Source organism: Sorex araneus, chromosome 4, assembly GCF_027595985.1.
Source record: "Sorex araneus isolate mSorAra2 chromosome 4, mSorAra2.pri, whole genome shotgun sequence".
In the NCBI taxonomy this organism is placed as follows: domain Eukaryota; kingdom Metazoa; phylum Chordata; class Mammalia; order Eulipotyphla; family Soricidae; genus Sorex; species Sorex araneus.
Window position 1 is genome coordinate 99,842,222 of NC_073305.1, and position 1,003,545 is coordinate 100,845,766.

Consider the following 1,003,545-nt stretch of genomic DNA (forward strand, 5'->3'; position numbering starts at 1 on the left):
TAGTATATAAATTATGGGTAGAACACAGAATGTTCAGGGAAAGCTGCTAGGAGCAGGACAGAGTGGGAGATGAGGGTCAAGCCAATGTTGAGTATAATAACCTGAAAGTACCATATAAGTTTTCTTTAAATACAACCCTCATCTATAATCTACCTTATTCCTATATTTTCATTACTTTGTATCAAGTTTTGTGTGAAGATGAAAATTATTAAGAAGACAAAGAATAAGCTGAACAATGAGTGTATGAATGTGTTTATGTGTGTGTGTGTGTAATATAAAAATACCTTGCAGCTGGTGAGTAGTACAGTGAATCTGCACATGTCCATCCAGATTCAAAACCTGTCAGCCCATGTTTCCCCAAACCCTGCTAGGTATAATTCCTTGATCCCAGAGCCAAGAGTACTCCCCGAGAACCTCTGGATGTGGCCCCCAAACCAAAACAACTAAGTAAATAATAAAAGTAGCCAATCTGCATCTTCAAAAGTTTTCCTTTGGGTTGGTGGCAATGCTTAGGAGACCGTGAATCACTCCCCTTGATACGTGGCAGATCTAACTGGCTGGTTCGATGCTTAAGCATTGACTCATTGATGACAATGCAATGCTTAGACCCATTAGTGCTAGAGGTCACCAGGGCTACATGCAGCAGTGTGGAGATCTCATGCTGGGTCTTCACACATGAAAAGCATGGGCTGTAGTACTTTGGGCAATCTGTCATCCTACCCACCCCCTCCCACCTAATAAGATTCATTAATGTTAAGAGCAGAAAATATTGTTAACAGTAATGCCTCTAGAATCCACAGAATCATGGAAGCATATTGATTCTGAAGAAATGGGGACAAACTAACTTTCTACTGTATTTTTAGAGTGCATATATTTCCTACATGTTGTCTGAGGAAACATGATTTATATAGCTGTATAAAAATGTGCATGGAAGAGAACATTGAATAGTATCACTGGAACCAGTGAGTGTATTTTGAAATTTAAGACTCTATACTGCAGGTGTTAAAAAGTTGGATTTTAAAACTAGACAGTCTGGATTTGAATCCTGTTTGGCCCATTTCCTGGTATGCAATCTTCAATAGATTTTGTTAACTTTGTGCTTCACTTTCTTCATTTGCAAAATGCTGTTGCTGTGAGGACTAAATGAGTTAATGCACATACCATGATCAAGACAATTTATGGTGTGTAATGTCTAGCTATGAAGTGGTAATTTTATGATGACAATGATTAATGCTTAAATATGAGTAAAAGGAAGTTTGTTCATAATTTATACTTTAAAGAAAATATCTAACCATTGAATTTAGGCATACAAAAAAAGCTCATTAAAAAGTTGACTTTGTAAGAACCAATAACCACCAGAAAATTCTTTTACTTTCATCACACATTTTAGGTTACTTGTTAGGGTAATTCTAAGAGCAGGAATAATGAATAGATTTAACACAATAGTGGGTGTTTTTATTTGCTTTACTTTCTTACAAAAAATCTATATTTTTTTCCTAATGACATCTTCATAGTGATTTAAGGATTTAACTTTGGTTCTTTTCATGCTGTGTCTTGACCATCTTAACACTCTATCAAAGTCCTCTTAATACAACTGACATAATGTGGAAGAAACCCGTCTGATGACTGGTAAAGAGATCTCTAGTCATTTCAATTGTAAAACCAGGTCATGCATATATGGTCCTTATATACCAGTGGGGGGTGGGAAACCATAAGCTCTATAGGGAATATGGTCTCACAGAGACATTCATTCTCTGCTAGAAAATGTGGAGCAGCATTTATTTTCATAGACATCTCACTCTCATTTCAAGAAGAGTGGCTATAGCCAGATAGAGAGCCAGCTAGAACAGTGGATAGACTGCACAATGTTTGTAGATTTTCTACAGTCTCTGAAGCTGTATCACTGTATCACTGTATCACTGTTTTCCCATTGCTCGTTGATTTGCTCGAGCGAGCACCAGTAGTGTCTCTATTGTAATACTTGTTACTATATTTGGCATATCAAATACGCCACGGGTAGCTTGCCAGCCTCTGCCGTGCTGGCGGGATACTCTCTGTAGCTTGCCAGGCTCTCTGAGAGGATTGGAGGAATTGAACCCGGGTCGGCCACATGCAAGGCAAACACCCTACCCGCTGTGCTATCAAGAAGAGTGGTGAGATGTTTAAAGAGAGAAAATGTACATTGCAAGGAGACACCAGACATCTAGTTGTTGATAAAATGCTAATTGAGGGTAGAAGTGGTGCATTGCACTTATATGAATCTTGAAATAGAAGGTGAGGGAGATCTTAGAACATCTTGATGTGTGCACTTAAAAGTTAGATGGCCACACGTGAGTGAAAATATGCCAATTTATTTCCTGGTGATTTCCATATGCAGAAGTCTTACTAGAGAAGTTGAATCAATAAGTGTTTAGGATACATGAGAATAAAAAGGGGACAGACTTTTAATGCAAACTAGCTTCTACACATACACCTTACAAATTCCTTTGGCTCTATAAAATGGTACAAAGAAGTTACAGGAAGATGCAAAAAATAGGATCTGCAGAGGCAACTATTAATTTGGCAAGACAATGATCCTCTTTTTTTTTCCTTTTTGGGTTACACCCGATGATGCACAAAGGTTACTCCTGGCCTTGCACTCAGTAATTACTCCTGATGAGGCTCAGGGGACCACATGGGATGCTGGGAATCGAACCCGGGTTGGCCGTGTGCAAGGCAAACACCTTACCCGATGTACTATCACTCCAGCCCCGACACTGCTCCTCTTCAAAGGGAATTAGAACCTTCAAAGGGAATTTCTTGGTGTAGCCAAAGGAAGATGTGGTTAACTGTCTCTGAGTGGCTTGTCAGTAAAGGATGAAGTCAAGATAAATCTAAACAGTGCTCTTAGGAAATCATGCACCACATCTAACCATATATATCTATTCTAATTTCCCCTATCATATTGGTGAAGACCCCAAGTAGTATATTTTAGGATCGATTACCTTTTTTTCATCAACAAACACTAGTATGTAGATCCATGATTTCCACCATCCCCCCCCAGCCCCATTTCTCCCTACCTGGTAGTTCATAGGAAGAGGACCAAGAGGAGAAAAAATTTAGTCCCTGCCTCCTAGGAAATACATGTCACACAGAGTAACATATTAAATATGAATCATAGGGAAAGGAAAATATGAAAATAGAATTTTAGATGGGGATCTCAATGATGTTTTAATATCTGAAAAGTCCTAAAAGCTTTCCCAGATGCGATAAGAAATTGAAAAAGAAAATTTCACATTAATTAAATTTGGCTAACACTGCTAATACCACAAGTTAAACCTAATGGTAGCAAACACAAAACTCTAAAGAACATGCCACATATGTTCCTATCAAACCAGATTGTTGGGTGAATTTTTTTCCCTAAACACTAAAAAGTCTAAAAGCTGAAGTGGGGCTAGCAGACAACCACTATCCTTATGCAATGTTTGTATTGATCAACTTAGGTAAAGTTCATCAATGGATTCATACTTGTCAATAGAGCTTCAATGTGGAGAAGAAAAGAAGGTATGAAGATACATTTTTTCCAGGTGTCATTAAAAACCTTGAAGCTGTTTCTGCCCTTGGGTTCAGCAGAGAATAGAAAGCATCTTCAATATATGCAGAAGGGACTTTTGGTGTATCTGGAATTCCCGAATAAGCAGGTGAAACCTTAGAACTAATGAAATTCAGCTTAATGGCCTAAATATTGTTTGTATAGGCTTTCTCTTCACCCCTTATTCTCCTTTGAACATGTATTTGCTTGTCTCTGTGTCTCTTTTCTTGCTCGCTCTTTCAAACTCATGCTCTCTCTTGAACACATTTTCCTTACCACATCTTTCTAAATACATTTTGTTCAGTGAGAACTATTTTGTTGGGGCTTGAGAAATAGGACAAAGGGTAGGGTACTTACCTTGCATGGAGCCTAGATTGGATCTCTGGCACCCCAGATTCCCCCTGGACTTATTCATGAGCACAGAACCAGGTGTAATAACTAAGCACTGCTGAGTGTGGCCAAAAGGAATAATCACTTGTGATCACTGGTCATCCCGTTATTCATTGATTTGCTCGAGTGGGTGCCAGTAATGTCTCCATTTGTCCCTGTTGCGTACTAGTGTAGCCCAATGGCGTCTGCTCATTCCAGTAACACGAAGAGCACCAAACCATTCGTTCAGGATCTTAATGAAGATGTCCGACCATCTAGTAGGTGGGCAACCAGGTGTTCTTTTGACATCTCGTGGAATCCAGTTGGTAATAGCTCTATTCCAGTGGTTGTCTCTAAATCGCATTATGTGTTAGGCCCATCTGATTTTTGACACCTTGGCAAATGAGACAGCGTCCCTGATCTTCGATCATCAGCAGAGGTTGGAACTCCAGATTCCTTCTCTCACTTGAGTGAAACATGATACTCCAAGCATAGCTCTTTTGATTCCTCTTTGAGATATATGAATAGAGTTCTCATCTTGTTTTCATAGGGCCCAGGTCTCTCAGGCGTAGGTTAGTAGAGGAAGAATGGTGGAGTCCAAAAAATGTGCCCAGAGCTGGAGGTTCTTCATCTTCTTAACCACTTCTTGGATGCTCTTGAAGGCGTTTCATGCTGCTTTCTTCCTCCGGCGCAGCTCAGGTGCTAGGTCATTTGTCATGTTGAGTGCTCGACCTAAGTACACATAACTGCTGCATGCAGAGATGTCCATTTCATTGAGAGCAAATGGAATGTCAGGAACTAGTCCGTTTCTCATGAACATTGTCTTCGTGAGATTCAGCTGCAGTCTGACCTTTTCACACTCGTGGTCGAAGTTGGCCAGCATTCATGCCGCTTTGCTGATGTTTGGTGTTTTTAGAACGATGTCATCAGTAAAGCGGAGGTGTGTAGTTGCTTACCATCTATCTTCACTCCCATTTCTTCCCATTCCAGTCATTGCATGATGTTCTTGAGGGTGGCACTGAAGAGTTTTGGTGAAATGGTATCAACCTGCCGAACCCCTCTCTTTATATCTATGATCACTTCTTTGTAGAATGGTGAGATCCTGGTGGTGAATCCGTAATACAGTTTGCGGAGGATCCTGATGTACTGAGTTAGAACGCCCTGTTTGGCTAGGGCTGTGATGACCGCTTCAGTCTCAAGAGAATAAAAAGGAAAAATAAAAAAAAATATCTTGCGGCCGCGGCTCGGGGCTTCTCCTGAAGCCCCTGCCTGGCACCTGTCCGCCGCCGCCGTCGGATCCTGACCAATCTCCATCCTGCAGGTAAACAGGCAATCCCTTGGAGAGCCTGCCTCAGCGCGGAGAAGCCCCCCTCCCCGCCCCCTGCCCGCCGCGGCTCGGGGCTTCTCCTGAAGCCCCTGCCTGGCACCTGTCCGCCGCCGCCGTCGGATCCTGACCAATCCCCACTCTGCTGCTTAGGGGCGTGTCCTCATCTCAGGGGGCGTGGCCTAAAAAGTGGGCGTGGCCCCTTTCCGGAGCGGCCAACGCTAACGCGGCCGCAGTTATTTTTTTTTTTTAACATTCCATGCCTTCTCCTTTGGCCACAATTGATAGAATTCATTCTATCTGTGTCTTAGTGGGCGTGGTCTAAAGTGGGCGTGGCCTCCTCTCAGAGCGGCCAACGCTAACGCGGCCGCAGTTATTCTTTGCTACCTCAGCTCAATCCGTACTGTGTATTCCTTTGAAAACTCACTTTTGACATCTCAAACATTTACGCAAAATAGCCATTAGCTTAGGCTGACAGTATAAAAGCTATCAGTGAATAAGGGAAGTTTAGCACAATCGGAGCCCCTTCTTCCCACAAAAAGGAAGAGGAATAAATAACTACAAGGTTCCAACTCTGCACTTCCGTGACAATATGAAGAAACAGCGAAAATCCCCTCCACGAAGAGAGGGAGAAGAAAAGATACTAGAAACCTCAAAAGAGTCTCCCAACATCTACAACCTCTCAGATAAACAATTCAGAGAGGAAATATGGAGGAGAGTCGACCTACTCCAAGCAACTATGGAACAGACATCCAATAAATTAAGGGAGGAGATGAATCAAGCGCTGGAACGGTCTACCAAGAAAATACAGGAAGAAATGAGAGCAGAAATGAGAGCAGAAATTTCAAACCTTCGAACCGAAGTCTCACAAATAAAGCAATCGGTAGATGAAATAAAAATCTCACTAGATGCCCTCAACAGCAGAATGACTACAGCCGAAGACAGAATCAGCGAGCTTGAGGATGAGCTGCAGAAAGCTTAAAGACAGCAACAAATCATGGCCAAAGACCTCAAAATGGCTATAGAGCGAATCAGAGCCCTGGGGGATGACTTCAAGAGGAACAACATAAGAATCATTGGAGTACCAGAACCACAGGGAAGTAACCCCAATGAAAAAAACATAGTCAAAGACATCATCACTAAGAAATTCCCAGAGCTGGAGAAGGCAGGCGTCCAGATACAAGAAGTCCGAAGAGTGCCAGCAAAAAGAGACCCAAATAAAAAGACTCCAAGGCATATCATAGTCAGAATGGCGGATGCTGTAGATAGAGACACAATTCTACAAGTAGCAAGGTCAAAGAGGGAAATCACATACGAAGGAGCACCCCTCAGATTTACGGCCGATCTGTCAGAAGAAACCCTCCAAGCCCGAAGACAATGGTGGGACATAGTGAAAAAACTCAACGAAATGAATGCCTCACCAAGAATACTTTATCCAGCTAAACTCTCACTCAAACTCGAAGGAACCATACACTATTTCTCGGATAAACAACAGCTCAGGAACTTCATAGACTCAAAACCAATCTTGAAAGAAGGTCTAAAGGGGCTACTGTAAGACAAGGAGGAGCCCCATAAGAACAACAAATCCCACAGAAAGATGACACAAAACCACATCACAATAATCTCTCTCAATGTCAATGGCCTAAATGCACCTATCAAAAGACACAGAGTGGCTAAATGGATCCGGAAATTAAACCCAACATTCTGTTGCCTGCAAGAGACACACCTGAACAAACAGAGTAAACATAGACTCAAAGTCAAAGGATGGAAAACAATCCTCCAAGCAAACAACCCCCTTAAAAAAGCTGGAGTGGCCATCCTGGTATCCGACAACATAGATTTCAGGATGAAAAAGATCAAAAGGGACAGCGAAGGTCATTTTCTGTTTATCAAGGGATATGTACAACAGGAAGAAATCACACTCTTAAACGTATATGCTCCTAACAAACGACCGGCTAAATATTTAAAACGACTCCTAACAGACTTCAAAGAGGACATCACTAACAGCACAATTGTAGTCGGAGACTTCAATATGGCCTTATCACCTCTAGATAGATCCACAAGAACAAAACTCAACAAGGAAACACTGACTCTGAATGAAGAAATTGAAGAGAGAGGCCTAATAGACCTATACAGGGCCTTACACCCCAAAAAGAAAGAATACACATTCTTTTCCAGTGCACATGGAACATTTTCAAAAATAGACCATGTACTGGGCCCCAGAACATACCTCAATAGAATCGGAAAAATAGAAATTGTATCAACCATCTTTTCAGACCACGATGCGCTGAAGATAGAAGCTAACCACCCACAAATACGGAAAATCAAATCAAACACCTGGAAATTAAACAATTCCATGTTGAACAATGAGTGGGTCAAGAAGGAAATCAAGGAAGAAATCAAAAGATACTTAGAAACAAATGAGAATGAAGACACGAGCTACCAAAACCTATGGGACGCAGCTAAAGCCGTGTTAAGGGGAAAATTTATAGCTCTCCAAGCATTCCTCAGGAAGGAAGAAAGGATCCACATAGATAGCTTGACTTCACGACTCAAGACCCTAGAAAAGGACCAGAGAAAGGACCCCAAACCAGACCGAAGGAAAGAAATAATAAAAATTAGAGCAGAAATTAATGACATTGAAACCAAAAAAACAATCCGAAAGATCAATGAAACAAAGAGTTGGTTCTTTGAGAAAATAAATAAGATTGATAAACCGCTAGCAAGTCTCACAAAGAAAGAAAGAGAGAAAACTCTAATAAATCGAATCAGAAATGAAAAGGGGGACATCATAACAGAAACCAGTGAGATTCAAAAGATCATTAGAGACTACTTTGAAAGTCTTTACGCCACAAAAAAGGAGAACCTAAAAGAAATGGATGGATTCCTTGATTCCTATAATCTCCCAACACTGAAGAAAGAAGACCTGGAATACCTGAATAGACCCATCAATGTTAAGGAAATTGAAACGGTAATCAAAAACCTCCCCAAAAACAAAAGCCCAGGCCCAGATGGTTTCACTGGCGAATTCTTCCAAACATTTAAAGAAGACCTATTGCCTGTTTTCCTCAAACTTTTCCAGGAAATTGAAAAAACAGGAACTCTCCCAAACAGTTTCTATGAAGCACATATCTCCCTAATACCAAAAGCAAACAAAGACACCACTAAGAAAGAAAATTACAGACCAATTTCCCTGATGAACACCGATGCGAAGATCCTCAACAAAATACTAGCAAATAGGATCCAACAACTCATCAAAAAGATCATACATCACGACCAAGTGGGATTCATCCCAGGGATGCAAGGATGGTTTAACATTCGGAAATCAATCAACATAATCCAGCATATCAACAAAAGTAAAGATAAAAACCATATGATCATATCAATAGATGCAGAGAAAGCATTTGACAAGATCCAACATCCTTTCATGATGAAAACCCTCGCCAAAATGGGGTTTGGAGGAACTTTCCTCAAGATAGTCGAAGCCATCTATCACAAGCCTACGGCAAGCATTATCCTCAACGGGGAAAAACTAAGGGCCTTTCCTCTGAGATCAGGCACAAGACAAGGATGCCCACTCTCACCACTCCTCTTCAATATAGTACTGGAAGTACTTGCGATAGCTATTAGACAAGAAAAAGAGATTAAGGGCATCCAGATAGGAAGGGAAGAAATCAAACTCTCACTATTTGCAGACGACATGATACTATATCTAGAGAAGCCTAAAACCTCTACTAAGAAACTCTTAGAAACAATAGACTTATACAGTAAAGTTGCAGGCTACAAAATCAATACCCAAAAATCCATGGCCTTCATATATGCAAACAATGAGGCAGAGGAAAGGGACATGAAAAAAGCAATCCCATTCACAATCGTGCCCCAGAAAATCAGGTACCTCGGAATCAGCTTAACCAAGGAAGTAAAAGACCTTTACAAAGAAAACTACATAACGCTACTCCATGAAATCAAAGAGGACATGAGGAAATGGAAACATATACCCTGCTCGTGGATAGGGAGAATCAATGTTGTCAAAATGGCAATACTCCCTAAAGCATTATACAGATTCAATGCGATCCCTATAAGTATACCCATGACATTCTTCAAAGAAATGGATCAAGCAATCCTAAAATTCATATGGAATAACAAACGTCCAAGGATAGCTAAAACAATTCTTGGGAAAAAGATGATGGGAGGCATCACCATCCCCAACCTCAAACTTTACTACAAAGCAGTAACAATTAAAACAGCATGGTACTGGAACAAAGGCAGAGCCGTAGACCAATGGAACAGGGTGGAATATCCCTACACACAACCCCAAATGTATGACCATCTAATCTTTGATAAGGGAGCAAGAGATGTGAAGTGGAGCAAGGAAAGCCTCTTTAACAAATGGTGCTGGCACAACTGGACAACCACATGCAAAAAAATGGGTTTAGACCTTGACCTGACACCATGCACAAAAGTCAGATCAAAATGGATTAAAGACCTCAACATTAGACCACAAACCATAAGGTACATTGAAGACAAGGTCGGCGAAACCCTCCACGATATTGAAGATAAAGGTATCTTCAAACGTGACACGGAACTAAGCAATCTAGTAAAAACAGAGATCAACAAATGGGACTACATTAAACTAAAAAGCTTCTGCACCGCAAGAGATACAGTGACCAGAATCCAAAGACTATCCACAGAATGGGAAAGGATATTTACACAATACCCATCAGATAAGGGGTTGATATCAATGGTATATAAAGCACTGGTTGAACTCTACAAGAAGAAAACATCCAACCCCATCAAAAAATGGGGCGAAGAAATGAACAGAAACTTTACCAAGGAAGAAATACGAATGGCCAAAAGGCACATGAAAAAGTGCTCTGCATCACTAATCATCAGAGAGATGCAGATCAAAACAACTTTGAGATACCACCTCACACCACAGAGACTAGCACACATCCAAAAGAACAAAAGCAACCGCTGTTGGAGAGGATGTGGGGAGAAAGGGACCCTTCTTCACTGCTGGTGGGAATGCCGACTGGTTCAGCCCTTCTGGAAAACAATTTGGACGACTCTCAAAAAATTAGATATTGAATTCCCATTTGACCCAGCAATACCACTGCTGGGAATATATCCCAGAGAGGCAAAAAAGTACAATCGAAACAACATCTGCACATGTATGTTCATCGCAGCACTGTTTACAATAGCCAGAATCTGGAAAAAACCCGAATGCCCCAGAACGGATGACTGGTTGAGGAAACTTTGGTACATCTATACAATGGAATACTATGCAGCTGTTAGAAAAAAGGAGGTCAAGAATTTTGTAGTCAAGTGGATGGGCATGAAAAGTTTCATGCTGAGTGAAATGAGTCAGAAAGAGAGAGACAGACATAGAAAGATTGCACTCATCTATGGTATATAGAATAACAGAGTGGGAGACTAACACCCAAGAACTGTAGAAATAAGTACCAGGAGGTTGACTCCATGGCTTCGAGGCTGGCCTCACGTTCCGGGGAAAGGTCAACTCAGAGAAGCGATCACCAACTACATTGTAGTCGAAGGCCATGTGGGGGAAGGGAGTTGCGGGCTGAATGAGGGCTAGAGACTGAGCACAGCGGCCACTCAACACCTTTATTGCAAACCACAACAGCTAATTAGAGAGAGAAAACAGAAGGGAATGCCTTGCCACAGTGGCAGGGTGGGGTGGGGGGGAGATGGGATTGGGGAGGGTGGGAGGGACACTGGGTTTACGGGTGGTGGAGAATGGGCACTGGTGAAGGGATGGGTTCCAAACTTTGTATGAGGGAAGTATAAGCACAAAAGTGTATAAATCTGTAACTGTACCCTCACGGTGATTCTCTAATTAAAAATAAATAAATTTAAAAAAAAATATCTTGCTTCCCTAATACAAATAAATGTTACTTCTATCTACAAACAAGGGATATTTGGATTCAAATGACTCTCAAAAATTAATAGTTCAGAGAAATATTTATTCATTAATTCACATTTGTTATAAAATATTCATTGAACACATTAAAAACTGTGCTAGATGCTGACTTACAATCAAGTGTAAGATACCCAAGCTCTGCTATACTTAATTTGTGAAATCAAATATAAGGAACTTCAGATCACACCTGATTTGATCTTAGGATGTAAAAGGATAGTTCAAAGAGGTGAAGGTTTTTCACAATTATATGGAAGTGTTTTTTATCTGTAGGAATTATTTGGGGAATACAAACTGCTTAGGTGGACTGGGGACCCCTGCTTGTGATTCTTGGTCAACTGGGATGGCTGTTCAAAATGAGGTCCCAAGAATTAGATTCTTTTTTATTTTATTTATTTTTATTTTTTTTTACTTTCAATTTTTTTTGGCTTTTTGGGTCACACCTGGCGATGCTCAGGGGTTACTCCTGGCTCTGCAACTCAGGAATTACTCCTACGGTGCTGGGGGGACCATATGGGATGCTGGGAATTAAACCTGGGTCGGCCGTATGCAAGGCAAACGCCCTACCCGCTGTACTATTGTTCCAGCCTCAAGAAATAGATTTTTGCAGACTCTGTGGTTTGGGGAATCTCTGGGCCACTCTGGCAGTGTTTGAGGACCTCCTGGGCTGCAACTAGCTCAGGGGACCATGTACTATGAATGCTGAGGATCAAACTAGGGCTGGCTTCATGCAAAAGCAGTGCATTATACACTGTACTATCTTTCTTGCCCTTAGGAATTTTTCTAATGTTCTGTTAATGGTCCTTATCACCTCTCTTCTACTTTTAATGTTAATTTAGAGATCATCTTTCATTGTTTATTTTCCCTTTTCACTTTACTTTGTACTGTATTGTGCCACATCCTGTTCATTTCCTTTAAAACAAGTCATGCTAAAGATGATTTCTTGATCTTTGTTGTAATTTTAAAATCTTTTAGTAGTGTTGTAGGAAGACAAACAAATTGTAGATATATTCCTCTTCCTAGTGCTACCCTGAAAAGTCAAGAAAAAGAAAGATATATTGGTTTTAATGATTTAATCAAGATGTTTTATTAGAAACTCAAAAGACATAAGTACTTAGGAAGTAAATTGTGAGTCTCTTGTGACTCTCAAGTAAAAATTGAGAAAGCATACTTAAATTCCCCAGGTGGATCACAGAAGCTGAAAAGACTCTGATATAGACATTTAAGCTAAGTATTAAGTAGAGCATTGACAATTCATACGTAATCTGCATATATTTTCCTATATATTTGGATTCCAGATATAGAAATACTAAAATATTTGGAGGTTTCTAACAGGACTATTGACTGAATATAAACTTAAAGTCTAAAATTATTTATAAATTTAGATATGAATTGAATCACAAAAATTCAGTGGTTTTGAATAATAAATATTTCCCATTATTAAATGAGATCGTTTGGTTCATGTCAAAGTTTTAGCCATAAATAGTCCACCCTCAATGAAGTGTGTGAGTCTCCTACTTTCATGATTCAGCTATGAGTCAAGTTATGATTATTAAATAAAGATATTAAAGACAGACTGCTCTATTTCATGGAATCACTTGTGTGTTTGAATTGTGGGAGTTCTCAATGTTTATGGAATCTCAGGCTGCACTGGCTGTTTCCATCTACTGCAGTTTGGAGCTATGGAGTGACAGTCATAAGGAAGTGGATCATTTGACTGTTATTTCAAAGCCAAAGATAACTTAGTAGGCAAAGAAATTAAAGAAACAGAGTTAATGAATAAAAACTAATAGATCCATTCATTCCATAACTGGGCTAAATGAATAAGCATATAATTGTAGATAATTCATTTGCTGATGATATCTTATTTTTAAAACTTTAAACCCATAATTTACAGATGTACAATATTGTCAATAATAGGACTTTGTGCCTATAATGTTCCAAAGCCATATTCTTCACCAGTGTCCCCCAACTCAGCCTTCCGTACCTTCTATTCTCATTCCCCCTCTTACGGTAAACTCAGTTCCATAGACTGTTCTAAGGCTCTGTTTAGCCTTTTTCTATTCCCCTATCTTTAGCCACTTATTATTCCCCTATTCCTATTTATATTTCACACATAAGAGATCTTTCTGTATCTGTCCCTCTCCTTAAGATTGCTTCACTCAGCATCAGATCCTCCAGATCCATCTACATAGCAGCAAACTGTACAACATCATCTTTTCTCACAATCGAGTAATATTCCATTATCTATAAATACCACAGATTATTTATCCAGTCATCTGTTCTTTGACATTAGTATTGTTTCCATAGTTTGGCTACAGTTGTAGAGTGCTGCAGTTAATATAGGAGTGCAAATGACTTTCTGACTAGACTTTCCTGAGTAGTATAGGGCCCTTGGCATAGAAGCCCAGAAGTAGGTAATAAGGAAGTTCAATTCTTAGTGTTTAGAAAACTGTCCATATTATTGTCCCAAAAAGGTTGAATCAGAGGATGAAGGCTCCCTTATTCCCACATTCACACCAATACAGATAGTTGTTGTTTCTTTTGATGTGTACCCAACTCACTGGTATGAGATGATATCTCATTAAATGTTTTAAGGAATTTTTTTTATTGAATCACCATGTGGAAAATTACAATGTTTTCAGGCTTAAGTCTCGGTTATATAATGCTGAAACAACCATCCATTCACCAGTGCCCATATTCCACCACACACACACAAAAAAAAATTATACCTCCCAACCCTCCCCCCTTTCCATGCCCCTCCCCCCACCCCCCCACCCCGCACTGGGTAACTGATAAATTTCACTTTACTTTCTCTTTACTTTGGTTACTTTCAACATTTCAACAAAAAACTCACTATTATTGTTAGGAGTTCCCCATCAGAGTCAGACCTGAGGTGAAGAGATATGAGGTTGTGTGGCCTTGATAGCCGCTGCGCGGTTTTGGATTTCTGTATTTTAGCTATTAAGTCCAGGGAAATTTCTTCCAGAAATTGGATCATTGCAAGCTTGTATCTCTCATTAGTGGCCTCATAATATGGCAGTCGCCACGCCCTTCCCCTCCTCTCTCATCATTAAATCTTTTGGTTTACATTTCCGTGATGATCAGTGATAGTGTATTTTTCATATACTGATTAGTTATATATATATCTTCTTTGTTGAAGTTTCTGTTCAATTCTTCTGCCCATTTTTCCATGGGGTAGAATACTTTTTTGCTTAAGTTTTATAAGGACTTTATATAACTTTGATATTAACCCTCTGTCTATTGATAGGTGGGCAAACATTTGCTCCTTATTTTTGTGGTGTCTTTCAATTCTGGTAATTTTTTCTTTTGTGGTGTAGAAGTTTTTTAAATTTGATTTAGTCTTATTTGTTTATCTCTGCTTTTCTTTACCGGTTTGGCCAATAGCTTTGAATCTTTAAAGATGCTCTACATTCATGAAGGATTCTTCAATATAACTTATGGATTAAGGTCTATATCAAAGTTTAAATCCATTTTGAATCGAATTTTGTTCATAGTGTAAGATAGGAGTTCAAATTCATTTTGTTTAGAGACTTTCTTTGTTTCACTTCCACAGTCTTTAATCCTTTGTTGAAGATTAGCTATCAGTAACTCTGAGGATCTGTCTCTGGGCTCTTAATTATATCCCATTAGTCTGACTGTCTTTATTCAGTACCACACTTGTGTGAGTTCTTTGGATATATTGCATAATTTTTCTTTCATCCTAGGATTTCTTTGACTATTTAGTGGGGTTTATTACTTCCCAATAAGTTTAAATAGCATTTGATCTCTGTCTTTAAAAAATTTCCTGAGTAATTTTTTGGTTTTGATTTTTGGGCTCAGGGTCTTACTCCTGGATCTGTGCTCAGGAATCACTCCTGGCAGGACTTGGGGGACAATATATAGTGCCAGGGATCAAAACTGAGTTGACTATGTGCATGGCAGATGCCATACCCACTATAATTACTGTCCTTCTGGTCCCATCCTAGGTATTTTTTACAAAGACTGTATTGAATCTGTATAAAGCTTAGGAGTCTCATTTTGGGAATATAATGCTTCTAACTATCACTTCACTTGTATCATTTTTCATCTTGTTGCTCATGGATTTGCTAGAGCAGGAGCCAGTAACATTTCCATTTGTCTCTGTCGCATGCTAGTGTAGCCCATTGGCGTCTACTCGCTCCCAGAACACGAAGAGCCTTAAACCATTTGTTCAGGGTCTTGACGAAGAAGTCTGAACATCTCATAGGTAGGCGGCACGTGTTCTTTTGACATCCTATAGAATCCAGTTGTAACAGCTCTAGTCCAGCAGTTATCTCCAAATCACATTACATTTCTGGCCCATCTGATTTTTGATGCCTTGGCAAACAGGATAGTGTCCCTGATTCTTGATCATTGACTGAGGTCAGAACTTTGGATTCCTTCTCTCACTTGAGTGAAACATGATACTTGAAGCATAGCTTTTTTGATTCCTCTTTGGGAGACCTAAATAGTGTTCTTATCCTGTTTTTGTAGGGCCCAGGTCTCTAAGGTGTATATTAGTATAGGAAGAATAGTGCAGTCCAAAAGATGTGCCCAGAGCCGGAGATTCTTTGTCCTCTTAATAACTTCTTTGATGCTCTTAAGGGCATTTCATGTCTCTCTCCCTCCTGCGCAGCTCAGGTGCCAGGTCATTGGTCATGTTGAGTTCTCGACCTAGGTACACATAACTGCTGCATTCGGAGATGTTCGTTCCATTGAGAGCAAATAGAAACATCAGGAACTAGTCCATTTCTCATGCACATTGTTTTCGTGAGATTCAGGTGCAGTCCGACCTTTCCATACTCACGATTGAAGTAAGCCAGCATTCGTGCCACTTGGCTAATGTTTGGTGTTATTAGAATGATGTCATGAGTGAAGCAGAGGTGGTATATTGCCAACCGTCTATCTTCATTCCCATTCTTTCCTATTCCAGTCATTGCATGACATTCTCAAGGATGGCACTGAAACAATCTCTTAATGTTAATGGTCACTTCCTTGTAGAATGGTGAGATCCTGGTGGTGAATCCATAATACAGTTCATGGAGGATCCTGATGTACTGAGTTTGAATGCCCTGTTTGCCTATGGCTTTGATGACCGCTTCAGTCTCAACAGATTCAAAGACCTTCTTTAAATCAAAGGGTATTAGACAGAGTGGCACTTGAACTCTCGTGAAACCTCAATAAGCTTAGTCACCATGTGGATATGGCTGATCATGCCGAAACCTTTTTGGAACCTGACTTGCCTATATGGATGTCCTTCATCTAATGTTCTCCCAATCCTATTCACGATGACTCAAGTGAACAACTTGGAGACAACAAACAACAGGCAGATTGGGGAAAAGTTGCTGCTGTTATGGATGTCTACCTTCTTGTACAACAGGATGGTCCTGATGGTTTTCCACTGGGACAGAACCTTGCATTAAGATAGGTAGCATGTGAAGAGCAGAGCCAGTGTTTAGACGAGTACTGTTGGCAGATTCTTCAGGTGTTCAGGTCTGATCTTGTCTGGATTGGGTGCTGTATGCTTCTTTACCGATGAAATGGCATGTTGGATTTCGGAAGGGAGAATGCTGGGAACGACATATGCATCCTGTGGAATTTGGTATGTGGGCAGGTGGACGTGGCTATTGAAGATATCCAAGTAGAAGTTGTGGATAATCTTTTCCATTGCCTTTCCTGGAAGATGTGATAGATCCATCAGGATGTCGACAGGTAGTCATCTTGGTCTTAGAGTTGGCGAAGGACAGACGGGAGTTGAGAATATCTTTCCCAGCTTCTGCCACATCGGCCAACACTGCTGCTCTTCTCTCTTTGAGGTCTTCCTTTTTCATTTCTCTGCACAGCTTTGTGAGCTTGGAGTTTAGCTTATATTGCCTGAGGCTTGCGCCAAACCATGTTGGCGAATGAGCTCGAGAGTTTCTGAAGACAGGAGTCTTTTTGTGGCTTTCTTTCTCTCGGTGTTCCTTGCACAACTATGGAGGTGCTGAACCAGTAGATTGTATTCCTCATTGATGTTGTCAATGGCAGCATCTTCCCATATTGCTGCAATAGCGCCAAAGGGCTCCCAGTTGGTGGTCATTCTGGGAGTTCTCTTCTTAAACTTTGCAGCCCTTTCTCCCTGCTCTGTGAAGTAGAATTTCGCACGAAGGAGATGATGGTCTGATACTATTTGGAATTTTGGGACAACAGCAACATCGGACAGGCAAAACCATTGATTGAATATGATTGAATATGATGTGGTCAATTTTATTGTAGAACTGTCCACCAGGAGACTCCCATGTCCAATCTTTAGATTCGTTCTTCTGGAACTGCGAGTTATCACGGATGCTGCTGGTCAGCATGATGAACTCAGACAGTCTCTCACCCTGTTTATTCCATTCTAGGTTGTGGGTCCTGATGTGGAGTTCTTTGGATGACCTTCTTGGTCCTATCTTGGCATTGAAATCACCGACAATGACCTTGTAAAAGGTGTGGTTTTCTTTATAGAACTTCTTCAGCTCCATGTAGAACTTCTCAATTTCTTCTTTGTCATAGTTGGATATTGGTGCGTAGATGACGAAGGAAGATATAAACTGCCAGCAATGAGCCACATCTATTCAAATGTAAGCATCCAGTTGGGTTGTTAGGCATTTGAAAGAATCAATGCTCATGGCCAAGTTCATGTTGACGAGGACACCAACACCACTGATGCTTCTATTGTCGCATGTTTCAAGGAATATTTCTTCTCCAGTGTCGAAAACGGCATGATGTGTCTGATGCCTTCTCGTCTTGGTCAATCCAATGATGTCGTACTTCAGCTTCTGTGCTTGCACCATCTGGTCCTTGATGAATGCTTCCGATGCCAGCAGACGTGTGTTAAAAGTGCACTGGTGGAGGGATAGGTGTTTTCTCATTGTGTAATTATAACCCTAACATGAAAGTTTGTAATTATCTCACAGTGATTCAATAAAAAAAATAAAAGTGCAGACAGTCATTTTAGTCCTTCTTCGTTTTGGCAGCCTTGTTCAGCCCTGCTATTTTAGCAGTCTCTCCTTGCTCGTCCTTCTCAATGCTGCAGTATTGGAGGCTCTTCCAGGGATAGAGAATGAGGCCCATTTTTGTTACTGTTTTTGGCATATCGAATATGAATACATCACGGGTAGCTTGCCAGGCTCTGCCATGCAGGTAGCATGTAGGGAGGTGGCCCCCTTCCTACTCCTCACTTATCTTCTAACTATAAATAGGAGATTTACTTCCATTTTATTTTAATTCTTCTTTTATGCTTGTTTACCTGTAGTAGAGTACAAAGATAATTATACTTCATTATTATCATATTTTCTTGTATTTTTTAAAGCAGTGATTTATAGTTTTCTTCTTATACGTCTTCTTTTGTTAAGTTGATTTCCAGGTATCTGGGTTTTGTTGTTGTTGTTGTTGTTGTTGTTGTTTGCTTTGTTATTTTAGGTGCAGGTGTAAACTGAATTTTTAATTTTTTTCTCTCTTCTCTCATTGTTTACATATAAAAATGCTATGGATTTCTACGTATTGATGTTGTAGGCTGCCATGTTACTGTATAATTTTTTTGTTTCTAGGAGGTTTTTGATAAGCGTGTTACAATTTTCTAAGTGTAGTATCTTGTGACCTGAAAGAATGAGAATTTAACATCTCTTTTCTAATTTGTATGTCCTTAGTATCTTTCTGACTTAATTGCTATGGCAAGGATTTCCAGTACTATATTAAATAATAGTGGTGAGTATGAACAACTTTGTATTGTGCCTGATCTTTGAGGGAAGCTTTCATTATATCACCACTGAGTATGATGTCAGTTGTAGATTCATGGTAAACAGTTTTAACTATATTGAGGAAAGTTCCTCCAATCCCAATTTAATTAAGACATTTTATCTTGTCTTAACATTAACTATTTTCTTAGCATAAATGCTTCTTCAAACATTGTACAATTGCAAATATAAAGTGAGTGTAGAATGAATGAAGGGGATGTGAAATGTTGCTAAAACATTTCTGTTAATTAGGTGCTAATTCATATGGTGGAAATTGTTAAGTTCTTGAAAAATAAGATGAAGATTGACAGTGAAATCAAGAACAATGGTAAAGTTACACTTTCTACTTCATAATACACAAACAATCCTACTAACTGATCTTCCAGGAGACTTACCCCATTTGCAAGATCAGAGCTAGGAAGGTTGGCCACCAAGCATCTATGGATACAGCAGAAGAGGCCCTTTCTCCCAAGGACAATGGATGTTGGAATTAAGTCTGCCAAATCAATTATTAAATTTCTAACCTGATAAATTACTCTGCTTCCCTAGCAAAAGGAACTGAAGGGAAGGAAAGAGTGCCAGAAGGTTTAGGGAAAATCCTCCTCACTGAAAGTCTAACAGCTGAGAAAATGTGTTTCTTTCTCGTGGAAATGACTCTTTAATCCCTTCAGATTTTTTTTCATTCAACACTCTCTCTATGATTATAGCACATGGTTCAAGGTGGTTTTGAAGGATTAAGCATAAACAAATTTAAGACATGCAACAGAGTGCAGTTTGGCTCAAATTGCTTTGTATTGTATGGAATCTTGATGTTTTCCTTTGGATCCTAGGTCTAGAATTGTGCTAATATCCATGCACTGAGCTAATTATAAACTGACCGAATGGTAAGAATGTTGACAAATAAGCCACTAAGCTCTTCAAACCTTAAATGGTCCAGTTCCACAAACAAATCAATGACACTTTGTCTTACCCTACAGATGTTTGCTCAAATATAACAGTTACATCATTGTTCAGACTTTTATATCCCAGATTTTACTCTAAACACAAATTAAAGACATTTCTCAGTACTTAGAAGCATGGAAAATGTGGCATTCCTATAAGAAACAAGCTTTTAATTCCTTAATACATTTGTATTTTTATCACAATCAAAAGCATATATATTTATGTCTACAAACATACGTATATACACAGACATAGTAATGATTCATAGTAATGAATGATAAAACTTTGTAGTAGAAGTGACTCAATAAAATTAACAATAATTTATATTTTATAAAATATCTTATATTTTATAACAACAATTTAACTGTACTATGTACTATAGTACAGTTAAATATACAATATATATATAGCTAGCTACACATTGACAGTGAACATAAAATGTATTAGGATAAACAAAAATAATGCTGATTATTATAATAAAAAATCAATGAAATTAAAAGTTAAACTGTCTTTAAGCCCAAATTTTTCACAAAACCTACAAATTTTTATTTTCAAAATAATACTGCAAAAACAAATACAAACTGAAGTATGAGTGTGGTGGGTTTTAACTCCTTAAGTTCTATAGAGTTATAATTAATAAGTTTAAAAGTGAAAGCATGAAGATTCAATCAAATCTCATGAACTAGCATTCTTGCCACCAGTCTCTTACACTGAGCGATTTGCTATAGAAATTTCTTATCACTTTAGAGAAAAAAATTGTTCTTGGCCAAGGTAAACAAGTAAATGCAAGGATTAAGGGAGGCTGACTGTATTTAAGTGCCACATATTAAGGCTGACCTTTGCTAGAGTTTTTTCCCTTTCGTTTCTAGAAAGGTGCAAGGGTGCCCTCTTGGGCTTTGGTGAAAAACATTTTGTCTTGGACTTTCTGGAATTCTCTAGGCTCTCAAGTCAAAAATCTCAAAGGTCAATGATAAGGTTTTAGACAGCTGAAAGACATAACAGCTGTGTGGTTGAATCAAGTCACAATTGCCAGTAATTTCCATAACAGTTGTCCCTTACTCCTTTCTAACTACGTGTGGTATTACCTTACTGGCCTGCCCTGTCTCCTCTATCAAAACAAATCAAGGCATTGGCTGACTTGCGTTTTGTTTCTTGGCAATAAGAATGATGTTCCTTAGTTAAACCATACAATACAAAATGGTTTCTTAATATATCTCCAAATTATATCCCACAACTTGCTAATTTAGCCATTTAAAATTCCAGAATCTGAGGGTTGAAAGAACATACAAAATTATATAATTCAACTTATTTGTTTTATTAAAGAAAAAATGGGGGCTTGTTTCCAATGTATCATAATTTTAAAAACCTGAGTTTTAAATAAAAAATAACGTAGTTCATAGAACTTCAATTGAATTACATTGTGTTTCTAGTATATACAATGCTCACAAAAAATATTTGAATGAGTCAGGATAGGTATTTTTTCTGTTTTTGAGACAAAACCCTGGTGGCCATCATGTACCCAACGTTACATAACCAAGTAGGGACAAAACTAGAAAGGAACCCCATTCCTTTTCACTGTCAACTTGGAGTTTTTACACAAAAGAGTGCATGAATACAGATTGATAAAACACACAAATCCATTAGTAACCAGTCTACTATTAATCAAACATATTCACTGATCATTAGGGATATTTTTAAACACTACAGTATCTGTAATACCCAAAGAGAGGTATCTGGCAGTAAGTCTGTATCACCAATTATTTTATTACCTTATCAGTTCCTTTTCATTCTGTATAGGAATAACCTGATATGATTAGGATGTGGCTGAAAAACCATGAGGTACTAAGGAATGATAGAGCCAAATATCTGAACCATAGAGTCAACAACACTGAAATCAAGAGACCCAAACTTTAGCAACCAAACTTAGAAAGTTGCTTGTCAAGAGAGGAGGCTGGAGGATATGGGAGAGATATGGAATATGGGAGGGAGCCTGGGAAAATGATAAAGCAAAGTTGACACTGGTGGTGGGATCGGTGCTGCAATATTGTATATCTAAAACTCAATTATGAATAATTTTGTAAATCACAATGCCTTAATAGAAAATGTGGAAAAAAATGTGTGCTTTGGGGAGACTTATATTTTAAATTTTTAGAGAAATTTCTTAGCTATGACTTCATAAAGGTAACAATAAAAAACAATGATTATTATATTTCTTTCACATGTGAAATATGTTTTTTTTTAAATCAAAAGATGGCTTTTACTGTTGTATAACCAAATCCTGTACTTAGGGACTAGTTTTCCAGTTTTAAAGACTACATGTATTTTTAAGACTAAAATATGATGAGGTGAAAATGATAAAGCACATAGATATGTGCACTGTTTATACTTTGGAAGCTAGTAAAGAGTTTTACTGCATTTTATCCCACAAGGCAGAGACTGGCATGGGTCACTCTTGCCATATTATGTTACAATCCCATAAAAAAAAAATCCCTTGGTGTCAGCTGTTCTCTTTCTCAGCCACACACACAGACCTTAGCTGCTTACTACACTGTTAGGTGCATTTTCTAAAAGAAACCAAATTTATTTGAACATTCAGCAGATGTGAGTTAAAAGAGAGGCTAGTTTAAAAATACTTCTGGTATCTGCAATTATTTTGTCCCATAAATGATAGTTGGCTGTTGCCGTAGAATGTGTATAAAGCTGACTTGTTTGCAATGGAAGTCAAGACAACGGCAAGTTTCCATTTTCAGTCCATGAGATTGTTTAGGAAGATTGGTATTCATTCAAACTGTATCACTGTATGTAGCACTGTAGTCTCATTGTTCATTGGTTTGTTCGAGCGGGCACCAGTAAACTCTCAGTAGCTTGCCAGACTCTCTGAGTGGAAAGGAAGAATCGAACCTGGGTCGGCCACATGCAAGGCAAATACCCTACCCGCTGTGTATTGCTAATCCAGTCCCATTCAAACTATATTTTGAAATATTCATCTGTAAAGATGGATGGACCCAAAAGTATAAGCTGGTAAAATATTAAATGGAAAAGGATAAACGCTATATGATTTCCTTTATGCATGGAAGAAAGAATACTAGTGGATATAACAAATGAAATACAAACAAACTCTTAGAATAGAAAAACAAAATAGTGGTTACCATCAGAAGAGAGGATTAGGAGTGAGTTAAATTGAGAAAAATGGTTCAAATGTATGATGGAAGATGAATATTAGATTTCAGAGGATGAGTATAAAATACTGTATGCATGCAGATGTTGACTTGGATGGTATATGCTTGAAATATATGTAATGTGATAACTCACTTCATTGTTACTATACTGAAAGTATCTCGCCTGCATGGCAGAGCCTGGCAAGCTACCCATGGCATATTCGATATACCAAAAACAGTAACAACAAGTCTCACAATGGAGACAGTACTGGTGCCTATTGGAGCAAATCAATGAGCAATGGGATGATAGTGACAGTGATAATGTGACTGTTATTACAAAATAATAACAAATAAATATTCTTTAGGAAAAAATCAAACTAAAATGAATACTTATTTAACTCAAGGCAACCATATGCATCATTAGTGAGTGCCATATTCAATGCTACAACATTCTTCTATAGTTTAAAGGAGCTCTTTTAATGCTTATTTTAAAATTGGCTTCAAGGCTATGAATGCCCTTAGCTGTTTCCTGTCATGAACTCTATATTGTTCCTTCAAATCTAAATGAAACTCTAGCTGGCTAGAGTATCCTTAGTGAGGTGTTCATTTCATTTTTTCTAATTGGGTCTATTTTCCTAATTTGGTCTATTTTCACTGGGACCCATTGGACCTCTTGGATCTTGGTGCCTGTAACTATCAACTATAGGACGTTCATATTTATGATTCCTTAAACTGTTGTTTCTTCATCACATTTACCTTCCTGATCTTCAGGGGATATTGTTCCTCTTGAACAACATCCCATTGTTCTCTGGCATGCTCTTCTTTTTTTTTCCAGGATATTTTTTACCTTCTGCTTTAGGAGTTCCCTCCTTCTAAAGATATTCAATCTTATTCCATTGGTCTTTGAATTTGTCTTCATTCCAATGCTATGCTGTTTTAATTATTAGCTCTTTGTAGTACAGTTTGAAATTGGGGAAAGGGGGAAGGTGATGCCTCCCATCTCCCCCCCAAGTTGCTTTAGCTATTTGTGGGGATTTATTGTTTCATATGAACTTCAGAAGCGTTTGATCAATTTCTTTGAAGAATGTCATGGGTATCCTTATGGGGATCACATTGAATCTGTCCAATGCTTTGGGGAGTATTGCCATTTTGACAATGGCAATACTGCAATCCATGATCAGGGGATGTATTTCCAATTCCTCATGTCCTCTTTTATTTCTTGGAGTAGCATTTTGTAGTTTTCTTTGAACAGGTCCTTTACCTCTTTAGTTACGCTGATTCTGAGATACTTGTTTTACTGAGGCATGATTGTGAGTGGGACTGTTTTTTTCATATCACTTTCTTCTCTTTTATTATTTGCATATAGAAAAGCCATAGACTTTTGGGTATTGATTTTGTAGACTGCCACTTTACTATACAAATCTGTTTTTTCTAGGAGCTTCTTGATAGAGGCTTTAGGGTTCTCTAAGTATAGTATCATGTCACCTGCAAATAGTGAGAGCTTTGATTTCTTCCTTTCCTATCTGGATGCCCTAAATATCTTTTCTCCCCCTAACTGCTATGGTAAGTACTTCCAATACTACATTGAATAGAAGTGGCAGGAATGGGCATCTTTGTCTTGTCCCTGATCTTAAAGGGAAGGCTTTTTGTTTTTCCCCACTAAGAATAATGCTTGTCATGGGTTTGTGGTAGATGGCATTGACTATACTGAAGAAAGTTCCTTCAATTCCCATTTGGCTGAGAGTTTTCATCATAAACGGGTGCTGGATCTTGTCAAATACTTTCTCTATATCTATTGATATGATCATATGGTTTTTTCAATTAATTCATTTTTTAATTAGCGAATCACCCTGAGGGTACAGTTACATATTTATACATTTTTGTGCTCATATTTCCCTCATGCAAAGTTCAAGTTCCCATCCCTTCACCAGTGCCCATTCTCCACCACAAATAAACCCAGCATCCCTCCCACTCTCCCCAATCCCATCTCCCCCCCATCCCACCCTGTCACTGTGGCAGGGTATTCCCTTTTGTTCTCTCTCTCTCTAATAGGTGTTGTGGTTTGCAATAAAGTTGTTGAGTGGCCATTGTGTTCAGTCTCTAGTCTACATTCAGCACGCATCACCCATCCCCCACATGGCTTCCAACCACATTTTACTTGGTGTTCCTTTCTCTGTCTGAGTTGCCCTCTCCCCAGAATGTGAGGCCAGCTTCCAAGCCATGGAGTCAACCTCCTGGTACTTATTTCTACTAATCTTGGGTGTTTGTCTCCTACTCTGTTATTCTATATTCCACAGATGAGTGCAATCTTTCTATGTCTGTCTCTCTCTTTCTTACTCATTTCACTTAGCATGATGCTTTCCATACTGACCCACTTATATGCAAACTTCATAACCTCATTTTTTCTAACAGCCGCATAATATTCCATTGTATAGATGTACCAAAGTTTCTTCAACCAGTCATCTGTTCTAGGGCACTCGGGTTTTTTCCAGATTCTGTCTATTGTAAATAGTGCTGCGATGAGCATATTAAACGATTGGGGATGTCATTTTGACTATATTTTTGCTTCTCTGGGATATATTCCCAGCAGTGGTATTGTTGGGTCAAATGGGAGCTCAATTTCTAATTTTTTGAGAATCGTCCATATTGTTTTCCAAAAGGGCCAAACCAGTCGGCATTCCTACCAGCAATATAGAAAGGTCCCTTTCTCCCCACATCCTCTCCAACAGTGGTTGCTTTTGTTCTTTTGGATGTGTGCCAGTCTCTGTGGTGTGAAGTGGTATCTCATGGTTGTTTTGATCTGCATATCCCTGATGATTAGTGATGTAGAACACTTTTTCATGTGCCTTTTGGCCATTCGTATCTCTTCCTTGGGAAAGTTTCTGTTTATTTCTTCTCCCCATTTTCTGATGGGGTTGGATGTTTTCTTCTTGTAGAGTTCCACCAGTATTTTATATACCCTTGATATCAACCCCTTATCTGATGGGTATTGGGTAAATATCCTTTCCCATTCTGTAGACTGTCTTTGTATTCTGGTCGCTGTATCTTTTGAGGTACAGAAGCTTCTGAGTTTAAGAAAGTCCCATTTGTTTATCTCTGTTTCCAATTGGTTGGCCAGTTGCATGTCATCTTTGAAGATACCTTTATCTTCAATATCATGGAGGGTTTTGCTGACCTTGTCTTCAATGTACCTTATGGTTTGTGGTCTGATGTTGAGGTCTTTAATCTATTTTGATCTGACTTTTGTGCATGGTGTCAGGTTGAGATCTAAGCCCATTCTTTTGCATGTGGCTGTCCAGTTGTGCCAGCATTACTTGTTAAAGAGGCTTTCCTTGCTCGACTTCACATCTTTTGCTCCCTTATAAAAGATTAGATGATCATACATTTGGGGTTGTGTGTAGTGATATTCCACCCTGTTCCATTGGTCTGCGGCTCTGCCTTTGTTCCAGTACCATGCTGTTTTAATTGTTACTGCTTTGTAGTAAAGTTTGAGGTTGGGGAGGGTGATGCCTCCCATCGTCTTTGTCCCAAGAATTGTTTTAGCGATCTGTGGGTGTTTGTTGTTCCATATGAATTTTCGGATTGCTTGATTCGTTTCTTTGAAGAATGTCATGGGTATCCTTATAGGGATCACGTTGAATCTGTAAAATGCTTTGGGGAGTATTGCCATTTTGACAATATTGATTCTCCCTATCCATGAGCAGGGTACATGTTTCCATTTCCTCATGTCCTCTTTTATTTCATGGAGTAGCGTTTTATAGTTTTCTTTGTAGAGGTCTTTTACTTCCTTGGTTAAGCTGATTCCGAGGTACTTGATTTTCTGGGGCACGTTTGTGAATGGGATTGCTTTATTCATATCCCTTTCCTCTGCCTCATTGTTTGTATATAGGAAGGCCATGGATTTTTGGGTATTGATTTTGTAGCCTGCAACTTTACTGTATAAGTCTATTGTTTCTAAGAGTTTCTTAGTAGAGGCTTTAGGCTTCTCTAGATATAGTATCATATCATCTACAAATAGTGAGAGTTTGATTTCTTCCTTTCCTCTCTGGATGCCCTTAATCTCTTTTTCTTGTCTAACAGCTATCACAAGTACTTCCAGTATTATATTGAAGAGAAGTGGTGAGAGTGGGCATCCTTGTCTTGTGCCTGATCTTAGAGGAAAGATCCTTAGTTTTTCCCCATTGAGGATAATGCTTGCCATAGGCTTGGATCATATGATTTTTTGCCTTTTCTTTCATTGCTATGATGAATTATGTTGATTGACTTGTGAATGTTAAACCATCCTTGCATCCCTGGGATAAATCCCACTTGGTCATGGTGTATGATCTTTTCGATGAGTTGTTGGATTCTATTTGCTAATATTTTGTTGAGGATCTTTGCATCCATGTTCATCATGGATATCCGCCTGTAATTCTCTTTTTTTTTGTGGTGTCTCTGTCTGCTTTTGATATCAGGGTGATATGTGCCTCATAGAAACTGCTGGGGAGTGTTTCTGTTTCCTCAGTTTTCTGGAAAAGTTTGAAAAGGACTGGCAATTGGTCCTCTTTAAATGTTTGGAAGAACTCACTTGTGAATCTGTCTGAACCAGGAGTTTTGTTTTTGGGAAGACTTTTAAACTGTTTAAACTTCCTTAAGAGTGATAAGTCTATTCAGGTATTCTAAATCTTCTTGGTTCAGATTTGGGAGGTTATAGAAATCCAGAAATTTATCCATTACTTCTAGGTTCTACTTGTTTAGTGGCACACATATTCTCAAAGTAATCTCTGGTGATCCTTTGAATTTCTTTGGTTTCTGTTGTGATGTCCCTCTTTTCATTTGTGATTTGCTTTATTAGGGTTCTCTTGCACTCTTTCTTTATGAGTCTTGCTAGTGGTTTATCAATCTTGATTATTTTTTTCAAAGAACCAGATTTGGTTCTTGGCTTCATTGGCTTGGTTTCATTGATCTTTTGGACTATTTTTTTTGGAAATCCAGCTCATTGATATCTGCTCTAAGTTTTATTATTTTTTTCCTCTTGCCTAGTTTGGGCTTCTTTCACTGGTCTCGTTTTCCAAGATCTTAAGCTGTGAAATCAAGTTATTTATGTGGGCGCTTTTTTCTTTCTGATACACACTTGCAGAGCTATAAACTTTCCTCTTAATATAGCTTTAGCTGTGTCCCGCAAGTTCTGGTAGCTTGTGTCCTCATTCTCATTTGTTTCCAGGAATATTTTGATTTCTTCCTTGATTTCCTCTCCAACCCACTAGTTATTCAGCATTGAGTTGTTTAATTTTCAGGTGTTTGATTGGATTTTCTGTTTCTGTGTGTGATTAACTTCTGTCTTCAGTATATCATGATCTGAATATATAGTTGATACAATTTCTACCTTCTTGATTCTATTGAGGCATTTTTTATGGCATGTCATCTGTTTTGGAAAATGTTCCATGTGCACTGGAAAATAATGTGTTTTGGGATGAATGAAAAGAATTTGGCTATGGGGGAACAAAGAGCCTTGTATACACCTATTAGCCCTCTCTCTTTCATTTCTTCCTTCAGAGCCAATACTTTCTTGCTGAGTTTTATTCTTGTTAATATATTAAGAGGTTATAAGGTGGTATTGAAGTCTCTGACTACTATTTTCTTGCTACCAATGTCCTACTTGAAGCATATTAGCAGTTGTTTTATGTATTTTGCTGGTGCCTCATTGGGTGCATATATGTTTATGAGTGTGATTTCTTCCTGATGTACATATCCCTTGATTGTTAAAAATGGACTTTGCTGTCCCTTCTAATCTTTTTCAGCCTGAAATCTATATTGTAGTATACTAGTAAGGCCATCCTGGCTTTTTTGAAAGAGTTGTTTGCTTGAAGGACTCTTTTCCATCCTTTGATTTTGAGTCTGTGTTTGCTCTGACTATTCAGATGTGTTTCTTGTAGGCAGCAGAATGTTGGATTCAGTTTTTTTTAATCAATTTTGCCACTCTGTGTCTCTTAACTGGTGCATTTAGACCATTGACATTGAGAGAGATTATTGTCAAGGGGTTTTGTGCCATCTTTTTGTAGAGGTTTGTTGTGTGTGTAGGGATTTGTCTTGTCTTACAGTAGCTTGTCAATCTTTCTCTTAATGTTGGTTTTGAGTTTATAAAGTTCCTGAACTGTTGTTTATCCGTGAAATAGTGTATTATTCCTTTGAGTAATAATAAATCATTTTTGGTAAGGTGTTCATTTCATTGAGTTTGTTTTTACTATATCCCACCATTGTCTTCAGGCTGAGATGGTTTCATCTGATAAGTCTACTGTAAATCTAAAGGATGCTCCTTTGTATGTGATTTCCTTCTATTAACTTGCTGCTTGCAGTATTTTGTCTCTATCTATGGTATTTATCATTCTGATGGTATATCTTGGGGTCATTTTATTAGGGTCTCTTTTAGCTGGTAGGTACCCTTCGGGCTCCTTGGAACCTGATGCCTGCATTCTCCAGTTCTGGGAACTTCTCAGCAATAACTTCAACTCTTATTATCTCATTGGGATTGCCTCCCTGTCCTCCTGGCACTCCAATGATTCTTATTTGGTTCCTCTTGAATTCATCCCATATGTCTCTTACTCGTCCTTGAGCTATTTTCAGGTCTGTTTCTATCTTCTTTTGTGGCCTGTATGCTTTCTGCATCTCATCATCAAGCTTACTAATTCTGTCTTTGGCTGTTGTCATTCTACTGTTGAGGGCACGCATGGAGTTTTTAATTTCATCTACCAAAATTTTTTATTAGTGACACTTCTGTTTGCAGCTTTCTTATTTCTGCTCTCATTTCTTCCTGTATTTTATAGACTGTTTGTTCCACTGTTTCTTTTATGTCCTCCTGTAATTTACTGGATGTCCATTCCACTCTTTATTTGAGCTCATTGAACATCCTCACCATTTCATCTCTGAATTCTTTACCGGAGTAACTGTATATGTGGGTATTCCCTGTTGAGACTTCAGGGCTCTTTTCTTCATCCACTCCTCGTGGAGGGGATCTGTGCTGTTTCCCATGTTGCTGTGGTAGGATGGAGGTGGATCCCTCCATTCACTGCCAGGGAGGACTCTGGATGAGCTTGGCCATACGGGGTCTCCTCTCTCCTTTCTAAGTATATAATCTTTCTCTTTGGTGCTCCAGGGTGACTTACGTGGACCTCTAGTGCAGCTTTAGGGGACATGTTCTTTTCGATTAGGCTTGTACAGATTCGTGTGTTCATTGTTATTTTAGTAGGTTTGGGGAGTATTTTGATTGGAATAAGCTAGTCGACTATTGGCCTAATGTGGTTGGGGTAGTCAAGCTGCACTCATAAGAGTTAGGTAATGGAGGCTGAGACATAAGTCCAATGTACTATGAAAGGGGAAATTAATTGGCAGCCACTTAAACAGCTGCCATCATGAAGGCCACACCCCATGATGCTGTACCTATGGGGGTGGGGACCCACTTCGGTGCAGGTCCTGTGTTACAGTTTTACTTCTGGTGCACTTCTAAGATTGCAGGATTCCCCCTCTCGACTAGGTGCTCATTTGGGCACCTTAGCAGAGGAGGTGTCTTCCAGTTCACTGTGGCTGCTTGCTTGGCATGATGCTCTGGAGACTTGGTTCCCTTCTTCTTGAAGCTTCTTGAGATCTTTTGCTCACTGTTGTTATTCTACTGACAAGAGCATCTATTGATTTTTTTTAAATTTCACTTCTTTATCTCTGACTGTAGTCATTTTTTTTCCATTTTGACTCATATTTTCTTGTGCTTTGCTTACTCTCATTTATTTGAATTCATTGAACATCCTCATCAGAGCGTCACTAAAGACACTGATGATTTATTGATTTTGTTTATGTCTTCATTGATAATCCTTTTCACTCATTGAGCTCAGTAAGCTTCTCTGTGTTTTTCCCACTGGTTTTCTAGTGTTCTTGTGCTGAGGGTATTTGTAGTCACCACCCTGCAAGATACAGAGGGATGACTCTTGTATTTTCTGCCTGTCCTCAGAGAATGACAGGAAGAATAACTGAGCAGCATGTAATTTATGGAGCAAATCTGTTGTGAGGCTGCATAAGTGACCAAGAACTTCAGGAGCTGTCATGTGGGCATAGGTTTGATGTGGAGGCTAATGGGACTCACCTGGTAAATGAAGGGTTCTGCCTCCCATTTCAGAATAGGCCCAGTGATTTCAGACAGAGTCAAACTTCACTGGGTATGGTGGAGCAGCAAGCAGAAAATCATGGAGAACCTGCTTTTAAAGATACATTTTGGGAATTTTTTTTTCATTTTGGGAAATATTTTTTATGCTTGGAAATAATTATTTTTATTAATATAAAAACTTTCCCTTAACTACTTGAGCCAGAAACTTTAAATAATCAGAAATTGTTTTGTATTTAATAAGTACTGTTGTATTAGAAACTGTGTACAACAAAATCATTGTATATGCCAGTGATTTGATTAATAAGAGCAATATAAATAGATTGATGGGAAGAAATAAATTTTATGAGTACAAAAATCTTTATTAATAGGGGCATACATTCATAAGAAATCCATCCTAATAAACTGTCAGTCAAGTCAAGGAAAATACAAGTATGAAGATTAAAGGCACATTAGAAAGTTATATCTACACTTGCAATTTAAAAAATACTGTTTTATGACAATATTAGAAAATCCAAAATTTTACATTAGCTACATATATAAACATATATATGTATATGATTTCACTATCACTATCACTATCACTATCACTATCACTATCATCCTGTTAATCCTTTATTTGCTCGAGCAGGCCCAGTAACGTCTCCATTTGTCCTAGCGCTGAGATTTTAGCAGCCTCTCTTTACTTGTCTTTCTCAGCGGTGTCAGAAGCTCTTTCAGGGTCAAGAGAATGGTCAGGGTCAAGCTCCCCATGGCGTATTCATATGCCAAATACAATAACAATAATGGATCTCATTTCCCTGACCCCAAAAGAATGAGAATGAGAATATATGATTTACAGGGAAAAATAAAAATTGTGTAACAGAATTGTATTAGAAATCTGCAGAGCAAAAACAATCAATAAGATGTCTGTTTTTATAAGAAGAAATTGTCTCAAAGTGGTTGAATTGATTGGTGAATCCAAAATCAGAATGGCAGGTCAATGAACTAGAGATCCAAGGAAGGTTTAATTTAGCAATTTAAGTCTGAAGGTATCTGGTGGAGGACTTTTCTCTTTCTTTGGGAGTCTCCAATATGGCAGCATTGGGAAAGACGAGTAAGGAGAGACCGCCAATATTTCAGGGATGGGACGAACGGTGACCACTCTAGTAAATTGATGAACAACGGGATGACAGTGATATAGTGATACAGTGGGAGAAGTAAGTCTTTTACTTAAGACATTTAATTGTTTGAATAAGTTCACCCACATTAAGGGACTGTAATTTACTTACTCTTAGTTTCCTGATTCAATTGCTCATGTCAGGTTTTTTGGTTTTGTTTTGTTTTCTTTTGTTTCGTTTTGCTTTGTTTTGCTTTTTGGGTTACACCCAGCGATGCTCAGGGGTTACTCCTGGATCTGCACTCAGGAATTACTCCTGGCAGTGTTGGGGGACCATATGCGATGCCGGGAATTGAATTCAGGTCAGCTGCATGCAAAACAAACAACCTACCCACAGTACTGCTGTACTATCACTCCACCCCAGGTTTTTTTTTTTAAGTAGCTTTACAAGGAAGCTGTGTAATGACTCAGTTGTAAAAGTATCTGCCTTGCAAGGGTGAGGCCCTGAGTTGAATTATCTCTGCCACCTGCACATGTCAAATATGGTCCTGGCAGCTCTGCTGTTTGTGTCTGTGATCTGATGCCTGTGCTTCCTGGCACCATGAACTACTTCTCAGCATAACTTTCAGCCAGTTGTGTGTGGACACTACAACTAAATTATGCAATCCCCAGGATTTACAGCAACTAAAAGATGCATGACCATTATGCAGAAGAGGAAACTCATGGATGAGCATCACAACTAAACTGTATGACTGCTGAGGAACAGTGCAGTTAGTATATGCAAGAACACCACAACCCCGAAAGCGAATGTGTCAGCACAACTAATGAAGAGTGATCAAGCACAGTGGCCTGTTGAATGTGTGAGTAATATGATTTAACATCATTGCTTCATAGTCACTAAGTGACCAATTAGTGCAACTAAGCCTATAGGTCACCCACATCTGCACACTGTCATCATGGCGAGGGAATACCTGCAAACAATATCCAGATATTTGTGACTGGGTATTGTGCCAATTAAAAAAAACTGCACAAGAATATAGTAAGTCCTTTACTTTTATATAATAATGCTGTATTAATCATTCAATTTTGGAAAACAACTCAACACATTACTCAAGAGTTTAAAATTGTGACAGTCATGTGGGGGGTATTGGGGGGCGGGATGGGAGGTGTACTGTTTTGTTTTGTTTTTTTTTCTGTGGTGGGATATGGGCACTTGTGAAGGGATGGCTGTTTCAGCATTGTATAACTGAGACTTAATCCTGAAAGCATTGTAATTTTCCACATGGTGTTTCAATAAAATAAAATTCTTATTTAAAAAAACAAACAAAAAAATGGATCTAAAAAACTACAAATGACTCTAAATAATCTTGTATTTTGTTAGATTATATATAGATTTACTGTTATATAAGCATATTTTTATTTCAGGAATTTCAGGAACAATTTTGTCATTGCAATAAATTTTCTTGTTTAAATTTTTAGGTAAAATAGGAGTATTTTTTATGTCTAGTATTTGTCTTGTGATCTTTGTAAGGAAAAACATGATTTCTTAAACTTCTCATTGAGTTCTTATTCTACAGCTTTTCTAGAATATTACAGTTCATGTCCCAGCCTTTTAGTCATTTTTTTGTTGTTGGCATCTGAATAAGTACTTCAGGATTAAGTCAAAATTACATATAATTGTCAGGAAAAAACCCAGCACAGATTTCCTTTTTGTTCATGCCAGAGAAGTTACTTGGCTATCGGACAGGAAGACATCAGTATACTCCAGAAAGAGTTCTGCTTGGCTGCATATTAGAATCATCAGAAAGTCTTTAAAAATTCTAATGCCCAGGCACATTTCACACAGATTAAATCAGACTCTCAAGAAGAAGGACCAGATTTCATTAAAATAAAAAAAAAACACAACTTCCTACTTATGCAGTCAAAAATCTTATTATTATGACAATTTAGAATTGTACTTAAAAATTTAAAAACAGATACATTCTATAAGATCATGCTATATCTCTAAATGTCATGGCTTAAAAACTTCTAGGAATGTTACAGTTTTGAACCTTAAAGGAGGATTCCTGGGTCATAAACATGACCCAACATTTAGTCAGATTTGTCTGATGAGTGTCACTTGAGTGATGCATTCTTTGTGTTGCTAATGGCAACAGAACCAACTGTTTCAAGTTTTGGCCAAAAAGTAATGCAAAAATAGAATAGTTTGGAATAACTCACAAATGATGCTTGCAGGGGCATTTAATAATAACCAATTCCTAGATAAAACTGAGAAAGAATACAGTTTGAAAATCTCATTTACTTAATTGTCTGCGTGCTGGGAAACCCTTTCTGATTCTAGGCACTCAGTTCTACTCTCATTGGACTTCCTAGGGTAAGCGTTATTGTTCTTATTTTTGGTTAAATCTTCAGAAGTGCTTCCCTGTTATCACTATGAATTTTAGTTTAGCTTGACTATAGCTTAATTTTGTGATTGCCAAGTATTTCTTTCTTTAAAATAGGTCATAAGAGAAGAATATTTTACTCAGCATCTTATGTTCCAAGTTAAGAAGAAAACATTTTTATTATTCTTTGCTATCTGCAGTCATTTGTATAGTCAGGCTTTCATTTTTGCTCTGATAATATTTTTTTGTAACTATTCGTTCTTTTTTACCTCTACTGGTGTCCTCTGTTCACAAATCCAGGCTCTTGTCATATCACAGTGGATTAGTACGTTCAGTTTCCAATTCCATTGCGCCAATCCATCTTAGATAATGCTGTCATAATATTTGTCATAAAAAATGGCTTTGATCATGTAACTGCTCTCCACTGAAGTCTTTAGTGACTCTTCAGTGCCAAGTTCAAACTCTTGCCAGCATAACATGACTGAAATATCTTCTTAAATCTACTACAACCCTTAGCACAAACTCTGAGCTTCCTGGGTAATTTCTTTATTTGTTGTCCCTGAATTGTGCAATTTCCTCCCATGAACACTTTACCTTTGTTCACTATGCCTCAGATGTGGAAAAATGTGGAATACCTTGCTCGAATAATCAGTTTTCTGAATAATAGTCTTTTAAAGAAAGTTGAAAGTTTTCTCCACCATGAATTTCTTTTCTGGTTCAAGTTCATGTAAATTCTATTAGTTGCCTCTGTAAATCTTTCCATGCTTGTTTTGTTTAGTCTCTTGTTTCTCTACTCCCTCCTTTTCTTCCTTTTTTTTCTCTGCATGCAAAATCCTTTAAGACTAAACATGAGCCAAGAAGCTTTATTCTATGAGAATTATTTTCTCTGAGAAGCTTGTTTTCACAGACACAAAATGCTTTATACATAGCACTTTTTTTAAATTTAGAAAATGAGGAGGTATAGTTTGTTGGAGGAAAGAGGTGGGGGGAGAGGTATCTTGTACCATATGCACAATAACAAACTGTCTCTAAATTCAAGAGAAAGCATGAGGTACTGTCTTCAGATTAACTGCTTCTGAAAGTGCCAGGCACTTGATTTTCACTTACTTCATTAGCCATTGTGCTTAGGGAGTGCCTCAATAACTCCATGAAGACACTTTCACTTAAATTACAACAAAACAAGCATCAGAAGCACAGGTTGATACTACTATAATGATATATGTGTGTGTATATATATATAGTATATAACTAAATGTACATATGTATGTATATGTGTATATAACAAACTTAATATGCAACTTATTTTAAATATCTATTGTGTTTGCTATCCTTATTTTCAAATCTGTCCTGCACAAAAAGCACACAAATAAAAACGTGCTATTTGAAGTGTATTATTTAGATAATACGGTAATACATTTTTTTCATCTGTTTCTAGACACTGTCACTGTCACTGTCATCCCATTGCTCATAGATTTGCTCGAGCTGGCATCAATAATGTTTCCATAATAAGACTCATTGTTACTGTTTTTGGCATATCCACCCCTCTCGGAGAGCCCAGCAAGCTACTGAGAGTATCTCACCCGAATGGCAGAGCCTGACAAACTACCCATGGTGTATTCGATATGCCTATTTCTAATATTTGATAAAATAGTTTCTTGCATTATTGCAGACAGAATAAAAAGTACCACAGAAATTTGCTGACTACAAGCATAAGTGTACACAATAGTGAGGCATAAAAATCAGACTGCGTTGAAGAGTTCATACTTATATCTGAAATGACTTCCTCATGCACTCCCTTTAAGAACCACCATCCTGTTGAATGTCTTTAAATGGTCATTGACAAATTGTAGTCTCAAAAAGGAAATTTAATTTGATAAATGTGTTGTCAATTTTCTCATTCCCAAAATAGTGAAAGAAATAAGGCTCTCTCTCTCTCTCTCTCTCTCTCTCTCTCTCTCTCTCTCTCTCTCTCTCTCTCTCTCTCTCTCTCCTTTTCCTCTTTCCTTTAAGAATAAAGAATAAGGTGGGAAGATGTGGAGAGGTGAAAAAAAAGAATGGCTGGGGAGTGTTTGTAGAAAGGCAGATTTCAATTCAGTATGACAAGTTTATGCCTGACATTTTTATTCTAACCACACATTCTTACTCTGCTTCTCAGTCCTTTTGAATTTAAGTAGTAACTGTGTTTTGTTCTAGCCAATGAAATGTGGGCAGAAGAGATGAGTGTGACTTTCCAGTGAAGACTTTAAAAGTCTCTGAGTAGTAATTTCCAAGTTTCTGCTCCATGAAGAAGATGTTCCATATTGTCTCCAGTCAAAAATTGTCAGCCTGCATCTGAGAGCAACTGTGTGAGCAGATATGTCGCAATCACTACTGCTATGTTCCTTGTTCTTCATGAAGGGATTTGCCTCTCTTTTTTACATAGGGGCTTTAAAGCAACATACATATTATTCCTTGAAGCCATTGAGATTCCTTACTTGTAGATTAATATAAATTATATTTTTGATGAATTTTCATCAATAAATTTTAATATCTTTTTAAAAACTATTGCCTATCTTCTAATGTAATCAATGGAAATTTAATACCACAGGGATACTGTATATCTTTATGAACATCCATATGCATAAATATTTTTTGATTGCCCCTCAAGAATTAAATTCCCTAGGCCCTTATTGCAGGTAGGGAAAATTACCTTCATTATGTATGAGAGTTTTTTGTGTACAAAATTTCTTTGGCTTCTCTCATATACCACACGGTTTTGATATTTCTAATTTTTATGTCCTTTATACTTCTCTTTTGTCAGTCTTTTTATGAAACTTATTTTCTCTGTTTTCTTCTTGGTACACGCACAGCCAGTATGGTCTCAGTGTTTATTTTTAACTCTCTATAAAATCTAGCTTTATTACTTAAGTCTTGACATTTCATTTGAATTGTACATCTAGATCTCGAGTTGTTTAATATGTCTCAGCTTAGGTGTTCATTTATTATTACACAGTGGCCCTGTTTGAAAGAACTCATTTTTCCCTTTTAGCCAGTGAAATTTGGTGAAAGCTGATCTATGTGATCTGGTCTGAGTATATTCTTACCACTCACTTTAATAGCTGGAAGTCTTTTGAAATGGTTGAAATATTGGTGGTGGAAATGCACACTGGTGGAGGGATGCATGTTTAATCATTGTATGACTGAAACTCAAACATTAAAGCTTTGAAACTATCTCATGGTGATTCAATTAAAAGTGGTACAGGAAAGAAAAAAAGAAGGTTGAAATAATTTTATTTGAGCCTCACTCAAGATGGGATGAACCTCACTAGAGAGCGGACCGTCCAAAAACCCAGGTACATGGGAACCATGACTGAGGTCTCCAAGCCTGCTCAAATTGGAACTGGGCCTCCTCCCTCCAGCTCCCCAGTTTTTCAGTAGCTTGGCAGTCACACCCACAAACCACCCCCAGCGCCAAGTAATCTCATCAATGGCCAAGACCCAGATACTATAAACTAAAGCTCCTGGAAGAGAACGACACAGAATTTCTTGGACGTAATATTCTATCCATAACAAACAAGAAGGGGGACAGATGAGAACTCTCCCCGCCCCAAGGGACCCAGCCCCACAGCCGACCTCCACTATCCAACTGACACCAATCTCCAGGCCACTTTCTGGATGCTCTGGCCAAGCTTCACGCATGAATGAAGTCCCACGGAACCCAGATAATGCAGAACTTTGTGACCTTGGACTCTGGACTCAATGGGCCCCAGAAGCTGAGATCCTCTGCCTGCTATACCCCAATCTCCAGTGACCCAGGGATCAAACCCATACCCCGACACACCCTGCCTCCTCATTGGCCACTTTCCAGATCTCAACAGCTGCCCCTCCCAGATGGGAGTATAAAATGAGGCCCCCCCATAGCCATGCCACCTGACTCCGCACCAGGCTGTTTTCACTCAGGGCACCCCACAAGGGGGGCGGGCGAGAATTCTCCCCGCCCCAAGAAACCCAGCCCTGGCAGCCAACCTCCATTCCCAACCGCTGCCACGCTCCAGGCCACTTTCCGGACACATTATAAGACACTTCCTGCCCATTTTCCATAATTACCATACCATATTTGATGGAGTTCAGACAGTAGGCAACAAATCATAGAAAGTTATACACATACACACACACACACACACACCCCTCTCGGAGAGCCCGGCAAGCTACCAAGAGTATCTAGCCCGCACAGGCAGAACCTGTCAGGCTACCCATAGCGTATTCGATATACTAAAAACAGTAATGAGAGGTCTCATATTCCTGACCCTGAAAGAGCTTCAAATCATTGGGAAAGATGAGTAAGGAGAGGCTGCTAAAATCCCAGGGCTGAGAGGAATAGAGACGTTACTGTTGACCGCTCCAGTAAATGGACGAACAATGGGATGACAGTGATACAATGATACAGTGGCCATTACATATAACGAAATAATGTGTAGTTCATATAAATGCTTCATAATATTTCATTTTCCTCATTTTACTTCGCTTTGCTTTTGAAGTGTCTTAATTTCATTAGTTCAAAGTATATTTTGCAAAAAATTTTTCAGCAGCTCTACATCACTTACCAATCTCTATTCTCTTAATTTTGTAATGTAAAAGTCTAGCACCTTTGTGGGTCTCAGACTTTACTCCTGGCTCTGTGCTCAGTGATCAGTCCTGATAAGACTTGGGATCATATGGGGTGCTAGTGATTGAATCTAGGTCAGCCTTACTCATTGTATTACCTCTTTGGCCCTGAATCAGACACAAGTCTCTTTCATTAGTAGAAGTAAGAAGAAACATAGGCACAAACATAAGAAATTTTGATCATTTATCATTACCTATTTCTGTCACTGAGAGATCTCAACTTTGAAATCTAAAAGTCTTCTCAAAAATCTACTTTTGTTCACTAGTGAACACTTGTTGGAATGTCAGCCCGGCATATAAGAACTCCCATGCCTGCCTTTCTCCAACACCCTGCAAACATTATTGTATGCATTGTGGCAACTATTATATGTATCATAATTATGTAGACCCTACTCACAGACATTTAGGTTCTGACTCAAATTGTGCCATTAAGAATCTACTTTGGGAGAAGTTTTGGAATAACACCAATCGATGCTCTCCTTTTCCAGCTGGACTTTAAGATTTGTAAACTCTATTGGCAGAGGTCAAAAGGAAACACTTGTGATTTCAAAATAAAGTTACTTTTATGGCCTCCAACCCCTACTAGAAAGAGTTGAAATGGGAGCCACACACAGTTGGGGTGTGTAACATATTATGAGAAAATGTATTTGATCTTTAACCCATATTTTGGCACAGTGCTTCTAAAACCCTTAGAAATCCAAAAGTAATTGACAAAAGTTATTTTTAATAACATTAAACATTAATAATTTTTTGTCATTATATTCCCAAAAACTCCTTTCGGCTACATCTGAATATTTTTCAGTGAGACAAATTTGGAAAGGACCTAGAATGGATCACAGTTGTCAGAACTGATTATGTGGTTAAAGGGTTAGAACTTCCCGTCCCACCTGCATGAATTTCTGAAAGGGGAGGAGAGTTGGAATTTGAAACATGATCTACTAGACAATCATTTAATCAGCCATGTAACAGAATGCTTCTGGGTGGGTGAATATAAGCTACTGGAGCTTGCATGGAAAAGTCACAACCTGTCCCCTGTTTCAGCCTTATGCATGTCTTTCATCTGACTACAGCTAAGTAATATCCTTTTATAATAAGTACATTATATAGTACTTTGATTATTTTGGTTATTTTAAGTCTTTTAGAGTATTAAGTGGACTGGAGCAATAGTACCAGTGGCCAACCCAGGTTTGATTCCTCTGCCCCTCTCGGAGAGCCTGGCAAGCTACTGAGAGTATACTGCCCACATGGCAGAGCCTGGCAAGCTCCCCGTGGCATATTCGATATGCCAAAAACAGTAACAACGAGTCTCACAATGGAGACATTACCGGTGCCTGCTCGAGCAAATCGATGAACAACGGGATGACAGTGCTACAGTACTACAGTACATTACATAGTAAGAAAAGTTTCTTTGAGTTAATGAGCTTCTTACCTGTGTTCAATTAACATGCTATTTGAACACAGGTAAGAAATTGGAAATTCCAATCTATAGCAACTTAGTAGAAGCACAAGCTGTAGTTGCACTTGGCCTCTCAATTGTGTGTGTGTGTGTGTGTGTGTGTGTGTGTGTGTGTATACATGATCTTGTAATACTGAGATCTGAACCTGTGGAATCTGATGTTACCTCCATGTAGGTAATGTCAGGTACTAGAATTCTGTATGATGGTATGCAGACTTTAACATTACAAATCACATTTTCAAAATTCCCCTATGAAGTTCCAAATGGGGATCAATTTCACATAAAAATAATTTTGAGGGGGATGGAGAAATAGTACAGCGGGTAGGGCAACTGCCTTGCACGTGTCTGACCCGGGGTTCAATCCCTGGCATCCCATATACCCCCCAAGTATATACATACCCCAAGTTCCACCAGGAATAATTCCTGAGTGCAGAGCCAGGAGTAACCCCTGAACACCGCTGGGTGTGACCCAAAAAGAAAAAAAAAGAAAGAAAGAAAATTTAGAGGTGAATCCCTGTCCCTAGTGCAAGTCGGCTCCTCAACAAAACCTATTTTTTCTATCAGCAGTGGTCAGATAGAAGTCCTAGTCATCCAAATAACTTCAGTAAGTATCTTCAACATAATCAAAGATTTAGTGGGACTTAAGGAAACCTTTTTTTCATGGCCTCTATTCTTGTATCTGTCAACTCCTTCCAGAAGTTTCTGCAGTATAATACTAGTCTTTTTCTGATACAATTTCCTACATCCTTTTAATATCTGTGTTTAAAAAGCTTCATTTTAATGTTTTAATAAATTTTATTTTAGTTACTGTACTTTATAACATTTTGTTATACTTTAATAGGAAGTTTCATGTATAAAATTTTCCAAGACTACACCCCTCACCAGAGTGTCCATTTCCTTCCACCATTGTCCAAAAATCACCCCCCACCCCATAACCCATCCACGAGCTCTACCGCAACACCCCTCCCTACCCTACACATAGTCTGCTCATAATCTAAGACCAATTCTTAGATTATGTTGCTGTTCCATCATCTGATATTCCCTAACTATGTTTATATTCCACACATGACAGGGATATGTCTGTTTATCACCTTCTGGTTGACTTCACCCAATAGGATATTCTATAGCTCCATTCACATAACAGCAAACTGCATGATTTCCTCTCACCTTACTGGGTAATATTCCATTGTGCTTATGTATCATAATGTCTTTATCCAGTCATCTGTTCTTGGGAACTTGGGGTTGGCTATTGTGGATAATGCTGCAATGAGCATATGAGTGTAAACTTCATTTTTTGAATAGAATTTTTGGCTTGGGGGATAGATGCCCAGAGTGGGATTCATATCACTTGTAGTATCACTTGTAGTCCTGTTGATCTTCGATTTGCTCGAGCGGGCACCAGTAATGTCTCCATTTGTCCCTGTCTCGAGCTAGTGCAGCCCAATGATATCTGCCCGCTCCAAGAACAGGAAGAGCCTAAAATCGTTCATTCAGAGATTTGACGAAGAAATCTGACCATCAAGTTGGTGGGCTGCCACGAGATCTTCTGACATCCCATGGAATCCAGTCTGTAACAGCTCTAGTCCAGCAGTCGTCTCTGAATTGCATTACATGACCTCCCATCTGATTTTTGATGCCTTGGCAAACAAGACAGGATCCCTGATTTTTGACCGTCGACGGAGGTCAGAACTCCGGATTCCTTCTCTCACTTGAGTGAGACATGATATTCCCAGCATAGCTCTTTCAATTCCTCTTTGGGATACCCTAATAGCATTCTCATCCTGTTTGCATAGGGCCAAGGTCTCTGAGGCATATGTTAGTGCAGGAAGAATGGTGGAATCGAAAAGGTGTGCCCAGAGTCGGAGGTTCTTCGTTCTCTTAAACCACCTCTTCAATGCTCTTGAATGCATTTCACGCTGCACTCTTCCTCCTGCGCTGTTCTGGCACCAAGTCGTTCCTCATGTTGATTTCTCGACCCAGGTACACATACCTGCTGCATTCAGAGATGTTCGTTCCATTGAGAGCAAATGGAGCTTCAGGGATCAGTTTGTTTTACATGAACATCATCTTGTTGAGATTCAGCTGCAATCCGACCTTTCCACACTCGTGGTCGAAGTCAACAGTATTTGTGCTGCTTGTCCAATGTTTGGTGTCATGAAAACGATGTCATCAGTGAAGCGGAGGTGGTGTAATTGCCGACCGTCTATCTTCACTCCCATTCCTTCCCATTCCAGTCATCGCATGATGTTTTCGAGGGCAACACTGAAGAGTTTCGGTGAAATGGTACCACCCTGCCGCACCCCTCGCTTTACATCAATGATCACTTCCTTGTTGAATGGTGAGATTCTGGTGGTGAATCCACAATACAGCTCGAGGAGGATTTTGATATACTCAGTTTGAACGCCCTTTTTGGCCAGGGCTTCGATGACCACTTCAGTCTCAACAGAATCAAAGGCCTTCTTTAAGTAGATGAACGTTAGACAGAGCAGCATCTTGAACTCCCGAGAAACTGCAATGAGTTTGGTCACTGTGTGGATATGGTCTATAGTGCTGAATCCCCTTCGGAACCCGGCTTGCTTGCATGGTTGTCCTTTGTCTAGTGCTCTGCCTATTCTATTCAGGATGACACAAGTGAACAACTTGTAGATGATAGACAGCAGGCAGATTGGGCGATAGTTGCCGATGTCTCCCTACTTGTACAACAGAACGGTCCTACTGGTTTTCCACTGGGACAGAATCTTGCATTCAGACAGGTAGCGTGTGAAGAGTCGGGCCCGTGTATTGATGAGTACTGGCAGCAGATTCTTCAGGTGTTCGGGTCTGACTCTGTCCAGACCAGGTGCTGTTCGAGTCTTTACCAGCGAAATGGCGTGTCTGATTTCAGAAGGGAGAACGTTGGGAACGACATATCCATCTTGCCGAATTTGGTATGTGGGCAGGTGGACATGGCTGTCAAAGAGATCCGAGTAGAAGTCGTGAATAATTTTCTCCATTGCCTTTCTGGAGGATGTGATAGATCCATTGGGACATCGAAGGGCAGTCATCTTGGTCTTGTAGTTGGTGAAGGACAGGCGAGCATTGTGAATACTTTTCCTGGCTTCTGTTGCACTGCCCAACACTGCTGCTCTTCTCTCTTTGAGGTCTTCCTTTATAGCATCTCTGCACAGCTTTGTGAGCTTGGATGTTAGCTTGTGGTTGCCTGAGGCTCACGCCAAACCATGTTGATGAATGAGCTCGAGAGTTTCCAAGGACAGGCGTCTGTTTGTGGCTTTCTCACTCTCAGCATTCTTTGCACAGACATGGAGGTGCTGAACCCATTGATCGTATTCCTCATCGATGTTGTCAAGGATGGCATCTTCCCACGTTGCTGCAATAGTGCCAAAGAGCTCCCAGTTGGTGGTCATTCTGGGAAGTCTTCTTAGACTTAAGTTTTGCAGACTTTTCTCCCCGCTCTGTGAAGTAGAATTTCACACGAAGGAGACGGTGGTCTGATCCCGTTTGGAATTTTGGAACAACAGTGACATCAGTCAGGCAAAACCTTCGATTGAATATGATGTGGTCAATTTCATTGTGGAACTGTCCTCCAGGAGACTCCCATGCCCAGCGTTTAGATTCGGCCTTCTGGAACTGTGAGTTACCATGGATAGTCTTGGTCAACATGATGAATTCAGACAGTCCCTCACCCTGATTGTTCATGTGAAAATTCAATTTTTAGTATTTTAAGAAGTCTTTATATTGCTTTCTAAAACTATTGTACTAATATTCCCACCAGCAGTGAATAAGGACTCTTTATTTTTCCAGACACCCACACTGGTTGCTTCCATTCATTTTGCTGTGTGCCGGTCTCACTGGTATGAAGTGATATCTCATTGTTGTTTTGATTTGTGTTTCCCTGAAAGTCAATGATGAAAAGCAATTTTTTCATATACCTCCTGTTCATCTGTATGTCTTCTTTGAGGAAGTTTCTGTTCTTTCTTCCTCCATTTTTTCATGGGATTAATTTTTTAATTCTCTTTGTTAAACTTTATTGCATCTGTATGTTAAGATTTTTGTTGGATGCGCCTTTCAATATTGTAATTACTGATATCATGTCCTCGAGAACAAATCTATTTTCCCAAGATATTCTCTGAATGTACACTTCATCTTGTTCAGACAGCTCCTTCTTCCCTATGGACAAATTTCTTTTCACTCTCCTTATGCCCTAGTCTGAGAAGAAGAAAGTACTCTTTCTACTCCTCATTGTTACTTCCAGATTCTTGGTTCTCTTCCTTTCCTGGGACTCTCTGAAACTGAATTTTTCATCAGATTCTACGATTTCCTCCTTGCTGTAGTCATCCACTGATTTTTGGGTCACTATCCTTTCATAAAGACCAAAGGTTCTTGAGCTCTGAAACATTTTGGAACGTCATTTTGCCATATTCCTTGATGATTTCAAAATCCCAACTCCTATGTCTAACAGGAAATTGGTTGTTTTTTCACTCAAAAATTTTATTAATTTCCTCTTGTCAGTGGACTGGAGCGATAGCACAGCGGGTAGGGCATTTGCCTTGCACGAGGCTGACCTGGATTCAATTCCTCTGTCCCTCTGGAGAGCCTGGTAAGCTACCAAGAGTATCCTGCCTGCACGGCAGAGACTGGCAAGCTCCTCGTGGCATATTCGATATGCCAAAAATAATAACAACAAGTCTCACAATGGAGATGTTACTGGTGCCCGCTCGAGCAAATTGATTAACAACTTGAAGACAGTGCTAAGACAGTGCTACCTCTTGTCAGTAAGATATAATAATGATTTCCTCTGAGGGTTGTAAGAATTAAATGACATAGAAAAACCATGCAGCAGCATAAAGGCTACTTGAAACGTTTTCCATGATCCCCTATTAAACTTTGAATCTATGCCTTGAGTGTAATTTTATCTGAAGTTTAAAATGACTAAGAGTTGAGCTGCTTTTGTTGAAATCTAATAGGATGGTAAGAATGGGGAGTTCTTTGGCAGACAACCAGCTCAGCCTGAGTACCCCATTGCAGAATTTCTAGAACTCAACCTGGAACAATTTTAAAACCTTTAAGTTATTACCATTTTATTCTTGACCATTCTCTGTACGACCTACACACATATCAATTTACCTTAAAGTGATATTTTAGGTTTTTTTTTCATAAGAGGTAAGCTTAGTAAGTGTTCCTTGTGTATTATAGATGCTTAATATGTGTAATATAATAATATGTAATATAATTTGGTATTTTTGAGAAACTTATTTCAATTTTCTTTCTATAAAGTCTGAAAATCTTTAGAGATCAGTGCTTGAAAACTCAGTGCTTATAATCATTTCTCTAAAAGATTACACTTTGTTGGATGATCATTATTTATCATATCTTTTATTTTTTGCCTGGCCAAATTTATACTAGATGTTCTTAAACTTTATTTCATAATTTCATTTTACTTGGATTGTTATGTTTTCTCCTTGTGATTTTAATAGCATGTACTGTATTATATATACTTAAAATATTTTTGGCAAAAGGAAAGATTTATTATTGTTCTGTTTTGTTTTGGTGGTGCTCAGGGCTTACTCCTAACTCTGTGCTCAATTAGCATTCCTGATAGTGTTTGGGGAATATGTGATGCTGGGCATCAAACTGGGAATGTCCCTGTGCAAGGCAAGTCCCTTACCTTTCTCTGGCCCCTGGAAACTACATGGTTTTAGCTAAAATAGTCTAAATGATGATGTGTAACTGAGAAATAACCATAATTCTAAAATATATTTAAACCATTTACAGTATACTTAAAATTCCAGCAGGTGAAATATAGCTCAATTTTTTTTTTTTTCACAAAAGTGTGTTTTTGGGGAAGGGGGCAAGAAGTCTTTGGACCTTTAATGCAGTCTCTGGAATTACAAAATCTCGATCTTTGTCAAAGTGGCTATGCACGTGACTCAACAAAGTGATCTTCTAATGAAAGAAGAGAAGAGGAAAAGGCCAAATTTATTCTGCTCACTTCTGAGTGACCTTTTTATTACTTAGAATACTTGATAAGTGGGACCTAGTTCGGTCATGTGTCTAAAGAATAAATGTTAATTCTGAATTCCTGGAAACAACACCCCAAAGATGTTTCATTAGTAGATCATATAGAAACTTCTTACTTCTTACTACTAAAAATCTACTACATTAGTAGTCGTAGTAAATAATATATTTAACACTTAAAGAATCCATCTTCTGTGAGATTATTTAAAATGTTACATTTAGAATGTATGATTATATAACAGATAATATAAATTTGATCAAAGATTGTCATTATTCACTACTTTAAACATATTTCCTTCTCAAAAATAAATTATAGCCAAGCAAAAGAGTTAGAGTTTTTAAAAAGAATTGGCATTGAATTTTTAATTATGAAAACAAAAAAAAGGAAAAATTAAGTTTGACAAATAGCGATAGGTTTGTAGAAGAAAATTTTAAAGTCTGGAAACAGATTACACTATAAAAATTGACATTAGTAATGGATTGTAGCTAAGCAACAAAGAGTAACATCATAAATACAGTGAACTTAACTCATGTAAATAAAATAAAGAAAATATATTTTGCATTAAAGAGAAAGACAGGGGAGAAAACTTGACCTTTTGTATTTATGTGAGTAAACGTATATTTGGCACATTTCCAAAAAGACTTTGGCTGGAAGAAAACAACTACAAAGAAGCCTATGTTTAAATATCATGGTTGTGACATAAACTGACAAATCCCAGGCCGTTGAGCCTGTCACTCTCCTTGCTGAAGAAAACAAAGCAGAGACCTGAGGGAAGGGTGGCGTGTCCCTCAGAACACACAATTTTCTGGCTTTTGTCACTATGTCACACATTGTATTTCTTTTTAAAAAATGTGCCTTTATATTTTATCAAGATCTCTCATGGATCCGGGGCATGTGACAAGCAGTCTAGAAAAATTAAAATAAGCAAAAACGAGGGCAGTGGTGAACATTTTCTATGGATCCCTTAATCGTGTCAGGAGACAGAGTTCTGTGATTGTGAGCAGCGCGCAGTCGCTGCTGGTGAAAAGGAAGAAAGGGAAGCCTAAGACTTCTAGACTTTCGCCAGCTACACTTTCATATTTTTGATCTGTCCAAAACCAGATTTGAGTTTTGGCAGTTTATTTCCACCTCAATATTCCCACTCCATCAACTGGTAAAAGAGGGAGACACAACGGGTCAGAGATTGCCAGAAAGGAATTGCAACATATAAAGGTGTTTGGCCATTTGCTAAGTGTTTTTCCAAAGGGTTCTAAGAAAGCCTGACCCAGAGCAGTGTAATGTGCTTTCTGTACATCAAAGGGTGGAAGTGCCTGTTCTGGTAATGACGTCAGCGCCCCTGCAGCACTTTTCAGATTTAATCATTCTAGTGCTCATTCTCTGGCTGAGTGCTGTGTACTGAGTAAGTGCTTAATGCACACCTGACTGAACTTCATTCCTGGCCTTTGACCCTTTGACGTAGGAAATTATTACTTCCTTATGACCTTAGACAAGATCAGAAATTATATAGACCACAAGTGATAGAGTAAAACTGATTTGGGGCATTTACTGTCTTCTGCTTTTTTAAACTGCAAACATCTCTGCCTGAAGATCAACAACTTCAAGTCCTCAAATGATGTTATTAGTAATTTCCTCTCCTTTTTTCTTTTACCATTTTCTTGGTCCTATGTTCCTATTTCTCCCTTTCTCAGTCATGTTTCTCTCTGCACCAGCAAAGTGGGACTGGCACATTCAGGCTTGCATTCTGGTAATTCAGCAAATCCAGCGCAAAGAGATCTCTTCTTTTCAGTTAATTCCAGCGAAAGGGCTCAGGCTTTTAATCTTTGATTTATGTCCCTTTTCAACCTAATCAATCATCGTGGTCCAAGGTAAGAGAGCTTATTATCTAGGCTGATGTATTTTCACACCTCCACAGAGTGACATTTGAAAAGAGTAGAGAAGGACTAAGTCAGACACAAACAAACAGGAATTGACTACTCAGAGGACACGGCTTACCATTGGAAACAGCTACCACAATAATCCAACTTTGCCGTTCCCAATATCATTCGTATTTTATTGCTGAGGTATCTCTTCACCCTTTGGGGAAAAGATCCATATCTGCCTGGCAAATTAGATACCTTGAAATATTCTATGGTCTTTACTCCTTCATATGACAGTTTCACTATAGAAATACCTGATGTACAAAATTCTGTGGGCTGTTTTCATAATAATCCGCAAATGAGCCCTGTTTACAAAAATTCCTGTCACGGTTTAGACTGCATATGCATAGACTCTACTTCTAATACTTTATTTATTTTTTTTCTATATTTGAAAATTTCTTGTAAATTTATAAAGCTATTTTATAAGATTAATGCAATTTAATTATTAGTCTTTTCATGTACTTAATAGATTGTTCTGCAAATCTCAACTGAATGAAGAGTAAGAAAGGAAAACAGTCTAAGCCCAACGAGAAAAGACAAACTGCGGAGTTAGTGAAATGGTGAGAACTCAATATAAATAATTATGAATTATAACAGGGTATTAGAATGCAAGAGATAAGGGGATCACCTAGTGTTTGTTCTTCTCACTAATTTTACTTAATGTGATATGCTTCAGCTCCATTCAACTTTCAGTGAGCTGCATAATTTCAACATTCCTTCCAGCTGCATAGTATTCCACTATATATGTATATACATATATGTAAAATCATACCTTCATTATCCACTCATCTCTTATTAGACATCAAGGCTGATTCCATATCCTAGCTATTGTGCTATATGTTATGATAAATAATTGACTGATTTTAATAATGAATAAACTTTTATATTTTTATAATTTCAGATAAATACACGTTTATTTTTGCAGATAGTTGAATCACTAATTTAAAAATTTTGTAATAGATTTTCACCTCTTTTTCAATGGCAAAATAAAAATTTGTGAATAATTATATAATTTGGAAGAAGTTTATCATAGGTAGATATAAAAATTTTTGAGGCTACATTTTTATTCTAAATTCTTGGAATATTTGGATGCAATTAAACATTTTTCAATTCAGTATAATTCATTAACCATATCGAGACTGCTAGTAATTAAAAAGATTATTTTAGCCACCAGATGGCGCTAGTATTGTTTCAGAAACGCATTGAATCCTGCCAGGCATTTCCCCATTTTCACTTTCCTTCAACAGTGGAGTTTGAACTTTGCTTCCAAATTTTGTCAGTCTCCAAAATTACTTTCATTAGTTGCCTATATATATATATATATATATATTACCTAAAATATTATTATTTCCCATAAGCAAACGCCAAGATTTATTGTGTGTGTGTGTTTAAATCCATGATGTGTAACAGTATTGTTGTAGGTACACATTATTACGGTGCCACACCCACCAACAGAGTGCCAATATCCCTCCACTGTCCTTGGATCCCTTCTCGTCCGCCCCTCCCCGTCCCCCAAACGCACTTGGCAGACTCAGTTCTATGGGCAGAATCTCAGAGTTTGTTTTCATTGACCATTGTGTGACAAAGGAAGGAAATGTTTTAGATGACTTTTAAATCTAGTCCCAGTATAGAATTCTCTAGTATGTGCTGGGAATGTTTTCTTTAATTGGGGCCACGTCCAACAATCAAATGTATAGTGGCGGTGGGTATGAGGAGGAGGAGCTGAGGACTCTGGAATTATCTGAGCTATATGCAGCATGCTGTACTGCAGATTAAGCTTTGGGCTTTATACGTAATAGACTTGCTCTATCACTTGTACTGCGCTTGCTGGAAATGCTTTAATAATACCACTCCAATCCCATTATGTTCACTTGTATCACTTGTCATCCCATTGATCTTCGATTTGCTTGAGTGGGCACCAGTAACATCTCCATTTGTCCCTGTCGCATGCTAGTGTAGCCCAATGATATCTGCTCGCTCCAGGAACAGGAAGAGCCTCAAGTTTGAGGCTCTTCTTCCTTTATGTTACTCAGAAGAATTTTTTGATATTTCATTATTGTTTGATGTTCATAATTATGTCAGTTCTGACTAATGATATATATGAGAATTTAAGGCATCCATTAGCAAATATGATTAAGATAAATGAAGGCAAGTACAAAATAGTCCTAATGGCATCACTGTCACTGTCACTGTCATCCCGTTGCTCATCGATTTGCTCGAGCAGGAATCAGTAATGTCTCCATTGTGAGACTTGTTGTTACTTTTTTTGGCATATCGAATATACCACCGGTAGCTTGCCAGGCTCTGCTGTGCAGGCAAGATACTCTCAGTAGCTTGCCAGGCTCTCCAAGAGGGACGGAGGGATCGAACCCGGTTCGACCATGTGCAAGGCAAACACCCTACCTGCTGTGCTATCGCTCCAGCCCATCCACATTTTAATACATAGCAAAACTATATTCAAAGATTTTTTTATATAAATTACCACATTTTCCCCTGTATGTATGTTTTTTTTTCTTTTTTGTGCACATCCTCCTAACAAATCAGCATCAGTACCAAATCTGAACAAGAAAAGTGGAACTTAAAGAAAAAAAATTCCTCCCAGTGTAGCAGGAAAGGGTTAATCCAAAATGAGGGCAAGGTATCTTTTTAGGAAGAGTGTGTTTGTGTGTGTGTGTGTGTGTGTGTGTGCGTGTGTATGTTGGCGCCAGGTGGTGACATTGCTCAGCAACCTTTCAAAGCCAGTAACTCAGGGGAATGGAATTCACACAATTAGCCTAAGAGCATAGTGTGAGAATGGATTTGACAACACGTGAAAGGCAAGAACATGAAGCTGTAATTGATTTCACTGATAAGAGGCCAGAAGGGAAGCTGTAGGTGAATAGGAGGAGCAGTTGAGTGTTTTATGTTGTATAAATGTAATGTGCATAGTTTGGAGACAGCATGTGGTCTCTAGGTTACTGTCAATAAAAATTTAAAGGGAAGAAATGGTGGAGGGTTGCTAGGATGGCATCTAAATTGAATTGTAGGATGATTAGGCTAATAAGCTAATGGAATATAAAATCGGTTTAGAAGGAACATTCTCTCAGAGTGAAGTCGTAATATGAGGAAGGATGAGAAAAGAAACTGAACTCAGGGGTAAAACTGAATTCTAATCCCTGTCTTGCTACTTTCAAACTAGGTTAATTCAAATGTGTTTTCTCATCTGCAAAAGGGAATGAAAGTGATATTTATTGCAATTTATTGTTGGGATTGAGATCGTGCACAACAGGGCTAAATTTGTCATATATGCTTGATGACTTACTGACAACAACAATAGCATTAATATAACCAGATATTTGATGCGGGAGATATTGGATGGCACTGCATCGAAAACAACACCTCAAAGAAGGAGACAGGTTTATCCTAGTTACTTAGGCAAGGAAATAGCACATGACTAAGATCTGCCAAAGGACTAAGTGCCTCTTAATATAGTAGGGAAAAGTATTCCATTCAGGGAAAGAAGTTCCCTAGGGGAAATGCTAAGAGAATTGCTGTTGTCTTCCAGAACCTACATTTACTGAGTTGCTTGCATTTCTTTTCCCGTTTACTAATAGGAATTCTTCAAAAATGCTAACTCTAGAAACAGGGACCAGCATTGGACAAGAACATCTCTGCAATTCTTTAAACCCTTCTAACTTGAGAAAAGGTCTCATTTTATTAAGAAGACACTTTACCAATAAGGAAATTTATAGACAGAAGGAAAAGCGATAAAATGGAAAAGTCTTCCAGAAAGGTGCAACTGTTAAAAGTAATATGTCTGAAAATTATCTATTATTCCATGAGAACATGCAGAAGGTAGAGGAAGCCACAATCCTCGGAAATGTCAGACTTAATTTTGAACAGATAATGTGTTGGAAAGAGCATCATCTCTGGAGGCAGTAGGTGGGTCCTGATACTGCAGGACCCCAGAAACTCTGATCGTGATGGAAGACACGAGAGCAGGCCAAAAGGAGAGTTGCTGACTAAAGTGGTCCAGTTTGATAGGAAATAATTTCACAGAGGATGTGTTCTGGACAAGAAGATATCTGACTCAGTAGTGGCATGAGGCCACCCGTTTAATCCTTAGTACCTCCCTAGATCCCTTCGACTTTGGCTAAAATCCCAGCACCACAATTAATGTAGGATCTCTTGGTACACTGTAACCAAATGTATGCAAATACCACGTTGGATTTGAAGTCAGTCTTTAACAAATGGAAGGCAGCAACAATTATTTTTTTTTATTAAAAATATAGCAAAACAAAAAAAACTTATGTTCTTAAAAAAATGATGTCTTGGCCAATTCCAGATGAGACTTGGTTAAAAGCAACAACACTGCATTTATCTATTCCGGACACTGGAAACTCTACAGAACCTTTTGTAGAGCTGGTCTGATATTTATGGCCACTGTGAATTACTGGGTGGCTAAAGGCAAAGTGAGCGAAGTACATAACTGCTAAAAGTCAAGAGATATTTCCAAGAATGTTGAGGGCAGTGCTAAGAATTAAGGGGCAATTTCAGGAATTCCTTTGGACCAAGTTATAACAATTTTATTAATAAAATAAGAATGGTTTTTCACAGTTCTTGAAAATTCAAGAGATAGTACTATGAAGATACAATGAGTCTAGTAGAAAATCTGCATGGAAGCGAGTACAGCAGATAAGGTGACTGTGTTGCACATAACTGACTGGAGATCTGTCCCCAGCACCCCGTACAGTGCCCTGAGAACCTCTAGGAGTAACCCCTGAGCACAGAACCAGAAGTAAGTTCTGACACCATCTGGTATAACCTTCTTCCCTGCAAAAAAAAGAGAAAGAAACAAATAAAGAAAGAAAATATAAAAAATATGTATTTATTTTATTTTACTGGATTTAATAAGGAGTGTATAATTATAAACAGACATGTATGTTTTATTACTTAATTTGTATTTATAACCTTTATATCTGGACTTCTTTTATTCTGTGTAAGGAGGAAGTGAATAAGTGAACCCCATAATTTTGGAAATATAGGCATTGAAAAAGAACTTCTGATACTGGTGAATATATACTGAATAAACAGGTAGATTTTGGTTTTTCTTATATCAAAACTGGTGGGTTATATAATAGAAAAGAATAGATGTTGGGGCTGCTGAACAATAGACTAACTAATGAGATATACAGAAATCAAGAATGGGGGAACTTTATGTTCTATAATCTGGGAGATAAGTAAAACCTAGTGGGAACACTCCAGTGATGTGAAACAAAGCATGTCTGTGCTTCTGAGAATTCTAACAGAAGTTCAGTACAGCACAGCAATATGAGTAATGATGAAATTAGTTGTATCGGTCATGTAAGAGTTAAAAATATAAAGTCACCAGGCCATTAAAAACCTAGGTGAAGGCTTAAAGTTAGAGATTTAGTGACCTAAACGGTTTAGGTTAAACTTATGAAACAAGATAAATAAAACTCTCAGACAATTATAAATAGTAAACATGTAATTCACTTTAGGGGAGCAGCCAAATTCTTCACCCCTGTCCCAAATCAGTTGTTCAGTTACTCAAATCCTAGAAACTCAATCTTAGATTTTTATAGAGGAGGGAGAAGCAAGTTAGGATTAAAAAAATAGTTATGACTAAAAAAGGGTTGTATACAAAACAAGAAAAAATATAAGAAATAAATTCTGGGGCAAAATATACCAAATATCAATTTTTACAAATTAGCTAGAGGCATAGAAAAATTTTTTTCTAGAATTGCACATGAATGCATAATATAAGATTTGAAGTTTTAAAACCCTTAGAAGAATTAGTCATATTAGCTACATAATTATTGCTTAATGCATTAAGAGATTTTAGTTATAACCTTAACCAGTATTTAAGATAATTTAATTTTTATATTTTTAGTAATTATATCTAAATTCAAATTGAACATAAAATTTTAAAAGTCTGAGCATTCTTTTCAAGATACAAAATACCCTTTAGGTATTAACTAATTCTGTTATTATATCAAATTAATGAGATTAATTTAATTCAGCATTTAATTGCAACACTAGGGAGTTAGAACTACCAGCAATAAAGTACAGTTCACCAGATCTTTGACTAGTCAATCATACAAGGCAGATTTTAAGCTGCTTTTTTACCTTAGTGTTGCAGCAGATCTTAGTAACTTCAGATTCTTGTCAATGGCCAGTAAGAATAGCACCCCCACACCAAAGGACACCTGTGTTACAATTCATACTCAATGGTGTGCATAGATACATCTCTGAGGTTTGACTTTGAATCAGCAACAGCAGCACCAGAAGCAGCAACAATAGGAATCCAACAACAACCTCCCTGTTAGTCACAGTAACCAAGCAGCTACTACTCACACTATACAACAGTCCGAGCTTACTTGTATTGCACACCATCACCCCTTATCTACTTCTCCAATCTGATTGGTTCCTCTTTATGCAAATGAGGGTTGTGGGACAATCACCCAGAGGTCTTGGTCCCTCTTTCCAAACTTTCAGTGTAACATTTGGGAGAGGATTACAGAGAGGGTATCATTCCCCTGCTGCAAAAATGTGTAATTTCTCACTGTGAAGGATAGTCCTACCTTCCTACCTGCCCTTTAATAACAAAAATGACATTTGTGGGTTTGTTTGTTTGTTTTTAATTTAAACCTAAATAAAGTTTTCCAAGAACAAAAAAAAAAAATGTGTAATTTCTAATGTTGGCCAGGCTTACAGGAAGATAACACTTTTTTATTTAAAAAAATCATTTCTAGCACTTCCTGAAAACATGAAACAAATGAAATAAGGCTAATTGCCTTTTATGTATTAGCTTATTTCTTGGTTCTTTTCTGAGCAAAAACCATGACTCTTATAGGGGTGGGTATATATATATATGTCGGACTGGGGTGTGAAGTGAAGAGGCTCAGCAAAGGTCCATAACGGTACTGCAGGCCATCTGTGCAGCAGGATTTCAAGGCTTATTCCAGAAGCTGCTCTGGATTCTGCATGAACAGCTTTCCCATTCAAATTCTAAATTTAATGCTTGATCTGTCGTTCCAACAAACATAGCATCATTACTCACTTTTCTGCCTTGCATTACAAACTTACAGCAGCTCAAACAGAGTGAAAATTCTTCCCATTTCTTCAATATTTCAATAACTTCTTGTTTATGGGATAAATGTTAACTTCCTGAGTCTTCTGAGAAAGCAGGCAAATGACACATTCCTTTTCTCAATACTGTTGTTCCTAAAAATTTCCTGTTAGAACTGGTCTTAGAGTGGTAACAATAATATTCAAGTAAAATGCTCTGTAAATATTCTTAGAATCTATTAGACTGAACTTGAATAAACTATTTTCTTGTTAGAATGCTTAATTTGGATCAGAGATAATTTTTTCAGGCAAGTTCTTGTAATGCTTTGTAGAATGTATTTTGGAAACTGTAGCTACTTCAGTGTCCTTCCAACTCAGTGCCTGGAAGTCTAAAGTGTCATTGAGGGCAAAGAGTGGATCAGTAAACAAAAGTGAGAGAGGGAGAGAGAGAGAGAGAGAGAGAGAGAGAGAGAGAGAACACAAAACAGTCAAAGTGTATGAACAAAGTAAGTTAAAATGAAATAATATATATTCCTTTCGCTAAACTAATGAAAAAATGCAAACAATAATGAAACACGGATTAAAAGGCACCCAGTTCTGCAGAGAAACTGGCTTCACTTGTGTTTTACAGCTTAAGAAGCACATGTAGTGCTTCTAGAACTTCATGATGCAGGTTTCTTGCCCGCTCAGCTGAAGGATATGTCAAGGACTAAATGAGATTGCACAAGATTAAATATAATATAATGTCTGCTACACGGTAGATTTTTAAACTATATTACATGTTACTTTGATTTTAATGTAGATGTAATATAAAATGTTCTTTTTGAGTATAATTAATATCCTTGGAAGGGAATTCTCAGATTTTCATGCTATAGGGCTTCTTAAAGTTTTTCCACTTGCTCATTTATTTTACCCAATAAATGCACCACCAGAAATTCTTTTGGTTCACCATGCAATTGATTTTAAATTAACTGTTACTGCTTACTCATAAACCTTTTATTGGCCTGTTGTTTTGCCACCAGTATGTTCAGGTTGCCTCCTACAGTTCAGAGGCAGGACTAAAGAGCTCCATCTGTCTCTAAACCTAGAGCTCTACAGTTAAAGCAATATGGGCAACTTCTTGAGAGATCTGAATTTTCATTCTAAATGATTTAAATACAAGCATGTGACAATGTCAGCACATTTCCAGGAAGAATGAGCTACAAATGCAAAGGGTGTTAGAGGTGGTCAACTTTGGGCATACACTCACTCATACAGGGAATCTTGTGTTGCCAGGAATCAAACATTGGTTGGACAAATATTAAGTGTGTGCTCTACATCTATCTCCCAACTCCTCATAGATATATTCTTAAAAAGGCAAATCATTGCAATTTGTGACACTATACGTAGGAACCCCTAGAACCCAAACAGAGAGGAGGGAAGTTAGAGGCAAAATAAAATTCAAAGACACAATTCAGCAGCTGGAGAGATAGCACAACGGTAGGGAGTTTGCCTTGCACGAGGCTGACCCAGGTTCGGTTTGTCTGCCCCTCTCAGAGACACCAGAAAGCTACTGAGAGTATCTCACCCACACAGCAGAGCCTGGCAAGCTGCCCATGGCGTATTCACTATGCCCAAAACAGTAACAAGTCTCACAATGGAGACGTTACTGGTGCCCATTCAAGCAAATCGATGAGCAATGGGATTTCCTATTGTCCTGTTGTTATAATTCACTTACATTTATTTAATTCCTGTCACTCTCGCCTTCATGAAATTCCGCCAAGTGTGCCTGGAATTCTTATAGTTTTAGTAGTAGCTCTAGCTAGGTGTTGTCTTTGTTTTCTTTTTTTTTTTTTGCATGATATGTTTTTCACCAAGAAATCTACTTGCAAATTCCTTCATTACCTTCATTGCTCAAATATCCTTTCTCAGGTAGGAATGGCAATTCAAATTAATACCACACCCTATCCTTCCTACAGGACCCTCCCAATTTCTTAGATTTTGTTTTGTTTTCTTTTTTGTGGCAATCATTTGTTTTCTAACATATTCTATGAATTACATATTATGCTAATGCTCATTGCCCGTCTGTTGACATTTTTGTTTGTTTTGTTCATTAACATGTCTAAAATGCTAGAAAAATGAGGAGGAATTTGGAGTTCCAACCTCCATTGATGATTGAGGATCAGGGACGCTGCCTCGTTTGCCAAGGCATCGAAACTCAGATGGGCTGGACATGTAATGCAATTTGGAGATGACCGCTGGATTAGAGCCGTTACCGACTGGATTCCACGGGATGTCTAAAGAACGCCTGACTGTCCACCTATGAGATGGTCAGACTTCTTCGTCAAGACCCTGAATGAACGTTTTGATGTCTTCTTGTTCCTGGAGTGAGCAGACACCATTGGGCTACACTAGTATGTGACAGGGACAAATAGAGACGTTACTGGCACCTGCTCGAGTAAATCAGCGAGCAACGTGATGACAAATGATACAAGTGATGCAGTAGGTACCAAGTAAATATTTGTATAATGAATGATGTGTCTGAGATAAAACCTAAGCTCTTTCGGCTGTATAAACATCTCAAGAATAGAAAATCCAGCAGGCCAGGTTTTCCATTCAAGAACACCTATAACTCTAATAATGAGTTATTCATTATTAGATGAATAATGGGAAAGATTTTCTTTCTAGTTTTGCTTTCAAAGCTGATCACTTTCTCACATATTGTTCTATTATAAGGAGAAGACTCCTATGATATATAATAGCAAATTCTTGCATATCTGTAAGTAGTATTTTAAAGGCAATTTTATGCATTGCTATTTTTGCTAAGAGTGGCCTTAGATGCCAGGTTTTCAGGAGGGGACATTTAATGCCACCCTATTAACCACCAATATCTTAGTGCCCAAAAGTCATTCATTTCTAATATTTGTTTCAAACTAAAGTTTACTGGCATCTAGAGATGGCTTTAAGTTTCTTTCTCAAAATTTTCATTCCGGTTTTTGGTGTGGTAAACACAGTTATGAATATTGATAATTGATTTGTTTTCACGTTTAGTTCTTTTCTTTACAAATTTTGAACAGATGAGAAAATGACCAGCCTCTAAATGCACCACTCCAGCAATCAGCCAGAGGCACATCAAAGTGAGGGTACAGAGACAATGAGAGAAAAGGATTTCCTCCTCCATGTTCATTGAACTAACGACTCTTCCAAGTGATTTGTTCTAGCAAGTGAAAAAAAGAATCAACCAGAATTTTGACTGATCCCAAGATGACCTGCAGACGGTATTCTTCAATTATATTTTCACTTTTCTCACCGTTTCTTTTGAAAATAGAAAAAGATAAATATTCAGGAAAGCTATTAGGAGGCAGTGAAAAATTTTGTGCCTTTGTAATAGATGTCTGCTCTTTCTTTTTTCCTGTCCCGTATCCTTCTTTTCTGTGAGAGAATGAAGATATGAACAATGTTGCTTTTCATTCCTACAGGGAGAGGTCAGATGGTAACAGTTGGCTAACCAATCTTCTTTATTCCTATAGAGAAAAGAGACACATAATTGGTTCAGTTTTGTGTATAAAAGTCAGGTAAAGATAGCATCTGTTCCCTGGGGTGATCTGACACCATGGGATGTGTTCTGACTCTCTTTCTACAAAATTCTACTTGTAAGAAGAAAATAATGCTGGAGGTACAGAGGCCATCTCACGTGGGAGAGGCCTGACAAGCCAACACTGTGGAAAGCAAAACTTTTGTATAGGTATAAAAAGCCAGAATTTTGATTAATTTAGCTTATTTTGTTAGAAGATCCTCTACTTCTTGATTTACTGCCTTTATCTTAAATAATTGCTTTCTTGCCTTTGTCCTTCATTTGATTTACTTATTTTTTTCTTAATGGTTTGAATTGGAAATTTAATTAGTTTTTAAATGTTTATCCTATTAATGAGGTATGCATTTGGGATTATTCCCTAATCATTGCTTTACTATTTTCCATAATTTCTGGTATTGAGTATTTTCATTACAAATTTTCATAAATTCAGTAGGTTTATGATTTCTTTTTGGCTTTGGGGTTACATCCAGTCTTGTGCAGGCTTAATTCTGGCTCTGGTGGTGTTCGGTGTGTGTGTGGCGGGGGAGTGTCTGGGGGATGCCATGGATTAAAGCCAGGTCTGCCAAGTGCATGACAAACACCCTACCTGCTGTACTATCTCTCCAGCCCCAATTCATTCATTTTTAAAATTTTCTATGCACTGTCTTCAATTTCCTGAAGTATTTTTAAGTTTAAAATTTTTATCTTTAGCTTTCAGTTTTATTGTATTGAGATCAAATTGTATTTTATACTTTATTTTGTGGCCTCTGAGTTTCTCTTTGTGTCCTAAAACAATAATTAGCAAACTATGGCCTGTGAGTCAGCACCTTTGTTCTTATATAAGCTCTTAGTAACATAAAGGGAGAATGTAAAGAATTGTTGCAAAGCACAGGAGTGTAAGAATCTGACAGTAAGAAATTTCTACATCACTCTTTTCTGGTAACATCCTCTTCCTCGAGTGTAGGGAAATAGCTGGAATAATTTTGATGACAATCACTTTTGTTTCCTTTAGCTTTATCTTCTAAATATCAATTTCTAAGCAGTTTAATTCTATTTTGCCAATTTTTATCATTGTAAAAATAGTTTTTTTCTCTCTTTTTTCTTCCTTCCTTCCTTCCTTCCTTCCTTCCTTCCTTCCTTCCTTCCTTCCTTCCTTCCTTCCTTCCTTCCTTCCTTCCTTCCTTCCTTCCTTCCTTCCTTCCTTCCTTCCTTCCTTCCTTCCTTCTCCCCTCCCTCCCTCTCTCCCTTCCTTCCTTCCATCCCTCCCTCCCCAGTAATTCTTGGTTATCTGACCTAGTGGTTAATTGTGAGAGCCACAAGAATCAGTGCTGCTAAGACCCTCCAGTTCTGGGGATTAGTTGGCCATGAGTTGGTGCTCTGGGGTCTCCAAAGTCTTGCCCAGTGATACTTGGGGTACTCCAGGGCTGTACCTGTTGATAGTTGGATACATGTGGTGTTGGGATTGAACTGGCATTAAGTGCATGCAAGACATGCCTGTTATCCCTTGTACTATTTTTCCAGTACCCAGGACTTGTTTCATAGATAAGACTTTTACTTTTATTATTTACTAAATAATCAAAAATTTACATGAAATTGCAAGAAATAATATAAATCCATGTTTCACTTTCTGCATTTGCCTTTGATAGTAGCATCTTTCACCATTAGTACTGTTAGCACATTCATGATATTAGCAGATACAATTATCCAATTTTTAGGAAAATATTTTTCTTCTACTTTTTTTTCTCTATCATCTCCCATCCAAGCTGGCAGATCTTTCTTTCTTTCTCTGGTTTGATTTAATTTTCTTTTCTCTTGTCACTGAGAATTCTAGCTAACAAAATATTTAAATTGCATTATGGAATGTGTTACTCAAACCCTATTGAGGGCTTGAGTAACACAACAATCCACTATAGAACTTCCCCAATGTCTCATAAGTAAGATGTTTCACATTTTACTCAAGGACAACTAGAAATCAGGTAAAAAATAATGCCTTCATGGGTCTGGAGTGATAGCACAGCGGGTAGGGCATTTGCCTTGCACGTGACAGACCCGGGTTAGATTCCCAGCATCCCATATAGTCCCCCGAGCACTGCCTGGAGTAATTCCTGAGTGCAAAAGCCAGGAGTAACCCCTGAGCATAGCTGGGTGTGACCCAAAAAGAAAAAAAATAATGCCTTCATTATTTATAATGAATAATAAAAAAATCAATCATACTTAAATTTTTACCCCTGTGGGATAATAAAGAAATAATAGTAAAGAAAAAAAACAATTATACTAAGATTTCCTTTCTTCCCTCTTTTCTCATTTTTTATTTTTGTTCCCTATTGTTTTGAATTTGCTGTATCTACTACATACACATAAAAACACATAAAAGTGGAATTCAGGGGGCCGGAGCGATAGCACAGCAGGTAGGGCGTTTGCCTTGCAGGCGGCCGACCTGGATTCGATCCCTGGCATCCCATATGGTCCCCCAAGCATCGCCAGGAGTAATTCCTGAGTGCAAAGCCAGGAGTAACCCCTGAAGCATCGTTGGTGTGACCCAAAAAGCAAAAAAATATAAGTGGGATTCAGGAAGAGGGAAGATGAACACTTACCCAAAGAAGACATATAGATAACCAGTATGCATATGAAAAAATGTTTGTTTTTACTTGTTATCAGGGAAATATAAATTAAAATAACAAAAATACATCATCTCACCACCAAACACCCAATTCTGATTGCTTCCAATCTTTTTTGCCTAAGCCATTCACAGTAATGTAAAATGGCATTTCATTGCTTGAATTTTCATTTCTTTAATATTAAGTGTTAACAATCACATTTTCATATGCCCACTAGCATCTGTATGTCTTTTTTCCTTTTTTTGGAAACTGTTTATGTTCTCTCCCTGTTTTTCTGGTGGAGTTGTTGGACTTGGCTGTTTTTGAGCTTTGTGTTTTATAAATATAGAAACGACCGTTTTCTCTAATACATTATGTGCAAATATAGTCTACCATTCTGTAGTTATATATTTTTAAAAATTTTATTCTGGGAAGAATCTTTGTTAGTTTGTATAGTTCCATTTGTTTATGTTTGTTTTTGTTTTGTTTCTGCACTCAAATCATTGAAGACCTCTAAAAGGTCCATTTTCTGGAAAGTTCTGCCTGTTTTTACTCAATGTATGTATGTTATGGATTCTGCTCTAATCTTAAGGTCCTTAATTCACTTTGAGTTTAGTTTTGTGAATGGTGTGAAATATGGTTCTAGTTTCACATTTTCACATATGACTATCCAGTTTTACCAACATCATTTATTCGAGAGATTTTTCCTTGCTTCATTTCATGTTCTTACCCCATTTTTATACGTTACATGTCCATATTTATGAAGGTTCATTTCAGAACTCTAAATGCTGTTCCATTGATCTGCAAATTTATCATTAATTAATTCAGTAGCACATAGTTTTGATTGTTTATTTTTGCCCTTTGGTAGTTGTGTTGCCTTATTAAGTCATTAAAACTTTCTGAGTCTGACTATTCTTATTTTTTACAGAGAATTTTAAGTCTACCTGGAATTCTCACAAAGAGTATAATGTAATAAGACAATGCATATAAATTGGTCAGGAGTAGCTACCAATGAGTGGTAGCTATTTTTATATTAGCATTATTACATTACTTTTGTCAACTATTTTTAGAACCAGGAAGAAGAATATTGTAAAAAAGGTGTCCTTATTCAGGATTTAAGAATAGCTAAAAAAAATAGGACATTGCTAAGTAAGCAAGAAAATTTGTGTTGCTGTTTCATGCCTACATTAGCAGTAAAGTGAACTAGTTACAAAATGAAGACTCTTTTATGGTAGTGTCTATGTTTTCTATTCTTGTACCAATTATTTCCTATTTTCAACTGTTTTAAAGATTCTGCATGAGTGACAAACCCAGTGAGGTATATTAGTAGAAGTGATAAAGTCCTAGGGGAGAGAATGTTTACTTGTGTGCAGATTCAGCATGCCTTTCCTTTGACAGAGAAAAAAATTCTACTTTTTACTGATTAGCTGTACATTTGACTTCAATATTGTCCCCAAAGCTAAGTTCTTTTTTTTTACTCAAAATGATAAGGGCATTTATTTCCATTGTACCATTTGCATTCAATATATTACATTTATATATACATCCATATACATATTCTCAATGAGTTAAAACACTAAGCATGCCAAATATGTAATCTGGATGGGTGGGAGAATGCTAACAGGAGACTATAAAGAAAACATGGCATGACTGTTTTATTAGCTTTTTTTGAAGCAAAATCTTTTTTTCTTCTAGTGACTGATTAAATGTTCATGCCTGTGGCAATTGGGATCCTTAAAAATAACTGAGTATAGTAAAGTACAGTGTTTTTCATAACCATGAAGCATGGTCTTGAATTAATCTTCTATTTTTCTCCTAATAAGTACCCAAATAACGTCCTACATCAGCACACTGCTCAAGGCTTTTCAAAGTGCTTTCATATGCACTATCTTATTTTATCCTCCTAACAAAATGGTAGTAGAAGTGGAGTGTGCCTGCATCACCCTCTGTTTTAACATTGTTATGATTTAAGGCTTAATACATTTAAATATTTTCCTAAGGACACAAAACTAGTAAGTGACATATCAGGAACATATATATTGGGAAGGGATGTCTAGGTTTAGCACCTTTTAATTTATCCCAGTTTTCAAGGGATTCTTTATCTATTTTGCCTGTTTTAAAACGCCAAGCTCGTGTGTCTTCTTAGTGCTAAAGAAGTCTTCTGCAGTCAGTGCAGAAGAAATCCTTTGTTTCCATTTAAGTAAAGAGAGAATCAATTTACTTTCCTACCCAAACTGGTCTATACAAGAAACTGATTTGCTTCATCATCCTTTAATAAGCAGAGAGTGCCTACTTGGGAATTACAACAGCTGGCTTATAGTACACACTCTTCTTTCTTACTAAAATCCTCTTTTAAGTTATACATAGCAGGGGGCAAGAGACTGAGAAGCAAATTTAGCACATTTCATGCAGTATGCATTTTAGAACAGATGTGAGTAGGGTAATCCCATGAAAGTTTTCCTATTCTAAATTATTGAAGACCAATAAAATGGGTTAGAGAGAATGGAATCACATATGCAGCATTTCTTTACCCATTCTTCTCCTCATAGTGTAATGATGAGAACTGGATAAAATGCTATTATAAAATTGAACATTTGAAAGAGTTATCTGAACTCAGGATGCTAAATTGAAAAAGATGCACTAATGTATTTTAAACCTAGGTTCTGGTTACTGAATCTCCCACTGCATATATATTCAGTCATCTTGTTGTTGTTTATCTGAAAACCTCTCCCCAATTAAAAGCTTTTCTTTTCTTTGACATCCATATAGTTTTTATTTCTCCAGCCATATTACATAATTATCTCAAGGGTAATTTAATCTTCTACTTTCAGAGGGAATGGTATGAGATCCTATGAAATCACCTGGAACAAGTAATGAATATCCTGGTCCTTTTCAGCTCACCTTAGTGTACTTGCTCTACTTTATTATTGGTAGCTTAACAAGATTCATGTGGAAATATATTTTGATAAAGAAACAAAAATTTAAGAAATGTGTGAGATTCAGTGAAAATATGGAATTTAATATAATTGAAATTTTGGACATGGGGAAGAGAGAGGATGAGCAGAAGGGCTTAAAGAAAATTAAAGAAATTGAATTTTCTGAAAACAGCATTTAAACACTTAGATGTTCCTAAGTTAACTATGAGCTTGACTGTATGACTTATGGGAGTGGGATATCAGCAAACAGGCTTCCAGGAAAAGCCCTGAAAAAGTATTCATTATCTCTCTTTTAATGCTTCTTTGAAATAGTGCACAATGGAAGATCATGTAGAGAGATTGTCTGACAAAATCTTCTGTATCATGTATGTCATGTATATCATGTATAACAACTGAATGTATCTTCAGATTACCCACCAATGCCATATAAGTTATATTACGGTAAAACCATGTAAATAAACTCGGACCAGATCAATGAAGTATCATTAAATCTACTCATAGCATCTGAAAATAAACAGTTGGACTGATGAGCAGGTAGAGTGCTTGCCTTACCCCACTTCAATCTGCAGTACTACATAAGGTTTCCAGAGACTCAACAAGAGTGATCTTTGAAACAGGAATAAACCCTGAGCACTGTCAAGTATGGCTTCCCCTCCCACCAAAACCCCCTCCCAGAGTTAAAAGAATAAACAATAATCTACTGTGGTTAATATCTTTAAGTTCCAGGGCTATTAACATGTGAAATTATAATTAGAAAATTTTGCCTGAAATGACCTATGGGGGGAAAATTGTGCAGTTTGTCACAAGTGACATATTTTCTCTGTGTTTTATGCCAATGTCATGAATTTATATTTGTGATTGAAATTTGATATTTGCACAATAAACTCCCATAAACTCTGCCAGTTCTAAAGATTTTGGAGGTCTTACTTTTGATTATTAGCAACTCTACAACTTCAGAGAAACCATCATTTGAAATTAAAAAGTAGAATTTTTTAAGATGCCTTTTTATTAGTGAATCACCATGAGTTACATACAGTTATAAACTTATGAACTTTCATGTTTGCATTTTGTTTACATCCCTCCACCAGTGCCCAGTCCCCTCCACCAATGTTCCCAGTATCCCTCCCATCCTCCCAACTCCCCTCCCCCACCCCACCCCACCTCTGTGGCAAGGCATTCCTTTTTGTTCTCTCTCCTTTTGGGTGTTGTGGTTTGCAATAGAGGCACTGCTTGGCTATCGTGTTTGGTCTATATTCCATTTTCAGTGTGCATCTCCCATTCCTTGTGGGTCCTCAAACCACACTTTACCTGGTGTTCCCTTCTTTATGAGAGCTGTCCCTTCCTCCAGCGTGTGAGGCCAGCTTCCAAGCCTTACAGCCACCCTCCTGGTATTTATCTCTACTATTCTTGGGTGTTAGTCTCCTATTCTGTTATTTTATATTCCACAGATGAGTGCAATCTTTCTATGTCTGTCTCTCTCTTCCTGACTCATTTCATTTACATGATACTTTCCATGTTAATCTACTTATATGCAAAGGTCATGACTTCATCTTTTCTAACAGCAGCATAGTATTCCATTGTGTATGTATACCAAAGTTTCTTTAACCAGTCATCTGTTCTAGGGCACTCGGGTTTTTTTTTTCCAGATTCTGGCTACTGTAAACAGAGCTGCGATGAACATTCGAGTGCAGATGTTATTTCGACTGCACATTTTTGCCTCTCCGGGATATATTCCCAGAAGTGGTATTGCTGGATCAAATGGGAGCTCAATTTCTAATTTTTTGAGAAGTGACCATACTGTTTTCCAAAAGGGCTAAACCAGTCGTCATTCCCACAAGCAGTGTAAGAGGGTCCCTTTCTCCCCACATCCATGCCAACAGGGGTTGCTTTTGTTTTTTTGGCTTAAAGGCTTTACCTCGGTAGATCCACAACAACATGAAGAAACAGTGCAAATCTCCACTACAAGTAGAGGATGAAGAAGAGAGTCCCGAATCCTCAACAGGGGGTACCCACAAATATGATTTCTCCGACAAAGATTTCTGAGATGAAATGCTGAAGATGTTCAAGAAACTCAAAGAATCAGTGGAGCAGTCATACAGAAAATTAAAGGAAGAAGCAAAAGAAATGGGGGAACGGATAGCTGAGAAAATACAGGAATAAATGAGAGCAGAAATAAGAAAACTACAAAAAGAAATGTCACAACTGAAAATGCTTTATTTTTAATTCAATTGTTTAGCTTCTCTTTGCCCCTACCAAGAACTAGAATGACCTCTAGTGATGGGATCCCAGGGTAACAGCTGGGACTGGTTAGATTCATATAAAATTCTTACATAATATATGGATTTGCTTTAATAAGTTGTAGAATTTTATTTTTTGGAGAACAAAAATTCTATGGTATCAAACCAATAATTGGATATATGTTGAAAGAAAATTATGATTAAGGAAACAGTGAAGACTATTCTCATTATGTGCAATATTTAAAGAGTTAATTTTGGGACTCGAGAGATAAAACAGTGGGCAGGGCACTTTCCTTGCTCTCTGCTCACCTGGGTTCAATCCTTGGCACCACATATGGTTCTCTGAATACTGATAGCAATGACCCCTGAGCACAGAGCCATGAGTAATTCTGAACAAAGCCAGGTAAGGTCCTAACCCCCAAAATAAAATAAAATTTTAAAAACGTTATTTTTGTATGTTTTCTTTCAGTTAGTCTCCTGAGATTTTCATGCTTTCTTAAACATAGGAGCAAAATATACAGTTAAGTATGAATCTTCCTTACAAAAATTTAAATCCAACATAAAATGATAGATACAGATGAATTCTATTATCTTTAAAAAATCATTTTTGAAGACAATAAATATTTAGTGAATTTGATGCACAAACTATAACTCTTGTCAACAAAAAGGTAAGAACTTCTCTTTACTAAGATATATGTTCATTGCCTCTCAGTAGAAATTGTCATTGAAACTACATGGGCAGAGAGAAAACCTTAGGTTCAACTTTAATCTATAAACACCATGGGAGTCATTGTTTCTGATCTTAAACATAAACATTGTTTAGTTGACCACAGCTGAAAATAAAAGTTTTTTTCTTGAACACATAGGAGAATTGACATGGTAGAGCAAAAAAATCCATTTTAAATATGAATACTAAGTAAAGAGATGGAGAAAGATAAACCAAGCTAAACCTGATAAAACAAAGCCTAATGAACCACTTTAATATAATGTAAAATAGATCTCAGAAACAGTAAGAATAAAATAACAATATTCATATGCATACTATTCAGGAATTAATTCCCATGTCATCAACTTATGTAACTGGATTTAACAACTAGAAGACAATTCATGCTGAGTCATTTTTTAAAAAAAATTATTTAGTCACTATGATTTGCAGTACTGTTAATGATACAGCTTCATACTTATAACATTTCAATCCAACACCCTCCTTCAGAGATTCTGCTTTCCTCCACCATTGTCATAGAGTCTCTCTTAGAACCCCGCAGTCTCCTCACCATTTAGTTCATGATGGGTATCATTTCTCCAATTTGCTGAGATTCTTTTGTCACTGACACATCTTTGGAGTGACAGATCAGCAGTCTCCTACTTGGGTTCTTTTCTTCCCCTCAACTTTTAAAAATTCAAATTTTTGTTCCCAGATCATTCAATCAATGGTTGAGGTATTGCAGAATGATATTTGTTTAGATGTAACATTATAGTACCTTTAATTGATGCATAATCACTTTTCAATGATTTCAAATTTATTTAGTCTATAAGAAACATCAGAAAGTTAATAAGATAAAGAAAAATCCGTCATAGTCAGCCTTAAAAGGCACAGTAAAAGTTTGGCCATGAGAATGAAGGAGATTACTTTGATTAAACTTTTGAAGCTTTTTGACATTTTAAAGCTAAGAATTCATAAAGGTCAAAGGATCAAAATTTAATTCTAAATAAAGGTTGACTCATGCATTTTAAGGTAGGTCAGCCTTATATAACAGATACTGTGACCATATGGTACTGCTAATTCCGTGAAATGGAATGGTTTAAATGAAAAAAAAAAAAACTTTGTTTCATTGACTCAGAATTATATGTCATGTGCTATCTCTTCCTATTTGCCTACTCTGCATGTCTTGAAGTGACCCTTGTATTCTCCTAAGAGACACTTTGAGGTTTGTTTGAATATGGAAATTTTCTTCTTTTGCCTACATTTCTAGCTTAAAAAATGAGAAGGAAGGCATACTTTTGGCCAAGACATTTTGTGACTAAATTTCCTCTTTTGCCTGCAACAAAAAAAATGTACAAAACATATAACACTTTGAGATCAAGCAACAATGATTCCTGAGAGAGTGAGAGAGAGAGCAAATCAGCCTGATCAGCCATTTAATTGCCTCTACATTTGTGAACTGACAGTGTTCCCAGTGGCAGTGCAGGGAAAAGAACCCAGGCAGAACTCACCTGTGCCTCCTGGATTAAGGAGATAATTCAGAGTGCCCAGAAGATAAAATTTACTATTAGTTGACTGCGTAATATGGTCCAGGAGAGGTCTATGCAGGCTTGGAGAAAGAACTCTACAGAGCTGCAGAAGTGTTCAGAATAGTCCTGAGCAGCATATTCAAGTGAGAAAACTTCCAGTAGCCCAGAAAACAAATTCCTGAAAAGATTGGAGGTGAAAGAGTCTGCTGCTCTTACAAGCCAGGAAAGCCTAAGTTTTTACCTGGCAGGCTGAAACATTTCATAATTAATAAAATAGGAGGTGGATACACAAAGGTCTTCACTGAGTTGCAAGAAACTGGTTAGCCTTAGATCAAGTCCTTTGTGTGAAGCCCGAAGTGGTGGAAAAGTCTTAAAAGCAAGTCAATTTATTTTAAAGTAGCTTAACTGCGTTTTAAAACAAACATACAAAGATATAGATTTTACAGCATGGCCCGAGGTATAAATCATCTTAAAACACCTGCCTTTCAAGTTCTTGAGTTTGATTCCCTAGTTTGCAGCTACATGTACAGAGTGAGATACCGGCAGTTTGGTCATTTAAGCCTGGTTGCTGCACTGTGGAGATCCTAAGAGCCAGAAGTATACCAAGGATCCTGTTTCAATCTCTGGGAGCATACTGCATACATGAGGCCCACGAGTACCTCCATGTGTGGTCCTCCCAGCAACGCAAGGGTGATCTAGGTAAGTCTTGGCACCTCAGGGCCTGAATAGCGCCACATCCTGGCTTGTTTGGTAGACTGCAGGGAGAACTCCATAGGCCCCCTGAGGGTTCCCCTTGGGTGAGCAGTGCTTGGGTGAGCAGTGTTTGGGAGAGGTCTCCTGCCCACAAAACGAAAACTAAAAAAAAAAAAAAATGAAATAAAGACAGGATTACTATCACTGTTACTATCATCCCGTTGCTCATAGATTTTGCTCGAGCGGGCACCAGTAACGTCTCCATTGTGAGACTTGTTGTTACCGTTTTTGGCATACTGAATACTACACGGGTAGCTTTATAGGCTCTGACATGCGGGCAGCATACTCTCAGTAGCTTGCCAGGCTTTCTGAGACGGACAGAGGAATTGAACCCGGGTCTGCCACGTGCAAGGCAAATGCCCGTCATTTGCACTGAAGTTGCAAGCAATGTTCCAAAAGTTATAAGTTCAGCTGTTAGTAGAGGGTCCATTACTAGTAACATTATTTTAATGATAAAGGATTGATTAAACAAGAGGCTATCACAGAGACTGGTCATGACCCAGTGGTAAAAAGCATCTGCCTTGTCAGAAGTGCACCAAACACGGTCTCCACAGTTCTGTCGCTGGGGCTCCAGATAACCCAGCAGGGTCTGCAAACTCCAGGGAGTAGCCAGGTGTGAGTAATTAGCCACAACTCAAGGGAACAAGCCCAGCAAACTGTGGCCCAGTATATAAGCATCACAACCAGATGTGCAATCCCAGGTGAACATCCCAATCAAGTGTGTGCTATGAAGCATGATATGATAAAATTTACAAGCATTATTAGAATGAATAGGACCATTGTACAATGTTGCAGATTAAAAATTTTAGCTCAATTATATTAATTAAGGATAAATCAGACAAAAGATTCTGCAAAAATCTATGGCAAAAACTACAAAACAAAGTTGAGAGAAGTTCAAAACCTAAATAAATGGAGAAATAAAAAAAACATGCATCAAAAATACAATAAATCACATGTCTAATTCTCCCAGAGTAATCTATAGATATAATTCAATTCCTATCAAAATAGCTGAAGTGTGTTTTATTTTTATTTTTAGAAAAAGTGGAAAAGTTGGTAAAATTCATATGAAAATGCAAAGGGTTGAGGAAAGATCAAATAGTTCTGGAAGATAATAATGTTGAAGAACTAAAATGACCTGATTTCAAGATTGCTTATAAAGCTATAATAATAAACAGCATACTATTGTCATAAAATAGGTCAATAGAATAATAAAGAGGAATGGAAAACTTAAAATATAGATCCATATAAATGTGGAGAAATAATTTTTACAAGCTGCAAAGGGAATTAGTTGAGAATTCTTTTCACCAAATGGTATTAAAAAGAACTGCATATTTATATGATAAAAATATATTCCCACTCATACTTCATATTATCCTATGTACAAAAATTTATTCTAAGTAGATTATAAAAATAAGTGTAAAACCAAAATCTAATAGAAGGAACACAAGACATAACTTTTGCTACCTGACATTAGCTTCTAGTTCCTTAGATTGCAACCAATAACAAATTAGACTTTAAAAATGAAAAAACTTTTGCTGCTTTAATTTGTTTTGGAGAGGAAAGGACGTTTGGGTTACACCCAGTTGTGCTCAGGAATCACTCCTGTTATTTGTGTGATCAAACCGTGGTCGGCTGCATGTAAAGCAAGTGCCTTATTTCCTGTACTAAATCTCCAGCCCTCTAATTATTGCTATTTTAAAGGCACTTTAAAAGTGTGGTACTCTAGTAAAAGCAGGCACTCAGACCAAAGAAATGGAATTGAGAGCCCCGAGAGGAATCTCCCATATAGTGACAATTAATTGATGACAAAGGATTCAAAAGCATAAAATAGAGGAAGACAAGCCTCTTCAACAAAAGGTGTTGGAAAACTGACGAGCCACATGGTAGAATTAAATGGGACCACTCTCTCATAGCATGTATAAAAGTTAATTCAAAATGGATTAAAAACTTAGATATTAAAATAGGATCGATAAAACTTATAGAAGAAAATACAGTTAAAACATTTCAAGTTACTTGCTTCAGTGGCGTCTTCCCTGATTCAACTCCATTGGCAAAGAGAGAAAATAAAAGCAAAAATAAACAAGTGGGATTAGAACTAGAAAACTTCTGCACTATGAAAAAAAAGCTCATTAAAATAAAAAAAAAATTCTACATAATTGAAAGAAGTATTCATACACCTTACTTCTGATAAAGGGCTAATAGCCAAGAAAGATGTATAAAGCAATCACAAAACTCACCAACAACAAACATTCCATCAATCCTATGAAAAAACAGGGAGAATAGCTGAGTAGAACAGCAGCATTTCTCCAAAGGAGACATACAAAGGGGCAATGGGCACGTGAAAATCATTCATAAACACTATCATAAGGGAAATGTCCATCAGAATGATAATGAGATAAGACCACATGTCAGAGAGAATGGTTGATATCAAAAAGTCCAGAAACAAGGGCCAGTGGAAACGTGGAGGAGGAACACTTAGTTAACTGTGTGGTAGGAATGCAAATTGGTTCAGCTTTTATGGAACACATATGGGGATTTCTCAAAATATTAAAAATAGAACTACCATGTGATCCAGCAAGTCTAAAAGATAGATGTATAGCTATGTTCATTACAGCAGTATTTAACAAATCTGGAAAGACCTCTTTTGAGAAAAACCCGAGGGATTCAATAGCATAATTTGTTGGAAACTGCAGTGCTATAAAATAGGGAGAGACCCTGGGGCCGGAGTGATAGCACAGCGGGTAGGGCGTTTGCCTTGCACGTGGCCGACCCGGGTTCGATCCCCAGCATCCCATATGGTCCCCCAAGCTCTGCCAGGAGTAATTCCTGAGTGCAAAGCCAGGAGTAACCCCTGAGCATTGCTGGGTGTGACCCAAAAAGCAAAAAAAAAAAAAAAAGAAAGAAAGAAAAATAGGGAGAGACCCTTAAATTACCAGGACAACTATTATCTCTTAGGGACATACACATGGGGGCATACTCATAAAACTGTACAGAGGGCAGCTGGATCATAACCTTTTGAATAATAGTCAGTGGGTTTTTTCTAGTAGGACTAGATCCCCCAAAAGAGATGCCATTGGGCTCCCAGAATTACATCTACTAAACTTGTGTCATTATACTTTTCCCTACTGAGCTAAAATTCTCTTTATGTCTGAATCATGGAGTAAACTAATTCATGACTTTCTCTTTTCTTCTTCTTCTTCTTCTTTATTTTTGTTACCTTTAAGAAGAAGATTCCTTAATCAAAGATTACAGGCCATCTAAATGGATTTAGGGATGAAGGTGCATTGCTTTATCTTTGTAGAGCTGAGTTTCAGTTATAACCCAAAACATACATCTATCAATCATTTGAAATAGTTGTCATTATTCCCTTTAACAGGAAAACATGGATATCAAAGTAATAGTGTTGTCACATTGCTAGTAAATGACAGTATAGGGATTTAACTCCACCAACTCCTAATTAAAAGGTTATGAATTTTTAAACTTTTTTCTTTTTTCTTTTTTGGGTATATACCCTGGAATGCACAGGGGTCACTCTTGGCTCTGCACTCAGGAATTACCCCTGGGGGTGCTCAGGGGACCATATGGAATGCTTGGAATCCATCCTGGTTCGGCCTCGTGCAAGGCAAATGCCCTACCCGCTGTGATATCACTCCAGTCCCAAGTTCTCTATTTTAACATGTATTTAGGGTAATGAAGGCCTCCGTGTGTCGGATGCTTTAGATCTTATATTTATGTGTTCTAATAATAATTTTTAAAAGGTTATATATTTCTGAATTTGATATGCCAAAAACAGTAACAACAAATCTCATAATACAGATATCTTGACATCTCCATTTTTGATAATTTAGATCTATTCTCCAGAAGCAAACTCAAAGATGATTCTGGTACCAGTGTTTTGTGATGAAATCATTCCCAAGAAAATAGAAAGGAAGTTGCAGGAAGTTAAAATGGGACCAGAGGAAAGTATTCCTTATATAGGATCTCTAGCAAAGTCCTGGTGCATGAAACCCAGTTACGGCAGGAAACCTCTGCAATGTAAGGCAAGATTCTTTCTTGTACTCACACCTTATCCCCACAAATAAGGTTCTTGATGATATAGGGGTGGGAATGGGGTATGAAAACAATCTACAGGCCCAGAGAAGTCAGAGCATAAACCCATAAAACAAGAAAATGCACTTGAAAATAATGCAAGGAGAATCACTGTGTATTGGGAAGTAAAGTAACTTGCTTAAAAGGTCACAGAGATAGCTCAATGTGAAACAAGATTCCAACATATTAGAAAATACAGAATTATACTCAGTGATTTATTAAACAGTAATTTTAAACACTAACTGAAATCACATAATTCCAAGAAATTCAGAATGGATATGCTGGCCCTAATTTAAATTGTCCTAATGTAATAGTTATCTAAAAGCTGACTTTTTTTTTTTATTGCTTCATGGTTCACACCTGGCAATGCACAGAGGTTACTCCTGGCTCTGCACTTAGGAATAACCCCTTGCGGTGCTCAGAGGACCATATGGGATACTGGGAATCGAACCCGGGTCAGCAGCAAGCAAGGCAAACATCCTACCTGCTGTACTATTGCTCCAGCCCGAAAAGCTGACTTTTTTTTTTAAGTTAAAATTGTTTTGCTATTGTTTAGTTTGGGCATCATACCTAGCAGTGCTCAGGGCTTACTCCTGGCTCTGTGTTCAAGAATCACTCCAGTTGTGCCCTGGAAACCATGCAGGGTACCAGGAATCAAACCCAGGTCTGATATCTTGAATATATTGAAAATTTCTAGTTAAGTGCAACCACTTTCTCCAACAATCTTTGATCTTCTAAATAACTTGCTGTGGTTCCTGTATCAGTAATTTTTGCTTTGTCTTGTACTTTTATGTAATGAAGACGGCCATTTTTTTTGTCTGTATGATAGATGTTTATTGCAAAACAAAATATATTCAATGCACAGCTTTGACCACACAGATACACAATTAAGATATTGTGGGTTGTCAGATATTTTGGATAAATTTGAGTTTCTACATATGTTTTTGAAGTTTTGATTTGACAGTTTTTGAAGACTCAAAAGCAAATTTAACACAAAGCAGTGCATCTGCCACAAACTACCAAGTATACAAAGCTGCTGAAGTGGATATTTTTTTGTTGTTGTGTTCTTAACCTTTAATTTTTTTAAATGGGTATGTGGGGTACAACTTTTTTAAGCCCCATGAACTGCAAACTTCTTTTGCAGCTTCCTCATCTCTTTCACCCTTTATCCAGTTGAAAAGAAGTTTAGGTAGATTAGAATTTGGTTTGTGGCAATGTTTTTGCTAGTTTTATCTATCTAGAACATGAAAACTATCTTCTTATTAGAAATGTTTCTTTTTCTTATATTCTTGTATTCACTGGAGCAGAACCTTGAATTTCATTCAAGAACTTTTCCTTTGCATTTACAAAGGCTTTGATAAGACTTTCCCATCTGGATTTTAAAAAGTGAAACATGGACAACACGGAACTGCATGTGGTCAACACTGGCTTAATCCCCAGCACAGCTATGGTCCCCATGCACAGCAAGGAGTGACTCTAAATACAGAGCCAGGAGTAAGCCCTGAGCACTACCGGTGTAAAACCCTCTCTCTCAAGAACTGTGACATGTAACTTTTCCTTTCACTTGGATACTTCATAGTATAGATAGGGTTGTTGATTGTCAGGGAATTGGAAGGCCCAAGGAGGGAAAGAAACCAGTGAAAAGTTTGTGGAATGGTAAGACACATACAGTTATTTAGCCCTAAAAGGGCACAGTTCATGACATCCTAAATTGAAAAAATAGAAACAACAAAAGTCAATGATTACCAAAATATGAGAGAAGCACAAAGTGAGCATATCCTTTTATAAAAATGATGCCTATAGTCTTATGTGAGCAAGAGAGTCTCCGATCTTCAATTTGCAAAAAATGCAGTATCTGTGAAGCACAAGAATAATAAAGCACAATAAGATGAGTTATATTTTAATATCATAGATCCAGAAATACATGAATGAATGTTCAACAGATTGGGAATTCCGTGTTAAGCAGGTGAGAAATGAAGCAAAGCAAGATTGAATATTAAATATAATATGCTCTCATTCTTAGTCACAGGTATTGTGAGTTAAATACATTCAAATTATGTAAGACTCAAGTAATAAAAGTTAAAAACCTCAGCTTTGACCTAACTGAAATAGGTATCTATATTTTTGTTTGTTCTCTTGTATACACACTCAAGAAAGAACGTAGGCTCCTCCAAGGGTGGAGGAAGCTCTACACACATCCTAGCACTGGACGCGAAAGCATGAAAGTACACATCTCAAGGGGGGAGATGCGGGTGACACATGTGCTCGGGCACCACATGTGGGCACAAGCAGCACATGGGCTCAGGCAGCATATGTGCGCTCATTCTTTGTTCAAGGTGTCTTTTATAGGGTCTCTTCAACCTGCCCCCACGTGGGGCTTCTTCCCTGGTAAAAGTCCGTTGCTAAGGAGGTTACCAGGGAGATTGGGAGTGGTGATGGTCTTCTTTAGGCTGGATCACATTTTAATCAGATTAAGGGAGAGGTCGATAGAATTCCAGGAACTTCATGGGGAGGGATCCAACCTCCTCAGGGTCTGCTGAAGGTCTTATCAGGTCTGTTTTCTGTATCCACAAGGTGGGTCAGTCTCAGGATTCTCCTTCCCAGAGACTTTGTTAATCTGTTTCATTGCCAAGGGCCTTTCCCTATCTACCTGCCTACATCAAGCTCAGGTTTGATCCCTGACACCCCACATGGTCCTCTGAGCACCCCTAGCAATAATTCCTCGGTGCAGAGCCAGGAGTAACCAGTGAGCACTGCTGAGCATCACCACTCTTACAAAAAAAAAATAGGATAAGGTATTTTTTAAAAATAATATTTGTTCAGTGTACCTTCCCAATTTCTTTATTTTCAACCTTCTCTTCTTCAGCTAAGTATCCTACTGAAGATCAGTTCTTAGCTTTGGTTGCTTTGAGGCTTTTGTGACACCCCTACTTGAAAAAAGAAAAGATTCTAGTGGAGGGGGAAAAAAAATGAGAGACAACAAAAGCAAGGAGTAAAAGTCATCATTGTAACAGAATGATAATTGACTAGAAACAAAGATACCTGATAAAATGGTTAATTTTATGAGTCAACTAGATTAGACAAAAGAAAGACCAAACACCAGGTTAAAAGTAACTCCCAAGTATGCAAGTTGGGGCATTTCTGAGATTACCATTTGAATTTGTAGGCTGAATAAAGTCCATTGTACTCCCACTGAGGGTAAATATCATCTAATTCAAATGGTAATTGGAATCTGATTCCCTGCCTGATTGTTTCAGTTATCTCATCAATATTCTGAGTCTCAGGTCTCAGGCTTGGGCTAGAGTCTCCTGGTGGCCCCTGGACACTTAGACCTCGAAGTTCTTCAGGAACCTGGCATTTCCTGGTTCCAACTGGGAGAAAAATACCATCAGACTTCTCAGTTTCATAATGTCTGAGTTAATACCTTGTAACACCTTATAATTAATAACCTCCTTAACAAATATACTTCTGTATTAGATGTATATATTATAATTTATAGAATGTATATATATGCATGCATGTATATGTATCTATGCATATATGTGTATACATATATGAATAAATGTGTATGTGTACACACATATGCTTATACATGTACATATGTATACTTGTATGTATATATCTACACATACATGTTCATATACACATAAACATTATATACATTAAATCACAAGTACATATATAAGAAGGTTATTAATTATAAGATACTAACTTAGGGTTTTGTATTTTCTATTAGTCCTATTTCTTCATAGATCTCTATTTAATCAATCTGGTATGTAATCTATTTGTTTGGGTTTTTTTGTTTTGTTTTGTTTGGGGGTTCACACCTGCAATACTCAGTGCTTAATCCTGGTTCTTTTCCTAGTAATCACTGTGGTGGTGTTAGGGGGACCATATATGGCACCAGAAATTAAGCCAGGTCTGCCAGGTACATGCAATGCAAGAGCTTTACCCCTGTACTATCTTCCTGGCACTGTAACTTTGTGGTATAAAGCACATCATTTATTTTTTAAATTTATAACTGCAATTAAAAAATGAAGAGTAGTATAGCTTGTGTAAAACATTAAATGACCCCTACAGTAACAAGTCTCACAATGGAGACGTTACTGGTGCCCGCCCGAGCAAATCGATGAACAACGGGAAGACAGTGATACAGTGGTAGAATAACACAGTAATTGATGTTATTATCTTCTCATTTTCCCCTGTTCTGAGCATTGCCAGGTGTGACTCTAGGAGCCCCAGAGCTCTTGAGAGACGTCTCTGCAGGTCCCTGGCACCTTGATGCTGGAGCACCACATCCTCACACCCTTGCATTCATCCCAGTTTACTGGGATCAGCAGGACTGGTCTGAGAGTCATTTAATACTGTTTGAAGGGCCTTCCCAAATTAGGTTATCTAAATTTCATTACCTTAATTATTTAAAAATAATAACTGTAAGTGTTCATATTGAAAATTATGTAACATCTTGCCTCTCGAAACAAGTTAGCATTTAATGAAGCATTATTTTATTGAATGGAGTTCTTTCAACAATCCCATGTGTCCATTTTACTTATGAAAGACAATGAAGTTCTGAGATATTGAATGACTAGACAAAATTATGTAGTTCCCCTGGCTTGTGTGCCCTCACACCACACAGGCTGCTTTCTTTCTGGACAGACTTGTCCAGAAGTAATGACATTTATTTGGGGAATAAGTCTATGTGACAGGATAGTTTGGTAAAATATTACTTAATGAATTGATGTCTGCTTGAGTCAGACCTATAAGGATATTCGGACAGAGGAGACAGTACAGAGGAGGGTGCTTGCCTTGCATATGGCCACATTGCCTTTGTTTTCCAGAATCTTATAAGGTCTCTCGAGCATCACCAGGCATGATCCCTGAGTGCAGAGCCAGAAGTAACCCCAGGTATACCCTAAAAACAAAACAATTAAAAAAAATTATACAAACATATACATGGGAACCATATAATCAAGCTTTTCTTAAGCCGACTTAATGGCATTTTTCACTGAAGATAATACTTATTAAAAATGAAACTACCCAGTTAAGAAAGTCACAAATCTATGGTTCAAACCCCCATTTATTTTAGTATGAGTATGAGAACTATTTATTCTATCTCTCATATCATTTGCACTTTATTTTAATAGTACCAGTTATAAAAATCTTAACCCAAAAACATTTCTAAGATACTAAACTACATTCTTTTTCAGCACTCAATGTATTTAAATGCTACATCATCCATCCTAAGAGAACCTTGTATTTCAACAGTTTAAAAACAATATTCAGGGGCCCAAAGATAGCACAGTGGATAAGGGCACTTGCATTGCATACAGGAAACCTGGTTCAATCCCTGGCACTGTCTATAGTCCCTGGAGCCTTGCCTGGAGTGATCCTTTAGCTTGAGATCAGGAATAAGCCCTGATCACTGATGGGCCTGAGCCCCAAACCAAACCAAATATTCAGTATCTGGAGCCATGGGGAGAGCTCAGAGGTCTGAAGCACATGCCTTACATGTGTGATGCCCAGAGATACGCCCTTGGTATCACATGGTCCTACTATCACATGGTCTAGAGAAGCAGAATCACTTGGTGTGGCTTTGGGGTCTCGCCACTGTGTCTTCAAGTCTGCTGAGTAACCTCACAGTGATCCCTGAATTCCAGGGTGCCTTTGGGTAGCCTTCCTCCACCACAAAATATTATATTCAGTAACTGTATTGACACACTAGCAAAAATTGGTGTATTAATGAATTATATTTTTGTGTATACATAGAGAAATGAAAAAGACTGTGTATGGATGAGATACACTTTTACAGTTTATTAGACTTTCAATTTTGGGGTTATTTAAGAGTTGATATATTTATTTTAATATATAAGTGACAAATTTAATTATTGGCAATTTGAGACAGAGAGAAATGCATGACTCTATTTGAATTACAGCTGAAAGATATCACACTCAGTCAATTATACTGCTTAATGTTTGTTGCTTTAATTTTGCTTTTGAGGTGGAAAGTTATTTTTCCTGATTGTTAAACCAATATTACAGCTGGGTCTAAACTATCATAGATCCCTTGAGCCTAAATATTTAATATTTTAGCCTGGTTAAAATGTAGAATGGCTGAGCCACAGACTGTCTGCCTTAGGCTGCAATTTGGACTTCCTTTCCTTTTTTCCCTATAAATTAAACATCATAGCTTTTTTTTTTTTTTAAACATTGATGGTTACTGGTTGCTGGATCTCTTTTTTATAGGAAGAACAACCTCTACACACCACTGAGTATATAGAACACAAGATTGCAAATTCACTATAACGAAACATTTTATAATTGGGTAGTATTTTATAACATCCAAAACTTACATATATGGAATTAGAGAACACTGGCATTTGTTTAAAATTTTATTATTGTATTGTTATTAGTGTAACTAGAATGTTGGTTTCTTTGGTAATTAATGCCAAAAGAGTCATAAATTTGTGTTTGTTGTGGTGGCTCTTTGAAGCACTTCGCACAGAAATCACTCTTCTCAGGCTTCTAGGAAAAGGAGGAAAAATTTGCCAGGACACACACAAATACTCTGCCACAATCTCAATAATCTAAATAATATAATGAAGAGCTGCATTTCATGTGTTTGGTGGTGGTGGTGGTGGAGGGGGTAGAGATTATTATACCCAGCACTTCTCAGGGTTACTTGTGGCAGTATTCAAATGACGATATGAAGTATCAGGGATCGAACAGAGTCAATTGCAAACAAAACAAGCAAATACATTTGTCTGAGATGAACTGAGATTATTTTAGGGAGGAATGAGGAAAACAATATTTGTAATTTCAAGGAGATGAATTATGCACTTTTCTCAGTTGTAGAAAAATTTTGTAGTTTAAATTTACTTCATTATGCTATTTTTTAAAAATAATTTGAGACTAGGTATTGCTCTCTTTCAGTGTTAGAAAATTTTGAAATATAATGAATGTATTTTCATCATAGGTTTAAGTAAAATTTTGAATTCTTTAATATACTTATTTGCCTACCTATATATCTTAACATTTACTTCTGCTTTTTTGTTTCATTTTAATTTTTGTTTTTAGTTAACACCCAGCAGTTCTCAGAGCTTGCTCCTGGCTCTATGCTCAGGGATCACTTCTGGAGGTACTTGGAGGACCATATGGGGTGCTAGCATTGGAATTCAGGTTAGCCACATCCAAGGCAAGCACCCTACCTGCTTTACAATCTCTCTTCCTCCTTTACTTCTGCTTTAAAAAATATCTAAATTATGATTGAGTTTTTGCAAAAGTTTCAAACTGCCATTACTTCCATATATAAAATTTTAAGTTTTGTCTCCCCTCAACATTGTTTTCCCTATAATTGTAAACAAAATGTTGTTACCAATGCTGTTATTATAACCAAAGGTAGAAACAGTTAATAATTTAGAATCAAATTTTATTACAAATAAAATGCACCCATGGAAAAATATTCACAAAACAAACACACAAAATAGAAACAGTAAGAATAAGATGTCATATTTAGGGTAATATATTGAACCAGAATTTCTATAGCTATATTTTGTGAGTTTTTTTTCCTTTTGACATTAATCTGTGATATTTGACTAATGTGGTGTATTCCACTTCCATCTTTGAAGGAAAACTAATATTAACCCTGTTTAAATCACAAAATGAGAATTGTCACTCTACAAGTTGGACATTGGTAAGCCATATTTTTAGTAAATCTGAGAATAATCTGAAATTTTAGATATTGAACTTGAGCGATAATCATTTATGTTATCTTAAGATGTATTTTACTTATTTGTTTAATTCCAGAGTAGGAGTATCAATAATATACCTATGAAGAAAAATTTTGTGGATAAAGACAAGGGACAAAAAAAGTACTTGAGTATACTATATAATAAATCAGCAACATGCATATCAGCGTTGTAGTAAATTTAGCAGAATTGAGAGGAGAATGCTTCTAGGACAATTTTACAGTTTCAATGGTAACGTGGCCAAAGTAACTAGAGTTGCCAAATTAAAAACTAAAAAATCAATCCAGATAATATTTCAGTTCCTGGGGGCTGAAGCAATAGCACAGCGGGTAGGGCATTTGCCTTGCACGCGCCCAACCCAGGTTCGAATCCCAGCATCCCATATGGTCCCCTGAGCACCACCAAAAGTAATTCCTGAATGCAGAGCCAGGAGTAAGCCCTGCCTATCGCCAGGTGTGACCCAAAAAGCAAAAAACAAAAAAAACCAACCAACTAACCAAACAAACAAAAACAGATAATATTTCAGTTCCTTAGGGATTACTCTTGAAATGATGTGGGTAGTGTTGGATGGCCATATAACCCACCTTTTAAATTAGGGACATTTTTGAGAATAAAAAGTAATACTTTAATAATTACTTGGTATATAGTGACCATAAGCCACCAACATTATCTTGGCTTATTTAGAATGTAGTGTATTGTGTGAAATTGGATGAATATGGCATGTACCACTGTGAATCAACAACATTAAATTATTATAGTTAAATACATATCGTTAAACACACACATATTTTTACACATACACACATACAAACATAGAGCCTCTGACTGAATTGGAAAGAGCAGAAACAGAGTTCTCATTTCCTTAAAAAGAATCTTGTGTCAGTGCCCCAGCCACTACCCCTGCCCTCCTCACCTCCCAGTCTCTACTCCCCACAATGCAATAGTGGAGAACTAAAGGTACCTGCACTGGTACCACAGGAGAGGCAGTGTACCCCATTGTGGCATTCTCTATTGTGAAACTCACTTCATATTTGCCCATTTTCCTCTCTAGGGAAGGAGAAAAAGAGGGCGGAGGGTGAGAGAGAGAAAGGGAGAGAGAGAGAAAGTGTGTGTGTGTGTGTGTGTGTGTGTGTGAGAGAGAGAGAGAGAGAGAGAGAGAGAGAGAGAGAGAGAGAGAGAGAGAGAGAGAGAGAGAGAGAGAGAGAGAGAGGCCAGGTGGGGAGAGAACAGAGAACAAGATAGGAGAGAATGGAGAGGGAGGGGAGGCAAGGGGAGAAGAGACATGTTTGCTTTGGAATAATTTACTTAGACAGTAAACAAATACTATCTAAGAAGGCAAAATTCTTTATTTATTTTTCGCTTTTTGGGTCACACCCAGCGATGCTCAGGGGTTACTCCTGGATCTGCACTCAGGAATCACCCCTGCCGGTGCTCGGGGGACTGTATGTGATTCTGGGGATTGAATCCGGGTTGGCCGCATTCAAGGCAAACGCTCTCCCCACTGTACTATTGATCCGGCCCCAGGCAAAAGTCTTTAACTGCTTCTTACCCTGAAATATAAATTAAGGACTTCAGTGGAATCAGCCAGATCTTTGGAGGGGTCTATCCTCATGGTCCCTCTCCAATTATTTAACGGAGATGCTTCAGTTCTTCACTCAAAAACGTTACAATATTCATAGGATATCAATTACCAATAATTATTTTGTCCTAGTTACTAGCCAAATATAGCTTGTCACCATCTTTTCAAAACCAGCCACTTAAGGTTAAGTTTTGGAATTTTTTGAAATGACCCTAATACCATTTTTTTCAGTCTGTTTTGGGGTCTATATAAATATAGGGAGATACATAGATGCATTTGATCTGCATATTCAGAGTGAATCCAGTTAAATACCCTAATGAAATATGTGATTGTAAATTATTTCAATTATTTTATTGGGTGAGGCGATAGCACAGTGGGTAGAGCATTTATTTGCCTTGCACGCAGCTGACCTGGGTTCGATTCCTCCACCCCTGTTGGAGAGCCTGGCAGGCTACCGAGAGTATCTTGTCCGCATGGCAGAACCTGGCAAGCTACCCATCACATATGCAATATGCCAAAAACAGTAACAACAAGTCTCACAATAGAGATGTTACTGGTGCCCACTTGAGCAAATTGATGAACAGTAAGACAGTGATAGATATTGCAAATTACTGCAATAAGACTTGATCTAGCTAAAGGTCCCAATGTAGAATTTGTTATAAGGCTACTGAGTACCTCAGATAATTCAAGGGAAGGAACAACTAAAATGGAGATATCTGTACCTATTCCAGATTTTCTCTGTGCCTCTGTCTCATTCTCACTGCGATCATATCTGAGTCTATGTCCATATGGTTTCATAGGCAAAATATTGGGATTTTATATCCCAACAGAGGCATTATATTATCATTTGTGTGTCTCCATTCTCTTAGTCTTTGATTGCAAGAAACAGATGACATGAAGTTACCTAAAGGCAAATTTGCAATGAAAAGAGCCACCCTGTGAACTTAAAATTGAAAGAGCTATGACTTCACAAAAAAGCACATTTGACACTAACATAGAAACTGGGATTAGGTTAATTTTTCATCCCTAGAAATTAAGTTTTTGTTGTTCATTTGCCTTAAGCTGATTCAGAAATCCACTTCACTCTTAGAATAGCTAATGCGCTGTCTGGAAATTGCTATCCCGCCACTAGGTGGTCTTTATGCAAATGTGCCCTCTTCTCTGCATCACTAGATTTCTCTATGCTTTTACAGCTTCGTTCCTGGAAAGATCTATTTAAGTTTCCATTAGGTGCCACCTTCAGAATTTTTATATTTTGGAGAGTTGGGGCAAACAAACATCAATCAAGAGGGGGCTTAAAGTGGTGCTTATATTAAGGAAATTTCCCATTTTAAGATGTTAAAGTTAACAGTGACAAAGATTATCTGGTGGAAGTGAACCTCTTTCTTCTACCAACTGTCTGACACAGAAATGTTCAAATTCCTAAAATAAACTTTAATTAGAAGTAGAAAGTAGCTGCTTTGTCTGTATTGCTAGAGGTTTTGAGGAGACCTCAAGTTCTGTACTCCCCTTGGCAATATGGGATACCCATGAAGAGAGTCATGTTCAGGTGACATGGCGCAGGTACACTTCCATGAAGGGAGCTGTCTGCATTATATTCCTCAGAGCTCATGTATCATCCTGACCAGTGTCCCTCTCATTAAGACAGAAGGAAACTTTGTGCAAGAGCACGCAGTTACTGATTTGAGTCCTCATTGTATGGTTTGATGGTTGACAATCTCAGATAGGTTATTTCCTGTCTCCAAAGTCTTAAAATAGGGCCACAGACCCTTATTGAGAACTGTAGTGAAAATCAAATGATATAGAGAACATAGACGAGTTCTGTGATTGGCAAAAGCCTTGGAAAAGTGAGAATTTAAAACTTTAAAAAGACTGGATAATATTAATAATTAAGTAATCAACAGGCAAAAGGTGGCTTATTGGTGTGACCCCTACATAGCCAGAGACTGGAGGGAGTAGGCAGGGGATCTCTGCTCCTGGGTCCCATTGAGCCCAGAGTCCAAGGTTACAAAGTTCTGCATTAAATGGGTTCCATGGGACTTCACTCATTCATGAGACTCAGCCCGAGTGTGTGGAAAGTGTCCTGGAGCATGGCGGTGGTTGGGTAGTGGAGATTGGCTTCCAGGGCTGGGTCCCTTGGGGCGGGGAGGGCTCTCACTCGCCCCCCTCTGGGGCCCCCAAGTGAAAAAAGCTTGGCGTGGAGTCTAGTGACATGGTTATGGGGGCCTCATTTTATGCTCCCTTCCGGGAGAAGCAGCCCTTGGACTCTGGGCTCAACAGGACCCAGGATCCTCTGCCTGCTTCTCCCAGTCTCTGGAGACCCAGAGGTCACACCATAAGCCACCTTCTACCAATGCCAGATAGTCTCCTCCTGGGCCACCCTCCAGAACTCACAGTTGTTTCTCCCAGAAGGGAGCATAAAATGAGGCCCCCATAACCATGCCACGGGACCCCTTCACAGGCTGTTTTCACTCAGGGCATCCCAGAGTGGGGCAGGTGACCCAGCCCCAGCTTTCGACCTCCACTACCCAAAAGCCAATAGCATTTGAGATTACTGATAAAGTAACAAATGTAGCAAAATGATGACTCTTTACATATCTGCTCTTCTGGCTCCTTGTCAGGTGAACATGACATCTTACAGTTGCTTCAAATTCCATAAGACAAGTTGGATTATCTTCTCATAGGGTTAAAGGTCTACAGGGCTCTTAAAAGTTGAACTTTAGGAAGACCCTATGCATAGTAGTGTCTTTAGTTATAACTCATTCCTTGCTGTCTTGAAACTACCAAAACATTACATAAGTCTAGTACTTAATTCCATTTTTTTGATATCTCCTGTCACTTTTTTTTTTGGAATTAGAAAAGAATGTTGCCTAAATTTAATAGATCTGAAACCCTCTGGAATTGATCCTTCAATTTCCATGTTGGTTGACCTAAATTCATCTTAGAACCAAGTGTTTTCTTTTCTTCACATAATTTTGAGTATTATTCATTTCCGTGGATTTCATTTTCCTTAGATATGTGAAACAGAAAGTTTGGGATGGTGCAGAAATCATTCATAGGAATAGCCTTCCATGGATTGTTTTGATTTCTCAAAATACTAAAAAATAAGTTATAAACCATGCATTTTTCCACACACATCATTCTTCTTTACTGCCCCAGAAACTTTGATAATTGGAAGATATATGTGTTCATACCTTTGTCTAAAAACCAATGAAAGAGAAAATTTCTTATTATAAAAGGTAACATTTATTTTTACACCATAACGATGGCAAAAAGGCAATCCACTACTTAGGAAAGTAGAATTGTTCTGGGGAGAATAATAAGACAATGCATCTGGGCTCCACATTAAACCATCCAGTCAAGCCTTCTTATTGAATGAGGAAGCCTAACTTCTAACTTCATGAATGTTGCTTCAGGAGAAGCATAATATTGACCCTAAGAAGGAATGTAATATAATTCAAAATATGCTTGATGCCAATCATCACCAAATTGATATTACTTTATGCCTGGCAAATTGCTTTCACAGTGCAAGCCCTCAGCCCAATGTGGGTGAGACAAATGAATAAAATATGATCCCTGATCAGAAGGGGTCCATAATCTAGGGTAGAAAATAGACACAGGCATAAATAATTCTATCTCAAGACAGATTCCAATATGTGCTTTAATAGAGGTACAAAGGAAATGCTCAAAAGACAGGATAGAGAGAGAGGGAGAGAGATTATCACCATAAGAGTTGTAAATAAAGCTTTCTTGGGCCATGTGAGAATCTTTAAAAGTAAACACAATTAATTTGCTAAATAAAATTTTTTAATTAAAAAATATTGCAGTAACAAAATGAAAAGTAGAATATGTAGCACTACACTGTCGTAGCACTGTTGTTCCATTGTTCATCAATTTGCTTGAGCAGGCACCAGTAACGTCCCTACTGTGAGACCTGTTACTGTTTTTGGCATATCAGATATGCCACGGATAGCTTGCCAGGCTCTGCTGTGCGGGCAGGATACTTTTGGTAGCTTGCTGGTCTCTCCGAGAGGGATGGAGAACTCGAACCCAGGAGGAATTGAACCCAGGTCAGCCTCGTGCAAGACAAACGCTGTACCCACTGTGCTATCACTCCAGAACATGTACAAAAACAAAAATAAATTGCAACATGTAGAACATTTATTGTGTTAGAAGTACATGAAATAAAAGTTGAAGCTACTGTTTCCTTTGGAGCAAACCACCATAGACTTGCTTAAGTGAGAAGCAACTAGACGTTAGATTACTGCTATAATTTAAACTATGTCCTAGAAATATTAAAATTGCTGTTTATACATTGAATTTTATATATGTCATTGTCTATGTTTTAAGTATATTTAAATGTTTCCAGATTGGAAATAACTTTTCAACATACTGACATAACGTGGCAGCCAACAAATAAAAAAATGGAAACTTCCTTTTATTGTGCTGAACAGTATGACTGTCATTTTTGCAAATATGTTGAACATTTCAGTTTGTTCAATATAAAATATATTTAAAATGTTTGACATATTTTTAATATGTCAAAATATAAAAATATTACTTGACTTTAGGTTAGAAAGTGATATGATTAGACTTGACTTTTGAATGGGTAAGTGTTACAATTGTAAAAGAAATACTGGAGGCAAGAAAGAACTAACACGTGGTCTGGTGAGACATAAAACATCTGAATAGGTGAATCTCTACCACACACCCCAGTCTCATCCCCCAGTAGGTCTTCTCCAAGTTAGATGCTATGTCTCTGCAGATGGTACCTAAAAATAAAGTAGGTGTCTATAAAACAGTGGGGATAAATAGGACAAAAAGAACATTAGAGATAGTCCAATGTAGGGGTAACTGAACTTAATCTGTAGCACTGTAGCACTATAGTCCTGTTGTACATCAATTTGCTCTAGTGGGCACCAGTAACATCTCCATTATGAGACTAGTTGCTACTATTTTTGGCATATCGAATATGCCACTAGTAGCTTGCCAGGCTCCATTGTACAGGCAGGATAATCTTGGTAGCTTGCTGGACTCTCCGAGAGGGATGGAGGAATCAAACCCAGGTTGGCTGCTTGCAAGGCAACTACTGTGTATCACTTTAGAATTTGTCTTTTAAAGTAAAGTAAAACAAAACAGGAGTGTGTTTAGAGGTTCAATTTTAAGGGAGAATATACAAGAAGAAACAAAGAATATCAATCAAACAGTACTGTGAGTCCATCTTCCACAAGTCATTTCTCAGGCTTCTTTAGCTGATAACTCTGAGAGGGAAACTTAGAATCCTAAAATATTGTATTATACAAAGATTTTGACATTAGAAGAGCTGACAGAAGAAGGCAGAATTCATAAATGAGGTTTCCAAGTATCCAGACTTCCTGGGTATGACCACTTTCTCTCACTCTCTGGTCTAGCTGACTTGGAATATCCTTAAGTGTCCTTTCCTATTGAGCATTGCATGATAAAGATAGTCTTGTGAGTAATGCTTTACTTTAAAAATCTAGCACTGAGATAATTCTGGAAAAGTTAGTGCAATATCTCCCAAAATTTTCTATTATTACAGAGAATTCTGGGTGTAAAACATGTTTAAGTGTGTGTATCTAGAGAATAAATTTAGAAACAGTTGAGCTGAAATTGTTTAGGGAGTTTTTTTTCACCCTTAGATACTGCTTCTCTCAGATCCCCGGATTTAGCCTCCTGTGGAACTTACAGTGAGTTTTATTCTTCTTATTGGCAATTTGTGTTACTTTTTTCACTTCTTATTGAGATAACATTACGCTAGTTTACATGTTTTAAAGATACAGTTTCTCATATCTTCAAATCTTATATTACTATGCACGTCAATCAACTCCATAGTACCAATATTTCTCCACCACAGTAAATTGAAGTTCCTCCCTACTTTTATCTGACCTCCTTTCTCTTCTTCAGGTAAACCACAACACTAAGATAAATTTTACTGTTGTTGAGAGTTCTGAGTTCCGTATGTATCTTAAATATTAGCCTTTTGTCAAATATGTGAATATTTTCCCCCATTCAGTAAAATATCTTTTTATTGTAGCAACAGCTTCTTTTACTGTGTAAAAGATTTTACTTAAAAAATGGATTTTTTGTTGGATCACCATAAATTGCCAAGTTACAAAGATATTTATTATTGGGTTTCAGGTGTACATTTTTGAAACACTAATCCTTTCACCAGTGCTAACTACCTTCCACCAATATTACCAGTTTCCTTCTCACCTCCAGTCTTTCTCTGTGGCAGACACTTTTCCCCTCTCCCATTGTCCTAGTGATCCTTTCCCTGATTTATCCCCTTCATCCCTGCCCAGTGCCAAGATTCTAAGTGAAGACCAATTGTCCTGCTCTTTGTTTCTATTGCCATTGGGCATTCAATACTCCCTTGCAAGGTTTCTTCATGTCCCACATATGAAAGAGATCATTCTGAGTCTGTTTTTTTCCCTCTGAGTCAGTTTCCCTCTCTGGCTGATTTTACTGATGATACTCTCCAGATTCACCCATGTGACTATGCAAAAGGTTTTAGTTTCATAATCTCATTTGCCCTCTTTTTGCTTTAGTTTCCCTTGCCCTTGAAATTTAATATACAAATGCATCTTGATGAACAATATATAGACCCGAAGAATATAGTTGTCTATTCTTCAGGTCTAGCATTCAACTCTTCAATACATTTTGAGTTAACCTTTGTTCAAGGTGTGAGATAGACAGTTTCGGTCTTCTGCATGTGGTTTCTCAAGATATCCCAACACTATTTATATAAGAGATTTTCTTCCCTTTATTCTATACTCATCTCCTTTTATAATAAGTTAATACCTTCAAAGTTCATTGTGGATGACCAAATGGAATGAGAATATGAGATGCTTCCTAAATGTATTTTACAACAAACACTTTTTTTGTTGATTAGCATTTGATACAGAGATATAGAGTTCTATGATACACACTAAAGAAATTTTGATAAAATATTTTTTATCTAACTTACTTATGAACTTTTTAGTCTGACTATATTGTGATTAACTAAAATTTTAACTATGGAAAAATATAGAATAAGTTCACCAAAAAATTGGTAACTGTACTTACAGTATAAATATTACTGTTTAAAAAATATTTAAAAAATATTTAGCTGTAGGGAGAAATTAAACATAGGGGGAAAGTAAATAATAATATTCACATTATTAGCAATAGCTTTAGCTCACCGCAATTATTCAATCTTCAAATATATATGCCAGTATTATTTTTGAATAAATCATTAATGCAAATAAAGAAAGAAAGTTAAAAGTATAAATGGAAAAGTTAAAAAGAAGAATGATAAGGAGCATAGAAGCAAGAAAGCAAGACTCAGGTTTTTGAAGCTGCTTTTCTTGTCTAGGTTTCTTCATTTCATTTTTTATGACTGAATATCTTGCAGTTCTTACCTTGATCCTTGAGATTGCATATTGCAGTTATTAGTAGTCACTGTCAGATGGTGAGAGGGGCCTGGGATTTGGAGATTTAGAGAACTTCGCTTTTAATCTTAGATTTCCTGCTTAAAAAAGGATAGAGTTATATGCATGCCACTGTGTATTCCATTTTTTTTTCTGCAGCAGTTCTGAGACCTTAATAAGTCATCTAACTAGAGCCTCAGGTAACATCTCCTGAGCACTCAACTTTCTTAGTAAGTAATTATGTAAAAATATGCTGATAAACTAAATTCTGATACTTATAAGAAGTAGCTTTTAAAAATATTTTCTTACAAAACAATGCATATTCATTGTTGAAGACTTAGAAATCACAGAGAAGTAATCATTAACTGATAAATAACGCCTCTGATTTAGCATCTGAATATACCCCCATTGCTTGCACTTTGCTGAATCTTCTCCATTTGCTTCTCTACATTTACATTATCACCAAAAGAAAGGATGTTCATCTCCCCATCCACCCATACACTCCCCCCTCCTGCCCCAATGTGTGCTTTAAGACCATCGCCAAGATTTGCTTAATGGATAAAATTAATTCATAGCTTCCATATTGTCTTGTTTAAACTCCTTTTATTGGTGATTTAAACCAACTGATCCATGCCTTAAAATTAGACCTTAAACTTCCTAACCTTCACTTAATTTCAGAGCCTGGTTGCTGTTGGTCATTTGATGTCCATCCATCCAATAAGGGGTCTCCAGTAATCGGTGGTCTTTCACTGTTCCAGTGCATACTTGTACAATGATAGGTTTTTAGGCGACAGAGGGATTTTCTTAATGTAATTTACACTCTGGGAGGCATCTATCCTCTTCCAGATTTGCCACATCCTCACCAACATTGATTGCTCCTGGACTTTTTGTTGCAGGCATTTTTCTAAATCGGCTTTTGGAAGCAAATAGCAACTGCATGCACAACATTGACGAGCAACTCAAGCACCACCTCCCCAATTTGGTCCACCAGCTTTCTGAGCAGAGCCTAGCAGTGCTAGGAGCCCAAATTTAGGGCTCTCTGGGATTACAATGTAACCTGAACTTGAAGAGTCAACTTGACATGCCAGGAGATACACAGTTACAAAGTTGCTTACTATTGGGTTTCAGTCATACAATATTCCACCACCCATCTCTCCAGCAGTGTACATTTCCCACCACCAATGTCCCCAGTTTCCCTCTGCTTCCCCACTCCAATTGGAAATTTTCTCTATGGCCGGCCCTTTTCTTCTCCCTCCCTCCCTCCCTCCCTCCCTCCCTCCCTCCCTCCCTCCCTCCCTCCCTCTCTCTCTGTCTCTCTGTCTTGGTCTCTCTCTCTCTCTCTTTCTCTCTCTCTCTCTCTCTCTCTCTCTCTCTCTCTCTCTCTCTCTCTCTCTCTCTCTCTCTCTCTCTACCTCCCTCTGCCTGACTCTTTTGGGCATTATGATTTGCAATCAGGAACAAAGACTGAACTTCTGAACTAGCTCTGCTCAGCAGGAAGACCCCTGGGGTCCAGAGAGTTTTCACCCCAAGTTTTGTTGCCACCACTCCAAAAGGCTAGCAGAAAGAAAGGTCAAGGCCTGCCAGTCTGCAGGAGATCTTTGTGGGTACCCCACCCCAAGGGACTTCACACCACAGCAACCTGAAGTCTTGGAAGATCTCAGTGGGCAGGACAGGGGAGGCTTTGTCCCAGGGCACCAAGAGGGGTTTGCAGCACTGGCAGTGTTATGTTGAGAGTTTATAACTCACTTGCCAACAATGATGAGCTCATAATATTCACCCCGTTCTATAGATCTCTAAACTTCTTTGCAAAACCCCATTACAGGCCCTCAATTTCTTCTTATTAATTTACTTTGTTTTAATCCTGCAGCAATCATTTCACAATGCTCCTAAATTACCTGTTTGTGTGTTCTTTGGGGGCCACACTTGCTTCTGTGCTAGGGGGTCACTTCAGGTGGGGACAGGGGGACCATGGTGCCGGAGCTCGAGCCTGGGTCCGTTGAGTGAAAGGCAAGATACCTACCCAGTGTACTATAGCACCAGCCTCTGGTCCAGTTTTTGACTGAGAGTTCATTTTGAGTATGGTGAATTTCTAGAGTCTAAGGACCTGAGCATGGATACACCTGGTCATCCCTTTGTACAGATATTAAATGCACGATTTCTGTCACTTGTTAGCATTTGATCTGCAGATTTTATAGTTGTACTGACACCAGCTTAAAAGAAATTAAGAGCAGAATTAAGTTAAAATTAAAAACAACCAAGCTCTTCCATGTAAGGACAGCTGTCCTGATCCTATTCTTCGCCTGCAAAACCTGAAGCAAGGTCAGGTTGTACACTTACTCTGAAATCTTTGCTTTAGGTTTTCAGAGAGATGGAGCATGCCCTGGGGGTTGGGGGGGGGGAATAAACTCTCAAAGGAATTTATTGATTACTCTGGCGCCCAGGAGTCTGAAACCCACCCTTTCTAAAATTGTGTTACCCACTTCTTTTTTCCTATAAAAAACACTTCTGTGATTGTGCAGACAAGATGGTTACTTTGAGAATATAAGCGCACCATCTTCCTACCTTCCCCTCTGTTGCCAATAAAGCTCTTTCCAGACCGACATGGTGTCTGGACTGATTTGACCTTGAGCAACACTGGCCACGGAAATTCAAGATTGTTGTGTGAACACAGGAAATGTTGGAGTTTCTCAAAGGAGGAAAGACAAGGCCATGTAGAAGCATGAAAGAATGGTGCCAGAACGGTTTGTGGGGACATTTTTTTTAAAGCTAGACAGATACTCACAACTGGCTGCTTAAATCCATGTGAGGCTGTAAGTGTCACTTTTTCTACTGTGACACAACTCAAGTTTCCTTATTGAACCAAAAACACACTTTAGAGATGCAAGGCTAAGTGTTTTCATCTGTGGCACAAGGAAAAGAGATACTTTTTCACTTGGAGAAAGCTGCTTCTTGCTCTTAAGGGTAAATGTTTTTCTCTATAGTGGTTTTAAAATCATATCAACATTGTTCATTTGGTATCAAGGAAAGGCATGATGATAAGGTCTAAGGAGAGAAAGCAAGGTCACTATTACAAAATTTTAAAGGTTTAAAAATTGTTTAGGAATCTAATATCCTTTGCTACCAAATTCTGACTTTTTTCTTCTCTCTGTTTTATTTTTTACTCTTAATTTTCAGTTAAAGTTATTATAAAGACAAAAAGTAGAGTGTACCCAGTATAGGATGCTGGATTATATATCAGTGTTTTGGAGTTAAAACATATATTTTTCTCATGAGAATGTCTGAGAAAATTTTTGTGTGTGAAGCACTGTAGCACTGTTGTCCCTTTGTTCATTGATTTGCTCGAGCGGGCACCAGTAACATCTCCATTGTGAGACTTGTTACTGTTTTTGGCATATCAAATATACCAAGGGTAGCTTGCCAGGCTCCAATGTGAGGGTGGGATACTCTCGGTAGCTTGCCATGCTCTACAAGAGGGATGGAGGAATCAAACCTGGGTCAGCTGCGTGCAAGGCAAACACCCTACCCACTGTGCTATCGCTCCAGTCCTGTGTGTGAAGCAAGGCATATATATATTTAAAATGTAATACCGAATTTTTATTGAAGTGAGGCACCCTAAATAAAACCGATTGCAGAGATACATGTGTCACATCAAAAAAAAAAAAGTTTGGGGCTGGAGTGATAGTACAGTGGGTAGGGCGCTTGCCTTGCACGCGGCCGACCCGGGTTCGATTCCCAGCATCCCATATGGTCCCCTGAGTACCGCCAGGGGTAATTCCTGAGTGCATCGCCAGGTGTGACCCAAAAAGAAAAAAAAAACGTTTTCAGTTATGCTGACAGCCTAAAATGTATTCCATTTCTCAGACAGTTTTAATGCCATGGGGAAAATGCTCACAGCATTAAAATGGGAATAAAGCAAATAAAATACTATATATGCAGTATGATCTCAACTATGAAATGATTTTAATATTTATACACTGAAGAAAAGACCAGAAAAATGCAACAAAATATTTGGGGGGCCACACCCAGAGATGCTCAGGGGCTACTCCTGGCTCTATGCTCAAAGATCACCCCTGGTGGTGCTTGAGGCACTACATGGGATGATGGGGACTGAACCCAGGTCATTTACATACAAGATAAGTGCCCTACTCACTGTCCTATCACTCCAGCCCCACACCAAATATTTTTAACTGTGGTTACCTCTTTATTAATGGGACAACAAGAGATATCATCCTTTAATTTTAGTAAATGTTTAAAGAAAGTAGTATTGATCAGAATGCTGGTGAAAAAATGAAATTCCAGTGTTAAACTGCTTCATCACTGTGAAGAGATATTAAGCAAGCTCTCTATAAGGCATGAACACATGTCCTCCTTATATAGCTCAGCAAAAATTAAACATAAAGAAGAGGTCCAAAACAATTTTATATAAATTGAAAAGTGAAAACAATGTTGCATCATTTCTTTGAATTTTTTATGTTGGAAGCTTGAGTTAAGCACTATGTCCAGAAAATTTAGGTAGTTTATAATTGAAACTTATTTAGAACGATGTGAGAGAAGAGAAGGAGAGAAAGAAGTACATGTTTGAGAAAGAATAGAGACAACTCCGAAGTGGAAATAAGCAAGAAAAGAAACTGAGACAAACAAGCAATATAGGCATTCAAGGGAGAACGTGGACTCGAAGATCAAGTCTGAGAATAATTCTTGAGATAGGTTTATTTTCTACAGAAAAAAAAATGGTTTTCAGGGATGAGAATGAAGGAAAATGAGACCTAGCTCTTCAGAACAATCTGATAAAAACACTGCTTGTGAGATAGGAATAGTTGCTTTAGAAAACCAAGCAGGCTATTATGTGTTTTAGATATTGTGATCACACAATCCTTTGAACCATAAACAGTTATCAATTTTCAGCTTAAAAATTGTGGGAGAAACATTCGACACATTTCCACCCCAGCCCCCCAAACAAAAATTAAAAAATAAACAAACAGGTTCTTGTGACCTAATGACCTGATGAACCCAGAGTAGTTTCTGAGCTATGCTGGTGACTGTATTTGTATGAGGTGTGGGTGAGAAAGCTGGCTCCCCGCTACCGGAAGCCGTGTCCCCTGGGAGGGTATGTGAAGGGTTGAGGAGCGAGATGGCAGCCTCAAGAGGAATCTACAGTTTCCCTCTCTACTTGAAGAGCCTGGGTAAGCTTAGAACTGATGGAAGTCTACAATGAGCTCCTGCAGGTACAGACCTCACATCTCATCAGCCCCATGAGGTGGTAATAAAACTGCATCTGGGTTCCACTTGTTCTGTCAGGTGTGGGAATTGAACTGTGCCACAGATTTCTTCAGGAGCCATGGAACCCAAGTTGGAGCAAGGAACTGTTTTTTTTTTTTTTCTTTTTTGTAGGAGAGGAAAGTGAGTCCTAAATCTTACCCAAGTTTTTTTTTTTTAGGCCTGTCACTGTCTTTCACAGAAAAGAATCTTAGGAGAAGACGAATAATGAAGTGAAACAAATTTATTTGCAAAATAAGGAAAGGGAAAGAAAGAGAGAGGGGGGGAGAAAGAACATAGGGGTAAAGAGAGAGAAACAGAGCAAGACATGATCAAGAGGGAACATGAGCCTCTCCAGAGTGTAAAAGCAAGTCTACATTCCAGTAGAGTTACAGCACGATGCTTCAGACAATGTACCCTTAAGTAAGAAAATTCACATCTCAAGGAGAGATGCAGGCAAGATCAATATAAGGAAAAAGTAACGAAATGTGTTATCTCAGATGGGGAGACAGGCTAAAACCCAATAAGGTAAGAAAGTATGCATTTCAGGGAGAAATGCTCAAAAACATGCCTCTTCCTCTGCCAAGTCAGTTTATACACAGTTCTCTCAAATTTCTCCCTAAGGTTTGTGGCTAAGATGTTTGTAGAGAGGGTGAGGTAAGCTTGGAGTTGTTCATGGTCTTTTGATATTTTTAGAGCAGTCTTTGTTCCGGAGTTGCAGACTCTTTTCTTCCAAGGTGTCTAGCCGGACTCTAGGTTGGAACTCTGCGTGTTTTCCCTGGCTGAGTTCCTCAGAATTATCCTGTATCTTCTTACATTTGAGCTGGTTTAGGTTCCATACTGTTTTTTTCCCCAGTATATAATATAAGGCCTTCCCCACTTCTTTGCCTGTAATTTATAGAAAGGATTGAAAATTAAATTACTTTTTATTAAAGTGTTTTTTTTTAACTTCATGAAAAATCTCCTACTACATACTCACTTTGTTTACTGAGGACAAGGCTTAAATTACTGACATTGTAGAAGAGTTAAATTCCTGGCAGGATCTGAAAAATAGGGCTGGGAGCCATAGGAATGCCCACAAATCTGCTTAGCAGAATTCATTTGTAATTAATTATAAATTATAACATTTATAAGAGCTGTGAGGATTACTTGGAAGTAACATTACTGCTGATTTTCAAAGAGAGAAGAGAAAGACTTTGATTTAACTTCATCAAACATGATGAATGGCTGGTTTGAGATGGCTGCTATTTTAAACTCTAGGAATAGTTTTGTTAATGTAAATGGTGTTTATAAAGATTCCAAACTCACCCTGAAGTGTCTATTCCCTTACAGAATTTTTAGGTAACATTCAATAATTTGTAATTTCAGCCACATTTAATTAATTTTCCACTTCATTGCAGTTTACAAATGCTATCTCATATTGAATAATGACTTTGTGCTTGCTGGTATGCCATTACCCTAAGAATACAAGCAGCAAATTTGCACATGTAATAAAGTGCTTTTTAAATATCCCTCCAAGATTATCCCTCCATGGATTATTCTATGGCCTCCAGTTGTTAGATTTTTAATAAAAGTGTAAAACAGTTTCTTAATTTGGAATGTACAGACTATGGGTCATTTACTAGAATGCAGCATCTAAATCTACTGATCAAAACAGGTATCAAAAGTATGCGTTTATGTGATGTTATTGCAAAGTAACTTTTCTCATTGTTATCAGATTATCAAGTCTTTAAAATACAAAATCCTTTTAAGAATTATGAGTACCAGGGGGCCGGAGTGATAGCACATCGGGTAGGGCGTTTGCCTTGCATGCGGACGACCCGGGTTCGATCCCCGGCATCCCATATGGTCCCCCAAGCACCGCCAGGAGTAATTCCTGAGTGCAAAGCCAGGAGTAACCCCTGAGTATTGCTGGGTGTGACCCAAAGAGCAAAAAAAAAAAAGAATTATGAGTACCAACATTTAAAACAAAAGTAAATAAAAATGATGGACAAAAGTGCCATGAAATGAATATTTTCCTAACAGATAATTTAAGGATGTGAGAGACCACCTCTTTATATAAACATGCTTATTAATTATTTGCTAAAAGCAAAGAAAAATTTGCAACTTATTGGACTAAGTTATTCATTCTTTAGATATCTTTTTGTTTTTGAGCAACACTTTGTCGGGATTATTCCTGACCCTGTCTGTAGGAATCACTTCTGGAGAGATTTGGGAGATAGACTGTATGCAGTGTCAGGGCTACAATTGGGGTTGACTAAGTGTAAGGCAAATGCTTTACCCTCATATTACCTCTATATGCCATCTTTCTGTTGTTGAAGGCATGGGACTTTGCTCCATTAAATGATTACAACTATTTATAAATCTGATGGTATGAAAAAAAAATACAAGATACTTGCTGTTTCTCTAGAATTAATGTAACTAGAATTAAGTATTCTATTTATCAATGAATTATCTTATAATTTATTAAACATAGAAAACCAATTTCTAGCAATTCAGTTCATGTTTTTTTCTTATTTTTGAGTTTCTAAATGCTTTTATATCTAATGCCTTATTTGGTTTTTACTTTTTGATGCATATGAAGCAGAAATAATATATATAATTGTATATACTTGACTGCAGGTCTTTCCACATATAATATTGTATTTCTTATTTTATTGCAGATTTTATTTTCTTATGTATAACACAATAAGTATTATTATTAGTTTAAAACTTCAAGAGAATCCAGAAACTAAGATTGATTATTCCTATGTACACTCCTATGTACATTGCAGTACAGTTGAAAAAAAAAAACCTCCTTACTTAATCCTTTTATTAACTTCGATTTTTATTTTATTTTTTGTTTTGTTTTGGGCCATACCTCGTGGTGCCCAGGACTTACTCCTGGCTTTGCACTCAGGGATTACTCCTGGCAAGTTTAGAAGGCCATATGAGGTGCAGGGGATTGAATCTGGGTTGGCTACATGCAAGGATAGCAACACAGTATTATAGCTCTGATGCCTAACTTGGATTCTTAAATAAAATGTTAAATGTTGTTTAAATATTATTTCTAAAAAAAAGTGATAGTATAAAAAAGTTCATTTTAGATCATGAGGCAATTTCAGCCACAGACTCAGACTACAGTGTTCAGGCTGGATTAATCATTCCTAACCTTAGTAGCATCCGAATCTAATTATTACTTATTGGATCATGACAGAATTTGTCCAAGACCATGTTCTTAACTTAGAGTTAAGTGTTATGGCACTTTGGCCTGGTCCATTTCAGTGCAAGGGTAGCTCACAGCTTGCCCTAGGCCCATCCAGCCCCCTGTTGGGATTCTGCTTTTGGAGTGCTTAGAAGTAAGGGGAACTGAGGTTTAAATTGAGAAAACAGATGCCCAAGAATGAATATCATTCAGAGTCAATTAACTCCCAAGTTACAAAAGCATAGCATTAACTGTCTTCTTGTGTCTGTACAAAAAGGACATTACTCTGAATTAAATATGCAAAGGACTTAAGGAGAAGAGAAAAGCAGTATTTACAAGTTAACAGAGTCTGATTTGGAGATACAGGTAATTGACTAGTTGGGGAAGCAGAGCACAAAGAAAGTTGTTACAAATAAACACAGAGTAAGGGGAGCACTGTGATGGGAGTAACCCAATAAACCTAAGCTCCGTGTGGCAACTCAGGAAGGACAAACCAATGTTATCCTAGAGACATGGAGAGTATCATGCTGAGTGAAATGAGGAAGAGGGACAAACATAGAATGATTGTAACTCATTTGTGGGTACACATACTATGTGAATAATACCTAAAGACTCTAGAAACAAGGGCAAGGAGGACTGGTCAAGGGTAGAAAGCTTGGCACAAAGGAGGAGGGAGAGTGAATTAGGACAGAGAAGGACTATTCTGACAATGATAGGTGGAAATGTTCACTCTGTACAAAAACTGAGTACTGATAGGATGCAAAGTGATATGCATGATACATGATACACTTTCAGTAGCACTGTATCACTGTTATCCTGTTGTTGATCAATTTTCTCGAGCAGGCACCAGTAGTGTCTCCATTGTGAGACTTGTTGTTACTGTTTTGGCATATTGAATATGCCATGGGTAGCTTGCCAGGCTCTGCTGTGCGGGTGGGATACTCTCTTGGTAGCTTGCCGGGCTCTCCGAGAGAGATGGAGGAATCAAATCCGGGTGGGGCCACATGCAAGGCAAATGCCGAACCCGCTGTACTCCAGCCCAGTAACAGTATTTAAATAACAGTGCTTAAAAGGAAAATACAAGAGAGAGAGGAGAGAGGAGAGGAGGGAGAGAGAGAGAGAGAGAGAGAGAGAGATGGAATGAGAGTTGGAAAGAGAGAGATAGAGAGAAAGAAGAAAAGTGTCTGCCACAGAGGCAGGCTGCAGGGGCAAGTTGGGCAGATGGGACAAAACTAGGGACATTGGTGGTGGTAAATTTGCCTGGTGAAAGGATGGTTGTTGGAACATTATATGACTGAAAGTCAATCATGAATATCTTTGTAACTCTATATCTCATGTCTATTCAATAAAAATGCTATGCAAAAATAAATGAAATTAAAAAACAGAACAAACAAAATTAAGTTTGACTTTTTCTTGAGAAAATTTCATATAATTGCTGTAAAAATAATTATAAGTTCATTAGATTGACTTTTATTTTTTTGAAGGTAATATGTAGGGGGTCTGGAGTGATAGCACAGTGGTTGGGTGTTTGCCTTTCACGCGGCTGACCCGAGTTCGATTCCTCCACCCCTCTCGGAGAGCCCGGCAAGCTACCGAGAGTATCGAGCCCACGAGGCAGAGCTACCATGCATATTGGATATGCCAAAAACAGTAACAATAAGTCTCTCAATGAGAGATGGTACTGGTGCGCACTCGAACAAATCGATGAGCAACGGGATGACAGTGAATATGTAGGGAAAATAAGAAGTTATTTTTGTTGTTATAGATTCATTAAGATGATTTTTTTTAATTGGAGGAAGGAGGGTTGGGTCATTGCTCTTTTTCTTGGTTTACGGGTAATACCTGCCAGTGCTCATAGGACCATACACCCTGTCAGAGATGGAACCAGAGTCAGACTTAAAACAGTAACTTCTGGTAGTTTGCTGCTAAAACACCTAAATATAGTTGTTTTTATATATCCATTTTGACTTTTGAAGTGTACAAACTCATTTATTAGTTTTAATAACTTTTTCAAATATCATGAAACTTTTCACAAAAGTATCATGTTTGTAAGTAAAAAAGTTTAGCTCTAAGGCCAGCTCAACAGTATAGTGTGTGCCTTGCAGACAGCCTACCCAGGTTCCATCATTGGCACCACATATGGTCCCCCAAACCCAGTTGGGAATGATCCCTGAGTGTAGAGCCAGGAACCCTGAGCACTGCTGAATGTGGCCCCAAAACCAAATTTTAAAAAATGTTTATTTTGGGGCTGGAGCAATAGCACAGCGGGTAGGGCATTTGCATTGCACACGGTCGACCCGGGTTCGATTCCCAGCATCCCATATGGTCCCCTGAGCACAGCCAGGAGTAATTCCTGAGTGCAGAGCCAGGAGTAACACCTGTGCATCGCCGAATGTGACCCCCCCAAAAAAAGATGTTTATTTTTACCTTTCTGGTTTGACTGCCTTTTATTTCCCTTTATTATTCCCTTACTCCACTGGTTAGAATCTCCAGAAAAATGTTAAAAGTGGCTAATGTGTATATACTGTCTGTTTCTGGTTATGGAGGAAAGAACTTACTCTTGTCCTGTTATAAATATTAATCATAGACTCTTCATCAATACCTTTATAAATTTAGTGTTCACTTCTATCTCTAGTTTGTTAGTTTTTATTTTTTAATCAGAAATCACCTGAATTTTATCAAACACCTTTTCTGTGTCTAAATCTGTTTTAAAATTTTAGCACAGTGTGCCCTCTTGGAGAGCCCAGCAAGCTACTGAGAGTATCTTGCCCGCACGGCAGAGCCTGGAGAGCTACCTGTGGCATATTCGATATGCCAAAAACAGTAACAACAAGTCTCACAATGGAGATTACTTGTGCCTGCTCGAGCAAATCGATGAACGAGACAACAGTGCTACAGCAGTGCTACAGTGCATGCCATGAGCCAGGAGTAACCCCTGTGCATTGCTGGGTATGACCCAAAAAGCAAAAATAAATAAATAAATAAATAAATAAATAAATAAATAAATACATTTTATGCCATACTAAACTTTTAGATAAACTACTTATTCGATTTACAGTTTTTAGATATTGTAAGAATCAATTTACAAAAATTTTCATAGAAAAAAATTAAAAGAAGCCATAGAATGCTTTGCAGAAAAAAAAGGCATAACTCTCAAACATATGGACCTCAGATGTGTCTTCAACAATTTGATTCCACTGCAAAGATAACAAAAACAAACTAATCAGATTACATCAAACTTACAAGGCTTTATATGGTAAGGCATGTTTCTTATAAGTAGCCTATAACTGGGATTTGTTTATAATATTTATCTATCCCTATATTGAGTTATTTATTCTATTAATTTTATATGATTGTTCATTTAAAGTTATAATTGTGATATTGTGATACTTGTTTTCTGGTCATATTTTCTCTTTACCTTTTCTTCCTATTTCTTTTGTTTTTGCCTTTTAGAAGTGTAGAATCTCACCACTTTGTTGACTTATGAACTGGCCTTGCTCTACAGATTCACAACTAAATCTCTGAGGGCTCATATGTCAAACTGCTTCAATTCATGGATGCACCAGTCTTCTGGCTGAAAACTCTGGGCACCTTGGGGTGGAGGCGGGGGTCGGTGTGGATAGAATCCCTGCCTTGCCAAAACTTCACCAGCCTCACTTATATCCCACAGCTGTTACCATGCCAGCCACCCAAACCCACTGCCTCAAGTTTAATTTCTGCAGAGATATCTGTACATTTCAGGTATACTGTTTTCAGGCTGAGAACTCTGGGGTCTTCTCAGAGTTGGGGCGGGTAGCCTCCCCCAACTTCCATACTTTTGGAAATCTTGGAATCCAGGCACACACACCACAGCCACTGTCTTATAGACTCGCAAACTGGCCCAGTTCTACAGAGCCTGAAATCCGTGGACTACACAGCCACACATCTTTAATTCCGCCATCCTGCCAGCATCGTAAGAGCATACCAAATTATATGGGAAAGCGACACTGAAGCCAGCTAAACTCTACAAGCAAAAACAATATCACAGAAGGCTCAACCAACAACAAACAGCCTAGTAAATTTGCAGAAAAGGACTTAAAGACCCCATGGTGAGATAAAACAATTTTCCAAGTTTTTCTCTTACTGAAGTATGTTGTATAATTCTATTAGCCATTTAGTTGTAACAAGCAATATAAAATAAATTATTCTGTGCCTGCTAAGAGGACAAGTACAAGGAATAGTTGGGAAATGGGAAATAGTGTACTTCCATCTGTCACGCCACAGGACTCTCAGCTATTATTTTTCCTGCATTTTTTGCAACTATTATTATTTTTTATATGTAATTATTCTTTATTTTTTATTTTTTTAAAGTACTGAGTTTAACTTTAATAGGGCCAATAAAAACCTTGTGGAAAAATACAGCTTAAAAAGTTTATGATAGCACTACCTGATAAGCAAGAAAGCCAAATTCAGGGCAAGTTCAAGATACTTACAATGTTGTGGAGAAGAGAAGAGTGAGGGAGATTCTACAGGCATCATGACCAATGTCCGATAAGAGTGCTTGGAAAGGTATCTTAGACTCAGGAGGACTTAACACCCTTGGGAAGTACAATCTAACATTGAGTTCCAATCTTATGCAAAAGTTCCAGAAAAGTAGATTCAAATCAGTCTAGAAGGTCAATGACTATTCATACTGCATTTTTTGCAAATGTTCAGGCCAATTCTGTCAAAGCTGGACTTATATAATTCTTCTTTAAATATATTTTACTAACATGAAAATATAGACATATCTCTATCTCTTTTATCTGCTCATTTTTTCTGGTCCTTTTTATATGTGGATTATCTATTTTTCCTTTGGTATCATTCTTCTTCCCAAAGAACTTTCTTTTAATGTTTCTCAGGGTGTATTGGTTTATTTGAACTTTTCTAAGCAGTTGGAGAATAAATCTGCCTCCTAATATATAAAAATTTGCAAAGCAAAAGACTTTCAATTCTCTTTTGTAAAATAATTTTCCTTATTATCCTATGGGAGACATAAAGGCCTTTTGGGACATAAAATTTGTTCCTTACATGTTTGTCAAGACATATTTTTTTCAAAGTTAGTCTTTTGAGGAGACTTGCTTATCAGTTTCTAGCAGTGGTAGGGCATTATTTTCTTTAACTTCTATTGATCACTTCTCTAGCATAATCATTTAATTGATAACATTCATTTAATCACTGTTTCCAATTAGGCTCAGTAGCTTTCTCTTCATTGCTTTTCTCTTATATGACTATTACTGTGCTAGCAAAGAAGCTTCACTCCTTCTGGCAGATGCTGCTAAAGAAAAGGTTTTGGAGCTGACTAGCCTGGAGATGGTTTTTCCAGCTGCAATTTAAAGTGTCGAGCTGAAGAAAGAGCCTAATTCATTTGATTTCTGATTTCTATGATAACATATGCCTCCCCAGGCAGAGTGGAGAGTCAAGGTCAGCTGCAACTAATCATCACAGGATTTGAACTTCAAAAAAATGAAAATAAAAGGGTTTAAATGGAAAGCCCTTAGATCCTTTTGCTTCTATTCCAAGACTTACAAGAGAATTTTCTTTTTTAAATCACAGGACAGAATGAAATAATTATTCAATCTTGTCCTAAGGGGGTCAGAATCTAGCTAAAGACCATTTTTAAAATGTTTCCTTTTCTTACCATGTGCATTCCTCAATGGATTGTATGAGGATTACTGAGCACTTGTTTTTGTTTTTGTTTTTCCTCTGTAAAACAAGAGGCCAGACTCCTCAGAGGAAAGTAATTCAATAAAATACTTATCTAAAGTGTGAGGCTTAAAAGACATCTGTTTAAGAAGGGTCGACAAGGGGGAAAAGGAGGAAATGACTTATACATCAAGGCTTACACTTATATATCAAGTATTTATACTTATTTCGAGGATGAAAACTTCTAACTAATTTCATTAGGCCTGCAGGGAACAAATCTGGGTTTTTCCCTTTATTAGTTGTCACATAACTTACCTATATTTTCTCAAATGTCAGTACGGGTATTGATAGTTTTTCCCCTCATAAGATTTGATACAAGGGCAATTCAAGTTCACATTTATAAAGCACTTAGATATTTTTCTGGCATACACAAAAGACTGCATAATGCCACATAAAATATATGTTTTTAAGATACCCTTACCGGAAGCAAATGATTTGTTGACTCAAGCATCACCTCATGTTCAGAACTTTCCTTTCATGCAAATATTATCAAGGTTGAGCTTTACTGGGAAAATTTGTTCAAATATCTGAAATGTACCACAAAGTAGTCTCTGGTCTCCTACTACAGTGAATTGATATAGCGTCTTTTGTCCCTATCAAAAATATATAGAGCTTTCTGGATATGAAGCAAAAATGCAAGGCCTGAATTTCACTAAGGAACATTGCTGTTAGTAGGTAAATCAACAATCATTTTAGAACAAAGGTCAGAGGCCGGAGCAAGAATGTTTCCAGGGAGTACAAATAAAAGGTCCTAACCCAGGAGTGTGTGTGGGTTTAAGGAAGTAGGTCAAAGAAAGCTGAACTGCAGTGCCAGGGGAATATATTGTGCAGGAGGTCAAACTGGGGTTGGCTACATGTACACAAGTGCCTTACCCTCAGTACTATCTCTTGCTTCAGCCCAAACTTTTTAAAACAATACAGAGTACTCTAATTTTTGCACAATAGTCAACCTGTCACATGCCCATAGTGCTTTCAAACTCCATTCAGTTTTCAAATATGTTTAGGAAATGGTTGGTGCGCTAAGATGGCACCTGGAGGCAAATTGTGATAGTCATGGCCTTGTACTCTTCTCTCTCAATGTCCCCTCAAAGCTTAAGTTTTTAAAATTCTGATCCAGTCAAGACCTTTTGGTTGGTGCTTTGTCAAGCCAGTGAAGTAATTCCAAATTTTTGTCCTGATCAGTGAAAAACATGCAGCACATGTAGGCGTACATGTGTACAGTTTATAAATGTAGTCATTGCTTTGAAAGAATGACTTCAGGGACCAGAGAGATAGTACAATGGTTAGGGCACTTGCCTTGCATGTGGCCGACCTGGGCTCCTTCCCTGGCACTGTACTGGTCCCGTAGTGATTCCTTAGTGCTGAGCCAGGAGGAAGGTCTTGAGCACCAGCAGGTATGGCTCCCAAACCAAAATAATAAAAATATTATTTATTATTATTAACAGAAATAATAATTTTGTCATTAACAAAATATTTTGTTATTAATAAAAATATTTTTTTAACTTTAAAAAGTTAAAGTTTTTTAACTTTATAAGTAGCGACCTCTTATGATCTAGTTCTTCTTGGAGAACCCAGCAAGCTGCCAAGAGTATCCTGCCCACATGGCAGAACCTGGTAAGCTCCCTGTGGTATATTCAATATGCCAAAAACAGTAACAATGATGGGTCTCATTCTCCTGGCCATTAAAGAGCCTCCAATGCAGCACCATTGGGAAGGATGAGTAAAGAGAGGCTGCTAAAATCTCAGGGCTAGGCTGAATGGAGATGTTACTGGTACTTGCTTGAGCAAATCGATGAACAACGGGATGACAGTGATACAGTGATACAGTGTTTAGGAAATCATATTATTGATCAGAACATTGATTGGTCAATACCTAATTGTACAGATCATAGACATTCTTGGGGGACATTCCCAAAGGAGATTAGTGAATAATCCACAGACAGTGAATAAAATCTGGTAGTTCACTATCTCATGACTCCTTGATTTGAGAGTATATTCAGATTATAGACTTATTAAAATATAGCTTTATCGGGGCTGGAGTGATAGCACAGCGGGTAGGGTGTTTGCCTTGCACGCGGCCGACCAGGGTTCGAATCCCAGCATCCCATATGGTCCCCTGAGCACCGCCAGGGGTGATTCCTGAGTGCATGAGCCAGGAGTGACCCCTGTGCATCGCCGGGTGTGACCCAAAAAGCAATAAATAAATAAATAAATAAATAAATAAAATATAGCTTTATCTCAGAATTTTATTTTATTTTATTTTTTTAATTTAATAGTTTATCTTTAATTAGTGAGTCAACGTGAGGGTACAGTTACAGATTTATACATTTTTGTGCTCATGTTTCTCTCTTACAACGTTTGATAACCCATCCCTTCACCAGTGCCCATTCTCCACCACCAGTAAACCCAACATCCTTCCCCCTCCCTCCCCAGTCCTGTCTCCCCCCACCCCACACTGCCACTATGGCAGGGTATTCCCTTTTGTTCTCTCTTTCTGATTAGGTGTTGTGGTTTGCAATAAAGGTGTTGTATCTCAGAATTTTATATTGCAATATGATTGATTTGCCAACAGTGTTCTCTAACATCAGATCTATAAAAATATGTTTTATTGAAGAAACTTTATGCTTTTGTTAATTGTATATGGGGGTTTCTTGATGTCATGACAAAAATTTACAAAATATTTCTATTTCTAATTCCTCCTGCCAAATTGGTAATATCCATTGATTTTCTGCTAGATTGAAAAGGATAACTTTCTTTCTTTTTTTTTTTTTTTTTTTTTCTTTTTGGGTCACACCCAGCGATGCTCAGGGGTTACTCCTGGCTTTGCACTCAGGAATTACTCCTGGCGGTGCTTGGGGGACCATATGGGATGCCGGGGATCGAACCCGGGTCGGCCGCGTGCAAGGCAAACGCCCTACCCGTTGTGCTATCGCTCCGGCCCCAACTTTCTTTCTTTATCTTACCTAAAAGTCAGCCTTTTACTTTTTCTGTTTTTGTTATTTTTGGTAGCTGAATGCAAACTACAGTCTTTAGATGTACTTCTTGGGTCAGGCTATGTAGAGATTATTTAAACATTGTGTCTGGTAAAAAAAGATTATTAAAATTGAAACTGAATGACAAAGCCTGAAATGCTTTGAGAGTTACCACACTTTATTTGCAAAGTTCAGAGGTAGAGGGAGAACTTGCAATGACTGTTTTCAATCCTTGAGTTTATCTTCTTCAGCACATCACCCGGGCAAAAGGAGAAACTTCAATTCTTCAATAGCTTGAGTCAGACTCTTATCATATAAGATCTTTGTATATTTTCCATGCCTTACATTTTGTCAACCAAAAGAAATCAATCATGATTTTCTGAGTCTAGAATATATGCCTATTATAAAGACAAAGAATTAACTGTAAAAAAAAACCGGACAGACAAATTGCAATGCCTAAATATCAAAGAAACTATATATAAAAAAACTATATAAAAGTGATTAAAAAAAAGAAAAGTATTAGAAAAGCAGGAATAGGAAGAACTATGTGCTATTTGTGTATTTGTGAGTATATATAGATGTATGTGTATGTATACATATATATAAAAATAGACATGACTATCTTCCATTTATAATGTATGCACTATCTTGTTTCTCAACAGAAATGATATTATTTTAATATTTACCAGAAATCTGTGAAGATGGTACTACTACTTTATTCCCCATGTTTCACATGAGGATGCTGAGATTGCCTTAGGTCATACACCTATGAATAGGGGAGTCAAAATAAACATCTAGAAACTTCACTACCAAGTCTGAGTGCATTTACAAGAGATACCAGGAGTTCAATTCATGGTCTTAATGAATTATGTCATATTTTAAGATCACTGAATCACTGTCATCCCGTTGTTTGTCAATTTACTCGAGCAGGCACCAGTAACATCTCTATTCCTCCCAGCCCTGAGATTTTAGCAGCCTTTCCTTACTCATCTTTCCCAATGATCGGAGTCTCTTTCAGGGTCAGAGGAATGAGACCTATCGCTACTGTTTTTGGCATATCGAATATGTTACAGGCAGTCTGTCAGGCTCTGCTGTGCAGGCAGGATACTCTCAGTAGCTTGCCTGGGCTCTCCGAGAGGTATATGTGTGTGTGTGTGTGTGTGTGTGTGTGTGTGTGTGTGTGTGTGTGTGTGTGTGTATTACTCTCTATGATTTGTTGGCTACTGTCTGAACTCCATCAAATATGCAGTGGTAATTATGGAAAATGTGTAGGAAGTGTCTTATAATGTGTCTCACAGCACAATCTGGAAAGTAGCCTGGAAAGTGGCCTGGAACATAGCAGCTGTGGGTAGTGGAGGTCCGCTGCTGGGGTTGGGTCCCTTGAGGTCGGGAGGGTTCCCAGTGGTCCTGCTCTGGGGCGCCCCGAGTGAAAACAGCCTGTGGAGGAGTCCCCGGAATTGTTTATCTCTGAGTTAAGCTCAAAGATAAACAATTCCAAAGGCAGGAATAACTTCAAACATTTCACAAATGAACAAAAGCATACAGGAACAATATTTTAAGATAACAGGCCATTATTGATCTCTGGGTTAAAAAAAGTGGTATCTAAGGAGTAGCAAATCAGACATATATAGTGAATTGAGAGGCACTATTGAAATCACAGGAGATAAAGATTAAAACCAGAATAAATCAATGATTTTTAAAAGTCTTTATTTCCTTATCTCACTGCAGGTTTTGGCTTTTCTATTGATACATGCTTTGGAAATAGCGAAAAGTTGAATATCATAAACTGCTTTCATCCAAATACTACCTAGTTATCACTGTAACTCTATACTAGGAAAAGAAACTAGATTGTATACCCCTTGGGATATTTTTTAAAGGTTTGGGTAATTTTGCCAGCCCAGCTGGGAAGAGACTGTTAAGTTATGAAAATGAATGAACAAGTCCCTTCCTAACTGGTGTGGGCTTAAAATATGTTGTCTAAACATACATCATACTCACCTTACGTCTGACTTGCTGTGGCTGTAATTCAGGATGTCCCATCATATCAAGGTCAGGAACACATTACCTGTCTGCTATACATGGCAATAAGAGCTGAGACCTGAGTTTCTGTTTCCTTCTTCCTACACCTTCCTCATAACATTGTGATTCTTAACAAAATCCCACTACTCTAGTGGTCATTGTAAATAACGCATATACTTAATTTTTCTCAAAGATCTCAATAACAACATTGGTAGTTACATCTATAAATCATTGACATATGTAAAAAAATTAGTCCAAGAGCAATAATTTTTGGTCTTGACTGTAGCAGGCAGAAATGTCTACTAAATCTTTTATCTAGTCAATATAAGAAATCATGTTCTTGGGGCCAGAGCAACAGCACTGCGGGTAGGATATTTGCCTTGCACAAGGCTGATCCAGGTTTGATCCTAGCATCCCATATGGTCACCTGAGCACCTCCAGGGGTAATTCCTGAGTACAGAGCCAGGAGTAACCCCTGTGCATTGCCAGGTGTGACCCAAAAAGCAAAAAAAAAAAAAAAAGCAAAAAAACATGTTCTTGTTAAAAAGAAAGATTACCTGAAGTATATAGTACTTCTATTGAGTTGCTTTAACTTCTGAATTTTGCTGTAGTAGCGATGACAAAACAAACATAGCTTTTGGAATATTTACAGACAAACTTTAAAACTTAATGAGCAGTATTATTATGAAGAATAATTAATCTATTCAGAATGTGACCGTATGGGATACAATTACTATCTGTTGTAATAGCTGTTTTATTGTACTTTTTTCTACCAATTGTATCATCTATGTCATTTTGAAGGCTGTTTCTATTGATTAATTTCTCCTTCACCATGGCTTCATATTTTACTACTTCTTTACATACTTTTTAATTTGATATTAGATATTAGAGTTTAATATTGTTTTGTACCAGTACATTTTATTTCTTTTAAACATTTTTGAAAAATACTGCATTGCAGATAACTTAATTGTAAGTAGTTTGGTCTTTTAAGGTGACCTTTCTTAGGTTGGTTAAGGGAATTCAGAGTAGTTTTTGAATACAGGACTTAATATTCATCACTGCTGAAGCAACATTTTCCCTCAGTTTTCTGCCTAATTACAGGCTCTTTGTTTTTATGTTTTAATTATGGCTGTTGGGAGTATGACTTATTTTTAACTTCCTAAGAGGTCAGTGGGATTGTTTTGCCAACTTTCTCCTTGCTTCATATCTCAAACATTAGTGCCATCAGCACTCAGGTGAAAGCTTGAGGATAACCCTTTGTCCATCTCTTATCCTCTCTCCCTTCAACTCTTCTACTTAGGATTCTACCCAGTATTTGCCCTGAAAATTCTATTCCTTTCTTTCTTTCTTTCTTTCTTTCTTTCTTTCTTTCTTTCTTTCTTTCTTTCTTTCTTTCTTTCTTTCTTTCTTTCTTTCTTTCTTTCTTTCTTTCTTTCTTTCTTTCTTTCTTTCTTTCTTTCTTTCTTTCTTTCTCTCTCTTTCTTTATCTCTCTCTTTCTCTCTCTCTTTCTTTCTTCTTTCTTTCTTTCTTTCTTTCTTTCTTTCTTTCTTTCTTTCTTTCTTTCTTTCTTTCTTTCTTTCTTTCTTTCTTTCTTTCTTTCTTCCCTGTTGTCTGGTTTCTATACATTGTTGTTTCACATATTTATCTTATTTTATTTTAAGTTATCTAAGAATGGAGAAGAAATCAGTCCTGATTACCAGGAAATTAACCTGAATGTTCCTAGTTAGAAGTCAAAGTGAAGTTATTGCAATTTTAGGTATATCAAAAGAAATATTAAAGACTAGAAAATTTTCAAGTGCTTGCAGTAAGTTCTGAGAGTCTACCTTATGCTAAAAACAAATCTGGCATCATTTAGATATTGTATAAGTCCTGTTAGCATGTATCTCTTCCACATTCTCTTTATGGTTTTATACAACAAAAATTGAAGCATCAAAATTTTGTTGTCATGCACATTAAAATTTCATGAGAAGGTATGAGCCAAAAATAAATAATTTCAAGCAGGTATTATAGTATGCATTAACTACCTCTGGAACTAGAATGGCCATATATATATATATATATTTCACAAACATTCATATAGATTGTTTTGTCTGCTATTATGACAATGAGATGTTAACATGCAAAAGATGTTTGGACTAATTGCAGTCTTGGTTGAATTACTATTTTGACACATCTTATTTTATGCCTTCTATCGATTTTTTTCTAATATTTAACTTGTAACTAAAGAAATTCAATATACTTTGACTTTTCTAATAGATTTGATTCAAGCAGAAATTCTGGGTTAAATTTATGAATATTAATAATAAACTTTTTGTTACTGTAAAGATAGCTAATGTAATTCACTGGGTTTCAATTGTCAGTTTATTGATTCTGGAAGAGATACTCAACCCTGAGGAGACTAGACATGGACCTCTTCTTGGATGAAGCCTGGATGAAATTAAGGGTCCAAGAAGGCTCCTGGAAGGCTCCAAAAAAGTCAGTAGTAAATGTCTGAATCCGACAGAAGCAATGGAGAGGAGCAGGGGAGAAGATATTTCTAGTAAGGAAAGGGATGCTCTAGAATCAGGAATGATGTGAATTTGGGGAGATCTGGTCATAACATACATAGGCACAGGGAATAAAAAAAATAATATAAAATTTAGTCTGAAAAGATCGTGTAAAGAGGTTGTACTCTGTAAGAAACTAGGGGAATGAAAGAAGCAAATGTACAAAAAAGAAAAAAAGTTAAAAAATGCAGTAATATTAGGAATTTACTTGATTAAAGAGATACAATAGGGCTGAAGATGAGGTTCTTCCCTACATCTTGTCTGAGATGTGAAACTAACCTGATTACTTTCAGGTGGGTTCAAACCTAAACATGAAAAGTACTAAGACACGAGCATGAGATTTCTCAGGGGTTCTGAGCGAGCAATATTATTGTAATGTTGTAGAATGTGCTGAATATACCAGATCCTTTACATTAGCTCAACATAATGGCATGAATATGAGGAGATTAAAAAGATGTCTCATTCATGCCTCTGACCTGATGACAGCATTGTTAAAACTTATTTATTCCTAGTTTTTGTTAATTTACTTTTTAACATTTTTTAAACTTGTCACCTTCTCCCAATTACTGCTTTTTTAAAAAATTTTATTTAAACTACCCTTTCTAAGTCTTTGAACCACCTTTCAGGACATGGCTTTGGAAATTCTTTCTCTAATCTTTTACTCATAGTAGAGTTTCTTATGTTTGGAACTGGCTAATATTTGCCCTTTAAGTGTTTTGATAAATAATCATGACCCTCTCTGAGTTATGTCCTAGGAAAGACTTTTTTGAATATATCTCCATTAGAAATAAAATCTCCTTGATTCCGTTCAATACTTTTACATGAAAATAGTTTGTATGAACAATAACTTGACCAGTTTTCTCAGCTGGTGTTAGAAAACTACATATATTCATGTGTGAAGAATGCCAGGAACATGTCCATAAGGACTTGTTAAGAGGAGACTATTTGACAAAGGAATGAGATGTTTATATCAATGTGAGGGTGTGAAGTGAAGGCAGGAAGCATAAGAAGAATGGTCTTCATCATTTGATTTTTTATTAATAAAAAGAGCACATACAATATAATTTTATCATATAATAATAGTAAGTACAGAAATAGAATTAAAATATAATAGAAATATTTACCACCCTTTTTTAGGGTGCAGTGAGGGCATAGTTTTAGAAAAGTTTTGATCATTTATGGCTGCGGGCAGAACTTCTAATTCTGTGATTTAATGATTCAGCTGTTTGAAACTTGGTGTCCCCAATGTAAGATTATATACAACAGGTAATAGACAAGTAAGGCAGTTATCAATTTGTTGTCTCTATTTCAAATGCACCCTTTAACATATGCTCTGTGATAATAAAATTCTTTCAAGTATTTCTCCTATGAATATTTGAATTTTGTTAACAGTTTGTATGTAAATAGTGCTAATAGAATTGAGAATGTTGTTGTTTCCCTAATAGAGGATACTAAGAGGACATTGAGACGAAGTTGTTTCCTGTTACTTCTGGTGTGGGATAAAGATGATGAGGCTCTGAGGATGAGCAATGTGGATATGAGGTAATCTGGTGGAATCTTGTCTGGTCACAGTCCATGATTCCTCTCTGATCTTTCAGCCCTTTGTCTCTGATTTCATCTTTGTGTCTCTTATTAGGAAATTGTCATATAATTTAATGTCTACCTACATATTAATATATTATCTTCTGTGTTAAGATCTTTCATTATATCTTTTGGTCAAATTAGATAATATTTGCAGTTTCTAAAAATTATGACATAGGCATACCTTTTCTATGACTACCATTCATTTTACTTTAATTCTGTTTTATAGATTAATCTTCTGAAGGCAACATAACATGTTATTCTATCAGTTCAGTTAATAAACCCATAAATGTTTTCCAAATAGTTTTTATTGCCATAATACAAAACTAATATTTTTATTAGTTTTCGAATGGTCACAGTATTTGCTAAGTGTTTGCTTTGGTATTTCTGGTTTTATTGAGATATTCTGTCACATATCACCATATACATTTGGCACAGATATAAAGCAGGACGATTTAATTTACGTATATTTTGAAATTATTAATAGATATAACTTAGGTAACATTTAAATCATATAACAACTAGACTTTACTTTACTGTAGCACTGTCATCCCCTTGTTCATCGATTTGCTAGAGCGGGCACCAGTAACGTCTGTCTCCACTGTGAGACTTGTTGTTACTGTTTTTGGCATATCAAATATGCCATGGGTAGCTTGCCAGTCTCTGCCGTGCGGGTGGGATACTCTCGGTAGCTTGCCAGGCTCTCCAAGAGGGATAGAGAAATCAAACCCGGGTCAGCACCGTGCAAGGCAAATGCCCTACCCGCTGTGCTATCGCTCCAGTCCTACTTTACTGTGCATTATAAAAATTTTGATATATTTTGTTTTGGGGGGCAGGGTAACACATGAAGGTGCTCAGGGTTTACTTTTGGCTCTGCACTCAGGGCTTAAAAGACCATAAGGAGTGCCTGGAATTGAACCCTGGTTCGTCACCTGCAAGACTATACTATTACTTTTCAAATTATATATAGATTCAAGAAGTGTTTTAACAAAACAGAACCTGTAAACATATCATAAAAACCACAAACCCTTCTTTGGAAAAAATTATATACATCTTACTCTAAAAATATGAATATTTGAATTTTGTTAACAGTCTGTATGTAAATAGTGCTAGTAATTATCTCTCTCTTTCTCTCTCTCTCTGTCCCTCTCCTAAACCCTCTTCCTCACTTTATATTCTTAGTTAACTTGATTTTTATATTTTACTAAGAAGCTAGAATCCATCAAAGGAAAAATTCCAGAAATTTATACTGCAGACCCATTGATCTTAGTCGATAACTTTGTTGTTTCCCAGGAAAGAATTGCTCTTGTTCCATTTTAACGCAAATATCTCTACTTGCCCCAAAATTGTTTTTAATAAATAATAATGTTTTATACTTTTATTCTCACTAGGAAGCAAATATTTTCATAAGATTTTTTACCTTAAAGGAAAACAATAACTATGATTTTGGCCTTACTATCAGGCCAGGAACCTGTCTCCTGCACAGACCTGGTAGTTGTTAAGGCCATGGCTGATCTCTCATGCTAAAATTCAGCCCTCAGTTCTCAGATATCTATCTCCAGATCTTTTTAGCAGTGTTCAACAGAATTGATGACTTTCTTCATCCTTCTCCTTGGAGTATTTTCTACATTTTTCTTCCAAGATACTTCTAAGTTTTTCTCTAATCTTTATTAAGCCTTCACTACTGGTTCATTTTCACCTGTCTTTTGTGAACTCAAAATAGTGATGCTCTTTAACTCTATTTACATATCCTCTACTCTTCAATACTAGTTCTTCTCATCTAGAACTTTATATAGGATAACATCTGTAATGATAGTGACATTTCATGCCTACAGTTCAGAATTTCAGGTTTATGTGTTCACCTGCATATATACTTTCCCTATCAACTCACCTTCCACTTTCTTATCCTGTCTTCTGTCTCAGCAACACTGGTCCCTTGCCATGTTCTTTCTAGAACATCAAAAACATATTATCAACAAAAGGTCTTTGTACTTGCTGATTATCTTTCTCTGTACCACACTTCCAGATAACTTCATATTTCCTGCCTTTGACTATCTATTCAAATGTGACTTCATCAGTGAGTTCTCTCTTGTTCAACAGAAATAAAACACCCCCCTCCTTCCATTCTCCCTCGAGGGCATCCTGGCTCCTTCTCACCACTTTATTTTTCTGCATAGGAAACTTTGCTTCTCTCCTCCAGGAATCTTCACACTTCTTATAAAAAAGACCCATTTTTACCAGTCACCTATCAGTACTTTCTTATCCTTTAAATGACTTCATGTCAAATCCTGTAATTTAGAAATTCCTTTAATATTCTGTTAATACCCTCCCCATCTGTCCACTAATAATGCTTTTGCTAGTTCTTCCCATTAATGCCACCTATTCCTACATTGTGTAGTCCTAGCTACTTGACTGATTTCCTAATTTAAATCCACTCTTACATGTGCCCCATCCTTAATATTTGCTTCCTCAGTTCTGTGCAGGTGAACATTCCTGCACAAAAGCCCACTGGGAATTGTGCCCACTTTTGCTCTCATTGCAAATCAATGCTGATCAAAGTTGGGCAAGATAAGCAGCTCTTTGATTTCCTGTTACACAAAATAGCACACACAAACATGTAAATGTCTGTCCATGTTTTTCTCATTGGTGGCTCTTCCCTTAGTCATATTCTTTGCTTATGTCTTCTTTATTTAATCTCAACCACTTTCTCTCCAGATTGATTTCCTTATAACCTTAGAATGATATTCTAAAAAATCAGTCAATCAAACTCATTCCTGAAACAAAACAAAAATTCAATGCATACTTTCCAGGGGAACTTCTTCAAACAGTCTGACCATGAATTTATTTTCCCCTTCATGTGCCTCTCACTTCAGCAATTTTAAAGCTTAGGACACATCATAACTTTCTCCCATAATTATTACTCCTCTAGCTGACTCTTCATTTGTTGCCTCTTCTATCTTCTTTCTTTTGATGCTCAAATTTATTAAAAAGAAAATAATAATTTATATCCTAATATACTTGCTTCTCAATTCGTTTTTGCATTTAAATTTTATGTTATTTATGCACTGTGATTTACAAAATTCTTACTACAATGCTTTTATCCATGTTTTCAAGGATGGCATCTTCCCAGTTTGTTACAATAGTGCCAAAGAGCTCCCAGTTGGTGGTCATTCTGGGAGTTGCCTTCTTAGACTTAAATTTTGCAGATCTTTCTCTCTGTTCTGCGAAGTACAATTTTGCACGAAGGAGATGGTTGTTCAATACCATTTGGAATTTTGGGACAACAGTGACATCAGTCAGGCAAAACCTTTGATTGAATATGATGTGGTCAATTTCATTGTGGAACTGTCCACCGGGAGACTCCAATGTCCAACGTTTAGATTTGGCCTTCTGGAACTGTGAGTTACCATGGATGGTCTTGGTCGACGTGATGAATTCAGACAGTCTCTCACCCTGATCTTTCCATTCTAGGCCATGGGTCCCAATGTGGAGTCCTTCGGGTGACCTTCTTGGACCTATCTTGGCATTAAAATCACCAACAATGATCTTGTAGAAGGTGTGGTCTTCTTTATAGAACTTCTCCAGTTCCATGTAGAACTTCTCAATTTCTTCTTCATCGTAGTTGGAAGTTGGTGCATAGATGACAAAGAGAGAAACTGCAGGCAGTGAGCCACATCTATTCAAGCATATGCATCTAATTTAGGTTGTTAGTCATTCGAACGAATCGATGCTCATGGGCAAGTTCCTGTTGACAAGGGCACCGACACCACCACCGCCTCTGTTGTCGCATGTTCCGAGGAACAATTCTTCTCCAGTGTCAAAAATGGCATGATGTGATTGATGTCTTCTTGTTTTGGTCAGACCAATGATGTTGTACTTGATCTTCTGTGCTTGCACCCCCAGGTCCTCGATGGAAGCTTTTGATGCCAGCATACATGCGTTGAAAGCACAGACAATCATTTTAGTCTTTCTTCGTTTTGGCAGTCTAGTTGGTCCTTGAGATTTTTTCAGCCTCTCCTTGCTCATCTTTCTTAACGCTGCCATATTGGGGGCTCTTTAGGTGTCAGGTCAATGAGGCCGATTGTTGTTACTGTTGTTTGCATTTCAAATATGCCATGGGCATCTTGCTAGGCTCTGCCGTGTGGGCGGGGTACTCTTGGTAGCTTGCCGGGCTCTCCGAGAGGGATGGAGGCTTTTAGGGTGGCCTCCAATCGCCCTTAGAGGTGTTACCATGGTCCACACCATATTTGAATCCCATCAAATACGGTGCGGTGAAGTCATGAAATTTGCAGACAAGTGGATCAACATGGAAAGTATCATGTTGAGTGAAATGAGTCAGAAAGAAAGAGACAGACATAGAAAGATTGCACTCATATGTGGAATATAATGTAACTGATAAGTACAAGTTGGCCACGATGCAACTTCTGGCAGATATCTCTCTGGACTTAGTTACTAAAATACTAAATTACAGAAACCCAAAACTGAGAGGCCGCTAAGTGTGGTCACTTGACCTCATACTTCTTCATCCTCAGCAATGGAAAACAAATTATCTAATGCTTCCTTTTCAGCAGGTCTGACTTTAGGGGAGAGACTCTCCAAACAATAATAGTAAGTTTTGTTGAAATATTGTATGCAATCAAAGTGAAAGTAAAGTGAAATTTATTAGTTACACAGGCGGGGGGGGGCTTGGGGTGGGGGGGCTAGGGGCGTGGGGGGGGTTGGGGTGTGAGGGGGCGGGGTGGAGCTATACTGGAATTCTTGGTGGTGGAATATGAGCACTGGTGAAGGGATGGGTATTCGAGCATTGTATAACTGAGATTTAAACCTGAAAACTTTGTAACTTTGTAACTTTCCACAATAAAAAATTTAAAAAAAAAACAAATACGGTGCGGGAATAATGGGTATTAAGGAAGATGCCATTCTTGACAACATCGACGAGGAATGCAATCGACTGGTTCAGCACCTCCATGACTGTATGAAGAATGCCGAGAGTGAGAAAGCCAAAAACAGACGCCTGTCTTTGGAAACTCTTGAGCTCATTCATCAACGTGGTTTGGCGTGATCCTCAGGTAACCACAAGCTAATGTCCGAGCTCGCAAAGCTGTGTAGAGATGCGATAAAGGATGACCTCAAAGAGAGAAGAAAAGCAGTGTTAGGCAGTGCAGCAGAAACCAGGAAAAGTATTCACAATGCTCATCTAGCCAACTACAAGACCAAGATGACTGCACTCCGACAACCTGATGGATCTATCACATCTTCCAGAAAGGCAATGGAGAGGATTATTCATGACTTCTATTCAGATCTCTTTGACAGCCATGTCCACGTGCCCATATACCAAATTCCGCAGGATGGATATGTCATTCCCAACGTCCTCCCTTCCGAAATCCGACACGCCATTTCTTTGGTAAAGACTCGTACAGCACCTGGTCCCAACAAGGTCAGACCTGAACACCTGAAGAATCTGCAACCAGTACTCATTAATACACTGGCTCCTCTCTTTACATGCCACCTGTCTGAATGCAAGGTTCTGTCTCAGTGGAAAACCAGTAGGACTGTTCTGTTGTACAAGAAGGGAGACATCCACATCTGCAACTATGGCCCAATCTGCCTTCTGTCTGTCATCTGCAATATGTTCACTCGTGTCATCCTGAATAGAATAGGCAGAACACTAGACGAAGAACAACCATGTAAGCAAGCTGAGTTCCAAAGGGGATTCAGCACAGTAGACCATATCCACACATTGACCAAACTCATTGAAGTTTCACAAGAGTTCAAGATGCCGCTCTGTATAACGTTCATTGACTTAAAGAAGGCGTCAATTCTTTTGAGACTGAAATGATCATCGAAGCCCTAGCCAAACAGGGCATTCAAACTCAGTACATCAATATCCTCCTTGAGCTGTATTGTGGATTCACCACCAGGATATCACCATTCTACAAGGAAGTGATCATTGATGTAAAGAGATGGTTGCAGCAGGGTGGTACCATTTCACCGAAACTCTTCAGTGCCACCCTCAAGAACATCATGCGATGACTGGAATGGGAAGGAATGGGAGTGAAGATAGACGGTCGGCAATTATTCTACCTCCGCTTTGCTGATGACATTGTTCTCATAACTCCAAACACTAACCAACTGGCACAAATGCTAGCCGACTTCGACCACGAGTGTGGAAAAGTCGGATTGCAGCTGAATCTCAACAAGATGATGCTCATGAAAAATGAACTAGTCCCTGAAGCTCCATTTGCTTCAATGGAATGAACATCTCTGAATGCAGCAGCTAAGGTTACCTGGATTGAGTAATCAACATGAGGAACAACTTGGCACCAGAAGTGCACAGGAGGAAGAGAGCAGCGTGGAATGCCTTTTAGAGTGTTGAAGAAGTGGTGAAGAGGACAAAGAAGCTCCGACTCCAGGCACATCTTTTTGATTCCACCATTCTTCCTGCACTAACATATGCCTCAGAGACCTGGGCCCTGCAGAAACAGGAACAGGACACTATTCGTGTATCCCAAAGTGGAATCGAAAGAGCTATGCTAAGAGTATCACATCTCACTCAAGTGATAGAAGGAATTCAGAGTTCTGACCTATGTCTACGGTCAAGAATCTCATTTGCCAAGGCATCGAAAATCAGATGGGCCGGACATGACACGTAATGCGATTCAGAGATGACCGCTGGACTAGAGCTGTTACCGACTAGATTCCACGGGATGTCAGAAGACCGAGTGGCTGCCCACCAACTAGATGGTCAGATTTTTTCGTCAAATCTCTGAATGAACGATTTGAGACTCTTCCTGTTCCAGGAGCAAGCAGATATCATTGGGCTGCACTAGCATGCAACAGGACAAATGGCGACGTTACTAGCACCCGCTCGAGCAAATCGAAGATCAACTGGACGACAAATGATACAAGTGATGCTTTTATCCATGAAGCACTTCAGCACCACACCTTCCACCATTGTCCCAGTGCCCCTCCTCCCTCGCATCTCCTCCACTCTTCTTCTTTTTTAAAAATTTTTTTTATTTTTAGGTCACACCCGGTGATGCTCAGGGGTTACTCCTAGCTCTGCACTCAGGAATTACTCCTGCTGGTGCTCAGGGGACCATATGGAATGCTGGGAATCCAACCTGGTTCGGCCGGGCATGCGAGGCAAACACCCTACCTGTTGTGCTATCACTCCAGCCCCTCCTCCACTCTTCTTACTGAAGACACTTCTCAGTTTTCATTTTTTTGAGACTTTTGTTATTTCCTTACTATGATTTTTTATATATGAGAGACAATTCAGTGTCTATGTCTCTCTCCCTCTAAGACACTTAACATGATATTCTTTAGATCTTTCCATGCAGCATCAAACTGCATAATTTCTTTCATTTCTTAGAGCTGATTCGTATTTAATTTTGTATATGTATCATCATTTCTTTATCCATTAATTTCCTTTGGGTCTCTTGGATTGTTACAATTTTTTTTTTACAACTGGGATTAGTGCTGCAATGGACATAAGAGTGCAAATGTCATTTTGAAATAGAGTTTTTGGGGTAGATGCCCAGGAGCATAATTTATGGGAAGCATAATTTTAGGGAAGCTTAATTCCTAGATTTTGGAGAAGTGTCATAAACTTTTCCCAAAATATTTGACCGGTTCACAATTCTCACCAGCAGTAAATGAGTGTCCCTTTATCTCTATATCCACACCAACACTGGATGTTTCTGTTCTTTGTATTGTGTGCCAACCTCACTGCTATGAGATAATATCTCACTGCTTTGATTTGCATTTCCCTAATGTAGGTGACACAGAGTATTTTTTTCTTATGCACTTAGCCCATTTGTCTGCCTTCTTTGTGCAGATTTCTGTCACCTCTTCCTCCCACTTTTTGATGAGGGTATTTGGTTATTTTCATATAGAGGTCTACTAATGCTTTATAATTTTGGATATCAACCCTTAATCAGATGAGTGGTGGGAAAATATTCTCTCTCAGTCTGTAGACTGCTTTGTTCATTCTGGTCATAATTTTCTTTGAGGTGCAGAAATTTGTACTTTCCTTTTCTTCTTAGCATTCCAAGAGCCTGCTCTCAGAGAGGTCACTTGTAATACTAAGGAATAAATCATTACAAATCTAATGGATAACATGCTATTCTCACCACCAACTGCAGTAGTTTATGATACCATGCAAGTTTTTTAAAAAGTTTCTATTTTTCATTAACTTTCAAAAAGTAAATTCTATAATTTTCCACCTATAGTTTACTCTTTTTTTTTTAATGGGGATGGGGGATGGGACACACCTGGCAATGGTCAGGGGATACTCCTGGCTCTGCAATCAGGAATCAATCCTGGCAGGGTCAAGAGACCATATGAGATGCAGGGAATCAAATCTGGTCAGCTGCTTGCAATGCAAGCACCCTACCTGCTGTACTATCTTTCCAGACCCCTTAATTTACTTCTTTTATGTTTTACTTCTGAGTCTTTTCTTACTGTCTAAATCTTGACAAGCCCCATAGTTTTCTTTTTAATATATTTTCCCTTTCTACACATGCAACTGGCTGACTCTATAGCCTTTATTATGTTTCCACAGGCTTTTTGACTTAGGAGATTGCATTTCATCAAATCAAATCTGCCTTGTGGTAGATCATTACCAGACATAATCTTATGCTCTGATTCATTCCAAGAGCTTCACTGAAGGACTGAGTTTCATTTTTTTTTAATTTTCTTTTTCTTTTGGGTCGCTTCCCAACTGATGCTTAGGAGACCTAGGGCCCCACCAGTAATTCAGCGAACTGGACTGGTGGATCAGTGCAAAGGCCTGAGACTGTTTTACTGACCCTGCAGTGAAGTGAATTATTTTGGCCATTCTAGTGGTGCTGGACACTAGATGGGGGAAATGAGTTTTAACAATGTTATTTTATTCCTTTATGCCTATCGCTATGGATGTGCCAGAGACTGAATATGCCTTCATTTGAATAAGTGGATCCGGAGGAATCAAAGGCTGGAGAGGCTGACTGTAGTTTATGAACATAGGGCAGGTCCAGGTCTTTATATTTCTTCATTCTCTTTATATTTTTTCATTCTCTTAAACTTCAACTTGGAGTAGTTTACAAAGATGAACAAATGGACAAGATATGATCCCAGATCTTGGAAAAATAAATAAGAATCATGTTTCAGAAAGAAATACATGCAGATTGTAAATAGCAGCCAATTTGCATTAGAAATTGAGTTGAGGAAAGAATGCACTTCACTTTTCTAAATCACATTGTATAGCTCCATTGTCACTTGTTTGATTGGCCAGTCAGGGTATTATGAGCAGTAGGGAGGGTGTATTTATTTTTGTTTTTAGTATTTTTTTACTATTAAATTCCTTCTTCATGCTGCTTATCAATCAAAGGGTTAGGTTGTGTAAGTGAATATTAATGTTTGCTAGCAATTATAACTATGTACCAGGCATGAAAGATATTATAATCTCTTTACAAATGGAAAAAGATCAGGCATATAAATGTAGAATAATTTGCCCAAGTTGAACAGAGAGAAAGAGACAAAACTTAGAAAGTAATTGGGAAATGGGTACCTACTTGACCCCATACCAATGACATAGCATGCTCTCAAGGGTAGGAGTCAGAAATCCTAGAGCTGCTGAATTTTTCTATGCAAAAGCATTTTGTTTGCTTATTCCAAGTGTTTGCACAGCTGGTGAAACACAGGTCTCTGATACAGACCACTCGAACTGGACTCCAAGTACAAAATTCCTAACCTTCCTTACATAGTGCTTCTGATTTAACTCATTACATTTTAAAAAATGGTTATGGGGAGGCACAGCTTATGTTATGTTTAAAAATATGCATTTCACAAAGCATGATTTGAAAATAGAAAAATGCACTTTAGAAGTATATGATACACCACATTTTTGTAAACTGACCACATCTGGATAATCAGGACCCAGATCAAGAAAAAAGAACAATATCAGAACCCCAAAGACTGTTTTCTTCCAACTCTCAATGCTGAATACTGCCCAGATACTCAATGGCATAGACAAATTTTGCCTTTTTTTTTAATGCACTCATACAGTTTGCCCTCTTGATTTTCGTGTATCTCATTCATTATGTTGATGAAATGTGTCCATATTGTTGTATATATTTGCAGATCATTTTTTTGTAAAACACTCCAATTTATTTATTTATTTATTATATTTTGTGTTTGCATTAAATGAAACGATGATTAATTTCCTCCTAAACACAAAAACTTGGGGCTGGAGTAATAGCACAGTGGGTAGGGCATTTGCCTTGCATGCGACCTATCCGGGTTCACTTCCCAGTATTTCATATAGTCCCCTGAGCACTGCCAGGAGTGATTCCTGAGTGCAGAGCCAGGAGTAACCCATGTGCATTGTCAGCTGTGACCCAAAAATTAAAACAAACAAACAAACAAAAAACCTACAAAAACTTGATATTCAAGTAGAGATTTCCAAAATATGTAGATGATGATTGATGTCATTATTAGTTTTTTTTTTCTTTTCTTTTCTTTTCTTTTCTTTTCTTTTTTTGGCTTTTTGGGTAACCCAGCAGTTCTCAGAGGTTATTCCTGGATCTGCACTAAGGAATTACTCCTGATAATGCTTGGCGGAACCGTATGGGATGCTGGCATCGAACCTGGGTTCACCGTGTGCAAGGCAATGCCCTACCCACTGTACTATTGCTCCAGCCCCTAATACCATTATTAATACCATTTAACTTGATGAAAGATGTTAAAAGCTGAGAGCAATTCATCCCAAGACTTTATCCATGTGTGTTTGTAAAATTTTAATAGTTTTACAGATAATACCAGAATTTATTTTGGAATATTATAATTGGTTTTTATAATTTGTTGTACACGCTTATTTTGCTTAATAGAAATTATTTATTTATATATTTAAAAGCTATCATATTCTGAAAGAGGCATCAATGATAGAATGGAAAGCACCATAAAAATTGATCATAAGTATTTTAATATAAAAGTAAATATCATATTCACTGTCACTGTCACTCCGTTGCTCATTGATTTGTTCGAGCGGGCACCAGTAATGTCTTTCATTGTGAGACTTATTTGTTACTGTTTCTGGCATATCCAATATGCCACGGGTAGCTTGCCAGTCTCTGCCCTGCGGGCTCAATACTCTCAGTAGCTTGCCAGGCTCTCTGAGAGGAGCGGAGGAATGGAACATGGGTCAGCCACATGAAAGGCGAACACTCTACCATTGTGTTATCGCTTCAGCCCCTCACATTCATATTTTAAAATAAAATATTTTAATATAAGAATTAAGAGAGGAGGGGCTGGATCGATAGCACAGCGGGTAGGGCGTTTGCCTTGCACGCGGCCGACCCGGGTTTAATTCCCAGCATCCCATATGGTCCCCTGAGCACCGCCAGGGGTGATTCCTGAGTGCAGAGCCAGGAGTAAGCCCTGTGCATAGCCAGGTGTGACCCAAAAAGCAAAAAAAAAAAAAAAAGAATTAAGAGAGGAGTGAATTATGATTTTATGTTCATTTTAAGCATTTTATAATCAAATTATTTTACATTTCTTAATGCTAAAGTTTCTTTAAACATAAGTTTCTTTAAACATAACTAACTAGTTATGAATCTTGAGAAGATTAGCCTTTTTATATTTCATTAGTAATTAAATTCTCATTTAAAGGAAAATCTTGACTTTTATTAAGATGCTCTTCCCTACAACTTTCTTCAGCCTACAACTTTACTCCACTCTTCTACCCAGAGGCCCAGGTTCAATAAAAACAATAGGAACAAAGAGATCTTCCTATCAGTTATACACTTTTTCAGAAAGAACTAGCAAAGGCCAAGAAAATGCATTGCACATGATAAATGCTACTTGAAAGTAATGGCTCCAATGACTGTTCTGTTTCAATCAATCTGTTTGCATGCCCATAAACCCACAGGAACCTCTGTCCTTACTTCAGGCTTACAACTGGCTCTTAATTGATCCTTCAAGAGCACTCAGAGGTTTGGCTTGCCTCTGCTAGCTTCCAGACTGCTTCGCTTATTTTGAGTTAGGTTCTCCGCCCACGCCAGAACTTCCTCTACCTGATCTGGTAAGCCTCAGCATGATGTTAGGCCTCCTGACCCTATCAGCTCTTTTTCTTCTGCATAGCTAGATGGCAGCTGATTGGGTGAAAACTTCCTTCTGAGGTAACACAGGCAGTTCATTTGGGTTGTTTGTTACCCTAGACCACTGGCTCTCATCTGGTGACTATAAATACACAGGATATCTGTTTGTTTGCTTGTTTTTTAAGTTCTAAAATCCCAGTTCTAGGGATTCAGAATTACTTGACGCAGGGTTTTTCCTGGACGTTGAATTTTGTTTTTAACTGTAAGCATCTGTCAAAAATAAACAGGGCTGCTGCACACTTAAGAACAAACTTCAATCAGTTCTACTGATTTTATACTTTTGCAATAAAAAAAAAAACCTCAGTGAAGTAAACTCAACTTTGATTTTATAGAGATAGCTGGGTGTTTTAAAGAAAGAATGGGAGGGATGGAGAGATATTATAGAGCCTTGTATGTATGTGATCAACTCTCCTTAGGTCCCCAGTACACATAGAGTTCCCCTATGTGGGAACTCTGGTGGGTGTGGTCCAACAACCATCCCACATAAAACAAAAATTGAATAGAGAGTATGGGAATAAAGAGGAAGGGAAGGGTCTCAGTAAATTAAGGGAAATAAGCATTACAAAAAGCAAAAAGGGGAGAAGGTTCATGTGAAATTCTTCTGGGTTTTAAACTGCTCAAACAGAAGTCAAGTTCCTACCCTCCCACTGATGTTGGGAGTTTAGAAGTCTTCAAGTGATGGCTGAAACAAAGAGTAAATTCTATTGATACACTGGAGTGTTCTCAGATAGGCTTTTTAAGGATGTCTAGGGATGTCCTTAGGTTACAGTCTAGAGACATAGGAAAGATGTTAATGTTTTGTTTAATATTTTAAACAAAATATTAAAGATTTTGTTAAGATCTGATTGTGAAGAGGGCTCATTGAATCTGGTTAGAGTTTGTCTGTTTAAAGAATACTGATAAAAACATTGATACATTTGCTCCTTGTTTTGAAATCTTGCATATCAAAAGTGAAAGTTTCTTTCCCTGTATAAAGTATAAAAGTATAAAAAATATACTTTTTAATATTATTAAATAATTCTCTTTTTTGTCGATTTCTTGTATAAATCTTTTATCCAACTATTATTAAGAGTATATTTACTAAGAAATTAGGACAAAATGAAATAACTCTACTAACTAGAAGAAAATATTTGCATATTATCCATCAGCTAGAGAATTAATAGTTCATGATACATAAAGTATCCACAAAGTCTGAAAATAACAACAAAATAACCAAATAACCACAATAAAAATGGGAAAAGAAGGTGAACAGATATTTCTTTGAAGAAGAATATGGAATATGGGTGCCAAAGTGTTCATTTTTCACTTTTTATCAGGGAAATGCAAATGGAATGACAAAGAAATACTATCTCACTAATTCATATCAAAAGACTAGAAACAATTAGTGTCAGTATCGGTAGGGACATGGTGAAAAGATTTACACTGTTGAGAGAATGTCAGCTGGTTCTATCTTTATGGAAAACAGTACGGAGATTTCTCATAAGAAATAAAAAAATAGATTTTTATATGACCTAGTGATTCCACTCCTTGACATATGTCCTCCAAATACAAATTAAAAAAGATATGCTCAAACTTACGTTTGTTCATTAGGGGGTTTGATATAATAGCTAAGATATAAGTGTCCATGATGAATAGATAAAGGATTTGTGATGCAGATACACAATGGAATACAATGGAATAGCACAGCAGTTGGGCTTTCGCCTTTCACGCGGCCGACCTGAGTTTGATTTCTCTGCCCCTCTCTGAGAGCCCGGCAAGCTACACAGAGTATGAAGCCCGCACGGCAGAGCCTGGCAAGCTACCCGGGCGTATTGGATATGCAAAAAACAGTAACAATAAGTCTCTCAATGAGAGACGTTACTGGTGCCCGCTCGAACAAATCGATGAGCAATGGGATGACAGTGACAGTGACAATTTAACTATAATTAAAATTAATTTTTAAATGCAGATACACAATGGAATATTTAACTCTAATTAAAATTAAATTTTGCAGATGTCTATAAGTTGGATGTAACTGGAGGGTATAATGTTAAGTGGAATAAGGCAGAGGAATAAAGATATATATTGGGCTGGAGTGATAACACAGCGGTAGGGCGTTTGCCTTGCACAGTGCTGACCTGGGTTCGATTTTTCCACCCCTCTCTTAGAGGCCGGCAAGCTACCCAGAGTATCTCACCAGCACAGCAGAGCCTGGCAAACTACCCATGGCATATTTGATGTGCCAAAAACAGTAACAACAAGTCTCACAATGTAGATGTTACTGGTGACCACTCAAGCAAATCAATGAGCAACGGGATGACAGTGACAGTGACAGTGATTGGAATATGTAGTGTTGGATCATAACAAACTCTTGAACTTTGATTATAAAACTGAGATTATCTAGCAGAGGACGAGAGTTTAGAGAAATGAAGAAGTAGACTAGAATGACTTAAGGACATAATGACATAAGGTAGACTAGAATGACATAAGGTGGAGGCAATGGGTAGGTGTGGTAATGATGTAGGCAGGTAGATAGGGAAAGGCCCCTGGCAATGAAACTTAGATTATCAAAGTCTCCGGAAAGGAGAATCCTGAGACTGACCCACCCTGTGGGTACAGGAAACGGACCTGATAAGACCTTCAGCAGACCCTGAGGAGGTTGGACCCCTCCCCATGAAGTTCCTCAATTCTGTCAACCTCTCCCTTAATCTGATTAAAATGTGATCCAGCCTAAAGAAGACCCAGCCTCCCTGGTAACCTCCTTAGCAACAGACTTTTACCTGGGAAGAAGCCCCCACGTGGGGGCAGGTTGAAAAAACCCTATAAAGGCCACCTTGAACAAAGGAAGTGCGCGCATATGCTGCTTGTGCCATGTGGCCGAGCACATGTGTTACCCGCATCTCCCCCCCTTGAGATGTGTACTTTCATGTTTTCGTGTCCAGTGCTAGGATGTGTGTAGAGCTCTGTCCATCTTCGGAGGAGCCCGTGTTCTTTCTTGAGTGCGTTACTCCTACTGGTTTTTTCTTTTCCACTTATCCCTTCCTCCTTCCCTAAGACCCTCTAAATAAAATTTGCTACTTCACTGCTTGTCTACTCCTGAAATTCTTTTCCGCGAGCGATACAAGAACCCAGTAACCCTGGGTCCCGGGTGTTTGAGGCGGTTGGAGAGAAAGTGACCATCTTTCTCTTCCCCACTTCATGTAAGTCACCCGTGGGGCCCACCGACATCAGTAATGTCATCAAGACTATAATATTCATACTATTCAAACATGCTACCTAAGCTACAATAACTTTTTTTACAAAAGAAAGACACTTTTCTTCTTATCTAAGAAAGTTAACATCTTACTTGGTGTTCCCTCCTACTGAGGAAGGGGCTTTCATTTTTTTTTTTTTATTAGTGAATCACCGTGAGGTAGTTACATACTACAAAATTTCGTGCTTGCATTTCAGTCATACAATGATCAAGTCCCCATCCCTCCACCAGTTTCCATTTTCCACCACCAATGATCCTAGTGCCCTCCCACCCCTCCAAACCCCCCTCACCCCACCTCTGTGGCAGGGCATTGCCTTTTGTTCTCTTTCCTTTTGAGTGTTGTAGTTTGCAATAGAGTCATTGAATGGCCATTGTGTTCAATCTATAGTCTACATTCAGCATGCAATTCCCAACCCAAATGGGTCCTCCAAACACCCTTCTCTTGGTTTTCCCTTCTCTAGCTGAGCTGCCTTTTTCCCAACCAGCATTTGAGGCCAGCTTCCAAGCCATGGAGTAAACCTCCTGGTCCTTAGCTCTACTATTCCTGGGTGGGCTTTCATTTTAGGATTGCACTTCACCCTTCATGCTTGGCTCTTAGGGAACACCCATGCCCTGTCCTCACAGTAATCAAATTCCTTGAGACTGTATTTGTGGCTCTTTTGATAGCACAGGACTTCAACCTCCTACCTGTGTTTTCTCTGGTCCCAGGTTTTATAAAGTTCTATTTGAATGACTTCCCTTTTCTTGTTCTTCCGTCTCACCCCGAACTTTCTATGCATTATGTCAAACAGTGGCATAGAGAATTTGTATGTAGCTTCTCACAAAGGTTTCTCCTGAGCTTCTTTTCCTAACATAACTTTACATTAATAAAGTTCTGAACAAAACCAATCAACTTATTGATAAACATTTCTTGAATACCTTGTGAGTCTCCTTTTAGTCCTATGAAGTGAGCAAAAGTTTATAGTAAGTAGAGCATTTTTATCTAGAAGTAAAGAAATCTGTTGAGGATAAATATCTTTCATTAGAGTCAATTAGTTTATTACCAAATAAAAAATCCAACAAAAAGAGCCATAAATAGTCTGGATAATTTAAAACATACTCCAAAATATACAACAGTGGGTTTTTCCGATCATAGTTCCACAAAAATTCTCTGCCAGTTCTGGTAAAAGTTGCTTCTTAATACAGGGTATTAAACATGTTTTTAAAAATGTGATAATATTGATTGTAAATATTCTTCTTATAAGTTTAAGTTTCTTACTGGTCTGTAAAATATTGCTCTTATTTCACCAATCAACAGGTGTTAAAATTGTTGGAAACCTCTGCTCTAGATTACTTGAGCAGGATAAAGATTAATATAATAGACATATAGCCATTTTTGTAAATTGATATTTACCAAATGGTATATTTTTTCCTTTTGCCCTTAAGATTGGAGTCAAGTGAGATCTTTTGATATTTTCAAAATTGGAATAGGATATGGAGTTAGACATACACATGAGAGGAATATAACAGTGATGTGATAAAACAACAGAGCCTACAGAATGTATCTGGTGAAGAGTACATGTAGAAAAAACTTATTGAGGAGAGTATTGCAACTGTGTCTGGAAGAATGAGTAGAATTTCTGCAGGTGTGAAGATGTGGCATGAATTTTTTGACATGACACAGCAAGTGTAAGGGCTGGGACAGTGGGAAGGCTTCTGCTAAAATGTTAGCATGAGTAACTTGAGTGAGGTTTATATCTGGTAAATTGTGGATAATAGGTACTCCATAAAATGGTGTGTCACTAATGACTGGTAGGAAAGAAAGATTCCATGAGGCATTCACTAGGTGGTGCTCTTTCGTTTTTGGAAGCATCTTCAAAAGTAGTAGAGTATTTGAAATTCTTGTTGAATTTTTGTGTTTCTTTTAGTTGATTGTGTACCTGCAGCAGTGTTCCTTTCAATCTCCATGAATTGTTCAGGGAGGGCTAGAACCGAGAAAGTTGAAGTGACCTGAGAAACACTAACAAACAATTAGAATAACTAACCTAAATGTGTTGTTTTGAAATTTTTTTGCCTGTGAAAACTTTGGCTCTATTCAAAGTTTTTCCATTTTAGTTTCATTATTTTATTTTTTACTGAAAATTTTCTACTGGGGAATGTTAATAAAACATTTTGTGTATCTTGCTTTTGCTTGAAACTCATATTCTGAACCTGTTAGAATTAAAATTGATTTAAGTTCCATTGTGGAAACAGGAATATATAATTAAAATATCACTAGAAGAATTTTTTAATGTGTAATTAATGGTTTTTAATTAATATGTTTTGAAAATAGCTTGAAATATAAAATTCATAAATGAAATTATAGCTTATATGAATAGGATCACGTGTTATTTTGAAATATATAACTTCTCAAATCAACTCATAAGGTATTTTTATTTGCCATTGACTTTGACATCTTTGAAGAGAGATTGGCAGGCATTCTAATAACATATGCAGTGAAGTGACAATTTAAATTTTAAAAAATCACTGGAATAATTACCATTCCAATTATCCTTATTAGTACTACAGAGCACATTTTGTTATTGGTTCTTAATGAAAGAAGAAACATTGTTCTTGTGAAGCCTTTTCAGATTCTTAACTTTCTGAAATAAACTTTTTGAAAGAAAAAAATGTAATAATTTAAGAAAATATTTGGGAAAATAATTATTTGAAATAGAACTTATGTTCCACTACTTTTGCATTTGTACAGAAATTGATAGGAAAGTGGAAACTAAATTTTAAGATATTCATAGATAAATGATGCAATATTACCATTTTTATTCTAATTTTTGGGGAGCTTAGAGGCCATGCTCAGAAGTGCTCAGAATTTACTACTGACTCTGTGCTCAAAGATCACTCCTACCCTTGTGGGATCTAGATGAGGTGCCACGCCCAGTAACACACGCCCAGTAACACATGCCACAACTCCAGTAACACACGCCCCCTGCAGTTCCGCACCCTGCCGCTGGAGGCGCTGTCCCGCATGATCAGGGAGCAGGAGAAGGACATGGCGGACCCGCTGCACGCGGACCTGAACAAGGTGCCCCGCGGGTTCGCGCCCGTGCGAGGACGCGAGGGGACAGAGCAGGGGCTGTGTGCTCGCCTCCCGTCTGCGGCGCCCGTTCCCCTTCCCCATGGCACAGAGCGGGAAGCCCCGCCGGACCGCCAGCGTGGGGAACCCTGAGCAGCAAGGCTGAGCCCCCTTCTCCAGTCTGCCTTTCTTCCCCGCTCTCTCCGCACTGCTCAACTATCCGTGCCCCCGACACCCCAAATGCCAGGGGTCCTTGTTTCTCCTCTGTGGGTGGGGCACCGTGAGCCCGGTTGGGACTCTGCTGGTTTCCTATCCCCCACTGTCTGTCCCTGGCCCTAAGCAAAACCAGCTTCTCCCTCCCTTCTTACCTCCCCAAGTCCTCTGGCCCTTTCCCTGACCCTTGCTGCCCTGGGTGTGCAGAGCGGCATTGGAAGCCATCCTCTGCCATCCTTTGCTGTTTTTTTTTTTAATGTCTCTTGGGACTGCTCTTTAAATTTTTCTTTTTAGTTTGGGGGGGATCTCACGTGCTAGTGCTCAGGGGACCATGTGAGGCTGTGATGCCAGAGATAAACCCGGGGCTCCAGGTGCAAATCACGCACTCCAGCGCTTTGAGCCATCTCCCCTTGTGTTTGCTCACCTTCAATCAAAACACAGACCAGGAAAAAGCCCTCTCTGTTGTCTCACGGCTTCCAGCTGGCTTCTCTGAGCCCACCAGCAGCTCTGTCGTGCCTGTGCTCTGCACTCCCCCCTCCCCAGGGCCCCCTGCTCTGTCCCCACTGCACTGAGGGTCTGGATTCGCTCCTCTTCTCCTCTCTACCCACTTCTTCAGGGGGCCTTAGGGGTCCATCATGGGCTCAGTCTCATTTTAGTCTATAATCGGTGTTCCCGACAGTACCCCCAACCCTGCCACACGCATGCACACACGTGCATACAACCTTCTATTACACACATGTGCAGACTCACCCACATGCATGCGCACACACATGTACACACATATGTGCTCACACACACTCTAAGTCATACACATGTGTACAACATACATGCTCACATGTGCAGACACCCCCCCACACACACACACTCACACTGGCCTCATACACTACAGACCCTCAAATTATTCACAGACCCTCAAATTCAAGATACTCTCTGGTAACTCAAATTTGGCATGTCCCACCTGGGCCCCCAGCACACAAATGCGCTCTCAGAGGCTTCTCCCCCGACGTCCCCCCCACACAACACACTGTGTATTGGTCAGTCCTACCAGTGCCTCCCCCTGCCTCTTCTGACCTGGAGGTCCCATGAAGAATGGCCTCCACCCCCTTGGCGAGCTTGTTGGGTTTTGTCCCTCTCAACCACAGAGCAGCCCTGTGAGCCAAGGGCCAGGCTCTCATTTTGTAGATGGGAGGGCGAGGCTAGGAGAGGCGAGCAGCCCAGTAGGGGTCAGGACTGGAGAAGGGACCCCCTCACCTGCTCTCCCGCCCAGAATGAGTGGACGGCCTACTATGAGGAGGTGCTGTACGTGCTGGAGGAGCCCAAGTACATGATCAAGAAGCTCCCTGAGTGGGCGGCTGAGGAGCCTGTGGAAAAGACCCCCCAGACTCAGAAGGATGAATCCTACATCCACTCAGAGCCCCTGGGTGTGGCTCTCATCATTGGCACCTGGAACTACCCCTTCAACCTCGTCCTCCAGCCCATGGTGGGCGCCCTTGCTGCAGGTAACAGGCTCTGTGGCCCTCGGTGGAGGAGAGCCGTGGGGCTCGGCCTGCGAGGAAAGGGGCACGGAGCCCATCTCTGCAGCAGCCTCATATCTAATCTGCACAGCCAGGTCTCCTGGTGCAGGAGGCGCAGGGAGCTTGTGCGTCAGAGCCGTGACTGAGGCCCCTGCTCCCTCTGCCCTTGGGGCTGGGCTGCGTTGGGCTAAGAGGGATGCTGCTTCCTTAGCAGCTGGGCCGAGTTCTGCCCCCAGCCAGGCCCGTGGTCTTCCCTATATTTCCTCCCCTCTTCCCCCACCTCTGGGCTAGTGTGCACATGGCTCGTTATGCCTTCTGTTTCCACTGCCCTGGTGTCACGCGAGTCTGTGTGCTCTGCAGGAAATGCCCTGGTCCTCAAGCCCTCAGAGCTGAGTGGGAACATGGCACAGTTGATAGCCACCATCATCCCTCAGTACCTGGACTAGGTGAGTCTCTGAGCCCGGGAGGGGAGGGCTGCACAACAGGGATTCTTCCAGCCAGGGCCAGCAGCGCTGGGGTGGGGACAGTGGCTCTGTCCTGCATGAGAGCCCAGGCTTAGACTTGAGCTGGGCTGCCCAGACAGAGGTCTCAGGGGGCTTCAGCCTTCTCAGAGTCCCACTTCCTCCTTGGATGGGAAGGATCTGTACCCAGTGCTCAACGGCGGCATCCCCGAGACCAAGGAGGTTCTCAAGGAGAGATTCCACCACATTTTCTACATGGGGAGCACGGGTGTGGGGAAGATCGTCATGACCGCTGCGGCTAAGCACCTGACCCTCGTCACGCTGGAGCTGGGGGGCAAGAGTCCCTGCTACGTGGACAAGGACTGTGACCTGGACGTGGCCTGCAGGAGAGCGGGCGGCGGCTGTGCACGGTGAGTGCGGCCGTGTTCATAGTCGAGGTCCAGGCAGCTCAGAGCATTTCTTCTTGGTTTTATTTTGGGGCCACGCCCGGCTGTGCTCAGGGCGTACTCCTGGTTCTGCACTCAGGGATAACGGCTGGAGTGCTCAGGGGGCCATAAGGGGTGCTGGGGCTCAAACCTGGCTCAGCCCCTTGCAAGCCAAGTGCCCTACCCACTATCACCTCTCTGCCCCCAGAGCAGCATCTCATAGATCTCCCCCCCTGCGTCCCCCCTACCAAGTACATGCCTGAGGGGCAGGGCCGCCTTCCCCACCGAGGCGGTGCTGGTCCTGCAGAGTCAAGGACTTGAAGAGAGAGGCCAGAGAATGCTCACGCCAGGCAACCCCTTCAGTCCCCCCAAATCCCCCCAGTCATGGATGAAATAGGGGCACTGGGCACGCTGGCCCCTCCCCTGATCACACGTTCCGGGCATGAATCTGGTTTGGATCTGAGCAGAACATCTGGGGAGCTGCTGTCAGAGAGTGCCCAGCTGCTGTCTTCCACTTCCCCCGCGCCCCCTGCAGCACGCGGCCCCAGGGGTCTGCGAGGAAAAAATTCACCCTGGGCTCTACACAGACGCATCGCCTGGGGAAAGTACATGAACAGCGGCCAGACCTGCGTGGCCCCTTGTGTAAAACACAAAAATAACAAGAAATTCGCGGGTGGCGAGGCAGGCGATGGAAGGAAGAAGGCCAAAGTGGTTTCTTGATCGGTTTATTTCATTTCCATCTACATTCTCCTCTGATTCTCCTCCTGCTTCTTTCTCCCCCATCCTACTTCATTCTCTCTCTCGATCTGTGGATCTGGCCCCCAACCAACTCTTACAGCCTAGTTAAATCTCCACAGCGTGAGGGGTTTGGGGCATACACATAGGTGTGGTCAGCAATAGGGTAAGGTTCCTTTCCCTCAGGGGATGCTTCTCCTAGGACTTAATTCTCTTTCAGCAGGAGGATCCACACAAGGGCGGAGTCCCATGAATGTGTTTCTCTTCTCCTCAGCCAGCAAACATATAAGAATTCATAATATTAATCATTTTGTATGGACACAATAAGAGATGCATTAAAGCTTACAGAATTGCTCTCCTGGGGCCATCTCAATTTCAGACTACAGTGCTCAGGACAGAACAGTCTTTCCTATCTCCAGCAGGGTCCCAGTCTCATCATTACTTTTGGATCATGACAGCATTTGTCTATGATCAAGCTCTTAACTTATAGTTAAGAATTAGACACTTTGGCCAGGCCCATCTCGATGCCAGAGTAGCACATAACTCACCGCTTGCCCTCGATCCTTCCTGTCCCTCGTCGGGACCCTGTTTTTGGGGTGCTCGGAACTGAGGGCAACTGAGGCTTAAGTGGAGAAAGCAGATGCCTGGGAGGGAATAATATTCGAGGCCAATTAAGTCTTAATTTATAAAAACATAATATTGTCTTCTTGTGTCTATACAAAAAAGACATAGCTTTAAAGTAAATTATTCAAAAGGCATAAAGAGGAGAGAAAGGCAATGCTATAATATTCAGTGTCCTAGGAAGCTCTGATGTTACCAATTAACAGAGTTTGATTAGAGGAAGAGCAGATAAACTGGTAGAAGTGGTTACAGATAAACAAAGGAATGGGAGTCACTGGGGAGCACTTTGATGGGCGTGACTGATATACCTAAGCACCTAGTGGCAAGGGGAGAAAGGACAAGCCAATGATATCCAACAGCCCCTGACTACATCCTCTTTGACCCTTCCATCGAGAGCCAGATTGTGGAGAAGATCAAAAAGTCCCTGAAGGTGCACGTGGGTCCCCGGTGGGAAGAGAGGGGCTGCAGAGAGGAAGCAGGGTGGCTTTATGCAGAGCTCGGGACTTCAGCAAACGTTGGCTCATGTTTCTGATCAGAGAAGGAATGCAAGTCTGTTGGAGGGCTCTGCAGAAGGATTCAAAAACAAAAAGCAGAGACCTGGGGACTCCCACCCCCAAGAAAGGCTCAGCTAAAACACTGCCATCTCCCTCCCATTTCTGCAAAACTGAGTCCACTGTGAACTGGACGTTTTAACCTGATGTTTCAGCCACACAAAAGCGCCCCCTCACACCACAGCCCACAGGCCCAGTCGTCAGGGCCCCGTGGCGCCAATTTTCCTGCACTGGGCCCTACGCTGGGGGCCACCGCATGGACCCCAGAGCGCTCCTGAGGCCACTCCTCTCCCACAGGAGTTCTACGGGGAAGACCCCCAGAAGTCCCGTGACTACGGGCGAATCGTCAGTTCCCGGCACTTCCAGAGGGTGATGGGGTTGCTGCAGGGCCAGAAGGTCGTCCACAGGGGCACTGGCAACACGGCCACCCGGTACATAGGTACCTGCCGTGCCCTTCAGCAGGTCTCGCCCACTCCCAGAGTGGTGGCCAGCGGGCATGGTGACAGGGAGAAATCTTCTTCTGGCGCTACCTGTGGGCGGGGCTGAACTCAGCTAAGTGCCCTGCCAACCCCTAAGCAGACCCCTCCTCAAAGCAGAGAGATCGGCAGCATCTCCCCACCCCCTCAGTGCTACCAAGGAATGACCCCTGACCTCCAAGTCTCCCCAAACACAAGCCAAATCAAACCCACCTCCTCTGCACAGTGGCATAGTCCAGCTGTGAGAGCAGAAAGTGTGGGTCAGTGTCAGGCCTGAGGATCACTTCCCACACCCCACCGGGCCTCGAAGTACTGACGAGAATGAGGCACGCTGGCAGGGGCTCTGGTGTCCCTCAGAGGAGTGTCTATCCCCAAGATAAAGATCCAGGGCTGAAGCCATAGCACATAGGGTAGGAAGCTGGCATTGCACACGACCGAATGGGGTTCCATCCCAGGCATCCCATGTGGTCCCCAGAGCACCGCCTGGAGTGACCCCAAATCAAAAGAAAAAAGTGAAATAAAAAATGGATAAGGCTCCTGGGCTCCCCGCAGCCCCCAGTAGGCTGACGGTCCCCAAACCACCTGTGAAGGAGCTGGAGGGGCCTGGCGGGCAGGGCTCCCGTGCCCATGGGCTCTGACTGTTTCCTGCCTCGGTGCCCACCATCCTCTCCAACGTGGACCCGCAGTCCCCGGTGATGCAGGAGGAAATCTTCGGGCCCCTGCTGCCCATCGTGCACGTGTGCAGCCTGGATGAAGCCATCCAGTTCATCAAGCAGCGCGAGAAGCCTCTGGCACTCCACGTGTTCTCCAACAAGGACCAGGTAGCACAGCGCACGCGGAGAGCTGAGCCCGGGGCTGCATGCAGGGATTCCGGCAGGCCAGGCGACCTGGCCAGGTCACTTCATTTTCCTGAGCCCCTTTCTCTGTGTCTCTGCAAGCGCCTCCCTGAGCAGGGGACCGGTGATACTGGGGTCAGGGTCAGCCGAGACAGCTTTGCTCTTATGGGTTCCTGCCAAGATGTGCCCTGTGGGGAGAGTGGGGGTCCTGGTGGCTGAAGGAGGCACCTGGGGAGGGGGGAGGCTGGAGGATCCCTGAGCTGGGCTGAGGCTGGGGCTGGTTTGGTGTTGCAGGTGATTAAGAAGATGATTGCAGAAACTTCAAGTGGTGGGGTGACAGCCAATGATGTCATCGTCCACATGGCTGTGCACTCTCTGCCCTTTGGGGGCGTGGGTGATTTTGGGGCAGGACCTAGCGCCCAACAGCCCCCTACCGAGGTCAGGGCACACCCACCCAGTGAATTCAGCAGGGGTCATGGGTTCCCGCTCACTGTGGGCACACCCACCAGACACAAGTCCCTTGAGTGCTGGAATGCACAGGGTCCCCGGGGCACCAGGCCTGCTTAGAGAGGCCCAGTGGGATTGGCAGGGCTGACTCCCTGTTCTGGCGACTGGAGACGGGCCTGAGCCGGCTCCTCCCCCCAGGGAACAGTGGCGTGGGCTCCTACCACGGCAAGAAGAGCTTCGAGACCTTCTCCCACCGCTGCTCCTGCCTGGTGAGGCCCCTGAGGGATGACGAGGCCATTAGGGCCAGATACCCACCCAGGGACACCAAGGTGAGAAGGGGGAGCAGGGCTGTGGGGGCTAGGCTCGGGGGCACGCGCGGCCTCACAATCTGTGACCTCCCTGCACAAGACTCGCCACTGACATGTTCTGGCCGCCTCAGCTGGCCACGTCTCCCCAAGAGCTGTGCCTGCTTCTCCTGGTCCTCCCCGCAGGCGCCCCATCCCACACCAGCCGCCCGCCCCACCCAGGGCCCATAAAGATTCCAATGGTGTTTTCCACCCTGCTGTGCAAATATGTGTGTGTTTGTGTTTTTGTCGTGGCTAAGCCCCTTCAGCTTGGCTTAGGGCCCCATTGCCCCTCCTGACCAGCGGGAATGCCCCCCGAAGCCTTTCCGAGTTGAAGCCCTACTATGGGAGGGGGAGCGGTGCCAGGGGCAGTGTACTTTTCCTGGGGCTGGTGGCTCCATTTGGGGTGTCCTTGGTGACTGAGCCTCCGGAAGTAGACAGAAGACCCAGGCTGTGGCTTTGGCTGTATTTCCGGAAGCTTCAGAATAATACAAGAAAATCTGTGTTATTCCAACAAAACTTATATCCAAATCTGAAGATGAACAGGAAGAGAGCACAGTGGGCTGAGCATGTGCTCTGACAGATGCCAGGTTCTAGTCCATCACCACATGGTCCACCAAGCATCACCAGGAACCAGGAACCAACCTCAGCAGCAAGTTAGGAGAGGCACCCAAGGATCACATCTAGCCCACACCACTCAAATGAACCAGGCACTTCAAGTTTAGCTTTTTAAAGGCACACACACACACACAGACACACATACACACACACAAAATGGGATGTTTCTTATCGATCAAAAGAAACCACCTCTAGCCAGCAAACCTAAAATTCTCCTCAATTCCTTTTTCTTCCACATATCCCCATCAATTCGTTTTTTGGTGCCACTGTTTACCCAGGTGGCATGCATGTAAGGCGCTTGAAGGTACTACCTACATTGGGAGACAACACATTCTTTTCAAGACACGTGTTGAGAAAAGAGCCTAGGAAACGCTGTAATCATCTTCTAACCTGTGGAATCTATTTGGGCACACACTTCTAAGGGTCACAGACACGAGCATCAGTCAGTGGAATGTTGAGAGACTGGAAATCCAGTATTGAGGATTCTCCTTCAGACTTCCCTCATTTTGAATTTTCTCAATTGCCTTTTCTGTCCGCTAGCAGGAGCCCCTGTGATGGCCATGGTGGATTCTCAGGCCTGTGGGTAGTGCCTAGCACAAAGGTTTTGAAATATGAGATAAATGGTTTTTATCATAAAGTCAGGTTCACCTCAATACCTGTTAGTACAGCTCTTTTTTTTTTAAATTGATTCACCATGAGATAGTTACAAACAAAGATTTCATGTTTGAGTTTCCGTCATACAGTGATCAAACACCCACCTCTTCACCGGTGCACATTCTCCACCACCAATGATCCAGTATCCCTGCCCCACCTCCCCCTCGCTACCACCCCAAACCCCGCATCCCAACAATTTCTTTGCCTGTGTGGCAGACAATTTCCACAATACTCTCTAGTTTGGTTACATTCAGTATTTCGACACCAGTCCCACCATTATTATTTGGAATTTTCCCGCCACCACTCAAGCCTGCTGAAAAGGCAAAGGCAATGCTAAACAATTTATTTTGTACTGCTTGTTATGAATAGCATAAGATGTTGTGTGGCCATACTCACTCTCAGTGCTCCTGAAATTCTAAAATTTTAGATAATTAGCGTCTGGAGAGTCTCTGCAGCAAGCTGCTCAGGTTCGAGATTCTTTTTTTGTGTCCCTTAACCCCGCTGAAAGCTAGAAAGTACTAGGGACCTGAGAAATAACCCAGATAAAGGGCCTAGGGCAGCACATGGTGAGCCCAGGTTCGGTCTTGGCACCACTTATGGTCTCGAGGAGTCGTTGTTAGCACAGAACCAAGCATGTCATGAGGACAGCCAGGTGAGGCATACAATTTTTTAAACTTAATAAAAAATAAAATGCTTAGCACATTCCTCATTACCCACTCATGAAATCTTTTGCCCAAAGAGAGACACTGAGAGATCAACACGTATGTGTACACACATGAGTACATCAATTATCCCCCACGAAATATAGGAAGTACATAGAAAACAAATTTCAAAAATACTAACAAAAGAGAAAGAATGCTGTGCAGCAGGTGTGGACTCAGAAAAAGGACCTAGATAAATTGCACAGAGAGGCGAAGGCCCAGCCTGACAGCATCCCCGCAGTTCTGGCTGCTTGCTCACACCCCCTCAGACCTAGGACAGCAGGGGCTGTGCAGAGCTCCCTTGAGCCTCAGCGTGGCGGCGCCTGGTGGGCCTGTGGGCACCACGGGACGGGGAGGAAGCAGGTAGAAACCTTTCCCTTTTTAAAAATCATTTTCATTGATCTTAATCTCCCCTTCACTTTGTATAAACACCGTGGTTTACAAAGTAGTTCAGGATGATTTGTTACACATCCAGTATTCCAACACCAATCCCACAACCATCACACCTTCCCAATTTTCCCAACAATCCCCTAAGCTCGCCCCCCTCGTAGGCACACAATAACTTAATAGTTTGTTATTGAACACTTGCTAATAGATTGATCCCAGAATGTTTCTGGAGAAGAAAGTTTGTGAAGGTTGCATCTCACCATGGAGCCATGAATTCCTTGTATAAGAGACTGCTAGGCTGACGCTCCAGGCCAAACTCTCCGTGTTTCTAGAAACTTCTGTCCCACCACAAGGCCCTTCTTTCCCCCTGCCCAGTTTTCTCACTGTCCCATGCACCCCTGGAAGCATGCCCTTTCTCCCAGCTGATCTCACCCCAGGAGAGGCGGCTGCCCGGTCACCTCTCCTACTGCTCAGCTAAATGCTTCTGTCCTGAAAATAACCAACCCCCGAGAAACCTGGGAACCAGATGTGGAGAAGGAAACCAATTGCTAGGGGCATTTCCAGTGGGGCGATCTCAGGGTCAAGTTGAAAGGACGTTGCCAGTGTCGAGGTGGCAGCTCAGCTGATGCTTGCCTCTGCTCCAGCTAGGTAAGGGTCCGCAATCGGAAGCCGGCCAGGTCTCCCCAGGTCAGGGTCCCTCCAGGTCAGGGTCATCCAGACGAGGTCATCCTCCACAACAGGTCAGGGTCCCTCCCCAACCAGGTCAGGGTCCTCCAAGCCAAGTCAGGGTCCCTCCAAACCGGGTCAGGGTCCCTCCAAACCAGGTCAGGGTCCCACCCCAATCATGTGAGGTTCCGTCCAGAGCAGGTCTGGGTCCCCGCCCCAAACACATCATGGTCCCTTCCCCAAACAGGTCAGGGTCCCAGGAAGGTGCCAGATGTTCCCACCCCTTGCATTTAGGCTTCACCTGGGTGGGACCCCCTAATCACTGGTCTCTAAATACCGAGGATGACTCTCCTTCTCCCGGTTGCTTTTAGGAGAGCCGTTGGGTCCTCGATTCGTTCAGGGACCTCAGCCCCATACCTGGAAAGGCCAGCGAGCCTCCAGAGAGGGAGAGTCGGCTGCTCTGATTCTCGGGAACACTAAGGCCTGCAGCTGCTCTCAGCGAACACCTGGGCACGTGGCACGTGGTTCCTCCTGTTCCCACAAGTTCCGGGGTACCTTGTTCAGAGCTAAACAAACCCCCTCAGCCCCTCAGCTCAAGCTAAAACACAGCAGACAGACATCACTTGGGGATTCCAAAGAATTTAATGGTGAGAGTCAGGGAAGTGTGGGGCTGAGGGTCTGCCTTCATGCCTCGAGTGGGGAGGAGCTGGTGTCAGCGGGAGGTGTCTGGGGGGACCCTGGCGCCCCATGAGGATGGTGGAGGGGGAGGGGTGGCTCCCCTGGAGGGAGGGGGCTTGTCCTTGGAAGCATTCACTGTCAGCCCCTTTTCACGAGTCGTTCTCTCCACGTAGGCAGGGCACACAGCAGCTCAGGGCTCTCAGGAGACAGCCTGGGCGCCCTCTGGACGCCTGTCCCCTTTGGACTAAGCACCGGGGCTTCCTGACCTTCCAACGGAAGTTTAGGAAAAGGCGGCGGCGGCGGGGACCAGCCTGAGTGTGCTTGGTGTCCACTACTTGGGGAGACGGGCTGAGGGTCTGAGGCTTCAGATGTGGCTTGCAGTTGATGGGCCTGGCCTCTGAGTGGCAGGGAGAGGGCAGACGAGGACCGTGCAGGGCACCCAAGGGAGGGGCCGTGGTCTGGGAGGTCTCTGCAGCCATGGCCATGGACTTGCCCGGCTTCCCGCCCCTGCCCTGCTGCCTCCGTCCCTGTGAGACACCGGGCTCCTTCTCCATGTCCACTCCAGCACTATGTGGGGTCAGCGCTGGCCTCCCGGAGCGAGCAGAGGGGACAGTGCACTGGAGGGGAGCACACGCTGGCTTGCCTGGACGGGCCGCAGGGGCGACAGTGGCTGGATGGATCATCGTAAACTTGGACTGTGGAGGAGAACCAGAGGGAGCAACACGGTCCGGAGGAGACGAGATGGCCTTCTTCCTGCAGACCCTGCAGGATGGGCTGATGCACAGCAGGTGGTCCCGACGCGGGTCATTCTTGTATGCATCCAAGGGGTTGCTGAGGGCAGGGAAGGGAAGATAGGGCCAGGAGCGGGCAGAGGAGGGTCTGGAGTCAGTAACCTGGGGGAGGCTCTGAAGCCAGTCCCTACCCTGGTTTCACTCCCATGGCTCCCAGCTCTCTCTACACCCCCCTCAAGGCCTTCCTCTCACCCCTGTTCCTCTGGCTCCCCTCCCCAGACAGCCCTGAAGCCGCCCTGTGACACCGGATCTCCAAGGAGGGCGCACACGTACCTTTGCAAGTCCCGGATAGTTTGTATTTGCTGCAGGTCCGCCAAGCTGAAGTGGTACCTCTCACCTAGGGACACGGGAGAGCAGCTTCTATGAGTGAAGGTCACACACTGGCACAGACACAGGGCCCATGGAGGGCAGCTGGGCACGTTCTTCTCTGGGACCCTCAGCAGCCAACAAGGAGCAGCAAACGGCCAAAGACGCTCTGAGGCCTGTTGCTTCCTTCAGAGCCTTTCAGAGCCATCGTCTGCCTGGAGGCTCCAAGGCCGCAGTTCCCTCCCCGGGGATTCTGATCCCCACCAACACTCAGAGACACCAGCCCTGTCTCTCACTGTCTCCCACAGTGAGAAGTGCAAGCACCCTTTGTCTGACCCCTCCCTGCTTCATTTCCAAGCCTGGCAGACCAAGAGAGGACAATGTCTCAACTGTGGCAGCCTTCTCGGCGGCTCCTCTGAGGGACCTGCTTCCAGGGAGGCTCTGCGGAAGCCACGGTCACCCGGTCACCCCGAGGGACCATGGGCCCAGCACTGCAGGGAAAGGAGGGAGTGGTCACTCGGGGAGAGCTCAGCTGCTAAAGGCAGCACTCACCTCTCAGGATTGAGGCCCTCGTTTTTTTCCTAGCTCTGTTCTGCCTCTGAGGAGAGAAAGAATCAGTGATCATTTGGGATCAGCTTTGCACTCCCCTCTCAGAGGCTCTGACGTCCACACATGAGACCCGTAAGAGTCCCACAGGGACAGAGAGGTGAGTTTCTTCCTCGAGTCCACCTAAGATGTCGTGAAATGTTTGGGTTTGGGTTTTGATTTTGCGTTCCCAGTTTTCTCCTCTGAACGACACAAGGATCTCGGTGTTGACATCAGGCCCCCCTTCAGGGACGCCAGGCAGGGATGTATTCCCTGGGGCGGGGCCCCAACCCCACTCCACTCTCCTGAAGGGCTGACCCGGAGGATGGTTTGATGCCTCCCGCCCAGCCAGGGAAGTCGTGGTGGGACTTTTCTGTTTGAAGGGACCTTAACCCCTCCAGTGGAAGTAGACTCTAGTGTGACGGCACTAGTTGGGATTTTGTGATGGGAACCTGCCGCCCCACCCACATAGTCTGTGAAGTTCAGGGAATTCTCTCTTCGGTGAACTCCTTTCCCACCCAGTCAGTCCTCCTTGACAACTGAGGCCCTACGCTCTCCTAGATGACCGAATCTGCTGATTCTCTAAACCAAACAAATTCATGTTTCAATGTGTGAGCAGAAAGAAATCAACACCACCCACCAAATTGTTCACGCAATGGCCCCGGCTCCTACCTTTTGGTCAATCTTTCTCTTACAGAAGACCATGAGAGTCGGTATTGTGAAGCAAACAGCAAAAAAGAAGAGCACCTCAAGCAACGCCAGGAAGACTGTCGTGGGATCACTACTCGTCAGCTTTGAGCCTAAGCGCAATAAAGACTCATACCGGGGTGTCACCAGAACGATCATCAGAACGATCATAAACCATATACTGGACTCGATCATCCTGACCACAAGCTGCCTATGGCAACTGAGCGTGAGCGCGCGGCTCTGCCTTATATAGGGCCGCCTGCATCACAAAGGGGGAAGAGTCCAATAGGGTTCCAGAGGGGTGCGAAGCCGTGTATGTCCACCATCCCCTCCCCCACCCTTCCTACCCACTTGGCCTACCCTTCCTGGACCCTTTCTCTGGGTCCCTCTGCTCTGAACGCCTTCCTATTTTCCAACCCCCACCCCTGCCTTCATCCCACCATGTGCTTTATCCCCAGAAAAGGTCCTGCTTTTTCTGCCTGGAACCCTGCTCTTCCCTGGGTCCTCTTGACTCTCTGGGAATAACCTTGACTTTGCTCTTGACAACTCATTTCTCATCTGAAATCCTACCATAGATTTCTTTTTTCAAATCTAGATAATTTATTTCTTTTTAACAATATCAAAATATTTTTTAACTTTTTACAAAGTACTTCACAGTTTTTGATTACATAGAATATTCGGACACCCATCCCACCACCATTACACCTCCGCACCGCCTTATTTTGAATGTTTCCATCCTGCACCCCAACCTCTCCCCAAAGCAGAACCAGAATAACTTATTTGGTATTATTTGTTATGAATAAACCGCTGAAAATTCTCCAAAAACCTTTCCTAGAGGAGAGTGTCAAAGATTGTTGTAGTTCATCCAGGAGCCTGCCATTAAGCCCTTCTCAAAGAGATTACAATTATGTTAAGGGGTGAGACTTGTGCCCTTTTCTAGATATCCATAAAAATATATTTCCCTCTAAGATGGCTTGCCTTCTTCATTAAGCCCCCTGGTGTGCGACTCTTGGAGTACGAGTGGTGTGGGGTATGGTGAGGTCCAGGGATAGGCTCACTCGTGGCTGGGGTTTGGCCCGAGTGTGGAGAGAGCAGCCGTGAACATGGTGGTGGTTGAGTTCTGGAGGTTTTTGGCTGCTGGGGCTGGGTCCCTTGGGGCAGGGAGGGGCCTCCCCTGCCCCCTCCGGTGCTGTGAATGAAACAGCCTGGCACGGGGTTCCAGCAGCACGGCTATGGCGAGCTGTTTTATGCTCTCTTTGGAGAGAGAAGGACAGTGAGTCTCTGGATCGTGGCTGTTGAGATTCTCTCCACCAGAAATGTTGGATTTGACACTCCAACTGTATGTTACTTCACATTCTTGTTTCCTCCGGAATGCTTTTTGGCTGACACGAAGCCAAGTCTCACCTGGTGTTCTACACTTAGGTGTGTGAATGGCATAGACCATTTTAGATTTTGGGTTCAGTCCACCTTCAAGCACTAGTGCTGTCAACTGAATGGCCAAAGCATTACTTAGTATTTTGAAATTTAACATGGAAAATAAATGTAAGTAAGCTTCTCCTTGCCTTGGAGGATATCAGTTGCTCTCTTTTCTCAAATTGACTGATGCTTAAAACTCAAACTTTCAGGTCACACTCTACCAAGATACACACACACACACAGATACACACACAAACACGGAAGGAGAGAGTGAGTGAGAGAGTGAGTTTCTTTAGCAAATACATCAGCTCCAGTTCCAAAACAAAAGACTTCCTCCCATTTTTCCAAAGTTTGCTTTCGAATTTTGATGACTAGGGATGGCGGCTCCCTAAACCAGGACCCAGGTCCTCTTCATATCCAGAGGTGCTTGGGTGTGAGGGCTTGGAGGCCACACACAGGGTGTCTGACGGTCAGCCATTCCTTGGATCACACTCAGGCCTGCATGCGCTCACTGTGTTTTCTGCCACTTGAGTTTCTTTGTAGCCCAACAAAGATCATCTTGACCAAAATATCCCTCTTCATTCTCTCTTTATTTTCACCATGTGTATTCAGTTACCAGAGGTACAATGCAGCAGATCATCCTTTCCATGCACACAACACCAGAATACATGCCCATCAAACCCCACACCCCAACAATGGGAAGTGTGGGGCAGCAGGGGTCCTGCTGTGCCCTGAGCCACTTCCCACCTTTCCTTGACAATCCCGTAAGCTAGACCCAAAGAATATCCTGAGGAACAGACTTGTGGAATTTGATGGTAGAAGAACGAAATATTACGCTAGACTGAATTTATTTCAGTAGGAGCACTTATCAGAGTCTTGTGATTGAGCATACTGGAGTCTAAATCATTTATTTCGTAAGAGAATACTTTGATAAAGATGACTAGATTCTTATGCCTGCTTCTGTCCTAACTCATTGGATATAAAGCAAACATTTATGTCACACACATCTACATGAGGCCCTGCACTAAAATTGACATTCAGAAGTTGCTTGGTAGCACAGCTTGGTGCAAAGATGTAAAGACATACACATATACCCACTACATTAATTTCATGTTCCAGTTAGTACTTGCAGAAAACTTTCAGTGGTTAGTATTTTGTCTGAGTTTGAATGAGCAGACTGGAATTGTTTGGAAGAGGATCCATTATTAGGACTCAGGAGATACAAGGAAAGGCTGGCTACGGAGCCATAGTATAGCGGGTAGGGCGTTTGCCTTGCACTCGGCATCCCACATGGTCCCTGAGCACTGCCAGGAGTGGTCCCTGAGGGGCTCTTTCTGGCTTTGCTTAAACACACCGCAGTGACTCTTCTTCAGATGACAGACAGGGCCACTTCCTGGTCCTCTCTGCAAACCTGATCGTCATCTGCTCCTTGGGCATGGAGACTGCCAGAGGAGTAAGGACGCCTCGGTTCAAGACCTGAGAAACAAAACAAAGTCGCATTTCCTAGAGCACCTACAGCTCCCAGACCTTCCTCTCTCGATGCGATGAGTGGCCCAGAGCACTGAGGATGTGTCCCCGTGCCCGCGCCCCTGGCTCCCGGGTGCCCCCCTGTCTCCCCAGGCTCTATGACCAGCATCAGCGATGTGGTGCAGCGGATCCAGGTCACCTTCAACTCCTGTAACACACGCCCCCTGCAGTTCCGCACCCTGCCGCTGGAGGCGCTGTCCCGCATGATCAGGGAGCAGGAGAAGGACATGGCGGACCCGCTGTACGCGGACCTGAACAAGGTGCCCCCCGGGTTCGCGCCCGTGTGAGGAACGCGAGGGGACAGAGCAGGGGCTGTGTGCTCGCCTCCCGTCTGCGGCGCCCGTTCCCCTTCCCCATGGCACAGAGCGGGAAGCCCCGCCGGGCCGCCAGCGTGGGGAACCCTGAGCAGCAAGGCTGAGCCCCCTTCTCCAGTCTGCCTTTCTTCCCCGCTCTCTCCGCACTGCTCAACTATCCGTGCCCCCGACACCCCAAATGCCAGGGGTCCTTGATCTCCTCTGTGGGTGGGGCACAGTGAGCCCGGTTGGGACTCTGCTGGTTTCCTATCCCCCACTGTCTGTCCCTGGCCCTAAGCAAAACCAGCTTCTCCCTCCCTTCTTACCTCCCCAAGTCCTCTGGCCCTGTCCCTGACCCTTGCTGCCCTGGGGGTGAGCAGTGCGGCACGGAAGCCATCCTTTTTTTCTTTTTCTTTTTTTTTGGGGGGAAAGATTCTGTTTATTTATTTTTATTTATTTATTTTTTATTTTTTATTGAATCACCCTGTGATAAGTTACAAAGTTTTCAGGTTTAAATCTCAGTTATACAATGCTCAAATACCCATCCCTTCACCAGTGCTCATATTCCACCACCAAGAATCCCAGTATAGCTCCATCCCGCCCCCCCACACCCCTAACCCCCCCACGCCCCTTGCTTCCCCACCCTTAGCCTCCTCCTCCCCACCTGTGTAACTAATAAATTTCACTTTACTTTCACTTTGATTGCATACAATATTTCAACAAAACTCACTATTATTGTTTGGAGAGTCTCTCCCCTAAAGTCAGACCTGCTGAAAAGGAAGCATTAGATAATTTGTTTTCCATTGCTGAGGATGAAGAGGTATGAGGTCGAGTGACTACACTTAGCGGCCTCTCAGTTTTGGGTTTCTGTATTTTAGTATTTTAGTAACTAAGTCCAGAGAGATATGTGCCAGAAGTTGCATCGTTGCCAACTTGTACTTCTCAGTTACATTATATTCCACATATGAGTGCAATCTTTCTATGTCTGTCTCTTTCTTTCTGACTCATTTCACTCAACATGATACTTTCCATGTTGATCCATTTATATGCAAATTTCATGACTTCCTGTTTTCTGACAGCTACATAGTATTCCATTGTGTAGATGTACCAGAGTTTCTTTAACCAGTCATCTGTTTGGGGGCACTCTGGTTTTTTCCAGATTGTGGCTATTGTAAACAGTGCTGCAATGAACATAGAAATACATATGCCATCTCTACTATACCGTTTTGCCTCTCCGGGATATATTCCCAGGAGTGGTATTGCTGGGTCAAATGGAAGCTCAATTTCTAATTTTTTGAGAATTGTCCATACTGTTTTCCAAAAGGGCTGAACCAGTCGGCATTCCCACCAGCAGTGAAGAAGAGTCCCTTTCTCCCCGCATCCACGCCAACACCGGTTGCTTTTGTTTTTTGGGATGTGGGCCAGTCTCTGTGGTGTGAGATGATATCTCATGGTTGTTTTGATCTCCATTTCCCTGATGATTAGTGATGTGGAACATTTTCTCATGTGCCTCTCAGCCATTCGGATTTCTTCTTTAGGAAAGCTTCTGTTCATTTCATCACCCCATTTTTTGATCGGGTTGGCAGTTTTCTTCTTGTGGAGTTCAACCAGTGCATTTATATCCTTGTTATCAACCCTTTATCGGATGGGTACTGCATAAATATCCTTTCCCATTCTGTAGATTGTCTTTGTACTTTGGTCACTGTTTCTCTTGCGGTGCAGAAGCTTCTTAGTTTGAAATAGTTCCATTTATTTTTCTCTGTTTTCACTTGCTTGGCCAGTGGCGTGTCAGCTTTGAAGATACCTTTGGCTTCAATGTCGTGGAGGGTTTTGCCAACCTTGTCTTCAATGTACCTTAGGGATTCTGGTCTGATGTTGAGGTCCTTAATCCATTTTGATCTGACTTTTGTACATGGTGATAGGTGAAGGTCTAAGCCCATTTTTTTGCATGTAGCTGTCCAGTTTTGCCAGCACAATTTGTTAAACATGTTTTCCATGCTCCACTTCGCCTTTTTTGCTCCCTTATCAAAGATTAGATGGTCACATATTTGAGGGGATGTGTCAGAGTATTCAACCCTGTTCCATAGGTCTGCCGCTCTGCATTTGTTCCAATACCAAGCTGTTTTAATGACTACCGCTTTGTAGTAGAGTTGGAATTTGGGGAGGTTGATTCCTCCCATTTTCTTTTTCCCAAGAATTGCTTTAGCTATTCGTGGGGGCTTATTGTTCCATATGAATTTCAGGAGCGCTTGCTCCATTTCTTTGAAGAATGACAAGGGTATCCCTATAGGGATCGCATTGAATTTGTACAATGTGGAAGCCATCCTTTGCTGTTTTTTTTTTAATGTCTCTTGGGACTGCTGTTTAAATTTTTCTTTTTAGTTTGGGGGGGATCTCACGTGCCAGTGCTCAGGGGACCATGTGAGGCTGTGATGCCAGAGATAAACCCGGGGCTCCAGGTGCAAATCATGCACTCCAGCGCTTTGTGCCATCTCCCCTTGTGTTTGCTCACCTTCAATCAAAACACAGACCAGGAAAAAGCCCTCTCTGTTGTCTCACGGCTTCCAACTGGCTTCTCTGAGCCCACCAGCAGCTCTGTCGTGCCTGCGCTTTGCACTCCCCCCTCCCCAGCCCCCCCCCCCCGCTGTTCCCCCTGGGCTGAGGGTCTGCATTCGCTCCTCTTCTCCTCTCTACCCACTTCTTCAGGCGGACTTAGGGGTCCATCATGGGCTCAGTCTCATTTTAGTCTATAATTGGTGTTCCCGACAGTACCCCCAACCCTGCCACACGCATGCACACACATGCACACAGACGCACACAACCTTCTATTACACACATGTGCACACTCACCCGCACGCATGCGCACACACATGTAGACACATATATGCTCACACACACTCTCAGTCATCCACATGTGTACAACATACATGCTCACATGTGCAGACACCCCCCACACACACACACACACTCACACAGGCCTCAAACACTACAGACCTTCAAATAATTCACAGACCCTCAAATTCCAGATACTCTCTGGTAACTCAAACTTAACATGTCCCACCTGGGCCCCCAGCACAGAAAGGCGCTCTCAGAAGCTTCCCCCCCAAACCCCCCCCACACAACCAATACACTGTGTATTTGTCAGTCCTACCACCGCCTCCCCCTCCCTCTTCTGACCTGGAGGTCCCATGAAGAATGGCCTCCACCCCCTTGGCAGCATGTTGGGTTTTGTCCCTCTCAACCACAGAGCAGCCCTGTGAGCCAAGGGCCAGGCTCTCATTTTGTAGATGGGAGGGCAAGGCTAGGAGAGGCGAGCAGCCCAGTAGGGGTCAGGGCTGGAGAAGGGACCCCCTCACCTGCTCTCCCGCCCAGAATGAGTGGACGGCCTACTATGAGGAGGTGCTGTACGTGCTGGAGGAGACCGAGTACATGATCAAGAAGCTCCCTGAGTGGGCGGCTGAGGAGCCTGTGGAAAAGACCCCCCAGACTCAGAAGGATGAATCCTACATCCACTCAGAGCCCCTGGGCGTGGCTCTCATCATTGGCACCTGGAACTACCCCTTCAACCTCGTCCTCCAGCCCATGGTGGGCGCCCTTGCTGCAGGGAACAGGCTCTGTGGCCCTCGGTGGAGGAGAGCCGTGGGGCTCGGCCTGCGAGGAAAGGGGCACGGAGCCCATCTCTGCAGCAGCCTCATATCTAATCTGCACAGCCAGGTCTCCTGGTGCAGGAGGCGCAGGGAGCTTGTGCGTCAGAGCCGTGACTGAGGCCCCTGCTCCCTCTGCCCTTGGGGCTGGGCTGCGTTGGGCTAAGAGGGATTCTGCTTCCTTAGCAGCTGGGCCGAGTTCTGCCCCCAGCCAGGTCCGCGGTCTTCCCTATATTTCCTCCCTTCTTCTCCCACATCTGGGCTAGTGTGCACACCGCTCGTTATGCCTTCTGTGTCCACTGCCCTGGTGTCACCCGAATTTCTGTGCTCTGCAGGGAATGCGGTGGTCCTCAAGCCCTCAGAGCTGAGTGAGAACATGGCACAGCTGATAGCCACCATCATTCCTCAGTACCTGGACAAGGTGAGTCTCTGAGCCCCGGGAGGGGAGGGCTGCACAACAGGGATTCTTCCAGCCAGGGCCAGCAGCGCTGTGATGGGGACAGTGACTCTGTCCTGCCAGAGAGCCCAGGCTTAGGCTTGAGCTGGCCTGCCCAGACAGGGGTCTCAGGGGGCTGCACCCTTCTCTGAGTCCCACTTCCTCCTTGGTTGGGAAGGATCTGTACCCAGTGCTCAACGGCAGCGTCACCGAGACCACGGAGGTTCTCAAGGAGAGATTCCACCACATTTTCTACATGGGGAGCACGGGTGTGGGGAAGACCGTCATGACCGCTGCGGCTAAGCACCTGACCCTCGTCACGCTGGAGCTGGGGGGCAAGAGTCCCTGCTACGTGGACAAGGACTGTGACCTGGACGTGGCCAGCAGGTGAGCTGGCGGCGGCTGTGAACGGAGAGTGCGGCCGTGTTCATAGTCGAGGTCCAGGCAGCTCAGAGCATTTCTTCTTGGTTTTATTTTGGGGCCACGCCCGGCTGTGCTCAGGGCGTACTCCTGGTTCTGCACTCAGGGATCATGGCTGGAGTGCTCAGGGGGCCATACGGGGTGCTGGGGCTCAAACCTGGGTCAGCCCCTTGCAAGCCAAGTGCCCTACCCACTATCACCTCTCTGCCCCCAGAGCAGCATCTCATAGATCTCCCCCCCTGCGTCCCCCCTACCGAGTACATGCCTGAGGGGCAGGGCCGCCTTCCCCACCAAGGCGGTGCTGGGCCTGCAGAGTCAAGGGCTTGAACAGAGAGGCCAGAGACTGCTCACGCCAGGCAACCCCTTCAGTCCCCCCAAATACCCCCAGTCATGGATGAAATAGGGGCACTGGACCTGCTGGCCCCTCCCCCGATCACACGTTCGGGGCATGATCTGGTCTGCATCTGAGCAGAACATCTGGGGAGCTGCTGTCAGAGAGTGCCCAGCTGCTGTCTTCCACTTCCCCCGCGCCACCTGCAGCACGCGGCCCCAGGGGTCTGCCCGGTAAAAATCCACCCTGAGCTATTCTCAGACGCATTGCCTGGGGAAAGTACATGAACAGCTGCCAGACCTGCGTGGCCCCTTGTGTAAAACACAAAAATAACAAGAAATGTGCGGGTGGTGAGGCAGGCGATGGAAGGAAGAAGGCCAAAGTGGTTGCTTGATCAGTTTATTTCATTTCCATCTACATTCTCCTCTGATTCTCCTCCTGCTTCTTTCTCCCCCATCCTACTTCATTCTCTCTCTCTCGATCTGTGGATCTGGCCCCCAACCCACTCTTACAGCCTAGTTAAATCTCCACAGCATGAGGGGTTTGGGGCATACACATAGGTGTGGTCAGCAATAGGGTAAGGTTCCTTTCCCTCAGGGGATGCTTCTCCTAGGACTTAATTCTCTTTCAGCAGGAGGATCCACCCAAGGGCGGAGTCCCATGAATGTGTTTCTCTTCTCCTCAGCCAGCAAACATATAAGAATTCATAATATTAATCATTTTGTATGGACACAATAAGAGATGCATTAAAGCTTATAGAATTGCTCTCCTGGGGCCATCTCAATCTCAGACTACAGTGCTCAGGACAGAACAGTCTTTCCTATCCCCAGCAGGGTCCCAGTCTCATCATTACTTTTGGATCATGACAGCATTTGTCTATGATCAAGCTCTTAACTTATAGTTAAGAATTAGGCACTTTGGCCAGGCCCATCTCGATGCCAGGGTAGCACATAACTCACCGCTTGCCCTCGATCCTTCCTGTCCCTTGTCGGGACCCTGCTTTTGGGGTGCTCGGAACTGAGGGCAACTGAGGCTTAAGTGGAGAAAGCAGATGCCCGGGAGGGAATAATAATCGAGGCCAATTAAGTCTTAATTTATAAAAACATAATATTGTCTTCTTGTGTCTATACAAAAAAGACATAGCTTTAAAGTAAATTATTCAACAGGCATAAAGAGGAGAGTAAGGCAATGCTATAATATTCAGTGTCCTAGGAAGCTCTGACGTTACCAATTAACAGAGTTTGATTAGAGGAAGAGCAGATAAACTAGTAGAAGTGGTTACAGATAAACAAAGGAATGGGAGTCACTGGGGAGCACTTTGATGGGCGTGACTGATATACCTAAGCTCCTAGTGGCAAGGGGAGAGAGGACAAGCCAATGATATCCAACAGCCCCTGACTACATCCTCTGTGACCCTTCCATCGAGAGCCAGATTGTGGAGAAGATCAAAAAGTCCCTGAAAGTGCACGTGGGTCCCCGGTGGGAAGAGAGGGGCTGCACATGGGAAGTAGGGTGGCTTTATGCAGAGCTCCGAACTTCAGCAAACGTTGGCTCATGTTTCTGATCAGAGAAGGAATGCAAGTCCGTTGGAGGGCTCTGCAGAAGGATTCAAAAACAAAAAGCAGAGACCTGGGGACTCCCACCCCCAAGAAAGGCTCAGCTAAAACACTGCCATCTCCCTCCCATTTCTGCAAAACTGAGTCCATTGTGAACTGGACGTTTTAACCTGATGTTTCAGCCACACAAAAGCGCCCCCTCGCACCACAGCCCACAGGCCCAGTCGCCAGGGCCCCTTGGCGCCAAGCTTCCTGCACTGGGCCCTATGCTGGGGCCACCGCCGGACCTGTGAATGCTCCTGACGCCAATCCTCTCCCACAGGAGTTCTACGGGGAAGGCCCCCAGAAGTCCCGTGACTACGGGTGAATCGTCAGTTCCCGGCACTTCCAGAGGGTGATGGGGTTGCTGCAGGGCCAGAAGGTCGTCCACGGGGGCACTGGCGACGCGGCCACCCGGTACATAGGTACGTGCCGCGCCCTTCAGCAGGTCTCGCCCACTCCCAGAGTGGTGGCCAGCGGGCATGGTGACAGGGAGAAATCTTCTTCTGGGGCTACCTGTGGGTGGGGTGGAGTCCCATGAATGTGTTTCTCTTCTCCTCAGCCAGCAAACATATAAGAATTCATAATATTAATCATTTTGTATGGACACAATAAGAGATGCATTAAAGCTTATAGAATTGCTCTCCTGGGGCCATCTCAATCTCAGACTACAGTGCTCAGGCCAGAATAGTCTTTCCTATCCCTAGCAGGGTCCTAGTCTCATCATTACTTTTGGATCATGACAGCATTTGTCTATGATCAAGCTCTTAACTTATAGTTAAGAATTAGGCACTTTGACCAGGCCCATCTTGATGCCAGGGTAGCATATAACCCTGCGCTTGCCCTGGATCCTTCCCGTCCCTCCTCGGGACCCTGCTTTTGGGGTGCTAGGAATTGAGGGCAACTGAGGCTTAAGTGGAGAAAGCAGATGCCCGGGAGGGAATAATATTCGAGGCCAATTAAGTCTTAAGTTATAATAACATAATATTGTCTTCTTGTGTCTATACAAAAAAGACATAGCTTTAAAGTAAATTATTCAAAAGGCATAAAGAGGAGAGAAAGGCAATTCAGTGTCTTAGGAACTTCTGACGTTACCAATTAACAAAGTTTGATTAGAGGAAGAGCAGATAAACTGGTAGAAGTGGTTACAGATAAACAAAGGAATGGGAGTCACTGGGGAGCACTTTGATGGGTGTGACTGATAAACCTAAGCTCGTAGTGGCAAGGGGGAAAGGACAAACCAATGATATCCAACAACAGCCAATGATGTCATCGTCCACATGACTGTGCACTCTCTGCCGTTTGTGGGCGTGGGTGAGTTTGGGGCAGGACCTAGCGCCCAACAGCCCCTTACCGAGGTCAGGGCACACCCACCCAGTGAATTCAGCAGGGGTCATGGGTTCCCGCTCACTGTGGGCACACCCACCAGACACAAGTCCCTTGAGTGCTGGAATGCACAGGGTCCCCGGGGCACCAGGCCTGCTTAGAGAGGCCCAGGGGGGTTGGCAGGGCTGAACACCAATCCCGTCGCCTGGGGACGGGCCTTTGAGGGCTCCTCCCCCCAGTGAACAGTGGCATGGGCTCCTACCAGGGCAAGAAGAGATTCGAGACCTTCTCCCAGCGCCGCTCCTGCCTGGTGAGGCCCCTGAAGGACGACGAGGCCATTAGGGCCAGATACCCACCCAGCGCCACCAAGGTGAGAAGGGGGAGCAGGGCTATGGGGGCTAGGCTCGGGGGCACCCGCGGCCTCACTATCTGTGACCTCCCTGCAGAAGACTCGCCACTGAAATGTTCTGGCCGCCTCAGCTGGCCACGTCTCCCCAAGAACTGTGCCTGCTTCTCCTGGTCCACCCCGCAGGCGCCCCATCCCACACCAGCCGCCCGCCCCACCCAGGGCCAATAAAGGTTCCAATGGTGTTTTCCATCCTGCTGTGCAAATATGTGTGTGTTTGTGTTTTTGTCGTGGCTAAGCCCCTTCAGCTTGGCTTAGGCCCCATCGCCCCTCCTGACCAGCGGGAATGGCCCCCAAAGCCTTTCCGAGTTGGAGCCCCACTGTGGGAGCGGGGGACGGTGCCAGGGGCAGTGTGCATTCCCTGGGGCTGGTGGCTCCATTTGGGGTGTCCTTGGTGACTGAGCCTCCGGAAGTAGACAGAAGACCCAGGCTGTGGCTTTGGCTGTATTTCCGGAAGCTTCAGAATAATACAAGAAAATCTGTGTTATTCCAACAAAACTTATATCCAAATCTGAAGATGAACAGGAAGAGAGCACAGTGGGCTGAGCATGTGCTCTGACAGGTGCCAGGTTCTAGTCCATCACCACATGGTCCACCAAGCATCACCAGGAACCAGGAACCAACCTCAGCAGCAAGTTTGGAGAGGCACCCAAGGATCATGTCTAGCCCACACCACTCAAATGAACCAGGCACTTCAAGTTTAGCTTTTTAAAGGCACACACACACACACACACACAAACACACACACACACACACACAAAATGGGATGTTTCTTTTCGATCAAAAGAAACCACCTCTAGCCAGCAAACCTAAAATTCTCAATTCCTTTTTGTTCCTCATATCCCCATCAATTCGTTTTTTGGTGCCACTGTAGAACCCAGGTGACATGCATGTAAGGGGCTTGAAGGTACTACCTACATTGGGAGACAACACATTCTTTTCAAGACACCTCTTGACGAAAGAGCCTACGAAACGCTGTAATCATCTTCTAACCTGTGGAATCTATTTGGGCACACACTTCTAAGGGTCTCAGACACGAGCATCAGTCAGTGGAATGTTGAGAGACTGGAAATCCAGTATTGAGGATTCTCCTTCAGACTTCCCTCATTTTGAACTTTCTCAAATGTCTTTTCTGTCCGCTGGCAGGAGCCCCTGTGATGGCCATGGTGGATTCTCAGGCCTGTGGGTAGTGCCTAGCACAAAGGTTTTGAAATACGAGATAAATGGTTTTTATCATAAAGTCAGGTTCACCTCAATACCTGTTAGTACAGCTCTTTTTTGTTTTTTAATTGATTCACCATGAGATAGTTACAAAGATTTCATGTTCGAGTTTCAGTCATACATTGATCAAACACCCACCTCTTCATGGTGCACATTGTCCAACACCAATATCCCCCCCAGTATCCCCGAGGGAGCAGGTAGAAACCTTTTCCTTTATAAATATCATTTTCATTGATAACACACCGCCAACTCCCTCCAATTTCTGCAAAACTGAGTCCATTGTGAACTGGACGTTTTAACCTGATGTTTCAGCCACACAAAAGCGCCCCCTCGCACCACGGTCCACAGTCCGAATCGTCAGGGCCCCGTGGCGCCAAGCTTCCTGCACTGGGCCCTACGCTGGGGCCACCGCCGGACCTGTGAACGCTCCTGACGCCAATCCTCTCCCACAGGAGTTCTACGGGGAAGGCCCCCAGAAGTCCCGTGACTACGGGTGAATCGTCAGTTCCCGGCACTTCCAGACGGTGATGGGGTTGCTGCAGGGCCAGAAGGTCGTCCACGGGGCCACTGGCGACGCAGCCACCCGGTACATAGGTACCTGCCGCGCCCTTCAGCAGGTCTCTCCCACTCCCAGAGTGGTGGCCAGCGGGCATGGTGACAGGGAGAAATCTTCTTCTGGGGCTACCTGTGGGTGGGGCTGAACTCAGCTAAGTGCCCTGCCAACCCCTAAGCAGACCCCTCCTCAAAGCAGAGAGAGCGGCAGCATCTCCCCACCCCCTCAGTGCTACCAAGGAAGGACCCCCGACCTCCACAGTCTCCCCAAACACAAGCCAAATTAAACCCACCTCCTCTGCACAGTGGCATAGTCAAGCTGTGAGAGCAGAAAGTGTGGGTCAGTGTCAGGCCTGAGGATCACTCCCCGCACCCCACGGGGCCTCGAAGTACTGACGTGAATGAGGCATGCTGGCAGGGGCTCAGGTGGCCCTCAGGGGAGTGTCTATCCCTAAGAGAAGGAAACTGGTCTGAAGCCATAGCACATCCATAGCACATCGGGTAGGATGCTGGCCTTGCACACGACCGAATGGGGTTCCATCCCAGGCATCCCATATGGTCCCCAGAGAACCGCCTGGAGTGACCCCAAATCAAAACCAAAGAGTGAAATAAAAAATGGATAAGGCTCCTGGGCTCCCCGCAGCCCCCAGTAGGCTGACGGTCCCCAAACCACCTGTGAAGGAGCTGGAGGGGCCTGGCGGGCAGGGCTCCCGTGCCCATGGGCTCTGACTGTTTCCTGCCTCGGTGCCCACCATCCTCTCCAACATGGACCCGCAGTCCCCGGTGATGCGGGAGGAAATCTTCGGGCCCCTGCTGCCCATCGTGCACGTGCGCAGCCTGGACGAAGCCATCCAGTTCATCAAGCAGTGCGAGAAGCCTCTGGCACTCCACGTGTTCTCCAACAAGTACCAGGTAGCGCAGCGCACACGGAGCGCTGAGCCCGGGGCTGCATGCAGGGATTCCTGCAGGCCAGGCGACCTGGCCAGGCCACTTAATTTTCCTGAGCCCCTTTCTCTGCATCCCTGCAGGCGCCTCCCTGAGCAGGGGACCGGTGATACTGGGATCAGGGTCAGCCGAGACAGATTTGCTCTTATGGGTTCCTGCCAAGATGTGCCCTGTGGGGGGTCCTGGCGGCTGAAGGAGGTGCCTGGGGAGGGGGGAGGCTGGAGGATCCCTGAGCTGGGCTGAGGCTGGGGCTGGTTTGCTGTTGCAGGTGATTAAGAAGATGATTGCAGAAACTTCAAGTGGTGGGGTGACAGCCAATGACGTCATCGTCCACATGGCTGTGCACTCTCTGCCCTTTGGGGGTGTGGGTGAGTTTAGGGCAGGACCTAGCGCCCAACAGCCCCCTACCGAGGTCAGGGCACACCCACCCAGTGAATTCAGCAGGGGTCATGGCTTCCCGCTCACTGTGGGCACACCCACCAGACACAAGTCCCTTGAGTGCTGGAATGCACAGGGTCCCTGGGGCACCAGGCCTGCTTAGAGAGGCCCAGGGGATTTGGCAGGGCTGACCCCCAGTCCCGACGCCTGGGGACGTTCCTGAACCTGCTCCTCCCCCAGGGAAGAGTGGCATGAGCTCCTACCATGGCAAGAAGAGCTTCGAGACCTTCTCCCAGCGCCGCTCCTGCCTGGTGAGGCCCCTGAAGGACGACGAGGCCATTAGGGCCAGATACCCACCCAGCGCCACCACGGTGAGAAGGGGGAGCAGGGCTGTGGGGGCTAGGCTCGAGGGCACCCGCGGCCTCACTATCTGTGACCTCCCTGCACAAGACTCGCCACTGAAATGTTCTGGCCGCCTCAGCTCGCCACGTCTCCCCAAGAGCTGTGCCTGCTTCTCCTGGTCCACCCCGCAGGGGCCCCACACCCACACCAGCCGCCCATCCCACACAGGACCTAAAGATTCCAATGGTGTTTTTCACCCTGCTGTGCAAATATGTGTGTGTTTGTGTTTTTGTCCTGGCTAAGCCCCTTCAGCTTGGCTTAGGGCCCCATCGCCCCTCCTGAGCAGCGGGAATGGCCCCCAAAGCCTTTCCGAGTTGGAGCCCCACTGTGGGAGGGGGGGTGGTGCCAGGGGCAGTGTGCTTTCCCTGGGGCTGGTGGCTCCATTTGGGGTGTCCTTGGTGACTGAGCCTCCGGAAGTAGACAGAAGACCCAGGCTGTGGCTTTGGCTGTATTTCCGGAAGCTTCAGAATAATACAAGAAAATCTGTGTTATTCCAACAAAACTTATATACAAATCTGAAGATGAACAGGAAGAGAGCACAGTGGGCTGAGCATGTGCTCTGACAGGTGCCAGGTTCTAGTCCATCACCACATGGTCCACCAAGCATCACCAGGAACCAGGAACCAACCTCAGCAGCAAGTTAGGAGAGGCACCCAAGGATCACATCTAGCCCACACCCCTCAAATGAACCAGGCACTTCAAGTTTAGCTTTTTAAAGGCACACACACACACACACACACACACACACACACACACACACAAAATGGGATGTTTCTTATCGATCAAAAGAAATCACCTCTAGCAGGCAAACCTAAAATTCTCAATTCCTTTTTGTTCCTCATATCCCCATCAATTCGTTTTTTGGTGCCACTGTAGAACCCAGGTGACATGCATGTAAGGTGCTTGAAGGTACTACCTACATTGGGAGACAGCACATTCTTTTCAAGACATCTGTTGACGAAAGAGCCTAGGAAACGCTGTAATCATCTTCTAACCTGTGGAATCTATTTGGGCACACACTTCTAAGGGTCTCAGACACGAGCATCAGTCAGTGGAAGGTTGAGAGACTGGAAATCCAGTATTGAGGATTCTCCTTCAGACTTCCCTCATTTTGAATTTTCTCAATTGTCTTTTCTGTCCGCTGGCAGGAGCCCCTGTGATGGCCATGGTGGATTCTCAGGACTGTGGGTAGTGCCTAGCACAAAGGTTTTGAAATACGTGATAAACGGTTTTTATCATAAAGTCAGGTGCACCTCAATACCTGTTAGTACAGCTCTTTTTTTTTTTTTAACTGATTCACCATGAGATAGTTACAAACAAAGCTTTCATGTTTGAGTTTTGGTCAAACAGTGATCAAACACCCACCCCTTCACCTGTGCACATTCTCCACCACCAATGTCCCCAGTATCCCCGCCCCACCTCCCCCTCTCCCCCCCACCCCCACTCCCCACCTCCGCATCCCAACATTTTCTTTGCCTGTGTGGCAGACAATTTCCACAATACTCTCTACTTTGGTTACATTCAGTATTTCGACACCAGTCCCACCATTATTATTTGGAATTTTCCCGCCACCACTCAAGCCTGCTGAAAAGGCAAAGGCAATGCTAAACAATTTATTTTGTACTGCTTGTTATGAATGGCATAAGATGTTGTGTGGCCACACTCACTCTCAGTGCTCCTGGAATTCTAAAATTTTAGATAATTAGCGTCTGGAGAGTCTCTGCAGCAAGCTGCTCAGGTTCGAGATTCTTTTTTTGGTTCCCTTAGCCCCGCTGAAAACTAGAAAGTACTAGGGACCTGAGAAATAACCCAGATAAAGGGCCTAGGGCAGCACATGGTGAGCCCGGGTTCAGTCTTGGCACCACTTATGGTCCCCAGGAGTCGTTGTTAGCACAGAACCAAGCATGTCATGAGGACAGCCAGGTGAGGCATACAATTTTTTTTTAAATTAATGAAAAATAAAATGGTTAGGTCATTCCTCATTACCCACTCATAAAATCTTTTGCCCAAAGAGAGAAACTGAAAGATCAACACGTATGTGTACACACATGAGTACATCAATTATCCCCCACGAAATATAGGAAGTACATAGAAAACAAATTTCAAAAATAGGAACAAAAGAGAAAGAATGCTGTGCAGCAGGTGTGGACTCAGAGAAAGGACCTAGATAAATTGCACAGAGAGGCGAAGGCCGAGCCTGACAGCATCCCCGCAGTTCTGGCTGCTTGCTCACACCCCCTCAGACCTAGGACAGCAGGGGCTGTGCAGAGCTCCCTTGAGCCTCAGCGTGGCGGCGCCTGGTGGGCCTGTGGGCACCACGGGACGGGGAGGGAGCAGGTAGAAACCTTTTCCTTTATAAAAATCATTTTCATTGATCTTAATCTCCCCTTCACTTTGTATAAACACCGTGGTTTACAAAGTAGTTCAGGATGATTTGTTACACATCCAGTATTCCAACACCAATCCCACAACCATCACACCTTCCCAATTTTCCCAACAATCCCCTAAGCTTCCCCCCTCGTAGGCACACAATAACTTAATAGTTTGTTATTGAACACTTGCTAATAGATTGATCCCAGAATGTTTCCGGAGAAGACAGGTAGTGAAGGTTGCATCTCACCATGGAGCCATGAAGTCCTTGTATAAGAGACTGCTAGGCTGAGGCTCCAGGCCAAACTCTCCGTGTTTCTAGAAACTTCTGTCCCACCACAAGGCCCTTCTTTCCCCCTGCCCAGTTTTCTCACTGTCCCATGCACCCCTGGAAGCATGCCCTTTCTCCCAGCTGATCTCACCCCAGGAGAGGCGGCTGCCCGGTCACCTCTCCTACTGCTCAGCTAAATGCTTCTGTCCTGAAAATAACCAACCCCCGAGAAACCTGGGAACCAGATGTGGAGAAGGAAACCAATTGCTAGGGGCATTTCCAGTGGGGCGATCTCAGGGTCAAGTTGAAAGGACGTTGCCAGTGTCGAGGTGGCAGCTCAGCTGATGCTTGGCTCTGCTCCAGCTAGGTGAGGGTCCGCAATCAGAAGCCGGCCAGGTCTCCCCAGGTCAGGGTTCCTCCAGGTCAGGGTCATCCAGAAGAGGTCAGTCCTCCACAACAGGTCAGGGTCCCTCCCCAACCAGGTCAGGGTCCTCCAAGCCAAGTCACGGTCCCTCCAAACCGGGTCAGGGTCCCTCCAAACCAGGTCAGGGTCCCGCCCCAATCATGTTAGGGTCCCTCCAAAGCAGGTCTGGGTCCCCGCCCCAAACACATCATGGTCCCTTCCCCCACCAGGTGAGGGTCCCAGGAAGGTGCCAGATGTTCCCACCCCTTGCATTTAGGCTTCAACTGGGTGGGACCCCCTAATCACTGGTCTCTAAGTACCGAGGATGACTCTCCTTCTCGCGGTTGCTTTTAGGAGAGCCGTTGGGTCCTCGATTCTTTCAGGGACCTCAGCCCCATGCCTGGAAAGGCCAGCGAGCCTCCAGAGAGGGAGAGTCGGCTGCTCTGATTCTCGGGAACACTATGCCTGCAGCTGCTCTCATGGAACACCTGGGCACATGGCACGTGGTTCCTCCTGTTCCCACAAGTTCCGGGGCACCTTGCAGAGAGCTAAACAAACCCCCTCAGCACCTCAGCTCAAGCTCCAACACAGCAGACAGACATCACTTGGGGATTCCAAAGAATTTAATGGTGAGAGTCAGGGAAGTGTGGGGCTGAGGGTCTGTCTTCATGCCTCCAGTGGGGAGGAGCTGGTGTCAGTGGGCGGTGTCTGGGGGGACCCTGGCTCCCCATGAAGATGGTGGAGGGGGAGGGGTGGCTCCCCTGGAGGCAGGGGGCTTGTCCTTGGAAGCATTCACTGTCAGCCCCTTTTCATGAGTCGTTCTCTCCACGTAGGCAGGGCACACAGCAGCTCAGGGCTCTCAGGAGACAGCCTGGGCGCCCTCTGGGCGCCTGTCCCCTTTGGACTAAGCACCGGGGCTTCCTGACCTTCCAATGGAAATTTAGGAAAAGGCGGCGGCGGCGGGGGCCAGCCTGAATGTGCTGGGTGTCCACTACTTTGGGAGACGGGCTGAGGGTCTGAGGCTTCAGATGCGGCTTGCAGTTGATGGGCCTGGCCTCTGAGTGGCAGGGAGAGGGCAGACGAGGACCGTGCAGGGCAACCAAGGGAGGGGCCGTGGTCTGGGAGGTCTCTGCAGCCATGGCCATGGACTTGCCCGGCTCCCCGCCCCTGCCCTGCTGCCTCTGTTCCTGTGAGACACCGGGCTCCTTCTCCATGTCCACTCCAGCACTGTGTGGGGCCACCCCGGGCCTCCCGGGCCGAGCGGAGGGGACAGTGCACTGCAGGGGAGCACACGCTGGCTTGCCTGGACGGGCCGCAGGGGCGACAGTGCCTGGACGGGTCATTGTAATCGTGGACGGTGTAGGAGAACCAGAGGGAGCAGCACGGTCCGGAGGAAACGGGATGGCCTTCTTCCTGCAGACCCTGCAGGATGGGCTGATGCACAGCAGGTGGTCCCGACGTGGGTCATTCATGTATGCATCCAAGGGGTTGCTGAGGGCAGGGAAGGTAAGAGAGGGCCAGGAGCGGGCAGAGGAGGGTCCGGAGTCAGTAACCTGGGGGAGGCTCTGTAGCCAGTCCCTACCCTGGTTTCACTCCCATGGCTCCCAGCTCTCTCTACACCCCCCTCAAGGCCTTCCTCTCACCCCTGTTCCTCTGGCTCCCCTCCCCAGACAGCCCTGAAGCCCCCCTGTGACACCGGGTCTCCAAGGAGGGCGCACACGTACCTTTGCAAGTCCCGGAGAGTTTGTATTTGCTGCAGGTCCGCCAAGCTGAAGTGGTACCTCTCACCTAGGGACACGGGAGAGCAGCTTCTATGAGTGAAGGTCACACACTGGCAGGGACACAGGGCCCATGGTGGGCAGCTGGGCATGTTCTTCTCTGGGACCCTCAGCAGCCAACAAGGAGCAGCAAACGGCCAAAGACGCTCTGAGGCCTGTTGCTTCCTTCAGAGCCTTTCAGAGCCATCGTCTGCCTGGAGGCTCCAAGGCCGCAGTTCCCTCCCCGGGGATTCTGATCCCCACCAACACTCAGAGACACCAGCCCTGTCTCTCACTGTCTCCCACAGTGAGAAGTGCAAGCACCCTTTGTCTGACCCTCCCTGCTTCATTGTCAAGCCTGGCAGAGCAAGAGAGGACAATGTCTCAACTGTGGCAGCCTTCTCAGTGGCTCCTCTGAGGGACCTGATTCCAGGGAGGCTCTGCGGAAGCCACGGTCACCCGGTCACCCGGAGGGACCATGGGCCCAGCACTGCAGGGAAAGGAGGGAGTGGTCACTGGGGGAGAGCTCAGCTGCTAAAGCCAGCACTCACCTCTCAGGATTGAGGCCCTCGTTTTTTTCCTAGCTCTGTTCTGCCTCTGAGGAGAGAAAGAATCGGTGATCATTTGGGATCCGCTTTGCACTCCCCTCTCAGAAGCTCTGACGTCCACACACGACCCGTAAGAGTCCCACAGGGACAGAGAGGTGAGTTTCTTCCTCGAGTCCACCTAAGATGTCGTGAAATGTTTGGGTTTGGGTTTTGATTTTTTGTTCCAAGTTTTCTCCTCTGAATGACACAAGGATCTCGGTGTTGACAGCAGGCCCCCGTTCAGGGACGCCAGGCAGGGATGTGCTCGCTGCGGCAGGGCCCAACCCCAGTCCACTCTCCTGAAGGGCTGACCCGGAGGATGGTTTGATGTCTCCAGCCCAGCCAGGGAAGTCGTGGTGGGACTTTTCTGTTTGAAGGGACCTTAACCCCTCCAGTGGAAGTAGACTCTAGTGTGACGGCGCTAGTTGGGATTTTGTGATGGGAACCTGCCGCCCCACCCACATAGTCTGTGAAGTTCAGGGAATTCTCTCTTCCGTGAACCCCTTTCCCACCCAGTCAGTCCTCCTTGACAACTGAGGCCCTACGCTCTCCTAGATGACCGAATCTGCTGATTCTCTAAACCAAACAAATTCATGTTTCAGTGTGTGAACAGAAAGAGAAATCACCACCACCCACCAAATTGTTCACGCAATGGCCCCGGCTCCTACCTTTTGGTCAATCTTTCTCTTACAGAAGACCAGGAGAGTCGGTATTGTGAAGCAAACAGCAAAAAAGAAGAGCACCTCAAGCAACGCCAGGAAGACGGTCGTGGGATCACTACTCGTCAGCTTTGAGCCTAAGCGCAATAAAGACTCATACCGGGGTGTCACCAGAACGATCATCAGAACGATCATAATCCATATACTGGACTTGATCATCCTGACCACAAGCTGCCTATGGCAACTTAGCGTGAGCGCGCGGCTCTGCCTTATATAGGGCCGCATGCATCACAAAGGGAGAAGAGTCCAATAGGGTTCCAGAGGGGTGCGAAGCCATGTGTGTCCACCATACCCTCCCCCACCCTTCTTACCCACTTGGCCTTCACTTCCTCGACCCTTTCTCTGGGTCCCTCTGCTCTGAACGCCTTCCCTTCCTATTTCCAACCCCCACCCCTGCCTTCATCCCACCATGTGCTTTATCCCCAGGAAGGGTCCTGCTTTTTCTGCCTGGAACCCTGCTCATCCCTGGGTCCACTTGACTCTCTGGGACTAACCTTGACTTTGCTCTTGACAACTCATTTCTCATCTGAAATCCTACCATAGATTTCTTTTTTCAAATCTAGATAATTTATTTCATTTTGACAATATCAAAATATTTTTTAAGTTTTTTCGAAATACTTCACAATATTTGATCACATAGAATATTCGGACACCAATCCCACCACCATTACATCTCCGCACCACCTTATTTTGGATGTTTCCATCCTGCACCCCAACCCCTCCCCAAAGCAGAACCAGAATTTTTGGTATTATTTGGTATTATTATTTGGTATTATTTGTTATGAATAAACCGGTGAAAATGCTCCAAAAACCTTTCCTAGAGGAGAGTGTAGAAGATTGTTGTAGTTCATCCAGGAGCCTGCCATTAAGCCCTTCTCAAAGAGATTACAATTATGTTGTTAAGGGTTGAGACTTGTGCGCTTTTCTAGATATCCATAAAAATATATTTCCCTCTAAGATGGCTTGCCTTCTTCATTAAGCCCCCTGGTGCGCGACTCTTGGAGTACGAGTGGTGTGACGTATGGTGAGGTCCAGGGATAGGCTCACTCGTGGTGGGGTTTGGCCCGCGTGTGGGGAGAGCAGCCGTGAGCATGGTGGTGTTTGAGTTCTAGAGGTTTTTGGCTGCTGGGGCTGGGTCCCTTGGGGCAGGGAGGGGCCTCCCCTGCCCCCTCCAGGTGCTGCGAATGAAACAGCCTGGCACGGGGTTCCAGCAGCACGGCTATGGCGAGCTGTTTTATGCTCTCTTTGGAGAGAGAAGGACAGTGAGTCTCTGGATCGTGGCTGTTGAGATTCTCTCCACCAGAAATGTTGGATTTGACACTCCAACTGTATGTTACTTCACATTCTTGTTTCCTCCGGAATGCTTTTTGGCTGACACGAAGCCAAGTCTCACTTGGTGTTCTACACTTAGGTGTGTGAATGGCAAAGACCATTTTAGATTTTGGTTTCAGTCCACCTTCAAGCACTAGTGCTGTCAATTGAATGGCCAAAGCATTACTTAGTATTTTCAAATTTAACATGGAAAATAAATGTAAGTAAGCTTCTCCTTGCCTTGGAGGATATCAGTTGCTCTTTTCTCAAATTGACTGATGCTTAAAACTCAAACTTTCAGGTCACACTCTACCCAGATACACACACACACACACACACACACACACACACACACACACACACACACGGAAGGAGAGAGTGAGTGAGAGAGAGTTTCTTTAGCAAATACATCAGCTCCAGTTCCACAACAAAAGACTTCCTCCCATTTTCCAAAGTTTGTTTTCGAATTTTGATGACTAGGGATGGCGGCTCCCTAAACCAGGACCCAGGTCCTCTTCATATCCAGAGGTGCTTGGGTGTGAGGGCTTGGAGGCCACACACAGGGTGTCTGACGGTCAGCTGTTCCTGGGATCACACTCAGGCCTGCATGCGCTCACTGTGTTTTCTGCCACTTGAGTTTCTTTGTAGCCCAACAAAGATCATCTTGACCAAAATATCGCTCTTCATTCTCTCTTTATTTTCACCATGTGTATTCAGTTACCAGATGTACAATGCAGCAGATCATCTTTTCCATGCACACAACACCACAATACCATGCCCATCAAACCCCACACCCCAACAATGGGAAATGTGGGGCAGCAGGGGTCCTGCTGTGCCCTGAGCCACTTCCCACCTTTGCTTCACAATCCCGTAAGCTAGACCCAAAAAATATCCTGAGGAACAGACTTGTGGAATTTGATGGTAGAAGAACGAAATATTACGCTAGACTGAATTTATTTCAGTAGGAGCACTTATCAGAGTCTTGTGATTGAGCATACTGGAGTCTAAATCATTTATTTGGTAAGGGAATACTTTGATAAAGATGACTAGATTCTTATGCCTGCTTCTGTCCTAACTCATTGGATATAAAGCAAACATTTATGTCACACACATCTACATGAGCCCCTGAACTAAAATTGACATTCAGAAGTTGCTTGGTAGCACGGCTTGGTGCAAAGAATGTAAAGACATACACATATACACACTACATTAATTTCATGTTCCAGTTAGTACTTGCAGAAAACTTTCAGTGGTTAGTATTTTCTCTGAGTTTGAATGAGCAGACTGGAATTGTTTGGAAGAGGATCCATTATTAGGACTCAGGAGATACAAGGAGAGGCTGGCTACGGAGCCATAGTATAGCGGGTAGGGCGTTTGCCTTGCACTCGGCATCTCACATGGTCCCTGAGCACTGCCAGGAGTGGGCCCTGAGGGGCTCTTTCTGGCTTTGCTTAAACACACCGCAGTGATTCTTCTTCAGATGACAGACAGGGCCACTTCCTGGTCCTCTCTGCAAACCTGATCGTCATCTGCTCCTTGGGCATGGAGACTGCCAGAGGAGTAAGGACGCCTCGGTTCAAGACCTGAGAAACAAAACAAAGTCGCATTTCCTAGAGCTCCTACAGCTCCCAGACCTTCCTCTCTCGATGCGATGAGTGGCCCAGAGCACTGAGGATGTGTCCCTGTGCCCCCCTCTCTCCCCAGGCACCATGACCAGCATCAGCGATGACATGGTGCAGCAGACCCTGGCCATCTTCAACTGGGCAAGACACGCCCCCTGCAGTTCCGCACCCTGCCGCTGGAGGCGCTGGCGCGCATGTTCAGGTAGCAGGACAAGGACAGCACAGACACGCTGCATGCGGACCTCAACAAGGTGCCCCGCGGGTTCGCGCCCATGCGAGGAACGCGAGGGGACAGAGCAGGGGCTGTGTGCTCGCCTCCCGTCTGCGGCGCCCGTTCCCCTTCCCCATGGCACAGAGCGGGAAGCCCCGCCGGGCCGCCAGCGTGGGGAACCGTGAGCAGCAAGGCTGAGCCCCCTTCTCCAGTCTGCCTTTCTTCCCCGCTCTCTCCGCACTGCTCAACTATCCATGCCCCCGACACCCCAAATGTCAGGGGTCCTTGTTTCTCCTCTGTGGGTGGGGCACAGTGAGCCCGGTTGGGACTCTGCTGGTTTCCTATCCCCCACTGTCTGTCCCTGGCCCTAAGCACAACCAGCTTCTCCCTCCCTTCTTACCTCCCCAAGTCCTCTGGCCCTGTCCCCGACCCTTGCTGCCCTGGGGGTGAGCAGAGCGGCAGTGGAAACCATCCTCTGCCATCCTTTGCTGTTTTTTTTTTTAATGTCTCTTGGCACTGCTCTTTAAATTTTTCTTTTTAGTTTGGGGGGGATCTCACGTGCCAGTGCTCAGGGGACCATGTGAGGCTGTGATGCCAGAGATAAACCCGGGGCTCCAGGTGCAAATCACGCACTCCAGCGCTTTGAGCCATCTCCCCTTGTGTTTGCTCACCTTCAATCAAAACACAGACCAGGAAAAAGCCCTCTCTGTTGTCTCACGGCTTCCAACTGGCTTCTCTGAGCCCACCAGCAGCTCTGTCGTGCCTGTGCTCTGCACTCCCTCCTCCCTAGCCCCCACCCCCGCTGTGTCTCCCCTGGTCTGAGGGTCTGCATTCGCTCCTCTTCTCCTCTCTACCCACTTCTTCAGGCGGACTTAGGGGTCCATCATGGGCTCAGTCTCATTTTAGTCTATAATTGGTGTTCCTGACAGTACCCCCAACCCTGCCACACGCATGCACACACATGCACACAGACGCACACAACCTTCTATTACACACATGTGCACACTCACCCACACGCATGCGCACACACATGTACACACATATATGCTCACACACACTCTCAGTCATCCACATGTGTACAACACATTAGCTCACATGTGCAGACACCCCCCCCCACACACACACTCACAGAGGCCTCAAACACTACAGACTTTCAAATTATTCACAGACCCTCAAATTCAAGATACTCTCTGGTAACTCAAACTTGGCATGTCCCACCTGGGCCCCTAGCACACAAAGGCGCTCTCGGAGACTTCTCAACCCACGTCCCCCCCAGACAACACACTGTGTATTTGTCAGTCCTACCACCGCCTCCCCCTGCCTCTTCTGTCCTGGAGGTACCATGAAGAATGGCCTGCACCCACTTGGCGAGCATGTTGGGTTTTGTCCCTCTCAACCACAGAGCAGCCCTGTGAGCCAAGGGTCAGGCTCTCATTTTGTAGATGGGAGGGCAAGGCTAGGAGAGGCGAGCAGACCAGTAGGGGTCAGGGCTGGAGAAGGGACCCCCTCACCTGCTCTCCCGCCCAGAATGAGTGGACGGCCTACTATGAGGAGGTGCTGTACGTGCTGGAGGAGACCGAGTACATGATCAAGAAGCTCCCTGAGTGGGCGGCTGAGGAGCCTGTGGAAAAGACCCCCCAGACTCAGAAGGATGAATCCTACATCCACTCAGAGCCCCTGGGCGTGGCTCTCATCATTGGCACCTGGAACTACCCCTTCAACCTCGTCCTCCAGCCCATGGTGGGCGCCCTTGCTGCAGGGAACAGGCTCTGTGGCCCTCGGTGGAGGAGAGCCGTGGGGCTCGGCCTGCGAGGAAAGGGGCACGGAGCCCATCTCTGCAGCAGCCTCATATCTAATCTGCACAGCCAGGTCTCCTGGTGCAGGAGGCGCAGGGAGCTTGTGCGTCAGAGCCGTGACTGAGGCCCCTGCTCCCTCTGCCCTTGGGGCTGGGCTGCGTTGGGCTAAGAGGGATGCTGCTTCCTTAGCAGCTGTTCCGATTTCTGCCCCCAGCCAGGCCCGTGGTCTTCCCTATATTTCCTCCCCTCTTCCCCCACATCTGGGCTAGTGTGCACATGGCTCGTTATGCCTTCTGTGTCCACTGCCCTAGTGTCACCCGAGTCTGTGTGCTCTGCAGGAAATGCCCTGGTCCTCAAGCCCTCAGAGCTGAGTGAGAACATGGCAGAGCTGATAGCCACCATCATTCCTCAGTACCTGGACTAGGTGAGTCTCTGAGCCCCGGGAGGGGAGGGCTGCACAACAGGGATTCTTCCAGCCAGGGCCAGCAGCGCTGTGATGGGGACAGTGGCTCTGTCCTGCCAGAGAGCCCAGGCTTAGACTTGAGCTGGGCTGCCCAGACAGGGGTCTCAGGGGGCTGTACCCTTCTCTGATTCCCACTTCCTCCTTGGCTGGGAAGGATCTGTACCCAGTGCTCAACGGCAGCATCCCCGAGACCACGGAGGTTCTCAAGGAGAGATTCCACCACATTTTCTACACGGGGAGCACGGGTGTGGGGAAGACCGTCATGACCGCTGCAGCGAAGCACCTGACCCTCGTCACGCTGGAGCTGGGGGGCAAGAGTCCCTGCTACGTGGACAAGGACTGTGACCTGGACGTGGCCTGCTGGTGAGTGGGCGGGGGCTGTGCACGGAGAGTGCGGCCATGTTCATAGTCGAGGTCCAGCAGCTCAGACCTTTTTTTCTTGGTTTTATTTTGGGGCCACGCCCGGCTGTGCTCAGGGCGTACTCCTGGTTCTGCACTCAGGGATCACGGCTGGAGTGATCAGGGGTCATAAGGGGTGCTGGGGCTCAAACCTGGGTCAGCCCCTTGCAAGCCAAGTGCCCTACCCACTATCACCTCTCTGCCCCCAGAGCAGCAGCTCATAGATCTCCCCCCCTGCGTCCCCCCTACCAAGTACATGCCTGAGGGGCAGGGCTGCCTTCCCCACCGAGGCGGTGCTGGGCCTGCAGAGTCAAGGGCTTGAACAGAGAGGCCAGAGACTGCTCACGCCAGGCAACCCCTTCAGTCCCCCCAAATCCCCCAGTCATGGATGAAGTTGGGGCACTGGGCCCACTGGCCCCTCCCCCAATCACTCGTTCGGGGCATAGATCTGGTCTGGATCTGAACTAAACATCTGGGGAGCTGTTGTCGGAGAGTGCCCAGCTGCTGTCTTCCACTTCCCCCACGCCCCCTGCAGCACGCGGCCCTGGGGGTCCGCCAGGTAAAAATCCACCATGGGCTATTCTCAGACGCATTGCCTGGGGAAAGTACATGAACAGCGACCAGAATTGCGTGGCCCCTGACTACATCCTCTGTGACCCTTCCATCGAGAGCCAGATTGTGGAGAAGATCAAAAAGTCCCTGAAGGTGCACGTGGGTCCCCGGTGGGAAGAGAGGGGCTGCAGAGAGGAAGCAGGGTGGCTTTATGCAGAGCTCGAGACTTCAGCAAACGTTGGCTCATGTTTCTGATCAGAGAAGGAATGCAAGTCTGTTGGAGGGCTCTGCAGAAGGATTCAAAAAGAAAAAGCAGAGACCTGGGGACTCCCACCCCCAAGAAAGGCTCAGCTAACATCAGCTAACACACCGCCATCTCCCTCCCATTTCTGCAAAACTGAGTCCATTGTGAACCGGACTTTTGAACCTGATGTTTTGGCCACACAAAAGCGCCCCCTTACACCACAGCCCACAGGCCCAGTCGTCAGGGCCCCGTGGCGCCAAGCTTCCTGCACTGGACCCTACGAAGGGGCCACCGCATGGACCCCAGAGCGCTCCTGAGGCCACTCCTCTCCCACAGGTGTTCTACGGGGAAGACCCCCAGAAGTCCCATGACTACGGGCGAATCGTCAGTTCCCGGCACTTCCAGAGGGTGATGGGGTTGCTGCAGGGCCAGAAGGTCGTCCACGGGGCCACTGGCGACCCGGCCACCCGGTACATAGGTACGTGCCGTGCCCTTCAGCAGGTGTCTCCCACTCCCAGAGTGGTGGCCATCGGGCATGGTGACAGGGAGAAATCTTCTTCTGGCACTACCTGTGGGCGGGGCTGAACTCAGCTAAGTGCCCCGCCAACCCCTAAGCAGACCCCTCCTCAAAGCAGAGAGAGTGGCAGCATCTCCCCACCCCCCCAGTGCTACCAAGGAAGGACCCCCGACCTCCACAGTCTCCCCAAACACAAGCCAAATCAAACCCACCTCCTCTGCACAGTGGCATAGTCCAGCTGTGAGAGCAGAAAGTGTGGGTCAGTGTCAGGCCTGAGGATCACTCCCCGCACCCCAGGGGGCCTCGAAGTACTAAGTGAATGAGGCATGCTGGCATGGGCTCAGGTGGCCCTCAGGGGAGTGTCTATCCCCAAGATAAGGATCCAGGGCTGAAGCCATAGCACATCAGGTAGGATGCTGGCATTGCACACGACCGAATGGGGTTCCATCCCAGGCATCCCATGTGGTCCCCAGAGCACCGCCTGGAGTGACCCCAAATCAAAACAAAAAAGTGAAATAAAAAATGGATAAGGCTCCTGGGCTCCCCGCAGCCCCCAGTAGGCTGACGGTCCCCAAACCACCTGTGAAGGAGATGGAGGGGCCTGGCGGGCAGGGCTCCCGTGCCCATGGGCTCTGACTGTTTCCTGCCTCGGTGCCCACCATCCTCTCCAACGTGGACCCGCAGTCCCCGGTGATGCAGGAGGAAATCTTCGGGCCCCTGCTTCCCATCGTGCACGTGCGCAGCCTGGACGAAGCCATCCAGTTCATCAAGCAGCGCGAGAAGCCCCTGGCACTCCACGTGTTCTCCAACAAGGACCAGGTAGGCAGCGCACGCGGAGAGCTGAGCCCGGGGCTGCATGCAGGGATTCTGGTAGGCAAGGGGACCTGGCCAGGTCACTTCATTTTCCTTAGTCTCTTTCTCTGCGTCTCTGCAGGCGCCTCCCTGAGCAGGGGACCGGTGATACTGGGATCAGGGTCAGCCGAGACAGATTTGCTCTTATGGGTTCCTGCCAAGATGTGCCCTGTGGGGAGAGTGGGGGTCCTGGCGGCTGAAGGAGGTGCCTGGGGAGGGGGGAGGCTGGAGGATCCCTGAGCTGGGCTGAGGCTGGGGCTGGTTTGCTGTTGCAGGTGATTAAGAAGATGATTGCAGAAACTTCAAGTGGTGGGGTGACAGCCAATGACGTCATCGTCCACATGGCTGTGCACTCTCTGCCCTTTGTGGGTGTGGGTGAGTTTAGGGCAGGACCTAGCGCCCAACAGCCCCCTACCGAGGTCAGGGCACACCCACCCAGTGAATTCAGCAGGGGTCATGGCTTCCCGCTCACTGTGGGCACACCCACCAGACACAAGTCCCTTGAGTGCTGGAATGCACAGGGTCCCTGGGGCACCAGGCCTGCTTAGAGAGGCCCAGGGGGTTTGGCAGGGCTGACCCCCAGTCCCGATGCCTGGGGACGTTCCTGAACCTGCTCCTCCCCCCAGGGAAGAGTGGCATGAGCTCCTACCATGGCAAGAAGAGCTTCGAGACCTTCTCCCACCGCCGCTCCTGCCTGGTGAGGCCCCTGAAGGACGACGAGGCCATTAGGGCCAGATACCCACCCAGCGCCACCACGGTGAGAAGGGGGAGCAGGGCTGTGGGGGCTAGGCTCGGGGGCACCCGCGGCCTCACTATCTGTGACCTCCCTGCACAAGACTCGCCACTGAAATGTTCTGGCCGCCTCAGCTCGCCATGTCTCCCCAAGAGCTGTGCCTGCTTCTCCTGGTCCACCCCGCAGGGGCCCCACACCCACACCAGCCGCCCATCCCACCCAGGACCTAAAGATTCCAATGGTGTTTTCCACCCTGCTGTGCAAATATGTGTGTGTTTGTGTTTTTGTCGTGGCTAAGCCCCTTCAGCTTGGCTTAGGGCCCCATTGCGCCTCCTGACCAGCGGGAATGGCCCCCAAAGCCTTTCCGAGTTGGAGCCCCACTGTGGGAGGGGGGGGCGGTACCAGGGGCAGTGTGCTTTCCCTGGGGCTGGTGGCTCCATTTGGGGTGTCCTTGGTGACTGAGCCTCCGGAAGTAGACAGAAGACCCAGGCTGTGGCTTTGGCTGTATTTCCGGAAGCTTCAGAATAATACAAGAAAATCTGTGTTATTCCAACAAAACTTATATACAAATCTGAAGATGAACAGGAAGAGAGCACAGTGGGCTGAGCATGTGCTCTGACAGGTGCCAGGTTCTAGTCCATCACCACATGGTCCACCAAGCATCACCATGAACCAGGAACCAACCTCAGCAGTAAGTTTGGAGAGGCACCCAAGGATCATGTCTAGCCCACACCACTCAAATGAACCAGGCACTTCAAGTTTAGCTTTTTAAAGGCACACACACACACACACACACACACACACACACACACACACACACACACACACACACACACACACACAAAACGGGATGTTTCTTCTCGATCAAAAGAAACCACCTCTAGCCAGCAAACCTAAAATTCTCCTCAATTCCTTTTTGTTCCTCATATCCCCATCAATTCGTTTTTTGGTGCCACTGTTGAACCCAGGTGACATGCATGTAAGGGGCTTGAAGGTACTACCTACATTGGGAGACAACACATTCTTTTCAAGACACCTGTTGACGAAAGACCCTAGGAAACGCTGTAATCATCTTCTAACCTGTGGAATCTATTTGGGCACACACTTCTAAGGGTCACAGACACGAGCATCAGTCAGTGGAATGTTGAGAGACTGGAAATCCAGTATTGAGGATTCTCCTTCAGACTTCCCTCATTTTGAATTTTCTCAATTGTCTTTCCTGTCCGCTGGCAGGAGCCCCTGTGATGGCCATGGTGGATTCTCAGGCCTGTGGGTAGTGCCTAGCACAAAGGTTTTGAAATACATGAAAAACGGTTTTGTTTTTTTTTTTTAACACTTCCCGCGTCCCACCGCCCCAGCTTTCCCGTCCGCCCGGCTTCCTCCAACCCGGCCTTTTCCCAGGAGACTCCCAGCCAGGCCTCCCGAGTGCGCCCCTGGTTCCCACGCGGCCGCCGGGACTTGGCTTCCACCAACCCGGCCATTTCCCAGGGGACCCAAGTCCCAGGAGCCCCTGCTAGGAAGAAACGGGGGCGTGGCCTGACGGAGGCGTGGTCTAAAAGGGGCTTGGCCTCCTGCTAACGCGGCCGCAGATATTATTTCCTACCTTAGCACATTAGGTATCGTCTTCTTGCTTTGAAAATCGCTTTAACACATCTCATTCACTTATGCGAACTAGCCTATCAGCTCTAAGTTTAGAAAAATTATCAGTGAATAAGAGAAGCTTAGCAAGCTTTCGTAAAGACAACTTAGCCTTAAGAAAAACGGTTTTTATCATAAAGTAAGGTGCACCTGAATTCCTGTTAGTACAGCTCTTTTTTTTTTAATTGACTCACCATGAGATAGTTACAAACAAAGCTTTCATGTTTGAGTTTCGGTCATACAGTGATCAAACACCCACCTCTTCACCGGTCCACTTTCTCCACCACCAATGTCCCCAGTATCACTGCCCCACCTCCCCCTCGACACCCCCCCACCCTGCATCCCAACAATTTCTTTGCCTGTGTGGCAGACAATTTCCACAATACTCTCTAGTTTGGTTACATTCAGTATTTCGACACCAGTCCCACCATTATTATTTGGAATTTTCCCGCCACCACTCAAGCCTGCTGAAAAGGCAAAGGCAATGCTAAACAATTTATTTTGTACTGCTTGTTATGAATAGCATAAGATGTTGTGTGGCCACACTCACTCTCAGTGCTCCTGGAATTCTAAAATTTTAGATAATTAGCGTCTGGAGAGTCTCTGCAGCAAGCTGCTCAGGTTCAAGATTCTTTTTTTGTGTCCCTTAGCCCCCCTGAAAACTAGAAAGTACTAGGGACCTGAGAAATAACGCAGATAAATGGCCTAGGGCAGCACATGGTGAGCCCGGGTTCAGTCTTGGCACCACTTATGGTCCCGAGGAGTCGTTGTTAGCACAGAACCAAGCATGTCATGAGGACAGCCAGGTGAGGCATACAATTTTTTAAACTTAATGAAAAATAAAATGCTTAGCACATTCCTCATTACCCACTCATAAAATCTTTTGCCCAAAGAGAGAAACTGAAAGATCAACACGTATGTGTACACACATGAGTACATCAATTATCCCCCACGAAATATAGGAAGTACATAGAAAACAAATTTCAAAAATAGGAACAAAAGAGAAAGAATGCTGTGCAGCAGGTGTGGACTCAGAGAAAGGACCTAGATAAATTGCACAGAGAGGCGAAGGCCGAGCCTGACAGCATCCCCGCAGTTCTGGCTGCTTGCTCACACCCCCTCAGACCTAGGACAGCAGGGGCTGTGCAGAGCTCCCATGAGCCTCAGCGTGGCGGCGCCTGGTGGGCCTGTGGGCACCACGGGACGGGGAGGGAGCAGGTAGAAACCTTTTCCTTTATAAAAATCATTTTCATTGATCTTAATCTCCCCTTCACTTTGTATAAACACCCTGGTTTACAAAGTAGTTCAGGATGATTTGTTACACATCCAGGATTCCAACACTAATCCCACAACCATCACACCTTCCCAATTTTCCCAACACTCCCGTAAGCTCGCCCCCCTCATAGGCCCACAATAACTTAATAGTTTGTTCTTGAGCACTTGCTTATAGATTGATCCCAGAATGTTTCCGGAGAAGAAAGTTAGTGAAGGTTGCATCTCACCATGGAGCCATGAAGTCCGTGTATAAGAGACTGCTAGGCTGAGGCTCCAGGCCAAACTCTCCGTGTTTCTAGAAACTTCTGTCCCACCACAAGGCCCTTCTTTCCCCCTGCCCAGTTTTCTCACTGTCCCATGCACCCCTGGAAGCATGCCCTTTCTCCCAGCTGATCTCACCCCAGGAGAGGCGGCTGCCCGGTCACCTCTCCTACTGCTCAGCTAAATGCTTCTGTCCTGAAAATAACCAACCCCCGAGAAACCTGGGAACCAGATGTGGAGAAGGAAACCAATTGCTAGGGACATTTCCAGTGGGGCGATCTCAGGGTCAAGTTGAAAGGACATTGCCAGTGTCGAGGTGGCAGCTCAGCTGATGCTTGGCTCTGCTCCAGCTAGGTGAGGGTCCGCAATCGGAAGCCGGCCAGGTCTCCCCAGGTCAGGGTCCCTCCAGGTCAGGGTCATCCAGAAGAGGTCAGTCCTCCACAACAGGTCAGGGTCCCTCCCCAACCAGGTCAGGGTCCTCCAAGCCAAGTCAGGGTCCCTCCAAACCGGGTCAGGGTCCCTCCAAACCAGGTCAGTGTCCCTCCCCAATCATGTGAGGGTCCCTCCAAAGCAGGTCTGGGTCCCCGCCCCAAACACATCATGGTCCCTTCCCCAACCAGGTGAGGGTCCCAGGAAGGTGCCAGATGTTCCCACCCCTTGCATTAAGGCTTCACCCGGGTGGGACCCCCTAATCACTGGTCTCTAAATACCGAGGAAATTCTCCTTCTCGCGGTTGCTTTTAGGAGAGCCGTTGGGTCCTCGATTCTTTCAGGGACCTCAGCCCCATGCCTGGAAAGGCCAGCGAGCCTCCAGAGAGGGAGAGTCGGCTGCTCTGATTCTCGGGAACACTAAGGCCTGCAGCTGCTCTCAGCGAACACCGGGCACGTGCATGTGGTTCCTTCTGTTCCCACAAGTTCCGGGGTACCTTGCTCAGAGCTAAACAAACCCCCTCAGCCTCTCAGCTCAAGCTCCAACACAGCAGACAGACATCACTTGGGGATTCCAAAGAATTTAATGGTGAGAGTCAGGGAAGTGTGGGGCTGAGGGTCTGCCTTCATGCCTCCAGTGGGGAGGAGCTGGTGTCAGTGGGCGGTGTCTGGGGGGACCCTGGCTCCCCATGAGGATGGTGGAGGGGGAGGGGTGGCTTCCCTGGAGGCAGGGAGCTTGTCCTTGGAAGCATTCACTGTCAGCCCCTTTTCACGAGTCGTTCTCTCCACGTAGGCAGGGCACACAGCAGCTCAGGGCTCTCAGGAGACAGCCTGGGCGCCCTCTGGGCGCCTGTCCCCTTTGGACTAAGCATCGGGGCCTCCTGATCTTCCAACGGAAGTTTAGGAAAAGGCGGCGGCGGCGGGGGCCAGCCTGAATGTGCTGGGTGTCCACTACTTTGGGAGACGGGCTGAGGGTCTGAGGCTTCAGATGCGGCTTGCAGTTGATGGGCCTGGCCTCTGAGTGGCAGGGAGAGGGCAGACGTGGAGCAGGGAGGGCAACCAAGGGAGGGGCCGTGGTCTGGGAGGTCTCTGCAGCCATGGCCATGGACTTGCCCGGCTCCCCGCCTCTGCCCTGCTGCCTCCGTCCCTGTGAGACACCGGGCTCCTTCTCCATGTCCACTCTAGAACTGTGTGGGGCCACCACGGGCCTCCCGGGCCGAGCGGAGGGGACAGTGCACTGCAGGGGAGCACACGCTGGCTTGCCTGGACGGGCCGCAGGGGTGACAGTGCCTGGACGGGTCGTCGGGAACGTGGACGGTGGAGGAGAACCAGAGGGAGCAGCACGGTCCGGAGGAGACCAGATGGCCTTCTTCCTGCAGACCCTGCAGGATGGGCTGATGCACAGCAGGTGGTCCCGACGCGGGTCGTTCTTGTATGCATCCAAGGGGTTGCTGAGGGAAAGGAAGGGAAGAGAGGGCCATGAGCGGGCAGAGGAGGGTCTGGAGTCAGTAACCTGGGTGAGGCTCTGAAGCCAGTCCCTACCCTGGTTTCATTCCCATGGCTTCCAGCTCTCTCTACACCCCCCTCAAGGCCTTCCTCTCACCCCTGTTCCTCTGGCTCCCCTCCCCAGACAGCCCTGAAGCCCCCCTGTGACACCGGGTCTCCAAGGAGGGCGCACACGTACCTTTGCAAGTCCCGGATAGTTTGTATTTGCTGCAGGTCCGCCAAGCTGAAGTGGTACCTCTCACCTAGGGACCCGGGAGAGCAGCTTCTATGAGTGAAGGTCACACACTGGCACGGACACAGGGCCCATGGAGGGCAGCTGGGCATGTTCTTCTCTGGGACCCTCAGCAGCCAACAAGGAGCAGCAAACGGCCAAAGACGCTCTGAGGCCTGTTGCTTCCTTCAGAGCCTTTCAGAGCCATCGTCTGCCTGGAGACTCCAAGGCCGCAGTTCCCTCCCCGGGGATTCTGATCCCCACCAACACTCAGAGACACCAGCCCTGTCTCTCACTGTCTCCCACAGTGAGAAGTGCAAGCACCCGTTGTCTGACTTCTCCCTGCTTCATTGCCAAGCCTGGCAGAGCAAGAGAGGACAATGTCTCAACTGTGGCAGCCTTCTCAGTGGCTCCTCTGAGGGCCCTGCTTCCAGGGAGGGTCTGCGGAAGCCACGGTCACCCGGTCACCCGGAGGGACCATGGGCCCAGGACTGCAGGGAAAGGAGGGAGTAGTCACTCAGGGAGAGCTCAGCTGCCAAAGGCAGCACTCACCTCTCAGGATTGAGCCCCTCCTTCCTTTCCTAGCTGTGTTCTGCCTCTGAGGAGAGAAAGAATCGGTGATCATTTGGGATCCGCTTTGCACTCCCCTCTCAGAAGCTCTGACGTCCACACACGACCCGTAAGAGTCCCACAGGGACAGAGAGGTGAGTTTCTGCCTCGAGTCCACCTAAGATGTCGTGAAATGTTTGGGTTTGGGTTTTGATTTTGCGTTCCCAGTTTTCTCCTCTGAATGACACAAGGATCTCGGTGTTGACAGCAGGCCCCCCTTCAGGGACACCAGGCAGGGATGTGCTCCCTGGGGCGGGGCCCAACCCCGCTCCACTCTCCTGAAGGGCTGACCTGGAGGATGGTTTGATATCTCCCGCCCAGCCAGGGAAGTCGTGGTGGGACTTTTCTGTTTGAAGGGACCTTAATCCCTCCAGTGGAAGTAGATTCTAGTGTGACGGCACTAGTTGGGATTTTGTGATGGGAACCTGCCGCCCCACCCACATAGTCTGTGAAGTTCAGGGAATTCTCTCTTCCGTGAACCCCTTTCCCACCCAGTCAGTCCTCCTTGACAACTGAGGCCCTACGCTCTCCTAGATGACCGAATCTGCTGATTCTCTAAACCAAACAAATTCATGTTTCAGTGTGTGAACAGAAAGAGAAATCACCACCACCCACCAAATTGTTCACGCAATGGCCCCGGCTCCTACCTTTTGGTCAATCTTTCTCTTACAGAAGACCAGGAGAGTCGGTATTGTGAAGCAAACAGCAAAAAAGAAGAGCACCTCAAGCAACGCCAGGAAGACGGTCGTGGGATCACTACTCGTCAGCTTTGAGCCTAAGCGCAATAAAGACTCATGCCGGGGTGTCACCAGAACGATCATCAGAACGATCATAAACCATATACTGGACTCGATCATCCTGACCACAAGCTGCCTATGGCAACTGAGCGTGAGCGCGCGGCTCTGCCTTATATAGGGCCGCCTGCATCACAAAGGGGGAAGAGTCCAATAGGGTTCCAGAGGGGTGCGAAGCCGTGTGTGTCCACCATACCCTCCCCCACCCTTCCTACCCACTTGGCCTACCCTTCCTGGACCCTTTCTCTGGGTCCCTCTGCTCTGAAAGCCTTCCTATTTTCCAACCCCACCCCTGCCTTCATCCCACCATGTGCTTTATCCCCAGGAAGGGTCCTGCTTTTTCTGCCTGGAACCCTGCTCTTCCCTGGGTCCTCTTGACTCTCTGGGAATAACCTTGACTTTGCTCTTGACAACTCATTTCTCATCTGAAATCCTACCATAGATTTCTTTTTTCAAATCTAGCTAATTTATTTTGTTTTTACAATATCAAAATATTTTTTAAGATTTTACGAAGTACTTCACAATATTTGATTACATAGAATATTCGGACACCAATCCCACCACCATTACACCTCCGCACCACCTTATTTTGGATGTTTCCATCCTGCACCCCAACCCCTCCCCAAAGCAGAACCAGAATAACTTATTTGGTATTATTTGTTATGAATAAACCGCTGAAAATGCTCCAAAAACCTTTCCTAGAGGAGAGTGTTGAAGATTGTTGTAGTTCATCCAGGAGCCTGCCATTAAGCCCTTCTCAAAGAGATTACAATTATGTTGTTAAGGGTTGAGACTTGTGCGCTTTTCTAGATATCCATAAAAATATATTTCCCTCTAAGATGGCTTGCCTTCTTCATTAAGCCCCCTGGTGCGCTACTCTTGAGTACGAGTGGTGTGGGGTATGGTGAGGTCCAGGGATAGGCTCACTCGTGGGTGGGGTTTGGCCCGAGTGTGGGGAGAGCAGCCGTGAGCATGGTGGTGTTTGAGTTCTGGAGGTTTTGGCTGCTGGGGCTGGGTCCCTTGGGGCAGGGAGGGGCCTTCCCTGCCCCCTCCAGGTGCTGCGAATGAAACAGCCTGGCACGGGGTTCCAGCAGCACGGCTATGGCGAGCTGTTTTATGCTCTCTTTGGAGAGAGAAGGACAGTGAGTCTCTGGATCATGGCTGTTGAGATTCTCTCCACCAGAAATGTTGGATTGGACACTCCAACTGTGTGTTACTTCACATTCTTGTTTCCTCCGGAATGCTTTTTGGCTGACAGGAAGCCAAGTCTCACTTGGTGTTCTACACTTAGGTGTGTGAATGGTAAAGACCATTTTAGATTTTGGTTTCAGTCCACCTTCAAGCACTAGTGCTGTCGATTGAATGGCCAAAGCATTACTTAGTATTTTCAAATTTAACATGGAAAATAAATGTAAGTAAGCTTCTCCTTGCCTTGGAGGATATCAGTTGCTCTCTTTTCTCAAATTGACTGATGCTTAAAACTCAAACTTTCAGGTTACACTCTACCCAGATACACACACACACACACACACACACACACACACACACACAAACACACGGAAGGAGAGAGTGAGTGAGGAGTGAGTTTCTTTAGCAAATACATCAGCTCCAGTTCCAAAACAAAGACTTTCTCCCATTTTCCAAAGTTTGCTCTCGAATTTTGATGACTAGGGATGGCTGCTCCCTAAACCAGGACCCAAGTCCTCTTCATATCCAGAGGTGCTTGGGTGTGAGGGCTTGGAGGCCACACACAGGGTGTCTGACGGTCAGCTGTTCCTGGGATCACACTCAGGCCTGCATGCGCTCACTGTGTTTTCTGCCACTTGAGTTTCTTTGTAGCCCAACAAAGATCATCTTGACCAAAATATCCCTCTTCATTCTCTCTTTATTTTCACCATGTGTATTCAGTTACCAGATGTACAATGCAGCAGATCATCCTTTCCATGCACACAACACCACAATACCATGCCCATCAAACCCCACACCCCAACAATGGGAAGTGTGGGGCAGCAGGGGTCCTGCTGTGCCCTGAGCCACATCCCACCTTTCCTTGACAATCCCGTAAGCTAGACCCAAAGAATATCCTGAGGAACAGTCTTGTGGAATTTGATGGTAGAAGAACGAAATATTACGCTAGACTGAATTTATTTCAGTAGGAGCACTTATCAGAGTCTTGTGATTGAGCATACTGGAGTCTAAATCATTTATTTGGTAAGAGAATACTTTGATAAAGATGACTAGATTCTTATGCCTGCTTCTGTCCTAACTCATTGGATATAAAGCAAACATTTATGTCACACACATCTACATGAGCCCCTGAACTAAAACTGACATTCAGAAGTTGCTTGGTAGCACGGCTTGGTGCAAAGAATGTAAAGACATACACATATACCCACTACATTAATTTCATGTTCCAGTTAGTACTTGCAGAAAACTTTCAGTGGTTAGTATTTTGTCTGAGTTTGAATGAGCAGACTGGAATTGTTTGGAAGAGGATCCATTATTAGGACTCAGGAGATACAAGGAGAGGCTGGCTACGGAGCCATAGTATAGCGGGTAGGGCGTTTGCCTTGCACTCGGCATCTCACATGGTCCCTGAGCACTGCCAGGTGTGGTCCCTGAGGGGCTCTTTCTGGCTTTGCTTAAACACACCGCAGTGATTCTTCTTCAGATGACAGACAGGGCCACTTCCTGGTCCTCTCTGCAAACCTGATCCTCATCTGCTCCTTGGGCATGGAGACTGCCAGAGGAGTAAGGACGCCTCGGTTCAAGGCCTGAGAAACAAAACAAAGTCGCATTTCCTAGAGCTCCTAGAGCTCCCAGACCTTCCTCTCTCGATGCGATGAGTGGCCCAGAGCACTGAGGATGTGTCCCTGTGCCCCCCTCTCTCCCCAGGCACCATGACCAGCATCAGCGATGACATGGTGCAGCGGACCCAGGTCACCTTCAACTCCGGTAACACACGCCCCCTGCAGTTCCGCACCCTGCAGCTGGAGGCGCTGCGCGCATGTTCAGGTAGCAGGACAAGGACAGCACAGACACGCTGCACAGGGACCTGAACAAGGTGCCCCGCGGGTTCGCGCCCATGAGAGGAACGCGAGGGGACAGAGCAGGGGCTGTGTGCTCGCCTCCCGTCTGCGGCGCCCGTTCCCCTTCCCCATGGCACAGAGCGGGAAGCCCCGCCGGGCCGCCAGCGTGGGGAACCGTGAGCAGCAAGGCTGAGCCCCCTTCTCCAGTCTGCCTTCTTCATGGCTCTCTCCGCACTGCTCAACTATCCGTGCCCCCGACACCCCAAATGCCAGGGGTCCTTGTTTCTCCTCTGTGGGTGGGGCACAGTGAGCCCGGTTGGGACTCTGCTGGTTTCCTATCCCCCACTGTCTGTCCCTGGCCCTAAGCAAAACAGCTTCTCCCTCCCTTCTTACCTCCCCAAGTCCTCTGGCCCTGTCCCCGACCCTTGCTGCCCTGGGGGTGAGCAGAGCGGCAGTGGAAACCATCCTCTGCCATCCTTTGCTGTTTTTTTTTTTTTTTAATGTCTCTTGGGACTGCTCTTTAAATTTTTCTTTTTAGTTTGGGGGGGATCTCACGTGCCAGTGCTCAGGGGACCATGTGAGGCTGTGATGCCAGAGATAAACCCGGGGCTCCAGGTGCAAATCACGCACTCCAGCGCTTTGAGCCATCTCCCCTTGTGTTTGCTCACCTTCAATCAAAACACAGACCAGGAAAAAGCCCTCTCTGTTGTCTCACGGCTTCCAGCTGGCTTCTCTGAGCCCACCAGCAGCTCTGTCGTGCCTGTGCTCTGCACTCCCCCCTCCCCAGGGCCCCCTGCTCTGTCCCCTCTGGTCTGAGGGTCTGCATTCGCTCCTCTTCTCCTCTCTACCCACTTCTTCACGGGGCCTTAGGGGTCCATCATGGGCTCAGTCTCATTTTAGTCTATAATCGGTGTTCCCGACAGTACCCCCAACCCTGCCACACGCATGCACACACGTGCACACAATCTTCTATTACACACATGTGCAGACTCACCCACATGCATGCGCACACACATGTACACACATATGTGCTCACACACACTCTCAGTCATACACATGTGTACAACATACATGCTCACATGTACAGACAACCCCCCCACACACACACACTCACACAGGCCTCAAACACTACAGACCTTCAAATTATTCACAGACCCTCAAATTCAAGATACTCTCTGGTAACTCAAACCGCTTGCCCTCGATCCTTCCTGTCCCTCGTCGGGACCCTGCTTTTGGGGTGCTAGGAACTGAGGGCAACTGAGGCTTAAGTGGAGAAAGCAGATGCCCGGGAGGGAATAATATTCGAGGCCAATTAAGTCCCTAGTTATAAAAACTTAATATTGTCTTCTTGTGTCTATACAAAAAAGACATAGCTTTAAAGTAAATTATTCAAAAGGCATAAAGAGGAGAAAAAGGCAATGTTATAATATTCAGTGTCGTAGGAAGTTCTGACCTTACAAATGAGCAGAGTCAGGTTAAGGGAAGAGCAGATAAACTGGTAGAAGATAAACAAAGGAATGGGAGTGACTCGGGAGCACTTTGATGGGCGTGACTGATAAACCTAAGCTCCTAGTGGCAAGGGGGAATGGACAAACTAATGATATCCAACATGCTGGTGAATGAGAGCTGTAAAAAATCCAGACAATCTTATAATACCAGAGAATGTGAAATAATTGGTATATATACATGAATAAATATATTTTACATATTTTATGTATAAAATTAAAGAATATAGATAAACTTTGAAATTAAAATCAGTAGCAAAACTGTTTATCTGTATTTCAAATTGCTTCCTAGTGGTAATTGTTCCTGGGATTGAGACAAATAAGCAAGAGGGATCAATTTCAATTTGAAGGGCTAACACTAAATTTCAGTAGATAGTATTAAGCATAATTCTCAATGACTGTAATTTATATTTTAAATATTATTCTTGAAAATATTACCAGGGATCAGAGAGATACTAAAGACGTTTAAGGTGCTTTTTTTTTTTTTTTTTTGCATGTGGTTGACCCTGATTTAAGCTCTGGCACCACAAAGACCTGGGCGTTGCTAGGTGCAGCTTTGGAGGCTACATAGCTGTGATGGGGAAGTGTGGAACCCATTTCAGCCCACAGGACTCTTAGGAGGGTTTGGTAATCCTCAGCACTACAGGACCCCAGTACCAATATACCATAGGTCCTCACATTGAACACTAGACTGGCAAAAAAAAAATGCTGAGAGGGGCTCCTGGATCTCCTGAGCACTGCTGGAGAGGTAACTGTTCCTCATAAGAATAAATCACTTGTATCACTTGTCATCATCCCATTGATCTTTGATTTGCTCCAGTGGGTGCCAGTAATGTCGCCATTTGTCCCTGTCATGTGTGAGTGTAGCCCAATGATATCTGCTTGCTCCAGGAACAGGAAGAGCCTCAAATAATTCATTCAGGGTTTGTTTTTTTTTTTTTTTTTTTTTTTTTTTTTTTTTTTTTGGTTTTTGGGTCACACCCGGCGATGCACAGGGGTTACTCCTGGCTCTTCACTCAGGAATTACCCCTGGCGGTACTCAGGGGACCATATGGGATGCTGGGATTAGAACCCGGGTCGGCCGCGTGCAAGGCAAACGCCTTACCCGCTGTGCTATCGCTCCAGCCCCTCATTCAGGGTTTTGATGAAGAAGTCTGACCATCTCATTGGTGGGTGGCCACGTGGTATTTTGACATCCCGTGGAATCCAGCCGGTAACAGCTCTAGTCCAGCGGTCATCTCTGAATCGCATTACGTGTCGTGTCCGGCCCATCTGATTTTCGACGCCTTGGCTAACAAGACAGCGTCCCAGATTCTTGATCTTCGACAGAGGTTGGAACTCCGGATTCCTTCTCTCACTTGAGTGAAATGTGATACTCCTAGCATAGCTCTTTCCATTCCTCTTTGGGATACCTGAATAGTGTTCTCATCCTGTTTTTGTAGGGCCCAGGTCTCTGAGACATATGTTAGTGCAGGAAAAACGGTGGAGTCAAAGAGATGTGCCCGGAGCTGGAGTCTCTTTGTCCTCTTAACCACTTCTTTGACACTCTTGAAGATGTTCCACTCTGCTCTCTTCCTCCTGCGCAGTTCTGGCACCAAGTAGCTCCTCATGTTAAGTTCTCGATCCAGGTACACATTGCTGCTGCATTTGGAGATGTTCATTCCATTGAGAGCAAATGGAATGTCAGAGACTAGTTCATTTTTCATGAGCATCGTCTTGTTGAGATTCAGCTGCAGTTCGGACTTTCCACATAAGAATAAATGAATAGTCAAAAGAAAGATTAGTGACTTTTTCTCTCCAAAAGTTATCCTTAGAGACCCAAAGATAATAATAGCCCCATATTGTCAGTCAGGATGTTATCAATGTTACAAACCTAGGATATAACAGATTTTTCAAGAGATTCTCCCATTGCTGCTTCTGTGGATAGAGTAAAAGGGTTACAACAATAAATTAAAAGAAAAAATTGCTGGAAGGAAAAAATGCAGATATAAGATTTTTTTTTTTTTTTCCTTCTCTATAGTTTATTGTTTCTTTTTTTTTCTTTTTCTTTTTTTTTTTTTTTAAGAAATATTTTATTGAACCACCGTGAAAACAAAAAAAATACAAAGCTTTCAGGTTTAAGTCACAGTCAAATACTGATTAAACCACCATCCCTTCACCAGTGCACCCGTTCCACCACCAAGAACCCCAATAAACCCCCCTCCCAACCCTCCCCCCATCTAAGTAGCTGATGATATTCCCATTATTCTCTCTACATATTGAGTACATTTCATATTTCCATACAGAACTCACTATTGTTGATTAGAAATTTTCCCCAACAATCAGGCATGCTGAATAAGCATCATCTAATAATTTCTCTTCCTTGGTAAAGGTGAAGACTTTGAGTCCGCGCGGCCGCTATCGCGGCCGCGCGGTTTTGGGTTTCTAATATTTTAGCTCAGTTCACAGTCAAAATGGATGGCTGCAAGAATCTGCTCTGGTGCCAAAATGGGTTAGGAGACCTCAGGATCACAGTCAGTAGGCGGGAGGCTCTGCTTCTCGTGCCGCGGCTCTTGGTTCATCTCTGGGCGGAAGGCGCGCCGGGAACACCTCCCCTCCCAGGATCACCTACAGGCTACGTCACTAAAGAGAGTCCTACCTCCTGGTGTAGGGGTCTTAGAGGGTGGCTCTCACCGCGTGGCTGCCGCCGCTGCCGCCATTTTCGCTCAGAAAAATGGGGTGGAGAGGGAAAAAAAATCCCTTCCCGGGCTGCACGAGGTTGTAGTTCAGTTCGCAGTCAAAATGCATGGCTGCAAGAATCTGCTCTGGTGCCAAAATGGGTTAGGAGACCTCAGGATCACAGTCAGTAGGCGGGAGGCTCTGCTTCTCGTGCCGCGGCTCTTGGTTCATCTCTGGGCGGAAGGCGCGCCGGGAACACCTCCCCTCCCAGGATCACCTACAGGCTACGTCACTAAAGAGAGTCCTACCTCCTGGTGTAGGGGTCTTAGAGGGTGGCTCTCACCGCGTGGCTGCCGCCGCTGCCGCCATTTTCGCTCAGAAAAATGGGGTGGAGAGGGAAAAAAAATCCCTTCCCGGGCTGCACGAGGTTGTAGTTCAGTTCGCAGTCAAAATGCATGGCTGCAAGAAGCAGATATAAGATTTTTAAGTCAAATTTTTCATTAAAAAGTTGTACTGCAAAAATCCTGCTCTATAAGACAATTTTTTTAGTTCTTTAACTTTGTTGGAATCACAATCACTTAATGAGCTTGATTTCCTGGGCACTAAAGTGAAATATCAGATATTTTGGGGGGTGTTTTGGAGTTCATTTATGATTTCTGAAATGTGAATTGAACAAATTATTTTTACATTGATGATTTATGGAACAGCACAATAGAATGAGTTTTTAAAATGGTTACTGTACCCTGCCTTCTGCCCACTACTACTGACAGCTTCAATTTTGATAATATAATTGAAAGAGAAGAAATATCATTATGAGTTGTCAATGATATATTAATTCAAGGAGTCTTCAAAGGAAGAAGGAATAGTTATGGTAAGATTTGGATCATTGCGGTGATTAATATTTGATACATATTCTTTGTAGAATCCTGTATCTGAAGTGGCAGGAATGTTCTTTCATTTGTAGCTTTGAATGGAAAGCCACTATACTGAGGACAAACTTTAAGTGAGTTATTTAATAAGTATAATGTGAAATTACTGACATAGATATTTAGAAGTTAGTAGAGAGAAATTTTCATGAAGATTACTCACCTCCTGGTTATCTTTGTGCTCTGTGATGAAGCGGCTGTCAGTGTTCGCTGAACACAGCAAGCATCTGGGACTTAGAAGCTATCACTGTTGAATCATAATAGTGAAGTTTCTCTATTTAAAGGGAAGGTTATTCAGCTTAAGGACTGTATTAACCTTTCTTTTGTTCATTTTATTTTGGAACCCACTTGGATTACATAAAAATAAATGTATTTCTGTATAGCAAGTTACCATATTTTCTATTAAAAATAATTTACAAGATATTTAATTACTGCTTGTTAACCTTCAAAAACTTGAGAACATACTTCTTGGTGTACCCTTGCCCAGACTAGATAATATTGACTTTTTAAATTGTATAAAAAACTATACTATTTGTGAACCCGGGGCTGAGATCTCCAAGTCTGCTTGGATCGGGATTGGGCCTTCTCCACCTAGATCCCCCTTTTATCAGTAGCTAGGCAGTCACACCCACAAATTGCACCTAGCACTGTATAATCCCATCAATGGACAAGATTCAGAAACTATAAAATAAAGCTCCCGGATCTAGACCTCTCTATTGTCTCTTATTGTCTAGTTCTCCCTCTCAGAGAACCTGGCAAGCTACTGAGAGTATCCTGCATGGCAGAGCCTGGCAAGCTCCCTGTGGTGTATACTATATGCCAAAACCAATAACAATGATGGGTCTTATTCCCCTGACCCTGAAAGAGCCTCCAATGCAGCACCATTGGGAAGGGCAAGTAAAGAGAAGCTGCTAAAATCTCAGGGCTAGGATGGATGGGGACGTTACTGATGCCTGCTCAAGCAAATCGATGAACAACAGGATGACAGTGATACAGTGACAGTGATTCTTTCAAGTAGTTTTCTTTATTTCTACATAGCACAGCAAGTAATATGAGTTAAAGATTATTATTGATTGTGTAGTCATTTTTTGCTGGATTGCTTATACTTGGAAGTTAAATTCTCTGCATAAATATCATTAAAAAGGAAAACTTCAACAATTCACAGAATTAATTATCTGGACTCTTTATTGACATTTAAGTGGTGCACACACTTAAACCTGAAAATAAAATTTTATGCAAATTTATATTCTTTCTCAGTGTATGTTTTATTAAATATGACTATAATAGTTTTATGTTAGTGAGATGAAGAAAATTATTAAAATTTTTGAAAAGGAAACATCATACTTTCTAAAACACTCTGCAATGATCTGGGGGTTATAAAACATCAAACATGCTATAGTAAAAAATTTTCCTTTCCTGTATTCCCAAACAAAGAAATTTGATCACAGTAAAATAACTCAATGGGAAAGTTGATAAAAAATATATAAGTGACTTTTAATGATTTCATAAAAATATAAAATAAAATGGTATTTTACATAATTCAATCTTCATATTTATGTTTGTATGTTTTACTAATAAATTGGCTCTGATATGTGCAAGAATATCATAATATTTTTTCTAATTTCTTACTCAATAGAACCCCAATCCAAAGAAATAGGTTAATTGCACAACTAGATTGCACCAAACTATAACAAGTGGTGTTCAAATATTATAGGCTCACTATTTAAATATAAATAAGGTACAAGATCTTCTAAAGGTATTTGGGGGTATAGTGGTTCACTCAATTGTCCTCCCTACTAGCCATTTATTGTACATTTTAATGATCTAACTATATGATCAGTGATTTCCTATAAATAAAAATCCTGTGGAATCAATGAAATTTTCAGTAGTTCAAGTCTTCTGATAATGCAAACATTAAAATGATAGCAATTTAATATGAAAGCAAGAAAGTGGAAAAATGCAATGAGAGATATAGAAGATATATTAGGATGAGAGTGCAGGTAAATTGTAGTATGAAAGAACAAAAATTGAAGGGATTAGGTGTAGGATTACATAGCTTCAGGTAGTTTAGGTTTATTGGGTTACTCCTGTCACAGTGCTCCCACTCCTCTGTGTTTATTTGTAGCTTCTTTCTTAGTGTTCTGTTGACTTGTAAATGTTTTTCTCTTCTCCTTGAGTCCTTTGCATAGTTTATTCAGAGCAAGTCCTTTTTGTATGGACAAAGAAAGACATTTAATTGGCTTTGAATATTATTAATTTTCGGGCATCTGCTTTCTTGACTGTAGCCTTGGTTGCCCTCAGTTCCTAGCCCTCTAAAAGGCAGGGTCCCAACGGGGGACGAGACAGGCCCAGGGCAAGCGGTAAATTATGTGCTACCCTGGCATCGAGATGGGCCTGGCGAAAGTGCCTTATTCTTTTTTTTTTTTTGGTTTTTTTTGGGTCACACCCGGCGATGCACAGGGGTTACTCCTGGCTCTTCACTCAGGAATCACCCCTGGCGGTGCTCAGGGGACCATATGGGACGCTGGGATTAGAACCCGGGTCGGCCACGCGCAAGGCAAACGCCCTACCCGCTGTGCTATCGATCCAGCCCCCGAAAGTGCCTTATTCTTAACTATAAATTAAGAGTCTGATCATGGACAAGTGCTCTCATGATCTTAAAGTAATGACGAGACTAGGACCCTGCTAGGGATAGGAAAGACTAATCTGGCCTGAGCACTGTAGTCTGAGATTGAGATGACCCCAGAAGAGCAATTCTAAAAGTTTAATGCATCTCTTGCTATGCCCATACAAAACGATTAATATTAAGAATGCTTATATGTTTGTTGGACAAGGAGAGGAGAAACACAACCATGGGATTTCATGATTGATGGGTCCTGCTGAAAGAGAGAATAGGTGTTCTGCTATTGTTATTGAACCTTTTAAGCTTGAATTGTTACATTGTAGATTCCAGCTCTGGCCCAGCTTAGTCTTTGGGATGTAGATTTCAGGTACTGCCTGGTTTGTAATTGACAATGTAGATTTCATGTGGCAGCCCAGCCCAGTCTTTGGTATGTAAATCCGAGTGCTTTTCAGCCCAAGGAAGGCTTCAGTTTTGGTTTTGTATCTTCTTTCCGGAGGCCTAGATTACTGCCCTGCAGATACAAGAGAATAATGTTGCCTCAATGTTCTTCCTGTAAGATCTTTTGGTGCCTTTGGTGACGTCAATGTATTGCACCATGAGCAAAAAGGGGTTCCGAGAGAGAGACATTGGGAAGGAGAGACTAGAGAAAGAACAGGAGTACATCCAGAGAGAGGCCAGAGCTTTGAGTGCAGGAGATGGAAGTTTAAAGATTAAATAAACAGTAACAAATCAGTAACCAGCTGGGTCATCCTTCTTCTTTTGCCTTTTCTTGACCACCGGTCATCCAGATCCAGTCCCAGTCCATTGGCGAGCTTTAGTTTTTTATAATTAGGGAACACAAAAAATCTTCCGTGGTAAAGAAGGTGGAAGTTTGGAGTCTTCATTATCATTGATTTTCATTTGCCCTACAACTATATTGAGTATGAAAACATTATGTACCCTCAACAGTACCCTCATTATTTTGAACTTGGTGTTCTTTTTTTTTTTTTTTTTGCTTTTTGGGTCACACCTGGTGATGTACAGGGGTCACTCCTGGCTCATGCACTCAGGAATCACCTCTGGCGGTGCTCAGGGGACCATATGGGATGCTGGGATTCGAACCCAGTGCTCAGGGGACCATATGGGATGCTGGGATTCGAACCTGGGTCGGCCGCGTGCAAGGCAAACGCCCTACCCGCTATGCTATGACTCCAGCCCCGAACTTGGTGTTCTAAACTTTGCTCAGGAATTGTCTGCAGGACCCTACTTTTTCCTGTAAGAAGCATTCAGGCAAAAGACTCAACTGTAAACATTGTACTTATGTTATCAAACAGCATCTTCATTTAGTTCATATATTTTCCAACCAAATTTCACAGTAGAAGGTAACATAAGACTACAACTGAAAAACACATCCTTCCTGAACTTCAACTTTGAGGAGAAAATTATCACTTACATGAGGAAAGGAGGTAAAATTTAAATTACATTAGTGAGGGCTGAAGAGTAATACACAGGTAGGGTATTTGCTTTGTATGCAGCTGACTCAGATTCTATTCCTGACACCACTTATGGCCCCCTAAACACTACCAGGAGTAATAACAGAATGCAAAGCCAGGAGTAAGACCTGAGCACAGACAAGTAGAGAGTCTTGGGAGAAGGGCGGGGGTGAAGGGGTTGTGGGGGCAGGGATACTATACAGTAATGGTGATGTAGGCAGGTAGGTAGGGAAAGGCCCCTGGCAATGAAACTTAGATCACCAAAGTCTCCAGGGAGGAGAATCCTGAGACTGACCCACCCTGTGGACACAGGAACTGCACCCGATAAGACCTTCAACAGACTCTGAGGATAATAGACCCCTCCCCAGGAGGTTCCCCAAAGAAGGCTATCACCACTCCCAACCTCCCTGGTATACTTGGAAAGAAACCACATGTGGGTGGGGGCAGGCTGTATAGAACCTATAAAAAACAGCCCAATAGTCCATTCAAGGCTCCCTCCATCTTTGGAGGAGCCCGCGTTCTTTCTTGAGCGCGTTACTCCTACTGCTTTTCCTTTTCCACTTATCTCTTCCTCCTTCCCTAAGACCTTCTAAATAAAGTCTGTTACTTCACTGCTTGTCTACTCCTGAAATTCTTTTCCGCGAGCGATACAAGAACCCAGTAACCCTGGGTCCCGGGTGTTTGAGGAGGTTGGAGAGAAAGTGACCGTCTTTCTCCTCCCCGATTCACGAAAGTCACCCGTGGGGCCCACCGACGTCAATGGGACTAAATTGGTTTGTCCACATATAAAGTAAGTGCTTTCCCCAGTTTATTAGCTAGTCATGCATTCTTTTATTTCCATTTTATGGTTTTATGGTGACTTTAAATATCATAATATAATAAAAATCAATTTTTATTGCTTTACATTATAATCAACTTCGATGTCATAGTAAAATCCCCCAAATTTTTGTCTCTTTTTCCTGAACTATTTAGAGTTATGTTAAAGTCCATTCTGAGAACTCCAATGTCTTGATCTCCTGTGCATCTCTTTTAGTGCTCTTTTTCACCTTGACTTTTGCTCATTTTGTCTTATCTCTCAACATTTGTAAGGGTATTTGATTGAATTTTCAATTGTATTTGATTGAAGGTTGAATAATATGCAAGAAATACTAGGCGTATCAGGAATATTTTGAAATTCTGGCTACTGATTCATTCGACCAGAGTAGCTTTGCCCTCTCACTGGCAATACAACCTAGGCTGGAAGTAATTTTATTTAGTGATATGTGCTCCAACTCTTACTTATCTCATGTTCTGTCACACTGTTTGGGGGTGCATACTGGACCATCTTGGCTGTTTCTAGGGAGTAAGTGGGTAGGGATCCAATTCCAACTCAGTAGCATGAATTCCAATATTTAATATATTTTTTCTATCTACCTAAGAATCTCACAGATAACTTCTTATAGTGAGTTTCAAATTTTGCTCCAACTTTTATAATTGTTCTAAGTGGAAATATTGGTCAACATAAGCTATTCTGCCAAACTGAAAGTGGGTATATTTTTGTTGTATTTTTATCTTTAAAAAAATTAGAGGCCACACCCGGTGGTTCACAAGGGCTACTCCTGTCTCTATGCTTGGGGGTCACACCTGATATACCTGGGGGACCATAGTATAAAGAAGATCACACAAGAGCTTGCTACAAGCAAGGCTAGTGCTCTTTGGCTTTTAATTTCCCTTTTTTATTGTCCTATTTTCCGCTATAAAATTTTCACTTAGTTCTTCTGCATATCTTTTACCTTTTTTTTGTTGAGGTTTATTTGCTCCTTTATTTCAAGGGTTTTCAAAACATCTTGTTGAAACATTTTTGATGATACTTTCAGATCTTATATCTTGGTCACTTAATTCCAGTATTGATTCCACCTTAGATCTGTGCTTAGCAATTGTCTTTTCTTACTCAACTTAGTTTTTCTGGTCACTGGGACATGGTTTTAATTGTATTACTAAGGAACATAATTTATACTTTATGTTCCTTAGTAATACAATTAATTATACAATTAGTTATACATGCAGACACAGACACACACAGACACACATAGACACACAGACAAACACCCAAAAACTCACACATAAGTGCACACACACACACACACACACACACACACACACTACTAAACAGCACTTATATACACACACACCAGTCTCCCAGACACTTACCATCCATAAGGGGGAGCCATGTCATTACTGCAGGCTGTGATGATGATAAGGTCTCTGTTCACACCACATTGCTGTCAACTGCCATAAATGATAGCTTGGGGAAGACACAAGTGGTTTCTGGAGGGTGTGTGGTTTATACATTATTGTGTGTCACGCATGACCACCCTCTTTCAGCTCCTTTGTCTTGGGGTTTGCTTTTTTGTTGTTTTCTTTGTTTTTCATTTGTTTGTTTTGTTTGGCTGGTTTTAGTTTTTATCTGAAATTACTATTCTTTCCATCTCTTGAAATTCTTTCAGAGTTAAGAATGGGGTATATATATGAAACAAACATACACATACAAAAACTTACCAATTCATCCCCTGGGTCCCAAGTTCCTTATATAAACTCTTTTTCATATATATAAACTCTTTTTTGTCCTAACCTTTCAGATGATTTTATGTTTTTCACATGGGTTTTTCAAGTATAAGAAGTAGAGAGGCATAGGCTAAAATGCATCTACTCCATCTTCTCTAGAACTGAAAATCCTCATTATCTTTTCCTATTTACCCTCTATAGAAACATTACATTACGACATTTTAGCTTTCTAGTTTCATGCCGTATGAAATTCTTACATCAATCATGCTCCTGTGTGAGCAGTCAGACCAGGCAGTGCTATACAAATCACTTAGATTCCAGCATCTCTGCTTCTGTTCAGAAAATTGCACCCTGGGGACCAGAATGCTTTTTGTTTTAACTGTAAAATGTCTAATGTTCTTTTTTAAAGAATTATGAATGAAAGATTTTTTAAATTACTTAATGTTTTCAGTATTCTAATATTTAATCTCATGAGAGTCTCCTCATTAGAATTTAGCCTATTTGCATTTTTGACTAAAATTAAATGATATTATAAATTCCTGGACTATACATTCTTCTCTGGCTATCACCAGTCTCTTTTTTGTTGTTTTTTTGTATTTATTTTTTTATTTGTGAATCAAAGTGAGGTATAGTTACAGGCTTACAGACTTTCATGCTTGCGTTTCAGTCATACAATGATGGAGTACTCATCCCTCCACCAGTGTCCATTTTCCACCACCAATGGTCCCAGCATCCCTCCCAACCTCCACCTTCCCCAGCCCTTCCACCCTGCCCCGCCTCTGTGGCATTTCCTTTTGCTCCCTCTCTCCTTTTGGGTGTTATGGTTTGCAATGGAGGTATTTAGTGGCCTTCATGTTCGGTCTATAGTCTACTTTCAGTTTGCATCTTCCAACCTGAATGGGTCCTGCCAACATCCTTTACTTGGTGTTTCCTTCTCTATCTCAGCTGCCCTTTCCTCCAGCATGTGAGCCTGGTTTCCAAGTGGGGAGCAGACCTCCTGGTCCTTATCTCTAGTACTCTTGGGTGTTAGTCTCCCATTTTGTTACTTTATATTCCACAGATGAGTGCAATCTTTCTATGCCTGTCCCTCTCTTTCTAACTCATTTCACTTAACATGATATTTTCCATGTTGACCCACTTATATGCAAATTCCATGACGCTATCTTTTCTAACAGCTGCATAGTATTCCACAGTGTAGATGTGCCAAAGTTTCTTCAACCAGTCATCTGTTTTTGGGTACTCTGTTTTTTTTCCATATTTTGGCTATCGTAAACAGTGCTGCAATGATTATAGAGGTATAACCAGTCTCTTACCTGCAACTATTTCAGCAAACTAACTGAATCTCTGCTTAATCACATGACACTTCACAAGTGTTTACTGCTTCACTGCTCTCACTATATCCCTGACTCTGAGCGATGCTGATGATTTCTAAATATCTAAAGACATTGGACCCTTTTGAAAGACTTTACCTCTGAAGAGCATGTGATTACTATCTAACATTAATTAGGAATCAAAGTGGGTTGGGTCATATGTAAGGCAAACATTTTAACCCCTGAAATCTCCTGCCTCTATTACTATTCTTAAAAAACAACACTTCTAGTTTTTTCCATGATGACTTTCTAGACCTTCCCCTTTTTGATGTTTATTAGAAAACAAGAACTCATAGAAAACATTAAAATTTTATTTGAGAAAACTAAAATTTGATTTCTTATCAAAATTTAGTGCATTTATCCAGGGGAGGACATGGTTAGATTACTGCTAATAATTTCATCAAATATAAGTCAAATATTTGCTATAATAGTTTTATTCACATAGACTATATTTATAATTCAGGGTAATTTTTTTGCTGCCATACTTATTCTGCTTGATTTTTCTTCTCTTGAATTGCCTTGGTTAATACTCCTGGATCAGTACTTTACAACACTGCAATAAACAGGTATCTCTTAAGACAATTTAATGTTATGCAATTATGCTGTCTTCATTCTCACTTCAATTTTAATTCTCTCTTTTCCAAAAGTTACACAATTCCTTAGTGAAATTTTGTTGAGGATTTCTACATCTATGTGTATCAGAGATAGTGAACTGTAATTTATTTTATTTTTTAGTGATGCCACCATATGTTTTTGGCTTCAGGGTAAAATTAAGCTCATTAAAAAATTACTTCTTAGTTTTAATTTATTAGTTACACAGGCTGGGGGGGGGCTTAGGGTGGGGAGGGCTAGGGGCGTGGGGGGGTGTGAGGGGATGGGGTGGAGCTATACTGGGATTCTTGGTGGTGGAATATGAGCACTGGTGAAGGGATGGGTATTCGAGCATTGTATAACTGAGATTTAAACCTGAAAACTTTGTAACTTTCCACATGGTGACTCAATAAAAAATTAAAAAAAATTACTTCTTAGTTTTGCTTCACATGTATCATGTGTGCAGAAAAAATGTTGCCCTTACTTTAAATATCAAATAAATCCATTTTTATGTTCAAGAATATGAAAAGTTTTTTCAAGGCCTGTAAGTAAGGGGTGTTGAGAAAATAGTGTCTGAAGCCTAAAAAGACCAAAAGTCATCTCAGAAACCTGGAAAACCACTGAGATACAGAATTCCAGGCACAAGCACAAATAGATCCCCGAGAAAAAAGGTCCAGGAAAGCATGGACAAAGGCTGCGATAGGAACTCAAGAATGGACCCATGCTTTTCTTCCAAGAAAAACCCCGTTAACTCCCACTTGAGTAAAAAATTTGGTATAAAGGCAGCAATGGAAAATATCTATACTTAACCTTTCCCCAAATGCTACTTTTCTCTATCCTTTTCTCTGTCCTGGAGAATGCTGTATTCTCTCTTGAGCATGTAGATTTATCTACTTCTCTCCTTTCCTCCCTTTATTTCCCATAAACTTGTTTTACTTCACTACTCATCCCTTCCTGAAATTCTTTTCTGTGAGGGAAAGCCACAGACCAAGAAAGCCTGCTAAGATTTAGGACTGACTTTCTTTCCTGCAAATAGCAACTCCTTGCTCCAGTCTGAGTCCATGATGCCTTAGAAGTAGAGTATCAGAGATCATCTCCCAAGGTGGGCAGAGCAAATGGACTCAAAGTTGCAGCTTGATAGCTGCATTTATGGGGCTGGTGAGATGTGAGCTTCTATGATTTGCAGGGGCTCATTGCAGACTCTCTTCAGTCCTGAATTTTGCACGAATGACCGAGGTGGGTAGGGAGGAAAGCAGTAGATTTCTTTGATGCTACCACCTCTCTTATCCCTACTTTTTATAAGCTACCTGGAGAGCCCTACTCCTCTACTGATGGGGGCTCTGTCTTCTCTCACTGCAACACAATCACATAGATACATTTTTTAATTTTACAAAACTCCTAGTAGTTGAGCACATGCATTATGAATAACTGACAATTTCTTTAACTAATTTGTCATTTACTTAAGTATTTTAATTGTTAAAATATCTTTATGACATAAATTTTGGTAAATATACATATTTGTATGCATGTAAAGTTGTTTCTTTAGAGTCTGATAATTTTAGAAATGATGTTCTGAGTCTGAAAGATGACATTTTATAAAGACTATTGACAAATATGGTCAGATTCTCTAACCTGGTTTCTGGAGATGTTTTACTAATTCATATTTTCATTAGCATGAGCTGAATTTCCAAGCTTTTTATGTAATTAAAAAGAGTGAAACCCTTGGGAAGCTCCAGTCCTGGGCTGTTAAAGTCAAGCTGGCTGCTTACCAAAATCCATGGCAGCTTTGCATGTTCTATTTCATCCCTCTTTTTCTCCTAGTGTATAATTGTTCTTAGAGGTAAGGAAAGAGAAAAATATTGAGCAGGTCTGATGACAGCTACAGGCTCAAAAGAGGAGCCCAGTCCTGGTGTGGTAAGAATAATATTGGTGTCAGTATTTCTATTTCAATTCCTATTTGCTTTTGGCACAAACACAGCCGATTCTGGAAACGCTGACCCTGTTTTTCATTGTCAACATGTTGTACTAATGATCACTGCAAAATTGCCAGCTGTAGACAGGAAGGGAGACTTTTCCAATCTTTGTGCCTTTAGGAACAGACAGAAGAAGTGTTGAATGAATGTAAGGTTCAGGCTGTTATGCAGAAATACTTTTCTGGATCCAATGCTTTTACCTTAAGTTCATATGCTGCACTGCTTGGGTTAAAATTCTCTCTTAAGAGAACAACTAGGTTGTTCTGCTTAAACTGTGAATTACATTCTCATTACATTCAGAAATGATGTGGACTGCAGCATAATCATATGAAAATAGGAGAGGCGGCAGCTTCCCTTCTTCTAACCCACTGTGCTCACATTCACTGAAATTTTGGAAAGGTTTTCTGGGAAGAGTCAGTGCTTTGGTCTCTGTTTCCTCTGTTTTCTGGAAGTCACTCGGCTCAGGCTGGCACTTAGGGAATACAAATGCTGTTTAGAATTAGTAGCCAGAATCAAACTCTGTCTGTGACACAGCTCTTTTGGAGAATTCGTGAATGAGAATGAGGAGGGAAGACACTTTCCTCAGTCCCCAAGGCCACTTGTTCCCAGTATTCACATTTATTTTAGTGGTAGCCCTGTCAGGTTGATTACATAGTTAAATCCAAGACTGTTTAGTATAGATTTCTAGAGTAGCTCATCTGCTTAGCTCACTAGAAGCATTAATAACCTGGAATCAGAGTGACAGGAGAGTTCCAGGCCTCAGTTCTCTACTGGATGCTCCTGCCAAAGTCTGTTTGTCTTCAAAAAGAGCAGCTGGGCCAGAGAGATAGCTTAAAGGGCTGAGCACATGCTTTGCATGCAGGAGGCCTGGGTTTAATCCCTGACACCACATGGTCCCCCAAGCACCGCCAGGAGCAATCCCTACATCCAGAGTCAGATGTGGCTCCTGAGCACAGCCAGGTATGATCCCCAAACAAAAAATACAAGGAAAAACTGGAAAATAAGGAATTTGCTTATTTTTTTCTTCGTTTTTCTTTTTTCTTCCTTTTTTTTTAAGTAATAAATACATGTACTTCCCACTGAGGGCTTATTCTGAGTTAATGGCCTTATCTAAATTATCTTCAATGCTTGCAGTTATGCTGGGTCAACATTTTGTTTGGCATTTCTAAAGAAATCAGAGATATATGGGTCTCTTCAAGGCCACACAACTGGAAGTTGATAGAGACAACAGGTGATTTAAGATACCAAAGCACGAGCTATTCCTTCCAGGAAACACTTTTCCACAATTTGCTTTTACACCTTGAGTGAGACAAGTGGGGGCACTCTTCCCAATATTAATGCTAATAATAAAGGGAGCAGAGGGAACTGTACTTAGGCTGGGTGGTGGTGGTGGTGGGAATGGTAGCTAAATTACTAGCACGGGGAAGAGGAATGGCATTTAAATTAGCCTATAAAATTTAGCAAGAGAAAAGTGCATTATACTGAAAACTCACAAAGAAGATAAAGATCGGAACTTTTCTGCTTTTCCAGTGGTCCACCAGCTTTTAAGTGTTCTTTTATTCTCATTCCCTACTAGAAAGGATGAATTCTTAGAATGCGCAAATCAGATAATGTCTGATTTGATATTATCTGATATATAGTATGTCTCTTTTGTACTTATGAAACTTAAGCAGTTTTCAGGACCTTAAGGATGATCCCAAAATCGGTAAAGTGACAAAATAAGTTCTATCTTTTGAAACTTCCAATTTATTTCCCTGCCCCATCATATTCTCTCCATATTGAATTATTTGGAGTTCCTTGAACAAATGTTCTTTGCCTGTGCCTCAAAGATATTACATTTGGTGTTGCTTCTGGTAGGAATTTCCCTTTTCATACAATTTATCCTGTACTCCCTCTTCTAACTTCCAAACTCAATAACTTGAGACTGAGAGCTAGTACAAAGGTCAAGGTACATGTCTAGTATGCAGTGTGGAACACAATCTTAGTTCAAATCCTGTTGATCCTCTGAGTGTTTATGATCCTCTGAACACCTCTAGATGTGACCCCTCAGTACAGAGCCAGATGTAGCTTCTATAAACTACCAGATGTGTCCTCCTGATCAAACTTCAATAACTTAAGAATTACCTAATCTTAGGAGTTCACATTGATTTATTAACCTAATTTCCATTTATGAAGCCAGATTATTCTTTCTCTATTACTCTCATATTCCAAAATAACCACTATTTATATTGATCATGTTGAAATATAACAGCGGAAGACCTCTGGAACCCAGCTACAGCCATGCTCAAGGCCTCTCTCCACACGTTTGGACAAGCCTCATGTAAGAAGGAAATGTCAGAGGAATCCAGGTATGCAGGACCCAGGACTGAGATCTCCAAGTTTGCTTAGATCGGGACTGAGCCTCCTCCACCCAGATCCCCCATTTTCCAGTAGCTTGGCAGCCACACCCACCAACAGCCCCCAGCGCCGTGTAATCCCATCAAGGACCAAATCCAGAGACTACAAAATAAAGCTCCTGGAACCTCTTATTGTCTAGTTCTCCCTCTCCGAGAACCCAGCAAGGTACTGAGAGCATCTGGCCCTTTCTGCAGAGCCTCGGAAGCTCTCTGAGGCATATTCAACATGACAAATACAGTAACAATAATGGGTCATATGCTTCTTACCCTGACAGAGCCTCCAATATGGCACCACTGGGAGGAACAAGTAAAGAGAGGCTGCTAAAATCTCAGAGCTGAGACAAATGGAGACGTTACTGGCACCCACTCGAGAAAATTGATGATCAATGGGATGACAGTGCTACAATGATACAGTGATGTTAAAATATTGCTTTACTTGAATTATCTCTAACTAGATGGCTTATTTGTTGACAATATGTCTTGACCCAATAGTATGCAATAAGTAATAAATAAATTTGAACTCAAGGAATTAGAAAAAGACTGAATTAGGATCTTTTTATAATACATAGAGTCTTCCCTTTGTTCATAGAGTAAATGATTTTGGGCTTACCACTTTTCTGGAAACAGGAAATTCAATTTTGTGTCAGCTGAATTTCAAGTACTTATTATACTTCTACTTTAAGGTACTTTGGAAATCCTGTGTGTCCAGGGTAAATAAAAATAATGGGATTAAAAAGACAAGGTTACAAGCTAAAGTTTTTTAAAGAAAAATTGCTTAAATAATGTAGAAAATGTACTGTATATCAAGCTTCTTTTTTTTTTTTTTTTTTGCTTTTTGGGTCACACCTGGCAATGCACAGGGGTTACTACTGGCTCTGCACTCAGGAATTACCCCTGGCCATGCTCAGGGGACCATACGGGATGCTGGGATTTGAACCCAGGTCGGCCGCGTGCAAGGCAAACGCCCTACCCGCTGTGCTATCTCTCCAGCCCCATGTATATCAAGCTTTTTATATGTATCAGTTTATAGCGTAAACATAGCCTTCAATCATTTTGCAAGCTGATACTAACTTTGTTATGTGGTAAAACGAATGAATGCTTCAATCTGCTGGTAGAGTTAAATAATGTATATAACATATTTACTCAAAATATATTTTTATGTGAGGCAAAGAATTAAAAACAATATAATTTCATTTGGCTCCATATATATTTATTTATTAATGAGTTACTGTGATGGTACAGTTACAGAGTTTCATGCCTGTGTTACACTATACAATACTCAAATACCCATCCCTTCACCAGTGTCCATTCTCCTCCACCGATGGCCCCAAGGCCTCTCCCCCACCCCCATGCTGTTTCTCCACCTGCCCCGTGACAAGGAATTCCTTATTGTTCTCTCTCTCCTTCTGGGTGTTAAGGTTTGCAGTGGAGATACTGGGTGTCTTTCATGTTCAATCTATAGTCTGCTTTCAACCCGCCTCTCCCATCTTGAGTGGATCCTCCTCTATGCTTTAGTTCGTGTTCCTTTCCCTATCTGAGCTGTCCTCTCCCCCAGCATGTGAGGTCAGCTTCCAAGCCGTGGAGCAGGTCTCCTGGCATTTATTGCTACTATTTTTGGGTATTAGTCTCCCATTCTGTTGTTTTATATTCTGCAAATGAGTGCAATTTTTCTGTGTCTGCCTCTTTCTTTCTGACTCATTTCACTTAGCATGATACTTTCCATGTTGATCCACTTATATGCAAAGTTCATGACTTCATCCTTTCTGATAGCTGCATAGTATTCCATTGTGTACCAAAGTTTTTTTAACCAATCATCTGTTCTCAGGCATTTTTTTTTTCAAATTCTGGCTACTGTAAACAGTGCTTCAATGAGCATACAGGTGCAGATATCATTTTGACTATACTTTTTTGCCTCTACAGGTTATATTCCCAGAAGTGGTATTGCTGGGTCTAATGGAAGCCCAATTTCTAATTTTTTGAGAAGTGACCATATTGTTTTCCAAAAGGGCTGAACCAGTCAGCATTCCCACCAGCAGTATTGGAGGGCTCCTTTCTCCCTACATCCACGCCAACAGCGGTTGCTTTTGTTCTTTTGGATGTAAGGATATTCACCCAATACCCATCTGATAAGGGGTTGATATCAAGGGTATAGAAGGAACTGGTTGACCTCTACAAGAAGAAAACATTCAAGCTCATCAAAAAATGAGGCGAAGAAATGAACAGAAACTTTCTCAAGGAAGAAATACGAATGGCTAAAAGGCACATGAAAAAATGCTCTTTATCACTAATCATCAGGGAGATGCAGATCAAAACAACTATGAGATACCATCTCACAGAGACTGGTCCACATATATTTTTATATAGTTTTATTCTTTATAGGGATTTTAATAAAGAATAAATTTTGTTTATAGAATAAATTTGGTTGAACCTAAAATTTAGCATTTACTCTTTCAGAATCCCTTATTTATGGTTGGTACTCAAGTACCCTATCATAAGTTTAGCTTAAGTGATTCAAAATAAACATAGTGGCCAATGCTTATCAAATTTAAGTAACTGAATCACAGGATTGGATACAAGAAGGTAGATTAAGTTTTCACCACACACACTTTCACAGACTCTGAGGTCCACAAATAGAAAGCAAAAAAGATGCTGAAACAGAGCAAGTATATCTTACATATCCATGGAGTGGCCATTCATTCACCAGATTTCCGATGTTACATCTTTATTTTAAGAGATCTTCAGGGATCTCTTAAAGTAAAGATTAGATAGATATATAGATTGATATATAGATATATATAGATATATATAGAGATAGATAGATAGATAGATAGATAGATAGATAGATAGATAGATAGATAGATAGATAGATAGATAGATAGATAGATTGCACAGTGGGTAGGGCATTTGCCTTGCCTGCGGCCGACCTGGGTTCGATTCCTCCATTGCTCTCAGAGAGCCTGGCAAGCTACCGAGAGTATCTCACCCACACGGCAGAGCCTGGCAAGCTACCTGTGGTATATTCAATATGCCAAAAATATTAACAAGTCTCACAATGGAGATGTTACTGATGCCCGCTCGAGCAAATTAATGAGAAATGTGATGACAGTGATACAGTGACATATATGTAATGTCCTTAAGGCAGAAAATAATGAAGTGCATTATAGATAGACACGGTTTTAATTTTGTTGAGGAGGTGACTGAGAGAATGTGATCACGTTGGATTACCTGAGAATTGGACCCAATACTACTTGCCGTCTTCTCCGCCATTACTTGAAAGGTAAATTCTACTCATCATTTCCTCTACCAGATTTCAAAGATGTGACCTTGAGAAGTGTGTTACTGAGATCATCTGGGCTGTGTACATGACTGAATCCCATAAAGTCCGCTATATAATTTTTGAAGATTTTGGCAGGCAAGTGTAGAAATCTACTCTCCTTGTTATTGCCAAGTCAGGTCTTCTACATTTGTTCTCTTGTTTAGTAAAACCACCACCTACAAATCTGGAGTGCTCTGCCTTTTTTTTTAGTCCCCTTTTTCCTTCCGTGTTTGGGGATCAGTTCAGATTGTATTCAGGCAACTCCCTAGACTGTGAATCAACCCATTTTCAGAATAATCTCATAATGTTAGCACACTATACCAAATCTAGACAGATTATTTGTACAAATATTTTATGTTTGAGAGGCTGATCAATCAGAGTAGATTAATGTGGTCAAAACATAAGCAACAATTTTTAGGGAAGGTTTTTTCCAAGGGATACTCAGGGACCTTGGGGGCCTACTTCCCATCCATCACTAGGTTTACTGAACCATGGTAACACACTAAACCAAATATAGATGGAATATTTGAACATATATTTCATATGTATAACATAGTAATAAAATATCGGTACTCCAGGGTGTGGCACTGTTCAGGCTTTGCAATGCCAGAGAACATGAAGTTCTGAGGTCTACACCTAGTGATGCTCAAGTGCCTTCAGGGCTGCATCCAGTTATGCTCAGAAGCCCATCTGGTACTGGGGATCAAAGAAGGTGAGGCGCACTATTATCCCCAGCCTCAAGAGCACGCAACTTTTAAGAGTAAAAACAACAACAATAGCAAACAAAAATAACAACTACAAGCATATCTCAGTAGCTTAACTTCTATTTCTCAACCTTTTAAAAATCATTACTCTAGAGAATCAGATACACTTTGTAGAGTTTAATTTTCTTCAGTTCGCAATCAGAGCTTAATCACATGTTCGTTTCTAACTATAGCAGCATATTATTAGATATGTTTCTGAAAACTATATCTCTTACTCTTTGGAAAATCATGTCAACTTTTGTACTCATCGTAACCCACCTATCATTTATCAAAATGCCATATTTCCAAAACATGAGTTTTTTCCCAAAGATATTATACAATCTTGGTAGAATGATTTATTAACGAGCAGAGCCCCATCCTTTAATAGGGTTTTAAGGATTTACTGGTGCCTCAGAAAAATAACTCAATATGTGGGTCCACTTGCATAAGGGTAAACGTGCACCGATGTAGGAAGATTTAGAAAACATTCCTTTTTCTTTGGTTCAGTTATAGTTTTGTCTTTTACCCTGAACCTCAACAACTTATGTTAGAGGCTGGAGAGATAATACAGGAGGTGAGGTGCTTACCTTGGATACTGCTGACCTCAGTTTGATCTTTGCTACTGTATATATTCCCTTGAGCATAGAGTAGCTCTTGAGCCCCACCAAGTGTAGCTCCAAATATGTCTACCCCCCAAAAAAATGTACTGTTTGAATTTATACATCACTTAATTTCTAAACGTTATAAAATTGTCTATGTCAGGTTTTGAAAAGAATAAAAAAAAATTCATGCTCTACACTTAAATGGTTGCATAATAAAACTTTATTAAGTCTATCACAGATAGCTAACATTGCTGATTAAATATTTGAAATGCAAAAAGATAAATATTTACTTTTCCCCCTGGGGGCTTTTAATTTGGTAATCTGTTTACTGTTTCATTAGGTGAGCAATGTAATCAGAAACCCATAGTAGCTTTAGAAATTACTAAGTTTAATGATACAGGAATTCCCCTGAAGTGAAAATAATAACAAAACTGCATAATCTAAATTGATTAGTTTTGCTTATATCATAATAATAACTCTTGGGACCATAATATTAAACCCATCACTTTGGTATTTTATTTTTATTCATTTCATATATATTCTACTATTCAAAAGCAATTCGGCAAATGCAGTTACTATTTCATTCTGCTTTCAAAATTGCTTTAGGCTGTGTCCTTTGGGGACGTTTATCTCTTATAATGCAAAAATCATCAAGTAAATCTCATAACCAAATCAATAGTCATTTTCAATACAAGGGTCATCTCTCTGATTTTTGAATTACACAATGAAGATCTGTACACACATATAGGCTCCTGTCACTCTAGCTATCTCATCAAAATAAAGCTGTTAAACATTGCAAAATACCTGAATGTTTAAGGTGAAAACTTCTGTCCTTGGGAAGCTTACAATCTGTGATTTTGAGATGACAATTATAAACTACTGCCTTTTGAATAACATGCAACCAATTTAGTTGATTAAGATACAATATATAATTTACATATTAAAAAATATTGCTATCCAAACAGACATTTTAGCTGTTACTTAGAATTCATTGATACTTCCATAGCACAAAAATTTAAGAATTGTTTTCAAGATGAGTTTTGCTGACCAGGGACTATTTTAATAAATTATATTTCATCCAGACATTATAGAAATAATATATATTCCCAAGCATCTGAGAGCAAATCCAGTAAAGACATTTTTTTCTTTTTTTGTGGGGGGGTCACACCCGGCAATGCACAGGGGTTACTCATGGCTCTGCACTCAGGAATTACTCCTGGCGGTGCTTGGGGGACCATATGGGATGCTGGGAACTGAGCCCAGGTTGGCCGCATGCAAGGCAAACGCCTTACCTGCTGTGCTATCACTCCAGCCCCTAAAGACATTTTTAATATAGTTACCTTAAAAAATTATGACTATTCAAGATGATGAGTTTGAGAGAAGGGTGATTGATTACTTCCAGCATGTTCATCAATGCTATTTACATAAAATGCATTTATTTATCAATAGAATATTTGTATGTAGTATTTGATATCGATTAAATTTGCACAGAAATAGAGACTGGGATATTCATGTGGCACTGTAGCAGTAGCAGTGTAGCACTACCGTCATCGATTTGCTTGAGCGAACACCAGTAACATCTCCATTGTGAGACTTGTTGTTACTGTTTTTGGCATATCGAATACCCCATGGGTATCTTGTCAGGCTCTCCGTGCAGATCGGATACTCTTGATAGCTTGCTGGGCTCTCCGAGAGGGATGGAGGAATCAAACCTGGGTCGGTGGCATGCAAGGCAAACAACCTACCCGCTGTGCTATCACTTCAGTTTGTGGTGTTTCTGACAGTGAGAAAATAAGAAAGATAAGTAAAAATAATGCAAGGAACTAAATATTACGTCCAACTGCAAGGAGATCAGTAAGTACTATAGTAGATAATTTAAAAATGATGGTAACACATATACTAAAGAAGATCACATGGAGGGAAGATGATCAAATATCATATGATTTCTAGCTTGTTTGTTAAGTCCATTATAGAATAAGAGGTGATGATCCCAGAGTAAAATGTGCATTTGAATTTAGAAACATGAAATTACACTATGTTTTATTCTCTTAATTCCTTGGATATTATCTAGTCAAAGTTCTCCTTTTCCGAAAAAATATAGAAAATGGACCCTCCAGCGCCTGACCGGTTTGCTCCCTCCTACAGATCAGTGAACCGAAATGGGCCGCAAGGCCGCAATCTCCTCTGTGCCTGCACCTCGCCGCCCCCCCACCCCAAGCCATCTCCTCTTTGGACCCTGACTCCCACCCTGCCTGAGCACCACCCATCTACCTTTTCGCCACCCTCCAGTGCCGGTTTGCTCCCTCCTACAGGTCTGGCTTTGGGGGGAGAAACTTCAAACAATAATAGTGAATTTTTTTGTTGAAATATTGAATGTAATCAAAGTTAAGAGAAAGTAAAGTGAAATTTATCAGCTATACAGGTAGGGTGTGGGGCTGGGGGAGTGGGGGTTTTGGGGGGAGGTATACTTATTCTTGGTGGTGGAATATGTGCATTGGCGAAGGGATGGCTATTCGAGCATTGCATAACTGAGACTTAAACCTGAAAGCTTTGTAACTTTCCACACTGTGATTCAATAAAATATATATACATATATATGTATATATATACATATATACATATATATGTGCATGTATATATATGTATATATATACATATATATATATACATATATATGTGCATGTATATATCCCGTTGCTCATTGATTTGTTTGAGCGGGCACCAGTAATGTCTCTCATTGAGAGACTTATTTTTACTGTTTTTGGCATATTCAATATGCATAGGTAGCTTGCCAGGCTCTGCCGCACGGGCTTGATACTCTCGGTAGCTTGCCAGGCTCTCCAAGAGGGGCGGAGGAATCGAACTCGTGTCGGCTGCGTGAAAGGCAAATGCCCAACCGCTGTGCTATCACTCCAGCCCATAGAGATAATAGAAAATGTATTTCACCATAAACACTAAGAAGCCGAGAGAGAGAGCCTATACTTGATAGTGTTTTATTTCTGGAATAAGATTATTCCTTTTTTTTTCTTTCAGCTGAATCACCATGAATTACAAAGTTTCAAAGCTATTCATTCTTGAGTTCTTGATGTGTGTCCCAACACACACCAAGTGTCCCTTCCACCAGTGTCCACTTTCCTCCACCAAAGTCCCCAACCTCGCTCTTTCCCCAATCTGCTCCTCTGTACAGCAGGTAATGTTTCCTTTTCTGTATCACTCTATCACTGTCATCCCATTGCTCACCAATTTGCTCATTGTGGGCACCAGTAAAGTGTCCATTCTGAGACTTGTTGTTACTGTTTTTGGCATATTGAATAAGTCACGGGGAGCTTGCCAGGCTCTGCCCTGTGGGCGAGATACTCTCGTAGCTTGCCGGGCTCTCTGAGAGCGATGGATGAATCGAACCTGTGTGTTGGCTGTGTGCAAGCCAAATGCCCTGCCCACTGTGCTTTCTCTCCAGCCCATGTTTACTTTTAGGCACTATAATTTACAGTACTGCTATAGATAGGGTACCATGCATATCATTTACATCCTTTTGCACCCAATATTCCTCCAGCATGACCACTTCCCTCTATCATGGTTGTAGTGGTCCATTCCCTGACCTATCCTTCCTCGCCACCTCCTTCAATTCCTATTAAGGAACAATTCTCCTACTCCACTCCTATTGCTTTTGGACATTAGTTATTTCCTTACTACGTTTCTTTTTATCCTGCCTATGAGTGAGATAATTCTATGCCTTTCTCTTTCTCTCTGGCTCATTTCTCTCAACATGATACTCTTCAGGTCTATACATGTAGTAGCAAATTATATGACTTCATCTTTTCTTAGGGCTGAGGAATATTCTAGTATTCCACTGTCTATATGGACCACAGCTTCTTTATTTGGTCATTTGTTCTTGAGCACTTACGTGGTGTATAGAGTTGGGCTGTTGTGAATAGTGCTGCAATGCAAAAGTGGTGCAGATTTCTTCTCTTCACTGTGTTTGTGGGTCCTTTGGGTAAATTCCCAGAAGTGGAATTTGCATATTCTATAGGAGCTCAATTCCTAGGGTGTTTTATTTTTAAATTTTTGATGGACCACACTTGGAGGTTCTCAGGACATAATCCTGATTGTGTATTCAAGGGACACTTCTGATGGGTTTGGAGGGCATATGAGTTGCCCAGGATCTCACCCCAGTCAGCCACTTGCAAGTGAAAAGCCTTACCACTGTTCTACTGCCCTATCCCACAGTTATTAGCTTTTTCCAGGAATGTCCATATTGTCTTCCAAAAATGCCTGGCATATTTCCAACCAGCATATTTATATTCCCAACCAGCAGTGATAAGAGTCCTCTTTCCCCACATCTATACCAACACTGGTTTTAGATGTTATTTTCAATTAATGCCAGTCTCTGTGGTATGAAATGATATCTCATTATTTTGATTTGCATTTCCCTAATGATTAGTGATTTAGAACATGCTTTCCTATGCCTTTAGACAATTTGTATTTCTTCTTTGGGGAAGTTTCTGTTCATTTTTTCTCCCTGCTTTTTGATAGTGTGGCAGAGCCTGGCAATCTACCTGTGAGTATTGAATATGCCAAAAACAGTAACAATAAGTATCTCAATGAGAGACGTTACTGGTACCCGCTCGAATAAATCTATGAGCAATGGGATGACAGTGACAGTTTTTTGATAGGATTGATTTTTTTTCTTGGAAATTCTGCCAGTGATTTACATATCTTGAACAACCCTTATCAGATGAGTGGTAAGCAAGTAATTTCTCTCAATATGTAGACTGTCTTTGTATTCTGGTCATTATTTCCTTTGAGGTGTGAAAGCTTTTTAGTTTAATGTAGTCCTATTTGTCAGTCTTTATTTCCACTTGCTTGGTCAGTGGCGTTTCATTCTTAAAGATGAATGAAATGTCATGGACCATTCTTCTTAAATTTTCCTCTATGTAACTTATGGATTCAGGTCTGATATCATGGGCTTGCATTCATTTTCATTTTACTTTTTCTGTATGGCATTAGAAAGAGGCCTGGGTTTATTTTTCTTGCCTGTGGCTGACTAGCTTTCCCCAATCACTTGTTAAAGAGACTTTCTTTGCTTCACTTCAAATATTTTTCTCCTTTATCAAAGATTAACTGCTCATATACCTGAGAGTCTGTATTTATTCCAGTAACATGCTGTTTTAATTATTACCACTTTGTAGTACAGCTTGAAATTGGGAAAAGTGATGCCTCCCATTTTGTTTTCCCAGAGGACTTCTTTGGCTATCTGTGGGAGCTTATTGTTCTATATGAATTTCAGAAGTGTTCTATTTCTTTGAAAAAATGACATGTATATCTTTGTAAGTACTGCATTGAATTTGTATAATGCTTGTATAATGCTTTGGCAGTATGGCCATTTTGATGATGTTAATTCTCCCAATTCAGAAGCATGAGATGTCCCAATTACCTCATGTTCTCTTATTTCTTTAAGTACTATTTTATAGTTTTCTTTGTATAGGTCTGTCACTTGTTTAGTTAAACCCATTCCTAAGTAATTGCTTTTCTGAGACATAACTGTTATTGCATTGTGAGGAAGGGGGTGATATAGTGGAGGGAGTGGCTATTTCAAGAAAAACTAATACTTCAATGGAGAAAAATTGCATATGTTCACAGAGAAGAGAAGGTAAATACCCAGAATCTCAGGGATTTCTATTTAAGGTGTGGAGGGGGGATTCCAAGCAGTACCCAGGAGCCCGAGGGGCCACTCCCCATGATACATTGCCAACTGGACAGGATAGTTCAATGCAAAGGCCTGACATGAAGCACTTACCATTCTAACGGTTCATGAGACCACCTGGGTATCCCTGGGGTGCTTGGGCTGCAAAGCCTTACATATGATACTTGGAGACCATGGAGTGCCAGGCATCTGACTACAGTCCTGAGCATACAACCCCCGAATCCCGTGCTTTCTTCCAGCACCAATCTTGTAGTGGGGAGGGGACAACTAAGCAGAGCAGAGGCCAAGTCCACTACAGAAAAGGGTGAAAGTCAAGGAGTCAGGTTAGCAACTTTTTATTTTAAGGCTTGAAAACTAGTTTGATATCTAAAACCCAAATATCTAGACAAAATAATAATAATAAAGATATTAAAAACATAGCAATTTTTAATATTAAGACAACCAAATTTGTAATTTGTGAATTCCCAAATAGAGAAATATCCCAGTCCAGGTGGCTATACAGTGAATTCTATCAAAATCTGAAGAAGAAATTAACCCAATTTTACACAATCAGTTTTAGAAAATAGAAGAAATCGGAGTATTCCCCCTGTCATGTTTTAAAGCTAACATCACTTTGATATAAAAACTGGACAAAATTTCACTCGGGCACCTGGGGAGGGGGGGTTGAGTTTTCCACCCTGCCCCAAGCAGAATCCTGGCAGCCGAAAACCTCCAGAACCCAACTGCCGCCATGCCCAAAGTCACTCTCCACATGTTTGGACAAGCCTCACCCCAAACGGGATGAACCTCCCCAGGGAGAAGACCAGCAGGAAAACTCAGATATGCAGGAACCCATGACTGAGATCTCCAAGCCTGCTAGAATCGGGACTGGAACTCCTCCCCCCAGGTCCCCAGTTTTCCAGAAGCTTGGCAGTCACACCCACAAACTGCCCCTGGCGCCACTTAATCTCATCAATGGCTAAGACCCAGAGACTATAAAATAAAGCTCAAGGAAGAGAATGACACAATTTCTGACATTGTATTCTATCCATAACAAGCAATACAAAACAAGTCATCTAGCATTGCCTTATCTGCAGGTTTGAGTGGTGAGACTGGTGTCGAAATATCGAATGTAACCAACGTTGAGAGTATGAGGGCAATTGTCTGCACACAAGCAGGAGAAGTGTTGAAATGGTGTGTGTGTGTGTGTGTGTGTGTGTGTGTGTGAATATTGGGGATTTTGGTGGTGGAAAGTGTGCACTGGTGAAGAGATGGATGTTTATTGATTTTATGACCAAAGCTCAAGCACGAAAGCATTGTAGCTGTATCTCACGGTGAATTAAAAAAAGGGGGGAAATAATAAATAATAATAAAATAAAGTTAACATTCAGAATAGAATTAAAAAAATAATGTGGAGTTTATGCCCAATTCAATCAGCCTAATTAATGGCTGAATAACTAGCAGTACTTCTACACTATTAAAAAAAGAAACTGGGCAAACATCATATCAATAAATAAATGAAGATAATTTTCACCTTATGAATAGAAAAGTACAAGTTTATAAAATATTAATAAATGAGATATAGTATATCACTGTCACTGTCATCCCATTGCTCATCAGTTTGCTCTAGTGGGCATCAGTAACATCTCCATTGTGAGACTTGTTGCTACTGTTTTTGGCATATTGAATACACCACAGAAGCTTGCCCGGCTCTTTCATGCTGTTGAGATACTCTTGGTAGCTTGCCGGGTTCTTCCCAAAAATATAATATGTGATAAGGAGCTATTTACTATAAATAGGGATTTATATGATAATCAGAGGAGTAAAAAGAAAAAGGATACTTACTATAAAATTCCTTTTATATTAATTTATTGAGCATATCTATAGAACTGAAAAGTTAGTTAGTGATTTTCACTGGCTAGAGGACAGGAAAATTTGGAGTGACCAATAATGGAAGGGTACATGCCTAGAAAAAGTCAAACCAGGGAGCAAAAGATGGAGATGTTAATAGAAAAGGGTGAAGCTTCAAAAAACAAAATTAATGATTCAAGATTGAAGAAGCAGCACAAAGAGTTTAGGAAAACTATCATGAAAAAACTCAACAAAGCATGAGAATTTCAATTATTTATAGAAAGGCAGGTGCAGAATCTCAGAAAATATATTCAGAAGCAGAAGTAATTCTTCATCAAAATGACTGAGGCTATTTTTAAAGAGCAGAAATTATGAATAGGAGGAATCCAATGGGGAAAAAACAGAGGACATCCATTCAAATTATGATAGACAACACAAATACAAAAAATTCTTAGATACAGAATTATTAATGTAATTCTTGCGGTTACCTCACACAAAATAATCTGGAGCAGACTTGGAAGAATAAAATGAAAGAAAAAGAAAACTATCAGGGAAAATGTGCAAATAAAGGCAGTGATACATGAATAAAAAAGTCAGGGAAATAAAAAACATAAAAAATGAAAAGATAAAATAGCAGTAATTAATCTCCTACATAAATAACCAATCTATGTGTGAACCTACCAATACCAAGATAAAGTGGCTGGATTTTTTTTTTAAAAGTCAGGATCCATCTATTTTATGCACACAATAGTTTTTACCTTAAATCTGAAGAAATTAACTCAAAATGAAAGACAACTTATTCCAGGACAGATATAAGAAATGAGAGGATTCTAATTTCTGATCTGACTTTCATGCACTAAAGGTAAAGGACAAATTTATTATATAATTATTAAAGGGTCAGCCAATCAGTAAGATACAACTGTCTCTATGTACTCAATACAGGTGTATCTAAATATAAAACACAGTTTTTAACAGGCTAAAAATAGTATATTAAGATTAATATTCAGAGGAAATCTGAATATATCACTTAAACAATGACAGGTCATCCAAACAAAAATAGATAAGCAAGTAATGCCCTTAAATTAAGTAATTATTCAGCTGGACATAACAGATTAATACAGATGTTCTAAGTCAAAAACATGAATGCAAATTCTTTTCAGTTACCAATGGAGTTTTCTTATATGATGGAATACAAAATAAATCTTAATACCTAAATATAATTTGAAATCATATTAAGTGCTTTGTCTACTAATGATAGTATAAGATTTGTAATATCGTTACATAATATCAACCATTGTGGGAAAACCTAGAAAAATATTAAACAATATGCCTCTGAATAACTATTGGGTCAATGAAAAATTCAGAGAGAATTTAAAAACAACACTAAACCAGGATAGATAACTTGAACAGGCCAATAATAGAATAAGAAATAAACACAATTATCAAAAATATCTCCTGTGAACAAAATCCCAAGATCAGCTTGTTTCACTAGTGAATTCTACAAAACTTTCCAAGATTGAATACCCATTATTCTCAAACTCTTCCAAAAATGGAAGACTTGAAACAACTCCAAACACATTCTACAAGGGCAATATCAATCTAATTGACAACAAAAAAGAGTTGTGTAGAAAAGAAAAATATAGATCAACCAAAATAACCCAGATGAACAAAATATAGGTATCCTCTACAAAACATTGAGAAGTTGAATCCAGTCATACCTAAAAAAATTTATTTATTGTCGCCAAATGGGATTCATTTAAGGGATGCAAGAAGGCTCAACCTACATATATCAATTAATGTAACATATGTTATTATTAATAGGCATGGTAGCACTATCGTCCCATTGTTCATCAATTTGCTCGATTGGGCACCAGTAATGTCTCCATTGTGAGACTTGTTGTTACTGTTTTTGGCATATCAAATACTCCATGGGTAGCTTGCCAGGCTCTACCTGCTGTGCTATCGCTCCAGTAATAAAGTGTTCAAAATCACATAGTGATATCAATAGTTGCTGGAAAAATCACTTGACAACACTCATTTATAATAAAAATTAAAATTAAATTAGGAACTAAAGGAACAATTCAACAAAAAGGCCATTTGTGCTGAACACACTCTCAGTAACTGTGCCGGACTCATGGCACCTCAAGATAGCATGCCATCTCCAGCACACAGTCAATTATACGAGAGTTCCCAACTAAAGTAAGATATTCCCCAGAAAGCACTCAGTTAAACAAGGATGAGTGAGCGCTGTGGCCAGAGGTAAGTAACCTAGCAAGAACTTGTCTGAGCACCACAGCCAACCCTGAGCACTTGCGACAATGAAATGAATATGACTGCTGTAATACATGAGCAACCAGAATGAGTGCACCAGGACCTAGTGTGAAAGAACCACAACCAAGTAACAAGTATGTGTTGCCTCCTGATCCAAATTGCAATACAATAAAGAGAAGAGCAAGGGAGGAATGCTCTAGTTTAACAAAGTAAACCACAACAAGAGCAAAAATGCAGGCCACTGAATGAGAGAAAATATTTGTACAATAATTTATGTCCAGTTAGTGGCTATTATCCTTAATGTATGAAGAAATTGTACAACTCCACTATTAAAAAAAGAGTAATCCAATGGGGAAGGTAGTGGTGCTGGAATGTGTAGAACATTTGAATAGACACTTCTCCAATGAAGACGTACAAATGATCAATAGGCATATAAAAAATAATGTCAACCTCTTTTATTATGGAAATGCAACTCAAACGCAAGTGAGAAGGGCTGTGAGTGATAGTAAAGCAAGTAGGGCGCTTTTCTTGCACGTAGCTGATGAGGGTTTGATCCCTGGTATCCCATAAGGTCCTTTGAGCCTGCCAGAAGTGATTCCTGAGCACAGAGCCAGGATTGACCCAAATCCTTCTTCTCAAATCCCTCCACTCACCCAAAATTAATCAAGTGAGAAATCATCTCACACTAGTGAGAAGTTTCTATATAACAAAATTGAAAATAAAAGCTGTCTAGAATGTAGTAAAAAGGGAGCTATCATTATACTCATGGTGAAAATGTAAATTAAAGGGAGCTATCATTATACTCGTGGTGAAAATGTAAATTGGTAAGGTTCTATGGAGTGTCACTTGGAGATTTATTTTAAAATTAAAACTAAAAGTACCATATGATCCTACTATACCATTCCTATATGTTGCCTGAGGGATTTGAAATCTTTAAGTTGGAAAGAATTTCTATTTCTATATTCACAATTGCACTATGTGCAACAGCCAGATTATGAAAACAACTCAAATTCCTACCAAAAGATAATAAATAAATTGTGGTTTGAACTTTTACTGCACTGAAATACCACTCAGTTATTTAAAAAATATGAAACCATAGCTTTTGGAAAAACCTGATGGTAAGCAAGATGATTGTTAATAAATAAGTCAGAAAATGAAAGAATTTCTTGATGGTTTTAGCTTGGATATGGAATATAAATAATCAAAGCAAAAGAACAAACACAGCAATACCAAAACACAGCAATACAACAACTCTGGAGACAAAAGTCAGTAATCAGTGGGGAAGGGGATGGAAACTGGAAGAATTTTATAGAGGTTGTTGATTTGATTGTGTGAAAGGCACTAGACTTTTGTTGTTAGTGTGGTGAGGTATCAATACACACTGATGTATGATGCTATAAATTTAAAACAGTATTGTAAACCAAGGGGAAACAAATTAGACTTTATTTAAAAACTACCATATTTGTTAGATAATATTGGTCAGTCCTTTCTCATTCTCAGAGAAAGAAATTTAGGTTCTTTTGAGTAACACCTATCACAATGGTCCCAAAGCATTCCTATTTCCTCAGTATTCATCTTTAACTTCTCCTATGTGTTCTGCTTCCCTTACCTGTTTATCACTCATTTCCCCTAATCAGACCTATGATTTTTAAAGTCAGACTCTTCAGAGATCTCTGGATTTTTTGTTTGTAAGTGAGATATTGCTTTTATCTTCATAGGGCAAAATCATTTTTTTTTTGTATAGACACAGGAAGACAGTTTAATGCTATGCTTTTGTAACTTGGGAGTCAATTGACTCTGAATAATATCTACTCCTGGGCATCTGTCATATTTACTCAACTTAAGCTTCAATTGCCCTTAGTTCCTATCACCTCAAAAGGAGGGTCCCTATTAAGACTTGGATGGACACAAGGGAAAACTGTGAGTTACCCAGGCATTGAAATAGGACAGGCCAAGCACCATAAAACTTATAATAAGTTAAGAGCATGATCGTGGAAAAATTTTATCATGACCCAAAGAGAAGTGACTGGACAGTGACCTTGCTGGGTTTAGAAAGGACTAATCTGGCCTGAAGACTATAGTATGGGATCTATACTGAGTTGTTCTCAAGAGAGCCACCCTATTAGCTAAATATATCTCTTACCATGTTCATACAAAATGACTAGAAAGATCATTAAGAAGTAAATTTAAGGTAATTGTTTAAATGGATATGGACTAAGGAAAGGAGAAATATGCCTTAGATGAAAGTCTTCCCTTGAGCGGATCATCAAGCAGGATGAGATATTTGTTTTAGAAGAAGCTTCCCCAGAAGGAAGGGCTTTTCATATATTGATTGTGTGCTATCTCAGCTATGTATAATTGATACCCCAACCTTGGAGGTTGGGCTCTTAACTGATTCTGGGAGATTGGAATGGGGGCAGAGTAAGACTGGAACGGGACAGAGTGAAAATGAATGGGCAGAGGGAAACTGGATGGAGAGAGTGACACTGGTTGTGTTGTGTGAGACTAGGATAAGAGGAGTGTGAGCCTGGTATGGAGATGGATATTGGAATAAGTAGCGACTGATCACCAACCAGCCTGACAGCACTGTTCCCTCCTTCATGCATCTGTTTTTGGTTGTGGCAGGCCACGATCGGGAAGTAACTTATGGCCACCAAACTCACGCAGCGAGTGCCCACACTTTTTTTTTAATTTTTATTATATCACCATGTGTAAAGATACAGTTTTCAGGTTTATGTTTCAGTTATACAATATTCAAACACCATCCCTTCACCAGTGCCCATATTCCACCATCAGAATCCCCAGTATAGCCCCCGCCCCCACCCCCACTGATGAATTTCACTTCATTTTCTCTTTACCTTGATTATGTTCCACATTGCAAAACAAAACTCACTATTGTTGTTGGAGTTTCCCCCCAAGAAAGACAGCCTTACTAAGGAAGCATTTGATAATTGGTTTTCCATTAAAAGATTGTATGTTTTCAGTTTTTAGAAAAGGTTCGGATGCGTTCCAGTCCCGCAACCCGGAGCCGTGTTAGTTGCTGCTCAATGTCGCCAGGGCTCCATTTGGAGAAGGCGTCCCAGCTGTACCTCCTCCATCTGGATCCCTGGTATTGTTGGCCCGGATTCCGGTCCGGAGCATTTCTCTGGCCGCGTTGCTCACCAGACTGCCTGGCTTCTTCCTGCCCACACTTTTTGAACACACACATATTAACTATTTTTTTAACTGGTGCCAAGGAATTAGTACAGGGGTTAAGGCACCTGCCTTGTGTGTGCTGGCTCAGGTTTGATCCTCTGTGCACACTGACTCCCAAATATCACATGATATAGACCTTGAGGCCCTGAACATCACTGGAATGAGGCCCTGGAGGCCTCAGAGAAGTGGAGAGCTAGCTCTGGTGATCCCTGGCACCAGAAGTCCTGAGCAACATTGTATTTCCTCTAGCATTCACACTGAACCACTGTGTCACAAGAAGTGGACCTGGGTAAGCACCTGTCCTCCTCCCCACAACGGATGTAGGTCAGTCTCTCTGCTTTTTTTTTCTTGCATACTCCTAATGCCCTTTCTTCCCTCAGGTCCACTGTTCCAAAGGTTTTTAGCACATCTAGAAGTCACTAAGAATACCTCATTTTCAGATAACTGAGTGCCCTCTTATACGTGCCTGGTTTTTTTTGTTTTCTTTTTTTTTTTTTTTTTTTCTTTTTGGGTCACACCTGGCAATGCACAGGGGTTACTCCTGGCTCATGCACTCAGGAATTACTCCTGGCGATGCTCAGGGGACCATATGGGATGCTGGAAATCGAATCCGGGTCGGCTGCGTGAAAGGCAAACACCCTACCTACTGTGCTATTTCTCCAGCCCCATAAGTGCCTGTTATGAAATGTATAACATATTTGCACAACAGTTAGCCCAAGTAAGGCAGTAGTGGGTGAATGACTTTGTTTCACAAAATAAGGAGCATTTTAGTTGGATTTTGATGAGCCCATGTCATTCAAAGTTTGAAGAAAGTTTTATCCAGGAGTGAAAGTAAAACAAGGGTCCATGGTAGCTTTTAAATGAGGAAATAAACTTGTTAAAACAGTGTGATTTGATTTGTACACTAGAAAACAGGCTAGGTTCTAGTTGGGAAAGAAAATCCTAGGTATTAGTTGGGAAAGAAGAGCTTAGAGTTCATGCTAATAAATGTACTAAGAGATGTTCATGCTAATAAATGTACTCCAGTTCCAGTTCATAGGCACTGGAGAATAGCAGAGTGTTTCACTTTAAATATGGAAGAATGTTGCATCTCTGCATTATAATGGTGCTTCTGGATAACTTCTAACTCTATTCTGAATTGCAACATATGGTGAAACAAAATTCATTTTCTTACCTTTAAGTGATCATTGCATGTTTTAAAGCTATCACTAATTTCATCTTTAACTATCTCTAATGATTATCATGAGTCACATTCAGTATCGTTTTCACTAAAGTGCATGTTATGGGTATGTTTTTATTAACTTGTTAATTTCTTTACACTGAATAATTTATCTCAGAGTTCTTTAGAATTCACACTGGTTTTTATAAGCTATACCTATACAACCCGAATATTTCAAAATTTTTAGCCCAAATGTTGCATAAGTTAGAAATAAATAACTCCCATAGTATGGAAAAACAACAATATATGACATAAGACTGCTGGTGAAACTAATATAGAACTCTTACGAATCAAGTTGATCAGATTATCAGATTGATTAACTTGCAAATCATAGGCATATAAGCAAGGTGCCTTTTAGTCATGGATTCCTACAATCTTTCTCCTGACACTATTTTAATAAGATTCTGACAGGATCCAGAGAATCAGTTTTCATCACTGCCACTCTGTTTTCCCTTCCATCTATTAGGCAATTATTAACGTAGTTCTGCTCATTATCACTTTATTTGCAAGCAATCTCTAGAACTTTCTTGAATAGAAGTGATCATTTCTACCTGCCCTTCAGTCATAGATTTTTTTGCTATCACATAATTATACCTTCTACTTTGAATTTAAGGCATAGAATACTTCAGATGTGCCTCTTAGAACAAGTTACCTTAACTCCAGAACCATGGTGTTGATTTTCATCTCCATTGTACCTAGGAGAGCATCAACAGAAAACAGGCCCTCAAGAATCTACAAACAAATGAATGAATAAATAAATGAATTAGCAGTATTGCTGAGTCCCTCATTGATCCCTTTTAAAGTCCTCTATCAAACAATCACTTTTTTAACCATATCTTAAGTTTCTTTGAAGTTATTAGCATCAACTTATTTCAATGCAAATTATTGAATATATATGTAGAAAAATAGCTGTGTTAAGAAGATAAGGATGAACTAAAAGAAAATAGATTTGTTTTACAACTAAGACAGGAAGAATTGAAGACAGGATAACCTTGTGAAGAGACAGTTATAAAAAAAGAATAATCTTGCATTATAACATTTCTGGAAAATAATAAATGAGCAGATCAGGCAGCATAAATCCAAGTATTTGAAGATTTGAGGTTTTAAATAAAAATCTAAGAGAAATGTTATATCCTTTCTGAATGGGTTATCATAACATAAATTTAGAATGGACCAAGTTCAGCATCATTGCTGGAAAATAGAAGATTATAAGCTTCTTTGGAGTTAAAAATCTGTAAGAAAGGTGTTAGGATATAGCAGCATGGTCAGGATAGAAGCCTTGTATGGAAAAAAGCCCCAAGTTCAGAGAAGAGAAAGATGCAAAGCAATGGGGGCCAAGGTCAGGGAAGTCAGGTACAAAGGTGATGTTAAGGAATGATAGAGCAAAGTATCCATGACACACAGTCAACAGCACAGACATCAAGAGACCCAAACTTTAACAACAAAAACTAAGAAAGTTGCCTGTCATGAGGGCAGTCTGGAGTAGGGGTGCAGAGACATAGGAGGGAACCTGGGAACATTGGTGGAGGGAAGTTGATGTTGGTGGTGGGATAAGTGCCACAATATTGTATGTACAAAACTCAACTATGAATAACTGGTAAACTACAGCATTTCAATCAAAGAAACTGGATGGGGGGGATCCCAAATTCTATATCCAGCAATACATGTTCCTCCAAGAACCACCAGGTGTATCCCTGAACAGAGCCTTAGTATTGAGCAGGAAATGGACAAGTTGCCTGAGAGTCACCAGAGGCCCCTGGACACTTAGAAGGTTTAGAAGCCTCCCCACCAAGGAACAAATATTGTTGCAAAATTTCATAAACTTGCAAAGGACAGCAATACTTGGTATTTGATGCTGCTAAACTTAAAGGAGAATATTGAATTAGAGAAAAAGATTTTCAGAATTGAATTTTAGTGAGCACATCATGTCATTGTTACTTTGCAGATTACTATGTTTGAAAATTTTTGTGCAAAAAATAGCTAAGTCATAGATTTTTGAGCAGCAGTATAACCCAAGTACAGAATTTTTTAAAAGGTCTAAAACGGTTTCCCATTGTTACCTTTGCTCTGCTGCTTCAGTTTCCAGCACATGCCCCATACTTACTTCTTTACTTAAGCTATATAAATGCACCTGTAGTTCCTTAGGATGTGTACTTCCCATCTGTAAACTCAGTCTTGTCTTTTTTTGTTCTTACCTGCACTTTAGTATGCTCCATATATTTTGCAGACAAGTTCCTCTAATGCTTTCAGTTTTTTAGCTCAAATGGCACTTCATTCATGAGTCTTCCCTGATGTTCTTCTGTGATAGCACCCTCATTAGTATATCTGACTTTAAAAAATGTTTGATATAAATATTCCTTCTATATTATATACTCCTGTAACACACACTAGAATGAAGGCATGAACTATGGTTCCTGACTGTAATCATAATCTGGGATTGTACTTGTCATATAATAGGTCTCCAAGAAGGATTTGTCAAGTGAATGGATGCAAATGATAACATGTCCATTTAGTTATTAGAATTTATAAAGAGTGCGAATGGAATCTTTTATCTACATATTTTCAGCATCTGGCATTGCTGGACTGGCCCAGAAAAGGCAAAACGTAGCTGTTGAAAATTAAATCATCAGTGAATAGTTGGAAGCAACAGAGATAGGACAGCATGCAACCCCAGAGAGCTCATAATCTCCAAAATTTAAAATTATGCATTGATTCTCTTTCTTTCTACCTCTCTCTTTCTCACACATATATACATGTGCACATACATACTCACATACACAAACAACATGCAAATCTGTCCATTTTTTTAGAGTATGATATGAATGTTTTATTTTTTATTTTAATTTGATTTATTATGGTTTGGGAAGTCACACCAACATCATTAGTAGGCATACTCCAAAAACATAAAACACACAAAAATTAATTTTTCTCTTTTGGTTGTGGCAATGAATCTTATAAACGAGTTCCAAGTGATTTATTTCTTCCATGTTGGGAGATTCCTGATATTGTGTGGTGTCCAATTTTGCCCAGCAGACTCCCGAGTAAGTTCTGACTGTGACAAACCCACTATAGTGATAATAATATTTTGGTTAAGGCTTTAATTAGAATGCTTTAATGCCTCATTTCTGTTTGGGAGAGATATTCTCCCAAAAGAGTAGGGGGCATTGAAAAAGTTTATACTATTCCTTTAATTAGGAAAACAGCAACTACAATAAAAATGTTTATATATGTTTGTCTTGTAGGGATTCACTCCCTGACCCAGTGTGATCACTTCTGAACATGAATGATACAAACTAGAATGAGATTTTCAGAAATACCAAGGATGTCAGAATAGAAAGCAAAAAAGAACCACGGACTATATAATGAACAACTGAATTATCAAATCCAAGTATCATTTGTTTAAGAATTAGCAAGATTTCCTCTTTGTTAAGTCAATTGAGTCAAAGTTATTTTTAGTTTTTGCTGTTTGAAACCACAAGTGGACATACACACACACACACACATTCATGCACATATCCAGGAAAGGATTTACAGTTGCTAAAGATATTTGAAATATAATTTTGTCTTTAGGTAGTATTTCAGTGTGTGCTAATTTCAGAATCTATTTTCTTCTAAGAGGAAATTAACAACTTATTTATAAAAGATAGTGGGGCCGGAGAGAATGTACAATGGGTAGGGCATTTGCCTTCTAAGCGGCTGACCCAGTTTCAATCCCCAGCATCCCATATAGTTTTCGAAGCACTGCCAGGAGTAATTTCTGAGTCCATTTAGAAGTAACTGCTGAGCATCACTGGGTGTGACCAAAAAAGAAAAAAGAAAAGATAGTAATTATGTCTTGGTCTAAAATCTATTTGTCTTATAGATAAGTTATGTCAAACTTATGTTCTCCATTAGTGAAGGAAAGTTGACACTGGTGGCAGGATAAGGTGATGAAACATTATATGTCAAAAAATTATTAATAACTTTGTAATAGTGCTGTAATAAAACTAAATTAGGGGAACAAACAAAAACTTATGTTTTCTTTTTTTTTTTTTGCTTTTATTTGGGGAGGGAGAGGTGGTCACACCTGGTGATGCACAGGGGTTATTCCTGGCTCTGCACTCAGGAATTACCCCTGGTGGTGCTCAGGGGGCCGTGTGCGATGCTGGGAATCGAACCCGGGTCGGCCTCATGCAAGACAAATGCCCTACCCACTGTGCTATTACTCCAGCCCCCCCAAAAAACTTATGTTTTCTTATCTGGGAATTTTTCACCACATTCACCTGGTATACTTCAACATATTTGAATATTCTTAACTTCTACCTAGAAAAGAATGACCCTCTCCATTTGAACATATGACCTCCCCAGGATATCTAGAAAAGGTTTCACCACTTTGGTGTGGGTTCCAGTTCACTTCAACATGTAGATTATTTTGAGCTGAGGTTAAATCAGGCCCTATAGGATAATGGAAGACTTTAACCACTGTCTTTATCACTCTAAAAAATTAAAATTGGGGATAAATTGAAAGCATTTTCCAGGAAAACAACAACCAAAAAAAAAAAAAACCCTTTTGTGGAGAAACTTGTCAAATGGCTCAGCAAATTTCTAACTACTGAGCATCTGAAATTTGTCATCTGGATTACTATTTCCTCATCACATGTGTGTCCTCTTCTCTCTTTGTAGCTCCAGGCCAGCACCCATTCATTAGCTCAGAACGTTGCCTCCCCTCAATCAGTGGCCTTGAAATCCTCATTTTATAAATCCCAGTGTATACAAAATTATTTTATTTTGTTAATCTGTCTGATAAGACCAAACTCCCAGAAGAGAGTGATGCAGAGTCTCTTGCCCCTGCACCCGGATGTCTTCACCAGGGCCCCTCCACGGGGGTGGGTTGAGTTTCCCTCCCCACCCTGAGCAGAGTTCCCTTGACTGAGGACCTCCAGAACCCAGCCACAGCCATGCTCAAGGCCCCTCTCCACATGTTCGGATGAGCCTCACGCATGAAGGAACCAGCAGAGGAACCCAAGTGTGTGGACCCAGGATGAGATCTCCAAGCCTGCTCAGATCGGGACTGGGCCTCTTCCGCCCAGATGCCCCATTTTTCAGTAGCTAGGTGGTCACACCCAGAAACTGCGCTTTGTAATCCCACCAACAACCAACATCCAGAGAATATAAAGCCAAGCTCCTGGAAGACATTTTATAACCTCGTTCTCCCTCTTGGAGAACCTGGCCAGCTACTGAGAGTTTCCTGCCCACATGGGAGAGCCTGGCAAACTCTCCATGGTGTATTCATATGCCAAAACTAGTAATAATGATGGGTCTCATTCCCCTGACCCTGAAAGAGCCTCCAATGCAGCATCATTGGGAAGGATGAGTAAAGAGAGGCTCCTAAAATCTCAGGGCTAGGAGTAATGGAGATGTTGCTGAGACTGCTCGAGAAAATCGATGATCAACGGGATATAGTTGATGATGATGATGATGGATCTGTCTGATATTAATTTGATTATATGATGAGCCAGAAAAGAACCTTGAAGGGTATGAGAAAAATTTCTCTCCTTCCTCAACATAATGTTTGGTACAGAGATAAACACCTGACCCAAGCTGGGTCACTGAGATACTCTCTTCAAACCATTAGGTTTGGTTCTCCATGACAAAGTTCTACTCTGCCTTAGCTCTTGATATGAAAAGTGATGCAAATTGAGGTTTTGGGAATGTATGGTTTTATGGATGCCACAGTAGATAAAGTGATTCTCTAGGAAAAAGGAAATCAAGAGCAGAGAATTAATCAAAGACCAGATCAAGCCAAAGAGACTGAGTGTAATTTTGCTGTCTTTGGCATTCAGTTTTGTTCGTTTGTTTTTGTTTTGGGTCCGCACCCAGCAATGCTCAGGGGTTACTCCTGGTTATGCACTCTTGAGTTACTCCTGGCAGTGCTCAGGAGACCATATGGGATGCCAGGGATACAACCCTTGTCAGTTGCCTGCAAGGCAAACACCCTTCCTGCTCTACTATGTCTCTGGACCCACCATAGAATTTGAGTATATTTGTTTCTGTGAATTGACTGGGAGTTTCATAAAACACATTTGTAATTTTTAATGTTTCATCCCTTTGTGGGAAAGATGTAAAAAGGTTTTATGTTTTCTGCTACTTTTTAATACCTGGACAATATACTTGGGAATTTAAAGAGAATTGATAAAATTAAATTTCTTCCTCTTTTTTTTTCTAGTTAATGTCACAAAATTTAAGATTTTGTGTGTGTATCCCATTTTAGTCTGCATTATATTAAAGCTACTTGATTACCTGTATAATCTACTTCAGTAGTATGTGGTTTCAGAGAAAAGAGTAGTCTTTTTCACTTTTGAAAGTATATTGAATCACAAAGTATTATCCTTTGCCTATAATAGAAAGTTCAGATATTTTTTGAAGGGAACTATATAAATAATGAAGATTTTCACCTATCCAAATTGAATGTTTATTTATTGTTTATTGGAAATATCTTGAACCATTCAACAAAACAATATCCAAATAAAAATTATTTTGCTTATTCAAAATTATTTCTGATAACAAATCTCTTTTTAGCTCTAATCAACATTGTTACCCTGGAAATGTTTCAAAATCACAAATGCTATTAATAACATTTTTGCACATTTTAAAAGTATCTCTTTATTAAAAACAAGTATGTTATTTTAAAATTAATTTGAAGATAATAATTTCAAATGGGATTTTGTTGAGAGTGCTCTTTTTTTTCAGGGGGCTGTTGTAGGCTACGTATCTACTGCTGGCTTTGTGCTCAAGGATAACTGATGATGCTCAAAGAACATGTGCTATGTTTGGGATCAAATAAGGGCTTGTTGAGTGTAAGACAAACACCTTAAATCTTTTTTTTTTAATAATTTATTTATTTTTAATTAGAGAATCACCGTGAGGGTACAGTTACAGATTTATACACTTTTGTGCTTATACTTCCCTCATACAAAGTTCGGGAACCCATCCCTTCACCAGTGCCCATTCTCCACCACCCGTAAACCCAGCGTCCCTCCCACCCTCCCCAATCCCATCTCCCCCCCAACCCACCCTGCCACTGTGGCAGGGCATTCCCTTCTGTTCTCTCTCTCTAATTAGCTGTTGTGGTTTGCAATAAAGGAAACACCTTAAATCTTGAAGCATCTCTCCAGCAGACAATGATTTTAAGAAACCGATTAATATGAAGTATTTTTTGAGGGTTGGCATCACACAAATCTCCCTTTTTTTAAACAAGGTATGACTTGCCCTCTTTGACTAGAGAGTGACAAGTATCCCTCTGAATATTATGGCAAAAATGCTTTAACTGTAGGTCCCCTCTCTCCCTTTTCTTAAGGCCCTCACTCACTTTTGATAATATGTAATTGCAAATATTTTCTCTATTCCTGTGAAACATATGCAAATGTTCTTTCAGGCTCTTGACAGCCAAAGATATTTGACTAGGATCCAGGAGCGGAGCCATCATCAAGGAAGATAACAACAGTATCAGTCTTTGGCTTGCAAATATCAGATACTGTTGTGTCATGAGAATGTAGTTTCTTCTTTGGGTCCTTTGCTCTGAGTTGCAAAACCATATTCTAACAGGAAATTATGAGAAGTTTCCTGGTTTTTTGAGTTGGACACCTAGCAAATTTAGATAACCTACAGATTCCTCCATCCAACTGAGATTACAAATCTGGCATAGCTCTCTAGTGTGAATCTTTGGGGAAAACCATTTTAAAATGAACACACAGCCCTCCAGATGCTTTAGGCATTAGAGTTATTTTATATTGCATGGCTTAATTAGGCATTTCTGGATTCTCCAATGTCCTTTGTATGGAGTCCTGTTTTGTCACTTAATGATCTTGTCTGCCTATGGTCAGCTCTCAATGGTACTGTCCCTCATGATCTCTCCTTTTAAGAGGTCCAGGTCAGAGATTTGCTGTATGTGTCACTAGGGCTCCATAGCCTGCATCTCCTTGCTGCTTTTTGCTGCTTTTGTCTCTTGCTTTGTTTCTCTTGGCCAACTACGAGAGAACCTCTGCTTTGTTTGCAATTATTCCTGGGCACAGGTGAGGGATCAAAGAGAAAGTTTCCTCACCTGTGTCCTTTTACCCCTACCTCAGCTATGCCCATTATCTATTTGATTGGCTACATATCATGTAAACAAAATTTCAAATGATCAGTTAACTAGTTTACCTGGTGCTCCTCTTCATCTCCTTATGATTCATTCATCGCACCACCCCTTAAAAAACTGTTCATCCCCCTTGTTTTTCAGTAGTGTTTTGTTCACATTGAATTCTGGTCTGTCTTAATTGCATTAATATTGAAAAGTTTTCTTTGCTTGTATAATTTTGTCCAGTGAAACTTTTGTATGGCAGTTTGATGAAAGAAAAAGGTATTGGGGCTGGAGCGATAGTACAGTGGGTAGGGTGTTTGCCTTGCATGTGGCTGACCTAGGTTCAATTCCCAGCATCCCATATGGTCCCCTGAGCACCGCCAGGGGTAATTCCTGAGTGCAGAGCCAGGAATAACCCCTGAGCATTGCCGGGTGTGACCCAAAAAGCAATAAAAAAAGAAAGAAAAAGGTATTTTCCTTCAGCAGTATTGGTAAAGTGCTACTGAGAAACTATCAGTATTACATGTGTTCAATTTTAAGATACATTTAATTACATTGCACATTCTGTGCGGTTATAATTTATTCCCCTGAAATTAGGATATGTTGATGGGCTTTTTATCACTAATCATCAGGGAGTTCTTATGCACATGTAGGTCAGTAGGGGGATGACTCTAATTCCTTCTTAGATCTGGAGAGTCTACAGCTTCTTGAGTGGTTTGTTTCTAAGACTCAGGTGCACTTGGAGAACTCACTTCAGTCATGAGTAAGGATTTTTCCATTGAAGTTTGTTATTGCAAACTTTGATTATTTTTCTGCTTGTGATACTTTGCTCCTAAGGCTTAATACTATAACAAATCACAATTGTATATATTTCCATCTTGTACCAGTTATTTCTCTCTACTTGACCATCATTTCAGGAAACATGCTAGGGAACCAAGAGTAGCTACCTAAGCTTCTGCCTCTCAGTTCCGCTCTCCTACTCAGGCACCTGGATCCTGCCTTCTAGGGATTTTCCATAAGGAACACTGCCAAGGACTGAGCAGTACATTGTTCAAAGATTAGGAACATGGGCAGGAAGCAGAAAGATTGCAAACTGTCAGAGAAACAGGAATCAAGGGTAAATGAGAAGGAATTTTTGCATGTCACAAAAGAAAACAATGGGTAGTTAGAAGGGATCATTGTAATCCTTTCAGGGCATAAGGGAAAATTTCTGCATCCTCCCCGTGTTCTTCTGAAGATCGAGATGTACAGAAATTAACATCTGACAGATGAGTTGGAGAAAAAGACAAATTATAACAACCTAACTATTTACATGGCTCTAGATGCTAAAGTACAATGGGCAAACCAGGCACATATAACCTATGTTAGGATACCTGAAGTGTTAAGGAGAGAAGGGGAAGAGCTTACATGGTAAAGAGGGTTTGTCTTTGCCTTTTACTATGTGAGGCCAAAAAAAGAGATTTTTAGATAAGAACACACATTCACTGATAAACCTGGATAATGTTTCTCAAACTTTTCTAGGTCATAAGAGGGAAGAGCAGAGTGTGTTTCTTAGATTAGGATAAGAGCAAAGTCCTAAGAACAACAAAAAAATTTTGTCAAGACAAATACTCTCAATTTTTAGGGTCTTCAATGCCTAACTTAAACATAATCTGCATTCTTTATGTAACAGCAATAGATGGCCTATGGCCCATAACACTGGAGGCATGCTGAGAAAAGCTTCTTTGATTCTTTGGAGATACTAAACCCAAAATCCTAAAGAAGATATGTAATTTTGAAAAGAAAATGTAATAGGAACAAAACAGATATAATGACAGGCATACATATTCTCACTACTCAAGATTTTTGTGAACATTGGATCAAAATTTTGTACCGAATGGAAACAGAATCTCAGAACTCTCTCACCCCAAAATAAACCTCTTAAGTATAATTATTTTTACCCAGTTATTGTTAAGAAACAGAAAATAGGGGGAACTATTCTGAAAGCTTTTCTTGTATAGAAATCATATTAGGAAAAATATTCATTATTAGTGAAGGCTGTCTCCTTCACTAGACAAGAAAAAGGAAATAACCAAACCTCTAGAAACTCTTACTTAGTCTTTGGTGAGTCACCCTCAGTTGTGATCAGAGAATACTCCAAGCTCAGTGCTTCTGCACTCAGGGGTTGCTTCCAGTGGTGTTCATGGGAACTTCTGGGTAACAAAACTGAACTTCACAAAGCATGCTATTCCAGCTCTTTGATCTCTGAAGCCCTGTAGAATTCTAAATAATGAAGACCTTGCCTTAAATATGCTTAAAAGCCATAATCTGGTTTATAGCACAATTCTAGCTAATTTCCCTTAGGTGGTCTTCTCTCCCCAATATATTGCTTTTAACTAAAATTGTTATTTTAGGGAGTAGTAGAAGCCGTTTTAGTGAGTTACTTTTTTTTCTAGTCTTGCCCATGTATACAGAAGGTATACCTGCTGTAAAAATGACAACTTTTTTTCTTCTATTAATTTGCCTTTTACTAGAGAAGATACTCCAGTCTTGAAACCAGAAGGATTGGCGGGGGTTGTGGAGAGGGAAGTTTTTCTCCATTAAAGCATCTATCACTGTACTCAAGGAAGGAATTTAGTTTAATATTAATTAAATATCAAGCATACCACATCTGCAATACTTGCTATTTTATAGTCTATGAAAGAAGAGTATTTAAGAAGTTCTATAAACCTGGGAAAGAATAATTAAATTATTGGAATTACATAAAATACTTTAAAATCCCTGTATAGCAGAGCCTGGCAAGCTATCCGTGGCATATTCGATATGCCAAAAACAGTAACAACAAGTCACACAATGGAGATGTTACTGGTGCCCGCTCGAGCAAATTGATGAGCAACAGGAGGACAGTGCTGCAGTGCTACTTTAAAATCTACTAATTCATTATTCATTTCTGAATATTTGAAATTGTTAGGGCCTTATTATAAACATTTAATAAAATATATATATATAATTTTTAAACTTAGAATATCCAGCTTGAATGCTGGTAGAAGGGAATTAGTTTCTACTTATTGTCATTTTTACATTTAGATGTAATTTTTATTATTGATGGTATTTTTATTATTTTAAAGATGGCCTGCCTGGAAAGAGAGGGACAGGTAGAGAAGGACTGCCCTTATTTGTGGAGTATAAAAAGACATAACATGATACTGACATCCAAGGATGGTAGACACAAGGGTCAGGAAGATTGCTCCATAGTTTGAAGTCTCCCTTATGAGTGGGGAGAGAATGCAGCTGGAATAGAGAAGGGATCACTAAGAAAATGATGGTTGGAAGGATCGGTTGGGATGAGAGATGTGTGCTGAAAGTAGATAAAGGACAAAGAGTGATGGCTTCTCAGTATCTGTGTTGCAAATCATAATTCCCAAAAGGAGAGGGAGGGAGAGAGAGAGAGAGAGAGAGAGAGAGAGAGAGAGAGAGAGAGAGAGAGAGAGAGAGAGAGAGAAGAGAGAGTATGTGGGAAATTCGAAGGCGGAGGGTGGCAAAGGGTGGGTATATTGGGGAGATCGTTGGTGGTGTGCACTGGTGGAGGGACAGGTATTCAAACATTGTACAATTGTAACTCAAACATGAAAGCTTGTAACTGTATCTCACAGTAATTCAATAAAATAAAATTTTTTAAAAAGAGAGGAAAAAGTGATATATGTACCTTAAAAAAATAGAGATGACCTGTCTGTTGTGATATGGTCACTCAAGAGAGAACTTGACTATGTTAAGAAAAGAATGGGCATAGTCCTGCAATTTTCTTTCAGACAGACTCCATCTTGCCTGTCTCAGCTAGGTTCAAATTTCTGGATGAGTTTCTGAGTGCAACTGACTCAACAATTCCCTGTTTTCTCTTTATGGGGACCAAATACAGGAAGCCATCTGCTGCAAGTTTCTGTCTGAAGACTTATCGACCAATCATAAAAAGATAATAGAATTAAAAGCTCACCCCCAAATTTCAAAACAGGTAATCCTAGATCAGGCAACTTTACTGCTTTACTCTTCAGAATTTCTCTCATCCAAGACTCTAATGGAACACACCTTTAGATTCCCCTTTGAGTGGTACAATCTTTGAATAAATGCCCTAATGATTACGTTGGAACCTGAGAATTAATTAGTTGGCATAGGACTGGACAGAGATTTGGAGGATGTTTATTTTCAATAATGTTTGTTTTCAAATGTTTGTTTTCCAAATGTCATCTTTATGCTCTTCCTGTATACTGTTTTCCTTCTCTTTAAATCTCCAGACTCCTATCCCTTTTTTTAAGTCTAAATTCACACAAACACACACACACATATTCTTTTGGGAATCTTTAATGTCTGAGTAGATTCCACATATGTACATAATTAGTTTTCTTCCTCTTCTCAAGTCTGCTTGATAATGATTTGATAATTTGGCAGCCTAGAACAACCAGAGGGTTGTTTCCCACTCTCTTGACATTGAGTTTATGTATAACTCCTTTACTATGTACAAATGTAAAAGCAAGTAACTTTTCAATATTCAATAAGTGTCCACTTTGTGTGATTTCACACTAAAATAATCATTGTATCACTGTCCTCCCATTTTTCATCGATTTGCTTGAGCGGGCACCAATAAGTCTCCATTGTAAGACTTGTTACTGTTTTTGACATATCGAGTACACCCCGGGTAGCTTGCCAGGCTCTGCCGTGCGGGGGAGATACTCTCAATAGCTTGCCAGTTCTCCGAGAGGGGCGAAGAAATCAAACCTGGGTCGGCCATGTGCAAGGCAGACGACCTATCTGCACTAAAATAATAATCGAACATATTAACTATTAGAAATAAACCTTAACCATTGACCTTGTTCACCTTATATGTAGGAAATATGGTTTGCTTTACACTTGATACAAACTGATTAGATGTAAGTATATAAGCATGACTTTATTATTTGTTGTCATGCATTTACTTAACTAACATTTATTTGACTGTACTGTGTCAAAGGGGTAATTCCAGAGATGGCTTTCTCAAATTGCAGTTATTCACTATTAAGGAACTGAGACAGACAACTAAACAGATGATCATGATACAATGCAACCTGTGCAAGAATAGAAGAAATTTTCAGTGTTATTTTAAGAATGGGAATTGGAAACATTATTTGAATGTAGAAAAAGTTAGAAAAAGATGCTAGATAATATACCTGTATAATGTATTACCTTCTACTTCAGAAATTCACTATGGATATTGTTGGGCTTTTTGAAGGTTATTTTTGTTTTTTTTAAAATAGGATTCCTAGTTATGAATTAGGAGCAGAAGCTGTTCTAATAACACAGTTTACTAAAATCTGATTGCTTTTGTCTCCTGGTCAGTTAACAAACATTGGCATTAATGTACTAGTTATAGAACCTGGCACCCAAATTTTGGAATGGGGTAAAAATCTAGCAATCTGTTTCAAAATGAAGCCAACAAGACATTTCTGCCAAGAGCTGATGGCAGTGTTCTAAATGGAATCATCTTGTGTGGTAGAACCATTTCTCATTTTCCTTTCCATTATAGCATATCTTGTTTACATATCATTAATAAATGCAAATGCAATTACCACCACAGAGCAGGCCACTTGAAACAATCTGTTTTCAGAGAACTGCTTGTAAGCTATGTTTAACCCATTAATTGTATTGGAATGCAACCCTTGTGTCACCCACATTGAATGCATCAAAGAAGCACCTAGTAACAGGACCCTGCATACAAATTCTGCATTCATGTAAGGTGGGCTTTTATATATTAAGCAGCTACTATGGTAAGTAAATTATTAGAGGAATTCTGTGGTGTAATCAAGTCCAATTTGTATGAGTCCAAAGACCTAAAAACGTATGATATTAAGATGTGAAATGAGTAGTTTAGAGAATACACATTACAGGAAAATTGGGATCTTGGATAGAGAAGAAATACCCTCCTCTTTAGGGTACATTCTCCAAATGTTACTACTGTTTGCCACTGTTCCTGTTGAAAGAGTGGTGGTTAATTTTGTTTTCTATAGGTATGTTGATTCCTATATTAGAGAATTTAAAGATCCCTGATTAGGATCATCAGTCAACTCAATTTATTAAGACTCTAGTAAGCTTCAGCAAGTATAATTTCCTTTATATTTGAGAATCCCAATATGTAGCAGGCTCTAGAAATATTTTGGGGCAGGTGCTGAAATTAAAATGCAGAGTCCTAAGCTTGTCTTATGAAGTTTTTTTTAGCATACCTGGTGTGGAGCCTAGGAAGATATGCCCTTATTCATATCTCTAGGTGATACTGCATTACAAAAGAAATTGTCTTACTTCACTGCGTTCTTCAGAGTTTAGACAAAAAGCCAAAACATCAGATTGGTATAAGAAAAAAAGAATTTTATTAATAAAGGATCGCTTTCCAAATATATGGATGAGACCCTATAAAACTGTGTAAAACAACTTATAGTTTTAGATGCAATTTAAAAACAGCTGGGGTGGGAGAGATAGTATAGTGGGTTTGGCCACTTGTCTTGCATGGAGCAGGCCCTGGTTCAACCCCTGGCATCCTGTAAAAACTCTGAAGTCCCACCAGTACTGATCTCTGAGCGTAGGAGTAAGCCCTGAGTACACATGGGTGTGCTCCCCCTCAAAATAATAATAAAACTGAAAATAAATTTTAAAAGATGATGAAAACAAGGAAAATGAAGCTCATGGGTGACTGATTACTACTACCAGAAATGATCAACTGCATGTCCACATCTAGCTAGCTTCTTTTCTGGGGAAGAGGGGACCACCCTGGCAGTGTTTAGGGGGTTCATGATGCCAGTATCAAACTATGCTTGCTACACACAGCTGTGCTTAGGATTTACTCCTGGCTCTGCTCTCAAAGTTTCACTCATGATACGCTCAGAGGACCATATGGTGTGCAGGAAATTGAACCCACATCAACTGTGTGCAAGGCATGCACCTTATCTTGTGTATTATCTCTCCAGGCCTTTTTGTTTTCAGCATCTTAAAGAAACTACAAATATCAGTTGTTAAGCTGTAGGGGAAAAGTAGAGAAAGGTCTCTTTAGTCAGGGAGCATACTTCAGTAATGATAGCTATTATCAGGTAGAGGAATGTCTGCAGTTATATCAAACTCAGGAGTTGATCCAGAGCTGTGTGAGCTAGCGTAGGTTTCTCTAGCTGCTAGGAAGGGCTTGAAGCAAGCAGGGAGAATTTTTGACATATATATCAGTGGCAACTAGAGTTCTGCTATTTGGAATATAAAAAGAAATATGGCCTTATTTTATATTCAGCAACTGATGAGACTACAAAGATAGGTTACAATATCTTTATAACATGTATGCACTTATTATATTCTGAGATTTCATTGTTATGTACACTTATGCTCAGTTTTATTGTTGGATTTTCTAAAATATCTGGGAAAATGAAAACCTGACTGTGATAATTTTTTATCATGATGTTAGTGAATAAAATGTCACCTGTGTTTTTGAAATGAAATCGTTCAAGATAAATTCTTAGAGATTTGCTAAATCAAATTACAGGAGCAATTTTTCCCCAAATTGTATTTTATCAAAGCACTGAATCACAACATTATTCATTGGTGGTTTTTTGACATACACTATTGCATCACTGATTACACCACTAGTGTAAAATTCCCTCCACAAGTGTTCCTAGTTTCCCTCGCTAACCCCACTCCCCAACCCTCCTGGCCCAGGCAGGGCCAGTCAGCCATCTTGATGGGCATCTTTTATGCTTGGTTATTAAAGTTCGAAGTCATGGTTTCAATGTTGTTGACTCTCTGAATTGAATATTTATTTAACTCTATCATTCTTTAACATCACCAATGTACCTGAGTTACCCATGACCTTGATTGCTTCTCATCTATCTCTTCTCCCGTTCCTCTTCACTCAATTTCTTTCCTTTTCCTCCCTATACTCTGGACAAAAGGTGATCTAGGCATCCTCCCTTCCCTTTAAACCATTGCATTTCTTCATCCAGTTACTCAAATTCCACATATAAGTGATATCATTATATCACTGTTTTTCATTCTTTTTCTGACTTATTTATGATGCTATCTTCCAGCTTCATTCATGTTGGAGTGAATTTCATGCTTTCATCATTCTTTACAGCTTCATAGTATATCATTGTGTGAATATCACATCTTCAAGGTTTACTGATGTTCAACAACAGAGCAGAGCATTTTTTCAGGTTCCTGGTACAGGCTGACATTTTGTTACCAACAAAGTGTCAAAGTGCCTAGCAGTTGCACTGAGCTTTCTCAAAAGTAGTTATGTTGGAATATCACATCTATCAGATTGCTAATTTGTATATTAGCTGCTAATTTGACAGTTTTTAAATTGTATTTATTTGAATACTAATTAAATTGAATAGTATACTGCTTCTTTGTCATTTGTGTGATAGTTACTTTTGGAATTGACAAATATTATTACTTTTATTCCCACAAAAGGACACCAAGCTGCAAAAAGCTTAAGTGACTTACTCAGATTTAGTTGAAAAGTAGTAGATACCGGACTTCATTCTAAATGTTGACTATTATCCAGGGCTTATTCCATTGTACAATAATATCCCGAAGGGAGAGAAAATAGAACTTTCTTTGTTTATAATTCTCTCAAAGTATCCTTTAAAAAATTAATTCCTAGAAACTGAAACTGATGCCAAAAATCTCAGGAGAAATTTATTATAAGCTCTTACTAAGCCTCATTCAAAGATGAAGGTCAACAGAGACAAACTAGATACAATTTCAACCTGTTTTAATGAATCAAGACTGATGGAATGAATTCCCCTTTGTGAAGAAATAAAATGAGTGTTGCTGTGGTTTCCTTTCAAAAGATTTTATTCAGTCTTTGATTAGACTAAGCAGAACATGATATTTCAAGGACAGAATTCACCTTTTTAACATGTAGAAACACCTCATTTGGAATACATACCAATTTTCTGCTTAAAATTAAAATTTTAGAAAGTAGTGTTGAAAATGAAAAATGTGAAAAAGAAGACAAAGAATGTCCTTCAGAAAATGCCAACAAGCCAAATGAAAAGTTCATGCCAGCTGATAACGGTAGGGCTTTTTTCTTAACTTGTAAAGATCTTTAAGATCTTTATCCCTAAGATTCTTTTTTCTGCCCCATACATTGATACACTTGAAGTCTACCCACATTAAGATTTTTCTTTCACTGTCCCATTTTCCATTTCCTCCTCACAAGGAATCCCAAAATAGTTTGAAGCGAAGAAGTCACTGTGTGTTCTTCAGACTGTTTGCTCTGGGACCAGAGCAAACTCTTTTTTTTTTTTTTTTTTTTTTTATTATAGTTTATTTTTAATTAGTGAGTCAACGTGAGGGTACAGTTACAGATTTATACATTTTTGTGCTCATGTTTCTCCCTTACAAAGTTTGATAACCCATCCCTTCACCAGTGCCCATTCTCCACCACCAGTAAACCCAACATCCCACCCCCCCTTCCCAGTCCCGTCTCCCCCCACCCCACACTGCCACTATGGCAGGGTATTCCCTTTTGTTCTTTCTCTCTGATTAGGTGTTGTGGTTTGCAATAAAGGTGTTGAGTGGCCATTGCGTTCAGTCTCTAGTCTATATTTGGCCCGCATCATCTTTCCCCCACATGACCAACAACCACATTTTACTTGCTGTTCCCTTCTCTGAGTTGCCCAGGATGAGAGAACAGCCTCCAAGCCATGGTGACAACCTCCTGGTACTTATTTCTACTATTCTTGGGTGTTCGTCTTATAGTCTATTATTCTATATTCCACAGATGAGTGCAATCTTTCTATGTCTGTCTCTCTCTTTCTGACTCATTTCACTTAGCATGATACTTTCCATGTAGATCCACTTATATGCAAACGTCATGACCTCATTTTTTCTAACAGCTGCATAGTATTCCATTGTATATATGTACCAGAGTTTCTTCAACCAGTCATCTGTTCTAGGGCACTCGGGTTTTTTCCAGATTCTGGCTATTGTAAACAGTGCTGCGATGAACATATAAGTGCAGATGTCACTTCGACTATACTTTTTGGCTTTTCTGGGATATATTCCCAGCAGCGGTATTGCTGGGTCAAATGGGAGCTCAACCTCAAGTTTTTTGAGAATTGTCCATACTGTTTTCCAAAAGGGCTGAACTAGCCGGCATTCCCACCAGCAGTGTAGAAGGGTCCCTTTCTCCCCACATCCTCTCCAACAGCGGTTGCTTTTGTTCTTTTGGATGTGTGCTAGTCTCTGTGGTGTGAGGTGGTATCTCAAAGTTGTTTTGATCTGCATCTCTCTGATGATTAGTGATGTAGAGCACTTTTTCATGTGTCTTTTGGCCATTCGTATCTCTTCCTTGGTAAAGTTTCTGTTCATTTCTTCGCCCCATTTTTTGATGGGGTTGGATGTTTTCTTCTTGTAGAGTTCAACCAGTGCTTTATATACCCTTGATATCAACCCCTTATCTGATGTGTATTGTGTAAATATCCTTTCCCATTCTGTAGATAGTCTTTGTATTCTGGTCGCTGTTTCTTTTGCTGTGCAGAAGCTTTTTAGTTTAATGTAGTCCCATTTGTTGATCTCTGTTTTTACTAGATTGCTTAGTTCCGTGTCATCTTTGAAGATACCTTTATCTTCAATATCCTGGAGGGTTTTGCCTACCTTGTCTTCAATGTACCTTATGGTTTGTGGTCTGATGTTGAGGTCTTTAATCCATTTTGATCTGACTTTTGTGCATGGTGACAGATCGAGTTCTAAGCCCATTTTTTTGCATGTGGTTGTCCAGTTGTGCCAGCACCATTTGTTAAAGAGACTTTCCTTGCTCCACTTCACATCTCTTGCACCTTTATCAAAGATTAGATGATCATACCTTTGAGGTTGTGTGTGGGGATATTCCACCCTGTTCCATTGGTCTGCAGTTCTGCTTTTGTTCCAGTACCATGCTGTTTTAATTGTTACCGCTTTGTAGTAGAGTTTAAGGTTGGGAAGGGTGATGCCTCCCATCATCTTTTTCCCAAGAATTGTTTTAGCTATCCGTGGGCGTTTATTGTTCCATATAAATTTCAGGATTGCTTGCTCCGCTTCTTTGAAGAATGCCATGGGTATCCCCATAGGGATCGCGTTAAATCTGTATAATGCTTTGGGGAGTATTGCCATTTTGACAATGTTGATTCTCCCTATCCATGAGCAGGGGATATTTTTCCATTTCCTCATGTCCTCTTTTATTTCATGAAGTAGCGTTTTATAGTTTTCTTTGTAGAGGTCCTTTACTTCTTTAGTTAAGCTGATTCCAAGGTATTTGATTTTCTTGGGCACAATTGTGAATGGGATTGCTTTTTTCATGTCCCTTTCCTCTGTCTCATTGTTTGCATATAGGAAGGCCATGGATTTTTGGGTATTGATTTTATAGCCTGCGACTTTACTGTATAGGTCAATTGTTTCTAAGAGTTTCTTACTAGAGCTTTTAGGTTTCTCTAGGTATAGTATCATATCGTCTGCGAATAGTGAGAGCTTGATTTCTTCCTTTCCAATCTGAATCCCCTTAATATCTTTTTCTTGCCTGATGGCTATTGCTAATACTTCCAGTACTATATTAAAGAGAAGTGGTGAGAGTGGACATCCTTGTCTTGTCCCCGATCTCAGAGGAAAAGCCCTTAGTTTTTCTCCATTGATGATAATGCTCGCCATAGGTTCATGGTAGATGGCTTTGACTATCTTGAGAAAAGTTCCTCCAAAACCCATTTTGGTGAGAGTTTTTATCATGAATGGGTGTTGGATCTTGTCAAATGCTTTTTCTGCATCTATGGATATGATCATATGGTTTTTATCTTTACTTTTGTTGATGTGATGGATTATGTTGATTGATTTCCGAATGTTAAACCAACCTTGCATCCCTGGGATGAATCCCACTTGGTCATGGTGTATGATCTTTTTGATGAGTTGTTGGATTCTATTTGCTAGTATTTTGTTGAGAATCTTCGCATCGGTATTCATCAAGGATATTGGTCTATAGTTTTCTTTGTTAGTGGTGTCTTTGTTTGCTTTTGGTATTAGGGAGATATGTGCCTCATAGAAACTGTTTGGAAGGGTTCCTGTCTTTTCGATTTCCTGGAAAAGCTTAAGGAGAACTGGCAACAAGTCTTCTTTGAATGTTTGGAAGAATTCGCCAGTGAATCCGTCTGGACCTGGGCTTTTGTTTTTGGGGAGACTTTTGATTACCGTTTCGATTTCCTTGATATTTATGGGCCTATTCAGGTATTTCACGTCTTCTTGGCTCAGTCTTGGGAGGTTGTAGGAGTCAAGGAATTCATCCATTTCTTTTAGGTTCTCTTGTTTTGTGGCATACAGACTTTCAAAGTAGTCTCTGATGATCCTTTGAATCTCCTTGGTTTCTGTTGTGATGTCCCCCTTTTCATTTCTGATTCGGTTTATTAGGGTTTTCTCTCTTTCTTTCTTTGTGAGTCTTGCTAGCGGTTTATCAATCTTGTTTATTTTCTCGAAGAACCAGCTCTTTGTTTCATTGATCTTATGGATTGTTTTTCGGGTTTCCATATCGTTAATTTCTGCTCTAAGTTTTATTATTTCTTTCCTTCGATCTGGTTTGGGTTCCTTTTGCTGGTCCTCTTCTAAGATCTTGAGCTGCGAAGTCAAACTATCTATATAGGCCCTTTCTTCCTTTCTGAGGAAGGCTTGCAGAGCTATAAATTTTCCCCTTAACACAGCTTTAGCTGCGTCCCATAGGTTCTGGTAGCTTGTGTCTTCATTCTCATTTGTTTCGAGGTATCTCTTAATTTCTTTCTTGATTTCCTCCGTGACCCACTCATTGTTCAATAGTGAGTTGTTTAATTTCCAAGTGTTTGATTTGGTTCTCCGAGTCTGTGCATGATTAACTTCCATCTTCAGTGCATCATGGTCTGAAAAGATAGTTGATACAATTTCTATCTTTCCAATTCTATTAAGGAATAACTTGTGGCCCAGAACATGGTCTATTTTGGAAAATGTTCCATGTGCACTGGAAAAGAATGTGTATTCTTTCTTTTGGGGGTATATAGCCCTGTATAGGTCTATTAGCCCTGTCTCCTCCATTTCTTCCTTCAGGGCCATCGTTTCCTTGCTGAGTGTTGTTCTTGTCGATCTATCCAGAGGTGATAAGGCAGTGTTGAAATCTCCAACTACTATCGTGGTGCTAGTTATGTCCTCCTTAAATTCTGTTAGGAGTTCTTTTAAGTATTTCGCTGGTCGTTCATTAGGTGCGTATACATTTAGGAGTGTGATTTCTTCCTGTTGCACATATCCCTTGATGAATATAAAATGACCTTTGCTGTCCCTTCTGATCTTTTTCACCCTGAAATCAATGCTATCGGATACTAGTATGGCAACCCCTGCTTTTTTTTTGAGGGGGCTGTTTGCTTGCAGGATTGTTTTCCATCCTTTGATTTTTAGTCTGTGTTTGTTCCGGCTATTCAGATGTGTTTCTTGTAGGCAGCAGAAGGTTGGGTTTAGTTTCCGAATCCATTTTGCCACTCTATGCCTCTTGATTGGTGCATTTAGCCCGTTAACATTAAGAGAGATTATTGTCATTGGATTTTGTGCCATTTTTCTGTAGGGTTTGTTGTTCTTATAGGTCCTTTTCCTTGTCTTATAGTAGCCCTTTGAGTCCTTCTTTTAAATTTGGTCTTGAGTCTATGAAGTTCCTGAGCTGTTGCTTGTCCATGAAATAATGTATGGTTCCTTCAAGTTTAACTGAGAGTTTAGCCGGGTAGAGTATTCTTGGTGAGGCATTCATTTCATGAAGTTTTTTCACTATATCCCACCATTGTCTTCGGGCTTGGAGGGTTTCTTCTGATAGGTCTGCTGTGAATCTAAGGGGTGCACCTTTGTATATGATCTCCTTCTTTGATCTTGCTGCTTGCAGTATTGTGTCTCTATCCACGGCATCCATCATTGTGACTATGATATGCCTTGGGGATTTTCTATTTGGGTCCCTTTTAGCTGGCACCCTTCGGACTCCTTGTATCTGGATGTCCACATTCTCTAGCTCTGGGAATTTTTTAGCAATGATGTCTTTAATGGTGTTTTTTTCATTGGGATTGGTTCCGTGTGGTTCCGGCACTCCCATGATTCTTATGTTGTTTCTCCTGAGGTCGTCCCCTAGGACTCTAACTCGCTCTAGAGCCATTTTGAGGTCTTTTGCCATTATTTGCTGTTGTCTATATGCTTTGTGCAGCTCATCTTCAAGCTCACTGATTCTGTCTTCGGCTGTAGTCATTCTACTATTGAGGGCTCCTACGGAGTTTTTCATTTCATCTACTGATTCTTTTAGTTGTGTGACTTCTGTTCGTAGCTTTGAAATTTCTGCTCTCATTTCTTCCTGGATTATCTTGGTGGAGCGTTCCAACGCGGCATCCATATCCTCCCTTAATTTATTGGATGTTCGTTCCATAGTTGTGTTGAGTTCATGAATCATCCTGACAATTTCCTCTCTGAATTCTCTATCTGAGAGGAGGGTGTATTTCTGGGAGGTCGCTGCTGAGGTTAGTGAGATATTTTCTTGGCTCTCTCCTAGTGGTGGGGATTTTCTCAGTTTCTTCATGTTGTTATGGGCTTTACTATCTGGAGCTCTCGTTAACTTGGGAGGAACCTCGACTAAAAATTTTTGGTTATGCTCTTTTGACAAAGTACTTTTCTGTGCAAGTTGATGTGTTCATTGACAGTTTTTGTGAAGTTAGGATAGGCTAGGTTAGTTGAGTATCAACATATAGTAACTAAGATAATGAGGGAGTTCTTCGGAGAAATGGGTTCAATCAATTGTAGCCAAAGGACAATGTGTAGAATGGTAGGAAAAATATCTGCGGCCGCGTTAGCGGCCGCCGCTCCGGAAACAGGCCACGCCCACTTTTAAGGCCACGCCCCCCAATGACAGGACACGCCCCTAACCTGTTCGGACACGGGAGGGCGGGATCAGGCGCGGTGGGCGAATGACTGGGACCTGCCCGGCGGGGAGGGGGTGCTCCGAGCTGTCCCGCTGCCGCGGGCGGGCACGGGACGCGGGGGGCGCTTTTCCAGGTGGCACAGGGTCTCCAAGGGGAAGAGCCAATATACCTGTCGGACACGGGAGGGCGGGATCAGGCGCGGTGGGCGAATGACTGGGACCTGCCCGGCGGGGAGGGGGTGCTCCGAGCTGTCCCGCTGCCGCGGGCGGGCACGGGACGCGGGGGGCGCTTTTCCAGGTGGCACAGGGTCTCCAAGGGGAAGAGCCAATATACCTGTCGGACACGGGAGGGCGGGATCAGGCGCGGTGGGCGAATGACTGGGACCTGCCCGGCGGGGAGGGGGTGCTCCGAGCTGTCCCGCTGCCGCGGGCGGGCACGGGACGCGGGGGCCAGAGCAAACTCTTCTGCAATGAAATGTAGATATTGCTATTGAAAATCTCCAACATTGACTCTCTTAATTTCTTGTTTAATCTATTGCTAGCACGTATTTCCTCTCCATCATCTTTTATTTTCCATGAATCTTTTTACTGTGAGTAGAAACTCTGTACTTGTGTTTTGCTTTGCATGACTTTCAATCCTAATATGAGGAAAAGAAATTGGAATAGCACCCAGTGGAATGGCAAAAACCCTTTTCAGATCCATGTTCCTTTTAAACTTAAGAAAAAAAAAGAGCTCTCAGATTCATATGTGGGTCTTTTTATGGAAATCAGATGGAGTTATGGTGCTAGCTCTAAGCTATAATAAACAGTGACTTGTGAATTAAAGGACTAAACTAAAGCTTTGGTCATAATAGGAAACTGTTGAACCTATAAATATTTTCAAAGATAATGAACAGTTTTCCTTGAACAGAATACACAATTATATCACTTTGTTGATCTGCTGATAGTAGGTGCACTTTACAGTGAGTTTAAAGAAAGTATGACACATATACATATATTTACATATTAAGATAAATACCTATTTTGTCAACCAATTGTTTTCTAGTTACTATTTAAAATTGTCTTTTAATATAAATATAAAAGTTCTTCAAATACATTATGAATTTAAATAAATTGAATTATAAATTATTACCTAGAGTATATTGTCAATATTTTACAATCTTTTTCTTCCTAGATTTATAAACTGAAATTCTAAATTACATTTATCTGGAAAATGGGATAATCAGAAAATAAATTAATATATGTCAGTTCATGATGATTTATTGCAATGTTTTTTCCTATGTAAGTAAAGAAATTCCATTAATTGAATACAATGAAGTTTACTACCAATTCTAGTTATATAACTGCGTTTATTTAACTCTGGCATATAATTATATATATATATTGCATTATGCTTTATTTTGTCCTTAGATATTATTGTAGTAAACGTTTTGTTTTCCCTGTCATAAATGAAACTCTTTAGAAACAATTCTGTGCTAATATATTTTAGAGTTTCCATAAAATAGGTAAAGTCGACAATGAGACATAGACCAATGTAAATAAGATGTTAATTTATTACTTAAAGTGTTTAAAATCCCTTAGTAAGTTTGGAATAATCATATCCTTCTTAATATAGTAGCAGGAAATCATATATAGAATTAGTGAGTGCTATATTCAGTACCACATGTTGGAAAGTTTGTCCTGGTCTCCAAAGAAGTTCTTTTAATGCTTCTTGAAAAAGCTGGTTTCAAGGCTATGAATTCCCTACACTATAGCCTGTCCATGGAAGTTCTGTATCATTCCTTCTAAATGATAATCAGGCTTGATAGAGTATTCTTCGTGAGTTCTTCATTTTGTTGAGGATTTTTACTATATCCCTCCATACTCTTCTGACTCTTAGAGTCCCATTTTTATAGGTTTTTATTTGTGTGTCAAGTTTTATTTTGTTTGTTTATTTTTTTAATCTTGCTACTTTTGAGAACTGTGTGTTTTGGAATTTTCTTACTTGAGTCTATTTTCTATGGGACCCTTTGGGCCTCTTAGATCTTCATGCCTGTACTCCTCAACTCTGGAAAATTCTTATGGATGATATCTTTAACTATTGTTTGTTCACCCAATTTACCTTCCTGTTCTTCAGGGACTCCAGTGATTTTTATATTGTTCTTCTTGAGCTGATCCTACAGTTCTCTGGTATGCTATTCATTTCTTTTCAGACATTTTCCACTTTCTGTTGTTTTTTTTTCTTTCTTTTCCTTTTGATTTTTGTGCCATTCTAGGTTAGGCTTATTCCTGGCTCTGCTTTGAGAGATCATTTCTGGCAGGGCTCAGGAAGCAGGGATGGGGACAGGCTGGGTGGTGAGGGTTGACATATGTATACTGGGAGTTGAACTCCAATAGACCACATGCAAAAGCCTTACCAGCTGTAGTACCTATCTGGTCCCTCTGTTTTCTCCTAGTGGTTTCCTCCTTATTTTGGACCCTATGTTTCAAAATAACTGTAAACTGGGTTCAGAAGAATCATTCTGGGCTAGTCTTCTGACTCTAGCTTATAGATATTCTGAAACAAAGGACTCAAATGAGATATTCATGTAAATTCCACCCAAGTAAAATAATAATCCAAATATTGAAAACAAAATCAAAATAAAAAATGTTCACTGTGGTTTACTGGTTTGTGATGTACTTGAGATCAAACTGTTTAAGATAATATTAAAATTTTTCAACTGAAAATAATAATGTACATATTTAAACATTTGTGGGAGAAAACTAGAACTTGCAAATGTATCTACTACAATTGCACATTTTTATAGTTGAAATAATATTTGAATGTAACTTTCTAAAGGAGAAAAAAGCTGTGGGGAGTACATTTTTCATTGTTGCTGTTAATAAAACAGCTATGGGATTTTTGCTTTAATTGAAATTTTGTTACAAAGTTCTCCTTGAATAATGAGATTTTTTAATTTAGAACATTCAGCATCAACTTTAGAACTTCCACTGATTTTCCATTTATCAGTCGCTTGTCTAGTTCTTTCAGTTAAATAACAAATATTGATCCATAATTAAGGAAACAAGATCTGAATGCTTCAATGAGTAATGATAAGACAGGAAATAATTCCATATCTGTTTAATAGAAAGGAAAAATTAAGCATCATTGTTATAAGAGACTTAAGAAATAATGAAGGTAGTAATCAACTATCTTGTTACCTAAGAGATGGGTATAGATTAAAGGGAAAGAAAAGACCAATATCAAATCTGATACTTATCAGTCTTGTTATCTTAGCTCCCAGGACAGGGGAGAGCTTAATGGTAGTCCTACTGGCAGACAGTCCACTCTACATGCCACTTCTGCATGGAGTATGATCCTAGGTATCATACACTACAACAAAGCTATCTCAGGCATGAACTGCAACCTGTTTTGCATGAGCATTGCAAAAAAAAGATGCGCAATCTTTATCATTACAACAATAACAACAATAAAGGGGAAGAAATTCAGTTGACTTTATCATGTACAAAATGGAGATAATAACTTTATCTTAAAGAGATCTTTGTGACAAACAAGATAATGAGTGTAATGATTTATCATTGTACATTGCCTAACATACTCAATTTATTATAGGTTTTATTGTTACCATTATATTATTATAAATTCATCTTTCTCATTTATATCAATATTTGAGGAAGCTGAGGTCCAGAAGGGTCAAATTACAAAGTTCAAATTACTGCAGACTATCATTTTTTTCTATTCTAAATTTATGCACTCTTATCTGACTCATAATTGAAATAAGAATTACAGTGCAAGCACAGAAGTCTCAAAACATACCCTAATATCTCTTACTCTACAGAAACATAAAGTTACTACACACCTCAAAGAAACATATTCCACAAACCACATATTCTATTAAAAAAGTGCAATTATACAAATGCATGGTCATATATTGAGGAAATAAAGCGTATTATATAATTATAATTATATTATATAATATATAATGTTGCTGTAAAACACCTAACTTTGAATGACTGGAAAAATGTTTTTAAGGTTATTTTTGAGTGTTCTATTCCAGGGCTAGAGAGGTAATATAGGCGTTAAGTCACTTTCCTTGCTTCCAGCAGACTCCATTTCAATCCTCAGCACAACAAACGGTCTCTCAAACGCTACTAGTGGTCATTCTTGAGCACAGGGCCGGAAGTAGTCCCTGAGAACTACTGTGTGAGCGTCTCATTCTCATCCTCCTCTAAGAGAAAAAAAAATGTTCTGTTTTAGAAACATCTGTACCATACTAAAAGCTACTGATTGCCCAAGATTTGGAATTCACTGCATTCTCGTTCTGGTGCACACTTTTAGACAAAGGACATAAACAAAAACAACCTTTCTGAGCCTGCTGGCAGTCATCTGTGAATGGAGAATCATGATGTTTATCTTCTAATGCCCTGATAAATTTCAACACTTCTAGAGGTATAAGCAGGGATTTTGTACTCAAAACACAAAACAAGATTAGTAATCAAGTTAAAAAACCCAGTGGGTAGCAGGTAATTAGGCAAATTTATATGAAAATGTGTTTCAGTTAACAAGATGAAAAGAAAGGTTTAAGAAATATAGATTTTAGAGCTTAGGGAAAAAATAAACTATTTTTTTCATTCTGATCTACCTTTAGAGTATAGAGGTAGATTTTATCTTATTTTATTTGTATTTTGGGTGTGATAATTTTGCTTTGATTTGAACACCATAACAAAATTTCTTACTAGAAAGTAACAAATTTTAAAGACAATCTGGTGTTTATAAGCAGCTAGTCCCAATTTACTTATAAATACACATTTATTTAAGCATATATTTATGCATATACATATATAAAAGGGGCAGGGGTTATCAAATTCCTTAACTGTAGGACTACAGAAGAGAATGAACAATGAATATCAGAAAATAAGAATGGAAAGATGTTAGAATTCTTCCTGGTAAGACGCCTTGACCACTATAGGTCACTGGGCCTGAAGGGAGTTCTTCAGGTCCCGACTTCTCTGAGAACTTGGCTGTTGCCAGAGGAACCTCACTTTTCGAAAAACAATGTGAATTAATTGGCCTTGATTAATTGGCGTTGAAGGCCAATGGCTTGAGACATGAGAAACAGACATTCTTGCATGTCAGCAATACTTCAAACTTGCCTCTACCTTAAAGCATCAAGGACAGTGTTCCAGCACCTTCTTCCTTGTCATAACAGTACCCTGCCTCCCCTGAATACCTGCTCCGTAGTACATGGAGGCACATTCCCTCAGCCTCTATTTAACCATTGCCTTTCTTAATAAATTTTGTCCTATGACTATGAGTCTACGGTCCATGTGAGTGACTTTGTCTGGGTTGTGCTGTGAGCAGGATTCAAGCATCCACTGCCCCTTACTTGAGAAATAATCCTCTGTTACACGGGGTCCCTGTAGTTACTGTCTAACTAGAGAAAGATTTAAAAGGATAAAGGATATCCTTTACAATGATGTTGAGTTTATGTGATCCATAATTCAGAGAATGGCATAGTAGGCAGTAAGATTCAAAATATTGGGATTGTTTATTATTCAGATACTAGTAAATGTGTGATTTACTAAGTTGAAGTCACTTTAGAAGAAAATAAAGAGAATGTAAGGACAAAAACTGAGATGAAGAAATATTTATATGTAATTTGAGCAATGTGAGAAGATAAGCAGCAAAGAATGCAATCACTAAATTTAGGATAATACCTAACACGTGGAGGAAAAGAGGAAGGAGTAAAGTGAGAAGGGGCAAGAGGAAGTCACAAAATTTATAAAGAGCATGCTTTCTTAAGTAGAAATGTGTACATTTCTATTGTAGAATTATTTCAACTCATTTAGTTATAATCAAGATGAAGGTTCTCCTGAGAAAGTAGATACATGAGTAATGGGGTAGGAGAGGGCAGGAAGGATATGAAAATATTATAAATAAAATTCAAACTCTTTCTTTTATTTGAAAAAAGCAGGTCATTTTTACTAGTTTGTGTGAGAAATTACTACTCATTGGAAAACAGAAGCTTTCTCCACAATATTTTAATCATTTTCTAAATACATATTTTAATGAATATTTTTAAATGTTACTGTGTGAATTCAACTGGAGTGATGACATAGCAGATAGGGCATTTGCCTTGCATGTGGCTGACCATGGTTCAATTCCTCCATCCTTCTCAGAGAGCCCAGCAAGCTACCCAAAGTATCCCGCCCACATGGCAGAGCCTGGCAAGCTACCTGTGGCATATTCGATATGCCAAAATGAGTAACAAGTCTCACAATGGAGATGTTACTGGTGCCTGCTCGGGCAAACTGATGAACAATGGGGAAACAGTGCTGCGGTGCAACTGTGTGAGTTATGAGTGCATGTTCTTAAATCTATTAACATTTGTATAAGGGCTGCAATATTAAGAAGAACGCACTAAGAGAAATTCATTAAAATATTTTCATGAAACAGGAACAAATTAAGTAATAGTGTTAAGATTAACCAAAATAAGAAGTGTCATGTGCTTTCAAGGTGCTAATTGGTGTATTCAGAAAAATAATAGCATTTGAGCTTGGGGTGATTTTTAACTACAAGGATATAAGAAAATAAATTCCAAATGCAAATATAATCTAATTAAAAGTGTTATTATTTCAATATGATTTTTTAAACAAAGCATACTACACCCTCCAAACTTCAACAGTTGAACATAAAAAGATGCCTGTCAAGGTGACAGGCATGTGGAACAGTTGACTGGGAGGGGGGCCAAACCTGGGAACCCTATTGAAGGGAAAGAGATACTTGTGATGGAATTGATGCTGGAACACCGTACGCCTAAACTCTAAATATGAATAAGTTTGTAAGTCATGGGAACTCGGCTCATCAAAAAGATCATACACTATGACCAAGTACAATTCATTCTGGGGTTGCAAGGATGGTTTAACATTTGCAAGTCAATCAACATAATCCATCATATTAGTAAAAGAAAAGCTAAAAATCATATGATGATATCAATAGATGCAGAGAAAGCATTTGACAAGATCCAGCACCCATTTATGATGAAGACACTCAGCAAAATGGGCATTGAAGGGACTTCCCTCAATATTGTCAAGCCATTTGCCACAAACCCATGGCAAGAATCATTCTCAATGGGAATAAACTAAAAGTTTTCTCTCTAAGATCGAGGACAAGACAAAGTTGCCCGCTCTCTCGCCACTCCTATTCAATATAGTACTGGGAGTTCTGGCAATAGCAGTTAGGCAAGAAAACTGCTAAAGAAAAAGATATCAGGCACATACAGATAGGAAAGGAAGAGGTCAAGCTCTCACTATATAGTATATGATACTATACTTAGAAAATCCTAAAGACTCTACAAAAAAGCTCTTAGGAACAATAGCTTTGAATAGTAAAGTGACAGGCTACAAAATCAACACTCAAAAGTTCATGGCTTTCCTATACAAATAATGAAAGAGAAGAAAGAGATATTTAAAAAAAAACAGTCCAGTTCATAATAGTACCTCAGAAAATCAAGTACCTCAGAATTAGCTTAACTAAAGAGGTGAAGGACCTATAAAAGGAAAATTACAAAACACTACTTAAAGGAATAAAAGAGGACACGAAGAAATGGAGACAAATCCCCTGCTCAAGGATAGGGAGGATTAACATTACCAAAATGGCAATACTCTCAAGGCACTATACAGATTTAATGCGGTCCCATCAGGATACCCATGACATTTTTTTTTCTTTTTTTCTTTCTTTCTTTCATTTAAATTCTTTTTTTATTTTATTGAATCGTCATATGGAAAATTACAATGCTTTCAGGTTTAAGTCTCATTTATACAATGCTGAAACAACTATCCCTTCACCAGTGCCCATATTCCACCACCACCAAAACAAACAAAAAAAAACAAAAAACACCAAAAACCCAGTATACCTCCCATCCGCCCTCCCCCCCCCCCCGCCAAACTGATAAATTTCACTTTACTTTCTCTTTACTTTGGTTACATTCAATATATCAACAAAAACCTCACTATTATTGTTAGGAGTTCCCCACTAGAGTCAGACCTGTTGTGAAGAGATATGAGGTCGCGCCGCCACAATAGTGGCCATGCGGTTTGGATTTCTGTATTTTAGCAACTAAGTCCAGGGGAATTTCTTCCAGATATTGGATCATTGCAAGTTTGTAACTCTCATCTGTGGCCCTCATAATATGGTGGTCACCACGCCCTTCACCCCGGCAAGGAAAAAGGCGAGAGAGAGAAATACCTTTCCCCTCCTGGGCAGGCATGGGGCTGCAGTTTAGTTCTCAGTCTGGAGACATTCTGCAAGAAGCTGCCCATACTAAAAGTAGTTTAACTGGCCTCTGGAGTCATGCTCATGCAGCTGCGGAGAGGCCACACACATGCAGCCCCCAGGATCACATCTTGGCCCACAATGTCTTTTTTAAATGTAAAATTTAACTGTAAAAGTACTATTTAGTTAACTCATTTCAGTATGTCAGCTTAGAAAATAATTTCACATTTCCAGAGCTTTTGCCAGAGTTATTTATTTTTAAATTAAAAAATACAGAGACATGTTTTTATCCTAGAAAAGTCAGTGTTTCTGAGGTGGCGAATCACAGTACAGCACATCTTATACAAGAAGGTCTTTCCTAGGAACCAATTTCAGTGCATTGTGATCTGTGTGAACACCTTGTATAACTGATGTTTTGAGTAACAGTTCAACATCGGAGGTCTTTTTAATTACTTTTGAATTCTTCATTTATCTTTATTCTGGCTGTGCATAATGTTTTGACATCATTTTTAAAATCTTCTTGTCTGGTCCTGAGCAAAGAGCTGTAAAATGTTGGCTGCCTGGCCCCTGGCTCTCCTCGCCGATGCTACCTCCTCACCAGCGGGCAACAATCTCAGGACATTTGAAAGTTTAAGTTAAGCCAACAAGAGATCTGTCCAAGGTTCCATAAGATCCACCTGACACATTTGTATTTGGGGAGTTTACCACTTCCTAATTGAGGAACTTTCTACAAAACTTGCCGTGCATTTGGCCAGCCCAGGACTTTGAAGTTGACGTTGGGCACAGTGAGTGTTGATTACAAACGTGGCTCTGCCAAACCCAGTGACTACATCTCAAATAATAATGAATCTCAGACAACCTGCCTTTCCTTAGCATTTCTGGTTCACGGATACAGGCTAACAAAACAAAAGGTGACTGACAGTTACCGGAATTTTACATTCAAACTAATACACACAATGCCTCAATCTTTGTTTACTTTGATCTTGAAATCTTCAAAAAATTTTTTTATTTTAATGAATCACCATTGAGATAGTTACAGACTTAGAAACATTCATGATTGCGTTTTGATTTTGAAATCTTTTGAGGTGAATAGAAAGTGGTTTGTAGAAAACTCATAGGTCTAGGCATGTTGTATGGTAATACCCTCAATGTAATATTCAGGAAGATTAAGGTGTTTTACTGGAGCGACAGAGAAGTTATGTATTTCTCAATGTATATTTTGTTATTTTGTTCAGTTTAAATTGTTTGCCTTTTGGTTAGGTAGTGTCTACAAGGTCTTATAAACCTGTTCCCTTTCCCCTGGCAATGAGGCAAGCCAGTAGTGAAGTCCAGTCTTTGGTGCCAATGCAGCCCCAAGAAGCCTGATGGCTGGATCCCCCTCTGTCAATGCAGTACCTAAGTACCTAGAGTCAAACTCACTGCATGCTTTGAAGGGTGTTGGAGCACGCAGGGTGGAGGGCGTCCATGAGCGGGTAGCGGGAGCATGCAGATGAATCCCCGCGCTCACCCCTGAACCCCTGCACGCACCCTCAGATTAGGAAGGGCCAGGCCGAGACCTGCTGGAACTCAGCGCCGCCAGGGACGGTCCTACCGCAGCTCGACGTGGGGCCGCTGGCTTCGGACAGCCCGGCCAAAAGTCCGGCTTCCAGCCGGTGCCCGTCTGCTTCAGTAGCTGAGAGTCTTGGGGGTCACGAGAGGGGTACATTCGGGAACCCCCCATGGGGGCAGTAGTGGTGCTGAGGCTTTGAGCCGCCCTATTCATCTTCCCATGCAACTGCCTCATGGTCAGACAGGAGGAATTGCCTTCCTTATTCAGTCATCGGGGGACTCCAAACCACTCCCCTCCTCTCTTGCCAGGCCTCGGGTCAGAGAATAAACTGGTGACCTGTGTTGGGGTGTCCGTGCTGCCTGGGGCTTGCCCCACTCACCCTCTGCGTGGAGGGACACCCAGTGCGCAGTGCTCCAGAGGCAGCTGCACGGGAGCGAACAGGGTGACTCAGCAGAGGCTGTGCTTTCGTGCAGTACGATGTCTCCAACCAACTAAATTCTAGAGATCTCTAGGCCCCACGTCCCCACACCACAGACCCCACATTGCTGAGGGTAACATCTGCCGTCCTGAGAATTTTGGGCTCCCTATACACATGAGAAGTCCCATGTCTTCTGTTCTCCGTGGAGGAGGGTGGCAGAAGCAGGATTCAACTCCGGCATCTCCAGATGTCTGGGCTGAAGGTAACAGCCATCAGAGGAACTCACATCAGCGACAGCTCCTGGTTCCAACACATCAGGAGAAAAACACCATCTTCTGTGCCTGAATAAATCAGTCTCTTATTCCAGCACGTCAAATGGTTCCCAAGACCTGGCATGAGGGATCCTTGAGCACTGAGCTGTGAGTACTCCTTGATAATCTCTGGGTATGGCTCCCGAAAAGACAGGGGGTCTTGGCCCAGGAGAAACTGACAATGACGAAATGCTCTGAAAGTTGACAGGTGAAGCACAAATTCTTTTTAAACCTCGGCAGGACACTGGGGCCACCCTGGTGGGGCCACCGCTCCTGGCCCCTGTCACGGAGCAACCCTGCTGGGACCTCCTGTCCACCCTGGGCACTCCCTTCCCCGCACTGATCCCCACTCCTCGCGCTCCGATGATGGTGTCCCCCGATGACATTTTTCAAATAAATAGATAAAACACTCCTGAAATTCATATGGAACAATAAAGCCCCCAGAACAACTAAAACAATCCTTGGGAAAAAGAAGATGGGTGGTATCACCTTCCCCAACTTCAAACTGTACTACAAAGCAGTAGTAATTAAAATAACATGGTATTCAACTAGAAACAGACCCTCAGACCAATGGAACAGAGCTGAATATTTTGTCACAGACTTTCAAATATATAATCACTTAATCTTCGACAGAGGAGCAAGAAATGTGAAGTGGAACGAGGAAGGTCTCTTCAAGAAGTGGTGTTGGAAAACTGGATAGCTACCTGCAAAGAAATGAACTCTGACCTCAAACACAAAAGTCAGATCAAAGTGGACTGAAGACCTCAATATCAGACATTGATACATAAGGTACATGGAGGAAAATGTAGGCAAAACCCTCCATGACATTGAAGCTAAAAGCATCTTTAAGAATGAAACACCACTGACCAAGAAAGTGAAAGCAAACATAAACAAATGGGACTACATCTAACTAAGAAGCTTCTGCACCTCAAAAGAAACAGTGACCAAAATACAGAGAGAGCCCACAGAATGGGAAATAATATTTATCCAATACCCATCTGATAAGGGATTAATATTCAGGGTATACAAGACACTAGTAGACTTGTACAAGAAAAAACCTCCTCTGGGCCTGGAGTGATAGCACAACAGGTAGGGCGTTTGCTTTGCATGCGGCTGACCTGGGTCCAATTCCCTGCATCCCATATGGTACCCCTGAGCACCATCAGGGGTAATTCCTCAGTGCAAAGCCAGGAGTAACCCCTGTGCATTGCCGGATGTGACCCAAAAAAGCAAAAATAATAATAATAGCAAAAATAATAACCTTCCAACCCCATCAAAAATGGGGAGAAAAAAATAGAAGCTTCCTCAAAAAAGAAATACACAAAAGGCACATGAAAAAATTCTCTACATCACTAATCATCAAGAAGATGCATATCAAAACAATAGTGAGATATCATCTCACACCACAAAGACTGGCACAAATTCAAAAGTACAAAAGTGACCAGTGTTGCCATAGATGTGGGTAGAAAGGGATGCACTTTCACCATTGGTGGGAATGCCGACTGACTCAGCCTTTTTTGAAAACAATATGGGCAGTCCTTCAAAAACTGAAAATTGAATTTCCATATATGACCCTGCAATACCACTTCTGGGTATATATCCCGCAGATGCAAAAAAAGCACATAGAAATGACATCTACACCTGTGTCTTCACTGCAGCACAGTTCATAATAGCCAGACTCTAGAAGCAATCCAAGTGCCCAAGAACATATGACTGGTTAAAGAAACTTTGGTACATATGCACAATGGAATACTATGCAGCTGTTAGGAAAGATGAAGTTATGAAATTTGCTTACAAGTGGATAGTCGTGGAGAGTATCATGCTAAGTGAAACGAGTCAGAAAGAGAGAGACAGTCATACAAGGACTGCACTCATTTGTGGATTATAAAATAACATAATATGAGACTGACACCCAAGAACAGGAGACACAAGAGCCAGGAATACTGTTCCATAGTTGGAAGCTGTCTCAAAAACTGAGGGAGAAGGCAGCTGGAATAGAGAAGGGATCACTGAGTCAATGATGGTTGAAGGAATTGTACGGGATGGGAGATGTGTGCTGAAATTGTATGGGATGGGAGATGTGTGCTGCAAACGTGCAATATAGCCTCTCAGTATCTATATTGCAAGCCATAATGCACAAAAGTAGAGAGAGAGAGAGGATGGGTGAAATTGTCTGCATAGAGGCAGGCATGGGGTTGGAAAGGGTTCTGTATACTGTACTGGGGACATTGCTGGTAGAGAATGTGCACTGGTGGAGGGATGGGTGTTCAATTATTGTATGACTGAAACTCAACGATGAAAGCTTTCTAACTGTATCTCATGGTGAGTCAATAAAAGAAAAATCATGGAAATTCATAATTTTTAAAAAATAGGGCTGGACAGTGTGTAGGGCACTTGCCTTGCACGCAGCTGACCTCGGTTTGATTTCAGGCATCCCATATAGTTCGCCCATGACTGCCAGCAGTAGCCCTAGCATCACCAAATGTAACTACCACACCACCTGCCCTAACCCTCAAAAAGTATTATTTTGACTCTTAGATAACAGATTGTAGGGAGTGATGTGGTGTGCGGTGGAAGGAAGGGAACTCGTTATCACAACACCAGAGGGTTTTGGAACAAGAGGGAAAGATGATAGAGGCAAATAATGGTTAGAATCAAGACATATTTTAAACAGAGTCAGAGGATTTAGTACAACCCCAAAATGATAATAGCCTCAATGTTTATGTAATTTAAAAATGAAAATAGTAGGAAAGTCAGAAAATGTATGCAATGCAAAAGATCTGTGTTTAGAGGTGATTGTCTTTTTTCATTTTACTCTTCCTTGCTAACACAACAACCAATTCTTTAATACATGACTCGGGGTTCAATGAGGGCCAATCTTAGGAGTGGAAAATGAACCATAAAATAAAAGTAAGGAAATACACCTTTCAGATTGAGATGTAAGCCAACCTCCAAAGTGAAAAGTGAGCTGGAAGGTTTTTGGTTTTGTTTTCAAGTTAATGGTGTAATAAAGACAACCTTTTGGACAGAAACTATATCAAATGTCAAATGTTTGGAGAAAAGTGTGATGAGATCAACAACGGTTAACAAGTAGATTTTTAGATACTTCAGTGGTCAGCTGTTTAAAAAAGAACACGGTTTTCAGCACTAACACATATGCTATGCTTTTCTGAACAATAAAAACTACAGAAGCAAAATAAATATCAGTTATAATACTAATTTTGATCATGACTTAAAAAACACTTGTCTGTTTTTTATGAGACGCTAACAATCTCTCTCTTTTACCCAATCTATTGTGGAAAAATTTTCACCTCTAGCTGAAAATGTTGGTCTAGACTATCATTCTCCACTGGAAAAATAAAGTAAAAATAAAACTCAGACTTACTTTATACTATGTCTTGAGAAAAGAGAAGTCCAGATGAACTATAAAGTCTTATTAATAGAAAGCAGCAAAATTTCAGAATAATGGAGGGAGAAATGGGCAGTTTTATGAGCAAAAGATCAAGTGATATGCCAGGATCAAAAGTCTCTAGATTCATAACACTACTGCTTTGAGAAGCTAAAGAGACAAAAATAACTACAGTTGGTTTGTTCCAGCTGACTTTGGGAAAAGTCCATAATAACGCTCAAAAGAAATGCAGTGATAAAAGTTTCTAGAAGCTATCATTTCCATTACTCTGAGAAATATAATATGTACCCCCTTCTCCCAAATGGAGTTACTAAGTCATCTGATGTAAATCCACTTTGACTTGTTTAAATAAAACAATATTGTATCTCCAGAAAGGCTCGACAGGTCAGCATTCCCACCAACAGTGAAGGAGCCTCTCTTTTTCCCCACATCCAGGACAGCACTGGTTGCTTTTGTTCTTTTGAATGTGTGCCAGTCTCTGTGGTGTGAGATGGTATCTCATTATTGTTTTGATTTGCATCTCCCTGATGACTAGCGATGTGAAGCATTTTTTCATGTGCCTTTTGGCCATTTGTATTTCTTTTTTGAGGAAACTTCTGTTCATTTCTTCTCCCCATTTTTGATGGGGTTGGAGGTTTTTTTCTTATACAATTCTACTAGTGTCTTGTATATCCTGGATATTAATCCCTTATCAGATGGGTATTGGGTAAATATTCTTTCCCATTCTGTGGGCTCTTTCTGTATTTTGGTCACTGTTTCTTGGGAAGTGCAGAAGCTTCTTAGTTAGATGTAGTCCCATTTGTTTATGTTTGCTTCCACTTGCATGGTCAGTGATGTTTCATCCTTAAAGATGTTTTTAGCTTCAATGTCATGGAGATTTCTGCCTACAATTTTTTCTATGAACCTTATAGGTTCATATCAGATATTGAGGTCTTTAATCCACTTTGATCTGACTTTTGTGCCTGGCATTAGACAGAGGTCAGAGTTCATTTTTTTGCAGGTAGCTATCCAGTTTTCCCAGCACCACTTGTTGAAGAGGCTTTCCTTGTTCCACTTTGCATTTCTTGCTCCTTTGTCAAAGATTAAGTGGCCATATATTTGGGGGTCTGTGACGGGATATTCAACTCTGTTCCATTGGTCTGCAGGTCTGTTTTTATCCCACTACCATGCTGTTTTAATTACTACTGCTTTGTAGTAGAGTTTGAAATTGGGGAAGGATGACGCCACCCATCTTCTCTTTCCCAAGGATTGCTTTAGCTATTCGTGGGGGTTTATTGTTCCATATAAATTTCAGGAGTGTTTTGTTTATTTCTTTGAAAAATGTCATGGGTATCCTGATAGGGACTGCATTACATTTGTATAGTGCTTCAGTCAGTATTGCCATTTTGATAATGTTAATACTTCCTATCCATGAACAGGGGATGTGTCTCCATTTCCTAGTGTCCTCCTTAATTTCTTGAAGCAGTTTTTTGTAATTTTTCTTGTATAGGTCCTTCACCTCTTTGGTTAAGCTGATTCCAAAGTACTTGATTTTCTGAGATACTATTGTGAACGGGATTTTTTTTAATGTCTCTTTCTTTTCTTTCATTATTTATATATAAGAAAGCCATAGACTTATGGATAGTCCTTCAAAAACTAGACATTGAGCTTGTATATGACCCCGCAATACCACTTCTGGGAATATATCCCGAGGATGCAAAAGAGCACAGAAATGACATCTGAACCTATATATTCATTGCAGCACTGTTCACAATAGCAAAATATGGAAACAACCCGAGTGCCCTAAAACAAATGACCGGTTAAAGAAACTTTGGTACACCTACACAATGGAATACTATGCAGCTGTTAGGAGAGATGAGGTCATGAAATTTGTTTATAAATGGATAGACATGGAGAGTATCATGCTAAGTGAAATGAGTCAGAAAGAGAGTGACAGACATAGAGGGACTGCACTCATTTGTGGAGTATAAAATAACATCACATGAGGCTGACACCCAAGGACAGTAGATACAAGGACCTGGGGGAATGCCTTATAGCTGGAAGACTGCTTTATGAGCAGTGGGGAGAAGGCAGATGGAATAGAGAAGGGATCACTAAGAAAATGATGGCTGGAGGAACCAGTTGGGATGGGAGATGCATGCTGAAAGTAGATAATGGACCAAACATGATGACCTCTCAGTGTCTGTGTTGCAAGCTATAATGCCCCAAATTAGAGAGAGAGTATGGGGAATATTGTCTTCCATAGAGGCAGGGGGAGGGTGGGAAAGATGAGGTATACCCAGAATATTGGTGGTGGGGAATGTGCACTGGTGGAGGGATGGGTGTTTGATTATTCTGAGATTGTAACCCAAACATGAAAGCTTGTAACTATCTCATGGTGATTCAATAAAATTTAAAAAATTAAAAAAATCAATATTGTATTTCACTGAGCAATTCAAGTAGCTTTTGAAGCAAAGTAAGGAAAATTTTTCTATCTTGGATGAGATATATAGAACATTTTACAAAAGCAAAGAAATATGAATTGCTTATTTAGTAATATATAATTATATGATGTTTTCTTATATTACAATAATTGTTTCATCACTTAAAATGTCATATTATTGATATATACGAACTCATTTTATAGCTATAATAATAGCATTATTATTATTATTATCAATGAGAATTACTGATCTTAGGTCAGCAGTTGGATTATAGGGTTTGGGCTTCAAACGTAGCAGATGAGATTAACATATATTGGTACGAGCTTTCTGAATTGGTCTGTAGATGTTTCTATCCATGTGAACATCTCCATCCAGAGCAAGCAAAAGTGGGGCTGAAGCACAGAAGAATTGAAAAGGAAGCTTCTCTGTATATAATGGACTTCTCATTGCATCACAAGGAATTGTTGATACCTGGTCCTTCTGTGAAGCATTGCATTCCTGATCTGATGTGACATCTATTATCTTCTCTACTTATAGTATTTCTTTGGCCTTGTTATGCCTATTTGTCAATCACAGACACTACTGTGACAACTATAAATATTCCAAAAGCACTAGTCCTAAGGCACTTAAAAAAGACTTATTAAAAATAAATCATAATATGAGATAAAATAAATCATAGTCAAAAGGAGTCTTTGAGACTTGTCAGAGTCTTTAATAGGCATTGTGAACATACATAAATAGGGTTTCAAGGTTTTCCTGGCCAGGTTTTCTGCCCTGATTTAATGATGAATTCCTTATTTCAAGCTGCCTTTTCTTTTCTTGAATAATATTCAGAAAATTTATTATAGGAACTCTCTCAGACTATTTACTCTAAGGACAATTCCCAACCTTCTACCATAAGAACCTAATTTCCTAGTTGAAAAAGCACAGTGTCCCATTCAACTGCACAAATCAATTGGAAAATTTGTATTTCTAAAGCCTCTTTCCTGTACTCCATTAATTTCAATCAACTTGCTTCTGAAACAATTTGTCTTTGCATTCTCTAATTAAAAATATTTTATTTGTTAATAAAATTACAGGTAATATTGCTTAGATATACACTAAAAGATGGAAGCAATCAACAGCAAATTACTTTAACTATCGGGGAAAGATAACTGGTTATCTTCAGAGAAGAGAGACTTTTAAAATGGAGAATGGAATCTTCAAACATATAAATTATAGACTAAAGAAGAAATCATGAGAATTTATTCAGAGAACATTTGGGGGGCAACAGCTTTAAGATAAGCATTGTCTTGACTTGAGGTACAAAGATTGTCTCAAGGGGCTCCCTCAGACTAGTAGGCCTGAGTAACCCATGAATTAATTCATCACAGAACAGGGAGAGACTTGACATAAATATCACATTCAAGTATAAATAGAAGGTGGAGAAACTTTGGACAATTGGTTATTTTCCCACACAGAAAGTTTCAACTACCTGGAGCATATTGATATGAGATGTAGTAACCCAAAAATATGTCCTTAATGGAACTGCATTTCTATTTCCTAATCACCTTCCAAAGAATATTCCTTTTGACTTTTTAAAAATTGAGTGAGTCAACGTCTTTCCATCTACCCACCAAGTTGAGAAAAAGCCTAAGAAGCACCCTTGAAAATTCCCTTTTAAAGAAAGTTTGTTTTTTTTGGGGGGCACACCCAGCTGCACTCAGGAATTAAACGTTGTAGGGCTCAGTGAACTAATGGGGGTTCCCAAGTCTGGTGTTATGAAATTCAGGCACCCTGAGCACCACCAGGTGTAATTATTGAGTTCAAAGCCAGGAGGTAACCCCTGTGCATTGCCGGATGATGGAAAAAAATATGAGTTTAATACTCAAGGACAGTAGAAACAAGGGCCAGGAGATGTGATCAATGGTTGTAAGACTGCCTTAGGTACTGGGGGAGAAAGCAGTTGGTATAGAGAAAAGGACCACTATGACAAAGATATTTGGAAATATTTTCTCTGAATAAGAACTGCATGCTGAATGTGGATAAGGGAGAAATGTATGACAACCTTTCAGTATCTGCATATCTGCATTGCAAACCATAATGACAGAGAGAGAGAGAGAGAGAGAGAGAGAGAGAGAGAGAGAGAGAGAGAGAGAGGAAAGTGCCTGCCATAAATACAGGCTGGGAGGAGAGTGGTGGGAAGAAAATTGGGAATGTAGATAGATGCAAAGTTACACTGATGGAGGGATGGGTGTTGGAACACTATATGAATGAAACCCAACCATGAACAGCTTTTTAACTGTGTATCTCATGGTGACTCAATTAAAAAGTTCTTCAAAATAAATGTAAACTCCATGAAGGAAGGGACAATGACTAATTTACTCCCATTTCTAAACTTAGTGCATTGTACAGATTAAATAGGTTTCAATAAAATCTTTGAGAATGAATGTTGAAAAATTGAAAGACCTAAATGCAACAACTCTCTGAGAAATTTGGTTGATCCAATAAAGAATGAGCAATGAAACTATCTACAACAGTAATTATTTATTGACTATAGGTTTATACCAACTATATTTCTGACCACTCCAAGTACATTACCTCTATTAATATTTACAAAAGGGGCTGGAGCAATAACACAGTGGGTAGGACATTTGCCTTGTATGCAGCCGGCCCAGGTTCAATTCCCAGCATACCATATGGTCCCCCAAGCACCGCCAGAAGTAATTCCTGAGTGCAGAGCCAGGAGGAATTCCTGAGGATCGCTGGGTGTAACCAAAAAGCAAAAAAATAAATTACAACAGCTTCATAACATAGTTATTGTTAAAGTAGGTACAATTGAGGCACACAGGAAACAAACTTAAGAAATTTATCTAAGGGTCAGGAAAATATATCAAGGGGGAAGAATGCATACCTGACGACCATAATATCCCAAGCTGTATCTCTGGCACTGCATGGTCTCCAGACATTGTGGTAGGGAGACACTGAAGTAACTTTTCAGACACTGACTCTGAAGTACCTCAGAGTCACTGAAGTAACTTTCATGGTGGTTGCTTTACTGTCTGGCCCAAGTCACAAAACTAAGGTTCTCAAGCACTCCTAAGACATACTGCAGAAAAGTGTCCAACTAAGCTGAGAAATGAAGAATTCACCAATGATATACAAAACCAAGTGGCCATTATTCTATAATTTCTACCATCTTTTTAAATTTCTAATATACATACAAAGCATAATAAAAGCACTTTTTAAATTATTCACTCAAAATTAGTTTAAGTACACAGGTTAATATCACCTTCCTTCTCCTGATACATAATATTACCTTAAGAGAACAGAACATGAGAAGATTTAATTTGATAAGTGGGAATGCTGAAGGAGTGCAATTTAAAAGATTAATCAAATAGCAGAAGAGAGATTTAACAGGGAAATACGTAAGTAATTATGTATACAAATTATATCTGTAATTATATATCAACTAAATAAGTACTATGAAAATATATAATATAATTTATAATATTTAATATATAGTCTCAAATGTAGACCTGCATTCATATGGTTAAGAATATGATTACAGATTCAGTAACAGGAAAAAATCTATATTAAACTTTTCTGTCCAACGTCTTTATCTTTATTCAGGGAAAAGAATTACTTATACTTTGCCTAAACAAAGTTATGAAAAGTTCATTATTTGCTCATAGTTGGCTTGAACTGAAGCCTAGTCTAGTGCAATCGTTGGTGAGAGAGTCAATGAAGTACTTTTTCTAATGCATCAGATTTTTAAAATAATATATGGTGGGTAGCATTTGTAGGCTGCTCATGCTCTAATTACTGGAAATTGAGGATGTTATCAAATATGGCAAAATAAACTCTGCGGACTAAAGTTAAGAAGCATACAATGGTGAGATTAGTCATACTTTGGGGAATAGGGGAAAGGACTTCCCAAGTAATGCACAGGAGTCCCAGAGTCCCTTCCAGGAATTTATGGCCAACCAGATCAGAAATTGAGTGAGAGAGCTCAAGGACGTGGTGCTAGACATGCCCTGCCGTGCTAGCAATCATGCAGGCTCACGGTGCGGTAGGACTTTGAGGGCCACTTCTGGTGATGTTTAGGTTACTATGAGGTACTGGGGATCTAATGGGGTGGCCACATGTACCTCTTAACCCCCCTACTTTCTTTCTTACTGATACTTTCCTTCTTACCCTGGAAATATTATTCCAAATTATCCATCAGGATTCAGAGACCCACATGAATTTATAAAAGAATAGAATCTTTCTAGCTGTAGTCAGAAGGAGATGTGAAAAAGGGTCAAAGAGATGTCAAGTCTCTGACTTTGGCAGGAAGCCAGGGAACATATCCTATGGAGCCTCAGAAAGAAATACAACCCTATACCTACTCAGTTTCCAGCTCAGTGACATTTGTAGCAGCCTTCAGGCCCACATGACTATCTTGTCTTTAAGCTATAAAAATGTATAATTAGAAATAACAAAACTACAGTGTTCAACAATTATTTAAATTTTACACAGAAACATTCAAAATCCACTTTTTTTATTAATTCAGGTTGTAATAGCTTCACTATTTCAAGATTTTCTATATGAGAAAAACATTCTTTTTTATTTGAATCACAGTGATATAAACAGAAAGTTGTCATTATTGAGTTTTAGTCATATAATGTTCCAACACCCATCCCTTCACCAGTGTACACTTCCCACCACTAATGGTCCCAGTTTCTCTCCTGTGCTCCCACGGCCACTTTCCTCTATGGCAGGCACTGTTCTTCTCCCTGTCTCTCTCTGTCTATGTCTCTGTCTCTCTCTGTCTCTCTGTCTCTGTCTCTGCCTCTGTCTCTGTCTCTGTCTCTCTCTGTCTCTCTCTCTCTCTCTCACACACACACACACACACACACACACACACACACCTTTTGGCCCTTATGGTTTTCAATACAGATGACGAAAGGTTATCAGATATTTCCCTTTACCTATTTTCAACACTCAGATCCTGTTCAAAATGATCATTTCCAACTGTTATTGTCATGTTGGTCTCTTCTCTATCTTAACTATTCTTCTCCCTACACACACTCTTGTGGCAAACTTCCAACCGTTGACCAATATTACTAGCCTCTGTTTATCCTGGTCTTGGATATTAGTCCATATATATGTACATATATATATGTATGTGTATATATATATGCTTTCTATATTCCACAAATGAATAGTCATTCTGTATCTAACCCCCTCCTTCTGATTCATTTCACTCATCATGATACTCTCCATGTTCATCTGTTTATAAGCACATTTTATGACTTCATTGTTCCTAAAGGCTGCATAGTATTTCATTGTATAGATGTACCATAATTTCTTTATCCAGTCATCTGTTCTCGGGCACTCAGGTTGTGAACAAAACATATTTATTCAATGAACATTAATCAACTATTTCATGGAATAGTTTGCATTTGGGTTAAAAAAGTTTTTATAAACAGAGCAAAAGGTTTACTTTCTGTGTCAGTTAATGATAGATAAAATTTCTTTTAAAATCCTTTTTTTATCTTAAATATTTAAAATTTAATTAAAGAATCATTATATACAGTTATTGCTAGTTGAGTTTTAGACATAATGCAGCTGACCTGGGTTCGATTCCTCTTCCACCCCTCTCAGAGAGCCCAGCAAGATACCCAGCAAGTATCCCGTCTGCATGGCAGAGCTTGGCAAGTTCCCCGTGGGGTATTCGATATGCCAAAAACAGTAACAAGTCTCACAATGGAGACATTACCTGTTCAACGAGCAAATCAATGAACAACGGGATGACAGTGCTACAGTGCTACTATTCTAGCATCAATTACACCACCCGTGTAAACTTCCTTCCACCAGCATTCCTAAGTACCTTCCTGCCCCCACCAGTCAGCCATCCTGACAAGTCACATTTTTAAGTTTGATGGTTGTAGTTTGGGTCTCAGATTTTCAGTGCTGGAGTGTCTGTTTTGCCACTTCCACATTACCAATCTACAGGAGGCCGCCTCCCCTGTCGCTTCCCTTTCTTCTCATCTTATTTTTCCTTGATTTCTTTCTTCAACTTCTTTCTTTCTCTGTCCTTCTCCTCCCTATACTCTTGGGTCAAGGGTGATTTAGGCATTCCACCTTTACTATACTGCATTCCATCATCCAATTATTCTATATTCTGCTGACAAATGAGGTCAACCTGTATTTGTACTTCTTGCTTACATCACTCAACATGATGTGTTCATGGTTGCAGCAAATTGCGTGACTTGACTGTTTCTTGCAATTGCATAATATTCCATTATAGAAAAAGTTTCTTGAGTTATAATTTTGAGGCTATTAATCTTAGTTTTCTCATTATTATATTTCTGAAATAATAAGTTAAACTAGCATTATGATTTTGGGATGTTTTAGTGAAATTTTTTTAATGTTATACTAAATAGCTACAAAGCAAGATTTGTAAATTCCATCTTTGCATTTTAAGCCTGCTGTTTTGAGTTAATTTATTGTTTATTTTTGATACTATATCAGGGTTACTAGTATTTTATTTTATTCATGCTGGAAAGTATATTATTCTGAAGTGTGATTAATCTTATTTGTAAATCGTCTTATTTACTCCATTCTCCAGAAGAAAAAAGAAGGCAATGTATTGGTAATTAGAACTGTTATCAGGTTTAAAACATTAATTAAAGTATGCACTTGGTTCCTTCCACTATTACTGAATTAATCTTCTCAATTGTGCCCTTATATTAGTCAGAAAAGACTAAGCTATGGTAGAAAAATAAATACATACTCAGAAACTAGACATAATAAAAGTTTGCAGACTATTCAATGTCTTGAACCTTTTAAACCAGTTTTCCATGTGCAATAAGTGAAAAAAATCTAAACTTATTGAAGTGTAGTTTGATACCTCATTTTGAAACTTCTATTTTTGCCTTGCAAAAATTTTAAAAATGTTTTGGCTTAAAAAGATGCTTATCTGGTTGGAGAGATAGTATAGGGCTTATGGTACTTGCGTTGTATGCAGCCAAACCTAGTTCTACTTATATAGAAGTTATATGGACACCCCGTTGACAAAGAATCATCAAGAATAGCCTGTGACCTCCCTGAGCAACCGCTGGGAAACCCATGCACCCCCACCCAATGGTTTATATTCCTGGTTTTTAGATGTTAATGAATGTTCTATAAATAACTCAATAAATGAATAAATGTGCTACCAGTGCAACTGGATAAAGCATCTTGCTGCATGAATCCTCATATATATATAAATTACAATAACTATACATCATCATCATCACTTAGACTTTTTCCATGTCTGAAATTCATTCCTTGAGAAATATAGAGTCTCAAACTTCAAAATGAGAATCTATAATTTTTTTAAAGCAGTCTTTCTCCTAGTGAAGTTTCACTTATATATGGAGGGACCCTGACAAATTTTTGGGAATTCTATGAGGTCAAAATCATGCATGTGTAAGCAATTCATTAAAAATACAACATACCTTGATAAGTTTTAATGTGACATAATATGAAATATTGTTATGGTTTATTCACACAGATTCTACACTGCAAGCAAACATTAAGCTACTACCCATTTTATCAAAAATTTACTATAAATTTTTATTTAATCATCGCATAAAATATACAAAATTTATTGGAAATGCTATTAATATATTTTAACTTCTTATCACTGCATATCTGCATGAAGCTATTATCTTCATATATTTTAATTAGCATGTGGTCAATCTGCATTCAATCCCAGGCACTCCATATGGCCCCTGAGCCCACCAAGAATGATCCCTGAGCACAGAGCAGGGAGTAAGCCCTGAGCACTGCCAGGTATAACCCAAAATTAATTTTTTCCTTTTCTAGTATATTTTTGTTAAGAATATATGAAACCAAACCCTCCAGTAACTACTAAATCCCATCAAAAGTGTTTAAAAACATACTTGAATGTATTTTGTTTGTTTGTTTTGTTTTTTGGTTTGGTTTTAGGCTTTAGCACACCTGAGAGTGCTCAGGGCTTACTCCTGGCTCATGTTCAGGGAGCACTCCTGAAGTGCCAGGATTGAACTAAGCTGTGCACCATGAAAGTACAGTGTTACTTACTATTTCTCTGGCCCAGTGGTTTGATGTTTTGACAATAAATATTGATACTTTGAGAAGGTGTGGACTGGAGCAATAGCACAGCAGGTAGGGCATTTGTCCTGCATGCGGCAGAGATGGGTTCACTTCCTCCACCCCTCTTGGAGAGCCTGGCAAGCTACCAAGAGTTTCCCGCCCACATGGCAAAGCTGGCAAACTACCAGTGGCGTATTTGATATTCGAAAAACAGTAACAAGAAGTCTCACAATGGAGACGTTACTGGTGCCTGCTCAAACAAATCGATGAACAACGGAATGACAGTGCTATAGTGCTTGAAAAGGTTTACGCCATCTTTGTCATTTTATACTGGGTGACTTAGTATATATACCTTTACAGTGTGGGAGAATAGAAAAATATCAGCATATGAGCTGATTTATGAATTTTTACTGGTGTATGGGAGCTGGAAATGTTGATTGTTGATCTGCCACTAAATTACACAAAATCCTCCAAGTCAAGTCACAATTTCTGCTATATGGTATAGACATTTTATTTCATTGTGGTACTGAAAAAATTAAACTGATGATACAAAATTTCATTAACTGGATTCAGTAAAACTTTCTTATGCAAAATTACACAGGAAAGTCTAAAATAATCCATTTAAATTTTATTGTTCTATATTTTTTATTTTCAAAGAAAATATATTTTAAATATTTTGTATAACTAGAGAGATACTATGGTATGTAAAACACTTGACCTGCACATGGTCAACCTGGGTTCAATACCTAGCACTGCATATGGCCTGAGCGCTACCAAATGTAAGCCTTGAGCACAACCAGGTGTGTCCCAAGACCAAAAATAAATAAATAAATAAAGATGTATATATGTACTGTAAATAAGTAAATGTTCACTAGCCATTCACTATACTAGTTTAGATCCCATTAGCTTCTTTTTTTGTTTGTTTGTTTTTGTTTTTTGGGTCATACCTGGTGATACACAGGGTTACTCCTGGCTCTGCACTCAGGAATTACCCCTGGCGGTTATATAGGATGCTGGGAATCCAGCCCGGGTTGGACATGTGCAAGGCAAACACCTCTCCTTTGTGCTATTTCTTCAGCTCCTCCCCCCATTACCTCCTTAAGGGCTAAGTATAGAAACTTAAAAGTCAGAACAAGGCAGACAGATGGTCATCAATATTTGTATAAGAAATAAATAAAAGAACTTAAAATACTTGAGTATGTGCCATGAATATGAGGTGGAATACCACTGAACTCTAAGAAAAGCTGAAATCATACACTTTCCCCCTGAAATTAGGAGGTGCCATGTTAACTGAAATTATCAAAGATAGAAGGACAAATTTTGGCTGATATCACTCATATGAGGTATATAAAACACGAAGAAAGGAATGGATAAATAAAAATAACCCTTGAACTCTGACAGAATCAAAGTTACTAAGCAAGGGGTTTGGGTGGGGAGATTATTTGGATCAAACCTGTTGGTGCTCAAGAGTTATTTCTGGCTCTACATTCAGGAATCACTTCTGGCAGTACTCAGGGGAACTTGAACCCAGGTTAGTCGCCTGCAAGGCAAGTGCCTTGTGTTGTAATATCTCTCTAGCAACTTTTATAGTAAAATAATAAACATTAATACTATTGTAAACCATGATACCTCAATTATATATTAAAATAAATTTTTTATTTTATTTTATTTTTTATAAAAGTAGTAAAAATAATAGAAGATTTCTCTGACTAAATGCTAAAGTATTTGTGTCTTCTGCCAATATAAATAACATTGGTTTTGTGAAGTAAAGGAAGATTATTTTTTGTTTTGATTTTCAAAAAGGAAGAGATAAGAGATAACATCTTCCTATTTGCCACAATGAATGAAAACTTAGAAAGTTATGCTGAGTGAAATAGTCAGAGGAAAAAAACAATTGCCAAATAATCTGACTTATATGTAGTTTTAAGAAAAAAAAAGAAAAGGCATGGGTAGCGTACAACAAAATAAAAAACTTAGAATCTGAAGATAGAACTGAGATTACTTAGTGAGGTGGAGCAGTGAGAAGTTTTTTATGGAGCGCAATAGTTCCAGTGAACTGTAGTGGAAATATATGAGCACTTTGGTAGTGGACATGGTATGGTAATATTATACTCCCAAAGCATAAAAGCCTTTACATTCTTGTAAACTGTTACTTGAATTTAAAAGAAATTAAAAATAAAATAATTGATAATAAAAATAGCTCAAATAACTGAGGTTCAGTTAATAAAGCTATGAAAAATAATGCATTGTATGTTTGTTTATAAGTGATATGATATAATGAACCTTTACTATAAAATATTTTGAACCTTCTCTCCACACATGAAATTATTACAAAAGTTGAAATAAGCATAATAATAAAATATTCCAACATATTACTGCAATTTGCCTCTCAAATAATGGTTTTAGGATTAGCATTAGAAGTTAAGAGCATTAAATAATAGAATAGGACAAGGAATGTGTATTCTTGATATCCTTACATTTGAATAAAAATCTGTCTTAACAGTATATGCATTTTAATAACCAACAAAGAGAAAAAAACATTTTTACAGAAAATTAAACATTAAACAAAAACAATAACAAAATCTGAAGAAAATAATCTCTGAAATTTTTTAACAGTGCTTGGCCAAGGATGCTCAAAATTGAATACAATAAACTGGAAAATTGTTTAGTATTACTTAGCAATTTCTGTTTCATTCAATGAAAATGCCAATAGTGAGAAGATATATTTATTTTGTATATGCCTAAGAGAAGAAAATGCATAAATTATAGCTAATGTATGTAATTAATTGTAGACATTATATAGAGATAAATAGAGACTGTAGGGGGCAGAGAGACAGTACAGTACAGTGGGTACACTAGTCTTTCACACAACTGGCCTGTGTTCAATCCCAGGCATGCCATATGGCCCCTCAATTGCTAGGAGCAATTCCTGACAAGAGAGCCAGAAGTAACTCCTGAGCATCACCAGGTCTAACCCAAAAACACAAAAAGAAAAATTTCCATTATAAAATGAATAAAGCACAGTATGTAAAGTGTAAACTGTGATAACCAATACCTCTCAGAAAACTATAATGATGTAAATAAGCCAAAGAGACACAGGAGCCATCGAAAGCTATCCCAAGGCAAAAGTTATAACAATTTAAGCAGAAAATATATACATATTTTCGTGGCTATCTAGAAGATCTGCTAGGTTATTTGGGAAAACTGAGTTTCAAATTTGTGTATATGAGTGTTTTTAGAAGCGCTAGATATAAAATTAGTTGAAGGGAAATATCTACTTTAAAAAAGTGGGGATCCTGGCCGATCCTCACATGCTGGGGAGGAGCCTCACACATGAGAATGAATCTGTTGAAAAACCCAGACATATGAACTTATTAATGGCCATGACTCAGGCTCACATATAAATCTTGGAAGAGAGCCACAAGCTGCAGAGATGCTTCCAGATCCCAAAGACACCATCCAGTTAAAAATTTAACTTCAACTCTATCACCCTATTTAAAATTTCAGAATTCCTCAACTGCACAGCCACAAATGTAGCCGCATGTGCCTTGGAGCCAATGTGTGGGAACCACCAGGATCCAATGCCTGAGAACTCTTGTCCCATCCCTTGGGACTTGGTCAATGTGGGTAGCCCGAGAGAGGGTGCCCAAGTGAAAAGAAGAAAGAGACAGACACAGAGAGACACAGAAGAATGAGATGGACACAAGAAGAATGGGAGCAAGCTCCAATTTTATTTCTCCTCAGCTAGTCTTTTATAATTGATTATATGAGGAAGTGAGCAGAATGGGAGAATAGCAAAGAATGCAAACGTTTAACGAAACTGGATGTGGGCCCTGATGGCAGTTACCCTGAAAATTGTTCTGCAACCTTCAAAAGGTACTTTGGTATTTTTTCCAAGAAGCGGTTGTTCCTTAGTTACAGGTCGGTTTGTACTGACATATTGGTTCCCAGGCATTGGTTCCTGGCGGTTCCCAGGCATTGGCTCCCAGCACGCACAAAATCTCATTCTCTAAGCCATTGATGGTGCCAGGAGCAGCACACCACATTTGCTGGGATGTAAAGTAGAAGGCAACTGATCTCGAGCAAAAAATGTATTTGCAGAAGGCTCAACCTGTAACAACATCTTAGTAATCTCTTATACAAGAGATACAAGAGTTTAATGTCTCCATGGTGAGGTACAACAATCTTCATACATGTTTTCCTCTAAGAAAACTTTCTTGTATCATTTTTAGTGGATTATTCATAATAAGCAATACAAAATAAATTATTTAGGATCTGCCTTTGGGGTGGTAGTGGGAAAATAATGTGGTGGGAAGTAGGAATAGTGGTAGGATTGGTGTTGGAATATTAAATGCGATAAATTATTGTGAACCACTTAATAAAAATAAAAAGTTTAAAAAGTTAAAAGAATTTAAAAAAATAGTGGGGAAACTTATGAAGTAGTACTGTATAAAACAGTCTAAAATAGAAGTCTATGAATCTATACTAATACAAATTATTGAATAAATTGTGGAATAGTTAACACTCCTATGTAGAAAAATTCTAAATAAGTTATGCTTCTTACTCCATATTCAAGATGAAACATAAACTCCACTAATGAAGGGTGAGTTATAGTGACTTCAATATAAAGGTACTTTATGTAACAAATCAAATGTAGAAGGGAAATATGACACACGATGTCTTATATAGTAAATTAGTGTTAATGTATTTAGATTAACAATATAAATCTATAAAATTGATAAAAATGGCATTTTAACTTGTGGGATTTCGTCCCATAATCTGTAAACTGAAGTTTATAAAAGGAAAGTATTATACAATTTTGATAGAGAGTACCTAAATAATAAACTTTATTGGTAGCTCTCAAAATTTTTATGGTCATCAAAAGCAAAGAAGGCAGACTGGAGATATATAGGGGTTAAGGTATTTAGCTTTTAATCAGGTTAATCCAGGTTCAAATGCCCAAACATCACCAGGATGTAATGAAACCCCAAACATCACCAGGGCTGAGCACAGCAGTAGGAATAATCCCTGATCACAAACAAACAAAAATAAACTTAAAAAAAACCCCAAATCATAGTAATTAAATTAAATAAAACTGGTCAACATTTTTTAAAAATAAGGGAAGTTAAATCTTTTTTAAAATAAAAGGGAAGTGTGATAATGATAATAGCAAAGAGGATGGGTAACCTAAAGGATGTGATGACTTAATGTAACATTGTGGTATATAATGGCATCTTGAAAGTGAGAAATAATTAGGCAAAAATGAAATTATTACCTAATAACAATGAGCTAATATTGATTTTAACAAAATGTCATACTATTGTAAAATGTTAAAATAAAATATATTAATGCTACACAAAACAGTTTGGTATATATGAGAATGCTATGTACTATATTCTGTATTTTCTGTAAATTTCTGTATTTTCTATAAATTCAAAACTGCTATAAAATTACAAGTTTATTTTAAATGTTTATTGTAGGATCAACAAAATATTGTGTACAAAGGACCAAATGAAATAACAAATAAGGCCAATCCATTTGCAATCAGAAGAAAAGCAGTGTAAATGTGATAATTATTTGTATATTTGCATCTAACAGCTCCTTAATTAATGTAAGGATAATTAATGAATATGCTATTTCATGTGTGAACCTAAAAGAGATAGTTCTTATATTTATTGAGCCACTTAATTTTTAAAACTGTATACTAGGCATTTCATTATTTATTGATTATATCAACCCCATGGGAAATCTGACTTTAAATTAAAAAAGGAAACCACCGTGTACGCTATTAAGTAACATATTTATATTTGCTATCTAGGAGTTCTACAACCAAGTGAATAACTAAATAGAAATTAATTTTTTAAATCTTCAGTTTGGGAAGGCTTAAGGTCTAAGATCAACAAGAAGTTGGCAGTTTAGGTATATACATTTACCACAACTCTACACCAAGGCCCTGAGCCCTGTCCCACTTAAGTCCCTGTTGTCACTGCTTACTCCCCCCTTCATTCTCTCCTTCCCTGGCATTTTCATTTCTTTAATCAATGGCATAGGGTTACTCTCTTTAAATACCTTGCATTCTCTTGTCAAGCAGTTCTATATAACACAGATATAATACCTTGCATTCTCTTGTCAAGCAGTTCTATATAACACAGATAACTGAGGTTATTCAGTATTTTTTTCTTTTTCTCACTTAATTTACTGAATATTGTTATCTGCAGTTACATTCAAGGTGCAGCAAATTGCATGATTTCAATCAACTGCTTCAGCTCAGAGCATTCTATTGAATATATATACATAACATATATATATACACCACAATATATGTATATACACACATATATAATATATGTACATATATCCCACACATGTATATTATCCACCCATTTGCTATTGGACAACGTTGTGAATTCTGTATCCTGGCTATTGTAGTAAGTGCTTCAATGGATAATAGTGAACATATCTTCTAAAATGAATGCTTGTATGTCATGGGGTAGATGCCAAAAAAGTGGAATTTCTGGGTCATATGGAAGCACGAGACTGTCTTTTTTTGTTAATCACAGTGACATACACATTTGCAAAGTTTTTCATGATTGGATTTCAGTCATATAATGTTCCAACATCTGTCCCTTCACCAGTGTACTTTACCCACCACCAATGATCTGAGTTTCCCTCCAGCCCCCCAATCCTATCCCACCACTTGCCACCCTGCCACTCTGCCACTATGGCAAACACTTGCACTTTCTCTCTCTCTCTCTCTCTCTCTCTCTCTCTCTCTCTCTCTGTCTCTGTCTCTCTCTTCTTTTGGGCCATATGGTTTGCAATACAGACAATAAAAGGTTATTAGCTATATCCCTTTTTCTGTACCCTTTACCCCCCACACACTCTTGTGACAAACTTCCAACCATTGACCTGTCTTCCTGACCCTTGTTTACCCTCACCTTGGATATTAGTCCCGTACACAGACACAGACACACACACACACACACACACACATACACACATACACACACATGAATGCAGCCATTCTATATCTATTCTTCTGCGTCTGACTCATATCACTCAACATGATACCCTTGGAGAAACCTCCTTACTGTTTTCCTTAGTGGCTGAATCAGACAGCATTCCCCCAGCAGTGAATGAGAGTTCTTTTTAAGCACACTTCTGCCAACAGTTTTGTTGTTTGTTTTTTTTGTTTGTTTTTTTTGATATTTTTGGCATTTTTTTTGCCATTCTAATTGGTGTGAGATGACATCTTATTGCTATCTTGAACATATTAGTAGTATATAAGTATATATCTACACAACAGGGCTATCAATACTACAAGTAGAAGACTCAAACTACAGCAAAGCTGAAAACCATTTTTATTAAGGGTCAGGTTCCAGGTTGGAAGGAACCTGAGAACACAGGTGAAAGAAAGGTTACACTGGCGGCTGGAGTGATTTTGGGACATTGTTTCCATTAAACATTATTATAAACATTTTTTTAAAGTGCCTCAATTAAAAAAATTACGAAAAAGAAAAAGTTGGAAAGCATTTTTTCCTCTGAGACCTCTCTCCTTAGTTGAATACAGACATCACTGATGTCTTCACATGGTTTTTCTTTTGTATGATTCTATCCTAATTTTCCATTTTTTCCCCTTATGGACATCATTCATATTGGATTAGAGCTCACCAGTGACATTGCTTAATTATCTATCTAAAAATATGATCATATTGGGAAAGCTTGAAAGTTTGGACCTCAATATGTGAATCTGGAGGGGAAATTTAAGCCTCCTTAAAAAAATGTCCAAATTGTTTTCCTTATTTCCTGTGCCTGCAACAGTGAGGGTGATGTGATGTCAATCTAAATCCTTTTTACTAAATAACCTATGCTTATTTGTATTTTATATTGACAAGGTCATCAGCTATGTTTTATTTATATGTCCTCTACAATTCAGTTACAGGATAAGTTGAATTCATTCAGCTTAAAAATATTTTTAAACATATCAGTGCATGTAGAATGAGAGTTTATATTGAAATGATATAGGAGATGCTAATCAGAAAGATCTAGAAGTAGATATTTATTTTACTATTATATGATGTGTTGTTTTAATCTCAAGATGCAAAGAATATTAAATGAGATTACACTAATAAAAACTTGGTTCAAAGCAAAATATTATCATCATTGTCCTAATTTATAGAGAATTATAACAATTCTGCAAGTGTACTGTTAGTAAATATTTGAGAACAGTAAAATGTTCTTCAGAAATTTTGAAGTATGAATGCCTTTTGAGAGTTAAACTTCACAATCATCATAATAGATAAAAACAGCTTTCTAGCAGCAGGAATTGACGTAATATGGCTGGAGCTATTAATATAGCTAACGGAAGGATGTGTCACTCTGAGGTAGGGGGTTAGACAGTCCATAAGAGCTTAGAAAAGGAGTACAGAGACAGATATCAGAAGAACCCATCTGGGTACTGTTAGGAAACAGCAAAGTTAAGCTAGTGGATTTTTAAAAATTTGTAAGGTCCCACTGCCAACCTCCCAATTGGAGAAATAATGCTTCAGTATTTCTTACTAGGAAATTATAAAACACATATTCCAATTAAAATATTTTCCAGGAAAACAATTAAAAAATTAAATTTTGGTAATACAATGCTACATTGAAATATTATAAAAAAATTTTAGGTATGCATCACTGAAATTTAACATGTATGCAAGTCACATGATCTTTACCACTGAAAATCCAATTCTATCCTGCTTCACCCTTATCTCCTTGTCCTGATTTATACAACTTTCTCCTCTCCTCTCCAGCTTTCCTTTGGGTAGACATGAATTAGTCTTAGAATTGAAAAGTTCAGTTTTGCTTTATTTAGTCTTTTTTAAAAATAATGTTTACATACTATACAAGAGAGAAATCATAGAGATTTCAATTTCATTTTACTAATGATGATACCCACTAGGTTCATCCATATGGTTGCAAATGACACAGTTGTTTGTGTTTTTATATAAATATCTGAATAGTATTTCAGTGTATAAATATTATCATATTCTCTTCTTTGTCAGTGAGCACTTAATGTTCATTTGAATCCTGGATATTAGAAATATAAATTGATGCAAATATAATCCATTTATATTCATAAATGGATGTAAATGGGAGTACAAGTATTTCTTCAAGTCAGTGTTTTTGTTTTTCATATAGAAGGATAATTATCACATGGTTTTTCATGTAAAAGGGGTAAATATAATAAAGAACTTGTATTTTTAAAAATTATTTTAGGTATCTCCATACTATTTTCCACAATGGCAATGTGAAATTACATTCTCACCAACAGTACACAAAATGTCCCCTCTCTATATATTCTCTCCAATAATATTTCCTTTTAAAAATAGTCATTCTTCTGGGTGTAAGATGGTATCTCCATGCTGGTTTGATTTGCATTTACTTAGTTATGAAAGGTGATTAACACTGACCATGCCCATGCAGTCTTGTCATCTTTGGAGATTTCTAGTTTAGGTACTCAGGTTTTGGGAGATGATGAATAGTCGGTTGGGATCTTTTGTTGTTAAGTTTGAGATCTTTGTATATACTAAACATCAGCTGCTTGTCAAATGTATATTTAAACTTCTTCTCCTATATTGTTGAATGTTTTAATTGTTACTTACACACCATTTTAATGATACGATATTATCAGTATTTGGGTTTATGAAGTTACTACATCATACCCATACATAGAAACCGTAACACAGAGTGTCTCTATTCCTCCAACACTGTCCCTAAATTACTTGTCCACTCTCCTTCCTTGGAAGTTTCAGTACTGTTGGCAGTACCTCACAGTGTTTTATTGGCTATTAACTATTTCTGATAGTGTTTTTCTTTATACTACACAGAGTGAGATTTCTCAGTGTCTGTGTCCTGACCTACTTTGCATTAGCATGATGTAGGATAACATAGTCTCAGGTAGTTTAGGTTTATTGGGTTACTCCTGTTACAGTGCTCCCATTCTTCTTTGCTTATTTGTAGCTTCTTTCTTAGTGTTCTGTTGATTTGTAAATATTGTTTTTCTCTTCTCCTTGAGTCCTTTGCATAGTTTATTCAGAGCCATGTTCTTTTTGTATGGACACAGGAAGACTTAGCAAATTTTATGCTTTTGTAACCTAGGAGTCATTTGACTCTACATGATATTTTCCTCCTGGGCATCTGTTCTTCCGACCTAAGCCTCAGCTGCTCTTACTTCTTAGCACCCCCAAAAGCAGGGTCCCGACTAGGGACAAGACGGACCCAGGGCAAGCGGTGAGTTGTGTGCTACCCTGGCATCGAGATGGGCCTGGCCAAAGTGCCTAATGCTTAAGTATAAGTTAAGAGCTTGATCATGGACAAATGTTGTCATGATCCAAACAGTGATAACTAGATTTGGACCCTGCTAGTTTAGGAATGATTAATCTGGCCTGAGTGCTGTAGTCTGAGTCTTTGGCAAGATGTTGCCAGGAGAGCTTCCTTGCAAGCCTCAATATATATCTTGCTATGTCCATACAAATATAGCTGGTATTAAATGTTAATGAGTGTTTGGAATAAGGAGAGGAGAAAAAACCCTTAAGAGGTATCTTGCCTACTGGCAGTCAGGAAGGGCTTTGGAATGTCCCTAGGTTGTGTTCCCTTTGAACCTGACATCCCTCAGGAAGAGCTTTCTTATGTTGATTTTGCTACCTGGCAGTGTGTAAACTAGGGCCAAGGGCAAGAGAGGAAAAAGGGAGGAGAGAGACTAGAATGAAGGCTGCAGTAGATCCAGAGAGAGGACAGAGCTGGGAGTGCGGGAGATGAGAAAGATGGAAGATTGAATAAACAGTAACTAATCAGCAACCATCTTGGTCCTCATTCTTCCTTCTCCTGTCCTTGACCACCGGCCGTCCCGATCCAGCCCATACACAGAGGTTCCAGAGCACCGAACGCAGCCGGTGAGACAGCCGCCCGGAGAGCCCGTGAGTGCACACGCCCATCAGCTTGCCATAGATTTTTACACATGACACATTCCAAGTTCTATCCATGTGGTAGAAAAGATTACATATTTTTATAACTGTGTAGTATTCCACTGTGTGTATATCATCAGTTTGTGCACACTTGGGTTGTTTCCATATCTTGGTTATTATATATATTGCTGTGATGAATATAGGCATGCAGATGCTTTTTCTGCATTGTGCTTAGATAATATGCCTTTCATCTGTACTTTTATTGAAGTGAGATATCATGCTAATTGTTTTCCATATATTGAACTATCTTTTCAATCTTGTTAACTTTGAATATATTGTATTGTTCTTTGCTAAAATTTTGTTTAGAATCTTTATATCTACATTCGTAAGGAAATTGGATTCTGATTTTTTTTTCTGATGTCTCTTTCCGCTTTGGGTAACAAGGTAGAAACTGTCCAAGCTTCCATATGACCCAGCAATACCACCTCTGGGAATATATTCTGAGGGTGAAAAAGAGCATAATAGAAGTGACATCTGCCCCTGTATGCTCATTGCAGCACTGTTTACAATAGCCAAAATCTGGAAACAACCTGAGTGCCCAAGAACAGATGGCTGGTTAAAGAAACTGCTACATCTACACAATGGAATACTATGCAGCTGTTAGGAAAGACAAAGTCATGAAACTTGCTTATAAGTGGATGGTCATGGAGAGTATCATGCTAAGTGAAGTGAGTCAGAAAGAGAGGGACAGACATAGAGCGACTACACTTTCTTGTGAAATATAAACTATCATAATATGAGACTAACACCCAAGGACAGTAGAGACAGGACCAGGAAGATTGCTCCATGGCTGGAAGCCTGCTGTATGAGCTGGGGAGAAGGCAGCTGGCATAGAGAACGGATCACTTAGTCAATGATGGTTGGAGGGATCACTGAGGATGGGAGATGTGTTTTGAAAGTAGATAAAGGACCAAATATGATGGCCTCTCACTATCTGTATTGCAAACCATAATACCCATAAGTAGAGAGAGAGTAAGAGGACAAATGTTTGCCATAGAGGCAAGGTGGGGGGAAGATACTAGGGACATTGGTGTGCAAAATGTACACATGTGGAGGGATGGATGTTTGATCATTGTATGACTGAAACTCAAACATAAAAACTTTGTAAGTATAGCTCATGGTGATCCAACAAAATTAAAATAAATATATTTTTAAAGAAAATATCTAAAGAAAACTTAAGTTTTCTTTAGATATTTGATAATTCTATTTATTATATACTATAAACTTCTCCTGCTAAACATATGGTACAGAATATTTATCAATTTTTAAAAAAAATTAATATTGACCAAATTAGATTTAGTGAGTCATATTGTGTCATTGTTTAGAATGCAAAGGGAAGATACTTCCTGTATGTGATCTGAAACTTCTGAGTGTGTATATTTGGGGTTGGAGCTGGACTCAGGTCCTCACACCTGCAAGGCAGCTGCTTTCCTACTGAGCTACATTCATTTATTTGCCTTATGCTGTGTCCCTACTGATCCCCCTGCCAAAAAATAAAAGGCTATCTTATTTAAAAGCTATTAGAAAAATTGTTCATGAAAGTTAAAAATAGTCCATGTGAAGTGGCGTGCTTTAGTTTTTTACACGACCAGATTCCCCATTTTCCAGTAGGTAGGTGGTCAGACTTAGGTACTGCCCCCAGTGCCCTGTAATGCCACCAATGGCCAACATCCAGAGACTATAAAACCAAGCTCCTGGGAGCATCTTATAACATAGTTCTCCTTCTGAGAGAACCTGGCAGGCTACCAAGAGTTTCCTGCCCACGTGGGAGAGCCTGGCAAACTCCCCATGGAGTATTCATATGCCAAAACCAGTAACAATGATGGGGCTCATTCCCCTGACCCTGAAAGAGCTTCCGATATGGCACAATTGGAAAGGACGAGTAAAGAGAGGCTTCTAAATTCTCAGGGCTAGGACGAATGGAGATGTTACTGGGACTGCTCGAGAAATTCAATGATCAACAGGATGATGATGATGATGATGATGATGATGATGATGATGATGATGATGATTTTTTAAAAGGTAGAAACTTTCTGTAAAACTTGAGAATAAAAGTTTTTTTCTAAAGGTCTTCAAGAACCCATTAGAAAAATAATCTGGACCCAAGCTTTAGTTTTGGGAAAGATTTTTAAAAATTATTATCACTTCAATTTCCAAGCTAGTAATTGGTATTTCAGGTTTTTCTACTTTCTGGTTCATTAATCCTGAGATGTTGTGTTGTGGAATTTTATGAGATAATTGTTGTTCTAAGTTGACTTGCTATAAATTAGTTGTTTATATGTGTGTGAATTTATATATATGTATATATATTTTTTAGAAATGGAGTCACAGAAAGATAGTATCACTTCACTTATATCACTTGTAGTCCTGTTGATCTTCAATTTGCTCGAGCGGGCACTAGTAAGTCTCCATTTGTCTCTGTCGAGAGCTAGTGCGCACAATGATATTTGCTTGCTCCAGGAACAGGAAGAGCCTCAAATCGTTCATTCAGGGATTTGACAAAGAAATCTGACTATCTAGTTGATGGACAGCCACGAGGTTTTTTGATGTCCTGTGGAATCCAGTCGGTAATAGCTCTAGTCCAGCGGTCATCTCTGAATTGCATTACATGACCGTCCCATCTGATGCCTTTGCAAACAAGACAGCATCCCTGATTCTTGACCATTGACAGAGGTCAGAACTCTGGATTCCATTTCTCACTTGAGTGAGATATGATACTCCTAGCATAGCTCTTTCGATTCCTCTTTGGGATATCTGAATAGTGTTCTCATTCTGTTTGCGTAGGGCCAAGGTCTCTGAGGCATATGTTAGTGAAGGAAGAAAGGTGGAATCGAAAAGATGTGCCCGGAGTCGAAGGTTCTTCTCTTAACCACTTCTTCGATGCTCTTGTAGGCATTCCACACTGATCTCTTCCTCCTGCACAATTCTGGCACCAAGTCGTTCCTCATGTTGATTTCTCGACCCAGGTACACATAGCTACTGCATTTGGAAACGTTTGTTCCATTGAGAGCAAATGGAGCTTCAGGGACCAGTTCATTTTTAATGAATATCGTCTTGTTGAGATTCAGCTGCAATCCGACCTTTCCACACTCGTGGTCGAAGTTGGCCAGCATTTGTGCCGCTTGGTTAATGTTTGGTGTTATGAGAACGATGTCATCAGCGAAGCAGAGGGGGTGTAGTTGCCGACCATCTACCTTCACTCCCATTCCTTCCATTCCAGTCATCGCATGATGTTCTCAAGGGTGGCACTGAACAGTTTTGGTGAGATGGTATCACCCTGCGCACCCCTCTCTTTACATCAATGATCACTTCCTTGTAGAATGGTGTGATCTTGGTGGTTAATCCACAATACAGCTTGAGGAGGATTTTGATATACTCAGTTTGAATGCCCTGGTTGGCCAGGGCTTTGATGACTGCCTCAGTCTCAACAGAATCGAAGGCCTTCTTTAAGTTGATGAATGTTAGACAGAGCGGCATCTTGAACTCTCGAGAAATTTCAGTGAGTTTGGTCACTGTGTGGATATGGTTGATCATGCTGAATCCCCTTTGGAACCCGGCTTACTCGCATGGTTGTCCTTCGTCTAGTGCTTTGCCTATTCTATTCAGGATGACACGAGTGAACAACTTGTAGACAACATGCAGCAGGCAGATTGAACGATAGTTGCCAATGTCGTGGATGTCTCCCTTCTTGTACAACAGAATGGTCCTACTGGTTTTCCACTGAGACAGAACCTTGCATTTAGACAGGTAGCATGTGGAGAGTCCAGCCAGTGTATTGATGAGTACTGGCTGCAGATTCTTCAGGTGTTTGGGTCTGACCTTGTCCAGATCAGGTGCTGTACTCGTCCTTACCAATGAAATGGTGTATCAGATTTCAGCAGGGAGAATGTTGGGAACGACATATCCATCCTGTGGAATTTGGTGGAGCAGGTAGACATGGCTGTCAAAGAGATTAGAGTAGAAATCGTGAATAATTTTCTCCATTGCCTTTCTGGAGGATGTGATAGATCCATCGGGACGTTGGAGGGCAGTCATCTTGGCCGTGTAGTTGGTGAAGGACAGGAGAGCATTGAGAATACGTTTCCCGGCTTCTGCTGCACTGCCCAATACTGCTGCTCTTCTCTCTTTGAGGTCTTCCTTTACCGCATCTCTGCACAGCTTTGTGAGCTCGGATGTTAGCTTTTGGTTGCCTGAGGCTTGCGCCAAACCACATTGACAAATGAGCTCGAGAGTTTCCGAAGACAGGCATCTGTTTGTGGCTTTCTCACTCTCGGCATTCTTCGCACAGACATGGAGGTGCTGAACCAGTTGATCGTATTCCTCGTCGATGTTGTCAATGATGGCATCTTCCCATGTTGCTGCAATAGTGCCAAAGAGCTCCCAGTTGGTGGTCATTCTGGGACTTGCCTTCTTAGACTTAAATTTTGCAGACTTTTCTCCCCGCTCTGTGAAGTAGAATTTTGCACGAAGGAGACAGTGGTCTGATCCAGTTTGGAATTTTGGAACAAGAACGACATCAGTCAGGCAGAACCTTCGATTGAATATGATGTGGTCAATTTCATTGTGGAACTGTCCACAATGGACATGACTCCCATGTCCAGCATTTAGATTCGGCCTTCTGGAACTGTGAGTTACTATGGATGGTCTTAGTCGACATGATGAATTCATATAGTCTCTCACCCTGATTGTTCCATTCTAGGCCATGTGTTCCAATGTGGAGTTCTTGGGGCGACCTTCTCAGACCTATCTTGGCATTAAAATCACCAACAATGATCTTGTAGTAGGTGTGGTCTTCTTTATAGAACTTCTCCAGTTCCATGTAGAACCTCTCAATTTCTTCATCGTAGTTGGAAGTTGGTGCGTAGATGATGAAGATAGAAACTTCAGGCAGTGAGCCACATCTATTCAAGTGTAATCATCCAATTTGGGTTGTTAGGTATTCGAATGAATCGATGTTCATGGCCAAGTCGTGTTGACAAGGACACTAACGCCACCAATGCCTCTGTTGTCACATGTTCCAAGGAACAATTCTTCTCCAGTGTCGAAAATGGCATGATGTGATTGATGTCTCCTCGTTTCGGTCAGACTAATGATGTCGTACTTGATCTTCTGCGCTTGCACCATCAGGTACTCGATGGATGTCCTGATGCCAGTGTCCTTGCGTTGAATGTACAGAAAATCATTTTAGTCTTTTTTCATTTTGGCAGTCTAGTTTGTCCCTGAGATTTTTTCAGCCTCTGCTTGCTCATCTTTCTTAATGCTGCCATATTGGGGGCTCTTTCGGTGACAGGTGAATGAGGCCAATTATTGTTACTGTTGTTGGCATATCGAATACGCCACAGGTAGCTTGCTAGGCTCTGCCATGCAGGTGGGATACTCTCGGTAGCTTGCCAGGCTCTCCGAGAGGGACGGAAGCTTTTAGGGCAGACTCCAATCGCCCTTAGAGGTGTTACCATGGTTCACACCAAATTTGAACCCTATCAAATATTGTGCGGAATAATGGGTATTAAGTGTTTTATGGCCACGATTTATGGCCTCGCGGTCTGGAAAGTGGCCTGAAGCGTGGCGGTGGCTGGGTAGTAGATGTAGTGGGGGTCGGCCAGTGAGGTATTTATCTAGCTTGGGTCTGGTGGGGCGTGGGGGTTTGACCCCTCCCTCAGATGCCAGAGATTGGAGGAGGCAGACAGAGGATCTTGTTTCCAGGTCTCTTTGAACCACTACCCAGCCACCGTCATGCTCCAGGCCGCTCTCCAGACACTTGGCCCAAACCTCATGCACTAGTGAAGCCCTGCAAAACCAAAGAGATAGTACAGAGATATAATGTTTTCCTTAGCTGTGGCTAGCCTGGTTCAATTCCCAGCACCATAAATGGTCCCTGAACACCATCATAAGTGTTCCCTGAGATGCCAGGAATAAACCAATATGTGCATCTGGGTGTGGCCCAATCATAAACCATATCAGCCCATCTGGGTGTGGCACAACACAGCCCAATGACATTTTTATTTTTCGTATGATACTAGTGTTGTTGTGGATGAAATAATCCCTTGTACTCACTAGGTATGTTGTACTACTTGAGCTACCTCTTTGCTCCCATATTTGTGATTTTATTATGAGGGCTATGAATTCTATATCATTGATTGTGTGTCTGTTTTCATCCTAATGCTACGTATTTAACATTGTTATCACTTTGTAGTTAAAGTTTGAATTCGGGGACTACAATATCTAAATTTCGAATTATTTTCCTAAATAGTGTTTTGTAATTTGAGATCTTTTGTAGTTTCACATAAATTTCACAATGTTTGTTCTAATCTCTGCTCTGATGCTTTGATTACTATAGGTATTGTGTTGCATCTTTATATTACTTCAAGTAATATATCCAATTTAACAATATTAATTCTTCAAACTCATGAATATAAATTACCTTTCTATTTATTTCATTTTTTTTCTGTTTCTTAATAACTTACACTTTCCAAGTACAAATAGTTCACCTCTTTTGTTGAATTTATTTGAAGTTATTGAACAATTTTGATGAAGCTCTAAGTGGAAAATTTTTTTTGACTTATCCTCTCATATTTTACTACTTGAGCATAGAAATGAAACAAATTTTGCATACTAATTTTGCAGCCTCTCCTTTCATAGATTCATTTTCATATACTTAGTTATTATTTATAATAGCTTTTTAACAGATTGTTTGGGATTTTATGTGTATATTAGTATATAATTTTCAATTAATGATAGTTTTCTTTCTCTTTCAATTTGAATGTCTTTTATGTATCTTATCACATTTTCTTGTTTACTTTATATTAAAAGTAGTGGCTTGAGAAGATATCTTTGTCTTGATCCTTATCTTAGCTTTTATTTTTCTCTGTTGCATGTGATGTTGTCTTTAGATTTTTTTGTATATGCCCTTTATTATATTGAGGTATATTTCTTATATATACATTTTGTGAGGTTATCATTATAAAAAAGATGTTTGATCTTAATTCTTTCAGTTTATCCTAAGATGCAATCATATGAGTTTTATGAACAAATAACTTTTCTTTTCTTTATTTAACGTGTTATATCACATTTACTTATTTATGTCAAATCATGCTTGCTTCCTAGAATAAACCCCACAAGTTCATAGTTGATGATTTTTACTATATTTTTGACCAGATTGCTATTATTTGGTTGAGGATTTTGCATCTCTTTTGATCACAAATATTGCTATATAGTTCTCAATTTTTGTGATGTTTTTGTCTATTTTGGGGCTCAGGGTAATATTTATAAGATTTTGTTCCTGAAAAAACCAATTTTATCTGACCAGATGTTGCATGGTGCTACTAGAAGTAATATGAATATAGTATGAATATACCCTCCTAACCTAGGTATTCAGTGACCCTTTTTTTTCACTGTTAGTAAATAGAATTTTGTAAACTTTTTTAGTGTGATAGACATACATTTTCAGTAGCTATAGACTTCAAATGTCTAGTTGCTCTGTCTGAAAGGTTATGAAAGTAATTTCACCACAATGTGACTTTAAACTATAAGTTACTGTAATTGCAATTAAATTAGAATAAGATAGCAACTTCTTTTTTAGTCTAAGTATACCCCACACAATATTTGGAAAATACTTATACTCAAGTACCCATTGTTCAACTGAAGTACAAATATCACTCTATAGTTTATCTGGTCACTGTTAAGTAATGTTTTTGACGCACTTCCTAATATGTATGTACTAATACAATGCCCTTAGCACAGATTTTGCTACATAAACAATGTAATTGGTAGCACATATTTATTTTTTGTACAATAAGTTATATTGACCTAAAAGCAATGAAATTTTCTGTTATCTATTAACAAAATAGAAAACAACTTCGACTTTTAAAAATTAAGACTAAAAAGCAAATTATTCACTGTCACTGTCATCCCATTGCTCATTGATTTGCTCGAACGGGCATCAGCAATGTCTCCATTGTAGACTTGTTGTAACTGTTTTTGGCATATCATATATGCCACGAGTAGCTTGCCAGGTTCTGCTGTGCGGGCAGTAGCTTGCTAGGCTCTCTGAGAGGGACGGAGGATCCTTTGAATTACGTGAGATCATATTTTTCTATTTTGCTTGTTTGGTTTCCTAATAATAGAATACTTATGAAATTTCCCAGCTTTTTTCTTCCTCCCTAACCCTGGATGATGGCAAGATAGTTCAAATTCTATTTTGAATTTTATATTGAGATATTTTTTCCCTCCTGGCTAAGATAGGTTTGTGGTGGAAGTTAACCTAAGAATACCTGTGGTTAAAAAGTACTTCAATAGAGCCACACTGCACTGTGGAAGCAGTATGAAGAAGGCAATTAGCAGATAGATCTTAAAACTTTTAAGGTAAGAAGTAGTAGACTTATGGCCGCTCCCCGCCCAGATGTGACCCCGAGCTGCCGCACACAAACGGCTCCTCCGTTCCTGAACATCCATGATCCCAGAGAAAGTAACTACTTTCGGCACCAGTGTCTTCTTGCAGAAATGCCTCTAGACTGTGAACTAAACTAAGGCCTCATGCTGCCCCAGGAGAGGAAAGGTTTTTCTCTCTTGGCCTTTCCTTTCCCTGGTGGCGTGGCGACCACCATCTTATAAGACCGACTAAACAGAGGTACGAGCTTGCAATGATGCGACTTCTGGCAGAAATTTCTCTGTACTTAATTACTAAAATACCAGAAATCCAAAACCGTGTGGCGATCTCATATGCTCTTCATTCTTAGCAGTGGAAAACAAATTATCAAATGATGCCTTTTCGGCAGGTCTGATTGTTGGGGGAAAGTTCCAAGTAATAATAGTGAATTTTTTGTTGAAATATTGAATGTAATCAAAGTAAAGAGAAAGCAAAGTGAAAATCATCAGCCACACAGGAGGGGGTTGGGGTTGGGATGGGAGGTTAACTGCAGTTCTTGGTGGTGGAACATGCGCACTGGTGAAGGGATGGGTGTTTGATCCTTGTATGACTGAGACTTAAGCCTGAAAGCTTTGTAACTTTTCACGTGGTGATTCAATAAAAAATAAAAAATAAATTAAAAAAAGAAGTAGTTGTCTTGAACAGGCATACTGTCATAATCAGTAATTCAGTAATGTGGACCTTCTTCAGTAAAGATAGAGTAAAGACAGTAAAGATAGAGATACCAGATTATTCAGCAATCACAATTGTGGATGCTTTTCAAGAATATTGAAACATTAACACACAAAATTGTACCCACTCCAATGTGTATTGCAGCAGTTTACTATAGCTGAAATATGGAAGCACAAGAAGTACCCTTTGAAAGAACATTGGATAAAGATGTAGTACATTTATATAACAATATTGTTTCTCTAGAGAAAGACTAAATTTGTCATTTACAGAAAAATGTAAGAAGAACCAGAGAATTATATAAACAAAATAAGAAGAAAAGAGAAAAAGATCACGTCGTTTCACCTATGTGTTCAATATAAGTATAGAAAAGTGATGAACAAAAAGAAAATAAAAAATACAAAGCATTGGACAATAACAAGTCATAACAAAACTTAGGTTATCTGAGGAGAACAGAGTTTGGGGAAGGATATCAGATCAAGGGTTCAATAAGATATAGAGAGGAAATACAATTCATTTCTAAACTAAAGCTATTTACTGGCAAGCTCCCTGTGGTATATTCGATATGCCAAATACAGTAACAATAACAGTCTCATTCCCCTGACCTGAAAAGAGCCTCCAATCATTGGGAAAAATGAGTAAGAAGAGGCTGCTAAAGTCTCAGGGCTGGGACAAATGGAGATATTATTGGCACCTGCTCGAGTAAATTGATGAACAACTGGGTGACAGTGATACAGTGATACAGTGACAGTCCTCCGAGAAAGAAAAACAATCCCAATGAACTTTGAATTAACCTGGTTAGCCACTGGAGTCCTGGACCTGGGGCAATAGCATAGCAGGTAGGGCATTTGCCTTGCATGTGGCCAACCCGGGATCAATTCCTCTGACCGGGTTCGATTCCTCCATCCCTCTCGGAGAGCCCGGCAAGCTACCAAGAGTATCTTGCCCACACAGCCGAGCCTGGCAAGCTACCTGTGGCGTATTTGATATGCCAAAAACAGTAACAACAAGTCTCACAAAGAAGATGCTACTGGTGCCCACTGGAGCAAATCGATGAACAACAGGACGACAGCCATTGGAGGAGCAGGACTGAACCTCAGCCACCTGCAGGTCTGCTGATTCCATCAGAATCTGTGAAGTAGTCTATGAAGCATCTCTAAGCATCAGTGTGCCTAGAACAGATATGGAATCGGTGTCAATATTTATCCCTAATTAAAAAAAAGCATATTGGCATTTCCCCCCATTATAATGATAACTGACTTAACAACTATAATAAAAGAAACTGATTATATTTTGAAATATGTTGCCCAGGCCTCTGGAAACTTTCCTACTTATGCTCCTGTCTTCTTGACTAGAGACTATCGACTGGGAGCCATATAGGAAAGCCCGGGCCAGGAAAGGGAAATTCACACAGTGACAGATGTGAGAGTGGGGCAGGGCACTATGTGTGACAACTTTTGGGGGCAGTTGCCCCTAACCTGGGAGTGTGAGCTATATAGCAGGATGAAAGACACCCAAGGAAGAAGTGTCTGGGCTGTCACTTCCTTTGCACTACCACTCTCTCCATCCTCAAGACACCATTTCTCATGAATGAGGAAGGTGAAGTTTCAGGGGTGAGGGGAAGCATAAGTCACAGCTCCAGTCAGTGCTGTAAAAAGTCTTAAGAGACTTGTTAAATAGGTGGAATACCCTGATAGATAACTTTTAAAATCCTATTATTTCCACAGATGTGTGCGAGACAAAAATTACCCACAAAATCAAAAGCTTTGAACTGCTGTTTTCAGTGCCTTGGTAGCTGGGCTGTCTAGACAGCAACTTTCTCCATATAATTTATGCCAAACTAATGAAAACATTCTGCCTTTCTCTTTTCCTCCTCATTTCTACATTGACCGCATAAAGACGCTCCTAAGTGGTGAAACGTACCACCTCCTTCATACTATGCTGGAAGGAACTCACTGAAAAAGCTGCACAGAAGAGATATCTGTGTCATTCTAAGTAGAGTGTATATGGTTTTTGGTTTGGATATGTAGATCTATGGAACATGAATAGTGAAACAACATGATTAAGGAAATGTTGAGAAAGCCATTTCCCTTGAGTTTTGTCCTCATGTTTCTTTTTTGAATTGAATAAAGAATGACATTATCCTGAATGGCATTATGAAGGCAAAACACAATAGAAGTTTATTTTAAGTGAACTCGTTGTTATAATTCATCCATCTACACTCATGTGTGCACCCATTTTAATAGAACTAGAATAATTTGAAATAAATACAATTGTAAAACAAACTTTCCTTTGTGAGAATTATATTAAAAGCTCTAGGTTGTTCTTGCCTAGCTTGTTTGAAAGAAGCAGTTAAAATAAGCTCTCCTCCTGTTACTTAATTTCAACAAATAAGATAAAATGGAGGTTTAAATTACATGTCTTGTGGAGTGATTTGGTTGGCAATGTCAAAGTGTGTGCATTCTTTAGGAAATAATTACCCTAACAACAACAAGCATTTACTTGGCTTCTTTTCCTAAGACTCACAAGATGCCTTACAATTAAAACACAGCAAGTCGACCTACTTTCTTAAGGGTATTCAAGATAGGTTTTAGGTGTCCAGACAGAAGGTTACTATGAATAGATCTGGAAGGAAATTCTGGGACTGTAAGAGCCTGGAGCTCATGAGTGGGTTCAAGCAAATAGCCTGCTGACTCTGACCTTAATGATCGACAAGGGACATATGGTCTTCACAACACATCTAACGAATTTCCTGGGTCTTAGCCATTAACCAGCTCATCAGTGAGTGATACACCATTTAAGTCAGTATTGAATTTTATGGGGATTCAATTCTGTAACATATAACTGGAGGGTTCAGCCACCTGAGCCCGACAGCCAACAACACCAATAGAGGGTTAGTTAGTCTTATGCTCTGGGTCCCAGTAGATTACTGTAATTGCTGGTGACCAAGGCCGAGGCTGTATTCTGTAGTGGGGAAGAAGGAGATGTCTGTAAGAAGCAGCAGAACTGATGGAACAGAGTTGTCTAAGGCTTGCAACCGTAAAAATTCAGGAAAATCTCATGACATCAACACTTCCAAAGTTTTCATCTGAGTTTTCAAGTGAAAGCAGCACAGATCAAGGTGTCTATCATCCACTCTGGGTTTTAAGGAGGTGTTCATGAGTTTTGGCCACCTTCCTCTTTGTTATGGTCTTCTGACCAATAATAAGTTAAAGAAACCTTAGTCTCATAGATTTAGATTTAAACCTCTCGTGTTCTCAGAGCAGTTGTTATGTGCAGATCTGTGTAAACAGCTAGTCTGTTATTCTAGCATGCAAAGTACAATTAATAAAATCAAGTGTTAATCAAGAGACATCCCTTCCCTCCTGCTTCAAGGTAATATTTAGCAACTTCTGGAGACCTTCATTGTTCCAAGCAGGACTACTACTGGTATCCAGTGGGGAAAATGCTGTATCTAGTAGGCCAACAATGTTGCTAAATGTCTTACAATTCACAGCAATTACCCAATACAAGATGCCAACAGTGTAATTTTGAAGAACACTGGGTTAGATTATGCCACATTTAAGTTACTTTTATCTAGTTAGAGATGTGTACAGATAGTTTGAGAAAGTTGCAAGAGAGTGAAATGATAGCCTACCTAGAATATGTTCACACATGCTTCAGAATTTTACAGAAGATCTATCAGGGTGACAGAGACTATAGACAGAAGGGCCCTATGAGAAAGAATGACATCAACTGAGATTTAATGAAAACAGAAGTAGAGAAGAGTCATTGATGAAAGGGGAACAGTACCCTGGAACTCAGAGAGAAGCTCAGAATTGCTTCCAAATAATTTATTTTCCCCTGTTACAGATGAATCTACAGCGTCTTCAAAAGCCTATAGGAATTTTTCTGAAAATGGATACCTCACTCTTTTTTGGCACACTTCATGAAATGAAGGATTTGGTGCTTTGCCTCACTCATGTATTACTGTCACTGTCACTGTCATTCCTTTGTTCATCAATTTATTCGAGTGGGCACCAGTAACGTCTCTATTCCTCTCAGCCCTGAGATTTTAGCAGTCTCTCCTTACTCGTCTTTCCCAATGATTTCAGGCTCTTTAAGCCATGTAGACTTTCTTAATAGCATCTATCATGTATTTCTTTGTCTTGTGTTTGGAATCAAAGGTGGCAATGAAGCTATCCTTTTGCAAACAGTACACTCTACTAGATTATGGTTTTTTTTTTTTTTTTTTTTTGCTTTTTGGGTCACACCTGGCGATGCACAGGGGTTACTCCTGGCTCTGCACTCAGGAATTACCCCTGGCCGTGCTCAGGGGACCATATGGGATGCTGGGATTTGAACCTGGGTTGGCCGCGTTCAAGGCAAACGCCCCACCCGCTGTGCTATCTCTCCAGCCCAATGATGGCATTTTTAAGTCTCAAATTAACACAACAACATATTTTCAAGTAGAGCAGTGTCATTTTAACAAATAGCATGAAACTGTTACCTTTATCTGCTTTGGACTAATTAGGTAACTAATCATCTTATCTGTTCCATTAGTAATAACTAATAATAACTAGGTCAAAGATAATCAACAGAGGATTTAGTGGGTAATTTGTTGCCAAAATGTTAATGGTCTCTATGGAGTCTATAACAAATTAATCCTCCAGAGGATAATTCTTATTTACTACAGTTCAAGAACAGAATACTGGGGCCGGAGTGATGGAAAGGGTGCAGCGAGTAGGGTGTTTACCTTGCACAAAGCCGACCCGGGTTCAATTGCCAGCATCCATATGGTCCCTCAAGCACCTCCAGGAGTGATTCGTGAGTGCAGAGCCAGGAGTAGCCCCTGAGCATGGATGAATGTGACCCCTCCCCCAAATAAAAACAAGAGCAGAATATTCTGATAGCAGAAAAACAATTTGATTCTTGGATTTAATAAAAATATCACTCCTAAGTAAGACGGGTAATTTCTCTCCAGCTTTCTTATTATCACTTCTTACTTTGTTTGGATTAGGTTTATTTAGCATCATTTAATATGAATGTTTTTCCTTCACCTGCCTTGCCAAAGAAAGGGAAATGGCCTACCTGGCTTTATTTCACAAACCCAGAGCCTCTCCAAGGACCTCCAGCTTGTAAAATAATTGAACTTCTAAATAAGTTTATTATACTTGGATACAAATCTAGTAGATATAAATGGCTGTCACTGCCTCTCAAGTGAATTGTGATTTTTATCAGTGCATAATATGAAAAAGACAAATAAAAATCAGGTCAGTGGTTTATCAAATTTCAGTCAGTTGGTATATGTTCTCTGAGACTGCAAAGTAAGTTGACTATCTGTGAGACTAGCAAACTAAAAGAGTTAGCAACAGGAAGACCAATATGTAAGAGAACAAGTCTTAAGGTCAAAAATGGTGAGTTGTTAGCACCGTTACTCAATTAAAATTTAAAAAAAATCTATAGGCAGCTCAAGTTCATTAATTAACTCATAGTTGAAGCAGAGAGATAATACTGGAAATTTATTCCCATTTCCTTTATATTTTCTATAATTTTGCTACATGTTTATGTATAATAAAATATATTTGAGTAGAATAAGTAAGAAAATGAAGTAAGAAAATGCATATGTTATGACAAATTTATTTGTGTCCTGCTAAACTTACTTTTAAGAGATGCACTAATGTAAAATTGAAGGAATTCCTATTTAAAGTTATATGTAATTACCTAATAAGCCTTTTCTCTCAAAAGAAAGTATGTTCTATGAAAAAATGATGTAAAACATTAATATTCTCTTTGAGGAGAGCATACCTTTAAATCTAGTTTGATTTGTTGTATTTATTATATCCAGTTGGACAGGATGAGAATATTTTTTAATCTTTTATTTAAGGTCCTAAACCTTCCAAATCTCTAAAAATTTATATGATTTTAACATAGTAATTCAGAAATACCAGATTATTTGTTAATATATAAAAATACATATAGATGCATTATGTATTATATATATATATATATATATATATATTAGAATCTAGTAACATCACCTTTGAATGAACAAGAGTTGTAGGATAGTTAAACCTTATACTTTTCTTTTTTTTTTTTGACGTTTGAGTCTTTTATTTTTAAGAGATGGGAACAACCTCTACTCTTCTCATGGAATGAGAGCAGTGCTGAAGCTCTTCTCGGGAAGAATTAAGTTTATAAAAACTCCGTGCTGACTTCTTAGCTGCTGTGTGCTTTCGTTGTTATTATTATTACAGGGGTCGAGGTAGTGTTCGAGGCTTCCTCCGGGCTCTGAGCTCAGGGATTACTCCGGGTGGGGAGGAGCTTCTGGGGACCCTAGGAGGTGTCAGGGATCCATCGAACCCGCGCCAGCTGCACACAAGGCAAATGCCCCCCATCTGTGTCACCTCTCCGCCTGTGTGCCCTCGGTTTCATTTGTCGTTGTTGTTTTTTTAAAGAACAGGCGTGTGAGAATAAGACCCCAGAAGCCGAGCTGGCTGTTCAGATTTCCCGAGTGAGAGCAGGCACGCCGGGCTTTTACTCCCACCTGCGGCAGGTGAGGCAGAGAGGCAGAGAGGCAGGTCCTGGCCACAGGACGGGACCGCCTCGGTCCACAGCATCCCCGTCCCCGAGACCTGTGCGGACCAGCCAGCGACACGGCTCACGAGGGCAGCCTTCTGCTTTCACATTCTGGCCCGTGATGCCCGCCTGGGGCTGCTGCCCGCCGCCTGAGCCATGCCGGACCCGCGCCCCTTATACTTTTCTTGACTATATAAAGTAGTTCTTTTCAACATTCTTATTCTTACCCAACCACCAGTCTGTATTGCTTTTACGTTAAAAGTATTTATATGGATTAGAGTTTATTTATTTATAAAGTCTTAATCTTTGTCTCCCTTCTGTTTCTGTGATATTGGCTCTGTAATGTTAGTTTAAATTTTGCTTATCTTACATAAATTATTAGACTGGAGCACAGCAGGTAGTGCGTTTGCCTTGCATTAGGTCGACCCTGGTTTAATTCCTCCATCCCATTCGGAGAAACCGGCAAGCTACCAAGACTATCCAGCCTGCACGGCAGAGCCTGGCAAGCTCCCCGAGGGGTATTCGATATGCCAAAACAGTAACAACAAGACTCACAATGGAGACGTTACTGGTGCCCGCTTGAGCAATATTGATGAACAATGGAACAACAGTGCCACAGTGCTACAGTGAGTAGAATAAATTGAATTTTTTTAAATAAAAAAATAAAAGCAGACAGAATTTTGCTTTTATAACTTCTGCTATTTACCTCTTTTTGTGGTTTTTCTAACTTTGGTTTCATTTAGGAGCTCCTTGATTGACTCATATTCCTCTCTCACATCCTGATGGCCTTGGGATGACATCAGATATGAGGGGGGAGAGAAACTCAGGCATCTCCAGAGACAAGTTTGGAAGCAGAGAAATTCTTTCAAGTATACGAAAAGGAAGTGACAGTTACAGAACCATATATAAGTGACCCGAGGAGGAATTTATTTTGAATAATAAACTTTCCATGTACTTTTTTGGAGTTTTGGGTGAACAAGCAAATGTCTTTGAGTATCTGTCTCAAAATTATTCTTTGAAATTCTAGAACGAGTATGCAAAAATATCTTGCGGAATGGAATTGTAAGTCCTTTAAAGACCTTTAAAGATAGTGAGCTAATATATCGGATATGATGGCAACTTAATACTTGTATTGCAAACATAACACCCAAAAGGAGAGAGAGAATAAAAGGGAATGTGCCTGCCACAGAGCAGGGGTGGGGGGCATGAGGTGGGGACAATGGGAGGGATACTGGAAACATTGGTGGTGAAGAATAGGCACTGATGGAGGGATAGGTACTCAACCATTGTATGACTGAAACATAATCATGAAAGTGTGTAAATCTGTAATTGTATCTCACGGTGTTTCATTAAAAAAATTAAAAGATAAATAAATAAAGATATTGAGATAAGTAATATATATATACATATATATACATATATATATATATATACTGGTGAAGGATCTTGGGCATTTCAGAAGTGATGAGGTATACATAGAAACCATAAACAGTAACTCTATTGTAAACATGTCACCTAAACTAAAATAATTAAATAACTATCAAAAAAAAGTTACTTAAAAAACAACCAGTCATAGAAAATTTGATTTCTCAAGTCATTTTAAGATTCAATTAGCCATTTTATAGACTTATACCTTAAAAAAAACTGTTTGGGGTTCTGGAGCTATAGTACAGTGGGTAGTGCATTTGCCTTGCACGTGGCCAACCCGGATTCGATCCCCAGAATCCCATATGGTCCCCTGAGCACAGCCAAAAGTAATTCCTAAATGCAGAGCCAGGAGTAACCCCCCTGTATTGCCTGATATGACTCTTCCCCCCCAAAAAAAATACTGGTTGGGTGATGAGACCTACTCAGATGTTTAGAGCCTACTTCTGACTCTGTGCTCAGAAATGACCCTTGGCAGTTGGCAGTGCTCTGACAATTTTTCATGATTCTTGGGAACCAGAATTAGCCATATGCAAGGAAAGATCTTTACCACCTGTATTATCTCTCTGGGGCTAGACTTAACATCTTTAAGTAACCAGGTACTGTTTTCTTCATTTCTTCATAGTTTACTGAGCCAGTAAATTCATTTTGGAGACTCACATATATGAGATTCTTCATGGTTTATAGCTTTCCTTCTTAATTTGAATATCCCATATTATAGTTGTATGGGTTATAATATAGTTATAATAAAATAACTCTATTATAAAAGATAACATTTTTAAAAAATTTATGCATAAGAATTGCAAACAAATTTAGTCATGAGACATTAAATAATAAAAATATTGAAGGGAATTTATTAATTTTTTTTACAGTTTGGAATGTAGTCAATGGTAGAGATTTTGACTACAAAATTTCTTATATTCACATATGAAATGTACACTACCAGAGGTTTAAAAAGCTGAATTATTGAAATGGTACAGTCTGTGGTAGGGAGATAAAAAAATGTAGGAAAGAGAATTGTATTCAGTAACAAATTAATTATTCTTTCATGCTTTTAACTACAATTATTAGATTCTGGATTTACTTAATAGCTTGAGGAAGAGCATATTTGTTTGCACTTATGTATCTTTGAATGCAAAGGTTTGTAACCTGGTTTCAGCTCAAATTGATTCCTTTGAGCTTTATTCATTTTCCTTCTTGGAGGAGCAACTGTGTTAAAATGCTAAAACTCTCGTTACTTTTTTTTTCATAAATTGCCACGTGCCTCTCTGGAGCTGCCTAGGTTCCATGATTATGTACTTTATGTTCTGCCAATTTTGATTCATTTTTATTCCTTCTGAAATCTCTGTACCAGAAGATTTGAGAATAGAAAGATTCGCAACAATAACTTGCTATTGCATACAAACCTACTTCTATTGTTTTTATCTTCCCTGATATAGGAAAGAAAAATGTTCTGAAATTGTATGCTAAAAAGTCCCCAAAGAACTTCCCCCTATATAAGACTGAAATTAAAAAATCCTCCAGCTGAGAATGAAAACTTTAAAATACCCCTGATTAGTGTTTATCATCTAAATTTAGCTGCAGTACATGGACAGGTTTTTAATTAGGGAAGTGTGAAAACAAATGGAATCCTAAGCAAATTTCTTATTTTAGAATATTCTTGTGACTATGAGGCTGAAAATTTGCAAGTATGTGCCTTCGTTTTGCAAAACTTTTTCTAATAGAAAAGAATATGTAAGCAGTAGAGTTGCATTTGCTTCCGAGAATGGTGTGTGTTTTTAGTATTGCAGGGTAGGTCCCTACTTGCTGATTGGAAAATAGGTTGTTATTTTTTTGAATTTCTTTTTAAGACTTTTGTGATTCTTTTAAAGTGCTATGTTAATTTTTGATTATTCCTTTATCTTTAAATGGGGTAAGTAAGAGATACGCAAACATGAATCGTCATAGTCCAAAAACTTTGGAACAACAAATGAACATATTCAGAAATTATATACATTTTAAGAAGTAACATGTTCATATGTTTTAAATGGAGAAAGTATAAAAAATATTGCTCATGTTCCCTTGGATAGAACCTCATGCTCTTGGAAATAATAACAAAAATGTTCTAGTAATCTGTTTTTCAATTCTGAGAAATATTCTTTCTTGGTTTGGTCACACTTGGAAGCATTAAAATGAATTTAACAGAATTGAATTTAAAAAAAACTGTACTATGCTAAGTAGCAGGCACTGAAATTAAGAAAGACAATGTGCTATGACATCAGAGTTCTGCAAAAGCAATTTTATTTATTATAAATGTTATAAATGTGCTTTCTCCTCACTACTGGTGAGTAAGCTGTTAAGTTCCTAGAATACTAGGGTAAGGTCTTGTATATGTCTATTACCAATAGCTAGCACAGTGACAGGAAAATGACAAATAGTCTAGATTGTTTATAGAGAAAGCATGACTTTTTATTTTATAATAGGAAAAGAAAACATATATAATGTTCAAACATTTCTATAAGGTTTGTTCTATTAACCTGATCTTTCTAGGCATACTAGGTTAAAATAAGAAGAAGAAAGAAAAAGATTTCCACACTCATAAAAAAGTCAATATCAACTTTATCAGGGCTAATATCTAAACTTGTTACTAGTATGTCTCTTTTACTCTTCTTTCATGATTATAAATGCCATCCTTGTAAACACAGAGTCTTTTTTCAGGGAATAACATTGTTAAGAGAAAGTATAATTTTATGGAAAAAGAAAGTATAAGTAACACATAGTTTAGTTTGAGACATTTAAAGTAGAGTTATATTACTATAAGCCATGATATTATTTTAGAAAGATACTGTTTCTCAAGAATTTAAATCGGCTCTGGATTCATGTAGAATAATTTTACCTGGGAAACTAAAAGGAAACTTAGGCTTTTCTAGCACCTGAGTAAATTTTGTGTACATGTCCATAGTTTTTTTTTTCCACTGGACCATCACAATAAGAGTTGACATGTAAGTTGAAAAACCTATCATACCAACTTCTGATGGGCTAGTTCTTGTTTGTAATCTTAGTTTAGACTAGAATAATATGATTTTTGATAGCACAGCCGCGTAGGGCATTTGCCTTGCATGCGGCAGACCCAGATTCTATTCCTTCAGCCCTCTCAGAGAGCCCGGCAAGCTACCGAGAGTATCCCACCCGCACAGCAGTGCCTGGTATGCTACCTAGGGTGTATTTGACATGCCAAAAACAGTAACAACAAGTCTCACAATGGAGACGTTACTGGTGCTGCTCGAGCAAATCAATGAGCAATGAGATGACAGTGACAGCCTCTCTTCAACAATATGGGGTAAAATAGCAATTAGAAAGCTCAGTAAGCAAACAATTAATGACATGAGCCATTTTACCTTTCCTACACTACTCAGTGTTATGGTGGAACATGGATGCTTCATTGAGCCAGAGAAAGACAGCAGGAAGATCCTTTGTATAAAAAAAGATCCTTTGTTGAAGAGGGTCTCCAGAATACTGAATGGAGGAAGTAAATAGACTTTTTAGGTGGTAGAGTTGAGAAGGGAACCAACCAAAACCAGGCAGCCCACCTAGTTATGAACAAATAGAGCTGAGATTTCACCTCCCACCAGTCACAAATTTCATACGCCAGCATGACCACAGGCAGCTCACAACTGAGTCAGACACATGATTCTCTGAGATTGCAACACTAAACTTGACAAACAGTAGGTAAGGAGCTGTGAATAATACCTAATCATCTGTGAATGAAGATGTTATTTATGCCAGTTCATTCAACTTACAGTTAAATTTTATTAACCCAATTATAAATGCATTTTATATTCACTGTATTCACCAGGATCTGGGGAGAGAATGCTTTTTTTAAACTTTTCAAGTCAGGGAAAGTTTCCTTAATAGCCAGTTTAGCCAGTTGGAAAGTTTCCTCTTAATAGCCAGTTTAGCCAGTTGGTGCAATATACTTAAAATTCTTTAATAAAACATTTTATTGAAAAAATAGACTTTTTACCTGCCTAAACCCTTTGAGATTTACCATTCCAGGTCACAGTTTAAGAAGACTGAAAACACCTATTTGACAGCCTAGATAGAAAATAATGGTTGCTATCATTCATTTTAGTTTAGTCACATTTATAATGAATTTTAATGCTTGGAAATACTTTTTAGTTTCTTCTGCAGAGTAAAAATTAGTATCTTATTGTATGTTAACTTAATTCATGGATTAAATTAATGTTTAATTATCAGAAATTATTAGCCCATGCTTGGTTAAAACTAATTCTCTAAGAACACACATATCATGACAAATATATCTGAAGAGAAAGGGCAGGGCCTATTTTTTGAAAGAGTAAAATAGCTTTATATAAATTATTTGAATCCCATTTACTGGACATTAATATGTCTATTTATTTGATGAAAAAGTTAAGTGATTTTCTCAAAATAGCACTGCAAGATTTAAACCCAGGTTTCCTATAACTTAAAAACTTATTCTTTTCACTCTCCAGTCTTTCCTTGCAATTGTGTCCACTTGAAGATAATTTTAAAATTTTATTAGTTTTTTAAAAATTTATTTATTGAATCACCTTGAGAGCAGTTACAAAGCTTTAGGGTTTAAGGCTCAGTCAAACAATAATCCTACACCTGTCCCTTCACCAGTGCACATTTACCACCAACAACAACCCCAGTGTCCCCCCCATTCCCAGACCCTCCCCCTACCTGTGTGGCAGATGATGTCATTACTCTCTCTCAACTTTGATTACATTCAATATTTCAACACTGGCCTCACCATTGTTATTTGAGATTTTCCCCAACACTTAGATCTGTCAAAAAGGTGACATTAGACACTTTGTTTTCTATTGCTGATTATGAATAGCATATGATGTCACATGGTAGCAAGCATGAGGTTTTGGAATTCTGGAATTTTAATAATTAAATCTGGAGGGATTTCTGCCAAAAGCGGCTGGGTTCCAAGATTTGTTTCTGAGTCTCTGGGATCATGGCCATTCAGCAACTCGATCAGGAACCAGTGAAGATCAATTTAACCTCTATCAAAATTACAATGTAGTGTAGAACCTCACGCATTATTTGTAACCTCATATATTATTGGAAGGAAGAAAAACATAGACCAAACTTAATATATTGAAATACAATCCAAACCTTGAGTATTTTTTGTTTTTAATTTTCTTTTTTTCCAGTAATTAAATGAGATAATATATTAAAAAGTTTAAAACATAGAACTAGGACAAAAATTACATTATTTGATTTATTTGTTCCCTTGCAAACCCAGTATACATATATATATATATAATATCACGTCCCTCCCTTATAGATGTATAAACCTTTGCAAAATCTATCAATCTATCCATATATACTTTCTATAAAATTATAAAATTCCCTAAAATTTTTTTAACAATTTTTCATTTGATTCATTAATGCATGCAAAACAAAATGAAATACTCACAAAGGGTAGTTCAATAAGGAGAAATGACACATTTTTTAGTAAGCATTATATTAAAAAATACTGAGCTACAGCAAGCTTTACTTAGCATTTTCTGGCTCTGTACTCAGGGATGACCCCTATCAGAACTCAGGAGACCACATGCAGTGCCAAGGATCCAACAACACATTTAATACAAGCTTCTTAACCCGTGAGGTCTCACTCTGACTCCTAAACTAAAGTTTCAAAATAAGGGATCCAAGAAAGCTCCAAAAGTAAAACTTCAAAATAAGGGACCAAGAAATCCCAGGGATAGAGTGCCTGCCTTGCAGCAGGTGGCATTGAGTTCCATTCTTGACATTGTCCTACATTCTAGGGGCACCCTGTGGGACAGCCATCAGTGCCACAGCAAAGTATGTAATCTCTCCAACAAAATATTACACACCAGTCTGAAAATTAGTATGTATAAAACTAATATATTAAATTAGTATGTATAAAACTAATATATTAAATTACAAGTTTTTGAAATTTACTTTTGAAATAAAATATACTCTGGTGAAAAGATAAAAAAAAATCTTGTAACACAGGGCAATGGAAAGTCGGCATAGTCCTCTTGCTTCCTGGAATTTTATCCAGTCCATCTGGTCATCTAATAGGGGGTCTGGTAACTGTGGGGAAGATCACAGACCATATGTGCTGTGATACCTAGCAGCAACTAGGTTTGGCTAATGATGTAAAAAGAACCTAAATTTAGATTTAGCTTGTTTTTATTGAGTAGAGTCCCATCTTTCCTGTTATTTTTGTAACTTTATTGTTCAAATGTCATTAATTTTGCAATGGGGCTGCCAAAATCTACTATTTTCCACTATGAACCTCTATCAAGTGTCATGTTTAGTCAATATTACACCATTATTTCCCATAGAAAAATCAAATGTTAGAGAAATAATGCTGTAATACTTCTTGAGCTAGGAAATAGCAAGGCTGGAGCCTACCATTGGGATTGTAGCTATGAATGAATAACAGGTTACTTCTATAAGCCAAGATTATTCTTTAAGAGCTAAAGTTAAAAAGAAAATAGCATATAATCACTGAGGTTATGGCCAATAGAAATTAATTAAACCCAAGTATGGGCAAGAGAGTCACAAAAGAAATTTTTTTTGAAAAAACCTAATGAGGCACACATGAATATCACTGGATGATAAAGCTCTTCCTTAACTTCATTCTTTTGTCTGTTCCTACATAAGTATCCTCTATTGTGAGTGGCTTTTTCATTTTAATGATTTACTTTCCTGTTATATTAGAACCATTTGAAAATACAGGAAAGTTTGTCCCCCATCAGGAAATAGATCATGGGGGACAGAACAAATGAAGGAACAAATGAAGTAATACTATAATTCTAAGACATGTTCCCCAATTAAAATCACCACTTGTTTTATCTCCAACTTCATATTGATCACTATATGTGATAAAAGAAACTTCCATGATATTGGGAAGCTAGTTCTCAAATCAAGATTGGTATACACTATTAATAAAGTTAGGGGAAATTATTTTATGTAAAAGATTAAAAAAATCTTTAATATGACAGATATATTTGTTTTGAAGAAATTTTATACTTTGAAGAAGATGCATTTAATCTGAAAAACCAAATTTCTACCTGAATATATTTGTGAGCAATTTGCACCAGATTGAGAAGCATTAATTCTGATCATCCTTAAGTCTTGCATATCAAAGTCTATATCTGATATTTAAAAGCATATTAAAGGTCCAATTAAGCTTTATGTAAATGTCAACATCTAATTTATTTGTGTAGGTTAGAAATCAGAAGGATGTAGGACTTTCTCTTAATTTGCATTGTGCTGCTTTAAATTAAAGTTTTTTTTCTAGCTTTTAAAACTGGTAAATATGCCAGGGAGATGTCACATTTAATTATGCAATGTGTTGTCAAATTGTTAGGAAGTATTTCCTCCACAGGAAAAATCATTTGGATCATATTAACTTCTATAGTAAAAATTGATCTTGGATTTCTCCTGATATACACGTAAGGGAGGATCACAAATTATTCTTAGGTGTGTGGACACTTATGAATGCATTAAGAACTAAAAATTCTCTATCAGTATTATTAATTGAAAAAGTCTATATTCATGAAACTACATAAAGAATTATTTCGAGACTGACTTATTCATGCAGCAGTAATGTCAAAAGGAAAGGAAGTAGAATTTTGCTACTAATTTTAGACTAGATACTGGTTTCATATTGTATGTAAATTTTCTTTTAATTTGGTTGAGAGTGAGCAATGTAGTTAAGTGGACAGTATAATATATTCATACATAATAAAACAATATAAAAGAACAATGACTAAGTGGAATAATGAAATTATGGCCCTTAGGTAGATTGAACAATAATATTTAGATTTTAGTTATATTAGTAAAGAAATTCAGTTAATACCACAAATAAGATATGATCCTACACTAGTGAGAATTTTCTATATAAAAAATTTAAACAAGCATTTGCAAGGATGTGAAGAAAAATAAAACTTGCACACTGTTGATAGAAATGTAAATTGATGCTTCATCTATTGAAAAAAGTTGGAGATTGTATTTCTGACCTAAACTATACAATTAAGTGGTAGTAATAAAAACTAATGCTTGAATAAATACAGGATCTCAGACCATAAAATAAAATTGAAAACCCAGAAGTAAAGGGTTTTCTTCTTTTTTTTCACCTATTTATTCTTTTTTCATCCCAGATGTATGTCCAGAAAATTAATGACAAAAGTACTCAGAGCATAAAGCAAAGAATATGTCTTCAATGAATAGTGTTAAGAAAATACTTTAGCCACATACCAAAAGAAGCGATAACTCCATTAGCGAAGCAAACAAAATCAAAAATAGTAATAGTTTTTACACTATGAAAAAAACTATCCTAAAAATAAAAGACATGAAAAAAAAAGTGAGCAAAATATTCCAGGCCATATGTTTGACAATTGGATATTATCTAAGATATGTAAAGCACTCAAAATCAAACAACAACAAATAAACAAGCAATTCCTTCCAAAGATGGGGAGAGTTACTGGATAGACACTTCCTCAAAGAAGATATACAGATGGCAACAGTTATATGTAAAAAGCATTGATCATCACAGCTTATAACAGAAATCAAAATCAAAGTGGTAATGGGATATCATATTATGCCAGTGAGAATGGCCTGTATCAGGAAGTTCAGAACCAAGCAGAGCTGATAGTGATGCTGCATTTAAGAACCGGGGCAGTATCAGGCTGGGGCTGGAGCTCGGGCTCCGGCCGAGATTCGACCCGGGTGGCCATGCCTTTGCACAGCCGCGTGGATGTGGAACGAGCAGGAACCAGAGACAGCTTTAGGACTTGGGGTTCCAGCTAGCGCTTGCAACCATGTATGCAGACTGTGAACTAAGCTTTTGCTACATGCTGTTCCAGGAAGGGAAATGATTCATTTTCCAATTTAAATCTCCCTGAACTTAATTACTATAATAACAGAAATTGTAAACCTCACTTTTATCTCCTCATTCTCATCACTGGAAAACTTATTATCAAATATTTCCTTGTCAATAGAGCTGTATTCTTGGGGGATAAATTTCAACAAAAATAGTGAGTCTGTGTTGAAACTCCAATAACAATAGTGAGTTTTGTGTTGAAATCTGGAATGTAATCAAGGTAAAGAGAAAAGGAAGTGAAATTATCAGTCACTCAGGGGAGGGTTTGGGGGGTGAGGGGTAGGATGTATACTGGGTTTTTTTTTTGTTTTTGTTTTTGTTTTTATTGGTGGTGGAATATGGGCACTGGTGAAGGGACGGGTGTTTGAGCATTGTATAACTGAGACATAAGCCTGAGAACTTTGTAACTTTCCACATGGTGATTTAATAAAATAAATTAAAAAAAAAAAGAACACTTCTTTTTAAAAATTTATTTTTCACTGAGTCACCATGAGATGTACAGTTACAAAGTTGTTTGTGATCCGGTGGGTTTCAGTCTCAAAATGTACCCACACTAATTCCTCCACCAATGTATATTTCCCACCACAAATAACCCCAGTTTCTATCCGCCAATCCCCACCCCCATTATGCTTCTCTCTCTCTGTTTCTCTCTCTGTCTTTCTCTCCCTCTCCCTCTCCCTCTTTCTCTCTCCCTCTCTCCTGCCCCCCTACACACACACACACACACACACACACACACACACACATACACACACACACTGCTCTTCTCTTTTTGGGCATTATGCTTTGCAATACAGATGTTGAAGAGTTATCATGTTTATTCCTTTATACTTTCACCATGCAATTTTTATCCAGAGTGATCATTTCCAACTATCTTTGTCACAGTGACCCATTCTCTATCCCAACTGCCTTTTCCTCAAGCACTTGAAACAGGTTTCCAACCATAAACCAATCCTCCTAACCCTTGTTTCTACTGTCCTTTGGTATTTGTCTCATGTTATGTTTTTTTTTTACATCCCACAAATGAGTGCAACCATTTTATATCTCTTCCTCTCCTTCTGACTCTTTTCATGCAGCATGATACTCTCTGTGTCCATCTGTCTATAAGCGAATTTCATGACTTCATTTTTCCTAACAGCTGCATAGTATTCCATTGTGTAGATGTACCATGCTTTCTTTAGCCAGCCATCTGTTCTTTGGCGCTCAGACTGTTTCCATATTCTGGTTATTGTGAATGGTGCTGCAATGAACATATAAGTACAGATGACATTTCTACTGTGTGTTTTTGGGCCCCCAGGTTATATTCTCAGAGGTAGTATTGCTGACTCATAAGGAAGCTCAATTTCTAGGTTTTAGAGGGAGATGCAAATAAAAATAGCAACAAGATGTCATCCCACGCCACAGAGACTGGCACACATGAAAAAGAACAAGAGCAACCAGTTCTGGTATAGATGCAGGGAGAAAGGGACTCTCCACTATTGGTGGGAATGCCAACTGGTCCAGCATTTTTGTAGAACAATATGGGCATTCCTCATAAAGGAGCACTCTTTCAGGTTAGAGAAATTACTATGTAATTCAGACTCTATGAAAAATAGTATGAAGAATTCTGAAAAATATAAAACTAGAACTACCATATGATCCAGTGATTGCACTTTTTGGTGTCTATGCCAAGAACGAAAAACATCTGTTTATAAAGCTAATATGTGATCTGATGTTCATGCAGTACTGTGTATGGTAAGCAATATTTGAAATCAAAAAAAAGGGAATCTGGCTACAAATGAGTACATTAAAATTGTGGTTTATGTAATAGAATATTGTTTGGTTTAAATATAGTAGAAAATTATTATCTACAAAAAGTTCTATATTTTTCTACGATATTATAGCACTAGAAAGTATAATATTAAGTGAAATAAATGGCAGGGAAGAGGACAAGTGCTTGGTGATCTGAGTCATATAAAGAAAACAGAAGTAGGAAATGGAGAGTCTCCAATGAAAAGAACTTCTTGGACTTTGACAACATATCTGAAACTCTAAAAGAGGCATAGGAATTGAAGTAGAGGCAGCTGGTTCAGAAAATATTAATTCACAATACTATAAAAATTAAATTAAAAGATAATTCACCTCCTATGTGGCCTATTAGAACAAGTAAACATGAAAGTGTCAGGCAATCCACCTAGTAGGTATTTACCAGAAGGACATGTAAACACTAATTTAAAAAGGTATTTGCATCCCTACCCACATAGCAGCATTCTTTTCAATGGCCAAAATACAAAGCAGAATAAAGAAGCAGTAGGATATGTATTAAATGGTATATTATTTTAGCAAAGAAATGGAAGACCGTCTCACTCATATGTCGGTTATAAATAACTAGGGCAAATAAATTCACAAAACTCCCCACATTCCTTGATTCAGTGAAAACTATAGTAGTTACCAGGTGGAAAGATTAGAGATGGGAGACATGTGAATACAAAGCAGGGGTGGTGATTGGGTGGCATTGGAATATCAATACTGGGTTAGGTGAATCCTATACTCATGACACTGGTAAACTGTAACTCTGAAGTCCTGTAGTAATATAAACTCATGATTTCTCCATTTTAAAAAGAGAAAAGTTTTGGTTTTGTTTTAATTTTAAACATCAGATGATAAGAATTTCAGGCCACAAATCACATGAATATTTTCAATGTAAATTTTTTGGTTAAGTAAATTCACATATCCATCTAACAAATAGGTGCTATGTTTTTCAGTCAGAACCCAGACAGTATGTAGGTATTCCATTGTATACATTGTAAAACAAACAAAAATGTAATGGAAAGAATTGCTAAATATCCAGTATTTAGATATTAGCAACTTCAGAAAGCCACTACCACCCCAGCGGCTGAATGACCAAGGAGAAAAGATTAGAATACTAAATTTTTGAAAAGGTGAAAAGTCCCTCAAAAGTGAAACATACTCAGGGAGTTGTTGTTACTCATCTGATGCTGGTATTTCTGAATTGAAGGATTGAATCTGAGACTGTAATGGAACTGTTGAAGAGAGGGCACAGAACAATTGTTCTTGCTTCTAGATCAGAATTATAATAGTGTGTAAGATACCACAATGCTTACTTAAAGTGGTTCAATATAATCAGTCTGCCATCAGGTATCAGCCTAATACCATGGCCCATATTGTTATATTAGGATTCTAGTGCTCGTTTCTGCTGTTTTGGTAAGACTCTCTACGGAAGTGAAGAGGTTAGACTTAGTGAAGATTTTGTTACATATCTTGGGCAAATACTGAGTGATATAAAAGACTACAACAAAATATGTATCCAACTTTTCATTGAGCACTTTCTTTATTGCATTTGTCTTTCAGTGAATATTGACAAAAAATCCTCAAGTTTTATGCCTATCCTGAAATTTACATCTACATACCTATTTCTTAGATTACCTCATCACCATGATTCTAATGCTCTTTTTTTTTTCAAAATCCCTGAGAATCCAGCAAGTAACTAGTCAGCATCTATGAGTCAAAGAAAATATGTGCTTCTAACAATTTATTTCAAACACTGTGGAGAACCATATACACCACTTAGAAATGTTCCCATTTAGATATTTCTCTCCACTATTGTCCCTCACATCACTTAAGAGTAGAATATTAACTGACATTTTTTCTTTCATGGCACCAATATTTCAACAGAACAGTCTGGATACCTAGACCCATTACTTTATCTTCTCCATTGGATGATCATAAATACTTCACAAAGGGACACAATGTATATTGAAGGAAGAGATACAGCAGAAGTCAGCCAAAGAATCTGAGATTTTCATTTGTTCAATTTACTTATGTCTTCTGCTTAAGTTTAAAATTTTATGTGACATTTTAAAAATATTTTGGATCTATTATAGTTGCATATGACCAACATTAGGCTAGATGAGTCAGATGATATCCAGATGATGGTGATAAATTGATGCTACATAGTTAGGTATTCATCTCTACCAGGACTTAGTAGTAAGAGGAGTTGTTTCTCAGCAAGAGTTGTTATATTTTCAAGACAGCAGTCATTTGATTTTAAAGGACAAAAGCTCTAGAATTTTTACACTTTTATAACTACTTACTAAAAGGGTAGAGACATTTCCTAATATCCACAATTACAATTAATTTAATAGGGGCTACCCCTAGTGGTGCTTGGGTGGACCATACGGGGCCAGACCTGGAAACTCAGCCCCATAACAAGGGTCTGACAGTTCACTCCCAGGCCAGAGCTATAAGCCTGACCATGCTAGAGGCTTTCAGGGCCAGCCCGCCAAAGATCATAATGACATGAGGTGTCAAAGATCAAGCTCAGTGTCTTGCACATGCTATATATGTGCTTCACACTTTTAAGTCATATTCTATGCTCCTCTGCAGTCATTTTAAATATAATCAGTCTGCTGGAATTATACATTTTCAATTCTACTCCTTGCATGGTATTTTATTTATTTATTTATTTATTTGTCTTTGCTCCTCCCCAGGGAGCTTAAGTTTATTTTTTTATTAATTTATTTATTTTTAATTAGTGAATCACCATGAGGGTACAGTTACAGATTTATACATTTTTGTGCTCATGTTTCCCCCATACAAAGTTTGAGAACCCATCCCTTTACCAGTGCCCATTCTCCACCACCGGTAAACCCAACATCCCTCCTACCCTCCCCAATCCCATCTCCCCCCACCCCACCCAGCCACTGTGGCAGGACATTTCCTTTTGTTCTCTCTCTCTAATTAGGTGTTCTGGTTTGCAATAGAGGTGTTGAGTGGCCACTGTGCTCAGTCTCTAGTCTACATTCAGCCCGCATCACACATCCCCCGCATGGCCTCCGACTGCATTATACTTGGTGATCCCTTCTCTGAGTTGCCCTCTCCCCAGAATGTGAGGCCAGCTTCCAAGCCATGGAGTCAACCTCCTGGCACTTATTTCTACCATTCTTCTATTCTTGGGTGTTAGTCTCCTACTCTGTTATTCTATATTCCACAGATGAGTGCAATCTTTCTATGTTTGTCTTTCTCTTTCTGACTCATTTCACTTAACATGATACTTTCCATGCCGATCCATGTATACGCAAAATTCATGACCTCCTTTTTTCTAACAGCTGCATAGTATTCCATTGTATAGATGTACCAAAGTTTCTTCAACCAGTCATCTGTTCTAGGGCACTCGGGTTTTTTCCAGATTCTGGCTATTGTAAACAGTGTTGCGATGAACATACAAATGCAGATGTCATTTCGACTATACTTTTTAGTTTCTCTGGGATATATTCCCAGCAGTAGTATTGATGGGTCAAATGGGAGCTCAATATCTAATTTTTTGAGAATCATCCATATTGTTTTCCAAAAGGGCTGAACCAGTCGGCATTCCCACCAGCAGTGTAGAAGGGTCCCTTTCTCCCCACATCCTCTCCAACAGCGGTTGCTTTTGTTCTTTTGGATGTGTGCTAGTCTCTGTGGTGTGAGGTGGTATCTCATGGTTGTTTTGATCTGCATCTCCCTGATGTTTAGTGATATAGAGCACTTTTTCATGTGCCTTTTGGCCATTCGTATATCTTCCTTGGGAAAGTTTCTGTTCATTTCTTTGCCCCATTTTCTGATGGGGTTGGATGTTTTCTTCTTGTAGAGTTCAACCAGTGCTTTATATACCCTTGATATCAACCCCTTATCTGATGGGTATTGTGTAAATATCCTTTCCCATTCTGTAGATAGTCTTTGTATTCTGGTCACTGTATCTTGTGTGGTGCAGAAGCTTTTTAGTTTAATGTAGTCCCATCTGTTGATCTCTGTTTCTACTAGATTGCTTAGTTCCGTGTCATCTTTGAAGATACCTTTATCTTCAATATCATGGAGGGTTTTGCCGACGTTGTCTTCAATGAACCTTATGGTTTGTGGTCTGATGTTGAGGTTTTTAATCCATTTTGATCTGACTTTTGTGCATGGTGTCAGGTCGAGGTCTAAGCCCATTCTTTTGCATGTGGTTGTCCAGTTGTGCCAGCACCATTTGTTAAAGAGGCTTTCCTTGCTCCACTTCACATCTCTTGCTCCCTTATCAAAGATTAGATGATCATACATTTGGGGTTGTGTGTAGGGATATTCCACTCTGTTCCATTGGTCTGCGGGTCTGCCTTTGCACCAGTACCATGCTGTTTTAATTGTTACTGTTTTGTAGTAAAGTTTGAGGTTGGGGAGGGTGATGCCTCCCATCGTCTTTGTTCCAAGAATTGTTTTAGCGATCCGTGGGCGTTTGTTGTTCCATATGAATTTTAGGATTGCTTGATCCATTTCTTTGAAGAATGTCATGGGTATCTTTATAGGAATTGCATTGAATCTGTATAATGCTTTGGGGAGTATTGCCATTTTGACAATATTGATTCTCCCTATCCATGAGCAGGGTATATGTTTCCATTTCCTCATGTCCTCTTTTATTTCATGGTGTAGTGTTTTATAGTTTTCTTTGTAGAGGTCTTTTACTTCCTTGGTTAAGCTGATTCCGAGGTACTTGATTTTCTGGGGCACGATTGGGAATGGGATTGCTTTTTTCATGTCACTTTCCTCTGCCTCATTGTTTATGTATAGGAAGGCCATGGATTTTTGGTTATTGATTTTGTAGCCTGCAACTTTACTCTATAAGTCTATTGTTTCTAAGAGTTTCTTAGTAGAGGCTTTAGGCTTCTCTAGATATAGTATCATATTGTCTGCAAATAGTGAGAGTTTGATTTCTTCCTTTCCTATCTGGATGCCCTTAATCTCTTGTTCTTACCTAATGGCTATCGCAAGTACTTCCTGTACTATATTGAAGAGAAGTGGTGAGAGTGGGCATCCTTGTCTTGTGCCTGATCTCAGAGGAAAGGCCCTTAGTTTTTTCCCGTTGAGGATAATTGCATGGTATTTTAAACTTAAAAAATTTGCTTGATTTGTTTTCAATATTGAAAAGACTTTCAGATTGAAAGTCATAAGGGTTATTTAATAGATGAGCAGCACATTTGAACATAGTATACATTGTCTTCTATATACAAAAAAATCACATTAGACATCTTGCTTTATTTGGAAGTATGTGTGTGGTACGTATTTCAGGACAATGCAAATAGTCTTCTATGTTAAATAGACTATCTTAACATTCTCCAAACTACTTTATTGTGGTGATTCTTGCTTCAATTTTTATGTAGTTTGTCACCACTATGACCCTCTAAGACACTTAAAATACTTGCTGAATTATCTAACAGGGTGCAATTGGAATATTTTAATTATGAAGGGGCATGGTGGAATACTAAAATGTTCAAGATCTCACTGTATAGATTGATTTGGTCCTGGTGTAAGACTGTGAGGACTTTTGTCTCTGTTAGGTAAAAGCAATGTACTTATTTTCTGCTCTTCTATGAAAATTTGTGCACACAAAAAGCATCTTCTCAGTCATATCTGCATAATAAATGCAAGGGCTGTGTTGATTTTCTCTGGCAAACATAAGACATCTGGAACATCAGCTGCAACTGAAGTACAAATTGATTACTTTTATGATAATCCATGGTCACTCTCCAACTTCTGTATGGATGTGTTATCCATACAGATATCCACATCCACATCCAATGACTAATGAAGACAAGGATTGATTAGCATCACTGTTCTTACTGACAATTATACTTATCCTTGATGGTGGCGTTGGTCTGCAATCTTCTCGTGGATATAATATGTGGGGATTAGCACATTGGTGAAGAGGAGACATTTCTAAGAATTTCCACTTGGCTTTTTCTATCTTAACAGCTTAATGACATAGTTACTGCTATAGAAAGTTATAATACTGGATGCTATGTTGACTATTTGGATGCTTGTCAGGACTGGGAATATTAAAAGCAGATAAATAATTCACATCAGCATCTTTCAGAAATTTTCATTGGTTGAAGCAGTTTGACCTAAAATTTTATCTGTACCCTGTAGGAAGTCCACATCCAATAACTAATGCAGATAAGAATTCAAAGGAGAGCTAAGATACAACTGCATTGCCTTAGTTGGGGATGTCCTAAAGAGTCATTCCACATTAGATTGTGCTGTGCCATAAATGCAGCACAGCTCAATTTATTTTGGTACCCAGTTCTACTTATCTTGATGCATCCCATGTTTGCTCCAGAGAGCACTCAAATTAAGGTCCTGACAATAATAATACAAAGTCTCTGAGTCAATTTCATAAAACATATTAGTTGATATTGGAAATTAGCCTATGAAGTAGGTTTTGAAATTGGACAATCTACAGAGTGATTCCCCTGTCATGTCAATATATCTGAAAATTTCCCATGGTAAAATAGAATAAGGTACCAATGAAAAGGACTGCATTGCTAGGTTCAAGATTTCGAATATTTGAGAGGTAAAGGAAGCTAGCAGTTATCATTTAAAAATCAAATACTTATTTCTGGTATTTAATAAATATAGTGAAGACAAGAAAAGGATAAGTATGATTGCCAATGTAATTCAAAGTGTGAACGCATATTTTTGGCAACCTATAATGACATTTTTCATTTATTACAGCCCAGAGCTGAGAAAATATAGTGAGTGATGTTAGGTCCATTACTTAATTATTAATAACATAGATTTTAGAATTTTCTAAATTCTTGATTTGAACAATTATATTATATCAAAGTCAAGATCCTGATTGGAATGTGGTGAAAATTTAAGTTATAAAAAAAGTGTGGCATAAAAGCCCTTGAAGATATTAAATTCTTTAACTTTGTAGTATTTTTCCTAAATTCTTGGAACTGCTGAGCTCTCTGCTACTTCTCATTATTGGCAGATAGACAAAGCAAAGGATTCTGTCTTTCTGGACTTATTATACTCATTCAGGATAATTTATTTTTATTTCCCTTAGTAGCTATGGGAACAATAAGTTCACAATATATACTTATTTGGGCAGTGGTGAGACTTCTAGATAAAAAAATGGATTATATCCTGAGTAAACTGCAAGACTAAAGCCAAATAAAATTGAAGAAGCTAGAAGTATGAATGTGGGAGTAGATTCTGAGCATCTTGATTAAAAGAGACAAAGAAATTTGGATAATGAAGAGTTTACTAATATTGAGCAAAATACCACTCTAGAGCAAATCTTAATAGTTGTTGCTAATATAGTAAGAATAAAAATCCTCTCTGAATAGGGAAAGCGAAGATGAACGCTGACAATAGTAGGAAAACACAAAATTGCTCTTATAAAGATAAATAAGAATACTCATTTAAGGGCATAATAGAGAGGTAATAACTTATATGAACTGAAAACCCACACATAAGTCAGCGCAATGAGAAGGGGTCTAGTGATCCTGTTTACCTAAATAGTAAAAAAATATTGGCATGGATGTGTAAGAGTCATGGAAAATTTAGAGTAGCTATTTTCCATAGTTTAGATCTGACTATCATATGTTGAAGAATTGCTCCTGGTTAGCAAAGACAGTGCTCTTATTATAAATAAGACTATATAATACATAAATATTGACTATTATATCATTAAATATTACAATAATTTTAAACATATCAAACGTATAAATGAATAATTAAGGTCAGGAAGTGACTCTACCTTTAAAGTCCTTTAAAAATCCAGCTTTGCATTGTTATTGTAATCAGAAGCAAGAACCAAATGGAATCTAAGAATCCGATACACACAAAGCTATGGGGATGTTAAATAAAATAAAGTCATTTCAGAAACAAGAATCCTAGAGGGTTTGCTCCTTTAATCCTTTATATATTTCTTTATGAGAAGAGTTCATTTTTGAGAATTGCTCATGGACCTTTCTTAAGCTTTTTCCTTCTTCTGGAAGAAGATTGCTCATAATGATTGGGATGTTTCTAATCACTGGCCAATGCAGAGATTGTGATCAGAGGTTCTGATTCTCTTATCTTCATTGAAGACATTTCTGAATGCCCAATCTAACTTCAGAACTAGCCATAGTATCTGATTTTGTTTTATTTTCAACTCACTGTAGTTCAAATATTCACCATGTCAAGTTTTGTTTTCCTTGATCCTTCACAGACATTCTAAGAACATTACTCAATGTTCTGTGCACAAATTTCAGTTTCATAGTCTGTTTCCTAGGGAACCTGACTGCGGAGGCCACTGATTTCAGGGAGCTTGCAGTTGGTTTTATTAATAAGTGGACATGGATAATAAACATGTAAACTAAAGGAAAATATGTATTTCCAGAAAGTGGCCAATATTATAGAGTCTAAAATGAAATACTTAATGGTAGGTTAGAAAAGGTATCTAATATGCTGGGTTGTGTTTTTAAATGATGGAGGTAGAAAACATTAGACACATTTAAATAAAAGATTATTTTAATTTGAATAGACCATAGAAAATGAGGGGATAAGTCAAGAGATTGTTAGGAAGCAAAAAGATATTAGCTTATAAGAAAACTCGTAACCCTTAGTTGAAGCATTTAGTTTTTCTCTTTTTTTTTAATTAAAACCAATAAAAGCAAAGAAGTGTATAATGTGAATTCTTTCATTAACAGATAATTCAAATTACATTAGTGAAAGATATAACTCTGAATTTTTAAACAAACATCACCTTGGCTGCAGAGATGGTTTCAAGAACTTTGTATAGGCAAAGACCCAAGTTCACTGCATGCTTCCCAAGAATAGCAGGTTGTAGGGTTGGAGTCTTGGGTACTGCTTGGTATGACTCCAGAGTTTCACCAGTAAAATTGAGCCTGAGCAGGATCACATGACCAGAGCCAAGCATTGAGTCATTCAGTCCAGTTGGCTGAGTATCACTAGGATTTATCTGCAAGTCTCTTGAGGGCTCTTTGGAGCTACCCATAAAAATATTAAAGTCACCCTTATCTCCCTCAATCTTTTACAATGTGTCATACTCTTTTATCTGCATTATATTTCCTTATATTTATCACTAATATAAAGTATATGTTACCTCTTTAGAGTATTATCTACTCTACAAGAATATAAGCTACAGTAAAATATATGTACCCCACTTCTTTCTTTTACTTATAGTGGTTCTAATCGCTACCACATAATAAAGGTGAAATAAGAATGTAAATAAAATGCTCTGTAGATAATTAAGTACAAGAATGTATTAAGTACAAGAATGTAAATAAAATGCTCTGTAGATAATATCCTCAGGAGAAGATATTCAGGGTAAAATTCTAGAGGGGATGTGAATATTATGAGGCAAGAGTACTGGTGTTGGCAAAAGAAGTTAATAGAATGGATTAAAGTTGAGTAGTGGAAAAAATTGGAATTTATCTTACTTCAGTTATGTTTGAGTAGATAATTTGGTGATAAATTTGATGTTGGAATTATGTGTAAAAAATGGAAAGGATGTTATCATTTGAGTAGATTTTTGCACCATTAACCAAAAAGGGAAATACTGGTGGGAAACAAAAGTGAAGAATATGTTGGGGGGACTAGAAATGTTGTCTTCTATAACAATCAAGAACAAGGAAGTGACAACTCTGTTTTGTGTTCACATTAGATTGGGAATAACACTAAAGGAAATAATCTTGGAATGAAAATTTTCTTAAATAGAATTTATAAGTTCTAAATAAGTGGTCTGCCTGAATTTTGGAAACATTGGAAAATTGAATGGGGATTTAGGTTATCAGAGATCTCTAACTTCAGTGACTAAACTAAGAGTTGAATCAAGGAATGAATATTTGTTACTAATTTTGTGACTTCATAGCATTTCTGAGCAGTAGAGACCAGGGGATAACCTGTTTTAAATTCAATATCCAGCATTTTTAGTAGTGCAATGAATTTATACTACAGTGTATATTGATAAGCATATTGATAGGTAACAAAACTCCTGGGACATGTGCAGATTTTAAATGCTTTAGTATTTTATACATGTCACTAAAGTAGCATAAGAAAACTATAAAAAATTTACTGTCAGTACTGTTAAAGGAATCTGATAGTCTAAATTTGATAAAAGAGGCATTCAGTGGTGACCACTAAGAGGGTCATCAACTGTTAAAATTGCAGTATAGGTTTACCTAACCTTCCGAAAGAAGGATATATATGTATATATATATACATTATATATAGATATATGTGTATATATATATACATTATGTATATATATACACATATACATGGTATTATTTTCAGGATATTTTGGGTATGTGGGAATACTACTTGCATGAATTTATATAAAAATATATTTTAGTATTACTAGACTCAAAAAAAGACATACAAATGATATAACATAGAAATATTTTGAATAATAGGATGAACCTATATTCTTTTATCTAAGTGAGACTTTAAAGTTCATTATAAAAGTTAATGATATTATAAAATATTCTGTTCATAATAGAAAATATATTGTGAACAATAAAATCAGTGACTAACTTCTTTGCCTGTTTTGCTCCATATATTATTTTTTTCATTAGACAAATGCACAGAATTCCAATTTTAGACAACTTGGAAGACTTTAAAAGTCCCAATGCCCATGGTACCATAATATAATCTGAATTTCTTGGAATTAATCTCTAATATTAAAATTCCTAAGTGGTGTAATGGAGTAACTAACCTCAGAGAGATTTTGAAGAGCTGAATCATCCCAGATAGACTGTTCTCCAGGCTGGAACACTGGGGCCTTCTTGGAATGAGGGCAGGTCAATTCTCTGCCCTACCAAAATGCCCAGCAGTTCACACCCACATCAGATATCTTGGGCATATAAATGGCCCAATTCCACAGCTCTTGAGCTCCCCTATGCAGGCATGCAACACTTCTAAATTTTACAGTACTGACAGCCTAATACAAGCACAGCCTATTTGATGGAAAAGATGCGTAGAAATCTACTAATCTCAACAAGCCAAAACAAGATTGCTGAAGGCTTAATTAGCACCAACTAGCTCAGTAAATCCTCAATGAATTTAGTAACAGCATTGTAAAATATAAGTATTTTAACAAATTTTCTCTTACTGAATTATATTATTATAATTCCATTTGCCAGTTTATATTACAAACAATATAAAGTAAATTATTTTTAGATTAAAAACCCCACGGTACTCTGGATATGACTTAGTGATAGAAAGCTTCTATTTTGTGTATGAGGCTTTGAGTTCAATTCTGTCATGGTCCTGAGTAAAATCACTAAGCAAAACTCTCCGTGCCATTGGGGTGTGGCCCACAACAATACAACAAAATGTGTGAACAGTCACAATAAGTGAGACCACACATGCTCCCTACACTACCACCATACATACTCACAAACATGAGCACACTCAAAAACCAAAAAAAGTGCAATAAAATTACCTGAGAATCAGTACATAAAATTACCTATTTTCTGCTTTAAAGCCACTTTGTACAAATCAATTATTCCTCCTTCCTATATCATTTATGATATATTAAGAAACATTACTATTTTATTGATGCATTATGGATACCAAAGTAGGAAATAGAAATATAGTCCAGTGAGTAAGATGCTTGTTTTGCATACAAGCAAACATCCCAATTCAATCCATGTTACTATATATTATCCCTAGATCCTCAACAGGACTAATCCCTGAGCACAGAGTCAAGAGTAAACCTTGAGTTCTGCAAACTAAAGCAAGAACAAACAATTGCACACACAAACAAAAAAAAAACAAGAACAAAAACACACTAGCCTACCAGCATATACCAGTAGGTTATGTCACTATCCTTAATAGATAGTGACATAACCTACTCCTTGCAATTATGCAACTCCAAAGAGTTTTTTTTTAAAGTGTATCTTGCTGTTTTATTCCATTTGTATATCTTTGTTTATTAATGGAGAGAACATCTGTTCAGATGTTTATTTAAAGGTCTCAAAGCTTTCAGAACTGCTGCTTGTGGATATGGATAATTCAAATAAGGATTAGGGGAAGAAGCACTAGAACACACAGAAGAGGGAAACTAGTATTTTGGAAGAATCAGTTTCACTTACAGTTCACTCAAGCAAATACTTATGACAGGTTTTAATTTCAAAAAATTATTGGGGTGAAACAGATACTAATATTAATAGAATGCGCTTTAAACACAAGAACAAATTTGATAGAAATCCATAATATCTCAGTTCATAACAAATTCTAGGAATTTAAAATACCCACCCACTCCCAGATTAATCCTAGCAACGATCTCTGTAGTGAAAAAAAAATTTAAACACAGGAACTCTAGCTACATAGACTGGCAGTGAAAAACGAAGTAACTCAAGTCTATTTATACATATTCACTATCATTTTGGTTGCATTATTACCAATTGAGGCATAAATATATGAAGCCCATCATGGATTAGAAATACAAAACTATATTATTCTAAACTGTTGCAAATTTAGTCTTTAGATTAAAGCATATGACTGATTTCTGTGTGCTGGAAGTATGATTGCATTACTGGAATTTCTCAAAATTTTGATATGTGAACGTTTGAAGGAAAAATAAAACTATTGCTAATTTTATATATCAACCATTACACATTGATGATTTAATATTCACGTTTAACTGAAATTTCAGCAAATTAAATATTATAGCAAAGGAAGTCTTTCTGGCTTACTTTTTTGAAGGGATGGGGTAGATGATCCCTGTTGGGCCAAACTTGATGTTGGGTGCTGGGGGGCAGAACAGAACATGTGGCGCTAAGGTTGAGGACTAGTGCTTGGGGAGCGTTGAAGTACCTGGGCTCAAACTCTGGGGCTTCAAACTCACCAGCCATGCACTGAAACACTTTAAGCTATCCCCTGGCTCCTCTAAATTTTGTTTTGTTTAAGGAAAGAACATCATATCATTGACATTATTTAGGATTACTGAATATCCTTACTGAAAGCTATCAGGACTGAGATAAACATTTTTCACTTGCTCTATTTTTGGTACTCTACAATTTCCTATCTTTCTTTTTGCTTGCTTTTTTCCTTCTCTCTTTCTCTCTTTCTCTCTTCTTTCTTTCTTTCTTTCTTTCTTTCTTTCTTTCTTTCTTTCTTCTTTCTTTCTTTCTTTCTTTCTTCTTTCTTTCTTTCTTTCTCTCTCTCTCTCTCTTTCTTTCTTTCTTTCTTTCTCTCTTTCTCTCTTTCTTTCTCTCTTTCTCTCTTTCTTTCTTTCTTTCTTTCTTTCTTTCTTTCTTTCTTTCTTTCTTTTCTTTCTTTCTTTCTTTTCTTTCTTTCTCTCTCTCTCTCTCTCTCTTTCTTTCTTTCTTTCTTTCTCTCTCTCTTTCCTCTCTCTCTTTTCTCTTCTTTTCTTTCTTTCTTTCTTTCTTTCTTTCTTTCTTTCTTTCTTTCTTTCTTTCTTTCTTTCTTTCTTTCTCTTTCTTTCTTTCTTCTTTCTTTCTTTCTTTCTTTCTTTCTTTCTTTCTTTCTTTCTCTTCTCTCTCTCTTTCTTTCTCTTTCTTTCTCTCTTTCTTCTCTCCTCTCTCTTTTCTTTCTCTCTTTCTTTCTCTCTCTTTCTTTCTCTCTCTTTCTTTCTCTCTTTCTTTCTCTCTTTCTTTCTTCTCTTTCTTTCTTTTCTTTCTTTCTCTCTTTCTTTCTCTCTTTTCTTTCTTTCTTTCTCTTTCTTTCTTTCTTTCTTTCTTTCTTTCTTTCTTTCTTTCTTTCTTTCTTTCTTTCTTTCTTTCTTTCTTTCTTCTTGCTTTCTTTCTTTCTTTCTTTCTTTCTTTCTTTCTTTCTTTCTTTCTTTCTTCTCTTTCTCTTCTCTTTCTCTCTTTCTCTCTTTTCTTTCTCTCTTTCTTTCTCTCTTTCTCTCTTTCTCTCTCTTCTTTCTCTCTTTCTCTCTTTCTCTCTTTCTCTCTTTCTTTCTTTCTTTCTTTCTTTCTTTCTTTCTTTCTTTCTTTCTTTTCTTTCTTTCTTTCTTTCTTTCTTTCTCTCTCTCTCTTCTCTCTCTCTCTCTTTCTTCTTTTCTTTCTTTCTTTCTTTCTTTCTTTCTTTCTTCTTTCTTTCTTTTCTTTCTTTCTTTCTTTCTTTCTTTCTTTCTTTCTTTCTTTCTTTCTTTCTTCTCCTTCTTTCTTCCATACCTAGCAATGCTCAGGGGTTCCTCCTGGCTCTGTGCTAAGGAATCACTCTCACTCCTGCTGCTTGAGAAACCAAAGGGGATGCCGAGGCTCAAACCAGGTCAGCCACATGTAAGAAAAATGATCTACACTATCTGTCTCACCCCTGGTATCGACAATTAGGAGAAAATTCTAATAGGTGTGTTAGATTTCTGATTGTTTTGAGAGATGAAGCATTAACTTCTCTGGTTCTTGCTATTTTTCCAAGAATATTTGCACTGAGAACAGTTTTTGTAGGAAGAGGTAGTACCTCCTCCAAACTAAAGGTTAGTGTCATTTATTGTCAAAATCACACAATTTCTTCATCCAGGCAAATTGGTTGACCTGATTACTTTCAAAAATAAATTATATATGTTCCCAGATGTTTTCTCAAAGAAGACAAACAGATGGACAACAAGATCTGAAAGAATTCATCACTTCACACATGATTCTGCTAATGAAAATCAGAAGAATACGATATCATTTTATGAGAATAACACATCACAAAATTTCTGGAAACAACTATTTTAGGTGGGGTTATGGTGAAAAAGGAAACCTCACTCACTGTTGGTGGGTTTATAGTTTTGTTCAGTCTCTATGAAATCAATATGGAGTTTTCTCAAAATAATATTAATAGAATTCCCATAGGACCCAGCAATTTGTTTTTGCCATCTACCTACCCCCCAAAAAACACAACTCAAAATTATATGTACAAACCTATGTTCATTGCCACACTTAGTACATCACAGATATAGAGACAATTCAAATTCCCAACTCTGGATGAATGAATCAATAGGTTTAAAACATATATATATATATATATTTAATATATATATATAATGGAATACTACCCAGCACCAAAAAAAAAAAAAACAAATGATACAATTTGCAGCAACATGGATTAGATTAGAGGATATCATGCTAAGTAAAGTCAGTTAGAAATAAAGAGATAGATAAAAAAAATATCTCTCATATGTGGGACTTAAAGTTGCACAGCAAGGTAGCAACAAAGGTCCAAAGGCAATGCAAAGGGAGAATTGATCCACACAATGGAGTTGTGGAAGGGCTGTAAGAGAAGGGTGTTGGGGCCCTGATGGGGGCAGTGGGAGTGGGTACTGGTGATGGATATAGTGTTGAAATTATGTGCAAGGGAACCCATCATTAATGGCATTGTAAATTACAGAACTTTCCTCAATAAAAAGGTAAAAAGTTATATTTTATAGCTTTGAAGTTCTCTTCTATTTGGTTACCAATTGTAACCAAATTGGTTGTCCTCCACTACACTGTGTGAATTGGGGCCTTGGAAGCCAACATATGCTCCTATTCTGACTACTCTTTAGGTGAGCTCTTTGCCTCTGAGCCAGCAGTCTCATGTCTTCTGCCAACATCCAGGAAAATGAAGTAGGATAAATGATCACATTGCAAGTGTGTATAAAAAACTCATGTAGTACATAATTCTTTAAAATATTTTGAAGATAAACCTAAACGCTAAAATGTAATTAGAATGACCTTAAGTTCAATATGGTTAGATATGAAAACAGCTTAAACATGCAATATCAGATGAATGGATAAAAATATGGTGTAAATACATAATGGAATATTATGCCATAATAAGAAAGGATAAAATCTTGCCATTTACTGCAAGTTAGATGCAACTGAGTACGTAATATTAATAAAGTAAATCAGAGTGAGATACTGCGTAATCTCATTCTTATAGGGTATATAAAGAAACAAAATAAGGCAATGGGAAATATCTAATGATTTTGTTATTTAAAGGAAAAGTGCAATCAGTGTGGGAGAGAGAGGAGAGGAGAAAGAAAAGGAAAAAACAAAAAGAAAATGGTAGAAATCTTGGTTTTTGAGGTGTTGAAGTTGCAGTAACCTTTATCATCAAATTCCCAAAAGTTAACACTACTATAACAGTACCTAAACAACAATTTAAAAAAATAATAATTCAAGGAAAAGTAGGTAATTTTTTCAAAAGGAATCTGGGGCTTCTTTATTTTTCATATGGGTTAACATTCAAAAGGGGGTTAACTTTAAATTTTATCTACCTCATGTTTGGCACATCAGGGCAAAACCCTAGATGTTCAAGAGGTAGACAGAGTAACAGAATGGACAAGTGTGAGATAAATTCTATAACCAACACAGCGGTTGGTTGGAAATGATGCAGTATAATGAGTGGCTAAATCTCATGAGGAAATTGAGCACAAAATTAATTAAGAATTAAGTAATTAAGTAATTAAGAATGAGTGATGACAAATGAAGGTGAAGTAGGCTAAGGCGTATTTAAAATAAGTAATGTGCTGTATCCCTATGAACTTTTGTCTTATCTTCTATCTCATAAATTCATTATATTTTGTATTACTTCTTGTCTACTGTATATACCTCTTATTTGGAACCTGAAGGCATATATTTTTCAAATAATTTTTTATGATACCAGAGAGAGAGAAAGAGAGAGAGACAGAGAGAGAATACAGTATTTACTCAACTTGATCAATCCCCATGTTGGAAAAAAAAATGTATATTTTTAAAAATGCAAATCAGTCCCCAACACCCCATGTAGTCCCCCAAGAAGTCATCCCTGAGGATGGAGTCTGAGTAAGCCCCAAGCATGGCTGGGTGTGGACTCAAAACCAAAAAACATTTTTCACTTTGAATTAAAATCCTCTAAGTCTGAATATTTCAAGAAAAAAAGCCACTTTAATTTAACTTTCCACATTCCTGGATACTGTTGAAGGTTATTGTCTATGAATTTCTCTTTTGAAAAGATTGGAGATTGTGATCTCCAATTCATTTATAAATTCCTTTTCCATGGTTGCTAATCCCTTTAGACAATGACTGTATCTTAATATGAACATCATTATTATTATGCACTGGCATGTTCATAGGATAGTAGAATAGGAAAAAGAAATAACCTTTGTCTCTCCCCTGGACAAAGAAATTTAAACACACAATACAATGACATAGCCTTCAAGGAACATACCTGCAAACATCCTGTAATTGTGCAAGTATAAAAAATTGATAGTATGCTATATTAAAATTCCTGAAAATTATAGCTTCGTCTATAATTATGGTATGACTATTAAAACTTAAAAAGCAGTTAAACAAAAACAAGTAAATGTTTCTTTTCATTTGGGGTTTGGGATTTACACCTGGTGATGTTCAGGCCTTAATCCAGGTTCTGTGCTCAGGGATCTCTTCTGGGTGAGGGCTTTGGGTGGCCATGTAAAGTGCTGGGAATCAAATTTGGGTCCACAGGATACATTACAAGAACCCTGCCACTGTCCTAATCCTGGGTGCTACAGACACTTTCTTATTCCCTGATATTTTTTTTTAAGAAATATTTTATTGAACCACCGTGAAAAAAGAAAAAAAACAAAGCTTTCAGGTTTAAGTCACAGTCAAATACTGATTAATCCACCATTCCTTCACCAGTGCACCCCGTTCCACCACCAAGAACCCCAATACACCCCCCTCCCACCCCGCCCCCCATCTAAGTAGCTAATGATATTCCCATTATTCTCTCTATATATTGAGTACATTCCATATTTACATACAGAACTCACTATTATTGATTGGAAAATTTTCCCCAACAATCAGGCCTGCTGAATAGGCATCATCTAATAATTTCTCTTCATTGCTAAGAGTGAAGGCTTTAAGTCCGCGCGGCAGCTATTGCGGCACACGGTTTTGGGTTTCTAATATTTTAGCTCAGTTCACAGTCAAAATGGATGGCTGCAAGCATCCGCTCTGGTGCCAAAATGGGTTAGGAAACCTCAGGATCACAGTCAATAGGCGCGGAGGGTCTGTTTCTCGTGCCGCGGCTCCCGGTTCATCTCTGGGCGGAAGGCGCACCGGGAACGCTCCCCCTCCCAGGACCACCTACAGGCTACGTCACTAAAGAAAGTCCTACCTCCTGGTGGAGGGGTCTTAGAGGGTGGCTCTTACCTACGTGGCTGCTACCCGCTGCCACCATTTTCGCTCAGAAAAATGGGGTGGAGAGGGAAAAAAATCCCTCCCCGGGCTGCACGAGGTTGTAAGCTCAGTTCACAGTCAAAATGCATGGCTCAAGCATCTGCTCTGGTGCCAAAATGGGTTAGGAGACCTCAGGATCACAGTCAATAGGCGCGAGGGGTCTGTTTCTCGTGCCGCGGCTCCCGGTTCATCTCTGGGCGGAAGGCCAATTCCCTGATATTTACTTATTTATTTATTTTCCCTGATATTGAGATTAAGAGGTTGCAAGTGTTTTGAGTGTTTTGAGTTAATCTCCATGTTTTCTGAGCTTCAACTGACTTCCTGATCATGAGTCAGTACTCAGATTAGAGGCAAATAAAGGCACAGAACCTGTCCTTTGGGGACTGTAATGTTAATTTAAATAATTGGCATCAACACGGATTTCTTGAAAAGAATTTTTAATATTTTAAGTTAAAAAACAGCAATTTAAGGGACCAGGGGTATAGTACAGCAGGTAAGGTACTTACTTGCCTTGTATGCAACTGACATAGGTTCAGCCTCCAGCATCCACTATCGTCCCCTGAAACCTTCAGGAGTGACTCCTGAGCACTGAGGCAGGAGTAATCCCTAGCAAAGCAGAGTGTACCCTCCCCCACCCATCCTAATAATAATAATAATAATAATAATAATAATAACACATCAAAGAAAATTCTAAACAAAAGCAGCAAATGATAGTATCTTTTCTTAAAATGTAAAGAATTTGGTTCATTTTGGGGTGCAGAGGTGCTGGTTTTAGTGATGCTAGTTTTTACCAGGCCTGCCTCTGAATAAGGTAATTAGCTCTAGTTTCCTGTAGCTCTGTGCTATTTTATAGACAGTTTATGGAGCGGCTTAATGTCTATTTAACATATGCTATGAAATAGCTCATGATGAAACAATCTCCCAAAACAGGGAACTCAGTTTCTTGAGACTTTACATAATCACACCTTTTCAGTCACAGTTTCAGATGTGAAGCAGGAGGAGTAATAGAAGCAAAATAAAGCTCTTCTTCCAATGAGCTAGCACCAGCACAGGTGAGCAACAGGAGTAGGGAGATGCTACAGAAGGCTTATTTTGGCTTCCCCTTTATATTTTTAATATATACATAAATAAACACACATGTATATATGTAATATTTTTACTATGATCTATCAGATTTATCTGCAAAAATGGAAAATAAGAACATATTCTTGGAAAAGGAGACAGAAAAGGGTAAGTTAAATTTTGTAATTTTAATTTTGGTAAAATGTGAAAAATTATCATCTAGAGAAAAGAAATAAACAAGGAATAAAATTGAAGACTAAAATGGCCAAGTTATATATCTGCACATTAATTTCCACCTTTAAGATACCTCTCTATTTGAATTATTCAACCCCTACCAATTGGTATCTAGGTAGACAGACTCTTAGTTGTTAAGATATTTATATCATTCACAAATAGTTAATGTCACTCTAAATTTATTCACCTTGTTAATTTATTGGTTATATAATAATGGAGTGATAGCACAGAGGGTAGGGGTGTTTGCCTTGCACGTGGGCTGACCCGGGTTTGATTCCTCCGTCCCTCTCGGAGAGCCCATCAAGCTACAGATAGTATCCCACCTGCCCGCACGGCAGAGCCTGGCAAGCTACCCTTGATGTATTTGATATGCCAAAGAACAGTAACAACAAGTTTCACAATGGAGACTTTACTGGTGCCTGCTCAAGCAAATTGATGAATGATGGGATGACAGTGCTACAGTGCATAATAATGAAAAGCCCAAGCTCTACTTCTACTAACCATCATAGAGGGACTGTGACTCTTCTGTATATACTCAGAGAATACTTTCCGAAAGAGTTCATCCCAGTGTAAAGAAGTGGAAAGGACAATTTACAGACTTATTCTGCAAAAGTTTTCCAAATGCGTTTTATGTGATCCTACATTTCTCTAATAATAATTGCAGTGGATTTATATTTTTTTCTTCATCTGTTCTAGCTACACCTTTCAGGTCAATAGTGTTGTTTTTTAAGGAAAATCTTATAATTCCTATAAAAAGTCTAGAGCCTGAACGATAAGAAATAAATATTGTTTTGTCTGCTTGTTTATAGCTATCTGGCTCTTGGTGCAAATAATGATTGAATTTATTCCTAAAGTTAAAAATCAACACTAAATTGGATTAGGGAAATAGAACAGTGGATTCTAGGGCCTATTGGATTCTCAGCACTCCTCCTCCCCAACTCTTTGCCCTAGAGGCCTCTCAGCCCTTCCAGATAGCCATGGTGGACCCCAGAACTGCAGGGAATAAGTAGCAAAGCTGCTTCAAGCTGTACATACAGTACTGTAGTGCTGGGTTAGCCAAACATCATCGTGTTATTTAGAAGTCTTTTAGCTTTATTTATCTTTGTTGCTTGGTTATGAAAAATTTAGAATTTTAGACTTGCAGTGTATTCTACAGAAGGGTATACAGATTGCACTCTGTATGCCAAGTATAATTAATAACTTTAATTAAAATATGGCATATGTAAAAAGTGCACATATGTAAAGCGTACAGTTCAATGAATTTCACAAAACGAAAACTCCTATATGACACATATTCAGATCAAGAAACATATAACATTGTCAGACAAAATTTCTTGTTCTCTCTCATCATTTACACATAACAGCGTACAATAATTTTGCATATATATTTAATATATATATTATCATTTGTTTGTCACTCAACCTTATGAGTTTACAGTGCATCCATACTGTTACATGTATTTCTAGATCATTACTGCTGTGCAATATCCATTATGGAAATATACTCTAATTCTCTCTAATTCTTTCATTCTACTGTAGAGAGGCATAGGCGAATTTTGAGTTTTTTTGTCACATAAGGAACAATTCCTAGTATATTCTAAGTACATCTACCATTTATTAAACAGTCTCTAGAGTAAGTTCTCAGTATGAAGTTAAATCCAGAATTATTTGTAATCATAATCTACTCCTTGGCTGAGTATTCTAAACTTCAATCACATTGTCATAAGTTATGGGTAATATTTGTGTATTCATCAAGGCTGAACTGTATATATAAAAGGTCATTGGTTATTCCAAATGAAACAGTGTATACAAATTCCTTTGAATAATAATTCACAAGAAAAATGTCCTAAATTCTAAAAGAGATAGGCATGTAAATTGTTATCTACACCCAAAACAAGTTCTTGTGATTTATCTAAGATCTACTATACTCCTTCCTCCTCCTTTCTGGTAAAATTCTATATTCACTGTGCTCTCACATTTATGGCAATTTTGGATCCCTTCCTGTAACATTTGAATGTAGTTATCAGATAATTTGAGCTTTTTCTAAAAATTAGATGAAATAGAATATAAACAAATCATTGTCCACACTTGTGTCATAACATCCCTCAAACTTGCAGTATACTATCCTAATTAAAATGCCATGAAGCATAAATTAGTTATTTAAATTAAAGTGATTTGAAAATTGATTTGTCCTAGAGAAGATTTTGAGAATTACACGACACTCAAGATAATTGAAAAAACTCCAAGTGTTGTTAAGGCAGAAAAGAGATTTAGTGAGACAAGCTTACACAAAGAACTAGCAAAGAAAGAAAAGTAGGCTGAGCAGCTGTGGCCACTGAAGAGCTAGACTGCCACAGAAAGGAAGACCCCAGAGAAAGGGAACCTGACAGGGCTGTCTGAGCCATTTGGGGGTAAGCTGGGTGGTCAAAAAATAAAGAAGGCATGAGTTCAGGATTCTGCCTCTTTCTGTTTAAAGACCAATTCGCATGGAATCTGGGGCTTTCAGTCATTAAAAAAGTGAACACAGAGCCAGAAGATTGCAGAGCTATTTGCTTCCCATACTGAGTTTTAAAATGGTTTGAAGTAAACACACAAAGAGACAAGGGACTGCGTGGAAGCAAAAGTAAAGGGGACTGAATCAAGAAGACCTGGAGATGTTATGAAATAAATCAAAGATGCATAATAGATGCAGAAAGAAAAACCTTGTCAGTATCCTAAATTATTTACAGAAGAGTGTAATTTAGGGAGGGGTTTTAACTTAATCACTTTGTACAAGGGCTGAGCACAAGTGTATAAGCTTTATTTCTTTTCACATCATTGCCTTGAAATAGATTCACATTAGATATCTGGGTGCTTACCTGACTGGAATAATTTTAGATCACTTTTAAGTAGGAAAAATTATGCTTTTAGTAAGAATCTATTCTAATATCTTCCCTCCTGAGAACCAAGTTTGATCTGAGAATTGGAGGATAGTAGAAGAGAAGAAGGATTGGGAAGGGGTGAGGATTTCAACTTTCATCCTTTACTTTTTCCTCTGCCATGTACTCTGATGTTTTTCTGACTTTCAGGTTTGATGGAGGAAGACCAGGAGTAAAAGGGGGAAAAGTAAGAGTATTATCATTTTTTTTCCCTAGCCAATAAGGCTTGCGATCCTTTCTTGGTACTGACATATTGTGGCATTTTAACAAACAGAACAACTTCCTTTGGACATCTTTCTTGAGATCCTATTTGGAAACTTCACATTGTATTCTTCTCTAGACTTGATGACCTTCTCTTAACTAAAGTCTCATATTCTGGCTCCAGAAATATTTCTTGACTTTTTTGTCCTAGAATCTTCCCTCATAAGCAAGACACTCTCCTGGCTGGTGTTATTCCAAGTAACAAGTCAAATACAATGCTGTGGTATCTATTTGAATCCCAGACTCATAAAAAGAAAGACATCCTATGCTGATAGACAAAAACAATCAGCTTTAAATTAGCTATATTACCAAAAACAATATACAGATTCAATATGATCCCAATTAAAATCTTATTGCTATACCTCACAGAAATTTTTTAAATCTTCAAATGCCTTTAGAACTACAAAATCCTTGACTAGCAAAAACACAACTCTGATTGTATTTAATACTATCATATACCTTTTAAATAAATTTATTCTTTAAAAATTGTTTTACTTTTATGAGTTTTATAATTATATTATTAGTTATTCTTTGGTATGATAAATCAGTATATATATGATAATTTTCAAAATATGCAGTAATGTAGGACTGGGGAGATAGTTTGAAGAATTATAAAACATTCCAGGTATGCAAAAGGTCCCATGTTTAATCCTTAGTACCACATGGACCCAAAGGACCACTGGCCTTCGTAGATTCCAGCACCATCAGGGCACACTACCAGGTCTATCACTGAAGCTATCAAGCATTTATGGCCAGATAGGGAACAGCCGCAGGGCCAGGAGCACCTATTACAAAGGAGATATCAACATAAAAATATTTTAATGTGGACTGGAGCAATAGGATAGCGGGTAGGGCGTTTGCCTTGCACGAGGCTGACCCGGGTTCGATCCCCAGCATCCCATATGGTCCCCTGAACACCACCAGGAGTAATTCCTGAGTGCAGAGCCAGGAGTAACCCCTGTGCATCTCCAGGTGTGACCCAAAATGCAAAAAAATATATTTTAATGTAATTACAAAAGGTAAACTTATTTTATTTTTTTACTATAGTATTAATTTTATTTTTACTTTACTTTTGCTGACATTGTTTAAGATAGTCTCTGTAAAGACTCCTTATTTTCTATATTTATTTCCTGGCTCATAATATTTCTGTTATGATTATTATTGGATGGAATGTTTTTTAAAAATGCATTTTATTTATATTTATATTAGCATACTCCACACGGAAGAGCCTGGCAAGCTCCCTATGGTGTATTTGATATGTCAAATATAGTAACAATAATGGGTTTCATTCTCCTGACCCTTGAAAAAACCTCTAATCGTTGGGAAACATGAGTAAGGAGAGGCTGCTAAAATCTCAGGGCTGGGAGGAATGGAGATGTTACTGGTGCCCACTTCAGCAAATCAATGAACAACAGGATAACAGTGATACAGTGATACTTATTAAGACTAAAAATTGTTATTAGCACTGCACTGTAGCACTGTTGTCCCATTGTTTATCGATTTTGCTCAAGCGAACATCAGTAACAACTCCATTGTGAGACTTGTTACTGTTTTTGGCATATCAGAATACGCCATGGGTAGCTTGTCAGGCTCTTCAGGAGGGACAGAGGAATCGAACCCTGGTCGGCCACATACAAGGCAAACGCCCTACCCTCTGTTATCACTCCAATCCAAAGATTGTGATTAAGCTCAGAAATAAGACCTAATTCTTCCCATTTGGTAAGAACTTTTCCAAGTTTTTCCAAATGGTTATTTTATTATTCTGAAGTTCTCTCACTCGTTCACTATGATTCTAAGTGGTTGAAAATTTGCATTATGTGTTTTTTTTAATTTTTACTAGTGAATCACTGTGAGGTACAGTTATAAACTTATGAGCTTTCATGTTTGCATTTCGTTTACATCCCTCCATTAGTGCCCATTCTCCTCCACCAATGTTCCCAGTATCCCTCCCACCACCCCCACCTCAACCCCCACCACCCCACCCTGCCTCTGTGGCAGGGCATTCCCTTTTATTGTCTCTCCTATTGGATGTCGTAGTTTGCAATAGAGGTATTGAGTGGACATCATGTTCAGTCTATAGCCTACTTTCTGCATGCAGCTTTCAACCTGAGTGATGAAATGAACAAACTTTCTCGAAGAAGAAATCCGAATGGCTCAGAGACTTATGTGTTTTTAAAAAAACATTCTTTTATAAAATTCCTCTATTGCATTAGTACTGTGCAGACAGGATCATTAATATAATGGAAATCATGAAGACATGGGGATGAGAAAAGATTACTTTCTGACACATTCCTTCTTGCTGTCCTTCTTTCTAAGAGGTGGCTTGAAAAATTGATTAGTAAATGCTCTGTAGCGCCAGATGGAGCCTGAGAGGCTATACTGAGATACTTACAGGGGAACAAGCGCACACAGGAAAACCAACCATTTTGGTAATGATGTCCCAGAGAGATTATAGCCAAAGACTGAGACCAAACATTTGATTTCCTTGTCAGTTAGGGGGAAAAAAGCCTGCTCTTTTGAAAGGGAACAAGAGGCCCCAGAGGAGCTCTGGCTTATAAGTCCTGTTCTACAAGTGCTTGAAATTTATGGTGTGTTGGGGGAAAGGACAGAGCTTGGTTCAATGTAATAGATACTCCCTGGTGTGATATATACCCTACAAAACAGGCCATTCATTCTGGTTACTTTGTGTCTGCAAGATTCAGGACAGAGGTGACATTTAATTTTGACATATTTCCTACTACAATCCCAAGTCTTCACACTGAAGTTCCACCAAATATGATAAACATTGTATTTCAAAAGCTTTGTTCTATGCTATTCAGTGATTGTATTCACCAAGTCTGAAGTCAAATGCACTTTCTTGATTAAATATTCCTTATACCCTTTAAATTTAACCACATTCATCTGCTTTCTCATAACACTCTAATTCCACATCTCGTGGCATTTTATATTAAATTGCAATTATTTTTGTAACTTCTAACCTTACCCAACCATAAACTTCTTTAAGTTAGAGTTCATGTTCTATGCACTTACATCTACACTTCTCTTAAGTGAATTTCATAAAGTCTATTAAGGACTATATAAAAAGAACTTCTCCCAAGGGCTCTTCAATAAACAGTTTTAAATAATTATTTAATTGAATGAAAAAATAATAAGTATGTTGATCACAGTGGTATCACTGTATCACTGTCATCCCATTGTTCATAGATTTACTCAAGCAGGCACCAGTAACGTCTCCATTCATCCCAGCCCTGAGATTTTAGCAGCCTCTCCTTACTCATTTTTCATGGTTGGAAGCTCTTTTCAGAGTCAGGGGAATGAGACCGTTATTGTTACTGTATCTGGCATATTGAATACGCCACGGGGAGCTTGCCAGCTTTGTCATATTTGTAACTCAATGCTTATTTTAACCAGTGAAAAAATTTTAAATGTTTTGTCTAATTTTTTTGAGAATAATAAGTGTGGTCTTAATGGAAGTAATATGAGAGAAAGAAAAGTATTTCTTTTTCAAAATCCTTGAAATATATTTAATGAGTTGAGGCAAGCACTATTATTGAGTCTTTAAATGCAATTGACTGATGCACAAAGAGTATACCAGGAATCAGAATTTAGTTACCTGGTAGCCGGAGTTCAGAGATATCAAGGCAAGGGATGAAAAGAAAACAAAAAAAAAAAACCCCAAGTGTAAAAAACTAAGGCACACCGAGGGGCGTGTTCACTCTGGGGCTCTCCGGGCGGCTCTGTCTCACCACCCACGTTCGGTGCTCTGGAACTGCAGTGTGTGGACTGGATCAGGACGGCCGGTGGTCAAGGACAGGCAAAGGAAGAACGAGGACCAAGCTGGTTGCTGATTACTTACCATTTATTCAATCTTCCATCTTTCTCTTCTCCCGCACTCCCAGATCCATCCTCTCTCTAGATCTACTGCCACCTTTCCGTTTCTCTACTCCACTCCTCCTACTAGTCTCTCCCACCTTGCCCTCTAGCTACACCCAGCCATGTAGCAAAATCAACATAAGAAAGCCCTTCCTGAGGGCAGGGCATTCCAAAGCCCTTCCTGACTCTTAAGGTTTTTTTTTCCTTTCCTTAGTCCAAACACTTATTAACATCTTTTTTTTTTTAAACTTTCTTTTTTAATTGAATGACCATGAGATACACAGTTGTAAAGTTGCTCACGATTGGGCTTAAGTCACACAATATTCCAACACGAGTCCCTTTACCAGCATACATTTCCCACCACCAATGTTGCCAGTTTTTCTCCTTCCTGACACCTCTACGCCTCCTGTCTCTGTGGCAAACTCTTTCACTTCTCTTCTCTCTCTCTCTCTCTCTCTCTCTCTCTAGCTCTCTCTCTTTTCTGTTCTCTCTCTCCTTTTAGGCATAGAGGTTTGCAATGCTGTTACTGAAAAGTCATTAGTTTATCATTTTACCTCTCGTCAGCACTCAGTTCTTGCCCAGAGTGACCACTTCCAGTTATCATTGTCATAGTGGTCCCTTCTCTGTCCTAATTGCACTCCCCACAACTTGTGGTGGGCTTCCCACCCTGGACCAGTCTTCCTGGTCCATCTCTACTGTCTTTGGTTGTTGTTTTTATACTATGTTGTTATATGGCAGTGCAAGTGGCTACACACATTTTTGAATGGTCCTCCAGTTCCGTGGTTTTGCATGTGCTTATCCAGTTTTCCTGACACTTTCTTGAATGGGTTTTCCTTGACTTCAAGTACTCAGCTCCTTTATCATAGATTAAATGCCTATGAATCTGAGCGTTTATATTTGGACTCTCAATATTGTTCCAGTGCTCTGAGAGTCTATCTTTAATCAAGTACCACACCAGTTATTTACTCTCTATGAAGGAAATATCACTGTATCTGTATCACTGTCATCCTAACATCTTAATACTAGTTATTTTTGTATGGACATAGCAAAAGATACATTGAGGCTTGCAAGGCTGCTCTCCTGGCAACATCTTGCCACAGACTCAGAATACAGCACTCAGGCCAGATTAATCATTCCTAACCTTAGCAGGATCCAAATCTAGTTATCACTGTTTGGATCATGACAACATTTGTCCATGATCAAGCTCTTAACTTATAGTTAAGCATTAGGCACTTTGGCCAGGCCCATCTCGATGCCAGGGTAGCACACAACTCACCGCTTGCCCTGGGTCCGTCTCATCCCTCGTCGGGACCCTGCTTTTGGGGGTGCTAGGAAGTAAGGGCAGCTGAGGCTTAGGTCGGAAGAACAGATGCCCAGGAGGAAAATATCATGTAGAGTCAAATGACTCCTAGGTTACAAAAGCATAACATTTGCTAAGGCTTCCTGTGTCCATACAAAAAGGACATTGCTCTGAATAAACTATGCAAAGGACTCAAGGAGAAGAGAAAAACATTATTTACAAGTCAACAGAACACTAAGAAAGAAGCTACAAATAAACAAAGAGGAATAGGAGCACTGTAACAGGAGTAACCCAATAAACCTAAACTACCTGAGGCTATGTTATCCTACACCCAAACTTACAAATAATCCTGAGACCAAAGAGAGATAATTTGGTCCTCTTTATTAATATAGTATTGAATAAGATGTCAGATAATCTATTTTGAATTAATGTTTTTGTACTTCTGAGATAGTGGTCTTTATCATAAATTAATTATACACATATCTGAGGGTTTTACCTTTGGAATTTAATTCTCTTCATTGCTTCAGATCCACTCCTCATTTCACTGCCAGATAGTTTTGATTACTAAAACTCTGCAATGTAGTTAAAAATCAGAGAATGTAGGGCCAAAGAGATAGTAGAGGGGTTAAGGTGCTATGCCTTGCAATGTGATTAAGCCAGGTTAATTACCCAGTGCCCATATGGTCCCTCAAACTCTGCCAGAAGTGATCATGGAGTGCAGAGTCAGGACTAAGTCCTGAATACTGCTAGATGTGACCTCAAAAAATGGATTTATATTGTTTTGTTATACAATCAGGAAATATATATTCTTTTTTCCCCCTGATCTCTGAATTGCTTGCGCTCTTTTGTTTATTTCTTTAAAATCACACCTGATGATGAGACTGGAGCAATAGCACAACGGGTAGGGCGTTTGCCTTGCACGCGGCAGACCTGGTTTCAAATCCCAGCAGCCCATATGGTCCCCTGAGCACTGCCAGGAGTAATTCCTGAGTGTAGAACCAGGAGTAACCCGTGTGCATCGCCGGGTGTGACCAAAAAGGCAAAAAGAAAAAAAGAAAAAAAAATCACACCTGATGATGCTCAGGAATCATTTCTGGCAGAACAGAAGGAACCATGTGTGATTCCAGGGATTGAATCTGAGTTGCCTGTGTGCAAGGAAAGCATAGTCTCTGCTGTATCATCTCTCTGGCCATCTTCATCTTTTCAGAGGTTTTATAGTTTTTTTCAGATTTTAGAATTTTTTTCTACAGTCTTGAAAAGTGTCATGGGAATTTTAATGGGAATCATGTTGAACTTATAAATTTCTTTGGGTCAAATGGTTATTTTAATAATTTTGATTCTTCCAATGTAGTAAAAAAAACGTTTCTGTTTCCTTCTTTGTCTTCTTTGTCCTCTGAGTCTTCTTTTACACTAGTATCTAAAATAAATGTAGATGAAAGCACCAAATTGACCTTAGAAAAATTTCAATGAAATGAGATCTCTAGCAAAGAAAAAAAAAGATATAAAAAATAGGACTACAATAAAGTTAAAATGCTTCTGCACTATGAATGAAATGATGCCTAAAATAAAAAGACACCCTATTTAATGGGAGAAAATAGTTGGACATCATACATCAGACAAATAGCTATTCAAGACATAGGAAGCACTCACAAAGCTCAACAGCATAAAAACAGCATAAAAATAAAAACTTCATCAAAAACCAGAAATATCTGAACAAACATTTTTCCCCAAAGAAGACATACAAATGGACCTATAGACATTTGAAAAAGTGTTATTATCACTTCTATTAAAGAATTGTGAGCCAAAATTGCAAAGATGATATTCTCATCAATATCAGTGGTTTATATTAAAAAGTCTAAAAGTGGAGAGTTGAAGGAAATATATTCTGATGGAGGACGTGTTAGAATATAATGTACATGAAGACCCATATAAACATACTGTAAGTCATTGTGAATAAAATTTTGTAAAATCAATTCAAAAATAAAAAGTCTAGAGAGGCCAAAGAGGTAATACAAGATAATACAAGATAATACAAGAGATTATACAAGTGTATTAATACACAAAGAGATAATACAAGTGTATTAATACACTTGCCTTGAGTGTGCCTGACCCTGGTTCCAACACCAACACTGTACATGTTCCCTGAGAACTACCAGAAGTAAGGAGAAAGTCCAAAGCAGTGCCAGGTGTAGCGATAAAACCATTTAAATAAATACAGAAAAAATAAAGCCTAGAAACAGTGCTAGAGAGTATTTAATATAAAAAAACTACCATTAATTGTTAGTGGGGCTGTTGTCAGAGTCAGCCTATATCGAACAGTTGAATGCTTCTCAACATATTAAGACTAGAGCTTCCACAAGACTAACTCATTCCACTTCTGGGTATCTACTTTAGAAACACTAAAACACTGATTCACAAGGATGTATGTATACCTGTGCTCATTGCAACATTACTTACTAGAGCCAAGATCGATGAACAACCCAGTTGCCCAGTGACAGATGAATGTATAAGGAAATAGTAAATAAACACATAGAACAGTGTTTATTTACTCTGCCATGAGAAAAGGTGAAACCCTGCAGTTTTCTACAATTTGGATAGAATTGGGGGATAGCAAAAAGTGAAATGGATCAAAAGGAAAAAGAAAAATACTGCTTGATCTCACCCATGTGCGGAGTCAAGAGAAATAAAACAAGGAAAAAAGACATTTCCCAAACAAAATAAACCCTGAGATATTTCTAATTAAACTGTGAACTGGATGTGGGAGGGAGGGGGCTTGGGAAAAGGTGAAGAAATATTGACATTCTGGTAAATTGGGGTGGTAGAGTAGCGCTGCAAATATAAAGAATCATATAAATACTATTAAAAGACAAGATGCACCAATAAAATCACTGATTTCAAAGAACAACATCAGATATCAGAAAAAATAGTTAGTGGACTTAAAGTTGGTAGACTCTAATATAGTTTTCTTTGTTTACATTCTGCTCCCCCATATTTAATATTTTTTTAACTTTTTATTAAGTCACCATGTGGAAAGTCACAAAGTTCTCAGGTTTATGCCTCAGTTACACAATATTCAAACACCCATCCCTTCACCAGTGCCCATAGTCCACCACCAAAAACCCCAATATACACCCCGCCCCCACTCCCTACCCCCTACTGTATAACTAATGAATTTCACTTCATTTGCTCTTTACCTTTATTACATTCCATATTTCAACACAAAACTCACTATAGTTGGAGTTTCCACCCAAGAGAGACAGACCTACTACCAAGGAAGCATTTGATAATTAGTTTTCCATTGCTGGGAATGAAGAGATATGGAGCCCCACTGCTACAAGCACATAACTATTAACTATTCTTCTTCTTCTTTTTTTTTTTCCTTTTTCCTTTTTTTTTTTTCACCCTCATCCCCCATCCCGCGCCTCATAGTATGGTGTACGCCACGCCGCAGCGGCTGGCGTGGGGCTTTTGCTTAGTTCACAGTCCAGAGAGGTGGCTGCTACATTAATAACCTTCAATATTTCAACAAAAACTTACTGTTATTATTTGGAGTTTCCCCCCCGCCCCAAGTCAGACCTGTTCAAAAGGAACAGTTTCACATAGCTGATAATTATAGATGTTAAGTCCGCGTGGTTTTGGATTTCTGTATAAAGTCCAGGGAAAATTCTACCAGAAATTGCATATCCCAGTTCGCAGTCCCAGTGCATTGTTATTAGAAGCTGCACTGGATGCCCGAAAGTGTTAGGTCTCTGGAATCAAAGTCTTCAGGCGCAGAGGGTCCCCCATATTTAATATTTTACAGGCTATGATCTTTACACACAGAAGTGTATTTCAAGGATCCCAATTAACTTATTATTTGAAGACAAAATAAATATGTAAATAGATGAATATAAAAGCAACCAATTATAAGGAGGTCACCTTCAATGCTGGTGTACGGTTTTAATTAAAAAGAGAAACAAATGTATTCTGCTTCATATTTTTTATTCTGTGCCTGAATACTCTATTTATTCATATTCTCCTATAACTCAATTGTGCTTTACTGTCCTTAGACTGTAACAAACATGTCAGGAAGTCATACTTTAGGATATAAAATAAGAATAAGCATCTGTTAGATAAAATATTGATATTGTAATAATGATATTATAATTATACAATTAATAAAGTATTTGTATTTTATTTACTTACTATATAAACTTCATGTTTATAGATATTTAACTGAAGAAAGGGCCAAAAATTTGATGCAATTGATTGGAAACAATAAACAACTGAATATTCTTTAAATTCTAGTTCACAGTTTGCTTCCTGAATGAAGTCTTTTCAAGCATCCTAGTCAGAAATGCTTGTGGCAACAAATCATTTGAGTCACTAAAGTCAAATGCTTGAGTCACTAAAATCATTCTTAGAATATTTCATAATATATTGAAAAAACAAATACATATAACTTAAGAAACTAATGTATCATGTACCAAGTAGTAGGGCTGGAGCCATAGCACAGCGGGTAGGTCATTTGCACACAGCCGACCTGGGTTCGATTTTTTTACCCCTCTCAGAGAGCTCAGCAAGCTACGGAGAGTATCTCGCCCACACAGCAGAGCTTGGCAAGCTACCCGTGGCATGTTCAATATGCCAAAAACAGTAACAACAAGTCTCATTTGGAGACGTTACTGGTGGCCGCTCCAGCAAATCGATGAGCAATGGGATGACAGTGATACAGAAATACCAAGTAGTAGTCGTATCACAATACCAAGTAGTACAATGCCTAATCTATAGAACTGAGCCTACCATTGTGAAACACCTACAAACATCAGGACATTGAATGCCCAATTAAAACATATCCTATATGTTCAGCAATGTGGATGGAAACAAATATAGGGAACTCTGCCTTATAGAGAATGGGTTTCTGTGAATGTATTATTAATCATTTTACTAGAAAAACTTTAGCGATGATTTAGCAAAAAAGCTCTGAGACATTTTTATTTCTATGAGCTAAGAATTCAAAGGAGTCATTATTATTAGACTCAGTTTATTCAGCTATTAAACAACATAATGAGACTGCTTGATGGCAATTGAAAGAATGTACTGAGAAACATTTCACCTGATAGTTGACACTGGGGAGCAAGTCAACAGAGCCCTCCCTTCTCCAAACTTTTCTCACTCTTTTGTAGAGTGGGTGGTCTCACAACAATGGTTCTGTAAGGAGATTCCTGGCTGTGTTGTCCTAGTGACCTCGGAAAGTTCTCTGGAGACAATATTCAGTGCTTGGGATGGAATAAGGGTCAGCCACACACAGTTAATAACAGCATAGAAATGAAGTCTGCTCTTTGTCTATCTGCTCTTTTCCAAAGAAAAATATGGGAAGCATAATTTAATGGTGAAAGGAAGCTTGCATTACTATATGTTATAGCAGCTTTTTTGGATAACTATTTATATATTGAAAGTGCTTTGAAAAATCGAGAAGAAATGTGGCCTGTGAATATCCATTGACTTGTAGGGACAGGTTCAGATGAATTACAGAACAATAAACTTGGGCTTATGATTTATATCTGTGAAGTAGCATAGGTTTAAAATGTATAGATTTCAGATTTATATATCAATATCTGGATATGATATTGTTTTTATCACCTGAAGTTTATTTTCTATCATGTTATTGCTCTAATTTAAAATCAGTTCCACTTAGATTGGGCATTTGAATGTATTATACATATTATAGTAACATCTGTTGCATTTAGTTAATCTGTACATGTGACATATATTAATCTAATCTGTAATCTGCTAAAGAACATGCATGGTGCTGTGTTTTAACTTTTCTCAGTATCCAAATCCAATAGCCCTGTAAATTAGAGCTAAATTTCTAGGGAATGCACCACATTGGAAAGAGGACTGAGTTAACAGACAAATCTATCAGTTGTCTGGAAACTCCATCACCTGCCCTGACTTCAGCCTCTTTAGATTTTCACTTGTCCTCTTTGTAAAATGTGGGGTTTGCTTAACATCTGAAGATTTCACTTCTAAGATCATTTTAAGACTGAATTAAGTTTTATGAAACTGAATCAAATGCTCTTTTTGTGATAATTACTTTCCTCTTTTTTTGAGGAAATAAAAATTTTAAGTACTTAGGAGCCCATATAAATACCTCAAAAATTATTTTCTAGGTATTTTATTGGTTCATATATATTTATAGGTTCAGCTTTATATAACAAAATAGTTCACCAGCTGTGAATTCCTAAAGTTGTTGAGATACAAAAGGAAAGCAAAAGACCAAAATATTTCATATTTTTTCTTATGTAACACGAAATAAAGGTAACTTTGCTTCTAGTGGTCTAGCTATTCCTGAGAATTCATTATAACAGAATGAAAGGGTCAGACTTAAGTACCCTGCTGTTCATAGAAATACAAGCTGTAAAACAGCCTTTGTATGCATCCTTTTTTGAAAGAGGGGATATTTCATATGATCTGGCTTGCTTTTGAGAAGTCTTTTTTCCATGGCACTATCGTGGGCAGAAGGCAGGAAGCTCATGGCCTCATTGGCTTTTATCTCAGAAGCGAGAACAGATTACAGTAGCAAACTGGATATTAAGAGCTTGATGCATTTGCTTTATATTTATCCTTTCTAAAGATAATATAAATTATATTTTCTGTTAGTTTTATTTTTATCCAAATTATTCCTTCAGTTTTAAAATAAAGATCCCAATGACAACATGCACTGTACAATACATTCCACTCTGATATCAATCTTTATTTAATTTTTATTGAATCCTCTGTTTCATGTTTTAAAGAAAAGCTTGTTTCATGCCACTTGTAGGATTATCAAATCAGTTATTTGTATTGTATTTCTTTGTGTAAAACAACATGCTTTGTTTTTATCTTCTAAAGAATGCTGTTTCCGGAATCTTTCATGTGGTCTTTCATTTGAGGGCAATTGCCATGATCTGTTTGCAATACTGCAAACTGTATAAGTAGTATAAAGCTATCACCACAATGCTAAACTGAAAATGGATAAAATTCTGTTATTTTTAAAAATGTGCATCTCTGATTTAAATTTTTCACCATTCAGAAGGTCATGGGCTACTTACTTGGGGCAGGGAGAGGGTAGATAGGGGTGAGGGATGACTTACTGCTGTCTATAAATTGAATGAGGAAGGCAGAAAGTGATGTGAGAAGGATATCTGAAGTTAGATAGACCTTGAAGAGGCCACTTGGGACTGTTCTTGCTGTCAAATCACTAGTATTTATGACATCTTATTTGAAGTTGTAAAATTCTGGTCCCGGATATTATACAGTGTTGTGTTAGATGGGTCACCTATCCTGCTTCTAATTTTTTTTGCTCAGAGTATTTTCTATGCTTAAATCAATCTCTCCCTGCTCCTTCTACAACATCTACATGTGTCTAAACCTGATTATTTTAAAGACATTGTGTCTGAGTTTCTGAGTTAATGAGAAGAGATATACTACTCTGCCACTTTAAACATTCCTTTTAATTTTCCAAAGATAAGTATTTTTTAATTTATGATTAAGAAAAAATTTAAGCTCTGACTATTAAAACAAATACCACAGCAATAAATTTCATAAACATTTGTATGCATTGTTAGAGTATAAAAATCACAGACTGATGAGAACTGTAAGACCTCCTGACCCAAAACAGCCCTCCCATAAATCAGGGCAAGAAATCCAATCATCCTTAGCTCCCTCTTTTGTCCTAAATTAAACACTTACCCCTGAGTGAGGCGTCAACAAAATTTGCCAATAACACTTGGATGTGATAGGTTTACTCAGCACTTCACAATAAACGGCCAGAAGAAAGGAAAAGAAGAGAATGTGTTATAATTGTACAGCAAGGGTGACAATCTGAATCAAACATATACTTTCCTCAGCCATTTAAACTGGGAAAAATAGATTTTCACTTATCATCCAGGACTCAGAAGTTTCTAATGGTGATGTATTCCCCTTCATCTTCAAACAGGCAACTCTAAAAGAAAGAAGAGAAGTGTATTATTCACTCAAGGCATTATTATTTTATTTATTTATGCATTATTTTGTATTTGCAACACCAAATAACCTGCCAGTGCTATAAGGTTACTTCTGACTCTGAATTCAGGAATCACTCTTAGAGGTGCTCAGGGAACTATATGGAATGCCAGCGATCTTACCCAGTTGGCTATGTGCAAGACAAACATCCTACATACTGTACCATTGCTCCAGCCTAATATTATCTTCTATAATTAGGAAAGCAAAATCTACAAAGACAGTTAAATCTCATTACGAAAGGAATATTATTATATTAATATTTTGAAGCTCTTACTGTCACCTTGCTTTCATGACCTACTTCATAAAATGATGAGTAGGACTCATGATCTCTCTATTGTGGTTGCTTATCAGGTAAAGTCTTTTGTGTTAAATCTTGCTTCTCCATTTACATACATTTGGAACCAGTGCATAATTTTCAGAGAGCAGTAAGCCCCAGACCCTGGAAGTCCTGCCTTTTGTTACTTAGATTACCTGAGTAGATGGGTTACATTATGTGTGACGGAGAAGCCAAACAAAAAACATTAATTATTTAGGAAACCACAGATCTTTAGGTCTTGCCCAAAGACACTATATTGGGAAGGTGTGGCTAGTGAGAAATTTGATTGACCAATTGTAATAAAAATTTCTGTATCAGATACAAGTGAAGAGCCACAGAGAAAACTCTCTGTATTCCCAAGTCCCATGAAACACATTTGAATTTTTTTTTTTAATGAAGTAATTGGGTGCAGCCCAAAAGGTTGGATTATTTGAGAGTAGAAATCTTTCCCAAAGAAATTGCCTTTTTCTTCTTTATCTTCCTTTCCCCCTCCTCCTCTCACACACAGGCCTACTCAAAGGACTGATCTCACCCAGTGTGATCTTATTAAAGCAGGTGACTGAAGTGTGAAGGCTGAGTAGTTTAACTTATTCAAGGAAAAGGTTTTAATCTAATTTTTCCTTTCATCTAGCTACAGACTTTTCAGTGCCCCCAATTTATTGTGGAAGATTCTTTACTCTCTCTTCCCTCTCACAAATTTGATGACCCCTTCCCCACATGCTTCTGACATTGGTAATAAGCTCAATGCTTTAACTGGGTCCAGTAAGGGCTCTATCCAAAGCTAAATATTCACTACTACTATCATCCAGTTGTTCATCGATTGCTTGAGTGGGCACCAGTAATGTCTTCATTCATGCCTGTTGTGTGCCAGTGCAGCCCAAAGGCATCTGCTTGCTCCAGGAACATGAAGAGCTCTGTATTGTTGTTACTGTTAATTACTGTTTTTGGCATATCGAACACATCACAAGTAGCTTGCCAGGTTCTGCCGTGCAAAAAACCCTAAATATTAGGGGCTGTCAAAGCAAAGAGGGAAACCCCAGTGAAGATTTCTCTCCGCAAAGGACCTGAAGAATTCAGCTGAGCATATAAATGCTATAATAAAGAATTCATTATCATTTCTACTGTTTAGTTCTGAACACAAGTATCTTCCCTTGTGAGAAAGTTCCTGTTAATGCCATTTTAATTTAATAAAAGACCTACATTAGGACCAGTTTGAATAATCTAAAGAAATCCAAGGAGAACTTTTGTTTTTAAGACAAAACTTTCTTTTTTAAAAAAATTTTATTGAATCACCATGAGATAGTTACAAGCTTTCATGTTTAGGTTACATCTCACAATGATCAAACACCCATCCCTCCACCAGTGCACATTCCCCACCACCAATATCCCCGGCATAGACCACCTTCCCCGCCCTCCCCCTGCCTCTATAACAGACAATTTTCCCCATACTCTCTCTCTGCTTTTGGACATTATGGCTTGCAACACAGACACTGAGAGGTCATAATATTTGGTCCATCATCTACTTTTGGCATGTATCTCCCATCCCAAATGGTTCCTCCAGCCATCATTTTCTTAGTGATCCCTTCTCTATTCCATTTGCCTTCTCCCCTCTGCTCATGAAGCAGGCTTCCAGCTGTGGAAGCAATCCCCCTGGCCCTTGTATCTACTGTCCATGGGTGTCAAAACTTTCAAAACTTTTCAAAGAAAAGACTTTCAAAGTGAAAATAGCACTCAACACTTTTTGGCAGCAAGCCTTTAAAAAGGCAGTTTACAAGAGTGGCACCACAGAGTTCCTTCCCCATGTATTACACTCAGCATCTCAGCATTGTAAGCCATTTGTAGCTTCATCTTGATTCAGTGCGTATTTAGCCACTAAGGCCCAAGAGATTTCCAAGGGTCTGCATATTAGCAGTATATTGGGATTTGGAATTTTATCCTAAGTGCAACAAAAAGACTTTTGAAGTATAAGTTGCATGATCAAATTTGCATTTTAGAAGTCTTTCTAGCTACACTACACATAGGAAAGGAAACCAATAAGGAGTTGTAGAGGACAGCCTGGAAGAGATAGCAAAATGATGGATGTTGAAGTAGTAGGTTATAAGAATAGGATAAGGATATCAGCTTTGGAGTTTCCAAGTGTCATTTGAGAAGGCCAATATGACAAACAGACTGAAGCTTTGGAAGCAAATAAAATCTTAAAATATATATTTGGGAAAAGAAACTATAAAAGAACACATCAAGGTTAATCGGCAGTCCAATAGAATACATAAAAATAAGATGAGTAGAAAATTAGACATTATAAATTGAGAAATAAATATAAAATGTTTTTTGAAAAAGAGGTTCTGAAGGCATGGTTAGGAAGGGAGGAAAGAAACCAATTATTTTGCTATTACAGGTTAAGGATAATTAGCCTTTTGAGGAAAATAGTAAGTTGTTCACTGCTAAAAATATGTCAATCAAATTACTACTGAATAGAATTAGAGTGAGGGGTATTTAGGAGTTATAACTTACAGAAATTAGAGACCGTTTGAATACGCAGAATGAGGGAAAATCTCCCAAATCTCTGAGCTTGCATACCCAGAGTAATAGTGCTATTATTTTCTGAGCTTAAAATCCAGGAGAATAAGCATTTTCATTAAGAACTTAAAAGCACTGATAATCAGAATGGATAATTATACTAATACGTTTATTGTAGAAATATTTATAATGACTGAAACATGAAATCAATGTAAATGTCTGCTAATATATGATTGGATAAAATGAAAACCTTTGGTATATATACTCAATGAAACAGCAGTCTTCTATTAAAAATATTAAGATAGGCCATTCTTAGAGATGCAGATGGAGTTTGAGTTGGCTATGTTAAGTGGAGTAAGGAAGTGAAAGAAAACTACTGGATAACTTTTACTCACATGTGGAATGTAAATAACCAGAGCAAATGAACTGGTAAAACACAACTAAAATCACTCTTTGCCATGATTTTTTTAAGTGCAAGAAATCTAATCCAGGGACTCACACATGCAAGACAAGAGCTCTGTTGCTGAGCTATATTCCCACTCTAAAAATAACTCTTACACTTCTGAAAAATACATGGTTGTCAGAAAACAGTTTAGGTATAAAGGGATCATTTTGATAGTGTGAATGTCATGGAAATGTAGTGTAGGAAATGGTTCCCCTAATTTAAAAAAAAAAATGGTGCCAAGGTTGGGATAATCCACTAGGAAATAATTTGGGTGAGCAAAAAAAGTTCTCTTAAAAGAAAAAAAAGGGATATATTACAGGGCAAGTAAAAATGCACGTAGGAAAAAATAGAATAAAGTAGTTTAGAGTCTTCTAGATGTAGAGGGAAAAAAGGGCAAGAATAGAATAGGAAATTATCAGGGCTTTATACTTTAAGAGTGCCTGCTTATTGGCTATGCAAAATACTCCAGTCTCTGTTCTTGCACCTCTTGAGTGCTGAGGAGCTTACTAAACTGTCCTTTATGCCTCTGCCAACTTAAACAGTGGCTCACAGTTTGGGCACCAGGGCAGGGAGTGATATTCTATTGAATAAATGGCCAACCTCTGAGACCAATGATGGCCACCCAGGAATATTAAAGCTTGGGCTGTCCTTGTGTGCTTTTTCTCCTTATGTGTCTGTCTCATTCTCAGAGGTCGAAGGTGCCAATCCAATTGGCTTCAAATACTTCAGTGGTGTGTAAGTGTTACACACACAGAGAGGTATGACACGATCCGCCTGAGAATAAATATTACATAAGCCAACATCAATAAGCATTTGATGAAATAATAATAAAATATCAGCATAGTTGAAGAGCTTGAGAGACAAAGTTTGGGGAATTTGAGAGGTTCCCAAACATCTAAGATAAATCATCCTATTTGGGGATTGGAATGGGAGAGGAGGACTTCCGGGTGGTTCTTAGAAGACAGCAGGTCCATTCTAGGGCCAGAAGATATGGTGCTGCTTGAAGCCTGTGGTGCTGAGGATTGTCTGCCACAATGGTGCAGGGTCCTTTAGAGCCACACCCATCAGTGCTCAGGGTCGTTCAATGCTGCACCCAGGCTTGTGGGACAATGGGGTGCTGGTGATTAAGCCAAGGGAGCTGCATGCACCTTTGCTAATGTAACAAGATAAAACATTCTGAAGGAAATGTTGTATATGAGTCTCAGGTTTAAGAAAGGGATTCCAGCAATTTATGATCACTAAAAATATAGGCTGAGAGGATTTCTGTCATAAAGAGTCATAAGTTTGGTGAAGCAGTTGTAATAATTGGAGTAAGAGAAAAGCCAGACTGCAGTGATTTTCAGAGAAAATGAAAGAGGTGAGGCAAAATGAGCCAACTTGTTGGTCTAGCACCAAATATGTGCAACATTTCTCTATATCTCAGTTTATTAATCATATTTATTCTCCACCCAATATTTTTCCTCGACCTCTACTCCTTCAAATGTTGTTATAATTTTCTGTTATAATCTTCATAAAATTTAAGGCATTAGCAATATATTTATCCAAGCATCTCTACGTCTAAGTCAAAATATTCTGTCTTTTTTTTTTTAATCCCCATATTATTTAATAATTTAAATAAATGTTGAATATCTTCGGTTTGGCTGGAGTGATAGCACAGCAGGTAGGGCGTTTGCCTTGCACGCAGCTGACCTGGGAGCCCAGCAAGCTACTGAGAGTATCTAGCCCGCATGGCAAAGCCTAGCAAGCTACCCGTGGCGTATTCGATATGCCAAAAACAATAACAACAAGTCTCACAATGGAGACGTTACTGGTGCCCGCTCCAGCAAATTGATAAGAAACAGGATGACAGTGATACAGTGCTTCCAATAGAAATTTATAATCAAATCCTGTTTCACAGTAAAATACTTAAATGTTTTGAATTGCCTTATTATTTCAAATCTCTAAAATTTTCCTTGAAATGTAATGCTAACAACTTGCTGCCACAGGAAAATTCTGAGCCAGGAGATTCTTCACTTCTCCACACATCAAAATATATATCTGAAACTTAACTGTCCTTTTCTTCTTGTTATAATAAATAATCTAGCATATTGGTCACCTATTTCCCGTCACAGAAGAGGCAATCAAAAACCTATAGGTTTTTTATATATATATAAAAAATAGACACAGATTCACTTGTCAAATAACTTTTTCTCCAGGCAGGACTTGTCTATTTAAAAATTAAGTTAGCTATGCCACTGCCCAGATTGACAGACTTCAAATGTTCCCATTGCCTTCAGGCTGAAACCCAAATTACTTAGCATTTGTCAAGGACTTCAGATGAAGTTATAGGATTGTGAACAAGCATGGCTCTTTAGAAGTGAAATAGTTGGTTTAAATTAAATATGAATTTAAAGGAAAATACGAAAGATGGGAAACAGATAATATAGGACATTGTATTAAAAGGCTGTAATAACAGACTGTATGAGAAGTTATCAGACCTATACATTATTGTGTCAAGAACCAAAGGGTAGTCTATCCTGTGACCAGAATGAATAAGTAAGAAAAAATGTTTTATTTTTCTATGATCTAATGACTTTAGGATCATCCTGGTGTTCCATGAGTTCTGCCTATTTTTTTAAAACTTGGAAGAATGGGGCTGGAGTGATAGTACAGAGGGTAGGACATTTGCCTTGTACGTGGCCAACCTGGGTTCAATTCCCATCAACCCATAGGGTCCCCCGAGCACTGCCAGGAGTAATTCCTGAGTGCAGAGCCAGGAGTAATCCCTGTGCATAGCCCAGTGTGACCCAAAAAAGAAAAAAAAAAACTTGGAAGAATGTGCCACTGTGAAACTAGACTTGCTCTGATATATATTTTGGGTGAGGGTGTTTGTATGTGTGTGTGGATGTGTGGTGGGAGACAGAGAGTTGGGAAGTATTTATAGCTCCAAGTATCAGTCTATATTTGCTATTCTTAAGTTTGTTTTTCCTAATACAATTTCTAGTCAGGTATGTTATGCTTATCTACATCTGCTAAGGTCTTGTATGTAACTGGTTATCCAACCCTAAAACTTAAGTGGCCTTATAAAATGGAAACAAATTGAAATTGCAGTATCTAGTAATTATTAATTGTCTATGCCTGGAAAACTATTGATTTCCATTGTATCATTTCTTATAGGTTAGTTGACATTTTTTAGAGTTTTATAATTACACAATATATATTTTATCCCTGATTTTTTATTTCAGTATAATAGCATTAAAATTCATCTATATTAATCTATGTATCAATAGCTTGTGATTTTTATTGATTTTATTCAAATAGCACAGCAGGTAAGGCATTTGCCTGGCACGTGGCCAACCCAGGTTTGATTCCTCCACCCCTCTTGGGGAGCCCAGCAAGCTACTGAGAGTATCCTGCCTGCATGGCAGGGCCTGGAAAGCTACATGTGGTGTATTCGATACGCCAAAAAACAGTAACAACAAGTCTCACAATGGAGACATTACTGGTGCTCACTCAAGCAAATTGATGAACAATGGGACCACAGTGCTACAGTGCTACCGTGCTTTATATTCTATCTGTGCACACAAAAGTTATCTGGTCACCTGGTGCAGATAATTGAGTTATTTTAAATCAGTGTCTACTATAAATGAGTCTTCATAATATCATAGTTTTCATTGCTAGAAATTTGTCTTTGGTATCACTTCACTTGTATCACTTGTAGTCCCGTTGATCTTCAATTTGCTCGAGCGGGCGCCAGTAACATCTCCATTTCTCCCTGTCATGAGCTAGTGCAGCCTAATGATATCTGCTAATTCCAGGAACAGGAAGAGCCTCAAATCGTTCATTCAGGGTGTCTTTGGTATTATCCATTTTACTAACCTTTGAACACATGAAAATATTTTACTATCTGTTTCTATTCTCGTCGGCTGAATCTGACATCTGTTTAAGTTTCGAGTCAGTTTTTAATTAATTGTCTTTCCCTTATTATTAATAATATTCCCCGCTACATATTTTGTCTACTAAATGTAGATTGAATGACAGATATCGTGAACTATACCTTGGGTGCTTGTCACTTTTTTGATCCTTGTAAATATTCTTAAATTTGTTCTTGAATATTATTGATGTATATATAACTTGATTCTTTCATGCTGTGTTTATAACATTCATTGTTCAACAACAGTATTTTAAAGGTTTGTCTATGGCAAATTTCTCCCCACTAAAAGTCACGACCTTTCTAACTACTGCCTCAGTGCTGCAAAATTATAAGGCTTTCTCACTTTTGGACTAAAACAGGTGATATTCACATCCATATGTCAGCTACTCCTTTTGTTCTTTTTTTAGAAAAATTATTGAATCACCATGAGATAGTTTCAAGCTTTCATGTTTGGGTTACAATCACACAATGATCAAACACCCATCTCTCCACCAGTGCACATTCCCTACCACCAATATTCCCGGTATACCCACCCTTTCCTACCCTGCCCCTGTCTCCATGGCAGACAATATTCCCCATACTCTCTACTTTTTGTCATTATGGCTTGCAACACAGACACTGAGAGGTCATCATGTTTGGTCCATTATCTACTTTCAGCACACATCTCCCATCCCGGCTGATTCCTCCTCCAGCCATCATTTTCTTAGTGATCCCTTCTCTATTCCATCTGCCTTCTCCCCTCTGCTCATGAAGCAGGCCTACAACTATGGGCAATCCTCTTGACCCATGTATCTACTGTTGTTGGGTGTCAGCCTCATGTGATGTTATTCTATACTCCACAAATGAGTGAAGTCCTTCTATGTCTGTCCCTCTCTTTCTGACTCATTTCACTTAGCATGATATTCTCCATGTCTATCCATTTATAAGCAAAGTTCATGTCTTCATTCTCTCCTAACAGCTGCATAGTATTTCATTGTGTAGACATACCAAAGTTTCTTCAACCAGGCATCTGTTCTAGGGCACTTGAGTTGTTTCCAGATTTTGGCTATTGTGAACAGTGCTGCAATGAACATATAGGTAGCACTGTAGCACTGTTGTCCTGTTGTTCATAGATTTGCTGGTTCGGGCACCAGTAAAGTTTTCGTTGTGAGACTTCTTGTCACTGTTTTTGGCATATTGAATATGCCACGGTTAGCTTGCCAGGCTCTGCTGTAGCAGGCAAGATACTCTCGGTAGCTTGCTGGGCTCTGAGAGGGACAGAAGAATCGAACCTGGGTCGGCCGTGTGCAAGGCAAACGCCCTACCCGCTGTGTACAGATGTTATTTCTACTGTGCTTTTTTGCATCCTTGGGATATATTCCCAGAAGTGGTATCGTGAGGTCATATGGAAGCTCAATTTCTAGTTTTTGAAGAACTATCCATATTGTTTTCCAGAAAGGCTGGACTTTCCCACCACCAGTGAAAGTCTGCATTCCCACCAACAGTGAAAGAGCATCCCTTTTCTCCCACATCCATGCCAGTACTGGTTGCTTTTGTTCTTTTGAATAACTGCCAGTCTCTGTGGTGTGAGATGGTATCTCATTGTTGTTTTGATTTGTATCTCCCTGATGACTAGCGATGTGGTGAATTTTTTCAGGTGCCTTTTGGCCATTTGTATTTCTTTTTTGAGGAAACTTCTCTTCATTTCTTCTCTCCATTTTTTAATGGTGTTGGACATTTTTTTTCTTGTACAATTCTGCTAGTGTCTTGTATATCCTGGATATTAATCCCTTATCAGATGGGTATTGGGTAAATATTCTTTAGGGCCATTACCCAAAATAATTCTCTTATGCACATGAGGCTGGTCAAAAATGAGCTGAATGTTTGGAAGGGAGCTTATACTGGCAGGGTTCTTTCTCAGTGCACTATTCTCTTTCCCATTCCTCTAGCATACCATAACTGCACTGGGATCTCTGAACTCTCAACTTCAACTCTTTAAATCAGAGAGTTCATTTTGTCTACTCCTCTTTTTGCCACTTTCTGAAAACTCTCCCCAGAAGGAAAACTGGAAAAAAAGTATTATAGTGTTTTCAGTATCTCAAGAAGAATTTATCTTAGTTGTTTATTTTCTAATATCTTGAGAACTTTTTCAGATATTTCAGCTACTGCTGTGTTTTTTTTCAGGTGGGTGAGCAGGCCCGGGCCATTTTATTCCTTTTTGGTCAGAAGTGGAAGCCCTGTCTCCTTTATATTTAGTTTGCTTAAAATTATAGGAAGACTTGATCTTCTCACTTTCTCTGGCATACATTTTTAACTTCAAGTATATTTTTATATCAGGCAATAGTTGCTTTGCTTTGTAAATCATTGATGTAATTTTTCTCTCATAATTTTTCCTCTAGCCTTCTATTTAGACATCAAAGTCATATAACTTTCTGATTCCTAGAAATGCATTTGTATCTGCGATAATTTTAGAAATAAAATTACCTTAAAAGTCTCTTCAGAGTCCAATTTAATTTATAGTTTTACACAATCTTTATCTCAGCTTTATAGCATCCCACTACTAGGATAGATTTAAACTCAAATTCATGAAGATTAGAAATCGAATTCTTATCTACTGTAAATTTTCTGATAGAATGTGAAAGTTCTCTCAGAGAAAAGCTCTCAACAATCATCTTTATAGCTTTGAGAGTGATCCCTGTATTCATTTATGTTAGTATTTTTGAGCATCTATTTTATTAGGAAACTGCAATTTAGGAGAATGCTATACAAGCCTGAGAGAAACTATGGACTTTGACTTTACTTTGTCTTGAACTCTAATGCTAATTTTTCTTTTTAAAAAGGAGAGGATGAAATGGCATCTGAGAATCTAAAATGAAGGGAGAATTTTTTTTTAAATTTATTTATTTTTAATTAGAGAATCACCGTGAGGGTAGGTACAGTTACAGATTTATACACTTTTGTGCTTATACTTCCCTCATACAAAGTTTGGGAACCCATCCCTTCACCAGTGCCCATTCTCCACCACCCGTAAACCCAGTGTCCCTCCCACCCTCCCCAAACCCATCTCCCCCCCACCCCACCCTGCCACTGTGGCAAGGCATTCCCTTAAAATGAAGGGAGAATTTGGACAGGTTTGAAAGGGTTAAGTTTTATGTTTATAAATTGTTGGATGTATAAGAGGAATCTTTATGACAAATCACCTAGTGGACGATCACTGGTTATTGTGAGCTGAAGACATCATTATTCTTTTAAGTTAACATCCTTTTTTCTCTCTTGTTGGTTAGTCATAGATATAAAATCACTATTGCATAAAATTACTCTTAACTTTGCTAAATTGGATCCATTAACAATCAAAAACTGGACTTGAATATTTAGAACACATCTTGAATAAAACAGTGATGAATGGTTTTTGTTTTGCTTTGTTTTTGCTTTTTGGGTCACACCCGGTGATGCACAGGGGTTACTCCTGGCTCTGCACTCAGGAATTACTTTTAGCAGTGCTCGAAGTATCACATGAGACGCTGGGATTTGAACCCAGGTCGACCACATGCAAGGCAAATGCCCTACCTGCTATGCTATTGCTCCAGCACCAATAAATGGTTTTAGTGTACACCAGAATTCCATTTGGCAACCATTTTGTTTTAAAGATGTTCTTCAATTGTATCTCTTTGTTTTAATGTAGCATTAACAACTATCAAAGCTTTTATCTGAAACATTATCCTGCTAGTATTGGTTTTAAGCACTGTGATTGGAGCCTTAAGCCTCTGTATACTCATATGTAAAATGAGAGCTTGAAAAGATAATTCCTAAAATTCTTTGAAGTTTCTATTTTTCATTTCTATATTGTATGCATCTATTAAAATGCAATTATTAAGAATGTTATATAAGACTGAGAAAAACTCATAGCCTTACATTTACTAAAGACTTGAACTCTAATGCTGTTATTTATGAAAAGAGGATAGGATGATATGACAGCTGAGTATCCAAAATGAAGGGAACATAGGACAGGTTCTCCCTATGTACATATGGAAGTAGGAGCTTTATACAAAGAAATATATTCATATATATATTCATGTGAACATACATATTTATGAGTAAGCTCTGAATACTGCCTGGTGGCCCCCAAAACATATGTTTGTTTGCGAGCATGCGTGTGTGTGTGTGTGTGTGAGAGAGAGAGAGATTATATGCCTGGAAGTATTCAAAACTTATTCCTGGCTCATTCTCAGTACTTATGGATCATTTCTGACTGATCTGGGAAACTGTATGACATGGCAGGGATTGAGCCTTTCTTGGCCACATGAACTTTACGCACTATACTATCTTTATGGCCTCTCTTAGACATATTTTATTCACTTATTTATTTCATACATATTAGCTAATTCAACATGTATTTATGGAGTCACTGTTCTTACACTATTACAGATGTTTTAATTTGGAAAATTATTTCTTGCTTTTGTGATGTTTGGAAAATTTTGGAATATAGAATGTGTTTTAGAAGATTAAGAGAGATGGAAATGTATATCAGACAATGTCCTATTTGTCAGCTCTTTTAATTTCCTCCACCATCCACATACAGGCTATCCTTTACATGTTCTACTCAAATACTTTGAGTGAAATGAGAGGAAAATAACTTTTACATATAGGGCTTGATTCTAAAAAACAATAATAAGAGGAAGTGTTCAGGCTCTCAATGTTGCCAGAGATTGGAAAAGTGGCAAGAACAGCAGACTAAGAGTGATTAAAAGTACACTTTTTTCATGGGCTTTCCTTCTTGCATTCCATAAATAATAAAATATGTCTTTTATGCTAAAAGTACAGATTTTGTGTGTGTGTTTATGAGTGGTGTGTGTGTATGTACACTGCTTTTTTTCTACACTGTTTTTATCTTAAATGGTAAAATGGCTTACTTTTACCTGGAGACTTTTAGATTTGAAATTTAACAATATATGTGGCAATTCTGTATCTGAAAATAATCATATTGTGCAAATCTATAATTTAAGAAGGTGTTAACACTAGAAATAAGGCTTCAATGGACGGGGTGAGAGTATAGGAGGTAAGAAATTGATTACCTTGTGTGCAGTCAACGTAGGTCAGACTTCAGCATTGCCTATGGTCCACCAAGCACCATTAGGAAGGACTCCTGAGCACAGAGCCAAGAGTAGACCTTGAGCACAACCATGTGTGGCCCAAGCCATCCCCCAAACAAAATTACGGGCTTTCCAGTAGCATTAAGAGGTTAAAGATTAGTCTTTCATCTCTAAATTATAGCATCCACTTAGTAAGGTTTCTCCTGAAACTCTCAGCCTGCACATTTGTCATCTTCATTTCATTGTTTACATGTTTATTTTGGGAATGCAACATTTAGAAAAGAGGAATCTGCTTCAAGAAATATGAAGTGAGAATTCCATCACAAAGTAAACACTGAAATCAAGTGGCATTTAGTCTTCACACATCTTTTATTGAATTTTGTATTTTTGGATATCACCTTTTAGAGAACTTGCAATGAACAGGATATAAAATTTAAACCAACTGTCAATGAAATTCACATTCTAAATTGTGGTAAAAGCTTGAAAATTATAATTGATTGTGAAACAGTCCTTTCTTCCTTCTGACTTACAGAAGGTGGAAAGGTTAAGAACAAATTAGAAAAGTGAACAAGTTTTAATACACAACACAAGCTCAATATCCTAAAATATCACTAGCAAAAAGCTTTCGTATATTTTATGAAGACATTCTCTGATCAACAAATCCATAATGATGGACTTAAGGAATAGTACAGGTGGTAAGGCACTTGCCTTGCATGTTTCCATCTTGGATTCATTCCCCATGACAACATATGGTCCCCTGAGCATTACCCTGAGCATCATTTAAGGAGTGATCCTTAAACACACAGCCATAAGTAAGCTCCTTAGAGGCATATTGAAAACCACCACCTTAAATGCATATTGAAAACCTAAAATATGGTTATAATAATAGAATAATATGTTATTTGGTCAATTTTATTATTTATTATAAAATAATATTTCATTTTTCTATTATATCCTAGATTTTCTATAACCTAGGGTAGGAAAAGAAACAACCTGAGAAAAATATGAGGTTGTTTCCTTCCATTCAAAAAGGTTTTCAACAGAAAATAAGAATTAAACAAGAATTTACAACTCTATAGTAAATTACTTGTTGATAAATATATATATATGATATCATTTTAAATGTGAAATTATTTTAAGTGTCTTTTGGAAAAATTATTACCTGTTCACTCAAATGTTTCTATTATCAACACTGAGATGAAGTAGTCTAGAGAAATGTCCTCAAATTCCTTTATTGTACAATAGTGAATCTCTATCTTAGAAGAAACTCACTATACTTGTCTTTCCTTCAACCATGTCTGACATAAAGATAATAACATTCACTTAGTACCTGGAGGTAAGTTTAAGACTCACCCATAGTCATCATCCCTATATGCCTTTGAGGCCACTGAAGCATCATCACCTTCACTTCTCTGGGGCAATCTGCATGTCTATAATTTCCTATGTGAATGTTTTCCAAAATAAAGGAAGATCTGAAAGACTGAAAGGAGTGCAGTTTTAAGGAAGTTCCCTGAACTTCAATTCAACACATTCTTTAGAGTTGTTTTGTTTTGTTTTGTTTTGTTTTGGGGCTACACTGGAGGTGCACTTAATTCTAGCTCTGTGAGCAGGAATCATTGCTTACCAGCTCAGGGTACCATATTGGTACTGGGCATCAAACCCAGGTGAGGAGCATGCAAGACAAATTATCAACCTGCTATATTATTGCTCCAGCCCCTAGGTTCACTCTTTATGGATCAGTTACAAGCAAAACTGGAAACTCTGAACCAAGTATATATCCTCTTAAACAGAAAATCCACTTCAATATGTTTCAAAGCTTATCTGTATCAGCATGACTACTTCTAAGTCCATACAATAAATTCACTACTTAAACAGATACTAAAACTGATTTTAAACTCCTAAATCAGAACATGGGCTTGCATCATAGTACACAGAATGTTAAGTGTTTCTAAATATAATCTTGAAATTAAAACTTCAGATGGGTAACTAAACACAACAGGAAAAACATAAAGGAAGACAGGATGCTGTGAAAGCCAAAAATCAAATATAGACAAAGTGAATTTTTATAATTTAAATAGTATCCATTTCAAAACAATATCCATAATATAATGTTTATCTTGATACATAAGAGAAAATTTATAGAAAGTTAACAAAACTAAGCATTTGTAGATGCAGACAAACTGTCATGGGGTAGAAACTCTGAATTATAAAAGGTAACCTTGGGATGTCAGAGATATAAGATTAGAGTAAATGTTGCATCATAGTTATGAGGGAGAATATATAGAAAGTTCTTTATCTTTTCGCACCACTCTGTAGGGAAAGTTACACACATTTGTTGATTTTATTGCTTGTTTTATTTTCAAAATGCATTGCTAGATTTTTTTAAGGGGAAAACTTTAGTTTTTATTGATTCTGAAGAAGCAAATTCCATTTTCTGTGAGCCAAAAATTAAATTAAACATATTTTTTAAACATCAGTAGCAACTTTCTTAAGACACAGTTCTTTGAATTTTAATTTTAAAGTCCAATTACATGAGATGTGAATAACTTTCAAACTGTTAATGGAATATAGACTGCATCTGAGTAAAAGAGAAACAAAGGACTTTCAATATGATAGGAAAATGCAACATTGGGTATAATTTTAACTATGCTCTTTTGGGTGAAGTGTGTGATGAGGCAGATAGAGGCAGACACAAATCAGAGAAACCATAAAAGAGTTTTTGCAGTTTTGTTACAGTTACCAGAAGAAAACACCCATAACCGTTCAGGATGGGTCATGGAAAACACTGGAGTTGTGGGTTTATTCTCAAAGTAAGACAAAGGGATTGGAAAACTGTGGGTAAACATCTTTATTAAAATTTCTGTGATCATGTAATGGTGAAGAAGGATAAATGGATTTAGACTCACAGGTCAGCCAAGAAGACACATAGGAAGTTATTTTGTCACTATTCACATTACACAGTGAATGAGGAATGTTACAGCATGCTTCATAGTTGATCAAATGGTACTAGCAGATTCTACACACAAAAGCTATAGCTGAGTGTCCAGTATTAACCCATGGGATATTACAGTAGATATATAGTATTCTGGAGTTGAGACCCAAATATAAAGTGCGGTAGAGGTTTGTACTCAAAAGGCTTCTCAAGAAAGAAAACTGAACAGCCAGTGATTTACAACTGGATTGACAGATTTTCATGCATGAAACACTTTTTATATATTGTTCAAATTTATTTTTACTTGTTTCTGAGTGTCAATGTTTATCTGTTTCAGGACTACAGTGTTACCATACCACACCTACCTATCACTTAAGTGCTAATATTCCTTCCGAGCAATCTATCTTACTATTCATTTCATTCACCACCACCCACTTTGATAACTTTAATTCTATGGTCAGAGCCTAAGGGTATGTTTTCATTGAATACTTTCTGCACCCTTTCTCTGCTTATATATGAAGTCCTCTGTTTCTTGTCTTTCTTAGCATTTCACTTAGCATCACCCCTTCCAGTTTCATCTATGTTGCAGCAAAAGGTAAGGTTTCATCTTTTCTAAAGCTGATTTTTATACTGTATACTTACCTTTCTCTATCCATGAATAGTTGAGTAGTTTCCAGATCTTAGTTATAGAAAACAGTGCCACAGTAAACTGAAGTGTGCACATCTTTCTCTGTTCTTTAGATAGATACCTAGGAGTGAAATTAAAAGTAGTTAATTATAGATCGAAATTATCCCTATCATGGTATTATTGGTGATATGATAGAGAGGTCTTGTCCCATTGAGTAGACATGGCTGAATAAATGCATACATACTTTAATTTTAAAATCTACAAACTTCATTATTGTAGCCAATTGCTTGGTAGAGTATGAGCTCCGGAAGAATAAGGACTTATTCTTTTAAATGTGTTAATGTATTCCCTCAACAAGGAAATTGGTTCATTAAACAAATATTTGTTCAACTAATATATGAATTCGTTTCTTATTACACATATTATATTAGTCAAGTATTAGAGCAAATAGCTTAAAATGTGTATGCAAATAAATATTTTAATGCAATAAGGAAGACTGTCGAGTCTTCAGATAATCTTTAAACAAAATTACTGTCAGATGTGTTTTTACTTTGGTTATATTTTGTTATCCTTGTATTTTTTAGTATATTTGGCTGCATTTCATGAAGTTAATATTTATTAGAAGATAATAAAAAATTAAGAACTTTACCCTTAGTTTTACTGATTAATAATAGACTTATTTCACAATTTAAGCTTAAAGCATTTGGCATGATGATCTGAGTCCCATATAATGAAATGATAACCATAGTATATTAAGCTAAAGTCCATGTTCTGCACATAATAAAAAGAAAACATAAAAAAGAATACAGGAATTTTTTATCCTTATTATGAAAACTCATTATTTATTCCCTTAACCACTTTCTTATAGATTATATTAGTGTTATCTATAGTCATCATATTATACATCTCTTATAGTTGTTTTATAATTGGAAGTTTGTAACTTTTGAACTTCAAATTTTATCTCTCCTCAGTCTCTCATAATCACAGACATTATTTTTTATTTTAATGAATCCAGTTTTTAAATATTACCTCACATATATGGGGTCATATATATGAGATATCTCATATAAGTGAGAGCATCACTATTTCTGTCACTGTCATGCCATTGCTCATCGAATTGCTCAAGTGGGCCCCAGTAACATCTCCATGTGAGACTTGTTACTCTTTTTGGCATATCTAACATGCCACGGGAAGCTTGCCAGGCTCTGCCATGGGGGCAAGATACTCTTGGTGGCTTGCCTGGCTCTCCGAGAGGGGCGGAGGAATGGAACCCAGGTTGGCCCCGTGCAAGGCAAACACCCTACCCGCTGTGCTATCACTCCAGCCCAAGTGAGAGCATATAGATGTATAAAATCTATGCATACATATTCCTTTATGTTGAATTTAATTCTATATAACTGAATAATATTCCATTTCCATAATTCTTTACCCTAGTTTCTTTTCTTTTTTGGGGGGGTGGCCACACCTGGTGATGCACAGGGATTACTCCTGGGTCTACATTCAGGATCCAGTCCTGGCAGTGCTCATGGGACCATATGGAATGCTGGGAATCAAACCCAGATCAGCCGAGTGCAAGGCAAATCCCCTACCCTCTGTGCTATTGCAGCAGCCCCTGCCCTAGTTTCTTTATTCATTCGTCTATCAATAAAAAATTAGTTTGTTTCTGATTGTAAATATGCTGCTATTAGCATGAAAGTACAGATCTATCCTCAGATTTATGTTTTTGTTTCCCTTTGGATATATCCCCAGGCAAAAAAAATGTTGGATCATATGATAGTTTTGTGTTAATTTTTTTAAAGAAACCTCTACAAGACTTTTAATTGTGGCTAGAAATTTATAATCTCATCAGCCAAGGAGACAAAGTGTTTTCTTTCCTCCACAACCATACCAGCATATGCTTTCTTTCAGTTGTTTTATTGTGGCCATTCTAAAAGGAGAGAGGTGAAATTAATGACTTTTTGTTTTTCTGCTGTAAAAGATGATTGTCTTTTACTAAGATCAGTTAAGTATAATAGGAATGTATTCTAAATTTTTCTAAAATCACAGAAGTTTGTGGCAATGCTTGTCTCTGATTTGAAAACTGAAGCAGTTATTATTAGGGGAAGAATCTACTAAAAAAATTGGAATCTTCTAAACTACTAGAATTACCTATCTCCAGTCTTGGAATTGAATAGAGCAAAAAACCTGTTTTGTTTTTAATAATGAACTCAAACTGCAAATTTATAACATCCAGGTATAGGGCAATTTCTAGTATCTTATTAAATAATATTATGAAATTGAAAATCTCTTAAGCTAAGAAAAAAATGAGTTCTTTTTACATCAGTGTAAAATCAGATTTTTTAAAATGTTCTCATTAGCAACATGTAAACATAGAAAGCAGTAATATGATCTAATAGACTATATTTACCAATTAGATTTACATACATAATAGGCATAAGGAATAAGGGTTATTTGTAGAATTTTTTGACAAAATAAAACTGAACTTTATCATCAAGCAACATTAACTGAGATCAACACTAAAATATGTTAAAGGATCCCAGACAGCAGGTCTGAGATGAAAGGAGAAATGCAAAAAATATGATTAAATTTAAATAAGGGACCGCAAGGTCTCCTGAGTACTCTTAGAGTGAACCTTCTGGTCTCCAGAACTACAAGGCCCAAGTGGCACTGCACCTTTGGGTCCTAGCACTGAATCATGTATCTTAGTTGGCTGAGAATCACAAGAAAAGGTCTCTGGGTCCCCAGGACACCATTTTAGAGCCCCCCATCCTGCAAATAATTAAAATACATAGCAACATATAAGTCTGGAAATGTATTTGAAGTGTTTTAAAGTTGTACCTTGCTTGGAGAAGATAAAAAATAGAAGTACAGTTTGAGCAGTTTAAATTTTAAAAGTTCCTTCGAAAAAAGGAAGTGAAATACATTGTATAATATGACCAAAGAACAGGGGGAAACTCCAAACAATACTAGTGAGTTTTTTGTTGAAATATTAAATGTAATCAAAGTAAAGAGAAAGTAAAATGAAATTTATCACTTACACAGGCAGGGTGGGGGGCGGTATACTGTGATTCTTGGAGCTGGAATATGTGCACTGGTGAAGGGGTGGGTGTTTGAGCATTGTATAACTGAGACTTAAGCCTGAAAGCTTTGTAACTTTCCACATGATGACTCAATAAAAAATAAATAAATAAATAAATAAAATGAAGAAAGAACAAAAGGAGTAAGAGTGGAAAAAAATTAAAAGAGGGTTAAAAATAAAAGAGATAGCACAGATGTAGTAAATCAATAAGCTCAAAGGCCTGGAGCAAATGCTTTGTTTGTACTAGGCCCTGAGTTCTACCCCTTGCACCACATGGCACGTGAATACTGCTATGTAAAGCCCTATGATCCCAAATACCCCTCATTCAAGCAGCATAACAACTCCAGGTCTGACTACGGAATCATCACACCTGCACAACTTGGATAGGAATCACAGAGAGGAGATTGGGATCCCTGAGCACTTTGGGGGAGCTATCCCATCTCCCCCAACAAAGAAATATAAAAAGTGTAGAAATGTTTTATTTTAAAGAATCAAGAGTCATCGTTTGGATTTTTTTGTTCTGTTTAGTTTTATTTTGTTTTGTTTTGTTCTGTTTGGTATACCCAGCAATGCTCAGGCCTTACTCCTGGCTCTGTATTCAGGGACCACTCTTGGTGGGCTGAGGTGGTGGGGTGGTGCCATATGGTGTACCAGGAATTGAACCCAGGTTCACCACTTGCACAGAAATTGACCTACCCACTGTAGTATAACTCCTACACAGATGATTATTTTTAATAGCAACAATGTATTGCTTATGTTATACTGATTGCAATATTCAAATCTAAATACACATGGATCAGAAATAAAGGAAAGGGCTAGCTAGATAGCTCAGTTGTCAGAAGAACTTGCATTGCATGTGCGGAGATCTAAGTTCAAAACCAGCATCACACATCCTACAAGCACCTGGTATAGCTGTAGAGACTATATTCCTAAGAATTACCAAGGTGGCCTTGGTGGCTCACACACAGCTGAGCCACAAAAGCGCTACATCACTGGAACTGAACACTGAACCAGTCAGCTAGCTTTAGAAAGTATTATGGAGAGTAGCTCCTGGGCCTCTTGAGTTATGTTTGTGAGGCCTCTCAAAGACAAAAAGCAGAAAAAAAAATAGGTGATGATAGAAAAATTTTAAAAACTAATTAATGAAAGGAATTTCAATTGATAATTACATCAGGTGAATTAGCTTATGAAATAAAGAATTATCACAGTTAAAAATAATTGTAATTACAAATATTTAATTCCTAAAATATGTAATAAAATTATTTCTAAGTGCCTATAACATTGTGCCAACATGCCTAAATTTATACAAAATCAATAAAAAACAATTAATTCAACATTCACAAAAGATGTTTTAATATAAATATACCCTAAATTGATATAGCTATTAAGTAAATAAAAATTTGAAAGTCTGAATTCAAAGTGTATTTTTCTGGAAGTGGATATAGGAAAGAAGAATAAAAAAACACACTGAATTATAGCAACTAAATTACACATAACCCACTTCAGCACACATATATTATTAGAAAATTTTTTCAATTTCTGTACTCCAAAGATAATCACAACAAATTTCACAGAATTTATATTTATATTACATGTTCTCTGACCACAATGCAATAATAACAGTAATAAATTAAATAAACATAACTAGAAATGCTCTATAAATATATTAACAAATATACTTGAAATGATCTATAGATCAAAATGAAATACTAATAAAAAGTAGAAAATGTTTACATATATCATATGTATAATAGTCATAATAAAATAGTTAAATAGCCAAATATTTCTGTCTAGCTAGCATAATAGTTAGAGATTTATATTGCAACTGAAAAAGCTAAACATCTACAAGAAACTAGAAAAACAATAAATGCAAAGAAGAAAAGAAATAATATAGATGAATGCAGAAATTTATCTAATGAAAAATCATAATATATTAGAGAATTCATAAAGCAAAAATGAAAACTTACTATATATTGTAAATAAACTTGTATATTGCAAAGTTACTTGAAATAGCATGTACATAGTTTTATATTACAAATGCAAACTTAGTTTTTTACAACATTGAAGTATAACAGCATATACTTCACTGCACTGCTGTGATTGAATGTTAACCTACAGTACAACTCAGTAGTGTGAGTCCTAGATACCTATAATTCAGAATAAGCACTGAGACTGCATATTTAGATGCAGCAATCTACACTGTTATAAAAGGTGTTAAATTCTAATAAGAAACAAAAGAATGAAGCATATTGAAATTAAAATTGGACAAATTATAGTCATTGTTATAGTGAAATATCATAAAATAATTGGGATTAGTGAATTATAATTTGATGTAATGACATTGATAAATCTCAAGAATATAATATTGAGCTAAACATCAACTCAGAATAATAAATAACATATTTATAATTAACCTTGCAAAACTTAGCTGTATATTATTATGGATAACTAGCTAGCAAAAACAGTTTTTTCACATAATTAGAGAACAGGATGTCAAGAGCTATGTCAAAGAGAAAGAAATTATCAAAAATTGAGAGGGAAAAAATTAGGTTAAAGACAACTTCATTCTGATTAACTTGAAGACTAGAGATAAGCAGAAGAGGAATTAATAATAATTCTAAGTCTATCCTATTGTGTACCTGTGCTAAAGTGTATACTTTGTACCATCATTTTCTAAAATAAATTCTACCCTCCATATAGTTTTGATTATTGACTTATGTCAAATTATGTCTGTCAGTTGGAATATGCAGTCTTATCCCCTTTTAATTTGGTACATGCTGCAACTTTTTCCCAAAATACTGTTTTATTTTTCTCCCCATTCAAATTATGCATCTTATTCAAAGCATAGATGAAATTTCAACTCCCACAAGGTTTTTAATTGATTATTGCCTACTACAAAGGGTTGTATATCTTCTTTAATAAGAAAATAATTAATTTAGCACTTAATTATTTGTAGTGCATTCAATCATCTAGGAGTAAGCCTTTAATTTTAATCATCCATAGTGAAACCAGGAATTTGGAAGCTAATGAAAAAAGACAGATGACTTACAGAGAAAATAGTTGCCTTGAGACCCATGTATGCATGAGTCAGTGTCACTTGAGCTCATATAACAGGACTATAAATGTGCTGATGAGCCTTCTGGTCTCCCCAGAAGACACATATGGTTCACGAACTCTAGCCTACTCTCTAAAGCCCAATTATAACATCAGTGAAAATTCCATTTTGGTTCACTGTTTAGCACCCAACTACGTAGATCACTCAAGAAATGCTTTTCTTAGATTGTTTTAAAGAAAAATATAGCTTAATGTCCCCTCAAATTTAAAATAATCAAAAAGAAAGAAGGAAACCAGTTTGATGATTTTTCTGTTTTCAAGATAAAATATCAAATAAATTAAATAAAAGGAACAAATATGAAGGGTACTAAAGAAGAGATTTTCTGCTCTGGGGAAGCTTGTGATCTCTCTTGAACATGTATTTCTCTCTCTCTCTCCCTTCACACTTCTCTAAGTCAAATTGTTTCAATAAAAGTAAATCTACTAACAGAGGCTTTAGAATGTTTCACCAGGTTGAGATTCAAGCAAAGAGGCCAATTGAGAAAAACACTCTAGAATATGCTCTACCTCTCTTATTAGAACATTAATTTCATATTCTGAAGTTCATTAACAGACTACTAGGTCTGGGACTTTCCCAAAAAGAAGACAACAGTTGTGCTATAAAATCAAGCTTTGTTTTTCCTACCCCCAACAGATTAGAAACAATTGATCTCTGTCATGGCTCACTTCACCATGCTGACTCAGCAACTGTGAATATGTGCTTCATACACAAAAAATTCAGTAGAAAATTAAGCAATAACATTAAACAAAGTAACTCAGAGATGCCGGCTGGGAAAGTAAAAGATAAACAGTTCAGTTTTCTAAGCTATGAATGCAGATTTACAAAAGTAATTTGTGGCATATTAGGCTGACAAAAATATATGTATAACACAGGACAAATTGACACCCCAATGGAGCATATCATCATAAGTGGAAACTAATTTATCAAAACCCAATCTCAAAGATATAGAGAATTATATTTTCCCATCAAAGAGGTCAAAGTTGCAATAATAGAGAAACTTAGAGGTTGAATAATACTTAGAAAAGCAAGCCAAAATTATGTAATGAAAGTCAGGAAAACAAATCAAATACAAACTAATCAAAAATAAGAAAAGTTAACTATGTAGATCAGAAGTAAATTTTAAGTATTTAATAAGGAAATAATAGAGTTAGTATGTAAAGAACTCAATAAACAAAATAAAGAGCTCTGTGGAAATTATGAAAATAGTTCATCCAAATGAGGATTGAATTTGTGAATTTAAAGACTAAAAGTTATGAAGTGGTGAAAGGAAAGAAAGAAGATGTGACAAGAAGAAGCAGCGGCACTATGAGAACTTCCTGACTCCATTAGGAAAGACAGCAGACGGGTGATGGGTATCTCAGAAGAAGACAGGAAGAGGTAGATTATTCAAAGAAGACTTTCTAAGCCCAGGAAGAAACCAAATACACAAGTTCTTAAATCGTTACCTAATTGCAAATTAACCTATAACAACACTCAAGGTAGTAAAAATTAAGCAAGACAAAGAATGAATATTGCCTTTTGTTCTCTCTCCTGTTGGATGTTGTAGTTTGCAATAGAGGTATTGAGTGGCCATCATGTTCAGTCTATAGTCTACTTTTGGCACGCAGCTTTCAACCTGAATGGGTCAAAAGGGAATGCCCTGCTGCAGAGGCAGGGTGGGGTGGTGGGGGTTGGGGTGGGGGTGGTGGGAGGGATACTGGGAACATTGGTGGAAGAGAATAGGCACTGGTAGAGGGATGTAAACGAAATGTAAACATGAAAGTGCAGAAGTTTGTAACTGTACCTCATGGTGATTCACTAATAAAAATTTTAAAAATAATAAAATAAAATTAAAAAGAATTGATATTGAAGGTGGTTAGGGAAGAGAACAAATAACTTATTAAAGTACTCTCATCTACTTTCATCAATCTCCTCAGCTAAAATTCTACAAGTCAGGAGAAAGTGGAAAGACAATCAAAGACCCAACAATAAAAACTGCTGATGAGACAGTTCAATGGAAAGGGAGGGTTTGCATTGTATGTGACTGACTTGGATTTGATACTGTCTTGCCATTAGTCCCCTAGGCATGTCAGGAGCGATCCCTGAGCACAAGGCCAGCCGAAAGTCTCGAGCATCAACCAGGTGTGATCCCCAAACAAACAAACCAAAAACCTGCCAGCCAGGAATACTACATACTGCATGACAGTCTTTCAGAAATGAGGGCAAAATATAGGTTTTCTTTTTTTTTTTTTTTTGTTTTTGTTTTTTTTTTTGTTTTTTTTTTTTTGCTTTTTGGGTCACACCTGGCGATGCACAGGGGTCACTCCTGGCTCATGCACTCAGGAATCACCCCTGGCGGTGCTCAGGGGACCATATGGGATGCTGGGATTCGAACCCGGGTCGGCCGCGTGCAAGGCAAACGCCCTACCCGCTGTGCTATCACTCCAGCCCCCAATATAGGTTTTCTTAAATACACAAAAGCTGAAGGAATTTTCCAAAACTTGACCTCTCTTATAAAGCATATTGAAAAAAAAATCTCTTAAGTTGAAAAAAATAAGTCCACAAAAATTGAAAAAGGCAATAAATATAATAATGGTAAAGATATAAAATTATTGGCCCTTAATAGTAATTACAACAAATATAAATGGCTTAATTCATAGTGAAAAGCATAGAGTCAGTGTACACTTTTAAAATGCCCACTTAATCTTTAAGATAAATAGAGATGGTAAAGTGGTGGAAACTTGTTCTCTAAACCAATAGAAAACTTTAAGTAGGAGGAACAACCATACATTTATCAGATAAAATATATATCCTATTAGAAAAATAGCAAGAAAAAATGGAATTAAAAGTGTATCAATCCTGCAGAAAGACATAACAATTATTAACATATTTACACCCAACATGGCAGCAAGCAAATTATAAAAAGAAAATTTTAACAGACATAAAAGGGGACACAATGGGGCTGGAGCAATAGCACAGCGGGTAGGGCATTTGCCTTGCATGTGGCCGACCCAGCTTCAATTCCCAGCATCCCACGGCCAGGAATAATTTCTGAGCACAGAACCAGAAGCAAACCCTGTGCATGGCTGGGTGTGACCCAAAAAGCAAAAAAAAAGGGGGGGACACAAATAATAGGAAACATTAATACTCCACTTACAAATATTCTGGATAGAATATAAATAAAATAATGGCCTAAAATGACAACGTAGAAGAGGGAGACTTAATAGACAATCAGAATAAACCACTCCAAACTATCAAAATGCATATTTTTTCAAGTGTTCACAGAACATTCTCAGCACAGATCATTCATTGAAGAGGAAGATCACTGTATCACTGTCATCCATTATTCATCGATTTGTCGAGCGGGTGACAGTAATGTCTCCATTTGTCCTAGCCCTGAGATTTTAGAAGCCACTCTTAATTTGTCCTTCCCACAGTGCCGCACTGGAGGCTCTTTCAGGGCCAGGAAAATAAGACCCATCATTGTTACTGTTTTTGGCATATTAAATACACCACATGGAATTTGCCAGGATCTGCCATGCAGGTAGGATACTCTGAGTAGCTTGCCTGGTTCTCTGAGAGGAAGAACTAGACAATAAGAGGTCATAGTATCTGGATCTTGGCCGTTGATGGGATTACACAGTGCAGTTGTGGTGTGACTGCCAAGCTACTGGAAAATGTGAGATCTGGGTGGAGGAAGCCCAGTCCCAATAGGAGCAGGCTTGGAGATCTCAGCTCCAGGTCCCGCACACCTGGGTTCCTCTGCCAGTTCCTTCATGTGTGAGGCTTGTTCAAGCATGTAGAGAGTGGCCTTGAGCATGTGGCTGGGTTCCATAGGTCTTCAGCTGCCAGAGCTCTGCTCAAGGCAGGGAGGGAAACTCAACCTTCCCCCTCCAAGGGGCCCTGGTGAAGACAGCCAGGAATGGGGTCAGGAGACTCTGTGTCGCTCTATAGACTATAAAACAGACTATAAAACAAGTCTATAAAACAAAGCTCCCAGAAGAGAGCGATGAACAGAAAAATAAGTCTTAATAAGTTATGAAGATGAAATAGAACCAAACATCTTTTCAGATCATAATGCTATGCAACTAAAAAGTGATCAACACACACAAAAAACAGGAAAACCACAAATTTGTGGAGGGTTACTAGGATACTACTGAACAACTGTTGGGCCAACAAGGACATTGAAACTAAACAAAAAATATCTGGAGATAAATAAAAATAAAAACACAAAATACTAGAACTCCTGGGCTGAACCAAAAGCAGTTCTAAAGAGGAAGTTTATAACTTCCTTAGAAAATAAGAAATGAAAAATATCTAAGTTTATACCTAAATAAGTATAAGAATAAGGAAAAATGAATCCAAAAGTCAGTAGAAGGAAGGAAATATATATAGCTTGATGAATAAAATAGTTCAAAAATGATCCAAAGCACTAAGAAAAACACAAACTGGGTTTTTTTTTTAAAGATTAATGAACTAGGTCTACCTTAGCTGGACTAATAAAAGAGAGAAAACAGAAATAAAGTCAGAAAGGCAGAGGAGCTTAAAATAGAATATGGAAGAGTATTCTGCACAAATTTATAACAACAAACTGAATAATCTAGGAGAATTGGACAAACTCACAGAAGCTAAAATTCCGAAAATGAATTCAGGTAAAAACAGAAAAAAAATTTTAATTTTATTGTTCACTGTGAGATATAGTTACAAGCTTTCATGTCTGAGTTATAATCACACAATGATCAAACACTCATGCCTCCACCAGTGCACATTCCCCACCACCAATATCCCCAGTATACCCCCACCTTTCCCACCCTCCCTCTGCCTCCATGGCAGACAATATTCCCCATACTCTCCACTTTTGGGCATTATGGTTTGCAATGCAGATACTGAGAGGTTATCATGCTTGGTCTTTTATCTACTTTTGGCACACATCTCCCATCTCGATCCATTCCTCCAACCATCATTTTCTTTGTGATCCCTTCTCTATTCCAGCTGTCCTCTTCCCGCCCGCTCGTGAGGTAGGTTTCCAACTATGTAGCAATCTTCCTAACCCTTCTATCTACTGTCTTATGTTATGTGATTTTATATTCCACAAATGAGTGCAGTCCTTCTATATCTGTCCTTCTCTTTCTGACTCATTTTACATAGTGTGATACTATCCATGTCTATCCACTTAAACTTCATGATTTCATCTTTCCTAACAGCTGCATGATATTCCATTGTGTAGATGTACCAAAGTTTCTTTAGCCAATTGTCTGTTCTTGGGCACTTGGGTTGAAAAACAGAAAATCTTAACTACAGATCTATCTCAAGTAAGGAATTGAAATAGTATCAAAAGTTAGTTTCCCCAAAAAACAAAAGCCCAGGAGATAGCTCTACAAATAAATACTACCGACACAGAGAAGCGGCAGGCATTCTGGTGAGCAACGCGGCCTGGACAATGCTCCGGACCTGAGTCGGGGCCAGCAACACCGGGGGGCCGGAAGGAGGAGGTGCCGCCAGCACACCTTCTCCAGATGGAACCCTGGCGACACTGAGCAGCAACTAACACGGCTCCAGGATTCGGGACTGGGACACATCCGAGCCGCGCGGCCGCACTAGCGGCCGCGCGACCTTTTCTAAAATCTGAAAACATACAATCTTTTAATGGAAAAAAAAATTAAAAAATTTTTTAAAAAATTAAAAAAAACAAATAAATACTACCAAACTTGTGAAGAAGAATTAATGCGTATCCTCAAGATCTTTCATAAAAATGAGTAGAAGGGAAACCTCTAAACATTTCTTGTGACTGTTTTTCCCCCTAGAGGTAGTTGTTTATTAGAGTCTTTGTTTTGTGCAGAGCTTTGTTTTGTAAATGTACCAATCCCTCCACCAGTGTTTCAAGATCCCTCTACAAAGTCATTTTCCCCTTTTACTCCCCCAGCCTCCTCAGTTCCCAGTTCTCCAATTACCTTCTTTTTTTTTCACTTTACAGTGACTTTGTTTTTGTTTTGCGTTTATTTATTTATTTTTTAGTAAATACACATTTACAATGTTGTTCATGATTGGGTTTCAGTCTTACAATATTCCAATGATCCAACAGCCATCCCTTCATCAGTGTACATTTCACTCCACCAATATCTTCAGTTCCCCTCCTGCCACAGCCCCCCCAACCTACCTGCCTCTACCACAAAGACTTCTCTCTCTCTCTCTCTCTCTTTCTCTCTCTCATCATGTTCTTTGAAACCAACTTAACAGTTTTTAGAACTAAACAACAATATCACAAAACAGAAAAGTTCAGGTCCAATATCACTGATGAACGTGGATGTAAAACATCTTGACAAAATATGGGTAGAGTTCAAAAATGAATTAAACGAATCATTAATCATGGTGAAATGAGATATATTATGGGGATAGAAAAATGGTTTGAAGCATGCAAATTAATAAATGTGATAGACCACATCAACAAATAAGATAAAAATATTCATGTAATCATATCATGGGTAAGTTAAAAATGACTAGATTCAACACACTTATATTAGAAAAACTCTATTTTATGAGTGTAAAAGAAATGTAACTCAACTTCTTAAAGGCCATATGTAAAAGGCCCACACTGATATCATACTGAAATATAAAAGATATTAAAACCTTTCCTGAAAGATCAGGAACAAGGAAAAGTTGTTCATTCTCTCTACTATTTCACTATAATACTGGAAACCTTATTAAGAGAAGAGAAATTTTATAAGAAACTTATATAAAATCTATTCAAATCAGAAAGAAAGAAGTAAAACACAGTATCTCCAGATCAGAACATATAGAGAAATAAAATATATCACAAGTTATAATAAATAATAAATCATAAATAGTAAATTAGAAAATAACTAGAAAACATTACAGTATCAATTTATAAAAATTTATTGCATTTTATTAAGAAAAACAGTAGACAGAAAATCAAGAAAAAAAAACCCATTTATAAAATTTTATTTTATCAGAATAAAATAACTTGAAATAAATTTAATTAACTGGAATGCCTCTGGGGTCTAGACAGAAAATGATAAGGCACTCTTGAAAGATAGAGAGGACACAAAGGAACTAGCAGCCCATTTTGTGAACTGGAAATATGAATATTGTTGAAATTACTACATAACCTATGTAAAATATAGAACTGGTGTTATACCTATCAAAATCTCAATGTCTCCTCAAAAATATAACAAAAGTTATGAAATTTAGAATTACAAAATATACCAAATGGGTGCCCCAGAGGGGGGGTGGGTGAGAGTCCTCCCCGCCCCAAGGGACCCAGGCCCAGCAGCCAATCTCCACTACCCTACTGTTGCCACGCTCCAGGCCACTTTCCACATGCTTGGGCCAAGCCTCATGCCTCACGCATGAGTGAACATATTCCTGGACACATCATCATAAAGAGAAATGTATATATACATGTACATATATATATACACATATATATATGTATATATATATATGCCCCTCAGAGAGCCCAGCAAGCTACTGAGAGTATCCTGCCCTCACGGAAGAGCCTGGAAAGCTCCCACATGGCGTATTTGATATGCCAAATACAGTAACAATAACAGGTCTCATTCTCCTGACCCGAAAATAGCCTTCAATCCTTGGGAAAAACGAGTAAGGAGAGGCTGCTAAAATCTCAGGGCTGGGATGGATGGAGATGTTACTGCCACCCGCATAAGAAAATCGATGAACAACAGGATGACAGTGATACAGTTATACCAAGTACAAAATAGCTAAAACTAAGGCAGAACAGAACAAAATAGAAATATTTCACTCCCTGTCTTTTAGTTATCCTATAAAATTAAAGCATCATAGTGTTCAGGGTAAAAATAAGTCACACAGATCTTTGGAATAGAACTGAAAGCAGAAATCTACACATATAAGGACAACTAACTGATAATAAAGAAGCAAGAACATACAATGAAACCAGAAAAGCACATTCAAAAATTAGTGTTTGAGGCAATCTGCAATACCTAAATCTAATTTTAAAACTAATTTGTAAATGGGTTAAACTTTTTGATATAATAAACTATGAATTACAGAAAAGAAAAGTTAAATGAAATTCTTCTTAACAATTATTTTGGAGGTGTGTTTTTGGTACTTGACTCAAATGCCAAGAAAGCAAAAGCAAAAATAAGCATACAGGACATAAAAAAATGTTTAACTGCAGAACAAAATAAAACTACCTCAAAATGAAAGACATCCAACGGATTATATGTACATATATTCACAAAACAGACAAGAAGTCGATACATAAAATGTTAAGGACCCCATAAAATTCAGCAACAGAAACACACACAACTTGCTTATAAATGGGCAAAAATATCTGAATAGACACTTTTTCCGAAGAAGACTTACAGTTGACCAATAGGTGCATGTAAAGATGTTCATTATCTTTTATTATTAGGGAATTTCAAATCAAAACAATAATAAACTTGAATCGTAGAAATAATACAGTGGAGAAGATGCTTGCCTTGCCAATGGCCAGCCCATTTTTAATCCTCACACTCCATAACACAACTCTGGCGCTGCCAAAAATTATTCCTGAGCACGGAATCAGGCAAAACAGAACCTCCAAGTGTAGTTCAAGTAAAAAAGAAAGAGAGTGAGAGAGATTAGTTTTCAGAAAGACTGTTTTCAAAAAGAAAAGAAACAATGTTGGAGAAGATGTACGGAGAATGGACTTGGCAGTGGAAATGTAAAATAGTGCATGCACTGTGAAATGCAATATGGTTAAAAATGGAAATCCCATACGGCCAGTTATCCCACTTTGAGTATTTATCCTCAAAATGCAAAAAATCAATTTTTTATTTTTTATTTATTTATGTTTTAATTTATTTTTTAATAAGTGAATCACCGTGAGGGTACAGTTACAGATTTATATATTTTTGTGCTCATGTTTCTCTCATACAAAGTTCAAGAACCCATCCCTTCACCAGTGCCCATTCTCCACCACCAGTAAACCCAGCATCCCTCCAACCCTCCCCAGTCCCATCTCCCCCCTACCCCACCCTTTCACTGTGGCAGGGTATTCCCTTTTGCTCTCTCTCTCTCTAATTAGGTGTTGTGGTTTGCAATAAAGATGTTGAGTGGCCATTGTGTTCAGTCTCTAGTCTACATTCAGTATGCATCACCCTTCCCCCGAATGGCATCCAACCACATTTTACTTGATGTTACTTCTCTATCTGAGTTGCCTTCTCCCCAGAATGTAAGGTCAGCTTCCAAGCCATGGATTCAACCTCCTGGTACTTATTTCTATTATTCTTTGGGTGTTAGTCTCCTACTCGGTTATTCTATATTCCACAGTTGAGTGCAATCTTTCTATGTCTGTCTCTCTCTTTCTGACTCATTTCACTTAGCATGATACTTTCCATACTGATCCACTTATATGCAAAGTTCATGACCTCATTAAAAAAATCAATTTTTTTTTAGAAATGTATACCCCCGTGTTTGTTTCAACTTTATTTACAGTAGTTAAGAACTAGAAACCACCTGAATGCCCAACTACAGACGAATGGACAAAGAGGTTACAGATTTGTTATATATGTGTATATGCATAAATATACAAGAAAATTCTACTTGACTATAAAAGAATAATTTCCTACCATTTGCAATAAAAAAATAGCCCCAGAATGTGTTATGCCCAGTAAAGGAGAAAAAAAAAACACCATTTAATTTCACTCATGTGTGTTATATCAAGGAAATGGATGAACTAAATAAAGCGATCTTAAACTCTTAGACCAAAAACCAACTAATGAACACCAGAAGGGAAGAGAAAGAGTGCTTGGATAAAATTAATAAAATAGGGTAATCAAATAACTACCCTTTAGATAAAACTAAATTATCTTCTGTTAGGTATATCCTTAATGTAGTGTATACAATACTCTGATTTTAATCTTGTGAACCTCAAAGTTTATGATGTAATAATACAATATTGTCACTGTCACTGTCATCCTGTTGCTCATTGATTTGCTCAAGTGGGCACCAGTAATGTCTCTATTGTGAAACTTGTTTGTTACTGTTTTTGGCATGTTGAGTATGCCACAGGTAGCTTGCCAGGCTCTGCTGTGCGGGTGAGATAATCTCGGTAGCTTGCTGGGGTCTCCGAAAGGGGCGGAGGAATCGAACCCGGGTCAGGCGTGTGCAAGGCAAACGTCCCATAGTTAATATTGTATTTGGAATTTCTTCTTCTTCCAAATACAATATTAACTATTAAAAATTAAGTATTATATCTGTCATCCTTTTATTGCTCAGACCAGATAGATATCTTTGAAAAGGAGATATCGGGGCTGGAGCGATAGTACAGCGGGTAGGGCGTTTGCCTTGCACGCGGCCGACCCGGGTTCAATTCCCAGCATCCCATATGGTCCCCTGAGCACCACCAGGGGTAATTCCTGAGTGCAGAGCCAGGAGTAACCCCTGTGCATTGCCGGGTGTGACCCAAAAAAAGCAAAAAAAAAAAAAGAAAAGGAGATATCAAGGGGGTAGGACTCCTTTTGTGTGAAGCTTTCAGAGATTTAAAGGTATGACAATATGAGCTCACAATAAGCTTTTAAATTGAATAGACCTTTACATCTTGTATGTGTACTCTTTTCATCCTCCCATATTTCGTTGATACTAGAAAAATTTGTTAATGCCTTCTTTCCCCAGAATCTTTTTTGAATGAAGGTAATCTGGTGTGTGTGAATGTGTGTGTGTCCCTTTTCAGCTAAAGACAGAAAAAAAAAGTGAGAAAACAATAAGGATGGTTTTCTTGCATTGCATGTGTTTGTGTGTATATGTATTATTGTTTTTTTCTGAATATTGGTTTGGGGAGCCTCATCAGAGAATGCTCTGGGCCGACTCTGGGTGTACTGCTTGAGTCACTCATAGCAGTGACAGCCTTGAACCTAAACCTGAAACATGCATATTAGCCCTTTAGGCTACTTCCCCAGCCCCTAAGACAAGATGATGTTGAAAAAAAGATGATAAATTTAAAGTTTGATCCTTTTTTTTTTGCCTCCTGGGGAAATGTTTTATTCAAATTTCTTGTAGTCTATGTTAAAACCATATTCTAGATGTTTTATTTTAAGTAGAGAACTTTGAAAACAACATGTTTTTAGCTAAATTATGAATAACAACCTAATAAGTTCAGTCTGCTTCATCCTATTAGCCCAGGCTTATATATTTGAGGGCTTTTAATGCCTTCACTGTTGTAAGGACATCACAGGAAGAAGGAGTATAGTTTCAGTGCCTGCTTCCCTGGCAGCATCCACATTGATTTGGATGACTCTGCACAATTATATACTTGGAGAGACAATAAGTTGTTCAGAAATCTACAAGTCCATTTTTCTGCTTTATCTCCCCTGGAATAGTCTGAACCACAACATTTAACTGTGCTGGGAATTCTTTAACCAGAACAAAATACCATTGCTGGTATACTTAAGGAGCTCACATTTTTGTGGTTAAGCAGATCATCTGCAAAAGTGTGCTATGTAATAAATTTATAATTTTCTCCTGGAGAAAAGCTACCAGAGTAAAGAGGTAAAATATAAGAGTAACTTTTATGTAAGTATGATGATCAGAAGTAAGTCCACCAGTTGTTCATGACTAAGATCATTAGAAATAAGTCCACAGGTTGTTAATGGCTAAATCTGTATGTTAGGTAAGAACATAAAGCATTGCAAGACTAATTGTAAGTGAACCTAGAAACCAGAATGTCAATGAGTTTAGAACATATTTTGAGAAATAACATATTGGCTTGATCTAGCAAAGTGATGCACCTCTGGAAAAATAAAAAGGTAGATAAAGAACTAGAAATGGAGGTATTAGTGAAACCAGATTATATGATGCATTATGATACTTTTGCAGTCTGATACATTTGATAGGTGCTTGGAAAGCTGCTCTTCAGTGAAATATTTTTAAGATAAATCAAATAGAATATTTACCTGGTGTAAATTTTTAAAAATGAGTTGGGATTTCAAAAAACGTGAGTCCTAAAATATTTTTTTGAAATGTATTTTATTATTTTCAAGTATGTAATATATATCAAATGAGACTACTCTGACCTAACCTACCAGATAATATTGATTTTCATTGAACAATATTATTTTTAGTTAAATGAGTATGAGGTGTTGGAGAGACAGTGCAGCAGGTAAGCATTTTGCTTGCGCACAGCTAACCTGATTCAGTCCTCTGTGTCACATAATCTCTGAATTCTGCGATTACTGATCCCTGAGTTCTGAGCTGGAAGCAAATCCTGAGCATAGTGGATGTGGCTCCAAAGCAAACAAATAAACAAACAAAAATCCCTAACTAAAAGTAATCAAAAATTTAGGTGAGTTCAGATAGAGTGATTTTAAAGTTATTGACATAGACTCCCCTTAATACTGATTATACACAACTATTTTAAAGAGTATGGATTTATAACTATACACAACAGTGTTAAAAGCCAAAATCCTTATGAGACTGCTTGTTGAGGTTAGTCTAAATTTATGAAGTTTTCTGGTTTCTATTTTGATCACTTTCTTAAACCACAGTCTGTCAGGAGACAGATCGGGAACTTCAGATGCTCACATTAGCCCAGAAGCAGAAAGCCTGATGTTTAAGGAAATAATTCATGCCAACTCTCTGAACTTAAATGTACCAGGATGATGTTTTCATAGTGCAAAATTTAAGGAGATTACCACAGAATCTCCACAGATGAAGTAGAGGTTGACCTACCCTATGTTCATCTAATCAAATTCAATATTTTAGTGAAATTTTATTAAAAGCCCACTGAAATGAAGTATTTTTCCTTGATGACTTCTAGTTTATGTTTGAGATAACACATATCATTATATCACTCTATCACTGTCATCCCATTGCTCATTGATTTGCTCGAGCAGGCACCAGTAATATCTCCACTGTGAGACTTGTTATAGTTTTGGCATATCGAATACACCACAGGTAGCTTGCCAGGCTCTGCCTTGTGGGTGGGATACTCTCTGTAGCTTGCTGGGCTCTCTGAGAGGGATGGAGGAATCTAACCTGGGTCGGCCGCATGCAAGACAAATGTCCTACCCGAAAGTAAGAAAAAATAAACTTTTGATATTTAGGGTATATTATATGATTTAATATCTGTATACTTTGTGAAATAGTTACCAAATCAAGTTCATTTACCCACTACCTCACATAATTACTATGTCATGTGGTGAGAACTTATATACTCTCATCAAACATAAAATGCAGGATTAAGTATGGCCATCATTTTATATAGTAGATCCTTAGAACTTGCTTATTCTGCATAACTATACCCTTTGACTAATTGCTTTCTATTTCCCCACCTCTGCCCCTAATAATCATCAGCCAACTCTCCTGGATTCTGGGCACTCAACTTTGTTTTTGCAGATAAATGAAATCATGCAATATTTGTCTTTCTGTGTCTTAGTTTTTCACTAAACACAATATCATCCAGGTTCATCCATGTTGTTGTGAATGATAGGATTTTCTTATTTCTATTGATAGATAATATTCAATTGCACATGTTTTCTTTCTATTCATTTGTTCACTGTATCACTGTCATCCCATTGTTCTTTGACTTGCTCGAGCAGGCACTAGTAACATCCTAGCCTTGAGATTTTAGCAGCCTCTCTTTACTCGTCTTTCCCAACAGTGCCACATTGGAGGCTCTTTTAGGGTAAGGGGGGATAAGACCCATCATTGTTACTGTTTTTGGCATATCAATTATGCCACGGGGAGCTTGCCAGGCTCTGCCGTGCGGGCAGAATACTCTTGGTAGCTTGCCGAGTTCTCAGAGAGGGAGAACTAGACAATAAAAGGTCAAGCCCATGTGCTTCAGGGAGCTTTGCTTTATTTATTTATTTATTTATTTATTTATTTATTTATTTATTTATTTATTTATTTATTAAATTTTACTGAATCACCGTGAGATAGTTATACCCAAGAGCTTTGTTTTATAGTCTCTGAATCTTGGCTGTTGATAGGGTTGCATGGCACCTGAGGGCAGTTTGTGGGTGTGACTGCCTAACTACTGGATAAAGGGACACCTGGGTGAAGAAGGCCCAGTCCTGATCCAAGCAAGGTTGGAGATCTCAGCCCCAGGTCCTGCAACCTGTGTTCCTTTGCCAGTTTCTTCATGCATGAGGCTCGTCCGAGCGTGTGGAGAGTGGCATTGAGCATGACTTTGGCTGGGTTCTGGAGGTCTTCAGCTGCTGGGGCTCCGCTTGGGGTGGGGAGGGAAACTCAACCCACCCCCCCTCCGAAGGTCCCAAGTGAAGACAGGTAGATGTGGGGGCAGGACAAATGAATTAACAAAAATTCATGTTAATTAGCATAAATTGTTTCTGTATTTTAGCTTTGTGATTAATGCTCCACTGGACATATGGATAAGTGATAGTAGATATCTCTTTTTGATACTGATTTCATGATTTCATTTCATGGGACATCTATCCAGAAGTGACACCGATTAAGTTCTATTTTTAATCTATTGAGAAACTTACATGCTCATTCACATTATAGTGACACTAATTTACATTCCATTCAACAGTGCCTGAGTTCTCTTTTCCAAATACCCAAATCAACAATTAGTTCTTGTTTAAAAACTTAAAAAAAAATTCTGATCTTTTCATTAGAGTATGGGGAATGAAAAGGGCAACACCCTCAGATCCTCAGAGATCACTCTTCGTTATGGTTAGAGCCATATGCAGTTTCAGGATTCAAATTGGAGTCAGCTGCATGTAAGGCGAGTACTTTAACTTCTGTCCCTTCTCTCTGACCGTTTACCTTTTAGTTTTTGGTATCATTCTAGGAAATGAAGCTTTTAAAACCTTTGAAAGGAAAAGTCAGTCTAAAGACGATGACAAATAAAAGGAGATAATTACAGATTAATGACCAGTAAATTTGAAGTGTATCCACTGACGTTTCTAAACTCAAAAATGCACCTGGCTGCTCTAAAGGAGTTCAAGTGTCAGGAATTGATGATTTGCATTCCAAGATACTGAAAACATTTGCAGATATGATTATATGATCAATGCTACATAGCATAGAGTTGTGGAATAAGAATAGTCAGAATATAAGCGATAAACTTTCATTTTTCAAAATAAAAACTAGATTCTTTGTGAAATAGTATGGGTTTAACAAATTCTCTGTAAAGTTCTGAAACGTTTTTAGTGAATATTGGAAAAAGTAGTTTAGTAAAAATAAGAAATTTTCTAAAGGGAAGCCACAATATATAAATTAGCTATTTACTTATGAAATACTGAAAATAGAGTGTATTTGAGGCATTTGGTATTTCTGGAGTACATTATATATACCTGAAAATAACTTGTGAACAGCTGATTTGTCTTGATTAAAGAGTTCAAGTAACTGTCTTTGACTTTGCCTATTTATTATTTCATCTTTAACAATATGCTTAGCACATCTGAACACAATATTGGGACATAGAATTTAGGAGGATGCTTAATGTATTAAGTGACAACATTAGAAATCCAGTACACAGTATATGAAAATAGTGAGCAGAAAGGATAATTTAAGATGATGTAAAATTCTGTATTAAATTAATATAAGACTGAACCAAATGATAGACCTAAATTAACATAGAGTTTAAAAACTACCTAATCATAGCCTATGTTCATACTGACAGGAAAACTCAATATTGAATTTTTTCTTTTTGTTTATTCTAGTATGTTTTCCCATATTAAGAGATTGTTCCTCAGACCAGAACAATACTTGCGGCAATACACATTGGAGATGGCTTAGCAGCCTGGTACAAACTAAATCAGGGACCAAGTCTGTGGCTGGATATGGAATAAGTAAAATAATTCTAAAATATTGCCATGTCCTGAAGTTTAAATTTTTTATTGTAGGGGGATGGTTGGGTTTGGTTATTGGACCCCACCTGGGGGTGCTGAAGGTTCGTCCTGGCTCTATGCACAGGGATCATTTCTGCCAATTCTCAGAGAACTATGTATGGGACTAGAATCGAACTCAGCTCAGCCTCATGCCAGACAAGAAAACTAACAGCTATACTATCTCTTCAGCCCTGAAGTTCAAATCTTGAAACGAAGTTCAGAAAAACAGGCTATATTCAGGCAGGCTATATCCAACCTGCCAGCTGTTTATACCTGAGTCCCAAACTTAGAATTATTTGCAGATATTTACATTATTGCTAAAAAGTAAAAATACTTATTTGCACATGAAAATTAAATAAAATTCAGATTTTAGTATCCATAAATATTATATACAGTATTTAGACATTAAGTATCCTATTTTTTCATCAATGCCTTATATTTTATGCCATAATATATTTAATGAATCCCTTATTGTGTATAATTGTGCTCTTAAAAAAAAACTTTCAAATTCTTTAAAAACCAATACCACAACCTTGGTTTATCACTAAAAACTTTACATATCTATCAAAGTAGAAGATTACACAGAGAAATGTCCTATTTTAAAGCACTACTTTAAAATAGTAATATTGGATATAATTATAATAAATTATGATTACAAAACATACATTTTATTATATACCATTATTTTATTTAGTAAAATATCATAAGAAATGAATTCTATATGTAACTTAAAATATTTTTGTAAATTCAGAGTTTGTCAGTAGAACTATTGGCTATTAACTTGTAGCACTGTAGCACTGTCGTCCCATTGTTCATCGCTTTGCTCGAGCGGGCACCAGTAATGTTTCCATTGTGAGACTTGTTGTTACTGTTTTTGGCATATAGAATACATCATGGGTAGCTTGCCAGGCTCTGCTATGCGGGAGGGATACTCTCGGTAGTTTCCTGGGCTCTCTGAGAGGGATGAAAGAATGGAAACCGGTCAGCCACAAAGACAAAAAATAACTCATTATATTTTTAAGATTTTTAGCTATTTCTAAGATTGCTCAGCTGCATAATGGATATATTATGTAAATATTAGTAGAAACAAATGTGTTCCATCTATCTTGATATTTCAGAAATTAAAACAATTATCTTCAATAGAAAGCATTAGTCTTTTTATTGGAAATTAAAAGATAAGTTAGACTTTAGCATTCCATCAAGCACTGAAATGTTATGGTTAATATGTTCTTCAGAAAGTGTTTGCTAAAATTAGATAGCTTGCCCAATTTTTCTCCAGGCAAACTCTCTATATATATATGTGTTACCTCTCTCACATTATTTTTCATTATCTATGTCAATTATCTATTTGATCTGTGGAAAACTATGGTAAACTTGTTGCTGTAAGATAATATGTTTACTATGTACAAGTCTAAAAGGGCTATCTTAGGTCAACCATCTTATTCAGGTCTTATTGAACTAAAATCAGACTGCCAGCAGGTTTATGTTCCTTCTGGAGAATCTATTCTGCATTTTCTGGCTTCAAGTAGTGTGCTACACTCCCAAGCTGGTGGCCTACTCCTGAACCTTCAAATAAATAAATGTCTGGTTAGAGCCACATCACACTTTAATATTCTGAACCCCTCTTCTGCCTTATTTTTCACTTTAAAGAACTCTTGTGATTACACTGTTGTACTTGGACAATCCAGTTTAATCTCCCCATCTCAAGGTCAGTTGATTGGGTATTTTAATTTAAGCTTCAATATTAATTTTGCTTTGTCATGTAACATGACATTGGCATGGGTTAGTTAAAGATTAGGACATAGATGTCAAGGTAGGGGGGTCACTGACTACCATACTGTCCTTACCCTTAGTTTGCCATAAGCACGCATTGCTTTATAAGTATACTATGTATAAATAAGGACTGTTATTGCCACTATCCCCTATTCCAAGGCTGTTCAACCCCACAGTGATATATGGTTATCTCCTGAACTTCGTTTTCCATGGCTTCTTCTTGCCACCTATTAATATTACATCCTTCACAAACACCTACCCCACAATTCATAATACTGATCATATTCTAATGCACTATATTTTTCTTATTATTATTACATTTATTGCTATACTCTGTCTTCCCTTCCACTTGGGTTGTGTATTTGTTGTTGTTTCCTGTTAAGTAGATATCTCCCAACTTAACAATACTGGTTATACAGAAGTGTGCAATAAATATCTGTTGAATGAACAAGAGATAAAAATGTTTTATTGCTGGAAACCCTTAATTACTCGTAAGAAAATTGTTATTTACTTTGACAACATGATGGTGAAGTTCACGGCCTGAAACATGGGAAGAAATTTCTGATTATTCCTGCTATACCCGTGTGTTTCTACGGAAAAGATTACTGGGCATATTGCAGGAGTTTAATTTATTGAACTCCCCACAAAAGCAATTATTCAGCTTTGTAATTAAGTAGGGCATGTATGCACTTGCTTTTCTGTTGAGCATAAATCACAAACTGCTAGCTTAGCTGTGTAATTCACTTTCATTCTTTACAACCCTAATATACAACCCCATACTACCATTTTACCAAACTAGTTTAAAACCCAAAATCTCTCCTTATAGGCATGGGCCAGAGGTTTCATATAAAGCCTAGGCATATCTATGGATTGGAATAAAAGAGAGCACAGTCCTATATTCAAATAGAGCAGGGGACTGGAGACTTCCATTCCCTGATACAGTAATTGCTTTCTGTGTTTCAGAATCAAGGCTTCTGGTGACCAAAAAGTACTTTGGGGGGCCATAGAGATGGCACCAAGGTTAGGATGACGCTACATACATACAGAAACTCTTTTCTGTCCCTAGTTCCACAATGCTTCCCCAAGAATGATCAGATGTAGGCCTGGAGACTCCTTGGAACCACAGCTATGGCCCTCTAGGTCTTCTGCTTCAAAGGGGCCAATTATATTTTTGGTCCTTCACATGGAAGATTAGAAAGTGTCAATGATGCCTAAGGCCCCCAAAACAAAGTGCACCCTTAAAAATAAAACATGGATTCTCTGTTTTATCGACCAACTCTCAAATATCCTATCTTCTGTCTTCTGTCCACCTCTTTCTTCCTCTTACCAACCTAATCATGAATCTCTTTTTTCAATGTTTCCAAAATCCTTTCTCTTTTTTTATATCTTACTTAAATATTCTCAGTTATCTCAGGAATTCAAATTTTGGAAAACAAAATTTATAGACTGTACATAATTTCTAATTTTACCATTGTATAGCTTTTTGAGGACATAAAGAATTGGCTACTTCTTGGACAGAAAAGAAGGAAATTAATGTCAGAAAAATAAAACAGCATTTCAAATGACATAAAACATTGGTAAACCAACTTTTTTCTGTAAACATTGTCTCAGGATGGTACTAAAATCTTTAGAAGTTTTAAAAAGTGAAATTATATTAATAACTGTTAGAAAATTTAGTAGAAATTTTAAAACTCATTTTGAAAATGAATGTTTTTTTGATTTTTTTTTCTTTAGGTCACACCCAGCAATGCACAGGGGTTACTCCTGGCTCTGCACTCAGGAATTACCCCTGGCGGTGCTCAGGGGACCATATGGGGTGCTGGGAATCGAACCTGCTATTGCTCCAGCCCTGAAAATGAATAAATATTTTTTAAACTTAAGATTTTTCTGTTTTTTTGGGGGGAGGTGCATATGCGGAAGTGCTCAGAGATTACTCTTGGCTCTGTGCTCAGGATCATTCCTGGAAGGGTCAGGGGACCATGTGAGAAATATGTATATATATATATGTATATATATATATCACCTTAGGGGGTAATGATAAGACACTTATTGATGTATAAATAGCTATAGAAAAGATTTGATGTCAACTTTAAATTTGTACCTAATATCTTAAAGTCATCTTATAGCTCCTAAAATTGGGATGTTTAATTTTCTCATTATATATCTGAAATTATTCATCTTAATTTTTAAAATTAGTCCAGTAATTTATATTTTCCTGCCTCTTTTTTGCCCTAATCATTGGTATTACAAAGGACTGTGGAATATGATTTGCTCTTTTAAAAAAAATAGATTTGTAGCCAAGAAGATAGCTCAAAGTTCTGAATCACATGATCTGCATGCACAAAACTTGAGTTCCATTTTATATGCATGGCTGGAAATCTCCATCTAAAGAACATAAAAAATTAAAGGATAACATTTCTTAATTAACTTCAACATCCTCCCAGCTACCTCCTCTCCCCTCACTGAAGCATAGAAATATCTAGGGTTCCCTTGAAACAGGGCTTTTCTTGCCTTCTAGTACCACAAAATTTACTCACCTCTTCCCCATCGATGAGAATAAATTGTCATATTAATGCTTTCTTTACAGTATCCCACTTCTTGGAGCTGACAAGAGTGCAGTATTTAAAACAATCACCCACATCAATATCATCACTCCATGTAAACAACAGAATTTTTCCTTTTTTGGAGGTGGTATAATGAAAGGAAAACAAGCAGAATGTAGATGGCAAATTTATCCAGTGAATTCAGAACCTCCAACAATGCTCCCTAACACCTGCTTGTGTTCCTGCATCATGATCTCACCACAGTGGGTATTTTTTGAACCAATGTGACTATGTTCTACATATCCATGTATGAAAGAAAATAAATGGCTGAGATACGTGGGATGAAAATTATCAAGACATGGTTTACATATATCCTCATCTCTTAGATCTCTCTCTATATACATGTGCATAAATATGTACATTCTTTTGTGTTTTGAACCACACATTTTAACTCTGCTCAATTGTGGCTCCTGCCAGGGCTTGGGGAACATGTGTGGTGCTAGGGATTCAAACTGCATTCAGCCACATGCAAGGTAAATGCCATCCCTCCTGCACTACCACTCAGATTCTCTCTTTTTTTAAACATTTTATTAGTGAATCAACATGAGATACAGTTACAGACTTAGAAACTTTTATGCTTGCATTTCAGTCATACAGTGGTGACTGAAACGTGCCCATCCCTCCACCTGTGCCCATTTTCCACCACCAATGGTTTCAGCATCTCTCTCACTACCCCCACCCAATCCTCCCCCCACCCCACCCTGCCTCTGGGGCAGGGAATTCCCTTTTGCACTCTCTCTTCTTTTGGGTGTTGTGGTTTGCAATAGAGGCATTAAGTGGCCATCATGTTCGGTCTATAGTCTACTTTCAGCCTGCATCGCCCATCCTGAATGGGCCCTCCTAGCACCTTTTACTTGGTGGTGTCTTTTCTATCTGAGCTGCATTTTCCTCCAGCATGCAAGGCTGGATTCTAAGCTGTGGAGTAATCATCCTGGTACTTATCTCTACTATTCTTGGATATATTAGTCTCCTATTCTGTTACTTTATATTCCACAAATGAGTGCAATATTTTTATGTCTATCCCTTTTTTTCTGACTCATTTCACTTAACATGGTACTTCCCATGTTGATCCACCTAGATGCAAATTTCATTACTTCATCTTTTCTAACAGCTGCATAGTATTCCATTTGTAGATATACAAAATCTCCTTTCTCTTTTTTAAAAGGAAAACTATATTCCCAATCCTTTAAAGGTGTGTCATGTAAAAGGCTCTACACCACTAATCATCAGGGAGATGCAGATTAAAACAACAATGATATATCATTTTATACCACAGAGACTGGCCAACATCCAAAAGAACAACAGTAACTGGTGTTGGTGTGGATGTGGGGAGAAAGGGACTCTCCTTCACTGTTTGTGGGAATACCGACTGGTTCAGCCCTTTTAGAAAACAATATGGGCGAATCTCAAAAAATTAGAAATTGAACTCCCATTTGGCCCAGCAATACCACTCCTGGGAATATATCCTGGAGAGGCAAAAAGATATAGTAGAAATTACACCCGCATTTGTACGTTCATTGCAGCACTGTTTACAATAGCCAAAATCTGGAAAAAACCGGAGTGCCCAAAAACAGATGACTGGTTAAAGAAACTTTGGTACATCTACACAATGGAATATTATGCAGCTGTTAGAAAAGATGAAGTCTCAATGGGGAAAAACTAAGGGCCTCTCCTCTAAGATCGAGGACTAGACAAGGATGCCCACTCTCACCACTTCTCTTCAATATATTACTGGAAGTACCAGCAATAGCCGTTAGGCAAGAAAAAGATATTAAGGGCATTCAGATAGGAAAGGAAGAAATCAAACTCTCACTATTCGCAGATGATACAATACTATATCTAGAGAAGCCTAAAGCCTCTACTAAGAAACTCTTAGAAACAATTGAACTTAAAGTCTCAGGCTATAAAATCAATACCCAAAAATCCATGGCCTTCCTATATGCGAACAATGAGACAGAGGAAAGGGACATGAAAAAATCAATCCCATTCACAATCGTGCCCCAGAAAATCAAATACCTCAGAATCAGCTTAACTAAAGAATTAAAGAACCTCTACAAAGAAAACTATAAAATGCTATTCTAGTAGCGTTTTATAGTTTTCCCCTGGAACCCCTGAACTCCCTGCACTGCCTGGACACGCCTCTCTGCTCCTCTGTAATGCCGAACTCCCAATCAGGTACTGACAAACAGGATTGGGACACCGCCTACCGACCTGAGGGGCACTCTCCCATCGGTTTCCGGGCTGTGGGGGGCTCCCCTGGAACCTCTGAACTCCCTGCGCTGCATGGACATGCCTCTCTGCTTCTCTGTAACGCCGAAGTCCCAATCAGGTACTGACAAACAGGATCGGGACTCCGCCTACCAACCCGAGGCACACTCTCCCACCCGCCTACCCCTACCTGTCCCCCAAGAGATTACTGGGGGCGTGGCCTGTAGTGCAAGGGGCATGGCCTCAAAAGGGGGCGTGGCCACTTGCCAGAGTGGCAGCCGCTTACGTGGCTGCAGTTTTAATTTTTCTTACATTACATACTCTATAACCTGTTTCTTTGAAAATCACCCTGGCCATCTAAATGATTTTTTGAAAAAATAGTCCTTTAGCCGAGTTGAACTTCACAAAAGCTGTCAGTGGACAATAGAATCTCCACAAACTCCCCGTAAAGACAGCATAGCCTTAAGTCATCACTAAAGGCCCCACATAAACCAAGAGGAGAGCCTGAGAATAAGGAAGTATTCTGGAATTGGAACAAAGCCTCCAACATCAACTTAGCACCAACAGAATCCCCCCCCTCACTGCAGAAAGAGCGAATAGGGATAGACAACTAGAAGGCTACAACTCTAGACTTCCACAACAATATGAAGAAACACAAAAATACCCTCCACGAAGAGAAGATGAAGAAAAGATTCCAGAAATCTCCAAAGGGTCCAACCACATACTGGACCTCTCAGAAAAAGAATTCAGACAAGAAATCTTGAAGAGAGTCGATGTACTCAAAGCAACCATGGAACAGACACCCAATCAATTAAGGGAGGAGATGAACCATGCTTTGGAATGGTCAACCAAGAAAATGCAAGAAGAAATGAGATCAGAAATTTCAAAACTACAAACAGATGTCACAAAGCTACGAACAGAAGTCACACAAATAAAGGAGTTGGTAGATGATTTAAAAATCTCAGTAGGTGCCCTCAACAGTAGAATGACTACAGCCAAAGATAGAAACAGTGACCTTGAAGATGAGTGGCAGAAAGCTTACAGACAACAACAAATAATGGCAAAAGACCTCAAAATGGCTATAGAGAGAATCAGAGTCCTTGGGGATGACTTCAAGAGGAATAACATAAGAATCATTGGAGTACCAGAAGCACAGGGAAGTAATCCCAATGAAAAAAACACAGTCAAAGACATCATTGCCAAGAACTTCCCAGAGCTGGAGAAGGCAGGCATCCAGATCCAAGGAGTCCGAAGAGTACCAGCAAAAAGAGACCCGAATAAAAAGACTCCATTGCATATTATAGTCAAAATGACAGACGCAGTGGATAGAGACACAATTCTGCAAGCAGCAAGGTCAAAGAAGGAAACCACATACAAAGGAGCACCCCTCAGATTTACAGCAGACCTGTTAGAGGAAACCCTCTGAGCCCGAAGACAATGGTGGGACATAGTGAAAAAACGGAATGAAATGAATGCCTCACCAAGAATACTTTATCCGGCTAAACTCTCACTCAAACTCGAAGGAACCATACACTATTTCTCGGATAAACAACAGCTCAGGAACTTCATAGACTCAAAACCAAACTTAAAAGGACTAAAAGGGCTATTGTAAGTCAAGGAACAACCCCACAAGAACAACAAACCCCACAGAAAGATGACACAAAACCCAATAACAATAATCTCTCTCAAAGTCAACGGCCTACATGCACCAATTAAGAGACATAGAGTGTCAAAATGGATTCGGAAACTAAACCCAACATTCTGCTGCCTGCAAGAAACACACCTGAACAGTCAGGGCAAACACAGACTCAAAGTCAAAGGATGGAAAACAATCCTGCAAGCAAACAACTCCCTCAAAAAAGCTGGGGTGGCAATACTAGTATAGGAGGGAAAAACAAGCACTAAAATGTGTGAATCTGTAACTGTACCCTCACTGTGACTCACTAATTAAAAAATAAATAAAGAGAAGATGAAGTCATGAAATTTGCATATAAGTGGATCAACATGGAAAGTATCATGTTAAGTGAAATGAGTCAGAAATGGAGAGACAGACAGAAAGATAGCACTCATCTGTGGAATATAATATAATGGAGTGGGAACTAACACCCAAGAGTAGTAGAGAAAAGACCAGGAGGTCTGTCCCACAGCTTGGAAACTGGCCTCACATACTGGGGGAAAAGGCAGCTCAGATAGAGAAGGGAACACCAAGCAGACCATGTTGGGAGGACCCATTCAATTTGGAAGATGGAAGCTGAAAGTAGACTATAGGCCAATCATGAAGGCCACTCAATATCTCTATTCCAAACTACAACACCCAAAAGGAGAGAGAACAAAAGGGAATATCCTGCCGAAGACGCAGGGTGGGGTGGTGAGGGATGGGGTGGCAGTGGTGAGAGGGATACTGGGATCATTGGTGGAGGTGAATGGGCACTGGTGGAGGGATGAGTAAATGATCACTGTATGAGTGAAATGCTAACACAAAAGTTCACAAGTTTGTAACTGTACATCACAGTGATTCTCTAATATGTTTTTTTTAAAACATGTTCTTACATGACATGTAAGAACAAAAAGCGAAGCTCACCACTGAGATAAATTCAGTATATTAAGTTAATGTGAGAATAAATTCTGGGATGACATAAATTATGGCAAATAATTTGGCATCAGAACAAACCTGAGCTTATGTATTAGACTTCTCAACAAGTACTTCAGGATCTGTGTTAATAGACATTTGACTCTTAAAACTAATTCTTCTGAGAATACTGCCTCTCACAGCCTTTCCCAAGGAGTCTTCTTTCCCAGATTTGCCTTCTTCTGAATTGGCGGGAACTGTAGTCCCAGGGGACCTTCTGTTTTGCCTCCAGGGTTTTGTGTCTTTCTCTGCCTTTTGAGGATACTTCCTATGGGCTTCACACCTATCATCAGTGCCAGGCTCTTCAGCACTGGAGCTGTACCAACTCTTTGAGGAATAACCTTCTTTTCTGCTTTAACATTCGCTAGCTCTTCCTGTGACTATAATATATCATGGACCAAATCATGATAAAGCATGTTAATAGAACTAGTTAACTCTATAAAAATAGCTATTATCAAATTGTAAATTATTCACATATCAAAGACAAAAAAAATCTAATCTATCTCTAAGGCATACTAGTTTCCAATCTCTTCTGGGGGGAAATGAGCATACTTATGCTATTTTTATATGTGAAGGACCATTTCCCTAACAACTGGGGGAATGTTGTGCTTTCTATCTGCAAGTATTCTGGCTTCTACAATTTTTTCCTATGGATCCAAGAACAAGCACTGAATCTGGAATCCAGTTATTTAAAATGTAATGGATCTGCTAATTATTATGGTAAAGGCCTTCCAGATAATCTTTTAGGGACCTCAAAAGGCATTTTGTCAATGAATTACCTGTGAATATTTTTTATTCATGTGTATTGCTAAATTGCATCATATGATCCTTTAACTTTGTATTTGGAGAAATACAGTACATAAAATATTGTGAGGAATTTGTTGTTGTTTCATTTTGTTTGGGAAGCTATACTGAGCTTATTCAGGGCTTACTCTTGGCTTTGAGCTCAGGGATTACTTCTGGTGGGACTCAGGAAACCATATGGGTTGTTGGGGATCCAAACAGAGTCAGCCTCCTGCAAGGCAAGAGACCTATCCATTGTACTATCACCCTATGCTCTCTCTATAGATGAGTCTAAATTTAAGATCTGTCACTGTCACTGTCATCCTGTTGCTCATTGATTTGCTCGAGCGGGCACCAATAACATCTGCATTTTGAGACATGTTGCTACTGTTTTTGGCATATCCAATATGCCACAGGTAGCTTGCCATGCTGGCAAGATACTCTTAGTAGCTTGCCGGGCTGTCTGAGAGGGGCAGAGGAATCACACCTGGGTTGGTCGGATGCAAGGCAAATGTCCTGCCGCTGTGCTAACGCTCCAGCCCATAAATTTAAGAAATACATAAAAATTTATAATTGTAGTGCGGGTCCAGGCAAGCCATTTGCCTTAAACATGGCTGAGCCAGGTTGGACCTCTGGCACCTGATATGGTCTCCAAGTACCACCAGGAGTGATCCCCTAAAGCAGAGCCAGGATTAAGTCCTGAGCACAGCTGTGGGTGGTTGAAAACAAAGAAACAGACAAAAAAGAGTGAGTGCTAATCTAAAGTAAAGAAACAAAAATCTTAATTAAACCAGGTTTGGTAAATAATTACTTGCAATCTAATCCACCCCCACCACGTGTTTGTATAAATAAAGTTTTATTGATAAACAGTCATATCCACCCACATACAGATTGTCTTTCACTGCTTTTATCCTGGAAAGGCACAACTTAAATGTTTGCTAACTTCTGAATTAGATTTTTAAATAGACTGTTCTCATTAAAACAGTTTCTGATATACTAAAGTGGTTGCCTGATAAAATTTTTAGTTTTAACTGAAGAATTTTCCTGGTAAAATTTTAAGTTTAAACATTTCTGGTAAACTGAAGGGTTTTCCTGATAAAATTTTAAATTAAATTTTTTATCATTTGGATAGAATCCGTATTTATTTCCAGGAAGATTTATCCATGCTTACAGATTACATACTTACATACTTCTTACCAATTAACTCCAAAATGTTAATTTCCTTTAAATGCAGAAGGTCAGTAGCTAATAGTCTATCAAACAATTAGAGATGATGATATACAGAGATATTCTCTTCAATGATTAGAGATGATAGATAATGTACAGAGGAGACAATTATTCATTTTCCCCTCTGTAAATTAAAAATTGATTACTTCTACATACATAATAATCTGTTTATATTTCTTATTAAAATATTGGAAAAAGGAGTACACAGAATAAATTGGTGTTTCCTTTTTAATGTTTGCCAGTATCCACTGTGTTTTGTTTCTTCTTTTTGCTGCTTTTATTTCAGTTTTTGGGTCATACCTGATGGTGCTTAGGAAACTGCACAGTGCATGGGTTCAAACCTTGGCTTCCTGAAGACAATGCATGCACTCAGTTCATCAAGCTATCTCTCTGGTTCTTATTTTTTATCTTTATTGAATAGAGGTACTTCACACTTAGACCATCACCAGCCTTGGATCTGTAAATTCCTCTTTTTTTGTCAGACCTGGCCTGAGCTACTTAGTAGCACTAGAAAAAACTCAACAGAAATAGTAGCATCAGACATTCATGGTATGTAATTTTGGCAATTTTCTTCAAACACTGTTCCTATCTTCAGTTACATGCATTTCTCATTTTCAGAAAATATCCTGTATAACTTCACAAATCTCTTCTCATAAATTATTTTCAAGAAATTTTCTTACTATCTTTTATTGTCAAACAGGAATTTCCTGTGGCTTTTTTTATCACTAAATCTCAAAATCAAGTATTAGCAGCTTTTCCTCATTTTTGAGAACATGTAAAAAGTTACTCTGTCCAATCAGATTCACATGACTCAGATTTTCTATCCCTTATAAAATTTTCTAACGATTTCAAGGATATAAATGGTCTTTAGGAGGGCAGGAGAGTTAGTACAAGGAATGGCACTTGCCTTGATCCCAGATATATCCCTGCACTGCATATGCATATAATAGCCCCCTGAGAATTACCAGGATTGATGCCTTACTGCAGAGTCAGGAGTAAGCCCTGAGCACTGCCAAGTGTGACTCAAACCTCTACTTCCTGAAAATAATAAGAAGAAATGGTTGAACGGAAGAGTTCCAAAACTACTAATATACTCAACTACGTCTAGTCTGTCAGACCCCACACTCCTTTCTTGTCTAAAGCTCATATCCTTGTAACTGATTCTGTCTTTTTTTCTTTTCTTTTTTTTTTTTAAATTTTTTATTGAGTCACCATGTGGAAAGTTACAAAGTTTTCAGGTTTAAATCTCAGTTATACAATGCTCGAATACCCATCCCTTCACCAGTGCTCATATTCTAACTGATTCTGTCTTAACTTTTCTTATAATCCACTGTTCTTCCAATTCAAGTGATGCATTCTCCTTTTAGTAAACCTTTATTATGTCTCTGTCTTTCATCTGTCTTTCAGGAGATCAACGTATCACTGTCATTCCATTGTTCATTGATTTGCTCGAGCGGGCACAAGTAACATTTCCATTTGTCCCTGTCACATGCTAGTATATACTCAATTTATATCACCTATCCATCTTTTCTCACTACATCATAGTCCCCTTATAACATTGTATAATTGTTTTTAAGGATTTCTGACTTCTGATACACTCTAGGTAACAGGGAAGAAAGAAACAAAGGAAGAATTGGTAAAACTACAAAATAATGAGAGATATTGCAGATACAGAAAGCTATGGGAGCTTCAAAGGATAACCCCAGCTCTGTCGCAAGAAGACAAGTAGAATTTCATAAAGTCTGATGAGAAAAAAAAGATACATCTTGAAGAGAGAATAAATTCTTGCCAAGGAGAAGTTATGAGGATGGGTACGGAAAGAAAAAACAGTAGGTAAAAAAGATACCAATATAATTCTGCATTACTCAAATGTAGCAATGAAAATTAGGTACCACATGTGATAAATTATTCAAGTTTTGTGCTTTTGCTTAGTTATAGAAAGCATCTGTTATTTCAGTACTCACAAAGGAAGCGATTTTAGCCTAGAATTTGTATTATTGGATAATGAAAGTATTTTTAAAATCAGTGCATAACTTGAAGATAGTTTTTTTGTGGATCATTATGCATCAATTATTACAGATGTACTGTGAATTATTGATTTAGCAAGCAATTGAGTTTTAAAACTGCTAAAACTAAATTTATAAGCATTTTAATTCTATATTTTATATGATTCATCTGAGTATATAAACCAGTTATTTATATTTAGAAGAGAAACAAATGCTGTTATTAATCAAATGTTCCAATAACTAAAGAACATTTTCTGTCAATTGCCCTAAAATTGATGACAGAATCTTTTTCTTTTTAATACTTTTTGGGTTGTGAGTGGAAATTGGGCCACATGTAGTGATGCTTAGGGCTTCATCATGGCTCTGTGCTCAGGGAACACTTCTGGTGGTGTTCCTGAGGGTCAACCAAGGCATTGGCAAATACCTTAACCATTGTACATATTATCTCTTGACTCCAGTCTCAGAATCTTAAGGTAAATTTTTCACTATGAAGAAAGATTGGAAATACCATTATATAAAAGAATTTTGTGATACAAAAACTGGTATTAGGGCTAATTACACATATTATCCTGATAGTTTATTTTCTCCTGCCCCAAATTTATACACTGAAATTCTAGACCCCCAAATAAATATTTGAGGAAGAGGTCTTGAGAGTAAGATAAATCACAATGACAGTGAATGGAATCAGTCCCTAAAGAGTTGCAACTCCACCTGGTGAGGACATAGCAAAAAAGATTATCTATCTTCCTGAGCTTTGTTCTTAGACTTCTTAGCCTCTAGAACTGTGAAAAATAAAGTTTTGCTATTTATAACTATGCAGTTTATGGTATTATAGCAGTCTGAACTGATTAAAGTAAGTACTATACAAAGTATAGTTGATTTATCAAATTTTCATATCTATATGTAATGAATTATGACTTGCAACAAATACTGTATACTTTATTAATTGTTTACATTGTCAATATTTCAAGATTATTTTATTTTCATCATTCACCAGATATGACAAAAATATAATGAAACAACACAGGGAACATTTAAAGAACATGAAAAGTATTAAAATTGGTTGAGACAGGGGCTGGAGCAATAGCACAGCGGGTAGGGCGTTTGCCTTGCATGCAGCCGACCCGGGTTCAATTCCCAGCATCCCATATGGTCCCCTGAGCACAGCCAGGGGTAATTCCTGAGTGCAGAGCCAGGAGTGACCCCTGTGCATCGCCAGGTGTTACCTAAAAAGAAAGAAAAATCATTGTTTCAGACAAATTTTTGCAGCTGATTGGGTAGTTGGAGAAACAAAACAGGATTCACAAGGATAAATACATCCTAGAACTCCAGGTCCTGCCTAACAGATTCCAAGTTCTACATCTATAAGGAAATTAAAAGGAAAAATATACGCAAGAAATAGTGCAAAAATGATAGAGAAGAAACCACTGAAGTAGTTCCCTGACAAAGGTGATCTTGTCTGTCCTTCTCTTCCTCCCAGGAGAATATTTGAAAGTCTGTAGAGTTAATTTTCATTATCAAAAGTGAATATGCTGAAGTTAATTTTCATTATCAAAATTGAATATGCTGGAGCCAGAGTGATAGGACAGCAGTTACGGCATTTGCCTTGCAATGCCGCTGATCTGGGTCAGTCCCTGGCACCCCACATGAACCAAGTGCCAAAGTGGGAGTGATCTCTGATAGTGGTGATGGGGTTGAGATCAGGAAAATTGTACACATGGAATTTGATCATGACTTATTGTAAAGTTGGGCGCTATGAATAACTTTTAAATTACAGTACCTCAATAAAAATATTTTTTTAAAACAGTGAATATGCTGCTAGGAATGATTATAGCTGCTTTCAAAGATCCTGATATTCACAGAACAACCCTGCACAATAGAGATTTATCCCTTTGGAGTTTTCAGGGTGCTATGATTAAGAAATGCTATGCTAGACTGTTATTACCCATTAGAAATTTAGTGTTGTTAAAAAATATTGTAGATCAAAATTAATTGGTATAACATTTTTGATTATAAATATAAGAAATAATGAAAAATTATACAATATAGGAAATTAATATGAGCAGTATAAAATGCAAAAGCCAAACACAAGCGGCATAAAAAATAAAAATTAGGGTGATGTCACCACCCTGAGGTATAACTTGTATCACTTGTCTTCCCGTTGATCTTTGATTTGCTCGAGTGGGTGCCAGTAATGTCGTCATTTGTCCCTGTCACATGCTAATGTAGCCCAGTGATATCTGCTTGCTCCAGGAACAGGAAGAGCCTCAAACTGTTCATTCAGGGTTTTGACGAAGAAGTCTGACCATCTTGTAGGTGGGTGGCCACGCGATCTTTTGACATTCGGTGGAATCCAGTCAGTAACAGTTCTAGTCCAGTGGTCATCTCTGAATCGCATTACAAGTCTAGGCCATCAGATTTTTGAAGTCTTGGCAAACGAGAAAGCTTCCCTGATTTTTGACTATCAATGGAGGTTGGAACTCCGGATTCCTTCTCTCACTTGAGTGAGACGTGATACTCCTAGCATAGCTCTTTCGATTCCTCTTTCGAATACCCGAATAGCGTTCTCATTCTGCTTTCGTCTCTGAGGCATACATTCGTGCAGGAAGAACAGTGGAATCGAAAAGATGCGCCAGGAGTCGGAGGTCCTTCATACTCTTAACCACTTTTTCGATGCTATTGAAGGTGTTCCATGCTGCTCTCTTCCTCCTGCGCAGTTCTGGTGCCAAGCCGTTCCTCATGTTGAGTTCTCAACACAGGTACACATAGCTGCTGCATTCAGAGATGTCCGAACCTCTCGCACAAGTGAAGCCACACAAAACCAGGTAAGAGAACTTTGCAACCTTAGACTCTAGGCTCAACGAGACCCGGAAACAAGATCCTTTGTCTGCCTCCTCCAAACTCCGGCACCTTAGGGAGGGGGTCAAACCCAGATGTCCCATCCTACCCAAGCCAGATAAATACCTCACTGGCCAACCCCCACTACCTCCATTACCCAGCCATCACCATGCTCCAGGCCGCTCTCTGGACCACGTGACACAACATAAGTCACTTAATACTCATTTTTCATAATTCCCAGACTATATTTGATAGGTTTCAAATATGGTGTGAACTATGGGAACACCTCCAAGGGTGATTGGAGGCTGCCCTAAAAGCCTCCATCCTTCTCGGAGAGCCCAGCAAGCTATCAAGAGTACCTTGCCTGCATGGCGGAGCCTGGCAAGCTACCCGTGGAGTATTTAATATGCCAAAAACAATAACAACAATGGGACTCATTCACCTGACACCAAAAGAGCCCCCAATACGGCAGCATTAAGAATGATGAGCAAGGAGAGGCTGGAAAAATCTCAGGGACAAACTAGACTGCCAAAACTAAGAAAGACTAAAATGACTGTCTGTACTTTCAACACATGTACACTGGCAAAAGAAGCATCCATCGAGGACCAGATGGTGCAAGCTCAGAAGACCAAGTACGACATCATTGATCTGACCGAAACGAGAAGACATCAATCACATCACACCATTTTCTACACTGGAGAAGAATTATTCCTTGGAACATGGGACAACAGAGGTGTCAGTGGCACTGGTGTCCTTGTCAACACAAACTTGGCCATGAGCATTGATTCATTCAAATGCCTAACAACCTGAATCAGATGATTACACTTGAATAGATGTGGCTCACTGCCAGCAGTTTCTATCTTCGTCGTCTACGCTCCAACATCCAACTGTGATGAAGAAGAAATCAAGAAGTTCTACATGGAACTGGAGAGGTTTTATAAAGACCACATCTGCTATAAGATTGTTGGTGATTTTAATGCCAAGATAGGACCGAGAAGGTCGCCCAATGAACTCCATATTGGGACCCATGGCCTAGAATGGAATGATCAGGGTGAGGGGTTGTCTGAGTTCATCATGTCAACCAAGTAACTCACAGTTTCAGAAGACCGAATCTAAACACTGGACATGGGAGTCTCCCAGTGGACAGTTCCACAATGAAATTGACCACATCATATTCAATTGAAGATTTTGCCTGACCAATGTCGCTGTTGTCCCAAAATTCCAAACAGGATCGGACCACCGTCTCCTTCATGCAAAATTCTACTTCACAGAGCAGGGAGAAAGATCTGCAAAGTTTAAGTTTAAGAAGGGAACTAGCAGAATGACCACCAACTGGGAGCTTTTTGGCACTACTGCAGCAACGTGGCAAGATTCCGTCCTTGACAACATCGACAAGGAATACGATTGACTGGTTCAGCACCTCCATGACTGAGAGAATGCCGAGAGTGAGAAAGCCACAAACAGATTCCTGTCTTTGGAAACTCTCAAGCTCATTCGTCAGCGTGGTTTGACGCAAGCTTCAGGCAACAACAAGCTAACGTCCGAGCTGGCAAAGCTGTGCAGAGAAGCGATAAAGGAAGACCTCAAAGAGAGAAGAGCAGCAGTGTTGGCCGATGTAGCAGAAGCAGGGAGAAGTATTTGCAATGCTTGCCTGTCCTTTGCCAACTACAAGAGCAAGATGACTGCCCTCTGACATCCCAATGGATCTATCACATCTTCCAGAAAAACAATGGAAAGGATTATTCACGACTTCTACTCGTATCTCTTTGACAGCAACGTCCACCTGCCCACATACTAAATTCCACAGGATGAATATGTCATTCCCTACGTTCTACCTTCTGAAATCTGACACGCCATTTCACTGGTAAAGATGTGTACAGCACCGGGTCCAGATAAGGTCAGAGCTGAACACCTGAAGAGTCTGCCACCAGTACTCATCAATACACTGGCTCGACTCTTCACACACTACCTGTCTGAATGCAAGGTTCCATCTCAGTGGAAAACCAGCAGGACTGTTATGTTGTACAAGAAGGGAGACATCCACGACATTGGCAACTATCGCCCAATCTGCCTGCTGTCTGTTGTCTACAAGTTGTTCACTCGTGTCATCCTGAATAGAATAGGCAGAACGCTAGATGAAGGACAACCATGCAAGAAAGCCAGGTTCCAAAAAGGATTCAGCATGATCGACCATATCCACACAGTGACCAAACTCACTGAAGTTTCTTGAGAGTTCAAGATGCCACTCCGTCTAATATTCATCGACTTAAAGAAGACCTTTGATTCTGTTGAGACTGAAGCGATCATCGAAGCCCTAGCCAAACAGGCATTCAAACTCATTATATCAAGATCCTCCTCAAGCTGTATTAAGGATTCACAACCAGAATCTCACTATTCTACACAGAAATAAATGATCATTGATGTAAAGAGAGGGGTTCAGCAGGGCAATGCCATTTCACCAAAACTCTTCAGTGCCACCCTCGAGAACATCATGTGACGACTAGAATGGGAAGGAATGGGAGTGAAGATAAATGGTTGGCAACTACACCACCTCCGCTTCACTGATGACATCGTTCTCATAACGCCAAACTTTAGCAAAGCGGCACAAATTGTGGTGGAGTTTGACCATGAGTGTGGAAAGGTCGGACTGCAGCTGAACCTCAATAAGATGATGCTCATGAAAAATAAACTAGTCCCTGATGCTCCATTTGCTCTCACCCTGATGTAATCACTATTAAAATTTTCCACTTATTTCTTAGAATATAGAAAATGGTTTGTTAAGGTATTATTAACAATAATAATGGGGGTTGTGATGCATTGGAGGAGAGTAAACTGACAAGGATAATTGACAGAATAACATGAGTGAAGTTGGTAATTATAAAGAAGAATATTAAAGGTTCTGAATAACTTAAAACAAGATAGAAAAATACATACTCAACAGAACTAAAAACATGAGCTATAAGTGGCAACAACTGGAACTTTGTAATGTGCCTGTCAAGTTGATAGTTGGGGGTGAAGTGAAGTTTGGAATGAGAAGGGAATCTGGGAATATTCGTGAAAGGAAGTTGACACTGGAGGAGGGATTGGTATTGAATGATTGTATGCCTAAAACTCAACTCTCAGTAACTTTGTAAACCATGGCTTTAAATTTAAAAAGTTATTAAATTAAAAAGAGAGAGAGAGTGGGGGGCCAAAATCATATATTGAATATATGGGGTAGAGTTAAGTATATAACATAAATGTGCCTACCCCACTTCTTATGGTTTGCAAAATGGACCTCATTTAATAAGAAAAATAATGCAAATAAATGAAATGAATTGTAAATAAAATAAATTATGGAAATCAAAGATTTTGTCAAACTCTGATCAGAATATGAGATTTTGGGAGAAATATTACATTATCTGTATTTATATTTTTTGGTTGAACTAGAATTATATAAAAGAACTTTTGGGTATGTCATGCATTTGTTTCTGCCAGGGGGTAGTCTAATTGATTAAAATCACATATTTTCATCTGTTCATTTTAATGCTGGTGCAGCGTAGATACTATCTCAAATTTTATTGGTGGTCTGTGCCCTTTGGTTTACAATTTGAATAGTTGCACAACAGTCACTATAAAAGAACCTATTGTCCACTTCAATGAAAGGAGTAATGGGAAAAACCCATAGAGCTAGCAGTATGCATCATGTGTGTGCGACCACATGAATTTTACAATGCCATTCAAAGACATAGAGATTTTGATAGCCTGTTCTTTTTATTAGGCAATATCAAAATTTCCTCTCTTTATTATTTTTCTAAACATGTTTTGTTGTCTTGTACACACAAAATTTATCACGTAACTCTACAATAATTTATTTGACTATCACTGTTACTACTTTTGGACCATTTAAGCTGCTTATATCTCCTCTCTATTATAAAACACATCATACTAAACATCATTATACTTTAGGTCAGAGAGAGAGAGTATAGTTGGTAGGGTACTTAACTTGCATATGGCTGACCAAGATTCTATTCCCTGCATCTCATACAGTCTGTGAGCCCCATTAGGAGTGATACTGTAGCTCAGAGCCAGGAGTAAGCCCTAAGAACCAGTGGGAATAGATCAAAAGCCAAAAATAAAATAAAGTTTTGTTTAAGCACATTTAATAAGCACATCTATTTTAGTTGTGGATCTTCCCTGATTTTTTTGTATTTTTTTATACCCCACTGTCGATATGGGAGTCCTTTCATTTCTTCATTGTCCCTGTTGCTCTATTGTCTGAGGGCTGAAATTCAGGCCACTGACTACTCTAGGACTTCCCTCACTAGTATAGGTGTGGTCCTACTCTTTCCCTTGTTTAGAGTGGATGAGTAGCCACTGTCTGGATTTACCTGCATTGTCTGGAGTCCGCAGCAACAGTTTCTGTTGTCCTGGGTATCTCTCACTCACAACTTACTTTTGTTAAAAACCCCCTTGTGACTTGCCCACAGGGACCATGCTTTCCTGGGTAACTGGCCAGTATTTGATGTGACAGCAGGACCCGGTTTAGGGTTCTGTGGGTCTGGTCAGTTTGGGTCTGGGCTGGGGTATCCATGGCCACTGTGCTTGCTTTCCTGAGTAGTCAGCAGTGATCACTACAAAAACAGTTTAGGGACTTTCACTTGGACTTTAAAAGTCTAATATCACAATTGGACTTTTATACATCAAGATCATGCAAATTATTTTTATTTTTTTTTAATAAATTTATTTATTTTTAATTAATGAATCACCATGAGGGTACAGTTACGGATTTATACACATCTGTGCTTATGCTTCCCCCATACAAAGTTCGGGAACCCATCCCTTCACCAGTGCCCATACTCCACCACCAGTAAACCCAGCATCCCTCCCACCCTCCCCAATCCCATCTCCCCCCATCCCCCCTGTCACTGTGGCAGGGCATTCCCTTCTGTTCTCTCCCTCTAATTAGCTATTGTGGTTTGCAATAAAGGTGTTGAGTGGCCACTGTGCTCAGTCTCTAACCCTCATTCAGCCCGCAACTCCCTTCTCCCACATGGCCTTCGACTACATTATAGTTGGTGATCCCTTCTCTGAGTTGCCCTTTCCCCAGAATGTGAGGCCAGCCTCCTAGCCATGGAGTCAACCTCCTGGTAGTTGTTTCTACAATTCTTGGGTGTTAGTCTCTCACTCTGTTATTCTATATGTCATAGATGAGTGCAATCTTTCTATGTCTGTCTCTCTCTTTCTGACTCATTTCACTTAGCATGAAACTTTTCATGCCGATCCACTTAAATAAAAAATTTGTGACCTCCTTTTTTTCTAACAGCTGCATAGTATTCCATTGTATACATGTACCAAAGTTTCCTCAACCAGTCATCCGTTCTAGGGCATTCGGGTTTTTTCCAGATTCTGGCTATTGTAAACAGTGCTGTGATGAACATACATGTGCATATGCCATTTCGATTATACTTTTTTGCCTCTCTGGGATATATTCCCAGCAGTGGTATTGCTGGGTCAAATGGGAGCTCAATTTCTAATTTTTTGAGAATCGTCCATATTATTTTCCAGAAGGGCTGAACCAGTCGGCATTCCCACCAGCAGTGTAGAAGGGTCCCTTTCTCGCCACATCCTCTCCAGCAGCGGTTGCTTTTGTTCTTTTGGATGTGTGCTAGTCTCTGTGGTGTGAGGTGGTATCTTGTGGTTGTTTTGATCTGCATCTCTCTGATGATTAGTGATGTAGAGCACTTTTTCATGTGCCTTTTGGCCATTCGTATTTCTTCTTTGGTAAAGTTTCTGTTCATTTCTTCGCCCCATTTTTTGATGGGGTTGGATGTTTTCTTCTTGTAGAGTTCAACCAGTGCTTTATATACCATTGATATCAACCCCTTATCTGATGGGTATTGTGTAAATATCCTTTCCCATTCTGTGGATAGTCTTTGGATTCTGGTCACTGTATCTTTTGCGGTGCAGAAGCTTTTTAGTTTAATGTAGTCCCATTTGTTGATCTCTGTTTTTACTAGATTGCTTAGTTCTGTGTCACCTTTGAAGATACCTTTATCTTCAATATCGTGGAGGGTTTTGCCGGCCTTGTCTTCAATGTACCTTATGGTTTGTGGTCTAATGTTGAGGTCTTTAATCCATTTTGATCTGACTTTTGTGCATGGTGTCAGGTCAAGGTCTACGCCCATTTTTTTGCATGTGGTTGTCCAGTTGTGCCAGCACCATTTGTTAAAGAGGCTTTCCTTGCTCCACTTCACATCTCTTGCTCCCTTATCAAAGATTAGATGATCATACATTTGGGGTTGTGTGTAAGAGTATTCCACCCTGTTCCATTGGTCTACGGCTCTGCCTTTGTTCCAGTACCATGCTGTTTTAATTGTTACTGCTTTGTAGTAAAGATTGAGGTTGGGGAGGGTGATGCCTCCCATCGCAAGATCATGCAAATTTTTAAAAATAATTTATCTAAGAAACTTCAGATATGTTTCATTGTTCAGTGTGTCTGATTGATATCAGGTCTTGACTGAGTATCCACACCTTGGCAAAAAAGTATGTGTAGTTTATGACCTGTATTTTAATATTTAGATAAAGTTTAGGGTCTAAGAATGTCTTTGAATCTAGGCTATAACTCAAGTGGTAGAGACATGCCTCACCTGTGCAAAGTCCTGAGTTGAATCTCCAGTACCTTATAACACACTCAGCACCTGTTTTCTTGTTTTTTATTTTTTAACCATTAGCTCCCTTTTGTTTATTTGCTGTGGTCCCCATGACATATATATTCACTGTCACTGTCATCCTGTTGCTCATCGATTTGCTCAAGCAGGCACCAGTAATGTCTCAATTGTGAAACTTTTGTGTTACTGTTTTTGGCATGTTGAATACGCCACAGGTAGCTTGCAGGCTCTGCTGTGCAGGTGAGATACTCTCAGTAGCTTGTTGGCCTCTCTGAGAGGGGCAGAGGAATCGAACCTGGGAACGCCATGTGCAAGGCAAATGCCCTACCACTTTGCTATCACTCCAGTGGCATATATATATATATGTATGTGTGTATATATATGTACATACATATGTATATATGTACTTATATACACATGCATATATACATATACACACACACACACATATATATATATTGAATGCCTAGACTTATAGCACATACCATGTCTCATTTTTTTTTGTTTTGTTTTGTTTGAAGGTCACGCCCAGTGGTGTTCAGGGGTTACTCCTGGCTATATACTCAGGAATTCCTCCTGGCAGTACTCTGGGCACCGCATGGGATACGAGGAATAGAACCCTGGTCAACCATGTGTAAGGCAAATTCCTTACCTGCTCTCCTATCTCTTCAGCCCCATCATGAGTCTGTTTTATATTATTTTTTCCTGTGTCTTTTTTATGTTATTTTCCCCCGTGTCATCCTTGTAATATCCAGGAGGGCTTCAGAGGGGTCATAGATGCCTAGTTCAGAAATACTGGAATATATATATATGCACATATATGTGTGTTTACATATAAATGTGTGTATATGTATATAAACACACATACGCATATATGCCTTTATGGTTTGACTACACGCAGTTCCTTTGGTGTTCTTTTGTTCTAAGTATTTCAGTCATAACATGATTGATCAAAACACAGGATGTATTTATTTTGCTTACAACTTTAATCTAACTAAAGTCACTTTGCTGGTGATTATCTATAGATCTGATGGTTCATAGTAATATATCAGGAACCACAAATACAATTTTTCAAGATGTTCTTTTTAAAAATACCATCAGTCAAGAGCCCTTAATTGTAAACTTATTCGAGAAGAATTGACTAAAATCTCATAACTAAGGGTGAGAAATAGGATAACCCAAGATGTGCTCTAAAATGTCAAAGGGGAAGAGATGATTGTTTGAAATATTTCAAAATGCCAAATAAGAAGTTAACTGTCTTTAAAAAGTTAAAACTGAAATAGTGAGGAAGAAAAGGAAGTCTGCCAATGATATGCCTTGAACACTACTTACAGAAGTGAGTTTTCTACAAGGACTTTGTGGTGTGGAAATTGGGGTGATGGTGACCTAAACTTAGTGATAGAGAGACGACACTGATACTCTAGTACTGGGTGTAATATATGTCTGAAAATTACTATTAACAATATTGCAAATCAATTAAAAAGCTGAAGACAAAAATTCATTAAGAAAACATCTGGTAAAAGTGTGGTACTCAGAATAATGGCTCCATAAGAATTATACTTCCCAAATCCTAGAATCTGTGACTGCTACCTTTCATGAAGGAATTGATGTGTGATACTATATTGGGTAGGGCATGTGCCTTGAATGTGGTCAAGCCAGGTCTGATCCCTGGTATTCCATATGGTCCCCCTAGCATCACCAGGAGTAATTCCTTAATGCTGAGCCAGGTGTAGCCCTGAGCATTTCCAGGTGTTTGCCAAAAAATAAATCCAAAATTTTTTTTAAAAAATTGATTTTGACATGAAAATTATAGAGTGTCCATATTAGAGAGAAAGGTATTTATGACGTGACAATGAACGTGAATGACAGATTCACACAAAGCCATGTATCAAGGAATGTAGATAGTCTTGAGAGTAGGAAAAGGCAAGAAAATTAATTTTCTCCCAAACTGTTCAGTACCAACACAGTTTGATAAAACTTACTTTAGCCACATGCCTCCTACTTATGAATTTCTGAACCCCAGAACTATAAGAGAACATTGGTCTGCTGTTTTAGGTCACAACATTTTTGGTATTTGTTGTCACAGGCAGAGAGTCTCTTGCACCCTCACCTGGCTGTCTTTCCCGGGGCCCCATGGTGGGTGTGGGCTTCAGTTTTCCTCCCTACCCCGAGCAGAGTTTCTGTGGCTGAAGACCTCTGGATAAGCCTAGCCACAGCCATGCTCAAGGCCCCTCTCCACACATTCAGACGAGCCTCATGCATGAAGGAACCGGCAGAAGAACCCAGGTGTGCTGGACCTGGGGCTGAGACCTCCAAGCCTGCTCAGATTGGGTCTGGGCCTCTTCCGTCCAGATTCCCCATCTTCCAGTAGCTAGGAGGTCACACCCAGGAACTGCCCCCAGCACTGTGTAATCCCACCAACGGCCAACATCCAGAGACTTTAAAACCAAGCTCCCAGAAGGCTTATGGCCTAGTTCTCCCTCTGGGATAACCTGCCAAGCTACCAAGAGTTTCCTATCCACAAAGGAGAGCCTCGCAAACTCTCCATGTTATATTTATATGCAAAAAACAATAACAATGATGGGTCTCATTCCTCCGACCCTGAAAGAGCCTCCAATGCGGCACCATTGGGAAGGATGAGTAAAGAGAGGCTTCTAAAATCTCATGGCTAGGACGAATGGAGACGTTACTGAGACCACTCGAGAAATTCGACAATCAAGGGGATGATGATGATGATGATGATGATGATGATGATGATGATGATGATGATGATGATGATGTCACAGGAGCAGGAAACTAATAAGAAGATGTTTAGAATAATATAAAAATAAAAGTTTAACCTCAGATTGAAAAATATGTGAGAAATGAGAGTGAGGTAGATTAATCTTCAGCTTAGAGAACTTCTGAAATTGTTCCTGAGAATCTGAAGCCAAGCTCTGAAGTGGATCATTTTGCATCTCTCTGCTTTCTTTTTGTCCAACACAAACTATTTCCAAAACACAATTGAATTTCATTACACGCCTTACTTTTAAAAAAGGGGCCGGGGAGAGAGAGAGCACAGGGAGGAGGGAACTTGCCTTGCATGCAGCTGCTCCGATTTCAATCCTCACTCTCCCATATAATCCTCTGAACTTCGCCAGGGGTGACTCCTGAACACGGAGCCAAAAGTAACCCCTGAACATTGTGAGATGTAGCTATCCCCACCACATACACACAATAAAATAAAATAAAGCCTAAATTCCCCTTGGCATTATAAAGTTTTTGTTGCTATCGTTATTTGATTTTGTTTATTTGTTTGTCTTGTCATATCTGTCAGTACTCAGAAAGTAGACCCTATTGATTTCCTTGGGGAACCCTATGGTTCGGGTAACCAAACCAAGGCCTTATACATCAAAAGTCTGTCCTGAGACCATTGACCTATCTCTCTGGTCCCCCAAGTATGCAGTCTTGTAAACAAACATTACTTTGAAAAAAATTTTTTTTTTAATTTTAAAAGGGACTATTTTCAGTATCACTTCTGCTGCCGCTACCATGATATAGCAGTAAAAACCACTTAGTGCGTGGCGTGTGATGCACGCTATGTAAGTGACTGTGGTGAAATAACATAAAGATAAATTCGAAACCAGACCAAGCCTTGAAATAAGCAACTCTAAAAACAACTCTGGGGACCTCACAGGATTGCTGATGCTTGGCTCCACTTATTTGCATTATTTGTTGTGACAAAGAAAAGCTATACACAGAGGAATTCCATTGTGCTTGGCTGTGGAACCATTTACTTTACCAGTTTTAAATAAAGTGTGATTCTTACAAATGGATCTCCCAGAGTTTGTTATTGAAGCAGACAACAATTTTATGCTTGTTCTCTTCCTATATGATCACATCAATGTAACTACAGGAGGATTTTAGAAAAATTTATTTTCTCCATAAACAATTGATCTATGGCCTTAAAATTCCCCATGCATTTTCCCCAGGTTGCTTATATTTACTTATTTACTACACATAATCCTATATCACTAACATAGTTTTTATTTTATTCCTCTGATTCTGATTATTTTCTTTTAACTCATTTGCTACAGTGGTATGTATCTTAACGACAAGCATGCAATAGCAAATATGTTTTGCTGAGGACAGTGACAGCAACACTTTCCAAAGTAAAGACATTGGTCTGATCATTAGGCTTCATGAAAAGAGCCATGCTTTTTCAGCAAAGATGTAAGGTATGTATCATGTTTGTTTTTCTGCATGGTTTCCACTCATTCCTCCAGATTTTTCTCAAGCTATCTTCTCAGATCTTACTATCCAACAACTACATTATCTAACACTGGGCCACACACTATTCATATTTTCAAAGTTTTCTCTTTCTATTCTTCATAGTATTTTCCTCAAAGACAAAAATTTTTATAGACAAAGCTACACATTCTGCTTATATAATTTCTCTCCCATATATATATTTATCTATAGAAAGATATATAAGTGCAAAAATATGTAGATAGATATATATTCCATGAAAACATTGTCTTTGCATAAATAAATAAAATTACCTGGCATTATTCTACAGGCTAGTGACACACATTAATGTCTGTGTGTCACTAGCCTGTAGAATAATGCTAGGTAAATTCTATTTATTCAACAAATATTATGTAACTAATTATGGTATGCATAATGTCTTTATTGCCTAGTTCCTTATTATATCTAGCTTGCCTAGTTTCTCATTCCCAGTGGGTTGACATAAAACTGAAAAACTAATAAAAAAATTCCTTAATATATTTAGAGCAACTCCATTTATGTGCAAGTAAATACATTAAGTGAATGAGGTTATAGCAGATAGGTACTCCTCGTCCTTCCCCAGACATGTGAAAATTCACTGACCAAAGTCTTGGAATTGAGGGATGATACTGATAGAGCTCAGAAATTCAGGAATAAAAGAATTTTGAATAAATTAAATTAATGTAAAATCCTCTATAGGGTCTTCTTATGAAGGCTCCATATTTGTAACAACTCTGTGCTGATGATCCATGTTGCAGGAAACCTAGTTGATGTACAAGTTTGGCCAACAGACCACTCTTTCCATCTCATTTTTCACAAGGACTTTCAGTGAAGAGAATCAGCTCCTTCACCATCACTGCAGAGAAATGAACAAGGGACAAAATGTAAAAATGTGTTTAATTTTGAAGCTTTTAGGAAGTGGGAGCTACTGAGCACTGTAGCACTGTCGTACCATTGTTCATCGATTTAAGGACTGGAGCAATAGCACATTAGGTAGGGTGTTTGCCTTGTATGAGACTGACCAGGGTTCTATTCCTCCATCCCTCTCAGAGAGCCCGGCAAGCTACCAAGAATATTCCACCTCCACCTGTATGGCAGAGCCTGGCAAGCTACCCATGGCAATAGAGATGGTACTGGTGCTCACTTGAGCTACTGAGGTAGGACAAAAAAAAATTGGACCTGAACTGTCAGTGGCAAAGTACTTTTGGACTCTTCCACAATCTGAATGAAATTATGCCTAATGATATTTGGTACTTTGGCTCCAATTATGAGCTGTAGTGCACCTGGTTTGGAAGATGTCCAAGGAGTATGGGAGCAATGTTCTTTTAGTGCTTAAAAAGTCACCTTGGGCTCTGAATGAACAAGTCATATGTTTCTGATTTGTTAGGACTTAAATTCATAGAGTTTTTTGTGAGAAATCATCTCCATAATTTGAACTCCAAAGTCAGCTTAGGTATAAGAATATAAACAAGCAGCCAAAATATGCCCAGGAAAGAACTGAATGAAATAGTTTAGGTCTTCTAGATGTAGAGGAGATAATACGGACAAACTAGAACAGGAAACAGTGATGCTCTTGGTCTGTACCTTTAGAGTCCCTGCTGATTGGCTGTGTGCAGTACTCCATGCTGCTCTTCATGTCCCTATTGAATGCTGATGAGCTTGTTAACTGTTTTGAATGTATCTTGAATGTCATTGTATGGCAACTCATACAGTGGCTCACTTGTGGGGGAGCAATAGATAGCCCCAATAGGGTAGTGATAGAGATTGTATTAAATTAATGGCCTTCCTGTGAGCTCACTGACAGCTGCCCAGGTGACCTAAAACCTGGACAGTCCTTGTGTTTTTGTCTCATTCTCAGCAACTGACCCCACTGGGCAGATTTTGAAGGTACCAATCAGATTGGCTTTAGACAGCAATTTTTCTCTGTTTGCATTAGGATTTTGAGAAAAAAATAACTACATGTCCTAAGTCTTCTCTTCTTCTGTCACGTAAAGTTAATTTTAGAGATGATATAATGTTTAGAGGTATATAATGTCTGGAGAACCTGTTCATTTTTATCTTCCACAGCAAGGGCCATTCTAGTTCCTATTTATAACACTAGTCATCTTGTCCTTGTTCATTTTAGAAATCCAGGGAAGAAGAAAGAGAGTAGGTAAGACAAAAAAGAGATGCTGCCAGAGGCTCTTGCCCTCCCTTTGTCAGAAAAAAAGAGAATTTCTCTGTTAGACTTCTGTTTTCATCTTATTGGTTATAAGGCACTCCCAAAGGCAAAAGAGTTTGAGAATTTTTTTTCTTTTTGGGTCACACCCAGTGATGCACAGGGGTTACTCCTGGCCCATGCACTCAGGAATTACTCCTGGCATTGCTCGGGGGACCATATGACATGCTGGGAATTGAACTCAGGTCGGCCGCGTGCAAGGCAAATGCCCTACCCGCTATACTATCACTCCAGCCCTGAGAAATATTTTTAACTGAAAATTTTGTTACCCTTGTCAAGATTAGAGTTCACAGTTAGTGAAGAAAAAATAATAATTGTAAGATAGCGGAAATCAGTGCTTGTATGGCTTAACCTAAACATAATTGTTTTTACTTTTCTTTCCCTCTTTAATTGTCCTAAGTTTTTCCATTTCACTTATCCAAATTTAGTTTTTATATGCTATGGGACACTAGATATTAGACATATAAATGACCCTTCTCTTCTTCATTTCATGTTACCAATGTTTTCTAAATTTTTAGCATCAATCTCAAGGTTTAACCTTTTCTCTTATATTTTACTCTAGAATATTTCAAGTTTTACATAAAATATTTTAATTTACTTAAGACTTTGATATACTTTGTTAAAAGTATAAAATTAATGTGTACATTAGTCATTTTTTGCATATGAATGTCTAATTTGTTCTAGCACAATTTTAAAAAACTGCTGTTTCCATTGAGATGCCTTTACTTTTTTGCTGCTAATTAGTTGATTATATCATAGGTCTATCTCTAAGGTATTCTTTTAAACTTTTAAACTAATTTTTTTCTTTTGCTAGTAACATATTGTCTTAATTACTGTGTTTTGTGATGTTTTAAAAGTTGGACAATGAGAATCTTTCAACTGTTTTTTTTCAACATAGTTTTAACAATTTTAGTCCTCTTTTCATGTGAACTTTAGAATCTGCAGATATGTATGTATATATAATATGTTTGAGGGATATGAATTGGGATCCAATTGAATTTTATAACTAAATTTGAGAAGACTGACAACAGAGTTTATTAATGAGTATATATTATCTATCCATTGATGTAACCTGATTTCTTTCATCAGCATAATGTGTTTTGCTGCATGTAGACTTTACACATATTTTAAAGTTTTTTCAGGCATATATCTCTCTTATGTATGAGATTTTGAATGATATTTTATAATTTTGGCAGAGCCTGGCAGGCTATCTGTGGCGTATTCGATATACCAAAAATAGTAACAGCAAGTCTCACAACAGAGATGTTACTGGTGCCTGCTCTAGCAAATTGATGAGCAACGGGATGACAGTGATACAGTGATACAGTGATTTCATGGTAAAAAAAAAACACCTTTTGATTCCGATTATCTATTGCATATATGAAAAAAAAGCAATGAAATCCACCATGTTTGCAACAGTCACTAGTTCCAAAGGATTTTTGTCTCTTCTTTGTAATTCTATACAAATTATTTTATTTATTTAAAAATCTATATGCCTTTCATAGTATTTTATAGACTTCTTTTACTCACCAATTGCCAGTATGATATTGGAGAGTAATGCGGATACCATTCCCTTGTTATCAAATTTAGGGGAGAAGGAAGTATGCTGCTTCCTACCATTAAGTATAATACTTTATCAGTAAGTATTTTTGTAGATGTTCTTTATCATGTTGAGAAAGTCCTCTCTTCTAGGTTGATATGAGTTTATCATTATATATTTAAAAGTCTACTGTGTTAATACTTTTATAGATTTCTCTTGGAATTGTAAAAATGACAATTATATTAAAATACTTAACTAAATAATGCAGTCAAAGTCTTTTTTTTCTTTCATACTACTGATGCAATAATTCCATGATTTGATTTCTGAATGCTGATTGAACTTGTGTACCCAGAAAAATCCCGTTTTTGTAATTATTTCTATATTCTCTTATAATTTGCTGATACTTTCTTAAGTATCATTGCAACCAAATCTGTACAAGGTCCTCGGCTTTACATTTTCTGCTTTGTAAAGAATTTTCCTGAGTTTTTTAGGTTTGGTATTAATATAGTGCTAGATTCACTGAGCGAATTAGAAATTATTCCCTTTTCTTCTTTTTAAGGGATTGATTGTACAAAATTACTATGGTATCTTTCTTAAACATTTCATATAATTTACCAGTAAGCATCATTAGGATCTGATGATGCCTTTTTGGGGAAACTTATTAATTCTTGATTCAATTCATTTAACATACATTGGCCTATAAATATTGTTAATCCTCTTTGTGTTAGTTTTGATAATTTGTCTTGTCATTTTTTTGTTTCTTTTTTTTGGGGGGGGGGTTGTTGAAGGTGTCTACACCCAGCCGTGCTAGTGCTTACTCCTGGTTCTGTAGCCAAGAGTTACTCCTGGCAGTGCACAGAAAACCATATGTGGTGCCTGGAATTAAACCTGAGCTGGTTGCATAAAGGTAAGTCCCTTATCCACTGTGCTATCTCTCTAGTCTTTATTTGTCATCATTAAGTAATTGGTCAATTTCCTTTGTATCAAAAGTGTTAGCATAAGTAGAGCTATATAGCTTTAATTATCCTCTAATGTTCATGATATAGCTCTTTTTCTATTAGTGGTAATTTTTATTCCCATTATTTGTGTGTGAGGGAACATTTTCTTTGCTCTTATTTTTGATAAAATTGAATAGAGGTTTGAAATAATTTTATTGATCTTTGCTAAGAATTAACTTGCATATTTGCTAGGTTTCTCTACATTTTCACATTTTGTATTTTACTGACTTTTACTCAAGTATTCATTTCTTTCCTATTTGACCTGGACTTAAATTGCTCTTCTTCCCCTAGTTTCATAAAGTGGAAGTTCGGATTAATAATATTGGGGTCATTTTTCTTTCTAATACATGAAATGCTATTACATTCATTTTAAGCACTGCTTGTTGTGTCCTAAAATTTTAAATCATTTCTATTTTTACTTAAATCAGTAAAATATAGTATTTTGAGACTTCAAAATCCTCTTGATCTTTAGAAGGGGTTATTCACTGTCCAAATATTTGTAGTTTTTTAGGTATTACAGGCTTCTCAGACTGGATCAGTAGCACAGTGGGTAGGGCATTTGCCCTGCACGCTGCCAACATGGGTTCAATTCCTCTGTCCCTTTTGGAGAGCCTGGCAAGCTACCGAGAGTATCCCACCTGCAAAGCAGAGCCTGGCGAGCTCCCTGTGACATATTTGATATGCCAAAAACAGTAACAAGTCTCACAATGGAGACGTTACTGGTGCCCGCTTGAGCAAATCGATGAACAATGGGACAACAGTGCTACAGAGCTACTGGCTTCTCATTTAACTCTCTTATGATTTGAATATATTCTTTGTATGATTTCTGTTCAGTTAAACTCATTAAGTGGTGTTTTGGACCAGAGACAAAGTACAGGTGTTACTTGCTTTGCCTGTTGCCAAACTCAGTTCAATTCTAAAACTGCAAATGGCCTCTCAGCATCACCAGGAGCAAAGAGATAGGAGTAAGTCCTGAACACTGCTGAATGTGACCCAATCCTCCACATGCCCTAAAAAGTGATGTGTTTATGTCCAAGCTGTGTCTGTTTTATTTGAAGTTCCATAGGATCCTAGGAAAAATGTATATAGTTCTTTTATTGAATGCAGTGTTCCATGTTTGCAGTGAACAAAAAATGCCAATTTGTTCAAGTTGATTGATAGTGGGTTCTTGTCAGCTATACCCCCTTACTGATTTTCTGCCTCTATGACATATTAATTACAAAAAAGATTGTGTTGAAGTCTCTGATTTTAATAGGAATTGGTCTATCTCTCTTTAAAAAATTCCTGTGAGTTCTATTGTAGAATATTTTAATGTTTGATTCATGCAGTCTAGAAATTGTTATTCCTTCTTGGAGAACTCACCCTCTTATTGTTATGCAATGCCTCTCTCTATCCTTGATAATTTTGCTGCTCTGAAGTCCAACTACTACAGTTTTCTTTTGATTAGTGTTAGCATTGAGTATCATTTTCAAGCCTCTTTTAATCTATTTGACTGTACTTAAAGTGAATTTCTTATAAACAAGGTGGTTGGGTGTTTGTTTCTTCTGAAAACCTTCTGTCCTTCTTTGTCATATTTAGGATGTTCATATTTAAAATGATAACTGGCATATTTAGATTAATATCTCCCATATTTGTAACTATTTTCTATTTATTGCATTTGTTCTTTGTTTTGATTTTCTTTGATTTTTCTGCCTATCCTGGTTTAATTGAGTTTTAAATATTTCATTTTCTCTCTTTTTAAAAATGCTAATTATGTTTATTTTCCTTCATTTGAATGGCTTCCCTAGGGTTTGAAAATGCATTTACGACTAATCCAATTCTGAAGTCAAATGACGATATGGAACATCCTGTATCTCACAGCTGCCTTACCTCTCTCCCCATCCCCTTTATCACTCCTATTCAATATTACTTCAGCTTTAGCTATAATCACCTAACACATTGCTGCTATTATCACTTTACACAATTATCTTTCATATTACTTTTTAAAAATAAAATGAAAGAGGGCAAAGAGAGTACAGGAATAGGGAAGGTGCTTGCATTCCATGTGGCCAATCCTGGTTCTATTCTTGGCACCATGAGTAGTTCCCAAGCACTGTCATGAGGGATCCCTGATCACACTGACAGGAGTAATCTCTGAGTGCTGAGTAGAGTTGGCTATTGCTTCAAACTTCTCCCCCACCAAATAATAATAAAAAAATTTGCTTTATGTTCATAGATTTCTTCTCTGATCTTCTGCACATTTTGTTAGTTAAAAAAATCTGGAGGAATCGAAAGAGCTGTGCTTGGAGTAACACGTTTCACTCAAGTGAGAGAAGGAATTTGGAATTCGACCTCCATCGATGATCAAGAATCAGGGATGCTGTCTTGTTTGCCAAGACATCAAAAATCAGATTGCCCAGACATGTAATGCGATTCAGAGATGATCACTGGACTAGAACTGTTACTGACTGGATTCCACCAGATGTCAAAAGACTGCGTGGCCACCCACCTACAAGATGGTCAGACTTCTTTGTCAAAACCCTGAATGAATGGTTTGAGGCTCTTCCTATTCCTGGAGCGAGCAGATACCACTGGGCTACTCTAGCACGCGACAGGGACAAATGGAGACATTACTGGTGCCTGCTTGAGCAAATCAAAGATCAAAGGGATGACAAGTGATACCAGTGGAAAAAAATCTGAGTATCTTATTTAAATTGTTTTAACTTTGAAAGTATTTTTTTAGCATTTCTTGCAGAACTGGGTCAATTGGAAATGAAATTTTCAGTTTTATTTATTTCACTTGAAAATTCATTATATATGTGCCTATGGAATTCTAGGTTTATAGGGTGCTCTTTTGGCACTTTTAAATGTTTCACTCCACTCTCTCCTTACATTGATTCTGGTGAGAACTTACTATAATTATTATCTTTGTTCTTATATGGGTAAAGTTGCTTCCTCTTTCTGCCTAGTCTGGAATTTTTTAATTTTCAAGATTGTCTGTTTTTCTACAGTTTGAATATAATTAGGTATAGTTTTTGTTTGTTTGTTTGGTTTTGTTTCTTTTTTTTTCATTAATCATGAATTTTTTATTTGGGTGATTTTTAAATTAATAATATTTTATCTATTAATTTAAGCACTTAGGCATTATATGATATTTTCTAAGACAAACCCAATTTTCCCTTTTTATGATAAAACATTTTTATACTTTTATGGCCTTATTCAGATTTTCTTTTAAACTTTAAAGATTCTCCCCTCCTTGAGGTACCTGCCTGCCATAAAGGAAGGCAGGGATGGGTTGGGAGGGAAACTGGGGACACTGGTGCTGAGAAATTACACTGATGGAGGGATGGGTGTTGGAACATTGTATGACTGAAATTTAATCATGAATAGTTTTTTTTTAATTTTTATTTTTTAAAAAATTTTATCACCATGTGGAAAGTTACAGAGTTCTCAGGTTTATGTCTCAGTTATACCATATTCAAACACCATCCCTTCACCAGTGCCCATATTCCACCACCAAAATCCCGGGTATACCCCCCGCCCCCCACCCCAATTGTATAACTGATGAATTTCAATTTATTTTCTCTTCACCTTTATTACGTTCCATATTTCAACACAAAACTCACTATTGTTGTGGGAGTTATATCCCCAAACAAGATAACCCTAATAAGGAGGCAATTGATGATTAGTTTTCATTAAAAGATTGTATGTTTTCAGGTTTTAGAAAAGGTCGCGCGGCCCCGTTAGCGGCCCCACGGCTCGGATGTGTCCCAGTCCCGAATCCTGGAGCCGTGTTAGTTGCTGCTCAATGTCGCCAGGGTTCCATCTGGAGAAGGTGTGCTGGCGGCACCTCCTCCTTCCAGCCCCCCGGTGTTGCTGGCCCCGATTCGGGTCCAGAGCATTGTCCGGGCCGTGTTGCTCACCAGAATTCCTGCCCTTCTCTCTGTTTTTGTTTCTTGGGGGGAGTCACATCTGGTGATGCACAGGGGTTATTCCTGGCTCTGCACTCAGAAATTAACCCCTGGTTAATTTTCATATGAGATGCTTAGGGGACCATATGGGATGCTGGGAATCAAATCTGAGTTGGCCGCATGCAAGGCAAACACCCTACCCACTATTGCTCCAGCCCCTAATTAGGTATAGTTTTTGTTGTTGCTATCTGCTCTTCTTGTTTTTCCTGAACTTCTTGAATCAATATTTTAATATTTATAATTAATTTGAAAAAGACTTTCTTTGTTTTGGGACCACACCCAGCAGTGCTCAGGAATACTCCTGGCTCTATAACACTACTGGCTATGTGAGCAAAACTTATAGGATACCAGGGATCAAACCCAGAGTGACACATGCAAAGCAGTCACCCGATCTGCAGTCCTATCTCTCCAGCTTGAAAGTCATTAATATTGTTTCATATATTTTCCCTCTGATCTTGTTTTCTTCTCTTTCCAGTACATAAATGCATTTTAGTGCATACAGAATTTTGGATTCAACAGTTCTCGACTATTCTCACCTGATATTTTAAAAATATTTTTATGGTTAGGAAGTTTCTATAGATCTCTCTGGCCCTGTTTTGCTTATAGTAAGCTGATCAAAGGAATTTTTAAAATATATATTGCAATATTTTAAATTTATAGCAATTCATTTAGAGTCTTAGAGTTTCTAATCACTATGCTTATGTGACCCATCTGTTCTTTTATCTACTTATTTTTCAAAATTTCTAATTTTCTCTTCCTAGGTCCTTAACTAAAAAGCCAAGTCATCCATATGTTCATATTAATTGTATATATTCTTATCTTGAGTAAATCTTTTTTATGTAAAGTGGATGATTAATTATATTTCCTGAATATCTAATTATTTAAAGGATGTTTCTTGCTGGTACCTTTAAGGGTCACCCTTGAGACCTATTCACCTATAAAAATCACCTACTCATAAATAAGTTTTGAATTTTTCTTCTTCAGACAGTAGACATAATGAACTTCTTTTTTTTTAATAATGTAGGAGTACTGCTATTAATTCAATCATTGATTAAGCTGATTGAATTGGGCGTGAACTCCACATTACATTTTTCTTTTTTATTCAGAATGCTAATTTATTTTTTTTATTATTTTTCCCCTACTTTTGATTCACTGTGAGATACAATTACAAAGCGTTCATGTTTGAGTTTTGATCATACAATCATCAAACACCCAACCCTTCACCAGTGTACATTTTTCACCACCAAAATCCCCAGTACTCCTCCCACACACACACCCCTGTTCCAACCTTTCCCCGGCTTATGTGGCAGACAATTTTCCCCATACTCTCTCTCTACTTTGGTTACATTCAATATTTAGACACCAGTCACACCACCACTCACACCTGCTGAAAAGGCAATGCTAGATGATTTATTTTGTGTTGCTTTTTCTGGATAGAATATAATGTGCAGGAAATTCTGTGTCATTCTCTTCTGGGAGCTTTAGTTTGTAGTCTCTGGGTCTTGGCCATTGGGAGATTACATGGCGCTGTGGGGCAGTTTGTAGGTATAACTGCCAAGCTTCTGGAAAACTGGGGACCTGGCGGAAGGAGGCCCAGTCCTGATCCAAGCGGTCGTGGCAATATCAGTCATGGGTTTCCGCATATCTGGGTTTTCCTGCCCATCCGATCTTCAGTGAAGTTCATCCTGTCTTGGATGAGGCTTGTCTGAGCAGTTGGGTTCTGGAGGTTTTCAGCTGCCAGGGATCTGGTTGGAGCAGGAAGGGAGATTTAACTAGCCCCACTCTGAGGTGCCCCAGTGAAGACAGCCTGGCATGGGGTCAGGGCATTCTACAGAGCTCTCTTCTGGGAGCTTTAGTTTATAGTCCCTGGGCCATGGCTGTTGATGAGATTACATACCATGGGGTTGGGGTGAGGTTGGTGTGAGGGGTGGGGCAGCTTGTGGGTGTGACTGCCAAGCTACTGGAAAACTGGAGATCTTGGGGGGAGGAGGCCCAGTCCCCATCCAAGTAGGCCTAAAGATCTCAGTCATGGGTTCCTACATACCTCTGCACTACAGGCTTTAACTGTGTATTTTGATCTCTTTTGAGATTTATGGGTCTCTGAAATAAGGCCAATAAATGAGATTATATAGCTCAGTTGGGGGTGGTTTGTGGGTGTGTCTGCCACATACCTAACTTTTGGCTGTTTAATTTCTTGGTAAACTTGGCTCCAAGTTGTTGGGTTCTGATCAAAGGGGCAGCAGCAGTTTTGGGATATCTGGAAGTCTGAAGGCACCATCAAGCTGCTGATGTCCTTGCCCCACAGGTCCAGGTTGACCCGCTGGTGGCACCATACCCCCAAATCTGCTGGTGACACCATAACCCTGAAGAACTTCTCATGTAGCTATACTCAAAAGCAGCCTTCACAATGAGATTTGAGGCCACCTGCTAATAGAGAATATTTTTGCCCTATGCCTTGTTGTGAGTAATATAATACAGATAACTATTACTTTTATAACTTACACTTACATCCTGGGCTGGAGTGACAGCACAGTGGGTAGGCGTTTGCTTTGCACGTGACTAGCCTGGGTTCGATTCCTTCGCCCCTCTTGGAGAGCCTGGCAAGCTACCGAGAGTATCCCGCCCTCATGGCAGAGCCTGTCAAGTTCCCTGTGGCATATTTGATATGCCAAAAACAGTAACAACAAGTCTAAGAATGGAGGCGTTACTGGTGCCCCCTCGAGCAAATCAATGAATAACCAGATGACAGTAACAGCAACAGTGACAGTGACACTTATATCTTAGAACTATTATTTGTGCAACCTTCTTGACTTATGACAAAATGGTTCAAGAACACTTCTTGCAGAATCAGGTTGTGATGATCATCTTTTACTTCATGGCCACTTGATAGCCAATGGTCAGTGTTTAGTCAATTTGCATATTTTCTAGAACCCAGTTCTAAAAACATTTTTCAAAATCAATATGGTTTGCAGCTTTTGTACAGCATAGTCTTCATTGAGGACCATAAAGATCATAATGAGAATTTTCTGTGGAGTGTGACACATTAACATTCTCCTTAGTTAAACCATAGCATGGATGTAATACACAGATACTTCCTGCTCTAGGCCCCTCTCATATCTTATTATGTCGATTGTACTTTATTTAGAGCAAAATTTCCAAGGATGGGGCATACTATTTTCCAGTAACTAAATATTATCAATGGTGGAAGAAGATAGAGAATCTGTTGCTTATTACATGTATTGGAATGTCTTGGTCTACTCAGGTTTTTAGACATTTGAAAACTTCAATAATATGCCATAATTTTAGCATAATTTATATTCTACTTGGAAGTCCCTATATTTTGCTACAGATTTTTCTTTTCACTGGTGCCTTCTTTATTTTAATTACCACAGATTTTAATGTAGCTATGATAGTTTGTGTTCATTTACTTTGATTAAATGATGTCAAGAATGTAGTAGATGAATGGGTGTTCTTCTACACAATTCAGGAAGAAATATTCAGTCAAGGATTTAGGAAGATAATTATATTATGATAAAGACAAACATAATTTAATCATTAAATCAGTCAAAATCAGTCAGTAAGTCCATAGTATTATTTGATCCTAGGGCATTCTAAGAGTCATGATATGAATTGCCTTTCTTGAAACTTAAATTTCTATCCCAAATACTATTGGGAAGTTCCTGCTGGATCATGGCACTGCAGTGTCAGAAATACACTACAGCATTGAAACTCAGCATTGACTCACAGGCAGCTTGGCTAAGCATCATGGGGAATGGACCTGAAGGCCTTAAGCACTGCTTGAGAGCCATCCTACACACACACACACACACACACACACACACACACACCAAGACTTATTCCTTAATTCATCAATTTAGTCACATATTTTTCAATAGACTCTACTTCAGAGATCTTTGCTTCAATATCCTTAATTTTATTCCTGGCTCTACACTGAAGGATCACTCTTGGCAGGCTTGGGGAACCATATAGGGTGCCAGGGATAGAATCTGGATGGGCCAAGTGCAAGGCAAATGTCCTGCCTCTGTACTATTGCTCTGTCCCAGACAGTCCTCCATATTTTTGAAACTGGTAAACGTCATAAAGTTTCAGAGATATCCCTTTTTAACACAAAGGTACTTACTAGCCAGGCATTTCACAGATGATAAATTTATCCTTAGATAAACAAAGTTGCCAGAGCTTATATTTGTTATATTCCTATGGAGGAAACTCATTCAATGATATGTCAATGCTGTAAGAGTACAAAAAAAATTCAGACTATTAAGTGGTATAAAAATGAGACACCTTTGGCCAGAGGGATAGTACAGATGTTTGCCTTAGGGACTGGAGTGATAGTACAGTTGGTAGGGCTTATGCCTTGCACACGGACAACCTGAGTTCAACGCTAGGCATCCCATATGATCCCCTCAGTGCTGACAGGACTAATTCATGAGTGGAGAGCCAGAAGTACCAGTGAGCATCACCAGGTGTGACCCAAAAAGGAAAATAGCCAACATCCAGAGACTATAAAACCAAGCTCTTGGAAGCGTGCAGCCGCTTTGCAGCCACACAACATTTTATAGCCTAGTTCTCCCTCTCGGAGAACCTGGCAAGCTACTGAGAGTTTCCTGCCCTCATGGGAGAGCCTGGCAAGCTCCCCATGGTACTCATATGCCAAAACCAGTAACAATGATGGGTCTCATTCCCCTGACCCTGAAAGAGCCTCCAATGTGGCACTGTTGGGAAGAATGAGTAAAGAGAGACTTCTAAAATCTCAGAGCTAGGACGAATGGAGACATTACTGAGACTGCTCAAGAAATTTGACGATCAACGGGATGATGATGATGATGATGATGATGATGATGATGATGATGATGATGATGATGATGATGAAGAATGTCTTACACATAGCTGATCTGGATTTAATCTTCAGCACCACAAAGGGACCCCCAAATACTTCCAGGAATGATCCTTGAGTACATAGCCAGGAATATGTCCTGAGCATCTCCTGGGTGTGGTCTTCAAAAAGTAAACAGAGAGCACATTTTAATTTTGTAGGTCTTTGTGCAGTAACTGTTCCCAGTTGCAAGTTTATAGCAGTTAAAGCTTTTCTTTCTACTGCATCCATGCTTGCTTGCTTTCTCACAGGTGTTCTGAAAAATGCAACAAATCTCCTGAATGCTAATCTGTGAATCAGAATCTGTTTCCCTGGGAACCTGAACTGCAACAGTTGCTATAAGAAGTGGTTCAAGGAAACACATTCAAAAATGGGATTATGGAGCTGGATCACCTGCAGGCCAGCTGGCAATGAAAAGTTCAGCAACAGTAAGTGGAATATGTGTAGCTCCTACACTCAACAACAGTAAACTTGTTAAAACTTTTAGTAGAAGTGAGTTGGGATACAAAACCAACAGAAGGACTATAACAATGAGCATAATGTCCTAGACATTTACGAGATTTTTAGAGAGCCATAATTTAGAGACCATGGGACTGTATGATGGTTGCTATGTGTAATTGATGCATTGGATAAAGTCTCTACATTTCTGAGGGTTATTAAGCAACACTTAAAGACTATGTGTAAAAGTTAAAAGATCTCCTTAACAGTTTTTGTGAAGATTCTGATCTTCTGCAGTTGGAGAATAGAAAAAAAGGTACTGCTCAGAACCAGGACTTAATTGTAAGAATAGAAGATGTCTGTGGTTGGATTCTCAGCTTCACCAAGACTGCTACACCAAAATGTAGCAAGAAATTGGTTTCTTGAGATAAAGACTACTTGTGGTAAAAATGTGATTAACATTTTTCACATGTAAATAAGGACTTGTAATATAGCATAACTTTAGTTAAAAGTCACAGCAAGGTTTGAGAGGATTATCTCATTTTTTAAAGTTTTATAGAGTATAAACTGCATCAAATAGAATTGTATGATACAAAAAAAATGGTTCATAGAAAGGAGAGTTCATTGATGAGGTCAACTTCATTTTTGTCTTACTTTAAGGAATTATCACCAAAGATATTTAAATTTTCAGGCACTACCATATAATCTCTCTCGAGCATTAATATCAAGACAAGATCCTTCCACCAGCAAAATTATGATTCACTTATGGCTCAAGTAATATTAGCATTTTTTAACAATAAAGCACTTTTTCACAGTATAGATACTGGATTCGATTTCATAGTATAATGCATACAGTAGACTATAGCACAATGTAAACATAGCTCTCATATGCTCTAGGATGTCAAAAAATCATGATTAATTTTATAGCAATCTTTAATTTCTAACTCTTGAACAATTGCGAGAGTCATACTTTTTTTTTTAATTGAACGGGTTTTTTTTTTTTAAAAAAAAGCACAAAATCCTTACGTACTAAAATTGTATACATCAAGTATTGGTCCAATCTTATATCAACCTATTTATAATGAAAAGCACCATGGTTTTTCTCACCTAGCTTAGTAAAACATGCCCCCAAAATTGTTATTCAAAGTATTCGTTCCTTTAAAATAAAATCATCTCTTAAGACAGCTCAAATCCTCAACATAAAAGACCTTTTACCAAATATAGATTAATGATATCACCAAACTTAAAAAAATAGTCTTGAAAACTTTTTCCTCTTGGCTGATAAACTACAAGAGAGGTGGCAACTGACTTGGGGCAGACAAATGAACAAAGAAACTTCCTACTGTCAGAGCCCTTTGACTGAAATAAACTCGGACATCCACCTCCCAATGCAGAACTCTGCCTTCCCAATGCATGCAGCTGTTACCAGCAAGCCAAAATTAAATGTAAATCCTTAAGAATGATTGCATAAAAAAGGGCGAGTAGTTAAAGCTCTCAGAAGAAACATTGAGAAGTTACAATTATAGATATATCTAGTCAGGCTATAGGAAATGTAATACCATTTTAAACATTACATTTATACTAATTAGCACTTCCATTTGGTTGTTAATATCAATAATGGTGTTTCAATAATGGTGTTTCCTGTCCAAATAGATGTGGGGTTTTCTTTCCCAACTGAGAATACTTGAAGTGCCTTCCTGCCTTTACTCTTTTGTACCAAGGTTTCTTGGGGGTGCCAAGATCATGTGGCAGTCACCTGGTCTTATGGAACCAGTATGCTTGTGAGTGGTGCCAGGGAATGACCCCTGGGCATGCTCGGTTACCACAGAGCTACCCCACCCCTTACCTCCCATCTATGGCACCAACTCTTTAAAGGCTCCAATTGGAACAGAACCTTCAGCAGTTCTATCACAGTCTTTGCACAAAGGAATCAGCTTATCTCACTGGATTTTTCAGTTCTCTAACTTGCAGAATTTGTTGTAGTTGTTGTTATTGCTGTTTGGGTGTTTGAGCCATATCCGATTGTACTCAGGTCTTACTCCTGGCACTGCATTCAGGGATCACTTCTAGCAGGTTTGGATGGGACACATATAGGGTGCCAAGGGAGGAATCTGGATTGGCTACATGCAAGGCAAGTGCCGTATCCACTGTAGGATCTCTCTGGCCCCTGCAGTTAGCACTTAATTTGCCTTTATGCTAGGAAAGATAAGAGGAAAATTATCATCCTCCCTGATAAGAGGTAACAGTAAACTGGAGAACACTAAAGTATAAAGCAAAAAAAAAAAGAAGTATAAAGCAATGTTGTGTCATTTGATTTCACTGCTGATGTTTAAGTAAACTTGGTAAACTTTTCACACTGTAGATTAAAAGCTGAAATTTTCTCTAAAAGAATTTACAGTAGGAACAAATCTCCCAGGCACAGATAGAATAGTTTTCCTATGCCCTCCTGTTGAACTGTGGAGTAAGGGGTAGGCATCTTAGAGTAGGAACAGCCACGCTTGGCTCCTGCACTCTCAGGCCCAGACTCCTATGATAAGTTCCTCGCAGAACAGGTCTATCAGTGAAGGTCTCTAGCAGGGACTCTCACATTTGGACCTTAAGACAGTTTCGTTCTACAGATGTTTCAAAGTACCTATGTAGCAAGATGATGAGACTTTCTAACTGAGTGTCAGCTGAAAATCAGAGATCTGGTTGCACGGTAGGTGCCCACCACCAGCTGCTGGAAGGCACCAAAGTCGACTGTGAATGTAAATAAGGAGAACAGCATATGGGGAGAGGAAAAGCAATGCTGAAACACCATTTCTCAGTCTCTACTCCTTTAGGACCAAATGGTGACTGGGCAAAGAATTAAGACCAGAACAGAAATGAACCTCAAGTACTGCTTTTTTTCCAAATGTGGAGGTCAGGGGAAGAGGATTTGGAGCTACTTCCACTGTTACTTGTGGGCTATCTCTGGCTCTGTGCTCAAGGGGGAGTCCTCGCAGTACTGAGAGGCTCCTATGCTGTGTCTGAATCAAACCGGACTTGTATTTTATCACTGTGATTGAGGACAACTGGAAATCTGATTTTCTGATTTTGTACTCAAAAGATGCTCAGTGCTATTCTTCATGGAGACAGCACTCTGTGCACAGTCCAGATCATTTAAACACAGCCATGACATAGTTGCTGGGCATTTTAAAATACATGCTTGTCTATTTCTTAACTGCCTCTCAAACAAGAAACTGTGATCCCATGAGCCTCCAAGGCAGGCTCTTTGTGTTTTGTTAATTATTTTTGTTGGTTTCTATCACAGATGGAATTTTTCACTGGTAATTCCTCAGAACTGAATCCATTCATAGGAAATTCAGAGCAGTGAAAGTAAACTTCACCCGTAGAGTAGGAAAGAACCACAAGAATCACAGGAATGGGTGGGGCCCGAGAGCAGCCACGGTCTGGCTCAGTTCTCGACTGGCATTGGGCTCTGCAGAAGCTGGCTGATGATCACCTGGACCACATGGTCCTTGAGGATCTTGAGCTTCATCATCATTTTGTCGATCAAAGGCTTGCAGGAGAGGAACCACAGCTGACTGCTGGGCTCCAAGCCCTCGGACGTGTGCTGCATCCACCTCATGTGGAACACTGTGTCTGTACTGCGAATCAGGATCCTCAAGTCTTTCCCTGTGGACAGGCTCAGCTGGAGCTGACGTTCATACCCAGGATTGGGGGGTGGTTGGGGAATATCCAGAGTCTCCAAGTTGCTCTTTTCCTCAACCGTGTTAAATGGGAGGTGCCAAGCAATACACCGGAAGCTGGTATCTATTGCCCAGTTCATCATAGTACTCTGTGAGTGTGGTAATGTGATGTTTGCATCACCAATGATGGCCTGGGCCAGTTCATGGTCATTGCTCTCAACCACATGTGCCAGAGCATCCCAGATCTCCTTCCGGCCTTCAAAGGCAGGTGTGCCCCAGAATTTGTCACTCTTGCTGTCCACCCATCATGGGATAATCGCTTCTCCATTTTGGTTTCTTCTTTTTCAAAGGCTGATTACAACCTAAAGCAACTCCAGTGCCCTCCAAGTTCTCAGAGTCCGCCCGAGGGATGCACACATACCTGCCATATCCTTCCTTCCTTCCTTCCTTCCTTCCTTCCTTCCTTCCTTCCTTCCTTCCTTCCTTCCTTCCTTCCTTCCTTCCTTCCTTCCTTCCTTCCTTCCTTCCTTCCTTCCTTCCTTCCTTCCTTCCTCTCTCCCTCCCTCCCTCCCTTCCTCCCTCCCTCCCTTCCTTCCTTCCTTCCTTTCTTCCTTCCTCCCTTCCTCCCTCCCTCCCTCCCTCCTTCCCTTCCTCCCTTCCTTCCTTCCTCCCTTCCTTCCTTCCTCCCTTCCTTCCTCCCTTCCTTCCTTCCTCCCTCCCTCCCTCCTTCCCTCCCTCCCTCCCTCCTTCCCTTCCTCCCTTCCTTCCTTCCTCCCTTCCTTCCTTCCTCCCTTCCTTCCTTCCTCCCTCCCTCCCTCCTTCCCTCCCTCCCTCCCTTCCTTCCTCTCTCCCTCCCTCCCTCCCTTCCTTCCTCCCTTCCTTCCTTCCTCTCTCCCTCCCTCCCTCCCTTCCTCCTCCCTCCCTTCCTTCCTTCCTTTCTTCCTTCCTCCCTTCCTCCCTCCCTCCCTCCCTCCTTCCCTTACTTCCTTCCTTCCTTCCTCCCTTCCTTCCTCCCTCCCTCCCTCCCTCCTTCCCTCCCTCCCTCCCTCCCTTCCTCCCTTCCTTCCTTCCTCCCTTCCTCCCTCCTCCCTTCCTCCCTTCCTTCCTCTCTTCCTTCCTCCCTCCCTCCCTCCTTCCCTCCCTCCCTCCCTCCCTTCCTCCCTTCCTTCCTTCTCCCTTCCTCCTCCCTCCCTCCCTCCCTCCTCCTCTCCTTCCTCCCTCCTCCTTCCTCCCTCCCTCCCTCCCTCCTTCCTCCCTTCCTTCCTTCCTCTCTCCCTCCCTCCCTTCCTTCCTCCCTTCCTTCCTTCCTCTCTCCTTCCCTCCCTCCCTCCCTCCCTCCCTCCCTCCCTCCCTCCCTTCCTCCCTTCCTTCCTTCCTCCCTTCCTCCCTCCCTCCCTCCCTTCCTCCCTTCCTTCCTTCCTCCCTTCCTCCCTCCCTTCCTTCCTTCCTCCCTTCCTTCCTCCCTCTCTCCCTCCCTCCCTCCCTTCCTCCCTCCCTCCCTTCCTTCCTTCCTTTCTTCCTTCCTCCCTCCCTTCCTCCCTCCCTCCCTTCCTCCCTTCCTTCCTCCCTCCCTCCCTCCCTCCCTCCCTCCTTCTTCTTCTTCCTTCCTTCCTTCCTTCCTTCCTTCCTTCCTTCCTTCCTTCCTTCCTTCCTTCCTTCCTTCCTTCCTTCCTTCCTTCCTTCCTTCCTTCCTTCCTTCCTCCCTCTCACCCAGCGGTGCTCAAGGGTTCCTCCTAGCTCTGCACTCAGGAATTACATCTGGTGGTGCTCAGGGGACCATATGATCCCTCGGAACAAACCCGATGGCCGCCTGATGCACCTGCCCATGGGGATCCCCTGCGTCCGCCACCACAGGGGGCTCATTCGGGCCCCCAGAGTCATAGTTTTAAGGTCAAATAGATTTAATTGGTGGGACTAGAGCAATAATACAGCAGGTAGGGTGCTTGCCTTGCACACATTCAGCTCAGGTTCAATCTCTGGAACCCAAGATGGTCTCCCAAACAATTCTGGAGTGATCCTGAGCTCAGAGCTGGGAGAAAAACCTGAGCACTGCTGTGTGTGGCTAAAAACCAAAGCAGAAATATATAGTTGGGAGCAGTACTTGTTGGAAGTTTTAAATAAGTTTTAAATACATATATACGCATATATATATATATATATATATAAAACGTCATTATTTGGAGTTTACTTGAGGTCACACTAAAAGTGCTCAGGGATCAAACCCAGGTCCCCAGCGTGCAAAGCAGTCCAATCCGTTGAACTCAATCTTCAACTTCATAATCTGATTTTTTAACTTTTATTTTGAAGTGTTTAAAGACTCACAGAAGATCACAAAAAATAATCCTATGTATCTACGCAGCTTTGCTCAAATGGTGACATTTACATAATTGTAGCATTATTTCCAACTTGGAAATTGACATTGGTACAATATTGTTAACTATACCTTACTGTTTTTCCATTTGTATATAAATTAGTGTGCATATTATGTGGTGTTTATAATTGTGGGTATGTGTGTAACCAAATTCTACTTCCTAACTTACATTTGATAGCTTATTATTTAATATGTGTATTCTAGAATTTCATGTAAATAAAACCATACTTCCATGTGATAGTTTATAATTCTCTTTTCATTCAGCACAATTTCCTCACGATATATGCAGCTTGTTGCATGTATCATTATTTTGTTGCTTAGTAGTAGTTCATTGGTATAAATCTGACATAATTTCTTTAGTTAAATAAAATTAAAATTTTTTTCAAATAATAACCTTTTAATGGGTGTATCTATATCTCTCAGAGAGCCCGGAGAGTTACCGAGAGTATCTCGTCCTCACAGCAGAACCTGGCAAGCTACCCGTGGCATATCCGATATGCCAAAAATAGTAATAAGTCTCACATGGAGATGATACAGTGATATCTATATCTAAATATTTACATTTTTTAGCTGTTGGACCATACGTGGTCATGCTCAGAAGCTACCTCAGCTCTGTGTTCAAGATACCATGTGGTACTAGGAATAAAACTTTAGCCTTTTGCATGCAAAGCTTGAGGTCAGCCCATTCATCTGTCTGGCATCTAGATGAGCATATATTTTATTTCTCTCATAATGGTTAAAATTGTGGTTTATTTTGGGTCATATGGTGGGTCACCAATCTCCAGTGACCCAGGGATCACACTCATAAGCCACACCCTGCCACACCCTGCTGGGACCAGATAATTTCCTCATCGGCCACCCTCCAAATCTCAATGACTACTCCCCCAGGTGGGTGTATAAAATGAGGCCCCCATAGTCATGCCACCAGACTCCACACCAGGCTGTTTTCATTCGGGGCACCCCAGAGGGGGGTGGGTGAGAACCCTCCCCGCCCCAAAAAACCCAGCCCTGGCAGTTGACCTCCACTACCCAACAGCCGCCATGCTCTGTGTGACACATTATGAGACACTTCCTACCCATTTTCCATTTTCCATAATTACCACACCATATTTGATGGAGTTCAGACAGTAGCCAACAAATCATAGAGTAATATATATATATATATGTAATATATATATTTATATATATGGGGCTGGAGTGATAGCACGGCGGTTGGGCTTTTGCCTTTCACGCGGCCGACCCAAGTTCATTTCCTCCACCCCTTTCGGAGAGCCCGGCAAGCTACTGAGAGTATCGAACCTGCGCGGCAGAGCCTGGCACGCTACCCATGCGTATTGGATATTGGATATGCCAAAAACAGTAACAATAAGTCTCTCAATGAGAGACGTTACTGGTGCCCGCTCAAACAAATCGATGAGCAATGGGATGACGGGATGACAGTGACAGTGACAGTGATTCATATATATATATATATATATATACACACACACACACACACACACACACACATATATATATATATATACATCTACCTCTCAGAGAGCCTGGCAAGCTACTAAGAGTATCCCTTCCACACGGGCAGAGCTTGGCAAGCTATCAGTGGCATGCTTGTTATACCAAAAACAGTAATGATAGGTCTTATACCCCTGACCCTGAAAAAGCCTCCAATTGTTGGGAAAGACGAGTAAGGAGAGGCTGCTAAAATCCCAGGGCTGGGAGGAATAGAGATGTTACTGGTTCCCGCTCGAGTAAATCGATGAACAACAGGATGACAGTGATACAGAGATGGTGGGTGCATGTTATTTTTGGGTTCCATTGGAAATGTATATAAGGGATTCATCACTGCTAGACTGCTAGAATCTTATAACTATTATATGTTAGCCATTCTAATGGATATGTAATATTATCTCATTTTGGTTTAATTTATAATTTTTTACTGGCTAATGATAATAATAAATCTATAAATATTCAGTTAAGCCAAGTTAATAAATCTGATTTCCTTGTACATGTATTTTCATGTTCATAATACTTTCATTTCACAAAAAGTTTTTAAACGTTTCATTAACTGTTTCATATTAGAGTTCATTTATTTCTTTTTCTGTACATTATATTGTTAAAAATCATTAGAATCTTAAACAACACAGGGGGAATTCTTTACTGTATATATAACAAATCTGGAGTATAGAAATATTTGGTAATTTATTCAAGTTCAATCATACGATCAAGACAATAGGGATCAGAAATCAGATGGCCAGTGCTGGTGTTCAATTTCCTTAGCTTAACTTGACATTACTAAGTTCACATTGGGGGTGATAAAAACTTTTAGGTTTGCTGCTTTCTCTAGTTCCCACCTACCATGTCTTAATCAGAATGTAATTAAACAGTGCATGTATGTGTGTATTTGTATTTTTAACTTTACAAAACATCATATTGTCTATTCTGTTGAATCAATAAATAGTGAAGACATCTAAGAAGTTTCTTTATAATACATAGAATAAAAACTGAAGAATTTTTAACAAGTTACTCAATGCAATGAAAGAAATTGGAAGAAATAAAGGAATTATTTTTAAACGATGCCAATTAAACATTGAAAATCTTGCTAATATGGAAGATGATCAGACTCAGAAGAATACAAAGGGGCTTATGAACTCTCATTTTAATTAGGAGACAAATATTGAAAATAAATACCTCAATTAAAGTATAACTAAGAATAATAATTTCTCAAATAAGTATGCCCAAGGCTGGTATGAGCCATTGGAAGAGATGAGAATGAAAATGTCCCATATTTTAGGCCAAAGACATTCCTAACATTGAATTCCTTATGAAGTAAATGACAATAATGGACCCTTTCCAAAAATCAGATTAAAATAGGTATTTTGCTGCATTTGAGCCAAAATATGATTCACTTGTAGCCAAATACTTTCAGTAAAATCTATTGAGAGCCAAAATATTCTTTGAAGCCAAAAAGGAATGTATTTTAAAAATTACTGATTACTATAATGTGGATAAATAGACTGACCATGTATTTGTTTCTTGGGGGGGTGCAACTGATGGTGTTTCTGACTGGCTCCTGATTCTGCACTCAGGGATCACTCCTGGCAGAGTTGGCAGAATTTATGTCTTTCTAGGGCATAAGTTTAGGTCAGCAGCATGCAAGGCAAATGCCTTACCCACTGTACTCTCTCATTGGCCCTTGATCAGAAAATTTATTATTCAAAACTGGACAAATTTTAGTGAAAGAAGATGTTGTTTATAATGGTATTGTGCAATAGGCCAAATTTTAGAAGGCCTTGCATAAACCAGGAAATATGGCTACCTAACATCTTTTGGCATTTTAAGTTGTAGTGGTGTTCATAAAAATTGGTGGTGAAAAATATATAGGTGCATATGGTGACAACTTAAAACTAAATCTATTGGTTAGAAGTATATAGACAGTGAAGAGTAATCCTAATTTATTTAATATTCCTATCTGAAAATATTCCTAACTTATTTCAAGATTTTCTAGAAATTGAGCATTTGAATAATTATAGCTTGAATATACAGAATATTGGGATCATAAATGCACGACTGACGGATTTTTCCCCCTGTACCTTATTTTCTACTCTTTTAATCATCTCATTTACATTTTCTTTTTTTTTTTTAAATTTTATTGATTCACCGTGAGATATAGTTACAAGCTTTCATGTCTGAATTACAATCACACAATGATCAAACACCCATCCCTCCACCAGTGCACATTCCCCACCACCAATACTCCCAGTATACCCCCACCTTTCCCACCCTCCCCCTGCCTCCATGGCAGACAATATTCCCCATACTCTCTCTCTACTTTTGGGCATTATGGTTTGCAATGCAGAAACTGAGAGGCCATCATGTTTCGTCCTTTATCTGCTTTCAGCACACATCTCCCATCCCAACCGACTCCTCCGGCCATCATTTTCTTAGTGATCCCTTCTCTATTCCAGATGGACTGACATATTCTTTAAGGTAAAAATTAACTAGCTTTATTTTTTGACCTTAGCTCTCATATAAATATGTGTTGATTAGATAGTAGAAGGTTCTCTACATATTTTTCTCCACTCATGCAACTGTATAGCAGTGCAAACCACTTTCATTTCCTCTAACCAGATTTCCTACTTCTGCTCTTCCTTGCTGCCCCCATTCTCTTGCCACCGGAGGGCAATACAATGATTTAATTGCCTACTTATTTCTTTTTGGGTCACACCCAGCGATGCACAGGAGTTACTCCTGGCTCATGAACTCAGGAATTGCAACTGGGGGTACTTGGGGGACCATATGGGATGCAAGGAATCGAACCCTGGTCAGCCACGTATGAGGCAGATGCTCTACCCACTGTGCTATTGCTCCAGTCCCTAATTCCCTACTATTACCTAGGATAAAAGAGCATGAGAGGTATCTCCAGCCATTTTCTCTTTTCCACATTGATTATTTCTCTGACTTACTTTCTGTTCTCCCAGAGTTCTGCTTTTTTCTGCCTCAGGAACTTATCACTAGTGCTTTCCTCAGTTGGCAACTCTGCTGAGTGGTCCATAGACTAGCTCTTTTCTCTTTCAATCCCTTATCAGGGTCGCCCATTTTGGGACTTTTATGACTGCCTTTCTTGTCACAGTTTACTCACAGCTATATCTGTTAAGTTATTTTCTGGAGCAGTTACCACAGACCAAGTATTCTAATGTGCTTTTTTTTTAATGTATGATTCTTTCCTCCAATGCTTGATAAGCTTCCCGATCAGGCTGACAAACTTTTTCTTGTAAAAGATACAGGACTTTGTAGGATATATGGTTTCTGTTGCAACTACTCTACCATTATAAATGGGAGGCAACTATAGATAATATATAAATCAATGGAAGTTGCTGTTTTCCAATAAAATTTTATTCACAAAAAATTTTTCATTTGAATTTGACTCATGGCCCATAGTTTGCCAATTCCCTCTTCAGCCATTCCCTTTTATGGACATTTCCTTCCATATCCTGAGCACCTAGAAAAGCAGTTGTTACATATACCCACGATCTTTCATCCTTACCAAAATTCTGGAAGGCCAGTATTGTTATTTCCATTTTGTGGATGAGCAAAACAAGGTTCAATGAGGCCTATCAATTCACTTCAATTTGCATAACTGTATTTTTTTTTGTTTCTTAAGGCTGCTATAACTAGGAAGCAGAAATTGACTAGAAGAACAAAATTTAATTTTTTTTAGTCATGGAGGAGAGGACTCTGAAATTGACATGCTAGCAGGACTAGATTTCTTTAGAAATAATTAAAGAAGAATCCTTTTTTGCCTCTTTCAGCCTTTGGTTGTTCCTGGAATTCCTTGGTTTTAGGCAGAATAGCATAGCATTGCTTTCTACATGTTTCATATGACCTTTTATTCCATGTGTCTTTCTATGGGTTTGTTTCTTTTCTGTATGTATTTTTTTCTTTGTTAGGATGGTAAATTAATATGAGTATTTGGTGGAAAGAACTAAGAGCTTACTTTAGAGAAGCTTTGTCTAAATCATTTCTGAGTAGGATCTTGAATATTACTTTAATGTTGAAGTTAAGTGTCTCTGATAGAGACCTTAGACATATTTTCTAAAGATATTTACTGTCTAGGCAAGGTGAATCACATTCAAGTTCTCAGAGTTTGTTTAGTTAAGAGTTTTGAATACCAGGTTTGCAAGTAAGTATTTAAAGTTTATCTGAAGCCATTTTTGTCCAGAAGGTGAGAGTACAATTTTTTTTGCATTTGGAAAATACTAAGTCAAATCAAGAAAAACATACCGCTTTATTTTATTGTACTTGGGCTTTGGGCCACATCCAGTGGTGCTCAGAGCTTAGTACTGGATCTGTGCTCCTGGGTCTCTCCTGGCCACAATCAGGAAATCATTTTTGTAGTAGGAGCTTGAACCAGGGCCAGATATAAGTGCCTTGACCCTTGCACAATTTCTCCGGCCAACATATTTCTTTACTGTAGCAAGTAATTGCCTCTTAGCACTTTTTATTCTTAAGGTAACATGTGGCTTTCTAGGATGGTGGTATTTTGTACATTTGTCTAATATTGCACTATTTGTGCAGAGACTCTTCAGGAAATAATCATTTGTACTATAGACTTTGGTATACCTACTTTAGATGCTTCCTTCGTAATTAAGTGCAGCTAACTTTGGACTTTGGAACTTGGTTTTACCCCGCCTTCATGATGGTATTCCTGATAGTGATGAGTGGAATCACGGTACCTACAAAATTATTGGTCAGTTTATTTGCTCATTTATTCACTCACTGGTTATACAAACACTATGGAGCTCTGGGAAAAACTATTTACAAAAAGATGATCAACATCAGATCATTTCCATTTAAGTCATCTAGACAAAATATCTCAATCACCATTTCCCAAAGGATTAAAGTAAATGGAAACCACTTATATTGAATTAAATTGTGCCTACCTTCCCCAATACATTTTTGTGTTGAAATCCTCACCCCATAACTTTAAAGTCAGACTTTATTTGGAGATAACTAACGTTAAAGTTCATGAGGGATGGGGTCCTACGTCAGAAGGAATGGTTTCCTTACAGGGAAAGATGCCAACAATGGGATCCAGATTCTCTTTCTTTTCTTTTTGGGTCACACTTGCCAATGCTCAGGGGTTATTCCTGGTTCTGCACTCACGAATTACTCCTGGTGGTGCTTGGGGGCGAGTATATGGGATGCTGGGGATCGAACTTGCGTTGGCAAATGCCCTACCTGCTGTGCTATCATCCCTGGGATCCAGATTCTTAAGGATAGAAAAATGCCACTTAAAGACAGGGCGAGAAAGGAGACACATACCCACCTTTGAGAGAGACATAAGGAAAAATCAGTCCTACTTGTGTCTTGAATTTCTAACCTCCATAACTATTAGAAAGTATTTTTTTCTGTTTAAATCACAGTAGGTGGTATTTTGTTAACAGCAACCCCACAAACAAAAAGACCACAGTTAATGTTCATTAGGTCTCTGTCTCCAAGAAATTTATTTATTTAGTTTTATGTTCTACTAAAAATTTATAGTTTCTTAATTTTTATTTTTGGAGAATTCATGAGGAACAACTTAACTGTAAACATCTTGAGGACAAGGTCTTTATCTGTTGCAGCTCTACATAGTCTAGCAGAGAGATGGGAATCTGATGATATGAATGTATTATCTGTACTTCTGCTACCCTTTGTATATTAATTATTGAGGAACCCCTTGGGAACAATGAGAAAGACACACAAGATGCAAGGTATAGGAGGAAATATGGTTTAAATACAATTTTCCTATGCTCTGGATATCACCATTCAGAAAGGCTAATGGGGAAAATTACTGTGTTTTCAAATGCAGGTGACTGGAATGATGGGACTTGAAAATCATGCTGTTTTAATTATTGTCCATAAACGGGAAGGTTTATTCTGGAAAAAATTGAAGATTGCATTATTAGCTATCTTAAATAGTTGAAAGATTTTAAGGTGAAAAAGGAAATGTCGATGAACTTAAAAGGGCAGTTAGTCTTCTGTTATTCAAAGTATTCAAACAAATGTGTCCACACAAAAAATAACACCTAAATTCCATGGGAGATAAAGTAAACTCAAAATGCCCTTAAACAAAGATTTGGGGATTTTCCAGAACTTATAAATATTATTTTCTTCCTTAAGGAAGTTAGGCTTGGAGGGAAAAATTCTTGTTCAACCCCGTCTGGAACATTAGTTCTCTCATCACCATTGCTAAGAGAAATCGTCACTAGGAAACAAGTGGTTCAATTTGAACCTTTCTCTGTATTGATTCTTATGTAATTATATTAACAAAATTCAGGCTCCAGTTTTATTTTTTTCAGCGTGTGACATTGCCTGTTTTGAAAGAACTGTCTATTTTTTGCCTTTATCAGCTACAGAAACTCAACGTAACCTCTCATTGGGCCAGGCATTGAGCAGAAGCTTCCTACACTAGAATTTGGTTGGGTGTTTCCTTTATCTGGGATCAGTGCTTCTTGAGAAGTACCTACAGAGGTGGAGGTTAGGAAGTGAGTACATGATGATAGTAAGAATCATTACGGGGATTGGAGTAGAGAATCCCTTTGCAGGTACCAGGACAGATGGGATGGGGGCACTTAGAGCTTAAAATGACAAATTAACGCGCTGTCCTGTCGTGGGTGGGACATCTTGAGGCGAAAATAGGGTGAATCGTGCAACAGTCCTATGAAAGATGGGTTAAGAAAGGCGCTGCATACAATATAGACCTGGGAAATCCAGGCTGCTGGCGTGTGTGTTGTGTTGTGTGTGTGTGTGTGTGTGTGTGTATGTGTGTGAATGATGGAAAACATCACTGCTGTGACTACGACACTTCACTAGTAAACCAAAAAGCTACGGTAGCAGGGAACAAAATACATCCAGAAGGGGTTAGGTCCTCCTGCTGTTGAGTACATGGTGGTTCAAATAATATTCATGCTCAACGATGAAGGTGGGGGAGAGGATGAGGGCGATTAATGCAACCCAGAGGGGATGGGTGGGGGAAACAGGGCTGGGGAGGATGACATAGCCAGGGGACCAGAAGGAGGAGGGGGGGGGGATGAGTCACGGGTGAGGGGTACCTGGGGATAGCGCGAGGTGCGTGTGTGTGCACGTTGGCGAGCGTGGGGGGAGCCGCCGGGGCACGCGCCGCTGGGACCTGGGGAGTGGGCGGGTGGGTGCCCGTGGGCGGAGCGGCTCGGGGACCGAGCGTCTGCGAGAGCGGCAGCGGCCCCGGCGGCGGGGAGCCCAGCCTCCGAGACTCCGCCTAACTGCCAGCCAAACTCTGCCTCTCCTCCCCGCAGCCCGAAAAGCTGGAGGCAGCCGCGCCCGGGAGCAGCCTCGGCAGCCGCGGCCGGCCCAGCCCCGCCCCCGCCAGCCGCCCCGCGCAGCCCCGCGCGGCCCAGCCCGCGCCCCCTCGCCGCGCCCGCCCGCCCCCGCCGGCCGACGACGGGGCTTGCGGGAGGCGGCCGGGCGGCCCCAGCCTCGCCAGGGCCACCGCAACAAAGGCAGCATCCGGGGCTGGGTGGAGGCGGACAACCATGCACGACGGGGTCCTCGCTCGCCCCGGCTCTGCTGCTGCCGCCGCCGCCGCCAGGAGGGCTCCGCTGTGAGTGGGGGGGGGCGGAAAGCCGGGGCGCAGCTGCTGGGCGGTGAAGCCCACCGGGGCGAGCCCCGAGCTCCCGAGCAGGGGCCGGGCAGGCCAGCAAGATGTCCTCGGCCGTGGGGCCCCGCGGTCCTCGCCCCCCCACGGGGCCTCCCCCCATGCAAGAGCTGCCCGACCTGAGCCACCTGACCGAGGAGGAGAGGAACATCATCATGGCAGTGATGGACCGGCAGAAGGAAGAGGAGGAAAAAGAAGAAGCCATGCTCAAGTAAGACCCCCCGGCCGCGCCATCCGCGTCTCGGAACGCCCGCGGTCCCTACCCCGCTCGCTCACCCCGTCCCTGGGGCGCGGTGGGGGAGGGGCGGGCCCCGGGCTGGGCTGGGGGCGCTGGGCTGGAGAAGGGGATGCGGGGGGAAGTGGGGTACCGGGGAAGGAGGGGATGCAGGCGAGCCGGGAGAGGCTGGCCGGAGACGCGGGTGCAGGGCAAGGTGGGGTGCAAGGGGGGCTACTGTGAGGGTGGGGTGAGCAGGGCAGATCCCACCCCCGGGGAAGGGCCCTGGGCTATGCAGGTTCGGGGGCAGCGGGTGAGTGGAAGGAAGGGAAGGTGGGGCGCACGGTTGCTGCCAGCAGCTCCTCTTCTTTTCTTGGAGTTGTTTAGCAGGTTGGGGTGACTCCAGTGAAGGGTGCCAGTATTTATATAAGAAAAATGCTCATTTGTTAGTGTTCATTTTAGTCCTCATTTCTTGCACAGTGCTCGGTTGGGTCATTTTCGGGGGGCTGGAGGGGATGGCAGTTGCCATCTTTGGTAACCTGCCTCCCCAGTCTCTCTTTAACCTTTGACTCGCAAATCTTCTGCACAGAATACCTGTGTGAAGACACATTTTCCTCCTCGTCTTCCATGCCGTTGGCAATGCAAAGTTTTTAATAATGGAAGAAGCTGATGGGGACTCTGGCCAGGATATGATAGTTTCCTCTTTACTGGTTTCCACAAGACCTCTGGAGCCTGCCCAGTTCCTAGTGGAAGCAGCACTATAGGAGATGGATGGTTTGGATACCTCCCCCTTTAAAACCCGCCACCCATCCAAGAGATTTCTGCCCAGTGCCCTAGACCAGGGGTTCTGCCTAGGGCTGGGCGCATCCCTGCTGGTGTGGGGGTGTGGTGAGCCTGTCATTGCCCCCCACCCCTAGAACTGTTAACAAGGTGCAGGCATCCAAACTGGGCTTTGCTTGCTCTTTAGCATCACCCAGAGGGCAGAGATGCAGGGACCCCTACCCTGCCTTCAATCCTTGGGAAGGCTCCAGGAATTTAGGAAAGTTTTCAACTCAGGAATGAAGAAATTGAGACCTTAACCGGAACTCATTTCTTAGTGCCCCATTTAGTCCCCAAGTTATATACAGTGGGGCAGGGGATCGGCATTTGGAACCCAAGGGAACCTGTTGCATCTGGAGTTAACTGACAGCAAAGACGAAGGAAGGGGAGGGGGAACAGGGGTGACAGCCAAGTATGGGGCAGTCCCAGTCGGCCTCCCAGCCTTGCCTCCCGAGGGGAAGATGCTGCCATAGAAGGTGGAAGGTTTCTTTGCTTATGCCCAGTGCAGCCATGCTGGCAGGAGAGAGGCAGCATTCACAGACCGGTGGGTGCCCATTAGTGTCCCTGTCACCCACACTGGAAAGCTGCAGGAGCTAGGGCCCAGCCAAAGAGTAGAAATCCATCAGTCATTCCTGCCCTTTTCACTGTAGACTCAGAGAGGGGCTGTTAACTCAGAAGGCCGGAGCTGACCTGGTTCTTTAAAGATCAGCAGGTTTCTGCACTCTTTGCTCCTGCTCATGCAAAATCCCAACACTTTAAAGCCTACTGGCTTGAGGGAGGCAGACCCCTTGATCGTTTGCTGCCTGTCCCTGTTGGAACAGCTATGTCCCTGGTGCTGCAGGCTTCCCCTCTTCTGAGTTTGGAAGTAATGGATGGTGTCTGATGGTGCTCCTGTTTGTCTGTCTGGTTGTCAGTCTTTTTTGTTCTCACTGGTTGTGGTCCCTGCCACCTGTCCTGGAAACCTTTCTCCTGAATAGGATTTATAGGTTTCTTCTGCCTCCTTTGGTGCTGCTGCAGGTGACAGGTGGATGGAGGTCTTCAGCAGCCAGTGGAAATTTAGGGCGGCTGCTTGCCAGGGTTCCAGTAGGAAGAGGAGGGCACCGTGCAAACAGTGGCCATCACGCCTCCTTTTGGACTGTTTCAGGGATGGTGGAGAGTGAGAGATTTTAAGTGGGTGAGGGGTGAGTTTTAGGACTGAATCCTAAAGCTGCTGTTTAAGATTAGCACGTAAGATGGCATGAGCTTCTATGGACAAATGGAAATGAGGCGCACAGGCCAGCAGCTCATGTCTGAAGCATCTTTCCCACTGCTGTTCCTGTGACTATGTTCCACTGGCATGCAGATAGTGTTCTTTTATTGCAAGAATTTACAACATATCACAGTGTATGATGCTGTTACACAACAGCCCTTTATAATCCCGGACCACTGCATTAACTTTATCAATCAGCCTTCTCTCCTCATGTCCTTTTGTGCAGTGGCAGATCGATGAGTGCTTTGGAATCCAAGTTTGCAGCCATGTAAGCACATCAGATCATCCCAGTTTGGAACCCTAGTACACTTATTCCTTGTGGGCACTTTAAATCTAAAATCTGGTGATCCTAGCACAATTTAGATGAAACAGATGTGCAAAAACTTAATCACACAGTCATAGGTGGTGACCTTTTTTAATAAACTACATCCAAACAGATTGAAAAGGAAAATGCTTTTCAGAGTGTTTTGAAATAGTTGTCAAATGACTTAAGTCTTTGTGATAATGCTGGGTCCATCTTATCACATGTCTGAGAAACTGCTTTCATAATATGCCTACAGCATTTAAGTTCAGATAAGAGACCAATGAGATTTAAAATTCACTTTTGTCTTCATGGCAGAACCATTATCCTGAGCTACCTACTGTGCATGTACTCTTAGCAGTATAAAAATAGACTGTAATAGAGCAAACACTGATGGGTGAATATGTTAAAGAAACATATCAATTAAAATATCAATTAAATTTTTATTTGTATAGTTTCATCAGCCTTGATTGTAAATTACTACTTAATTTGAGCTTGATAATTTCTTTACATATGTATAAATGGAAAAATAATGAAGCTACTTTCACCTCAATATTAAAAGTTTTTCTTTAAAAAATTAAGTATTTTATGATAAAAACATTAGTTTTATTAGGAATATAATTAATTGTAAATACAATTGCCATATTATTAGAATGGTTGACTGACACCCACAAATAATTTTCATTGATTGATTTAATTATCTACAAATAAGGGGGTGGCAACTGCCTTTATCTTAGTGAGGTTTTCAGGGTTTGGGGTGTGTGTGTGTGTTCTGAGGTTTATTGAAATATAACTTTCTCAGCAAATACTTAAAGTAATTGTCATCAGTCACTATAAACCAGTCTATTACATGAGTTGAAAACTACATTAGCTTGCTCTAAATCATAGAATATAGCATTAGATATAAAACTTTATTCATTTTTTATAAAACTTCATAGAGAAAATAACTGCAGAATAATTAAAGCAGAGGAAAAGTAAAGGTTCAGTGTTAAAGGGCTGGTTTGAGGATAGGAATGGAAATCATATCTAAATATTTGAAAATTTACTAGCATTTATTAGACATTTACCTAATTTGTTATTGAGTTAAATACCAAACGGGTGAACTGTGCTCAAGCTAAATATTGTGTATATTTGATTTTTCACAAAACCCTGGGCATAAGGTAAGTCTTGTCATATAATCCTATGTTCTCAACTTACACATAAATTTTCATTAATATGCTAAGCTGATTTACATAGCATGGCCCAAGTAGAATTAAAATCTAGACATTTTATTCTAAGTTTAAGTTTTCCCCACATGTTACACTCTCTTTCCAACTAGCTTCTATGTCATTATTCCTTTTTCTTAATTTATGTTACTTTCTTAGTTTCACATAAATGGTTTGGCAAAAGACGAGGCTGATTCAGAAAATCAAAGACAGATAATCAGAGAGAGTCTGGAGTTCATCCATCCCCTTCATATAGTTTTCAACAAATGGGAAGTGAAAATGATTTTCAGTTCAAAGATAATAAAAGACATCATAGTATTATGGAAAGTTATTATTATTAAGTTATTATTAACTTAGGATCCTAGCAGATTTGGGGTTATTGTCCTTCTTGGTCCTTATTGTGTAATGTGGCTAAGAAAATTAAATTGGAATTTTATGAGGTTCTATTTTCCTTACAAACCCCCAAAATTCTTGACATGCATGTTTTATAGAGCAGTTGACTTTTTGACTTTTTGAGTCCTTTTAAATTTCACAACAAGAAGTATTTGGGGGTCTACTTCTGAACTTGATCCATGGTTGCTCTCTATGGTAATCAGAGAATCAGGTGGTACCAAGGATTGAGCCCAAGCCTTCAGCCTGCAAATTTCAAAGTTCACCATGGAACTTTCCTTCTGACCCCTTCGTCTTCTAAATAGGGACCAAGCTTTATGCTTTCAAGTATCCATAATTTTTACTTCACGAGAGAAGAAAGAAAGCACCAGAAATGAGAACTTCAGGTTTTCTTTCTACTATTTCTTTCTAATATTGTGAACAGAAATGGATCCATAATGTTTTATGGGAAAAGTGCATATTAACAACTGAAAAAGAATGAAAAGGTAGAGAAGACAACCCTGGGGCAGGAGAGTAGTGAAATTTGAGTTCCTATTAATGTTAGTTGAATGCTTGCTTTGTTGTAAAAACTTTCATATATTACACCCGATAGTATCTTACAGTACTACTGAAGTAAGCATGTATGGCAGAAAAATTGAAAATGGACAATATTCAAAGATGGTGGCTAAAACATGAGCATATGCTTTCTTACCTGTTGTGTTAGCTGGAAATGACTGTGAGAAAACTTTATTTCTCTCAGAGTCTAGTCTCATGTTCTTAGTTGACAGGATTAAATTTAGGTAAGGCTAACCCTGAAATTCTTGGGGTTTCCGCAGAAATCTTAGTACTTGTGCAAGCTCTGCACTAACTTTCCAAATACTGAAGGAGAACACACATAAAAGAGAGGTATAAAAAAATGAAAGATGTGACAATTTATTGAAGAGAATGTAAAGTATGACATAGTGAACCATTAATTCACATTTGTGCCAACTTGTATTGACTTAAAATTATTTTCCTATGTATTTCTTAACCAGAACTGAGGGGGCACCATTGTTTAAGTAAAAGATTACCAAATATGAAAATGGTTATGGATATAAGTGTGGCTATATGCGCTACTGCTGACTTAAATGGAAACAGCATCTTGGGAGTGTTATGTGCTAACCTTGCTAAGTGAAGAGACCTATTTGTGTTAAATCTGTACAGTAAGCTTCTTGGATAGACATCAAATTGAATTCCTGAAATAATTTTATTCTACACCTGTAATATAAAGATAAATGAGGTTGTTGTATCATGTATTGTAAAGTTAATACTTTATATTTCTCTTACCTTTAAGGACACTTTTATATATTTAAATAACTGTTTCCTTTTTTTTTCTGTGACACAAGAAGTGTATATTAGAGTTGGTTCTGAGAACTAAAGTAAATTTTCCTGAGGTACATAGGAATCGGATTAACTCCTATGTGCTTTAAGAAAAGAACCCCAGTCCCTTGTCCATTGACTCCAGATCCTTGGGATTTTTCTAAGCCTTTTATTTTTAAGCATATCAGGCTGTGGGGATTGTGGCTTGCCTTGTGCTTGCTTTGTGGAAGATGACTACATGAGCTTTGCATGCACTAGACATTTGGCTGGTTACTTTAAATATTTTACTCCACCTTGTGCTTATGTCACTATGGGAAGTCCATACTGTCCAGTGTTTTAGATATTAGTGAGTTACCCAGAACTCACTAGGCGCCTTCCTCACGCTTGACTCCTGCTCTTGACACTTAATCCTGGAGTCCAGAGCACAAACTTTAAAAGAGCAAGAGAAAATTTCACATGCCTGCTGGCATTTTCTATCTTTTTTGGGGGATCCCATTTTCTTGTTCTGGCATCAAGTTACTCTTTAATCCCACCTGTGCCCAGGGCTTTTCTGATCTGCTTGATCCTTTGGTCCTAGCTTTCTCTAATATTTGAGCACTTCTCTTCTACCTTGAGGTTACTTCATTTCCCTCCTATTGTGGCAAACTTTATTAGGTAGGCTATTTCTAACAAAGTGTCCTAGTCAATTTAAACTGTGACTAAATTTAGGCGGTGACTCAGGGGTAAAGTAGGATATCTTGCATGCTTGAGACCTGGGTTTGATACCCCCACCCCCACCCCACACTGAAAAACTGTTATTGAAGTTAATAATAAATCCACTGGGTTAAAGATATTGTACAGCAAGTAAGGTGCTTGCCTTGCATACAGCTGACCCAGATTTGTTCCCTGGCATTTTCACATGGTTTCCTGAGTCCTGTTAGAAGTGATCTTCTGAGCACAGAGTCAGGAGTAAGCCCAGAACACAACCAGGTACAGCCTCCCTCAAACCAAACCAAACCAACATGCAATAGATCATTGTTTCTGGTTAGAACTGGATATGGCAGCCATCCATTATGATTGATGAAAGAAACTCCTCTAATTATTGTCTGATTTGGGCTTAGTTATCACCCCTTTAAATGCAGTAACTATGTACAGAAATGCTTTAACACTAGTATAGTCATTTTGCCTAAGCTATTTAACAATATTGTAGCCATATTGCCTAAGCTATAATAAATGAAACTAGTTCCTCCTAGGATACCCAGTCCTGATAAAAAAGTCTCTATGTAAGTAAATCCATTTTAAAAGTAAATTAAACTATGAGGGGTAAAAAGAAATATTAGCATCCCATTGTTGGGTAGAGCATAGTGGGCATCAGTGCTTGTGCATCCAAGTCTCATTTTTATGCATAAAGTTGATAATGCCCGTCCTTCTAATTTATGGGACTTACTAAATAGTGGAGGCATCTTTAAAACAGATTACTTTGTCTTGCATGCTGCTGATCCAGTTTTCTCCCCAGCACCACCAGGTGTGATCCCAGTATACAGAGCTAGAATTAAGCCCTGAGAACTGCTTGGTGTGGCCCAGCCTTCTTCCCTTGCCCGCACAAGTCCAGATTGCTGCAGCAAAAAAATATGTGCAATTGTAGTTATTGTTTGATAAAACTGTAGCAAATCTTAACATCATCCTTTCCTGCTGTTATTGGAAGAAAAGGATCCCAGAGATGAGTTCTTATAGAAGGGTCCATCCACTGGATCCTGCTAGCAGTGTGGCCAAGACGATAGCGCCCAAGTGAGAATTGGGTGAAAACTAAAAGGTAACATGAGTCCAGATTTGTGATATAAGATTAAGTTACTCCTCTGAACATTCCTCTTGCTTTCTCAGTAAATAGGTCATAAAAGTCTTTAGCACAAAGAACAGTGTGGCCCAAAATGATGAAATTCCAATAGTTAAATGTGCAAACTGAATTCGAAAATGAGAAGAGAAATTTCATCAGGGTAATTTCTTGAAATATTTACTAGAAAATAATAAGAGAAAGGTAAATAAGTTTAGTGTCACTGGATTTAATAAATCATGTAAGCACGAGCAGAATAAGGGGTTCTATACTTGTCAAGTTATAGTTTATCTTTCAAGTCACTTTACTGTGGGTGATGTAGTAGATTCTGTGTGTTTAAGAATTTTTATTTAATGCAGGTGATTACCAGTAAAGCTTGGCCTGACTTGGTGTGGTAACGCTTGGAGACACCATGGCTATACCCAGCGGTGCTTGGGAAGCCCATGCAAAACCAGGGAGTGAACTCAAACCTTAAACATTCTAGGCACATAAGTATGTGCTCTGCTGCTTTAGCTCTCTTCCAAGCCTTAAGAATTTTATTTTTAAGATTCGTATTGGATGTCCTAGATTTTTGTATATATACTCTTTCACAACTGACAACAGGTTTTATATACTATTTTGCCTAGGTTAGTTTTCTTGAGGTGGCTAGAGAAGATACTCATGTGAAGATACTGCAAAATTAACATTAGATTTTTGCTACTTATATTGCTATCTTGTGAAAACTTTATATTTGCATGGTCATTTACTTAAAGATAAAACAGAGACTTTTCAAAATTACTTTGCCCAAAACAAATTAACATGCCTCTCTCAATGTCATTTTCAATTTTTATTTTAACTTATTGGGTCTGCCCAGGTGGTGCTTAGGTGACTCAGGGCCCACACCCAGCAAAACTCAGTCAACCAGAATGGCAGTTCAGTGCTTTTCAGTCCTTCATACTGAGGAAGGGGTGCTTCTCAGGCTTTGCTCTGCAAAGGGCCACAAGAGCTACTCCAGCAGTTGCCAGCGACCTCCAGCACTGTAGACTAGCAATGGTAGACATATGCTGCTAGGAATCGAACCTGGCTTGTCAGCATTGCAAGGAATTTGGCTTACCTCTTTAGAATCTCCATAGCCCCCCTTTAAAGTATTTTTTGGAGGTGCAAAAAGATATTAACAATAGTAAAAAACTTACCACTTGCATGCAGCAGCCCAGGTTCAATCTCCACTATCATTCATATGTGGCTCCTGGAGCACCACTAGGAGTGATACTTAAGGGCAGAGTTAGGAACTTGCTATGTATGGCCCCCAAACCAAATGATGAGTTCAGAGCTGTCGTAAGCCCTGAGTACTGCTGGGAGTGGTCTACAAACAAAAATAAAGGAAAGCAACATGCCCATCTCATGCTGTAATTATGATAGTACTCCTTTCCTTCAATTTTGAGTTTTAATCTGGAAGGTAAATGGTTATCTTTTTGTATGCTAGGTATGGCCCCCAAACCAAAGCAAACAAAAATATTTTTGCATTATGACATTGTAGAGCTTTAAAGGTACAACATTGAAAACCTTTTTCCCCCCTCTAATATGAAGGCATTCCTTCGGTCTCAGCCCGTCAGCTTTTATATTTGCATTCTGGTAGCCAATAATTCATTTTATAGTCTTAAGGTCTAAAGGCATATTATTAGCTTCTTTAGTTCATCAGGGTTTTTTTGCTATATAGTACATAGGAATAAAATCACACAATACTGTCTTTCTTTGTATTTACTTCACTTAGCATTTTACCCGCAAGCTCCATTCATGACATTGCAAACAGCAGGAGTTCATCTTTCTTTATTGTTGAATAATATTCTCTTGGGTGTATATGTATACACATCTTCATTTACTCATCAGTCAGTGGGCACAAGGGTTGTTTGTAGCCTTTGGATATTGCAAAGAATTTTGCAATAAACGTCAGCATGTTAAAGGCTGGAGAGAGAGAGAATGTAGCAGGTAAGACACTTACTGTGCATGTGGCTGACGTGGGTTAAATCACTCATTTTTTTTCCCAACCCCCTGCAGAAGTAATTCTTGAGCTCAGAGCTGTCGTAAGCCCTGAGTACTGCTGGGAGTGGTCTACAAACAAAAATAAAGGAAAGCAACATGCCCATCTCATGCTGTAATTATGATAGTACTCCTTTCCTTCAATTTTGAGTTTTAATCTGGAAGGTAAATGGTTATCTTTTGCTTTATAAGTTGCACTTTCCTTGCCCCTAAGCCTTGGTTTAAATCTTTAGAAGACCAAATAATTAATAGTCATCAAGTATATATTATCAGTAATTAATAAAAGCAAGTTATATACAGGTAATCTTGAAAATTATTGGTAAATACAAAGGTTTTTTTTTTGCTGAGAATGATGTTTTCTTTTACAGACTTTCAACTTTATGCATTTTATGACAGTTGAAATTTAAATGCCAAGACATTTCTCAAATATTAGCAGCTATGAATTGCAACTGTATAAAAGTCTCTATAAAATTTTTCCTCTTTTGAGGCTGGAGTAATAGCAGAGCGGGTAGGACATTTGTCTTGCATATGGCCAACCCGGGTTCGATTCCCAGCATCCAATATGATCCCTTGAGCACCTCCAGGAGTAATTCCTGAGTGCAGGGCCAGGAGTATCCCCTGTGCATCGCCGGGTGTGACCCAAAGAAAAGGAAAAAAAATTTTTCCTCATTTATTTATTTATTTATTTATTTATCTATCTATCTATCTATCTATCTATCTATCTATTTATTTATTTGTTTTTTGTCACACCCTGCGATGCACAGGGGTTACTCCTCATTCTGCACTCAGGACTTACGCCTGGAGGTGCTCAGGCGAACATATGGGATGCTGGAAATTGAACCAGGTTGGCAGAGTGCAAGGCAAACACCCTACCCTCTATGCTACCCCTCCAGCCCCCACAGCCTCTTTTATTTTTAAGATGAGGTTATGGAAGTGTTCCTGGCCCACTAGGGCTACACCAAACAGAGTACAGGGCCATGCTGTGGCAGGGTTTGAACTCAGGACTTCTCACATTGTCCTTTGGGTCTTGCAAGGGACAGCCTGATGCTTAGAAAAGGGTAAATATATTTTTTGAATACTGTAGCTTGATGATTTTTATTAAGTTTAAAGAAGGTAATGTTACATATAGTAATTCATGCAATTTTTAAAAAGTAATGCATTTAATTATAATATTAATTGATTTTGAAGCACCATAATGAAGCAAAGTGATATTTTTGTGTAGTATGAAGATAATAATCTGCTATTTACATATTATATACTATATATATCTTGAAGTTCTATCATTAACCAGGTAGTTGTTATGTGGCAAATAACATTATATTTGCATTATATTTACATAGAAGAGGCTTCTGAATTAAAAATCATTTAAGGTATCTCCACTGTCCTGTAAATATCTAACAAGTTCGTTTCTTTAAATGGACTTTCACGTATGATATTTATGTTCAAAAATAGAAAATAGTAGAGTAATAGTTTTTGATGGAGTTTTCTGACTGAATTTGCTAGACTTGATGTTGATTTGCCATACCTAAGGATATCTGGTTTCTCCTAACTGTGCTCAAATAATTCTTGATCAACATATGATTAGTTATTTTGTTTCTTCTCAGTGATGCTCAGGGATCTGGGAACCACTCTTGGCAATAATCCCCGGGCAGTGCTGCAACCTTATGATTGTTCCTATAGGAACTACCAGGGCTAAATCCAGCTAAATCCAGCGGGTACCCAAGGTCCCCCCAGTACTGCGCTCAGCAGTGCGCAGGCAAGATGATAGCTCAGGGCCTTTTGTATATAAGACTTGTACTCTGCCCCTTTGAGAGTTTCTTTTCAGCTCTGATTGGCAATTCTTTTCTTTTTCTGATTGTTAATCTTAAAATCAAAAATACCAAGTTATTTTAAAGTTGAAAATAATCACTGCACAAACACCTTATGCCGCATTATTGTTCTTGTTATTTAAATACAGCTCTTAACAAATGCAATGTGAAGTTCTTTATTCAGGTAACTAGCTGTTCTATTTCAATTTATGGGTTTACATTTTAGAAAAATTAGTCATATAGTATAAAAAATATCTATAGGGTGTATAAATTGGTGTATGGAATTTCTTGAATTATAAGGTACTGTATAGGCATAGTTAGCAGTTCTATTCAGGTCAGAGAGATAATACACTATGGTGTATTAATAGAAAGAAATGAAAACAAAAGTAAAGTAACCAAATGGCTTTTCCTTTTACATTTCACACAGCTTAGCAGATTTATCTTCCTTAGCTATTGCTGTCTTATAATATATTGAAGCTTAAGTCTTCTTTCCAAAGCATTTTTTACCCTGGGTAAAATGTATATAATATATATCTGAACATATAGTATCCTGGTATTGGAAATAAAGGGATTTTTAAGTTCAACAGCTTATTTATTTGAAAAATTAAAAATTTTATTGGGTAAAATTTGTAAGAGTTTCTACTTTGATGTTCTTTGTGATCATTATGACAGATTCTATTAAAAACATATTTAAACAATGAGATATGGTTAAATATTATTACAACTAGGCTGGAATATCTCAATTAACAGATATCTATTTACTCTGTCACATGTAACCTCCTAATATACAATAACCTGAAGTGAAATATTATTCTAATCTAAAAAATTAATGCTATTATTTTTATTCCACATTAGGAACATTAGAAATGGATTTTTCAGTGTTAGTGGACATAAAAGTGCGGGCTAGTATTGTCTTTATTGAACAAAACTATGGTTGATATTCAGCTGAGGGGTTCTCTAGTGCTGGCTTTCTTTAAAAGCATCATGGTTTGAGATTTTTTGGAGGCCCATGTGTGATTAAAACTCATGCACATGTACACATGTACCACACACACACACACACATACACACATACACACACACAAGTCCCAGGCCACAGGAAGCAGATACTTTACCTGATAAGATAGTACCAATTAAAAATATATTTATATAGTGCCAGAGATATAATACAGCAAATATAGTGTTTGCTTTTCATCAGACCAACTAGATTTCATCTCTGGCACCCTTATATCTGCCCAGTACCACCAGGAATGATCCCTAAACTCAGAGCCAGAAGTTATCCCTTAACACCTCTAAGGTATGTTCCCAATATTTTTTTAAAAGAAAGTAAATATACACATGCATAAGTATATACACATATAGTATATGTGGATATATACACAAAATAATACAAATTCATGATGATAATAAAAAGAACTAAATGAGTTCTGAGCTTTCTCTTGTGTTTATTCCTGAACTTCAGTTTTCTTTTAATTTATCTTCTAGTTTATGTGCCCAATTATTTCCTCTTGATTTTCCAGTTTTGTCTTTCCCATGGGTCCTTATAGATGACACTTCTCATCAGTTTCAAAAATAAGTCATGGTTTCAGTCACACTTCTATCGCTTCTGTGTTAAAGACATAATATTTTACAAAATTATGGATTATATAACTGCTAAATATCTCTACTTAGGTGTCTTCCATTGGGCACTTCAAACTGAGTGTAATGCATCACAAATTTCATGATTTTTTTGTTTAGTTTTGGGGCCACACCCAGTGATGCTCAGGGCTTACTCCTGGCTCTACAAATTGGGCTTACTCCTGGTAGTGCTTGCATCACCATACAGGGTGCGAGGGATCTATCCTGGATCAGTCTCATTCAAGATAAGTGCCCTACCGGCTCTACTATCACTCCAACCCCAACTTCTTGACTATTTGCCTAAACACAATTATATTCTCTATTCCGTTTTTGTCAATACCATTGCCTGCTCTCTTCCTGTCTTTCTTCCTTTCGTTCTCTCATTCTCTTTCTCTTTCTTTTTCTTTCCCCCTTTGGTTCATAACTCTTCTTCAGAGGTTGCTTCCTGCTCGTGGGGATGAGCAGGGGGCATATTTGGATACCAGGCCCCCCACATGTAAAAGCATGCACTTCAACTCTTCATGATCGCAATTTATTTATTTTGCAGATACTTTAGGCTTAATCTTTTTAATATCATTTAACTTTTCCCTGTTTTTTCCAGTTTCGTTGTTTTTACCTTAATGTGGACTCTTGTCACTACTTTTATGCCTGCACCAACTGCCTAAATCATTTCCTTGTCACTCAGCCAGACTTCCTCCCATCTGACCTTCACACTGTTATAGGGAAAATTTTTCTAAAATTCATCTAATTCTGTCCCTTAAATAAAAACCCTTTGCTTCCAGAATATAGTTTATACTTCCTAATCAGTACTCAGATAATTTTCTTCTCTCACTAGTTCATGTAAATCCCCCTGTAATAATCATGCAGAACTAGTTCTTCACAGCTTGTTGGTTCCATTTGGTTCTCCCTGTCAAGAATTTCCTTTTGGTCTACCTCTTTGTAACTTTTTAAATTAACTCAAGTGACACCTCATCTGGTACATTGTCCCATAATTCAGATAATTATTTTGGAGTTTGGCCTCTTTACATATTGTTTCCATAATTGTTTCTATTGGGCAGTTTTATTTCAATGCAATGTTTCGAAAGAGCAGGGTCATATTTTCTTATTTTCCTTTTATATTATATTGTTTAAGTATATTAACTGGCATGTACTCAGCACCTGAATTTTAATTATTTATTTATTTGCTTAGGATTTTTGTGGGCCACACCTGGCAATGCTTAGAGGTTACTCCTGGCTCTGCACTCAGGAAGAACTCCTGGCACTATTCAGGGGTCCATAAGAAATGCCCGGGATCAAACCCAGGTTGACCATGTGCCTTACCTGTTGTACTTTTGCTCTATCCCCTAGGCACACTTTCATTTAAAAAACTGTGTATGAATAACTAGGTTCAGAAGATGGGGAAGGGAGAAGTCACCTAAGGCTTCTCTGGATGGATTAGTAGGATATGAGTAGGAGGTGGATGAAGTGGGAAGGTTATGCTAACCATGGGAATTCTGTCAGCAAGTTCTAAGATCCATAATGAGCTTAGTGCTGTTGGCTATTGAAGAAACTGGGTTGACCCAAATACATGAGGAGAATCTACTGGAGGATGTCTATTTCAAGGTAATATTACAATATAATTTTCAGAGGTTATGTTGTGTTTCTAATTCATCATTGAAGAACCACGTTCTTAAAGTGGATAAACGTCAGTGTGGGAAGCTGCAAAGAAATCATTTTAACAAATAGTTCCCTAGGGATTGGAGAGATAGTACAGAGGGTAAGGTGGTTGTCTTAGATGTGAACAACCTGGGTTCAATCCCTCATACCACACATGGTCCTCATAGTCCCCCAAAGAGTGATCCCTGAGCACAGCACCAGAAATGAGCCTTGGGATTTTTTGGTTTGGCCCCCAAACCAAAAACCAAACCAAACCGAAACAGTCTTCTAGACAGACATAGTTAAGAGATATATTTTCTTTGGATTAAAACATCACTAATTCCAGTAACAATTTTAAGCATTATACACATTTTCTAATATTTAGGATTACATGAGATGCACATGACAAAATATTGTATAAATTATATTTCAATTAAAAGTGTCTCTGAGTTAAAACTACATTGAATACCTCAAAGAGAACTTCTCTTCTTTTAGTTGTCTTTGTAGTCCTATTGCCTAATCCTGTGGTTGACATGCATTAGGATTTCATTAAGTGTTCATTAAACTGGATTGCACCATCTGCATGTCCAGGATACAAAAAGTTTGGTTGGGTCTAAGGCATCTGAACTGAGCTGAGATATGAAGGAGGAACTGAGAGCCATTCCAGGCCTGCCAAATACTCAGTGTGCAGACTACTTCCTGTACCTAGAGCAACATTACTGATAAATGTCAGATGTTCAGAGAACTTTACCGAAAGAAGTTCTCCAGGGCATCAACTGATGAGATTTGGCAATCAAGATAAAACATTTATGCCCATGAAGACTTATTCCAAATACTCTTTTAAGAAGAGAAAACCAAGGCCCAAAGGCACTTTCATGCTTTCATTATTAATTAGTGATACAACTAGGTATAAGAATTCAAGTTCTAACTCCTGGTCCAGAATCATTTTTTGTCATACTTACTCCACATGGTTTCGTTTCAACCACCATCAAAATCAAGCAATTAATTTTTAACAAATTTTGGTTTGATTTACCTGCACTATGAGATTACAGCCTGTTACAGAAAACTCGAAGGAGCCTCTAATTAGTTTGTTGATTTTGAATTGGTTACATTGAGCATTATTCAAAATAAGTGGATAACTGCCAGGGATTAAGAAATACTTTTTTAAATGATTCTTTTTGCAATGGTATTGGCTGCAATTACCTTTAAGTATCAATACTTCTTAATGGTGGTAACTTAATTTTAATACTTCAATGAAAGATGTATTTTTCAACATTCAGTAATTTATCTATGATTTTAAATTATGAACATATTAAAACATATAATTTCTTAATTTAGAAAAGTCAGTTAATATTTCTTTATAGGGAGAAGAGCTTTATTGAATTTCCTCTAATTTGGAGGTTTGGCTTCAATTAAACTGTTGGTCAGTGTCCTGTTGAAAGTTTTGGTGAAATGGGCAGGGAATGACAACTTAACATCTGTTGCCCTGAACATTCTGAACTCCCTCATGTACCTATGCATATAAACTTCTCCCTGGATGCTTTAAATATTTTTCCCATGGAGTCTTTTTGTGGGGGCAGGGGATGCTAGACCACACCCACAAGTGTTCAGTGGTTACTCCTGGTTCCGTGCTCAGCAGTAAGTTCCAGGGGTTTCACAGGGGCTCTTAAATGGTGCTGGTGCTGGGGATCGAACCAGATTACCTGCATGAAGGCAAGCCTCTTAAGCCCTGTACTATCTCTCTGGCTCCTGTGAGATCTTTTTGATGGAAGTTAATTTGATTTCATTTAACAGAATTTGCATTATCTAGTCATGCCTCATTTTCCTTTCTGTAGCCATGGCCTTTCTATAAATTTTGCCTAAGTGGACATTTTGGCAAAAACAGTCTTGTATCCATATGATACCATATTGACTGTGGCTCATTGGAACAAATTTAGACATTTGATCCAAGGCCAGTTTACTCATTGACTGGCCAAGGACTAATGAGGTTCTCTTTGAAAATGAAAATAAGAAACAAGCAGAGCATAAAGAAAATTGAGAGAATAAAGATTGAGGGCCTGGTCAGGGTGATAGCTCAAAGAGCAGGGTTGCATCTGTTGGGTTAGCTAGGCCCTGAGTTAGATCCTTAACACTGCATGGCCATCCCCACCCCGAGCACTGCTGGACATGTCCCTGAAGGTCCCAAACACATCCCTGGTCCCAGTCATTGAATCTGAGGTCTAAACAGCTGGACTGGTAATTGCAAGGAGTGGATCAGCCTCTTCTGAACATTTCTTGGGAAGGAGCACTCCCGTGCCCAAAATAGTGAGTGATACCCATTCTTTTTTTTTTCCCCTTTAGGACAAAAAATAAATTGAGCATTTATGATACACTAGGCATTATTCTAGAACAGAAACATGTAATATATTCCCTTCTTTTTGTAAGATTTAAGACTTTGATTTTATAAAAGTGGAATTATATTTTACACATATTTTAAGTAAAATATAAAATTAAAATCTATAATAAAGGTAACAAAGAACCGGACATGGATACTTTGATAAGATAGTGCAAATCAGGGATTTTTGTTAAGATCCTGCTGGTCAAGAACAACTTTTCATGGAAATAGCTGTGAGAACTGACCTAAAATCTGAAGGTGAGTAGGAGTTAATTTGGCAAGTACTTTGGTAGGCAGGAAAAGAAGAATCTCCAGTGGGAAGGCGATAGCATGCCTGAAGATGCAGGAGGAAGGAATGTGGTAGAAATGAGGCACTCAGGGGAAAGCCAAGACGGATGTAATTTGAGAAGAATTAGGAAAAGTTGCCAAAAAGTGGTATGACAGGCTCTTCCGGGTCATGTTCCTGAGTTGATCTGAAGAGCCTAGAAGCTTTGAAAAGGGACATAATATAATGTTATTTGTATTTTTCTTTGTGGGGAGAGCTGTCCAGTCCATTTCTTTGGGCTCATGCTTCATGTTTAGGGCTAGTGATGGAGTGATGCGCAGCATGGAAGGCAACCAGGGTGTGCTTATTTCTGCTGAAAATGGGGAGCATCCCCATTTTCAAAACCATAGCTCTGGCTACAGTATTCAGCCCAAGACTTGCATGCTCTGTCTGGGAGAATACTGCTAAAATTCAGGTGAGAGGTTTGGAAGCAAGGAGTTCAGCAGAGGTGACAAACTGTTAAGGTTTGAGACAGATTTGGGAAACAAAAGTCATAATTTTAAAATGAATTGGATATGAGTTGGCAGCTGACTTATAGCTCACGTTTGTGGCATATACAGAGGGATAAAACAATAGAGATCTAAGTTCACTCTTAGTCACTTGGCTTTTGTAGGTCTTAGGATCTTCAGTTGAGAAAATGGGTTAGGAATGTAAGTGTATGACTCCTTTATACATGAGTGACAATGATAACACAGGTGTCGACAGACAAATGATTAAGTTTAGAGACATATAAAGCCTTAGAATGAGCCTCACAGAAACTTTCCTTTTATAAGGTCAGAGAGGACAGTGGCTTCACAAAGACATCAGAGACTAAGGAGATAGGATTAAACTCCAAAGACATTTACACACTAAATACAATGGAGAGAGAATTTTAAGGCACATAAATCACTCTCCCTAGGGTCTTTAAAGTTAGACCAGCTACACAAAATGCTGTTGAGGATTGTGAGCAGCTAGACTTTAGAAAATTGGTGAAAACACACTATGTCCTAGTAATTGCGTTCATAGATATTTTAGAAGAAAAATAAAAACTTGTGTTCACAAAAAAAAATTGAGGGTGCGAATGTGCATTGCAGCCTTCTTCATAATAGTCCCAAACTGGGAATATCTCAGATGTGTCATTGGTCTACAACATGCTGTTGTATATAAAATTCAAGTGAAGTACTATCCATCATTAAACAGAAATAAACCACAAAGATGTGAAGAATAGAAGTAAATCTTAAAAACATCATGCTGAATTAAGAAGTCAGACTTAAACAGTACATATTGTGCAGCTTCATTTATATGATGTTCTAAAATTGCCAATGCTAATCCATGTTGTTAGAGATGAGATTGGTATTCTCTCTTAGGGTAGCTTGGGTGAGGGGTTGACAGAAAAGTGACAGGAACTAATTTTCAGGAGGGAGAGAATTGTTTTATATTTTGGTAAGTATGTGTAATATACCTGTGTTTGTCTTTGTCAAAACTGATCAAGCTGTACACTCAGAATCTGTGTTTCTCTTTATGTAAATTATATTTGAATTAATAAGGGAATTCTGCCAAGGTATCAAATACAATGCATACTGGGAAATAGATATTAAATTCAATGACATGGTCACTGGTGATTTTAGTTGCAACTTTTGTTTTAAAATTATAAAATCGGAACTGGGTGTTGGAACTGTTAAGGGAGAGGAAGGTGAATAAGTGCCTATATTGATATTGAGAAATATTTTAAGAGCTTTGAAACTGAGACAGAGGGGAATAGATAGAGGGGAATGACCCCTCTATCTATTTCAATGTTGACCTCTTTAATAGGGGACTTAGTACTGTAGCACTGTCCTCCCGTTGTTTCTTGATTTGCTCGAGCGGAGACCAGTACACCAGTAACGTCTCCATTGTGAGACTTGTTACTGTTTTTGGCATACCGAATACGCCACGGGGAGCTTGCCAGGCTCTACTGCGTGGGCGGGATACTCTCAGTAGTTTGCTGGGCTCTCCGAGAGGGACAGAGGAATCAAATCCGGGTCGGCGTGTGCAAGGCTAATGCCTTACCGGCTATACTATCAATCCAGCCTTAAATAGAATGTAACTTAGAATATTGAAACATTGGTGGAAAGAATACAATGAACAATGAACTAGAATGGTTTGAGTAAGAGAGTGGTACAAATTTGTGACTGGAAAGATGAGGGATTTCTAGGATGATGATGATGATTTTTACTTTTTATGATGTAGGAGTCAAGTCTTTTTTTGTTTTTTGAGAATATAGGAAGCTGGAGGTTTGAGAATGAGAAAGAAAGGTATCAGGTATCAGTAGTTGAGGTAGAAAATAGGAACAATTAGTTTACCAAAACCAGAAAATTTACCAAATGCCAAAGTCAACATAGAAGAGTCTGACAAAAACATGCAGTTTAGGAACTTTTGGCCTATAAGGCATCCAGGGAAGAGTTTTTGTTTTTTAATTGTTACTGTTTTGTCTTGGGGCCACACCTAGTGGTGCAGTGCTCAGAGCTTACTCTTGGTTCTGTGCTCAGGGGTCACTTCTGCCAAGGCTCAGGGAATCATTTGGGATGCTGGGAATCAAACCTGGGTTGGCAATATTTAAGGCAAATGCGCTACCTACTGTACTACTGTTCCACCCCCAAGGGAGGTGTTTTTGATCATGATTTATCAAGCTGAGTCAATATGAGTCCTGGCTAAAGAGTTTAGCATGTCATCATGAATTAGTTTTTGAGTAGGTTTCTATTTTTCTTAACCAAAGCCCCAGTTGGGACTTTATAGTAGTACTTTTTCATCATCTTACCAAGTCATTTTCAAATCTTCATTTAAAATTTCATGTTCAGAAAGTATATTTAAAATTCGGTATGCAATGCATTTTACATACATGTGCATCCGTGTCCTTAGATATGAATATGTATATACAAAAACGCAAATGAAATCTTCATAGCTATTCTATCACTGTCACTGTCACTGTCATCCTGTTGCTCATCGATTTTCTTGAGTGGGCACCAATAACATCTCCATTGTGAGACTTCTTGTAACTGTTTTTGGCATATTGAATACACCACGGGTAGCTTGCCAGGTGGGCAAGATACGAGCAATAGCGAAGCCAGTAGGGCACTCACCTTGCACGAGGCTGACCCGGGTTCAATTAGGGTTCAATTACTTCGTCCCTCTCGAGAGCCCAGCATGCTTCATAGCTATAGCACTCTCTTATTAACATAAATGGTCCTTCCCCCTTTTCACATTTATCTTCTCAGTCCATGTTTCTCTCCTCTTTTCAGGACTTTTAAAATTTTATCTTGAGTGCATTTGGAGATGCAGAATAAAGAGTGACATGATTTTCTTCAGGTTCTTTATCAAGAGGCAATGTCTTGGTCACACAATGTGATAGGGGAAAAAACAAAAACTAGTTTGACTTGTTTCTCTTTCTAATGCTTAGGCAGTAATTTCAAATTGTAGGTAAGGGTCCCTTGAAGCAGCCTCTGGGGAGCAGACTATTGGAGTTTTATTAAGGAGTGATCTTAGGACTAACATCTATGTAGGAAGGGAAGAAGACAGGTTGAAAAATGGGAAAAGCTGCACTTCAGTGCAGGTGAAATGCATTTGTTACACCTGGGAATCAGTGCAATGTTTGTAATATCCCTGTATTTGACCAGTCACCAAGCTCACCCTAGGGAATTGTATCTGACCCTGGGAAAGTCGGCTTTCTACAGCAAAAGAGTTTCCGAAGGAGCGCTGAAAACAAAAAAAATCAGCAACGAATGGAAGAGCAAGGCCCCTAGTTTCAAAGGGACATCTCGATATATATATAAATTTTAGCTGAAAACTAAAATGTAAAATTTGGAAAAATTAACTATTTTTTTTTTTTTTATTGAATCACCATGTGGAAAGTCACAAAGCTTTCAGGCTTAATTCTCAGTTACATAATGCTCAAACACCCATCCCTTCACCAGTGCACATATTCTACCACCAGAACAACAGTAAACCTCCCCCCCACCCCGCCTCCCAGCCCCCCACCCCGCCTGAACTCCGCAAGAAGAAAACTGCCGACCCAATCAAAAAATGGGGTGATGAAATGAACAGAAACTTTCCCAAAGAAGAAATCCAAATGTCTGAGAGGTACATGAGAAAATCCTCCACATCAGTAATCATTAGGGAGATGCAGATCAAAACAACAATGAGATACCATCTCACACCACAGAGACTGGCCCACATCCATAAAAACAAAAGCGACCGGTGTTGGCGCGGATATGGGGAGAAAGGGACTCTTCTTCAATGCTGGTGAGAATGCCGACTTGTTCAGCCCTTTTGGAAAACTATATGGACAATTCTCAAAAAATTAGAAATTGAGCTTCCCATTTGACCTAGCAATACTTCTCCTGGGAATATATCCTGGAGAGGCAAAAAGGTATAGTAGAAATGACCTTTGCATTTCTATGTTCATTGCAGCACTGTTTATAATAGCCACAATCTGGAAAAAACCGGAGTGCCCCAAAACAGATGACTGGTTAAAGAAACTTTGGTACATCTACACAATGGAATACTATGCAGCTGTTAGAAAACATGAAGTCATGAAATTTGCATATAAGTGGATCAACATGGAAAGTATCATGTTGAGTGAAATGAGTCAGAAAGAAAGAGACAGACATAGAAAGATTGCACTCCTATGTGGAATAGAAAGTAGCAGAGAGGTACAAGCTAGCAATGATGCAACTTCTGGCAGAAATTCCTCTGGACTTAGTTACTAAAATACAGAAATCCAGAACTTTGCAGCCACTACCGTGGCCACACGACCTCATATCTCTTCATTTTCAGCAATGGAAAACAAATTATGAAATGCTTCCTTTCCAGCAGGTCTGACTCTGGGGGAGGGGGGAACTCCAAACAATAATTGTGAGTTTTTTGTTTGAATGTAATCAAAGTAAAATTAACTATTTCTTAACAGCTCTAAATTAAGTGGAGTCATGGTTAAATCACTGAATCACTGGTTGGAGCTATAGCACAGCCGGCAGGGCGTTCACCTTGCATGCGTCCGACCCAGGTTCAATTCCTCCTTCCCTCTCAGAGTCTGGCAAGCTACCGAGAGTATCCCGTCCCCACAGCAGAGACTGGCAAGCTACCCATGGTGTATATGATATGCCAAAAACAGTAACAACAAGTCTCACAGTGGAGACACGGGTTAAATATGAAGTCAATATATTGAGGATATATTTGTCACTGTCATACCACTGCTCATCGATTTGTTCAAGCGGGCACCAGTAACGTCTCTTATTGAGAGACTTATTGTTACTGTTTTTGGCATATCCAATATGAGGATATATTGTAAGATATAAATAAAATGAAATATTTCAATCAATTTTTACTAAAATTAGAGTTATAAAGTCTTTTGGGGAGTGACAATATCACCCTACTACTAAGTTAAATATCTATCTATAGACAACTTGCTAAATGCCTGTGAAGGAATAAGATATGCAGACAGTAGTGACTTCACTTAGAAACTGATTTATTGCTTTGTTCTACATTTAACAGGAAAGCTAAGCTTTTATTAAGCTATAATCCTTGAATTATTTCTTCACACCAATTTTTGGTAAACATGAAAATTTTCCTAGGACTTCATACAGTATGAAAGATATGAAAGGATGGGTTTTTAGTCCAGTAATATAAATTTTGGGACAACTATGACAGATCGTCTTTGGAAAATATTCATCTCCATTTTAGGATATTGTATCCAAAGTTGCCCTTAACTCTTACCTGAGAGTGTTAGGTCTTTTCTCAGGAGTGAACTTTTGAGGATTCCTTGTTTTAGAAGGAAACAAAGCAGTGAGTTTTATATCTATTCAGTGTTTGGTCTAAATAGTTTCATTAAACTATGTATTTGTCAGAAAAATCAGTATAAGCCTGCACATCTTTGTGGCTTACCATAACAAACCTTATTTCTTATTTGCACAGTTTCATGTGGGTTGGGTAGCCCTCTTCCATCTGGAAGGAGTGATTTCTGGAACATAAAGCCACAGCCAGGGAAGAGAGGAATGGGGGAGGTAGAATGAATATGCCTCACTACTGCTCATGGCTGCTTCTGGGGCCAGACAACTGCAAGAGAGGATGGGAAATGTAGGTGACTGTGTGGATAGTACTTGGGGAACATAGATTTGAAAGTTAAATTAACAACTAAAATGTATAGTGTAGTATTTCCAAGTAAAACTAATTTAAGTACCTTGATACAGGAAAGAACTTAGATGTAGAAATCAGTACTCAAATTCCTGGGATTTTAATCAGAAATGCAGACACTACAATGCTTTCCTCAGTGGACCTGGTAAAGTTATCCGAGCATCCTGGGGACTAAAGTTGATGCCATGAGGAGAAAGCATGGCAAGTAGGACCAGCATGGAAGCCTTATATTGCTGCCACAGTCTCTGCTCTCTGCTCTCTGCCTTTATCTATTTTATATTGTATTATCTGTGAGTCTTACTGGGAACAAGAGAGATCTATAGCCACAGACTATAACTGAAAACTAAAATACTTACCTATTTGTGTTCCCTCCTTTTATAGCTGTGTCTGTTCACCCATTTAACCTGCATTTTTGAGCACCTGCTATCCAGCAGGCCCTGTTTTGGACAGTAAGAACCAAATCCCTGCTTTTCTGTAGCCTACATTCTGAAGTGTCCCCCAAATTCCAGGAATTTGTTAACATCAGTCAGATCTAGAGCCCTTTCTTTATGTCTTAGTCCTACCAATGAGATTGTTAACTGAGAATGTTGCAAAGACCAGAATGAAATTTTTTTTTTGCTTTTTGGGTCACACCCAGGGATGCACAGGGGCTACTCCTGGCTCATGCATTCAGGAATTACCCCTGGAGGTGCTCAGGGGACCATACGGGATGCTGGAAATCGAACCTGGGTCAGCCGCATGCAAGGCAAACACCCTACCCTCTGTGCTATTGCTCCAGCTCCCAGAATGAAATATTTTTACACCCAAATATTTCGTTGTGGAGACGGATGTCTAGGCAAGCCTGCACTTCTGTGGAGGATTGTTTCTATCTCAGAGAGAGAACATAAAGTTCCTTGAAGTTATGTTGTATAAAAAATATGGGACTTGTTCTTAACTTTCCTCCTTTCTCACTTTTAACATATTGTCTTCTCACTCTGGGAACTTACTTTTGTTTTCTTACTATTTCTTTTATGACAATGTATTATCATCAATGACCCAAAGGTAGTTATATGCATGTTCTTTTAAATTTATCCTGTGACTCTCTGAAATTACTTATTGCTACCATTCCTACTTTGCATAAGAGAAACTAGAGAAAAAGTTATTTATGTCAAGATTGCATGCATGAGATATTTAAATATCTCAGGGAAGTGGGAAATAAGCCTAACTATTATTACAACTAGACCCAAAATGCTAGTAATAAATGAGAGATTCTCTAACACTCACTCATACCACTGGCACTAGTCATCATTATGGGATGCAAAATAAAGGTTTACCTGTGTATGGAATCCAGATTTTTCGAGCCTTTTTCGAATTCAGAGAGCAGCCATTTGCTGTGTGGTATTGTTGGAGTCTGTGGAACAGGGGTGGGTGGGAGGAGTAAATGAGCTAACAGTGGTTATATAATGCACTTGGCTCAGCTCTGCAGACATGGGCAGCATTAGCAACATTTGAGTATAGTAATTGTTATTTTATAATCGTATGAATTTAAATAGTACTATGCACCTAGTATTCACAATCTTTTTGAGTATAAAGGCAGGTGCATCTACTCTGTGTGAGCACTGTTCCAGCTCAAAAAGTACAGTACTTGCTGTGTTGATACTATATAAAGGAATTTTGAATCACAATTGAGCTTTGGTTCTGATATTGTGCTATGCCAGAATACTCCTATTCATAGCAGTGATTTTTAGCACAATTCAGTTACCTGAGCTTTAGGAATACTGAAGTTAGGTGATTTTTTTTTTGCTGTGGAATTAGGGTAATATCCCTTATTTTATCAGCACTTTGAAATGTATTTACCCTGCATTATGCTTCCAGATTTAATTCTTCACATTTGTTGTTTTACTGAGAAAACATTTTGATTTATCTCCTTAGTTTATAATCTCAGATGAATGCAGGGGGATTTACATACATAATTCATTTGGTCTGTTCAATGGAATAGAATTTCCTATCTTGAGTTCATAGCATAAAAGAATATCTGTAATGGGAAATAGTCTAACTCTTTATGTAGCAATGCCTTAGGGGCAATGGTGAAGGTATACTAGCACTCTGGAGGTAAGTGTGGTGCATTATTATTACATGCCTGAAATTTCAGTGCTAATACTATTGTAAATCATGATGCCTAGTTCAAAAAAGGAATTAAAAATATAGATACATGCAAGAGAAAATACAGAAATAAATTGCCGGATTTCTGCACTGGATCAATGACATTCTTGAGTAAATTACGATCACGATCACGATATCTCGTTAATCACCGATTTCTCGGGCAGGCTCAGTAACATCTCATTTCATCCTTTCCCTGAGACCTTAGAAGTCTATCTCGACTCAGCCCTCCTAACGATATTGCACTGGAGGCTCTTCAGGGTCAGGGGAATGAGATCCAGCTTGTTACTGGATTTTGCATATGAATACACCATGGGAAGCTTGCAAGGCTGTCCCATGTGTGCAGGAAACTCTCAGAGGATTGCCAGTTTCTCCCAGAGGGAGAAGTAGACAAAAGATATCACTTCTGGGAGCTTGCTTTTAAGTCTCTCTCTGGATGTTGGCCGTTGATGGGATTAGACACACCTGGGTTCCTCTGCCGGTACCTTCATGCATGAGGACTGTCCGAACGTGTGGAGAGGGGCCTTCAGCATGGCTGCAGCTAGGTTCCCGTGGTCTTTGGCTGCTGGGAGCTCTGCTTGGGGTGGGGAGGGAAGCTGGAGTCCATCCCCTCCGAGGAGCCCAGGGGAAGACAGCCAGGCATGCGGGCAAGAGACTCTCTGCTCTTGAGTAAATACTTTGTAAATGCCAAATGAAATGGTAAAGGATGATCTTGAAAAGTCTTATTTGAATGTATTGTTCAGGTCGACTTATACTCATGAGCAACTGATATGTTAACTTTTTGTACAAAATTAGGAATAATTATGATCACTGTTACTGCCACTGTCATCCTATTGCTCATCGATTTGCTCGAGCAGGCACCAGTAACATCTCCATTGTGAGATTTGTTGTTCAATATGCCACGGGTAGCTTGACAGGCTCTGCCATGTGGGCGCGATACCCTCGGTATCTTGCTGGGCTCTCCAAGAGGGGCGGAGGAATCGAACCCGGATCGGCTGCGTGCAAGGCAAACACCCTAACCACTCCAGCCCATAATTATGATAATTAAGAAAAATTTTATTGTTTATATTTGGGCTATACCTGATGGTGCTTAGGACTTCCTCCAGGCTCTGTGCCAGGACTGAAAAATCACTCCTGGTGGTTCTGAAGGGACCATATGCAGTACCAGAGATTAAACCTGACTTGGCTGTTTGCAAGGCATGTACCTTAGCACTTTTACTATCCTCTTGTCCTTATATGTAGAAATGGAATCAAATAGGCATATGCCACATGTCAGGTAAGCACATTACCCTTTTTCTATTTCCCTGGTCCCTATTTTTTAAAAGATATATACCAGGGAGCTAGACATGCATATGTATTATACATGTAGATAGATAGATAGATAGATAGATAGATAGATAGATAGATAGATAGATAGATAACTGTATCACTGTATCACTGTCATCCTGTTGCTCATCAATTTGCTTGAGTGGGCATCAGTAATGTCTCCATTGTGAGACTTCTTGTTACTGTTTTTGGCATATCAAATATGACACGATAGCTTGCCAGGCTCTGCCCTGTGGGCAAGATACTCTTGGTAGCTTGCTCGGCTTTCCAGAGGGGCGGAGGAATTGAACCCAGGTTGGCTGCATGAAAGGCAAATGCCCTACCCGCTGTGCTATTGCTCCAGCCCATATTAGTAGATCATACTGGGTGCTCATGGGTGTCTCCTAGCATGATGCTGGGGTGTGTAGAGGGAGGGAAGGAGATTGCTTTTGCCTGTGCTAGGGGACTGTGCAGTGCTGGGGATCAAATCCAAGGCTCCCACATGCAAATCATGTGCTCCAAGCCTTTGAACCATCTCCCTGTCACTCTATTTATTTAGGGAAAGTATACTGAGTAATTTCTGCAGAAATATAGTCCGTTCATCTTCTCTCTTCTTTGCTTTTCTTCCTCTTTCATTACAGAAGAAAGACATATGAGTGCCTCTATTGGGAGTTTCCTAGAACAAAGACATGAAACATCTACATCTACTATGATGCCAGTCATTTCCCATTTCCAAGGAGAAGCGATTTTTCTTGTTTGGCCCTTGGGCTCTCTCCAGCTGGGTGAATCTAACTCAGCACCATCTTACTTAGAGTTGTTGGAGGGAGACCTTTTTCAGTTGGAGCTGGGTAGTTAGGGCAGAGGCATTTTTTCCTGAGAGCTTCCTCTCTTTAACCCCCCACTTCTGGAACAGTTGATATCTCCCCAGATAAAGAGGGAACTGTAGAAATATATCTGATTTACTTATAGGCTCTGAGGAGTTACAGACAAAACAGAAACCGAGGATGAGGCAGAACAGGCAGAGGACGCTGTGTGGGCTGTACAGAACTTGGTAAATGGGAGTACCCCCTATTATTTTCCCTTCAGCATGATGTTACAATATGTTTTGTTCAAGACTAAATGAACGTTTTCATATAGTAATTAACATTGTACAGTGTTTCTTCTACCACCATATATTTTTGTTTACAAAATTAAGACCCAGAGCTAAAGTCAATGAGCAAAATGTTTGTTTTGCAGAGCGTGTATTTAAACCCTTACGAGATGATTAGAGGGTAGATTGAAAAAGTGAAAAATCACTTATCTCAAGTTTCATGAATTCCCATTTTATCATTTTACTTAGACTGTCTTTGCAGTTTATTTTATAGTTACCTTTCCTGAAAATGTTTTCAAAATATTTTTAAATTAATATTAGAGAGTGGATAACCACAGATTTATAACCACAACAAACCTTTTATGATATTAATTTTAGAATACATGAAGTATTGTCTGAGTTTTTGAAATCTATGGGGGAAACTGACATTCCATTTCACACATTTATTTCTGAATTCCTACATTCTGTCTGCTTTTACTTTATCTACTCTAACTCCCTAGGGTCTCTGAGTTTCAGGAATGTTTAATTCATTTTAATTCATTAATTGCTTAATTAAAATCATGTTTTGGCTGTGGCTTGCATCTGGAAATACAGAGGTTCACTGAAATTAACAACAATTATGTGATTCTCTGAGTTACTCTGGAGCTTATTAAACTTTTAGGGAGCTCTATATTTTATGTACATGTGAGAGCTAGTTTTAAATTTATATGAAGTGATTTGTAATTATTGGTAATGCTGATAATAAATTTTATACTTCTTTTATCAGAAAAATAGTAGAGACAACCTTTGATTGAATGCAATTTGGACTCTAAAATGCAGTTCCTGGCACACTACCCTTATTGTAGATGCGATGCTTTCCACTCTCCTCCCCTCAATCACAAAAGCAGCCAAGATGAAGCATCAACCCATCTCTTTATAAATACTGATTATTTGCCATAGTATAGTATGGAAGTACAGAGAATTTAATCTGATGGTCTGTTTAGAGATTTAAGCTGCAATAGAGGAGAGTAAATTTATGAATTGGAAGAATTTTTTATTTCTTCAATAAGGTTATCTTGAAAGTTGTGGGAATCAGAGAAGAAGACATTTCTCAGCACATAGAATTTTTTGATAAAGAAAATTATTTTTTGATCAGGAGATAAGCTGATAACCCATGATTTAGGGGGAACATAACCTATCATGCTTTTAATGTTTACTTCTTTATCATTATTAACTTGGTCTGGGGACTCACATGGTAGAGCTCAGTGCTCACTCCTAGCTCTCTGTTCAAGGGTCATTCCTGGCAGTGCTCAGGGAACCATAAATGGTGCCAAGGATTGACCCAGGGCTGACTGTGTGCAAGACATGTGCCTTAACCTCTGTCCTATCTCTTTGGGATAATTCTTCTAAAATGCATAGTTTTAAAAGGTTTGAGAGGTAAATAATACCAAAGCTTTTGTGTAAATGACTTTGGTGTCTGTGGAACATATTGATACTGTGCGTTCTTGGACAAGACATATTTGGGTCACATGTGGATATGGGATTCCCTGGAATGACAACAGGGCCTGGCATGGTCACTAGTGTCCAGTTGGTGCACAGTGTTTGGTCTCTACAAACTGGGCCACATAATGCTTGCCAAACTCTAAGAATATTATTCCTTTTTAAATCAGGCATGAAATCTTACATTCTGTATTGATAATTTGCTATTATCATTGCTGTCATTTTCTTACACATTGAATTTATTAAAATTGATTTTTTAGGTTGTGAAAGTGAGAGTTTATATTTATTGGGACCATATTGGCAGAATTCCACTAAGTGCTTGCTATTGCCTTTTTGAATTATTGTCCACATTTTATGACTTGGACTTTCTTTTCTTTTCTTTTTTTTTTTTGAATGGAAAATATTTGTTTTTGGTTTTGGTTTTGGTTTTGTTTTGCCTTTTGGGTTGCACCCAGCGATGCCCAGGGGTTACTCCTGGCTCTGCACTCAGGAATTACTCCTGGTGGGGGACCATATGGGATGCTGGGAGCGAATCCGGGTTTGCCATGTGCGAGGCAAATGCCCTACCCACTGTAATGTCACTCTGGCACCAGGAAAAAATTATTTCTAACTCAAAAGGATTTCTCTAGAACAATCGCTTTCAAGCAGTGGTGATTTTGTTCAGTGGAGAATTATTTGCAATGGCTTGAGATTATTTGGCTTGATACAAGTGAGAAGGAGGAATTACAATGGCTAGAGGCCAGTAATGCTCTCAGCCAGTGTTCTTCAGCTTCTTTATACCTGTTGACTGGCATCTGTCTTGCATACTGATTCACAGCAGATAACCAAAATGATTTTCAACATTTCTATACCTGCGACCTATCACCAGTCCATGGACAGTGGTGAAAGAGCACTGCTCCAAATAGCCGGGTTCACATGTCATGGGCCCTAACTCATTGTCTGCGGTTCATCAATTTTTTTATTAATAAAGTTTTTATTGTAGTTTAGGACCATGGTTGCAATAATATTAACATTAATGGTTCTGATATGCAGTTGCTGCTCCTTCACTAGCACCATAATGTGCAAGACTCTCCTCCACTGTTCTTTTTTTATCACTTCTTGATTTGGACTCTTTTTTCTTGATCACTTTTATGGTACTATCAAGGTACTTATCTTCTTCACTCTATTCTCTGTTTTTCATGGTTCAGGATCACTTTATAAAGATGCTTCCGATGTCTTTTTTTGTTACGTATGGTAGAGTGTCATTTTTGGAGTGCCCTTGGAATACTCTGTCATTTGCATGCAGATGCAGGAAGCAAATGAATTTAGTTGGGGATATATCTCTGAGAACTGCGAAATTCCACCTAAGCTATATAAAGGATGTCTTGTGAAAAACTGGAAGTGTGCCCCAGGAAAGATTAAGTAATATTTTGCTATTCTTTAGTCTAGTAAAAATGGAAAAAAACAAAGAACTAACCTTAGGAGAACTAGCCACCCCAAAGGGTGAGCGGTGTCTGCCAGTGTGGTTCCAGGAGCCAGGTCAGGCCAAGCACTCTGCAAGAATGAAAATAGTAATGCAGTAAAGTCTAATTTGGGATTTAAGTTCTAAGAAAGCACAGTGGGTTAAATGAAGATTGAGTGTTGTTCGGATTACTTTTGCAAACTCCTTCTAAGAAGTCATATCGGAAGCAAGCCCACCATTTCTACTATACCGAGCACTACACCCTCCGGCTTGGGCAAGGCAGCACTCTTAAAACATTATATTGGTCTAGCTTGTGTGTTCAGGCCCCTGTTGGATAAAAATTAATGTTTGGTCACATGTTATCACATTCATCAATGACCACAGTTTCTTTTAGTCAGATCTTCTGTGGATGAGAGTCATCTAAAAAACTGAGACTTCCCTTGATGGACTGGAGTGAGTCCAGTGGGAAAGATGCTTGCCTTGTACATGGCACACCATTGCTGTATCCCTGCCCCCCTCAGACATCTCCAGGAGTGATTCTTGATAAACCCTCCCCACTTTCCCACCCCTGTTTCCAATAAAAGAACTGAGATTGCCTTCAAATAGTAGTGTTCCATGCTTAGGTTACCTCTATGGAGGGAATTGGAATGGATTTCTGTCCAGAATTAAAATGATTTTCCTATCTATGTCTCTCTCACGTGTATTTAAAAAGCATGAATGATGCAAATTACTGCTTTGTTCAACAGATAAGAATAAAGGAAATGTCAGACATTCCCAATATTTTATGACCTACTACTCCCTTTAAAAAAAAAAGAGTAAAGAAAAGTGCTCAGCTTGCCCTTTTCTTCTTCCAGCAAACATAGAAAACACTCCTCAGTTGTACCCTAGGCTCCTACTGCCCTTCTAGATCATTTCAGTATCCCCCGTCAAAGTCATATAGCCCACTAGCCCACTCTGGGAATCACCGTTTGGGTTCTCATACTCTGTCCATGTGAACTTAACACTGGAAATAAAAATTATCTGCTGTTGAAGATTTCTGTTTACAGCAATAGATTGCAGTCATGGGCTAAATTTGATCTCATGGATCTTGTCACCATAGCTTTGAAACTCACAAAACTTCTCAAACCTTTGATTCCCTTTATCATATTGGTCTGAAGGTGGAAGACTGAAGGACACTTATCTGTCAAAAATTCATGGGCATTTAGCAAAGTGTGAGACCCCATTAGCACCTGGTGGTTGGAGCAAGACCCCCAGGCAATGGACTTTTGTAGGTCTTCCACTTTAATGTGGCCTTGCTGTCTCTCTTACAGTTGATGTTCTCTTACATTCGACCTCATCATATCTCCATGTAAGACCTTAGGAAGAGGAGTCCTACCAGTGCTGCTTCCAATAAAGTGAGAAAATCCTCTCCTGATCAGTGACACAACTCTCATATTTAATTTCAGACAGTGACTGTATGTTTTCAAGTATTTATTGATTTTCATAGATACAACATTTTAAATTTTAAATTCATGTCCTATAAATAATCACTTGAGTCCAGTAGAGAATTGGGAGTACAAGTTTTTTTGTGATTAGATCTGTTACTGTCACTGTCACTGTCACTGTCATCCCCTTGATCATCGATTTGCTCAAGCAGGCAACCAGTAACGTCTCCATTGTGAGACTTGTTGTTACTGTTTTTAGCATATCGAATACTCCACAGGTAGCTTGCCAGGCTCTACCATGCAGGCGGGATACTCTCGGTAGCTTGCCAGGCTCTCTGAGAGGGGAGGAGGAGACGAACCCAGGTTGGCTGCATGCAAGGCAAACACTTCATAGGCTAAAAATGGTGACTTAGTTTCTGTTTTCCTGTAATCTCTGAAGTTATATAGGAAGGAGGTATAAGAATATCTCAGAATACTGGGGTAGTTCTTGTACTGTTTGAAGCAGTATATTCTTCACTTAGTCAAAATATGTCTGGTTACTGCCAATTTTTTTTCAAGTCCTTTTCATAAGGAAGACTTTTTATTTATTTTTTTGGGGGGTCACACCTGGCTATGCACAGGGGTTACTCTTGGCTCTGCACTCAGGAATTACTTCTCGCGGTGCTCAGTGGACCATGTGGTAATTGAACTCCGGTCAGTCACATGCAAGGCAAATGCCCTACCCACTGTGCTATCTCTTCAGCCCCTATTGTCAAACTTTTTTCTTGATTTTTGGACCACACCCAGCAGTGCTCAAGGCTGCTGCTGTCCTCTTGTCTGGAAATCATGCCCTATGGGGCCAGGGGTGGATGGATGAAACCAGGGTCTCCTGCATTCAAAACCTGAACTCCAGCCGCTTAATCTATTTCTCCCGCTCTTTTGAATTATTTGCAAATACAACCTCTAGCACTCTAATGGTTTACTTTGCACTATTTCTTTTGGTCACTCCCAGCAAGACTTGGCCTGGCGGCTCAGCTCTGAAAGTTGGATGCTGGGGCTGGGCAGTGTGATGTGGCTTGGGGCTGGTGGCGCCCTGTCACTCCTAGAAGTGCCTGTAGGACCATGCAATGCTAGGGTTCTAACTCAATACCTCTCTAGCCCTTTGAATTATAACCCCAGCTCCTTCTTAGTCTTTGTTTTGTGTACCATCATGTCTCTATTAATCAAACCTGAAACACTTATATGTGAAATAATGAGAACATCAATGAGATATTGTAGCACTTCTTGCTATTTATATTTCCTGTCACTTTCATTGTCATCCCGTTGCTCATCAATTTGTTCGAGCGGGTACCAGTAACGTCTCTCATTGAGAGACTTATTGTTACTGTTTTTGGCATATCAAATACGCCATGGGTAGCTTGCCAGGCTCTGCCGTGTGGGTGCGATACTCTCGGTAGCTTGCCGGGCTCTCCAAGAGGGGCGGAGGAATCGAACACGGGTCGGCCACATGAAAGACGAACACCCTACGGCTGTGCTATCGCTCCAGCCCATTTATATTTCCTATTTTTCATAAATATATTTGCTTATCTATAATGACTATCATTATTGACTCTTCCTTCATATGCTGGCATGTTTCTTTAAAATGCCATAACATTTTTTTGAATGATGGTTCTATGAGTTGCTGCAATTACAGGGAAACTCTTTTGTGGTAAATAAAGGTGCTCAAGAGGTCTTAATAAAACAAACAGCAAATATAAGACCTTAGACATGAACACAAGTTTAACATTTTAATTTAATTGAGCAAATATCTGTTGTTAATATTATGTTAGGTACAGAAGCATATTGTCAAACATTAAATTCTATTAGGAGAAAAAATATTATTTTCTTTTTTTAAAAAAATCGAATCACCATGAAATATACAGTTACAAGGCTGTTCATGGTACTGGTTTTCATCATACAATGTTCCAACACACATCCCTCCATCAATGTACATTCCCCAACACCAATACCCCCAGTTTCTCTCCTGTCACCGCACCCCACTACTCAGCCTTTCTCTATGGCAAACACACTCTCTCTCTATCTATCGCTCACTCACTCTCTCACTCTCTCTCTCTCCCCCTTCCCCTTTGGGCATTATGGTTTGCAATACAGAAACTGAGAGGTTACAGAAACTGAGAGGTTATGTTTGTTCCTTTACCTACTTTCAGCATGCAAGTCTAATCTAGAGCGATCATTTCCAACTGTCTTTGTCATAAAGGTCCCTTCTCTGTCCCAACTGCCTTCTCCCCAAGAACTTGAAACTGGATTCCTATCATAGACCAATTTTCCTGGCCCTTGTTTCTGCTGCCTTTGGGTATTACATTCATGTTATTTTATACCCCACAAGTGAGCATATCATTCTATGTGTGTCCCTCTCCTTCTGAATGAATATAATTTTAAGGAGAAACGTATCTTCTATTGTTTTTGAGCCCAGTGAAAAGTTTAATAAAGGGTTTGCTGTTTTTGGTTTTGTTTTGCAATCAAAAGAAAAAAATTGTTTTATAAAATCATAAGTAAAGCAGATGTCAAAAGTGGAATTCATGCAAGCTTCTTAAATTTCATACCCCATTCTTTGTATGGAAAACAATTGATTACATTGATTTGTAGCTTGAACTTTTTAATAGAAATGAATTCAGAGTCCGTTACTTTTTAGTTAATCTATATCTGATTTTTATAATAGAAATTTGAAAACATTTCAATAGATCAACTAAATTATTGCATATCAGCATCTGTTGCTGTTTACTGTATGTGAATGTCTTAATAAAGCTGTCATATTTCTGAATTCTTTGTCAGTTATTCATTTCAAGAGAAGTTATTTAAAAATATAAGATCTTATTAAAGGTTTAATAATATACTTTCACTTCAAAATATATGAACACAAGTTATTATGATAAAATATTCCTGGTAGATAGACTTGTCTCATCAATATATAGGACAAATGGGCCAATTGACATGAAATATAAGGGGAACATCTCAAAGAAAGTTTAGTTAGTTGAGCACCAGGTGAGTTTTGACATACACTGATTTTCTTGGGGGACAATGATATTATTTGGGGAAAATCAGTGAAACTTTTTATAATTTTTATGTGCATAAAGAATATATTCAACATATTCTCCTCCCAGTCTATCTCTATCTATACTGAGGTTTTCGTAATATAAGACCTTTAAATAGAGAACAGTTGCAGCTAATCCTATTTAAAATGGTTGCTAAGGGACTATTCATAGGCGCTTAGAAATGACTCAAGAACTCCCTTTAAGGAGTAAAGGATAAAAAGTAAAGAGAACATTTATAAGGAGAATTTTGACATATGGGTTTGTGTCGTGTGGTTGTTGGTATTTAGGATCTAGAGATCATTTCTCAGTCTGTGAAGTTCTGCTCCTTCCACTGAGTCTTGAGCTCTCTCTTCTCACCTGTTCTCTCCTGAGTCGTGCCCTGCTTATTGAGGTTTTCACAGTTGACTTTGAGGTGAAAGGAATGTTTCTTTTCTCAGCATCTCAGATGTGATAGAAAATGAGCTTGTGAAAACTAAAGGTTTTATCTGTGTCTCTGAGTGAAAATATCTCTGGATTTCCATTATATAGGTAAGTACAGCACAGAGATAGATGGTGTGCAGAATCAGATAAGCTGACCACCTGTGTGTTTTTCCTTGCCCCTCTTTTTTTTCTTTTTGGGTCACACCCAGCAATGCTCAGGGGTTACTCCTGGCTCTGCACTCAGTAATTACTCGTGGTGGTGCTCAGGGGATCATATGGGATGCTGGGAATTGAACCCAGGTCAGCTGCATATAAGGCAAACGCCCTACCCGCTGTGCTATCGCTCCAGCTCCTATCACTGCCCTTTTTAGGAAACACAGGTTGAGTTTATGGTGCTGTCTTTCCTGTTCCAGGATGAAAGTGGAATTTAAGTTTCCCCCTTCATCTTTAAGAAATATTGTTATATTATTTGTGACTAGGGAAATGGGAACATTAGGTCTCACTGTAGATCAGACGCGTTTTCTCCTGCTCTATACATTGTCTTTCTTTTATGTTTCTGCCACTTGCAAATTTTCTGAAGTTTATTAAGTGGGAACTTGAATGTCAAAATAGATATTGCTTCTGACAGTGTGTTAGTGATCTCTTTGCCCACAAAACGCTTGGAGTGGATACGAGGACATTTTTGCTGCTTAAATAGATTTTAGAGCAAAGGATATAGTAAGAAATTTTAACTGTATGTAAAAGTGTTAAGGTGAAAATTTTCTCAGAACGGAAGGTGGAAGCAAAGTGCTATGAAAGTGAAAAAACAAGAAACTTTAATAATCCTGGTGTCAGTTTATTCTTAGGTGTTCATATTTAAAGCAAAAGCTAAATAGATTTGTCCATGTACTAACTAATGCTAGCTAATATTTGTTGGTTACAAAATACAGACTTACTGCTCTGTAACAGACTTATATCGCAATCATTCTACACCTATGGACCAGTGAAAATTAAATATATTGTGGATTGATAAGGAAGAAATAAGGCATTATTTATCCTAATATTTAGTTTATTTAAAAATATTATTAAATAAAAATTTTATCTAGGGTCATCATGTGTTACAGAACAATAATATTGTTGTGATCCAGCAAGTGATTTCTATTAATTGGGATCCCCCTGAACCTACATGCTTTATAAATAAACCCACTGCTCTATAAAATTTGTGAATAAAACTGTGTACTGTTATAATTTCCATCTCATTTTGTCAAACAACTTTGCATTCTGCCTAAGGCATCATGATTTATTATTTATTCTGTATTGAGGGAACCAAAGATTTTGGTCAAGGCCTCCCAGGTAGTGCTGAGAGCTCTAGGACTGCTTCTGGAGATACATGAGCAATTGGGCTGGCAGTTTAGGTACATTGCATTCTATCTCCTGAGCTATCTCTCTGTCCCCAGCAAACCTTTGTTTGATATATTTAGTTAGTTAGTTAGTTTTGTTCTTTGGACAGCACCTGGTAGTGCTCAGGGCTTAACCCAGTCCTTGTGCCCAATATTCATTCCTGGAGTGGCTCAGGGGACCATATAGGGATATGGGGATTCAGCTCACATGTGCCAAATGCAATGCAAGTGCCTTCCCCAATGTATTGTCTCTTTAACCAACAAACCTAACATCTTAGAACTGGCCCTTGATTTTTAGTCCTCCAAATATGCACAAATACTAAGAACCATAGAACCTGGTACAAATTTAGTATTTCTTTTTTTTTATTCAGGTCATGTGTGGGTTAAGGTCATACAAAATCGATAATGTCTGTGGTCTTTCTGCACTATCAATCAGAGAACGTAAATGCATGGTATACTCAACAAATATTTGTTGTCTATATAAAACTAAGTATGTAAGCATTTATACTACTGTGGTTTATTCCTGTTTTAGAAACACTAGTTTTACCATTGTAATATCAGTTTCAAATGGGCAAATAAAATATAGTGCTAAACAAAGCATATGACCCTGAGACCTCCCGCTTCCCTCTGTGTGTATGTGATATTCAAATATAGTGCTAAATAAAGCATCTGATCCTGAGAACTCCTGTGTGTATGTGTAATATTTAGTGATTTTTTATATCACCCTGAGCCCCTGTGCACCTAATTATTGACATTTCTACTTACTATATATCTTGACTAGTGTTGTAGATGTACCATATTTTTTTTCCTTTCCATATCTTATTACTTACCTTTCCCTATCCCCGTCATATACCTTAATCTTTGTTTCCACTTTTTCCTCCAACTATTCTCAGGCTGCTTTGGAAGAAATAATTCTGGTGATGGTTGAAGTGATTTGGTTTCTGTAAAACACAATTGTGAATGTAAAAGATCAGCACCACAGGATATGTTTGCTCTGTGTAGGTGGCCAAGCTATTTTCTAGTTGTCTGCATACCACTAGAGTTTAACACTCTTAAAAACGAATTTTCAAACCCTACATGTCTTTCTTGGTCAGCAATACCCACTATGCTTTGCTCCACAGAAATTTCTTTTCTTGCACATATTAGAAAAGGGTGTCGTTACAGACAATGTCTGTAGTGCTTGGGTCAATCATTGAACTTGTCTCTTTTTTTAGTTTCCTCTTCTCTCAGTAATGTTTGCAGGATTAATAGAGCTAATAGTTGAAAAGTACTAAAAAGAGAATCAGGCACCAGGGAAGATTATCAACTTAATAAATAAAGAGATGGATGTAAGGGAAACATTGGTGAAAAAAAACTGTGATATTTAAGAAGGGAAATAAGAATTACTCTAATTCAAAGGGTTTCAATTTCTGTGGGTTAGTGTTTTGAGAAGCTGGAATGAATGCCAGGAAGAGCCTTTTACCTCATAATCAGGTCACTTCCAGTATACCTACATTAACTGGCATTCAAGAAGATCATTTTTTGGATTAGCATATTTAGGGAGAGTTTATAAATTGTTTCTAATGTTACAGTGTTTTTTTTTCTAATAGACTACTTAGCTGAACCTATTGTCTTGCTGTAAGGTAATTAAATTTTAATTTGTCACATTCTTGCTAAAAATTCACACTTTTTCTGGACATTCATGAGGTCCCAAGACCAATTCATAATTGTATTTGAGAATTTCAGACTTTCAATAAATCTAGACTGATTTTAAAATTACCCCCTCCTAAAATCATCATTGGTTTTGAATTTAGACTATATGTATTTGTTAATCAGGATGCCATTTATTTCTGACAAATGAGGTAGGAGTGTGTATGTGTGTGTGTGTGTGTGTGTGTGTGTGTGTGTGTGTGTGTATGTTTGGCCTCCATATTTTGCTCAGGAGACCCGTGGCACCCATTGATGATTCTCAGCCAAGATAGTACATCAGTACAAGGGCTGAGGAGTCTAAACAGTTGAGTCCCTATAGTGCCAGGGGTTACCCAGGATTCACTGACAGTGAATGAGGGTCTCCAGGGCTACACCCAGTGTGTGGTTCAAAGAATTGAACACAGTTTTGGCACATGTCAGGCATGTACCTTCACCACTGTATTATTTCTTGCACCCAGTCACTGTCACTGTCACTGTCATCCCATTGCTCATCGATTTGCTCGAGCGGGCACCAGTAACATCTCCATTATGAGACTTGTTTCTATTTTTGGCATATTGAATATGCAATGGGTAGCTTGCCAGGCTCTGTATGACACTCTGTACGGGCGAGATACTCTTGGTAGCTTGCCGGGCTCTCCAAGAGGGGCAGAGGAATCAAACCTGGGTCAGTCGAGTGCAAGGCAAACGCCCTACCCGGTGTGCTATTGCTCCAGCCCCTTGCATCAAGTAGGAAAAAAAAATATTTAAATTTTGCTTTGAGAATTCTAAAGACATGCTATTCAGAAAATGTATTTGAAAATGAATTTATTTTATTTTCATTTTATAACAAATGAATTTAGTATAATCAGAAAATAAATTTATTTGTTTTACTGAAGCTTGGCACAAGTTTACAATAGCATTAACATTTATGCTCTTGGGGGAAAAATTATTATACCTTCACCACCAACAAAATACCCAAGACTCTTTACCACTGTTTTTATGTCACTTCTAGTCAGCCAGAAAATGTATCAACTAAGGATATACATAGGAAAAGGAATTGAAGGAGCCCATGGATCATTTTACCATAAAAATTTGGATGAGAGCTGAATGGGGATGTTGAGGATTGATTGTAAGTGTAAGAGCTATACCAAAAGTGAATTTGACAGGAATTGCTTATAGTGTTGATTTCATGTGTCTGGAATAGAGGAGTCAATAAAAATTTCAGTTTTGTGTCTTAGCATTGACTGGATTTTCATTTGCTGAGATGGTGAGTATTGGAGAAGAGATGTTACTAGATCAAGATTTTAGTTTGGAACATGTTAACTTTCAGATATTGATGAGATATATAGTTGAAGATGCTGAGTAGGTAGTATTTGAAGATCATGGGATTGATAGGTTTTGGGAAAAGTGTTTGGAATTCCAAGATTATAGATAGTTTAGAAAGCAATAGGCCTGATAACAATCACCAAGACTGAAGACAGGGAAGAAAGAAGGATTGAAGATTGTCTGAGAAAATTGCTGATAGGTACATTTGATTAGGGTATTGTAAAGAAGTGGTGAATAAAATATCAAGATTCAGAATGTTTGGAATCATAGAAGTCAATGGAAAAAGTTATTTTATGACACTTAGCAAGAAAATGTCCTGCTAGATACTTAAGCAAAATGTAATAATAGCGAGGGCCAAAATTGTTCATTGGATTGGGCAATTTGGAAAGCACTATTGTACTTGTCAAGAGTAGTCTTATTGTACTTGTTAAAACTATAAGCAAGTGGATTCAATAAGTAATGGGAAGCTTCAATGATACATACTTCTTTTGAAGAGTTTTTATATAAAGGACCAAAGAAATGGGTGTCATTGGAGTGGATATGCATTTTCTTTCTCTTTATTTTAGATATTTGGGTTACACCCAAGGATGCTCAGGCATTACTCTAGGCTCTTCACTCAGGAACTACTGGCAGTGCACAGGGGAACTTATGGGATGCTGGGATTGAACCTGTTTTGACTGTGTGCAAGGCAAACTCCATACCTGCTGTTCCATTGCTCTAACGCCAGATATTTTTTAAAGGAGACATTATAACAGCTCTCCTATTGAAAATGAGCCAATGGAGAGTTTAAGAGAAAACTCTTCATGGTATAAGAGAGGAGTAATTATTGGATCAAAGGGTTTGAGGAGGCAAGAGAATATGAGCCCGAGCCAGAAGGAGGAACAGGAAGTTGTAGATATGAGCAAGGATGGTTCATCTAACTTTGACTGGGAAGAATATACTAAATATGAATGCTCTAGGAAAGTATTGAAGTTTATATCTGACATATCTCTTCCCAAAAGTACAATGATTAGCAAAGAGCAAAAAGAAAGTTTTGAGTATAAGAAATAAAAAGGAGAAAATTCAAAACGGTAGCCTCTGAAAAATGGGTAAATAAATTTATCACAAATATAGTTGCTAGCAATGTTTGGGATTTATATGAGGTTTGAAGTTATTAATTTAATTTGAATTTGGTTAGCATGGGTATGTGATTTCTTTAAATATATTTCCAGCTTTTTGGTTGCAAGCATAGGGGAAAAGATAGTTGAATTTAACCTGGGTTGGATTTTGCCAAATCAAGCAGAAAAAGAGAAGTACACTGAGGCTGTATGTTACTCTGTAATTATAGTGAAGTTTGCTCCATGAAATGTAAGTGCGTAAGAGGACAGTCAATGACTTTTAGTATTTCTAAGTTTAAGAATAGTGAAAAGACCATGGGATATAATTTAGCAGTTGACCACAGGTCTTATGCATGTGAGACTCTGAATTCTTTCCCCAGCACAACAAAAAGGGGAAAAAAAAACCCCATAAAGACTGCTTCCAGAAGAAAGGACTTGGGGCTAGAGTGATGGTACAATAGGTAGGGCATTTGCCTTGCACGACTCAGGTTCAATTCCCAGCATCCCATATGGTTCCCCAAGCACCACCAGGAATGATTCCTGAGTGCAGAGCCAGGAGTAAACCGTGAGCATCACTGGGTGTGACCCAAAAAAAGAAAAAAATGAAGAAAAGAAAAAGTAAAAGGACTCAAATGTCATGTAAAGGCCTTTATTTCATAGGTAGCAGGATTAGAGCAAAATCTAAAGACATGCATGTAAAAATTTTTTGACCAAGAGAAAGATATAGTCAGATGTAGACTTTAAATAAATATTTCGAAGATAATTTATGCACTGTTATACCCAGTTGATAGAGCAGTGAGAGAGTCTAGTGGGGAAATCCAGTGGCACAGCACATAGTAATTTAGATTTGTTTTGCAATTTACGAATTATCACTGTGCTCAGTATTAATGGTGATAGTAACATTGAAAAAAATTGAGACAAATCAATGAAATCCAAGAGAAATTGAGTCAATAACATTGATAACTGATCAGATACAGCATTGAGAAGAGAGTCAAAATTATATCAAGGTTTTGACTGTATATGAAAGAAATTTATATAAATATAAGTGGAAGATAAAAGAAAAGAATCATATAATTATCAATTCATATTTGTCATATTGAGCTTGAAATATGTCTTAGTATCCAGATTAAACTGTATTACACACAAATTGAAATTTAGCAAATGGGACCTCGAAGTCATCAAGGATGGTAAAAAAAAACAACAGAAAACTGAGTAAAGATGTCAAAGAAAGGTTATCTGTAAAGGAGAAGTAAAAACTGTTAACAGGAGGACTTGATTGCACATTTTGTTTGGTTTTCCATCATACCCAATGATGTTCAGGGTTTGCTCCTTGCTCTGTGCTAAGGGAATCATTCCTGGCAGGCTCAGTGGACCATATGGGGTGCCAGGGATTGAACCCAGGCCGTGTACAAGGCAAATGTCTACCGACTGTCCCATTGTACTGTCACTCTGGATCCCATGTGTCAAAATTTTATTCCTTTGTTTTAGTTGAATAATATTCCTTCAAATATTTATGTGAAAGAAGGCTGGATTTAAAGGAAGAGAACAAAGATGATGTCAAAGAATTGCATGAGATACGCTTTGGAAATGTGCCTAACACAAAGTGTGCCAGCTGTAATAGCTTGAAAAATATTGGTGCTACTTTGCTGGCAAATAAGAGCTGCCCCTGGGGAAAAATTTATGTAATAGTGAACTATTTAGAATTTTATCCTTCTACTCTCAAGATTTTTATTCCCACCAAACAACTTCCATTCTATCCTTCCAGGTTTCATAGTCTCCACGACAGCAGTCCGATACTGACATATTTCTTTTTTGTTATTTTTGGGCCACATCTGGCATTGTGCAGGTCTTGCTCCTGGTTCTGCGTTCACAGTTTTAGCTGAGAGGACCCTATGGGATATTGAAGATTGAACTTCGGTCAGCTGTATGCAAGGCAAATGGCCTTCATACCTTACTATTGGTCTAGCCCCAGATTATAGCTGATACATCTCTAACGTCTCACCTCTTCGTTAAGAATCCAACTCCTCGTCATACTTAGGAGGCTACCAATGTAATAAATTTATGTCATGGCATATAATAACAATAATTATTTAACAGCTAAACATTTAATGTATTTCTTTTTTTTTTCTTTTTTTGGGGGGGTCTTTTTTTTTTAGCACAGTGGGTAGGGTGTTTGCCTTGCACGAGGCTGACCCAGGTTCGATTACTACCACCCCTCTCAGAGAGCCCGGCAAGCTACCTAGAGTATCCCGCCTGCATGGCAGAGCCTGGCAAACTATCTGTGGCGCATTCGATATGCCAAAACCAGTAACAACAAATCTCACAATGGAAATGTTACTGGTGCCTGCTCGAGCAAATCGATGAACAACGGGATGACAGTGCTTTTTGGGTCATACCTGGCAATACACAGGGGTTACTCCTGGCTCATGCACTCAGGAATTACTCCTGGTGGTGCTCGGAGGACCATAAAGGATGCTGGGAATTGAACCTGAGTGGGCCACATGCAAGGCAAATGCCCTACCCACTGTGCTATCGCTCCAGCCCCATCTACGTCTTATTTTTGTTTAATTATATGATGCTAGAATTTTTAAACAGATTTTATTGATTTGCCTTTGGTTGAAATGTTATAAAACTTCAGGAGTACAGATTTGTGTTTTATATGTGTATGGTCTTGCTATACCCACCATTAGATGTCTAATTCATCTGGATCATACTATCAAGATGCTATCACACTATCTGGATAATATGATCCACATGAACCACTCGCTCCATTCTTTTCACTTCATTTTCTTTTGATAATCACCATATTTTTTTCAAAATCAGTGATTTTTTTGTCATTCCTGCCAAGTTGTCTTTTACCTTTTTTTTTCTGGCAGGGTTTGGGGAGTGTTTGGGGTCACACCTGATGATTTTCAGGGATCACTTCTGGTTTAGGGGACCATGTAGGGGACCATGTAGGGGACCAATGTAGGGTGCTGGGGATCAAAACCGGATTGGCCATGTGCAAGGAAGTGCCCTAGCTGATGCACTATCTCTTCACCCCTAGCTAGTTCATGTTTTTGCTCTTGAGAATACTGCTGCTATGGTCACTGACAAGCAAATCATCTTTTGATTTAGTATTTTTATATGTTTCAGATGAATGCCTGGGAGTGGTAGTGATGGATCACATGTCCCTCCATTTCTAGTTTCTAAAGCAATAGAGATTTCAAATGATAGAATTTCATATCTGTTACTGCCCAACATGATAGTGATTCAGGGTGGTAAAGTTCAGGGTGGTAAGTGTGGACTATCTTTCTAAATCTCAAATTACAATAAATGGAGGAGGTGTGTTAGTGTGCCCTTTCCACCTGTGATAAGGACAGTTCTGTCTCACATTATCACAGAACAAGTGTCAGGACCAAATGATAAAATCCTTCTGTACCGTTCATGGATTTACTGGAGTGGGCACCAGTAACATCTCCATTTGAGACTTCTTACTGTTTTTGGCACATCGAATACATCACGGGTAGCTTGCAGGCTCTGCTGTGCGGGCGGAATACTCTAGGTAGCTTTCCGGGCTCTCTGAGAGGGGTGGAGGAATTGAACCCAGATCAGCCTCGTGCAAGGCAAACACCCTACAATTTCTGTGACTACTTAAAAATGTGGTTTGGAAATCACACTATCTTGAAATCTTGTGAAGCATTTTCTGCAGAGAAGATGGAGACTGGATGTACTTTTCCTTTCAGCTTTGGCATTTCCTCAGGTAACCAATCATCTGTAAATATTCTTCTTTAAAATCCTTTCCTTATATTGTTTTACCTTTCTTTCTGAAAAGCTGTTGGACTATAGTTTTGTCTTGTTAATCACTGTATGTTTCAGAGGTAAAGTTGATTTAATTTTTTGCTGGATAAATTCTACCACGTAAATAGATGAAAGTTGGGAACTAGATTAAAGCTAGTAATATGAAGAGGAATGCAAAACATTTATGTTCTCAATATTGATTAGACTGGGTCTCAAATGATATTCATCATAAAAAGAGCCAGATTTTCTTTTGTCTTTAGGCAAAACAGGCCTTACTGATCCAGTAACCAGTTTGATAAATACTATTTTCAGCCTAGAGAGGTTTGGGAACTTAGAGTTCTTGAGCCAATCATTTATTTTGTTAATAAAATATAAATATATGAGGGAAGTATAAGCACAAAAGTGTATAAATCTGTAACTGTACCCTCACGGTGATTCTCTAATTAAAAATAAATAAATAAAAAATATATATAAATATATGCTCTATCTCAACATTTCATTCTTCATTTGCTTTTAATACAAGAAAACATTTTTAGAAATCTCTTTGAGATTGATACCTTTGCCAATGGCATACTACTTTTCATTTTTATGTAAAATATAAAAAAAATGGAGTGGTTATGACTTTGGTCAGCATTGTCGTCTTACTACGTGTTTCATATATTTTTATATGAGTGATTTTAAAACTTCTGGTGCTTCTTAAGATTCTGCTCTATGTTTAATCAGGTGAGTGATTGATAAAGTGCTCAATTAGTTCAGCCAATTAAACATGAACATTAGTTTTTCCTGTTCTGAGTCAATTTTTTAAACTTTTCAGTTAATTTATTTATTATCTTTTATTTTACTTTATTTGGCCCTTTCAATTAGGGCTCAGCAGCACTCATTCTTGGATCAGTTCTATTGGAACATGAGTCAGGCATGTGCTTTGCATGCACCACGTATCTAGTATTATCTCCTCTCTCTCTCTCTCTCTCTCTCTCTCTCTCTCTCTCTCTCTCTCTCTCACCCTCTCCCTTCCCCCTCTCACTCCCTTATTTTTTGTCTGTCTTTATATGTAGCTATGTAGCTATCTATGCATCTATCTGTCTACTATCTATCATCTCTTATCTATTTTTCAGTTTGGGGTGTTGGGTCATTCCCAGAAGACCCACTTACTGCTGGCTCTGTGCTCAGGCATCAATCCTAGTGTTGCTCAGGGAAACAGATTCAGTTCTGGCGATCGAACCAGCTTACCACATGCAAGTTAACAGCCTCAATTCCTATACTATCTCTTTGATTGTAAAGTTATTTTGGTATTTTTATTTAAAATGTTTGGTGTCCATCTCAAACTGTACTTAGGAGCCTTGAGGTCCTTCCTTAATATTTCTTGACCAGAGGATGTAGTTCTGCTAGGCCTTCTGGTACCATTGTAAGGATTACCCAGGCCACAGCAGTGGTGTTCAGAGGATAGTGTGGTGCCAGACAGTTTAGCGGATTTACCTGGCATAGGCTCCATGCAACATATGTTAACATGTGTACCTGAGTTTTTTACCTTTATAGTCCTGAGTTTTCATCTTTTATTGAGGTCATAATGTAAGCTTCCATGACTATATGTTTTGGGGGTAGAATGTCACACCTTTTCAAATTGTGTTGTCAGGCTGCACCCCCCACCAAAGAATCAAGATGTATCACGGTCTGTTGGACCATCTCCAGCCAAATCCCTCTCTTGCCTCTTTCTGGTAGCCTCATTTCCACTGTCTGAGTCCAAGGTTTTCTTTTAATTTCATTTTGTCTGTTTTGTTGTTTTACTTCTATATTTCACGGGTAAGGTTGAATTTCAGATTATTCAAATCCAAACATTTGAATAATCCAAATAATCTGAATGTTTGGATTTTCCTCTAAAAACCGTTACATATATATTGATACATGTCTTCCATCTCTGTTTTGCATTAATAATATAGGCCCAAAATTAAAGATCCACTATTATCAAGTATTATAGGTCTAACACACACAATAAAAGTACAACTGTTGAGTAATATACATCATGTTAGTCCCCTTTAAATGTTATGCCATTCTGTGTTCAGTACTGAACAAACCTAAACAATTTTTATGCTGTCAGCAAAATTTTAGAAAACCCAATATTGTTAGTAATTTAAGAGTATAGTTGACATTCATCAAATAAGGTCATAAATCAAACCTTTTAATAATTAATAACAATAACCCAGATACTTCTACTCATCTGTGGCCTGGTTTAAATTTTATTTTAGTCTTGATGTGAACTTTTAACTATGCAGTGATTTAATTATAAAGTGATACTTCATGGTATCACTTTACTGAAGCAAGATGTTAACTTTAATTAAATGCAACCTAAACCACCACAAATCATATTCATTGCTCTGGGTATGTGATACAGTGACATTATAAGTAAGGTATTGTTAAATTCACTGCATAGATTAGAAAACTGGATGATGTGCATGACCCAGCAAGTGACAAGCCACTCCATGCTGTTGGCTTTAGGTACAAAGTCATTGGTATGTTTATTTTGCCATTTTGGTACTCCAAATGTTCTAATTCCAAGGTAAAATTTATTTAAACTAATTAGTGTTGACGAAAGTAGGATGAAAAAGTTTTAAAATAAATGCATGTCAGTAGTTTTCTTTCCTAATACATTTTTAATTTAAATGGAACACTGAGGAGAAGACACACAATATCCCGTGTGTGATATACACTTTTCTTCAGCAACTTGTCTTTTAAACGAGAGGGTAGCTACTTTATACATAAGCCTGGCAAATTTCTCAGTCAGATAAAGACATTTAGAGTATTTAGACCCGACTGACTCACAATCTTCTTGCTTGTTACTGTTCGCTTTTGTGCAATGGTTTGTAAAATTATTACAGCTAACCGCATAAAATAATAAACTCAAACAATGTTGAATATGTATTAATGTATCCTGTGATGAATAAAGAGTCACAGTGAATTAGAATTGAAAGACTGGTTTTGGCTGAATAAATGCTGAAGTTATTAATTGGCTGGTTAGAGGAAATTCAGCAAAATTATTAGGGCCTGCACTGGTGGTGTATGTGAGTATTAGTGTGCAAATAATGAGTCAGGTTTTCTTTGATTATAGAACAACAGATATATTATTAAATGGAATTTAAAGGTGGTGTCTATTGCTAGAAAAATCAATGATTTATAAGATACTGACTATACGCAAAGTAATGTTTAGCTTACATTTTTATATAATGGAGGAATGTTTTGCTATCACTCTTATAGAATCTCATATAGTAGGTGAAAATTAAAGAGCATTTTCTAGCATTGGAAAATAATAGTTTAAATTGTCAAGTTGGGGATGAAATGGTAGCTCAGTGGAATGGATTGCATGCTTTGCGCGATGCAAGTTTTGATCCAGTGCCAGCACTGCATGGTCCCTCAGCACTGCCTGGAAGCAACCCCTAAGCACAGACGTGGGGGTAGGACTGAACACAGCAAAGTGCAAATGGCCCACCACCCTCCCTGAAAAGTCATTGTCAGGTTAGCATAAAGCTTTTCTAAATTGCTACTTGGCCATTTTTTCTTTCCAGAATTATTGTCTTATTATAGTTTCTACAGTTGTGTTATGATGGATGTTATGGAACATACTTTATATTATTCATAAGCTACAAGTTAGTGCATTCTGTAGAAATTGTCAAACTAAAAATCTGAAGCTTCCAAAAACTGAATGAAGCCTTGTTCTCAGGATTTTAAAGAGATGAGCTATATGTCAGTATATAAGTGAAAAGTGAAACTCTATCCCTACCCATAGCTGGAAGCCTGCTTCATGAGCGGAGGGAAGAAGGCAGATGGAATAGAGAAGGGATCACTAAGAAAATAATGGCTGGAGGAACCAGTTGGGATGGGAGATGCATGCCGAAAGTAGATAATGGACCAAACATGATGACCTCTCAGTGTCTGTATTGCAAGCCATAATGCCCAAAAGGAGAGAGAGAGTATGGGGAATATTGTCTGCCATAAAGGCAGGGGGAGGGTGAGAAAGGGTGTATATACCTGGGATATTGGTGGTGGGAAATATGCACTGGTGGAGGGATGAGTGTTTGATCGTTGTGAGATTGTAACCCAAACATGAAAGCTTGTAACTATCTCATGGTGATTCAATAAAATTAAAAAAAAAGAAACTCTATCCTTTAGCTGAACTGTATTCTGCAGTTTGTGTTGATTCTAGACAACTCTTTGAACAGATCAACAAATGTATAGGTATTTCCCTTACATAAACATAATTATAATAAAGAAATTGTTTCATTTACACTGTCCTGAAATATACTTGTCTTGAAATATTATTTGTTTTCCAGTCATTTTATACTGGACATCATTTCAATACTGAAATGCCTTATTGTTGTTATATTATTATTTCGGGACCTCTCAAGTACTACAGAGGAGACCCAGGGCCACCCTCAGTGTTTCTTATCTAATCAAGCTTTAGAATTCAGTACTGAGAATAAGAGGTGCTTTGGTTGCAGGGACCACCAAGACAACTTTGGTGGTGCCAAGGGGCCTACTGGGCTACAACCAGTGATGCTTGTGGGTTATGTGGTTCTGGGGGAGTCACCAGTTTTGGCTCCATGTTAGGCCTGTGCCTGAATCCTTGTGTTGTCTCTCCAGACTATATTTGACCAGAACTTTATTATCAACTTCTTTTATGTCTGGTTTCTTTCTAAAACGCCGGTAGGGCATTTGCCTTGCACATGGCCAGCTCAGGTTCAATTCTTCCATCCCTCTCTGAGAGCCTGGCAAGCTACCAAGAGTGTCCCACCTGCATGGCAGAGCCTGGCAATCTCCCCGTGGTGTATTCTATATGCCAAACACAGTAACAACAAGTCTTACAATGGAGACGTTACTGGTGCCTGCCGGAGCAAATCGATGAACAATGGGATTACAGTGCTAATGATGGTGCTTTCTTTTTCAGAGATCACTCAGGGGCTTGTGGGATCTTATTGAGTTCCAAGATTGAACCCATGTTGACTGAATGCAAGACAGTTATCCCTCCCTGCTTTATTATCACTCTGAGTCTGAATTATATAACATTTAAAGATAAACTATAACCTAAACTTTCATTTCAAATGAATGACATTTTTTCTGTATATTCCTTATCAGCTAACAATATGTGCATATAATAGAACACACAATAAAACGTTTCCTGATCTAGTTCTTAAATTTCTACTAAGTATTGCATAGAGTATGGATCAGGATTCCTCAGCATTGACTGTACAGTCAATTTAAAATCCTGATTCCCAGGTAGTATCAAATAAATTAAAATCTCTAGGCAGTGTGATCCATTCTTTGTAAAGCCTCCTAGAATATTCTAATGTGCAGCCAATATTGAAAAGCACTGACTTAGAAAGAGTAAGTTGCTTTGAATGAAAAATTTCCTGGAGTGAAATACAGAGCAAGCAAGAAAAATTCCAATAAAGCAGTCTGTCATTGAGCATTTTATAGATGTGGAAAAACTTGTCTACCTAACTGATTTTTTGAAAATACTGAGTGTTTCTATTTTCAAATTTAATTTGGTTGGTGGAGGTAGAAAAGGAAAATGCACCATCTTCTTGGGCACATGACTGGTGCTATCACTGCTTTGATTACTCCAGGCACATCTTGTTCATAGTAATTATAATGCATTTTATATTTTTAATTTATTTTTTCACTTTTGATACCTATTTCTCTTTTAGTAATTGGGAAATATTCTCCTTGAGAACAAGACTTCAGACTTTTCTTTTCAGGGCTATACATATCTGCATTCAATTGTAGTGCTGGCACTATTGGTACTTAAACAATATTGGCTCCATAAATTAATAACTGCTACTTTGGTATGATTCTTCCACTGAGGTTAGGGGTCAGGCATGATGGGCAGTAGCAGGGAGAGAGGAGAGATGACAGAGTTGAGAGAAAGAGGGAGAAGAAACAAAAACACAATTGGCTTTAAAATAGCACAGATTCTCCCAGGAACTCATAGAGAAAAATGATAGATTGTGGTCAGTAGATTATTTATCAGATTGGTATGTAAAAGACTTCCTTAAACTCCATTTTGCAGAAACCATTACTTAGAGAATCCAGAATTCCTGTTTTGATACTTCTAAGTCAAAATAACTCTATGTTACAGTTTTTCTGGTATTTCATTTTTTCTTAACTAAAATTATTATTTTTTTAAGCTTGAATAAAAATCTTCACTGATAACTCTTTAAAAAAGGCTAGGGGAGGAAATGGTACTGAACCCAGCCCTACTCCCCACCAGCCACTCCAAGCATGGGAAGGGAAGGGGGTACCCTCTCAGCTCACCATCTGCAGGATGGGGGTATCAGGGTCTAAATGGAAGGTGTTTTCCTCCTACAGGATGAAAGGTAGTCCAAAAATAGATTTGGATATGGTTGTATAAAAACCAAAATCTTTTTGGGTGGTTCATGTTTTCCTTAATGTATTTTAGTGCATCATTTGGTACTTGAATTTATTTCCTAGAATTCGATGTGGATACTTCTGAAACATTTTGGAAATGTTATGGTGAAATGAGGTGTATAAATAAATTACTTTCATCCTTTCTACACAAAATCCAAGATATTTTAATGCAATTTACTTTGTATTCTCCAGTTTATTATTTCTTATGCTGAACATTTTTAGTTGCCCTTGTCTTAACATTTATAGTCATTGTCAATATAGGCTTTATTAACAGTGTTTTATCTAACAGACAAAGGATATAGCACTTATGCTTTCAAGTGGCTGCTTTAAAATATAATTTGAAGGTCAGCACTGTTGTATTAAGAGTAAATGTATTATTAAAAGAAACTAAATTAAATGGACATAGTATTTTTATTTCTAATAACTTTTCTTACTCTACACTTACTGATAGGACAGAACAACAGCATTTTAATATTAAGTGATCACATTAAGAAAAGTTGTAATGACTATATGTAAAATATATGGGGCATGGAAAGATAATACCATTGATAGGGTGCTTATCTTACACGCAGCTGATCAGGATTCAATTTTTGGAATTGCATATAGACCCCTGTGTCCCACAGAGCGTGATCCCTGTACATATGACCAGGAGTAAACTCTGAGCACCTCTAAGTATATCCCCAAACCAGTATACTATACATGCTTATGTGTATACATGTAAAAATATGGACTATTTAAACATATCTTCAGTGTTAGTTTATTGGAATATTTTGCATTTCAAGATTAAATCCTGATGATTTAACAGAGATTATTACAACCAAATGTAAGACATAAAATCCACAGAAACTTGTTATCATGTGATAGTCTCCCAGATCTTAGGAACTATTACCATTTAGAGAGTTAGAATCATATTACTGATGGAATGATAATAAAGTTTAAGCAGTGACTTTTATGGCTTTTCATGATAATAATAGAAACTTCCTTGATTGTTAGTCCATGTTTTTCCATGTCACAGTTTACTGTTGTTTTTGTTTGTATTTGGACTACGCTCAGCGGTGCTGAGAGCTTATTCCTGACTCTATACTTAGAAATCAGTCTGGGCAGACCTTAGAAGACTTAGGTGCTGGGGATAGAAACTGGGTTTGCTACATGCTAGGCAAGCACCTTATCCACTGTACTGTCTCTCTGATCCTAAGTTTTTAAGTGAATCAGGCCCAAGTATTTGTTCTCTGTGAATCTTTTTTGTTAGCAAACTCAAATTTTCTTTTTTTCCTCATGAAAATAAAAATTATCTTTTCCCTCTACTTTAAAGCTTTTGTAGATTTGTGCAAATGTACAAACTGAAATCATGTTAGCATAGCCCAAAGTGGTGTAAGTACTTAGATAATATTAAGGTAAAGGTCAGCAAAAGAAAAGGCAGAATGGATTAAAAACAAAAGTTATATAAAAACAAAGACTGACTTCCATTACATATGTAAAGCAAAGATTGATGCATATTGACCTTTTTAATTACAGAGCTGCTTAACAGAAATAAATTCCTGTATAATCAAATTGCTTTAGTTGATCCTAATTTTTTTTAACTTTTGGAATAGATTTTCATAATTATAGTTTTATGTACTCATGCATAACTCTCATTTAGCACGTTAAACTAAAAAATGTTGACCCAAAGGAATTTAGAGGGTAAATAGGGGCCAGGAGGACTAGTCAATGGTTGGATGCTTGCCACAAGAATGTGGGGGGGGGGGTAAAGAATTAGCATGACACTAGTAGTTGGAAATGATTATTTTGGACAGAAACTGAGTGTTGAAAATAGATAAAGGGATATACCTGGTAACCTTTCATTATCTATATTGCAAACCATAAGGTCCAAATGAAAAGAAAGAGAGAGAGAGAGAGAGAGAGAGAGAGAGAGAAAGAGGGAAATAGAGAGGGAGGGAGGGAGAGAGAGATGCCTGCAGTAGTGACAGGCAAAGGGGAGGAGGACAGGAGGGAAAAGGGGACCACTGGTCTTGGGAAAAGTACACTGGTGAAGGGACTGGTGTTGGAACATTACATGACTGAAATCCAATCCTGAACAACTTTTTAAATGTATTTATCACTGTGATTCAATAAAAAAAAAATTAAAAATCTCTGCATAAATCCATAAGAGGATTACTATGCTTCCTTTTAAAGCAATCATGTGAAACTCAGGAGAAATATTTACTTACCGCCATATATTTAAATACAAAGACTTTATGTTAAAATTAATTCACATATGTTTATAAAAAATAAAAAGGCAGAAAGTAAGTCCGAAAAGAATATCTTACTAATTGATCTAATGAAACATGATCTTATTTTACAATAATTAGGTTCTGCTGTGTAAAAAGAAATTTTGGGATCAACATTCATTATCAAGTTACGTAGTCAGCATCTAATAATAATGATGAATTTATCATTAATGGTTATGGAAGTCATTCTGGGATTTATTTTTGTTTTGTTTTGGGGGCTACACCTGGTAGTTCTCAGGGTTTACTCCTAGCTCTGTGCCAGGGGTTACTCTGGCGGGCTCAGAACCAACCATATAGGTTGCTGGAAATTGAGTCTGGGTTGACCATGTGCAAGGCAAGTGCCTACTCACTGTAATATTGCTCTGGCCCTCTGAGATTTATCTTTCCATGCTGTTCTATGGTAGGGGAAGAGCCCTAGAATAAAATTTTATTTAGAGATTGAGTGTGTGGATTTGAAATGCTCTATGCATGGAACTATCACTATTATAAATCATGGTGCATAAAATTAAAAAGTTACAGAGGAGAAAAAATTTCATGCAGGGGCACTGGGAAAATGTTCATTAGAAGAAAGATAAGGGGCTGGGAAGATAGCTAAATAGCTGGAGCACAGGCTCAGGGCCCTGAGTTCTAGTCTTACAATCTGTGTGACCCTTGAGCATACTCCTGGTGGCCCCCGGCATTTCTGAGTCCAAGCTTCAAAGCATTGATGGATCATATATCATCAGGAATCATTCTAAGACCTCCAAACGCAGCTGGGGAGACCTCTAACCCCAAGATAATGTGGGTAGACATTACATGTTTGATTCTAATTTGAAAAGAGAGAACATAAAGATGTTATTTGGCTCAAAACATGGAAATACACATACACAAATATTCATTGGTCTTTATTGTAGCTTGGCAGTAATTAACAGTAATCTAAATGGCTATAAATTTCTATTGTCACAGAGTTTACATTCTACTGATAGGTTCCTCTTACTGTCAAAGGCATATAATCAGCACCTCGAATATTGACAAAGAGTAGAATAGTAGGATATATGATGGAAGATGGAAAGAGGAGAGAATAGAGTGAGGTGATGGGCCTGTAAGGCACTTGCCTTTCATGTGACCCACCCTAAAGTCATATGATCCCTCCAAGCATTTCCAAGAGTGATTCTTCCACACAGAGCAGTACGCTTTGAGCACCTTTGAGTGTGGCCCAATTTCTCCTTCAACTCCTGCAAAAATAAATAAACAAAAGATTAAGTTGAAGGGTAGAATAATTGAGAAAGGTAAGTTCCAGGGCTGTTCCCAGTGAAGAATCTTCTCTTCTAGGTGAGATACCCTTTCATGTACCCTACCAAGACTATGTGCTTACAGCTCTGAAGTTATCATCTAAATCTGATTCTAAATAATTTTCATACTTTTCCCTTTATTTTGGGCTGATTTGACCCGAAACCAAGTCTGGTGCCTGGTACACAGTGAAAACTCTATAGCATTGTCCACTAATTATTAATAGCAGTTGACTCACAAAGTATTTACATGTGGAGATACATTTCATCTCTGCATTGACCATACATGTTACATTGGGAACTGAAGTGGGGTGTTTTGACAAAAAAAAAAAAAAGGTTGAAAAAACATTTGTCTTTGAATTATTTAAGACTGTGTATCATGGGCAAGAGGAAAATGAACCATTCATGGGATTTTAACTTCTCACTTCCTCCAAATAATTCCAAATAAATTAGCAATGATGTGTTTAGCGTCCAGCAAATTTCATAAACTGACAGTTACTGAAAACAGTTCAAAATCTTGGGAACCCTTCTCTATAACATTTAATTATTTAGTAATATAATAGAACCATGATTGAAAAACTAAAACCCAACGTAAACTTCTCAATTTGTGCATCTGATTGGATATTAAAGGGAAATATGTACTTTTGAGTATATTGCAAGTGAAAATATACTTGAGTAAGTGCCTGAAGATCTTTCCCCACCTCCTCAAGTTTCCATGGCAAGAACTGTTTTAAGTTTGCTCTCAACTCTGCAGAAAATCTGGAATGTGGGAGGAAAAGGGTGAGTATCTGTGTGCATAGTTCAGACGGTTAAAATTAAACCCCAAGAGTTCCCTAGAAAAGCTCTATGTCAGTCTGACCTAGCATTACTTCTAGTATTTGCTTTCACAAATAATTTAAAACACACAGCTACTGTCTGTGCTCTCGAGTTTGTAATCAGAGTTATCACAAACTGTTGGCACTGAATAAAAAAGCTCAAGATGAAAATGGACCATATTAATAGTGAGAATATATGTTGTGATTAATCAGTTTTGTAAAAAACTAAAGCACACGCCGAGGGGCGCGTGCACTCGCGGGCTCTCTGGGGGGCTCTGTCTCACCGCCCACGCTCCGTGCTCTGGAACCGCTGTGTATGGGCTGGATCTGGACAACCGTTGGCCAAGGGCAGGCGAAGGAAGAACGAGGACCAAGCTGGTTGCTGATTAGTTACCGTTTATTCAATCTTCCATCTTTCTCATCTCCCGCACTCCCAGCTCCAGCCTCTCTCTGGATCAACTGCAGCCTCTCTCCTTCTCCAGTCTCTCCTCCTACTTGTCTCTCCCACCTTGCCCTCTAGGCTACACCCAGGCAGATAGCAAAATCAACATAAGAAAGCCCTTCCTGAGGACAGGACATTCCAAAGCCCTTCCTGACTCTTAAGGTTTTTTTTCCTTTCCTTAGTCCAAACACTTAACATCTTAATACTAGTTATTTTTGTATGGACATAGCAAGAGATACATTGAGGCTTACAAGGCAGCTCTCCTGGCAACATCTTGCCACAGCCTCAGACTACAGCACTCAGGCCAGATTAATCACTCCTAACCCTAGCAGGGTCCAAATCTAGTTATCACTGTTTGGATCATGACAACATTTGTCCATGATCAAGCTTTTAACTTATAGTTAAGCATTAGGCACTTTGGCCATACCCATCTCGATGCCAGGGTAGCACATAACTCACCGCTTGCCCTGGGTCCGTCTCGTCCCTCGTAGGGACCCTGCTTTTGGGAGTGCTAGGAAGTAAGGGCAGCTGAGCCTTAGGTTGAGAGAACAGATGCCCAGGAGGAAAATATCATGTAGAGTCAAATGACATAAGGTTACAAAAGCATGGCATTTGCTAAGTCTTCCCCTGTCCATACCAAAAGGACATGGCTCTGAATAAACTATGCAAAGGACTCAAGGAGAAGAGAAAAACAATGTTTACAAGTCAACAGAACACTAAAAAAGAAGCTACAAATAAACATAGAGGAATAGGAGCACTGTAACGGGAGTAACCCAATAAACCTAAACTACCTGAGGCTATGTTATCCTACAAGTTTGTCAGCTTTCAAATATTACAATTATCTACCTAAAACTACTATTCTGTACTGTCACCTTTCCTGAGTGTTTACTTGCTCACCACTTAAAACACTCCTAAAACAGCATGTTTGTTTTGGGTTATAACACTATTATTCTTTAATATTTTTTCAGTTAAGAGTTATCTTTTAATTACCATATATTTGTCTTTTGAGATAAATATAGTAACTTGAGAGCTTGTTTGGAGGTTCTAGTAACTTGGTAATCACACTAATTTTGAGTCAGCATTGATAGTTTTACTTGGATTTATAGATGAGTCGCTTTGGGGAAGAGAGCAGTTGATGTTTGTTGGATTATATTAGTACTGCTTATTGAGGAGGAAAAATATAATGCTGACTTTGAGCATGGACTCTTAATATTTAGGACTGCCTGTCAACTGAGACCAGGTTTTGTTGTTTAACGTAATGTTAAATATTGCAAACAAAGTGTTTTTCCACTAGCAATTCTGACTGATTGAAACACAAAATACCTCAGCCACCATATGCTTATCCATCATGACCCAGGATTGTAGCAAGACAAACTTTCTGTTCATAATTATATTTGTATGCATGCATGCACATGATTGCCCCAAAGAAATGGATGTGATGAAAATCAGATGTATAGCTATGTAAATTTAAATTAGTGCTAATACCAATATGAATAATAAATTAAACATGTTGGATAAAAGGACAAAGAACCAGGAAGTTGGTACAGGGGTTAAGGCACTTTCTTTGCATACTGCTGAACCCATACTCATGACCTCCTGAATACTACCAGGGGTGAATTCAGGTGAACTCCTGAGCACAGGAGTAAACTTTGAATACTACTGGGTGTGTCAAAAACAAATAAACAACAAAGAAAAACAAATGAGCAACAAAGTAAATAGAGGTGAAAAAGAAAGGACATATGTGTATATGTATGTGTGTGTATATATATATTATGTACTTGTGTTATATATTATATATACATTAGTGGATATTTATATATAGGATATGCATATATACACACATATACATAAGATTACAATGTGGATAGATTTCTTGGAAAGTTTTATTGCAGTTCTATGTGAGACAAATGAATTATCTAAATAATGATTCCTTATCCTTTTCGGATGAAGACTTACTTTGGAAAACTCTTCAATTCAGAATCGAGGGATGAATATTTTATCAAATGAAATGGTCAAATGGATTTCTTCTCCACTAACTCCATATCTTATTTTATGAACCAGAAACGACCATTTAAATATCAATTAAAATGTGTGAAAACATAATTTTACTTTACTTGTGTTCTTTAAGCACTATGCTCAAAGAACACAAGTAAAGTTTTTCTAATTTCATAGGTTTTCATTTATGTACTGTCAGGTGATAAAAAGCAAATAAGAAAATGTTAGAATCGCACTATTTTATTCTGTGGAAAACTATTTTTAAAGGCAATTTTTGGAGGGTTGGAGAAAGAGTACAGAGGAAGGCACTTGTCTTTGCGTGGAGCAGACCCCAGTTGGGTCTCCAGCACCACCAGTATTGTGATTCCTGAGCAGAGAGCCAGAAGTAATCCCTGAACACAGCCAGATCTGACCCAAAACCTCCCTCAAATAAAAGATACAAAGCGTGGAACTTTCTAATTGAATTATCTTTGGTCCCAGGGGATTGCAGTTAAAAAGTACACCACCTTCTTTTAAGAAAAAAAGTTAAAAAAAAAAAAAAGCCTGAATGCCCCCTGGAAATTTTCCTTCTTGGGAGGCAAATCGAAAGTCCCCCTTATTTACATTAGAGGCTACTGTTGTGTTCTTACCCCAATAATTCCAGCACCATCTGGGGGTAGAGGATCAGTGTTACCCATTTTGGGACATACTGATATAGACACACACGTCGGATGGGTAAAATGCAGGCACAAAACAGCTTGCTGTTGCTAGGAAGAGAGGAGGATGTGTTGGCAGCCTGCAGGTTGCCACTTTTGCCTGTTTTGTTTCTTTTGCTTCTTCTGTCAATATATCCATTCTGTCTTAAACCTAGCCCAGTATGCCATTCAAAAGCGAACACATGTCTAAAATGTAACATAAGGATGGTGGTGATAGAGGTACAGTAATTTGGTGCACTGGAAATAATGACATGGACAGCATTCTAACCATGCTACCTTAATCATAACAAAAAATGTTTAAGTGAACAAGTAGAAATTGCCTCCTACTGCTACATAAATTGGCTATGTTCTCTTATCCTTTGGAAGACATCTCCGAAGTTTAAAGTTGAGTCAAAGAGTATGATTCTGAAATCACCCCCTCATGATTTCTGTCTTTCCCACTTAATATTATAGATACGGACTATTCTTGAAATTTTCTTATTGTTGCTACTATAAATTTCACAGAAAGTGAGAAATAACTGAAAGCTTCATGAAAAGATTATAAGGAGCATATAACATAAGGTCTGAGCAGAGGGGTTCTGTATATATTAATTTACCAGTTGCCTTCCTCTCCCACCTAGAGGAAAAATAATCAAAAATGAAGCAATGAAACACCCACACAAAGCAGTATATTCAGTTCAGTTATTCTCTTTGGAAATCACTTGAACAATGAGCAGAATTATCTTGAGAAGGAAAGTAGTTTCCTCTATAGAGCTTGCCCTAGATTTTGTAGTTGGAATTAAGCTCGTGAACAGCCGAATTTAGAAAATAGCTTGGTGTATTGTAGAAGTTCTGGAATGCTATTTTGACATTGGGGAATAAAATGCACCCTGGTGGCTACTCTTCTTTCCAGCACTATGTCTATTTCCTAAGACTTTTTCAGAGTAGGAAGCCCCAGGAGCTTATGTTTGCTGAGGAACTATTACCAAACTGTCCAGCGGAAGAAACTGCTCCCTAAAGCTTTTTTCAATTGTCAACTCTCAGCTGAACAGTCATATGTACAAGGACTCACTTAGCTTCCTGACACTATCAAATTCTGCCTTAGAAATTTTGAATTAGGGGAGCCTGAGAAAAGATCTTGCTTTCTTATAAACCTCTTTATCCTTGCTGGCTAAGAGGTGGCATTTTTCCTTTTTTTCCTTCCTTTTTCCTTCCTTCCTTCCTTCCTTCCTTCCTTCCTTCCTTCCTTCCTTCCTTCCTTCCTTCCTTCCTTCCTCCCTCCCTCCCTCCCTCCCTCCCTCCCTCCCTCCCTCCCTCCCTCCCTCCCTTCCTTCCTCCCTCCCTTCCTTCCTTCCTTCCTTCCTTCCTTCCTTCCTTCCTTCCTTCCTTCCTTCCTTCCTTCCTTCCTTCCTTCCTTCCTTCCTTCCTTTTTTCCTTCCTTCCTTCCTTCCTTCCTTCCTTCCTTCCTTCCTTCCTTCCTTCCTTCCTTCCTTCCTTCCTTCCTTCCTTCCTTCCTTCCTTCCTTCCTTCCTTCCTTCCTTCCTTCCTTCCTTCCTTCCATAGAATCACCATGTGACATACAGTTACACAGTTGTTCCCTATAGGGATTCAGTCATACAATGTTCCAACCCCCATGCCTGCATCATAGTACATTTCCCACCAAACATGTCCCCAATTTCCCCATGTCACCCCACATGCACTGCTCCACACCCACCACTACTGTGCCTGTATCCTTCCACCACTCTCACTAGGTCTTCCCTGTCTGCTTCCCCACCTCCTCACCAAAAGCTTGGTAGACTCAGTTTTATATAGGCAAAACCTGACTGTTTTTATTAGTCATGTCAGTTCTCTTTGTTTATTTATACACCACATAAGAGTGAGATCATCTGGTATTTCCTTCTCCATCAGACTCACTATGCTTAGAACTACATCCTCTAGTTCTATCCAAAGGCTAACAAAAGGCAAAATTTCATCTTTTCCTATAGCTGACTTGTAATCCTTTGCGTGTATGTACCACAAAACCTGATGGTGTCCAGCGATGAGGTGTTGCTCATGCCAGGCAGTGGTTGGGCCTATAGGGGCATGCCTTGCTTTACTTTGAAGGCCAAATATTGCTAGAGTTGGAATTTGCTAGGAATGTGCTGTGCCACCCGAGCCACACTTCTTGCCCTTATTTTCTGGCCTTTTGAAATGAGAGTATTTTACTCATTAAATCATTAATTTGGTGCATTACAGATTCCCTAAATAGTATTAATGACTCATTCATGATTTTTTTAATAAAAAGGTTTTTATTGATTGAGTTTTTATTTATGTTAAAGCAAACTCAATCATTTTTAATGGTTTATAATAAGGAACATCAGATCAATAAAAAACACTAGTGAGAAATTCAAAGCACATGTACTGTAATAAGCATAATCTTTTTGGGGTGTGTGTTTTTAAAATTTTTTTCAAAATAATCTTTTTGGGGTGTGTGTTTTTAAAATTTTTTTAAAAATTAAAAAAATTGATTGAATAACCACTGTGAGATACACAGTTACAAAGTTGTTCATGGTTGGGTTTCAGTCATACAATGTTCCAGCACCCATCCCTCCAGTAGTGTATATTTCCATTTCCCACCACTAATGCACCTCAGAGTCTACCTCCCCACCTGCCTTTTGGGCATTATGGTTTGTAATGCAAGTATTCAGAGGTTATTCTGTGTGTTCCTTTACCTACTTTTGCAGGCAGTTCTTATCCAGAGTGATCATTTCCAACGATCGTTGTCATAGTGGGCCTTTCTCTATCCCAACTGCCTCCTTTAATTTCTTTTTACTTCTTTTGGAGGGAGGCCTCCTAAGCAATACTCAGAGGGTCTGGAGACTACTCCTGGAGATTATTTTACTGAGTCTGCACTTTTGTGCCAGGATCAAGGCTACATTGTTGCTCAGGTCCTGCAGTGCCAGGAATCACAAGGGACTTGCTGGTAGTGCTGAGAGGCTTAGGCTACTCATGACAATACTGTGGAGGCCCCTGGTACTGGGAAGCAACTCTATACAGTGTCCCTGGCCCCTACTGAACCTGTTTTTCTCTGCTTTTGGTTTTTGGGCCACACCTTCAGTGCTCAGGGCCCAGTCTCAGTGTTGTTCTTGGGCGATTATTCTTGACAGTGCTTGGAGGATCCTACATGGTACTGGAGATAGAACTGACCTCCTGCATGCACAGCAGATGCTCCAGCCCACTGTGCTCCTCAAACTTTAAAAGAATGATAAGGAAGGCTTTATCCAGGACTTTTTCACTTTGTTGTGGCCGTGTGTGGTAATTAAACAGTGCCTGAAGACATGTAGACATATAAGGGACTTGATTAGATGCTGAGGATGAGGGTGTTGGATTTCAGTGACTTAGGAATCTGGTGAAAGTTGGATTATATAGGCATGAATGTGGATGTCTCATATTCTAGGGTTACTTGGTAAGAGGATTGAAAAAATGTCTGAGTAATGTGTAGAAGAAACTTATTGTCAGTAGTTGCTGTTATGCATTTGTAGCCTAGCCAAAAGTCTTAGCTAGTGTTTTTATTACAGAGCATTGGCAATCGTTTGTCTGTAGGATATGGGTCACCAACTTTCAAGTTTAAGGGAAGCATCCAATTTGGGGTTGGATCAGTAATAGTACAGTTGAGTATGGAACCATGTTTGATCTGTGGCAGGCATGTGGTGTACCGGCTCTGGCAGGTGTGATCCCTGAGTGAAGAGCCAGGAGGAAGCCCGATCACTTCTGGGTGATGCTGCCTAACCCCCCCAGTACTAAAACAAATAATTTAAGCATTTTGTTTGGTGGAAAGACTTTTACTCCATATTGCTCTGTTTATTTCTTTTAAATTTGTTTTTAAATTGTGATTTTATAGCTTACAATATTATTGAAGTGGTTTCACAGTTGCAGAGCTACTATTTGTCTCCCTCCACCAAATAGCTACATCTTAATCTAGCCTCCACCAATAAGCTACATCTTAATCTAGCCTCTTCTCATTCAAACCATCTACCCAATTTGGAATTTTGGGGGAGGGAATCATTGTCTTATCTTTCAAAACTTTTACTTTATAGCTTTTTACCTGGTCCCGTCCCCAGTTTAAGCGTAAAGCAGACTAAGGAAGAACAAGGGTTCTGGGTCATGGGAGATAGCTCACAGTCACTTTGGCAGTAGTATTCTGAAAGTGATACTAATTCTACCAGTTGCCATCTTATATTACATGAAAAATGGATTCTGGTATACATATAGTCACTCACTTGGCAGGTTACCTCCTTTCCTTTTGGTACTCATTGGAACAATACTTTATAAAAGTGATTTTCAACCCTGCAGATAGGCACCAGTCCATGCCTACGGACTCATGGTTGAAAAACACTCACGAGTTAAGCAGCAATATTCTTTTCATAAGATGAAAAGAACTTTCTGCAGACCAGTGGTTGAATGCTACTTTTTTTTAGAATGCTGAGGAATGACAGCTGTACAACTGTGGTGTCCGGGTGGGTGAGTTTCTTCTGTTGTGCAGGTATGGCATTCTTTGTTGTAGTCTAATCACAGCATATAGCCTTCTTCTCTGCCTATGCATAAGGCCAGTTAAGGTAACTTCACATTTGTACAAAGCTGAGTCAGACAATTGACTCTGTGTGTATTGTTCTCTTACTAATAGAAGGATTAATAATACACTTGCAGCTTCTCCCTTTACTAGATTCCACATGTAGGTTATGAATGAAATCTAAAACTCAACACTACAGACTTGATTAAAAATCATTCAAACTGATATCACTGTTTTTAGTTTATATGCACTTTGCAAATATTTCAGCAAAGGATTTAAAAATTTGAACATGGACATATCTAAATTTGTATTGTACAGTTACTTTTATACTACATATTTCATTTACAATATATGCTTGACATAGTTATAGTTTTATGATTAATTTAATTGTAACAACATAACAAATGGAATTTGCATTTTTAGATGCTTGGAGGGATTTTTATAAAATATCTAGCTTGTTGCTATGTTAATAGAATTAACCTGCTATTTTTTAATGGAACATAAAAATGACAAAGAAATGCAACACTGAATCAAAGATAAAACTAGAATGCATAATATACAATTAGAATCTTATAAATTATAACTTTTCCTGAATCTTTGATGTTATTAGTTGTCTACTATCAATTTATCTGAACTTTCTTTCACATATTGAAGCATTAATTAAAAGTGAAAATGTACAAATATACTGAGTATAAACCTGTGTAAATATTCAAACTACTCATAGATATTCAATGATGTGCATTAAAAAGGAAAATATGTACATATGGGTAGACATGTGCTAAATCAGATATGACATAAGATCTTGATTTAAGAATTAAGTATTTGAAATTTAAGATAGAATTTGAAATTTAGGATAGAATGCTGGTCATTTGTATATGTTCTAACTTACTGAATTTTGTCCTACATTAGAATTGATTTGATTTGTTTGTTTAAATTCACCACTGCTGAGTTAAAAATAATTAATTCTCATTAATAGCTTGAACTACTTAGAGATAAAATTTTACCTTCCAATTTTAACTATACAGTTTGAATTTGTTTTACATTCAGTTTGTTTAGATAATTGAAACCTTAATATCTGTGACCAAGCAGAACAAGATTTCTTTAGGAGCAGTCTTGCTGATGTGTTCATTTTCAGGATGATAGTAAGAATGACTTTATACATTTCCCATTAGATTGCTCTAGACAATTTTTTTCTTACCACGGACAACAGTCCTTGAGGGTAAGAGTCTGCAAATTCTATGGAAACGTGTTTCCAAATGGTAAAGAACCAGTTTCTGTTAAAAGCATCCTTTGAGTACTTTAAACCTTTCTCTTATTTGTTGCATTTTGTCTGTTTTCAAAAATTAGCACCGCTTTAATAATCAGTAATTGTAATTGTGCAGTGATTCTGTATATGTCAGAAGGGTGACTGCTCCTGTGAATGTAGCATATGTAGCATAATGCAAACTGGTTATTTAAGGGTAGTTCAACTTTGTTCAGCATATATCATATATAATACACAATAAGAAAATTTTCCTTCTAACAAGCTGTAGTTAATTATTAGAAAAATCAAAATTGTAGCTGTCATGGTTATTTTGTTCCCAAGTTGTTTGTGCATATCAGCCTTCTGAAAGAGTATTTGAGTACTAGAGTTGTGATTTATTCTTTGAGCAGCAAGTCTCAAATGTAAAATTGACAATCAGAATTCTTAAATGACTTAATCCACTTAAGTGGAAAATGCAAACTTATAGGCTTAAAGCATATAACACTTGGAAGCAGATGCTTTTGTTTAGCTTTGATGCATGATAGAAAAAAGGAATTATATATATAAAATTTATAAATATATATTTTGGCTCTTCACTTAGCGATCACTCCTGGTTGGACTCAGAGGGCCATAAGTGGTGCTGGGTATTGAATTTGGGGTTGCCATTTTAAGGCAAGTGCCCTACACTCTGAACTGTCTCTATCACCTCAAGGATCCTATGAATATTTTTTTAATTTTTGGGTCACACCTGGCAATGCTCAGGAGTTACTCCTGGGTCTGAATTCAGGACTCACTCCTGGAGGTGTTCCTGAATTCATGGGGGACCATATGGGATGCGAAGGATTGAACTCGGAGGTCAGCTGTGTGCAGGGCAAATGCCCTACCTTCTGTACTTTCGCTCTGACCCCAATCCTATGACTATTAAGTGACTTTTTTTCAAACACTTAATAAATTGCTTGATGTATCAATGTGAAGTTGTGTTTTAGTGAGGGTGAAGAGCTACTCAACAGGCTGGGGCACATACTGCCATTCAAGAGGACAGGTTTGAGCCCTTGTCTTCTGTGGGTCTCAGAGAGTCACCAGGAGTGTCTCCTGAACTAAGAAAATATGATTTTAAATTGCTACTAGTAATACTGTATAGCCAGAATTACTTCCTAGATGGAGGTGAGAGAATGTTCGGCAGTAGGGAGGGTGGTCCCACCCTGAGTAAGGAAGAAGGCAGGAAAGAGCCCCATAGGCTGCAGTGACCTGGTAATTCCCTTAGGATGTCAGCACAGAGCTGCCTTGGGGATATGTAGAGATGTTTCAATGCTGACCTTGCTATATCATGTTGTATTTTTAGTTTTTGTACTTTATAAGAACCCAGGTTTACTCATCAAACCCATAAATAGAAGAAATAAGCTAGTCCACTCCTGCAAAGTAGAGGTAGGGGACAATTAGAATGGCCTTGAGTATACTCCTCAAACTGTGCAGTGACCTGTCTTATCCCTCATGATTAGACAAGTGCATTTCAAACTATGCTGAAGACATTGTTTTCCTTAGTATGAGGATATGTCCACCTAAGTGCTTATGGGTATATTTTTATGCCTTTCAATGCAATATCTTAATGTAGATTCTGGATATATATAGATTTAGAATGGAAGGACAAACATGACTTGCAGATTTTTCTCTGTACTCTGTATCAGGATGTGTGCCTCATTGGGAATGTCACGTTCTGTATCTCTGGGAATGAGCGTAAGACATTAAGAAAGCCTTTAAGTCATGTAAATATTCTTTTATCTCTCTCCAACCACAAAAGAGACAGAGTAAGAGGATAACCTTATGTTGGGTTTTCTATCATTCAATAAATTTTATAGGTAACCACAAATTGTTTCTTATCTACTGCAGTGGATGTTGGAATTGTGCACCTTTATGAAGCAATTCAAAATTGTCTATCCTTATGGAAAAGTTGACCAATCTAGGCATCAGCATTCTCATCTAAAAGATGAGGTTATTAAATGTATCTACTACATGGAGATCCAGGGAGAATGAAAGGAAGTAGGTGAACTCTCCATTCCCATAATGTTAGCTCAACTGAATAGGAATTGTCAAGTCATTGAATTATATTCTATACAATGTTGAATTGCAAGGTTTCCATGACTATTTGAGGCGTGAGTAACTGGAGCCTAGTCAGTGAGCCCTCGGGTTCACAGAACATTCACATTTATTTGCATACAGCCCAGTAATTCCAATCCTAAGCTTTAACCTAGGAGAAAAAATAAATAAGTACAAAAAATCAATCTTAAATATGCTTACCGTTTTTTATTAATAATTTGTACACTGGGCACAATAAGATGGCTTATAATTAGAGAGCAAATAATCAAGGCTTAGTATAAATCTAAAATGGAGAACTACTAAGCAACAAAAAAGAAGCAATTATGGAACAGAGGAACTGCATGAACTGAAAATTCAGACCAAAAAAACCCTATGTATTAGACAATTCCATTAACTTAACATTCCGGAAAAGTTGACTTTTATAGAGAGAAAAAAGATACCAATGGGTGTCATGATGCATTCAAGAAGAATATTGAGTCTAAGGAAACATATGAGATTTTTGAGTGATAGGGTGGTTCTTTATTTTTTTGGTGGTTGTTGTAAGGTTATACATTTGTTAAAGCACCTATCACTGTATGCTTTAATAAGTTTCATTGTATGTAGATCATTTATCATTTTTTTAACTTAAGGAAATAGTTTTGATGAAAATTTCTAGGTGGGGAGAACATCAGATAGTAGGCAATCTTTTGCAATGCAGAAAATCATACTAGAAAGCAGAAACCAAGAACTTGTCTAATATTTAGCCTCCTTAAAAGTGGAGACTGGTTAACTGATTATTAGAGTTTGGTGATAATGGAGTAAACCAAAATTTGAATAAAAAATCAACGGCCTCTTAGAAAACTTATAGTTGCAAGTTTCTCAGAATTATTTTAGAATTCACCTCCCTCATAATTTGTGAATTAGGGTCCAGGGGAACTATTTAGTGGACTGGTGTGCATGCTTTGCCACCAGGGGTGACTTAGCATAAATTCAGAGTAGCTACTGAGCACCATCAGCGATGGTTCAGAGATAAACAAATAAAATCACAAATACACAAACCAGCAGTCACACTCTTATTATTTACTTATTTTGGCCTCCCTAGTGGAGCTCAGGAGGTCTGGGGGACTGAATGGTGATTCTTTAGCACCAGATCATAAGTTTAGCACCAGGGTTTGAGTGTGCAACACCTGTTAGGCCCTACAATGCCAGGAATATATGACCACCTGGCACTGCTGGGGACTTCTAGGGTTGTACCTAGTGATGCTCAGGAGATCATGTAGTGCTAGGAATCAAACCCACGTTGTCACATCTAAATTAGTACCTGACCAGTGTACTATCTCTTGGCCCCATAGCCATATTATTTTATATACGTGTTTGAGAGTTGTGATTTTCTGAAAGTTTAAAGACTTATTTTAAAGTAACATTTTTATCTTAAATTTTTGTTCCAAAGGATTTTTATTTCTATTTAGACAGTTTCGAACATTAAAGTCAGTGCTTTGGTTCTATAGTTCAATACATTTGATTCAAAGTGACAAAATCACAAAAGCATCCACTTTAAAAAGGAAAGGACTATCTCAAAAGAAAGAATTCCTGAAACATACCTTTTGTGCATGCATATTTTCCATGTTTGCAAATCGTATTAGACTACCTTTAGAAAAACTTGAAGTCAAGATAACATTTTAAATGTGAAATTATATCTAAGTAGCTATAAATCTTGACATTTAAATTCCTCAAATAAGCATGCAAAAGTCAAATGTACTGCTGGTTAGTGTACTCTGGTAAGATATGCATATGTGAGAAATCAAAATAATCATGCATGCGCACTAGGGCACTGTTTGTATTTTGTCCTCTTTCTAGATCTATGATGAATTGTTCAGATTATCTTTCTTTAGAGGAATGTTTAGAGGGATGTTTACCATAAGGTGGTAAATGGAGACTTTTTCTTTATATTTTTTCTATCTAACACCTATTTCAGCTTAAGTTTAGCTAATTCCTTATTATAGTAACATTTTTTCTTGTTCTCTGAACCACGTGGCACTGAGCACATATCCATGTTCGTAATGGTAGTTAGTCAATTATATTCTTAAACACAAAAATCAAGTTCCTGATATATTTTCTATGTAGTATTTCAATTAGGTTTATTGATACTGTTTTAAAACAATGTAATTTGATAATACTAAAGTATTTTTTGCATATGGCACTTGATTCACTATTGCTAAGAACCTTCCATACATGGTCCAGAAATATGTTTTGTGCACTTTGCTTAACAATTGTATAATAGGTATAGGTATAAAAACGGGTATAGAAGGGTCCTGGGAGAGAGATCAGGGCTCAGAGGCATATGCCTTGCATGCACAGGACCTCGAGTCTGATCTCAGGCATTGCCTGACCATCTGTAGCATTGACCTGGTCAGTTGAGTATTACCAAAAATGGCCCCTAAGCTCTCTGAACACTACTTGGAAATCTCATCCCCACCTCCCACCGCACAAAAAGTGTATTTATCTAACTTTTTTAACAGTAAAAAGAATGTGGTTCTCCTGACTCCTAGCTCTAATGTTGTACTATACTGCAAAGAAAATAATTGGAATAGAAATAAACTGTATAAGCATCTATTTCTCAATTGCCTGTGAACTGTTGGAGCATCCTTGCAGATGCCAGCACTGCACTCATGCTTTACAGGATAGCTGGACGCAGATGACCTGGGTGGGGTCATGCTACAGGTTGGATGCAAATTGGTACAGGGACATGCTACAGGTTGGATGCAAGTATACACTTCGTGACTCAGGCTTTTCTTGGTCCTTTGATAATTCAGCGAAGTGAAAATTCACAAGGCCATACCAAGTTCTTTAATGTCACATCTGTTACCATCCTCTTGAATCAAGCAAGATACATGGCCAAACTTCAAAAATTAAGTGGTGGGAAGTACACGTGTCTACGGTGGCACAAAATCAAGTGATACAACTAAACCCAATAAAACAATTTTGCAGGAACTAGAGTTACAAAAGAGTGATGATATAACATAGGAGTTGGAATGAATATTTTTAAACAATACTTTAAATCCACTGCAGCAGAGAAAAAATAAGGGCAGAGGAATCAATCCAGTGATATATATTGTCAATTAAAGTATGTCATAAAAGTATGTCATGAAAGTATTGTCAATGAAAGTATAACATTTTTACTTATTTCTGTGTCCTCACTATTTAAAACCCTCCCCTTACCAAAACTCCTTTCCCTTTCAAAATTAGTTTCTTTGCAAATATGAAACATACTTACCTCTTAGAAGAAGGGTATATTGAAATGACTTCATTGTGACTTCAGCTGACTCTCCAAGATTTTTGAATCACTTAGGGCTGAGTCCTCAATGAGGAAGAAAGCCACAGCAAATGCACCTGCTCTTTTATTGAGACCATTGAGCTGCAGCAGCTCTATTGAGGATGGAAGAATTACCACTCTAAGACTGTCTTCATGCCTTTCCTCAACGAAATATACTGAAACTAAAGGAATATACTTTTTTGCAATATTGCCTTTAGAGTCATAGACAATTTATACCTGTGGAGACCTGTGGAATAGTAGACTTAGATGTCTGAAATAGACTTATGGCTAGCTTTCTCCTATATAATTTAAAAATAAGATTAGATATGACATTCATGAATTTTTCATTTTGAATGTAGCTCTGTAGCACTGTTGTCCTGTTGTTATTGATTTGTTTGAGTGGGCACTAGTAAGTCCATTGTGAGACTTGTTGTTACTGTTTTGGGCATATCAAAATGCCATGGGTAGCTTGCCAGGCTCTGCCATGCGGGCAGGATACTCTTGGTAGCTTGCAGGGATCTCCAAGTGAGACAGAAGAATCAAACCATGTGTAAGGCAAACGCCCTACCTGCTGTGCTATCACTCCCAACTACTAATGAGCATTTTTTTCATGAAGAAGTTATGAGCATTTTTATAAGTAATTTTTTACATGTGTTTTAAATGGAATAAAAACCTTGAGAAAGAACATTGGGTTATAGAATAGGTTGCTGCTTTTTTTTATTACTACATATTCTTTAAGTATAATGGATCCAGGCTCTCTATATGTACATTATATAATTAATTCATATGTGAGATATGTAATATAAATATTTTCTCAGACCATGACTTGAATATTTATGGTTTTAATAGTGGTTTGGAGACATTAAAAATTTTAGATGATTCAGATTTTTTAAACCTTCATCATTATTAAAAGATTAGCAGTTAATAATTATAAATACTCAGAGGTGAAACCTACAATATTTTCAAAGCCAGGGCTCATCTTGGTCTACATAACAATAAAATTATGGATGATGCGAGTGAAAGCAGTGTCACTTTTGACTTTTTCTGCAGATGTTTTATGTGTATATATATGTGGTTAGGATTTAATTTCATAAAAAAAATAAAAATAGAAAAATTTCAAAATGTGATTAGTATTGAAAACAAAATTCTCACTTATAATGACTTTCTAAAATTTCTTATTTAAATTAGATAAAGTATAATGTTAAATGAGACAAATTAAAATGTTTGGTTCTTTGCCTGAAAAATATGTATATAGAACACATGACTAAACATAAATGTTACATTTCCTCCTCAACATTAGGATGATAGATATAACTTCCTTGTAATAATGATTGCATTTTATCCTCTTTAAGTTGCAGACAAATATAATAGGATATTTATGGTTTTTTCCCTTACAGTTTACATGTGTGTATATATTGCTTACATGTGTGTATATATTGCTTGCTGCCTGTGTAAAACATTCTCAGCTTTTTATAAATATATTTTACCTAGTATTATAGTATATCTCTGGTCATTTATATTGGATGTTTATTTTATTTTTTTTTCTTTTTGGGTCACACCCAGCGATGCTCAGGGGTTACTTCTGGCTTTGCACTCAGGAATTACTCCTGGCGGTGCTTGGGGGACCATATGGGATGCTTGGGATCGAACCCAGGTCGGCCGCGTGCAAGGCAAACGCCCTACCCGCTGTGCTATCGCTCCGGCCCTATATTGGATGTTTAGCTATGAAATAATTTAAGAAACATCTGTACAAAATCTGTGTAATTTATATGTAAGATACATCCTCTAAAACTTCACTGTCTTGCTTGTCTTGTCTTTCTAAGATTCGGTTATTTTATTTACTCAGAGAACCTACATGTGAGACAAATGCTTACGGTTATATGAGTATAACACTGTTTTTAGGCTAAGAGGTATTCAACTTAAAATATTACCTATGCTATTCTATTATTTTATTTGTGATAACTGTGTCTCTTTGAGAATTCAACATTATACTTATATTTAATTTTATTATTTTGCAGGAGCCACATATAACAGTACTGGGAAAACAGAGTCACACCAAAATGGGTCCAGGGGTGTGGGTCTGACACTTTGTTGTTTGGTGATGCTCGGGACACTAGGTCATCCCAGTGGTTACTGGAGGTACATGTGACGTGGGTAATCCAACTCAGAACTAGCACATACTAAGTGTGTGTTTTATAACTTGAGGTAGCTTTTATTTTTCAAATTTGGGGGTTTTCTTTTGATGTGTGAGGGTTAGCAGAGGTTCGGGCTATAACCAGCAATGACTCTGCAGTCAGGAACATTCCTGACAGCTCTCAGTGGATCTCGGTGGAATGCTGGGGATCAAACCCAGATCAGCTGCATACAAGGCAAACAAAACACCCTCCCCTCTGTCTAATGGTTCTGGTCCTTGAGCTCTTTTATTTTTTATATATTTTTTTATTTTTTATTAGTGAATCACCGTGAGGTAAAGTTACAGACTTACAAGTTTTCATGCTTACGTTTCAGTCATACAATGATCGAGTCTCATCCCTCCATCAGTGCCCATTTTCCACCACCAATGGTCCCAGCATCCCTCCCACACCCCCACCCTGTCCCCTTCACCCACCCTGCCTCTGTAGCAGGGCATTCCCTTTTGCTGAGCTCTTTTGTAGATGAACAGTGAAAAGAAACATTTTAAGGATTTTGGAGTGTTTTGAATAAAAGTACTTCTAAGTTTCCTTGGCTTAATATTTTTCTAACTTCTTGACCGTAAAATCATTTCCTTCCTTTCTTGTGTAGCACTTATTTAATTCCTGTGGAATGTTTCCATTTAACACTTTTAATGCAATGCTTATGTTGTATAGTATTTCAGCTTTAGAGATTTGTCATAATGATGATAATTGCCATTTTTTATCAACCAGATTCTGTGGTGTTTTATTTAGATTTTCCAAGATTTAGAAAATTTGACTTTATTTTCCTATAAGAAATAAGCTCTTATTTTTTCTTTCTATGATCCTGACTGTTTTTATCAAAGATATCTTAACATAAAGCATTAATAAATGAAAATTGAAACCTCAAACCAAAAAATATGATCTGGATACATGCTTATGCAACTGAGTTATTAAGATAAACAAGCTTTGTCTTGAGTTTCCTTGCTGACTTGCATGAAAGAAATAATGATAAGTATATGTTATAGATAAGAATGACATTTTTCTTTATCCAAAATTTGAGGAAAAAATTATGAAACAAATGTAGATTTTGTAGAAAGGTCTCAAATTGAAACAGTACACAAGGTTCTTAGTATTTTACAGTAAAGGCAGAAAACATGTCCACACAGCTATTTCTTGTATCGACCTGAGATAAAAGCTGAAGGCATAACATTAAAATGCATTTCAGGGAAAGATATTTTATGAGGGACTATGATAATGTTTCTGTGTTCTGGAGAGTTCTTGTGATTTAGCTTCCTTGAAGGAATGGATTCAGACTGTCAGTGGAGAGAATGAAAGGCTCATTCTTCATCAGCAGATACGAGGCATCTGTCCGGACATATTAGTATCACTTAGGGTAGCTAATCATATAAAATTCCTGGGTCCAAACTCTAGCTCTGTGGGTCTGGGCTAGGACCCAAGGAGTCTGTCCTTTTTTAAACCTCTTATATGTTTCTGATATACAAGAGGCTTGGAAGCCATTCATAATAGTATTTCCGTTCCATATCACTACAGTCAGTTAGCCTTTGCATGAGACATGACTATTAGGGTTATAAAGTTTGAGTCTATATTCCTTCCTGTGGACCTAGAGTGAAAATATTCTGCAACAGAGGGAGTCAACGTTTTGCTATTTTTTTAAGCTGAAGTAAAATGGATTTATAGATATGTAAATGTTTGTGTGTTTGGGGAGTACAATGCTATTGCATCATGCCCACAGCCAAAGTCCCAATGAAAGAAAAACAACTTTTAAGAGTTACTCATTGAAAGAAGTACAACCTAGTGGGCAGGTTTCTGTAATCTTTTGTCTAATGGGACATAATTGAAGGGCTCAGGACAAAAGAGAAGTGAGGAGATGGTGGAAAGAAATTTTGAACAGTGTTTTTAAAAGGCAGCAGACTTGTCCCATACAACTTTTCAGGGGCTGGCCTAGTACAAATGCATAGAAGTTACATAGGGACAGATTTCACGAAATATATATATATTTTTAAAATTTATTTTATTGAATCACCAAGTGGAAAGTTACAAAGTTCTCAGGCTTATATCTCAGTTACACAATGCTCAAACACCCATCCCTTAACCAGTGCCCATATTCCACCACCAATAAAAACAAAAACAAAAGCAAAAACAAAACAGACAAACAAACAAACAAAAGAAAAAAACAGATTACATCCCACCCCTCACCCCCCCAACCCACACCCGTAGGTGAGTGATAATTTCACTTCCTTTTCTCTTTACCTTGATTACCTTCCAGATTTCAACACATAACTCACTATTGTTGTTAGAGTTTCAAAACAGACTCACTATTTTTGTTGGAATTTATCCCCTAAGAATACAGCTCTATTAATAGGGAAATATTTGATAATAAGTTTTCCATTGATGAGAATGAAGAGATAAATTTACAATTTCTGTATTATAGTAATTAAGTCCGCGAAGATTTAAGTTTGAAAATGAATCATTTCTCTTCCTGGAACAGCAGTAGCCAAAGTTAGTTCACAGTCTCCATACATGGGTGCAAGCACTTGCTGGAACCCCAATTCCTAAAGCTGTCTCTGGTTCCCGCTTGTTCCACATCCACCGGCTCTGCAGGGGCATGGGCGCCGGGGCCGAAAACCCGGCCGGCCGGAGCCGAGCACGGGCCCCGACTCTCACGAAATATTTTTGAAAGCATTTTCTAAATAGATTGGAGGCCATTAACAAAATTAACTGTCTCAGGCTAGAAAGTTCTCTATGACTTTAAATTCCCCAGTAACATAAGTGTGAATGATATAGAGCTTAGTGGCACTGATGGAAAGGGTGATATATTTCTATCATGTAGCACTGCAGCACTGTTGTCCCGTTGTTCATCAATTTGCTCATGCGGGCACCACTAACATCTCCATTGTGAGACTTGTTGTTACTGTTTTTGGCATATTGAATACACCGTGGGTAGTTTGCTGGGCTCTCCAAGAAGGAATGAGGAATAGAACCCGGGTCGACCGCATACAAGGCAAATGCCCTACCCGCTGTGCTATCGCTCCAGCCCAATCATAGGGCTTGAAAATCTCTGATGTTTTTCTTTAGCAGTTAACCTTATATTCAGGATGACTTAAGCAAGATTTGCTGGAAGTTTGGAAGTGACGCTAAACAGCATCGTGAACATTAGAAATATATTTAGAAATTATATATATGTTAGAAATATATATTAGAAATTTCATATATTAGAAATATATATGAGAAATATATATTGGAAATATATAAATATATATTAGAAATTTCATTAGTAATGGAATTTACTTAATTTTAGACCTTGGAGAACATTAGCCATGGGACAGTATACTTATACATTAAAAGTATAGTATATTAGAATTTCATTATTAAAAATTAAATATACTTCCACTTCATATTTTACACAGAGGGAAGAGGCAACTTTATTACTTTGGTCTGCATTTAAAGATAACTAATTTTTTGTTTGTTTTTGGGCCACATCCAGCAGTGCTCAGGGCTTCACCCTGGTTCTGTACTCAAGGAAAACTCCTGGTGGGCTCAGGGGACCATAAGGGTACTGGGGAGGGAACTCAGATTGAGAACTCATGCTGGCCTCAAAGAGAACTAACTTTATATGTACAAAAAGAATAAATAAATTTTGGGACATAAAATGACTTCTATACATATATTTGAGTGAAAGTCTACCAATGATTCTCTGCAACCCAAGACTGTAGTTCAATTCAAAGGTCTGATAATGCTCAGGTCTTCAGACCTCCCTGGCAGTGGTAGGGCCTCCAGGTTTGCACCCTGTGATACTTGGGGGACCAATTGGTGCCAAGATTGCCAGATGGGGTACATTCTAGACATGCATTCTTGTCACTATACTGTCCTCTGGCCTGTAAAAATGGTATACAAAGAGAGTTTGACTTTTAGAAATAAAATTGTGGCACCTTAACAGAAAAGTCATTGTAAATGCTGTGTCAAGTAGTTGTTTGGCCTGCTTCCCACATGAAGCAGGCCCACATGCTTTGTGATCAAATGAGTTAATGCATATAAAGTGTTTGAGGTCTTCCTATCATACAATAAGTGCTCAGTGAATGTTTTTCTTCTTATTACTTTTGTATTGACGCATAGATTTGCTCTCAGGTTATGTTCGGAGCATGCAGTTTAATACATGATCCTGCATGCATTTGTTCATGGGGCACAAGAATGTTTTAGTCAGCAGGACTTCCCAGCTGTGGCTTTGAACTATATTTCACTTCATGTCCTGATTTCAAAGCAGGTACTTCTTGAACTTCAATTACTATCAGGAAACAAAGTCTTATGCCAAATTAGTGCTGACTTTTTAGAAGCTTCTGGTGAAGGATTAATGAGAATCCTTAGCCTAGAAACCTTTGCAGATTTTTCTATATTCAACTCGAATTTTGAAAGAAATAAAAGTTAATGGAGAGGGAAAGGTGGAAAATAATTAGAAGAAAAATGACATATGAAGTATAAAGAAAAATGACAAAATTATTCTAAAAATTGGAAAGGGCTGGCTTGATTTAGTAAAAAGTTTATGTTATACATTAGTAAATCAGGGAACTTTTAGATGAAATATCCTCAAAAGAGATCATTTTGTATATATTTATAATAATGGTGGAATGGGAACCCTTGTAAAATTACAATCTTTAAGTAAGAGAAAATGGAATTTGAGATAGACTAAATAGTTTGTCCAAGCAAATGAATTTGGAAGCAGTAGACAAATAAGAAAAGAAATTTTGGGGCTGGAGCAATAGCACAGTGGGTAGGGTGTTTGCCTTGCAATGTGGCCAACTCGGGTTCGATTCCCAGCATCCTATATGGTTCCCTGAGCACCGCCAGGGATAATTCCTGAGTGCAGAGCCAGGAGTAATCCCTGTGCATTGCCGGGTGTGGCCCCCCCAAGAAAAAAGAAAGAAAGGAAACTTTTTTTTTTTTGGTTTTTGGGTTACACCTGGCGATGCACAGGGGTTACTCCTGGCTCTGCACTCAGGAATTACTCCTGGCGGTGCTCAGGGGACCATATGGGATGCTGGGATTTGAACCCGGGTCGGCCGCATGCAAGGCAAACTCCCTACCCGCTGTGCTATCACTCCAGCCCCAAGAAAGGAAACTTTTAAGAGATCCATCAAAAGAATATCCAGAAGACTCAATGAGTTATTAGTCATTAGCAAAAATTGGTGTTCATAATGTCAGTAGTTAAACATTAGTTTAGGAATTAATCAGCTACTGTAGAGAACTGGGAAGTGCTTAAGTTTTAAAGAAGTTCTGAGTTCAGTATTTTATTGACCATTCAAATGTGGTCATTTGAAGGATTTTAACGTGCACAGAGATTTAATTAAAACCTGAAAGATGGTGAAGTCTGGAAGGTGGTAAAGTATGAAATGGTAATTCAGGAAACCATTAGATGATTAGAAACCTGATAGTTCTGGTAGGTTAAGAGAAACAGCAAAGGGCTTAGAGAATGTTCTTTCTTTCAGTGAGAACTAAGAAATCCTGTTTACTAGATTACTTTTCCATTACAATGTCAAATTCATTTGGTTTCATTCATACATTTTATGGGAAGGAAAGCATTGTGAGCTTGACATAATAAATGTGCATTTAAATTAAAATATAGTATATTTTATGTAGTTTAATACTTATGATTATAATTTTAATATACTCCATGTAAAGCATATTTTATATCTGATTGGCTCCCATTTTTCTCTTACCGGATTCTAAGTAGGTGAATCAATTGAGGAACTAGTGAAATTAATTGAATGCAATGCTTGATATATTTCATTAATGCTTTTCCAGGTTTCATTTTCCCAGTTTATTTTATCTATTTAAAATGCACTTAAATCCCACCAAGGAACTATTATCGACCTCTTAGTAGATGATTATTTAGCTCTCTGGCTCCCTGATGAGAAAGGAGAATTAATGCTTTGTGGAGAAAAGGCACACTTAGATACATGGGACTACCCAAAAATCATTATCAAAGAGCTATGGTTCTGTGTTACAAATAAAAAGAAAAATCATTAGTTGTTAAAAAGCAGACAATACTCTTTACAAATACCATTTTTACCTTTTTTAGTCCCCCTTGGCATTCTTTATCCTGGATATTAGACTAGATGACCATTTTCTAATATCTGTTACTCTTTGATAACACTGAAGTGTTGCCATGGGATATGAGATGTTTAAAACTAGAAAAATTCAATTGTGATTGCACCCTTCTTGCTAAAATCTGAACGACATGAAAATAATTAGCTCAAAACTTAGCACTTTAAAGGCATCATGCAATTTTTTAATGATGAATTTTGTTCCCAAGAAGGGATCGTGTTATTTCACCAATAAATTTGTAATTAGCACCAAGGTAAATATTTAATATATGATCTAATGACAGACTAAAGGTATGGGCCAGGGCCTCGGCCACTGTAGGAACACAGATCATTTAGCTGATAGTAATTAACTATTTTTTGTTTTTCTTTTTGTGTTGACTATTTTGTTACTGTAGTTTAATATATAAATATACATAATATACACACATATTTATAAAGTTCAACATTTTGTTGAAAACTTTTTTTTTTTTGCTTTTTGGGTCACACCCGGTGATGCACAGGGGTTACTTCTGGCTCTGTACTCAGGAATTACCCCTGGCGGTGCTCAGAAAACCATATGGGATGCTGGGAATCGAACTCAGGTTGGCTGCATGCAAGGCAAACGCCCTACCCTCTGTGCTATCACTCCAGCCCCTTGTTGAAAACTTTTAAGGTGTTTTAGTCATATGATTTTGTTTGAGGGGATAAATGTTCCTGTTTAACTTGGTGCTACTATTGATGAAACAACTGACATCTAGTTCATTCAACTTAGTGATTGGTAGGAGGATGCAATCAGCCAGACTTGGGGGATAACCAGCAGTTTAGGCCAGTGGTTCAATCAGGAGATAAGACTTATAAGTTAGTTGGATGGGTTATTAGAATCCATTAATGAAATGGAAATAATAAAAGGTATAAGTACTAAAAAATAATTTTCTCTTTAAAATAATTGTGCATTCATTATAAGATTATTCCTGTGATGCTGTCATTCTCATTCACTTTTGAATGTTTTTCCAAGTGAAAAAAAGAAATCAATGAACTTTTGCTCCTGTAAACAACGGCTCATGGCTGTGTGTTCTGCACAGGCCTGTCATGGGTACGAGGGAAAAACAGAGTGAAGTTTATTATCCAGACAATGTTTCTTCTTTTGCTAGAGAGAGATATAATTTCATTTTTCTACTTTATTTTCCCCCATAATTGCTATGAGTTACTATTCTCAAGTGAGTTTTTGTTGCTTCTTTTGTTCTTCTTTATTTTTAAGTGCTCATCCTATATCTAAAAGATTAAATCTACTGAACAAGCTTCAGATGTGTTTACCTAAAGAAGTTGAATAAGCCTTTGTTAGAGAGAGAGAAAGTGGGGAGAGAATGCTAGAATCAGACAGAGTCTGCTTCATCCAAGTGTTGCTTTCTTAAGCAGGGAAGCTAGTTATATATTAGGAAGTTGAAAGGGGTCTTTCTTCCCACTCAGCAAACAAGATATCCGCTTTTTAATTTCTTTTTCCATGGGGATGATACCCAGCAGTTCTCCTGAGTAACATCTTCTGTAGATTATGGTTCAGAGGAAAGAGCTCCCTCCACATTCTATTGCTACCATAGGTAGAAGTGTTTTTTTTTTTAAATTTTTGGTTTTTTATTGAATCATCTTGAAATTTAGTTACAAAGTTCTCATAACTGAGTTTCAGTTATACTGTGTTCCAGCACCCACCCCTTTACCAGTGCACATTTCCTACCACCACCAAAATCTCCAATTTCCCTTCTGTCTGAAACCCCAACCTACACCCACCACTCCCCACCCCTGCAGCCTGTCTCTATGGCAGACATTTATGTCACTCTCTCTCAGTTTCCTTTCAGGCACTGAGGTTTGCAATACTGTTATTGAGAAGATATCGTGCATATCATCTTAGATGGGGCATATTTTTGGTTTGTATTTCTGAGCCAGACCCTGCTGTGCTCAGTGATCACTCGTGGCAGGGCTCAGGGATGCCAGAGATTGAACCCAGATAACTGCAAGCATGACATGGGCCTTATCTGCTCTATTATCTTTCTGGTGTATATTTGAGAAGTTCTTTCTCTAGGAACTGAGTTAGACATGAGAAGTGGAAAGAGGATTTTTGCTGTCTAAAACCTTTCAAAATGAATCACACAGAGCATTACCCATCAATTTGGGAGAGCATTGGAGATGGTAGTGATGATCAGGTGAAATGGAACTTGTGGGAACTAATTCTCTGGGTGTTTGCTTCATGCCAGCACTCAGTATTTTCCCCGTAGAGGGATGGTGGTGCCATTGCCTTCTCTTTGAACTCCTCCCAGCCCTCTCTCTTCTCCAACCTTCCCTCCTCTGCTTCTTTCTGTCTTGCTTTTCTAGAGCTTAGTCCCTCTACTAGATTGTGCTTTCAAGTATAAACAAGACCATCTTGCCCTCATTAGTTCTCTTCTAAATTTAGCTTTTTTAATGGCAACAACTGTCTGCACTTATTCATTTTCCTATGGTGCTTTTTCCTACAATTCCACAGGTGCCACATTTCTTTTTTCTCTTAGAGCTAAAGACATGATTTCAGGCATCAACTTACTACATGCTTCTGCTACATTGACGATATTGATTCTTTCTCCCTCTGGGAATTCCTCACTTTTTACTGAAACTCTCCTCCCACCCCGCACCCCTTTCCTTGGAATAAGGTCTCTCTTGAAAGTTTAGAAGCAGAAATTTTCTGTTCTCTTGTGTTTTCTGAAGTTGTGTTGTTTTTTCAGTCAGCAAGTCACTTTTGGAAAATACACAGACACTAGTTAAGTGAAAAAAAAAAACACATCACACTATGTGGTGATGGTAGCAGGTATCAATCCATGCATGTGAGGTATATTTCAAAACTCAGAGATGGAAAAAGAAAAATGTATCTTGGGTAGAAGAGGTTAATTGGTTATAATGCTGAAATGTTGGAAGCAATATTAGAGCCTTGTACAGACAAGCCTGTTAGCATTCTGGAGTGCAAGGATATAGTGCAAGGATGATTCCATGGTAGGTTGGAATCATCCACAAGACCAGGGATTTGACTTCTTATTATTTTCTTTCTTACCAGTCTTTGAAAATTTTGTTTTTCTAAAATTTAAGATCAGGGGTTGGAGCAATAGCACAGCGGGTAGGGCATTTGCCTTGCACATGGCCGACCCGGGTTTGATACCCAGCATCCCATATGGTCCCCTGAAAACCGCCAGGAGTAATTCCTGAGGGGAGAGCCAGAAGTAAACCCTGTGCATAGCTGGGTGTGACCCAAAAAGCAAAATAAAAGAAAATTTAAGATCAATTATTAATCCCTGTAGTGAACCTTTTTATTATCATTTTTTTAAAAAAAAAAAACAGTCCTGTATCTTTTGGTCTAATTTGTGGATAACTTTCTGGTCTCTTTGGAGAAGTTCAGTAGCCTTCATTGCTAACTGTGAAAAATGGCCAGCTGGTTTCCCTTTTCATGCAATTAGTACCCTACTTTGCCTATTTTCCATGTCTTTTAAAAAATCACTCTTGTGTATGATCTAAGGTTTCCCCAAATGTATCAGAGACTTTAACACCCTGGAAATCTGTGATTAGTGCATATAGTTTCTCAAATACCAACATTCACTTTCATCTTTTCAGTGGCAGTCATCATACTTATCTGTTCATTATTAAATGGATATGATATGATTTTTTAAAAATATTTAAATCTTGGAAATTAGGTGACTTACAAAAAATTCAGGAGCCATACCCAGAACATTGGAGGAAGTGGGGTTTGGGACACCTGCTATGCTCTTCTCAGAGATGCAGAACTGATTCAGTGATGTGATACACAGACCGAGTTTCTGCTATGCATGTGTTTTACTACTTGAGCTATCTCTCTGGTGGTAGGCTATGAAATCTAGTGATCAGATAGCTTATATTCATATTAATATATTTGAAAAATATATTAGAGATTTTTACATCAGTTGTGTTATATTTGTTTTGCATATGATTTTAAAAACTTTAATAGATTTCCCGAATCACTCTTCTGAAGTAAATTATTTTTTCCAGATTATGATCTGTAGTATTCCTATTGATATTATGGTGATTCTGTGTTTTAATCTTAGGTAATTGACACCTCCCTGTCACCATTTTCCACTCTTTTTATGGGCGGGGTGGGGGTGACATATTGTCTCGTGATACTTGACTAATGTTTAAAGAACATTTATGTGGGGGTGTTTGACTCAACAATGCTACTTCATAATATATTAACACAATTTGAAATACTGCACTCAATAATTTTATTATTTTTTAAATAAATATTTATTGTTTTTGGAGGGACTGCAGCGATAACACAGTAGGTAGGGCCTTTGCCTTGCATACGGCCGACCTAGGTTCAATTCCTCTGTCCCTCTCAGAGAGCCCAGCAAGCTTCCAGGAGTATCCTGCTTGAATAGCAGAGCCTGGCAAGCTACCTGTGGCATACTTGATATGCCAAAAACAGTAACAGCAAGTCTCACAATGGAGACGTTACTGTGCCTGCTCTAGCAAATCAATAAACAATGGGATGACATTCTGCAGTGCTATTTTTGGAGACTCCTAAGCACTGATTAGTCTGCCTGGAGGCCATTTCCAGAGATTTCCAACTAAGAGGAACTGGCAATTGAATACTAGGACCCAAAAATGCATGCAACGTGATACTGGGGACCACATGGCCACTCCAGCAGATTTTGAGGATCTCCATGGCTATGTCTGGTACTCAGAGGGTCATGTGATACTGGGGATCCAAAGATTACAAGGCATGTAACCTTAGTACTATCTCCCCAACTCTTAAGTCATCTTCTAAGCATTAATGATAAGAGTTTATTTTCCAGAATTCTTAACTTTTAAACTTTTGTCATTAACCATTGAAAATAATTTAAGTTCTTAGTTCTGTGGGTTTTTAATCTGTAAAATGCAGTCAAAACTCCTTGTAGTGTTCTGTGAATAATAAATGAGATATGCTATGTGCATTTGGCATGTAATGGTTGTTAAATAATCAGCATCTCTTATCTTCCTACTTTACTGAGGAAAATCTGAAGGAAAGAGGAATATTTTTTCCATTGAAGGAGTCACTTCATATAACTTTTCAGCCTTATTTGACAAAATATATGTACATTGGGCTAGAGCAATAGCACATCAGTAGGGCATTGGCCTTGCACATCGCCAGCCCGTGTTCAATTCCTCTGCCCCTCTAGGAGAGCCCAGCAAGCTACCGAGAATATCACACCCGCACAGCAGAGCCTGGCAAGCTACCCATGGTGTATTTGATATGCCAAAAACAGTAACTTCCCATTGAAGCATTTTTACCTAATAAGACATCAGTTGATAAATGTCTTTTTTTTTGTCAGAAGAAAATGAATCATCCAAACCATATATAAACAAAACATCATAGTCACTCAAATAATAAAATCTTGTGCATCATTAACTTGTATTTTTAAAATGTTTTATAAAAATATGCTATAATTGGGGCTAGAGCAATAGCACAGTGGGTAGGGCATTTGCCTTGCACATGGCCGACCTCAGTTCAATTCCCAGCATCCCATAAGGTCCCCTGAGCATCACCAGGAGTAATTCCTGAGTGCATGAGCCAGGAGTAACCCCTGTGCAACGCTGGGTGTGACCCCAAAAGCAATATATATATATACTATATATATTTATGTTTATATATATGATATATATACTATAATCTTGAAATAACTGTTATTTTAGGATATTTTCCAAATCACATTTGCATGCTAATTACTTAAGTTTATAATCCATTAATCCTTTTTTATCATATTCATTTATTTCTTGAAATCTACCACTGTGTCCTTCTGTCTCATTTATTCATTTAACAAATATGTGCAGAGAACTTTCTTTCTGTATCAGTGCATACAATTGAAGACAATATATTTTACTGCATAGTAGAGCAGGAGTAAGAAATTGGGGATGGATGCAGTAGTAGGAGATGAACGCCCAGATACTTTGGAGCATCGGAATACATTTTGAAGATTCTGGCTTTTTTCCCCCTTCTTCTTTTTTGGTGACTAAACTAAATCCATTTCATGGATTTAGAGCAGAGGAGTTATGATCTATTGGTTTTTCAAGATCACTCAGGCTATTGCATTGATAAAGAATAAGGGAGGAGAATGAATGCAGGGCAATTGGTTAAAAGTCTTTACTGAGGGGATCCAATTAAAAAGTAACATTGGCTTGGGACAGAGTTACAATAGCAGACAGTGTAAGAGAGAGTCAAATTCTACTCATGGTTTGAAAGACAGAGCCAGTTGGGTGGTTTGGATGCCACAAGAAGTATGAGAGAAAGCAAAAATGTACTTATTATTTATAATAAATATGGATGGAAAATTTCAGAGTTCAGGTTTGTTGATGATTTGGGAGGGGTACAAGATGTGGAATTCCATTATAGAAATGTTGATTTTGAGAAGTCTGCTAAAAATTCAAGGAATATGTTAAGATAGTTGGGTATATGAAGTTAAGAGAGGATAAGGCTGAGGATAAGACTGAAGATAAACATATAGCTTTTCCACTATGAGAATCCCATGTTTTCTCTTGAATACTCTCTAGAATACCTCCTCTCTCTCTCTCTCTCTCTCTCTCTCTCTCTCTCTCTCTCTCTCTCTCTCTTTCTCCTCCCTCACATTTTATGAGTAATTTCTTTAAATACAACTATTTTGCTTCATTGTTAAAATTTTTTTACATTTATTTTACGAACTTTCGTTAATGTCCAATAGAAGAATGTTTGAAAATATTGATTAGAAATTTGGAAGAAAACCACTAGCTCCAGAACCCCTGCAAGTCTTGTGTCTAATTTTTCCTTGCTTGTATGTATTTCTAGTCAGTGATTAGCTAATCAGTAGACTGTATATTTTTAAAATACTTTCACGATTTTAATAAAATTTCTCTATGACAGATGCAGATTAGTACAATAACACTTGGAGAGTAGTAACACAAGTATACTTTTCCTCCCAGGGTTGCTTTGTTGTAATTGTCCTCAGAAGACAGAATTAGTGGAAGTCAAAAAACAAAAGATTGAGAACAGAAATCAAAACGTGTCACGGTACATTTGGTAAGCAGTTAACAGCAACTAGTAGCCAAACATTAGTCATGAAAGAGAAAATAATTTAGCGAAGTCAAACAGATAAAAAGTTTCCTAAGCTAGTTTTAGTTTTACTTTTGTTTTGTTCTGTTTTTGCAGATGGAGAAGTTTGGGGTGAGGCTAGGGGTGGTGCAGGCATCAAAATGGAAACTCAGAAGAGAGAAAGTAATTATGTAAATTGTTTTATATCAGGGCTTTTAGAATTTGTAATTCACATACTTTAAGTATTTGGAAGCACATTTAGTTCCTGTTTTGGAAGATGAAAGCCTTTCCATGGCCTCATCGGCAGGCTGATGGCAATTCATGTTTCTCCCGTGTGTATGTGCAGGGAAGAGAAGAGGCTGAGTGGGCAGTTGGCAGCCATTCATCGCATTGATTGCAGTCATTCATAAAACCCAGTGTGAGCTGCTGGGGGCGGAGTCAGGAGGCGCATTTCCCTGACGTGGTTCCAGAATGTCACATTTGCATAAATCTTCAGTGATGCTTGAGTGGTGAGGGAGAGCTTTTATGCAGTTTGCAGTTAGGAGTTCATGCCTGATAAATCCCTGAGTAATTAATGACCTTGCAAAGAATGGGAGGTTAAGCCCTCTGAACTCCTCTCAGTCCATAGTAATTCAGGGAAGTCAGTATGGTGACAGCAATTGTGGTCACCTGGTCTGTGACTGGAGGATTAAAGCAGTTGTAGAGAAAGAACTTTAAGAACTGCAACATGAGAAAAAGAAAAGTGCTGCAACATGCCAAAATATCCTGCTTCTCAGTTTTGAGATAATTGTATTATAATACATGGGAGATAAAAGCTAAACAACTTCCATACTTAGAGCTGTTTAGACTAGGGTGGTTTATTTCTCCAACTGTGATGTGCCAGGCAAACAGTTCAATCATAATTGAAAAATATTAATCTATGTGGGACATATAAAATTTAGAGTAAATTGAGAGTAAATTTAGAGTAAAATTTAAAATAAAATAAAATTATTTTTATATATCTTTTTGTAAATATGTTTCTTTTCTTATATCTGGAAGAAATTCCAGCTAAAGGTTCTAATTAGGAATTGCATGTATATGTATGTGCATATATATGTATGCATATATGCATATATGTATATTAGAGGCCCCACAAATTAACTGCATTGGTTTGCATGGTTTCAAATTCTCTACTTGAAAGAATTTTTCTCCCTAAAAGTAAAGATTCAGTACCAACAACACCACATAAGTTTTCTGGCCAAGATACATTCATACAAAAATACTTTTATTTCCTGTTTTTATTAAATAATTAAGATATACTAAAATGAGTTTGTTCTTAATCAAATACATAAATTTAAAATATATTTCTTGTGCAGATCTGTTTATATTTGCTATCTTCTAAAACTTCAGAGTTCATACAATCAAATAAAGTTTGTATTCTACAACATATGCCAACAAAATATTATATATTGTAATTTCAAACCAAAATCATTGGATACTTGAGATTAGGTAAGACTTTTCTGGATAGGTGTAGTAGCATTAGACTCAGTAAAAAAAATGTTTTGTTTAGAAATTTACATTTAGTGTTAAATGGTGTTCTAGTAGGTGACGTTGTACTGTTATTTGAAGAGTCTCTTGCAAGAGCACCTGTAAGGAAAATTTTGATATATTAATTGCAAAGAACTGTATAAATATCAAAATCTTTAGAGGGATAAAGAATTAAGGCAGAAGGTTGCATATGGCTTCTCATAAATTTAATTCTCAAAAAATTTCCCCAAATTTGGTGATATTTCTATTTTCACAAACCAGTGCATATAGATTAAACATGTGTGCACTATTTTTATCTAAGTGAGAATTGCGACAATTTTCCAGCGCTATAAAATTTAACTTCCTGAGCACCATACTTCATACTTCATGTTAGTTAGATTAAAATTTCAGAGATCACAAATCCTAGTGTCTGACTTTTCCCTAACAATTGCCTTATTCATTGCTTCTTTTCTTGTTTGTTTTGGAGACACACCCAGCAATGCTTAGGAATTATTCCTCACTCTGCATTCAGGAATTACTCCTGATGCTGACTGGGGGAACATATGGGATGCCAGGGATTAAACCCAGGTTGGCTGCATGCAAGGCGAGAGCCCTACCCACTGTATTGTCTCTCAGGCCCCGTCTTTAATGTTTCCTTAACCACTGTTGTGGCCTTTGGTTCCAATGACTGTCTTTGACCCATTCATATATCCACCAGTCTAATAACTGTTTTCTTTTAATTCTTGATAAATGCTACATTTCTTTATTTTTATCCCAGAAAGGAAAGTGTTGAGTAAGGTTTTGAAATGGTGGCTTTAATTTTATTTTTTCTCATCTTGCTAAATAATGATTTCTTAGTCTTTCTTGACCTCCTTTAGAACAAGTTTATCTCTGTGTGTATGTATGTGTGTGTGCATGCACATGTTTCTGTGAATTGTGTCCATGTTTCTCTGTATCATTTTTTTCAGAAGTGGAGAATTTTGCCATGCAGCTTTAGTTATGGGAAACTGGTCTATCTGCCACGACTTGCAAAGTGAAAGAAACTTCAACTAGATTCAGTGATAATCACTGGATTCCAATGGGTATTTCCATTGAGTAAAGTCTAGAAATTTGATCTCAGTTTTGTAACTGATGCTTCCCTATAAAAAGTAGTGTGTGTTTTTGAGCTTTTGAGGTGAAGCAATATTTGAGTCATCCAAGTAGAGTCAGAGTTGGGAGTATGTTCTGATTTCTTCCTTGTTATCTCTCCAGTGCTCTGTAAAACTTGTGGACATTAGGATAAGAATATCTTTTCTTGAGGCCCTTTGAAGATGTATTATTAATTTGCCCACTGCTTTCATTTATTCTATGCTAATAATTCATGGCACGAAGAACTTTTGCTGATTTTTTTAAAGTTTGAAGATTATCAGACATATGTTTATGTATATGAACATCTTCTTCTTCCTCTTCTTCTTTTCTTAGTATGCAAAGGGTTTTAAACCAGGTAATACCTTGAGGTTGCAAAGGGTTTTAAACCAGGTAATACCTTGAGGTTTTCTAGATCCCTTCTTGCATAAAGAGAAAGACTAGTGTGGTGATAAATAGTGCGAAACAAGAGTCTGAATATTTTAGAAAAACAGCCAAAGCCACAGAAAATCCTGCCCAATTTTTAACACATCAACACAACAGCTGTTCTATTTTTAAAGTTTCAGATGCCTTCACATGGTGAAGCTTTCAGTAGCATTTCTTCCAAGGGGAAAGCTGCTGACATGTATTTTATTAATACTAAAAGGAAAATCAAATACAGAGGTAGTGAAGATTTTATTTGGGTCTAATGGAGCTCTTGGATGTCTAAGTTGAAGATTTCCAAGTTTTCCAGGACCTCAAGAATTAAACCGAAGGGGCTTTAAAAATATCTCTTAGATTGTGTTTTCAGTACCATGTTTAATATCCAGATGTATTCTACCCTTTTATAATTAATAGTGCGTTGTGCTATCTATCATGCGCCCCAGGTGTGTTGTCAGGGATATGGCGAAGCCTGCTGTCTGCAAAACCCCAAGAAATGCTGAAAACCAGCCCCAACAACCTCCACCGTGAGTATGGCATTGGTTTTATTGACTGAAAAAAATGTAGTCTAACAAAGATTCACTGGGTACATATATACTATTCATATTGCATGTGGAGCAGAAACTCTGGCTACTATGGGATATGGGTACTAACAGTAACTATGGAGTCAGATAAAATTATCAGAAACGTGGCTGGCTCTTAAAAAATCTTTGATAATTGGTGACTTTAATGCCTTACTAGAAACGAGAAATCTCAGGAAAGGGGCACATTTTTTTAGGACTTTAGAAAGAAAAGCATCTCTCTCTGTCACTGATTTTGGTTGTATGTGGGCTAGAGGCTAAGACTTTTTTTAAATTTTATTTTATTGATTCACTGTGAGATATAGTTACAAGCTTTCATGTCTGAGTTACAATCACACAATGATCAAACACCCATAACTCCACCAGTGCACATTTCCCACTACCAATATCCCCAGTATACCCTCACCTTTCCCATCCTCCCCCTGCCTCTGAGGCACACAATATTCCCCATACTCTCTCTACTTTTGAGTATTATGGTTTGCAATGCAGATATTGAGAGGTTATCATGTTTGGTCCTTTATCTACTTTCGGCACACATCTCCCATCCCGGCCGATTCCTCCAGCCATCATTTTCTTAATGATCCCTTCTCTATTCCGGCTGTCCTCTCCCCACCCACTTGTGAAGCAGGCTTCCCAAAATGCTAAGACTTAAGGGAAGTCGGTAGGCAGGCACATAGGAGAAAAGTTAATGACTAGTTTATAAATGACAGAACTGCACAGATAATTAATCACTAACCCTCATAGTATATTATTTGACAGAAATGTAAAATCCCAAAGAGTAGATTGCCCTGCAGATTTCATTATATATATTTTTTAATCTTAAGTGGATACAGCGAAGAGTTAAAAGAGCAACTGAAGCAGAAGCAGGAAGTAGAAAAACCAAATAAAAGTAACCTCTCAGTTTCAAATGTGGGTTTTGAAGAAATGAAATGTAAAGAGCTTAAAAATTCTGCAGAGTAGCAAGTTATATTCAGTCTTCTGCATAGATTATGCTCCTGGTAAGAAAAATTAAACGTTTTCTTAAAATGTCTCAGCAGCAGCAATACTCTTAGCATAACCATTACAGCTGAAATAGTTACTATTGGGAAAAAGCTGCCTCCTTCCAAGGTTTACAACAAGAGAAAAAAAAAAGTGATTTTTCCCTTTTTTTCAAGATATGTGCACTATGAGTGGCGATGTTCTGAAGAGTTTTTTACAGAATTCTCTGAAGTAGAAGCAAAATAGGTGGAAAAATTTGTAAAAGGTCTGTGAGGAAAACTACATAGCTCTTGTGCAGAGACAAATCTTTTTTAACATTGACAAACACAAATAAAATAAATTAATGTAATTCTTATATTGTTATATTGTAGCAACAAATCATTTAAGCTTTCATTTAGGATATTTTGGATATATATTTTTGGTAAATATATTTTAATAGGCTCAATAAGTTATAGAATTTATCTCAGTAAGCAGACTTGACTATCCATCTACATCACCAGTAATTTTCTAGGAATAAAAAAATTTGATTTAATCATAGTGAAAATTATTTAAATTTACGTGGTTAAAGAACTTGGAAATATACTTTTATTATTGTTGGCAGTTTCTTGTGAAATATTCTTACTATAAAGCCACTTTCCTGGTGATGTAAGTTTTCTTGACAATACATGAAACTTATGAAAACATTTTATTTTATTTAGTAGGGTTAAGAAACATTTTACTTATGTTAGGATTCAGTTTCTTGGAAAGTTAATTAAGGAATAAAGTCTAATTTAAAATATATACTATATATGTATGTATATGATACTATGTGCTTGGAAGAGTGGCAAGCTCCCCGTGGCATATTCGATATGTCAAATACAGTTACAATAACAGATCTCATTCCCTTGACCCTAAAAGAGCCTCCAATCATTGGGAAAGACGAGTAAGGAGAGGCTGCTAAAATCTCAGGGCTGGGATGAATGGAGACGTTACTGGTGCCCGCTTGATCAAATGGATGAACAACAGAGATGACAGTGATACAGTGATATGGTGATGATTCTATGTAACATAATATATAGATATCTATATAGAGAGAGCAAGAGAGAGATACATGTTTTATTTTAATTTTTTCTTTGCACTCTTGGATAAATTGGAATCACTATATTTGAGGCAGCAGTTATTCTTTTCAACAATATCAGTGGATTTAGATTATTTTTCTTCCTTTAATGTTTGTGGATCTATGTTGTAGGAATCTGTTGCAACTTACACTGAACCTAGTAGAACTTTCCGTCTGGCCCCTTTTTGTGTGTATTGGTCCAGAACAACTAACTGAATTCTTTGCGTCCTTTTCTCTGACAATCTTTGTTCGCTATTTTTTTTTTCAAATTGAGATAGTGAACCTCTCTTTAGGTGACCTGGAGAATTGAAAGTTTGACGTTAAATTTTTATTTCTACTGATGCTCAGTAAACAGTGGTGTTTGTGAATTGAGTTGACATCCACATAAATATATTTGTAGGTTGACATAAAAGAGGTAACGGTAAATTAGTGGGAAGGTGATTAAGCATAGATATTAGCAAGCAGGGCTGGAGCGATAGCAGAGCGGTAGAGCATTCACCTTTCACTCATCGGACCCATGTTCGATTCCTCCGCCCCTCTCGGAGAGCCCAGCAAGCTACCGAGAGAGTATTGAGCCTGCCTGGCAGAGCCTGGCAAGCTACCCATGACGTATTGGATATGCCAAAACAGTAACAATAAGTCTCACAATGAGAGACGTTACTGTTACCTGCTCGAACAAATCGATGAGCAACGGGGTGACAGTGACAGTGATTAGCAAGCAGGTCAGTGTTTTAAAATGTATAAGTCACAATCTAGTAGTGGATCTGAAAGTCATAAAGGTGTAGCTTACTTTAAAAAAAAAATTTCCTGAAACAGAAGATAACAAAACATCAGAGTACAATCCAGTTTAGGATTTTTGAATGACCTTAGATTACTGGAATCAAATGCATCATAATTCAGAATTTAATAAATCAGTAATAGTTATAAGGATGCACATAGAATATCAACAGTGCTGTCAATATATTCTGAAAAGATTTTCATTTAAAATAAGTTACACTAATTAGAGTGAATTGGTCACATTTGTGTTTTATATGTGTATTTCTATAAAATATATGTTACTTTGGCAGAAATGGGAAGATGAAATGTAAACTGTATGTGGACAAAACTAGAAAGAACTATACCAATTAAAAGAATATCGCATTAGTCCAGCTAGAGATGATAAGGTCTTGACCACTGGGATAACAGGTGGTATAAGGAGGAAACTTTTCAAGTGCAGAATAACAAATCAAAGGTGTAGTGTTTGATAGTTACTTGAATAAGTTTTGTAAAAAAAAGAATTTAGGAAAATTGTTCTGTTGAGGGCCTGGGGGATCTAAAAGCCACCAACTGAGTAGTGGAAATAAAGAAACAAAAATGGTCTAGTGGTAGATTGGCAATAAGAAGGTCAGGTTTGGATAGAAATATTTTGTTGTTTCTCCCCATCATATAAATGTATAGGTCCACAGATAATTAGGTATATGATCCTGAACCACTCATGTAATTGGGAAAATAGATGGGATCTTAAATGAATTATAGTAGGATAAAAATGACAGAGAGCTCTTGGTAAATCCAGTGATTAAGGAATGGGCGAAAAGAACAAGATTGCCACAACTCTGTTGTTAAAAGTGATTGATAGAAGAAAAGCAAAAGAATTAGAAGTCAACATAGTTGACATATTCAGTGGAGATGTCAAATACCAGATGCGAAAAAGAGTAAATATGTAATTTAAGACATTAAAAATATCCTTTGGATTTGGTTATTCAGGTCATTGGTCATATTTGTTATAGATCATTAATAGGAGACTTATATGGAAATAAACAAGAGATGAGTTAGAAAAAATAAATTGTGACTTTTAAAAAAATTGATTACAAAATGAGAGTTGTATGTAGATGGAGAGTAGGTAAGTTTACCTGTGTTACTTGGTATATTCTATTTTATGTCTTGATAGGTGAACACACAGGTCAGTTCACTTTATTTTTTGGTATTGTGTATATAAACTATCCAAAGCGTCTCCTTAAATTTCTGTTAAAATATCGCTCAGGTATATTAGGAATATTGTGTAAGTGGTCATCACTTAATCAAAGTAACAAGTGTATCAAAATATTGCTAAAATTCAACAAATTGAGATATTCCTTTTTCTCAAGTAGAGGAGACTTAGATAAATGAGACTGAATTTTTCTCTTGAGTTCTTGCTCACATAGGGCCTGTAATTTTATAATCATGTAAATGATAATGCTACATGATAAGTATAGTACTTGAAGTATGCTTGAGAAGAGAAAAAACTACTTTCTTTGAGTATAATATGGTCAGAGAAGTAATAACAGAGCCTTTCATAGCTAATGTTAATTTTTAAGAATATTCCATGAATAGGCAAGTTTGAAACTGTCTTTCAAAAGAAAAAATAGTTGCTGCAAGGCCCGAGGCATCAGATTACACTAGAGTTAGTTTAATGTATAGACTTATTTCTGGAGCCTGTTAATGAGGATATTTGTTCGAGGGATATGGGAGTGGGCATTTAATCTTTTTGTAGTATATTAGAGAAAGAGAGAGAGGGAGAAAAAGAGAGAGAAGAGAGAAGGGAAGGGAAGGGAAGGGAAGGGAAGGGAAGGGAAGGGAAGGGAAGGGAAGGGAAGGGAAGGGAAGGGAAGGGAAGGGAAGGGAAGGGAAGGGAAGGGAAGGGAAGGGAAAGGAAGGGAAGGGAAGGGAAGGGGACTTCAGACATGTTTTGCTTTTCCTTGATTTTACTATTAATACTGAGTTTTAAAATTTGATATAACATTACTGAGTTTTTATGTTTTCCAAAGTGATTGGGGAATTTTAAAATCCTGAGAAATGCTTAATCTCTTGTCAGCCTCAGTCATCAACATTCATGGTCATAAGTGGAAAAAGTAGGATTTAGAAAATGTTTGAGGAAGTTTTGCACTCAATATACAGTTCAGTGATTCATCCGATTTAACAAAGAAGAGGGTATATAAATCCTCTAGTTCAAAAGATTAAGTGGATGTGATAAAATCAAGAAGAGAATTTAGACAATAAAGCAAGTTGAGCTTTAGCATTAGACTTGTGTATCTTTTGCTACAAAGGGATCACAAGACAAATGACTATTCATATCCCAAACTCACGAGAGTCTTAGACTAGATACACTAATTTGTAAGCAATTATATTAGAATAAAACTAATACAGATAAATTAAATAGCATGGAAAGAAAAGAGAAAGGGAAAAATGATAAAAGATAGCATAAATGATACTTGCCAGTATTTATGCAAAGAACAAAGGAATAAGTAAAGATTATGCCAGATCATGCATGACAAACTTATCCTGGATTTTTTGGTCCTACCCACATTCTAGCACTCAAATTTACATGTCCTAAAAACCTCTTCCCTTTTTTAGCCCTGAAAACACACGGTTCATTGGTCTCATCAGAACTGTTGCAATTGGAATTTGAAAAAGAAAATATCTGTGTAAAGCTTGTCTTGCGTGCACCAACTCCAGTTCCATCACCAGAAGCACATATCCGCTGAAACCCACCAGGAATAATCCTGACCACAGAGCCAGGACTAAACCCTTAGCAACACTGGGTGTGGCCGCCCAAAACAAACCAACCAAAGAAAGCTAATGATAGCTATGCTTTCATAAATAATGTTTGTATTTCTGTGGAAGATAGCAGACAAGGAACAAATTAAAGAGACCTACATGAATTATAGTCCAGTTTACTCTTGATTTTGTTTATTGCTTCATTTTTGTTGTTAAGGTATATGAAACCAGATATATGGGCTAGAGAGTTAGTACAGTAGATAGGGCACTTGCCTTTCATGCAGCCAACCGAAATTTATCCCCAACATCTGTATGGTCCTCTGAGCACCAGCAGAGCAGGAGTAAATCGTGAACCAGCTTTGTGTGGTCAAAAGAACAAAACAAAACAAAAGTACTAAGATTTTCAGGTATAATTCACATCTCATTCATTCTATTAATTCTAACAGTCATGAATTTAATTACTATAGATATGAAGTTATCTAATCAATGTTTAAAATAAATTGAGAGCAATACATTATATGCCTATTTGTGTTTAATTTGTCATTTTCCATAATACTACAAAATTATGATTTGTCTTTGGTTTAAAGTATTATGGAACTTCAGCGGTTTAGCATCACACCACCATATGTATCATTCCAGTGCTAGTACTGAAGTTCCAGTGCCACCCTACTACAAAACAAGACCATTCTACTCCTTCCTCTTGTTCTCTTTCCACTTTTCTTATGATAACTGCTTTAGTTTTCACTGAAACTAGAATGTTTGTTTTTGTTTTTGTCATTTATTTACTTCGGTTATTTTTATTCAAGGTATGAGTGAAACTATCTGGCAATGGTCTTTCACTTCCTGACATATTTCACTTAGCATAATCACATCAAGATCTATCTATTTTGTCCCAAAGGGCACAATTTTATCTTTTTAATGGCAGAATAGTATTTCATCAAATATGGAATATCACAACTTCTTTATCTAGTCACTCATTTATCAATAAGTGTTTAGGTTGATTATGTTTTGATTATTGTGAATAATTCTATCATTTAAGATCAGGAGGTAATGGTCTTTGCAAGTCATTTTTTAATATAATTTTAATGTATTAGCATAACTTGGGGAAATCACACTAAATGGTCCTGGGGTGTGGTCTAATCTTGGTATGGTACATAATGGTTGTTCTTAGAAGTGCTGGTGATTGAAGCAGAACCCCTGCATGCGAACTGTGTCCTCTATGCAACTGAGTTATCTTCCATGCCCTAGCATAATATCTATAAGATTTATCTATTCTGTAGTGTATTGTTAACATTCCATTCTAGCTTTGGGTTTTTTTTTTTTTTTTGCTTTTTGGGTCACACCCAGCAATACTCAGGGGTTACTCCTGGCTTTGCACTCAGGAAATACTCCTGGCGGTGCTTGGGGGACCATATGGGATGCCGGGGATCGAACCCGGGTCGGCCGCGTGCAAGGCAAACGCCCTACCCGCTGTGCTATCGCTCCAGCCCCAACATTCCATTCTATTGTTGCTGAATAATATTTCATGTATTATATAATTATACATATATACATATATAGTACCTATGTATGCATTATATGTTGCTTAGATTCATCAATTAATAGACATTTGAGTTATTGACATTTTGAGACTATTATGTTTAAAACTTTTATTCAAAACAATTAAAACAGTATAAATATACTATAAAATTATATTTATAAAATATAAATATATTTATATAATATAAATATAAAATTCCAGGGTCACATGGCATAATTGTAGATTTACATTTTTTTAGATTCTGTCATGCAGTATTTCAAAGTAGCAATACCGGTTTTATAGTCCTACCAGCCATTTAAGAGGATTTCGATTGCTCTATATCCTTGCAAACATTTTTAATTATTATTATCATTTTTAAATGAGGGTCATCCTTGGAAAAAAAGTATATGAATAGTATTTTGTTTTTGATTTGGTTTGTGTTTCCCTAATAATAATACTGTTGAATTTTCATGTGCTTATTGGCCATTTGTATACCTCCTTTAGAAAAATATGGAAATCTTTATTCATTTTTAGTCTTCTTTTATTAATGAATTATCGATATTTTTTATGTATCATTCACTCTCTATCCAGTTAGGTAATTGATTTGCAAATACATTCTTTCCTTTTACAGGTTATCTTCATTTTCCTTTTTCCCCATATGCACTAAATGTCTACTTAGTGGAATGTATTTAAGTAGCTCTATATGCATTTAATCTACATAGATGAAATTTAGAAAATTTAAAAATATGCAGCATAGTACCTTTCCAGCAAAGAGTTCTAATTAAAAAAAAAACACTATTGATTGTTTTTTCCAAAAAGAATTACTGTCAAATCTTTATAGTAATAAAGTTTTACTCCTATATTTTCAAAGTGTTTTATAGTTTAAGCTCTTGAATTTGGGTATTTAGTCTATTTGTATTTAATTTTTGTATGTGATGTGAGTTAGGAGTGCAATTTCAGTCTTTTGCAACTGAACATCTAATTATCAAAATCAGGGAATAGCAGACTTTTCTGTTTTGAGTTGATCTTACAGAGAAATTCTTTCTTTATTTAATATGATATTCCTTATGGGGCTTCATTAGATATTCAGTATCAGTTTTAGGAAGGTCCCTTCCATTGACTATTTATGAAAGAATGGATTTTTTCAAATGATGTTGTATATCAATTTAAGTCATTTTATTCTCTGTTATATTAATGTGTTTTACTTTAATTTTATATGTTGAACCAATCTTGCAGAGACAAAATTGCTTTGTTTTATTTTCTAGTAATTTTGATGGTTTTTGTACATGTATATTTAAGGGATATTGTTATATAGTTGTATTGTGATTATTTTGATTTTGTTATGGGGTAAAAATATCCTTTTAGAATACATTTTGTATATTCACTGCTATTCAATTTATGAAGACTTTGAAAAAGTATACTGTAGATCCTTCCTTCCTTCCTTCCTTCCTTCCTTCCTTCCTTCCTTCCTTCCTTCCTTCCTTCCTTCCTTCCTTCCTTCCTTCCTTCCTTCCTTCCTTCCTTCTTTCCTATCTTCCATCTTTCCTATCTTCTTTCTTCTCTAATTTATTTTTTTATTTTTGGTTTTTGGACCACACCCTGTGGTGCTCCGGTCTTATTTCTGACTCTGTGCTGCAGGATCACTCCTGATGGTTAACCATGTGCAAGGCAAAGACTTTACGCATTGTATTAACTTTCTAGCCCCTCCCCCCTCATTTTTTTTTCATTCCCTGTCCTTTCCTTCCTAAGTTTTAGGTCACATGTTTACAATATTGGTAATATTTCTGATTTTGATGTACACTATTACCCCATCTCACTAACACAAAAATGCCCAAGACCATTATTGTTATTCCTTCTAGTTCACCTCATCATTTTCCCTGTCCAATCCATATCAACTTGGTATTCTCAGTTCTGTTACTCAGGGTCAAGGGTTTGTTGCTATTTAATACTGTCCAGTCCTTTTTTTTTTTTTTGGTTTTGCTACATACCACAGATTGAATAAACTCATTGAGTATTTGTCATTCAAATTACTATTGGCTTTTCTTTGTGGAAAGTTTTATTTTAATTATTTATCCTGTCTAATTTTAAAATTTATTATGGTACTAGGTACATATCTGTACTTTAGGTATTTGTGTTATGTGAAATCTTCGCATCTTCAGAGAAACATTCATAAGGATGTTCTGTATTACTGTTAATGATTTGGAGTTATAAGCATCTGATTTTTATTTTGTATAAAATTAATGTAACTATTTTTGTACACATGCATGTGCATGTTTAGACATATGAACAATTTCATCAATCAAAAATAACTGATATAGCCTCAGAATTTGGGTTCAGAGTAATAGAAGGAAAGTTTCTAAAAGTCCGTGCAGACATAAATTTTCTACAACTATTGAGGTTTTTTGGTTTGAATTGATCTGTTTGACCTGTGGAAAAAATGATAAACTTGTTTTGATATGGCGATGCTTTTAGCTGCTTTTCTTTTTGTTTTGTGGACACTGTTTGTATGTGTTACTATAAATTATCAATCCTCTTCATTTATGAAATAACTTAAGTTCCAGATAAGAATTTAATTTATTCTCAGGATTAGAAGCCCATTTTGCCTTCTTTTCTACTTCCTGTTTCCTAGAAGAAAATTTCTGAGCAATGATAGTTTATATCCCTCACTAGTCATCTTTCGTGCAATCTGTGTTGAAGTTTCTCTCTTGGGAATGCTTGTCTTTGTGTCTAACACACTTTTCCTATTCCCTTCTTCATTACTTCAGATAAATCAGCTTCAAATTGACAAGGAGATGCATCCAAATGTTCTTTTAATAGGCATACTTTTTTTAATCTCAAGGGCATGACTTTTTTCAGCAGCTACAATCTTTATCCATATTTAGTTCATAATTCATAATTAACAGGGGAGACTCAGATCAGCATCTATGAATTTGTGTGAATAAAATCATATACATATCTCTAGCTGATATTTAGCCTGCACTGTAGCGCTGTCATTGTCATCCCATTGTTCATTAATTTGCTCGAGAGCACACCAGTAATGTCTTTATTGTGAGATCTGTTACTCTTCTTGGCATATTGAATACACCACAGGTAGCTTGCCAGGCTCTGCCGTGTTGGCGGGATACTCTCGGTAGCTTGCCGGGCTCTCTGAGAGGGGCAGAGGAATCGAAACGGTTGGCTGCGTGGAAAGGGAACGCCCTACCCTATGTGCTATTGCTCCAGCCCTTTAATGTGTTCCTTGTCTGTTATCTTCCACAGAAATACAGACATTATTTATGAAAGCCCTACCTGCTGTGCTATTACTCCAGTCCGATATTTAACCTATTGAGTTTTATTGTGGACATAGCAAAACTCATATATAAATTTGCAATAAAACTGAACTGAAATTCCACACAACTGTAAATCAGTTGTATGTTTATAACCATTTTTTTCCCAAAAACTATCTATTTTGATACTGGAGTTATAGTGCAGAGTAGAGCACTTTTATTACATGGAGCCAACCTAGGTTCAATCCCCAGCATTCCGTATTTCCCCCTGAATCTCACCAGGAGTGATTTTGGAGCACAGAGACAGGAGTGACTCCAGAGCATCAGTGGGTAACTCCTGCCTCTCCCCCACACAATGTACATCTTTCTATTTTATGGAAACATAAATTAAAAAATTAATGTCACTGTCATCCCGTTGCTCATTGATGTGCTCAAGCAGGCACCAGTAATGTCTCCATCGTGAGACTTGTTACTGTTTTTGGCATGTTGAATAACCACAGGTAACTTGCCGGGCTCTGCCATCTGGGCGAGATACTCTTGGTAGCTTGCCGAGCTCTCCGAGCGGGGCAGAGGAATCGATCCCAGGTCGGCCAAGTGCAAGGCAAACGCCCTACTGCTGTGCTATTGCTCCAGCCCATTAATAGCATAAATAATTCTTGCTAATAGATTAAGAGAGTTATATTAAATAGACAAATTCTGCAAACACACAATTAATTTAGACTGAGAAGAGTAGAATTAAGTAACTGCTAGGGGAAAATTTGAAAAGACCTTGATAGTATGTTTATTCTAAAAATTAAAATGGTTTTGATAGAAATATCTATATAGATAATGTATAGTATCTGCATTAAAATGAAGATTATTATAAAATCTCTATAAGTGTAAAAACAATCACCAGAATCATCACAGAATATTCAATATAATTGCAATGTTAATTTATTACTGAAAAAGTGTAAGTCCCTTAGCAAACAGACATTTCTCTAGTAGAGATCAACTGTAAGCTCAGTGAGCAAATGCCATATTCAATAACAAAGTTCTGAGAAATTTGACTTGTTTTTTAAAGAAGCTCCTTTGATGCTTTTTCAAAATTGGTTTGAAGGTGATAGATTCACCTTCGAAAGTGAATCTAAGTTGTTGCCTGTCCATGAAGGTCTGTATCATTTCCTCAAATCTGAATGGTAATCTCACTGAATAGAGTATTCTCGGTGAGGTGTTCCTTTCACTGATTTTTTTTATTTTACTATATATCCCACCATTCTCTTCTGACTCATAAAAAGTCTCATTTGATAGATCTGCTTTGAATCTAATGGGATTTCTTTTGTATGTAGGTTCCTTTATTAATATTGCTGCTTTTGATATTCTGTCTCTGTCTGGTTTCGTTATTTTGATTATAATGAATCTTTGGGGTTTTTCTCTTTAGATTTATTTTTCCTGAGACCCTTTACACTTCTTAAATCTCAGTGCTCAATTCCTCAACTCTGAGAAATTTTACACAATTTCTATAACTAGTGGTTCTTCATTAAAATTTCCTTCCGATTCTTCCAAGACTCCAATGATTCTTACAGTGTTGCTGATGAACTCATCCCGTAGTTCTCTGGTGTGCAACATATTTCTTTTTAGACTCTTTTTATATTTATCTTTTTACTCAAAGTTTCCTGCATCTCTTCTCATCTCATCAAAAGACCTCAATCTTTTCCTTAGCTACTATTATTCTGCTGCTCAGACCAGCTGAGGGTTTTTATATCACATACTATACTCTTCATTTCTGTTGCTTCTGAGTGTCACTTTTTCCTTTTGGTTTTTATACTTTCTTGTTATTTGCTGACTACTTGTGCCATCCCTTTTTTGAGCTCATTAAGGGTCCTCAGTGTGTTGTCACTAAGGTCACTCTCAGAGTTAACAGAGCTGGTTGGTACTGGAAGAGCCTTCTGTATTATTTTTACTCCCTGAACTGTTAGGCTTTTGTGTGCCCTCCTCATTGTATTAGTGGTGCATCTGCTCCTGCTCTGCTGAAGGTAAATCTTTGGGGTTAGCACCTACCTCCCTAAAGTCTTGTCAGGAAGCAGACTGGGTGTTGCTCTTTCCCTCCCTGTCCATCTTTATTCCGTGACAGGTAGTATAACTGTGAGCAGCGTGAGCTGTAATGGGTTACACTGTCAGGACATGTGGTAGTGGTTGTGTTGAGATGGCAGAGAGCATGCATGAAGCCTGTCAGGACCCAGCAGGAAGGAAAGGCAATCCACTTCCTATTCCAAAAAGGCTCTGGGGAAGTAATCCAGGAGGTTAACCTCACATGGATGGTTAGAGTACCAAGTAGAGGACCTGAGGTATGAAGGTGGGCCTGATGCAATGGCAGAGGGAGCATTTAGGACCTAGCTGGAAGGGAGGAGAATCCCTTTCAGGTATTTAGCCTAATTTTAAAATAGGAGACCTTGAGCACCAAATACTTAGCTGAGATAAATAAATATCTTATACTTTTCCTAGAGCTGTGAAGAAAACATACATATGTATTTATAGTTGAAAATTTAGTTTCTCATTTAAATGAAGATCTGTCTACATATATATAAATCTTTATAACACAACTATTTATTATGCTAGGTATCAGATTTTTTAAAATGTTTCTCTGAAATTATAAACCGATGGGTAGAAATCCCTGTTTATTTGTCTATTCTTAAGCTATGTGTACCAAACAAGGTCTTCAGACTCTGTGTTGTAAAGCTCAGACTCTTTATCTTGATATATTACTGATGACAAAAGTTCTATGGGTGACACCAGAAATTGGACACCTCATAGGCAGTTTATTGCCGTTTCACAGACACCTCCTTTGTACTCAAGAACAGGAGGATTGGTCCATGGTTGGAAGCCTGCTGCAAGTGTTTGGGGAAAAGACAGTTGGGATAGAAAAGGAACCACTATGACAAAGACAGCTGGAAGTGATCACTCTGGGTAAGAGCTGCGTGCTGAAAGTTGGTAAAGGAACAAACACGATAACCTCTCAGTGTCTGCATTGCAAACCATAATGCCAAACGAAGAAGAGAGAGAGAGAACAGAGAAGAGAGAGAAACAGAGAGAGAGAATGAGAGAAAAGAAGTGCCTATTATAAAGGCAGACTGGGGATGGTCAGGGGATGGTTGAAGGGAAACTGAGGTCATTGAGCTGGGAAATGTACACTGGTGACAGGATGGATGTTGGAACATTGTATGACTAAAACCCGATCATGAACAGTTTTGTAGCTGTGTATCTTATGGTGGCTCAATAAAAAATAAATTAAAAGAACAAACAAACAAACAAAAAGGCATGTGAAAAACTGGAAGACTGCTGGAATCTAACTCTCCTTATTTATCTTGATATGGTCTCTCTGTTCTCCTGAGCCATGTGGTGTTCTGTACTCCTGATGTCATACAGATTTCCTTCTCAGTATTTTCTCATTCCTGAACCCTATAGTAGCGCAGGTGTGATCTGCTTTTTCAGTGAAAACCTGTTAAATTAGCTTTGAATGAGAAAATATAGATGGGAAACTGAACTTCTTCAGCTGGTAAGAGAGTATGGAGGGGAGAAACCAGTTCACTGCTTATTTCGATATGCAGTGGACTACCTTTAAAAAAATACATATTCAGCTTGTACGATGAAGATATCTAGTACCAGAAAATAGGATCTTGATGAATAAAGTAGAGTCCTTGTCCTTGTGGGGATGGAATGATCTAAACCAATGTTTCAACCCTATTTTCCTGACTCTGTCCCCCTTCTGACTTTGTTTCCTTATTGTGGACCCCCAGTTCTACCAGTGGGTCCCTAATCTCATTCCATGACCCCATATTTATGTGATTAAATATTGGGGTTACTGCTAACCCCTTGATGACATACTATGGGACAATACAGGGTATGGCTTATGTCTCCAGCTGAGGAACACTGGTGTAAATAACAAACATGATAAAGCTATTCATTTTCAGCAAGGAACCAACCTGGGTAAATTGATAGGAATGGCATGCATACAGGTAGAGTGCTGTTGAGATAGTGTACTCCAGGAAATTTCTGAGAGGAGATGACATGATTGAGAGGCTTGATAAATGAGACTTTGTGTAGATTGAATGGAAAGGAAATAAAAACAAAGAAAATGATATATACAGTAATCTTTAATTACAGTAATATTATATATTATATATACAGTAATCTTTAATTACTCTTAAATGTAGCATGTTTGAAAATGTAGCATGTTTGAAAGCCAGAAAAAGGTAAGGAAGAAGACAATAGATATGGCTTTTGAACCAAGCAAGAATTTTGTCTTAGATGCCTTTCAAGTCTTTGAATTTTATGTATTAATATACGATGTCCAGTCTGGAGTGGAGCTATAGCACAACAGGTAGGGCCTTTCACGCGGCTGACCCAGGTTTGATTCCTTCATCCCTCTCTAAGAGCCTGGCAAGCTACCGAGAGTATCCCACCTGCACAGCAGAGCCTGGCAAGCTACCCATGGTGTATTCGATGTGCCATAAACAGTAACAACAAGTCTCACATGGAGATGTTATTGGTGCCTGCTTGAGCAAATCTATGAACAATGGGACGACAGTGCTACTGTGCAATATATGATGACCGAGAAGCTCTTGTATTAGTGAAAACACTGTCCCCCCCTAAAAGGATAATCAGAATTCAGTATGGTATGGCAAGTGAGCTGTAAGAGAGTAAAAGAAGTTTTAGAAGGTGATGGGGATTTAGGAAAGATTTTATCATGGATTTTCTGGTTGCTGTACAGAGGGAACAAGTAGAATAAAGTTATGGGGTTATAAAAGTAATGAACCAGAAAAGGGACATTTCGCACATTTTGATGGAAAGCATAAAGTTATGTGTGCATTTTTATATGCTTAATAGGTCTTCAGTTTATTGAATGCATAATGATTTGCTCATTTATACAAATCATTATGTTGGTTCCCAGTCTTTCTGTTTGGTTTTCTTCTTTGTTTGGTCCACACACCTGGTTTATGCTTAGAATTTACTAAAGGCTTTGTACTATGGAATCATTTCCAATAGTACTCAGGGCTATATGTGGTGCTGGGGTCAGTTGTGTGCAAGGCAAGTGTTTCACTGCTGTACTCTATCCCTAGTCTTATAAAACTCCTTTTCCTTCTTTAACTGTTAGCACTGTTAGCACTGTTAGACTGTAATCTCGTTGTTCATCTATTTGCTCGAGCGGGCACCAGTAATGTCTCCATTGTGAGACTTGTTACTGTTTTTGGCATATCGAATATGCTACCGATAGCTTGCTGTGCAGGTGGGATACTCTTGGTAGCTTGCTGGACTCTCTGAGAGGGACGGAGGAATTGAACCTGGGTCGGCCGTGTGCAAGGCAAATGCCGTACCCGCTGTGCTATCGCTTCTGTAACTATTTGAGACTACTATTTACATTGCTTGTTTGTTGAAGAAAGGTGCTTTTAAAACTTCTTGGGTATTAGAAGAATTTATTTCTTTAAGAATAGAGATATGGTATTTCTCTATATACACATGTATGTATGTAGTATACATATAAACATGTATACACATATACATACACCACAATTATGTATATATGTATAAGAATTATATCTTGTGGAACCTGGACAGCCATTAATTACACTACCTGATTTTCCCTTGTTAATTGACTAGATTATTTGTTAATGTTGCTTTGACTGCTTTCTGTGTTGATGACTAATATGAGAGGATATTCTCCTATGTATACTGATTTGTATCCTGTGTTTCTTTAAATAAAGGTTTTTTAACCAAATACAATTTCCCCCCTCCATTGTGCTTAATTGTATCTCGCTTGATCATTTTTTCATTATCTTATTACCCTATAAGGAAGACTGAAAGATCACTTTTACCACAAGCCTAGGAACACCTCAGTCACCATCCAGATTAATGGTTGTCCATTCTTTTATCTATTTTTGGCCAGTCAAACAAATAGTATTTGTCCATAGGGATATTTTGAGGGGGAAAAGGGATGCACAAATCCCAGCAGACTTTTTAATTGAACATGGCATATTATCACATAAGTTTTAGGAGTTAGTGCTTTGTTGAAAATATAGATGGCTGTGTGTGTGTTTGTGTGTGTCATTGATTTTACAACTAAAACTTTAATTCTATATTTTATAATAAACGTATCCTTTCTATCTTAACTGCTTTGAACTGAGCTCACTTGTGGCAGCTTTACATCAGGCCACATGTAATAAGGATTCACTCTACTTCAAATGTCGTGTCTCAAATGCTCCCTTCTGTGAGTAACAACCCTGAGCATTTGGAAAATTTCTCCAAGTTATCCTGACCTATTCTCCCTGATGTAGAACCATTGTTCTTTACCACAGAGGTGCTCTATAAAATTGAAGATTTGCTGGATAAGTGATAATGCCATAAATCAAAACTGATGTGAATATCACTGAGTTGGAGCTCTCTTCCAGAGCCTAGGTAGAGAAGATGCAAAGGGAAATAGATATTGGCAGTCTTATTATTAGAAAGTCACTGTGCCTCAAGGCCCTGCCTGGTTATTCTGTGAATCACTGCTATTTTCCTCTGCTGTTCCACAGAATCTTTTGTCCAGGATGAGAACGGTCTGCCTGTGCCAAGGAAATAGATGGTTGTTGTGCAAAAACAGGAAGCTTATAGCCAAAAGAGAATTTGTACTCACTGGCTTCTTCTGTGATGGTATTAGAAGGAAGGTAATAAATAAAAGGGAAAGATTGTGTACAAGTCTTGGGGTGCAGTACACAATAAGTGTTTGTTTAGTAAAAAATGATTTGGGTAGATAAATGACTGCTTATTATGTTAATAACAGACATTTGTGAATGTGTTTAGGTTATTTTTAATAATATTAGATAGCATCACTAGTAATATGTAATTGAGGTCTTGGGTAGCCAAATTCAGAAGAAGTTATGTTGAAATTTATTTTACACTAAGTAAATTACATCTCATTTTATTTACATACATACGATTATAAATAATAAATATTTTATAATATTTCATAATATTTTATACTACATAAAATGTAAATACAATAACAAGACTTTTAGAGTCTTATTTTTTCTAGATAATTTAAATAAGATTTTCACTGTTTACAAATGACCCATGTAGGAAAGCATGTATGAAATTTATTCATTTTTGCTTAATTTTCAACAAATATCTGATATTTGTTAAGAATTATTAAGAAAATATTATTGTTAACATGACAAGTAGAAAATTTCAACAATGAATAAAACTGAATCTGAAAATTACAACAATGAATAAAACTGAATCCAAGACAATTTATTGGATTCCTTCATCCCTCTCAGAGAGCCCGGCAAGCTACCGAGAGTATCCTGCCTGCACGGCAGAGCCTGGCAAGCTACCCATGGTGTATTCAGTATGCCCAAAACAGTAACAATAAGTCTCACAATGGAGACGTTACTGGTGCCCAATCGAGCAAATCGATGAACAACGGGACAGCTGTGCTACAAGCTGCTTGAATACAAGCTGTGTTTCAATACTGTACTGTATTTAAGTATGAAGAAAGGAAATGTCCCCTAAGTAGTGTTAAGTACAGTATTTGTCCTATAGAAATGGATGGATGAATATATGAGTGGATGAATGGAATGCTCAGATAGTGGTTGTATAGGTATAAAATTTATTTTACTGATTTGCTTTTTAAAAATGCAAATAAAATTTCTCCAAGGGGAAATCTATATGTATGTATATATATATGTGTGTGTGTGTATAGATGTATATGTGCATACACACATAATATAAATTGCATAAATAGAGGTTTACAACTTATTGTGAGATATCTGGAGTCAGGAAAAGCTTTGGAGAGAAAAATAAGGAAAATTAATTTTATTTTAAGAGTAAGTTGTAATTAGGTCTACAGTAGAGATTATGGCATCCCAGACCAAGAAAGAGAATGACTTGGCTTAAAGCTCAGAAGTGAGAATGAAACAGATAAGTAAGGTATCAAATATACCATCTGGTTTAAAAAAGCATGTGTGGCAACAGTTGGGGAACATAAACTTATAAATAAAGATTGAATCCAGTTCATGAATGCCCTTGAAGTCCTCTGGGTAGCTGATTTTACTCTAAAAGAAGAGCTTAAGTGTCTGAACATAGAGCTATGCAGTGAAAAGGATTGGTTCATATTAAAAGGAGAGTTCTCAGGATGGTGGATTTGTCAGAGGAATACTTGGATTGTAATAGGGCATTTCTCAAGGAAAAAGAGACGAATTAGGATGATTAAAATAGACAATACATAGTTAATAATAGTAAGGATAATGTAGTGGTTAAGAAAAAAAAACAAGTAAAGGATCTGGGAGGAGAAAGCAGCAACTTTGGTGACAAGTGAATGTAGAGAGAAGGGCAGATAAAAGAGGAAAGACCCAAAGATGTCAGAGAATTTGAACTGAAGGTGAATTTGAACACTTAAGGTGAGTTAATGAAAAACTAGGGATATGAAGAAGGCATATAGGTCTAGGCAGTGACAGTTTCTAAAATGTTCACATCTTCAGTGACCTAGGGGAAACGTGATTCTCTAGAATATTGGAGTGAACAGTTAGTTACACATTACAACATATAGAAGGAAATCCTATAGAGTTATCATTAAGGTTAGGACATAGGAGTGTCTTAGTTAGATTTTAGCTTGTCCTCTACAAACCAGGCTAACAATAATCATGGCAAATTATATATTATTTTGTTTTAAAGTTAGTAGGTAAAAATTTCATTATATACCATTATTAGCTTATTTTACACATGAGGAAACTGTGGCATTAAATTAATATGCTAATACATATTCCTCACTGAGAGTGAAACCAGGCAGTCAGACCCCAGGACCTTTCTTTTAGTTTTTTCCTACTTTATTATTATGATCTTAAATTTTACTGGGGGAGCTAGAGCCAATCCAGTGATATTCAGAGGCTGTTCCACTATTCCTTGCTCTATGCTCAGGAGTGGTCCTGTAGATGCTTGGGTGAACCGTATCTGGTACCTGGGATTCAAACTAGGGCCAGTGTCTTCAACCCTGTACTACCTCTCCAGCTCCCATCCTAGAGACTTCTTCAGAGGCAGTCCCTATTGGTAATTCTTCTGAAGGATTCTAGTGATCCAGTGACTACTCTGTTCTTGCTCAATCCTGGTCTATGCTCTGGAGGAGTTAGAAGACAGAAATGCTATTAGGTTCATTCTGAGTACTCACTCAATTTGTGAACATTATTGACATTATATTTAATCGATGAGTTAATCACATGCTGGTATTCCACCTGTGGTATTCACCTCAAGTGGGAACAAACTCATGGAGAATATAAAATTTGATAGACAGAAAAATATAAAATTTTTTTCTATAGTTTTGCATATAAGCTTCTTTATGTGTCAAGTAAGCAGGCTTTAAATTTTATTTAAAGCAGCTTATTGTTTTGCTTGCATAAAGTGGAATTGATGTTAAATTTTGAAGCAACTGTAGTATTTTAAAGGTGTTTCAGTCTTTTATTCAATAAATCATGTGCTAGTTTGGACATGTTTTATTTGCCTTAGTTGATTTTCAAAAAGAATTTTTCATTAATTAAAAACATGGTTTTTGTTTTTTCTGTGTTTTCTCTGCACTGAAGTAAGAGACTGCATTTTGCAGTATTGTTGTCTAGTATTATGTGTAATGCTGTGCCATTGGAATATGATATGAACTGCTTTTGTAAAATCTGAAGTATGGTTTGATTTGAATAATAAATATTAATTATGAATAATTTCAAGATAAATTCTGTCCCATAAGAGAGCAATAAACATAAAAAATTTGAGAATATGAAGAGAAGGGAGGATGAATGCTTTTTGCAGTTGTCCCTTGGATTTTTTTCTAACATTCTCTTTTCCATCCAGTGTCAGAGCTATTTCCACCATCTACTTAATCTTTCAAGTATTTGGGGTGTCAAAACACTTAGGCTTATCCTTTGGTGTCATTTATTATGAGAACTCAGGGGATAGTCTTGGTAAATATTTGTGAGAAACACATAGAAAATTTACATTTGATTTATGTTTTAATGTATGTATCTGGAAATAAAATCTAGAGATTTTGCAGATCAGCTGGAGAGAATTTGCTTCTTTGCTTTTAACAAAGTTAGGTATCAGTAATAACAATGTTCTTCATGGTATCCAACACAGTAGCTTATATATGAGTACTCACTTTTAATCTGTTTATTTTCGATTTGAGTTATGCATTTTCTTCCACGTGCACAGTATTACACCTTTATCCAACTTCAACTGCCACTCCCATCTCCAGTTCACACAGAAGGATCATTTCCTGAGTTATTTCTGATATTTCCTTTACTAGTAGTATTTGCCACGTGAAACTATCCCAATCACCTGTCAATTCTCAGAATTCTCTCTCACATCTGTTCCTTGCTTTCGTCCTTGCTGCCATTGTATTTAAGGCTCTCCTTCACTTTTAGTTGGAGTTGTACACCTAATTGACCTTTTCGTTTTCTATGTCTTCTCCAGTCTAGTTCCTCCACTCTACTCTGGTCCAAAGAGCTGCTCCCTCGGAGACCAGCCATCAGGCGCAACAGCTTATGAAGAAATTTTGGATCTTGCATTGTCTAAATCCTTCCTATATTTTCATTTGTTAAATCTTTTCTTCCAGTCATCTGGTTTACAAAACAACATATTTGGCACTGGAGAGATCGTGCAGGGGTAGGGCACTTGCCTTGCATGCATCTGACCTGGGTGTAGTCCCCAGTACCTTGTGTGGACTCCCAAGAAATGCCAGAAGAAAGCCCTGAGCACAGCAACAGGAGTAAGCCCTGAGCATAGAGCCAGTAGTAAGCCCTTGAGCATTGCTGTGTGTGGCCCAAACCTCTGCCAACTCCCTAGGAAAAATCCCCTATGTCCCCCACTTGCTGGAGAGGTCTTCTATTCCTTTTTCTACCCTGAGTGTTTACATTGACTCATTTCTGTATCACATTTTCTCATTCACCAAGTCTCTGCTCAAATACAGTTTTCTCCAACATTCGCTTAACTACTGTATCAGTGTTTCTTCCTTCCCTGAGCTTTGGCTAAATCTTTTCACTTGGAAAATACATCATGTTCTACCACTTACTTATGGCTGCGTCTTAGATTTGATCCAAGATTAAAGTCTATTTTTGTTTTTTAATATTTTTCTAATACTTACAGTAGGGAGTCATTGGGTCTTAGGTGGAATTAAATGGCAAAATGAAACCATCTGCAGTATTCTCTTTCCCCAAACTTCTCTCCTTTACATTTCAATATTAAAGGTAAAGGCTAAGTTATATGGATAAAGATACACTATGGTGTGCTCAGAAAAAAGTCATGCTATTGATATGAACTTGGGTTTTTTAACATTAACATAATAATTGTGAGTTCTTTTATTGTAATAAATTTCTGATTTGTAAAACTAATCCCATAAATTCTAATTAAATGTAATAACAGGAATTTTTTACTTAGTAAACATAACTTTTACTTAGTAAAAATAACTTAGTAAACATTAGTAAATGTTTCTACCAGAAGAATGTTACAATATAGATGGAAAAGAAAAATGGTCAATTGCCATGCGTTTTTTTAGTTTCTTCCCAGACACTGTTTTGAATGTTCAGATGTGAATTAAAGGCAGGTTTGTCATTTCCTAAGCAGAATTTTATGTTTTCAACTAAACAAAAATTGGGACAAAAATTGTGTATATAAATCATAAATTCAAATGTAAATCTACTAATAAATGATTTACATCAAACTAAACCTTTGCTTAATATTCTTCCATAAATCCTATTTTATCCTATTAATCCTTATTTAAAAGCTTACACTATTGTTTAGCAAGTGAAGCCTAAATTCAACATCTGCATTTCCTTATATTTTCTTACATGTATTTATTTCTGTTATATCTCTGTTGCTTATAGGTTTCTGCATGATTTTTCAGCATGCCAGAAATCATAAAAATGTTAATTTTTATGCCTTTGATTATACACTGCTGTTGTTTCATGTCAGTAGATGTGACTAGAATGTATTATAGAAGACTCTGTTTATAGTATAACTCTGGATTTTTCACAATGCATTTATTTCTCAGCATGAAAAGAAGACTAAAAGAGTTCTAAAGAATGTCTTTCTATTCTGAAATTATAGTAATCCTTGGATTAAATAGAAGGAAAATGGGAAATAAAGGTTACAAGCATGACCCAAAATACTTAAAGCCAGTGTTAACAAAATGATTGTTGCAAGACTAGGAAGAGGTAAGGAAACACTAGTGCAGAAGCTACACCTGAAGAGATAAGGGTGTATTTCAGAGGCAGCAAATGTTCATGTTCTGCGAAAGCAATGAGGGATCTACTTTGCAACTAATATTGTCATTTAGCAGTTTTTGTTTTACACATTCTTGCCATATTAAATCTCAGTTAATGTTGTTCCTTAAGGAGGAAGGCATTGTTTACTATACTTTTACTTTGAAATAGGATATTCAAGAGAGTTACCAATAAATGATCTGTCACTGTCACTGTCATCCTCTTGCTCATCAATTTGCTGGAGCGAGCACCAGTAACGTCTCCATTGTGAGACTTGTTACTCTTTTTGGCATATCAAATACACCACGGGTAGCTTGCCAGACTCTGATGTGTGTGCAAGATACTCTGGTAGCTTGCCAGGCTCTCCGAGAGGGGCGGAAAAATCGAACCCGGGTCGGTCGCGTGCAAGGCAAACACCCTACTTGCTGTGCTATCACTCCAGCCCACCAATAAATGATGGTAATTAGAATTCTACCACTATAGGTTCCATTTATTCATTGTGTACCAACAATTTCATATCTGAATTGAGTTAGGAGTTTCAACTTCAAAGGTTTTCTCTCTAGCAATTTGTCAATGTTCTTATATGTCTGTTATCTTCATAATATTGCATCATTGATTCATATATAAAGTGATGTGGGATGCATAAAAGAGATGCCAGACACCTCCTTTGCCTACATCCTTCTGTCCTGCTTACCTACATTCACCTTTGTCCTCCTTCACATAAACACTTTATATGCCACCAATACAGAATTGTTGCCCTTTGTTGTGCAACTACACCAGCACAGCAGTATCATTAACTCGGAATTAACTCAAGTTTTCAACATCTTGTAAGAGTTTAAAAGCAGATACTATTAAAGTTATAGATATTTGCAATTAGGTCAATTCCATGTAAACAATGGTCGTAAATCTCCAAGCTTAAAACTTCCCAATTATTTTGCTCTATGGGGTTAATTATGTTTCTGGGTCACTTACAGTCATAGTATCATCACGATTGACATACTATGGAATGGAAATAGTACAGGTTCATATATTTACCAGTTCCATGTTAAAATGGCATGCTTTATTATTTTAAATGTGCCCAGGTAGCAGTTTGGATGCCACAAAGTTTAGCATACACCATAAAGCAATGTGTTTAATATTGTTAGTTTTAGAAAAAAAAAAGGTAGTGCATTTATGGGCATACAATTACCAACATACTGAAAATAACTCTTTCCTGTGTTAGTTAGTAAATGCTCTCACTTCTGTGTCAAATGTCCTTCCTGCTGTGTGGCATACATATATGTGTATGGACACAAACGTTATCTACCAATTATCTGTCAGTAATCGCTGTAACTAATATCACTCTTCTAAAGACTTTTAACTTTAGGAAAATTAATCCTTGTCTATAAATGTAGTTCTGGAACTTTTGAATTTTTATTGTAGCTTTCAATATCTATTGCATTTAGAAAACAAAATCTTGAATTTCAAATAAATAATATGTGTGTCATATATAATATTTGGGGTATACTTCAACCAAAAATGAGCTTTTATCAAAATTTCACTTTTAACTAGTTTCATATACTTAAACTGCAACCTTAACCACTCCAGTGATTTCTACAATATTTTATCTTCCATGTAGAGCGGCACCAGCTTTTCTCCAAATTAGGGCACATAGAAGGTTTAAAAAATACCTCAGCTGTTATCCTATACTTTCCAATATCTAAACGTACTCCTACATATTTCTTTTTGCCATCAGGAAATATTTTTTTTGTGAATTTTGAAGTGACATGGTGAGACTTATATTGTAAGTTAAATGGTAGGTGCAATATTATTTTGAAAGGGGAAAGAATGGAAGCAAAGTCACTGAATAGAATGATAAGGCAATAGGTCAGATGAATATTGGCAGTGTGTGAACCAGGGAACTCAAAGTGCCTTCCAGTGGGGAGGAAAGTCATCACTGTCATCACTGGCATCCCATTGCTCACCAATTTGCTCGAGTGGGCACCAGTAACATCTTCATTGTGAAATTTGTTGTTACTGTTTTTGCATATCGAATACACCACAGGTAGCTTGCCAGGGTCTGCTGTGTGGGCAGGATACTCTCAGTAGTTTGGTGGGCTCTCCAAGAGGGACTGAGGAATCAAACCTGGGTCGGCTGCATGCAAGACAAACACCCTACCCGCTGTGCTATCACGACAGCCTGGGGATGAGGAGGAAAGTATGAAAATGAATAATATTCTGGAGAAGGAACAGTTACACTTGATCACTGCATATAGATGCTAAATCAGGAGAAAATAAAAATGACTGGAATTTCTTGCTTTGGTAATTTGGTTTATAGTAGTTCCATCACCTGGCCACACATGATGTATAAAATGTTTAGATACTGGTACATTATAGAGCATTCACAATTACAGGGACATTGCCAAACAAATGAAATAGATAACAGCTATAAGCAATCATATAGTAGTATCGCTGGGTCAGAGTGTTTTTAACTTAATGAAGATATCAAATAGGGAATCAGAACTATGTGTCTAGAACTCACAAGAGAGAAATTGGGTCTGAAGATGTCAAATTTCTTGTCTCAGTGATTATGCTGATACTCCGGAAATAGGTGAGATTAGTGGCATGGGTTTAGAAATTGTTTAGAAAAGGGATATGGTGGAATTAGAGCCACTGAATAGAATTTGAGGAAGAGAAAAATGATAAAATAGAGTATATTATTATTTATAGGATGAACACAAGTAAAAATAGAATGGTAAGAATTTGTAAATGGAAAGGATGGTAAATTATATACAAACTTCAAACTTCACTTATTTTAACGGACCAATTGTTTTGTTAGAACTGGGGTTATAGAAGCTAGGTAAATGGCTTCTTTAAATTTCCAAGAACCATAGAGATTTGAAAATGGACTATTTTGCTATGGTGAAACCACCATTGTTGGACCTGTAGGTACACTAGAAATAAATATCTCATCACCATTCTAGGAGGATCTACTAAACCCAAATCAAAGGTATCCATAAGGGGAGGAAAGAAGGCTTGGTAGACAGAGACTCAACGTTGATTGACCTGGCTGCCTCTCAGACTTTACTCTCTGAGAGAAGGGGCTGGAAAATTGCCTGTGGTGTGTCACTGATTGTATCCTTAGAGGGCTTTTGCTGTTGTTATATTTCTCAAACTTGATAATAAGAGCAATTTTGAGTTGATGAGAAAGCATTTGCATTTGAACAGTCAGAGTTGTTCTAGTTCTGTTACTCAAGGAGTTCCTGACAAAACTAAGACTGCCAGAGTCCATATGGTCTGGGAAAGAACACCATGCTCAAGCTCAAATATGTGTGGGTCAGCAGACCGCTGTTTTTTTTTCCAATTCTGAAAGGTTGCTTAATCATTTGTCTCATTATTGCAAATGTTACAGTAATAATTACAAGTGGCTCTTTGCTTCCTAGGGCAGCAAATCTAAATTCTTCCACATTCACTCTACTTTTTGTCAATAACCTCCATTTTAGATCTAGGTGCCACCAAATTATAGCTCTAGCTTTATTGCATCTGAGTCCTTGATTTCCACATGGGTACTTAAGTTTGTTTCCTGCTGCCTTATATTTACCTTCTTCCTTTCTCCAAATGCCATCCAATTTCTGCTTTGACTCTCTCAGGATTTTGGAGTCCAAGAAGCTGAAATAAATATATCCCAGATCATTTACTCAGAGAAGATTTTAATGTGTATACCCAATTCCCAGATAATTTCTAGTATGAGGATATTTCCCATAGAAATATGAAGAGATACATGTATAAAATTATTTATACAACACATTCAAAGCATCATAATATTAACTGTTAGAAAAATGATTATAAATAAAATAAATAATAGGTACTATTCTGCTAAGGGATCCTCTGTGTGGAATCATTTAGATGTTCTGCAGCTGTTGTAAGGAATTAAGTGTTTTCACCTATGCAAGGAATGAGCCTAGAGAATTGTTCAGAGAAATAACTTCAGCCATGTGTCTGGTCATTGCTGTCTTGTAATCAAGATTGACCATTACTGCTGATATTATTATATTAGTTTTTATTATTATATGTGGTATTAAAAGCATACCAAATATGTTTTTATTGAACAATTTTTATCATCTACAGATAGGGTCTCTATAGCAATGTAATAGCCTTTCTATAGATAATGTACCCAAAAAGAACTTGTTGATGGTATCACACATTAAAACGACTTTTAAAGTATTACACAGTTATAAAGCAAGTTGTGTAAATTCAAGTACAAGCCTAGCAAATGATTCCTGGCTGAGTTTTAGAATTGCCAACACAAACTTACAACCAGCTCAATAAAATCTCTGTACAAACAAGTTTCTATACATAATGAAGGAAGTATGGAAAGATGCCTTTATTATTATTTTTATTATTATTTTCGCTTATTTTCTTGGCTCATACTCTTCAGTGATCAGGTCTCACTCTTGGCTCTAAGCCCAGGGATCACTCCTAGGAGGCTTAGGGTACCATCTAGCATGTCTGCAATTGAACCTGAGTCAGCTACATGCAAGAAAGTGCTTTACTATCTCTCTGGACCCTCATGTGCCATTGTTTGCAGTAATGTATTATAAACATGGAATGGAGAATGAGGAGACTATTTTACTTGAGCACTGCACTTTTTGGAATTGTCTAATATGCATCATTACATTCTGTATTAGGAGGACTAAATCAAAATAATTATCTCTAGTATAATGACTAGCACATACAGGTGTCTTATAGTTAATAGTTAATATCACCCGCCTTATAACACTCTTGACTTTGATAAACTCTTGGAACTTTCCCTATCAACATCTACCTTATCCTTTAGGCCTTGTCGATGTACTTTATTTATGGTGCTCTTCAATAATGAACAAGACAGATGTGGCCCATTCTTTGGAGAACACACCCTGCAGTGCCTAGGGCTTACTCTTGTCTCTGTGCTCAGAGATCTCTCCTGGTAGTGAGAAAAGCAAACCTGGCATGCGTTCGAGTCAAGCACCATAGCCACTGTACAATGTCTCCAGCCCTGAGGCCCATTCTTTTATAGAATTTGTATAGCTTGAAAGATAAATCTGTTGAAGTACATATTTTTAGATAGACACATTATCAAAGATTATGATGGCAGCTTAGAGCGGTTGGAAAGACAGGACAGCAGGTAGGTAGGGCACTAGCTTTTATTGCAGCCAACCCAGGTTTGATCCCCATGTGGTCCCTTGAGCCCTGCCAGGAGTGATCTCTGGGAGCAGAGCCATGGTGGTTAAGTCCTGACCACCATGGGTATGACCTGAAAACAAAAAAAAGAAAAAAAGATTTTGGTGGATCTAAGATTTAAATGAATAGTTCACACTGATAAAGAATAATAGGGGGCCTGCTGTTAATAAAGAGATCTGAGTTGGTTACTTTTCAGGATCTGGGAATTAAAGAATGAAAAGAAGTTTATAGGAGCTGGGATATATGTCCCTGAAAGTAGGGGTAACATTGTGCTATGACATTCTATGACTGGGACACTCTGAGGGGTCTGGAGAGGATAGGGGCTAATTGAAAGAGCCTCACACACAGAGAAGATTAGACTCATTTCAAATTTTATGGTGTTACTCTAAAGTAATTACTATTAGTAATAACAATAATTCTAGATAAAACATTTTGAACCTATCTGGATAACAGAATATTATTATTTTTTAACAAAGTATTGATAAGGATACTTTTAAATCTATTTCTGGGGGCCAGAGATATTGTTCAGAGGTTAAGGTACTTGTTTTTATGCAGCTTGTCCAAATCCGTCTGGCCATGCACATGGTCCCCAAGCACTGCTAGGAATGATCCCTGAACACAGAACCAGTAATAAGTCCTGTGTTTTCACTAGCTTGGTCCAATCCATATGTGTGTATGTATACAGATTATACCCATATATAATCTGTATAACATATTTCATGGGCTGGAGCGATAGCACAGAGGTAGGGTGTTCGCCTTTCACAAGGCCAACCCCTCTTGAAGAGCCCGGCAAGCTACTGAGAGTATCGTGCCCTCACCGAAGAGCCTGGCAGGCTACCCGTGGCATATTGGATATGCCAAAAACAGTAACAATAAGTCTCACAATGAGAGACGTTACTGGTGCCCGCTTGAACAAATTGATGAGCAATGGGATAACAGTAATACAGTAACATATTGCATATTGATCATTTAAATCTTTCAAATTTACACCTTGACCATGTCCATCTTAAATCAGACTTAAAGAAATAAAACATAGAGAAAATTCTGTAGATCTTTAATGTGGTTTAATTACCAGCCTCAACTAAATATCACCCCTTTTGTAAAATTTGGGACTCTTATCTAAGTCATACTAAAAGGAAAATAGTAACTGATTTTTTAATGACTTTTTTTTAACTTGCAGACTTTAAAAAAATTTTTTGAAGGTAAAGTTTTCTCTATTCATATTAATAAAATAGTGATACTTTACCAACATAATAAAGTGAGATGCATATGGATATTATTGTTGATTTTAAAATATCTAGTTCTAAAAATCTCTGAAGTATCTCGCTTTTATTTAAAAATTCTTTACTAAGAATTACTTTGAAGTTATCTCTGCATATTAACATAAATATTATAGGTACATAGACTTAATTCTTAAAACAAAAATTAATGGTGTAATGGTGTATTATGTACAGATGTGGCATTCATTACTTTATTTGTCTCAAGTATGTTTTGTAAACAATCATTCTTTTAAGTGTACGTATAAAGATAGAGCTATAACAATCTTTTGCTTCAGAATCTGATGGAACTAATTTTTAAGCTGCCAATTTTATATATATATTTTAAAATTATTATTATTTTATTTATTTATTTATAATTAGTGAATCACCGTGAGTTACAGTTACAAACTTACAAACTTCCATGCTTACATTTCATTCATACAATGGTCAAGTATCCATTCCTCCACCAGTACCTATTTTCCACCACCAATTGTCCTGGCATCCCTCCCACCATCCCCACCCCATTCCCCCTCCCCCCCAACCTCCCCACCCCCGCCTCTGTGTCAGGTCATTCCCTTTTGCTCTCTCTCTCTTTCCTTTTGAGTGTTGTGGTTTGCAATAGACGTATTAAGTGTCCATCATGTTGGGTTGATAGTCTGCTTTCAGGGTGCATCTCCCATCCTGAGCAGATCCTCCTAGAACCATTTACTTGGTGATTCCTTCTCTAACAGAACTGCCTTCTCACTGTGTCTTTTGCAATGCAGAAACTTCTCAGTTTGAGGTAGTCCCATCTGTTTATCTCTGTTTCTACTTGGTTGGCCAGTGGAGTGTCCTCTTTAAATATACCTTTAGTCTTGATGTTGTAGAGGGTTTTGTCGACCATGTTTTCGATGTACCTGATGGACTCTGGTCTGATGTTGAGGTTTTAATCCATTTTGATCTGACCATTGTGCATGATTTTAGGTAGAGGTCTGAGCCCATTTTTTTGCATGTAGCTGTCCAGTTTTGCCAGCACCATTTGTTAAAGAGGCTTTCCTGCACCACTTCAAATTTCTTGCTCCCTTATCAAAAATTACTGTTACTGTTACTGTCATCCCATTGCTCATCAGTTTGCTAGAGTGGGCACCAGTAGGGTCTCCATTGTGATCATATATTTGAGGGTGTGTATAAGGATATTCCACCCTGTTCCATTGGTCTGCAGCTCTGTTTTTGTTCCAGTACCATGCTGTTTTAATTATAACCACTTTGTAGTAGAGTTTAAGGTTGGGGAAGGTGATGCCTCCCATATTTTTTCCCCAAGAATTTCTTTAGCTATTCGTGGTGGTTGTTGTTCCATATGAATTTCAGGGGTGTTTCATCAATTTCTTTGAAGAATGGCATGGGTATCCTTATAGGGATCACATTGAATCTGTATAGTGCTTTGGGTAGTATTGCCATTTTGACAATGTTAATTCTTCCAATCCATGAGCAGGGATATGTTTCCATTTCCTTGTGTCCTCTTTTATTTCATGTAGTAGCATTTTATAATTTTATTTGTATAGGTCCTTTGCCTCCTTAGTTACGCTGATCCCAGGGTGCTTGATTTTCTGAGGCATGACTGTGAATGGGATTGCTTTTTTTCAAGTCACTTTCTGCTCTCTCATTATTTGTGTATAGGAAAGCCATAGACTTTTGGGTATTGATTTTATAGCCTGCAACTTTACTATCCAAGTCTATTGTTTCTAGGAGCTTCTTGGTAGAGGCTTTAGGGTTCTCTAAATATAGTATCATATCATCTGCAAATAGTGAAAGCTTAATTTATTCCTTTATTATATCCCTTAATATCTTTTTCTTGCCTAAATGTTGCTGCAAGTACTTCTACTACTATATTGAAAAGAAGTGGTGAGAATGGGCAGACTTTATTTTTGAGATTGCCTCAATATTATGTGAGTCACATGTCTCTTTAACTTCTTTAAAAGCTTTTGAATTTTAACATGTTTATGTCAACATACCCTAAACATATGAATGCACTTTCTTAAAATAAATGTCTAATGCTGGATCACTTCTTTGGCCAGGTCCTTTTATTAAAATTTTTTAATTGAATCACTGTGAGATAGAACCTTATAAAGCAGTTCATGATTAGATTTCAATCACAAAATAAAAATATGTACATACTGAGATCCAGATTCCTTGTATTTTTCTGGATCACGCATATAAAAATGTCTGTAACTAAAATCCCTAAAACTTAGTGTAGTTTTTTCAGCATTCATTTACTCAGTAGACACACATGCATATGGTATGTGAGACAGAGTACTATTGAGGATGGGAGGTGATATCAGACCTGAAACCTGCTTTCCAGGGTTTTAATTTTAGTAGCAGAGTTTCAGCCTTGTAATCAAGTGAAAAAGTGAAATATATTGTACGTTACATAAAAAAGAGATATTCTGACCAGAAATGTGTGTCAGTAGGCTGGAGTTCATGTTTTGCTTTCTGAAGGCCTGGGTTTGATTCTCAGTAACCCCTCTAATCCTCTTAGCATTGACAGGGGAGAGCCCCGAGTAAGCAGCATGTGGGGAGTAGCCCCTACACTTTCATTATCTCTTCAAACTCAACTGTATCATTGTATCACTGTCATCCCATTGTTCATCGATTTGCACGAGCGGGCGCCAATAACATCTCCATTCATTTCAGCCCTGAGATTTTAGCAGTCTCTCCTTACCCATCTTTCCCAACGATTGACGACTCTTTCAGGGTCAGGGGAATGAGACCTGTTATTGTTACTGTATTTGGCATATCGAATACATCAAGGGGTTTGCCAGACTGTTCTGTGCAGTCGGGATACTCTCAGTAGCTTGCTGGGCTCTCTGAGAGGGATGGAGAATGTATATCAGAGAATAAAAGCTTGTATGTTAAAACCACACACATGCGTACTGCTTTAGGCACATCAGTGTGCTAGACCTAAGAGGTTGCACAGTCGTGCTTCCAGGAGATTTGTTTTATATAGTCTCTGGATCTTGGCCATTGATGGGATTACATGGGCCAGGGGCAGTTTGTGGGTGTGACTGCCAAGCTACTGGAAAAGGAGACCCAGTCCCAATCTGAGCAGGCTTGGAGATCTCAGCCCTGGGTTTCGCACACCTAGGTTCCTCTGCTGGTTCCTTCGTAGGCGAGGCCTGTCCAAGCATGTGGAGAGGGGCCTTGAGCATGGCTGTGGTTGGGTTCCGGAGTTTTTCGGCTACTGGGGCTCTGCTCGGGGCAGGGAGGGAAAGTCAACCCGCCCCCCTTTGAGGAGCCTGGGTAAAGAAAGCCTGGTTGGGGGCGGGGGCGGTAGAATATTCTGCGTCACTCTCTTCCGGGAGCTTTATTTTATGTAGTCTCCGGGACTTGGCCGTTGATTGGATTACATGGTGCCAGGAGGCAGTGTCTGGGTGTGACTGCCAAACTACTGGAAAATGGGGGGTCTGGGTGGAGGAGGCCCAGTCCCGATCTCAGTGGCTTGGAGATCTCACACACCTGGGTTCCTCTGCCAGTTCCTCACGCATGAAGGAACTGGCAGAGGAATCTTCAAACTCAACACAAACAAAATATAAAATATCGCTTTTGGATCCTGCTGCGGAGCCAGCACGATGGAAGAGCCCAAGGGAGCGCCCTTGGACTCCAAGCTGCCCACTGAACTAATTCCGGCACGGGACCAGAGACCCCACGGCGCTGAAACAGTGGGAACCGGGCATCCCCCAATTCTTTTAACCTCTCTCTCTCTCAACTCCTTCTGAACACAGTGCAGGGTCCGCGGTTTTCCTGAGCGCAAAATGGAGACACCGAGCCTCTCTCTAGGTTTCTCCATATTATGAGCACCATATAAGGGTAAAAGTTTATAGTGATGTTATTTCTGGTTGTACTTTCCCTGGACTTTATACACAAACCCAAAACCGTACGACCTAATGTCATCTTAGCATCAGCAATATGTAATGGTTCCTCCTTAACAGGTCGGACTTTTGTGGGAGATCCTATCAAGAATAGTCTGTTGCTGAAATATTGAAGGCAATCAAAGTGGTAGCCATCTCTCTAGACTGAACTAAGCTATATCCCCACGCCGGCTGAGAAGAAATACCCTTCTTTCTCGGGAAGAAACGCGGCGTGGTATCAAACATAGTGTGATGTCCATTAAGCAAACAGACCTGGTGGCGTGGGAATGGGATATAAGGGGAAAATTATGTACATGGAACAGTGGGACGCTGGTGGAATCTCGAGCCGGAGCCGATACCAGCGCGAGACCTTTGGTTCCAGAAACTGCTTGCAGACACTCTACTAGTCTATCAACTAAGCCAGAGCCCCACACCTGCTGATGACGGGAAATAACCATCCTTTTCGGTTTTTTTTCCCTTGTCAGGCAGCGTGGCGATTACTAAACAGGTGTGAACTCGGTGGTGCGGGGCAAGGGGGAAAAAGAAAAGTTAGGTAACAAACAGCGGGACTTAATATCTCTATATTCTTAGCAGTGGAGAACTATCAAATGCCTCCTTGGCAATAGGACTGCTTTTCTTTTTTGGGGGAAACCCCAACAACGGTAGTGAGTTGTGTGTTGAAACATGGAATGTAATTGAAATAAGGCGTAAACGAAGTGAAACATCACTTACAAGGGTGGGGACTGGGGAGGTGGGAGGGGGCGGCAGGTATACTGGGGGGGTTGGTGATGGAAGATGGGCACTGGTGAAGGGAAGGGTGTTTGAGAATTGTATAACCGACATAATCCTGAGAACTATGTAACCCTCCACATGGTGATTCAATAAAATATTAAAAAATATATATATATATAAAATATCTGTGTAGGAGTTCAGGGAAGCTGTAGATGGAGTAGAAGGTACAAACCAGCTGATAGTCTTTCACCAAATGAAGACAGTATTTCAAACCACCAAAATTCATACAAAAGTACGTGACTGATCTTTACTCTGAGAGTTATGTTAATAAAGAAGTCAATTTTATTTTTTATGTTTATAATTTTTATTGAGTTTTCATTATGTTCAGTAGTGCTGCTGTTAATATTTATATGTGTTAATACCACATATACCACAAGAGTGCTTATGGCTACCACACTCCCCAGTTCCCTCTTTGCCCACCTCATTCACTTGACGATTCAGTTCTGAAGAGAGAATCTCAGGGATTATCATTGCTCATTGTCTATTTCCTTTTATAATTTATGCTATACATTGGAGTGAGATCATCTGGTATTTGTCATCTTCCTTGAATCAGAATTTTAGAGGTAAAGTATCATCCAATGCAACTGCCTTGCTTAAGATAACTTGAAGGCTCAGAGAGGTCAAATTACATACCTGCTCAGGGAGTTTGTGGAAGTGTCTGGTGGTTACCTGACAGAAATGAGTAATTTCTATCTTCATGGAGCCAGAGGTGCAGTTTGCAGCAAGATGTGAAGCAACCAAGGCTTATTCAGAAAATGTGCCTTATTGGTCACCTTGCATTTTCAGATGATCACAGTTTATTCTCACTGGACTGCTAATTGAAACTTAAATGAGCAAGTACATTTTAGTCACATTATTCTTATCTAGATACACAGAGACATGTGAAAAATAAAGGTTGGATTTTACAAAATGGGTCAAGTTATTGATTAGTCCAGTAAATCTGCTTCTTAATATTTGGGTTGGTTGCACTAGAATGCCCTGAGAGATTTCCGAGTTTTAGTTTCCAAAATTGAAAAGAGGAAAAAAATGATTTGTCTACAAGCTTTGGATATAAGCTTGCCACATAGCCCCTCAAAGTGGCTTTATTCAGTACTTTATTTTCATTTTTGTTTGCAGTTTGTGACAAGAGGTAAAGCTGCAGGTGGAGTCTGTGCTGACGTCTGTTTGTTCTCAAGCCCAGAGTTCATGACATGCAGAAGAGAAACAAACAGGAGCTTTTCTATTTTGGTGTGATTGGCATCTTGAGTTCTTGTTAAATATTTTTTTTAATGGGAAGACTTCCTGGGTAGAAATCAATCATGGTGTAAAAAGGTCTGTTTCTTTTTCCTCTCTTGGTTTTATAAGGACAAAACAAATCCAAATTAGTCCAGCTGATCATGTGGAGCTTCTAATAAGGAAAACTGCATAAGTTTAAAAGTCAACTTATTCTTTTGCAAGTTTATAATCGGGTTCAGATTGTAAAGCTTTTGCATTTGAGTACAGAGGGGATTATATCTAAACACCTGTATAACAGAGTGGTGAAAGCTATTGCATTGCCATTTTTTTGAATTGGCATATGTGTGTGTGTATGTGTTTATCTGTGTAGGGATTGTACAGATGGACACACTATATATTTTTTATTTTTTATTGCATGTTCATAAGTTTATTTTTTTCACATTGGATAAACAGTGTTTAAGAAATTTTGATGGCCAGCATTGAGATATTCGGAAGCACGTTGTTTGCTAAAAATGATTTTCTGAGTCGCTACAATTCAAGGGCATTAAACCCTCAGTTCATGAGCGGACCGTGGGTAGTGGTGGTTATAGTTTGTTTTATCAAAATAACTTTTGGAAGATAGCAACTAACACTTCCCCAGCTACATTTGTTCATTTTTATATCCCTCATCGGGTTTTAATATAGAGGATTTATGTGAACAATTCAGTGTTATTGCTCAAACTTGATCTTTAGAAATATAAACCAAAACCATTTGGGGTTTTGACAAACATTTTATTAGAAAAAAAAGAAGCATGTTTTCTGTGCTACACCATGCTCTGATAACCAACCAAAGAGCTTATCACTATCAACAACTATTCTTTGTACTAAGGGAAGTAAAATGAACTAGAGGCAGACATCCCAATTTTACCAGTGGAATGCATGGATATTACATTTTAATCATGTTTCACATATTTACTGTGGTTTCTTCCATAATTCCATTGGTTCACATGTGTCTGTCTCCAAAGCCTGAATCATTATACTTAATTCTCTTAGAGTCTTGGGATGAAGAAGAGCATCACTGTATCACTGTCATCCCTTTGTTCGTCAATTTATTCGAGCGAGCACCCATAACATCTCTATTACACTCAGCCCTGAGATTTTAGCAGCCTCTCCTTACTCGTCTTTCCCAATGTTTGGAGGCTCTTTCAGTGTCAGGGGAATGAGACCTATCATTACTGTTTTGGGCATATTGAATACGCTACAGGTAGCTTGCCAGGCTCTGCTGTGCGGGCGGGATACTCTCGGTAGCTTGCCTGGCTCTCCAAGAGGTATACATATATCTTTTATTATAGTTTGGCACATGAATATGTCATGGGGAGATTGAAAGGCTCTCCCATGAAGGCAGTAAACTCTTGGTAGCTTGTCAGGTTCTCCAAGAGGGAGAACAAGGCTATTACATGTCGCTTCTGGGAGCTTGGTTTTATAGTCTCTGGATGTTGGTGGGATTACACGGTGAGGGGGGCAGTTTGTGGGTGTGGTTGCCAAGCTACTGGAAAATGGGGTGTTGGCTGAAGAAGGCCCAGTCCCAATCCGAACAGGCTTGGAGATCTCAGTCCCCGGTCCTGCACATTTGGGTTCCTCTGCCGGTCCCTTCATGCTTGAGGCTCGTCCAAATGTGTGGAGAGTGGCCTTGAGCATGGCTGTGGCTGGGTTTTGGAGGTCTTCAACTTCAACAAGGTTTTCAAGAGTCTTCAACTCTTCTGAAGAAGAGCATAGTTCCTAATATTTCACCTTTTGTTTTTTGTGTCTCAAAGCTGACTCTTGTTGCTATCAGAGTAAAATAATTTTGAAATATAGATATTTAAAAAAAATTCTGAATTATGTTGGATCTGTCAGCATATCAAGAAGTCAGCTAATATAGAATTTTCTTAGTCAAGGGGGCTGAGTCATGGTTCGCCACTCCTTTGGAAAGAAAGAGGCATGATGTCAGGAAATTCCCTGGTCTTGTTTTCTAGGTATTTTTTGTTAAAAAGAGAGAGACAGAAGGATGAGACAGAACTCCGAAAGACTGAATTCAGACCTAAGATGCACTATTCAAAATGAAAAAAAAAATTAAACATGACTTTTCACATGGAATTTCCCAAGTTAGAGGTAGCTTTTAAACTATATCTATCTTAGGCTGCTATTTATTTTGTATGTTTATGGATGAGAGCCTCAAGTGCTCCACCCCTTCCTCTTTTTCAGTAATGTAATAATACTGCAGGTATATTTTGGAGTTTCTGGTTTTCTATTTTTTCTCATAAGGAATCTGTGTGTGTGTGTGTATCTGTGTCTGTGTGTGTTTCTGTGTGTGTTGTGCGTGTGTGTGTGTACTTAATAGTCCTTTCTATAGAATTTGCTTGCACTACACTAACTAAACTTGGGGCTAAAGGACAGCAATCTATTAATACTAGATGCTGGCTGTTCTAGATTATGGCTTCTAGTATGAAGGTTTGCTGGCAAGGTCTCCTTTTTGGACTCTTCATTGTGTCCCTTCTCACTTTAACCACCTTTAGGATCCCCTTGCTTTCTGTACTTGCGACTTGAGGAAGAAGAAGCTCCCTGATATCTGTTCTTAGAACCTCACTAATCCTATTATAAAGCCTCAATCTTATAACCTTATTTAACTTTTTTTAAGACATGTGTCTCCAAATTATGGCTTTAATATTAAATGGGACAGGAGCGGCTGAGGGGGAGGAAAGATTGATAGTCCATAGCAACTTCAAATCAAAAGAATTTTTTTCAATGTATGTTGTGATGTCAAAGCCATTCCATAAATATTAATTAATTTTTTTCAATACCATTCATATCTATGTTCTTAATCCTAGTATGGGTTAAGAAAAGAGGGGCCGAGATATAGTATGGCTGTTAGGATACATGCTGAGCATACACCTGTGGTTTGGGTTTGATTCCTGGCACCAAATGATCCCCCAAGCATTGCTGGATCCAGTCAGAAACCTCCTGTGCCCCTAGGGTGATCCCGGTTCTTACCAGCACCACAGGACCCAGACAGCATTGCATCCCACAGCCCTGCCCTTGAATCATTGGCCCAGTTCATTGAGAATCTCCTGTGGATAGACCCATATTCACACACAAAATGTGTTCAGAGAACTTGAAGTTAAGAAGAACCATCAGTTGTCAGCGAGTGGATAAGGCACTTATATGTTGTCAACCTGGATTCAATCACAAGCATCACATATGGTCCACCAAGCCCCACCAGGATTGATTCCTGAGCATAATGCAAAGAGAAATCCCTGTGAACAGCAGGGTGTCATGAAAGAAAGAAAATAAAGGAAAGAAAACAAAATAAGAAATAAGAAAAGAAAGAAGGGAGGGAGGGAGAGAGGGAGGGAGGGGGAGGGAGGGAGGGAGAGAGAAAGGGAGGAAGGAAGAAAGGGAGGAAGGGAGGAAGGAAGAAAGGGAGGAAGGGTAGAAGGAAGGAAGGAAGGAAGGAAGGAAGGAAGGAAGGAAGGAAGGAAGGAAGGAAGGAAGGAAGGAAGGAAGGAAGGAAGGAAGGATGGACTATCAGGTTCCAATATTTAATGATTTGTCCTTCTGTTGCTTCTTTTTTCAATGGATGTGTTTTCTCTGCCACTTTGTATAGTATGGCAGAAATTGACAAACTCATCATCAGCTACTGGTCATCTGAATAAAGCCTAGGGTCCTTAAACAGAGATACCAGAGTAATAGAGCAGGTGCCCAGCTTGATAGAAACTTCAGCATGGATAGAAAGGGAATACAATAGCGCAACATAATCTTAGAGATCCACCAGGTGTTGGAAGAACATTTCTCTGGGCAGAAAAAGAAATATCTCCATATCTGCCTATAATAATCTTGCATTAGGTTTGATTAATTATGTAGTACAAATTAATGCACTGTCATCCCGTTGTTCATGGATTTGCTTGAGTGGGCACCAGTAATGTCTCCATTGTGAGACTTGTTACTGTTTTGGGCATACCGAATACACCACGGGCAGCTTGCCAGGCTCTCTGAGGGGGACAGAGGAATTGAACCTGGGTTGGCCGCATGCAAGACAAATGCCCTACCCACTGTGCTATTGCTCCTGTACAAATTAATAAAGTAATTTATTTGTAGACCAAGAATTGGTAAGTAGTAATAATCAAAGATAGTATCTGATCTATTTCATAAGTAAATTTTAATCTTGTATGTGGATTGACAGATCAATTTGCATCAATATGATTTTATCAGAATTTTGTTTTAATAAATCACTTTTCCCTCTGAGAACTATAACATGTTTTTCTGATGTCTTTATTATGGCCTTTCTGCACAGAAAGTAAAATACTGAAGTAAATTAATTACTGTTGAAGTGAGGCAAAGTTTACGTATATGCAATTGTACAAGAGCAATGAACTTTTTTTGTAATAATAAAGAGTTCAATTACTTGCCCATAAAATGGTTAAACCTTGACATGAGTTTTCAAATTCAGCTTAATTTTAGAATAAAATAAAATAGAAATAATAATATATGTGCAAGCTAGGTGACACTTAAGTGCAGCAAGATTTCTTGGCAGAGAGATTCAAAATTCCTGGTTATTAAAAGCCAGCCAGATAAAATTCAAAAGGAATGCAAAAGCCATAAAATAAAATGGCCATTTAAAATATGTAATGAAGTGTGAACAAAGCTCTTATGCTTTAAATGGTTGTCTCTTTCATTAATTTCTTCTCTAAAACCTGAACAATTAGGCTGGAATGTTAAAATTATTGCAAAACTTAAATAGCTCTTTGGGGAATCAGGTATTTTCAAGGAGGTGTGATTGCATAATAAGTACAAACATGAAAATAATTTTGTCTCATTATAAAAATCAAGATGTGTTTTCTTTGAGGGATTGGTGAAGGAGATGAGAGAAACTAAAATAGTGATGGACAGCACTATTAGAAATATGCATGCTTTATAAGAAAAACTAAGTAATATTTAGGCTGCTAGTTTAGAACAGATTTTTTTTGGGGGGAGTGGGGTACATATCCAGCAATGCTCAGAGATTATTCCTGGCTCTGTGCTCAGGAATTCCTGGGTGACCCTCTGGGATACTGGGATCTAAACTGGGCTGACTGTGTTGCAAGGCAGGCCCCTAGCTGCCTTATTATGGTTGTGGCCACTAGACACTGAATAATTAGTTAATACTAATTTTTAACACTAAGTCAAAGTTGCTGAGAATCAAATAGAGAAAATAGGTCTAAATTTCTTTGTTACTTGAACGTATTTTTGTAATTGGTACCATGCCACTCTGCTCTGGAGAATGGGAAAATTAGCTAACTCTGTTAGAAAACTGCTAAGGGTGTAGAATAATATAAAAATCTATGGCAATTGAAAGAAGGCTTGTTTATGTTCAGAATTATGGTTGAAAAGCAGACCATCAAAAGTATTGGATGATTGAGCAGCTGAGAGTTGGTGTGAAGGCCTACATGGGCAAGGCTACCAGTTTGATGCTCAGCACTGCCAGGAGTTAAACTTTTTTAAAATTAATGTTAATAAACATTGATATTTACTAATGTGGCATCAAGAGGGTAGGATCAATTTTTTTCTTCTTTTAAAAATGTATTTTTATTAAGACACCATGGTTTACAAAGCTGTTCATTATAAAATTGTTTCTGACATAGAGTGTCATAACACCAATCCTACTGTCAATATCCTCAGGGTCACTACCATCCCCTAATTTTCCCCCATGGCAGGCATCACTCTATCACTGTCACTGTCATCCCATTGCTCATCAATTTGCTTGAGCAGGCACCAGTAACGTCTCCATTGTGAGAATTGTTGTTACTGTGTTTTGCATATGGAAAACTCCACAGGTAGCTTGCCAGGCTCTCCAGAGAGGGGTGGATGAATCAAAAAAATTTTTTAAACATAGCAAGGCAAACACCCTACCGGCTGTGCTATCACTTCAGCCCATAGCAGGCATATAACAGTTTATTTCATATTGCTTTCTCCAACAATATTCTCCTAAATGTCAAATAGAATTATCAGAAGATAAAGCAAGTCCATTTGTAATGCTCAATTGCTATACGATTTTAACCTATGTAAGTAAGGAAATTCACGTTTAATACTACACAGTGTACTGCCTGTTCTCATTTACATCACTGAGTTTTCAACTCTGGCATCTAAACTATATTGCATTAAATTGTAACTTCTACTCGAACCTTATTGCAGCAAGGATTGCTTGGTCTTCTTTTCTGCCAGATATATCATTACTGTTTATTGGTTGGAATAAGATTATGTCAAAGAGAATTTGCATTACTAGTAATTTTCTTCTCTTATAAGTTCTTTTGAGTTTTTTCCTTGATTTTATCCATTATCTTACACATAGTACTGCTCTTTAAAAGGATAGTTTATGTCAACTTTCAGGATCTAAATAAACTTTGTTTTAAAATAACAATTCTCTGACATATACTTTTCAGAATTTCAGAATTTTAGAGATATTAAGTTGATGCTTCTATTTATTTTTAGCACTGATGTACTTTTCTTGCCCAGTTTGTTCTTTTTATTCATTGCAGTCAGTTTCTGAGAATTGGGACAGGAAGTATATAAAAACCAATATAAGCTTGCACTTTTATATTTCTTGGAAATCATAGTTTCTTTAAAGTGGCCAAAAAGGTTTTATTCTAATTTGTCTATTAAGAAAAAAATCCGTAGAACATAGCTTGAAAGAGTATTCTTCATACTTAGTCTTATAGATTACTTTTCATTGTGTTTGAGATAGAAAAATCTGCGATTGGTGCTGGAAAGATAGCACAGGAGGTAAGGTTCTTGCCTTGCACACAACCAACCCCAGTTCAATCCCCAGCCACTATATATGATACTCCAACACCATCAGGAGGGATCCCTCAGCTCACAGCCAGGAGTAAGTCCTGGTATGCCAGGGAGGCTTTAGAAAACAGAAAAACAAAACAAAAAAATAATAATAAAGGAAAAAGAATTCAGGTCATATATATATGTTTATCAAGCATATTTTGATTATATATGCACTTATACATTGTTGTATCTGTATAAAACACTGCATAAGTGTAGTTTAAGTAATGATCAATGAATTTATTGTCTCTAAGTTTGGTATGATGGTTGCTGCTACGTTCTTTAATTTTTCCATTTTTTCTATATTCCTGTCATTTGATTACCGTCACACCATAAGTTTGCTTATCTAAAATAGCCCTTTCTGCAAACAAGTCTCCACTATGGTACCCACATAAGTGTAAAGAAATACACTTCTGTCACTGCTCTATCTCTACCACTTTCTCTACTAATCTCATCAAAGCTACTTCTAAAATTATAGCAATTTTGCTACTGTCCTTGCCAGTACTTTAAAGCCTGCTACCTTTGGCCACAGATAAATTGCCAGTTGCCAAATGCTATTTTTTTAAATTTATTTACAATTTGCTCATTTTTGGCTATTTGCTGTTTTTAATCATTTTTGCCTTATCGAATCTCTTATCATTACATTTACAGTTACTAATCTGTTACTGGAGTAATAGCACAGTGGGTAGGGCGGGCGTTTACCTTGCACACAGCCGACTCGGGTTCGATTCCCCCATCCCTCTCAGAGAGCCCGGCAAGCTGCTGAGAGTATCCCGCCTGCACAGCAGAGCCTGGGAATCTACCCATGGCATATTCAATATGCCAAAAACAAGTCTCACAATGGAGACTTTACTGGTGTCCAGCTCTGAGTAAATCAATGAACAACGAGATGAAAGTGCTACAGTCTAATCTGTTACTAACTAGATTCTTCTCAATAATCCTTCAAGATCTCCTTCCATAAACCTTCATACATGTTTTTCTACATCCATTAAGAAACCCATTTCCTAAATGTTTTTCAGCTACCACTGCAATGCACAAACAGAAATATCTAGAAAGACTTGATATATCGTGTAGTGTACTGACTCAGTATCTTAAATGTACAACATCCAGTGGAACTCAAAATATCTGCTTATAGTATTTCCCAATGTTAGTATTTCCCTATGTCCATTAGTCATCAATTCTTCATTTTTCTGAAGCCAGAACACTGAGTCATCCTCAAGAGGAAACCTGATTTTTTTTAGGACTCCTCATAATCTGACTGTGTGCTTTATTTTCAGGTTTCCTATCACCCAGACCTGTTCAGGGATCACTGCTGGCGGAGCTCTGGGAGACAATATGTGGTGCAGAGGATTGAACCCAGGTCAGCAGCTTTCAAAGCAAGAACACTACCTGCTGTACTATCTCTCTGTCCCCATTTAGGGTCAAAATTTAATGAGGTTGCAATGTTTGAGGTTTATCGACTCTAACCTGAAATATCTCAGGTGTTCTGAATTTGTGAAGGACCTTATTCTTTCCATAATGTGATGCAGAAGACACCAAAAACTAAACAAGTGAGTAATGACAATATGGAAGCCCTCCAAAAAACTCAAAGCACGTATTTTTCTATCCCTATGTTGCACACTAATAAAGTACCAATGTAGCAGTGAGAAATTTTTTAAAGTAGAGACAGAGAGACATATCTTAAAGGTAACTGTGCACCTGCAGTGGGTCCTAAGATTAGATATAATGTTCTATTTTCTGATCCTCAGCAGTCTGTCTAGTTGGCACATGTAGTCTCAATCTTTCTTGCAAATGGTTGTATATTAAGAACACAGAAGAAAGTGTGAAAATGTAGATCAGCTGGGTGTTTAAAAAAGGTTCTTAGCTTGAGAGATGATACAGCAGGTAAGGCATTTCTCTTGCACATGGCTGACCTGGGTTCAATCCCAGCACTATATATGGTTCCCCAGAACCCATAGGAGTAATTCCTGAAAGCAGAGTCAGGAGTAAGTTTTGGGGAATGCTGGGTGGATTTGAGCCCAATATTTTAAAATATATTATACTTTTTTTTGTTATATATGAATATACAACCTACTTTTAAGTTAAGTTTCTTGAACTTGGCAATGAGGCCACCTGTCATTCAAGTTCTAATGGGAGAAGAAATAAAATGATATAAAAAACAAATGTCCTAAATCGTCCAGGATATGAAGGATATTTAGCACCCCAGGTACCATTATATTCAGACTTGGCAAGAATACCCATAAAGTCTGGGAAGAAAAGTTTTTGAAAAAAATAGGTTTAAAATATCATCCTAAAGATAAAATGTTTAAAAATACCTTAGTGGGACTGGTGAGAACAAAAGACCAATGCTGCCTAGGGTGGGAGTGCATAGAAGCTACTGTGGTGTGCACAGAAGCACATCAGCCCAGACAGGGAAATGTGTGCGGCAGCCTGAGGAGATGGCAGTGATAAGCATCAGATTCCACGGAGAGAAGGCAAAAAAGGCTGCGTACTCAGAAAAAAGATCACTCGTAGTGCCATGAACCCCGCAGGACTATATGAACAGGTAACCTAGGGAAGGATCAGTAAGGATGCCACAAAAATAGGATTAGGCCAGTAAGAGTGGTTAGCAGATGAAGGAGTTGAAAGTCAAAAGTATAAGACAAAATAGGATTCACCTGGAGTGTTCTTTACCCTTTCATCCAATGGAACAGCTAAATCCACATCAGAAATCTCATGAAGATACAAAGACCCAGTGGAGTAATTGTCCTTGCTCATAGCAGAATCTGTGTGCCCGGAGCTGCTGGTCTCACTTCTATCTCCGTCTCCCATATCTACAGGGTCAGAATTATGCTTTCCAGCCCCGAATGAAACATCCACTTTGATGTTTTCTCTGTAGCAGTCAGTCTAGAGGGCGGGAAGATCATCAGAGAATTATCACGACTCATGACTGAAGTAGGGGCAGAGATACCGGAGATCTTAAAAATAGCTCTTAAAGTGATTACGGGGGATTGTGTGGTGGGTTGGAAATGGAGGGAATAGATCTATTGATACCCCAATGTGCTCAGTGATCTCATTGTCAAGATCTTATAACTGGTTTTATCCTGCTTTCCTTAGTATTTCTGCAATACTCAACTCCCTTCCCTAAACATTTCTTCTTCTCTTTCATTTTTAATTAGTGTATTGAGGTTTACATGATAATAGGATATTTATTTTATAGTTGCAGAGCATTATGCCCTCATCAAACTTTTCTGAAAATATTTTCTTTCCAATCCTTCATGGCAGCAGACTGTAAGTTCCTTAGGGGGTTATGATTTTCTCACTCTACAGAAATTCAGAAAACTCTTGCCTGCTTGCCTGAGTGACCTCCAAGGAAAATGATCAAATATGATATAGATATACCCACTTACAGTCTTGTATTCCTGCAGTGGTTATTATTTTCTTTAAATTAGATTTTAATCAAGCTGAAGAAGAGGGCCACAGCTCATAGTTTTTGTTCTGTTACATAGGAGCTAAAACAGAGCTGTTCAGTGACTTTTTTTCTGAATTAATCATTTCCCAGGAGATAACTATTCACTTTTAGGTTTTAGAAAAACATTTTCCATTTGGGGACATTTTATTTTCCTTTACTTAAATGCAGGTAGAGGCAGAATAATTCTATGGTGCAGAAAAAAATAGTAGTTCAGATACTTCTGTTAGTTCCCTCTGTTATAGTATCTCCTAGGATTCAGGATCTGTTGTGCTGGTATGCAAGCCTCTTTTGGTCACATTTACCTGATGAACATCTAAAAAACATCTATCAAATATCCACTGGGTGCTTTATATTATGGGTAAAATAGTGATAAATCAAATAGACTTAAGCTCTGCTGACATAGGGCATGTTGATTAGTGGGAGACATAAGTAAATGATGGTCTTTTTTGTTTAAAATATAAATCAGTTTTAATTGTTTTAATATTTAGTTGTGTGTAAAGATACAGGATATAATAAATGAAAAAACTGAGCCAGAATTGTTAAGAAGCATCAGATTACGAAGGTAACATTTTGTCAATATATTTTCCCTTCTTGAAGCAAGATAGTTTATTTTTTATTAGAACACTGTGACTCATGAAGTTGTTCATAGTACAGTTGTTTCAGGCATATAGTGTCCTAACACCAATACCACCAACTATGTGACCTTCCCTCCACCGGTGTCAGGAGTTTCCATCCCTACCTCCAAGTCTAACCCTTTAGCAGACTCATAACAAATTTACTTCATATTGCTTGCGCTCATAAAATGACAAGTGGAATTCCGAGAAACTAAATCAATAAAAGTCAATTTTTGATGATTGACTATTATATATCACAGAGGGATTACTAAAATCTTTGTCTCAGGATTTACTCAACTGATTGGGGTGGTTGAGCCTTTTGTGTTACTGCTTTCACTCATTAAGCTTGGTGGGGCTCTTCACATCTCCATCAAATTTGCTGTGCATCTACTGGACTGTTAAGTAATACGAAATTCGGAGGAGGTGTCTATGCAATTATACACATCAGAACGGTGGAGCTGTGCCTGTTTATGTATATGGAGGGAGAGGTTGGGGGTGGAGACTGCCTAGCTTAGCTGAAGGGAGGGGAATCTGCAATTCTTCCAAATATTATTGGTCTGGAGTTTTCTGCATACATAAAAGTAAGCTGAGTTTTGTCACAGGAAAAACCTTAGACTGTTCATGGATCTTTCATAATCTTATCAGCACCTTTATAATCTTTCTGTAACTTCTTTTCTGATGTGTTCCACTCTTTTCTGGGTGGGGCCTTGAATTTTTGTATCTCTAGTGTTCAGGATTTGCATTTTAAAGATGCCAATGGGTGACTTCAGGGCTGTGTAATTTCCCCAGGAATTGCATTTCAAAGGGATGAGATCTTCATGCCAGTGGGTGACTTCAGGGCTGTGTAATTTCCAGAAAGCTCATTACCAGTACACTCCTACTTCTCTGCCTACAAATGAAACTTTTAAGACCAATAACTAGCCATTAAAAACAGACAACCAAAAATGAATTGGAGTCCTATGGAAAATGAAGTAATATTATTATAGATTCTCTGCTATGGGAGAGAGTTTGATAGCCACTAGAACCCAAGGATGATTTGTTCTTAGAGCATGTATTGCAAATACAGCTCTGTATTTGAAGTTATAAGACCTCTGTTTCAATTATGCTTTTACCTATGCCTTTATGAGTTATAATGTGCAAATCACTAATTTAGTTTCTGGTTTCTTAAGCATTACTAGGGTTGATCTTATCCCAGTGACTCATATGGTTTCTTCATGCACTACAGCTGTATCTTTATTCAAATATTTATGTGCCAATAATATATTTGGACCAAGTATAACTATGTAGATGATGCCTAGCAATTAATTCCAGTGTTACTTGAATCTATCCAGAGATAGCAAATAAATCATCAAACACTGGTATTTGTCCAAGAAAAGCAGCAAAGTAGGGCCTGAGGGATAATACAGGGATTAAGGTGCTTGCCTTACATATAGCCGACCAAGATTCAATTCCTAGAACTACTTATGGTCTCAGGACTGGCCCAGCAGAGATCCCTGAGCACAGAGCCAGGAGTAAACCTTAAGCACAGTTGGGTCGGAAAACTCCCCTCCTCAAGAAGAAAATTTGCATTGTAATTGATAAGTATCATCTTATAGTAACTATCAGATTTATAACAGTAGTAAAAAATCTTTTCTTTTTTTTTGCTTTTTGGGTCACACCCAGTGATGCACAGGGGTTACTCCTGGCTCTGCACTCAGGAATTAGCACCTGGCAGTGCTCAGGGGACCATATGGGATACTGAGAATTGAAACCGGGTGGGCTGCATGTAAGGCAAACATCCTACTTTCTGTGCTATTTCTCCAGCCCCTAAAAAATCCTTTTAAATCTGATTTTTTCAACCAATTATTTATTTCTCTAATTTTCTCTTGAATACCTGTTGTAAATGTGAACTCTTATCAGTCCATGACTAGATAGCTGGAACAAAGCAGATTATATAGTTCACCAGTACTTAGATTAATGGGTAAAACAGAGGCAGGTGCATATGCAATAATTATGTAAAAGTATTGATCAGTGCTCCGAGAATTCAGAAAAAGTAAAGCAGTTTGCTTAAGAAAAGATCAATGACATTTATAAGCCTAGATCCATTTACTTTATCAATTTCCTCCTCATTTCAAATGATAAATGCTTCAAGTTTCAGTCTTACTAGTATGCTTTAAATAATAGCGTTATTGAGAAAGAGTTTACATCATATACATTTCACATTTATGCTATAGATTGCTTGTTAAAATATTTAGAGTTGTGCAATGATATATAATTGTACATGTTCATTATCCAATAAAACTCTGACCAATGAGCAGTTACTTTTTCTTTTAATTTTTAATTTTTTAATCACCATGAGAACAGTTACAAAGCTTTCCAGTTCAAGTCTCGGTCATACAATGATCAAACACCTATCCCTTCACCAGTGCATATTTTCCACCACCAAGAACCCCAGTATACCTCCCATCCCACCCCTCCCCCTGCCTGTGTGGCGGATGATTTCCACTTTACTCTCTTTCCACTTTGATCACATTCAATATTTCGACAAAAGTACCACCATTATTATTTGGAGTTTTCCTCAACAAAAATCAGACCTGCTGTAAAGTAATCATTAGATAATTTGTTTTCTATTGCTGATTATGAAGAGCATATGATGTCAATTTTAGATTTCTGATATTTTAGTAATAAGTCTGGAAGGATTTCTGCCAAAAGCCTCTTGGTTCCAAGATTGGGTTGTGTGCCTCTGGGATCGTGGCCATTCAGGAGCCATTCGTGGGGCCCTCATTGGGGCGGGGAGAGGGTCCGGTTCCACCTCCCACCCCATGAGGCCCCCTCGTGTCACATCACTGCAGTCTCATACCTGGCTGTCTGATAGCTCTGAAAAGGTGGCGGCCACTGTGCTGCTGGGGAGAAAAAGCAGAAGGGACAAACACCATTTCCCACCTAGGGTGGCATGAGCAGTTACTTCTTAAATAACCCTACACCCAAATTCCAGCAACTACCAATTACTTTTTTCTCTACAGTTTTGCTGAATTTGAATATTTAATGTAAATTGTATAACACAGTGTATGTTCATTAGTGGCCTAGGTTTCAATTAGAATACTTTTTTTGAATTGTTTTCATGTTGTAGCATATGGTTTATGCCAATATTTTATTTGTTTCTATTGCTAGTTATAATTCTGTTGTATGATTTATCACAATTATTTAGGTATTTATCATTTGCTAAAACTTTGGCTTATTTTTAGCATTGAAACATTTGAATGACTGCTGTAAATATTAGTGGGCATTTAAAAAACTTGTGTTTATGCTTTTGTTTGGGGGCTACACCCAGTAGTACTCAAAGCTTGCTCCTGGCTCTGTGGTTTGTGATCTCTCCTGCTGGGTCTTGGGGTACCATATGTGGTGTTGGGATGGGATCCAAATCATTTACCTACATATCTTACATACTGTATTAGCTCTCAAGCACGTTCATGGACAAGTTTGGGAGTTTTTTTGTTTTGTTTTGTTTTTATGAGCATATATTTTCAATTCTAATAGTCTAGTAACTATAAAAATTGGGGCATGATATTTGGGTTATATGTTAATTCTATGTTGAACATACGTAAACTCTGTTAAACATGTACAGCCTGAAAAATATTTCTGGAACCTTTGCACTATTTTTAGCCTTATAGTTAATGAAAGAGATTTCTAATTTTTCTATATATCTCCAATAATTTAATAGAAACTGTGGCTTTTCCTATATAACATTTATTTAAAACAGAAAAATCTCTGTTATTTCTAATTTAATATTTTTTTATAAAATGTTTTGGAAATGTTAAATGCTTTCTCTTTTTTTTGATAGTTAGCTCTTTTATATTTTATTTGTATTTATTTGCATTCTATTAATTTGATATTTCACAAGTTATAATTATAATTTTTATTCAATTAATAGGTGTATTGCTTGAATTTATTTAACATAAATGAATTCAGAAGTTAAACCAATCTTGCGTTCATGTGATAGCACACTTGAATATGGTGTATAGTCATTTATATATTTTGAGGAATTTGATTAACTTGTTGAAAGAGTAATTTATTGATGATTTTTGTATATACATTAATAATGAATATTGGCTTATAGTTTTCTTTTGGGGCCATGTGTTTGTCTACTTTTGGCATTGGAGTAATATTGCCTTTCTAATATTATTTCGTTTGAACTGTTCTTGTTTTTATTATTTATTTTTCTTGCTTCCACTTTAATTTTTATTTTGCTTTACTTGAGGAATTAACTCTTATTTTTAAGGTTTTCAAAGATATTTTGATTCTGGGCATCAGGCTTTGAAGTCTACTTGAGCTAGATCTAGAAGAATGGGAATAGGACAAGTAAAAATGCCATAAAGCAAATTGTCTTTTTCAAGATTCAACCGTTTTTTAAAATATATTAGCTTCTGGGTCTGGAGCGACAGCACCGCGGGTAGGGTGTTTGCCTTGCACATAGCCAACCCGGGTTCAATTCCCAGCATCCCATATGGCCCCCTGAGCACCTCCAGGGGTAATTCCTCAGTGCAGAGCCAGCAGTGACCCCTGTGCATTGCTGAGTGTGACCCCCTCCTAAAAAGCAAAAAATAAGTAAATAAAATAAAAGATCATGCTTACCTACAAATTTTAAAAAATATAATAATAATATTATATAAAATATTAGTTTCTTGGGTTATTGAAAATTCATAAAATAGTGATTTAAAATGTTTTCAACGTTTTCTGCTCTTACAAAATTTAGAATTTTGGGAATTTCTTACTCTCCTATTCTATAGGCATTTTTTCCTTTGGTATTATTTTAACTGTCTGTATTTGAGAGGAGGAGAATACACCAATTTTTCAAGAGGTGTTCAGTTAAACATTTATTTGGACAAAAAGTAGATAACAATACTATGAGGATGATAATTAAAACACCTCATAAACCTGTATTAAGAAGAGAATAAAACATATTTGATAGTTTGATAGCCAGTGAGAAAGGACCTTGGTTGCAATGGTTTTTTAATTTTTATTTATTTATTTTTTTTTATTTTTCCTTTAATGACAAAGTGCTGATGTGTTACAGATTTATGTAAAATATTTTATTAAATAATTCCACTGAATCTTAAGAAGATGGCCTTTGAGGAAAACACATATACCATTATACCCTCTAAATTGAAGTCATGGTGGCTTGTGTCACAGATATGGAAAGGAGCAAAATATGTTCCCCAGGACTTCTGGCAGAAAGCAGCTGCATCACCATCTCTTTGTGTTTATTACCCATTTTTATCCTTGATGTATGTTAATATTCAAATATTTTGATTTAGTTATTAACACTTAATTTCATTCTAATGGAAGCACATTATGACTGAGATATATTGCTAGTCAGAGCAGTAGTGGTTGTAATAATTTGGTTTATTGGTCTGAATAATGTACATCTGCTGCTATGGTAGTCTGGAAATACTGAATTTTGCTTCTTAAGATGGTATTACAGTTCTTATACAGATGTGATCCTTTCTATCTTTCTTGAATCATTCTGTCGTTTTGTGTAATTAAACATTTTACGCAAAATAGAAAACTCATTAAAAACTGAGTGATCTGAAAATTGGCATGGTGTGTATATTCAGTGCATTTTAAAAGTGACATTTATTTATTAGAAAAAATAAGAACATTATCACCAAATCTGTTCATTTTTGTCATACCATATCATTTTTGTCATAGTAAGTACCATAGGCTATTTTTTATTATTATTATTATTATAGTTCTCCTCTGTCCCTCTCAGAGAGCCCGGCAAGCTACTGAGAGTATGAGTACTCCGCATGGCAGAGTCTGGACAGCTACCCATGGCGTATTTGATATGCCAAAAGCAGTAACAACAAGTCTCATGATGGAGACATTACTGGTGCCCACTCGAGCAAATTGATGAAGAACGGAATGACAGTGCTACAGTGCTACAGTACTACATTATTGCAGTTCTAAACATTCTTGATTCTGGGATTAACAGAACTGAATGAGCATGACAAAAATTGTTGCTGTCCTATTGTGTAGTTTCTATTAAGGAGAATTATAATAAAAATAGATAAAATGTACAGCTTATTAAGTTTTTGATTGCTAAGGAGGAAAAAAGATAGAGAAGGGGGTGTAGAGGATTTCTGTAAGGTTTAAAAAAGTAGAATGAATAAGTAAAAAGAGTAACATTCAGAAAAAAATCTGAAATAATTGTATATCTGAGTCATTCTGGTTAGAGGGATCAACAAATGTTCTCCAGGGAGGAACCTAGCCTGAAGTAATCAAGGTATACCAAGAAAACCTGAGACCTTGCAGTGGAATCAGTGGCAAATATTGCAAATATTGGCAAATATTACAGGATTGAGAGGGAAGGAGGTTCAAAAGTGACAGATTCATATAGGCCCTGGATGGAGCTTTGACTTTTGCTCTATTTGATATAGAATACATTGAGGAATTTGCCCAGAGAAGTGACATAATCTGGGGTACACTTTAATTCTATCAGTCTGGCTGCTCTGCTGAATTGGTCATAAAGGTGCCAGGGTGGAAACAGGGACATATCATTTGGTGCTGCTGTTGTAACATCAGTGAGAGGTAATGAATTTGATCAGGGTCATAGCAGCCTGTATTAAGAATTTGACGGATTCTGAGTATACTATGGAAGTATAGCTGAAAGGATATTTTCATAATTAGAACATAGAGTGTTGTTGTAGAGCCAGACATAGGTGACTAATTTCTTTTTCCTAAACAAATAGAAAAATTAAACTTATTAATACTGTAGTAGGACAGACTTCCAACAGAACAGATTTGTAAGGGGTGGGGGAGGTTGAAATACCAGGCACTTGATTTTAGGCATGTCAAAAATGAGATAGCTATTAGACATCGAAGTTGCAGAAAAGGCTGACACATACACATATGTAGGGTTTAAGGACCCATTGGAGTCAGGGAACATTTAAAGAATTAGCAGAATACAGATGGCACTTAAAAGATGGGAGTTCTTTCTCACCGGAGGATTTGGTCTTATGTCTCTCCACAAGGACTCCCAGGAGAACAATGTTTAAATCTTTCTAGTCTCATTCCTGGAGAAACAGATGACATGGTCAGATGCAAGCAGTTTATTATGAGAAATGTCTTGTGTTACAGAAAAGTATTAGAAAGTTAGACATGACTTTGGTGGATTGGTGGATATAGGATAAATCTCTGATCCTGCATGAGGGACGGAAGGAAATCGATAAGGAAAGCTGAGTAGAAATGTTCTCATATGGTGTTTTGCATGTAAGGTTCCACGGGGTCTAAGAGAACCTCTAAGACAACTTCTAAGTGAACATAGCTGGTGAAGTGAATGTGTTTCTTTTCTCTTAAGAAAAACCTAGGTCCTTGTTTGCCTGCTGTGCTTGGGAATGGGCTGAGGGTATGCATGTGAGATTACCCCAGGTGAGGGGGAGTCTCTTAAAAAGCAGGGATTGATTTTTCAGAGTACTGAATATAAGACTCCCTACACCAGTACTTTCCAGGAGAGGCAAGATAATACAGTGGAAAAGAGTGAAACTCTTTCTAGCCTTTTAGGTTCATTTTAATCTCAACCCTGACAATTATTAATTGTGCTTTCACCATGCTTCTGCTTCCTCATTAGTGGACTGAAGGAAATAACATGCTTCATGTGATAGTGTTATGATGTTTAAATGATTCAATCTGTATATGCATTTAGAAGAGTACCTGGCACATAGCAAATGCTCAAAAATACACCAGAAAGGTAATTCATTTATGCAGTGCTGCTTAGCCTCACAGTTCTCTTTTTTTTCTGATATAGCAATACATATAACTCTCACTATTGTTACAGTTAAGTGGAATAATTTTATATAAAGTTCCTCAATTGGTGTGTGATGTTGAATAAGTACTGAAAGGATAGTACATAACAAGAATCATTATTATTATCAGCCTCAGCGCAACAAACTCATGGCCTCTGTAAAAACAGACATTCTTAGCTAAATGTGAAACTTGTGAGAGCAATGACCATTTTTTATGTGCTGTTGATGAATACCTACTGTGTGTTACTATCCTAACTTCCATGTAACTATCATTTATGTTTCAGACCCATTTTTTTATTAAAGTTATTGTAGATGCAACAGAGTAAATTATTTCTTCACCTCTAATTTCACTACACTTATCAAAACTTGTCCACACATACCTAAAGGTTAATGGTCTGACCTCCTTTGACAGCAGAAAGAGCTGACTTACTTTGGATTGGAACTGTCTCAGTTATTCACTGAGAAGCCATTAAATGTGAGATCTTTGTTCAGTAGGCTGAATGCATGCTTTGTATGTGGGAAGCCTGGGTTCAATTCCCAGCACCACATGGTTCCTTGAGCACCACCACCGGGAGTATGATTGAGCACTTTCAGGTGGGGCCTAAAACAAAACAAAATAAACAAAAACAAACAAATACAGTGAGCTTTCACTTTCTGTTAAAATTAAAGCGCTTATATAGGTATACCTAAAGAAGTTACTTTTGAACTATTGTTGAATATCCTAGAAGCTCAAGGATGCAGCACCTTGTGTTGAAACTGCAGATTTTTATGACTATGCTTTGCCTATAATATGCTCAGTAAAGTATGTAACTAGCCTTTAAAAGTATTTTAATTTATATGATTTTCCATGTCCTGGGAAAATGCAAAGGTAAACATAGTTCCTGTCCTTACTCAGACGAACTCCTCCGCCCCTCTCAGAGAGCCTGGCAAGCTACTGAGAGTATCGAGCCCGTGCGTCAGAGCCTGGCAAGCTACCCATGCTTATTGGATATGCCAAAAACAGTAACAATAAGTCTCTCAATGAGAGACGTTACTGGAGCCTGCTCGAACAAATCGAAGAGCAACGGGATGACAGTGACTCAGACGAACAGATAATCAGTAGCATATAGTGAGCTCTGTGTTCAGCTGAAGCACGGGATGATTAGGGCTCAAAGAAAGGAGTCTGCATCATTGGGAATTGGAATTACCAGAGTGAAAGAATGAAAGAAAATCCTCTTAAAATGATCAAAGTTTATCTCTCTTTCGGGCTTGGGAAGGCTTCAGTAACAATTCTACATGGAGTATGCAGACCTCTTGAGCTTAGGCTTCTCCTCTCCTGATACTCTGTATGTATCAAAGTCAGTCACCATCCAGGTTTGCTGCTGGGGTACACTTCTTATGTCTATATCCAGGCAACAGTAAGGGGGGAGGGAAGAGGGCAGGGATCACCCTGTCCTTAGAAGAGTAACTCCCCCAAGTTATAAGTAATGTCTGCCTATATCCCATTGACTAGAAACTGGGCACATGGTAACACCTTTGTGCGAAGGGACTTGTGAAACAGTCTGTGTTCCCTTTAGTCATGTACATAGATCAAGGATAACTATCATATTATATCATATTATAAAAGAAGGGAAGAATGGATATTAGGGAACAACAGAGAATTCTTCCATAATCGAATCCAACCTGATGCTGCCCAAATAGAGGAAACAGATCTTTATTAAAAATAAAATAGCATGTGCCATTTTATTTTATTTTTTTTAATTCTTTTATTAATTCACCATGTGGAAAGTTACAAAGCGTTCAGGTTAAAGTCTCAGTTATACAATGCTCAAACACCCATCCCTTCACCAGTGCCTGTGCCATTTTAGATTATAAGTTTTACTGATGAAATATTCACAGAAAATATTTAACTTAATCATAACTCACTGAAACATTTTTTCAGCCATGGACAGAAAAATCATTTCAATTTATTTACTATTAGAAGTGGAAGGATTTGGAGCTTGTAACAGTAATATCTTGGCTATTCTATAGGTCTTTATCATTATTATCCACTGTTATCATTCCCAAATTATTCTATGTAAATGCTTTTATGGAAGTTGAAAAGTTATGAGAGTTGGTGATCAACGCAAAATATTGTCTATGTGTATTTACAGAACATACTTGTAACTGTAGAAGATAAACTTAGTCTTTGCTATTTATCCATTGTTGTTAACTTCAAGAGAAATGTTTACTAATGACTTAATAGAGCATTACACAGTTAGATGTCCAGTATTCCAAATACTTTATATTGCGTAGAAATCTTCGTGGGGTCTTTATGTGTATTTAAGAGGAATTTTATCACATGTTATGTAGTTGATTTTTTATTAGCTTAGAGTGCTCTATTACTTTTTGTTAAATTTAAAATATCAGAAGACAGGCTTTTCTGAGAATAGACATTTCTACACATTTTCCAAAACAAACTAGACAGAGATAAAAAGAAATGTTTTTGATGAATTGATCTTAAAACAGTAAAACAGAATGGAGAGACAGACTAGAAAGACTCTCTTTTCATTTTAACAAAGAAAATGTTATTCGTTACACTAAAGACTTTGATACATACTTATGGGTATATGTAAATGTATAGAGTTTAGTTCTTTAATTTACTTTCATTTGGCTTTTGCTCATTAATGAGGAGAATTCTAACTTTTTTAGTAACAGCTGGCTATTGTAGACTATTGTTTAAAATTACAGCTTTTGATTTAGAAGTGATCTTGAATTATTTTGTTTTCTACATAAAAATTCAACAAAGAAGAGAGAGCTAGCACAATCTTAGGGAGTTATTTGAGATTAGTTAGGTTATACAAATTACTTATTTGCTCATCTGTTTTATTTTTGGATCACACCTCACTGTGTTCAGGACTTACTCATATCCCTGGGTAAGGTAATTTACTCAGCGATCACTCTTGGTGGGTCTTGGAGCCATACGTGGTGCCAGGGATCAAACTCAAGTTGGTTGTATGCAAGGCAAATACATTATACCCTTCTCTATTTCTCTGGCCCCTATCCAAATAATTCAAAAGACTCACATACATCCTAAAATAATAAGAAAATGCTATTATTTGATTTTGATAGCTTATAAATTATAGCTCTGATATGAAATATAAAATAGGTATCATATTTATATGTCATTTGTCAGTAGCCCAGTATATTCAAAGTTAATCAAAGTTTCTGGAACATTTTAGGGCCCATACAATTCATATGTAGCCAATAACAGAATACAATATTTTGTACTTTTGGAGTTTTGTTGTTGGTGTTATATTTTATTATGATTAAACATCCTAAGGACACAATCTAGACCAGAGCAAATAGTACAGCAGGTATGGCACACACTTGCCTTGTATGTGGCTGACCCTTATTTGATCCCTATCATCTATAGGGCTCCCTGAGCACTGCCAGGTGTGATCCCTCACTACAGAGCCAGGTGTAAGCGCTGAGCTTTGCTGGTGTAGCCCAAATGCCAAAGCCCCCCCAAAATCCCCCCAAACCTCTCTAGACCTAAAGGGTTGGAGAGATAACTCCAGTGATAGAGATAACGTAGCATATGAAAAGTCCTAGATTCTATTTTAACTCAATATGTCCCATACTAACACCACCCACCCCAGCACTAGCGGCATTGACCCTTCTGCTCCCTTCTAGTGATGCCTGAGAACAGTTAATATGATCCCTCCATTAAAAAATATCTAGATTTACTAAATGTTCACTATAGGAAGGTATCAGCTGATTTGATTAATTTTCTTTTCTAGTCATTATTAACAAAAAGAATAGGCCTTTCTGTGATTATTATTTCATAACATGTAAAACGTAGATTATTTCTTTGAAGCCCTTTATTCTTGGTAAAATCTTTTCATTTCCATTCTGTTTGTATCTCATTGAGTCAAGAATATAATTCAAATCAAAAAGAATTGTTATGTAAAATGCTTTATAGGTTTCTTGCTTGCATTAATTCAGAAACCAAGATTATTTCAAGCTAGTACTTTTGTGTAAACACATATGTAAATATATGTTAACTTACTTCATTCATCCATGTAAATTAATATATTTAAAACAGAATTTTAAAATAAACTAGAATGTAAAAATAAACTTTATTTTTATTAAAAATAAAGTATTAACATAGAATTTAATAATAAAGCACAATTTTGTGTTTAAAGCACTTCCCAAACAGAAGTTAGTGTAAACTAAGTTGTTAAATATTAGTCTTCATGTGTCATCTCAATGTTCTGTACTGAAAGATCGTGTCTGAGTAAGACCCCGTTCCTTGTCCTATAAGATATATTTTGGATCTCAGGAAATTGCTCTTTACAAAAATTAAGATACACAATTTGATATTATGTACTACTGAACTTTAAAGAAAACACATCATAAATTTATGGAGGAGAATTTTTGTCTCTTCTTTGCTACTTCTCTCTCTTAATTTACATTTGAGATGATTTTTTTTACTCACTGACTTCTTTGTTCCTCATAATATTTGACTCTCTTGCATTTCCTATGGTTTTTATACATGTTATTTTTATTCAGATATAGAAGTTATCTCTAGTATGCTCAGTAAACTAGACTCATATTTCATCCCTGATTGCACTTGATCTTTCAGCCTTGGTTTACCATTTGTGAAATATAGTTATTAGCCTTAACAGGACTATTGTGAAGGCTAAACTATAAATTTTATTTTAACTAAATTGAGTAAATGGACTCACCTATATCCAGAGGTAGTTAGAAAATAAAGTCTTTATTCATAGTCTTGTGTTGAGACAGGTAAGTGTTAAGTTTGAATAGCATATTGAAGATACTCAAATGATGTGTGATATGTTTATTTATACCATATTTTTATGAGCAAAGATGTCTTTGTCAATATTGCCAGTTGTTATGTGTTTAATAAATATATTTTAACTTTTCAAAGGGCTCCATATCCTCCAGACTCGTTGACTAGACTGTGTAATGCGCTTCCATGTCACTTATATGATTAGTAATTTAGTGCTAGAAAGTTGGTCCTTTCTTTTTTTTTCAATTAATTTTTTTTATTGTTTAATCACCATGAGATATACTTACAGACTTTCATGTTTGAGTTTCAATCATACAATGATCAAACACCCATCCCTCCACCAGTGCACATTCTCCACCACCAATGTTCCCGGTACACGCCCCCCCTTTCCAAACCTCCTCCTGCCTCCATGGCAGTTTCCCCCATACTCTCTCTCTCTATTTTTTGAGCATTATGGTCTGCAATACAGATACTGAAGGTTTATCATGTTTGGTCCTTTATCTACTTTCAGCACACATCTCCCATTCTGAACAATTCCTCCACCCGGCATTGGCTTAGTGATCCCTTATTTATTCCTGCTGGAATGAAGGTTGGTCCTTTCAAAGTGGATAGATAAGTTGCTTTGAGTGTCCTCACAAAGTGGCAGCCAGCTTTCTCAGAAACTGTGGATCCAAGAAATAAAGAAAGAAAGTACAATGATTTTATCACCTGGATTTATAACAATTAAATAATGTTACTCTCCTACTTGAAAATTATCAGGCCATCCTCAGTTCAGCATGGAAGGAGACTTTATAGAGCATAAATATCATATCAGAAGTGTGGTTTGTTATTACTCATCTTGCAACCTGGAAACCTAAATGAAGAGCAGCATTTTCTCATTTGTCTAGATCAGTGAGGTAACGCAGTATGTCTAAGAAAGCATGGATATGTTAGGTAGGACCCTTTTTACCGAATATAGTTCATTATTGCCAATTCAACTAAGTACATTTTTTGGGGGTATTGGAAAATGTCAAAAATTTTGTCTCTGATCTACTTTTATCTATTTATTTCATTTATTTCCAATGATCCTTTTGACTAGGAACAAATAATTTGTTTTATTATATATTTCTGAAAGTCCTCAAACCTTAGGATTATGTAATGGTTGTGTATGTGAGTGTGTGTGTATATATGTGTAGAGAAATTTGCTCATATTTTCTGTTTCTTTCTTCGAGGAACAATTCTACATTTCTTGATCATTCCGTGATTACATTCCTAAGATCTAGCTGACATTTTTCTAATTTATTGGCTACCAAGGCCAAGAGACCTTACAGTTCTTTTGCCTGGAAAACTTAACTGGTCATATAGGTTTGTGGACCTGTGTCTGAGGCAAACAATCTCTGCCTCTTTGAAGGGGCAGCAAGACTGAAACAACACATCTGAACACATCTAACAGGAAGTGCTTGGGAATGTCCTTAGAGAATGTAAATTCAAATGAAAGCTATTTTATTTTTCCCTGAAAATAAGTGAATGTAAATATTCTTTATTTATAGTCCACAGTCTCATCTTAGAAATGAACTGAATAGATCCTGCACTAAAGAATTTGCACTTTCCTCCTTTGCTAGAATGTCATATAAAATTTTCCTGATCCAGCTTTTTTTGATAGATTTATCATATGAGACTCTCATGCCCTAATTAACCTAATGACTGCAACAGTTTTTATGAATTTTTCATAGAATATAGAAGAGATTGGAAGTACCATGATCTTCGATTTACCTTCATATAGCTTAGATTTTGAAATATTTATTTCACAGATGTTTGAGGTACAATAAATTATTGCAGCCTTGATATATATCACTTGCTGTACTTTTGAGGCAGTAAATATATCAGAGAAATTTTTTAGTTACATGTGTATTCATCTGTTTAATAAAAACAGAATGCAAAAATTAACTTGTCTTTACTGTAGAGATGCCAAGCATAGGAGCAGACAGAATCAATGGAATCAAACCATAGACCCACAGCAGTGGAAGGAAGGAAGAGTGAAGAGGGGAGGGGTTAAATGAACTGTTACGGAATGGAGGGATACCAGAACTTTGATGATAGCTGGGGGTGTCACATAATTTGAAGGGATATAAAATTACAACTCCCAAAATACATAGAGTCATATGAATGTTATCTCAATTTTGAAAGTTTGGGTATCTTTAAAATCAAGATTAGAAAGTTAAATAATCATAAAGGCATACAACTGATTGCATACACTATAAAATTTTGATTACATATAAGAAAATCTGTTCTGATTCTAACTAAACATGATAATTATTGTAAAACATGATTCTGTTAAACGACAACTTGTAGCCCACTCCAGTTATTTGGTGGGAGTTCAAGTGGCAGAAAAGGGTGGCCTCCTAAGAAGTGCTCCAGGGCTCTGGGGACTCCGGCTGCATGTGGTTGCTGTTCTTACCGACCAATCTGTTTGGCTGAAGCTGTGGTACTGTAGGTCACCAAGGACATCCTGGCAGTGCTCATAGGCCTCCAGAACCACCCCGGTGTTGCTTAGTGAAGTGTGTGTTTCTGAGGATCACACCAAGTCGGACACGTGCCTGATTGCATTTAAACCTCTGTTCTACCACTGCATACCTATGATAAAAGTTTTGAACTCCTTGGCCATAATATTTCTGCTGTACGTTTCTAACAGGACACTTAACAAAATCTAAATATTTAAATATTTTATCAAAATGGTGCATTTATTTACTTAAAAACATGAACAATTATTTGGTTGCTCTCCTTGATTTATGCAAATATTTATTTGAAATGTCTTTTATTTTCTTATGATTTGTATTCTTTTTTTTATTTTATTGAATTACCGTGAGATAGTTACAAGCTTTCATGTTTGGGTTACAATCTCAGAATAAGCAAACACCCATCCCTCCACCAGTGCTCATTCCCCACCACTAATATTGCTGGTGTATCTCCCCTTTCCCCACCGTCCCCCTGCCTCCATGGCAGACAGTATTCCCCATACTCTCTCTCTACTTTTGGGCGTTATGTCTTGCAACACAGACACTGAGGTCATCATGTGTGGTCCATTAGCTACTTTCAGCACACATCTCCCATCCCAACTGGTTCCTCCAGCCATCATTTTCTTAGTGATCCCTTCTCTATTCCATCTGTCTTCTCCCTTTCACTCTTGAAGTAGGCTTCCAGCTATGGTGGATTCCTCCTGGCCCTTGTATCTACTGTCCCTGGGCGTCAGCCTCCTGTGATGTTATTCTATACTCCACAAATGAATGCAGTCCTTCTATGTCTGTCCTTCTCTTAGCATGATACTATCCATGTCTATCCATTTATAAGCAAATTTCATGACTTCATCTCTCCTAACAGCTGCATAGTATTCCATTGTGTAGATGTACCAAAGTTTCTTTAACCAGTCATCTGTTCTAGGGCAGTTGGGTTGTTCCCAGATTTTGGCTATTGTAAACAGAGCTGCAATGAACATATAGGTTCAGATGTCATTTCTACTGTGATTTTTTGCATCCTCGGGATATATTTCCAGAGGTGGTATTGAGGAGTCATATGGAAGCTCAGTTTCTGGTTTTTGAAGGACTGTCCATATTGTTTTCCAGAAAGGCTGGACCAGTTGGCATTCCCACCAACAGTGAAAGGTCATCCCTTTTTCCCCACATCCACACCAGCACTGATTGCTTTTGTTCTTTTTAATGTGTGCCAGTCTCTGTGGTGTGAGATGATATCTCGTTGTTTTGATTTGCATCTCCTTGATGACTAGCAGTGTGGAGCATTTTTTTATGTGCCTTTTGGACATTTGTATTTCTTTTTTGAGGAAACATCTGTTCATTTCTTCTCCCCATTTTTTTGATGGGGTTGGAGGGTTTTTTCTTGTACAATTCTACTAGTGTCTTGTATATCCTGGATATTAATCCCTTAACAGATGGGTATTGGGTAAACATTCTTTCCCATTCTGTGGGCTCTTTCTGTATTTTGGTCACTCTTTCTTTTGAAGAAGCTTCTTAGTTTCATCAAATAAGCTTCTTAGTTTGATGTAGTCCCATTTGTTTATGTTTGCTTCCACTTGCCTGAAACGTCTTTTTAAAATATCAGTGCCTATAATGTTGAATTATAGGACAGGCCTCATGCATCTAGGTACCGGCAGAGGAACCCAGGTGTGTGTAATCCCATCAACAACCAACATCCGGAGAGAGACTTAAAAGCAAACTCTTAGGAGAGAGTGATGCAGAGAGTCTTTTGCCCGCTATCTTCCCCGGGCCCCTCGGAGGGGATGGGCTCCAGCTTCCCTCCTCACCTCGAGCAGAGCTCCCAGTGGCCGAACACCACCAGAACCTAGCTACAGCCATACTCGAGGCCCCTCTCAAAATATTCGGAGAGGCCTCATGCATGAAGGTACTGGCAGAGGAACCCAGGTGTGTGTAATCCCACCAACGGCCAACATCCAGAGAGAGACTTAAAAGCAAGCTCTCAGAAGCATGTGGCCTTTAGATATCTTCTCCCTCTGTGAGAAATTGGCAAGTTTCTGAGAGTTTCCTGCCCACATGGGACAGCCTTGCAAGCTTCAGATGGTGTATTCATACGCTAAATCCAGTAACAAACTGGATCTCATTCCCCTGACCCTGAAAGAGCGCCCAGTGGGACATCCTTGGGAGGGCCTAGTAGAGATAGACTTCTAAGATCTCAGGGAAAGGACAAAATGAGAGGTTACTGAGCCCGCCCAAGAAATCGGTGATTAACGGGATTTTCGTGATTCGTAATTCGTGATATATTTATAAATCAGATTATAGAAATAATGATGGAATAACAGAAAATCAGAACAAAATACCTTAAAAGGATATTTCTTTGAACTTATTATTATTATTATTATTATTATTATTATTATTATTATTATTTTGCTTTTTTTGGGTCCCACCTAGTGATGCTTACGGGTTATTCCTGCTCTGTCTCAGGAGTTACTTCTGGCAGTGCTCCGAAGGCCATACATATAGGATGCCGAGGATCAAACCCGGCTTGATCACATACTAGGTAAATGCTCTACCCGCTGTACTATCGCTCTGACACCTGAAGTTTTATTTCTAAGACATACCTTTATTATCCTTTGAAACAAAATGTTTTCAAACAGCAATTATGCCAATACTAAAAGTATAATAGTTTAAGTAAAAATAAAACATTACCAGAACTGTGCTGGAATTAGAGTCTCTAGAGTCACTGAAAGTGGCAAAAATCTTTGAGTCCAGTAAAATGATTTTGTAATCTATAAGATAACTACCCAAATTGTGGTTCCAAACCCAGCAGCATCACACTACCTTGTTTGCAACGAAGAGCGTTGGACATGCCCTCAAACTATGACATGAATCAAAATCTGCATGTTTGGGCAAGAGAAAGAGAATAGTGCGTAGTATGCGGTTTTGCATGTGGTAAACACAGTTTCAATCCTCAGCACCATATATGATTACTGAACACAGCCTAAAGTGATCTCTGAGTACAGAGCCAGGAGTGTAGCCTAAGCACATCAACTATGATCCAAAAGCCAAACCATCTCCCCTCAAAACATCTGCATACTTATGAGAACTGTAAAAGCTTTGATTCATGATATCCTGAAATGAAAGCATATATGTATCTATTGCAGTTTGATACCTGCATTTTTTTAAATTGGCAGGTTTATTTTAATACTCCTAGATATCCTAAAATCTTACTAGAATATTCTTTATCAGGACAAAATCATATTATCTAGATTTTTCTCTACATGTAAGTTGACCTTCAAAAATACCAATTATAAATCCATTAACTCACAAATTCTCTTTATTTGACAGTGTTAATAATTAATATACATTCCTGGTTTGCCTAAGTATCACATCATACAAAAAAACTTAACTAGGAGTAATTTACATCAGTTACATATTCTGACTTGTTTTATGCTTAGTAACTAGGAGTCATGAAGAAATATCGTGGAAAGAATAAAATGCTGGGAATAAAATACTGTTTGAGAAGATGAAATAAATGTTTTGGTTTTTTTTAATCGCTCTATCTCTTCTCTTCAAAGATTTTGGTGCTATCTTACTGAAAACTATATTTACTTTAAACACGGTGGTTTATAAAATTGTTCATAATATAATTGTTACAGGCATTCAATGTCCCAACATAAATCCTACCACTAGAGTGACCTTCCCTGCACCACAGACCTGATTTTCCCAACTACTCCCTAAGCCTGCCTCTTTAGCAGGCACAAAATAATTTATTTTATATTACATCAGTTGATACTTGGTTAATGGAGTTATCAAAACTTATTTCAATAATAGAAAATTTGTGAAAATTGTTATATCTTACCATGGAGTGATGACGTCCTTGTCTGAGGGTTTACTAAGCCATTTGTTGTTAATTGAGCCTTCTATGTTATTGTTATTCTGAACTGATCTTAGTTGGCTTCCATGTTACTTTTCCATTGAACTTGGTGTGCTCTTACTGGGATGCCAATATTGTATAACCTGGAGGAGTCTCAGCCACATATGCAGGTGAGCACTCCAAGTATTCCAGGATCTGTAGAAGTAAACCAATGAGCTTCTATGGTGGTAGGTGTGGGGTGTGAATATAGGCTACTGAGCTGGGGTGGGGAGGGGAGGTTTCCTGACAACAATGGCCCCACCTTGGGAAAAGCCAGCATTCACAGCTGAACACTGGTGTACCTGGAATTTTCATTGGTTTGGTGTCTCTGCAGAAATTAGTTGTGAAGCAGTGGAGTTGGGCCATAGGCCTGGTAGCAGCTGCAGAGTAGGAGGTTGCTGCCAAGCTCCGGCAAGGTGGGGATTTAGCCTCTCTTCTTCCGGAGGGTTCCCCAGAATTTTCAGCTGGGTACCCATGACTTTTAGTGGTTTGGTTTGCATCTGGTTTCATGATGTAGTTGTGAATTTGTATAGCTGGGATGAATTTACATGGTTGAGTTTACACAGTGGTAGCTCTAGGATGTGGGTCAGGAACTACTGTTTTTGATAACACAAAACTATAGGAGAACTATTTATTCAGCTTATAAAAGCCACAGAGTGCTCTCATTGTTATTCTGATTTTGACCAAAATTTTAGTGTTATTGATCCTTTCTTCTTTTACCACACTCAGAAACTGATGTGGCAAGATCAGACCACTATTAGGGTCAAGAAAAAGAAAAAAACTGTTCACTAACTTGTTAAAGTTTGTTAAGAAGCTTCAATGTACATTTCTGCTCTTCATTATCTCTTTTTCTGAAATAACACCAAAAAGCATTTCTGGCCATAAATAAAGCTTTACTTGTCAATAATTGATTTTGCTAATTGTAATGGAGGGAGTGGTATGGAGAAAACTGCTTAAGTGCTTATTGAATCTCTATATTGGAAAAGCCTCTTCTTTAAGAATCCAAATGACTCTAAAGAGTGTATGTATGTATGTGCTTGATAAGAGAAATATACATTCTGAGTAATTTTAATCTGTATTTTAAGAAATGTCCTATTTAAATATATGCAATTTCAACTAAAATGACAGAGATCCCTGCTTTTATTTGTCTTTTTAGGAAGGGATTTGGCAGACAATTGTGTTGACTCACCACCAATGTGATAGTTCAGGAACTAAGAAAGGAAACATTTCATTTTCCATCATTTTGGAAATGCTATTGATTTAAGACAAGACTGTCAAACATTACTTAGCTTTCACTGTCATCCTATCTAGAAAAAGTCTATAGATTTCCAAATTATAGAAAAAAATTACAAATCATAAAATAGTCATTCAACATTACCACAATCACAAAATCCCATTAATCATCAATTTCTCAAGCGGGCTCAGTAACTTCTCATTTCGTCCTTTCCCTGAGATCTTAGAAGTCTATCTCTACTAGGCCCTCCCAAGGATGTCACACTGGGGGCTCTTTCAGGGTCAGGGGAATGAGATCCAGTTTGTTACTGGATTTAGCATATGAATACACCATCTGAAGCTTGCAAGGCTGTCCCATGTGGGCAGGAAACTCTCAGAAACTTGCCAATTTCTCACAGAGGGAGAAGATATCTAGAGGCCATGCACTTCTGAGAGCTTGCTTCTAAGTCTCTCTCTGGATGTTGGCCATTGATGGGATTACACACACCTGGGTTCCTCTGCTGGTACCTTCATGCATAAGGCCTGTCTGAATGTATGGAGAGGGGCCTCGAGTATGGCTGTAGCTAGGTTCTGGTGGTGTTTGGCCGCCGGGAGCTCTGCTTGGGGTGGGGAGGGAAGCTGAAGCTCATCCCCTCTGAGGGCCCTGGGGAAGACAGCCAGGCATGCGGGCAAGAGACTCTCTGCATCACTCTCTCCTGAGAGCTTGCTTTTAAGTCTCTCTCTGGATGTTGGCTGTTGATGGGATTACACACACCTGGGTTCCTCTGCTGGTACCTTCATTCATGAGGCCTGTCAGAACGTGTGGGGATATAAAATAAATAATATATAATATCATATATTATAAATATGTAATACTCAATTATTTATGATTATAATAAATCTGAATTGATCTATAAATGGTTTAATATGAATTGTTTACTTTCCATAATACTTAAAATTTTTGTGAACAAACATTTGAATCCAAAATACATACTTATATTTTATAACACAATGATACCATATAGAAAAAAATTTATATTAATGATACAAAATTTATCAAATTAAATATCAAGATGTTATCAAATGATATTGATGATGCAAAAAAATTTAAGAGAAAAATTTTGATTACTAGCTTTGCTTTCATTATTTTTCACCAAATAGATCTCAAATCAAAAAATAATTTAGTTCAAGCTCTCTTTTTCTAACTGATCTATTATCAAGAAAGAAGGCATGAAAAGTAAAAGGTAAAGAAACAGTTGCAATATACTTTGTATAAATTTTTATCATTGTTCTGTTATTTATCTACTGTCCCTTTCTACCAAAAAAATCATATGAAATTTGAGATCATTCTCTTGGAATTAAAGTAAGTAAGCACAACACATGCCCTGGCATTTCCCCTAATTTTATACCTTGTGATCATGGAACTTTCCTTTGCAAACCTTTAGTTTACCTGAGATCACTTTCATGTGACCGGAGATTACACAGATAGCCATAAATAGCAATAAGAACAAGCTACCACATGACAGCCTTAGGCTACATTAAAAGGAGTGCTAAAAGAAGATCTATCACTTCCAATTTTTCTGTCTGGTGGAAGTGTGGGAATTTTAGCTCCACCACTTCCTCTATATATTTAGCAGTACATAAATGATTAAATGATTCTTCTATCAGAGCCCATACAATTTTCGTTATTCCCCAACTTATCTACCCAACAAAATATTTTTAATTTATGGCCTAGAATAGCAATTTATCTATATGAGAGTATCATTTGCCAGTGATTCTAAATACGGAAGTGTTATTCTTGCAACTGGAATTAAAAATATAGGAAATCTTCCTCAATTTGGAAAAGTAATTATAGAGTTCAGATTTTCTTGAATTGATGTAATCTAAAATGGAGAAGAAATAGTCGAACAGGAAAAGTTTCATATAGCTAAACATCAGAAAGCAATAAAAACAAATCTCTAGTCCTGATGATTCTGGTGGTTATTGCTAGGCAGCAGTGAAATCTTCTTTGTGTGTCAAAGCAATATACTTGTGGTGAAATTCTGAGATCCTTAAACGATTTTATCTGTTTCACTTTGATTATTCATTAGCTAAACGCATTTTTGTTTGTTTTGTTTTGGAGGCACAGTTAGCAGTACTCGAGCTTATTCCTGGCTCTGAGTCAGGGATCATTCCTGGCAATGCTAGTGGTACTCTAGAGGGCTAAAGGGTTGAATTGGGGTGACTGTATGCTAGCCAATCCCTGACCTGCTGTACCATCTCTCCAACTTGTTAATGCTTTTTACTTGAAAGCATTTACAAAGTACATAGCAATATTCTATTGTCATAGAACATTATATATTACCCTTTAATAGAGTATGCATTATATTCCTTTTCTCTATAAAGCAAGGAAAAACTTTGCCTTTGTAGGCATAATAATAGATATAAGAGGTATAATAAGCATGTATATGATAATTAGATCACAGAAGCCAATGTTTGATGACAGTCTGAAGTATTATGTTTGAGAACATAGTCTGAAGTATTATGTTTTAGAGAGAGCATGAGGAATATACTCCAGAAAATTCAGTGCAAAGAGTTCCATGGAAAAGAAAGATGCACACATTTTAGAAGAAAGATGGTGGAAAGAAACTCAAAGTGTAGAGAGAACAACATAAACAAAGATACACAGTGATGTGTGCAGGGTCAGTGTGGACATAAGAATATATGTGTGACTGGTGCTAGGAAATGTACACTGGTGGAGGTATGGGTGTTGGAATAATGTATGACTGAAATCCACTCATGAACAGCTTTGTTAGGGTCTCTCTCACAATGAGTCAATTAAAAAGTTAAAATATATATGTGTGTGAGGGTTTTTTGTGTGGTATTAAAGACAATAAATTATGCTGTATTCAAGTATTAAACATATGATGGAATTAAAGCTAAAAAACATATTACTGTCAGATTCTTTTTATGACTTTAGATTTTCTTAGTTTAATTATGGATACCTAACTTCTTAAAACTGTCTCTAGAATTATCATATTATACCCCCAAAGTAGAGGAATTTGGAACCTGGTTTTCCTAGAGCTCCAGGCTCTTTTATTTTAGCTGGAAGTCTGGGAGAAAAGATAGGATATACCTTAAACATTAAAGATTTTCATTCATTCAGTGATTTTGTTTATGACGTGTTCTACTGATGTAAATCTGTAAATGGACCAGTATTGCACTTTTGTAATATTTTACCCCGTATATAACATAATTAAGTAGAATTTAACAGTTTTTGTAAAAAAGGAAGTGTACAAAATAACTTAATAATGTGAAGCAGCAGAACACATAAGATTATATTTTGAATAAAACATCTTGTATTTCAGTCTATGGTCTACTTATGCTCAGTTATTTCTCTCCTCTATGTTACATGACCACTTATCTTTTCATGGATTTGTCCCAAATGGTCAAGAAAATTATTCTAAGTGTCACAGTTTCATTCTCAAATTTTCCATTTAGGGAAATATAGGCATGCGTACTTTCAGGCCAAACTATTAAGATCTAGCTATTTGGGAACATTCGAAGGTATGTGAGAAGTACTAAGAAATCCTAAGAGAGAAACAGTTGACTAGGCCTCAGGAGATCTGTGCAGATGCAGTTATGGTGCATTATTGAAAAGAGGGACAGAACTGGGTGCCTAAGAGATAAATGAACATTTTTCAGGAAATTAGAAGGAAAAAAAGAACATTCTAGGCTTCCCTAGCCTTCCCGTTGTTTGGTATTGGATGTTGCTTTTTCCCAGCATCCACTCTGAATTCACAGCAATTTTTTTCCCTCCCCGGTGGTACCTAATTAATTACTTTTCATTTACTAACCACCTAGATTAAAATTCTTTTGACATCTGTGTGTATTCTCATGATTTCAGTGTACAGTAAGGAGTTTTGAATGGATGTTGAACTCTTATTTCACAAAATCTGTTCTTGTCTATTGTTTGCCCTATTCTAGGTAGATTATATTTTTTAATTAATTACTTAATTTTGTGGGATTGATTTTTATCATTTATATGCATGCTTAAGTATTTTGGAATTTGGGGGCTGGAGTGATAGAACAGTGGGTAGGGCATTTACCTTGCACACGGTAGACCTGGGTTCGAATCCCAGCATCCCATATGGTTCCGCCAGGAGTAATTCCTGATTGCAGAGCCAGGAGTAACCCCTGTGCATCACCAGGTATGACCTAAAAAAAAGCAAAAAAAAAAAAGATTTTGGAATTTGTAATATATCTTTTCAATAATACATTTCATGGGTCATCCTTTATCTCCAAAATGACCAAATATAGGCCTAGGGATATGACTCAGTGATAGAGCACAGGCCTTACATGTGTAAGAACTGTGTTTCATCTCTGGTATATCACACACACATATACAGTGGCTGAATGCTTTGGGTTTTTTATTTATGCACTTGTTATTTCTATTAGTTTACTAAAATTCCTCAGGAGATTAATGAACAGCAACTCTGTGAAAACTAATTTATAGGACAAAAGTATACTTCTCTGTGTTTGTGTGTGTGTATGTGGTTTGTGCGTGCGAGTACGTGTGCGTGTGTGGTTCACTCCCATAATACTTGGCCCAGCTACACAAGCTGCTCCTTCCATATTTAGGCTGAGAGTTGTGGTGTCACAAACCCAGAGATGTTGGGGACCATCAGAGCTACACAGGCAATGCTCAGAGGGACCCTGCGGTAAGCTGGAGATTGAACTCAGGGCATCACATGTCAGGTATATGTTTCATCCCAATGGGCATTAATCCTGGCCCTATAAAAGTTGTGTTAGAATACATTACTTCCTATAGCATGTTTGATTAGTAACCTGCAATGCAGTTTAATCTTTATGGAAATGATTATTAGCTATTAAATAGGCACAAATGTTTGAGGAGCATAAAAGTGAATTGATACCTTATGTTGGTACGCATCAAAAGTAAACTCAACAGTTCAGACATTTTGATTGTCTTATTTTGTTTTAGTGTTTTCACCTCAACTTAGTGATTCATTATAAGTATACTTAACATATAAAATGCAGGTGATAAGTTAAATTTGAATTACAGATAAGCAGTGTATATGTATATAAAACTATGTCCCTTAATAAAATACTGCAAAAGCATGTCTTATGTAAAATTATAGTTTAACTCAGTGTCCTCTATATTACTTGCTATATATGGTAAATATTTTTATTAATAATAAAGGCTAATTCACAGTTAGTGAACCAGGGTTTTCATTTGTTTGGGGGCCACATTTGGCAGTGCTCAGGGCTAACTCCTGCCCCTATGCTCAGAGGTCATTCCTGTTTAGTTTTAGGGGACTAGATTTGGTGTAAGGTACAGAGCCTGTGTGCAAAGCAAACACCTTAACCTACTTAGTAAAGTAGATCACTTTACTTCAATACAAAGCTAATTCACAATCAAGAGATAATTTCAAAATAAAAGATTTTAAATTTTTGGCTTAAGTATTTCTCAGACTGGTAACTGGAAAAATTTTTGTTTGATCTCAGAGATTACTTTTTTCTTGAACAGGTGTCTGATTCTTACTTAGGTTTTTAAAGCACTACTTTTAAATGACGAGACTACAAAATTGTTCTTCATTATCTGAATCATAATTAAACAGAACAGAGAGACCACAGAGTTGTAAGATTTGGAGCTACAAGGAATATTAACAATCATTTAGCTTAAATGGTTTTTATAGTTCGAAAACTAAGCCACATATTTTGATCTTAATTGACTAATTTTCAAGTTAACAAGTTAATAGCTGTGTAGGATTTCACATTTCCTGTCTCATGGTCCTGTGCTATAAGGGAAGTAATGTGAGGGCAACTGCTTTCTCTTCCATAAGACATTTAGTAATTAAATACCATAGCTATTTAGTAATTAAAAGGAGGAAATCAATTAAATGAGTTTCTTTTTTTAAAATGCATGTACTTGGGTGTTATCAACCATAACTAACAACTTCCAGTAGCACTAATTGGTTGCTATACTTAACCAACCATCCATCCACTGTCAGTTGTTAAGACTTGAGAACCACTTTGCTTAGTTTGAATCCTTGCATCACCCTCAGTAGACCATGTTTCACTGTATCACTGTATCACTCTCATCCCATTGCTCATCGATCTGCTCAAGTGGGCACCAGTAATATCTCTATTGTGAGACTCATTGCTACTGTTTTTGGCATATTGAATACACCACAGGTAGCTTGCCAGGCTCTGCCATGTGGGCAAGATACTCTCGGTAGCTTTCCGGGCTCTTCGAGAGGGGCGGAGGAATCGAACCAAGGTCAGCCATGTGCAAGGCAAATGCCCTACAGGTTTCTGTCTTAATGTTATTATCTCTAAGACAGGGAGCACGGTAATGGTAATAATAGCTCCATGTGAAATTGAGGTAAAAGTGGAATGAAAATATATGTAAAGAATTTCTTATACAATCTTACCTTGGCAAAGGTCTAATGCAGGTTCCCTATTATTACTTTCAGTGCTTTTGTTATTTTAACATATCAGATAACCTACAAATGGTGATGTTAACCTTCCAATGTCTGTTGGAGTAAACAAATCTGATTAAAACCCAAATAAAAAGGTTTAACTTACAAGTCGATTTTTATGGAAGATTTAAGAGGGTAATATTAAACATTTAAGTTGTTTTAATAATTTAAAGGCATTGGAACACCTCCTCCAATTTTATTACTGATAAAAACACTGTCCAAGTTCTTCTCCTTTTGCTTCTGGTGATATTAGTGAGATTTGGCCCAAATTTTCCTTTCATCTTTTCAAGCCTTTAAGGAAAAAAAAAATGTGTCCACAGTTGGGAATTAGTATCTGAACCAGTGAGGTTACTCAATCCTTTTAAAGATTTAAAATAAAGAAATTTTAAATATTCAGGTTTCCTCTGTAACTTCCCATTCTAAGCATTCGTATTACTTCAATGACTTCCCAAGAGACTCAATTATTCACTCAGGAGAAGAGTAAGAGTAGCTTTGCAGAACATTTCTGATAACTCCAATTAGAGGTTTATAGTCAGAAAAGTTTGCAATACATTTTCGGATTAGTCTGTGCAGAATATTAAGCTCTAGAATAGATATTGTATCGTAAAATCTCTGAGAAATCATTTGTTCTGACCCTAGTACATGGAAGAAGAGATGTGCATACTTCTTTCCCTGCACCATATGACCCATGGAAGGTGTTATAAATATCCAACTGGCCAGTAGCAGCAAAAAGATCCCCTCACCACTGCTCTAGAGGAACCATGCAGGAAACCGTGTTTATCTTGGTAATATTTAGGGTGGAAAAGACTTCTGGATTCTAAGGCCATTTTTAAAAATAAAACAAAGGAGGCTAGAGAGGTAGTACTGCAGGTAGAGTGCTTGCCTTACATGTGGCTGACCCAGGCTGAATCCTTGGCATTCCATATGATCCCCTGAGTACTGCCAAGAGTAATTCCTGAGTGCTGAGCCAGGAGTCACCGATGAGCATTGCTTGGTGTGGCCCCCCTCAAAAAAGTATAAAATTAAACTAAAGTACAGAAAAAATGACCAGATCTCTTTCAAATTTAGCTAAACAAGTTGACAATTATTATTTTCTAGATTTAAACCCAAGAAAGTACCCCAGAAGGCCTACAAAAGCTTGGATTTGTGTTTCTGGAGTATTCAAATTTATAGAATCGTATATAGAGGTTAGGGCAACAAGTTGCATGTGAATTTCCTTCAATGTTACTTTCTTAGCATGGGCATGAGGATGGTCGAGGGATTATGTGTTTCTGGTCTTTACAAGTCAAAAGAGTCAGAGCGGCAGGGCTAGTTTTAAACTGTGATGTACCATGTTCACATTGAGGAAGGTCTCTTAATTTATCAATGAGAGCGGAAATTTAAGTGAACATCTCTTAATTTCTCAAAGGTCGTTGAGAAAAAGGAGTTCAATAAAAAAGTGAGTAGCTTTTTAGTGTGTAGTAATGCCATGTATGCTGGAAAAGTCTTGTCGATTTATTTATTCACTAGTTTGTACACATTATTTAACTGTACACATTGTTCATTGATTATACTAGGTATTGAAGCAACAAAGACAGCTGAAAAGACCTGAATGCAAAGTTTACAACTTGTCCTAAAGCCTATAAAATAATCAGATCTAGTTCCAGACTCAGTTCTATAACTCTGACAGTGAAAGAAATGTAAAATCTTGTAAAATGTTAATACCTAATAATTTGGTATCAGAGAAAGAGTCTTCGTATTACCATTGACCACATCTATAGCACTATACCAGATGCACTTAATGCCATACCCAGAATACATAAATAGGCAAATGGTTGTTTAAAGGAAGGTAATATTTTGATATGTTTTTCAAAAACCATTGTGTCTTTGAGGTTCAAACAAACCACCTAAAGAGCTGTTAAAGTTGTCACTTATATACAAAACTTTTTTTATGCTAGACGTGTAAGTGGCCAACTTGGCAATTTCTAATGGGGTAGGTGAATGGGTATAACCTTTGTATCTGTGTATAGATGAATAAAAGCATCTTATACTTAACTTTCTCCTAGGAGTCTGTCTGAATAAGCATCACATGTGAACCAGAAACAGCAGCTGTGATTTGTACAAAGTGGAGTATATTAAAGTACTTCCCAGCTCTCTGGCCTCCTGTAACCCTTTGCTATCATAAGATCCTATGTGATCTGAAATATACATATATTTCCCTATCCAAAAGCTGTTTGGAAATTAAAGGGTGTGGAGTGGCTGTGATCTAGGTTGGCATGTGGCTGAGGTGACAGGAGGATTTTAGCAGTTTGTGGGTGGGTGTTCAGAGAGCAGGTGGCATTGGGAGAAGGAAATGACTTGTCAGGATTCAGTGGCATTTGGGGGCGTGTATAGGCAGGCATAAAAAAGGATGTGGTGATTCTAAAAACACTTTGGTATTCTCATAATGAGAAATGTAATCCAGGGCTTTTGCTGAGCTAAGGCACAGTATTTCAGTTTTCCACTCTGTGTGTGTAGAATTTTAGGAAGAGAGCCCAAAGAGTTAAAGATAAATGATGACAGAATTATATAGTGTATTAACAAGATTTGAAAAGATCATTTGAGTTTTAAGGCAATGCTTGACTTGGCTGGTCAATAGTGACTCTTTTATGTTCTTATTCTCTCAGAGAAGAAGCAGTTTTCACCTCAGTAATTCATGTTTCTATTGTTGCTGATTTGAGAGCTCTCCATTACTGTAAATGAATAAAGCTGTTCCCTTATGTTTACTGGAGCTACATTACCACTAGTTACCTCTGGCGCTTTGCATCACTTGGCATAGATGTTCTGAACTGCACCTACAGTTACTCATTTCTTAAGAAACTGACATTCTGGGACTGGAGTGATAGTACACTGGGTAGGGCACTTGCCTTTCATGCGCTGACCAGGATTTGATCCCTGGCATTCAGTGTATTTCTCTGTGTACTGCCAGGAGTAATTTCTAAATGCAGAGCAAGGAATAACCCCTGAGGATAACTAGATGTCACTCAAACACTAAGGAAGGAATGAAGGATGGAAGAGAGGGAGGGAGGGAGAGAGGGAGGGGGTGTGGGCTTCTGATGTACCCCTGAGCATAGCTAGAGAAGGAAGGAAGGAAGGAAGGAAGGAAGGAAGGAAGGAAGGAAGGAAGGAAGGAAGGAAGGAAGGAAGGAAGGAAGGAAGGAAGGAAGGAAGGAAGAGAAGGGAGTGAGAGAGGGAGGAGTGAGGAAGGAATTCTGTGCATAACAGATGTCAGAAATACTTCTTTTGTTATTGATGTGAAAACCAGAATCTCAGCCTCTTAAGATTTTGAGAAAAATAAAAGGTTTTGTTTTCTTGCATTTAATTTGTGGTCTTCCCAAGAGTTGCTCAGCTAACTGGGATGCGGGGGGGGGGGGTCCATTCAACTATTTATGGCTAAGAGAACCTCAGGTCTCATGTTAAGACTAATCACTGAGGTTCTGTGGCTTTGTGATGTGGATGCTCAAGATGACCCATGCCATGGCCCCATGGTGCTCCAGGACTACCCCCTACAGTGCTCAGAGGACCATGTGGTGCTTGAATTCATCTGGGATCAGCTGTATGTAATGCAGATATCTTAACCCCTGTGTTAGTGCTCCAGACCCTGAAAGTATGTGTTTATTTAGGTTTTTGTTAAATAAAAGTACATTAACTTTTCCCCTAATTTCCAGAAAAACACTATGCAAATCTTTAGTAAGGAAGATTAAAAGTGTAGATGTGTTATTACAGTATGTCATAGAGGTATTTCTTAAAATGAATGGTCTCCTTTTAAAAAGAGACATTTGATAATATGTGATCATTTGTAAGCACTGTCACAGAAGAACGACATAAAGATAGTACTCAACCCTTCAGGAAAACGTCTTTCAGAATCCAGTTGCTGTTTAAATGTAAGAATATCCTTCAAATACTTATGTCATCTTAAAGCTTATAGGGTCTAATCACCTTTAATTTAAAAGTTCAAATTAGAACATTGTGCATCTGTAAATTCTGGGTTAAATGGGAAAAGATGGTTATTTAAAAATCAGTGTTTGCTTAACATTCATTATTCAGACTCTCAAGGGAGAAAATATTGAGGTCAGTTCTGTGGCAGATCAACAGTTATGATCATGAAAGGAGTGTTGAAAAAAGCAGTATTCTTAAAGGACAAGCACTCAGAGTGTAAGTACTTTAGAAATAACTAGGGCATCTTTAGCTGCTCTGTGTTTTGCAGAGATCTCCTGAGAATGAGGTTTATAACAGGCTCTGATGTACTTTGTGTTGGGATTTCTTCAATTTATCATAATGAGGTGTTTTCCAATCGCCTAAGTTGGGAGAGTAATGAGAATTCTTATGCAATGATTGTTTTAGATGGTTCCTCTTTAGGTCTTACCTGATGTACTTGCACTTTATTACTTGAAATATAGTTTATTCTAATTAGGAGTGTTATTTTAAACAAATTTGGAATTTCTTCCCCCAAATATGATCATTCATTAAATATTTTTCCTTTTAAAATGAAAACACTACTTTTTTTAGGAATATCAGTGTGAGTTAGCACCATGCCTATACTGAGAAACTTCTCAGGCTAAACATTACACTGATTATATATACTATAATTCAATAATTGGGCTGAAGCAATAGCGCAGCGAGTAGGGCGTTCATCTTGCACGTGACCGATGCGAGTTCAATTCCTCCGTCCCTCTCAGAGAGCCCAGCAAGCTTCTTAGTGTATCTGGCCTGCACGGTAGAGCCTGGCAGGCTACCCCTGGCGTATTCGATATGCCAAAACAGTAACAAGTCTCACAATGGAGACATTACTGGTACCCGCTTGAGCAAACCTATGAGCAACAGGATGAAAGTGATACAGTGAATTCAATAATGAAAAGAAAAACAATAAGATACAAATATATCATACTCCTACAAATTCAGAGCGAAAATTGTTAATCTTTTGAAGAGTGAATCTTCCTTTCTACCCAACACTCTTTTTTTTCACAATATAAAAATGCATTTTTAATTTTTTTTTAAATTTATTTTTATTGAATCACCATGTGGAAAGTTACAAAGCTTTCAGTCTTAAGTCTCAGTTACACAATGCTCAAACACCCATCCCTTCACCAGTGCACATATTCCACCACCAAGAACCACAGTAAACCTACCCCCCACCCCCCCAATTCCCAGCCCCCCACCCCGCCTGTGTAGCTGATAAATTTCACTTTATTTTCTCTTTAGTTTGGTTACAACACTCATTTTGACAGTGTGATAAAACTGCAAATAATTTGATCAAAATATGTTGACATTTTAGCAGGATCCAGATGATCTTTGGTATTCAGGGAAAGCTCATAGCTTTATCTATAAGTAAGTTATATTGTGAAGCATTGAAACACCTTGTTACCTCTTGGAAAAAGACCTTCTTAACTTAGTATCCCCAGAGTGGTTCAGCATCTGAAGCAGCTTAGGAAACATATTCTTTTTTATATCTACCACTTTATGTGATGTTGTGATTTGGCAGTACATAATTTGCATTTTGTTAATTGTTTATATACACCATTTGCAAATACCTTCAGTGCAATGACTGGGGAGGCTTAGAGGCCTCCAAGTACTGGGGATCAAATGCAGGGTCTTGAACATGCTCAGCATTCTCTCTGCCACTTGAACTCTTTCCCTGGCCCTGTTAGTTTACATTAAAAAGAAATCTATTTAGAAATACCAGTAGACTGTAATTAACTTTACTATCCCAAATAAAGTTGTAACAAAACATGTTTATGTTAAATAGATCTATTTAATATGAGTCCAGTGTTCAAAGTGCATTAATTAAATGCATAATTAAGGCAATTGTTGGTAGGCAGAATTAATGACTCCACTAATAAGAAAAGACAAAGAAATATTGGGTCATATAAATTACAACATACTTTCTCTGACAAAGTTTTCATCTTTACTTTGATTAAAAAAAAAAAAGAATAGAAGCCAGTGCCTTCAATTTTATACTCATAGCCCACTCGCCGCGCCCGCTGCTCCAGTATGACCGAGGAGGCCAAAAGAGCTACTTTGGACACCAGCAGCCCACTGAAAAACTTGCAGTATGTGAACTGAGCGGTTCCGCCAGGCTGCCCCTGCGGGGGCCCGGTATCTCTCTAGGTTTTCCCATCTTATGAGCACCATAAAAGGGTAAAATATTGTAGCGATAGAATTTCAGGCAGAATTTTCCCTGCACTTTATACAGAAACCCAAAACCACGCAGCTGCTGCCGTGGCCGCGCGACCTAATGTCATCTAATCATCAGCAATATGAAATAGTTCCTTAGTAATGGGTTGGGCTTTGGGGGGACCAAAAAAGGGTAAAAGTTTGTAGTGACATGTAATTTCTGGCTGTACTTTCCCTGGACTTTATACAGAAACCCAAAACCGCGCGGCTGCTGCTATGGCCGCGTGACCTAATATCATCTAATCATCAGCAATATGAAATGGTTCCTTTTTAATGGGTCGGACTTTGGTTGGAAATCCTAACAAGAATAGTAAGTCTTTTGTTGAAATATTGAAGGCAATCAAAGTGGTAGCCATCTCTCTAGATTGAACTAAGCCATATCCCCACGCTAGCTGAGAAGAAATATCCTTCTTTCTCGGGAAGAAACGCGGCGTGGTGTTAACCATAGTACGATGTCCATTAAGTTGACACGGACCTGGTGGCATAGGAATGGGATACAAGGGAATAAATTATTATGTACATGGAACAGCGGGACACTGGTGGAATCTCGAGCCGGGGCCGATACCAGCGCACTACTTTTGGTTCCAGAAACTGCTTGCAGACTTTCTACCAGACTATCAACTAAGCTAGAGCCCCACGCCAGCTGATGACGGGAAATAACCATCTTTTTCGTTTTTTTTTTTCCCTTTGTCAGGCAGCGTGGTGATTACTAAACAGGCATGAACTCGGTGGCGCGGGACGAGGGGGGAAAAAAATAGAAAAGTTATGTAACAAACAGCGGGACTTAATATCTCTACATTCTCAGCAACGGAGAACTACCAAATGCTTCCTTGACAGTAGGACTGTCTTTTTCTTTTTGGGGGGAAACCCCAGCAACAATAGCAAGTTATGTGTTGAAACATAGAATGTAACCAAGATAAAGCGTAAACGAAGTGAAACTTATCACTTACAAGGGCGGGAGGTATACTGGAGTGGTTGGTGATGGAATAGGGGCACTGGTGAAGGGAAGGGTGTTTGAGTATTGTATAACTGACATAATCCTGAGAACTATGTAACCCTCCACATGGTGATTCAATAAAATTAAAAAAAAATTTATACTCATAGACATTGCAAATTAGCTTTGCTTGCACAAGGAATATTGAAAGTATGGATTTTCTACTTTCAGGTTTTACTATAAAGTGCTTGATATCTTTGAATTGTTTTGTGTTCAAAATGAAAAATAAAATAACGTTATCTTTATTTTTCTGAGTTGTATTTTCTCATTCATCATGTTTGCTTTTGCATAATTGGTTATTCCATTGGAAGACTAGTGAAGACAGACCCAGGTGTTCAGTTACTGTTCCCAACCATCTGTTACTTAGAGCAATGTGAAAGCAAAAGCAGGGCATTCTAAATAACAATCACAGTCTTTCCTGACAAGCTACTCATGGCATATTCGAAATGCCAAAAACAGTAACAAGATGTCTCACAATGGAGGCGTTACTGGTGTCCGCTCAAGCAAATTGATGAACAACAAAATGACAGTGCTTCAGTGCTACCTATTTATGTATTTGTGCATACTGAATTATTTTTAGGTATTGTAACTGTCACTGTCATCATGTTGCCCATCGATTTGCTTGAGTGGGCACCAGTAACGTCTCCATTGTGATATTATAATGTGGTATTTAGAAATGAAAAAACCTCTTCAGATTTTGAACCCTAACTTTAGACCAATATTCTCCAATGTTTTTTATTGTTCATTTGTTTAATTTCTTTCTTTCTTTCTTTCTTTCTTTCTTTCTTTCTTTCTTTCTTTCTTTCTTTCTTTCTTTCTTTCTTTCTTTCTTTCTCTCTTTCTTTCTTTCTTTCTTTCTCTCTTTCTTTCTTTCTTTCTTTCTTTCTTTCTTTCTTTCTTTCTTTCTTTCTTTCTTTCTTTCTTTCTTTCTTTTTTTTTTGGCTTTGGGAATGTACATGGTAGTGCTCAGGACTTACTTCTGGCTCTATATTTGAGGCTCTCTCCTGGCAGAGTTCAGTGAACCATAGACATATCAGGGATTGAACCCAGTCAACCATATGCAAGGCAAGCGCCTTATCCACTGTACTATCTCTTCAGTCCCATCTCATTTTTAAAAATAAGAACTCTTCAACTCTGAGGGATTTCTGTGGTGTCATAGAACTCTTGAACTACAGTTTAAATCTCTTGGCTAATATATTAAATATGTGTATGGGCTGGAGCGCTAGCACAGTGGGTAGGGCTTTTGCCTTGCAGGTGGCTGACCCAGGATTGATTCCTCCACCCCTCTTGGAGAGCCCAGCAAGCTATTGAGAGTATCTCACCTACACCTGACAGCAGAGCCTGGCAAGCTACTCGTGGCATATTCGATATGCCAAAGATTGTAACAAGTCTCACAATGGAGATGTTACTGGTGCCCACTCGAGCAAATTGATGAGCAACGGGATGACAGTGGTAGTGACAATACCTAAATATAATTCAGTATACACAAATATATAAATAGGTAGCACTGTAGCACTGTCGTTTTGTTGTTCATCAGTTTGCTCGAGCGGGCACCAATAACATCTCCATTGTGAGATATCTTGTTACTGTTTTTGGTATATCAAATATGCCATGGGTATCTTGCCAGGTTCCGCTGTGTGGGCAAGATACTCTCAGTAGCTTGCCGGACTCTCTGAGAAGGATGGAGGAATCGAACCCCGGTCGGCCGCGTGCAAGGCAAATGCCCTACCCGCTATGCTATCGTAACATTTGTGTGTATGTAAATAGGCACTCACTTTAAGGATTTCCTTGTCTATAACTTTTTAAGTTTGGAAATAATAAAAGGTAGTTTGATATTTCTGTCAGTCTTTCTAGCTGAAGGACTGCACACAGCCATTTGATTAGAAAAAGAAACTTGAATACTGGCAGTACCTGACAAAGTCAACCTATAATGTAATGTGGAAGTCTTTGCATTGGTTCCTTTTCTGAATGTAATAATGCCACCATATCTTACCGGACTTTTATTAATTTCTGGGTGATTCAGAGAGGTTTTGGAAAATCATTTGGATTAAACTAGTATATATAGTATAGTGATATCTGGGCATCTTCTAAATGATATCAGAAGGATAACTTCAATTATTTCAAATGAAAGGAGAGTAGGTATTAGTTCAAAATCAGAAGTGTAAGATTCAGCCTTCTCTTTATCAGATGATATTTAAATTTATGGTTTAATGAAGCTTTATTTGTGAATTAGCATCTCGTAATAAATTATATCTTTTTTCCTATTATCATTATTATTTATGGTGCTGGGGATCAGAACCTAGGACCTCATAAACGTAAATTTGTGCTTTACCACTAAGTTATGTACCCAGCAAATACTTTTTTTTTAAATTAAAGTTGTCTGTGCTTAGGGGTTTGCACTCAGGGATCACTCCTGACAGTGCTCAGGGGACCACATGTGATGGTTGATATCACAGCGTTGGCAGCATTCAAGCCCTACCCATTTTGCTATCTCTTTGACCCGAAATGATATGACTGCATTCTCTACAACCTATTTCCTCTATATACCCAAGTATAAACTGGCCACATGCATTAATGACCAAGGAGTGTGGATCATTTACATTTATATGTTTTCATTACCTCTGAGCACATATTGAGCACAAAACAAAGCAGAGAGCACCTATCTTTTTATATATTCTAGGCCCTTTATCATTTGAGTTTATTTTTGTTATTGATTTTTGTTTGGGGGCACATCCAATTGTCTAAAGGATTACACCTGGCCCTGTGCTCACAGATCACTTCTGGCAGGACTTCAGAGATCGTATGTGGTGCTGGGGATCAAAACCGAGTCAGCAGCATATAAGGCAGGTACATTACCTGCCATTCAATCTTTCTTTCTCTTTTCATTTTTTTTTGGCTTTTTGGGTCACACCAGGCAATGCACAGGAGTTACTCCTGGCTCATGGACTCAGGAGTTACTCCTGGCAGTGCTCAGAGGATCATATGGGATTCTGGGAATTGAACATGGATCAGATGCATGCAAGGCACATGCTCTACCCCTCTATCATTCTTTTGAATGATATTACTCCAGCCCCTCTATCATTCTTTTGAACCTATAAATAAATCAAGTTATAGTAAGGTTAATTGATTTGTCCTATAAAAGAAACTGCAGACTGTCAGAAGAAAAATTTGTGTTGACATGTTCAAAACCCAAAGGCCCAAACTACTTCATATTTAACTTCCGGTTCATAATGGAAAGTTCCATCTATAGAACCTGTAGCAGGGATTTCCAGACATCCCTTTTATATTATATTTTGTCACTTTATAGTTACAGTGCTTCTGAGTATCATAGAAACTTCCTTTCAAGATGAGCATATTTTAATACAACATGTACTATCAGTTCTCTCATCAAAGTTTTCCTAAGCTGTTACCATGTCAAACCAGATTATATATTTTATAATGTTAATATAGTCAAAGGTGATCAATTTATGCCTTCCGCAGAACATTCCTAACAGTTCAGACACAATATTTTACTAATCAGGAACTTTCCTTTAATGGAGAAAGATTATAGTTATATCTTAGGAAAGTTTTGAAAGTATCGTTCTATCTGTTGTAGCTTAGATTTCTGATTAATTTCTTTAATTATTAAGGATTTTTTAACTTCAAATAAAGAAAAAATTACTCTTATCCTCACTATACACATAAGGTTATGTCATAAAATATACACAATATATTTTATGTCAGTATTTCCTACCTTATTGTACCTAATATTTATGGAGAGCATTTACTGTATGTTTTATGATTTATTTTGATGAGATTATTAACAGACCTTTGTATCCTGTATTTTAAATTATTGCCAACTTTAAAACACTTTGCACATCTTCTCTATATAGCATTTTATTTCTTTTTCTCTCAGTTGAGATTAATATGCTATGCTTAGGAATTTCAAATAAATAACAGCCTAATTTGGTCTATCTCTAAGATATTTCTAGGAATTGTCATTGCTTTTATATCATCAAGTTTATCATGCAGCATATTGTGAAATAATTAGAAAATAGGTTCACAGGCCTTCTCCAAGTGAATGTAGTAATATAAGATGAAAAAGAAAAGTAGAAAAGTTGAAATTTGTTTTCAATTCAGATATTGTTTGAAATTTGTTCTTGATGATTTCTAGTTACAAAAACTATATATTTATCTCAAATAATTTAAATATTAAAATAACATTTCTTCTTTCACTCACTAATAATATCACAGAATGCCCTTTCAAGAAAGTATTTCGACTGATGATGTATCAGACATTAAACTGATAAAAACAGACACTATATTTTATCCTAGCAAAAATGCCAAGAAGCTATTCTACAAACTATTTGGGGCTGGGTACAGCAGCCCCAGGTGCCATCAGGGCCACACCTAGTGGTGTTTAGGGGACTTTGGGGTGCCAGGGTTTTAACCCAGGTATATGCTGTGCATGTCCTCCAGTATTTGCTCTAACTCTCACGCCCTTGGTGTCATAATTTTTTGTCTTCCTCACTTACCACTCGGAGAAATCCTGTTAACCAATTTTAAGTATTCTGCTATGTTCTGCATGTTAAGAGCCTTTATAAAGTGAGAGGAGCCAGAAAGAGAGAGAGAGAGAGAGAGAGAGAGAGAGAGAGAGAGAGAGAGAGAGAGAGAGAGAGAGAGAGAGAGAGAGAGAGAGAGAGAGAGAGAGAGAGAGGGAGATCAGTGGTCTGTGCACTTTCTTTGCGTGCAGGAGCCTGAGTTCTGTTCCTGACACTGAGTTCTGTTCCCTGAAAACTCTACATGTAGTCCCAAAGGAAGAAAATACGGGACAAAAAAGAGAAAGACAAGTCTATTATAAAAATTCTTTGAGATAAACTAGGTTAAATTATTTGAAATCCCTAAGTATAGATTATTATCCTAAACTGGAAAAGGAAGAAAAGAGCAACTACTAAGAGGAAAAAAAAGAACATTTTATTTGGCATTGTTAATCATTTTGAAAAAAATTAGAGAACATGTATTTAATAATTAGAAATCATCCAAAAGCAGGCTTTAGATAACACCTGAGTTGAAAATGAAAATGGATTTCAACTTTTCTGCTTTGCTTTTTTAGCTTTTACACTACACCCACTTGGTACTAATTATAATTTTTACCATGTTTCAACTTAGAATCTTTGGTGTGTAATGCCATAATCACAGAACAGAACACACACACATACACACACACACTTGCAAGATCATTTGCATCACGGATGCAAAATCACTGTGAATGCAAATAAGAAATTCCTGAAAAGGCAAGTTCCGTTCTGCCAAAACTATCACTCTTAAAAAAAGAAAAAGAAAGGGATATGATAAAGAAATAAAGTTTTTAGTGCCTGTTATTTTTATCTTCTCTCTATATATCTAGGAAAAATCTTTATAAAATATTTAACTATTATCTGTCAATGTTTCATATAAACTGTATAATACTATCAAAAAATTTTAGGGAGAGTACATTGGGTAAAGGTGCTCATCTTGAAAACAGTTAACTCCTGCTCTGTGACACTGTTCTTGGTCCAATGAGCACCTCCAGGAATGATCCCTGAACACAGAGCTAGGAGTAAGTCCTATGCACCAATGACAAGTGGGGCACAAATCCCCCCACAAAAAAGAAAATTCCTCAAGACCTATTGTGTAAAGAGTATGTGAATATCAAAACTCATCAGTATTAAAACTCAATATGATTTATAACACAATGCAATTTTATTGTTAAATCATTGATCTTTTTTAAAAGCACGTGTGCTTTTTAGAATGTTAGATTTAACTTTAGGGGCTGGAACAGTAACAACTGGGTAAAGAGTTGTCTTGCATGTAGTCACCCTGGGTTCAATCCCTGTTACTCCATTTGGTTAGTTCTCTGAGTCTACCAAGAGTAATTTCTGACCACAGAGACAAGAGTAAACCCCAATCACTGTCCCATGTATCCCAAATACCATAAGGAAAAAGAAAAAAATATTTAATCTTGAAATTGTTTTTCTTTTGAGAATATTCAGGTTAACGATAAAGTGATCAAATGTAATGTTATGAGAAGTAATATGAAGTGATTTCACTTTTCTGACTAATTTATTACATCCAAACTTTATTTACCAATATAATTACTTCTGCTAGTCATGACTTTTTAATGGAACTCTGAGAAACAACTCAGTTAAAAATCTTATTAAAGGCTGATAAAACAATGGATAAGGCACTTAACCTTACATGCAGCTGACTCTGGATCTATTCTTAGCACTTCATATGGTCTCTTGAGCACAGGTAGGAGAGATCTCTGAGGGCGGAACATGAAGTTTGTTTCAACTTGGATGGAAGTGAATGATCTTAGTTAAGTGAAGTTAGGACAGGTTAAATACTGGATGCTCTCACTAATCAGTAGTGTATAGAATAGTATAACAAAGGTGGGGTTGGGGTGTAATGACTGTAGATCACAGAAACAATGATGTCAAAGGTAAAAGGAAATGGAAGAGGGAAGCAGAAAGAGAAAGTCTTCAAGAAATATGGAGATAGTGTACGAGGTGAAGTATCCATGTATCTAAAACACGAGATTTCATACCACCATAAGCAAGGAGCCCACACTACCATAATTAAACTTTAAAATGCTACTGGTAGTATACTAATATCCATGGCTAGGGAAACCAGGGGTTAAGAGACTCACCATAAATGTGTGTGGGGCTGAGGATATGTAAGGCAGATAAAAGACCAAAAAGACCAATATGACAATAATACCTGGGAATGATCATGCTTGATACAATCTGATGGTTAAAAGTAGGTAACGGGATATTTTTGGTAGCCTTTCAATATCAATATTGTAAACCACAATGCCCACCAGGAGAGACAGAGACACAGACAGAGACAGAGAAGAAAAGCACCTTCCATAGAGGCAGGCAGGGGATGGGGGTAATGGGAAGGAACTTGGAGACACTGGTGCTGGGAAATGTACACTTGTGGAGGGATGGGTGTTGGAACACTGTATGACTGAAAAATAATAATGAACAGCTTTGTAAGGGTATATCTCACAGTGATTCAATAAAAAAAAAAGAGTTTTAAAAATGATACTGGCCAGGAGCAAGGGTTGGAGATGGGAGGGAATATGGGGTAAGTGTTAAAGATGACACACAAGGTAGTGAAACTGAAAGCAACAATTGATGTCCCTCAAAGTTCAACAAGTATAAAAATCACAGCGTCTAAATGAAAACTTTAAAAAACTCATATTTAAAAATCCTACTTAATTGCAAAATTGCTATTGAAATCTATGTTTTATTAAACCTGTTCAGGAAGCTTAATTTATACATAATACAATCAAAACCCAAACCTTCATTATATATTTTGGCATATAGACCCACAGATATGTACACGGCCTTTTCATCTTTTGCTTTTAAAGGTTCTTATTCTTACAGAGAAATCATTAATATTTAACATATTATTAAATTTTTATCAAAGCATTTGCCAAAATAGTAGTCTGTTATTTCTATCAGGTACTATTTAATGCTGTATTTTAATTAGGTTTTGTCATTAATTTAACTTTGGGAACCTCAAAGTTACCAAACTAATTCTGCAATAAACAAAAATAAACGGTATTCAAACAACTAGACACTAATATGTGATTTAAAATTATTATAGAATTTTACCTAACACCAGACAGAAAAATTAACTCCAAGTGCATCATAGTCTAAAAGAAAGAGCTGAAACTGGAAAGCTATTAAAAGAGAAGAGATAATATATTTGACTTTTCATTAAGTAAATGATTCTTGGAATAGACACAAAGCATAAAACGTAAAAAGAAAAACTGGTAAGGTGAATTTCACCAAAATTATAATTTCTGTTCTTTGAAAGATGCTATCAAAAAATAATAACTTCCAGCAATCAAAGACTTCAAGAAAACTTATTAAGTTCATTTCTAAGGGAAAAAAAAAATGCTTGTCAAAAAGTACAGGTAAGCAAATGGCAGACAGCTTTTCAGAATGGGCACTTTTTTTTTAATAGTCATTTTTTGAAAGAAGGTAAGCAAATGTCAGATAAGTACTTGAAAATATATGTAAAATCTTTCGCTATAAGAGAAATGCAAATCAAATGCATTTGTGACATGATGTGAACTTTCAAAAAACATTTATTTTTTTGTTTTATTTTAGGCACTGTGATTTGCGATATTGATAATGGTAGGGTTTCATACATAAAAAATGCAGCAACAAACTCTCCACTAGTGTTTCTGCTTCACTACATGATTGTCCCATTGTCCACCCAACTCCCCACTGGCTTTATTATGAATGTTGTGTACTTTGTATTCAGTGAAATGGCTGAAATTTTGAAGAAAGTCAATAGCAAATTGTGGGCAAAGACTTGGTGCAAATGAAACATATTAATCCATTTAATGGTGGCAATGCAAAGTGATAAGCCATCCTGGGAAAGTTGGGATTTGTTTTATTAAGCAAAATGCATGTTTCTTACTAGAATCCATAAATATTTTATTATTTAAAATACATTTAGTATAAATTCAAAACACATTATCCAGCAATCAAATTTCTATGTATTTCTAATGGAGAAATTAAAAACCAATGTCTTTACAAAAGATAAATGTTCATAGTAATTTTATTCATCCTAGCCAAAATCTCAAAACAACTCAGTCCCCATCAGCTGCTAAGTGAATATACAAATTATGGCATGTTTATGTGATGAAGTACTACTCAGCAGTAAGAATGAACAACTACACATGACATGAATGAATCTTTAAAAAATGCTAAGTCAAAGAAGCCACTCAAAATTCTACATTCTGTAGGATTCCTTTTGTATAAAAAGGACAAAAAACGATAAAAAAGCAGTAATTGCCAGGGAAAAGAGGATTGACTACAAAGGAACTTAAATATGCCTACAAAGATTATCAGAATACTCAGAGTCCTGATTGATTGCCAGAGCACATCAAATTATATACAGATTTTATTGTTGTACTTTAGTAAAGCCAGACTTACAGAAGGTAATAAAACAATGGTGACACTCTAGCTATTCTGAAAGCGGATTTTTATATCTTAAAAGCTCTAAGATGAGAGGAAAATCATTTAACTCCCTGGGAAATCTACTATACTTCTATCTCATAGATAAAAATGCTTTCAGTGTTTACAATTAGAAAACAACTATAATGTTATTAAAGGAAATTTAAATAATTGTGTGAAATTTTAAAGCTATTGATGAATGTATCCAGAACATTTATGCAAAAAAGACAGTTTATGCATTTCAAGAATATTGCCACAGTTGCACAGAGTTTTGTATGTTCTTTAAATATTTTTATTGCTTATATATATATATATATATATTTGATATTTGAGCTACACATAGGGTGCCTAGGCTTTTTCATGGCTCAGTACTCAGAAATCACGCCTGGTGATGGTTGGAGATCATATGAAGTGCTGGAAATGCAAACCCAGGTTGGCTACGTGCAAGGCATTATTACATGCTATTCGATCTAAAAGGCCTCATTTAGCACTTTTTTATAGTACAAAGTGTTATTTTACTGCTGGTGAATTCATCCATCCACTCCTAGTGAAATAGTTTCCAGGTGTTTATTGGCCATTTATAGCATTTTTTTGAATTTTCTATGCAGACTGTGTTCTTTTTATCCTTCTTATGTTTCACACTATTTATCAATGTTTAAGCTTTTTTAAAAAAATAATATGCCTTTTGAGGACCCGCACGGGATAGGAGATGTGCGCTGAAATTAGACTATAGACCCAACACTATGCCACTCAGTAACTCTATTGCAAATCACAACACCCCAAAGGGGAGAGAGAATAAAAGGGAATGCCCTGCCACAGAGGTGGGATGGGTGAGGGAGATGGGGTAAGAGGTTGGGAGGGATACTGGGAACACTGGTGGAGGAGAATGGGCACTGGTGGAGAGATGTAAATGTAAACATGAAAGTTCATAAGTTTGTAGCACTACCTCACGGGTGATTCACAATAAAATTTTATAAAAAAAAATGCAAGGGTCACTTAGACCATTAAATAAATAAATAAATAAAAAATAAAAATCTCTTCTTCTACAAGCCAAAAAAAACTAGACAATGTCCAATGAAACAAGCACTAAATTCTGAACACCAATTGAGATTTCTAAGTGGGAGGAATAGAGTGAAAGGGCTCAGTGGACTGTAATATGTTTCGGCACTTGGGTGTTGGGTGTGATATGTTAACATTGTATCCCTAAAACATTTACACCCTGTGAACAGATGTCAGTACTGTATCACTGTCATCCAGTTTCTCATCGATTTGCTAGAGCAGGCACCAGTAACGTCTCCATTGTGAGGTTTGTTACTGTTTCTGGCATATCGAATATGCCATGGGTAGCTTGCCAGGCTCTGCCGTGCAGGCAGGATACTCTTCGGTAGCTTGCCGGGCTCTCCAAGAAGGATGGAGGAATCAAACCCGGGTCGGCCTTGTGCAAGGCAAACACCCTATCTGCTGTGCAATCGCTTCATTCCAAACAGATGTTACCTCAATAAAAAATAAACTTACTTATAACATTAGATAATTGTTTCAGTTTCGGGGCCGGAGCGATAGCACAGCGGGTAGGGCGTTTGCCTTGCATGCGGCCAACCCGGGTTCGATCCCCGGCATCCCATATGGTCCCCCAAGCACCGCCAGGAGTAATTCCTGAGTGCAAAGCCAGGAGTAACCCCTGAGCATCGCTGGGTGTGACCCAAAAAGCAAAAATAATAATAATAATAATAATTGTTTCAGTTTCAATTTTCTTCATTCTTTGAATAATATAATTTTTTATTTATTGGGTCATTCTTGGAAGAATTTTTTAAAATTAATTTCTTTTCAAACTTTCTGCTTGCTAATATGGAAAAGGAACAAACAATTTTAGTTCACAGGTGAATGCTTTAATACTTGACCCAGTGATGACTGACCAATCACTTAAGTGTATTTGTGCCACCAGGGTTCAAACCAGAGCCTCCATGCCCTGTGCCCCCAATCCACATCCTAGACCTGCTACATGTGTCTTTTGAACCCTCAAAATTGAAATCCTGAAAGCATCTAGAATAGGTATTAACCTCAGTTTAAGGTTCTGTATTTACATAATCATCATTTCTGTTTGGAATGTGCTGCTGCTGCTATTCTCATCCATCTTTGTGAGTATGTGAGTCAGGGAGTGTGGGCTGGGAATGAAACAGAATGGAAGTTTTATTGTTGGAAAAGGATGTTGATACGGAAGAAACTTGACCATGTTTAGATGTTGGAGACAAATGTTCTAGAATGGTTTGAAGATAGGAAGAGAACTCCTGGTGAGATAGGATGCTGAAAATGCTTCACCAGCTCATGTCCAAGCAAATTTAGAGAGATTTCCCATTAAAAGGAAAGTATTACTCACTCAGGCCAGAGGAATAAGTGGGAAATGGGGCAGATAAATTTATGAATACAATAAATGAGGGAAGAAAGGAGTTTTACACCCGGATACTATTATTTACATTTATTACTTAGACCAAGATTTTGTTGTCATTGCTGTCATTATTAATCAGGGACTGTAGTCAAGTGACAAATGAATGCTTCTAATTGTATTGAGAACTGAAGTTTTATATTTCATTTTTTGCAAATAGAATTCTGAGGGAATATAGTTAACATTTGTAGGTTACTTGTTCCAATATTTGTTTCAAATGGATGGATCATATAAAAATAGATATTTTTAGGCCATCTTAACAATCTCTGTTGTAGTATTTACAGTTCCTTTTTTTAAACTTTAAACTGAAAACTTAGTTCAGCTGTTCTGTAAATTGAATCTTTGCACAGATACATATTTTTGAAAACTGCCTTAGATTTAGAAAATACATTTTGTTTTGAAGTCATGTGACTCTGTAAAGTAAATACTTTCTATTAAATTATTCAAATACACCTGTGGTTGTAGGAAAAATATTATGTGCAGTTACCAAAATGACCTTTTTATATAGCCTAAAATTATTTGCTTTGTAATTTGAAGTGACCTGTATGAGGAAGCCGTCGATATTTTTTCAAGCAACTCCAGATTTTTCATTTTAGCATTATTGCTTTCTGTGATACCCGGCACACTGCAGAGATTGATTTTCTATTTGTGCTCCCAGTTGCAGTTTTGAGATTGTTTGAATAAGCTCATCAGACATAACTACTTACTAGAGCTATATTTCTAAGAAGCAGCATTGTGACACTCAACAATTTCAAATAAAATCTCGATGCAACTATGGAATTTTCAGTTTCACATTTTTTTCAAGGTCTGGCAAATACTACAGAAGAGGAGTTAAGTGATGGAATGATTCTAGAATGATAATAACATGAGACTTGCTAGGTTATTCAGTTTTAATTTCCAATATCTAGCCTTAAGCAGTTTGTTGATTGTCTGAATTAAATACCTCATAAGTCTAGATTTAGTGACCTGAACACAATATATGGCATGACAAATAGGTAATGGAACAACAATAGCAAACTTTCATGAAGATAACCTTTGAATTCTATAATCTCCGGGGACTAATTTCTAGTTGTTCTGTTCTATTTTCTATTAATGTCAACAAGAGTACATTAAAGATGGTACAAATGTAATCCAGATTCTACTTCCATAAAATATATACTATACTTATTAAAAGAACAAGAAGTTAGTATAAAGTTTATCATTGTATTAGATAAATTTTGATGTTTTATAATAAGAAAAAGTCATTAATTCTGTTTTTTGTGTATTCTACAACTGAAAAAAATATGAGTTGGATATACTCAAAACTATTGGTCAACATTTTTAGATTTATTGTGCAGTTAGTTTTTATTCCTTTTCATTTCCATTATCCCAGGTGGCAAACAGATAGTGAATTCAAACCCACTACAGAAATAACTTATTCATTAATTGGTTATGAGTGCCATTCTTCTATGTGTTTAGACTAAATCATACAGTACAAAACTCTTACGGCACTTACTTGCTATTTGGAAGAGAGAAAATAAAATAAATAAGCACATGATAACTTATAAAGTGACAATGGCAAGAAAAAGAGAGAGACACACAAGGGAAAGTGTATTGCTATATTCAAGTAGGAAATGGGCAAGCCTCAGTGAAAACTTGATATTTAAATAAGGACTGAAAGAATGTTACAGTGAGCTCAGCAGAGATGTGGGTCATGATTTAAGGCAGATGACTGCCTGAGACAGAGGACTGGCACAGCAATCATAAATGCTTGACACCAGGGTATTCCCAGGGAATTCTAAAAATAGCAGGGGCCAACTCATTGGAAAAGAGCTATAGAAGATGCTGCCAGAATGTTAATGGACTTTTTAGCAATATCTCCAGCAATGGATATAAAAGACTATAGCTAACAGTGCAGACTTCATAAGTGGTTGCTGAATTATATATTAACACGCTGAATGTCATTTATGATCTTAGTATTATGTGTTCATTGTGGAAAGGCTGATATATATTTTAGCAGCAAAATTAGAGTATTGGCAATACAAGCACATATTTTAGAATAAAATGGAGAAGTAACACTATAAAAATGTGAACTTAGAAAATACAATTTGCAAAGTTGGAGCATTAGTACTGTGGGTAGGGTGCTTACCTTACATGCGGCCAACCCAGGGTCAATCCCCAGCAACTCATATATTACAGAGAGTAATTCTTGAGTTCAGAGCCAGGAGTAACTTCTGACCCTTGCCTGGTGTGACCAAAAAAACAATGATTAAAAATTACAATTTGCTTCAGATTTTTTGCCACTTACATTTAATGTGATGATTTCAACTTATTATTGACGTATACTCAACGTGGTCAAATTGTGTTTTCTAATCCTTCCCTCAGTGCCATGTATACATCTTAAAATCAGAGTTACCCTATATATTCTAGTGGAAACCAAACTAAGCGCACTATGGAATTCCTAAAATTCCAGTTTTCTGTGAAGTGGGCTTACTTTATAGGCCCCCTTTGATTCTTGGTAGCAGTTTCCAAGCAACATCTATGTAGCTTCCTGATGAACTACAAGAACCACATCAATCTGTGTCTTACAAAAGAATGATGCCATTGGACTGTTAATGATAGTCTTTATTACTTGATAATAGACCTCTGATGATGTGGTACACAGGCATAGGCATCAAAGATATAATTTAGAGCATCACATTTCTGTCCCCTTTTCAAATTCTTGGTGGAAATTTTATCAGCTTTCGGAGAAACACAATGGGGCAACCTCCCTAATACCTTTCTGAGTTAGTAACATTGGTTTACAATATTGTATGTCTCGAGGGTACAACTGCTCATCTTGGTATTTTCAGATGCCACACCTCCTCTGCCATCATAGATCTGGTGTCCATTTACCATCCTCTGATTGACATACCTTGTCCATTCCATTCCCATCACTCTTCTCTTTGGTAACCACCCAAAATGAATCTAAACTTTCCATTTTATTTTTTTATTTGCTTTTAATCTTTTATCTTCCACTTCAAGGTGAAATAATTTCATATCTATCTTTATCTGATTTATTTAACTTAGCACGATCCTTTCAAAATATATCTATGTTTCAGCACATTGAAAGTGTTCATCTTCTTTTCATAGATGAGTAGTATTCTACTGTGTATGTATACCACACCTTTTCCACGTACTCATAGGTGAACATGTGGATTGTTTCCATGTGTTTGCTATTGTGAATAATTTTAGAGTGAATTTGGAGTGCATATATACATATACATGTCTACATACATTTGTGGAGAGATTTACTTAATTAGTATACTTGAATTTTCTGTATGAAGACCCTCAAATTACAATTGATAGACTACATAGTAATTCTGTTTTCAATGTTTTGAAAAATGCTGCACCATTTTTCCATAGTGGTTACATGACTTATATTTCCCCAATAGTGTATTGGTTTCCCAATTCTCCACATTCTTGCCCACATTTATTTCTTCTTCTCTTTATAATAATAATGATCATGACAGGTATGAGGTGACATCTCAGTGTCAATTTGCATTTCCCTTAAGCAAAAGCCATTTTGTCCTGGGTCTGTTGACCATCTGTATGTATTCTTTGATGAAATGTTTATTTCAATTTTTGGTCAATTTTTTCCTTTTGAGTTTTGATCTGATTTTTTTTATTTTTTTTTGTATTTTAAACATTAACCTCATTTATTATATATGATTTTTTACATATATTTTTCCATTTAGTATGTTAATGTTTTGCTTTAAACAAATTAATTTTGCCACTCAGAAAGCAGATTTTCAAGTGGAGTAGTTCTGTTTGTTTATTTTTTTCAGAATATTTTATTTCAGAGGACTGCAGCAATAGCACAGTGGGTATGGCGTTTGCCTTGCCTGCAGTTGACCTGGGCTCGATTCCTCTGTACCTCTAGGAGAGCCTGACAAGCTACCAAGAGTATCCCACCTGCACGGCAGAGCCTGGCAAGCTACTTGTGGCATATTCTATATGTCAAAAACAGTAACAACAAGTCTCATGATGGAGACAATACTGGTGTCCGCTCCAGCAAATCGATAAGCAACGGGACGACAGTGCTACAACAGTGCTATTTTATTTCAGAATAACTGTTTTAAGAGTAAATTTTGAAGCCTTAGGACATAATGATTAAATTGTAAAAACATTGGTTGGGGAAAATAGCTTTGTATTTTGTTACTGTTAGCAGAAAAGTGAATTTATTCCTGAATTGTGGGTTAAGAAGTTTATGGGAGATTTGCATATAAATCTCAGAAGCTTAAGAAGTTAAAGTTTATTGTACAGTTCAAGTAGGTGGATCCAGATTCCTCCCTATATCTTGACCTCTCCTTTTACCTTTGTATGATGTTACTCATCCTGTCCCTCAATGCCTAGTAGGGCATACTAACTCCTCTCCCTCACCATATACTCAACCATATACTCAAACCCAGTATATGCTTTCCTCATGTGAAATCTCCAACTGGAACCCTGTCACCTGTATCTCCTTGCTGGGACTGCTCCTCTGTAACTTGTCGTTGGGCCTCTATAGGATTGTATCCCAGAAGCTCCCTATTATCTTGGATTTTTTTCCTTGGTCTTCGGCTATGGCCATGTGTACATGGCCATCTCTGCTGTACAGCTGTCTGTCTGGGGGCAGGAGAGGAGGAGGAGAAACAGATTTCCTGGCTGGGAACTTCCGTTTATCTGCTTCTGTCTTCCACCCCTGGCTATCTCTTCTTATGTTTTGTTTGGACACCCTTTTGGCAGGCAAGATTTAAAATGACCAATTACACTAATGAATTCAGCTCTCACCCCACCTTTCTACACCCACTGTATTATTATTAGTGGTATCAATTCTAGTTTTAGAAACCAGGAAGATTAGACAACAAAAAATGAGATCTTTTGGATATTGTATTAACTCATGTCATTTGAAGCATTTATTTAGAAAAATAAGATTGACTAATAGTGGAGAAGTGATGCACACTGTTGAGTTGATGGGAAATAGGAAGTTGAAAGGAAAGGCCATTGGAGTCCTTGTGGGAGGAAGGTGAGGACACTGGTGCTGAGTGTCGTATTGGAAGTATGTGCATGAGAAAATATCATTAACAGTACTGTGAATCACAGAATCTCAACCAATTAAAATTTTGCTTTTTTTAAAAAGAATTGCAGCAGGAGTTAGAGAGATAATACAGTGGGGAAGGTACTTGCCTTGCACATGACTCACCCAAGTTTGAACCCTAGCACTCCATGTGCTCCCGTGAGCACCTCCAGGAGTGATTCCTGATTCCAGAACCAGGAGTAACCTCTGAGCATCTCTGAGTGTGGCCATAAAGCAAACAAAGAAACAAACAAAATAACAAATACAGCAGATTACTACCTGAAAAAAATGTTACCTACTTTTAACATTTGTTTATTTATTTATTTATTTATTTTGCTTTTTTGAAACACACCTGGTGTTGCTCAGGAGTTTCTTCAGGCTCTGCACTCAATAATTGCTCCTGGAGGTGCACTGGGGACCATATTGGATGCCAGGGATTGAAGCTGGTTGGCTGCATGCAAGGCAGACTCCCTACCTGCTCTACTATCCCCCCTTCCCCTAATTTTTTTTATAATGAGATAAAATTCAGAGTCAGGTGACAGAAATTCTTAGCTAGAAGGAAAAAGTTCTATAAGACCTATATTTATGAATATCATTGTTACACTAAAAATATGCAGTTGTAATACTTTTTTGTAAATTGTGTGGATCAAAGGAATTCCCAAAGATGGGAGAAATAATTTATGTGTTGGCATTGAATTTAACCTGGAGTATTCTCTTTATTATTCTTTTGAGGTTAGGAAAATTTGGCCAGCAGCTTTTGTCTATCACCCTGTGGCTGAAATAGCATGTTCGTTAAGACACCTAAAATCTTTAATCATCCATCCACGCTGGTGCAAATATATTCATAGTCTTAGGCGTAGTGTTGTTTGAAAGTGGAAGACGTGGGCAGTGAAGCACAAAATAATTATTAAAGATATCTCTGCCATATTACATAGCAAGAGTTATTTTGGTTAATAGTATAGGACTCTAGTCCTTCATAGCAGCACATTCAGATGAAAGGATTTCCTAATAAAGCACTTAAAAATAACCAGTTCCACTGGCATGAGTCCTCTTTCCTCTCAAAGGCTCAGCTCTGCTTGGTTCAGCCACATGGAGCGTTTCTGTGAACTCTAAACTGACAGCATATTCTCCTTCCAGGCCAAATAGAATGCTTTCCCATTAATTGGGGACTTAAATCAAAGTGTGACCTCAGTGTTATTTCTCCAGAATTATAGTAGATTTTAGTTGACTGTGTCTGAAGGATATAGAAGAAAGGATGATAACGAGTTTGAGACAGAGCAATCCTTATGCCATGGCAGTGGTTCAAGCATAACTTAGCTCAAAAGCAGCCTGCTTGGGAATTGGATTTAATAATAAAATATTAAATTGCCATATCACATGTTATTCTCCTACCTTTATACGTTAGTCTTGGAAATATACTGAGAATAGAGCATTTTGTTTTGTTTTGTTTTCCCTTAGGATTAAGGTGTTTGAGATGAAGAAGTTTGAATTTGTGGTTGAATTAAAAGGCTTGAGGAGAAGAAGTCAGTGTCAGTTGCCATAAATCCTTGTGTCTATTAGCTTAGAACCCTTAACTTAATGCCCCCATCTGGTCAAGTGCTGGATGTTAGGTAAGGAATGAAGGTCAGCTGCAAGCAAAAATTGGAGAGACAGTTCAAAAGATAGCAGACAGGCTGCTGCCACAGAGGACTAAGAGTGGGGTCTAGAAGGGGGGCAATTTCAGATTCAATTCAGAAAAGTCAGACATATAGGAGGATACAGTGCAGGAGAAAAGAAAATGAGGAGCAGAGAGGACTAAGAAATGTAGGAAGCTGGAACAGAGACATGCTGACTAGATAGCACAGTATTGGAAACCAAGCAACTTCTAAGAGCCAAAAATAGTTCTCTTGTTCTGAGAGTGACCATCGGTGGAGTGGAGGGGAGATGGGGAAAGTGACATTTTCCCCCCTTATATGTTTGCTCATCCTCTGGGAACCATCTATGCAAGTGCTCAGTGCTTGCAGTTGGGAAACATAGCATTTCTGACAGCTTGGCAGCAGATGGGAAACTTGTATCCAGAAGAATTCACAGGTTGTGACACCTAATTGTTCAAACAGCCTAGTTTATTAGCTAATTGTAGTTATACATTTAAGTACATTATAAGAATAGTAGCCACTCTAGTAATATTAAGTATTATATCAGGAAGTCAGAAAGTATAAGGAGAAAGTATCATTGTGTAATTGAAGCAGGGAAGAAGACCTTTAAATCACTTGGGTCCATATAACACTGAGGAACAAAATGAAGTTGGCAAGCAACATGAAAGGAAATAGTTTGTTGCCTCATTCTCCAAAACTAAAGAGACTTAGGTCATAACTTTTTCTTGTAGACTTACAGCCTTTGTTTGTGAAGAAATATGATAGCAGAGGGAAAAAAAGGTGATGAAGTAATGGTTCTTAGCATTTCTATTATTCATCTTTGCTATCTAATTTTAGTAGTTTATTCTAATACTACTCAGTTATTTTGATTTTCATTTCGGTATCTCAGCTATTATGCTTAGCACTGCATTGGACATAGGTATGCATTACCTCTTTTCAAATTAATGTTTTTTATTTTTAAATTTTTATTTTCATAAAGTTGTTCACATTAATTGATTACATTCAATATTTCAACACCAATCTCACCACCATTACATCCTCCCACCCCCATTATTTCAAATTTTCCCACCACCATTCAAGCCTGCCTGCCAGAGGCAAATGCTAGATAATTTGTTTTCTGTTGCTTATTATGTATATCATGAGAGGTTGTGGCCATGCGCTTCTGGAATTCTAAAATTGCAGATGGTTGGGGTCCAGAGACATCTCTGTAGGGAGATAATACATTTTGAGTTTCAAGTGGGAGTCTGGATCAAGGACATTTAAGGACACTGAGATGGTGCCTGGAGGCAGATCATGGGCGTGGAAGCCGGGAAGGAATGGCCTGTCTCTACTACCGCACTGTGGCCTGGAGCCTTAGTCCTTGAACCAATATACCTGGGTTTGGCTTCTGGAAGCTTGTGGCCATTGGGGTTTCATCTGAAGTGGGTGGAGAGGGCACACCTGCTCCATCTGAGGTACCAGGGTGGAATTGGCTCATTACAGGTCCCAAGAGATCTCTGGTAAGCTGCAGTCTTCCGAGACTCACTGCTGTGTCTCTGGCTCAAGACTGTTAGTGCCCTGAGAGGGAGCCCAGAGGCAGATGGTGGGTGTGACAGCCAGGGCCACAAAACAGGAGAGAGGAAGGGACTCAAATTAATGTTTGTGTGTGTGTGTGTGTGTGTGTGTGTGTGTGTGTGTGTGTTTTCAGGGTAGAGAGAGCTTCCATTTTTTTCAAGAAAAAATATTTATCTAATGTGATATTTATAAACTGATATTTCTTACATAGTAAATGACTATACATATAGCATTTATATTTATAAAAACACATTGCTAATATGACAGTTTACCACATTTATTTGAACCATATTACTTTTTGTCCTTTTTGTTTATTTGTTTTAATTTTAGGCTGCACTCTGCTGTGTCCAGGGCTTACTCCTGGCTTTGCTCTTAGGTATCATTCCAGGCTTTGCTTGGGGGATGGACCATTTGGGGTGCTGGCGATTGAAACTGGGTCAGCCACATGTAAGACAAGTGTCCTACCTGCAGTGCTACCTCTCCAGCCCCAAATGTACTATTTTAGTGTTAAGTGGAAGCATAAATTCAAGGGTAGAGAAATTAAATATAACCAAGTGACTCTACTTTTGAGAACAGTGAATCTCCTTGTAAAGAATTATGAGTCTAAAAGGTTAGTGATAAGAAGTTGGGAAGCTTGCAACAGATCCTGAGTAATTTTTGGAAGTGTTCATTCATATTACATTTGTATTACATATTACATTTATATTACAATCTCTGATTAAGACAGATATTTTAATATCTTAAAATACACCCAGAGCAATTATTTTCATTGATAAGCCCCAACTCATGAGTTTTGGATTTCTTTCTTTCTTTCTTTCTTTCTTTCTTTCTTTCTTTCTTTCTTTCTTTCTTTCTTTCTTTCTTTCTTTCTTTCTTTCTTTCTTTCTTTCTTTCTAAGTAAAAGCTAACTCTTAAATTTCAGCAAGATTTCTCTCCCACTGGGGCAAGGTGGGGAATAAAATTGGATCTCTATCCCATACTATACAGAAAACTGATTCAAAATGGATCAAAGATCTTGTTAAAAGACTTGAGTTCATAAAACACATTAAGGAAAGCTTAGAACTCTGGAGGATATTGACCTAGGAGATGTCTTCAATGATTCTGCTTCATTGGCAAAGAAAATCAAAGCAAAAGTAAAAGGGGACCGGGGCCGGAGCGATAGCACAGCGGGTAGGGCGTTTGCCTTGCACACGGCCGACCCGGGTTCGATCCCCGGCATCCCATATGGTCCCCCAAGCACCGCCAGGAGTAATTCCTGAGTGCAAAGCCAGGAGTAACCCCTGAGCATCGCTGGGTGTGACCCAAAAAAGCAAAAAAAAAAAAAAAAAAAGTAAAAGGGGACCATGTCAAACACGACAGGTTATCTATACAATTTTACTCTGACATAGGTCATAAACATCTTTTTTTCTACTTTTTCTCTTAGATATTATGAGAAATTAGACCCACTTTGTAATTCCAGGATTTTAGTTTTGTTTACTAAAAAGGGACTATCTTTGTAGTTGTTTTTGTTTTCTTTTTGGGTCACACCTGGCAATGCACAGGAGTAACTCCTCGCTGTACACTCAGGAATTTCCCCTGGCGGTGCTCAGGGGACCATATGGGATGCTGGGAATCCAACCCTGGTCGGCCACGTGCAAGGCAAACGCCCTACCCGCTGTGCTATCACTCCAGCCCCATATCTTTGAAGTTTTGTTCTGTTTTTATAGTGGATGGGCTGGAGCGATTGCACAGCGGCCGGCCGATGTTCCATTCCTCCGCCCCTCTCGGAGAACCTGGCAAGTGACCGAGAGTATGGAGCCCGCACGGCAGAGCCTGGCAAGCTACCCGTGCGTATTGGATATGCCAAAAACAGTAACAATAAGTCTCTCAATGAGAGACGTTACTAGTGCCCGCTTGAACAAATCGATGAGCAACGGGATGACAGTGACAGTGACAGTTTATAGTGGATAGGGAAAGTCGGAAGTCATTCTCTATTAATATTGAAAGTTTAGAGTCTGGAAACACTTTTTAGCACAAATCCTGTCATAACTCTGGGAAGATTTGTTAAAGCTTGGTTTTACCAGGACAGTAGCAGTTCCTGGCCTCAAGCATGGTAAAATGCATTGATGTATATTTATTTTCTATATAAATTATAAGACTATGAAGTAAATTATTCTTCTAGCATATGGTATATTTATAATCAAATTAGCATTTCATTTTGCAATTATACTGGATTGTGTAATTCAGCAATCATTTAGCAGCTTTTAAAATCTAAAGTGCCCCATTCTGATGATCAGTAGATTTATGAAATAACCAATAAAAATTTGAAAAATGTATATATTATTTTAATACATGTATGATATAATATATAGTACTAGGTATTAGTGGAAATCAAATAATGCTATGCTTTCTTATGGTATGATATTCTAAAATTTTACAATCTTTTTTCTTCAGATACTATAGCTCTATATTGATAAAATACACACAGTGGTGTGTATAGTTGAATTTCATGGGCAAAATCCAGCATGGCAACACTTTTTTAGAAAATTAAATGTTATTTTCACTCAGGATGAGTGTGTAATCCTCACAGCGTTCGAGGCACTTAGTAGCTCAGATCCTCAACTGTCTGGGCTACAAGTTGAGATCCTGCCACTGCAGTAGCACTTGAGTGTAGTAGGATATTTTTTATTGTAAGTTGGAGAACATACTCTGGATTGCTTATGAGAGATGCTAGAGTGTTTTACAGAATCCAGGAAGGAGGATGAAGAACCTAGTGTAACAGTGAGAAACAATGACTGAACTCCCTGAGGGAATACCGGATATTTTCACTTTTAGCCTTTTTCTATACAGCATACTTCCTTTGTGATTACTCACTGATCTCCTACTCCTTTCCTTTTCTTCAATTACAGTTAGAGAATAACAATCCGGTATGCAAGCATGGTAAAGACCATCAACGTTAAAATTTTAACCACTAACCTAGATTTTCCATTTTAGTTCTGTGACATTAGATAAACAACTTTGGATTATTTCATCTTAGTTTTCTGATTTGCATAAGTAATAGGGAGTTTCAGGAAAACAAAGTGATAGTATACGTGGGGTGTTTGCTTTGCATGCAGCTAACCTGGGTTCTATCCCCAGCACCTCATAAGATTCCCCAGTCCCTATCAGAAGTGATTCTTGAGTGCAGATCAAGGAGTAAGCCCTGAGCATTGCCAGATGTGTTTAAAATAAAATAAAATAAATACAAAAATTAAAAACCCCAAACAATAAATAAGAGGGAGTCTCCTGGCCTTTAGTGATACTAAGTAAGATGCTATGCGAAAATATTTTTAAACATACTGTTGGCTTTATTATTGATTATATTGTTGCTTGACTGATAATAATGTAGCACAAACATAATCATGCGTGGTACTCTTTCCACTTGACTGTTCGTTGATATAGATCTCCAGTTTGGAAAAGTAAATCACAAAATTGATATCAACAACATTAATGAGGAATTTGTTTCTGTGAGATTGCCACTGCAGTTACACTGGGTCTGTTGTGTCATCTTATTTATAGTGACTTACTGACTGTAGGGATCAGAAAAGCTGGTTTTATAATTTGCATCAAAGGTAGCTTCCTACTACCTGATGATAATATTCCTGAATTACTCAGGTCCAGGAATAAATATATTGTCTACAAAATATTTTTTTGTAGGAAAAGGTCTAATCAGCATTCTCCTAGGTCTGGCTCCTCTGTATAAATCGTCCCCAATCTCTGTACCTCAACAAAAATAGAGACTGTTCTGACTCTCTTATGCCCCCTCCTCCTCAATGGTTACCACCCACATATTTAGAATTAGGATTCACATAGAAATCCTTGCACCATAATCTCTTTCCTTCCATCTGACATCCTTGATGTCATGTATGCTGCCTCCACTTCTCGCCTCCTTTTCCCATGTTCATAAACTTTTTAAGAAAAAATAAACAGGAACAATAAACGCTGAGCTTATGATTTGATATCTGTTCATTTTGTTCTTTGTGAGTCCTGTAATTCACCCAGTTTCTGTAGTAATTTGTAAGTGTGCAGGCATAGATTTGGATCCCGTACACAATGAGATGATAGAGCAGGAGTGCAGATTAAACTGAGTGAGGGAGCCTTGCCATCTACCCAGTCTTCTGAGCCTTTCACTGAGAACTCATGAAGATTGTTCATAAAACCATGGGCAGTTATTCTCCTAACATGAGGTATTTTTATTATCTCTGTAATGAATTAACTCATAGAATCAAGTAATCACTAATGTCTGAGGTTGGTAAAAAAAAGAATAGGAAGAAGTATTAGAAAATAATGCTCTTAACTGAAAAACAAATAAAACAAATTTAGATTTATAAAATCTTTGAGTAGGTGACTTTGGGGTTTAATAGATGTGACATTAAGTTCACCAAATTCTCTAAATTCAATGAAGCATGCAAGTGTTTCAAAGAGTACTTAAACCAGGTCCAAAACTTTATGTTTTGTGACATGTGAAAAGAGAGAAATTCACAGTCTTTGTACAGTCTTTGAAAATGTTAAGGAAATGCTTTTTCTTTTTAAACTGAGGATGGTTGTCATTTAACAGACCTCTGCTATAATGGTACTCGTGGATTTACCTTATAAATTAATATATTTTGTTCTCAAAAAAAAAGTACATGAGAAAATACTAGTACCAATTTGAAGGTGAAGAAACTAAGAGGTAGGAAAATTATCTTGTTCAAAGGCAGTTTTTTGTTATTAACCTGTACACTATAAGGCATAATTGAAACAATGGCTGTGATTTTTTTCTCCTTTACAATAAAAATGTGATTTTTTTTATGTTTAACTTCAGTGATTTTTTTGCCAATGAGCTCAATTCTAAAATGCTAACAATATGAATTATGTTATTTATCACCTTATCATTAATGGGCTCATTGTTTCTAGAATAAAAGGGGGACTTTGAGTATTTATATCACTGTCACTGTCACTGTCATCTCGTTGCTCATCGATTTGTTTGAGCGGGAACCAGTAACGTCTCTCATCAAGAGACTTGTTACTGTTTTTGGCATATCGAATACGCCACGAGTAGCTTGCCAGGCTCTGCTGTGCGGGCTCCATACTCTCGGTAGCTTGCCAGGCTCTCCAAGAGGGGTGGAGGAATCGAACATGGGTTGGCTTCATGAAAGGCGAAAGCCCAACTGCTATGCTAACGCTCCAGCCCTATTTATATCAATTTTTAATTTATTACTAGTATTTGTATTGTATAAATGTGATAGAAGTGGCTCTTAAGTTAAACAGAAAATAAGAAAACAAGAGATAAGTAATTAATCAAGAGTATATAAATTAGTTATGCTGGATTACAGAACTGAAAATAAGTAAGGGGGAATTGGAAAGGGCACTGATGAGGCAAACCAGAGATAGCATAAGACATTGGTTGAGGGTCTTGGACATTTTGGTGGTAGTGAGGTGAGGTTAACAAGTTACATCAAAACCATAATTGTCAACTATGGTTAGCATGTGATCAAACTGTAATAACTTGCAAAAGAAATTAGTTTGCCAGTAACATATCAGTTGGAAAGGGCCTAGAGTTGGTGGAGGAATGTTAAGACTGCATGGGTAGAGAGTTGAAGTTGTGCATGCCTGAAATTCTGTTATGTAAGTTTTATAAATCACAGTACTAAAAAAAAAAAAGTTTAACCATCAAAAAACTAGGATATATAAAATAGATGATTAGGTAGGAAATACTGATTTATATTAACTTATTCTTAGTTTTGTGGAAACTAAAGCAAAGAAGTTACAAGTGAAAGTAACTACATATGCATAGTATATTTTGGTGTGTGTACCAAACAGTGTTCAAAGATTATTCCCGATGGTGCCCAGTGGACCATATGTGATTCCAGCAATCAAACCAGGATTGACTGTATACAATTAGTTTCTTAACTCCTGTGTTATCTCATCTCTCTGGTCCCATAATATATTTTTCTGATAACAAAAGTACAAGGTAAACTGCAAATATTTTTTAAAGATGTACTTAACAAGTTTTCTAAGACAAAATTTGACGTGGTCTTCCTAAACTGGTGAAATCAGTTTATGCTAGGGCAGGAATATCTAAATGTACTGCTTTCTGTATGTAACTGATAAGCAAGTCAAATATGGGAGTTAACAGAGCTTCTGCCAGAAAAACATGCTTAAAATATTTCACTAGAGGAGAGTTTTAGTATTGCTTAACACATCGACACAGGTGCCTGCCACTGGTGGGTCATACTTGATTGTGGTTTAGTTAACTCAAATTGCAATGCCATTGCCAATGTGCTAAGTAAAGCAAATACAGGCTTAAATTATATGACATATGATGTTACACCAATGAGTTCAGCTATAAGTTAAAACTTCCATGATTATGTATTTTATTGTCCAAAAAGAATTTCATTTGTGGGAGAAAAGAGTAGCCATTTAATTCCAAAAGAATGGTTAGCGCAGACTCTCCAAAAAAATGAATATATGGGAGCACTAAATGACAGTAATAATATATTTGGAGTGGGGAGATATGGGTCACACTCGGCTATGCTCAGGGGTTATTTCTGGCTCTGCACTCAGGAATTACTCCCAGCAGTGCTTAGGGGACCTTATGGGATGCCATGGATAGAACTTGGGACTGCCGCGGGCATGGTGAATACCCTACCTGCTGTACTATCATTCTGGTCCCCAGTAATATATATCAGACACTAGCCTCTAGAGCTGTTGTTGAGACTGCTGATAATCATAGCTTCAGCCATAGTAGTGCAGACGTTTACCTAGTTAGTGTGAGTATAGACATGTGAATGACAAGGAAATGAGCTAAGATCTCTTTACAAAACAGTTTTCATAAAGTTCTAAAATACTTCATTTCACTGCGGTTGGGTATTCGGGTTTAGTGAGAAATCAGTGATTCTTAATATTACAAACTAATCGAATCCCAATCTTGTAACATTCATAAGTAATATTGTTATTTCATCCTCACTTTTGACCACATTTCCGAGAAGTTACCTTCCCTTCCATTTAGAGATTTCTCATTCATCACACTTGAGACCTTTAGACTGTGTTTAGAGCAGCTTTGCAGACAGGCTTGGTCTTCTGCATGAATCCTCTACTCAGAGTGGGCCCTGATCGCTTTAGTTTAAATAGAATTTTACAAGAGGCTCAGACTACAGATGGATGACACATGGAATGTGGCAAACATCTTCATAACCTAGTAACAGAATAGAATTTACTCATCTTCATTTTAGAAGGCCTTCTGGGCAAGCGCTGCATGCCAGGTTCTAGGAATATTTCCATCAGACTATACCCATTTTGTTCTACCCATGCTTTGCAGGAGCACTATCATATGTGTTTATCCTCCTAGAAATCCAAGCACAAAAGAAAGAATTGGCACTTGTTTCCTTTTTTTTTTTTCAGTCTCCCATTCTAGGTTCTGCTCCCTTCACCCCCATCCCCAGACCCTCTAAGACCTCTTTCATGCCTTGTTGGTAACAGGACTGAGGAATTTATTCTGAGATACCTTTATTTTAATCTTGCCAAAGGTGTTCTGATTCTATGAGCCCAGCTTTTCAACACTAAACATGAACATGGAAGACATGAAGAGAGCCGCAGGAACATCAATGTGCTTCTGATAACCCACAAATCAGTACTGGCCCTTGGTCTGAAAGTAATAAAATAATACCAACTGACTTCTTTGTCCTGTATTATACTATTAAAACCAATGTGGAAAAATAAGTTTTTCTCGATATTTAAAAGATCAAAATAGATATGTTTAATTAGATGTTTCAATATATCGATATTGATTGTAGATATTTTGGACAACATGCTTACTATCTGTAACGACTTCTCAAACTATTGTTTCTAATTTTCTTATTTGTTTTTGTCCCTTACCCACAGTGCTCAGGGCTTTTTCCTGGTTCTGCAGTAGGAATCACTCCTGCTCGATTTCAGTGCATGGTATGGGTGCCATGTCAATGCATACAGAGCAAGTACCATACCCTCCTGTTCTATCTCTTCAGACCCTCCCTGTTTCTAACTTTAACTTCATAAATGTCATTCAGGACCTGAATCTGTTATATTCTATCATTACATATATCTCTGATATGCTTCTTTTTCATATAAGCTGCATATTTTATAATTTTATATAACAATGGCATGACTCCTGGAGCTTTCACTGTCACTGTCACTGTCACTGTCATCCTGTTGCTCATCGATTTGCTCGAGTGGGCTCCAGTAACATCTCCATTGTGAGACTTGTTACTGTTTTTGGCATATTGAATATGCCACAGGTAGCTTGCCAGGCTCTGCCATGGAGGCGAGATACTCTCGGTAGCTTGCTAGGCTCTCCGAGAGGGGTGGAGGAATCGAACCCGGGTTGGCTGCATGCAAGGCAAACGTCCTACTGCTGTGCTATCGCTCCAGTCCCCAGAAGCTTTAATTTTTTTTTATTTACTTTGTTTGGGAACCACACCTGAAGTGTTCAGGGCTTATTTCTTACTCTCTATTCAGATATTATTCCTGGTGGGGCCAGGTTGACCAAATGGGGTACCAGTGATTGAAAATGAGTAGGCCACTTGCAAGACAATTGCCCTACCCACTGTACTATCACTTTGGCCCCCACCTCTTCCACAACTCATAAATTTTTAGAAAAGTTTTTTCCAAACAATACTTACCTAGGTTTAACTAGTAGGCAGTAAAAACTAGTTTGTCTATACATTAAGCTATAAGAAAGATGATTAAATATATGATATTTTCTCTCAGTATCTAATTGAAGGTCTAATTAATTCATGTTGAGCTCTTTCTAACATCATGTGAATTGGAGTTCCCATTCAAATCTGTAAGTAAAAATAAAATGGAATTCAGCTTTCAGTCATCTACCAGTGAATCTATTAAAAAGATATTTTTAAATCATTTGTCATCTACAAATTAGAAACACTCATTAAAATCTAGATATCACACTTTTTCTGGAATATTTAGCAGAATTGGACTTGCAACATTACTTAAGTTCTAGGATTGATTTTGTCTCCATCCAGACTATTTTTAGTAGTATCTTCCAGGCCTTCGGTGTTCTTGAGTTTCCAATCCTGGATCTAAACACTTACAATTCCAGTGCATCCTTCACTTGGCCTCAACTTCTAACTGCATCAGTGATGTGTACCACACTCTGACTTCAAATCTTCCACAGCTCAATCCGTTGATTGATGGTGATGTGGCATTCTTATTCTTTATTTTTTTCTTATATGATGTTCTAATATTTAACACTAAGCACTATGTCTTAATCTTGTTACCAGATCACAATTTATGCTTTGCTATGTCACTTTGCTATTACTTTTATTCTTCCTCACATTCATTCTCATTCATATTCATGTCAAACTTGTATCTTTAAACACACTTGAAAGGTCGTGTATCCAACAGTACTTTACCCTGCAATTAAGATATGTGATGATTCTTGCTTTCTTCACACTCATAGCTCTGGTTAGTCTGACTTTGAATTTCCTGAATGTATACTACATTATGTTGAAATTATGTGTGATCAAGGTTTATTTCAACCATCAGGGAGAGTTCAAATATGGTAAAGTTTGAGTCCCACATTTAAATGGCACAATCTCTACTTGATAATAACTTTTATTGATGAAAAACTTTCCTTTTTGTTTCAGTATCTTAATATAACTAAGATCCTCTGAGATTCAGACATTGATATTTATATTTGCAGCTTAATCAGGTAATGATACTGTGTGTATTTAAAATATTGATTTTTGTGAGGTATGTGATTATTTGGTGCTCTAGAGTCTTTGATCAAATATTTGATCTTCTGTGTAATCATTTCCCCCGGTAATTATCATAGTGTACCTTGTCTCATACGGTATTATAGACTATGATATCTCTAAAGAAATTATGAATATAAATTACATATTTCTGTTTGGGTTTTTTGTGGGGAGGGGTCACACTGGCAATGCACAGAGGTTACTGCTGGCTCTGCACTGAGGAATTACTCCTCACGGTGCTCGGGAGACCATGAGGGATGTTGGAATCAAACCCGGGTCAGCCGCATGCAAGGCAAACACCCTGTCTTCTGTATTATCGATTCAGCCCCTCAATTATATATTTTGTATCATAATAGAATCATTTCAGGCTATAAGAAAAATTGTTACTGCTTAACAATTAGATTTTAGGTTTGCAGCAGTAAATATAAAAGCTTAATTGAGAAGTTTGGCTCATAGATGGCTTACAAAGTATCACAAAAATTGGAGGGTACTGGAGGTATAGTATAGCAGTATAGGCTAGGTGCTTGTCTTGCACACAGCTGACCCTGTTTCAATCCTTGGCACCCAATATGATCCCCCAAGCTCTGTGAAGAGTGATCCCTTAGCACAGAGTCAGCAGTAAACCATGAGCACAGTCAATTTTGCCCTCCCCAAACAAACAAAAAACCAAAGTATTAGAACGATTTTTTAAAATTCTTGTACATTATATAGTTCATTAGACTCATCATTACTATTTTTAACTCAAAAACACATTTCTACATTTGTAGTATGTTGCAAATAAATTATGTCAGCACCCTCTTTTATGACCACTGATAAATTTGTCTGTTTAGCATGTCTTCACCTTGCAGTTGTAGGTAATGGGATTCTTCTGATTTTCTTCTCATTATACTTCATTTGTCTGTCCTGTGTCTGTGTCCTGAACATTTTCCTCCTTCACCCTAACCTTTTCTACTTGTTTTTAGCAATTGGTACAATAACATGGTGCTGGATAGACACCTGAGCATCCCCTTTTGCTCCTTACCCTTCCAGTATATTTCTTGTAAACCTGACTCAACAGTTGCAGAGAAAAGAGTTGACCACAAAATAACCTTAAGTTATATATTCCCAAAGTCCAAAAATATTTTTATTTCAATATTTTAACTTTTTACCATTTATTAAAAAAAATTGCTTCAGAATACCACTTCCCCCTTAGAGGGAACCTTTACTTGTTTTAAAAGTAAGAGATGATTATCTTCTTAAAATAATGCTCTGAATAGCTACAGCAATCCTTGGGGAAAAGAAGAATAGGAGACATCATTTCCCCCAACTTCAGACTGTACAATAAAGCTGTAGTAATTAAAACAGTCTGGTACTGGAATAAGGACAGACCCTCAGATCAGTGGACTAGAATAGAAAATCCAGGGAGAGTCCCTCAGCTATATGGTCACTTAATATTCAGTAAAGGAGAAAAAAAATGAAGTGAAGCCAGGAAAGCCTCTTCAACAAATGCTGCTGGGAAAACTTGTCATCCACATTAAAAAAGAAACAAAAAAAATGCCCCTAATGCTTGAGGCATCTTTAAAGATGAAAAGCACCACTGACCAAGCAAGTAGAAGCAAAGATAAACAGAACTACATTAAACTAAGAATCTTCTGCACCTCAAAAGAAATGATGACCAGAATACAAAGACAGCCCAAGGAATGGGAAAATTTATTTGCCCACATTCATCTGACAAAGGGTTAATATCTTATATATATAAGACACTGGTAAAGCTCTACAAGAAGAAACATCCAACCACTTCCACAAAAATGGGATAAGTGATGAACAGGGACTTCTTCAAAGAAGAAACATACATGACCAAAAAGCCTTTGAAAAAATGCCGTATATCACATATCATCAGGAAAATGCAAAGCAAAACAATGAGATACCAGAGATAACATGGTATCTCATGTTCTGATGAAACTGGCACTCACCAAAAAGAACAATAGCAACATGTGTTTGCAAGGATGTGGATGGGGGAGGGAATTCCCACCATTCATTTTTGGTGGGAATGTCCACAATCCAATCTTTTTGAAAGTCACCATGGACCTTATTCAAAAAACCTAGCTATTGAGCTTCCACATGACCCAGAAATTCCACTCCTGGGAATAAACCTTAAGTACCTGAAAACATAGCTATGTCTGCAAGAACTGTAGCAATAATTCATTCTTGACCTTTCATCAGTGTATAAAAGCAAATTTTTTATGTTGGTATTTTAGTCTCTCAAGGGACTACTGCAGTGGAGGAGTAACCTACAAAAACAATATGACATTTTAACTTAGGTAATTCTAATAAAATACTTCAAATATGTCTAGATTTTTTTAAATTGTGTTCTTGATTATTTATTTCCTGATATTTATTTATTTAAAGAGGTGAGGCTGGAGCGATAGCACAGTGGGTAGGGTATTTGCCTTGGACACGGCAGACCCAGGTATGATTCCCAGCATCCCATACGGTCTCCCGAGCACCGCCAGGAGTAATTCCTGAGTGCATGAGCCAGGAGTAAACCTTGTGCATTGTTGTGTGTGACCCAAAAGGCAAAATAAATAAATAAATAAATAAAATAAAAAATAAATAAAAGGGAATAAGGTGTAAGGAGACCAAGGATAACTTTTCTGTCCTGTGACATCACCCGGGACAAACCTTAGTTAAGTATCCCATTTGATGTGTTTTTTATTAACCAAAATTTATGTGAGGGGGCCCCTCTGTGATGTTGGGTTTTAACTGGTTATACTGTATGCAAGAAAAGCACCTTATGTTATATCCTATGATCTCTCCTCAGGAGGATGGAGGGCAGTTTCTATATTTGCATTCCTATGTCCCAGTGCTCCCTTTGACCTCTGAAGGTGATACTTAGATCCTATCTGTTCTTTTATAACTCCATCCCTCGTTCTCCCTTCTGTGCTCTTCCTTTCTTCTTTTTTCCCTTTTTGTTTGTTCTTTATTTCTATCTTTACTTATTTTATCTATTCCAATATCCTTCTCATATGCTGATCACCAATTCGTTTTCTACATTTATAAGTTCAGCTTTTAGGTTACACATAAAATGTAGGTACTAGAATGCCTACCATTCTATGATTTATGTTGGTATAGAGCCTTTGAGTTTCATCTGTGGAATCACATGGCAGGACTGCCTTCTTTCCATAGCTGAATAATATTCCATTGTGTGTGTGTGTGTGTGTGTGTGTGTGTGTGTGTGTGAAGATGCGTTATACATAATACAGCCTCTGTTGTATTCATCCATTGACTGACACTTAGATATTATCTCACTTCCTTTTTAAATGAGTTTTAAGCACTGATTGCATGGGGAATATTTTGCTAGTTTTTAGAAAGATTAGAAACAGCACAGTGTTCTTTTTTATTTTTTTAAGCAACGCATAACCAAATCAGGGAAACACATCTTATTTGACAGACTATGATAAAAATTCATGTACAAAGAGTTCATTTAGGTAGTAAATGAACCCAAAGTAGGGAGAGGGTTGAAGTCAGAAAACAGGTATATTTTTATTAGTTTACCCAGCTTGCTGTCACAAAGTCCGAAAGGCATATTGTCTTGAAGCAACAGAAATATGTTGTGGAAGAATTCTAGAGATCACAAGTTGTATAAGAGTTGTCAGGGCCACATTCCCTTTAAGACATTAGAAGGAAGAACCGTCCTATAACTTCTCTTATTTTCTCTTAACCTTAGATTGTTTTGAGCCTATATATATTATATCATCATCATTATCACCATCCTGTTGATCATCAAATTTCTTAAGCAGTCTCAGTAACGTCTCCATTCGCCCTAATCCTGAGATTTTAGAAGTCTCTCTCTACTGGTCCTTCCCAACAATGCAGCATTGGAGGCTCTTTCAGGGTCAGGGGAATGAAACCCAGCTTGTTACTGGTTTTGGCATATTAATATACCATGGGGAACTTGTGAGGCTCTCCCATGTGGGCAGGAAACTACTGTTAGTTTCCTACTGTTAGGACAAGCCTCACTCATGAAGGAACCGGCAGAGGAACACAGGTGTGTGGGACCCAGGGCTGAGACCTCCAAGCCTGCTGGGATTGGGACTGGGCCTCCTCTGCCCAGATTTCCCATTTTCCAGTAGCAAGGCGGTCACACCCAGGGACTGCCCCCTGGCTCCGTGTAACCCCATCCACGGCCAGCGTCCAGAGACATAAATGCAAGCTCCCGGAAGATTATAGCCTACAGCAATATTTTATAGCCTATTTCTCCCTCAAGAGAACCTGACAAACTACCAGTAGTTTCATATATTTCATATATTATATATTATATATATTGTTGGTGCTTAAATATTATGTATATTAAGCGATATATATATATATCAAGAAGAAACATCCATATATTTATATATGTACATATATATGTGTATATATTTTATAGCACTCTAGCAGTATAGCCCAATTGTTCATCAATTTGCTCTAGGGGGCACCAGTAACAACTCCATTGTGAGACTTGATTTTATTGTTCTTGGCATATTGAATACGCCACGGGTAGCTTGCCAGGTTCTGCCGTGTGGGCAGGGTACTCTCGGTAGCTTGCCAGGCTCTCTGAGAGGGACAGAGGAATCGAACCTGGATTGGCCACGTCGGCTGAGTTCAAGGCAAACACCCTACCCACTGTGCTATCACTCCAGTCCATGTGTATGTATACACACACACACACACACACACACACACACACACATATGTCACTTAGCCCTCTGTCTTCACTTAAAATGCTTTCTGTGTGTCTCTGCTTCATGTTTTCTCAGGACATATTTGTCTTTATGGTTGAATTAATTTCTTTCTTTCTTTTTTCTTTCTTTCTTTCTTTCTTTCTTTCTTTCTTTCTTTCTTTCTTTCTTTCTTTCTTTCTTTCTTCTCTCTCTCTCTCTCTCTCTCTCTCTTCTTTCTTTCTTTCTTTCTTTCTTTCTTTCTTTCTTTCTTTCTTTCTTTCTTTCTTTTTGGGTCACACCCAGCGATGAACAGGGGTTACTCTTGGCTCTGCACTCAAGAATGACTCCTGGAGATGCTCATGGGACTATATAGGATGCTGGGAATCGAACCCAGGTCGGCCGTGTGCAAAGCAAATGCCCTACCTGCTGTGCTATCACTACAGTCCCGGAATTTCGTTTTTTTTACAATTAAAACTGCATTAGAGCTCACTAAACTTCATTATAAGGTGATTACTCTGGAAAGACCTTGTTTCCAAACTGGTCGCAGTCAAGGTACTGGGGGTTAGGACATATCATTTGCGGAAGCACAGTTAACCATAGCAACCTAAGAAAAGGAAGACAAAGAGAGAATTTAATTCCAGTAAAAAAATACTGGGAACAAGGGGCTGGAGCAATAGCACAGCGGGTCTGGTGTTTGCCTTGCATGCGGCTGACCCAGGTTCAATTCCCAGCATCCCATATGGTTCCCTGAGCACTGCCAGGAGGAATTCTTGAGTGCAAAGCCAGGAGTAACCCCTGTGCATCACTGGACATGACCCAAAAAGCAAGAAAAAAAGTACTGAGAACAAGGGTGAAAACTTAAGCCTCAGACTTATTAAATGAGACAAAAGAACATGGGTTCTTTTGTTTGCAAATCCCCAGCCTTTGTGGAGCAGAGGTTTCATTTCCCCTTTCTTCCTAACTGTCCCTCAAGAGGAATAGACTTCAGAGGTCAAAAAAGTCCTCAGGCAGAGGGATGCAAATAGGAATTTGAAACTGTGCCCTCCACCCTCCTGAAGAAAGATTATAGTAGATAAGGTAAGGTACTTGTCTTACATGCAGCATAGCCAGTTAGATTCCAACACTATAGAGGGGCCCCCTGACTACTATCCGGAGTCACCCGAGTACAGAGTCAGGAATAGCTCCTGAACACTCCCAAATATGGTCAAGGAAGGAAGGAGAGAAGAGGGGAAATAAACTATGCTCCCATACTGAAGTGATCAGAAGGACAATGTATGGGAATGACATTAACAGATCTGCAACAATACCTAAAAGAGAAAATAAAAAATCATGTCACCCAACTGTAATTTAAAAAAAAAAATCATGAAATTTGCTTATTAAGTGGATGGTCATGGAGAGTATCATGCTAAGTGAAATGAGTCAGAAAGAGAGGGACAGACATAGAATGATTGCATTCATTTGTGGAGTATAAAATATCAAAAAAATAAATAAATACAAAGAATATTAGAAGCCAAAGTAGCACAAAATAGTCAGAGCAGGACCTTGGGATGTCTTTAAGCCTGAAAAGAACTGATATATATTGCAACTCAGTGACAAGCTGATTAAGGAAGCCATAAGATCCAAAGGCTCAATAAAATAGAAGGCATATGTATGTACTGGAGAGGAGAAATAGCCTTCTGTCTTTGGTCATGCCCTATTTAAGGTGGTTATTTGTTTTCATTCTAGGTGAAAATCTCTATTCTGAGATTTTTTAATGACTTGGCAATATCCTGCTTTTTTGAATCTTAACTAAGTGTTACTTAATTTTAGTAACAAAAATTAAATTTGCCTTAGTTTCCTAGAACTGCCATAATAAAGTACTACAGGTAAGCATTTTAAACTATTTTTTTGCTTTACATTGTTTCTCAGGCTTCTAGAGGTGATGATTCTGAAATCCAGGTGTTGGCACATTTGGTTCCCTCTGAAGAGGACCATGAGGAAGAATCCATGTTAGGCCTCTACCATTCCTTGTATAAAACTGTCCTTTTTCATCCCTATGTGTCTTTGTCCAAATTTCTTGCATTTCTGTAGAATTAGATACCCAGTCCTATTGCCGAATTCTGACTTATCTATGCAAAGATTCTGCCTCTAACTTTTGTAAATTTGAAGATTCAAGGGTTAGGACATTCAATATGAATTTTTGAGGCAACATAATTTTTATCATCAGACTCTGATTTCCAATTTTTTTTTTTTTACATGCAAGATACTGTCACTGCATACCAACAGCTCCAAATGTTTTAACACACTGAATGCTGACTGGTTCAGCCCTTTTGGAAAACAATATGGAAGATTCTCAAAAAAATTAGAAATTGAACTCCCATTTGACCCAGGAATAAAATTCTGGGAATATATCCTGGAGAGGCAAAAAGGTACAGTAGAAATGACATCTGCATTTGTATGTTCATTACAGCAGTGTTTACAATAGCAAAATCTGGGAAAAAACGGAGTGCCCTAAAACAAATGACTGCTTAAAGACACTTTGGTACATCTACACAATGGAATATTATGCAGATGTTAGAAATGATGAAGTCATGAAATTTTCATGTAAGTGGATCAACATGGGAAGTATCATGTTAAGTGAAATAAGTCAGAAAGAGAGAGACAGAAAGATTGGACTCATCTGGGAGACTAGCGCCCAAGAGTAGTAGAGATAAGAACCAGGAGGTCTGCCTCGGAGCTTGAAAACTGGCCTCACATGCTAGGAGAAAAGGCAGCTGAGATAGAAAAGGGAACACCAAGTAGAGGATGTTGGGAGGACCCATTCGGGTTGAAAGATGCAAGCTGAAAGTAGACCATAGACTGAACATGAAGGCCACTCAATACCTCTATTGCAAACTACAACACCCAAAAGGAGAGAGAACAAAAGGGAATGCCCTGCCGCAGAAACAGGGTGGGGTGGTGGGGGATGGGGTGGGGGTGGTGGGAGGGATACTAGGAACATTGGTGGAGGAGAATGGGCACTGGTGGAGGGATGGGTAAACAATCACTATATGACTGAAATGCAAACAGGAAAGTCCTTAAGTTTGTAACTGTACCTCATGGTGATTCACTAATAAAAATTTAAACAACAACAAAAATTTTAATCCACTGTTTTGGGGGGAGAAGGGCCTCACCCAACAATACTGAGGGGTTCCCCCTATCTATGTGCTCAGAGATCACTTCCAGTGATAATCAGGAAACCATACGGAATGCTGGGGATCAAATCTGGGTGGGATGCATACAAGACAAATGCCCTTACTGCTGTATTATCTCTGCAGTCCCTGTTTTAACCCACTCTTTAAAATTAATTAATTAATTAATTTTTTATTGAATCAACATATGGAAAGTTACAAAGCTTCCAGGCTTAAGTCTTAGTTACACAATGCTCAAACACCCATCCTTTCACCAGTGCACATATTCCACCACCAAGAACCACAGTAAACATCCCTCCAATCCTCCCTTCCCCCCAACCCGCCACCCCACCTGTGTAGCTGATAAATTTCTCTTTACTTTCTCTTTACTTTGATTACATTCAAACAAAAAACTCACTATTATTGTTTGGAGTTTCCCCACTCAGAGTCGGACCTGCTGGAAAGGAAGCATTTGATAATTTGTTTTCCATTGCTGAGAATGAAGAGATGTGAGGTCGTGTGGCCACAATAGTGGCCGTGAGTTTTAACCCACTTTTAACCGATTTCAGCATCATCCCCAAGTCCAATTATCTTACCTAAAGTCAGATATAGTATAACACCTCTCGAGGCAGAGTCTTATCCAATTATTTTCCTTTATCCAACCTATGTTTATGTTTTGTGAACTTTCTCATAGTTGAGTCCTAAAACAGGCTCTTTCTTCTCTCAAGACACTGTTCCTCACTCTTTTCTCTTTATCTCCAATTCATCCACTAAGCACATCCTACATGGTATTTGCTACCATGAAATTCCTCTATTTTAGTTTCATAGTGTCTTTTATGGACTGGAGTGATAGCGCAGTGGGTAGGGTGTTTGCCTTGCACGCGACTGACCTGGGTTCGATTCCTCCGTCCCTCTCAAAGAGCCTGGCAAGCTACCTAGAGTATCTTCCGCCTGCATGGCAGAGCCTGGCAAGCTACCTGTAGCGTATTCAGCTATGCCAAAATACAGTAACAAGTCTCACAATGAAGACGTTACTGGTGTCTGCTTGAGTAAATCGATGAACAACAGGACAACAGTGCTACAGTGCTACAGTGTCTTTGATTACCTGTACCTAATTTTCCCGAGGTGAAACTTATCAAAATCTGTGTCAAGCAGCATGCTATTTGTACTTAACATGTAGATATCTAAATGAACTTAGAGATAAGAAACTCTGAACAAGGAAGCATCCTAAGACACTTGACTTGGCAGCTTGGAACGGTATTAAGAATATAGGAAGAGTTTGGCAGATTCATCTGAAAAAGAAAAGGGAAGGAAGGAGGGAAAGGGGAGGAAAAGTTAAACAGAGATTTACATGAAGGAAAGAACCCATTTGATAGAAGACTTTGACTCTATAACAGAAAACAAAAACCATCCCCAAAATGACATTAAATTTATTTACCCTAATACTTGGGTCAGTACCTTTTTATTGAGCCTGAAGAGATAGTACAGAGGGCAGGGTGCTTGTCTTGTGCACCGCCAATCCCCAGCACACTATGTGACCCATGAGCCCCTCCTGGAGTGATGGAGTGATCTCTTATCTCAGAGCCAGGAGTAAGCCCAGAACACCACCAGGTTGGGCACAAAAACCAAGGGGAGACAGAGACACACAGAGAGAGAGAGAGAGAGAGAGAGAGAGAGAGAGAGAGAGAGAGAGAGAGAGATCTCAAGAGCAAGCTTTAAATACAGGTTGTAATAATATAGTTCCCAGTATAGCTGAATGTGTCACTTTGTTTAAGTATTTCACCTTTTCTGGGTTTCATCTGCCAAATGAAAGAACTAGATTTTAGTCTTGTTTATATCTGTGATAATGAACTTTGTGTAATTTTTTTTCACCAGTTGAGATTAGGATATAAAGTATGATTTGAGTGGGCTGAACACTGAGGGACCACCAAGGGATCTCTTGTATAAATGCAGGTGTGAGATGCTGTTTGAAAGAAAGTGGAAATGACTAGTTCAGTTTGGAGATTTAGACATTCACCACCTGCGTATGTTCCTGTTTCTAGCAGTGTGTTTCCTTTTGGAGATGAGTGTTCGCTGTAACATAGGCATGGTGGATGTCATCTTATCCCACAGTCACTTCTTTGATAACATAAACATTGTTTTTGTACCATATATAGGAGCAGTATTATGATATATTTATTTAAGATCTGTTTAAGAACTCTGCTTATATTGTAAATCAGAAATATGCTGATATAATTTGTTATCAATCATCTGTGATTAGAGACCATACTCCAGTGAAAAGATCCAGGGAATACTTCATAGGTGAAGAGGAAGGAGAGGCAGTGCTTTGGAGCTGAACTCTTCTTACTCCAAAACCAAGTCTGCTGATAAGTAAGTCCATAGACCTCATGGTTACCCCCGTCAGTCAAGACCCATCTCTCATCTGCACCAAGGATTACCAGCAAATTTTCAGAAACAGGAATTATTTTATAGAAAATTCAATCAAGTATATTATTTCAGAAGACACTTGAAAGAAAACTTTGCCAAGTTTTGCTAAAAATAATTCTAAAGCATTTCTTATAAATAAATCTATCCTAAAAAGTTAAAGTATACAGGAATATTATTGGTAATTTTGTTTTCTAGGAATGTTGATCTCTTTACTGATTGACTCTTTTCTAGATAAAATAAGACAAGGGTCACTTAAAATTCTATATACAAAACTAATAGTAATATTAGTAGTAACACTCTTAAGACAAACATTTATTGATTTCTTACCCCATATCAGGCATTTTATCAGGAATTTTACCTTCATTAACTTACTTAACCTCACAATAATTCAATGAGAAAGATTCAGTAACTACCTACATTCTATAGATGAGAATTTTAATACAGTAGAGAAAAGTCACATGGTTTGCCCTTTATCACATAGCTGGTAGTGGTAGAACTGATATTCAAATCAAGGATGACCGAATTTAAAAGCTACTTTTCATCAAACAGGCTGTGGTTATAGTAATGATAAATAATGTTAACTTAATGAAATGGAATGAAATTGAGAGAAAGAGAAGAATCAAAAGCTGAGTAAAAGGAACAATTGGGTATTGATAATATAACTGCATTTATATTACATTGGGATTACTCTGAGATTATTCCAAGAACAAGGAAATTTTCCTTCTGAAGGGTGGTATATATGCGGGTAAAAACATTTAAAAAAATTAAGGTTACACTGGGGATTTAAACTATGTTTTTTCTTGAGCCTGTTTTTATAGTTTAAAGACAGATGGGTGTGAGTGTGATCTATCATTAGCTTCTTACATATTTATTAATTTCAGCATTCCTTTTAAATGTCATTAGCTTAGATAAAACTGTGGAATATCTTTAATTTTATTCATTATTTTCTAGGTATAATTGTTGGAAGATTGGGCCTATTATATATCTCTGACTTAATGAATTATCTCCTTGCAGTTTGCTCACTATTAAAACTGAAATATTTTTCTTGAAGTCATTAAGTATTATAATTAATTCTCTGTTTGAAAATCAGCCAGTAATCAAGTTTGTTTTGACACTAAGTATTTTCAGGTTTTTTCCTATTAACTGTGCCTAGAGTTATCACCTTAGCTACTCTTTATGTGAGTCCAACAATTTAGATTCTATGCTTAGAAAAGAATTATGAGGTTACTCTAATGCTGTTTCATTTCTATATAAATAAAAATAATACTTACTGAGAGTTAGAGCTATTTTATTATTTAATAAAACTATAGATTTGTATCTCTGACTTCAACAACTTCACTGAGGTTTAAAAACTTAAAAATTAACATTAGGGGCTGGAGCAATAGCATAACTGGTAGGGCACTTGCCTTGCACTCGGCTGACTCGGGTTTGATTCCCTGCATCCCATATGCTTCCTTGAGCACTGCCAGGAGTAATTCCTTAGTGCATAAGCCAGGAATAACCTCTGCACATTGCCAGGTGTGACCCTAAAAGAAAAAAAAATCCCACATTATTTAGCATCTTTCCTTAGGTACCTTGAAGAAATCTCAAACTCACCATTCCTTAAATTCTGCTATGGACCCTTCTCCCTCAAATGAGCTGTATCCTGATTCTCTAGTCCCTAAAATTACCTATTTACCTTGATCATAAACTTTGGACCAATCCTTGAGTCTTATTCATTCATATTTCAATTAATCCACTATAAATTCTGAATTCTCCCTTAATAATAAGTCCTAGATTTGACAGTTTTCCTTTTTTTCCTTCCCCCCCCCCCAAGTAACAGTGATTTATAACAAAGTGTGTGTGAGTTGTCCCTCATTATAAGTCAACATCTACATAGAATACATAGGTCACCACAGAAAGTTTGCTATCATCCCAGTCCTCATTCATGCTACATGCTACAATCATTTTTACTAAAGCAATCACAGAAATTCTCTAAGCAGTCTTCTTACTCTCATCCTTGACCCTACAGAATTTTTTCTCTCCTAACTCTAAACAGTATGATTCTGTAAATCTTCCCAACAGGACATGTTTTCCCCTACTTAAAATACTACTCAGTCACCACCATTTCTTTTTCACAATCGCATGGGAACTTAAAATACTACTCAGTCACCACCGCTTTTTCCCAATTGCATGCGAAAAAACCCATGCAGTTTATTATCAGTTGTATGACTTTACAGGAATTGACGGCTGCCATATGTTTATATTCATGTGCCTTCCTCATGCTTCTATGCACATAGGTATTCTTGCTGCTCTTCATTTTCATCAGGCTCTTTTTATCATGAGATATGTTGATTTGTTAATTTATTCCATATGTTCTACAAGAATGTATACACATTGAATTCAGGAGCTTGTCTTCTTTAATACTATATCCCTAGGGACAATAACTCAACTTTTGCATAGAATATTTTCAATATCAACTTGTCAAATTATAAATGAACTTAGCATGCTAAGTTCATATTTTCATATGTACATCTTCATATGTATAGCCCACAGCATGCTAAGTTAATAAATGCTAGTCATTATCTGTATATCATTCTCTCCTCAGACATTAGAAAATCAGAATGTTTCTTATAATTTATTAATGTGGGCCAGGAAACTTTTAGCACTGTAGGACTGTTGCCCCATTGTTCATCGATTTGCTCTAGCAGGCACCAGTAACATCTCCATTGTGAGACTTGTTACTGTTTTGGGCATATGAATACACCATGGGTAGCTTGCCAGGTTCTGCTGTGGGGGTGGAATACACTTGGTAGCTTGTCGGGCTCTTGAAGAGGGATGGAGGAATCGAACCCAGGTTGGCCACATGCAAGGCAAACACCCTACCCGCTGTGCTATCGCTCCAGCCCCAAGAAACTTTAACTTTAATTTATTTATATACTCTTTGAAAAACCTGTTTGATCCATATTTCCATTTTGCAAATGGAAGAAGTTGGAAATTACAAGGGTGAAAATTAGCTAAGAATGACATAATTCTTAAGATTTGGCCCAAATGTTTGTTCCTATGCCTGTGATCATTCAGATTATGATTAGATGAAAGACCACCAATTCTGATAATGCTTAATTTGACTAACATCAAATCTTAGTGATGGTTTGCCTATTATTTTACTATAATATGCCTGGATTTATAAAGTAAAAAACACATCCCTAAACCTCTTTGATTCATGCAATTTAATATGGAAGAGCCATATTTGCCCTAACATCAAGTGCTATTCTGTTATGCTCCATCTGCTTCCCAAACCATTACCCAGAAATCAATTTAACTCATTTTCAATTTTATAAGTTTAATTGTTTTTACCTTTACTCATTTTCAGTTTCTACAATTTGGTAGTTCTTATGCCAGTCTAATTGAATTGACTTTGCTCACAAAAGTCTACCATGCTTGGCTTTTTTCCCTCTCGAAAAGCCCGTCATCTCTCTTGAGCATGTCTCTCTCTTTTTCTCTCCCTTCTAAACATTACGCTAAATTTCTTTCAGTAAAACTATTTTACTTCACTAAAAGGTAAAAATTGACTATGCTAACTGAGATAAAAATCTTTTCTTTATTTTTAGTCACAGATTGTGTAACTGCAAAATTGTTCTCAAAGGCAGAAATAATGTAGGAAGGATGACAACTAACATTGGCAGAGATGAAGGGCAGTAGATAAAGAAAATGTTGGAAGAAACTAAAAGATTGAAGTTGAAGGTAGTTAGCAGGTTTGCAGTAGTGTCAACTGTAGCACTGTATCACTGTCATCCCCTTTTTCATCGATTTGCTCGAGTGGGCACCAGTAACGTCTCCATTTTGAGACTTGTTACTGGTTTTAGCATTTCAAATATGCCATGGGTAGCTTACCAGGCTCTGTGGTGTGGGCGGAATACTCTCTGTAGCTTGCTAGGCTCTCTGAGAGGGCTGGAGGAATTGAACTTGGGTTGGCTGTGTGCAAGGCAAACGTCCAGCAGGTGGTAGTGTCATCAGTGATGAACAATAAAAGACAGTGCTTGGGATGCATTTGTGGGATACCAGAGCAGATGAAGTAATGGAAATAAAGCTGTAACCAGCAATAGGTGAAGAAAATACAGAAATAATGAAAAATACAAAAAGTAGTCTAGACAATCAATATTAGATCATGACATGCCTTGAAATAATGTGATTAATGAAGTACAATGGGGTTTAATCATAGTTGTAATACCAAAGAATTGAATCCTACATTCTTCTATTTAAGTAGGAATTCAATTCTGTATTGAATTGGGGGAGAAACAAGAAGTGACACCTGGTATTTTTTGCTGCTTATTTTCTAGTTCTAATAGAGGCCAACAATATTTTTGGCACTTGACTGTATTCAGAGCTACTAGGGTACAGGAATTTGGAATAGCAGCGGCCTTTTTTTTGTAGCAGCAGGGAGGAAGAATGCAGCTAGAAAACCAGGATTCCTTAACTGCATTCTCTAATGGAGGTCTTTAGTGGTTTGTGGAGGTAGTGAAGACAAACTGGAAAGTGCTGGTGAAAAAAAAAACCTGAAATTATTTGAGGAGTAACTATAAACTATAAATTTGCAGATTAGTGCAGTGGACTGAGGAAAAATGAAAAGTGTGGCTTTTTAGGATTTCTCAAAAGCACACATTTATTTGTTCCTTTCTTTGTCTTTGATTTTTGTTTGTTCAGAGGACACACCTATCAGCGCTCAGGGCTTACTCCTGGCTCTCAGGGATTACGTCTGGTGGGGCTCAGGAATAACATTGGTAGGACAAGGGTCAGGAATCAAAGGCAAGTGCCTTACTCATTGTAGTATCAGGTACTGATTTTCAGTACAAAGAAAAACTTTATTTGCTGAAAATAGCAGTGAGAGAGTTTATTTTGTGATTTTATGACCTTTGATTGGGTCTCAAAATATTCATTATCCTGATGTTCTAAGAGAAGGTAGTATGTATTCTAATATTACCTTCAGCGTAGAACTAGTCTCACGATTTCCAGTTCTCACTAGTAAACTGAGGTATGGGATTGGTAGGTTTATTTTAAATTTATTGGACTACTTGAACCTGTCTTATTTACCTCAGTTTTCTTGCTTCTGTTCTATTATTTATTTTTATCTTATGTTTGCATGTGTGGGCTGGATATGGTAATGAGATGGGGGCATGCAGATACAGTATTTAGAAAGATTGTATGAACTGTTACCCCTGAAAAATATGTGCTAATTTTGGAGAATTTTTTTCAGAATTTTAGTATAAGCTTTAATTTGATTCTTTTCTGTGAATCTTTTCTATTTTGCTTTTAACATTTCTCATATAATTCTCTTAACATACTTTAATGCCTGCTATATTACAGGCAGTTTCTATATACTAAAAATATAATGATGAGCAAGATTATAAAGATTCAAAGACACAGAAATTCTTGAAACATTTTATAAAATACACAAATTTGTTATTTATATATAAGTAGAATGAAAACTCATGTAAATTATTTTAATTACTTTCTATTTATCAATACTTAGTAATAGCTGATTGTGAATAATACAGTCATATCAATACTTCAGAACCTTTAACCAACTGAGGTTGACATTATAATAAATGGCATTGTAATAATTAATTTTGACAAGTCTAACTATCACTGTCACTGTCATCCCGTTGCTCATCGATTTGCTTGAGCGGGCACAAGTAACGTCTCCATTGTGAGATTTGTTACTGTTTTTGGCACATCAAATACACCACAGGTAGCCTTCCAGGGGCTCTTCCATACAGGCGGGATACTCTCCGTAGCTTGCCAGGCTCTCGGAGAGGGGCAGAGGAATTGAACCCAGGTCAGCCGTGTGCAAGGCAAATGCCCTACTCAGTGTGCTATCGTTTCAGCTCTTGAAGAGAATAAGAACATCTATTAAATGCTGTGTGCTAAAGTGAGCTCAGACGTTAGCTTGTGGTTGCCTGAGGCTCACACCAACCCACTTGATGAATGAGCTCGAGAGTTTCCAAAGACAGGCGTCTGTTTGTGGCTTTCTCACTCTCAGCATTCTTCGCACAGACATGGAGGTGCTGAACCACTCGTATTCCTCGTCATTCCTCGTCGATGTTGTCAAGGACAGCATCTTCCCACATTGCTGCAATAGTGCCAAAGAGCTCCCTATTGGTGGTCATTCTGGGAGTTGTCTTCTTAGTCTTAAATTTTGCAGACTTTTCTCTCCACTCTGTGAAGTAGAATTTCGCATGAAGGACATGGTGGCCCGATCCCGTTTGGAATTTTGGGACAACAGCGACATTGGTCAGGCAAAATTTTCGATTGAATATGATGTGGTCAATTTCATTGTGGAACTGTCCACCGGGAGACTCCGATGTCCAGCGTTTAGATTCGGCCTTCTGGAACTGTGAGTTACCATGGATGGTCTTGGTCAACATGATGAATTCATATAGTCTCTCACCCTGATCGTTCCATTCTAGGCCATGTGTCCCAATGTGGAGTTCTTGGGGCGACCTTCTCGGACCTATCTTGGCATTAAAATCATCAACAGTGATCTTGTAGAAGGTGTGGACTTCTTTATAGAACTTCTCCAGTTCCATGTTGAACCTCTCAATTTCTTCTTCATCGTAGTTGGAAGTTGGTGTGTAGACAATAAAGATAGAAACTGCAGGCAGTGAGACACATCTATTCAAGCGTAATCATCCAATTCGGGTTGTTAGGCCTTCAAATGAATCGATGCTCATGGCCAAGTTCGTGTTGACAAGGACACCAACGCCACCAATACCTCTGTTGTCGCATGTTCCGAGGAACAATTCTTCTCCAGTGACAAGATAACATCCGAGCTCACAAAGCTGTGCAGAGATGCGATAAAGGAAGACCTCAAAGAGAAAAGAGCAGTGTTGGCCAGTGCAGCAGAAGCCAGAAAAAGTATTCACAATGCTCACCTGTCCTTCGCCAACTACAAGACCAAGATGACTGCCCTCCGACGTCCCGATGGATCTATCACATCCTCGAGAAAGGCAATGGAGAAAATTATTCACGACTTCTACTCTGATCTCTTTGACAGCCATGTCCACCTGCCCACATACCAAATTCCACAGGATGAATATGTCATTCCCAACGTTCGCCATTTCACTGGTAAAGACGCGAACAGCACCTGGTCCGGACAAGGTCAGACCCGAACACCTGAAGAATCTGCCGCCAGTACTCTTCAATACACTGGCCCAACTCTTCACACACTACCTGTCTAATGCAAGGTTCCATCCCAGGGGAAAACCAGTAAGACCGTTCTGTTCTACAAGAGGGAGACATCCACGACATCAGAAGCTATCACCCAATCTGCCTGTTGTCTGTCGTCTACAAGTTTTTCACTTGTGTCATCCTGAATAAAATAGGCAGAGCACTAGACAAAGGACAACCATGCGAGCAAGCCAGGTTCCGAAGAGGATTCAGCACAATAGACCATATCCAGACAGTGACCAAACTCATTGAAGTTTCGCGAGAGTTCAAGATGCCGCTTTGTCTAACATTCATCATCTTAAAGAAGGCCTTTGATTCTGTTGAGACTGAGGCAGTGACCCAAACCTTGGTCAAACAGGGCGTTCAAAATCAGTATATAAAAATCCTCCGCGATCTCACCATTCTACAAGGAAGTAATCATTGATATAAAGAGAGGGGTGCGGCAAGGTGATACCATTTCACCGAAACTCTGCAGTGCTGCCCTTGAGAACATCATGCGATGACTGGAATGGGAAGGAATGGGAGTGAAGATAGACGGTCGGCAATTACACCCCCTCTGCTTCGCTGATGACATCGTTCTCATAAAGCCAAACATTAGCCAAGTGGCACAAATGCTGGCTGACTTCAACCGAGAGTGTGGAAAGGTCGGATTGCAGCTGAATCAACAAGACGATGTTCATGAAAAACGAACTGGTCCCTGAAGCTCCATTTGCTCTCAATGGAATGAACATCTCTGAATACAGCAGTTATGTGTACCTGGGTTGAGAAATCAACATGAGGAATGACTTGGTGCCAGAACTGCACAGGAGGAAGAGAGCAGTGTGGAATGCCTTCAAAAGCGTCGAAGAGGTGGTTAAGAGAATGAAGAACCTCCGACTCCGGGCACATCTTTTCGATTCCACCGTGCTTCCAGCACTAACATATGCCTCAGAGACCTGGGCCCTAAGCAAGCAGGATGAGAATGCTATTAGGGTATATCAAAGAGGAATCGAAAGAGCTATGCTGGGAATATCATGTCTCACTCAAGTGAGAGAAGGAATACGGAGTTCTGACCTCTGTTGATGGTCAAAAATCAGGGATGCTGTCTCGTTTGCCAAGGCATCAAAAATCAGATGGGCCAGTCAGAGACGACCATTGTACTAGAGCTGTTACAGACTGGATTCCACGGGACGTCAGAAGACCTCGTGCCCGCCTACCAACTAGATGGTCAGATTTCTCCTTCAAATCTCTGAGTGAACGATTTGAGGCTCTTTCTGTTCCTGGAGTGAGCAGGTATCATTGGGCTACACTAGCTCGCGACAGGGACAAATGGAGATGTTACTGGCACCCGCTTGAGCAAATCGAAGATCAACGGGACTACAAGTGCTAAAGTATAACTATAAGTAGATTTATTGTAACAGGTACTAAGGGAATTTATTATATTGCCCTTGTCTACTAACAGATTAGTAGTATTGCATCATAAAAACAATAAAGGTGTGCTTCAAAAGAAATAAAAATTTCCTGTTAACCAAAAAAATGTGATTTTCAATATACATATTTATGAATCATTCTTCTGATCCACAGAAAAATATTTTTGTTGTATAGACCACTAACTTTTATGATTATAAATGTTCTTTAATCTATTTTATTGCTATGTCCTACTTAAAAAGAAATCACTTGCTGATGAGTTTCTTGGTTTATGTCAAAAGGCTTTGACAAAAGCCTATAATGATTTACATCAGTGGTTAACATACATAAAATTATATACATGGACCATTTCCAGTCTCCACCCTTTATTTCATTATGATTGAACCTTTCAGTTCTTTATCATTGAAGAAAATCAGAAGAAGAAGGTTTTACAATAAACAGAGAACACTGTAGCACTGCACTGTAGCACTGTCATCCCGTTGCTCGTCAATTTTCTTGAGTGGGCACCAATAGCGTCTCCATTGTGAGACTTGTTGTTACTGTTTTTGGCATATTGAATATGCCATGGGTAGCTTGCCAGGCTCTGCTGTGTGGGTGAGATACTATTGGTAGCTTGCCGGGCTCTCCGAGAGGGATGGAGGAATCAAACCTGGGTCAGCCGCATGCAAGGAAAACACCCTACCCCCTGTGCTATTGCTCCAGTCCTAAATAGAGATCACATGAAACATAAATCATACTTTCTTAACCACCAGTCCAAAGACCAATGCTTTAACACAGGCAGAGGAGGTTAAAAACTACTGATTTAGACTTTATTTTGTACAAATACAATTTCACTGGAACACAGCTACCTGCCTTTGTTTTGTATTATCTGTGATGCCTTTCTTGCTACAACATCAAGGTTGAATTGTCAAGACAGTGATTGTATAACCTATAAAATTTAAGTATTTGCTATCTTGCCCTTTATAAGAAAGGATAGTGATAGAAAGAGAATATTTATTACCTATTTCTTGATATACGGATTTTGGAGAAATAGTGTTAGAAGAGCTAGTATAGTCTAAAGAATATTTGTGCTATTGGGAGATAGGCCAAATTTACCAAATAAGTAAGATTTGAGATTATAAATTTCTTTTTTTTTTTTTTTTTTTTTTTTTTTTGCTTTTTGGGTCACACCTGGCAATGCACAGGGGTTACTCCTGGCTCTGCACTCAGGAATTACCCCTGGCCGTGCTCAGGGGACCATATGGGATGCTGGGATTTGAACCCGGGTCGGCTGCGTGCAAGGCAAACGCCCTACCCGCTGTGCTATCTCTCCAGCCCCCGAGATTATAAATTTCTACATATTGACCTACATCCCACATCCCCACCCTTCAGCCCCCCCTAAAAATATCAACTCACAAACATATGAGCAATTTAGCTTCTAGACAGATAAAAATTACATAGGAGTTGCAGTTGACAATAAATTCCAATAGATGTCAATTGTATAGTTGTGACTATTTAAAATAAAATGTGATACAGACCTATAAATATATCTATAGCTTATAATGTAAGGAATAATAAAATTGCACCAAAATAATTTATCTCTAGTTGGGGTGTCCTACGTTCAGCACGAAGTAGGTATCTGAAGTAATTCAGGGGAATTGTTTAGATAATGAGATACAAAATCATGCCAAATGATAAATGACTTGGTCTGAAGAAGAGGAGACTCTGAGGGTACATAGCAGAGCACACTTTTCAAATATTTGGATGAATGTCATGTGGGAAAAGGATTAGGTTTATTTTGTATGAGCCAAGACATGAAGCTAGTTATGAGGTAAAGAGTACAGGCATACTAATCTCAATATAAACAAGTTCCCAAACTAATCATTTCCAAGTACAGAATCATGTTCTTTACAAGGTGATTCCTTAATTTTCCAGAAAGGTGTGGTTAAAGCCTAGAAGAAATCTGACTCTGGATATTGTTGGTGGGATTTAAGGATTAGAATGAATTTTAGATTAAAGTACATGTAAACTCTCTCACAATTCCAAATGTCACAGAGAATAATTCCGTAATGTCATCCATACATTTTTTATATTCATTGTGCATTTGTTGAACACTGACAATTTGTATAACATTCTGTTTATAATTGAGAAGAATACAAAGGAATTTATGATGTGACTTGGGGTAAACAAAGGAACTCTGCAAATAAGACAAAGCATATAAAACATCATGATGAATGGTGCAAACTAAAATTGTATAGCCATTCACAGAGGGTGTGATCAGTACAAACTTTAATCAGGGGATGGGCTCTAAACACAGTGTTAATGATTAGATTTCATTTGGATAGGTGTAAAAGAAGACAAAAGCTCTAGGTTATAAGAACAGCCTGATCAAATATCAATTTAAAAAGAGGTCAAGTAGCAGAGTTGTATGATGGGGAGAAGGAAAGAAAAAGATTTGCTGGCACAGCAATTCATTCATTATTCATTTAGCACTTAAGGAGCACCTACTATGAGAAGCCACAATACAGTGTAAGGATTTGCAAAAATAAAAAAAGTAAAAATTACTGCCCTCAATTTGCTTCTAGCCTCTAAATAAGAATAAATCAATATCAGCACCTTTCTATAATATCTTAGTTCTTGGGTCATTCAACCTGAGGATATTTATTGGAAATTTATTGACTTACCTCCCTCCATCTTAATAGAACTCATCAACACTCGTTGAACAAATATGTATTGAACATCTACATTATTCTACTTGTTTGAAGTAACTTTGTAAAAAACAATAGGTATATCTCCCATATTGACAAGGAAACAAGTGTAGATTTAAATACATATTTAAGTATATATATAAACATATGTAGATATATATTGTCTCTGGTCATTAAAAACATAAGGTATTAGTTATTGTTTTACAAACTTGAAGAGGGAAGAATCAATGAAGAAACTCTTTGGGGTTTTTAGAAGGATGTTTAGATTCCCATCCCTTAAGAAAATCCTCTGACGTACACAGCAGTATCTCTGGCCTCCTTTCTTGGGCAGCGTTTGTATTTTTGTCATCCATTCCATTTTGTTTTTGTTTTCATTTTTTAGCACCTGCAGAATTTAAACTGGAAATTTCATCCTTTGTGTCTCAACTCTTGTCTTTCTAAACGTCTCTTCTTGTGCGAATCAGTATTGGCTCTTCATACAAATAAAATGCAAATCATATCCTTGCCAGAGCTAAACACTTATCTCAGTGAAATCAGAACAAATACTTGAAGGTTAAAACTGAGATTCATTGCTTAGCAGAGAAAAGAGAAAAGCACTGAATGCAACATGAATTTTTCCACTGAGATGAATTAAAAATACAAGCCAAAAACTCAGTAGAGAGAAACATGCTTCTCATGCCAAATGATAGATTTTGATATCTAGAGCCAGATGATCAGACTTAGTTCTTAGCTATTTTTTTTCCTCATGAAATTAAATACTGAATAGTTATTGTCTCTCAATCTTGAAAAATACCATAATGAATTTCACAAAGGGAAGTAAATTAACTCTGGTGTTCAGTTCAAATGACTGTCAAAACAGGAGTGTGTCCCTGGTCACCTAGAGTGGTGATCAACCAGATCGAATCCAGTAAGCAAGAAGTCTGGGGATTTTTTTCTATTCAGGCTTGTTCTCTGTAAGTCATTCCTGGACACCTGTTACTTCCTGTAACTAATTGTATAAATTTTTTTAGTCTTACCTTTCAGGTAGTTGTATTTAATCATAAAATAAGCATCTGTATATTATAACCCATTGTTTGCTTTTCAAAACGTGTGACCAACAAATTAAATTGATGACATACTTTTACACCATAATTTTTAATTCACATTAACTTTTTCAACACAATTTTTCTTACTTATTTTTCTCATTGTTCAGGGGCTACACCCAGCAGTGTTTAGGGCTTACTCCTGGCTCTGTGCTCTGATATTATTCCTGGCAGGTACAGGGAACCATACCTGGTGCTGGGAATGGAACCTAGTCAGTCACAGGCAGAGCAAGTGCCCAACCTAATGTAATATCATTCCAGCCCTTTCTCTTTATACATGTTACAATCTATGCTTGTAAATATTGATAAGAGAAGGGATTCATAGACTGCCAAAGGTTCCATAATAAAATTAAGGTTAAGGGGCTTGAGTGATAGCACAGCGGGTAGGGCGTTTGCCTTGCATTCGGCCAACCTGGGCTCAATTCCCAGCATCCCATATGGTCCCCAAAGCACTGCCGGGGTAATTCCTGAGTGCAAAGCCAGGAGTAACCCCTGTGTATCGCTGGGTGTGACCCAAAAAGCAAGAAAATAAATAAATAAATAAATAAATAAATAAATAAATAAATAAAATTAAGGTTAAGAACTGTTATGCACTTAACCTTTCTAACAAATGGAGGAGCAGGGGAGTATATCCTGACATACTCTTCCTTGGCCAATAAATTTGTTGTTCCTTCTCCAGATTTACTGAGAAGAATCATGAGAAAAGTACCAATGAGGGACTTTCATTCACATAAATTGAGTTTCTTACATGGCTGGCACTCATAATTGTCTTTTATTTCGTTTACCTTTGTTTAAAAGCTAAACAAAATGAAAATTATTTGTTGAACATCATTAGAGTAAAGCATTTTATTTGTTGACTTACCCTCATCTTGAGATGTTTATAGGTAATAAAAGTATGTTTTTTATGTCTGTGAATGGTAAATATTTTCCAGGATACAAATTGAGTTCTGGGCATAAATTGTGTAAGTGAGGTTGTTCAGTGATATTCTAGTAAAACTTAAGATTAAAGACAATCCTTTCAAAATATGTATATTCAGAAATTATATTAAGTAGAAATTCATAGTATCCTTTGAAACAAAGAGTGTTACTTTATATCATGTTTTTGTAATAGTGAATTTAATTTTTAATATTTTATATGGAATCTGATCTGAAGGAATTCCAGTCTGACATATCAACCTTAATGAGGTCAAAAAATTACTTTTCTGCTTAACTAAAAATAGAAGAATAAAAATAGGATATTTATGAGACCCTTATGAACCATATCATTGCTTCTTTGGAAATTCTTTCCATGAGTTCCCACAATACAAATATCCAAATGGTCTGTAGCTCACCAAGAACTCTGACCACATTCATTTGTGTAAATTGATATGGTTTGTTTTATAAAATGCTACCATAATGGCTAATCTTTTTAGACTAGATTTTTATAGAAGCTAAAAGAAGTGAAATGGTTATTTTTAAATAAGATTAGCAACCAACGATTGAAAAAAAAATCTTACTTGCCCTTAAATATTGTGGTATACTGCCAAACTAATTTTAGAGTCACTTATTGAAGTTTCTTATAATTGGGTGACATATTTGTTAATGTGTAACTATATATGACCTACATTTCTTAAAATGGTAAATATTTACTGACAAAATTTGTGAATTTTTTTAACTTTCAAATTTTTTAATTTTTAAAAATAATATAAAAATAATTTTATATTATCCATTGCCAATGTATCATATATGATAATATGAAAATAATTTTATATTATTCATTGCCAGTGTATCATATATGATGATGTATTAAATATAATCTAACTAAATTATCATTAATTATAATATAATGAGATTATATTATAAATAAATTTTATTATATTATAAAACAAATATTATATGCCTATACTATATTATATTTTACGGCAGAGCCTGCCAGCTATCTGTGGCATATTTGATATGCCAAAAACAGTAATGATAGGTCTCATTCCCCTGACCCTATAAGAGCCTCCAATTGTTGGGTAAGACGAGTAAGGAGAGGCTGCTAATATCTCAGGGCTGAGTGTAATAGAGACGTTATTGGTGCCCGCATGAGTAAATTGATGAACAACGGGATGACAGTGATACAGTGATAATATATTATACAGCGCTACTGGTCATCATTTTCTGTGCTCAGCTCAGTCTGCTGCCCTTGTGTGCCACATTGTGTTGACAATTTGAGCTCTGGGCTCTCTTCATCTTCTTAGAAGGACACTAATCCCAGGGTGTGTGTCTGCTCTCATAACTTTCCATAGCCCCAGTGATCTAGTGGCTTCTTCTCCAAATACCAGAGTACTGGGAGTTAATGCCTTAATATCTGAATTTTGGAGAGACACAAACACTTTGCTTTTAGGAGTTTCAATAATCTGCGTAATACTCCAGAACTAGCAAATCATAAAAGATGGAGAGATGGAGTAAGCTTTAAAAACTTACAATGTAATACTTTGTGTAGGTGAGATGGCATCGAAAATTCTCAGTGCAGCTTTTTAAATCACCCTCAGCACAACACCCCTTTCTGCTTTTTTAATTTGTGCTTTGAACAAACCTAGCGACACTCCAGCATAACTTCTGTCTCTGCACTCAGGAATTACTCCCGGTGGTAGTCAAGGGACAATGTGGGATGCCGACAATCAAACCGGGTTAGCCATGTGCAAGGCAAAGCTTGTCTAGCCCCCAACCCCCCTTTCAAGAAGCCCCCGTAACTTGCCCTCTGGCATTAAGCCAGGATGTTGTAACTTAATCACCTGGGAAGGCTGGGATGGCATGGTTGGAGAAGCCTCTAAAATGCCTTCTTGCAGATTCCAGAGAAAGGTGAGCAGCAGGATGTGCACAGAGACAAATTAGAGGTGCTCTGAGCCAGGCTGTTTAAATTATTTTTAGGCAGGAGACATACTGTACACACCAGGTTTCAGATGTGAGTAATTAATATGAAATGTTACTTCTCCCTTTGCCTGTAGTCTCACTGCGCCTTCCTTATTTTTCTTCCATCACAGTTCCGTTTCCCGTATCTCACTTACTGAGAATCCTCCTCCTCCCCTCATTAGTTAGAAGCATTCTCTTTATACATAAGCAAAGTAAGGCTAAAGCAGATTAAACCCAACCTAACCAAAACTAAACTGATAGAAGGCATTATACAAATATGTACTTTTTTTTGGTATCTGAACCAATTTCCCATTCCTTCCTTCAAGATATACATTTGTAGCATTGCACAGGAGAACTCATATGAAAATGAAAACCTCGAGGCTTTGCAATATCCTGTCTCAGCTGTCAAGATTTAATACACACCACACACACACACACACTTGTGCTTCATACTAAAATGATTAATGTGTTTTAAGAAGTTTTTGTTCTTTTTATTTTTTTTCCAGAACACCATAGCTTAGGTTTCTACAATTATCAAATTACAGCTTCTATAAAACTTAGTTTAAACACACTTTTTAATATGAGGATTATCCCTGGTTAACCTACATTCTAATAACTTTTGAACACAATCCCTAACTTGATTTGTGCTAAGAGTACCAAAGTTGCTATTGCCGGCATTTTATACTAGAATGGAAGAAAAAGGGACATGACTAAACTGACCTAGGACATGATCTCGCTGTATATTCATGTCGCTTACACACTGTCCACTGTCGCTAGAATACATAAAATAAATACAATTTCTCATATTTTAAGTGATATAATGTATTAAGTCAGTCCACCTTCATGCCTTAGTAATTGCCAGATTTTGAAAGTTGGGTAGGGCCTGGATGTATCTTCTTCTTGATGTTAATTGATCATCCATTAAGTCTGTACATTTTAAACTCTGAGATCCTGTCATCATACGGTGACACCGTCTTCTGGTTATTTGGCAGTTCCTTCAGGGACCATTTTAGTGGGTGTCATTCAACCCAAGAAAGCTCCCCATTCCTCACTTGGTGTGATTTTGGCAATAACTATCTCTAGTGATGAGAAACAATGCACAGCATAAGATAGAAAATGGAATCTCAGAATCAGCTCTCGAAGGAAAAACATGCTATGTTGCAGCCAGAAAAATAAAAGCATGCCTGCCTGCACAGGACTAAGCAGATTCCAAGTCGGTTAAAAGAAATAAGTTCCTGAGTGCTTCTGTCCACCATGATCCTGGAGAACCTCCAGACTTCTATCTTCTCTAAGCTTCTTTCAAACCCACTCACTCCTGTGAGATCATAGTAGCAAGCAGAGCCCTGTGCAAATAGAAACCCGGACATCTTCATGCAAACTCTTCCAGTTGCTTCATTCAAACTCTTCCAGTTCCCAGAGCAAAAGCCGACTCATATCCTTAGCAATTTTAACACTCCACTGCCAGGGCTCCTTTCCTCTCCAATCCCACTGACCCACTTTCTCTGGCCTCTGTTCAGTCTCCCACTGCAGGTCTTCCCCTTGCAGTTCCTTTTATCAAGTCCGATCTTTTTGACTGTGTTCCTTCTCTTTCAGGCCTCTATTCAGACCCTAGCATCTCAGTCAAGCCTTTCCTGACTCCACTCCCATTAATATTATTTTTCCTTTGTTTTTGTTTTGTAGCCACACCTGGCAGTGCTCAGGGGTTAGTTATTTCTGGCTCTGCACTCAAGGATTATTCCTGGAGGGACTCAGCCTGGGTTGGCTGCATGCAAGAAAAGTGCTCTACCCACTGTACTATCTCTCCAGACCCTCATTACATTTTTCATATCAGGGAAATCAGTATTATCCACTTTTTACTTAACATTCGAAGTCCTCAGATGACATGTGGACTTCATTCTGATATCTTCAGTGCTTCAATTAAATGACTAGACTTAACCCTATTAAGATCAAAGAGTAAAAGAACTTTAAGAGAAGGGGAGGAATGGATTTCTATCTTAAAACCGGTAAAGTGTCTCTGTGGACCTGAATAGCTTTCAGATCAATGGGATGCTACGTATTGACTGATAGTCTGTTCAGCAACCTTGATACATAGGTTGCTGAGTTGGGCAAGGGAGTATGATACCCAGTTATTAAGGTCATTTGTCAGATATGAATTTTTAAAAACTCAAGAGAAGTAGCAAATATAACAATGTAGGATGTTCTCATATGTCAGGTTTAGCTAAGCATTCTCTTTTTGATCAGTTTCTACAAATTTGGTCATATTTTGAGTTGTAATTAGATCATGTTTAATTTTCTGGGGTCGTTACAGTGACAAAAACGTCACAATATTCTGTCCAGGCTTCTGGCATAATCTGCTGAATTAAATGGAGTTCAAAGTACCTTAATATTATTCAAAGTTTCTCATAGATAATGCAATATTATGAAAAGTAAAATGGACTATTTCTATGTTTGTGTGCACTGTGATTAGTGAAAGCTGATTATGACACATTTTTTAGTATCTAAAAATAACAATATGGTAAGTCTTAAAAATAGAATTGATTATTTCTAGGTAGTAACTAGTGAGGATACAATAAGTTGTCTGGAGTTGATGAAATGGTGATAAGATTTCTGGGTCACATGGAGAGAGAAAATGTCTCCACATTTCTATAAATTAAGAGTTCATATGATAGTCTCTGGAATTTTCAATTCTACATTTGTAAAACTAATAGAGAAGGGATCATTAAGAAATTGATGGTTGGAGGAACCAGTCAGGATGAAAGATGTGTGCTGAAAGTAGATAAAGGAGCAAGCATGACAACATCTCAGTATCTGTTTTGCAAAATATAATGCCCAAAAGTAGAGAAAGAGTATGGGGAATATTGTCTTCCATGCAGGCAGGGGGAGGTGGGAAAGTGGGGATATACTGGGGATATTGGTGGTGGGGAATGTGCACTGGTGGAGGGATGGTTGTTGGATCATTGTGTGATTGTAACTCAGACATGAAAGATTGTAACTATATCTCATGGTGATTCAATAAAATAAATTAAAAAACAATAGAATCATCTACTTTATGATCTGCCTTTGATGTGTGTAAAAAACCTAAAGTTATTTACAACACCTGTTTGTAAAGATAGGTTTGAAATGCATATTAACACTATATTTTAATTAAAGGATGAAAACATTTGTCTCCATTAGCAAATATAATGGGAAGGAAATTACATCTTGTCACTTGCCTTGAAATATATTCCAAAGGGACTCAGAAAATCCTGTACTCTCTGAAGTCTAACATTCAATGTACTGTGCAAGTAAATCCAGGAACCTGTATTTCTCTGCTTCCCCTGCATCCTTTCCTTCTTGTGATTGAGGTGACCAGAGGTCACACAAGTGCACACTTTGAGTGTGTGCTCATCAGAACTCAGTCCACAGTTGGTGGTGGTGCTCACCAATTTAGCTGGAGTGCTCACTGGGGACCACACACTCTAGTTGTGATTCAAACAAACTTTGTTGTGGTGAGTTGGAGATTTCATATCATGTTGCAGCCCCAGGATTGTAACAATTGCTTGGGGCAGTGCCAAAAATCAAACTCTTGCTTACATAATAGGTGCTCCTCTAGTGAACTGCCCCTGGGATCCTATTTCTCTGCCTTTAAAAAGAGAAATAGGTGCTCAAGGACTAGTACGTGGGGGTAGGGTGTTTACCTGGCATGTGACAACTGGGTTCAATCCTTGGCATCCCATATTGTCCTCTGAGCACCGCCAGGACTAATTCCTGAGTGCACAGCCAGAAGTAACCCTTGAGCATTGTCAGTTGTGACCCACGAAGCAGAAAAACAGAAAAAAGGAAACATTTTTAGAATCAATTCTCAGTCCTTAAGTATCCAATTTCAATTTTAAAATAGATTATTTGTAAGATATATATTGGTGCTATTGTTAGAAATCTGAGCTAGAACATTCATTTTATAATTATTGTGTATGTGAAACAAATGATTTATTGAAATTTAGAAATGTCAGTGAGAAAGAGAGGGAAAGAGAGAGAGCTACACATTCAAGACAGCATGGGCTTCTCTCTTGTGAAAAACACAGAGAATGGTTTTGTAGGGCTTATACACAATTTATAAATTGTCTTGGCCTAGAGCTTTATAGCACAGCCAGTAGCACGTTTGCCTTGCACACAGCTGACCCGGGTTCGATTCCTCCTCCCCTCTCGGAGAGCCCAGCAAGCTACTGAGAGTATCTCTCCCGCATGGCATGGCAGAACCTGGCAAGCTACCTATGGCATATTCGATATGCCAAAAACAGTAACAACAAGTCTTACAATGGAGACATTACTGGTGCCCACTCGAACAAATCGATGAGCAACAGGATGACAGTGACAATGACAATGACAGTGGGGCCCAAGCAATAGCACAGTGGGTAGGGTATTTACCTTTCACATGGTTGAACCAATTGGCTTTGACCTCCGGTACCACATAAGGATCCCCAGCTGGCAAAGAGTGATTCCTGAGCATAGATCCAGGAATAAATCCAGAATACTGTTGAGTATGCCTACCCCCCCCCAAAAAAAAACCACCAGAAATAAACAAAATAACCTTTATTTTTCTCTTTAAATTTTTCCTAATTTATTAATTTATGGTCTTTTCTCTTTTACTTGATTTTCCTGAAGAACACCTTATGAATGAGATAACCTGTTTGTTCAAAATACTAAAATGATTCCCTCTTGTGGCAGATTTTTAGTTTTAGACCTTTGATATGCTTTGAACATTGGAAAGCAGTGATATTGTTCCATAATCTAGAAACAGTATTTCTGGACTCTAATACACAAAGCACATAAGATACCACAAACATTCGAAGCAAAGTGAAGATCTGTCTTAGGAAATAAAGTGGAGTAAAAATTTAAATGTGTTCTATTGGGCCTCTGTGTCCTGAGATGTCTTCATTTAATGCTTACTAAGGAGTGGCCTCCTATGGTAAATTGAAAACGGAATTAAAAATAAATGCTTGACTGAAGAAACAGGCTATAAAACACTAATAGCTAATCATCAGCTATGCTCTTATGTTTTCCTAAGTGTCATCTCTCAATGCTTTCAGAACACTGTGGGATGCTGATTGTATGAACTGCATTTTAACAGCACTAAATAGAGGACCAAAAAGATAAATATACAACAAAATGCTTAATACATAATTTGCGAAAGGGCATATAGGCTGAGGGTGTTCTACAAAAGAACAGAAATTGCAACACTTGATGAATTTCTCTTGTTCATTTTCAGCCACCTCTGAAAACACATTTTTTCTAATAAACTACACCCCCTGCTGATTCTACTAATTTTCTTTAACACATTAAATGTTTTAAAGAAAAATTAGTTTAAATAACTATGAAAGAATTAAATACAAAAATGAAAATCTCTACTGCCATCTGCTGGATATTTTCAGTAAATAAAAAGTACACTGAAAGGATTTTAGACAAAAATCTAAAAAAAAAATTTTTTTTTCACCTGTGGTCATTAAAGCTTATTCAATAATATCTGCACTACTTCAGTAAATTGATATCTGGCCAAAATTTTATAACTTTTATAAATCCGTATATATTTTTATATAATTTAATATAACATTCTGAGCGCAAACTTTTAAAGACTTTAACTTCTAGATGAGTTTTACAATCTCAGTAAGATTGAAAGTACAGATTTCTTATATATTTCCTACCCCTATGCACACTCCCCCATATTTTACAGTCTCTACTATAGTGGCTAGTTGATAGAGTTGATGAAACTGGACTATCACATCATTATCATCCAAAAGCTTGGGTTATATTAGTGATCACACCTGGTGTGATTCATGATGTGTGTTCGATAAATGTATAATGTCTCTATACATGCATCTTACAGAGTAGTTTCACTTCCTTAAAACTTTCCTGTGTACCATCTATTCATTACCTTCTCTGCTGACCACCTGTGAATGTCTTAAAAATCTAAATTCACTTGCATGTAATAAATGTGACTAACCAAATTATGTTTTAAATAATGCACTATATAGATTAAATATATTTATCTATATTGACTTTCTATTGCTTTTTAAAAAATAATGTACTTAAGGTCATGTGCTTGAAATAGTGTTGGCATTTGTGGCTTTAATTTTTTTTATTTTAATGAATCATTGTGATATACAGTTATGGACTTACAAATTTTCATGATCACATTCAGGCATTTATGGTCTTGTTTCCCTCACTCTTCACTACTTCCATCATGCTTATGATCCTCTCCCGTTCCTCCCCCCATCCCACCACACAGACACACACACACACACACACACACACACCTCTATGCTACTGTTAATTTTTTTGACATTTCATATTAATAATGCCAACATTTTTGTATTTATGATAAAAATGTAGTTATGTGGTAAAGATTGTTTTTGTGCAAGTCAGTTTTTTTAAGTGTGGAGAAAATGTCTTTTTTCTAATTTAAATGGGCTGTATGAGTTTTCTATCATAGTACCAGATAATCTGCACCTTCACCAGTAACCTAACTCTCTAAGGATGCATATTACTAAATGAATCCACAACCACCTTATTAGAGAGTTTTAGATAATCCAAGAACTGACTTTTTGACAAGTATGCATACTAAATTTGATAGCAACAAGGAAACATTCCTCACAAAGCACAAGTTTTGTGTTCCTTTATATCTTTACCAGAATATTCAAAATAGTATATTCTGGTGAAGAATCAGTTATATGGAAAACTAGAAATATAAAACTTGAGTATCACAACCAGATTAAGTATTAATATAGAATTATAAAGCATAGCCTGAATTTTATCAAATAAAAATTTAGAAATTATTATCCAACAATTTTCAAAATCTCCCATGATTCCAAAATGGTAACCCCAAGGCCTAGCAAAGAAGTGTGGGGCAGTATTTGGCTTCAAGATGTACAACTAGATTTCTTAAATTCCAATACTTAGTCTCAAGAATTGCAGAAGAAATTAATTCAAGCTTCTTATTAAGGAGTGTTAACATTTAGAAATGGTTTATTACTAAACAGTATTAAATGAAAATTTAACTCAAGTAAGTTTAGATTGATGAATTATTGTTAAAGTTTTATAATAATTGGTAATCATTCAAGTTGCAAAAGGAAATTAAATATTAAAAGAAAGGTACACTATTATAAAAGTCACTTCACCCAAGTCATATAAATTTGTAGTTACAGTTATCTTCAAAAATATTCATTGTGTATTCTTCACCTTGCATTTGAAATAAGGATAACTTTAAAAGCAATACATTTTAACTAAGACAGTTGTCCCACCAAAAAGAACTACAACAAAAAACATATTTGTGAAGTCAACAATAATATTAAATAACAAGCCTTCCTTAGCTTTGTAAAATAACTCAGGTTACATTTCATGAAATAAGTCACTTGATATATCAGGGTCAAATCACAGTAAGATTTAAAAAGAAAAAGAAATCTCTAATATAAGGGAATTGAAAGGATATGTACCTATATGGAAAAAGGGATGATTTTCTATTTACCAAAACCATTTATGATAAAGTACAGATAAAGTATTTTATTATATTTCATTTGTTTCCTTTGTACTCCCAGGGTCTGAAGCAGTGGTTATCATATGATTGAAACGCTGTTAAAATTTGAGTTGATGCTAGTTGAGACTATAGCACTGTAGCATTGTCTTCCTGTTGCTCATCGATTTGCTGGAGTGGGCACCAGTAACATCTCCATTGTGAGACTTGCTGCTACTGTTTTGGCATATCAAATACACCACGGGTAGCTTGCCAAGCTCTGCCGTGCGGGCAGAATACTCTCAATATCTTGCCAGGCTCTCCGAGAGGGGCAGAGAAATCGAACGTGGGTCGGCGGCGTGCAAGGCATATGCCCTATACTATTTGATAATGAGTGTGGATGTTTGATACAACGGTAGAAAATACAATAGACATAAGATCTGTGAGAAGGATTTGTGAGAAACACAGAAAGGACACAGAGGTACTTTCTCTTTACTGGATTAAATGTGGCTCCAGCATGCTGGCTTCCAGTTCAGAGGCTGTCAGCTCAAATGGAGGGATTCTAGTGCCTGCCATTTGATAGTGACTTTGAATCTGCACTTAATTAACTGAGGAACTTTAGCTGGTTCTTTGCTTTTATTTGGGGAGTCATTCCTGAAGTTCAAACTAAGAATCCATTCATTTCCTCCATCCAAGAGTTTGTTGCATCAAGTTCCACTATTTAATATTTTTATTGCTTGAAAGACTGTGATATTTATTATCTTCAAGTTAACTCTGATACAAGGGACCACTATTTTTATGCATCATTAAAAAATAGTCACCATTAAAATGCAGTGGAATTTTACTGCTCCTTTGATACAGAGTAGAATGAAAAGGCAAATTAACTAAAATTGGAACAGTTGCATATAGGGGCCAAAAAGCCATTTGTTAACTACAAATGTTTTCATTTGACAGTTATGTATGATTGTTGGATTATAACTCATTACCACATATAATGAGCATACTTATCTGCTGGTAGTATCATTGTATCACTGTATCACTGTCTTCCTGTTGCTCATCAATCTCCTCCAGCGGGCACCAGTAATATTTCCATTGTGAGACTTGTTGTTACTGTTTTTGGCATATAGAACATGCCACAGGTAGCTTGCCAGGCTCTATCGTGTGGGCGAGATACTCTTCGTAGCTTGCCAGGCTCTCTGAGAGGGATGGAGGAATCGAACCTAGGTTGGCCACGTGCAAGGCAAATGCCCAACCCCCTGTGCTGTGCTATTGCTCCAGCCAGTGTTTAAAGTTAGGGAAAAAAAATTAAAGAATATATTCCAAGGAGAAATTCCAAGTATATGGAACTGTTGTATGTAAACAGCCTCTCCCCCAATTCCTTAGGCAAAGTAAATATCAAACAGAAAACATCTGCTAATCAGTCCTCACTAAAAAATTGTCCAAAGCGGCATTTTCCCTCAAGATTAGTGATTATTGGCCATTTGAAATGACCATGTTGTTTGTGTGGACATATGAGAAAGTTGTATAATTATATAATCCAGTATTATGATTTCAAAATAAATGTACAGGGCAAGAAAAAGTATTTTTAGATTATTTCTATCATCTTTGAATGGATAAGATTACAGATCTCCATTGTATGTCCTGTTTTCTAACATCCAAGGCCTACATACTGAGCACACTACAAACTTTATAATCACAAACATTTATAAAGCACAAAATGGAGCTAAAGAGATAGGTAAGGCACTTGATTGCCTTTTCATGTGTTTGACCCCAGTTCAATCATTGATATAGCAAATGGTCCCACCAAACACCACAAGAAGTGATCCCACAACATAGAGCCAGGACCACCACCAAATGTGACCCCCAAACCAAAATAATAAAAAACAGAAAATGAACTGTACATTGGAAAATGCTCGTAAAGGGGAAAAATATTTTTGACATGCTAATAGTAACAGACCTGCTATGGCAGTATATGTAAAGATAATTTGATTCCACACTGCTTTACTGAGGAGTTTGGGAGCATTCATATAAGTATTTCATGTATGTATCATGGTTTCCTATTTCTTTGCTTTTGTACTTCTATTAAGACTTCCAAGTATCTTATTTTTGTAAAATTTTGTTTTAATATGTTTATTATTTTTTATTTCATGAAATATACAAATTTCACCTCATCTCAGAAGATATTTTTGCCCAGTAAGCTAAAGAAAGCCCCTCCTTAATTTCATTCAAAATTATTATTTTTTGCTAAAGTTTATTTATATTCTTTGTCATTTGGTATATGTTGCCACAGACTACTGATATTATATTTACATATTACTTAATTTTGAAGTAGACTATTCCATGGTGTCAAGAAGCTTTTGCTTTAGTGTTAAGATTAATGTGACTTTTTTAACAATTGATTAAGATGTTAGGATTTTAGTGAGCAAGTATATCAGGTTTTCAGAACATTTAATTACAGTTATGACTCACAGTCTTGTTTGGTAGATATACCCCCAGTCTTTGGGAGACTCTTAATCCATTCTGAGAACTCTCTTGGTTCAATCACCATGTCACTAGCTTCAGATCCCTGGATGGTGCACTGTTCTATGTGTTTGAAGCCAAGTCTGAGAAGTGAAATGGAGACCATACTCAATAGATGCACTACCCAAATTTTTCTGCCAATGTAAACATATCGACAAGTAATTATAGATCTTAGGGTGCTATGTGCAAATTGGTTTCTGGCCATTCATCTTCATGAGATCCCCCCTGCTTCCTCCAGAATCAGCTACTTAGAACTTTAAAATTTCAAAGCACTGTCTTCCATCTTTGCCTCCTCTAACAAAAGCTAGCCTCCAATGCACAGAAGTAAATAAAGAAGAAAAATGGAATTATATTTTAGCTTCTCACCACTTCATTATAAAAGGAGGAAAAAAGAAGATAAAAAGCAAAATAAAGAAAGTAAAATGCTGTCCTGATATTTGTCTGAATTCTGCTATTTCCAAGCCACTCATTATTATTCTGTGTACCTTAATGATAGAAAGTGATAAACAAACACTCATTAATTGATAAAAATAGCTTTAAAAATTTCCATATTGGAATTATTTATTTTATACTTATAAGACATTTATTTTCTGCATGTTTAAAATATTTAGCATTTTGTGCATTCAGTCATTTTTGAAATGTGTCTTTATTCCTCCAAATAAATTGATTGCAAATAGAATCTTAGTTTCTGTAATAGAGCGTATAGGTGTTAAGGTAATACAGTGGTTTTTATGCCATAAAATTATGGAAGACATCAAATCCATAAATAAAATCAAAACCAATGAATGGTTTTCTTTTGATAGCATTGTTAACTTATAGAGCTCTCCATTTTTCTATGTAATAATTTGAGATTTTTTATTATATATTTAGAAAACTTTGTTAATAAGAATATATTATTAATTCTAAAGTTGAAATGCACATATAAATTCATAAAAACGTTTAATATTTTCAGTTCCATATTTATTGTAATACCATAATAAAATATACATGCCTGTATAATTTGTGAAAGAACAGTCACTTTTTTAATATGGATTAAAGCAATAAGACAGCAGATAAAAATAAATATGCTGCTTATAGTTTCAATACCAGTATCCTGATTCTAAAGGTGTATTTTATTATAAAGACAGCATCTTGACAGTGTGAGATATCAGAATAACGTAAGGGGAATATGAATTGAGAAAAGGGTGTTAAGGTTGGCTTTGAAAAGACAGTTTCTATCGCATTGCAGAAAGTTACAAAGTAGGTAGATTCTGAAGATGTAGATTTTGTTCCTCCATCCCTACTTTTATTCTTTCCTTTTCTTGTTTCATTTATGGTTGTTGGTAAAAAGGAGCACCCTGAAAAATAAATCGGAGTGGTTGATAGGACATTGGATTGGTATTTTCAGTGAAAATAAGGGAACTTTATCTGTTAGAGGAACACTCTAATAAAGAGATTTGAAGAACTAAAATTCTTCTGACCACAGAAATGGCATGAATTATCTTCTCTCTTTCCACTCTAATGGGTTACCCACACCAGTAGTATAACCATGAACTGTGAGTACGTCTGGAAGTGGAGGGTGAGATGGCATAGAACTGGTTCAAGAGCTGGGGATCAGGAGGATGTACCTGGTGGAGTTCAATGTGATGCATCTGTGAATAGACTCATGAACTTGAAGTGAAGTAGTTGCCAAAGAGAGGGAGAAGGTAAAAACTGCCTGGTCTCACTCAATGGTGGTATCTAGAGAGACAAAGTAAGGGACTAGACAGAGTCCAGAGATGTTCAATCTGTGGCCAGAGATGACAAAATACTTATTATTAACCAGTGTGGGGAGAGGTGGGAGGAAATAATTTGGCAGACCAGAGAAGACATAAGGAGAGTGGTTGAAGGTACTGGGCACTTTGGTGGTTGTGTGATGTACTTATATGTATTACACATTAGCATCAATACTATTATGATCACAGTAAATATAATCATATAGTCACTGTCACTATCACTGTCACTGTCATCCTGTTGCTCATCAATTTGCTCAAGCGGGCACCAGTAACGTCTCCACTGTGAGACTTGTTACTATTTTTGGCATATCAAATACACCACGGGTACCTTGCCAAGCTCTGCTGTGTGGCAAGATACCGTTGGTAGTCACATGGTATAAATAAATACATACATACATACATACATACATACATAAATAAATAGCAAACAGCCCAAAAGAGTGATTCTTGGTTACTTAGCATACCTTTCCTAAGAATCCCAGAGTCTGGCCTCTTTAGGGACTACTGTATGGGCTGGATTTCTCTGACACTTTCAGTAAGATTGAAAGAGAACATCCCAACCAGATCTTTGTCTCATGGAAAAATGAAAATCTCAAATCTTCATCCTCAGACCTCTATCAGGAAGTCTCATTTAGGGGCCGCCGGAGTCTTAGGTAGTGCAGCAGGTAGGGTGTTTGCCCTGCATGCAGCTGACCCAGGTTCAACCCCTGGCATCCCATATAGCCCACTAAGCTCTTCCAGGAGTGACTCCTGAGTGCAGAACAAGGAGTAACCCCGAAGCATTGTGAGACGTGGGCTAAAACCCAAACAAAACAAAATTTTGAAAATATCATTTAAACAACTATTTGTGTAAAAGGAATTATACTTTACTGTTCATCTTTTGCAGTTTGAGTTTTCAGAGAGTTGCATGAGCATTTAGAGAATGGCTACCCAAATAATGAAAATAGTATTCTGGACTTACAGTAGGACATGATAGCTTGACATGAGTTTCAGAAAAGTGAGTTTGGATATAATTAACTACTAAAAAGTAGCTTAAAAAAATGCATGAAAGTATTACCAAGCAGCCTTAAATTGTCTGTCAAAGTTCCATGGCATGATTTTATCAGTAGAACTTTTGCTCTTTTTGATTACATCACTTAGCCATGATCAGATATTTGCAACATCTAGTCATTAATGCTCTCCTTAGTTAAAACACTTTTTAATTCACAAGCTGAACCTACCTTTAGTGTCCTGCTTTCCATGGACCTAATAAAAGATGGAATATTAATTTAGAATCATATGTCTTTATATAGAGTAAAAGCAAAGCCTGAGACAAAAAAAATAATTGTTTCTGCATTGATAAAATAGGTATAATAATATTAGTTCTTTCAGAAACTTATGCGCTCTTTTTAAAATTTGATTGCATAAAAAAGATCAACTGTAGACTTATTAATTTAAATAATTTAATTTTAAATTTATTATTCTATTTTCAGTGAAATAGAACTGAAGGAGTTATTTTTTCCTTTTAGATATGAACTACTTCACAGTATAAGTATTATATAATATATATGTAAAGTAAAAAAAATATGGGTAGGTGTATATCATACACCCACGACCTAGCTTATGAATAAAATATTTCCAGTATTTCTGAAGCCCAGAATTGGAAAGTTTTTATATCTGCACAAAATGTAGATTCTCCCATTATTGAATAGAATAAATAAATACTGTATGTATCAAGTTTAATAAGTTTAATCTGTTATGAAGTTATGTGCATTTTCATCTAAAAACTTGTTAACTGTATTAATCAGCTCTCTGTCATTACTGAGATTTTAATTGGTCTTGTCTATGAAATACAAAGAGAAGAGATACATACAATATCACACTGTGGAGGTGGATTTCTCCATCCACCAGTTGCTTTTCTGAGTTTTGTACATTTTATTTCATTTATTTTTTAAATAAAATTGTTCATGAAACATTCCAGATTCTGAACTATGTTATATGCTAGATAAAATGTGTGTCTAATGTCAATTAAATAGAAAAAGTATCAGTTGGCAAAGCAGAAAAGGAATGTAGAATTTTAACAGGAATTATTAAAATTCTGCTCAAGGGTTGCTATTCTTAAATGGAAATTGTAATGGAATCCTTATACTTCAAGCATTATTGTACTTGGACATTATGGGATTCTGTTTTCAGAGAGTCCCCACAGGTATTTTCGGTGAAAGCATCAAGCTAACTGCCAAAATTAACAATTGTATGCATGTAAGCATTTCCTGGGGAATACCTGCATCCAGCAAAGTAGCACAGATACACAGATAAATTTGATTAGCTATTTCCCAGGAGTTTTTCTTTTGTTGAAATAGTCAAATGACTACTGCCAGGCCTGAGACAGCTCTCAGTTTTAATCTACAAAACCAAGGCATCCTTTCATTGGGGATTTACTGGGTGTGATAGAATTCAATACAGAACAGCAAATGGTTTGTTTGTGGTAATTTAAGATCAAGAGATTTGGACTAATGTCAAGAGAGGATACTTTAATCATATTTACTATGAATTTTTTGAGCCTACCAAGTAGATCTGGGGAGCTTGGGGACAGGAAATAGTGCTCATGGTTTTTCTCCACCACCTGGACTACAAAGGGTCATTGCAGTGCTCAGAAGAGCATGAGGTGTGTTAGACCTCTCAACAATCCTCCCTGCCTCTAAATATGAGCAATCATCCCTGCCTCTAAGTATCCCACTATCATATGAATTAAATTATTAATAAGGAGTGATAACAGTGCTCTGCAAGGTTTAAGTTTAGATTAGAATATGTGTTGCCAAGGTTTTATGTAGGTCTAATATGACATTTAAAGTAACATTCTGTATGCAGTATGAAATAAAATGTATGATACCAGATAAAAGGTTCCAGAAATGATGGTGTGAATTAAGGTTGTTTTGGAGAACACAAATCCTAACATGGTAGCTTAAAGCAGTATTTTTCTAAGTATTCATTCTTGCTCAAATAGTGCATTCTGAAATCAATTTGACAAAGTTTTCAAAATGATAATCAGTGTTAAACTTATATTAGAATAAGAGTAAAAGTTTTAGAGTACGGTATTTATGAGTATATATTGAAGATAAATATTTTGTATAAAGCTTTTATTAGTTACATACACACAGATGCAAAGGTTTTGAGTTCCTAGTTGAAGTACTTACAAAGCCACTTTGTTTACAAATAGCAGAGACTTAAAGTGGCTATATGAATTCCACTTTCAGGAAAAATTGTTATATAAAATTCGCTTGTTTAAGGTGTAGTGCTACAAGAAAAAAATCTGGTATGCATTCATTAGGGGGCATATGAATACATAATTGACCGCTGGTGGTAAAAGCAGTTGGAAAATGGGCTTTGTAAGACCGGAGAGATAATATAGCAGGAAAGATGCTTGCCACATTTGCAGGCAGCCCTTTTGGGTTCAGTTCTTGGCAACACATAAGGGTCCCCTAAGCTGCACCAGAAGGGTTGCTGTGCACAGCGCCAGGAGTAAGCCCTGAGCACTGTAAATATATGATAAATTTGCTCATATGCTTTCCTTCAGTTTAACAATTAGCAAAGTAAAAAAAAAGTTTGTCTTCTATCATTTACTTAGTTTGCTACCATATTCTTTTTTGCCCAGGAGATTGCACCAACAGTTTGAAAGCTATAAGGAACAAGTGAGGAAAATAGGAGAAGAAGCACGGCGTTACCAGGGCGAGCACAAAGATGATGCCCCGACTTGTGGAATATGTCATAAAACCAAGTTTGCTGATGGGTGTGGCCATCTCTGCTCCTACTGCCGCACCAAGTTCTGCGCCCGCTGTGGGGGCCGAGTGTCTCTGCGGTCAAACAACGTAAGTAACCATCAGAGTAAGGGCAGGGCCACTCTAAATACCTTCAAAGCCCAGCGTACTTCCTGAGAAGGACAAACAGGAATTCAGATGCTTAATGCCTAGGTAAAATCCCAGGGCACATATTAATATGGTCCTCCTCCGTTTTTTTGTTTCTGTTTTTTTTTGAAGGCTCATAGTTACAGAGGAGTGATGAAGAAAAAATACAGAAGGATACTTACCCTTTATGCTGTTTAATAAAGGAATCCTGTGGAAAGTTGACAACTTGTGGGAGTACATTTATTTTCAGAGGAATGTAGGGCTGAACCTGAGCCTCCAGGATTTAAGAAATGCAGTGCACTCATTTGAGTTCTCTCCTCATTTCTGAGCAGAATATCCTTATTTGGTTTATCTGTTCAGTTCATTGGTGGGCGGGGGCAGGGCGTCTTTCCATGATTTTCTATGGAAGGTTTAAAAAAAATTTAAATGTTTCCAGACCACCAAATAAATTGCCAAATCATATTAAATAGCAGCATTCTACTTTTGAATATCAGGAAACCCTCTGCCTTCTGTCAAAATACACTTTAATATGTTAATTTTTATTTTCACATTCTTCACAACATGAGGTGGTCTCATTTGGTGCAATTTCTTATTTAGCCTGAATAAGCGTTTTACCAGTGCTTAAAATATATGCAGTTTTGAGGCTGGAGAGATAGTACTGTGTGTAAGGTGCTTGCTTTACATGGAGCTGACCTCGATTTGATACCTGTCACCACTTATGTCCCCTCTAAGTCCCACCAGAAGTGATCCCTGAGCACATAGCCATTAGTAAGCCCTGAGCACTACCAGGTGTGGCAAAAACAATAAAAAATTATCTATGTATATATGTAATTTCGAGGCATTAAGGGCTTAGTATCACTTATATCAGTTGTATCACTTGTCTTCCCACTGCTCATCAGTTTGCTTAAGCAGGCGCCTGTAGTGTCTCCATTTGTCCCTGCCGTGTGCTAATGTAACTCAGTGGCGTCTGCTCACTCCAGGAACATGAAAAGCCTCAAACCATTCGTTCAGGGTCTTGACGAAGAAGTCTGACCATCTCCATAGGTGGGAGGCCAGGAGTTCTTTTGACGTCCTGTGGAATCCAGTCGGTAGCAGCTCTGGTCCATCGGGCATTACGTGTCCAGCCCATTTGATTTTCAATGCCTTGGCAAATGAGACAGTGTCCAAGGGCTTCGTTATGAAGATGCATAAAATACATTTTATAAAATTATGCTCATAGTTTTATGAAATATATTAGTTATAAAGTATAGTTATTTTTTAAATATTTTAAACATATTTTGATGTTATAAACCATAGTTCCTTTGTTAGTACAGTAGAATTATTTATAAGGATGTCTGGGAGAGTATTTTTCATAAGGTTTATAACACAATAAAGAGCAATTAAGATTAATCATATATGTGAAAATTTCTAAATGTTTAGAGAACTTGTTGCGTTTTTATCATGCATAGAACTGAACTTAATTATGTCATATTTCAAATAGCACTCTCTTGATACTTTCATAATGGAGAAAATTATAGTTAATATTAAAATTAATTTCCTAATCAATATTATATTTTCCTTGGTAGTATTATTAGAGTTGCAATTTATATATTTAAAAATCTTTTCTAGTAAACTACATTTGTAAAATAGTTATATATTATACTCTATAGCAACTCTACTATTATCTTTGTGGTTCTGGGAAGGAAAGTTCTTTAACAGCTGGATATAATAATTAAATTATGATCATGAGAATGAAATTTAAATGACTATTTAATGTTCTTTTTTCCTTCAAAGTTTAGTCTTTTAAGTTTATCTCCATAAGCTACCATGAAACCTTTTTAGAACATCACTGGGTTAAAATAGTATCTGTCACATAAAAAGTACACAAGACCTATTTGTTTTTTTCTCATTTAGTTTTCTTAAATTTTCAAAATGCATTCTTACAGATTAGACCTCATAATAATATTAAAAGTACTTACAACCCCTGTGTTAGTATTGTCCATTTTGATGCTGCCTGTGAAGAGTAAGTGTATGTCAGCCGAGTGTTGATGATATCTGAGTGTTCATAGCTATTGAGTATTATGAACTCCTACTGTAGGTGTGAGGCATGTCAATAGCAAAATAGCTGAATAATATTCTATTAAAATCATGTAGTCAAGCTTATGCCCTAGAAATATGTATACATTTGAAGAAAATTGGAGTACCTATCTCTGGAGTACCCCTCCCTGTCTAATTATGTTCATCCAAGTCACATATTAATAGATTATACATTTACTAGGGGAAAAAATTCAAAAGATCTAAAGAAAAGCAAGAACTATTTTAAATGTTTGTCAAAAAGGGCAGATAGACAACACAGGTGTTATATATAGAGCTGACCCAGATTTGACACCTGTCACCAATTATTACCTCCCTAACACCCACCAGGAGTTACTCTTGAGCACAGAACTGTGAGTAAGCCCTGTCCAGGCAAGATCTGAGTTGTCTAGATCTTGCCTACCACATGACCAATCCCAGTTCAGTTCTCACTACTGTGTACAGTCTTCTGAGCACTGCCAGGATCCCTCAGCACAAAGCCAAGAGTTAGTCCTGAGCACCAACAAATGTGTCCCAACCCTCCAAAAAATTAAAATAAAAAATTAGTGCCAGAGAGATAGTGCAGTGGGTGTCATAATTGACCTGCATGCAGCTGACTTAGGTTTCATCCCTGGAACTGCACATAGCCCAGCAAAACCTGCTGGAAATGACCTCTGAGCCTAGAGCCAGGAGTAAGCCCAGAGCACAGCCAGGTATGGGTACCACTTAATATAATTTATAGGTCCCAACCCCAAATTTCCTCACCCCCAAATTATATTATTTTTCCTATGACATAGTAAACATGAAATATATTTAATAAATAAATATTGCTTGTAGAATAGTTTATGACTAAAATAATATTTTCTATGGCTGAAATAATCACTGTATCCCTATCACTGTCATCCCTTCGTTCACCGAATTGCTCGAGCGGGGGCCAGTAATGCCTTCATTTGTCCCTGTCACATGCTAGTGTAGCCCAATGGCATCTGCTTGCTCCAGGAACATGAAGAGCACGTTGTTGTTACTGTTTGGGGCATATCAAATACGTCACGGGTAGCTTGCCAGGCTCTGTAATATTAATAATCTTACAAATATCATTACTACATAGTTTGAAGCTGTAGCGATAGCACAGCGGGTAGGGCATTTGCCTTGCAGGAAGCTGACCCTGGTTGGATTCCTCCACCCCTCTCTGGCAAGAGTCTGGCAAGCTACAGAGAGTATCCTGCCCACACAGCAGAACCTGGCAAGCTCCTCGTGGCATATTCTATATGCCAAAAACAGTAACAACAAGTCTCACAATGGAGACGTTACTGGTACCCGCTCGAGCAAATCGATGAACAATGGGAGGACAGTGATACAGTGATACAGTTTTAAATATTTTAACAGCTTTTCACTTATAAAATTTGATTCATTTAATATATTTATTTCAACCATAGAGCAAATGTGATAATGAATTAAGAATTCTTTGTGAAAAATAAGTTAGATATTGAGCTGTAATCTCAATTTAAAATATTTCAGAAAAATATAATACTTTGATTTCATATCTAATATATAGCAGAATCCACATATATGCGTTTTTGTTTAGGTTGGGGGGAGACAACACCCAGCAGTGCTCATGGCCTACACATGGCTCTGTGTTCAGAGTCACTTCTGTGGTCCTGAGAAATCCAGGCTGTCCCTGGGGTTGAACCTGGCCTCCCCATATGCAGAGCATGTATTCTTTCCCATTAAGCTGTCATCCAGCCCCATAAATGTGCATTTTATGAAATATTAAGCAGTAATTAATACTTTGACTTATTGTTATAAGTCAATATGACATTGAATTTTCAAAATAATTTTATTTTGACAATATAAAATAGCAGTTTTCTTAAAATTCTCTTTACTAACTTCTTTCTCTGTCTCTCTTTTTCTTTTCTATTTACTCTGCTTCCACGGATGCTTCCCAAAGGAGGACAAAGTGGTTAGAATTCATGATTTATTTTCTATCATTTGTTATTATAATGTTGTGAAATTTATTAAGTGAATGTTTCATTTAGCACTGTTAATCATTATATTTCATGAAGAAATTATATGCGAGAAAGAACTCACTTCCCGTACTCATGGTAAAAAAAAAAAATTAAAAGGTTTAGGAATTTTGCAGAGTTTTATATGACTAAAGGAAGTCTGAACAGTTTGGGTTCATGAGGATCGTGATATCTTAATATAATTTGAATCATTATGAAGTAACTTGTCATCTTAGATTCTGAGTTGTGATGATGAGTCTTTCTGATTTCAGGAGCAATAAACTTAAGTGGGCTCTCTCTGTCTCAGCACTGTGTAGACATATAAGCAGGTGATTTGAAAGTTTTCTGTAGAAGGAATAAAATATGTTGATTTAGTGGCAAGAGTTAATCCAAGTGAAATCAAGAGCTCAAAACAAAATTTCTCTCTATAGAACCTATATAACAGCATTGTCAAATGGAGCCAAAGTTTTTCTTTTCCTTCTCCGCAATGTGTGGAAACTACTCCCTAAAGGTAAACTATAACATTTTACACCTTGAGTTATAGAAACCTCAGAGGATATACTCAAGAAAACAGGACCTATGGAACTTCAGCTAGCTCATCCTTCATAACCATATTATACGTTTTCATTTGGTATAAGTTACAATTTCCCCAAAACTCATAAATTTCCCAATGTGAGACTGAGATAATCAGTAGCTTTTGGTTTTATCATATTAGCTTAGTTGCCTTTCAAATGTTTTAAAGTTTAAATGATATACTCAAGTACATAAGGTAGCAAGCAAGTTATTAAACCAAATAAACTTTTTAACATTGCTGTTTATATGTGTTTGATCAGTTCTTACTATAAAAGAGAAGTCAGGTTGCAAATTATATAGAGTAACTTATTTACACTGATTGTATTTGCCTTAAATATTGGAGGAATATAAGACCAGGTTTAGAGCTATTGATTTTAATAAAACAATATTATTATTGTTTGTGTTTGAAAAACCTATGCCAAGAATATACCTTGAGTTCCATCTCATGAATAGTTTTATTTTGATTTAATTTTAGATTGAAATGTAGATAATTTCTAATTTCTTTTAAAAGCAAAATTTGAGGACCAGAGAGATTACACACCATCAGGGCATTTGCTTGGTATGCGGCAGACCTGGGTTCGATCCCTGAACCCAGATGATCTTCTGAGACTCACCAGGAGTGATCCCTGAGAACAGAGCCAGAAGTTAAGGCCTGAGCACTGCCAGGAGTGGCCCAAAAGATAAACAAATAAGGATAAAAGTTTGAGTATATAATGCTGACATGATACAGACTTGTAAGAAAGAGCAGCGGGGGTGTCCAGCCTCTTCTCTTGACACAGAGAGACATACCCATCATGGTAGGAGATTTGTGCTTCTTATGATTACTGATTGTGTAATGAGAAATCAAGAAGATTTTCTGATTTTTTGGCTAAAAATAGATAAAAAACAGTGAATATAATCACGATCATCTTCATCAGTCATTAGAATTCATGTACATACTAGAACTCATATCATTTAGAATGATTTCTGATACATTCATTTAAAGATTATTAGTTTTGAGCTGTTGTGATAGTGCAGTGGATAAGGCACTTGCCTTTCACAAGGCCAATCTTGGTGCAATCCCAGCATCCCATATGACCCCCCTATGTACCACTAAGAGTGATCCCTGATCACAGAGCCAGGAGTAAGCCCTGAGCACCACCAGGGTGTGGCTCCGAAACAAAACAATTGTCAACTCATTAAGGTAACCTTTATAGACCCGGAACTGTTAAATTAAATGTGGTCTTATTTGTGTTCAAGAAAAACTGAGTATGAAACTACTCAATGGCAATTTTTTCTCTAGTTCCTGAACTGTGATTTGTTTTTATAGAGAATTATAATTTAAAGCTTTATTTGGATCTGTGTTTCATGCACACACATCCATGTGTGTTGATGTGAGTTGAAAGGGAGGAGGAATAATGGAATATAAATGGAATATTGGAATAATGGAAAATAAAATGTTTTAAAAGTAATCTTCTTGATCGATATAATAATAATGAATTCTGCTTAGCATATGCAATTGATGAATAAATGTGGCTGAAATGGTTATATATGTGTGCATATATATACACATATCTATGTATGAAATAAATTCAGTAATTTTTGCCCAAATCTGACAATACTAAAAGTTACATTATATTCTTAAGAATTAAAAATTTGAGAGTGACCTCAGTGAATTATCAACTAGTAAAGAAACAATTTCCCCAAAACTATATCAAATAAGAACAAAAATAGTTTCTCTATTCTTTATGCAGTAATTACGGCTATTATGGGCTAGAGCGATAGAGTAGCAGACAGGGTGTTTGCCTTGCACATGGCCGACCCGGGTTCAATTCCTCTATCCCTCTCAGAGAGCCTGGCAAGTTACTGAGAGTATCTTGCCCACAGGGCAGAGCCTGGCAAGCTCCCCGTGGCATATTTGATATGCCAAAAACAGTAACAAGAAGTCTCACAATGGAGACGTTACTGGTGCCTGCTTGAGCAAAATCGATGAGCAACGGTATGGCAGTGATACAGTAATATGTATGACAAACTAAGGATGGCTAACATCAATAGTATTTTTACTAAGCCCCCCAAAATTTTAGTGATCATACACTTTGCAGCCTGACAGTAGTTTATTTATTTATTTATTGCTTTTTTTTTTAAGAAATATTTTATTGAACCACCGTGAAAACAAAAAAAATACAAAGCTTTCAGGTTTAAGTCACAGTCAAATACTGATTAAACCACCATCCCTTCACCAGTGCACCCGTTCCACCACCAAGAACCCCAATACACCCCCCTCCCGCCCCTCCCCCCATCTAAGTAGCTGATGATATTCCCATTATTCTCTCTACATATTGAGTACATTTCATATTTCCATACAGAACTCACTATTGTTGATTGGAAATTTTCCCCAACAATCAGGCCTGCTGAATAAGCATCATCTAATAATTTCTCTTCCTTGGTAAAGGTGAAGACTTTGAGTCCGCGCGGCCGCTATCGCGGCCGCGCGGTTTTGGGTTTCTAATATTTTAGCTCAGTTCACAGTCAAAATGGATGGCTGCAAGAATCTGCTCTGGTGCCAAAATGGGTTAGGAGACCTCAGGATCACAGTCAGTAGGCGGGAGGCTCTGCTTCTCATGCCGCAGCTCTTGGTTCATCTCTGGGCGGAAGGCGCGCCGGGAACACCTCCCCTCCCAGGATCACCTACAGGCTACGTCACTAAAGAAAGTCCTACTTCCTGGTGTAGGGGTCTTAGAGGGTGGCTCTCACCGCATGGCTGCTGCCGCTGCCGCCATTTTCGCTCAGAAAAATGGGGTGGAGAGGGAAAAAAATCCCTTCCCGGGCTGCACGAGGTTGTAGTTCAGTTCGCAGTCAAAATGCATGGCTGCAAGAATCTGCTCTGGTGCCAAAATGGGTTAGGAGACCTCAGGATCACAGTCAGTAGGCGGGAGGCTCTGCTTCTCGTGCCGCGGCTCTTGGTTCATCTCTGGGCGGAAGGCCTATTTATTGCTTTTTGAGTCACACCTGGCAATGCACAGGGGTTACTCCTGGCTCTGCACTCAGAAATCACCCCTAGTGGTGCTCAGGGGACCATATGGGATGCTGGGAATCGAACCTGAGTTGGCCGTGTGCAAGGCAAATGGCCTACCCACTGTACTATTGCTCCAGCCCCAGTATTTTATTTTTAAAACATCACTTAACTTAAACCATGTCTAATAATAAGTTAAAATATTCTGTACTTGTTATAAAAATGTCATAAAATTATTTTTAAATTGACATGTGTAATAGGTTATAATAGGAGATTACCTTATATAAGTATATAAGCATTACTCTCATAGGTAAAATTATGATTTTCTACTTCACCAAACAGTCAATTTTGTAACTGCATATATTGTAATACTGCACAGATCTTAATAGCCTATTTAAGTAGCATTTGACATTGTTTTTCTCTTTTTTATGAATGAAAATTAAATTTTGGCAACTTCTCTGACAACATTAATGCTATATTGTTAGTAATATACCTGAATTGAAGCCTTCAAATTCAGTTTTTGGAGCTTCCATTAAGTTTTCTTCAGAATTTCTTTCTAATATGGAAGGAAGGATTGGTTTAGTAATATAGCAACCAACAATTAACTTGCTGCCCTTCTATTTAATCAATTTTCAAAATGAAGTGTCAAGTTTGTAAATTGAGTAGTTTGTAATTTCAACAATATTCTAGAACCAGAACCCTACCATTTTCTGCAGAATGTGAAAACTGCACATATATATCTTCTAAATTATCATCATCGTCCGAACGTGTGGATAGGGGACTTGAGCATGGCTGTGGCTAGGCTATGGGGGTCTTTGACTGTTGGGAGCTCTGCTCAGGGCGGGGAGGGAAGCTGGAGTCCATCCTTTCTGACAGTCCCCGGGGAAGACAGCCAGGCACACGGGAAAGATACTCTCTTCTAAATATTATTTAACCAGTCATCTGTTTTGGGGCACTCTGGATTTTTCCAGATTTTGGCTATTGTAAACAGTGCTGCAATGAACTTTGGTACATCTACACAATGGAATACTATGTAGCTGTTAGAAAAGATGAAGTCATGAAATTTGTATATAAATGGATCTACATGGAAAGTATCATGTTTCTGACTCATATCATGTTAAGTGAAATGAGTCAGAAAGAGAGGGACCGGCATAGAAATATTCCACTCATCTGTGGAATATAAAATAACATAGTGGGAGACTAACACCCAAGAGTTATAGAGATAAGGATTAGGAGGTCTGCCCCACAGCTTGGAAACTGACCTCACATGCTAGGGGAAAAGGCAGCTCAGGTAGAGAAGGAAACACCAAATAGAGGATGTCGGAAGGACCCAGTCGGGTTGGAAGATGAGAGCTGAAAATAGACTATAGACCAAACATGATGGGTACTCAATACCTCTATTACAAACTACAACACCAAAAAGGAAAGAGAACAAAGGGGAATGCCCTGCTGCAGAGGCAGGATGGGGTGGTGGGGGATGGGGTGGGGTTGGTGAGAAGGATACTGGGATCATTGATGGAGGTGAATGGGCACTGGTGGAAGGATGGGTAAACAATCACTGTATGAGTGAAATGCAGACACAAAAGTTCATAAGTTTGTAACTGTACATCACAGTGATTCTCTAATAAAAAATTTAAAAAATATACCATTTAAAAATTAAATGATATCATTTAAAAATTACTTTTCTACCTTAAGCTAACAAGGAGGTGCTTCATTTATGAATAATATTTAATTTTTTAAATTTATTTTATTTGAGACACCTTAATTTGCAATGTGGTTAACACTTTCATGCATCCTCAGTTTCAGCAACAGACTCTTCACCAGCGTCCCAATCTCACCCACCTCCCACTATTTAAAGTAGATTTTTATTGGTGCTTGTTTTTATAACCCACTATAAATGATGTTCTTGAAGAAGGAAAGTTTGGTTGTTTCATTTTGGTTTTTGTTTCATTTGGGGGACACACCCACCTGTGCTCAGGGGGACACTTATGGTGTTGCTCTAGGACTGCTTGCAGAGCAGAGGACTGAATCAGGATTGATCCCTTGTGAGGCAAATGCCTTACACCCTGTAATCTCTCTCTGCCCCAGAAAGCATAGTTTTTATAGAAAAATCCCCTAAAAGGTGCCACTAATGGGGTAGAATGAGTTTGAAGGAGTTTGCAGCTCACCAACTCATAAATTCTCATCTATGACTGAGTGTGTTGTATGAGGTTTATACATCAAGATAAACCTCAACCTGCCTCACCTTTACAAATTCTACAATGTTTTAAATTTTATTGCTATAGTTTTCGGGCCACACCCAGAAGTGGAAGTGCTCAGAGCTTTCACTGACTCTCTACTCAGCAGTCACTCCTGGTGAGGCTCAGGGAACTATACTGTGGTGTTGGGGATCAAACCTGAGTTAGTGCAAGCAGAACAAGCGTCTGATACATTGTAAAACTACTCCAGCCCCACACTCAAATTTTACTTTATTTACTTTTTATATTTTATTTTAGTCACTGTGTTTTACTTATGTTTCATACATAAAACATTCCATCACCACCCTCTCTACCATTGTCCCAGTATTTCTCTGCCCGACCCTTTAACCCCCTTCCCCCAACCCATGATAGGCTTCAGACTGACCAGTTATTAGTTTCTGCTGACTTTAGATATTCCAAATTCCACTTTTACTTTTTTTTCAAACTCTACTTTTAAATACCAAAATTATGATTTATTATTTAATCTATTGCCAGTATTAAAATACTAGAAATAGTAGAATCATTGCTATTTAAAAATGATCTACTGAATTGTGTTAAATATATATTCTTGTTATGAACAATTTTTCAGAGTTTTATCCATATTTAGTCCCTGATAGAATGAAGCATTTACTCTCAATGTCAGCATTTAGTCTTTTGAAAAACATGGCTGTGAGAATTTGTCTTCATCTACTTTCACATTCTCTTTGTTTTCCTTAGATGTTTGATTATGGATTTGTCTGCAAACATATCCTCTAGAAATGATTCTCAGAAAGATAACATAGGTATAAATAGAAAAGTTTGTAAATATAGAAATATGTAAAGGACTGTCAATAAGAAAACTTTAGGCTTCATCAAGAGAGGAACTTTCATTAAGTAATTTAGTTGATTATATTTCACTGGAGCAATAGCACAATGGGTAGGGCATTTGCCTTGCATGCAGCCGACCCAGGTTTGATTCCTCTGTCCCTCTCAGAAAGCCTGGAAAACTGCTGAGAGTATCCCACCCGCACAGCAGAGCCTGGCAAGCTACCCGTGGCGTATTCGATATGCCAAAATCAGTAACAACACGTCTCACAATGGAGAAGTTACTGGTGCCTACTCCAGCAAATCAATGAATGGGATGACATTGCTACAGTGCTACATTCCTTGTGCCAGACTGCATGCCTATCCCTTTTCTATCCCTTCAGATTTCTTTTAGTGTCTCTAATTTTGTTGAACTTAAACTGAACAAAATAGCATGTCATCAATGATTTCATGTCATAATTCAGAAAAATGTGAATGTTTTATTCCAACTCTTCGGGAGAATTGACCCAAACAGTTTTCCTTGAACAATGATTTTTAATCCTTTGCATTTGTTATTACTGTTCTTGAAATGATTACAAATATTCAGTAATCATTTGGAAATATCTGGGCTTGGCTTTATCCCTACCACAACTCATTGTTTAATACTCTTATAAGATCTGTTTCAGGGGATTATAATTTCACAAATTAATTTTAAATACAGATCGAGAGTGGGGTTAAGGGAAATTCATTTTGGTACAGAAAAATGTCCAGTGTAAGAAACTGGCTTTGGTAGGAGCAGCTTTGTGTATGCGTGTTGTGTGAAAGGTGCAGAGTTTGGAGCCACATCTGGCAGTGCTCTGGGGTCACACTTTACTGGGCTCCAGTTAGGTGTTCCTGGGATCATGTCAGGATCCGCCACATGCAAGGCAAGTGCTTCACCGCTGTGCTCTGAGAAGGACCTTTGTCAAAGTTGGGGCCGAGAGTTATCTTCTGAAGCTTGCATGCAGCAGTCCTGGGCTTTGTCCCCAGGACTGCCGGGGCCTTCCTGCACAGTTCCAAGCACCCAATAGCAGTAGTGCCTCAGAGCTGTTGGGTGTGGCCAACAATGCAAGCAAAACAAATCAGCACAAATACCTTTATTTTTGTGAATGTATGTTATCAAGTCTTGTGTTTATATACCTAAAAGTGAGATAGCTGGGCCATTTAGTAGCTCTGTGTATAAGAGTTTGACGAACTGGAAAAAAACATTATATCTAATAACTGGCTTCGTAACATTTTGAGAGTTTCAATTTTTCCACATTCCCATCAATGCAGGTTATTGTTGTTATAGCCATCATCGTTATATAAATTAAGTGATAAGTTATCTCACTGTGCATCTTAGAGTTTTCTATTAAAGTCAAATTATCAAACTAGCTTTATATCTTCCAATATTTACTTTGTGAAGAGTTAATTCCTATATAAAAATACCTTAAAATCTGTCTTTAAAAGGTTATTATAGTCTATAATAGGTATTAAATATTTCTGCTTTGGGGTTATTTATATCCTATGTAGAATGATATAAATATTTATTAACCTATGTAAATTTCTTAGCAGTGAGGTCCCTTGGGCTGGAGCGATAGCACAGAGGTTGGGCGTTCGCCTTTCATGCGGCTAACCCCAGTTCGATTCCTGCGCCCCTCTCGGAGAGCCTGGCAAGCTACTGAGAGTATGGAGCCCGCGAGGCAGAGCCTGGCAAGCTACCCGTGCATATTGAATATGCCAAAAACAGTAACAATAAGTCTCTCAATAAGAAACGTTACTGGTGCCCACTCGAACAAATCGATGAGCAACGGGATGGCAGTGAGGCCCCTTAAATTTAAGTTAATTTGGTGCTTAACATCTCTGTAAAGTACTATTCCTTAAAATGTATGCGTAGAAGGTTAAAGAGATAGTAGTGAGGTTCAAGCACTGGCATCGCCAAGCCCAGTTCAAATCCAGGCACCACATATGGGTCCTCTGAGCTCCACAAGGAATAATCCTTAATCACAGAACTAGAAGTAAGTCCTGAGGAGCACTACTAGTTGAGGCACACACAAGCATATACACGCACACACGCACACACACACACACACACACAATGAGATATTTTCTTGCCAACTGAAAGACTGTTATACAAATATAGAACTATCAATGTCAGTTTTACTACTCATAGGTCCAAAATCAACACAGAAACCAATGCTTGGAATTTCATAAATCTCTGTTTTTTTTAATAATACAGCAGATACTTTAAATATATATTTAATCAGGTATCATTGGTTTATAAACGGGTCTCATTTGTACTACATTATAATTTTTTATTTGTATTCTATGCTGTGATCACCATTAGAAATCTAGTGTCCATTTAACACCGTACAATTAACCTCATTTCCAGGTTTTACCTGTTCCCTTATCTCAATCTGATAATCAACATTCTGTAATAGATTTAGCACTGTAGCACCGTTGTCCAGTTGTTCATTAATTTGCTCACGCGGGCACCAGTAATGTCTCCATTGTGAGACTTCATGTTACTGATTTTGGCATATCGAATACGCCACAGGTAGCTTGCCAGGCTCTGCTGTGCAGGCGGGATACTCTCGGTAGCTTGCCGGGTTCTCCGAGAGGGACAGAGGAATCAACCCCGGGTCAGCCACGTGCAAGGCAAATGCCCTACCTTCTGTGCTATGGCTCCAGTCCATGACAGATTTAAGCATCACTTCTGTTTGCTAGCTTTGTTTCTCTGTCTTCCACATATGAGTGAATTCATGTGTTTGGCTTCGTTTGACTTATTTCACAAAGCTTAGTATCCCCAGGATTCTTCATGATGTTGAAAATGGAAATATTTCACTTTTTAAAAATAACTGAATAGTATTCGACTATGACATTGATGTTTTGGTTCGTACACCCAGTGATTTTCATGGGCATCAGCTCAGTGTTTGAGGGGTGCTCCCAGCAGTGAACAGGGGACTATGTAATTTTGGGTATAAAACCCAGTTCTCTGTCATGTAAGATCTGTGCTACAGTCCCTTAAACATGTCCCTTGCTCTGTCATATAGTTATACACATCTTCTTCACCCGTTCACCATCAGTATGACCATGAGTATGTGCTCAGGTTTGTTTTTGTAACTTGGTTATTGGGAGTCATGCTACAATGAATACAGCAGTGGATATACCTTTTTTTAAGTTTAGTTTCTGTTTTGGGGCCACACACAGCTGTGCTCAGAGCTTACTCCTGACTCTCTTCTCAAGGATATTTGCTGACTGGGGAAACCATATTTGATGTTGGGGATCAAATCTGGGTGGCTGAGTACAAGGCAAACACCTTACCCTCCATACTATCTCTCTGGCTGGTCATGTCTTTTGAAATTGCAGGTTTTTGTATTATTGAAATAAGTATTCAGGAGCGGAATACCTGGATTACATGGTATTTATATTCTTTTGATGTTTTTATGAGTGATGTGGGTTTTTAGTAGCATATAAACAAAAAGACATTCAAAAAAAGACTAACAAATTAGATTTTCAATCAAATGCCACTCAACTTTCAAAAATACTCGATGCTTCTATACAGCCAATTTAATTAGATGAATTCCCTATCTTTGAGCTGCAAGTGGAAAGTTTATTATTAGTCACAAATATAACCTATTTTATCTGATCTATTAGTGACCCTAGACCTTTTATGGTTGCTAGTTTAGTATATCTTGTTCTGCATGTTTACTGTAATCCTACTTTTGGCTTTGAATATAAAGTATCTCTGATATAGATAGAAAATATTTTGTTCTTTTTAAACTCCAACCTTATAGTGTGTCTTTGATGATATTTTCATCCATTCATACTGAGTGTTATTATCGATATAGTTATATTCATGTCTCCTATTTAGCATTTTGGTTTTCTTATTATCTTTCTTTTTTCTCTACTACTTTCCTTTGAATGTATATTTTTGTCCTGTTTTAATGATTTTTTTCACTGTATAAATGTGTATAGGCTTCAGGACTATGGCTAACAGTGCTCAGGGTTCACTCCTGGTGGTGCTGGGGGGACATGTGAGGTTCTGGCAATCAGGCCTAATTAAGACAAGCACCTTAACCTCTGAACTATCTCTTTGGCTCCCAAATAGACATCTCAGTATTAGAATCTAGGTCATATTTATAATGACTTAATTCTAGTAAGAGATAGAAATTATATATTTATAGAATCTTACGTAATGCTCTTATTTAGTATTTTTCATTCTTCCTGAGGATCGATTTTATCTCTTTTTCATTTTGTGGACGTGGTAGTAGAACTCTCCAAGGTGCAGTTAGGAAGAACTTTCTGTCACTAGTTTGAGAAAGGCGGAAGTGTAGAGGGGCTGAGAGTGTTTTGTGTGTCCTATAAAAGGGGAGTTGGGATGAATAAGTTTGGAAACCTCTACTGTAGTTCAACACCACTTCCACTCACCTTCTGATGTCAAATACATGTGTTGTCAATATGCTACCGGTCTAAGAATACTATTCCACTAGTATTAATTCATAGTATGTATAAAATTACTTAAACAAAAGAGAATTTGAAGTTATACTTTTATCATCACCCATATAGTTCTTTGTATTAGAACTTCTATGAGTTTCTTTTACTCTCTTGTGTCACTCTCAGTCTTAAGAATTTACTTTGGTTTTAGATTTTCAGTTTCAGTTCCCTGTACCCAGGGCTGAACCCAGACCGCCACCATGCAACGCATTTGCTTGGATCTTTTGCCCATCTCTCTGGCTCTTCTTTAGTACCCTCCCCACACCCCAACCCCCGATTTGGGAGGACCACACCTAACAGTGCTCAGGGTTTGCTTTGGGCTCTGTGCTCAGAAGTCATTTCTGGAGTGCTGGGGGCCCATGCACCTTAACTCTGCTCTGTCTCTCCAGTCCCACCCCACCACTTCAGTATTTTTTAAAGTAATCTTTTAGCAGTGAATTCCATCACAGAAAAGGGAAATTTTCTGATGTCAAAATTTTCCTAATTGTTCTAGTTCTATGATGGAAATGTTTTCTCTAAACCCGTTAAGAAAATGGATGATTCATAGGTTTTCTCTTTTGTATAGGTGGCCCCTAATCATTGAATATTGTATATATGACTTTCTCTGGAGCACGTCCCTCAGGAAAATCCCACTTTGTAAAATTGAAAGCATGAGTTGATCTTTGGAATTTGAGGCTGATTCCTTTTCTAAGTTGTACTCTGAGATAAAGAAAAACCTTTTGTTTTCGATGATTAGTGCTGCCAGTTTTTTGAAGGATACAGTGGGAAAGATGCCATAAAGCAGCAGGGAATTCAGAGCAGGGTTCCTTTGTTCTTCTCACTCCCTCTGTGCCATTCTAAACACTTGGGCAGTGTTTCCCAGCATGCACAATACTGCCCCCTGAAGGTGCTAGAATGTTATAAGGAGTTGTAGGCGCCTAAGGCAGTGATGAAAGTGCTATATAGGCACTGGTGAAGGGACGGGTCGAGCATTTGTATAACTGAGACATAAGCCTGAGAACTTTGTAACTTTCCACATGGTGATTCAATAAAATAAATAATTTAAAAAAGGATATTTCTGGGAGAGTGGAACACTGATCATTTGTTTCTGTTTCTGTTTTCCTGAAAAGTCTGTGATTGGCCAAGTAAGTCTGGGAACTCTGATCTGTGATTTAGGTATTGAGTTTTCTTTCCCGTTAATGGTCCAGTTGTCCTATTGATGGGACTTGTCTCCACTGTGCTTTCAGAAATCTGTCACAGGTAAGAGTTCTAAGGATATCCTAGTGAGGAAACCACTAGGGAGGTCTTGGCTGCAGTCAGTGTTCAGGGGTTAATAAATTCATTAACAGATACAGATTCCAACTCCCAATTTAATCTTCCGAATTAGCTCATACTTTACTGCAGTAAATGAAACGCTTTAATTCAAGGAGCACAGCCCAAAACCCTTAGAATCCTCCTGAAATATCTTCTTTTCTTCTTAAATCTTATCATCAGCCTATTAGGAAATCCTGTTGATTCTAGCTTCAAAATATATCCAGAATACAATCTCTCATCACCATTCCACTTTCGCCAACCTTGTCCAAGTTCCAATTAATCTGAATTGTTTGATGAACTACTTCTCCTTTCAGACCGCCTACCTTCATAAAGCTAATCACAGTAAAGGAATTATTTTAAAATATGAACCAGAATATTTCTAGCTCAAGCACTATTATTTTGTATCTTATTCAAAGTAAAACATTCATATTCTTCCAGTTCTACCCAAACTTGGCATGATCTATACAATCATAACACTTCATGCATCCTTCTTTCGACTTGATACTTCTTTTTCCTTGTTATTCAATTTGTGTCCTTAATTCATATGAAAAAGAAAAGTATCAAAAATAAAAGAAAAGGAAAGAGACCTACCAACAGGTACTAGCATAGCTTTTTTTCATTCTGGAACATGCTTCTTAATCGTCACCTCTTTATTCAATTCTGATTCTTGCTCAAATTTTACCTTATCAAAATGTCTTCTCTAATAGCCCATAAAAATTCATAACCACCTCCTCTACTGTTCTCTATGGGAAAATTTTCTTCCCTCCCACTAGTAATATTTATTCTACGTATGTATTTTTCCTGTTTTGTGTTTGCACATATTTGTATACATACCTGGAATAGATGGGCACTAAAACACATTATTTATTACAAACAAATTTGAACTTGGTGTGGAGGCAAAAGTGTGACCTTAAAAAAGAATATAGTTATCATTATAAATTATTAAAGTTATCACAGTAACAAAATATTGATTGGATATAATTAGAAGAGTACCCCCTTCTGAGCTACTAAATTTTAAAGTAAGATCATGTGATTAATTTCTTCCAAGACAAGTTCTACTGTAAGCAGTTTCTACTATGTATAACTGTAAAGGGGATATTAAATGTTAATTTTTATTTATACTTTTTGTAGATATGTTTTAACTCTGTTGCTTTTCCCTAATCACTTGCATTAAAAAGACTATTTTATTTTTTTGGAACATTATCTAAATTTATCACAGTACTTCAGATAGAATCAGCAGCCTGTTTATTATGTGTTCTTTGAGTCACACTCAAGTGTGCTCAGGGCTTACTCCTGACTCAGGGCTCAAGGATCACTTCTGGTAGTACTTCAAGGACCATATGTGATTCTAGGAACTGAATCAGGCATGTAAGACTAGCACCTCAACTCTTGTACTATCTCTCTAGCCAAATCTGTTTACTTTTAAAAAATTATATTTCAGTCAGGAGCAATAGTTAGTACCAGTAATTATAGTACAATAAGGTGCTTGCCTTGCATATGCCAACCTGGGTTCACTCCCCAACATCCCTTATGGTCACCTGAGCACCACTAGAAATAATTCCTTAGTCCAGAGACAGTAGTAACCCTTGAGCATCATCAGGTATGTCCCCCAAACAACAAAATAAAACTATAGTTTAGGAACTTACTTAAGATTTATGGTCTTCACAAGGTTACAATACTCCACATCAGTAAAGTGTCTACGACCATCCACCACTGTCTATATCTCTCTTACAGCCTCATTTCCTTACCCTCCCCTCCTATTCCCCATCTGTTTGTCAGTTGGTTCTCTATTCTAAGATCAAGGGTTTGACATTGTTCAGTACTGTTTCTGTGTTTACTTTTTCTCTCTTTATTCCACAGATGAATGAGATTATTCTATGTTTGGCCTCCTCCCTCTAACACATTTTGTTCAACACACAATCCTTCTTATTCCATCCATGTTGAAGAAAACTGCTAATAATTTTCATATTTTCTTATATCTGTATAGTATTCATTTGCATATAATGAGTATAACAATTTCTTTTTCTTTATTTTAATTTTGAGCCACGCCCATTAGTTCTAAGGACTTACTCCTGGTTCTGTGTTCAGTGATCACTCCTGTCAGTGCTCAGGAAAACAGGTGCAATGCAGAAAATTGAACCAAGGTTGGCTTCATGCAAGAAAACTGCATTTCCCTCTATGCCATCTCTCTAAATCAACCACTTCTTGATCCCTTCATCTATAATTGGATATTTGGATTGTTTCCATATCCTGGCTATTGTACTAAGCAGTGCAATCAACTCAGGTATATATATATATATTCTTTTGGATTAATGTTTTTGTATTTGTGGGTGGAAGATGCAAAGAAGTGAAATAGCTGGGTGATATGGAAGTTCTATTGCTTCTTTCTTGAGAGATCTCTGTTCTGCTTTCCATAGAGGATGAATCAGAGGACATTCTTTACTTCTTTTAATGAATACAATGAGTGATGGATGCTTCTTTGTGCCTCTTTTTTCCTTAATGAATTTTGAAACTCAAGAATGCCACTTTATATTTTAACATATAGTTTTCATAGGATAAGTAAATAGAACTATCCTTGGTCAATCCAGTGATCTATGACTTGGCCTTCTCTATTTAGATAGTATGAGAAGAATGTTGGGCTATCTTCTTCCTAACACAAGGCTCTGGCAGATACTTAAATTAAAAAGATCTAAAGTGGGTAATCATAAGTTTTCTATTGAACCAAGTCAGAGTGCGCCAACCACAGAGTGAAGGTGCATAAAGGTATAAGCAGGGATTTAATGTTCTGAACCATTTATTTAATATTTGCAAGTAATCTGATTTGTATTTTTTATACCTTTTGTTTATTTTACTATCAACAAAAGTCTACTAAATTGTTTCAATTCCATGTCTTTAGAAGTCAGATAAGTTTGACTGAAAGTCAAACACTTATGGGTATTGGATTTTTGTAGTCATGCATAAAATATATAATACATTATTGACAAAGTATGATATTATTAGAAACTGATTTCATCTGTTCTTTCAAATCATTCTTTTATTAGATGAGCTTATTTTTAGAAGTATGTGACCCAGATACATAATTCATATAGTATTTCTGCCATCCTTTATGAACCAATTATAATGTATAATATCAGGTTAAATTTGCAAAGTGATTATATTTGTTACAAACATTTCAAATTGTCTTTATTTAGCCTTGTCATTCCTCTGTAAGAAAGTGTTTTTTCTCACTTAGAGTTGGGTTAATGCTTTAGAAAATATTTGAGTAAAAATTTGAGTACTATATGTTTAACATAGTATTCTAAGTTTTGAATGTTTTGTAATCTCAATTATTTTCAGGTGTTTATTTCTCTTATATTTGTCATACATATATCATAATATTAAAGCTATAGTTCAGTTATAGACTTAAGTATTTGCATCTAGAAAATATCTAATCTCTCATTTTTTAGTCAACTGATACTTTAATACTTAATATGAACTATATGTACTTTTTTGCAACTGCAAATGGAAGATCACTCACATTCTTAATTACTTGTATTAAGGCACTTTCTTTTGAGGCTTCTTTATGTTTGCATTCACAAAAAAAGCATCATCTTTGAAACACTTCTAATATCAGCATTATATTTTATAATTATTTCTATTTAATAATTAGACTGGACTGGAGCAATAGCGCAGTGGGTAGGGCGTTCGCCTTGCACGCGGCCAACCCAGGTTTCGTTCCTCCGCCCCTCTCGAAGAGCCCAGCAAACTACTGAGAGTATCCCGTCGGCATGGCAGAGCCTGGCAAGCTACCCGAAGAGTCTTCAATATGCCAAAAAACAGTAACAACAAGCCTAACAATGGAGACATTACTGGTGCCCGCTCAAGCAATTTGATGAGCAACGGGATGACAGTGACAATGATGGTGACAGTATATAGTATTACTAATTCTTAATGGTGAAATGCAAATATATGGTTTTATTTTTTAACCAGTATATTTCTGCTGGTTAATTGTATAAACCTTGCTCTCTTCCTACTTAACAAAATTTCTGTGACATTGCTGAGAGAACCACTGAAGTAGCCTGCAACAGAATGAGAAACTCTAGAGTAAAAACTAAAGAATCTGAGTTAGGCACAATCCAGTCATCTTCTAAAAGTTGATAATTTGCCTAATCTTTGCCTGAACTTTGTACAGAGCCTGCGTCAGTCTCCAAGATCAATCAGGCACTTTCTACTCTAGTTTGGATTATAAAGACAGTACAGCAGGTAGGTAAGCTGCCTTGCACAAAGTCAACCTGGAATCAATCCCTGGCAACACATATGGTCCCCCAAGCTCCACCAGGAGTGACTCCTGAGCACAGAGCCAGGAGGAAGCTCTGAGCATTGCCCTGTGTGGCTCCCATAACTACAAAAAGATGTATATGCATGTTAAAATCTCATTCTGAGTGTACAGTGTGATTTCAAAAATAGCAGAAGAATGAGAAGTTAAAAGCCCATTGTCAGGCCCAGGAAAACTGGAAGTAGGGAACCATTTTACTGTGTTTTGTGCTACTGATGTAACACAAAATGCCAATTTCCAAGATTTATCAACTGCATGATTTTACTGTTTTGAAATATTTGTGTAATAACATTTTGAGAACCTGGCAAGCTACCGAGACCATCCCGCCCCTATGGCATAGCCTGGCAAGCGTTCCATAGCATATTCGATATGCCAAGAACAGTTACAAGTCTCACAATGGAGATGTTACTGGTGCCCACTCGAGCAAATCGATGAGCAATGGAATGACAGTAACAATAACAATTTAATTTTTCTAAATTTCTCTCCTTTATAGAGATCAGTAACTATTTTCTGTAAAATGTCAGATAGTAAATATTTTAGGCTTTATGGGCTTGAAGATTTCTGAGTAATATATGCTACTTAAATCTACATAAGTGGGTACACAAAGCTGATATCTAATATAGCTTTACTCCTTTACTTTTATATAATTTTTCACGTGTTACTGAATATTATTATTCTTTTGATTGTTCATCATTAAAATATATAATTATTAATTTGAGTTCTTGAGATATTAAAAAAAGATATAGCATGTAGAATTTGACTTGTAAGTTATAAACTGCTGTGCCCCTATTTTATTCAATAGTAATTCTTGTGATCAGCCCCAGGTAAAACAAGTGGAGAAATTAGTCTCATTTTTATCTCTTACTTAAGTGTGTTTTGTATATGTGTGTGTGATAAAATATTTTTCACTGACTTGTAAATATTAAATTAATTATTTTATCAATATCTAACAAAATATAAGCATCGATATGCTACATATTATATAAGATATAAAATATAGAATGCATAGAAATTATTAATTTATATTAAATGAATTAAATACTATGTGCATTATATATCACTGTCACTGTATCACTGTCATCCTGTTGCTCAATGATTTTCTCTAGCAGGCACCAGTAATGTCTCCATTGTGAGACTTGTTACTGTTTTTGGCATATCGAATACTCCACGGGTAACTTGCCAGGCTCTGCCATATATTATATATGCATCATATAAATTAAATAATATTGATATGTGTGTATATCTGTGTACCTGTATGTGTCTATTATTATTTTATTAAATAATGAATTTTTAATATGAAGTAACTTTTCATTAATAATAGATAATATCCTAAGAAGCTGGAGGTATACTTTTATAATTGAATATATGATTATAATTTATAACTTGTATCTCTTGAGAGCTAATCTTCAAAACATATAAAATTGTTATTGATTTATATAAAATCCTTGTTGATATAAGATCTAAGATCTTATAAAATGAAATAGAAGTCTATTTTCTTGATGATATGTTTATCATACCTCAGTTGATTCACTTGTGGGCTGGGAGAGAGCTAAAGGGTCAGAAGATTTTGGTGGCATGCACAGGGATCTACGTTAGATCCCTGGCATCACGTGGTCCCTCAAACACCCTCAGGTATGGCCTGGTGGCCTCAGCACCAGTGTTCCTGAGCAGCATTGTCTCTGGTCAGGGCACTGAAATATCTGGCCCAGTCAGACATGTATCTTTGAGACCCACCCCCCACCTTCCTGACCCAGGCACTCAAAGTTCTTCTTGGTGCCTTCCTTAAAGACAAACCAAAAATAGATAATATTTTGTCTACAGTGTCGCTCAAATGATGTGTATGTGTCTTGCATATACAAGGTCTTAAGTTTCGTTCCCCAGCACCATGTAGCTTCCTTATCACTGCTAAGCAAAACTCTCCACAACTAAAAAAAAAATCTAGGCCTTGGAAAGATAGTACCATGATAGGTTGCTAGACTTGCTTGCGACTGACCCTGGCTGGGTTCAATCCCTGGCAGTCTGTATGGTCCTCCATACACCACCACGAGTATTTCGTGAGGGCAGAGCCAGGAGTAAACCATCAGAGAAATGCCAGGTGCTTCCTCATCCAAGCAAGATTTATAAAAGTATGAATATTAAAGGACTGGAGCGATAGCACAGCGAGTAGGGTGTTTGCCTTGCACGCGGCCGACCTAGGTTTGATTCCTCCGTCCCGCTTGAGAGCCTGGCAATCTACTGAGAGTATCCCACCCACATGGCAGAACCTGGCAAGCTACCCATGTTGTATTTGATATGCCAAAAACAGTAACAACAAGTCTCACAATGGAGACATTACTGGTGCCTGCTGGAGCAAATTGATGAACAATGGGACAATAGTGCTACAGCGCTATGAATATTAAAATCAGTTCTTTATTTTCTCCTTTTAGTAATTGATTTTCAGTAGTATTGCTTTTCAGTAGTAACAACTATTTTAAGTATGTAAATATTTAGATTTCCTTTTCCTTTTATTTTTTTGGCTACCAGGTTTATCTATATATAGGAGCCTGTTAAAATTCCTAATGCTTATTTACAGCATGATTCTGGATAACTTTTCCTCTCCAAAGTTCCCTGTGTTTATATATTCTTACTTCACTGGTCTTGGAGAGAAAGCAGCCATCCCAGTGCGTAACACCTCATCAGATTTTTCCCACATACTTTGTTACTTACTACTGATATTGTTAATATTACCACATTACATGTTCCTTTTTATTAGCCAAAATTTAAACAAACAGTGTCATGAAGCTACTTTTAATTTATGATCTTCAATTTTAGGCAGTTGTTATTTTCATCCTTTCTTGCTGGCAAGGCAACTACAGTACATGCTGTGAAGATTTTATTTCTCTTCAATTTGTATATATTGTATCACATGCAAATATTATGCTGACCTGTATTCTTTATACAACTTGTGGTTGCATAAGCTGTGTAGTGAATACATAAAATCACTTGGATCATCATCCTAATTTGTTTCCACTAACTTCTGATGTGAAATTAACTCCTAAAAGATGGTAGGAAATTCAACAATGCCTGAGTTTAAATTTTCTTGACTTGAAACTTTACTGACTTCCAGAGGCACATCTTTGTATAGTTCCAAAGCAATATAAAACTTCCTGCTGTTTTGAAGTTCTTGTGGATGACCACACAGAGGAGATTCTATTTCAGAACCATCTTGGAAATCTTTAATAAAGGAGAAGTTATGCACCTCCAGTCCAGTTAGAGGGAAACATTATTTAAAACATGTTTACTGTCAACCCAGAAAACCTACCTACAATGGTAGAAGTGAGAAAAATGCATATTTTATTAAATAAGAATTATAAAGAAATATGTGCATCATGGGCAGTTTAAGAGAATTGCCAAAAGGGAAATTTTACCCTGCAAATGGTTTCTGGACCTTGGAAAAGACATTACTGATTCTTAGAGCTAGTAAAGATTTCCCTTACTTTAGAGAAAAAAAAAGTAAGCCTCTTAATTTTTTTTTATATTTGCCTTTATACAGTCTCTCTGCATGGATATCAGTATTTTTCTTAAGAGTTTAGCCATATGCTTAGGGCATTTCCAGCTAATTAATGTCTATTCTTTGAAGGGATGCCAAGCTCCGGCCTCTCTGAGAATAGGGACTCATCCAAGCTTCCTGTCATTAAATCCATAGTTTTTCTTTATTTTAGAATATTTTGTTTAAAAGACTAGCACATAGAGAATAATTAGAATGATTTGAATATAGCTGTGGAATTCAGAAACAAAATATTTATATTAATATCTAATAATTTTATGCATATTACTGTCATTCCTTTTACTCCTTAAATATTGCTTCTAAATGAACTACATAAATTATGTGTTTTGCAAGGACAGTTTGATGTATGCATGTATGTAAGTATGTATGTGTATAAATATTCCTTCCTTTTGCATCCATAATACCATGTAAATTATGGAGGTCTTATTTTCGTTGGTGAGTATAATGTTCTCTTCTTAATAATCCCACACTTTATGTGATAATCCCACATTCTTTTGTGACATTAAACTTATTAGAATCTGTACCATTGCATAATTATTATTCCCATTTCATAACTGCCGCTAAATTTTGATTTTTTTACATGTTTGAAATTTCACCAGAATATTTTTTATTATGCTCTGTTCATTTCTTCTTTATTCCAGAAAACATATGAATATTTAACTTCTTTGTGATAGAATGATGTTTAATAAGTTAAACATGGGACAAGTTCACATGAAGTTTAAGAATTTATCTAGATCTGTTCTAGATAGGGAAAACAGTATTTCATAATCAGTCCATTATTATGTGACCCTGTGTTTGCAGATATCTCTAAAATGACTATGTGATAGTTGGATGATTTACATTGGATGTAAGAGACAATCATGTATAGGGGGTTGGCAATAGTGATGCAAATAGGCATTACATTTTTTTAGTTTTGGAAGAATCTTGATTTATAGTTGTATGACCTAGACAAAATTCTAGCATTTCTCGGCCTTTTGGCTAAGATCTAGCATTTCTGGACTTGGTTTTATCACTTATAAATAAAAATAATATAACTCTTACTTTGCATATTGGTTAGAGCTACTGAATAGATAAAAATAAGAAGAAAATCCTAATTCAGAAATAAATTCTTAATTTATGTTTTTTTTCTTATATATAAGACTCAATTTGAAATAGACAAGACAATTATAGGTGAGAATTTGTGATCTTTTTTCATTAAATACATTTGGAAACTTATTTAATGAAAATGTAGGGAGTTGCAATAAGCAATCTGCTAAAAATAGCAGATTTTTTAAAAATAAAAAAGAACTATTTGCTTATGATAATGCTATGAGATATAGAATATTTTTATATAAATGCATCTATGACTTTAAGGCTGCTCACCCAAATAGTTTGCAGAAGGGTGTATTAATTGTAATAATCAGTACAAAGTATGAATCTTTGGTGTGTTGTATTAGATTGACAATTTTTGTGGTTTCTGGTCAGATATTGTATGACTTCCTGTGATTTCTCCTCTAATTTTTTTCTCTTCTACTTACATTATTTCATGTCATCATTTTGAGTCTTGCAAAATAATTTAAAGAGGATATATAGAATTTTAAAAATATTTAGTCAGTTTTTTTCCGCTTTTAGGAATGCCCACTGATTTGTTTCAGTCATTCTAGAAAAGAAAAATCATGCTTCATTTTTTATCTTGCTATTTTGAATTTTAAATTATTTTTTCATGTTATTATCTTATTATCTCTCTCAGCAGGTCATGAATTCATAAATTTTATCATTTTATATATTTGAATAATATTTCCTTTATGTTTAAGTATTTTAGGCTTTTTTGCTTGAACTTATGATTTTTTTATGCCAGCTTTCTTTTCCAGAGAAAAGCACATTTTACTTTGTACACAAATTTATTTCTTTACTATGAGATTTGATTAAGTTAGATTAATATTTTATCAGTATTATTGTAAGAGGCATAAATTGTTTATATTCCACATTCAGCTTTTAAAGGATAATATCCAAGGTAAGCCTGATTATCAAAGTAGGTCATAATGACAGATAAGCTTCTTAAAGACATGCGTTTTGGGAACGTTGTACAGTTTTATCCACAAAATTCAATCTACTAAATTCTTTTACAGCAGCATCAATATAATTCTGATACATTACAGTTTTTAATCTTAAGGCTTTTATTATGTTAGTTACTATTTATTCTATGACAAATAACATATTGTTTTCAAACACACTTTGGAAAGTCCAAATGATGGCATTTATCTTGTTAGGTTAAAATTCTGCCCCACAGGGCTGGAGCAATAGTACAGCGGGTAGTATGATGCATGCCCTGCACGTGGTTGCCTGGAGCTTGATTAGCCTCAGCCTGTACGGTCCCCTCGGCCATGCCAGAAGTAATCCTTGAGCAATGTTGGATGTGGCCCTCCAAAACCAAAAAAGTAAAAAGGAAAAACAATTCTGTTCCAAAGATTGTTTGGGAAGTTGTTCGAAAGGCCAAGGCTCTGAAAGAGACTTTATAGGTCTATTAAAATGGGTAAAAAGATCAGATCTTTCCTATCAATTGAGAAGGAAATTTGCAGCACAGTATTTTATGCAATCTCACTCTTAATTTAAAATATTTTAGAGCCAAAGAGATAGTACAGCAGGTAAGAAGGCTCTTGCTTGACAAGGAGCCAAATGGGGTTTGCTCCCCAGCATTACAGTGATCCCCGGATCATCACCAGGAGTGATCCCTGAGCACACAGCCAAGAGTAAGCACTGAGTACTACCAGATATGGTCCCAAAATCACTGTCACTGTCACTGTCATCCTGTTGCTCATCGATTTGCTCGAGTGGGCACCAGTAACGTCTCCATTGTGAGACTTGCAGTTACTGTTTTTGGCATACAGAATATGCCATGGGTAGCTTGCCAGGCTCTGCCATGCGGGTGAGATACTCTCAGTAACTTGCTGGGCTCTCAGAGAGGGGCGGAGGAATCCAACCTGGGTGGGCCATGTGCAAGGCAAACACCCTACCCTCTGTGCTGTCACTCCAGCCCACGGCCCCAAAATGAAAACAAAAAATATTAAATTGAGGGGCTCTAGTCCAACACCTCTTCCCAGTATATGTTCCCACACCACATCGACCATCAAATGTGGATCCCTTCACCAGGGCTTTTGAATCCCCTCCGAGCTTGGTTCCCTGCCTCCTCTTCAATAGCTTCAAGTCTGTGGTTAGAATCCAGGGTTTTTTGTTTGGTTTTAACTGCCTTTGCTTTGGTTTTTAACATATGAGTGAGACAGTCAGATATCTTTCACTTTTTGATGATTTTTCCTTAAATTTTGACTCAGATTATCCCAGATATGAACATGTTCCCATCATTATCTAAAAGATATTTGACAGTTCAAAACACAAAGTTGAAAATGAGAGTGTGTTCTGAACGGGAAATAGAAAATTATCAGTTTGCTCTCTCAAAACTCAAGCAGTGTTCTTAGCATAGTGCCCTTTAACTCTGTTGCTTTCTTCTGGTGAAAAGAAACTATCTTCTACCGCTGATAATATGACTAGCAATTATGACTAGCAAATTTTTCCTTCTCATTTTCAAATATCAGCAGTTTAGAGTGCTATACTGAACAGATGAAAGTGGACAGTTTGGCCTCCATAGGTGGTTTATATAAGAAAACTGATGAGCTTGATGTATAATGGCTTAAATTCAATCAATGCTTAATTAATTAACATTAATTACAGAAATAATAGAATTAAGTTGCAAAATATATCATTTGAAAACATCACAGCTGTGAAAGCAGATAGCACTGTGCCTATTTACTAAACATACAGCCTTGCAATAAGGTTCTTGTGCATGTGTATTTATTACACATATTATCTACATTATTATATCACTTGTATCACTTGTCATCCCTTTGCTCATCGATTTGCTCAAGCGGGCATCAGTAATGTCTCCATTCATCCCTGTCGAGTGCTAGTGTAGCCCAATGGTGTCTGCTTGCTCCAGGAACATGAAGAGCCTTAAACCATTTGTTCAGGGTCCTGACAAAAAAGTCTGACCATTCAGTAATTTTATTTAACACCTAGAAAAGGTGTTAAATTTATTATTTTCTTATTAATTTATTATTACCTCTTTACCAGACAACAACACTAAGCCAACAAATACTCATTGAAAGTTAAGTTTGACTTGATCTTTGCCTCACTTGGAGAAGATCTGGGCATTTTAAAACCTAGGCCAATCAAGCAAATCACTTTGGAGATTAAATGCTGATTTCTGGACCCCAGAAGTCTTAGTTCAGTTGACTTGGGTAGGTCCTAGAAATTTGGGCTTCTGACAGTTTCATTAGTGATGCCAGTCCATGTCATACATTTTGAGTAGCACTGATACTCTACCGATATTGTTTTTTTTTCATTTTGTTATAAATATTATATTAAAAGCAATATAATATATTCATATTATTAGAATGTTATAAAACATTACTCTACACTAAGCATAAAATGTCATTTAGTAATAAAATAACACTTCATTCATACAAGTCTCAGTCTTCTAACAGTCTCACCTTTCTAAAAAATAATAATTAAAATTGTAGAATCACAGATAATTTTAACACAACCAATTAGACTCATACTGTTAATTTCTGACAGAGCCTTGTGTGCCTTCAGTTTATTTGTAGCTCTTAAAATCAGGGTTTTATTGTTAATTATCAAGTTTGTCCATTTGTATTAGACAGAAAAAGAGAGTTTACACCCTTTCAACAGGCGCCCTGGTGAGAAATATCTAACAGCCTCAGATGGAAGGCAAAAGTTAAATGGATACAAGAATTTAAAAGTATAGCAGCCTGGGTCTGTGACATTTGTAGTCCAGCTACTCTATGAATCTCAGTTGAACTTGAAAGTTTCCAGTTCTCCATGATTGCAGTATAAGCAACTATACGTGTTCTTTCCAGTGACTCTAGATCTAGAAAGAAACATGCTTTGGGGAGTCAAGCTGTGGTTTCAAATCCCAGGTCCTTCACTTACTGGTGGTGGATAACAGTGATTTTTCTACAGCTAACTCTTTTTCTATTTGAGAGAGTCATAGTAACCATCTCCCTGGGTGTAGTAAATAAATAAGTGGCAAGTTCCTTAATGGGATACCTAGTGTGTCATAGAGGTGCAGGTCCCTTTGCTCTCCTCCATGGGCATGAAAGATTGTTGGCGTGGATAGGATCCTGAGAGACTAGGCAGGCTTGTATACTCATGAGTTGTTTAACATTAGGCAGGCAATTAGTACTCATCATGTTTTTGTCTTCTAATTGGCTCTATAGAATTAGTAATGTCTTTTTTTTTTTAATTAGCACATCGGGTAAGGCATTTTGGTTCGACCCGGGTTCAATTCTTCCACCTCTCGCATGAGTATCCCGCCCGCACGGCAGAGCTTGACATGCTACTCATAGAGTATTCCATATGCCAAAAACAGTAATAACAAGTCTCACAATGGAGACATTACTGGTGCCCGATCGAGCAAATCAATGAGCAATGGGATGAGTGACAGTGACAATTAGTGAATCACCATGGGGTACTGTTACATACTTACAAACTTTCGTGTTTGCATTTCAATCATACAGTGATCAGGTACCCATCCTTCCACCAGTGCCCTTTCTTTCCCACCAATGATCCCAGTATCCCTCCCACCCACCCCTACCCACTCCCCTCTCCACCCCGCCTCTGTGGCAGGGCATTCCCTTTTTGTTCTCTCTCTCCTTTTGGGTATTGTGGTTTGCAATAGAGGTATTGAGTGGCCATTGTGTTTGGTCTATAATCTATTTTTGGCAGCTCCCAACCCGAGCAGGTCCTCCCAGGTCCCTTTACTTGGTGTTTCCTTCTCTGTTTGAGCTGCCTTTTTCTCTAGCATGTGAGATCAGCTTCCAAGCCGTAGGGCAAACCTTTTGGTCCTTATCTCTACTACTCTTGGGTTCTTATCTCTACTACTCATTTCACTTAACAGGATACTTTCCATGTTAATCCACTTATATGCAAATTTCATGACTTCATCTTTTCTAATAGCTACATAAAATTCCACTGTGTAGATGTACCAAAGTTTCTTTAACCAGTCATCTGTTCTTGGGCACTAGAATTAGTAATGTCTTTACCTGGATTACTCTAAGAATCATTAATAATTAGTATTAGTATTAGTAATTATTAGTATTAGTCCTTCAATAAATGAGAAATGTAATGACTATACTGGTTATCCCAGCATTATATAGTTTGGAAAGATTTGTGTCTTACATGGAAAAGATTAACATGGGAATAACCAAAACACATTATCCAGAACGTAAACCTTTTATTCACTGTATCACTCTCATCCCGTTCATCAATTTACTCAAGCGGGCACCAGTTACATCTCTATTATACTCAGCCCTGAGATTTTATCAGCCTCTCCATACTCGTCTTTCTCAATGATTGGAGGCTCTTTCGGGATCAGGGGAATGAGACCTATCATTACTGTTTTTGGCATATCAAATATGCTATGGGTAGCTTGCCAGGTTCTGCCATGAGGGCGAGATGCTCTCGGTAGCTTGCCGGGCTCTCCGAGACATATGTATATATCTTTTACTGTATTTGGGATATGAATGTACCATGGGGAGCTTCCAAGGCTCTCCCATGCAGGCAATAGACTTTTGGTAGCTTGTCAGGTTCTCCAAGAGGGAGAACAAGGCTATTAGATATCGTGTGGCTGCAAGCTTGGTCTTATAGTCTCTGGATGTTGGCCGTTGTGGGATTACACAGCACTGGGGACAGTTTGTGAGTGTGACTGTCAAGCTACTGGGAAATGGGGGGTCTGTGTGGAGAAGGCCCACTCCCAATCCAAGCAGGCTTGGAGATCTCAGCCCCGGGTCCCACACACCTGGGTTTCTAGCCAGTCCCTTCATGTGTGAGACTCATCCGAATGTGTGGAGAGTGGCTTTGAGCATGGCTGTAGCTGGGTTCTGGATGTCTTCAACTGTCAAGGCTCTGCTTGGGGTGGAGAGGGAAAGGCAGCCTGTCCCCTCCGAGGGACCCAGGTGAAGACAGCCAGGCGCAGGGGGCAAGAGACTCTACATCACTCTCTTCCAGGAGCTTGGTTTTGTAGTCTCTGGATGTTGGCCCTTGGTGGGATTTCATGGCACCGGGGACAGTTTGTGGGTGTGGCTGCAAACTACTAGAAAATGGGGGGCCTGGGTGGAGAAGGCCTAGTCCAAATTCAGGCAGGCTTGGGATCTCAGCCCCGGGTCCTGCACACCTGGGTTCAATTATGGTTATCAATTATGGTTCTAGTTATTTATATTTCACTTTAACCCATAAAGTGTTTACCTTTGCCTAGAAAGCATTATGTATATATGTTTTAACTTCCCATACATTCTTATTATCGCACATAGCTTATTTCATTATTCTTAAATCATTATTATTTGTAGATTGCTTGGAGCTGGGCATTTGAGATACAGAATGCTTGGCCGTTGATATTATTGTCTAGGAAAACACACAAAAAAATTTATGTTCAAAATGTTATAGAATCAAAACATGTCTTAATAGCTATGTTTTTTTTTTAAGTTTAAATGGTCAACTTGACCATATTGAGCCTTAGCTGCTTATTTATAGAGTAGGATAATGTTTCTATACTTAGTGTTTTGGGACTAATCCTTGCATGTATAATATGCTTAATGTGATGCACTTTATGAACTTCTCATAAGTAGTAGTCTCATTTAATTATTTTTTATTTCATTATATCATTTGGTAGTCTTAAACATAAAATTGGATTACTTAATCCTCTCTAATTTAGTTCTAAATATGGATCAACGTTCTCCCTCCTCTCAAAAACAACATAGTAATGGACAGAAAAATGAATACGAATAAGATTCATAGATGTTCTGGTTGTTTTGATTATGTTGAAATTGGAGAACAAGAGGGAGTGATTTACTAAACTAGTGTGGATCAAGGAAGGTTTATAAAAAATGTGAGGTTTGATTACTTTATTAACTTGTAGTATACATTTATTAAAATTATAATAATGAATCTGTAATGAGGAAAAATGGATCAAGATATTTAACAGGATATTTATATATAAAATTATGATTTATATATAAAAACACTCCATATATATACATATAAGCACCCCATGGCCATCCCAGTGCCTCTGAATTAAAATACCTATACACATATACATAAGGATGTATGAACCCAAATTTATAGTATGTAAAGCAATGGTAAATAAAAAGAACATGAAAACAATTAAATATAATTACACTTAAGGAGAAAAGGTAGTTTTCAGAATAAAACAAGAACATAGAAAGGAGTGTGATAAATAAAGCCTAACTTTTTAGATATTCTTCAATTACCAAAACTTCAAAATACTTAGCAAAATCAAACATATGTGAACTCAAACACAAGCAAATGAAATTATTAGAAAGTTAGAAAGGGAATTAATTATTGTGTTCAGAGCTAGTTTATATATATAAAATATATTTGAACATATATACACATATACATATGTGTATATTAGTCAAGAATATTTCTCATAGTATCAAGAACAATTAAGGTAATCACTTCCCTTTCTATTTCCATACATATATCACTGTATCACTGTCATCCCACTGATCATCGATTTTCTCGAGTGGGCGCCAGTAACATTTCCATTTGTCCTAGCCCTGAGATTTTAGAAACCTCTCTTTACTCATTCTTCTCAGCGGTGCCACATTGGATGCTCTCGGTACCTTGCCAAGTTCTCTAAGAGAGAGAACTAGGCTACAAGAAGTTGCTTTTGGTATCGATGTTTTATAGTCTCTGGATCTTGGCCATTGAAGCAATTACATGGTACCGAGGGCAGTTTGTGGGTGTGGCTGCCAAGCTACTGAAAAATGGGTGGAAGAGGTCTGGGTGAAGGAGGCCCAGTCCAGATCCAAGCAAGCTTGGAGCTCTTAGCCCTGGGTCCCACACACTTGGGTTCCTTTCCCGGTTCCTTCATGTGTGAGGCTCGTCCGAACGTGTGGAGAGGAACTTTGAGCATGACTGTGGCTGGGTTCTGTCTTCGACTTCAGTCTTCGACTGCTGGGGCTCTGCTTGGGCCAGGGAAGGAGACTCAACCCGCCCTGCTCCAAGGGGCCCTGGTGAAGACAGCCAGGCATGGGGAAAGAAGGCATCAGCATATCTGATTGTTAAATTCCACATAAACACTAAATTATCAATCAATAAATAAGAATATTTACCATGGGGGCTGAGGCGATAACACAGTGGATAGGGGTGTTTGCCTTGAATGCGGCCAACCCCGGTTTGATTCCCAGCATCCTATATGGTCCCCTGAGCACCGACAAAAATAATTCCTGAATGCATGAGCCAGGAGTGACCCCTTTACATCGCCGGGTATGACCCCCCAAAAAATAAATAAAAAGAATATTTATGTTATGTTACTGTTCATGAAGTAACAGTAATTATTATTATGATGAAATACAAAAACAAGTAAAAATCAGAACTTTTTATAGTTACTATGTTAATTTAGTTTGCTACAGCACAGTGGATTAGGTGTTTGTCTTGCACGCAGCTGACCCAGGTTCGATCCCTCCGTCACTCTCAGAGAGCCTGGCAAGCTACCGAGAGTATCTCGCCCACATGGCAGAGTTTGCAAGCTACTCATGGCTATTTGATATGCCATAAACAGTAGCAACAAGTCTCACAATGGAGACGTTATTGGTGCCCACTTGAGCAAATCGATGAGCAAGGGAATGACAGTGACAGACAGTGACAGTGACGCTTTGGTAACTAACAGGAAACTAAAGCAACTTGTATAAAAGTGAAGTGAAAAGGTAAATAAGCTTCTTTTTTGCTGATTAAAAAGTTGTATGCCGGGGCTGGAGCGATAGCACAGCGGGTAGGGCGTTTGCCTTGCATGCGGCCGACCCGGGTTCGATCCCCGGCATCCCATATGGTCCCCCAGCACCGCCAGGAGTAATTCCTGAGTGCAAAGCCAGGAGTAACCCCTGAGCATCGCTGGGTGTGACCCAAAAAGCAAAAAAAAAAAAAAAAAGTTGTATGCCAAATGAGACTGAAAAATTTAACAATATTATTAAAATTCTACTAAATATAACAGTATAAATACATAAAGTCATTAAGTATAGACCAAATCTATATGCCAAATTTATTTAGCATTTTACTACTTCAATTTTTTTTAACTCATGCTAGGAGCAATATAGGATATGTCCTAATGTTTTACATCTTAAGGATAAATTTCAAAATGTAGACTTTTCTGAATTCTGTTCAAGATGTTTTGCTGATTCAACACTTTGCCCGTATATTCATCAGTAATAAGTGCTAATGTTATGTTTGTTAATCAACATAATGCATATAAATTTGATGCTATGATTAGTTTAATTATTTTCTTTGATTTCTGTTGAGTTTATATAGTATTTCTTTTATTGAGCCATTTGGTTTTAATTTTCTAAAAATTTTGTTCATAGTCAATGCTCATATTTCTATTGGGTTGTCTTCTTGATATTCCAGTGCTCTTTGTCTGTAATTTTTAACATTATATCTGTCAAATGCAATGTATCTGCAATATAATTTTTTTTCTGGATCTGTTTTGTTTATTAATTTGTTTGCTTTTAGTATTTTATCATTTTTATTCTTGTGCTCAAAAATTAGGGTGCAAATATATGTACAAAAATTAAAGTGTATGATGTTTTAAATAATGTGCAAACTTTTTTGAAAATATGTATTTATGTGTATATAAAATTTACAAATATTTGAGACTATATATACCCAACTTGTAGATATATCGGTGATATATCACTATTTTTAAAAATTAAGTTTGATGAGTAACGTATTTTTCCTTTAAAATGCAAAAGATGTAATATAAGACTTGTCTCTTTGAAATGCACCACTCAGTGATGCTTACTTAATTTATGAGTGGTGAAACATGACCAAAACTGAGTTTCAGTACATTGTTTTATTTCCCCAGTAAGCTGTCATGGCTATATTCAATTAGTCTCTATTCTCTTCACCAGTTCCAGGCAATAAAAGTCTACATTTTTATCTCTATAAATTTGCATTTTTTGGTGTTCATCAAAAAATTGAAAAGTAAATAATTTCTTATGTGTGAAATGATGCCTATATACACAAGGAAAAAGCTAAGAGCCATTCTGTACGTGTCTATTAACCTGATGCAAATCGTGGAACTGGAATGAGAGTAATGGAAGCAAAACAAAAACTAGCAAATTAAGATAACAGACATATTATTGAGCACTTAGTAAGATAACAGACATATAGCTATATATGTCTGTATATGTTTGTATATATATATCAGAAAAGTCAGATATGACATTAAAATCATGTAAAAATAAGGAAAATTAACAATAATGTGCGATAGAATTCAATCTTCACTGAAAAATGAGTGATAAAATTCATTACAGTGGCAAAATTTAAGACGAATGACACCAGTGTTTCTAGGGATTTTGAAAAATGACCGTTCTTTGCTTTGTTCATGCAAAAGTGAATTAGTAACCATGTTTTGAAGTTCATTGTCATCTATCAGCCTTGACAATGAGTTTTCCATGAGCAGTCTCATTTTTATGTATATGGAAATCCTAAGAAAATGCATGTAATTCAGATTTGTATTTTGTAATAACTAAATAACAACTTTTATACCACTACATAGTTCTCTATACATACTATTTACCTATATCTGTGCCTCATATATATGTGTATCTATGTACACATAAGTATCTATATCTGTATTTATATCTAATATTAGAGAACATTCACGATGAGAGCCTGGACTTCGCTGGCATGCTCACAGTCAATTGGCCCCTCTACCACCCTGTGCCGAGCTTAACATCACATATATATGCTGTCAGAGGTTTCTGGTCTTCCCCCTAGAGTAGAAGCTTTGTGATGAGGGCGCTCTTTTCCCTAAGACCTGACTAAAAATTAATATCTGGCACTTAATAGAGTTAAATATTAATTGTTGAAGGTCTGACAACAAATATGATGTTTTCTCCACGGTACTATTTTATATTCTAAACATTTATTTTAGCCCTTGAGGCAAAATATGAGATGCTTTGTTTTAAGTGATATTCTGATAAGTTATTAGGGTTCTGCAGAAATAATCAGTATATATTTTCACATATTAAAGAGTAAATACCTCATTTTGTACTCATAAGTACACCCAGCTATACTTAGAGCTTACTCCTATCTCTGTTCACCTCTGGTGGGGTTTACGGTACCATGTGGTATGCAAGGGATTCAGCTCAGGTTGACCACTTCAAGGTGCAATACCCATTATTCTATTGCCCCTCAACTGTAAAATGACTTCGAGGTGGTCTGAGCCATAATACAGTGGCAGGGCATTTGTCTTGCACGAAACCAACCTGAGTTCAATCCCCGGCATTCCACAAGGTTGCCCAAGTACCACCAGGAGTTATTCCTGAGTGCAGAGCCAGAAGTAACCCCTGAGCATCACTGGCTGTGACCCAAAAAGAAAAAATAAATAAATAAATAAAATGACTGCTAAATGGGACCAAAACAATAGTACAACAATTAGGGTGCTTGCTTTGTATATGGCAAACCCAGGTTCAATTCCTGACACCCCATATGGTCCCCTAAGCCCACGATGAGTGATCCCTGGGTTCAGAACCAGGCTGAGGCCTGAGCCAGCCATGTATGGGCTCCAAACAAATGACAGGTAATTTCCAAGAGAAGTAAACAGTTAAGTTTTTTAATAAGTCAGAACTTACCACCAGATCATTTTCAACAGTAGTGAAAAAAAAATTTATGAGGTGTTGCAATATGATTATCTGTGTCAAATAAAATTTTCCTGTTATGTGTGCAAGAAAGAGGTTAACTTTGCCCTAAAATTAAGCAGAATAATCGTTAATGGCAGGTGTTTATGATGATATAATTTCCAAGGGAATTAAACTGAGTGAAAGAAAGATTATGTTAGTAGGTGTTATATAAACAACAGAAGAGCACTGTATAAAAACTTTTTAAACCCTTATAAATAGACTACATTTTGGTAAACTTCACTATCAGCAATAATAAATATGAAGTTAGGGGGGGAATAAAAAACTGCCTAGCATATTACATGAAAAGTAGACTGATGTTATATACTAGAAATAACACATTTATGCAATTCTCTCTGTAGACCAGTTTTCCAAAGGAAACTATTTGCTTTGTTTCTATAAACTTTCGTATTTCTCACCTAAGGAAGAATAAAGACCTTCCTAGTTTTTCATAGGTTTTATTTTTTTTCCTTAAAGCAACATGATTTACAATACTATTAATGGTAGGGTTTCGTGCATACAATATTTCAACACTACACCCTTATCCAGAATGTCTGCTTTCTTCCACCATTATTGGTGGCTGTTACTCCCATCCCCCACCTCCAACTCACCTCCTTGGTAAGCTCAGTTGTGTAGATCAGTTCTCAATTTCTATTGGCTTTCTTCACTTGTTGCTCCCGTACTATTTTTTTAATAGCCCATATATAAGAGAGATAATTCTGTACCTGTCCTCTCCTTCTGACTAATTTCACTCAGCATGACTCTCCAGATCCACCCATGTAGTGGCAAGTTGTATGATTTTAGCTTTTCTATAGCCAAGTAGTATTCTATTAATATATACATAATATAGTTTTTTTATACATTCCTCTGTTTGGGTACTTAGGTTGTTCAGATTTTTCACTTCCATTGTCTTTATTATTATTATTATCATTTTGCTTCTGGAGCAACACCAAGTGGCTCTCAGGGCTTACTTCTTTATATTTCTCCAACCCATGTTTCCTGTATTTTGGTTGTTGTGAATAGTGTTGCAATGATTATAGGAGCACAAATGGCTTTTCAGAACAGAGCGTTTGGGCCCTTGGGGTCGATGTCAAGAAGTTAAATTGCTGGGTCATATGGAAGATCAATTTTTAAGCTTTTTTTTTTATAAGTGTTCACGCTGTTCTCCAAAGTAATTGAACCAGTCAGCATTCCAGTCTTCCCATCAGCATTGAATGAAGATTCTCTTTTTCCCCCACATACACACAAATAGAGGTTGTTTTTGTCCTTTTTGTTGTTTCAATTTGTGTTTTCCTGATGATACAATATGCAGAGCATTTTTTTTGTTATTCTATGTTAAAATATAAACACACACATGATAGTGTGCTGTGTGGTGTGTGTTCTTGGGGCGGCTCTCTCTCACAGCTCGATTTGGTGCTCTCGAGTCGCTGTGTATGGATCGGGATGGCTCCTCCTTTGTGTTCTGCTTCTGTGTGTGCTGCTGTGCTCTCTTCTATCTGTCTCTGTATCTCTGACTCTGTCTCTGTAGTCTCTCCTCTGGTCTCTTCCGATCTCTCAACTCATCTCTTCTGATCTCTCTTCTCCAAATTTCTCTCTCTGGAGCCCTTCTGCTTCTCTCTCTGGCGCTTTTCTTGCTCTCACTTCTAACTCTGATTCTTACTTCTGACTGACTCTGACTCTGATTCTCCTTCTACTTCTGACTCTGACCCGATTCTCTCTTGCTCTCACTTCTGACTGTCTCTTACTTCTGACTCTGTCTCTTGCTTCTGACTCTGACCCTAGCTTCTGACAATGTCTTGTACTCTCTCTTGCTCTCACTTCTGACTCTGTATCTGACTCGAATTATCACTCTGACTCTGATTCTCCCTCTCCTTCTGACTCTGACTCTGATTCTGATTCTCATTCTGATTATTACTCTGACTCTGACTCTGATTCTCACTCCTTTGCTCTTACAGTCTTAGGGTGGTGATACAAAGGTGGGTTGACATTAACAAATCAACAAAGAGGTGTAACACCACTCCTCCAGGAGATTAACTCAAAGTCAAAATCTAATCTAAAGAGATCACCAGGAGATCTGATCAAGGGTGGGATCCCATCCAGGGTTTGTTGCTTTCTTCTTTCCTCAGCTAATAATGCACTTAAATAGTTGTAGTAAATCTACTTCTAGTATTTTTAGCAATGTCATTGTGTATGAGCACAGTAAGAGATATATCAAACTTTGGTTCTTCCTGAGGACATCTCACTATATATTCCAGACCATAGTCCTCAGGCCAGGTTAGTCTTCCTGACCCCAGCAGGGTCCTAGTTTTTCGTTACTTTTGGACCATAATAGCATTTGTCTATGACCATAATCTCAACTTATAGTTGAGTATTGTGGCACTTTGGCCTGGCCCATTTCAATTCCAGGGTAGCTAACAGCTTGCCCTGGGTCCATTCAGTCACTCATCGGGACCCTGCTTTTGGGGTGCTAGGAACTAAGAGAAACTGAGCTGAGAAAGCAGATGCCTAGGAGTAAATATTATTGGAGTCAATCAACTCCCAAGTTATAAAGAATAATATTATCTGTCCTCCTGTGTCCATACAGAAAGGACATTGCTTTAAGGTAAACTAAATTCCCTATGGCAAGGCTGAAAGGACAAACCCAATATTATCCTACAATTCTATTTGTCTTCTTTGAAGGAGTGTCTCTTCATTGTTTCCCCCATTTTGATAGCTATGTATGGACACCTCTGAGCTCCTTATGGCACTAGTACCACACTGGCAGAACTATTTAAAACAAGCCGGTGTCTAGTCATAATTCTCTTCCAACTTAGACGTTCTTCAAGATATTTTGGGCTGTTGTTTGCTTTGGGGCTGGAGCAATAGAACAGCGGGTAGGGCATTTGCCTTGCATGCAGCCAACCCAGGTTCAATCCCCCCATCCCTCTCGGAGTGCCCAGCAAGCTACCGAGAGTATCCCACCTGCAAGGCAGAACCTGGCAAGCTACCGTGTCATATTTGATATGCCAAAAAAAGTAACAACAAGTCTCGCAATGGAGATGTTACTGGTGCCTCCTCGAGCAAATTGATGAACAATGGTGCTCAGTGTTTTTATAGGGTTATTTGGGTGGGATACTGTTATTTTCACAAGTGTTTTATATATGTTGAATCCTTTGTCAGATGAGTGGTGTTCAAATATTTTCTTCTAGTCTGTGAAGTGTATTTTTAAATTCTGCCTATCTTTTTATGCTGCAGAAGTTACTTAATTTAGTGTAGTCCCATTTGTTTATCTTTGCTTGCTTTTGCTCCATCAGTAGTATTGAATCATTGAAAGTGCCTCTAGATTAATGAAGGGTTTTACCTATGTTTTCTTCAATGTAATTTATAAATTCCTGTCTAATATGGATGCCTTTTACCCATTTGAAGTGATTTTTTTGTGCATAGTGTAAGGAAGACATCTAAATACATATATGTGGCTGATCTGTTTTCCCAACAGCATTTCTTGAGGAGGCTTTTATTGCTCCACCTCATACTGTCACTGTTACTGTATCACTGTCATCCCGTTGCTCATTGAATTTAGATTTGCTCGAGCGGGCACCAATAATGTCTCCATTGTGAGATTTGTTACTCTTTTTGACATACCAAATATGCCACGGGTAGCTTGCCAGGCTCTGATATGTGGACAGGATATTCTCAGTAGCTTGCCAAGCTCTTCAAGAGGGATGGAAGAATCGAACCCTGGTTGGCCACGTTCAAGGCAAACACCCTACCTGCTGTGCTATCACTCCAGCCCCACCTTATACTATACTGTTTTTGTTGAAGATTACCTAGCCATTTTGTCAAGTTTTTGATTATTGTTATATTAGTTGTGATAAGTTAATATATAGTAAAATTGTAAAAATGTAATGCTAATGATGACTGATGTACTATTTTTTCCCTTTTTTTATTAAAAGCTATTTCAGTATGTTTCTGTTACAATTTAGTTATAAAATGTTTTTGAATGTGGTATTTATCTCAAAGCAAGGAGCAGAAACAAATGTTCTTTCTCTTTAGCATATGTGGATGTTTGTGGTTTCTTGGAGGAATCAAAATATCTTTTAAATGGGATGTGGAATTCATCCTCTTCTTGGTTTAATTTAATAATTTAAAAATATGAAATTGTATAAGTGCATAGATTCAGAAAATGATCATCAGTTTTAATTGCCTCATGGGAACTGATAGTGATTTCAAAATAATACACTGGTTTGAAAAACTCTCAGACAACTGGCCTTGATGTTTGAATGGAATAGACAGTGTTGGAGACTATAAAATTTTGATGACAGGACTGATTTAAGAGGATGTTGATAATGGATTGTAGAAATGTGTGCAGGATCTCAGAGTTTCTGTGGTCATAGATTATGAACTCGGGGCATGGAGATGGTGTTAACTAAAGACCTTGACAATGAATGTAGGCTTTTGCTTCTTTCCACCAGGCTAGAGGGATGCACAGTCCCACATCAGTACTGCCTCTGGAGCTCAAACCCCAGTTCAACTGGAGAATGGCTCCAGACTTAGGGAGCTTAACTGATTTCCCATTGCAGTAACACTCTCTCCTACATTAGCATATTTCCACCTCTTTTCTTCTAAAATTTGGAAATTTCTACCACAAATGACATACTAGTATATTCTTATTTATTTATTTATTTATTTATGTGTTTGTTTGTTTGTTTTTGCTTGTGGGCCACACCCCGACTGTGCTCAGGGCTTCCTCCTTGCTCTGTGCTTAAGGATCACTCTGGCTATTCCAAGGAGACCACATGTGGTGTCAGGGATCAAACCCCACCCAGTCAGCTTCATATATGAAAAGCACTTTACACACTGTACCACCTCTCTGGCCACCCAGGTCCTTATTACATTACATGAATGAAAAATATGAACCATCTATAGCTTTTCTCAGTTAATTGATACTGTATGACTCATATAAGTAGAAAAAATGTAGAGAAACAAGTAAAGGGAAAGTCAGATAGAAGCTAAAAGTAAAGATATTCTGGGCTACAATTTTCTTTTCTTTCTTATTTTGGATTTTTGGTTACTTTGTGATGCTTTAAGTTACTCCTGGTACTGCACTCAGAAATTACTCCTGGCAGTGATCAGGGTACCAAATGGGATGCTGGGGATTGAACCCAGGATGACTGCGTGCAAGGCAAATGCCCTATTTTCTGTTCTATGGCTCCATCCCAGGCCAGTTTTCTGGGGACAAATTCATATGTCTTCCATAGTGACAAGTGATGTAGCTATTTTTGTCAGCCAATTTTTGTCCAGTCCTCTACAAGATTCTGCATCATTATTATTTATTATACACCTAGAAACTATTAAATTAGATGGCTGTTAAAAATATTTAAAACTATATATAGGTTTTCTGACTTATGAATCAGACTCCTCACCAACACAGCAGTGGTCCTGAATTTCAGAACAGTGATTAATATACACCTCTGTATTATACACCGCTGTATAATACAGAATAAACTTAATCCTGATCAACTCTTCTTTAAAAAGTAGACATTTTATTTTAGTTTACTGTTTGTTTGTTTTTAGGGGTCCACATCTGACAGTGGTCAGGGCTTACTCCTAACTCTGTGCTAAAGGGTCACTCCTGATGGAGCTTGGAGAACCATATGTGGTGTCAGGGATCATTGAACCTCAGTTAACTGTGTGCAAGACAAGGACCCTACCTGTTGAACTCTCTCTGTGGCCCCTGAGTAGGAATTTTAGATGATGATTCTGGAGGGTGTGTTACTTATTTTCATGAAATACTAGGCCACTAGGAAGATGAGAGTCCAAATTATAATATTATGTTTATTATATTTTATTTCACATATTTATATTATCAATTACATATGTATTTCTTTAGTATTTGTAATTTAGAACATGAGACCTGAACACTTTTTCATGTTCATAAGTAAAATATTAAATAAAATTTGACTATCATCCCCTAACTTACCATAAATATATTTGTTTTAAAATAGCACTTGCTAGCATAGCAGACTTGCTCAATTTATAAGTGCTCTAAATACTTTTACAAAACTTGAAATAAGTAAAAAAATATGAGTTTAATATCTATTCTTTTTGTTTGCTCATAGTATTATTCTATTATTTTTCTGGAGATGACATGTTTTTTCCCTTATCTTCCATTCTATTTTCAGATTTCCATGTATGCTATTGCTTTCAAATTAGGGTGATATTAGCTGAATAGACCCAAGTCCAGCTTATACTTTTATTATTTGAGATGACCTTTTCCTTTTAAATCTTGAGGAACCTAGAAATGAAATCCAAAATTATTATTGTATTTATTTCAAGTTGAATTTAGTTACAGGTAAAATTATAGTTATAAATCTAATTAAAATTAGTGTTGCGAATGCCAAAAAATATTGACAGAACAAAGAGCATTAGTAGGTAATGATCTTTAAGCACATCCAATAACAAACCAAATATTTAATGAAATTTACTGTTTCTAATCATCATGGATTATGTAGTAAATCCATATACCTGCATTCTTTTATAGCAGGTGGTGCTTAGCCCCTAATTCTAGTTCAGTGCTTGGGGCTGATCCCAGTGAAGTTCATGTGACCTTGCCGTGCCAGGGATTGAATCTGGACATCCTGCATTCAAAGCAGCCTCTCTAACCCTTTGATCTATCTCCTTATTCTTGAAGGCAGAAAACCAAAAGTTGTGCTACTGGCACAATTGAGGAAGGTAAGTAAACTGTAGTCATAGTGATGCACTCTAGACTTACATATCCAACATGAAAATTTCCAGACTTTGGTAATAACCATGTTTTAAGAATGTCAGGACATTCACGATGCCTTCAGAGAAAACAGAAAGGTCCACCATATAGATGCTAAATCTGGAAGCCGTGACTGAACAGTAAATGCTAATGATTTTACATGGCATACTGTGGCAGGCACTGTGCCCTCTCCACTTTTGGAGATTTGTTGTTGTCTGTCTTCAAAGAAAGCCATTGGCATCACAGATAACTATGATTGGGCTCTAAGACCTTTGACTTTATAAAGTTCCAAAGTAATAGTAACTGAATAAGAGAGAAGACAGCAATGGGACTTTATACTCCTTGGTCACTGTAGGAAAACCAGCATAAATTAGACCCCTTTCCCATGCACACATGGTTGTCGAACAAAATAGAACTATGGAACTAGAGCTCTTGCACCCGCTATGGAGAAAACAAAGCAAATGTCAAAAGTTTTAAATCCATGATGAGAGGAATGAGAAAGAAAAATCTCCAGATACCAGTTTTGGTAACACAGAAGTGTTTGTCATAAAGAGCAAATTTAAAATAACTGTATGGGAAAAAATCAGTGACATATGTCAAATTTAACATAGATTGTAACATCAATGAAATTCTCAAACAGATTAATGACTGTCAAATTAAAAGAATGAAGATTTTGGAGAACTTAGGAAACTGAATGAAACTGCAGAGATACTTTTAAAGTGGTGAAATAGCAGGAGGGCACTTGTCTTGCATTCAGTACACCCAGGTTCAATCTCCATTAACTCATATGGTTTACTGAGCCTGCCAGAAGTGATCTTTGAGCACAGAGCCCAGAGTAAATCCTGAGCATAGCCTGGTGTGGTCCAGAAATAAAAAAATAAACAGAGGGGGAAACATGGATAATGAGTATGCCATTAGTTGAGACAGTGAGAAAGTAAAGAAACTATTTGAAAAGAAATAATAACTGTTAATCCCCCAAACCTAAAAACCATGAAGTTTAGAACATCCACATTTACAAATACAAAAAGACCAGCATCACGATACAGCATTGATAAAGCATCAAAATGACATAAGAGGACACTGTTCAAGTCTAACTCTCATCTAGTGAATACAGAATTAATTGTAATCTTGGATATATAAGCAATTATACTGTTTCATGACACTTTGTGTTCTAAGAATCTCTTCTTTAGAGATTGTTTGATTCCTTAAAAGGGATATATAGGGCCATTACAAATTTGCAAGTGGGAGCAAAACATTTTTTACCAAGAATCTTTTTATTTTTTTTTACCAAGAATCCTTCTATTTCCCCTTTGTTTGAAATTTATGGCTCCTAAGGAACTGTCTATTGCAATACTTATTGCAGAATTGACTGATTGATGGATTGTTTACCTGCAAAATGCAAGGGAGGAAACGAATTCAAAGAAAAAAGATTGGGAACATAGATAAGTGCAATTCAAAGATAAGTGCGTTTATGTTTATCACCATGCTACTTAAAATAGTCAAGATCTGGAAATAACCCAAGTGCTCAGCAATTCATGAATGGGCATAGATATTTTGGTATATGTAGCACTGTAGCACTGTCACCTCGTTGTTCATCAATTTGCTCGAGCGGACACCAGTAATGTCTCCATTGTGAGACTTGTTGCTGTTTTTGGCATATCAAATACACCACAGGTCACTTGCCAGGCTCTGTCGTGCAGGCGGGATATTCTCGGTAGCTTGCCAGGCTCTCGGAGAGGGATGGAGAAATCGAACTCGGGTTGGCCACATGCAAGGCAATGTGACCTATCTGCAGTGCTATCGCTCCAGTCCTTTGGTATATATATACAATGGATTACTATTCAACTTCAATAAAATCTGAAGCCTTGCATGTGCTGTAAAATGCATAGAATGATAGTTAACTGTGGCGGCCAATTATATTGTTATGGAAAGTAAGTTAGAAGGCTGAAGACAAATATCACACATGTAGTATACTAAGAAAAAGATAAATCTCACTTAAATGGAACTGGAGCAGTAGTACAATAGGTAGAGTACTTGCCATGCATGCTGCCAACCCGGGTTTGATCCTTGGCACCCCAAGTGGCCCCATGAACCCTACCAGAGATGACTCTTTGGCACAGAGCGAGAGTAAGCCCAGAATAAGCACAGTGAGTGTCACCTAAAATTTTTTTTTAATTTTTACCGTGTGCTATATATAGTGAAACAAAGCAAGCTAGAAACAAACGAACAAAAAACAAACAAACAAACAAACTTGTGACTTAGACAATATAAAGTTGGTATTAGAAGTAGGAGTTGTACCCAGAAAGAATCTAAGAAGAGTGGAAGGAAGCCGTTGTCCTTTTGTTGGAGAGGTGTTGGAGATGTGGTAATATTTTTCATATTGTTCACTGAGGCATAGATATCAACACTAGTGTAAACAATGTTGCATCAACAATGGTAAACATTTAAAGGAAAACACATAGAGCAACAATTACTCAAGCATCTGAGGACTCTCTAGGATGAATGATCTACCTTTTAAAGAATTAAAGTTTAATGTTTTTAACAATCACTGTATCACTGTCATCCCGTTGTTCATTGTTCATCAGTTAACTTCAGCGGGCACCAGTAACATCTCTATTACACTCAGCCCTGAGATTTTAGCAGCCTCTCCTCTCATCTTTCCCAATGATTGGAGGCTCTTTTAGGGTCAGGGGAATGAGACCTATTGCTATTGTTTTTGGCATATTGAATACGCCGCGGTAGCTTGTCAGGCTCTGCCGTGAGAGTGGGATACTCTTGGTACTTTTTAACAATTATTGTTTTTAACAATAACAACAAAATTTATAGATGAATATTCATCTATATTCATGAATATTCAAAAGTATATCTGAAATATTCTTTAGAACTTTAGAAAAAAGGGGGAAATGGTTAATGTGAATATTTTGGAAAAAACTGGTTAAGGTGAAAATTCTTACAATTTATAACACTATGCATATGTTTTAATATTTTATTAATCTACATTTCTTAAAATGATTAAATATTAAAATACATATTATAAGTACAAGACTAACAGACTATGACTCTAAGGCATATAAACCACTATGAATGTATCTCTCATGGTTTTTGTTGTGTTTTGGTTTTTGGTTTGAGGCCACAGCCAGCTCAGGAATTATTTCTGGCTCTGTGCTCAGGGGTCAACCCTGGTCATGCTCCAAGGACCATATATGATGCCAGGAATTGATCCAAGGTTGACCATGTGCAAGGCAAGGGACTTAGCACCTGTATCTCTCTGGTCCTGTTATACTGACTTTTAGAATGGAAAATAATTGTTTGCACACATATAAAAGAACTGCTAATGATAATATTTGAAAATCAGACTCTCTTAATGTTAAAAAGAATAATGGAGTGTAATTCATTGATAAGAGAACATAATTGGTGTGCTTACCTTGTACATGGCTAAACCGGATTTGGTCCCTGCAAAGAAACAAAATTTTAAAAACTATCTTTAAGTTAGATATACACTCTTAACTTTATTATTTTCTTCTTTAACTATATTTTATTTATAGTAATTTTGTCAGTTTTCTTATAAGAATGAAACTTCAGTCATCATGGATTTTATAATTATTTCCTTTCACGTGAAGTGTTCAAAGTTGTATTTTTCTCACTAAGCTATTTATTTGATGCTCAAAAATTTTGAGATGTTGGATTTTCATTGCCAGCCATATTAAAGCATATATTTCTATAACTTTGGTATATTTATCTATGGTTTGTTTAATTTCAAAAACCAGACTATGTCCATATTTGGGGGTTACTGCTTTCTAATTTTATTGTTTTACTTAAAGGATATTCTCTGTATGATCCCAGTCCTTTAAATGTCTTAAATTTTTTTTTGAGCAGTACCCAAAAATAAATCTCCACACGTTCGGACAAGCCTCACGCATGAAGGGTGAGGAACCCAGGTGTGTGGGACTCAGGGATGAGATCTCCAAGCCTGCACGGATTGGGACTGGACCCTCTCCACTCAGACCCTCCATTTTCCAGTAGTTTGGCAGCAATACCCACAAACTGCCCCAGTGCTGTGTAATCTCACCAACGCCCAACATCCAGAGACTATAAGACCAAGCTCCTGGAAGCACATGGTCTCAAAGTGGCCGTGCGATATCTAATTGCCCTTCTCTCCCTCTTGGAGAACCTGACAAGCTACCAAGAGTCTATGTCCCACACGGAGAGCCTTGTAGTCTCTCCATGGCATATTCATATCCCAAATACAGTAAAAGATATATACATACATCTTGGAGAGCCCAGCAAGATACTGAGAGTATCTGCCAGCATGACAGATCTGACAAGCTACCCATGGCATATTCGATATGCCAAAAACAGTAACAATAAGTCTCATTCCCTTGACCCTGAAAGAGCCTCCAATCATTGGGAAAGACATGTAAGGAGAGGCTGCTAAAATCTCAGGGCTGAAGACTATACTTTTAGGGATCATATCTATACTTCTTCTAAAATCTCAGTGCTGAGTGTAATAGAGACGTTACTGGTGCCCGCTGTAGTAAATCAACGAACAATGGGATGATAGTGACAGTGACCCAAATATGTTCAGGGCTACTCTTGGCTCTATGCTCAGATATCACTCTGGTGTGGTGCTCTAGCTCCCATATGAGAATACTAAGGAGCAAAGTAGGCTGTCTGCATGCAAGTTAGGTGTGTTATATAAACCTTAACTTTGGTCCAGTTCAGAAATCATTTTTGTTTGGGGGCCACTTTCACAGTGCTCAGGGCATACTTACTCAAGACTTTGGGCTCAGTGATCACTCCTGGTAGTGCTTAGTGAATCATATGTGGTGCTGAGGATTGAACTTATGTGTGCAAGGCAAGTGCCTCACCCTGTGTTATCTCCCTGGCACCTACAACTTTTCTTTCAATCGCAGGGTATGTGTTCATGAATATTCCATTTGGTTAGAAATGAATGTGCAGCCTGAGTTGTTGATTTTACCTAGTAATAAAAATAATTATTTGTTTCCGAGGTTCTAGGTCTTGCCCTAAAACGTGGGTCTTTCCATTTGGATAAAAATTTATCTACACACATTTTCTGTACTTTGGGTGTGCCACATGAAACATACAGACCAGAATAAACTATTTTGGGTTTGAAATGGGATTTGGCTGGTAAGATTTAATGTTTGGCTTTGCATGCAGGTAGTCTTGGTGTGAGTCTTGGCACTTCATGGGCCCCTGAGCTCCCCTGGGAGTGAATTTGAACACTATGCTAAGGAATAGTCCCTTAGCACCATTGAGTATGTTCCTCTCAATGATTTCAACAACTACAAAGAAACAAAACTTTTTGAACCATAAGTGATTGCACATGTATTCCCCCCTCCTCTTTTTTTTTTTCTGAGATGCTGGGCATAGAGTGTACGTCCTCAGATATTCAAGACATATGCTCAACATAAATATGAATTGTTAACTATATTGATTTAGTATTTTAGACTATTTGATTTTAGAAGAATTCACCTTAAACTATTGGCTATGTCCTTTTTCTTAAAAGTTCATTTAATAAAATGGAATACTTGATAGCATTATGCAATAATTATGCTTATTGGCTCTCAGTTCTTCATTTAAGTTGTATTTGATCTTTCCTGAACATTGTGATATTTTTAGATTTTACCCCAGATATTTAGCTATATGGTTGCAGAGTATATATGGGAAACAGCTATAAACAGAAAAACTTAGGAAAAAGCTATTAGTAGAAAAAATGTACTAGTAAGTTTAACTGCAATTACTTCTTGACTATAGGGAGTAATTTTGTCAAATTTAAGTGTTTTTTTTTTGCACTGTGGAAGTAGTATCACTTCTATCACTTGTCATCCCATTGATCTTCGATTTTCTCGAGTGGGATAAATGGGATAAATGTAACACTTCCATTTATCCCTGTGGAGTGCTAGTGTAGTCCAATGATATCTCCTCACTCCAGGAACAGGAAGAGCCTCAAATCATTCATTCAGGGTTTTGACAAAGAAGTCTGACCATCTCTTTGGTGGGTGGCTACGCGGTCTTTTGATGTCCCGTGGAATCCAGTTGGTAACAACTCTAGTCCAGTGGTCATCTCTAAATCTCATTACGTGTCTGGCCCATCTGATTTTCAATGTCTTGGCAAATGAGACAGTGTCCCTGATTCTTGATTGTCGATGGAGGTCGGAACTCTGGATTCCTTCTCTCATTTAAGTGAAATGTGATACTCCAAGCATAGCTCTTTAGATTCCTCTTTACCCAAATAGCATTCTCATCCTGTTTGCATAGGGCCCAGGTCTCTGAGGCATATGTTAGTGCAGGAAAAACGGTAGAGTCGAAAAGATGTGCCCGGAGCTGGAGGTTCTTCATCCTCTTAACCACTTCTTCAACACTCTTGAAGGTGTCCCACGCTGCTCTCTTCCTCCTGCTCAGTTCTGGCACCAAGTTGTTCTTCATGTTGAGTTCTCGACCCAGGTACACATAGCCACTGTATTTGGAAATATTTGTTCCATTGAGAGAAAATAAAATGTAAGGGACTAGTTCATTTTTCATGAACATCGTTTTGCTGAGATTAAGCTGCAGTCTGACCTTTCCACACTCTCGGTCGAAGGTGGTAAGCATTTGTGCCATTTAGCTAACATTTGGTGTTATGAGAAATGAAGAGGAGGTGGTGTAGTTGCCAACCCTCAATCTTCACTCCCATTCCTTCCCATTCCAGTTGTCTCATGATGTTCTCGAGGTTGGCACTGAAGAGTTTCGGTGAAATAGTATCACCCTGCTAAACCCCTCTCTTTACGTCAATGATCACTTCCTTGTAGAATTGTGAGATCCTGGTGGTGAGTCTGTAATACAGCTCTCAGAGGATCTTGCTGTACTGAGTTTGAACACCCTGTTTGGCTAGGGCTTCGAAGACCACTTCAATCTCAACAGAATCAAAGGCCTTCTTTAAATCAATGAACGTTAGATAGAGCAGCATCCTGAACTCTCGCGAAATTTCAATGAGTTTGGTCACTGTGTGAATATGGTTGATTGTGCTGAATCCTTTTCAGAACTGACTTGTGTGCATGGTTGTCCTTCATCTAGTGTTCTGCCTATTCTATTCAGGATGACTCGAGTGAACAACTTGTAAACGATGGATAACAGGCAGGTTGGGTGATAGTTGCCGATTTGTGCATGTCTCCCTTCTTATACAACAGAACAGTCCTGCTTGTTTTCCATTGGGACGGAACCTTGCATTTGGATAGGTATCTTGTGAAGAGCCAAGCCAGTGTATTGACGAGTACTGGCAGCAGATTCTTCAGGTGTTCCTGTCTGACCTTGTCTGGACCAGGTGCCGTATGCATCTTTATTGACAAAATGGCATGTTGGATTTTGGAAAGGAGGACCTTGGGAATGATGTACCCATCCTGCGGAATTTGGTATGTGAGCAGGTGGACATGACTGTTGAAGAGATCCGAGTAGAAGTCATGAATAATCCTCTCCATTGCCCTCTGGAAGATGTGATAGATCCATCAGGACTTTGGAAGGCAGTCATCTTGGTCTTGTAGTTGGTGAAGGACAGGTGAGCGTTTCGAATACTTTTCCTGGCTTCTGCCACATAGGCCAACACTGCTGCTCTTCTCTCTTTGAGGTCTTTCTTTATCCCTTCTCTGCACAGCTTTGGGAGCTCAGACATTAGCTTGTGGTTACCTAAGGCTCATGCCAAACCACATTGGCGAATGAGCTCAAGAGTTTTCGAAGACAGGTGTCTGTTTGTGGCTTTCCCACTCTCGGCATTTTTCACACAATCATGGAGGTGCTGAACCAGTCAATCCTATTCTTCATCGATGTTGTCAATGATGGCATCTTCCCACATTGCCGAAATGGTGCCAAAGAGCTTCCAGTTGGTGGTTATTCTGCGAGTTCTCTTCTTAAACTTAAACTTTGCAGTTATTTCTCCTGTTCTGTGAAGTAGAATTTTGCCCGAAGGAGACGGTTGTCCGATCTTGTTTAGAATTTTGGGACAATAGTGACATCAGTCAGGCAAAACCTTCAATTGAATACGATGTGGTCAATTTCATTGTGGAACTGTCCACAGGGAGACTCCCATGTCCAACGTTTAGATTCAGCCTTCTGTAACTGTGAGCTACCATAGATGGTCTTGGTCAACATGATGAACTCAGACAGTCTCTCACCCTGCTCGATCCATTCTAAGTCATGAGACCCAATGTGGAGTTCTTCAGGTGACCTTCTTGGTCCTATCTTGGCATTAAAATCATGAACAATGATCTTGTAGAAGGTGTGGTGTTCTTTATAGAACTTCTCCAGCTCCATGTAGAACTTCTCAATTTCTTGTTCATTATAGTTGGATGTTGGTGTGTGGACGACAAAGATAGAAACTGCTGGAAGTGAGCCACATCTATTCAAGCATAATTGTCTAATTTAGGTTGTTAGGCATTAATGAATCATTGCTCATAGCCAAGTTTGTGTTGAAAAGGACACCGATGCCACTGATGCCTTTGTTGTCGCATGTTCTGAGGAACATTTCCTCTCCAGTGTTGACAATGGTGTGATGTGATTGATGCCTTCTTGCTTCTGTCAGACTAATGATGTCATACTTGATCTTTGGCGCTTGCACCATCAAGTCCTCCATGGATGCTTCTGATGCCAGCGTACATGCATTGAAATTATAGTCATTTTAGTCTTTCTTTGTTTTGGCAGTCTAGTTTGTCCCTGAGATTTTAGCAGCCTCTCCTTGCTCATCCTTCTTAACACTGCCACATTGGGGGCTCTTTCGGTGTCAGACAAATGAGGCCCATTGTTCTTTCTCTTTTTGGCATATCAGATATGCCACGGGTAACTTGCCAGGCTCTGCCATGTGGGCGGGGTACTCTCGGTAGCTTTCCGGGCTCTCCGAGAGGGATGAAGGCTTTTAGGGCTGCCTCCAATTGCCCTTAAGGTGTTCCCATGGTTCATGCCACATTTGAAGCCCATCAAATATGGTGCAAAAATTATGTAAAATGGTTATTAAGTGTCCTATGTTGTGTCCAGAAAGCAGCCTGGAGTGATATGGCAGAGTTAATGAAGGAAAAATGAAAGGAAAAATAAAAACTTTGGGGGAAAGAACTGTGACATTAAATAAGGCAATGCAATGGTGAACTTAGCTTCAATTATGATTTTTAGGAATCAAAATTATTAAGAAAAGTTGAAATAGCAATTGGGAGAAAGTTTAGTAGGAACAATAACCATGGACAAAAATGTCTTGGATACTGTGACAGTGGTGGTTCTTTTAAGAAATTTGGTTTTATAAGTACACAAATATTTCTCTAAGTTTTAGGGTTGCAATGCTGCCAAACCATGCTCAGTCATCAAGGTGCTATTATCCCTCCACCTTTGTTCATAGATTTTGTTTTCTCCGTTTCCCCACACTTGATAACCTCAGTTAGGTCTTAGGGTTTGTTTTCATTTGATATTGTCCATTCCCCGGCTTTACTTTTACACCACATATGAGTGAGGTCCTCTGGTATTTGTCTCTCTCCTTCTGACTCACTTTGCTTAACATTATATCCTCTAGCTTCATCTATGTTTCTCATAACTTGGTAGCATTCCACTATATATACACCTTACAATTTCTTTGTTGACTCATCTGTTATTGAGAACTTATGTCATTTCCAGTTTTACTGACTATAAGAAATAGCAATTTAATGAATGCAGGTATGTATAAAACTTTTCAAACAAGTGCTCTTTTGTTCTTGGTAGAAATATGAAGGACATGAGTATTCTTCTAGCTTATTTCTTCATTCTAATCTGTTTCTAAAGCTAATTTTTCTTTGACTTCCTCATTCATCCAATAACTTAATAGCATCTAGTTATTTTTTCCTGGGAACTAATTATTTGCCAGCTTAATCTCTATGATTAATTTTTAACCTTATAGTAATGTGGTATCTTGCCAGACTCTGCCATTGTAGGCGGGCTACCTGAGATGTATTTGATATGCCAAAAATGGTAACAAGTCTCACAATGGAAACATTACTGGTGCCTGCTCGAGCAAATTGATGAAAAACAGGATAACAGTGCTACAGTACAGTACTGTGATCTTAAAATATTTTATGATTTCAATTTCAGTGGTGGCTCTGTTATATGAGACAATAAATACAGCACAAGAACAAGTTTTGTGTGTGCATAATCACTACTGTTTTAGATTCCTCTATTGCAATTAAAAAGTCACATATGGTGGGTAAGAGAGAATATGGATTTGATATTTTAAAGGTGTCTGAGCAACATCCAGAGACTATAAAACCAAGCTCCCGGAAGAGAATGATGCAGTCTCTTGCCCCCGCGCCTGGCTGTCTTCACCAGGGCTCCTTGGAAGGGGTGGGTTGAGTTTCCCTCCCCACCCCAAGCAGAGCCCTGGCAGCTGAAGACCTCTGGAACCCAGCCACACAGCTCAAGGCCACTATCAACACGTTTGGACGAGCCTCATATGTGAAGGAACTGGAAGAGGAACGCAGGTGTTTGGGATCCGGGGCTAAGATCTCCAAGCCTGCTTGAATTGGGACTGGGTCTTTTACGCCTAGATTCCCCCATTTTCCAGTAGCTAGGTGGTCACACACAGGGACTGCCCCCGGTGCCATGTAATTCCATCAACAGCCAACATCGAGAGCTATAAAATCGAGCTCCCAAAATCTTATAGCCTAGTTCTCCCTCTGGGAAAACCTAGCAAACTACCGAGAGTTTCCTGCCCGCATGGTAGAGACTGGCAAGCTCCCTGTGGCATATTCATATGCCAAAACCAGTAACAATGAGGGGTCTCATTCCCCTGACCCTGAAAGAGCCTCCACTGCAGCACCATTGGGAAGGACAAGTAAAGAGAGGCTGCTAAAATCTCAGGGCTAGGACGAATGGTGACATTATTGTGACCACTTAAGAAAATCGACAATCAACAGGATGATGATGATGATGATGATGATGATGATGATGAGTCAAGAGCTCAGTGTATAATAATCTATTTGAACATAAAACTGAAATTTATTTTATCTCATTCATTTCAATTTGTTTTTATGTTTTATAATAATATATTAAACTAATGGGCATAAAGAACTTATTAAATAAGCCTGAAATAAGAAAGAGGATCATAACAGAAAACTGTCATTAAAATCTGACTTGGCACCAGAGACACAGTACAGAAGGTAGAAGCACAATGTTTACTTGTTACCCACCCAGGTTTGATCCCTGGAACTGTATATGGCCCGCTGAACACAAATAGGAGTAATTCCTGAGCACAGACCTGTAAGTAATCACTTCCTAGATTTTAACTTTAAAATTCTATTTCCCCTTTACTCCATCCTCCTCAAAATTAAGCCACTTTAAAAAGTCATCAAAACTAATACCCATTTCAGATATTTATCACTTCCTGAGTATGGTTCCAATGTCTCCAACTTTATTAATCATTGTTCATAAATACTAGTGATACTTTTCTGGTGCTATTTCCACTTTGGGGACCATACTCAGAGGAGAAATAAAATTTTTTAATTGGGTTATGCAGTGGGGGGTAGTTAGGAGGGAGGGTGGGCACATCTGGCAATGCTCGGGTCTTACTCCTTTCTCTGAACTCAGGGATCACTCCTTGTAGGACTCGGGGAACCATACCGGTTTCTGGGATCGGATTGAACATAGGTCAAACATGTGCAAGACTAGTGCATTTCCTTCTGAACTATTGTCCCAGCCCCCATTATCTTTTCTACTGTGGTCCAGAGCCTTGTATGTTTCCAGTCTCATTCACTCCTCAGTACTCTATATAGTACCCTGAGGTAGACCAAGAATGGCCCCTGAGTGCTCAGGCACAAATAAATAAGCCCTGTGCTCTGCCAGGTGTGGCCCCAAAACCAGAAAAAATAATTTTTACTGGAAGAAAATCCCTGATGATTTTATATTCTTTAATGGTATGTGCTAAAATGGAAGGATCACCAGAGAAGACAAGTTTTTCAGGTCAGTTAATCAAAGGTTCAGTGATGGAAGCAAAGTTCTTACGGAGCAAGAAGAGCAGGATCCAGAGCTCAAGTGAACACATTGACTTTCCTTGGCATTGAAAATAAGAATCAATGCATGTGCTAATGCTGCTGCAACACAGATTCTTGAACAAACAGTATATAATTGTCATCCATAGAGATCTACCTTCAACAGAATGATAGAAAAGATAGGGAATAAGGAATCTGGCAAAGATGAGCCAACAGAGAGTAAAAAGACAGTGTTAGAAATCAGTTCACAAATTCCAGTAGATTCCTACATTTTAGTCTCAGTACAACGACCACATATATTTCACTAAAACCTAAAGTATTTTAGTTTATTTCTCTGCTTTAAGTGTTTCAATAGCTACTCACTACTCTCATTCAAGTCAGCTGTTGCTGTGACTCAGACACCTACACAATCTGATACTCGATGCTCTTTCACACCCATTCTGTATTGCTATGTCTTCCACTTAGTTCTCTCTAGCTGTTTCTTGAAACCACTTTTAACTACAGGCCCCCTAAAAATTTCTTTCCACTCACTAGTCTATTGCAGTCTGACATGCTTTCCCAGATCCCTTCAAGAGAATGAATTTCTACTCAAATATCATTTTCTCAGTGAGGGATTTTTTTTCCCCTGACCAACCAATTTTAAATTGAATTCCACCACAAAAACGAACTGTTTGGTCTCCTTATCTTTTTATTTGTTTTTATTACCTAGAACACACAATAGGCTTACTTTTGCTCTATCATTGTCTTTTTTTCCTGGAACATAAATCCCATAGACAATGTTTTGTTCATTTTGTTTTCTACTCTAAAACAATACCTAGAATATTTCGGTCAACATAATGCTTTCAATTCTGATTAGCTTTTTGTTGATTTACTTCTCTTTGTTAATAAGAAGAAGTTATTTTGTATTCTTTTGAATGATCCAGTGTCTTTACTTCTAACTTTAGGGTTTGCAACTCATCCAGTTAAATCTCATTCATTTATTCATGTATTATTATATACTATAAATATATTATGTAAAACATCCGATATTTTGTTTTCTATTGCATCATTGTGAGATACACAGTTACAAAGTTGCTCATGATTATGTTTCAGTTATAGGATGCTCCAATAACTATCCCTTCACCAGTGTATATTTCCCACTACCAACCTCTTCCGTTTCCCTACCACGACCCTTCATTCCTCCATCCCCCATCGCTTCTATGGTCTGAATCTCTCTGTCTCTCTCTTCCTCTCTCTCTCCCTCTTTCTCTCCCTCTCTCTGTCTCTCTCTCCCTCTCTCCCTCTCTACCTCTCTACCCCCTCTCTCTCTTTCTCTGGCTCTTTCTGGGCATTGTAATTGTAACACAGGCATTGACAGATTATAATACACATGTAGTATACATATAAGTAGAATAAGACTCGAATTGTAATGTAACTGCACTTCTCTAAGTTCTCTAAATTCTTCTCTAAGTTCCAGTGATATGGCAATTAATAAGCTAGTATACATGCACATATACATACATAGTTATGTAAAATAGAGATATCATGATTATTGTCTCATGATATTTTTAGCTTATAGTTTTTTATTTAGAGTATTCTTACTGGTTATATTACAAAGAGGAAGGATGACTAAGATAAATCATGTTCTGTGATCAACATTATCTACCATGTATTCTGTATTCTCTCATCCACTGATGGATAATGAAGTCGTTAACATACTTGACTCTTGTAGATAGTACCGCAGTGAATATAATGTACTCATATTTTTTCAAATTAGTATTTTCATAGCCAGGATAAATACCCAGATGTAGAATTGATGGATAGTGTGTTAGTTTGACTTTTAGTGTTTTGAGGAATTTCTGTGCTGTTTTCCATAGTGACTTAACAACTTACACTACCACCAATAGTGCTGCTTTTTCTTCACCACTTGTCCAATACTTAAATGCTATCACAGAGAAAAAAAGTGGTGACCGGCAGCAGAATAGGTTGAGGGATTTTTTTGTATTGTGGGTGAACAGTGAATAGAGATCATTGGTGGTGGGCATTCTTAACAGTTGTCATGGTGAGAATCTCTACACCTGAAACTTATTCTACTAATATGCTTGCCAATATTGACTAAATATTTTATGAGGCAGCATTCCTCTTTTCTGGGCAGTTCTAACAACCTCCACACACAACCTCTGCTATATGATGAGACCACACCATAGCTTCTGAACTTCTCTGATGACTGAAAACAAAATTCATTTTAAAAGAATTCTTGTTGTGAATCATCTTAGCATCAGTAGTAAATTTAAGTAGCAGTTATTTAATGTGCGTCTATCTCTGCAAACTTTTTGTATGAAAAAAAGTTAATTTTTTCATTTCATTAACTTTTTTTGCCCAATTCACCATTATCCAGCAATTCTCTCTTTTTTCCTTTCATTCTTCACCTCCTCCTTCCACTCTCCAGAAATACTCCCAATAGAAAGTGCTATAATTTTTCTATATCGTTAAAAAAAATTCCTTTAGGTTTCATAAAATGTTGCTCTATTTTTATGGATTTGTTTTGTAGAAAATGTGGAATCAAAAATCTATTAAAGCAAATGCATCCAAAAATTTCAAACCTTCTTCATATTTCTGATGTATGACATGGTGTTTCAATAGTGGTATTACAGTACAATAATATTTTTCTCAAATTTGTATTTACATTTGTTTAATATTTGTCAGTTGTTAAGTTATTGTACAGATCTACTTTAAATTTATGTTAGTTTAGAACAGTGGTTTTTAACCTTTTTATACCAGCCGGTTGGCAGTTAAAACTAAGTGGCAATATCATTTTTTCTGTGAACCAGAAGGAAATATACTGCAGACTGGCACTTGAATATCACATTCCAAAATATTTTATTGTGTTTTAATCATGGACAGTGAAATCTATAAAAATTGTGAGTGTTATAAATAGAACTTTCATAGAAATTGATAATTTATCTGTTCTTTAAAGGAAATAAGTTAACAAAGATCCTCTGTCATATTTTTGGATTACCTTTTGCTTTAGGTAGGCATAATGCTTAAGTCTAAGTTCGAAAAATGATACTTACATATGTCTTTTGTTTCTTAATTATGAGATTTATTTTTATATATTACTTAATATTGATAATAACTGAATTATAACAACAACTACTTTTGTATTATATCTCATATAAACATAAAAGCATGTATTTTATTTGTAAACTTAGTGGTAAGAATCATTTAAGTAAAATAGAATGTGAAGGAGTATGTAAATTAAAATGCTTGGACTTTTTGGTACATTGAGAGATATTAAAGCAGGTTGTGCATTTGCCTTGCATGTGGCCAAGCCAGGTTCAATTCCTGGCATCCCATTTGTCTCCCCTAGCATTACCAGGAGTAATTCCTGAGTTCAGATCCAGGAGTGATCTTCGAGGATTATCAGATGTGGCCCCCAAAGCAAACAAAAACCTGAGACATTTTTAGTTGATTTTGCTTGAAACTTGAGGATAAATATGCCATACCATAAAAAATTTTGAAAGACCAAGGTACAAGTGGTGCACAAGGGAAAAGGACAGGAAAAAGACAGAATTACACAGTATTTTCCTATGTTACAGATATACACAATAGGAGCTGGAACAATATCACAGTGGGTAAGGTGTTTGCACGGTTGGCCTTGCACAAGGCCAACCCAAGTTCGATTTCCAGCATTTCATATGGTCCCCTGAGCAATGCCAGGGGTAATTCCTGCGTGCAGAGCCAGGAATAACCCCTGTGCATCACCAGGTGTGACCCAAAAAGCAAAAAAAAAAGATATACACAATAGAACATTACACATTAAAATGTCATCACCATCATCCCTTTGATCGTTGAATTTCTGGAGCGGTCTCAGTAATGTCTCCATTTGTCCTAGCCCTGAGATTTTAGAAGCCTCTCTTTACTCATCCTTCCCAAGGATGCCACATTGCAGGACTTTCAGGGTCAGGGGAATGAGACCCATCATTGTTACTGGTTTTGGCATATGAAAACACCATGGAGAGTTTGCAAGGCTCTCCCATGTGGCCAGGAAACTCTCGGTAGCTTGCCAGGTTCTCCCAGAGGTAGAACTAGGCTAAAAGATGTCTAAGTCTTCCGGGAGCTTGGTTTCAAGTCTCTGGATGTTGGCCATTGGTGGGATTACAGGGCGCTGGGGGAAGTCCCTGGGTGTGACCACCTAGCTACTGGAAAATGGGAAATCTGGGCAGAAGAGGCCCAGTCCCGATCCAAGCAGGCTTGGAGGTCTCAGCCCCGGGTCCCACACCTGGGTTCTTCTGCCAGTACCTTCATGAGTGAGGCTCTAGATTAAAATGTAGAATGTTTTTAATATACTAAAGATGCTTATAACTTCCCTGTTAACTGTAAGCTTTATAAGTTTGAAATAAAATTAAATCAACTATAAAATTTAACTGTAATTAATTTTATGTATATTTTTACATAATTAATTTTGTAGTAATTCTGCATATATTCAAAAATTGAAATTTGTCCAAATTCAGCAATTGCTTGCTGAAACCTAGGCCAATTATACCAATTCATTTGATTAACATTTAAAAATGCAAAGTGATCAAAATAAGATCATAACACTAGAAGCATTCAGATTTACAGTAAAATTAATAGTTGGTGCTTCTTTATTTATCTTAATTTCATTTTGAAAATAATATAATTATTATACATTTTATTGTGTTTCTGGATTGTTTTAAGAAAATCCATATTTATCCCAAATATGTTTGGGGGTGAATTAGCTGGTCTCCAAATGTCAGGAGGTCCTACGTGTCCGTCTTGGTGGTTCTTGACCAACCCAGGGTACATTTCAGTGTGCATTCCCAGGATGCAGTGCTGATTCCAGGATGCAGTACTGCTCAGGTCAGGGATTTCTCAGGCCACCCTAGCTCTTCTGACGATGGAGGTGGTGCTCCAGAGCTGCACCTGGAATGCCTGGGGCCTCATCTGTTATCAGGGATAAAATCCAGCTAGACTGCATGCAAGGCATGTGTAGTAACTTATTTACTGTTCCTCCAGACCTTCTAAATATGTTTAAACAGAACCTGCTTTGAGTGAATTTTTGTTTATTATTATAATCCATACAAATTCAAAGTATGGATTTATGTCCATGTCTTTCTTTTAAAAATTTGAGCTTCATACTGTTATTCTCAAACTAAATAACCTCAATCATTGCCATCACTAGTTTGTCAACTAAACAAGAAAGCAAGGGTATCTGTCCCAGCCAGGGTACATCATTGTGCATAGAATTGTTGGCTCTAAGTTACTTCCCTTAACATATTATCTTTTACACATCCATAGGCAATCAATTAGAACTTCTGACGGAATTTATCTTATGACAGCAGGTAGATTGTGATATGTCACTCAAGACAAAGCCTTATTTGGCAAGCAATTTTGATAGAATTACATCCTGTAATGCCTTTTTCAAAATGGAATCACTGTGAGATACAGTTACAAACTTTCATGATTAAGTTTCAGTCATGCAATGATTGAGCACTCATCCCTCCACCAGTGCACATTTTCCACCACCAGTGTTCCCAGTATTCCTCCTGCCACCCCCACCCCCACCCCACCCCACCCCCTGCCTCTGTGGCAGGCAATTTCGTTCTTACTCTCTCTTCACTTTGGGGCATAGTGGTTTGCAGTACAGATACTGAGAGGCCGTCATGTTTTGTCCCTAGTCTACTTTTAGTACGTATCTCCCATCCCGAGAAGTCCCCGCAATTATCATTTGCTTAGTGGTCCCTTCTCCATCCCAACTGCCTTTTCCCCCAGCACATGAGGCCGAATGCCTTTGTTTTGATGTAGGTTTAATCAATGCATCTTTCATCTCACAACATTTTAATAAATGGGAATTATGTAACATCAGTTATGCTATATTGTATTCATTCGATTCTTACTGCTTTTTTGATACTTGTTTACTGTATTTAACGACATCAGAAAGTGGAGAAAAAATCAGCAAACTTAATTTTAACCTTCTTAAACATTTTATAGGCAATGTTTTCCTGTCTGAATTTTCCCCATATTTTAAGTTCATTTTAGTTTTTATTCCTGGGATGTGGCACTTCTAAAAAGTTTATCTGCAGTGTTTTCACTTTGGATAACTATTTTTCTCCCTTTTTAAAAAAGTTCTCAATTTAGGTTTTAGTTTTATTTTTTCTTTTTTTAAAAAATAGTTTTGGTTTATCTCTCTGAATCTTTCCAGTAGCATATTTCTCCACTGGCAGTTAAAAAGATTCTTCTTCACTATTTCCATATTTTATTATTGCATGTCTTTAGGATTTATTATTAAATTTTTTGAGTAATAATTGACTAAGTCAGTATTTGTGAAACCAAAGGCCTATAGTCTGGTAATCAGATTTTGTGCTATGAATTATAAAAAAAAGTATTCTCAGAGGAAATCAACGTAGGCAACAAGGTGAAATCATAACACACACACAGGTTCTGGTACTATTTGAAGCAAAGGTTGATGAGGCGACAGGCACCTGTTTCAGCTCTGTGATTGCTTGTTGTTTCTATTATCATTATTTATTATTTCTATTATCTTCACTCTAAGTATTTATTACAAGAGGTGACCAAACATAGATTTATTTTCTATAATAATCTATCATAAAATTATCAGTAGATAGTTTCCAAATGATTGTTCCAAAATAACTCTCCTAATGGTGACTGCTTTGGATAAATCATATATGAGTAAACCACTTCAGATGGATCACTTTAGTAAATACTTGCATGGATAAATGTTATATACGTAGTTAAATTTTAGCACATACATATACCTGAAGTGGGCTTATGGCTAATGAACTGAAGAAAATGTACAGCTTCACCTCTTTTACACCTAACTTTAAAATATTTTCTACAAGTATTTTAATACCAGCTTTTACAATGGATATTTTAAGACAACAGATATCTTTTAAGTCCTTACACAGTGAGGGTTGTGTAAATAAATATTTTAGATTTACAAAACTTTGATTTTTCTACTACCATTTTTCTAATTAATTTACCATCTTGATTAGGATGGTTTTCACTAATGTGTAAAAGCTTCCTAGTCAGTCACACACCATATGAAGACTAGCTACATGGCAAAAGTAAACGCAGAGTCGTGGAACTAGAAATCCCCAGGCAAAGAGACCACTACTCTTACTATTACTTTGAGCTTCTTTCATTCAAATGGATCCCAACCAAAGTGTTCATCTACTTTACCATAACTGCACAAGAATAATTTTCACAGAAAATTTACTAAGATAATTGAAGATGGCAGTTATTCCTTTTTCCTTAAATACATAGAAGGTAAGTTATTTCTAAGCAGCACAGAAAATTTATGTTGTTTTCTCTTCTTCAAATAGGTTATGTGGGTATGCAATTTATGTCGAAAGCAACAAGAAATCTTAACTAAGTCTGGGGCATGGTTCTTTGGAAGCGGTCCTCAACAGCCAAGTCAGGATGGAACTCTAAGTGATACAGCTACAGGTGCTGGTTCTGAGGTACCCAGAGAAAAGAAAGCACGGCTCCAAGAGCGATCGAGGTCTCAGACACCCCTGAGCACGGCTGCCTCCTCACAGGACACAGCTCCGCGCGGCGCACAACCAGACAGGAGTAAAGGGGCTGAGCCCTCACAGCCAGCCGTGGGGCTCGACCAGAAGCAGGCTGCCTCCAGGTCTAGAAGTGAACCTCCCAGAGAGAGGTAATCATAATCTTGTAAGCCAAAGGCAAGGTTTTGTATTGAGATTGAGCCCGTGGTCCGGATTATTACTGCTCTTAAGGGAAATATGTGGGGTTAAAGTACAACAAGCACCTTAGTCACTCTCTGGAATGCATCCTTCATTAGGAGACCTTAGTTGAAAAGCTTCTCTTATCATTCCAAAATACATGAGTGACTCACCTGATTAAGTCACCTGGAATTAACAGAGGAACTTGTATTTACTTTTAAAAATTTGTTAGCTATTTTTTATGATGGGAGAGGGGCACTTTAAGGCTCATATCTTACAGTGCTCAAGGACTGTTCCTGGCCCTGTGCTCAGGAGTGACCCCTAGTGTTCTTGCAACTCTCTTTCCAACCTGAAATTCTTACATTGTAGGTTATGTGACATGATTACTATAGTGTTAACTGACAGGGAAACTATGAGCAAGTAGACACTGAATGCAGAACAATATTTTATCATTTGTTCACATATAGAATAAGTCTTTTAATTGAAAGTATATTTTAAGAGAAGACATCATGTGTGTAAAGTCTTCTTTGAGCACATTTCTTATATGCCAAACTCTGAAAAGTGAACAGAAAATAAAACAAAGAGTTGAAAGGTAGGATGAATACATCCAGTGCATACATAAGCAACATATCTGAGGGAAGAGGTCTAGGCAAGAATTTGGAATGCACCCTTATGGCTAAAGAATACAGAGGAGGGAAGCGGGGAGGCAGCGCATAATGTTCTAGGGCTCAGGTTGGGTCTTGTGTACAGTTAATGTATTATAAATTTTTAATCCTAGGAGTAATAAAAGACCTCTGAGATTTTAAGTATGGATCAACATAATCAGATAACTTATCTCCATTGAGTGATTCATTCATTCAAAAAATGTATGATGATCAGAAAATGTTGTGTAGCAGGTGATAGTGCAATCAAACACAAGTCCTTTTTCTATACGAGGCTGGTAGTTTGGAGCACATGATTTCATTAGGATTGCTTGGTTCCTTTTATTTGTATAACTCTTATTTACTCCTCTGAAAAAGAGAGTATGTTCTAAGAAAGGTTCTTTTATTCCATTTTCAAAGAAAATAATCTATTTAAGATGATCAAGGACTTCAACATTATACTGCCCTTGGATTCCCATCAAAGGTCTTGTTACACTAGGGAGTAACTATCTTAGAGTGCTATGGCAGTGATTAAATATGAACTTGTGTTCAGAAGCTGACATATGGGAGGAATTCAATGAATGAAGCTTTATGCAAGCCAGTAGACCTATATATTTATTATAAGCCAACAGTCTGTTCCCTCTACCAGGATCTAGAGGACATGAAGATTAGGATGTGATCCCCTCTTCTCACAAATCGTAGGGGGAGACCATGAAATATCATAAGGAAGGCTGATGCTAGGGACAACTGTGCTGAAGTCTGATTTTTATCAAAGCCAAAGTATATATAGTACTTTGGGAGTCACAGAGAAGAGTTACCTTCTGAGTTAAATGTTGTACATAGGCAAGAATTGTACAACAGCTAGACTAGAAGAGAACATCAAAAGATGATTTAATGAGTGAACCAAACTGCTTTAGGTGAGGATACAGTTTCTCATTGAAAGTCAAGTTAATAGTATTAGATAACAACTGTGGATGAGACAATGAAGACGATACATAAATTTTGAAGGTGCTCCTTGGAATTGATCAGAAAATAATAACTTTAAGTAAGAAAATTTGATGGGGCCAGAGTGGTAGCACAGTGGAGAGAACGTTTGCCTTGCATGCAGCAAACTTGGATTCGATCCCCAGCATCCCATATGGTTCACAGAGCACTGCCAGGAGTAATTCCTGAGTGCAGAGCCAGGAGTAACCACTGAGCATCACCGACAGTGACCAAAAAAGCCAAAAAAGAAAGAAAGAAGGAGAGAAAGAAAGAAAGAAAGAAAGAAAAAGAAAGAAAAGAAAGAAAGAAAGAAAGAAAGAAAGAAAGAAAGAAAGAAAGAAAGAAAGAAAGAAAGAAAGAAAGAAAGGAGTTTGAATCTGTAAAGTTTCTAAAGAAAAACTAAGAATTTTGCTTTTAACATGAAGAAAACAAAATTCAATTTCAGTCTTGAATGTCTGAGATTTTAATTTTCATGTGAGATTTGATCTTATTTGATTTTATATGAATTTTTAAGGAGATTGACAATGACATATGCCCTTTTATTGCATAAATTACCTAGTGGTTTTATAAATAATTAGGAAACTAATAGGTCAGTGGAAGTTTGGGAGAAGGAACATAAATATAGGTGGCATTAAGGATTAGGCAGCTCCACAGAGGTATGACTGAAAAATAAAAGTTCTAGATTATTGTAACATTATTGGTCATATTTTTCACACACTCAAGAGCTACTGAAAGTGAATACTTATAGAGTTGAATAAAGGTACTATCAGTGAAGCAAAAGAGAGACTGGGGAACTCCGATTTACCTAATATTATTATTTCATAAAGCATTTTCACAGATGTTGCTCCTTTAATCCTCATATCAACTTTGCAAGGTAAGCTTTATTTATGAGCATTTTAAGAAAAGTAAACTCCATGTATACTTCTAATCAGGGCAGCTATACCTTATGAGATACTAAGCATTTGCAGTGCAATCACCATGTTTTTATGAAAACTACTTGATAGTTTTCATTATGTTCATAATGAACTACTTACATTGGAAAAATGAAGTTACACGATCTAGTTAGTGAAAAATTCTTTTTACTTCAAAGGGTCATGCAATCTAATGCTTCAAATAAAATTTGTTATGCTTCTGTTCTGCTTTATTCTGCCATATGAAACTCGTTCCCTTCTCCACCACCTCCAGTTCCTCTTTAGGCTTAGGCCATTATATTAGAAATGATTGCTTTTGTTAAATCAAAGTAGGAATTTCCCTCCTATTGACTTATAAGTTTCCCACCAATTTTTGTGAATTTTATCTGCTTTTGGATCTCCAATCAAATGTGTTTCCCCCGGAAAGCTCACTCCTATGGATTCAGGATGAACATTCAGAATCCCAGGTGCATACATTTTATTTTTCTTTTGATTATTGGATCACACCCAGCAGTACTCAGGGCTTACTCTAAGCTCTGTGCTCAGGGGTACTCCTGGTGGGTTTTGGCTGGAGGGGGTTGGTGCCCATATGTGGTGCCAGGGATACCCAGGTTGGCCTCATGCAAGACAAACAGCCCTATACTGTGTCTGGGGCCAGATTGCCTTTAAGTGCATAATAAATCTATAGTGTCAAAATGCTTAGCCAATGCAACTACTTTTGGTAACTTCTGGTATAGTTGCTGGACCCCAGTCCAGCAGTAAAGAACTGAAAGGCAACTAACCTAACTGAGTGAAAAAATCTGCAAGTGTCAAACATTCATCTTTTATTTTATATTTTGCCAGAGGCTTCGATAGGATAGAGAGAACTAGAATGCAAACTGTATTCTTATTTTGAACTTACCGAGGCAGAGAGAAAAGGTAGAGAAAGAGAAAGTGAATAATATCAAAATTTTCAATACTTCTACTATTTTTTCCCAATGACTATATAAATGAGACCTGAGGTTCAGTAACTTTTTTCTAATCAACCTCCTAAAAAATGTTTGATTGCACTTGATCTCAAATATATTTATTCTATTGAAATATCATTAGACTTGATTTCTGAAATATAGCATTCACATTTCTTGAAAAGTATGTTATAGCAAAAGATAATATGAATAGGTCCAAATATATTATCGATGCCATATTTAAATTTGAACTGATAACTGTCACTGTCATTCCATTGCTCATCGATTTGTTCGAGCGGGCACAAGTAACGTCTCTCATTGAGAGATTTATTGTTACTGTTTTTGGCATATCCAATATGCAGGGGTAGCTTGTCAGGCTCTGCGGTGTGGGCTCGATACTCTCGGTAGCTTGCCGGGCTCTCTGAGAGGGGCGGAGGAATCGAACATGGGTCCGGCCGCGTGAAAGGTGACCGCCCTACCGCTGTGCTATCACTCCAGCCCTTTGAACTGATAATTTGTCTTTTTGAGCCACTTTTTAATATTGTATTTATTCTTTTCATTGAAATAGTTTTTGATTCACAGAGGTTAATACACTGTATGCTTAGTTGAGTTAATCAAAGCGTTTTATTGACAACTAATTTATAAGAATTCTAACCATGCAGATGTCGGAGAGTGTGTTCAGGATTCAAGTGTTCGCTTTGTGTATTGTAGAACGTGGTGCATTCCAGGCACTGCATACGCCCCCACCAGAAATGAACCCTGAGCAGGGTGTAAGGCCCGAGCATCTCTAGGTGTGGGCTCCAAAAAGCAGAACGGAAACAAAAGCAAACAGTTCTAAAAAGGCAACGTTCATGAGTCTCCGAATGCAGTCGAGTGCAAAGCAGTTACAGCTAGACATTCGATGAGGCATTACGGTTTAAGGGGGGCTCCTATCTCTCTCTAACGGGACACGCAACTACTAAAAAGAGTTTAAATCTGGGAAAAGAAGGAGTCTTCGTTTTGCCTGGACTTCGTTCCGTCGCTCCATCCTGTGCTCTCCTTGACCTTGCCTTGTGTCCCACAGGAAGAAAACGCCCGGGGTATCGGAACCGAACGGCAAAGGCGCCCCGAAGGGCGAGAGGAAGCGCGTGCCCAAGGGCGCCGCGCCGCCCGGCGAGGGTCCCCCGGAGGAGCGCGAGCGCAAAGAGAGGCGGGAAAGCCGGCGGCTGGAGAAGGGGCGCTCGCAGGACTACCCCGACGTGGCCCCGAAGCGAGACGACAGCCAGGGTCCGGACGAGAAGCAGAGGAAGGAGGAGGAATACCAGACGCGGTACCGCAGCGACCCCAACCTGGCGCGCTACCCGGTGAAGCCGCCGCCCGAGGAGCAGCAGATGCGCATGCACGCCCGGGTGTCCCGCGCCCGGCACGAGCGGCGCCACAGCGACGTGGCGCTGCCTCGCACCGAGGCGGCCGCCGCGCCGCCCGACAGCCAGGCCGGCCCGCGCGCCCCGGCCGAGAGGACCGCGGAGGTCAGGGCGCCGCCGGGCGCCAAGCCGGGCCCCACCCCCAGCCCTCCCGCGCCCAGGCATGGGCCGGCCCCCGCCGAAGCCCCCGAGCCCCTCAGGAAGCAGAGCCGCTTGGACCCCAGCTCGGCGGTGCTCATGCGGAAGGCCAAGCGCGAGAAGGCGGAGACCATGCTGCGCAACGACTCGCTGAGCTCCGACCAGTCGGAGTCCGTGCGGCCGTCGCCGCCCAAGCCGCACCGCGCCAAGAGGGGCGGCAAGAGGCGGCAGATGTCGGTGAGCAGCTCCGAGGAGGAGGGCGTGTCCACGCCCGAGTACACGAGCTGCGAGGACGTGGAGCTGGAGAGCGAGAGCGTGAGCGAGAAAGGTACGGGGGGCGGGGCCGGCCGCGGCTGGACCCCGGCCGGAGCCGCTGTCGCCAGCGGGGTGGGTGGGTCCCAGGAGCGGAGTGTGCCCGGCTTCCCAGGGCCGCTTGCAGCACGCAGCGCGATGCACACTGTTGGCGTTGCAGTTCAGTCTACTAGAAAGTTGCAGAGAGAGGAGATCCTGAAAGCTCTCATCGCAAACGGAGATGGATGCATGGGCTGGTAGATGGACGGAGAGTATGGATAGATGGACGGAGAGACAGACAGGTGGACAGAGAGAGAGAGAGAGAGAGAGAGAGAGAGAGAGAGAGAGAGAGAGAGAGAGAGAGAGAGAGAGAGAGAGAGAGAGAGAGAGAGAGAGAGAGAGAGAGAGAGAGAGAGAGAGAGAGAGAGAGAGAGAGAGAGAGAGAGAGAGAGAGAGAGAGAGAGAGAGAGAGAGAGAGGTTTAGCTATATAAATGGAGAGATCTGTGTCTTTGAACACAGTGAAATGGATGGTGGCTAAACTCACTGTAATCATTTCACAACATTGCCTGTGTCAGGTCTTTGTTGCGGTGTGTCTTGAACTTGTGCAGATATCCGGAAATTATATCTCAGTTCATTGAATGGGGGAAAACGGGCAAGTTGGGATGCTCAGACTTCGGAATCAAATAGGTTTGAGGTGTTCTTGTTTGTTCTGATGTGGGATTTTAAAACAGAACTAAGGTTTTAAATTTGGAGTGCGGGGGCTTTGTTGGGTTTGATTTTTAAAAATATTTAGGCACCAAGATTTACAAAGCTGTGACCAAATTTCAGACATACATCGTTCTGAAATGTTGTAGAAACCCATGATCCCACAACACTTTCCTCTGTTGCTGCTCCAATGCCACCTCACACCCCTCCATCCCCAATCTAGCAAACCTTAGCAAACTCATTGTTTTAAAAATGATTATCGTTTGGGTCACTTGCTTACAATAGTATTGGAACTTAGTTTTGATAACCTCACCTCCACAACTACTCAAAGTGTGGAAGACTCTTGGCTAATGTCCTAATTATGTTACCAAAACACCATCTCTTCCTCCTCTGGACTCTGTGCTCAGGTTATCAGTCCTGGTGACTATATGTGTCTAGATATTAGTGCTTAGGAGATTATATGTGGCATTGGGAATATGATCCAGGTCACACACTTGCAAAGCAAGTGCCTTACCCATCATAGTATCTCTCTGGCCCTCATAAAGAAATCTTTTCATTTGTTTTCGTTATGGAGCCACTTCTGCATCGCTCATGGTTTACTGCTGGCTCTATGCTCAGAGATCACTCCCATTGGTTCTCAATGAAACATGTGGTCCTGGAGTTTGAAAACCAGTTAACTATATGAGGTAAATACACACACACACACACACACACACGCACACAATTAAGTAAGTCATGTCATATGTTCCAGTAGCGTAAGAGGAAAGGAATGATTTGGAAAGAGACTTATTAGGATACAGTGGATGCATGTTTTGAGTTTCAGTGCTAGGGATAGATACCTGCATGGAATAAAATTTAAAGAGGAAAGAGACAGACACTAAAAATAATGCTTATAACCATATCCCATGCGCTTATTTCCATTTATCAGTTACACATATAAATTAAACCTTTAATAGAATGTCTGACTCTTTTAGCTCATTTATGCTGCTGTAACAAAATGCCCCAGACTGGATAATTTATGAAAAACAGAAATTTACGTACTTTTTGGAGGCTGGGAAGTACAGATGAAGGCCCTGGGTTGCCTTCTGATAAAGTTGCTCAACCCAGTTCATTCTCTTCAGCTTGCTGTTTTCTTGCATGGAGGAAAGGTTGCTTTCTTAAGAGTAGCATTCCCCTATATGATGGCTTCAAAGTGATCTAAGTAACTCTCAAAGCCCATTCTTCCTAATGCTCTTTGACTGGAAGGATTTCAATATATTCATTCACTTGGGGGAGATATAAACAGAGACTGTACAGTGGCATAGAGTTGGTAACTACTAAATGATTGTGTACTTTTCCTAATGCTGATTTACTATTTTATTTTTAGTATTCTTTTGCATTGCTTTCTAGATTTATTAGCAAATAGGTATTTAGCACTATCAATGGATATACTGAGGTTAGTAAAAAACGTAAATGTGCTTCATGTCCTCATAGAGCTTTCATTCTTTTGAGATAAATAAGCATTGAAAGATAATTAGTGGGGTATCACAGAAATGGTACAGCAAGCAGGGCATTTGCCTTGTACAAGGCCGACCTGAGTTTGTTCCCTGGCATCCCATATGGTACTCAGAGGACAGTCAGGAGTGATCCCTGAGTGCTGAGCCAGCAGTAGGCCTGAGCCTGCTAGTGTGCTCCAAACCCCTTCCCCCCAATATACTTTTAACATATTTCAAGACATTTCTTCTTGGGAGTGGACTACACTTTACAGTGCTTAGGGACTACTCATGTCTGGGTGTTTGGGAGTGCGCCTGGTCGTGCTTGGCAAGCCAGGTGATATCATAGATCAAACCTGACTCGGAGCTGTTTCCCCAGCCCTGAACAAACATTATCCCCATATATAGTGATATGATTTTATTACATGCTAGCCATTCATAAAGATAACCTGTCTGTCATATGGTATCTGAAAGAAAACATACCTTATATTCAGATTATAAGCTGAATATAAGATATGTTATATATAATTGGTTATAATCAATTATAATCTTTATGTATAGAATAATTTCACACCCACAGACACAGAGAGGGTTTAGAAGGGACCTCCGTCTTGTTAATGGTCCTGTTTAAAAACAGAGCCCAGGGGCTGGAGCTATAGCAGAGCGGGTAGGGCGTTTGCCTTGCACGCGGCCAACCCAGGTTCAATTCCCAGCATCCCATACGGTCCCCCGAGCACCGCCAGGAGTAATTCCTGAGTGCTTGAGCCAGGAGTAACCCCTGTGCATAGCCAGGTGTGACCCAAAAAGCAAAATTAAATAAGTAAATAAAGACAGAGCCCAACTCCATGTCTTCACATTTTCTCAGTGTGAGTGTTGTTCATATTGCTACTTGCCAACTGGCAAAAGTTGTGCAGCTTTTGTCTCTTGGGTTGTAAACATTAACTAATATAAAATATTCAGTATAGAATAAATACTGTGATATAAATTTTACATTTAAGATAGTGGTGGACTTAAAAGCAATTTTTAATATAACCCACTGAGGCAAGGTCAGTGAAGATTTTGCCTCATAGGAATTGAGTAATGAAGACTGAAAATAAGAAAGAGACCAGAGTAGTACCCAGGCAGAGGAGGAAAAGAAAGGTTGGTTAAAGAAGAAACTTGGAGGCTTTATTGTTTTAATCAGAGAAATATGCAGTTTAAGAGTTTTAAAAGATGTAAGACAAAATAAATTGGAAGAAGAGTCAGGTATTGGATAGCAGGATGCCCTTCCTGTTTGTTATCTTCCTGTGAATTTTGAATAAATTGAGAACATATAACAAATTAATTATTCCTTTGAACTTTTAAAGCATTTCCTGAGTTTCTGAGATCAATCTATACAATATGTCTATTTATTGCTTAGCAGCCCTGGTGTGGTTCGTTTAGAAACATATTCATCTGAGCAGTCTAAGAAACGGAATCTGCAAATAACTGTAGCAATTATTGCTTGAAAAGGAAGACTTAAGCTCTTGATAACCAATTTGAGTTTACCTCTTAGATACAGGGAGTTTCTGGGAGTAAATCATGGTACAATTTGTGGACTGTGTCAACTGTTGACTATAAAGTATGGGTACATGAAACAAACTGGAAATCAGGAATAAGAGTTTGGAACTCTTCCAAAAATCATGTACAAAATTAAACTATCAATGCATTGCGTTATGCTGTTTTGTCATAAAAGAAAGAATGGAAATATTCTTTATGAGATCAGCAGTTTATTGCCTCATGCTCATATCATACTTTATTTTTTGTTTTCTTGTTTGTTTGGGGGCCACACCTAGTGGTGCTCAAGGACTACTGGCTCTGTACTTAAGGCCCGTTCCTAGAACAGTTCAGGGGACGATATTTGTTGCCTGTGGTGCCTGGGATCAAACTGAGTCAGCTACAAGCAGGGCATGAGTCTTACATTGTACTGACTCTCTGGCTTCAGTACTTTCAATTTTGACCCCCAAATGTTGATTTTTCTATTCAGTGTAAAAAAAGAACTTATCTATAGGTTTTTGTCCATTTTTAAATAAAGGTAAAACTGTTAAGATTTACTAAAAAGTTCAAATTTTTAGTAACAGAAATGTAGTTAATTATATATAAATATAGAAATGTAAGAGCAGAAATTAAACTATTGGATTTTGAAAACAAAAGTCCTAGTGCATACTAGGTCTATCAGAAGAACCTGCATCATTTCTTTTTCCTTTTTCTTTTTGTGTACTTCTTCCTTGGTCTATTTTCACTCAGAGTCTGGTGAACACTCATATATATGCCTCTACCTCCACTTCTCAACTTCAACCAAATTTTTCTTCTATTCTATACTTTAATTTGTCTTTTTAATCTTTGCAGAGGAAAGAAACTGCTATATTATCAGCATTTAGATAGGCTGACATTTTTGCCAATACCAAGTGTTATACCTGGCCTGTTTTATATATAAAGAACAGGATTGAGAATAAGCACAAAAGGAGTGTGAGACAACTAACTTGTATTTCTGAGATAAAAATAAATTTAGTTCACTCTCTTAACCACTGATATAAAGAGAAATAAAGTGCTTTCCTTTAAATACCTTGGAGGGAGTCTGAGAACAATTTTCTTCTTACAATAGATAAAGAATGTAAATTAGCTGTTTTAATCATCTATGCAATTAAAATCTTAGTGAGATATTAAGAATACATAAAAAACTGTGTGGTCTGAGTTATCATGCTAATTCCTAATTTCTAATAATATGCATTAAGAAAAATGAAAATTATGTGTTTCTTTTAAGAGTTGCATTCTTTGCCTCATATATAAATGACTGAGATAATTTCTTGATTCTAAAACTGGAATTATGACTAAAGTAAATTCTATAAAAAGAAAATAAATTAAGTCTATAAATCTAACTTGATTATATTCAATAATATCTCTTCCAAATTAATCCATAGATTGATATATTAGTCATTTGGTATAGCTGAAAGAATCCTATTCCTATTTTTGAATCAGGAGAAGAAGCTAAAAAACTTTAGGAAACTAAATAATATATTATTTATGAAGCTTAAAAATCATTTACAATTATATGAATTTTATATATACTATGTGCTTAAGGTTTTAATAATGAACGTTTTAACTTATGTATAACTGGAGGTCACTTTAAGGGTAAACATTTATGAGTTAACGAATATTTAAGAGAAAAATTTGATGCTGAAGATTTCACTGCCACCTTCTTTATCTCAGTAAGTTGTTCCTCAGTATTCTTTTAAAATGCAGAATCATACTGCAGTGTTTTTGACCCATTTTATCCAGTGAAAGAAAAGGTTGTCCTTGCTTTTGGTTCAATTTAGCAGAATGGCAGAGTCTTAGACCTGGGAGAGACTTCAGAAACAAATAAAAATTTCTCCTTTCACACACTGTTGAACAGAGAAGGAGACAATATGGATGGTCAAATCAGTTTCATTCTTTGTCCCAAACTATTTTCTGTTTGCAACCTGAAGAGTTTGGAACTTCTTCTTGTCTCCAACCCAAGCCAGACCCTCTGAATACTAGAATGTTGTTAGTCCAGCCATTATTAGTCTGGCAATAGTAGCACCTTAATGTCTTCCTGAGATCAGATATGTATCTAATTTTCATTGTTAGATGATTTAGTGACTGATTTGACTTCTAAAGCCCTGGTTTCTCTAGAACTAGAACTTTATACTTTCCCTCCACTAGTCCCCACTCAGATAATACAGGGAGAGTGCCAAGATACTGAGTTCCCTGATGCCAACTTCTCCAATGGATACTCAGATATTACCTTCTACCTTGCTCTCAATATATCATAGGCATACTTAGATTCTTGATTTTTTTTGGGGGGGTCACACCTGGCGATGCACAGGGGTTACTCCTGGCTCTGCACTCAGGAATTACTCCTGGCGGTGCTCAGGGGACCATATGGGATGCTGGGATTTGAATCCGGGTTGGCCTAGTGCAAGGCAAACGCCCTTCCCGCTGTGCTATTGCTCCAGCCCCATGCATACTTAGATTCTTACTGCTTTCCTGGATTGAATAGTTATAGCCATCTTCTATGAGTATCTAATTCAACCTAGCAAGCTACAGTTGAATTTTTTTAAAAGCAGCTGTTTCAGTGTCGAATTTTAAAATCGATAACCAAGACTGGTGTATCCAAGATGTGATAACAATGGTTTGGTTTCCAAGGGCTGCCATAATAAGGTTTTATGGAATGGTTGGTTTGAACCAGGGCTTAAACTTTTTCCATTCACTGTCTTTACTCAAGAAATTCAACATGGATGAGTGCTGCCAGAAACAACTCAGATTCATTATGTGGTTGATTTGAATTAGTTTTTGTAAACTTGTTTTTATAACAGTGTATGGAATAGGGCTCCAGACACACAAGGCAAGAACTTTTCCCACTGGGCCACATCCTCAGTGCCTTCATTTACATTTTGGTGTTTATGTGCTCAGAAACCTTTCACAAAGTTACTAACTTTTGTGATGAGCCCAAGATGTGATCCACTGTTTAGGAGCTAGGTTCAAAGAACAGAAATGTATTTTCTCAGTTTAAAGGCTAATATGTGTATAGTCAGATACTAATTGTTTTCTTCTGAGGATCATGTACAGAGAGGGCATGTTTCAGCCATCTCTTCCTCAGTTTTTAAGATGGCCATCTGTTTTGAGAGTCTTCACATTGTCTTTCCTTGGTGTGTGACTGATGTCATATTGGCTGGAGGCTCATCCTAATGGTTTCATCTTAACTTATCTTCACAGACCTATCTCCGATATGATTACATTTTGAGACTCATGGGGTGAGACTTCATAAGGATTTTTGTCAGATACACAGTTTAGTTCATGAAATAGAGACACCATGACTTCTACATGTTTCCATACATATATGATAAATACTGTCTGACATTTACCTTGTGTGGAGCGATAGCACAGCGGTAGGGCATTTGTCTTGCACTTGGCCAACCGATTTTCGATTCCTTCACCCCTCTCGGGGAGCCCGACAAGCTACTGAGAGTATTGTGCCCGCATGGCAGAGCCTGGCAAGCTACCCGTGGCGTATTGGATATGCCAAAAAGAGTAACAACAATTCTCACAATGAGAGACATTACTGGTGCCCACTCGAACAAATCAGTGAGCAGAGGAATGACAGTGACAGTGACAGTGACAATGACTTTTACCTGCACAAGAATTTTATTGATGACTTATATTTTGAAGAGAATCCATTACCGAGATCACAGACACATCGTTTTAGAAACAGCCCGAGAATAAACACCTTGGATGGATTTCGTACCTTTTTGTAACCATATCCTTTCTAAGCCCCAAGATGCATCATTTTAGGAACAAGGGATAATAACTGTACATGAAGCAGTTGTAATGAAGCTGTAAGGAAGTAATATGGTAAGTCACTGTGTGTATTTTATGTAATAACAAGTGCTCAATAAATATTTTTGTTTCACGAACATCTAAGAAGTTACTTTGGTAATACATGCTACAAGAAGTAGGAAGAGAGCCAGAATTCCTATGTTTCATGTTGGAGTTGGGGTAATATTTGGTCATAAAAAATCCAGTGTGACATTCTAGTAAGAGAGTCTGTCCATTGTCCTGTGAACAGTATGCTTTAAACCTGTAGAAGGAAAATAATTCCGAAGTTGCCTACCAAGGGAACAGTTTTAATCCCAGTTCTTTCATATACTGATTTACAATGGGCAACATAGCGAGTGAATGGGAATATATTATGTCAGTGATCCATTCCCATGGATAGAGTTTAGAATCTTCAGGAGAGCTTTTTTAAAAAAGTAAGTGCTTGGGATTCTGATTTAGTCATGTGGAACAGTTTCCCAGTGCAATTTAATGTACATGTGAATTAAGAACTGTTGGATTAATTCCTTGCATTAATCAGTTTAATCAGTAGAGGAGTCATAAAACATTATATTATATTATTTTTTAACCTCCTTCAAGCCCCAAACCCAGAAATTTCAGTTTAATTGTTCTAGATGGAGTTTTGAGCATTGATATAACTGTAAGGATTTCTTCTGATAATTCTATTTTATAACCAGAGTTATGGGCTGGAGCGATAGCACAGCAGTTGGGCTTTCGCCTTTCACATGGCCGACCCGAGTTCAATTCCTCCGCCCCTCTCGGAGAGCCCGGCAAGCTACCGAGAGGATCGAGCCCGAACAGCAGAGCCTGGCAAGCTACTCGTGCATATTGGATATGCCAAAAACAGTAACAATGAGTCTCTCAATGAGAGATATTACTGGTGCCCGCTTGAACAAATTGATGAACAACAGGATGACAGTGACAGTGACAAGAGTTATAATCTAGTTTTCATGAACATTTCTAAATTTTAGGCCATACCGTGCATAACATTAACATATCATACCATGCAGGGTATGATGCCTCCAGGGTTAGGATTGAAACGATAGCACAGCGGGTAGGGTGTTTGCCTTGCACGAGACCGATTGGATTTGATTCCTCCGTCCCTCTCAGATAGCCCGGCAAGCTGCTGAGAGTATTTTGCCCGCATGGCAGAGCCTGGCAAGCTGGTGTATTCGATATGCCAAAAACAGTAACAGCAAGTCTCACAATGGAGATGTTACTGGTGCCTGCTTGAGCAAATGATGAACAAAGGGGAAAACAGTGCTATAGTTCTACCCTGCATAAATTGTGAAGTGCCGGTTGTTCCATAGTTTTTTAAAAAATTTTGTTTTGTAATATAACATTCCCGCCAAAAAGCTAGGCATTTTTATTCAGAGAAATCTTTTTTTTTTAATTTATTTTATTGAATCACCAAGTGGAAAGTTACAAAGTTCTCAGGCTTATATCTCAGTTACACAATGCTCAAACACCCATCCCTTAACCAGTGCCCATATTCCACCACCAATAAAAACAAAAACAAAAGCAAAAACAAAACAGACAAACAAAAGAAAAAACAGTATACATCCCACCCCTCACCCCCCAACCCACCACGTAGGTGAGTGATAATTTCACTTTCTTTTCTCTTTACCTTGATTACATTCCAGATTTCAACACATAACTCACTATTGTTATTAGAGTTTCAAAACAGACTCACTATTTTTGTTGGAATTTATCCCCTAAGAATACAGCTCTATTAATAGGGAAATATTTGATAATAAGTTTTCCATTGATGAGAATGAAGAGATAAAATGTCCGCGGCTGCGCGGTTTACAATTTCTGTATTATAGTAATTAAGTCCGCGAAGATTTAAGTTTGAAAATGAATCATTTCTCTTCCTGGAACAGCAGTAGCCAAAGTTAGTTCACAGTCTCCATACATGGGTGCAAGCACTTGCTGGAACCCCAATTCCTAAAGCTGTCTCTGGTTCCCGCTCATTCCACATCCACCGGCTCAGAGAAATCTTTAACTGGAAAAAGGATCCAAAAATGACTCAACCTGTGATCCAGAATGACTCAACGTAGGGCTTGGGGGCAGAACCAATAATTGTATACATGTATTTTAGAATGTCAACCTAAGTAATTTGAACTAACGTTTGGATTGACTAGCAGATGTAAATTCCGGCTAGAATGAGCTCTATAGTTTCTGGGAACCCACACATGAGGCAGAGATTAAAAAGAATGATTTTGCAAATTAGATGAAACTGGGAGAAATGTAATTGTTACTATCCTAAATGCCAGTTATTTCAGTTGGTGGTAGAAGTTACAGATTAGGCCATCATTTTTAAGAGAATGAAATTCAGCAGTTTAACCTCCTCCATTAGCCCTCACAGTGTAAGTCTAGATTGTTCTCACAGACTTACATTACATGATCATTTTGATTAGCACTTTATCCCTCTTCTAACACATGACACATTTCCTCATCACCACTGTTTGGTGTGTCACACCCATTCTTTTATATGCCCGCCTATCTCTCATTTTTGATTTACAACTAAGACCAAATTTTACTTTGTCTCCTATTGTTTTCTTGGATTCTGTAATTTCCTTTATTTCATGTTATTTTTGGGAGAGCGTTGGGTCACACCTGGTGGTGTTTCAGGTAAGTTTCTTGCTCTGTGCTCAGCAGTGACCCCTAAGAGTTTTAAGGGAACAATGTGTGGTGTTGGGAATTGAACCAGGTCCAGCTGGCTGCTAGGCCAATGCCTGAAGTCCTGTAGTATCTCTCCAGGCTCCTCAGATTTTGTTTTTAATATTTCTCTGAAGAAAATTGATTGTGGACTCCAATAGAGAAATTATGTTGTTTCATTTATCACTTGTCTTGTATCACTTGTCATCCCATTACTATTTCTCTGGCCCTGAAACAAACAAACAAACAAACAAACAAAAATTGAATGGGGATACCAGGATTCCAGTAGTGCTATAATCTTTTTTTCTTTTTGGGTCACACCCAGCGATGCTCAGGGGTTACTCCTGGCTCTGCACTCAGGAATTGTTCCTGGAGGTGCTCGGGGGACTATATGGGATGCTGGGAATTGAACCTGGATTGGCTATGTGCAAGGCAAACTCCCTATGGCTTCAGCCCAGTAGTGCTATAATCTTTAATCACAGGCAGGATAAACCACATAAAGTGTGACCTTTGTTTGACTTGAAAGGCTGCTCAGTTGACTTGGGACTTTAGGGAGTCTCCCATTCAGGGAAATCACGGGTTTAGATAGCACAGCGGTTAGGGCATTCACCTTACATGTGGCCAACCTGGGTTCGATTCCTCTGCCCCTCTCAGAGAGCCCGGCAAGTTACCCAGAGTATCCCGCTCACATGGCAGAGCCTGGCAAGCTACCCATGGTGCATTTGATATGCCCAAAACAGTAACAACAAGTCCCACAATGGAGACATTTCTGGTGCCTGCTCGAGCAAATCGATGCGCAATGGGACGACAGTGACAATGACAGTGACTTACAGAAAAAATGGCAAACAGGTGAGAAATGGAGAATAAATGGTAGAGGAAAATGGGACAATAAAGCAATGAAGAAAACCATGTTTCAATATAGTTTTTAATTAGCTTGCTCATCATTTAAATAATCTTCCACTTCTTGCCTCTGCTATTTAAAAAAATGTTATATATTTCTTAACATTTCTCTGTAGTTTCTCTAAAATTAGCTGTATGCTGAATGTTGAAATCACTCTTGCCACTGACTATAAGGAGCAAAATATTTAGCGTAATTACTGGATAATTAAAAAGGTACTGTTATTCACCATTAATGTTATTTGAATAGTAGTCCTGAAAAAACTAATCTATCCCTTCAGTGGATGTTCAACTTAGCAACCAGACTTTAAGCTGTTTCCATATCTATAGAAGGTTTGTGACAACCTGGCATCAAGCAAATCTGTTAAGCCCACTTTATCCAAAATAATGTGCTCACTCCATGTCTCTGTGTCATGTTTAATTAAGGTATGTACAGTATTAAAGTCAAATGTTATTACATATTTAATAGACCAGAGAATAGTATAAATCAAACATTTATGCATTAGTACATTTTTAAAAACATATCCGTTGCATCATTTGCTCTATTATGGTGGTCTGGAACCAAAATTCCATTATTCTGAGATATGCCTGCAAATGATGAATAAAGAAAATGTTTTTTATAAAACACATATGAGTTTGCATAAAAGAGAAATACCAAATTAACAGAAATTAAGCAATAAAACCAAATGTATAAGTTTGGTGAGTATGATAACATGGCAGTATCTCTGGTTGGGTGATTACTTACAATGTCTGGGGTCCCGGGTTTAAATAGCATAGGGCTCTAAGATGCAATTTTACATTTGCAAGAATCTTACTGTTGACACTGATGTTTGCATAAGTCATAGAACCTCAGGCCTCTTCCTCCACAGCGAAAGGCAGAATAATACTACATTTCACGTAGTTCTTATTAAATATGGAGCCAAAAAAAAAAGAACAACCAAGTAACAACAACAACAAAACTGCCTCAATGCATCTTCTTGGAAGAAACTGGAAGCCCATTTGTTCTTTATGTGGCTCTTTAAGAACGAATTTATATAACCATGTACATATAGCATAGGCTATGATACAGTTTCAAGCCAGAAATTGCAGTAAATTTGGTCCTTGGTCAAAGATCCCTCATTCTATACCTTTCCTATTTAGCTTTGAGCTCCAAAGTTTTTTCCTTTCTCATAATCAATGACATAAAGTTATAAAGAATAGATAAGTGCAAATAAACGACACTCTAAGAGGCAATGTTTTAGCTTGATCTATTGGATTCTTTTTTCTTTTGATGTATTTTCTGTTCTTTACAGGAAAGAGTAGTAATGGGTAAAGCATTTGTGCCAGAAATGGCCAACTTTTGATTGTTCTTTAAATATCTCAGCACTTGAAAATCACTCAGTTTATTTCTTTATTTTTTTAGTGGAGCAAGATAGTTTTAATTGAATGAAACTTAATAAGAAAGACATGAGGGGAGAAAAAGTGTGGAATATGTGTTCAAGTAAGAACATTGAGTTATCCAGAATGGAAAAAGCGAGCAAAGAGACTACAAACAAGCAAGAGGTACATATTCAAGGGAGAACACAGGCTTGAAGATCTGAAAAACATTCTGTTTAAAATTGTCTACTTTGCTGTGGGCTGGAGCGAAAGCACAGCGGTTGTGCATTTGCCGTTCACGTGGCTGACTTGTGTTTGATTCCTCCGCCCCTTTCTGAGAACCCGGCAAGCTACTGAGAGTATGGAGCCCGCACGGCAGAGCCTGGCAAGCTACCTGTGCGTATTGGATATGCCAAAAACAGTAACAATAAGTCTCTCAATGAGAGACATTACTGGTGCCGACTAGAACAAATCGATGAGCAACGGGATGACGGTGACAGTGACTTTGCTGCATCACCCAGGAACCATGAAGGAACTGTCAGAAAGTATAACTTAGAAAAGTATTCTGTGGGATAAGGTAGCATCTCAAATTAATTAGTACTGATTTCAGCATATAAACATATACACCATATATATATGCACATATGTATATATATCCCCTTTGAAATATGTTCCATAGAACAAAAACAAATTTTCTGTAATATCCTAACAGGATCCTCTCTCAAAGTTTCTTAGCCCACCATGGATCATCTTTCTTGCCACTTTCTGGTATTTGGTTAATAACTGTTCTGATCTACTTTATTCTAAACTCAGTATTGCTTCAGTTTCTTCATGTGGCTGGATATGGGTGTGGAGGTTATAACTTCCTTGTTTAGAAGTCAGCCCTGATCACTAAGGGATTGCTCAGGATGGGAGACTTGTGCTGAAAGTAGACAAAGGACCGAATATGATGGCCTCTCATCTGTATTGCAAACCATAATTCCCATAAGTAGAGAGAAAGAGGGAAATTGTCTGTCATAAACGAAGGCTGAAGGGTGGAATGGGGTAGGGAGATGAGGTAGACTAGGGACGTTGGTGGTGGAAAAATGTACACCGGTGGAGGGATGGGTGCTTGATAGTTGTATGACTGAAACTCAAACATGAAAGCTCTGTAAGGTAACTCACGGTGACTCAATTAAAAAACAAAAAATAAAGGAAAAAAAGAAGTCAGCCTGATCAAAGTAAGTCGTATTGATCAAATCTTAATTTTTTAAATGATTTTCTTTTAACACACTGCCAAACAAATAATAGCAACATGGATAGAGCCTGTATTCATTTTTAATGTAAATGGGTTTTTAAATGTTATTTGAGAACAATAATTGACAGAGTTGTTACCAAGAACCTTAGTAAGATTGTTTGTAGTGTTCAGGGATTTCTCCTGCTCTGTACTCAGGGATCACTCCTGTTGGGGCTCAGTGTACCATATGAAGTATTGGTGATCAAACCTTGTTTGGCTCTTGACAGGCGAGCACCTTACCTGCTGCTTTATCTCTCTGGCCCATCATAGTGATTTGTGTGTGTGTGTGTGTGTGTGTGTGTGTGTGTGTGTCCGAGAGAAAACTTTGGCTACATCTGGCTTTGGTGCTCAGGGATTACTCTTGGCTTTTTGTTCAGGCTTCATTCCTGGCATGGCTCAGGGGACTATAAAATGTTTAATCCTGGTTGCTTCCCAAGCAGTTGTCTTAATGAGTTTATACTGAATTGGAAAAATGGAAGACTGTGATACAGAAGCATTTCACTGAATTCAAGAAGGAGATAGCAGAGTTAGTGCTGTGTGGCACCTGAATCACAGACACCCCAGTGATAAAGCAACACAGACAGAGACTCCCCAGAACAAGATTGTTCTCCAATTTGATGAACTCCTAATTTATAAAATGGAATCCAAATAGTTCCCTCCTCCTCTTTTTCCTTGGGAAATCGTAACAAATCAAAGTAAAGAGAATTACCATTTTCCAAAGAGTATTTCTGAAAAGCAATAATAGTTTTAGTAACTTGAGGGCAAAAAATAAAGCGTGTGTTCAAATCAGTTTGATTACTGCTAACATTAAAAAAAATTCATTAAATAGAATTTTTTTTGGTCACCTTTAATGGTGATGTGCACTATACTGTTTCTAGAAGAATGATATTATATGTTTATTCCTTGAATATGTTTTGTGCCCTGCATACATTTGGTCAGGATTTCTTTTCACCAGAACAATTTTTAACATTTCTCTATGCGGTGCTGGGAGTTATAGCAGACCTACGCTGGGGTCTCTTGAAGGACTGTAGCCTACAGCACTGTATGCACTGTATGACTATGAATTTCTATTTGATTAAGATGTGTCTCAATAACAGATCACGGAAAACTAGATACAGGTAAAAATTTCCAAATCTGAGGATGTTGTGAAATAAAGCTATGTTAGCTTCAGTTATTATTGTTGTTTTTTTAATTCAGATTCTTAGTCTGCCATTAACTAGATGACTTAACATATTGAAGCCTCATTTTCCTCAGCTACAGTATAAAAATTATGGAATTTATATGTTTGGTGTTTTTATTCTAGTGTTTTTTCTATTTAATATACCAGTCCAAGACTTTTCTGCGTGAAAAAAACTATGAATATATATACATGTGTGATCAATTAAAACCTAAAATAATAAAATTAAGTCTAATCTACACCTTCATTTTAAAACCTGAAGGTGTGATTCCAAAATAGAGGGGTTAAGGTACTTTACTTGTATGTAGCTGGCCCTGGTTCAGTCCCTAGCACTTATTCTGAGCGCCATCAGTTGTCACTCGTGAGCACAGAGACAAGAATAACCCCTGACTACTGTTGGGTATGGCCAAACCACTGATCAAATAAGTCATCATCATCATCATCATCATCCCCTTGATTGTCGAATTTCTCAAGAGGTCTCAGTAATGTCTCCATTCATCCTAGCCCTTAGATTTTAGAAGTTTCTCTTTACTTGTCCTTTCCAATGGTGCCACACTCTTTCAGGGTCAGGGGAATGAGACCCATCATTGTTACTGGTTTTGACATATGAATACGCCATGGGGAGTTTGCGAGGCTCTCCCATGCGGGCAAGAAACTCTCGGTAGCTTGTCAGGTTCTCCCAGAGTGAGAACTAGGCTCTAAGAAGATGTTGCTTTCAGGGAGCTTGATTTTATAGTCTCTGAATGTTGGCCTTTGGTGGGATTACATAGCGTGTCACAGAAGGGGAAGTCCCTGGGTGTGACTGCCTAGCTACTGGAAAATGGGGGATCTGGGTGGAAGAGGCCCAGTCCCGAACTGAGCAGCCTTGGAGATCTCAGCCCCGAGTCCCACACACCTGGGTTCCTCTGCCGGTTTCTTCATGCGTGAAGCTCGTCCGAACGTGTGGAGTGGGGCCTTGAGCATGGCTGTGGCTGGGCTCTGGAGGTCTTTGGCCGAGGGGGCTCTGCTTGGGATGGGGAGGGAAACTGAAGCCCACCCCCTCTGAAGGGCCCCGGTGAAGATGGCTAGGCTCGGGGGCAAGAGACTCTGCAATTAAAGCAAATAAAATTAAATTAATAAAATCTTTAAAGATTTTATGAAAGCTAGGCTTAGTCAATTAAAATGTCAGAGTTGCAGGGATTCTGAACCTGACCTTATGCCATAACCTTTGCAAATATTGTATTGTATTCTATTACTGGTTGTAAAGTTTAAGAATCTTGCTTTTACTAAGAGAATATGGTTCACATGTATATAGATGTTTTTGCTCTGACTTTGGGCCATAACCAGTGGTACTCAGGGGCTGTTCCCAGCTCTGTGCTCAGGAGTCACCCTAGCTGTGCTTGGAGGATTATATGTGGGGGTGCGCGGGGCTCAATCTGGGATCTGCTTCATGCAAGGCAAATGCTTTACTTACTTAACTATCTCCCTGCCTCCCCTGCCCCCCCCCATAGATATATCAAAAGCTAAAATACTTGCTTTCTTCAGCCCAGGTCTTGTCTTGCCATTTACTCTTAAGTGCCAATACATTGATAAAAATGTAGCCCTGTTCACCAGATAATAAAACAAGTCAAAACAGTAACACTTGTTATTTCCATCTGGGCATTTTTAATCTTGTAGCCCCTTAATCAGATGCTTTATTTACATTTCTTCAAGAGTTTATAATTTAAGCATTCTCACTATTTAAATGTACTTGGTACATTTGTCTATGTGGAAATATACTTTGTTTTTTAGATCCATAAACTATGCTTGTGAGTAGTAGAGCACATTATATAAATGAGTAAGCTATAAGAGAGGGGTTTTGTTTGTTTATTGGGGGTTTTTGGTTTACTTTTGAAAGTCTTGGGGAAACTTAGAAAACAATTACACATTTACAATATTTCAATATTTCAGTGCCACTTCTCCTAATTTGCTGGTACTATATAAAACTTAGAAATTAATTATAGTATTTATCTTTATTCCAGAATTCACAAGTGAAAGATTTGTGATTTGAAATCAGATTCTTTTGCAGCAATTACTAGGATTTTGGAGAAACAGAATGATTTCCAGGCAATTTTATGTGATTAGTATCTCAACATTAGCACAGCTGTCAGATTTATCCTTTATATTAGCACCAAATTGAATTTTAAAGCAAAAAGTAGGTAACATTTTACCTTTTTTTTAAATCTTTGTTGACTTGGGAATTTATTTTCCAGGGCAAGTGATATATATCCCCCCCACACACTCCTATAAAGTAGGAGAGTGCATTCAATCTAATAGCTCTTTGTAGGTCTGAAAAATATATAGTTCTTCATAGGATATGGCTCATCATAGTCTATAAATATCTGTGTCACATATGTAGTGAATAAAATCTCATTATTACATGCATGCATATATATGCATTTGTATATTTGCATCTGCTGGTAAAATAGAACAATAGGAAGATGAAATCTATCTTTTAAGTATGTAACAGGAAAATGTAAATAGAGTATTTCAAGTTTTTCTATGCTTCAAATTCCAAGAAGAAGAAACAGTTTTATTTAATTGATTTTAATAGTACCAAACCGAAGCAGAAGAGTTATGTTTTAAGAAATCATCCTATGGGCTAATGGCCATTTCGTTGTCATAAAAATCCTTTATTTAGCCTTCTCCACAAATAATCTCACAGCGGGAGAAAGGACACTAGTTAGAGTAATTTGGGGAATAAGTAAACAGAAGGAATGGCTGGGAGCATAGTGTCATCTGGCACAGAGCTTATTTCCTGAATCCTGTGGATCTGGTTAAAACCCAACAGAGATGCCAATATGCTTCTCTTCGGTAAATGCTACCAGTCTCCACACCACCAGGCCCACTCAGCCTAGTGTGTGGTATTTCATCCGAGCAATCATTTTGCTTAGCTGCATAGTGCCGGCCATGACCTGAGTCACTCATGCAAAGAGATTTTTCTTATGCTTCCAACAGTATTTTCTTTCAGTTTTCATTTTCTGTTGTTTCTGACCCAAGGATCCTTGCTGTTGATGTTCAGTGATATAATGGAGGGTGGAAGAGCCACTTCACACTTTTCTTAGATAAGGGCTTGAATTGTTTCAAGCTAGGCTGAAAGTTCCCAGGCTGAATTTGTTGACAAGGTTGCTGTCTGTCATGTGTGCACCTGGGATACCTATCCCTTCAGAAGGGTGGGAAGAAGTGAGTTCTCTCGGTTCTGAAGAATCAGCAGTCAAGGCCCAACGAGAAGGTACTGGTAAGCAACAGTCAGTGATTATGAAGTATGGGAACTCCATTTTTTTCCAGTCAGAAATGCATACGTATATATATAAATACATATATACATATATATTTAAATATCTCATTGTCTTTTTTAGTCTCTCTATCCTCTCTTTCTTTCTCTTTCTCTCTTTTTCTCTGTGTTTTGTGTGTGTGTGTGTATGTTTTCATTCTGTGTGTGACAACAGGTATGGACTTATCTCGTTCAGTCTTCATAGCAGAGTACATTTTCCAGCTACTTTCTTTACGTTCAGTCTCTTCTCTGAAAATATGTGGTAATCATATACATGCATATGTAATCACATATATAAGATGATAATCATATCTTTCCTTTTTGTGTAGTAGTTAAAAATTAATGATTTATAAAAATCATCGTTTTCTGAAGATAAAATGGAAAACAATTATAAGTTCCTTAATTGAAAGAACTTTGTTTTCTAGTCAATGTATTCCATGTTTTGCTTTCTCATTTTGACAAAGAACAAAAAGTATAAGACTATTTGCAGTCAGTATTGAGTACTCAAAATAAGATATTTATGTAATTAAAAAAAATAAATTCTGGGTTCTTATAAAAGAGCTGAAGCCTTTACCCAGGTGTGAGCTCTGACCTATACCACCAGTCCACGAGAACAAATGGTTATGTGAAGCCAGCTCAGAATTTCAGTTGATGTTAGTTTTATGTGCTCTCTTATGAAGGAAGTCAGTCTGCTTGTCTTTGAACTGGCTGTGGAATTACAGACGAGTGTGAGATTCTGAAATTATTTTCAACCCCAAGTAAAGATACACATAACTCAAAATGGAAAGGGTGGTAAAGTTTTTAATTAAATAAATACTGTTAGATACATTTTTGAGTGATATCTGGAAACTGAAGCATTTTTTTCCCATTTATATGTGGACAGTGATCTCATTGAATTATACTTGGTAATTAAGAAGGGCTCTCAAAGTGTGTAATACCCAGAAATGATTGAAACGGTGTTTTGAGAATATGGTCATTATAAGCACCTTATAATAATGCTTCTGTCATTTAAAGGCAGTGTATACTATTTCAGAGAGTTGACTTTGTTAATCGTGTATCTTTTGCTATAAATACAACTTTTTAAAGTTGGCAGATTTCCTATTTGGGTACTATTCAGGGAACTCATGATAATTATGCTAAATTAATGTAATTTTATGAGATAAAATAATAAATGTAATAAATTAAAAACATTGAAAATAATTTTATAATTTGAAGAAGCCCATAGAGGTAGTGAGAAAAATGAGAGTATGTAAATACAAAAAATAAATATTTCAAAATCCAGTCATAGTAGTAATAATTTATTATTTTAATTGAGTAAGTTTATCCTACTTAAATCTATAAATTCTGTAGGTTAAGTTTTAATCAAATAAAATTATATAGTAATATTTTAATATAGAAGAAATAAGTAAAATGGTTATTGAATATGTTGAATCCTTCTATTGGTTCTTTTACTGTAATTTCTGGGCTAGCAGATCTATTTCCATGGTATTTATGGGTTTTTTTGTTTTTAAAAACAGTGTGATTATAAAATATGTTCAACCTCCTTTGTTTCAAATATGGGGAATAAAGATAGATAAATACAAGTTCTTTTAAATTTTATGTTGGTTCCCACACCAACTTACATGCATTTTAAACAAACACTAGCACAGCTTTGAGTTTATCTATCAGAACAATTCCAGTGGCTTCTACCTACTATGATCTATAAAAGGGCTCATTCATGGGCTTTAAAATCAGACAGCCAAGTTCAAATCCCAACTCTACTAATACTAGTCATACAACAAGGGCATGTTAAGAAGTTTTACTGAAATTTTCTGTAGTGGGTCTTGAATCTAATGACTTTGCTACATGCCTATGAGAATTATATGAATAAAATTAATCTAGCATGATACATAGTCAATGAATGTTTAATTTCAATTATCTTTTCCCAGAAACAAGTTGAACAATTTTTTAATCAAGCTGGATTAATGTATATTTGGAAGTTTGAGGAAAGGAAAAAAATTGGAGATTTTAAGTAAAAATGAGATTTTTTTATGAGAAGAAAATGTTCAAAACAATTAATTTGTGTAAAGTTGATAATTGCAGTTGCTTTGGTGGTGCTGACTCACTATCATATGTTTTTCCTTTCCAGATAATTATTTTGACAGGTATATAAAACTTAAATAGCACAATTCACCCTTTTAATAAATGAAAGACTTCTTAATTCTCTCTAAATTGTTATTTGATCATTTCATTTTCTTACTCTAACTTTAAGCATACTGCTATTTTCTGTTTTCAATGATATTCTCTAGTGGATTAAGGGAGTATATCATTGTTCAGTATTTTTTCTGGAAACTGATTTGCCACAGTAAAAATGAAACTGAGTGATTGACATCATTTCAGGTTAGTGTGTTTGTCATTGTTGTTGCTGTTCTGTAAAATATGTTCTAAGATGGATAAAGTAAGTCTAGATGACTTAATGAGGGCAAAATGATTCCTTGTCCCAGTGAGAAAAATCTTTTGGACTATAAGTTGTGATTCTCCAATCACCAGAGACCTGCATCTTTAAAAATATCAGAATGTGAACTCTTCCCTTCTCCAATCCATGGCTAAACCTATTTGGAATTGTCCTTTTGCCCCCTGGAGATGAGCCACCATTATCCATCCCGGAACATTCTGAAGAAGCATTTTGTCCGTGTTCCCAACAATCACGGTGTACTCCTGGTTTATGCTTTCCGGTGCCAGTTGCATTGGACTGTGTAAGATCTCAGTTAGGGAAATTGCAGCGCAGATGATACGGTACTTGGGACTTATGAGAAGCATTGCTGGTGATTTATAATGGGACCAAGTCATTTCAGGTGAGTTTTCTGTGGTGAATGTGCCGGCAAGGGTCTGCTAGACTTTGTCATCTTAGTCCCTGGATATCTCGTGAAATGTCACTGGGAGGATAATTGCAGGAGGTCTTTGGTCATCTGCTTTAAGCTTTCTCCTGTGCTAGATTTAAAGGACCACAGTGTTTCCTTGCTCTGCCTTCAGTAGGTAGCATCTTGGGTGAATTGTTTCAGGAAATAGTCAATTATGGACCTCGCAGAGCTCTGCTGTTCACTACAGTGGGAACCAACCTCTTTAGAGTAGCACAGACCAGTATAAATTAATGCAGTAATCAATGAGAATCTGAACACTGCAGAGAGCTGTTTTGATGACAGCAGCACTTATGGCCTTGTTTAGTGTCACTGTTGTATAATGTTGGACACTGCAGGCTTTTTTATTTTTCTTTCCATTTTGACTTAGAATGCAAAAGCTGAAGGGAACTTTAGTAGATTTTTTTTTCTCTTGCACTTCTGTGTGGATTTTTATCGTGTTGTGGATTTGCTACCATTGCTAGCTAGAATTGACTGATTTGATGCCAGCAGCATTTATTTAACTACTCCGATGCTGCTGTTATGTTTGCTGGGTTTCTGCAGTTTCTTCTACTCTGTACGTTGTACTCAAGAACAGGTAAACCAAGCTAAAATATTACTCTTATGCATAAATGTAAGATTAATGGAATGTGATGTTCAGTTTTCCAATAATACAATATTAAGGTGTTTTATTTGGAGTTTCCCTGTCAGTACAGAATAAGGACTATTTTACTATATTGAAAATATAAATTCCAGAAGTATATTACCATATCAGATGCAGTTGTGTGCTAGTTGTGTTATATTAAGCTATTATCATGTTTTAAATAAATATCTAGAATACATTAAATTGCCTATAGTTTAGTGTTTAACTCTATGAGACATGAATAATGTACACTTAACTCAGGAAGTATATCTTTTCCTTCTCTGACCAAAGGCAATTGTTTTCACTGTTTACTGAAATCTGTTAAAGTCAGAAGGTCAGGTTTAACAGCTTAATATTAACACCAGTAAGATCAATCTTTTGATAAGGTTGCTTTTGAAGTGATTAGGTAGGCTCTCTGAACCCAGTGCTCCTATGCAGACCATGTTTCAAAGCATTTTCTGAGAAAGCCTGTTTTGTTGGTGTGAGAAGTCAGGCTATGAACTAAAGGATAAACTGTTCAGATATGGTGACAGAAAGCTTAGACAGAGAGAAAGGCAGACTTATATGCCTGAAATTTGAGTGTATGACCTTGGGGAAAAGAGTAACTAACTAGCCCGTTCTGGCTCTTGTGTCCACTCTATGGGAGTCTTTTGTTTGTTTATTTTTAAAAAGTTATACTTTTATTCTCAGTGAAATTAACATAACCTTTTTCATTTGCTCGATATTATCTGATGGGGCTCTTGATGTGGTAAAAAGAAACCCTTGGGACATTTTAAGAGGTGTACAATTGCCTTAATAAAATAGAGAAGCAAAACTCTGTTGGAGTACTCCTTCTTTTGCAATGTTTCAGCAGTTGAGTCATTTTGGAAGGCAGGGCATCACATGTAATGCTGCAGCCTGAGAAGGTCCTTGGATGCTTGCAGAGAAGTGCTAGGGCTCTTTGGAAACCTGCCAGGGACAGGAGCTCTCCTCCCTGCCCTGCTCGCTCACGCTCTCTCCGGGACAACAAGTACTGCTGAGGGCAGCTGAGGAAAGCTGCTGCCTGCTCTTCCCAGCAAATGACTTTCAAGAGTTTCACTCTCTGCTGAGGACAAGCTTGAATGCCAAAAGATCAGGGCTAACGGGAAAGAAGCAGCCAGCCACCTCCCACTTGCGAAAGTCTGAATCAGATTGCTGTCTGTCAAAAGCTCTTTAACATTCATGAGTTGGGGCTAATTAAATACTTTCCTTCAGGAGTAGAGAAGGATTTTACTGTAAATTAGGATTGAGACAGCTGCTTACAAAGTGGCTAATGCTTGTGAGTCAGTAAAGGTCATGAGTCTCTCGTATCTTTGATCATATTCATTGGCTCTTCATGATGGTGGACACCCACCAATGTACTAGGAAGACAGAAGTTTTGGTGGTTCATGCTTCCACAAAATCACATGAGGGGTCGAAGTAAAACACTGTCATTGATTTCCTTACGTAGCTCTAAGGAACTAATCTGTTTGAATTACACTCTCTAGAGATAAATGTTTGTGGGCAAGTAGCTTCCCTAGTTAAGTGATTTTTTTTTTATTGTAATGAAGGTTGTCTCCTCAGTTCTTCCAGCTACCTGATTTTATATGGGCCTATTGGTTATTAGTATATGGTTAGAAAGCCTCTAGGTGAATGAAATAGTCTCATTTTGAAATATTAACTGTGCATTTTGTTGAGGTGGGTTCTGCAGGAGAAATGATGGAAGACATGATTAATATCAGTGTAGAGTAAGCCTATTCTCTTCTATAGACAATCCAGACACTTTTAGTAAATAGAACAGCTTTCAGTATTTACAAATTTTATAAGGCTAGGTAGGTTAATAAGTAACCTACCATTACCCAAGTAGATATATCACTATGATAATTAGTAACTTGTTTTTATCATAATATTGTTATTCAAGATGATTTTACAGTTCCTGCTGTCATGCCTCTATATTGTAACCTAGAGAAATGGGGTTAGCTTTTGTGCAGTTCACTTTGAAGCAGGCCACTTTTCTTTTTAGAAAAAAAAATTGTTATATTCCCATAAAGATATGGTCAATTTGGAGCAGAAATGCAACATGAAAAGGTTAAGCACCTGGTTAATTTAAATCAGCTATTTCAAAGATTTATTTACAAGTTATATGAGTTTTAAATACCTGGAAGATAAATTATTTTGACAAGCTGAAAACATTGAACAAATTTCAGCATATTGAGTTGTAATAGCTGGTGAATTTTGGCAAGCATGTTTTCAATAGTGTAACATCTGTCATATATTTCAGACTTATTAATAGCTTTTGAAGTTTTTTGTAACATGAAACAATTGTTCTCGTAATGTTGTTTTGATCCCTTTTGTTCTTGACTCTTGACTTAATTTATAAGCAGGTTTCCATTGGAATAGTTTTCTTACCCACTTTGAAATTTTATTTGATAAGTTTTTGAATAGATTACTTAAGTTGTTGAAAACCTGTTATTTTACAGTTTGTTTGAAATTGTCTTAAGACATTATCAGGGAAGAGTCATTAGCATATCTATGAGTATTTATCATGCTAATAAAGCATGATATTGTTTTATTATCAGTATTGATATTAAAAACTTAATTTTATTCATTAGAATATTGACAGCTCAGAAAGTAACTTTGCCCTCATATTAAATCACGAGTTAAATTTCATCTAGTCTGGTTCCTCAATGCACTAAATATCTAGCATTAAAAAGGGTCTGAGTGGCCAAAAGGATGGTATCTTGTTTGGGGTGTCTCGCCTGTTTGTACAGGCACCCAAGTTAGAATTCTGGCACTGATTGGCTTCCTATGTTGCCTGCATGGTCCCCAGCACTGCAGGGCTCAGACACTGAAATCCCAGCCCATTAGGTCTGATATCCTGGGTAGTGACCACTGCTTGGGAGCACTCCCCAAATAATGGGGGCCTTTTAATGAAGAATACACTGCTGGTGATGTGAAGATCTACTGGAGAGGATGATTAAAGTAGCTAAGAATAATGTAACAAGGCGAAGTTCCAGTCTCAAAGTTATATCCTGGTCACCCTTTCAATCAGACTCTCAACCATTCTTAACATGGAGAGAGATTGCTTACTAGCCTTTCAAAGCAATAAAGGAAGCAATGCACTGTCCACAGAAAACTACTTACATACAATATTTTTATAAATAATTTGAAACAGTATATTATTCCCCTATATCAATTACAGACATCTAAAGAAGGGTTGCATAATTCAGGTTATGAATCTTATTGACTTAAAGATTAAAATTCAAAATGTTTGGTGTGAGAAAAAGTCCTGCCTAGATGAGGAATCTTGTTTCTATTTATGGATAGTAAGTAAATTCCAAGACTGGCTTCCAAATGCTTTTGTTTAAAAAATTATTATAATTTGTTGTATTTTTATGTTTTATATGACATAAAATATAATTTTATATTATTTATATCATAGTAAAAAAATCACTCCAAGCTTAACTCTCCAAAAGATAAATGCTTATTAGATGTGGCTAAAAAATTAAGTATTACTTATAATAATCTCATGCTTTCAAGTAAGATGAATGGGTACTTTATGTGGACCAATATCTTTTCATCTCTGGGGTATTCTAAGACTTGTTTCTATTCAGAATGACTTTACAGAAACAGTACTTTGGCTTACAGTAGAAGTCTGTGAAAAAATGTGGTGATTCTCTAAGGTAGTCTCATTCTAGGTCAGACATTTACTTACATAGAGCCCTAAGTAAGATTTGTTTTAGTCTATGAGATTTTATTGTAATAGAACTATTAATTTGAGGACATAAAACTGTGAAAAATTTTATAATTTGTTGTAGAATTATAAAAGCTCTCAAAATATCTACTAAATGTTTAAGACCCTTGAGACTACTGGTGAGAAACATGGCCCGTAATGAGAAGTGTCTGTCTTTGGAGGTTTTGCTTAAAACCGCATCTTTTAAGTTAGCTGTCCTGTCAGCATTCTCCACCTCTGTCCTGACTGGGTGTTTTAAAAGGCTAACTAAATAAAAGTAGGTATGATTTTCATGCCTGTGAAATAACTGAATGTTTTTAATAAAGCTACTTGTGGTGTATTCGATATGATGAAAACAGTAACAACAAGTCTCACAATGGAGACGTTACTGGTGCCTGCTTGAGCAAATTGACGAGCAGCGGGATGACAGTGCAGTGATAAGATTATGTGATGATAATTTTATTAAACAAAGATTAATGTACATCCAAAGATCAGGATATGAAGTGATGGATCACGTGTGTATGTGTGTGTTTGTATGTATGTGTGACATTTTTATGATCAAATAATTCTATTAGTACATTAGTGTTTAAGACAACCATAGAAATTTTGATAATAGGTAAGATTATAAAAGCCAGCAAGAACTATCAAATGTCCTTATTTCTTTGAAAAATAAAAATTGGAAGCCTGTTGGACTAGTGTTAAACTGAGTTGATCTCTTAAAAAAATGACTATTTAACCATTAGTATATAATATGATTATCTTCATTCAGCTTTTAAAGATAATTTGAACAATAATAAAGATTTTATTCATGAAAGTCAATGGTAGAGTATTGTTATCTAAAAAAAGTACATTGAATTTAAAAGATATGCTATTGACTTGATTAATTATAAAATTAAGAAAAGCCATTATTTTAACATGAAGTACACATATATTTATAAGCATGATAACAGAATAATACTTTTTAAATATTGGTACTATTATTAATTTGGTACTTCTTGGAAACCCTATCCATTTATCTGGCCCATTCTTACTTGTGCTCAATATGTTGTAAAGATCATTAGAATTATTTGGTGCATCTTTAATATGCTTACACATGTTGGGGAAAAAATATTTAAAGATATTTACTTTCTTTGTGAGTGAAACAGTTCCTTTATATTAATTAAGAAAGGTTTGCTTTGGAGATATAAAATTTGCTTTAGAAAATGTAACATGATGATTTGAATTATTGTATTTGCAATTAATTTAAAACCTTCTATAAAATAATTTGAAATACTGCTTTTATTTTTCAGGCTTAATGTTACCAAAACTTGTAAAAGAGCTTATAGTTATGGCTATAGATTTTTTTCACTGAATATTTCTAAATTTAAGAATTCCCTAGAAATTAGATAATTTTGGTCCCTTTGACTTATTAATAGACTTTTTTTTACTAAAAACATTTTTAAATAAAAATAGTTTTTTTATTTGTAAAGGCAAAATCCTAAAATATTTCAGTGTGTGTAAGTAAATAAAAAACCCATAGTATATACACATATGATAAAATACATATCAACAGCAAAAACAAATAAGCTATTGACACAATTACATGAACAAATTACAAAATAATTATGTTGTTTCACAAGCATCACCATTATCACCATCACCACCATCACAAGAGCTCACGCCTATAAACAAAGTCTGGAGTAGCCCAAAAGCATCACTAAATGTGACCCAACTCCCTTCTCCCGGTTTATTTATTTTTATATAGTGTATTTTCAGTGGTCTTGTGGAAATGCCCGAGAGAACCATCCCATTAATATTGTTCAATTATGAGTGAAGGTCTTCGGGCTTTGAAGATATGAAGGCTAGCGGTTCCAATTTGTGGTCTTGTTTTTTTTTTTTTTTCCTTTTCCACTTGCTTTTCATTCATTGGCAAGATTCTTAAATAGTTCATGATAATTTGCTGTTCACTGCACCAGTTTAAAAAATTTAATTTTAGTGGAGTTCTTTTCCATTCTATCAGACATTTTTAGAGTTATCAAGTGGCACATCTAACTTTTAATAAAAAACAGTTAAACTATCATTTATGCATATTCAAGTATTTTTATAATTCCTTATTTTAAAATCCCCTCTAACACCAAGTGACTTAGTTACCAGAATATAAAAATGTAACCATGTGAAATGTTTCAAATGTGTAGAAAAGTTAAGAGAGAAAAATAGAGGTAGAAAATTAGGCTTCATATTTAATCATAAAATTACAATAACGTATCTTTGAGAAAAATCACTACCACATAATTTTTGTCTTTGAAAATACAAAAGTAAACCACAAATTTAATAAGTATGCTAGTAATTTTCTGATGCTGATATCAGAGTTCTATTCTATGTAAGCAGTAGCAGCAGCGGTGGTAACATGATCCTTGAAACCCAAGTGGCATCATGACTCCGCTATGCACTGCAGTGTTGAAGCTGTCTACATGTAAGAAACTGGGTGTAGTAGGGGAATGTGACTGTGTAAGAAAGAATGTGACTGTGTAGTTCAGATTGTATGATGGCCTGGGTAAGGTAAGAATTAGATTAGAAAACATCTACCTGGGCTCACTGCTCATCCCTCAAAGACCTCTTGATCTTATCACTTTAACGTTAAAAAAAATATGAAGGGGCATGATATTCCAGAATATATCCTTTTTGAAGTATACTTTGAGGATAATTATGTGCAGCTAGGTAATTGTGGAGTTATCCTTGTAAATAAAAGTGCAGCACACTGGGTATAGGATGGTCCTGCCTTTGTGGGTAAGAGACCATTGTATTCTGGAGAGGTCTTGTGAACAAGCAGAGAGCACCATTAAATACAGCAAGTGAGCCTTGCCATTTTTATTTTTCGAGTATCGGTTTTGTAATAAAAAATGCATCTAAAATGAAGATTTGGTGGAGGTGCGGGGAGGCAGTGAGGACCTCCCAAGTGGATCTTCAGAACCGTTCTGATGATTCCAGTGATTTTAAAGCAACTGGAAATGTAAGGTCCAAAGATGTGGTATTTCTCTGACTCTGGAGTGCTCAAGAGTCTCCAGGGCAGTGCTCAGAAATTCTTGAGAGATCATGCAGTGCTGGGGATTGAATCCAAGTCAGGCCACAGAAGGCCTGACCTTTAACACTTGTATTACCTCTCTGGAACCTAAAATAAAGTTGGTGGGTATTTTTTTTAATGTGGATAAGTTTTTAACTGTTTTGTTTCAACATATTTTTATATATCAGAGGAAATACTTAAAACGTGGATTTATATGATTGAGCCAACAACACCAACATTTCAATAATATTTGACTAATAGCAAAAGTGAATTATACACATTTGGAGTTTATTGGAAGTTCTGTCTTGCACTAATTACCAAAATCAAATATTTTTAAATGATAAGAATTTCTTGATTCAGGAAGATAACCTTTGACCAACGGCTGTTTGATTTGCTGTAAAATAAGAAATGAATAGGTATCTATGCATTTGTGAATGTTGTTACTTTCCCTTCATTCCCCTTTGTTTTTTTCTCTTGAATTTTCTTCCATCCTATAGAGCTAGAGTGCAAGTAGAAAGGCTATTTCTTTATAAAGGTCCGCCACTTTTGCACTGCGGCAGAGATTTAGACTAGTGACCTTGCAGTGTTTTGCAACCTACTTTCCTGTGGCTGTAATTTTAAAGGGTTATGAATATGAATCCTTAGCAATTTTCTCCATAAAAGAATGGAGGAATAAAATGTCTTCCAAAATTTTTATGCCTAGTGTTTTCATTCTGCCAGTTAAGAAATTTGCAAATTAAAGAAAAATGTAATATTTATTAGTACTACTAATGTTTTTAAGAAGACAAAAAATAAAGGGAAAAACTAAAATACCTTGCTTCTAGGGAGATTTTGTTTTTGAACAACAGTGTTTGCTAAATTTATCTTCTTCTTTCTTACATCTTAATAAGATATTTTAAATGATAAATAGTGTCTGTCTCTCAAAAGTATTTTGTTCCATTCGCCCTTAAATTGGTCTTTATCATCATTTGATAACGATTATTATTTATATCACAGCAATTAGTGTACAGTATTCTCTCCTTCGTTTCACTTCCATTTCTTTGGGCTATCCAGGCAGGCTGAAATTTGACTTCCTGAATTATTATTGCAAGTTAATATTGTTTTGCCAGTGTTATCTGCTGTGAGGTCTGGATAAAGAGGAGCAGTTCTCCTCTATCAAAGTTTTACATCTAGAGTGCTTTCTTGTAATGTTTCTGCTGTGAACTTGCCCAACACTATAAGTTCTTAAGCCTATGGTAAACATCCAGTCCCCTAACAATGAAAACAAATAAACCCCAATTTTTTCCGCAGGGTTTCCTGGCTGGTTAATTCCGAGGCTTTGCACGTGACAACCTGTTCTCCCACGTGAATGGAATACTCAGTGTCAATGTGGAAGCCTGGTCAGTTGGAAAGTTGCAGTGAAATATTTCCCTCCTGTGTATAGCACTTCCCAAACTCTCATATATGAGGAGTCATTGTATTGGAGGGAAAAAAAAGTTTCCCCAAGATTGTTAATTTTGCGGTTTGGTTCTCCAGGGTACTTTATTAGTCTATACGTAGATTCTGGGGAAGAAGTATTCACCATTAGGACTCTTACATGATTCACTCCATTATCACTTTTTTGTTTTTTGCCCTATCACCAATGACTTTAGGGAATTTTCTTCAGATGTTTTTATTGTTATATACAAGTAATGAATACAGTGTGCTCGATATTTCCAGAGTATCATAAATACTCTATTTTACTATTCTGAGGAACAAATGGGCATATGCCATTGTGTGTGTATATGTGTGTATGAGTGTGTTTGTTGTTTAACATTTTCCAAAGTCTAATGTATTGACCGACTACTCCTTAGTGTTGTAGGTACAGTTCTGTGAGAAAGGAAAGGCTAAGAATATCCTCAGACACCATGATGCTTGGAGGGGATTTCTGAACCCTGATACTCTGCATAATCCTAAAATCTAAATTTATACAGCTTTCCAATCTTATAAAATCATTTTATAACTAAAAGTTTACTTTCTTCAAGAGCTTTTGGTTATCACTGTTGTTTAGCCTACTTTAAAATGGTAACCACACAATTTTGATGTTTTTTTTCGAAGATGATTCAATTACATTTTAAAGTACATTTGTTTTCTCAACACTCTTAATCCTGACTTTTTAAAAATTATTTTGTTAGTAACAGAAACTTAAAAATAAGAATGGAAATGCCATGAAATTGGGACACTTGTAATCTATTAGAATATAAATATTAAAATTTGTTCTACAACTGATTTTTATCAAATTATTTGGTTGGGGTTTTCCAAACAGGTGTTCAGGGGCCCTTGTCTACCACTCTCAGTGGCAGCTGCTCCCACGGTGCTGATGGTTCGGTGCTAGGGTTCAGGGGATTTTCTGGGGCCACCCAGAGTGCTTGGGAACTAAGGGTTGTACCTGGCTATGCTTATGTGCTAGAGATCAGAACAGGTGTCTGCAATATGCAAAGCACTTGTCTTCACCTCTGTCCTGTTTCTCTGGCCCTTATTTTAGATTATTCTTAAGCATATTACAAACTGGTTTCAAAAACCATTTTCAGCTATACTAGAGTTATAAGAAAAAAGTAATCACCAAGGAATAAAAATTGCCTACTTCTTTTTTTTAAATACTGAGTAATAAAATAACGAATGTTATACTGATACACCAAAGTGTATATATATATTATAAAAAATAACAAAATGCTCAGATAAGGATTCATCCTGTAACTTCACTAGATTAATTACTTCTCAGTCCAAATATGTTTGCTTGTGGGATAGTCTTATATATCTTATTATATAGGTGGCATGACAAAAAAAGAAATAATTCCCTAAGTCACTCAGGCACCCTCTGGTTTGGAAAAATTAAAAATAATTATGCTTATTTTATAAAGGAAAATATATTTTGTATATATGGAGAGATGTTATCAAAGTATTATATCTAATATAGCCAAGTTATTAGAGTCTCATTTCTCCAATGTTGAATTCAGTCCTTATTTGTTACAATGCCAAACTTCCATATTTAGGTAAAGCAGTATAATTTTATATATCAGAGATCATGCAATATTGTAAATATAGACATTAGAATATAGTAAATTTATCTGACCACTTGTGGTTTAAGATATATTATGAAGATTGAAAATGCCCTATTTTCCTCAATTTTTGCAACTATTTGAATTGGCAGAAATATTTTTTAGTATTTTGGTTGGAGTTACTCTTTCGTCTGTCTTTTATATCTAGTAGCTGCTTGTGTTTCTGTAGTGTTTTATAATTTTTATGAAATTAACAATTTATTGTCATACTCTACCTTTGAAAGAACAATGGGGTCATATAGATTTAAGTGTCTCTAAAGCTGAGGAATTACTAGAATGATTAAGCTCAGAGTTAAGCCAAAAATGTTGATTTTGAGTTCCAACTATTGTAGAATTGTGTGGTGATAGTGTTGCTATTATAAAACTTAGCTATCAAATTCAGCAAACAATAAATATAATCACAAATGTACCACCTCTACTGGGTTATGAAATCTATGTTAATGAGATTGTCCTTTCTTATGCCCTAAAGTTATGAAACACAGAGAGGGTATCTCAAGCCATCAAGAGAATATTTAGTATCTCACAAAGGTTAGAGTCACTCTGGAGGTTCTGTTGAGTTAAATAATTTCTGAGCACAGCACTCTTTGACACCTAATAAATAATATTTCATTTATTTATTATAAATAATATTATATTATTTATATATAATATTAATGTTATATAATATTAAATAATAATATTAGAAATATAGAAATAACATTAAATTAAATATTATTTATTTATAATTTATTTATTATAAATTATAAATAATAGCTATTATTTATAATAAATAAATTATTTATTATAAATAATAGCTAATAAATAATAGTTCATTTACTTGAACTAGTAAACTTCACCGGAGTGGAATTATATTTCTGTGATATAATCCAACACATTCTAATCAAGGGGATTTTTAAAATTAAGATTTCTATACTAGATTTAGAGAATATTCATTCCAGTGATTACCTGATGGCTGAGGATAATGTAATTCTTCCAAGGAATAAAAATTTGTTTAGGGGAGGAAGACAATTTTGTATCTTAAATCAAAACCATCACGATCACGATCACAAAATCCCATTGATCATCGAGTGGCTCAAGTGGTCTCAGTAACCTCTACATTCATCCTATCCCTGAGACTTTAGAAGCCTCTCTCTTCTCGGCCATCCCAACGATGCTGCATTGGAGGCTCCTTCAGGGTCAGGGGAATGAGATTCAGCTGGTTACTGGCTTTGGCATATAGATACACCATGGGAAGCTTGCGAGGCTGTCCCATGTGGGCAGGAAGCTCTCAGTAGCTTGCGAGTTTCTCCCAGAGGTAAAAAGTTGGTTATAAGGTATCTTCTGTGAGCTTGCTTTTAAGTCTCTGGACGTTGGCCCTTGACGGGATTACACACACCTAGGTTCCTCTGCCGGTACCTTCATGCGTGAGGCCTGTCCGAAAATGTAGAGAGGGGCCTTGAGCATGGCTATGGCTAGGTTCCGGTGGTCTTTGGCCGCCGGGAGCTCTGCTCGGGGTGGGGAAGGAAGCTGGAGCCCATCCCTTCCAAGGAGCCCCAGGGAAGATAGCCAGGCATTTGGGCAAGAGACTCTGCCCTCTCTCAAAACCACGAATTGAAATATATGTCTTTTGCAATTACTTAAGTTTTTAGTGAAGAATAGTTGTTTTAAGATTATTCTCACGGTTTTGGGTTTCTGTATTTTAGTATTTTAGTAACTAAGTCCAGAGAAATATCTGCCAGAAATTGCATCACTGCAAACTTGCACTTCTCAATTATATTATATTCCACATATGAGTGCAATCTTTCTGTGTCTGTCTCTTTCTTTCTGACTCATTTCACTAAGCATGATACTTTCCATGTTGATCCATTTATATGCAAATTTCATGACTTCATGTTTTCTGACAGCTACATAGTATTCCATTGTGTATATGTACCAGAGTTTCTTTAACCAGTCATCTGTTTTTGGGCACTCTGGTTTTTTCCAGATTCTGGCTATTGTAAACAGTACTGCAATGAACATAGAAATGCAGATCTCATCTCTACTATACCTTTTTGCCTCTCCGGGATATATTACCAAGAGTGGTATTGCTGGGTGAAATGAAAGCTCAATTTCTAATTTTTTGAGAATTGTCCATATTGTTTTCTAAGAGGGCTGAACCAGTCAACATTCCCACCAGCAGTGAAGAAGAGTCCCTGTCTCCCCACATCCACGCCAACACCGGTTGTTTTTGTTTTTTGGGATGTGAGCCAGTCTCTGTGGTGGAGATGATATCTCTTTGTCGTTTTGATCTGCATCTCCCTGATGATTAGTGATGTTGAACGTTTTCTCATGTGCCTCTGAGCCATTCGGATTTCTTCTTTGGGAAAGTTTTTGTTCATTTCATCACCCCATTTTTTGATCAGGTTGGCAGTTTTCTTCTTGTGGAGTTCAACCGTGAAGCCACTAGGTGCGGTCACTCGACCTCATACCTCTTAATTCTCAGCAATGGAAAACAAATTGTCAAATGCTTCCTTTTCAGCAAGTCTGACTTTAGGGGGGAGACTCTCCAAACAATAATAGTGAGTTTTGTTGAAATATTGAATGCAATCAAAGTGAAAGTAAAGTGAAATTTATCAGTTACACAGGCAAGGGGGGATTAGGGGTGGTGGTGGGGGCCAGGGATGTGGGGGGGCTAGGGGTGTGGGGGGACAGGGCAGAGCTATACTGTGATTCTTGGTGGTGGAATATGTGCACTGGTGAAGGGATTGGTGTTCGAGCATTGTATAACTGAGACTTAAACCTGAAAACTTTGTAACTTTCCACATGGTGACTCAATAAAAAATTAAAAATAAATAAACAAATAAAACAAATTGACCTAAATACCCACAGTCTATATAAACTGTAGTATAACTGAATGCAATGCAACTATCAATAAAAAAATTAAATTGTATAACAAAATAAATAAAAAATAAAACTAAAAAAAAAGATTATTCTCACCCCGCTTTGTGCTCAAAGACACAAATATTTTTCACTTAATTATGCAACATTTACCTTTAAATAGTAGAGTGACCTTGGTGTGGATTTTGAATGACAACTAAAATAATGAGCATTGTTTTTACTTGGAATAAACTTGATAGTAATTCAATTATGAATAACAATTTATTAGCCTTTACTTAAGCATAAAGTGTTTATTTGTAGAATTAAATACTCCAATTATATTAAATTTAAAACATCTGTCTTCAATTTTTATTTAGTGAGTACACAAAAGGTCCTGTCAAAAGTGGTGTGTTGTTGGGGCTGGAGCAATAGCACAGTGGGTAGGGCATTTAGTTGCCTTGCATGCGGCCGACCCGGGTTCTATTCCCAGCACCCCATATGGTCCCCTAAGCACCGCCAGGAGTAATTCCTGAGTGCAGAGCCAGGAGTAACCCCTGTGCATCGCCGGGTGTGACCCAAAAAGAAAAAAAAAAGAGGTGTGTTCTTTTCCCTGACTGCTAAAATTATGTGAAACTAAGTTTGATCTTATGGCAAATTATCACTGATTCATTCCAAATTTACTTCCAGTATCATATATAATTTAGAGCTGGCAGCAGAGATTCTTGCCTTCTGTTAGCATAGAAATATTTGAAAAAAAATTGTATATGAGGAAGCTATTAGCAGTTAACTTTCTGTTAGTGTAATGTTACATTATAAGAATTTACTTTGTATACTTTGGATTTTAATTCCCATCTCTGACACATTATAAAATATTAAAATGACTTTAAGCTTTTAAAAATTATAACCAGAGCAACGTTTATGAACTTGTGTGCTGACCATGGTATTTAATATTTGAAATAACTGACTTTGTCTCAAAAACCTATTTTTAGAATGAGTTGAGTTTTGTATATATCCTGTGTACAGCCATACAATAAAGGTAATAAGTGTACTTTCATGAAGTATCTTATTTTGTTTACTATAATACAGTAGATTAGGGTTGTTATTTTTTACTGCACCTGACTTCGCTCAGGGATTACTCCTGGCTCTGTGCACAGGGATCCTGGTGGGACTCAGGGGACATATGCTGTGATTGATCCCATTTTAGCCATGTGGAAGCATGCACCTTACCCACTGTACTCTCTCTCTCTGGCCTCAGGAGAGAATGTTTCAGAAGGTAGTTTTGTTGAGTGTTTCTTGTTCCAGTAATAATAGAGAAATATAAATTATAAAGACAAATTGGAGAAATTAAAAAGTTATGAATATCTTTAAATTTTAGTAATTCCAAAGAGCAAGCATATATTTAGTAGTAGTAGTAGTTTTGGGGCCACACCTCACAGTGCTCAGGGCTTGCTCCTGGTTATGAATTTAGGGGTCACTCCTGACATGGCTTGGAAGACCGTATGGGATGCTGAGTTTGCCATGTGCAAGGCAAGGACCTGCTGTGCTATCTCGCCAGCATCCCCTACATATTTTAACATTGTAAATCTATCATACACATCTTAGAGATTTTATCTGTCATGCCTGTTATCTATGGAAAATTCTTTAACATCTTTATTATGATCAGCCAAACATATCTCCCCCTAAAGTCAGCTGCATATCACACTGTTGGTTACCCTGCTTTACTTACTCTCAACTTTTTTTTTTCTGTAAAGTTTCCTGGGAAGAAAAGTTTCCATTGAAACTTTTTTCCTTATCAGATTAATTTAAGTATTTGTTAATTCTCATGTGACTCTTCTACTCTCACCCTTCTTCTCTGCAATTTCTGAAAGTATTGCTGTTCTCCATTATTTATTGCTTTATTTCCCTCATGTTTTCTGTCCTAGTAAATACAATATCAGAATTTATAAAAATCACAACCCTATGTTGACAAAGATAAGATTGAAAAAATTTTTGGGAGGATGCACTGGCAATGTTCAGAGCTTACAAGTGGGTCTGCATTCAGGGGTCACTCCTGAAAGGTCTCAGGGGATCAGATGGGATGCTGGGGATTGAATCGGTTGGCTCCATGCAAGTTAAATGCCCTACCTGCTGAACTCTCAACCCAGCTTCAAAAGTTAGGATTAGAAGTCTTTTTTACGACATTAGTAAAGCGGAGTAGTAAAGTCTGTTATTTGTACATTGTCTTTTACAAAAAGTTATTCTTGGTATTTTAAATTACTTAACACTATATCCTTAAAAATGAAACTAGTGGGGGCTGGAGAGATAGCACAGCGGGTAGGGCGTTTGCCTTGCACACGGCCGACCCTGGTTCAAATCCCAGCATCCCATATGGTCCCCTGAGCATAGCCAGGGGTAATTCCTGAGTGCAGAGCCAGGAGTAACCCCTGTGCATCGCCAGGTGTGACCCAAAAAGCCAAAAAAAAAAGAAACTAGTATAATGGCATATATGTATATATATCGAGCTAGCGATAGCACAGCGGTTGGGCGTTCGCCTTTCACACCCCTCTCAGAGACCCAGCAAGCTACAGAGAGTATCGAGCCAGTGCAGCAAGCCTGGCAAGCTACCCGTGCGTATTGGATATGCCAAAAACAGTAACAATAAGTCTCTCAATGAGAGACGTTACTGGTGCCTGCTCGAACAAATCGATGAGCAACGGGATGACAGTGCCAGTGACAATAGTCACTGTCAAGGAAACAAATATTTAATTGTTATTAAAAGTATTTTGTCTTGTTCAGCTCATGAGGAGAAGATAGAGAGCTTAAAATCGTTTTGAAAAACGTGGTGTCGCTTAAAACATAGAAACGAAATATAACCTTATAGTACTTATCTCAGGTCACTGAATAGAATTTTAGTTCGCTTCATGAAATAGCAGGCAGTCAGAGGCTTGATATGAATAGTATTTTCAGGGAGATAAGTGGGATTTGTTAACCAAAATCTTTCCTGTACTTTGTATGTGTGTTTCTCAACTGATCTTTGGGAAGTAAAATGTAGCTGCTCCATGGGATGTCATGCATTTGTAACATGCTTTTATTCCACGTATCCAGGTCACAGCCTTTGCAATACAAACCTAATCTTCTGGCATATAGTATGCAAATTTATGATATGCAAAAAACTTTACTTTGTAGATTGAAGAACTTATAGTTAAAGTGATGCATTCTCCATTTTAAAGCCCTTGCACTTTTTTCCCCTTTATTATTATGCAGGTGACTTGGATTATTACTGGTTGGATCCTGCCACGTGGCATAGCCGGGAAACCTCCCCTATTAGTTCGGTAAGCTTTCTGGGAAGTTTTTTGGAATTCAGAGTTTGAGTGCTGTTCATGCCCTTGGTCTGATACATGACTAGGTAGTACTCTTGCATCTTGCAGCACCCCATTGTATATTTTCTCAGGGCAAAAAAAAAAAATCATTTGAGACAATATATGTTTTGAAAAAAAAGCAATTAACCCTGAATAATTATAATGAATTTTAACGTAAGCTAAAAGTAATTATTAAAAATAGCTGTGTAGAAATGAGTTTCTTTGCAATGTTGTCAGCATTGAAAATTCACACTACATAGCTGACCCATGTTCAATTCCCTGTCAGTGCAGAGGGGCTCACTGAGAACCTCCTGAAGTGAGTCCTGTGCACAGAGCCAAGATTACTCTGAGCATGACAAGTGTTGCCCAAACCACCTCCCAAATTCCTTAAAATCAAATTATTTTTCTTTATGTAAGCAACATATTTTAATGTTTAAATTAATTTTATCTCACTAATTTTTGAAGATTATTTTCTTACTCCTTTTAGAATATTTACCATAACAAGTGCTTACTGCAAATAAAATGTTGAGATGTAAAAAAAGTTTTAAGACAAGTATATTGCCCACTAGAAATAGGAATTTTTTAGAATATTTTTAACAGGAAATTGTATCATGGTAGAGCATTATTTGTCTAAAGGAAATAAGTATAGTTTTAGACTACAACTGTATCTTCTAAAACATTTTATTTATGTTTTAATAGCATCCTGTAACGTGGCAACCATCTAAAGAGGGGGACCGATTAATTGGACGTGTTATTCTTAATAAAAGAACAACCATGCCCAAAGAATCAGGCGCATTATTGGGTCTGAAAGTAAGTATGTTTACTAAAGCATTTTAGAATTTAAAAGTTTCTAGTACCATAATGTTTTTTTTTTGTTGTTGTTGTTGTTGAATCACCTTGAGATACAGTTACAAAGCTTTTATGTTTGAGTTTCAGTCATACAATGACTGAACACCCATCCCTCCACCAGTGCACATTTTCTACCACCAATGTCCCCAGTATCCCCTCCTAACACCACCCCCCATGGCAGACATTTTCCCCCATACTATCTCTCTACTTTGGGGCATTATGGTTTGCAATATAGATACTGAGAGACTATCGCATTTGGTCCTTAATCTATTTTCAGCACACATCTCCCATCTCAAACATTCACTCCAATCATCATTGACTTAGTGATCCTTTCTCTATACCAGCTGCCTTCTCCCCCAGCTCATGAGGCAGGCTTCCAACTATGGAGCATTTCTGACCCTTGTGTCTACTGTCCTTGGGTGTCAGTCTCATATTATGTTATTTTATATTCCACAAATGAGTGCAGTCCTTCTATGTCTGTCCCTCTCTTTCTTATTCATTTCACTTAGCATGATACTCATCATGGCCATCCACTTATAAACAAGTTTCATGACTTCATCTTTCCTAACAGCTGCATACTTTTCCACTGTGTAGATGTACCAAAGTTTCTTTAACCAGCTGTCTGTTCTCGGGCACTGGAGTTGTTTCTAGATTCTGGCTATTGTGAATAGTGCTGCAATGAACATACAGATATAGAAGTCTTTTCTACTGTGCTTTTTTTCACCCTTGGGTTATATTCCCAGAAGTGATGTTACAGGGTCTTATGGAACCTCAATTTCTAGCTTTTGAAGGACTGCCTATATTGTTTTCCAAAAAGACTGAACCAGTCAGCATTCCTACCAACAATGAAAGAGTCTCTTTCTCCCCACATCTGCACCAACACTGGTTGTTCTTGTTCTTTTTGATATGTGCCAGTTTCTGTGGTATGCAACGGTATGTCATTTGTTGTTTTGATTTGCATCTCCCCGATGATTAGAACATGTTTCCATGTGCCTTATGGCCACTTGTATTTAGTTTTTGAGGATTCTTCTGTTCATTACTTCTTCCCATTTTTGATGGTGTTGGAGGTTTTTTTCTTGGACAATTCTACTAGTTTCTTATATATTCTGGGAATTTATCCCTTATCAGATAGATATTCAGTAGATATTCTTTTCCATTATGTGAACTCTCTCTGTATTTTGTTCACTGTTTCTTTTGAGGTGAAGAAGCTTCTTAGTCAAATATAGTCCCATTTCTTTATGTTTGTTTCCACTTGCTTGGTCAGTGGTATTTCATCCTTAAAGATGCTTTTAGTTTCAATGTCATCGAGGGTTCTGCCTACATTTTCCTCTATGTACCTTATGGATTCAGGTCTGATATTGAGGCCCTTAATCTACTTTGATCTGACTTTTTTGCCTGGCATTACACAGAGGCCAGAGTTCATTTTTTTGCAGGTAGCTGTCCAGTTTTCCCAGTACCACTTGCTGAAGAGTCTTTCCTTGTTTTACTTCACATTTCTTTCTCATTTATCAAAGATTAAGTGATCATATATTTCAGAGTCTGTGACAGAATATTTAACTCTGTTCCATTGCTTATACCAATATTTAATGTATTTCTTTCTTTTCCAAGATAAAATTATTTTTTGTAATGTAAGTTTTTAATATATTGATTTCTTATAGAAGATTTGGTTTCATTTTTTAGAAATCTATGATAATATTTTAAAATAAAATTTGGTATGCCATTCAGTGTAATGTAATAATACAGAAAAACTTGCTGGATATAATGTTCTACATTAATGGATGGTAGTAAAGTTAGATGGGGACTCTTTAATTTTATAATCGTATCTTTTTTTTTCTTTTTGGGTCACACCCGGCAATGCACAGGGGTTACTCCTGGCTCATGCACTCAGGAATTACTCCTGGCAGTGCTCAGGGGACCATATGGGATGCTGGAAATTGAACCCGGGTCAGCCACATGCAAGGCAAATGCCCTACCCGCTGTGCTATCACTCCAGCCCCTATAATCATATCTTGAAAGCAACATAAAACATTAAATAGATGTAGATGGCTTCTTAAGTGCAATAGAATATGTGGTAATACTTAAAAAAGTAAGACATAGATTTAAAAATATTAATTCACATATACTTAAAATAAAAAGCTAATTATAAAATATTATTTAATCATAGAAGATAAAATATATTTTTCTTTATTACTTATGTGGATGTGTGTTAAATTAGTTACACTTGCTATTGATACTTAAACATTCAAATATGTGACTTTAAAATTATTTGCTAAAGAATGTTATACGATTGTGTTATACTTTGACTTCTCTGAACAATTAACTATTAATTCAACTAAATTTTGTTTTAGTTAATGTATTTAATAGAAACCATATAATGAATCTCACTTATTTATTTTTGGTTTGGGGTCATACATGGCAGTGCTCAGGCTGGAGTGATAGCACAGCGGACAGGGCATTTGCCTTGCACACAGCCGACCTATGTTCGATTACTCCATCCCTCTTGGAGAGCCTGGCAAGCTACCTAGAGTATCTCACCCGCATGTCAGAACCAAGCTACCCATGGCATATTCCATATGCCAAAAATAGTAAGAACAAGCCTCACAATGGAGACATTACTGGTGCCCATTCGAGCAAATCAATGAGCAACGGGTGACAGTGATACATGGCAGTGCTCAGGGCTTATTCCTGGCTCTGTACTCAGGGATCACTCTTGGTGGTGCACAGATGAACAAATCAGGTGCTGGGAATCAAACTTGGCTCAGCTGCATGCAAGGCAAGCACCCTACCTGGTGTGCCATGATTGCTCTGGCCCAATGAATCTATTGATAATTTCTCTTGCCATAGAATAATTTTGGTCACATCCATTAATACAGATGTCCTTAAGAATTGTGGGTGAACTTCAGCCTTAGAGAATATTCCTTCCTCTTTTAATTATTGCATTATGAAAAACTAAATGTATAGTCTTTCACATAGTTTAATTTTAGTAATAGTGAAAAAGCCAAGTGAATTTTGAATACTTAATATGGTCCATTGAGACCCGCCAGGAGTGAACTCTGAGCACAGAGCCTGAGTCCTGAGCACTGGCTGGGTGTGAACCCCCAAAAAAATTCTCATTTTGCTCCCCCACTCCCACCCCCCACCCCTGCCCTGTGTAATCCCATCAATGGCCAACATCCAGAGATTATAAAACCAAGCTCCTCGAAGCTATATCTTATAGCCTAGTTCTCCCTCTCGGAGAACCTGGCAAGCTACCGAAAGTATCCTGCCCACATGGGAGATCCTGGCAAGCTCCCCGTGGCATTTTCATATGCCAAAAACAGTAACAATGATGGGTCTCATTCCCCTGACCCTGAAAGAGCCTCCAATGTGGCACTGTTGGGAAGGACAAGTAAAGAGCGGTTTCTAAAATCTCAAGGTTAGAACAAATGGAGATGTTACTGAGACCGCTCAAGAAAATTGACGATCGGGATAATGAAAAAAAAGCTTTGACTTTCAGAGGTTGGTCTTAACACAAAGGTATTTCAAGTGAGTTATAGTTAGTTGCAGTGTTAAACTTAGTACTTTTTGTACCACAGAAAATTGCCTTCACAAAGTGGACTGTTCTTAATTTTACCTCAAGTTTTTATGTCTTAGACCTTTATTCTACTGAAAAATGTTCAAAGTAGATAAAGATCTGAATGACAAAGCAGCATTATTCGTGTTTAGAATTTGAACTCAAATGGTAGGCATGAGTTTTGTGGATAATTCAAGAAAAAATAACCTTAATGTAAATAATGCAAACACATGCCTCTTGAACATAAGTAGTAAGGACCTGGGGTCTTTCTTCCATGAGTACGAATTATTCATGGTGTGTTATCTCCAGAGGGCTGGGAAAGCCCATGGTTCACTCTCGCCGCCTGTGTTCGGTGGTCTCAGGCTGCTTCCCAAACTGGGACAGCTGATGCCATGGGCGGACGAAGGAGGAAACGAGGGCCAAGCTGGTTGGTGATCAGTTGCCATTCGTTCTATTCTCTCCACGCACTTGTTCCAGTCTCACTGAGTCCCTTATTCTAGTCTCACACTGCCCCTCATTCTCGTCTCCTTCTGTCTCTCCGGCTCATTTCTCAGCTCCTTCTCCCTGCTAAGCAGGGTCCTAATTTAATTGTTACTTTTTAAGATAATGACAGAATTTGTACACGACTATGCTCTTAACTTATAGTTAAGTATTATGGTGCTTTGGCCTGACCCATTTCAATGCCAGGGTAGCTCACAGTTTGCCTTGGATTCATCCAGTACCTCACAGGACCCTGATTTGGGAGTGGTAGGAAGTAAGAAGTCAGGAGAACAGATACCCAGGAGTGAATAGTCAATTAAGTCCCAAGTTACAAAAGCATAGCATTAACTGTCTTCCTTTGTCTATACAAAAAGGACATTGCTCTGAATTAACTATGCAAAGGACTTAAGGAGAAGAGAAAAGCAAAATTTTCAAGTTACAGATTCTGATAAGGAGATAAAGGTGATTGACTGGTTGGGGAAGCAGAACATAAAGAGGTTACAAATAAACAAAGAGGAGTGGAGCACTGTGATGTATGTAATCCAATAAACCTAAGTTTCTTATGGCAAGGTAGAAAGGACAAACCAATATTATCCTACATCAGTGCCTTCTTGTTAGGTTAGTCTAAGTAATCATAACATAAACTTCACTAGGACACATGTTTGGTCATCTTAAACATAATGAGATATCCTTTTGTTTCAAAACCACATTGTGAGCTTCTTCACTGTTAGAACATTGTATGACTGAAACCAATCATGAACAGCTTTGCAATGCTCTATCTCATGGTTATTCAACTGAAAAAAAAAGAAAACAGGAAAAAAAGATATATTTCATTCTTCTAATGGCCCTGCATTTAATTCTAAGTTCATCATAAGAGATAGTATGGTCAATTCCTCAAACTAGCTAACTTAAGTTTCAGTATGAATTTGGAAACTTATAAATTTATAATATTTCAGGTTGTTGGTGGAAAGATGACTGACTTAGGACGCCTGGGGGCCTTCATCACCAAAGTAAAGAAGGGTAGCCTTGCGGATGTAGTTGGACATTTGAGAGCAGGTAATGTTTCTTTTTTTAAACATTTACACAGTTTGTGTACTCTATGCATGAGTTGGTGGTTTTTGAATTGGGGTAAGTTTTTTTTATTATTAAGTAAATGACTAATTTTAATGCATGAATAAAGATTATTTTCCTTACATGTATACTTACTCATTGTAATAATAGATAATAATACATTAATAGATATTAGAAATCCTTTTTCATTTATGTAAAAATAAATAAATGAGAAATGGTGAAGAATTACTAATCATTGAACTTTATAATGTTGCCACAAAAATGTAAAACAATCTGCCTTGTTAAAATAAATCACTGCTTAATGCTTTAATTTATAGTTTAAAGAAACAGTAACTATTAAAGATTTCCATAATGGTCCCAAAACACATATTCTGGAACAATGTTTTCAATATAACATAATAATAATCACATTTCTTACAGAAACTAAACACTTAAATATTTGTTCATTTATTTGTGACATATGTTCCTGCAGATGTTACTTCTTGTTATTTAAGAATTTATATTATGTTGCTATGTAGCTTTAATCTGTATATTAAAGCATTTAATAAAATAAGTTTATATATTTAACTGTACCATGATAGTAGAATACTTTACAAAATCTATTTTTGTAAGTTCTCCATTTTTAATTTTGGTTAAAATTACACTAATATTTGTTTCCAGTTTACTTCAGAGTTTAGTAAAAATTTTTGGCTAGAGTGTCTGCTTGTGTATTTGCTAGGCAATTTTAAAACATAGTAAATGAGCTGTGGAATTAAATATTCATAACCAGGATGGATGAAGAATATTTCTGAATATTTTTTCAATTTTATACCTTAAGGTTATAATTATTGAGACTTTTAGAAAAATAATCTATGACCAATAGATGTATTTTATTGTAATTGGTTACTGTTACATTAACTTAAAGTCATTTAGATTTTTTTCCTTACTATGGACTTGCTGTGCAGGTGTTATGGGGAAAATCCAAAACCAACTTTTACTATGTAGTATAATCTGACGTTGAAGATGTGAATAGGTAGAATATACTTGTTTTTCTAGAGGCGCTAGTTATGAGTGAAGAAGCAAATCACTCATCAGGAGTATCCATTTCAGTAAAATAAGTCTTTGTTTACTCATTCAAAAATATACCTTAGAAAGTAAAGAATCTCTTGCTAAATGCACTCATCTGAAACCGATTTAGGAATAGAAATCTGAACTTGCAGATCAGAATATCAAAAATAATGATGGTACTTTTTATCTCTTAATGGAAGATTACTTGGTGCTATTTATTTTTAATTAAAATCACTTCTCTTCAACATCTGTGTTCTTACTATATTTTTATTACACGTCATTTGTTTTTATTAAAGTATTGGTTTGCAAGATGTTTGTTTTAGGAGGAGATTTTTACACTTTTTCTTATATAAGTTATGATATTCTGCCCATCACCAAATTAACAATTTCTCTCTACCCATTATCCATTGGGCACATGTTGCCATGCCCTTCACTGCTATTGATTTAATCATTCAAAGACCCTCAGAATTGGCACAGACCTTCTCATTATTGAAACTCTTCACGATTTCTCAGTCATTGTTTAATTCAGTGTCTGTAGTTTTGTCTTCTAACAATTCCAGTCACTTCCATTAACATTCATGTTACCCTCTAATATGACAGTGTACCCATATATGTTCCTAGGAAGCTATTTCTCACCTCCAAGACCTGATCAGTGTCTTTGTCTACTGTTTTATTTCCCTGCTCTTGTGCTCTGCTTACTGAAGTCATTTCCATTCTTAAAATTCATACTAAAAGTCTTAATGTTTTAACAGTAGTTACAATGTGGCTCTACTTTTGTTCTTTAGATAAATTCCTGTGATCTCATATAGCATATTTCATTAAAAGTAATTGTTTCTGTACTGTTTTTCTTCCACCAGACTTAAGAGCAAAAAAATTTTCCCTTTTGCTTTTTAAAAAAAACTTTTGGTCCATACTCTAGTGCTCAGGTGCTACTCCTGACTTGATGCTCAAGGTTTCACTCCTGGCAGTGCTCAGGGGAATCAGGTGTTACCAGGGATTGAACCTGGGTCTCCTGCATGCAATACAGTCTCTCCAGCCTATCTGATTATTGTTAGGATCGAGACCACCCCTCAGTATTCAGAGAGACAAAGAGTCCAGTGGGTCTGCAAAACAAACACCGAAACTATTATTCCAGCTAACTGGGTCCGGGCTGTCCTGCTGAAGCAGGAGATCAGAGTTCGACCCCGAGGGCTTACAGCCAAGGGTTTATATAGCCATCCTGGGCACACAGGCACACAGATCTCAGGAGCAAGCTCAAAGATAAACAATCCCAAAGGCGGAAATAACGTCAAACATTTCATAAATAAACAAAAGCATGCAAGAACAATGTATCAAGAAAACATTCCCAATTCGAAAGAGATTCCCAATTCCCATACGTCAAGAAAGCAAAGCATTCCCATACATCAGGAAAGCATCTGGTGAGTTAGACACAAGATAAAAGACCAGCAAAGTGTACCGGCTCCTGACTCCAGCTCCATGTCTGTATCAACATCAAGTAGTTCTTTCAGTCTATTTTTTTTTTTTTGCTTTTTGGGTCACACCTGGAGAGTAACCCTGGGTTACTCCTGGCTCTGCACTCAGGAATTACTCCTGGAGATGCTCAGGGGACCATATGGGATGCTGGGAATCGAACCCGGGTCAGCTACGTACAAGGAAAACACCCCATCCACTGTGCTATCATTCCAGCCCCAAGTTCTTTCAGTCTATTAACTCAGTTATATATCCTTCATGGCCAGGGCTGCTTCCCACTAAGTGGTATTGTCAACCAGTTTGCTCAGTTAAGTCATATATCCTTCCTGGCCAGAGCTGCCCACCTACAATCTTTACAACCAAGGCGAGAAGAGATGAGCTAACTGCTTCTCACTCCCCCCTTTATTATGATCATTCTGAGGAATCTTCTGCTTCTCACAATTATCTTACTATGAAAAAAGCTTACTCTCCTTTTCATATTTATATCATTATAAAACACATCATTGCCTGAAGAGATTATCCATAGCTGAATATTGTTAAAATAACCATCTTCTTGTTTAGAAGTTAGTTATGTGTTTATAAATAAATATATGTTGTTAATTTGATATCAAAAGTTATACTTCTAGGCTGCATCATTTGTGATTATTTTTTATAGTGAAGTTTATACAGTGCCTGTTTGTAAGACTTTGCCATTATCTTCTTAGACCGAACTATTAAAGGTCATTTAATTATTGATAATAATCAAACAAGAGCAGAATTATAAACTTGATAAATACTCAAAAAAAATGGAACCAGGGGCTGGAGCAATAGCACAGCGGGTAGTGTGTTTGCCTTGCACGTGGCTGACCCAGGTTTGATTCCCAGCATTCCATATGATCGAGCACTGCCAGGAGTAATTCCTGAGTGCAGAGCCAGGAATAACCCTTAAGCATAGCCGCTCAGAAAGAAAAAAAAATGAAACCTTTCCTTAGGAGACCCCTTCCATAATATGAGAACTTCCCTGTCTTTAATTCCCTTTCCTCTAATATAGATTTTATTTCCTCACTTCAGACAAAAAAAAAACCTAAATAGAAGTCATAACTTAGAGTTCTCAGGGGCTTCAGAACTCTCTCAGCAGAGCTCAACCCCTACATGGGTCAGCGTTGCACCAGGGTTGTGGGGCTCCACAACAACCATTGCCCACCATCTGGCCTCGTAAACTCTGCTGGCCTCCAGAACATACCCAGTGGCACTTAGGGGACCATTTGTTGCCAGGAATGGGACTCAAGGCCATGCACCTGCTAACTGAAGTATCTCTCCTAACCTGAGATGGTTACTTTTTTTTTACTTTTCAGAAAGCAAATAATTGGGGGAAATTATTTTAAAATAGTCTTAGCAAAGCAAAGACAAATTTTAGAGACCTAAGTAAAAATGCATTGCATCTCACATTTGTGATTTAATAAAATGTGTAGTGGAATAACTTCATCTTTAACACATCTTTACTTTGCTATTGAATGGTTGTAGGTACTGAAAAGTACAAAACTAAGCAAAAAACATGTAAAAAATTATAACACTTCAATCTGTCACTGAGACTAGGGTGTTTCAGCTAACCTTATCATTGTGAAATTAAGAGTGGGTGCTGGAGAGAAAACCATTTTGGACCAAAATCTACTGTGAATATTTTTGCAAAAAGTATATTTTCCCAAATGATACTGGCTAAAACTCTAAAATACACTGTTATCCCATGTGTAGAATCTTCAAGAAAAGTCTAAGTACTATAATATTTTTTATTAACCAAAAATGTCTTCTAATTTTGCCTAGTGTTAATAGTATAATGTACAGAACATGTATGATTTGAACATCTGGAAGTGGGTTAACTGTCATGCAACAGTTTTACATCTGCTTGCTTTGTAACTTTGCCATAGCTACCTGCGTTACCCTGTGGGTATAAATTCAAATCCTTTCATGCATTTTTATTCTGTTGTGCATCTGGTGACGATAAGGGAGCATGACTTATATTGGAAAAATCATGCTAACAAATGTTAGTTGCTATTTATACCAATAGTAAGCCAGTATTAATGCATAGTGTGAAAAAAATCTTCGACATACAAAGCCGCCTACTTTTGTTATGTGGAGGGCATGCTGCTACTATTATTTTTTAATGTTTCCAAATAGGCTGTGCTAATTCCATTCCATAGCATGAGATTATTTTTATATTATTTCTGGTTTATATTAAAAGATAAAGGTAGTTTTATATTGTAATGTTTCCATTAACAGTAATATTCTATAGGAAAAGAAAATTTAAAAGAAAGAAAAAGAATAAGTGTTTAACAGAATCATTTAGCTGACATTATTTGGCAAGAAATTTGCTTTTGAGAGCAGAACCTAGACAGATAAACTATTTGTATATGTTTTGCATTTCTTTGTTAAAAAAGAGAAAAGATAAGAAAAATAAACAGAATATATAAGGTAAAAAAATACCCTTTTTTTTAAATTCAAGGGGATGAAGTTCTAGAATGGAATGGTAAACCCCTGCCGGGAGCTACAAATGAAGAAGTTTACAACATTATTTTAGAATCAAAATCAGAACCTCAAGTTGAAATTATTGTTTCAAGGCCTATTGGGTAAGGCTGAAAAAACTTACTTCTTAAGTTTAGTAAATTACATGTATTAACAGGGTTTCAAAAAGGAGTTTATACATTCATTCAGTACATGTTAACAGGAATAGTTTATTCTTCAGTTATGGACATATATTTTAGATTTTTTCATTAATTTTAAAACTTGATTAATGAATTTGCTTCACTACATTTTAGAATCTGATCAGTTCAACAATTGGAATATCAGAAAGTGTTTTTGTATTTTTCAGAACTGAAATATAAAATAAAATTACTTTTGTTTAATATCAGTACTATTTACTCTAAATAATTTCAATTTAATAAGTAGTGTATACATAAATGGATCACTAACAAATTGTTTTTAGTGAAGTATAATAGTTTTACTTAAAGAAATTTACTTAGACCAATGTAAGGGAAAAAATAGAGAGAAAGACATGTGTTCAGGGAAAATATGGACTTCTCTGGAGCAGAAAAAAACCAATTGTATTTCTTAGATTGAGATATGGGCTGTGACCAGGTTGGAGTATAAACTCAACTTTTTGTAGTATATAATACAGTAAAGATTTCATATGTGCACCTTTTTTTTTTAGCATGCTACTATAATACAGAATAATTTTCCCCTGCTTTTAATCTTGGGTAATTTAAAAGTTAAAGCCAAGTAGGCATGCCATATTTGACATTTTAATTAGTCATTTGAATTAGCATATTGTTGTAACTTCAGTTTTTAGCATAATTTAAGTATTTACAACCCTGGGATGCTTCTATCTGTTTTTAGATTTCCCCATAATATGAGCGTTTTCTATCAAACCAAAAAGTTCAGAATATTCATTTTTTTCAGTCTGTATTTTTTAACAGGCTTTTATAAGTAACTTATTAAGGCTGACTAAATATTTGATTGTAATTTTGGAAATAATTCTTTTTACCCTCTTTTTAAACTAAAATATTATAGAGCTATTCATTCAAGACATTTTATGTTCGAAAGGTAGTAACCTGAATTTTTGTTGTCCTCCTGGATATATGTAATTGCAGAACATGCAAAAAAGTATAACTATCCTAGTTTTCAACTGACTGAAAAATATATGATCATATAGGCCAAATAATAGTTTTAATATACACAAATATAATTACAAGTTAACAGCAGTTATAAAAAATTTTAGGGTTAATTTAAGTGTACATTGTTGACATTTGATAATGATTGCACAGTCTATGCAGATTTTTAAAAATAACATCAGTCTATAATTTATCTCAGTTTAACATGACATACATATTTTTAGTGCTGAGTTAAATATGAGGCTGGAAAAGAGGTAAGTGAATTGTAAAATGAACAGAAGTATAAAAACTAGAATTTAAAACATAGCACATGCACATTACCAAATAATTTATATATATAGTAGTTTAATCAATTAAAACTATCACTTATTTATGATGATGTGTAAAAGTTAACAGACTATTAAAGTTGACTGGAATAATGTTTTATTGTTTTCAACCTTTTACAAAAATAATTAAAAATTATGGTTGTGTTGTGAAACACACAACCCTAAAACTACCTTGGATTATTAAATCCAAAGGAATATGAAATATAGATTTTTAAGTAAAAACCAAACATGGCATTAACTTTTCAGATAATATGAGAACTGACTAAAATCTTCAAAGGATAATAAAGCTATATTTGATAATTATGTTTAATGTAATTCTATAATTAATTTCAAATGGCAAACATTCATTCATAGTTTAGTGGCAAAATGAATTCAAGAATCATTACAATTATCACTTAAATGCACTTACATTAAACATCTTGATGTAATGACCACTTTTATCATTTTACTAAGACAACATCCTTAGCCCTTATCTTTATAAAAAATTTAGTTAAATGATTCTACCCTCTTACTTGTAATTAAAATTAATTAAGAAGGCTCTTGTAAAATTTCAGGTAGAATTTTATGCTAGAAAAATACTATCTTAAGCATTAGTGTCACATACATTTTTATTCAAAATTACTTAAACTTTACAGCTCTCTACAGTATTTACTGACAAATAAAACCCACAATTGTGCCTTCTGTTAGAATTCAAAATTCTAATTTTTGTAGATTATTTTAGGTTAACTTTTTGTAGACTAATTTTTAAAGAAGCTATCTAAAATCTCTTTAGACTTCTTTTAATTTAAATACATGAATTTATAGACGGTATAAAATTGTTCCTAGAGTGGATGTATCACAATTTAGTCTCTAAATGATCATTTTAGACACTACCAATTATTAGTTATCTGACATTTAATGGTATAAAAAAAGGTTATATTGCCTTTTATATGAAGAAAGTTGTACACTATAGAACTGTTTTACAGACAAAGGTAAAAATAAAAAGTCAAGAAAAATACCAAAGAAAAACATGTGTTTGGTAGTCTCCCAAAGTTCAGGAAATTAAAGTTAGGTAACAAGGTGATAGATATTAGTCAATATTCTTATAATTCAGTTATTAGTAAATAACTCCAGTCTTCTTTAATAATGTTATGTTAATACTTGCATATTATCAATAACCTTAAATTAATATTACAAAATACTTATAAAACCAATGATAAAGTAGTTCTGTGAACTGTAATTCACAAATCAAGCGGTTCAGACTTTTTTAAGGTCACAGTGGGTAATGGTTAAGCCAAGGTTAAATATTTATCCAGAGTAATATGTGAGTGTGACAGGAATGGGTGTTCTCACAAGTCACTTTCTAATCATGTAATAAATGGCCATATATTTAGCTAATATCAGTATAGAGATCTGAATCTCTATATAGGGTTATATGTGAATATGAACTTATATCCACATATATAAAATATTCCAGCTTTTTTGTTGCAAGCTTGAACCATTTTTAATTTCCTAAGCAGTTCATCCTTTTTATTTTATTAGCTTTGCCCATGATATTCACCATATTATTTTAATATCAAGAAATGTCTCCATTCCTTTCACTCAGTAAACTCTTTCAGATGTGTTTGCAAAGCATATTACTGATTTCTGAAATGTGTCATTTTAATTTTCCAGAAGTGAAGTAAAATATTGCCTTAACATTTTTAATTTCCAAAACCTGCTGTTTTGGTAGTAAAAATATTGTGGTAAGTTTCAGCCACAATATTATGCGGTTGTTGTCATGTTAAAGTGTTTTGCTCTTAAATATATAAAAACTTAATTTTACTGCAGTTTGTGTGTATGTATGTGGATGTGTGTGCGTGTGGTGTTTGACATTCTTGCATATTAATCTTGCCTGAATAGTGATTCCTGCCCATTACCACACCTATAAAAATCTAAAAGAATTTTCTAAACCACTGCACTAAAATAAGGTGATGATAACCTCAGGCAGAATAGTTTATTAAATGGAATTTTCACAATAGCCTATTTCTTTTAGTGACATTCCGCGGATTCCTGAAAGCTCTCATCCTCCACTGGAGTCTAGTGAGTATAAAAATGATTTTGTTATTGTAAAATATCTTGGATGAAATTTATGAGTAAAGATTAGCCTTTAAATTGGTAGTGGGAAGGTGCAATGGTGGTGTGATTGGTGTTAGAATATTATATGTTTATAACTAAACTAATGACTTGATAAAGTTGTTAAAAATTTTTTGATGGGGATCCAGGGATCGAAAAAATATTATTTTGATAAAAGCAATTTGAGTTGGCATTACCATACTTAGGTTAGCTCTGACAATGTCAGAAGTTAGAAACCATAGCAAATATGGAAATCATAAAAAGATCTATTTTAGGCTTTTTATTTTTGTATTCCTTATATAACTATACCAAAGTCTTTACTAGCAATGCCCCTTTTTTAATAATAAAATTCAGTATATTCTCTGAGTTCAACTCATCATCATCATCATCATCATCCCGTTGATCGTCGATTTTCTTGAGTGGTCTCAGTAACGTCTCCATTCGTCCTAGCCCTGAGATTTTAGAAGCCTCTGTTTACTCGTCCTTCCCAACGGTGCCGCGTTGGAGGCTCTTTCAGGGTCAGGGGAATGAGACCCATCATTGATACTGGTTTTGGCATATGAATACACCACAGAGAGCTTGCCAGGCTCTCCCATGCGGGCAGGATACTCTCGGTAGCTTGCCAGATTCTCTGAGAGGGAGAACTAGGCTATAAGATGTTGGGAGCTGGGTTTTATAGTCTCTGGATGTTGGCCGTGGATGGGATTACATGACACCAGGGGCAGTTTTTGGGTGTGACTGCCTAGTTACTGGAAAATGGGGGATCTGGGTGGAAGAGGTCCAGTCCCAATCTGAGCAGGCTTGGAGATCTCAGCCCCGGTTCCCACACTCCATGTATTAATTAACCTTACATAAAATGTTTGCTAAGCCCTATTGCTAGAGACACATCTGGGGCATGAAAAATACCTTCCATTAACTCCACCTCCTGTAGTTTTTCCAGGTATATTAACATTCATGATTTTTACTTTACTGGTGGGGGACACATTTGGGGACATAAAACCTATTCAGGTGCTATTCTTGCCTCTGTGCTTAGGGAGCTGTAGGTAAAACTAGGTATCAAACCAAGGTGGGATACATGGAAAGTAAATACAGGCCTTCAGCCCCATATTATCCCGTATATGAGTTAAAGTCATATATAAGTATTCCCGTATTACCTGTATATGAGTTCACTGTCACTGTCATCCCATTCATTGGTCATCAATTTGCTCAAGCGGGCACCAGTAACATCTCCGTTGTAAGACTTATTACTGTTTTTGGCATATCAAATACGCCACGGGTAGCTTGCCAGGCTAACTCATATATAAGTAATTGTCCTATTAGCTGTGAATCAAAATGTATTGTGGCATTGAATTGTTCACTTTGGCAATTAGCTCAGTTCTTGTTAGTAGTCTAATGAAGTAAATATGTTAATTAAGAAAGAATTATAAAGAAACATAATAGCATCAGATCTCTGCATTGTTGGGCTGATCACTAAAACATTCAACCTAGTTGACTATCACCAGAAATGGTCCACCAGCTCTCTGTGCACTGCTTAAAACTCCTCACCCCAAACAAACAATGTCCACAGGATCATGTTAGCACTAGTTGATACAAATGTAAGTTCAGGGACATAAAGGGTTTATGAAACTATGAGACTCGCTACTGAATTATCTGAGTGGTCAATTAGAGTCACTCCTAATAAGAGAAGATTGTAATGTGTTCAATAAAGAATAGAGAAGGAAGGAAGGCTTTGATGAGAACATGGAAGTGAGCCAAATATATATTTTGCAGTTAAGCAGTATGAATTTAATAAGACTTATATTTTATCACCAAATTTATTATCCAACATTGCTTATAAAAATATAAATCCTTAGCTCTTTGAGGGAAAAACAGATCATGGGTAAAAGTGTTAAAATATATATGGATGGAATAAGCAGAAAACTGGAAATCAGATTACTATATCAAATGGGTATCTTCATATTTTGCCTATTTGCTAGAGAAGATCTCAGGTTTGTATTAATATGTGTATATATGTTCACACTTTCTTATAACTGATAAGATGGTGGCAATGAAATAATTGAATAATTTATAATGTTTATAGGTTGGAACAATAGCACAGCAGGTAGGGCATTTACTTTGCACGCCACCCCGGGTTCGATTCCTCCATCCCTCTCAGAGAGCCCAGCAAGCTACCGAGAGTATTTTGCCCGCACAACAGAGCCTGTCAAGCTACCCATGGTGTGTTCGATATGCCAAAAACAGTAACAAGTCTGATGCCTGCCCAAGCAAATCAATGAACAATGGAATAACAGTGATACAGTGATAAGTGATAATGTTTATAATATATAAGGATAAACTGATTATGTAGTATTAGAAATAAACATTTAGAATAGTATTCTACTGAGACTTAAAATTATTTTAAGAATACTTGATAAAATAGATATAGTTACATTAATATAATTTCTTATAATATATATTCTGCAAAAGACGTTGAATCTACTATAGACTCCACTGGATTAAAAACAAGTGTACATTGAATATTCTGAGACTATGCTCTGTACATAGTAATTGCTCAGTAAAACTAAGCTTTGCATGGCTATGAGTTTGGGATTACTCTTGCTGGGTTCATTGTATTCTCAGACATCCAGCACCCATGTGTAAAAGTATACAATAACAGTGTTCTGTGAAAAGAGAACTTTCATGTAAGACGGAGAGGAGCAGGACCTCATTGACTGACTGGTTAAAGAGCAGTCTCTCCATAAAAATAAATCACTTAAGAATTTCTAGAAACAGTATTTTCTAAGACATACAGAAATTCATTTGTTAAATCAATACTAACATCTTAATCTTGTTTTAAAACAATGATTAAAATCTAGGATAGATGTGCCTCATAAATTATACACATACATCCAGACAGGAAGATTCAGTGAGGATACTTCATAACAGATAATCTCTTGATCAGGAAAATTAACTTAAAGGATGTTTTTTTCTAAAGACATTTCCTCTATGTCATTATAGTACAATTATACAAGAACCTAAGCTGTAGACTTTACTTCAGAAATGTACAAATTGAAATAAAATTGACATCATTTTAATATCTTTTAAATTAGAAATTAGCTAAGACAAAAACTTTCTACAACCATTCCATTGACAGTAGACTACTGTTGTCACGTATCCTGAATTTTGGTTTTTTACAAATAAAGGATGTATTTAGCTTTTATATAAAAATATTTGTGCTTCACACAAATGTTGAGTATGTTACTAAAATCACTATACTTTTTCAATTTTAGGTTCTAGTTCCTTTGAATCTCAGAAGATGGAAAGGCCTTCTATTTCTGTTATTTCTCCAACAAGTCCTGGAGCTCTAAAAGATGCCCCACAAGTCTTACCAGGGCAACTTTCTGTATGTACTTTTTGTGTGACTTAGAGACCATCACTATATTCTCCTTGTATGGAGTCTGTTTTTAAAACCATATAGCTTTCTTAGAAATCTATGACATACTCATAGTTAATTTATACAGTAATATGCCTCATTAATTATCCATATCTTGTATCATTTCCTCATGAATATATTTATTTAGAATGATTTATTTTTATACAATATGTCCTGTGTTTTTAAAATTAAATGGTAAATAATAACATAATTTATGTCAGTGTGCTGTATAACTGTATCAAAGGTATTTTGTAGACCAAATTAACCTAGGAAATCATACTCTATTTAACCTACTGAGTCTGGCAAGCTACCTCTTGCATATTCAATATTCCAAAACAGTAACAAGAAGTCTCACAATGGAGACGTTAACTGGTGCCTGCTTGAGCAAATCGATGAACAATGGGACGACAGTGCTACAGTGCTATGAGTCTTAGTTTGAGAAACTTAAATTTAAAATAGTCTTTTTAACTTCTGGGGATTTTTAGTGAAAATATGGCTTAAACCAGTCTGAAGAAGCCGAAGTTTTCCTGTTTCTTCATAAGTAATATGGGGAAACCTGAGAAAAACCTGTGGTGATATTAAAAGGCACACTTTTGGTAGAATGAATGCAGGGTATTCGTATTCTAACTAAAAGTCTTGCTTCAAATTATTTGATAAATAGTTAATATTCTGCAGCTTTGGTAATACGTGAATTTCTAGAGCTAGTTTTCCATTTCTCTTAGTTCTAATTAGAGAAAGATAGCTTCAAGCTTGCTGGACACTGCCAGGAGGGCACTGGTGACCACAGTGCTGCAAGACCCGAATAGTGGCACATTAACAGTGCCCATTCACTGAAATATCTGTTTCAGTTTCCGAGTGTCACCAGATGTGACTTCCTTTTTTTGGCTTCTAGTTCCCTGGACCACTGCTTGGGAATTCACAGTGCCCAAGGCTATTTCTGGAAGTTCTTGGAGGCCCTTGCAGTGTCAGAGATTGAGCTGTGGTTCCTAAACATGAATGGCATTCACTCCTGACACCCTAAAAACTCCCTGACTCCTTGCTGTTATTTTTTAAGCCTCTGTTGGATTTTATTTATATTAGTCGATTGAACATATTATACAGTCTTTTGTATTATTCTGCGCACCTCCTTTTTTGTTACCAGTATGTGTATGATATCTCATATTGTTCACTTTATATTTTATTTATTTATTTATTTAATATATTTTATTTATTTATTTATTTTATATATTTTATTTAAGAGGAATAAAAGCTCAGGTTGATTTTATGAAAAACACATTTCTGCTTTTAATTAGAAGCAGAGATATAGGTTCTTTCAGATTTGAGCGTAAATTTTTATTTTCCCCCTCATTATAAAAGACCAATCACAAAGTCAAAATGGTTTATTCTATTCAATAATTCTTAAGTATTTTTCCGATGCATACTTGTTAGAGTATGCTCAGAATTCTTAGCAGTAAAGCCAAACTAACTTTTAGATAAAAATAATAATAAAATTAATATTGTGACAATGGCATTTAACATATGGATTTCTTATTTTTATTTATTTACTGTTTTGGGGGGTTGGGGCCACATACAACTGTGCTCAGGACTTATTCTCTTAACTCTATGCTCAGGAATCAGTCTTGGCAGGCTCAGGGGAGCAGATGGGGTGTCAGGGATTGAACCCAGGTCAGCCATGAGTAAGAGTGATGCTATACTGCACTATGCCCTACTTGCTATATTATTTCTCTTGCCCTTATCTCTCCCACCCCCACTGTATGCATTTCAGTAGCCTGTTTTTTCAGATGTTGTCTTGGTTTAACTAAACCAAGGAGAAAATTTAGCTTGTTTATTACGAATGTAATATAAGTTTACACTTAGAGGAAACAGGCATACTTTATTAACTGCAAGTGTTTTAGTTCCTAGGAGTTGGCCAAAGATATTTAAGAATTCCATTTCTCGTTTTTCTTTGTTCAAAGTATACATATTGAGAGAGTACTAGAAATATCACGTAAGTATCATATAATTTGATAGGATTATTTTGTTTTTCAGGACCATACCTAGCTCTGCTCAGGGGCTGTTTCAAGCTCAATACTTGATCACTTCTCGAAGTGCTTAGGGGACCAGGAGGTGCCAGGAATCAAATCCAGTACCTCACACAAGCAAAGTCGCATCCCTAGCCCTTAATGGCATCATTTATAATTGCATCCTTTTAGTTATTTTCCTTCCTTTCATTAAATTTGCCTACAGATTAATTGTTTTAAAAAATAATCGGGCCCAGAGTATAGTACAGTGAATAGAGTACTTGGATTATGTGTGGCAAACCCACGTTCCATCCCAGGAATACTATATGGTTCCCCAAGGAACGCCAGGAGTAATTCCTGAGTGCAGAGCCAGGAGTAAACAATGCGCATTGTTGAGTGTAGCCCCCAAATAAACAAACAAAACAAAGCAAAACAAGATTAAATAAGAAGAAAAAATCCACAAACATGTAGCAATTCTTGTTATAAAGTAGACTCACAGTAAATGTGTTCCTTGATCTCTTCCCATTATTTGTATATACTATTCCTAACATTGAAAGAATTTATTTCAACTTCATGTGGTACTTAAAATCCATAGCCACATTACGATCATTAAGACATTCTTAATAATCAAAGACTTGCGTTTAACGTTAAAAACAATGATAATTATTTTGATACCTTTCTCTTCCCTTGTCATTTATAAATAAACTCTTGTAGGTTTTATTTTCATGGCCAGACTCAAGTATAAATGAACACTGCAAGTCTGTCAGTTTTTAGTTCTATTTAAACCACCTGGGAGATAAATAGTTTTATACTTGAAAATGCCTAATTTAATCCCTGGTACCACATGACACCCCTGAACTTTGCCAAACCCCAGTAAGATAGACCCAAGGCCCAAGCTCAGAACATTCACGCCTTTAGCACCAGGCTAAGTATCTCCATGATATCAGTGGCCCGGAGCTTCCCAAGACCTACTGGCTATTGCCATATGAAAACCATAAAGAATCAAGTTGCTAGTAGTTATGCTTGGAAATTGGTGTTCATTTCAAAATTGCATATGATTTGATTTATTTGTGTTTCTCTGTAGAATTTTCCTTCAAAGGTTTTTTTTTTTTAATAAAACCTCATGACTTTTACAAATCAAATGATTTCTTTCTGCCTTGCTCTTAGGTGAAGCTGTGGTATGACAAAGTGGGACACCAACTAATCGTGAATGTTCTGCAAGCAACAGATCTACCCCCTAGAGTAGATGGGCGTCCCAGGAACCCCTATGTGAAAATGTATTTTCTTCCAGATAGAAGGTAGTGAATAGCTTTGGGGGAATATGCCAAAATATAAATAGAAGAAAAGTTTTATCTCCTGGTTTTATAGTGTCATATACATTTTAAAGAGTTATTGCTTTAAAAATGACCAAAACTTGCATATACCTAATGTTTACTCATATGTGTTTTGATGTTTTGAAGTATTTAATACACCAGTGATATGTTTTAAAAATAGTATCAGTAATTCTCTAAAGATGATTATGCCCAACAATTCTTCAAGCCTTTTATTTCTCTCAATCTTATAAACTTTTAAAAATATATTACTAAGTTTAAGTGTCTGTTAGCCTCTAATAGTTTTAAGTCGTTTGGGATATACCTTTAATACTTCTGTTTTTGCTTACATTATAGTTGAAATTAAAAATGTTAAAATTAAGTCAATTACATTTTATGTTTTTATATTTAAAATATTAACTAAAACCAAGAAAATTTCCGTAACAGTATTACATCTAACTACAGTAGAGGGCAGCATGTCCTTGTTTCTGATTGTTCACTTACAAGACTTACTTATTTTTCAGTGACAAAAGTAAAAGGAGGACTAAAACAGTAAAGAAAATACTAGAACCAAAATGGAATCAAACTTTTGTCTATTCACATGTACATCGTAGAGATTTTAGAGAACGAATGTTAGAAATAACGGTGTGGGATCAACCAAGAGTCCAAGAAGAAGAGAGTGAATTTCTTGGAGAGGTGATGTATATTGTAGACTCAAGTTGTACGTTTAATGAAACTCACGTGACACGTTAATCGTGAATGTTTATTTTGCATTATGTTTTAAGAAGGTGTTCCATTTAATTTGAGAACTGCCGTTTCAGATCCTCATAGAACTAGAGACAGCACTCCTAGATGATGAGCCCCACTGGTATAAACTTCAGACACATGATGAGTCTTCACTACCTCTTCCTCAGCCATCACCTTTCATGCCAAGGCGACATGTTCATGGAGAAAGTTCTAGCAAAAAACTACAAAGTAGGTTAAAATAGTTTTATATGAAGTATTAATATTCATAGTAATATACTTATAGATGAACATTAAAGATACCATTCAAGTATAGAATAGAAAATAAAATCTTATAAAATTATCTGTTATAATGACTTAGAAAACTGTTTCTACATTTTCAAATACAAGTGATATGTATGTGTATATGTATGTGTATATGTATCTACATATAGATACACATATAAATACATGTAATATAGAGGATGAGTAGAAATCCAGAATAATTGAAGCTTTATCTTTATCCCACTCTTCACCCAAAATGAAACTTTCTAATGAAATGAACAAAAGTTTAAAAGTTCTGAATTGTAATTCTTTGTCCTGTGCTTATTGAGACATTTACTAATTGAGTAACTTCTGTCATTATTAATGGGTTACTATATGTAGGCTCTTAATAATTTAGGCTCCCTGTGGATTTTTATTGTTATTATCCATACACATTTTTTAAAAAATCATGAAGAATGTTTGTTGTTAATCATCTGATGATTAGGAAATAGTATTTCTTCTTTACACATCTATTATTTTTTGAGTTATGACTAACCACCTAATTGAACAACTGAAACTTAAAAGCTTCATTTTGGTAATCCGAAACAAAATTGTTTTCCTCATAGAATTGAATATTTCATGTTAATGCTAAACTGATCAATCATTTCCTCAGAACTAATGTTTAATGCAGTATAGTGGCTAATTTTAAAGGCTAACTATAAATACTTGATAAAAGGCTGTGATGCCCTTTCCATAATATGAGTTCAGGAGAACTCCAGCCAAGAAAGGTCTCTGAACTTTCTACGAAGCCCCAGCCTCCCTTAACTGCAGAGGGAACTGAACTAGACACAGATTAGTACGTGCACTTTGCTGTGAGTTTTAGTTTAATTACTTTCTTTTTAATTGAAAAGTTAACACATTTTCTCTGAAATTCCCTTGATTTCGTAAATCTTCAAAGATTATGAGGAGAAAATACTAAGAAAGTATTAGACCTTTAAAGAACATATACTTCTTTTAAAAAGCTCAGGTTTCTCTTCGTATTATTTATTATCGTTCAAAATATTGAGTAGTAATGTAATAAACTTTCAAAAAAATTTTTGACCACATCCTTTACCAGACACAGAGGTCTATCTGTTTGCCTTACTGTTGTACAGGATCTCAGCGAATCAGTGATAGTGACATCTCAGATTATGAGGTTGATGATGGTATTGGAGTAGTTCCTCCAGGTGCGTGGCTTAAGCGCATGGCCCTGCTTCACTGTGCTTCTTTCTATGCTTGTTTTTCACTGTCAATTTCCAGACTTTGTTAGGATACTGAACTGGAGATTTGTAGCACAGAGAAATCAGTAGTATGTTATTCCATGGTGACTGGTGTTCTAAATTACTAAGAGTGTATAACTAGTAAATAAAATTCAATAACATTTTATTTAATTTAGTCAGGTTCTCTCTTAGAAACATAACTAGTAGGACAAATCATTTCACAATGCTGTGAGCATATGTGAAAATACGAATTTCATTCCCAAAGGATACATTTAATTTCCTTACATAAAAATTTATTCTCTTATGTTTTATATTGTATGTCTATAATTTTCCATCCACTGTTTCTGAGTACCATGTAGCCTTCCATGGAATATACTGAGAAAGGTGCATGACAGGGTTGTAAATTGCATGTGGCATGGCTTAACTATTGATGCTTTCGTGATGTGGTCTTCAATAAATATGCCTAGTTTGTGTGCATATGTATCTTTAAAAAAAGTAAATGCTTTAGAAGGATTCAGTATTCATTTTCAACTGACAATTTTTTTTGTCATAGTCTGAGAAAAATTTTTGGTGTCATTTTTACAGTTGAAAGATGTTTTATGCCAAAAAATAAGAATAAACGAAGGCTTGTTTTCTTGGCACTAATCTTGTGCTAAGGAAACACAACAATAAATTACCTTAAAAAAGTTACTTTTATTATTAAATAAGAACTATTAATACATAAGAACATGTTAATAAGACATTTAATTAAGGTAATATTAATATATCCTCTTTTTGTAATTTCTCAGATAATATTTAATTTGAGCGCAAATATTTCTATAAAATCAGTGTGCAGGTTACATTCTAATGGCCAACTTCACAAATTGTAAAGATAACCAATTTCACTAAAACTAGGAAAATAATATGGAGAGTTCTCTAAAATTAGTTTTATTTACTTCCTAATATTTATGAAAGTATTTTATCACTGTATGAAAGTAGAAAAAATTTTTTAAAAATAATAAGCCTTGTACATATGCAAAATTAAATCACGCTCTTTGATATCAGATGTCACTGAATTTTAAATGATAATAATAATAGTAGCATTCTGATTTTTATTTATAAAATATAAAAGAATTATCATTCCTTCTGAAGCTTTCGTACAAAATGTATTAGAATATCAATTTTACCAAATGAAAGAGTAAAAATATATGATTTGATAAATCTAATATAAGTGAGATCAAATAAGAAATCAAGATAAAATCAGAAGTAAATCAAAATCTTCTAATTTTTATGGTGAGGTTTCAGACTGATTGAATGAATTGCTCGATTCAATCAATACGTAACAAAATGGTTACCCAGCGCAGATTCAATCTCTGATTCTACATGCAGTGTGCCCCCAAATCCCCTCTAGACTTCTTCCTGAGAACAGAGTGAAGAATAAGCTCTGAGCCTGCCATGGCTCTCCAACCAGAACCAAATAAATATATTTATATTTCATTCTAAAATATTTAATGATGTTTGCAAGTATATCTACACTATTAAATCAAGCAGAAACAGTATATTTTCTCTTTAATGATCCAGAATGGATATATGTTAACTTCTGCATCTATGTATGTATGACAAATGTAATATATGTAGGAAGTCACACACTAATACGCATTTTAATAAATAGAAAAAGATGAGTCATTCATAAAAATAAAGATATTAAACCAATATAAGTTGAGGGGATAAATTATTAAGTAAATCTTGCTACGTTAGCATAAGTTTTGAAAGGTTGCCTACTAATTTGCCTCAAATGTCCTAGCTTCCAACATAAAGATAAATTTCACTGGATGCCAGTGGTGATTCTACATATAATGTGCTCAGTAGAATTCCTAGTTGAATGTATTCTGAAGAAGCGTCAGTGCTTTTGTTAATGTTCTGTCATAGCCAGTCCTTAAATGTTTTACACCTGAGCTTACCTAGTTCTATGGGTTCTGTGTTCTTATTTGAGACATTAGCAATTTTTATCCACCTAAAGAAACTAAGGTTCTGAAAACAGTTGAGACCACCAGAGCATTGTATTACAAATATTTTAAGTACTCTAACCTTGCTGTTATTTAAAATATTTAACTCTAAGTGCTTAAAAAATATTAAAACAATCAATAGCGAATGCCTTATCTGAGACAATACACAAAGTCTTAAATGATATCATAAGTTTTACAATCACAGTAAATGTGGTATTGAGCAATATTAGTTCATCTATTAAAAATTTTTGATGGCACATTTTAAAATAATACATGAGTTTTCAGGTAAATAAATAGAATATTATCATTCCTAGTTTTCATAGTTCATGAACTTTTTTGATAGTTGTAAATATATTATTTCCTTTAGCACATCAGTTTTTGCTTTCATTTCAATAATAGAAAGTTGTTGTAGCCCCTATTGAACAAATTTTAATCACTACTGTGGATTAAAGATTATTGGTTTCTTTTAATCAAAACAGAAAATATAAACCTTTTTTTGCTCCAGGATAAAAGAACTTTTAAAATTAGTTTTTAATTGCAATTATGCTTAGTAAATTAACTTACACTATATTAACAAATTTGTGGACTAAGTTGAGATGTCTTGGGTAGAATTGCTGATTGGTTATTTATGAGAATTATTTTTTTCTCTGCATTATTGCCATATTCACTTCCAATCACTTTCTATTTTCATTAAAAAACTGTAGTATTATTAGTGGTTTGCAAAATCTACCATCATTTATTTGTAATAGTGGAGATGTGCTATTCTTTGAAAAATTTGGTATGTCATATTCATTTGTTTATTAGTGAACTCATCTTAGTAATCCACTAAAATAATTATTCTTGGGAAGAAAAATTGAAATACCATTTAAAGAAACACTAAATTTCTAAGCATTAACTTGTATATTAATATATTTCATTGTTAGGCGCTTGATTTGTGTTGTTGAAAAATCACTAACTCATTCTTTAAATTGAAATAGTATCTCAGACTCATGATCTCAGAGGCATCAACTTTCATATTATATTCAGTGCCTCCGTATCATTTAACTTTAAGCCAAAATGCAATCTGTTATTCTGCATGCATAGTTTACACTCTGCATATGTATAGTTGATACTTTTCAAGATAATGCTAATATTGCTGGTTGCATGGCCTTTAATTTTAGTAGGTGCATAGCTGCTTTGATATAATTTAATGTTTCCTCATTAGTAGTTACATTGTAGAAGAATACTAACATTTTTTTGTGTGTACTTTTGCCAGTGGGTTATAGGTCTAGTGCTAGAGAAAGTAAATCTACAACATTAACTGTGCCAGAACAGCAAAGAACAACTCATCACCGCTCACGTTCAGTATCTCCTCATCGCGGCGATGATCAGGGAAGGCCGCGTTCACGTTTACCAAATGTGCCATTACAGAGGTAGGCTTTGAAATGGGCCTTGTGTCTCTGAGTACTTTTGAACATAGTGCAGTGTAAATTAGCATAAGACAGAATTAAATGATATAACGTTTTTAGTCAGATATTTTATCTTTAATAATATCTGACAAAATGCCTTTATGTTCTTGACCCACCTATATGAAACATCATGTTTTTTAGATCTCTGAACATTTTTCATATGTAAGAAGTCTATATGACAAACATAGATATAAGAACTTTGTAATGTACAGTTTTCTAGTTTTATCTATTTGGAGGAATTGCATGATAATGAATCGACCTGTGGAAAGAAGTAGCAAAGGGGATAAGGTTAAAAGCAAACATATTTTTAAGATAATTAATATTATTTCTTTAAAACACATCAAATATTTGGGAAATTTTATAATGCATAAGAATTGTGCTTCATTTCATCTTACCCTGAAATACAGATATGAAACTTTAAGTATCCAAATAAAAATTGTGATCTTTTTTGATAAAGGTATAAAAGAAGGCTGGAAAAATTCAACACATGGAAAAAATTACAGAAAAAGATCTTTAACTCATAACAGTACTTGGTTATGTCAACACTTTTCAGACCATGCCCGTTGTCACTTACTTCCAATTCTTCCCCGCTCTCTATGTCTGTTTGGAAAGATGATGTAATATGATGAATAGGAATTTTTGTAATCATTTTAGGAGTTTAGATGAAATTCATCCAACGAGAAGGTCACGTTCTCCAACCAGACACCATGATGCCTCCCGAAGTCCAGTTGATCACAGATCCAGAGATGTGGACAGTCAGTATTTATCAGAACAAGACAGGTACTTCTTCATATTATGATCTCAATTTATAATTTTTCAAATTTTTTTAGTTTATTAGTGATATAGCGTGTTCCACTAAAGAGTAGGAAAATTTCACTACTGAAAATTGAACTTCTCTCAAGGAAGAACTCTTAAGATGATCTACAAAAATATAGTCTATCAGATTTGTCCAATATATTGTCAGAATAGGTGCATATTTTTCAGATTTTAAAGTTATGTTTGGCCAGTTTGTTATTAACTGGAATACTGACCTAAATTTTGAAAGGATCGTGTGTAAGAAGTTGTCAAATATTTTGTGTGTGTGGGTTGCCGTTTTTGGAATGTTATTCATTCTAATAGAATTTTATTTACGTGATTTAAAAATTTTGGCTGTCAGACATCTTAAAGACTTAATATTTCTGTGATTTCAGTAATAATCTTTTTGTTATAATCCTACTCTTTATGAATTCTATTTCCATAAAACATAAAATATTGATGTAGCTTTTCATGTAAGGATGTGTACTTAAGTTTAATTATGCATTTACTTTTGAACAAGTACTTCCTAGGTGCAATTTCTAACAGTCTGAATTATTATTGTATTGGTCTCTGTGCTCATGGACTTTTAACCAGATATCTGTACTGTCAGTCTGATCAGAAGCTCAGTTGTCTGTTTTAAGATTTTATACTGCCATCTTGTTGAATACTCTCTTCTTTAAGTGGGAAGAAGAAAACCTTTCGGAGAGTGACAGGGAGATGGTAGAGGTGCTGAATGGTTTGTCTTTTGCTGAGTAGTCAAGGACCGAGGAGTCAGATGAAGTTTTATACCTCCTAAAATCTATCTACTATAGGAAGTGGGTGATGTCCAGAAGTTCAAGAAATGGAGTCAAACTGGGACAGAAACCATAGCAGAATAGAATACTACACTGCTAAGCTTGAGCCACTTTGTCAACTTACAGTGAGGCCAATATGAATTTAGCTTAAAAGGGGGAATAAGAGTTCGTGGCTAAAATTTTAATTTCAGAATATCAAAAAATGTATTAATTTTATAGTGAACATGCATATCCTTGATTAATTTGAGTAAACAGTTAATGTCTTATTAAAAATGTGCTATCATATTTTCAGTGGTTTAAAAACAGAAAATTATCAGACATTAAGTGCTTAAAAAATTTAAATGTTAGGGTTCACAGTAGTCTTAGAAAGGATGAATTTATATACCACTTTGAAGTTATTAAAATTGCCCAAGTGTCTAGTACGGGAAATAAATTTCTCTGTCTTATTTGGGGTAGGTTTATTTTTGTTTTGTTTTGTTTTATTTTTTTTCTGTAAAATTACTTTCAAGTACAGTAGTAAATCAGCAACAGGACTTTTATCATAATGTTTGTACTTTATTGTTTAAATTATTTAAAATACTGTCATGTTTATTTTTGTTTAACTTCTCAAGCAAATATGCTAGTGCAGACAATCTGGTTTCTTCCCTTTTCATGTTCTCATCGCATACCATTGGCATACTCCATGTCATTTTATGCTTCATAATTTATCTGTTTCACTCACCACACATCCTGTCTGTGCAGTGAGCTTCTTATGCTGCCCAGAGCAAAACGAGGACGAAGTGCAGAATGCCTACATACTACCAGGTAAATATAGGGATTTGGTTATGGTAACTGTCTGTGGTAACTCTTTCCATTCCACTACTCTTCCGTCTCTCCCTTAGTGTTTAATTCAAAATATGTCAAATGAATTCCCAAGTATTCGATTTTCTTTGCTGTAGGCTGGAGAGATAGTACAGCAGGAAGGTGCTTGCCTTACAAGCAGCTTACCCAGGCTCAATCTCTCACAGAGCATATTGTCCCCTAGACTTGGCCACAAGTGATTCCTGAGCAAGAGCCAGGAGTAGGCCCTGAGAACCACAGTGATCCCCAAACATTTTTGTTGTGTATGGAAGCTATAGAAAAGGGTCTGCGTATATCTTACCCTAATTCAGGTAGACTTACTTTTTTTTCTATCCATTCAAAATCCAGAGGCTGATGAGCCTCTTAAAACTGTTTGCACACATGATCCTAAAACCAAAAATACCATTTTCTATAATTAAAATTTGAAATGCTCACTTTGAGCCAGACTCACTCTCTAGCAAACATACACAGAGGCAAATATGCACATAGACACCTGTCTAGTCACAAGTGTTCTGGTTTCCGTATGGCAGTTTGTATTACTGTTATTTTTTTATTGTAATTATGCATTGTTTTTAATTATTTATTTTTGTTGCAATCTACTATTGTTTATGTTGTTTTCTCTTTGTAAAATCTCTGCCAGTCTGTTTGTAATGACTGAATTTTACCTTTTTCTCAAAAAAGAGGAAGGATTTTAGACATAATTGACTCTAAATCCATATTCCTTTAGCAGTGCCCTCACCAGATTAGAACTTCCATAATGCAAATAAAATTACTTATAAAGGGAGGGAGCAATGTCATACTTTTCAAGATGAGAAGGAAGGAAACTATTATCCTCTAAATTTGAATTTAGAGAATGATTCTCTATCGCATCATATTGGTTTTATAACTAAAATAAATTATCTGACTGATTGCTCATAGAATGTAATTAGTAAATGTCAAAGTGGAGTTAATATAAAGTAAAATAGAATAGCAAGTCAGTGAACCAACAGCACACAAAAATAAAGTCTTCAATAATTTTTCAAGTAGGAAAGAGAAGAAAAGAGCTATAACTGAATTACCTATAATACAAAGACAAGTGCAAAATTTATTGTGTCCATGTGAACCTTATGGTTCTGTTTATAACCTGCAAACAAGATTTTACTAATCTGAGTTTTTCTAGATTTTTTCATGTATAAAATTATACCATTGATATACACTGCCATGTTTGCTTATACTGTCACAAGAATGACAAAATTGAAAGAGTTCTGTTCTTGAGCCCAAAAAAATAGATAAAATTATAAATACTCTAAAAATTCATATTGTTTGAATGTTGAATTACTTGTGCTTTTTTTTGGCAAATAATTTTTTATAAAACCAATTCCTTTGCAATTTCAAAAAGTTTTCTTATAGTTCTGTTTATGTAACAACAAAAACAACAGCACCTGATCTGTGCCACCTACTGCGTAGATGTTGCTACAGTACTCCCTTTAGTACTCTAAATAGATTATATTTTAATTTTCATTGCTTTCTTCTTCGAAATAACAAGGCATGTAAAATGTTATACACAAGTAATTTCATTATTTTGTTTTGTATTATGTTTGAAATATCACATATAGTCAAAAGATTGTACAGTTGGTAAGGTGCTTGCCTTGCACACACACGGTGAATTCAGGTTCAATCCCTATCTCTACATATGATCCCCTGCTGGGTGTGGCCCAGCCCCCTATGCCACACTGTAAAAAAAAAAAAAGCATCATACAGATACTTAGGGACTTTTAAGAAAAAATCTTTGAGAGTTTATTTTTTTCTCAAGTAAACAAGGAAAATAATATTTTGAGTACCAAATACATTGTTAATTACTTACTGTACTTAAGTTACTGACAGTAGTAATGTGATATGAAATGATTGTCCTCATTTTGCTCAAGAAAAAGCCTAAGAAAGTTTAAGAATAGGGCAAGGATTCTAAATCAGTGTTAGAAAACTATCATTTTCTACTAAAATAGTTTGTAAAATGTTATCACCCTTAGATGGGTGATTTATTCCAACCACTACAAGTGTTTGTGAGTCAAGTTTTGGAAATTTTGCTAATTGAGACCCTGTCCTGTAGATTTAATATACACAACCTACTAAAATATATCCAAAGAAATCTGTCTCATAATATTCAATCCGTTTTCTCCCTATTTAACCAAACCATTCTTTCCTATAATAGAACCTGATGAGACAGTGTTTTACAGAAAATGTTGCAGCTGACTACTGATAGCCTTTATACTTTATCCTTTATACCTGTTAATTCTCACAGCATCCCTAATTGGGTAGATGTTACCTCTTTCATTGTTTAGTCACTTGAACTGAATTACCCACATTCTGGACAATAAGTGGCAAAACCATGGTGGGAATATAGGCCTTTAAACTATATCCTATGTAGTTTTCCCTTTGTTTCCGAGTCTTTGATTACCCCTCATAAAATGTTCCTGAAAAAAGGATGTTTACTTTTGTTCAAGTTCCTTAGAAAAGTTGCATCGCAGCCTGTTAACGAAAATGTTTACCTCAGTTTAGGAGTTCAAAGGAAGCATTTTTCTTCTTTAGAACAGACTGAATCCTTAGTGTCTAAAAAAATTGTTCTCAACTCTTTCAATTATGATACAAACATTTATTTTTTTTAGTTGGAACTGAGGGTTCCTTTGATTTGGCCATTAGCATAAACATTAATGAACCACAGGTACTCTTATGTCTAATTTGTCATCAGGAAAATGTTTTTATCTCCTCCATTTATAGCACCTTAGATAAAGAGGGAAGATACTCCTTCATAATCATTAGTGAAACCTGTGGTGACATCATTGAGTTATTAAAAAGTTAATTGCATGTAGTTTGCCTTTGGTGGTTATAGACAGTTCAAGATCTCCCAAAGCTATTAAAGGAAGTCAGATAAAGTTGCTGTTTCTTTCCCACAAACTAATAGTTCACTTTTTGGTTCATTCATGCATCTCACCCTGTGGGTGCATTTAGATAGAGAAAATGATCAATGGAAAGAATTTGCCCACATCAGCTGCTTCTCCATCTCTCTCTGTCCTTCCTAATTTGCCTCATCCCAGTGTCAGGATCCAAATCATACCTCTACCGCTGATCAACTTTATACTGGTTACTATAATATTAACTCATTTAATTATGCTTTAACCCCCAAATGATATAATTTGATTAGTTCTTTGGCTCTGAGTGGCTTGCTTCTATAAAATCAGGTGAAATCACATCAGGTATCAAATAGTGAGTTTAAATATTAATAGAATTTAGTTAACATATAATTTTTCAATTAAGACAGATAAATTACAATTTGCACTCTATCATACATATGAGACAGATGCCTGTGAGTTCATTATTTTAGAATTCAAGTTTAACTTGAAATAAATACTGATTTTCTTCTGAGGATTTTCTTCTTTTGATCTTTACTTATAGCTAGACTACCTGATTTTTCAGGTATATTCGCTTCATATATATTTTTCTGTTTCCTGCATTTTGTTTTGCCATGTTCCAGACATCTTATTAGGCACTATAAAATATTACTTCTCTAGATGCCTTTATTAGAGAACAGTTCTCACTGGGATATTTAGAATTAAGAGTCCTAACAGTGAGTTCCAGTTATAAACGGATGTTTTATCCTTTACCTGCTAAAAATAGCAAATGTTTAGCATTTAGTTAGCAGTTCTCCATGAAATTATACACAGAAAAACATTAAATTAACATCTAAAAATATTTTGAAGTTTAAGTATTATTAATTGCATATTTCTCTTACATAAAATCTGTTTCTTCACTTCAGCATTCTGGTCTTATTATTTGTTGTTTACGTGTTGATTTTAATTATAATTGATTTTGCTGTTATCTTATTTTTGTGTAATTTTGATTTGTAAAGCTCAGTTCTGCCTACATATACTGAAACCAGATCAGTGGCTAGACAGAATTTTCCTCTTCATCACAAATGCTTTAACTCAAGAGTATTGAGATTTACTGGCTGGTTAGGTAAGAACAATTGGAAGTTGTACTTCCACTTCCCTTGTCTAGTGTCCTGAAACAAAATAGTTGAGTTGTAAAATTTTTCTTCTCTGATGTCCTTCATTTTGTTTTGGTGTGGCATCTGTTCTCGGTAATTAAGTTTTAGGCATTTTGTTTTAGTGTGTTCTCTATCTAGTTTTTCATAAGTAGGTGTGATTTAGTCTCATGTTCCAGCCTGAGACCCTTTTTAAAAAATTATGCAAAGCAATTCAAGCATAATCTTTGTTTAGTTCCATTTTCTAAACAAAATTTTGCACTGCCATTCTGTCAGCTTTCTCACACCCTTATGAACTGAATCATAGTGTTTCTACACTTTATGTAAAGGGGACATTATTTTATGCTTTACTCTCTAACATGGTCTTCCTTTCTTTGTTTCCTTTGTCTTTCTCTTCTACCACTGGATGCAATGCACTGGCACTAGTGAACTGCAGCCCTCCCTTGACAGGGCTAGGAGTGCTAGTACCAACTGCTTGAGACCAGATACTAGTTTGCATTCACCAGAACGAGAAAGGTATAAAATAAAGACTTTCTTAATTTCCTGTCATTTGTACTAGTATCTTTTCTTCAATCACTTCATTTTGTTTCATGTGTGTCTCATGGGTTTATTCATTCATATTCACATTGCTGACTGTCTACACCCCCTCTTATTATACAGGTCTCTGTTGAGATATGTGTATGTAGATAATCCAAAGGGTACACATACACATATTTCCATGAATGTTGTTGCAAATGATGTAATGTAATTTGTAACTGCTTCTGGCTGCAGCTTTTTCCCTTCTGTTGCTCTTTAATGGTTTATTTGCACAGTATTCAGGGAACCTTCAGTATGCTGATAATTTTATAAACTCCATTGAAGGGGAAGTTAACTTTCCTTTTAGTTTCACTTACTGCATTTACAGGTTTAACCATCTTCTCCCAAATGGAAAGAAAGAATCCTGTTTACATGGGATACTTCTGTTGTCCATCTTTATTCATTTTTAAAATCAACCTAGACTTTTTATAAGAAGAATTATATTTTCCAGAGTGACTGATACCATCTTGTGGACTAGAAAAACACTGGATGAGGGGTTGGGGGCTCAGCCATAGTGAGACATCTTAATAACCTCAGATCTGCTTGCTTGTGTAACGAAGTCAGATTTCCAAGTGGAGGGATGTTGCGTACTTGACTTCAGAAAAGGCGAACTTCAACCAATTAAGTCTGGGAACCTCTGATAACACTAAATTGTATTTTAGCAAAAAAATATGTGTCTGCATTAGATTTGTTTATGACCTGAAAAATTAAATACATAGAATATAAACACACATTATTTTAAATACATATAACATCATCACACACAATTTTGCTTCAGGAGCTCAGAATATGGCATAGAGTTTTTGCCTGGCATGCATAAAGTCATGAGTTCAAACCCTGGTGCCCCAAGCACTCACCTAGATGAGCCTGACAACTCTGATATTTGGGTCCCTGGCAGAAGATGATCCAGTAACTGAAAATTCACTGAAAGCAAACCATGACAAACTATGAGCTTAAAACCTATGCCCATTACCCCTGCCAGCTCCTTGGCAATCTCATTACCTGAGGACCCTTGTGAGGGAAAGAGCAGAGTTTTTGATTAACAAAATTTGCATTTTAGTAGCACAAATAGACTCTTAATTGTGGGCAACTTAATTTTTCTATTATGGTGGAACTTTCTATTCCAGTATACTTGGTTGTAATTGGTATTCTTGTTATTACTTGCTGCATCCACCTTAGATTTCTTTATGACTTGCAAAATTAAATACATAGAACATAAACACTCAGTGAAGTCCATAATATTTCATAATTCCTAAATAAAATATTTAGTCATGCCAGTATAATTCACATATCCTTCAGGGGCTAACTGAAAGTTCTTTAAAGTAGGGGCCAGAGCTAGAGTACAGTGGTAGGGTACTCTACCTTGCACACGCAGACCGGGATTCGATCCTCAGGATCCCATATCCCCCAACCACCACCAAGAGTAATTCCTGAGTGCAGAGCCAGGAGTAACACCTGAGCATCGCCAGGTGTGACCCAAAAAAACTACACACACACACACACACACACACAAAAGTTCTTTATAGTAAACCTATTCATTTAATCATGAGATACATATTTCTGGTGTTGAACAATACAGGTATGTACAAACATTCTTAAGTCTGTAATATTTTACTTAAAAACTCCTTTCTATATTATATTCTCTTAATATGCAAACTTTGTGATGGAAAACCATGAAATATGATTTATATTTTATACATCCTAATAGAAACGTTAGATGAAAGAACAGGCTTTCCTAAGATCACAATTGAAATTGTTTGCATTATTCTCTTTTAGAGAAGACAGATAATTTTTCCATAATTCTAGTACTAATCATCATGAAATTTTAGTGAGTATACTCTGGAAGAAAAATATGATTGAAAAACTATAGTCTCTATAGATTGAATAATAAGGTAGTTTCCATCAAAAATGAGGGTCCATAGAGTTAGAACAGCAGTGCAGTCACCTGAATTTGTACCTCAGCACCACATATGGGCCCACCTCATTCCACCAGGAGTGATCCCTGAGCACAGAGCTAGGACTAATCTTTGAGCACCACCAGGTATGCCTGAAAAAAAAAAAAACTAAATACATTTAAAAATAAAGGGGCCATGGTATTAAAAGTACTTTTACCTTATTGGGATCCCGCTTATCCCATTGTTAAAAGGCGTAAATAAAGGGAGATATATTTAAATCAAGAAAATTATAGAAAGGGGGCTGGAGTGATAACACAGTAGGTAGGTTGTTTGCCTTGCATGTGACTGACCCGGGTTCAATTCCCAGCATCCCATGTGGTCCTCTGAGCACTGCCAGGGGTAATTGCAGAGTACATAGCCAGGCATGACCCAAAAAGGGAAAAAAAAAAGAAAATTATAAAAGGATTACTACCACAAATGCCTTTTGTGCACACATTATAAATAGTAGATGAAATAGAGTAATGCAATGTCAGTGGTAGTTAATGTATTCTCTTTGAAAAATGCATGGAAGTTTCCAAACAAAGTATACAGAGGAAGTAATAAGAATGGAGCAGATAAGATTTTCTAAGCTAATTGATTTCTCTCATTTATCAGACATGGTTAAATGTTACAGTAAATTTCTTAGAGTAGCTAAAGTATTAGAGTGAAAAGAATTTCAAAATTGTCAGGGCTTTAAACATTTGTAGAGGGATAATGGCACTTTGGTGGTGGGTGTGATGTGGTGATATCATCCCTAAAGCACAAATATTTACATTCTTGTAAATCATTGTTACCTCAATTTCAAGAAAAGATTATTCTTCGCACTGCATGTGAACTACTAACTATAAATAATTTACTGATTCTAAATAATTTGATTAACATTTGTTTGCTGTAATACTTATTTCCCTTTTGTGAAATGTCCCCATGACTTACACAAGTTAAGTTTTGTTTAGTACCCAGGGTGAAATTGCCAGAGCAAATTTACAACCAGTATTATACTTCACAGTGATTCAAAAGTAATGGATTACCAGGTACAGATGACAGAGTCTTTTCCTAAGGAGTCCAGAATCAGCAGTCCCACCTTTAATGTTTTTCCAAGAAAATAACACTGTTTCTAAAAGAAGTTCTTTTTCAAAGTCATTGTACCTCCATTCTTTTCAAGGATGCACATGAGGCCATTCATTCTATTATATTCACTGATTGGGAAGAAATGAATTGAAAGCGTACATTTAGCCACTCTTTTCCTGAGTACTTAAAAAATTATCCCTTACATATTCAGAAACACTTATTTTTAGAACCACTGATGTGTAATTGCTTTTGTGTCTAATCTTTTGCACTGACCTCTCATAGAAACCAAACCCTTTATAAAGGTAGTCTTTCCTTACTGCTTCCTTTTATTTAACTTCCTCGTAAATCCTGCAATGTGATATATATTCTTTCCACCACTGCTGGAATCTAACAACAACATCAATTGACATGAATATTTTTGGCTACTACTTAACCAGTAGCCTTTGACGACATTTTAACAATAACCAACCTGTCACTTGCACTGCCCCTCTCTTCCGTATACTCTACAGACTAATCTGTATCTCTTCATGACACTGCCTAGCTTGAAACCTTCCTAGACTACACAAAAAAGATTTTTTTTCTAGTTTCATTCTCATTTCACTCTTGCATCCCATAATTCTGCATACATTTCCTGGAATTAAATATCTATCAAATTTTTCCACTGTAAAATTTGTGAAAACACTGTTCCTCTATTCCATTATATTTTGGCAAAACACACCTTTCCCCTGACAGCTAATCCCAGTTTTTTTAAATTTTTAAAATTGAATCACTGTGAAATATGCCCTTACAAAAATTGTTCTTAATGGGATTTCAGTCATACAGTAATCCAGCACCCATCCCTCTGCCAGTGTACATTTCCCATCACCAGTGTTCCCAAGTTCCCTCCCATCACCCTACACCACTCACCCCCTCCCTCCCTCCCTCCTTCCCTCTCTCTCTCTCTCTCCCTCTCTGTCTCTCTGTCTCTCTCTCTCTGTCTCTCTCTCTCTCCTTTTGGGCATTGTGTAGAACCACATTTTTAACAGCTTGATAGATCTTGTTGTGTACATCACAGTAGCACTGTAGCACCGTTGCCCCATTGTTCATCAGTTTGCTCCAGCAGGCACCAGTCTCCATTGTGAGACTTGTTACTCTTTTTGGCATATTGAATACGCCGCGAGTAGCTTGCCAGGCTCTGCCTTGTGGGCAAAATACTCTTAGTAGCTTGCCAGGCTCTCCGAGAGGGACGGAAGAATCGAACCCAGGTCGGCTGAGTGCAAGACAGAGGCCCTACCTGAGTGCTATCGCTCCAGTTAGTAACTAAATAAAATCCATCATCTTCTTATACTTCTATGGTAAAAATCTGTTCTTTGGTATTTTCTCTCCTTTAATTACTTTGACAAATAACCAGCCACATCATTTGGAAACATTTATGTTTTCTGTTCTGTTTTCTTTCTTTCCTCCTTTCTTTCTTCCTCTCTTTCTTGCTTTTTTTTTGCTTTCTTTTTTTTCTGTCATTCTTTCGTTCCTTTCTTTTTAAATGAATATAGAAGTACTCTCAATTCTAGGAATTTTCAACACATTTTACCTTCATTATAGTACTTTTCCAGTTTTATTATTTCTCTTTGCCCCATTAGTTTTCTTCATAAGCCATATTAATAGCTCTTACTATTTTTGTTTCAACTTTTTTGTCCATTAAAGATAATTCTCCATTTCTTTCTGTCTGCTTTAAAATCCTACTTATTCTTCAGAAATGAAGACCAGATAACTTCATCTTTCTTCACACTGCTTTACTTTGTAGAATTCATTATTGTCTTTTCTAGGGGAACAACATATAATTCGCTTATTGTAAATCACCAAATGTTTATGGATATTAAAGCTTATATTTTATTTAGTGTTATGTTTGTCCACTATTTTTATCCTATTTTCCCCTCAAGTACAAAACATTCTAATGTCCTTTGGTATCTCTAGTTTTGTAAATATAGCATTATCCTATTTCATGAGTAAATTCTCAATCTGGGATTTTGGATGACTTGTAAAAGAACCCACTAGCAGGAATGATTCCTGAGCACAGCCATGAGTGAACCTTGAGCACTGCTAGGTGTGGGGGGAGGAAGGGAGGGAAGAAGGGAAGAAGGGAGGGAGGGAGGAAGGGAGGAAGGAAGAAAGGAAGGAAGGAAGGAAGGAAGGAAGGAAGGAAGGAAGGAAGGAAGGAAGGAAGGAAGGAAGGAAGGAAGGAAGGAAGGAAGGAAGGAAGGAAGGAAGGAAGGAAGGAAGGAAGGAAGGAAGGACCCTTTCTTACATGCTTCTAAAATTGGATCTAGCTGAAGAAACTTGAAGATGCTAATCACAATAAATATAATTAAGAAATGTAGAAACTCTTTGTTTTGCTTTTCAAACTTGCTCTTACCTCACCTAAGAGTCAGCCAGATTCACAGAACCACTGTTTTCGGTTGCTATGCCAGGACTCATGTCTTATGACTGCTTTTTACGTTTCTTTGCTATAATATTTGATACCCAGCCCTGAGTATCAAATATTATAGCAAATAAAAAACGTAAAAGGCAGCACAGCGGGTAGGGCATTTGCCTGGACGCAGCTGACCTGGGTTCAATTCCTCTACTCCTCTCAAAGAGCCCAGCAAGCTACCGAGAGTATCTCGCCTACACGGCAGAGCCTGGCAAGCTACCCGTGGTATATTCGATATTCCAAAAACAGTAACAGCAAGTCTCACAATAGAGACGTTACTGATGCCCACTTGAGCAAATGGATGAGCAATGGGATGACAGTGACAGAATATTTGATAGTTGCTGGTAGTAAGTACTATATGGGAAGAGTTGATAGAAAAAGCTAAGTTAATGTGGTCGATTCTTTAACAGAAAGTCAACAATCCTATAGGCAATTTGTTCTTTCTTAGGTGTACAGAAGCCAGAAGCTTCACTTTGCATTTTCCTGTCATGTAAACTGAAGCCTAAGGGAAGAAACCTTTTAGGCCTTACCTAAAACTTAGCTGTTAATTGAAAAAGAAGCAATTAATTTGTTAATTCAATTAAAATAATATGAGAAGTGTTTTTAGAGAAGTAGAAAGGATTATAGGGGCCAGAAATAAAAAATATATATATCATTGCCCCATTTCTTCAGATTTAGTTTATATTATAATTGTTCACAAAAATTATTTGTGCCATTTATAAAGTGATTAAAGTTTCCTTATTATTTCTCATTTTGGCTTAGCTATAGCCTACCAAGGGATAGTCATTATTGGAAGATGTTGACATCTCAGAGCATGTATTTTATTACACATTTAAGACATATATATTTGCTGTAGAGTGTCTCAATGGTAGGTGGGAATTAACTACTTGGACTTTTGTGGCTTCCAATGGGCCTATTCACTCCTGTATCTTCTTATGAAGGTCTCATTTCTTAACCTGTGTTACTGCAAAATAGGTCTCATCTCCTTATTATCTATTTGCAAATATTTATTGATTACTTATTCTGCATTCATCATGCTATCCTTAACTACTGTAGCTGTAAACCACAAAAGAAAACACAATAGCTCCTTTCCTTCGGCGCTCACATTCATTCCCGTGGCAGCAGAGTATTCTGAGAAAGGGGTGACTCCCAATAAAGAGATAGCTCTGAAATTAAACATTTTGAATATTAGTATTCAGGGATTAATATTGTAACTAATGTAATTTGCAGGCAGGCTGTTTTAAAAAGAGAACTAAGGTTTAGCTCAGCTTCATGATTAATAACCTGTCATGTTAGTTTGTAAAGTTAAAATGAAAGTTAGAGCTTTGTTTACAGCTCATGAGAGGAGAAAGATTCTAAATTGGGCTCTTTTATGGTAGGATAAAGATAGCACACACCTTTTTATTTTAAATATCTAAAATATGTTAGCATATATAAAGCTCAACAAACTTTATTTATTAACACCTAATATCCATTCTTAGGACAAAAATCAGACATAAATTTTATTGGGTATAATCTCATCAAATATATCAGCAGAAGTTAATAGATTTATTATATTTTTATATATCAGCATATTTAGAAGGACTTTGAATATATAGATATATCTGTATTATGTTAAGTGTTTCTTTTAAAAATACCTTTTATTAGTCTGCATCACTGTTGCCTGTTTCTGTATGTACACCTTTCTCCTTCACAGCTGTTGCTGCATGTTTCATAGTTAGAGCATTTTTTTTTGTTTTTTCTCTTTTGGTTTTTTTGCTTGTTTCTTTTCTTTGTTTTAAAATAAACACAAGGACTGGAATTTTGCCTCAGGAAGCAAGGTTGCTTGTAATTCTCTCAATTTAATGTTATTCATTATTTTAAAGAAAAACAAATTAACTCCATTTTTGTATTTTCAAATAACACGTTTTAAATATGACTAAGTGTAAGCTAATGTAAAAAAAACATGCTATTTGTAATTAAAACATTAGACATATTTTTCCTTATTGTATCTGCAAAAAATAGCCAATGAAGTGAAAAGGTACGTTCAAATTAGTTTAAGCAACAGAAATGTTTTTTTATTTCACTAAACATATAAACACATAGAAGAATTCATGCCCCAGACAATTCTCTTTTTCCAAATTCTCCTGATAAATATCTTTATTTTCTCCCCAGCTTCCTCAAAGCCCTGTTTGTATCACTCAAGTTTGTTCAAAGCCCATTGATTAAGCAGTGGCTTTCAGCTGAGCTCCTGCTTGCTTCAGCTCTCCTGGGCACACACTAGCAAGCTTTTGATGCTTTTTTTTTTTTCATGGTAGTCTAATAATTCCAATAAGCCAGGTTAAAATTACCCCCCAAAATGACTTTCAAATATTTGAATTAGTTTTTTGTCCTACAGTAAAATCTTCTAGCTAAATTAGCTCTTAATTTATCCCTTAAAGGAGCTTGAGAGATAGTATAGCAGGTAGAGCTATTACCTTGCATGCGACTGACCTAGGTTCCATTCTCATTACCATATACAGTTCCCTGAACACCTTTAGGAGTGATTCCCTGAGCAAAGAGCCAGGAGTAAAGCCTGAAGACAGCTAGGTGTGACCCACTGAACCCAATTAAAAGCAGAATTATAGCACAGCTAATACCCAGATACATTATATTTTCTATATAAAAACCAGAACTCTTACTCTCTTTAAGTTTTTATCTAGATGTTTGTCATTGACACAGGAAAATCATATGTTTGACAAAATGTGAATAAGTTTCAGGCATTTTACTCATGATTTTAAAATTCCAAGAATTATCCCTGCAGTTTTCACCCAGCAAACTGTTAAAGACTCCACTAGTAGAGTTCATATAAATTATTAAATCATGTCATTGTTTTCACACCAAAGAATTTTCCTCTTCCACTTACCTAGTGTTTCTTCTTTGTACTAAATTCAAGCACATTACCTTTGTCACTTTATTTTATTCAGTAACTTCTGGGCCTAGAATGAAACATTTGTTTTCTGCCTCTTTATGAGTAGGCAAGTGCATTTATACACACAGACCATTAAAAAATTATACTTAATATATTTAAAAACATCTTCCCAAATAAATTGTCTTTGTGTCCATTTATGGGTTTTATTTATATTTTTACAACATCATAATTGAACTTTCTAAAGCTTATAAAAGTGAGGAAATATTTTTGGAGCAAAAAATCCATACTTTGCCTTTTTGGGGTTTTTTTCCAGTCCTATTGTTCCATGTATTTTATTTTAGGAGTTACTAAATGTCCTGTTTTTTTTCCTGTCTTGTTCATTTGGGCAAACAGGGGTAGATGGTCCCCCTCCCTAGATAGGAGACGGCCTCCTAGCCCCAGGATTCAAATCCAGCATGCATCTCCGGAGAATGACAGGTACTAGTCAATGATCCTCACAGACAAGTGGCTTCGAGAGGCTTGTAGGCATCAAGTGAAGGTTAATCAAGAGAAATGTTGGTGATGACATTCTTTTCTTTTAGGATCCAGAGCCAGATATGTTGCGATGCCATCAATAAATGCACCTACTTCTTACACAGCTCCTCAGAATGTTTAATGAAATGCCAGTAGCATGTAACTGGTACAGTTGAAGCACAAAGATTTGCAAACTGGTGGAAGAATTCTGTTTGAGTGTTTCTATGTTTTGACTTTCTAGTGGTATTAAAATAAAATACTGATTTTTATATGCAGATAACATTTTCTGGTGCTTTAAAGTTTACTAAGATTATCACAAAAATCTATTCATTATTATATGCTTTGTTATTCATTTACTTGTTTGTTACTACATAAATCTGTTAATAATGAAGTATAGACGTTAGCATTTTTAAAAAATCATATAAATACCTAGTTTTTTTATATTTTATGAGTATTGTGTTCTTAAACCAAACACTGTCAAGAGCTAAGGCCTTTAAACAAAGTCGGTTTTAAAAATAGGATCAGTGCTTTTAATCCACTTCATACCATGTCAAAAGCACAGCTGGGTGGTTGCCCAATTCTGTTTATAAGGTGCTTATTCTTAGTGCTCCATTTCTTTAAATATGTTTTCCCAGTTGGCGAAAAAAGGCTTTTGTGTGTTTTAGGTATTTCTCCTGGTGCGTGCAGAAATTCAGCCATCGCATTAAGCAGTGCTAACTATATAAGTATGTATGATAGCTCAGAAATACAGCTTGCAAGACCAACATTTAAGCTCCTAATATAAGTTTGTTTATATATTATTAAAGTTCTTGCCTTTGCTAAAAGTTATATAATTTCTTTCCTTTAAGCCGTCTAATGTCTTCAGAATTTCAGATGAAAAAAACTACACTATCACAAAAAATTACTGTAATTTGTAAAAGTCTTTGGAAAGACTATAAATTAATATTTTATCAAGGATTTAAGAATTAATTTATCATTTTATATTTTAGGCACGTCAATATATTTGTATATCTGGAAATTGGAAACTAATTTTTTCTATCTGATTTTAAGGATGGAGTTTCTGGAGTTTAGACTTTATAAATCTTTAATCTGAAATTATTTTAAATTTAAAGTATTTTCAAATAAGTATATAATATAATGGTACAAATTATATTTTAAAATTTACATTCACATTACTACTGCTTTCATTTAACATATTATTTTGTACCCCAACTATGGTACTAAAACTTGAATGTCAAGATACACAGTAGTATTTAAGAAAGACCAGGTCCTTCCAGTTAAGAAGCGCGGAATGTTCTTTTATAAAAGATACTTTTGAACATCTTTGAATTTATTCCAAAACATCAGTAAATATATTTCATCTTTTATACTGATTTGAATTTGAATACAGGACATTATGATGGACTTTTTAATTAATAGATATGTCTATCTGTCTTTACTCTTCACTTTGATTAAACAAAATGGAAGTCCAGATAATAGTTTTGATTCTTATATATGAAACAAATAGCAGTTTAAAACTTGTTTTCACTTAAAAATGTATACTGAATTATGTTATTTAATCTCATAAGTTTTATAATCCACCCCTACGGTTAGATTTTAGGAACAAAAATACTAATTTGGTTATTAAATAAAATTCTTACAGAATTATGGAAACACATTTTACTATCTTATTCATTTATTTGTAAATACTTTGTTCAACTGAAAGAATTCATATTTGTAATTGTAGAAAGCAGAAACTTATTAACTATATAGTCTAATAAAATGTAGGATTAACAATTTCTCAGGTAAAAAATGGATTAGGGGATGCTTTCCCTGTGCTTCGACCTGACATGCTCTGTGGTACCACATGGTTCCCCAAGCATTTCTGGGTTATAGCCCTGCAGATCCCAAGTACCACCTGGAAGACTCTGGCGATCCTTGGGACCACAGTGCCTGAGTCACCACATCCTCAAGTCCTAGCATTCAGCTCAACCACCCTCTTTTTCTAAAAGTGGTTTAATTGGCAATAACTTCCAGACTCCTTAAGCACCTCTTGGGAAGCCCTACTCTCCCAATTTAATCAGTTGATGTTAAAATCATGATAACCTTTTGGCAAAACTAAACTTTATGTCTCATCTCTTTTATCTTTACTTCTCCATTCAGAAAATTCTACCAGTTTCCACCTGACATAAATATTGTATCATACACAGAGACAGTGACTGTTCCTAAGGGCGTGGGGCATCTGATAATTGCACAAGGTCACTAATAGCGAGAAAAATATTGTAAAGTCTGTGGCAGTTTCTATAATGAGACTTCCATGTCTTTTATCTGGACCGTGTTTGAATATTTTGAAGATTACAGCAGTATAAATGTAAAAATTTGCCTAAGAGTACTTGAGCTAATTGCAAAGGATTTAGACTATTCTTTCTAATAGTCTAAAGTGTATATGGATGTAGATACTCAATACTGCACAATTAAATATAACATTTTTGGAGGATGTATCACCCTGGACTTTGCACAGGGTTTACTCCTGAGTAGGTGCTCAGTGATCACTCCTGAATCAGCTCAGAGAACCAGATGCAGTGCCAGGGATAGAACCAGAATTGACCTAATGCAAGGCATGTGCATTAGCCCTGTACTATATCTCCAGTTCCAACCACATTTTTAATAAGCAAATTCTCAGGGTGAGAGAGATAGCACAGTAGGTACAACAAAAAGGTACTTGCCTTGCCTTTAGCTAACCTTGGTTTTATCCCCAGTCCATATATGGTACCCAGGTAGGAGTAAATATGTGTTCCCATAACAATATGTCTGATCTCAAGTAATATGCTAGATTCATTTGAGAAAAGAAATTTTGAAATAGGTTTACCTAGGTCTAGGAAACAATAGCACCACTTTGTAGCACTGCTGTCCCGTTGTTCATCAATTTGCTCAAGCGGGCACCAGTAAGTCTCCATTGTGAGACTTGTTGTTACTGTTTTTGACATATTGGATATACCATGGGTAGCTTGCCAGGCTCTGCTGTGTGGGAGGGATACTCTCGGTAGCTTGCCAAGCTCTCCAAGGGGGACGGAGGAACTGAACCCAGGTTAGCCAAATGCAAGACAAATGCCCTACCCGCTGTGCTGTCGCTCCAGTGCAGGAAACAATGAGGAAAAATAAAATTTGAACTCATGGAAACTTTCTAGATTAAATCTGTAGTTAAAGTTTGTTTGCAATTTTATTACTAAAATTAAAAACACCTTTTATTAATCATTGAATTTCAAAGTATTCTAGCATCTAAGATATTGTGAGACTGTGTGTACATTGCACTATGATTTTTAATCAAATTTAGTTCTATATATAGCTACAAAATTGCAAAATTTATGAGTACCAAGTTAGGAAAAAGTTTATTGTTTTCCAAAAGTATCAGAGTTCAGTTTAGTACTCAGATTTGAATCAGTCATATGCAGTTGCAAAAACCTAATAAAAATTACCATCAAAATTGTCAATATCTTAACCTAATTTAGATTTAAATTATTTTGGTAAAGGCTTCCTCAAAAATTGCTTTATAATTTTACTGGTATATTATAAATTGTTTCAGCACATCGTTAGCTTGAATTTACTTTACTGACTCAATTTTTATTGAGAATGTTTTTGCCTGAATTTGTATGCCATTTTTTTTAGGATTTAATTTATTGGTATGTGGTTTAAATAAATCTTAAAATATTTGTTAAAACCTCTGTTTTGAAATTTAAATGAATGCAACAAGTAAAGCACCCCACTAGGGTTTTTTGGGGGGGTCACACCCGGCAATGCACAGGGGTTACTCCTGGCTCTGCACTCAAGAATTACTCCTGGCGGTGCTCAGGGGACCATATGGGATGCTGGGAATCAAATACGGGTAGGCCACATGCAAGGCAAACGCCCTACCCACTGTACTATCAATCTAGCCCCCAACCCCACTAAGTTTAAGATTAATTTATAATTTTTTTCTGCTAAAGTAGCAGCTCTGACTTCTTTTGCAAGTAATGACATTTGTGTAGTTTCCTACACTTTTCACTTGGTTTCAACTACTTGCCTAAAAAAGCTTTATAAAGTAGACTCTTGATTCAAAGTGAATGAATTTGCTCTCTCCCACTTCTTGACTTGTAGCCAGTTATCATGAAGATAAAATATTAAGTTGGAGAGATAGAACAGAGGGTAATATGCTTGTGCTTATTTGGTCAACCCAGGTTCTATCCCTGACATCACATATGATTCCCTGGGCATTGCCAGGAGCAATCGCTGAACACAGAGGACAGAGTGAATGCCCTAATCCTAAAGAGAGTTGAGTGTAGAACAACCTGTAGAACCGCCTTTGTATTACATATTTGGTATGCTTCATAGCCTCTTTTGTTATGTTTTTCAAAAATGTTCTTTAAATTTATAGTATGTGTAATCAAACTATCATAGTCTGTTTAATACTATAGTCATATACATAAATATAAGTAATATAAAAGTGATCAATGTATCATTAGCATGTGAATCAATCTTCATTGCATTTGAACATTTCTTATATAGTAGATACAGAGCAAACTTAGTTTTTTTCTTGTAAACTTATGAGAAAACAAGATGATAGTGATTTATATTCCACATTTAGCTACCTAAGTAGTTAACCATAATATATAGATATCTCTATATGTTCCTATTATATTTGTTCAATTTAATCAAATTAAAGCATTATATGTTTGATTTTTGTTAAGTTTTTCCAAAAGCAAAACATCCTACATTTTAATCTATTACAAAATAGCATCAAATAGAATTGCTGATTTATTAACATTAATTAAAATATTTAATAGAACTGTAATAACTTTCTGAAGCTCTATCTTCCATTACCTTCAGGGAATTTCTCTAATTGAATTTAATATTTGAAGAGGAAAGGAAAGTAGCACAGTAATGGGTTTATCAATTACCTTTCTTTTCATTTTGTGAACTTCACACTTAAGAGAAAAATAGAAAATGGTACCTCACAAAATTTAGATTTAATTAGTAAAACTCCAACCTTTGATACTACTCTTGCTTTAGCAATAAAATATTTGTAGTTGTGACTTACATTGAACATCTCTTTAATAGCTTTTAAGTATTGAGAAATACTTAATACTTTTTTACATCATGCCCAATGAAAGGATAAAGACAAATCCGTAGACTGATTAAAGTTTTGAGGTAAAGAAAAAACAAACAGATACTCATATTCTTGTATTTCAAACCAAAAATTCCTAATAAATAATAAAATGATGAAAATAAAGGAACTTGGGAGAAATCTCAAAGAGCTGTAGCATTACATGCAAAAAATGCTGAGTTTGATCCTTGAGCACTAGAAGATATATAACTTTGGTGGCCTCTAATGCTGATGGTCCAGAAACACACTTAAATCTCTGGACTACACAACTGAGTCCAGTATCACTTGAAGTGGCTCCTGTGTCCCATGAGCACTCCCCAAATTTAATAGAACAAAAATACATTCAAACCTAAAATGAAGAAGATGTGTTAGAAGCACAGTGATTCTGTTTTCTTCACTTCTATCCAGGGATCCCTTCAATAAACATTAAATCATTGAAAGTGACTGGCTGGCAGAGTGGGTAGGAACCTAAGGATATGGGGTCACCAGGAGAACAACCTAAGCACATGGGGATGTGATGGTGGTGCACTATCAAGTAATTCGGGCTGATATTGGATATGTCCCTATATCCAGTTTGGTTTTTTTTTTTATGACTGTTTCCTTATATTTAAGTTTAGGTAGCTTTGTAGATGAACTAGCCAAATGTTAATATCCCTTAAGAATCTAAAATTAAATTTATGCCGTCACTTTTTAAAAATCATGATAAATATGTATTGAGTCAACAACAATGATTATTTGTTATCAAAAGGCAATAGGTAGGAGGTAACTTTTTAATATATAGCATTCTGTATTTTACCACAATCCCAGGAAAAATGCAAAATTTCATTTCTGTATCTACTCAATTTAATATAAGGTGAATTTTATAACACTTGTTAGATTTTTACCTAATGTAAATTTTAGACTCTCAATGCATAGACAGATTATATGCTCAGAATTGATATTACAATGATAATTTAAGCAGTTTTTGAACACAAGACACTCAGGCTAGACAACCATAAAGCACTTGCTTTTCATGCCTCCAGCTCCCCAGCAATTATATGGTCCCCAAATATTGCTAGGCATGACCCCTTAGCATAGAACCAGGAGTAAGCCCCTGACCATCACTGTGATCTCTTTATGGTCCAGTAGGATCGTTCATATAGATAAATTGGTCTAACCTTTCTTGTTTTATGCATCACAAACCTCTGTTCCTAGAAATAGCTGTGTCAGAAAGATTAGCACAACTTCTAACGCGCTTTCCTTGCATACATCCTGTATGGTTCCCTGAGTACCTCCAGGAGTGATTCCTGAATGCAGAGCCAGGAGTTACCCCTGAATATTCCTGGACGTGGCCCCAAAACTAAAATAAGTAAATAAAATACAATTTACTTTTATAACTGTAACTTGGTATTTGAGACGAAAAGACATTGGGTTTTCCATTTTCTCTCTATTCACACTTATACTGAGTTTTTACAATTAAGTGTATATCATTTAAACTTAATTTGAGGATTATTTTATGTCAAATGTTCAGGAGAAGTGTAAAGACATTTGTGGAGAAGTCTTTAGAAGGATTTTCTTTCTTTTTTTTTTTTTTTTTTGCTTTTTGGGTCACATCCAGCGATGCTCAGGGGTTACTCCTGGCTTTGCACTCAGGAATTACTCCTGGCAGTGCTTTGGGGACCATATGGGATGCCGGGGATCGAACCCGGGTCGGCCACGTGCAAGGCAAACGCCCTACCCACTGTGCTATCGCTCTGGCCCCTAGAAGGATTTTCAATAAACACTTTATAATGTATTTGAAATGAGGAACAGGCATAAAGAGTTAAAAACAGAAGCACAGTTTGTGTGAACCTTCATATAAATATTTGTCACCAGTTATAAGATATTGATCCTGAATTTGAAATTTCTGTAGATTGAACTTTTTCCTTCAATAAGAAAATTTATTATTGTTGATATTATTATTATTACTATTAATATTTGAATAATACTTAAAAGCCCTTATCACCTGTTATTTTAAGAAATGCTAGAACAAGAAATTATTGTTCTGTATAGTTTTTAACCCTACAAATGCTAAAATAAACATAGAAAGGAATGCTTAAATATTTACAATAAATAAACTTCCAAGGTGGTAGTAATAATATTGCAACTTTGCAGGCAAAAAAAAAACCCTGATGGAAACGAAGTAATTTGCTTAAATTTATTCTGCTGGAAGTCATACTGAGATTAACCTAAGTAGCACAAACCTAGATCTGTGCTTTTAGCGTCCATTTTCCAGAGATCTTCATGCTGTGCATCGATACATGTTCCTGCTAGAGATTATGGACTCTTGAGTTTCCATGGATATTTCACATGTAATGACTTAAGATTTTAGACCAAATTAGTCTCTCTAAACCTTAATCTACTTATGCTTAAAAATTGTGTGTGGGGGGAATAAGGGGATGGGAAATAGTAGTACTTACCTTGTTGGACTATCAGTATATGAGACGAGACTAAAGTGTCTATGCTTTCATAGAAAAGTTCTTAGATTATTCCAGGTTTTATTATTTATTAAAATGTATTATTATATTTGTCATCATCATCGTCATTACCATCATCATCATCATCATCATTATATAATTGAGAAAATCCCCTAAGCTTTTTAGGAACCAAAAAAGTGGAAGATCTGAGTGTTTTACAAAAGAATAAAGATTACGTTACCAATGTACCTACAATGGTACACTGTGTTGAAAAAAAGAAATTAAAACTACTAGAGAAAAATCATAAATGCCAATAACCTTTATTGTACAAAGTTAATTTTTTTCAGAGCCCTACCATATTTTTCACATCCCTTTCCACAAACTTCTGTCATATGACTTTCTGGTCTTTCTGTTATTTTTTAAAATATACATGCATCGGAGCCTGTGCTTCCTATTTCTTTTGCACTGGTTACCTTTTCTTTTGATACACACATAACTGACTTCCTTACTTATGTCTTTGCTAAATTGTCAGCAACTCAGTAAGTCCTCTTCTAACTACCCTACAAGAAACTCCACTTCACACTTACTTTTCTCATTTTCCTTGTCCTGATTGATTTACTTGTCAATTTTGTTAGAATTTCTTGCATTTCTAACATTCTATAATTTACTTGTTTGAGAGTTTTTGTTGTTGCTGATTTTAAAAACGTTTTCTACCAATAGAATATAAATTGCTTAAAGGCAGGTTATTGGTGTTTGGAATTTTTTTTCGTATTGAAGCATATATAACAATACCTGGCATATGTGAATATCAATTGAATTACTAAGTAAAAGCATCCTTTGTTTTTGCTTTGCTGAAAACAAGAAAAAGAACATTTGTACTCCAAGGCATTTTTGATCTTAAAAAAATCTATGCCAAGCATAAAGTCTCATAATAATTTACTAGTTTGTTTGGAACTTAGATACCTACTAGGCCATGGGCCTTACACTCTGCCTCTCCCTCCTGTTGTGTATGTGTCTGCCTCCCCTTCTCCTCAGGAACAAAACCCCCTCTCCCTATATTCAACGACCACTAACCACTGCTCTCAGGCATGTGCCATATACTTCTCTACTCTCCTTCACGGTTTGATCTCTCCTGACCAAAGATCAACAAAGTAGATGAGGATTTTCCCTTAATGTCAGATAAGACACCATTTTATAGTGTCATCCAGGTCCATGCCAAATGTCATACCTTTTCACATCTTGAAAAAGTATACAGCCACTCATAGCATATGCATCAAAATTGATCTCTCCATTATTCTTTGCTGCACAATGTCTGACAGAAACAATTTAGCAGCCAGACAAACTGGCATTCTCAAACCAGCCAATTCTACTGCTTTTGACCTTCTGGTCTTGCCCTGATATTTTTCTTATGCGTAAAATAAAGATGATTCCTTCACTTCTTAAAGCATTTTCATGAACGCAAATTTGTTCTTACCACCTTTGGTGCCAAGCATAAAGTTACCCTTCAATATATCCAGCTAGTAAGGAAAAAATTCCAAAAAATGCTAAGTAACAGGTGACCGCCCTGCCCCCCTCCTAAATCTCATTCTTTGTTTTGCACCTTAGCAGAGTAACAATGGGCTAAGGACTATGTAGGGCTGAATTTGTTGTCTTTAGTTACCATGGAAACATTTGGTTTCAGTGTAGCAAGAAATCCTGAATTGGTAGGTCAGACTAGCTATACTATGGTCATGTAGCAAAAGAGATGGGAAGAAATCAGGCTACTGTGAAGATTGTGTATTTTATTGTTTAGCTCTGATACCTGGTCATGCTTAACATATACTGGACATTTAGGAGAGGTCATGTTAATGAAAAAAATAGACTGTTGTCTCCTTAAAAGTAGGAAGGAAATATTAGGGAAGAAAAATAGGTATGATTTTAGAATTAAATTATCAAGATATAAACAAACATTGAGACAAACATGTTGCCCTTTATGATTTTTTTTAAAATAAGTTTGAGTTTCTTGAGTACAATGTTTTGTATTTATTTCAAATATATACTAGGTTAAGTAGACATAATATGCCCAGTAAGCTCTTTCTAAATCAGTGTTTCTCCATTGGTGACCATATAGACCCCTCTGGTACCCACAATTTTCTAAGACTGCAACAAGTGACGTTTTATGAATTGGAGGAGGGTCACGGGATTAGAGTAAATAAAATAGTCAACTAATATACAGGGGGAAGACAGGAAAAAAACAAGATCAGAAGTGGCCACAATTTGAAAAAGGTTGAGGAACAGTGCTCTACGTAAATGTCATTTCTAGTGTATGTTATATTTCTTTCACATCTCAGGTGTTCGGTGCTCACATTTAAACCTTTATCGTTAGCTCTTTGATTTGTGGTTAGATTTTGAAAATGTTGCATAATTGCAGAAGCATAGTATTAGTAATTTTAAAATATCTTTACAACAAAATTGAAACAATTGTTAACCATTGATTTCAATGACATTTATTCGTGTCATTCATATTTTACTGTTGAATTTTTGTTCTGTTTTCATAATTTTTTTGTAGCAGTATATCTTTGTAGCACCAAGTTTTGCTTTCTAAGAGTAAGGATATTTCACCTCTTTGTAGTCTTTCAGCACCTAAATCGCTACTATCTTGTTTGTCATCAATACATTTCACATTAAAGTTATTCATTCATAAAGAAAGACAAAGTTGCTTGTCAGGGACCTATTATAAGCTCATATAGCCTAATGGAAAGTCAGCTCCTGTATATCTTTTTGAGCAACTTGTGTCTTCCACAGAGCACCAGTTCTGATTATTGTTTTGTTGTTTTTTTTTTATGAAGTACTAAGTGACAAAATCATTTACATATAGTAGTTGCCATTTTTTTGTGTCTATTGTTTCTGTCATTGTATGATATGCGGTAGCTTTATTCATCATATATTTTGTATTTCTTTAACATTTCATTCCACAGGCACTCCAGAAAGTCTGAAAGATCTAGCATCCAAAAACAGACTAGGAAGGGCATTGCCTCTGATGCAGAAAGGTAGGCTCGGTGTTGTACTGTGTAGCCATCTTCCTTTTATACATCTAGGGTTGCCTTCCCTTCATTTTGCAGACCATTTTTTAGCATGAAGTTTCACATTTATGTAAAAAAAATATCCTCTATGGGACTGGCGTCATTGGGAAAATAAACCACAGAGAAGAATAATTTAAGGGCAATCTTTAAACTAAGCTTAAGGGGGAAAATTTATATAATTTTCAAGTATCAATTCTGATTGCTAAAGAAAATTCATTATTTTAATAGGGCATGCCTATTTGCTTTTCTGAAATAATTTTCAGTTACCAGTGAATATAATACCTGAAATATGAAAATATTATGAGTATAATTTATCAATTATGCTATCTGCTGATGGTATCTTTTTTTAAAATGAAATTATCTAGAACATTACTTATATATTGAAGCAAAATTTGGTTAATTTGATATAATGACAAAGAATTTCCAGTCTCTTATTTTTATATATTTCATGTTTTAAGTAATATATGGAATACAGTTATTTAATAGTTCTGGACTCATGTAAAGTGACACAGCTGTAAATCAATGAGTGCATTCGAGAGGGATTTCAGAGCTATGCATAAGTTATAACTTGAGAAAAATGTCTCTTGCTTATTAGATTAGGAAATATTTCATGAACATCTGTATTTTACACTGCAAAAGATAATATACCTATATAAATAAATATATGAGCAGATATGAAATAAAATGTGATAGGAGAACAATTTGAGAAAACAACTTGATGAAATATTCTCTTAAGATTGGTAAAAATTATGCCAGTTTTAGAAAGAAGTACAGAATTGGAGTAGAAAAATCCTTGGAAAATGTGTTAAAATAACTTTTTGAACCATGGAATACAATTCCATCTTCTGCTTTATTTGTTCCATGTAATTTTTGATGAACTTTAAACATTGGAGGCAAATGGTTAATTTTTTGTTCAAAATATTGCTTTCACCATATCTAGAAAAGTATCTTGGCAGTTCCAACAGATACAAGATACCAGCTAGGTTATCACGAGGGGTGTGGTCAATATATAGACAATTATGTCTGTATAATTCAGCAGTTCATTCATTTAATCAATAATTGTGAAGATGTGTGCTAGGTTCAAAGAATAAAATAAAAAGCAACAAAAAAAGAGCAACTCAGACTTCTATTATCTGTGTTGAAGTCAGTTAGAGATTATTCACATTAAGAAATGTATATAAAAGGAAGGTGAAATTTATTCCATGATAATGTCTGTAGAAATATTGTTGAATCCTGGTCATTCACATGCAAGGAAAGCGCCCCACCTGCTATACTATCAGTCCAGCTCCAGATTAAAATATGTTGAGTATAAAATAATGATTTACAAAGAAGTTACTTCGAGAAAGAAAACTAATCTCAGGGCTTAAGTACTTTAGAGTTTAGACAGATCTATCTATATATGTATATGTGTATATATATATATATGTGTGTGTGTAACCCTTTACTTCCACAGTGAACTCAGCTAGCTAAAATATCTTTGAAGCATTTAAAAATATCTTAAATTCTGGGGCTGGGGTGATGGTACAGCGGGTAGGGCATTTGCCTTGCACGCGGCTGACCAGTGTTTGATTCCCAGCTTCCCATATAGAGCACCACCAGGAATAATTCTTGAGTGCAAAGCCAGGAGTAACACCTGTGCATTGCTAGGTGTAGTGTGACCCAAAAAGCAAAAAGAAGAAAAATATCTTAAATTCATTAGATGTTTTAAATCTTTAGTCTCTACCTCACAAAAACATAGTATCAATTATGTTGAAATAATTTATATTTTACTCATGTGATTTTTATTCCATTCATATTTAATTTATTTAATAGTTACCCATTGAGTTACCGATTTGCAGTTTTATAATTAGGGTATGTCAGTGAACAGAGTTTTTATAATAGGATTCTATTTTACATAATGATTCTATTGAAGGTGTTCTATTACAAAGGAGTGAAATTTGAGTATGTTTTCTTGCAACACTGAAAATATCTGTAAATTAATAGAAATCCTCCCTCCCTCCCTCCCTCCCTCCAACAGGACTTTTTATTGACTCATCTAAAATTTTTGTTGCATAAGTATTTATGTTAATTTTTACCTTTATTTTGCTTGCAGATTTTAATATAGAAAAACTATTTAGGTTTTTTTGTTAGACTAAAAGTTCTTTGCTAATTTTATTAGTATATAAATAACATTCTTAGTGTGTTATTTAATAAAACATATTCCAGAAGAATTAACTTCAGTTTTCTAGGTTTGTATTAGCTCTCAATTCCTTAGAAGATACCATAGGTTAAGTTCTAACTGCAGGTGAATTGAGGCCTGCTCTGATTCTTGAACTTTGAAAGTGAACAACGCCTCCAAAGAAGTCCTGACACAAAGGCATGCCCTGGCTTCTGACAAGATTTGTAGCATAATGAACCCAATTCTGAAGATCATTTGTGCTTCAAAAATATGTGGATTTCTGATGAATAACCTTCTAAGAAAATATACCGAAATCTATGGAGACCAGTTGAAGAAAGAAGGCAGAGTTCTGAGTTTTGTGTCTTACCCATTTAAGCCAGGGCTACAGATAAAAGTCTGACTGTTCACTTTGTTGTGAATCTTGCTGGCAACTTCCCTGCATTCAGCTCTAGTCATTTTTCCTCCTATAAAATCTATCTCTTAACCCTAACTCGGGGATTTTTTATGAGAATGAGAATTTATAATTGCTTACTTATACCTTTGACATCTTATTGGTGCTATTGATTGGAAAGAGCCTATATAGGTCCCCAACAGTTTTTAAAGGAGGAATCATTTAGAAGTGTTCACCATCATTACCATTTGCATGTCCATGTTTTTACAAGGAAAAAAATAAAACAATTTTGCTTTTATGCTGTCATGGAAGCAATTTACTGGACATCCATTTACAACAATAGAATTGTCTAAGATTTGGTAAAGTGTGTTTTACTCATACACAAGTTAGTACACTAGTATGAGGGAAAAAGAGGACATGTGATTCGTCACTTAAACTTGCACATTTAAGGAAAAGATTCTTATAAACTTGGAATTAGAGTTTTGTTCTCGAAACTCATTTTTGTAGGTCTAAAATTTTTGAAAGGTTACTAACTAGATTGTTATAACTTATTAAATGTAATTTTTCTTATACTTTGTTATATTTCTGCAAACCCTCAGAAGACAATTCTATTTTAATCTTTCCACAAAATGTTTAAATTAGACATGCATTGGTATCTTGTTACAAATGATATACCAAGAATATAAACTAGTTTTCATATTAGGATATAGAAACATATCAATAGGCAGGAAATAAAACAAGTGTCAGAGCTCTACATTCCTGTTTGAATCATTTTTATTGTATTTTAACTCACTTTTTGCAAGGTACTCTGATTCTGTTAATATATTTATAAGTAAGGAAGAAAGAAGAAAAATTCTAATACATTATTTATACATATATATGTACACAGAAATACACACACATATATGCGCACAGGTACATTTTCATGTACATTTGCAGTGCCTGGTGTGTCAAGGTAGCTCCATATTAACTTATCCCTTTAAATAATTGGTAATTCTATTTTAATTATTCCTCATTTACTCTCTGATCCATTATTTAGTTTGGCAATTCTTCATTTCTTTCACCATTCTTACATCCTTACATTCTTAGCTCATCCCATTTCAATGAAAAGATCAAGGCTCATAGCCTGGATTTTTGTCAGCCTTTCATTCCTCTTAATTTTCTTGATAAATTTTCCTCTCCTCTTGCCTGAATGTACTTGGCTCCATTATCTCTCATCTCGAGAACCTGCCTCTTCTTCCTTCAGGTTCTGCATTTTCACTCTGCTCAGTTCTACCTCGAAGTCAGCCTTGTTGCCCCATTCCACTCTTCCTCCAGGCAAAGGCATTTTCTATGGCTCCGCTTTTGTCTGTGCTGTCATACTTGCTAGCATTTGGCTATAACAAGAACTGTTTTATAGTTGAAGACATTTAGTTTATGTCAAAAGAAAAATAGACCTTATGTTAAATGGTTACCCTCAAACAGTCTAAACTAGTTCCAGGCACTGCAACTAGCCACTTGGGAGATGGGAGTACAAGGACAAATAATTTCGATCTGTGTTCAAAAGGACATCATTTACTTGCTTGTGAAATGGTTTTCTATATCTTGCCACTTAATATAGTGCCTGGACTTTAAATTATTCATATTTCAATTCGCATTTAAGTTGTCTTTTTACTGCTTACAAATTATATTGAGAAAAAGCAATATTTAGCAAAATTTCAAGGTCCATGAAATTTCTTTTGTTTTAGTTTTCAACCACATCTATGAAATGTATTTTGAGTAAGAAGTGCTTGAAACATTGTCACGGTAGATTAAGAAAAAAATAAACATTATTCAAAAGACTTGATTATGTGGAATTAATCTTTCCCATATAAATGTATTCTATAGAGCTGAGTTAATATGCAAAATTAATTCAGAATAAGTCGACTCTTACAATGAGGTGCATTTCCAGGTTAAATTCTAATTTGTAATACTCAAGTGGCAGGGCTAAGTTATAGGATATACGTTGGGGTCTGTTAAATTATGTCATAGATCAAAAAGATAAAATTCACATTTATTGCACCTATAAGTTCTGTCTTTTCTCTCTGGAACCTAACATTTCTCCCATTTTTTAAATTTTGAGATAGAGGAGATACCCTACATCAAAGTAACTATAACTTAAATTTAGTTTACTCTAAAAGTTACAAATTGAAATGCAGGTTGGATCAAACCTTCAATAATTGATTTACTTACAGGTAATCAGTATGAATTTTTACTCACTGTAAATTTCCCATTGTTTTTGTCACTGTGCATACATAATACAATGTTAGGTATTTTAAGTGTGCATTGTAATATGAAATACATCTTGAAATGATATAAAGCATGTATCTGTTATAAACAAGTTAATATGTAAAGTCAGTTTTAATTATTAATTATAAATTTATAAGTTATCCCATAACCAGAGACTATATTAGATGAATGTTAATATATGGAACAGCTATATTTTCAGATATTTTGGATCCTCAGAGTTAAGTGGTTTTAACGAGCCATTCTCATTACTCAGCGTGATAATGAAGTATTCTTCATCTCCTTATATCATTTTAAATTGTTGGTTTGCTTAAATTAACCCAAAAATAATCTTTATTTGCTATTATTTGGTATAATTTCCTTATTGCAAATAAAATTATAAACAGTTTAAAATTTACATAATTTTCTAGAATATAAATTCTTCTGAAGGCAAGTATTTGAAGTATCCTTGTATCCTTAAATTACATTCACTCATTCAGTCAGACTGTCTTTATTGAGATCTTGCTCTCTGCAGTTGTCTTCTTGACACCAGAGATACAGCTCAGTAAAAACCAAGAGACTGAAATCTTTGTCCTTGGGGAACTTTCAAGAGCTTTACTGTACTTGGAAAAATATAGATTCACCCTTAAACAACACCTGTAACACACACTTGCCCTAATTTGCCAGTTTAGGTTTGAATTCCTTTTCGGTAATTGTGTGGTAGTCTTTCCTCTGGTTTTTATTATCACTGTCTAGTTGAAATATCCAGGTATTCCTTGGACAAATGTGTTGATATCAAAGTTAATGTGAATCTGCTGACTGAAGATCTTTTTTGACCCTAATGTTTTAGGGTTTACCCACCAGGTCTTTCTAGAAGGGGATACGCTGCCCCAAGAGCGACTGATCAGCCAGTTCTTAGGGGAAAACATCCTGCTCGCTCAAGGTCGAGCGAGCACTCTAGTGTCAGAACACTGTGTTCTATCCAGCACCTTACCCCAGGAGGGTCGGCGCCACCTTCTCCGCTTCTAACAAGGTCGCTATTCAGTGTCCAGCCCAGCATTCGTGTCCTACCTCCTTTGGGTGTTGGTGTGGTGTTGTGCCTTTCCAAGCACTCAGTTTTTTCACTCATTATGACACCATGATTCTTAATCCTTTCTTTGTGACACTTAAGCCTCTCCCACATCTTCTATGACTTACATCTATCTTCACTGTGGTATTTGATAGTCTCTGCCAATTAGCTATCATTGAAAACTGAAATTGGCTGTGTTATGTCCTTCCATCTGTTTGTGACATATTCATATATAATATTTAATTATGGAAATGAACTGGAATTAAAGTGTATATCTTTAAGAAGTGTAAGATGGATTTTTAAAGAATATTCATGTGCATTCAGCAAAATTGTAGGGTGATTTAAACAAATTTTTGTTTAAAAATTGTTTGAATACCAGCAGAGAAGGCCAGCTTTCTCTACTACAGTACAAATGTATCTGCAGTTCTAAGCTTTTAATTATAATTTTGATCACTGCATTACTAGATAGCATTGTCCGAGGTTATGTTTTTACAATATCAGGATTTTCTTTTTTGAAAATTAAGTTTAAGTGAACTAGTAACTTATAAACTCAGTCACTGAAGGTTTTCTTATATAAATAGTTCTTAAATATTAATTTATAGTAACAGTTTTAGCAACAGCCCTTCTTAACTAATTTATGCATAATTTTTAAACTCAGAGGCTGTAAGTAGATACTTGATTCAGTATTATCTAAAATAGATAACAATAGAAAATCACACTTTATAGAAAGTTTTTTAAAATGTGAATTTATTCTGCTCAGTTGAAGAATTCATGCAGAACTGCATGGCAGATATGTCCATGTCCTTTTAGCTCCTTTCTTAATATTCTGTATATAATATATATGTATGTTTATATATATACATATATATATATATAGGAAAAGTATTGGATTTTGCTTCTAACTGCCCAGTTAGGGTAATTGTATCTAATAATAGGAAGAATGAAAAAAAATTTGTTGGCCCTATGGAATCTCATAATTCCATGTACTCCCTCTCTGTTTGTTGCCCACAGGATGCACCGGCAAGGAAGTCTATCCCAGTCTCCTCCCACAGACACATCCTTTGGCAGTCGAAGAGGAAGACAGCTCCCACAAGTGCCAGTGAGAAGTGGAAGTATAGAACAAGGTAGCCATCCAATAGAGAAATCATTGCCCCCAAACTCAGGGTTTGAGATGCACCTCTTTTTACTTTCTTGTTATTAAACAAACAGTATTTTAAAATTATTTGTAGTATGCTGAATTGTAGTAATTCTACTAGAATTTGAGTCCTATCACTTAATTTTAATCGTGATTGCATATCTACCGTATGTGCCAAGTGAGTGAATGAGTGAAATTTGGATGATCAGTGAAAAGAATGGAGCAAGGCCTAGAGAAAGCTGTTTAAAATGTGAAAGGGAAGACATTTTTTCTTTATTCAAGTAAAGTATGATATATTTCCTGTTGGTCAACATATTTACCTAAAGTTAAAACACATTTAACCTCAGTTAAATACTTGATTATATTTAAGACCTTACTAGTATTTTTTGTTTAAATTTGTAGTCATTTATATTTTAATGTGTGATTACAAAAAATAAGACATAAGGTAATATTTTAGGTTATTTTTAGTAATTCATATTGCTTAAGAATTCTCATATTTCAAACATACATGCATATTTGTGTGTGTGTGTATGTGTGTGTGGTGTTTTGGGAGGAGGAGGCAGAGAGGAAGAGAGAGAAGAAGAATGAAATTGTTTTGACAGTAAGAATTACATTCAATAAACTCTGTGGGTTAAATCCTTTAAATACTAGGATTAAAAAAGTCACTGTTTGCTTAATGTGACCCAAATTGCTAGTTCTTTTCTCAGTAAGTGAAATGATTTGTTATCAGCATATGTTATTACATAAGCTTCAGTTCAGTGAAAAAAAATAATTTGGGGTCATAGTATAAATAGAGTGAACTTATGTTTGAAACGTTTTGAAAATTATCGTCCCTACGAAATAATTAAAAAGTTAACATTTTTAGTTTTTTTTTTAACAGCGTTGGTTGTTGCTGATGCAAAACCTGTACTTAATTCTATATTTCGGGTACTGTGTATGCATTTACTCACTTAAAAGAAATGCTTTAATGAATGTATGTCACACTAACATTAATAAAAAAAGAAAATAAATTGTTCAAGGATTGATATGGCAGAGTTTGTAAGGATAGTTCTTTGTACTGGAAAAATTAGCATTGACTTCAGGTATCATCTCAATAATATAATAATGCTGCTACAGTAAACTGTATTTGTATTGTTTTTAAATAATATATCCTGACATAGCAGTTTGATTTCAGGGTTATGTAGTGTATTCATGTAATCAGAAAAATATGCTTATATGTAAAAGCTCTGACTTTCTTTTCTACAATGGTAATATTAATTGGGATTTTCAATTCATTTAACAAAAATTTTCTGTGAATATTTTGAGAGAAAAGTCACAATTACTGCTCTTAATGTTCTACCAATAACCTTGAGAAAATATTTTAATTTGTGCTTATTAAATTACCTATCGATGAACTCCTGTTGCACAACTAAACTACAAATTCTGATGTTTCTTTAAAGACTCAGTGTTACAGGCCATATTTTGCTAAATATTGAAATCTTAAAAGTTATAATTTCCTGAAATTCTTTGCATTTCCTCTGGTTGCTTAAATGCTCAACAGGTTCAAAGTATATAAGGGCACTGCATATTTTAAATATAGTGATATTTTAGTTATGCTGTTACTATAGAAGAATTTATTCTACAAAATCAATTGGATTGTATGCTAGATTTTGTTTTTTTAAAAAAACTCATGCTCTTGTCAATACAAACATTTCTACTTATGATATTCATATTCACAGTTGTCTTTCAGAAATATCATAGGATTGAATTGAGGTGGGAAGAAAGGAATGACTGAGGATGGAATTGATGGATATATTGATATTTAATATTACAAATATACTAATAAATGCCTCTTGTATTTGCAGTTTCTGAAATTTTTGAGTCTTATACAGAAAACTTCTTAAATTATGACAAAAACATATCTAAGTACTTTTATATAAGTATAGATATAAACATGTCTTTATGATGTTAACAAGTGCTTTGGAATTTCAGTAAAAGTGATGACAATGTGCACCATCATCTTATTTTGGAACTATTTCAAGCTGTACAGACATTTATCTGTGTGTGTCCTAAAATGTGTTTTAAAAACTAACCTTCTAATTTGATTCATGAGCTCGACATATTCTATTATATTAAATTAATATAGTTTCATTGTTGTTCTTAGGATTATAGAATTATGTTGGTTTTTTTCTTCTTGGTATCATTTGTTAAACTTCAGTTCTATCTTCTGAGAAGATTAATGCTGAAATTGATTTAAAATTGTAAGCCTCCACGTGACATGTCTTCCAGGTTTTTTATTTTTAACAAAGATAGTTTTATTTTTAAAAAACAACTAAGTTGATAACCACTTGATTTGTAGAAAAATATTGCACATGATTTTAAATTCTGGATAGTAATACAAATTGCAGTACATAATTAATATTATCTAGACATATTGTCTAGATGTTACCTGTGTTATTATTTTAGAAAACATGGCAGGATAATAAAGTTATCTCAATTTATCGATTCTGATAATTTATTATTATGTTTTATTGAAATAAGATAATATGTGTCCTTTTAAAACATACCACTTGAAAGGAAATTTTAACTTGTAAACATGTTTAATTTTTGCAGAAATATTTTAAAATATAGTATAAGGTTTTAGAGTGCTAGGCTATTTACTACATGGGATCTTGTTATACTGAGAGAAAGGGCTTTAATATGGATTTTGACGTAAATTAACTGAAAGCATACCATCAAAATTTGAGTAACTTAAATAGTAGGGCATAACTTACAGCAAAGTTTTTCAAAAAATTTCTCTGGTTATCTTCTAACATAGTGTGTCATTAAATAAATTAAGATCTAAAGCAAAATGATTGGTTGTATAAAAATGTATACTTTGGGTCCAAAGAAGAAGCACAGATCATTGGATATTTGCATCTGACTGGCCCAGATTCAATCCCTAGCACCCCTTACGGTTCCCATAGTAGTTCCACACCATGAGTAATTCCGGAGTACAGATCCAGGAGTAGAGCAAAACAACAACAACAAAATGTATATTTTTCAGAAACCAATCTAACTGACATCTGTGTTCAAGAAATATCCTTTTCTGTTTGTTTGCCTTGTTTTGTTTTGTTTGGGGCCACATCTGGCGGTGCTCAGGACTTTCACCTGACTTTACACTCGGGAATTATTCCTGAAGTTGCTTGGGATAACATACGGTGCTGGGGATAGAAACAGGATCAGTCACATGCACGGCTAGCACCTTACCACTGTACTATCTCTCCAGCCCTCCCCAAAATGATCTTTTAAAAAAGAAATACTTAGAGCATTCATAAAAAATATTTTTGTGTTTTATTTATGAAACTATTATACTTGCAACCTAAAACTCTGATAACACCCTTTTGAAATGTCCAGTCTGGCCATTATTTGTCAGTAAATAGTTTACTCACATGGAGAACAGTAAAAACCTTTTAAAAATGTCTACGAAGAGTACATTTTCTTTGAGATATTTTAATATAGTTGATTTGAGAAGGACGAAGGGTTCCTTAAGTTAGACTTTATTTTTTTATGTGAAAAAAAATTACAGCATAGTTTCCATGATGAAAAGAAAATGTCTGCTTTTTAATAACAAATTGAATTATTTTTTGTTTATTATGTGAGATATGACCTTTTAAATAATATGAAGCAAATGATAGAAAGTTTAGTTTGAAATGTTAAAAATACTTTTGAATATTTTATAACAAAAATCAACAGTGGACTAAAATTAAAATGCTTTAATAAATTGGTGCTGAAATATTATGCAGTTCTTAAAAGGGAAAGAAAAAATACTATAAAAATATTCTTTCAAATGCCAACAAATAATAATTTCCTAGTTTTTGTTTTTATTTGAATCAGAGATTGTTCAAATCATTCTTTCTTTGTTAGTTTTAGTGCCATATTTGAGATTTTTCTCATGGTCTGTCATTGCAATCTATCATGTCACATTATGTTATGCATTTTTATTATTCATGCCATTGTGTTGATTCACGTTTCCATGTCTAACTATAAATTTGCTGATTTCTTTCTTTTGTTTCCATCATTATGTGCATTTAATTCATTGAAGAACAAGAAAAATATAACTCTTCCAAAAAAGGTAAATATTAATGGAACTTTTTAACCATTAAATATTCATTTCTTTTGTTATGAGTTAAATAAATGTGTTTTATTGAAATAACCAAAAATATTTTACAAATATATTTTCCCTCTTAAATGTTTTAGACCATTTGATCACATTTTTTTAATGTTGTAAGAAACTCAAATGAAATAGGAAAGAGTAGCTTTAAAATTAAGAGTATCTTAGCTTCAAAATTTATCCACACTGATAGTAAGAAACAGTTCCCCTTGGAAAATAAGTTGCTTTAATATGTGTTTATTTGTTTGCATCCCCTTGCTTTAATATATAAAGGGATGAATGCTTACTTATTGTTTGTAGTAGCATTCCTGGAAAGGGGTTGAAAATCCATAGAATTTTCTCTTAGAAAAGCAGTAGCCTTATGGCATATTTGGCCCCACTGCAATTATGTATCTTGAAGGTAGTGGGTACCTGTTATTCTACTTGGTCTCAACATTGCAATAGAATACATTAAGTCTGTCTTCCTGAGGTACATAGATGAGAACTTGTTTAGCCTGCTGTGTTGGCACATTGCTGACATTCAGCCTTACTGGCTTTTGAATTACAATTGCTATTTAGTCTTCATCTGTGAGGTTTTTCGTAGTTTCAGGTCTCTTCCCACTCTCACATGCAATCTACACAATTTCTTATTCAGGATTACCAGTGACCTGATACTTGAATATTTGAAAATAGAGTTTTCCATCTGATGAAGTGGTATTGTTAATAATAACTTTAAAATTGCATATCACTATACAGTCTAGTAAAAATACATTTATTCAGTATATGAACATGAGTTACACATACAGTTAAACTGATATCTTTTGTTATAAGTTATTCCTGGCAGTGGCACTTATTTTATGAATAGTGAAACTTAAATACAGAGTGATTAAGAACTTTGACTACACTGCTAATGAGCAGTAGACCACAGAGCTATTGCTTCTGTATTCCTTTCATTGTACTTTAGTATCTTTCATCTGACCAGGCACAAATTTCAAGCATACTACTGTATTGAGATATGTGTTATGTATCTCATTTTTCAAAATGAACTTTGGAGATGATATTCAATTACTTTACTTGACATTTAATGTAGCACTGTAGCACCGTCACACTGTTGTCCAATTGTTTATCGATTTGTGAGCAAGCACCAGTAACGTCTCCATTGTGAGACTTGTTTTTTAATGTATAAAATGTATTTTATTCTGTTGCATAATACAAAAATTCTGACACAGAATACACAATATTCAGCATTAATTATGCATATTAATAAAAATCAAGTGACATCAAGATGTCATTGGACCTAGGTTTTGATCATTCTGATTTTTTAATTCTATTACCAGAAGCACAACTTCATGTTCACAAGTATAAGAATAGTCAATACACCCAGGGCCAGAGTGACAGGTTCAGCGAATAGGGCACATGCCTGCATTGCAGCCAGATGCGGTTCAATCCTTAGTACTCCTATGATCCCTGAGTGCAGAGCCAGGAGTGAACCCTGAGCCCTGTGGATTGTACAAACAACCAAACAAACAACACAACATAAAAATAAAGAAGGATTGACACATTTGTACTTAGATTTGGAAGATTTTACTTGCATTTTTCCAGGCAATTTTTATAATTCGAAATTTTTATTGGAAATTAATAATAACCCAGTTTATTTTCCAAAGGAAAGTATTAATCCTTGTTTGGAACCCTGTTAAGTATTTTATTACTATCTAAATTATATTTAACTAATCAAACCAAAACAAAAAGTCAATATATGAAGTCTAGACATTTACAGTGTTATTGTTAACTGTGTCAGGTGATTAGTTTTTACAAGGCCATTGTTTTGGCTTTGGGCTTGAGCAATAGCACAGCAGGTAGGACGTTTGCCTTGCACATGGCCAACCCGGGTTCAATTCCTCCGCCCCTCTCAGAGAGCTGGCAAGCTACCCGTGGCGTATTCAATATGCCAAAAATAGTAAGAATAAGTCTCACAATGGAGACGTTACTGGTGCCCACTGGAGCAAATTGATGAGCAACAGGATGACAGTGACAGTGATTGTATTGGCCTTAGAGGTGTTATCATTCTGACAGTCTCCCTTGGGCACAGGATTTGAATATGCTTCACAGAATGGACCATAAGGCTGAAATCAACCAAAGGCATGTTCTCAAATGTACCTGCCATTGTTCTACCTCTCCTCTGGAATTTATGGTAGCATATATTAACTATAAAAAGTTCGAAAATCGGGGGGTGTGGGCAGAGCGATAGTACAGAAGATAGGGCATTTGCCTTGCACATGGCCAACCTGGGTTTGATCCCCGACATCCCATATTGTCCCCTAAGCATTGCCAGGAGTAATTCCTGAGTGCAGAGCCAGGAGTAACCCCTGAGCATCACTGGGTGTGACTCAAAAAGAAAAAAAAAAGTTTGAAAATCCAAGAAAGCAAGTTCAAGGAATTCATTTATATAAAAATCAGATTCATACTATCCCACAATGGAAAACTTAAGATTCACATAAAATCCCTGCTGAAGCCAGAAAAGACAGCTAACCTGACTGGCGCCCATGCTCTGCATGTACGAAGCCGGGTTTGATCTCCAGCATCACGTGGCTCCACTGAGAACTGCCTGAAGCACACCCAAACACCAAGGCAGAAGTAGCCACTGAAGACTACTAAAAGACCAAATGCAAGCCAACAAACAATTCCCCACTGCTATTAATAGTTCTCCCCTGCTTTTTTTTAGGGGGCAGGGTTTGATTATATCCAAGAATTAAGTTATTTCTAGATAGATTAGGACTACACTATGTCATACCTACCAGGGTGCCCAGTAAGTGCATTTTTGATGAATTGTAGGATTTATAGGATAACCATTCATCTCCATTTTTCAGGGAGCAGGAGTTTCCCCATGATTTAAAATTTGCAGTGTTAAAACTAGGACAGTCTCGGACACTAGTTACATTCCAAAGTCCTTGTTCTTGACCGTTTTAAAACTCTCAAGCAAAATTTATAGAGTACCTATTGTCTAAGCAGTTACCATGTCATCATGGTAGCAAAATCTGCATAACTGAAGTGAAAGTTTTATTACCCCTGTTTCATACAGAGAAAGTCAAAGAGATTATGTGAAATGACTATGGTAGATTCAAAAACAAGCACCAAAGAAGGAAACTTGCTGTGAGACAGAACAAGGTTTTGTCTCCATGGCTCTTGTCTCTTCAGCTGTCCCTTATTGCTATGTCCAGTCCCAGGATCTTAGAGAGAGGCCAGACAGGGAGCCACCTCCTCCTCGTGACTTGGTGTTCTCCACACTCAGTAAAAACATTGTAATACTTGGGCTTTCCTTTGAGTTACTGTGCAACTTGAACAAAGAAAGGCAGTCAAAACATCCTCCAAAATGAAAGTTAACCAAGAAATCATAAGTATTAATCCCACATCATCTGCCTTTCACCATTATTTTTCATACTGAAAGTTGAGAGACCAGATCATTTTAGGCTTCAGTCTGCTTTATAGGCATAATTTAAACGATTCATTCTAAAAGTAAGACATCTTTTCCCTCTCTGCTACATTTCTTGGACAGTTTTAAAGAGCCCATGAATGTAGTTTGGGGGCATCGAAATAATGATATAAGAAGATCAAAAAAGAACCAGAAATTAAATGACTTCAAGGTGAGAATAATGTTATTATCATAATAAATTTAAAATTTATTTGCCTTTAGGTAGTATTGTCTTAAGTGCATTAACTGTTGGGGGTTGGGAAGCAATTTTGAACCATAATAAAACATATCATAGTATCTTTTCTGACAAATAAGTTTATTTTATATTAAAATGTGAAATTTATACATATGGAGAATGAAAGGCAGCAATTTCAAGTGATTAAATGACCTGACTCACAACAAGGAGCAAATAGCATTTAATTTTGTGTTCCTGTTTCAATAATTGACCAGGTCAGAGGGACTCTTTAAGGACTGGTTAATTATACTCAAGTTAAGTACATTTATATTTAAGGTCCAGTTAATTATATTTTAAAGCACATATTCAAATTAATTACCTGCACTTTTTTCTTTTAAAATGTTGGCAACTGGTTTAAATGCTGAATTGTGTAAAAATATATTTATGGAACTATAAACATTAATTATGTAAAATTCATATAAAGCATCCAGTAAAGTATTGCATTTTTACCATTTACTATTAGTTACTAAATAGCTGCTACCTGTATACATTTTAGTGTCTAAGGTTAGGAAACTTACAGGAGCAAATTATGTAGTGACTTTTGGTAAGATAACCATTTATGTACTTTCAGTCAGTATTAACATTTTAATTTTGGTCGCACTTTATTATTATCTAGTAAATGAATAGTAGGCCAGGCAAATGATTTCCTATTAGTGACTGTTAAGATTTGGAAAGTCCAGAACTGTAGAGATAGTACTGTGCATAAGTATCTAGCCTTACAGCAAGGCTGGCTTCCCCGGCACCGTATATGGTCCACCGAGCCTGCCAGGAATGATCCTAGAGTGCAGTCAGGAGTAAGCCCTGAGTACTTCTGGGTGTGGATGAAACTCTTGCCAAAATACTTTTTTTTTTTGAAAAGTTAAAATTTATTAATCTTCCAGGGATTTGCTTATAAATATTTACGAATGACTATTCAAAAAACTGGTGCAAGAGAGAGTGAAAGAAACCAAGTACAACAGTGCAGTGACCCTAATTTCTTATTATGCCAATTCACATGTAATTACTGACAATATTTATAAATGCTTTGGGATTTTAAAACCTCAGTTTACTTAAAAAGTCAGCCAAGTTTTGACTGGCAAGTCACCATTGAAGCAAGGTCATTATCTCCTCTTCCTGTGATCTGAGGGACAATGCGGGGGTAAAGGAGAACAGATTTAAATCCATTCAAACTGTATGCCTGCTAAATATTGACATAATTTTTAAATAATTGCAAAACTTAAATACAGTTTTTTTAAAGGATTAAAGCAGTCAAAAGTTGACATCAAATTTATCTATTATGCGACATCAAACCTTTCAACTTTATTCTGTTATAGTGGGTATAATTAGAAAATGTTATATAAAAATTTATATAAATATCAAATATAGAAATTTTATATATCTATATAAAATTTATGAATATAAAAATTCCAGATAAACACTTAGTGATCACTTGCCATGAAAAGCATGGCCCTTTTGAATCTGATATTGTGATTCCACCAGAGAAACATTACATGGATAGCATGTTCTTTATAAAGACAGAATTCAAAGAAATGTCTCATAATAAAGACAGTTCTCAGGGGCTGGAGCAGTAGCACAGCAGGTAGGGTGTTTGCCTTACACGCGGCCGACCAGGTTCGATTTTCAGCATCCCATATGGTCCCTGAGCACCTCTAGGAGTAATTCCTGAGTGCAAAGCCAAGAGGTAATCCCTGTGCATTGCTGGGTGTGACCCAAAAAGGAATAAATAAATAATACAATTTCTCTGCATTGTATGACTGAAACCCAATCATGAACAGCTTTGTAACTATATCTCATTGTGATTCAATTTTTTTAAAAAAAGGACATTTGTCTTAACCTGTGTGTAGAATTAGGAACGATCCCTAAGTAGTGCTGTGTTTGATCTTAAAATAACCAAGGAAGGGCAAAGGAAAATGGCAAGAGCCTATCTTTTCTGTCAAGTTTCTGACTAGTATTTTCATTTTTGCTTTAAAACTTGGCAGTTTTTTACATTGAAAATGATGTTTGGAATTAGAATTCCCTGCTTTGTTTTAGATATGCAAAATCATACAATGGCAAAGGAAAACAGTTCCAAAGTCTTCTACCATTGCATGTTGCAAAGCATTTTGTTCTAGGGGGGAAAAATGACCCAGAATAAGAACATTTGCTTAAAATCAGTATTTTAAGTATTAAAATATTTAAGTATTTATATGCTATATATGTGTGGCACTTTGATAGATATTCTATAGTATGTCAGATTTCTAATTACACTTAAATGACTCCAAATGTTTAAGGAGTACACTTCCTTTAATTGGAAAAAAATTAGTCTGGTTTGTAGAAATGTGAAATACAGCTGTTAAATTTACCCCCTTCACATTTGTCATTTTGGTAAAATGGGAAATTTATGTATTCCAGAAACTAGACACCAAGCAGAAATTTAAGTTATTGTAGTTTTCCCCCTTTTTTTTGGAAAATGAGAAATTTTACCAATTTTCTCTTAAGATAATATAGACCCATAAACCACAACAGCTAAGACTGATTATAACCAATCTCTTCACAAATAAAAGCTCCATTATAGACATATGTATATCAGAAATTAATAATGGCACCACAGATTATTGATACGTGCCTATAATACAAAGACTATATTCTATGCCCACTCATCCCCAGTCTGGGCTCTTACCATTTGACCACATTATTTCCAAGTTTATACAGAGTATTTCTCCATCTTGACAATCTGTATTCATCTAAAATCTAGAAAGACTTAATAGAGACTAGTCAGAATATCTTTGCTTTCAGGATACAGTTTTTAGTATTTTCAGGAATAATTAACTACTTTTTTCATCTTTCATTATCTTTTGTTACATTTCATAGCATACATTTTGGTATTTAAGGTTTCAAAGACTATTATTTTTTTTAAATAAAATTCTTTAGAGCAGTAGTGATTGTTCTGAATACTGTCAGTTGAGTTTTTAACTCATATATTTTTTATACATTTTATTATTGAAATGTGTGTCATTTATCATTAGTCTTTCTGAGACATGGAAGGCTGGGATTCCACTTATCACTTAACTCTCTTTGTATTACTTAACAACAATGGAGAGGCATTAATTTTTCTACTTATAAACAATGATAACACATTAACTGGAGATGCTTAATTGTTCTGTTCAGTTGTTACTGCATATCAGCTTTAACACCTTACTGTTATCTATTAAAAAATAAAATACTAAACTATTGTTAAAAATGTTTTCCTATTACATACTCACCAGTAGTATGAGGGCGTTATTAGCTATAGCTGCATATTGTATGCATATTGTATTAAATCTCAAATTCATGCTAATTTCTAGATGCATATAGAAAAATATGAACTGTATCTAGAATCTGATATCAGAATAAACTTATTTATATCTAATTGTTATTTCATGAATATTAATACTTAGAAAATTTAATGTAGGTAATATTTCAGTTTTGAGTTAAGGTAGATAGTTTTAGAAAAATACTTAAGATTTTTCTTTAATTAAGACCTTCTTAATAAACTTACAACAGTGGTCTAGAAACATGTATAGATGCACACAGTAATTACAGATTACTTCAGCCTCATATAGTCATCAAAAATCATTCTTCATACTAGATTAAAATTTCATAGAAAAATAAGTTATTTGAAAAGAAAGTAGTTAGCTTTAATTTTTATCTAATGCTTTCCCTTAGAAAATAGTACTACACTAAAGACTTATTTGTTTTTCTTACCTTTCATCTATAATGAAAGAAATTCATTATAACATTCTTAATTAACTTAAAAGACAAAATATTTCATATCTTTATTTTAATTTAATACCCCAAATTAATTTTAGTTTAAACTTATAATTGTGTTCTTTAGTTGATATTTGACGAAAGTAGATTTGTCTGAAAAAATTGAGACAAAAAATGATAATGTGAGGCTGGAGTGATAGCACAGCGGGTAGGGCGTTTGCCTTGCACGAGGCCGACCCAGGTTTAATTCCCAGCATTCCATAAGGTCCCCTGAGCACCGCCAGGAGTAATTCCTGAGTGCATGAACCAGGAATAACCCCCGTGCATCACTAGGCGTGACCCAAAAGGCAAAAAAAAAAAAGAAAAAATGATAATGTAAATAAAGTTGATCTAAGTAGATTACATTCAATAAATGTCTGTAAGCGATTAATACCTTTTGCTTAAAAAGACATTATTCAGCTCATAGAAAGTATAGTGAGAATTCCAACTCCAAAGCCTACCTTTTTAATAATATTTCATTGTTTGTTAGGTCTTTGTGACAGGGAAAATAAATTTTTATACTACTGTCACTATTTTATTCATAACTAAAGTATTGAATACATTCTTTTGTGATGGAATTAAATGAAATTTATATTTTAATTAGAAGGCTAATTAAAAATAACTTGCAATTAAAACTATTATACTAAATGGGATAGATTATTTAAGTATGATGTGTCAGTTTTGGAAATTTTTTTAAAACCCAGAATTCCTTAATTTTTTAAATCTTTTTATAAAGAAATCGCAATACATTTTAATTATTTGGTTAGTTTACAATTCTGTGTACAGTCAGAATATTCATAAAATAAAGTTGATGTTAGATTGGATGGGATAAATTGAAAAAGTTCTTCCTGTTTTTATTTCACCTTTTGCATTACAATTGTTAAAATAACATCAAATCTACATTATCACTTATCAGTAATGATTTTTTTTAAGGTAAGAAATTTTTAAAGTAGGAAACTCTCTGGACTAGGGTATTTTACTGATAGTAACCTATTAAACAGATCATATTACAAACTTCACATTTAATCATCCTAACTATTTTGTGTATAAATCATGAACATTAATAGATCCAATTCTTCTTGCTCAGATTTGTGATAAACTAAGTTCAAAAATGTATCTTCTATGTAGATTAATACACCAATAATCCAGAAATAGTTACATATTACTCCATAATATGCAGTCAAAAATAAAATGCAGAATAAGTAAATTTAGTGGAAAAGTTAATTTCCACATTTACACTACAGGGTTTTCACTGATATGTATGAAAAATTATTTTACTGAAGTATGACTTTATAGAAACAGTTATTTCAGAATATGCAGTACTGTACATGGCAGAAAATAATACTTTAAAAGTGAATTATGTGTCATTTTCTGAGCTATTGATATGCATAATTAAATGAAAATCTATTTGCATTTTCCAACGTTATTGGAATCTGATTGCAAGCAATGGAGAGAGCAAAGAAGCTACATATTTGATGGTGAATCAAGAGGATCTACTTATGATTCTGTGTAATATTAATTTGGAGATTTTCTATCTTCGACAGATTAAATGATTTTAACTTTCACTTTTCGAGTAAAGGTGGTATGTTAAGTTCTTGAAGGTGAAAGTGAAATCATTTAAAGCCATTTGAAGATTCACTTTAGATATTAGATGTCTTCTAATGCTTTATAGTTTTATATTGTAGAATGAACATTTACATTTAGGCCTATCATAAGCTTAATAACTCTTAGCCAGGGAGATGAGGTGTTGTTCTAGCAAAACATATCACCAAAATTAATTCAGATGGTTTAGGCCAGTACCACTATAAAATAATTTCTCAGAGGCTAAGTATATTATCTCCTTAAAAATTATATGATAGTAGGGGCCAGAGTGATAGTACAGTGGGAAGGGCTCTTATCTTGAACATGGCTGACCCAAGATTGCTAATCCTGGCACCCAATAAGTACCCCCTCCCTGGTACCACATGTCCCCTTGAGTATTAATAACTGTAGTATTGGACGTCCCAAACACCACCAGGGTAGCCCAGATGGCCCCTAGCACCACAGGACCCAAGGAGTACCCAAGCATCCTCAAACCTGTGCATTGAACTATTTAGCGTGGCTAGCTGAACATTGATGCAAGTGGCTCCAGGACCACTAAGCCTCCATTTTTAAAAAAACATGATAATGAAAGTGAAGGTTACAAACCTATAGATTAATTTATGTCAGAAGCTTTTTCTTAGGAATAAAATTGATATCATTTGTCGATAATAGTTAACATTTGAATTTGTTTTTATTACTAGAAAAGTTTGTGGTAATTTAAGCTTTAATAATAGAGTGCAACTGACAACAGTTCACTTGACTACTCACACCTCAAAACAAATGAGTAATCTGGGGCTGGAGCAATAGCACAGTGGGTAGGGCATTTGCCTTGCACACAGCCAACCCAGGTTCGATTCCCAGCAGCCCATATGGTTCCCCGAGCACTGCCAGGAGTAATTCTTAAGCATAGAGCCAGGAGTAATCCCTGAGCATTGCCGGGTAATAACCCAAAAGCAAAAAGAAAAGACAAATGAGCAATCATAGGGTACCTCACCCTAGGCAGAAGGCAGAGAACAGATAGTTGTGCATTTTCATACACTGAATATGACTTTATATAAATGTGACTTACATTTTTCAAGAACTTTTTCTCAATTCTTAATCTCTCTCAAGTGGCTTTCAGTTTATAGTACTCATCATGACTTCATATGTTGTCAAATAATTTCTGAGTTGTTTCTCGAAATTTTGTTAAGCCATCCTTTAATCATAATAATGGTCTCATTTACTGTCTCAGAAGCCAACATTTTCAAATCACATATGTGCCATCGCTTAATTCATATAACTATTATACTAGAAATTAAGATTGCCTAATTTGTGGAATATAAATGGGGATAGAGCTATAACTTGATTTTAAAAGTATGATTAAAACTTTTAACTTCAAATGTACATTTAAACAAATATAGCTACAAAATGTTTTAAAATTTCAAACTATGTATTAATCTTTTGAAATATTATTCTGTACTTGGACACACAGCAAAATCTAGATATTGGCTTAGTTTTTAAAGGAATGCCAGCATCTTCTATCAAAATTATAGGCCATGTCTAAATCATTGCAATGGAAAATTTTGTCAGCAAATGTCTTTATAAATTATTTGTCAGAGATGAAATAAGCTATAAATAAATCAGAAATTTTGATATTTTTGTTATTATTTAAATTATTAGAACCTCTTAACAGTACTCCTGACTATTGATTACACAGTGTTTTTTATGCATGTGTATGCACACAGATTCAAAATAAAATAGTCTTTGGTGCAGAGATTGAATAGTCTGGGAGATTGGCAAAAGTTAAGTTTTAAAAAATAAACTTAAACTGTATGTAGTGCAAACAGCAAATTTTGAATAGTTAACCCAGCTCCAACTGTAACCTTAGCTCATTTTTCTTCTTCATTTGTAAAAGTGCACAATTTAAGGCAGGATCTTGAAACTTATGAATGCGTCTAACTTACTATTTCTCATCTAAACAGTTGTGCTTACTTAAGAGATTAATAAAGGCTTAAATAAAATCAATTTCCTTGCAATTATAGACAGGTTTTAATATCACATTTTTGAAAGTTGTGAAGTTCATATATTCTGACAGACATAATCATCAGAAATTGAAAACTAACATTTTACTAAGTTCCTTCTAAAAAAATGACAAATATTCTTGGAAAACTGCCTATAACTTTAATGATGATTTAATAAGAAATACCATAGAAAATCAGATGGCAATCATTGAAAATAGTTTTTAGGTGACTGTTAAGCTGAGGATGTCAAGTGGGTGTATGCATGCATGTAAGCATGTGCATATATGTGTGGTGTTCAGAATGCATATTTGTTTATATATGTACATGCAGCAACCAGTTGACTAGAAAACATTTTCACAATTATATTACATTTTACATAATCACATGTGAATAGGATTAAAAATATTTTATATCAAATGAAGAACTTGTGTACTTATCTTGCCTTACTAACATTTGTGCTCTCCATTCTGTGTGATTTAAGTCATATTCATCTTTAGATTAGTAGCTACTAGCATTGTATTTTATGCATTTTATTTGATTTTTAATTATTTCTAAAATTCATTTAAGTCATATCAAAAACCCTGAAATTTTAAACCATTCAGTTCCCAGGAGATGCTTCATCTGTTTTAATAGACTTCCATTATGTGTTTTTGCAGCAAGCTTAGTAGTGGAGGAGCGAACAAGACAAATGAAAATGAAAGTGCATCGGTTTAAGCAGACAGCAGGGTCTGGTTCTAGTCAAGAACTTGATCACGAGCAATATTCCAAGGTAAAACTAGTAATACGATTAGTAATTACCTAGTTAATATACAGTGCATGTACCAGGTAGGATTGGCAAAACGAAAAAGTATGTGAGAGAAGGTATCAAATGATAGGCTTGTACCGTATATGCAGAAACATATATTTAAAGAAAAGACTTACATCTTAATGCTTTCAAAAGATACATTATCAAAGCAACATTCATAAGCTTGGTTCTAATTTTTTGTCTGAAAAGCAAATGTATATACTTGATATTAATGCTTGTAAAATTCACAATAACAAAAATATGTATAATTTTAATGCATATCTTTTAGTGTAGAATTTAAAATAAGATGCAGATTTATCATCTTAAATTGTTTTAGGCAGATAGTAACGATTGAAATTTGTCGACAAAACGCAATGTTAGCAATGTAAGATTTCTTATTGGTATGTCTTCAGCCAGAGGAGAAATTGACTCCAAAAATTTTAAAAACTAAAATCTATATAATTTCAGATGCTTATATTTAATTTTTATTTCATTATTATTTTGAAAGTGATACTAAGAAGTTTATAAACAAGCAATTTCTCATAATTTTTATTAAAATATGCATGGATTTGAGGTTTCAGAGGTATTTTTAAACATATAGCTTAGTATATGATGTGAAGAGAAATCAGAGTATTGCTTCTAGTTTGCGTAGTTCTAGTTTGTCTAGTTCTCCCTCTCGGAGAACCCAACAAGCTATCAATAGTATTCTGCCTGCACAGCAGAACCTGGCAAGCTCCCCGTGGCATATTCGATATGGCAAAAACACTAGTAATGGTGGGTCTCATTCCTCTGACCCTGAAAGAGCCTCCAACACAACACCATTGGGAAGGAAGAGTAAAAAGAGGCTGCTAAAGTATCAGGGCTAGGGCAAATGGAGACATTACTGGTGCCCGCTTGAGCAAATCGATGAACAATGGGATGAAAATGATACAGTGATACAGTGAGAGCCTAATATATATTTAAAGATCTTTAATTAGAGTGTTACAAAAGTAACAGCAACCATTACAGGATTACCTTGTGATAATCTGAAGAATACCATCTGGAAGTAATGACCTTTTAGAAACTGAAATTTAAATACAAATTACATTAGCATTTTTAGCTTAAAATATAGACCTATGAAAGCCTGCTGTCTTGAGTTTTTGTTGGGGCTAACCACACCTGTCAGGGCGTGGCGACTACCTCTGAATATGTGTCCTGGGATTACCCCCAGCGGTGTTCATTGGTCTACTCATGGGAATCAAACCTAGGCCATCTGCGTGAAAAGCTCACATTCAACCCATAGAGCTGTCTCTTTGTCCCCACCTAATTATTTTTTAAGTAAATGTAGATGTTCATTGCATTGTCATATGCATATTAAGATCACGAAATCCCATTGATCGTCGAATTTCTCCAGCGGTCTCAGTAACCTCTCCGTTCGTCCTATCCCTGAAATTTTAGAAGCCTCTCTCTATTCAGCATTCCCAACTATGCCGCATTGGAGGCTCTTACAGGGTCAGGGGAATGAGATCCAGCTTCTTACTGGCTTTGGCATATGGATACACCATGGGAAGCTTTCGAGGCTATCCCATGGGGGCAGAAAACTCACAGTAGCTTGCTAGTTTCTCCCAGAAGGAGAAGTAGGTGGCCGCACACTCCTGGGAGCTTGCTTTTAAGTCTCTGGATGTTTTGCTGTTGATGGGATTACACACACCTGGGTTCCTCTGCGGGTACCTTCATGTGTGAGGCTTGTCCGAGAGGGGCCTTGAGCATGGCTGTGGCTAGATTCCGGAGGTCTTCGGCCGCCGGGAACTCTGCTTGGGGCGGGGAGGAAAGCTAAAGCCCACCCACTCTAAGGGTCCCTGGGGAAGACAGCCAGGCATGCAGGCAAGAGACTCTCGCATATTAAGATAATAACAAAAAAAATAGATATAGTTCCAAACTGAGGTTTTGTCATAAGACTACCACAGAGTCATGTGTATATAAAGCTTCAAGAATTCCTAATTGACATGATGCCTCAGTCCACTGTGATTCCCAGCTTCCTATGAACCCAAATAACTACTTAAGAAATAAAATTTGCAAGGCAAAAAAATTGAAATACCTTACTATACCTTACTAGACTGGTAGTAAGTACCCATGTACCCATATAGTATGCCAGAAAGAGTTAAATAATTGGAATCTGGAACAAGCACTGGAATCATTTATGGATTGTTCTACATGATAAAGTCTCTTAGAAGACTTAACTATTTTAATATTTATTGATAATAAAAAGTAAATGTGTCTTGTCAAGATAATCCAGAGTCTGGCTCCTAAAAACTTAAAACTTGAAAATATCTCAACGTCTTATTTACCACAACTACAAAAACTGTGGTTCAAAAAAAAGATAGTGGTTTCTAAAATTAGTAAAGACTTTTTGTGCAGACATAGACACTCGAACTTCTGTTTGAAATTTAAGTTAACTTTGTTTTACTTCTTGCTTCTCAGTGTAATTAATGCTGAAATGTACGTAATATTCCATTTAACACCATTTGATTCAGAAGTCCTAATTTTAATTTTATACAACTGATCATATTTTTAGGGCTGGAGTGATAGCACAGTGGTAGGGCGTTCGCCTTTCACGTGGCCGACCCGTGTTCAATTCCTCCGTCCCTCTCGGAGAGCCCCGCAAGCTACCGAGAGTATTGTGTCTGCACGACAGAGCCTGGCAAGCTGCCTGCGGCGTATTCAATATGCCAAAAACAGTAACAATAAGTCTCACAATGAGAGACGTTACTGGTGCCCGCTCGGACAAATCAATGAGCAATGGGATGACAATGACAGTGATCATATTTTACCTTCCCTTTTGCATAGACATCATCTCCTTGTTCACTCTCATTGTCTTTAATTTAAAAGCCCATTTTTTCAAGTATATTATGTTCTTATGGCATAAATTTATTTTACTTTATTACTCAAATAAAATGGACTAGAGCGATAGCACAGTGGGTGGGGCATTTGTCTTGCACGAGGCCAACCCAGCTTCAATTCCTCCGTCCCTCTTGGAGAGCTCGGCAAGCTACCGAGAGTATCTTGCCCGCACAGCAAAGTCTGGCAAGCTACCCATGATGTATTTGATATGCCAAAAACACTAACAACAAGTCTCACAATGGAGATGTTACTAGTGCCTGCTCGAGCAAATCGATGAAAAACGGGGACAGTGCAACAGTGCGACAGTACTCAAATAAAATAGATACTAGAACAATAATTGAAGTATCAGCCTTTAAAAAACTTATTTTGAACATAAGTAGAAAAAATATACTATAAAAGTTTTGTGTTTTATTTGTACATAAAGTAAAAGATAAATCTTCACCACAGTTCTGACGTTCGTATGATCTTAAAGATCAGAAGGAAAAAAATTGACAATTTCCACTAATCGTTTTAGTTAGTTCAAAACTCTCTAACATACTTGAAAGTCTTCCTTTTTGTTTGCCCTTTTACCTCTAATATTTTATATTTTGTTGCTAAAACTTTACATCATTGAAAAAATCAATATTTTCAGTTATATGTATTCAATTGTGAACTTAATTCCTTTTGACCCCAGTTTCTGTATCTTCATACATTTGGCACCTTGGATAAAACCATACATCTTAGATGAATGTCTGCAGTGTTATAAATTGGTTAGCCATTTTTAATCATACACAACGAAAACTAAATTTTGATTGGGCCAAGTTTTATCAAACAAGTATAGTGTAATTCCTAAAATGTTTCAAACTTGATATCTCCCTTAAAATATTGAATGACTCTAGCATCTATTCTAAGTAAAGAATATGCACTAACCTGTTTTTAATTAAAATTTTACACTCTCCTGGCATTTTTCAAATGTGCCATAATCCTATTTTCTTTCACAGACATTCTACAGAGTCATGTGCTTTAGAGATAAGGGGAAGATTTATAGATCAAGAGTGAATTTTCTTTTAATATACTTATCTTCCTGTTATCCAGAAAGAGCAGCTAAATACAACCATATATTTTCATTTAAATGCATAATTATTGAAAGGAATGTAGCAAATAGTGCTTGATGAAATTTCAATAATTACTTAAGTTTTGAATATCTTTTGAAAAAATTTAAAAGTAATTGTAAAATATGAATATAAAATTAGCCAATGTGGAGAAAACTAATATCATGTCAGAATGATGGATTGTTCTTTTCTCCAAAAATATAAAAACAATTGTGGAATGAAAATTTTTAATATTCCTTGATTTATCTCTATACCAGAATAGCAAAAATATGTATATTGAAAAGTTCAGACTTGTTTATATAAAGGAAGTATTTTTTTAATTTGGAGAATTCATTTCCTATACACTCACATATAAGCTTATTAACTTTAACTACATCTATAAACTATTTGTTTGAACTGGAGTGATAGCACAGTGAGTAGGGCATTTGCCTTGCACATGACAAACCCAGGTTCGATTCCTTCATCCCTCTCCGAGAGCCCGGCAGGCCACTGAGAGTATCCTGGCCACACGGCAGAGCCTGGCAAGCTCCCCGTGGCATATTCAGTATGTCAGTAACAACAAGTCTCACACTGGAGATGTTACTGGTGCTCACTCGAGCAAATTGATGAACAAAGGGACAACAGTGCTACAGTGCTACAGTGCTACAGTGAAATGAATCATGTCAGTCATGATTATGCTATGAAATAGAACAGAATCTGAAAACATTGTAAGTTATATTCACATTAGTTAATCTATAAGATTGTATAAATAACTTGGTTCTGGCCACACTAACATGTATTAATATCCCTTTGGTTAAAATTTAGCATATTATTTTCAAAAACATCACATGATTATGAAAAATTATTTGGAAAGATAATTTTATATCACAGCCAGAGAGGTGGTCCATCAGGTAAGGTGCTTGCTTTGCTTGAGACCAACCTGAGTTGGGTCCCTGGCTCCGTTTGTGCCTCCCTGAGTATTGCCAGAAGTGATCCCTACACACAGAACCAGTAGTATGCTCAGAGCACTGCTGGCTATGACTCGCAAATTTTAGAAAAATTCTAAAATCTTCCTGATTTTAGAAGTATTCTGTAAATGTGGAATTGTTTTCATGATATGAAGTTTCCTGTTCAATGTTAAATGCACATGAGAAACAAATAATTAAAATTAACATTCAAATACCTCAAGTTTAAACTACTTTATTAAACAAAGACATAATCTCTTTTCTAGATTTTTTTAAAAGTTACAGTATTATGTGGGTTTGTTTTTTGTGTGTGTTTGTTGTATATATACAGACCTACTTCTACAATCAGTTTATTAGTAAGTTTTAATAAATAGTTGTTTATTCAAATTTTTAGAATAGTGTTTGGATTACCTTAGATTCATCGAAACATGAAATGTCAGAGCTAGATAAATTTTCTCGTAGGTTTGACAGACATTTAATGTTTTCACACCTTAATGCAACTAAAACTTAACTGCTTGGTAAGAACCTTAAGTACCCAGATGCTAGTCATCTGTTTTTTTCACTTATATTTTCTTTCATATTGGAAGTTATCTTAACTCCCAATATCTGCTTATATTTTATTTACAATTACATACCATTATTATGTGTGATTAAAATACATGTAAAATGAATAGTATATATTATACAATGCCAGGCATTGTATCAGTTGCAATAAGAGTGTAATAGAAAGAAGAATAGATTTTATGCTTTACCAAACTAGTACATTTCAATCTTTTACCTTTATGGTTCTAAACTTTTAGGTAATGAGTACCAAAGGCACATTTAAAGATATTTTTAAATATAAAAAACTGCGTATTGAAATTAGAATGCCATTTTTAAATCGTTTTATTGGATAGTAGTTTGACTCTAAAATTCCTATTAAAACATAATAGAAAGAAAACTAAAGTCACTAGTTGTCTTTGCCTTCATTGTTTTACTTATCCTTGGCATAGCTACTCATCTTCAGTATCAGCTCCTTTATGGGAGACATTTTCAGAAATTTTAAGACTGTGACGTCTTAATGTAGAGGATTTTTTGAGACAGTTGAATAGTCTTAAAACGAATTAATAAGTACATACAGGTGTATTCAGTGGGCATAGTAGAATATAAATCAAATAGGCAATAATGAAAACAAAAGAAAGGAAAAACTGATATACTAGATTAAACTAAAATCATCTTGACTCAAATTATGTAAAATAATTAAATGAATTTCTGCCAAAGCATTTAATATGTTTATTTATAGTTTACTGTTCACAAGTTCTTGCCATTCAAAGAATTTAGAAGACTACTTTGTAGTCACTTTTTTTTTACATTGTAGACTACTTATTTTAACATTGAATTATGTTAAACCCACACCTCTTTTTACAAATACACTTTTATTTGGTGTAAGCTGAGCATTTATTAGCCTCATCATGTATGTGTCTTGTTTAAGAACTAATGATGGAGCTCACCCTTTGTTGTTTTTGATCTATAGTATAATGTACATAAAGATCAGTACAGAAGCTGTGATAACGTCTCTGCCAAATCATCAGATAGTGATGTCAGTGATGTGTCCGCCATTTCCCGAACCAGCAGTGCCTCACGTCTCAGCAGCACAAGCTTTATGTCAGAGCAATCTGAGCGCCCCAGGGGTAGAATGAGGTGAGTTGGCAATACTTGTTTATCTAAAGCAAATCTATGATATAAAAATGTCTCTTACTTCCTGAATATCTTTGCTAAAGTGTAACATAGGTCAAGTAGCAGAAACATTTATTTGAAGTCATTGGGACTGGAGTGGCCTGATAGTTTATTATGTAATGTGTAATATGTGCTATGGACTGTAACTGTCTAGAATCGATGATGATAAGTTTTATCTGTTGTCAAAGTTTTATAAATTGCTGAAAGTCACATTTGCAGAAGTTTGCTTCTTAAATAATTAAATCTACAGTATATTCTTTAGTTCAGGGTTTAACTTTCTGTAAAGGGTTAAATAGTATAAATATTTGAGACCATATAGGCCATTTCTTTTCTCACTACTTTCCAGTGGGTTTGTGGTACAAATGTACAGAAACAAATAAGCAGAACTATATTCCATTTGATTTTTGTTTACCCAAAATAGGAAGCAATCTGTTTCCCTGTGATAGTAAAATAATAAGCATAGTTCACATCTTGTACATTGTAAGAAATTTGTGTTTCAGTCACAAATGATGTTGTGTTCTTACATGGCAAATACTCAGCTGAAAATGATAAGACCTCTGAAACCCCAGTGCCATCTTAAAGTAAAACAGACTTAATATGGGAAAATCATTTTTTATATTTAACTAACTTCCAGAAATAGTGAAAGAATTTGAGGTTTCAAGGAGCCTCATAATATAAATGTACAAAATAGAAACAATTACCTTCTAGTACCATAGAAATATGTTATTATAGCACAGTGGATGGTACATAACAAATTACACATTAGACAATTCTTTCTTCTTGGATTTCTCTGCACCTTGATTATCTGTAGAAGAAAATAAAGGTGAATTATCTTACTGTTAACTAACAGCATCATGCTTTTATAGTTAATGTGAGCAATTTCTAGTGATAATGATATAATAAATTCTGATACATCTGTGTCTGTTCATTTCAACATCTATTTATAACAACATTAAATTATTTTAAAAAGTCAATGCCCATAACCATAATATCCCACTTAGAATCAGAGTAAAAGTCCTATAGACTGTAAAATATAGACATTGTGTATTCATAAAATGAATATAAAGCCCATGGCTCTCTCTTGCCTCCTGCATCCAGTGGTCTCGGGCCACTTCCCCACCCGGGATGGCCGATGCCAAGGGCAGACGGAGGAAATGAGGGCCAGGCTGTTGATATCAACTGCAGTCTATTCCAATCTTGTCTCCATTCTCCTCTGACTCTCATTCCCCGAATCTCTTTTCTTTTTCCTGGATTCCCCTTGATCCTCCCTGATGTCCTGATTCTCCTTGATTCCTCTCCCCCGGATCCTGGTCCTACATTCTCCTCCTCTACATTCTTCTCCCCTACTACATTCTTTTCCTCTACCTTCTTCTCCTCTATTACATTCTTCCCCTAAATTGTTCTTCTGTACCCCTTGCTGGTCTCTCCATGCTCCGACTCACCGTCCTGCTCTCTCTAGTCTTTCACCCCTTCCATACCTTGGCTGTATCACCCACAACCAAGTCCTATAGCAACAATCAACATATGAAAGCCCTTCCTGCTCTCCTGCAGCCAGGAGATCCAGCTCAAAGGGTGAAATACCTTCTAGAGTGTGTTTCTTCTGTCCTTAGTCCTTTTAAACATTCATCTTAATTCTACTCCTTAATAATATTAGTCACTGGGGGCTGGAGCAATAGCACACCGGGTAGGGCATTTGCCTTGCACGCAGCCAACCGGGGTTTGATTCTCAGCACCCCATATGATCCACTGAACACCACCAGGCGTAATTCCTGAGTGCAGAGCCAGGAATAACCCCAGTGCATAGCCGCGTATGACCCTAAAAAGCAAATAAATAAATAAATAAATAAATAAATAAATAAATAGATAATATTAGTCATTTTGTGAGGACGCAGTAAGAGATACATTAAGCTTGTAGGGTGGCTCTCTTGGCAGTACCTTACTATGCATCTCAGACTACAGTGCTCAGGCCAGATTAATATTACCTAGCCCTAGCAGGGTCCTAATCTAGGTGTTACCTTTTGGATCATGATAGAATTTGTCCCAGACCATGCTCTTAACATATAGTTAAGAATTATGGCACTTTGGCCTGACCCATATCGGTGCCAGGGTAGCTCACAGCTTGCCCTGGGTCCATCCAGTCCCACATCGGGACCCTGCCTTAGGAGTGCTAGAAACTAAGTGCAGGTGAGACTTAAGTCAAGAGAACAGATGCCGAGGAGTGAATATTATTCAAAATCAATTAACTTCCCAACTTACAAAAGCATAGCATTAACTGTCTTCCTGTGTCCATGCAAAAAGGACATTGCTTTGAAGTAACTATGCAAAGGACATGGGGAGAAGAGAAAAAGCAATATTTACAAGTTAACAGAGTCTGATTAGGGGATACAGGTGATTGACCAGTTGGGGGAAGTAGAGCACAAAGAAAGAGGTTACAGATAAACACAGAGGAATGGGAGTGCTTCAGGAGCACTGTGATGTGTTGTAATCCAATAAACCTAAACTCCCTGTGGCAAGGCAGAAAAGACAAATCAATGTTATCCTACATCACATCTTAAAAGAATATTGTGTTTTGAATCACATTTAATTTATTAAAGAATATTATGACCCTTTCACTTTTAGTCAAAAAAATTTACTAAATAATTATAAGCCATAAAACTTAAAATAATTTATGTTTACAATACAGCCAAATAACTTGAATCTTGAACTATAAGTTGGAAACTGGTTGATCAAAATGATATGAACAACCAGTTGCAATAATAATTTATGGATTCACTACTAAAAAATCTACACTTAGAAAATAGTTGTGAGGTGTTTGAGGAAGAAACAAAGAACAGGGGACTTCAACCCACTCAACATTGACTATGATTTTGTATAAAGAGAATTTGAAGAAAATACATAGAAGTGTATTGGATCCAGTGAAAAAAATACACAGTTTAATACATTGCTACTCATCATACCTATAGACCAATACTTACATTATGGGAAAAAAATACAGGACATCTTTGCTTCATTGTTTCTTATGACTTATTTATTTAATGAAGTTCTTAAGGACTGGGGAAGAACTAAATAGAATATAAATAAATATCTTAATCCATTTTTTCTAGGAATTTCTGTTTTCTGTTTCTCACTACCTTCTTTGTGAATTTTAGAATATATATGAGCTGAGAGTTTTTATATGTTAATTATTTAAATTTGTGTGCCAAATAATGGTTATGTATTTTTCCCTTGAGCAAATATAAAGAACCTTTCCGAATCAATTTCTTTACATTAGATTAGTGTTCTCCATAAGTCACACACATATAATTTCTTAGAATACTTAGTAAAACTAGACAGTAAAAAATAAGGTAATGGAAATAGAATCTCTTACTTCTGTCAGTCTAATTATTATCTCATATACTTTATTCTCCTTACATATTCTCAATGGCACACACACTTGCACCAGCAAAGAGTTATTTTACAACTATTATCAATCTTGTGTTAAATTAAAATTACATCAGAATTTAAATTCTGTGCCCCACTAATGTGATTTCAGTCTATTCTCTGTTTTCATAGATAAAGTTATAGGAACTGTTTCTTTTACTCAATATAGTTTTGCTTCTTATGTCTGTATTTTCTTAGTTATTAACATATTCACAAGTTTTATAACTCCATTCAAGTTCATTTTACAAGATTAACAGTCATAATTCATTATATATTTATGTGTAGTATACATATATTTATATTTTGAGTTCCCTAGCACATGTGGACTTTAATATTTTCTATGATCATGTTAAAGTAATATCTAGGAGACAGTCTATTTCTATTCTATTTCATTTCCATTTCCATTAAAATTATCAGTTAGTGAGCAGAGACATACTGGGAGAAAGGGAAGGCAGCTAATGACTGGACAGTGCAGAAAGAAGGGTGCTCCTGCAGAGAAAGCACTGTTTTAGTCTTGAGGAGGAATGAACACTAGGGAAGAGAGAAATCACATAAAGGTAGATTACAACTGAAACTATGGAAGAGAGTCTGGGAATTCAAAGGATATGGGAATTTAAAGAGGATGAATGGGTGGGCCAAGATTAAAGGAACAATTATTGATAATAATATACTGAGAAGTTTGTTTTTGTGTTTCCATCCCAAGAACAGGGTGTTGGCTTCGACCTTCTCTTAGACACTGTTTTCGAGTCTTATTCCAATCCAGGTGGAAGGTAGCTGGGCAGTTAATTATGATCAAAATGACAGGAAACCAAGCACATCAAAGTAGACACTAACAAGAATTCTAGTCCTTTTTATTCAAATGAGAACAGTATAACTGGGAGTATATGTTCAGTGTAAATTACTAACATGAAGAGAAGAAAAGAAGGGAAGGAAGGGAGGGAGGGATGGGTGGAGGGAGGGAGGGAGGGAGGGACGGAGGGAGGAACGGAGTGAGGGAGGGAGGAAAGAAAGAAGAAGGAAGGACAGAAAGGAAAGAGGAAAAATGGGAAAGAAATAAGATGGAAATGGGAGGGGAGGGATGGAAAGGCAAGGGAAGGAAAATTAACTTTTATTAGACCAACACACTGTAACTTAAGAAAGGGTCAACCCTCAACAGTGCTTATAATTCCATAACGATAACATTGAGTCTTGTAATATTTCAGTAGTTACTATTTATTTTATGGAATTTTATAGTTTAAAGAGATTACTTATAAGTCAATATCTCTCTGTATTACAAGATTGGCCCTGTGATGTTTGAAGAACTTGTCCAGGGTGATGAATAGCTAAGGATAATCCTGTCATTAGAATACAGATCTTTCCTTAAGTCTCACAGTAATTGTTTGATACTGAAAACTCTGCCTATTTTCTAAAAAGCAGTAAGGTTTTCAAAGTCATAAGCTTGTTTTTAACTCCAAAAAATGTTGCAAGACGAGACTTGTGAAACCAAGTGCCTCAAGGATTTTCAAGTAATCCCCCAACTAAAGTTTAGTTGCAGACGACAGAGAAGCACCAGTGGGAGACAGTTGGTAGTTTCCAGGTAATGAGAGTCAAAATGAAGGGAAAGACAAACTGATAGACACAGCAGCCACTTACACAGATTCTGTGAGATCACCACTGTCAATTAGATGAAACAATGTTTTCCTTTGTGTAAACCTGAGCTGGCATCAACTTTTATCTTATAACTCTCACCTTCCTATTCAAACATGACTTTAGATCATTTACCAGATTTTCATAACCCTTATTATGTTTAAAATAATTATTTTTTATATTTTCAAATTTTAAAAATATTTTCTTGTTTCATGGGCTAGAGCGATATCACAGTGGGTAGGGCATTTGCCTTGCACATGGCAGACCTGGGTTCTATCCCTCCACCCCTCTCAGAAAGCACGGCAAGCTACCGAAAGTATCCTGCCCACACAGCAGAGCCTGGCAAGCTACCCGTGGCATATTCGATATGCCAAAAACAGTAACAACAAGTCTCACAATGGAGACGTTACTGGTGCCCGCTTGAGCAAATCGATGAACAACAGGATGACAGTGACAGTGAGTTTTTGTTTCATATATATATATATATATACACATATATATACATATATATATGGAGAGAGAGAGAGATTTACAGATAGAGTCTTTGTTTCAGGACCACATCCAACTATTTTCAGAGCTTATTCCTGGGTCTGTGCTCAGGGATCACTCCTGGAAGTGTATATGGCACCATATGCCAGGGATCAAATAGGGGTTGGTCACATGAAAGGCAAGTGCCTTAAACTCTTCTACTGTTTTTCTGGCTCCTGTGTATCCTTTCTACAAACATGGCGATGGGATATTTGACACAAAACCTACGGAAAGCTTTTGGGGCAGATCATAAACCAGACAATACCAGAAATGCCTATAAAGTTGAAGGAGACTTTCACTGCTGGTATAATTGTGGTTCTTGGACATTTTACTCAGCACAGCCTCTGCTACTTCTTCAGTCTGCCAAAAGCGATCATTTATTTTCAGTAGCTGTAATGAGAAATATATTCATATAGCCTTCCAGCTGGTGTTCTAATGTGATGTTTATTTCTACTTAAGTGGTCACTGTGGCCTGAACTATTCTATGATAACAATCCTTGGCTCATCCCCTCTCCCATTGCAAGTTTAGAACAATAGTTTATACGAGGCTAAGCATGGCCCCATGGGACTGACTTACTTTGCTCATCACTTCTCAGATCCTCAGTATAGATTTAGCAATGGCTTCTGGGCAATGGAGTCCATCATCCAGTGCTTAGAATAAATAATGTAATGAATGCTGCCCTTTTCTCTGTTGTATTTGTTTGTCTCAATAAGGAGACAGTAGACATTTTTGAAATAGGGACACACAGGATATAACTGTTCAAGGTAGAAATCTGTCCACGTTGATGAAGAAGATTTAAAGTTGAGGCAGTTTTCCATGAGAAATCAATGCAAATTGCTTTATGGTATGTATTTAGAAAGTTCCTGTTTCACAGTCATGGTGACAGACATGAAATATGTACCATACCTAGAGCTTTAACTCTTCTAGATGTTACTGTTCTCTCACAATACTATTAATTCCTTTTATTAATTATTTGATAGAATTGCTTTTTTAGTATGGATTGTGTCCCCATGGATTCTATTACCATCTTTCTGATATTTGGTTGATCTCCTTGGAAAGATAAATAAATTCCAACCCTAAATCTTAGCACTGCACCTCTCTAAATTACACCTAAGGGGAATAATGGTAAATGGTAAGTTAAAAAAAAATATGGTAAACATTTTAAAGAGTTTTACATTTCTTTGTTTTATTTACTAAAAAAAATCCTTTAACAATACTGTATTTTTAAAAATTGATTAGGGAGTTGGAGCTGGGTAGGATGTTTGCCTTGCATGCAGCCAACACAGGTTCTATCTCCAGCACCCCATAATGTCTGTCCCTCTAGCCTGCCACAAATGATCCCTGGACATGGAGCCAGGACTTAGTCTTGAGCACTGTCTAACATGGCCCAACCCCCCCAAATAAAAGTTAACTAGGTATGATTACCTTGATTTTAAAGAGTAGACTTAATAACTACATGTGTATTAATCAGTACTTGCTAATTGAGTACATACTATTTATCCGGTATAATTAAGAAAGCACTTTAATGGATTCTCAAGAGGATATATTTATTAGTGTCCTAGAATTAGTGGAAATATTTCTAGAGTTATTGAATCATCCAAAATAATTATTTTCTTTATTTCTTTCAAACTAAAAGAACAAATATATTCAGAATTTTGTGTTATATCTTCAATTCTGTGACCTTTTATTTTAATATTTTAATAAAATTTTATTTTATATAAGATATGAGGAATATTTTCTTATGTTTTGATAGTACTGAAAGTTGTACACCATTTTTTGTTGAGCTGTTTGCACATTCATGAACATACATATATTTGATTTCCATTATAATATTAAATGCATAAAGATTTATATTTTCACTGGCTAGTTCTACTCAGTAGGGTCTTTAAAACATTTTGTATAACAAAAGTCAAAATAGTGGTTATATCAACTTTGAACAAAGTAATTGTACTCTTTCACCTCATTATTCACCTATTTACCTCAAATGAAAAACTGAAAGTTACCCAGTTTTTAACTTTCTCTAGTCATCCTTCTAAAGTGGGTGTTTCTCAATTTTTTTTTACCATTATCAACCCTTTAATGAATATTTTAGATGCTCTTTCCTAATTTCCCTCTCCACATGAAATTAAAATAGTACACATACATTGTTTCTATTTATATATTTTGCCTCTTAGAAGACCACATACCATTGCATTGTCTAATATCTTTTAACCTATCTCCAATAAGAACGAGTTATCAACCTTTGGGGTCCTACCATTCCCATTGAGAATGTGTGTTTAAAGGAGTCACAAAATCTTACTGTTTTTGCTTCCTACATAAAACTGATGGTCACAGAATGGAGAAGGAGAAAAATAGATATTTTTATTGCTTTCTAATTGTCAACTGAAAACTACACAAAATTTGAAAGTGATAGAGACTAATAACTACCGTGAAACTTGGAGTCAGTCATATTCTTAAAATGTAAAATGTAGAAAACAACTTTCAGAAAAATACGGAATAAATGGACAAATGCCAAGAGTGGATGCTAATTTTATTCAACTACTTAATTGAATATAGATTTTTTTCTATAAAAAACCACAGCTTCAAAAAGCCCAATCACAGCATCCCATCTAGAATCTCTGGGACCCAGGAAAAGTTCTCTGGAACCCCTTAAAACTGTATTTTATATCATGGAGTAGCAAATAATATCAACTCAGGAAGTCACAAGTCTGCTGTCCTACGGTACAGGAAGATATATTGTAGATATAAACATGGCAATAGCTATTCAATAGTTTGCATAGAAATAAATCATTGTAATCATAATATGTCCATCTTTATCACTAACCGAATGGGAGATTTTGATAATATATTAGTCTGGATAATTCTTTCATTACGAAAAAAACTTTTTTTTAAATAAGATGGCACAGTTCTCCTGATTCCAGCCATAACAGTTTAACTTGTGTCAGATTCATCTTCCCAAGTATAAACCTAAAAAATATAAGCAAGAACAAACAAAAACTGTTTGAAGACACTCAGAAGTAACAAAGTAAGCAGAAAGAAAGGGAGAACATAAAGTGAGTGCCAGATTTACCCTAGTTTCCTCTAAGATTATTTTTCAGTTCAGAGATACATGATAAGAGAGGACTATCAGAGAGCAGTCATGCATTTTTCAGTGACCTTTTCATTCCGTAATTGAGTATTTGAAATTCTATATTGATTAATACAAGTTTATTTTGTATCTGTACAGAACCACATCTGCAAATTCGAAGGAGTGATTTCTTTAAAACAAGTTTTTTTTCAGTTTTATGCATTGTCATTTAATGATAACTTGCCATGCATAAAATATTCTAGTATGCCACCCTTCAGTTGAGTGTCCCACCCTCAAATCCTTATATCCCCTAATGTGGTAAACTCAGTTTTGTAGGGTCAGGTTTTCTTACCTTTGGCCATTTGTTAATTTATTACAGTACTTCTTTGAGTTGACTCTGGAAAGTTGAATAAGGTTATGATAGGTGGAGAGGGCAGAGCAAAATTCTAGCCAGGAGCAGTCATAGGTTACCAAATTACAGGACTGGAGCGATAGCACAGCGGGTGGAGCATTTGACTTATACGAAGCTGACCCGAGTTCAATTCCTCCACCCCTCTCAGAGAGCCAAGCAAGCTACCGAGAGTATCCCGCCCGCACGGCAGAGCCTGTCAAGCTAACCGTGGCATATTTGATATGCCAAAAACAGTAACAAGTCTCACAAGGGAGACATTACTGGTTCCCGCTCGAGCAAAATCAATGAACAATGGGACAACAGTGCTTCAGTGCTACTTCTTAACAACCCATACATGAGAGATAACAGTCTGTATCTGACTCTGTCCTTCTGATTAATTCCGCTCAGTGTGGTACCCCTAGTTTCATCCATGTAGTAGCAAGTTGCATGTTTTTGTCTTTTCTTATAACCAAGTAATATAACATTAACCTTGTGTTATCCACTCATCCTTTCTTGGACACTGGTCGGATTTTTACTATTGTGAATAGTGCTGTGATGAACATAAGAGCATAAACATCTTTTCAGAAAAGTTTTGGGACCGATGAAGTGAACAGCCATAAGTAAAATTGCTGGGTCATATGGTAACTCAATCTTAGTTTTTTGAGAAGTGTCCATATTGTTTTCCAAAGAGGTTGAATCATTCAACATTTCTACCTGTAATGTATGAAGTTTCCTTTTCCCCACATCCACACCACTACTTATTTTTGTTATTTTTGACATTAGGCATCTTACTAGCCAGTTTCCCTGATATACAGTGAGACCTCATCATTTTTATTTGTATTTCCTGGATTTTTTCACAGATTTTACAGAGAAATTTTTCATATGACTTTTAGTCATCTGTCTTACTTGGGGAAGTATCTATTCATCTCTTCTCCCATTTTTGATGCAATTGAGAGAAGTTTGAGTATAAGACAACACAATTTGCTATAGAGTCCAGTAAACTGTTGACTAGTATGGTCTTCATGCATAAGGAAAGACACAAGAAACCACTCAAAAATAAAAAAACAGCAGCTTAACAAATTAAGACAAATGAAAGCAAAAAAGATAGTACAGCAGCTAGGATGCTTGTGTTACGTATAACTCATCCAAGTTTGCTCCCAGCACCACATATGGTTCCCTGAGTACTGCCAGGAATGATCCCTGAGCACAGAATGAGGAGTGAGCCCTGAGTTCTGCTGAAAAGAGAAAACCAATAACAAGTAAATAAAGAGCCATAGATTTCAGTTACTGCTTGATGCTAAGGAGACATCAGTTTACTTCAAGTTTCAAAGAGTCAGAACTTTATAAACACCTTTGGATTCTTGTATATAAATAATTTCATCTGAAAGAAAAGGTCAGTATTGGAGGGAAAATGAGGGGGATAAGATCATTTTGAACTTTACACATATTTATTTATAGGGTCTGAAATCTAAAATTTGAGACATGCTAAAAAATAAAATTTATAATAAGGGACATATACAGATTGATTACGATTATTAGAAAGTTTAAAATACTCATGATTAAATTATCCTAAAAAATCAAATGATATTGTATGTTTTCAGCAGTTTGGAATTAATTTTTTATTAACTAATAATTATAAAAAATAATTGGGACCGGAGCGATAGCACAGCAGGTAGGGCATTTGCCTTACACACAGCCGACCCGGGTTTGATCCCTGGCATCCCATATGGTCCCCCAAGCACTGCCAGGAGTAGTTCCTGAGTGCAAAGCCAGGAGTAACCCCTGAGCATTGCTGGGAGTGACCCAAAAAGCAAAAAAAAAATCAATACACAAATTGTTAGAGGTGGCTGTTATGGCATACTAGGAATGGAGATCAGAGAATCAGTGAGCTATTGTATAGAAATTATATAAAAAAATGCACAGAGAGACAAAAAGATGTATATGAAAACTTAAAACCCATGTGGAGCATGCTTTATTATTATTATTATTTTACTTTTTGGATCACACCTGGCGATGCACAGGGGTTACTCCTGGCTCTTGCACTCAGAAATTACTTCTGGCAGTGCTCAGGGGACCATATGGGATGCTGGGAATCGAACCCAAGTCGGCTGCATGCAAGGCAAATGCCATCCCCGCTGTGCTTTTGCTCCAGCCCCCATGCTTTTAAGAGGGTATATTGTGGAAGTAATTTGGGATCCAAAAGAGAGATGAAGTGTCAAAAGAAATAAATACTGTAGTACTGGTGGAGAGAATTTTCCAAAATCAATGAATTACATATAAACACTTTTTTTTAAAAAAAAAAAAAAAAAGCATTCTCTTTTTTGGAAAACAGTAAGAGACGTGAAGAAACACAAAACAGCACTTTCATTATTGAAGTATAAAACTAAAGGAAATTCTAAAAATCCCAAAGGGAAAAAGAAATAATCTATTTCAAGAATTCAACACTAAGACTTGAGCTGTAATCTCAGAAGAAATGCAATGGCCAAAATAAGGAGTGTTGTAAGAGGAAATTGAAATTTACAACCTAACATGTTATGCTTAGCTAGCAAAAATATCAACCAGACTATGAATGGATGTACTAATTCAATAGTAAACAACTAAGAACATTCAACAGATGCTGACCTTCATATTAAAGGAAGAATGCACTCTTTGGAAGTGCTATACTTGAGAGAAAAGCAAAGTGTTCTGGAAAAAATTAATAAAATAATCATAACAATAAAAATACAAAACAGTAAAAATAAAACATGTACAAAATATATAAAACTATGAAAAGTGAAAGTAAATAGAAGCAAGTTTACAATAGCTTTATCAGAAATAGCTTGCATTATTTGAAAGTGATAAAAATTACTGCTTTTAGGAAACTAGTAAGCCAACTACATCTTTAAGGCAACTGCAAATATAATGTTAGAAGAATTCATAATTCAGTTGTTATTGGAGGGAACCTAATTAATCTATATAGACAAAAAAGAGAAGAACATGCATGATGATTAAAAATAAAAGGGCAACGATAGACTTACCTCCAGCAGTATCAGTCACTGCACTGAAGATAAATGTCTAGGTACACATTATCAGTATCATTAAAAAGGAAAAATAGATACCAATCACTTACATAAGTGATATTGTGAAAAAGTTTACATTAGAAAGTTTTACAACTTAGATTAGGACCAATCACATATAATAAAGCCAGACCTTATAAATAAAACTTTATTGAAGCACACTCATGATCATTTCATTATATATTATCTATGGTTATTTTTTATCACTCTAGCAATATTATATAGTCATAACAGATATAAAACAGCCCGCAATACCTAAAATATCTGGCTCTTTGCAAAATATATGTCTCTGGCACTGACCAAATGAAATGTACAACTTCTTTAAAAGCACACGTACAACAGACATAAGAAAAATAAGCTCTTGTAAGTTCTATTTTTTAAAAATATTCTTTTTTTTATACTTTCACACAAAAAATTTATGAACCAGGTAGATTCGCTGGTACATTATTTCAGATATTTCGGACTAAATACTCTATCTTGTGTCTTTTTCCCCCAGAGAATTAAAAGGATAATTACCACCTAACCTCAGATGAAACCAGCCTGATGGGCAAATTACTGGCCAGGATCTCTTATTTAAAGCAGGTTAAATTTAAAAATTTAAAAATAGATAAAATATTCCCAACAAAAGTTTGAGAAGATGAATCTACCTAGGTTGGTAGATGAGTAGCTGTGTACATAGATTGATTTTGAGAGAAAATTAAAATACATTATGATGAAAACAGATTTCTTTTATAATAAAGGATTAGTTTTGCATTCTCTGTGTAATGCATTATAGTAAGAAAGAAAGGCATATGATCATTGTAAATTTAACATAGAGTAAAAGAGCACTTTGTATAAAATTCAGTACACTCAAGTAATGAGATATGTGAGCACACAGAATTTTGTTACAGTTATAAATGTTATCTCCAATAACAATTTACGCATTGTATTTAATAGTAAAATATAGAACACACCCCCGCTAAACTCACTGAGACAGCTCACAAATTCTATTCCATATTTTCTGCTCAGCCTACACTGTGTTAGACCTCAGAGAATGGCAATATTGAAAGAAAAAGGTAAAAAAAAAATTGTATGTAGCCTTACAATGACATTTACAGTTTACACAACTATGCCTCTAAAAATCCAAAAGAATATACAAAACAACTCTTAGATTTAATAAATGTATCACTGTAAACAAGGTCAAATATATTTAAAAATGGTACCAGCAGTGGACATTAAGAAAATGGAATTTATGGTGCTTCACAGGTAGTACAGTGGAATAGGGTCCTTGACTTGGACATGGCCAAACCAGACTCAATGCCAGCAGCACATATGGTCCCCCGAGTCCATCAAAAGTGAACTCTGAGTTCAGAGCCAGGAGTAAGCCCAGAGTACAGCTGGGTGTGTCCCCTGAAAGAGAAAGAAAATTATAAATACCAGCAACACAGTATAAAAAAAAACCTAAGAATAACAAAATGAATCTAAGTCCTCAAACTAAAGATAGTCCCACAAGTCTGTTTATGTGTGTATAATAAAAACAGTAAAAATCTATAAACTACTGGTGGAGGGATTGATACAATATTCTGCAACTATTAAATAATTATTTCAGTACTACTGTAAACTATGATTGATGCCTAAATTAGCAAGTAAAAATTTATAAATGATTCAAAGCAAAAATTATAGAGATCTTTGGAGGAAGTGAATTTGAGTGCATCCTTCAGTTTTATGTGATGCCTATTGTCAAAATAGATGTGCCAGACATGCCTAGTAAGTACTTGATGCCATGTCAATAACAGTAATCAGTAGTTATATCTTAGCTACTGAAAATAAAAGCAAAATACCTAAGTATGATCTCTTAATGATGATCAGTAAGTTCCCTTTAGTGATCCCATTTATAGAGTAACTGATCCAAACTTAAGTGTAGCATTCTAATTTGTGTTGACTTTTAGCATTTTTTAAGTAGTAGTGTGAATTTATGAGTACTTTTGTCATCTTTTGAGCCTATTTGTCTTTTTTAGAATTGTGAGTCTTTGTAGACCTCTAGGTTCTTCTGACAGAAATAAAGGTAGGTAGGTAGGTAGGTAGGTAGCTGGTAGGTAGGTAGGTAGGTAGGTAGGTAGGTAGGTAAGGTAGGTAGGTAGGTAGGTAGGTAGGTAGGTAGGTAGGTAGGTAGGTAAGGTAAGGTAGGTAGGTAGGTAGGTAGGTAGGTAGGTAGGTAGGTAGGTAGGTAAGGTAAGTAGGTAGGTAGGTAGGTAGGTAGGTAGGTAGGTAAGGTAAGGTAAGGTAGGTAGGTAGGTAGGTAGGTAGGTAGGTAGGTAGGTAAGGTAAGTAGGTAGGTAGGTAGGTAGGTAGGTAGGTAGGTAGGTAGGTAGGTAGGTAGGTAGGTAGGTAGGTAGGTAGGTAGAGATACTGCATACTTGCGGCCACTTGCTTCCGGGAGCTTCGTATTATAGTATTTGGATGTTGGTCATTGATGGGATTATACATGCCCGGGGCAGTTTGTGGGTGTGACTGCTTTTAGCACTGCACTGTAGCACTGTCATACCCTTGTTCATAGATTTGCTCGAGCGGGCACCAGTAACATCTCCATTGTGAAACTTCTTGTTACTGCTTTTGGCATAATGAATACGCCACGGGGAGCTTGTCAGGCTTTGCTTGTGGGCGGGATACTCTCGGTAGCTTGCTGGGCTCTCCCAGAGGGACAGAGGAATTGAACCCCGGTCGGCCACTAGGCAGTGGGTGTGATTGCCTAGCTACTGGAAAATGGGGGATCTGGGCAGAAGGGGCCCAGTCCCAATCTGAGCAGACTTGGAGATCTCACTCCCGGGTTCCACACACCTGGGTTTCTCTGACAGTTCCTTCATGCAATGAGGCTCGTCCAAGCATGTGGAGAGTGGCCTTGAGCATGGCTGTGGCTGGTTCCAGAGGTCTTCATCTACCAGGGTTCTGCTCGGGATGGGAAGGGAAAACTAAACCCACCCCCTTTGAGGGACCCCTGTGAAGACAGCCAGGCACAGGGGCAAGAGACATTGTATAGCCTAGTTCTCCCTCTCGGAGAACCTGACAAGCTACCAAGAGATTCCTGCCCACACGGAAGAGCCTGGCAAGCTCCCACTGGCGTATTCATATGCCAAATACAGTAACAATGATGAGTCTCATTCTCTTGACCCTGAATGTGCTGCTAATGCGGCACCGTTGGGAAGGACGAGTAGAGAGAGGCTGCTAAAATCTCAGGGCTAGGACAAATGGAGACGTTACTGAACCCACTTGAGAGGAGATGATAGATTTGACATTAAAACTGGGAATTACTTTTAACCCCAAGTGCTGCCAGGAATGATCCCTCTGTATAGGGATTTCTGAGCCAGGAATAATTCCTGAGCACTGCTACCGTGGCCCACAAAAACAAAACAAAACAGAAGAATGGAAACCATCTTTATTTATGCCGTTATATGCCATTTTACTTTAAAAACTAAGAAAACATTTTAATACCATATCTCTTATTGTAGCATTGTTGTCCCATTTTTCATCGATTTGCTTGAGTGGGCACCAGTAATGTATTCATTGTGAGACTTATTTTTACTGTTTTTTGGCATATCAAATATACCCGGGTAGCTTGCCAGGCTCTGCCATGCAGGCGGGATACTCTCAGTAGCTTGCCAGGCTCTCCGAGAGGAACAGAAGAATCAAACCCAGGTCAGCGGCATGCAAGCAAACACCCTACCTGAAGCAATATCTCTTACTAGTATTATAAAAGTTTTTGTACAGCTTACTAGAAAAGTGAGTAAAAATTTAGTGACATAAGTTTTAGATTTTATCACTTTTATTATCAATCCCTTCTAAAGGAGTGCTTATCATTCTTTTGAAAAATTATAGTTTTAATGCATCTTTTTAAATTTTTTTAAAAAAATTTTATTGAATCACCATGAGATAGTTACAAGCTTTCATGTTTGGCTCACAATCTCACAATGTTCAACCACCCATCCCTCCACCAGTGCACATTCCCCACCACCACTATTCCAGGTACCGGGTATACCCCGCCTTTCCCACCCTCTTTTAATGCATTTCTAAAGTGTCCATTTACATGGGCTCACTGATCCTAAGATACACAATATTTTGTAGTTTACTATATATATGAGTCTGATACATATTTTTCAATTAATGGTGTATTATTATTTAATACATATTTCATTCAAATGCATAAGTTAATAATTTATCATAAAGTTCATAGGATCTTTTCCTTGTTTAAATATATATCGATTATCATATTTCTTTTGCCATTTTATGATGAAATACATCACATTAAATCATATCTATCATTCATAACGTAGGCGAAGGTATTGTTGGTGTTATCTGTTAGTATGACATCCCAGAAATTCTGCCGAAGTCCAGTTTACAACTCTTGCTATTTCCTGTAATTCTAGGTTTCTATAAGGCACGTAACACATAGCAGACCAGTTGCCTGTGCTGTCTTTGCATTGGCTCTCCTTAGAGAAGTGCAACTCTCAATTGTAATGATGAGCTTACTTTTGATAAAGCATTATTGTTTTTAAGTAAATATTCTAAATTGGTGAGTTGGTTTAATGGCAAAGTAATTTTATTTTATTTATTTTGATTTTAGGGCCACACTCAGCAGTTCTCAGGACTTATTCCTGGCTCTGCACTTAGGTTTCACACTTGGTGAGGTTTGGGAGACCATATGTGGTGCTGGGGATCAAACCTGCCTTAGCTGTATGTAACATAAGCATATTGCCTGCTGTACTTTTGCTCCAGCCCCAGGAAAGTGAGTTTTAATATTGCACTAATATGAAATTTATTAATAAAATATCTTTTAGCCTTTCTTATTATTTTAGAACATTTCAATTTTAATTAAATAGAGCTAGTTAGTTCTCTTTTCCTCTCTCCCTTCAGACGTACTTTTCCAAATACAATAAACCAGGTAAATCAATTTTTCCTCAACCTTCTACAGTTTAATGTATCCATCCAAATTCTGTGGTTTTGTAATCTTTATTCATATACCAGTATTTAATTATTATAAGAAAGGGTTTCCTTTTCCTTGGAAAAACACATCTAATACCTTGAATATTCATTAAATATTTTTTACTGGGTGTTGTTTCTAATTTAGACTTAACTATAAATATTGATAATTGTTTTCAACATAAACTTCTATTTCACTGAGAAAACTTAGAAATAGATAAATAAGCATAGCCATTGGTAGCAGATAAAAGCAATTTCACTGGGCTAGAGTGATAGACAAGTGGGTAGGGCATTTGCCTTGCACTTGACTGACCCAGGTTTGATCTCCGGTATCCTATATGGTCCTCTGTGCACAGCCAGGAGTGATTCCTGAGTGCAGAGATAGGAGTAACCCCTGAACATCGATCCAAAATGCCAAAAAAAGCAAGCAAATTATACTGCACACATAATAAAATACCCTACATAATTAGAAATTTTCTTAAAGTTTCAGAAATAGCAGCCTCAAGCAAACTATATAATATATAGAAATTAGAGGCATAGTTTAATAGGATCCACACCCATCTATGCTCAGGGGCCAGAGGCCACTCCTGGCAGAGGTTGCCTCTACTGGGCCTGCAACTTAGCAGTGCTTGGTGACCACCAGAACAATGCCTCAGGGAGAGACATTTTTATGTGCATAGACATATATAGGCATATGTGTATAAGTAGACATGATTTCTTGTTTACAGTCAAATTTTATGCTCTAAACTAGTTAGGAAATGTCTAGATATTTTCAAACCTATTATTGTAGCACTGTAGCACTGTCACCCCTTTGTTCATCGATTTGCTCAAGCGGGCACCAGTAACGTCTCCACTGTGAGACTTGTTGTTACTATTTTTGGCATATTGAATGTGCCATGGGTAGCTTGCCAGGCTCTGCTGTGCGGGCGGGATACTCTTGGTAGCTTGCTGGGCTCTCCAAGAGGGACGGAGCAATCAAACCCAGGTTGGCCATGTGCAAGGCAAACACCCTACCCTCTGTGCTATCGCTTCCAAAGATAGCTTTTCACCTAGAAATGTTTAAACTGATATTTTTGTTGTTGTTGTTGTATTAAATAAGCATGGTTTACAGAATCATTGAGATTTGAATTTTAAACATATAATGTTCTAGTACCAATTACTCCACCACTGTCAATTTCCTTTACCAGTATTCCCAAATTCCACTCCATTCCCAAACTGCCACTTTGATGAGCCCATTTTAAGATTTGGTTGTTGTAGTTTGGATCTCATGTTTTCAGTGCTGTTGACTTTGTAGTTTGGGTATAAAGAAATCACACTTCCCACTCCCCACCTCCCACATCCCAGCTCCTACATTATGTAACGTTCTCATCTTCTTATTTCCCCCTCAATTTCTTTCTTTCTCTCTCCTCCATATAATCTGGAGTCAGGGGTGATATCTAGGCATCCCGCCTTTACTATATTGTATTCCCTTGTCCAGTTATTCTGTATACCACACACATTCTATGTCTGTTCTTCATTCGACGTGATATACATTCCAGCTTACTTCATTCAATGTGATATATTCCAGCTCCATCAAGATTGCAACAAATTGAATGATCTTATCATTCCTTGAAGCTGTATAGTATATCTGTGTGTATATATGTATAATATATCTGTGTGTATATATGTGTGTATAGTACATATAACAACTGTGCATATATCTCCAAACTCAGACTTTAAACGACTGTAAGATTGTTCTCTTTGCAGAAGACATTTTTCCTGAATGATAGTCTTTTTTTAGTAACTTGCCAAAAGACTAACAAACCAGATTTTTCATCATCTGTTATCCAATTATCAGTCTATCCTTATGGTCCATTTTCCAAAAGATTTCAGCCACAGATAGATTCTTATTGTTGCTACCACTGGTAAAGAATGTTATTTTTGTCACAAGCAAAGCGAAGTTAACCAATTATTGGAAACAATTAAACAATGAAACCAGAGTCAGAACAAATATAGCTGAAAGAGTGAAAGTAATGTGCTCTTGCCACCTGAGAATAATCTAGATACTAAGAAAAGGCACCCATGCACTTCAAAAGCCCATGAACTGTCCTGCTTAACAGCACAGTTTAATTAGCTCCAATAGGGAGTTTATAGGAACATGTGAATAAGACCTCTACACTTTCAAACCATACCTCCCAAAATCAAAACATCATTACAAGAAAACCAAATTGCAGGTGGCAAGGCATTCAGTCTTGGCCTGATTAACTCACTTGAATGATAATTCAGCAGAATGATTAACTCACTCGAAAAAATGATTCAAGAAACTCTTGTTCTTATATATGTATGTGAAGCTGGATTTGATCATTGAAAAATAAATATTTGCTGCAATCATCATCATCATCATCATCATCATCACATTGATCATTAAATTTCTCGAGTGGTCTCAGTAACAACTGCATTCATCATAGCCCTGAGATTTTAGAAGCCCCTCTTTACACATCCTTTCCAATGGTGCCACATTGGAGGCTCTTTCAGGGTCAGGGGAATGAGATACATCATTGTTACTGGTTTTAGAATATGAATATGCCACGGGGAGTTTGTGAGGCTCTTCTGTGTGGGCAGGAAACTCTAGGTAGCTTGCCAGATTCTCCCAGAGGGAAGACTAAGCTATAAGGGCTAGGCATCCAGGAGCTTGGTTTTATAGTCTCTGGATGTTGGCCATTGGTGGGATTACACGGCACCAGGGGCAGTCCCTGGGTGTGACCTCCTAGCTACTGGAAAATAGGAATCTGGGCAGAAGAGCCCCAGTCCCATTGTGAGCAGCATGTTTGGAGATCTCAGCCCCGGGTCCCAGACACCTGGGTTCCTCTGCCGGTTTCTCTATGTGTGAGGCTTGGCCGAACATGTGGAGACGGGCCTTGAGCATGGCTGTGGCTAGGTTCTGGAGGTCTTCGGCCACGGCAGCTCTGCTCGGAGTGGGGAGGGAAATAGAAACCCATCCCCTCCGAGGGGTCCCAGGGAAGACAGCCAGCCACGGGAGCAAGAAACTCTCTGCGATATGATTCTTAATTTATAATCAAAACTAAACCTATCATCCTTTAGCTCAATAAAACCATATTTTGGAGTTAATTTGTTTCCCAGATACCAAGCATTTCATTGTATCTATTAGTATTATTTATTAGTATTTATTATTAGTGTATTATTATTAGTAGTAGTAGTATTTATTAGTACTAAACTAATAAATACAAATGAAATGTTTACACTTGGCTAGGGAGTCAAATAATCATAATATAAGCTTGTTAGCTAACATTCATGCATAACATTAAAAGGTATGGGAACTTTGGTTCAATTCAAAAGTAAGAGTTCTCAGTTCCAAGTTTAGAATTTTTTTCTTAGCATTATTGTGTGCAGTGGGTTGAAGGAGTAATGCCTTTAATAATTTTACTGAAGTAACATTGCATTATACAAGTTTCAGTTCTGCATCATTCCAAAATAATGTGCTTTGAATGATTTGATGTGCTTTGAATGAATAGCCAGGAAGCAGTAATTTTTGTTAAACTGAGCAAATTACTCTTAGAACCATAGCTATATGGTTCTAAAAATAATTATATATATATATGCAAGTAGGAATGTTAGTTGATACAAGATGTATAAATTTAGAGTCCATGGATGAGTCAAAGTAAAGAGAAACAATTGGAATGTGCACTATATGTTGTGAAACTTGAGAATATTTAGGACATCTGAGATGTTACTCTTAATAGGGAAATGACTAAAATAATTAAATAACTATAACATTTAGTAATGATAGACATGAACATTTCTGCCAAAAAGATACTAGATAGGAAAATCCATGAGAATGAACTGTTTCTTATGTCAAATAGATGATGCATTGAGAAGTAAAAAAAAAAATAGCACTGACAAGTGATGGGATTTTGCTACATTGAGTCACTGGTAACTTTTATAAAAGGCAATTTTGCTGAGTGCAGGGTCAAAGCCTAATTCAAATGAGACAGCTCTTTGAGGATATATTTTCAGCAAAAATATCATCAGATAAGACATCTGAGAAGGTTGGATCGTCTTATTTTTTTAAGATAATTACACCATTGTCTGTTTGTATTCTGATTACTTTTTTTTACTTATTCATAAATTATCGACTCAGAAAATTGGAAATATGTAGCAACTCTGGTGATGAGTAAGGTACAAACTAGCTTAAATGTCAGAATTTTAACATAACTGGTCTGAAATAGAAAGTAAAAGACTAAATGACAAATAGTTTCCCAGAAACTAGAAGCAAAATAAACAAAAGAGGAAGAATATAAGTCATACTTATACTAATACCATGACCACATTGATTATATTAATCTTACTGTTTAAATCTCCCAAACCTATTTACTCAAGTACGTAGCACTGTAGCACTGTCCTCCCGTTGTTCCTCGATTTGTTCAGTAACGTCTCCATTGTGAGACTGGTTACTGTTTTTGGCATTTTGACTACACCACAAGTAGCTTACCAGGCTCTGCCATGTGGGCGGGATATTCTTGGTAGTTTACCGGGTTCTCCGAGAGGGACGGAGGAATTGAACCTGAATCGGCCGTGTGCAAGGCAAATGCCCTAGAGTAGACCGAAAAATTATAAACATCTTAACTTACTCTTATTAGATATTATAGTCTTCTTGATTATTTTGGAAGCTAGATACTACAGTAATGCTTCATATAATATAATGCTTTTGTTTCTGTCAAAATATTTTTATATAAAGGTATATGATATTTTCACAAAACCATTTCAAGATAGTTTATCACTTCCTCAAATATAATCACTATACAGATTTCCCTAATTATTTTCAGGAATTTTACTTAGTTTTGTGGAACATTTCATTGCTGTGATGATATGTCTATATGTTTTAATCTCCCTAGTTCATCTTGAAGAAAATTTATAGTAGAAGATATTTTTCTATACTTTTGGGGGAAATAGAGTAGGCCACACCCAGCAATACTCAGGTATTACTCCTTCTTCTTCGCTCAGGGTTCACTCCTGGGAGTCATTGGGGGAATCTGAGTGTTGCTAAGGGTGGAACTGGGGTTGCAGGCAAGGTGAGCACCTTAATCCTTGCACTATCACTCTTGCCCACTCTATTCTCCTAAACCTCTCTGTAACCTAGGGAAAATTATCCAAAAATACACAAATTTTTCTCAAATGATTTTTAACAGTTGTAGATGAACATTATGACAATGAAATAACCTATGAAACTGACCAAACCTTGACATTTCTGCTCATTTTGTAGCATAATCATGCACATCAAATAATAAGATAAGCAGGGGAGAAGAGCAGCCTTAAGATATGGTGGCTTTGTTATCAGTGGAATTTTTGTGTAGATCAAGTACTACAAAACTTTAAATCATTACTATCAAGTAAAAGGTCTCAATTTTCAGATCCATGAAAGATTATGGATGCTAAAAGCTGAACAGACTTGTCACTTTTCCATAGCTACCACACTCTCCACTGGCTTCCCTTCCTGCTTTCCTCAGCTTAATCTGTGCTGCTTTCCTTTCTCCTAAAACACTCATTTGTGTGGACAGAGAGATAGTAAAACAGGCAGGAACTTGTCTTGCATGTAGTTGACCAGGAATTGATCCTTAGCACTATAGTTGGTCCCCAGCCCGGAGACAGGAGTAAGCTGAGCACTGCTGGGTGTAATTCCACCCTCTCAAAAAAAAAAAAAAAACATTTGTATATCACTTCAGACATGCTGCATATCTCAAGACTTTCTGTTTTATCACTCGTAATCATATTTAGATACCCTGGTCTGTTAAATGTTATCACTGTTAATAGATGTCAAAATAGTGTATTTTATCTTTAAAAACAAGAGACGGGACACCATGATGGTGGTAAAGGTCATATAAGTCAAACTTTGCATATAGCTTGAGGAAACACAAAATTAAATGGATTATTTCAGATCACTTTTAAACCAACTCTTTATTGGATCAAGACCTATAACACAAATGCATAGTGCATAGCTGGTGTAATTCAAAAGACCGAGAACTCTCCTAACATGTATTACTTCCCTATCTCTTGCCTGTGCTAATTTCCCAGCTCTCCCCAATTCATTTACCTTTACTTTGAGAGGTGAATTTTTTTTTCTTTTTAGCCTGAGATTCTTAGCAAAATTTTATTTACTTGGGAGAGAAGTACAGTGATCAATATACAGTAACTTATATGATCTGGGGACATGGACAAGTAGACTTTGATAGAGAAAAACAACAAAAAAGGCAAATATTCAGTTTGTGAGTGAAACAATGAAAGATGAATATGAGATGACATTTTTTGTATAGGAGATATTGCATAAAGAAATAGAGTGAAGGTGGGAAATTCAGTTTTTGGCCTCATTAGCAGTTTTTCCTAGATTCATAAAAGCCCAAAACTCAAAATATAAATCTGGCAGTGGGAATCCCAAAGAAAAAGTAGAATAAATACTCTCATTTATTATAAGACCTTGCCATATAATAAATTCATTCTCCATTTTCACATATTTTTCCTCAGAGTTTGTAGTTATTTTTCAAATTGATTTAAATACTTTAAAGTTTCTCCTATATTAACAATAATTATTTTAAAGTTGGCCAGTTATCATCTGCAGCCCATGAAAAGCATTGGATCCCTATCTTCCTGCTGTCTTTAAAATGTTGATATATTCTGCCATGTTAAAATTGTATTATTTTTAAGTTACACCTAGTAAATATTTGAGGAAAGTGATACAATAACATATTAGAAGACATATTAGAAGTTGTAGGATGATTCCTCAACTGACTCTTCCATCTTAAAATTTGCCTGGTTTATTTTTAAATAGATTTAAAGTTTCAGTTATTGCTGGCCTGTGATTTATGGATGCGTATATGTTTTTACCTTGTAAATCTAGTTCATTTACCCCCAAAATGCAAGGCAGACGGATGGGGACTTCCGGAAGAGCCATCGTGAAGAGCACCAGTGTGAGTGGAGAGATTTACACACTGGAGCACAATGACGGGAGTCAGTCAGACACAGCCGTGGGTACAGTCGGATTAGGTGGAAAGAAAAGGAGATCCAGCCTGAGCGCCAAAGTGGTTGCCATCGTGTCTCGAAGAAGCAGAAGCACATCCCAACTAAGCCAAACAGGTGAGTGAAGTGGTTCACCTTCAACAACTCAGGTTTTTGCTAGAGAAGCCAAGTTGATTTTCCTGCTATGCTTATAAGGGAACTGTAAAGTGCAATAATTCTCTCTTGCAAAAAAAAGTTTATTTTTTTCTGAAAATCTGTTATATGTATTTATTTGTTTCGGGTGTTTTTTTCCCCCCTGTATAGCTGTCTAACAAGGTATCTTTTGTCATTCTGCAAAGCGGTCAGGTATTTCTTAATTTAAAAACAAAAATTAAAACCATGTTTACAAATATGCAAGGAAATGCAAAGAAGTATTAAAGTTCCAAATTGATTCATATATAATAAAAGCAACAGGATTCTCCCTTTCAAAATGTTTCATAACACAGTTACTCCGAATTTAGCATCTATCCTTATAAAAAAGAAGGTCAGTTGTGCAACTTAAAATATAGACTTCATTGTATTGTATGAATACAAAAATTGAAATGTAATTGTTATATTTTCAGTGAAAGTAAAAACCCAGCTATTACTGTTACTTTAGAAAAATGGGTCAGTGGATTTGTACAAAGATTAATGGCTTAATACAAATTTGAGTTTCATCTTTTTGTCAGTGTTTATAAATCTTAAAAGTTTTGTGTGTCCTCAAGGCATATATATACACATATATATGTATAAATATATATAAGACCATATATATATAGCATATATTGTGGAAAGGTGGCTATTTATTTTTATAAAATTTAGAACTGTCCATAATTATGTAATATTTTATGAGGTGTGTTAGGTAATTTATAACTGCCTAGTACTATGGAAAGCTAATGGTAAGTGAAATGTTGAACGGATTTCAATTTCCAGTGCCCATTTCTCTTGTTACAACCATTGATTTTGTTTTTGTTTCTTAACAGCAAAGACCACACAAAGCTGACTAGTAACAAATACCTTTGTGAAACAATCTATTGTTACTTTGGTATTCTGGAAAGTTAAAACTCTTGGCACTTTAAAATGCTTCATCCTAGTAGTCCTATTGATGGAAAAATTAGCAGCAGGACATTTTGAGACATTTAAATTTTGATCTTGGTCATAAAATTGTTCATCTCAACAGATATTTGTCTCTCTGAAAATCACAGGATCAGAACAAATGGAGGTTGGTGCCTCTGTGATAGAACGCCTTCGCCCTCCCATATGATTAGCTGCCTTTTTTTTTTTTTTTTTTTGCTTTTTGGGTCACACCTGGCACCGCACAGGGGTTACTCCTGGCTCTGCACTCAGGAATTACTACTGGCAGTGCTCAGGGGACCATATGGGATGCTGGGAATCGAACCCGGGTCGGCGCGTGCAAGGCAAACGCCCTACCTGCTGTACTATTGCTCCAGCCCCTCACTTGATAATCTAATCTCATTCCTCTGGATCTTTCTAAGGCAAATGACAAATCATGACAAGTTTCAGTGACAGCTCCTCTTGGTTTCGGTGCCTGGCCAGATTTTCTTCCTCTTCCATGTATAAAAATAATGTTTGTCTATTAAGAAGTATAACCAAAATACCAAAATTTAGAATTTATCATTCTAAGAAATCTTACTTTATTTTTCTTCAGCTTCTTCATAGAACCATCAGATCTATGATTCCAGATTCTGCCTTACCCAAGAAATATGCTTTAATCTTAATTTCCCATGGCAAATATCTTGGAAATATCTTACCAGTTTAATATTCCAATCTATCTGAACTTGCAGCACTTCCTTTCAGTAGTAATATTATCGTTTTGTGACTTTGGGGGTAGGGGGTTTTGAGTTTGGGTTTTTTTTTTGTTTGGTTTTTGAATTTTTGTAACTAAAAACCCATATACTAATTGGGGCTGGTGAGGCAGTACTAAGGGCAGCCTTACATGAGGCACTTAGAACTTTTAGGCAACTTTTTAAAGAATGATAAATTTTCAATACAATACTTTACTATTTCTCTATTTACAGCCACAATTTTTTCAAAAATGAAATAAGATTTATTTCAACAAATTGAGGATCATAGTCATTTATATAGCGACATAGCAAATATCATGTAGTTAAGTATTAAATATTGTTTGTATAATTGCAACTCCATAATAAGTTTACTGTGAAGTACAGTGTCCTTAAATATTGACAGTCCTTGTTCTATAATCACTTCAAGGCTTTTTTCTTCTCTCCTCCTGATCTGACATCTCTATTTTAGAGTTTACAAAATTGCAAATGATTACAGAGCTATTTTATTTTTCTAGGTACCACTGTTTTTCTACATAACTCCCTATAGCAAGAAACATGAAATAATTGTTTGGAGCTTATTAAAGGGCTAATAACTTTCTGGAATAGGGAAGGAAAACTGTTGGGTCAAAAGCCCATATGTATTCTGAAATAAATTGTTCAAGCCCTACAAAGTTATACCAAAGAAAAAGGTATCTGAAAGGGATGTTTAAGAAAATATACCTGGAATAAAATACAGATAAGATTTTTTCCAACAAGTTGAGTATCATTTTTTATATTTTTTTAAATTTATTTTTTAATAAGTGAATCACCATGAGGGTACAGTTACAGATTTATACATTTTTGTGCTCATGTTTCCCTCATACAAAGTTCGAGAACCCATCCCTTCACCAGTGCCCATTCTCCACCACAAATAAACCCAGCATCCCTCCAACCCTCCCCAATCCCATCTCCCCCCCACCCCACCCTGTCACTGTGGCAGGGTATTCCCTTTTGTTCTCTCTCTCTAATTAGGTGTTGTGGTTTGCAATAAAGATGTTGAGTGGCCATTGTGTTCGGTCTCTAGTCTACATTCAGCACGCATCACCCTTCCAACCACATTTTACTCGGTGTTCCCTTCTATATCTGAGTTGCCTTCGCCCCAGAATGTGAGGCCAGCCTCCAAGCCATGGAATGGCTGGTACTTATTTCTACTATTCTTGGCTGTTAGTCTCCTACTCTGTTATTCTATATTCCACAGATGAGTGCAATCTTTCTATGTCTGTCTCTCTCTTTCTGACTCATTTCACTTAGCATGATACTTTCCATGCTAATCCACTTATATGCAAAGTTCATGACCTCATTTTTTCTAACAGCTGCATAGTATTCCATTGTATAGATGTACCAAGTTTCTTCAACCAGTCATCTGTTCTAGGGCACTTGGGTTTTTTCCAGATTCTGGCTATTGTAGACAGTGTTGCGATGAACATGTAAGTGTAGATGTCATTTTGACTATACTTTTTTGCTTCAAATTGAGGATCATATTAATGTATATTGAGACATAGCAAATATTACAATTAAGTATTAACTATTATGTGTATAATTACAACTTTTTGAGGCCAAGTCTTTAAAGCCCTTTAAGGGACTTTGCTAGCCTCTTGATGGAGAATTTCAATCCTGAGATTATAAGATACTAAATTTTGTCTAAATGCTTACACAGGAAGCAAGGTGCAAAGTATCACTAAAAAGCAAATAGACCAAATTGAAGCTGATAGACAAAAAGAAAAATTAAGATATGATGAGGTCGCGAAATATAGTTATCAAAGTGGAAAGGGATGGAAAGGGATGAATTGAAGGTAAAATCAACAGAAAGCAAGTGGATAGTCCATATTCATGAATGCCCAATAAGAAGACACAGGAGGAAATGGAGAAAGAGAAATGGGATAGTATCTACACAGAGTATTAAGTGAGCAAAAAGTGGGAGAAATTGAGTGCCTGTGGGAAAGAGAACTGTTAAAGAGAGGCTGCACACAGGGGTTACTCCTGGCTCTGCACTCAGGAATTACTCCTGGCGGTGCTCAGGGGACCATATGGGATGCTGGGATTCGAACCCAGGTTGGCCGCGTGCAAGGCAAAAAATACCCTCTATAAAGACTGACGAGACTGTGAAGACTAGATCTTTGACTTTGAGAACTGAGTTTCAGATTCGATAGCTTAGTGGAGAAGGGTGAACATAGAACATGTCTCACCCTGAACATGAGCTTACTCCACATGCCCACTTAGTCTTATTTCAGATTTTTCTCACTCATCATCTTCTCTCCCATCTCCACTTTAATTGTCCCCCTCAGTAGATTTCAGATAGGGATTTTGTCATGAGTAGAAGGAGCTAGAAGCACAGAAATTACAGAGAGGATTTACAGAATGGAGCTAGAGGACCTATCATGGGAGAGGGTGAGCTTTTCCTACCACCCTAAAGCCTGAAGACCGGGATTGGGAAAGTGGGTGAGTAGAGGCAACTGCTATGGACTATTGAGAGAACTCTAGCATTAAGAAGAGATCAAGTGTAATTAGGACTTTTTTTAACTCATTGTACCAAAACAAAGTATTTTTCATTCATTCTACTGATTGATGATGTACTTTAAATAGGGAGAATGCATCTGACAGAATAAAGGAGGTCTAAACATTTTTCCAGGATGAGGTATGCAAACGCATCTCTAGATGAAGAGATGCTTTTCATCTGTGTTTTTTAAAAAGATACAATGCAGAGGCTGGAGCAATAGCACAGTGGGTAGGGCATTTGCCTGGCACGCAGCCACCCAGGTTTGATTCCCAGCATCCCATATGGTCCCCCAAGCAGCACCGGGATTAATTTCTGAGTGAAGAGCCAAGAGTAACCCCTGAGCATTGCCAGGTGTAACCCAAAAAGAAAAAAAATACAATGCAAAGAACTTTAATTTAGGCAGTGTTGTCCAAGTGAAATGGGTTGATGCAAGGACACAGGTTATTTTTGGAGTGAAGCAAAGATGGTCCTAATCCTGCGTTTGAGAGAAAATAAATGACTAAAATCCATAAGAATATTGCAGTGAGAATACTGAAAGCCCTGGGGCTGGAGCGATAGCATAGTGGGTAGGGCATTTGCCTTGCACGCGGCCAACCTGGGTTCGAATCCCAGCATCCCATATGGTCCCCTGAGCACCGCCAGGAGTAATTCCTGAGTGCAGAGCCAGGAGTAACCCCTGTGCATCACCAGGTATGACCCAAAAAAGGAAAAAAAAAAAGAGAGAATACTGAAAGCCAGAGGAACTTGAGTCAGAGGGTTTTGATGTCAGTACAAATGAGACAGAACAAATGGAGAGAGATATAAGGTGAGGAATATTGTAAAAAGAAGTTAATTGGCATGAATAAAAGCACCACCATCAGCACCCGTGTCCTAGCTGGGTTTGGATAATGAAAAATCTTTGAAAGAGAACTTTAGAAAACACAGTTGCTAGTCATCAGTGTTATTCTTTGAAGTCTCAAGTTGTTAGCCATTCATTTGTCTTTCAAAACTGCTAATCCCTGAAGTCTGTAGTGTCCACATCAGATTTCTGAGCTCATCATTTAGGGATCCAATCTTAGAGAAAAAAGGGATTGGTGTTGGAATATTATAAACCTGAAACTTAATGACAAATACTTTGTAACTTGTGTCATTCACAGTGATTCAATTTTAAAATTAAAAAAAACTTGGTTGTATCTAGATTCTTATACTAATTTTGAAATTAACCTCTCTTGAGTTGCCATTTGCTACTGAATTTAACTCTTTCCAATATGAATGCCATTCTCATTAGAGAAAATGGAAGCTTTACCTTCTCTCTTCTATATCTCTCTTATATCTGTCTTCTTATTGATTGCCTCTTCACAATTCCACTGGAGCTTAGATTAAAAAAATAATTTAAAAACATTATTTTTCCCTGGCAACTTAATCATGATGAAGATTAACAAGCTTTTCATTATAATCATGGGCACTAAACACCCCAGAAGATCCATAATACAGGCTTAATCATATGTAATATTTCACTACCTTCCAAACTTATGTAAGCAAAAATAAGACTAAGAAGTTTTTGGCAGAGTTATGGATAACTGGTGCTAAAATAACTTAATAAGAGTTCATAACTTTTCAAGATATATCACTAATTTCTCAATAGGTAATATAAATGAAAGCCAACAAAAATTGACTTTGTTTCACTCTCAAAAAAATAATACTATAAAAATAAAGTTTTAACTCTAATCTACTTCTAAAGATGTATTTTCCTGGAATAAGCTTTTATTCCCCCATGATTTCAAGTCTTTGTTTTTTTATACACAGTTCTAATTTACTTATCATTGCATTGCAACATCATCTAAATTTGGGGGCATTATTTTAAAATTTATGTTGTCCTTAGACAATAATCTTGTGCCAAGAAAATGTCCAAAATATAAAATATCCTCCTGTTAATCTTCCAATTCCATCCCCTGAGTTGCACATACAAAGCAAATGATGAAAATTAACTGATTACCAGCTCAGACCTTCATGCTTTATTTACCTTGGTAAAAAACAATATCTTATATTTGCCCTTTGGTTTATTTTATGTTCTTCCAACCTATTGAATTGACTTAAATATTTTCTATTAAGAAGACTACTCTTTGTGAATTCTCTGCCTTTTCCTTTATAACACTGAGGTATAGCTGCAGGGAAGAAAAGCTAAGTTGGTTTACTGAACATTATAAGAAAAGTTGTCTTCTGCATATTATTACCCATGAAAGAGACAAATTTTAAAAAGAAGAAAAATAAGTAGAAGAAAATTTTTACAAAGGATGAAAACTTCTCCGCCAGCTCCCCACCAAGAGTCAGAAAATGAAAGCTACTGAAGATCAAAGTCAGGCTAAAATCCTTGTCTGTGCTTCATTTGTTTGATTCATTTAGTAGTAGAAGAAAAACATTCCAAGGAACATAATGTTTCATGTTCTTTGTTTCCTGAGCACAAATCCACAGTGCCAGAAATGATTCTCAAGTCTGCAAAACCATCAAATGAATGTAAGCATGGGTTCTTTTATTTACTGTTGCTGTCTGGCATAGGAATTCACTACTCTTAATAGAGATTCAATTCAGCTATAGTAACTCATCTCTGAAGAGATGCCCTAATAAGGATTAGTATTTTCAAACATACACCAGCTGCTCTATTTTTGTTCTTTTCCTAGCTCTGGTCTATAAATTTTGGGGTTTGCTAGTATGTAGATATGTTTTTATGTAACTGTGACCAAAAAATTTTAGTACATTTTTATGACTTGTATTTTAAAATTTGGACCAAAAGGTGAATACTTCTTTCAAGGCACAATTTTAAGAATTTAGATGTGATGATAATTTTTTAACTATGGAAAGATCATCTTAAGCATGAAATCAACTTCAAAATGAGTATTATAAAGTATTTTGAGTAACTCAGGATATAACAAGAAGGGCCAGGAAGATAGCTTAATGAACTGCATCACATACTTTGCATGTAAGAGCTCCAGCTTCCATCCCAGGAATCACCGATTTTCCTGAGCACCATTAGAAGAAATCCTTGAACACTGAGAGAGAAGATTTCCCTGAGCACCACTAGATATGACAACAAAACAAAACATAAAAGTAAAAATAAAATACATTTATGATTATTCTTATAGTAGATATAAGAATAATTGCTGATTACCGTAGTTTCTTACAGTAGTGCATCATGTTTAAGTGTTCGAGCAGGCACCAGTAACATCTCTCATTGAGAGACTTATTGTTACTGTTTTTGGCGTATCCAATACACACGGGTAGCTTGCCAGGCTCTGCCACATGGGCTCGATACTCTAGGTAGCTTGCCGGGCTCTCCCAGAGGGGCGGAGGAATCGAACTCGGGTCTTCAGATTTTTCATCTTAGAGAAGCAAAAATAGATCACATGTAACTGTACCCCTTTTAGAGGAATGAAAATATTGATTATTTTGAAATACTGTGAAAATATTAATATAATGCTATCTACTCTTTTGTGCATTTGTGTTAATAATATTGATTAAAATTTTTCATTCGTGTTAGATGATGTAGTGACTATTCTCTGCATACTAGTCAGAGCTTTCATTGTTTTACCTTTATTTATTTATCCAGTCCTAAAAATATAGCCATAAGTTTCTATTGCTCTTTCTATTACTGGTTCCAAGACTTGTCTAAGTAGCTGGAGAGATATTACAGACGGTAAGGCACTTTCTTTCCATGCAGCATACGAGGTGGGTGGGATGGGGGTGGGATTGGTCTTCGGCACATATATGTTCCTGGATCCCCACCAGGAGTGATTCCTAAGCACAGAGCCAGTAGTAAACCCTGATCACTGCCACCAGGTGTAGCCCAGAAACAACAACAACAAAACTGACCTAAGGTCACAGAACTGTTAAAAGCTGAAGTAGGACTTACATCACTATAATCTTTTCAACTGCATAGATGCATGGAAAGACATCTTCTAATGTAGGCCTTTTTCAAATCAATCATAGGTTTATTTGTTTCATTTCATTTTGTCAATACTACCTTTTATTTTTTTTTTTACTTTGAACATAATAGTGTATTTAGGAAGGCAACTCAGGACACACACTAATTGCAGAAGGCTTGTGCCAGTGTGGATTTAGAAGAAAAAAGAAAGTGGACAGATATCAGAGAGACTTGGATCTTTAGGAGGCTTCTAGAGCCAAGAATCTGTGGTCGGAAGGAGGAAGGGGAATGTCAGAGATAAAAGACTATAATGTTGCCTTTTTTAGACAACTTAACTCCTGTTCTCCTTCTCCAACTCCTCTGTGCTATTTCATTGAAAGTTACATTCCGGGTATTTAGCACAGTTAGTGCCTTTACTGGACACACAAAGATTTTCATAAATGAAGGAAACTTTTGAAAAATCTGTCTATATTCCATTTCTTTCTTTGCAAAATTCTTAGTCCTCTACATTCCAATCTGAATTATGCCCATGCAGTTTTCAAAAACTATTATTGCTAGCATCACAGAAAATTGGTAGACATTAATTTGATCAGAATTTCTTTTATTTTGCCAAATTCAGAAGAGATTTTATTTAGGAGGATAGAAGGAAGGATCAAAGGTTAGAAAAGATCCCATAGTATAAAAGCGATATTCCTAAGGAGGAGTCCCAGATTAATCAATTTCTATTAGTGCTACAGTCACACTTCCTTTCCTGATACCTTAATACTTCCATCTTTGTATCTTTATAGGTATCAGTCCCTCCACCTGGACAGTTTTCAGACTCCCCTTGTTCCTGTCAAAATCCTTCTCTTTATTCAATTTCTTTCTAGTAGGACATAAGTGATTCTTTGAAGTCCTGTGAAACCTAGTTTGACTTTCATGTCTGATATTTTCAGTATTTCTTCACTCCATAAAAATTGTAGAGGTCTTCTCCACAGATAAATTTCAAAGTTAAACACATATTTGTCTTACATGCAAAAGTATTTTAATAGACGCCTACTTAATGGATGTGTATGGTCAGAAGGTTCAGCTCAGTGGTAATTAGTTGATCATTTCATAGTATTTCATTTTCCAGGATGGCATGCTGTCCTTAATGAATAAATATGAAAGCAATTTTCTCCTCTCATGTTGGACATTTTGTTTCTCAGAAGCTAATGCATCCTTGTTTCTTTTTTATGATCAACTTGTAGATATAATTGTATTATCTCTTCCTAATTTTCCTTTTATTTCTCTTGTTTACTTATATAGCACTTCGGAAAGCCCTTAGACATTGAACTGGATACATCTTACTGAATAACTTCCTGCTTTCTTTTACATTTTAAGCTTTCTATAAACAATAGTCATTATAAAAGTTGGTATCCAGAGACATAGAACAGCAAATAAGAAGCTTTCCAACCAAGGTTCTATCCCTGGCACCACAAATGAGCTTTGCCAGGAGTGATCCCTGAGCACGGAGCCAGTAGTAAGCCCTAAGTGCTGTTAGGTGTGGCCCTCCAACAAAAATTAAAAATACTTTGATAATGAATTACTATCATAGATAACTTACTTTCCTTCACAATAAAAGTCAAATAAAATTACAGCAACAGATCAAAAGTTATTGAAAGATAAAAGTTATATTGATATTACAGCTTTAGTACCCTCTTACATATATCACTTCCTCTACTAAAGGTCTGCTTATTAATCTTGTGCAAATACTTAGATTTTTTACATGGAAAATATTCACATTTTCAAAAATCCTGTCTTGTTGGGAATAAACACTGGGGCCCATATGCATAATAAGTCTTCCATTACTGCTTTGCAAGTCAGCTAGTGGAAGCTTAGGTAGAAAATAAACCTCTGATGTCAAGCCAGTACATTGTTACTCTTATTACAAAACTGTTTACATTGTGAGGATTCTTTTCCTCTAACTAAAGAATGTTGTACACACAACGATAGTCATAGTTTTAGTGAAATTTAACAGACTTTATGTTCTAACTACAGGGGAAATGACAATGGGTAGCAGATTCAAACTCATGTCCTTGTTTTTTTGTTTAATGGTAATGCCACAATTGTTTGGTTCTTAATTTGAAACTGACAACAAATCCATCAATAAATCAAATGGCAAATAAGATTACACATAGTAAAGTTATACTCTAAATTCTAAATTATATATAATAATTTCTCATTTTAAAATAAGCATAGTTGCATTGAAATGCATAATTATAAAGTATATGCATTGGAAAATTCAAACAAATGATCTTAAAATTGTGTTTTATCACTCTGAAATTGAAAGTGTAAAAAAGATCTTTGATCTGGCTACCTTATAATAGAAACTGAAAATAGAAAGTTTTAAAAAATGGAAAGGTTTTGAAAGGAAAGTCTATCTATTAGCAATCCACAGGAAATATAAATGCAATATAGTTAAACGGCTCTAGCTGACTCAAATTACCAGGTCCTTTTATAATTTCTACTTCAGGAAATTAATTCAAACAACTATTCAATTGTTTTTAGAAGAAAAACTAAGAAACTAAAGATTACTTAAAATTTTGTGAAGATTTTGTGATCTGAGGCAAATCATGGAGCAAAGCTACCAATTGGCAGAGAGACTAGACTGATGACCAATATGGATAGCAAGGTCAGAATAGGAAATTAATAGCTTCAAAGTGAATTTTTACTTTAGTTCAGTTCTTTGGCTTTCTAGATACAGAAATGCGAAGGGGAAAGCTTGAATTTCAATGTTTCACGTAAATGCATTAGCCACACTGATAAATCATGCTTTAACCAGATTTAGTCTGACTAAAAATTACACAAAAAGAGGGGCTGGAGCGATAGCACAGTGGGTAGGGCGTTTGCCTTGCACACGACTAACCCAGGTTCGAATCCCAGCATCCCATATGGTCCCCTGAGCACTGCCAGGGGTAATTCCTGAGTGCATGAGCCAGGAGTGACCCCTGTGCATTGCCGGGTGAGACCCAAAAAGCAAAAAAAAAAAATTACACAAAAAGAATTGATTTTAATTTCCAAGACACATGTGGCAAGAATTAATGCATCAATGCATCGCATAGTGAGTCCCTGAATTGAAGTGGTTCTGTGATGATTGAGATCTGTAGGCTTCTCTGTCCACTGGTGGTGCTGGAGGCAGAACCTTTTTTCCTCAAAATCTCTGCCTGTGCTTTTTAATTCGTATTCTACATGCCCTAGATTCTCTGGCCCAGATAGCATAATTCGACAATTTGGCGCACATCTTTTTCCTCTGTAAATGGCTTAGTGACAATATTCAAAGTAATGCCCATTGTCTATTCTTTTTGTTCAGCTTTTATATCTTTATAGCTGTCGTACATGCTGGTAAAAAGCAATGCCCTCTAGAAGTGCACTGAGTACTCTTCATGGCGCCCAGGGACAAAAAGTACTTTGCCTGCCCATAAGTAGTCTGCAAGCTCATTTGCTAAGCTGCATTACAGGACAAGAACTGTATAGTCTCTTCTGCAGAACTTGCAGTTTACATGAAAACCTGTCATATTTTCATTATTTTGCGTGAAAAATCATGGTACATCTGCTTTCTGAAAAATATGAGTTTGAGATAGACCAGGGGTTAATAACGGCACTTGCCTGGCATGTAGCAGGCCTCAGTTTGGTCTAATCCCTAGTACCTCATATAGTTCACCAAGCCAGGATCATCCCTCAGCTCAGAGCCAGGAGAAAGCCCTGAGCACTGCAAGGTGGCCAAACCCCTCCCCCCCACAAAAAAGGTTTGAAAGTTTAATATGTTATTAATATATTATTTATTCTATTTCTTTTTTATTTCTTTTTAAATTTAATAGCTGTGAGATAAACAATTCAAAAAGTTGTTTGTGATGGAGTCTCAATCATATGATGTTCCAACACCCATCCTTTCACATTTCCCACCATTACCCAGTTTCCCTTCATCTGTCTCTTCCCCCCCCCAAGCCCCGCCCCATTCCCACAGCCTGCCTCTATAGCAGACACTTTTCTTTTCTCTTCTCCCCTTCCATTTTCCTTTTAGGTACTGTGGCATGCAGTACTGTTACTGAAAGGGTGTCATGTTTATCGCTTTACATATCACATTACCTCCTTTCAGCATTCAGTTTGTGTCTAGAGTGATCATTGTCATAGTGGTCCCTTCTCTGTCCTAATTTTATTTCCCCTCCCCGTTGGTGTCAAGCGTTCTATCATGAACAAGTCCTCCTGGCCTTTGTTTCTATTGTCTTTGAGTATTACTCACATACTATTTTTTTATATACCACAAATGAGTGTAATCATTGTATTTCTATAGAATTAAGCATAGTCTTGTTAGTTTTTCTTTCTTTAAATCCAGTAGAGTATTATAGGATTAAGTACAATCTTAAAAGGGCATAGAGATTTAAGTCCTAAATCTCTACTTGAGACTTCAATTTTAAAAATAATCCATTTTTCATAGCACACCATACTGATATTTGTCTTACTAATTACCAGGCATGACATACTCTTTTCCCCAAGGTAAAAAAAAGAATTTATTAGTTTTGTTCTGAGCTTTGTTATTCTTTTACTATTAAATATTAAGTTCAGTAGTATCTAAAACAAGAATTATTCTCCTTTGAATTAACTACGATTTTGTTTTGCTTTGTTTTGTTTTCCTCATTCAGCACTGTCAGCAGTGCTTTTTTGGTGCAAAATGTTTACTTCATTTCACGAATCACGAAATCCCATTAATCACCTATTTCTCGGGTAGGCTCAGTAACTTCTCATTTCGTCCTTCCCCTGAGATCTTAGAAGTCTATCTCAACTCGGCCCTCCCAACGATGTTGTACTTGTACTGGGGGCTCTTCAGAGTCAGGGGAATGAGATCCAGCTTGTTACTGGATTTTGCATATGAATACACCATGGGAAGCTTGCAAGGCTGTCCCATGTGGGCAGGAAACTCTCAGAAGACTGCCAGTTTCTTCCAGAGGGAGAAGCAGGCTAAAGATATCGCTTCTGAGAGCTTGCTTTTAAGTCTCTCTCTGGATGTTGGCCGTTGATGGGATTACACACACCTGGGTTCCTCTGCCGGTACCTTCATGCATGAGGCCTGTCCGAACGTGTGGACAGGGGCCTCCAGCATGGCTGTAGCTAGGTTTCAGTGGTCTTCGGCGGCCGGGAGCTCTGCTTGGGGTGGGGAGGGAAGCTGGAGCCCATCCCCTCCGAGGGGCCCCAGGGAAGACAGCCAGGTGTGCGGGCAAGAGACTCTCTTACTTCATTTACCCCACAGATATTTATTACTGACCATCACTGCCTATCAATAGTGTAAAAAAAGTAACTTTTTGTATGTAATACATATTCATCTTCTATCATGTGACTGCTTCTGTGTAAAGCATTTGATTTTCTTCCCATTCAACACTCTCAACTGCTCTGTGACATTATTAGGAGAGCTATGGCATAATATAGTGTTTATCTGTGGGCTTTCCAAGGAAAGAAAGAGAAACTGTGAGAACTTAAGTCAGTTGCCCACAATGGCATGACTAGTAAATGGCATAGAGCAGGAGTCTGTCCGTCCCCAGAGCCTCAGTCCTTACAATGGCTTTAACATCTGTACATCCCACACCAATTCATGTGAAATGTAATCCCTGTGAAACTGAAAAGTTGGGACCTTTAGGAGGTGTTCAGATCCTGAGGTATTTGCTGAAGAATTAGTCCCCTTCAAGGAACCCCAGAGTGCCAGCTTCCATGTTTCACCTGGTGAAGATATCTGAAGATACTCACCAGATTGTGTGTAGCTGGTACCATGATCTTGAACTTCCCATCCTTAGGAACTGTGAGAAATAAATGTTGCTCTTTATAAGAACCCAAATTTGTGAGAGTTTTGTTAGAGCCTGAATGGAATAAGATAACCCTTAACTATGACAGTGTGTTATTTGAACTTATAGACAGCCCCCAGTGGGCTCAGACTCTGAGACATGATCAATAGACCCTGGAATGAATGGGAAGGGGAAGAGGAAAGAGGAAGGGAATCTGGGGAATCATGGGGAATCTGGAATCATGGGTAGAGGGACTGGTGGAATGCTTGGCAACTTTAAAATAATGATTAATATCATAAATTCAGATACCTCAATCAAAATAATTATTTTAAAGGGTTTTTTTTGTTTATTTGAGGGGTTTGGAGGAATGGGAGAGTTGGAGCCACATCCAACTCTTAGGGCTTGTTCCTTTACTCCTGGCCCTGTGCTCAGGTATCACTCCTGGAGTACTCAGGGGACCATAAGGGGTGCCAGGGATAGAACCCAGGTCAGGCACATAGAAAGCAGCTGCCCTCCTAATGTCCTCTTGATCCAGCCCTTAAAGTGATTTTTAAACTTAAAAATAAATGAAATTGTGAAGCATGTACTTTCTAAATACACAGAATACCCAGTTTCAGTGTTGAGAAATAAGTCACATCTATAAAAAAATGTTAACTGTTTATTATGTGCTTTCATGGTGATATCTTCATAAACTTTATATCCATATATTTTGTTTGTTCTACAGCCACATCTGGCAATGCTCAGGCTTCACTCCTGGCTCTGCATTCAGGAATTACTCTTGGCAGTGTTCAGGGGACCTTATGGGGTGACAGAGCTCAAACACAGGTTGGCTGCAAGCAAGGCAAGCACCCTGTCCACTGTCCTATCTCTCTGGCCCACCCATATAATTGTATAATCTAAGACAGAGCTAAAACACATCACTGTTTTTATTTATATGGCAATATGCCTCATTGTTATTACTTTTCTATTTTGCATCAGGAAAGCAAAGCGTAGAAATGTTAAGTAACTTTCCCCAGTTCCCATACATAAGGTATGACAGAGCTGAAGTTTGATTCCAGCAGTCCAGCTGCATACAGTCAGTGCACATGGCATATCCTAGAAGTGACAGCCGGCTGTTCTATTTTAAGACCATGGTACCCTGTTCTACTACAGCAATTTGATTAACTACATAAGCCAGTGTTCACTTTAAAAGTACAAAAGACTTAATTCATCAAATATTACTTCTTCTTCACTTCCAAAAAAATGCATCTATTGGGAATCTGTGGACTTACTAAATTCTACTAGGTTTATCTGTGAAGAAGGGAATGTATGAATAAGCATTCATGCCTCAGACAGTATGATCTTCTCTCAAAGTGGTAATATTTAGAATGCATCCACTTTTCTCTGTACCATTGGCTGATTTCTGAGCAAGATGGACGATATTTACCTAATATCTGAGAAGTTGGGAAAGAGAAGTGAAAGAAAGCAGCTAAACAACTCAAATATGGCCTGTGAGAGGTTCCCTTTGTTCCCAGTGGTCTGAACTGTGTGTATTAAGGAACCAAAGAAGAGAGTTTAAAAAAGAGTAAAACCAGTAAAAAAGCTGGTCATATGGGTCTAGAGACATAGCACATCTTTGGCCTTGATTGTCCCCTAATAATGCTAACTCAAGAACAGATTATAATGGTGGGGAGAAAATGAGGACACCCTATAAGAAAGACATTCATATCTTGAGGAATGTCTCTGTATAATTATTTTAAATATTTTAAATAATTATATTTAAAAAATATTTAAATATAATTATTTAAATAACTGGCTTTGTTTTCTTTATTTATTTCTCCAAAAGGATAAACCTAATCCTTAATAGATTAATTAAAGAGTTAGTCTACAAAGTACATTCTGTGAACCATACTACACTAGCACAATACTTTAAAATATATATTATTTTTGCTATATATCACTTTTATTTGGGGCACCCTGTTTTACACACTGTTATTGGTAGTGTTTTATATATGAAATATTCCAACACCACACACTCCACACTGGTCTCTACTTCCCTCCCCCTCCATTGTCCCACTGTCCCTGACCCTGTCACCCCCTGCAAGCTGGATTGCAGACAAGGTCTCAGCTTCTTTCTATTGCCTTTGAGTATTGTTGTTTCTCATAAAATAAGCATCATTATTATCATTTTAAAATAGGAAAACCAAGTTCCAGATTATTAATAATTTGTTTGGTATCTCAGCCAATAACTAGAAAGTTCAACACAGAAAATTCAGTATAGTAGTAAATTCAGTGTGGAATTTAATTCAGCTAGAATTTCTACTCTTAGTGGCCATGCCATGTTATGAACTTTAAATGCATATAGGATCATATTCAGCAAAATTTGGTTCATTGTTAATTTAACAGTTTTAGCAGGCTCCATAGTTGTCATTCAGCTCTCTCCAATGGACTTATTCAGATTCCTAAAATCTCTAGATTCTGTGCTTTTTGTTATCTGCATCCTTATTGCTGAAGGATAAAAGGAAAATTGAGAAGTCCTATCTATTTCTTAAAAACTTTAGTCAGGGGACGAAGAGATAGTATGGTGTGTAGGGTGCTTACTTTGCATGCAATGGATCTGGTTTCAATCGCTGACATATCATATGGCTCCATGAGCACCATGAAAAGTGAACCTCTAGCCCCACTGGGTGTGGCCCAAACACCAAAACAAAAGCAAAATGCCTTGGTCAAAACTGGCCACATGAACTTTATTCATTAGTTCATGACAGCAAGTCACATGACTGTGCGCCTGCTTGCTAGGAACAAGAACTGGGAAATAGAATCCCTGGCATAGCATTTGCTAGCTACAATGGAAGAGACTGGCAGCTAATTGCCTTTCACATACATGATTCAAAATATATCTTGTGAGGTCAGGAGATAAAAACAAGTGGAAGATATGTGCCTAGCATGTCTAGATCCTCAAATTGGTCCGTAGCACTGATGCCCAACAAGCACTGCCAGTGCAGCTCTAGCAACTGCGGATCTAGCACAGTTGGGCGAGACCCTGGGTATGACCTTCATGCTCCCTGGGCATCAGTAACCTGAGTGCTGCCTGGCTGAGATCTGCCAGCAGAAGCTCGAGGTCCCAATGAGCACTTCTGAATTTGACATCTTTTGGGGGGTGCGGGGAGAACTAAATGCAAACTTAAATATACAAGCATACCTAGATTTGGTTCCGTTGAAATCACTTCATAGTTTAAATTTTAAATATATTTCGAAAAAATACTGATCCTTATTATGTTACTATAAGATTTGTGATTTTTCAATGTAATCTAGAACTCAGCATCTGAAATAATATCAATTTCACAAATAGAACCCAAGATTTTTATATATACCTGTTTTATTTTTTGTTTGCTTTTAATTTTTTATTGAATCACCATGAGATAGAGCATTAAAAAATTGTTCATGCTTGTGTTTCAGTCATACAATGTTCCAACACCCATCCCTCCACCAGTGCAATTTTCCAGCACCAGTGTCCCCAGTTTCCCTCCCACCCCTTCAAGCCACCCATCCCCACCCCCACCTCAGCCTGCCCCTATGATAAGCATCTCTCCTGTCTCTCTCTTGCTTTCTCTCTCATTTTAGGCATTATGGTTTGCAGTAGAGATGTTGAAGGGTTATCATGACATACCTCAGTTTTAAATCTTCCTGTCCTCTTCAACATTTGGAATCCAATTTCCTTTTTCCCTATACCTATGGTGTGGCCATTTTTTACTTTTGAAACAAAAAGTTTTTTAGTTACTTTAGTACTATATTTTAGTAATTTTTTTAGATTATTCATGCCCAGTTTTCATTAGTTCAGCAGACTTTGATGAAGATTATACTGGAGCAGAGAACTGCAGGAAAGGGCAGGCATTACTATGTTTTGTTATCCTCCATCATTTTCTCATCTTCAGTTACTTCTGGATTCCATCACTGTCTGTAAATAATAAACAGATACTTACATATCACTCTTCCAGGTTTATTTGATCAATACTAGTTAATTTAGTCTTCAAAGCAGGCCAGTGAAGCAGGCTTCATTATAATTTGTTTTATGTTTAGCAGTGAATAAACTCAAACAGAGATTAAGTCGTCATTGGCAGAGCAATATTTCAACTCTGGCTGCACTCTCTCCTCTTCACCACTCAGTATTTCTGTGTCCCAAATTGTGGACATCTCTTTCACTACAGAGAATTGATGTCAGGTTTAAGGTAGATTTCTTTTGTTTTGTTGAAATTTTTTCTGTCTTTAATTTAATTTTTTAATCTCTAAAGTAGGTTTTCTCTATTTAAAATGCCCGTTATGCCTAAGTAGCACTTCTATTTTTGTTTGCATTTTTGTTTTAGGGCCACACTCTGCTGTGCTCAGAGCTTACTCCTGGGTCTGAGCTCAAGGATTACTCCTATTGGGCTCAGGGGATTATATGGGGTACCTCAAATCAAATATGGTTCAGCCAGATGAAGGCAAGCAAACGCCTTACCTGCTCCAGCCTACATAGCATTTTTTGCACTTTATTGATTTGATTTTCGGGCTATGCTCAGGGCTTACTCTTGGCTCTACACTCAGTGGTATTTCCCGTTGGTCTCAGGGGGCCCATATGGGGTGTTGAGTTTGAAACCGGGTCAGTTGGGTTCAAGATAAGTACCTACCTGTACTATCTCTCTAGCTCACTCTCTTCCACTTTAACACAAAGTGAAAAATGATAGAGACTCCAGCATTGGATAGTACTTATAATTTTTTTACTATTTTTTTATATAACCCATGCTTGCTTAGTAGAATCCTTAGCATTGTAGCACTGTCATCCCGTTGTTCATCGATTTGCTTGAGCGGGCACCAGTAACGTCTCCATTGTGAGACTTGTTGTTACTATTTTTGGCATATCAAATTCACCACAGGTAGCCTGCCAGGCTCTGCCATGTGTGTGAGATACTCTCGGTAGCTTGCCAGGCTCTCCGAGAGGGACGGAGGAATCAAACTCAGGTTGGCCTCATGCAAGGCAAAAGCCCTACCCGCTGTGCTATCACTCCAGTTCAGTAGTATCCTTAACTAGTTTAATGCTGGTTTAACCAGAGGGAATTTATTTAAAATATTTCTAATATTCTGTAGCTGATTAGAATTAAGTGTTTCATAGCTGTATTTAGGGTTTTTTTTTTCACCTCTTATCCACACAGAACATGTGACCAGAACTCAGTGTACATGCAGCTTCTCGGATATACTACATTTTAATGAATATAACCTCTGTCATCTCTGCTTTCCCCACTAGTTGAGTGAGCTATAATATTTAACTATGGTCAGTTCAAAACCCATTTTTATATCCATTCTTCTCCCTTTCTGAAATTATCATAGTGAACATGATCATGTGTTTGTTGATAAAATACACTTGAAACTCTTTGTATATCCATAACTGCATCAATTCTCAGAAGATTGTACTCCTTTTGTTTAAAGATTTTTTTAGCTTACAGGAAGAAGACTAGATATCATCATTGACATAATTCTTCTATCTAATTTGGAAGGTGATCGCAACCTGTTTTATTACATTATCCTGTGAGTAGACATTCGAAGTCCAAGGAGTTGAGTTATCAACCTTTAACATATATCCATTTTATGCTGACTCCTGTCCTATCTTTAGAACAGTGCTGTGTCCTGACTGTGAAATGCATGAGCCAAGAACTAACAAAACCTCAAAACATTAAGCTCCAGGATGATGTGAAAGTCAATCATTTGTTTTATGAATTTGGAACTGTGCTGCCAGAGAAAAGAAATGTTCCATGTTTATCAAACCTTTCCACCAAAACACCTCTAATGGCAAAGGAAAGCACTGCTTATCTCCAAAAGGATTGGGGATCAGAGCCTGAAACAGGAGCCAAAGGAGGAGGATTATTTGAAGCTTTGAGTTTCATCTTAAAAATGACTACATGCAATCTCAGCCTTCCACTTGTAGTTATGTTCCTTTCTATAAAATTTGTAAAATTCTTCTAGAAATGTAGAAGAGAATATTTCTCTAAATTCCATTATTCCTTTAATCTTCAAACATGCTCTAAAACATTGCTTAATTCTCCTAGAAACATAAACCAGGTTCTTAAAACCAGATGCCCCAGAGATTCTTAGTGCAGCCACAACTATAAAGCAGAGGTTCTCCCAGATTTATTTGTCCCACCACCCCCTTTTCAGAAACACAATAATTCATCACCATCCTGAAAATCTACCTTCTTTAAGCAAACAAACAGAGCATGTCCTCTAACTGCACCCAAGGATAATAACACACCTTGGGTTTGTCCAGCGTCCTCCCCTGACCCCCAAAAGAGAGAGAGAGAGATAAAAATCACCTACTTTGAAAATAAACTATGCTAAATATTTAGTGTAAGAAATGTAACTTGTGACCTTGATGTGAAAAATACTTTTGTAAAATGAAACACTAAAGTCCAGGATCCCAGCCCAGAGAGACAGTACAGTGATTAAGCCTCTTGCCTTGAGTGGGTATGATCCAGATTCATTCTTTGTTACCACATATGGTCCTCTGAGCACCATGAGGAGTGATCCCTGAGCTCAGAACCAGGAGAAAGCCTTGAACACCACGAGGTGTGGCCCCCAATGAGAAAAATATTTTTATGAAAAAAATAATGAAATCCAGGATATCTTCATGGAATTATATGAAAAAAGAAAGAAAATGTTAATGAGAAGAAATAGGCATCATAAAATATAGTTCAGTAACACAATTAAAATATAAATCTAATACATAAGGCAGAAGAGTGAGATTTTCACAATTCTCCTGTGAGGATTATTATCTAAAAAAAAAAACACTTAAATGCATCTTTTTCTAGCACAAATATTAGCTATAATTTCACTTGCATGAGGAGCCAAGTGATAGTCCATCATGTGGGTGCTTACCTTGCACACAGCCAACATGGGATTGATCCCTGGAACTCCATATGGTCCCCTGGATACCTCCAGCAGTGATCCCTGAGTGCAGAGCCAGAGTAACCCTTGAGCACTGCTGTGCATGGCTCAACCTCTCCACCCCCACACAATTTCATTTCTTATGAAAAATGAAGAAAGTAGAAGTATCAGCTGAAATTTCAGACTTTCTAAGTGACAAAAGCTGCTTTGAAAATTCAGCAAATATCCCTGTTTTCTAAATAATAAACATTCCTAGAGACTTCATGGAGACAGATAAAGGAGAAGTGTGCTTCATTTTGTCCCATATGATAGGAATACAGATCAGGGGTCAACAAGTTTGTCGGTGAAGGGTATAGATTTAAAAATACTTATACTCTGGTGGGAAATTTTAAGGCAAAAAACTCAAAACACAATGTAATTAATGGAACGTGGTTCTTGAAGAAGCTGACAGGATTAGATTCAAACAAGAAAGATATTTATTTGGTGTCAGAGCAATAGTACAGCAAGCAGGATGCTTGCCTTGCACATTGCCACACCAGGTTTGATCCCTGACATCCCATGTTGTCACTGAGCTCCACTAGGAGTAATTCCTGAATGCAGAACTAGGAGTAACCTCTGAGCATTGCCACGTGTGACCTTTCCCCTACAAAAAAAAAAAAGAAGAAGAACAAAGACACCTTTATTCATGTCATAGAAAAAAAGAGAAAGAATAGACCTTCAAGATGAAAGGCACAATGATTTTCTGGCACATCAGGCTTCAACTTTTGTGCTTCCTAAACCCATAGATAGTTCTTCAGATAATACATTAACTCCTCTCAGAGCACAGGATAGAGCCCCGGCATTAACAGCAGGTCAGATGAGACATTGTCAATTAATGTGCCATGTAAGGCATTGCAGAATCACATATGGGTCAAATGCTTCACTCATTTATCTATGTTCCCTGAGCTTCATATCCATTTTAAATTTGAGCATGAGAAAACAATGCTTGCTATTTCAAAGTAAGACCTGCCCAAATATGAAGTCAGGTAAGTACATCTTCAATGAACCTTCATAATATTTAGCATTTCAGGCAGCAGCACAGATATCAAAGCTCATTAAATTAATGTTAATACCCAAAGAGCCATCAGAATCTTCACTGGACAAGAAAATTAATTGATTACAATATTTTAACATGCATTTTTGGGGGTTTTTTTATTGAATCACCATGAAATACACTTACAAAGCTTTCATGTTTGAGTTCAGTCATAACAATGATTAAACACCCATCCCTCCACCAGTGCACATTTTCCACCACCAATGTCCCCCGCGACCTCTTATTGTCTAGTTATCCCTCTTGTAGAACCCAGCAAGCTACCAAGAGTATCCTGCCCTCACTGCAGAGCCTGGCAAGCTCCCCGTGGCATATTCAATATGCCAAAAACAGTAACAATGGTGGTTCTCATTCCCCTGACCCTGAGAGAGCCTCCAATGCAGCACCGTTGGGAAGGACGAGTAAAGAGAGGATGCTAAAATCTCAGGGCTAGGACAAATGGAAATGTTACTGGCACCCACTTCAGCAAATCGATGAACAACTGGATGACATCAGTGATACAGTAATACAGTGAATGTCCCCCGTATGCCTCCCTTGTCCCACCCTTCCCCCTGCCTCTATGGGAGACAGTTTCCCTCTTACTCTCTCTCTACTTATGGGCATTATGGTTTGACATGCATTTCTTTAATGTGTAAAATAACTAAGGGTGCCTGTCTATATGACAAGAATATTTCTTGAAAGGTCATGTAAAATAAACAATACTCATAAAGTACAAACCACAAAGTAAAGTACCTCACAAAGTGATCTTTCAAGTACATGTTTTAATATTTTAAACCTCTTCCCATTAGCACAGAAAAATTATTGTTAAGAATAATGAAAATTGGGGCTGGAGCGATAGCACAGCGGGTAGGGTGTTTGCCTTTCAAGCGGCTGACCCAGGTTCGATTCCCAGCATCCCATATGGTTCCCTGAGCACCACCAGGGGTAATTCCTGAGTGCAGAGCTACGAGTAACCCCTGAGCATTGCTAGGTATGACCCAAAAAGCAAAAAAAGAAAAAGAAAATTAACCGAGATAAATTATATCCTTCTAGATCAACATTTACAAGAGACTTTAAATGATCAGTTCCTTTTTGTTGTTTATACAGTAGGGACCACCTTTGGTTGATCTCAGAGACCTGGCATCAGTAGGCCTGACAGTGCAGGGACCCACCAGAGCTGCCATCGGCAGTGCTTATGCACAGGGACCAGACCCAGGGCCTAATACATGTTAGCTGCATGTTCTACCACTTGAGACATTGAGTGGGTAAAGATTAGGTCCTGTGCTCCTTAAGACAAACAGATTTAAGTTTTGTCCAGAATTTTATGGAAAGCTAACTTTGAGAAAATGAAAGTACAAAACTACAAAAACAGAATAAACACTGAAGCTTAGTAAATAATGAGATTTATATATTAATCTATATTAATATATTAATTTATATATAATATAATCTATATTAATATATAGATTAATATATAAATTATATATTAATTTATAATGAGAAAAAGGCTCAAAGACTGACTTTTAACATGGCAAAATTCATAAATATGTTCTACTTAGCCCTACCTAGTTTTATATTCAGTTGCTTAATATAGTCAATTACCACACAAAACAGGTGTATGATAAAAATGCCTCTTAAAAAACTTCTATTTATTTTAGCCGAACGCTTGCCAATATCCCATCTTCAAATTTTTGTTTCTAATAAAATGAATGTGTAATTGATTTGCATTTATGTTACTTTTATTCAGTTCAGTTGCTCATTATATAAAAATTATATGAAATTTCAGACCAGAAAATCTTTGATCAAGTCATCCTTTATTCAAAAATATCTTTTTGAAACATATATTGTATTATAAGGCACATGCTATTCTCAGGATACAGTACTAAGCAAGATAGACATGTTCCTAGCCCTCTTGAGCCTACAATATTGGAAAAAGACACATAGGAAGGTGATATCGAGCACATGAAAAGGTGGTAAGGTATTGGGTACGTTGGATGTCCTATAAGAGTCCCTGAACTAGATTGGTAGCCTCAGACTTACTACAGGGATTTGATTTTATAGGATGAGACTTAGAATTTTAGCAGAAGGAAATTAACCAAGGAAAGGAAGATTTCAGGCTGAAGAAATACGGACAAGGACCTGTGATGGGAAAGTTGCTTTTAATTTTGAGGAGGCCAAAGATCAGAACAGTATAGTGTGGGGAGAATGGGAGAGTGTGGTATAAGAATATTCTCGAGAGCTAGTTGGGGGAAGGTTCATTAGGACTTTCTAACTATGCTTAAGATTTTTATTTCATCTTAAAACAGTAGGATGCTAATGAAGAGTTTTGAACAAAGAGTTGGATTGAGAACTTTTTGTGTTTGTAAGTATTGGGAAGGGAAACAGACAAAAGAAAAATATAAGAAATGAGTAATAATGAGAAGTGTTTGGACTATGAACTATAAGTACCTAAATTATTAGCAATTCAAAAGAATAGTGGAATATATGACTTTACACTGAAATATTTTTTTTTTTGCTTTTTGGGTCACACCCAGCAATGCTCAGGGGTTACTCCTGGCTTTGCACTCAGGAACTACTCCTGGCGGTGCTTGGGGGACCATATGGGATGCCGGGGATCGAACCCGGGTCGGCCGCGTGCAAGGCAAACGCCCTACCCGCTGTGCTATCGCTCCGGCCCCCTGAAATTTTATTTTTTAAATGTTACTGATTAATCACTACTTAAAATATACAGAAGTAGTAAAATTGCATTCCTCACTGGTTACGTTTTTGTTGAGGGATGCATTTATAGTCTATCACTCTGACTAGGTGTTTGCCTTTTATTTCTAATTTTTTAATGAACAGTAGTGGCTAAGTTAGAAAGCTCATTCTCAAATCATACCTGATTTTTTTTTTTTTTTTGGTCTTTGGGTCACACCCAGCAATGCACAGGGGTTACTCCTGGCTCATGCACTCAGGAATTACTCCTGGCAGTGCTTGGGGAACCATATGGGATGCTGAGAATCGAACCCAGGTCGGCCACATGCAAGGCAAATGCCCTACCTGCTGTGCTATTGCTCCAGCTCTGTATACCTGTTGTTCTTGAGTTGTTTTCTAAAGGGTTTGTTTTGTTTTTGTTTTTTTGGTTTGGGGCGGTTTTGTTTGGGCCTCACACCCACTACTTCTTTTTTCTTTTTAATTAGTGAATCACCATGAGGGTACAGTAACAGATTTACACATTTTCGTACTTGTGCTTCCCTCATACAATGTTCGAGCACCCCTCCCTCCACCAGTGTCCATTCTCCACCAGCAGTGAACCCAGTATCCCTCCCACCCCCAGTCCCATCCCCCCCCCACCTCTGTGGCAGGGCATTCCCTTTTGTTCTCTCTCTCCTTTTGGGTGTTGTAGTCTGTAATAGGGGTATGGAGTGGCCATCATGTTCAATCTATAGTCTACTTTCAGCACATATCTCCCCTCCTGAGTGGGTCCTCCAACCAGGGCTTACTTGATGTTCCCTTCTCTATCTGAACTGCCTTTTCCCCCAGCATGTGAGGCCAGCTTCCAAGCCATGGAGCCAACCTCCTGGTACTTATTTCTACTATTCTTGGGTGTTAGTCTCCTACTCTGTTATTTTATATTCCACAGATGAGCGCAATCTTTCTATGTCTGTCCCTCTCTTTCTGACTCATTTCACTTAACATGATACTTTCCATGTTGATCCACTTGTATGCAAAATTCATGACATCATCTTTTCTAATAGCTGCATAGTACTCCATTGTATAGATGTACTAAAGTTTCTTTAACCAGTCATCTGTTCTCGGGCACTCGGGTTTTTTCCAGGTTCTGGCTATTGTAAACAGTGTTCCAATGAACATATAAGTGCAGATGTCATTTCGACTATACTTTTTTGCTTCTCCAGGATATATTCCCAGCAGTGGTATTGCTGGATCAGATGGGAGCTCAATTTCTAATTTTTTGAGGAGCGTCCATATTGTTTTCCACAAGGGCTGAACAAGTCGGTATTCCCAGCAACAGTGTAGAAGGGTCCCTTTCTCCCCACATCCCCTGCAACAGGGGTTGCTTTTGTTCTTTTGGATGTGTGTCAATAGTTGTTTTGATCTGCATCTCCCTGATGATTAGTGATGATGAGCATTTTTTCATGTGCCTGTTGGTCATTCGTATCTCTTCCTTGGGAAAGTTTCTGTTCATTTCTTTGCCCCATTTTCTGATGGGGTTGGATGTTTTCTTCTTGTAGAGCTCAACCAGTGCCTTATATACCCTTTATATCAAACCCTTATTGGATGGGTATTGGGTGAATATCCTTTCCCATTCTGTAGATTGTCTTTGTATTCTCGTCACAGTATCACTGTATCTTTTGCGGTGCAGAAGCTTCTTAGACACGCCCAGTACTTCTTAGGGCTTACTCCTGGCTTCACACATAGTGACTACTCCTGGTGGTGCTCAGGGAATCATATAGAATGCCAGAGATATAACAGGAAGATAGAAAGTGGCCTTGGTTGGCCACTTTCAAGTTAAACACACTCCTCACTCTACTTTTGCTCTAGCCCAAGTTTTATCTTATTTTTTATACTTAGTAAGGGTGTGTGTATATTTGAGAAGGGGAAATGATGGGTGACCAGCATCTCCACTGTATACTGCCTCCCACCATGAGCTCTTTTGCTTCTGAGAGATGCTGGTCGTGGAAGCACCAGGTGCCTCGCTCAAAGCTTACACACACAAATCCCTTGCTTTACGCCAGTCTCTGGAACCTCTGCACTTCTGCATTTCCTTCTTCCTGTTTAAGCCTGGTCATAGGTGAAAGTCTTCTTAATTAAACTCCTATTAATAAAATTCTGCTCTACATCTCCTACTTTCCTCTGCCCCAAGATTGCCAGTGGCATAATTTGTGTTTCCTCTATTTGTGTTCATGCAAACGCAGTTTTGCCTATTTTATCTTTGTCAAATTCTGGTGTCCCTTTCTAATATTTTCTACTTGTTTGTCACATAGAGAAGGAAATGGGTTAGTAGGATACATTTTGGTTTTTCTAGAGGCATAATTGTAGCTTTAAAACTAGTCCAGGTGCCAGGAAGGTATCTCAGAGGGCTAGAGTTCATGTCTTGCATGCGTGAAGCCCAGAGTCACACCTCCAGCACCACAAAGCCCCTTGAACACTCCAAGCAGCATCACGAGGCCCCAGCATTGAACTGGATGTCACTGGGAGTGTGCCCTGAAGCATAACTTGGGAAGAAAAAAAATATTTATTTAAATAGTTAAAATGGGCAGTCAAATATAACTTTTCAGTTTGCAGAGAATGAGTGACTGAAGGAGGCGCCATAGTTTGAATATTTCCCTCAGATTTCCCAGAGAACACAGATTTGGTCGCGCTTCCCATCCACATCCTCCACAGACACTCTCTGATGCTTGAGAAGTTAGCAGTAAAGTCAGTGCCTGCTAAGTTCTAAAGGCCTTTAATGAATTCATTTCCACATACTCAATTTTAAGGCATTACATAGAACACATAAGATTCAGGAGATTCTCCAAAGCGATGTATTTGATTGGTTAAATGTTCATGTGGTTGGTCGGTTGGTTGGTTGGTTGGTTGGTTGGTTGGTTGGTTGGTTGGTTGGTTGGTTGGTTGGTTTTAATTTCTCTGGGTGAAAATGCATTTTGTTTAAGGAAGATGGTTCTCAGAGATTTGAGATTTGATGTGTCACACATGAGCAATAACCCTATGTCGCCTCTTCATAATTTCAGCCAAAGGAGTAAAAGTAGCAACTAGAGTGTTTTCTTACTGGCAATGAAAGACTGGCCATATGCCATCTTAAATTTGAAACCCCTAGTCTTATATTTCCTCTGACCCCAAATTATCACTGTATCACTGTCACTGTCACTATCATCCCGTTGCTCATTGATTTGCTCGAGCAGGCACCAGTAACGTCTCCGTTGTGAGACTTGTTACTGTTGTTGGCATATTGAATACATCACAGGTAGCTTGCCAGGCTCTACCATGTGGGCGAGATATTCTCGGTAGCTTGCCGGGCACTCCGAGAGGGGCAGAGGAATTGAACCTGGGTCTGCCGAGTAAAAGGCAAATGCCCTACCCGCTGTGCTATCACTCCAGCCCCAAATCCCAAATTAACTCAACTCACTTTATTTGTCCCAACACAAGTACTTCCACAATGTATAAATGTTCCCTGATGCAAGAAATCCAGATATACATTTCAAGGTATAAGCAGTAGATAAGTCACTCTTCATAGTATCTCTAGGCAATACTTTTTTGGACTTTCATTCTTTGCCATTAAAATAAATTATTTTTTTAGAGACCACCCTGTCTCTGAGTTAATCACTCCAGATGGGCTGAAGGGACCGGACCATATATGGTGTTGGGGATAGACCCAGGGTTAGCCACATGCAAGGCAAGCACCTTACCCATTATGCTATCACACTGGCCCCGCCATTCTGTTTCATAGTAGTCTAATGAGAATTCCAAAATACCATGTGCAATTGTTCAGAGACAGATTGAATCTTATTTGACGTGTACTGTTCTACTCCTTAAAAACATGTGTTAACTTTATAACTTACCTTCCAAACTAGAGTGAGTATCTTGGAGGCTGAAGTGGGTCATGGTATCAATATTATGCTTGGACAGCGGGCATAAGCCTGGCTGGCTTCTGCATTAACCAGGAAGTATGATTTTACCACCTTTCCACGCTCCTGGCATATTCCGAAGAGAAGAAGAGAAAGAGCAGATCTTAATTCTCCGGTGTCATTGTGGAAGTGAGGAGGTGCTGCACGAAATATGCTTCCGTGGTCAAATGGTATTAGTGCTGCAGTTTTTCCTCCTTCAACGTGGGGTCATGAAAAGTCTGTAAAGAGTTAAAGAAACCATAGGTTTTCAAGGACTTGGGCCTTGGTTTGACTGCTTTTGTTGGGATTGGTCGAAGGTATCTGCTGGTGGTGATAGTTTAACACTAACTACAAACTACTTAACTCTTGCCTCCCTGTTCCCAAACAAGTAAAATGTAGCAACACTGAGAGATGATGAAGATGAGGAATTATTGATGAGGAATTCTTAGACTTGGTTTAAGGCACTACACATAGGCATGATATGTAAGTCTCAACAAAAGTCCATACCTGGCCGGAGCACAGAGGGTAGGGTGTTTGCCTTGAACATGGCCGACCTGGGTTCTATTCCCAGCGTCCCATATGGTCCCCTGAGCACAGAGCCAGAAGCAACCCCTGTGCATCACGGGGTGTAACCCAAAAAGCAAAAAAAAAAAAAATACCTGGCTGGAGCAATAGTACAGAGGGTAGGGCTTTTGCCTTGCACGCGACCGACCTGAGTTCAATCCCTGACATCATATATGGTCCCCCAAGCACCGCCAGGAGAAATTCCTGAGTGCAGAGCCAGGAGTAACCCCTGAGCATCACTGGGTGTGACCCAAAAAGAAAAAAAAATAAGTCCATGCCTTTCTCTTTTTCTCTGTTTTGCTACTTCTCATACCCTAATTTTTATCCTTTGGAAGAAGGATGGAAAGCGAAGGGAGCAGAGAAAGCAGTTGGGTCCTGTGAATGCTTCATAAAGTGTCCTTTGAAAGTGGTCCTTTTGAGAGCTTCAGTGTATTACAGGTACATTACAAGTGCCAAATGGGTACCCTTCTCCCTGTCTAAAAAGCCTGGTGCACGCATCTGCCTCTGGGACTATGGGACCCTTCTGCCTATCTAAGAAGCCAGGAAATTATGTTATTCCCTGAACTCTATTATGTGTAACAAAATTAGAGAAGCTATTTAATATTTAATGTCATTAAGCAACATTTCATTTCATTCAACTATGTTTTTATTTTAGAGTTTGTTTCCAATTTTGCAACTATGTCGCTATTTACAACTTTATGTGATGATAAACAGTATATATTTTCAGTGATTTTCACTCTATGGGCTTATAGTAAGCTATACAAAAAAAAAACTTTTGACTGAAGCATTTTAATCAAACTGCATTTGAGAGAAAGGAGAGTGGGAGGGGGGAGGGAAGAGGAGATGAAAGGGTGAGAGAGAGAGAGAGAGAGAGAGAGAGAGAGACTTTGCAGGCAGAACTCTGATATTCTACCAGAGACAGCACAGTTATTTAAACCAGGTCAAAGCTTCCTTGGATTTCAGTTTTCCCAGAAAACAATTTAATGCTGATTCTTACATTTTTCAAGATAATCAAGGTAAGTCTATCTCTGTTCCATATATAAGTTCTAATAGGCTATTTTTAATTTATAACATTTCATTAAACTAAAAGCAAAAGTCAATTATCTGTGTTCCAGGCATTCAATGATGTTGAACAGTTTTCAAACAAATGTAGTTATATACTTAAGGTTTCTAATAGTTGAATGGCAGAGAAAAAATATTTATTAAGCTGAAGATAAAGTACTTGTGAGAGAATGTCACTTCTAGAAGTATACTTAAAAAGTTGTAATGTTGAGATATAACAACTTTGTATCTAGACCTATAGGATTTTAAAGCTGGATTTGAGAGTAAGCAGCAGTGTTTTAACTCACTAGTACTTAAATACATATTTCAGTGTTATAATAAATTTATAATTTTGCTTAAAACAATTTCTTTTTAGTATTACAACAGCTGTGTTGAATACCTTACAGCCCTTTTGCACACAAGTAAGTGCAAATATTTTGTATGGCATTTATTTTATAAATCAAAAAATATATATTTACTTTGCATTTGGAAATTATAAATATTTTCTATTTTTACCCCATAAACCTTGCCTCTCATCTTGGTATATTCTCACAAGAGAATAGAAAGTTTTGTGTGAATTACTACTCCTGATTTATATGAACGCCTTTATTTAAGACACTGTGATATTTTTCTCTGAGACTGCCTACTTATGATATTTTTCCAATTATTTAAACTATTCAGTTCTCAGTGTTTCATTTTCTTAAATCAAAGGGAAAAAATAAAAATTAAATAATTTCAATTTATTACTTAGAAAGTTTCAATTTAATTTTTTCTAAATATAGGTTTATTTTGTGTTCTAATATAGTCTTGTGGGGAGATGAATTTTCTGGTAAGTTTCTTCCTAGTTCATTTTATTTATTCATGTACTCTTGTCAAATTGGAAATGTAGTGATCACTAAAGTTTATGACAGAGCCATTCAGAGAACACTGTGGAAAAGGACAAATATATAAATATATTCAAAAATAGAACTCTTCTCTAGGAGCTAAGTGTATGATTTATGAGTTAAAGTCAATATTTATTGGAAATTTTCCCCCTTGGTTTACCTTCTAAAAGGACTGTAAACCAAAATCTGATAGAAGACACTTTTTTATATACGAAGGGTTTTATAAGTTATTGGAGAATGGAGCCTTCTATATTTCACTTGCACTTTATTTATACTTTTATTGTACATTCTGGATTATCTTATATGGGAGTAATTTCTAATTTTTAGTTTTATTTAACACTTAACGTTAACTTCAATTATAGGATTCATCCTTGGGAAGGAGGCATAAATATACTTAGAATGGCTGTAATATGTAGCTATCTATCTTTCCCTCTCTTCGTTTCCAATTTAAGTCATTTATCCTAAGAAAACATAATCTCTCTTTGTTTTATGTCATCCTCATGCTTCACAAACTGAGAAAAACGTCTTTGACTTTTCAGTCTTTTGTTATTATTAATGTACAGCAAGAACTTTTTTTCTACCTTAGCTAAAAGGTTTCTTTTTTTCTCTATCACACTTTCAACTCTGGATAAGACCAGCAGTACAGAATCAGTGCGGTTCAGAATTTATTTTTACCTAATTGACCAAGTCATAGGAACCTCTTTGGGCTTCTGTAAAAAGATAGATAGTTAATGTGCTTAAGCCTTAGCTACTGAAATTCAGTCAGCTGCTCGCTGGATAAACATTAGCTGAACACCACTCTGACAGGAAAGTGCTGAAGGGAGAGACACAGATGCATGTTATTAAAATAAAAAAAAAAAGGTTACATATTCGTGAAAGCTTTTATTCACTGCATAGTGCATTAATCTATTGTTTTTTTTTCAGAGCAGTTCATAGTTGCTTGCCAATTTGCATAGCAGGGAGTAAAGTAGGAGCTGAGAGAGCAGCATCATTGCCACTAAAACTTGCTTAGAACAGGTTCAAAGAAAAGATGTATCTCTCAACTAGGTATGAAAAGCTTGGTGGGATATAAAGGTCTGCTCCAGCTGAGGAAGAAAGATTTCAGCAGCTTGTTGGAGCAGAAGTTGTTTGGGGGTGTAGGGTGTAGGGAAATAGGTCAAAGCTGGTGGGAGTCAAATGTGAAGCATGGTGGAAGATATGCTGACGTGTGGGAGAGACTGTAACACTAGAGCCAGGGACTTATGAAACTTATTCTGACATGGTTGTATAAGGCCAGACGAAATGACTGAAACTCAGTAGGGAGGGAATAAAGGCAGCAAGAAGGTAGGAATAGGGGGAGTGGGTAAGGGCAGTTAAGAAGAACTGCAACCCTGCTTTGGTAATGGGGAAATGAGGCTGCCTTTTACACAAATGCAAAATGTGTGAAGAAAGCCAGTTTGGGTCTACAAGCATCTTCTAGTCAGGGTTTAGCCAGAGAGAGATAAAATATTGAGCGCTTTGTAACAAGAGGCTAAGGAGGCAGATCTGAAATCCAGAGTGTAGGTCTTGGGGAAGAAGAGATGAAAGCGATTTGTGACAAAAACTGTAGTCCAGGGTTTAGATCTTCTTCATCAGGGCAGCCTCCTGGTTGCATAAAAAGCCTTTCAGCTGATTGAGTTGATTTCCTCCAGATTACCTGAAACAGACTCCCTAATTTAAAGTCAACCGTTTATGCACCTTAAGTAACACCATACCTGATTTCTGTTTGATTCAGTTAACTGGGGTCTAAGACCATCTAAACTAAAGCAGTGTGTCGTAAGCTTCAACGTACTGGTGGTAGTATTTCTTAGATGAAAGTAGCAGAATCATGTTTAAAGTTTAGAATTAAAACTAAGCAAAGTGGAGTAAGAGAGAGAGAGAGAGCACAGGGGTTAAGGCATATTCCTTCATGCAGTCAACCCAGATGGGTTCCCCCATACCATTACAGTCCAAAGATACCAGTTTTGGTCAAGAGTTAAGGAAATCCTCAGAGACAACTAAAAAATCTGTCTCAAAGATAAATCCTGGAGAGAAACAATGCAGGTTGCAGGAGAAAAAGTTAATTGAAAGATAAAGAGGGCCTGAGAAATTGTACACCCGGAAAGGTGTGGCCAGGTATAGCCCAAAACAAAACAAGACAAACAGGAAGATGAGCTAAGAATAAAACCATACCAGCCCTGCTTTTTCCTGTTTGGGAGGACTTGCTGCCAGCGAAACAAAGAGAATTTTCACTAAGGACAGTACCTTGAAGGTATAATTTTCTCTGTGGATTTAGGCTCATTAATCTACTCAAACAGGTGCTTGGTCCTTTGTCCCAGTATGCACCTGGGCACTTCATTTTCTACTGAATTAGAATCATTTATCCATTTTCTATCCTTACCAGATTGCATACTTCTTTCAGGTTTTGTTTTTCTGCTTGTTTGTTTTTTTGGGGGGCTATACTTATTCCTGGCTCTGCACTCAGGGATCACTCCGGTGGGTTTGGAGGATGACCTGGGGTGCCAGGGATCAAACCTGGGCCAGCTGTGTAGAAGCCAAGCACCCCACCCACTGCACTAGTCCTCCAGCTCCTCTTTCAGTTTTTAACCTACAGAACTTGTCACAAATCTAAGTAAATGCATAAGATAAATAAATAGGTAGATGACAGATATGTAGGTAGGTAGATTTGGGAAACTATGAATGTGTGTATGTGTGTAAGAAAACTGTGTGGAAGATAACTCTATATAGATATAAACACTTAAGAAATGTTGAAGTTCTATATTTATGGAGAAAAATTTAAAAGAATAAACAGAAAAAAGGGAGAGTAGTAGGAATGCTGCAAAGAAAGAGAGGAACACTGTTCTCTTAATACAGAAAAAGGGGGAGAGGTTTAACATTGATAAGAATTTATTTTGTAGGGAAGAAGGATGGGTAAGAGGAATCTGTTTTCTTAGGGGGAAAAATTTAATGTGAAAGTACATGTGCCTTGTCCTAAGGAGAGAGATTTTTTCTTGTCCTAAGGAGAGAGAAAATTTCACGAACAACTTAAATTTTTTTAACTATAATTGTCAGTTTAACTTTGGCCTAAGGTATTTTGAGTACTTTTAATATAAAAGCAGCTATTTTTTTCTCTTCTGTGTGTATATTGGTCTGTGGGTCTCTAATGGGATAATTCTGTTGTGGGGGGCTGGGGTTATTCAAGTTGTGCTCAGGGGGCCAAAGGATCCCTCTAGCCGTTCTTGCCTAAGGCCATTTGTTCAGTGCTGAGTGCTCAGGAAGAGACCATGGACCCTGCCTGAGGCCAGGACCACCAGGGACATCCTGTCCTTGCTCAGAGGTCTAATAAGTAATTTCTTATGCAAATATTTTTCATATATATTTCACTGCTGTCTATCTGCACCCCCACCCTGACACCCACCTTATGCTGTCCTAGTTTTAATTGCCAATGCTCATAAGGCAAAATTAACACTTCCTTTATAGGTGATTTGAAAGTATTTTGCAAATAGTGGAATTTATTCTAAACATAAGTATTATTTGATGGATTTTAAGAAAACCAGAAAAATCATTCTCCATAACAACATTATATTGTGGTGTTCTTGAGAATACCATGCAAAGGTTAAAGAGAAATACTGTAACTCTTTCTACAATTGAACTTACTGGTGTTTATTTGTCTGGTGTTTAGCATTCACAAAATTAAATGTCATTTCATATCAGAATTGTTTAATGTATTTCTGAGATAATTCTCACTTATTCCTTCCCAATGATTATCTTCTTTATTTTTATTTACTTTTTATTTTTTATTTTTATTTTTAAGTTTTTCTGCCTTTAACTCCAAGAAGAGTAGATCAAATTTCCAAACTCATTAAAAAAGTTTCCTTTATTTTCTCTCAGATTAACTTAGAATCTGACTTATTATCATTTATTTTGTAAAGAAACCTAAGAATCATTTCTAAGAAATCATCTTAGAATTTAGAATACCAGTGTTATACATTACTTTTCTCCATTTGTAAATTTTTAGAGATAATTTCAGAAATATTGCTGAGAGCCTTTCATTATAGTACTTCAGTAAGATTTGCAAACCAAAGCCTCCTGTATCTAGACAGAAGACTGATGTGTCTTGACTCTGTCCACCCTGAGTGATTTCTCTTCACTCTGAGCATACTGTATGGCTGCCTCCAAGTTGCACCACCTGTAGTATAAAAAGTTTTGTAGCAAAGAAGTACTAACTTCTTTGAAAGTTAGACTTGAAAAATTAGGGTCGTGTTTTTGAGGGAGCTTGGGGGGGTTACATCTGGATTCTCGGGTTCCCTCCTGGTAGGAACAGGGGATCATTTGAGCTTCCAAGGATCAAACCTGGGCCAGCCATGTATAAGGCAAGTGTTCTGCCCACTGTACTATCTCTCCAATCCCAGGGTTTGAATACCTTTAAGTGTGAACAAGTGAAGTGTAACAATATGTGTTCTCTCTGAGAGAATCTGATGAATAAAGGAACAGTCCACTGCTTTTATGTTGAGGGCTGTTTTTAGTTGTTGTTTTTGTTTTTGTTTTCATTGTTCTGTCTTGCTTTTACAAAATGGGATTTTCCTCTAACATAATACCAGAGACTTCAGAGTCAAAAAATTATGCTCAAACCCTGTTTGTCCTTAAGCTGCTGGATAAGCTGTCCACTGCTAAGGTTTAATCTTTCTCACTTTGGATTCTTAAAGCAAAACATTTGTTAAGTGTTAAAATCACATATTTTAAAATACTGGTGCTAGGGCCAGAAAGATAGTACAGCGGATTTGGTATTCATCTTGCACGAGGCTACCTGGGTTAGATCCCTGGCACCCCATATTGTTCCCCAAGCCCCATCAGGGGTGATCCCTAAGCACAGAGGCAGGAGTAAGCTCTGGGCACTGCCAGGTTTGGCCCCCCTCCCCCTCAAAAAATTTTTTTAATAAAACTGTGGTGCTAACTTTCAGCTCTGTTCTGTTCTGAAATGGGCCAGTTCAGTCCATCAATTACATTTAGAATTTTCAGTACAGTGTTAATTTTCAGCATTCTTTTGATCTTTAAGTGCTTTAAATATTGGCGATATGAAATTGTTTACTGCAGTAACATTGTAAAAGTTTCAAAATGTATTAGCTCCAGTATTTTATGATCATTAAAATTTACTTCTGCTCTAATGAAAAAATAAAAAACTGTCAGGTTTGTTTTTAACATCTATCTCCCTGCTTGCCTTCTAGAAAAAGATTATCAAGCCCACAATCTTGGCATTGTTCATTAGTCACCATTTCTTAAGGTGTAGCTAATGTCTCTGTTGATCTGTTATGAGGGAAATACCATAGACTGGGTATTGTTACAAACAGCAGAGAGTTAGCTTCTCACATCTCTGAAGGCTCAGAGTTCTAAGACTGAGGTGCAGGCATGGTCTGACACACTTCTGGTTCATAGGTGGGCCTGCCTTTTTCTGTAACCTCTCATAGTGGGAAGAGAAAGCAAGCTCTTGGCTTCTCTTTTATAAATGCTTTTTATTGGGGTATGGGGGGGTTGGGTGCACCACATCCAGAAGTGCTCAGTATTCATCCCTGGCTCTTTGCTCAGGGATCGCTCCTTGTAGTGTTCAGGGTAAAGTATGGATTTCTGGGGATCAACCAGGGTCAACTGCGTGCAAGGCAAGCATCTTACCTACTCCCCGTACTATCTCTCTGGCCCTATAAATGTTTTTATCCCAGTCATGACAGCCCCATCCTTATCCTCTCCTCCCCAAAGCTCTACCTCCAGATACTATCATATTTGATACTAAATTTCAGTAAATAAATTTTGGGGAGAAGATAAACATTTTATATCCAGTGACTGAACCAAAGTGAAGCATTTTGGTATGGTTAGCAACGCATTTCTAACTTAAACAGTCGGGGCAGGCATTGTGTGTAGACAGAATAGTCATGATGCTGCCTTGAAAATAACAAGCAATATCAAGATCTGAGGAACACAGAAGGTGTCAATCAGTATCAACAATATGCATCATGCATGTTAATCTCTACATTCTTTTATGCTTAGGTATCTGCTTAAGTACATTCAGTCTTTGCTTCAGAATCATTAAATACTGTGCCAGACAGAGTTTTTCACTGAGTTTCCTGTATTTGCAAAGATATCGTTAATGCTAGTCTGCATATTGGTAAGCTTTGATCACCAAATTGCGCCTTCACCAGCACACATGTTCGGCTTAAATCATAAGGCATAGTTCAAGTTCTTGTTCGCTTAATTTTCTTAAGGTGGAAGGTTACAGGATGAAAATTAAAGATCCACTTTTTTTGTTACGGTGACAGGTCTTTTCTTTTTTTTTAATTTTTTTTTATTAGTGAATCATCATGAGTTACAGTTAAAAACTTATGAGCTTTCATATTTGCATTTTGTTTACATCCCTCCACCAGTGCCCAGTCCCCTCCACCAGTGTTCCCAGTATCCCTCCCACCCTCCCACCCCATCTCCCCCACCCCACCCCACCTCTGTGACAGGACATTCCCTTTAGATCTCTCTCTCCTTTTGGGTGTTGTGGTTTGCAACAGAGGCACTGCGTGGACATCGTGTTTGGTTTATATTCTATTTTCACTGCTCATCTTCCATCCCATGCAGGTCCTCAAACCATACATTACCTGGTGTTCCCTTCTCTATGTGAGCTGCCCCTATTTTTAACAATGCCTCCCCAACCTCCACCACACAAACACACAAACACACACACACTATACCACCATCATTTGCACCACTTTTTTTTTTTTTTTTGTTTCACACCCAGCAATGCTCAGGGGATGTGCCTCACTCTGCACTTAGGAATTACTCCTAGTGGTGCTTAGGGGACCCTGTGGGATGCCAGGGATTGAACTCGGGTGGCTGCATGCAAGGCAAACTCACTTCCTCTTGAACTGTTTCTCCGTCCCCACCACTGAATGTTTTGTCTTTATTTCTAAGATTTTTCTCTGGCTCCGTAGATCCTGGCACCTCTGTCTTGCTACTCTCACTCTAACTGCAGGCAATAGCAAAGCAACCAGATGGCAGTTGACTGGCTTCTCACACACACAGTTAACCCTTTTGTACCAGAGGGATAGCCTATGCAATCATGGGATCATTCTTCATCAGTTACATCCCACCACCAATTTACTCCCTAGGCCTATGTGACCAACCCTCAGATCACAATGGTTTATTTAATTTGCCTGTTTTCCCACCTGTTATGTTCATACTCTGAGGTACGGCTGCAGCTCAGCTGCCAGCCAAGCAGTTGTCAAAGCCATTTTGCTTCACACATGCAATCTGGCCAGTCTCCTCTGTGGGTTTTTTTTTTTTTTTGCTTGTTTTGGGTTTTTTTCATTTGGTTTTTCGTGTTTTTGCTTCAGGAGAATGTGGACTTTCTCCCTCTCCCTCTCTGTCTCTCCCTCCCTCCCTCTCTTCCTCCCTCCTCCTTCTCTCTCTCCTTCCTCTCTCTCTCTCTCTCTCTCTCTCTCTCTCTCTCTCTCTCTCTCTCTCTCTCTCGCTCTCTCTCTCTCTCCCCCAAGCCCTCAGCAAAATCTCCCCTGAATTTACCAATTGAACTTGGAACTCATTTTTACCATAAATTGCTTTTTTGATTTCTTGATAAACAGATAAAACTTTTTAAAAAAATATTTTTAGAGGCTGGAGTGATAGCACAACAGGTAGGGTGTTTGTCTTGCACGCGGCCGACCCGGGTTCGATTCCCAGAATCCCATATGGTCCCCTGAGCACCACCAGGGTTAATTCCTGAGTTCAGAGCCAGAAGTCACCCCTGTGCATCGCCGGTTGTGAACCAAAAAGCAATAAATGAATGAATGAATAAATAAATAAATAAATAAATAAAATATTTTTTAAAGTTTTTTTCAGGACTCAAGAGATAGTTAAGTAGGGTACTTTTCTTGTATGCACCCTGGGCTCCATCTGCAGCACCCCCATATAGTAACCTGAGCACCACCAGGAGTGATCCCTATTTCTGTCCTTAATGCACTTAAATGGTATTTATTTGTTGCTACCATTAGCAATTATCTTGTAAGTTCTACATTTCAGTTGTTATTTGGGAGCCACATCTAAGCTATGTTCAAGGCTTACTCCTGGCTCCGCAATCAGAAATCACCCCTGGCAGGACTTCGAGAACCATATCTGGTGCCTAGGATTGAATTGGGCCCGGACAAAGCAAGGCAAACCCCTTCGCCCTGTCCTACTCCTACCTCTCTGGCTCTCTGTTCTAATTTTTTATTTTCCTACATAGAAATATACTCTCTACCTCTCCTTGAGGATTGGGAAACTCCTAAACCCTTAATAAAGTCAGTAAGTCCTAACCCTGCTGTTGGCCACCCCAACTCCCACCATCTATTGAACGTCTTTTTTTTTTAATTAGAGAATCACTGTGATGTACATTTATAGACTTATGAACTTTTGTGCTTGCATTTCACTCATACAGTGATCATTTACCCATCCCTCCACCAGTGGGGTAGGGGTGGTGAGAGGGATACTGGGATCATTGGTGGAGGTATATGAACGTCTTTAACCAAAATAGGATATGGTATATTTCAGGGACTTATTTCCTGGAAACCTTATTAGTTTGAATATGTAAATTATTTAAAAGACCATCTTGAGTTTGCTTATGCTTACATGTTCACCAGCTGGGCCAGAAAAGAAATAGGGGCCACATTAGCAAACATTTTGCTAAAGAGAATAGGACTGAATGAGCGAAGCAGACCCGACAGGCAAGCATTACTGTTGCACAAAAGAGAACCGGGTTTCTTACCAGAGAATAGCTGTTAGTCACAGAGTGCCCACAGGCATCCAGAGGTAGTACAGCAAGTAAGACACTAGCCCTATGCACCACTGACCAAATTTGATTCCCTGATCCCCACCAGGAGTGGTGCCTGAGAGCAAAGCCAGGAAGTCCTGGGTACCAGCACCGTGAAGTGTGGCCCAAAGATTTTTTAAAAAGTGACTTTTAAAACAGGCTGAAGAAACAGGACAGTGTTCAATATAGATGAATTCATTTTTCTAAAGCAGTATCTTTAGAAGACTTACCAGTACATGGCAACAAAAGAAAACATTTTACCTCTTTTGGGGCCAAGTGAGTGTTATAAAAAGGAAGACCACCAAATCCCTAGAAAAGATACAAAATATTTTCTGGAAGGAAAGTATCAAAAGAGTGTGTCCATCTTACAAAAATACTGTTAGTGATGATGCTGTTTTGACTACTTGAGTACTACATTTTTATAGTTATAAATCTCCGTGGGAAATGGGGAGAGGGAAATACTGGCTTTTATGATTTGTAGGATTAACCAGGAGAACAAATGAGAAGCGATAAAAGTCAAAGAAGCCTCCCACAAGGCTCTAAAAACAATTTACAGACAGCTGAAATTTTTACAAGTTTGTACCTATCTGACTCATGATAAAATAAACTCCAAAGTTTTGGCAGAAAGCAAAGAGAACTTTTCTGTTTGTTTTCTTCAAACCTAAAAAAAAATAAAAAGGTACCGTACTATGAGGATCCACAAACAAAAAAATTACCAACTATGTAGTAGCATCTGATATCAACGAAGGAGAACAGCTACATGTTTTCTTTTCTTTTTTTTTTTTTTGTTCCTTTTTTGGTTTTTGGTTTTTGTGTCACACCTGGTTTTTGTGTCACACAACGAATCAGCAATACTCCTGATTCGTTGCTCAGGTGATACTCTGGTAAGTGCTCAGAGAAAGTGCAGTGCCAGGACCAAATGGGACTCCCTCATGCAAAGCATGCAGTTCAACCTTCTGGTTTATCTACACAGCCCTGGATATGGATATTTTCTTTAAAAATTGATTATAGGAGAACTGTGACAGCATTGCTGTAGAATTTTGTATAAAATACATATGTTGGGCCAGAGGAATAGTAGTACAGGCAAGGCACTCGCTTTGCATGTGGTGGCCTACATGGATTCCATTTGCAGTACCACAAGTGGTTCCCCATGCACCACCAGGAGTAATCCCTGAGTGCAGAGCCAAGTGTAAGCCCTGAGCACAGCTGAGTTTGGCAAAACAAATAATGCCTTAATTACAAACAAATATAACACAACTGAATGTATTTATATATGAAAAACTGAGACCTTGAATTCATTAAGACCAGCAATAATACAATAGCAGCCCAAGTGGTTAGTAGTCACGCACCTTGATAACATGAAAGCAAGGACCCCCACATGATTGATTTCTTCTGTGGCTTCACATACAATTATTTTCACTCATCACCCATTCAACGCAGGTTATTCTGGAAGTGTAATTCTCATGAATGTTCCTTAGCATCTGAACCCCTTTCCGTATGCTGCTCTTGACAAAATTTTAAACATGATAAGCACCACCCCCTCCCCCAGTCCTTCACCATTTGTACGCAGTTAAAATTTGCATTGCGGTCTCTTGATTATCAATCTCTAATCTCACAAAGTCCAGTCTGTCAGATTTTAAGCAGTTTAATTTCAAGGTATCATAAGTACCAGAATTATCTTCCTGAATTAAAAGAAAGGCCAGGAAAAGATTTGCATTTTTCGGTCATGATTTCTGCAGTTTAAAACACATTCTGTGGCACAAAAAGAAGCAGACAGATCTTTTGTTTCACAAAATTGTTCTTTTCCTTTTCTTCCTCTTTCCATATTACTCAATTTACATAAGGTTAAGAACTTTACATACATACATATGTATATCATAATATAATATTTGTGTAGTAAAGTCTTCTTACGGCAATTCAGCTTTTACTTGTTGATCTGTCATACTAGACCAGAGATTGTTGGGGGTAGGACTCTTTCCTTTTCACACTTAAATAAGTGTAAATACTTAAACATGTTTAAAAAGACCTATTTATGCTCTGGAGCAATAGTACAGTGGGTAAGGCTTGGCACAATGCCAACAAAGGTTTGATCCAGTAATCCCGTATAGTACCCCAAGCCCACCAGGAATAATTCCTGAGTGCAGAGCCAGGAATAATTCCTGAGCATCTCCAGGTGGTGCCCAAAATTAACAACAAAAATGACCTATTTATACCCAAAGCATAAATAAGTTTGTTGAAGAACTGTCACTGTCACTGTCATCCCATTGCTCATCAATTTGCTTGAGCAGGCACCAGTAACATCTCCATTGTGAGACTTGTTACTGTTTTTTGTTCTTTGGGTTTTTTTTTTATTGAATCACTATGTGGAAAGTTACAAAGCTTTCAGGCTTAAGTCTCAGTTACACAATGCTCAAACACCCATCCCTTCACCAGTGCGCATATTCCACCACCAAGAACCACAGTAACCCCCCAGTCCCCCACCTCACCTGTGTAGCTGATTTATTTCACTTTAATTTCTCTTTACTTTGATTACATTCAGTATTTCAACCTAAAACTCACTATTATTGTTTGGAGTTTCCCCCCCAAAGTCAGACCTGCTGGAAAGGAAGCATTTGATAATTTGTTTTTCATTGCTGAGAATGAAGAGATTATGAGGTCGTGTGGCCACAATAGCGGCCACAAGGTTTTGGATTTCTGTATTTTAGTAACTAAGCCCAGAAAAATTTCTGCCAGAAGTTGCATCTTTGCTAGCTTGTATCTCTCTCCTACATTATATTCCACATATGAGTGCAATCTTTCTATGTCTGTCTCTTTCTTTCTGACTCATTTCACTCAACATGATAGTTTCCATGTTGATCCACTCCTATGCAAATTTTATGACTTCATCTTTTCTTTTACAGCTGCATAGTATTTGACACATCGAATAAGCCACGGCTAGCTTGCCAGGCTCTGTCATGTGGGTGGGATACTCTCGATAGCTTGCTGGGCTCTCTGAGAGGGCTGAGGAATCAAACCCGGGTCAGCCGTGTGCAAGGCGAATGCCTTACCCACTGTGCTATCCCTCTAGCCCATCGAATATGTATGAAAATGAAAAATATATATTAAGCACAAATCTTGTTTAAATAAATGTATTTTGACACTATATATTTTAATAAATTATTAATTTATATAGCTGTCATCAATGCCAATTGTTACTTTCAGGGTGATCAAAAGGCTATGCTTTATCGTTTTTCTTTATGAATTTATAGGACATTATTTTATTTATCTTTCAGATCTATTGTTAAATCAATTAGGTGATACAGTTTTTACTGATTTTTTCAGTTGATGAAATTAACTAGTACTTTTGTCATTGAAGACTCCTTAAATTGGAAGATGTTTAATCAAACATTATCTTTCTTTACTTCCCCAGGAAATAATATTATTCCTAAAGATGTGTTTTCCTTGTCTGTTTAATCACCCTCATCCGCATAAAGACACGCTCTATTATTACACAGCTTAAAAAATAGACAGTTTCCCTAATTTTGCATGACCTTCTCGAATTTCACCTCATTCATAAGTACCCAATTCAAACTAGTCACAAGAGCAGTTTTTCCATATTTTTCTCTTCTCCACACTAGCCCCTTCCTTAGGCTTTCAGCTTTCCTTCTCTCATCAGTGATCCGCTGGAGAGATAGTGCTGGAAAGAAAGAAAAATATGTCAGGATCATGTGTTTTTCCTGCTCAAAATCTTTACTTACTGAAACACTTTATACTGATTTCTGCATCATCACAGTATTTTCCCTTGTCCATTAAAAAAAAATTCCTACTTTCTTTGGACTTATCATTATGTCAATATCCCAGTACTCAATTCTGTTTACTCTTTTTTTTTTTTGCCTTTCTCTTTTAAATTTAGTACCATAGGACTAGAGCGATAGCACAGCGGGTAGGGTGTTTGCCTTGCACGCAGCCAACCCGGGTTCCATTCCTCCGCCCCTCTCGGAGAGCGTGGCAAGCTACCAAGAGTATCTCACCCACACAGCAGAGCCTGGCAAGCTACCCGTGGAGTATTCAATATGCCAAAAACAGTAACAAGTCTCACAATGGTGACGTTACTGGTGCCCGCTCGAGCAAATCGATGAGCAACGGGATGACAGTGACAGTGACAGTGATCATAGGACTAGAGATATAGCACAGCGGGTAGGGCATTTGCCTTGCACACAGCCGACCCGGGTTCGATTCCTCAGTCCCTCTCGGAGATCCCGGCAAGCTACCAAGAGTATCTTGCCCGCATGGCAGAGCCTGGCAAGCTACCCATGACATATTCGATATGCCAAAAACAGTAACAATAAGTCTCACAATGAAGACGTTACTGGTGCCCGCTCAAGCAAATCGATTAACAGCGGGATGACAGTGCTACAGTGCAGTGCTACCATAGATTTTAATTCCATCTGCAGTCCAATATTGCCAATTTGTCTCTCTCTCTGATTGTCCAGCCAATCCATCCACACCTCCATCCATTTCTCTCCCTGTTATATGCCCTTATATTCTAATTCATACATAAACTTCTTACATTGCCATTTATGTAGCTGTTGAGGAATCTCCTCAAGCACTAAAAAAATATATAATTTTCCTTACCCCCAAAAATTCCCCTCCCTAGTCACTGTCATCCCGTTGCTCATCGATTCGTTCGAGCGGGCACCAGTAACGTCTCTCATTCTGAGACTTATTGTTACTGTTTTTGGTATATCCAATACACCACGGGTAGCTTTCCAGGCTCTCCGAGAGGGGCGGAGAAATCAAACACGGATTGGCCAGGTGAAAGGTGAACGCCCTACCCCTGTGCTATCGCTCCAGCGGGCTCCTCCCTAGTAAATTACATTATCCTTCAACTAGTAACTCTAAAATCCTGATTCCTTTGGGTTTTTTCTGTACTATATAGACTTCTAATAAAGAAAGAAAATACTGTTATCGCCACTCAAATTAAAATCAAAGCCCATCCTCCTATCTTCAGTGCTATCCCTCTAACTTAAACCACATTTTTGGTGATGATTATCAATATCTGAGATCATCATATAATTTAATTTGTTTAACATGCTATTGTATGTACTATACTGTCTATTTCTGTAGTAGCTCTAACAATCAGAGCAATGACTATTTAGCTACAGAAGCTTGATGTTAATTATTATAGAGTGAATATGTCAGTGAGGTGTTTGTAAGTATAATGTGTCTCTATATACCAAAAGATATCCTGTACATGAAAATACAAAACATTTTGTAGCATTGTTTGTAAGTTTTTCTTCCCAAACATGGTAAAATATTTCTCCAAAATGTTGTGATTTATATTAATTATATTACTGTTTCATGTCTGTGAAGTATATATTTATATATACTAGTTCTCTAATCACTTTTGATCTTTATAAACTACTTGGACACAGGTGTTTCAAATCACAGTTTTAATATCATTTTAAAAATCCCTTTATATTTTCATTGGGATAAATGATTCTTAAAATGATGCAAATAATTATAATATGGCATTAAATTTTAAAATGGTGCTCTTTTAATGCAGATAACATACATTTTAACATTTAATTTTTAATATGTTGATATAAAACATTTCATATGTGTAATGATATGCTATAAATGTACAATATATAGTGATAAAAATTGAAACCATACATTAGTATTTATATAGAATTTATATCAGTTTTAACATTTTTCAGATAACTTACATAAACCAATGAGGATATAAACATGAATATACCTTTTTAGATAAACAACACCTTTTTTGGAAAATGGGTAAAAGGTCAGACTTTGTTTTCTTAAAGTGTGGCATAATGTAATGATCACAAGGTAGATTCAGAAAACCAAATTTCTAATTCATCTTCTGGTGTCAAATTGCATAGTGTAAAGCAAGACAATATGCTCACTAGAATGTAAGCTCCTTTAGGGCAGGAGGTTTTATCAGATGTGTACATTGCAGTATCGCTAAAATTTAGGGGGAAAATGGAATCCCTTTTAAGTTCTGGACAAATATTTATTGTATAAATTATGCATTTCCAAATTTCATCTACAAAACTATGTTCCTTCCAATGCTTTTATTCCAACTGATATTAGAACCCTTATGTATTTAAGTAGAGGCAATTCATTGCTAAATTGTTTATATAACTTGCTTTGTCCTTGATAAAACTGTTTATTTCATCAAGGTTCTTACAACTGAATAGTTGTTACATAAATGAAATAAAAAGCTGGTATTAGTTCATGTTTGCCACCTTCAGATGGACTAAGAAAAAAGGCTTGGAATTAAAACTGATTTAAAGTCAAACATCAATGAAGTTTGCATGTAATACAAAGTTAAGTAAGCAACCTTGCAAATGATGTCTTTTTCAACTATACGTACTTGGAAATATCTATATATACTTTAATATATATTTGGGAATATGCACTGTGGCACTGTCATCCTGCTGGTCATCCATTTGCTCTAGTGGGCACCAGTAACATCTCCATTGTGACACTTGCTGTTACTGTTTTAAGGTTTAAAACTGTTGGAATAATTTAAAAGCACCTTGCGGGTAAACCATTCTTTCGGAGAGCATAATCTAATTTTTCAAATGCAAATTGATAGTTATTATTTCATTCTGTTCTCACTTTGCAAAAAAACATGAAATTAATGACAAGCATGAAACTTGTGAGAAACTGCAGGAGACATAAGGTCCTAGCAACGTCCTCGCCACCATAACCCTGGACTTCCATGGAAGGCAGAGAAACTCAGATCTCTGGGGACAGAAACCTTTGGCTGGAGAGAGCATCAGCATCCATCGGAAAGACTGGGTGCCACTGACAAGACAATAGCACCCTGACACCTGCCATTACTCTCACAGCTGTCACCTCTCCCCTCCGCCCCCCCGCCACACACACCCATACACATACAAGCATACAAGCCTCCAGAATCCCTCTGTGGACACTATTTTCCTATTCTCTTATGATTTGTGTCCTTCCTACAGGCTGTTGTTTAATGGGACCTTGACTTCTTTTGCTTTTTAATTTATCTTTCAAGTTGTAGGGGGCTCCAAGAGGTTTAAGGGTTTTTCCTAGCTGTATGCAGTCAACGGGGCCTGACATTTCAATGCAACATGGCAATATGTCAGTGCTCAGACACAGTGCTTCACAGGGTCCAACAATGCTACAGTTAGCCATGTGTCATGTGTGCTGGGGGTGGAAAGAAGTATATGATGCCACAATTGTACTTAGATCCTTGCATGTGTTAGACCTGCACCTCTCGACATTGAGCTATCTTTCTAACCTCTGAATTTATTTTTGATAAAATTATTGCTGCTGTACCCCATCATTCTCTAACACTTTCATCCTCCTATTTATCCCCATAACATTGATTACCAGAAGTATACTGCTTATTTATTTAATTGTCTTTCTTATTCTCGAATGCATTCAAACTAGAATTAGAATGTAAGCTCCTTGTTAGCAAGATTATGTATCATTCTTCAGTGTATCATTTGCTTCTAGAACATGGTGGGTACCGAGTAAATATTTATTGGATGGATGGATGGATGGATGGATGGATGGATGGATGGATGGATGGATGGATGGATAGATGGATGGATGGTTGGATGGGATGGATGAATGATGAATGAAGAAATATTCTTTCTTGAACCTCTTTACTGATAATGCACTTACCTCTTTCTTCTCCATTTTCAGCATCCCTTCATCGATTACAATTAATGATTTTCCTTAATTTTCTAGCCATCATATTCATCATTATTCATAAAATTGGATATTCTCCCCTGGCTTTATTGCCTGTTTCTGCCATGGGAAACATTTGGTACAGTGGTAGTTGATACATTCTGATAATCTTGGGTTTTGCTTCTACCCCTTTATGTTGACATAGTCACATGTATGTATGAATGTTGCTCTACAATGGCAGCTTCATCAATGAACTTCCTCAAAGAATGGAGTATAGTATAGACATACTTAAGCTCCATCGCACTCAGAATATTCTAAGTAAAGTTCCTGTCTTCACAATATGAACAAGTTCTAAATGATTAGCGGTTAAAACAGGAACTAGGAAGGAAAAAGAAAAGAAACCCCTAAACCTTGAGTAGGAAAACCTTGAGTAGAAATACATCTATATGAATGTTGGGAGAAGTATAAACTGCTACAAGGTTAAACAGATTCCTACCCTTTCTAGGTGTTTCAGATCTTAAAACTGTATCTTGGGGCCGGAGTAATAGCACAATGTTTAGGGCATTTACCTTGCATACAGCTAACTTGGGTTTAATCCCTGGCATCCATATGTCCCCCAGCACTGCCAGGAGTGATTTCTGAGTGCAGAGCCAGGAGTAAACCCTGGGCATTGCCAGGTATGACCCAAAGAAGCAAAAATCAGAAAAACAGGTTTTTTAAAAAAGAAGAAAACTATATCTTATAACAAATGGACACATCTCATAAATTCATCAATGAGGACATGGTTTGATTATAACACCATATAGCCATAAATGGAACAGTATAATCATAAGAAGAAATAAACATAGACATAATTTAATCTATTAGAATTATACTAAGTAGAACAGAAAATCGTACAGTAGGCATAGTGTTGTCCATTAATTGAGTTTGTACACTGTTTTAGATACGAGGGATAAGGCAAAGCAATATTCACAATCTCCTTCTCTTTGCATAAATTAAATTCTACCTCAAGAACTACAAATGAAGTTTTGGTAGTATATGGAGTGGTACTCTAAAGAAAAAAGTTAAACTCTTCAAAGAAATAGTGAATGATGAGGTTTAGGGCAAAAAACATGGAGGTTACATTGCCACAGAGATCTGAGTGAAAGTAGCGAATAAAGCAAGAAAATCAAAAGCGACGAACCATAAAGCAACAAGCCCTAAAGCCGCATTCTTGGAGAGTGTGGGGAAATGCAGAAAGGCAGTGTGGCTGGAGAACAGTGGTCGTTGGATGAGGGCAGAGAGGTATCCAGGAGCTATATTCTGCGGCACTGCCTGGGCCATGGTAGACCACAAGATAGCAAGCAGAGAAGCAATATTAGACTTACATTGTTAGTCACCCTGGCTGTTTTATAGAGGATATATTCTGTCTTGATTCCATATTGTATAGCCAACTATGTATTTTATTAGACAATTTACAAAGGGTTGCCATCATTCAAAAATGATAGTAAAATTAGTGTTTTATATAGGATATCTAGGATTTTAATCAAAATTGAAAGTTTATGTGTATGTATTTCATGGAACTATTTTCCATAGAATGTTTTCATATATTATCATGGATATTAGTGATACTGTATAAGAAAAAAAAAACAGTAAAACCAGGAATCCATATAAAATATGTAGGTCTAAAATGAATGGTAGGTATTATATGTTTGTCTAATCTTCTGAGAGGGCTCATGCATGCAGTCAAGTAAGTATTTTGGAAATTTATTTCCATTCCCATGAAGAAAATACTGGCTATTGCATTTTTTTCATTGGTTAGTGCATTTTTAACTGGCTCAAAGAAGTTGTTGAAAGTGAACCAAGAAAATGATGCCTCAGTACACTTCAAGTGCAAATAAGGATGCTACAGCTGCCTCTGAGTCCAGAGGCCCTGAGAGTACTGTGAAGCCTGGAATTAAGGCAGTACCTCTCCTATCTACAAGGGTGACCTGTGCGCAATCTCAGATGAGATAGAGTGTCTTACAGGGCTGTAAAGTCGTCAATAAGATACTGAGGCTAGAACAATAGTACAGCGCTTGACTGCCGAGGGTCAAATCTGTTTCAATACCTGGCACCCCATATATTCCCCTGAGTCATGCCAGAAGTGATCCCTGAGAACAAATCAGGAATAAGCTGTTAGCACTGCCAGGTGTAGCCCAAAAACAAACAAAGAATTGCTCTTTCCTTTCATGACAATTGCTGATAGTTGGCAGTACCACGACTGGTATTCTCCAAGCTTGGTTCCAGACACCACAGAACTTCCTTTACAGAACATGGCCCATTTTCTTTAGGTCTGTCCCAGAATTACAGATTAGAGGAAAACTGGTAACTTGGTCAGTATTATCTTTCCACATCACAGTTCAGTACCAAATCCAGTTTTTCATTGAAGTTGAGCATTTCAGCAGCGCTAAGACACTGAGTTCTTGATTCTTGCAGATTTAGCTTCTCTGGAACATCAGTGCTTTCCCCTCCGAAGCTACCTTTCATGATCAAATGTACTTTTTCCAAGATATTTCATCAACCAGATTATTCTCTTAGATACTTTCTGTCCTAATTAACCTTTTAATTGTATGCATAATTAACCAATGTATTTGCAGCATCAATGGAATTCAGGGGCAAACTGTTTTCACAAAACAGCTTTTTTTTTTTATTCTCTCCTATCAGAGTCGGGCCACAAGAAGTTAAAAAGTACCATACAGAGAAGCACAGAAACAGGAATGGCAGCTGAAATGAGGAAAATGGTCAGGCAGCCAAGTCGAGAGTCTACCGATGGCAGCATCAACAGTTACAGTTCTGAGGGAAAGTAAGTGATGTCAGCTCTCAGGGCTGCATGGGGTTGTGTAGCCAGCGGTATGACGTTATAGTGCAGCCAACTTAAAAAGCCAGCTGTTCAACCACCCTTTCACAAACAGTCTAAAGAATGGTGGTTGCACATGGTCATCACAGATTTTTCAAAGGGATAAAGAAATTCCGTTAAGCGTGAAGAAACTGATCTTTCTCTTAAAAAAAAAGTTCACAAGTCCACTGCCATTCATTTAGTGTGGAAATGCCACAGCTAATCAGTTATTTTATAAGGGAGTCCTATAATCTAACCTAGTTACCGTAACCTGAATAAACTTTAGAAGTAAAAATTAATTTCCCATTTTTCTACTTTTCTTCAAACTATTTTGAAATCTAAGTTGTTGGTGCTTAATGCTTTAAAAATGGCACCTTAAATTTTTGTTATTAATGTTGGATTACCATGCTTTATTTCTAACTTATCATCTGTGGGAGAAAATTGGTCAGGATCTACCTTCTTCATTTCTTTTCTGATAAAAAATTTCAGTCAACTCTGAAAAATTTCGGTCAATTCAGTTTGCTTCCATTTGGGCTAAAAATTATTAATTTATTTAAAGGTTAATAACTTAATCATATGAGAATTTGTATGATCTGTGATATTTACATGAAATAGTAAGTTTTAAACAGTAGTAACATAAGAATCCTCATGAGCAGTCAGATATGTAGAGATCCAGATATAAAAATTAGCATCTCGTGTTTTATGTCATAGATACATTTATGTAGAGATTTGTATTTCTAGTGCCCAGAAAGCAAAATATTGTAAGTGAGGGAGAAATTATACAGGGATTACTTTGCATGTAGCCATTCCTAGATTGATACCTGGCATCACAAACAGTCCAGTACTGCCACATGTGATTCCTGAGCACAGAGCCAGGAGTAAACTCTGTGGACTGCTAGGTGTGACTCAAGTTACACACACACACACACACACACACACACACACACATACATGTATGGAGCACTGGAGCAGTGTCACACTGTCATCCCATTGTTCATTGATTTGCTCAAGCGGGAACCAGTAATATCTCCATTGTGAGACTTGTTCCTGTTTTTGGCATATTGAATACGCCACGGGCAGCTTGCCAGGGTCTGCCATACAGGTAAGATACTCTTTGGAGCTTGCCAGGCTCTCCGAGAGAGACAAAGGAATCAAACCCGGGTTGGCTCGTGCAAGGCAAACGTCCTACCCACTGTGCTACCACTCCAGCCCATGTATGTATGTGTATATATATATATGATATATATGTATGTATATATAATTTATAAATATCACATATACATATATATGTATATATAAACGGAGTTTTCCTGAGGAGAACATCAGGTCTTAAGTTGAGAGTTTAGAGTTTAGACCTTTTCTCTATTAGTGCTGATCCTCATGTGCTCTGTTCTGAAACAATCCAATGAGTCGATAAATAAACTGACATAAGTATGATTCCAAAAAGAAGAGTCAAGTGGAAACTAATGGAAAGAGACTTAAGGGAGCTAATGTTTTGTTTTGATCCTTTCACTAATAGCTTAATATTCCCTGGAGTGCGACTAGGAGCAGACAGTCAATTCAGTGATTTTCTTGATGGATTGGGACCAGCCCAGCTGGTTGGCCGCCAAACCCTCGCCACACCTGCAATGGGTAAGAATTTGTTTTATAATGAAAACAAATGCTGCCAAGTCATTTAAAGTTGCATTAATAGGGGCCAGGGAGATGGTACTGCAGGTAAGACTTTTGCCTTGCACGCAGCCGAACTGTCAGTCTCTGGAATCCCATGTGGTCTCCCCGGAGCCCCTCTAGGGGTGACCCCTGAGCAAAGAGACAGAAGTAAGCCCTGCACACAACCAGTGTGACCCCAAAACAAGGTTTTTAAAATAGGCGTATATCCTGCCTGAACCCATGTATTGCTTGTGCCCACGTGGCCAACCACATGAATCACCCGCATCTCCCCTGCTGGGATGTTAACTTTCATGCTTCCATATCTAAAGCTGGGATGTGTGTGTGGGGGGGGGGGCCCTCTACACCCTTGGAGAAGCCCATGCTCTCTATTAAGCACATTACTCTCTACTGTCTCCCACTTTTTCCCACTCCTCCCCTTCAGAAAACCTCCAGATAAAAACCTGTTTTACTTTGGGACAGAGATTATTAAAATTAAAAATAAGTAACATAATAGTAACACAAGTAAGAATTTTATTCAGGGCATTGATGATTTGAAATAACTTTCAATTTCTAAGACAGTTTTCAAACTAAAGATATGTAAAGTAAATAAAGTTAATCATAAATCTTGGAATCATCAGAAAACTCTCAGGCTGTAGCCTACACTAGATCACATCAAGGAAAACTTACTCATTCGTATGTTTTTTTTTTAACTACATGAAAAAATTCAATGAAATTACTCCCTATGATGTAACACATGCCTTGCATGGTTGGTGCCCTGGGTTCAATACCCGGCACCACATGGCCCCTGAGCAACACTGAAGATGGACTTAGTGGCCATTGATCACCACCTGGAATGACCCAGGACCCAAAACACCTTGTAAGACTCTCACAACAGCTAACAAAGGAGTAAGCTCAATTGTTAGACTCAATTACAAAAGAGAAACAGAGGGTGGGCAAGGACATTAGAAGATTCTAAAAAACATTTAAAATAATACTTTTATCTCTTGGAGTGTCAAAGAACTTTCAAGGGATCACACTAAAGCCAGAAAAAAAAAATCTTCTAATAGTGAAGTACATTCTATATGAAATTAGCCAAAAGATAAGTGGAAAATACAATATATATATATATATATATATATATATAGTCTAGATGATAACTATTGAGATTCTAGCTTAAACCATAAAGTGCTCAAGAAATTTGATGAAAATCAGTATAAAGACAAGCGATCCTCCAATTTCACAAAATGGAAAGCAATAGAAAATTCTATAAGTTTCTTAAAGGAAAAGTAATTACATATAATACTATCAAAAGTAAAATTCTTGGGGCCGGAGCGATAGCACAGCGGGTAGGGCGTTTGCCTTGCACGCGGCCGACCCGGGTTCGATCCCCGGCATCCCATATGGTCCCCCAAGCACCGCCAGGAGTAGTTCCTGAGTGCAAAGCCAGGAGTAACCCCTGAGCATCGCTGGGTGTGACCCAAAAAGCAAAAAAAAAAAAAAAGTAAAATTCTTCAGTATTCTTCAGTAACACTGGGTTTCAAAATTTTCAATAGCTACTAGCTTCTAGTGTTGAGTGTAAAAGCCAGTAAAATAAAAATGTATGGACATGACAGAGTACCTGCGGAGCTATCACTCAAGCCCCAAATAAACATACCTTTTCTCAACTTCTTGCTTTCTAAAGAAAACTGTTTTTTAAGTTTTTTTAAAGCATAATTATAAGAATTCTAGAGTGCGCAAAGGGGGCCTGTTTGGTGAATGGTGAGTGCCTCAGAGCATGCACATAGCATGATGTGAAATTGATCTTCCAAAACTTACACAGCATTGGAGGCCAACAGAAAATCAATAAACATTTCATGTATTAAAAATACTGTTTAAGTATGACATCATTTGCACTCTGTCACTATTGTGAAAAAATTATTTATAAGCTATGATGCACCTCTCCTAAAAGTATTCATTAGGACCAGAAACATGAAAGATATTTTAAAACCTTAAATAGAGATAGAGAAGAAAGGTTCTTTCTAGACAATTCTTTATAAGGAGAGCATTCTTTGGAGTGTGTTAGCAGTGTCATTTTTTTTCTCACTGTACATAACTGTAGCACTGTAGGACTGTCGTCCCATTGTTCATCGATTTGCTCGAGTGGGCACCAGTAACATCTCCATTGTGAGACTTGTTGTTACTGTTTGGGCATATCAAATATGCCACCGGTAGCTTGCTGGGCTCTGCCATGCAGGTGGGATACTCTTGATAGCTTGCCGGGTTCTCTGAGAGGGATGGAGGAATCAAACCTGGGTCGGCTGCGTGCAAGGCAAATGCCTTACCCGCTGTGCTATTGCTCCATCCCACTCCACATAACTACAAAGATAAAACATTCTTTTCCTTTTCGCTTTCAGGGGACATACAGATTGGAATGGAGGATAAAAAGGGCCAATTAGAAGTGGAAGTTATCAGAGCACGAAGCCTCACCCAAAAACCTGGTTCCAAATCTACACCTGGTAAGAAGAGATGTTATTTACTGAGTCTAGACAAGAAACTTTTATAGAAGCAAAAACTAAAAAACTTTGCCTGTAAATTTAAATTGCTGCATTTAAATTGTGAACAGTCTGTGTCCCATCGTCTCATTGATAGAAAAAAGGATAGATTTTCTTATTTTTTTATTCTGTACAAATAGATCTGAGTTGATATTAATTCAGAAACTATTAGGTAGAGTGTCATAGTAAGATTTATTTGTTATAATTGTCTCAGTATTAGGTTTTTCTGCACATACGCCAAAAAATCTAGTTCTAATCATGAAAAGGAAGCGGTAAGTCTTAAAGTAATAATCCAGAATTGTGATGCCAGCTAGAATCAAAAGCCAAACTCTTATGTTTACTTTGTATACATTTATTTGAAATGATGAATATGAAAGTAATGGTGACATTAATTTTTATAAATAAAATTTATGAAGTACTTTAAATTTAGAATGTTTTAGTAGTGAATGGGAAACTTTCTATAAGTGTCTGTAATAAGTTATTTCTTAATAAAATTAGGCACTTACTTCTTACACATTAATATTTCTTTTGTTTAGCTCCATATGTCAAAGTGTATCTTTTGGAAAATGGGGCCTGTATAGCCAAGAAGAAGACAAGGATTGCAAGAAAAACACTGGATCCTTTGTATCAACAGTCCCTGGTTTTTGATGAAAGTCCGCAGGGTAAAGTTCTTCAGGTCAGTCATATTTGACAATTTTTACACTGTAATACAAACATTATCCATAAATTCTGAAAAGGTGATCAAGCACTAAAATAAAATTCTCTAAGGAAAACCTGTAGTATAAATTCCAAGTAGGAAAAGAAACCCCAGATTGTTATTTTTAAATGTAAATAATATATTAAAAATATATGGTGCATCTAATGAAAAAAAATTTTTATTTTCCTTCTATCTTTTCTTTTCTACATCCTTTACTACTTTTGTTCAATTCCCATTCCTTGTTTCTTGGTAGATGATTAACAGACTATTGTAGATAGCAAGACAAATAGTACAAGTAGTTTATGAAGCTACTATGTGCCTGACAAGTGATATGAAAAGAATGAATGATAAGAAAAGTATATAAAGATCAGCAAGGACAAAGTGCTGGGTTAAATGCCAACTGCATTGTTAGGTGCTTACATAAATTATTTTTAAAATGTATCTGTTTTTTTTTTCCTTTTGGGCTCTTTGGGGATAACATCTGGCGATGCTCAGGGGTTACTTCTGGCTCTGTGCTAAGGAATCACTCCTAGCAGTGCTAGAGGGCCATATGGGATGCTGGGGATTGAACCCAGGTCAGCCACATGCAAGGCAAATACCCTACCTACTATGCTATCACTCTGGCCCCATGTATAATTTTTTTAAATATTTTTACTGCCATGTGCAATAATACCATTATACTCATTGAGATTATATCTGGAGCTCACAAAAATCTTTTGTGATTGCATGATTTGACAAAGTTCTACAGTAATTGAAAAGACAGGTTCCACACTTCCTATCTATGCAGTAAATGAGGTCAGCTGAAGCTTTTATAGATAACTAAAGTATTGGAAGATAGAACAGGGGAATAAATGTAGTCGAAGACCTGTCCCATACAAGCAGTCCTGGACCAGATTGTGATTTTTGTCAATGAATCACTGATTTACTAGTCATCTGATCAAATCAAAATTGTCAGACAAGTCTTCAAAATGTGCCAGCTTGGGGTCATTTTTCAACCTACTGCTTTATCAACAAGTCTATAAAACCAAAAAAAATTAATGAGCATTTTTATTCTTTGTATATACTTCAGTTGTGTATACCATTGATGTTAATAGGTTTCATTTCCCTTCTTATGTTTCACAATTTTTAATTTGTATAGTTCTGTCGCCCTGTAAATTACTTACTGTATAGTATCTACAAAAGAATATGTTGTGTTTTGGAGCCTGAGAGATCATACAGAGAGTAAGTCACTTGTCTTGCACATGGCCAACCCATGTTTGATCCAAAGTACCACACATGGTCCTCTGATCTCCATCTGAGCACACAGCCAGGAGTAAGCCTTGAGGACTGGTGGGTGTGGCCCCAAAACAGCATGTGTTGGATCTCCATTTAAATAAACATGTGTAGTTATTTATTTATACCTTTATCTAGCCATTATCCCACCTTGGATAGGAAAACATCAGATTATATGGATATAAGTTATTGAAGGAGAGTAGGTATCTTCTTAACTATTTCCCCTCCTTAGAGTTAATTGAATTCATTTTCTCCCTTCCCTGAATGTCTTACTTGCATTAAATAGCAACTTTGAACCTTCCAAATGTGAGAGAACTTCAAGTTATATTGTTTTCCTCTGTGTCTACAGGTGATTGTCTGGGGCGACTATGGCAGAATGGACCATAAATGCTTTATGGGTGTGGCTCAGATCTTGTTGGAAGAACTTGATTTGTCCAGTATGGTAATCGGATGGTACAAATTATTCCCACCATCATCCTTGGTGGATCCCACTCTCACTCCCCTAACCCGCCGGGCTTCCCAATCATCTCTGGAAAGTTCAACTGGGCCTCCCTGCATTCGATCATAGTGAACTCATACCAGAGTCATCCCAATACAACTATCCTTCAGGATAATAATCTGAACCAGAAATTTCATGATCAAAAGCATTGTTGGAGACAGACAATCAACTTGTGTTTTGCCTGTAGTAGTTTTCCAATAACATGTCCCAATTGTTTTTTAAAACCTGGCTTCATATGACAGAACAAGGCAATCTATCGAATTACACTGAGTCAACGTGCTAGTGAGAGTCACTGATGCTTCTATCAGATAGCGAAAGAAGAAACTTCACACGTACACACACAAACACGCACACACATGCACACACATACACACAAATTGAATAAACTGGAAACTCTCACTCTGAAAAATTGTACTTTACACACTTCTTCACAGACCACAAGCAGTGTTATTTCCCTGGTGTTCAAGAAGTTTTTGCTCTTTTTTGTGTTTTGTGTGTGTGTTAGGTTTTGGTTTAGTAAGGTTTCTGTTGGTTTTTGTTTTTTACTGTGTCCATCATTTCCACGTGTTTGGGGCTGTGTCATGGCAGGCCTCAGGGGCCTCATGATGTTTACAGAGACCCTTCCTTTCTTTTTCCAAAACACCCGAACAAAAAGGGCTGAAGCAGTCTCTGTAGCATCTCCCCAAAGCATCCAACAACTAGACAAGATGAGGCCCAGTGGGGGATCCATTGACTTTCATTTTATAATTCTTCGAAGTCTTCTGTGGGAAGAGCTGGAAAACAAAATATTTACCCTCTGAAACAAATTATTACAGAATTGCTTCTTTAAATAAAGAGCATATCTGTTTGCATTCTAGAAAATTTATTTATGTTTCCTGTCATTTTGCATGGAAGACTTTTAAAGAAGTCAATCTGCAACGAAAGCTGGGAACTAAAATTTAACCACATAGTTGTTCTTTGGAAACGCTCCTTGTCATGCCTTTTCTTCCTCATATCATACACACACGAAAAAATAAGTTTACACCCATGTGTATAAGCTATATTTTTGACTTCCCAAAATGGTGACTAGAAATGGATTTGAGCCTAAGACACATTCAGCTATGCCCAGGCTTCTTGGCCATGTCTCAGAGTAGACCCATCCATCTGCCCTGAAAAGAGCATGGTATGAGCTATCCAATATTCCACTGGAAATTCCAGTTGAAATATTCTGCACTAAACTAATGTTTTTATCAAATTTTAGTTTACATTTCGTTGAGATTGATGCAAGCACAAAGCTTGATTTTTTTAATGCAAAGGATCTTACTTTGGGGGGCGGGGGTGGGGGAATGGGAATAAACCAGTCAAATTTCAATTTGCATTTTCTTCCTTTGAGTTTTCCTTGGCCTTGGATTTCCCTTGTGACATCCTATCTATGTGCTACAAACTGCAGATTCTGCAGGTGCATCGATACGTTTCTCCTCCTTTTATGAGTCATTCAACTTTTGTGATTACACAAATAGAACAGCATGACTTGGAACTGTTCAAAGCTGCATGCACTTTTGTAAAAAAAATATAAAATTAATGAAAAAGAAAAGAAACAAAAGGTTATTTAATAATGTATGTTAGTTCAATATAGGCCAGCTTGTATGTTGCATGTACTTGTACAGTTTGCTTGTTAATTACTATACTGAAATAACCAAGAAATCTAAGCCATCCATTTTTGTTATAGACATTTTGCAGGTTTTAGCCCGACTCAGTCTGTGAGTCTGGGGTGAAATGTCTATAGATGGACTTTATTTTTTACCCTCTGGAAAACGTGATGTAGTATGGACCAAATTCCTCCTAATAAATATTTTGGTGTAGATTCCTACTGTGGGACTGTAACACATGTAGACACTGTGTACACACTAGGTTTTAATCCATAGACATACTGCCTGCACCAAGTGAATTATTTATTATTATTTACACATGCCAGAATTATCTGCCCATCAGTTCGCAGGGCACAGATTGACCACTGCTCATTGTGCAGAGCAGGAAGAACTGAAGCATTGGTGCACTTCTACTAGATTCCGTTCTGTCTTAGTGGCCAACAATCAACTAATTATAATTGGGTAGGACCTTTCTATTTTGACCACTTGTCTTAACACTCCCCTGTGCTTTTAAATGAACTTCCAACTCATGTATGTAAACATGTTTAATAAAATTTACTTTTCATGTCAGTCAGTAGCCATCTGTGTTCTATGTTTGGCCAGATATCCATTGTGGGGTTTATGGTGCAAAATGGGAGCCAGATCCTGGGGAGGGGAGGCTGGGAATTATTGTCTGCTGTGGGCATCTGACTTTGACTTTTCACTGCACTATATATGTCTTAATTGATTGCCCAAAGGGTATTTTGCATCACATGATAAGTTTTCACTTTGTCAGCCTGTCTAAGTGAGCACATGATATACTTCTGAAAAGTGGCATTAAAAACAATAAATCTCAGTAAGAATCAAATGAAAGGTTGTTTTTCTGCTGCTGTTTGAGTGTACTAATAAAGAGACAACTCTACTGTTCACTTGCCGAATCCTTTCAAGCTATGTGACATCAGAATATTAATTTTGCGCCTGTTATCCTCTTTATGCCAATTCCCTTCTGAACCCTGGTGATCTGTAGAGTATTTCCTTAGGGTAGGCCAACTTGACAAACCAAATAATACATGAAGCATCTTCAGTATAATCTTAGGGAATGAGTATCTTCAAATGTAGTAGATAATTTCCTAAAAATAATATGAGAGAAAGCACTATCTTCATTTAATTTCATGATTATTTTCCTCTGCAAAATTGTGTACATATATTTACGGGCATCATCTTAAAAAAATACCTAGTAATCACTAATTTCATACATCATCATAAACAAACTGTTGAGAGCTATTTCTACCCTCTAAGAATCTTTTTACTAATCACACTTTCTTTTAGCTTGGTAAAGCAAAATAAGGACAGCTAAATCAACTTCAGATTTGAGACAATGAGATAGTTTGAGACCTGTTACTACATTAGTTGTTGAATGCATTTAAAATCGTTGCCTAAATTTGGGAAGAAGGGGATGCAGTGGGCGGGGAGTAGGGGGAGGTACATCCAGCAGTGTTCAGGATTTACTCCTGGCTTTACCTCAGGAATCACTTCTGGTGGACTCAGGGAATCGTAGTGGATGCTGGGATGAAATCCCAGTCAGCCACATGCAACGTAAGAGCCTTACCCATGTACCATCACTCCGACTCCTGCTGGGCAAATTTTACCCTATTGAGTCCATAGTGTTTGGTTGAAATTGTGTTTGGCTGGGTGAACAGGAAGTAAAGACTACTGATGAGTTCCATTCACAGCAATCATAGAGCTATCCATTGCCCATACTCAGGGAGAAGTCTCCCACACAAGTGTGATGCAAATGACATAGCTTTAGATTCCTTGGTCTAGACACAGAGAGAAAAGGGGAAACCCTTCCCACTCAGGTAAGTCTGCATCAGTGTTATAATTTCAGCATTGACAATAATGGAAAGGAAGCAGCTGGAGGAAAACTAGCTTTACTAAATCCTTCAGGGTTTCTTCTTGAATCAAATTACTTTCTGAAAATCCCAGCCATAGATATGAGTGAACACTCTTAAGGATTTTGTTGAGTAGTAAATGTTAAGTACTTTGAGTATTAAAAATGAAGAATATAAATTTCAGTGTTTCTAATTCTAAAAAAGAAGAACAACAACAACAACAAGTTGGGGGACAACAACCTGGGCCAGAGAGCTAGTACAGGAGTTAAGGTGTCTGCTTTGCACCTTTCACCCTCAACCCCTCCCACAGTGCAGTACCACTGAGAGCATATTCTGAGCAGAGTCAGGCTTAGCATCTGGACACTTCCAGGTGAACCCAAAACCTAAATAATTTAAGTGAAAAAAAAAGAAAAACAGAACTGATCCTATCTTAAAGGAGCTCCGTATCAAGAGAAAGCATTTAAAAGTTATTCCAGTAAAGAATTTTGGGTTTGTTTGCTTTGCATTTGACTGGCCCTGATTCGATTCCAGGAACAGCATATGGTGCCCATCACCAGAAGTGATCTCTGAGCACAGCTGGGTGTTACCAAACCAAGTTGTCAAAACAATCAAAGTCCTAGCTAAATGAAATTACCCTGTGAAACACTGTATCCTCTGCTCTATGCTGATGCTTGAGCAAGCTCCCCAAGAATGAGGAATCTACCAGAAGGAAAAGGATCAAACCATTCCCCCCACCCCCGCTGGAGGCATTTCCCTCAGTGATTCTTGCAGATTGTATGTAACTGCTGTTATCCTGGAGACCATGAGATAAGGGTTGGAGTAACATTCTCCAGACCCCTAACTCTCTATAAATTTTCCTCCTCTAAGTCCTTCACTTTCCTCTGTCTGCCCCTCCCCTTTGCATTATCAAAATTTATGCATATATTATATAGTTCTCTCAGAGCTTTACTCGATGTTTATCCTTTGGTTTGAAGTTTCAATTGATTTTTCTGGTGAGAAAGTATCAAGTGGCCAAAGAGAACAAGAGAGTTTATTTACAAAATTGAGCTGATGAGGGTTGGGGGATTCAGGTGGGTGGGGCGGAACCTTAGGACTTGAAGAAGGGAAACAGGCATTCTGGATGGTGTGATACTGGGAGGATGTGTGCATGGAAATAACCCTATCACTAACAGTATTTGTAAATCATGGTACATCAATAGAAATGGGTGCATTGACTTTTGAGTATCCCCTTATCTCCAACCCAAAAGCAGAAATGCTTCAGTTCTATGCTAGTCACAACAATCATTGTCTTGGTATTTGAACAGCTTTGAACTCAGTCCTTGCAGCTTGGTTGACTCATGAGTTCTGTAAATTGTTTGCTTCGAAGCACATTTGGTCACTCTTCATCCTCCTCAGAGGAGCCGAGCAGCCATCTATTGCTCCCTTCATCCACATTCCACAGAACGCTTCCATCCATGACCTTCCTCAGAGACCGCTGAAAGCATGGCATCTGCAGGTCTGTACATCTGTGGGTGACCCAAGCATGATCCCTAACATGGCCATCACAGAATGGCATCATCATTAGACTCTCAGAAGCCCTCTTACATTGAGGTAGAGCTTGATGTCTTTCATCTTTGTTGTTTTGGTTTTGGATCAGATCTGGCTGTGGTTGGTGCTTATTCCTGGGTCTATGCTCAGGGATCATTCCTAGGAAGGCTTGAGGGAACCAATGAGGTGCTGAAGATGAGATGAATCCTGGTCAGTCACATGCAAGACAAGCAGCCTATTCTATCATTTAGCCCAATTGGTAATTTCTTTTAATCACCAAAGAGATATTGCAGTGTCAGTGTATCCAGTCACTGCTCAAAGTTTGTATTTTATAACATAATGCCCTCCCCTAATGTTACCACACACCCACCTATAGAGAATACAGCTTTGATGCTCTCTGGTAATATGGGTCAGGTCTTCACAAGTACAAGTACAGGAACTTTCTCTCTCTCTCTCTCTCTCTCTCTCTCTCTCTCTCTCTCTCTCTCTCTCTCTCTCTCTCTCTCTCTCTCTCTCTCTCTCTCTCTTTCTGGTTAAATAGAATGGCCAGTATACTCCCTCCCCATTCTTTCATTGCCAAACTTCAAAAGGGAACTCTTCTGTTATGCATCCAAGACCCCACCTACTGTTCACTCAAGATTTCAGTATAGGGGTTGCCTGATAAAATATAAGACAGTCAGTGAAGTTCCGATGGCTTACTATTTAAATAATCGCAATGAACCAAAATTTTAAAATTAGATCTTATTGGGGCTGGAGCAATAGCACAGCGGGTAGGGCATTTGCCATGCATGTGGCTGACCTGGGTTCAATTCCCAGCATCCCATATGGTTCCCTGAGCACTGCCAGGGGTAATTCCTGAGTGCAGAGCCAGAAGTAACCCCTGAGCATCATTGGGTGTGACCCCAAAAGCAAAAATAAAATAGATCTTATTTATTAGAAACTGAAATGTAACTTGGTATCCTGTATTTTTATTTGCTGCATCTGGCCACCCTTCCTCTGTTACCATGTGGTTTGTGTTCCCACCAGTTAGCAAACATGCTCACCAAAACACCAAAAATAGAAATAAATTCTGATGGCCTCTTCTCAGCATTATCAATCCTCTCTGTATTTATTTGTTGTGCATTCAAACAATGAAATGAATACGAAGGCCCTGGCGCTCTCTCTCTCTCTCTCTCTCTCTCTCTCTCTCTCTCTCTCTCTCTCTCTCCATCTGCATTTGGTGGTCTCACACCGCTTCCCCACCCAGACAGCTGATAGTGGTGGGCAGACAAAGGCGGAGACGAGGGCCAGGCTACAGTTTGGTCTCAATTGCAGTTTATTCCAGTCTCATCTCCATTCTCTTCTGACCCTCATTTCCTTGATTCTCTTTTCCGTTTCCCTCTCCTGGATCCTGTCCTCCGTTCTTCTTCCCCCAAACCCACTCTTAGGCCTTAGTTATATCCCAAATCAAGAGAGGGTTGAGGTAGCAATTACAGGCAATTGTAATTGCCTGATAAAATATAGGTGTGGTCATACGATCAACGGGTGTAAGGTCCCTCCATCAGGGGGAGCTTCCTCCAGGACAAACTCTCATTCAGCTAGAAGACTCATCTAAGGGTGAAATACCATCTACGGGTGCGTTTCTCTTTTTCTTAGTCCAACAACCATTTAAACTTTCACCCTAATTCTACTTCTTAATAATATTAGTCATTCTTTATGGACACAGTAAGAGATACATTAAGCTTATAGGATGGCTCTCCTGGGGGCATCTCGCTATAGGTCTGAGATTACAGTGCTCAGGCCAGACTAGTCTTTCCTGACCATAAGCAGGGTCCTAATCCCATTGTTTCTTTTAGGAACATAGCAGAATTTGTTCGTGAACTGTGCTCCTAACTTATAGTTATGTATTATGGTGCTTGGCCTGGCCCATTTCTTTTCTCTTTTTTTTAATTTTATTGAATCACTGTGAGATAGTTATAAGCTATTTCATGTTTGGGTTACAATCACACAATGGTCAAACACCCATCCCTCCACCAGTGCACATTCCCCACCACCAATATCCCTGGTATACATTCCCTTTCCCACCCTCCCCCTGACTCCATGGCAGACAATATTCCCCATATTCTCTCTCTACTTTGGGGCATTATGGCTTGCAACACAGACACTGAGTGGTCATCATGTTTGATCCATTATCTACTTTCTACACACATCTCCTATCCCATCTGAGTCCTCCAGCCATCATTTTCTTAGTGATTCCTTCTCTATTCCATCTGCCTTTTCCCCTCTGCTCATGAAGCAGGCTTCCAGCTATGGGGCAATCCTCCTGGCCCTTGTATGTACTGTCCTTGGGTGTCAGCTTCATGTGATGTTATTCTACACTCCATAAATGAGTGCAGTCCTTCTATGTCTGTCCCTCTCTTTCTGACTTATTTCACTTAGCATGATACTCACCATGTCTATCCATTTATAAGCAAATTTCATGATTTCATCTCTCCTAAAAGCTGCATAGTATTCCATTGTGAAGATGTACCAACGTTTCATTAACCAGTCATCGGTTCTAGGGCACTTGGGTTGTTTCCAGATTTTGGCTATTGTGAACAGTGCTGCAATGAATATATAGGTACAGATGTCATTTCTACTGTGCTTTTCTGCATAGTCGGGAAATATCCCCAGAAATGGTATTGCAAGGTCATATGGAAGCTCAATTTCTAGTTTTTGAAGGACTGTCCATATTGTTTTCCAGAAAAGCTGAACCAGTCAGCATTCCCACCAACAGTGAAAGAGCGTCCCTTTTCCCCCACATCCACACCAGCACTGGTTGATTTTGTTCTATTGAATGTGTGCTAGTCTCTGTGGTGTGAGATATCTCATTGTTGTTTTATTTGCATCTCCTTGATGATTAGGGATGTGGAGCATTTTTTCATGTGCCTTTTGGCCATTTGTATATCTTTTTTGAGGAAACTTCTGTTTATTTCTTCTCCCCATTTTTTGATGGGGTTGGAGATTTTTTTTCTTATATAGTTCTACTAGTGGATTAATCCTGAATATTAATCCCTTGTCAGATGGGTATTGGGTAAACATTCTTTTCCATTCTGTGGGCTCTTTCTGTATTTTGTCACTGTTTCTTTTTTAGTGCAGAAGCTTCTTAGTTTGATGTAGTCCCATTTGTTTATGTGCTTCCACTTGCATGGTCAGTGCTGTTTCATCCTTAAAGATGCTTTTAGCTTCAATGTCATGGAGAGTTCTGCCTGCATTTTTCTCTATGTACCTTATAGATTCATGTCTGATATTGAGGTCTTTAATCCACTTTGATCTGACTTTTGTGCCTGGCATTAGACAGAGATCAGAGTTTTTTTTTGTTTTTTTTTGTTTTTTTTTTTTTTTTTTTTGCAGCTAGCTATCCAGTTTTCCTAGCACTGCTTATTGAAGGGCCTGGCCCATTTCAATGCCAGGGTAGCTCACAGCTTGCCCTGGGGCCATCCAGTCACTTGTTGGGACCCTCATTTTGGGGTGCTAGGAGTTAAGGGCAACTGAGGCATAAGTTGAGGGAACAGATGCCCAAGAATGAATATTATTTGGAGTCAACTCCCAAGTTACAAAAGCATAGCATTAACTGTCTTCCTATGTCTATAATAAAAGGACATTGCTCTGAAGTAAACTATGCAAATAAGGGAGGGAGAAAAGCAGTATTCACTTAAAAATGCAAATCAACAGAGTCTGATTCGTGTGCAAAGGTGATTAATCACTTGGGGAAGTAGAGCACAGAGAAGAGGTTAAAGATAAACACACAGGAATGAGAGTGCCTCGAGGAGCACTGTGATGAGTGTAACCCAATAAACCCAAGCTCCCTGTGGCCAAGGAGAAACAACCAACCAATGTTATCCTACATCCTGTGTTATTTTTTCTGTTGTTGGAAACTTTTCTCTTCTCTGTTCATTGTCCTACTTTTCCAGCTCTGGAGACTAGATGATTTGCTCTGTTCTTCAGACCTAAAGAGATTATACACATACACAACATAGCACATGGCCTTGTTGCTTTGTAATGCCTCAAAATCAAGGCTGAATAAACACAAGGCTGAATAAATTTCTATGCTGTTGACTTTGAGCCGGGTTTTTATGGTGTGTGTGTGTGTGTGTGTGTGTGTGTGTGTGTGTGTGTGTGTGTGTGTAAGAGAAAGATCTGGGGACAAGGGTACCTCCTAATTGGCACTCCTAATTGGCATATGGCCACCCCTTATCTGTGGCCAATCAGTATAATGGTACAAAGCAAGGACTCTATGATACCACACTACTCTAGTACTATGGTTTTAGGGATTAAGAGGACCCTCCTGTCAGTGTTGGGGGTCTACAAGGACACACCTGGCAATGCTTGGGATAGCAGGAATCAGACCCCCTGGACCCTAGAGAGACTTAATTAGTCATTAGTTCATTCGCTCACTAACATGGAAAGTTAATGGATGTGCCACAGCAGAGACCATTCTCATGGAAAGAACCTTTTGCAGGTAAGAACTGTTCATTCAACCTGGTCCTGGAAGCAGAGTCATGTGAACCCATTTTCCAGCTTGATACAGCTACCCCAGCTGACTGCCAAGGAAAAGAAAGACTTTTTTCTCTCTTTGGGTCACACCCTCAATGCTCAGGGGTTACTCCTTGCTCTGCACTCAGGAATTACTCCTACGGGTGGTTGGGGGACCATATGGGAGCCAGGGATCAAACCTAAACCTAAGTTGGCCTCGTGCAAGGCAAACACCCTACCCGCTATACTATCACTCTGGCCCCAAGACTGTTCTTATGAGGCACCTCAAATAGAGAAGGGACCACCAAGTAAAGGGTGCTAGGAGGGCTCGCTCGGGATGGGAGATGTGGGCTGAAAGTAAACTGTAGACCAAACATGATGGCCACTCATAACCTCTATTACAAACCACAACACCCAAAAGGAAAGAGAGAGAGAGCAAAAGGGAATGCCCTGCCACAGAGGCGGGGCAGGGTGGAGGGGACAGGGTGGGGGTGGTGGGAGGGATGCTGGGACCATTGGTGGTGGAAAATGAGAACTGGTGGAGGGATGGGTACTCGACCATTGTATGACTGAAATACAAGCACGAAAGTTTGTAAGTCTGTAACTGTACCTCATGGTGACTCACTAGTAAAAAATTAAAAAAAAAAAAGACTGTTCTTATGAGCTATTAAGATTTGAATATTGGTTTTTATGTAACACTATTATAACAAAACTTGTGATACTATTCTTTATTATGACTTTTTCTACCTCAGCATCTACTATGCATAGTTGTAATACTAGATGTAATACTAGGTGCTGAGTAAGACACAGTTAAATGAGATAGTATCTTTTACAATTCATAATTTTCATTGAACCACTGGAGTCTTCCCTTTCCTTTTCTTCTGGCCTTCACTATCTATTCTCAGATTTCAAGTGTTGCCCCCTTTTAATTTTCAGATTTTGGGCCACACCCAGCAGTGTTTAGGGCATACTCCTGGCTTTGCACTCAAGGATAACTTCTGGTGGAGTCAGGGATTAAGCCCAAGGTTAACCATGTACAAGGCAAGCCTTCTACCCACTGTACCATCCAAGCCCTCTTACCCACTTTTAAATCTGGAATCCTGTGATGTTTCCTAGTAACAAGTCTGAGATCCATTTTTTTTTTTTTTTTGCGAAGCAACTCTTTAATGAATCTGCATATTCACAAGATTTAAGCAATAAATGGGATCAACCTATAGCCTAGGTACTATATTTGCCTGCTCTAGATAAGTTCTATCCTTTTATTTAAGAATAAAGAAAATATTCAAAGCATTTGTGCAGTACCAGATGAAGTCCATGGATATGTCATAACAGTATAAAGTAATCAATTTTAAAAGTACAGAATATTTAAAAGAAATAAATCACATTTATTTATTTGTCCTGTCTGTCTGTTCCTGTTGGCTAACCATCCTGCTCTTGTAAAAATGTCCCAGTCCTCTGGTTCTTGAAAAATTTTAAACAGAATTAAAATATTTTAAAAACAGAATTGCAATGTAATTAAATAAATGTAAATATATATTATTTGTTGATGCATTTAAAAATAAAGTGATTAGATCCAATACCTACTGTATTTTTGAAGTAAGGTAGGAGAGGCAGCATAGAGAATTACTGACAGAATAAACATGTCCAGAATCTACATCCTTACTGTTATGGTTACCAGATTCTGATAATGGTACAACTAGAACTGGAGCCAGTTACATATTACAGAGGGTAAAGCACTTGTTTTGACTTGTTTTGCATGTAGCCAACCTAGGAGAGATCCCTGGCACTCCAGATGGTCCCAACAGCACCACCAGGAGTGATCCCTGATCAGAGAGCTTGGAGTGAACCCTGAGTACCACTGAATGTGGCCCAAGAACAGAAGGGCTGAAGGAAAGGAAAGGCTGAGGGACAGAGGGAAGGAGGGAGGGAGGAAGAGATGAAGGGATGGAGGAAGGGATGGAGGGAGGGAGGGAGCAAGTGAGAGGGAGAGAAAAGAAAAAGAAAGTGGGAAAGGAAGGAAGGAAGGAAGGAAGGAAGGAAGGAAGGAAGGAAGGAAGGAAGGAAGGAAGGAAGGAAGGAAGGAAGGAAGGAAGGAAGGAAGGAAGGAAGGAAGGAAGGAAGGAAGCTCAGAAGAACTAATTTTATGTACTGTATTCAAATAAGTGTGTTTGTGTAATTTGAGTAGGTACTTAAAAAAAGGCACAGCAGGTAGGGCGTTTGCCTTGCACTGGGCTGACCTGGGTTCTATTCCTCCGCCCCTCTCAGAGAGCCCAGCAAGCTACCGAGAGTATGGAGCCTGCACGGCAGAGCCTGGCAAGCTACTTGTGGCGTATTCAATATGCCAAAAACAGTAACAACAAGTCTCACAATGAGAGACGTTACTGGTGCCCGCTGGAACTAATTGATGAGCAAGGGGATGACACTACTTCATATTGGGGGTATGTATATGGCAGTGGAGGGAGGAGTTGTTTTCGAAGCTGTGCTTAGGAGATCCAGGAGCCCCTCTGGCAATTCCTGGTTCAGAACAGGGCCTTGAATGTGTGGGTTAGCTTGTGCTCTGTGAGGCTGGGAAACTTTAGAGCTGTATCTGGTAATTTCTGGAGTGAACCTACTCATTTCTGAGGCCAAGAATCTAACCCAGGTCACACACATACAAGATCTGTGCTTTACTTTTAATCTTTTTAGAAATCTTTTACTTTTTTTTTTGCTTTTTCAGTCCCACCTGGCCATGCGCAGGGGTTACTCCTGGCTCTGCACTCAGGAATTACTCTTGGCAGTGCTCGGGGGACCATAAGAGATGCTGGGAATCAAACCCGGGTTGGCCGCATGTAAGCAAATGCCCTACCCGCTGTGCTATCTCTCCAGCCCCCCAAAAAGTAGATTCTTATTCCATGCACCATGGAGCAGGGTAGAACCTGAGAATCAGCGTTTCGAAAAAGTTCCAAGGGAAACACATTTATTTATTTGTTACTAATGAAAATGTACATCTGGTGACAGACTAGCTGGCCAGGTGAAAAGTACTCAGACAACAAAAACTATTGGCACTAAAATGATATATCCCTCTGCCCCACCCCATCAAAGGGCTCTTTTTTGGAATTTTTAGGAAGTTTAATTTGGTTTGGGGTTCTACTCGGAGGTGCTCAGGACTCACTCCAGGTTCTGTGCTCAGCTATCACATCTGGCATTCAGGGAATCCTAAACAGTGCTCAGGATTAACCATACCCACGTGAGAAGCATCAGCCGAGTCTCAACAAATGAGGCTTCTGCACAGTGCCTGACCAGAGCTCGTCAGAACACTCAGGCCTCAAACTAGGAGCAAAGAGGAGCCTGAGGCGTAGGGACAGAGGTGAGCGGGGCGCCCCTAGAGGAGTCTGGGCAGGAAGAGGACACCACGCACAAGAAGAAGAAATCCAGTGACAGCAGGAACTTTAATGCATAAGAGCAAACAGAGTCAGGGAGTCAGGGATGGCTCAAGAGACAGACTGTGTGCTCTGTAGGAGGGAGCCCGGAGTCCAACCCCCTGAGCCCAAACGGTTTCCCCTGCACCACCCAGAGTTCTACAGCAAGAATAGCCCCGCCAGCACTATTGAATGGGCCCCTCCCGCAGCAAAGTAAAGAATGCATGAACTGTGGCTGGAGGGAGAGTAACACAGCAAGACACAGGCCTTGCGTGAGGCTGGCCCGGTTCCAATCCTCTGCACCCCTCAGTCTCCTGAGCCCACCAGGAGTGATTCCTGAGCACAGCCAGGCGTGGCTCAATAGACAAAGAAATGCACTAACCCTTGTGCACTACTTGTGGCAAGTGAATCCCACTACTGAAATATATTTGCCATAGAGGAGGCTGTAAACAGGTTAAACCAGGACTCTATTCTATCTTTTCTAAATGAGTCACAAATAAAGCATTTATTTTTAATATTTCTTTTTTTTTTTTTTTCGTTTTGGGTCATACCCGACAATGCACAGGGATTACTGGGGCTACTCCTGGCTCTGCACTCAGAAATTACTTCTGGCAGTACTCGGGAGACCTTATGGGATGCTGGGAATTGAACCCTGGTCGGCTGTGTGCAAGACAAAAGTCCTACCCGCTGTGCTATTGCTCCAGCACCTATTTTTAATATTTCTATGGAGGCAGCTTAGAGCTCTCGTTTCCCTGTTCTCCAGCTGTGTGACCTGGGAAAGACACAGAGGATCTCTGACTTCCCCTATAAGTTGAAGGAATTGTGCCCCGATCCAAATGAATCCTAGCATCCTAGTGAGGCAACACACATGAAAGAATTTCAGAAGGGAAGATTCCTTCCAGAATAAGTAAGTACAAAATTTATTCATAATGATGGTTTATCCTTCAAACTTGCTTGTTCTCCTAATTTTTAAACTTATTATTGGTATGAAACTTTATTTAAACACCATGATTTACAAAGTTGTTCACTGTAAAAAACTAAAGCTCGCTGAGGGGCGAGTGCACTCGCGGGCTCTCCGGGCGGCCCTGTCTCACCGCCCGCGTTCGGTGCCCTGGAACCGCAGTGTGTGGGCTGGATCAGGACGGCCGGTGGTCAAGGACAGGCGAAGGAAGAACGAGGACCAAGCTAGTTGCTGATTAGTTACCGTTTATTCAATCTTCCATCTTTCTCATCTCCCGCACTCCCAGCTCCGGGCCTCTCTCTGGATCTACTGCCACTTCTTCCTGGCTTCTCTCTCACCTCCTACTTATCTCTCCCACCTTGCCCTCTAGGCTACAACCAGCCAGGTAGCAAAATCAACATAAGAAAGCCCTTCCTGAGGGCAGGGCACTCCAAAGCCCTTCCTCACTCTTAAGGTTTTTTTCTTTTCCTTAGTCCAGGAACTTATTAACATCTTAATACTAGTTATTTTTGTATGGACATAGCAAGGGATACATTGAGGCTAGCAAGGGAGCTCTCCTGGCAACATCTTGCCACAGGCTCAGACCACAGCACTCAGGCCAGATTAATCATTCCTCACCCTAGCAGGGTCCAAATCTAGTATCACTGTTTGGATCATGACAGCATTTGTCCATGATCAAGCTCTTAACTTATAGTTAAGCATTAGGCACTTTGGCCAGGCCCATCTCGATGCCAGGGTAGCACACAACTCACCGCTTGCCCTGGGTCCTTCTGGTCCCACGTCGGGGACCCTGCTCTGGGGATGCTAGGAAGTAAGGGCAGCTGAGGCTTAAGTCAAGAGAACAGATGCCCTGGAGGAAAATATGTAGAGTCAAATGACTTCCAGGTTACAAAAGCATAACATTTGTTAAGTCTTCCTGTGTCCATGCAAAAAGGACTTGCTATGAATAAACTATGCAAAGGACTCAAGGAAAAGAGAAAAACATTATTTACAAGTCAACAGAACACTAAGAAAGAAGCTACAAATAAACAAAGAGGAATAGGAGCACTGTAATGGGAGTAACCCAATAAACCTAAACTACTGAGGCTATGTTATCCTACAGTTCACCACACAGTTGTTTCAGGTATTCGAAACCAATCCCGCCACCCATGTGCCCTTTCCTGCACCAATGTCCCAGTTTCCCATCCGACGCAGAATAATCCACTTTATATTGCTTGTTGCCACATCTATCTCCTAATGGAGTTGCTCTAATCATGGCCGAGCATTGTGTTCACTCACTGAGCTTAGTGGGCTTCTACTCAATTTTCCCATCTAATTTCCTGTGCTTCTACTGGGATGTCAGCTCTGCAGTTTGGAGGTGTTGCATGGCCATACTTGTGGCCACATGTTTTGGGGACTCTGGAGCTGGGGGACCAGCCGCTGGCTCCACTCTGGCATCTCTCTGAGCTAAGTCTTTTGCGGCAGTGGGAGCCGGATGGGGTGAGTGGACCACTGAGCATTTGGCAAGCCCGGGACTTGGTCTGCCCCCATCTCACTAAGGCTCCAGAGATCAGGGACAGCTGGGCTAACCTGGGATAACTCAGTTGCTGCCTCTCTCCCATATCATTCCTGAAACTGGACCTATTTGCTCCGCTAATTTAAGAGACATCAGAGGGCCTGTGCCTTTGGTTGCCTCTGTCCATCCCCTTCAGTCTCCAGCTGGGCAGTAGTTTTCTCTCCCTTTTGCCCTTTCTGGGCCCTGAAGGCACCTGAGGTGTGCCTGATCCACCCTCTGGTGGGTGCCTCCTCCCAGCACCCACTGCCGCAGCTTCCCCTGAGATCCTGGTAGCCTTCTCCCTCCAGCTGATTGGGGTCCTTCATGTAGAAACTTCTGGAGTGCGGACTGCTAGGGAGCTGACTACCAGCATTAGGGAGGGTGTTGAGGCATGGGCTGAGGTAGGTAAATGTAGTGGTTTCATCAACCCCACATCAGGATGACCACTGGTCCCCTCCAGTCCTGCAGCAGCACATGAGGCCTGGACTCACCTGGGAGATCCCCAGGTGAAGCTGGTGCCGTGAGAACAGCGTGGGGGTGGCTGCGCCTTCACAGTGAACTATCCTCATGGACCATCACTTTTTTTTTTTTTTTTTTTTTTTTTTTTTTGCTTTTTGGGTCTCACCCAGCGATGCACAGGGGTTACTCCTGGCTTTGCACTCAGGAGTTACTCCTGGCGGTGCTCAGGGGACCATATGGGATGCTGGGGATCGAACCCGGGTCGGCCGCGTGCAAGGCAAACGCCCTACCCGCTGTGCTACCGCTCCAGCCCCGGACCATCACTCTTGACCAGACACTGGCCCCCTGGTCCACCATGTCCAGCATCAGGACACTTTCTCCAGCATCCAAAGGAGGGTCTGTTTCCAGAAGCTCGGCAGCCTTTCCTGGCTGTAGCTCGGTGCTAGTCAAGACCAGGGTCTGCTTCCTCGGGCCACGGAGCTAGACCCAGCCATTGCCCGATGGGAAAGTTCCAGGGCACCATGTGACCTGGTGCTGACCAAGCTTGGCCACAGCTGGGGCCGGAAATCACCCAGGGGGATCTCACTTCTGTCACTGAGAACCTGCCCAGCTGTCAAACCTAATTTGAGAGGAGTACACTGGCCTCCAATTTCAAAGTCATTTTGTTTATTTGTATTGTTGCTCATGTTTGCTTGGGGCCACCCCGAAGATGCTGCGCTTCACACCCGGCAGTGCCACGTGGTATCAAATGCAGGGACTCACACACACTTTCTGTCAGACCCTTCCTCTGCCCACATGTTGTCCACACCTGCATGATGTGTGAGAGTTTTGGACACAGAGGGTGGCAGCAGCGACTCCATCATGCCCAGTTCCTGCTCCACGTCCTATTTTACTTAAACCTTTTTATTTTTCTTAAGACCCCTACTTCTCCCCCGGGCCATCTGTGAGGGAAGGTCATTTGGGCTGACAACTCGGCCTTGGCAAATAGTTTCATAACCGCTACTCAATGTCCATAGAAGCCACCAGACAGAACCAGGGTGGGTAGCTGCCAGAATGTTCTGAAAACATGTCTAGATTATCTATCTGTAACTGCTTGTTTGTACTATTTGAAAGTACGTTTTCTTTTGAATCATGAAACTTACATTTTTACTAATACTTTTGTTAAAATTTGTACATGCGGGTTGGGATGTAAGCAGATACAAGCACTGACTATAAAATTTGCGGCTTTTCCCTTCTTCGGGGTCTAGCTTCGGCCTGCAAGCCTAGAAGCTTGACCCCAGGTAGCTGGCTAATAAACTCCGCTTGTTTATTACATTACTGGCTGAGCTCTTTGTGTGGATTCGGAGAGGGAAATTATCGATACCAGACCCTAGCAAGGGCAGCTGGACAGATACATAGAAGCTGTTTTCCTGGGTGACAAAAACTTCAGAAAATTCCAGAAGCTTCCGGAAATACAGCCAAAGCCACAGCCTGGGTCTTCTGTCTACTTCCGGAGGCTCAGTCACCAAGGACACCCCAAATGGAGCCACCAGCCCCAGGGAAAGCACACTGTCCCTGGCACCGCCCCCCCCTCCCAGTGGGGCTCCAACTCGGAAAGGCTTCGGGGGCCATTCCCGCTGGTCAGGAGGGGCAATGGGGCCCTAAGCCAAGCTGAAGGGGCTTAGCCACAACAAACACACAAACACACACATATTTGCACAGCAGGGTGGAAAACACCATTGGAATCTTTATTGGCCCTGGGTGGGGCAGGCGGCTGGTGTGGGATGGGGCGCCTCCGGGGTGGACCAGGAGAAGCAGGCACAGCTCTTGGGGAGACGTGGCGAGCTGAGGCGGCCAGAACATGTCAGTGGCGAGTCTTCTGCAGGGAGGTCACAGATAGTGAGGCCGCGGGTGCCCCCGAGCCTAGCCCACACAGCCCTGCTCCCCCTTCTCACCTTGGCGGTGCTGGGTGGGTATCTGGCCCTAATGGCCTCGTCGTCCTTCAGGGGCCTCACCAGGCAGGAGCGGCGCTGGGAGAAGGTCTCGAAGCACATCTTGCCGCCATAGGAGCCCATGCCACTGTTCCCTGGGGGGAGGAGCAGGCGTAGGCCCGTCCCCAGGCACCAGGACTGGGGGTCAGCCCTGCCAAACCCCCTGGGCCTCTCTAAGCAGGCCTGGTGCCCCTGGGACCCTGTGCATTCCAGCACTCAAGGGACTTGTGTCTGGTGGGTGTGCCCACTGTGAGCGGGAACCCATGACCCCTGCTGAATTCACTGGGTGGGTATGCCCTGACCTCGGTAGGGGGCTGTTGGGCGCTAGGTCCTGCCCCAAACTCACCCACGCCCCCAAAGGGCAGAGAGTGCACAGCCATGTGGACAATGACGTCATTGGCTGTCACCCCACCACTTGAAGTTTCTGCAGTCATCTTCTTAATCACCTGCAACAGCAAACCAGACCCAGCCTCAGCCCAGCTCAGGGATCCTCCAGCCTCCCCCCTCCCCTGGCGCCTCCTTCAGCCGCCAGGACCCCCACTCTCCCCACAGGGCACATCTTGGCAGGAACCCATAAGAGCAAAGCTGTCTCGGCTGACCCTGATCCCAGTATCACCGGTCCCCTGCTCAGGCAGGTGCTTGCAGAGACAAAGAGAATGGGGCTCAGGAAAATGAAGTGACCTGGCCAGGTTACCTGGCCTGCCCGAAACCCTGCATGCAGCCCCGGGCTCAGCTCTCCGCGTGCGCTGTGCTACCTGGTCCTTGTTGGAGAACACGTGGAGTGCCAGAGGCTTCTCGCACTGCTTGATGAACTGGATGGCTTTGTCCAGGCTGCGCACGTGCACGATGGGCAGCAGGGGCCCGAAGATTTCCTCCTGCATCACCGGGGACTGCGGGTCCACGTTGGAGAGGATGGTGGGCACCGAGGCAGGAAACAGTCAGAGCCCATGGGCACAGGAGCCCTGCCCGCCAGGCCCCTCCAGCTCCTTCACAGGTGGTTTGGGGACCATCAGCCTACTGGGGGCTGCGGGGAGCCCAGGAGCCTTATCCATTTTTTATTTCACTTTTTTGTTTTGATTTGGGGTCACTCCAGCTGATGCTCAGGGCTTCCTCCTAGCTCTGCACTTAGGAATCACTTCTGGCGCTGCTCTGGGGACCACATGGGATGCCTGGGATGGAACCCCATTCGGTCCTGTGCAAGGCCAGCATCCTACCCGATGTGCTATGGCTTCAGACCAGGATCCTTATCTTGGGGATAGACACTCCCCTGAGGGCCACCTGAGCCCCTGCCCCCGTGCCTCATTCTCGTCAGTACTTTGAGGCCCCGTGGGGTGCGGGGAGTGATCCTCAGGCCTGACACTGACCCACACTTTCTGCTCTCACAGCTTGACTATGCCACTGTGCAGAGGAGGTGGGTTTGATTTGGCTTGTGTTTGGGGAGACTGTGGAGGTCGGGGGTCCTTCCCTGGTAGCACTGAGGGAGTGGGGAGATGCTGCCGCTCTCTCTGCTTTGAGGAGGGGTCTGCTTAGGGGTTGGCAGGGCACTTAGCTGAGTTCAGCCCCGCCCACAGGTAGCGCCAGAAGAAGATTTCTTCCTGTCACCATGCCTGCTGGCCACCACTCTGGAGTGGGCGAGACCTGCTGAAGGGCGCGGCACGTACCTATGTACCAGGTGGACGCGTCACCAGTGCCCCCGTGGACGACCTTCTGGCCCTGCAGCAACCCCATCACCCTCTGGAAGTGCCGGGAACTGACGATTCGCCCATAGTCACAGGACTTCCGGGGGCCTTCCCCGTAGAACTCCTGTGGGAGAGGATTGGCGTCAGGAGCGTTCGCAGGTCCGGGCGGTGGCCCCAGCGTAGGGTCCAGTGCAGGACGATTGGTGCCACGGGGCCCTGGCGACTGGGCCTGTGGGCTGTGGTGCGAGGGGGCGCTTTTGTGTGGCTGAAACATCAGGTTCAAACGTCCGGTTCACAATGGACTCAGTTTTGCAGAAATGGGAAGGAGATGGCGGTATGTTAGCTGAGCCGTTCTTGGGGTGGGAGTCCCCAGGTCTCTGCTTTTTGTTTTTGAATCCTTCTGCAGAGCCCTCCAACAGACTTGCATTCCTTCTCTGATCAGAAACATGAGCCAACGTTTGCTGAAGTTCGGAGCTCTGCATAAAGCCACCCTGCTTCCTATGTGCAGCCCCTATCTTCCCACCGGGGACCCACCTGCACCTTCAGGGACTTTTTGATCTTCTCCACAATCTGGCTCTCGATGGAAGGGTCACAGAGGATGTAGTCAGGGGCCACACAGGTCTGGCGGCTGTTCATGTACTTCCCCCAGGCATTGTGTCTGTGTAGAGCCCAGGGTGGATTTTTACCTGGCAGACCCCTGGGGCCGCGTGCTGCAGGGGCTCCAGGGAAGTGGAAGACAGCAGCTGGGCACTCTCTGACAGCAGCTCCCCAGATGTTCCGTTCAGATCAGTCCAGATCCAGGCCCCGAACGTGTGATCGGTGGAGGGGCCAGTGGGCCCAGTGCCCCTACTTCATCCATGACTGGGGGGATTTGGGGGGACTGAAGGGGTTGCCTGGCGTGAGCAGTCTCTGGCCTCTCTGTTCAAGCCCTTGACTCTGCAGGCCCAGCACCGCCTCGGTGGGGAAGGCGGCCCTGCCCCTCAGGCATGTACTTGGTTGGGGGGACACAGGGGGGGAGATCTATGAGATGCTGCTCTGGGGGCAGAGAGGTGATAGTGGGTAGGGCACTTGGCTTGCAAGGGGCTGAGCCAGGTTTGAGCCCCAGCACCCCGTATGGCCCCCTGAGCACTCCAGCCGTGATCCCTGAGTGCAGAACCAGGAGTACGCCCTGAGCACAGCCGGGCGTGGCCCCAAAATAAAACCAAGAAGAAATGCTCTGAGCTGCCTGGACCTTGACTATGAACACGGCCGCACTCTCCATGCACAGCCACCGCCCGCTCACCTGCAGGCCACGTCCAGGTCACAGTCCTTGTCCACGTTTGCAGGGACTCTTGCCCCCCCAGCTCCAGCGTGACGAGGGTCAGGTGCTTCGCCACAGCGGTCATGACGATCTTCCCCACACCCGTGCTCCCCATGTAGAAAATGTGGTGGAATCTGTCCTTGAGAACCTCCGTGGTCTCGGGGATGCCGCCGTTGATCACTGGATACAGATCCTTCCCAACCAAGGAGGAAGTGGGACTCAGAGAAGGGTGCAGCCCCCTGAGACCCCTGTCTGGGCAGCCCAGCTCAAGTCTAAGCCTGGGCTCTCTGGCAGGACAGACCCTCCATCCCCACCCCAGCGCTGCTGGCCCTGGCTGGAAGAATCCCTGTTGTGCAGCCCTCCCCTCCCGGGGCTCAGAGACTCACCTTGTCCAGGTACTGAGGAATGATGGTGGCTATCAGCTGTGCCATGTTCCCACTCAGCTCTGAGGGCTTGAGGACCAGGGCATTTCCTGCAGAGCACACAGACTCGGGTGACACCAGGGCAGTGGACACAGAAGGCATAACGAGCCATGTGCACACTAGCCCAGAGGTGGGGGAAGAGGGGAGGAAATATAGGGAAGACCACGGGCCTGGCTGGGGTTGGAACTCGGACCAGCTGCTAAGGAAGCAGCATCCCTCTTAGCCCAACGCACCCCAGCCCCAAGGGCAGAGGGAGCAGGGGCTTCAGTCAGGGCTCTGACGCACAAGCTCCCTGCGCCTCCTGCACCAGGAGACCTGGCTGTGCAGATTAGATATGAGGCTGCTGCAGAGATGGGCTCCGTGCCCCCTTCCTCGAAGGCCGGGCCCCACGGCTCTCCTCCACCGAGGGCCACAGAGCCTGTTACCTGCAGCAAGGGCGCCCACCATGGGCTGGAGGACGAGGTTGAAGGGGTAGTTCCAGGTGCCAATGATGAGAGCCTCACCCAGGGGCTCTGAGTGGATGTAGGATTCATCCTTCTGAGTCTGGGGGTCTTCTCCACAGGCTCCTCAGCCGCCCACTCAGGGAGCTTCTTGATCATGTACTCGGTCTCCTCCAGCACGTACAGCACCTCCTCATAGTAGGCCGTCCACTCATTCTGGGCGGGAGAGCAGGTGAGGGGGTCCCTTCTCCAGCCCTGACCCCTACTGGGCTGCTTGCCTCTCCTAGCCTCGACCTCCCATCTACAAAATGAGAGCCTGGCCCTTGGCTCACAGGGCTGCTCTGTGGTTGAGAGGGACAAAACCCAACATGCTCGCCAAGGGGGTGGAGGCCATTCTTCATGGGACCTCCAGGTCAGAAGAGGCAGGGGGAGGCGCTGGTAGGACTGACCAATACACAGTGTGTTGTGTGGGGGGGACGTCGGGGGAGAAGCCTCTGAGAGCGCATTTGTGTGCTGGGGGCCCAGGTGGGACATGCCAAGTTTGAGTTACCAGAGAGTATCTTGAATTTGAGGGTCTGTGAATAATTTGAAGGTCTGTAGTGTTTGAGGCCTGTGTGAGTGTGTGTGTGGGGGGGAGTGTCTACACATGTGAGCATGTATGTTGTACACATGTGGATGACTGAGAGTGTGTGAGCATATATGTGTGTACATGTGTGTGCGCAGGCGTGTGTGTGAGTGTGCACATGTGTGTAACAGAAGGTTGTGTGCGTGTGTGTGCATGTGTGTGCATGCGTGTGGCAGGGTTGGTGGTACTGTCAGGAACACCAATTATAGAAAAAAATGAGACTGAGCCCATGATGGACCCCTAAGTCCGCCTGAAGAAGTGGGTAGAGAGAAGACGAGTTAATACAGACCCTTAGCCCAGGGGGGATACAGCGGGGGGGGGGGGGGGGGCTGGAGAGGGGGTAGTGCAGAGTGCAGGCACGACAGAGCTGCTGGTGGGCTCAGAGAAGCCAGCTGGAAGCCGTGAGACAACAGAGAGGGCTTTTTCCTGGTCTGTGTTTTGATTGAAGGTGAGCAAACACAAGGGGAGATGGCTCAAAGCGCTGGAGTGCGTGATTTGCACCTGGAGCCCCGGGTTTATCTCTGGCATCACAGCCTCACATGGTCCCCTGAGCACATGAGATCCCCCCCAAACTAAAAAGAAAAATTTTAAGAGCACTCCCAAGAGACATTAAAAAAAAAAAAAAAACAGCAAAGGATGGCAGAGGATGGTTTCCACTGCCGCTCTGCTCACCCCCAGGACAGCAAGGGTCAGGGACAGGGCCAGAGGACTTGGGGAGGTAAGAAGGGAGGGAGAAGCTGGTTTTGCTTAGGGCCAGGGACAGACAGTGGGGGATAGGAAACCAGCAGAGTCCCAACCGGGCTCACTGTGCCCCACCCACAGAGGAGAAACAAGGACCCCTGGCATTTGGGGTGTCGGGGGCACGGATAGTTGAGCAGTGCGGAGAGAGCGGGGAAGAAAGGCAGACTGGAGAAGGGGGCTCAGCCTTGCTGCTCAGGGTTCCCCACGCTGGCGGCCCGGCGGGGCTTCCCGCTCTGTGCCACGGGGAAGCGGAACGGGCGCCGCAGACGGGAGGCGAGCACACAGCCCCTGCTCTGTCCCCTCGCGTTCCTTGCATGGGCGCGAACCCGCGGGGCACCTTGTTCAGGTCCGCTTGCAGCGCGTCTGTGCTGTCCTTGTCCTGCTACCTGAACATGCGCGCCAGCGCCTCCAGCTGCTGGATGCGGAACTGCAGGGGGCGTGTGTTACCTAAGTTGAAGGTGACCTGGGTCCCCTGCACCACATCGCTGATGCTGGTCATGGTGCCTGGGGAGAGAGGGGGGCACCTGGGAGCCAGGGGCGCGGGCACGGGGACACATCCTCAGTGCTCTGGGCCACTCATCGCATCGAGAGAGGAAGGTCTGGGAGCTCTAGGAGCTCTAGGAAATGCGACTTTGTTTTGTTTCTCAGGTCTTGAACCGAGGCGTCCTTACTCCTCTGGCAGTCTCCATGCCCAAGGAGCAGATGACGATCAGGTTTGCAGAGAGGACCAGGAAGTGGCCCTGTCTGTCATCTGAAGAAGAATCACTGCGGTGTGTTTAAGCAAAGCCAGAAAGAGCCCCTCAGGGCCCACTCCTGGACAGTGCTCAGGGACCATGTGGGATGCCGAGTGCAAGGCAAACGCCCTACCCGCTATACTATGGCTCCGTAGCCAGCCTTTCCTTGTATCTCCTGAGTCCTAATAATGGATCCTCTTCCAAACAATTCCAGTCTGCTCATTCAAACTCAGACAAAATACTAACCACTGAAAGTTTTCTGCAAGTACTAACTGGAACATGAAATTAATGTAGTTGGTATATGTTTATTTCTTTACATTCATTGCACCAAGCCGTGCTACCAAGCAACTTCTGAATGTCAATTTTAGTTCAGGGGCTCATGTAGATGTGTGTGACATAAATGTTTGCTTTATATCCAATGAGTTAGGACAGAAGCAGGCATAAGAATCTAGTCATCTTTATCAAAGTATTCTCTTACGAAATAAATGATTTAGACTCCAGTATGCTCAATCACAAGACTCTGATAAGTGCTCCTACTGAAATAAATTCAGTCTAGCGTAATATTTCGTTCTTCTACCATCAAATTCCACAAGTCTGTTCCTCAGGATATTCTTTGGGTCTAGCTTACGGGATTGTCAAGGAAAGGTGGGAAGTGGCTCAGGGCACAGCAGGACCCCTGCTGCCCCACACTTCCCATTGTTGGGGTGTGGGGTTTGATGGGCATGGTATTCTGGTTTTGTGTGCATGGAAAGGATGATCTGCTGCATTGTACATCTGGTAACTGAATACACATGGTGAAAATAAAGAGAGAATGAAGAGGGATATTTTGGTCAAGATGATCTTTGTTGGGCTACAAAGAAACTCAAGTGGCAGAAAACACAGTGAGCGCATGCAGGCCTGAGTGTGATCCAAGGAATGGCTGACCGTCAGACACCCTGTGTGTGGCCTCCAAGCCCTCACAGCCAAGCACCTCTGATATGAAGAGGACTTGGGCCCTGGTTTAGGGAGCAGCCATCCCTAGTCATCAAAATTCGAAAGCAAACTTTGGAAAAATGGGAGGAAGTCTTTTGTTTTGGAACTGGAGCTGATGTATTTGCTAAAGAAACTCACTCTCTCACTCACTCTCTCCTTCCGTGTGTGTGTGTGTGTGTGTGTGTGTGTGTGTATCTGGGTAGAGTGTGACCTGAAAGTTTGAGTTTTAAGCATCAGTCAATTTGAGAAAAGAGAGCAACTGATATCCTCCAAGGCAAGGAGAAGCTTACTTACATTTATTTTCCATGTTAAATTTGAAAATACTAAGTAATGCTTTGGCCATTCAGTTGACAGCACTAGTGCTTGAAGGTGGACTGAACCCAAAATCTAAAATGGTCTATGCCATTCACACAGCTAAGTGTAGAACACCAGGTGAGACTTGGCTTCGTGTCAGCCAAAAAGCATTCCGGAGGAAACAAGAATGTGAAGTAACATACAGTTGGAGTGTCAAATCCAACATTTCTGGTGGAGAGAATCTCAACAGCCACGATCCAGAGACTCACTGTCCTTCTCTCTCCAAAGAGAGCATAAAACAGCTCGCCATAGCCGTGCTGCTGGAACCCCGTGCCAGGCTGTTTCATTCACAGCACCTGGAGGGGGCAGGAGAGGCCCCATTTTGCCCCAAGGGACCCAGCCCCAGCAGCCAAAAACCTCCAGAACTCAACCACCACCATGCTCACGGCTGCTCTCCCCACACTCGGGCCAAACCCCAGCCACGAGTGAGCCTATCCCTGGACCTCACCATACCCCACACCACTCGTACTCCAAGAGTTGCACACCAGGGGGCTTAATGAAGAAGGCAAGCCATCTTAGAGGGAAATATATTTTTATGGATATCTAGAAAAGCGCACAAGTCTCAACCCCCCTTAACAACATAATTGTAATCTCTTTGAGAAGGGCTTAATGGCAGGCTCCTGGATGAACTACAACAATCTTCTACACTCTCCTCTAGGAAAGGTTTTTGGAGCATTTTCAGCGGTTTATTCATAACAAATAATACCAAATAAGTTATTCTGGTTCTGCTTTGGGGAGGGGTTGGGGTGCAGGATGGAAACATCCAAAATAAGGTGGTGCGGAGGTGTAATGGTGGTGGGATTGGTGTCCGAATATTCTATGCGATCAAATATTGTGAAGTACTTCGTAAAAAGTTAAAAAATATTTTGATATTGTTAAAACAAAATAAATTATCTAGATTTGAAAAAAGAAATCTATGGTAGGATTTCAGATGAGAAATGAGTTGTCAAGAGCAAAGTCAAGGTTATTCCCAGAGAGTCAAGAGGACCCAGGGAAGAACAGGGTTCCAGGCAGAAAAAGCAGGACCCTTCCTGGGGATAAATCACATGGTGGGATGAAGGCGGGGGTGGGGGTTGGAAAATAGGAAGGAGTTCAGAGCAGAGGGACCCAGAGTAAGGGTCCAGGAAGGGTAGGCCAAGTGGGTAGGAAGGGTGGGGGAGGGTATGGTGGACATACACGGCTTCGCACCCCTCTGGAACCCTATTGGACTCTTCCCCCTTTGTGATGCAGGCGGCCCTATATAAGGCAGAGCCGCGCGCTCACGCTCAGTTGCCATAGGCAGCTTGTGGTCAGGATGATCGAGTCCAGTATATGGTTTATGATCGTTCTGATGATCGTTCTGGTTACACCCCGGTATGAGTCTTTATTGCGCTTAGGCTCAAAGCTGACGAGTAGTGATCCCACGACAGTCTTCCTGGCGTTGCTTGAGGTGCTCTTCTTTTTTGCTGTTTGCTTCACAATACCGACTCTCCTGGTCTTCTGTAAGAGAAAGATTGACCAAAAGGTAGGAGCCGGGGCCATTGCGTGAACAATTTGGTGGGTGGTGGTGATTTCTCTTTCTGTTCACACACTGAAACATGAATTTGTTTGGTTTAGAGAATCAGCAGATTCGGTCATCTAGGAGAGCGTAGGGCCTCAGTTGTCAAGGAGGACTGACTGTGTGGGAAAGGAGTTCACCGAAGAGAGAATTCCCTGAACTTCACAGACTATGTGGGTGGGGCGGCAGGTTCCCATCACAAAATCCCAACTAGTGCCGTCACACTAGAGTCTACTTCCACTGGAGGGGTTAAGGTCCCTTCAAACAGAAAAGTCCCACCACGACTTCCCTGGCTGGGCGGGAGACATCAAACCATCCTCCGGGTCAGCCCTTCAGGAGAGTGGAGTGGGTTTGGGCCCCGCCCCAGGGAGCACATCCCTGCCTGGCGTCCCTGAAGGGGGGCCTGCTGTCAACACCGAGATCCTTGTGTCGTTCAGAGGAGAAAACTGGGAACGCAAAATCAAAACCCAAACCCAAACATTTCACGACATCTTAGGTGGACTCGAGGAAGAAACTCACCTCTCTGTCCCTGTGGGACTCTTACGGGTCTCATGTGTGGACGTCAGAGCCTCTGAGAGGGGAGTGCAAAGCTGATCCCAAATGATCACTGATTCTTTCTCTCCTCAGAGGCAGAACAGAGCTAGGAAAAAAACGAGGGCCTCAATCCTGAGAGGTGAGTGCTGCCTTTAGCAGCTGAGCTCTCCCCGAGTGACCACTCCCTCCTTTCCCTGCAGTGCTGGGCCCATGGTCCCTCGGGGTGACCGGGTGACCGTGGCTTCCGCAGAGCCTCCCTGGAAGCAGGTCCCTCAGAGGAGCCACTGAGAAGGCTGCCACAGTTGAGACATTGTCCTCTCTTGCTCTGCCAGGCTTGGAAATGAAGCAGGGAGGGGTCAGACAAAGGGTGCTTGCACTTCTCACTGTGGGAGACAGTGAGAGACAGGGCTGGTGTCTCTGAGTGTTGGTGGGGATCAGAATCCCCGGGGAGGGAACTGCGGCCTTGGAGCCTCCAGGCAGACGATGGCTCTGAAAGGCTCTGAAGGAAGCAACAGGCCTCAGAGCGTCTTTGGCCGTTTGCTGCTCCTTGTTGGCTGCTGAGGGTCCCAGAGAAGAACGTGCCCAGCTGCGCTCCATGGGCCCTGTGTCTGTGCCAGTGTGTGACCTTCACTCATAGAAGCTGCTCTCCCGTGTCCCTAGGTGAGAGGTACCACTTCAGCTTGGCGGACCTGCAGCAAATACAAACTATCCGGGACTTGCAAAGGTACGTGTGCGCCCTCCTTGGAGACCCGGTGTCACAGGGCGGCTTCAGAGCTGTCTGGGGAGGGGAGCCAGAGGAACAGGGGTGAGAGGAAGGCCTTGAGGGGGGTGTAGAGAGAGCTGGGAGCCATGGGAGTGAAACCAGGGTAGGGACTGGCTTCAGAGCCTCCCCCAGGTTACTGACTCCAGACCCTCCTCTGCCCGCTCCTGGCCCTCTCTTCCCTTCCCTGCCCTCAGCAACCCCTTGGATGCATACAAGAATGACCCGCGTCGGGACCACCTGCTGTGCATCAGCCCATCCTGCACGGTCTGTAGGAAGAAGGCCATCTCGTCTCCTCCGGACCGTGTTGCTCCCTCTGGTTCTCCTCCACAGTCCAAGTTTACGATGATCCATTCAGCCACTGTCGCCCCTGCGGCCCGTCCAGGCAAGCCAGCGTGTGCTCCCCTCCAGTGCACTGTCCCCTCTGCTCGCTCCGGGAGGCCAGCGGTGGCCCCACACAGTGCTGGAGTGGACACGGAGAAGGAGCCCGGTGTCTCACAGGGACGGAGGCAGCAGGGCAGGGGCGGGAAGCCGGGCACGTCCATGGCCATGGCTGCAGAGACCTCCCAGACCACGGCCCCTCCCTTGGGTGCCCTGCACGGTCCTCGTCTGCCCTCTCCCTGCCACTCAGAGGCCAGGCCCATCAACTGCAAGCCGAATCCGAAGCCTCACACCCTCATTCCGTCTCCCCAAGCAGTGGACACCCAGCACACTCAGGCTGGCCCCCGCCGCCGCCGCCTTTTCCTAAACTTCCGTTGGAAGGTCAGGAAGCCCCGGTGCTTAGTCCAAAGGGGACAGGCGCCCAGAGGGCGCCCAGGCTGTCTCCTGAGAGCCCTGAGCTGCTGTGTGCCCTGCCTACATGGAGAGAACGACTCGTGAAAAGGGGCTGACAGTGAATGCTTCCAAGGACAAGCCCCCTCCCTCCAGGGGAGACACTCCTCCTCCTCCCACTTCACCATCCTCATGGGGAGCCAGGGTCCCCCCAGACACCGACCGCTGACACCAGCTCCTCCCCACTCGAGGCATGAAGGCAGACCCTCAGCCCCACACTTCCCTGACTCTCACCATTAAATTCTTTGGAATCCCCAAGTGATGTCTGTCTGCTGTGTTGGAGCCTGAGCTGAGGGGCTGAGGGGGTTTGTTTAGCTCTGAGCAAGGTACCCCGGAACTTGTGGGAACAGGAGGAACCACGTGCCACGTGCCCAGGTGTTCGCTGAGAGCAGCTGCAGGCCTTAGTGTTCCCGAGAATCAGAGCAGCCGACTCTCCCTCTCTGGAGGCTCGCTGGCCTTTCCAGGTATGGGGCTGAGGTCCCTGAACGAATCGAGGACCCAACGGCTCTCCTAAAAGCAACCGGGAGAAGGAGAGTCATCCTCGGTATTTAGAGACCAGTGATTAGGGGGTCCCACCCAGGTGAAGCCTAAATGCAAGGGGTGGAAACATCTGGCACCTTCCTGGGACCCTCACCTCGTTCGGGAAGGGACCATGATGTGTTTGGGTCAGGGACCCAGACCTGCTCTGGACGGAACCTCACATGATTGGGGTGGGACCCTGACCTGGTTTGGAGGGACCCTGACCCGGTTTGGAGGGACCCTGACTTGGCTTGGAAGACCCTGACCTGGTTGGGGAGGCACCCTGACCTGTTGTGGAGGATGACCTCGTCTGGATGACCCTGACCTGGAGGGACCCTGACCTGGGGAGACCTGGCCGGCTTCCGATTGCGGACCCTCACCTAGCTGGAGCAGAGCCAAGCATCAGCTGAGCTGCCACCTCGACACTGTCAACGTCCTTTCAACTTGACCCTGAGATCGCCCCACTGGAAATGCCCCTAGCAATTGGTTTCCTTCTCCACATCTGGTTCCCAGGTTTCTCGGGGATTGGTTATTTTCAGGACAGAAGCATTTAGCTGAGCAGTAGGAGAGGTGACCGGGCAGCCACCTCTCCTGGGGTGAGATCAGCTGGGAGAAAGGGCATGCTTCCAGGGGTGCATGGGACAGTGAGAAAACTGGGCAGGGGGAAAGAAGGGCCTTGTGGTGGGACAGAAGTTTCTAGAAACACGGAGAGTTTGGCCTGGAGCGTCAGCCTAGCAGTCTCTTATACAAGGACTTCATGGCTCCATGGTGAGATGCAACCTTCACTAACTTTCTTCTCTGGAAACATTCTGGGATCAATCTATTAGCAAGTGTTCAATAACAAACTATTAAGTAATTGTGAGCCTATGAGGGGGGCGAGCTTAGGGGATTGTTGGGAAAATTGGGAAGGTGTGATGGTTGTGGGATTGGTGTTGGAATACTGGATGTGTAACAAATCATCCTGAACTACTTTGTAAACCAAGGTGTTTATGCAAAGTGAAGGGGAGATTAAGATCAATGAAAATGATATTTATAAAGGAAAAGGTTTCTACCTGCTCCCTTGGGGATACTAGGGGGGATATTGGTGTTGGACAATGTGCACCATGAAGAGGTGGGTGTTTGATCAATGTATGACCGAAACTCAAACATGAAAGCTTTGTTTGTAACTATCTCATGGTGAATCAATTAAAAAACAAAAAAGAGCTGTACTAACAGGTATTGAGGTGAACCTGACTTTATGATAAAAACCATTTATCTCATATTTCAAAACCTTTGTGCTAGGCACTACCCACAGGCCTGAGAATCCACCATGGCCATCACAGGGGCTCCTGCTAGCGGACAGAAAAGACAATTGAGAAAATTCAAAATGAGGGAAGTCTGAAGGAGAATCCTCAATACTGGATTTCCAGTCTCTCAACATTCCACTGACTGATGCTCGTGTCTGAGACCCTTAGAAGTGTGTGCCCAAATAGATTCCACAGGTTAGAAGATGATTACAGAGTTTCCTAGGCTCTTTCGTCAACAGGTGTCTTGAAAAGAATGTGTTGTCTCCCAATGTAGGTAGTACCTTCAAGTGCCTTACATGCATGTCACCTGGGTTCTACAGTGGCACCAAAAAACGAATTGATGGGGATATGAGGAACACAAAGGAATTGAGGAGAATTTTAGGTTTGCTGGCTAGAGGTGGTTTCTTTTGATCGATAAGAAACATCCCATTTTGTGTGTGTGTGTGTGTGTGTGTGTGTGCGTGCCTTTAAAAAGCTAAACTTGAAGTGCCTGGTTCATTTGAGTGGTGTGGGCTAGACGTGATCCTTGGGTGCCTCTCCTAACTTGCTGCTGAGGTTGGTTCCTGGTTCCTGGTGATGCTTGGTGGACCATGTGGTGATGGACTAGAACCTGGCACCTGTCAGAGCACATGCTCAGCCCACTGTGCTCTCTTCCTGTTCATCTTCAGATTTGGATATAAGTTTTGTTGGAATAACACAGATTTTCTTATATTATTCTGAAGCTTCCGGAAATACAGCCAAAGCCACAGCCTGGGTCTTCTGTCTACTTCCGGAGGCTCAGTCACCAAGGACACCCCAAATGGAGCCACCAGCCCCAGGGAATGCACACTGCCCCTGGCACCGCCCCCCCTCCCACAGTAGGGCTCCAACTCGGAAAGGCTTCGGGGGCCATTCCCGCTGCTCAGGAGGGGCAATGGGGCCCTAAGCCACGCTGAAGGGGCTTAGCCACGACAAAAATACAAACACACACATATTTGCACAGCAGGGTGGAAAACACCATTGGAAGCTGTATTGGGCCTGGGTCGGGCAGGCGGCTGGTGTGGGAGTGGGCGCCTGCGGGGTGGACCAGGAGAAGGAGGCACAGCTCTTGGGGAGACATGGCGAGCTGAGGCGGCCAGAACATGTCAGTGGCGAGTCTTCTGCAGGGAGGTCACAGATAGTGAGGCTGCGTGTGCCCCCGAGCCTAGCCCACACAGCCCTTGTTCCCCCTTCTCACCTTGGTGTCCATGGGTGGGTATCTGGCCCTAATGGCCTCGTCATCCTTCAGGGGCCTCACCAGGCAGGAGCAGCGCTGGGAGAAGGTCTCGAAGCTCTTCTTGCCGTCATAGGAGCCCATGCCACTGTTCCCTGGGGGAAGGAGCCAGCTCAGGCCCGTCCCCAGGCGCCAAGACTGGGTGTCAGCCCTGCCAAACCCCCTGGGCCTCTCTAAGCAGGCCTGGTGCCCCTGGGACCCTGTGCATTCCAGCACTCAAGGGACTTGTGTCTGGTGGGTATGCCCACAGTGGGCGGGAACCCATGACCCCTGCTGAATTCACTGGGTGGGTGTGCCCTGACCTCGGTAGGGGGCTGTTGGGCGCTAGGTCCTGCCCCAAACTCACCCACGCCCCCAAAGGGCAGAGAGTGCACAGTCATGTGGACGATGACGTCATTGGCTGTTGTTGGATACCATTGGTTTGTCCTTTCCCCCTTGCCACTAGGAGCTTAGGTTCATCAGTCACACCCATCAAAGTGCTCCGGAATCGTTCCCATTCCTTTGTTTATCTGTAACCACTTCTACCAGTTTATCTGCTCTTCCTCTAATGAAACTCTGTTAATTGGTAAGGTCAGAACTTCCTAAGACACTGAATTGCCTTTCTCTCCTCTTTATGCCGTTTGAATAATTTACTTTAAAGCTATGTCTTTTTTGTATAGACACAAGAAGACAATATTATGTTTTTATAAATTAAGACTTAATTGGCCTCGAATATTATTCCCTCCCAGGCATCTGCTTTCTCCACTTAAGCCTCAGTTGCCCTCAATTCCTAGCACCCCAAAAGCAGGGTCCCGACGAGGGACAGGAAGGATCCAGGGCAAGCGCAGGGTTATATGCTACCCTGGCATTGAGATGGGCCTGGTCAAAGTGCCTAATTCTTAACTATAAGTTAAGAGGTTGATCATAGACAAATGCTGTCATGATCCAAAAGTAATGATGAGACTAGGACCCTGCTAGGGATAGGAAAGACTGTTCTGGCCTGAGCACGGTAGTCTGAGATTGAGATGGCCCCAGGAGAGCAATTCTATAAGCTTTAATGCATCCCTTATTGTGTCCATACAAAATGATTAATATTATGAATTCTTATATGTTTGCTGGCTGAGGAGAAGAGAAACCATTTATGGGACTCCGCCCTTGGGTGGATCCTCCTGCTGAAAGAGAATTAAGTCCTAGGAGAAGGATCCCCTGAGGGAAAAGAACCTTACCCTATTGCTGACCACACCTATGTGTTGCCCCAACCCCCTCATGCTGTGGAGATTTAACTAGGCTGTAAGAGTGGGTTGGGGGGCCAGATCCATGGGGGCCAGATCCACAGATCAAGAGAGAGACCGAGAGCCGGGAGAGAAGCAGAGAGAGAGAATGAAGTAAGATGGGGGAGGAAGAAGAGGAGGAGAATCAGAGGAGAATGGAGATGGACATGAAATAAACCGATCGAGCAACCATCTTGGCTCCGTCCCTCCCTTCGCCCGCCACATCATAGACATCAACCTCCCCGGGGTGGGGAAGTAGCCAGAGACTACCGAGCTTGAACTCGGGTGGCGGGAGAGACAGTGCTGCTGCCCTAGGCCCTGTGCCTGGCTCGGTGCAGTGAGGCGTCCCTTCCCTCGCCCTCGCCTTTCTTTTTATTTCTGTGTTTTACACAGGCTGTCACCCCACCAATTGAAGTTTCTGCAATCATCTTCTTAATCACCTGCAACACCAAACCAGCCCCAGCCTCAGCCCAGCTCAGGGATCCTCCAGCCTCCCCCCTCCCCAGGTGCCTCCTTCAGCCGCCACGACCCCCACTCTCCCCACAGGGCACATCTTGGCAGGAACCCATAAGAGCAAAGCTGTCTCGGCTGACCCTGACCCCAGTATCACCGGTCCCCTGCTCAGGGAGGCGCCTGCAGAGACGCAGAGAAAGGGTCTCAGGAAAATGAAGTGACCTGGCCAGGTCGCCTGGCCTGCCGGAATCCCTGCATGCAGCCCCGGGCTCAGCTCTCCGCGTGCACTGCGCTACCTGGTCCTTGTTGAAGAACACGTGGAGTGCCAGAGGCTTCTCGCGCTGCTTGATGAACTGGATGGCTTCATCCAGGCTGCACACGTGCACGATGGGCAGCAGGGGCCCGAAGATTTCCTCCCGCATCACCAGGGACTGCGGGTCCACGTTGGAGAGGATGGTGGGCACCGAGGCAGGAAACAGTCAGAGCCCATGGGCACGGGAGCCCTGCCCGCCAGGCCCCTCCAGCTCCTTCACAGGTGGTTTGGGGACCGTCAGCCTACTGGGGGCTGCGGGGAGCCCAGGAGCCTTATCCATTTTTTATTTCACTTTTTTCTTTTGATTTGGGGTCACTCCAGGCGGTGCTCTGGGGACCACATGGGATGCCTGGGATGGAACCCCATTCGGTCGTGTGCAATGCCAGCTTCCTACCCTATGTGCTATGGCTTCAGCCCTGGATCCTTATCTTGGGGATAGACACTCCTCTGAGGGACACCAGAGCCCCTGCCAGCGTGCCTCATTCTCGTCAGTACTTCGAGGCCCGGTGGGGTGTGGGAAGTGATCCTCAGGCCTGACACTGACCCACACTTTCTGCTCTCACAGCTGGACTATGCCACTGTGCAGAGGAGGTGGGTTTGATTTGGCTTGTGTTTGGGGAGACTTGGAGGTCAGGGGTCATTCCTTGGTAGCACTGAGGGGGTGGGGAGATGCTGCCGCTCTCTCTGCTTTGAGGAGGGGTCTGCTTAGGGGTTGTCAAGGCACTTAGCTGAGTTCAGCCCCGCCCACATGTAGCCCCAGAAGAAGATTTCTCCCTGTCACCATGCCTGCTGGCCACCACTCTGGAGTGGGCGAGACCTGCTGAAGGGCGCGGCACGTACCTATGTACCAGGTGGCCGAGTCGCCAGTGCCCCTGTGGACGACCTTCTGGCCCTGCAGCAACCCCATCACCCTCTGGAAGTGCCGGGAACTGACGATTCGCCCATAGTCATGGGACTTCTGGGGGTCTTCCCCGTAGAACTCCTGTGTGAGACGAGTGGCCTCAGGAGCGCTTGCAGGTCCGGGCGGTGGCCCCCGCGTAGGGTCCAGTGCAGGAAGCTTGGCGCCACGGGGCCCTGACGACTGGGCCTGTGGGCTGTGGTGTGAGGGGGCGCTTTTGTGTGGCCGAAACATCAGGTTCAAAAGTCCGGTTCACAGTGGACTCAGTTTTGCAGAAATGGGAGGGAGATGGCGGTGTGTTAGCTGAGCCTTTCTTGGGGGTGGGAGTCCCCAGGTCTCTGCTTTTTGTTTTTGAATCCTTCTGCAGAGCCCTCCAACAGACTTGCATTCCTTCTCTGATCAGAAACATGAGCCAACGTTTGCTGAAGTCCCGAGCTCTGCATAAAGCCACCATGCTTCCTCTCTGCAGCCCCTCTCTTCCCACCGGGGACCCACGTGCACCTTCAGGGACTTTTTGATCTTCTCCACAATCTGGCTCTTAATGGAAGGGTCACAGAGGATGTAGTCAGGGGCCATGCAGGTCTGGCCGCTGTTCATGTACTTCCCCCAGGCCATGCGTCTGAGAAGAGCCCAGGGTGGATTTTTACCTGGCAGACCCCCAGGGCCAAGTGCTGCAGGGGGCGCGGGGAAGTGGAAGACAGCAGCTGGGCACTCTCTGAGAACAGCTCCCCAGATGTTCCGTTCAGATCCAGACCAGATCCATGCCCCGAACATGTGATCGGGGGAGAGGCCAGCGGGCCTATTGCCCCTACTTCATCCATGACTGGGGGGATTTGGGGGGACTGAAGGGGTTGCCTGGCGTGAGCATTCTCTGGCCTCTCTCTTCAAGCCCTTGACTCTGCAGGCCCAGCACCGCCTCGGTGGGGAAGGCGGCCCTGCCCCTCAGGCATGTACTTGGTAGGGGGGGACACAGCGGGGAGATCTATGAGATGCTGCTCTGGGGGCAGAGAGGTGATAGTGGGTAGGGCACTTGGCTTGTAAGGGGCTGAGCCAGGTTTGAGCCCCAGCACCCCTTATGGCCCCCTGAGCACTCCAGCCGTGATCCCTGAGTGCAGAACCAGGAGTACGCCCTGAGCACAGCTGGGCGTGGCCCCAAAATAAAACCAAGAAGAAATGCTCTGAGCTGCCTGGACCTCGACTATGAACACGGCCGCACTCTCCGAGCACAGCCGCCGCCCGCTGACCTGAAGGCCACGTCCAGGTCGCAGTCCTTGTCCACGTAGCAGGGACTCTTGCCCCCCAGCTCCAGCGGGACGAGGGTCAGGTGCTTCGCCACAGCGGTCATGACGATCTTCCCAACACCCGTGCTTCCCATGTAGAAAATGTGGTCGAATCTCTCCTTGAGAACCTCCGTGGTGTCGGGGACGCCGCCGTTGAGCACTGGGTACAGATCCTTCCCAGCCAAGGAGGAAGTGGGACTCAGAGAAGCGTGCAGCCCCCTGAGACCCTTGTCTGGGCAACCCAGCTCAAGTCTAAGCCTGGGCTCTCATGCAGGACAGAGCCACTGTCCCCACCCCAGCGCTGCTGGCCCTGGCTGGAAGAATCCCTGTTGTGCAGCTCTCCCCTCCCGGGGCTCAGAGACTCACCTTGTCCAGGTACTGAGGGATGATGGTGGCTATCAGCTGTGCCAAGTTCCCACTCAGCTCTGAGGGCTTGAGGACCACCGCATACCCTGCAGAGGACACAGACTCGGGTGACACCAGGGCAGTGGAAACAGAAGGCATAACGAGCCATGTGCACACTAGCCCAGAGGTGGGGGAAGAGGGGAGGAAATATAGGGAAGACCACGGGCCTGGCTGGGGGCAGAACTCGGACCAGCTGCTAAGGAAGCAGAATCCCTCTTAGCCCAACGCAGCCCAGCCCCAAGGGCAGAGGGAGCAGGGGCCTCAGTCACGGCTCTGACGCACAAGCTCCCTGCGCCTCCTGCACCAGGAGACCTGGCTGTGCAGATTAGATATGAGGCTGCTGCAGAGATAGGCTCCGTGCCCCTTTCCTCGCAGGCCGAGCCCCACGGCTCTCCTCCACCAAGGGCCACAGAGACTGTTACCTGCAGCAAGGGCGCCCACCATGGGTTGGATGAGGAGGTTGAAGGGGTAGTTCCAGGTGCCAATGATGAGAGCCACGCCCCGGGGCTCTGAGTGGATGTAGGATTCATCCTTCTGAGTCTGGCGGTCTTTTCCACAGGCTCCTCAGCCGCCCACTCAGGGAGCTTCTTGATCATGTACTCGGTCTCCTCCAGCACGTACAGCACCTCCTCATAGTAGGCCGTCCACTCATTCTGGGCGGGAGAGCAGGTGAGGGGGTCCCTTCTCCAGCCCTGACCCCTACTGGGCTGCTCGCCTCTCCTAGCCTCGCCCTCCCATCTACAAAATGAGAGCCTGGCCCTTGGCTCACAGGGCTGCTCTGTGGTTGAGAGGGACCAAACCCAACATGCTCGCCAAGGGGGTGGAGGCCATTCTTCATGGGACCTCCAGGTCAGAAGAGGCAGGGGGAGGCGCTTGTAGGACTGACAAATACACGGTGTGTTGGGTGTGTGGGGGGGACGTCGGGGGAGAAGCCTCTGAGAGCGCATTTGTGTGCTGGGGGCCCAGGTGGGACATGCCAAATTTGAGTTACCAGAGAGTATCTTGAATTTGAGGGTCTGTGAATAATTTGAGGGTCTGTAGTGTATGAGGCCAGTGTGAGTGTGTGTGTGGGGGGGGGTGTCTGCACATGTGAGCATGTATGTTGTACACATGTGTATGACTGAGAGTGTGTGTGAGCACATATGTGTGTACATGTGTGTGCGCATGCATGTGGGTGAGTCTGCACATGTGTGTAATAGAAGGTTGTATGCACGTGTGTGCATGCGTGTGGCAGGGTTGGGGGTACTGTCGGGAACACCGATTATAGACTAAAATGAGACTGAGCCCATGATGGACCCCTAAGGCCCCCTGAAGAAGTGGGTAGAGAGGAGAAGAGGAGCGAATGCAGACCCTCAGTGCAGTGGGGACAGAGCAGGGGGCCCTGGGGAGGGGGGAGTGCAGAGCACAGGCATGACAGAGCTGCTGGTGGGCTCAGAGAAGCCAGCTGGAAGCCGTGAGACAACAGAGAGGGCTTTTTCCTGGTCTGTGTTTTGATTGAAGGTGAGCAAACACAAGGGGAGATGGCTCAAAGCGCTGGAGTGCGTGATTTGCACCTGGAGCCCCGGGTTTATCTCTGGCATCACAGCCTCACATGGTCCCCTGAGCACTAGCATGTGGCATCCCCCCAAACTAAAAAGAAAAATTTAAAGAGCAGTCCCAAGAGACATTAAAAAAAAAAAACAGCAAAGGATGGCAGAGGATGGCTTCCACTGCCGCTCTGCTCACCCCCAGGACAGCAAGGGTCAGGGACAGGGCCAGAGGACTTGGGGAGGTAAGAAGGGAGGGAGAAGCTGTTTTGCTTAGGGCCAGGGACAGACAGTGGGGGATAGGAAACCAGCAGAGTCCCAACCGAGCTCACTGTGCCCCACCCACAGAGGAGATCAAGGACCCCTGACATTTGGGGTGTCGGGGGCACGGATAGTTGAGCAGTGCGGAGAGAGCGGGGAAGAAAGGCAGACTGGAGAAGGGGGCTCAGCCTTGCTGCTCAGGGTTCCCCACGCTGGCGGCTCGGCGGGGCTTCCCGCTCTGTGCCATGGGGAAGGGGAACGGGCGCCGCAGACGGGAGGCGAGCACACAGCCCCTGCTCTGTCCCCTCGCGTTCCTCGCATGGGCGCGAACCCGCGGGGCACCTTGTTCAGGTCCACTTGCAGCACTTCTGTGCTGTCCTTGTCCTGCTACCTGAACATGTGCGCCAGCGCCTCCAGCTGCTGGATGCGGAACTGCAGGGGGCGTGTCTTGCCCGAGTTGAAGATGGCCAGGGTCCGCTGCACCATGTCATCCCTGATGCTGGTCATGGTGCCTGGGGAGAGAGGGGGGCACCTGGGAGCCAGGGGCGCGGGCACGGGGACACATCCTCAGTGCTCTGGGCCACTCATCGCATCGAGAGAGGAAGGTCTGGGAGCTCTAGGAGCTCTAGGAAATGCGACTTTGTTTTGTTTCTCAGGTCTTGAACCAAGGCGTCCTTACTCCTCTGGCAGTCTCCATGCCCAAGGAGCAGATGACGATCAGGTTTGCAGAGAGGACCAGGAAGTGGCCCTGTCTGTCATCTGAAGAAGAATCACTGCGGTGTGTTTAAGCAAAGCCAGAAAGAGCCCCTCAGGGACCACTCCTGGCAGTGCCCAGGGACCATGTGGGATGCCGAGTGCAAGGCAAACGCCCTACCCGCTATACTATGGCTCCGTAGCCAGCCTCTCCTTGTATCTCCTGAGTCCTAATAATGGATCCTCTTCCAAACAATTCCAGTCTGCTCATTCAAACTCAGACAAAATACTAACCACTGAAAGTTTTCTGCAAGTACTAACTGGAACATGAAATTATTGTAGTGGGTATATGTGTATGTCTTTACATTCTTTGTACCAAGCCGTGCTACCAAGCAACTTCTGAATGTCAATTTTAGTTCAGGGGCTCATGTAGATGTGTGTGACATAAATGTTTGCTTTATATCCAATGAGTTAGGACAGAAGCAGGCATAAGAATCTAGTCATCTTTATCAAAGTATTCTCTTACCAAATAAATGATTTAGACTCCAGTATGCTCAATCACAAGACTCTGATAAGTGCTCCTACTGAAATAAATTCAGTCTAGCGTAATATTTCGTTCTTCTACCATCAAATTCCACAAGTCTGTTCCTCAGGATATTCTTTGGGTCTAGCTTACAGGATTGTCAAGGAAAGGTGGGAAGTGGCTCAGGGCACAGCAGGACCCCTGCTGCCCCACACTTCCCATTGTTGGGGTGTGGGTTTGATGGGCATGTTATTGTGGTGTTGTGTGCATGGAAAGGATGATCTGCTGCATTGTACATCTGGTAACTGAATACACATGGTGAAAATAAAGAGAGAATGAAGAGGGATATTTTGGTCAAGATGATCTTTGTTGGGCTACAAAGAAACTCAAGTGGCAGAAAACACAGTGAGCGCATGCAGGCCTGAGTGTGATCCAAGGAATGGCTGACCGTCAGACACCCTGTGTGTGGCCTCCAAGCCCTCACACCCAAACACCTCTGGATATGAAGAGGACTTGGGTCCTGGTTTAGGGAGCAGCCATCCCTAGTCATCAAAATTCGAGAGCAAACTTTGGGAAAATGGGAGGAAGTCTTTTGTTTTGGAACTGGAGCTGATGTATTTGCTAAAGAAACTCACTCTCTCACTCACTCTCTCCTTCCGTGTGTGTGTGTGTGTGTGTGTGTGTGTGTATCTGGGTAGAGTGTGACCTAAAAGTTTGAGTTCTAAGCATCAGTCAATTTGAGAAAAGAGAGCAACTGATATCCTCCAAGGCAAGGAGAAGCTTACTTACATTTATTTTCCATGTTAAATTTGAAAATACTAAGTAATGCTTTGGCCATTCAATTGACAGCACTAGTGCTTGAAGGTGGACTGAAACCAAAATCTAAAATGGTCTTTGCCATTCACACACCTAAGTGTAGAACACAAAGTGAGACTTGGCTTCGTGTCAGCCAAAAAGCATTCCACAGTTGGAGTGTCAAATCCAACATTTCTGGTGGAGAGAATCTCAACAGCCACGATCCAGAGACTCACTGTCCTTCTCTCTCCAAAGAGAGCATAAAACAGCTCGCCATAGCCGTGCTGCTGGAACCCCGTGCCAGGCTGTTTCATTCACAGCACCGGAGGGGGCAGGGGAGGCCCCTCCCTGCCCCAAGGGACCCAGCCCCAGCAGCCAAAAACCTCCAGAACTCAACCACCACCATGTTCACGGCTGCTCTCTCCACACTCGGGCCAAACCCCAGCCACGAGTGAGCCTATCCCTGGACCTCACCATACCCCACACCACTCGTACTCCAAGAGTCGCACACCAGGGGGCTTAATGAAGAAGGCAAGCCATCTTAGAGGGAAATATATTTTTATGGATATCTAGAAAAGGGCACAAGTCTCACCCCTTAACATAATTGTAATCTCTTTGAGAAGGGCTTAATGGCAGGCTCCTGGATGAACTACAACAATCTTTGACACTCTCCTCTAGGAAAGGTTTTTGGAGAATTTTCAGCGGTTTATTCATAACAAATAATACCAAATAAGTTATTCTGGTTCTGCTTTGGGGAGAGGTTGGGGTGCAGGATGGAAACATTCAAAATAAGGCGGTGCGGAGGTGTAATGGTGGTGGGATGGGTGTCCGAATATTCTATGTAATCAAAAACTGTGAAGTACTTTGTAAAAAGTTAAAAAATATTTTGATATTGTTAAAAAGAAATAAATTATCTAGATTTGAAAAAAGAAATCTATGGTAGGATTTCAGATGAGAAATGAGTTGTCAAGAGCAAAGTCAAGGTTATTCCCAGAGAGTCAAGAGGACCCAGGGAAGAGCAGGGTTCCAGGCAGAAAAAGCAGGACCTTTTCTGGGGATAAAGCACATGGTGGGATGAAGGCAGGGGTGGGGGTTGGAAAATAGGAAGGCTTTCAGAGCAGAGGGACCCAGAGAAAGGGTCCAGGAAGGGTAGGCCAAGTGGGTAGGAAGGGTGGGGGAGGGTATGGTGGACATACACGGCTTCGCACCCCTCTGGAACCCTATTGGACTCTTCCCCCTTTGTGATGCAGGCGGCCCTATATAAGGCAGAGCCGCGCGCTCACGCTCAGTTGCCATAGGCAGCTTGTGGTCAGGATGATCGAGTCCAGTATATGGTTTATGATCGTTCTGATGATCGTTCTGGTTACACCCCGGTATGAGTCTTTATTGCGCTTAGGCTCAAAGCTGACGAGTAGTGATCCCACGACAGTCTTCCTGGCGTTGCTTGAGGTGCTCTTCTTTTTTGCTGTTTGCTTCACAATACCGACTCTCATGGTCTTCTGTAAGAGAAAGATTGACCAAAAGGTAGGAGCCGGGGCCATTGCGTGAACAATTTGGTGGGTGGTGTTGATTTCTTTCTGCTCACACATTGAAACATGAATTTGTTTGGTTTAGAGAATCAGCAGATTCGGTCATCTAGGAGAGCGTAGGGCCTCAGTTGTCAAGGAGGACTGACTGTGTGGGAAAGGAGTTCACCGAAGAGAGAATTCCCTGAACTTCACAGACTATGTGGGTGGGGCGGCAGGTTCCCATCACAAAATCCCAACTAGTGCCGTCACACTAGAGTCTACTTCCACTGGAGGGGTTAAGGTCCCTTCAAACAGAAAAGTCCCACCACGACTTCCCTGGCTGGGCGGGAGACATCAAACCATCCTCCGGGTCAGCCCTTCAGGAGAGTGGAGTGGGGTTGGGGCCCCGCCCCAGGGAATACATCCCTGCCTGGCGTCCCTGAAGGGGGGCCTGATGTCAACACTGAGATCCTTGTGTCGTTCAGAGGAGAAAACTGGGAACGCAAAATCAAAACCCAAACCCAAACATTTCACGACATCTTAGGTGGACTCGAGGAAGAAACTCACCTCTCTGTCCCTGTGGGACTCTTACGGGTCTCATGTGTGGACGTCAGAGCCTCTGAGAGGGGAGTGCAAAGCTGATCCCAAATGATCACTGATTCTTTCTCTCCTCAGAGGCAGAACAGAGCTAGGAAAAAAACGAGGGCCTCAATCCTGAGAGGTGAGTGCTGCCTTTAGCAGCTGAGCTCTCCCCGAGTGACCACTCCCTCCTTTCCCTGCAGTGCTGGGCCCATGGTCCCTCGGGGTGACCGGGTGACCGTGGCTTCCGCAGAGCCTCCCTGGAAGCAGGTCCCTCAGAGGAGCCGCCGAGAAGGCTGCCACAGTTGAGACATTGTCCTCTCTTGGTCTGCCAGGCTTGGAAATGAAGCAGGGAGGGGTCAGACAAAGGGTGCTTGCACTTCTCACTGTGGGAGACAGTGAGAGACAGGGCTGGTGTCTCTGAGTGTTGGTGGGGATCAGAATCCCCGGGGAGGGAACTGCGGCCTTGGAGCCTCCAGGCAGACGATGGCTCTGAAAGGCTCTGAAGGAAGCAACAGGCCTCAGAGCGTCTTTGGCCGTTTGCTGCTCCTTGTTGGCTGCTGAGGGTCCCAGAGAAGAACGTGCCCAGCTGCCCTCCATGGGCCCTGTGTCTGTGCCAGTGTGTGACCTTCACTCATAGAAGCTGCTCTCCCGTGTCCCTAGGTGAGAGGTACCACTTCAGCTTGGCGGACCTGCAGCAAATACAAACTATCCGGGACTTGCAAAGGTATGTGTGCGCCCTCCTTGGAGATCCGGTGTCACAGGGCGGCTTCAGGGCTGTCTGGGGAGGGGAGCCAGAGGAACAGGGGTGAGAGGAAGGCCTTGAGGGGGGTGTAGAGAGAGCTGGGAGCCATGGGAGTGAAACCAGGGTAGGGACTGGCTTCAGAGCCTCCCCCAGGTTACTGACTCCAGACCCTCCTCTGCCCGCTCCTGGCCCTCTCTTCCCTTCCCTGCCCTCAGCAACCCCTTGGATGCATACAAGAATGACCCGCGTCGGGACCACCTGCTGTGCATCAGCCCATCCTGCAGGGTCTGCAGGAAGAAGGCCATCTCGTCTCCTCCGGACCGTGTTGCTCCCTCTGGTTCTCCTCCACAGTCCAAGTTTACGATGATCCATTCAGCCACTGTCGCCCCTGCGGCCCGTCCAGGCAAGCCAGCGTGTGCTCCCCTCCAGTGCACTGTCCCCTCTGCTCGCTCCGGGAGGCCAGCGCTGACCCCACATAGTGCTGGAGTGGACATGGAGAAGGAGCCCGGTGTCTCACAGGGACGGAGGCAGCAGGGCAGGGGCGGGAAGCCGGGCAAGTCCATGGCCATGGCTGCAGAGACCTCCCAGACCACGGCCCCTCCCTTGGGTGCCCTGCACGGTCCTCGTCTGCCCTCTCCCTGCCACTCAGAGGCCAGGCCCATCAACTGCAAGCCACATCTGAAGCCTCAGACCCTCAGCCCGTCTCCCCAAGTAGTGGACACCAAGCACACTCAGGCTGGTCCCCGCCGCCGCCGCCTTTTCCTAAACTTCCGTTGGAAGGTCAGGAAGCCCCGGTGCTTAGTCCAAAGGGGACAGGCGTCCAGAGGGCGCCCAGGCTGTCTCCTGAGAGCCCTGAGCTGCTGTGTGCCCTGCCTACGTGGAGAGAACGACTCGTGAAAAGCGGCTGACAGTGAATGCTTCCAAGGACAAGCCCCCTCCCTCCAGGGGAGCCACCCCTCCCCCTCCACCATCCTCATGGGGCGCCAGGGTCCCCCCAGACACCTCCCGCTGACACCAGCTCCTCCCCACTCGAGGCATGAAGGCAGACCCTCAGCCCCACACTTCCCTGACTCTCACCATTAAATTCTTTGGAATCCCCAAGTGATGTCTGTCTGCTGTGTTTTAGCTTGAGCTGAGGGGCTGAGGGGGTTTGTTTAGCTCTGAGCAAGGTACCCCGGAACTTGTGGGAACAGGAGGAACCACGTGCCACGTGCCCAGGTGTTCGCTGAGAGCAGCTGCAGGCCTTAGTGTTCCCGAGAATCAGAGCAGCCGACTCTCCCTCTCTGGAGGCTCGCTGGCCTTTCCAGGTATGGGGCTGAGGTCCCTGAACGAATCGAGGACCCAACGGCTCTCCTAAAAGCAACCGGGAGAAGGAGAGTCATCCTCGGTATTTAGAGACCAGTGATTAGGGGGTCCCACCCAGGTGAAGCCTAAATGCAAGGGGTGGGAACATCTGGCACCTTCCTGGGACCCTGACCTGGTTGGGGAAGGGACCATGATGTGTTTGGGGCGGGGACCCAGACCTGCTTTGGAGGGACCCTCACATGATTGGGGCGGGACCCTGACCTGGTTTGGAGGGACCCTGACCCGGTTTGGAGGGACCCTGACTTGGCTTGGAGGACCCTGACCTGGTTGGGGAGGCACCCTGACCTGTTGTGGAGGACTGACCTCGTCTGGATGACCCTGACCTGGAGGGACCCTGACCTGGGGAGACCTGGCCGGTTTCCGATTGTGGACCCTCACCTAGCTGTAGGAGAGCCAAGCATCAGCTGAGCTGCCACCTCGACACTGGCAACGTCCTTTCAACTTGACCCTGAGATCGCCCCACTGGAAATGCCCCTAGCAATTGGTTTCCTTCTCCACATCTGGTTCCCAGGTTTCTCGGGGGTTGGTTATTTTCAGGACAGAAGCATTTAGCTGAGCAGTAGGAGAGGTGACCGGGCAGCCACCTCTCCTGGGGTGAGATCAGCTGGGAGAAAGGGCATGCTTCCAGGGGTGCATGGGACAGTGAGAAAACTGGGCAGGGGGAAAGAAGGGCCTTGTGGTGGGACAGAAGTTTCTAGAAACACGGAGAGTTTGGCCTGGAGCGTCAGCCTAGCAGTCTCTTATACAAGGAATTCATGGCTCCATGGTGAGATGCAACCTTCACTAACTTTCTTCTCCAGAAACATTCTGGGATCAATCTATTAGCAAGTGTTCAATAACAAACTATTAAGTTATTGTGTGCCTACGAGGGGGGCGAGCTTAGGGGATTGTTGGGAAAATTGGGAAGGTGTGATGGTTGTGGGATTGGTGTTGGAATACTGGATGTGTAACAAATCATCCTGAACTACTTTGTAAACCACGGTGTTTATACAAAGTGAAGGGGAGATTAAGATCAATGAAAATGATTTTTATAAAGGGAAAGGTTTCTACCTGCTTCCTCCCCGTCCCGTGGTGCCCACAGGCCCACCAGGCGCCGCCACGCTGAGGCTCAAGGGAGCTCTGCACAGCCCCTGCTGTCCTAGGTCTGAGGGGGTGTGAGCAAGCAGCCAGAACTGCGGGGATGCTGTCAGGCTGGGCCTTCGCCTCTCTGTGCAATTTATCTAGGTCCTTTTTCTGAGTCCACACCTGCTGCACAGCATTCTTTCTCTTTTGTTAGTATTTTTGAAATTTGTTTTCTATGTACTTCCTATATTTCGTGGGGGATAATTGATGTACTCATGTGTGTACACATACGTGTTGATCTCTCAGTTTCTCTCTTTGGGCAAAAGATTTCATGAGTGGGTAATGAGGAATGTGCTAAGCATTTTATTTTTTATTAAGTTTAAAAAATTGTATGCCTCACCTGGCTGTCCTCATGACATGCTTGGTTCTGTGCTAACAACGACTCCTCGAGACCATAAGTGGTGCCAAGACCGAACCCGGGCTCACCATGTGCTGCCCTAGGCCCTTTATCTGGGTTATTTCTCAGGTCCCTAGTACTTTCTAGCTTTCAGCGGGGTTAAGGGACACAAAAAAAGAATCTCGAACCTGAGCAGCTTGCTGCAGAGACTCTCCAGACGCTAATTATCTAAAATTTTAGAATTTCAGGAGCACTGAGAGTGAGTATGGCCACACAACATCTTATGCTATTCATAACAAGCAGTACAAAATAAATTGTTTAGCATTGCCTTTGCCTTTTCAGCAGGCTTGAGTGGTGGCGGGAAAATTCCAAATAATAATGGTGGGACTGGTGTCGAAATACTGAATGTAACCAAACTAGAGAGTATTGTGGAAATTGTCTGCCACACAGGCAAAGAAATTGTTGGGATGCGGGGTTTGGGGTGGTAGCGAGGGGGAGGTGGGGCAGGGATACTGGATCATTGGTGGTGGAGAATGTGCACCGGTGAAGAGGTGGGTGTTTGATCACTGTATGACGGAAACTCAAACATGAAATCTTTGTTTGTAACTATCTCATGGTGAATCAATTTAAAAAAAAAAAAGAGCTGTACTAACAGGTATTGAGGTGAACCTGACTTTATGATAAAAACCATTTATCTCATATTTCAAAACCTTTGTGCTAGGCACTACCCACAGGCCTGAGAATCCACCATGGCCATCACAGGGGCTCCTGCTAGCGGACAGAAAAGACAATTGAGAAAATTCAAAATGAGGGAAGTCTGAAGGAGAATCCTCAATACTGGATTTCCAGTCTCTCAACATTCCACTGACTGATGCTCGTGTCTGTGACCCTTAGAAGTGTGTGCCCAAATAGATTCCACAGGTTAGAAGATGATTACAGCGTTTCCTAGGCTCTTTTCTCAACACGTGTCTTGAAAAGAATGTGTTGTCTCCCAATGTAGGTAGTACCTTCAAGCGCCTTACATGCATGCCACCTGGGTAAACAGTGGCACCAAAAAACGAATTGATGGGGATATGTGGAAGAAAAAGGAATTGAGGAGAATTTTAGGTTTGCTGGCTAGAGGTGGTTTCTTTTGATCGATAAGAAACATCCCATTTTGTGTGTGTGTATGTGTGTCTGTGTGTGTGTGTGTGCCTTTAAAAAGCTAAACTTGAAGTGCCTGGTTCATTTGAGTGGTGTGGGCTAGATGTGATCCTTGGGTGCCTCTCCTAACTTGCTGCTGAGGTTGGTTCCTGGTTCCTGGTGATGCTTGGTGGACCATGTGGTGATGGACTAGAACCTGGCACCTGTCAGAGCACATGCTCAGCCCACTGTGCTCTCTTCCTGTTCATCTTCAGATTTGGATATAAGTTTTGTTGGAATAACACAGATTTTCTTGTATTATTCTGAAGCTTCCGGAAATACAGCCAAAGCCACAGCCTGGGTCTTCTGTCTACTTCCGGAGGCTCAGTCACCAAGGACACCCCAAATGGAGCCACCAGCCCCAGGGAAAGCACACTGCCCCTGGCACCGCCCCCCCTCCCACAGTGGGGCTCCAACTCGGAAAGGCTTTGGGGGCCATTCCCGCTGGTCAGGAGGGGCGATGGGGCCCTAAGCCAAGCTGAAGGGGCTTAGCCACGACAAAAACACAAACACACACATATTTGCACAGCAGGGTGGAAAACACCATTGGAATCTTTATGGGCCCTGGGTGGGGCGTGCGGCTGGTGTGGGATGGGGCCCCTGCGGGGTGGACCAGGAGAAGGAGGCACAGCTCTTGGGGAGACGTGGCCAGCTGAGGCGGCCAGAACATGTCAGTGGCGAGTCTTGTGCAGGGAGGTCACAGATAGTGAGGCCGCGGGTGCCCCCGAGCCTAGCCCCCACAGCCCTGCTCCCCCTTCTCACCTTGGTGGCACTGGGTGGGTATCTGGCCCTAATGGCCTCGTCGTCCCTCAGGGGCCTCACCAGGCAGGAGCGGCGGTGGGAGAAGGTCTCGAAGCTCTTCTTGCCGTGGTAGGAGCCCACGCCACTGTTCCCTGGGGGGAGGAGCCGGCTCAGGCCCGTCTCCAGTCGCCAGAACAGGGAGTCAGCCCTGCCAATCCCACTGGGCCTCTCTAAGCAGGCCTGGTGCCCCAGGGACCCTGTGCATTCCAGCACTCAAGGGACTTGTGTCTGGTGGGTATGCCCACAGTGAGCGGGAACCCATGACCCCTGCTGAATTCACTGGGTGGGTGTGCCCTGACCTCGGTAGGGGGCTGTTGGGCGCTAGGTCCTGCCCCAAACTCACCCACACCCCCAAAGGGCAGAGAGTGCACAGCCATGTGGACGATGACATCATTGGCTGTCACCCCACCACTTGAAGTTTCTGCAATCATCTTCTTAATCACCTGCAACACCAAACCAGCCCCAGCCTCAGCCCAGCTCAGGGATCCTCCAGCCTCCCCCCTCCCCAGGTGCCTCCTTCAGCCGCCACGACCCCCACTCTCCCCACAGGGCACATATTGGCAGGAACCCATAAGAGCAAAGCTGTCTAGGCTGACCCTGACCCCAGTATCACCGGTCCCCTGCTCAGGGAGGTGCCTGCAGAGACACAGAGAAAGGGGCTCAGGAAAATGAAGTGACCTGGCCAGGTCGCCTGGCCTGCAGGAATCCCTGCATGCAGCCCCGGGCTCAGCGCTCCGCGTGCGCTGCGCTACCTGGTCCTTGTTGGAGAACACGTGGAGTGCCAGAGGCTTCTCGCGCTGCTTGATGAACTGGATGGCTTCATCCAGGCTGCACACGTGTAGGATGGGCAGCAGGGGCCCGAAGATTTCCTCCCGCATCACCGGGGACTGCGGGTCCACGTTGGAGAGGATGGTGGGCACCGAGGCAGGAAACAGTCAGAGCCCATGGGCACGGGAGCCCTGCCCGCCAGGCCCCTCCAGCTCCTTCACAGGTGGTTTGGGGACCGTCAGCCTACTGGGGGCTGCGGGGAGCCCAGGAGCCTTATCCATTTTTTATTTCACTTTTTTCTTTTGATTTGGGGTCACTCCAGGCGGTGCTCTGGGGACCACATGGGATGCCTGGGATGGAACCCCATTCGGTCGTGTGCAATGCCAGCTTCCTACCCTATGTGCTATGGCTTCAGCCCTGGATCCTTATCTTGGGGATAGACACTCCTCTGAGGGACACCAGAGCCCCTGCCAGCGTGCCTCATTCTCGTCAGTACTTCGAGGCCCGGTGGGGTGTGGGAAGTGATCCTCAGGCCTGACACTGACCCACACTTTCTGCTCTCACAGCTGGACTATGCCACTGTGCAGAGGAGGTGGGTTTGATTTGGCTTGTGTTTGGGGAGACTTGGAGGTCAGGGGTCATTCCTTGGTAGCACTGAGGGGGTGGGGAGATGCTGCCGCTCTCTCTGCTTTGAGGAGGGGTCTGCTTAGGGGTTGTCAGGGCACTTAGCTGAGTTCAGCCCCGCCCACATGTAGCCCCAGAAGAAGATTTCTCCCTGTCACCATGCCCGCTGGCCACCACTCTGGGAGTGGGCGAGACCTGCTGAAGGGCACGGCAGGTACCTATGTACCGGGTGGCCGCGTCGCCAGTGCCCCTGTGGACGACCTTCTGGCCCTGCAGCAACCCCATCACCCTCTGGAAGTGCTGGGAACTGACGATTCGCCCGTAGTCACGGGACTTCTGGGGGTCTTCCCCGTAGAACTCCTGTGGGAGAGGAGTGGCCTCAGGAGGGCTCTGGGGTCCATGCGGTGGCCCCCAGCGTAGGGCCCAGTGCAGGAAAATTGGTGCCACGGGGCCCTGACGACTGGGCTTGTGGGCTGTGGTGTGAGGGGGCGCTTTTGTGTGGCTGAAACATCAGGTTAAAACGTCCAGTTCACAGTGGACTCAGTTTTGCAGAAATGGGAGGGAGATGGCAGTGTTTTAGCTGAGCCTTTCTTGGGGGTGGGAGTCCCCAGGTCTCTGCTTTTTGTTTTTGAATCCTTCTGCAGAGCCCTCCAACAGACTTGCATTCCTTCTCTGATCAGAAACATGAGCCAACGTTTGCTGAAGTCCCGAGCTCTGCATAAAGCCACCATGCTTCCTCTCTGCAGCCCCTCTCTTCCCACCGGGGACCCACGTGCACCTTCAGGGACTTTTTGATCTTCTCCACAATCTGGCTCTCGATGGAAGGGTCAAAGAGGATGTAGTCAGGGGCTGTTGGATATCATTGGCTTGTCCTTTCTCCCCTTGCCACTAGGTGCTTAGGTATATCAGTCACGCCCATCAAAGTGCTCCCCAGTGACTCCCATTCCTTTGTTTATCTGTAACCACTTCTACCAGTTTATCTGCTCTTCCTCTAATCAAACTCTGTTAATTGGTAACATCAGAGCTTCCTAGGACACTGAATATTATAGCATTGCCTTTCTCTCCTCTTTATGCCTTTTGAATAATTTACTTTAAAGCTATGTCTTTTTTGTATAGACACAAGAAGACAATATTATGTTTTTATAAATTAAGACTTAATTGGCCTCGAATATTATTCCCTCCCAGGCATCTGCTTTCTCCACTTAAGCCTCAGTTGCCCTCAGTTCCGAGCACCCCAAAAACAGGGTCCCGACGAGGGACAGGAAGGATCGAGGGCAAGTGGTGAGTTATGTGCTACTCTGGCATCGAGATGGGCCTGGCCAAAGTGTCTAATTCTTAACTATAAGTTAAGAGGTTGATCATAGACAAATGCTGTCATGATCCAAAAGTAATGATGAGACTGGGACCCTGCTGGAGATAGGAAAGACTGTTCTGTCCTGAGCACTGTAGTCTGAAATTGAGATGGCCCCAGGAGAGCAATTCTGTAAGCTTTAATGCATCCCTTATTGTGTCCATACAAAATGATTAATATTATGAATTCTTATATGTTTGCTGGCTGAGGAGAAGAGAAACACATTCATGGGACTCCGCCCTTGTGTGGATCCTCCTGCTGAAAGAGAATTAAGTCCTAGGAGAAGCATCCCCTGAGGGAAAGGAACCTTATCCTATTGCTGACCACACCTATGTGTATGCCCCAAACCCCTCACGCTGTGGAGATTTAACTAGGCTGTAAGAATTGGTTGGGGGCCAGATCCACAGATCGAGAGAGAGAATGAAGTAGGATGGGGGAGAAAGAAGCAGGAGGAGAATCAGAGGAGAATGTAGATGGAAATGAAATAAACCGATCAAGAAACCACTTTGGCCTTCTTCCTTCCATCGCCTGCCTTGCCACCCGCGAATTTCTTGTTATTTTTGTGTTTTACACAAGGGGCCACGCAGGTCTGGCCGCTGTTCATGTACTTTCCCCAGGCGATGCGTCTGTGTAGAGCCCAGGGTGAATTTTTTCCTCGCAGACCCCTGGGGCCGCGTGCTGCAGGGGGCGCGGGGGAAGTGGAAGACAGCAGCTGGGCACTCTCTGACAGCAGCTCCCCAGATGTTCTGCTCAGATCCAAACCAGATTCATGCCCGGAACGTGTGATCAGGGGAGGGGCCAGCGTGCCCAGTGCCCCTATTTCATCCATGACTGGGGGGATTTGGGGGGACTGAAGGGGTTGCCTGGCGTGAGCATTCTCTGGCCTCTCTCTTCAAGTCCTTGACTCTGCAGGCCCAGCACCGCCTCGGTGGGGAAGGCGGCCCTGCCCCTCAGGCATGTACTTGGTAGGGGGGACGCAGGGGGGGAGATCTATGAGATGCTGCTCTGGGGGCAGAGAGGTGATAGTGGGTAGGGCACTTGGCTTGCAAGGGGCTGAGCCAGGTTTGAGCCCCAGCACCCCTTATGGCCCCCTGAGCACTCCAGCCGTGATCCCTGAGTGCAGAACCAGGAGTACGCCCTGAGCACAGCTGGGCGTGGCCCCAAAATAAAACCAAGAAGAAATGCTCTGAGCTGCCTGGACCTCGACTATGAACACGGCCGCACTCACCGTGCACAGCCGCCGCCCGCTCTCTTGCAGGCCACGTCCAGGTCACAGTCCTTGTCCACGTAGCAGGGACTCTTGCCCCCCAGCTCCAGCGTGACGAGGGTCAGGTGCTTAGCCGCAGCGGTCATGACGATCTTCCCCACACCCGTGCTCCCCATGTAGAAAATGTGGTGGAATCTCTCCTTGAGAACCTCCTTGGTCTCGGGGATGCCGCCGTTGAGCACTGGGTACAGATCCTTCCCATCCAAGGAGGAAGTGGGACTCTGAGAAGGCTGAAGCCCCCTGAGACCTCTGTCTGGGCAGCCCAGCTCAAGTCTAAGCCTGGGCTCTCTGGCAGGACAGACCCTCCATCCCCACCCCAGCGCTGCTGGCCCTGGCTGGAAGAATCCCTGTTGTGCAGCTCTCCCCTCCCGGGCTCAGAGACTCACCTTGTCCAGGTACTGAGGAATGATGGTGGCTATCAGCTGTGCCATGTTCTTACTCAGCTCTGAGGGCTTAAGGACCACCGCATTTCCTGCAGAGCACACAGACTCGGGTGACACCAGGGCAGTGGACACAGAAGGCATAACGAGCCATGTGCACACTAGCCCAGAGATGGGGGAAGAGGGGAGGAAATATAGGGAAGACCACGGGCCTGGCTGGGGGCAGAACTCGGCCCAGCTGCTAAGGAAGCAGCATCCCTCTTAGCCCAACGCAGCCCAGCCCCAAGGGCAGAGGGAGCAGGGGCCTCAGTCACGGCTCTGACGCACAAGCTCCCTGCGCCTCCTGCACCAGGAGACCTGGCTGTGCAGATTAGATATGAGGCTGCTGCAGAGATGGGCTCCGTGCCCCTTTCCTCGCAGGCCGAGTCCCACGGCTCTCCTCCACCGAGGGCCACAGAGCCTGTTACCTGCAGCAAGGGCGCCCACCATGGGCTGGAGGACGAGGTTGAAGGGGTAGTTCCAGGTGCCAATGATGAGAGCCACACCCAGGGGCTCTGAGTGGATGTAGGATTCATCCTTCTGAGTCTGGGGGGTCTTTTCCACAGGCTCCTCAGCCGCCCACTCAGGGAGCTTCTTGATCATGTACTCGGTCTCCTCCAGCACGTACAGCACCTCCTCATAGTAGGCCGTCCACTCATTCTGGGCGGGAGAGCAGGTGAGGGGGTCCCTTCTCCAGCCCTGACCCCTACTGGGCTGCTCGCCTCTCCTAGCCTCGCCCTCCCATCTACAAAATGAGAGCCTGGCCCTTGGCTCACAGGGCTGCTCTGTGGTTGAGAGGGACAAAACCCAACAAGCTCGCCAAGGGGGTGGAGGCCATTCTTCATGGGACCTCCAGGTCAGAAGAGGCAGGGGGAGGCACTGGTAGGACTGACCAATACACAGTGTGTTGTGTGGGGGGGACGTCGGGGGAGAAGCCTCTGAGAGCGCATTTGTGTGCTGGGGGCCCAGGTGGGACATGCCAAATTTGAGTTACCAGAGAGTATCTTGAATTTGAGGGTCTGTGAATAATTTGAGGGTCTGTAGTGTATGAGGCCAGTGTGAGTGTGTGTGTGTGGGGGGGTGTCTGCACATGTGAGCATGTATGTTGTACACATGTGTATGACTGAGAGTGTGTGTGAGCACATATGTGTGTACATGTGTGTGCGCATGCATGTGGGTGAGTCTGCACATGTGTGTAATAGAAGGTTGTATGCACGTGTGTGCATGCGTGTGGCAGGGTTGGGGGTACTGTCGGGAACACCGATTATAGACTAAAATGAGACTGAGCCCATGATGGACCCCTAAGGCCCCCTGAAGAAGTGGGTAGAGAGGAGAAGAGGAGCGAATGCAGACCCTCAGTGCAGTGGGGACAGAGCAGGGGGCCCTGGGGAGGGGGGAGTGCAGAGCACAGGCATGACAGAGCTGCTGGTGGGCTCAGAGAAGCCAGCTGGAAGCCGTGAGACAACAGAGAGGGCTTTTTCCTGGTCTGTGTTTTGATTGAAGGTGAGCAAACACAAGGGGAGATGGCTCAAAGCTCTGGAGTGCGTGATTTGCACCTGGAGCCCCGGGTTTATCTCTGGCATCACAGCCTCACATGGTCCCCTGAGCACTAGCACGTGAGATCCCCCCCAAACTAAAAAGAAAAATTTAAAGAGCAGTCCCAAGAGACATTAAAAAAAAAAAACAGCAAAGGATGGCAGAGGATGGTTTCCACTGCTGCTCTGCTCACCCCCAGGGCAGCAAGGGTCGGGGACAGGGCCAGAGGACTTGGGGAGGTAAGAAGGGAGGGAGAAGCTGGTTTTGCTTAGGGCCAGGGACAGACAGTGGGGGATAAGAAACCAGCAGAGTCCCAACCGGGCTCACTGTGCCCCACCCACAGAGGAGAAACAAGGACCCCTGGCATTTGGGGTGTCGGGGGCACGGATAGTTGAGCAGTGCGGAGAGAGCGGGGAAGAAAGGCAGACCGGAGAAGGGGGCTCAGCCTTGCTGCTCATGGTTCCCCACGCTGGCGGCCCGGCGGGGCTTCCCGCTCTGTGCCATGGGGAAGGGGAACGGGCGCCGCAGACGGGAGGCGAGCACACAGCCCCTGCTCTGTCCCCTCGCGTCCTCGCACGGGCGCGAACCCGCGGGGCACCTTGTTGAGGTCCGCGTGCAGCGCGTCTGTGCTGTCCTTGTCCTGCTACCTGAACATGCGCGCAGCGCCTCCAGCGGCAGGGTGCGGAACTGCAGGGGGCGTGTGTTACCAGAGTTGAAGGTGACCTGGGTCCGCTGCACCATGTCATCGCTGATGCTGGTCATGGTGCCTGGGGAGAGAGGGGGGCACGGGGACACATCCTCAGTGCTCTGGGCCACTCATCGCATCGAGAGAGGAAGGTCTGGGAGCTCTAGGAGCTCTAGGAAATGCGACTTTGTTTTGTTTCTCAGGCCTTGAACCGAGGCGTCCTTACTCCTCTGGCAGTCTCCATGCCCAAGGAGCAGATGACGATCAGGTTTGCAGAGAGGACCAGGAAGTGGCCCTGTCTGTCATCTGAAGAAGAATCACTGCGGTGTGTTTAAGCAAAGCCAGAAAGAGCCCCTCAGGGACCACTCCTGGCAGTGCCCAGAATAGAGATGGTTGGTAAGCACTCTTTGTCCTGTGAAATATTCCCCTCCTCTTTCTTCACACTCCTGTTTTTTCCTTAACATCATCATTATCCCCTTGATTGTCGAATTTCTCGAGTGGTCTCAGTAACGTCTCCATTCGTCCTAGCCCTGAGATTTTAGAAGCCTCTCTTTATTCGTCCTTTTCAATGGTGCCGCATTGGAGGCTCTTTCAGGATCAGGGGAATGAGACCCATCGTTGTTATCGGTTTTGGCATATGAATATACCACAGGGATTTTGCGAGGCTCTCCCATGTGGGCAGGAAACTCTCAGTAGCTTGCCAGGCTCTCTCAGAGGGAGAACTAGGCCATAAGATGTTTTCCCTTAACAGAGGTAAATATTCCAGACCCAATTCTTCTTTAGACTCTTCTGGCACATCAATTCTCCATGCATGTATAGTTAAAATGGTGTTTCTTTGTCAAACCTGTCAAACACTGGGGATTTGTTTCTGGTGAGAGTGGGATGGAGGTGTGGCATACTCTGAAGTTCAAGAGAGAACACAGGCTTCTGCCAGAGTGAAAAACCGCAAGCAAAGATCCACACAGACAAGCAAGTGAGCTCCTGTTCAAGGGAGAACGTGTCATGAAGGCAAACTTCTAATGCCTTCCAGGAGGAGGTTACATACAATTTTTCCAAGTGGTTTTCTTCCTGGAGTTTTGCATACATAAAAGTTCATCTGGGTGTTGTCACAGGAAAGCCTTGCATTATTGATTATATATTCATGTCTAGATGCTTCTGCAGCTTCTCCTCTTTTGAAGCATCAAGCCTTGTCTGGATGGGACCTTGGGTTTATGCATATGGGTGGTGCCTCAGTTTCTCCTCTCCAAAGAGCTCAGGATTTTCATGTCAAAGGGGTGTGGTCTTCATGCCTTTGGGCTACATTA

At 38.7% G+C, this 1,003,545-nt stretch overlaps 5 protein-coding genes and 5 pseudogenes across 30 annotated transcripts; 4 read left to right on the forward strand and 6 right to left on the reverse strand.

The window, feature by feature from the left end:
* Nucleotides 1-132,559: 132,559 nt before the first annotated feature.
* On the forward strand, nt 132,560-144,059 carry LOC101545465 (aldehyde dehydrogenase, dimeric NADP-preferring-like). Its single transcript, XM_055136698.1, is given in 11 exon segments — nt 132,560-132,658; nt 134,130-134,361; nt 134,737-134,822; nt 135,015-135,247; nt 135,850-135,902; nt 136,978-137,048; nt 137,467-137,607; nt 138,299-138,466; nt 138,776-138,875; nt 139,127-139,243; nt 143,995-144,059. Coding segments are annotated over 11 exon segments (1,323 nt in total). The 5' UTR covers nt 132,560-132,601.
* A 4,327-nt stretch (nt 144,060-148,386) lies between these two features.
* LOC129404342 (aldehyde dehydrogenase, dimeric NADP-preferring-like) lies at nt 148,387-163,728 on the forward strand. Its single transcript, XM_055136699.1, is given in 11 exon segments — nt 148,387-148,548; nt 151,954-152,197; nt 152,561-152,646; nt 152,840-153,048; nt 153,674-153,726; nt 154,804-154,874; nt 155,291-155,431; nt 159,257-159,424; nt 159,726-159,825; nt 160,076-160,206; nt 163,636-163,728. Coding segments are annotated over 11 exon segments (1,458 nt in total).
* A 5,636-nt stretch (nt 163,729-169,364) lies between these two features.
* LOC129404343 (aldehyde dehydrogenase, dimeric NADP-preferring-like) lies at nt 169,365-179,054 on the forward strand (annotated as a pseudogene).
* A 74,242-nt stretch (nt 179,055-253,296) lies between these two features.
* LOC101552352 (complex III assembly factor LYRM7-like) lies at nt 253,297-254,779 on the reverse strand (annotated as a pseudogene).
* A 171,293-nt stretch (nt 254,780-426,072) lies between these two features.
* LOC101552616 (ubiquitin domain-containing protein 2-like) lies at nt 426,073-437,733 on the reverse strand (annotated as a pseudogene).
* RIMS1 (regulating synaptic membrane exocytosis 1) lies at nt 437,652-950,261 on the forward strand. 26 transcript variants are annotated; one of them, XM_055136871.1, is made up of 32 exons: nt 437,654-438,064; nt 526,606-526,686; nt 676,774-676,987; nt 681,024-681,035; nt 740,155-740,492; nt 745,061-745,866; nt 783,484-783,551; nt 784,278-784,388; nt 789,417-789,516; nt 794,528-794,651; nt 798,033-798,079; nt 801,382-801,494; nt 804,692-804,822; nt 805,359-805,530; nt 805,656-805,809; nt 806,976-807,047; nt 810,321-810,477; nt 811,168-811,293; nt 812,844-812,906; nt 817,387-817,476; nt 826,268-826,351; nt 836,899-836,970; nt 842,647-842,829; nt 843,877-843,989; nt 859,818-859,930; nt 866,374-866,540; nt 890,535-890,743; nt 940,907-941,045; nt 942,598-942,710; nt 945,122-945,223; nt 945,796-945,935; nt 947,578-950,261. In XM_055136871.1, exons 1-32 carry the CDS (start codon nt 437,901-437,903, stop codon nt 947,794-947,796), a joined length of 4,797 nt encoding a protein of 1,598 aa, XP_054992846.1. In that variant the 5' UTR covers nt 437,654-437,900; the 3' UTR covers nt 947,797-950,261. The 26 variants fall into 26 exon arrangements, with proteins under 26 accessions (XP_054992861.1, XP_054992863.1, XP_054992846.1 ...); XM_055136868.1 differs by having other exon boundaries at nt 437,655-438,064; nt 890,508-890,743; XM_055136869.1 differs by having other exon boundaries at nt 437,655-438,064; nt 676,777-676,987; nt 890,508-890,743.
* On the reverse strand, nt 610,648-610,752 carry LOC129404766 (U2 spliceosomal RNA; annotated as a pseudogene).
* A 14,600-nt stretch (nt 950,262-964,861) lies between the features above and the next one.
* On the reverse strand, nt 964,862-971,275 carry LOC129404344 (aldehyde dehydrogenase, dimeric NADP-preferring-like; annotated as a pseudogene).
* Nucleotides 971,276-976,915: 5,640 nt separating this feature from the next.
* Nucleotides 976,916-986,448, reverse strand: LOC129404345 (aldehyde dehydrogenase, dimeric NADP-preferring-like). The gene is given in 12 exon segments (XM_055136701.1): nt 976,916-977,008; nt 979,520-979,650; nt 979,902-979,955; nt 981,197-981,245; nt 981,555-981,722; nt 982,413-982,553; nt 982,971-983,088; nt 983,714-983,922; nt 984,116-984,201; nt 984,577-984,699; nt 984,702-984,807; nt 986,284-986,448. Coding segments are annotated over 12 exon segments (1,443 nt in total).
* Nucleotides 986,449-992,044: 5,596 nt separating this feature from the next.
* Nucleotides 992,045-1,002,318, reverse strand: LOC129404346 (aldehyde dehydrogenase, dimeric NADP-preferring-like). Its single transcript, XM_055136702.1, is given in 12 exon segments — nt 992,045-992,137; nt 995,553-995,683; nt 995,935-996,034; nt 996,344-996,511; nt 997,203-997,343; nt 997,762-997,832; nt 998,908-998,960; nt 999,563-999,795; nt 999,988-1,000,073; nt 1,000,449-1,000,680; nt 1,002,155-1,002,216; nt 1,002,219-1,002,318. Coding segments are annotated over 12 exon segments (1,470 nt in total).
* Between the last annotated feature and the right edge of the window lie 1,227 nt (nt 1,002,319-1,003,545).

Coding starts and splice junctions, on each gene's coding strand:
- RIMS1 (XM_055136868.1), top strand. CDS start 437,901: ATGTCCTCGGCCGTGGGGCCCCGCGGTCCTCGCCCCCCCACGGGGCCT. Junction 942,711..945,121: donor CCTCGCCACACCTGCAATGG/GTAAGAATTTGT, acceptor TTTCGCTTTCAG/GGGACATACAGATTGGAATG. Junction 945,936..947,577: donor CGCAGGGTAAAGTTCTTCAG/GTCAGTCATATT, acceptor CTGTGTCTACAG/GTGATTGTCTGGGGCGACTA.